The sequence below is a fragment of the Siphateles boraxobius genome, unplaced genomic scaffold, assembly GCF_051911475.1.
Source record: "Siphateles boraxobius isolate OS27281-9 unplaced genomic scaffold, OSU_SipBor_1 29, whole genome shotgun sequence".
In the NCBI taxonomy this organism is placed as follows: Eukaryota; Metazoa; Chordata; class Actinopteri; order Cypriniformes; family Leuciscidae; genus Siphateles; species Siphateles boraxobius.
In genome coordinates this window covers 8,401,510-9,554,942 of record NW_027508908.1, presented here as the reverse complement: position 1 = coordinate 9,554,942, position 1,153,433 = coordinate 8,401,510, and the positions used below count along the sequence as shown (strand labels likewise).

General features: G+C 41.4%; 2 protein-coding genes and 2 long non-coding RNA genes across 5 annotated transcripts; 3 read left to right on the top strand and 1 right to left on the bottom strand.

Moving 5' to 3' along the window:
• Nucleotides 1–325,003: 325,003 nt before the first annotated feature.
• On the top strand, nucleotides 325,004–326,304 carry LOC143754008 (uncharacterized). The gene is made up of 4 exons (XR_013207858.1): nucleotides 325,004–325,177; nucleotides 325,281–325,358; nucleotides 325,457–325,545; nucleotides 326,216–326,304. It is a non-coding gene; the product is annotated as an uncharacterized LOC143754008 (long non-coding RNA).
• A 38,281-nt stretch (nucleotides 326,305–364,585) lies between these two features.
• Nucleotides 364,586–365,569, top strand: LOC143754007 (uncharacterized). The gene is made up of 2 exons (XR_013207857.1): nucleotides 364,586–364,977; nucleotides 365,289–365,569. It is a non-coding gene; the product is annotated as an uncharacterized LOC143754007 (long non-coding RNA).
• A 150,299-nt stretch (nucleotides 365,570–515,868) lies between these two features.
• On the bottom strand, nucleotides 515,869–1,098,929 carry ctnna2 (catenin (cadherin-associated protein), alpha 2). 2 transcript variants are annotated; one of them, XM_077246418.1, is made up of 18 exons: nucleotides 1,098,598–1,098,929; nucleotides 1,067,921–1,068,027; nucleotides 990,853–991,048; nucleotides 977,238–977,404; nucleotides 975,651–975,770; nucleotides 975,044–975,310; nucleotides 917,713–917,916; nucleotides 610,336–610,416; nucleotides 596,544–596,696; nucleotides 550,149–550,241; nucleotides 548,645–548,801; nucleotides 541,162–541,362; nucleotides 535,415–535,566; nucleotides 532,154–532,267; nucleotides 528,468–528,649; nucleotides 527,387–527,492; nucleotides 517,450–517,584; nucleotides 515,869–516,827 (listed from the first exon to the last, which is right to left on the bottom strand). In XM_077246418.1, exons 2-18 carry the CDS (start codon nucleotides 1,068,020–1,068,022, stop codon nucleotides 516,540–516,542), a joined length of 2,718 nt encoding a protein of 905 aa, XP_077102533.1. In that variant the 5' UTR covers nucleotides 1,068,023–1,068,027; nucleotides 1,098,598–1,098,929; the 3' UTR covers nucleotides 515,869–516,539. The 2 variants fall into 2 exon arrangements, with proteins under 2 accessions (XP_077102533.1, XP_077102534.1); XM_077246419.1 differs by lacking the exons at nucleotides 1,067,921–1,068,027; nucleotides 1,098,598–1,098,929 and adding an exon at nucleotides 1,007,328–1,007,523.
• On the top strand, nucleotides 668,952–672,679 carry lrrtm1 (leucine rich repeat transmembrane neuronal 1). The gene has a single exon (XM_077246417.1). It carries the CDS (start codon nucleotides 670,183–670,185, stop codon nucleotides 671,755–671,757), a length of 1,575 nt encoding a protein of 524 aa, XP_077102532.1. The 5' UTR covers nucleotides 668,952–670,182; the 3' UTR covers nucleotides 671,758–672,679.
• Nucleotides 1,098,930–1,153,433: the final 54,504 nt, after the last annotated feature.

Below are 1,153,433 nucleotides of genomic sequence, written 5' to 3'. Positions count from 1 at the left end.
CAACAGTAATCTGTGTTAACGAGTGCACCCTCTGTGGATCAGAGAAGTTTTAGTGTCTGTTTGTGTTGGCAACAAAGAAAACTCACAACAATGTTTAGAAGGAATGCTAGACTAATCCCCACAACAGAAAAAGGTGGTCTTGCTACTCCTTTTCGGACAGACAGCGAGTTCAGGTCATTGTTAGGGGAGCAGATGGACTCCATAGTGACTGAGTCAGTCAGATTGGATTTGAGAAGTAAATTTGGTATTCACCCAGAAAAAGTATGGTCTATTGAAGATTGCAAGAAGGTTTTGGGTGCATGTATCAGGAAGAGAAACATAAAAGGCATTATTTTACATCACATGGAATTTAGCTTATCCATTGCACAAGAACAAGCTAGGTGTATAGCTAAATTAAAAGAACAGAACAAACAATTGCACACTAAGGTGGGCCATAACAAGGCCTCAACCAAATGTGACTCAGAAGACCAACAGTCAGATGAAACTTATCCTGAATTACAAGCATTCTTTGAAACCGATGTAGACATCCCACCAGTAACTGATAAGCCTGTAGATTCAGTAAAGGTATGTGTTGCAAGTAGGGCTGCAACAACTAATCGATAAAATCGATTATAATCGATTATGAAAGTCGTTGTCAACGAATGTCATTATCGATTAGTTGGTCTGCTTACGTCACGGGGAGCGTTTACTGGTACGCACACACACGCAAGGTCTCTCTCCCTCAGGGGCTCTGCCGAGTGCGCGCGCTACACGGTTTGGAGCAGTCTCTTCTGTCTCGCATGCGCGCTCTTGCTTGCGCGCTCTAGATTTCGGGAGTTTGAACTAATTTGCGGGCATCAGGGAGCCGCAATCAATATGCGGGAGACTCCCGGGACTTCCGGGATCTTGGGATGTCTGTATTTTGTCTCGAGCATCAGGTTGCGCAATCAGTTCGCTCGCAACGTAAGTGATGGATTAAAATAGCGCTACCGCAGAAATAGGTTAAATTAAAACGGTCTTTACAAAGCGAAGCACTAAATATAAAGGCAGTTAATAACAGCAGCAGTAAAATATTGTTTTTTAGTCACTGTACTCAGTGGTTTTCAGCGAATGCTTGTGCACTAATGCATAATTTCTCCTGTCCTTTACTCAAGCCTGTTAGCTTGCTGGGTAACGTTACCTCCATTCCGTTCTCTTTTTATAGCATTTGTCTACTAAGTTTTAATTGTTTTTCAAACGCGATCTACTGCGGCTCTACGTTCACACAATTGTTTTCAGTCTTTCTATATTTATTTAATCAATTTATCCTTATATTATTCTTTTATATATTATATATAATATATATTATATTCTTTATCCTTATATTCCTTATATATAATTAATTTTAAATAAAAATTAAATGAATTATATATTTTAGATGTTTTTAGTTTGTTTTTAGTTCAGATATTCACATCTGAACAACATGTCTGTGTAAATTTGTTTTAACAAAAATTGTGTTAAAACATAATATGTTGGATATCATTTTTTTAACAATAATCATGTTTGTCAACTTGCCATCAGCAATTATCATTAAAAACAATGCAAATATTGATATTAGTAAAACTCAATGTGTGGCTTTTGCACTTTTTAAAGTACACTTTTACACATAAATACCCTGATTTACGGTTTTATTTAGTTATAATAAAAAAAAAATCTAATTTAATTTCTATCCGATTAATCGAAAAAATAATCGTCCGATTAATCGATTATCAAAATAATCGTTAGTTGCAGCCCTAGTTGCAAGAAGATCTCAGGGAATTGAGGGAACTGAAAGTGTTCCTCAACTCTTCTGTTGTCCAAAACCAAACTGTTGCCAAAGCACTCGGACCTAGTGACATAGAAAGACTATCCCAAAGCTTACCTTCAGTACGCACAGATTTTTCTGAATTTAGAAGGGCATTGATCAGTAAAATGTGTCTTTACGACGTGTCGTTGGCAGAAGTCACACAGCTGATGTCACAAATTCTAACTGAATCTGAATTCAACAGTTTTGAGTCTGCTGTTACTTCTGAACTACAACATGCCAGAAAAGATCAACTGAGAGAGGGAGTTCTGAAAGCGTTGAAAAACATTGTTGGACCAAACATGGACTGGTCAAAAATCACTAGTTGTGCACAGAAGAAAGAATGTTAGGGAGTACACTCAAAGATTTTGTCAGTCAGCAGCAGCATACAGTGGTATAGCTGACACTTCAGAGAAGGTGTTAGAAGATAATGGTCCCCTAGTTCGCACATGGTTTGATGGTCTGTTGTCAGAACATAGAAAAGCATTGCCTTTCTTAGAAGTCACATGGTCTGCTAGAACCCTGCAAAACAACTTGTACAGGTTAGCTACTTGGGAAAGAGACTCTGATGTCAAGGCAAGAGTAAAAATTGCAGCAGCATCCTTTAAGGTCAACGCAGAGAATCAACAGAAACTCAATTGACCCTTCGCTAAGCTCCGCCCTCCTTAGTTACTGTTGCTACGCCTGTCAAGCTTTCGCTTCTAGCACGTTTATTACAGTGTGTATGCACCGGTGTCAGACATTCCCAATGAGATAATTAGTAAGTTTTGGCGAACATGTGAAATATTTGAGAGAGCAAGACAAAAGGGACTGCAGTATGCATTTGAGGGATATATCCACGACATAATATGCAACCGATTAGAGAATAATTTAATAAAAATTGAAGCTAAAGCCTATAGTCGCAGCAGCCGCCGCCTCATACGCTGACCATTCAAATGGGAAACACACAAATCGAGGAACAGCTATGTTCGTGCACAGCAGGGTAAGTGAAATGTGAAACTAATCTAATAATTATAAATCAAACAGTTTATCCATAAATCTTGTGGAATAACACTAACACCATGAGAGCCGCGATCGGATTGTGTTAAAGTTACTCAGTCAGGACTTAGGCCGTCGATTAACAAAATGCTGAAATATATTTTAAATAGTGCTGTCAAACGATTAAAATATTTAATCGCGATTAATCGCATTAATGCCATAGTTAACTCGCGATTAATCGCACATTTTTATCTATTCTAAATGTCCCTTGATTTCTATTTGTCTCATTATTTTTTCTAATTTTAATGCTCTTATCAACATGGAAAAGTGGATCAGCAGTAAGTTTGTTCTTAGCTGTGGTATCCATGTGCTTCTGTCTGAAGTCATCCATTGTAGAGCTTAGATCGGGCCCAAAAAATCAAGCCCGACCCGAGCCCGTGCGCATTGTGTCCGAGCCCGCCCCGACACATAAACTGTAATTATGAGCCCAAGCCCGATTTAAACCCGTCAATTTTTTTCATACGTGGGTCGTTATAACTGACGTTCTCAACTATTTTCTATGTTACTTTCTCCCGCCCGCAACATTTTTGTCCCGCTCCCGCCCGCAAATAGACTCTTTTTTTGTAGGCTACCTCCAAATACTTTCGCCTACGTGTCGCCACCATACACATCAGCATAAATGCTCCTGATAAATTATTTGTTATTAAAGCATTAACACACAAACCACTGTTATAACATAAAAGCAAGCAGGCTACTGAGTGCATGGTTTGGCATGACTGAATGCGCGCCAAGTGCGCTCCCTTAATAATTCCTAAAAAGCTGACATCAGTTCATCGCAATCTCACACATCTGTTATTATCAGTGAAGCTGACTGCACAATGCATCTTTCATAATATATACACTTTGTTTGTTATAATTTGAGGATTTGCCAGCTTACAGAATTCAGCACTGAACAAAAAGTCTGTTTTGAGCGGTGAGGGGAGTCTATTTTAAATGCTTCTGATGCTTCTTCATATGTCTGTGATTGGCTACATCCCTCAACGCTGCAAACATGTTATAAAAAGAAACTCTGGCCTGTAAATCGTTTCTATTTTGTTTTAGTTGTTCTTGTTGCTTTTCTGCAACATGAATAAAAATGTATTAGTTTTTATGTTTTATTCATAGATATTTCTAGTTTGCGGGAGTCCCGCGAATCGTTTTATTCTCCCGTATCCGCACACAGAGTGAGTGCATTACCGCTCGAGCCCGCCCTCGCTCTCGGCCATCAAATCTAGTCCCGGCCATCAAATCTTATTTCCAACTTCCAAGCAACAGGTGTTTTTGTTAATCGTGTCGACATTTAGTTGTGAATGGGGTCTCCCACTGCTGGATCCACGCCCGTCATTTCTTTTAGATTTTCGGGAAGGAAAAAAAATCCACTCCCCCGTCCAAACTTTTAGGATACCGGGTATCAGAATTGCACAATCCATACACACAACGCTTCAGCATGTTTCCCTCGCTCGAAAGCTTGCCAGACCTCCCGCGCCTAGTTACGGTTGCTAAGACACGATTGGCCAGTGGCGGTTTTCGGGCGTGGCTTAGCGAAGGGTCAATTGTCCTAAGAGAGAGGGCAGCAGTTGTTATTACTGTGGTAAACATGGACATTGGGGAAAAGAGTGTAGGAAAAACTAAAAGAACTTTAACCAAGTTAACAATGTTACTCAGCTCCTACTCACTCTGCTTGCTACTCTGAAGCAGCCTCTCCCCTCATCATTAAACTGGGGCAGCATGTTGGCGTGTTAACCATTTGGGCTGTGAGTGCTTAATTTCCCCAGTAACTTACAACAATGATGAAAGACTTATTTTTGTTTAATAGAACAAAAGGGAAGTGACGGTCTCACCCTTCCTTTGGGGAACACAAAGTTAAGTAGACTCACAGCCTTAAATGTTATGCTAAAGCACAGGCCCTTCATCAGTAATGGTGTTAGGTCAGACTGTAAATGTAAAATGCCTTCATGCAGTGTCCACACTGATGAATGAAACAAAAGAAACTTCTGTCACCTCCTCCCATTGGGGAAATTGGTTAACTACCCCCACAGCCCCGAACATTGTTTTACAGCATGCACCAGTCAAGAACCCATCCTCATGTATGATATCTGCAATGACTGAGGATTTGTTAGAGGATGAAGGAGAAATGACTCATGATTGTGCTACGCTTACATACACACCTTCGAGGGAGGTAAAATAAACTCCCATAGAGAATTCAGTATTTGAGTTGTTTGTTGACGGTTCAGCTCAAGTAATTGAAAGTAATTCAGAAACAAGCCATTAGAGCCTATGTGGCATGAACCACATTAAGTGATGTTGATTACAGCAGCTGCAGCATTATGTCAGAAAAAAAAAACCTGGACTAATGTTTCACACTGTAAAGTTGTTCCCCCACCTTCAGGGATATTTTAGGACACGGAACCAGTGAGGAGCCCCGGGAAGAACCGAACGCAACAGGCTGCGGAGGTTAACGCTGGGGTGAAGATTCCCTCATAGGCCCTATCCTAGTCCATCCTTACCTCACTGTTCCTTAGGTGTCAAAGGGTTTAAGAAATAGGGAAGGATGGAACAACAATAGCAGACTCCGAAAAAGTTTACAACCCTAGTGTGTGAACAAATACTGCTCTCCTGTCTTTTGTTTTCTTTCTTACTCTGTGCAGATGCCACTTGATGATGGCTCTCCGGGACCCATACGCACCGACCTCGTCATCTGCGTATGAAGCCTCAAGAAAACCTCAAGAAAACGACTAGACCCACTGCCGAACCAACTATCACGAAAGAAGAAAAAAATTACACAACGCAGAGACTCACATACGAAACCTTCAGTCATCCATCAACATGATCAAGATTGTCATACCAGTAACATGACCGACACTCTCGCTTCGCACAAGATAATGATCTTACAGAACAGAGTGGCCTTGGATTCAACACAAGGAGGAGGCTTCACCATCATTGGACCTGAGTGCTGCACCGGGTTAATGGATCCAACAGAGAACTTGAACAAATTCCAACAAGACATTCTTGATCTTTCAGCAAAATTACACCAGATGACTGAAGATAATTCTTCATGGTTCGGAAACTTGATTGGGAAACCCTGGCTGTGGATAAAGGAAATAGCAATTATGTTGTTGTTTGTTCTACTGGCGTACTATCTATGCGTCCACAGTATCAAGTGTTTCATTCAACAAATGAATCACGCCTCTCACGAGAAAATCACAGTTCCTACCAGAATAGACTATTACCAAGTAGGAGCGTCACGGACCCTAAAATTGCATTTTTGTTTCTGTGTCAGCATGCAATTGCAGAAAAGCAAACACAGAACACGCGTCATGTGCCTGTAACGATCACAAGTTACAAGAATGAACTTTTAAGTGTTTAAATTTGTATATAATGTGAGAGTTATTAGAACTCTCAAAGGGGGAAATGTAATGTTACAAATTTGTTAAATGTTTTTAGGTTCCAATACAATAGTATATACACTGAGAAAGTTTAGTAGACTGAATTTAGCATTTGAAGTATAAATGATGATATCAGAATTATCAGTAAGAGATTCATTGCCAGTCCTTCTCTCTATTGTAAGTCAAGCAATTCAGGTGTCGGACATTTGCTTTTGTCTGTATGCACTTCCTGGCCATTAAGATGGGTGATGCAGTCGGGCAGATTACTGAAACTCTCACCTTTTGTTCTAATGGCTCTCGGAGCCACTGTCCCAGTCGGTGAAGAGTCTGGCTGATTGGATTAGGATATTTACATTTGAATCACCCTGCTATGCTGACGAGATCAGGGCTGTGGAACTTCCGGTAAAGTGCTGATTCCTGTACTTCACATTTACATGCTTTGTTCAGATTGGACAGCTGTACAGCTGTAGTCTCGTGCTGCAGTCCCGTGCTGTGGCCGGAAAAGGTAAACAATGTCCAGGTGGGAGGAGCGTTGATCATGTGCGACGAGTTAAGATCAGAGTTGCTTACAAGTGAAGAAGAAATGGTTCGTGTTTGTGCCTTTCCGAATTGTGGCAACAGAATGCGAAAATATAAGAGCTTAAATTTTCATTGTCTTCCTTTTCATGACCTCGAGATTCTGCAGTTGTGGCTAGTTGTACTTCAACTTGATGTGCAAACTCCCGTAGAAGTACTACGCGCTAAAGATTACCGCATTTGCAGCGAATACAATTACAATTCAAGTCGAAGAAGCTAGTGAAATAATTAAAGCTTTGTAAATAAGACTACAAAAACTTTCATGCACATCTCTTCTCTTCACTGAAGCGAGAGCCATAAGAAACACCGTTTTGAAAGACAGATGTTTCATGTCTGACAAATGGATTGGCTTGAATGGGGCACCTTTCATGGCCTCCAAAACCGTAGAAAGGTCCCACACAGGGACTGAGGGCGGTCTGTGAGGATTCAGCCTCCGAGCTCCCCTGAGGAATCGCACGACCAGGTCGTTTTTCCCCAGTGACTGGCCAGACGTCGGTTTTGCAAACGCCGCTATGGCCGCCACGTATACTTTGAGCGTGGATGGGGTTCTGCCCTTATCCAGCAGCCCCTGAAGGATGAAGAGCACTTCCGTAACCCCGCAGTCTACGAGTGAAAAGCCCTGAGCTTGAAACCAGGCAGAGAAAACCGACAATTTCGAGGAATAAAGCCGTCTAGTAGACGGGTTTCTAGCCTGCGTGATCGTGTTTAACACTCCCTCTGGGTGGTTAGCGGATACCCGTTGATGGCCCATGCATGTAGGGACCATAAATCCGGGCGAGGATGCCAAATCGAGCCCATTGCCTGAGAGAGGAGGTCTCTCCTCACCGGTATAGGCCACGGGGCAGTGCTGGTCAGCTGCATCAGGACTGGGAACCAAATCTGGCTCGTCCAGAGCAGAGCCACGAGCAGCACTGGGCATCCGTTTTCCCTGATTCGTTCCAACACTTGAGGCAGGAGCGAGACGGGGGGGAAAGCATAAAGGGGGCAGCGGGGCCATACGTGAGCCAGTGCATCCCTGCTCTTGGAGAAAAAGTTTGGACAGTGAGCGTTTTCTTGGGACGCGGACAGGTCCACCTGCGCTCTGCCGATCTCCCACAGCAGTTGGATCGTCTGCGGCTGCAGCGACCATTCCCCTGCTGGGACATTGTTTCTGGACAGTCTGTCTGGTCCCAGATTCAGGTGACCAGGCACATGGTGAAAGAAGGTTGTGCTGAGCCCAGACCAGGAGGCATTACGTCAGCCTGTAAAGGTTTCGGGACCTGATGCCGCCCTGGCGATTTATGTATGCCGACACTGTCATGTTGTCCGACCGGACCAAGACGTGGTGGCCTTTTATCTGGGGACAAAAGCGCCGCAGCGCATTGTCGACTGCCAATATTTCCAGACAGTTTATGTGTAGAAGCATTGTCCCGTTCTGACCACTGGCCAAAGAACGGTCTGCCCTCGAGCAGTGCTCCCCATCCCGAGGTGGAGGCGTCCGTGGACACCACTGTCACACTCGAGGGAGTCCCCAGACTCACGCCTGACTGATACCGGTCGGCTATTTTCCAAGGTTCCATAGCCGAAACGCATTTCATGTCGACCCTGAGGCGAAACAGACCAGAGGTCCATGCCCGGGGTGGAACTCGCGCTTTCAGCCATAACTGCAGTGGGCGCATGCGAAGCAGGCCCAGCTGAAGTACTGAAGATGCTGAGGCCATCAGGCCCAGCATTTTCTGAAACCTTTTGAGCGGGACTATAGAGTCGCGGCGGAAGGATTTCGCCACTGGACCACTGAATGTCCAGTCCGCGCTCCGGCGACAGATGTGCTGTCATAGACAACGAGTCCAGCACTGTTCCCAGAAAATACATTTTCTGGCTGGGAAACAGCGAACTCTTCGGCCAGTTGACTGTGAGATCCAGATTCTCGAGATGCTTGAGTAATGTGGTTCTGTGTTCTATCAGCTCTGAGTGTGATCGAGCTAGAATCAGCCAATCGTCCAAGTAGTTCAAAACTCGCATGCCCTTAAGTCTCAGGGGTGCGAGAGCCGCGTCCATGCACTTCGAAAATGTATGGGGTGCTAGGGACAGGCCGAACGGTAGGACTGTGTATTGATATGCCTGGCCCTCGAAGGCGAATCTCAAGAATCGCCTGTGACGTGACGCTATTTCTATTTGGAAATAGGCGTCTTTCATATCTATTGATATAAACCAGTCTTCCTGCCGAACTTGCACGAGGATTTTCCTGGTTGTCAGCATTCTGAACTGGCGCTTCACAAGCACTCTGTTCAACTATCGCAGATCTAGAATGGGTCTGAGACCCCCGTCTTTTTTCCGTACCAGAAAATATCTGCTGTATTTTATAGTAAGCCCCCCTTCGCTCCGAGCCTGAGATAAAGGTTCTATGGCCCCTTTGCTCAGTAGTTTCACTATTTCGGCTCGAAGTAGATGAGATACTTTGTTGTTTACCGTAGTTTCGACCCGCGCTGTGTAACGGCGGGGACGTCGAGCGAACTGCAGGGAATAGCCTCTTTTTATAGTGTTCAGCACCCATTCTGATACCCCGAGAAGCTTTGCCCATGCATCTGCATGAATAGCTAGAGGTAGAATGAAATCCGGGCTCTGGCCGCGGCATAGCGGCGGCCGGAGAGCTCCGGTGTGCTTAGAAATAAACACTGTGTTTGCGGTGTACGAGGCGGGGGGCGCGCTGATGACAGCGGGCAGCCTGGCCGCGCTCGACTTCTCTGACAGTTTGTGGAGAGAGGGCGAGCGGCACGAACACCGTGGGGTTTAGCATGTCTGTGAGGGAATTTGGGCGCGGGACAGCGGGCACACTCACTGGCTTGTGCTGACTGAATGTGTGCTGGTTTTGTTTTACAGAAACCATGGGACATGCTTCGTGTAGTGTTTGTGGGCACATTCACTACATTTAATGCACAATCGACATGAGTCAATTTTATTCGTGCTAGCCCTGCACTATGGCTGTGTTTGTGTGTAGAAATGAACACTGTGCTGTGGGCATTTTTATTACACTTATAACACCATCAGCTGTGGCCGGAATACCAGAAAATACACTGCTTATATGATTTTTCTGTGTCGCCGTGGAAACGGCATTTGAGTGCAGACAAGCAGGCCATGGTACCGGCTGGTTTGCTGCAAAATACACTGGTACAGTCGCATTTTCTGGAACTGAACGAGCGAAAAGTTTCGGTGGAAGTCTGGCCGCGGCGAGACTAAATTTTTATCTGCTGCGAGAGCTGGGATTGAACACGGGTGTCTCATGTGAAGGCTTTGGGTTTCGCCACTGAGCCACAGGGGGAAACAACATAAGCTTAAATTAGCTTGAGCAGATAAGAGAGCGTCATCATAGTTGTGTGTGTGTGTCGGCGTTTGTTTGCAGGCGTACGTGTAATACAACAGGCTCATTACTGCAATATTGACATTTTCAGCCACTCCGACTACGAGGAGCTGAGAAATGTTTGAGAAATGGGTATTGGTCCGGCCTCGGCGGGACTGAAACACACTCTTTCCTCATTTCGCCGGTGAAGCATGCCCACGGGTTAAGAGAGCGTCATCTCAGTTTTGTGTGTGTCTGCGTTTGTTTGCGGGCGTGCGTGTTATACAACAGGCTCATTGCTGCAATATTGACATTTTCAGCCGCTCAGACCACGAGGAGCTGAGAAATGTTTGATAAATGGAGATTGGTCCGGCCTCGGCGGGACTGAAACACACTCTTTCCTCATTTCGCCGGTGACGCATGCCCACGGGGGGCGGGGTAGCTTTCTTATAACGTAAAGAAAGCTAGCCGCGGTTTTGATGCTGGCCCGTTTCCCTGACGACTCGCGGGCAGAAGGGGGAGGTCCACAGAGCTCGCACAGTCCTCACTGTCTGACGCCAGAATAGAGCAGCTGGCCTTCTCTACAGATGCAGCTATCTCGTCGTCATTAACGGCGGAAGCGGCGGTGCGCGGCGGCCGTTGTCCGTCAATGAGCAACTCGAGTGAAGCTGGTGAAGCTTGCGGGCAAACCGGCGAGTTTTCACGGGCTGGAGAAGGCTCGGGGACCCGCTGAGTACGGCGCTTTACGCCGCGGCACTACAGCGGGCGGAAGAGCAGGCTCTGAGAAGGATGCCAGGCGAGTCCTCAGAGTCACCAAGGGCATCAGCTCGCAATGAGGGCATCTGCCGTCAGCGAGCGCGAGAGCAGTGTTATCCTCACCCAGGCAAGAAGCGCAGATGACATGGCGGTCCCCGTCGCTGAGTGCGGCTTGGCACGAGCCACAGGAAATGTTGGGCATCTTGAAAAAGACGCTAGCTCTTTTAGAGAGGGAGGATGTGAGTCGCGACGGCGAACACACACACTCAGCAGAGTAAGAGGATATTGACCCCGGAAAGCGTAGCAGGTACAGCGACTGAAGGCGGCGAGGTGAAGGCCAGCGACTTCAGGTTCAAGGCTCGTCCCGCAGAAGGCTTGTTCTCGACGGCGCGGGTTCTCACTCTGGATCCAGCGATGCGTGAGCTTCGCTGAAGAGATGAAAATCAGTTTGTATCAGCCCATCGAGCTATATTTATAGGATGAGGCCACACCCTTTGTGGCGGGACGTGACGAAATGGGCGCGAAGTGCCCCCATTGGATATGGTGTCACGCATGGCCTCTCTCGATAGGCTGCTGCTGTTGCCGCAGGGCAGCCAATAGGCGCGGAAGCCGTCTTGATTATGTCTGCATGCTGCCGCAAAGCGTTTTACATTGATTCAAAATTAAGGATCATTTTTGGCTTCAATATCTTGTGGAAAAGAGGTTTTCCCCGTAACGTAAGATATTACGCAGTACGAGAGATACTCTCGTAAGAGAACTGCCATTTTTGCTATATTTTGAAATATGTTTCGTTTTAGTCTGTTTTATATATATATGAATTTTGCATATATTCTTATATAGTCAGCAGACATACATGGGCACTGACATTATATATGTAATTTACTTATATTGACATATATTACATTTCTGTATGGGAAGACATTGAAACAGTATGAAAATTCATTTTAATCATGATTCTTTGTTTTACATGTAGAAGTAGTTTCCCCCGATCCCCTCCCCAAAATATATATCATGTATTTTTTAAGGGGAAAAAATCATATATGATGGCATTTTGCAATTTTTGAGACTATAATCATACTTTTTTGTTTTTCTTGACCCTGTGATTTAGTAACTATAGAACACATTAACTGTAATTATGCGTATATGATGAAATTATTACAGTTTCTTGTCAATCTATGTCTATTTTAATGTGAACAATGCGCTGCCACTTTAATTCAGTGCGGTGCAGCACACTAAAAATAGACTTGGTGCAGAAACGATCACTGCACTGCTATATACGCACCGCACCTGGAACGGATCGCCGGACCGCACCCGCGTGCAGTGTGAAAGCTCTAACCTGTTAACATGGGTACGTAAAAAAATACGCACCGCATACGCACTGCAAACGTATGTGTGTATGTGTGAAACGGGCGTCAGTCTACCAAAATACTGCAAACATGTCTCAAAATCAAATAATTTTTCAAAACACTAACATATGTTCTCGTCCAACAGGAACATTTAGTCAATCATAGCAAAATGTCATAAAAACACTAACATCAGATGGAATTACAGAAACTGCATTATTTTATATGTCAGGTCTGCCCTTATACAACAGACAGTATATTGTATTGATCATACTGTAGATTGTATTTCACACTGCAGTTTCTTTTGAAGCCTCTCTACAGTTTCGTTGGGTTTAGGTCTTTTTCTGCAGAAATTCAGTGAAAAAAGACCCATCTCAGAGTGCCTTATAGAATGTACGGTTACTGTAATGAAAAAACAAAGACAGAGACAGAATTGCTGCAATGAATAAAATAAATAAAAGTAAATGTATATATTTGCATAATTCAATCAGCTGTTTCTCAGTAACAATAGAATAAAATACAGGGGATATATTTGTGTTTTAATTCACAAACAGCTGTTCACCTTGATTTTAGCCTGGGTTAGGTTTATAACATGGTGTTATCTGTTCTGACATACAGTGCTAAAGCATTGGTAAATTTGCCAGTAAAAATCCATTGTTTTGGTCTTGTTTTGTTTTGTGTCTACGTTCAGCCACAGGCGCACGCCGACACAGCGCAGCAGCTTTTAGCTGATCATATCACGGAAATAGAGAATAAGTTCCTCCGAATAAGTAACTCCACTGTATTTGTCTTGGGTGATTTCAACCACACTGATCTGAGATCTGAACTTCCGAAATACCATCAGTTGGTGCACTGTGCCACCAGGGGAGAACGGACTCTAGATCATTGATATTCTTCCATCAAAGAGGCATATCCTGCTTGTGCACGTGCGCCACTAGGCAATGGCGATCATGCTGTGATTAAACTCATCCCACATACCGGTCTCTACTCAAAAAACGATCAAGAGGGCTGTACAGAATTTTTTTACAATTATGCACTCAGCAAAGCCATTCAGCATGCTAAGAGGCTGTATAAGGCCAGGATTGAGCAACAGGTCGAGGATAAGAACATCAGAGCGGTTTGGAAAGGCCTACAATCTGCCACGGGCTACAAAAAACACCCCACACTAGCCTCCACCGACCCATTTCAACCAGACAAGTTCAATGTGTTCTGCACTAGGTTCGAAGCCCCGCGTGAGTCCCATCACTCCATCCCCCTTGCCCCTCCATCCCCTGCCACCACCTCACCTGCTCCACTGGTCATCACGGAGCATGAGGTTCGGAGGCTCTTCAAAGGTCAGAACATCAGGAAAGCGTGCGGACCAGACATAGTGACACCTGCTTCCCTCAAGCACTGTGCCAGCGAGCTGACTCCAGTGTTTACAGACATTTTTAATCAGTCATTAGAACTAAGCCGAGTACCTGCATGCTTTAAATCTGCTGTCATCATTCCGGTGCCGAAAAAGCCCAAGATCACCTGCTTGAATGACTACAGACCGGTCGCCCTCACCTCTGTAGTCATGAAAGCTTTTGAACGCTTGGTTCTCTCCTATCTCAAAGCTTCTACCGACCACCTCATGGACCCCCTTCAATTTGCATATAGACCAAACCGTTCAGTTGACTATGCTAACAACATTGCACATTACTTCATTCTACGACACCTGGACAATCGGAACACCTACGCAAGACTCCTGTTTGTGGATTACAGCTCTGCCTTTAACACCATCATCCCCGACCTCCTCCACAGCAAACTGACCGATCTGAACATTCACCCCCTCCTCTGCTCATGGATTACAGACTTCCTCAACAACAGGACTCAGTATGTCAGGCTGGGCCTACATCTCTCAAAGCCCCGCACAGTCAACACCGGTGCCCCCCAGGGTTGAGTGCTGTCCCCCTTGATATTTTCTCTGTACACCAATGACTGCACCTCTGGAGACCCTTCTGTCAAAACCATCAAATACGCGGACGACACCACCATAATAGGCCTCATCATCTCCAACAACGATGAGTCAGCCTACCGCAGAGAGGTCAGTCTCCTGGAGTCCTGGTGTGCAATCAGTAACTTGGAGCTTAACATCAATAAAACAGTGGAGATGACAGTGGACTTCCGCAAAAAAGCCCCCGATTCATCCTCCTCTGGTCATTAACAACTCATCTGTGACTGTGGTAGAGAACTTTAAGTTCCTGGGCACAACCGTCACTGACACACTCAAATGGGACAATAACATTTCCCAACTAGTGAAGAAAGGCCAGCAGCGCCTGTTTTTCCTCCACCGCCTGAAAGGTTTACTGCTCAGTCCCCCCATTATGGTACAATTCTACAGAGCGGTCATTCAGAGTGTGCTAACATCCTCCCTCACACTCTGGTTTGCCTCTGCGTCAGCCAATGCAATAGCCAGGCTACAAAGGGTCGTCCGGGCAGCAGAGCGAATCATCGGCTGCCCCCTGCCCTCCATCATGGACCTGCACAGTTCCAGGTCCATTAACAAAGCTGTGGAGATTGTGGCCGACCCCTCTCATCCTACCAATAGGCTGTTTAATCTTCTCCCCTCTGGAAAGCGGTACAGGGACATTTTACCCAAAACATCTCGCCACCGCAATAGGTTTTTTCCCCCAAGCAATAGCCCTCCTAAATGACTTTTAAACCTGGAATACATTGCACTCTGTTTTTTTTATTTATTTACACAACACTATTTAAATTCATATTAACTTATTGCTCATAATGTCTTTGTTTGTCCTTATACTGTGTTTTTGTCCTTGTTTTCTTGTCTTTCTGTTTTACTGTGTGTTGCCTGCATGGAGAAGACCAAATTAAATTCCTAGGATCTGTATACATGGCGAATAATAAAAGTTGAATTGTTGAATTGTTTGAGCTTGTGTGTAAAAGAGGTTCAAGCATTTTAAATTTGTGTTAATTTTATGCATTTTGTGTTAAAGCAACAAGAAATGTTTTACTAGTATAGCTTACACAGACGGATGTAGTGCTAACTGTGTTAAGAGTTTAGGAAATTTGTTAAAAGTATTGAAAAAATTGTCATATCGATTGTAAAAAACTGTAAATGTCCCATTTTAAATACACATTCATCTTTACAGAGGTGAAGTATCCCTTTAAGTAAAAATCTATCTACCTTTGCCATTTTAACCTATAAAAACAAATGCCAAAGAACATCGCAACTTTTTAGAAAAGTGGCCGCAACATCAGGAATTTTAGGCCGCAACAATCACAAAAAAGGCCCGCGAAATCCTGGAGGGACTGCCTAGCTATGGCTTGACCGCCCATAATGTTAACCTGGAACAACAGCTATTATTGGTGCATGTCCAAGTGTTCGTGTGGACAGTGGATTTTTCTAAATAAGAAACTAAAACTGCCAGTAAGCATCAGTAAATGTCTTAATGACTAAGTCATTGAGTCATTCATTCATTTGGTTCGTTCAAACAGATTTTTCATTCAGGAATAAAGTAAATGGTTCTTTTTATAAATCGGCCATTGAATCTTTGGTTCACCCGATTAATTAGCTCAAAATGCGGATTCATTTAGAAATGAAGCATCGCTGTGTGTTGCTCGGAGTAATATTTTCCATTGGCAAAATTGACTAAAAGCAGACGATACTTTGTCTAAAATATAACACAATATTAACTTTTTATATATTGAACTTGTATAAAATCAAAATCACATTTGCACTTGTGCTATTCGGGACAAAATCAGCACTCGTGTTATATCTCCCTACTTACTCGTGTGATGTTGCTTAACTATATTATATTTTGCCCTGGTATCTTGAATTTTAGGAGCATTCTAACTGCATTTTATAGGCTTCATCACGCAGTGAGTTGTTGCCCTGCATCATGTTTGTCATCAATTGTATGAAATGTAAAATGATCTAAGTAGGTCTGGGGTGTCGCAGGTGCATTAAATGCATAATTTTAACATGTTACTCATTGCGCATCAGGGGTTGGGGTAGAGGAGATGAGGCGAGGACTCAAGTGCAGAGACATAAGGCCTTTTAATGATAAAACTAAAACAAAATACAAACAAAACTACCCCGTAGCGGAAAACAAAAGGCTTGGCTTGACTTGACACGACACACGGGGTACATTTAAACATACTTACGATGATGAAACAGCACAGGACTGAAAACACAAGATTAAATGGGGAGAACAAACAAAGGAGGTAATGAGGGATGACAGGTGGGGCAAATTAATCAATCAGGTAACAAGGGAGGACAGGTGGGGCAAATTAATCAATCAGTAACAAGGGAGGACAGGTGGGGCAAATTAGTCAATTGGGTAACAAGATGGGAGGGACTAGACAATTAAAAGGAGAGCACATGGCACAAGGAAACATACATGAAAAGCCATGTGCTCACACCAAACATGACTAAAACACAAGCACATGGCCAGTAAAACAAATCACAAGCCATGTGCTCACACAAAACAAGACATGAACTCGCTGCCAATGAGAACACTCATAAGCCATGTGTTCACACAAAGCATGACAACATGATAGCACACATCTAGTAAACACACAAGCTGTGTGCTACACAACACAAGACAAACATGAGTGTCAGGGCTCTGTCACAAAACCAAGAAATAGACTAGATAGAGTTACAGAACCCTGACATTGCGGGCCCACAAACACCCTGCAACATACTCACTATTTCTTAAATTTAGGTTTAAATAAGAAAACCCTTAAGACGGATTAAATCAAGTGTTGTATTTCTCTCAGCTTGGATTAGAAGTGATATATTTGTTCATATATTTTGGAGACAGAATGTGATAAGATCCACACACATTTGTAAGAAAGCAGAAGTCTTCAGATGGATGTTTACATGACATTTTCATCACATTACCCTAAAACATTAGCAGAGATATGGATATTGTATTGAGCCATATGGTGCACACAATACCACTGAAGACCATTTGCTCACATATGCATACAGCCCACACCAATATATACAGCATTGAAGTCTCCCTGGGGAAATTACATTTCCACAGGCAAATTAAACTTAATAACCTGACAAATTTATATCTGTTAGTTTGAATGAAATGAATGCAATGAGTAAAGAAGCATTAATGGCTATTATTTCTCGCATACTCTTATTCTTAAAATATAATTCTGTCATTATTAGCTCATGTTGTTACAATATTTAAATATGGCACAACTGAACATGTCACAGTAGCTTTGACATCAGTGATGCCAGACGTTATTGGCTCTCATATGTCTTGTGGCAATCCAATCGCGATGTGGCGCTTTTATGCACTTAATAAATCATGCAAATTGGAGAGATATTGCGGAAAGTAAGACTGTCTGTGAATAATGGCTTAAATTTTGAGTTGCTCCTCTCACAGAGCTATCAATTGACTTCAAAAAATTTAGAAGAAGATGTCTACGGTTGATTAGTTATAGTGTTTTTTGGAGCTTGAAAGCCCCTGCTTACAATTCAGTTTCATCAGTTTCATGGAAAAGAGTAGCATGAACTTTGGTGGTCTGGTCTCTAGAAGAAAGAAAATCACAGTATAAATGACATGAGTCAAGTAGCTAATGACATTACGTTTCATTTTTGGGTAATCTTTAACAATTAATTTGATGCTATTCGTTTAAAATGAGTGTTTGGGTTGAGGGATTGGAGGTACCGCACTTTGAAGTGACAATTCTTTCCGCTGGAGAGGCTTTTGATGCTGAACAATCTTCTTAAAAAAATAATGAAGGAAGAGATGGTGTTTGTACAGAGAAGAAAAGAAAGACAGGAGAACAGATGAGGGTTGGGAGAAGGATAACTAACACCCACCAACTTCAGATCTCCAAGTGCTAGCTGAGGAAGAAAAAGAGTTGGGAAGACGAGCTGAGATCTCTCTTGCTCATTACTAGCCACTGACTGACAAAATAACTCATTGGGGGGAGAGAAACCAGTCGCTCTGGTGTTACATTATAAAATACGCACAATATCGCTCAGTTTCTCCTGCAATCTGTGTGATGACAGTTCTGTTACTGTGGCTTGTATGACTCAAAAGGAGGCATCAGTGGGGGCATCATATGACTTGAATTATTTGTTTGTCAGTACATATTGTGGCAACGGTTTCCAAGGTGGTTATGCTGAAGATCATAAAGTTCAGATGTTAGTTGTAGCACTTCAGCAGTGACAATCAGTGAAAATGTAGTAACTTTTTAGAGAGAGAGAGTGAGAGAGTGTCGAATGATCCAGGATCCAAATAGCATCAAAGTTTACTGATGAGTAAAACATATAGCGTGGCCACATACAATAACTGACAAAGGATGAACAGAACTGGGAGTATAAATACACAGGTGGAGGAAGGTAAACTAATCAGGGACTATGGAGAACAGGTGCAGACAATACATGACATCATGGTGACAGTATGTATGTATGTGCAATGTACTTATTTATAAATTATTTTTTCACTATCTTTTTTACTATTTCATTATTTTATTTTCCCTTTATCGCTTTCACTTTTATTTTCAATTTATTTTATTTTAATTTCACTTTCTCTTTATATATATATTTTCACTTTTTCAACATAAGATATACAGATATTTGATTGCCATTTCACCAATTTAATAGGTAAAAGTTAAGTAGCTTAAATAGAATAGCTTGCATTGACTGTAACTGTTTATTAACTGTAGCATTTAGTTGAGGGAGTGTGGCTAAATGTGTTTAACACTTGTTTTTAAATAATTAATTGCATTCTTATTACTCACTTTCCCATTCTATTCTTTTCATCGACTTTTTATGCAGGTTCACTGACCCAATAAATTAACCAAAAGAGACTTGCATATTCAAAACCCACAATATCACACAAGTTTGCATTACCGTACTGATCTCCATATATTAGGACATGAGCTTCTCATACTGACATTGACATTTGCCTTAGGTAAGAGTTGCACACCAATCACAACTTTGTTAACCTGAGTGTGGAAGCAGGCTTAGTGAGTACTGCAGAGAATTCATTTATGAGATATGCATATTCCATATTTAACAGAGCAGAGGGAAATGTCCATTAGATCTCAGGCCAAGGGGAAAGAACTCAAAAGCGGGAAAAATGGTAAAATTATTCAAAAGTTATCCTTTTGACTGTCCCTTGGTTTGATGGAGAGTTTTATAATTCTTTTTTTTATATTTTTTATATTAAACTGCAGGTTGTATAATTCATAGAAGGGCCAATTGGGTTGGTAACCAACTGAAGTGTCTCTACAGATCCGATTTGCAAGTCTAAATGAACTGTTGAATGTGAACTGCTGTGTTACTGAAATGTGACCAGTGCTACTCAGAGCTCAAGGTATTGAGCCTATGTATTTTTAATTAGGGGAAATAATTTAGTTCAGCAAACCTGAAGAGGATGGGGAAAAGAAAGTCTTTGTGTTCTGCGTTTGAAACGGTGAGAAAATGACAATATTTTCATTTTTAGAGGAATTGTCCATTTAAATTTGTAGTATGCATATACATACAACTGTTTTGGATTTGTTGTTGAGTTGCCGCTTTCAGCTTGTTTCTCTATCGCTCTTGTGTTGCAATCCCAGAGGCCACCATATACATTGGCCCACCTGAGGACTCAAGGAAAAATGAAGGTGGAAGGAAGCATAATTGAGAAAAGCAATTTATTTAGCTTATTTAAAGTTTCACAGAGCATTTAATTATCTTTCAGTGAATAATTCCCTGAAGTTTGCCACATTTTCGTGGAGCCAGAGAAGTAATTCTCTAATTTAAACAGAGGACTGTCTCACTTTTTCTCACCCCTTTCCATCTCTTTCTTTTTTCTCTCCCTCTCAAATGTACCTGCCGTTCTTGAACCTGCTTTATTCACTGGCTTCATGGCTCATTTTTTGTAAAGCAGCCAATTTAACACAGGCTTAATCCTGCAGAGAATACTAGTGTGCTTCCAGTTCATTCAGTGATTGACGTCTGGAAAGATCTAATCGAATGCAATGTATTAGCAGGATTGACACTCAGGTGTGGGACACTGAATCTGTGACTCGGAACAAGGGTTGGTAGGTTTGTGGAAATTCATTTTTGCAGGTGTTTTCAGAAGAAAAGAAAGGGTGCTGGCTACAAAACGTAAAGGGAATTGCTTCTGGCATAATCAGTCTTTTGATCACAAAATCTATTTTTCTTATTCACTTTTCATTCACTCTTTTCTAAGTTTTGTCAAACTGTACATACAGTACCATTCAAAGTGTGGGAACATTACTATTTTAAATGTTTTTGAAAGAAGTGTTTTATGCTCTTCAAGCCTGCATTTATTTGTATTTTATAATTATCAAAAATACAGACACCCCCCCCCCCCCAGTAATATTGTGAAATATTATTGCAATTTAAAAGAATGTTTTATTAAATATATTTATATATTGTTAGAAAAGATTTCTATTGGCTCCAACAGTTATATATTTAATTTAATTTATATATTTAAATAATTGTTATCATAATCATTTTTTATTTTATTTGATCAGTTATACAAGGCATATTTGTTCAGTGATAGCTACGAAGAAAACAGATGTAGGCTGTAAAACGTCCTGGTTGCGTATGCAACCCATCGTTCCCTGAAGGAGGGAACGAGGATGTAGTCTACGTCGACTGCATAGGATCACGCCAGGGAGCCAGTCATCTTTGAGTACTATTGAATGAGCCACTGAAATTGGCCTGCGTGATTCGCATCACACACGCAGCTCCCGCGGCGCGGGTATAAATACGGAAGTGGATGCACGCACTAGTTGCTTTTTCACTGAGGAGCCGAGCTTAGCCCGGAGTCAGCGGTGGTCCAGCAGTAGTGGCAAGGGGACTACGTTCTCCGTTCCCTCCTTCAGGGAATGGTGGGATGCATACGCAACCAGGATGTTCCCTTTCAGTCGATAACATCAGACGTAGTCTATGTCGACTGAATGGGATCCACCATTGAAAGCGCCACTAGAGCTGCCACCTTCCAGTGCCTAGACAAAGCCATCTGATGCCCCCGCACTTATGGCGGGAAAGGACAGGGCTTAGGCCAGAGATGTCAATGCTGTTCTGACAGGACCACTGGGAAAGCGTTCCCTGTACATGGAAGGAAGGGACGCTGCGGAAGCCAAACCTGCCCGAAGGGGGGAACATGGAGAATACACATATGAACTGGGCGAAAGACCGGGCAGTACAACATATGGAATGTCACTGGGGTGGCTCCAGCCTAAGAAGGGGTGAGACTCAGCTAACAGTGACAGCAGAGAGACTCTGCCGAGGGATGACACAAGCTCGCCGTAGGGAGCCGTAATGTAGAAGAACACACATATGGGATCACCATAGGGATCGCAACATATGGACCCAGCCTAACACAGGTTTCATACTGCTTACGAGTGGTAGGGCCTAACACCGGACATTCCGCCATGTACGACGTTGGAGGGGTGTGGAGGACTCAACAGGGGTCAGTAAAGGGGAACTCAACTGGAGCAGAAATGGCTCACATATCCAGTCCATAGGAGGGGAATGGCGCAGCAAGCCGACACTTTGAACCGGGCTCACGGTGAAACTGGCTTCATGAGAAGGGAGCCCACAGGAAGCAGCAGTACAAGTATAGGTGTCGCCCAGCCCCCAATTCTAGAATATCTGTCAGCGAAGTACTGTCAACGCCTAGGCGGGAGCACACACTCATTTAAGAGGAGCTCACCACCTAAGTGGACATGTACATCTCGGAATCTTCACCAAGATGAAGGCAGCCACCATTCAGTGGGCCAACCTCGCTTGGAAACAGCCTTCCCTCTCTGCTGATTTCCTTAACAGATAAGAGTTGGTCTGAGGTTCTAAGGCTCACATTCTGTACACGTATAACCGCAATGAAGCAGACGGACAGAGAAAGCCAGGGCAGGTTCTGCCTCCTCTGTGGCAGCGCTTGCAGGCTCACCAACTGGTCCCTTTACAGGAGAGGTAGGAACCTTGGGCACAATCCAGGTCGGGGTCTCAGCTCGTGAGAGTTAGATGGCCCGAATTCCAGGCACAACTCGTTGACCGAAAGCAAGCAAGTCCCTACCCTATAGTAGAGACCATGCGAGCAGGAGTTTTAACTGTTTTAAACAGAATTTTGAACTCACTGCCTGAAGTGGCTCAGGGGCAGTCTCTGCAGTGCAGTTGCACCAGTGATAAGGCCTAAGAGGATAAAGAGGGGCGCAAAGATATTCCCTTGCTCCATCAGGAACCTGACGATGAGGACGAGCTTCCCAAGCTTCTGCATAATGATGTGCAACAAGAAAAGAGGCAACATCATTTTGATGACCGAACGCTCCCAGGATCTCCTTACCGAAAGAATACTCACTCAACGAATAGGTTCCTCTTCTAATGCATAAGCACACTACCTCTTTCAGGGGGTGCTCGCAGAAGTGATGGTAACTACCAGATATTCCTGGGATAACCACCTGAACATCCGCGTCCAGTGTAGGACCGGCCCGGAATCTCCAGGGGTCAGAACGCGGGTGCCATCGTGCCCCGTCCCTGAAAATGTGTTCAGAGAAGTCAGGAAGGCTGTCGAGGAGAGCTAGGTTTGGTTGGGCCAATAAGGGGCAACTATCAAGACCTGCTTCACTCCTGACCTGGCACAGTAGGTGCAAGCAACAGGCGCACAAAAGACAGGAGCACTGCTCAACACTACATGTGAAGATCAATGAGCTTCAGGAGCATTTCTGCTCAACACTTGAGTGTGATGAACTGCACTGAGCTTCAGGAGCATTTCTGCTCAACACCTGAGTGTGATAAAAATCACTGAGTTTCAGGAGCATTTATGCTCAACACCTCAGTGCGATGAACTTCACTGAGCTTCAGGAGCATTTCTGCTCAACACCTGAGTGCGATGAACTTCACTGAGCTTTAGGAGCATTTCTGCTCAACACCTGAGTGTGATGAAATTCACTGAGCTTCAGGTGCATTTCTGCTCAACACGTGAGTGAGATGAAATCACTGAACTTGAGCAGGCGCCAAGCGACAATGAATCGCATAGCCGCTTTTTTAGAAGGCTCACTGGGGAACGCATCTCTGCGGGCCCCCGGGGGCAGCTGAGAGCCAGTGTCTGTCCAAGGGTTGTCCGCTCGGACAGAATATATGCAACTGGCAGGGGGATGAATCTGGAAGGGCAACAGAGTAACTGTGCGGCCCCGGATTGGTCCCTACCCAGCTGGACCGCCAGGGGATGGAGCCTGGCCATAACTGTTGTGAGGGTCGTTGGGAGCACGATTGTGTAGGCCGGGAAAATAGTGTAATGAAGCGTCCTCAGAAGCTTGTGACTCCAAGGAGCAGGTGACGTGTGAGTTGCGACATAAGAGGGAAGCTTTCGCAAATGAACACACTCTCGTTGGAGAGACGTGTTGGACCGAGTCCACCTCCAAAACTGAAAGAGAGATACTCAACCGGTGGGCGAGATTGCTCTCTCCCAGTTGACCTGGAGACCCAACTGGCTATGGAGCACTCGAAGGGAAAGACTCTGTACTGATACTTCAAACCCTCACACGCAACACACAGGATGGCCTGTGGTGCGGAAGGTAGAGATCTGAAGCACATGTCATTCAGGTCAGATGCTGCAGACCACCTTAGGCCAAGATGGTCACGACCCCCTACCTAGTAGCATGAAGAAAGAGTTTACAACAACTGGCCTTCATACCGGCTGGAGGGAGCTGCTATATCAAGTCCTTCACCAGCAGGACAAGATATGTGCGCACAAATCAGGAGCATTGCTTAACACTAGGTGTGATGAATATCACTGAGTTTTCAGGAGCACGTCTGCTCAACACGTAGTGTGATGATCATCACTGACTTGAGCGGTATAGCCAAGCCTGAGGTGGGGCAGCAAAGTGGAGAGTGTGGTGTTAGTGTGCAGTGCAACACTTACCTGTCTCGACTAGCGGCAGGGTGAGAAGGTGGATGACCGGGTCCTCGAACGCACCAAGCTGCCTGCTGGCGACCAAGGGGGGCTGAGGGGTGTAAGGCTATACAGGGTCACACACCGCCAGACTGGCCCTCTTGGGACCCAGGAACAGATGAATTTGCTCTTTCTTTCTAGAGTCGGTACCGCTTGCTCCGCTTCTTTTGGGAGCCAGCTGCAGAACAGACACACACAAACGAAGACTCCACCCGGCCCTCACCCAGGGGGAGGGAGTGGATCGTTGACCAACTCCAAGAGCATCCTCCATCCCTGGGCGGCCCGCTCCGGAATGCTTGCGCTGTCGCTTGCCACCTGGCTTGGCAGCCCCTGGAGTGGGCTGGGCGTCCCTACTGCGGCTGACTCTATGCTGAGGCCTTGCTGGAGGCTGCTGCGGAGGCCCAGCTGGAGCAGTGGCCTGGGAAAGCCCTCGGCAACGAGCAGGCGGAGGACTGCCACCAGCGGCGGGGTGGAGGCAGCAGTGGGCCGCCGGGGCAGGATGTGCTGGATGGGCGGCAGAGACCTGTTGGACGCAGTTCTTCGCTGCGTCGCCGACCAGCCCAAACTGGGAAATTGGGGAGACCAGGGACCGAACCTTGTCCGCATCCGCCATATCCACCAGGCTGAGCCAATGACGGTACTTCTGGATTACAAAGGTGGACATCGCCAGACCGATCGTGCACGCCACGACACTCGTGCCCCAGAGGGCGAGGTCGGAGCAGTGCGGTACTCACCTATGAGCGCACTGTCTGGGCTACCCTAGTGCATGTCCATGGGTGCTCTGGCCTGACAGACCGGTAGCAGCGCCATGGCACGCAAGAGGCGGCGGCTTGCCCTTAGTCTTTGTAAACTCTACCCGTCGAAATGGACGAGAACTCACAGGCCCTCGGAGGGACAAGGATCCCTCCAAAAAGCAGTCGCCAACAGACACAGGTGCACCTGTGTTGTGACAGACCTCTCTACTGTGGGGACAGCCTCGCAACCCTTCACCGCTCCTCCATCAAGGGTAGTGAGGGGAAACATTTCTGGCAGAGAAAGGTGCTGTCCACAACCTGATAAGCTCTCCATGCACTTCGGGAAAGAAAAGCACTGGGGCTGCGAGCTTAGAACCAGCACGGCCCGCCCAGAGATACCAATCCTCCAACCGAGACTGAAAGGGACACGGTGGAGTTCCACTCGAGCCTGGCAGCCTCGGCGGCCCGTTTCAGCATAGCTGACATTTCGGGATCTGGCTCGGTCAATGTTACACTCCCAGATGGAGATAACACAGCCGAGTCGTCATCTCCAGAGGCCAGCTCACCCTCCGATGCTGCTATCGTCTTATCCTCTGGGGGAACCCCAATTGAAACGGCTGATCAGTCCATTACAGAGGGACCAGCACACTCAACAGGAATTCCATCGGCTGAGGTGTGATGGAGGAGTGAGGAGCCCACAGGGAATGGTTACCGGGCGTCCACAAAAGCTGCCTCAGCGTGCTGAACACATATATATATATATATATATATATATATATATATATATATATATACACATACATATATAGCTCAAACACGTGATGCAACAATTGTGACCGTCAGAGAGGAAAAGGGAACGACCGCATCCAGAAACGCACAGGTGGATTGACATCTTGAAAAAGACGCAATCGCACCCGTGTTGCTCTTTCAGGAAATAGGACCCATCACCAGTGCCAGAACACACAAGGGAATGACCGCGGCAACACTGAACAGTGAACTGAAACAGTGAAGCACTCACTTTTACGCCCTCTAACCAGCTGTCAACACACACAAACCTTCAAAATTTGTTGCTGTTAAAACAGCAGTTGAGAGCTCAAAGCTCGCGATCACCGCAGCACTCGCGCTGTAGAAACCACCAGCACTGGGAGAGTCTTCCAGAAGAACACCGACACACTTGCTCATTGTAAACAACAGCACTCTTCAGAGACATCAAAAGATCGGCTCCGAAGCGAAAGGCAATCAGTGCGTGCATCCACTTCCATATTTATACCCGCGCTGCGGGAGCGGAGTGTGTGATGCAAATCACGCATGCCAATTTCATTGGCTCGTTCAATAGTACTTGAAGATGACTGGCTCCCTGGCGTGATCCCATTCAGTCTACGTAGACTACGTCTGACATTATCGACTGAAAGGGAACCATAGACACAACGGGCTTCTCAAGGGATTGTACAAATCTTTCGGGTAAAGCCCTGCTCACTTCCGGTTTTATCAGAATACAGATACGAAGCAAGCGATCGCCCCCTGGTGACTGGTCCTAGTATAGGTCATAAACCCCGCCTCCCCATGTTATTTAACGGGTCGTGAGACCAACTAAACAATTAAATTACACTTCACATATCTTTTTTCCAAATATAGTTTCTGTCCTTTACTGTAGTTTTTATCACGCTGATGTAATTTAAAGTGTTTGTTTTTAACATAAGGTTGTATTTAGTTAGTTATTTGATTCTATAAAAAACGCGCTGTGACGTCATGATTGACAGGTTCTCGGAGTGAAGTAGTCACTGAAGCACCAACGGACTTCAGGATCTTCGGAGGACTGGGGTGATTTTATTTACTTTATTTTAACAAGCCTCTTGTCGTACTGCAATCAACAGACATCAAAATTGGAGCAGAACAGAGGAACGGAGCAGACATAGACCAAAGTGCAGGTTCTGGGAGAGTGCATTCGGCGAGAGTGAGGGCGGGCGTTGATTTTGCGACTTTTCTACCTGCTCACTTCTGCGCAGGTCTGGTCCCGAGATCGCTACTGTGCAGACTCAAGTACCAAGATGTCAGCGCCATATCGGGACACTGGCGCCTTCACTTCTCGCCAATGGAAGAGAGCAAAGGGGCGTCGTCCATCTTTTTTTCACTGTCTATGATACGAATCATTTTGAGATTGTTACAGATATTGGCTCCTTTGCACAGCCCTAATATATATATATATATATATATATATATATATATATATATATATATATATATATATATATATATGTATATATTAAACAGGGTTGCATTCATACCTACGAACCATACCACACTTGTCATGCACACTGAATTATTGTTTTGATTTTTGATATCTCTTCATGCACCCAGTTTCTGCAGCAAATTTTTGAAGAAGAAAGTCTGTTGGCACTATGCTGATGTCTGTTTTCTTAACTATTGCAAGCAATGAAGACGCTAGAAAATGATTACACACTGAGACTTGATCACTTGCAAATTGCAGAGTTTACAGTCAGTTCAACATCTTGGATTTGAAAAACAAATCAAGTCGACAGCCAAAGATGCATGGTAACCGTTCCAACTCATAGTGCTTCTCTTCACTCTTCTCTTAGTGTTAAAACTGTTCAATGTAGCAATTTCTGCTCTGTTATGAATCTATTTTTGTATGCTTATAATCTATGCTAATAAAATGCTAATAATGCAGGAACAACCTTCATCACTTCAAAACTGCTCGTAGATTATAGTGTAGAGTAGAAAATCCCATCAGAAATAATTCTCATGAATACACTGATCTACTTCCTGACAACACGAACCAAACTCTTCCGGGTCCTTAGCTGTAGTGTTTGAGGGTGGGCCGAATCTAGGTTCTAGCAGGAAGTAAGACTGGGATTACTGACAGCTTGTTTCAGGCTGGGCTTTCAATCTTCCTCTATAATACTATTTGAATTCCATTCCTTATTTTATTTAATATTCTTATTATATTCAAATATTAAAATGCTCAAATTCATCCTATTATTAATATTTACGATAATACACAGGCTTATGGATCGCCACTGCCACTTTAGCATGTGGTTGTTGTTACACGTTCTGACATTACAATAAACATTTAGAAACTTATTAACAATAAAACAGCGGAACAAAATTAATGACTTTAATTTGTCAATTTTATTGGACATTTTTTATATAGAAAAAACAATGGGTGCTGAGACTGCATCAATAACTGCACAGCATTTTTGTGTACCCTGAATAAAGCTTGTGAATAAAATCTTTAAATCCAGATCCCTGCGTGATGTTGATCGGCCTTGTCAGTTTGTTTGTTATTGCCTTTTGGTGGACAGCTGGTAAGCCCCGTGGTGAGGAGAGAGGCAGAAAATAAGTAATTCTTGCCTTTTTTAGCGGCGGCTCCTCGGACAGATCGCCTAGCTTGTCAGGGTGTAACGCTGTCAGGTGTGCCCTCAGGTTGCTAGTTGAGGAGTGATATTTCATTCGGATTTTGCATATTCTGCAGATTGCCACTTCTTTATTTGTAATTTTTCCATTTATGGTTTGAAATCCAAACACCTTCCACACATCGCTTCTCAAATTGTCAGGAGTGGTGATCTCCGTTTCCGTGGAGACATTGCTCTATGACATTTTTGACTATTGTTATGATGCAGCGTGGATAACGTGCACAATTGTGTTGCAATTCAAAAACTTTATTGTTCATCAGACGAAACAAAAGCATTTCATTTTCTCATGTGTGTAAGCCAAGGCAGCGAGAAAGGCAAGATTGCATATAATTTTTTTTAATTTTTTTTTTATATACTTAAAAAAAGCAATATTCGAATAGTAAGTTCAGCATTCGAATAGTATTTCATTTTTTTAATATTCAAATTATATTCGAATTTCGGAATTAGTTCCAACAGCCCTAGTTCTTTCTTTTGGGAGAAAATTACTATTTATTGTGCACATTGATCTTTCAAAATTTGAAGACCTTTTACATTCACAATCTAGCAGTAATATCAGAAAAAGCAGAATTGGGGGACTTTAATTATATAAGATGATTATATGTTGGTTTTCATTTTAGGGTGGGAGGTTTTTGGTCAGCAAATTCACAATGGTAGGTGCTAATATAAAGATGAATCTTAATGTTTTAATTGTGTAGAAAAATGTAATGCACAAATAATATAGCCTTAAACACATGGAGATTTAGTTTTAAAACATTCGCAAAAGAAATTCATATCCACAGAGGACAAATGAACCATGTAAGCTAAAACTTTATTCTTACAGAATCTTCTTTGGGTTTGAAAGTTGGACGGCATTGTCTTACATCCCCTTCTGTCACTATCACCATAACGAGCACGTTAGTGACATAAATCTCACTAATTGAATTTGCATGTAGATGCCTGGCTTGATTTAGAGCCCCGTTTCGGGGGTGCGTGAATTGGAATAGATTCAGCTGTGGATGCAACATTAACTCCAAGTGCTTTAAATCAGCACACTGACAGACAGACAGCGGTTGCCATGTCAGTACAGAAGGGCATGTAAAATACATGGGGCCTTTTGGGTAACCTTGTGCAAAGTAGTTAATGATTCAGCTGCTCTGGGAGTTGGAGATGTTCAACACTGTGCCACGTCTTCTTTCAGCTCCTTCTTATGGATACCAGAAGGTTTCATTCTGCTGAAGTTTCTGTGTTCACAGTTTTGACTGCTTTAGCCTTTATTACACTGCTGATCCTGTGTTTTTTTGTTTGTTTTCTGATTTAAGAATTCTTCTACTAATGTAGAGATTTTTACAGCTGAAGCTATTTTTTTGAATGTCTGATGGGAGCTGATGATATTTTTGTAAAACAGGCAGTTAAAATCTTTTTTTAGTTACATTTCTTGTACATTTAGTTACATTTCTCCCCCCCCCCCCCTCAACAAAAATAAATAAATAAAATAATACAAATTAATTAAAATGCAATTAATACATCTATGTATGGCAATTGTTTTTTTTTTCCTTATAAGTTTTATTTAAATATACGAAAGCTTTTGGGAGCCAAACCAAAGTCATATGGTGCAACCAACAGGCAGGAAAAACCTTGCAGGCTCCCATGACTGTGAGTCAAGGTCAATAAATATCTTAAAATATAAGATAATTGACATTTTATTGACAATGCAAAGGTAGTTCTTGTTGCAAAAAAATCTTAATATGTATTAATTAATAATTCATGATATTTGGACTTAATTCCCTGAAAAATAATAGATTTTTGTAAACACTCGCATTATATTTTTGGTGTATGGAAAATATGATTTACTTTTTACGTAATGGTTACACAACATTATTTTTAGAGTCATTAAATTTAAACTTTTTAGGAAAGCTCCACAAATTAATTTCTGAGAACCTTTCATGTTTCAAACTAGATTTCCCCCTCCCCACACAATTATCATGCCCTCTCATAGTTGTCACTGACCCTAATAGAATATTTCATATCTTTGTGCTGGTGGCATATGTCTTCTCAACTGTTTTCTTCATTAAGAGGCTCCTGTACATGAGCACGTCCTTGTAATTTGGACTTTACTTTAATAACTACCAATGTAAATTAACTAGGCAAGACACCTCAGGTACCGAGAGCAGCATACAAAATTTAAATTCAGTACATTTGCACTTTCCTCCGGCTACACACATTAACCCTGAGCACATTCCAGGGGTGTAGTCCCTGTGCGACACGCACAGAATAACACACTCTCTCCAACAGGTTTCACAAACAGATAGCTGTGCTATCGGGTTAAAAGTTTCTACTTTAAATCTTGCCTGGCATTCTTTAAATCCATTCAGCCCGTCTCATGTTCCCGTCCCTTTTCTCATCCCCTCAACCTCCACTCTGCGTGCAGTGACGATAAAAGAAAAGCAAAACAAAAAGTTTTGTTGTGAGAGAAGAGCAAAAGAGAAATGGAAGATGAGGGGAGCACCTGAAATACTCACTGTTTTATTTATGAAGGCCCTGGCTGCCACGAAGGAGACAAATTACCTTTTAACAATGTGAAATAGAATTTTGTTTACAAGGCTGCACTTCCCCTTGCTTTTTAAATTAGATTTCTCTATGCTCCCATTTATATCCTCCGGCATTATCATCTCAATCTCTCAAAGCTTATCGCTCTTAAAGGCAAACACAAGAAAGAAAGGCATGAATCTCTTCTCATAAAACCAGCCATTAGGAATATTCGCAAAAGCTACACCTCTGTCTGCAGTAGTCCAGCCCGATGCTAATTCGTTGCCTTTGGGGGCTTTTGCGGCTACAGGTTATTTAAAGCTGGAGCTCTCTCGCTAGAGAGAGGGAGTCTGGCCCTCAGTAAGAGGTCACTCCTCTGGATATCTCCGGCACTCAGTGGCCATCTGGAGAAGAACAGAAGGTTAAGAGTATGCGGAGCCTGTAGCGATGTAAAATGGAGATGAAAGGGAAAGACAGGGGGGAAAAGAGCAAGCAGGAGAGAAGTGCATTTTAAGAGCTTGTTGTATTATGGTGTTCGGCCTTTATTGAACTGAGATCATCCCATAAATCAACAGTGCAATGCTAAAGCCAAAAATAAAATGGAAAAGAGTTAATTTATATCTAGCCTTTTTTGGGTATTCAATTTTACTGTGGGCCTCTTGACAAAGTTGTTTTCCTTAAGTTTCTTTTAAACACATATACATTTGAAGTGTCTTTCGTGGTGTAATAGTTTTGGCCTTATGTTGAGTGTCTCTTTTTAAATGGGATTTCAAGCATTTTTGTATAACATTGCAAATCTTCTGTGTTCTCTACCATATTTGCTATATTTGAAAGACAAATCATATAACTTAAGCAGGGCTCAAATTTCAACGCGGATATTGCGCATAATTTTAATCATTCTCACAGGTCTCCCCACTTATAATGTGGGAAATTTCTGCAAACATTGATTCACTTTAGCATGTAGGTTGTATGAGTAAATGAATCCACACACATTATAAAATCAAATTTCATTTTAAAACTTTCTCCGAAACGCAATTTGTGTTCAGCAGTGCTGCGTCTCTGCACAAGGACAGCATCAAGCGCGCTGCAGGCAGCAAAACTACATGCTCGCGTTTTCAGGAGTCGGGACATAACGGAATTGTCACTTTTCGGGCCAGCATTGCGTCGTAACTAACGTTCATCATTTTCACATTTTTTTTTAAGTGTTACCAGTTTAAACATTCAAGCGATATTAAACTATTTAGTACTCACGTGCTCTCAGATATATTTTTCTCTGCGTGCATACAATAGCCTAAAGCCGCCTCACAGCTCGCCAGTAACAAGTTATTTTTTGCGGATTATATCGCTTTAACAGTCAAAAGACACACAAAATTACAAATGTACAAAGTCCGGTTTTGGTGAAGCCTCGTAAAGACAGTCGGTTATGTCTTAAATAAGCATAAAACGCATGCAGTGTGACAGACATTATAATGAAACAGTAATGGATCCGTGCACTAGTTCTTAAAGTGACAGCAGCCATATCTGCCTGTCATTCATTTTGTTGTCAAAACAACAAAAGATTGCTTTAAGGCAAGACACTACAGGTGAATAGAGTAAAATTTTAACTTACATATATCACCATGGAACTTTACCGGTTGATTACTCACATGAATAGGAGAAAAAATATATTGCAAGTTTTTTTGTAATTTTATGTTTAAATGTGCTAATCAGCAGATGTATTGCAATAGGGCAGGCAAGCCAGGCAATTGCCTGGGACCCCGCATTTAAGGGGGCCCTCGAGGGCTGATCATTTAAACAATCAGAAAAGTGAAAATAACGATGCAGTAACATCTCTGCATCCCCCTTAGTGGGACCCCTTTCTCGTTATGCTAGTTGTGCTTTTACAGTGAATACTTGCCTCACAGACATGATAAATATAGCCTATCTATATAAAGCTTGAAATGTCCACTTTTAAACAAAAACATTCGAATCGAAAGTAAATACCATCTGATTATGTTATCCGTATAAAAGATGCATTTCTCTCTAAAGGCGCATCCACTTTACAGCGGAGATGTATGGAGATATGTTTGGAGCTGATACTGATTTAGAAAACGTCTCGGTTACGTATGTAACCCTCGTTCCCTGAGTACAGGGAACGGAGACGCGTCGTCGGGGGAGTTCCCTGACGAATTGGGATCACGCTAGGGAGACCAATTGCCTTCGAGTGAATTAAAACGAGCCAATGAAAATTGGCATGCAAGATTTGCATTCCGCGACCCACCTACCAGCGCGGGTATAAAAGGCGGATGTAAACATTGCGCAATGCTTTTCGCTGAGGAGCCGAACGGTGTCCAGTCCTCCGCGAAGGTACAGCAACATGGCGAAGGGACGACACGTCTCCGTTCCCTGTACTCAGGGAACGAGGGTTACATACGTAACCGAGACGTTCCCTTTCGTCCTGGGAACTCCGACGTGTCGTCGGGGGAGTTCCCTGACGAATTGGGATCCCTAATAAAACGCCATGGTGCTGGCCCCTTCCAGCGCCCGGCAAAGCTTCCCTGCAGCAGTTTCTTGAAATAAGTTGCGGGAGCTAGCACGGGAAACACACTGCTGTTCCGCGAGACCCGCACAGTGGATATTGGATAACACTGGGAAAGCGTTCCCTCAAGAGAGGAGGGAACGCTGCGGAAGCCCCAGCCTGACGGAGGAAGGCCAGGAATACACATATGTACTAGCCCGAAGGAATAGTGAAACATATGGCAGTCCCTGAGATAGTCCCAATCCAAGGGAAGTGGGAGCGTACTCAACAGGGACGACGAACGAGTCCGTCAAGGGGAAGACACGGCTGAACTGCACGTGGCCTCATGGGTCACAAATAGAAACCACTGGAGCACCCAGTCTACTAGCAGCTCCTTACTAGAGGTAGCAGACCTGGTGCCGGGCGGTCCGCCACGCCCAGCACCGGAGGGGTGAGGGAGGAACTCACGAGGCTCACCAACGTAGGGCGCCATACGGAGCAAAGAACGCACGTATCCGCTGTTTGAGGCGGAGTGGCGCAGCAAGCCGACACAACCTATTCCCTCGACCCACTGGCCGTAGCCAGAACTCGGGATGAAACAGGTTCCACACGAAGGCTATAGAACCTAGCGAACGTGTTAGGTGTCGCCCAGCCCGCAGCTCTACAGATGTCTGTCAGCGAGGCGCCTTGAGCCAAAGCCCAGGAAGCGGCAACACCTCTAGTGGAGTGAGCGCGCAACCTAGGGGGGCAAAGCTCACCCAGAGACTCATATGCTCGGGTGATAGCATCCACTAACCAGTGGGCTAACCTCTGCTTGGAGACGGCCTTCCCCTTCTGCTGGCCTCCGTAACAGACAAAGAGCTGATCTGAGGTTCTGAAGCTTTGCGTTCTGTCAATATAAACCCGCAGGGCACGGACGGGACAGAGAAAAGCCAGAGCTGGGTCTGCCTCCTCCTCGGGCAGCGCTTGCAGGTTCACTACCTGGTCCACGAAGGGAGGGGTAGGAACCTTGGGCACATATCCGAGCCGGGGTCTCAACACAACGTGAGAAAGGCCCGGCCCAAACTCTAGGCACTATTCGTCGACCGAAAAAGCCTGCAGATCCCCGACCCTCTTGAAAGAGGCCAATGCCAACAGGTGTCTTAATGGACAGGATATTATCTCTACCATCAGCAAAGGCTCAAAGGGAGGACTTTGAAGAGCTCTAAGTAGCAGAGCAAGGTCCCAAGAGGGTACAGAGTGCGAAACACGAGGTGGATTTAACCTCCTGGCACCCTTAAGGAATCTGATGACCAGATCGTGCTTCCCTAGGGACTTACCTTCCACTGCATCGTGATGCGCAGCTATTGCTGCGACATACACTTTGAGGGTGGAGGGGGACAGCCTCCGCTCCAACCCATCCTGCAGGAAGGAAAGCACGACAACGATCGGGCAAGTCCGGGGGTCCTCCTGACGGGAGGAACACCGATCGACGAACAGGTTCCACTTCAACGCATAGAGGCGCCACGTAGAGGGGGCTCTAGCGGAAGTGATGGTGTCTACCACTGCCTGTGGTAGACCACCTAGAACCTCCGCGTCCCGTCCAGGGACCAGACATGGAGTTTCCAGAGGTCTGGACGCGGGTGCCATAGAGTGCCCCGTCTCTGAGGAAGAAGGTCCTTCCTCAAAGGAATCGGCCAGGGAGGGGCTGTCGCGAGGAGCATGAGTTGGGTGAACCAAGTCCTGGTGGGCCAATATGGCGCCACAAGAAGGACCTGCTCCTCGTCCTCCCAGACCTGTGCAAGAAGGCTCACTGGGGGAAACGCATACTTGCGCAGGTCGCGGGGCCAGCTGTGAGCCAGGGCGTCCGTGCCGAGGGTCCCCTCGGACAGGGAGTAAAACCACTGGCAATGGGTCGTGTCCGGAGAGGCAAACAGGTCTACCTGTGCGACTCCGAAGACACTCCAAATCAGCTGGACCGACTGGGGATGGAGTCGCCGCTCTCCTGGCAGGGGAGGCAGCCGTGAAAGCTCGTCTGCCACACGGTTGAGGTCCCCTGGAATGTGAATGGCACGAAGCGACCTCAGATGCTTCTGACTCCATAGGAGGAGGTGGGAGGCGAGTCGCGACAAACGACGGGAGCGTAGACCACCTTGATGGTTGATGTACGCAACGGTCGCAGTGCTGTCCGTACGGACCAGTACGTGCTTGTGTCTGAGAACCCCTCTGAGGCGACGCAAGGCTAAGCGTACTGCTTGCAACTCTAGGCAGTTGATATGCCAATGCAGTTGAGGCCCCGTCCACAGACCTGAAACTGCATGCCCGTTGTACGTGGCCCCCCACCCGGTGGCAGAGGCATCTGTGAAAACCACAGCATGCCTGGAAACCTGGACTAAGGGCACTCCGGCCCGTAGAAACACAGGATCCGACCACGGGGAAAAGGTTTGGCGGCAGTGCGGGGTCACTTTGACCCGGAACGTGCCGCTGTGCCACGCCCACCTCGGGACTCGATCATGAAGCCAGCGCTGAAGCGGTCTCATATGTAACAGGCCGAGCGGCGTTACTGCGGCTGCCATATGCCCCAGGAGCCTCTGAAATTGCTTCAGTGGAACCGCTGTTCTGCCTCGAAAAGACCTGAGGCAGGTGAGCACTGACTGGACGCGTTCCTCTGTAAGGTGAGCAGTCCGGGCGACCGAGTCCAGCTCCATACCGAGATAAGAGATCCTCTGCACAGGGCAAAGTTTGCTCTTGTCCCAGTTGACCTGAAGCCCCAACCGGCTGAGGTGCCGAAGCACCATGTCCCTGTGATCGCACAATACATCTCGCGAGTGAGCTAAAATGAGCCAGTCGTCGAGGTAGTTGAGGATGCGAACGCCTTGTTCACTCATGGGAACAATGGCCGCCTCCGCGACTTTCGTGAAGACGCGGGGTGACAGGGCCAGCCCGAAGGGTAGGACCTTGTACTGATACGCTCGACCGTCGAAAGCAAACCGAAGAAAAGGTCTGTGTCGAGGGAGAATCGAGACGTGAAAGTACGCATTCTTCAGGTCGATCGCTGCAAACCAATCCTGGGGACGGAGGCATTCGAAAATGCGCTTCTGCGTAAGCATTTTGAACGGGAGTTTGTGCAGGGCCCGATTCAAAATACGCAGGTCCAGGATTGGCCGTAACCCACCGCCTTTCTTGGGTACAATGAAGTAAGGGCTGTAAAACCCAGACCTCATCTCGGCAGGAGGGACCGGCTCGATCGCGTCCTTCGCCAGCAGGACATCGATCTCTATACTCAAGACAGGGGCATCCAGTGACCGCACACGGGTGAAGTGGACGCCCCTGAACCTGGGAGGCCGGCGTGCAAACTAAATTGCATAGCCGAACCGGACGGTGCGGATGAGCCATCGGGACGGACCCGGAAGCGCTCTAGCCAGGCTTCCAGATAGCATCGCAATGAACCCACCCGAACCACCGGCGTACCCGCGGAGGGGCAGCGAGGTGGATGACAGGGACCCGGCTCTGGTGGCGTTGTAGCGACCGAGAGCGGGGGTCTGGGTGCGCCTGACACCAACCTGCTTCCACCGAGGGGCAGACGGCAGAGAAGGCTCGTGGGCGTTCTGCTGCGGACTGTTCCACCACACAAAGGCCCCCACTCAGTGTTGGTTCGCCTCTGCTAATCAGGCTATATCTAATTAAATATGCGCTAACTTGCATATATTTTGAAGTGACAAATCTGACCATTGAAAAAAACAAGTTTCAAAATGATTTTTGCATTTTGTTGATATATTCAATGAACATTAAAAAAGGGGATTATGAATATCTCCTTATGTTACCCTGTAAATCAGAAAATACTGCCAATAGCCATTTATTTCCGCCCTATTTTTAGGCATAACATGTCATAAAAATCACGGCAAGAATGATATATCAACAAATCCCTCTGGACAAACCTTCACAATATAGTTAGGAATATGACTGTAAAGTTTGGTGTATGTTGGTGCTACAGAAGTGGGAAATCGTCACTAGGAGTGTGAGAAAAAACTCATTTTGAGAAAACGGCCTTTAAAGATTTTTATGGCAAAATTCCACTAATTTTTATTGAAAGCCATGAATTACAGACAAAATATGCTTTAGGTCCAAGTAAAATCCATGTATCACACCGTTTAACATCCAAAACTCATTATTGCTTCATCCATCACTGATAATAACATCCAAAACAACACTTCAACACATCAAAACAACACATCAACAGTCCATCACACAGGTGAATAGGATCTGCCTGAGGGACTCACAACCACATTAGGATCACATAATTACAGATTTGTTTAGTATTATATAGTAATTATATTATACACAAACTGAAATGTGTCGTGTAATGTAATTGTTTTGCATATATAGTGTGTAAAGTATTGTATATATGTGATATATATATATATATATATATATATATATATATATAATGTCAGAGCGCATCACGTGACGATTCTGAACGTATCACGTTGTCAGAAATTGGCATCAGCCAATGAAATTGCGCGTTTCGAGTTAAATCGCCCATTTTATTCATGATCAAACCAACATTTGAAATGCTGTGCAATGAAATAGGTTTGCTGGTTTGTCCAGGTATCCAATTGTATCCACTCTTGAGGCAAAGTCACATGAGTTTTTTTTTTTTTTTTGCCGCAGTGAGGGATTCCATCGTAGTGTGCGCGCATGTCTTCTTATTGGATAAAAAATGTATCCGCCTCAATCGAGTGCATATGTTTTTATGAACTTTTTTAATTTGTGCTCATCTTGCTTGTTTCCATTCATCCATTCATTCAGATTGCTATTGGCATAAATAACTTTAAACTGACCCAGTGGTAGAACAAATCGACTTACTCCCTGAATTTAAACATAGAAAGAACCTGCCATCTGTGTATTCCAGTGACAAAGTACATTATGTTTTGCATTTCTCCAAACAACCAGGAATTGTTATTGTTTTTGTACTTTTTCAGCTTTCTTCATGAATGCATTATCATAGCATCTGTTTTCATAAACAAATACAAACTTTCTGATTAAATGTACATCACCTTATATTTCCCTTGTGGCTATAGAATTGTTTGTCAAGCACGGCCCTGTCTAGGCTGTATTATGTGCTCTTTATTTAAAAATCAAAGTTTTTTAGTAAGAATGGCTTTATGTTGGCCAAGGATTTTTTAAGTTGGTTTTGCATTGATTACATATTTTGTAAGGTCAAAATTTGCATTACCGACCCAATTAGGCCAAGGGTGCCAAGTATGAACACTCTCTCCAGTGATAACATGCTAGACCAAACACGGCTTATAATTTGGTTAACAAATTGAAGTACCAGAAGTACTTTAGAGTGCGAGTCTGGCCCAAAAGCTATTTTTATCAGAAAAAAGTAAAAGTCTGCAATCAAATAAAAGAGGACACATATTCATTTATGTACCTCCACAAGTATTTGCAGAAGTTGATAGTAGCCTTTTCTTCTTCACTGTTCTCAAAAACAAAGCCCTAACTTTGGGTCTTTTGTGAGGGAGATTTTGTGGATTTCTAGAGGTTTGATTCTCACTGCCGACTGATATTGTGTGGATCTTTTTGATATACTGGTTTTTAATACTTAAGTGCACAACTGAATGTAGCATTAGCTGTGTAAATAGGGGGATGTAGTACAGTGTGCCATTTGTTATGCAAAATATATTGTTTTATTAGTTAGTATGGAATATTATAATTACAGAATAGCTCATTGTTTGACTACACTACCTAAGTTTTTTAAGTGTTTTTAAAAGCCTCTAATGCTGAGAAAGGCTGCATTCATTTCTATAGTAAAAACAGTTATATTGTGTAATATTAATAATTTAAAATAACTGTTTTGTATTTTAATATATTTTAAAATGTAATGTATTCCTTTGATGGCAAAGCTGAGTTTTCAGCAGCCATTACTTCAGTCTTCAGTGTCACTTGATCCTTCAAAAAATTATATCATAAATATTATCAATGTTGAAAACAGTTGTGCTGCGTGATATTATTTTGGAAACTTTTGAAGTGTAGTGTATATTTAGATTCAGATATTCAGACTAACAGAGTTTTCAGGCATTTATTAGTATTTTAAAGCTTTAATGTTCAAATTCATTCTCATAGCTAATATTATTGTCCTGCTTGCATCTTCAAAACTTGCATTATGTTGCCTAGTGCTTATTTGAGGAACTGCATATAGAATATTCTATTTAGTCTCCTCAGGAATGTGACGACATTTCAGCATATTTTTTTCTTCTTCTTAAAACTAAGGAGACAAATGTAATATATTGATTCGTTCTTATACTTGAATTGTGATCAGTCACACATCATTATTATTTATACATGAATTCTTGTTACATAGCATCTGTGACGGCTTCAAATAATCCACGAAACAGTCTCTGTAAGACTCAAATTTGAGTCTTATTATAATAAGAGAATAATTATAGCTATTTTCAGTCTCTGCTCAACATTTTTATGAGCATTTCGTAAAGACCAAGCAGAATGTGTACTATAATCAGTTTTAAAGTTAAGCAATCAACTATATTAATACAACTATAATGTAATTTAAATGTAAAGGATTTTTCAAGTTTACAGTGTGCAGTCAGGACCGTTTCAGAGTGCTTCTCCATTTGCAGTTGGCCTCTAACGAAAATGTTGTATCTGCGAGGCCAGAGACCAAGGTAAAATAACACATCCATTATTTTCAGCTTGAAGATTGAACGTCCACCACAATCTAGACCCAAACCACTGTTTTTTCCCATTTCTTTCTTTCCTTGATAAAAGAAAAAAACTCACAGAGTGGGAAAGGTGTATTAGAGTCATTAAACACTATAGTGAGAAATGTGGCACACTTGGCTTGGCCCTCTCCACTGTGTGATTGATTGGGTTGTTGACCCTCTGCCACTTCCTGTTACAGCAGCCACACTGGCCAGTTTTGTAGATTCCGCTGTTTGTATCTCGGCGATGCTTCTAAATATAGACAATTCCGCTTCTCGCTGTTTAATTGATTTAGATCGCTGGATGCTCTCTAAATGACAGATGTGATTTCCTGACATGCTGCTTTAGTACAAACTGCAACGTTCCTAATGCATGCGCTCATTTGCAAACTGTTGAACTAGCTTGTAATTGATATTTCTAAGAACCATCTGGAAGGCACAAAAAAACAACAATTGTTTTCAGCTCTAAACGACTAAAAGCAGGGGAGCACAAATTATTCCCGGGGTGAGGGGCTTATTTCTTTTCACGTGTTTTGTAAATATGTAAATATCTGCAAAACAAGGCTGTTTAAATGGCACTCCCGCTTTCATTAAAAGTTATAAACTGGTAACGGTTCCACACCTCATCACCCTTGCAAAAGATGAACACATCTCTGAATTTAATTTCGGTCTCATTTTGCCTGCAATTACTGCATTGGTTTGCTATATCTCCTTCCCTAACAGCAGCATTTATTTTCCTTCTGACTCATATCACACTATTGCTATCAACTGCTTATTGCTATGGAGATCTTAAGTGCTTCCTGAATTCTGGCTTTATTTTAACATTTGCATAATGCTGTCAAGGAACAAAGGTAATCTTGATTATAAGTGTTATTTGACATTTAAAACATTTCTGTGGTTTAGAAGGTCATGTGAATGTAGATCACCCGCAAATTTGATAGTGTTTTGTCTCCCGAATGGAGTCTCATAATAATGCCGTATAGCGTCTGCTTGACTGAATGAATAAATGTGGTTATCCTATATTGCTCAAAAAACATTCACTACTAGGTGTAAGAGATATAACCAGTTTAGATTGAAAAGGGTCTCAAGATGACTAGCTGAAGACGTTACCGTTTCTATACCCAATAATAGACACTGTACTTCCTTGAAAATACATTCCAGTACAGCGCTACAACATCCATTAGCCTATATTATATTTATTTGTGTATAAGAGCAGCTTTGTATGTTACTAATTATTCAGAATATGCATAAGACCACAAGCATTATTTTTGTATGAGACCTGGTACCAGAGATGGGCAGTATTTTAATTACATGTATTTGAAATATGTATTTAATTACTTTTGAGTATTTTGTAATTTGTATTTTCCCTAACAAAAAAAAAATTAAATGCAATTTGTATTTAAATACTTTGAGAGACCTTATTTTGTATTTCAAATACTTAAATACGTATTTAAATAGGCCTATGTAATTTTATTTTCGTATACAATAACTTTAATCACCAGGCTTAATAGGACTACCAAATAGCCTATCACAATTTTTGGGCAGGATGCAAGTAAATCACGTGACATGTTCCTGTTGGGTCCATTCCATCGCGTGACCAAGATCAGAATAAAGAAGCTGTTTTGTGCTCATTCAAACTGCTTTAAGGTAAAGTATCTAGTAAAATAAACTATCAGATATTATTCACTGAATGTCATTATAGGAAGATTACTACAGAAGATTAGCTATTAGAATAGTTAGAACTTGTGATTTGACTTACTAGCTAAAGAGTGACGTGCACTGTCTAGTAATGCGCGGATCGCATAAGTTATATCAATGGGCGCGGGCGCTGTGGATAATCCGCGGGCGGGTGGGCTAACGTTAACGGAACGTTAGGCCTAATAAAAAAATAACATTCTGATTGATTGCAGGTGGGTCGTGGGTGGATAGGATAAATAATTAATGATGGCAATATTAAAACCACGTGTAGGCCTAATGTTACATGTAGGCTATGCGGCTTGAGTGTGTTGCTGAAATTTGGAGAATATTCACGTAAACACAGTCGGTCGTGTAATGTAAAGCCACCTTTCCACTGCCCAAAATATACAGACAGACAGACTGAATGAATTCGCCACCTAGTGGCAGGCGTAAATGATCTTTCATTATGACCATTCGCTCTCAGGTGTGAGAGAAGTTCATTCTTGCTGTCTCTCCAATAATCCCCGTTAAAGGGTTAGTTCACCCAAAAATGTAAATTCTGTCAGTAATTACTCTCCCTCATGTTGTTCAACCCCGTAAGATCTTCGTTCATCTTCAGAACACAAATGAAGATATTTTTGATGAAATCTGAGAGCTGGATCACTCCTCCATAGGCTTCTTAAGGGATTGAAGCTTGCCAGCCCCGAAAAGTTATTAAAGACATCGTTAAAATAGTCCATCGTTAACAAATAGTCAATCTTAAGTTTATCAAACGACGAGAATACTTTTTGTGTGCAAAAAAAGCAAAAATAACGACTTTATTTCAACTATTCATTTCCTTCTCTGTGGGCCTCGAATGAGTTCACTAGTGTAACAGCGCAGCGCTTCGGTGTTGTACGTCACACGCATCACACACATGACCAGCATCGGCCAATAGTGAGCCTACCTGTGAAGTAGCTCCCTGTGAAGTAGCTCTACGCAATCACACTGTGCTAACTGACTAGAGGCCCACAGAGAAGGAAATGAATAGTTGAAATAAAGTTGTTATTTTTGTTTGTTTTTGCGCACAAAAAGTATTCTCGTCGTTTGATAAACTTTAGATTGAGCCACTGTAGTCACTTGGACTATTAACAATGTCTTTAATAACGTTTCGGGGCTGGCAAGTTTAAATTCCTTAGAAGCCTATGGAGGAGTGATCTAGCTCTCAGATTTCATCAAAAATATCATAATTCGTGTTCCGAATATGAACGAAGGTCTTACAGGGTTGAACAACATGAGGGAGAGTACTTACTGCCAGAATTTACATTTTTGGGTGAACTATCCCTTTAAAAGTGCATCTTCTGCACTAAACGATAATCCTTGCATTGAGTTGTGTCCTCCAAGCCAGGTATTGTTTTACCCACACTATGAATATTTATTTTTGCTCCTCCAGTAATTAATTAATTTTAAATAAATGCAATAGCAATACCTTTTATTCACCATGGTAGGATGATGACTAGCCTACATTAATGCAAACATTAAACAGCTATGCATAGGACAAATGACCTCCAATAAGTTTGTAAGGAAATATCTCATATAACTCCACTGTTACCTTGAAATGATTGCTTTATTTTTTTTGTATTTTCAAATTACAATTTACTTGTATTTAAATTAAATGCATTTTTCACAGCAGTATTTTGTATTTTATTTAAATACATTTGATGAGTAAGTATTTGTAATTTGTAATTAAATAATTTTTGATGTGTTTGTGCCCATCTCTGGCTGGTACATAATTCTGTATTTTTGTATGAAAGCTGTTTGTGATTTTGCTACAGCAAAATGTTTATTTATTTTTTGTCTAAAGGATTGTATTGCTCATTGCACATAACAGGAGGATGTTGGTTAGAACTCTGTTATTTTATGTTAGAGATTCAGAATATGCTGAAGTTTGTATTCATTTACTTCAAGTATGCTGGTAGTACAGGCACACATTTCTTTTCCTGTTGGTTCTTTGCAATTTGGGGAAATATCCTGGCAATTGTAGCCTTACAGTTGACTTGCCAAATCACTTCCATTTGTTCCAAGATATAGAAGTAAATTCTTTATGGGTCATTATAAATACTTTGCTTTAAAAAAGTACCAATTAGTCACACACAAAAAAAGATGCATCGATAATCGTTTTAGCATCGCACCGCAGCCCTCTGAATCGTAATCGAATCGAATCGTGAGGTGCCCAGAGATTCCCTCCCCTAGTATATTTTATTGATTTGCTCATTTATTTATTTAAATGTGCACAGATGATAAATATATAAATACATTCGCACAGATGACAATAAATAAATGTAACTTGCTTATTTATTTTTAAAATAAATATGCACAAATGACAATACATTTGGTTTATTTAATGAATAAAATTTGCAGAGATGACGACATTTATATAAATAAAATGAATTCACAAAGATGACAATAAATGTATTTTATTTATTTAGTTTAAAAAAAAGTAAAATATCATACACTGATAAATCACAGCTTGTATCCGATCAGCTTTGTGTCCATACCCATGTGTGAGTGACAGCCACAGTGTGGACACAAGGGCGATATTGATATGGCTTAGATTAGCCTCTCCACATCCCTTTGCTTCCATCTTCCTCATTTTTCCCTCTCTCTACAGAAATTCTCCATAATCTTTTCATGTGAAAAGCTCAATTTAAAATCTTTCTTTGTCATTCTTTCAGTAACCAGACTAACCAGGCCTTCATGAAGAAATAAACTAATACAGGTCTGAGTGTTTGGTGAAGAATGGTCTTGAACCGACGACTGCTTCTCTGTTTATTTGATTTTCTGTGTGGAGTCAGTTGAAGTTGCCATCACAATGCTGCATACAACGTAAAGTGAAGGTAGCAATTTTACATGGTCATGGACTCCATAAATTAAATCTCACCAGTTTAGCTCCATGTGCTGTGTATATTGTAAACGACACCCAAAATTGTTTGGGTTTATTTTTTGAATGACTGCAAGAAAATATCCTTGAGGTTATGTGTGCTTCATGCAAACCAGTTTGATTAAAAATAAGCATAAAAACAACTTTAGAATGTGAGCTTCAAATGTTTTGAAACACAATATGCATTTTACTTATATAATCTGATGTATTTCTGTGTGAAACAGGAGATTCAGTGAAAAAAAATGTTGAGTGGGACTTGATTTTATCCAGTACATTTTGTTGGATTCTATTTTTATATATATTATCATTAACAACATTCAAAATAACACTGTTATGGCTAAAATAATAAAATGAAATCCACTTTTTTTCTGAATGTCTCTAAACTTCACAAGGAAGAAATTCAGTATCTTTTCAGTCCTTACCAGAATCATTCATGAGAATGTTTGAAGTTATTATGTGAGAACGAGAGATGATATATTCTTGTTGCGTCTTATTAGAAGCCTTCCTTCTATTCTGTCCTAATGTTGTGCAAAATAACTAACAATAAATGCACATGATCAAAGTAGGATTGTTTTTTTAATTGCCCCCACATGTGCATAGATGAAAGCGTATGGGTTCAGATTGACCAGGACCCACCACCATCTCTACTTCCCTCTTAGCAAAAAAAACAAACAAAAAACTTGCCTCTCACTCTCTAATACAACTCATTATCCATTTGCTGAGAGCGTTGTTGTGTAATTGAAGGGTCGATACTAAACTGTTCCTCCTTCGTTATGTAGGAGGACATTCATTAATTGGGTAGATGATTCATCAAGATAATCTATATGCTCTCCCTGCCTGACCAGCTCACAAAACTCTAAAACTAGCAAGACCAGGCTGTAAAAATAATCCAACTTAAGGAGGTATCTACACTTGCACACTTCTTTTCTGCTTTGATCATTAAAACAAATTCCTTCTGAGATAAATGGGAGAAGCGTGGCAATCTGACCACTCATTCAACCAGGAGAATTACGTGAATCATCCAAGTGTTAATGTAGTTATTCAAGCAATGTACATTACCGTTCAAAAGTTTGGGGTCTTTAAGATTTTTTTATAGAAAGTTAATAATTGTATTCACCAAGGATGCGTTAAATTGATTAAAAGTGACAGTAAAGTGATTTCCATTTCAAATATGTGGAGCACTCGGGTACGAGTCCCGTGGAAGACAAGTTGAAGACTTAAAATGGCATGGTTGCTTCAGCAAATGTGTTTCACACTATTGTTAACACTCAATTCTAGGGTTGGGTTTAGTGTGTCCATTATTTTCAAACGCGATTAACCTTTTAGCATCATTACCTTTCCGAACTGCCGTACAACATACGTTCAACACGTAATAAAAGGTTGCCAGATTCACGTTCATCTGCTATGGATAAAACTGAATGCTCCTTTATCCCTCCTTGCTGGACATTTCACTTTGAAACTGTCGCGTAATGTGCAAGAGGCAATGTAAAATGAAGAAATGTGACCGCAGGCTCTGCTTTTGAACATTGTAACGCTGACGACGAAAAAGAGACACATGACAGCTGTTGCCTTTTGTACCACAATAAGCAAATCAACTTCTATAAGCCACGTTCAGCAAAGTTCATTCTGTTATATTTGCCTATAGCACACGGGGGTTACCAATACCCATACTGCAACTGAGCCACATTGTTTGAGGCATGTGACCATTATTTTCAGTATGTTGGTTGTTTGCTTTGCATCCCTTAACAGTAAAACAAAAAGGATGTTATACTGATATGGATGAAAATTGCTTTTGCTGCCATTGTAATTCTAAATCATACACCTGGCCCACTGTGTTAAATCGATATTCGCACACGCTCATGTGAGCAGTCATGCAGAGGTAAATCCTGTGGGTAGATCAAGCACATGACATTTCCTGTGTTCTCAAGGTCACCAGCCTTGATTCCCTCTCACTGAAGCCTACATATAAAGACAGATGACCCTGATATATACTAATAGAGGGACATTAAAGGAGAGAGCTCACCAAAATGCCTCGCCGCACAGTTCACGGCAGAATAAATTACCCCTTCTATGCCTCTCCTTTGTTAAAATGATCACCCCATGCCTCTTGAGTAGAATGGCATCTAATATTCACACATCACTTCACAATGTACTGCTCATACTAATAGTACAGGACTTGAAGACATGAGAGGTGTCTATCATTTTGCCGGATGTCAGATGTGAAAATGTAAGTTTGATTATTAAGGCCCCCTTTGTAGAGGTCATTTTGACAAGTTCAGTAGTTAGTGACAGTCTAAGAGTGTTCACACTTGGCATGCGATTTCTCTGTTAGTGCGGTTCATTTGAATACGTGAGAACGCTGCCATCCGAACGCTGGTGCACACCAAACAAGCGGTGAAAAGATGGGTCTCGGTCCGTTTCCAGATTAACTCTGGTGCAGTTCGAATGATATATGAATGCAACACGGACCAAAGACATGAACACAAACCAAAAACGGGACATGATGTAACTCCAAAAAGGACAGAATGCTCACGTCATAGTCGTGATGTTGCCATCACAGTTCAGTACAGGCATCAGAACTGCATCTCCTCGCAGGAGATCTTCGTTTGTGTGCGTGACAGAGGGATGCTTGCTACTGTTTTGACTCCTTTGCACATTTTATAAGCTCAAGTGCATTTATCCCAGCACACAGCATTTTTTTGGATGTTCAATAAGTTCCATCTGGAAATATACTTCCTAAAAGCCTTTATAAAAATGGTTAGAATGGAAAACGGTTTTGTCCGGACCAAATGAACCAAACTACAAGCGTGAATACACCCTAAAAATCATCAGCCCTCCGTAGGGTCCAAATATAACATCCAACAAGTGCTTAATGTACTGTAAGTAAAAGAGTAGTGTAGAGTTTCTCACCATCTGGGTTGTAACTTTATTAAGGAAAAGAAGCATTGTACCTGAGCTTAATCAAATTATTAAAATAGTCATACCCTCACTCAGGACGTTTACATGGACAAAAACATTCCAATATTACCCCAATTAAGACAATACTCAGATTAAGAAACTACCACGTAAACAGCAATTTCTGATTACCTTAATCTGGCTAAAGTCATACTCGAATTAAGACGTGGAGTATTTATATTTTAGTTGCATTATCGAAGTGCATTATGCAGTGCTCTTACATGTACCATCATAATGCGATTATAATGGGATTTTGACAACATTGCGATTAAACTTGACCTCATGTAAACAATACCTCGATCAATTTAATGAGCTCATAATCGTAGTAACCATATTCATATTAAACTATGTGGCGACTTTAATCGCACACGAACTGCCACCTTAATCGCATTTTAATGGCAATAAGCAGGCGTGTAAACACCTTAATCGCATTACTACCGCTCTGACCAAAGTGTGCATGTGCGCATATTAAACAATTATTTTGAATTTGATGTGAAAAGATTAACATGTGATGGGTACGCCTATCTGAGTGTGCTATAACCATACTTATTAGCGAATGATCAGAATAATGAAAATTGCAGGTAAACTTGAGTGAAGAGTTCTGCTCGTGTCATGTAAACATCTTACTGTGATTAAGACCTTACTCTGATTAAAAATAATCACATTATCGGTGCACATGTAAATGTAGTCATAGACATATGTACACACCTTAATCACACTATTAATGTCATGTGGGAGTTTTTGCTGACTTCAAGCAACTCTCTCCCACCAGTCCTTACTTGGTACTCTCGTCCAGTACCACCAGGATGAATGAAATGTTGCTGAATGAAAGTACAGAGGAGCTGGAGAATTTGTTTCCGCCGTCATCTATTTGCACGTATAGCATGACAAATAATTAACTGCACTTGAAGCTTTTGGAAAAATTAAAAATGAATCACGCAAAACTATATGGTACCATAACGAAGACGAACTGCCATTAATGTTCTATAACATGTAAAACGGGAACATGAAAGGAATATTCTAAAAGCAACTCATGTAAGCACCAAAATCTAAATATTGTGTTATTCAGAATAAGGTCAATCATTCGATTACTGCTGTCCATGTAAATGTAGACATTGATACCTATTTTTTATTTTTATTTAGAATGGTGCCCAGTGTTGGGGAAAGTTACTTTTAAATGTAATGCATTACAATATTGCATTACTCCCTACAAAAAATACTAATTGGGTTACTAAGTTGCTTTTTTATAGAAAATAATGAGTTATGTTACTTTTTATGTTACTTTTTCTCACCTGGGCTGGGCATGCTTGTTTGTTTTTTAATAACGAAAAAAAAGTTAAAATTTTGATAAATATAAAGGCCATTGGATTATACCTTTATTAAGGGAAAGCAGCATTGTACATGGGCTAAATCAGATTGTTAAATTAGTTAGACCCTCACTGATATGCCTTCTTTTTTCTTAAGAATGGTGCCACGTATTGTGCTGACAAAATATTCCTTAATAGTGTCATGTTTTTGTGGCAGGCGCAATTTCACTAGACAAGACGAGAGATGGAGACTGTCTCATATGTGATGCTGTGTGCTACTCTGTGGCCTGCGCTGTTTATCATTAATGTGTGTGATAATAATAATAAAAAAGTCAGACAAAAGTTTATATTGAATATCAAATATTTACGTTTAACTTTGAATATCGAATGTTTAGGAATAAAAAAAAGAGGAATATGATCCTATACTCACCAAGGCTGCAATTATTTGATATAAAATGTAAAAAAACAATTACAATTTAAAATAACTTTTCTATTTTAATATTTTTTAAAACGTAATTTATTTCTGTGATCAATTTTCATCATTTCCGTTACTCCAGTCTTCAGTGTCACATGATTCTTCAGAAATCATTCTAATATGCTGTTTTGGTGCACAAGTAAAATTTTTTTATTATCAATGCTGAAAACTGTTGTGCTGCTAAATATTTTTTTTTTTTTTTTTTTTTTTTTTTTTATCTGGAGGACTCTGGCCTTGGGTTAAATGCATGTTACATTCCCATATGAAAAGCCATTTAAAATCATAAAACCTCATGTTTTATGAATGAGGGTCATGCAGTGAATACACTAATTTAAAAAACAAAAAACAAGTGTCTTAACAATATTCCCAGGTTGAAATTTACTTTAACAAACTCCCAGCATCTCATTGCATTTACCCTGAGCATTCACACTGTCTGTCAGTGGAAGGGCAATTCCCACATGCTAGTCAACTTTAACAACCTTCAGATGCACTCTTAGCCACAGCTGCCAGGGTGAATTTGTAATTAAACCTACTTGTTAACAGGAACACCTGCAATGAAGGAAAAGATTTGGAGGAACGGCAGAGAGATAGCAAATTCTAAATTTCATTGAGATCGAGAGGACTTCAGAGGGCTTGTACGAGCTTCTGAGGATAAAACACAAATTTGCATTCAGCACAGCTCTCCGTTGGTGTCTTAGAGACAGCTTTTCCAAGTAGGAAATATAATGAAGTACCTTCATATTGATGTTTTGACAAGGCAAAGAGAAACATTGCACACGTAGGGAACAAACATCCATGCTTGAAAACAAATAAATCAATGGGGCTGGCCTTCATTCAGTTAGCTCAGCTTTTGTCTCCAATCCAGAAATTGTATGTGTGTAATTAAATGTGTATAATTATACTAATTTCAGGTTCAAATACTTTTTGGGGCGGGACTATGTTTATCCAGCCAGTGGAAAAGAAGTGGTCAGTAAATCAGTTGACAGGCCAATGACGTGCCATTTATGTATGACTTTATTCAGAAATATAGTAAAAATGCAGTTCATACATACAATGACTTGTATGCACCTCTTTTATGAAAAATCATGAGAATGTCATATCAAGAAAGGGATGTCAAAAGGCATGGCTCCCCAAAAACTTAATGATATTTGTTTCGTTTAAAAAAATACTTTTTTACTTAAAAATATTTTATATACTTATACTGACAGAGATATGGTAGTTTAAAATGTTCTAAACAATTTTCTTATACTCACCTGTTATACTCACCAGAATGTTTATTTAATCCAAAATATGGTAAAAATTCTAAATTACATAATTTCTGAATATTTTCTTAAACATGGCATCAAGTTTTTTTTAAAAACCATATGAAATCAGCATTCATTTTTAAGAACGTCCACTTGTGGTTTAAACCTGATTTTACATGCTGAAATATACAGCAGCACGATAAGCTCTCTCCATGCTTCCGTTTTCCTCTGTATAATTAACACGTTGCACTTTCCGAGGAGCAGAAAAGCCTCTCTTGGCTGCATTGAGGAACTGTCACTAGGTGGAGACCTTAATCTAGAGATGCAGAAGGAAGAAAGGAATGGGGTGAATGATGCATAAACATCGTCACAAAGCAACGTCCTTGTATTTGTCTACCCTGGAAGAAGGGGATGCAAACCCCGACTAACATCATCTTTCTACCCCATACACACACACCAAAGCTGTACAAACAATATAGCCTAAAGCTATTTGTTTTCCTACTGTATTTTCCTTTGGAGGATACAGGTAGCAGATGGAAAACGCAACCCTATTATTACACGACCGTGTCCTTTTTGCTGAACCCTTACGTTGTATGAAGTTTATTCTCATTAATAGAACTGCTGCTCTGCCACCACCCAGTTAGTCTGAATCGCTGTTGCTTGGCAACAGTGAAATATCTATTCCCTATTCCTCCTCTCAACATGGCAACTTTTTGTGGATAATCAATGTGTTATGTGCAAGGCTAAACATTGGTAGCATGATTAGCAGGAAACAGTAACCCACCCCCCCCTCCCTCTCTTCCAAAAATTGCTTATGGAGGAAATTAATGCTCAAGGTTATGGCAAAGTTAATGGGCAATTTGCAGACATTGTTTCTTCCCCATCAAGTGATTTATAAGCGCAGTCTGTGGTGACTTTTGGAGAAACCAAAGAGCATCTTTGTCTTCACTATCCTTAGGGGTGGGCAATATGATAAATGCTATTTTACAGTATATATATATATATATGATGTAGTGCTGGGCATCCAAAAAAAAAGTTTGGGTTTACATATATTAAGCGTAGCGTTAGTTCTGGCAGGTCACGCTAGTCAAGCTCGCATCAGCTGACACTCAGCTCACTCATCGTCCAATCAATGACACTGCCACCGCAAATAAGGACGTTAACCCAGGGTTTAGGAATGTACAGTGTGAAACGTTGGTTTAAATACCCAGGATTAATTGTTAACCCAGGTAAATTATAAGCAATGTGAAGCAAGATAACCCAGGATTCTGTTAACACAGGGTTTACTATTTCAAGTGTGAAAAGCCCTACTATGTTGTTGCCATGATTTATATCATCATACCGCCCAACCCAAACTAAACTTCCATTTTTGCTTTGTTTTTCAGCAGCTTTGCTCACAGAGCACTGAGACTTTCGTTTACAGACATAATGTGGCTTGTGGTTCACGTGTGTTTGCTAGGTGACAGAACCCTAAGCTTGCTGGAGTGGCAGTGCCCCAGTTAAGCTCCCTAATAAAGCCTGACAGGCAGGCCTCTGCCCAGAATACTGATGCTGGCTGCCTGGCAAGCTGATGGACAGGCACTGAGCAGTAGTGGCTTATGTTGGCATTACCCTGACATCTGAATTTTAAACCACTAACTAAAGGATCAAATGCCTCAGTACCCGTTTGGCCCTGAACAGAATCGAAACCTTAGTAATCCAAGTTTTACATCTCAGAAACCAATGCTCGGAACTTGTTTCTCTATATTTGGTTGATGGTTTTACAAAGGTGTCATGATGTATCATGCTTCACAGACACAACAAATCCCCGTGCGCTTTCGATTTTGATCCATGATGTATGAGTCGTAGGAGTTTGCTGAACTTTTATTAGATGTGGAGATGTTGAAGGGATAAATCTTCCTCTAAGCACTTTGTTGTAGACATTTGTCAAATCTTGGCTATAGTGCTGGTTCACTAACAGCATCACAGTCTTGCTCTCTCTCTCTCTCTCTCTCTCTCTCTCTCTCTCTCTCGCCTTCACGGCATTAATGCAACACACACACACACACACACACACACACACACACACACACACACACACACACACACACACACACACACACACACACACACACACACACACACATATAGATTTTTTATTTAGTTTCCCACTCTCAGGCATCTGATTCCCCGCAGTTCACTGATTATAGAGGAGAGGAACATCAATTATTGAAGCCTGGTTTTCTATGAGTCATCATGATGTTGCTGAATTAGCCATCTTGACTATTTTCCCTCAGACTGTCTGCATTTCATCACGTCTCTGCAGCAGACAGTGTTCCTTAAAGGTATAGGTCACCCAAAATATGCATTAATGTTAAAAAAACATATATTTTTACATACTTTACATCTGTGCAGCTCCACTATTCCCATTCTGTGTAAATCATACTGATTTCTACAAAGCCCCTCCTTCTGAAAATCTCTGAGTGCTCTGATTGGCCAACAGACACAGTGCGTTGTGATTGGCCAAACACCTCAAGCATGTGTTGGAAATGTAACGTCCCTTACCATAATCTCGAGCGTCAGCTTCCATGGCTGTTAACGCACAGTTAATAATGTTTTACCATATCAGTTCGAGCCCAAGTCGGATTCTGCAGAAAATGCGGATAATCAAGCGATCGATCGGAACCAAATTTGCAAGCATGACTTGAGCAAAACGTTTTACAGTGTTGTCTCAGGTTCAGTGGACTGTCCTCTGTAAAATGTGCTGTGCACAAGCTAACTTTTGGGTTTTACTGCTCAGTTGCAGTAAATTTCATCCATTTTCGGTAGGCCAAATAAGGAGGATTTGCTTTCGCATCCAAACACACACAACACTACAATTCACCGAAGCCTCATCTTTTCTCTTTGCGTTTGCTTTTGTGCGGCCATTATGCTAATATTTTAAATTGTGACGTAGTTTCGATGTATGTTTGCGGAAACAGATACTTTACACAATAAAGGAAAAGGAAAACATGAAAATCGAATGTGCCCTTGCTAAATAAAACAAAAAATTGTTAGGTATGAATTTTGCCTTTAACTAGACTGTGAGTTTTTTTTTGTTTTTTTGTTTGTTTATGTTTTAAAAGATAATTTCCACCACCATCTTTTCCACAACAGAATGTTGTTAAACACGAGGCGTAATTTGAAATATGGTGAAAATGACGTTTGGTTCAGATTAAAAATGAAAGTAGTCTCCTGTGATGCATGTTGTCTGAGAAATGTGTTTTAAGAGAGTTTAATTTCAGTATATCCACAGGGTCAAAAGTGTCCCTGACTCAGCCGCAGAGTCGGGTGTTATTATAAAAATATTTTGGATGTGCCATTTAAATTCTTTTACATTACCACAATGTAACATTTCATACATGGATCATCATGGTCACTTGTTATGCTTAATAGTCTCTTGCCAATTACTTAAGAATGACGGTTAATTAGTCATTATCTTTTAATTGCTGTATTGTAAAAATATTCTCACCCCCATCTCTAGTTATTTGAATAGAGACACTGATTACTCTGCCGTGATATGAGGGAAACAGTCATAGCCCCCAGCTTGGTAATTTTGCTAACGAGTCATATTCTCATTTTGATTAGATTCATTTTTGTTTTTCCAAACTGCAGCCTTCGGGCAAGTTGTCTTCTGTCTTTGCAGTTCTTTATGGTTGTGTGTGTTGCTGGCAGCTGGCAGAATCTTTTACAACAACTCAGCATGTTTGTTAGTGGAAAGTAGCTCATTTCACTGTTTACTGTTAAAAAGAGTGTTTGTTATTGCAACAAAACCGTTGAAGTGTGAAAATGAATTGATTGTACATGAGGGGGTATTTCAATCAAATGGTGACAAAGGATCGCATTTGAACAAGGCATAGCATTTGAACAAAAGGGAATTGATCTTGTTCTAAAGACATCACAAAAAGTGCAAAGTTTCTACATAAGTTTGTTTTTCCCAAGGGAAAAATTTGTTATAGTGAGAGACAGGGAATGGCAAAAGGCCACTCTTAACTCCCATCAAACAGAAGAGCCACAGCTGACTAGTTGGTTATGTGATCAAGGGTACAAGTTAATCAACAAGTAAGTGCTGCACATAATTTGACTTCCCCAACCTGGCATATTTTATCAGGGCTGTACAGCTCCAACACTGTGACCCTGACTTCTGAAATTAGCTCTTTAAAATGATGAAAGACTACCCAGCGAGTCTGAATATATGCACTTTTATAGCGCTCTCCACCATTTGATTTACCACTACCTTGATCAATAAAAATACATCTCCATTTTCAGTGACAAAAACCAGGCGCTGTTAGCGTAACATTATGTCAGTTAAATAATATTTTGAAAAAGGATCCATGCTTATTTTGAATAGACGGCAATGACAACAGTTTCATATTAACTCTTTACTCTAAGGCTATGTTTACACGGAAACGATCTGAAGAGAAAACGCAAAAGTGGCTTTGGGTTATCACTTTTTATTCTGCGTTTAGACGAGCGTTATCGGAGTGAAATCCGCATGCATATGATGACGCAAAAGTGTGTGAAATTCGACGTAGTATGCACTCCAGGCGGCTAGGTGTCAATGTGAAGCACTGCGAAACAACAACACCAATATCTGAGAATATTTTGTACAACTGCTGAAAAGACTCTTGTACGTTTATCAGAGCTGCTATGGCAACTTGAAGGTCCGACGTATGGAAATAATCCGGAATATTGGGGTTATTTTCCTGTAATGGCGCATGCCTGTGACGTAAACACGTACGTGAGGAGAGCCACAGTGAGCAGATTTGTGTTTTTACTGTTTAGATGGGAACGCGACGGTGGATCGTTTTTAAAATTTCCACTCTGGAGGGTGGTTTCACTTTTTTGCGTTTTTAAGCCTCCAAAACGCCGTCGCCGTGTAAACGAAAGGCACATCCGCTAAAATATTTTTACGTTTTCACCCAGAATCGTTCTCGTGTAAACAGGGCCTTAGGTTTACATTAGCTAATAATTTAGATACCATGAACTAACAAATTGTATTAATATTTTAGTAACACTACTTGAAGTAATAGTTCACCTCAAAATGTACTCACCCTTCTTATGCCATCCTAGGTGTAAATGAGTTTCTTTCGCAGCCGTACAGTTGTTAACGTTGAGTTGAGTTCCAGCGGAAGGGTGACCTCTGACCCGACATATGAAGTAGGACGTAGTTCTTCTCTTATATCAAACTCATTTGTCATTTTTCTAATTCATAACTGGCATTTTGTTTTGCTCTATTCTCTGCGCTTCCGTATTCATCAATTCACCTAAGCTTATTTATGGCTACGTCATATATCGCAGTGGTTAAAGTGGGATTTGGCAGGGTGGGAAACCTCAAATTTTGTGTAGGTGCAACAGGGAAAAATGACTCACCGTGGGACAATATATTGAGTATCGTGATATAGCAATACTTTTTGAGTGTCACTGAGGAAAGTATAACAATGCTTATTTACTTGACATTTCAATGGCTTTATTTTGGTCCATCTACACTGATATGATGATGATGCTATGTTAAAATTGCTGAACACCACAATTTATGTTGTAAATTCAAACATAAAAATGGGATGTCAAAAACTATAAATTTAACACACCAAAATGGGTGCTCGCCAGCCCAGATTACCACCCCATCACAGCCTCACCCACATTACCTCAGCCCCACCCACAGACACATGCATTTAAATGTGAGGTAGTTGGGGGGGGTTTGGGGTCATGCTCCCCCGAGAAAATTAGGATTTCTCTGACCTACATATGTGCAATTTAAGACTCTTGAAGGCCAAAAAAATGTATAATAAATAGCTTTAAAACCATGTCAGTGGGCATTAGATTATTTGTCAATAGCTGTTCTCTCCTCATCTCCATCTTTCTTTTTCTCTCAGTCTCCTTATCCTGCCCTACTTCTTCCCCTCCTAAAGCTGAACTTTGACTGATAGTCTTTTCATTTTCGTCTTGTCAGTGAAGAAAGTAAACATATGCTCAACTGATATTTATATGTTTTATGAATAATTTTCTTAGATAAGTTAATTTACTCAAGGCTACCAGGTCAGTATTGCTAATAGGAACCTTCTACGTGCTTTGGAATTTGAAAACGTTTGTTTTTAAATGTTAAAATTTATTTTAAATGATACAAATTATAGGCTACGTTTTACGCAGTTGGTGGAATTGGCAGTGGAAACGCGTCAAAGCATTCTCAGCTATAAATATGCAGCATTAATGCAAGTAGGTGATTTTGAACAAATATTTCATGTCGATATACAATGGTTACATAATGTTAAAACTAATCCTGCTATTGATATCTTTGTAAGACTGACGACCATATAGAACCATAGCAAGGGAAAACAAATGTCCGGCGAATATCGAACCTAAAACTAACTTCATTTGTAATCGCTCAGGTTCAGTGGGGAGGAGAGGAAGGGAGGTTGGTCGGTCGGTCAGTCGGTCAGTCCATCTCGGGACCAGTGAGATTCGTTGAGATTACTTTATCTATTTATTTATTTATTTAATTTATCTGAGGTGCCGGAACGCAGTTCCGGACCGTTCCGGCCCACTTTAACCCCTGATCCTACGTCAGGTCAGAGGTCACCCTTCCGCCAGAACTCGACTCTCTCGTGAATGCGCGTCCGGCCGTTGCCTGAAGCCAGTGTTTACAGTTTATATATACGTTTTAAAAATGTATATTTTTCTTACAAAAACCAATCGCCTCACTTCACAAGGCATTTTTTAACCCACTAGAGTCGTATGGATTACTTTTTATGATGCATGGTTGTGCTTTTTGGAGCTTCAAAAACTCAGGCACTATTCAATGCCATTACAAACCTGGAAAGAGCCAGGATATTATTTAATATTACCCTGATTGTGTTTGGCTAAAAAATAAACTCATATACACCTGGGGTGGCTTGAGGGTGAGTAAATTATGGGATCATTTTCATTTTTGTAATTATTCTTTATTATTTATTATTAAAGTATTTATTAATCTCTGTTAACATTAGGTTGAAAATATAACTGTTAGTTCATGTTACCTCAGGTCCATCAAATCATATAAACAGATTCAATTTTTGATTTGAATAATATATTAGTAAATGTTAGTTGTGAACTAATGTACACACATGGAACCTTGTTGCAAAGTGTTTCCACTCATTTTTATTTCATTAGCATATTTGTATAATATTTCATTTATTTGTATATTTTGTATATTATAAAAGGCATATAATACAGAATTTATTGATCTAGGTTAATGTTCATTAATGCATATAATAAGGAATTTACAATATTTAAAGTTGTAAAAATGTACACGAATGAATTATGACAGACATTAACTAAAGATATAGTGTTGGACCTGCATGTAGACACGACCACAACGCATGATGAAGTCAGCCGTATACGCGCCGTATCCATATCAGATTGAGGATCTGTGCCTAGACATGACCACAACGCATCCCTAAAGTGTCAGAAGAGCTTGTGTCAACTAGACTCTCTCCTGTGAAGGCTTCATCGACCAACAGCCATCGGCACTGAACCTCAACAAACCCGTCTACATACCGACGTGATGACTCCGATCTTAAACCAGATGAAACTGGATAATATTCTGAATGTTCCAATTCAATTTGACTTCTGACCTATAATGCTGCCTGAATCAGAATCATACACTGTTCTTTCGTTGGCCATTGGAGAATTGGCTCCCCAACTGAGCCTGGTTTCTCCCAAGGTTTTTTTTTTCTCCATTCTCTCACCTGATGGAGTTTTGGTTCCTTGTCGCCTTTTTAGCCTTTTTTCGCCTTTGTCGACTTAAATTTAAATTTGTCATAAATTCTTGTCTGGTTATTACTAGTACATGTTTTCACAAAGCTTCTCCACCCACACACTTCACCAGAGAACTACTGTAAATATTTAATGCTCCATAAGAATATAAGTTATTTTCCAGTGTAACTGAAATCTTGGGGTAATAAAATACAGTGGACATTGCATTGCTGCCTTGGGCATTGAGGAGCTCAAGCATGGCAAACCTTAGAATCGTTAAATGGACTACAACCAGTATTATATTGGAGTTAAGCTCTTTTCCTCATTCACACTGGTAATAACAGGGAGACGTTGAGGATAGAGAAGTGTGGGCAAAGACCGATTCTCAGGCACTAACTTTAGAGAAGCAAAATTAGAGAGGGGTTCTATGTCAGAGATGCATAAATTTGGCCGATGTTAGCAGGTCCTCTGGGACCCCCACAGCAATTACTATCAAAAGCGCTGTTTTATGTTGCCGCAGTCCGCTTCCCCAGAGCCGCCTGCACGCCGCTCCTCATCACTGCTGCAATAAATCAATTTTCATCCTTCTGCCACCACTGCCACTTTACCAGTACACACACACACACACACACACACACACACACACACACACACACACACACACACACACACACACACACACACACACACACACACACACACACACACACACACACACACACACACACACACACACACACAGTCTATGTCTCTCTTTTAAACACTCATTCCCCATAAGGGCTTTCCCTTCCTCTTACACACAAATATGACAGACTGACATCCTGCCCAGCATATAAACTCACTATTACTCACACACGCATACATATAAATGCATTTCTAAACCAACTCTACAATCTGAAATAATATTAAATGAAATAATTATAAAGAAATTAATATCCTTTTCAAACTCGATCCAATATTTTTGATTAGCAAATTCAGACATATTGATACTGTTGTCCCTTTTTTATTTATTTTTTGCATGTGGGTTTAGAGAAAAACAAGACAAGTTGTTTCTAGTGCAAAGATGTGCTATGTTTCTAGCTTATTCAATTGCATCATACTTAAAAGAGTTGATTTATTTTTCTTATTTAATACATAAAACAGCAAAAGCAGTCTTTCAGTTATCTTAGAAAGCAAGGCTTTACTGCATGATGTGCATATTTAGAATTAAGTGGGAACCAACGTAATCAGCAATTCAAAAAGCCATATTGGTGTAATTTTAGTCAAACTATTAATTGCATTGTGCCATGTGTTTTTTAAGAAAGTCTCTTAGGCTCTGTTTACACCTGGTATTAAGATGCGTTTTGGTCGATCGGTCACAAGTGGACGACACTAAATACAGGTGTAAATGGATTCTAAAACATTTTGAGCTTGTCCACTTTCGACCACTTCCAGAGGTAGTTGAAAATGTATTTGACCGAATTACTTCTGTAGTGTATGTGGTCGAATTCATTCGTACAGCCACAAAAGACCGAATGCATCATCATTATGGGAAACATGGTATCCAGATGTTATTTAAACTGTGTCAGCTGACCCAAGTTTGGTTTGAAGACAAACAACGTACAGGGCACAATGTTCTCTCACCATTCCTGATTTCTAACATGGACCCACTGCGTTTGGCGTGGTCTTGAAGCTATCAGCGCAGAAACAAAAACTGCTGCTCTCCGTATGTTTTCTGTTGTCTCACGTGTTCATTTGTAAATTTCGCAAGTTATTTTTTCCACTCGGTCGAAAGATCTAAAAGACCTTTCCCTGGAAGAAATCAGGACAGAAGTGGTTGAAAAGAGACAGATTAAAACATCAAGTGTAAACGGGTATGTCTGCCTCATTTACTTATGATCCGAATGACCAAAACGCATCTTAATTACCGGTGTAAACAGGACCTTATGCTCACTGAGGCTGCATTTATTTGACCAAAATACGGTAAAACCACTAATATTGTGACATGTTATTACAGTGTAAAATAACTGTTTTCTATTCAGTGTAACATGATTCTTCAGAAATAATTTTAATATACTGATTTGGTCCTCAATAAATGTTTCTTATCTATCTATCTGTCCGTCCAAAATTTGTTGTGAGATAAATTTTGTTTTTCATAAACTACAAACTGTTTTCCTGTGGAATAAAAAATAAATAAATAAATAAATCCTGTATTTTTGTTTATGAGTTTAGGAAAAAAAAACAAGATTTGTATATATTGGAGATGATAAACTGTTTGGAAAAGGTAGAATCAGCTAATGTTTTTATTTATTTTATTTTATTTTTTATACACGAGAGACAGGAATTGTAGCCATTTTGTAGCATGACCCCTCTTATTTGGATTTGAGTAGACGTGTTCACCCCAGTGTCTATAGTGATTGAGGCATTGTTTCAAAAACTCTGCATGCCACCAATGACATTTTCTATGATAGTATGATTTTTCGTTAACAGAACCACAGGTGTAGGCTACCCATTGTGACAATTCATGGATAACGTATCACATATGCTGAAGATTGTTGCTGCTCTAGACTTTTAAATGTCAAGTTGCGGATCCGAGGGAGTGTCCTTGTTGGTCTGAGCTTTGATTGGTTATTTGAATCTGCTTTGTCGCTGAGTCCATTCTGATGTTTGGAGGAACTGGGTGTTTGCCTGCATCCCTGGTGACAGGGAAGTGTCTCATTTAGAGCTTTTCTGAGAAACCGGTGAACAGAAGCACTCCCTGACTCAACTTCATCATGTAAAGCGTTGTCAAAGAAGTAGGGGGCTTTACTAGCTCAGAGGAACAAGCTCTGGAACCATGCTGTGTCCCGAGAAATGACAGCAGTCTTAGAATAAATAAAAATCTCAAAATCAGTTTGGGAAAGACATTATTTGTGTACTTGTACCAAAACAGCATGTAATACATTTGGATGGGATTATATAAATATGCATTTCGGGTTTTATAAATTCATGAGTTGAATTTACACTTTCTTTTTTGTTAGAATATTAATTATTGAGGAGTCTAAATATTGATTTCAGAGCCAGTAAAGCATTCAGAATGCAAGTAAAGTAAATTTAAATTTCATATTGGCAACTCAAGTTAGGACAAAAAGGCTTCAGTCGTCAAGTTGCAAACTATCTCAGTGGTTGCCCCCTTAAATGGATACTTCAATCTATCTTGCTTTACCCCAATTTTTTTTCTCTGCCGTGTCTTTTTTATTATTCCCTTTTTACTTTGTGCTTCCCAGCTTCTCCAGCTTGGTGTACCACATTATGCTTTGTCCTCAGTTGATCTTCAGTAAACAGCCTAAAAAAAATTTTGATTGAAAAATTTTTAAACCTAATGATTAAAGCCCATGATTAAACCTAAAAAATTAAAAATAAAGCACCTGTTGACTTAAATTGTTTGCCCTTAATCCCCATCAAGATGGCATATGAAGACTCCAGCCCTGTTTGGCACTGCCACCCTGTGCATTTTAGGATGAAGTGGGTTACGTTTGTTACATTTAGGATACGTTTGCATCCCATCTCTCCCTTATGTAATTACTTTCTCTCTCTTACTGTCCTTTTCTACCCACTTTCTATTCCTCCCTTCAGGAAACAACAACAACAACACACACACACACACACACACACACACACACACACACACACACACACACACACACACACACACACACACACACACACACACACACACACACACACACACACACACACACACACACACACACACACACACACACACACACACACACACACACACGCACACACACACACACACACACACACACACACACACACACACACACACACACACAGAACACACACACAAAAAGAAAGAAAAAAAAGACATATTTCTTCTCTTGCTCAACCTTTGGCAAATTTACTTTATGGCCATAAAGCATCTAATAGTCTGGAACACCACAGCTCTTTACCGGTCCCAATCCCTTAGTCTGCACATCTACAGCTACTAATGTATAGTATGTCTCACCTCAGAGCTCAAGGTTTAAAGAGGACAAGTTTTTGGCTTGATGGCCACTAGACGGCACAGTTTTGATCTAGTTCCGCTGGTCCACACTAAAAGATTTTCAAAATCTTATCAGATTTTTATTCCTGAAGAATAGTGTGTAGAATGCTGCAATGTGACCAAAACAGCACACCACACACTCAAATATTCAATTTACAAACAATCAGAGTCCCAACTGTGAACACAGAAAATCTTGCAAAATATCTCGCCCTCAAACGTGACTTTAGAGTAGGGCTGCACGATATTGGAAAAAAACAAACATTTATTTGTTTTTCTGCAATATAAATCACTGTCGATTAAATTAAATATTTGGCTAAAACAATATTGTATTGTACCACAATCCATAGAGGTTTTGAGAGTTACTGTATACTATTTATGCAGACCTTTAACAACCTATACTCCATTTCACAGATTGTCAAGTCACCTTTAATTTCTATAGCGCTTTTTACAATAAATTCATGCAACTGCTGAATTGGAGCATGGGGTCCAGTTTGAAGCCTGTTAAACAGGCGTGCTGCATCCACATAAAGAAGATTGATCCTCACTGTCCCATTCAAGATGACCAGCCTTACTACAACACAACTTGACCTGCACACACAAGGCTGCCACGCTAGTATTTCTGCCACCTAGAATCACATTAACCACTAACATTTTGACAAGAGCTGTTTGTCAGTCTCAAGCCTGATAAGGTGGTGAGAGACTTGTCTGGAAACTTCTGCTATTGTTCAGCCCATCAGGCCTTCCCCACTGACATGAGGCCATAAATGTGTCTAAATCTGAATAGTGGCTATAGCACAAAGCCTATGTGCTATGTTATGCCCATCCATCTTTCGTGGTTTTTAAATTGTTCCTTGAAAAACAGCCGTCAAGATGAGTTATATATTATGTGGTTTATTGAGACACATGCTATCATTAATTATCAGTTTTTTAATTATCAATTTTAACTCATTTGTACACAAATTTGGGCTTTACCGTACACACACGTTCCCTATCAGGGAACTCGAGCTGCGTGACAACGCTTTGGGAACGCCCCTGCGTGAGTGCGTCATGAAGCACGTATGAAATCAGTCCAATGGCGAGACGGAACGTCATAGGCGGGTGACGTCATCGACCAGGAAACTATATAAGCACCCCAAAACACAAGCGCGTCGGCTTCTGAGTCTTCAGCAAGCGCTCTGTGTGTGAAATCATATCAGTCTGTCTCTCAAGTGTTTTTGTCTGTCCTTAGTATTGCTAGGCAGGAGTTTTCACATATAAAAAAAAAAAACTATAAGGAGACGATATATATATATATATTATATGGCGAGCGAACAGCAGTTCAGAAAGTGTGTTCATCCCTGCCCACGTTATATCACGGGTGGGGACACTAACGATCTGTGTGTTGTTTGTATGGGAGTGCAGCATGCCCAATCAGCTCTCGAGGGAGCTGATTGTGTGCATTGCGAGCGTTTGTCCATGAAAACGCTCCGCTCCCGCCAAGCTCTCTTCGAGAAGAGTGGTTTGGTGCGCTCTCCCCGCGGTTCGGGTCCCGCTGCTGCCGAGGCATAGCGGAGGCTTCAATCGTGGGGATCGCGGATGGATCTATCAGCGGGGATGAAGACGGGCTCTGCCCTATCTCTGCCCTTACCTGGTAGATCCAGCGCCTCAGATCCGGGTTTGGAAGCACGCGCTGCGGTTTCTTCCGCCCGGGCTGAGGCACCATCACTTCAGCTATCCAGTTCTGAGGAACTGGACATTGAAAGTGTGGATACTGCAGAGACTGGGGACTCATCACTTCAGTCTCCTGCTAGTGAGGAGCTTATAGAGGTGTTAACTCGTGCAGTTGAAAGATTAAGCATTGAGTGGCCAGCTGATAGACAGGAGTCTAGATCTAAGAGCAAGCTGGATGAGAGATTTTTGCCATCTCGCGCTGCACCTCTGCGCCGGTGTCTGCCATTCTTTCCTGATCTGCACACCGAGGTTTCGAGATCGTGGAAAAGACCGGTTTCGTCCAGAATATTCACACAACAAACATCGTTATATTCTAATAATTCTGAGGCGAAATCTTATGGCTATGGGGCGATGCCTAAAGCTGAGGAAGTGTTGGCGAGCCACCTTTCTCCTGATACGGCATCATCCTTCAAGACACCGGCGTTGCCCACCAGACCACCAAGAAACACTTCGGCTCTGGTGGGCAAAGCTTACTCGGCGGCTGGACAGGCAGCATCCTGTTTACACACTATGTCGATTCTTCGAGCCTATCAAGCTGATCTGTTGAAAGATATTAGTGAGGGGCAGGAATTGAGTGCTGATGTATTGAGAGAGTTACGTCAGGCAGCCGATCTCTCTCTCCGTCCCACCAAGGAGACGGCCAGATCAGTAGGCCGTTCTATGGCAGCCCTGGTGGCAGCGGAGAGGCACTTATGGCTAAATCTTTCCAATATGAAGGAGAAAGAGAAATCCTTCCTTCTGGACGCCCCGCTGTCGACTGCTGGCCTCTTTGGTGACTCGGTAAATACGGTCATCGAGAGGTTTCAAGAAGAGAAGAAGCAGGCGGCGGCGCTCCAGAAGTTCCTCCCCTTTAGGGTGCATGTCCCCGGGGCTGATGGGCGGAAAGAGCAGCCCCGGACGTCGAGTAGCTCCTCGCACAGGGCGCAACAGAAAAGGAGCGTCGCGTCTCGTGCTCCTCCCCAGCAAGACTGGGCCGAGGCGCGGAGCTCTCAGTCGAGGCCTTCCAGGGGCAAAACCGATTTGAGGACGGTTATTGTCGCCAGGAAGGCTTCGTCGAAGAAGCCCTGACGCCACAAACGTCAGGGTACTGAGGGTGGTCCCCACCAAGAGAGAAAGGTGTTCGCCGCAGTACACGGCGCCCGTTCTCTCTCAGTGCCCTCAGGGGCCCGTTCTGCCAACCCCGCCTGCGTGCCGGGGCGTAGACGGTCCCAGCGAGCGCTTTCCCGAGGGACGCTCGCTCGCTCCGAGGAGCGGTGTGATGCGGTTAGACCAGTTGTTCCCTGCCGGTGCGCCGTTACAGGGCACTGTGTCTGCCACTCAAAATATTCCCGAGGCCAGTCTCGAGAGACTGGTACCCTTATTAGAATTTTTGGCGGATTGGAACAGCCTTCCAAATATTTCTCAGTGGGTCCTGCAGACTATCGAGCACGGGTACGCGATTCAGTTCAGATCACGCCCGCCACGCTTCAGAGGGGTTCTTCCCACAGTAGTGGACCCCGAGCAGGCTCTGGTTATGGAACAGGAGGTGAAAACTCTGCTGCTGAAGGGGGCTATAGAACGAGTTCTTCCTCCCAGCAGAGAGTTGGGTTATTACAGCCGATATTTCATCGTTCCGAAGAAGGATGGGGGGTTGCGTCCAATTTTAGATCTGCGCCTATTAAATCGCTCAGTAGGGAAGCTCAAGTTCAAAGACGTTCCCTAGGCCGCTTTCCTCCTTCCTAGGCCGGGGTATGTTCCCAAGGTTCCAACTAATGTGGTCAGGCCTATTGTACTGCAGGCTTTCTGTCCTCCTCCATTTTTGACGTCGGACCAAGAGAAACTAAATCTGCTCTGCCCTGTTAGGGCTTTAGATGTGTATGTCCACAGAGCTGCCCCGTGGAGAAAGAGCGAACAACTGTTCGTTTGCTTCGGACCCCCTAAGAAGGGATGTCCAGTATCTAATCAGAGGTTGAGCAAGTGGGTGGTTGAGGCCATCTCTTTTGCCTACGAGTCCTCCGGTCAGCCTTCTCCTTTGGCTGTCCGGGCTCATTCAACCAGGGGTATGGCTGCCTCTAAGGCTATTTTGTCAGGAGTATCTATTCAGGATGTTTGCGATGCGGCAGGATGGTCATCACCGCATACATTTGTTAAGTTTTATCATCTTGACTTCAGCTCCACTCCAGGGGCGCAGGTGCTTTCGTCCGAATGTGCGCTCTGACTTCACACGATGGACACTTGCTCGTATGGCGGCGTTGGTATTAGCGTTCCCAAAGCGTTGTCACGCAGCTCGAGTTCCCTGATAGGGAACGTCTCTGGTTATGTATGTAACCCTAGTTCCCTGAAGGGAACGAGACGCTACGTGTCTTTGCCATACTCCCGGCATGCCCGTGAGCACTTGCTTCAGTTTATCAGAAGCTGACGCGCTTGTGTTTTGGGGTGCTTATATAGTTTCCTGGTCGATGACGTCACCCGCCTATGACGTTCCGTCTCGCCATTGGACTGATTTCATACGTGCTTCATGACGCACTCACGCAGGGGCGTTCCCAAAGCGTTGTCACGCAGCGTCTCGTTCCCTTCAGGGAACTAGGGTTACATACGTAACCAGAGACGTTTTCATACTGCACACATTTTATTTCCCCAAATACAGTATATCTAAAACCACTGATTAAATGCACTGCATGGTAAAGGTCACAGTTCTACACGAGGAATGAATTAATTAAACTAAATAAAGTACTTGTAATCTGTTTGGATTGGTAAACATCAGAATTATTTTGTTTTTATTATTTTTTATGCTGTTCAGGCTGAAAACAAAAACTATGCATCAGATTTTTCTGCCTAGGCTCTATGTTGGTAAACGGCCAAGATTACAAGAATTTGGGTGATATTTTGCATGCTGTAATCTTGGATTAAACACCTATTCTTTGTGCGCTGTAGACAACAGAGTCTGTGTGGATGGTTGTAATTAAAATTAGTCATAGAGAAAATATGGATTTTATCACGCTGTCCAGTATTCTAAAGCAGAGCGGGTGTGAAATTGAGAAAATGGTGGCTGTACTTTCTCGGTCCACCACCTCAGGCAGCATTGCTTAGAGAGAAACATATTAACTCACCCCAGGCCAGCCATGACGGACGTGGCGACCCAACAGTCGGAAAAAGTCAAGCTTGCGCCCCCACTTTCATTCTAAACGCATCCTGTCAAATCTGAGTTGATATTTAACTGATGTCTTGCTGCCTCTGTCTCGCCTCACACTGTGTATCAGGAAACATGGTTAAATTAGACCGAGAGATTTTTAGACACCCTATCTCAAATTCATCTCTGAAGAGAACTTGTGGCTTTTTACCTCTAAATGCTGGGTGGTTTCAACACATGTTTGGGTCATATATGGACAAACCCAACCATTGGGTTTAAACATTTAATTAAACTATTTAAACCAACGGTTGGGTTTTGTACATATTTGACATGGGTTGAAACAACACAGCATTTTTTAGAGTGTAGCAAATATAAAGATTAATAGGTCAATAACATTGTTCATATGTTTCTAGATCTATTAATTTGCAGTATTCAGTAAATCATTAAACATGTAATTTGTTCCTAAATTTCCCTAAATTCATTTTGTATATGATGATAATGTTTTTAATTTCTGAATTTAAAATATTATTATTCACTTTTGGGGTTTCGCTTAGAAAGCCTATCAACTTCGAGTATTAGAATACGAGCCAATGGCAAAGACATGCCATGGGTCTGCTGAATTTGCATAGCGTATCTCCGCCCTACCTCGTGGGTATAAAAGGAAGACGCTGGCAACATGCAGATATGTTTTCGCTTCGGAGCCAAGTTAATTCTTCGTTCCACAAGCCATCTCTGAACTGTCAGCTTCTTACAGACGAGCGAGATTCTCTGGTGTTGGTGTGACGGCGATCTCCCAGCGAGTGCGCGCTTCCTGCTTATCTGTGCAGTGGTTTGCCAGTGAGTATGTTTCTCCCCGGGCACTTCAAAACTCTCAGAGTTTTCTTTTCTCTCACAAAAGAGCTCGCACGCGACACGTCTTTCTAAAGATGGCTCGCCCGTGCATTTCTGGGTGTTCATGGACATGCAGGAGGGTAGGACTGACCCAGGGCTCTTCATTGAGCTGTGCGCCGCCACTGACCTTGCTCCCCGAGTGACGAAAGTGGCCACACGCTCCCTGGGTCAGGTGATGTCCACCATTCAAGCCTGTGGCCTAACCTGTCCGATGTGCAGGATGTCCGGCGGACCCGTCTGCTCGACACCCTCATGCAACACCCTCATATCCCAGGTCGGCCCTTCGGCGGTGGAGTTGAGGGCTGTACAACAGTTCTCAACCGTCCATGAGCAGACTGAGGCATTCTGCCCCGACGGCCCCGCCGTCCGCTCAGATCCCTCAGTCTGCCCACCACCGAAGGCGCCCCTCCCGCGGCTCCTACCCTGCCCGTTCACCCGGCTGGCTCTGGAGGCGCGCAGGGGGAAGCCACAGCCCTCTCCTGCCCCGCCCCCCGCTAAACGCCGGGCCAAGCGGCGCTCCTGAGACGGGCTGCTCAGGGATGATGGTCACTTCTCAGGAGATGGTAGCAGGACTACTCCTTCCACCGGTGGAGGGCCGGGAGAGAATCCTTTGTTTTCCACTTCCCGCTGCTCACCCCCGGGTGGGCAGCACCCTAATGTGGTTAAAGAAGTAGTGACATGTTCATCCCTGAGCATCCCTGAGTTCTAGGACGACACGGTGCGCCGCCTCCGAGCTGTGCACCCCTCGTACCCCTCTGTCCCAGAGCCGGATGACAGCACCCTCTGGTACAGTTCTTGGGAGCCTGGTTAGAGCTTCCCAAACTGTCCCGCTGGGTCGCAAGAACGATCAGGCTCGGCTACGCGATTCAGTTCGCACTGTCTCCTCCCCGCTTCAGGGGAGTCCGCTCCACTATGGTCGGTGGCAATGCCCCTATCATAAGAGCGGAGGTTGCCACCCTGCTGGCGAAGGGTGTGATCGAAACTGTCCTTCCAGCCGAAATGAGGTCCGGCTTCTACAGTCCGTAATTCATTGTCCCGAAGAAAACCGGTGGGTTACGGCCAATCCTCGACCTGCGCGTGCTGAACCGCTCCCTTCACAGGCTGCCGTTCAAGATGCTCACTGCGAAGCGCATTTTCGAATGTGTACGGCCCCAGGATTGGTTTGAAGCGATCGACCTGAAGGACGCCTACTTTTCATGTTTCCATTCTCCCTCGACACAGACTGTTCCTTTGGTTTGCTTTTGAGGGGCAGGCATATCAGTACGAGGGTCTCCCATTCGGGCTAGCCCTGTCTCCTCGTGTCTTCACGAAGGTCGTCGAGGCAGCCCTTGTTCCCCTTCGGGAACACGGGGTTTGCATCCTGAACTATCTCGACGACTGGCTGATCCTAGCTCACTCTCGAGATCAGGTTTGCGAACACAGGGACCTAGTGCTCCGGCACCTAGCCCGTCTGGGCCTTCGGGTCAACTGGGAGAAGAGCAAACTTTGCCCCGTGCAGAGGATCTCTTTTCTCAGTATGGAAATCAACCCGGTCGCCATGTCCGTGCAGCTTACGAGCGAGCGCAAGCAGTCACTTCTGACTTGTCTGAGACAGTTTGAGGGCAAGAGTGCGGTTCCACTGAAACTCTTTCAGAGGCTCCTGGGACATATGGCATCTGCAGCCGCGGCAACGCCACTCGGATTGCTTCATATGAGACCGCTTCAGCTTTGGCTTCGCGACTGAGTCCCGAGGTGGGCATGGCATCATGGCACCATCCGAGTACCAGTTACTCCGACCTGCCTTCAGAGCTTCACCCTGTGGGCGAACCTCAGCTTTCTACGGGCCGGAGGGCCCCTGGAACGAGCTTCGCGGCATGTTGATATAACGACAGATGCCTCCTCCACGGGCTGGGGTGCCATGTGCAATGGACGTGCTGCCGCGAGTTCCTGGATAGGACCCCAGCGCCTATGGCACATCAATTGCCTCGAGTTGCTGGCTGTACGTTTTGCTCTGCGCCGCTTCCGGGCCGTTCTCAAGGGCCAACACGAACTAGTACGATCAGACAATACCGCCACTGTAGCATACATCAACCGTCAAGGTCGTCTCCTCTCCCGCCACCTCCTCTTATGGAGTCAGAAACATCTGAGGTCACACTTGCCATTTACATCCCCGGAGCTCTGAACTGTGTAGCCGACGAGCTCTCGTGGTTTCAGCTCCTCCTGGGAGAATGGGAGCTGATTTCAGCTGATCTGGGACCAGTTCAGGGACGCACAGATAGATCTGTTTGCCTCTCACGACTCGACCGATTGCGCCCAGTATTATTCCCTGACCAAGGGCACGCTCGGCACAGATGCTCTGGCGCAGAGCTGGCCGCAGGGCCGCAAATATGCGTTTCCCCCAGTGAGCCTTCTGCGTTTCCCCCAGTGAGACTTCTCACCGAGAAGACCCCCGGAGATGTTCGATCAGTGTCATGCTTTCCTTCCTACAAGATGGGTTGGAGCGAAGGCTGTCTCCCTCCACCCTAAAAGTCTATGTCGCTGCCATTGCCGCACAGCAAGACTTTGTTGAAGGTAAGTCTTTGGGGAGGCACGACCTGATGGTCAGTTTCCTGAGAGGAGCGAGGAGACTGAATCCTCCTCGCCCTCCTCTCGTTCCCTCTTGGGACCTCACAGTGGTGTTAACTGCCCTGCGGAGTGCTCCCTTTGAGCCTCTGCAATCAGTGGAGCTTAAGTTCCTGTAAATGAAGACAGCGCTCCTGGTTGCACTGGCCTCCATCAAGAGGGTAGGGGACCTGCACGCATTCTCCGTTGACAAGCGTGCCTGGAGTTCGGGCCGGCTTACTCTCACGTGATCCTGAGACCCCGGCCTGGATATGTGCCCTAGGTTCCTACCACTCCCTTCCGGGACCAGGTGGTGAACCTGCAAGCACTGCCCCTGGAGAAGGCAGACCCAGCCTTGGCACTGCTCTGTCCAGTACGCGCCCTCCGCGCCTATGTGGACAGAACGCAGTGTTTCAGGACCTCAGACCAGTTCTTTGTCTGTTATGGTAGGACGCTGAAGGGAAAGGCTCTCTCAAAGCAAAGGTTGTCTCACTGGTTAGTGGACGCCTTTACTTTGGCTTACCAGCAGCAAGGTCGACTGTGCCCCCTTTGTGTGACTGCCCACTCCACCCGGAGTTGGCGTCCTCTTGGGCTCTAGTGCATGGCGCCTCGCTAACAGACATCTGCAGAGCTGCAGGCTGGGCGACACCGAGCACATTCGCCAGATTCTACAATCTCTGAGTGGAGCCTGTGTCCTCTCATGTACTCGCTTCAACCAGCTAGTACTGGACCCGCTCAGGTGTCTTCGCTTGCTCGCTATTCCACTCCACGGACTGGATATGTGCGATATTCCCCTCAAGTGAGCTTCTCCGAAAGCCCTGAGTTCCTCCAGCACTGCTGACGTCGGCGCCAGTGTCTATTGCCTTCGCGTCGGCTAGGTGCCTCCCGTGTGCATGGTCCCTCCCCTGAGCGACCCCCACATGTGTATTTCCACTGTGAGCCTCTCTGAGCATGTGTCTTTCCCTTGGCAAGCCACCATGCCACCCCTGGGGTTGAAATATTCCACCTGCGGCTGTACACCCCAGTGTTCTCCACATGTTTCCTTCGGGTCATATTTGTATTGAAACTCAGTCTTGGCTCCTCAGCGAAGAAACATATCTGCATTTTGCCAGCGTCTTCCTTTTATACCCACGAGGTAGGGCGGAGATACGCTATGCAAATTCCGCAGACCCATGGCATTTCTTTGCCATTGGCTCATTTTGTAATACTCAAAGTTGATAGGCTTTCTAAGCGAAACCCCATTCGTCATCATCCGACGCAACGTCTCCGTTCCCTACTCAGGGAACGAGGGTTACATACGTAACCGAGACGATTGTGTATGTGTGTAATATATATGGGTTTATATTGTGACGGATCGACTGCCTCGCCCTGAAACTCAGCGCCACCCTGTCCCTAAACTTGCCGCACTTCACCAGGTTCCTGACTGGAGTGGATTTGATTGGAGAGATGAGGAGAATTGGCGATGTGTGATGAGGCACACCTGTCTAGAATGAAGCCTCATCAGTGCCACTGTTAAATGCTAAGTGCGCCTCTCCTCGAGAGACCGGTCTCTTCCCTGTGCATGCACACTGATGTCCTCGTGTCCAGGAAGCGGTAGAACGGAGAACCATGCATGGTGCCGCATCGGGCCGCTATTCTCCTCAAGTTGTCATGGATAAAGAGGACAAGCCGCGATGCCGAAGCTGCCGCCCCTCGCGCCTCAGACCAGAGAGAGAAGCGCGTGCGACCGCCGCACACCGTCCCCTTACCAGGACCCATCCCATCTTTTCACTCCCCGTCCTTCACAATTCCCTGACACAACGAGGACACCAGATACCCTTTTATTTTAACACTTTATTTCCACCAGTTTTGGACATTTTATGTTTATTTAATTTAATAAATGCCTCCGAGGCCTGACACCACTCCCACTGTGTATGTTGTTTGCTCCTCCCGCCACTATACATATACACTCACCTAAAGAATTATTAGGAACACCTGTTCAATTTCTCATTAATGCAATTATCTAATCAACCAATCACATGGCAGTTGCTTCAATGCATTTAGGGGTGTGGTCCTGGTCAAGACAATCTCCTGAACTCCAAACTGAATGTCAGAATGGGAAAGAAAGGTGATTTAAGCAATTTTGAGCATGGCATGGTTGTTGGTGCCAGTCTGCCAGACAGGCCGGTCTAAGTATTTCACAATCTGCTCAGTTACTGGGATTTTCACGCACAACCATTTCTAGGGTTTACAAAGAATGGTGTGAAAAGGGAAAAACATCCAGTATGCGGCAGTCCTGTGGGCGAAAATGCCTTGTTGATGCTAGAGGTCAGTGGAGAATGGGCCGACCGATTCAAGCTGATAGAAGAGCAACTTTGACTGAAATAACCACTTGTTACAACCGAGATATGCAGCAAAGCATTTGTGAAGCCACAACACGCTCAACCTTGAGAAGGATGGGCTACAACAGCAGAAGACCCCACCGGGTACCACTCATCTCCACTACAAATAGGAAAAAGAGGCTACAATTTGCAAGAGCTCACCAAAATTGGACAGTTGAAGACTGGAAAAATGTTGCCTGGTCTGATGAGTCTCGATTTCTGTTGAGACATTCAGATGGTAGAGTCAGAATTTGGCGTAAACAGAATGAGAGTATGGATCCATCATGCCTTGTTACCAATGTGCAGGCTGGTGGTGGTGGTGTAATGGTGTGGGGGATGTTTTCTTGGCACACTTTAGGCCCCTTAGTGCCAATTGGGCATCGTTTAAATGCCACGGCCTACCTGAGCATTGTTTCTGACCATGTCCATCCCTTTATGACCACCATGTACCCATCCTCTGATGGCTACTTCCAGCAGGATAATGCACCATGTCACAAAGCTCAAATCATTTCAAATTGGTTTCTTGAACATGACAATGAGTTCACTGTACTAAAATGGCCCCCACAGTCACCAGATCTCAACCCAATAGAGCATCTTTGGGATGTGGTGGAACGGGAGCTTCGTGCCCTGGGTGTGCATCCCACAAATATCCATCAACTACAAGATGCTATCCTATCAATATGGGCCAACATTTCTACAAAATGCTTTCAGCACCTTGTTGAATCAATGCGACGTAGAATTAAGGCAGTTCTGAAGGCGAAAGGGGGTCAAACACAGTATGGTATTCCTAATAATCCTTTAGGTGAGTGTATACAGTATATCTCTTACCAACCCTTAAATTTGTGAACAGTATTGTACAAAATGTCATATTTATGAATTATTATTATTAATAATAATACTGTTTACTTTTTTAAAATATACTTAACTTTTTTCTTACAAAAAAGATCATTAAGATGTTTAGGCTACTCATGTATTTATTGTGCAAGGAAAATTGTGTTATGGTTAAAACCACACGACAAGTCTTTTGCATGTGTGTTTTAAAAACTAGATTTTTAAATATATATATATATATATATATATATATATATATATATATATATATATATATATATATATATATATATATATATATATATATATATTCCTTTTCTTCATCAGACTCTAATTTGACATTGACCCTAATATCGGGAAATATCACTAGAGTTTTGGATAAGTTAAAATACCCCCCCCACCCCCCCACCCCAAGGCACTTTGTCTATATTGAAATGTCAAATCTAAGCAAACAAAGGAGGAAACAATGAGACAAGCATCAAGGAGAAAATGTTTCACATCACTTATTCTCCCAATAGGATCTTTACATTGCAGAAGTCTCTAGATGGCTGAATATGTCATTTTCCACTCAGCCTCTGTGGTCTAACTCGGTATTTCAATTTACAATGACTGAGGCAACTGAGGCCTTTTTCTGGTTGTCCGCGATATATTTGCCATGCATGTCATGTCAAAATGCAGCAAGTCTTTATATATATATATATATATATATTTCTTTTTTTGTTTTTCTTCTTGTGTAGGTGAAGGTGAACGTGAGCAGGTGGGAGATGTGTCTGTGACTACTCTTCTGTCATCTCAAGCATATCCAACATTCTATGAGATTCTGATCTGGATGCTTGTGCAGCTTCTTTTAACATCAGGCGTTGTGTGTGTGGTGTGTGTCAGTGGGGTCTCTACATGTCATGTTTTATACCAGATATCGGCTCTGACGCTGGCACTTTAATATCTTCTCACAACCATATATTTCTGTTTTTATTAGATAATCCCTGCTAACTTCTTAGGCCTCTTCTAAGGCCTCTGACATCTGCCTAAAGACTTAGGATATGGATCATAACACGGATTTTCTTTCTCTTTGGTGTGTGTCTGTGCGCATACAAAACACAATCTTAGTGATACTGCTGTGAAGAGACTAGGATAAATACGTCAACTGCTTTTCTGTTGTTGTTTAGTAACTCCACTCGGAGGATGATTCATGCATTCTATTATCGGAGAGATGAGGACGTTTAAAGATGCGGGAAATTTTTCAAATCACACGGTTCTGTATCTGTAAAAAAGAGTGCAGAAATAAATACATTTGAACAGAAATGGAGGGGGAAAATCTTGTTAATTTTTTGGTTCTTCTCTCTTCGCTTTCTGACTACTGATGTGTGCAAATTATAATGTAATGTGTTTAAATGTTTACTGGAAAACATTTAATCTAAAAAATGCTTGCATGAAGGAACTGCCAGCAAACGTGATTAGATTATTCATTCCCGAGCATCTCAAAAAAATTGTATATTCTTTCTTCTGCTCAGTATTTAGAGTAGCTCTCCATGTTAAGGCTTAGATGGTTTTTGAGTTTCAGTTCTCACCATTTTATATATGAAGTAGTTGTCTGAAGATGTCTGATAGAGCTGCATGGAATTTAAATTGATTTAAAGTTCATTAAATTAACTGTCACATTCACCTCCAAAACCTTCAAAATGAATACTTGGGTCCATATTCCCTTAAAAAATTATATATATATCGTCTCTGTCAGGCAAAACCCTTGAATGTCCAAAACTCCTACTTTTTAGGAAATGAAAAAACAAACAAACATATTTTTAAAAGTTGATATTGTGGCTGTATATATGGTCAGACACTTGCATGTGCCATTGTATTATAAACATTTGACCAAAATCAAGCTCAGATGAAGTTACGAGGATTTAGACCTGTGAATTTCTGAGAATTTCGGACATACGTGTTTTGTCTGTCATTAGAATGACCCCAGTAAGTGATTCACATTATGTTTTCATCAACTTACAGTAGCTATGTGGACTCTCAGTTTTTTCTGTCATTTGGGCAAAATCATGTTCTAAAATATGAAGTTCTATGCAAAGGCTATTTATGACATTATTGGCTATGACTCGACAAGAAATGCTAGACTAAGACACTCTTCTCCGTTCCTCAAATGCATTAACTGTGCACCTTGATGGGGTACATTATTATATATGTATCTCAAACCTGTTCTGCACATGTACACTGCTCTGTTTGATCTGTGGATGTAGTTATTGGATGGCACATCATAATCACCCTTGATCATTCCTTTGTACACAAAGACAAGCTTGTGCTTATTTCCTCTCCTTTTATCACTTGTACAACACTGGCAAGATTTTTTTTTTCTGGAATCTGTTTGATTTGTCTTATTTTTAGCTTGAAGTTCCCGTATTTTTATTGGTTTGCCAGATGAAATGTTGGAAGAACAAGCAGAGAAACTGACATGATAATGCCATACGATACTCGTAAATGTTCATACCCGGATATTAGATTGATCATCATATTTCACATGTAGTTATTTTATGCCATTAAGACAATTGTATGTTGACTCAAAACTCAGTGGAGGGTGTGATGGGTGACAGATTAGCTGTTCAAAGCATATTCATGATAATCTCATCAGGTGTCATAACATGTAACAAAGGACAAAGATCAACCAGCATCACTGAGCAGACTTACACTGAAAATAACAATGGGGACATTATAGCGGTCTGGCCATCTGGAGCTGTGTTGAAATTCCTGCTGGGATGATCCACCTGTGGGACGCCAGTGTATTACATTTATTTACATATTAAATCCTGGCTCAGTCAGTCTAACTCGTTCTGCTAAACAATTTAGGCAGTAATTGTGAAGGGGTTGGAGGGAATGTTGATAAATCTGAGGTCCAACTGTCACTGAGCCCAAGCCATATGGCTCATTTTAGTCTCAATTTAGCTGTATATCATTATCCAGCCCATATCTCTTCACACTCAGACAGATGTAGCCTCTGAAGAATCAGCTATTAGGAAGACAACAAGGAAGAGGATGACCATACAAAGGTTGGGCTGACAGTCTTAAGAGGAAGACGTCAATATTTGTTTGTGATGAGTGCTGGCTAATTAAGCAAATGAGACCATAACTAAAGGACAGTCAAACAATATATAAATATCAAAATGTTTAACTATTGTATACTTTGTTTAGATATTTTATAGTTAAATATGTGATAGATCTCCTAAATTTAGGAATGAACTTTTGGTCTGAGATTTAAGTCTATATAATATAAAATTTATTTGTAGAGTTAAAAATTTATTTGTAGAGTTAAAAATTTGTAGAGTTAAAGTTCTACTTCCTGCTCAGCTACTGTTCGGACGCTCTCGCTTACTGCTCCGCGCTTTGCTCTATCGCTTTTATATTTCTATATTTTATCTCCTTTTATCACCTAATTTTAACTTCAGCAAATCAGCACAGTGCTCAAACGTTTGGATTACTACAAAAAAAAAGCAGAATTATTTTATTCAACCAGCCTCCCACTGAAAGCTTACATTCCGGGGAAGAGAAAACAAAACTGCCTACATTCATAAGGATAAGAAAATGCCTCCTCTGGAATCTACTTGCTGCTCCAACTGCCACAGACTTTTACAAAGGATTGCAATTCTTGAAACAAAGTTAATTGCGGGACCACCAAACCAGACGGAACACACAACAGAGCTTCGTCATGGACGTCCTCAGCATACAGCCGGTGAGTCCCATGAATCTAGTGCTTCTCGACAGGCCATACTGAGTGTAGAGAAACAAGCCGATCGTTTTACTAATCGATGGCACAAACAGGGTGCGAGACCCAAAGGCACTCGAGACATCAGATTGTCACGAGCATCACATATTACTGCAGTAGCATCCTCTACCCCAGATACGGCTCTGACAAGGACTGCAAACACTGGTCTCCTACCACCGCCTATACATCTTGAGAACAGATTTGAAGTATTAATGAATGAGGAATCCCCAAATTTGATGAATGTGATCACACACAGACAGAATCAGCCAGTAGCTAACACTGATGCTAACTGGGGCTCAAGGTCGAGCAGACAGCGGCACTCAGCTCAGAGCGCAGCCGAGCCCAGGACTCTGATAGTGGGCGACTCCATAATCAGAAACATTAATAGCAGGGATACAACAACGTGCTGCCTTCCACAAGCAACAACATCTGATGTAAACAGGGAACTTCAGAACATTCTGATGAAACATAAGACTGCAAATCGACTCATCATTCATGTGGGGAAGAATGATATTCATAAAGAGCAGTCGGAACTTCTTAAAAAGGATTTCAATGAACTTTTTGAAACACTTAAAAGACTGAAAGTTCAAACATTCATCAGTGGACCACTCCCAGCAAGAGGAACAAACAGGTTTTCACGGTTGCTTGGGCTTAATACATGGCTGCAAAAAACCTGCAATATAAAAGGAGTGAACTTTATTGACAACTTCAATCTTTTCTGGAGTCAGAGGCAACTGTTTCAACAGGATGGCCACCACCCAAACAAACTTGGTTCAAGAGTGCTAAAGGACAATATCTACTTCTCCCTCCGTCATCCTTCTGCAATGTGTGCCAATCCACTCAACCTGAATGGCACACACACACCTGGATACAGTATGAATGACCACAGGATTTCACTTCAGCCCCTGAATGGACATGCGGTTGACACATCACACAAGGACAGTGATAACACCACTCAGCCACAACAACCTCTGCTCACGGACACAATCTCAGCTGAGCCCTGCCCACAGAGCTCACCACAGACAGACTGTGACATACCAGTACTGCTCCAATATACAGCACCCAAGGACGACTTTCTGGAAAACAGCCAGGGAAACCAGGACAGCATATTACAGCCTCCAATAACACCAGAGCAAAAATCACTCTCACTGGAAACATTATCACTCTCTCCAGCATCTCCACTTCTGTGCTTCTCAGAGAAAATGGAACAACTGGTGCACGCTGGAACTAGACTATCCCACTCTTTTGCTGCGAGCCCCCAGATACCAACCAAAAAACGCCAGGCCCCACAACCACCAAAGCCTACGGGCCCAGCTCGCCCTCCCCCTCCCCCTGTGAGAGCTCTTCGGCCTCTGCCACAGCGCCAGGGCCCACACCCCCCTTCATCTGCTCGAGGTGAACCAAAAACAACTGATACCAGCTCTCAGTGATATGTGTCGGGTCCCCGCTATGATAACAATAACTTTCTCAAATGTTTACAGAACAAGCGGGAACCCAGTGTGCCTGTATGTTTTTCTATTGCTGTTCAATTACATGATAGAAAGTCTAAGGCCTTCAAAAGCCGTACAGCAAACCCATCTAATCTGGTGCCTATTACACGACATACCAAGATTGCTGTGGGGACAAAAAGTAAGACTGTTAAGTTAGCACTTTTAAACATCCGCTCACTTAAAAATAAATCACTTTTAGTCAATGACTTAATAACCACATACAACCTGGATTTTATGTTGCTAAATGAAACTTGGCTAGAAGAAAGTTGCAGTGCAACAGTCCTCAATGAAACAGCCCCTCCTAACTTTACTTTTATGAGTGTCTGCAGAGCTGTCAGAAGAGGCGGAGGTTTAGCTGCTCTTTATAAAGATGTCTATCAATGTAAGCAAATATCATTTGGGAATTACCCGTCTTTCGAATATCTGGGTATTGTGTTAAAAGGTGCTCCACGCGTTTTACTTATCATTGTTTACAGGCCTCCAAAATACTCTCCAGCTTTTGCTGAGAACTTAACAGAACTGTTAAGTTCTATTTCCTCAGAGTTTGACTGCTTTGCCATTGCTGGAGATTTTAACATTCACATAGATAATGCAGAAAACAATATGGCAAAAGAAATCAAAACTGTTTTAAAAACTTTTGATCTGACTCAGCATGTACATGGAGCCACACATAATCGTGGACACACTCTAGATTTACTTATCAGTAAGGGTCTAAACATTTCATCAATTGTTATTAAGGATGTAGCACTGTCTGATCATTTTTGTATTTTCTTTGATATATTGATCTCTCCTGCCATTGAAGCTAGATCTGTGTCTGTCAAGAAGAGATGCTTAAATGAGAATACTAGTGTACTATTTATGAAGGCTATATCTTTAACACCAAGCATATCTGCTGACTCTGTTGATTTTCTCCTTGATTCTTTTAACTCAAAAGTTAAGAGTGTAATTGATGATATTGCTCCTGTGAAAGTCAGGAAGAAGAGTGGCAGACAAAAAGCACCTTGGAGAAACTCAACAGCAGTGCAAAATATGAAAAGACAATGCAGAAAAGCAGAGCGCATGTGGCGGAAGACAAAACTTGTAGTCCATTATAACATCTACAAAGACAGCATCCATGCTTTCAATAAGGAACTAAGCAAAGCTAGACAGACTTTTTTCTCGAATATTATAAACAGCAATATAAACAACACGCGCACTCTTTTTGCTACTGTAGAGAGACTGACAAACCCCCCAAACCAGATTCCCAGTGAAATGCTCTCAGTGAGAAAGTGCAGTGAGTTTGCTTCTTTCTTCTCTGAGAAGATCAATAATATCAGAAAGGTGATCAGCTCATCCTTGAGTTGCGCTGGGGTCAGGCAGATCAAACAACAGCACGAGAAAGTAGCCACTATGTGTGATTTCGAAGAAATTGATGGCAAAATTTTGGAAGAAACCGTACAGCAACTAAAAACATCAACCTGCGCCCTTGATGCACTTCCCACATCTTTTTTCAAAAATGTGTTACACAGCTTAGAAGCAGATCTCCTAGAAGTGGTAAATGCCTCACTTCTCTCTGGGAGTTTTCCGACCTCCCTGAAAACTGCTGTTGTCAAGCCCCTCCTGAAAAAGAGCAATCTGGATAAGACCATATTAAACAACTATAGACCGATCTCAAAACTTCCTTTCATAGGCAAAATCATTGAAAAAGTTGTCTTCAATCAGCTGAACAAATTCTTAAGCTCGAATGGATACTTTGACCATTTTCAATCTGGTTTCCGACCGCACCACAGTACAGAGACCGCGCTCATAAAGATAATAAATGATATTCGCTTAAATACTGATACAGGCAAATTATCAGTGCTGGTACTACTCGACCTCAGTGCTGCATTTGACACTGTCGATCACAAAATACTTCTTGACAGGCTGGAAAACTGGGTCGGGCTTTCTGGGATAGTCCTAAAATGGTTCAGGTCATACTTAGGAGGCAGAGGTTATTATGTGAGTATAGGAGACCATAAGTCTGAGTGGACATCCATGACATGCGGAGTCCCTCAAGGCTCAATTCTTGCGCCACTCCTATTCAACCTGTACATGCTCCCAATGAGCCAAATAATGAGAAAGAACCAAATCGCTTACCATAGCTATGCAGACGACACACAGCTCTACTTATCCCTATCGCCTAACGATTACAGCCCCATTGACTCCCTTTGCCAATGCATTGATGAAGTAAACAATTGGATGTGCCAAAACTTTCTTCAGTTAAACAAAGACAAAACTGAAGTCATTGCGTTTGGAAACAAAGATGAAGTTCTCAAGGTGAACACATACCTTCAGTCTAGGGGTCAAACAACTAAAAATCAAGTCAGGAATCTGGGTGTGTCTCTGGAGTCAGACCTTAGTTTCAGTAGTCATGTCAAAGCAATAACTAAATCAGCATATTATCACCTGAAAAATATTGCAAGAATTAGATGCTTTGTTTCCAGTCAAGACTTAGAAAAACTTGTGCATGCTTTCATCACCAGTAGGGTGGATTATTGTAATGGACTTCTCACTGGCCTTCCCAAAAAGACCATAAGACAGTTGCAGCTCATACAGAACGCTGCTGCTAGGATTCTGAGCAGAACCAGAAAATATGAACACATCACACCAGTCCTCAGGTCTTTACACTGGCTGCCAGTTACATTTAGGATTGATTTTAAAGTATTATTACTGGTATATAAAACATTCAATGGCCTAGGACCTCAATACATTGCAGATATGCTCACTGAATATAAACCCAACAGATCACTCAGATCATTAGGATCACATCGGCTAGAAATACCAAGGGTTCACTCTAAGCATGGCGAGTCTGCTTTTAGCTACTATGCCAGCCGCAGCTGGAATCAGCTTCCAGAAGAGATCAGATGTGCTCCTACAGTAGTCACATTCAAATCCAGACTCAAAACACATCTGTTTAATTGTGCATTTACTGAATGAGCACTGTGCCACTGTTCGTCCGACTGTTTGCACTGTATTTTATTTTATGTTTTAATTATTCTGATTTCTGTATTTTATCTTTTATTCTAAACTGTTTTAATTATTCTGATTTCTTTTGATTATTTTAATTTCTTCTATGTAAAGCACTTTGAATTACCATTGTGTATGAAATGTGCTATATAAATAAACTTGCCTTGCCTTGCCTTGCCTAGAGTTGCAAAAATAAATGATGAAAAAATGGTGAAAACTTTTAAGCACTTTTAATATGACTTTCATATTACAAAAAGAAAATATTTTTTTTTGTCTGTTCTGTTAGTTTTAATAATAAAAAAAATGCCTTTAGTTTAAGAAACACCCACCTGCTTTATAACTACATTCAGGTCAGACCAAATCATTGCTGCAAGGGCGAGGAAAGGGACGGATCAAACAATATCAGCATTCTAAGAGCTACAGTAACTAGGCTGCTAACTCCACACTACCATATCTGCAGCAGACATTATTTTTCCCCCAAGTAAAATTCTGTCTCTAATTGACCGTTCGCAAAGACCCCCTTTAGTTACTGTTGCTATGTCCGTGTTGCTACTGTTGCTACGCTGCTCTCACGACACACCATGTTCTCATGCAGTGAAAAATACATTGCGGAGCAGAGAGGACACTGACAACACGCTGACAGACAGGACAGACCAGGTTACTTTTGATATGAAACAAAGTCTCAACTTAAAAATTTGGTAATTTTTTAAAGAAATTTAAACAATAAATACCGTTTTATGGCTCTTTAATGTGTCTGACAGATCGCTGTAGCGCCTAATTTAAAGCTGCTCGTGGAACCGATCATCTCTTCCTTATAGTTAATTCATAGCATACAATAAACATGAATGAACATAAGAAGGAATGTTGTTTTAACCGCGGAAAGACGTCAGTACACTTTGTTTTTCAAGTTCAAATCCTCAAACGTTAATCTACTAACTCTCCTGACTGCTTTGTCGGACAAAAATGGCGGATTCGGCAGATGGCGGATAATGATTGGTCAGATCGCCTGTGAAGGGTCAACTTACTACAAATTTAAGGGAGTTCTGTGTAGGTGGGGACATATTTGCCTCAAATGTTACTGATATTACATGGCTTTGTTGTGTATTGTTTCAATTATTTTTTGCCCTTTGATCTTTAGTTAATTATTATTATTATTTGTCTACCAGTTCAGATAAGATTGACAATATAAGAGGAGGAAGACATCCACAATGGTACACAGACTGCCAGAATGACAGCATCCCCATCTCCCAGGCATGTCATTACGTTGCTGTCTTGCCACCAGCCAATCGCAGCATTGCTGAACAAGTATCGATATATCTGCCTTTTCCAATTGACACAAGAACGTGCAGTAATCTCAGACAACTTAATCCAGATATTTTAATCAAATCACAAGTTCTTTTGAATAACTAAATTAGTCAAAGATCAGTTATCATGATTAGAAGATCTGGCATGTCAAATAATCTCAGATATATTAAGCGAAGTACGAAGAAGGAAAGTGTTGTGCATTCAGAGATGCTCTTCTGCAGACCTTGATTGTAACAAGTGGTTATTTGAGTTACTGTAGCCTTTCTATCAGCTTGATCCAGTCTTGGCCATTCTCCTCTGAACTCTGGCATCAACAAGGAATTTTTGCTCACAGAACTGTCGCTCACTAATTTTCCAATTTTTGGACCATTCTCTGTAAATCCTAAAAAAAGGATCCTATAGGTTGTGTGAGGAAATCCCCTAGATCAGCAGTTTCTGAAATATTCAGACCAGCCCGTCTGGCACCAATAACCATGCCATGTTCAAAGTCCCTTAAATTACCTTTCTTTTCAATTCTGATGCTCAGTTTAAACTTCAGCAGATCATCTTTCTTAATATGCGTTCTTCAAAGATCTTGTGTCCTTATGTTCTCGTACTACGTCATCATCAACCGTCGAAGTTCAATTCCAATACTCAAGAACGCAAGTACAGAGGACACATGAAAGTGCCCGGATGTGATCTCGAGGATTCATCAAATGTGCTCGTAATACGTCATCATCAACCGTCGAAGTTAAATTCCAATACTCAAGAACGCAAGTACAGAGGACACATGAAAGTGACCGGATATGATCTCGAGGATTCATCAAATGCAGACTTGAGAGAATTGAACCATTAAAAATCCCAGAAGACGCTGTGGGCAGTCGAGGTACGGAAGCCTGCAATTTTTAAACTTCTCGTTCTCACTTAAGAGATTCCTGCTGCAAACTCGAAATACGTGACAGCTCGTGGAAGTAAACATTTGTCTGTCTCTTTTTGCTTAATTTTAATAAAGTGATAAAGACCTTAAGAAAACAGCAGAATTTTTATTGGCATATTAAAAAGAATCTTAACATTGACAAAACATAGGTAACACATAGGCTACTAATTTTTATAAATACACACGATAAACTAAAAAGATATAAATACAGTATGAAAACAGTGTCTATAATAATATGAAAGAAATGTTTAATTGGTTGTGACATTTGTTTTTGATGTTATGTTGTATTAATTGTGTTTTGGTCATTAATCGCTATTTGCTGAGATGGTAAATGGTAAAATGGACTGCATTGATATAGCACTTTCACAGACCCAATGGCCACCAAAGCGCTTTACATGTTGCCTCACATTCAACCATCCACTCACCCACTCAATTCTCACACAGATGCGTTCTGATATGTGTGTGTGTAAAACACAAGACAAACTAATTTCTGTGTAAATCTGTTTCCAAAAATAAACAAATGAAAGCGTTCAATTTAAGGGGAAAGTTTACTCACAATGGACCTGTTCATTAAACACAAGCAGAGCGAATTTTTGTGTAAATCATTGTACAAATCCATTTGTGTTTCTGTTCTTCTGGTGTTTGGTGTCATCAATTTGAATACCATGCCCCAATTTGCATACTACTTCTGATTCCACACTTCTCACATATCTGTCACAACAAACTTGAATGTAATGAATTATTTACATGTTCCATTAAAAAACCTGTTTCAAAGTGAACCCCTTTAACCCCACCAAGAGTGTTCTATGTAAATGTGCCTTTGTGTGCTTTATGGAAGAATTTAAGGAGTTTATTTGTGTACACCAGTTACTGTCCACCATTTGTACTACACTGTTAAAGATTTAGTTCACCCAAAAATACAAATTATGTTCATCATATACAGTAAAGCAAAGACTTTTCAGAAGTCTTGGATTGAACCATTTAATCCATATGGATTTATTTTACAATATGTATGTGTATGTCAAATATTTTGAACAATTTGTGTTTTAGGTGAATAGACTTTCAATGGTGGGACATACATCAAATAAAACAAATCTATATAAACTGAGTAGTTTAATCCAAGTCTTATGATGTGATTAACGGATTTAATTTAGGATTTATCTTATTGGTTCTTGTCGCGCACGCACGCACGCACGCACGCACGCACGCACGCACGCACGCACACACACACACACACACACACACACACACACACACACACACACACACACACACACATACAAGCCTATGTATACAGAAGTAATAGGACATGTATCCTGTTGTAGAATTGGAATACAATTTTATTTTGGAATATGTTTTAAATTATCATTATTTAGGACTTTACATATCCTCATGCACATAGACTTCCCTCATTTACCCTCACATGTGCTAATATAGCAAACATTGAATGAGACTGTGCTTTTTGGCACTGCATGTGTTAAATGAGAAATAAATGAAGTAATGCTTCAGATGCTTATCTTGTCTAATGTGCCATGTGAACATCACAGTAAAATGGAATGATTGACTTGAACATAAGTTATGTAATAACTATTCTCTTTGTATTAACAATAAAAGGACTAGGCCTAGTTCACGGAAAATGAAAGTTCATTATTCACCCTTCTGCCACCTACATAACTTTCTTCCTTGGAACACACAAAAAACTCTAATATAATGTAGCAGTCTTATTATATAATATACTATTATGTAATATGAAATATATTGTAGAATTGTATGGACCACTTTTATGCTTCTTTTATGGTGTTCCTGCTAAAGCTCAGAAGTTTCAATCCCTATTCATTATAAATGCACGGAAAAGAGCAACAAGTGCAGTTCTTTAGAACCTTCCTTTTGTGTTCCACCAAAGAAAGAACATCAATTAGGGTTGGAATGCCACTAGGGTGAGTAAAATGTTCTCAATTTCTTCAAGTCATTACTATAGCAGATATATCAGATATTTTATACACTGCCTAAATAAATGGATCAGATTTCATCACTTACAGAATGACCAATGAACAGATTTATGTGCAGTGTGACCAAAGCCTGAGGGGCCTTGGCTGCTTTAATTTTTCCCGGACTGTGATGGCCACTGGGTGGAGCTGTCTCTCTGCCACACACACACACAAACACACAGACACACAAACATCTAAAGAGACAGTCATTTCTGTCTTTTTTCTCTATTTGCTTGCCTACCTTACTACTGTCATACACACACTCAGTTTCGCTATATTTGTGGGTACTCTCCATGTGTAATGGTTTTTATACTGTACAGACCGTATTTTCTATCCCCCTAAACCACACTAAACCTACCCATCACAGAAAACTTTCTGCATTTTAACGTTTTCAAATAACCATCATTTAGTATGTTTATTAATGAATTTCCCTTGTGTTCTCACTATGTAGGTGATCTCAGGTTTTACTATCCTTGTGGGGATAGTACATAGGTTAAACAAGTACACACAGACACACACCTGTAGACACTTGAGGACGTTGCCGTTACTGAAAAATCTGCACTGCTTTCCCTGAATGATCCCTTTACCACCTGCAGAATGTGCTGGAGAACATGTGAAAATCCTCTGTGATGTTCAGCGGTGCCTGTTAGTTATCACACCTTCCGACAGGACAGCTTCCTTGGCCTTAGACAGTTTCTCTTGGCCCTTTTCCACAGTTTTACCATTATATATGAGTAGGAGGTTTTTACTGTTATGGTGAAAAACATCATCTCAGTCTTATCTAACAGACCTGAGCCTCTGAGTCATTGTCTAGTGTAAATCACAATGTGAAACAGTGCTCTGCCTAGTACCTGGTTCCCTATGGAATTATCCTTGCCATTATACTGACACCTGGGAGGCGCACAGCAATTTTGAGAAACAGTGTTTTTAGATCATCTTCAGCTGTGCTGGCAGCGTAACCTCCAAACAATGGAAAATGATTAAAGTAAAAAGGCAAATGTGTTTCAGGAAGTAATTTCTGCAGCGTGTCTATATCACACTCTGTGGTGAACGCTTCAAATCTGAGATGAGACTCCTCGCTTTGGAAAGTGATGTACACTTGACCTAGGTGAAGATTGTCTTCTGCTTATGTGATTTGGAAGCAGAAAGCCATTATACACAGATATGCACAATGCGATCTTTTAATTTGCTGAGTAAAAATATTTCACTGCTTACACCTTTTCCTTTCACATTTCCCTTTTTGACGGCTATTATCAAGGTGTTTGTGGCATCTTAAAAATCTTCCTTTTGTTATAGACTAGGAACAGGGTTCTCTGTTTTATTTAACCCATAACTAACTTTACCACCCTTAAATAATTAGCCGATTATAGTTAAATGGTTTTATTCTGATATGTTATTAATGCAAATTTAAATTGTCAAAGTTTTATTGAGTTTAGGTATCTTTTTACTTTTTACGAGATTAACACACTTTTTAATTTGTCACACAAGCAATTCACTTTCTAATCTTTTCAGCTGGACAGTTTTAACATCACATTGTTTATTTGCACTATAGCTGCTCTACCCCGTAATATTGGTTTGGCATAATGATAACAGAGTAGGGCCATCTCCATGCTCATTGATTGATTGATTGATTGAATGATTGAATGATTGATTGGTTGATTGGTTGGTGCGTTTGATGTTGTACAGAAGGATCAGGATATGTTTACACTGTGGCTGTATGTGTTTCTATCTACCTCCAAATGTATTTCAAGTGATCTGGTCACAAAACACTTTGGACCACACTTACATTACTGTTCAAATATTTGGGGCAGGTAAAGATTTTGATAATCTTTTTAAAATATACTTTTTGTAGAAGATATAAAAAGTATCTTATGCTCAAAACACAAAGATGAAGCAAAACTAACAACTAACAAAAACTAAAACAGTAATATTGTGAAATATTTTTTCAATTTAAAATAATTATTTTCTATTTAAATATTTGTATATATTTTTAATTTAATGTTTAATGTTAATATAAAATGAGAGGTCACACTTTAGATTAGGATCCGATTCTTACTATTAACTAACTATTAACTATGACTTTTACCTCAATAAGCTCTTAATTACTGCTTATTAAAAGTTAGTAAGGTAGTTGTAAAGTTTAGGTATTAGGTAGAATTAAGGGATGTAGAATAATGGCCATGCAGAATAAGGCATTGATATATGCTTTATAAGTACTAATAAACAGCCAATATCCTCCTAATATGCATGCTAATAAGCAACTAGTTAATAGTGTGAATTGGACCTTAAACTAAAGTGTTACCAAATGTAATTTATTAATGTGTTGCAAATTTAATTTTCAGTATCATTACTCGAGTATTCAATGTCACAAGATCCTTATAATTCTAATATGCTGATTTGGTGCTCAAGAAACAATTTATTATTATTATTATTATTATTATTATTATTATTATTATTATTATTATTATTATTATTATTATTATTATTATTATTATCAATGTTAAAAATTGTGCTGCTTAATATTTTTGGGAAACCTTTTCAAGGTTCTAATGAATCAAGTTCAAAGCATAATTTATTTGAAATAGAATTGTACAACTGCATTTAGAGTTTGTGTTCTGTACCGTACACTTCAAAACCACATGAAACTTTAGACATTTAAATTCTGGCAGATAACACAAAACTGTTTATTGCTAATAACCAATAAATAGCCAATAGTCACATTCTGTATTTGGTCTAAATAAATGAACAATCAAACACTATAATCAACACTTTAAAAACTAATGGTGAATTAAGGTATTGCAATATTATGATGCACAGTATAAAAATTAATGTTTGTTTTGATATTTGGCAAAGATTACATGTAATGGCGTTATTATATTAATTGAAGATTAGCTTTAAGTAAGCATTAGATGACTGCAATGGCGTGAGCTTGAGAAGTGGCCAAGTACCATGTTCACAAGGTCATTTGAAGCATTTGGCCTCGAGCATAATTGCAATTATTAAATAGATGTGTTTGAACACTTGTGTTCTGTCTGCATTAACAAGTAATCTAATTACTCATACTTTTCCATACTAGTACAGTGAAATAAATGTACTATTTTCAGCAAACTGAAATGTCATTACATTCTCCTGTGTGTGTGTGTGTGTGTGTGTGTGTGTGTGTGTGTGTGTGTGTGTGTGTGTGTGTGTGTGTGTGTGTGTGTGTGTGTGTGTGTGTGTGTGTGTGTGTGTGTGTGTGTGTGTGAGAGAGAGGGGCTGGTTTGCTACGAGAATGAGATCAGTGTGATTAAAAAAATCTCTTTCCATTTCGCTTTGTAAATGTCACCCAGGCAACACCAAAACACTTGCTTTTTTCGCCTCCATTTTCAGATGCATGTAAAAAACAACCTGCTATAAAACAATTTTAATTACAAACTTGAAAGAATTCCAGCATTTCTGTGAGATGTGTTTTTAAATGAAATCCCTGCAATTCAAATAAGTGTGATCTTTCACTTCTGAAAGGGCAAAATACACCAGCTCCACTCTTTCTGCACCTCATCTGAGAATAATGCTATATATATAGCATTATAGGTGTGTGGGTTTTTTTATAAGTTTCTTATAACATCTTCAGTTTCTTATAACATTTCCATGGCTAAAGTCTGATTACACTGTATTCAGCACAAACTGAGCTGCAAAAATATGTGAGCAGCATGTGTGTAAAAGTTTGTATTTTTGGTCCACTGATCGCTGCCTTGTTAATTCTGAGAAAGTACTGCCACCAAGGTTTCTAGCCAACATTTATGTGGGTAGTACGAAAGTGCCACGGAGAAGCAAGCTATACAAATACACATTAAGGATAATTAGAGTAATTACATAGAAGCTAATGGGCACTAGTCTTACAGAAGAACCTTTTATTTCCACACATTTATTTGAAAATATTTTTTTTGGTGGCTGTGCTATATTTTTGGATACTTTGAGGATGATTTTGATAAATACCTCTCCAATGTTATGCTAAATGTTTCTCAGTTTGTGTAAATCTGCTGTGTCAAACTTCTCATTAGGTGTCTGAACTTCATATTTTGAGTACTGATCAAATATACTGCAACAGTAAGTTCTGTACTAATGTTGGGTTAGAGCACTGTCATCAACCTTGGGTAAATTTGTTGGGTCCAATTGTGCACAAATCAGGTTGTAGACTTGTATAGCAGGAAGCCAAATACATTTGTCATGACTCAATGGATAACAGGAAGCAATAGCAGGTAAATAACTCTTTATTAAGGGAATGAGGAAGTGCAAACAGAAAGACACGGGCGTGGAACTGGTGACCCAGGGACGTCGATGGTCAGCGAGGTGAATCCCAAGTGGTGCGGTGAAGACAGACGAAGAACAATCCACAAACGGTGATAATCCACAACCGATGATAATCCACAATCAAGACGAACTTCACAGGAACACACGACGAGAGACTCAGGAACACAAGACTGGAACATCGAACATCCAACGAACGATCTGACAATGGAGATGAGAAAACTGTGAGCATATATAGTGAAATGAGATAGGCTGCAGCTGGTGATGATATGATGATCAGCTGGAGCGAGTCAAGGAATGACACTCAATCACGCCCACAACACACGTGCTTTCATGCAACAACAACAACACGAGACGAGAAGGAAGCAATGAATTAGTATACCGTGACAGTACCCCTTCTCCTAAGGACGCCTCCTGGCGTTCTCAGACTCCCTTACCTGTCGATTGTAATCATCGATCAGAGAGTGATCCAGAATGTCTCTAGCAGGTACCCAACTTCTCTCCTCCGGACCGTAACCTTCCCAGTCCACCAAGTACTGAAATCCACGTCCCCTCCGCCTTGAATCCAGAATACGATTAACCGAATAGGTGGTGTCCCCATTTACGAGACGCGGCGGGGGGGGAACCGGGACTGGCGGATTAATGTGAGCATGAAACACGGGTTTAATTTTGGAAACGTGAAAAACGGGATGTATTCTCCTGTACGCTGGAGGTAAACTAAGGCGGACTGCCACCGGACTAATGATCTTGGTGACAGAGAACGGGCCAATAAATTTGGGAGCAAGCTTATTAGAGACGGAACGGAGAGGAATGTTCTTAGTAGAAAGCCACACTTTTTGACCGACGACGTATATGGGAGGCTTTGACCGGTGGCGATCGGCCTTAGCCTTGGTGCGCGCCCCCACTTGGAGTAAAGTCTTGCGGGCTCTAGTCCAAGTGCGGTGACACCTCTGGATTAAAGCGTGGGCGGAGGGAACCGCGACCTCGGATTCCAGACTGGGAAAGATAGGTGGCTGGTAACCTAAACTACATTCAAACGGAGATAGGCCCGTAGCCGACACTGGTAACGTGTTGTGGGCGTACTCCACCATGGAAAGTTGTTGGCTCCATGAGGAAGGATTCTTGGAGACTAAACATCGCAACACCCTTTCCAGATCTTGGTTGGCTCTCTCGGTTTGTCCATTGCTCTGGGGATGAAACCCTGAGGATAAACTAACCGTCGCTCCCAGTAATTTACAAAATTCTTGCCAAAATTTGGACACAAACTGGGGTCCTCTGTCAGAGACCACGTCCATCGGGAGGCCATGTAAACGAAAGACGTGGTCAATGACTGTCAACGCTGTCTCCTTAGCTGAGGGTAATTTGGGTAAGGGAATAAAATGAGCTGCCTTCGAGAACCGGTCCACCACGGTCAAAACGACTGTGTTACCCTGGGAGGGTGGGAGGGCGGTAATGAAATCGAGAGCGATATGGGACCAGGGTCTCGAAGGGACTGGCAGCGGTTGAAGGAGCCCATCTGGGGGTCGATTGGAAGTTTTACCAGTGGCACAAACCGAGCAAGCCAAAACAAAACTGTGAATGTCACGAGCCATAAGTGGCCACCAGAATCGTTGCTTGACTAGAAATTTAGTACGATAAACTCCTGGATGACAAGCCACGTTGGAGCAATGACCCCACTGAATGACGTCAGACCTTAATCCCTCCGGCACGAATAAGCAATTCGGTGGGCACCCGGGCGGAGGCGTTACCCCTTCTAAGGCCGTCTTGACCTTCGATTCGACCTCCCATACGAGTGTGGAGACAAATAGACTCTCCGGTAAAATGCACTCGGGAGTAGACGGGCGTTCGGAAGGATCAAAAATGCGAGATAAAGAGTCGGGTTTGATGTTTTTGGACCCCGGGCGGTACGAGAGAGAAAAATCAAAACGACCGAAAAAAAGTGCCCACCGAGCCTGCCTGGAGTTCAATCTTTTGGCAGTTCTGATGTACTCTAAATTCTTATGATCAGTCCAGACTATAAAGGGTACCCCCGAGCCCTCTAACCAATGACGCCATTCCTCCAAGGCTAACTTGACTGCCAACAACTCCCTGTTACCAATGTCGTAATTGCGTTCGGCTGAGGACAAGCGATGAGAAAAAAACGCGCAAGGATGCATCCTGTCGTCTGTGGGAGAATGCTGGGACAGGACTGCTCCTACCCCCACCTCTGACGCATCGACCTCCACCACGAACTGCCGTGAATAATCAGGGGCAACGAGGATGGGAGCTGAAACAAAGCGGCTCTTGAGTTTGGCAAATACAGCCTCGGCTGTATCTGACCACCTGAACGGAGTACTGGGGGAGGTCAAGGCAGTCAGAGGCGCGGCTAGTTGGCTGAAATTACGAATAAAACGTCGATAGAAATTGGCGAACCCCAGAAACCTCTGTAGGGCCTTACGGGAATCTGGACTTGGCCATTCTACCACAGCCTTAACCTTCTCAGGGTCCACACGCATTCCCTCAGACGAGATGATGTATCCTAGGAAAGGAACAGACTGTGCATGAAAATCGCATTTCTCCGCCTTGACAAAAAGCCCATTCTCTAACAACCTCTGAAGCACTCGTCGGACGTGTTGCACATGTTCCTGGAGAGACGAGGAAAATATCAATATGTCATCCAGGTAAACATATATGAACTGGTCAATCATGTCTCGCAACACGTCATTGACCAGTGCCTGGAAGACTGCTGGGGAGTTGGACAGCCCGAAAGGCATGACCAAATATTCAAAGTGCCCCCTGGGGGTGTTAAAAGCAGTCTTCCACTCATCCCCCTCCCTGATACGAACCAAATGATAAGCGTTACGCAAGTCCAATTTCGTGAAGATGGACGCTCCCTGCAACCTCTCGAAAGCTGAAGACATCAACGGCAAAGGATAAGTATTCTTTACCGTGATGTTATTCAACCCCCGGTAATCAATACAAGGTCGCAGAGACCCGTCCTTCTTCCCCACGAAAAAGAACCCCGCCCCCGCTGGAGAAGAGGAAGGGCGGATGAGCTTGGTTGCCAGAGAATCAGAAATATATTTCTCCATAGCCTCCCTTTCAGGAACAGAAAGTGAGTATAACTTGCCTTTAGGCGGAGACTTACCTGGCATTAAATCTATGGCACAGTCATAGGGACGATGAGGAGGAAGAGAAGCAGCACGAGACTTACTGAACACTTCCTTCAGATCATGGTACTCCTCGGGCACGTTAGACAAATCCCCTACTTCCTCCTGAAACACACAAACAGGCACAGACGGACAAGCAGACACGAGACAAGACTTATGACATTCCTTGCTCCACTCCAGTATAGCTTTATGTTGCCAGTCCACACGGGGGTTGTGACGGGTGAGCCAGGGATGTCCAAGAACAATGGGTGCCAGGGGTGAATCCAGAATGTAAAAACAAATTGTCTCGGAGTGATTGCCTGAAGTGATGAGGGTGATGTCTTCCGTGGTAAATGAAATGGTGGGGAGTTCTTGACCGTTAAGTGCATGAACTGAAATCCTTTGTGTGAGTGGTCTGAGGGGAATCTGAAATTTGTGTGCGAAAGTGCTGTCCATAAAGTTACCTTCAGCCCCGGAATCCAAAAGTGCTCGACCGTCGTGCTGGTGAGCTGACCATCTCAGTCTTACCGGAAGGAGAGTAGATGTGGATGAGGTCTTCTGGGCGGAGATCCCACCCGATAGTAGCCTCATGCTTACTATCGGGCTTGGCCTTTTACCGGGCAGTTGTAAGCGTAGTGTCCCGAGCCTCCACAGTATAGGCAAAGGCCCTGGGATCTCCGCCTCTCCTTCTCCTCCCGGGAAAGCCGAGCTCGACCCACCTGCATGGGTTCGTGATCGAAGACTGGGCTGACCGCGTCCCTGCCGCTGGACCGTTGTACCTCGACTCCTCCTGTAGGACGGGTGGACAAAGCTCTACTCCCGACCCTTGCCAGCCGCGCGTCCACCCGTAGAGCCAGGTCGATGAGGCCATTGAGAGTCGTTGGGAGGTCCAGGGCGTAGATCTCCCTCTGGACGCGGTCAGCCAACCCATGCAGGAACATGTCCCACTGCGCCTCCTCGTTCCACTGACATTCGGCCGCCAGGGTTCGGAACTCGATCGAAAAATCCGAGACCGACCTCTCACCTTGACGGAGGTCGGCCAGCACCCTAGCGGCCTCTCTCCCCGCGACGGCACGATCGAATACCCGTTTCATCTCCGCGGAGAGTGTCAGGAACGAGGCACAGCAGGGATCTTGATTCTCCCACACCGCCGTCCCCCAAAGCGCTGCTTTGCCGGTTAGTAAAGTCAACACAAACGCCACTTTAGTTTGCTCATTTTGAAATGTTCTGGGCTGTAGAGCAAAATGCATGGCACATCTGGTCAGGAATGCTCTACAGTATGCAGACTCACCCGCGTAGCTCTCTGGAACCGGTAGGCGTGGTTCGGCGTGCGTCGGATTCTCCGGTGGAATGAGGGGAACGGCTGGTGTGGGTGGCGCAGCGGGAACTCGAAGAAGTAGAATCTGCTGGGTCAGCTCGGACACCTGCGTCACCAAAGCTTGTACCGCACGGCCCGTGTCATTCAAATTCCTCTCCTGCGAGTCCATTCTTCTCATACTGTGATGAACAAAGTCCTCCAAACTGGTCGATGAAGTACCCGCTGCTTCCATGGTTTGGTCAGATCGTTCTGTCATGACTCAATGGATAACAGGAAGCAATAGCAGGTAAATAACTCTTTATTAAGGGAATGAGGAAGTGCAAACAGAAAGACACGGGCGTGGAACTGGTGACCCAGGGACGTCGATGGTCAGCGAGGTGAATCCCAAGTGGTGCGGTGAAGACAGACGAAGAACAATCCACAAACGGTGATAATCCACAACCGATGATAATCCACAATCAAGACGAACTTCACAGGAACACACGACGAGAGACTCAGGAACACAAGACTGGAACATCGAACATCCAACGAACGATCTGACAATGGAGATGAGAAAACTGTGAGCATATATAGTGAAATGAGATAGGCTGCAGCTGGTGATGATATGATGATCAGCTGGAGCGAGTCAAGGAATGACACTCAATCACGCCCACAACACACGTGCTTTCATGCAACAACAACAACACGAGACGAGAAGGAAGCAATGAATTAGTATACCGTGACAACATTTGGATGTGTAGTCAAATTGGTAGTTGAAAAGTAAATTTCTCTTAAGGCTGGAAAACACTACACAACTTTTGCCAGTCTGCAGATTTGTCAGTCAGAGCTGACAGATTTCACAGAAAATTGCGTAGTGTATGCTGGGCACAGTTTGATATTTTGAGCCGATTTTAGAACACATCATAGTGTAAGACGCGTTGCTACTGAAACCAAAGCTGTCCTCTATCTACTAGTGTTGCAATAAAATACAATAACAAAATTAACAGAACACATGTATCAAATTAGCCTCCATTTTTGAGGATAAAACAACCGAGTACGCCACTCACCTCTAACTCAGAGTCTATACTGACCGCGTCTACCCACCCGAGACTGCATCAAAATGTGCTTGGCTTGTTTTTTCTTTTACAACTCAAAGAAATCATGTAGTGTATTCCAGCCTTTAGTGAAAAAAAAACAAACAAAAAACACCAATATGGGTTAAACTCACAGTGGGTTAAAATGTTGTCGGCACGACCTGCTAAATTTATAATAGTTTATTGTTGTAGACAGGATCTGTTAAGTTCATGAGTTAGTGAGCACTTTTAGAGCAGGTTTGTCACAGATCGCCAATGAAGGAAGATGCGGAATACTGAATATAGTTCACAAAGAGTTTACTGGTCTGACAACTATGACATTGGTATGACAAGTATGACAGCTGGAGTGTCGAGCGAGACCAGCGGAGCTTCCGGGCAGACGGACCGCGGAGGCGATGAAGGAGTGGTGGGTCGAGGTAAGGGCGACGGGCTGACAGGACGAGGTGGTGGTAGTGTGGGCCTGGATGCCCGAGGTGTAGCCGGGGACTCGGCCTCTAGAGGAGCTGGTGGCAGGGGAGCCTGAGGCGTGGAGGATGAGCCACACGGAGTGAGCGGCGGTGGCAGAGCCGAGGAGCTACACGACACCAGTGGTGCCGACGGATCCAGGGGGCTGGTCGTGACCAGCGATGGAGACGGGATAAGGGTGACAGGCAGGGATGCGGACGGAAGACTTCCGGATGGGACCGGCGAAAAAGATGATGATGTGAGGGTGGGGAATTGGCTGGGAATAGGATCCACCACAGATCTATCAGGTTGTTGTCCACTCCTAAATCTGCGATGGACTGATCTGCCTGCGTCAACTCCGAGCTGGTTCTGAAACGACTGTGAGGGAGAGGTCCCCATTCCGGATCATCCAGGCCAAGCATCCCAGATATTTCCGGTTCTGTAGGAGCAGGACGAGATGCAACGCTTGTGAGTTCATGATGAAAATTTTATAGGTCAGTTATTCTGTCACAGATCGCCGATGAAAGAAGATGCGGAATGCTGAAAATAGTTCACAAAGAGTTTACTGGTCTGACAAGTATGACATTCAACAATAACCGACAAAGGATAGAACAGAACAGGGAGTATAAATACACAAGCAGACTAAACTAGGAACAGCTGACAAGACCCAACTGATTGGAAACCATAGAGACTAACGCGAACAGGAGCAGACAAGACAGAACATAATTGTGACAAGGTTGACAATTGTTAATATTGTAAACCATAGTTGATAACCCCACAAATGGACACTAAAGGTGTCTTTCTCACTTTCTCTCAATAGATCCTATTACATTCTAACTTCAGAGTGTTCAATAGTAGCTGTTTTGTTATCATGTATTTGAATGTCACAAATCAAGTTAGGTTGTAATATATTTGTGTTTTAAACATATATAGGCGATAGGGTTGGGTGATCTAAACCAAAAATCACATCTTGGTATTTTTAGGTTGAATAGACTATAATGGAACCATATTGTAAAGTGTTAACATTATATTTTATAAAGAAATTATTTCAGTTAGGGGGGGGGGGGGGTTCTAAGAATATCTTTTGGTTCCACAGATAAAAAAATCAGATAAAGTTATACTGGTTTGGAATATTGCTCTGTTTCTCACATAAAACTACGTTATGACATGGTTTCAGAAGAAAAAAAAAGCAAATAGAATGTACTACATGTATGATGCATTCCATTTTTGGAGCTATGGATATATTCTAATATAAAAACAACAACTGGTAATTAAAGAGTGTTGTAACATTAGTTCAATATTAGCACATGCGTGAGCTGCTGGCCTGGGATAGATTTGATCCCCCCATATAAAGTTTTTCATATTAGTTAAATGGCACAGGTAACTTCAATTAAATTAGTGTATTTCAGTGATCTATTGAACAATTGAATGTCCTTTGGTTTCTATTGTGTTCATAATACTGATCACAGTGCACCAATGTTGTAATTTGTCTGTCGTCAAGATGATCATGTTTTTCACAGCATGCAGACCAACAGATTTGTGTTAATTAACTGAAACAGGAACTAATCCAGCACACCATGTTTTCTCAATCTAAATTATCATCTTAAGTCATGCAACATATTGGCTTATGAAATCAACAGAGTCATTCAGTATCTGTTATTTCTTGGACAGTAGCTACGTTTCTGGTCTTTCATTCATCTGTCTGTTACAGATGTAAGCTTGAAAGATAAGAGTTGCTTAAAGTTTGATCTGGTAATTGATCAGCCCTCCTCCCAAACCAATTACAGGCACAGATTTGCATCAGAATTACTTAATTACTTGATTAGAGTGGATGTTGAATTAATTGGATGGTGGAGTCCTTGTAACAATGAAGTGAGTGACAAATTAGGGTTCAAATATGTTCAAGGCATGGCTGTATGTTCTATTTCAAGGACTTTAAACTAAGCAGATCTAAACAACCAATTCTTAAAGGAAACACAGCTGTTGTCCTATACACAATCAAGGGATGGTCATTTTTGCATAGGCATGTCTTGCGGTATGAAACAGTGCAAGTTTTCTGTTATTGGAGAAGCTGCCTAAATAAATTCACATAAACATGGCGACTTTGGATTTATGCCTGATGTAAGTAGCAAGTAATTGCAAAACAAATCATAATGTACAGCAATATCAAATATATGGAGAAAAAGATACTTCACTCAATAATGAAAATGCTGTAAGTTACTCAGCCTCATATCTTTACAAACATGTACTTTTATTTTGTGCAAAAAAAAGATTACATTTAACATAAATATTTAACATTGTTAAATATACCCTCCTGGACAAAAAAAGAAAAAAGGTCCAAGCCAAAATTGGCCAAATATTTAGTGGTCTTATTGGTTTTGACAAGATTTGTTTCAGTATATATACACAAACGTTCATTCCCTTTCGTAGTCACTCCGAGTTACGTCGTATGACGGAGAATGGGGGTTTCGCCTAGAAAGCCAATCATCTTCGTGTATTATAAAACGAGCCAATGGCGATGAAATGCCATGGGTCTGCGGAATTTGCATAGCGTATCTCCGCCCCACCGCGTGGGTATAAAAGGAGAGACGCCGGCAAAGGCAGATATGTTTTCGCTTCGGAGTCAAGAGCTTCTCTTCACTCCAGAAGCCAAATCCTGAGTTTCAGTGACATCATCTTCTCTTCGAGACGAGCGCGCTCTCCGGTGTTGGTGTGACGGCTGTACCCAGCGAGTTTCACATTGCCTGCGATCTGAGCAGTGATCAGCCAGTCTGTGTGTTTCTCCCTGGTCGCCTCAGCATCGCTGAGTTTTCATCTCTAAAAGAGCTGCACATGGCACGTCTTTTTAAAGATGTCTCGCCCGTGTTCTTCTGGGTGCGGTCGATTCCTGTCTTCCTTTGATGGGCACAATCGCTGCTTTGCGTGTTTGGGCTTAGAGCACGCTAAAGCAGCGCTTGTGGATGACTCATGTTCCTTCCGTGGGAACATGGCCATCGCAACACTAAGGTCGAGACTCAATGATCTCATTCGAGAGAGAGTCCCCTCATCCACACCCCGATCTACACCCTCCACGAGAGGTGGTACTTCGGCTGGTGGACAGGGTGACTTGACAGTAGCGTACATCAACCGTCAGGGTGGTCTACGCTCCCGCCGTATGTCGCAACTCGCACACCACCTCCTCTTATGGAGTCAGAAGCACCTGAGGTCCCTTCGTGCTATCTACATTCCGGGAGATCGGAACTTTGCAGCCGACGAGCTGTCACTGTTCCGGCCCGTCTCCGGCGAATGGCGACTCCATCCCCAGTCGGTCCAGCTGATTTGGGACCAGTTCGGGGACACACAGATAGACCTGTTTGCCTCCCACGACTCATCCCATCGCGCCCTGTATTACTCCCTGTCTGAGGGCACCCTCGGCACGGATGCACTGGCGCACAGCTGGCCGCGGGGCCTACGCAAATATGCGTTTCCCCCAGTGAGCCTTCTCGCACGGACCTTGTGCAAGATCAAGGAGGACGAGGAGCAGGTCATTCTGGTTGCGCTGTACTGGCCCACCCGGACCTGGTTCTCCGAACTGATACTCCTCGCGACAGCACCTCCTTGGTTAATTCCTATGAGGAAGGATCTCCTTTCTCAAAGACGGGGCACCCTCTGGCACCCTCGACCCGATCTTTGGAAGCTCCACGTGTGGCTCCTGGACGGGACGAGGCAGGTTTGAGTACCCTGCCACCAGTGATGGTGGCTACCATCACTTCCGCTAGGGCATCGTCCACGAGACATGTCTATGCGTTGAAGTGAACCTCTTCGTCAACTGGTGGTCTTCTCGCCGAGAAGACCCCAGGAGATGCTCGATCAGTGTCGTGCTTTCCTTCCTGCAAGATGGGCTGGAGCGAAGGCTATCTCCCTCCACCCTGAAGGTGTATGTAGCCGCTATCGCCGCATATCACAAAGCAGTTGAAGGTAAGTCTCTGGGGAAGCACGACCTGATCGTCAGGTTCCTGAGAGGAGCGAGGAGACTGAATCCTCCTCGCCCTCCTCTCGTTCCCTCTTGGGACCTCTCAGTGGTGTTAAATGCCTTGCAGAGGGCTCCCTTTGAGCCTGTGCAATCAGTTGAGCTTAAGTTCCTGTCTATGAAGACAGCGCTCCTGGTTGCATTGGCCTCATTCAAGAGGGTAGGGGACCTGCTCGCATTCTCCATTGACAAAGCGTGCATGGAATTCGGGCCCGGTCACTCTCACGTGACCTTGAGACCCCGGCCTGGATATGTGCCCAAGGTTCCCACCACTCCCTTCCGGGACCAGGTGGTGAACCTGCAAGCGCTGCCTCTGGAGGAGGCAGACCTAGCCTTGTAACTGCTCTGTCCAGTACGCGCTCTCTGTGCTTACGTAGACAGGACGCAGTGTTTCAGGACCTCATACCAGCTCTTTGTCTGTTAAGGTGGGAGACTGAAGGGAAAGGCTCTCTCAAAGCAGAGGTTGTCCCAGTGGATAGTGGGCGCCATTGCTTTGACTTACCAACAGCAAGGCCGACCGTGCCCCCTTGGTGTGACAGCCCACTCCACCTGGAGTGTGGCTTCCTCTTGGGCTCTAGTGCATGGCGCCTCGCTGGCAGACATCTGTAGAGCTGCAGGCTGGGCGACACCCAACACATTCGCCAGATTTTATAATCTCCGAGTGGAGCCTGTGTCCTCTCGTGTACTCGCTCTAGTCAGCTAGTACTGGACCCGCTCAGGTGTCTTCGCTTGCTCACCATTCCACTCCACGGACTAGATACATGCGATATTCCTCAGGTGAGCCTTCCTCTCTGAAGCCATGAGTTCCTCCAGCACTGTTGACGCTGGCGCCAGTGGCTATTGCCTGTGCGTCGGCTAGGTGCCTCCGTGTGCATGGTTCCTCCCCTGAGTAACCCAGACATGTGTATTTCCACTGTAAGCCTCCTTGAGCATGTGTCTTTCCCTCGGCAAGCCACCTTGCCACTCCTGGAGTTGAAAGTTGCCACCCCTCGGGCTGGTCACTCCAGCTTTCCTCCATATGAAGCCCTCCGGCCATATGTGTGTTTTTAAGTCCTCCCTACGGGTAGGCATGCTGCGGCATATTTGCTCTGAGATATGCTTACTAGTGTACCTTAGTATTCCTGTGTTAAGTAGGACTCCTTCGTCCGTGCCAGTATCATGACAGGGGGATCAGACTTTCGCAGGGCACTGGAAGACAGCTGTGAAGGTGGCGTGATTACACGGGGACCCCCATTCTCCGTCATCCGACGTAACTCGGAGTGACTACGAAAGGGAACGTCTTGGTTACGTATGTAACCCTCGTTCCCCGAGTAGGGAACGGAGACGTTACGTCTCCCTGCCACTTCCGCTGTACCGCTGGGTAGACGCCTGAGTTCAGTCTCGGCTCCTCAGCGAATACATATCTGCCTTTGCCAGCGTCTCTCCTTTTATACCCACGCGGTAGGGCGGAGATACGCTATGCAAATTCCGCAGACCCATGGCATTTCATTACCATTGGCTCGTTTTATAATACACGAAGATGATTGGCTTTCTAGGCGAAACCCCCATTCTCCGTCATCCGACGTAACGTCTCCGTTCCCTACTCAGGGAACGAGGGTTACATACGTAACCGAGACGTTTTCATGACATTAGCTCAGTTTTTTCCCCCCCAAAAATTAGCTTTTTATGTTTACATTTATTTATTTATTCTAATAAGCTTCTTTTTCCAGTAAGTATTGTGTAATGAGAAATTAAGTGATTAAGACTCTAAACATTAGTCTTAATGACATTTCTAAACACATTCACAACATCAGAAGTTCATTAAAGGAGAACTCAGGGCAATTTTTAAGTTAATCTTGATCGTTATACCTTTGTGAGTAATGTCTATAGAAATAAAAAAACGAACCGGATTGGTGCTTGCAACACTGAGCTGTTCCCGCAAATGCCCAAAGCTCACACTCAGCTAAAACGGCAGTTATGGGGGCATATACATAAAGAGTGTGTTTGTGCCTCATAACAGACACAAAATGCAATTAAAATGTCTGTCCAACATGAACAAGGCCCTTACATGTGAACAAGATGCGTTTAGCAACTTAGCCATTGTTTAAATTCACCTAAATGGTGTTTTAGACGACTAGCTGTAGTCTCGCGCTGAAGTCCCGTGGGAACTCAGTTGTAGCCGGAAAAAGGTAAATAGCAGTGTGCAGGTGGGAGTATATTATATATACAAATATAATTGAAGACATAGAAGCTAGTGAAATAATTAAAGTTTTGCAAATAAGACTACAAAAACATATTCCTGCACATCTCTCCTCAAGCCGCGTGTGCCCAAATGGAAGGATAAATAAAGTTTACATTACCTCCACAGTGGTTGCACACGTCTTCGTCCACGGAATGGCTTTTTTCTTCAACCGGCCCCGCTGTGTTGTGTCTGTGTAGTCATCCTTGTCAAAGTGTTCGCTGCAAATGCGGTAATCTTTAACGCGTAGTAGGCTAGTTGTATGGGAGATTGCACATGAAGTTGAAGTACAACTAGCACAACTGCAGAATCTCGAGGTCATGGACAGGAACACGATGAAAATTTAAGTTCTTGTATTTTCGCATTCTTATGTCACAATTCGGAACGGCACAAACACGAACCATTTCTTCTTCACTTGTGAGCAACTCCGATCATCATTCTTCACACACTACGCTCCTCCCACGTGCACACTGTTTACTTTTTTTCCGGCTACAACTGAGTTCCCACTGGACTTCAGAGCGAGACTACAGCTAGTCGTCTAAAACACCATTTAGGTGAATTTAAACAATGGCTAAGTTGCTAAACGCATCTTGTTCACATGTAAGGGCCCTGTTCATGTTGGACAGACATTTTAATTGCATTTTGTGTCTGTTATGAGGCACAAAGACACTCTTTATGTATATTCCCCCATAACTGCCGTTTTAGCTGAGTGGGAGCTCTGGGCATTTTAAACCCTAAAAATGTATGAAACAAACTCCTGGTGTCTGGACTAGATTGCTTTCCTACCATGACAAGGCAAAACTTTGTTTTAAAATCAGGAATTTCATGGAAATCTTCAAAACTCTATACATTTTCAAACACAGCATGCTGGAGGGAATTTATCTGGAGAAACTCAAACTGTTCCTATGCTCAAGGGCGTTTGTAATGTCACAGTGCTGACAGTCAAAGTGTCGGATTGGTATCCATCTTCGCAACATTGATGAATCTAGGTCAGAAACCATGATTCACTTAAGCCGGTTATCTCCGAAAAATCCTGAATGTATCTAAAAGTCTTTGTGACATACCTCCTATGGAATAGCGTTCCTTAGAATTTCATCCAACCATGGAAATTTCATCCCATCATTCATCCCCCGCTCTTTTTCTGTGTCCCCGGTTACCAGTGCTATTCATGGACAGCCTATTCTCATTTCTTACTCATTAAAGTCTTTACCCTCTGAGGTAATGGAGTGGTTCAGACAGGCAAGCACTGATCTGTAGCTTGTTGGGCCTGTCACCGCTGGTCTAAGTGCTCTTTGCTGGGTCGCTGATGGGGAAGTGTAGGAATGCTGGCCGAAGGAGGAGGAAGTGGAGCTTTTCAGTGCAAAACACATCCAAGGAACTTGTTTCATTCGCTCTTATTCTCCAGCTGCCACAGTAAGCCACATTAATGCATGATGAAGAGTTGTGATGCTGGAGGTGGTGCGGGTTCCCACTGGGCAGCAAGTGTTGAGGTGAGTCGAGCTGAACGGGGCTAATGCCATTGCCTGCTGCCTAGCAGTGACGCCTCTCAGTGGGATACAACTCTACGGTCAAGCATGAGTCGAGAACAGACGGGCCATAACATGCGCGCCTAACAAATGTGTTGACGTGCTTGAGCGCTTGTGCACACACAGACACAACACACACAGATCCTTATGGGCTTCCTTTTGTGTTACTGTTGTTTCTGTGAATGTTTCTCTGTTGTTTAATATTGAATCTACACATACCTGATCTATATCTGGATTTGTCAAACTTTTTTGGTGCAGTACAGATACCATAGAATGTTTCAACTCAAGATATATAATTTAGTAACTAAGTAACAAAATAGTACATACATAGAACATCAAGGCACAGTTCTTTTTTTAACTGATAGAGAGAAAAGTGTTTCATGACCCTTGTTGTGAGGCGAAACCTGTAATTCAGATAAAACTGAGGTTGTGTTATTGTGACAGTCACTTTGGTTTCCTACTGTTCCTCTGTGTATACTGAATGAAGTGTTGTGTCAGACTCCAGCTGAGATGATGAGCAGTGTCTTCTGATGTCATAAAGAGCATGAAGTACTGAGTACTCTTGGGGTGGGATGAATGTATATGTCTTTTGTCCACTCAAAATGAGGCCACAAGGTCATTGTTCATCATTGCATAGCCTCTACTGAATAGTTTCCTTACATAAAAAGTACATTTTTTTTCATCACTCTTAACTCAAGGTGGTTTGACCTTTGGATTTTAAGGTTGTTGTGAAGAAAATACAATATTTTTTGCCTAATGCCTGCTACAGACTGTGTGATTTGACACCTATTTAATTGTTGGCTACGACTCTAGTTAATATAGATGTTTATAGAATAAAACATCTTCATGCGCTAGTGGTAAACAAATGAATCACACTTTGGCAATTGTGGTTTTTATGTGCGCTGAAAAAAAGAGGAACACAAAGAGGAGAATATGGTCGCGGTCATCATGACTTGGGAAAAGAGGCAAACTTTTGCAAATGGAGCTTGAGGTAAGTAGTTTTATCATTACGCCATTTTCTTGTTGCATTTTTAGTAAGTAGGCGTAGGTTGTAGCAGCAAACACACTGTGAGATGGTCATGCTAAATTTCTGAAAATGATGGCAGGCTATCTTTGGTCGCAAGACTGTGACAACGGCCGTCTTTGAACCTCTCTCACTGTACGACGTAGGACCACCGTTTAGGAGCCATTACCACAGAAATCACCATGATTGGTCATCTTTTGTCTGGGACAGCCCAAAATCGAATGATGTGTACCGGGCATAAGGCAGCTAGAAAAAACAAAACATCAATATTATATGTGAACATCTAAACTTGACTATCTAAACTTATCCTAAGGGATTGTGTACATGTTTACAGCCATGCATAAAAGCAAACTGGATGGGTTGCCTGGTGCTGCTTATGGATTTGCTGAAATTTCTGCAATAGTTATATGTTTTTTTTTTGTTTTTGTTTTTTGTGTGTGTGTGTGTGTGTGCGTGCGTGTGTGTGTGTGTGTTTTAGAAAGATCAATGCACTTCATTAATGTTTAAGACCATCAGTATGCTATTTGGTTTCTGGGCCAAAAAAGTCCACTAAACTATGATAAAGTTAGAGTGCCACAAGTTCATCTGATATTAACACAAGCGGAGAGGGAATTAATATTATCTGCAAGACTGTTTGGACTGATCATTTGCAACATACCATGAAGGGAAACAACCAGACAGTGGCCATTCATCAAGCTATTTTAACTAATATATACATTTAGAAACCAACCAAATGCATCTCTTTGGTTGTGTGTTGGGATGGGCTTTGGTTTGGTTTCTTTGTGATCAGCGGGTTATTACTTTCCTGTGCTGTTTACGTGTGCACTAGCTCTCTGGTGTTGAATTATAGTCCACGTGTTGAGTAGGCTGACTGGAGGTGGACAGCACCAGTGCTGTCTCTGGCAGTAATGAGAGTTCATTGCGTGTTTGTTGCCGACCAAAGCATTCCTTCTCCACAACAAATACTTCCGTCCTTACAGCTGAAAGAATAAAACTGAGCCTCTGTGCTTTTGTCACATCATATATATGCCTAGGTGTGGCCAAAACAACACAAAATCACAGACAATGTTATTATTCATAATTCATAAGTAATTATTTTACGAATGCATTTGTAGATCATAATATTCTAGATTATAATATAATATCTTTAATATTTTTTAAAGACAACATGTCTTCATTATACAGTAAGTACATCTATAGGTACTCAATTGTAAATATTGACCGCATATGCTGGTGAAGTGCACATTGATGACCATATTAATAACGATAATGACAAAGGATATTTTAAAGCAACAAGGGACATACAATGGAACCAAAAAGAGACTGAAAATGAATGATTTAAACATTTTGAAAATTTTCAAAAAAAGAAATACTTCAATGTAAATTAATACAGAATATGTAAGATTCTGCAACATTTAACATTTGAAGATCTCTAGGTCACTAAACAAATAATCAAAAATGGCCTTGTTGACTTCTTGGATCTGTGTGCTGTCGATTTTCACCGACCATCACAGTCTATTTGGTACATTGGTTTTGATATCAGTGCACCAACATACTAACTTACAGTCACACTTTCATTGTGTTTGATTTTCATTTTCAAGGACTTTTAGTTTACATCCTGTTTCCTCTGTCCTTAGTTTCCCACCTTCATTAGTTTCCATGGTCATTCATTAAACAGTTCACCTGTTTGTATTCAGATTGTTATCATGTGTGTTCATTTGTCTGGTGTTGACTGATTTTTAGTACTCACTGTTACGTTGCTTTATTGTGGGATATCTGCTTCTGTTTATTACCTTATACTTTAATCCTCTCCCCATCTTCCTATTTGGATATCGTTTATGGATTATATATATTATGAATATATATATATATATATATATATATATATATATATATATATAGATAGATAGATAGATAGATAGATAGATAGATTGTGTATATATATATATATATATATATATATATATATATATATATATATATATGTATGTATATATATATATATATATATATATATATATATATATATATGCTTGAGTGAGTGAGTGAGTGAGTGAGTGAGTGAGTGAGTGAGTGAGTGAGTAAGTGAGTATGATCTTTAATGAGCTGTCCATTTTGCTAAAAAGCAAAAACTGTCAAGTAGAGCAATTATTTAAGGCTCGTCAGTATTTATTTTGGGCAACTTATTTGATTTTGCTTACCCTTATGTCTCAATGTTTATATACTTTTCACACAATGAGAGTCAATGGTGTCTTACTTCGTGTGAGGCATATATGTTTGCAATAGCATTGGGGTGAATGAATGAAGACAGAAGTTTTAATCTTTGGGTGAAGTATTCCTTTAATTACTCAATAAAATAACAGAATGCTCACTCTGGTGTCTTTTAGGAGTGTTAAATTAACTTCGGATGTTGTGAACATCATGCATTCTATACTGTTTTTTAATGTAATGTTCTGAGTTCTTTAATTTTGCATTACACAATTCTTATTGGAAAAAGAAGCTTCTTTATAAAAAAAGCTTTTTTGTTGTTTTGAAAACAACTGAGCTAATGCCATGAAACTATACATAGACTGTATATATACAATATAAAACAAATCACTGTTAAATCCTGTCATATCCAATTTTTGACAGTATAAAGCACTTTCTTTTATTTTTGTAATGTTTTCTTTGGAGAATCAGACGGGGTTCTCAACAAGTGAGAAGTCTTTGTTACAGTCACTCTTGTAAAATAGGGTTTCATCTAAGGTCTGAACTTTTTGCTGCTCATTGTTTCACCTCATAGATCATGGCTTGATGCAACAGCACACACTTTTCATACACATTAAAACTCAACATGCGCAAAGACCAATCAGCATGACGTGAGCTTAGAATTATATGGTTCTATCTCCACTTTTGGTCGAAATTGAGTTTTTGACATAATCTTATCCATTATGTGTTTATTAATGCCTGTGTGGTGTTATTTTTGTAAAAAATTAAATATTTTGTTAGTAGTTATTAATAAAATAAAAAGGTTCCATCTCACAAAAAAGAAGGGATTTAAAAACTTTGATGCTCAATATCTCAGAACTACCCTAAACGGAGATAGAACTGTATAATTCTAAGCTCACGATGAGTTAAATGTGGGCATAGCAGTCACCTCTATTATGAAAAGAAAATACACATGCATGTTTCTCAACTGATTTTGCTGAACCAACATGAACCTCCTTATTTAAAGAGGACGTATTTTCCCGTACAACGACGTAAGACGAAAAAGTTCTCTCTTACGTCACTTCAGCGGTCTCCCGGTGTACTTAAGCACGTACGAACAGTGCTTTATTTCTCTTGACAAACTAAAAGACGTTGAATGGAATTTGTATGTATATTTGGAATGAAAGACATATAATGTACTGCATGTTGCTAGTTGGCGAACAATGATTTTGTGAAAAGCACCCAAGAGCATTACTGACAGACTGGGAAGAGAGGTGCTGCAATAATGTAAAATATGTGAAAAATATTGTTTTTTGAACATTCAAGCATGAAAACCTATTTTAGTAGACCCCAAAAACAAAATCAAGACTTTGTAAACAGGCATAATTTTGCCTTTTTAATGTATTCTGGGTTGCATTTTCTTATACTGTGCATAGTTTTAAGCAATTATATTTTGAAAATCCCAAAAGCATGATTAAATGGTTTAATTACCTTTTATAATTCCCATTAGAACATACCTGTACATCGTTTTGTGTAGTGACCCAGCAGTGATAAGAAAAGTGTGGTCCTAATGGTAGCACTCCGACCTCTCCCAAGGTCATCAGAAGAGATAGATATGAATCGTTTTTTTTAAAGCAGCAATAGTGACTTCTCTCCATTCCTCGGTTCACAGTTGGGAAAAAATGTGACGTTGTTTAGGTAATAAGATGCTCAACTGACAGTCAGATTGTGACAAACGATCCCGCTTGTGCCGAGACGCTCGATCAGGAATGCTAAGGGTTGGTCTGTAGCCTTACGTTTGCTTCTGAGTAATTGCATTTGAGACTTCATTAATCAACAAACAGACAATAAAGTAAACCCTCATTTAGCCCTGATGAAGCAGAGACTCTCTGGCAGATCTCATAGACTCACAGAGGAAGGAGGATGAGAGTATCTGTTTGTCATCTTCATTGCAGACAGACCTTTGGCCTCACCATGAAGTCTGAAGGATGGGGAAGAGTTGTGCTTATGTACTGCAGAGGACATTCAGACTTATGTCGAAATGAATATGAATGCTCTGCGGTGTTGATACTACTGCAGATGTGATGCTAAATGATAATGTGCATTTATAGGATTATATAATGATTAACCCTCATGACCTTTGTTTCCTTTTTACACTTGACCTTTGGGGTCTATATAACCCCAAACATGTATCAAGCGATTGTACAAACATATATACATTTTAATAATACAAATGAATATATATATATATTTTTTTCGTTTGCTTCTCATCTATATATTTATGCTGTGTTTTGGGGGATAATAAGTACTTTTTTTTACCTATTTACTGCAAAATTCCAAAAATGTATGTAATATTACATTTTTATGAAAAAACACATTAATGATGATCAAATTTAAATGAGTTGTTTCTGGAGATTGATCTAGGTGTTAGAGAAATAATTCTCCCATCTTCTGGTTAGATGTTTTTTTTTTTTTTTTTTTTTTGTAGATTACCATACAATTAATTACCATATATTTCCAGCAGAGCCCCCATAGAGATCCATTCATTTTTCTGCATGTGACTTACTGCTCTTATAACATCTTTTGTTATGAATATATATATATATATATATATATATATATATATATATATATATATATATATATATATATATATATATAAACATTTTAAAATACATTAAATCAGTATTTTGTCATAGTTTAGAATTTTTTTTTTGCTGTTGTTTGAGGTTTTTTGAAGTATCTTGTTATTGCAATAATGCTATATAAATTTGCAGTAATGCCAAATAAATTTGCAATAATGCCACATAGGTTGCCACTAAAAGAAAAGACCTGATTGCAATTACATATTATTTCAATAATCGAAATGTATGAAATAATTGACTTTAGAATAAGAAATAATTTTTAAAAAAAAGTAAATAAAAACAAACAGCTATAGGTGGATAGGGACAGGAGTGAAGAGTAAACACACCTGTGTGTCTGTGCGCGCACGAGCATGTGAAATCATGCTCATTCCACGTTGTTTTTTTGCTCAAGTACCAGGCCTTCATTTATGTGTGAACATTTTTAGATTCATCCTGGAATTATTGATTGTATATGCCAATTTCAATAAAAATGCTCTCCTTTGCAGTCACACCTGTTTGTTTTTTTGTTTGTTTGTTTGTGTCTCGCTGTTTGTATGTGATCTGTGTATAGTCATGTTCTTTTTCCGTATTGCATTTGTGTGTGAATTTTTTTTAAATGCGTGCGTGTGCAAGTGATCATGTTCGTTCCACATTACATTTGTGCTCTAGTACCAGGACTTCATTGCGGTATGGAAATTTTCAAATTTATTCTGGATTTATTGATTTTTTTTGACAAATGAAATATATATATATATATTTTTTGATTTTCCCATTCATTTCAATGTGGGGTCATATTGACCAGAAAGGTCATGAGTGTAAATTTTTTTTACATACCTTTAGAAAAACTGAATCAAGCCCCGTTTTTTGTGTGTGTATAAATAGATAATGTAGAAAAAGTGACAAAATTGAGATGAAGGGAACCATGTTTATTTACTACGGAAAAGTCGATTGGGGTCATATAGACCCCAAAGATATAATATAATTAATTGTGGTTCCCTTTCGAGGGAACTCAACACTGCGTCGAGAACTCGACACTTTGGGGACGCTCCCTTAGCGTGCGCCTCTGAAGTAAGAATGAAACTATTCCAATCCTGATTGGTGTTGCGTCCTGACATAACATGTGACGGCATAACCGGAAGTATAAAGGTGACGCTAAAACACACACACACCAGCTATCGCTCTTCAGCAAGCGTTCTATGTTGAAACTGTCTGTCCTATTTATTGTTGTCTGTCCTTGATATGGCGAGTGAACGATTTACTAGATGTGTGCACCCCTGTCCTAGATTTATTACGGGCAGGGACACGCATCAGTTATGTGTAAATTGTTTGGGAGTGCAGCACGCTCAGGCAGCTCTCGAGGGAGCTGCTTGTGAGCCCTGTGAACACTGTGAAGCACTCCCATTAAGAGTGCTGCGCTCCCGCTTGGCTATTTTTTCCCAAGATGGCCAGGCTCGCGATCCTTGCGGTTCAGGTCCCGCGTCTGTTGAGGCGGCGTGGAGGCTTAGATCGTGGGGATCGCAGAAGGATCTAGCAGATGAGAACGAGACTGCTGAGGCACTTTCTCGTTTGTCATCTGCGGATTCTATAACGCTCGTTCATGGTGCAGAAGCCCGAGCTGCGGTTTCTTCTGCCCGTGACGAGTGCCCGGTGATTGAGCTATCTGCTTCCGAGGAAGTGGATGTGCTCAGCATCGGGAGCGCGGAACATGAGTCACACTCGCCGCCTCATGTTCCCGCTTATGAGGAACTGGTCGAGGTTGTAACGCGTGCTGTGGCCAGACTCAACATAAGCTGGCCACAAAATGAGCAGGAAGAATCTCGTCACAGTAAATTAGACGAGAGATCCATGCAGCACCGTTTACAACCTCAGCGCCGGGGCTTGCCTTTTTTCCCAGATCTCCATAAAGAGATAGTTAGATCCTGGGAAAAGCGCCACTCATCTCGCATCTCACACAGCACATCCTGTGATTATTCTAACATTGTGGGTGCGAGAGAGGCGGGGTATGGCAGGATGCCGCGTGTGGAGGAAGCCTTGGCGAGCTATATTTCTCCCGAAGCGGCATCCTCGCTTAAAGCCCCGGCGCTGCCTAGCAAACCATGTAGGGACACCTCTGCATTGGTGAGCAGGGCATATATGGCGGCTGGTCGAGCTGGTGCGTCCCTGCTCTCAATGGCTATTTTGCAGGCGTACCAAGCCGACATTCTCAAAGATTTAGATGAGGGGGAGGGACCTGCTGATATTGCCGAGCTAAGAAGAGCTGCAGATTTTTCTCTCCGTGCCAATAAGGAGACGGCCCGTGCCATTGGCCGCTCCATGTCAGCTTTGGTGGCCACGGAGAGGCATTTGTGGTTAAATCTGGCGGGCATGAAGGATAAGGATCATTCCTTTTTATTGGATGCTCCGATATCGCCTTCTGGCCTGTTCGGCGACGCAGTTTCCACTGTCGTCGACAGGTTTCAGGAGGCGAAAAAACAGTCGCCAGCTTTTCAGCAGTACCTCCCCCGCCGTTCTAGATCTGGGAAGGCTGGTCCAAGTGGCCAGTGTCAGCCGTCAGCCAGTTCCTCCCATCGCCTGGAGCAAAAGGAGAGCGTTTCCTCTCGAGCCCCTCCTATGGGAGCTTGGCAACAGAGGAAACGCTCTCATTCTAAATCTGCTGGCCAGAAGGGTGACTTGAGGGCCGTCATTCAGGCTAAGAGAGCTTCAGGAAAGAGGTCCTAGCCACAGTGATAGGACCTCTAAGGGCTGTCCCCCCCGCAGTGAGGCAACCGAGGTTGTTTTCCCGTCACTGACGCTTCGGGTCGCATCAAATTCCAGCGAACGCACACCGTGGCGCTCGCCCCAAAAGCTTGCAAAAGAGCACCACCTATGGTCAAAAAATTATTCTCGTCCGCTTCCTGCCAGTTCGCTGCTTCAGAAGGTCGAGAACAGTGCTCGAGAAACACCCGAGGCCAGCCTCGAGAGGCTGGTTCCCTTAGTAAATTTTGTGGAGCGGTGGCGCCTTCTTCCAAATATTTCTATATGGGTCCTGAATATAATAGAAAAAGGGTACAGACTGCAGTTCGGTCACCAACCTCCCAGGTTTGCAGGGGTGTTACCAACTACAGTGGTCCCAGAACAGGCTTGGGTTATGGAACAAGAAGATTTTGGACTTGAGGTACTTGAATCAGTCTCTGAGGAGGTTCAGGTTCAAGATGCTAACTATACCCATCATTGTGAACCAAATCAGGTCCGAGCACTGGTTTGTCACAATAGACCTAAAAGACGCCTATTTTCATGTCTCCATCCTTCCATGTCACAGGAGGTACCTAAGGTTTGCTTTCGGGGGCGAAGCATATCAATATCGGGTTCTTCCGTTCGGCCTAGCACTCTCTCCCCGCACGTTCACGAAGTGTATGGATGCAGCTCTGGCTCCTCTCAGACTCCAGGGCATTCGTATACTAAATTATATCGACGACTGGCTTACATTGGCTCAGTCTCGGGAAATGGCTGTTCGGCGTCAAGATGTCGTCCTTGGCCACATTCAGAATTTGGGGTTGAGCCTCAACACGTAAAAAGAGCGTGTTGGAACCAGCCCAGGAAACAACGTTTTTGGGTGTGGTATGGAATTAGATTACGATGCGGGCACACATGTCTCCCGCACGTGTCCAGTCCATCCTAAATATGGTTTCAGGAGTAAAGCTAGGTCGGGCCATCTCTGTAAAGCAATTTCAAAGATTGCTGGGCCTCATGGCAGCGGCATCCAACATTTTACCTTTGGGCCTTCTATATATGAGGCCCCTTCAGTGGTGGCTAAAAACCAAGGGGTTTTCTCCAAAGGGGAATCCGTTTCGTATGATCAGAGTAACGCACAGATGCCTTCGTTCTCTACAAATATGGATGAAACCTTGGTTCCTGTCCCAAGGGCCAGTGTTGGGAGCGTCATGTTGCCGGAAATCCGCTTCGACAGACGCCTCCCTCACTGGCTGGGGCGCGGTCATGGACGGCCGCTTTGCCAGGGGTCTGTGGCAGGACCATCATCATTCTTGGCACATAAACTGTCTAGAGATGATGGCTGTGTTCAGGGCTTTGAGGAGCTTCCTTCCAGACATCAGAGGTTACCATTCTTAGTACGATCAGACAATACATCAGTGGTGGCTTATCTGAACCGACAAAGGGGACTCAGATCGCGCCCTCTGTGCAGACTGGCGCATCAGATTATCCTTTGGTCCCAGGGGAAAATACTGTCTATCAGAGCAATGTATATTCCGGGGGTTCAGAATCAGGGAGCAGACATCCTGTCGAGGCAGGGGCTGAGGCCCGGGGAATGGAGACTTCATCCAGATGTGGTGAAGTTGATATGGGAGAGGTTTGGACCAATGGAAGTGGATCTTTTGCGTCTCGAGAGACGTCCCACTGCCCACTTTGGTTCTCCCTCTCACATCCAGCCCCGCTGGGGTTGGATTCAATGGTACAGGCCTGGCCGAGGCTTCGCCTGTACGCTTTTCCCCCGATCGCTCTGCTTCCGGAAGTCCTGGAGAGGTTCCGTCAAGAGGCCATCAGTCTACTTCTGGTTGCTCCAATGTGGCCGACCCGAGTGTGGTTTTCAGACATGATATCACTCCTGATAGCTCCGCCATGGCAGATTCCTCTGAGGAGGGATCTGTTGTCTCAGGCGGAGGGCTCAGTCTTCCACCCTCACCCGGAGCTGTGGAAACTGTGGCCTCTGAGGGGGCTCAGTACCTAAATGCTGGTCTATCAGCTGGGGTGGTTGAAACCATACTTAGCTCTAGGGCTCCGTCTACTGGGAGATTATATGGCCTCAAGTGGAATGTGTTCGTCACTTGGTGTAGAGAACAGGAGTTAGATCCAGTAAACTGCCCGGTGGCTTCAGTTCTGGAGTTTTTGCAAGATCGTTTCTCTGCGGGTCTCTCCCCTTGCACGCTTAAAGTGTACGTGGCTGCTATTGCGGCTTTCCATGCACCATTAAGTGATGGGCCTCTGGGGAGGCACCAGTTGGTCATACGTTTTCTCCATGGTACTTGGCGGATGAAACCCGACGACCAGGTCCAGGGTTCCCACCTGGGACCTGGCGGTGGTTCTCGAAGGGTTATCCCTGGCCCCCTTCGAACCCCTTCAGTCGGCTTCGCCTAGGGATCTTACGCTGAAATTGGCATTTCTCTTAGCTATTACCTCTCTTAAGAGGGTGGGAGATCTCCAAGCTCTCGCAGTGGTTCCAGCTTGCTTGGAGTTTGCCCCTGGCAGAGTTAAGGCCTTTCTGCACCCGAGTCCGGGCTACGTGCCTAAGGTTTCTACGAGTACGGCTCGGTCCACGGTCCTTCAGGCATTCCATCCTCCACCTCATGTGTCGGCAGAAGAAGAGAAGCTTCATTTGCTCTGCCCCGTCAGAGCTTTGAGCGTGTACCTCGAGAGGTCCTCTTCTTGGAGGAGGTCGGACCAATTATTGGTGTGTTTTGGGTCACCTAAGAAGGGGCTCCCGGCACCCAAGCAAACCATTAGTAATTGGATTGTTCAGGCTATTACCTCGGCTTACAAGGTGCGCGACTTGCCTTCACCTTTAGCCGTTAGGGCTCATTCGACTAGAGGCAGGGCCTCCTCTAGGGCCCTCCTTTCGGGAGTGCCCCTCCAGGAGATCTGTGAGGCAGCCGGCTGGGCTACCCTGCACACTTTTATTAGGTTTTACAGTTTACACCTCCCTAGTACACCTGGCGCACACGTGCTCTCGTCCTAGTTGAGTCCCTGAATCAGTTTCACTCCGGGACAGGCCTTTTTTTGGTGCGTGGCCTAGTGGGCATTCGTTCCCCAAAGTGTCGAGTTCTCGACGCAGTGTTGAGTTCCCTCGAAAGGGAACGTCTCAGGTTATGACTATAACCCTTGTTCCCTGAGAAGGGAACGAAACACTGCGTCGCTCTGCCACGCCCCTCGAGGCCTTAGAGCATCTTGCTTCATCGCGAGGCTGGTGTGTGTGTGTTTCAGCGTCACCTTTATACTTCCGGTTATGCCGTCACATGTTACGTCAGGACGCAACACCAATCAGGATTGGAATAGTTTCATTCTTACTTCAGAGGCGCACGCTAAGGGAGCGTCCCCAAAGTGTCGAGTTCTCGACGCAGTGTCTCGTTCCCTTCTCAGGGAACAAGGGTTATAGTCATAACCCGAGACGTTTCATTTTTATAGTATAATTTGTATTATATATATATATATATATATATATATATATATATATATATATATATATATATATATATATATATATATATATATATATTTAGCAAAGGTTTCAAAAGTTCAAAAGTTTGGAATTACAATATTTTCATGTTTTTTGAAAGTCTGTGCTCAAGGCTGCATTTTAAAAATACTGTGAAAACATTAATATTCTGAAATACTATTACAATTTAAAATAAAACCTTTTTAAATTTAATTTTGTCCTGTGATGACAAAGCTGAATAAATGTTGAAAACAGAATAACATTTTCATATTTCAACATTTTCTGGAACAATTTCTTAATCATCCATTTGTTTATATGTTATTATTATCAGCAGAATGTGACATAGACAGCACGGCTAGGCCTTTCATGGATTATCCAGCTGGGTTCTGCTAGCTTCTGCTTAAATTGCATCATATAAGATCTGTCCCTCACCACAGACCAAAACACCCCGCGCCACAAAGAGATAAGACAGCAAGGGAGTCCTCTGGCTGTCTCTAGCGCAGTTTTCTCCTCCGCATAGTCTTTATTAAATGGCAGGCCAGAGCTGGTATGTCAGGCCAGGCGTCCTCCCTTTGAAAGACTCTCATCAGCATTGATCTGCCTGTTTGCCCATGGGAGCAAAGAAGCTGTAGAGATGAAAGCTGCCCTGTCTGCTGTCACCCACTGACATGCATCCATGCGCTTACACATACAAACACGTACAATGTGTCCTTGCCTTGTCCTCTCAAGTTTACCTCAGTCGAAGAAAGGTGAACTAGCTTGAGGAGAATATTCAACAGTGAAGAGAGAGAGAGAGAGAGAGAGAGAGAGAGAGAGAGAGAGAGTTTGCAGGGTGTATATATGTTTAAGGGAATTCAATTTAAAACTTTGTAATGCCCAACAGAATAGATTCTAATCTAATAGTAGTTTTGATGATCTAGATCAGGGGTCGGATCAGTTTTTTTTTTTTTTTAAGTGAACAGAGTTTCCACATGCATCACAGTCATTTTAATATGTATGGAATGTTTAATAATGATTCTATATACTTGGTTGAAATTTATAGCATTATTGGTGTGTTTTGGGTCACCTAAGAAGGGGTATACTGCTGTATATACAAGCTGTATACTGTCAGTCGGTAACTCATGCGCAGTGGTCGAGCTAATGGTTTGTTAGAGCTGCACGCTTTCATTGATTTGCGCAGTTTAATTCTCACACTTTAATAGTATTTATAACTCCTAACTTAATAAAGCAAGCTGACTACGAGGAATTATTACATCAAAATGTAGATCTTTATGCAGGCGGGAGGTACTTTATTTGAATGAAATACATACACATCGCTCGCATTTGCTTGCGTGCCAGCGATTATACCTCCTTAGTTTGCCGACCCCTGATCTAGATGATGGATGGATGGATGGATGGATAGATAGACCAGCAATATTTACCAACTTGCATATATTAAAACATTTAATATCATATTAATTGCCATTGTTTTCAACAGATACAATTAAGTGAATGGTTTAGAATAACAGGATACCCATAATTTATGCCAGGATAGTTGGAATGTTCACCGATTAACATCATTTAAGGTGATGTAAAACATACATGCACTGCATCTTTAACTCAGAAGCTGTCTTTCCATTCCCCAGTTTAAGAATTTTTTGAATACTATTCAAAATATTTAAAGGAATATTCGAGGTTCAAAGCAAGTAAAGCTCAATCGACAGCATTTGTGGCATAATGTTTATTACCACAAATATTATTCATTCGTCTCTTTAAAAAAAGAGGTTACAGCGAGACAATTACAGTAAAGTTGTAGTCAGGACACATTTTTTGAGAGTTTAAATGTAGAAAAGAGAAGGTTATGTTTTATCTATTTAGCTTCTATTGAATATATGAAGTCTGAATATTACTTCAAGACATTTCAAATAGCTTTTGAAAAGTGAATTTGAGACATTTTAAAACTAAGAACCCTTGGAAATCTTGTCCCTCTTATTTCATACAGAAGCGACAGCCTGGTTTGAGGCATATACTGAAAGAAGAGAGAAACTGCGATCTGTCCTTCCTCCCACCTCCTGAGAGGCCCATTTGAAGCATTAGAGCTTTGAGGGATGGAGGTGACTCAGAGAGATGTCAGAGTGGAGGGCACAGACTCAATCCCTCAGCTTTGTGCAGAAGGACAGGATCTGTGCATGCTTCTCTGCCGCGCTTGCAGCCAGACGCCAGTGTGCTGCATGTCAAACAGCCAAGCAGCTCCTCTATCCACCTGACACACGTGCAAACACACGCAAATCCTTCCCCCGTTTCAATGACTCTCCTTTAGACCTCCAAACTTTGCAAAGGCTCTCAGCTGACCATGCCTCGTCTCGATTCTTTGTTCTGTCTCCAAGCCTTTGCTTCTTCTCATACAGCTTAGCTTAGGGGTTTTGATGGCTAGAGGTCCTTGTCACAGACTTGCAGACTTCACCACTTCAGTTAGAAGAGTCTGAATGGACCTTAGTCAGAGTAGATGCCAAGTTTAATTTTACTTGAATGAAAATACGCCTGTGAGGGATAAAAGAGCAGACTGTTCAGTAGGTTGGTATAACTTGCTATATACAATCGCTATATCAATTGTTCAGCTGACCATATTAAAAATATGTATTACCATTCAAAGGTTTGGGCTCAGTAAGATGTCTTATTCATCAAGGGTACTTTAAATTGATAAAAAGTAACAACTTCAACTCTATTTCTAGAGCACTTTAAAAACCCACAATGGGTACCAAAGTGCTGTGCATGAAAATAACAAAAATAAACAAATACATGTTATTAACAAACACATTATTAAAAGTTAAGGAAACGTTTTTTTTAAGTTTTTACACCCTCTGAAATGACCCTAGACTAGAGTAGAAGATGTTTTAAGGACAACGGGAGCTAATTCCAGAGTCTAGGAGCTGCCACAGAAAAAAAAACAAAAAAAAACTATCACCTCTACATGTCAAACGTGATCGAGCGACTATCAGACACAGCTGATCATTGGAGCGAAGAGATCTCAAGTGTTGATATAAACTAATTAAATCTGAGATATACTCTGGTGTTAAGCCCTAGAGAGATTTGAAAACATATAACAACACTTTATACTGGATTCTGTATCGAATCGGTAACCCATGTAATGAAATCAGTACAGGAGTAAAATGGGCCCTTTTTTGGTGCCAGCTGAAAGCCTAGCAGCTGAGTTCTGAACCAGCTGCAGGCGAGAGAGGGAGGCCTGACACCCAGGTACAAAGCGTTACAATAATCCAAGACACAAAGGCATGAACAACCTTCTCCAAATCATTGAAAGAGATGATAGACTGAGATTAACACAAAAAAAAAAAAAAAAAAAAAATTTACAACAGCATTTATTTGGCGATCGAATTTAAGCTCAGAGTCAAAAATAAAGCCAAGGTTTTTCAGAAAAGAAAGTTTTTTTTTTCCCCTGAAGCAATGACAGGTCGTCATTAGTATTCCTACCACTTCCCTTCTGACCAAAGACAATAAATTCTGACATCTCCTCAATCAGTTGTAGAAAGTTGTTTCCCAACCAACACTTCACATCAGCCAAACAGTTATACAAAGACTCAAAGAAGATTGCAAAGAAATTGAGGGAAGGTATATTATTAATACTGTACTGTATATATAGTAGAGAAAAGTATTTCTGAATTCTAACAGTTATTTGAAATAATATCAGAAAAAAAGTTTGATATAGCTAATTTAACTGCTCTTTGAAACTTTTTCAAACATTCTCTCAAAGATTTGTACAAAACTTATAATTTATCTTTACACTCAGCCTTCCTGCACTCTTGCCTAAGAGAACGAGTATTGCTGTTCAACCAGGTCCGGGTCTTGACTTTCTTTTTCCTAGTTATCAAAAGAGCCACAGAATTTAAAATATCAGAACATGAAGGCTTAAACTAGATAACCAACTCTTCAGGTTCCATACAAGAAAAAGGTAAGCGCACCCTTTATAATCCCTAAAAAGCTATCACTTTTCTTAACTCATCGTGTTCTGGGTAGCACTTTATTTTACAGTCTTGTTCCGCATGTCCATACTATGTACTTAATATGGCAATTACAATAACTGGGTTATAACTAGGTATGGTAACTCTTTATGTTACTGTGTCATTGTTAAATGTAGTTATGATAAATTATGCATAATTGCATGCAAGCCAAACCAAACCCTAATCCTAACTCTATAGTCATTACATGTAGTTACTTGCTGTTACTCAGTACTTAAATGTATAATTTCAGTGTAACAAAGACACCTTAAAGTGTAACTTTAGCTACTAACCATGAACCTATCCTTAAATCTATAACCTTAACCCATGTTACCTTATATTACCAGTACTTTCTTGGGTAACTACAATGTAAGTACACATACTGTAAAATAAAATTGAACCAATTTCTGTTATAATAAATGAAGCTGACTGCACAATGAATCTCTTATTTACATAATGTCTACACTTTCTTTGTTATAATGAGAGGATTAGCAGGACGAGCATGCAGAACTCAAAATGCACTCACCACTCCAAACACCTGTTTTTGTTCAGTGCTAACTTAAACCCCTCTGATTGGCCATTGCGTTCAATAAATCAACAGATATGTTTGTGATTGGCTACTTTGCTCTGTGCTGCAAAAACACATTGTAAATGGAAACCTTCTTGCACGCAAACATAGATGTGTACTGGATCGTTCGCCAAATCTATTTCTGCCAATATGCTATTTTTAAGAAAACAGATCCTAGGCCAGAAGTTATGGCCAGTATTATCTCTAAAAGCAACCAGAAGCAGCAGCAGGCAGTGGTTTGAGCAATAAAATTCCATGCGAGTCTCAAATCCTTGGCCAGGGGAAGGCTAAGCCTAGCCTTACACACACTCCACCATTGGTTGAGGGTATGCAACACGGACTTTGGCACCCATCATCCAAAGGCAGTTTGCTTGGCCTTCAGACATAGAACATATTTACAGTATGAGAAAAAGTTTAAGAAATAGTTTCAGGATATTACTATGAGTGCTTTTAAGAGAAAAAAAAATGCCAGTGAGCCCACTCAAAGTCATTGAAAGATGATGAATTAATATTCATTAACATTATATATATATATATATATATATATATATATATATATATATATATATATATATATATATATATATATATATATATATATATTATTATTGTTAATTAGTCTATGATTTTGACACCCCCATGTGTGACAGGTGTGTTCCATATATTCCATATATATATATATATATATATATATATATATATATATATATATATATATATATATATATATATATATATATATATTGCATACCCCCTTTCTGCACTTTTGTATAGGACCTTAAGACAGTACAGCCTGTCTCTAATGAAAGGTCCCTCTCATCCTTGTTTCAATTGACATTTAATTAAAGGGACCAAGGTTTATATATAGAAAACTTTAAATTGAATCTCCCTGTTTTGTCAGCCCTTTGCTACCATGTCCCAGCTTTTTCCTGTTCTCTGGTTCTTTCTAGACTCTTTCCTCACTACACATTATGCGATTGTTTTTATTTTTTGCCAGCATCCCCTTTGGGAGTCAGCTGGGCCAGCGGAGGCTGTTTCATCACCGGTGGTGTAATATAAGCATCTCACTGCTGATTCTAAGAAAGGAGAAGTTACTTAACATTTTGGCTGTGACCTCAACAATGACCTCATAGACTTTGTGTGTGAGACTGACAGTGTAGTTTGTTCCTCCTATTTTTTTTTTTTTCAATACCATGCATAATGCTTTATGCAGCACTTTGTCTATACATTTGCAAACTATGTAGCAAATTGTTATAAGGATAGAGCATCCAACATTTACATGCATGATGTGGTGCAAGGTTTATGTGTGCTTATCTGCTAATGATCTTTAAAAATCAAGGTTGAAATTAAATTTTATATTTTATATAATAATACTATTTTTAGTAGTAGTAGTAGCCATAGTAGTTTTATACTCATTTTGTATCTATTTTATTTTACTTTTCTTTACTTATTGTATTTGAACTGTCAAAATGTTATAGGAGTCAAAAAATGAACTCCATTCAACTCTTCTTTTTGTGAGTCATCATCAAACTCATCATCCAAACAGGAACAGATACAAAAAGAGTATATTTACAAAGTAAAAAAGTCTATCTTCATCAAATGAGAAAAAATAGCTTACATAAAAAAAACTACTGTCAGCAGAGAAATCACAAACAGTTATTGACAACCAGCCAACAACATAATGTGCTTATTAAAGGAGATCAACAGAACTAACTTACAAGACTATTTTAGACTAAATTGAAGATAACTGACTCATCCCTAATCGTAGGACTAAGTGAATTAATCATTTAATCTTGGTTTCACAGAGAGGGTTTGGATTAAGCCAGGATTAGGCCCTAGTTTAATTAAGACATTTAAGTATCTTTAAGAAACGTGCCTTAGAAGAAAAAAAAAAACATTACTGGCGTGCATCTTGAGACAAAACATTGGCACTGACATATTTTAAGATGCGTCAGTGCAAGTTGCTTTGAGTTAAGACAGCTCAAACATGCATTTTGGTCTGGGACTACGCTCAAGCTTTGTCTGTGAAACCGAAGGTTAATATACATACATTTAGATAAGAGGTGTTCCTCACCAATCAACAATTTTGCAAAAAATATCTATGTGTGCAAACATAGATTAGTCTAGCCATGTGTATGACGCATCCTCATTTTCATATATTTGACAATGTTCTTATTTCTTCTCAGAAGGGAGATTAAATCTTGATGATATGCAAATACGCAGAATGACAAATTGTGACCTTTAGCTAATTGTAGTGCTGTGAAGTTGGAGAGATTTGAGAGGAGAAAATTGGTCAATTGGCGACTCTTTTCAGTCCTCTCAACATTTGCATGACAATATTACATCTCACACATACCGACTATGGTACTTAAATCCCAGTTACGGTTGTAATTTTTTTTCAGTTTCTGACAATGTTCAATTTTTTTACATCTTTTTTGATGCTGCAGACACTCTCTATGAATGTAACTGTATTTGGTTTACTTAAAGCATACAGTTTTTCTTTCTTTTTTTGTTGGTATGCCTTCATATGAGCAATGGACAGAGGCATAATCAGATTTTATGACTGACATTTTGCCTTGAAGCTAGCTAATTTTCACAGTTCGCCCACAAGCTTTTTTTTTTTTTTTTTTTTTGTCAGTGGCGACATGCAGTGACTGACTCACATTTTGCTGAACTAATATAGTTATTTCATTCTTCACTAATGCCATTATTTCCCCTCTTAGATAGTTTAAACACGACAGTTTTCCCTTTTTATGAGTTTCAAAGTGCAAAGTATATGTCAAACACAAAGCTTGGGAGTGTCCAGCAACAAATTGCATTGGGCCACAGCCTGAGCGTGAGTAATCAACCACTTTACTCAACCACTTTAGGAGAGTCTCCAAAACTGAAAGCTACAGTCACGAACCCTGAACACAATTAGCCTCAAAAAACACCAGCACTTACCACCCTCACAGGTCACACTCTTCATTTATCAAGAGTATTCTGCTATTCTCATTCTACTCTTTAATTCATGTGTATGTAATCCCTTTTCAGTCCTTTACTAAACATAAGCAGAGGCTTAAGAGGCTGAGGCGAAGGCCATTTTATCATTTCAAATCCCATGGAGAAGGATTACGACAGGCATTTTCGGTTCGGTACATCTTGTTACCTTCTATCAAATTGTGAAATTGTAAGTCAGTCACGATAAACCGACCACAAAGGTTTATTTGAAGTCATTGGTTGCAGTTTGTGTCTGTGTTACCCATCTCAAAAATTAGATCTCGATTCTTTGAGCTACAATATGGATGCAGTTGAATCTCATTGAGGCGTTAGAAGAATGATTCTCCGTTTAATTAGCCACTGAACCTTTCAAGAGATAATTATTCGTGCTGGATCCAACATGTTATTCAGGCTCCTCCTGTGCTGAGCAGTAAACAGAACGAGTCTGTGAAACTGAAGTTGTGACACACACTAATTAGTCATTTTTCCACTGTTGTCTGCACCGGCATACTGCTGTGAATGCATTGAATATGAGTCAAGATCTTGGAGCTGTCAACGAAGACTTCTACTTTGATGTTTTGAAAACGCTCATTGAAACTATCTAATGACCCTGCCTGTCCTTTTGTGAAGTGTCTGTAATTTTTGATGACTTCGCTGCAAAGAGTTCTGCGGTCTTCCTAAAAAGGCTTAATGTTAGCGTATTGCATATATAGTGTGATAGCTTGAATGTCATTCAAATTAGTAAAATGATAAAGAAAGTTATAGAGGATTTCATGATTTTTTTGTTGTTGTTGAAAAAATAATAGCCTACTTTTATTCAGCAAGGATGCATTTAGTTGATCAAAAGTAACAGTACATACATTTATAATGTTAGAAAAGATTATGTCAACTAAATGCTGTTCTTTTTAATTTTCCATTTGTCAAATGACCTGAAAAAAAAATTATCACAGTTTCTATAAAAAAAAAAAAAAAACATTCAGCTGTTTTTGACATTGATAACAATAAGACAAGTTTATTTGAGCATTATCAGAATGTTGGGGAGTTTCTGAGGAATATAACATCTGAGGATTGGGATTTAGAAATTGCTGTATTTATTTTGCACCGGCAGTTATAGGGTTAATGCGTGAGTTCGGAAAAGGCCGGTAGAGAGAAACGAGCAAATGTGTTTGGCTTGCGCGTTAGTGTACAGTGGTTCTTGCGTTCTGATAATAAGTTCAGAAACGGAGCCTCCCTTGTCTTGTCCTTCAAGGGTTACAATCAGGCCCGGCCCTGGCCAATTTGCTGCCCTAGGCAAGATTTTACCTGGTGCCCCATGCATCACAGCCCATTTCGCCCTGTCATTGTGTTCATGATTATTTATCCTATATATGTATATGTATATATATATATATATATATATATATATATATACACATTACAGTCTAAACACAAATAGCAAGAGCATTACATCTAGCATTCAAGTCAAGGGTCAAGGGTACTTGAGTGTGTTAAGTGCCCTCAAACGAAAGCAATGCTGTCTACATTGCATGCAGCGAGGGGCGACGCTAGACAAAAAATTACCAACAGTAAACTGATCGCGCGCGCTCTGTTTCTGACGCACTTCAAGCACTCGCTGGGCGGGGGAAGATTGATGCGCCGGACCGGAGTCGGGGGACTTAGTTAAGTTTTTGTGGAGTTTTTTTTGCGTTATTTTGTAGTATTTTGAATTAATGTTTTTAAAATAGTATTAGTAAAAAAAAAAAAAAAATCAAAAAAAAAAAAAATTCACTCGTTCACTCATTTTGGCGATCCTATTGAGTGGCGCCCCTAGCATTTGCCTATTCCGCCTATGCCACGGGCCGGCCCTGATTACAATAGTCTGAATGTTTGAAAAAAAACTTTAGATCATAAATTTACAAGAAAAAATAAGAAAAAAATCCTATTCACCACAGAAAAAAAAGCATTATACTCACCAAAACTACTGATTATGTTTTACACAAAATCTATCCTAATTTCTTTCCTCAAAAAGACTTAAATTACTCTGGTGTACAGGTTATCTGTATCGAATAGAGTTCCGTGACTCTGCGTTAAGTTCAGACTGAATAAGGGATTTTTTTCCGGTAGCCTAGTATTGAACCTGCTGGGGGTCGAGGAGGGAAAGAAACATTAATTTGTGGGTTGAAAAACTATTAAATCTACAGGAATGTATTTTAGTTTTCGCAGTTCGCTACAGATGTGGCTAGTTCAGCCTCTGACCACCAGTAATAGTACGCGCTCTGACCACCCAATCAAATGACGTGAAAATACCGACGTTATTGTACGCCTGCTAGATGGCCCCGGTGCAGTCAAATCGAAATTTGATTGGCTGATTAAATATGACTGATTATCTGATTGGTTAAAGCAATGGTTTCATTTCCATTCATTTTAAGCTACAGGCGCCCGCACTGTCGATTCTGAAGGCCTCAAGGCAGATTTAGTTTACCCTGGCAACACATGATGGCTGAAATATAATTGGATAAACGCGCTAAAATAAACATACAATACTTGAAGCAGCACAACCAAGAGAAAAGCTGTGAGCTTATAAGAGAATGGACTATTGGGAATAATTAAATACTCATTGTTACGAACCGTTGTAGGTCTAGGGCTGGTACCGCAACATTTATATATTGCGTATACTGCTGGAAGTGGTGCGTGGTGAAAAAACACATGTCAGACTCATTTTGAAGAGAAAAACTGGAATTTATTTCCATAAGCCGAAGCCACTGAATCCAGTCAAATAATAATGTGTGTTATATACAATAAATGATAGGGCGAGTAAACAAACAATAAATAGGAAAAGAACAAAAGTGGCGCCAAAAGAAAGAACGCAAGATAACAAAACACTCCTTAATCTAAACTAATCCTATCCAAAGTAAAATGTAGAAAATAAACCGAAATCTTCGGTGCATCCGGCACCCTAACTAAATTATCTAATAAAACAGAAATACAAGGAGTGGCGCTCACTTCTTACCTGGTGTGTCTAACAATTATCTGCTACGGGTACAATGTATATCGCGATACTTGCCTATGTTCTTTCCCCAGAAAAGCAAACAAAAGGTAGACAACACAAATGAATCTCACCCATCCAAAAGGAAAACATGTCCAGTACAAAGCACATAGCACAACACTCATTCAGGCAAAAGCATACACAAACTCATTCCGCTACTAAGAGAACAGATCACTACAAAGAGCACAGAGTTTACTACCAAAAGCTACAGAGAGAGAGTGCATCAATGAACACAACATTCTTTTAACCAGCTAGGACGGCCTCCAATTAATCATCAAGCCCTGCCTTAAAGATGAATGACGTCTGACTCGGCCAATCACAGCAACCTATAAGCAGAGATAGGGTGATAGAGACAGAGAGAGGATAATGAGCATAACGACCAACATGTGATAAACACACCAACGTGCACAGAATAATAAAAACATAACACACACGCGTGGAACGTAACATCATTCATGGAAAATATATATTAAACTGCAAGTCAGTGATTCTGATAGTGTTTAGGCCAGCAGAGAAGGCCTTGCTGGCCCTGACGTTCCACCACTGGTTTTTTAACAAATATTACATATTACATGCTAATGTACACTACACTGTAAAAAAAAAATCCTAATTTTACAGAAAATAACTGATTTTTTGACGATAATTTTCTTTAATTTTAAATTATACTCAAAACACTGTAAAATTACAAATAATATCTGTAAAATAAAAATTCAGCTGTTATTTTAGGTATTGTGATATTAATGACAAATTACAGTAATTCACATTTTTTATACAGAAAATTAATTGTATTTTTCATACAGTAATTTTTCTGTTTTCTTAAATTACATAAAAATGTATGTAAAATTACAAATATAATCTGTAATTTAACAGAAACAGGACAGTTAAATGATAAAATGGTCAAATGACTGTCAGCTCCCCCAAAAACTGTAAAACATCCTAAATTAAATAAACTGAAAAACACTGTTATTTTACAGGTATTTCCTGAATAATCACGATCATATACCTTCATTGTAAAAAAAAATCATAAAAAATGGTCAAATGACTGGCAGCTACGGCTGCCAAACAAAAAAACATAAAATTAAAGTAAAATATGCTAATTTAAATAAACCGAAAAAACACTGTTATTTTACAGGTATTTCCTGCCTTATTATGATCAAATACCTTCATTGTAAAAAAAATCGTAAAAAAGGGTCAAATGACTGGCAGCTGCGGCTGCCAAACAAAAACCATAAAATTAAAGTCAAATATGCTAATTTAAATAAAGTGTAAAAAAATTTAAAATAAATTTGATGTCACCATGATTGGGATCAGTGTCTGCTTTAGTTGGGGTCATGACCCTTGAGATTTAACTTGTGCTTTTCTCTGGCTGCTTTAACTGTGTATTTGATACACGTTTGTCATAAATGCTGGAGAAAATATCAGATGATCTCGATCAATAATTAATGATGTTATATTCATCATATGATGATTTGATTCACTGATATGACAGTCAAATCTCCGTATATGATAACTTAGGATTACAGAGTATGTAGGTGGAATTTAGCTGTACACAAAGTCTTTAATTAATGTCATAATTTTTCACATGACCCTTGAATATTGTGGTATCAGTATTATAACAACCTGCATTTAAAAAAATATATATATATATACTACACAAAAAAAGTTTTGTCGTTTTTTTAGCTGTATAGAGACATAAAGAATCAACATATTAATCTCAACAATGGTGACAACCAAAAAAGGGTTTTTTTTTCATTGTCACCATTGTTGTGATTCATACGCTGATTCTTGACGTCTGAGTGAGTCTATATGATCCTGCCAAATATTTTCTGTATAATGACTTCATAAAATCTGAGTATCACAGCACTGGAGAATGTATTGTAGAAGCTTTGTCATGCAAAATGAATAATTAATATTTAATAACATAATCAGATATTATACTTCAGATGGTATCAATGGAGCCGGACTCTACATGATGACTATTCTCACTACGAAGTGACCAACATTATCTGATCTGAGTTCCTCTTAGACTCTTACCATAACAAATATGCATCAGAGACACACAGTTAATGCAGCCAGAGAAACATTAAAGTTCAACACTAAAAGTTCAAGAGCCCAACTAAAGCAAATACTGATCTCCATCATGCTGACATCAAACTTTATTCTTTTCAATAAAGCTTCAACTTTTAAACCTCTGTTAATTCTCAATAATAATGTTAGTATGAAATAAATAAAGTCTGGATTGTAATAAGTGAAGATGCTGCGATCCTGAGAGATCTGGTAGTGTTTAATGTTCTGTTGGGGTTTAAAGTGTTTGTGTATGGTGTGTTTCGTGTGTCACCACTGTGTTGAAGTGTAGAGCCTGAGCTTCACTCCAGGATGAGCAAATAAACACTGTTGAAATGCTGCATGTTTCTTTATTTAAGTGACAGTAACTGTGTAGTTGCTGATGTAGTGACGTATATAGTCAAAGCAAATCATGCATCTAATTAACTACATGTTTTTCAGTAAATAAATCTGAAAATAAATGTGAAATAACTGTTTTAACTGTGTGTTTTAACTGTGTGTTTCTGTTAAAGAAGATTAATGAAGATTTCTGTAAAAGTATTTTGCACTTATTTAAATTAGTATATTTTACATTAATTTTATGGTTTTTGTATGGCAGTCGTTGCTGACAGTCATGTGACTGTTTTTTATGGGATTTTTTTACAATGAAGGTGTTTGATCGTAATAATTCAGGAAATAGTTGTAAAATAACAGTGTTTTTCTGTAAAAAAATTAAGGAAAATTTCTGTAAAAGTTTTTTGCATTTCATTTAAATTACGATATTTTACTTTATTTGAACGGTTTTGTTTGGCAGCCGCAGCTGCCAGTCATTGACTGTTTTTTTACGATTTTTTTTTTTACAGTGTATTGCTGGCTAATATTTAGCAACAAGAGATTCAATAATTTCCTTCAAAAGGTTTTTTAGTAGAGTTTATAGTTGGATTTATTATTTTTTTAGTGTGTGGAACCACTACCAACAAATTATTTATCTAATAAAAGCAAATCATTTAGAATTATAACCCATAGAAGTATAACCCATCTGGTTTATATTTGCTTTCTTTGTATGGTAAATCATAGTTTTGTCTCAGATAACTTTGTCAGACATTTTTCTCAGTTTAGTGTATGCTAGATTATGCAAAGGCCTTTTTAAATAGTATGTCTGGAAGTGTAATTTACTATACATTATATCTCTATGTCTCTTCAAGCAGCCCCAGAGACTTTCTGAGCTGTGTGATTTTCAAAGGTCATTAAATTCCTATTGGTTCCTATATTGAGAAACTGTCTTGGACATTATATAACTCTGGGTAACTGAGTTCATTAAATTACCTTGTAAATACTTCTATAAACTGTGTTTATTTCCAACACTGTATTGCATACCATAATATTTACCCAGAGGAACACAGTTAAAACACGGTGGACACCTGCTAACATCTGGCTAAAAGCTAGCACTTCCCACTAATCCACCCTATCAATAGAGATTCGCTTCTGGAGAAACACTGAAGGCAATTAGTTTAAAAGGCATTACTTGACATTTAACTCCTGGCCTCTTTATGAGCCAGTGAAAAGCTGACATTTGTCCACTGCATCCACTGCTGTTGGATGAGGTTGAGGTCTTATCCTTGACAAAGAGGACATTCAAGGGGCAAAAGAGGGACAAAGAGGCATTTCATATGTAATGTACAGAATATCCAGACTTTCTGAGGCATGCTCTACAATGATATATACTGTACACAGCCCAATGTTTCCCTAGGTTAACAACCAAAAGTTTGCAGATTCAAACCCTGCAAGGAGTGATCTTTGAAGTTAACATCTAATTCAAGGGAGAATGTTTCTGTAATATGTGTATTGTTGCTAGTTCAAAATCATGCTTTCCCCATTAATCACTGAAGCTACACCAGTTACTTTTGCCAATATATTTCTTATTTCATATGTTTATACATGTGTCAGCATAGGAGAGAAACAGAAGAATAAGGCTTCATGAGAGATGGTCTTCATTCCAGATTTCTCTGTTCCCCATGTCTCTGTCCCCTCACCCCATCATGCCTTTTGTAAATGGTATCTCTGTGTTTCTCCTCCCTCACCCCCTCATGCCTCAGTTTCTCCTTCCTCTCACCCCGTCATGCCTTTATGTTTCTCTGGGGTGTGGTACAGCAAGGATTCAGCTTATTTACACCAGTGAGGGACTTAGTTACAACTTCCTTGTAAGGTAGAAAAGCATGTTGCTTATGTTTAAAAAGGAACGTATACCTCATGCTTACACATGGTTCAATTCACTTTCCATATTGAGAAACTCTGTGTATACATTCGTGGTACATTTGCATCAGTTGAAAAACATTCCTTTCCTTGTAAAGAACATGCAAACTGTCCACATTTGATTTATCATCGGTGGAACATCTCTGCTCAGTGAACGTTGCATTGCACACATACCTCTAAGCAAAATATATAACTCTCCCAGCTCCCATCCTTGCATCTAATATATGATCCTTAAACACATGTGTCCATGCAATCTATAGTCTAACTCATGCATTTTAAACTTCATAAGATAATACAACTGATTATGAATACTAATAAAAAATAATAATTTATACATAATATTACATAATGAAACTATATTAAAAGATGAAATTTTAGTCTTCATCTAAGTATGAAATCAGCTTTTATTGAACAGATTGGTAACATGAGCATCTGATTTGTCTTGATGGCAGAACTTTTTTTTTTTTTTTAGGAAATTAGCTGCCTTTTAATTCATGGGTTGAATTTGAAATTAATTGGATGGACCCTATATAGGCTAACAATTTGAAATGGAATTTAATTTATATTTATTGAAATTAAACATTCAATATTATGGTGTTTAGTGCACAAAATGTTATATTTATGAGCAATAAAAAGTATTTTATTCTCACCAAGGCTGCATTTGTTTGGTTAAACATACAGTAATAACAGTATTATTGTGAAATTGTATTACCATTTTAAATAATTGCTTTTTTTAATTTCTTTAAAAAAAAAAGCTTACTAATATATGTATTTTGTATTTTGCAGATGTTTTTTTTTTTTTTTTTTTTCAAAGTGACATAGTGCATAAGATACACATATTATCAGTTTATGCATTCCCTGGACATTGAACCCAGTCAAACCATCTGAACTCCAATACTGTATTATAATTGTATACAAATTATAATGCTGCATGGCGTTTTCTACCTCAATTCAAATTCAATTCAGGTTAAGCCATTGAATTGAAATTTAAAAAGCATTATCAATTCACAATCCATCCTGCTGAATGACTTATGGTAATGCTTTACCTGTTGCGGGGAGCTGCTTTTGTAAGTTGCTACTTGCTGTGGAAATTTTAGATGAAATGGAATGGTGCCACCAGTTTTCAAACATGCAATGCCTTATGAATAATACGTTTAGGAAGAAACAAACAAGCCAAGAAACTACAACTACAAATGTGTATGCAAACTGTTAAAAAGAAGCTTGACAGACTCCCCCTTTCACTCAATCATTCTTCTTCATAAAACACTCCTCCAATTTTTAAGAATGCTCAAACAATAGCGCTACCCTGGATTAGTGCAAATAACAAGGATGTCAGCAGTGTTTTGATATAATATAGTGCCCTGACTCAGAGATGTATAGCTCGGCTTGATTTATCGTGCGTGAAACGCTGACTACAGGTATTGGCAGGGCTTACGTGACCCCGCGTCTCACGCCACATATACATAATCGGCTAATGGTGATGGATCTCCTGCGCTGACTGCAAATGCAATCTATTTTCATGACATCTGTCAATCATCCTGGGCTCAGCTTAATCAATTTCACTTCTTGCTAGCTCTCTGAAGTGCTGTGCGTCCAACTCCCATGAGAGGAAAGCTGTTTTAAGCCTGTTTTTTTTCCGAGTAGGAGCAATTGCCTGCCTTTTTCTTTTCTGCTTTAACATGATGCTCCCCAAATTTGTTTTTATCTAAATGGCTGGAAGTATTAGCTCTAGCTGTGACCCCTGTAAACTGAAATTAGAATTGATTTAGCTGAAAAGAGCTTCCAGTTTACGATGAAGATTATTCCACTCCCTTGACAAATAGCCTGATGCCACTCACCGGGGGGAACACACACACACACACACACACACACACACACACACACACACACACACACACACACACACACACACACACACACACACACACACACACACACACACACACACACACACACACACACACACACACACACACACACACACACACACACACACACACACACACACACACACACACACACACACACACACACAAATCTACTAAACTACTAAACTACTATCACTAGTAACAGCACAACAAAACAAATAGGAATGCACTGAATGCCTCCAGCTCATGGCAATGAAGCAAATATAAATTAGCTTTGCTAATTAATGTGATTAGGATTCTCATTCGCTGAAATGCAAAAACAATGGGAGTTAGCGGACGACAGGGGTCGGTCAACTTAGACACACGTGCCACCATGTGCACATGAGCAATATTGAGAGAGAGAATGATACTGGGCCCTATCACACACCCGGCACAATGCAGCACCAGGTGCAATATTTTTTGCTAGTTTCAGCCTGACGCAGTTATCCTTTTCACGTCATACGCCACATTGTTTATATAGCATGCATTTGCGCCTATCTGTGCGCCCATGGGCGTGCTGGTCTGAAAACAAGGTGTGTTCAGGCACATTGTTGGCAAGTTTCTATTTTGAGGCAACTGAAATAGACTGACATTTTTTTTTTGTTATTTAAAGAGCACGTTAGTAATGTGCACCTTTTGGCAGATCCAGAACGCGCATACACTCTGCTTATTAAACACACAGAGATGCGCAACAGCACACAAACTAGCCAAATATAAAAAATAAAAGGATTACAATGTAAAAGATTAATATTGTGTACATAAAGATGGTGGAATCCGGCTTGTCCCGTAGATGATCTGCTTGCGCACTTTAACCTCGTCACAGGCAGATCCGTTTCCTCTCTTAAGAAGCATTCATTCTTTCCACTTACAAATTCCGTCATGTAAATAGCGAATCCGCCATGGCGTGAGCGCAACTGGCTTTTAAAGGGATTGGGAGATAAGACTCTGATTGTTTTTTTGCATCTTACACCCAAAACACCCATTACTCATCAAGAGAATAGGGACAACCCTTTTAGACCATGCACCGGGTGCGCCGACCCTAAGTGCACTTGTGCCAGTGCACTTTAGACCATGCACTTAGATCGTTAACATTGGGCCCAATGAGTGCCCCTTTAAAGTCACCATAAAAATCTAAATCAACAATTCTTGTTTATCTATTGTATAGGTGTCACGGGTGGTTGCAGGAAGGCAGACAAAGATGAAGAATAAAGTTCCAATACGAAGATTGATGATGATAATACTAAATAATAATTAGACATGAAGGGCAGCACACACTAAATGCAACGTAGAATGAACAGAGAATGAATGTGAGGGATCAACTTATAAAGATAATTAATAGGACAGCTATGAAAACAGGGGCGGGAAAACTGAACCAGGGAACACATGATGAGAATGAAAACGTCTCTGGTTACTTGCGTAACCTATGTTCTCTGAATAGGGAACGAGACGCTGCGGAAAGCGGAGTGGGATATCGTCTGGATGTGCAGATTGCCTGAAGCCCTATAGAATCACGCCAATTCATTGACTGATGGCGCTCGCGCAAAGCTGGCTCCGCCCCGACGCTCTTACGTCGTAGCATGACGAACGCGCGCGCGCCATCCTCTCCTCAGATTTCTCTGCCGAAAAGAAGAACTGTCGGCAGCGCGAGGAGCTTGGCAGCGAACGCAGCGTCTCGTTCCCTATTCACAGAACATAGGTTACGCAAGTAACCAGAGACGTTCTCTTTCATAGGTTCACTCAACGCTGCAGAAAGCGCAGTGGGAACGAAATACTAAACTCGCCAAGCTAAGCGCTGCCATAACTGGAACAAGACCAAATAATAATAACCATGACCGGTTCAAGCAGATAGAACCTGGGAATCTGGAGTCATGTCAAAATCTAAATTATAGAACCTCACAAAGGTGTGCGGAGAGGACCAACCTGCCGCCACACAAATGTCTTCCAAGAGGGCCCCTCTAAAATGAACTTGAGAGGAAGCCACACTTCTGGTGGAATGTGCTCTGATGCTAAGAGGTGAAGGCAACCCACGCACCTCGTAAGCCAGCGAAATAGCATCCGTTACCCAGTGGGAAATCCTCTGCTTTGATGCCGCAAGCCCGCGGCGGCCAGCACCAAAACACCAAGAGCTGGTTAAATTTCCGCCAACCGCCTGATCGATCTACATACAACTTCAAAGAACGGACCGGGCAGAGCAGGTTAAGTTTCCTTTCTTCCTCAGAGGCAAAAGGAGGAGGGTGGAAAGCGTTAAGGTTAACAACCTGGGAGCGGAACGCCGTGGAAAGAACCTTGGGTACATACCCCGACCTTGGCCTCAAGTTAACCCTGACCAGGCCTGGAGCGAAGTCCAAGCATGACTCACTAATAGAGAGAGCCTGCAAATCCCCAATCCGCTTTAGTGAAGATAAAGCCAAGAAAAGAGCAACCTTAAGAGTCAGAATCCGCTCAGGGGCTGACTCCAAGGGCTCGAAGGGAGCCTCTGTCAAACCCTCCAGGACGACTGACAGGTCCCACGAGGGAACACCAGGGGGGCGAGCCGGTTTCAGGCGCCTAAACCCACGCATGAAGGCCGAAACTAACCTCAGTTTCCCCAAGGGAATCTCATCTGATTCTCTATGAGCGGCAATAGCTGTGACATATACTCTGAGAGTGGTAGCAGCCGCTCCGGAAGCAAACTTTTCCTGCAGGAATTCCAGCACTGAGCCTACTGGGCAGCCAACTGGGTCCCTATCATGTGCTAAGCACCATGCCTCGAATACCCTCCACTTGGAGGAATACAGCCTCCTCATAGAAGGGGCTCTAGCACTCGCAATGGTCTCCTGAACGTCGGTTGGGAGGTCAAAGCTTAAAGCTAACGGCCTATGATAGGCCAAACGTACAGCTTCCAAATGTCTGAAGCTGGAAAAGCAGGTCCTCCCTGACCGGGATCTCCCAGGGGGAGGATACCAACAGAGGGATCAGCTCCGAAAACCATGGCTGGGACGGCCAGAATGGGGCTACCAGAAGGAGGCGGACTCCGCTCTCCCTCACTCAGGACAGAACTGCCTGGATCAGCTTGATGGGCGGGAAGGCATAGCGTTTCTGCATCGGCCAAGGGTGGGCGAATGCATCTATCCCCAACGGAGCTGGAGGGCTCAGGGAGAACCAAAGCGGGCATTGGGACGACTCCTGAGATGCAAAGAGGTCCACTTCCGATTTTCCGAACCTCTCCCAGATCAGGGCCACCGTCTGGCGGTTCAACATCCATTCCCCAGACCTGAGCTTCTGCCTCGACAGGAAATCTGCTGCGACGTTCAGAATCCCTGGGACATGAACTGCTCTCAGAGAGAGGAACTTGTCCTGGGACCACAGGAGAAGGTGACACGCATGCCTCTAGGGTGCGCGAACGTGAACCCCCGTGTCTGTTTACATGGGACACTACTGCCATATTGTCCGTTCTGACAATGACATGGTGCCCTTCGAGGAAAGGGAGAAAGTGGCAAAGAGCCAGGAAGACAGCCCTCAGCTCCAAGCTGTTTATGTGCCACAAGAGGGTCTCGCCAGTCCAAACGGCCGGAGGCCGCGGCCATAAGGCCCAGAAGTCTGTGACAGGTGCTCACGGAAACATGCTGGCCTAGTGCAAAGCTGGACAGACATATCTCCAGACTGGAAATCCGTGCAGGAGCCAAACGGGCCTGCATAAGAATGGAGTCCATGTGTACCCCCAAGAAAACCGTGCTCTGAGCTGGAGTAAGAACGCTCTTCTCAGTATTCAACCTCAAACCGAGAGACTGAATATGACGGAGGACAATGTCCCTGTGGTGAGTCACCAACTCTCTGGAGTGGGCTAAAAGAAACCAATCGTCCAGGTAGTTGAGTATATGGATGATTTGGAGCCGCAACGGGGCCAGAGTGGCCAAAGGCCAAAGTGAAACTTCCTGTGTCGCCGTACGACCTGGATGTGGAAATAAGCATCCTTGAGGTCTACTGTCACTAACCAGTCCCCCAGCCGGATATGAGATATGATGGCCTTCAGCGTCAACATTTTGAGTTTCCCTTTGTAAAGAGAGAAATTCAACCGGCGAAGATCTAGTATCGGCTGCAGGCCGCCTCCCTTCTTCGGGACCAGGAATTAACGGCTGTAGAAGCCCTGTTCGACTTCCCCCGAAGGAATCTCTTCTATCGCCCCCTTCAGCAGAAGGGATGAAATCTCCTGCTGTAGTACAGAAGCCTGAGCGGCGCTGTCGACTACAGTAGGAAAGACCCCGTTAAAGCAGGGGGGGTTGCGACAAAACTGAAGTGTGTAGCCGAGCCGAACTGTGCGAAAGATCCAAGGCAATACCCCTGGTAAACGCTCCCATTCTTGAACGAAATGTGATAGAGGGAGAGGAGTGTTGCAGTGCAGGGGACATACCTGAGATAGGGTGTCGCGTTGTCCATGGGGAGGCGTGGTTGACCGTGGAGGAGAGCGCTTGGCGTCCTGACACGTACTGTGGGGTACCACCATCTGGATAGAAGTAACTGGGTCCGCCTGCTCCAGAGGAAAACGAACTGTGCCTCCGAGGAAGCGGTTGGCGGGTGTAACGTGCGCCGGGAGCGAGGGGAGAAAGCAAGACGCGTCTCCTTCCTCCTGCCCCGGACTGGGTGAAGAGAGGGAAACAGGACCTGCACTTCGAAACACACTGGGTGGCGAAGGTGACAGGGTTGGAGGAGAGACGGTTGGAGGAGGGCAGAAACGCTTGCGCGGTCTGTCCCAACCTCGTAGATCTGGTGCGGCTCTCCTCCTTCTGACCTGCGGGTCAGGAACGGCTCGAGGAGGCTGGAGCGGCCGATTTGTTGGACCGCTTCAGCTGAAGGCACTTGTGAGGGCGCTGGCGGGAAATGGACGACCTCGGGCTCCCCAGAGGGGAATTCAACCCTATGAGCAGAGCGTTCTCAAGTCTGAGAAGGGGGAGGGTTGGAGTCTCTTGGCTCTCTAGTTCTCCTGGGCATAAACTGCCTGAACGCGGCCGACTGAGACTTAGCGGCACGGAACTTCTCAACCACCGTGTTGACCGCCTCCCCGAAAAAACCTGAGTGGGAGATAGGGGCGTCCAGAAGAAAACTCTTATCCTTGTCTCGGATCTCGGTGAGATTCAACCAGAGGTGGCGCTCTGCGGCAACCGAGCCCGCCATAGAGCGACCTACAGCCCGAGCAGTGTGTTTAGTGGCTCTTAGGGCCAGATCTGTGGCCTTGCGAAGCTCTTTGACAGCTTCGGGCGGCAGTCCCTCTCCTTCGTCCATGTCCTTAAGGACGTCCGCTTGGTAGGCTTGAAGGATGGCCATGGTATGCAGGGCCATGCCTGCTTGACCAGCCGCCATGTAAGACTTCCAAATAAGGGAGGAAGTAGTCCTACAAGCCTTGGTAAGAAGGAGGGGACGCGACTTCCAGGACGGTGCAGACGACGGGGCGAGGTGGTTAGCCAGCGTGTCATCGACCGCTGGAATAGCGGAATAACCCTGCTCCACAAAACTCACAAGGTTGGTGAAGTCAGCGGCTGCCGCATTAGTAAGGCGTGCGGAGAAAGGCTGCTTCCAGGATCTGGAGATATTGTGATGCAGATCGCTGAAAAAGGGCAGCTTCCTTCGCTCTGGCCTAGAATTAGGGCCACTTAGGAATCTCTCGTCGAGTTTGGACGATTGAGACTCGCGGGGCTCATCAGGCCAGTCTATAGAGAGCTTCTCTGTAGCGCGCGACCGCACGTCAATAAGCTCAGTGTAGGCCGCGCGTCCTGGCCGCTAGGCGGGATAACGTCATCAGTCAAAGCAGGCCCGAAATCCTCGGAGTCGGAAGCTGCAGTGTAAATAACGTCATCCAGACCGAAAGAAACCGATTCGCGGGCTCCTGGGCTGGGGCATAAATAATCATGCGCGAATTCAACCGCGCCACGTGCGTGCTCGGGGGAGGGAGGGAGAGAAAGGGCGAGGCCCGTCTGCTCGTACTCAATATCCTCGAGCTCAACATCCGAGCCCCAGGCCGCGGATGCACGAGAGGCCTCAGCAGTATCGGGAGCGCGACGGGGGGAAACGAATGACTCCTTCTCAAAAACCGCGAGTCTAGAGCGGAGGGTTTTGAGAAGGAGATTGTCACAAAATTTACATTTTGACAATCCTAATACAGCCTCAAGTGCATGCGAAAAACCCATGCATTTACTGTGAGGGTCGTCGTTCGAAATGAAACAAACGCATGGCGGAGAACAGTGTCGATAATCCATAACACTTCACTGTAAGGAGAACAGAGTTCCACTTATGCCAGTCGCTGAAGTGTTGAGACGAAAGCTGTAGTTTAATTAGAAAAATTCGGGCTCAGAAAAACCGAACGAAGGGCAAGATGTGACCGCTTCGTGAAGGCAGAGATATTTGAGGAGAGGATGGCGCGCGCGCGTTCGTCATGCTACGACGTAAGAGCGTCGGGGCGGAGCCAGCTTTGCACGAGCGCCATCAGCCAATGAATTGGCGTGATTCTATAGGGCTTCAGGCAGTCGGCACATCCAGAGGATATTCCACTGCGCTTTCCACAGCGTTGAGTGAACCTATGAAAGAGAACAAACTAAAAGTCTATGATGATGACACTAACAGAACATAATGGTTATAGTAGGCCTATATGCGTATATCAGTTGTTCTCAACCTTTTTGACTCACCGTTTAAAATAATATTTAACGGTTACCCAATATAGGCTAAGTATTTTCTGCTGTAATTATGACAAAGCTGCTTGTTTAAAACATTTTTTTAACAGAAATTGGGAGTTTTGAAACATTAAATTAATTAACCATGATTAATTTTGTGATTCCAGGAAAGTTTCAGGAACTTGATTTTAATTTAGATAAATTAGATTAGATTTTAATAATTATTTATTAATTTAAATACTTTTAATTCAGCCTGTGCCCCCCTTCAAAGTTGAAGGCCCCCTGTGTGTGAGTGTGTGTGTGTGTTTGTTTGTGTGTGTGTTTTTATGTGGGAGGTTCAGGGAACCAGCAGAATCTCTGTTGATAATCTCTTTACACCGTACATTGATCTTTAAAATGTGTAATTCAGTGGTCTTCTTTGTCTGTCTGCAGTTGCTCAATATTAATATTGTTTATGAGCCCATGCTGGTGATATGTTTTTTTTTTTCATATTCAATGCAATTCAATTTAGCATTTCCTTCCTCCAGTGGATTGTTGTCATTATTTAAAGGATAGCTCTCATAGAACTACATATGTGTGTATATTGATTTCTCGGGATGTCTGGGTTTATTTATTGTTTATTGAACAGAAGAACAAAAAACTAACAAAAAAAAACTGCACAGACAATAGTGGTAAGATTATTAAAAGTAATATAAAATCAAATATATTAGGTATATTTGCTGCCTCCTCGAACAAAACACCCCAGAAATCAACAACTTGACGACACTTATTGTTCTTCACTTCAAAAAAATAAATTGACATTTAAAAGTCTACAGTACTGTCACCTATAGAAAAGTTTCCACACGTATAAGATGACAGATGTGCAGGTGTGTATTTTTTTAAAGGTTACTAGCATCTTTTTGTATGTAGCGTTGTTTATAACACCAGTGCCTTACTGCTGGCTCCATTTCTCTTGGGCCCTGGGTGATATTTATGTTTTGTGTGGCGCTTGGGGGAACATCTCGTTTCAAACTTCAGAAAAGCAAACTCTGCAACTCTGGCTAGTAAGTATGTCCTATTTCAGATTCCTCATCTGGAGGTCATTCTTTCTCAGCCCACCATCCTATTTTGGGGAAGCGACTGATAGAGAAAGGGCAACAAGACAATTAGAAGAAATGGTAATATCAATGTGATACTAACTCACAAAAGTTTGAAAATAAAAATAGAAAACACTTTTTAATTGTAATAATATTTCACAATATTAATATTTTTACTGTATTTTCATCAAATAAATGCATAAATAACAATGAAATTTTCACACCACAATAACAACACAATAACAATTCCAAAATTTCTGAGTCAACATATTTTGTTGATCCTGGAACAACATTCCTGTCCGGAAATGATAGGTGAATAACACTGAAGCACCTAATGGTTGTAAGCCTAACCTTGACATAAACTGTTTACTTGTCTCTCAAATCTAAAGCCCCTTTCACACACAGATTCCGGAAAATACAAGGATAAAGTGACCTGGGATTTGACCCGGGTTCGTTTGATTTTGGTTCATTCACACTGCCAGTGATTTTCCGGAATCAGAGAGTACGTTAACACACAACCTGTAAAAATCCTGTAAAGACACGTGACATCGATGTGACATGTAATGTCTCAGCAGCGTCTATAGTTTGCTATGAGCTGCGATTTCTCTCTCGAGAAACCTCGCTTGTGCAATTTTGTCTCTGATTCGATGATTTCACTAGCCTGCTTTCACTTCACTTCAGCGTCATCATTATGACACGGCATTGATTACAGCTTTTGTTCACACAGCGCGCGTTCCGGGACAGAACATGGCAATGTTACTAGGTCCCCTACCCGGCATCAATCCCGGCATCAATCCCGGGTCGTGTTTGCGTTCACACAGAAGGCGTTCTGGCAACTTCCCGGCAATTTCCCGGGATCAACACGCTGTGTGAAAGGGGCTTAATTGGTTGATTGGAATGTTGTTCCAGGATTAACAAAGATGTTGATCCAGGAACATGTTGTACTTTGTGAAATCATGCTCTGGTATTTGTAGGAATTAAGTTTAAAATTTTAACATATCACAAATATTTGAGGACACATTGGTAAGATTTGTCTAAAACAAAATAGAACCCTTGATATTGTAACATTGAATATAATGTTAAAAATTATATTAGAAATGTTCAAAAATCATTTCAGTTTTTACTTGGAGATGAGAAAACACTCACCATAGATCTGATTTCTGGATCAATACATCACGCAGACTATTGATTCATCAAAACAGTTTAAGTTGAATGTTACATTATTTGTGCATAACATCATTAATATTTTTAAGATAAGCCTTCACTATTATAGGAAGATAAGCCTTACTATTTATCATAAAAATTATTGCACACCGCAAGCTTGCATGTTAAAAAGAAACTAATTGTGTGGGATAGAAACTTTTTCCCTTTTGCTTATCTTATTGTTTAAGAAAAGAAAAAAGGCAGTCAGTCACTGACAACACTCCGTCACAGCACTCATTTAACAGAGAGAGTGATGCTTGACAGAGCTAATCATAGAGTAACAAAATCTTGAGTTATTTCACACCAAATAATGGCAAAGCTAAATGTGACATTAAAAGTTGTTAAAAGATTGATCTTGAACTCTTGAAAAATGATAAACAAAACAAACCTGGTAATTTGTCAAGGAAATGTTACAAAGGTTGCTAAATTTCTGTAATTACCATTTTTATCTTCAGAAATTGTAAAAACTTTCCTTTTATTATCCAATCCAATACAACTTTATTTGTAAAGCACATTTAAAATTTATAAATACATGAGTAACAAAAACAAACATTTTAAACAAAGGACAAACTAGAAAATAAAAACTATAAAAACAAGCAGGTTTACAGGCCAATGAATAAAAGTTCAAAGTCGTATGAACGAGTTTTAAGTTGTATTAGCAACATTGACCTTTGGTGTATTTTGGTGTCTGATCTAAAAACAACTAAAAAAAACATAAGTGGTATTGCTTTGGTTGCTCATTTTAGGCCGTTTCTGTGGGATGAGATTTAGTCATCTGCCCCTTAGAATCAACCAATCTCAGTGAGATGAAATAGACGGACATTGAAATGCTGAACATGTAATTCACAAGCTCAGGATGGGTGTCACACACACAGAGAGAGAGAGAGAGAGAGAGAGAGAGAGAGAGAGAGAGAGAGAGAGAGAGAGAGAGAGAGAGAGAGAGAGAGAGAGAGAGAGAGAGAGAGAGAGAGAGAGAGAGAGAGAGAGATAAATGTATTAATGTGAAAATGAGAGAGAGAGAGAGAGAGAGAGAGAGAGAGAGAGAGAGAGAGAGAGAGAGATAAATGTATTAATGTGAAAATGAGAGAGAGAGAGAGAGAGAGAGAGAGAGAGAGAGAGAGAGAGAGAGAGAGAGAGAGAGAATAGAGCAATTAAAATATCCACTCGATTTTTATTCCTTCCAGACTCATTCTTTTCTTTAAGAATGCGCTTGCAAGTCACTATGCTGCAAACAATTAAACAGAAGACCACGTTCTTTGTGGCTCAAAATTAACAGCTGTTTTGGCTGTTAATTCAAATGAATCCCAGTTGACCAGGAAGGAGCCAATTAACTTTTCGCTTTCTTCTGAATGGGTGGCACTGTGGGAGACATTTGCCTTTTCTCACTTGATAAAAGAACAATCATGGTGCAAATGATCTCTTCTCTGCTTCAAACTGTAAATTTATTCTCATACATAGATCGCAGGAAGTGTTGCATGTGTTGCCAATGTCGTCTCTCTTCCCTTTTGGGATAGAAACAATAAGTAAGGGTGTAATGAGATCATGGAGAGGCGTTAAACTCCGAATGCAACTCCTGATGTGGCTCAATGTTAACTGAACACAAAGGGCATGAGTTATTTTCGTCTTCTTAATATAAGATTCTCTTATATCTATAGATGTGTCATCGGTGTAGTGTGATAATGGTCAGTATATATACACCGTTCAACCCAGATATACATATCCAGGCCTCATCTGGCCCAACTATGGCACAGTTCTGGGAACGGCAAAGGTCATATGACATCAGGTCACACACATCAAGCCAGTTTTAGTGCTGATTTGTGGTTTGCTGTGTGTGGCCCAGATGTGGCCCATGTGACCTTTGCTGCTGCTAGAACTGAGCCATATGTGCCATAATTTGCCCAGATGAGGCCCGGATATATATGCTATTGATTCTTGATATATGACACTCAGGTTGATTCATCGCTGTCATTCCGTGCAGTATGTGGGCCACAACTGGGCCAAATGTCATTTGCTATCTTGATTTTGGATCCGTAATATTTTTTCAAAAGTGATACTAAACATTTTACATTGCTACACAATTTCGATTTCAAATAAATGACGGTTCCTGAAATCCTGATTCCTGAAAAAAACATGTCAAAGTTTCCACAAAATATTAAGTAGCACTGCCATTTTTAACTGTAACTCTGTAATAATATTAATTATAATAATAATGAATGTTACTTCAGCTCCAGTTCAGCATATTAGAATGATTTCTGAAGGATCATGTGACACTGAAGACTGGAGCATTGATGCTGCAAATTCAGATTTGAATTTAGACTTAATAGTCCCATAGACTTAACATTGCAACAAATTTTGACGAGTCATAGCTCAGAAATCAGATTTCACAGAAACGTGTGATTTGCCACATTTGAAGAGGCTGACAGGTTCTGTAAGAACATATCTCACAATGGGGTAAAAGTTACACCCCTGGGGGTCAGGAGCTGCTCAAAGTTGCCCCATTGACTTACTATGGTGTAGGACGGCCCATGAAATGGGCCGTTCTACACATTGCATAGGGATTTTGTATTGAACATAGCTCTGGATCACAGTGTCATAGAGGCAAGGGGACGGGCTCATTTTACTCAGATGACCAATCAGTCTCTCAGGATCATTGTGAAGCTATTAAGCCACGCCCTAGCAACCATTTAGAGCACCTTAGCAACAAGTTCCATAGACTTCTATTGAAAGCACCTCCTCTAGAGCACCTTAGCAACTAAAATCTATAGAGGGATATCTTCCATTCTGAATGTCACAGAGGCATGGGAGTTGGTTTATATCATTCATACTGACAAGCAACCTTTGGACTTTGATGACTGGCAGCTGCCAAGCCATTCCCTAGCAACCAAACAGAGTACCCTAGCAACCATTTTGCAAGACCTATATCTCTGCATCAGAACATCGTATAGAGATGTGGTTTGGCTCTTTTGACTCATGCTAGCAAACAGGGCTTCCAACATGCTACACATGCTAGCTGTGAATAGCTACATGCTAATAGCGATTAGGTAAGTGCTAAATCATGCCAAGAAAGTGTTTAGAACTCCAATAGTAACCATCTGTTACAACTACCAACCACCTAGTAACACCATAGCAACCAGCCAGAATACCTTAGCAACCACCTAGCAACATCCTAGCATCCACCCAGAATACCCTAGCAACCGCCTAGCAACACCATAGCAACCACCCAGAATACCCTAGCAACCACCCAGAACACCCTAGCAACCGCCTAACAACGCCCTAGCAACCACCCAGAATACCCTAGCAACCACCTAGCAACATCCTTGCAACCACCCAGAATACCCTAGCAACCGCCTAGCAACACCATAGCAACCACCCAGAATACCCTAGAAACCACCCAGATCACCCTAGCAACCGCCTAGCAACGCCCTAGCAACCACCCAGAATGCCCTAGCAACCGCCTAGCAACCACCCAGAATACCCTAGCAACCGCCTAGCAACACCATAGCAACCACCCAGAACACCCTAGCAACCACCCAGATCAGCCTAGCAACGCCCTAGCAACCACCCAAAATACCCTAGCAACCAACCAGAACACCCTAGCAACCACCCAGAATACCCCTAGCAACCACCCAAAACACCCTAGCAACCACTCAGAACACCTTAGCAACGCCCTAGCAACCACCTGAACAACATGAATAAGCCATATCTCAGCACCAGAACATAGTACAGACATGTTTGTTGGCTCGTATGCAATCATGTACCACACCCTAGCAACCGAGTGGCGAGTTTTGCCACTGCAAGCACCACTTCACATTTTCTTCTGGAAATGTACATTCTAGTTCTTATTATTATTCTTCTGGCCACTTTTTGACGCGCTACTCCTCCCGCAGTTTTTGTCACAGACCCACGAATGAGGCGTCAAAACGTGCGGCCTGTTCGGAATGGTGTGCTATGACTTTTATAAGGGATCGGGGGTACGATGTTCAACCACCCAGAACACCCTAGCAAATGCCTAGCAACGCCCTAGCAACCACCCAGAACACCCTAGCAACCACCAGAACACCCTAGCAACCACCTAGCAACACCATAGCAACCACCCAGAATACCCTAGCAACCGCCTAGAGACACCCTAGCAACCACCCAGAACACTCTAGCAACCGCCTAGCAACCACCCAGAATACCCTAGCAACCGCCTAGCAACACCATTGCAACCACCCAGAACACCATAGCAACCGCCTAGCAACACCCTAGCAACCACCCAGAATACCCTAGCAACCTCCTAGCAACACCATAGCAACTACCCTAGCAACTGCCTAGCAACACCCTAGCAACCACCCAGAATACCCTGGCAACCGCCTAGCAACGCCCTAGCAACCGAGTGGCGAGTTTTGCCACTGCAAGCACCACTTCACATTTTCTTCTGGAAATGTACATTCTAGTTTAATTTGTTATAGTACATATTTGATTTGAAGGTAATTTTAACTATGGATATGGTGTTAGGTCGCTGCTTTATCTCCAATGTAAAATCAGGCAAACCTCTTGAGTAGTGGGATTTGCATTGCTGTTTGCTTATAGGTTCAATGGCAAGGCATCAATAGCAGCTATAAATAGTTTTACATTAGTGTACTTGTATGGGTTATTTAACATAAATTAAGACAATCCTTTTTTATTTGCCTTTTCCTTTTTGCACAGTGTGTCTTTGACAATTGCATTTTGATAATCTCAGCAGTTTGAGTTGACTTTGAGTACATGATGAACAGTTTAACAATATTTGTTGCTTGAGTTAGCGACTCATGGTTGTGTGTGTTTGTGTGTGTTTATTTTATATCATTAATCCAATCATCAAGGGCTGCATTTCTTCATAGATAACCCATTTATCATGCCCTGTGTTGTTGGGACACAAGGAATGGAGAAAGAGTTGAATAATAGGGTGCTAGCATTATCTCAGAGCAATTCCATTGAACTCCAGTGACCAAATCTCAATTGGCGGCTGTTTCCATTTGACGAGCGATTAACCAGAAGCTCGTTGCCCAAGCAATTGACCTGTCACCAATACGAGGGCTGTGCCTGATAAGCATGCAGGTGAAGGGGGAAGAGGATGTGGAGATTGACGCAATTAGCCTAATGAGTACACAGAGTTTCTGCCAGTGCCTCTGGAAGCTTTTTCTTTTACCCACAACCGCATATCAACAGCTGCAAAATCTGATTACCTTGTTTGCAGGACCAGCAGACAATCTTGCTTCGACCTTAACCTCAATTCACTCACTAGAATATCAATAGGGTTATTTTCCCTTTTACTCAACATAATGATAGTGTTTATCTGAAAATATTTTGTTTTGAGGCAGCAGTTCCAAGGCTATGATTATTTAATGTGTAACAACTGAATGTGAACCACAAAAAGGCAAAAGTAATATTTAAAATGGAGGCAAAAACAAATAATTTATTTGCTTACTGATACACATTAAAGACCAGAGAAAAATCCAAACCTTTCTGCATTTCAATGACAGTATTAATTACACTCTACACTCTTCTGTCCAAACCTGTATGAATTTCTTTCTTCTGCTGAACACAAACAAATATATTTTTAAGATGGCGGTAACCAAACGATTGATTGGGCCCTCTCGACTTCCATAGTATTTCTGTATCCATACTATGGAAGTCAATGGCTACTGTCAACTGTCTGGTTACCAACATTCCTTAAAATATCTTGCTTTGTGTTCAGCAGAAGAAAGAAATTGGAACAACATGTTAAGTTAAACATTATTAAACATACTGGGATAAAAAACCCCACAGGTTATATACAATTAAAGATAAGAGCACAGTATGCTGCCTGGATGTTCATGTTGGCATTAATTCCTGATTTTTATTCTTCTTGTGCTTACTTAATGTTGATATTAATTTGTTAGTGAGGGAGTCTTTCATTGCACAGGATGTCCTTTAATCCTAATATTTCTGGTATGTGACTTGCTTTTATTTTACATGGGTCCACATGAGAAATCCCAGGTTAGTTGTAAGCTCCAGGCATTGGGTAAGGCCTTTATCAAATAGAGGAAATCCATGGAAAATGGCCCAAAATTGTTGTTGACTCTCAGCTAAAGCTATTTTATTATATTTATTATCTTTTCAAATTGCATCACTGAATAATATCACTGTATATCCCAAAGCCTTATTTGGAGCCAGACTGGTTGGCCATGGTGGGTGGCACCGATTGAAGCTCCTCTAAATCTTCTGATACTGTGGAATGAGCTCATGCCTTGTATTTATGAAACATGGTTTGGACATACTGTGTCGTAAGTCAATGCCAGCAAAGGTTAGACCCCCCCAGCTGCTTTCAAATTGTTGCCAAGCAGTGGGCAACCCTGTTGGCATGGCGACAAGTGTTTGTTTCCACACAGCCAGGGACTCTAAACAATTCTGGTGTCGTGACAGAGAAGGAGACAGCTTGTGAAACAGAAGGCAGATTAGCAAATATCTCCAGGTTCGCTGGGTTATGAAATTGTTGATGGTCCAGTAGAATTTTGCATTACTATTCTTTTCTGTGTTTTTTTGTAGAAAATAAGAAAAAAGCTTCCTGGTGGGAAATGTCTCATAGATCCACCCACTGGGAAAGAAAAACTATAATTGAGATGTCTCTAATATCTCAGTTGTTTCTCCTAGATAGCTATGGGGTTCAATGGAAAGTTTTGTTTACAGGGTTAGTTCACTCAAAAATGAGTCATCATTTACTCACCACCATGTCGCTCCAAGCCTGTATAGATGTGCCAGAGAAACAAGCAGCCATCTTTGTCTTTGAACTTCTGTATACTTCTATAGCATCGCTGCCGAAGAGTAATTAGCTGGTGAAATGGATTTACTTTTTCTAGAGTTAAAGGGGACATATCATGAAAATCAGACTTTTTCTGTGTTTAAGTGCTATAAGTGCATCTACCAATCAAGAAAACTTGAGAAAACCCAGTAACAACGGAGTGATTTTGTTTTAGTATGCCTTTTTCTGCTAGCATGTAAAAAAAATAAGCCAATCAGATTTCGCTCCCCTTCTGACGTAGGAAGGGGATCTTATTATAATATTACCACCCCTTATTCTGCACGTTTCCACCCACAGCGCCACCATTTGGTTTTCGCAAGCGACAACATTGTGACCAGTTCTGACTCAACGGCAAAAGTTAGAGCAAATCATGCAAACTGTTCTGTCAGACGAGCACAGAACACTATTTGACCAAAAAATGTCACAGCTGTCTTATAAAGTTAAAAGTTAAACATGACGGTACATGCAAGTGAGATGAATCAATGTAACTCCACAACAGCTACATAAATGTATCCACTAACCATTCAGAAACAACCAGGTGCGCCTAAAAGTTGCAACCTCTTCGGCTACTGGTTCTTTCTGAATGAGAATATTCTCGTGTTTTGTAATTGCCAGAGTATCCAAAGCTTGTGTAAAGGATCGGCCTCTTCTGAATGGGTGCGGGGAGCAGCAGCTCATTTGCATTTAAAGGGACACACACACAAAAACTGCCATTTTTGCTCACACCCAAGAAGGGGCAACTTTGACAAGCTATAATAAATCGTCTGAAGTGTATTTTGAGCTGAAATTTCCCAGACACATTCTGGGTTTATATTACATCTTGTGACAAGGGGCATAATATGTCACCTTTAACCCTCTGGGGTCTGAGGTGTTTTCTGGGTCCCTGGAGGTGTTCTGACATGCTCTGACATTTGTGCTTATTTCTGTTACTTGTGACATTTTCATGGCTAAAGTCTTATTACATAGTATTCAGCACAAACTCTGCTACAGTATTATCAGCAGCATGTATGTAAAAGTTTGTAGATTTAAGATAATAATGTTTATGCGTGGTTTTTTGAAAAAACAAAAAAAACAAATGTCACTGAAATAAGGTCATAAAACCCATAGTGATTATTTCTTCACAAGACTTTTAAAAACTGTATCACGTAGCCTAGAATATTTGCTCCAAAACTATGTGAAAATCATCCTGCATACTCATTTATATAAGACAATATATTGATTTAAAATTTGTATGACGTGTTTTGTGTGAGAAAGCTTTATGCGAGAAGGCGTGAATCTCTCATTAATATGAATGCATTTTATACCTGAGAAAGACAAAGACCCTCCCCTAATGGCCCTATCAGGTGCTATCAGGCCCGATCATTATGACGAGCCTTGCACAAAGAATGAGGAGAAATTAAAAAAAAAGAATCTAAAAGGCTTTTAGATTGTCTGGATCATAGGCGCCGATACCGTGGGTGCTCCGGGGCTCGAGCACCCACGGAAAATACCGAGCACCCACGTGTGTGCCAGACTGCCAGTAGGCTACATTCATTTAAAATTAAACATTGCAGTTGGTGCTATGTGAAGTGTCTGTCACACTGTGATTGGTTATGTCGCTGTCAGTCGCCTGCTCCATATCCTATCCACCAATCATAGCGTTTCTCGGGTGAAAACGCCTCTGATCGCGGTAACGTGTCAGTTAAACTTTTGATCTCCAATCCTGTCTGTATTTGTGAGAAGTGGCGCTGTCCTGAGCTATGTTCCTGAGTTGAAAGATAGCCTATTTTACGGCTTTATTATCAAGTAAATGGGTGTGTGCGTTCGTGTCGGCGGCTGTCCATTTCCTAAAAGGGGTCGCACACCGGACGAGAAGCGCAGCCCCGCGTAGTGCCATGTCTTTTAAAATTCGAACACATTATTCTCTATGAGTGTAACTTACACACACCGGCGGCGCCCAGCTACGGCTATAGGACCTTGTTCAAAATCCTGCCGTGCCACAGAGCGTGATTTACATAGTTTTATGTTAAATATACATTTATTTGTCTCAAATCGTCGTTAATGTACTGACTTCAACCTGTGCTGCAATATACATTTATTTTACATTAATTTACAGAAATCAGCTGCTTGAATGAAAATTGCTGATGTTATCGGATTTTCAGGTGATATTCTCAATTCATTCAGTTTAATTGTATTTAATTGTACCGCAAAATCGTAACATAGTAGCCTACAGACATTATCTTAATTCCATAATGTCCTTAAACATAACATTACAATATTGCTGGCCATAAACTGACAAAGTGCGCATCCGGTGTGCGATAGGCTACCTCGAGTTGTCATAGACAAAGCGCTGCGCTTCTCGTTCGGTTCTGAAATGCAAACAATTTTTGACTAGACCTAACGTTACTTTTTTTTTTTTTTTTAAAGGACGTGCGCCCATGAGCACCCAAGGAGAAAAACATAAATCAGCGCCTATGGTCTGGATTTATTTACAACACAACATAATCCAAAGATACACAACAAGGGACAAAAAGCACATTACTAAACACACTGATCTAAAGACAAAAACTTAAACAGTCACATACATTTGTGTCATTCCTGAAACATAGTAGCCTACATACCTGTCATGTCCAAGGTGTTTGACTTTTCATTTTACCATGTTCATGTACAGACTCATGTGAATGTTGAAGTCAGAAGGACTCATCCAGTGGCATCTGGTCCCTTTCTAAAAAAAATAAAAAATAAACAAATGTAAACATGTTGATACCAAGACAACCTATATGGCTGCACGATTCTGGGAATACATTTTAGATTTTTCACTCACTCACTCACACACACACACACACACACACACACACACACACACACACACACACACACACACACACACACACACACACACACAATAGTAAAGTGTAATTTTTTTTTACTATATGTGTTACAAAAGTGTAACACATATAGTAAAGTGTAATTTATTCCTGGGATCAAAGCTGAATTTTCAGCATCATTACTCCAGTCTTCAGTGTCACATGATCAGAAATCATTCTAATATGAGGATTTGATGCTTAAGAAACATTTTCCATTATAATCAATGTTGAAAACAGCTATTTACATTTTTATTTCAGGATTCTTTGATGAATAGAAAGTTCAAAAGAACAGCATTTATCTGAAAAATTATCTTTTGTAACATTAAACACTACCGTTAAAAACTTTGGGGTCAGTAAGAATTTTTATTATATTTTTTGGGGGAAATAAATAAAATGGATCAATACTTTTATTCATCAAGGAGGAATTAAATTGATAAAAAGTGACAGTAAAGACATTTATACTGTTACAAATGATTCTATTTAAAATAAATGCGGTTGTTTTTAACTTTATGTTCATCAAAGAATTCTAAAAAAAATCATAAATGTTTCTTGAGTATCACATCATATTATTCTGATTTCTGAAGGATCATGTGACACTGAAGACTGGAGTAATGATGCTGAAAATTCAGCTATGATCACAGGAATAAAATACGCTTTTTACTATATATTCACAAAGAAAACAGCTGTTTTACATTGAAATAATATTTCACAATATTACTGAGTTTGTTTTGTATTTTTAATAAAAAAATACAGCCTAAGTGACTTCTTTTAAAAACATTAAAAATCTTACTGACCCCAAACTTTTGAACTGCAGTGTAGATATATGTATTTTGTAAATATATAACACCTAGTTTGTTGTGCCTTGTATATAGGCATGTGTAGGGCTGCATAAAATAATAACAATACCCTAGATAGCAGGCAGCCTATGAATTGTTAAAAATGAACACTTCAGTAACACTACACTAGACAAACATATATTGTTTATCATATGTTACTTCAAATATTTATATTCGTTATGAAATGAGAGGAGTTTGGCGTGAAGCCTAATGTGTGGCGTGTTTTGCTTTTCAAACACACAGCGTGACTCAGACCCAAACTCTGCGCGTGCAGCGATCGAGCCTCTCCAAACTATGAAACATTATTGTTACATTATACATCTACGTTTGAGCAGATATCCACAAACACAGTATTTAACAGTAAACACAGGTCTAAACATTAAAATATTCACCATATTAGAATAAACACTCATACTAGCATACTTGTATCTCATTTCATAACATTTTAGGCTGGCACCAGTTTAGCAGCTACAATGTAAAGTTTATGCAACAATAAAACACTTACTTAATCAAAACGTGTCCTTCTGAGGTAAATCCAAGGTAAATCCACAGCACAAACAGTCTTCCAAACTGATGAATAGCAGAGAAATACTGGAGTCGCTGATTCTTTGTTTCGAGCTGATGAGGGCGTTATCAGCTCTGCGTTCCTTCACGTGGATCATTTGAATGAGAACAGCTCACGCACGTGGGGGTGTGGTCACATTAAAGGTAATGAGCTTGGGCTTGAGAAACTGTACATGTCTATGCTTTCATACAGATTTCTTAAAACGAGAATATTTGTTTTTGGTATGATTTACTTTATTTAAAAAAGGAGACTTCAAGCTTTGTAAAGACATATCTCTCACGTGTGGGTGGCAAGTATTGTGTAAGGCCAGTATGTCTAAAGTATCTGTCGCGTTTCAGAATGAACTTCACATTGAGAGAGAAGACAGAACGTGAATCATGTTTTTTTTTTCTTCATTTTAAATCTTTTTGTTTTTATTATTAGTGTACACAAATAAAATAATAAATTTAACAGTTTTTAATGTTGTATAACACCTGCCTGTATGCCAAAAATCGACAGAGTTATTTGAGTTTTTTTTGCACTGATAAGAAAAAAAGCGAGACTATTGCGCTGGCGCGAGAGCCGACCCCAAGGGGTTAACAAAAGATATCTTGACAATAGTAATGTTTGAAGCGTATTTCATAACAATTGTCAGAAGACCGGGGAGATTTTAAAAGGAGTGGTTCATTCATAAAGTCGTAAGATCTTACCTTCATGCTGTGGAAATACAAAGCAGAGGACAGAACTCAATGAGCGCAGAGCTAAAAAGGGGCAGGGCTACATAAGGTCTATAACATTTTTTATATTGTGGAACACAAAAGAAGATATTTTTAAAAATGTATGTGTTATTCTATCCGTGGATTTAAAATCAGTGGTGTCCAATGTTGTTTTGAACTCCCCTGACTTTCATCACCAAACACCAATTATTTTTTTCAAAGTAATGATAGCATTCAAACAACTCCCATCATTTTTTTAAATAAACAAACTGTCTGAACAATGTGTTTCAAAGTCAATAATGAGCTCCTAGCTATTTCTATTTTATGAATCATATGAGGATTTTAAGGAGAAACATCTCATACTTGACAAATGCTTGATAAATACTAAATTAAACATGAATGAGAACACCATTAAGTTTCCTGAGGTGTATATATATATAAAACCTTTTCCCTCTTGGCACTAAGGAGCATATAAAGCTACAGAACTGAGATCAAATCTAGACTAATACAGACTTTCTTATGAGGACTTTTCAAATATATGCTTACAACCAACTCTCTGACTGGTTGTTTAAAGACTTGAAAGGACATCCTAACAGAAAACCTTTTGGACACTTCTTCAGCTACACGTTTAGTGTGGATAATTAACATTTTACAGCTCCTTGAGAGCAGCGTAAAAGACCCATCACATTTTTGAATTTTTATGCCTCTCATGTTTGACTATTTTACTGCTCTTTACATTCTCTTGTACATTTCTTGAGTGTGACCAGCATGCAAAACACAGCTCTGCTTGAAAGAAGATGGCTTATTCAAGGTTTTCAGGGTCCTTTGACATATCAATTAAATGCTCTTTAAAGATATGTTTATTTTCATATAATATCTTAATAACTATTGCTCAACAGACAACAATGATATTAATAATTTTTACATGTTACATTTAACAGTTTAGTGTTCCCTATTTAAACTTCCTCAACCACCAAACTGGAACATTCTAAGATATAATAATTTTTATTTTATTTTTTATTTTTTACTTTTTTTTTCAGACAGTATAATCCCTCTTTTTGAGTTTCAGTGGATAGTCTTCTTAAAATTAGTTATTACAATCATGCAGTTTGCATTGGAATGTTTAAGATTGTTATTTTTTCAGCTGAGACTTGCTTGCAATATGTCCAGATGACACTGCACACAGAAAACTTCCAACCTGTATGTACTATATAAACATATTTAGGTGAGGCAGTTATGTTTCTTTCTTGTGTGGCAGACAACAAAAGCAGTGCAGTTCAAATGATTGATAAATGACTGTGAAACGCCACTCTGACAACTCTAACAGTCTTTTGACACAATACTAAACAATCAAGCAAGCCTTTTTCTGGTTTTTAAAACTTGTGCATTCACAGGTTACAGATGACACTGATTTATGAACTGTCACACTCTGTAATCTGGAGCAGTTCCCCTACAGAGCTACAGACAGGAGCAACACAATATGAACATTTTACCAGTTTAAAATTTTTAAGTTCATGCTGTTTAATAGAATGAAATGAGAAAAGACATATAAATTGATCTCATTCATTTCTCAATCTCAGAATGTTATACATGTCAAATTTGAAAATAATCACTATGAAAAGAATTCAAATATGATAGACCTGAAATATGATAGTCATTTGCTTTCAGTATCTTTTTAATGTTCAACTATTCATTGATTTGCCATTATAGTTGTATAGTTACGGAATGAAATCTTTAAAAAAAATTATCTCTGTGAATCATCTCCCACACTCTGTTTATGTCAATGTCATTGGTTTAGTCATTTAGCAGCAGTATAAGCACATCTGTGACTTGTTTGTTCCTAGAAGATGAAGACTTGATGCAAAGAGTTAGGAAAATGCCACGCTCCCTCACTCTGACCTTTCAGTCTCGTGTTTCCTGACTGGAGGCTCAGTCACGCTGGCTGTGCAGTTCAGCGCACATATCTCATAATGACTTCATGCTAATAGTGCATTAATTCATTATGTGCTTCTCTTACCATCATGTGTGACACAAAGCCTTGAAGGCCAATTCATCAAGATTTTCCATGCTATTCCATTTAATCAGATAAGCTATTTCACTCCTGTTTTTTTTTCAAGGAGGTTATTATACAAGAGGTCCACATGTGTTTTCCTTAATTTGTTTTTTAACCAATTTGCTAAATGCATGTAATGCAATTTGTTAGTTGGTTTTTGTTAAAAACAACTGTATTTAAAATTGACTTTTGTAGGAAAACACTCCAGGGAATTGTAAGCAGAGGTTTAAGACCTGATCGGTGTTCTATGGTGAGTCCCCCGAGACATGCTCATTAAGTGAGTCTTTTTAAAGTAACCACGAACAGCAATGCAACAAAGTAAGTGAGAAAAAACAGAGGAAGAAGGAGAGTGACTGGCAGGAAAGAGAGTGGAAACCCGCGGCAGGATTCACGCGATTCACCAAGGAAAAGTTAAGTGCACCCCTTTTATGATTCACCTTTTGGAGAAAGACATATGTGAAGATTGCCATCACCAGTGTACGACTAACCTGTGTTTATGGGCAGTGTGTGTTATCCTGTTGACAGTAACAGTAGCGGCTGGGAAGATCGTTGAATCTATGTTCATCTTCTGAGTCCACTATTCTTTGGTTCATCCATCCTATGAAGAAAAGAGAAACAAGTTGATTAATCGCTGTGAAGATAGAGTGAGTTTGCAGTGTTTGAAAGAGTGAACTAAACACGTGTGGAGATTTACAAGAGTGATTTATGCACGAGTGCGGTGAGATCAAACAACTGTGTTCTCTCTGAGTTTCTGACGGATAAAATTGACCCATAACTTTGAAGATTCTTTCGAATTGATCTGTCCCCTCAGCTGTGTCCAGGTCTCTGGGACTGTGTGTATGGTGCAGAGGAGAACAGCTCAACGCACCTCTATTGCCACCGTTCACGAGCACTGTACTCCACGCCAAAGAAGGTTCAGCCTCCCTATTTCTCCCAACGGCGCCGTTCTAATCTACCTAGAACGAGAGAGAAGGCTGGTAAAGTACCCCGTTTCTGTCTTCGAAGTCACTGCCTATCCCATGAGCTTATTCAACGAGTCTGACGACGTGAGAAGTCACTGTATGTCCCACGAGCTTATACAACGAGTCTGACGACGAGAGGAGCCACTGCCTGTTCCACGAGCTTATTCAACGAGTCTGCTGACGAGAGAAGTCACTGTCTGGCCCACGAGCTTATCCAACGAGTCTGACGACGAGAGAAGTCACTGTCTGTCCCACAAGCTTATGCAACGAGTCTGACGACGAGAGGAGCCACTGCCTGTTCCACGAGCTTATTCAACGAGTCTACTGATGAGAGAAGTCACTGTCTGTCCCACGAGCTTATTCAACGAGTCTGACGATGAGATAAGTCACTGTCTGTCCCACAAGCTTATTCAACGAATCTGACGACGAGAAGAGCCATTACCCGTCCCATGAGCCACCAGGAGAGGGATATACTTGCTTGAAGAACGGAAGAGTACCTACCAGCACTCCCCTCCCCGTATCGCACCAAAGCCACAGCCACAAACGTCCCTGCCCCTGCTTTTATCCCTTTTTAATTTTAATAAAAACTTACCTTTTAAACTTACATTGGTTGTCTGCCTCTGGTGTCTGCTCCTCCGGAGTGTGGTAAATAACCCTTGGCCTTAACATCGGTGACAGATAGTTCACCCCAAATTGAAGATTTAATTTACTCACCATCATGTTGTTTCAAATCTGAATAACTCTTTCTTCTGTGTAACGAATGGAAATGTTTTGAAGATATTTGGTCACACTTTATTTCGATAGTCACTTTAGACATTCTACTAACTATAAGTAACTTTTCAACTACATGTCAACTAACTGTCATTAGAGTATTAGTAGACTGTAGTAGACTGTCAGTAGACTAGTAGGTTATGGTTAGGTGTTAGGGTTCGGGTTATTAAGCAGACACTCTACTAATACTCTAATGACAGCTAGTTGACATGTAGCTGCAAAGTTACATAGTTAGTTGAATGTCTAATGTGGACTATCGAAATAAAGTGTTACCGAATATTTATGCAAAATTTAAGTGAATGGTGACCTGGGGCTGTCCAGCTCCAAAAAGGACAAAAAGCATAATAAAAGTTTTCAAAATTAGTCTATATAACACATGCACTACTTTTATCCCATACAGTAGTTTTTCCTTTATTTTTTAGGTGAACTATTCCTTAAAATGGTTATATAGTCTTTTATCTAGGGCGACTTACAAATGAGGAATACAGCAAACGATTCATGGTGAAGAGGCAAATAAAAGAAGTACAAGAAGTTTCAGACATAGCTCAGAGAGCATATAATCTACAATAGGGTGGAATTAAAGGAAAGTGAAAGCATATAATTTTTTATGATGAGGTAAAGTGCTCACGGAAGAGATGGGTTTTCAGCTGTCTTTTATATATCGTATGTCATATTATACTAAGACTTTTTCTATGTACACAAAAGGCCTATTTCTCTCAAACATTGTTCACAAAGCTGTCTAAATCTGTGTTAGTGAGCACTTCTCCTTTGCCGAGATAATCCATCCACCTCACAGGTGTTGCATATCAAGATGCTGATTAGACAGCATGATTATTGCACAGGTGTACCTTAGGCTGGCCACAATAAAAGGCCACTCTAATGTAGCATTTACACTTGGCATTAACATGCGATCACCGTGATCTGATCAAGCAGATTGGATCATTAGCCAATCAGGACACGGTGGGTTTTCACCCCGTCCACATCAAGTGGCTTCAGTATCTGGATAAAAGATCAGATCTCGCATTTACTCGGGAAAAAAGAAGAAAAAAAAGAAAAAAGGATGGCTCCCGTGCAAAGTCGACCTGAAGTGGTGGGTTTTATTTTAAAAACAGTTTTCAGTTGGGGACATTTTACAAATCTCGCAAAATGAAGAGGATGTAGAGGCTGCAAGTAGGCTACTAATAATGTGGAAAGATGCCGTAATGGAAACGGTACAGAGAAACGTATGTGTCCGAGAACGTTGCCAGCGGCAGGGGCGTCATGCAAGCCAAAATTCTGGGGGGGCACAATCTGAGGCAATTCTTTTCTGACGGTTAGACTAGGCTAGCTATCGATAACGTTACACTGACACAACTTAAGTTAATGCTCTGAATTCGCAGCTAATATCAAATCCATAACTATTTGATCAAGTTAAAATTTCCAGGTCAACCACAAATAATCCCACTACCTTCTAATATCATCCGATAACTAATTAAATGCCGATTTGTTGCTTTGCCCACTTACCACTTCAAGACCATAAGTAAAACATTTCCAGCTCAACGTGCGAGACGAGTGAGTTGCTTGAACATACACAGCAAAGATTCTAGAGCGCTGATTTGATATACACAGACACCATATTAGGAAAAAGGGGCGGGCTGATGCTGACCGATTTATTACACATCCAGAAGAATCAGGCATGTGATTGGCTAAGGACAAAAAAGCAGGAAAATATACAGATTTTCTTGTTTTATTAACATTAAATAGATAGTTCTCCAAAAAATGTAATTGTCATCATTTACTCTCTCAAGTTGTTTTAAACCTGAATAAGTTTTTTTCTTCTGTTGAAGTTATTTGGAAGAATGTGGGTAACCAAACAGTTGATGTACTCCAGTGATTTCCATGGTATATTTTTCACAATGGAAGTCAATGGCGACCAGCAACTGTCTGGTTACCCACATTCTTCAAAATATCTTCTTTTGTGTTCAGCACAATAAATAAATTAATATGGGTTTGGAAAAACATTACAGTGAATAAATAATGACAGCATTTTTATTTTTGGGTGAACTATCCCTTTAAGGACAAGCGGCTGCATGTTTATTATTAGGGCTACTGTCTCTTTAAGACGCGTACGCAACGCGTCTAATTTGACAAGCAGATTTCTCTCAATTTTCTCGTTTTGCTTTCAGTTTAGACATAACAAACTTTCCTTATGTATTTGTGTGTAACCTTGTGTGTATTTGAGAGTATTAGCGAAATAAGACTCGAAAGATAACTTAGTCCAGTAACCAGGCGCTGTTAGACAGGGTTTTAGTGCATGTGCGCGTCGGGTGTTCGCGCTCAGTAAAGCGCATGTTAGAACAGCGCATCTGCAGTGAATGACATGTTTAACCGGCAAGGCTTTAAAGCACATGCAAATAATTAACTTTTGTGAACTCACTGAACTGATGTGTCCCGTTCCTCTGCGCTAACATTTGATATGAGTATTTGTCGCATTGTAGCCTACACTAATGCTGTTGAGACGGAGGAGCCAGAACTGCAACTGATAGAATGCACGATATGTATTTCTACAAAAGCAGTCAGCAGCTTGTTTGGAGCAAGGATCATAGCGCAAATTTGAACTATATCGATATGGTCTAATTCCATATCACATTTAAAAATATATAGATATATTTTTTATATCGATATCGGCCAGTCCTACTGGTGGCCTTACGGCGATGTTTTTGTCAACTGACAATGATACCACTCTAGCGCGAGAGCGACTGAGGTACGAAATTGAGCAGGTGAACAAGCTGAACGCAAATACGTCCTTGTTGATACTTGGAAAGGAAGGAAAAATCTGTACGCACGTCAGCCTCTCATATCTCCTCTCCTTTTCACTCTGGCAAATCGGAAAATCCGGAAAAATCACATTCCTGAGAATAGGCTACATTTGAGTTGTTATAGGCACTGGTAATTATGGAGCATAATAGGAATCAAAAAAATTATCAGGGAGGAAAAATATGAGGGGGCACGTGCCCCCTCACTTTGAATGGGCATGACGCCACTGGCCAGCGGTGGTGGGAAAAATGCGCGTTCTTTACAGAAAATGAATGGTTCTGCAACTTTCGGGTGCAAACTGCGAAGGCAAACATTTCAGTATATTTGCGATGTAGCCTACATGTACTTCGCACTCGACTGTATCGCAAAACCAAGATAGCTCTCAGTTCTGGAGAGAGGAGAGGGAATAATGACAGTGGGCTGGGTTTTGTGTGACGTCCACCTGTGAATGCAGACACGATGGCTGGATTGTGTTTACATTACATTGAGATCCGGTCACAATGCGTCCTCGACTACCTCCGAATGCGTTTACACTTGTCTTTTCAATGTGTATGTGGACAACATCTGGATACAGGTCGCATGTGAATGCCAAGTGTAAACGCAGCCTAAAATGTGCAGTTTTATCACACAGCACAATGCCACAGATGTCGCAAGTTTTGAGGGAGAGTGCAATTGGCATGCTGACTGCAGGAATGTCCACCAGAGCTGTTGCCCGTGAATTGAATGTTCATTTCTCTACCATAAGCCATCTCCAAAGACGTTTCAGAGAATTTGGCAGTACATCCAACCGGCCTCACAACCACAGACCACGTGTAACCACACCAGCCCGGGACCTCCACATCCAGCATCTGCACCTCCAAGATCGTCTGAGGCCAGCCACTCGGACAGCTGCTGCAACAATCGGTTTGCATAACCAAAGAATTTCTGAACAAACTGTCAGAAACCGTCTCAGGGAAGCTCATCTGCATGCTCGTTGTCCTCATCGGTGTCTCGACCTGACTGTAGTTCGTCGTCGGAACCGACTTGAGTGGACAAATGCTCACATTCGATGGCGTCTGGCACTTTGGAGAGGTGTTCTCTTCACGGATGAATCCCGAATTTCACTGTACAGGGTAGATGGCAGACAGCGTGTATGGCATCGCGTGGGTGAGCGGTTTGCTGATGTCAACGTTGTGGATCGAGTGGCCCATGGTGACGGTGTGGTTATGGTATGGGCAGGCATATGTTACGGAAAACGAACACAGGTGCATTTTATTGATGGCATTTTGAATGCACAGAGTTACCGTGACGAGATCCTGAGGCCCATTGTTGTGCCATTCATCCACGACCATCACCTCATGTTGCAGCATGATAATGCACGGCCCCATGTTGCAAGGATCTGTACACAATTCCTGGAAGCTGAAAACATTCCAGTTCTTGCATGGCCAGCATACTCACTGGACATGTCACCCAATGAGCATGTTTGGGATGCTCTGGGTCGGCGTATAAGGTTCCAGGTCCTGACAATATCCAGCAACTTCGCACAGCCCCTGAAGAGGAGTGGACCAACATTCCACAGGCCACAATCAACAACCTGACCAACTCTATGCGAAGGAGATGTGTTGCACTGCGTGAGGCGAATGGTGGTCACACCAGATACTGACTGGTTTTCGGACCCTACATAGAAAAAGTCTTAGATCTTTGAGTTCAGCTCATGAAAAATGGGGGCAAAAACAAAAGTGTTGAGTTTATAATTTTATTCAGTATATATAGTATTTTAGACTACAGTATAGGTTTACAATACATATCTACTTTAGAAAAATGTTGAGTTTTCATGTAGATTATACATGGTTTATTCATATATTGCAGTGTACTTTATGCAAATCACAAAGTTTGAAGTGTATTTATAGGTTGTCTTTTGGATTTTCATTATAAATTCAGCAGTATATTGACAGTTGCTGTACAGTATCAGCTGAGCAAACAGTTTTCAGCTACATTATTGCCCCACATTGCTGTTTCACCACCAGTCTCCTATGAGAATATAATTATATCTAGAGAGCTGTTCAAACACTGAGCTTTACATTTGGTTACTGCTTAATACATTGCCAACATATCCCAGACTTTCTTGCATCAGCATGCCCTAATGATATGTGCTTCACAGTAATATGTAAACTGACACAATATAGTGTTCTGAGCTCATTTTACGTCAGAATTATGTTCTGAATTACGGAAATAATGTTGCTGATGCCATTACTTTCCCCTATACATGCAAATGTGAGCTATTAAGATCATTATTTTGAAAGTTGTACAGTTTTTGAATGAATGGACCCTTAGATGCCCTTCGTTTAAAAGCCCCGCTATGCCGGTCTGCTATTTTGTCAATCTCTTATCACCCCGTCTGGAATCTTTTGAAAGTTAAGACCATTTGGGGGACAGTACTCATCCTACCCGCCCTCATAAAAGGTGAAATATGAGAACATTAAAACATTGCTGTTAATCTGTCTGTTGGAAGCGGCACCATTAATCTTAATTAATTCACTACATTATATTTCTCACTTAATTACACACGCTACAAAGGAAAATTGCTCAGAAAACGTGCCTCTCTATCCATCATGGCTGCCAGCAGGTTGTGCTATCTCTAGTAATTACCAAAGGTTCTCACACCAGGGACAGGAGAATGTCTTGAAAATTGAGGATCCTATTATCAAGTTGACGACTGTAGCCTTAACTCCTCGTCATTTCTTCCCTGTAGAATTCAAATTTCAAATAGAATTCTTCAGAGGCAAGCTTCATATTCTTGTGAACATACTTTCTGAATTTGGTGCAGGTTTACATTGACTTTATGATTGTAGATAATGCACATTTGGTCTTGGGTTTTATTCTTATTTTTTTATAAAAATATGTATGAAAAACAACAGTATATATATATATATATAATATATATATTTAAACATTTTACCTACTAATTTGTATCCAAATGGATCAAGAAAGAATGGATGATTCCTTTAATACAGGAAAAGATTTCGGGAAATCAGCCTCATGAATATAAAGTTAAATGAGAATTAAAATTTTTGATAATGTGCTGCATTACACGCTGAATGCACCTGTGAGTTCAGCTGCCGCTTTGCAGATGTATTGAGTCCAGAGCACTGCTTCACATTTAAACTTGAGTAAATTATATACTTGGAACCAAGCCCTTGTGTTGTTTAAAAATGCATCTCACATGTGTCTTAGAGAAGTAGAAAGTAGCCACAGAAGTTTTCCTAACTGTCAGTCACAGAGAAAAAGTGTGGATTATATTTAGAAACCTCTGGTGACTGGTGGTATTTTAGTGGCTCGAATGAAAAAGATGATCAGCGTGTAGCCTACTGTACATGTTCTGAAAATAGAACACCATTACAACATGACCAGTCATTCTTACTTCACTGACACAATCAATCTCCCTCATTACTAATTAGCCGTCAATTTCACCACCACTTGTTTTTCAAAGAAAGGACAATGTGAGAATAAACCTCTGTGACTCTCAATTTTACTGTCTACTATGAAAAATATATAAATTAATTCATTGACCTTGATTAACCTCCCAGCGTTTGATTGATATTCTCATCAATGGCAGTAAAAGATGTCCTTGCATTAACACTTGATGCATTCAGGATTCAACTTTCCAGGTCCTTAGCTTCCAGTTGAATGACTGCACTGTACACTGGTAAGCGCTGTACACCATATGATTTTTGTCACTCTAGCATTTTGAATACACATTAAAAAAAATACTGTTAAAAAAATTTAGGCATTAAAATAAATGAATACTTTTATTCAGCACTGATGTATTAAATTGGTCAAAACTGACAGTAAAGACTTCTTACAAATTTACAAAAAAAAATATTACATTTTGAACATCCTATTCATCAAAGAACCTGAAGGAAAAATGTTTTTATATTATTTTTTAAAAGACATCAATCTTGACCATGACTCCCTGGAAGAAGAGGTTGTGGCCCGGTATCATAGACAAGGTTTAGATTAATCCAGGATTAGGCCTTAGTTAAAGGGGTCATAAACTGCATTGTTTTATTGTTTTATAATGTTTCCTGTGGTGCATTGATAATGTTGGTATGATTTTTACAACAAAAATAGTCATAATTTTTCCTACTCTGATTTTAGCCCTCTGATTTGAATGCTCTGTTTGAAGGTGTGATTGGCTAACATATTTGCATATGAAATAGCTGGTCTTACATGTGGAACTCTCTTGAACACTTTTAGGACGTGTTTACTATTGCAGCTCTCAAGATGAACTAATCTTGAAAAGTGTTGATTAAAGCATTATATTTAAATCTATAGCATTATGCATTACTGTCGAGTCCATATCGTAAAAGTCTGTTTGCAAAGCCAGCGCAGAAATTGCTACTGATTTACCAAAGAATCCACAGTGAAATATGCATAAGCAAACAGAGCGTTCTTTTGAAGATAATGTTAACTTAAGTCCAGTGATTCTGTATCACTCTTCTCTCCTCGTCATCTCCCTAAAACGCCAGTGGGTGGGGCCAAAGTTACAATGATAAAGTAGGCATTCCGCAACAAGTCGTTCTCTGGGCTTGGTTACAATATAAACTGTTTTCGGATTACCAAGGAAGTTTTCAGTTATGATACTTACAAGATATTTTTATAATATGATGACCTCTAATATGTCAAAAGCTCAAGGGAAATTTGATTTCTAAGTTCATGACCCCTTTAAATTAGGACATTTATGTAGCTTTTATTACCGTGCATCAAACATGCATTTTAGTCTGGGATTAGGCTTAAGCCTTGTCTGTGAAACTGCCCATACTGTATATATCTTAACGGGACCTTCCTGTTAAAATATGGATGGATAGAGAGACGGACGGACGGTCGGAAAGAATAGATAGATAGATAGATAGATAGATAGATAGATAGATAGATAGATAGATAGATATATATATAGATAGATAGATAGATAGATAGATAGATAGATAGATAGATAGATAGATAGATAGATAGATAAAAAAAACACTTGGAAAATTATACCATACTTGGCAAAACTTTAACAGCTGCAATTCTTGCTTTTAATAGAATAGAATAGAATAGAACATAATATAATAGAATATAATATAATAGAATAGAATAGAATAGAATAGAATAGAATAGAACTAAAGTTATTTCAATATCTGCTATTATGAGTAATTATCATAGATGATACTTTGCAGTTCCTGCAACACATTTTATGTTAATGTTATGCATGTAGGCTCTGAGCATAAACTGATTTTTCTAAAACTTCTAATAGGTATAGCTGACCATCCCTCTGCTTGAATGAGTAATGAAATAAAGTCTGCCAGCGTAAGCAACACGCTCATGGGTGGCCCATTAGGATTCTTCAATGACAGCCGTAAAATCACCTCTGATTAGTCACATCTAACTCCAGCTTCATCCCCATTCAATGAACACATTATTTTCACATTGTCAGAATCACTGTGCATATGAGATGGCGCCCTATAAATTTTAAACGACCATCTTAATTGCACAGCCACACAGGGGTTGATCTCAGTGTTGACCGCTTTCAATTGCTCATTTATGCATTTAAGTGAAAAACATTTGCTCTGGAGAAATGCATGTGTGCCTAAAATTCCTAAATTCTCAGCTACCTCCTCCTCTTCTGCCTCACTTAATAACCTTAATCAGACCAATAACGTAATGCTTTGATGATCCGAGGCAGTCAGCTCAATTACATTTTGCTGAGGTGGCCGCTTTTATATTAGAGGTGTGGACCTGCGGTACTGCGCCCCAATCACCTGTCATCAATCAAGGAGGGAGAAATATTTGGAGATCCCTCCTAAGCTCTGACAGTTCAATGCAGCGAAGGCCAAGGTGACTCTTCTGTTTTAATTGCTTTCCCCTTTTATGACTTCATGTCTCCTGTCTCATGGGGCTCTCGAAAGGTTCACTTTTTGTGGTGGCACGCTGTGCCCTGCCGGGCTGTTTGGTCCTGAATGATGTCTGCTTGATGGAAGGTTGACATTGAGTGAGTGAATTACTTTTGCAGATAGTACATCAGGGTTCTTCTGGAAAATAAAAACATTAAACTGATGAAGTTTAGAAAGTATTTGCTCAACAGATGTCAAGTTCTGTTCATTTTTAATTGATAAACGAACACTGCATAAGCCTAGGTAATTTTATCTAAATTCTCTACTTAAGGAAATGCTTTTAGATTGATCTGGTTTGAATGGAATAGCAAATCTGGTTCAGACTTGGGCATGGGCCTTTTTTATAATAGTTTTCATTTTCATTTCACTTTTGCTTTTTCATCCTTTTTCCAGTCTCATTTCAGTGTAATTGCATGAAAAGTCTCAACAGTACATTCTCTTAAATGTCCCCTTTTGTCTTCCACTGAAGAAGGTTTGAAACACCATGAAGGTGTGTAAATGATGACTTAATTGCCATTTTTTTTGTGAACTATTCCTTTAACAAATGCAACAGCCAATCCATTGTCTCTTTTGTTCTTCTCACATATTGCCATTTTGCTCAGGTACAGAAGAGAAATATTTCTCTTTCACTTGTATCTTTCATTCTGTGTTTTTTTTAAATCTCTGTGTTTGACTCCATTCTCAGTTTGGTGCCCCTCCTCAATCTCATAATCCTTTGCTCTTTTCTCATATCTCATCTCAAAGCCCAGCATTCAGTTTCTTTCTGCAATTAATTCCATAGCTCCCTGTCTTGCTCCCTGTCTCTCTTTCTTTGTGGATTTTAGCTGGTGAAATAAAAAAGGGGGGTTTTCAGATTTTTTTCCCCCAACATTTCCTTTCAATTAATTCCACATTTTTTCCCTCTCGTTTCCTTCAAAATGCACATAATTTAGTGCTGCTGTCTGGCATGATGGCTCTCATTAATATGAATGGGAAAAGTCTCTTGCTCTCAGATTATATTTGCAATCAAATGTTTATGAAAATGCCACAGTGATTGTAATTAGAAGTGGATCTGTGTTGCATTGGCTTTGCACTCTTCATGATGAAGCCTCTAGCTCAATGGTCTCAAACTCAATTCCTGGAGGGCCACAGCTCTGCACAGTTTAGCTCCAACCAGCTCAAACTCATACCTGCAATGACATTTTTTAGCAATCCTGAAGACCTTGATTAGCTGGATCAGGTGTGTTTGATTAGGGTTGGAGCAAAACTGTGCAGAGCTCTGTCCCTCCAGGAATTGAGTTTGAGACCACTGCGCTCGTCCTATAGGATGTAAATTAAGGTATGGAAGTTTGAGGAAGTCTCTATACACCAGGAACACTTCATTTGGAAATAAATTGATAGCACCTTTCAAATTACAAATTTAATTAAACTTTATTTAATTGAAGTAGCAGACAATTGCATTTGAATTCAAAGGGGTCCTATTATGCCCTTAAGTCTTGATTTGTTGGGGTGTACTTGAATATGTTTTCATGCTTTATTGTTAAAAAAATTCATTATTTCTCACATATTTTTACATTATTACAGGTCCACTCTTCCCAGTCCTGGCGAATGCGCCATTTCGATGAAGCCCCTGAAATATGAAATGTGCTGTGATTGGTTAGCTGGCCCAGTGTGCTTTGATTGGCCCAGTGTGTCCTGCCCCTTCATAACAGCCAGCTCTAAGCACTCAGATGTAAATGGCCTATTAAGGATGGCATACATTTCAAAATAATTCAAGGCTGATTTAGACTTTATAATAATAATAGTATTAATAATAATAATAATTTTAACAAACAAGAGGATCACGCAGAACGGATTTCATCCACGGACTATGTAAGCATGGCTTTCACAGGACGTTTCAGTGTGGTATGTTTTATTTTGTTTTTGTTATTTTCTTAGACACTTTAGATCCGATGTTATACTCCATCATGTAAAAAATCCAAACAGTAATTGACAAATTTTTTGCGAATTCTGTTGGGGCGAATTATATTAAATGAGGAACATCATTACTTCATAAGATCAGGAAAAATCCCAATGTAGTCCAAATGAGGCGTTCGTTGTATTCTTGAAAAGTGGATTCTGTTAAATAAAATATCTCCCTTTGGAGGGGACTTTGAGCTTTGTAAGCTTGCAGATCTTTTTTATGCTCAAAAAGCAACATTACAGACTAACTAAAGTTCAAAAAGCGAAAAAGCTTAAATCTCTGGACAGTTCAGAGAAAAAAAAAACTTTTTAAAACGTTTTATTTTATTTTTTACTTTGATGCTTGCAGCACTTGTCATGCCGTTACAAATGACATGAATTTAGAAACTGACCGGAGAATTAAATCTGGATTGTAAGAGCTTTTCTATACACTCTATACTTTCTAAACACTAACAGCTTTCAAACATTTAACATGAGCAAATTGAAAAGTTTTCTCTTCAGGTACACTGCAGTTGAAAAGTTTGGAAATGTTAATGTTTTGAAAGAAATCTTTTATACTCACCAAGGCTGCTTTGTTTGAATAAAAATACAATAAAACAGTAATACTGTGGAAAAAAATATTACAATTTAAAATATCTCTTTTCTATTTTAAACATATTTGAAAATGTAATTTATTCCTGTGTTGTCAAAGCTGAATTTTCAGCATCATTACTCCAGTGTCTCATGATCCTTCAGAAATCATTATAATATGCTGATTTGTTGCTAAAGATTTTTTTTTGTTTATTACTATCAATATTGAAAATAGTTGTGATGCTTCATATTTTTGTGGAAACTGTGATACTTGATGGAAGAAAGGGGGCTTTGGAGGTGAGCGTGGAGCTGATGACGGACACCATGGTGTTTCCGATGATGAGATGAGCCAGGGTGGATCTTTGACTGATGGGCTGGGTGGAACCCAGGGACTGACAGATGCAGGCGGAACTCGGGTGCGTGGAGTATCCGGCAGAGCAGAGAGGCTTACAGACCAGGGCGGAAGTCCAAGGTGAAGCGGCTGGTTCGCGGGACCGAGGTGAAGACAGGGACTCAGCTTACTGGGGCGACAGAGCAAGCGAGGACGATGGGGTACCCAGTGGATCTGAGGGGGTGGAGGGTCGAGGCACAGCCCGAGACTCGGAAGTCCATGGTAGAAGCTGAGCTGGGCCACTGTGGAGACAGAGGCCTGGAGGCCCGAGGTACAGCCAGGGACTCAGTCTTAGCCAAGCTGGTTGAAGGCAAGCCTGAGGCGGAGTTTAAGAGCCGCACTGAGCTGGCGGACGACACCAGTGGAGCCGGTGGATCCAGGGGGCGGGATGGAACCAGCAAAGGGGATGGGACCAAGAAGTCAGGTGGGAACATTGGAACAGGAAGATTTCCAGATGGAACCGGAGCATCCAGATAGCTGGACAAGACCGGCGGAAAAGGCGAAAACTCAAGGGTGGGGACTCGGGAGGGAACTGGATCCGCCGACCACAGATTGACTTGGCAGAGAGTCCGCTCCTGACTCTGAGATGGACTGGGCAGTGTGCATAGACTCCGGGGCTTTGATGGTGGCCGGCTCTGGGACGAGCTTGGTGGGTGCCTCAGGCGCTCAGGTTGTGAGGGAGAGGACACCGTGCCGCAGCATCCATTAACAACACAGAAACATCAACAACACAGAACAATTTGCAAACAAACAGAAAGTATATATCGAGAGGTTAACAGAGGGAACTGAACAGGAACAGCTGAACTGAATGAAAACTAATATGTAGCCTTGGGGGAAAGCAAACTAATGCAGACATGACAGGAACTAAACTAAACAGAATATGATCTTGACAGTATAAATGGGTCTTAAAATATAGATCTGCCTTTATATTTTAGGAAGTGGGTCCTTTACAAAAAGATCATCAAATTTGTTGGTCATTCTCTTCAAAAAACAAAAACAAAAACAGATCCAACCTGAAAATTTAAACTTCTAGCAAGTCAAAACAAATCTAGATGACCCACAAACCCCAGTTTGAGCAGCTTTGATAAGGGTAACACTTTACAATATTTTAAGAGACATTAGCAAATAAGCACGGATTACAAAGTGGCAGAAAGAAAAACATGGGCACAGCTGTTCAGGTGTCACTCTCAGAGGCTTCTCCCACACTGGTGCTCAGTCAGGTAGGTGTGATGGACAGATTCCGTGGAGATAAGACTAAGCTCTTATGCGTATGCTCCTGACCCCTTCAGAGGGCATGTCAACTTGCTGAGCTGTGCATGAAACAGAGTTTAGAGAGAGAGCGAGAGAGAGATTTCTGACGGTGATCAAATTGTCTGCTTGACAAGTGGTTGCTGGGAGGGCTGTACAGACTACTGTGAAGGTAAAACTGTGGCTGTTCACTTTTTTTTAATGTCTTATTAAAGTCACTATGAAATCAAAATTGGCAAAAGTCTTTTTTTTTAATGGAAAAGTGCTGTATTTATTAAAAAGGGTTAATTCGTGCACATCATTATTTTTTTAATCCATGTGTCCTCGTAATCTTAACCCTAAATTGCTTCCCTCTTGCAGAGACATCCCTTCTCTGATGATATGATTAATGGTATGAGGGCGGGACAAACTGTCACTCACATGAGGGGGGCAAATAGCAGCAATAGCAAACCACAACCATCCAATCAATTTCCGATTGACAAAATCAAGTCCCACCCTACATTTGTTCTTGTTTCGGAAGCTGTTTCACTCGGATATGCGCCACAATTGGGAAGAAAAGACTATCACAAGCACCGGATTCCTTTCGAAATTTTTCATGAAGTGCCTTGTATTAGCAGGATCTTAAAAAAAAAAATCGCCTTAACGATACTTTGCTTTTTGTCACAGAGATAGATGTGATTTCTCAGGACATCTATAGATTTAATTATCATGGTGTGTCACAAAAACCACATCGGGTCCAATGATCTGTTAGGTTATAGAATGCACTTAACTGTTGTTAATGCACTTAACTGTATTGATACAATGTTATTTTAAACAATTTATCCATTATTGGTAAGGCGACACAAATAACCATAACAACCCTAAAAACGATTTATTTGTTGTAAGATAAACTAATCCAGCTGACAAACGACACCATCAAACCCTTGGTCTCTTTTAAAGCCCATTGTTTCCTGCTAGTGGTGTAATATCAGTTGTTCATGGGATGTTTAGGAGGTTTCATGACTGAAAGCTTACCTGCCTTTTAAGGAGATTTCTCATTTCTCATAATTGGATGAGCGCTGTCTGCAAAAATGGATGAGACGCTACAGAGCGTGTTAAGCAAGCCTAAGCCAACAAGTATTACAGATTCATGCTTGAAATGATTGAAAGCAAAGGTGTAATTAATGGTCTTTGTCTTTTAAAGGGGAAAGATCAATTAAGAGCTTGAGGGGAAATGTTTCCCCCTGGAGGGAGGAAATCAAGTCTGATGGATTTAGTGCTGTATGCAAAAAAAAAAAAAAAAAGACAATACATAATGGGACAAAAATCATATCGCTCACTGAATACATAATTGAAAAAGTAAGGCTTCCAACTTCATGAAGATATTTTGTTATCAGAGTATACCGTTCAAAAGTTTGGGGTCGATGTGAATTTTTTTTTTTTTTTGAAAGACATCTCTTATGCTCACCAAGGCTACATTTATTTGATAAAAACACAATATTGTGAAATACACAATATTCTGTATTACAATTTAAAATACATTTTTGAATTTTAATATAAAAAAAATCAGCATTGTTATTCAATTCTTCAGTGTCACACAATCATCCAGAAATAATTTTAATATGGCAATTTGGTGCTCAAAAAACATTTATTAATATTATCATGTTGAAAACGTCTCGGTTACATATGGTTACTCTCGTTCCCCGAGGAGGAAACGGAGACATACGTCTAGACTGACGCATGGGGATCGCTTGCGAGAGCCTATCTTCTTCGAATGTAACTAAACAAACCAATGCACATTGGCATGCGATAATTGCCCAAGCTGCTGTGCATCGCAGCGCAAGCATATAATGATCAGCAGGTGCCTCGCATCCTTGTTTTTCCGCTGCGGAGCCGGACCTGTGACTCGGCCGTACAGCGGAAGCTCAGAAACTGTGGCGAGGGGACTTACGTCTCTGTTCCCTCCTCGGGGAACAAGGGTTACCATACGTAACGTTCCCCTACGTCAGTCACTACGAGTAAGTCTAGACTGACAAATGGGGATATCCACCAAAACGCCACGGCTGCTGGCGCTTGAGCCTCCTGGCCTGACCGCAGTGTTGGGCAGAAGTAGGAGCTCTAAGCAGAGAAGGTCAGTCACTGCTGGTCCGCAAGACCCACTCAGTGTGACTTATTGGATAACACTGGGAAAGCGTGCCCTTGGGGAAGGGAGCGCTGCGGAAGCCACATCCTACCCCGCAGGGAGGCACTGTGACGGATACACATATGGACTAACCAAGCAGGGTAGTACAAAATATGGCAGTCTCTGGGGTGGATCCAGCATAGTCATGGGGAGAAAGAACACCAGCAGAGACAACAGAGCGGGCTCTGTCGAGGGAAAGACACGGGCTCATCCGCAGAGGAGCTGATCGTGGAGGAATACACATATGAGGGTCGCCGCAGGGACCGCTACCAATGTACATCCAGCCCAACACAGGTCCCACAATGCATACGAGTGTAGGCCTGGCGTCAGACGCCCGGAACACTACTGGAGCAAATAGACGCACGTATCCGGCCCATGGGGGCGGGAGTGGTGTTTCAAGCTGACACTAAGAACGGGTCCCTCGCGCTTTTGGCCCCTGGGGGCGAGTATACGGGAAGATAATGGCTTTACACGGAGGCTATAGAATCTAGCGAACGTGTTAGTTGTCGCCCAGCACCTTGAGCCAGCGCCCAGGAGGAAGCAACACTTCTAGTTTAGTGTGCTCACCATTCAACGAACAGATTCCACTTCAGAGCATAGAGGTGCCTCGTTGAGGGGGCTCTAGCAGAAGTGATGGTGTCTACCACCGCCTGGGGTAGGTCACCTAGAACCTCCGGGTCTCGTCCAGGGACCAGACATGGATTTCCAGAGGTCTGGACGCGGGTGCCATAGAGTGCCTCGTATCTGAGAAAGCAGTCCGTGTGGCGTTACTGCAGCTGCGGATGCCTTATGTCTCAGGAATAAGAGACATATGTTTCAACAAAAACTTTGAAAAGATATAGCTTGGGTTGCTGAAAATTCGATCCCTTACTTCAAAAGCACTTATTGTTAATGATATGATCACAGACTATAACCTAGATGTGCTATGTTTGACAGAAACCTGGCTAAAACCAAACAATTACATTACTTTAAATGAGTCCACCCCCCAAAATTACGGTTATAAATATGAACCTCGTATGAAAGACAAAGGGGTAGGTGTTGCCGTAATTTATAGTAATATTTTCAGAATGATTAAGAAGTCTAGTTTCAAATATAATTCGTTTGAAGTGTTGGTGCTAAATGTAACAATAACTACTGTAGTGTAAACGATAAATCACATTTGAGATTTGTGCTGGCTACTGTATACATGCCACCAGGGCACCATACAGACTTTATCAAATCATTTTCTGACTTTCTATCAGAGTTGGTACTGGCTGCAGATAAAATCCTAATTGTTGGTGACGTTAATATACATATAGATACCGAAACAGATGCATTGGGATTGGCATTTAAATACATTCTTAACTCTATTGGAGTTAGACAACACGTGTCAGGACCTACTCATTGTCGTAATCATAGTCTAGATTTAATATTATCACATGGAATCATTGTTGATTCCGTTGAAATTCTGCAGGAGAGCGATGACATCTCAGATCACTATCTAGTGTTGTGTAAACTACATTTAGCCAAGACTGCAAAGCCGACTCCATGTTGTCATTAGGATACGTACCAAAAACCTTTAAGCTGGCTATGATTAAACCGCTAGTTAAAAAAACGCAACTTGATCCTACAGAATTAATCAATTACAGGCTTATCTCGAATCAACCTTTTCTGTCAAAGTTACTAGAAAAGGCAGTATCCTCACAACTATGTTCCTTTTTAGAAAGAAATGGTATCTGTGAGAATTTTCAATAAGGATTTAGACCGTATCATAGTACTGAGACAGCTTCTCATTAGAGTCACAAATGATTTGCTCTTATCATCCGATCGTGGTTGTATCTCTCTATTAGTGCTACTCAATCTTAGTGCTGCATTTGACACTATCAACCACAACATTCTTTTAAATAGACTCAAAAATTATATTGGCATTAGTGGAATGACACTAGCATGGTTTACATCATACTTATCTGACCGTTATTAGTTTGTAGCAGTAAATTATGAGATGTCTTATCAGTCGAAAGTTCAGTATGGTGTACCACAAGTCTCAGTATTAGGACCTTTGCTGTTAACTCTGTACATGCTACCTGTGGCGAACAGGACAGCCGAGGGACGTGAGAGAACGGCGCAAGGCCGGTGGTGCGATTGCTAATGAGCAACACCTATGAAGCACACCGGTCTCACATCTCTCACAGAGGAGCGGAAGCATAAAGGAGGAGCGACGACGTTGATGATTGAGAGAGGAACAGGCCTGGTTTTACGTTGTGTTTTGTTTTTGTATTTTACTTTAGCCAGCAGTCGTCCGCGAGGGGCTGCTGGCAGTTATATTTATTTTCGGTAGCCAGCAGTCGTCGGGGAGGGGCCGCTGGAAGTATTTTGGTTTGTTCGTTTTATTTTAAATAAAGTTTATTTGATTGTTCGTCGGTTCCCGCATCCTTCTTCCCTGAACATTGCTACACTACCCTTAGGAGATATCATTATGATGAATGAATGAATGCATGGCATTAGTTTTCACTGTTATGCTGATCATACTCAGCTCTATATTTCTTCACGCCCTGACGAAACTTACCAATCCACAAAATTAACGGAATGCATAGCTGATATAAAAAACGTCCTGGTTGCGTATGCAACCCACCGTTCCCTGAAGGAGGGAAAGGAGGACGTAGTCGACGGTCGACTGAATGGGGATCTCGCTAGAGAGCCTATCCTCTTCGAGTACTATTGAACGAGCCAATGTAATTGGCGTGCGTGATTCGCACACTCCGCCCCCGCGGCGCGGGTATAAATACGGAAGTGGATGCACGCACTAGTTGCTTTTCGCTGAGGAGCCGAGAGTAACCCGGGGTCAGCGGTGGTCCAGCGGTAGTGGCAAGGGGACTACGTCCTCCGTTCCCTCCTTCAGGGAACGGTGGGTTGCATACGCAACCAGGATGTTCCCTTTCAGTCGATAACGTCAGATGTAGTCGACGGTCGACTGAATGGGGATAACCTTTGAAAACGCCACTAACGCTGCCACCTTCCAGTGCCTAAACCAAAGCCTCCTGATGTCCCCGCAAATTTAAGGCGGGGAAGGACAGGGCTTAGGCCAGGGAAGTCACTGCTGTTCCTACAGGACCACTGGGAAAGCGTTCCCCGTACATTGGAAGGAAGGGACGCTGCGGAAGCCACATCCAACCCAGAGGGAGGTAACGTGGAGAATACACATATGAACTGGGCGGAAATCGGGCAGTCTATCATATGGAATGTCACTGGGGTGGCTCCAGCCTAAGACGGGGGGAGACACACCGGACAGTGACGGCAGAGAGACTCTGCCGAGGGAAGACACGGGCTCGCCGCAGGGAGCCGTATCGTGGAAGAATACACAAATGGGGTCGCCGTAGGGACCGCAACATATGGACCCAGCCTAACACAGGTTCCACACTGCTTACGAGTGGTAGGCCTAACACCAGATGTTCCGCACGTCCGACGTCGGAGGGGTGTGGAGGAACTCAACAGGGTTCAATTTTAAGGGAACTCAACTGGAGTAGAAAGGTGCACGTAACCAGTCCATAGGAGGGGAATGGCGCAGCAAGCCGACACTTGAACCGGGCTCACGGTGAAACTGGCTTCATGAGAAGGGAGCCCACGGGAAGCAGCGGTTCAACTAGGTGTCGTCCAGCCCCCAACTCTAGAATCTGTTTATTTTTACCGAAATGAAGGCAAGCACTAAGTGCAACTTTGCATGGAAACAGCCTTCCCTCTCTGCTGAGTTCCAACAGATATTTGTAGAGCTGGTCTGAGGTCTATGGCTTGCATTCTGTACACGTCCAAGCGAACGGACAGAGAAGCCAGGGCTGGATCTGCCTCCTCCAGGGCAGCGCTTGCAGGCTCACCACCTGCTCCTATTACGGGAGAGATAGGAACCTTGGGCACAATCCGAGCCGGGGTCTCAGCTTGTGAGAGTTAGCCGGCCCAGACTCCAGGCACAATACGTTGACCTAAAGCGAGCAAGTCCCTACCCTCTAGTAGAGACCATGCAAGCAGGAGAACTGATATAACAGAATTTTTAACTGACTGCCTGCAGTGGCTCAGGGGCGGTCTCTGCAGTGCAGTCGCACCAGGGACAAGGCCCAAGAGGATAAAGAGGGACGCAAGGATTTACAAGACCTTGCTCCTCAGGAACCTGACGATCAGAACGTGCTTCTGCACACTTCTGCAACACGATGAGCGTCGTTTAAACACCGAGGCAACATCATTTTGAGGGTGAAGGAAAACAGCCTACTCCAACCCATTTTGCAGGAAAGAGAGCACTGAAGTGATCGAAAGCTTTCAGGATCTCCTCTGGAGAGAAGACTCACTCAACGACTAGGTTCCACTTCTAAAGGCGTAAGCACACTACCCATTTCTAGGGGGTGCTCGCAGAAGTGATGGTAACTATCACATGTCCCTGTGATAGCCACCTGAACCTCCGCGTTCAGATGTAAGACCGCCCGGAATCTCCGGGGGAAGAACGCGGGTGCCATCGTGCCCCGTCCCTGAAAGAGTTTTCAGGGGAAGTCAGGAAGGCTGTCGATGGGAACCAGGTCTAGTTGGGCCAATAAGGGGCAACTATGAAGACCTGTTCCTCTCCTGACTTGGCACGTAGGTGCAAGCGACGGGTGCAAAAAGACAGGAGCATTGCTCAACACAACATGTGAAGATCACTGGGCTCCAGGAGCATTTTCTGCTCAGCACTTGAGTGTGATAAGTTCACTGAGCTTCAGGAGCATTCCTGCTCAACACCTGAGTGTGATAAACTCACTGAGCTTCAGGAGCATTTCTGCTCAACACTTGAGTGCGAAGAACTTCACTGAGCACCAGGAGCATTTCTGCTCAGCACTGCGTGTGATGAATTCACTGAGCTACAGGAGCATTTCTGCTCAACACCTGAGTGTGATGAACTCACTGAGCTACAGGAGCATTGCTGCTCAACACCTGAGTGCGATGAACTTCACTGAGTTTCAGGAGCATGTCTGCTCAACATGAAGTGTGATGAATTCACTGACTTGAGCAGGTGCAAGGCGACCATGAGTCGCAGTCGCTTTTAGAAGGCTCACTGGGGTTAAACGCATTTCTGCGGGCCCCTGGGGCAGCTGAGAGCCAGTATTTGTCCAAGGGTAATCCGCTCGGTTTGTACAAACACTGGCAGGAAGACGAAACCGGAGGGGCAACTGAGCGGCCCCGGAATGGTCATGACCCAGCTGGACCCAGGGGATGGAGTCTCCATTTGCCCTGGCTATAACTGTCGTGAGGCTTGATGGCGGCACGATTGAGTAGCCGCCATCGGAAGAGTGGAACAAAGCGTCCTCAGAAGCTTCTGACTCCAAGGAGGAGGTGACGGGTGAGTTGTGACATGCAAGGGAAGCTTGCGCAATGGTCGCAATGTCTCGAGGCACGAATGCCGTGTAGTCGAGGGTCGCCCAGGCCCCCGTTAAAACACGCCCTTTATACATGGCCCCTCTGTTGAAGAGGGTTTGGCAGCAGACCGGGATGAACTATAGTCACACAGGGTGAGCTGCTCTGCCACGGTCACCTCAGGACTCGATCGTGAAAGTAGCGCTGAAGCGGTAACATATGGAGGAAGCCAATGGCTGCAACTAAGGGAAGGACACTGTACTGATACTCCACCCTTACACGCAACCCACAGTATGGCCTGCGGTGCGGAAGGTAGAGATCTGTTTTTAAGCACATGTCTTTCAGGTCGGAGCTGCAGACCAATCTTGGGCCAAGATGGTCACGACCCACCACCTAGTAGCACGAAGAACGAGTTTACAACTGGCCTTCGTACCGGCTGGAGGAGCGGCTATATCAAATCCTTCGCCAGCAGGATAAGATAAGCACGCACAAGTCAGGAGCACTGCTCAACACTCGGTGTGATGAATATCACTGAATTTTCAGGAGCACGTCTGCTCAACACCTAATGTGATGATTATCACTGACTTGAGCGGGGTAGCCGAGCCTGAGGTGGGGCAGCAAAGTAGAGAGAGTGGTGTTAGTGTGCTGTGCAACACTTACCTGTCTCCACTAGCGGCAGGGGGCGCGTGAGAAGGCGGATGACCGGGTCCTCGAACGCACCAAGCTGCCTGCTGGCGACCAAGGGGGAGCTGAGGGGTGTAAGGCTATACAGGGTCACACCCGCCAGACTGGCCCTCTTGGGACCCAGGAACAGATGAAATTGCTCTCTCTTTGAAGTGTGGGTACCGCTTGCTCCGCTTTTTTTTTTTTTTTTTTAGGGAGCCAGCGGCGGAACAGACACACACACAAACAAAGGCTCCACCCGGCCCTGACCCGGGGGGAGGGAGTGATCGTGCCACTCCAAGAGCATCTCATCCATTCCTGGACGGCCCGCTCCGGAAAGCTTCCGCTGTCGCTTGCCACCTGGCTTGGCAGCGCCTGGAGCGGGCTGGGCGTCTCTACTGCGGCCGGCTCCATGCTGAGGCCTGGGTGGAGGCTGCTGCGGAGGGCCAGCAGGAGCGGCGGCCGGGGAACGCCCACGGCGACGAGCAGGCGGAGGATGCTCTTGCCCACAGGGTTTGTAAGCTCTGCCCGTCGAAACGGACGTAAACTCACAGGCCTTAGGGAGGAGACGAGGATCCCCCCAAAAGGCAGCGGCCGCCGGACACAGGTGCACCTGTGTTGACAGACCGCTCCAATGGAGGGACACCTCGCAACCCTTCACCGTTCCTCCATCAAGGGTAATGAGGGGGAAAAGCTATTCAGGCAGTTTCTGGCAGAGAAAGATGCTGTTCACCACCTGATAAGCTCTCCATGCATTTCGGGAAAGAAAGGCACTGGGGCGGCGAGCTGAGAACCAGCGCGGCCCGCCCCAAGATACCAAACTCCAGATTCCAACCGAGACTGAACGGGACACGGTGGAGGTTCCACTCGAGCCCGGCAGCCTCGGCGGCCCGTTTCAGCATAGCTGATAATTCTGGATCCGGCTCGGGCAACATTGAACTCCCGGAGGGAGACAATGCAGCCGAGTCATCATCTCTAGAAGTCAGCTCACCCTCCGATGCTGCAATCGGCGTCCTGTCCTCCAGGGGAGCCCCGAGTGAAACCGCTGGCCCACCCATTACAGATGGACCAGCAGGCAACAAAGGAGGCTCCAGCGATCACCGCTGAACTCGCGCTGTAGAACACCAGCACTGGGAGAGTCTTCCTGAAGAACACCGACACACTAGCTCGTAGTAGACAACAGCACTCTCAGAGACATCAAACGATCGGCTCCGAAGCGAAAGGCAACTACTGCGTGCGTCCACTTCCGTATTTATACCCGCGCCCCGGGGGGCCCGGTGTGTGATGTGAATCACGCACGCCAATTACATTGGGTCGTTCAATAGTACTCGAAGAGGATAGACTCTCTAGCGAGATCCCCATTCAGTCGACCGTCAACTACGTCTGACGTTATCGACTGAAAGGGAACTGGATGACTAGTAATTTCCTACTACTTCATTCTGAAAAAAAAACAGAGATTATAATTATTGGACAAAAAACTTCCTCAAGTAACAACCTAGAATACTGTCTAACACTTGATGGCTGCTCTGTCAAGTCCTCGTCGTCGTTTAGGAACCTGGGTGTGCTCTTTTATTACCAATCTTTCATTTGAAAGTCACATGTCTAGTATCTGTAAAACTGCATTTTTTCATTTTAAAAATATATCTAAATTACGTCATATGCTCTCAATGAAAAATGCAGAACTATTGGTTCATGCGTTCATGACATCAAGGCTAGATTATTGTAATGCTCTTTTGGGTGGTTGCCCTGCACGTTTAGTACATAAACTACAGCTAGTCCAAAACGCAGCTGCTAGAGTCCTTACTAGAACCAGGAAGTATGACCATATTAGCCCGATTCTGTCAACACTGCATTGGCTCCCTATTAAATATCGTATAAATTTTAAAATATGGCTGATTACTTACAAAGCACTAAATGGTTTAGCTCCCCAGTACTTGAGTGAGCACTTAACGCATTATATTCCTTCACGTCTATTGCAATCTCAAAATTCTGGCCAGTTGATAATACCTAGAATATCAAAAATGACTGCTGGCGGTAGATCCTTTTCCTATCTAGCACCAAAACTTTGTAACAATCTTCCTAACATTGTCCGGGAAGCAGACACAGACTGTCAGTCCAAATCTAGACTAAAAACACATCTCTCTGGCTTAGCATACACATAACACATTATAGACTTATATTATTCAATGTTAGGCTGCTTAGTTTAGATCCGCCGAAACCAGGAACACTTCCCATAAATCCTGATGTACTTGGTAGATCATAAGAAGGATGGCGTCTATGCTAATATTAGTCTCTCTGTTTATCCCGACGTTTATCGCAATCCGCGGTATCCAGGCCGAATCCAGATCTGATGAAGGACCTGCGCATGGACACCACGACAACGCATCCCTGAAGTGTCATTAGTCTCTCCCCTGTGAAGGCCTCCTTCCCTTTACCTCTGTACAGATAAAACGTTGTTAATATGATAATTCCGATTCACGTGGCTACGTGGAAACGATAAAAAATTCTCAGAGCCACCAGGCACTGTGTTGTGCAAATGAGCGGACGGATCGCATTAAAGGTTTTCTGTTAGAACGGTGTCGTGTTAGCGTTCCTTAAGTTAATAACTAATGATGATTGTTGGGACGGAAGTGAATCAATCAAAAGTAACTTTAGCTGGACAATAGCTTTAATTTTAAGCTGCTGTAAAGCTAAAACAATCTATGTTACTTTAATTTCCTATTATCACTGTAAAGCTGCTTTGAAACAGTCTATATTGTTAAAAGCGCTGTATAAATGAAGGTGACTTGACTTGACTTGACTTGTACTCAAGCAGTTCAGCACTGACCGGATGCGTTCCTCTGTGAGTCGCGCTGTCTGGTTGACCGAGTCCAACTCCATACCGAGATATGAGATCCTCTGCACAGGGGAGAGTTTGCTCTTGTCCCATTGACCCGAACCCCCAACAGGCTGAGGTAAGGGAGCACCAATGTCTCTGTGTACGCATAACTGATCCCAAGACTGAGCCAGAATCAGCCAGTCGTCGAGATAGTTGAGAATACAAACACCGTGTTCTCAGAGTGGAACAATGGCTGCCTCTGCGACCTTCGTAAAGACGCGGGGCGACAGGGACATCCCGAAGGGTAGGATTGTACTGATATGCCCATTCCTCGAACGCAAACCGCAGGAACAGTCTGTGTCGAGGAAGAATCGAGACATGAAAGTATGCGTCCTTCAGGTAGATCGCTGTAAACCAATCTTGGGGACGGATGCATTCGAAAATGCGCATCTTGAACAGGAGCTTGTACAGGGCTCGTTTCAAGGTTCGCAGGTCCAAGATCGGCCGTAACCCACCGCCTTTCTTGGGTACAATGAAGTAGGGGCTGTAGAATCTGTCTTCATATCGGCTGGAGGGACCGGCTTGTTCCTTCGCCAGTAGGACAGATCTCTGCCCACAAGACAGGGGCATAACTTTTCACACGGAGGGGAAGTGAATGCCCCTGAACTTGGGAGGACGGCAGGCGAACTGAATCGAATAGCCGAATCTGATGGTATGGATGAGTCAGCGAGACGGGCTGGGGGCACTAACCAGGCTCCCAGACACCGTGCAAGCAGTACCAACGGGACCACAGACGTACCCGGGGTGGAGCAGCGAGGTGGAACACAGGGACTCGACTCGGGAGGCACTGAGGCGGCCCGAAGTGGGGTCTGAGTGTGCTGTGCAACACTACCTGGTTCCAGTGTGGGGCAGAGGGTGTGTGGGAAGGCCTTGTATTGTCCCCGAACTGCACACTGCTACCCACTGGCTATAGAGGGGGACGGGAGTGGGAAGGCATTTAAGCGTTGCTCACTGCCATCGACACCCTCTTGAGACCCAGAGATAGAGAAGCTGCTCTTACTGAGCATTTGGGTACCGCTGACTGAGACGCCAGCGTTTGAACATAATTTGAATAAACAAAAGATTCTCTGCCCGGCCCTCCATCAGGGAAGAGCAGCTGACTCTGGGTTTCCCATCTCAGGGCTGCTGAGACAGGTGGCACAGTCTTCCTGCGAAAGCTCGTAGTCACAGCAGAGCTGGCTGTGACGGAGTATTTGTTTTTATTTCGCAGGGGACTGACACCCTTGGTGACAAACAGACTGAGGGGTAGCCCACGAGTGACTCTGGTAGCACATCGGGACAAGCTCTTGGTTACCTCAGTCTGCTACTGAACTGTGGAGAACCGCTGGGCATTGTCTCCAGCAGTGTTGCCGAAAAAGGCCACCTCGTGAGACGGGTGCATCGAGAAAGCGAGCTTTGGCAATGTCTCGTACCTCTGCAAGGTTTAGCTGCGGGATGCTTCTGGGCCACCAGCGTGGACATCGTCTGACTGAGGGCCAGCGCAGTGACTTAAACCTCGGTCAGTCACTATGTAACGACTATGACAGATCAGACACAATTAGTTGTTATAGTTAACAAATAATATTTAAAATTCACTCTGGGATCTGTGGTCCCATCCCCCATCAAGGACAAGAAGGGTATTTGGTTACCATGACTACGATTAGATAAGTTGGTTTTATTGCTGTTAAGAATGTGATCATGTGGTCCAGATGGAGAAGACAGAAACAGATTTTAAAACAAACTTTGCTGCATTAATCATAGACAAACGGATCTATAAATGAAAACGCACCCCAGAAAACTGTGTGAATGTTTCACTGTTTTGTGTAGTGTCTTTTAATTCTATTAATTTTTATTTTTGATACTGTGGATTATTTTGATAGAACCAACGGTCAATGTAACCTCATCTATACAATGTTTGATCTCTATAACTTGGTACTTTGAAGATCGAAATGACTGTGTACATGATATGTCGATAACAACAATATTAGTATTACAAGAATCTTTCATAGCTTCTTACGCATAGCACTGCGCCCCCAGAGTAGCCCGGGCAAGTGTGGCTGTCAAGCCTGAATCTGATTCAGCATTAGCACACACACCATTACAGTGGGAACTCAGCATCATCTTCATTTCCAGAGTGTAACAGCCCTCTCTCCGATGCAGCGATCAACATGTGCTCCTCCTCTGGAGCCCCAAATGAAATGCTTGGTCCTTCATGAGAAGGACCAGTAATCTCATCCGAAAGCTGCCAGGAATGTGAGACAGTGAACGTGGCCATCAACCTCGATGGCACGTTGAACGTTCAAGCCCTCGTGAGAAAGGCAAGGCGAACAACGTGCCGACGTGGTCATGCTCTCATAAGAGAGCATAAACCACCAACGAACAGAGTCTCAGCATGTTTGCAATGCGCTAGAGGAGTGAGGGGCCCGAGGAGGTGGTCTTGTCGGGGAACCCTCACTGTAATCCTCAGATCACCAGTGCTATTAGCAAAAGTAGCCCTTTTCTGGTGGCCACCAGAAGAGGAACTAGATCGGGGAATAGGCAAAGGGACTCCACCTTGTTTGAGGCACTTGAGTCTTGACCGCGCATCTAGAGCACCGAACGACGCACACTGGGTTGCCGTGACAACCCGCGCGGTCAGGCGGCAGCTCAACGGCACAGAGCACACTGAGCAGCTCAATCCTTTACGAGAAAGCATAGACAAACAACGTGCCGACGTGGTCATGCTCTCATGAGAGAACATGAACCACCCACGAATGCAGTCTCTACATGCATAAAGGAATACTTCGACTTTTTGGGACTTTAGCTTATTCAACGTAATCCCCAGAGTTAGATAAGTCCATACATACCTTTTTCATATCCGTGCGTGCTGTAAGTCTGTTTGACGCACCCACCGCTAGCCTAGCTTAGCACAAAGACTGGATGTAAATGGATAAAGCTAGCATACTAATCCCTAAAAGTGACAAAATAACGCCAACATTTTCCTATTTACATGTTGTGATTTGTATAGTCACAGTATAGTCGTGGTGAGGAGCAGAGAGTTCGCTCAGAGTTGGAGTAATAGAGTCAGCAATTACTTGTAAATACACCTGTAGACATCATCAAGGACTATTTCGTTTGCTCAGAACATTTCACTGAGGACGACTATTTTGAAAAAATGCAATTTTCCATACGTACCATGAAACATGTGCTGAAGGATAGGCCATCCAATCGATAGTAAATTCAGGACAAAGTGGATCACCTGCGGCCGCGGTAAGTGTTCCGTTATGTTTTTAGATGACTAGCCTACTGTTACAGTGCCATTAGCTAGATGTAATGTAACCTTAGTGACACTATTACATGAATAGGGTGCTCACTACTATTACAGGCATGTGTGCATATGTCGTGTATTGACAAACTGTATGGTATGGCTATACTACAATTACATTGAACTATGCATGATGATTATTACAAAATCACTTACTTGGTGGACAGCTGTCCATTATGTTCACTCGGCATGGGGTGTTTCTTCCAGTTGATCTTGTCACAACAGGAAAAAAAATCGACAAAGGCCGGGTGTAGTAGGGCAGAGAAATCTTCTGTGGTAGTGACGCAAATATTTTCATGATCAAGCCTTGAAATCGATGGCAATACCCGGTCCCATTCACCACAACAAAGGCACTCGGTTTCTGTCGGCATAGGTTGGCATGTTCCACATTTACACCACCAGTCCGTGTTCGTTCTGATTCTCTCCTCGACCTCAGTCTGTTCGGCATCTTGTCTACCAGCTTCCAAAGTTTGTAACTCCTCATCTGTGTATTCTGGCTCAAAACGATATGGTTCTGGAATTTGGTTTGATACCAAATAAAAATCCTCTGACAATTCCTCAAAGTCAGCCATGATCACGAATCACGTTCGCTACTAGCTTTGTCACGTTGGTTTTGTTGACAGAACGCTTCTCGGGTGCTGCGGTAATCACTCCGCCCAAGTAGCAGTGCTTCAGCTTCTGAGAAAATAGTTCCCAGTATTTAAACGTTTAAAAAGTGGCTGTGTCTCATATTACCTTGTTATTTGTACACACTGTGACTATACAAATCACAGAATGTAAATTGGAAAATGTTGGCGTTATTTTGTCACTTATTGGGATTAGTATGCTAGCTGTATCCATTTACATCCAGTCTTTGTGCTAAGCTAGGCTAGCGGTGGGTGCGTCAAACAGACTTACAGCACGCACGGAGATGAAAAAAGGTATGTATGGACTTATCTAACTCTGGGGGATACGTTGAATAAGCTTAATCCCAAAAAAGTCGAAGTGTTCCTTTAAGCCCAGGCATGTGAAACCGTGATTGTGGCCGTCAAGTGAGGACAGGAAACAACTGCATCCAGAAACACACGATTTGAATGACATCTTGTTTGCTCTTTCAGGAAACTGCTCTCTCTGGTGCTGAAGCACTCAGGGATGACCGTGGCTACACAAACAGGACGATAGTGCAAGCCTGATGTGAGCACTCACATTCCCATTGAAGTCGCAACATTCTGAGCTGTGAAAACAGCTGTTTTACTCTTTGTGAGATCGCGGCCAGCGCCGTCTGTGCTTTAACACCAACACGAGCTTGAAAAGGCATTCTCCTGAAGGAGCAGACTCGTCTTTTGAACACTTTCAGATAAGATTGCAGAGCAGGAACAGAATTCACCGTCTGGCTCCGAAGCGAAAGTCAAGGACACGAGGCACCCGCTGCTCATTATATGCTTGCGCCGCGATGCACAGCAGCTGGTGCAATTATCACATGCCAATGTGCATTGGCTCGTTTAGTTACACTCGATGTAGATAGGCTCTTGCAAGCGATCCCCATTTGTAAGTCTAGACTTACTCGTAGAGACTGACGAAGGGGAACAATCAGTTGTGCTGCCTAATATTTTTGTTGAAACTGTGATACCTTTTTTATAGATTTATTTGAAAGTAGTTTTTTTGCAACAATGAAAAAGTCTTTACTGTCATTTTTGATCAATTTAATGCATTCATGCTAAATAAGAGTAAATATTTCTTTCTTTCAAAAAAAAAAAAATCTTACTGAAATCTTATGTATTTTTATTTTATTTATTACTTTGGGTTTCTGCATCCAGAGTTTTATTTCATATTTAAAACAATAATTTCATGACATTATTATTGAAATTATATTAAATTCAAAATGCATTGTGTGTGTGTGTGTGTGTGTGTGTGTGTGTGTGTGTGTGTGTGTGTGTGTGTGTGTGTGTGTGTGTGTGTGTGTGTGTGTGTGTGTGCGCAAAAATAAGTCTGCCTAAATGAACTTATTCAGGGTATATGCCACTTCAAATGCAACTTCTGTGCTGCTTACTGCAGTGTAAAGATGACATAAAATAAAGATTAAAAATTCATACTCATTATCAGTGGCATGGTCTCCATCATATTTACATTACAATTCAGATGTTCACCAGCTTTTTTCTGTCTCAAACCCTCATGGTGTCTTCCAAGTTTTTGTTGCTTCTGATACTTTTTCATTTTGAGCAAAGTTGACCAGCCAAAGTGTAGATTGAGTGAAATGAGTTGCCTTTTTATCAAGAGGATGTCTGAGAGCTCGATAAAGCACGGAACACACTGCACCTCCACACACTCTTAAAAATGACACTATGCCACAGCCCCCACGTCTCCCACACTCGATACCCTCCTGCATCTATTGTGCAATTAAAGGTGCTTTGATGCATTCCTCCATCCCTACATGTCCAGGGTCATGTGCTATTAACGGCAGGTGTCTGAGCTGCCTGCGAAGATTGATTTATTTATCTTTTTGTTTTATGGCACCTTTAGGTTCTGTTCTCTTTGGACTCTTTGGACTAAAACTCTCAGGGAAATAAGTTCCCCTGAAATAGAACATTTGGATGAATGGAACGTAAAGCATAACCTGGGATGGTCTAGGTGGATATTTATGTATATTTAAAGGTTTTTTTTATTTTTTATATTATATTATATTATATTGTATTATATTATTAACTTATTTCCCCCCCCCCCCCCCCCCCCCAGAGTTCAATATTAATGTTAGTCCTTTTTTTTCTTCTTTATATTATCTCAGACTATGAGTGTGTGGGATTTTATTTGTTTTTCAGGTGTTGTCAGTGAAAAAATTCCCTCTCAGTTGAAATCGCGTTTGAGAAGTGTGAGAAGAGCCGGTATGCAAGAAAAAGTGAGGGTATGTTAAAGATTAAAATATAGAAGTACCGGTACCGGTGCGGTCCAGCCCACTTTGAGCACACTGTGTTCTTTTCATTTAGTATAATACAGCTTTTTGAGGCTTGACTTTCATTGGATTTTGTTTTTTGCACATACTGCCACAGTGACGAAACATTTGTGATAAATTTACTTAGCAGACACTTTTATGCAAAGCAAGTCTTTGTAAAGAAACAAAAACACTAGACGTAGACTGTTTAAACGTTATTGATTAAACTTGAAAAATAAAACAAAGCTTGTCCTTCACTTTCACGGAATGTTCCATGCAATAATACATATTTTAAATTAAGTTATGGAATATTTTTTTTTGTGTGTTTATATGAAATTCTTTAGCTTTTAGTGCATTGAGTAATATATTTTTCTGTGTATTTGCACTGCATACACGGTACACCGCACATATACTCGCAGCTTAACATGGCTTGCAGTTATAGGTGCAGCTGAACCAATGAACAGTAAAAAAGTGGCACTTCATTTCCAACAGACGGCTTGTTACTCTGTCAAATATTCCTCTCGCTTGATGGCTATCACTGCTCACACTCAATTATACAAATGGCAACTGCAGAACTGTAAAAGTTCGCAGTTAGTCTTAGCATTGGCTAGTGTGCAGGGGAGAGAGTGTTTGTGTGTGACTTGAGATGAGCGCAAGTCATGCCCACTTGTGGCTTTGGTGGGTTTTTCCATATGAGGAGAACCGTACGCCCAACTGTGGCTGTGATTAGTAACACTTTGTTAAGGTTGATTAGGAATGAATGTGTAATGTAGTCAATTGTAATCAACACTGCTCATACAGTGGCACGATTCTGCCTTTGACAGCCAGATCTGTTGCATGAATCCATCTTAGGTGATTTCACACACGCTGTGTGTGTGCAGTATCCATATGCTTCCCCTGGCAGAGTTTTAACTTATGGGTTTAAGAATGGCAAAAACAACAAACATATGGGTTTAAGAATGGCAAAAACTACAAACATCTAGTTTGTATACAAAGGCAATCTAATGAAGACAGTGTATTGACAAACAGCCACAGAAGAGTAAAACTCTTTTTCACATATCAGTGCAATGTCTCAACTTTAAACGATGATATCATCAAATGGTTTGGTTCCAAAACGGATGGTTTATTGGCACACTGATCACTTACAAGTGTTTTTGGACTCAAAAAGTGTTGATTTTGTTTTATGTTATTGAGCCAAGTCACATTGAGTGCCACTTAATTTCACATCAAATGGGTATCTTTGTTGCCCTCAATCTATCAAATAGACTTAGTATAAATATGTAGTAAAAAAAATTAAATTTCAAAAGTATATTTTAAAAATTTTCCTAAATTATTATTTTATAAATATCATTGGTTGAACCACATAAGTTTGGTTTTGTTGACCAGAGTTTTTCAGATATTAATAACAATAGACTTTAGACAGGTCAGATGCCATATTTAATTGTACACTGATAAAAATGAGGCTGTGAGTGATAGATTTGTGATTTTTCTTTAAAGATTTTTGGAAAGTTTTTCATCAGATGAACAAGCGGTAGGCTATGCTGTTAACTCTTAAACATGCAAGAGTTGAAAATGATCAGCAAAAAATCATTTCATATCACTTTTTATATCACCTGGGCTGAAGTAACACATATCCAAAGCATTTTTCGATGTATTTGATATATTTGGGATTTTATGTCACGATCCACACTCAGGAAACAAAAGGCAAATCCAAAGGTAGTAGTTTTATTTGAGGGTAATCCAAAATCGTAAACAAGTCCAAGCAAGGGTCAAAATCCAAAGGCAATCCGACATACACAGGAAACAAAACAAGACGCAAGGAAACAGGACATCAGAAGTGGCGTGATAAACGCAAGGACTCCGTGACACATACTGAAACAGACAGGGTTATATACACAGGGAATCGACAATGATAATGGGGAATTGGCTGAGTGCAATGATCAGTGATAAGGAACAGCTGAGTGCAATGATGAGACAAAGGATCGTGGGAAATGTAGTTAATAAGTGAAGGACACCTGTGGGAAAGGAGGACATCTAGTGGACATCAGGGGAACACAAACCCAACACTGTGACATTTTATGATCTAAGTTATAAAACAGCCAAAGTCATCAATATTTGTTTTGTTTTTTTTATGCAAAAAATATGTAATATACAAAGTAGGCTGAATTTATAACACGTCTAAGTGTCCTAAAATCGAGGCATCCAAATGCTGACATGTTTCTTCTTCAACCTCAGTGGTTGGCAACTTTTGGAGTTTAGCTCCATCCCTACTTAAGCAAATAATGTAAATTATGTTCTCCCTGTTTTCACAAGGTTGTAAATGTAACGCAAATTTTTGTTCATTTATTTTATTCAGTTTAAGAATTTAGTAATGTATTTGTAATAAACACTTTAAGTGGGGTATTTAAAATGTGTTAGGACTATTTATTTGTTAAATTATCTTTTTTAAAAGATACGCACAGAGTATGACGTCATATTGTGTGTGCGCGTAGAAAGAATTCGTCAGCAGTTGCTCAAAAAAAAAAAAAATTGCCGCTCTACTCCTGAGTGCAAGTCCACCGCCAGTGTTGTGTAAGGTAGGCACTAGGCAGGTTTTTTTGTGTTAATTTCTACTTCCTGTAGCTGTGCAGACTCTTTTATTGTATATGACAGTATAAAAAGCCCAATAACCCTGTATTTAAAGGCTTCATTTATGTCCCTTAGACCAGTCCGTTGCATAACGATTGAAAGCAGTATCAATAATGTAAAAAATGTGATGTGCAGTCAAGTTCGAGTGAGTGTGCTGTTTAAATGAGTGTTCTCACCAATACGCCCTCCCCCCCAAAAAAAAACAAAACAAAAAAAAACAGCACCCCCAACCTAAAACATCTTCCCGCACCCCTGCTTTGGTTAGATTTTTCAGGTGTGTTCGATCAGGATTGGTGCTAAACTCTGAAGGTTTGGCTACCCTTGTTTTATCATGAAATATAAACTTTGAAACCCTGCAAGAAAATATCTAGTAAAAAATGCTGTAAAAAAGATGTAGTCAACTAAATATAATAACATCTATATAACGCAAAGTCAGAACACAAAAGAAGATATTTTGAACGATTTACTAACCAAACTACTATGGAAAAAAAATCAATAAATAGTGACCATCAACTGTTTGATTACTGACATTCTTCAAAATATCTTCTTTTGTGTTCAGCAGAAGAAAGAAATCCATACAGGTTTTGAACAACTTGAGGGTGAGTAGATGATGACAGAATTTTCAATTTTTCAGAATTTTAGTCATTGCATGGATGCATGGATAAATGGCAGTTTTAATGTCTTCTTGAATAAATGAATAGATAAGACCAAAACAATTATAGTCATGTCATTGACCCAATAGCCGGGGTCCTAGTGATCAGCTTGGGTTGCATCAGAGAGGTCTGGGTCACATGGCCTGAGGCTTTGGAGGCCCCTGACATTCTGAAGGTCCCGGTGCAATAACCCCACTGTCCTGATCTATAACCCAGCCCTGATGTCCTAAATAGTCATTAAGAGAATGTTAGGAATTAAATTAGTTTACTATGTTCTGATTTGTAGAATTTAGTGATTATTCTTTCGCATATCCCTTCATTTCATCCTTCTGTCAAGTTAGTCCTGTTTAGTCTGACCAACAGTAATTGGCAAGGCAGTGTTATCGTTCACCTTTAAATGTTCACTCTCAAACGATATTGATGCAAACCGTAGACCATTCCTCTTCATTATAGACTCCGAATTTGCCAATATGCAGTTAAAATCTCCAAACCTTCAGACCATTATGGACACGCTGTGCTCCCATCAATTAGCTCACTGTCGATTCGAATGATGTTGATTAAAGTTGTGTTTTAGTTTGGGAAGTCTGTAGCTGGAGAGATATTAAGGGCAGATGCTGGTTCTCTTCAAGAGATACTTTGCTATGATTTTTGAACCCATGTCAAGAGTTTCTGAATGGGGTATTGCAATTATACAGTATATCTTTATTGTCTGAAAATCCATTAGCAAATCTAATGCTTTGTGCCATACAGAGTGGCTAAAGTGTCTCTATTAATGAAATAATTCCTTTGTTCATAAATTATTCCAATGATCAATCTGAAAACCAAATGGAGTACAATAAAAGAAAGTGTTTAAAAGTAAGCTTTAAAAGAAATACATATATTTTTTCACTGGTTCGCTTTAGACTCTCATTTATTATAGACTTGAAGGAGAAGTATAAATTGATTGGAATGTCTCATGTCTTTATGCGTTTAGATGAAGAATTCATGTTGTGTTGTTAATACTCAGCATTAAACTGAGTCCTTAGGTTTTAAGGTTTTGTTTCTATTCTTTTTTTGAAAGTGAAAGTGACATGTGAAGGCCAAGTATGCTAACCCATACTTGGAATATGTCCTCTGCATTCCACCCATCCAAGTTAGTGTACAACAATTAGGAGTTATGCTATGATCATCACTAGGCCTTTTTAATAAGTCAAGTTTCTAAAATCCAGTTTGCATCATGCCCAACAACATGGGATCTTCCTGTCTTGACTTTCTTGAGAACACTTTATGACTTTTACTAATCTCATAAAGACTGATTGGAAGCATGATTTAAACTTGATAACATTCTACAAACTCTACAAACCTCCATGAGAAATGTTATCTTGACTTTCGCTCTGTGGTTAGTGCTCATTTATTTGTTTCCCCATAATTCTTTTGCACCCAGGCTGCATCACTCACAGCATCTAAAGTACACCCTGATCTACTCAGATCATTACTGATATAAATTGAGCTAAGAAAATAATAATATATTCACTAGGCCTTGTTGTTCCCTTTCGAAAGGGAACTCACACTGCGTCGATGATGCTATTGGGGAACGCCCTCCATGTGAACCAGTGTCTGAAAAACTATCCAATCACGGCAATCAAATTTGAAATAAGGGTAAGTGACTTCTTGAGGGTGAAGAAGAGGAACAACCTGAAACCTCACAGCCTCCCTCCCCGCATATGATGAACTGTTGGGTGTTTTGGAGCGCTCTTCAGCGAGGCTTCAGCTTCAGCAGTTCGCGGCAGGCTGGATGAGCGGCTTCTTTCTGACCATAACTCTCCAGCTCCCATGAGCCGTCCATTCCTTCCTGATCTGCATACTGGAATCAAGAAGGCATGGAAGAACCCATAATCTGCACGCATCCATCGTCAGCAGCAGGCAAACTACGCTGATGTTGAGGGGATGCGTGAACATGGGTATGAGTCGATACCCCTAATTGACGAGGCGTTCGCAAACTATCTCGCTGCTAGAGAGGCATTGGGACTAAAAGCTCCGGCCCTGCCTTCCAAGCCACTCAAGATGACATCTCACTTGAATGGCAGGGCATTCGCGGCAGCAGGTCAGGCTGGGGCTGCCTTACACATGATGTCTGTGTTACAGACATACAAGCCGACCTGCTGAAGGATTTGGATAAGGGGCAAGGTCTCTCCTCTGACGCAGTGGACGAGCTGCGCTGCACCACAGATCTGGCTCTTCGGGCCACCAGACAAACCGCTGCCTCGATTTGAAGGTCGATGGCAATGATGGTGGCCACGGAGAGACATCTGTGCCTGAACCTGGCTGACATCGGGGATATAGGAAGGAAGAAGAGGGATCTAAGGGAGGTGATCCAGCACAGGCGCTACCAGCGTCAGTGAGGGATCCCCTTCTTCTGAGGGTGAATAACATCCACCCTCTCCTCTCTTCTTCCTCTCTCCCCTATTTTCTTTACCCCAGGCGCTTCTTACATCAGGCCTGAGGCCTGGACCGATGATGATATTTTCCCAATAAACGTGATGCTTCTGAAGGTCTGGAGTCGGGCTTGGTAGTGAAGGCGCCCTTTCTAGCTTTTGGGGGGCAGGCCTTATTTGAAGAATAGAATTTAGGCCGTCGCTCTATGAGTGGAAGGATGATCTTGGTAGGTCTTTATATAATGTTGTTAAACTTTAGACCTCGGTTCCCTGTTTAGAAAGTTTTAAGGGGTATGTTTAATAGGAAATATTAGAATTAGGACCTTTTTATAGGTAGGCTTGCATACCTTATCATAGGCCTCCTCTGTGTTAGAGTCGTCAGGTTTTATTTAGTAGGTGGTGCCAATTTTGGTCAACCAGTGATGTACAGTTTGGCTTAATCTCATAGAGAAATCTCTAATGAGAGCCACCGTGTATGAGAGCTTCAAACAGATTCTGTTTAGCGTAGGATGACTTCCTCCCATTTGGGGGTTTTCTCCTGAGGCCACCGCTTTGTATAAACTCTAGATAGACCAACCAAACGTTGGATAGCCACCTTGTATTTGTATAGGTGGTCTCCTCTCACTTCTGAGAGTTAGTTGGAGACTTTAGCTTGGAACATTAGATATAGGATATTCAAGTGCCATCCCCGTGAGGGCTGCCTTAATAACTGGCTTAGGCATGTTTACTAGGAGTTTGTTGGAGACAATCTGCTAGATGCCCTCAATATCTAAGCGTAGGCTCTTTAGACTTAGATCATCTACAGCTTATCTCTGTAAGGTCTAGTTTGTTCCCCGGTACTTGCTTCCTCTTTCTACAAGAGTCATGTAGCCTAGGCCCGCCTTTGGATTAGGCGATAATGCTAGTGGATGTTAAGGTTAGAATAAACTGCAGCATAGGGAGCAGGCTATTCCTAAGCCTCCCATGCGGGTATACTCTGGGCGTTGTCTCTCTCCGAGAAGAGAGAGTTGGAAGCAGTTGTAACGACTGAGACAAATCAAACACAATTATTTGTTATAGTTAACAAATAATATTTGAAACTCACTCTGGGATCTGTTGTCCCATCCCCCAACAAGGGCAAGAAGGGTCTTTTGTTACCATGACTACAATGACTGCATGGCCTCAGCAAGCCCCAGGGCCAGGCCTTGACCAAACCAGCCATGTGCTCATTCAGGAGAGAGAGGACCCTTTCAAGCTCAACAGAATCACGGACAACCTCAGGAGTTTGTCAAAACGTCTTCATTCAATGCAGAAGTAGTCCATCGCAACTCCCACAATTTGCTCTGCATGTCCTTTCAGACCCAGGGCCGGCAGGCCACAATCTGCACTCCAGTCATGAGAACAGAGTTGAACTAACCACACAAGTTAATTATATCTTCTTCATCCAACGCAGAAGAAAGCGATTGCAACTTTAACATTTGACACTCAATGAACCATCAACAACTTCAATTCCCTTACAAGGGAACTCGAGCTGCGTTGAGACGCGGCGGAAACGCTCTGCGTGATTGCGTCGTGAAGCACGTGTATAATCAGTCCAATGGAAGAGCGAGATGTCATAGGCGGGTGACGTCATAGACCAGGAAGCTATAAAGCACACCTGAAAACAGACCGCGACAGCTTCTGTGCCTTCAGCAAGCGATCTGTGTATTCTGTCCTTGTCATATTTATTGTTGTCTGTCAAGTTGCAACATATATATATATATATATATATATATATATATATATATATATATATATATATATTACTGCAAAAGAGAGCAAGCAGCTTTGTGTTGTTCCCTGCCCACGTTATATCATGGGTGGGGACACACACATCAGCTTTTTGTTACTATTTGACAAAAATAGTAACAAAAAAAGTTCTCGTAACAAAAAAAGTTCTCGAGGGGGCTGACTGTGAGCATTGCGAGAAGCTGTCCGTGAGGACGCTCCGCTCCCTCCGGGCGTTCTTCGAGGAGGACGGCTCGGTTCGCGCTCCCTGCGCGGGTCCCGCTGTTGCCGAGGCACGGCGGTGACTCGCAATTTGGGGTTCGCAAACGGATCTGACAGTGGGGGTTGGGACGGGCCCCGCCCTATCTCAGCTTTCACCTGCCAGATCCAGTGCTGGCAATTTCCAGTTCCGAGGAATTGGTATAGTTAGTGTTTTGTTTAGAAAAAGAGAACAAAACAAATAAAGATATTAAGAAAAAGGCAGATGTTTGAGTTTTCAATAAATAAATAAATAAATAAGTCAGCTCATAACTCTGTTGAATGAGGAGGAGCTTTAAAAGGAGGTTTATCTAGTGCTGTTGCTAGTTAAATATTTACTGGCCAGCTGAACATTATGAGAGTGAAAATAAAAAGAGTTTATTAGATGAAATATATCTAAAAACAGAAAAACTCTGTATCTCAGCCTCCTCGTCGGGGGCTGCCGTTTTTTCCCTATCTCCACACTGAGGTGTCGAGATCATGGAATAAGCCGGTTTGTATTTTATGTGTTTAATGCCCAAAAGTCTAACTATAGTAATGCTACGGGTATTAAGTATCATGGTATGACAGTGCCTCGGTTTAAAGAGACGCTTGCAAGCTTTCTCTCTCCCGAGTAGGCGTCATCATTTTTAACCCCGACGTTACCCACCAGCCATCTTAAATAAATAAAAATTATTAGGCAGCGCTGGTGGGTAAAGTATATGAACATGGATGAATGTGAGGATGTCAGCACTGATGCTATTCGAGAATTGCGTCGTGCAAAAACAGATAAACTATACTGGGGAGGGACGGTTTCGAGAAATCGTTTCTCCTCTGCGTCCTCTGGGGGGCGACTCTCTGGTCGCAGCATGGCCAGTTCGGTTGTTTTCCTGCTGGTGGCCACGGAGTGATATATATATATATATATATATATATATATATATATATATATATATTAGTGCTGTGCGTTAAACGCGTTATTAACGGCGTTAACGCAAACACATTTTAACGGCGTCAATTTTTTTATTGCGAGATTAACGCTCTTTTTGGCCTAGCAAACAACACCACACCGGATAGCTAGACGGAAACAAAACAACAGGCACGCCGCACGTACTTGTTTGGGCTTGCGCGCCGGCCAAAGAGTAGTAGGCTAACGGTACGTTCTGAGTGGATGGCGCGAGCGCGAGACGCCGATCTAGAGACGTGCACTCTCAACGCAATAGAGTGCGGCGCGGGACTAGATTTGATGGCCGAGTGCGAGGGCGGGCTCGAGCGGTAATGCACTCACTCTGTGTGCGGATACGGGAGAATAAAACGATTCGCGGGACTCCCGCAAACTAGAAATATCTATGAATAAAACATAAAAACTAATACATTTTTATTCATATGTTGCAGAAAAGCAACAAGAACAACTAAAACAAAATAGAAACGATTTACAGGCCAGAGTTTATTTTTATAACATGTTTGCAGCGTTGAGGGATGTAGCCAATCACAGACATATGAAGAAGCATCAGAAGCATTTAAAATAGACTCCCCTCACCGCTCAAAACAGACTTTTTGTTCAGTGCTGAATTCTGTAAGCTGGCAAATCCTCAAATTATAACAAACAAAGTGTATATATTATGAAAGATGCATTGTGCAGTCAGCTTCACTGATAATAACAGATGTGTGAGATTGCGATGAACTGATGTCAGCTTTTTAGGAATTATTAAGGGAGCGCACTTTGCGCGCATTCAGTCATGCCAAACCATGCACTCAGTAGCCTGCTTGCTTTTATGTTATAACAGTGGTTTGTGTGTTAATGCTTTAATAACAAATAATTTATCAGGAGCATTTATGCTGATGTGTATGGTGGCGACACGTAGGCGAAAGTATTTGGAGGTAGCCTACAAAAAAAAGAGTGTATTTGCGGGCGGGAGCGGGACAAAAATGTTGCGGGCGGGAGAAAGTAACATAGAAAATAGTTGAGAACGTCAGTTATAACGACCCACGTATGAAAAAAATTGACGGGTTTAAATCGAGCTTGGGCTCATAATTACAGTTTATGTGTCGGGCCGGGCTCGGACACAATGCGCACGGGCTCGGGTCGGGCTTGATTTTTTTGGGCCAGATCTAAGCTCTACAATGGATGACTTCAGACAGAAGCACATGGATACCACAGCTAAGAACAAACTTAATGCTGATCCACTTTTCCATGTTGATAAGAGCATTAAAATTAGAAAAAATAATGAGACAAATAGAAATCAAGGGACATTTAGAATAGATAAAAATGTGCGATTAATCGCGAGTTAACTATGGCATTAATGCGATTAATCGCGATTAAATATTTTAATCGTTTGACAGCACTAATATATATATATATATAAATATATAAATATATGTGTGTTTTTTTCTGATTTAAAAATAAAGGAAAATAATATAAAATTATGTCTGTTCTTCTGGACGCACCGCTTTCAAAAAAACTAAGAAATAAACCATTCAGCAGCGTTCCAGAGGTTTCTTCCTCACCAATCTAATGTTCCTGAGACTGCTGGGCGGGAGCAGTCTCGGTCTTCTAAGCTCCTCGCAGCACAGAGTGCAAAACGAGCATCGCCATTTGGGCTCCTCCACAATAGAGGGGGACCTGGGTGGCGGTAGCAGTCTAGCCAGTTAGAGATATGAAAGATCTGAGGACTGTTTTATCTCTAAAATAGCTTGGACAAAGAGGAAGCCCTGACGCCGAAGCTATCTGGCTTCTAAGGGTGGTCCCCTCCGGGGTAGGGATGGTTTTGAGAAATCGTTTCTCCTCGTCGCCCTCTGGGGTGCGACTCTCTGAGGAGGGTCGCAGCGCTGGCAGTTCGGTTGTTCCCTGCTGGTTCGCCGTTCAGGGCACCGAGGTGTCAGCGTCCCCATACAATCCTCCGAGGAGGGTCGTAGAACGGTCAGTTCGGTTGTTCCCTGCCGGTTCGCCGCTTCAGGGCACCATATTGACTGTTCAACCAAATCCAGAGGCCAGTCTTGAGATACCGGTTCCCCTAGTAGAATTTTTGGCAGCGTGGAAACTACTGCCACATATTTCTCAGTGGGTCCTGCACACTATAGGAATGGGTTCAGAATTCGATTCTTGTCCGCCCAGATTTCTAGGGGTCCTCCCCACTGTGGTGGACCCCGAGCAGGCTTTGGTTGTGGAGCAGGAAGTACTGACAATTCTGCAAAAGGAGCTGTAGAAGGGGTTCCTCCTCCCGGCAGACAGTCAGGGTTTTACAGCCATTACTTCATTGTTTCCGAAAGAGGATGAGGGGTTGCATCCTACTCTAGACCTGCGTCAATTAAACAGCAGGTTTCAGAATCTAAGTTCAAAGTATGCTTATGCTAAATATTATTGTGTCACAGACTCAGTCCGACGTGCCTTTGTCATGTGGAAGAAACCTTGGTTCCTCGCCCAGGGCCCAGTGCTGGGGACTTCTTGTCGACGCATAATGCTATCGAGGGATGCTTCCCTCACAAGTCGGGGGCAATCATGAGTGGTCGCTCGGCGAAGGTTCCGGACAACACACTGATGGTCTCGTAGATCAGAGCAAATATCCTGTTGAGGCAGGGGCTGTGGCCCGGGGAATGGAGACTTCACCCCAAGGTGGTGGAACTTCTTAGGAAGAACTTTGGTCAAACTCAAGTCGACCTTTCGAATCGTTTGTACAATGCATTGCCCTTTGTGGTTCTCCCTCACGCATCCAGCTCCGCTTGGTCTGGATGTGATGTATTAGGTGTAGTTGAAGCTACACCTGTACGCTTTTCCCTATATCTTTGCTCCTGGGAGCTCTGGAGTTATGGATACTGTTGGCTCGGCCTCTGAGGGGGCCCAGCTCATAGACTCAGGTCTCTCGACCGAGGTCGTGGAGACCATACTCCAGTCTAGAGCACCCTCCACGAGAATACTAAATATGCATTGATATGGAAACTGTTCTCTGCCTGGTGTAGAGAACGCCTTCTGACTCTTGTTTCTGCCCTGTTGGTACAGTACTTTATTTCTGTAATGAATGTTTCTTTTCTGGGTTATCTCTGAGGAGAGATCCTTAATTTCGTCTTCTCCGTGGTACCTGAGGCTGAGGCCTGCACGTACTTGGATTTGCACCTGGTTTGGTGGTAGTATTTCTTCACCCCAGGTCGGGTTGTATTTCTAGGTCCCTACTAAATGTGCGGGTCATTTGTGCTCCAGGCCTCCTGTCCTCCACCTTTAATACCCCAGATCAGGAAAAACTTAATCTGTTATGCCCTGTCCGGGTTTTGGATGCGTATGTCCACAGAGCTGGTCAGTGGCGTATATCAGAACAATTATTTGTCTGCTTCGGGTAACCTAAGATAGGTTGCCCTGCATCTAAACAGATAATGAGCAAGTGGGTAGTTGAGGCTATCTCACTTGCTTATGAAGCGGCCGGACAGCCTTCACCTATGGCTGTTCAGGCCCATTCTACAAGGAGTATGGCTACCTCTAGGCTTTAATTTCGGGTGTTTCCCTCAACGCAGCGTCTCGTTCCCTCTCAGGGAACCAGGGTTACATACGTAACCTGAGACGTTTTCAACAACTTTAAGAATTGTGTCCACTGCAAAGGCCATGCAAGTATGCTTTACCGTAACCATTGTTTCCTGAGAACAGGTGTAGGAATTGAGGGTGAACCAAACATAAATGATTCTTCCAGGTGATTCGTTCAAACATATGAGCACATTCCAGGACCCTAAAGATCCCGGCTCCAGGTAGTCTACAAAACGACTTTATGGCCCTGCAAGCTTCAAAGAGATGAGCCTAAATAGAGGAAGAACTGGTCAAAGTTAGATCATTAGGAAAAGACTGATTGGCTCAGTGATGGCACGGCTCAGAACCCTCCAAGATAGCGGCAGAGGTTGTGTGATCCCAAGACAGAGGATTGAAAACAGACCTCCTCCTCTAAATGACCCCGGTTGAAATCTCTTAAAACCACAGAGACTGAGACTTTACATTTAAAAATACATAAAATCATCCCAAAACAATTATTGACGGACTTCTAATCAAACATTGTCCACTACATAATCCTATATTGCATCTACAACCTCTGTATGCGCCTATTATGATTAGATCACATACAAGTCATGTAATTGTTGTAACTATTTGATGTTTGAATGAAAGTGTGTCTTGTTCCCTATCAGTACGATCATATGTTCTTAATTCAGAAGATGGCTTGAGTGAAATCTGTGTAAAATATGTCGTGTTCTTATAATAGGAATCATGTCTAAACTGTACCATTTTTACTCTCTGCTAGGGCTGGATAAGTAAAGGGATCACAGATAACACATGATTTACGATGAGAGGGGACGCAAATACTGCCTCTCAAATAACACAGTGTCTTATTGGTCAGAATCATCCAAGAGGTTGGACAAACCATTGAGTTTAAAATCTTAGGACCCGAAAAAGCCAGGAGTTTTTTTAGTAGAGATTTTGTTAAGTTGGGTTGAGGTTTAGTTTGTGAATTTGTTCGGGCACGAGAACCCGCCAGTCAACGAACCCGGGAAACACCCTTTTACGCCGACAAAAGGAATCCCAAAGAAACGCACAGACAAACGCAAGTATACCTCCAGACTCTAGCTGAACTGGTGCATTGAGATAAAATTGAATAACCCGCCTAAGAAACGATAGAAGGGTTAAATTAATGATTGATGGTCCGTTCAGGTCATGTCTTATAAGTGCATATAGAAACTTGGGATTTCACTATCTCACTCTTAAACTCATTTTTCTTTCCTCACTCTCTTTCTTTCTGCAACTCGTATGAATGTGTGTGTGTGTGCGTGGGTTTGTGTTAGATATTAGTTTTATGTTTTAGAATAATCAATAAAGTCTTGTTTACATTTATATAAAGATAATTGTCTTGTGTTATGTGCTTACAGATTTAATGTCTTAAACTGCTGATCTAAGTTACCTTGCTAATAAATAGTGTTTCACTATAGTTTGGATATTTATATCCGTTTTAGAGCTGATAGTCACGGCCTGTTCAAATGAACGGTGGACGAGTCATTTGCGTGCCGTTTATCCCTATAAATTAATTAATAATTCCTTTTGAGCTAAATTGACCTGTCTAGCCCAGACACGTTATTTAATTACTTATTACCTTACACAGGAAACGAGACACTCCGTCGTTAGTCATGCCTCGGGGATGCCTGCTGAACAGTCCCTTCTGACGAAAGTGGATGACATGTTCTCAAGACGCCCCTTTTATACTTCCAGGTCGCACTAGTAGTGACGTCATAGGCCGTCGCTGGTCAAATTAGATTGCCCCAAAAATTCAATCGTTTTTCAGACACCGGTTCACGTGCATCCCCAATAGCGTCATCGACGCAGTGTCTCGTTCCCTGTTCTCAGGGAACAGAGGTTACAGTCGTAACCTAGATGTTTTCTTTTGTTGTCTCTTCTTTGTTCTTTCTGTTCTCTTTGGTCTGGCAAGCTTCTCTTTTGCCCTAAGGTAACCGTTCCAGTTTCTTTCCTGTTTTGTTGTGCTGTGTACTCCACAAAGTGATCCATGTCTGATCCAATTTAGTTGTATTTCAACTGCAATTGGTTCTCGATTTAAGTGCCAGAACCTCTGAATGTATTATTTTAATGGATGCTGTTAGCAGTTAGTAAATGTTGCATTTCTTGTCGTCAACAGTGTACTTGTAAAAATTATAAATTGAGAATTGGCCTGGTCTATAACCCAACCCTGATGTCCTATATAGTAATTAAGATAAAGTTAGGAATTATATGAGTATTTACTCATAATAATAGTAAATAATTAAATGATTGAGACATACTTATCTTCCTTCTTGGATTTCACAGGTTTAGGGTTAAGGAATTTTCCTATATTAATGTGGAGGGAATTATGTGGTAACATGCGCACAACGTGTGGAACACAGCTAAATGTTACATTTGTCAAAATGAATATTTGTTGATTACATTTTTTGTTATGTATTTGAAAATGAATGGAAGTCTTTTTGGGCCACACAAGAAAAATCATAATTTGGTCAAAGTTAAAATTATGACATAAAATGCTGAAATTCTAACTTAAAACTCATAATTCTGACATAGGCAAAATGTTTTGTAAATTATGATTTTCTATCTCATAATGATATTTAACTATATATTTTTGTTTCATAATAATGACTTTATGTGTCATAATTTTAAGATTTACCAGAGCATTTTTTCCTTGTGTGGCAAAAAATGCCTTCTATAAATATCAGTTCAACAAAGGTTTTAAACACAAAATGCTTTACAGTACATTTTTGCTATATTAAATGTGATGTTGGACAATCATTTTTCCCAACATATCAAATAATTCTCACAACAAAACATGACAATTGTAGTAATGCTTTTTAAAAAGTAATGGGGCACCAGTGTTTAATATATTAGTGGAAAGAGGTATATACGTATACTGTATTAAAATGCCTAGGTTTTTGTCCATATTACTCTTAAGTCTGATATAAGTAATTTCAGTAGTGCTTGCTTTTCATACAGTCTCTGAGAACATTTGATTCCTTAAAACTGGCTATTCTAGTGCACTTTTGTTACTGTACATTACATGACTCATAAGTGCATATAATCCTAGTCTTATATAGTTGTAAGCACCACTGAGTCAAAAGCCAAAATTATAGCATATGCCCCCCCCCCCCCCCCCCAGATAAAAAATAAACACCCTAATCATTGTTACCATCTAGCTAGAGAACATTACATTTCCTTTCTCAGACCCCTCTTTCATCATTCGTTTTCTTTCCACCTTCTCTTCTTCTATCATAACCCATTCTATACTATAGTATCTCTCTTCTTATCTGCAGCTGAGTGTAGTGGATGCCAGCTGAGAGCAGATCTCTGTCCACAGGCTATGCCCCAGCCCCTTCCTGCTTCCTACTTGGAGTTAGCTTGCATCATGCATCATGGATGTGTCGTTCCTCTGTGTGAGTGGAAGCAGGGATGCCGCGCTGGCAACAGCAGTTTATTAAGCGGGTCAGGTGGCCGCCTCAGGCAATCAATAGAGAACAGAAGGCATACTGGCACATAGTTACACACAAAGTTATGTGATGTGGCTAGATTTCGAGCTAGTGTTTAAACTGCCTCTCAAAACCAACTCAAGTTGGTCTCCAAGCACATTTTGAAAAATACTTAACATTTAAGTATCAAGTTGATATATAACGATGGAGGTGGGGAGGTCACAATTTATGTATTATGATGTTGTAATTATCAGATAAAAAGCTGAAATTATGACATAAAATGTTTCAATGTTTGATTCTTCTTGATCTTAGTGCCGCCTTTGACACTATAGATCACTCTATTTTAATCACCCGCTTAGAGACTGTCTTTGGAGTTTCTGATTCTGCATTAAAATGGTTTAAGTCCTACCTCTCTGATCGCAAGCAGTTTGTTGTGATGGGTGATTGCAAGTCTGAGGTTGCTGTGGCACAATCTGGTGTTCCCCAGGGATCAGTTTTGGATCCTTTACTTTTTAGTATTTAATTTTTTCCATTTGGCCAACTTTTAAGAACACTTGGTCTTAATTTTCACTTTTATGCAGATGACACTCAGATCTATATACATTCAAAACCTGATGTCAATATGCCTGTGTCTTTTCTTTCTCAATGTTTTACTGAGATTAAGAAATGGTTGTCTGAAAAATGTCTCTGTCTAAACAGTGACAAGACTTAAGTGATGCTTATTGGTTCACCTCGTCAGTTGCATAAAGCAGAGTCCATAACCTTAATGCCGAGTTCAGACTGCACGATTTTCAAAATAATCGGGTCACTGTTGTTTTCACACTGCATGACTATCTGGGGTAACATTCAGTTGCTGCTGTGTTCACACTGCACAATGGATCGGCGACAGGAGGTTTCAGACTGCATGACTTTACAAAAGAAAGAATCGCCGACAACTTCTGCCTGGTCCGCAAACTACGTTTCACAACCAAACAAACGCGATAAGTGATAAGGAAATAACGGAAGATCAGCATGCGTGAGACCGGAGTTCTCGCGCGACACTGAATTTGTTATTAAAAATGATAGCCTACAAGAAGATTGCGATCCAAATTGTCTGTGCGCTGATTTGCAGTGAAAATGAGAAAAATAAACAGTTTCTGCAGGAGGAAATGGTTGGTAAGACGAGGGGAGCAAGGACTGTGTTTTGCAAAGAGAGTAGGGGGTAAATAAATAATTTTGCAAATGTCCTGTTGTTGCTGCTGGTCATGCAAATGTTTGTGCTTTGTTTCTGTTTGATATAATTGTAAATATAGGCCTATCTATTAAAATACTGATATTCTGGGCTATAACTCCTCCCTGAACATCCTGCTGTCCTGTATCTTGCTCTCTCATTGGCTGTCGGTCATCGCCAATGTAGTTTTCAGTCAGAACACTTTTCACACAGCAGGATTGTGAATCGCCGACAGGTCCAGATATTTAGCATGCCAAATATCTCACGGGCGTCGGTGACTCGACGGCGATTCTCTCAGATCGCGTCTTTGCTCATTAACACAGCGTGATTGTCACTCGCGTGAACGAGCACCGATTTGCCTGTGATTTCGGGCATTTGTCTGCGATTTCTCAAAACCTGTCGGGGAGCCAAAATCGGGGCTAAAATCGTGCAGTCTGAACTCGTCATAAGTGTAGATGGCTCTGCTTTGCAATTCCAAACTAAACTAAAAAATCTGGGGGTGATATTTGTCGCCAATTTAACCTTGGACCATCATGTCCGTAACAAAGTCAAAGCATAATTTTTCCATCTCAGAAACATTGCCAAATTGCGTTCTATGTTGACTTTCTCTGTGTCTGAAAAGTTAATCAATACTTTTGTTTTTTCATGTACTGATTATTGTAATGCTTTGCTGGCTGGAGTTTCTAAAGCTTCCCTACGTAAATTACAGTTGGTACAAAATTCAGCTGCTATAGTTCTGACCAGTGCAAAACAGCACATCACACCTATCCTGGAAAAATTGCACTGGCTTCATGTTAGTTTCCCATATTGATTTTAAAATTCTCATGCTCACTTATAAGGCCTTGCATAATTTAGCCCCTCAATATTTGTGTGAACTTTTAATCCCATACACCCCTACACGTACTCTACGCTCTTCTGAAGCTGGTCTTTTAACTGTCCAAACAACACGCCTAAAAACTATGGGTGATCGGGCTTTTTCTTCTTTGGCTCCTAAATTGTGGAATTCCCTGCCCTCTGAGATTAGGAATGCAGAATCCCTTGGTGCTTTTAAATAGTCCCTTAAAACTTACTTTTTTAGAGTGGCTTTTATGTGATCCATGTCATTATTTTGTTTGTTATTATATTGGCTTTTTAAATTTTTTTATTGCTTGTTTAGTGTTTACTGCCTGGACTGTTGTGTGTGTCTTTTAACCTCATTATTTTTATGTAAAGTGCTTTGAGATGCAACTTTTAAAGGCACTATATAAAATAAAGATTATTATTATTATTAATGTGGACTGATTTAGATTTAGAATTGTCTTCCAATTGAAGTTAGATAGGATTCAAGCTGTCGTGAGGGTGCAGATAGACGAACCCAAAAGCAGACTGAATGCTCTACACACAATTTATTGAAGACAAAACAGAGAAAACAAAACCCACGAGGGGGCAAAACAAGACTAGAGGCAACAAGCAAGACAAAGACTAGATAATAAATAAAGACTAGATACTGACTGAAGATTAGAACAAAAGAAACAAACAGCTACACAAATTCACAATACTTTTCACGAGATTCAGACAAAGTGTTACAACGCATTAATTGACAAAGTGCCGACACAGGACAGAAAACACAAGGGGATTAAATAGGGAGACACTAATGACAGGAACAGGTGAAACTGACTAGACAATAATGACAAGACGTGGGTAACAAGGGGGCGGAGTTACATAACGAGACACAACAAGCACATGGCCCAAGCAAAAGGCCATGTGCTTGTACACAAAACATGGTTCTGCCATGATCCTGCCACAAGACTAGAGAAATCAAAGACATGATGGCAGAATCATGACACAAGTATTCATATTTTTAAAAGGCAAGTCAAGATATATCTTTTTAAAGTTGCTTTAGTATATATTGATATCAATATTTATTGATATTGACCGTGTTGATATTGTGTGAAATTAGATTGACAATTTTGTGTTTTCATTTTTGTATTTTACCTTGTGAAGCGCATTGAACTGCATTTTATGCATATGCATTTTATTCATATACAAATAAACTAGTCTAAAATGTCCATTATGACTCATAACATGATTTTTAGCTCACAGTTTCAACTTTTTTATCTCATAATTATGACTTAGTATCTCATATTATATGGTCACTTGTTTGACACTATATGACTTTTCCTAATCTTATGAAGACTGATAAAAAACTATTTCAGCTTGATAGCACTCTCCACACGTCCTCCATGAAAAATGTTACATTTCGCCTCTGAGGCTGCTGTGCAATATCCAGTCTTTCGCTCTGTGGTTAGTCCTCATATGGTTTTCCTATAATTCTGTTGTATCCAGGCTGCATCAATCACAGCATTAATTTGACTAAAGTAAATCCCATCCTACTCAACCCATTACTGACAGAAATTTTACATGCACAGAGGGTAAAAGGATGATGGTGTAGCTAACCACACAATCCAAATGTCATTTCATCCTGCAATTTGTTATGTGAATTCAGGCCAGACCAAATTTTTTTTTTTTTTTTTTTTTTTTTATGGCTGCAGTAGATTGGGTTAACTGATGACACATACAAACCCCTGAGCAATTCATTACACTTGCAATGGTGAAACAGTCCCTCTCAGATATTGAGTTTTGTGGGCTGGAGATGCAAACTTTAACCCTTTAAAGCCTGACACATTAAAAAAATGTCAGAAAATTATATCTTTTTGGAAATTAGATGTTTATTAAGCCTTGAATCAAAATAAAATTTTTTTTTTTTTGCCAACTCATTTTGTTTATGATATATTTTTTGTATCACATTTGATACATCAGGCTTTTTGGGAACGTTTTGCTTACAACAGTGTAGATTTTAGATACAAAAATCTATCATGCCTTTAACAGTTTGAAAACATAGAACATTTTAGGCAGTTTTTCTCTCTTTTTTTTTACATAGATCTTTTTTCCAGTCCTTTTATTTTACTTTGTGGTAGTCACAAAAGCAGTTTCTGTCTTTGTTCAGGCAAAGATGCACCTTACACTTCTCACAGTACACATGTGAGAAGTGATTGTTGGTGCAATGCTTGCATCTTTGTCGGGTTTCCCATGTTGGAAAATGATCCATGGCATCCCTTCTGACATCCAGGGGCACACTGCAGCTTGACCTTTTACGGGGTGCTGATGGAGCTGCTTTTGGACAGGATAGTGGTCGGCCAACCTTTTTAGCCTTTTCAGCACTTGTGAGTGAAGTACCAACCAAAGCTTGAAACCTTCGTAGAGCCATGGTTTTCATCTTGGGGTCTAGCATCTTCTGGTCTCTTCTGTAGAGGTTCCACGCATTGATGACTGCCACTGTAACAGTGTGCCACCAGATGTACATGTACCATCTTCGGGATCTGAAGCTGAATTTGTAAAGTGCAGACAGCATATCAAGGAGATCGACGCCTCCCATGAACTTGTTATATGCTTCAACGATGGCTGGTCTGGGAACCATTATGTGAGTTTTGGATTTGCGATCCCAGCGTTTCACATTCCCCACAGGTTCAATACCCACAAATGAAGAAATCAGGTTCACTGCTTTGTTGTCAAACCATCTTACAATGATGTTGTTGTCCTGGTTCACTCTGAAGTCCATTGACCCTCTTCCATGTTTCTTCATTTCCCTTTCATTCATCATGGTGCAGTTGGCCATCCTGTTCATCCGGATTGTGCCAACGTCGTGGATTTCTCTCTCCTTTAGGTGCTGCACCAGGGGAACTGATGTAAAGTAATTGTCTGCAAATACCTTGTGATTTTTTCCTGCTGGAAGTGTTGATGTCATTTTCAGCACAACTTCTCCTGTAACACCCACTTCTGATTTTTCTCTGTCTTTATTTTCTGCACCTTGACAAACATCAAAGTCATAAAGAAAGCCACTTTGTCCTGCACGTCCCCACATCTTAAAACCCCATTTGTGTGGTTTTGCAGGCATGTAGACACGTAGATGAGATTTTCCCTTGAATGACACCATAATTTCATCTACTGCATGACATTCTTCAGGAGGTATGCAAAGAAACTGTTCTCGCAGGTTTTGTAACCATGGCCTAAGCTTCCACAGTTTATCTTTCTTTGCATCATCAGAAACACTGAAATTGTCCTGAAAGTGAATCAGTGTGAGCAATTTCAGAAACCGATCTCGAGACATTACATCACAAACTGCAGGAAGCTTTGTCTCCATCTCCCAATATGCTCTCACACAGGACATCTGTACTTACCCCATATGCATGTACATGCCTAGAACTTTCTCTATCTCTTTGGCAGTTGTGTTTACTGACTTGCCCTCTTTTTGTACGCTGTACAGATTTGTTTGTTCTGCCGTTTCCTATAGCATTTCATCAGTGACAAACTGTTTGAAATACATGTATGGAGTCCAGTTACACCTGTCTTCTGTCCCTTCCTCATCAGATGCAATGAAATCGACAGATGGAGTTTGAAAATGTTTTTTTCTCCATCTGTATTTTTTCGTTTTTGCATTATCCTTCACCGACTGCTTTTTGAATGTGTCCTGTGTTGTTGGGACCTCAACTTCTATGCTGCTCTGGACTACACTTTCGACTTGATAATCTTCCTCATCACTGCTGTCTGAACTTCCATCATCATGCATGGCCTGAGGAATCCATTCCTCATCATCATCATCATCCTCCTCTTCCTCTAACTGCTCTAGGTCACTTGAATTGCCATCCATTATTATGTCGATTACATTTTGAAGATGCTTTTTTTTTCTCTCTTCTTCCTCTAATCTTTTTGACATCTAAAAATACACATAAAAAATTGATGATTCCAGCATATTGATTATAATTTTAGAGGAATTGTTACTGTAAAAATAACCTCAATGTATTGTAAGATGACATTGTGGTAGGCATATTGTAGATTACATTAAAAAAAAATGTGACACGACTATTCAGGGATAAAGAACCTTATACCTGCAGTTTCAAGTTTAATATGTGCATTTTTAACACAATATATATTTTAATATGGTATTTCAGTCATTAATTGCCATTAATTGAATCATTCCAATATTGTGTGTGTTTGCATTGTGGTAGTCATAAAGTAGATAACATTACTACAATTTGACATTACTGTTTAGACATAAAGCACCATTAATACCTGCAGTATCAAATTTGATACACAATTTCCAACACGATTTACTTGTAATTTAACGATTAAATTATTAAGTAAGTATGCATTATTTCAATTCAGAAAGTGTTAAATTAATTATATCAGGCACAATCCAATATTATTTTTTACCTTAACAACTTGAAATTAGCCTTTATTTTCCTGCCGAAAGCGTCTGGCTTGATCCAATCGCAGCCGCCATTTTGAAAAGCTAAAAAATCACCCCTCTACTGCCTGCAGTACAGTGAAATTCCACAGGATGGCAGAATACACGTATCAAAATAGATACAACAGGTTTTCAAAGAAAGTATTGCTCTCACTGATTCAATATATGTCTTAGAAACTTGTGTATCAAATATGATACGTGCGGTTTTAAGATCCATTTGAGAGGACAGTTAGATAAATGGCTTGAAGAGGGCCAATGGTTATCTGCTCTGATAATAGATTTCTAATCTAGTACTTAAATGTACTGTGCTTAACATATTAAACAGTATTCTTAAATCTAGTACTTTCATAATAAAGAATGAAGCATAATGTATTTTTGTCAATTTTCTATTGTACAAAGTTGCCAAATAGCAATGTTTCCTACTTTGTTGTTGTTGTATTTTGGCCCAAAAACTCAAATGAGTTCCACCTTTAGAAAATAATGCATACTTTATAAAATGGTGGGGATAAAATTGATTATGATGAAATAAATTGGTCGGTACATGTCCGCATCATAAATGATTCTTAATAAGGACCGTTTTACATTTCATTTACATTATATTCAGGGCCTACAGATATGGTCCTGGACATCTAAATCACTAATTGACACTGATGCTTGCTCAGTGATGCAAGTCGACTACGAGGGATTCAGGCCTATTTGATCCGGTAGCATTGATTACCGACTTGTTGTACACAGTATTAGGCAACCTCTAGACAGTTTCTCTAAATGATATACAGTACATGTCAACGTACTTATTACCCCTTTCTCTCTCAAAGTTGATTGCTGCCATAAATCAGTTTAATGTTTTAGAAACATGATGTTAAAATGTGTTCTCTTTATCTCTGATATCTTTATGTTCACATATATTCAGCATGCATTTGATTTTAGCCTGTAGATGCAGCCAATCTGTCCACTAGCACTGCTAACTGCTATTCTACATAACAACCACACTTTAGCATCACAAAGAGACCACTTTGAACAGATTGTTTTAAATTAGCTTCTGGTGCATCTGTGTGTTGTATACTGTAGGCATCATGTTTGTTTGACATTTCTTTCTTATTAGGGCTGTCAAAGTTAGCACATGTTATTGACTATATATGTTTATTGAATTTTTTAAGAATGTTAAAATTCTTTAACTGTTCTTCATTCTGCGATTTCTAAAAATTTATTGAAATATTTGGAGCGATTGAAGCCACAGCACAAGTGTGCTCTCTCTCTCTCTCTCTCTCTCTCTCTCTCTCTCTCTCTCTCTCTCTCTCTCTCTCTCTCACACACACACACACACACACACACACACACACACACACACACACACACACACACACACACACACACACACACACACACACACACACTCCCTAGCAGAGCATGACTTTATAAGTAAATGGGAAAAGACATTTTAACGGATAATTTTGTAAGTCCCAGATGGAATATTTAACAAAAGTAAAGTAATTTGTATTCTTTTCATGGTGAAATTTAATTATCATCAAAGCTCAACAAGTAAAATATCACCCATGTGTTAAATGCTGCCATTCATAGAAATGCTAATGTGAAAAACCAGCAGAGGACATACGCACACAGTTTCATATTACACATGTAAAATCACACCCATGAAATGTAGATGTATTTTTTTTTTTTTGCATTTCAGATTTGTATTTATTTTAGTTAATTGTAGATTTGTATTTCCAAGTTTTTACATTTTATGCTGTATATTTTGTGTTTGTGTGTGTGTGTGTGTGTTTGTGAGAAAAAGAGAAAAGAGCACTTATATATTTTAAGAAATAAAATTCTCGGTTACATATGGCAACCCTCGTTTCCTGAAGGAGGGAACGGAGGCGCACGTCGTGATACAACGAATAGGAATCTCGCTAGAGAGGCCAATCTACTTCGATCGAAACTAAACAAGACAATGCACTTTGGCATGCAATCATTTGCATCAGCTGTTCAGCCTCGCATATAATAATGAGCAGCAGGTGCGATTGTACTTCAGTTTTTTGCTGAGGAGCCAAGCCTGAAAGGCTGAAAAGCGACGGGACATACGTCTCTGTTCCCTCCCTCAGGGAACGAGGGTTACCATATGTAACCGAGAATGTTCCCTATCAGTCGGTCACTCTGACATACCTAGTAACTGACGAATAGGAATCCCTACCAAAGCGCCACAGCTGCTGCACCCCATCCAGCGCCCTGTGCAAACCTCTGCTCCTTCTTGCCTGGAAAGATGATAGGAGAGGGCTTACACGGAGTGTTCCTGTCACTGTTGTTCTGTGAGAACCCATACAGTGAGATATTGGATAACAGTGGGAAGCGTGTTCTTTCTGTTAAGAAGAAGAATGCTGCTGAAGCCACTTTCTTCAAGGAGTTATGTGGGGAATACATATGGACTAGCCCGAAGGTTGTACTACATACTACATATGAAATACTGGGTGACTTAGCCCAAGGGAAAGACACAGGCTTCCATTAGGAGCAGCTGTGGAGAAATATAGACATATGGGATCCCCGTAGGGTCACACATATGGGACAGAGCTTAGACCTGGTTCTCAAGGATTCAGCGGATAAAGGCCTGGCGAAGGTATTGGAGGACTCAACAGGTTTTTCACTCTGTAGTAATAAGGGTGCCCAGTAGGATGCAGCAAGCCGACAGAGCCGGAACCTTTCGGTGCTTCTACCCGTTTAGTGTGAGGGAGGAGACCGGCTCTACACGTAGGCTAAAATATCTAGTGAACGTGTTAGGTGTCACTCAGGCCGCAGCTCTACAGATATCTGTTAGCGAGGAGCCACGGGCCAGTGCCCAGGAGGATGCACTGCCTCTCGTGGACTGAGCATGCAACGTGAGCGGGCAGGGCACGTCTTGTGCTTGGTAAGCCAAGGCGAGGTCATCCACTATCCAGTGGGCCATCCTCTGCTTGGAGAATCCTTTGCCCTTCTGCTGGCCTCCGTAACAGACAAAGAGCTGGTCTGAGGTCCTGAGACTTTGAGTTCTGTCCACGTACAGACACAGAGTGCAAACAAGACAGAGCAAAGCCAGGGCTGGGTCTGCCTCCTCCAGGGGCAGCGCTTGCAGGTTCGCTACCTGGTCCCTGAAGGGAGTAGTAGGAACCTTGGGCCATAGCCAGGGCAGGGGTCTCAGTACAACTTGGTCGTCACCCGGCACAAACTCTAGGGCACGATTCGTTGACTCGAAAATGCCTGCAGGTCCCCTACCCTCTTGACAGAGGCCAATGCAACCAGCAGCAAAGTCTTCATGGAGAGAATCTTTAAGTCTGCTGAATGCAAAGGCTAAAAGAGAGCATCCTGAAGTGCCCAAAGAACCAGGGAAAGGTACCAAGAGGGTATGGGGGGGTACGCAACGGTCACAGTGTTGTCCGGACCAGCACGTCCCTGCCTTGTAGCGACCTTTTCAAGCGGCTCAGAACGAAACGTACTGTTTGAAACTCGAGGCAGTTGATGTGCCAATGCAGTTGGGGGCCCGTCCACACCCTTTACACTGCATGCCCGTTGTACATGGCACCCCAGCCGGTGGCAGAGGCATCTGTGAATACCACATCATGCCTGGACACCTGTTCCAGGGGGACTCCTGCCCGCAGGAACGAGGAGTCTCACCACGAACTGAAGGTTTGGCGGCATGCCAGTGTGATTGCCAGCCGGTGAGTGCCGTGATGCCACGCCCACCTCGGGACTCGGCCGTGAAGCCAGAGCCTCTGAAAGTACTTCAGTGGGACCGCAGTCCTGCCTTTGAATGTGTTCAAGCAGTTCAGCACCGACTGAGTGCGTTCCTCTGTGAGGCACGCTGTCTGTGCAACCGAATCCAACTCCATACAGAGAAAAAAGATCCTCGGCACAGGGGAGAGTTTGCTCTTTCTCCAGTTGACCTGAAGAACCAACTGGCTGAGGTGTCTGAGCATGAGGTCCCTGTGTTCGCATAGCTGATCTCGAGAGTGTGCTAGTATGAGTCAGTCGTTGAGATAGTTGAGGATGTGAACGCCCTGTTCTCTTATGGGAACAAGGGCCCCTTCTGTGACTTTCTTGAAGACACGGGGGGACAGGGACAGCCCGGAAGGCTGGACTTTGTACTGATATGCCCAACCCTGGAACGCAAAGCGTAGAAACGGCCTGTGTCGAGGAAGAATCGCGACATGAAAGTACGCGTCCTTCAGGTCAATCGCTGTAAACCAATCTCGGGGACGGTTGCATTCGAAAATGCGTTTCTGTGTGAGCATTTTGAAGTGTAGTTTGTGGAGACTCCGATTCAAACTTGCAGGTCCAAGACCGGTCGTGACCCGAATAAGCCAGCAAGACGGACTGGAGAGTGCTAACCAGGCTCGCAGAGACCGTACAAGCGGGACCAACGGGACAGTTGGCGTACCCGGAGTGGGGCAGCGAGGTGGAATGTAGCATATATAAGTGCTGCAAATATAAATAAAATAGTGGACCAGTATCAGAGGATCTTAGTTTGGCTCAGGGAGGAAATGGTAGAGTTCAATGATACACAAGAGTCACGGCTGCAGTGCAATTGTGAATTGTATTACATATAAGACAACAAGTATTTACAATATTTACACGTGCACATAGGAAGTATTCAGTTCAAAGTTATTAATGAGCATACAACAATATCAGAATTCACTCAATCATAAAAAGGTGCTTGAAGCCGCCACGACTCACAACACACAGCCTCAAGACAGACAGAGTCCAAAGAGTCCAGGATGGAACACTTCATAAGATCAGTACCAATGTATAGATGTATAAAGTGTCCAAAAGTGTGTGAAAATGTCTCTGATGGTGTGTGCGCAGGTGTAGCAAAGTTAGCGGCTGCAGCACCTCCTACCACACCGGTAGATGCATGCACTCCAAAGCATCACGGTTGGGCCTAGTGGCTCGCCATCAATGCACAGAACCTGCCCTGTACAAAACAGGACCAATTAATACATCACTCTGGTTCCAAGCATCACAACTAATCACCATAATCATAATATAATAAAATCATCATATTATCATAATCATAATCTCAGTTCATTTATTTCATCATGTACATGATTCAATATAAATACTGCATATAGCAATATAAATAATTTATCAATCAGCAAGAATGCTCTTATAAATGGACAATATCGATAAATAGCTTCAAAATACATGTCAGAGTCAAAGAGTAGTTGATAACTAATGTTTTGCTCATTTAAATAAGCACAAATTGTATATATATAGTCAGGCTCAGTATGATTAAAGTACAGCCAGCCCCAGCACCGGCTAACCGAACCATGTACACATACAACACACTTTTAGCACCGTATAACAAACAGTGACAACTCACCAGTTCCCACATCATTAAGTCACTCAACAGCAGTCATTTGAAAAGGTAGAGGCAATCTAAAGGATTGGCATACATAATAGTTAAACCAGCAATTTAATTAATAATTTTTTTTACAGGGCTAAATGCCTACCTGCAGCAGCTCAACACACTACTCGCGCACACACATACCAAAAAAACAGCGCCCGACCGTATTTAAAGGAAGTGACGCAACATTCCATCTCAAGTCTCGCGATACTTCACGAAGTCTCGCGACAACGCGAACACAAAAGGGAGCCGCGAATAAGGAGAATATAAGGAGAATAAGGCAAAAACCATCTGGGTTACAGGAACACAGGGACGCGGCTCGGGAGGCTCTCTCTGGGAGGCCAGCGGCGGAACACAAACAAAAGGACACCCCATTTTACACCCGGCCCTCTTCCGGGGGAGGGAGCGGTGCAGTCACCGTTTACTGGAAAGCAGTCTCGTCCCATCTCTACTGTGGGTCGCCCGTCCTAGGGCCGCTTACCCCGGCATACATTAATTTATGTATGAATTTCTTTTTTCTGAAAAAGGAATATATTTTGTCGGGAACCAAACAGTTGTGGGGCACCATTGACTTCCATAGTATGGAAAACAAAATACTATGTAGTATGGAAAACAAAACACTATGTCAATGGTGGTCCACAACTGTTTGGTTACAAACATTCTTCAAAATATCTTCCCTTGTTTTCAGCAGAAGAAATACGTTTATACAGGTTTGGAACAACTTTTGGGAGAGTATTTGGGTATCCCTTTAAAACCTTCCTGGCTCATTTTGCTTTAAAAAAAATTTATCATTGTCTATTATTTTCAAACCAAAAGGTTAACAGCTTTCTCTTGGATAATGTGGCATAACCAACTTGAACTCCCCACAAAATCTGTGTGAGGAAATATTTCACTCTCATGGGCAATTCCTAATCATGCATATTCCTATTGAAATTACTGGATTTCCCCTGCGACAGTTTGCAGAATGACAGTAAATGTGACCACAAATTGAGGGCCTTATAGGATAACCATGATTTGTTCTTCTTTAAAAAATGTTGTCCTGTGGATTAATTATTGAACTTTAAGACAAAATGAACACCGTATAAAAATTAAGTGAATACAATAACCCCCCACCAAAAAAAAAAGGAAAGAAAAATTAAAGAAAATCCACAAATATGTTCAAGAGCTAATGACATGTAAGTGTTTCATCGCACTCAAAAAACAAAGTGGGAGGAAAAAAACACATGATTCAGACACACAGTCAAACAAATTGCAAAATTACTTATAAACAGTGACCTATTTGTGTGCTTACACAGTATAATTGAGCAGTAAATCCCCTGGCCAAATGAAATGCTTTTCTCCAGACCGCATAGCAAAACAAGGCCTCTGGAATTGTCCAAGTCCCTGCTGGAGAGCATGAACTCTCTTATGCCCACTCTGTACTTACTGAAAGAGAGCGGTAATGGGGAGGAGGTAGAAAGAAAGAGATGAGATAGAAGTAGTGGGGTGTTCATTTCTCCATAGTCTGTCCGAGGAGGAGAGATGAAAGGCACAAAAGTGATACAGAGGGGGCGGGGCAGGAGCGTATATCTTAGTACGCAACACCTTCTTCAGGCTTTTGCGCCTGATTGGCAAGGCGTTCTCATTTGTATTTATTTGATTAAGACTATGCACAATTCATTCCCCAAACAGGAAAAAACACATGCCTCCGGCAAGCTATTCACACACTTCCTGATCTCCACGCTGCTCTTTGAGTCTCTCAGGAAAGGCGCTGGAGAATTTTTTTGATCCAGCATGTGGTGAGTGTTTATGCGGTTCATACGCTCGCCTCCTTTGGGCTTTATTTATTTATTTTTAGAAATAACAGAGCGCTTAGACCTTGCACGGCACTACTGTAGAATGCTTTTAAAATGCGGTGGAAGGCGTTCTCATGGCTCTGTAGAGGTTAATGAAGACTCCAGGGTGTGGCAGTAAAATAAGAAACTGTACAGTTACCGAAGAGGAGAAAAGCCGAGCCATGGTTGTGTTTTGTGAGCGGCAAAATGTTGATAGCAAAGAATGTCCTCAACTGGAAGCAATTTCTCAATGCCTCAGTGCCTGTAAAGGTGCACCAAACATCAACTTGTAGGATTTTAAGGAGATCTCTGGCCTCACTAATAATACAATTCTGCCATTTCTTAATGTTAATGACATTTGTTAAACATTACTGTTGCAGATGGTATATGGCCAGTGATCAAAGGCTTAAACTGGTAGTTTTGCTAGCACTACACCTATTCCTCTGCTAGATGGCAGCAAGGAGCAATTTCAGCCCCAAACATGCATCCCAACTTCATTTAAATGCAGATTAGTGATCTGTAGCAAAGAGTAAATGGCGACCCCCCTCCCCCCTCTCTCTCTCTCTCTCTCTCTCTCTCTCTCTCTCTCTCTCTCTCTCTCTCTCTGTCTCTCTCTCGAGCTAGAAGCTTGGCTCATGTAACATCAGATTTAAAACAGCAGATCTGACTATGCGTACAAGAGAGGCCAGACATGTTTTTGGTCTACAATGCTTTTAACATTCTTTTCACACGGCTGCTCGCCGCTAAGGCCATCTAGAACTAGTCGGGTCTGGGCAGCATTGTGTTGCATAGGCGTATAAAAGCATGTACGACGGCGGGTAGCGCGGCTTCTCAATCACCGCTAAAGCTGAGCACATCAAAGCAAAGCTGGGAAATCAGAGGAATCCCTGCATCAGTTCAGATAAGAGCTAAGTTCCATTTAGTGGCTTAGCCACATAGTGGGAACGGCCTCCTTTTTCCTCATCTCATAGCTGTTATACTAGCCGGCTCATCTATCGTCTAGCTATGTGCCTTGGTTTATTCAGGGTGTTGTTTACCTGTCATTTTCTGTCATTTTTTTGTGTTTTGCCGCAGCTACCTTTGTACTCCCAGTTTTCCATTTTCTAAATGGCTGTAAAAAAGGTCCTCAATTGGCCAATTGAACATACACACACTCAGATCAAAGCTCTCAATGAGCTTTCGTGTAATGTTGCATGGAGTGTTGCTGCTAGCAGGAAGGGCGAATGCTAATTGGCGTCCTTAATTGCTTTATTGAAAGTCAGTTCCACTTGTTGGAGAAAAGTGCCTCTGACAAGTCTCTTTTGATTATTCAGTGATCATAAGGTCGATGTATTGGAGTAACTTTCACCATCACTAAACCGCCGTGTTATGACTGAGCTTCAAGCGTTTAAGCCATTCAGGTGACTCTACATTTTTGTTTTGAGTAGCAGTTGACATCGTAACATTGACCTTTCAGTCTAAACTGTTAGCTACCCTCAGGTACTCATTAGTTTATTTTTGAATTCCATCAGCTAGACTTGTCATACAGTTCCGGTAGGCTAGCAATCATGCGTCCTCGATCCAACTACACTTCATTTTCAACTACGCCTCGGCTTTAAGACACGAAGAGCACGGCTGAAAAATGAGACACACAATGACTCGTTTGTCTGCTACCTTGGACTGTTTGTGCAATATGTCATCCCCTCCTTTCTTTTTACCGAACGACGTTAGTGTGAAGGCACTCATAATGTTTCTCATGACAGATCAAATGGAAAGTGACAGTGGGAAGTTATGTATAGCCACAGGGACACCATTACACATGGTAAAATATGATCCGGGCTTCTCGCCTGTGTCTGCGTTGTGTACAAAGTGTACAAATGGCTTTTAATACGCACTTCTAAGCTTCATTGGGGTTTTGTATTGTTCACCGTCTGTTTTGCAATGAGTGGCACACTTATTACGGGCCTACTTTTGCATACAAACGGTGTTCTGCGTATTTTATGCAGTTTCAGGAGACAGTGAATGTTCAAAGGTGTATGATATGATTTAAAAAGGAATGGAACAACTAAATTGAAAAAAAAATTGTTTCATGTGGATCAATTTGAAAAAGAAATTAACCCAGAAGAATTTTAACAGACAACTGCATAGAGGTTCTTTTATGTGTAGGCTAACCATTCAGAAGGGATGTTTAAATAATGCAATATCACTCGTTTCCGAAAAAGGCTAAATGCATCAAAATTTAAACAGCAGGGTTTTTTTCAGCAACATGTTCTATATGGAATTTCTAACAGGTTTTTAGAATAACAGTTACCAATTTATGAACAACTCTACAGATTTTTGAAAGATCTCAAAAAACCTGAAACTGAAAGACAGACATTTGCCATAATGAAAGAATGAAGTTCTTCTGGACATAGTTGAGTTCAGTAGACTCACTGGTTGATGGTGCTGTGTGATTTGCATCCTGAAATAACAATTTTGGCCAATATAAAACCATTTTGAGAAACATGTCACAGTAACTGAGTGAAATCTGGATAATTCTCAAGGAAGTAACTGGACCATTTATAATTAATACAATATTTAGAATTAAAGAAGAGAAAATAAATTACTGAGGGAAAAAATAAACTTTATTGAAAATGTAATAAATCCAAATAAATAAATAAATACATAAATAACACAATACAGCTTTATTTCATGCAGGGCCCCAGGCGATACCTTCTCTCAAAAGAGCTGAATCTCATGTGAAGCACTGCAGATGCTTTAAAGTGCCATCTGTGACAACTGCTTCTGGCTGCTTTAAACAATAATAGTTTATGTAACCACATACTGTAAATGTTCTTTGAGTTTATATGATGTTCCTTCAATTACCAACTGACTTAATCTATCTGCTTGAATCCAGCCTATGAATAGATGCTTGCACTTATTAATGTTTAATGAATCCTTAATACGATACCTCAAGTAATATGTTGGTAGAGGTGCTTTTGATCTCTCTTGAAGACTTTGTGCAGCAGTAGATGCTATTCAGAGAATTATATGTTATCACGTGTCTAAATTTGTTTAGTTCCACTCCTCGAAGTGAGCTGCTACTTCAATATTTTAATATGTAGCATTTACCCTTACTTTTTCTTTCAGCACTTCTCACATGTTTTAACCCTTCATGGCAGTTGAAAATCCTTTGACTTTTTCATCTGGAGTATACACGGCATACAGGGAATATATGGGATATTCTCAATTCAATTTTCTTGATTTCTTTTTAAATAAAAATGTATATATTAGGTCAGGATTTGTAGGGTCTACTTAAAACGTCTCGGTTACGTATGGTAACCCTCGTTCCCTGAGGAGGGAACAGAGACGTCTCGTCAGAGGAATTACCAACGAAATGTGATCACGCTAGGGAGAACAATTGCCTTCGAGTGAAACTAAAATTAGCCAATGAAGATTGGCATGCAAGACTTGCATTCTGCGCCCCGCCTGCCAGTGAGGGTATAAAGCGGAAGCGAGCGCACATACATGGATTTTTCGCTGAGGAGTCGGACGGTGTCCAGTCCTTCGCGAAGGTACAGTAAGCATGGCGATGGGACGAGACGTCTCCGTTCCCTCCTCAGGGAACGAGGGTTACCATATGTAGCCGAGATGTTCCCTTTCGTTCGGGAACTCCTATGTCTCGTCGGAGGAGTTACCAACGAAATTGGGATCCCTAATAAAACACCATAGTGCTGGCCCCTTCCAGCGCCCAGCTTAGCTTCTCGCCTGAGCAGTTTCTTGCATTCTATGGTGGGAGCTAGCTACAGTGCTGTTCCGCAAGACCTGCTCAGTGGATATGGATAACACTGGGAAAGCGTGCCCAACCCGTAGGAGGGAACGCTGCGGAATCCCTGCCCGCCTGAAGGGGGGCACTGGAATACACATGTGTACTAACCCGTAGAGTAGTGAAACACATGGCAGTCCCTTAGGTAGTCCCAGCCCAAGGGGTGGGAGCGTACTCAGCAGGGACGACAGAACAGGTCTGTCGAGGGAAAAATACGATGCCAACCCGGAGGGTAGCTGGAACGTGGAAAAAATGGGTCGCCGTGAAGCCACCCAGTCAAATAGCAACTCCTACGAGAGGTAATAGACCTGGCGCAGGGCGATCCGCCTCGCCTAGAGCAAAAGGGGTGATGGAGGAACTCATGAGGTTAACCGTATGTTGGGGAACCAACGGAGCAAAAGACGCACGTATCCGGCCATGTGGCGGGAATGGCGTAGCAAGCCAACAAAACCTAATTCCTCGCGCTACTGGGCGTAGCGAGTACACAGGAGGAAACAGGTTCAACACGGAGGCTATAAAATCTAGCAAATGTGTTAGGTGTCGACCAGCCCGCATCTCTACAGATGTCTGTCAGCGAGGCACCTTGCGCCAACACCCAGGAGGAGGCGACACTCCTAGTAGAGTGGTCCGTCAACCTGGGTGGGCAAGGCACGTCCTGGGACTCATAAGCCCGGACGATAGCATTCACTAGCCAGTGGGCTAACCTCTGCTTGGAGACACCCTTCCCCTTCTGCTGGCCCCCGTAACAGACGAAGAGCTGATCTGAGGTCATGAAGCTTTGCGTTCTGCCCCTGTAACAACACTGGGCGCGGACGGGACAGAGAAAAGCCAGGGCTGGGTCTGCCTCCTCCAGGGGCAGCACTTGCAGGTTTACTACCTGATGTACAAACGGAGTGGTAGGAACCTTGGGCACATATCCGAGCCGGGGTCTCAGAACAGCGTGAGAAAGGCCCGGCCCGAACTCAAGGCACGATGTGTCGACCAAAAAAGCCTGCAGATCCCCTACCCTCTTAAAAGAGGCCAAAGCCATCAGGAGAGCTGTCTTCATAGACATGATATTTAACTCAACTGTAGGCAAGGGCTCAAAAGGGGGCCTCTGGAGTGCTCTGAGCACTAGAGTTAAGTCCCAAGAGGGTAAGCGTAAAATAAAAAAGAGGGTAAATTACAAAGCGGATTTAGTCTCCTGGCACCCCTGAGGAATCTGATGGCCAGGTCGTGCTTTCCCAATGACTTACCTTCTACTGCATAGTGATGAGCAGCTATTGCGGCAACATACATTTTGAGGGTGGAGGAAGACAGCCTTCGCTCCAACCCATCTTGCAGGAAGGAATGCACAACTCTGATCGGGCAAGTTCGGGGGTCTTCCCGGTGGGAAGAACACCAATAAACAAATAGGTTCCACTTGAACGCATAGAGGCACCTCATAGAGGGGGCTATAGTGGAAGTCATGGTGTCTACCACGGCCTGTGGTAGGTCACCTAGAACCTCCGCGTCCCGTCCAGGGACCAGACATGAAGATTCCAGAGGTCTGGACGCGGGTGCCATAGGGTGCCCCGTCTCTGAGAAAGCAGGTCCATCCTCAGAGGAATGGGCCAAGGAGGGGCTGTCGCGAGGAGCATGAGTTCCACGAACCAAGTCCGGTTGGGCCAATACGGCGCAACAAGCAGGACCTGCTCCTCATCCTCCCTGACCTTGCACAAAGTCTGTGCGAGAAGGCTCACTGGGGGAAACGCATATTTGCGAGGGATCCTTCGGTCAGGGAATAAAACAACCGGCAATGGGTCTTGTCCGGAGAGGCAAACAGATCTATCTGAGCGGCTCCGAAGTTTCCCCATATCAGCTGAACCATTTGGGGATGGAGTCGCCATTCTCTCGGAAGAGGCGGCTGCCGTGAGAGCTTGTCGGCTACACGGTTGAGCAGACCAGGAATGTGAATGGCCCGAAGCGACCTCAGATGCTTCTGACTCCATAGGAGGAAATGGCGGGCGAGTCGCTATATACGACGGGAGCGTAGACCACCTTGGCGGTTGATGTACGCAACGGTCACAGTGCTGTCCATACGGACCAGTACATCCTTGTGCAGAAGCAGTCCCTTGGGGTGGCACAAATCTAGGCGTACTGCTTGCATCTCTAGGCAGTTGATGTGCCAATGCAGTTGAGGCCCTGCCATAGACCTGAAACTGCATGCCCGTTGTACGTGGCCCCCCATCCATTGGCAGAGTCATCTGTGAAAACCACAGAATGCCTGGACACCTGGACAAAGGGCACTCCGGCCCATAGAAACGCAGGGTCTGACCAAGGACTGAAGGTTTGGTGCCATATGCCCCAGGAGCCTCTAAAACTGTTTCAGTGGGACTGCAGACCTGCCTTGAAAAGACTTGAGGCAGTTGAGGACTGACTGGACGCACCCCTCAGTGAGGTGCGCAGTCTGACCGACCGAGTCGAACTCCATCCCAAGATAAGAGATCCTCTGCATGGGGCAGAGTTTGTTGTTGTCCCAGTTGACCTGAAGCCCCAAGCGGCTGATGTGCCAGAGCACCAAGTCCCAGTGTTCGCACAACAGATCTCGCAAGTGGGCTATTATGAGCCAGTCTTCGAGATAGTTGAGAATTCGAATGCCATGTTCTCTCAAGGGAACAATGGCCGCCTCCACGACTTTCGTGAAGATGCGAGGTGACGGGCCAAGCCGAAGGGTAGGACCTTGTACTGATATTCCCGACCGTTGAAAGCAAACTGAAGAAACGGTCTGTGTCGAGGAAGAATCGAGACATGAAAGTACGCATCCTTCAGGTCGATCACTGCAAACCAATCCTGGGAAAGGATGCACTCAAAGATGCGTTTCTGCATGAGCATTTTGAACAGGAGCTTGTGTAGGGCCCGATTCAAAACTCGCAGATCCAGGATTGTCCATAACCCACTGCATGTATTGGGTACAATGAAGTAAGGGCTGTAGAATCCAGACCTCATCTCGGCTGGAGGGACCGGCTCGATCGCGTCCTTCGCCAGCAGGACGTCGATCTCTTTCCCAAAGACAGGAGCATCGACACTCCGCAATTGGGTGAAGCGGATGCCCCTGCACTTGGGAGGCCGGCGGGCAAACTGAATTGTATAGCTGAGCCGAATGGTACGGATGAGCTAGCGGGATGGCCTCGGAAGCGCTAGCCAGGCTTCGAGAGACAGTACCAGCGAGCCGACCCGGACTACCAGCGGAGGGGCAGCGAGGTGGAAGTAAGGGACCGGACTCTGGAGGCATTGCTGCAGCCGAGAGAGGGGTCTGGGTGTGCGGGGCAACACCTACCTGCTTCCACAGCGGGGCAGACGGCAGGGAAGGCCTGGAGGCGTTCGGCTGCTGTCTGTCCCAAATTGAAGGAAGGAGGGGAAAAGAGGAGCGAGGCCTGTGGGCATCGAGTCCTGGTTTCCGCGCCTCCTTGCCCAGCGGGAGATGAGAGTGGCGAGGCCGTAGCGGCATCACTGACATCTGAGCGCTGGGGCGAGGGGAATGGGAGCATTAAGGCAATGTGGCGGCGCACAGTCATTCTGGCCCTCTTGGACGGGGGAGACTGGGAGTGACAAGGCAATTGAGCGTCGACCTTGACTGCCAGACTCGCCCGTGAGTGACCCAGAGGAAGTAGAAACTGCTCTTTTATTGAAACTTTGGGTACCGCTGACGGGCTGGCCAGTGGTGGAATAGAAACAAATGGAAAAAGAAGATTCTCCACCCAGCCCTCTTCCGGGGGAAGAAGAGGTGCAGAGGCACGCTCCCGAAGAGCAGCGATCACATCCTCTGGGTCGCCCATCTCAGGGTCGCTTCCCTCCCTTCTTGCTGGGGGGTTTGGATGAACTCAGAGCGGGCTGGGCACCTCTCTTGTGGCCGGCACCCTGTTGCCTTGAGGGCTGCTGCTTAAGCTGTGCAGGGGCGGAGGCGGCGGGAGGAGTGCGCCCTCGGCGACGAGCAGCCGGAGGCGCTGCTGACAGGGACAGGGCAGCAGCAGCAGCCTGTCTCTGGGGCAGCAGCAGCCTGTCTCCGGGGCATGATGTGGTTGATGACCTCCGACTTCTTCTGGGTGGCGGAGAACTGTTGGGCGTAGCTCTCCACCTTGTCGCCGAAGAGGCCACCCTGGGATATGGGGGAGTTCAGGAACCTACTCTTGTCCGACTCCCTCATATCGGCCAGGGTGAGCCACAGGTGTCACTCCTGGACCACAAGAGTGGACATCGTCCGGAACAGGGAACCTGCGGTGACTTTTGTCGCCCGGAGGGCGAGGTCCGTCGCCGTACGCAGCTCTTGGAGCACCCCTGGGTTGGTACCACTCTCCTGCATGTCACAGAGCGCCTTGGCCTGGTAGACCTGGAGGAGTGTCATGGCATGCAGGGCAGAAGCAGCTTCTCCACACGCACTGTAAGCCTTCCAGGTCAGACTGGAAGAGAACCTATAAGCACGGGAGGGGAGCGTAAGGTTACCCCGCCAGGGGGACGCGGTCTTAGGACACAATTGCATCGCAACCGACAGATCCACTGGGGGGACGCCTTTGTATCCCTTCACTGCCCCGCCATCGAGAGTGGTGAGGGAGGAGGAGGGAGTCGACCTGTGTCTGACATCTGGTCCTCCGGCAGAGCCCCGAAGGGAACAACTGGGACCATATGAGATGACCCAGCGCGCTCCTCCAGAGGCTCCAATGGCAGCGATCCAGAGGAGAGAGGAGCCCGCGGGGGTCTTTCACCCGGCGGATCATTCCTCACTGTAACCCTCAGACCACCAATGGGATTAGCCGAAGTAGCCTTCTTCAAAGTGAACCAGAAGAAGAACTAGATCGGGGAATCTCCAAAGGGACTCCCCCTCGCTTGAGGGTTCTCGATTTTAGCACCGCGTTGGTCAAGTTCCCACAGTGAGAACATGACTCGTTCACGAACGCTGCCTCAGCGTGCGCGAGGCCCAAGCCCCAGAGGCAGTGATCATGACTATCAACCTGTGGCAGAATTTGACCGCACCCAGAAACACATGGATGAAACTTCATCCTGACAAGGACGCGATCTTCACCCGTGTTGCTCTTTTTAACAGACAAATACTCTCTATTGTGCTGAAGCACACAGGGATCAACGCGGCAACACAGAGGGGAAAACTGCAAGCCCGCTGTGCGCACTCAACCAAATACCAGCTGTGAAAACAGCTCTTTTGAAAGATGCAGATCGTGTGTAGTCACAACTGGCACCAGGGAGCTCGCAAAGATCACTGAAGCGCCGTCACACCAACACAGAGAGATCCTGAGAAAGGGCAGACTCGTAGAGCGTGAGGAAAATTCCACTCAGAGGAACAACCGGTCGGCTCCGAAGCAAAAAGCAAATGTGTGTGCGCTTGCTTCCGCTTTATACCCGCACAGGCAGGCGGGGTGCGGAATGCAAGCCTTGCATGCCAATCTTAATTGACTCGTTTTAGTTTCACTTGAAGGCAATTGGTCTCCCTAGCGTGATCCCAATTCGTTGGTAACTCCTCCGACAAGACGTAGTAGTTCCCGAACGAAAGGGAACCTATACTACTAGATTTATAATAATAATAATACATTGATGTCATAGTAGTATCTCAGAAAAGAGAACAAAAACAGGAGACATGAAAAGAAAATTTTGAATTGCCTCAAGCTATAAGATGCTGTGATGTGAATCCACATGAGCTGTGATCTGGATCAATGGCGTGTGTTGTATGAGATATTTGTCAAGTAGATGAAAATTTGGGGCAGCGCAGTGTTTCTCCAGTATATTTCTAAAGCCTTTTAATATATCAATGCTATGACAGACTGTCATTGCAGCATACTGCTGTGCGGCTCAGGTTAAAGAATGATGAAGACCGCTTCTAATACCCGTAGCCTTTGTTAAATCCATGTTTTAATTAATACAGGCTTAGGAGAGATGATTCATTCTGCCAGTTATTAAGAAATACTTTGAGGCTTTTAATGCCAGTTTCCCCTTGTTTAATTTACCCTTATCAGTGGTATATGAATTGTAACTTGACCATGAAGGCCAATGCTGCGGAATTAGGTAGCACCTGAATGCAGTGTTTAACATTAACCATGCATAAATAATAATGTGCAGATACATGCCTTTATACTGTATATTGCTAATTATAGAAGCACTGAATGAGTCCAAAAGGTCTGATTAGCATGTGCTAGTCATTTTTCTAATTTAATCTCTTAATAATAATTTATATTATCAACAACCCATTTTTAATTAAAGAATAAAATTGTAAAATAAAATTCTATTTGAACTGAATACAAATTAATTGAATAATTAACATTTTACTGACCATCATGATCAATGTCACAAATTTGCATATTGGATAATTGACTAAGAAATATAAAAAATCACAATGGTTTTGCAATTAGTTTTTTTTTTTTTTTTTTGCAATTTTTTATTATTAAAATTAGAACAATCACAAATGTGCATTAATGTGAAAAATAAGAAGAAGAAGAAAAAGATGTCCGGAGGGGATATTTTGTTTTATGACCCTACAAGTTTGATTAAACCATCAAAATATGATGAACATATTATATATATATATTTTTTTTATTTTATTTTTATATTAAAGAGAAGAACAAAACGTCTTGGGTTACCATTGTAACCCTCGTTCCCTAGAGATGCTGCATATAAACTCGACGCTTTGGGGAATGCCTTCGGCATGCATTGTCTGAAGTCAACTATGGAATTATTCCAATCTCGATTGGTGTAGCGTCATTATGTCACTTGGGACGTCGCATGTGACGGTGATCCGGAAGCTACAAAAGGTCACAGGAAACAGGAAATGCTAGCTACTGATTGGTCAAAGCAAGTCGTTCTCAGGGGCGTGAAAAGTGTGGCCGAGGGATGCAGCGTCTCGTTCCCTACTCAGGGAACGAGGGTTACAATAGTAACCCGAGACGTTCCCTTTCGTAAGGGAACTCCCGCTGCATCGATACTCGACGCTTTGGGGAAAGAATACCCACGCCGCCACACTGAGAGAAATACGCCCTGATGTGAAGCATCTGGCACACTGGCACACTGGCACACCCAAGAACGATAGGAATGAGTAGAGGACAGATCCAACCTAGTTTGCATAAGATTTGGTGTAAGAAGGGGAGGTCTGGAGCTGGAAGCTCAACTGACCCCAAGGATGGGAACCCCAGACAGAAAAGGTTTTTAGATAAGAGGTGAAGGCAAAAAGCGCACTTAAGACATCAGTTATAAGAGGTTCTGCAAATAACCAACTGTCTATATAAAAGGGGGGGTACTCCTAGCCCTTGATACTAACTAGATGGATTAACTCCTTCCAGCCTGAGGCCTACCCAGAGACCTCCAAGGCTATGACCTTAACCATCCGACACATGCGATGGAGGATGGAATACCTGAAGAATCATAATTTTGCCTACAGGCACCTCAGTGCCAGGGCAGAAATAAGGTAGAGTGGTTCCCGCCCTGTCAAGTAAGAGGGGGCAGCACGACCACCCTTCCAGGGAGTAGGACGGGCAGGAAACATACTCAATAGATTCTTATATATCTCATATACCTCAATCATAGGGCCTGACGGGTGCCAGGAATCACCCGTCAGCTTGATGCCAATAGGCTGGATGATAGGATTCATCCTCCAAACTACGGGAACATGGAGTTTTAGTGGGAATGTTCCTATGAGCTCACCCTTAGATGCTTGCGGAGGGCACAGGGGCAGCCACAGAGGCCTAAATAATGAACGGGAAATCCCGTTAGCGAACAGGATGGAACACCAGAACTGAAGCCAGTGGGCAGTATTTAACTGGGTCCAATGCCATTCCTAACTTCCCTTTAAAATTTAGTTCCTAGTAGCGTGGAGTTCTAGAATAGATGACCTAACCACCTCAGTGAAAAGGTCAACCCATTTATGGGTTGGTTCCCCTCAGGGGCCAGACCCATAGTCTCCATAACTCCGGCCGTGGATGAAATATTGTACCACCGGCCTGGGAAAGAAGATCTCTCCTAATAGGGATTTGCCAGGGAGGACTCTCCATGAGACTAATAAGGTCCGAGAACCGAATTCGGGCCGGCCAGTACAGAGCTACAAGGAGTAGTTCACACCATACCACCTGACGCTTTCCAGAACCCCAGGGAGCCGAGCGATCGGGGGAAAAGCGTACAGACATGACCTCGGCCACATCTGTACCATGGCATCCAGGCCCAAAGGAGCTGGATGTGAGAGAGAGTACCAGAGCGGGCATTGAGAGTTCTCGTGAGAAGCGAACAGGTCGACCTCAGGCCGGCCAAACTCTCTCCATATGAGCTCAACTGCTTCAGGGTGGAGCCTCCATTCCCCGGGCCTCAGACCCTGCCTCGAAAGAATACAACCAACATCTCCAAGCGATTAATATGCCATGAGAGATGATGGTCCTTCCAAGTACCTCGGGTATAACGGCCCTCCATAACCGCACCCCAGCCTGAGAGGGACACATCCATAGTCAGAGTTTTCCTCTGACATGGTGCTCCCAAATCGGGCCTTGAGACAGGAACCATGGTCTGGCCTAACCTAATACTCTTCATTGTGGTTAAGATAGTATTTATACGAGCAGGAGACAATTGTGCCCGCATTGTAACTGAGTCCCACTCTACTCCCAGGAACGTAGTACTCTGAAGAGGAGTTAAGGAACTTTTCTTCACATTGAGTCTTAGCCCCAAGCCTCTTAAATGACGCAAAACAACATCTCGATGTTGAATTGCCAGCTCTTCCGACTGAGCAAGAATAAGCCAGTCATCTATATAATTTAAGATACAGATCCCCTGAAGTCTCAGTGGAGCAAGGGCCGCATCCATACATTTGGTGAAGGTGCGAGAAGATAAGGCTAGGCCGAAAGGAAGAACCCTATATTGATAAGCCTTACCCCCAAAAGCGAATCTAAGGAACCTCCTATGATGTGGGCTGATCTATGAAATATGAAAATATTCGCAGGCGCGACGAGCTCGATTTTTTTCACATAGCAGAAAAATAGACCTAAAATACTCTATCATTTCTGGTCATACAGACTTAAGAAATATGAAAAAATAAACTGTTAAATGTCTATTTTTTTACGTGTCCACTTACAATCGAAACGAAACATTGTGCTTTTGTAAAGTAAAGAAAATAAACAAGGTGTGCTTTCTGCCTCTCCGTCTCGTTGAACGTTTTTTTTGAGCACGTCTCTAAACTGAAACAAAACTCAGCAAATACTATTCACCCAGGTATGTGATGTATATCTTTATAATCATTTAAGTGTGTACTTTTAAATGATCTGATTCAAACTGAAAACAAATTTTCTCTGTTTAAGTAATTTGTATAAAACCAACATGTCCAGTTTCTCAAACGCTTGCTCATTATTTTTAATTTGACCACGCCCACGCCCGCAAAAGAGATTGAAATGCAAATCTACACGAAGGAGCGCGAACGCGCTCATTACCTCAAAAACAAAACACCAAACTTCATCAGTCCTCTGCTTTTCGTCGAGTTTGGAAGACACGCTGTGAGCTTACATTGGATTTACATCAGAAGTAGAAGAATGCGATTTGAAGACAAGAAAGATGTAAGGTAAGAAATGTATTATGAATTATATTAGTTAGTGTTATTGTTGCATAAATTTAGCATTCCAGTTGAATTGTTGTTAGACTAAAATTTATGAAATCGACAGAAACATGTTGAAATATGAACTATAGCCTAGACAGGCAGGAAATGTATATACATGTCATGTACATGTATGATGATGTTTTTATGTTTGATAATAAAACACAGCATGAAGTTAGGCTAATATCAGTGTTTACTCCAATACGGCGAATATTATAATTGTCCGAATGGAAACATTTGAAGTAACATATCCATATATTTTATTGTTATTATTATTTGGAATTAAATTCGCCCCACATCATCACATACCCTTCACCATACCTAGGGGTACTTTCCATAAGATCATTTCTCAATGTAAATCAAACCAGCTATTAGGCTAACTGAAATAAAACCATGTCTATATGGTGAAGGGTGTGTGATGATTGTGGGGCTATTTTAATTCTAAAGGCCAAGGGAACTTTATCAGGATGCATAGTATCCCGGATCCATGAAATAACTAGCTTTTAAAAATAAAAATCTTCCTGCCTCTATGGGAATTTAACATAGAGGTGTCCAGACTTATGCACCCTGTATTTTAAGGAATAACATTTAATTATTTGCGATACATTAATCATTCACAAAGAAAATTTGTGTCCTTAAAGGTTGGTGTTTTCCTCATTTTTTGAATTAAAGGGGACATATCATGCTTTTAAATCATTCCTTTTTACATATAAATCCTACATTTGTGGTCTATATAAAGCAGAACTTTAATGCTTGGGTCTGAATTCCTCATTATTATAGCTCCACAGGCCCCTTTTCTACCCCTTTTCTGATGTGCGTCTGAGAGCAACTCGTTTTGGTGCGGTCTCTTTAAATGCAAATGAGACACTTCATACCCCGCCCCCTCTCCAGGTTGCAGAGGTGACACTCGTTTCAACTCCACCCCGTTCGGCCATTTTTGTAGTTTGATAGCAGAGATACGATTATATGGCGGCACAGAAACTTTTTATTCACACGTTATTAACAAAATGTCAACAACGGAAGACTTGTCCATCAAGCCTTACATGTCGAGCCAGAGCCGGACCCGGAGCGAGATGAAAATGAAGACGACGAACCTGCAGAACAACGTCTTCATATGGATGTATCGCAATGGTATGTTTCTGTATTTACAGTAACTTCTCCATCCATGCCCACTACTACAATACTGTATGTTTTACAACGACTATTTAACACTCACCAAACAAAATATAAGTTGTATTATAAACAATTAAAGAAAAGCACGTTGTTATTGCACGTAAAAACGTTATTTACAGCTTACCGAAGTGCTCTGTTCGTCTCCAAAGATAGAAGGAATTGACCCCTCAATTAGACGAAGTCTATCGGCAAGTCCTTCTTTATACTGGCGGAGGTTGCTGAAGTAGTTATCCTTGAAGTGCTTCGTTCGTGCACACAAAAATTACTTTAACCACAGATGTGGGTACATTTTCCATGAAAAATAAAACTCAACCAGGCACTTCGAAGAGGTTCTGCTGGGAGACGGTGTAATGAAGTGTGTGGGTTACTACATCAAACAACCGAACATTTTGACTTACCCTCTCGTAATTTCTGCATCCTTGAGCTTGTACAAAAAAATCTCAGCGAGAAATTAAAATGGCGGATTGCTCGAAGTGTTGGGCCTGTAGTCGATGTCCTTATTTGGCAGTTCCGCTGCAAATACTGTGACGTAATTGTTCAAAAAACGTCATAGAGAATAGAAAAATCGGAACATGTTGTAAAATATGACCAAAACAGAATATAAAGATATCAATAATGACAATGAAGCACCTGAAGAGACATATTTCAACTTTTCTGTACTTATAAACACTCCAAATATACAACAAAATGCATTTACGGGCTAAAAAAGGGGATTTAGCATGATATGTCCCCTTTAAGGCATTAAGATGTTTTTTTTATTTATCTTTTTAGTCAACTTTAGCATGGGTGTGTTCACTTATTCTAAGCACTGTGTGTGTGTGTGTGTGTGTGTGTGTGTGTGTGTGTGTGTGTGTGTGTGTGTGTGTGTGTGTGTGTGTGTGTGTGTGTGTGTGTGTGTGTAATATATATATATATATATATATATATATATATATATATATATGTGTGTGTGTGTATATATATAATTAAATCTCAATTTTAACCAGAAAAATCTACAATGTATGCCCAAAGTCGTGCAGCCACATGTTCACATGTTTTTATTTTTTAATTTTATTTTTACAGGGACCTGATGCCACTGATGAGTCCTGCTGACTTCAACATTCACAGGAGACTCTGTACATGAACATGGTAAAATGAAAAATCAAACACCTTGGAAATGACAGGTATGTACTATGTTTCAGGAATGACACAACGGTGTGTGACTGTTCAAGCCTCTGTCTTTAGATCACTATTTACTAATGTGCTTTTTTGTCCTTTGTTGTGTATCTTTGGATTATGCTGTGTTGTAAATAAATCCAAACAATCTAAAAGCCATTATTTTACAAATCTACTCATTCTTTGTGCAAGGCTCCTCATAATGATAGGGCCTGATAGCACCTAATAGGGCCATTAGGGGAGGGTCTTTGTCTTTCTCAGGTGTAAAAGGCATTCGTATTAATGAGAGATCACGCCCCTTCGCATAAAGCTTTCTCACACAAAACACGTCATACCAATTTTAAAACACTTTATTGTCTTATCTGAATGAGTAGTCAGGATGATTTTCACATAGTTTTGGAGCACATATTCTAGGCTATGTGATACAATTTTCAAAAGTCTTGTGAAGAAATAATCAATATGTGTTTCATCTTATTTCAATTCTTGACATTTATGAAAATTCTTTTTAGTTTTTTCACAAACCACGCATAAACGTCATTATCTCAAAATTACAAACTTTTACCTACATGCTGCTGACATATTATTGTAGCAGAGTTTGTGCTGAATACAGTGTAATACGACTTTAGCCATGAAAATGTCACATGTAACAGAAATAAGCACAAATGTCAGAGCATGTGATTCTATATCCTTTATCAACTGTATTCAGGACCCATTGAGATATATTTTGAAGACCCTTCCAGGTGTCTAAATAATCTACTAAGGTGATCAGTCTCTCAGGAGTGACCTCAGGAGTTTCATTAATTTTTTCGGTGATCTGAAGCAATTTCCTGGCAGGAACTAACCAAATATTTTTTTTTACAGGCCTCTTGAGGGATGGCGAATGTGTCAGGGGTATAGATGTTAAATAAACACTATGTGCAATACATTCGCTGGAAGTCGATCCATCCCGAAGCGCACTTGACGGCGGGAAGCAACCTCGATTTTCTTCCTCGCCTGAATCACAGTCCTCAGATCTGTCTTCGGCTTAGAAGGCTTCAGTTGAGGGTGTTGTCTATGGCTCCAGGCCTTTTGCGGGGGAGCACGAGAGGCAACACTCTCCTTCTGCCTCAGCAGGTGTGAGTAGCTGGGGGCAGTCTCCTGGGACTGCCCCCTGGCAGCAGCCCCACGAGACCTGGAGCGATGGCGGGGGATAAGTTCTTTGAACTGGCTGTCTCCTTGGTAGCACGGAGAGACAAGTCAGCCACTCGATGCATCTCGCGGATGTTGTCGAAGGCGACCTCCTCGCTATCATCCACCTCTTTGAGGAGTTCGGCCTGGTGTGCGTGCAACAGCCCTATCTTATGCAGACAACTACCAGCCCGACCTGTCGCCATTTATGCCTTCCCAACCAAGGCCGATGTTGTACGGCAGGGCTTGGTGGGAAGCGCCGGAGCCCGTAGGGATGATGCAGCGTCAGGGGAGAGATGAGAAGCAAACGACTCTTCAACCCTGGGCATCATCCCATAGCCCTCCTCACTGGCACCCATTATATTTGAATATGTACATTGGGGCCAGAAAGACGTGAGGATAAGGGCTTATTCCACGTTCTCGACACCTCGGTGTTAAAAAATGTTAAAATAAAATAAACTATGTGTAATAATGATTCAGGGAAGAAGGAGGCAGGAACCGGCGAACATTTAAAGACTTTAATTTTCAAAATAAAACAAATAAAAAAACAGAAGGAATCGCCAGTAGCCCCTCACGGACGATCGCTAGCTACCAAAATAAAATAAATACAAACACAAAAGGATCTGCCAGCAGCCCCTCGCGGACTACTGCTGGCTACCCAAAACAGAAATAAAACACAACATAATAGCAGGCCTGTTCCTCTCTCGATCTTCAACTTCGTTGCTCCTCCTTTTATGCTTCCGCTCCTCCGTGAGAGCGGTGTGTCTCACAGGTGTCATTCATTAACACTCACGCCACCGGCCTCGCGCCGTTTTCCCTCGGCCTTGTCCTGCTCCCCACATGCCTCCATCGCCCCTTGCAGGCCAGGGGGTACCCATGAGACTGCACTCTAGAGTCTGCGCACACGAGACTGCGCTCTTTTCAGAAGTAAAGTGCAGAGGCATTGTGTGCGCTGTGTAAATTTGTTGAAAAAATAAATCAAATCCTGCTGGTACCTGACTTTTCCTAAAATTGTCTGTATTTTCATTTAAAATGTTTTTCATATAAATTACACAAGGCAAAAATGTTTGCATATTTACAACATATAATAACATATTTACCTATTTCGGCCAAATACGGTCATATTGACCGCATTGAATTTCAAGGTATTTTTTTGTTACATTTCCCCCGATTGACCATTGTCTCTCTCACTGTCAACATAAAGGTCAGTAGCAGTCCTGAGTGTTTGCATATATGCTAATTTCTACAAACAAAAAGTATATTAGATTAAAATCATCGTAGCTGACACCAAATCGAAGGCAGTGCCGGGTCCGGAGAAGCTGCAGTCAAAACAATATCCACGACACCTGTTGCAAATGCCGCAAACCCGTGTGTGGAAATTGTGCGAGGAGAAGAGAGGTCACTTGCCTTGACTGTGAAGCTTAAATACCCAAGCACTATATTGATGTAAATAATTAACATACACATTTTAATATAGGCTAGTGTTTTTATGTTTCTGTTGCCTACGCGTCCTTCTTGGTTCTTATTTGTTTTGTTTTAGATCAGCTCATTTCCAGCTTGTTCTATTTGCCCATTGTCTCTGTTATTATATTAAAATAAAATGTAATTTATAAAATGTATAATTAAATAAGATACTTTCGGTTGTTGTTATCTTGTTCTGAGTTATGTTGAATGGATATGGAAATATAGCCTATCTGTTGTAATTCGGTTGGCTACTAATGATTTTATTATTTATAAATGTATAATTAAACTTTTTTAAATGTACAGTTTGGTGTTGTTTGGTTTTTAAAAGATATCCTAATACAATAAATGAATTAATCTCTCAATTGGGTATCTATCATTAAAGATAGAGTTTGGAATCTAGCGGTCAAAATGACCGCTTGTGGCAGTTCTAGTAGTTATGGAATTCTGGGACCTCTAGTGTTCAAGCTGCAGTCCGTAGTTTTTCCTCTTTGTCGCCATCTATGTTCGAAATCTGCAATTGCAGTTATTAGCAGAATTATCAACTTTACGTGGGTTGTGCCTCGGCACGGCACAGCATGGATGAATCCAATGTTTTGAGGAGAATGTGCAGCTGTCAGTCAGCGCGCAGATGTGGGTACTGTCATTCGGAATCACAGATTCTACTTTTTTGAAGTATGACCAACATAAGAATTTTCCCCGGAAAGTGTCATCTGAACAAGTAAGTAACATCCAATTTTATTATGACCAACTAAGGAAAAAAATTCATTGCAGTAAATCGCTCTGATTAAATCTAACAATCTCTTATCATATCACGTCAAACCGTGCAAATTATAATTTGTTATAATTATATTCCTCCGCCCAGGCGAGCAACCACCAAGAAAAGGTGCTAACACCAATTCTTGCCCAGGACAACTGGAAGCTGCTAGGGACTCGAAGATGCTGGTTGATCTTGATCAACGGCTTATTTTTCCACCTGAGATTGCCACCACTAACTTACGACCAGATATTGTTTTGTGGTCTGGATCAGCACGCATTGTTCAACTGATAGAGTTAACAGTGCCATGGGAGGATGCGGTAGATGAGGCATATGAGAGGAAGAAACTGCGGTATGCTCATCTGGCCACTGAAGCAGAACAGCGAGGATGGAGAGTCCAGGTTTATCCAGTGGAAGTGGGTTGTCGAGGTTTTGTGGCACACTCTACAACCCGGTTCCTCAGAGACGTCGGATTCAGTGGCCAAGAGTTGCGTCGTACAGTAAAGAACTTATCTGAAGCAGCAGAAAGGAGCAGCAACTGGCTGTGGTTAAGACGGAAAGATTCTAGCTGGCTGTGTACAGGCCGCCATGCTACGGTTTCGTAGAATTCTTGAAAACTTGAAAGGTCTGTTGGTTTATTTGTATAGGTTGTATAGTATTTACAGTCATTACGTTCCTGTGTATATTGCGTGAATGACGGGTGGTTGGGCAGATATTGTGTTTTGCGGTAGGTGGTATGCCATACGGAACCGTTGGCACTGAAACTGCATATTAACGCACCAGTGGGGCTCGACAGCCTTAGTCAAACGGGTTGGCGTGTATGGTTGGGTTGCGGAGAGATTGTGAGATTGTGGTTAGGTCTCAGCAGCAACTGTTGGTTTATTTGTATAGGTTGTATAGTATTTACAGTCATTACGTTCCTGTGTATATTGCGTGAATGACGGGTGGCTGGGCAGATATTGTGTTTTGTGGTAGGTGGTATGCCATACGGAACCGTTGCCACTGAAACTGCATATTAACGCACCAGTGGGGCTCGACAGCCTTAGTCAAACGGGTTGGCGCGTATGGTTGGGTTGCGGAGAGATTGTGAGATTGTGGTTAGGTCTCAGCACCAAGAGGGAAGTAGAGGTTAGTAAGCTGGGCTGAGTTGAGTGGGGGACGGAGGGGGGGGGACTCTGGGACGCCAGAGTCACTGTCGAGCCCTCTTGAGGTGTCGTGGGCTAGTCGACGAAACACTGAGGACGGAAGGTGCCCACTTTAAGACCCTAGAGATGTTCCCTACTCCGCTCAATCCAGAGGGTTGTTATGGGGGGACCGCACTGTGGTTGCAGCCGTTGTGTGTGCTGACGCGCAATACACTGTATTAACACCAGACAGAAGATTCACGTCACCAGATGGAAAGAAGCGTAAATGGATGGAGAAGCATAGGTTACTGTAAAGCTACGTCTTAGTTGGTGATTATCTTGGCGAAAGCCGAGTACAAATCAGCATGAAGTTTTAACATCTACTCTCGTGTAATGGAAATCATGTTCTCAAATTGTTAATGTTAACAACATTAGCATTGTGTGACATTTAATGTGTATTAGGGCTACCTGTAGTTCAGTTTCCATTTCTGTTCAATCTAATTTCTAATTGTCATACTAACAAAATAATGTTCTTTAGAACTGGTTCTCTTTGAAATATAAACACACGTATCTGTAATCAGATGCATATTTATTGCATTATTCAATATTCCAATGCACAGAAAAAAAGCCATCTCTGCGTCCGTTTTGATCCCCTTCAAAACAAGGAGTTCACGCCACCTTTCAAAAGCCATTCCGATATGTATCCCTGTTTTCGCATTGGCCCGGTTGCAGTCTCTTTTTTTCTGTAGCCACTCCGAAGTCCGAAGTCTTTTGCATTTTACAACGGGTGAATCTACAGTTGTCACTGCTGATTGTCATTTGAACCTTTCTGGATACGCCATCAAATTGATAAGTTTAATTTTATCAAGTGCTGTGAGAAAAGGCTAACCTTCAACATCCTCACTCGCAATATAGCCTACTAGCCAAGACACCTTCTTCATGTGTAAAGATGTGAAGTAATGATACAAAAACATGCTCGAATTTCCCGTGGAAATCCCCCAGTACCAATGGAATTTACCGTTGCTTACCGTTTTGAATCAAGCTAAGGCAAGCAGATAGTTTTGAACACTGGCTGGTTATGTACTTGCTCAAAAATTTATTTTGGATAATTTTTAACCCAAGAAGTTACGGACTGCAGCTTTAAATACAATACAATACAATTACCATCATGTTTACACACAGCACACAAAACACCTCTGCAGTTACTCCCGATTTCTGACAGTCAATAAATGAGAAAACAGTAACTTGCTTATTTGACAAATTAACCAAAGTATTTAGTTGATAAAAAAGTATTGCATTACTTTAGTAGGTAATTGAAAAAAATAATTTGATTATGTATCTCACTTATTAATTTGAGTTACATGTAATGTGTTACCCCCAACAATGTGATTCACAACCATAAAAAGCATTGCTCGGGATTTGATCAAGTTTAACAAAATTGTATGTTAGGTTACAATTTGAATCTCAGTCTCAAAGCATACTAAATAATAAAAATAGTATTCTAAAAAATATTTAAAGAGTAATCACAGGTATGCTTTTTTCTAGATTTTTTTAAAATGGCATAGTTCATCTGAGATAATATTTGTATTAGCACAGTCTCTGTGTGAATGATAAGTATGTACTGCCTCTGCAGGCCCTCTGTTTTCTCAAATAACAATCAACTGTGAGCACACAGAAGAAGTGTTGCTCGCCACATGACATTCTATCGCCTAATGAAATTTAGGATCATCAGTTGAGCATGATAATGGGTAATTGAGTTCACATTTAGCCTGCTATTTATAATAAGCAAAGTCTCTGCAGGACATGTGGAGAGAGGATGAAATGGAGAATACAGGGGGGAAGAGTGGGGTAAACATTGTGGAACTAAAGGGGTGTCCACTGAGGGCCACTATGATCACTTATGACCCTCATGGATTGGTGAGCGATCTGACATGTGTGACAGTTTCAGGAACAGGAAGTGCTCCCTCCATGACTTTGTCAGTGGAACGTGTGGCACATGTTTTGATGATATGTCATGATGGCATGGGTTTCCTATTTCAGAGTCAAGGTCAATTACCTGTTTAGATCCTGAAATGAAAGGCAGCGGTGGTTTCAAGCATTTTCAAAAAGACAGACTTGATCATAGGCTTTCAAACATGCACTTTCAGATATTTTTAGACAGCTTCCACACTCTAAAAAGGTCGTTTTTCGAAATAATTTGTAAAAAAGGTTGTCAGAGTACATTTTACAAGAAATAAAATGCTTTCTACTTTCTAATTTCATGTTTAATTCAATGTGTTACTTGCTATTTATTTTGTAATTATCACACACGCATTTTTATTATTTATGTGTTTATTTATTCTGGGCCAGAGTGAAAGTTTTGATTGAAGGTTTTTGCCTAAAAATCGCAAAACCATTTTTTTATGAAAATATGCTCTTGGCTGTTTTATTATTATGGCATAAATCTCAGTCACGTATCAAAACATTTTTAAACAGAAACGTTTTCTAAAAAATAAAGGCGAATGATGCCTTTATCACAGTGTGTCTGATCAATTGAGCTTCAATGTTGAAAACAAAGAAGGTTGAACACTAAAAGGACAAAGAAATATAGTTCCCCCTTTCGTAGTCACTACAAGTTCCGTCGTGACGATGAATGGGGTTTGGCTTAGAAAGCCTATCGACTTTGAGTATTACAAAACAAGCTAATGGCAAAGAGATGCCATGGGTCTGCGGAATTTGCATAGCATATCTCCACCCACCTCATGGGTAGGAAAAGAAGGAGCAGCATGCAGATATCTTTTCGCTTTGGAGCCAAGAGTATCTCTTGGCTCCACAGCCATTTCTGACTTCACTCTAGGAGACAAGCCACTCCCCGGTGTTGGTGTGACGGCGATCTCAGCGAGTTCACTCTTCCTGCTGATCTGTGCAGTGATCTGCCAGTGAGTGTGTTTCTCCCTGCTCGCTTCAACATCCGCAGAGTTTTTTCCTCTCACAAAAGAGCTTTGCACGCTGCACGTCTTTTTAAAGATGCCTCGTCTGTGCACTTCTGGTTGCAGTCGACTCATTTCCGACTCTGACACATTCTCTGCTCTGCGTGTTTGGGCATTGATCACGCTAGAGCGGTGTTTGTGGATGACTCATGTTCTCTCTGCGGGAACATGACCATCGCGTCATTACGGTCAAGACTCAATGATCTCGTTAGAGAGAGAGCCCCCTCATCCACACCCCGATCTACACCCTCCACGAGAGGTGGTACTTCGGCTGGTGGCCAGGGTGACCTGAGGGTAATAGTGTGGAACAAAACGCAGACGATTCGTCCTCGGTCCACGCCCCCCTCTTCACTGACCCAACCCATGAGCGTGAGCGACCCCCCGCAGGTTTCCTTTGAAATTTCAGAATCGGAACTCATGTCCATCGCAGCATCACAGGGCGGGCAAGAATCTTCAGGAAGTGAAGATTCGGCAATGCTGCCACCTTCGGGTGTGCATATGGCATTTGTCTATCATGTAGGTTCTCGTCTACGCTTGTGGCAAGATCCTATAGAGCCGCTGGACAGGCAGCCGCCTCACTGCATGCTATGGCCATTCTGCAGGCCTACCAGGCCCAGATGCTCAGGGACATGCACGAGGGTAGGACTGACCCAGGGCTCTTTGATTAGCTCTTGCTCTCCGAGCGACGAAAGTGGCTGCATACTCCCTGGGTCTGGTGATGTCCACCAATGTGGTCCAGGAGCAACACCTGTGGCTGAACCTGGCTGATGTGCGGGGCGCTGAGCAGACTCGTCTGCTCAACACCCCCATATCCCAGGCCGGCCCGGGCGGTGCGGTTGAGGACTTAGCCCAACAGTTCTCAACCGCCCAGGAGCAGACTGAGGCTATCCAATATATTCTGCCCCGACGGCCCGCTGCTGCCCCGCCGTCGGCTCAGATCCCTCAGTCTGCCCACCGCCGAGGGCGCCCTCCAGCGGCTCCTACCCCTCCCGCACAGCTCCAGTAGCAGCCTTCACCCGGGCTGTGTCGTGGAGGAAGCCGCAGGAAGTTCCTGTCAATTAAGACAGCGCTCCTGGTTGCATTGGCCTCCATCAAGAGGTTAGGGGACCTGCACGCATTTTCTTTTAACGAAGCGTGCATTAAAATTTGGATATGTGCCCAAGGTACCCACCATTCCCTTTCAAGATCAGGTGGTGAACCTGCAAGCGCTGCCCTTGGAGGAGGCAGACCCAGCCTTGGCACTGCTCTGTCCAGTACGCACCCTCCGCGCCTATGTAGACAGAACGCAGTGTTTCAGGACCTCAGACCAGCTCTTTGTCTGTTATGGTGGGAAGCTAAAGGGAAAGGCTCTCTTCAAGCAAATGTTGTCTCACTGGATAGTGGACGCCATTGCTTTGGCATATCAGCAGCAAGGTCGACCATGCCCCCTTGGTGTGACAGGCCACTCCACCCGGAGTGTCGGCTTTCCTCTTGGGCTCAAGCGCATGGCGCCTCGCTATCAGACATCTGCAGAGCTGCAGGCTGGGCGACACCCAACACATTCGCCAGATTCTACAATCTCCGAGTGGAGCCAGTGTCCTCTCATGTACTCGCTTCAATCAGCCGGTACTAGGACCCGCTCAGGTGTCTTCACTTACTCACCATTCAACTCCATGGACTGGATATGTGCAATATTTTCCTCAGATGAGCTTCCCGAAAGCCCTGAGTTCCTCCAGCACTGCTGACGTCGACGCCAGTGTCTAGGACTGTGCGTTGGCTAGGTGCCTCCGCGTGCATGGTTCATCCTCTGGGCGACCCCCACATGTGTATTTCCACTGTAAGCCTCTCTGAGCATGTGTCCTTCCCTTGGCAAGCCACCTTGCCACCCCTGGGGTTGAAATAGACACCCAAGTGTTCTCCATATGAACCCCATTTCGGGCCATTTGTGTATTCTTAAGTCTGCAAATTCCGCAGACCCATGGCATTACTTTGCCATAGGCTCATTTTGTAATACTCGAAGTCGATAGGCTTTCTAAGCGAAACCCCATTTGTCGTCATGACGGAACATCTCCGTTCCCTACTTACATACACAACCGAGAAGATTTCAAGTGAAGAAAAATCCTAATGAGCATATCACTAAAACTGAATAATATAGGAAATGATTCCCCTGAAACAAAGAGAGGTGCTTTTGAGGTGTGTTCACCAGAGCATGGAAAAATGCCCTCAAAAACTGAGAAGTTTCCTAAATTAAACACATATGGGATGTGGATATAACCTGATTAACCGTTCTATTGATTTATTAGCTTGCACAGTACTGCACTTACAACAAGTCAATAACTTAAAATCTAAAACACTTCAGTAAGTGAAATTATTGGAACAGAATTACTGTCCAAGGGCCAGTGAGACTGAATAGTGTTTGTTTCACTAAAACGAGACAACCGATTAATCTAATCTGACCTATTGTGAATACATTGCAGTCAGAATGCATGAAAAGCAAACCAAGATGAAAAAAAAAAGTCTGGCATTAAAAAACTGATAGATATTTCCAGTGGCAAAACAACCGTAAGTCACTCATTTTCAATGAGAGTTGGCTATTTGAGGTGACGTCAATTTGTGAACATGGCTAATGTGACAAAGTTTACTTAGTTATTTATAAATTATTATTTTTTTTTTTAATGAGAGATAATGTGCAATAAATAAATACATTTATATGAAGAGTACATTTACAGTGTATACTTTTTTGAAAAGGCAATTTCAGAAATCTATGGCCAATTTGTTCAATTCATTTGTGACTCGTTTGCTTTTATGTTGAGTTTAGATTACCTTTCAGTAGTCAAATTCCCTTTATTTTTTCTAACTTCAGTTCTGTCATGAAAACTCTCAGGGGATTGGTATGGTAATAGAGATTGGCATAGTAATGGATATGGCAATGTTAATGTATCTGTACCAGATCTATTCAGGTGGAGCTTGGGAAGCAGGAGGGTTCTGAGCAGTAAGAGTAAGCAGTACTCTTGAGCAGTAAGCTCATTGGCCACTGATGCAACAGCAACTAATCAGCTGTGCCATGTAGATAACGACATGCTTGCTACCAATAAGTTAAAGACCTATCAGCCTGCACCATTCAGAGTTTCATGCCAGTGCTATGTCATTTTGTAGATTCGTTTTCAACAGTTTTTTCTTGTCTTCCATCTTGTTGTTGATGTTGAAAATTATAAAACTACCCACTGATTTCTAAACACCAACGCCATTTGGTCACAGTTGATAGTTTTGAAGTGTTTTACTTTGTTCAGTCAAGAGCACACATAATAGCACATGTCTGCTGCAGGCACAAAATTCATGTATAAAGATGTCATGTGTCCTTATGTTTTTTCTCTCACCTCAACTTTGTCTGTCTTACCTGCAACTTTCCAGCCCCTTCAAAATGTCCAACAGCTGAACACGATTAGCTGATAATTGTACAATGAGATCAATGGGATGTACGGGGGGAAGATAGTATCGTGCACGGATCTATGAGCTCTGTTGATCCAGAACTGATGGATGTCAGAGAGGAAATTTTTGAGCTAAACCCCTGGTGTGGGGAGACGCTCAGCGGGACAGGAGGAGCAGAATAAAAGCCTGCAGCACCGATCACCGATCACCTATCTCCACTTCAGGTCCTCCGCTGAGCTCATGTCAGCCCACACGGCTACATCAAAGTGATGCTCTATTAGACAGATCTTCACCCTCTTCTCAACTGATTCTAATCTGTGTTTAAATGAATGTGCCGCTTGACCCATATTAAGACATTTTGTGTAACCAGACAAGTCTAAGTTGTCATACTCCTTACCTACAGTATACTGTAGCACAACTGTGCAGTTTCTGTGCATTTATTGTCAGGTGTCAATAAATATAACAAAAAGAAAGTAGATTATATTTCCTATTAACATTTTACTTTGTCTGCAATTTGCAAAAAAATGACCATATTTCTCTATATGTTAAATTATACAATTAATTACAAAATACACAAGCATTTAAGTGTTCAGGTGTAACTGTTACCGTATGTTCTGTTTTGGTTTTGTTTAGTTTTCACTGTGCTCATTTGCCTGTGCTCCTCGTCTCCCTGGTTTTTAATTAGTTAATGTTTTACCTCAATTACTCTCTCTGTGTATTTAAACCTTGGGTTTGTTCTGTTCATTGTCTCATGTTGTCAATGTTATCGTGGATGTGTTTCCAGTGGATTTCTGTTATTCTCCTGCATGTTCCTGGGAAGATTAATTATTAATTGTGTTATACTCTCCAGCGTTATGCGCTCATTACAGCCACCAAACCTGACATCAGGGTCTATAGGTTTAAAAAAAAAGAAATTAATACTTTTATTTAGCTACAATGTATTACATTTATCAAAAGTAAACATATGCTTTGTACAATAATGCTTTGTCTGTAAATGATGGTTTATGGATAATGTTTTCAAAACCCTTACATGCAATTGCGAGTGGGTGTTGACACTCTTTCCTATGCGATTACATTGCCAATCATAACAGTGACTGTGTGTGTGTGTCTGTGTGTGTGTGTGTGTGTGTGTCTGTGTCTGTGTCTGTGTCTGTGTGTGTGTGTGTGTGTGTGTGTGTGTGTGTGTGTGTGTGTGTGTGTGTGTGTGTGTGTGTGTGTGTGTGTGTGTGTGTGTGTGTGTGTGTGTGTGTGTGCAAAAAAAAAACTTTATTAACATTATAAGTGAACCTCAAGGAATGTATTAAAATAATTAAAAAGTCCTTGTCATGACCCCTTTAAAGTGAAAGGTAAGACTTTAGTTTAGGGTCCAATTCTCACTATGAACTAGTTGCCTATTAGCATGTATATTACTAGGAGATTGGCTATTTATTAGTACTTATAAAGCACATATTAATGGCTTATTCTGCATGACCATATTCTACATCCCTAACCCTACCCCATTCTTAAACTTAACAAATACCTTACTAACTATTAATAAGCAGTAATTAGGAGTTTATTGAGGCAAAAGTCATATAGTTAATAGTATATTAATAGTGAGAATTGGACCCTAATCTAAAGTGTGACCAAATTAATTTACCAGCCATGTAGAAAATTAATTATTTTGAGTTCCTTATCATCATTATAAAGTGTTGCCTTATACTTTTCTCATGTGCATCCCTCATTGCAAAGCAGCTGTATACATGATGGGCCCTTTATTAAATATATACGGTAATGGGATGAAAAGTTTGCTAGATACCTTTAGTGCCTCTTGGGTACAACAGCAGTACCTGATGGACAACTGTTTGCATGGTTAACCTATACAACCTATACCTATAGATCTTTAACAACTAAATTCAACAATCCTTTTAAATTACATGAGAAGCATGTAAAGACTTTTATCATCCTGGGCACAGATTCTTGTCAGTGCTCCCATCAGGAAAGCGCTATCGAATCCTGAGGACAAATACAGAGAGGCTGAGAAGGAGTTTTTATCCTCAGGCAATCCGGTTACGTAACACACACACACACACACACACACACACACACACACACACACACACACACACACACACACACACACACACACACACACACACACACACACACACACACACACACACACTTTTATAAATTTATTTTGACTACTTTTATTCATGTTATTTTTGATATATAGATTTTTATGATTATATATTCATTATAAGGTATTGTTGTTTTTTATTGTTGCATTGTGGGACAATAAACTGTAGAACATCATGTCACTACATGACATCACACACGAATGTAATATGACAAATAAAGGACCTTGAACCTTGAAGCAGCAGAGAAGATGTTTTCATGGCACTTTCTCTCACCAACAACCGTCTGAATGGCTACGAAAATGCTCAATTTAAAAACCATGCACCTCACGGTGTTAGTCCAAAATCTGACAGCCTTCCACATCTATCTTCACCGGGGTGCGTGAGCACTGTGGTGCAGCGTCGGCGGAAAGTGGCCAGCGCATCCCGCTTTTAGATTGCAGACTTGATTACCTATTGATTTTCTGCAGCGTCCCCATTATGAGTATATCTGTAACAAATGCATAGAGCTCATTTTTTAGCTTATGGCACTCACTGAGCTCCCATCTTATCTAAAAGCCCGTTGCTTATTCATATAGAGTCAGACACTAGCACAGCAATATGTTTACATGAATGATTAGTCATTTTCAGCAGGCTGAAGTTTTTTTGGTCTTAATTACTACTAATGACAATCTCATAGCCTTGAGGAATAAATAAGCATTATCAAAAAGCGTTCACTGATGTTTTTTATTAATCAGTCATCATGTTGTCAATATGCAAACCATACATTACAAGCCACGCTTTGCAGTGACATCCATCCAGTTCACACAGACAATATCAAATGCTTTAAATGTGGATGCATGTACTATATACAGTATAACACATGTGTATGTGCGAGTGGTAAATACATGTGCTGACCTCTCAAGCCCCTTGTTTTAATCCTCCATGCTTTAAAGTGAATGACAACAGGAAGCCTGGAAACTTTGAATTAGATCACAGAAATCAGACGACAGCATCACTCCCTGACTTTGGACTGATGCACGTTGCCATGGCAACCCTTCAGTTCCATACCCTTCAAAACAATTAGAATTCAACACCGTTGCCACTGCCAATGCTCACCGCATCACACTCCAGTCCAGGGCTGTGGATGGATTGTGCAAATTGCATGCAGTTGAATCTGTCTCTCTCTCTCTCTCTCTCTCTCTCTCTCTCTCTCTCTCTCTCTCTCTCTCTCTCTCTCTCTCTCTCTCTCTCTCTCAAAAGCTTATCAGAAATGGAAACCGAGTCTATAGAGGCTGTAAACAGGGAGGACGCACGTAACTAGAGCAGGGAACCTGACTAATCGTTGTTTTTCAGTTGTATAATAGTATATTGGTTGTACCAGTTTTGCTCTGTATTCATTGGCTGGTTTGGTGCCCTTTTGCACAATCTAATTTACTTTAATGAGAACACTGCTGTCTGCAAGGTCACATTTTTCGACTTGATTTTAGACAAATCAATGCTTTGAGCATGCTCTCGAAGCTTTAGTTGCAATAAAAGACACTGTTTAAATGGATTACTTCTCTAATTACATGGAAAGATACAAATGGTTCTTTAAGAGATGGATTAGGAGTTGTTGCACTTGCCTTAATACTATTCACTAATTAGCATTGTATAACCATTGTAAGGGATATTTTGATCCATAATGAGTCTGTTCATTGTTCACATATATCTAATAATACCATAATTTGTGCTAACCAAATGACAATGTGATAAATCCAGGAATGTAGTGAACTAACTGACAACATTTGACAAGTTACCATTGAATCTCTGATCAAAACAATACAATTACAGAAACTTTATTGCATTAAAATAAATATATATTTACTCTGTCTGCATTTAAAATGTATATTAAGTACTGTGGTATTTTATGTTAGCTCAAAGACTTGGAACAGATGTGTCTATGCAAATGTGCGTGTGGTTGAAAAAAAACAATAGGTACATACAAGTACTCAGAAAGAAAAACTTGCATTGTTACCAAAGCAATCTGTCAAATAAATGCTTCACTTTTGATCTTTCCATTCATTTAATAATCCTGACACATTTTAATTTCCATAAAAATATTAAGCAGCCAGCTGTTTTCAACGTTGATAATAAGGAATGTTTCTTGAGCACCAAATCAGCATAGTAGACTGATTTCTGAAGGATCGTGTGACACTGAAGCCTGGAGTAATGATGCTGAAAAATCATCTTTACCAACACATGCAGGTATACATTGCATTTTAAAATAAATTCAAATATAAAAAAGTTATTTTAAATGGATTTTGGAATAGTTTCAACAGGGATTTTTTTGCTTTCTTTTTTTATCAAATAATTGTAGCTACAGTCTTGGTAAGCACGAGAGACTTCTTTAAAAAAACAATAAAAGATTTAACCAACCCCAAAATTCTGAACGCAGTTATCAGTGACAGTAACATCAACAGTGTAGATGATTCCTAACTCACATACAAAACGGCTCATTATCCTGGTGCCTTACTGCCCATTTTATGGGCAATCAGGTGGTATTTATTTTATTATGGACATTCAGACAATATTTACAAGCTTGTTTGTCGATCCATTTGTTGATAGAAACTACCAATGCAGGCATCTTTTGCACCTATACACTTGATCGGCAGGATTCTAAGTGTCCACAAAAGGTCAAAAGTGTCTTCCATTGAATTGAGCTGAGCTGTTAAAGGTGCCACTGTAGGCTGGGAGACAGCCATTACACAGCTGATTGATTAGCTGCCAGCAAAGACATGTTCCTGGGGAACGGGAGAGCCACGTTCCCCTACATCTGCATTCCCCGGTCTGTTCTGCTGGGTTGCACTCATTGTTTTCAATTGAGTTAGCAATTCAGCATAGATTCAATCAATTAAAGCAATATTGCTTCAATCTGCCATTTGAATGGCAATATTAAATTATCTGTCTAAGTATTTTGGCAGCATTAAACCTTGCATGGTGTGCTGTCCATAGAAGAAGCATCTCAACAGATGCTTCAGAAAATATTTCAGCAAGGTATCAGCTAATGACATTTAAGCTATTTATTTGATTTGATTTATTTTAATTTAAAATTTTTCTTTGTTTACTATGATTACAAAAAAGTCCAGTCTTTTAGGGATGTTGTATGTATTTTTAGTAAAGCATAAAAATAACTTAATATGTTTGCAGTTGTTTAGAAAACATGCTAAGTTCACATTCTTGTTTCTCCGAAAAACAGTTCAACAGCCAGTTATTCTACTTTGAAATGTGGGTTCAGTGTTAGAATGTCCCCTTTTTTTTTGGTCTGTGCGATCCCTCCCACTGCCAATTACCCAATAGTATTTCGACACCCTGTGTTGCCAATTGGATTGATATTTAGAGATTAATATTTAATTAATCGTAAATAGCACAGCGTAGAGGAGAATGACAGAGAACTACTTTAAATATTAATTTAGAATTTTGGGCATAAACGTATAAATTACACATACAGTAAAATGATTGACAATGAAAGATGACAAAGAATAGTGATTACAATATTTAATTCAAATAAATGAATGCTCGAACTGCTCTTATTCATCAGGTCTCACACACTTCAGCATCACGGTCACTAGTTTAGCACTGACACCCTGTGGTGAAATAATCTTGAATGTTTAACAGCTGCTGCTTTCTCAGATCAGCTTGGGTTAGATTAAAAATGCATGTACCGTTGAGTTTGGAAAATTCTCTATATATAATCATCAGAATATCTCTTCTCCTGTCTCTGAAAATGTCCAGTTTTTTTATCTTCTTGCAGACAATCATTTTAGGTGGCGTTTAGTCAACTAAGTTACTACAGCACATTGAAAATATACATAACCAGAAATAAATGAGATGTACTATTTCAAAACGGAAATTCTCACAAAGCTTAGTGCAAGTAGTCCATTGTGCTCTTTCCTGTTGTGAGTCCTCAATCTGGCACCCAGCGTGAGCTTCGAGGAAGAGGGGGCGGGGGAAAGCTCTCTCTCCAATATTTTGAATTTAGACTGCAGTACCCATTTCAGCCACTAGCTGTCAATATTACATACTGCACCTTTACCAACAAACAGTTTCGGTAGGTAATGGTTTTTTAAAACCTTTTTTTTTTTTTTTTTTAACTAGCATGAAGACAACATAATGTGCTTTAGCTGTTTGTTTGAGAACAAGGTTTGTTTTGGATTGTTACAATGTAAGTCTTTGTGTACATCTATATGTCCAGTTTTGCATTCTGGCACAGTGACAGACATTCGCATCTTTCCATTTGCTTCTGAAAAACATGCTGATTGTACAGAATTAATTGATCAAATCAATTTTTTTTTGTCTTTTATTGATGGATATAAAATAAACAAAAAGGACAGAAAACCAAAGAGACACTGATATTGTAGGAAAAGGTGTCATGTTGAACAAATCAATACTGAATTGGCTTAAAGTCAGCAGAGTCTGTTAAAGCTTGCGTGGAGGACTTGTTGCAGGCTGATTTTGATCTGGCTAGCTGTGTCTGAAGAGTGTGCTGATAAAGAATTCAACGCTACAGAACCTGTGAAGTATACCTTGGAGTTTTCCTCTCTCATCAAGTCAAGACAATGAAAAGGCTGGCAAGCCCTGATCTGGCTTAAAAACAGCTGAAGCAGTGGTTATGTCTCAAGACAAATACCCTCCTGCTTATTAAATGGCACGCCTCCTTACTCCAAAGAGGCTTGCCGCATGGTTTTCGTGTGTATGACAAAGAAGATCTTACCACAGACAAGCAATCACCATATCAGCAGAAAAAAGCAAAGTGTATCATGGATTACAAGGATTATTGGAGGCGCCACTTTGGAGTGGAGCTACAGGGCTGTTGCACTCTTTGCTGACTTGCAAAGCCTTGTCACTAAGCGTTGACTTGGGCGCTAGCCGTTCTGAAGAATTAAATTAAACACAAATTCCTGTCACAATATATTCATATTACAGCACAAAAGGAGCAAATAAATGTGGATATAACCAATTTAAAGGGTTAGTTTGCCCCAAAATATAAATAATGTCACCTTTTTTTCCCATGCAGTTATGAGGTCTGGAGCTTTCAATCTTCAAAAACTGTCACAGAAGCATACTTAAAGTATCATAAAAGTTGTCCATTTGACTTAAGTCTTTTAAAGCCATTTGATGTATTGAAAACATCCAACTCCAATTAATAATTTGCTCACAAATTGGATATCTTTGTAGTATCAAGGAGCTACACTGTAGCATGGGTGACACAACAGTCAGTTTTTATTTTGTGTTCTGCTGAAGAAAGAACAACATGATAGAATTTTCACTTCAGGATGAAACATTAATTGTGGAGGAAGATAATCATGTTTATAGTAACTGAGATTGAAATGACCAACAAAACAAAGATAAATATTGTAATTAGTTTGCTGTGTATTGGCAGGATGTTCTGCCATTCGGTTCAACATGCCGCTTTACTGCATCATTTTGTGCTCTCTGAAAATAAAGATTGACAAAGAAAAACAAGTAGGCACAGGGGGCAAAAAGAGACTACTACAGCAGAGAAGATGTACAGCAGAAAGGAAAATTAGATTGGTGGACAGAACAGACATGCCTATACCTACTACAATTCACTGCAGTTCCAAGGTGAAATGACCGCTAGTGGCAGTAAAACAGCAACAACTTTCATTTATTTTTTAAATGAATAATCAAATAAAACATTGTCAGATTCACATTCATCTGTTTTGGATAAAACTGAACCTACTTCTTGAGCAACTCACTGTATATTTTACTTTGAGAGTGTCACAAAACGTGCGCGGAGCAACATAATATAATTTTCCAGAAATGTTGCCACAGGAACGTATTTTCAATGAGGCATGTATTTCCAGTGAGGCTCGGTTGCACATATTAGCGTATGCACTGTGTGTTTTCATAGCTTATTCCCTCCTTCCCTGTCTTTTCCTCCATTTAGGGAGAGTCTGATTGAATAGGATGAAATGGGCAGCCTTGTCTCATTTTGTGTCTTTTCCATATGGGTGGAGATCTGTTACTTCATCATCCACTCACAGAGATGCAATTAAGCTTGTCACATCTGATAGCTTAAAGCCAACATATTCACTCACCAAGACACAAGTGCAATCAGAATATCAGAATAAAGCTGCTCTTCTTTTGACAAGTAGAATTTGATGTTCATATGCACTCTATTGGCAGAACAATGTGCACCTCTAGGTTTAGCTTGGCCCCGTTCCAGGAAAGAAAACTCGTAGTGAATTTTTTTAATTAATTTTTTTTTTATCTTTCCCTATTATATACAGTACTGTGCAATAGTCTTAGGGACCCCCAACAATGGTTTTAAGCCAGTTATTTAGATTTATTGCTGTAGTGTATCAGTAAGAAATATCAGTTTACATTTCCAAACATTCCATTTGCCATTAATTGTAATAATCCAGAGAGATTAGGAGTCTGACAACAGCCAGTGCTCCACATGGAGATCTGATCGAACCATCATCAACAGAAAAAAATGAGACAGAATAAATCCAGAAGAACTGCGGCAATGTCTTCGAGATGCTTAAAGAAACCTACAGTGCTGTGACAAGTTTTAGTCATATCTGTAAAAAAATTGTGAGGATTGTGAGAAAAAGTGACGATGCTTTAAAATGTCATAATTTTATGATAATAGTTATAAATAAATATAGCTGCAAGCAGCAATTTTCGATGTTAAAGCTTGACCTTTACGCTAAGCATGCTTAAACACATGCACACACATTTTATTTTAGATACAGTTATTTAAAATATATGGCAGGTAACCATATGTTTACTGCATATGTTCTCTGTATAACAACATTTTCAGTTTTCACATTACTCATAATGTGGCACAATTGTCAAAACGAATGCTTCAATAGAAATGTGTGCTTCAAAGAAGTGATTAAATGACAAAATGTGATTGTAAATGTTACAATAGTGATTTTTTAATGTCCAAGTATGAATTATAGAAATATATTAGTGAGTACTATGAAAAAAAAAATACTATTATAACCATCAGATGGCAGCAGAGGACCACTCATTGGCTTACTTTCATTTTAAAAGTTTCTGTTTTAAAAGTGTTAGTTTGTCTCCACAAAAGCAAGGCACATTTTCCGAGTCTGAAATTTTCACGTGTTTTTTCGTATTCATTATTCGGTGGCTCTGAATTGTCAAAACACCTCTCAAAATCCTTGCTACGGATGCAAACAACACAGAAAATTTAACCCGATTTGATTTTTTTTGAGACTGACGAAAGTTTCAGGGACTGAGGTTGTGTCACTGAGACTTGGACTAAGCCTGGCGAGTTGTTTCCGTTTTCGGAACTGGTGCCTCGCGGCTGTCATTTTATAAACTCCCCGCGTTTGTTTGTTTTTTGGGGGTTTTGTCACTGTTTTTAAAGATACTCTTCACTGTCGACTTCTACCTACTGGCTCATATCACAGTTTTGAGGTGCAACTCTTACAACTAGTCTTTTGATTTTACTCAGTGGGTTTCTGGTCCAACACGTATCCATGGCCACACCCTTGATCTGATTTTTACCCATGGTTTCTCTATTTTGAACATAGAAATTAATAGTGGAAATTAAAAATGCAAATATTTTTATTTACTAATGACAAAAAAAATTGTCATAAACCTCAAGTTCTTTTTTCCACTATTAACTCGGTTTTAAATCCTTCTGTGCATTCTATTTTAGAGCCCTCTACTGCTCTCTGTAACAATTTTGGAAAGTTCTTTACATTTACATTTATTCATTTAGCTGACACTTTTATCCAAAGCGACTTACAATTTCTATATTTCAGAGGTCGCACGCCTCTGGAGCAACTAGGGGTTAGGTGTCTTGCTCAGGGACACATTGGTGTCTCACACCAAAGGCATGTGTCTTATCCACTGCGCCATCACCACTTTTGTTGATAAGATCACAACTTTAAGATCTCAGTATATACTATGCATGAGGTTCCATTATGTTCTTCCATCTGGTCTAAGTTTGAGCTGATTGACCTGGATTCATGTAATGAAATTGTTGGTCACCAAAAACCAACTATCTCTCCTCAGGATATTATTCCACCTTTTTTCCTGAGACAAATTATGGACACAGTTGGTCCTGGCCTTTTATTGGTTATTAAGAAGTGGCTGTCTACTGGTTCCTTCCCTAACAGTCTTAAAGTTGCTGTAGTGATGCCATATCTTAAAAAACAAACTTGGATCCTTCCTGTCTTTCTAACTTCCGTCCTATTTCTAATCTACCTTTTATTTCGAAGATCCTTGAGAAAGTTGCACTGACTCGATTACAATCATACTTGGCTGTAAATTCTCAGCATGAAACGTTTCAATCTGTTTTTAAAGCTTTACACAGTACTGAAACTGCCCTTTTAAGAGTTTCAAGCGATATTTTCACAGAAACTGATTCTAGTAAATCCATTGCATTAGTTTTATTAGCCTAGATCTGAGTGCTGCATTTGATTTAGTCAACCATGAGGTCCTGTTGAGACGTCTGGAGATATATTTGGGCTTTCGTGGTGTAGTCTTACAGTGGTTCCGTTCTTATCTGACCAACAGATGTTTTAGTGTTCGTATAGGTCATCAGTCCTCCTCTAGTCTACTTCTAAATTGTGGAGTGCCACAGGGATCAATCCTCGGCCCAGTATTGTTTACCCTGTAAATGCTACCTCTGGCTTCCTTTTTTAATAAATACGGAGTAACCTTTCATCTATGCGCTGATGATACTCAGATCTACTTTCCTTTAAAACATAACGATAAAATGGTATAAAACCCCTGCTGGCCTGTTTAAATGAACTTAAGCTTTGGCTGTCACGTACTTTTCTAAATTTAAATGAAAATAAAACTGAAATAATTATATTTGGGCCCAAGGAAAACGTCTCGGGTTATGACTATAACCCTTGTTCCCTGAGAAGGGAACGAGACACTGCGTCGTTGAAAACGACTCTTTGGGGGACGCTCCCTTAGCGTGCGTCTCTGAAGTATGAATGAAACTATTCCAATCCTGATTGGTGTTGCGTCATGACGTAACATGTGACGGCATGACTGGATGCATAAAAGCGACGCCGGCACACACACACACTAGCCTAGCGATGAAGCAAGACGCTCTCAGGCCCTAAGGGGCGTGGCAGGACGACTCAGTGTATCGTTCCCTTCTCAGGGAACAAGGGTTATAGTCATAACCCGAGACGTTCCCTTTCGAGGGAACTCGCACTGCGTCGTTGAAAACGACTCTTTCGGGAATGAATGCCCACTAGGCCACGCACCGAAATAGGCCTGCCCTGGAGTGAAACTAATTCAGGCACTCAGCTAGGATGAGAGCACATGTGCGCCAGGCGTACTAGGGAGGTGTAGACTATAGAACCTAAAGAAAGTGTTGCGGGGTAGCTCAACCGGCTGCCTCACAGATCTCCTGGAGGGGCACTCCCGAGAGGAGGGCCCTAGAGGACGCCATGCGAAGCCATGCTTCTAGTCGAATGAGCCCTTATGGCCAGAGGTGAAGGCAAAGCTCTGACGGGGCAGAGTAAATAAACTTCTCTTCTTCTGCCGACACATGAGGTGGAGGATGGAACGCCTGAAGGGTCGTAGACCTAGCCGTATTAGCAGGCACTTTTGGCACATAGCCCAGTCTCGGGTGAAAAAGGCCTTAACCTTGCCAGGGGCAAACTCCAAGCAAACTGGTGTCACTGCCAGGGCTTGGAGATCTCCCACCCTCTTAAGAGAGGTGATGGCTAAGAGAAAGACCAATTTGTAAGTAAGATCTTTAGGCGAAACTGACTGAAGAGGTTCGAAGGGGGCCAGGGATAACCCTTCCAGAACCACTGCCAGGTCCCAGGCCGGAACCCTGGACCTGGTTGTCGGTCTCATCCTCCAAGTACCACGGAGAAAACGAATGACCAGTTGGTGCCTCCCCAGAGGCCCATCACTTAATGGCGCGTGGAAAGCCGCAATAGCAGCCACATATACCTTAAGCCTGGAAGGGGAGAGACCCGCAGAGAAACGATCTTGAAGAAACTCCAGAACTGAAGCCACCGGGCAGTTAACTGGGTCTAAATTATGTTCTCTACACCAAGTGACAAAAACATTCCATTTGAGGCCATATAATCTCCTAGTAGATAGAGCTCTAGAGCTAAGTATGGTTTCAACCACCCCGGCTGATAGACCAGCATTTAGGTACTGAACCCCCTCAGAGGCCAGGCCCACAGTTTCCACAGCTCTGGGTGAGGGTGGAAGATTGTGCCCTCCGCCTGAGACAATAGATCCCTCCTCAGAGGAATCTGCCATGGCTGAGCTATCAGGAGTGAAATGATGTCTGAAAACCATACTCGGGTCGGCCACATTGGGGCAACCAGAAGTAGACTGATGCCCTCCTGACGGACCCTCTCCAGGACTGCCGGAAGCAGAGCGATTGGGGGAAATGCGTACAGGCGAAGCCTCGGCCAGGCCTGTACCATGGCATCCAACCCCAGTGGGGCTGGATGTGAGAGGGAGAACCAAAGTGGGCAGTGGGACGTCTCTCGAGACGCGAATAGATCCACTTCCATGGGTCCAAACCTCTCCCATATCAACTTCACCACATCTGGGTAAAGTCTCCATTCTCCTGGGCCTCAGCCCCTGCCGTGACAGGTTGTCTGCTCCCTGATTCTGAACCCCCGGAATATACATAGCTCTGATAGACAGTATTTCCCTTGGGACCAAAGAATAACCTGATGCGCCAGTCTGCACAGAGGGCTCGATCTGAGTCACCCTTGTCGGTTCAGATAAGCTACCACTGATGTATTGTCCGATCGTACTAGGACATGGTAACCCTTGATGTCTGGAAGGAAGCTCCTCAGAGCCCTGAACACAGCCAACATCTCTAGACAATTTATGTGCGAAAAACGATGATGCTCCTCCCACAGACCCCTGGCAAAGCGGCTGTCCATGACCGCGCCCCAGCCAGTGAGGGAGGCGTCTGTCGAGACGGTTTTCCAGCGACATGACGCTCCTAACACTGGCCCTTGGGACAGGAACCAAGGTTTCTTCCATATTATTAGAGAACGAAGGCATCTGCGTGTTACTCTGATTATACAAAATGGATTCCCCTCGGGGGAAAACCCCTTGGCTTTCAGCCACCACTGAAGGGGCCTCATGTGTAGAAGGCCCAAAGGTATAATGTTGGATGCCGCTGCCATGAGGCCCAGCAGTCTTTGAAATTGCTTTACAGTGGTGGCCTGGCCTAGCTTTAACTTTGACACCATCGCCAGAATGGACTCGATATGCGCCGGAGACATGCGTGCCTGCATCGTAGTCGAGTTCCACACAACTCCCAGAAACGTTGTGGACTGGGACGGTTCTAACACACTCTTCTTTGTGTTGAGTCTCAACCCCAATTTTTGAATGTGGCCAAGGACAGACCTCGATGCCGAACTGCCATTTCTCGAGACTGGGCCAGAATGAGCCAGTTGTCGATATAATTCAGTATGAGGATGCCCTGAAGTCTTAGTGGAGCAAGTCCTGCATCCATACATTTGGTGAATGTGCGGGGAGAGAGCTAGGCCGAACGGAAGAACCCGATATTGGTAAGCTTCGCCCCCGAAAGCGAACCTCAGGAACCTCCTGTGACATGGAAGGATGGATACGTGAAAATAGGCGTCTTTTAGATCTATCGTGACAAACCAGTCCTCGGATCTGATTTGACTCACGATGACAGGAATAGTGAGCATTTTGAACCTGAACTTCCTCAGAGACCGGTTCAAAACCCTGAGATCTAGAATTGGCCTCAACCCCCCATCCTTCTTTGGAACTATAAAGTACCGGCTGTAAAATCCGGACTCCCTGTCTGATTGAGGAACACGTTTTATGGCCTCCTTTAGCAGCAGAGATTGCACTTCTTGTTCCATCACCTGAGCAGTGCTCTGGAACCACTGTAGTCTGCACCACCCCAGAAAATTTGGGGGGGGCGGTGCCCGAACTGCAATCTGTACCCTGACTTTATTATATGCAGGACCCATGCAGATATGTTGGGAAGATGATACCATGCCTCTACAAAATCTACTAAGGGAACCAGCCTCTCGAGACTGGCCTCTGGTGTTTTTCGAGCATCCTTCTCGACCCCCTGAAGCGGAAGACCGGCAGGCTGTAGTCTATATGGCTTTCGTGACCATAACTGATGGTCGTTTTTTATTTTTTGAGAAAAAAGACACACAGTGCGTTCGATGGAAGATGATGTGGCCCGAAGCGTCACCGACGGCGGGCAACCTCAGAGGTCCCAGCACCCTGGCTAGGACCTCTTTCCTGAAGCCCTCCTAGCCTGAAGGACATCCCTCAAATCACCCTTCTGGCTGGGGGGGCTTCTGCTGGGAGCGTTTACTCCTTTGCCAAGCTCCCGGAGGAGGGGCTCTAGAGGAAACACTCTCCTTTTGCTCTGCACGGTGTGAAGAGCTGGTTGATGGCTGGGGCTGATGTTCTTGCCCCACCCTACTCGATTTGGACTTGGATTTACGGGGGAGGAACTGCTGGAACGCCGCAGATTGCTTCTTCGCCTCCTGAAACCTGTCGACGACCGATGTAACGGCGTCGCCGAACAGGCCAGAAGGCGAAAGCGGCGCATCCAGCAAAACAGATTTATCTCTTTCTTTTAAACCTGACAAATTCAGCCACAGATGCCTGTCCGTGGCCACCATAGCTGCCATAGAGCGGCCAATGGCGCAGGCCGTCTCTTTAGTGGCCCGGAGAGACAAATCTGTGGCCTTGCGCAACTCCGCTATATCTTCTGGAGTTGGCCCCTCCCCCTCGTCCAAATCTTTCAGGAGGTCGGCCTGGTATGCCTGCAAGATAGCCATAGAGTGCAGACATGAACCAGCCCGACCTGCCGCCATGTAAGCCCTGCCTATTAAAGCAGATGTATCTCTGCAGGGCTTACTAGGCAGCGCCGGGGTTTTAAAGGTAGATGCCGCCTCAGGAGAGAGGTATCCGGCTAACGCCTCTTCTACTCTAGGCATCTTCCCATAACCCATATCCCGTGCCCCCACGACGTTGCTATAATCAACGACAGATGGAAAGGAGACACGGGACGAATGCGGTTTATCCCACGATCTCGAGATCTCTTTGTGGAGATCGGGGAAAAACGGCAAACCCCGGCGCTGAGGCTGTGACCTGTGCCGCAGGAAACGCTCGTCTAACTTGCTTCTGACTTGCGTTCCCTGCTCATCTTGTGGCCAGCTGATGTTAAGTCTGGCAACGGCACGAGTCACAACCTCCACCAGCTCCTAATAAGCTTGGCCATGAACTGGCACGCTCGAACACGGTCATCCTCGATGCTGATCACCTCTGCCTCCTGGGAAGCAGAGAGCTCAAGCACCGGGACCTGGTCGTGGGCAGAAGAAGCCGCAGCGCGGGCTTCTGCACCACTCACAGGGGCTTCAGGATCCTCAGATGAAGAATGAGAAAGTGCCGCAGCAGTCTCATTCTCATCTGCAAGATCCTGCTGCGAACCCTACGATCTGAGTTGCCGCGCCGCCTCAACAGACGCGGGACCAGAACCGCAGGGAACGCGAGCCTGACCGAGCTCATCAAAGCACGCCAGCCGGGAGCGCAGCACCCTTATGGGTAGTGCTTCACAGTGTACGCAGACAGCTCCCTCGAGAGCTGCCTGGGCGTGCTGCGCTCCCAAACAGTTCACACACAAAACATGCGTGTCCCCATGCGTAATAAAACGAGGACAGGGGTGCACACACATTCTGAACTGTTGGCTGGCCATAATATATATATATATATGTATATATGAGGAATCAGACAAACCAAATAAGACAGACAGTCGTAACATAGAGTGCTTGCTGAAGAGCGAAAAGCTAGTGTGTGTGTGTGCCGGCGTCGCTTTTATACATCCGGTTATGCCGTCACATGTTACGTCATGACGCAACACCAATCAGGATTGGAATAGTTTCATTCATACTTCAGAGACACACGCTAAGGGGGCATCCCTCAAAGAATCGTTTTCAACGACGCAGTGCGAGTTCCCTCGAAAGGGAACTGTGCACTTGATGTTGACCGTGGTCATCTTGCACCATATGAAACTCAATGCGCTAGAAATCTGGGCTTTCTGTTTGATCATAACCTAAAATTTGATCCAAAAAGGATCTAAACCTTATTTAGATCCATGCTTTTGTTACATTGCGATTTGACTACTGTAACTCACTTTATACAGTATTGGTGTCTCTCAGTCTTCCCGACTGAAAGACAAAACGCAGCTGCTAGACTCCTCACTGGGACCCGTAAGTATGAGTCGATTACCCCTATTTTCTCCACACTGCACTGGTTACCTGTCAAATTTAGAATTGATTTTAAAATTGTATTATTTGTTTATAAAGCATTCAACAAATTGGCCCCACAGTACCTGACTGATCTACTTTGTCCGTACACTCCCTCTAGAAGTCTAGCGATATAGCGAATATCACTGTCTACTCATGGTGCCTAGATCTAGACTTAAAAAAACAAGGTGACCACGCTTTTGCAACTGTGGGCCCAAAACTTTGGAACAGTCTACCTCTCCACATTAGATTAGCTCCTTCTGTTTCCTCCTTCAAATCTTCTTTAAAGTGTGCCTTATAAATAAATATTGTATTTGTATTGTATAAGTATGCGTCCTTTAGATCTCTCATAATGGACCAGTCCTCGGACTTGATTTGATTCACTATCAACGGGATTGTTAAGACCAGTTTAACTGCTGAAGATCTATGATCGGACACAACCCCCCATCTTTTTTTAGGAACTATAAAGTACCAGCTGTAAAAACCGGACTCCTTCTATGGAGGAGAAATACATTCTATGGCCTCTTTCACCAAGAGGGACTGAACTTCCCGTTTCAACATCTGACCCTGCTCGGGGCCCACCACAGTGCACAGCACACCTTTGAATTTCAGTGGCCGAGACCTCTTCCCCCGAAACCTTCTTTGAGGGAATAATGGTCTTCAGCACTCTCTTTTTTTCTTGACGGTATGAAGAGCTGGAGGCTGGGGGAGTGATCAGATGCCAATGTCTCTTCCACCTGCGGCATCATCCCATTGCCTCTTTCAAGAACAGTAAGCCCTGATGCAGAGACAAACGTACAAATAGGATGTACAACAGTAAATGACAGTTTCACACACAGAGCACTTGTTGACGAACAGAAGCTGTCACACTGTACGTCGCAATGTAATGGCAAACAGAATTGGACTAGTTTCACACATGCTTCAGAAAAGTTCCCCAAAGTCATTAGACGCAGCATGAGTTTCCTCGAAAGGGAACGATTCTTGGACATTGTTAGTGGACAAATTCAAATAAACTAGTGTAAAACAATGTGTTGCTTCATGGCTGAAGAAACTTCAGTCAGAATTTATTTGAAGGTGTCCTTGTTACAGTGTAACTACACATTTAAGTACTGAGTTGTATTAATTAACTATGTGTACTTGCAATATGGTTAGAATAAGGGTTATAATGCATTGGTTTAGGTTGCATAATTTATAGTTATTAGTATAGTAATGACATGTAACGTGAAACAATGACACAGTAAAATAAAGTGTTAACGAAACGTCCATACAGAACATTCTGGGGCATGGCACCACATAACAGGAATCTATGGCCACTGCTCTGGAAAACACTTATGTTATTCAGTTCCCCCCTCCATTTAAACTCTCTAACATAATGCTTGTTATGTGCACATTTTAATCTACTTCTGTTGTTCCCTTGTCACTTGTAACCTGCATTTTTGTTATTTATGCTAATAAGTCACCTGTTTGTGTCTCTAAGTCCTTATTTGTCATAAACTCTGTGTTTATTATGAGGCTGTCAATAGTTTTTTTCAGGGCTTAATTATGCCTCATTATGCTAAATATGCAACATTACAGGACTCATGTTATCTGTTGGATGGATTAACAAGAATGAATCATTAAACATCCCTGGGAAACACAGCTGAAATACCTTGCACGTATAAACCTGAGAAATCAACAGCTTCAAATGAAGCGTGAGCTCTGCTGCTAGAGCTTGAGCTCACCATGTCAGTGACTGGATGAGCACCAGATAAAGAGCACTGCTAATGGCCCACTAGACTGTGCAGGAAAAGGAAAGGAAGGAGATGTGGCCTGCGTGACCCAGCCTCAGAGCTCTTCTCCTGGATGCTGATTAGCTGGCTCCCCTCTCTGTGCTTCAGCCTGTCAGGGGTTCCGCTGAGCCAGGTCTTTCCAGGGCCTCCAGGGACCCTGTGTAGGGGAATATTTGTGCTGCCGCAAGACCCACTAATCTTTTGTTCGCTTCTTGCAGTGAGAGTGGGAGGTGGACGTGGTCTTTGGCATGTATGATATGAAACTCACGACCAGGGATCAGGCAAGACTAGTGCTGCCCTCTGAGCCCATAATTCAGTTTTTGGATAAGACAGCAAGACAATTTGGACTATTTGGATTACTAGTCGGCTTTACTAGGAGTGCTTTATATCTGTAGTAAAAGTGATGTTGTGACTGACAGCTGGAGTATAGTATCAATATTAAGGCTGTCAATTCAAAACTAATTATTTTATTATGCTACACATGTCATTGTTTGCTGAGAAAAACTTTGAAATTGCTCTCAAGTTGTTTTGGTAATTCACAATGAATTGTTACAATGGAAGAAGCCCTTATTGTATGTTGTTAACTAATTTTATTTAATTAATTACATTAACTGAATGTTTAATTGAAAGCTCTAATGAAGATATATAGTATAATTTAATTTAATTAACATTGTGATGGCTTTACATGATACTGGCTGGGTTACTTGGCTGGATTTTATTTCACTAACATGGTACTGTCACAAGACGAGTGTAGACAGGATCCAATACAAAGTAATTTTAATATTACAATAAACACAGGAACAGACAGAAGGTTTAACAATGCGTAGGGGTGTAACGATATATCGTGGTACGATGTATCGCAATGCAAAAATGTTTCGATATGTATCGTAGAGTTATGCCGTTTTAATTTTTTTTAACGATATGACATCTGTTTTATCCTATTGGTTGCGCTACCGCACCCACGTCACGCTTGCATTCACTGCATTCATGCTCAGATGAATCGCTTGAACTGAGCAGTAGCAGGGCAAAATGAGTTCGACTGAAATTGAAATAGAGGATGCCCCGTCCACTTACAAGTCCTACGACTGGCAGCATTTTGGTTCCCCTTCGAGGGAACTCGCACTGCGTCGTCGTCGTGACGACACTATGGGGAACGCCCTTAGCGTAACGCATCTGAAGTATGAATGAAATCTGTCCAATCCTGATTGGTGCTGCGTCATAAAATAGTAGATGATGGCACAACCGGAAGATACAAAGGGACGCCGGCACACACACACATTAGCTTTTTGCTCTTCAGCAAGCGCTCTGTGTCAAACTGTCTGTCCTATTTGGTGTTGTTTGTCCCATAAGAATTGTCCTAAATAAGCTGCATTGCAATATAGAATCTATTGTGGCTCAGATCTCGCGTTGGCCGAGGCAGCGCGTTGATTACGGGTCTAATTTGCAATAAAGATTCTGTGACTAGGATCTCGCGTTGTCGAGGCAGCGCGTAGATTAGAGGTCTGCATTGCAATACAGAATCTATAGTGGCTCGGATCTCGCATTTGCCGAGGCAGCGCGTTGATTACGGGTCTACTCTGCAATAAAGATTCTGTGACTTGATCTTGCGTTGTCGAGGCAGCGCCTAAATTAAAGTTCTTACATTGCAATACAGAATCTAGTGGCTCAGATCTCGCGCTTACCGAGGCAGCGCGTAGATTACGGGTCTGCTTTGCAATAAAGATTCTGTGTGTGTGCGAGGCACGAACAGTCAGCTCCTGAGGGTGCTGGCTGTGTTCATTGAGAAACATCTCGACGCGCACAGCCGTGCGTTTTTGGGTGTTTCAGCCTCGCGCTCGTTGATTTTCTTCTCGAGAGATGAAAACAAAATATATTGTGAACGACTCGAATCTTGCGTTTGCCGAGGCAGCGCGTAGAGTACGGGTCTGCAATGAAAGGGACACACGCGATCTGTGAAATAATACTGTTTGGGTGCGAGGCATTCACAGTCAGCTCCTGAGGGTGCTGGCAGCTGTTCATTGAGAAATATCTCGACGCATATATCCGTGCGCTGTCGGATATTTCAGCCTCGCACCTGTTGACTTTCTTCTTGAGGGATGAAAGCCAAATATATTGTAACGACTCGAATCTTGCGTCTGCCGAGGCAGCCTGCAGATTAGAGACCGTATAATACAAAACAGTATTGTCTGGTGTTATGGCTGCATTTAATTTTATGAAATTAAAATGATGGAATATTATCAGATAATATTATAAATGAATAAGTTAGATATTTTAATTCAGCCTAGCATTCAGACCGTGTTTCACTTATACAGTGTTTATCACTGCATTTAATTCTGAGAAATTAAAATGATGAGCAGCGAACGCACGCTGCTCTGTCTGCCGCCCCAAGGGCTTGCGGCCAGGCAGTGCTCGTGTTTGCCCATCGGGAACGGTTTTCGATTATTCCCATCCGGTCCTCCGCTTCAGGGTGTCCAGAGCAAAACCGAAAGAGCCTCCCCTCAGGGAAGCCCTCAGGAAGTCGATGTCTGTATCCCGCCGTTAAGTGCGCTTCGGGACACATCGGTTTCCAGTGAACGCACGCTGCACTTTCTGCCCCACAGGCTTGCGGCCAGGCATCAATCGCTTCTGCCCATCGAGAATCGTTTTCGGTCGAACCCTGCCGGAGATCCGCTTCAGGGGGTCGAGAACGAATCCCAATTGATACCTGAAGCCAGACTCGAGCAGCCGGACCGCTGAGAGCTGTCCCCCCCGGAGCGGAGCGATCGAGGTCGCTTCCCCCCCAGAGCTCTCGGGAAATCAGTGCTGTGTTCCCGCCAGCCAGTACGCTTCGGGCCACGCTGATTTCCCGCGTACGCACGCCGCTCCAGCCGCCTCTAGTAAGACCTGCGGCTGGGCAGCGAACGCGTCCGCCCACCCAAAATCGTTGCCACTTCCTGCCGGCCAGCCGCTTCAGGGGGTCGGGAACGAGTCTTGGGTAACACCCGAGGCCAGCCTCGAGAGGCTGGTTCCCTTAGTAGATTATCTCGGCGCATGGTCATGCCTTCCGAATATATCTGCGTGGGCGCTGCGTACTGTAGAGCTGGGTTAAAGGCTGCAGTTCAGCTCCCCTCCCCCAAAGTTCAACGGGGTGGTCTGGACTGTAGTCGGCCCAGAGCAGGTTTGGGTTATGGAACAGGAAGTTCAATCTCTGGTGGTCAAGGAGGCCATATAATGTGTTCCTCTGCCAGAAAGGGAGTCCGGGTTCTACAGCCGGTACTTCATAGTTCCCAAGACGGATGGGGGGTTGCGTCCAATAATAGACCTCAGGCACTTGAATCGTTCTCTGTGGAGGTTCATGTTCAAGATGCTCACAATTCCAGCCATCGTGAGTCAGATCCAGTTCGAGGACTGGTTTGTCACGTTAGATCTGAAGGACGCATACTTCCATATATCCATCCTTCCATGTCACAGGAAGTTCCTGAGGTTCGCTTTCGGGGGCGAAGCGTACCAATATCAGGTTCTTCCCTTCGGCCTAGCTCTCTCCCCTCGCACCTCCCGGGCCGCTCAAGCTTCTGTGCGACCCGTGAGCGGCGTGAATGCTGAAATCTTGATTGTTGTTTTTATGTGTTTTTACATTTGTTTTTTACGTCGGCGTGCACTTTTTAAATCTTTTTTATCTTTTATCTGTTAATCTGGAGCCATGGATTGTGTCTATCTGGTACTCTTGATTACGATTCTTAATCGATTTACCTGGGGAAGTGATGGCGGCGGCGGAGAGGCTGGTTACAGGATTATCTACCTTCGTGAGCTACTGCTCGAACTCCGTCCTTTTGCACCTGCTGACAGTGACAACAGTCCATATCTGGTTCGCAGCAAAGATAATGCTACAATAGGGGATATACATAAAGTTCCCAAAAGTCACCGGAGGAAGAGAGGAAGGAGAGGCGGTGTACAACGGCGACTAAGAAGATTTGGGTTGGCTGATAGACGCCTGCTCCCTCCGCTGCCTACCATTCTTCTTTCCAATGTACAGTCCATTCGGAATAAAGTTGATGAACTGGAGGCTTACGCTAGGTGTAAGCGTGACTTTAGAGACACATGCCTGCTGGCTTTCACTGAGACATGGCTGGGAGAGGCGGACAGGAATGAGGATCTACGCATTAGCGGCTTCGGGTGCCCTGTGCGCATGGACAGGTCACCTGTCATAACAAACAAATCCACCGGGGGAGGAGTCTGCTTCTACATCAATGAGAGGTACTGTAACATCGTCACTGTTCGGGAGGAAATCTGTACCCCTGACCTCGAGCTGCTATCTATTTCTCTTCGCCCTTTCTATCTTCCAAGGGAGTTTCCACAGCTCTTCTTTACCCTGGTATACATTCATCCGCGTGCAAACGCCTCCTCAGCTGCTCATTTGATCGCGGAAGTGACCACCAGACTCAATGCTCTCTCACCTGATGCTCCAAAAAAAATTTATGGGAGATTTTAACCACTGTCAGATACATAAGACACTAAAAACATATGAGCAATGTATTACCTGTGCAACAACAAGGAAAAAATCCACCATTGACTTATGCCTCGGCTCAGTGCCTGGTGCTTTTAAATCCATGCCCAAGCCTGCTTTTGGTGCATCCTACCATAAAAGTGTCTTCCTGATACCTACTTATAAATACATCTGTAAGCAACAGGAGAAAATTGTGAAGACGGTGAAATGCTGGACGGAAAATGGTATTGCTAGTTTACAAGCATGTTTTGAATGCACAGACTGGGACGTGTTTTATAGTTCCTGCCTTGATTTGAATGAACTTACACAAACTGTGTCAACTTATATATCTTTCTGTGTTGACAGTAATATTCCCTGTAAAAACATCACAGTATTCACTAACAACAAACCATGGGTTACTAAAGAATTCAAAAGTGTTTTAACCAAAAAGAAACGCATTTTTTATACAGGGAGTAGCCAGGGAAAGAAGGAAATCAATAGAGAAGTAAGGAATGGGATAAGGGAAGCTAAACTCATGTATAAGGATAAGGTGGAACATAAATATAGTAGTGGGGATCTTCATGCAGCTTGGAGGGGTACTGTCACGGAACACACACTGGAGGCAGAAAATCCAAAAGCAGTAATTTAATATAAAAGGGCAATCCAAACTCTTAGTCATCCAGGCAGGGGTCAAAAGTCCAATAAGGCAATCCAAAACATAAAATACAAACGAGAACCAGTCTGATACAAATAACGGAAGTGTGGGGACATAATACAAGGACTCCGTGACACATACTGAAACAGACAGGGTTATATACACAGGGAATCGACAATGATAATGGGGAATTGGCTGAGTGCAATGATCAGTGATAAGAAACAGCTGAGTGCAATGATGAGACAAAGGATCGTGGGAAATGTAGTTCATAAGTGAAGGACACCGTGGGAAAGGAGGACATCTAGTGGACATCAGGGGAACACAAACCCAACACTGTGACATAACCCCCCCTCTACGGAGCGGCTACCAGACGCTCCATGACAACAACAAGAAACACAGAAAACACAACACAATATAATACAAGAGGTTCAGGAGGGAGGTGGAACGGTGGAGGATCAGGGGGAGGGAAGGTGGGCCAGGTCCATGAAGGGAGACAGGAACAAGGAGTGAGGGTTTAACCGGGGACCGGGGCAAAACAAAAAATCTATCGGGCATCCAGGGGTAAACACAAAGTCTATCGGGATGCCAGGGTGAAACGCACAGTTCATCGGGAGGCCAGGGCGAGACGCAAAGTCCATCGGGCGGCCAGGGCGAGACGTAAAGTCCATCGGGCGGCCAGGGCGAAGAAGACCTCTCGGGCGGCCAGGGCGGCAAAGACCCCTCGGGCGGCCAGGGCGGCAAAGACCTCTCGGGCGGCCAGGGCGGCAAAGACCCCTCGGGCGGCCAGGGCGGCAAAGACCCCTCGGGCGGCCAGGGCGGCGAAGACCCCTCGGGCGGCCAGGGCGGCCCCTCGGGCGGCCAGGGCGGCGAAGACCCCTCGGGCGGCCAGGGCGGCGAAGACCCCTCGGGCGGCCAGGGCGGCGAAGACCCCTCGGGCGGCCAGGGCGGCGAAGACCCCTCGGGCGGCCAGGGCGGCGAAGACCCCTCGGGCGGCCAGGGCGGCGAAGACCCCTCGGGCGGCCAGGGCGGCGAAGACCCCTCGGGCGGCCAGGGCGGCCCCTCGGGCGGCCAGGGCGGCGAAGACCCCTCGGGCGGCCAGGGCGGCGAAGACCCCTCGGGCGGCCAGGGCGGCGAAGACCCCTCGGGCGGCCAGGGCGGCGAAGACCCCTCGGGCGGCCAGAGCGGCGAAGACCCCTCGGGCGGCCAGGGCGGCGAAGACCCCTCGGGCGGCCAGGGCGGCGAAGACCCCTCGGGCGGCCAGGGCGGCGAAGACCCCTCGGGCGGCCAGGGCGGAGCAGACACCGGCTCAGGAACAGCAGACACCGGCTCAGGAACAGCAGACACCGGCTCAGGAACAGCAGACACCGGCTCAGGAACAGCAGACACCGGCTCAGGAACAGCAGACACCGGCTCAGGAACAGCAGACACCGGCTCAGGAACAGCAGACACCGGCTCAGGAACAGCAGACACCGGCTCAGGAACAGCAGACACCGGCTCAGGAACAGCAGACACCGGCTCAGGAACAGCAGACACCGGCTCAGGAACAGCAGACACCGGCTCAGGAACAGCAGACACCGGCTCAGGAACAGCAGACACCGGCTCAGGAACAGCAGACACCGGCTCAGGAACAGCAGACACCGGCTCAGGAACAGCAGACACCGGCTCAGGAACAGCAGACACCGGCTCAGGAACAGCAGACACCGGCTCAGGAACAGCAGACACCGGCTCAGGAACAGCAGACACCGGCTCAGGAACAGCAGACACCGGCTCAGGAACAGCAGACACCGGCTCAGGAACAGCAGACACCGGCTCAGGAACAGCAGACACCGGCTCAGGAACAGCAGACACCGGCTCAGGAACAGCAGACACCGGCTCAGGAACAGCAGACACCGGCTCAGGAACAGCAGACACCGGCTCAGGAACAGCAGACACCGGCTCAGGAACAGCAGACACCGGCTCAGGAACAGCAGACACCGGCTCAGGAACAGCAGACACCGGCTCAGGAACAGCAGACACCGGCTCAGGAACAGCAGACACCGGCTCAGGAACAGCAGACACCGGCTCAGGAACAGCAGACACCGGCTCAGGAACAGCAGACACCGGCTCAGGAACAGCCACAAGAACTGTAATAGTCACAAAAACAGACACACACACAGAAACAGGCACTGGCTCTGGAACAGGCACTGGCTCTGGAACAGGCACTGGCTCTGGAACAGGCACTGGCTCTGGAACAGGCACTGGCTCTGGAACAGGCACTGGCTCTGGAACAGGCACTGGCTCTGGAACAGGCACTGGCTCTGGAACAGGCACTGGCTCTGGAACAGGCACTGGCTCTGGAACAGGCACTGGCTCTGGAACAGGCACTGGCTCTGGAACAGGCACTGGCTCTGGAACAGGCACTGGCTCTGGAACAGGCACTGGCTCTGGAACAGGCACTGGCTCTGGAACAGACACGGGCTCTGGAACAGACACGGGCTCTGGAACAGACACGGGCTCTGGAACAGACACGGGCTCTGGAACAGACACGGGCTCTGGAACAGACACGGGCTCTGGAACAGACACGGGCTCTGGAACAGACACTGGCTCTGGAACAGACACTGGCTCTGGAACAGACACTGGCTCTGGAACAGACACAGGCTCTGGAACAGGCATTGGCTCAGCCTCCGGCTCTGGAACAGGCATTGGCTCAGCCTCCGGCTCTGGAACGGGCAATGGCTCTGCCTCCAGCTCTGGAACAGCAGACACTAGCTCCGGCTCTGGAACAGCAGACATGGGCATGTCCAGGATCCGAACCAGACGCTCCAGATAGTCCAGATCCAAGAAGGCAGATGGCACTGGCTCTGCCTCCGGCGCTGGAACGGATACTGGCTCTGCCTCCGGCTCTGGAACAGGCATTGGCTCTGCCTCCGGCTCTGGAACCGGCAATGGCTCTGCCTCCGGCTCTGGAACCGGCAATGGCTCTGCCTCCGGCTCTGGAATGGGCACTGGCTCTGCCTCCGGCTCTGGAACGGCCATTGGCTCTGCCTCCGGCTCCGGCTCTGGAACAGCAGACACTGGTTCCGGCTCTGGAACAGCAGACACGGGCATGTCCAGGATCCGAGCCAGACGCTCCAGATAGTCCCGGCCCAGGAAGGCGGACGGAACGTGAACAGTCTCTCGCTGGGCAGACGTGACGTGAACAGTCTCTCGCTGGGCAGACGTGACGTGAACAGTCTCTCGCTGGGCAGACGTGACGTGAACAGTCTCTCGCTGGGCAGACGTGACGTGAACAGTCTCTCGCTGGGCAGACGTGACGTGAACAGTCTCTCGCTGGGCAGACGTGACGTGAACAGTCTCTCGCTGGGCAGACGTGACGTGAACAGTCTCTCGCTGGGCAGACGTGACGTGAACAGTCTCTCGCTGGGCAGACGGAACGTGAACAGTCTCTCGCTGGGCAGACGGAACGTGAAGATTCTCTGACTGGGCAGACGGGACGTGAACAGGCTCTCGACCACCTCCTCCACTGCGACCTCCACGGGTTCCACGAAACTTAACTAATCGGGTCCCCTTAAAAAACTCCATTCTCTCCCGCTCGGTGGCTGGGGAAGAGATATTGAGAAACATACCGCTGGATCTTGTGTGACGGAGTCCTTCTGTCACGGAACACACACTGGAGGCAGAAAATCCAAAAGCAGTAATTTAATATAAAAGGGCAATCCAAACTCTTAGTCATCCAGGCAGGGGTCAAAAGTCCAATAAGGCAATCCAAAACATAAAATACAAACGAGAACCAGTCTGATACAAATAACGGAAGTGTGGGGACATAATACAAGGACTCCGTATAATACAAGGACTCCGTGACACATACTGAAACAGACAGGGTTATATACACAGGGAATCGACAATGATAATGGGGAATTGGCTGAGTGCAATGATCAGTGATAAGAAACAGCTGAGTGCAATGATGAGACAAAGGATCGTGGGAAATGTAGTTCATAAGTGAAGGACACCGTGGGAAAGGAGGACATCTAGTGGACATCAGGGGAACACAAACCCAACACTGTGACAGGTACTAAAGCAATGTCCTCAGTCACTCAGGGAAGCGGAGACAGCAGGAAACCTATAACAATTAGTGGAATAAATGATGTTGATCTTCCGAATGCATTTAACAATTTTTATTCTCGTTTTGAAAAATATGACTTTTCTGAAAATATTTTTTGTTTGAGAGTCTCTATTTTCTCAAAATAATATCACAGTCAGTCAAGAGTGTGTCAGGGACCATCTGAATAAGGTTAACATCAGGAAGGCCCCTGGACCTGATCTTGTCTGTGGGCGGACACTGCGCTATTGTGGCGATCTGCTGAGGAGTGTCCTACAGCATATCTTTCAGATGTCATTGGAGAGGAGTATAGTTTCCTCTGGAAATCCTCTAAAGTGATCCCAGTTCCTAAGATCAGCAAACCAGGGGAACTAAATGATTTCAGGCCTGTTGCTCTAACATCACTAATTATGAAGGTATTTGAAAAAATAATTAAAAACCTGATGCTATCATCTGTAGAGGGAAGACTTGACCCGCTGCAATTTGCCTATCGAGCAGGGAGGGGAGTAGAGGATGCAAAACTTTTTATCTTGAATAGTGTATATAAGCATTTAGACAAACATGCCAGGCTTCTGTTTGCAGAGTTTTCTTCAGCTTTTAACACAATACAACCACATATTCTAATAGATAAGCTATTGTGTGATTTTAACTTGATTCACCAACTTGTTTTATGGATTCTAGATTTTTTAACTGATAGAGAGCAGAGGGTCTCTGTAAATGGGTATTCCTCAGACTCTTTATTGCTCTCTACAGGATCACCTCAAGGGTGTGTCCTTTCACCCCTTCTTTTTATCATGTATACAAATGGCTGCAGAAGTGCTCAGGAGAGTAGCTATTTGGTGAAGTTTTCTGATGACACTGTGTTGTTGTCACTCCTCCAAGGTCCAGTACTTGACCACGGGAATGCTCTGACTGACTTTATCTCATGGTGTGATAACCATTTTCTTGACTTAAATCTATCTAAAACCAAAGAATTAATTATTGACTTTGGGCGAAATAGAGATATTGCTTCAGAGAGCATAATTCATAATGAAAAGGTGGAAATTGTTTCATCATATAAATATTTGGGCACTGTTTTTGATGACCATCTTAAGTTTGATATAAACAGCGCTGCCATTGTGAAGCGGGGGCAGCAGAGAATTTATCTTCTCCGCAAACTTAACTCCTTCTCTGTCACGCCGGTCATCCTGTGTAGATTTTATCAGTCTTTTATTGAGAGTCTTTTAAGTTTTTCTTTTATCTGTTGGTTTCATAATCTGACAGTTAAAGACTGGAATAGTCTGAACAACATTGTAAAAATCTGTTCTAAAATTATCGGTGTGAAACAGAGAGACCTTAATGTCTTTTGTAACCAACAAATAGTTCGGAAGGCAGAATGTATTCTAGCTTCTCCGGGACATGTTCTGGCAGGTGAAATTTCTCTGTTGCCCTCCGGTCGTCGTTATGCGCTTCCTGTGTGTAAAACGAACCGCCACTCCAAATATTTCATCCCTTACGCGACCAAACTCTTAAACTCAATGTAGGTTTTAATTTTCTTTCGTTTTTTTCTTTTTTTTTCTAAAATGTGCATACGCTGATTGCTTGTATGTTGTGAATAATGTGTGGGTTTTGTGTTATGTACTGTCGCAAACACGCTGCTCTTAACTAATTGCCCTTTGTGGGACTAATAAAGTTGATTGAATTGAATTGAACCTTCACCAAGTGCATGGATGCAGCTCTAGCACCCCTGAGGCTCGAGGGTGTCAGGGTGCTCAATTACATCTGGCCCAGTCGCGAGAGCTGGCGATTCGGCATCGAGATGTCATCCTCGCCCACATCCAGAGCCTGGGGTTGAGACTCAACACAAAAAAGAGAGTGTTGACGCCCTCCCAGAGGACTACGTTCCTGGGAGTTGTATGGGACTCCACGACGATGCAGGCACAGATGTCTCCTGCGCTTGGAATCCATACTGGCAATGGCCTCCAGAGTGAAGCTAGGCCACAACCTCACTGTGAAGCAGTTTCAGAGACTGCTGGGGCTCATGGCAGCAGCGTCCAACATCATACCTTTTGGCCTGCTTCACATGAGACCCCTACAGTGGTGGTTGAGAGCCAAGGGGTTTTCCCCGAGAGGGAAATCGGTTCCATATGATCAGGGTAACGCGCAGATGCCTTCATTCGCTTGTCATATGGAGGAAACCTTGGTTCCTGTCACAGGGACCGGTGCTGGGAGCATCATGTTGCCGGAAAATCGTTTCAACAGATGCCTCCCTCACTGGTTGGGGCGGGGTGATGGACGGCCTCTTTGCGAGAGGTCTGTGGGAGACCCGGCATTCTTCCTGGCACATCAACTGCCTGGAAATGCTGGCGGTCTACAAGGCTCTGAGGAGTTTTTTGTTTTTTTTGACCTCCGCGGCCACCATGTCCTGATATGCTCGGACAACACTTCAGTAGTCGCGTATCTGAATCATCAGGGGGGTCTGAGGTTTGCGCCCTCTATGCAGACTGGCACACAAGATCCTTCTGTGGTCCCAGAGGAAATTGTTGTCTCTCAGAGCGATGTATGTCCCCGGGGACCAAAATCAGGGAGCAGACGTTCTGTCGAGGCAGGGGCTGAGGCCCTTGGAGTGGCGACTCCACCCCCAGGTGGTGAAGGCCATGTGCGTGAGATTTGGCCAGTGGAAGTGGATCTGTTTGTGTCTCAAGAGACGTCCCACTGGCCACTGTGGTCCTCTCTCAGGTATCCAGCTCAGCTGGGGCTGGACGCTATGACGCAGATGTGGCCGAGGCTGCGTCTGTACGCATATCCCCCGATAGCTCTGCTCCCGGGAGTCTTGGAGCGGGTACGCCGGGAAGGGATCAGCCTACTTTTAGTAGCACCCCACTGGCCGACCCGGACATGGTTCTCGGACATTGTAGCACTGCTAGATGGCCTACCATGGCAGGTCCCCCTGAGGAGGGATCTGCTGTCTCAGGCAGGGGGCACAATATTTCACCCCCGGCCAGAGCTGTGGAACCTCTGGGTCTGGCCCCTGAGGGGGCTCGGTACATAGAGGCTGGCCTGTCAGCAGTTGTTGTGGAGACCCTACTCAGCTCCAGGGCTCCTTCCACCAGGAGACTGTACAGCCTGAAGTGGAATGTGTTTTCCACTTGGTGTAGAGAGCGAGAGATGGACCCAGTTAACTGCCCAGTGGCTTCAGTGCTGGAGCTCCTCCAAGATCATTTATCCGCCGGTCTTACCCCGTCCACACTTAAGCTGTATGTGGCTGCCATTGCGGCTTTCCACTCACCTACATGTGCTGGGCCTTTGGGAAAGCACCATATGGTTGTACGTTTCCTCCGTGGGGCTCGGAGGATGAGGCCTGCGGCTCACTCCAGAGTCCCAACTTGGGACCTGGCGGTGGTTCTTGAAGGGTTGGCTGAGGCCCCCTTTGAACCAGTGGAGTCGGCTGAGGCAAAGAACCTGACCTTCAAGGTGGCCTTTCTCCTTGCCATCACCTCTCTGAGGAGAGTGGGGGATCTCCAGGCCTTGGCTATAACGCCAACTTGCCTGGATCTTGCCCCTGGCGGTGTTAAGGCCATCTTACATCCTAGACCGGGCTATGTGCCCAAGGTGCCTTCTAGTGCGGCACGGTCAGTGGTTCTTCAGGCCTTCCATCCTCCACCTCATGGGATGGTGAAAGTGAAAGTGAAAAGTGAAAGTGACACGTGATGGCCAAGTATGGTAACCCATACTTGGAATTTGACCTCTGCATTTATCCGATCCAAGTAAGTGCACACACATTAGGAGCAGAGTAGTGAGTAGTGAACACACACACACTGCAAACGTGGATACACACACCCGGAGCAGCGGGCAGCCTTCAGTGGCTCCCGGGGAGCGTTTGGGGGTTAGGTGCCTTGCTCAAGGACACCTCAGTCATATTCCTGCCGGTACTGGAATCGAACCAGCAACCTTTGGGTCACCAGTCCAACTCTGTTACCATTAGGCCATGACTGCCTAATGGTAAAACATAAAATGCTAAATGGGGGATATCTATAGGCCTATTTGGCATAAAAAAAGTCAGAATTTCGTCTCTCAGTTGCTGAATGTCGCGCAACAACGTTGCTACAGGCCTGTCGCGTCTTACAATCCTACGTTCTTACAATGTTGCGAGCACGTAGACAGCGACATTGTCATAGCAGATATGCAACGTACCACAGACATTACCACAACATAAATGTGTTTGCTGGGTAAATACATGGTGATGACGAACTAAATGATGAACAATTGTGATGAATTAATTGAAATGATGAAATGGTTACTGATGAGTGGAAGGAAAATCAAACAAAGGAACATGTGATTGACGAAAGCAAACTGAAAGTCTAACTGAACATACTGTAACTGTGACAGGTATTTTATCTTGTTTCTCAAAAGCATTGTTATCCAAGTAGCACATATATATATATATATATATATATATATATATATATATATATATATATATATATATATATATATATATATATATATATATATATATATATATATATATATTTGTTTTAAGTTATAACATGAATTATGAGATATATTATGTGTAAAGTAAAGATAAATTAAACTAAATGTCACTTGAAAACATTTTTTATTTTTTAATTACACTATTATGTGTCACTACCATTTGTCACGTCATTATCTTAAACATTATGCAACATTAAACATTACATACATACATGCATATGCAATTTTGGAATTACAGCATTGTTGGAATTGCCATTTCTTTGGAGTTTCTGCATACATTTTTCCTAAAGTTTGATCTTCAACCAAGTTAGATAAACAGTGTGCCTAAAACAACTCACAAAATATTTGTTTTCATGTCTTTAGTGAACATATTTACAGTGCAGAAAAAAAATCCATAGGTTAAAGTCTTCTTCAAAAGCTAATTGGAGTCAGAAACCAGATAACCTGGAGTACAAGCAATGAAAAGAGATTGGAGCTTCTTGTCTTAGCCATGTGGCATTTTGAGCTTGCTTTTCACAAAAAAAAAAAAAAAAAAAACACATGGTATGAAATGAACCTTGACTCAGCGCAGCTAAAATTAAGGATAACAAGCTAATTCATATATTTTTTGATTCCATTGTTAAGATTGTCTTCAGAGTATGATTTGCAGTGTCAGCAAGTGTCAGCAAGTGTCAGAGTGTCAAAATGTGTAGGCTATAAAGGGATAGTTCTACTGAATGTTCTACTAAACTGTAGAGCTTGGTTGGCTGTCTAAAAGAGTAGCTTGGACATTTTGCCAGAGACAAGTTGAGAACAACATAAGGATGAGTATATGACAGATATTTGATTTTTGAGTGTTCCTTTAAGTTAGTTACTATTATGCATGGGTTAGGGTTAATGAATATTTAGAAACTCCTGCTTAAGTAAAAGTTTCAAAAATACATTTTTAATCTAAAGGACAGTTAACAAGGATTATCTCATGCCCATGAAAGAAGAATATGAATATTCATTGACACTCTAGTGAATATTTGCACTTAAGTACTAATTCTATTGTAATTCTCTCCCATTTTGCAGGCCCAGCATATCTGAAGACAGAATATTAATTGCTCATGGTTGGATGAATCAGGAGTGCCTCCATGAATTTTGCCATTTCCTGATCATATCCCAATTGTAGTCATTTGTCTACATACTACAGGCAAGCATGATTAATTAAGTTTTAGTCCTTTGATGGGAGATTACTCAATTTATTAATTAGTAGAGAGCTCGGAGTGTAATGTACTATACATAAGGTACTACTGTATATGTGCATGGCCATATTTTTCACATTCAGTTTCTTATCCCATACAGTAAATTAGAGCGGTCTGTAATGCAGTAGCATCTTTCCCACTGTAACTCTCTGTAAATCTCATTTGGACAGTAATACTACAATACTTGTACTGCAACTGAATATATTCACCCCCTTGGCATGTTTTTTGTTGTACATCAATGAATCACTATAGGCTTAATTTGGCTTTAAAAAAGAAAAGAAAAAACTTTAATATCAAAGGAAAAGCAAATAATTAATTATTAATGTTAAATAACAGATTTCATAAGCATTATGAAATCAATTGAAATAGCTACTCGGCTAACAAAGATTTACTCTAAAAATGTTTTGCTAACGTTCCAGAAAATGTTATTTCAGAATGTTCCCTGAATGTTCAAAAAGTCAAAACATTAGCCAATTTTCTGTGAACGTTCCCTAGTTGGGTAAGGTTCCCTTTCAAGGGAATTCGAGCTGCTTCAAACGCTGTGGGAACGCCCCTGCGTTGTGCGTCATGAAGCACGTATAGAATCAGCCCAATGGAGAGATGGAACGTCATAGGCGGGTGACGTCATCGACCAGGAAACTATAAAGCACCCCATAAACACAAGCGCAACAGCTTTTTGTGCCTTCAGTCGCGCTGTATGTGAATCTGTCCCTGTGTGAATATTGTCTGTCTTTACATACTCTGCACCACACAAACAATTTATATATATATATATAAAGACGCGTATCGTGGGGATCGCAGATGGATCTCTCAGCGGGGTTAGAGACGGGCTCTGCCTTATCTCTCCCTTCACCTGTGAGATCCAGTGCCTCAGTCACGTGTTCGGAAGCACGCGCTGCGGTTTCTTCCGCTCGGGCTGAGGCACCAGTTATAAATGAGGGAGATGTGGAGGATTCGCCACCTTACACTCCCGAAAGTGATGAGCTAGTGGAGGTATTAACAAGAGCTGTAGAAAAACTCAGCATTGTATGGCCAGTGACTAGACAGGAGTCTGTTTCTAAATCAAAATTAGATGAGAGATTTTTGCCGTCACGAGTGCAACCTCCACGCCGGTGCTTGCCATTTTTTCCCGATCCCCACACTGAGGTGTCGAAATCGTGGAAAAAAAACGGTGTCATATAGAGTGTTTAGTCCCCAGACTTTAACATATTCTAATATTGTGGGGGCAAAATCATATGGTTATTCGGCTATGCCTCGCGTGGAAGAGACGCTTGCGAGTTTTCTCTCCCTCAAGGCTGCGTCATCTGTTTAGGCACCAAGCCTCTTAGAAATATTTCGGTTTTTGTGGGTAAAGCGTATTCGGCGGCGGGTCAGGCTGCGTCATGTCTGCATACTATGTCTATTATGCAGGCATACCAGGCTGACCTGCTGAGGGACGTGAATGAGAGTGAGGAGGTCAATGCTGACGTGGTTCGCGAACTGCGTCAGGCTGCTGATTTATCCCTGCGCGCAACCAAGCTCTGGTGGCCGCAGAAAGACATCTGTGGTTAAATCAGACAAATATAAAAGAAAAAGCTTTCCTTTTAGACACTCCTCTCTCCCCCCTGGGTTTATTTGGCGATGCTGTAAATTCTGTCATCGATAAATTCCAGGAGAAGGAAAAGCAAACAACAGCTTTTAAGAAATTTCTCCCTTTAAAAATTCATGTCCCTGGGGCTGCTGGGCGGGAGCAGCCCCGGCCGTCTGCGAGCTCATCATATAGGGTGCTGAAGCAGAGTGTCGCTTCTCGTGCTCCCCCTGCTGGACAGTGGGCTCAGTCGCGGCATTCTCAGCCGAAATCTCCCAGTAATAGAACTGATCTGAGTACAGTTATATTAGCTAAGAAGGCTTCGGCTAAGAAGAAGTCCTGGCGCCACGGCGCGCAGGACACTGAGGGTGGTCCCCACCGAGGCGGAAGGGTGTTCACCTCTTTCTACGGTGTCCATTCTTCCTCGGTGCCCTCAGGGGCCTGTTCTGCCAACCCCGCCTTCATTCCAGGGCGCAGACGGTCCCAGCGAGCGATTTCCCGAGGGACGCTCGCTCCCTCTGAGGAGGTTTTCAGAGCGGTTAGACCAGTTGTTCCCTGCCGGTGTGCCGTTACAGGGCGCTGCGTTTGCTGCTCAAGTTACACCAGAGGCCAGTCTCGAGAGACTGGTACCCTTAGTAGAATTTCTGGCAGAGTGGAAAAGCCTCCAAAAATATCTCATTGGGTCCTGCAGACAATAGAAAGGGATTATGCTATCTAATTCAGGTGTCGTCCACCAATATTCAGAGGGGTTCTGCCTACAGTGGTGGGCCCCGAGCAGGCTCTGGTTATGGAACAAGAGGTGAAAGCACTCCTTCAAAAGGAGGCTATAGAACGGGTTCCTCCTCCCAGTGTGGAGTCAGGCTATTACAGCCGATATTTCATCGTTCCAAAATAGGATGGGGGGTTGCGTCCAATTTTAGACCTGCGCCTATTGAATCGCTCGGTAGGGAAGCCAAAATTCAAGATGCTCACTATCAAGCAGATCGTGTCACAAATCAGATCCGAGGACTGGTCTGTCACGATAGATCTAAGGGACGCGTACTTCCACATTTCCATCCTTCCACAACACAGGAAGTTCCTGAGGTTCGCCTTAGGGGGCGAGGTGTACCAGCACAGGGTTCTTCCGTTTGGCCTAGCTTTATCTCCCCGCACTTTCACGAAATGCATGGACGCAGCACTACTGCCCCTGAGGCTTCAGGGTGTTCGTGTCCTCAATTACATCAACGATTGGTTGGATTTAGCTCAGACAGACCAGATGGCGGTTCGACATTGAGATGTCGTTCTCGTTCATATCAGGAGGTTGGGGTTGAGGCTGAACGCAAAGAAAAGTGTATTATCTCCTCAGAAGACCGCTTTTCTGGGTGTCGTTTGGGTTTCGGTTTCGATGCAGGCGCGACTCGCTCCGACCCGCATCGCTTCGATTCTCTCAGCTGTGAAACAAGTAAAGCTAGGCCAGCTACTTACTGTAAAACAGTTTTAGAGACTGTCGGGTCTGATGGCAGCAGCGTCCGACGTTATACCTTGCGGCCTGTTGTACATGAGATCGCTACAGTGGTGGCTCAGGACCAAGGGATTCTCCCCGAGGGGAAATCCGCTCCGCACGGTCAAAGTCACGCGGCGCTGCCTTCGTGCTCTGGTCATGTGGAAACAAACTTGGTTCCTATTCAAAGGGCCTGTGTTGGGGGCTCTTTGTCGTCGCGTAACGCTAACGACGGATGCTTCCCTCACAGGGTGGGGTGCGGTCACGAGTGGTCGTCCAGCCCAAGGGCTGTCGCAGGACCATCATCTATCACGGCCTATAAATTGTCTAGAGATGTTGGCGGTGTTCCAGGCTCTGAAACACTTCCTAGCAGACCTGAGAGGTCATCATGTGTTAGTTCAGTCAGACAACACGTCGGTGGTCTCTTATATAAATCATCAGGGGGGCCTGCGGTTTCGCCGGCTTTACAAGTTGGCCCGTCAGATCCTCCTGTGGTCCCAAGGGACGTTACTATTTCTAAGAGCAATGTATCTTCCTGGGTATTTGAATGTGGTAGCAGACTCCCTGTCGAGACAGGGGCCGAGGCCGGGGGATTGGGACTCCATCCCGAGGTGGTGGAGCTCCTTTGGTTGAGTTTCGGTCGCGCCGAGGTGGACCTATTCGCTTCCAAGGAGACCACGCATTGTCAGCTGTTGTTTTCCATCAGCCATCCAGCCCCTCTGGGGTTGGACGCTATGGTGCAGCCGTGGCCGAGGTCACGTCTGTTCGCCTTTCCCCCGATTGCTCTGCTACCTGGAGTTCTGGAGAGGGTTCGCCGGGACGGGGTCAGCCTACTATTAGTAGCCCCGTTCTTGCCGGCCCGAGTTTGGTTTGCGGACCTGATTTCTCTCCTGGACGGCTCTCCCTTGGAGCTCCCGGTCAGGAGGGATCTACTCTCTCAGGCCGGCAGCATGATATTTCACCCCCGCCCAGTATTGTGGGCTTGGCCTCTGAGGGGGCCCAGCTCATGAACTCTGGTCTCTCAACCGAGGTTGTTGAGACCATTCTTCACTCCAGAGCTCCATCCACGAGGAAGCTTTATGCCTTGAAGTGGAAACTCTTCACTTCTTGGTGTGGAGAGCACCTGCAGGACCCAGTTAACTGCCCAGTGGGTGCAGTGCTGGAATTCCTGCTGGAGCGATTCTCCACAGGGCTATCCCCCTCCACACTAAAGGTGTATGTGGCGGCACTGGCTGCTTACCACGTCCCTTTCAGTGGAGTTTCTCTTGGGAGACACCCGCTTATAACTCGTTTCCTTCGTGGCACACTGAGGCTGAGGCCAGCAGTTCGTACGAGGGTGCCGGCCTGGGATCTGGCCATCGTATTAGAAGGTCTTTCCCTAGCTCCTCTTGAATCTATTTTAATGTTTAAGACTATCTTTCTTCTTGCTATCTCCTCACTAAAGAGAATCGGAGATTTGCAGGCTCTGTCGGTTTCACCCTTGTGCCTGGAATTTTCGCCTGGCATGGTTAAGGCTTTTCTGCATCCTAGACCAGGTTACGTTCCCAAGGTCCCTACTAATGCTGTTAGACCTACAGTTCTGCAGGCCTTTTGTCCTCCTCCATATCTGTCGTCTGGCTAGGAGAAACTTAATTTACTCTGCCCTGTTAGGGCGTTAGACGCCTACGTCCACAGAACTGCCCTGTGGAGGAAGTCAGAACAACTATTTGTGTGCTTTGGGCCACCCAAGAAGGGGTGTCCCGCGTCTAAACAGAGAATGAGCAAGTGGGTGGTCGAGGCTATCTCACTTGCCTATGAGTCGGCTGGTCAGCTTTCACCTTTGGCTGTACGAGCCAACTCTACCAGGAGTATGGCGGCTTCTAAAGCCTTACTGTCAGGAGTTTCCCTCAGTGACATTTGTGATGCGGCTGGATGGTCTTCACCGCATACTTTCATTAAGTTCTACCACCTAGACTTAAGTTCTACCCCTGGGGCACAGGTGCTCTCGTCCTCTGTGCGCTAGTTCTCACATGGCGGTCACTTGGTCCTATGGCGACGTGGGTATTAGCGTTCCCACAGCGTTTGACGCAGCTCGAGTTCCCTTGAAAGGGAACGTCTCGGTTACGTATGTAACCCTAGTTCCCTGATAGGGAACGAGACGCTGCGTCATTCCACCATACTCCCGGCATTCCCGCTAGCGCTTCCTTCAGGCCTATCAGAAGCTGTTGCGCTTGTGTTTATGGGGTGCTTTATAGTTTCCTGGTCGATGACGTCACCCGCCTATGACGTTCCATCTCTCCATTGGGCTGATTCCATACGTGCTTCATGACGCACAAGGCAGGGGCGTTCCCACAGCGTTTGACGCAGCGTCTCGTTCCCTATCAGGGAACTAGGGTTACATACGTAACCGAGACGTTATCACTTATGTGGGATGAAGGGGTTTTTAACTGTTACTCGGGTGCTTCATCGGTCACAGCTTTAAAGGAGAGAAAATGTGTTAAAAATGTCATATCACACCTCAGCTACAGTTTGCCAGAAGGCATATGGGAATCTCTGAAGCCTGCTGAGGCTCTGAAGCCTTTTATGGTCTGATGTGGCCAACATGGCTGTAAGGAACTCAGCTTTTTTGGAAATATTAATAATCAATAATAACTTGTTATTATTAATTATGAATATTTGGGTCAGTTAATTGGATTAACTTGATGTGGCTGAATTAATATTAGAATCAATTAATCATTTCGTCCAACGAACTCTTTTGATTATTAATTAATTCTAAGAAAAGGGTATCTTCCATGGCCACAGAAGAATAATTATTTCTTAGCATGTAGAGCACTTTGAGCAAGTAGCAAAAACCGCGATCGTAAAAGTGATTTTGTATTGCAAACAAAACAGAACCAAATACATATTATGTAAAAGTTTTATTAACTAAATATAGATATTTATATGAATATAAATAAACTACACACATGAATACATAAATAGGTGAGTGATAGAACGAAACCGAAAACGGAACTATTGAGAAGTTCCATGTAACTATATAAGAAGAACATCCGCATTTCATTTTCAAAGCATCAAATCAAAAGTATACTTGCATGCCTGGGTAGCGTACACTATTATCAAAGTTGTTGAAAACTGAAGTTGTTGATGATTCTGCGAGTGTCAGATGTTGAAGTCTCAATCATTTTCTTATTTGTTGGATGAAGAAGATATGATGAACTTGCATGGTGGGTTAGAGTCGTTGTTACAAACTCCTGAGATTGTCTTTGGTTCTTTGTGAGAAAGTGTCCTCTCTCTTCCATGAGGCCGGATCTGGTTGGGATCCAGGCCTGCTGGGAGGCCTCTGGGCCCCCATGGAGGGGGGAGGGGGTTCGCCCGTATCACCTGAAACGATGTTTGCGGCAGGATGAAAACTACCAAGAGAGAGCGGTCACTGTTGCTTGCCACTGATATAGCCTGAGATAGAACCAACCCCTAAGGTTTGAATGGACCAATGAGTAAGGTGACATGTCCGAGAGGGGAACCGGCTCTTAGTTGATTTATGGTCTTTTTCCCCAACGTGCTTAGACTGTTCATTCAAGCTCAAATAGACATAACAAATTCACATTGCATTCTAAGAGAAGGTTATGTACATCAAAGTGTGTGTCATTAAATGAGGATTAATTAGGTAGGAAGCATGATACAGGTGAGGTTATATTGACCGTTGGGTGGTTGTGCAACCACATACACCCCAATCAAACATACCATGTTGTTATAAATAATAGTACACGAGACAGTAAATCATCACAGTTTCTGTGAGGCATGTTCCTTCATAGATCAGAGTAATACCGCAAAGTTTATTTAATTAAAGAGTGTCTCTCTCTCTTAAGCATGTGGCGCATGTGGCCACATTCCTTTGAGGTCGTGTTCTGTAACCGGACACCCGGCTGACAAAGTAACTTCATTTGTGAGGTTAGTTTTGGGGGAGAGTTTCATAGACCTTTATATTCATTAAATATAATGAATATGAATAATTAGTGTGTGTCTGATTGGTCCAGACCCTACATGGCTGTCCACTCACGATTTCCATGCAACCTGGCTGAGCTTTAATAGTTTTTGGGAAAATCAAAAATGCCAGTTGTGCAAAGCAGATATGCAGACTCAAAATTGTAATTGTTGCGAGAGGTGCATCTACAATTATTCCTTTGTAACGCGTTGTGCCAGGAGGAAAAATAGGGATAGCTCACAGCTGAAGTTATTGCAGAGGCCAGACAGATTCACGGAGGTGATTGGCATCTCACAACTTGCACTTTATTCCCCAATCGAACTTGGGTAACTGTCTGCAACACGTTCTACCATCCACAGCGTTACTTAATAAACAAAATAAGATAAAAATGAGCATCAAACTGAAAAACAGAAATAACCCACATACATGGGTGTTTGAGGCGCACATACAATACAGACTGCAGGCACTTCAACAGGGATCACGCAGCTCTTAAAGGGGCCACACCTTATTTCCACTTGTTACAGATATCCCCGGCCAAAAAAGGTTGCCCTCAGCCATACACAGCAAAGGACAACTTCTACTTAAGAACCACTCATACATGACTGAGTTGAAAAGTTAAGACAGAGGGGTATATAATGTACAGACAGTACAAGCATACATGTTAGCACCGCGTACAATAGTTTCTCAAGTACACTTGAGAAAAGTCTGACTGCAGCACAAAAGTGAAACACTAAATTTCCTAGATGAGAACCATGAACATGCAAGAACAATAACAATTAACACTCTTGAATAACACTCTAACTTAATACGCCTTAATACACGTCAAACCTTTGAGTATGTTAGGGGTTAGTCCACTTATTCACCGTCACGTCAGAAGTAATTCTAGGGACTCTTCTTTGTCTCGATGCATAATTACCCAGACCCTGATTTGCGGGTTCGGCAGTAACTGCGTCAGATGTTAAGTCCTGAGTGTCAGAGACAGCCTAACTGTAAACACTGTCAGGAGCAAGGCCATGTGAGTGTCTAGTACAATGTTCCTGCGCACTTTCATCTGAGTGTCGATTCAAAGGTTCATTTTAGTAGTCAGTACCAACTCTCTGGTCAGCATAACAGATTCCTCTCTGTCTGTTTGAGAATCAAAGTCCTCATCCAAAGGTAGTGACATCTCTACATCACCATAGGAACCTGTGACCATGGTCATGTCCCATGAATGAAAAGGCTGTAGATTCACTACATGAAACACGCCAGCATCTTCTCCAGTGTCCACGTTTAAGAGTCTGTAATTGACCCTTGACAGTTTTTTAGAGATGCGAAATGGTCCGGCATAAACTGGGGCCAACTTGGCTGTCAAGTTTGCACCAGCATCATTGTGGTGGGTCTTAACTCTGACCAAGTCATCCACAGCATATGAAACCGTGCATCACTTCTTGTCATAGTAACGCTTATTTTTTGTATGCATTGCACTTAGAGCAGCTTCATGATCGTCAGCATCCTTCAGGGAAGATCTCAATCTCTCAGGAGAGGGTACCACTGGTTCATCTACTCCCACAGAACTTGGTTGTGTTATCAAATCAAGCGTCATGTCCAACTCACGGCCATATAACAACATTGTTGGAGATTGACCTGCGGTCTCATGGCAAGCAGTTTGAAGAGCAAAACAGATTTGTGGAAGATTTTTATCCCACAAAGTGTGCTTGTCCTCCACTTATGCACGTATGGCAGTTTTAAGTTTACGGTTTACCCTGTCAGTGGTGTTCATTTGCGAATGGTATGCCGTTGTCAGCCGGTGTTCAGTACCAAGGGCAGCAACCAAATTTTTATAAAGATTGCTCACAAACGGGGTCCCACAATCTGATATGAGATAGGTTGGAGCACTATGTTGAGCAAATATCTCACTCAGAAACTTACCCTTTACCCTTACCCAGGACCCTTTATTTAAGGGTCCCTGAAATAAAGCAGACCATCATGAATTACATGTTCTTCGTAGGGCTGTGACGGTATGGGATTTTTTCTTACTGCGGTGAAGAAGCTACAAATCTCGCGATTTGGCGGTTAACCGACAAATAAACAAATTAACATTTATATTAAATTGTAAATATTAATAATTAACTATTAATTAGACTACACTTAAACAACCTTTTATAATAATTATAAAGCAGTTTTCTTTATTATTAACAGCTAATTAACATATTCAATTGTAAATATTAATAATTAACTATTAATTAGGCTTAAGTCACTGAGAAATGATCAACGTCTTTTAAGTCTTGTATTATGCCGTTCTTCACTGACAGATACTTTTCAGGGATCGCTGTTTGAGAAAAGTACTTTCGGTCAGGAAGTACATATTGCTTATCAAATGCCTGTAGCATGGCTTTGAACGCTGGCTTCTCAACGGTACGGAATGGTAACTTACCATTTCTTCAACCAAATAACGAGTCACGCTGTCAGTAAGTGCTCACCACTGATCGCTGCCTCTTTGATACTTCGCACCTCTCGCAAAGGCCTCGGAGACTCCCAACCGTCGCTGATGGCCTGAGGTTGTAGCAGACATCCCAAGTCTCACGGAAGTTCCGTGAGTCTCCCGCATATTGATAGCGGCTCCCTGATGCCTTCAAATTAGTTAAAATCTCCCGAAATCTAGAGTTCGTGAGCAATAGCTCGCACATACTGTGCTCCTCCAAACCTTGTAGTGTGTGCACGGCAGTGAGGGAGAGAGCGAGAGACCTTGCGTGTGTGTGCTAGTGTGCCTCATGAAGCACATGAAAGACAGCATGTAAGAACATAGGACTAGCGGAATACAGTAAATTATAAGCAAAGATTAATGTGTTTATAGTTCATATCACACATATCACACACTCCTGTAACTTTCACCAGAAAAAAAAGTGCAGTGATGACCTCACACTGCGGTAGCATCTCATTAACGCGTTATTGCGGTGATGCGGTTATCGTCACACTCCTAGTTCTTCGTCTGTACCGCTCCCTTCAAGGTTTCGACGAAGACCGCCAACCACTGGGTCACCATTTTGTAACTGCATCAACTGCGCTCTGTCTGTTATCGGGACCGAGGAGATACTGTGCAGATCCAGCCCAGCTATGCCAGCATGCAGAGGAAGAATGTCAATACTGTCAATGTCAATTCTGAACCCGCGGCCTGTGGACGATTTTAAATGCCAGTCTGCCTTGGATGGGAAAGTTGAAAGAGCTTGTCTGAAAAGGGAACAAAAGGGGAAATTGTTGGACCATCTTAAAGACTTGTGGAGCCTGTTTGGTGGACACCTGGGGCACACTTCATTGGGGGAGCACATAATCAACGCTGGTTAAGCAAAACCAGTTCACCTCCCGCCATTCCAGAGCTCGCCAGCTAAGAAACAAATCATTGAAGATCAGATTCAGATGTTGCTGGAAGAAAACATCATCGAACCATCTTCCAGTCCATGGGCTGCACCTGTAGAAATTGTCAAGAAGCCATGTGGAGACCACAGGTTTTGCGTAGACTGGAGCAGGGGCATAATTTGTGGGGGGGGGGATATAACCCCCCCAAAATTTAAATCTATGCATTACAACCCCCCCCCCCCCCCCATTATTTATACCATGATCACAATATCAGGAGGCATACCCAAACTTCAACCCCCCCAATGTTCAAACCAAATCTACGCCCTTGGACTGGAGGCCTTAATCATCTGACACTTAAGGATTCGTACCCACTGCCCAGAGTTGGTACGGTATTGTATGGTATTTCTCCTGATCCGAGAAAGGTGGAAGCGGTCACAGAGTTCAGAACACTGACTGTAATGAAACAAGTAAGAGGATTTCCCGGCCTCACAAGCTATTACAGGCGAGTCATTCCAAATTATGTACAAAAAGCCGAGTCACTTTTTAAACTCACCAGAAAGGAAACTCTGTTCAACTGGGACTACAGTTGTCAGGCTTCGATGGATTACTTGGAAAAACTGCCATACGTCTGAACCCATTCTGTGCCTCCTAGATTTCACATGCACATTTTTCATCCACACTGACGCTTGTGACTTGGGCCTTGGTGCGGCCTTGATGCAGAAGGATGACATGGGGCAAGATGTGGTGGTAGCTTTCGTAAGCAGGACGTTGCACAATGTGGAACCACTGTACTCAACACCTGAGAAAGAGTGTTTGGGATTGATTTGGGCTCTGGAACATTTCAGACCTTACATTGAGGGCCTTCATGTAACCATTTATACTGACCACATCAGCCTGAGGTAGCTGATGAACCATCCCAACCCCTCTGGACGACTGGCGAGATGGTCCTTGCGCCTACAGGGTTTTGATTTAAGAACATTAAGCTCCCAAGCTCAGGTGCCTCCAATCACTCACTCAAAACCTCTTGGGGTGTAGATTCACCCAGGCTCACCATCCTTGATGGGATGTGAATGCTGACCGACACTCGCAGCATAAAATCAATCCCTAAGATGAGTGGAAAGGAAAGATCAGTGATAATGACAAACCGATGGTAGTATTTTTCCCTGGAGGCCAATGTTTAACCAGACAACACCAGTCGGAGTGCAAGCAGCACTGTTGGCAAGCAAAATTGGGGAAAAAGTCCAAGGTGGAACCTTCTGAGAATGTCGCAAGACATCAGAAATAATTTTTACCAACTGCTGAAAGTGAATGAAACGTCCTCCCCCCTTTGAAGTTTACCTTCTGCCGAAGGTAAGAAGGTACCTTTGCTCCTCCCTTTCGTATGTCGTGGCTTTAGTATCCTCCTCAGGGTTCTGTGGTTCATTCGAACTGGATTTGTCTGTTTGTCAGCGTCTGGAAAAGACACAGTCTGTTGCGCAAAGTTACAGTTTGGACAGTTTTTCGAAGTGAAACAAGGCGCAGAACATTTGAAAAAATAAGTCTCTTGCCTGTTTTTGCTTTTCTGCAATACTGGTTCATTACGGCTGTCAGGGCCGAGAGCAGAGTGCTTGTGGGCACACATCAAGAGGTCTATGACTGAAGTAATTTGCAGTACAGAGTACAGTGCAACTCTGTAGCGCTCAAGTGCATGCTTGCAGATAAAATCAATCTACTCTTGTTCTGGTGGGGGAGACTTTAGTTTCTTGAATTCAGATAACAAGTGTGCTACAAACGTTGGAAATGGTTCTCCTTGAGCTTGTACACGGTCAAGAATACTGCTCCAGACACGCTCTTGGTAATCCGCTATAAGAAACACAGTCTTGAACAGGGTGCAGAACTGTATCCAAAATGTAACGTGTGAACTCAGTACTGTAAAACACTTCCTGGGCTCTTTAGCTAAGAAACATGCTAATTCAAGCTAAATTTGAGCATCGCTGAGACCCAAAGAAGTTCTCTAGGCCTCCACAAGAAGAAGCCAGTCATCAGGTTGATTTTTCATTCTTCATTCACAAACACTGGGGGTTCCAGTCTCGATTGATGCAAGACGGAGGCCAAAGTTCTGGTTGCATTATTCAAATCAAGAGAGCGTTGAGCCAGGCCAAACGCATTTTTGGTTCTGGCGTTCATTTCCACTTCAACGGACCGAGGCCCCTGTATTTGACCAGTTGGTGCTTGAGCATGTGGAGTAGACGAAGCAACAGTCCAGACTAGTGAAGGCAATTGGTATGTGTTGTGTATTGATATGACGTCATCAATGTCATCACAAAGGAGATTGAGATTAAAAGATGGATGGCAAGTTAAATCTGGTATCTGTGTGGTTCGATCCGAAATAACTAGAAAGTTTATAACATTGACGACGAGGATGTTGAAACACGGACTCACTCGTTAGTTAAATCTGTAAGTGAGTTAGACGTGCGTCACGCCGACTAGTTTATATCAGTTATCTAAAAAGTTTAGTGAGGATAGGCAGCGCGCGTTAAAGATGGATGGTACCGTTCCCAAGTTTGACTGCTACAGTGATCCAGCCATGTTGTGTCCGCGGTGGACAAGATGGCTAAATGCATTTCAACTTTTTGCAGACGGAAAGGGTTTGATCCTGACTGATGTAAGGAACCTGGGTCAGGCTTTGGGGATATGTATTCAAAAATTAGTAATTTACAATTAATAATTATTCATATGGGTTTGACCCAGATAATCATACATGTTAAATCTCACAAAAAGGGATAATATGTTCCCTGCATCTGCATTCATTTATGTACCTAGACAATTAACCACAAAGGATTATAATTAATTGCATATGTAGACTATATTTTACAAACAGGTTATTATCAACTCAATTGTATATCAATACTTAATCAAAACAGATTATAATTAAATATTTAATATATCAATTATGTCTATCATAGATCGATCGTCAGGATAATCTTTAAGGGGATTAATTTATGATCGAATTATCTGCTTGTCCAGCAAACCTGATCATTCGATCTCATTAAACCTCACAACATTATCCTACTTTATAGACTTTCAAGAGAAGGTATTCCTCTGGCCACAAGGAATAGCTTTCCTGTTCTATAACGATACCTCTTTAAGTATCAATAAATTTGTAAAGCACGTAGCTTTGGATCGTACATTAAAGGGACTTGTAAAATCATGTAGAAACGAAGTTTTAACGGTCTCGGACGTAAATTACCAAAGAAACAATGCAGGCTAAGTTCACTTACTCGTCTGAGGAAATGAGCAAAGTAGAAAGGAAAAATAAAACTTAAACAAACAAAGGAAAAGATCCCCGGAGGGGAATCGCGGAGGAGTTACATGGTGATGCGAGGAAGAGGAGCGAAGTCAGAGAGAGAAGGCAGGGGGGTCAGTTCTCTTAAAGAAACTGAAGTCCACACCTCTGTGGGAAGCCCTGGCCAATGACATTCAACGAAACTTTGGCGGGTAGAATTTATTTTGTCTTGTCAGGACGGTCATTTAGATGTTTTATGGCCGTGGCTGAATTCGGCCAGAATCATTCCAAAATATGGTACAGCATAGTAAAATACATTTTACGGTATGTTAATATACATATATGGCTCGGTCAGCCCTAGGGCATTCTGTAGGTATCAAGAAAGACATGTAAGGAGGATTATATTACAAAGTTACATTAAAAAGCATAATTAAAAACCCTTGTAGTTTGTTTAGAACTACTATACACTCACAGATCCCTCCATTGGACCTGGGCAATCAGACAAACATAACAACATATCAAATAGATCTCAGTAAAGTCTACTAAATGAGGAAATTAGTGAAAGTCCTTGGATATGTGTGTGTGTTTGGGTGTGGAATGTGTGTGTGAGTTTCGTGGAGAGCTTTCTGGCCCCCTCGCCTGGCTCTGAGGAGATAGCGATGTGTGTGTGTGTTGTACACAAGTTCCTTCTTGCTGGAAAGGGGGAGGCTTGGTTTTAACTCAGTTCACTATGAAAGTGTCAATGAACGCCATTAGGAACAGACTCTGTGGTGCCCGGCCTCAGTTACGGCCAGAGTCAGAGAGGTTAGAAGCATTCTTACATGTATAAGTGAATGAGTCGTCCTGACACAGTCCAGATATGCTACACTGAAGATGCACCTGATGCTATAAAGCAAAGACGGAGAGCCTTGCTCTTACATCACGCTGGGACAGAAGTGCAGGATATTTTCTCCACACTCGCAGACACAGGAGGGCCAACAGGCTACGCGCAGGCAGTAACAGCACTGAACGCATACTTTGTGCCTCAGGTAAACACGATGTTTGCAAGACAGACGTTTTATCAGCTAACGCAGAAAACGGGACAGACCGTGCAACAGTTTGCCACATGATTGAGGCAAGCGGCAAAACATTTTAAATTTGGAGCTGCTAAAGACAATCAAATAAGGGATGCTGTTTTGAGTCGGTGCAGCTCCGAATACGTGTGTAGAAAATTGCTAGAGGAAGGAACGTTTTGGCACTTGATCGCACTCTAGAAATCGCAGCGCAGTGCGAACGTGTTGAACTGCAGATGGTGGCGTTGCACATTTCTCCAGATACTCAAGTGAAAATGACGGTGAGTCTTGTGTCCAGAAATTGAGTGAGAGATCAGAAAAAACGAATGCAATATAGTAAAGGTAGTGTTGATTCAAACAAAACCTGCTACAGATGCGGACAGACGGGTCGTTTTACAAAAGAGTATAAATGTCCTGCAAGTGGAAAATTGTGCATAAAGTGCAATGGAAGAGACCATTTTGCAAAAATGTCTAAAACAAAAGAAAATGTAAGACAGACAGTGAAAAGAGTTGAATCAGATGTGAAAAGCCAAGATATACACAGACCACAGACGAGGCACTTAGAGGTTGGAGATCAAGTACTTGTGAAGCAGGATAAAACAGACAAATTCACAACACTCCTCACAAGGTCGTACGCAGAGAAGGTAACAGCGTTGTCGTACAGTCACCCACTGGAGCAAAGTATGCAAGGAACACGACATTTGTCAAGAAGTTTCTCTCTGTGGAAACACCAACATTGGATACTGAAATGAAATGTGAGCCACATTATGTCACAGTGGCTGGTTGTGTTTCCCTTGTTTGTCACTAGAGGTCCTCGTTTTCACGGTGTCTTTCACATTTGACTTCATTTCCCATTTCCCTGAGCCGGTGTCTGCTGTACCTGAGCTGGTGTCTGCTGTACCTGAGCCGGTGTCTGCTGTACCTGAGCCGGTGTCTGCTGTTCCTGAGCCGGTGTCTGCTGTTCCTGAGCCGGTGTCTGCTGTTCCTGAGCCGGTGTCTGCTGTTCCTGAGCCGGTGTCTGCTGTTCCTGAGCCGGTGTCTGCTGTTCCTGAGCCGGTGTCTGCTGTTCCTGAGCCGGTGTCTGCTGTTCCTGAGCCGGTGGCTGTTTATCCTGAGCCGGTGTCTGCTGTTCCTGCGCCTGAGTCACTGCCCTGGCCGCCTGAAGGGTCTTCACCGCCCTGGCCGCCCGAGGGGTCTTCACCACCCTGGCCGCCCGAAGGGTCTTCACCGCCCTGGCCGCCCGAGGGGTTTTCACCGCCCTGGCCGCCCGAGGGGTCTTCATCGCCCTGGCCGCCCGAGGGGTCTTCTCCACCCTGGCCGCCCGATGGACTGTCTTCTCCGCCCGGGCCGCCTGATGGACTGTCTTCTCCGCCCTGGCCGCCCGATGGACTGTCTTCTCCGGCCTGGCCAGTTGATGGATTCTTGGTTTCGCCCTGGCCGTCGGCTAAGCCCTCACCCCTTGTTCCTGTCTCCCTTCATGGACCTGGCCCACCATCCCTCCCCCGATCCTCCACCGTTCCACCTCCCTCCTGAATTCTTGTGTTGGCTTGTAACTGTCGTGGAGCGTCTGGTAGCCGCTCCGTAGAGGGGGGGGTAATGTCACAGTGTCTGGTTGAGTCACTGCCCTGGCCGCCCGAAGGGTCTTCACCGCCCTGGCCGCCCGAGGGGTCTTCACCACCCTGGCCGCCCGAAGGGTCTTCACCGCCCTGGCCGCCCGAGGGGTTTTCACCGCCCTGGCCGCCCGAGGGGTCTTCATCGCCCTGGCCGCCCGAGGGGTCTTCTCCACCCTGGCCGCCCCATGGACTGTCTTCTCCGCCCGGGCCGCCTGATGGACTGTCTTCTCCGCCCTGGCCGCCCGAGGGGTCTTCACCACCCTGGCCGCCCGAAGGGTCTTCACCGCCCTGGCCGCCCGAGGGGTTTTCACCGCCCTGGCCGCCCGAGGGGTCTTCATCGCCCTGGCCGCCCGAGGGGTCTTCTCCACCCTGGCCGCCCGATGGACTGTCTTCTCCGCCCGGGCCGCCTGATGGACTGTCTTCTCCGCCCTGGCCGCCCGATGGACTGTCTTCTCCGGCCTGGCCAGTTGATGGATTCTTGGTTTCGCCCTGGCCGTCGGCTAAGCCCTCACCCCTTGTTCCTGTCTCCCTTCATGGACCTGGCCCACCATCCCTCCCCCGATCCTCCACCGTTCCACCTCCCTCCTGAATTCTTGTGTTGGCTTGTAACTGTCGTGGAGCGTCTGGTAGCCGCTCCGTAGAGGGGGGGGTAATGTCACAGTGTCTGGTTGAGTCACTGCCCTGGCCGCCCGAAGGGTCTTCACCGCCCTGGCCGCCCGAGGGGTCTTCACCACCCTGGCCGCCCGAAGGGTCTTCACCGCCCTGGCCGCCCGAGGGGTTTTCACCGCCCTGGCCGCCCGAGGGGTCTTCATCGCCCTGGCCGCCCGAGGGGTCTTCTCCACCCTGGCCGCCCCATGGACTGTCTTCTCCGCCCGGGCCGCCTGATGGACTGTCTTCTCCGCCCTGGCCGCCCGATGGACTGTCTTCTCCGGCCTGGCCAGTTGATGGATTCTTGGTTTCGCCCTGGCCGTCGGCTAAGCCCTCACCCCTTGTTCCTGTCTCCCTTCATGGACCTGGCCCACCATCCCTCCCCCGATCCTCCACCGTTCCACCTCCCTCCTGAATTCTTGTGTTGGCTTGTAACTGTCGTGGAGCGTCTGGTAGCCGCTCCGTAGAGGGGGGGGTAATGTCACAGTGTCTGGTTGTGTTTCCCTTGTTTGTCACTAGAGGTCCTCGTTTTCACGGTGTCTTTCACATTTGACTTCATTTCCCAGCATTCTGTCTGTCACTCATCTGTTCATTGCACTCAGCTGTTTCCCATCACCTTGTTAGATTGTGTGTATAAATACCCTGTCTGTTTTAGTATTTGTTACGGATTCCTTGTTTTGTGTCACACCACTTCAGGTCTGTTATTGTTCGAGTTCCTGTTTTGTTTCTTGTTTTTACGGCTTTATTTGGATTTTGACCCCTGCATGTTGACGACGAGTTTGGATTACCCTTTATTAAACTACTGCTCATGGATTCTCTGCTTCCCGTGTGGTTTTCGTGACACATTATGACAAGGAGCAAAAGGGAAGTGCAGGGGAATGCAAAGGGATCTGTGAAACATTTCCGAGAGGAACAGATTCCTAAACCTTGCAGACCCCAGAGACATATCAAATTGCCTGAAAGGTTTAGAGACCATGTTGTTGAGTGACTGATAAAGGTTAGGCTATGCAAGTAGGAAAACAAGTATACAATTAAAATAATAGTTATGTTGTGGTTTAGTGCACCCGTTTTGAAAGAATTGTTACATGTACTTTCAATGTTCTTAACTGTCTTAAGTTGTTAGAAAATGTGAATGAGAACTTGTTTAGTTGGGATAAGTTCATATTCAAGTAGAGGGGGGATGTTGTGTATTGATGTGACATCATCAATGTCATCACAAAGGAGGCAGAGATTAAAAGATGGATAGCAAGTTAAATCTGGTATCTCTGTGGTTCGATCCAAAATAACTAGAAAGGTACAGTATGAAGCAGGTACATGCAAAGTTTTCTGTGCAACAGTCAATAATACCTCTTTGTAGATCAAGAAACTCACTCAGGCACCTCCGCAGCATTTCCACTTCCTGTTTCAACCACTCAACCTGCGTCTCCGGGTGCTCCCCTGACCTTGGCACTCTCCGTCTGGGTGGAAACTCAAAGCATGCAGATTGGTTAAATAAATTAGTCTTGTCATCAACACGTCTGGCCATCGTATCAAAATCAGTCTGTCAATATGAAATTCAAAACAATGAATTAGCGCAATATCATTCACCAAACAATTCCAACTTGCATTAATTCCCTGTATGTGAGTAATAAAGCAAAACAAATGGAATAAACAATTAGATACCCTTTGAATTTTTTTTACCCATATAAATAATTGTGCCATTTGTACAAGATGTTTGTTTTTCAAATAGTGACAAGTTCAATATCACCAAACTTCAAACACAGAGTCCATTAGTTGTCTTATGATCTCATTTCAGTTTTTTTTCTACAAGTTCAATTCAACGAGTTCAACATTCAGTTCTAGCAAAAGAACACAAATGCACGTAGCAACCAGGCCTAAATCCCTGAAACAGTCAAAGTTCACAAATAGTCAAATTTCTGAATACCTCAACGAACCACAATCCTACGTGCACACATCAAATCCACAAAGACTGTTTCTATGACGACTTAAATCCACTGTAATATTAAGAATTATCATCTGCGTCAGCAACACAAAATGTCTGCTAAAGCGTCGTCGAGCCGTTTATACTATACGCAGTGAAACTAGCCTCGTGAAAACTCACACGTCGGCCTGGAGGTTCACAGCATTTACGGCGTCGTCCGTCACAAACCGGCTCAGCATCCATGTAAATCTCGCTTTAAATCCAAGTTCAGAGATAAAAACGTTCGGTCGCCACTTGTAACGCATTGTGTCAGGACGAAAAATAGGGTTAGCTCACAGCTGAAGTTATTGCAAAGGCCAGAGAGACTCACAGAGGCAATTGGCAGCTCACAACTCGCACTTTATTCCCCAATCGAACTCGGGTAACTGTCTGTAACATTTTCTACCGTCCACAGCGTTACTTATTAAACAAAATAAGATTAAAATGAGAATCAAACAGAAATAACCGGCATACATGCGATTTTCGAGCCGCACATATAATGCAGACAGTTCAATAGGGAGCGCGCAGCTCTTAAAGGTGCCACACCTTATTTGCACTTGTTACAACTTAAAGGGGGTGAATACTTATGCAAAAAATCTCTTGGTGCTTAATTTGACCATACAGTAGTTCCAAACAAAACCACAGCATAACAGTTACAAAGTGTTGTTTCGTTCCTGAATGATTCAGTGTTGTTGAACAAATCGTTCAGTAAATAATCAAATGATTCAGATAGCCACTTGTTTATTTTTCGTACTGAAAGATTGCAATTTTTTAAAACAAATCAGTTGAATGAATGATTCAGTGACTCACTTCTAAAATCAATTATTTTGTTCCTAAATGAAAATGCATTTTTGAACAAAATGATTGTCTGAATCATTTAATGTCACACTCATAAAGACAGTCAGCTGTAGTTACGGAATGAGTAAGTTGATTGAGTGAAATGGACGAATGATCAATTCATTGATAGACAGACACATATACCGGCGCTACAATGTAACCTGCAAAAAGATAAATGGACTAAAATGGACTGTTTTATGGTCATTTTCATATCTCATTTATTTGTTCCTCTAAAGTTTGCAACAGCATGAGAATGAGTAAATGATTTTCTTCATTTTTTGATAGACTGTTCCATACAAGACATTTTCTATTTAAAAGACTTGTGAAATCATATAGTCTTGGAGTTTGTATCCCTGTATCAGAGCCTTTTGTTGCAAAAAGACTAGATGCAAGAGAACAATTAGCAACTTTGTAATGTCTGTGATCCAAGAGCAAAAACACCATTTGCATGACATCTTTTTTTCTTAATTTTTCGCCCCAGCAGCACCCGCTGTCAGTACTCAGGCTTTGCTTTGGCTCAGCAACACTCCTTTGAAGTTAAAGCCATTTCAATCCATCTGTCTCTGCACACAAAATAACAATAATGCAGTCATTAGCATAAAACCCAACTACCATCCGTCACTCTCTCAAGGTTATTACTTCAGCACATGTCCCATATTATTTGCCATTTACAATATGTCAGTACGCTGATTGTGTTGTAATAATACCATTGGATTGCCAGTTGCGTGACAACAGAAGTGTTTCATAATTGAATTTTTTGGCAAGACACTATCAAGTCACTGCTAGAAACTAGCAATTAATCAGTATTACAGGGGAACATGACACATAACTCGCTGGGGAAAATGTGCACTCAGAAGATGGGTGGAAGAGTTTAGCTGATGAAGATGTCGCAGTAGTTCTGTAAAAACTGCCAAGAAAACAGCTGCTGCAATTCGGTCTTTTATAGACAGTGTAAATGGCCAAAACATCACATTATGCTTTCAATGAACCAGTTCTAAGCCAGGTTCAGATAAGGCTTATTACTCCCTTCTCAGTATTCTAAAGCATGATATTAAACAAGTCCCTCACCCTTAGTTTAAAACAATTTATAAGGTCCAAATGTCAGTCACTAGTCCTCATCATGTTTGGCTTTCTAATTTTCAGAGAAGGTCAAAGATATGTTTTGGTTTGTCACTGATTGTGTGTGTCTGAGTTTAGCTAAATATGCTTTGTGTTGTAAAATTAATATGTTGATTGCTGTGGATTGCTGTGGCATCCAGTGGATGTTTCACATACAATTCATGTGCAAAAAGTGATTCAATGGAGCTCTTTTCCATTGGGACTTGAGCTAAGGTGAAGTGAAGATTCATCACTCACCAAACTGAGGAGTGGGTTTGTTGATCCCATATACAAGTGTAACGACTGAGACAAATCAGACACAATTATTTGTTATATTTAACAAATAATCTTTAAAACTCACTATGGATCTATGGTCCTATCCCCCCAACAAGGGCAAGAAGGGTTCTTTGTTACAATGACTACAATCAGATAAGTTAGTTTTATTTTCTGTTAAAAATGTGGTCACGTGGAAAAAGCAGAGGCCATAGAAAAGACCCACAGCCCTTAAAACAGAATTTCCTGCATCAATTTATGGATTAACTGATCTATAAATGAACATGCACCCCAGGACACGGTGTGAATGATTTACTGTCTTGTGTACTATTATGTCTTTGATACTAGAGTATGTATTATGATACAACCAACGGTCAATGTAACCCCACATGTATCGTATCTCCTTTCTAATTAATCCTCATTTAATGACTCACACTTTAGTGTACATCACCTTCTCTTAGAATGCAGTGTGTTTGTTATATCTATCTGAGTATAAATGAACACAAGCAGCAAGGCCTATGTCTAACCACAATTGAGATAAGAGTCATAAATCCTTCCAACAGAGGAATGTCCCGCTTGGAAATTCCACCTTTATTATTGATTGAGCCAACCCTGAAAGGTGGGACCTTTCTCAGGCTTTAAATGGGCTCAACACAAACCCTTCCTTCTCTTGGCCTTCTCGGTATGTTCAGGGTGCTGTGCTATCCTGCGTGGCCTCAGTAGACCCCAGGGCAGCAGGCCTTGACTCACAACCAGCCATGTGCTCATTCAAGAGAGAGAGGACTCTCTCAACCAGAACAGAATCAAAGGACAACATCAGGAATGTGGCACAATGTCTTCATTCAATGCAGAAGAAGTCCATCGCAACTCCAACCATCAACTCTTCTGACTTCCTCCCTTCTCCGTTTTGCTCTGCGTGTCCTCTCCAACCCAGGGCCGGTAGGCCACAATCTGCACTCCAGCCATGGGAACAGAGTCAAACCAACCACGCAAGTTCATCCCAAATTCTTCAGTCAACGCCGAAGAAATCGTTTGAGACTCATGGGATCATCAAAATCCTTCTTCAGTAACTTCACGAAATGTTTCACTGCAATGGCCATGCAAGTGCACATTTAGTGAGGTGCTCTGAAAATGATAAACTGATGGTTCTTTTCATTAGTTAAATGGATCTTTTCCATTGTTCCATTTCCTGCTTCCGGTCACTCACCATTTTACCTATGCATGTATGTATGTGTGTTTAATTTACTTATGTTTGTGATTTAGTTACTAAAACTTGTGCACAATATGTATTTGGTTCTGATTCTCTGCTTGCAACAAGGTTTATTTTACGATTTAGATTTTGACTACAGGCTCTTAGCAGTACTGTACAGTAAGAAAGACATTTCCCTCCCCCGAAAATGAAAATTTCTTAGAATTGATAAACAATTAAAACTGAGTGTTCACGGGACGAGCAGGTAGATTAATTGTAGTATTCATTTTACTACATTAGGTTAATTATATTAACTGATCCAAATATTCATAATTAATTATAACAAGTTATGATTGATTATTAATATTTCTTTAGAACTAATTTGCAATACAGGATACCTAACATAAATAGCTTTTATTTGACCTGAAGGGTCATCTATCATGTGTAAATCAAAAACATATGCAACATGAGGCCATGACTGTATTGATTTCTAACTCCCAATGCAATAACATACTGACATACCAAGATTGACAGCTGTGTCAAATGGAACACACACACTTGTTATGGTGCTTGATGTTTAACTGACCAGCCAATTAATTGCATTGACTCCTTTAATATGCTAGCTGTGATGTAAATGGTTTGCTCTCTGGGTGTCTTTAAAAACAGTATCTCTTGTATAATGCAAAGAATGACAGCTTTATTAAAATGGAAATGCAACAAGTCAAATGAATCTTGTAAAGATTTAAACAGTTCGTTTTATTAAGCATCTTGTCAGTGATTTGTCCCAGATGCAAGTATGAATCTCAAAGCGTCTTTTCTTATTCAGAAAGGTCAACAAATGTAAATGGAATCAATTAAGTCATGCCAGTTTTGGGAAATGTTGCCCATCACTAGGATTTTTTGGGCTTCTGACTGTATATTTTGCTGGGTCTTTTGGGTTTTCATGTTTTATGGGGACATTCCATAGACATAATTATTTAACTGTTCAAACTGTATATTATATACCATAATCCTATGCCTAATCCTACCCATCTCAAAACATAATAATTCATTATAACACCATGTTTCAACATAGCAGTAAATAGTGAGAATTTTCCGTTCTGGAAGCTTTGAATATCAACATCAAATGTGTCTCTGTTCCGGGTTGCCCATCAGAACTGGAATACAAACTTGAAAGGAAAGCTTGAATGATATGATAGCTTTCATACCTCAGGGAAATCAGAGGCCAGTGTCCACCATTACAGTCACTGAATAGCCCAGACACATGGTATTGTATTCACAGAAGCTTTGATTTTACCTCTCACCTGTTCCATGTGCCTACAGCAGGATTTGAAGAAAAAAAAGTCATATCTATCTATCTCTCTATCTATCTATCTATCTATCTATCTATATATCTATCTATCTATCTATCTGTATGCTGTCTGTCTAGATGTCTCTCTCTCTCTCTCTCTCTCTCTCTCTCTCTCTCTCTCTCTCTCTCTCTCTCTCTCTCTCTCTCTCTCTCTCTCTCTCTCTCTCTCTCTCTGTGAGACTCACCTGACATCATGAGAACATCAATGATGCTTTCAAAAGTAATTTATTATTCACTTGATTCATTCCCAAGGAGAAACATTGGCAGTGTATTCACTGAGAAACTATTGCAATGCTTTTTGCTAAATTATTAAGTGATTTTAGAAAGTAATTTGCGGCACATTGTTCTGCTCTTTTGGACCGGTATTATTGTTCACATAAAGTATGAAATTATTTCTGCATGATGGCTTCACATCTACCCTTTTCATTTCGAATCTAATATAGCTATATAATGGACCAAGTGCAATAGGCATAGCAAACGACATCAGATGAATGGAAGTTAATTGTTTTGCATGCAAACAGCACAAACCCCTTTTTCTGTGGAAGATGTAAACTGTAGGCTACATAAAACAACCTATAGGCATTTAGGTTAATGGGGAGAAGAAGAACCAGGGCATCCGTAGGAGTCCATTACCCATCTGCATTTACATTCCACTACCAACATTTTTCATGCATACATTTGTCTAATGCAGGGAATTAATAGACTTCCATTGGAACACTAGAACTCCCTCCCTCTCTCTTGCTCTCTCGATTTTACCCAAGTTGCATTATCTGTCCTTTAAAATGTGTGTGTGTGTGTGTGTGTGTGTGTGTGTGTGTGTGTGTGTGTGTGTGTGTGTGTGTGTGTGTGTGTGTGTGTGTGTGTGTGTGTGTGTGTGTGTGTGTGTGTGGACTCATTCGAAGTCAAAATGCTGCAGAAAACAACTGAACTTTCGATTTGCTTTCGATTTGTCTTCTATGGCAATAATTGCACGTCTTGAATAATTGCACATTTTTGAACATTCATATGAGGACAGGGCTGAGTAATAGATGTAGTTTTAGTGATTTCTATAGCTATCAGAACTCAAAATTCACAGTGTGTTGAATAAAATGAAGAGGAAAAATGTGATTTTGAGCGAATGTCAGCTCGTTTTTTTGCTTGTATAATTTCACAGCACTTTTGCCTTAAGATGTGCACGTTTATCATGGTTTACAGGACAGTCCCTTTGGAGAGACCTAGGGTTAAGTGCCTTATTCACTCTCCTGTGAATGAATCAGCCATTCTGGGGTTTGAACTCAGACCCTTTGTATTCTCAAATATTTTAACACAACCTAACTTGCTGCAGCTAGGAATAGAAACAGGGTATGAATGCTGGATTAGAACCCAGTCTATTAAACATGGCTGATTTATGCTGACTTTGTTCAGTGAACAATGAGGAGTACATGAAATTCAATTTACTCATGTGCTGCAAACCTTTATGTATGGTATGGAACCATAAGTTATGCAAATGAATATGAAAAGCACTTTAAATATGCATATAAGTCTTCTAAACATAAATAATGTGAATTATGTTATCATTTATTTTAGATGTTTCCTACAATATGAGAGCTATATATAATTGAAATAATTTGGTGCTTTTTCATCAGGAGAAAAATCTAAAAAGCAAGATAGCGTCAACATTATTTTGGCATTTGTCTTGTGTGCTAAGCACAAGGCCATGCAACCAAATAGCAAGGGTTATATAAGCATGCAGGGCCTTTTAAACGCATGTATACTTTTTAACAATTCACAAAAAAGCAAAATAGCTTCATTAATCTCAGTATTGTAATGGAAAAATATTATCCACCAGTCATTGTCACGGCATCTCTTCAACAACCGGCCCACGTACAGGCACACAATAGGACTGTGTCGCCAGGAGTAAGACAAATGTGAAAACCACTAGCAGTTTTCTTCATCCTGCTTCATCCTGATACCATAAATCCACCATGATGTCTGTCCATTTCTTATCTAAGATTCTCATAGTGAATGCTTAAGATGTCATCAAGGTCCAGAAATGGGTTTACTTGTACCAAATGTGTACTTTACTTTATTTTATTTTATTTTAAAGGTAAAATTCATATCTAAAATATGAGAATGTGTGCTTAAGTGGTATGATTTTTTTAGAGTACACAAATGCTTGAGGCTCTGAATTAGAGTGGCATTAATCACAGAATTATCCTTCTGACATTTAGTAGGGAAATATCATGGTCTGTTGAACTGGATGGCCAGGCCACAAATATTCAGATTTTAACCTCCTGATTCATAATGGCAGATAGGGAAATGAGATAGATTTGACATTCATAAACAGATGCACAGACTTGTAAATGTGCTATTGTAAAACAAAGAATACGACATTAGAGAGACATTTTTTTTTTTTGATCTGCCATATATTATTCCGCATGAGGCTATTGTCATTGTTCAGACTGAGATTGATATCAGGGTCATTGTTCATCACAAAGCATCTGATGATGTGGCTCTTCATCATTCAAATTATTCTGAAAATGGACTTGAAAATGGCAGCTATTGTGCCCCAAAAATGAATGCAAAGGGATCCACATAAGGATGTGCCAGAAAAAATAAAAATAATATGATTGCATTTGCTAAATTATTTATTTATTTTCAGTCAGATGGAGAAGCTGGATCTTTGAAAATGATAAACAGTTCCTCTGATAGCTTTGAGATGCTAGTGGTAATATCTCTTACCTGTTTTTTTTTTAACACTCACTCGCTTTACACTCTTTTGATGTTACCTTCTGTTCTCTAAAGCATTGTGCAAATTTCACATTTATAAGTCATGGCAGCAGCCAGTATAGCAACTGGTACACTTTAGTTTGGATCCACAAGTATTGTCAAAGGGATTGTGCATTTTCAACAGCAGATGCCAGATGACAAAAAAGTGTATTCTTCTTTTTTTTTTAAGATCTCAGAAGCCAGTGATTCAGATCCAGGTTCTTCTTTTGTGGTATACTGAAGTTGTAGTTTTTCCCAAGGGGGCCAAGGTTTGGCTGCTTAGGGCTTCAAGATGGACTGTCAGTCTGTGCACAAGTGGTATATGGATTTATTAGAGAATCTTTCTGCAGGATTAGATGTAGGTGACGGTAAGTGACTGTATTATGAGTGAGCCACAAATCATTCATTCAAACGGTTTGTTCAAAATTGCTCATTCTTTCAATAATGAAACAAGTGACTGAGTCTGTGTTTAATTTCAAATGCTGGTAACATTTATCGGCCACGTAAGACATCGAGGCTGTCTCATTTCAGAAAAGCAGCCACCACTTTGCAAAGTAAGAAAGAAATTACAATAATTATGCCACGAAATTTTATAATGGCTGCTTTTCTGAAATAAAACAGCCTCAATGACGTATGTGGCCGACAAATGCGACCTCCAAAGTGTGCAGTCTTCAAAATGAGATACAGCTATGTATGAGTCATTAAATCATTCGGTAACACTTTAGAATACGGTTCCTTCGTTAATGAATAACTACACAAGAACCAATGAGTAACACAATATTAACAATCTAGGAACTATTATTAACTAACAAGAAACTCTGATTAACGAACTAGTAAGTAATAGCGCACAGATGAAAGTGGTAGTTCACTATTAACTAATCAATAACTACTATTTGTTTAATGCTTCCCAGAGAACTACTGAAAAAGTGTATTAACAATCTAGTAACTACTATTAACTAAAAATAAACTCTGATTAACAAATTAGGAAGTAATAGTGCACAGATGAAAGTCATACTTCATACTTTTATAGGAATTACTAATTATTTGGATCCGTATTTTAAAGTGAAGATCATGGGAACTAACTAGTAATGACTCAAGTGTTACTACATGATCGAGTCATGATTTGTGCAACCAAACACAAAAGTAAATTATTCAGTTGATAAATAGACAGCATAGGCCAATTATTAACAGCTTACATATTGATAATTTAAACAACCTTGTGTATTCGTTTACGGTAGCAGTTCAAATGTTAATGTAGTGCTAGTCATTTATCCTGCATTGGTTATTGATTAGTCTTGTATGAATTATGAAAATTTTCAGTAGTTCTCTGGGAAGCATAAAAGAATATAGTAGTTATTGAAGAACTACTTTCATCTGTGCACTATTACTTCCTAATTCATTAATCAGAGATTCTTTTTAGTTAATAGTAGTTACTAGATTGTTAATACACTTTTTCAGTAGTTCTCTGGGAAGTATAAAAAAATAGTAGTTATTGATTAGTTAATAGTGAACTACCACTTTCATCTGTGCGCTATTACTTACTAGTTCGTTAATCAGAGTTTCTTGTTAGTTAATAATAGTTACTAGATTGTTAATATTGTGTTACTCATTGGTTCTTGTGTAGTTATTCATTAACGAAGAACCGTATTCTAAAGTGTTACCAATCATTCATTCAAAAACATTGAATCATTCAGAGATAAAGCACAACTACTCTGTGTTGAAAGGTTTTGCTATGGTTTGTTTGGAACTGTTTTTGGCAGAGCCAAAGCAGACAAAGGAACTGGCAATGTCCAAAATGTAAGTTACTAAATATTGACCTCATGTTTTTTGAACTGTTGTATTAACGCCTGTTCACAACAATGACGATAACTAAATATAAATTCCTAAAAATCATTCTGATTCTGAGAATAGTAAAGCCCACACCGCAACTATAACAATATATACACAGAGGAACAATAACACTGGAGGCCTTTACAGCCTCATTGTATTTATAATCACAGTCTTGCAAACAGTTTTTAAACAAAGGGTTGTCAGAAATTAATGGAAGTGACTTTGGTGTTGGTCGTTCATAGCCGGCATTTAGCTTTTTACCTCTGCCGACTATTTAGGCTTCAAAATTCATAAAAGTTGTGTTCAGTTGTGAAGATAATCACGATGAACAAGTTATGTAAGAATTATACATTTTTGTTGGTTACAGAGTTATTTTCTGCAATAATCCAAAAGCTAATGTTAAAATCCTGTTATGCTAACTTGGGGGTTTGGCCTACAAACATACACTATATTGCCAAAAGTATTGGGACACCACTCCAGATCATTTAATTCAGATGTTACAATCACTTCCATGGCAACAGTTGTATTAAATCAAACACCTAGGCATGCAGACTGCTTCTACAAACATTTGTGAAAGAATGGGTCGCTTCCAGGAGCTCAGTAAAACACTAATGTAGAAGGACCTAACCCTGGCTGTTAGCCTAAACCTGACATAAACTGTAAACATGTCCCTCAAATCTGTTTGGTTGATATGTTATACTCGGTGAAATCGCGTTCACCTTGGTGACATTGTGTAATTTATGGCTTAGCTAATTGTCTCAAAACTTTAAATGTTCCCTTTTACAAAAATGTCAAATCACATACATCCAGTAGTCATATGCTTGCTGTGAATCTTCCATTGAAATTAACAGAAATAACACATATTTCTTTCTCCAGATATTATAGACAGGGTTATTCTGGGACATCTGTCCACTCACTGTTCAATTCGATATCGGTGTCTCCAAGGCCTTATTTTGGTGTATCGATACAGGTTTCTGAAATATATAATACCATTGGTGATTTCTCCTTCTGCTGTCTCATTCTTGTGAGCAGGCCCTGCTTTGAGAAGCAATAATCTTGTTTACGTTCAACACCTTGCTGGCACTGCCCCTTATCCTGTTCACTAAGATGGGAGCAGGCATTTTAATTTGGAACGCTTCTTTCACTTTGCCTCTGTTGCCGGTCAATTATTCACCCTGCTAGATGACAGAAGACGGCAATTAGGTTATGTGGGCAGAACAGCATGGGCAGAGGCTGTCATGTTTGCGGGTGGCCTCTGGGGCACATCGCGGGATGCGAGGCCTACTGTGGGCGGAACAAGTGAACTTTGTCAGGGATGTTCCAAGTGTTCTGGAAGAGTTTGAGACATACAGAGGAGGGTTCGTCCACGGAGACTACAGCGGGGGAAGGCAGGTTTCATGTCAGCCTATTATATTGAATGACTCTGACGTGAAAAGGTGAAAATGGCAATTAAAAGGCACGCTAAAAATATACTGGCAATCCCCCTATCAACCTCTGTCTGAAGCTCCTAAGCTTGAGTAAGCCTGATTTGTGCTCCTGTTTATTGGTTCAGGGGTTGGCCTTTTGTCAACTCGCACCGGCTCAGCAGTTATCACGTTAATTTTGATTTGGTAATGCGTGCATCCCTGACTCTTTCGTTTAACCTTGATGAGGGAAGGAAATGTGAGGTTTTCATTAGCACTCAGGAGTGTCTGTGTTCAAGGTTGAGATGAATGGAGTTTGTTTAACTTGACATGTTTTACATTTTTGAGTACATATTGAAAATTCTACCAGTTTTAATCCTCTTGCACATTCTGGATGTTTTTATGTAGGGGAGACAGGGATCAATTGTAACATTTTGTTAGTAGGGCTATCACTATGAAAATAATTTAATCAAATTAATTACAAAATATGCTCTTCACAAATCAAATTAATTGCACTTTAGAAGTCAATATATTGCTTGTTTACACAGGGTGTCATGATTCCTGTCTTGTGTTCCACTTGTCTTGTGTGTACTTTTGTCATTTCCTGTCTTGTGCTAAGTTTTGTAGTCCTATGTAGTTTTTCATGTTGATTAGTCTCCCCAGGTGTATCTTGCTTCCTCATTATCTAGTTAAGCTTGTTTGCCCCTGTGTATTTATAGCCCTTGTGTTTCACTTTTATTTTGTCAGTTGTTGTAAGTGTAATGGTTGTCTCTGTGATTCCCCTGGTTTTGTTCCTTTGTTCTTCGAGTTCTGTGTTCTCTGTTTTATGTGTTACTTTATTAAATAACCCTGCGTTTAGATCCTTGTCTTCACCTGCTTTCTTCAGCTCATCACACAGTGTTTTTTTTGAATTTGCAAAAATATGTTATGTAATTAAGTGGTACTTATAGTTTGAATTGCTGCAATAGTATATTAAATATTACTTGTTACATTTTTATATTTTTGTGGAATTTTTATTAGTCATACCATACCACCTCGTGGTGCTCTCGTGAACGCGTGTCAGAGACTGATACAGAAGAGATTACTGAATAAAGTCAATATTTTGTTTTTTTTGGCGCACAAAAAGTATTCTCGTCGCTTCATAAAATTAAGGTTGACCCACTGTAGTCACATGGACTATTTTAACGATGTCTTTCCTACTTTTTTGGGCCTTCAAAGTGTTAATTAAATAGCTGTCTATGGAGCCCCCTCTGAGCCATCGGGTTTCATCAAAAATATCGTATCTGTGTTCCGAAGATGAACGAAGGTCATACGGGTTTGGAACTACATGAGGGTGAGTTATTAATCAGAAGTCAGAAGATCAGTAATTCCTCAGTAATCATACAATATTTAGTTGATATGACTAATGTTTAATTTGCTCCCGACTCTACTATATATATATATATATATATATATATATATATATATATATATATATATATATTGTCACGATTCCTGTCTTATGTTTTCCTTGTCTTGTGTTGACTTTTGTTATTTCCTGTCCTGTGCCATGTTTTGTAGTCCTTTGTAGTTTTTCTTGTTTTCTTGTTCACTTTGTAGTTTTTCTTGTTTCTTGTTTTCTTGTTTAGTCTCTCCAGGTGTTTCTAATTAGCCCCGCCCCCTTGTTATCTTGTTTGCCTGTGTATTTAAACCCCTGTGCTTCAGTTGTGTTTTGTCGGTCGTTGTTTAATGTTGCTTGTAGTCTGAGTACCTTGTTCCTAGTTCTGAGTTTACCCGGGATTACCTGTTTGTTGGATTATTAAAGTGCTTGCATTTGGATTCACTCTCCGGTTCATTTCTACCACATCGTAACAGAACGACCGACCATAAATATGAATCCAGCAGCACGGATCTCGCCTGATCTACACAGGCTAGACCGGGAGTTCGCTGGACAGATCGCGGCTAGTGATGGCAAAATGAGGCTTCCTGAACCACTGAGACCTCGCAGCCCATTGCTTCACCCAAAGGTTCATTACTCGAAGCTTCATTCAGCATTGCTCACTAGTGACACCTAGTTACTGTGCAAAGAAGTAGCAGACACATTAATTAATTCTGAACCAATGATCTGAGCAAACTAATACCCCCCACCCAAACACATGTTGTTTTATTTATTTATTTATTTATTTTCTTCTCACTATTAAAGTCTGTAACCTTTCATTTGCAATAATAAAAAGACCTGAGAAGACATTTGTCCATTGCCTGGGTATAAAATAAAATATGTAGCCTATCTTTCTCTGTCTGAATTTACTTGTGCAGAGACAACTGTCACACACACAGTTAATTAATTATTCATAAATTGTTTGGATAGTGTCAGTATGAACAACAAAAGTGACACTGTGTTGAGTGCAGTGCTTATGGTGGAGGGAGTGTAATAAAGTAAACTGCAACAGAATAGTCTGGGGTGGAAAAAGTTAAGAATTGTTTTTGGGGTGTTTTGTGCAGTGAACTGTTACTAGTTGTAGTGCAGTGTTGTGCTTATGGGACTGGGGATTTAGAGGAGCAAACTGCAACACTGCAGTTTGGGGTGGGTGAAGGAAGGATTACAATAGATTTTCATTGAGAAACAAAACAATTTTCAAGTGTGTTGGGGTTTAGACGATTCCTCATCTTGGACAAAACCTCTCCAGCCTTGGAAAAGATCCTTTCACAAGGAACAGAGGATGCAGGGGAACATAAAAATGCCAGTGCCAGCTGGTGTAAATGAGGATACTGATGCTTCTGTTGAGGCCAGACAGGGGAGGATCTCCTCTTTCTTGCGGCTCCATTACCAGGAAAAAGGAAGAGTCGCAAAAAGCAAACAAATCCAAAAGGGCAATCCAAAACAATAAGCAGTCCAGTCCAGATCCAAAAATCCAAAGCAATCCAAATTATCTTATCTAATTAATATAACAAGACTATAATATAGCTACTATAATTAATAATAGCAATATACTTTAAGTATTCTAACTTGATATAATGTAATAATATACAGCCCTAACAACACATATGACACAATAACGACAATGACAATGAGAGTTCTCTAACTCTGACTCTGACACTACTACAACTGCGTCTGCTACTCCTGACAACACCCACAAGGTGGCGCGAGTTTCGACACTCAAACCGAACCGATGGCGTTTCCACACAAAACGAGGCCTCGTTTGTCATTAGTCACGTGATTTTCACGTTAACAACACAAACCTCGAAATCGCGGCTTCATCTGGCACGCCCATTTTTTCTCGACACAAGCTCCGACGCCTCGGTTCAAATGTCACATCACTAATCGCGGCCTTGGCCCTGGAAAGCCTTGATCTGTTCCAGTACACCTGGGGGTTTGTTCCCCTCGCTGCCTCCTGCTCTCTGGGTGATGAGGCGATTAAGATGTGTTACCGGCTGTGGGCTAAGGAGGTCGACCCGAGGGAGCTCCCCGATCTCTCCGGTCTGGACTGGAGAGAGGCACTCTCCAGATGTCTGGAGAGCTTCCTCCCGTGGCACGCCACGTCATCACCTGTTCTTCATGTTCACCAAGACATGCCTGAGCTTCACCACGACATGCCTGAGCTTCACCACGACATACCTGAGCTTCAAGTCAGCCACGTCCGGCCAGAGCTTCACGTCAGCCACGTCCGGCCAGAGCTTAACGTCAGCCACGTCCAGCCAGAGCTTCACGTCAGCCACGTCCAGCCAGAGCTTCACGTCAGCCACTTCCAGCCAGAGCCTTCACCGCTGGTCCCGTCCAGCACAGAGCCTTCACCGCTGGTCCCGTCCAGCACAGATCCTTCACCGCTGGTCCCGTCCAGCACAGATCCTTCACCGCTGGTCCCGTCCAGCACTGCGCCCTCACCGCTGGTCCCGTCCAGCACAGCGCCCTCACCGCTGGTTCCGTCCAGCACAGCGCCCTCACCGCTGGTCCCGTCCAGCACAGCGCCATCACCGCTGGTCCCGTCCAGCACAGCGCCCTCATCGCTGGTTCCGTCCAGCCCAGCGCCCTCTCGCTCTCGGAGACGGAAGAGGAAGAGGACTTCCCACGTCCCGCAATGCCTGGAAGTCCTCCCTGTACTTCCTGTCAGCCCAGAGTCCTCGCCGCTGGTCCCGTCCGATCCAGAGACTGGTCAAGTCACGTCTGCCGATCCAGAGACTGTTCAAGTCACGTCTGCCGATCCAGAGACTGTTCAAGTCACGTCTACCGATCCAGAGTTGTTCAAGTCACGTCTGCCGATCCAGAGACTGTTCAAGTCACGTGCGCCGATCCAGAGACTGTTCAAGTCACGTCTGCCGATCCAGAGACTGTTCAAGTCACGTCTGCCGATCCAGAGACTGTACAAGTCACGTCTGCCGATCCAGAGACCGTTCAAGTCACGTCTGCCTATCCAGAGACCGTTCAAGTCACGTCTGCCGATCCAGAGACCGTTCAAGTCACGTCTGCCGATCCAGAGACCGTTCAAGTCACGTCTGCCGATCCAGAGACCGTTCAAGTCACATCTGGTGATCCAGAGGCTGTTCAAGTCACGTCTGCCGATCCAGAGGCTGTTCAAGTCACGTCTGCCGATCCAGAGGCTGTTCAAGTCACGTCTGCCGATCCAGAGGCTGTTCAAGTCACGTCTGCCGATCCAGAGACTGTTCAAGTCACGTCTGCCGATCCAGAGACTGTTCAAGTCACGTCTGCCGATCCAGAGACTGTTCAAGTCACGTCTGCCGATTCAGAGACTGTTCAAGTCACGCCTGAACCTGATCGCTCTATGTTTGTTTCTGTGTTTACGTCTGTCCTTGTGGCTGTTTCTGTTCTGGTGTCTGTTCCAGAACCGGAGCCAGTGTCTGTTCCCGAGCCATTCTGTGTGTTGTCTGTTCCCGAGCCAGTGTGTGTGTTGTCTGTTCCCGAGCCAGTGTGTGTGTGGTCTGTTCCCGAGCCTGAGTGTGTGTTGTCTGTTCCCGAGCCAGAGCCAGTGTTTGTGTTGTCTGTTCCCGAGCCAGAGCCAGTGTGTGTGTTGTCTGTACCCGAGCCAGTGTGTGTGTTGTCTGTTCCCGAGCCAGTGTGTGTGTTGTCTGTTCCCGAGCCAGTGTGTGTGTTGTCTGTTCCTGAGCCCGAGCCAGAGCGTGTGTTGTCTGTTCCCGAGCCAGTGTGTGTGTGGTCTGTTCCCGAGCCCGAGTGTGTGTTGTCTGTTCCCGAGCCCAAGCCAGTGTGTGTGTTGTCTGTTCCCGAGCCAGAGCCAGTGTTTGTGTTGTTTGTGCCCGAGCCAGTGTGTGTGTTGTCTGTTCCTGAGCCCGAGCCAGTGTGTGTGTTGTCTGTTCCTGAGCCTGAGCCAGTGTGTGTGTTGTCTGTTCCCGAGCCAGTGTGTGTGTGGTCTGTTCCCGAGCCCGAGTGTGTGTTGTCTGTTCCCGAGCCCAAGCCAGTGTGTGTGTTGTCTGTTCCCGAGGCAGAGCCAGTGTTTGTGTTGTTTGTGCCCGAGCCAGTGTGTGTGTTGTCTGTTCCTGAGCCCGAGCCAGTGTGTGTGTTGTCTGTTCCTGAGCCCGACCCAGTGTGTGTGTTGTCTGTTCCTGAGCCTGAGCCAGTGTGTGTGTGGTCTGTTCCCGAGCCAGTGTGTGTGTGGTCTGTTCCCGAGCCAGTGTGTGTGTGGTCTGTTCCCGAGCCAGAGCCAGTGTGTGTGTTGTCTGTTCCCGAGCCAGAGCCAGTGTGTGTGTTGTCTGTTCCCGAGCCAGTGTGTGTGTTGTCTGTTCCTGAGCCCGAGCCAGTGTGTGTGTCTGCTGTTCCTGAGCCGGTGTCTGCTGTTCCTGAGCCGGTGTCTGCTGTTCCTGGCCGCCCGAGGGGTCTTCACCGCCCTGGCCGCCCGAGGGGTCTTCACCGCCCTGGCCGCCCGAGGGGTCTTCTTCACCGCCCTGGCCGCCCGATGGGTCTTCTTCACTGCCCTGGCCGCCCGATGGGTCGTCTTCATCGCCCTGGCCGCCCGATGGGTCGTCTTCACCGCCCTGGCCGCCCGATGGGTCGTCTTCACCGCCCTGGCCGCCCGATGGGTCGTCTTCACCGCCCTGGCCGCCCGATGGGTCGTCTTCACCGCCCTGGCCGCCCGATGGGTCGTCTGCTTCGCCCTGGCCGCCCGATGGGTCGTCTGCTTCGTCCTGGCCGCCCGATGGGTCGTCTGCTTCGCCCTGGCCGCCCGATGGGTCGTCTGCTTCGCCCTGGCCGCCCGATGGGTCGTCTGCTTCGCCCTGGCCACCCGATAGGTCGTCTGCTTCGCCCTGGCCGCCTGATGGGTCGTCTGCTTCGCCCTGGCCGCCTGATGGGTCGTCTGCTTCGCCCTGGCCGCCCGATGGGTCGTCTGCTTCGCCCTGGCCGCCTGAACTGCCTGCTCCGCCCTGGCCGCCTGAACTGCCTGCTCCACCCTGGCCGCCTGCACATCCTGCTCCACCCTGGCCTTCCGTCCTGCCGCAGTCTCCAGGTCCTCTTCTGCTCCATGGGTCTGGCCCTCCATCCCGCCCCCGGGTCCGCCTCTGCTCCACCTCCCTCCTGGACTGTTCATGAGGAGCGTCTGGAATCCGCTCCTTAAGTGGGGGGCTATGTCACGATTCCTGTCTTATGTTTTCCTTGTCTTGTGTTGACTTTTGTTATTTCCTGTCCTGTGCCATGTTTTGTAGTCCTTTGTAGTTTTTCTTGTTTATTAGTCTCTCCAGGTGTTTCTTATTAGCCCCGCCCCCTTGTTATCTTGTTTGCCTGTGTATTTAAACCCCTGTGCTTCAGTTGTGTTTTGTTGGTCGTTGTTTAATGTTGCTTGTAGTCTGAGTACCTTGTTCCTAGTTCTGAGTTTACCCGGGATTACCTGTTTGTTGGATTATTAAAGTGCTTGCATTTGGATTCACTCTCCGCTTCATTTCTACCACATCGTAACATATATATATATATATATATATATATATATATATATATATATATATATATATATATATATATTTTTTTTTTTTTTTTTTTTTTTTTACTTTTTTTTTATATAATATTCACTATATATAATTTGTATGTATTTATTGTTCTCAAAAAGGCAGAGAGGTATACTTAGCATTTGGTGCCAGTGGTTTGGTAGTATCAATGCGGCAGTTTTTTTTAATCTAAGTTTTGTTTTATAACCAGCATTTTTTCATGCTAATGTTGCATAATGTTAATTAGCAATCATTCTAACACCAAGCAAATCAAATTTTTTTTTTGCAAGGGTTTTTGTACATAGTAATGCATATTGTCATATTGTGCCTCCATAGCACACAACTTTCTTTGAAAATAGCGTTTGCTCCCCTCCTCTCCAAGTGGGTGCAGATTTTGCCGCCAAGTCCAGAGTCATTATTCATGGCACTGCCAAAAGAATATAAAGTTTTTACTGGAGCACCTTTCACCTCGTTTAGTATGTCAACACTCAAGCAGATGTATTATTCATAAGTTTATTTTCATGATTTCCCCTCTAAGTCTTGGACCATTTGTCTTTTCTTTTGGATACAGTTTGTTTGTGCATCTAGGTCAAAACAGTATGACACAACATGATGAAGAACAGGGAGGTAGATTAAACCTCCTGATGTGTTTAATGCTGTTAAGATAAATGTTTTGCGGGTGAAACAGATTAAAAGTGGAATAAAATATTGTGGTCATTATTGTTGACTTCTGTATCAACAACTCCCAAACTCAATTATCAAGAACTTTATTGTTGTTGTAAAAGTAACTAAACTAAATGCATTTTAAACGCATTTTGAACCCCATGGCCATGAAGCTTTACAGAAAGAAAACTAAGGTGTGTTCTTTTAGAAAGAGATTTTAGAAAGCTTGATAATATGTGGTTCCCTGTTGTTGAGAGCTCTACTAGCCACTAGGGGATGTTAAAACTAGTACCAAATAATATCTCTATTTAATTTCTCATCATTTAATGAGCCATTCACTTGTTGAATGAGTGCTTAAACACTATAAATGGCCAGTGATTGGGCAGTATAGTGTATAAATAGCAAATCTATTATTATTTTAGCTACATTTCTCATGAGTTGATAGATAGATAGTGTTTTAGTAGGATAAAATGTTCTATTGTACTATTCTAAAGTAACAGTGTAGTGGTGACAGTTACGTTTTCCATGACAGTATTTCAGCAACCATCTGTATGTGTTGTTTTCTATTGACTAGTTGGCCTCCAGAACTAGCAATGTGCACATTAGGGGTGAAATATAAGATAAATACAACATAATCTCATGAAAGTGCTTATCTATACCACAAATTATTTCTCGTGCCAATTATAATCCAAAAATGGTTTTAGCGTGCATATGCTACGCACTGAAAACCCCTTGGGTAGGATTAGTGTGGGGAGTGCGTGTGTATTACACACCATAAAGTGCGTATCATATGCACGCGAAAACTGCGTAGCATATGCACTCAAAAACTCTTTTTGGCGTATAAATGGCACGAGAAATAACATCCGTTGTATAGATATGCACTTTCATGAGATCGGGCTCGTCAAATACCAGGATAGTGAACTTCATACTGACATAAGGAGCGGATTGAAACACTAAATGTATCTCTTAAAGGTAGCAAAGAATTTGAATGCTTATAGTCACAGATAGAGAGAAAAGATCACAGCACATGGGCAGCTATACAGCAATGCTCCTAGAGCAGGTGACAGTTGAACTTAAAGGTTTATGAGCACAATGACAGCTGTCAAAACAAGAAAAAAAGAACAAAAAAAAAACAGCTTAAGGCAGATTTTAAACAGACATTGCCTATGCCTCTTCCTCCAGATCTCTCAGCCCGTAAAAGAAAATTAATACAAACTTAATTCACATTAAAAGCATTAAACATTTAATTTATGTTAGGTATAAATCATTTGAACAAAATATGAATGATACAATTTTGCCGCATAGTTTAGGCACAGAAAACACTCTAGTTGAATCAATGCCTTTTACAGCCACAGGCTAACTCATTATCAATTGTGTGAATATAATAGTGAAACTGTACCATTATGCAATATGGCAATGCAACGATTTACCTATCATTGCATGTTATATGTTACATTACCTGACTTTAATGGATTGTACTTTTTTTTTTATAATATTAACTTGACTAGTATTGATTGGCTGCTTGCATTGTTCCCAGGCCTTTACAAATCCAGTCATTCTGTGTTATACTCATTTCAGAGTCACTCTCAAAGAGAAATAGTTTTTATTTCATTGCCATTTGATCCCTCCATTGACAATCACGAGGATGAACAGGTAACAGGGTTTTTTAATGAAAAGAACTCAGGAACCATAACACCCGTAATACATAGACGAGAATGGACAAGGAATGAGGGAGAACACCGGGTATATATACAAGGGTGAACAAAGGAACATAAAAAGGAGACAGGTGAATGACATGATGATGATGATGATTATGATGATGATGATGATGATGATGATGATAATGATGATGATAAAAGACAGGAGGGAGGGAGAGAGATTAATTTATTCGTCCATTGCAAATGCAAAATTAAACAAACGAGAATAACTGCTTTCAGACTTTTGGACTGTTCTTTTGTTGTTAACAACTTTTATTTAAATGTGTTCTATTAGCAATGCAGATTTAGTTATTTCTCAGACATCTTCATGACCCCAGACGTGTCTCTGTTCATTGACTGATTTTGTTTGAATTAATTTATTTTCATTTGAATAATTATGTGTATTATGTCAATATTGTGTAAATACCATAACATACTGAAAATGAGAAAAAGCAACATAATTTTCATTAAAGGGAAATAAAGAAAATGTCTCGTATGTAACCCTTGTTCCCTAAGAGGGAACAAGACGCTGCGTCGAGACGCGGTGGGAACGCCCCTGCGTGATTGCGTCGTGAAGCACGTGTATAATCAGTCCAATGGAAAGACGAGACGTCATAGGCAGGTGACGTCATCGACCAGGAAACTATAAAGCACACCTGAAAACAGACCGGGCTAGCTTCTGAAAAGCCGAGGCAAGTCGATCACAGGCATGCAGAGAGTATGACAGGGCCACACAGCGTCTCGTTCCCTCTTACGGAACCAGGGTTACATACGTAACCTGAGACGTCCCCTTTCAAGGGAACTCCAGCTGCGTCGAGACGCGGTGATAACCGAATACCCACTACGCCATAATAGCAAATGTCTGTTCTGTGTGAAGTCATTGCGCACACGAACAAGCAAGCACCCTAGACCCTGTAGTGGAGCCTAGATCCAAGTCATAAAATCTAACAAATATATGCGGTAAGGAACCAGCCTCCCGCATCACAGATGTCATGGAGGGAAACCCCCGATAATAAAGCCTTTGAGGCAGCCATACTCCTAGAATCTTGGTCAGACGCCTCACAGTGCCACGAAGGAAACGTATTACAGGGTGTCTCCCCAAGGATACACCACTTAAAGGGACGTGGTAAGCAGCTAAGGCCGCCATGTACGCCTTTGGTGTGGAGGGGGATAGACCTACGGAGAAACGCTCCTGCGGGAACTCCAGCACTGTAACCACAGGGCAGATAACTGGGTCCAGCTCAGTTGCTCTCCGCACCAGGAAGTGAACAATATCCACTTCAAGGTATAGAGTTTCCTCGTGGAGGGAGCTGTGGAGTGTAGGATGGTCTCAACAGCCTCTGTTGAGAGACCTGAACTTATTCAATTCAATTCAAATTTATTTTGTATAGCGCTTTTCACAATACATATTGTTTCAAAGCAGCTTTACAGAAAGTGCATATCAGAAATGTACATAGAAAAATACAGTTAGTTAATCATGTATTATTTTAGGGCATAACATATCGCCAGCGTTGAGTCGTCTCTTCACAGGCGTTTGGTTATCTCATCGCAGGTGTTGGGGCATCTGAAGTCTCCGTGAGAGGCTGGATACAAACTGGAGCTGACGATCGCTATTTAGCTCGGGACTAGCGTCTCGAGATAACATCAGAAAAGCAGATGGGAAATAATTAGCATAGCTGCTGTTCATAATATTAATGCATTCGATCTGATTCAACCGTAGTATAAAAGGTAAGCATTATGTGAATGCTTGGCTAAAGAGATGCGTCTTTAATCTAGTTTAAACTGGGACAGCGAGTCTGAGCCTCAAACAATATCATGAAGGCTATTCCAGGAGCTAAATGTGAGAACGCCCTCCCTCCTTGAGTGGACTTAGATATCCTAGGAATGACCAGAAGCCTCGAATTTAGTGATCTTAAAGAACACGATGGAATGTAGGGCGATAGAAGGTCCATTAAATACACAGGAGCTAAACCATTTAGGGCTTTATAGTTCAGTAGTAATACTTTGTAATTGATACGGAACTTAATAGGTAACCAGTGTAGAGATGATAAAATTGGTGTTATATGATCATATTTTCTTGACCTAGTAAGAACTCTAGCAGCTGCATTTTGCACTAAATGTAGCTTGTTTATTGAGGATGCAGGACAGCCAGCTAATAAAGCATTACAGTAATCTAGTCTCGAGGTCATGAATGCATGACCTAACTTTTCTGCACCAGAAACATATAGCATGTTACGTAGCTTAGCAATGTTTCTAAGGTGGAAAAAGGCTGTTCTTGTAACATATGAAATATGATTTTCGAAAGACAAGTTGTGGTCTAGTATAACACCCAGGTCTTTTACTATAGTGGATAAAGTAACAGGACATCCTTCTAAATTAAAGTTGTATTGTACAAGGTTTTGTGGGTAGTTTTTTGGACCAATAAGTAATACCTCAATTTTATCTGAATTTAATAGCAGGGAAATTACACGTCATCCAGCATTTTATATCTTTAAGACACTGTCAATTTAGATAAGTTAGTGTCTTCATCTGGTCGTGATGAAATATATAATTGAGTGTCATCAGCATAACGGTGGAAATTAATTCCATGTTTTCTTATAATATTACCAAGTGGCAGCATATATATTGACAATAGCAGAGGGCCTAACACCGATCCTTGCGGCACTCCATAGTCTACTAACGTTATCTACGATTTTTCCTCATTTAAACAGACAAAATGGTAACGGTCTGATAAGTACGATCTAAACCAGCTTAATGCCTGTCCCTGAACACCAGTGTAGTTTGTTTCCATTTACGCTCTAAGTTACGAGTTTCTCTCTTGATAACATGCGTAGCACTGTTGTACCATGCTGCCTTAGTTTTCTCTCTAACCTTTTTTAATCTAATTGGTGCAACAATTTCTAATGTACTAGAGAAAATGGTGCTCAAACTGCTAGTCATTTCCTCTAGTTCTGGACCCCCTCATAGGCCAAGCCCAAAGTCTCCACAATTCTTGTCAGGGGTGAAGGATCAACCCGGTCGCCTGAGAGAAAAAGTCCTCCCCGAGCGGAATCTCCAGAAGAGAGCCGTCGAGGAGAGACTCTAGGTTCAAGAACCGTACTCGGGCCTACCAAAACGGGGCTATTAATTCAGAAGACGGACCCCGTCCTGACAAACTCTCTTCAGAACTCTCTGGATTTTGTAAGAGAAACACTTATGTGTTATCCGTGCGGACAAGCACATGGTGACCTCTCAGGTCTGGCAGGAAGTGCTTGAGAGCTCGAAACACTACCATCATTTCTAACCGATCTTTGAGCCAAGAAAGTAGATGGGCCTGCCAAAGACATTTCTCCGAGCTACCACTCATGATCACCGCCCCAACCTGTGAGAGAAACATCCGTCGATAGCGTACGCGTCGACAAGAAACTCCCAGCACTGGGCCTTGGGCCAGGAACCAAGGTTCTTCCACATGACTAAGGCACGTAGCCATCGCCATTTCCCCTAAGAGAAAACCCCTTGGTTCTGCGCCACCACTACAGGGGTCTCATGTACAGGAGACCAAAAGTTATTACGTTGGACGCAGCTGCCATGAGACCCAACAGTCAGTGACTGGCCTAGTTTTACCTTGGCAGAAGGGAAGAACCCGATATTGATACACTTCGCCCCCGAAAGTAAACCTCAGGGACTTCCTGTGATGAGGACGGATGGCTACATGGAAGGACGGGTCAAATCGTGACAAACCAGTCCTCGGACTGAATCTGTGACACAATCTGTTTGAATGTAAACCTCCATCCTTCTTTGGAACAATGAAGTAACGGCTGTAAACCCCTGACTCCCTACTGGGAGGAGAAACCCTTTCTATAGCCTCCTTTCGCAGAAGAATCTGTACTTCTTGCTCCATAACCAGAGCCTGCTCGCGGTCCACCACGTAGGGAGGACCCCTAGAAATGTTGGTGGAAGAACCGAACTGAATTCTGAAACCATTTCTAGTGAGCAGGAGCCAACAAGATATGTTCGGTAGTAGCTTACACGCTGCTAGAAAATCTACTAAGGGGACCAGTCTCTCGAGACTGGCCTCTGGTATTGGTCGAACAGCAACTTCAGTGCCCTGTAGCGGCGAACCGGCAGGGAACAACCGAACTGACTGTTCTACGAACCTCCTTGGAGGATCGTCGGGAAATGCAGGCACCTCTGTTTCCTGAAACTGTGAACCAGCAGGGAGCAACGGAACTGACTGTTTTGCAACCCTCTTTGGAGTACCGTTTGGGGACGCTGACACCTTGGTGCCCTGAAGCGTCAAACCGGCAGGGAAAACAGAACTGGCAGCACTGCGACCCTCCTCAGAGACTCGCCCCCCAGAGGGCGCCGAGGAGACGCGGATTCTCAAACCTGTCTCTCCCCGGAGGGAGCCAACCTCAGAAGCCTGATAGCCTCGGCGTCAGAGCCTCTCGGTCAAAGCCTTCCTTGAGGTAGCGACTTTCCTCAGATATGTCTTATCCTAAGACGACTATGGGTGAGACTACTAAAGGAACCAGCCTCTCGAGACTGGTCTCTAGTATAGCTTGAGAAGTCAATCCGGCGTCCTGAAACGGATGACCGGCAGGAAATAACCGCACTGACCCCTCTTAAACCTTCCTTCTGTGAGTCAGACACTGAGACTAGAACTCGCTGGAGGGCATGAAGGGAGATGGGCACCATATAATGAGGTGTTATAGATTTCACTCTGGGAATTAACCATTTATTTCCTCAGAATTAAAGGACTCCTCAAAGATCAGATGAGTTGCTACATATTTAATTTTCTCAATTAAATACAGCCAACAATCAACCAGACAAGTAACACAGTCTGGATGAAAAAGCTGAGTAGTATTAATACAGACATTAGCTCCTCAAACATTAGATGGGTATATATTTAATTTTCTCAAAAATTAAATGCAGCCAAATTACCAGACAAGAAGAAACGGTCTAGTTGAAAGGCTGAATATAGTGTATTAATGTAGACCTCATATTATAATCTCAAACAAAAAAAGAAAACAATTTAGTTTGCATACAATCATAAGAGAACGAGAGAAAGGAAAAATCCTGTCTGCTCAGTTCACCGCACATATTATACATTGCAGATCATTATCTACACGTTGCCTCGGCAAACGTGAGAAGAGCCACTTTGTTATTGCAGAAAGCGCGCAACCTGAGCCATATATTCATATTGTAGAGATGCAGACCCATAATCTATGCGTTGCCTCGGCAAACGCTAGATCTGAGCCAATAGATTCTTATTGCAAACCCGTAATCTATGCGCTGCCTCTGCAAACGAGAGATCAGAGCCACGACTCTTATGCAGACCCGTAATCTACGCGCTGCCTTGGCACACGCGAGATCCCAGATTGAGTCACAGAATCTTAATTGCAGACCCGTCTTTATCTACTTTCTTCCCTCGAGAAGAAAGCCAACAAGAGCAGAGCTAAAACTCTCGATAGTGCATATGTTACACGTTGGGAATTTATGAATGAACACTGTCAGCCCCAATTTACTAGAGCCGACCGTGTATGCTCCACTCCCAAACAAACAACACTTGAATCGATCCAAAGCTGTTTGCTATTATACTCCTGTCTAATATAATACATATGTGCTTGTGAACAAAACAACATCCGCCTGTGACGTCTCGTCTTTCCATTGGACCGATTATACACGTGCTTCACGGCGAAATCACGCAGGGGCGTTCCCACCGCATCTCGACGCAGCTCGAGTTCCCTTGAATGGGAACTATATTACACATATTATAGAAAACTTATTGGCTTTGGAATAGAATAGAATGCTTGTTATATAAACAAATATGTGTTTGTTTTTGGTTTAACTGTACTGTTTGCTTGAATTGTGCCTCCAGACAATTAAGTTTAAGCACAACTATAGCACTTATGATGACCTTGTTATCTTGTTTTGTTCACACGATGTTCTACTGATTATAATAAACGAAAGATTCGTATCTCCCGAAAGCCAAGATAATTTCCTTATTGCGTGTGGGGTGGTAATTGTTAAAGACAATTTAACAACCTAAGGATTAGTGAAACACTGTGTATAAAAGCCTTCTGCATTCTCAAAGTGAAAAAAAAAAAAATTAAAAAAAGAAAAAGTGAATGAAAGCCGTGTGTTCAAGTTATGGCTTCAGGCCAACGAGGTGTAGGTGGTGGTGGTGGCGGTGGTTGTGGTGGTGGAGTGGTGGTGGGGTGGTGAGGTGGTGAGGTGGTGGGGTGGTGGGGGGGTGGGTAGTTGTCAAGTAAGTATCTCTCGGAAACATCACAAATACAGGAGTACATGGGTATTATTTATGAAGAGATGTTGAGTGTATTACACTTATACAGCAGCACTTATACAGCAGCATGTAGGCAGCTGCAATTACCGCTGCATCATGCGTACTTCAGAACCTCATTTTTGAGATATTGTTTGAAAACATACCACTCTTTAACCCATTCAAACCCAGTGTACATTCCAATGGATGTCACTTTTCTCTGGTGTTTGATCCAGTTGTTTTTTTTAGTTTTTTTTTAGTGTGTGTGTTTGTTTGTGTGTGTGTTTTGGTGCTACCCAGTCACAAGGGAGAATTATATTAAATGTTGCCAAGTCAATCATTAAAGCATTTCTTTTCAAAACAATTAGGCTATCTAAAATGTCTGTTATTTTGCAATAGGCTTTTTCAAACAGATCTCATGGCAATTTGTACGTATTTTACGAGATGGCTAATTCATACGAATTCATATGACCTCACTTTTACCAATTCGTACGATTTTTGCTAAATCGTACATATTTTACGAGTTGCCCAATTCATATGAATTCAAACTAATTACCTACCCCTGATCATGCCCCTAAACCTACTCATCACTGGGGATTAGACAAATTTTACGAATTCATATGAGTGAGGTCGTACACATTTGTACTAATTGGTCGTGAGGTAGGGTTGGCTTTTCTATGGGTAAATTCCAAACAGCATTTTTGCGCCCTAGAAGGGCAGGGGACGGCATTTTTAAGGTTGTTCCAAATGAAAGTGAACAACTGGATCCCTTCACGAAGGGCCCTTAAACAAGGCCATTAGCGAATGGTACATGCGATGGTCACTTTAAAGGGATAGTTCACCCAAAAATGAAAATCCTGTCAGTATTTACTCGTCCTCATGTTGTTCCAACCCCGTAAGACCTTCGTTCATCTTCGGAACACGAATTAAGATATTTCTGATGAAATCTGAGAGCTGGATCATTCCTCCATACTAGTCCATAGGCTTCTTCAGGGATTGAAACTTGCCAGCCCCGAAAAGTTATTAAAGACATCGTTAAAGTAGTCCAAGTGCCCATATGGAAAAGGTTTGCTAAAAACACCTGTGATTCTTATATTTTCCAACAGAATATTGTAAGGGACAAATATGCTTTATAAAAATATATATAAATTGCATAATATTAATGTATTTTTAATCATATATGTCATATACTGTACGTCCTATTTACAAAAGCCATATTTTATTGATGTAAAAATGTAGGAAAATAATGCTAATTTAATATTCATGTCCAGCATATATCTTAAAGTATTAAAGTATTAGCTCACTTTCAAACTCACCCTGATGTCATACAAGATATCCATGTCTCTCTTTCTTAAAATTGTTATACACAGAATGGACTTCAATGGCAACCAACTATTCAAATGTTCAAAGAAGTTTCAAAAGTTTCAAATGTATATGTATATATATTGTTTTTTAGAAAATGACCGATCGTTTCACTAGATAAGACCCTTATTTCTCGACTGGGATCGTGTCGAGACTTTGAAGCTAAATTGATACGGACATTTGAATCTTCTTTGAACATTTGAATATTTGGTTACCATTGAAGTCCATTCTGTGTAGAAAAATCCTGGAATGTTTTCCTCAAAAACCTTAATTTATTTTCGACTGTAGAAAGAAAGACATGGATATCTTTGATGACATCAGGGTGAGTAAATTATCAGAATGTTTTTTTTTTTTTGAAAGTGAACTAATAAAACACAGTGCAGTTTACCAATCAGTGTAAGGCTGCAGTTCACTCATGCTCTTGCTCTTATCTTGTGGAGCCCTAAGTGGAGTCCTATGCCTAGTCAATCATGGTCATATACTGTTAATCAACATTAGATGAAACACAATATTTAAAACTACACACACAAGCACACATTTTAATTACAAAAAATATTTATTAGAGTGTATTCTACAAGATACAGTTGAATATTTTACATATCAATAGTTTTTTATTTTAAATCCTGCATCACCAGATTTCATTTTCATTTGTGACAATTTCTCTAAACTTTATCACAGTACTAAGATAGTATTCTTAACCTAGTACAAACATAAAACTTTCCTTAATGTCGAAGTGATTCTTATGCATATCACCACCAGAGTTCATGTCACATATAGGGTAGACTGAGTACAGTTGAGACACTTTTTTGCGTTTTGATTTTTCACACAAAAATAGATACTGAAAAGAAGTTATACCCATTAGTAGTTTATATTTTCCACAATTAGCTCATAAAAATAAGGTGCTTTTTGTCTTAACTTTGTCTCAACTGTACCCATATGTGGTACAGTTGAGACAGTAACATGGTACAGTTGAGACACCCATTTTTAATGATGTATAGGTAACTAAATGTTCATTGCAAATATAGTAAATAAAGACAAATAAAGAAAAAAACACAAATGGGCAACTTGTTTATTTATTCATCCATTTAAATTCATTCATTTTATTTAAAATAGCACTGGTTAAAATATATAAAACAGGAACAATATATTTAATATATTTATTAATAATACACAGTTTAAATATCACAAATATCAAATTTTATTTTCATTTGTGTCCTATGCTGGCTAATTACGACGTTAAACCTGGTATCATAACACTGAACAACTAAACAGTGTGTTTCTTAATAGAAATCTATCGGGGGTACAGTTGAGACATGTGTGTTTCAATCATACCCCGTTGGCCACCTTGCACATTTCTCTAGATTTTGCAATGATCTTGTATGACACAATACCATGAAATATGCCAGTTTTTAGGGCACAGAATGACGTTTGTGATGACACCAGTGACGTTTAACAGTCACATAAGGATAATAAGCTATTCATTGTGGAGTGTGCATGGTGAAGTGAACGTCTTATCTTAGAAAAAAAAACTTTTGCCGATATCTTCGAATCAGAGATGCGTCCGTTGTTCAAATTTCCCACGATCAAAGAGGACACTAATACGCATGTGCACAGCAAAAATCACAAGTTGAGCTTGCTGCGCACGCAAGTTATTTAAGGTGTCTCAACTGTACCTATGTCTCAACTGTACCCAGTCTACAAAAATATATTCCAGCCAATTTTCAACATTTTATTCACTGTTATAGAAACATATTTGACTCAACTTTGTTAATTTGCCGCACCCTCTGATCTAAATAACACTGTGATGAGTTACATCTGGGACATTTACGCGCTGAGTGCGACGAAACGAGCTGAGACTTTTTTCACAGATGCCATTTTCTTTGATTCGCGATGCAAGGCATACGACGAGGGAAACTCATGGATTAAGTGTTTTATCGCATTTAAATATGCATTTTATAACGTCTTATTGTTTTATAATAATGTGTATGTGCTGTGCACGGCTAAACCGCTCTCAGGGGGGCATTTCCGTTGACGCGCGATGCAGATCAGACCAGGATGGGTTTGCTTTTTAACAGGAAAACGGCGAAAGTAAGTGTTTTATCTAATTTACAATATGTGTTTTATTATATATTGATTTATAGCGATATTTAAATGCTTTGCGCGCCTAAACGACCCGAAACTTATCTCAAAGGCGACGATCTTCTTGGACTCAATACGGAGCTGACGACGAGGAGGTTTGCTTGTAATGTTAACAGGAAAAACACCGAAAGTAAGTGTTTTTAACCTAATTTACAACATATATTTCATGGCATTATATTGTTTTGTAACGATATGTATGTGATGTGCGCGCCTAAACCTTTCTCACAGACTAGGCCCATAGACGACTAGGCCTGCATCTTCTTTGAGTCGTGACACAGTGCTGACACGGTTTTTGCTTTTAACAGTAAAAACAAATAGTAAGTGTTTTAACTCATTACAATACGTGATATATATAGTTGTATGACAATATTTGTGATGTGCAAATATTAAAAGTATGTATTTATCCTCAAACTATCTTTTACTCTCGTTTACCAGCACACATTGTATAACTGAAAAACAGAAGAACAACTCCACAGACTGCAGACCAACAATGCACGTGAAATTGTCACTTTATTTCCTTTTTTGGAGGACCAATTTTCTTATAATGGGTAACTAATTCTTTCAGATTAAATATTTATGCAAAATGTACTTATCAGAATAACTTTTGATTGATGTTTGGTGGTTATACTTTCATGTTTAAATGTATTGATTTAGCTATTTGTGTTTGCTAGGAGCATTTCTATGATGCACCGAGTGGCTAAGGCTAACCAGGCTTGGTGTTTAAAGACTGTACAGACTAGAACCTGGTGATGTTAAGATTTAACAGATAACATGAGAGAATCATGGGCACAAACATAAAAAATAATTATAGCTTTGTTGCTATTTGGTATAACTATATTTTATGTTTCTTACCACTCATTTTGAATTTGTCCAGTCAAATTACTTTACAAAAGTAATTTTTATTTTTATTTTTTACTTAAAATTAGTTTTCAAACCAATTGTTTTCATGATTTGACAGGTAGATGTTTTCTTGCTGTTTAATTTTAGACTCCACTGATTGGGAAATATCTGCCCATCACCTGTCCAACATCACAGCCACAAAAAGGGAACACAGATTTTTCCGGCGGCTGACTATTAGTGAGATTTCTTATGTGGGTGTCTTAATTTATTCTTAAAGGGTTAGTTCACCCAAAATGGAAATTCTGTCATTAATTACTCACCTCATGTCGTTCCAAACATGTAAGAATTTCTTCCATCTTCACAACACAAATGAAGATATTTGACTACTGTTAGCAACTGGACACAACTGATCCACTCGTATCCTGCAACTGATCAACTCGTATCCTGCAACTGTTCTTCATCTGCTGAATGTTGTTGACTCGAGCACTGTACTGTTGCAGAGTCGAAGGTACTGAATCAACTTCACTGACACAGGACTTACATTCACTGACATGTTCAGTATTTGAAGTATTACAGACCATTTGATAAGCAGATTTCATATAATTCGGATGACAGAAATGCCTATAGTGTGCATTCATTGTTTATTTTAAAGGTTAACCTATGATGTAAAGGGGCTTGTTCGTTAATAACATAAATAGTTTGTTAAATCCACTGTTTGCATTTTGCCTTTATTTTTTACTTTACAATGAACAGAATTGCCCTATAATCCCAGACTAAGGTTATACGATTTAACTTTCTGGATTGTTTTGAAATAAGGTTTTGAAAGAGTAATCGTGAGCTTAGAATTATACAGTTCTATCTCCGTTTAGGGTAGTTCTGAGATATTGAGCATCAATGTTTTTACATCCCTGCTGTTTTGTGAGATGGAACCTTTTTATTTTATTAATAACTACAAACAAAATATTTTTTTTTTACAAAAATAACACCACACAGGCATTAATAAACACCCAATGGATAAGATCATGTCAAAAACTCAATTTCGACAAAAAGTGGAGATAGAACCGTATAATTCTAAGCTCACGTAATATAGAGTGATGTTTATTTCAAAGTGAATTTATTCTTTTCAGATTAAATGATTTGTCAATTTATTTTACAGTTCTTTAAAGTAGGTAATGCAGAACCCTAATAAGAAAAACCGGTAACTCCTTTAGTGTTGTTTTTATTTGTAAAAAGGTGTTCTATCAACACCAGGATGGTGTAATACTCGACTCCTAAGGCTGAGAAGAATTCCATGATGAATGATTTTCATCTTCTTTAAAAGTGTTAGGTCGACACCCGAACAGTGTAGAATTGTAACTCTGCCAGTGTTTGCTACAAAGCTGCACCCAGCTCTGTAACAGTGTTGTTGTTCTCTACATTGGTGGTCATATTTTACTCTTAGTGTTCATATTATAACACTGTGTCAGTGTTGCGAGAGGAAACACTTTTGAAACTGTTGAGATTTCAAATTTACTGTCCAAATCCTGAAGGAAAATGACCAGTCCTCATAAAGGTCAGAGATATTTTGACACTACATCCTCCAACCAGCTTCTGCACTGTACAATTTCCAAATTTGCAAACTTCATATAAGTGATGTTGGTCATCTAAACATGAAATCTGTATGATATACTTTATATAACACGTATAAAAAAAATACACAAAATGTGTATAAATCCTATATGACTTTAATTTGACTAACATATGATTCAATATAAGAACTTTAAATGATTTGTATATGAATATCGGGTGTTTTCTACTAATACCATACACCATTGCATACTTTTGTCATGTACAACTCATATAAGACTTTTTACAGTATTCATATATGACGCAAAAATCCCCTATAAGTTGTATGTGTGCTATTTAGTATGAAAGGGGCCATAATCGGTCTGATTTTGTATAGGACATGTATTGGTCTTACATGAAACACATAAGGTAATTCTGGCCAATTTAAGTAAGGAAGATATATGGTTGCTGTATATGAACCATGCAGGTTTTTTTCATATGGGTGACTACAGTGGCTCAATCTTAAGTTTATCAAATGACGAGAATACTTTTTGTGTGTAAAAAAAAATAAAAAAATAACGACTTTATTTCAACTATTCATTTCCTTCTCTGTTGTCCTCGTGTCAGTTCACAAGTGTAATAGCGTAAGCTTCTGTTGTTGTACGTCACACGCATCACACACATGACCAGCGTCAGACAATAGTGAGCTTACGTGTGACATAGCTCTACGCAATCACACTAAGTTAAATGACTGGAAGAAAATAACTAGTTGAATAAAGTCGTTTTTGTTTTGTTTTTGCTCACACAAAGTATTCTCGTCGCTTGATAAACTTAAGGTTGAGCCACTGTAGTCACTTGGACTATTTTAACGAAGTCTTTACTAACCTTTCTGGGCTGGCAGATATCAATTACCTAGCAGCCTATGAAGGAGTGAGCCAGCTCTCAGATTTCATCAAACATATCTTAATTTGTGTTCCGAAGATGAACGAAAGTCTTACGGGGTTGGAACAACATGAGGGGGAGTAATTAGTGACAGAATTTTCATTTTTGAGTGAACTAACCCTTTAAAGCTAGATTGCGGGAGAGTTCTTACAAACAGAGCAATTCAAGTTGTTTTGTTTTGTTCGTGATATATTTCGCACATTTTTGTCATGTTATGTTTAAAATAAGTTCCCCTTCAGGGACTACCGCTGCGTGTAATCGCAGTGGGAACGCCCCCCAGCGTAACGCGTCTGAAGCATGAATGAAATCAATCAAAGGAGAAATGGAGCGTCACAGCAAGTGACGTCATTGACCAGGAAGCTATAAATATCCCCTGAATACACAAGCCGCCAGCTTCTGTCACTTCAGCAGCGCTCTGTGTTTGTGAACTGAAATCTCGATTGTGTTTGTCTGTTCTGTCAGGAGTTTATCACTATTTATATATATATATATATATATATGTGACCCGTCACAGAAACCAGGGACACAAGTCGGCAGCACAACTTTCGAGCAAAATGAGAAAGAAGACTTTTTTTTTTAAATTGGTGATTTTCAATTTTTTGGAGAATCTGTTAATTGAAATCACGAAGAAGCCTCTCCATGTTTGAGATAGCAGTATTGCTATATTTAAAAGCTTACATTTTGAGGTTGAAATCGGCTTGTTTTCGGAGATTCTAGCATGCAGTAGGGGCGTGGCGTGTCATTGTCTGTGTGTATTTCCATACTGAATAACCCGGTGCTTTTGCCCCCGCCCTCCAAGTGAACCGCATGGCTACTTATTATGCTGTGCTCTGGCTGGCTCTATCTGATATCAAAATTCAATGAAGATGGATGCCGCAAAGATTGTCGCAGACGAGCTGAACCGTCTGGCAGTTACACCGAAAATGTTTTCGCCGCACTTCGTGGGCTCGGGAAACTGAACCGGAGGTATGGGCGCGGCGTCCGCGCCCTCAGTGCTTGAATACGGCGGCTCGGCTCGCTGACAGCGGTGGCTGGCTGTTTCATATGTGACGTCCCGATTGCTTTGAATGGGGAACGTTTTGTGAACAGGGAACAGAGTTAATGGACTGGCAACAATCTCCAAAGAACTGGCACAGAGAATCGAAATAGAGGATGCAGTTAAGACCTTTGCTGCGATGAAGGCCTGCCGTGCGTGTTTCTGAAATGTAAGTTAAGCTTCATTTGCTCTTTAGTCGTTATTTAAGATGCTGAACCTGCTGATGATATAATGTGCTTGCGGACATTTCATTTGTGTGTGTATACGCACATAAGAAAGTGGTGTGAAGAGATTTGCAACAGTAATTTGAGGAGGTGAAATGTGATTATTTGGAAAATTCCAGAAATGACTGCTTAAAGAAAAATGCCAGCAGGCATTTGCCTCCTGCATAAACTTTAATATTGTTGACATTTTGGGCACACGAGCGTTGCGCACTATTTGCGTTATATGTAGGCCTATGGCTTATTGGTCTTTGTGTGTTGTTGCTGGTTTTGCGTTATATGTATATAACATATAACGCATGTTACACATCGTTACACATCGTTGGAAAGCTTGGAGATTACACTTTCAGAATCTATGAACAACTCAAAATGCCCCAGAACCGACTTGTGTCCCTAGTGTCCGTGACCGGTCACATATATATAAAAAAACCAAAGAATATGAGCGAGCAGTATAAGAAGTGTGTTTCCCCCTGTACACGATACATCACGGGTGGGGATTCACACCAGCTATGTGTGGCTTGTTTAGGAGTTCAGCATGCCCAGTCGGCTCTCGAGGGAGTCGATTGTGAGCATTGCGAGCGCTTTCCTCTGAGAACTCTGCGCTCACGGTGATCGCTCTTCGAGGAGAGCGGTATGCTGCGAGCACCCCGAGGCTCGGGTCCCGCTTCTGTTGAGGCAGAGCGGCGGCGCTTGTCTTGGGGCTCGCAGATGGATCTCACCGGCGATGTTGAGACGGGCCCCGCCCTATCTCAGCTTTCTCCGGCGGGATCCAGTGGCTCTCACCCGGCTCTGGAAGCACGCGCTGCGGCGGTTACTTCTGCCCGGGTGGAGGCACATGATGATGTTGATTTAAGATTGTCCAGTCCTGAGGAGCTGAATGTCGAAAGGTTTGCATCTGAGGAAACTAGTTTGCCACATTATACTGCAAATGATGAAGGTTTGATGGATGTGTTATCTCGGGCTGTTGAAAAGCTTAGTATCGATTGGCCAGCTGATAGACAGCAGTCTAGAAATAAAAGTAAACTAGACGATAGATTTCTGTCTGCATCACCTCAACCTTCTCGCCGGTGCCTACCGTTCTTCCCAGACCGTCATGCTGAGGTTTCAAAGACCTGGGTTAGACCGGTTTCTAGCAGGATTTACACAAATCAGTCTAATGCTTATGGTAACATTTCTGGTGCTGAATCTGCTGGTTATGTGACGATGCCGAAGGCAGAGGAGACGCTCGCGAGCTATCTCTCGCCTGCTTCCTCGTCTTCACTTAAAGCACCGGCTCTTCCATCGAGACCACTAAAAAATACCTCTGTGCTGGTGGGGAAGGCTTACTCGGCGGCTGGGCAGGCGGCTGCTTGTCTACATACGATGGCTATTATGCAGGCTTATCAGGCCGACCTGCTAAAAGATGCGTGTGAGGGGGGGGAAATTTCCGCTGATATGATTAGCGAACTCAGGCAGACTGCCGATCTCACTCTTCATGCCGTTTCGCCTGCGGGCCTCTTCGGTGACGCTCTTCTTTCTGTCACGGAGAGGTTCCAGGAAGAGAAAAAACAGGCAGCTGCTTTTCATAAATTCATCCCTCTTAATGTGCGTGTCACTGGGGCTGCTGGACGTGGGCAGTCCCAGCCGTCGAGTTCGTCCTCCAAAAGAGCACAGCAGAAGCGGAGTGTCGCGTCTCGTGCCCCCCCGCAGAGAGACTGGAGGGACGAGGCGGGGCGCTCTCCGGCGCGGCCTTCCCGAATAATAGAAATGGAAGGCCGCATCGAAAAAATCCTGACGGGCTGAACGTCAGGACTCTGAGAGTGGTCCCCATCGGGAAAGACTTGAGTTCACCGCACAAAAACACGGTGCCCTGTCTTTCTCAATGCCCTCAGGGGTCTGTTCTACTAACCCTGCCTATACAGGGCGTAGAGAGACTCGGCGAGCGGTTTCCCGAGGGACGCTCGCCCCCTCTGAGGAGGGTTGTGGAGTGCTCAGACCAGCTGTTTCCTGCCAGTATGTTACAGGGCGCTGCGTCTGTCACTCGGGATGTTCATCCAGAGGCCAGCCTCGAGAGGCTGGTTCCCTTAGTAGAGTTCCTGGCGGAATGGGAAATGCTTCCCAATGTTTCTCAGTGGGTCCTGAATATCATAAAGAACGGGTACGTTATTCAGTTCAGAACGCGTCCACCTCGGTTCAGAGGGGTTCTGCCTACTGTGGTGGGCCCCGAGCAGGCTCTGGTATTAGAACAGGAGGTAAAAACTCTGCTGCAGAAAGAGGCTATAGAACGGATTCCTCCACCCAGCAGGGAGTTAGGATATTACAGCCGGTACTTCATCATTCCGAAAAAAGATGGAGGGCTGCGTCCCATACTAGATCTGCGTCTCTTAAATCGCACTGTTGGGAAGCTCAAATTCAAAATGCTCACTCTCAAGCAGATCGTGTCACAAATCAGATCCGAGGACTGGTTTGTCATGATAGATCTAAAGGACGCCTACTTCCATGTTTCTATCCTCCCTCAACACAGGAAGTTCCTGATGTTCGCTTTCGGGGGCGAAGCGTACCAATCTCGGGTTCTTCCGTTTGGCCTAGCACTGTCACCCTGCACGTTCACGAAGTGTATGGATGCAGTTTTTGCTCCGCTCAGGCTGCAGGGTATCCGTATTCTGAACTATATAGACGATTGGTTAATTCTAGCTCAGTCGGAACAGCAGGCGGTTCGGCATCCAGATGCTGTTCTTGCTCACATCAAAAGATTGGGGTTGAGGCTCAACGCCAAGAAGAGTGTTCTTTCTCCATTACAGAGAACCACCTTTCTCGGTGTAGTATGGGATTCGACGACGATGCAGGCACGATTGTCACCTGCTCGTGTTGCTTCGATTCTCGCCGCAGTATATCAGGTCAAGCTAGGCCACTCCTCCACCGTAAAACAGTTCCAGAGACTGTTAGGTCTCATGGCGGCTGCGTCCAACGTGATACCCTTTGGCCTCCTGCACATGAGACCATTACAGTGGTGGCTCAGAACCAAGGGTTTCTCCCCGAGGGGAGATCCTTTTCGCATGATCATGAGTTCGCGATAGTGTCCTCGCGCCCTGGTTATGTGGAAAGATCCTTGCTTTCTGTCCCAAGGACCTGTGTTGGGAGCTCCTTGTCGTCGCGTTTTGCTAACGACAGATGCCTCTCTCACGGGTTGGGGAGCGATCATGAGTGGTCGCCCAGCTCGGGGTCTGTGGAAGGACCATCACCGTCTATGGCACATGAATTGTCTAGAGATGTTGGCAGTATTTCAGGCTCTGAAACACTTCCTCCCAGACCTAAGGGGCCACCATGTCCTTGTCCGAACAGACAACACATCGGTGGTCTCTTATATCAACCATCAGGGGGGTCTGCGTTCTCGCCCGCTGTACAAACTGGCACGTCAGATCCTTCTATGGTCCCAGGGGAAAATTCTTTCTCTGAGATCTATTTATCTCCCGGGGTATTTAAATCAGGGGGCAGACATCCTATCGAGGCAGGGGCCGAGGCCCGGGGAATGGAGTCTTCACCCCGAGGTGGTGGAGCTCCTATGGGAGCATTTCGTTCGTGCCGAGGTAGACCTATTTGCTTCCCGAGAGACATCTCACTGTCCACTGTGGTTCTCTCTCAGCCAGCAAGCCCCCCTGGGGTTGGACGCGATGGTACATCCATGGCCGAGGTCACGCTTGTACGCTTTTCCCCCGATCGCTCTGCTCCCGGGAGTTCTGGAGAGGGTTCGCCGGGACGGGCTCAGTCCTCTGATAATAGCCCCGGTCTGGCCGGCCCGAGTATGGTTTGCTGACCTAGTGTCTCTCCTCGACGGCTCTCCCCTGGAGAGACCGATCAGGAGAGATCTACTCTCTCAGGCGAGTGGGTCGATCCTTCACCCCCGCCCAATACTATGGAGGCTGTGGGCTTGGCCTCTGAGGGGGCCCAGCTCGTAGACTCTGGTCTCTCGACTGAGGTCGTTGAGACCATCCTCCAATCCAGAGCTCCCGCCACGAGGAAGTTATATGCCGCGAGGTGGAAACTTTTCACCTCTTTGTGCAGAGAGCGCCAGCAGGACCCAGTTAACTGCCCAGTTGGTACAGTGCTGGATTTCCTGCAGGCCCGTCTCTCCACAGGGTTATCCCACTCCACACTGAAGGTGTACGTTGCGGCCTTAGCTGCTTACCACGTCCCTTCAAGTGGAGGTTCTCTCGGGAGACGCCCACTTGTATCTCGCTTCCTTCGTTGCGCCCTGAGGCTGAGGCCTGCAGTTCGCACGAGGGTACCATCTTGGGATCTGGCCATTGTCTTAGAGGGTCTCTCCCTAGCTCCATTCGAGCCCATCGAGGAAGTTTCGGAAAAGTTCCTTACACTTAAGACTATCCTTCTTCTCGCTATCTCGTCTCTAAAAAGAATTGGAGATATTCAAGCACTCTCGGTGGCTGCCTCGTGCCTGGAATTTGCTCCTGGTTTGGTTAAGGCTTTTCTCTGTCCTAGACCAGGGTATGTTCCTAAGTTGCCAACCACTTCCGTTAGACCTATAGTACTGCAGGCCTTCTGTCCTCCGCCTTTTTTGACGTCAGACCAGGAGAAATTGAATTTGCTGTGTCCCGTTAGGGCTTTAGATGCTTATGTCCACAGAGATGCCCTGTGGAGGAAATCGGAACAGTTGTTCGTCTGTTTTGGGTCACCTAAGAAGGGGTGTCCTGCATCTAAGCAAAGGATGAGCAAGTGGGTGGTCGAGGCCATCTCACTCGCTTACGTTTCGTCCGGTCAACCTTCACCTTTGGCTGTAAGGGCCCATTCTACCAGGAGTATGGCTGCCTCTACAGCTCTTCTTTCAGGGGCTTCTCTTCAGGACGTTTGTGATGCGGCAGGCTGGTCCTCACCGCACACTTTCGTCAGGTTTTATTCTCTCGATTTTAGCTCCACTCCTGGGGCTCAGGTTCTCTCTTCGGCTTGTGTCTCCTAGTCACACACGACGGGGACCTGTTCGTATGGGGATGTGGGTATTGCGTTCCCACTGCGATTACACGCAGCGGTATTCCCTTAAGGGGAAGGTCCCGGGTTACGTATGTAACCCTAGTTCCCCGAAGGGACGGACGCTGCGTGTCCTGCCATACTCCCGGCATCCCCTTGGGTCGCTTGCTTCAGTAACATTAGAAGCTGGCGGCTTGTGTATTCAGGGGATATTTATAGCTTCCTGGTCAATGACGTCACTTGCTGTGACGCTCCATTTCTCCTTTGACTGATTTCATTCATGCTTCAGACGCGTTACGCTGGGGGGCGTTCCCACTGCGATTACATGCAGCGTCCGTCCCTTCGGGGTACTAGGGTTACATACTTAACCTGGGACGTTTCAGAGGTAAGAAATGTGTTAGGTAATGCAGGGTTCAAAGATGAGACAGCAAGTTTTAAAGTTGAGAACAGCGAAATACTCTCACACAGATATTTAATGCATATTTTAAAAACTTTTTTTTGTACAAAATGTATATTTATTTGCAACAGTTATGTTAACAGCTGTTCTCACGACAGCTGCATTCCCAGTTGAAAATAGTCAAGTCAAGTCATCCTCATTTATATAGCGCTTTTAACAATGTAGATTGTTTCAAAGCAGCTTTACAGAGATAAACATATAATTTAAGGCAACAGAGATTGCTTTGGTTTTATAGTGAACGCACTTGTAAAATGTTTTTTTCCAGCTAAAGTTAGTTTTGATTGATTCACTTCCGTCTAAATGATCATTTGTTATTAAATTAGGGGCCGCTAAGACGACACCGTTCTCTCTAAACAGACTTTAAACGTGAACCTGTGATAGACGCTGATGGCGTTCACATGCGCATTAAGAATTGATTCTATAGTTATGTGCGTTTGAATATATGTGCGCAGGTTTGTAATTCCTTACAAACCATGCCTTAACAAACTACTTGTCTATACATTTTGATGCAGAATTTTTATTTTATCTTATCACTTTGGGTAGGTACGCGAACCGAAAAATTCCACAACGCTTTATCTGTAGAGTGGTATAGGGATCCTCCATAGGGAGAGGCTAGTTGGCACTTCAGCACTGCATTGTCATCAGGTCCAGGCGAAAGTCCTTCGTCAGATCTGGAAATTGCCTGGATCCAGCAGGCTGCAGGAAAACCTCGGGATAAACAAAGACACTAAAATTAGCGTAGATGCCATTCTTCTTATGATGTAACGAGTACATCAGGATATGAGGGAAGTGTTCCCAGTTCCGGCTGACCTAATCTAAGCAGCCTAATATTGAATTATAGAAGGCTATAGAGTGTTATGTGAATGCTAGGTCAAAGAGATGTGTTTTTAGTCTAGCTTTGAACTGACAGACTGTGTCTGCTTCCCGGACAATGTTAGGAAGATTGTTCCAAAGTTTTGGTGCTAAATAGGAAAAGGATCTACCGCCAGCAGTCGATTTATATATTCTAGGTATTATCAACTGGCCGGAGTTTTGAGATCGCAATAGACGTGAAGGACTATAATGCTTTAGGAGCTCGCTCAAGTACTGGGGAGCTAAACCATTTAGTGCTTTGTAAGTAATCAGAGAAATTTTAAAATTTATACAATGTTTAATAGGGAGCCAATGCAGTGTTGACAGAACCGGGCTAATATGGTCGTACTTCCTGGTTCTGGTAAGAACTCTAGCGGCTGCGTTTTGAACTAGCTGTAGTTTGTTTATTAAGCGTGCAGGGCAACCACCCAGTAGAGCATTACAATAATCTAGCCTTGATGTCATGAACGCATGGACTAGTTGTTCCGCATTTGTCAATGAGAGCATATTACGTAATTTAGATATATTTTTAAGATGGAAAAATGCGGTTTTACAGACACTAGACACGTGACTTTCAAATGAAAGATTGGTATCAAAGAGCACACCCAGGTTCCTAACTGACGGCGAAGTCGAGGAAATTGTCTTTCATTGCTCCATTCGCCAAGTGCGAATCGGCTACATAATGGCAAACAAGTGCCGTGCTCCCTCCAAAGTCCCCACTTCAAGGGTTCTGCCCTCCGAAGGGAGTAGGGCATGGCGATTCTCACTACTGTTTAGAATTTGCCCTATACAGTATGTGATCCCTCAGAGAATCACTTCAATTTGAATTTAAATTTTTTTTTCTGTGATAGTTCACCCAAACATGAAACTTCTCTCATTCCCCCTCACCCTCAGGCCATCCCCTACCTTTATGACTTCTTCCAAATAAACGCACACACACACAAAAAAAAAAAAAAATATATATATATATATATATATATATATATATATATTACGAAAATAATCCATCTTTGCAGAGTCCATAATGCACGTGACTGGGCAAGACCCTCCCTCCTCGTCATCCCGTCCCCTCCCCCTCCCTTCCATTGCATGCGCACTAACCCCCCCACCCCCAAATCATTATTGTCGGTTATTGGCTGGAACACTGTTTATGTTTTGTGGTCCAGGTTGGACCAGTTTGTTTTTGTTGCCATTTTTGTACAGTGTGTTCAGGGGACAGGCAGCTATAGCGAATAGTGAGGAGATGTTTGCTGTATGTGACAAAAAATGTTTCAGCCTAAAAAAAACGTGTGACATCGCTTGGAGCACCTTTAACAGCATACACAAACAGTATGACATTAATTTGATTAAAATTAATTAAACTAAGGTACAATTTATTTACTATTGAATGAATATTAGTTATATTACATTGTGCATGTGTTTGATAGATGTATTTGTATAAACAACTTTTTTACCATGCCACAAATAAAGTCCAGTAAAAAACATAATTGTAAATAATTTATAAACTACAATGATTTATTAATTCTCTGATAAAAGGCACATCCATCTTTCACCACAGGTTATATTTGTTAGCATTCAGAATGCGCTTTTTGAGCTCGGAAATGTTTGGCTCAGGGTTGATAAGTTGTATTACCCAAGTGGCCATCTCTGTAATTGCCAAGAAAATTGTCTTTATGAAACCAAAATCACCTTTCTATATTAATATCTATTCACAAGCCAACACACTGCAGCCAAATTGATTTGGATTGGTTGCCTCTGTCTGACATGCTTCCAAAAAGCTGTCTTATTAAACTGAATGGGCTTCTTGTCTCTCAGAATTAACCATCCAAAAATACCCATGGAATAAAATAAAGGTAATATTGAGGAGGAAAAAAAAACTTGTATTTGGTGGTATTAGAGATGACATCTAATGGATCTAATGCTGTTAGTTTAATTGTACATGGCATGGTTATAAAGACGGTCAGTGCTGTCACTATTGTGTTCAACAGTTAAAGAAAATGGCTCACAAAGCAGTGCTTTTCTTTGTTGTATAATCACAAGACTCATCTTTTTTATTCTGGTTGTCTGTCTTTTATTTTTTTAAACATCATGATCAGACAAGTTGACACAACAAGTATTCACCCTTGATTTGACAGTCAAATTACCTCTGAAGTAAATAACTCATACTGATAATGCAGGTCACATACTGTGGCTTCAAATACTATTAGTACTAAAACCACACACAATTAATAAATGTATTAATTTCTTTTAATCTGATAACAAAGTGACATCGTAAATAAATAAAAAATTGATTGATTGTAATTATACAGATGTCGTAGCTGAGCATCCACAGATGTCCATAGTCAATATGATGAACAATATGATAAGTTTGACAACCAGGGGCCTGTTTCAATAAGGAGGTTCAACCAACTCTGAGTTAAAACTTGAACTCTGAGTTGACTTACCCTGAGATGGGAAACTCTGAGTTTTTGGTTTCAGAACAGCTGAATTGAGCTAGTTCAATCAACTCTGAGTAGGTTGACTCTGAGTTAAACACGTGCCCCACGACAATGAAAAGCCATGATCAATGGAGCTTTGAAATTACGATTCACCATTGCAACAGCACCCGACAAAAAGATGTCCACATGTTCCGAGTCAATACACAAGTATAATTATTATTCACTGTTATATTATCAGGTGAAAACTGACAGAAAGGTAAGTTATTGAACTAATACTCATTTTTCATGGTATCCCACAGGCAAAAAAAAAAGAAAAAAAAAAGGTGGCAGCAACTAAAAATGAACAATAAATTCATAATTCAATCAGTTAAATCTTTAAGCATAAAAGGTTCATGGCTGTAGGCTACATGACTTTACAAACATTTGACATATTAAATAAATATAATTCAGTGTCTATTTCAATGTGCAGCAGCTGTTTTCACATAGTATAATGCTCTTTTCACATAATTAAATGTTCTCTAATCCAACCTGTTACATTTTTTTTTTAAATTAGGCTAATGAAATTAACATTTGACTTCTACTGGGCCAACAGCAAGAAGGCATAGGCTGGACCTGCACCATCACTGATAGATGAAGGGGAGATACACAATATTGGAAAAATATTAAAATCCAACAGGAAAAAGAATAACTGTTGCTTTTGTATTTGTAGGAAATAAGATGACCAAATAAATTGTGAATAATGTGTGTGTATTTAACAGCTGTGGTGGTGGTTACAGCATATATCTTAGACTATCCTTCCATTCCATACAGTAATCTGTTTCCTTTTCGGAAGGTGCGATGATGGGAATATGCAAGTCATCAATGCATCCAACCACATTGGAAATCCTAAAGGAAAATCTAATTATTAGGTTACTTTCAGAGGTCACAGCAAGATGTTATCAAATGAACGTCATTTATCAGATTAGCCTAATTTAAATCGATTTTTCCACCACTGTCCTGCAATCCTGTGAAACTTCTCTTTGATGGATCTCATGCGTTTGTGTGCAGGAAACAACACAAAAACTCTCAGAAAGAGCGTGAGAGCGAGGCACATTTTCCTTACTGCTCTGATACAGCAGCTTTACTAATGGGCTCTCTCCTATGTCATATAGAAAAATGTGCAATGAATGAATGTACTGCACTGCAAAACAATGCTTTTCTTACTTAGCATTTTGTCTTGTTGTTTCCAGTCAAAATATCTAAAGATTATTAAATCAAAATGCATTTACTAAAATAAAAACTCTGTGTTTATATAAGAAAACCTGCTCTCGACCAGGTAAGGTTCAGAGAGTAAGTTACCATGGTAACTGACTCTGAATATAAGTTATCCCTCTTTCAGAAACGGGCTTGAGTTACTCTGCTTTCTCGGGTTTGACATGCCTCCCATTCTGAAACGGAAAACCCAGAGTTTGCCTCATTTCAGGGTTAACATACTCAGAGTTTTCACTTAACCTCCTTTCTGAAACAGGCCCCAGGAGTCCAAATACTGTCTTTCTTGATTTTGGACAATGTTTATGTTGTCTCATAATTTAAAGACCAACAAATATATTTTTAGAAAATGTTCTGTTCTGAAAACAAGTGTTATTTATCTGTTTTGAAATATCACTTTGAATGACATTTATATTATGTGGCTTAAGTGTCTAAAAAAATATTTTGGAGAATTTAAATTTTGTCATTGTTGGAATCTGTATGTGCATATGATGTGTTTCATATGGTTTCAGAATCAATACACCTCATGCGTTCCCCCCATTCCACAAGGAAATTTTCATGGAGATACTTTCTCACAAGGTTAAAAAAAAGGGAAATTGTTAAACAAGTTCAAATTTTAACAGAGCCATCTTTAAAAATGGGTGTTAGGAAGGGATGAACAGTGGGAGACCTCCAGAATAGCTTTAGGTTTCCATGACAGAGGTGGTATGTACACAAGACCAAAACAGCATGTACTTTTCAGAAATCTGCTTTGCACAAATGGGTGGCAGGAAGAAAGGCTTGCTGACAAAAAGAAAGAACAAATCAAAACACAAATCTTCATATCCCACCTTAGCTGCAGAATGCTCACAGGCATCTGAAAGATACAACATTTTAGAGGAGAAATTTATTGACTGACTAGAGGAAAATTACATTTTTTACATTTGGACTCAAATACCCACTCTGTATTCAGTACAAGTCGAGCACAGCACAGGATACTCAGAACACCATCTCTATGCGTGAGTGGATGTTGGGACTGGGACCTGAAACTTACAGAAAAAAACACACAGAGTGACTTAAAGGGGGAACTTGGCAACTCTAGCAATTTCTTTGCTGACTTTCACTTTTGTTGTCGCATGTTTTCTGAACGAGCTCCCCCTACAGCTGTGGGGCGTATATTTCACAACAATGTCGTAAAAAAATGGCCTTGCGGCACCCTCCTCCCCCTTTCTACTGCTGCTCATGTGCATTTGTTATTATCGGAGCCAGCCAACTTTATCGTGTGGAGCTATGTCTACCGAGGTGGGTAATACACATAGACAGTAAAATAAATGGACACAGCGACCCCCTTGATTTCAACAGAGAAAACTGAAGCCCATTAGAAGCACTCACTTCCTGATGGCTGAGCGTACTGCGCAGGCTCAAACTGAGCTTGACGACGTAGATGTGACGTGAGCAACCTGTCTGACAGTTGTAAGTCTTTAAGTAGCTGTGCCAAGACAAATTTGAATCACCTAATTATTTCCAATTCCTCAAAAACGTTTTTGAAATATTTTGTCCCGTTGCTTTTATGGACTCTATCTATGGGCTTCTCCCTTGACTTTATGCCACCATGTCCCCCCGATTGCCTCATAGACAGTAAAAGATTGCCCGCAAGCTTCTCCTCCTGTCTATACGGTAATTTCTCTACGGTGCAACAGAGAGTCGCGTGGTTATGACTCAATCGTTAGCCTATTTTTACAAAAACAGCTTCTACGGGGCCATAACCTAAGATACAAAGTAATGGAGCCTTTTAAACATTGTCGTGTTTCTTTAGAAATAAATAATGGACAAATGAAGTCTTTGGACGCATCAGATGTAAAGTTATTCACTGTCAAAGTGACGCCAAAATGAATGGGAGTCAATGGAATGCTAACAGCAGGTGATGGTCTGCTTCAATGGCGGCCCCCAGGGAGGCTTCAGTTTCCGGCTGATGGATTAACCCCTTGGTAATACATCATACACACAGAGGGTGTCGTGTGTGTTTATGTCGAATTGACGTAAAGCAGTTCGTGTTTCCTGCTCGTTCTGGCTTCTCACGAGACTTCCTATTTCCAACTTACCGGGATGTTAGTCCCCATGTTGCAAGGTTGGTTTTCCGCTTGGAAACGTTCGGGGGAGCAGGGAAAGTCACCATTTTCACCAGAACAGGTTATTTAACCATCCAAATGATTTCTAAATTGTTTTATTAAGTTGAAATAGTTGCCAAGTTCCCCTTTAAATCTATATATCCTGGATATCAGGTGTTCACAAATAGTTCCCTTCCATTGTAGATGGCAAAACTGCAAATCGTCTAGGTAGTGGAACTCTCAGTTAAATATGTCATGTTTCCATGTTGTTCCACAACATTTTTTTCTAGTGCAATTTTGATGGAAAATTAACACAATGGTTGTTGGAAATAAGTATGAATTACCATATTATTTACAGTTTACACAGAGGTCGTGCTAACCAAAACGTTCCCTTTCAAGGGAACTCGAGCTGCGTCAAGCTGTGGGAACGCCTCTGCGTGTGTGCGTCATGAAGCACGTATGGAATCAGTCCAATGGAGAGACGGAACGTCATAGGCGGGTGACGTCATCGACCAGGAAACTATAAAGCACCCCAAAACACAAGCGCGACAGCTTCTTTGCCTTCAGTAAGCGCTATATGTGAATCTGTCTCAAGTGTTTTTGTCTGTCACTAAGCAGGAGTTTCACTATTTCAAAAAACTATATATATATATATATATATATATATATATATATATATATTATATTGAGAGACAATGGCGAGCGAACAACAATTTAAGAAGTGTGTTCCTCCCTGCTCGCGCTATTTAACGAGCGGGGATACACACAGCTTATGTGTTGTTTGTTTGGGAGTGCAGCATGCCCAGTCAGCTCTCGAGGGGGCTGATTGTGAGCATTGCGAGCGTTTGCCTCTTAGAACGCTCCGCTCCCGCCGATCACTCTTTGAGGAGAGTGGTTCGGTTCGCGATCCCCGCGGATCGGGTCCCGCTTATGCCGAGGCTGAGCGGCGACGTCATTGGTGGGGATCGCAGAGGGATCTAACAGCCCTAATCTCAGCCCTTACCTGTTAGATCCAGTGCCTCAGTCTCGGGTTCGGAAGCACGCTCTGCGGTTTCTTCCCCCCGAACTGAGGCCCCAGTACTGCAACTATCATGTTCTGAGGATCTGGATGTTGTTAGTCTGGATGCGGGAGATGTTGATGATTCGCCATCTTGCTCTCCCGAAAGTGAGGAGCTTATGGAGGTGCTCACTCGAGCTGTTTCTAAATTAAGCATCGAGTGGCCAGCGGTTAGGCAGGAGTCTAGAGAAAAATCTAAATTAGATGAAAGATTTTTGCCTTCCCGTTCTCAACCTCCACGCCGGTGCTTGCCCTTCTTCCCTGATCTCCACACAGAGGTTTCGAGATCGTGGAAAAAGCCGGTCTCTTATCGTGTTTTTAGCCCTCAAACTTCCACTTATTCAAACATTGTGGGGGCTAAATGTGACCCGTCACAGAAACCAGGGACACAAGTCGGCAGCACAACTTTCGAGCAAAATGAGAAAGAAGAGTTTTTTTTCAAAATTGGTGATTTTCAATTTTTTGGAGAATCTGTTAATTGAAATCACGAAGAAGCCTCTCCATGTTTGAGATAGCAGTATTGGTATATTTAAAAGCTTACATTTTGAGGTTGAAATCGGCTTGTTTTCGGAGATTCTAGCATGCAGTAGGGGCGTGGCGTGTCATTGTCTGTGTGTATTTCCATACTGAATAACCCGCGCTTTTGCCCCCGCCCTCCAAGTCAACCACATGGCTACTTATTATGCTGTGCTCTGGCCGGCTCTCTCTGATATCAAAATTCAATGAAGATGGATGCCGCAAAGATTGTCGCAGACGAGATGAACCGTCTGGCAGTTACACCGAAAATGTTTTCGCCGCACTTCGTGGGCTCGGGAAACTGAACCGGAGGTATGGGCGCAGCGCGCGCGCCCTCAGTGCTTCAATACGGCGGCTCGGCTCGCTGACAGTGGTGGCTGGCTGTTTCATATGTGACGGAGAATCGAAATAGAGGATGCAGTTAAGACCTTTGCTGCGATGAAGGCCTGCCGTGCGTGTTTCTGAAATGTAAGTTAAGCTTCATTTGCTCTTTAGTCGTTATTTAAGATGCTGAACCTGCTGATGATATAATGTGCTTGCGGACATTTCATTTGTGTGTGTATACGCACATAAGAAAGTGGTGTAAAGAGATTTGCAACAGTAATTTGAGGAGGTGAAATGTGATTATTTGGAAAATTGCAGAAATGACTGCTTAAAGAAAAATGCCAGCAGGCATTTGCCTCCTACATAAACTTTAATATTGTTGACATTTTGGGCACACGAGCGTTGCGCACTATTTGCGCTATATGTAGGCCTATGGCTTATTGGTCTTTGTTTGTTGTTGCTGGTTTTGCGTTATATGTATATGGCATTTTGGTCTTTGTGTGTTGTTGCTGGTTTTGCGTTATACTGTATGTATATGGCATATTGGCCTTTGTGTGTTGTTGTTGGTTTTGCGTTATATGCAGGCTATATGGCATATTGGTCTTTGTGTGTTGTTGCTGGTTTTGCGTTATATGTATATGGCATATTGGTCTTTATGTGTTGTTGCTGGTTTCGCGTTATATGCAGGCTATATGGCATTATTGGTCTTTGTGTGTTGTTGCTGGTACGTTGCAAATAGAGGGGCAGCACAATTGTTTTTCGCCTAGTGCGGCAGAAGTGCACTCATTCGAAGTGCAAAAAAAGCTGTAAAGCACATGGAGGAGCTTTACAGGGGGTATGGCTTATCTAAATGAGATGTAAATGAGCCCTATTGTCACCCCCAGCAGCAGAGACAGGTGAGAACTGCACAATCTTTAGAGCTCGTTTTCTCCTCTTTGAGCTTTTTTAAGTGCCTACTTTAAAATGGCCACAACTTCTCCAAATATTATCAGATTTCCACATGTTACACATCGTTGGAAAGCTTGGATATTACACTCTCAGAATCTATGAATAACTCAAAATGCCCCAGAACCGACTTGTGTCCCTAGTTTCCGTGACTGGTCACAAATCTCATGGTTATGGGGCGATGCCCAAAGCAGAAGAGGTGCTTGCTAGTCATCTTTCTGCTGAAGCTGCATCTTCTTTTAAAGCACCACTTTTACCCTCTAAGCCTCTTAGAAGTACGTCAGCTTTAGTGGGTAAGGCGTATTCGGCGGCCGGTCAAGCCTCGGCGTGCCTGCACACGATGTCCATCTTGCAGGCATACCAGGCTGACTTATTAAAGGATGTGAGTGACACTCAAGAGGTCAGCACTGACGTAGTTCGCGAACTGCGTCAGGCTGCAGATTTATCTCTGCGCGCCACCAAGGAGTCGGCCAAGCTAATGGGCCGTACTATGGCAGCCCTGGTGGCCGCAGAGAGGCATCTATGGTTAAATCTCTCTGGTATGAAAGAAAAAGACAAAGCTTTTCTTTTGGACGCTCCGCTTTCTCCTCATGGTCTTTTTGGTGATTCTGTAAATACTGTCATAGATAGATTTCAGGAAGAGAAGAAACAGTCGGCAGCGTTTCAGAAATGTATGCCTCTTAAAATTCATGTCCCCGGTACTGCTGGGCGGGAGCAGTCCAGGCCGTCAGTCAGCTCCTCACATAGGGCGCAACAGAAGCAGAGTGTCGCGTCTCGCGCTCCCCCTTCCAAACAGTGGGACCAGACGCGGCACTCTCAGCCGGAGTTTTCTTGCAAAACTGATCTGAGGACAGTTATTATGGCTAAGAAGGCTTCGGCAAAGAGGAAGTCCTGACGCCACTGGCGTCAGTATGCTGAGGGTAGTCCCTGCCGTGGGAGAGAGGTGTTCACCGCATTACACGGTGCCCGCTCTTCTACGGTGCCCTCAGGGGCCCTTTCTGCCAACCCTGCCTTCATGCCGGGGCACAGACGGTCCCAGCGAGCGCTTTCCCGAGGGACGCTCGCCCCCTCTGAGGAGGGTCTCAGAGCAGTTAAGCCAGTCGTTCCCTGCTGGTGCGCCGTTACAGGGCGCTGTGTTTGCTGCTCAAGTTACACCAGAGGCCAGTCTCGAGAGACTGGTACCCTTAGTAGTATTTCTGGCAGAGTGGAAAAGCCTTCCAAAAATATCTCAGTGGGTTCTGCACACAGTAAAAAAGGGTTATACTATCCAATTCAGGTGTCGTCCACCAAAATTCAGAGGGGTTCTGCCCACAGTGGTGGGCCCCGCGCAGGCTCTGGTAATGGAACAAGAGGTGAAAGCGCTCCTTCAAAAGGGGGCTATAGAACGGGTTCCTCCTCCCAGGTTGGAGTCAGGTTTTTACAGCCGATATTTCATCGTTCCAAAGAAGGATGGGGGGTTGCGTCCAATTTTAGATCTGCGCCTGTTGAATCGCTCGGTAGGGAAGCTAAAATTCAAGATGCTCACTATCAAGCAGATCGTGTCACAAATCAGATCCGAGGACTGGTTTGTCATGATAGATCTGAAGGACGCGTACTTCCATATTTCCATCCTTCCACAACACAGGAAGTTCCTGAGGTTCGCCTTCGGGGGCGAGGCGTACCAGTACAAGGTTCTTCCATTTGGCATAGCTTTATCTCCCCGCACTTTCACGAAATGCATGGATGCAGCTTTAGCGCCCCTGAGGTTTCAGGGCATTCGTATCCTCAATTACATCGACGATTGGTTGATTTTAGCTCAGACAGAGCAGATGGCGGTTCAGCATCAAGATGTTGTTCTCGCTCATATGAGAAAGTTGGGGTTGAGGCTGAACGCAAAGAAAAGTGTATTATCTCCTTCTCAGAAGACCACTTTTCTGGGTGTCGTTTGGGATTCGATCTCGATGCGGGCGCGACTTTCTCCGACCCGCATCGCTTCGATTCTTTCAGCTATGAAACAAGTAAAGCTAGGCCAGCTACTCACTGTAAAACAGTTTCAGAGACTGTTGGGTCTGATGGCAGCAGCATCCAACGTTATACCTTGCGGCCTGTTGTACATGAGACCACTGCGGTGGTGGCTCGGGACCAAGGGATTCTCCCCGAGGGGAAATCCCCTCCGCACGATCAAAGTCATGCGGCGCTGCCTTCGTGCTCTGGTCATGTGGAAAGAAACCTGGTTCCTATCCAAAGGGCCTGTGTTGGGGGCTCTTTGTCGTCGCGTAATGCTAACGACGGATGCTTCCCTCACAGGGTGGGGGGCGGTCATGAGTGGTCGTCCAGCCCAAGGTCTGTGGCAGGACCATCATCTATCATGGCATATAAATTGTCTAGAGATGTTGGCGGTGTTCCAAGCTTTGAAACACTTCCTAGCAGACCTCAGAGGTCATCATGTGTTAGTTCAGTCAGACAACATGTCGGTGGTCTCGTATATAAATCATCAGGGGGGCCTGCGGTCGCGTCCACTTTACAAGTTGGCCCGTCAGATCCTCCTGTGGTCCCAGGGGAAGTTACGGTCTGTGAGAGCTATGTATCTTCCTGGTTATTTGAATGTGGTAGCAGACTCCCTGTCGAGGCAGGGACCGAGGCCGGGGGAATGGAGGCTCCACCCCGAGGTGGTGGAGCTCCTTTGGTTGAGTTTCGGTCGCGCCGAGGTGGACCTATTCGCTTCCAAGGAGACAACGCACTGTCATCTGTGGTTCTCCATCAGTCAGCCAGCCCCTCTGGGGTTGGACGCTCTGGTACAGCTGTGGCCGAGGTCACGTCTGTAAGCTTTTCCCCCGGATGCTCTGCTACCAGGAGTTCTGGAGAGGGTTCGCCGGGACGGGGTCAGCCTACTTCTAGTAGCCCCGTTCTGGCCGGCCCGAGTATGGTTCGCGGACCTAATATCTCTTCTGGACGGCTCTCCCTTGGAGATTCCGATCAGGAGGGATCTACTCTCTCAGGAGGGCGGTACGATATTTCACCCCCGCCCAGAGTTGTGGAAACTGTGGGCTTGGCCTCTGAGGGGGCCCAGCTCATAGAATCTGGTCTCTCAACTGAGGTTGTTGAGACCATCCTTCACTCCAGAGCTCCGTCCACGAGGAAGTTATATGCCCTGAAGTGGAAGCTTTTCACTTCTTGGTGTGCAGAACACCGGCAGGACCCAGTTAACGGCCAAGTGGGTGCAGTGCTGGAGTTTCTGCAGGAGCGTTTCTCTGCAGGGTTATCCCCCTCCACACTAAAGGTGTATGTGGCGGAACTAGCTGCTTACCATGTCCCTTTCAGTGGAGTTTCTCTTGGGAGACACCCGCTTATAACTCGCTTCCTTCGTGGCACTTTGAGGCTGAGGCCTGCAGTTCGTACGAGGGTGCCGACTTGGGATTTGGCCATTGTACTAGAGGGCCTTTCTTTGGCCCCCTTTGAACCTATTGAGGAAGTTTCTGAGAAATTTCTCACGTATAAAACTCTTTTTCTGCTTGCAATCTCCTCACTTAAGAGAATCGGAGATTTGCAGGCCATGTCGGTTGCACCCTCGTGCCTGGAGTTTTCGCCTGGTATGGTTAAGGCTTTTCTATACCCTAGACCAGGTTATGTCCCTAAGGTCCCTACTAATGCTGTCAGACCTACAGTGCTGCAGGCTTTCTATCCTCCTCCGTTTGTGTCATCAGATCAGGAGAAACTTAACCTTCTCTGCCCGGTTAGGGCGTTAGACGCTTACGTCCACAGAGCTGCCCTGTGGAGGAAATCAGAACAGTTATTTGTGTGCTTTGGACCACCCAGGAAAGGGTGTCCCGCGTCTCAACAGAGAATGAGCAAGTGGGTGGTTGAGGCCATCTCACGTGCTTATGAGTCGGCTGGTCAGCCTTCACCTTTGGCTGTACGAGCCCACTCTACTAGGAGTATGGCTGCTTCTAAAGCATTGTTGTCAGGAGTATCGCTAAGTGATGTTTGTGATGCGGCTGGGTGGTCCTCACCACATACATTTGTTAAGTTCTATGAATTGGACTTAAGTTCCACTCCTGGGGCGCAGGTGCTCTCGTCCTCTGTGCGCTAGTTCCCACATGACGGTCATTTGCTCCTATGGCGACGTGGGTATTGGCGTTCCTAAAGCTTGACGCAGCTCGAGTTCCCTTGAAAGGGAACGTCTCGGTTACGTATGTAACCCTAGTTCCCTGATAGGGAACGAGACGCTGCGTCGTTTTGCCATACTCCCAGCATGCCCGTTAGCGCTTCCTTCAGGCCTATCAGAAGCTGTCGCGCTTGTGTTTTGGGGGTGCTTTATAGTTTCCTTGTCGATGACGTCACCCGCCTATGACGTTCCGTCTCTCCATTGGACTGATTCCATACGTGCTTCATGACGCACACACGCAGAGGCATTCCCACAGCTTGACGCAGCGTCTCGTTCCCTATCAGGGAACTTGGGTTACATTCGTAACCGAGACGTTTCCATCATTGATTTTTTTTAATTTATTTTTTTACTAGTGACAGAACAATCTGTCCGTCATTTTGACAGATTACACTGAGGGAGATGTTTTAAAACTTGTAACTGTAATTCTGTCCACGTGGTGGCGGGTGCACTCTTGCCAGTGGTCAACGGATGGCTTTGTGACATTGTTTACAAGCTGTTTTATTCAGCCTACATCTTTCTGCGGCTGAGAAACACTTGAGTGATTACATTAGAGACATGATACGGATTTCGGTAAGTGTGATTGTATCTTTCAACATATTTTCTTTGATGTTCATTCATGTTTATTTCACTCTGTAACGTAAAGAGGAAGGGATGGTCGCATTCACAAGCGTTTCACTTTGCTTGAACTGAGGCACTATAGTGATCTCTCGTGCCACTTTAAAGAGCGCCAAAACTGTATTGTTTGAATTTTGTGATAAAATGGATAAGAACTTGAATGCTTTGTTTCATATAAAAAGTAACAACGCACAAAGCTTATTGCTATTTATTGGACAAAACTTTCCAAAAAAAGCTAAAAAGTGAGGCAAGGTCTCTTTTCAACTTTCTCTTCATAAATAAATAGGTTAAATGCATAATTTAGCCTATATACTTGTCCTGTAAGTTCGGGAATAAAAATGAAAATGTGAACAAAAACAGAGACTATTAAAACGCATAATATCGTTAAAATATGAAAATTAAAATGACGCATTATATTACAGACCCTGTCCAAGTCTAATGCGACCTCTGAGTTTACATCTAAACAACAATAATATACATGTATTTTTAGAGCAAATTGTTACAATTATTATGTTTGCATTGTATTTTTATTTTATTATATTTTTTATATACATAGCTGCGTAAAATATATATTTTTTAAACAGTTATGTGCATTAGAGTATTACATTTTGTATGCTATTTATATTATTTTAGTTATTTATTGTTGTGTTATTTGCATTCTGTCTGTATTATTGTGTGTATTACTGTTTGTACTGTTTATACACTGTACAGGAATTGGTCATGGATTATGAACAGGCCACTTTTAATGAACTTTAATTCATCATTGTGGCTTCCTATATTACCACCTGTATTATAATGGTAGTTCCCTTTCGAGGGAACTCAACACTGCTTCGTTGAAAACGACTCTTTGGGGACGCTCCCTTAGCGTGCGCCTCTGAAGTATGAATGAAACTAATCCAATCCTGATTGGTGTTGCGTCATGACGTAACATGTGACGGCATAACCGGATGTATAAAAGGAGATGCCGGACACACACACATTAGCTTTCGCTCTTCAGCAAGCGCTCTGTGTTGAAACACTCCTCTCCAATCTCATCTAACACATCGTGTGATTATAGCAATGTGGTGGGTGCGGGGGAGGCGGGGTATGGCAAGATGCCGCAGATGGAGGAAGCCTTGGCGAGTTATCTTTCTCCTGAAGCGGCATCTTCGCTTAAAACCCCGGCGCTGCCCAGCGTAGGGAAACATTAGCTTTGGTTTGTAGGGCATATATGGTGGCTGGTCAGGCTGGTGCGTCTCTGCATTCGATGGCTATCTTGCAGGCGTACCAGGCCGACCTCCTTAAAGATTTAGATGAAGGCGAGGGACCTAGTTGAGGAAGGCCACAGATTTGTCTCTACGGGCCACTAGAGAAACGGCACGCGCTATCGGCCGTTCTATGGCAGCTATGGTGGCTATGGAGAGACATCTGTGGCTCAATTTATCTGGTATTAAGGATAAAGATAGATCCTTCCTGATGGATGCGACGCTTTCGCCTTCTGGCTTGTTCGGCCACACAGTTTCTACTGTCGTCGACAGGTTTCAGGAGGCCAAGAAACAGTCTGCGGCGCTCCATCAGTTTCTACCTTGCCGCTTCAGGCCATCACTGTAAAGTGATTTCAAAGACTGCTGGGCCTCATGGCAGCGGTATCAAACATAATACCTTTGGACCTTCTCCACCTGAGGCCTCTTCAGTGGTGGCTGAGAGCCAAGGGGTTTTCCCCCAAGGGGAATCCATTCCGTATAATAAAGGTTACGCGCAGATGCCTTCGTTCCCTATTGATATGGAAGAAACCTGGGTTCTTGTCCCAAGGGTAAGTGTTAGGGGCGTCATGTCGCCGGAAAACCGTTCCAACAGACGCGTCCCTCACTGGCTGGGGCGCGGTGATGGACGGCCGCTTTGCCAGGGGTCTGTGGCAGGACCATCATCATTCTTGGCATATAAATTGCCTAGAGATGTTGGCTGTTTTCAGGGCTCTGAGGAGCTTCCTTCCAGACATCAAGGGTTACCATGTCCTGATACGTTCAGGCAATACATCAGTGGTAGCTTTTCTGAACCGACAGGGGGGACTCAGATCGCGCCCTCTATCCAGATTGGCGCATCAGATAATTTTATGGTCCCAAGGGAAAATTTTATCCATCAAAGCAATATATATCCCGGGGGTTCAGAATCAGTGAGCAGACATCCTGTCGAGGCAGGGGCTGAGGCCCGTGGAATGGAGACTTCATCCGGAAGTGGTGAAGTTAATATGGCAAAAATTCGGACCAATGGAAGGGGATCTATTTGCGTCTCGAGAGACGTCCCATTGTCCACTTTGGTTTTCCCTCACTCATCCAACCCCACTGGATGTCATGGTACAAGCTTGGCCGAGGCTTCGCCTGTACGCTTTTCCCCCGATCGATCTGCTCCCGGGAGTCCTGGAGAGGTTTCGCCAGGAGGGCATCAGTCTTCTTCTGATAGCCCCGTTCTGGCCGGCCCGAGTATGGTTCTCAGACTTAGTGTCACTCCTGATAGACCAGCCATGGCAGATTCCTCTGAGGAGGGATCTGTTGTCTCAAGCAGAGGGCACAATATTCCACCGTCGCCCGGAGATGTGGAAACTGTGGGTCTGGCCCCTGAGGGGGCTCAGTACTTAGATGCTGGCCTATCAGTGGGAGTAGTTGAAACCATGCTTAGCTCTAGGGTTCCATCCACCAGGAGATTGTATGGCCTCAAGTGGAATGTGTTCTCTAATTGGTGTAGAGAACATAATGTAGATCCAGTCAACTGCCAGGCAGCTTCAGTTCAAGAATTTCTTCAAGACCGCGTCTCTGCAGGTCTCTCCCCATCCACTTTAGAAGTATACGTGGCTGCCATTGCGGCTTTCCATGCACCTTTAAACGATGGGCCTTTGGGGAGGCACCAGCTTGTCATACGGTTTCTCCGTGGTACTTGGAGGATAAGACCGACAACCAGGTCCAGGTCCAGGTTCCTTCCTGGGACTTGGCAGTGGTTCTCGAAGGTTTATCCCTGGCCCCCTTCGAACCACTTCAGTCGGCTTCACCGAAGGACTTGACTTTTAAAATGGCTTTTCTGTTAGCTATTACCCCTATAAAAAGAGTAGGAGATCTCCAAGCCCTGGCAGTAACGCCGGCCTGCTTGGAGTTTGCCCCTGGCGGAGTAAAAGCTATTTTACATCCTAGGCCTGGTTATGTGCCTAAGGTGCCATCTAATGTGGCACAGTCAACAGTTTTTCAGGCTTTTCACCCTCCATCACATGTGTCGGCAGAAGAGGAAAGACTCCATTTTCTCTGTCCTGTCAGGGCTTTGAGAGTTTACCTTTAGAGGTCCTTTTCCTGGAGGAGGTCGGACCAACTTCTAGTGTGCTTTGGATCACCTAGGAAGGTATTACATGCTTCTAAACAAACTATTAGCAACTGGATAGTTTGGGCTATTACTTTGATCTATAGGGTGCGTGATTTACCTTCACCCTTGGCTATTAGGGCTCACTCTACTAGAGGTATAGCATCCTCTAGGGCCCTTCATGTAGGAGTCCCCATTCATGAAATCTGTGAGGCGGCCAGTTGGGCCTCTCCTCACACTTTCATTAGATTCTATAGTCTGCACCTCCCTAGTACGCCCGGCGCACAAGTGCTCTCGTCCTAGCTAGTGCATGTTTCAGTTTCACTCTAGGATAGGTTTCGGTGCGTGGCTTAGTGGGCATTCGTTCCCCAAAGAGTCGTTTTCAACGACGCAGTGTTGAGTTCCCTTGAAAGGGAACGTCTCGGGTTACGATTATAACCCCTGTTCCCTGAGAAGGGAACGAGACACTGCGTCGTCTTGCCACGCCCCTCTACACCTAGGAGCGGCTTGCTTCGTCGTGAGGCTAATGTGTGTGTGTCCGGCGTCTCCTTTTATACATCCGGTTATGCCGTCACATGATACGTCATGACGCAACACCAATCAGGATTGGATTAGTTTCATTCTTACTTCAGAGGCGCACGCTAAGGGAGCGTCCCCAAATAGTCGTTTTCAACGACGCAGTGTCTCGTTCCCTTCTCTGGGAACAGGGGTTACAGTTGTAACCCGAGACGTTTTCAGTACATTTCAGTTGCAAGGTACAAAGCAGATGTATGCCATTCATGAAGGTTGGTAGCCTATATTAACCTTTTATCAGTTAATGAAAAACACATAATATTTGTTTTATTTTAGTGAATTTTCAGCCTTAGTACCGCAAATTTATATAGTGTATAATGTATATGATGTGTATTGTAGTTTCAGACTGTAATAATATGAACTTTATATGACAAAGTTTTTTTGAGGGAAGGTCTTGGCATAATTTTTGCACTTCTCATTCAGTTTGGTTGTCAGCTGTCCATTTCTCTTACCTTTCCTATTTCACCGAGATGGGACATTTGAGGGACGGAATTATTTCTCACTAATCTTGACACCCCCAATTATTGCTTCTCCTCCCTGCTAAAGATAAGTCAAAAGTAGTGATCGACCGATGTATCGGTTTACCGATATTTTTCCCGATATTTAAGCATTTTCCCATAATCGGGAATCGGTTTTGTAATATCGGATTTTCCGATAAACGGCGCCATCTTGTGGCCGTTTTGAGAATTCCGCCATTGCAGCCCGCGTCTGAGGAGATCAGTCAATAACAACTCTGTGCACAGGTAAAGTATATGTTCTACTTGCTTTGCTTTAATTATTCAACTTTATTTAACATAACAGACATGCAGAAATGAGATTTGAGACATAAATGCCTGATATAGTTTATTTATGCAGCTTGGTTCTAAAAAATTGAGACTAACTCATTGAGCCACGTAGCGTAATCCGTCACGTCCTTCCCCAATAAAGACGTAACTTTACACTAATTAAATAAAACAGACATGAATGAGTGCATGTTGAAAATAAAAGCGCTGAATTTAATTCTCTATCTGTTGTATTTGCTCACCATTAGTCTCGGAAAAAAAGTTCGTTCATATTGCTGAGCACTCTCTGGGTTGATGATCAGGAATGCTCGAGCACGGCCACTGAATGAAACTTTTGACAAGATTATCTTGTTTAAACACCCTAGATTATATTATCATTTACTACATAGCAATTATTTCGCTAATACACATCTAAATATACCGCTTTGTGGAAATTAATTATTTATTATCTGCACGCGCGATCGCGGTTGAGTAACGTATAGCCTAATGTTATAGTTATGTGTAAATGCATAGATAAACAGCACTTTGTCATAAAGCATTTCATGATCTAGACCGACAAAAATATTAATAATAATTAATAACATACTAGTTGGAAAATGCAATGATGTATATGCTGTTTTGTTTGTTACTTTCCTGATGTTATAGGCTATTCCAGCTAACATTATGCAGTGAATTAATATTACCCAGTGAATTATTCCTCACTCTTAGTTTAAACCTATTAAACGGCACATAAACCTTCTAAAACTGTTTAAAATGAATTACATTTCTGCAAAGGTGATATGACTCCCCTGTCAATTATTTTTTCCATATGAAAACATTAGACTTTTAACATTTATTTTGCCTATTGTTAACATTGTTGCTGCTGATGCTTATAAATATGTATAATTTAGATATAAATGATATAATGTAATAATATAAATGTTTTTATTGTAATTTGATTAGTTTACCATTTATGAAAACAAATAAACATATCCAAATATGTTAGAATAGTTTTTGTGCTTTATTTTTTACCTCATCAAAGCTTTTATTTTTAAACAAAGACACTTAGTAACAGCGCACTTTTTATTTTTTAGACTCAGACCCTTCTATTTATTTGTGTATAAATATCAAGGTTTTTTTTTTGTATGCAAGGAGGGAGTGATTGTTATAAATAAAATGGTTTGTTCAGTTCATTTGTGTTGTAATAATTGTGCCAAAAACAGAAGTATAACAGTAAATAAATATCGGTTCTGCATATCGGTTATCGGGCACATACACATGCAAATAATCTGTATCGGTATCGGTTATAAAAAATCAATATCGGTCGATCACTAGTCAAAAGCCTCAGTGTCCTAAAGCAGGTCATATTTTCCCAACCCTGTCAGTTTCATAGTGCTATAACTCAGTGTAAGGTCAGCCAAGAGTCACGCGGTTAAAGAGAAACAGGCCTGGGGTTAATTGAAAGACTTTGTACCTAGCATCTCCCTCTCATTCGATAGCACCAGAGTCCCAAGCGCTGAAACAGTCCGCTAGGTGTTAAAGCCATCATGCCATTTAATGGGATCCTCTTCATGTAATGTGAAAAGCTTTTACCAGTACACCCTTTCAAATGGTGTGTCTGGAGCTGGAGGGGTCTCGTTGCAGACATTTCCCCCAGGCTTGAGATGAGCTCGCTTTAGCCATTCTGTGACTCGGCTGCGCTTCCGAATAGCCTGGGTTTGCTAAGACAAAGCAAGGACATGGAGCAATATAAAAACTGTCAGTTTACATGACAAAGTGGTGTTGTGCGAAATGATTCTAACAGCGCGTTGTTAGAGAGGCACATTTTGTTGCCGCCATGCTCAATAAAAGTGCAGATAAAAGGGCCAGATAGAATGCGATCCCGCAGCCATGCGGCAAGAGAAAGCGGCCGGTGATCCATGGCCTCTATTATAGCTGGTGTTTAGTGGCACAAATGCTCTCTCTTGTGACTCCTTTCAACCTTGAAGACCTCAGTCTTCATGTTTGCCTGTGAAACACATTTAGACCACTGACCCACAGACTCAAGCTTCTCCATCTTCCTGCACGAACAACATAACTGATATGTATCCATTTTTTTTTTCAAACACACAAACACACACACACACACACACACACACACACACACACACACACACACACACACACACACACACACACACACACATTCAAATTTTTATAATATACTTTAACATTTACCATCTATCTGTCACAATGATGAAAAAGATTCAAACAGGTTCCCAATAAACAAAAGGTTCTTTAATAAAACAAACTCAAGTAATTCATAAGTCGAAAGGCTTCGTAACATCACGTATGGCATAAAAAAATGAGCATATGTGAGCAAACTGAAATGACAACAGATAATGATGAGTTAATCAAAAACCATGGAGACAAACGAGGAGTGGGAAACTGGAAGAAAGGAAAACGTAACTGAGATAAACAAATGAAAATGAAACCAAAACAGGCAGTTTGTGACAGTATCTAAAACCATGATGAGTGTTATATAATACGCTAGTGAATAATGTTATTTATATATTTATTTATTATTAAGGATTTCAGATAGATATAAAAGCACATTTATCACTAATGGCAACTTTGAATAAAAGCTGCATTCTGCATATAATTGTTACATGTTCACTAGTTTTGAGTTTCTTGGTTTTGATGTTTGGAATGTTATTTTGAAGTACTTAGGGCTTCTTAGAATATTCTGCACCTCAAAAAATATAATTTAATATAATTTAATTTGGCCCTCTTAAGAAAAATCAATTGGACAATAAAATCATTTATATTTCAATTTACTCTTGCATACATGCTTTCTCCTATTGTGTGCCACACAAATAAAGTTTGGTTTGGTCAGCAGATGTTCACAGTCTTTAGCTTTTTGTTCTCACTCCACGTATGTCTTCTCAGACAAGCCATGATAAATGAAAGCCTGCCTGTGCTGGGCCAGTCGCCAGCTGACTGTGGGGAATAGATTCACCCAGTGTCACCGTGATTAGCTCTAGTGCTGCAACGCCAGGCACAGGCGCATAGCTCCCTCTGTCTCTTGCATCCAGGAATCCAGGTGTTTGCAAGATGGAATATTATTGGGTATGGATGTGGAAATGAGGTTTGCGTGTATTTTACTCAATGTTGTGAAAGAAAGAGAGAAAGCTTTAACCAGAGAGACCATGATTTTCTCACATAGTCTTAGGACTTAAGGCATGACGTCTAGTCCAAATTGCAGCTTATACTGGGCAAGAACAGCCCACTTGAGACAGGATGAGTGTATGAAGAAAATAACCATTTTTGTGTATGTGTATATGCACGAAGCAGGTCAGTGAACGGACTGTGGGTGGTTTGTGGGTGTGCTGCCTGAGGCTGAGATTAGGACCATGGTGGTCATCACACTCATTTGCATACTGCAGAAGCTCATCAGATGAGGTATAGGTGACCACCAGAACCAACACATAATCCCCCTCATCACACTGACCCTGATGCTCTTCTCATTAGTCACTGATGCTAGAAGCATGCTCTTCAACAAAAGAAACAAAATAGCCACTGTTACTCCTCAATGGTACCATTATTAACCCATAACCTTTTTTTAATGGAACAGTATAATGAACCCTTAGACAAAATCTTATTTCATTTTATGCATAGGACTATGTGTTTTGTACCATAATTGATAGGTCAGGCTTTAATGGCCCATATAGTATGATATATAGTGAGAATATGGAGCTCTCACTCAGAGGAAAAAAAAAACATCAGGGACAAGGGCTGCAAATTAGCTTCATGATATATGTCCTATGTACACAGCATCAGTTGTCTGTGTGTAACAATGCCTAGTGCCCTGTTAAATTTGGTGAAGATGTTGTTTTGGCCAAAATGTAAGATTCTGATATGTGTATTGGAAATCAATGTATAGCAGGCTACTTATATAAAATTCATGAAAATATCAGTTGTCACTCAATTTCTCCCAATAATTTGTCCTATTAAGCTATTTAAATGTAATAGTCCAATGTTAATGTTTTAATATGCAAATGTAAAAAAGTAAATAAAAAAAAACTTTAAGTTGTTCAGAGGTTGACATATCCTACTAAGGGCACGTTTACATGACAACGATATGCTTAAACAGCAGAAATTTTTCATTTGAGGTTTTCTGCGTACAGATGACACCATTGTCAAAATGATACCTATTCACACGGATCCGCGAAAACGACTAAAACCCATTCTGCTGCCAGGCCATTAGATGGCGATGAAACACTATAAACTGAACACGTTATACCCATGTGCATGACGTCATCCTCTTCAGAGATTCGCGTTTTTGTTGTTTACGCGGAGACATTTTCAAAAACTTGCACTTTGAACCCCGTTTTCAAAAGTGTATGTTTTTAGCCAGCCAAAACGCCGTTGTCGTGTAAATGAATGGCCAAAACACGTAAAAAGTTTTACCTTTCTAGTTGAAAACGGTGTCGTGTAAACAGCCCCTTAGATGCAATTATATATAGTTTATACTCTTTATTATATACAGAAATTGACCATGGTGAACATATTTATACAGTTTGTGAACACTGTTTTGTTTTCAGACAAACGTTACTGCCGCTTATCAATGGCAGCTGTCACAGTTGCAAGGCGACAAGAACAATCCTTTGTAGGTTTGACCGTCTCATTTAACAACGTTCGGTCCAACCTTCTTGGCCTTCGAAGGATGCAGCCTCTAAATTGGGCCACAGCTTATGCTGCATGAGCTGAAATAAAGTTTCAGCGCCTTCGTCGCATACAAATAAACATGGATTGACACGGAAATGTAGTTATTTTACCATACATGTATACTATTTAGAGATTGACAACTGTATTATGTTGCTGTGTGAACTTATGAAAGCCTTATGAAAGTCTGTATAACTGTACTGTGTATAAAGAGAATCACAATGCTGTAAAACACATTTTCAGTGACAAGTTTTGGATATGAAATAGAAATAATGAATAAATGTTGTGTTTGTGGTATTGTCACAGACTGTATTTTACCATCATTCTTCCTGACACCTAACGACACACAACTTTGGAACTCATCTAGCTCTCATCACTAGCACTATATAGAGCACACACACTCCCTCAGTCATTGTCTGACCTTGTTTAATACCTCAGGCTTACATGGTGCTTTTTTCGTGACTACCCTGCTAGCTACCTACTCCAAGTCATCTTCCAATCATCACGTCATCTTCCAGTCATCCCTCATCTCAATGTTGTTCCCTCGTGTGTGTGTACTTCAACTATTCTGTAAGACGAAGACTCAAAATCAACAAAACAAGTGTATCTCATCTACTAATGATCTTGAGCATCATCTCTTATCTGTTCATGCATTGTGTTCCTGCCATATCTGCAAATAAACCTACCTGTTTGAGTTATACCTCAGTTCAGGTCATTGCGTCTAATCCTGAGCATGAAATGTATACAGGCGCAGATCAGTTGCACACTGCAAACGTGTCATATGTGAAAGCACAAAGAGCCTGTGCTGCTTCTACACTGCATATGATTGGTGCTTCTTATTTGTGGATCCTCGTTTCCTTCCCTCGCTTCCTTTCCTCGCATCGTAGCTCCTCCCACTTAGGATGTGAGGGAAAGATACACCTGTGTATCCTCGCTCATGACTGTTCATGACTGGCTTCCTGACTCCTCGTTCCTCACCTCCTCGCAGTGCAATTAGAGAATTGAGATGTCCTTCAAGATGGCTGAGCTAGATCGTTTTCCGTGTCACGGGCTGGAGGACGGAGGACGGAGGAATGAGGAAATGAGGAAGCTTCAATTTGAGTATTGAGAAGCACCCATTTGGTGCTTCTCAAATGGAAGCCTGCAGCCTAGTGAGTCTTTGTCCTTCCTAGTCCAGTCCTTCAGAGGCTTGTACCTCAGCATTAAACGCTATGTCATAAATGATTCCGCCCCCGCTGTCACCGCACGAAATTAAACTTAATTTTGGAAAAAGACTATTACGATTCTTTATATTAACTTTCTGTTAATGCAATACAGTGGATGACAGCCATCTGCGATCTCCCAGTGGCTTACGTTATTGGCAGTTTAGTGTTAAGTGATACATTTTCAACAAAAAAAAATATAAATTTGTTCATGTCTGAAAACATTATTTTTGTCTTACATTTCATAAACTAGGACAAGCTCAGTACTGACTCGGTTTCCGTCAGTTTATTTTCGTTAATTTAAATGTGTGTAAAGGATTGTGGGTGATTTAAGACCGCGAAGGATGCATCTAATGTGGTTGCTTAAGAAAACACATATGACCTGGAGGGGGGATGCAAATGGAGAACACTGGGGTGCGCAGCCCGCAGTGTGGAATATTTCAACCCCAGGGGAGGCAAGGTGGCTTGCCAAGGGAAAGACACATGCTCAGAGTGGCTTACAGTGGAAATACACATGTGGGGGTCGCCCAGAGGGGGGACCATGCACACTGAGGCACCTAGCCAAGGTCACCTGAGGAAATATCGCACCCTGCGGGCTGGGCACCCCATTGTTCTCCATTTGCATCCCCCTCCAGATCATATGTGTTTTCTTAAGCACCTACCCCCCCCCCCCCCCCCCCCCCCCTCGTTATGTCTTCCTCGTTCCGTCTTCCACGCATAATGGTATCCAGAGGTTACGCTATTGCGACATGCACTGAGGGTTCTTATAGCTAAAATATTTAAGCAAAATTTAAGCAATCCCCACGGTACAGCGGAAGTGGCAGGAAGACGGAACGAGGGGGGGAGGGGGTTGTGGTTGCTTAAGAAAACACATATGACCTGGAGGGGGGGTGCAAATGGAGAACACTGGGGTGCCCAGCCCGCAGGGTGGAATATTTCAACCCCAGGGGAGACAAGGTGGCTTGCCAAGGGAAAGACACATGCTCAGAGTGGCGTACAGTGGAAATACACATGTGGGGGTCGCCCAGAGGGGGGACCATGCACACGGAGGCACCTAGCCAAGCTCGCCTGAGGAAATATCGCACATATCCAGTCCGTGGAGTGGAATGGCGAGCAAGCGAAGACACCTGAGCGGGTCCTAGTACTGACTGGTTGAAGCGAGTACATGAGAGGAAACTGGCTCCACTCAGAGATTGTAGAATCTGGCGAATGTGTTGGGTGTCGCCCAGCCTGCAGCTCTGCAGATGTCTGATAGTGAGGCGCCATGCGGTATAGCCCAAGAGGAAGCCACACTCCGGGTGGAGTGGGCTGTCACACTAAGGGGGCATGGTCGACCTTGCTGCTGATATGCCAAAGCAATGGCGTCCACTATCCAGTGAGACAACATTTGCTTGAAGAGAGCCTTTCCCTTCAGCTTCCCACCATAACAGACAAAGAGCTGGTCTGAGGTCCTGAAACACTGTGTTCTGTCTACATAGGCGTGGAGAGCGCGTACTGGACAGAGCAGTGCCAAGGCTGAGTCTGCCTCTTCCAGGGGTCTGCCTCCTCTTGCAGGTTCACCACCTGATCTCGAAAGGGAGTGGTGGGAACCTTGGGCACATATCCTGGCCGGGGTCTCAGGATCACATAAGAGTAGGCCGGCCTTAATTCCAGGCACGCTTCTTCAATGGAGAATGCGTGCAGATCCCCAACCCTCTTGATGGAGGCCAATGCAATCAGGAGCGCTGTATTCATTGACAGGAACTTAAGCTCCACTGATTGCAGAGGCTCAAAGGGAGCAGTCTGAGTTAGAACCACTGAGAGGTCCCAAGAGGGAGCGAGAGGTCCCAAGAGGGAGTGAGAGGAGGGCCACTGCGCCATGATGTCCGGCGATAGCGGCAACATATACTTTCAGGGTGGAGGGGGACAGCCTTCGCTCCAACCCATCTTGCAGGAAGGAAAGCAAGACACTAATCGGGCATCTCCGGGGGTCTTCTGAAGAGGTTCCACTTCAACATGTAGACATGTCTTGTGGACGATGCTCTTGTGGAAGTGATGGTATGGAAGTAAAATAATGCCAAATGTTTCTGAAACAAAAAGCCTGTATAATTGCACTACTTGAAAAAAATATGCATTGCATTAACCATGCTTGCACTTTAATGCATTGTATTTTTAGGACTTGCATTTTTTATTGGCTCAAATTTTACATGGTATTTAACTGAGATTGTGAGATTGTGGTTAGGTATCAGCAGCAAGAGGGAAGTAGAGGTCAGTAAGCTGGGCTGAGTTGAGTGGGGGACGGAGGGGGGTGACTCTGGGACGCCAGAGTCACTGTCGAGCCCTCTTGAGGTGTCGTGGGCTAGTCGACGAAACACTGAGGATGGAAGGTGCCCACTTGAAGACCCTAGAGATGTTTCCTACTCCGCTCAATCCAGAGGGTTGTTATGGGGGGACCGCACTGTGGTTACAGCCGTTGTGTGTGCCGACGCGCAATACACTGCAGCTATTAATACCAGACAGAAGGAGATTCACATCACAAATGGAAAGAAGCGTAAATGGATGGAGAAGCATAGGTTACTGTAAAGCTACGTCTTAGTTGGTGATTATCTTGGCGAAAGCCGAGTACAAATCAGCATGAAGTTTTAACACCTACTCTCGTGTAATGGAAATCATTTTAAGTATTTAAGTATTAGTATTAAAAAAACAATAATCCATATTCACCCTTCATATTTCACTTCCAAAATATTCAAACTTTTTAAAAATACAACCTATAATATTCAACAGGCAATTTTTGGTCCATTTTATTTCGCTTTACAAATTCGCTTCCACAAATTCAGAGGTTCAAATTCGACAGTAAATTCAACATTGACATCCAGGAACTGTAGGAAAAGCAGTAGATTACCGAGCATAATCTCCATCTGCTGTTAGTCGACCTCACCAGCAGGGGGTGCAAGCGTGTGTTGTTGACGAAGACCAATTAGAGCAAGCCATTCATTCATATAAACCAAGGGGGTCGCTGTGTCCATTTCTTTTACTGTTCATGATAAAAACTAATTTATAGAAATGTAAGTGTTGTTAACTTTATATCGCGGTGATGTGCTTCAGTACAAGGGTTTCCCTCAATACTTCAGGATTGCTGGAATATAAAGTGCTTAACGTAGCTTAATGGACTAATACAGTGATATAAAAAACTCGCACCTTATTGAGAAGGCTGCAGGCTACTATATTGCTACAGGCAAGCAGATGGACTCATAATATGAACTTAACGCGCAAAGTTTCACGCAGCGTTTCCCTGTGATATAAGTTACTCAGTGGCATAGTGGGTAGGACAGGTGTGTGTGTGTGTGTGTGTGTGTGTGTGTGTGTGTGTGTGTGTGTGTGTGTGTGTGTGTGTGTGTGTGTGTGTGTGTGTGTGTGTGTGTGTGTGTGTGTGTGTGTGTGTGTGTGTTGCTAATACAATGTTAAATCATGAATCAGATGTAGGCTATGTACAATAACATTACGATGTCCAGCAATCGATTTAAATAGTACACTGGGTTTCATCTGTCGTGTTTAATGAGATCTAATTTGTTGTTACTGCCAAGAATTATGATTTATGAATGTACTGTATTGGTCGAGTGGCAGAACTTTTGCCATGCGTGTCAGAGGTTCTTGGTTCTAATTCCGCACTCGTATAGTTTTTTTTTTCCTTATCAAAACCGAATATATTTATCAGTGGTTGTATATCAAGCAGGGACACGTTTGTGTGAAGTTTGTTTTGTGATTTCACCGGAACGAATAGAGAAGAGAGTCTCCGCAACCGATTGAAATGCGAGCCACAAGAGATAGTGTATCCGCGCCACTGATCGGAGTGGGAACGAGCACTTGATTTCATAAACAACACATTTCAGCGGTTTCATCGCCTCGTATTTAACAAACAAACGAAATTAATGCTCTGCTAGTTAACTGGAGATGTTTTATTTAGGCTATTTGAATGTAAATCTGTGTTGCGAGAAGTGGTTTCAAAAGTGGTGGGGACAATATCGACCATGGCAAAAATTGGTGGGGACATGTCCCACCCACAAATTACGCCTATGGATATACTGGCATAGTTGGCTTGACATTGGACATTCGCGCTTATGGACCGTCTCTAAAGTTATATACGACATTACACACGTTTCTAACTTCAATAGCAAACTTCAATTTATTTGAATACATATCAAAAATATAAAAGGTGTGCATCATGCTTGACACCTACCACTTTTCTGTAAGTCATTATCTCCCAAATGCTATTGAAGTTAGAAACGTGTGTACCAATGCATATGTAACTTTAGAGACGGTCCCTAAATTTGCGAAAGTCCAATGTCAAGTCAACTTTATGCCAGTATATCACTGGGAAACGCGTAGTGTGAAACTTTGCGCGTTGTTCATATTCTGAGTCCATCTGCTTGCCTATAGACATTTAGTAGCCTACAGCCTTCTCAACAAGGTGCGAGTTTGGTCTTTTATATCACTGTATTAGTTGCAGTGCAACTGCAGCACATCGCCGCGATATAAAGTTAAGGCAACTAAACAACCAAGCGAAATATGTCTACCTCAAATGTAGGTGTCACCGGGTGATTAGGTGATTATTAAGAAAATGAGCGGCAGGTGTGGAGGGGTAGGAGCTTGAGTGGTGATTGGGGCACATGCTCCCAAAGTGGAGTATAAAAAAAGGCCTTTTTGAAGAGAGGGAATGGTGAAAGACACAGGGAGAGAGGCACAGAAAGGCAGCGGAGGGAAGCCGCGAAAGAAGAGAACTTGAGGTATGTTTATTCCTCACACAGTCTGGAGAACCCCAAGCCAGCAGCACGAAGGATCCCGGCGGAGATATGAGTGGAGGCTTAATTCACTGGGAGGTATTGTGGATTGCAGTTTCTAGTGTGGAAACAAGCACGTTTGAAGTCTCGAGTGTTTTACTGATTGCACGAGTGCGGGGAATTCTAAATTCTACTTCCACTCAGAGTCCCAGCTGTTACTGATCCTCTGCTGTTCAGTCTCTGTCGCCAGGAATGAAGAACCATTCAGCCGGTGAGAATGTGAAGTTGTGAGCTGTTACTGACCCTCCGATGTTCAGAGCTGGAGGAACCATTGAGCCGGTGAGGGAATGTGAAGCTATGAGCTGTTACTGACCCTCTGATGTTCAGAGCTGGAGGAACCATTGAGCCGGTGAGCGAATGTGAAGCTACAAGCTGTTACTGACCCTCTGATGTTCAGAGCTGGAGGAACCATTGAGCCGGAATGAAGAATCACTGAGCCGGTCAGCGAATTAGAAGCTAAGAGCTGTTACTGATCCTCTGCTGTTCAGTCTCTGTCGCCAGGAATGAAGAATCACTGAGCCGGTGAGCGAATGAGAAGCTAAGAGCTGTTACTGATCCTCTGCTGTTCAGTCTCTGTCGCCAGGAATGAAGAATCACTGAGCCGGTGAGCGAATGAGAAGCTAAGAGCTGTTACTGATCCTCTGCTGTTCAGTCTCTGTCGCCAGGAAAGAAGAACCACGGAGCCAACTTTTAAAAAGTTTTATAATCCAATAAAGAAACATTGTTATTTATTTTAACCTCCTGTCTGCCTCATGTGTTTCCATGGTCTGCTTCTCTGGGCTGTGTTTCCGTTTAGGGGTGGGCGACCTGTGACATAGGCCTAGGCTACCATTTGATCTGTACATCAGCATCGGGGGAATGATATTATAATCTCATTCACGGTAGAGAAAGATGCATGTAGGCTACACAGGGACCATGAAGACACTGAATTAAACATAAAAACAGCCCTCATAATAATCACAAATACACTTACATTTCTATAAATATGAATGAATGGCTAGCTCTAACTGGTCTTCGTCAACAACACACGCTTGCACCCCCTGCTGGTGAGGTCGACTAACAGCAGATGGAGATTATGCTCGGTAATCAACTGCTTTTCCTGCAGTTCCTGGATATCAATGTTGAATTTACTGTCAAATATTAACCACTGAATTTGTGGAAGCGAATTAAAATGGACCATAAATTGCCTGTTGAATATTATAGGTTGTATTTTTAAACAGTTTTAATATATTGGAAATAAAATATGAAAGGTGAATATGGATTATTGATTTTTTAATAATGAAAATGTGTTTGAAATGTTTTGAATTGAAATATTCAGAGCTTAAATATTAAACCATATAAAATTTGAGCCAATAAAAATGCTCTAGAGTTCTAAAAATACAATGCATTAAAATGCAAGCATGGTTAATGCAATGCATATTTTTTCAAGTAGTGCAATTCAACAGGCTTTTTGTTTCAAAAACATTTGGCATTATTTTACTTCCATATGATGGTAGCCACCACCGCTGGTGATTGAGTACTCAAACCTGCCTCGTCCCGTCCAGGAGCCACACGTGGAGGTTCCAAAGATCGGGACGAGGGTGCCATAGGGTGCCCCGTCCCTGAGAAAGGAGGTCCTTCTTCAGAGGAATAGGCCAGGGAGGTGCTGTCGTGAGGAGTACAAGTTTGGAGATCCAGGTCCGTGTGGGCCAGTGAGGCGCAACCAATATGACCTGCTCCTCGTCTTCCCTGATCTTGCACAGAAGGCTCACTGTGGGAAACGCATATTTGCGGAGGCCCCGCGGCCAGCTGTGCGCCAGTGCATCCGTGCCGAGCGTGCCCTCGGTCAGGGAGTAAAACAGGTCGCAATGGTTCGTGTCGTGGGAGGCAAACAGGTCTACCATTTCGTCCCCGATCTGGTCCCAAATCAGCTGAACCGACTGGGGATGGAGGGATGGTTGATGTACGCTACTGTGGCGGTATTGTCTGATCGGACTAGTACGTGTTGACCCCTGAGCAGCGCAAAAAAAGCGGTGCAGAGCAAGGCGTACTGCCAGCAACTCGAGGCAATTGACATGCCAAAGTCGCTGGGGTCCTGTCCAGGAGCCCGCGGCAGCATGTCAATTGCACATGGTGCCCCAGCCCGTGGTGCAGGCAACTGTTGAGACAACAGCATGCCTGGAAACTTGTTCCAAGGGCACTCTGGTCCATAGAAAGCTGACGTTCGACCACGGGGTTAAGGTCTGACGGCAGGTCGGAGTAACTGGTACTCGGAGCGTGCCGTGTTGCCATGCCCACCTCGGGACTCGGTCACGAAGCCAGAGATGAAGTGGTCTCATGTGAAGCAATCCGAGCGGATTTGCCATGGCTGCAGATGCCATATGCCCCAGTAGCCTCTGAAATAACTTCAGTGGAAATGCACTCTTGCCCTCGAATTGTTTCAGGCAAGTCAGCAGTGACTGCGCGCACTCATAAGCTGCGCGGACTTGGCGACCGAGTCGATTTCCATACCGAGAAAAGAGATCGGGGCAGAGTTTTATCTTCTCCAGTCGTCGAGATAGTTCAGGATGCGAACCCCGTGTACCCGTAGGGGAACAAGGGCTGCCTCGACGACCTTCGTGAAGACGCAAGGAGAACCGCGTACTGGTATGCCTGCCCCTCGAAAGCAAACCGCAGGAACGGTCTCTGTCGAGGAAGAATGGAGACATGGAAGTAGGCGTCCTTCAGGTCGATCGCTGCAAACAATCCTGCGGCCGCACAAACTCAAAGATGCGTTTGGCCGTGAGCATCTTGAACGGCAGCCTGTGAAGGGAGCGGTTCAAGATGCGCAGGTCCAGGATTGGCCGTAACCCACCGGATTTCTTCGGGACAATGAAGTAGGGGCTGTAGAACCCGGACCTCATTTCGGCTGGAGGGACATTCTCGATCACACCCTTCACCACTAGGGCAGCAACCTCTTTTCTCATGATAGGGGCATTGCCACCGACCATAGTGAAGCGGAATCCCCTGAAGCTGGCAGGAGACCGTGCAAACTGAATCGGTTGACTCAACCTGACAGGTTGGGAAGCTCTAGCCAGACTCCCAAGAATTGTGCCAGCAGGGTCATGCGAACCACAGACGCCCCCTCGGTGGTGCAGTGAAGCATAGCGTAGCGGCCCGGTGTGGGGGCACGGTCATTAACCGCAACCTGACAGATGAGGCCAGGGAAGGACCAGCGTTCCACGGGGTTCTGCTCTGCCAGGTGTCTGGCAACAAAGGGGGATGAGAGTGGTGCGGCCCAGGGACGGCGCGCACTGTCAACCGAGAACTGTGTGCTCAGGGATGGGGTGTCAGTTCTTTCTTTAAGGAGTTGTCCTGCTACCATCTCCTGAAAATAACTGACGACCATCCCTGAGCTGCCCTTCTCAGGAGCTTCCTCCGCGACTGGGCCCGGGTGAAGGCTGCTGCTTGGGCCGGGCAGGAGCCGCAGGAGGGCGCACTCAGCGGCAAACAGATTGAGGATTCTGCACCGGCAGCTGAGTGGAGGCAGCAGCGGGCCGTCGGGGCAGAATATGCGTGATAGCCTCAGTCTGTTTCTGAGCGGTCGAGAACTGTTGGGCAAATTCCTCAACCGCACCGCCGAAGAGGCCGCTTCTCAAGGCGATCCTAAGCACCCGTCCAAAGCCTGTAGGTTTTCGTCCACACTTGTGGCGGCTGTTCGACACCCCGCATATCGGCCAGGTTCAGCCAAAGGTGTCGCTCCTGGACCACAGCAGTGGACATCACCAGACCCAGGGAGCGTGCGGTCACCTTAGTCGCTCGGAGAGCGAGGTAGGTGGCGGCATGCAGCTCATCAAAGAGCCCTGGGTCTGTCCTACCCTCTTGCATGTCCCTGAGCATCTGGGCCTGGTAGACCTTCCGAATGGCCATGGCATGCAGAGAGGCGGCTGCCAGTCCTGCGGCTCTATAGGATTTCGCCACAAGTGTGGACGAAAACCTACAGGCTTTGGACGGGTGCTTAGGATCGCCGCGAGAAGCAGCACTCTGAGGACACATTTGCATCACAACAGAGCGTTCAACCGGGAGGACCCCAGTGCACCCATGGGCAGCGGCCCCATCAAAGGGAGGAAAGGCGGAGGAGATCAGCGAGCGATCACGGGAAGACAAGGGGGTCTTCCAGGATTTTGAAATCTCCTCATGCACGTCCGGAAAGAAAGGTATTGGGGTTGGACGCTGACGGGGGTCGGACGCCGCACCCAAAAACCAATCATCCAGCCACTCGGGACAGGGTGGAGGGTTCCACTCTAACCCAATGCTCGCGGCGGCCTGGGAAAGCATGGCCATCATCTCAGGATCCGTCTCACCGTCACCCTCAGGTCACCCTGGCCACCAGCCGAAGTACTACCTCTCGTGGAGGGAGTAGATCGGGGTCTGGATGAGGGGACTCTCACTCTTGCGAGATCACTGAGTCTCGACCGTAATGACGCAATGGTCATGTTCCCAAGAGAGAACACGAGTCATCCACAAGCGCTGCTGTAGCGTGATCAATGCCCAACACGTAGAACAGCGATCGTGCCCATCAGAGTCAGAAATGAGTCCACCGCAACCAGAAGTGCACGGGCGAGGCATCTTTAAAAAGACGTGCCACGTGCAAAGCTCTTTTGTGAGAGGAAAACTCTGCGGATGTTGAAGCGACCAAGGAGAAACACACTCACTGGCAGACCACTGCACAGATCAGCAGGCAGTGTGCACTCGCTGGAGATCACCGTCTCACCAACACCGGAGAGTCGCTCGTCTCGTAGCTGACAGTTAATCAAAGATGGCTTGTGGAGTGATAAGATGCTCTTGGCTCCGAAGCGAAAACATATCTGCATGTTGCTGGCATCCTCCTTTTATACCCACGAGGTGGGGCAGAGTTGCGCCATGCGAATTCCGCAGACCCATGGCATTTCTTTGCCATTGGCTCGTTTTGTATACTAGAATTTGATAGGCTTTCTAAGCGAAACCCCATTCGTCGTCACGACAGAACTCGTAGTGACAACAAAAGGGAACTAACGTTCAATCAAAAATATAATTTTCTAGTAATTTTTATCACAATAAACAATTCTTCTGCCAATAAATATAAATCATTATGATAACTGTTGCTAATGTTTTTCAACACATCAATTTAAAATGCAATGTGCATACATTTGTTTTTTTCAGCAGATTATATTTTAGAGATTGAACTTAATTCCCCTGCATATGCATAGACATGACAAGTAGACAATTTTCCTCAGGTAAACATTTCCAGACAGGGTATGGTTTCAGTAAACACAAAAGTTTCCAGTGCAGGAAAAGGTTAGAGGAGGGTAGCCATATCGAAGCTCTCACATTAATAATGTAGAAGTGGATGGACAATGAAGAGTGTCGGATATTTTTAGTGTTGCTTCTTGTGGTGGCGAACTCTTCAATTCTTCCTGTTATTTATTTTTTCGCATTCTGCACTGCAAGGTGGTTCACATACCAAATGAAACCCAATCATTTCTATTCTACTGAAAATTGAAGCGTGAGTGTGAGTCCATCTGTACATCTGGCTCAGGATAGCACCAAGGACATGCCCTTGTGTTGGAAACGGTTAGTTGGGTGATTTAGTGTTGTGCAATGCTGCTCCTCCAATTTTTCCAAGCCCAGACAGAATCTGCATCAGTAGAACTCAGAATCCATTGTGTCTTCATTTATTATATATTTTGAGTAGCTTTTATAAATAAGAGTGTTTTAACTATTGTACCATATAGAACACAGATGAAAGCGTATATTGTATCGGTATCATCTCTATGAAATAGGCTGATATATTAAAGGCAATGAATTATATCCATTCTAACTGGTGTACCTATATATATATATATATATATATATATATATATATATATATATATATATATATATATAATAGATATAATATAATATAATACATTTTGCTTTATTATTCTGTTAAATTGGGATTCCATAAAAATAAAAAAAATAAAAATTTTAAAAGTATGTAATATATATGTAATGTATAATAGCCTGTCCTTTTCATTCCATTGGTTCATTGTAAACATTTGTCAAATGTTTGTGGGATTAGAACTTTTATTTTCTTCAGTTTTACCCATTTTAAGCATGTAGAGATCTGGGGCCTCATTTATAAAACTTTGCGTAGGTTTTGCGTCACAAGTGGCGTACGGATGAAACATAGGACGTGCGTACGCACAGAAATATTCGGATTTATAAAACCGTGCGCACGCACATCCTACGCATTTTTTCCTTAATAAATCCCAATCAATTCTAAATGTAGCGCAGCTTTTGCGGCTTCATGTCACGCCCATAGTTGCCCATAAATAGTCCGTGAAACGCCCACAAGTTAATATTCATAGATTGTGAAATTATGGCAAACATAGAGAGGAAATCAAAAAAACGTAACTTCACTCAATGTGAAGTAGAAGTTATCGTTGGCGAGGTGGAAAAGAGGAGAAAAATGTTGTTTGGAGGGCACAGTGTGGGCATTACTAATGCCAAAAAGGCACTTGAGTGGCAAAAGGTTGCAGACGCTGTAAATGCTGTAGCCTCACAACCTCGGACTGTGGCCGAAATAAAAAAGAAATGGTCAGACATCAAAGTCGAGGCAAAAAAGCGTCTAGCGCTCCATCGCCAGAGTGTGTTTGCCACGGCTGGGGGAAAGGGGACACCGGAGCTGACCCCTCTTGATGAGAGACTGTCGGCAATTATTGGGGAATCCCTATTAAGTGGAGTGGTGACTGAGGCGGAGGGGGACACTGACGCGCCAGATGCACCGGATGAAACAGGTAAGTGAAATAAGTCAAATGAATGCAGTCAAGTCACATGTATGTAGGCTACACGATTACAATTTATTCATATAGAACAATCTTTATTTCAGTCGCTGGGTGTTCTAGCTGGGCCAGTGCCAGTGGTTCAGAGGCTGCAGCTGAGCAGCCGTCTGTGCCCAGCGTCTCCACGGCACGCGGCTCTCAACCCTCCAGCAGCGGGCGTGTCCTCACCGATGCAGTCCTTGAAATGCAGAGGGAAGTCATTAACTCAGTCAGAGAGGTGGCAAAGGAGTTGGGTGAAATCAAGACTGTCCTAACTGAAATAAACAGCACAATGAGGGAATTCTTGAATAAATAATATATTTTTTCCACACCTTTTGTTGTTCTTTACAAGCGACGCATCACTTCCAAACGCTGGCGCACAGCAGCAGCATTTGGCTCAAATGCCTGGGGATGGGGGTCAGGGTCGGGGCCAACACAGCAATCGGCGTCAGGGGGTAGAGGCACGTTTTTAAGCTGTGCCACATTGTGTAGCACAGCACATGCCAGCACGATTTTGGACACCTTTTCAGGAGTGTACAATAACCTCCCTCCAGTGCAGTCGAGGCAGCGCCATCTGCCCTTAAACAGGCCGATGGTGCGCTCCACTATAGCGCGAGCTCGGCTGTGGCACATGTTGTAGTGCCTTTCCTCTGCATTATGTGGATTGAGGAAAGGTGTAAGCAGCCACTGTTTGAGGGGATATCCACTGTCCCCTGCAAGGATAGTGAAAGGGTTAAGACTTTGAAGTACAGTAAAATGTCTAGTAATCAAACATAGCCTACCTAGAAGCCAGCCATCACGCACAGCACCAGCCTCGAGTCTGCGCCCAACACTGCTGTGTCTTAAAATGAATGAGTCATGGGTTGACCCAGGCCACCGAGCTACTACGTTAGTGAGCAACATGTCTGCATCACAAATAATTTGGACATTGATCGAATGGAAATGCTTTCGATTAATGAAAGCATTTTCATTCACATTCGGTGCCCTCATGGCAACATGAGTGCAGTCAATAGCACCGATAACGTTTGGGAAACCGTACATAGCTGCAAATTGAGCTTTCTTGTTTGCCTGTTCACCCGCCGTGTATGGAAACTTTATGCACTCATGGGACAAAGCTATTATGCCTTTTAAAATGTCTGGCATTATCCGGCTAAGGGTCGGCTGAGATATGCCTGACCTGTCAGCCAATTCCCTCTGAAAAGTGCCAGTCGCCAGGAATCCTAGTGTTGTTAGGACTTGAAGTGGGACTGGTACGGCATGGTTCCTCCGAGTGCTCCTCTGTAACGCGGGGGCCAAAAGACCGCAGAGGTCCAACAGGACAGCTCGAGGAAGTCGGAACCGGCTCATGAGCCACTTGTCCTCATTTGCCAGCAAATCTTCTTGCTGTCTGAAGATGCGTTCACTCCGAATCCTTCCATTTGCCACATCTTCTAAGAGCGCAAGATCAGCCATTGTGCGTCATTACGCATTGTGATGGGGCATTTTATTTCCATCCATTTAATTGCATCTGACAAGCTACAGATGTTGGTTATAATCTACTTGGAAATGGGAATTAGTTCAGCGCAAATGTAATTTCTTGCAGCTTTCTGAATGGTTGAGACATAGGCTACGTCATACGTTATTTTATCAAAAATAAAACAAACTAAAGGCATATGCATGAATACCATGATTCCGTAGCTGATGAAGACATTTTTAGTATGAAAACAACTTTCCCCAGAGGACAAATAATACAACTATTTATCTATCTGTCTATAAATCTATCTAGGCTATATATCTCCCTAATTATATATCTATCTGACTGACTATCTAATTGCATCTATATCTGCTCCGCCAGACGGACACATTGGCGAGAATATCAGTTTTGTACATTATTTCGTTCTGTTTACCATCTTATTTATGAGGATGAATTGTATAACATGCCAATATTATTGCAGAACATATTTGACTTTTCTTTTTGGAAATATTAATTTGCATTTCTGTTTCAGATCGATCAAACGGGTGTTTGTGTAGGCTGTTGATTGTAAGACTTGCTTTGTGAAGTCTTCGTGTTATTTATGAGAGGCAGTATTGCCATTTATTTTACACAACGGTCTACAGTTTCACACACTTTCACGTGTTTCTTCCATCTGCCGACGGTGTCGCCATTTCTCATTTCACCCGTTTTTGTGCGTACGCCTGGGTCAGAGCTTGCGTGAAGGACCGCACATTTTCCCGTCAAGTTTGCTTTTTATAAATACCAATTATTGCGTAGAGAGCGGCGTACGCCTTCTTTTGTGCGTGCGCAACGTTTATAAATGAGGCCCCTGGACTTTTCACAATCAGTTAATCTAGATTGATATCTAACACTGTATGTTGTTATCGGCTTAAAATATAAATAATTGTCATTATTGCTATTGCCATCGAGCAGATTGCAAACACAGGTAAAATATGAATGGAGTTTATTGAATGACACACAGGTGATTAGCAGGCGAGTCTCTTGATTGCAAATAGTTCTGGTGATAATGGTATATGAATGAAAGTCTTAGCTTGTTGCAGTTATTGAAGAGAAGTGGCTGGTGGGCTGAATATGACACACAGAAAAGTTTCGCACTGGCAAGTATTCTGGTACCGGTTCAGTGTAAAATGATGAGACCAGACAAAATGTGTGTTTGGTGCTGACTTTTATGGAGGAACTGATGAGGCTGATGGCAATCATGTGTGGTGATTGTTGAGTGTAAACAGGTGGTAGCCAGAGAGGATGATGGGAAATGTAGGGTGCTGTGGTGACTCGTCTGGTGACTGAGGATTATGACAGCTATTGGACAAAATTTCCACTTCAGAGCATTCCTACCTTTTTTTTTTTTTCAAGACTTCAACAGTTTTTCCCAACCTTATCAAAATATTCTATTTATATTCAACTGCAAATGTTCAACAACATTTGCATTAATTATTGATTGACAATGGCTGAAAAATTGTCTGTTTGAAGATAAAATGGCTTCTCCATGCTTGTGTGGCACATGACAACTAATGCTCTCCAGTAGTTAATTGTGTCTTGGTAATTGTCTCTGGAGACCTCAATATATTAGCTAAGCTGGAAGCTCTGTGTAGACCATAAGAAAGACTTAATCACGCCACAGGAGGGGACAACGGACTGCTTCTCTGCTCAAAACAACTTTTCGACAGCCACCAGTGAGGTTCTTATATTAATGAAAGCCTCCTCCACACTAGGTATTTATCTTCCTGACAGCTGCATCCCAGTTGAGCACTTATCAAAGGTTTCGCATCATTTTTAGAGTTTTATTTGGGTTACCCAAGTGCATTTCTCCAGTCTGGACATCCGGTGCTGGTTAGACAATTGGTGATAATCGTGCTTTGTTTCTATTTGTGACAGGTATAGTGGTGATTCTGCCCCATTTTTAGACAAATTTCCTTTGTGGCAATTCACTGGAACGTTTTATGGCTAACAATAATTATTGAAACCCCACAATAAGTCTTATATGTGATCATCTAACATAGAAAAAACAGAGCCAAAGAGCTTTAACAATAAAACCAAGTACTTAAATGTGTTAGTTAAAAAATTTGTAAATATAATGTACATTTTCCTGAATGGTAAGTTAAATCAATAGTTCACCCAAAAATATAAATGTCCATTAAATCAGTGAATTGAATTAATTGAGTCGTACCCTTTTTATGAGACTTTACTGTTTTTGCTTTTTCAAGTTCATTGTTATTGCACTTCCTATGTTGTTATGAAGCCACACAGATTTGGAACAACATGGGTGAATGATGACACTATTTTCTTTTTTTAAGGGAACTATTATTTTAATGGTAGGATTTCTTAAAATTGAATATAGGCTCAATAGCGTAACCGACAGCAGCTTAAGAGAGTAATAGAGTACTGCTTATCAAAATCCTGTTTTCCACAAAAGTCATTCTCAATTCACAGATATGCACACGAGAGATGATAAAGCTCTTGCCATAGCGAGCATCAACTGTTCTAGACCTATTTCCCAGTATATTTGACTTTCGCCATAAAGTCTAGTGCGCATTTTAGCCAAGATCAAACAAATTAGACTAGACAAGATGGTTATCTGAGATATTATTTTTTTTATGTTAGATACTGTAAGGTTATTCATAAAAAAAAAGCTTGTCTGTAAGCTGTCTATGTCTCCTCATCATTGCCTTTTATTATTATTAACACTGTCCTCAGGAAATTTACATTTTGCAGGTTCATTTTATCAATCTTTTTGATTTGATAAATCCTTTTTGTTCCCACTATGGGAATTTGATCTAAAATATGAATTATCAAATAAGAATCTTCAGTTCTCCTAATGGTAATTTAGATAAGAGATTGGTAAAGGTAAATTGCCTCCAAAAGACCATTTTGAGCAGCATAAATCAATAGGACAAAGAACGTGAGCATCTGTGACCAAATCTCCCTATCAATCACATCATATATAGAAATAATAAAGGCACTCTCACAGAACGCCCACAGTATGATTTAATATTACACAATAAACTGTAAAGCTTCTGACAAGTTCTGGATTACATTCTAATCTGATTTACATAGCTTCATTATAAAAACAAAAAACAAACACACATTGGTTTATTAATCTAAAAACCCACCCCTAATCAACATGCAAAATCATGTCGCTTTATATGGTTCTTGACCACTATAAGATGTACAATTGATCAAACCTTATGCTGTTTAGTCAAAGGTCTGGCAGCACAAGACTGTAATCCATTAGTTTGTTAGTCTCTGGATTAGTTTCTCTAAAACTTCTGCTTTGCTGTAAGCAGGTTGTCACGCAGCTAAACATAATACGACAAATTAACACAAATATTTCTCTTTTACAGTTTCACTCTGTCCTCATCACTCCCTCTAGGCATGCTTATTATGAAAGGTCAAAAACCGCAAGTTAAACAATACAATACAAAACAAACAATCAAGAATAAGAAAATCATTTAGCATGCAATTACATGCAAATTCTTTGTAAGGCTGCTCTATAAATTTGACTCATTAGATTAGCTTTGGCTCCTCTGGAGAAAGGACAGAAACCTAAAGAGTAAAAAAATTATTTTGACAGAACTAAAAAGAATAAATTACTTGGAGTTAAGCAATTTGTATTTGGTTGCAATTGGGGACTATGAGTTTGCATGAGCTTGTGAGAAATGTATTAGCTTGCCTCACATCGCAAACTGCTTCAGAATGTCATTAAATGACAGAAACGAGTGAATTTCTTTAAAGCTTGTCATTTAGTCTGCAGCATTTCACTGGAACAAAGGTGAAACAACAGGTGTTTTTGGAGAAGAACTACAAAATACTTTCCTTTAGTGTCAGGGTCATAGTGAATGCTGGACAGAAAGCTGGTTTATATATTGCTCATGTCTAAATAGTCCCAGGTCCCAGGTCTGTCCCAGGTCCCAGGTCTTTGAAATTTGGCAAGCAGACAAGGCTGATTTTAGTTTTAGATCTCTAGATGCCTTAGATAGTTTTAAAGTATTTAAAAAGTAATTAGTAAATATATTTGAAATTAGTTCCCTTTCATTGTCACTCCGAGTTACGTCGGATGACGACGAATGGGGTTTCGCTTAGAAAGCCTATCAACTTCGAGTATTACAAAACGAGCCAATGGCAAAGAAATGCCATGGGTCTGCGGAATTTGCATGACGTAACTCCGCCCCACCTCGTGGGTATAAAAGGAGGACGCCGGCAACAGGCAGATATGTTTTCGCTTCGGAGCCAAGTGTATTCTTCACTCCCTAAGCTATCTAATTGTCAGCTTCTTACGAGACGAGCAACTCTCCAGTGTTGGTGTGACGGCGATCTCCCGGCGAGTGCACACTTCCTGCCTATCTGAGCGTGGTTTGCCAGTGAGTGTGTTCTCCGCGGGCGCTTCAGAACTGAGTCTCTCTCACAAAAAGAGCTTGCACGCGGCACGTCTTTTTAAAGATGCCTCGCCCGTGCACTTCTGGTTGCGGTCGGCTTGTGTCTGATTCTGATGGGCAAAAGCGTTGTCTAGTGTGTTTGGGCTTTAATCACTCTAGAGCAGCGCTTGTGGATGAGTCATGTTCTCTCTGTGGGAACATGACCATCGCGACACTTAGATCGAGACTCAATGATCTCGCAAGAGTGAGAGTCCCCTCATCCACACCACGATCTAGCGCCTCCTCGAGAGGCTCTACTTCGGCTGGTGGCCAGGGTGATCTGACGGTGACTGTGTGGAACAAAGCGCCGACTATTTGTCCGTGCCCCACAGCACCTTCACCAGTGTTGCAACTCGCGAGCGTTCAGGGGATTCCCGCGGGACCGTCGTTTGATGTCCCGCGGGTTTCCTTTGGCGCTCCAGATGAAGACACGATGTCAATCGCAGCATCACAAGGCGGGTCTGATTCATCTGGAAGTGACGACTCGTCACAGCTGCCACCTTCTGGTGTGAATACGGCTGTGGCTCAGTCTGATCCAGAGATGACGGCCATGCTTTCCCGGGAGGCCGCGAGCATCGGTTTAGAGTGGACCCCTCCGGCCTGTCCCGAGCGCTCGCGGCTGGACGATTGGTTTTTGGGTGCAACTGCGGCTTCCCGTCCTCAGCCTGCCCCAATACCATTCTTCCCGGATGTGCATGATGAAATCTCGAAGTCCTGGAAGACTCCCATGTCTTCCCGTGACCGCTCGCTGGTTTCATCCGCCTTTCCTCCCCTCGATGGGGCAGCTGCCCGTGGGTACACTGGGCTCCCCCCGGTTGAACGCTCTGTTGCGATGCAGCTGTGTCCTCAGAGTGCTTCTTCTCGTGGCGAGCCTACGCACCCATCCAAAGCCTGTAGGTTTTCGTCTACCCTAGTGGCGAAGTCCTACAGAGCGGCAGGACAGGCGGCTGCCTCTTTGCATGCCCTGGCCACTCTGCAGTTCTACCAGGCCCAGATGCTAAAGGACATGCACGAGGGTAGGACGGACCCAGGGCTCTTTGATGAGCTGCGCGCCGCCACCGACCTCGCCCTCCGGGCGACGAAGGTGACCGCACACTCCCTGGGTCTGGGGATGTCCACAGCTGTGGTCCAGGATAGACATCTATGGCTGAACCTGGCTGACATGCGGGATGCTGAGCGGTCCCGTCTGCTCGACACCCCCATGTCCCAGGCCGGCCTATTCGGCGGTGCGTTGGAGGATTTTGCCCAACAGTTTTCCACCGCCCAGAAACAGACTGAGGCCATCAAACACATTCTGCCCCGACGGCCCGCTGCTGCCTCCACCCAGCCGACCGGGTAGAACCCTCAGTCTGTTCGCCGCCGAAGGCGCCCTCCTACGGCTCCCGCCCCTCCCGCCCGGCCCCAGCAGCAGCCTCCACCCAGGCCCGGTCGCGGAGGAAGCCGTAAGAAGGTGCCCCAGCCATCTCCAGCCCCGCCCCCCGCTAAACGCCGGGCCAAGCGGCGCTCCTGAGATGGGCTGCTCAGGAATGTTGAAATTCACTTCTCAGGAGATGGTAGCAGGACCACTCCTTCCCCCGGCGGAGGGCCGGGGGAGAATCTTTTGTTCTCCACTCCCCGCTGCTCACCCACGGGTGGGCAGCACCCTAATGTGGTTAAAGAAAGAAGTGACATTTCCATCCCTGAGCACACAGAGTTCTCGGACGACACGGTGCGCCGCCCCCGGGCCATGCCGCTCTCATCCTCCTCCGCCAGCCCCCTGGCAGAGCAGACCCCTGTGGAACGTTCGTCCTTCCCTGGTCTCCTCTGTCAGGGCGCGGTCAATGACTGTGCCCCCACACGGGGCCGCTATGCCGTCCACGTCTGGGCCAGTCATTCCGCCTTGCTGCACCACCGGTGGGAAGTCTGTGGTTCGTATGACCCCGCTGGTACAGTTCTTGGGAGCCTGGCTAGAGCTTCCCAACCTGTCCCGCTGGGTCGCGCGAACGATCAGGCTCGGCTACGTGATTCAGTTCGCGCGGTCTCCTCCCCGCTTCAGGGGAGTCCGCTCCACTATGGTCGGTGGCAATGCCCCTATCATGAGAGCGGAGGTTGCCACCCTGCTGGCGAAGGCTGCGATCGAGAGTGTCCCTCCAGCCGAAATGAGGTCCGGCTTCTACAGCCCGTACTTCATTGTCCCGAAAAAAAACGGTGGGTTACGGCCAATCCTGGACCTGCGCGTTCTGAACCGCTCCCTTCACAGGCTGCCGTTCAAGATGCTCACGGCCAAACGCATTTTCGAATGTGTGCGGCCCCAGGATTGGTTTGCAGCAATCGACCTGAAGGACGCCTACTTTCATGTCTCCATTCTTCCTCGACACAGACCGTTCCTACGGTTTGCTTTCGAGGGGCAGGCATATCAGTACGCGGTTCTCCCCTTCGGGCTACCCCTGTCTCCTCGCGTCTTCACGAAGGTCGTCGAGGCTGCCCTTGTTCCTCTTCGGGAACACGGGGTCCGCATCCTGAACCATCTCGACGACTGGCTGATCCTAGCTCACTCTCGAGACCAGGTTTGCGAACACAGGGACCTTGTGCTCCGGCACCTAGCCCGTCTGGGCCTTCGGGTCAACTGGGCGAAGAGCAAACTTTGCCCCGTGCAGAGGATCTCTTCTCTCGGTATGGACATCGACTCGGTCGCCATGTCCGCGCAGCTTACGAGCGAGCACGCGCAGTCACTGCTGACTTGCCTGAGACAGTTCGAGGGCAAGAGTGCGGTTCCACTGAAACTTTTTCAGAGGCTCCTGGGGCATATGGCATCTGCAGCCGCGGCGACGCCGCTCGGATTGCTTCATATGAGACCGCTTCAGCTTTGGCTCCGCGACCGAGTCCCGAGGTGGGCATGGCAACGCGGCACCCTCCGAGTACCAGTTACTCCGACCTGCCGTCAGACCCCGTGGTGGAACCTCAGTTTCCTCAGGGCGGGTGTCCCCCTGGAACGAGCTTCACGGCATGTTGTTGTAACGACAGATGCCTCCGCCACGGGCTGGGGTGCCATGTGCAATGGACGTGCCGCTGCGGGCTCCTGGACAAGACCCCAGCGGATATCCCCGGAGCCCTGAACTGTGCAGCCGACGAGCTCTCACGGCTTCAGCCCCTCCCGGGAGATTGGCGACTCCATCCCCAGTCGGTTCAGCTGATTTGGGACCAGTTCGTGGACGCTCAGATAGATCTGTTTGCCTCTCGAGACTCGACCCATTGCGCCCTGTTCTATTCCCTGACCGAGGGCACGCTCGGCACGGATGCACTGGCGCACAGCTGGCCGTGGGGCAGCAAATATGCATTTCCCCCAGTGAGCCTCCGGGGGTCTTCTGTCACCGAGAAGACCCCCGGAGATGTTCGATCAGTGTTGTGCTGTCTCCCTCCACCCTAAAAGTCTATGTCGCCGCCATTGCCGCACAGCATGACTTTGTTGAAGGTAATTCGTTGGGGAGGCACGACCTGATCGTCAGGTTCCTGAGAGGAGCGAGGAGACTAAATCCTCCTCGCCCTCCTCTCGTTCCCTCTTGGGACCTCTCAGTGGTTCTAACTGCCCTGCAGAGTGCTCCCTTGAGCCTCTACAATCAGTTGAGCTTAAGTTCCTGTCAATGAAGACAGCGCTCCTGGTTGCACTGGCCTCCATCAAGAGGGTAGGGGACCTGCACGCATTCTCCGTTGACGAAGCGTGCCTGGAGTTCGGGCCGGCTTACTTTCAAGTGATCCTGAGACCCCGGCCTGGATACGTGCCCTAGGTTCCTACCACTCCCTTCCGGGACCAGGTGGTGAACTTGCAAGTGCTGCCCCTGGAGGAGGCAGACCCAGCCTTGGCACTGCTCTGTCCAGTACGCGCTCTCCGTGCCTATGTAGACAGAACGCAGTGTTTCAGGACCTCAGACCAGCTCTTTGTCTGTTATGGTGGGAAGCTGAAGGGAAAGTCTCTCTCAAAGCAAAGGTTGTCTCACTGGATAGTGGACGCCATTGCTTTGGCATACCAGCAGCAAGGTCGACCGTGCCCCCTTGGTGTGACTGCCCACTCCACCCGGAGTGTGGCATCCTCTTGGGCTCTATCGCATGGCGCCTCGCTAACAGACATCTGCAGAGCTGCAGGCTGGGCAACGCCTAACACATTCGCCAGATTCTATAATCTCCGAGTGGAGCCAGTGTCCTCTCGTGTACTCGCTTCAACCAGCTAGTACCGGACCCGCTCAGGTGTCTTCGCTTGCTCGCCATTCCACTCCACGGACTGGATACGTGCGATATTCTCCTCAGGTGAGCTTCCCCGAAAGCCCTGAGCTCCTCCAGCACTCCTGACGTCGGCGCCAGTGTCTATTGCCTGCACGTCGGCTAGGTGCCTCCCGTGTGCATGGTCCCTCCTCTGAGCGACCCCCACATGTGTATTTCCACTGTAAGCCTCTTTGAGCATGTGTCTTTCCCTTGGCAAGCCACCTTGCCACCCCTGGGGATGAAATATTCCACCTGCGGCTGGACACCCCAGTGTTCTCCATATGTCTCCTTCGGGTCATATGTGTATTCTCTAAGTCCCCCCCCTCTGGGTTGGCAGTAATTGCATATTTCCCCTAAACTTTGGGATATGCTCCCCAGTGTACATTGGTATTCCTGTGCTAAATAGGAGTCCTTCGTCCGTGCCAGTCTCACGACAGGGATCTTAGATTTACGCAGGGCACTGGAAGACAGCTGAGAAGGTGGCATGATTAGGCTGGTAACCCCATTCGTCGTCATCCGACGTAACTCGGAGTGACAACAAAAGGGAACGTCTCGGTTATGTATGTAACCCTCGTTCCCTGAGTAGGGAACGGAGAGGTTACGTCTGCCTGCCACTTTCCGCTGTACCGCGGGGATCGCCTGAGCTCAGTCTTGGCTCCTCAGCGAAGAAACATATCTGCATGTTGCCGGCGTCCTCCTTTTATACCCACGAGGTGGGGTGGAGTTACGTCATGCAAATTCCGCAGACCCATGGCATTTCTTTGCCATTGGCTCGTTTTGTAATACTCGAAGTTGATAGGCTTTCTAAGCGAAACCCCAATCGTCGTCATCCGACGTAACGTCTCCGTTCCCTACTCAGGGAACGAGGGTTACATACGTAACCAAGACGTTTTCCTGTCATCCAGTTTGATTTAGCTGAATTTAAAGCTTATTTTTTTTTTCTCTTCACCCAGTTTAATATGCAAATGTCCACTCACAGTTATGGAGAATGTTTGTATAAGCAAAAACCATCATCATCTTTGCAATTTTTTTTTTTTGCAACACATACAATAAAAGAAAGAAAGAAAGTTAATTATTTTAAAATGTCAAAAAATGTTGTGAAGAAGCGTTATTAATCTGGCTTTAATCAGGAATATCACGTTTTGTATTGTCTCGATTTAATTACCACACCAAGTGAAAATGGTCCACATTCTTTTATTGGTTCTTAAAGCTGTTCGAGTTCTCGTTCTGAAAATCTTAATGTCACAAGAAGGGAATAAATTAAACCAAAGGCACTAATTAATTTCTAATTATTCAGAGGGAAATAGATTAATTTCTGTAAAATGTGTCATTTGCTTAAAGCATTTATCCTAGACAAAATTAGAAAATAGGGAACGACTGAACCGGGGGCCAGCGCTGATTGATAATGTGGTCAGGTGCCGTCATAAATGCACCAATGTCAAAGCGCTATGCGATTCGGTCTAAACGGCTGACTGCTCGCTTGAAGGATATGCTGCACTGTGGTCTTGAAGAATGAGAGGCCAGGGACACTATAGTCCCCCTGTGTGCTTCAAATAAGCCTTTGCACTAGTTGCTCTCTCTCTTTCTCTCTCTCTTTCTTTCTCTCTCTCTTTCTCTCTCTCTTTCTCTCTCTCTCTCTCTCTCTCTCTCTCTCTCTCTCTCTCTCTCTCTCTCTCTCTCTCTCTCTCTCTCTCTCTCTCTCTCTCTCTCTCTCTCTCTCACTCACACAGACACACACACACTGTGGAGTCTTAATGACTCTTTTCCGCTGATCTGTGAAGGAAAAAAGAAAATGGCCCCATTTAGAGGGAGAAACGGCCAACCTGTTATTTCTTGTCCATTGTCCCGGCTTTAATTGAGAAAATCAATTTGTCATGACACTTTCCCAATAATGTAATTCCCCCTTTCTCCCAGCTTTCCTCATCTGCTATGTACAGCAGCTGAAGGAGAGCTGAAGAGGGTGAATACAGTGGCATCTCACTATGTAGTTCTATTTTTTGTTTGTTGCATTTGTCATCCTCCTGTTACTGTCATCATGCGTCACCATGATGTAACCATAATCATGAAAATGTACAGTAATGCGATATTACATAATGTACATGGGAAACTAATGTTTTTTTTTCAATATACTCCATGTGCAAGGACTGTGTATGGTTATATATTAATACAATGAAGACAAAAACAGCAATGCATTTTTACATTAATAGATTTACTGAAAGACTTAATTAATTAATTTCTCGTTCATGAGTTAACACATGCGTTTAAAAACACAGCTTTACATAAAGCTGAACATTTATAAGCTTTAATCTCACTTTATTGTTTGTTACACAGTTTATATGAAAGTGTATAAGAATAGAAGAACAGAAGTTGTAACCAATAAAAATGTATTTGTGCTTATGTAAAGTAAATTGAAGGTACATGTATCTCTTAACTCACAAAAACAATGTTGTTAAAGTGGGTGTTTATTGTTGTTGCCGTCTTATGTAGTTCGCTGTTGTTGTTGTGTCCCTTCTGTTTCTTTCTGACTGTGAAACATTGTTCTGATGACAATTTACATCCTATGCATTGAATGCATACCTTAGTGTACACTTAAAAAAACAAAAAAGAAAAATAAACACTTAAGGATGATTTGGGTTTCACCCATAATACACATTTACACCACCTATTGGTGTAAGGGTGTAACCTGCAGAGAGGACCACTGAACAAATCAGTGATCTAATCTTACTGGCGAACAAATTCAAAATATTCAGGTCACTGACTCACTAGCACTGAATGGTTTAAAATTTAAATCATTTACCCTTCTAAATGACCAAAAAAAAATTGGCTCACTTTCACCGCCAGTGTTTAAAAAAAAGTTGCCACCCACTGTCAGCATTTTTTATCATTTTCAAAAGTTTCATTGCCCCAAGAATATTTAGTTATATATCTGAATATATCAACATAAAAAGAAAGAACAGACCCTCTGCTTTTAAACAAAAAAAACTGTTTTATTCTAGCTTCATGCATTCATTTTTTTTATTAACACTTGAATTTGGGTACGTTTCATAAAAAAACAACATTTTGAGTAAAAAGCTGAGAAAATTGCTTTTTTGTCAAAGACTACATCTGGATCGGATTCAGAATGATGATCAAAACACAGATAGAATAAATCGAGTTCATTAACACCCCCAAAACTTGCACAGTCCTATAGCTCATCCTGGGTCGACATTTCCGTCAGTAACATTAGGCAGTTTGATTTATGTGCTGTTTAATGTTGATGAGCGTGTTATTTTACATATGCATCTGCTTACATTTGATCTGCTTCTTCTTCACCTGTGTTGTATCTAGGAGATTCATGAGTCTTTCAGAAGATGTTTAAGCCGGAAAGCCAGACATTTCCAAGATGGCAGGGAAGCGTTGTTTCACAAATAATGAAAATTTCCTTCAATGGCGGGGAAAGAGTCAAACATAGAATAGGAACAATACAGAAAGAAAATAGGGATGTATTAGCCAAAATAACATCTGATTCAGCTCAATCGGTGATACACTTACACCCCCCTAACAACTCTTGCATTGCATCACAACATGTGGGTGGAACCTCGTTGTATTGTTTGCCGAGGCCCCCAAAGTTTGCCCTACACCACTGGATGTAACAGTCTCACTCAGGGGCACGAAATCCCCAAATATATCTTCACATCCCCAAACTCAGTCTCTAATAGCAGCCTTATCTCCTTAAGCACGGCGAACTGACAAAAAATTGCCTCGATCCAATCACACGCGTCCTCCATGAGAGGACACTGGGCCCAAATCCACAGAGAGACCACGTGCGTATTACTCACAGCCTCAGTCGGGGTGACACGATGAAAGAGGGAGGGAAAGTGGGAGGAACGATTGAAGGATAGATCCCGAAGTTTAAGAGAGGTAAATAGAGCCATTTGAATCAAAATGGCTTGTTAAAGTTGAAAACGCAATCAAACAACTATTGTGCATGACAGGGGTACAGATGGCCCTCAGACACACAGGACTAATCTGGGGTCTATTCAAAGGCCACTCAAGGCAACTGCTAAATTAATGTGCTCACTGCAAGCGAGAAACGCGTAGTGACACTGATACAGGTGTGGTGATTGGCTGTTTTTAAATCAAGGAGGGAAAGGAAAATGAGTGTTGTGCCTTTTTCATGTTCTGTTGACTATCAACACTGTGCAAACAGGAAGGATTAATATTGAGTGGAGATCAACCGGCTGGAGATACAATTATTAATAAATGTCATTACAGACACTGTCAAAGATAGTTAAAGGAGCATTTCACCCCTGGGAACCTTGATCTTCATTGAAAGTGGGTCATATATGTATTTGAAATCTGTCAAAATTTTCAAATTTGGTGCCTTTTTGACCGAGTTATGACAGAAAGTAACTTTATAGGGCATTAGTTTGGTAAACCACATTTCCCACAATGCAACGCGTTTGAACAGCTCCAGAAGCCACTCCCACTAATCCAGAACACCGCCTATGCGTGACCCGCCTATACGAGAATGCATTACGCTAGCTAAAGTTACCACTTGAGTTTTAAAATCATTTGCGATCTCATTCTTGATTTATTCCTTCTTACTATTTATTTTGAAATGGTGAACTATTGTATGGTACCGGGATGTTCAGTCACCTCAAGGAAAGGTCCAAAAGTAAGTTTTCATGCCCTACCGAGAGAGTAGGAGAGTATCTAGGACGCCTCTGTCCATATGCGGTGCGAAACTCGGATGGTTCACAACACAACACTCCATATCCGTGTCTGCCTCTGACATTTCTTCTAGAAGGAATTGGCATTTTAGAGATTCTTTGCAGCAGACAGACTCTAGCTCGGTTTCCATAGGCGCACAGTTACAGCACGAGCACCACCAATTCGCTACAGCGCGAGCAAGCCCGGGCTTCTCGTCTGCGCCGGGCTGGTCTCCTGCGGCGGCCGCTGCCGCAGCCGACGCCGCCGCCTCTTGTTCCTCCATCAGCCTCAGCTGCTCTTCGCTATATTGTGGCTCGTATAAATAGCCACGAACATCAGTTTCGAGCAAAAGATTTTCAAAATCCTCGTCTTCCATATCGTGTGTCGTAAATTCAGGCATTATGGTAAATCTAACTCCTTGAGCGCTTGTTAGCTTAGCTTGCTGTCTTCCAAGCAAGATGGCGGATTAATAATTTAGTTTCTTCAGGTTTAGTCCCAGCCACTGATCTGTAATAGGCCGGTGGGGTGAGTGGGTCCCACGCCCTTGAATAATAATGAGCTAAAGGCTGTAGTTTTCTTAATATGCAATGAAATTTATCTTCCGTCCTATCGTGACGCAAAATGACGACATTTAAGTCACAATAGGACGGAAGTAAAACAATTAAATCATTTTTTCTCCCATCTCAGAAAAAAACAAGCAAAATTCCACCATCATTATAATATATGACTGGGTTTCTAACAATACAAACCTTAATGCAAATGGGTGAAGTGACCCTTTAAGAGATGTCTCATTTGTTGCAGTAAAGAGTCTAAAATAACTGCAGTAAAATTTGATTTTTATGTTGTCAGATGCGGTAATCAGTGAATACACAAATAATTTACCACATACATGCGTCATGACTGCATAGGTACAAGTAAGGGTAATAATACCCTCGATAGTGACACTTATGAAATCAGAAATCAGAGTTCCCAGAAATCAGTATAATTTGATGATTTGATGCTCAAGAAACATTTTTCATTACTACCAATGTTGAAAACAGTTATTTACATTTTTATTTCAGGATTCTTTGATGAATAGAAAGTTCAAAAGAACAGCTTTTATCTGAAAAATAATCTTTTGTAACATTAAACACTACCGTTCAAAACTTTGGGGTCAGTAAGAATATTTATTTAATTTTTTGGGGGAAATAAATAAAATAGATCAATACTTTTATTCATCAAGGAGGAATTAAATTGATAAAAAGTGACAGCAAAGACATGTATAATGTTACAAAAGATTCTATTACAAATAAATGCTGTTGTTTTTAACTTTATGTTCATCAAAGAATTCTAAAAAAAAAGTACACAACTGTTTTCAACATAGATAATAATCATAAAGGTTTCTTAAGCATCAAATCATCATATTATACTGATTTCTGAAGGATCATGTGACACTGAAGACTGGAGTAATGATGCTGAAAATTCAGCTTTGATCACAGGAATAACTTACACTTTTTACTATATATTCACAAAGAAAACAGCTGTTTTACATCAAAATAATATTTCACAATATTACTGTTTTTTTTTTTTATCCAATAAATACAGCCTTGGTGAGCATAAGTGACTTCTTTTAAAAACATATATATATATATATATATGCTTGTGGACAAACAACAATAAATAGACAGAATCAGATCACACAGAGCACTTGCTGAAGGCACAGAAGCTTACGCCGTCTGTTTTCAAGGGTGCTTCATAGCTTCCTGGTCTATGACATCATCTATGACGTCTCGTCTTTCCATTGGACTGATTATACACGTGCTTCACGACGCAATCACGCAGGGCGTTCCCACCCCGTCTCAACAGCTCGAGTTCCCTTGAAAGGGAACCATGTTCTTGCACTAAATTATGTTGCTTGTCTTTACATTAGAATAATAATGTTTCATGTAATCTAGATTATAATGGAATAAATAGCATTCAATACAAAAATGAATATGTCTCATATATTGAAATTAAGTTTTTATGTGATAAAATATTTACTTCACCACGTGACAGCAGCAAGCAGGCTCCTGATTGGATAACGTGGCGCGAACTGACGCCAAAGTTCAGATTTTTCAACTTGGCCGTCAGAATGCACAAACTCAAAGGCATGAATGCACCAAATAAAATCATTACCACGTGCTAACGCCTCATTCACTCCGCAGGACCTCTAGACGCGCGTAAACGCGTCTTTACATTGACTTAATTTTGAAATCATTCATGCGACGCTCTATTCGCGTTTGGTGTGAATGCACCATTATGATCAAACCACTTAATAGTAGACTTAAAGTTAGACTGATCGTTAGGGACAGATTGTTAACAGTGTTTCTTTTTGGTAATTACATTATGTCGGGCAGGAAATTCAAACGTTGGCAAAAATCATCCATCGACCTCAAATTTGTCTTGACATTTGAAACATGTAATTAGCAACTTTATATGGCTGCTTGCTCTAACATTAACCTAGATAAATGCACGCTATTATTAGGAGCATATCCAAGTGTTTGTGCGGATTGTGGAAGCTAAAGTATAGTGCGCTTCATGACATGGAGGCGCCGGTGTGATCACTTGTATTTTATTTCCTGACAACAGCCAGTGGCGGTTCTACATTTAATTACACCCTGGGCGAGATCCCCCCAAATAAATAAAACACACACACACACACACACACACACACACACACACACACACACACACACACACACACACACACACAAAATTATCCACAAAGTGTCATATTTTATTATAACAACATAACATAAATGATAACTGAACTTTTTTGTTGCAAAGCACAATATTATGGTGACATTAGATCTCGTGTTTGTTGACTTAAAACCTAATTATTGTTGTATAAGCATAACAAGCATCATAGAAAAAGGCTAAGAAACGTAAGAGACGAGTTGCCCACAATTAACATTAGCCCTTCATTTATGACAACATGGATACCGTAATCATACCACAGAGAGAACATAGTTGCATACCTTTATCTTTTGCTCGATTCTCCTCTTGTTCTTTTCTTTTTTTTTCTAAATTGTGCACCTGATGGCTTTGACCTTTTCCCGTCCATCTCTGTTTATTTGGCACTCGACAATCAACAGATTTCCCATCCCCGCCCCCCAACACTGACACTCACGTCACGAGTCACGTCCAGAAGTCAAGACTAAACAAATTCACCTGGGTGAGGTGACCCACAGAATTGTTTTGTATTACTTATTTTTATTAGCCATTTCACACACTTCAGAAAAACTAAAATTTGCAGGAACTATAGGCCTGTATTTATAATATTATGAATGAAATATGCTTTATTTTGGAATAAAGTCTAGGTGGTGTGACTGACTTTAGCCCACTAATTCCATTAGAGTATTGCTGATACAGTGCTCATGCTACGCGCTGCCGCGCCGCCTCTGCGTGTGGTGTGTGAATACTCTAATCTGTTAACATGGGCGCCGAAAAAAATACGGACTGCTAACGGATGCAGTGTGAAACCGGCGTCAGACACGGCACCTTTTTAGCAAGCAGGGCGCCAATTTGCCAATTTCCCACACAGTGAAATGATAGATAATAGAAAAATGTTTCTATTTTTTTTTTTAACTGCTTGTGCCGCCCCCCCATGTGACATGAAAAAATGCCCCCCCGGGCGACTGCCCGGTTCGCCCTTGCCTAAAACCGCTACTGACAACAGCGGAAACAACATAAAATACTCCGTCATTTTTGGTACGTCATTCGAAAATTTAAAGGGTCTACTTTTATTTGTGTAAACTCACAATAACAAGAAAACATAGTGCTTTTGTAAAATAAAGAAAACAAACAGGAATGCGCTTTTTGCTATATCTGTCTCCGTGACCTAGAACATGGCACAAAAATGAACCTCAGCGTAATAGGCTACTTGCCTCACAGACATGAGAAATATATCTATAGAAAGCTTAAAATTTCTAATTTTAAAGGGAACCAATTCAAAACTTATTTTTGACATCTAAAAAAATAATATCTCTGCTTTTGTAAATTTATATGAAAGGTGCATTCAGCACAAGCATTCAGCATTAATTACTCACACATTGGTGTATACCACCTTCTCATAACTTTCATTATATTCCTGTTTTATCAATCAGAGTTTATACACAAAACTGCCAACCTATTTTTTAGTTATGCAAATGAGCAAATGTTAAACAGAGAAACTTCTTCAAGCTCAAAATCTCACCTTTACATGGTCGAGCCATCCTTGGAGATGTGAATTCTGTAGAAGTTAAAGATCACTATCTCAGTGATCTTGTGAGTTGAGAAAAGTGGAGGTATTTGGTCAGACCGTAACACGCTGGACTTCATTTTGCCCCCATTTTGCCTCAACTAACAACAACACAAGCTTAAATGCCTCAATCCCAATTGATTGTAGCTGCAGAGCCAAAAAACGACCGGTACATTTCTAAAAATATACCCATTTGTGTTCCATGGAAGAGAGTTTTCCTTTCTTTTTTTTACATTCCCATAGTTTTGGGTGAGCTGTTCTTTCAAACCTCAAAGATGAAACTTGAAAAAAAAAAAACAGCTTGGTCCCATGCTATCTGCAATTTTTTCAGACTTCCTGTCAGACATTATCTTTCCTGTTGTGACATTATCTTCCAATGCGAAACAAATGTATTTGATTTTTTTGTCCTGAAAAAATAGCATGATAGCATGCAGTTTGTGGTTAGAGGAGCGATATATTCCATTTAAAGGGGACCTATTGTACATTTTTACAAAGCCATGATTTTGTTTTTGAGGTCTAAATATCCTTACTAAAATATCCTTAAAACATCTAACATCTAATGCTTGAATGTAAAAAAAAAAAAAAAAACCACACTTAATTTTCAAGAAAAATGTTTTTACATTTTATTTAAAGGCGCCTTTCATGGCACTCAAGGACACCTTAAAAATCCATAAAAAAGACAGTAAACAATCAAACCAGTACAGCAACAAACATTAAATCACATAAAAGCCTGCCTAAACAGATACGTTTTTTAAGTCGAGATTTAAAAACTGAGATACTAAAACTGTTGTGAACTTCTACCGGAAGAGAGTTTCATAAACGGGGAGCAGCATAGCCAAAAGCTTGTGACCCCATAGAAGTTTGAGTGCGTGGCAGAACAAGAGTAAGTGCAGAAGCAGATCTTAGAGTGCGGGTGTCACCTTACGTGGCACCCCTTTCCTCTCAGTCCTTAGAACCTAATGCCGACGAAGTGCCCCCTCATCCCCCTGTAGACACCGCTGAAGAGACCATCTACCAGGTTCGCACCCTTCTAGATTCCCGTCGACGTGCGGGTCAGCTTCAGTATCTCATGGATTGGGAGGGATTCGGACCAGAGGAACGCTGCTGGGTCCATCGGGATGACATTCTGGACCCCACACTCCTCCAAGAGTTTCATCAAGCTCATACGGAGCGTCCGGGCCCTCGCCCACGGGGCCGTCCCCGTCGTCGGAGTATACAACCCTCAGGAGCTAGCCGTGGAGGGGGGGGGTACTGTCACGGGTCCTATCAGCAATGACACATCTCAACCTAACTCAACTCAGCGCACCTGGTCTCGCTCATCATCTCCGGAGTTCTGATCAGTTCCACCTGCATGTCATCATCACTCACCTTGATCGCTCACTGCTTATAAGGCCCTGTCACTTTACACTCAGCGTCCGGTCTCGTCTATACGATACCCATGACTCTCTGGTTCCTAACCCTCATGGTCTGGTTCTAGAACACTCTTCTAGCAAATTATTGTCAGTCTCATGCTAACCTCCTATCTGTGTCTCCTGAACAGCTTCAACGTGGAGTTCGCCCTTGAATCTCCCAGCCCCATTCACCTGTACTTCCTTGATCTGGGAACGTCACGAATCATCTGGTGACCGATTGATACCAAGGACTGTTCCAGTACAAGTATATCTTGTGTGCGGAGTACCTCTGATTGAAGTTTGTGTCTCCAGTTGCCTTGGAACTTGCCTTACGTGTCAAATAAATATTGTATATTCTACTTCCGTATTCTCGTCCTTCAGTAGACTGTGACAGAAGACCGGACCGGAACAATGCAAGCTCCAGCGGCACACGAGATTCCGGCCTTGGGAATAGAGGCAGATCTGATTGCTGCTGCACCTCAGCCTCTCATCAACGACACAGCTGCATTACCCACGCAGCCGCCATCATTTCAAGAAACCCTGTCTGAACTCAGTCGTACTCTACAAAATCTCAGACCCGCCACAGTCAGTCCCATGGCCAGACCCTCCACTTATTCAGGCGAAGGTGAATGCAGTGGCTTTCTTTTAAAATGTCGCCTGTATATGGAGGTCAACGCTAATCAGTTTGTTTCAGAAAATGCCAAGACATCCTTCATTCTTTCCCTACTCACTGGACGCACGCTGAACTGGGCACAGGCACTATGGAATTCCAATGCACCTGCACTGCAATCATTAAGTAGCTTTATTGAACATTTTCAAACTGTTTTTGCCCAAACCACTAATGCTGTTTCTGTGCACAATCAGTTGTTACGTCTCCGCCAAGGCCGATCGACCGTGTCTGATTATGCTCTGCAGTTCAGAACTATGGCCGCTAGCAGCGGTTGGAACGAGATTGCTTTGATGTCCGCCTATCAACAAGGATTAAATCCCGACATCCGTCTTCAACTTGCCATCTATGAAGATTCCATAGGGATCGAGAAGCTGATCCAGCGATCCATTCTCATTGCGCAACAGCGCGCTGCATGTCTCAGTTTAACCACAGCATCCTCTACACGACCCCCCGCGTCTGTAGACTCTACAACGCCTGAACCGATGGAGATCGACTCAGGACATCTAACTGCCGCAGAACGTAATCGCCGTCGTGACCAGAACCTCTGTATCTACTGTGGAGCTTCGGGTCATTATCGTCTAGACTGTCCCGTCCGTCCCAGACGTTCGGCGGTGAGTACTGTTAAATTACCCTTCCCAGTCTCTAGTTTAAAACTAACCCCAGTAATCTTGAGTAATCACCAACACTCTATTTCAGCAAGGGCCTTGATTGACTCAGGCGCTGCAGGGAATTTCATCTCCGCATCGTTACTCAACCGACTCCAAGCCCGCCGTCGTACTATGACCCATCCTTTGAGCATTCATTCCATTCTGGGCAAACCACTCGGCAGAGGAAACATCCGTCATTGCAGTTCTGTCATAGAACTATCCATGGGTTGTATGCATCATGAGGAATGTTCGTTTCTAGTGCTAGAGGGCTCCACAGCAGATATCGTCCTAGGACGTCCATGGCTCGCCTTGCATTCGCCTGACACCTGCTGGACTACGGGTGAGGTACGTCAATGGAGCAACCATTGCAAAGAACACTGTATTCGGTCTATTGTGAAGACTATTCCTCAGGCCACAGCACCCATTTTCTTGGGGTCCACCTCCGTAGAAAGTCCATTACCACCTCATCGGCCATGGGATTGCGCAATTGAACTACTGCCTGGGGCCACTCTACCGCGTGGAAAGATCTATCCCTTATCCATACTGGAACGGAAAGCGATGGAGGAGTATGTTGAGGAAGCCTTACGCCAGGGGTATATCAGGCCTTCTACTTCTCCAGCCGCTTCTAGCTTCTTTTTTGTCGGTAAGAAGGATGGTGGCCTACGTCCCTGCATTGACTATCGTGCTCTGAATGCATCCACAGTCAAATATCGATATCCCCTACCGTTGGTACCTGCGGCACTCGAACAACTCCGGTCTGCAAAGATCTTCACGAAACTCGATCACAGGAGCGCTTACAATCTAGTGCGAGTACGCGAGGGTGATGAGTGGAAGACTGGGTTCATTACCCCTGCAGGCCACTATGAATACCGGGTCATGCCTTATAGCCTGTCAAACTCACCGTCGGTGTTCCAGGGGTTCATGAATGAGATCTTCCGGGACTTCCTCAACCGCTTTGTAATCATTTACATCGACGACATCCTCATCTACTCCACCCGGATCCTGACAGACCATTTGTGGTCGAAGTCGACGCCTCCACCAATGGAGTGGGAGCCGTGTTGTCCCAACGACAGGGAACCCCTTCTCGGCTCCGGCCACGTGTGTTCTTCTCACGGAAAATGTCCCCGGCAGAGCAAAATTACGATGTAGGCAATCGCGAACTTCTCGCCATAAAAATGGCACTGGAGGAGTGGAGACACTGGCTAGAGGGAGCCACTCATCCATTTCAAGTGATTACGGATCATCACAATTTGGAATATCTGAAAGGCGCCAAGAGGTTGAATCCGTGTCAGGCCCGGTGGGCCCTGTTCTTCACGCGCTTCAACTTCTCCGTAACCTACCGCCCTGGGACAAAGAATTTCAAGGCTGACGCTCTATCCCGTTTGCATCAACCTGAGAATTCTGCAGAAAGTAACGAAACCATTCTCCCTCCGACCCTCATTGTTAGCCCCATCCAATGGAACCTCGACGAACTGTTAGCGGATACCACCCGGTCCGAACCAGCTCTGCCGGGAGGTCCTGAGGGTAAAATCTACGTTCCAACCAACCTTCGCATTCCCCTCATGGAATCGGTACACACGTCTCCAGGCTCTGGACACCCAGGCCATCATCAGACCCTCGCACTTCTCAGACAGCGCTACTGGTGGCCCAGTATGGCTCCAGATACCTCTCGGTATGTACAGGGATGCACCGCCTGCGCCATGGCCAAAGTACCTCGACGACTACCAGAGGGAAAGCTGATGCCCCTACCTATCCCAAACAGACCATGGACTCACATAGCAGTTGATTTTATCACTGATCTGCCTCCCTCAGACACAAAGACCTGTTTACTCGTAGTCGTGGACAGTTTCTCTAAGTCCTGCAAGTTACTGGCACTCTCCGGACTTCCCACCGCATTCAAGGCTGCCGAGTTACTGTTCTCAGGGATATTCCGTCACTTCGGGATTCCGGAAGACATTGTGTCAGATCGGGGACCTCAATTTATCTCTCACGTCTTGAAGTCCTTCTTTAAACTCTTGGGAGTGTCGGTCAGTCTGACGTCGGGGTATGATCCCCAATCTAATGGTCAAGCGGAGTGGAAAATTCAAGAGATTGGAAGGTATCTGTCAACTTACTGCCATGAAGCACAAGATCACTGGCATCAGTACCTTCCATGGGCGGAGTATGCCCAGAATTCACTTTTTCAGTCCTCGACAGGTTTAACTCCGTTCCAGTGTGTCCTGGGATATCAGCCACCTCTGTTTCCCTGGACAGGGGAACCATCTGACGTTCCGCGGTCCAACACTGGTTCATTGAAAGTGAAAGAGTCTGGGATTCAGCCCATGTCCATCTCCAAAGGGCTGTCCGAAGACATCAGCAACAAGCAAATCCACGCAGAGCCACTCCCCGCTATACTCCGGGCCAGCTTGTGTGGCTGTCGACCCGGGACATACGTCTCCGGTTGCCCTCCCGGAAACTGAGTCCCCGTTACATCGGGCCCTTCGCAATCATAAGACAGATCAACGAGGTGTCCTATCGTCTTGCCCTTGCCCGTCACTTCAGGATCGCACCTACCTTCAATGTTTCTTTATTGAAACCTTACGTGGCACCCCTTTCCTCTCAGTCCTCAGAACCTAATGCCGACGAAGTGCCCCCTCATCCCCCTGTAGACACCGCTGAAGAGACCATCTACCAGGTTCGCACCCTTCTAGATTCCCGTCGACGTGCGGGTCAGCTTCAGTATCTCATGGATTGGGAGGGATTCGGACCAGAGGAACGCTGCTGGGTCCATCGGGATGACATTCTGGACCCCACACTCCTCCAAGAGTTTCATCAAGCTCATACGGAGCGTCCGGGCCCTCGCCCACGGGGCCGTCCCCGTCGTCGGAGTCTACAACCCTCAGGAGCTAGCCGTGGAGGGGGGGGTACTGTCACGGGTCCTATCAGCAATGACACATCTCAACCTAACTCAACTCAGCGCACCTGGTCTCGCTCATCATCTCCGGAGTTCTGATCAGTTCCACCTGCATGTCATCATCACTCACCTTGATCATTCACTGCTTATAAGGCCCTGTCACTTTACACTCAGCGTCCGGTCTCGTCTATACGATACCCATGACTCTCTGGTTCCTAACCCTCATGGTCTGGTTCTAAAACACTCTTCTCGCAAATTATTGTCAGTCTCATGCTAACCTCCTATCTGTGTCTCCTGAACAGCTTCAACGTGGAGATCGCCCTTGAATCTCCCAGCCCCATTCACCTGTACTTCCTTGATCTGGGAACGTCACGAATCATCTGGTGACCGATTGATACCAAGGACTGTTCCAGTACAAGTATATCTTGTGTGTGGAGTACCTCTGATTGAAGTTTGTGTCTCCAGTTGCCTTGGAACTTGCCTTACGTGTCAAATAAATATTGTATATTCTACTTCCGTATTCTCGTCCTTCAGTAGACTGTGACAGCGGGAAGGAGTGTGTGTATATGAAGAAGATCTTGAAGATGTGGAGGAGCCAAATTGTTAAGTGCTTTGTAAGTTAAAAGTAATATTTGAAAATTTACACGGAATGTAACTGGGAGCCAATGCATCTTCTGTAAAACAGGATAATTGTGTGGGAAAATGGAAGTTTTGGTAAAGACTCGAGCTGCAGCATTTTGTTCTATCTGTAATTTATCAAGGGATTTGGAAGGAAGCCTACAAAACAAAGAATTACAATAGTCGATTATTGATGTTAAAAGAGCATGCACAAGCGTGGCAGTACTCTTGAGTGAAAGGACAGAACACAGACGATTTATATTGCGAATATGGAAGAATGCAGAACGGGTAACACTATTTATGTTCGATTCAAAAGACAAAGTTGTGTCAAGGATGACACCCAAACTTTTAACCTGATTCGACAGAGGAACAGAAGACTTATCTATTACCATAGAAGAAATATTCGACTTACTTATTGTATTTTTTGAACCAACAAGAAGAATTTCTGTTTTACTGGCGTTCAATTTTAGAAAATTACTTGAAAACCAATTTTGTAATTCACTTTAGCACTCAACAAGAGCAGAGGGAAACTTTGAAGAAGGTTTAGAAGACAGGTAAAGTTGGGTGTCGTCGACATAACAATGCAAATGAATATCATATTTCCTAAAAATGCTGCCAATAGGTAAAAGATAAATAATAAACAGAAGAGGTCCTAAAAAAGAACCCTGGGGAACACCAGTGACAACAAAAGTGAGTTTTGATTTACACTGTGTAAGTTGGACGAATTGAATGCGATCTGTGAGATACGAACTAAAGCAGCTTAAAGCCATACCAGTAATTCCAATGGATTCCAACCTGCTCAAAAGTATGGGATGTGAAATGGCGTCAAATGCTGCACTAAGGTCAAGAAGTATAAGTATTGATAGAAGACCAGCATCAGCTGCTATTAATAAATTATTAGAAATCTTTACAAGTGCAGTTTCAACACTGTGAAAAGCACAAAACCCTGATTGTAACTGCTCATATAAACTATTGCAAGAGAAATGTTCGCTGAGCTGAAGAGCAACAATTTTTTCCAGGACTTTTGACAAAAACGGCAAATTTGAAATAGGTCGAAAATTAGCAAAATTCTTTGTGTCAGTCCCAGGTTTCTTAAGAATAGGTGTGATAACTGCAGTTTTAAGTGCAGTAGGGACAGTACCAGTAAGAAGTGATGTATGCATAATATCAGTGATTAAAGAGGAAAGAAATTATAAACCAGGTTTTTATCCAAGTGAGTCGGTAATGGATCCAGTTGACGTGACAGATTTAGATTTTTGTACAATGGAACAAATGTCCTCAACTGTTGGAATTTTAAAAGCAGAAAATGAAAATAAAGGAGATGGCACAAAGCTAGAATGAATTATGTTACAATCATGGTTTGGTGAAACCAATTGCGGGTGGATGTGTTCAATTTTCTTATTAAAAAAGGGTATAAATGCTTCACACAATTCGGTAGTAGAGTTTATATGCCAGTTAGGACACTCAGGTGGCTTTAAAATAGTGTTAACCACAGAGAATAGAGATTTTTGGTTTCCTACACCAGATCCAATTAAACCAGCATAATAATAATTTCGCTGTGGAAAGTGCAGTATTGTAAACTTGCATGTGATCAGGATACAATTCTTTATGAACTACAAGTCCAGTCTTGGAATACAAGCGTTCTAATCGACGCCCCTTGACTTTTAGCAGACGAAGATTCGATGTAAACCAGGGTGCAGAGTTGACAAACAAAACATTCCTGGTTTTCAATGGGGCACAAGTGTCAAGGATCATTTGAAGGTTGTCATTGTAATACTGGATTAAGTCATCAGAATTCCATGAATGGTCTTTGTAGGAAAGTGTGGACAGACATTCCCCAAGAATTGAGGGATCAATGTTCTTAATATTACGAAATGTGATTGTACAACTCACATTAGGCTTAAACACAGATAAAGAGACATTGACCACCAGCAAGTGGTCTGACAACGATAAGTCAGAAGTAGTGCAATTTCCAGGAATCACATCTGAACAGCAGACCAAGTCAAGAGTATGACCTTTTGAATGAGTTGGGACATTGGTAGATTGCTGTTGTCCAAAACTATCTATGCATGATAAAAACTCTCTGTCTAGAACATGAATTTTCTGTATTATCCACATGGATATTAAAGTCAACAACTAAAACCACGTTTGGAGACAATGAACAAAGAGAAGTTAAAATTGTTAAAAATTCCTGTTGGAATACAGAGTTGGCCTTCGGAGGCCTGTATACGATAGCAATGATAGTACGTACAAATCCATTGATTTGCAAAGCAACAGATTCAAAGGAGGTGTAATCAGTTTCAGGAAGAGTTGTAACTTTCCATTTTTCCTTATATAGTACTGCAAGCCCCCCGCCCGACCAACCGTGCGTGGTTTACAGATAAAAGCATATCCAGGAGGAACAGAGTGATTCAAATGGTAAAAGTCATTACTTCTTTGCAAGTCTCAGTGAGACAAAGAAAGTCGAATTTAGGATCCAGCGACAGATCATTCACGAAAGGACCTTTATCAGAGATTGATCAAATATACCATAGTCCAAAGGAAAGATCGTTCTTACCATTGATAGAGGTAGTCGTCTTTGTTGGCTTGACTAAGACACTGTGATCAATAGTCCGAGCATGTTTCCTTGGAGGACGATGGTTCGTAGACCAAATGGAAGGAATTCCACTTGGAGAGACAACCTTAAAACTCCACGATGTCCATGATATCTCCACGAAAGATCCACGATGAACATATTTACGGCGTGGTGTAAAAACAATATACTGATGTAAGTGTAACCAAGGTTACAAAGGCATGCATATCAAACCTATGGAAGAAAAGACAAAAGTAAAATTTACTTAAGTATTTTATTACTTTTATTTTAGTGTTCAAGAAATTAAATATTGATGAAATTGCATGCAAATGTAACAAACTAGAAAAGGAAATAATTTGATCAATTCAGATTAGCTCCGCCCTCAGCTGGTTGCGTCATTACTAGCGCGGGTAAGAGGAATTTTTAATGGAAGAGAATTGGCACTGTCTGGTTACTTCCGGTTTCTGAACTGGCTGCAGTAACATGTCTCTGTCCATGCGGGGCCGAGTGCAAAATGAATGGGAGTCAATGGGGTTTCACCCCCAGAAATCGATACTCGGTTACTAACGTAACCTCGGTTCTCTCTAGAGAGGGAACGAGTATTGCGTAAGTTTAGCTTACGCTACGGAAAAATTCATCTTCTCGAGATACTGAAGCCAAAAAATTATCCTTAATTTTGTATTCCTTGTCAACGCAGTGCAGCAGCTAGCAGACCTAGAGCAGGCCATCTCGCGTGCTCATTGGCTGCCCTGCGGGCAACTGCTGCAGTCTACCAGTGAGCCCGGCGTGACGTCACGCCCAAAGAAGGGCGCCCGCGCCTTCATAGCGTCACAGCCCGCCAGAATGGGCGTGGCTTAGCGTATAACACTAGGGGCTGTAGGCTGACTTCCCTGGTTTTCGTCGACTGAAGCCAAGTCGCTCGTGGCGCGAGCACGGCCGGTTACGCAATACTCGTTCCCTCTCTAGAGAGAACCGAGGTTCCGTTAGTAACCGAGTATCGTTCTCTTACGAGACGTTCTCTCGTATTGCGTAAGTTTAGCTTACGCTACGGGAACACTTTGTCAACGCCGTGCGCGCCAAGCATCCACATGAGACCCCGAGCTTTCAGGGGAACCCCATAAGTGGAAAAAATAAGGTGGCCAGCCACGCGGGCCATCACTTGTACATAAGCACACATAGGGAATACAGAGCAGCGCGCCGGTCTGTATAGGCACATGGCACATACCCTACTTAGTGCAGCTCAACCAGGAGAGCTGAGTCAAGTGAGAGTGATCTGAGCAGGAGATCTGGGCAGAATACACCTCTCCTTCAGACTGACAACAGTTTAGCCTGCAAGGCAGGAACTTCTAGGTTATAAAACCTGAAAAAGGTAGACAGGGAGCTCCAGCCCGCCGCTACACATATGTCATGGATAGAAATCCACTGGACCATGCCCACGAAGAGGCCACGCCTCTCGTGGAATGATCCCTGATGCCCAGAGGGCATTGCAGACCTTTTGACGCGTAAGCGGCCGCTATAGCGTCTACTATCCATCTGGACAGGCTCTGTTTCGAGGAGGCGAGACCCTTGGTGCGCCCACCAAACGAAACAAAAAGCTGTTCCGAACGCCTGAAGGAGGCGGAGCGCGTAATGTAAAACCTCAGCGCTCTGACAGGGCAGAGGAGATTCACATCACCTTCGCTGTCAGATGCTGGGAGAGCTGACAACGAAATAACTTGCGCTCTGAATGGAGTGCCCATCACTTTAGGGACATAGCCATGTCTAGGTCTGAGGATGACTTTAGAGTCATTCGGTCCGAACTCAAGACACGACGCGCTGACAGACAGCACATGCAGGTCCCCTACACGTTTAACTGACGACAGTGCAGTCAGAAAGACGGTTTTCAGTGATAGATATTTCAACCCCACGGTGTCTAGTGGTTCAAATGGAAAAGCTTTCAGGGCCTCGAGGACCAATGAAAGATCCCACATGGGAACCGACGGGGGGCGCGGCGGATTCATCCTTCTAGCTCCTCTAAGGAAGCGGATAGCCAACTCGTGTCTTCCCAATGACTGGCCGTGAGTCGATTCTGCGAACGCTGCCACGGCCGCCACGTATACATTGAGCGTAGATGGGGACCTTCCCTTATCCAACAGCTCTTGTAGGAAGGTGAGCAGATGCGCCACCCCGCATGTCCGCGGGTCCAGACCTCTGTCGGTGCACCATCCAGAGAAAACCGACCATTTAGACGCGTCGAGCCTTCTCGTGGAAGGGGCTCTAGATAGGCTCTAGGTTTACATAGGATACCACAGACATGTTGTCCGAGCGGACAAGAACATGCTGGTCCTGTATGAACGGGAGGAAGCACTTCAGCGCGTTCTCGACCGCTATCATTTCCAGACAGTTTATGTGAAAACCCTTCTCCTGGTCTGACCACTGGCCAAAGGCCGGTCTGCCCTCGAACAGTGCGCCCCAACTCGAGTTGGACGCATCTGTCGAGATGACTTTACGATAAGAGATGGTTCCCATCATTACTCCCTGCTGGTACCAGTCGGCCACTAACCAGGGCTGCAGAGCTGCTATGCAGGCCTGAGACACTCTGATTTTCTGGCCGCCAGACACCCGGCGGGACACGCGAGCATTCAACCAGCGTTGGAGCGGGCGCATGCGCAGTAGGCCCAGCTGGAGCACCGCTGCAGCTGATGCCATACAGCCCAACATCCTTTGAAATGTTTTCAAAGGGAGAAAGCTGCCCTTCTGGAAAGATGCGGCTAGGTGGTGAACAAGGCGCGCGCGCTGTGTCGATAAACGAGCCGTCATGGTCACCGAGTCCAGTGCTATTCCTAAAAAGGAAATTGACTGGCTGGGCAGTAATGAGCTCTTGGTCCAGTTGACCGTGAGACCCAAGCTTTCCAGATGACTGAGAAGCACTGTTCTGTGAGATAGCAGTTCTGTCTCTGACTGTGCCAATATCAGCCAATCGTCCAGATAGTTAATTATTCGCAGCCCCTGACTTCTCAGGGGGGCGAGCGCCGCGTCCATGCACTTTGTAAATATACAGGGTGCCAGGGACAATGTCTTACACGCTCATAACTTTTGACTAAAAATAACGCCATAATAAGCACTCCGAACCTCGCAGAGCACACTCTCATGAAGCGCAGAAAAGCCGCTCGAGTGTTAAATGTAAGAAATGTGTCCACAAGTTTGACCCTGGAATGATACTGTGCAGTATAATTTTAGAGAAATATATTTAGAGAATATGATTGAAGTGATAAATTGAGAATTATTTTACTGCTTAAAAGTGTTTATGGACGGGTTTGATTTCATTAATGTAATGTGTGTAGCGCAGCTCACGTGGAGTTTTGCTAGCCATGGGTACGAGCTATACGCTAATTGAGTGGATATCATTTTCAGACATCATTTTCAGATGTCATTCTCTTCAATTTAGCTTATATTTGTGTTTCTATGAGGGTTAAAAGGGTAATAAGCACTGATACATGTGTATACATTCAATTTGAAGGATTTGTTGTGATAAAAATCATCATTTGAAGTGTTAATGTGTTTAAAGAGAGTTAATGGTGACTAATTGTTATTTTTCTGCCCTGTCTTTGCAAGGTTTTTTTTGTTTGTTTTTTTTTAGTTTTTTTTTTTCCCCTTTATTTCCTCTATTTTTTGTTGTTCCTGTCCATGATACTCTCTTTGAAAGTGAATGAGGAGTTCTGAGTTAGAACTGTTTCTGCCATAAATGAGATGTGTCCAACATTGGGGGAAACTGGCGGCCAACCTGGTGTTTTTCTAAACTTGGACAACATTCCATATTTCATCGAAGTGGTAGCACCACACATATACATTTTTTCTTTTCCCTTGGATATTGATGCATCTGTGGACAAGACGTGTTTTCCTCCTCTCATTTGATCATCTTGGAGTTGGATATCTGCATTTCATAACTGAACACTGAACCGAGTGCAAAGGACATTGAACTGAGCTAAACTCGCTGGAGTCATTTCTGATCCTGACTCTGAATTGGTGTCATTGGACATTTCACCTGAAATTGATTGTCTCTATTATTGTTTTATTTTATTTTATTTTATTTTATTTTCCACCTTTTATTGAAATTTTCCTGGAAAAGGTTGAATACAGAGGTTATTGAGTAAAAAATTTAAATTTGGGTTTTGAGTGTAAACTAGGTAGCTATATAATTTACATGAGAAGGAAAGAAACAAAGTTAATTAAGAGTGAATAGCTATAACTAAATAACTAATTACAGAAGTAAATAACGCACAAAGAGTTATTATTTGAGTGAAAACTGCTTTATTTCAAGAAATCAATTCAAGAGGTTTCTTTTGTGAACTTGACTTTGAAGCTGTCATTTTTTATTTTTTTCCCCAATTTTTTCATTTTTATTTTTGTTTTCTTCAAACTGAAAGAAATTCATTCAAAGTATAAAAGAAAAAAATACTTACCTTTTCCACTATATCTGTCCTCTGTGGTTAATTCCCTTGTCTTGCTGCAACACTGGCTCAAGAGCGAAAATATAGTCTTCTGATCTGGTCCAAGACATTAGAAACTGGTTTACGCTAAGATCATAGGACGCGCGTGTTACATAAGTTTAAAGCAGACGGAGGCTCGCCGTAGTGCATGCGTAGCTGCAACAATTTTGCTGCCGAGTAGTGATAGAGCGGATACACAGGATGGAAGATTGAGCAGAGGACAATCCACATAATTTAAATCCATATAGTCAGTTTGACGATCATCATTGCCGCGGCTGAAGGAGGATAAAAGAAAAGTCCGACAGCCTCGAACCAACTTGACAGGTGAGCCGGAATCCAGCAATGCCGGCAACGGTCTCAGGTAGCAGCAAAATCTCGGCGAATCTAAAATCTTGCACAAACTTACAAAAAATGTATGCTGTCCAGGCAGGTGAATAAAACACAGTGAGCTGAAAGGTAATCTAAAAGCTAAAAACGTTAAAAACATTCAATTGTTCAATGTTCAATGTTCCTCAGAGCAGTGGCTGCTAACAGCGCCAGCGTTCGCTCCCAGAAGAAGTGAGAAGTAATTTTGCATTGTTGCAGCACCTCTCTCCCCTTTCTGACAGTAGTTCCGTTCTCTATGAAGACCCTCCTTCCCGAAAAGCGCAATGTGATGATTGGCCGGTTGGATCAGTGTGTTGTGCTTGGTCAACTGCTTCAAGGGTGATTCGGAAATGTCATTTCCCTTACCATAATCTAATTAGATCCATGAAAAACAGCATCTCTTGGACATGGTGACAACACATTTTAACTCAACTTAACCAGGCCTTAAATCCCTATATTTTGCTTAGACTAGGGAGGGAATTATTTAAATGAAGAAAACGAAAGAAAATGTCTCGGGTTACGAGTGTAACCCCTGTTCCCTGAGAAGGGAACGAGACACTGCGTCGTTGAAAACGACTCTTTGGGGACGCTCACTTAGCGTGCGCCTCTGAAGTATGAATGAAACTAATCCAATCCTGATTGGTGTTGCGTCATGACGTAACATGTGACGGCATAACCGGATGTATAAAAGGTGACGCCGGACACACACACATTAGCCTAGCGATGAAGCAAGCCGCTCCTAGGTGTAGAGGGGCGTGGCAAGACGAGGCAGTGTCTCGTTCCCTTCTCAGGGAACAGGGGTTACAGTCGTAACCCGAGACGTTCCCTTTCGAGGGAACTCAACACTTTGTCGTTGAAAACGACTTTTTGGGGAACGAATGCCCACTAAGCCATGCCCCGAAACCTGTCCTAGAGTGAAACTGAAACATGCACTAGCTAGGACGAGAGCACTTGTGCGCCGGGCGTACTAGGGAGGTGCAGACTATAGAATCTAATGAAAATGTGAGGAGAGGCCCAACCGGCCGCCTCACAGATTTCATGAATGGGGACTCCTACATGAAGGGCTCCAGAGGATGCTATACCTCTAGTAGAGTGAGCCCTAATAGCCAAGGGTGAAGGTAAATCACGCACCCTCTAGGCCGAAGTAATAGCATGAACTATCCAGTTGCTAATCGTTTGTTTAGAAGCAGGTAATCCCTTCCTAGGTGATCCAAAGCACAATAGAAGTTGGTCCGACCTCCTCCAGGAAGAGGACCTCTCAAGGTAAACTCTCAAAGCTCTGACAGGACAGAGCAAATGGAGCCTTTCCTCTTCTGCCGACACATGTGGTGGGGGGTGAAATGCCTGAAGAACTGTTGACTGTGCCACATTAGATGGCACCATAGGCACATAACCAGGCCTAGGATGTAAAATAACTTTTACTCCGCCAGGGGCAAACTCCAAGCAGGTGACCAGCTGGTGCCTCCCCAAAGGCCCATCGTTAAAAGGTGCATGGAAAGCCGCAATGGCAGCCACGTATACTTTTAAAGTAGATCAGAGAAGCGGTCTTGAAGAAATTCCAGAACTGAAGGTACCTGGCAGTTGACTGGATCTATATTATGTTCTCTACACCAATTAGAGAACACATTCCACTTGAGGCCATACAATCTCCTGGTGGATGGAGCCCTAGAGCTAAGTATGGTTTCAACTACTCCAGCTGATAGACCAGCATCTAAGTACTGGGGCCCCTCAGGGGCCAGACCCACAGTTTCCACATCTCCGGGCGAGGGTGGAAAATTGTGCCCTCTGCTTGAGACAACAGATCCCTCCTCAGAGGAATCTGTCATGGTTGGTCTATCAGGAGTGACACTAAGTCTAAAAACCATACTTGGGCCGGCCAGAACGGGGCTATCAGAAGAAGACTGATGCCCTCCTGGCGAACCCTCTCCAAGACTCCCGGGAGCAGAGCAATCGGGGGAAAAGCGTACAGGCGCAGCCTCGGGCAAGCTTGTACCATGGCATCCAACCCCAGTGGGGTTGGATGAGTGAGGGACAACCAAAGTTGACAATGGGACGTCTCTCGAGACGCAAATAGATCCACTTCCATTCGTCCAAATTTTTGCCATATTAACTCCACCACCTCTGGATGAAGTCTCCATTCCCCGGGCCTCAGCCCCTGCTTCGACAGGATGTCTGCTCCCTGATTCTGAACCCCCGGGATATATATTGCTTTGATGGATAAAATTTTACCTTGGGACCATAAAATTAGCTGATGCGCCAATCTGGATAAAGGGCGCGATCTGAGTCCCCCCTGTCGGTTCAGATAAGCTACCACTGATGTATTGTCCGAACGTATCAGGACATGGTAACCCTTGATGTCTGGAAGGAAACTCCTCAGAGCCCTGAAAACAGCCAACATCTCTAGGCAATTTATATGCCAAGAATGAGGATGGTCCTGCCACAGACCCCTTGCAAAGCGGCCGTTCATGACTGCGCCCCAGCCAGTGAGGGTGGCGTCTGTCAAAACAGTTTTCCAGGCGACATGACGCCCCTAACACTGGCCCTTGGGAAAGGAACCAAGGTTTCTTCCATATTAATAGGGAACGAAGGCATCTGCCCGTAACCTTTATTATACGGAATGGATTCCCCTTGGGGGAAAACCCCTTGGCTTTCAGCCACCACTGAAGGAGCCTCTTGTGGAGAAGGCCCAAAGGTATTATGTTTGATGCCGCTGCCAGGAGGCCCAGCAGTCTTTGACATTGCTTTACAGTGATGGCCTGGCCTAGTCTTATCCCAGAAACCATGGTTAGGATAGACTCGATGCGTGCGGGAGGCATATGTGCCCGCATTGTAACGGAATTCCATACCACACCCAGAAAAGTAGTTTTCTGAACGGGTTCTAACATACTCTTTTTTAAGTTGAGTCTCAACCCTAAATTCTGAATATGACCAAGGACGACATCTCGATGCTGAACTGCCATCTCCCGCGACTGAGCCAGAATGAGCCAGTCGTAGATGTAATTTAGTATACGTATGCCCTGGAGTCTCAATGGATCCAGAGCTGCATCCATACACTTCCTGAATGTTCGGGGAGAGAGTGCTAGGGCCGAACGGAAGGACCCGATATTGGTATGCTTTGCCCCCAAAAGCGAACCTTAGGAACCTTCTGTGACATGGAAGGATGGAGACGTGAAAATAGGCGTCTTTTAGGTCTATCGTGACAAACCAGTCCTCGGACCTGATTTGATTCACTATAATGGGAATGGTGAGCATCTTGAACCTGAACCTCCTCAGAGCCAGATTCAGATGCCTTAAGTCTAAAATCGGCCTCAGTCCTCCATCCTTCTTTGGAACTATAAAGTTACGGCTGTAAAACCCTGACTCCTTGTCTGGTAGGGGAACGATTTCTATGGCCCCTTTGACCAGGAGAGTCTGTACTTCTTGTTCGATAACCCGAGCCTGTTCTGGAACCACTGTAGTTGGCACCACCCCTGCAAACAGCCCTCTGAGGTCCTACCACCTCTTGGCCTGAATGACGGCCCTCAGGTCGCCTTTCTGGCCGGCGGGTTTCGGCTGAGAGCGTTTCCTCTGTTGCCAAGCTCCCGAGGGAGGGGCTCTAGAGGCAACGCTCTCCTTTTGTTCCTGCTGATATGAGGAGCTGGTTGACGGCTGTGGCTGGCCACTTGGACCAGCCCTCCTAAAGGACTTAGAGCGGCGAGGGAGAAACTGCTGGAACGCCGCAGATTGTTTCTTCGCCTCCTGAAACCTGTCGACGACCGTAGACACAGCATCGCCGAACAAGCCAGAAGGCGAAAACGGCACATCCATCAGAAAGGATCTATCCTTGTCCTTGATGCCAGATATATTGAGCCACAGATGCCTCTCCATAGTTCCATAGCTCTCCATCACCATAGCTGCCATAGAACGGCCGATAGCGCGTGCCGTTTCTCTAGTGGCCCGGAGAGACAAATCTGTGGCCTTTCTGCAAGATGGCCATAGAATGCAGAGACGCACCAGCCTGACCAGCCGCCATTTATGCCCTACAAACCAAAGCTGATGTTTCTCTACATAGTTTGCTGGGCAGCGCCGGGGTTTTAAGCGAAAATGCCGCTTCAGGAGAAAGATAACTCGCCAAGGCTTCCTCCATCTGCGGCATCTTGCCATACCCCGCCTCCCTTGCACCCACCACATTGCTATAATCGCACAAAGTGTTTGATGAGATGCGAGAGGAGTGGGGTTTTTCCCAAGATCTAGCGATCTCTTTGTGCAGATCTGGGAAAAATGGCAAACCCCCGCGCTGAGGCTGTGACGTGTGCTGCAGGAATCTCTCATCTAATTTACTGTGACGAGAATCTTCCTGCTTATCTTGTGGCCAGCTAATGTTGAGTCTGGCCACAGCACGTGTCACAACCTCTACCAATTCCTCATATGCGGGAACATGAGCTTGCGTGTTATGCTCATGTTCCTCGCTCCCAATGCTGAGAACATCCACCTCCTCAGAAGCGGATAGTTCCAGTATCGGGCACTCGTCACGGGCAGAAGAAGCCGCAGTGCGGGCTTCTGCGCTGTGAGCGAGTGTTATTGAATCCCCAGATGATGAACGAGAAAGTGCCTCAGCAGTCTCGTTCTCATCTGCAAAAACCTTTTGCGTTCCCCACGATCTAAGCCTCCGCGCCGCCTCAACAGACGCGTGACCTGAACCGCAGGGAATGCGAGCTTGGTCATCCTTATTAAAAATAGCCAAGCGGGAGCGCAGCACTCTCATAGATAGTGCTTCACAGTGTTCACAGGCAGATCCCTCAAGAGCTGCCTGTGCGTGCTGCACTCCCAAACAGTTTACACAAAGTTGATGTGTGTCACCACCCGTGATAAATCTTGGGCAAGGGTGCACACATCTGACAAACTGTTCACTCGCCATAATCTTTATAATTCTAAATCAGACAAACAACACCAAATAGACAGAGACAGTTTCAACACAGAGCGCTTGCTGAAGAGCAAAAAAACTAATGTGTGTGTGTCCGGCGTCACCTTTTATACATCCGGTTATGCCGTCACATGTTACGTCATGACGCTACTTCAGTTTCATTCATACTTCAGAGGCGCACGCTAAGGGAGCGTCCCCAAAGAGTCGTTTTCAACAACGCAGTGTTGAGTTCCCTCGAAAGGGAACTCAAGACTACAATTGAGGCGCTTCGGGGAGTTCAGAAACAGTGCTTACTGATATAGAGAATAACACCTTTTGGAGGGGACTTTTTACTGTGTTATTTTGCAGACCTTATTTATTCTCAAACAGCAATTACACTAAAGAAAATATAAAAAAAGAATCTAGCATAATAGTTCCTCTTAAAAGAAAAGTGGGGAGCCGACCAAAAAGAGAACTGTCAAAAGAACTGGAGTGCCATTTAATGATGGAGAGGGGATTCTTCCTATGAAGAACAGCCTTTCATCACAGCTCTTGCATTGTACCACTGGCCATGAACAACCTGTTCTGGCTAATCTGATGGACCACAGCTAGCAGCGTGCATTGGCACACACCTGGCGGCCCTTTTTGTGCATTGTCACTGCTGTCGTGTGAATTGCATGACGTTCTGAAGGCTAAACCTCGTTTCCTGTGAAGTGCGTGCACAATATGTTTTCGAGTCCAGAGAAGCCCATGGCATTTTGCTGGCCTCTGAACTGACAGGTCCTTGGGTCTGTTCCTCTGGAATCTCATTTATGGACTTGCATCAGCCATAAGAACATCTGCTGTGACTATATGTGTCATGGCCTTGCAGAATATGAAACTTATCTTTCTTTTAAAATAAGTAATCTGTGTTCTCAAGCACTGAAAATGTCACACCACTTATATATTATTATGCATGTGTGCGAATGTCACATTTTGAAGGCTAAAGGCTTTGGTCTGTTTATCCAATTTCATCTGTATTCATTAAATGTCAAAGCATAAGATTTATTTTATAAGAAGTAATTGTGTCAATGTTAAAATTCTCTCGCTTGCATTTTTTATGTTTGTTTTTTGTTAAAGTTTTTAGTTTTTTTGTTGTTATTGTTGTTTATAGTCAATAAAGTATAAAGAAACAATAAAAAGTGAAAATATCCAATTGTTTCCTTAAGGAAATATTTCTACTTGGCCTGACCTTTACAATTGATTTGGTCTAAACTAATATAGCCAGGTTGATGTTATCATATTAAAGGGTATTTTAGATTTTAATAAAACTAGCTCATTTATATAATATAGCACATATTTTAAGTTACATGTAAAAAGGGAGAAATTTGACCTAAGCAATCGCTTTCAAAAAATTACTGTTGTTGTAAATCATATGGTATTACCATGGTATTTTGATAGATACCATGTAACTTATTTTACTTCAAACAGAATGATTGTAGTATTTTCCTGTAAGATAAGAACATATTTATAGTTTGAATTTCAGACAGTCTTATTTTTGGATATTTCTTGCATGATTTTGTTATTTGGAGTGGATTTAATGGTGCTCCATGTTGATGAAAAGGCCTGTCAACTTTTTATCATTCCAATGATCATGGCTCTATCTGTTCATTACCAGAACCTTGAGGAAGAATACTGACAGGCCCAAACAGCCTCCAGTCCAGATTCAGTGCCTCAGCTCCATCAATCTTCTCCCTGTATTCGCCTACAGACTCTTTCTCACAGACACACACATTCACTCATCTCAGCTCCATTCTCATACACATATACCCCAAAACCATCAGAATCAAATGTTGGCATAGATACACAAACATATAACCAGGGGTCCACATATCTGGTGCGCATGCATGGTAAAAAAATAAACGATGCGCTGCAGAAAACGTGGAGGGAAGCGCTTTTGAGTACCAGCATTTTTGGGGACAGGGCCACATTTACTTACTGGAGTAGGGTTTTCCCCCCATCTCTGGTAATGGCAATCATGACAATAGTTTCTTCATTAATTATTAGTTGTTAACAGGGGTGCAACGGATCACAGTTGATACATGATCCGTACGGACCAGGCCCCATAGTTCAGCACACATGTGATTTGCGGATTAACTGCTAAGTTTAACCATCATAGAGTAAAATTTTATCATTTGGACGTGTGTTGTCTTGCCAATTTACACATTCAAACGATTTTAAACGGGAAAGAGGATATCTGTCTGTGCACACAGTATTTTGACAAAATTACGTCAAAATACTAGTCTCAGGAATATTCTCTCTGTTATGTCATAAGTGAAGAGTTGAGAAAGAAACCGGATGTGTGTCAGTAATTGGTCTGTGCATTTGGTCTTAAAGTGACAGCAGCCTAATATTCCTGCTGTTGTCTGTGTTGGGGATTGACCCATTGAAAACTGGTGGATTATATTAATGACCACTGCAGAACTCTGGTCAGGGAGTCGGAGTCATCAGATAGAGCTTAGTTGTTTATTGCACAAGAGTGGCCATATACACGTAGTGGTGTACTTCAGGTAGTTTCTGAATTAAATAATATAACAGAAATAAATACTCACTGTCTAAAAATATTCAACAATTTAAGAGATTGCAAACTCAAATATAAAAATCTCTGTAAAGTGCACTGATACATTATATATATATATATATATATATATAGAGAGAGAGAGAGAGAAATATATTAGTATGAGTCTGCAATAACAAACCTCATAGTGCAATAGAATTGACAAAAACACCAAATAGAAATTGGACTGTCTCATTAATACAGGCAGTAATAAATGACAACCAGTAAAGGATATTATCCCATGGAGAAATGCACTTGAAGGTAATGACTAATAAACATGAACAATACGGGCCGCAATGCTAGCGGGATAAACCGCTCGTTAAGCAGGGTCAAATTACACTTAGAAAGATAGCTAAACATCAACTACATCACAAATATGGTCTACCTTTACACGGATTGACACACTGTATCCCAACTGCGCTATTAGCAATATACATTGAAGGAAAACGTCTCGGTAACATATGTAACCCTCGTTCCCTGAGTAGGGAACGGAGACGTTACGTCGGATGACGACGAATGGGGGTTTCACCTAGAAAGCCAATCATCTTCGTCTATTATAAAACGAGCCAATGGAGATGAAATGCCATGGGTCTGCGGAATTTGCATAGCGTAACTCCGCTCCACCTCGTGGGTATAAAAGGAGGACGCTCGGCAACATGCAGATATGTCTTCACTGAGGAGCCGAGACTGAACTCAGGCGTCTACCCAGCGGTACAGCGGAAGTGGCTGGGAGACGTAACGTCTCCGTTCCCTACTCAGGGAACGAGGGTTACATATGTAACCGAGACGTTCCCTTTCTTAGTCACTCCGAGTTACGTCGGATGACGACGAATGGGGTACCCCGTGAAATCACGCCACCTTCACAGTTGTCTTTCAGTGCCCTGCGAAAGTCTGATCCCCCTGTCGTGATACTGGCACGGACGAAGGAGTCCTACTTAACACAGGAATACCAAGGTACACTGGGAAGCATATCTCATAGGAGATATGCCGCAGCATGCCTAACCGTAGGGAGGACTTAAGAAACACATATGGCCGGAGGGCTACATATGGAGGAACACTGGAGTGACCAGCCCGAGGGGTGGCAACTTTCAACTCCAGGAGGGCAAGGTGGCTTGCCTAGGGAAAGACACATGCTCAAGGAGGCTTACAGTGGAAATACACATGTGGGGGTTACTCAGGGAGGAACCATGCACACGGAGGCACCTAGCCGACGCCCAGGCAATAGACACTGGCGCCAGCGTCAACAGTGCTGGAGGAACTCAGGGCTTCAGAGAGGAAGGCTCACCTGAGGAATAATCGCACATATCCAGTCCGTGGAGTGGAATGCCGAGCAAGCGAAGACACCTGAGCAGGTCCAGTGCTAGCTAACTGAAGCGAGTACACGAGAGGACACTCGCTCCACTCAGAGATTATAGAATCTGGCGAATGTGTTGGGTGTCGCCCAGCCTGCATCTCTACAAATGTCTGCCAGCGAGGCGCCATGCGCTAGAGCCCAAGAGGAAGCCACACTCCGGGTGGAGTGGGCTGTCACACCAAGGGGGCACGGTCGGCCTTGCTGTTGGTAAGCCAAAGCAATGGCGTCCACTATCCAGTGAGACAACCTCTGCTTTGAGAGAGCCTTTCCCTTCAGTCTCCCACCATAACAGACAAAGAGCTGGTCTTAGGTCCTGAAACACTGTGTTCTGTCTACATAAGCACGGAGAGCGCGTACTGGACAGAGGGCAGCCTCGACGACCTTCGTGAAGACGCGAGGAGACAGGGCTAGCCCTAAGGGGAGAACCGCGTACTGGTATGCCTGCCCCTCGAAAGCAAACCATAGGAACAGTCTGTGTCGAGGTAAGATGGAGACATGAAAGTAGGCGTCCTTCAGGTCTATCGCTGCAAACCAATCCCGTGGCCGCACACATTCGAAAATGCGTTTGGCCGTGAGCATCTTGAACGGCAGCCTGTGAAGGGAGCGGTTCAAGACGCGTAGATCCAGGATCGGCCGTAACCCACCGGACTTCTTGGGGACAATGAAGTACGGGCTGTAAAACCCTGACTTCATCTCGGCTGGAGGGACAGTCTCGATTGCACCCTTCGCCAGCAGGGTGGCAACCTCAGCTCTCATGATAGGGGCATTGCCACCGACCATAGTGAAGCGAACTCCCCTGAAGCGGGGAGGAGACCGTGCAAACTGAATCGCATAGCCGAGCCTGATAGTTCGGGCGACCCAGCGAGAAAGGCTGGGAAGCTCCAACCAAGCTGTCAGATACTGAACCAGCGGGGTCATACGAACCACAGGCGTCCCCCCGGAGGGGCAGCGAAGCGGAGTGACCGGCCCAGGCGAGGGTGGCAAAGCGGCCCGGTGCGGGGGCGCGATCATGCTCCGCGTCCTGACAGAGGAGACCAGGGAAGGACCAGCGTTCCACGGGGGTCTGCTCTGCCTGGGGTCTGGCGATAGAGGGGGACGAGAGTGGTGTGGTCCGGAGACGGCACACACTGACGTCCGCACCCTCCGGGACAGAGGGGGACGGGAGTGGCGAGGCCCGGAGGCGGCACACACTGCGGTCCGAGGACTCTGTGACAGAGATGGATGAGAGCGGCGAGAACAAAAGATTCTCCTCCGCCGGGGGAAGGAGGGGGCCTGCAACCACCTCCTGGGAAAAAACCGACACCATCACTGAGCAGCCCGTCTCAGGAGCGCCGCTTAGCCTGGCGTTTAGCGGGGCGCGGGGCTGGAAAGGGCTGTGGCACCTTCCTGCAGCCTCCTCCACGACGCGGCCCGGGTGAAGGCTGCTGCTGGGGCCGTGTGGGAGGGGAGGGAGCCACAGGAGGGCGCCCTCGGCGGTGAGCAGTCTGAGGTGTCTGTACCGACGGCTGGGTGGAGGCAGCAGCAGGCCGTCGGGGCAGAATATGTTTAATCGCCTCAGACTGCTTCTGTGCGGTTGAGAACTGCTGGGCAAAGTCCTCAACAGCTCCGCCAAAGTGGCCGGCCTGGGATATGGGGGCGTCGAGCAGACGGGTTCGCTCGGCGTACCGCATATCAGCCAGGTTCAGCCACAGGTGACGCTCCTGGACCACAGAGGTGGCCATCACCATACCCAGGGAGCGTGAGGCCACTTTCGTCGCTCGGAGAGCGAGGTCAGTGGCGGCACGCAGCTCATTGAAGAGCCCTGGGTCAGTCCCCGCCTCGTGCATATCTCTGAGCAGCTGGGCCTGGTAGACCTGCAAGGTGCTCATCGCATGCAGAGCGGCAGCCGCCTGTCCTGCAGCTCTGTAAGACCTCGCCACTAGGGTGGAGGAAAATCTACAGGCCTTGGACGGGTGCTTAGGATTACCACGAGATGAAGCACTCTGAGGACATAGTTGCATGGCAACAGAGCGTTCAACCGGGGGAATCCCAGTGTACCCATGGGCGGCCACCCCATGGAGGGGAGGAAAGGCGGAGAAAGCTGACGAACGTACACGGGAGGTCAAGGGAGCCTTCCATGATTTCGTCAACTCCTCATGCACCTCCGGGAAGAATGGCATTGGGGTTGGCTGTGGCCGTGAGGCGGCAGCCGCACCCAAAAACCAATCATCCAACCGCGAGCGCTCAGGGCAGGGCGGAGGGTTCCACTCAAGCCCGATGCTCGCGGCGGCCCGGGAGAGCATGGCCGTCATCTCGGGATCTGATACGGGCAAAGCTGGAGCTCCAGAAGGAGGCAACGCAGCCGCATCGTCACTTCCTGATGACTCTTGCCCGCCTTGTGATGCCGCGATCGACATCGAGTCTTCCTCTGGAGCGCCGAATGAAACACGCGGGGCATCGAAGGATGAACCCGGTAGAATCACCGCAGCACTCGCGGGTTGCAACACTGTAGAGGGGGGCGTGGTCCGAGGACGCATCGTCGGATTGTCCCACACCGTCACCCTCAAGTCACCCTGTCCACCAGCCGAAGTACAGCCTCTCGTGGAGGATGTAGATCGGGGTGTGGATGAGGGGACTGTCTCTCGAATGAGATCATTGAGTCTAGACCTCAGTGTTGCGATGGCCATGTTCCCACAGAAGGAACATGAGTCATCCACAAGCGCTTCTTTAGCGTGTTCTAAGCCCAAACACGCAAAGCAGCGATTGTGCCCATCAAAGGAAGACAGGAAACGACCGCACCCAGAAGAACACGGGCGAGAGATCTTTAAAAAGACGTGCCACGTGCAGCTCTTTTAGAGAAAAAACTCAGCGATGCTGAGGCGACCAGGGAGAAACACACAGACTGGCAGATCACTGCTCAGATAGCAGGCAATGTGAACTCGCTGGGTACCGCCGTCACACCAACACCGGAGAGTTCGCTCGTCACAGAAGATGAAGTCAGGATTGGCTTGTGGAGTGAAGAGAAGCTCTTGGCTCCGAAGCGAAAACATATCTGCATGTTGCCGAGCGTCCTCCTTTTATACCCACGAGGTGGGGCGGAGTTACGCTATGCAAATTCCGCAGACCCATGGCATTTCATCGCCATTGGCTCGTTTTATAATACACGAAGATGATTGGCTTTCTAGGCGAAACCCCCATTCGTCGTCATCCGACGTAACTCGGAGTGACTACGAAAGGGAACTTACTTTGTCACAAACTTTATCTTGCACATAAACACTGCACATGAATGTGTGCACGCGACATGATCGTTCAACTCGAGTAGCTTAGTGAATGCAATTAGTGAAGGCAATTACACTGAGTCCGTACGTGCTGAGAACGCTGCACTGCGTTATTTAACTTAAACGTCACACACCTCAATACTTAAAGGGAGAGAATTCACAACAGTCTGTGTCATTAATGTTAATAAAAAAATAAAAAATAAATACAGCTTTAATAAAGATGAACCTATATTTCATTTCTACAATGAACAAATAGTATTAAAGTGATGAGAGCAGTCAGGAGGAAACTGATGACGACAGCTTGTAGGATAAGTATGCAGCGTAAAGTGTGAGTACCAATCAGCATCTCCAGGTGCTCCCTTGAGAACCAGATCAAAAAAGTTATGTGCATCCCTGCATATAACATAATATAAATGTCTAGGCTATATGCAGTACTCAGCTACTCTTTGATTAGTTCTGTACATAATAATAATAATAATAATAATAATAATAATAATAATAATAATAATAATAATAATAATAATATTAAATAAAGGTGGGGTATGTGATTTTCTTTTTTGACCATTTTTTCAAAATCACTTGAAATCCTATTCCTGACCCAGTTGCTGGCTGTAAATTAGAAGCACTGAAATGAAAATTAAGCAATTTAATCATCTGTGGAACGGGCAGGACTCCAAAAACTCCAGCCAATCATTTTCAAGACCGTCTAGAATCATTGGATAGAGAATGCGTCACTCAAACGGTCTTACCATATCCCCTCCCCCACCCCCCTCGCACGCGTGTCCCGTTCGTGCGCATACTCAAAGCTCGTGACCCAGTCACAGGAAGTGCAAGTCGCCCCGGTACAGAGAGAGAGAGAGAGAGAGAGAGAAGGATAAGGTATAGTTGTTTCCGTTTGGAGAATGTCAGACAAGACACCATCACAGAAAAGGAAATCTATTTTCGAGTGAGCAATTGCGAACAAAACGTCCGAAAGAGAAAGGTCTAAAACAAGGGTAATTCGATGCTTTTCAACGTTGGCGGCAACTGAAGGACCAGGAAGGACTACCAACAGATGCGGCTGTGGCATTTTTTCTGCTTGACAGGTGAGAAGCCGATTAACTTGTAGTATTTACTACTAATCAGGGAACTGTCTTTACTGACGATATGCACACGAGAATTATAGCTGTTCTAACGTTATAGCCCAGCCATATGTAGAACTAGCTAGCTAAACAACCTGCTTGGGGAGGAATCTGATGTGAGTGATTGTGTTTATGTATGGGCATCTGAGTTTTCGCTCGTGCTTGATTGCGCGTCCATGTTTTTCGAATGGGTTGAGTCAGAGCCAGCGTTGGAGGAGAAGTAGGTAGGACCTTATGATTTGTGTATTTTCAAAATCTGCAGGCCGTTTTGCAAATCACATACCCCACCTTTAACAAATTTAAAAGCATGTTTTAAAGTCTGATTTCAGTGACTGGTAACCAGGGAGGAGCTCACATGTTGCCAGACAAGGAATTTAAATAAATTTACTATCCCAAGAAGTGGAAATGAGAGATATGTAAGGATAATTAGTATTTCAGTCTGCATGTTTACAGTACTTTCAGAAACATCTTTGTGATGCTACACTAGGGCACATCCTCAGTGATGTTACCTGGGGTCACAGGGTGTATTGGGTCTTTCCCATAGCATAGACCCTCGCCCGGGCGACCCGACTAGGATTGATCAGACCCCGACCTGTGCCCTAGCAGCAACCCACAGATCTGCCCTCTTTAACCAGAGCCATCTGGATGCTTTCTCAGCTGCATCTGTGGTGGTGTGAATGACTCTCCTTCGTCTCTTTTCAGTGATTCTGAGTGCCATCTATGCCCTGCAAAGTGACTAGCCAGCAAAACCCTGACACCCGACCTCCACTAGCCAACACTTGGCTCTCCAACCTTTCCTCTGGCAGTTGTTCCTTAATTCGTAATAGTTAATAGTTATATAATACATATAAATAATTAAATATCACATTATATATATATATATATATATATATATATATATCAGGGAACTACACTGCGACCAAAATGGTCGCATATGCGACCTTTTGAAATGCCATTGCGAGCCTAATTTTTAATGGGTCGCAAATGTATCATCGATTGATTATTTTTGTACCTACCTAATGTTTTAGGCAATATGCCATGATTTACTATGAGCATTTATTAAAACAGAAATGTGTATTTTAAGAATACGTTTTATAACGCGCTCTGAGCATTCAACACATCAAGTTGGCTTCGCGGATTCGCGCTTGTTTAACTGAGAGAACGAGCAGAGAGAGTGAAAGCCCCAGTCGCGCGCGCGCTCTCTCTCCCTCCCTCGCTCATAATAATGAATTAAGTTGACTGAATATCTTTGAGAATACACGATGGTAAAAGGTCGGAAGACCGAAGTTTTTTTTTTCTGAACTACCACTGGTTGTGAATTGTGCTAAAATAACGTTGCCTCATCTTCTCTGAAAAGCTTTCCACACATTCAGATGGCATAAACCACTCTTTCAATAAACAAAACAAAAAATCTATCTGGTGATGAAATGTTTTCTGTGTTGAGACAAATCTTGTGCGATGTCCTAAACTGCCTGGATAATCACACAACGTGTGCCGTGGTCCGTTAATGACACGTCCGTTTCGCGAACTGACTCCTTTGAACCGATTCACTTTAATGAATGGTTAAAATAACAACTGATCTGTCCAACACTGAACTCAAGAGTCATTCTAGAATGATTCATTCTTTCCAAGTAGAGCTATTCAAGTCATCTGGTGAAATTGTTTTTATATCGCAATATATATCGCAGAAAAATCAAATATCGCAATGTCATTTTTTTACCAATATCGTGCAGCCCTACTGTAAATTCTGTGGGCCTTCAATTGCAGAACTGTCCAAATTTGTAACTGCGTCAAAACAATTCAAACACGAATCATTGAAGCTTCACAATGACATATTATATTTATTTTACTTTTCCTTAAGAGTTCAGAAGTCTGCCCATCTGTGCCAACCATAGCATGGTGAAATCCAAAAGAAATTAATTTAGCACTTTATTGTGTAGGCTACTGTATTTTCTATTGCAGTAAATCTATCCCAACCATTTTTAAAGAAAACAAGAAGGCATGTGTTTTAAAAGATGGAGAGTAAAATAAAAAGCACATCTGTATGCAATACAGTTTCACTATTGGTCATTATTATCCAGAGCGCCTTACTATATAAATAATTTGTGCGACCAAATCATGTTTTGCGCTAGTAACTGAAAAAGTTAGTAGCGCAAGTGCCACCAGTGGAAAATGTTAGTGTAGTTCCCTGTATATATATATAATTTTTTTTTTTTTTTTCAATTATCCACTATTCAGTAACGTGCGGTGAAATCTTGTCATGGGTAGACTGTGAATTATAAATGTGGCATATATGTTCATATATTCATTCAGTTAATGTAGCAACCCAAGTTCATATCAGGCATCATCACATCGCTGCCTGCATACAGCAAAGTCAGTCATATGTGACTGCTCGCTCATAGGCTGTGCTGCGGCAACTGCACATCCGATGGCGCGGGCACCTCTGACGTGAATGGAGCAGAACAGACTTTCCTCCTTGGCTCTTATTTTGATTGAAAAGGAGATACTCATGAAATTGAGAAATACACCCAACAAAGAGGACTTTTACAACAAAATAATTGACATCTTTGTCCAGAGGGATAGACGCATGGACTTCGTCTACAACGGTTTCCCGTTAGCGACCACAGCTCTTTTTTCTTCATAGGATGCTTCCAACGCTAGGCGCCGCTAGATGCTAAAGTAGCTTGAAGCGCGGAGTTAGTGAGAGCGAGTAGATCAAGTGACATGAAGCAAGCTCGGTCTCTGCCTCAATGTTGATAATTCAAAACAGCATGAGAACTGACTGCGCTTGCGCAAATCTACGTAAACTATGTTCTATGGACCAAAGAGGCACTGCTAACCTCTGATTCAATGGCCATGGCCTTGAATTTTCTGCATGAAACAATGATTTTTAGGAGCAAACAATGGCAAAAGGAGTATATTATATGTGTATTCCTGAATAATTTTGTTACAAAAATGAATATTTGGAATGAAATAAATGCAATTAATAATGTGGTGAATTAATAAAGCTCTTGGAATTAATAAATGTAATGTCAACATTTCCTTTGGTGAGGCTCTGCCTACCCTGCCTACCCTGACCGCACAAACCTGCCACTATTTGATCTAGGTCCATTGTGGGGCGATTCCTTCACTTAAAATTTAGTTTTCATTGACACTTCTTGTCTAAGTGTTGCCATGTGCTCTGTTTGCTAAATAATGTTTGACTTCATTAACAGCACTGGCTAAATTAGAGTTCAGATGGTCCACTTGGAGCTGTCTGCTTTCCTCATGTAAAGCACAGCCTGCATTTACTTCATAGTATTTACAATAACAGAGAGAGTGTTTGGTTTAGTTCCAACCCTTTTTAGTCCTCTCTGTTTCCTTTCTGGCCTTATAATGCTTTATAATAAGCTGAATAGTCTAAGGTCACTTCTAATAAGCTGTGCAGGTGACACTGCAAATCCATTCATAGCTAAAAGGTTTGGCGGAGAATACTGACTGATGGATTGTAGCATATAGTGGTGAGAATCACCAAGGATTACATTATTATCACAGTACTTGGCTTATGATGATACATTGCAATGTGTTATGCGTAATGTGATACAATGAGGTTTATTAACAATTTAATTTTATCACATTTTGGATTTTTTTTTACTGCATGCTCAGTTGCTTGAGCTAAACATTAGAAATTTATCCAGAAGAAATTTAATTCTGGAAATTTTTAATTTCTATTTGAAATGAAATAAAATTTAGTATGAAGTTAACTTAATTAATTTTGTTTCCATTGGTATTAATGTAGCATTGCTACTGTAAAACAACTTGGGACTGAATTATTTAAGAATAAATCCTGAAATGCTTAGTTACTTTGTCTGTTTTGAACAAGCTGAGAAAAGATGTTTGTCTTTATAATTGACCGAATTAGACCTTTATAATTTACCGAAAATGTAAATTATTTACTCACTTTCAAACATTTCATATAATTTCCTGATACTGTTTTTGTTTCCTGTTGTTTTTCGTACAATGATAGTTCATACTGACCATGTTTGTCAAGCTCCAAAAAGGACAAAAAGCATGTAAGTATACCATACAATTATATCAGCAAACATTTTTATAAGTATTTAAAGGGTAACTAAAACCTAAAACAACTTTTTTTAGTTAATGATCTGTAAGACTCAGGCTTTATAAATGCTGTTCATTGATTTGAGTAGATTTTTTGACATTTGGGAATAAAGTGTTTTAATATGGTGTAAAAACATCTGAGTGCTACCCTTTTCAGGTTGAACGGTGGCTACTCCAGTTGAATTTTCCTATTGGATGTTGTGGTACTGTGTGATGTAAGTAGGCTGTTCAGCCTCATATTCAGCTGCTTTAGCAAAAACGGTATACATTTATTAATCCAAGCAATTTTCTCCCAGTCCTGTGCTTGGTCTTACACTTCTTTTCCCCACATTCCCTCCACGTATGCCTGACTTTATTCCTGCTTCCACTCAAACAATTACCTCTGCCAGTCAAATACATGCACATGTGTGAGTATAAAACAATCAGGATTGTTTTTCCTTCAACCAGCTATATACTTTGTCATTAGTGAAACCAAAGCAGTTACAGTAGATGTGGGTCAAAAGGCTTGACGACACAGCAAAGCCATCTACACTGCAGAACTGCTTCCTGTCTTGGTACCTAACTATTATTACCATGAAATTGTGCAAACAATTTTGGTCAAGCTACTCACTTACAGAAAATGAGTTAAGATGGATCTAGCACTGTCGCCTTGTGTTGACATTGTGAAAAATGATTTGTAAATTATGCGTGGAGGGCCTCTTATAATATATTTTAATAGACAAGCTGCAGGCCACTTGAAATTCATCCCCGGGCCGGACTCTGGACACCCCTGCTGTACGGAATTGAAATGTCCATTGTAGCATGTTGCATCAAAATGCCCAGTTCGATTTCACATTGACCTGTTTAATCTTTGAAGGTCTAAATGCAGCAAAATTTGGCTTGCACTCCTATAACCAAAGCTGAATATATTTTCATATACCTCGTAGCTATGCCCGAAAATCTCACTATAGGTTGAGATTGATCTGAGTGGATGCTCAAATTGTAGATGGTACCTGGGGGGCTCAGTGTTGGGTAGATAAACCCATAAAAGGCATAGTAATGATAGTCAATGAATAATAAACTGTGTTAAGAGGATGTATTTTAAAATAAAAATCGTACAGACTTCACCTTTAATTTAAAAATAGTAATTAATGCATGCTGCAATGAAATTTAGGATTTTTTTTACATAACATTTACTTCATTAGAAATAACTAATCACTACATTTGCATACAGTATAGAGTGAATTTGACATAGCAACCAACTAGATATTGTGCTGCATAGAAATCAAGAATTTAAAGTTTGTCCAGAGATAGCTGAATACATCAGATACATCATACATACAAATGCACACTTGGATGCACTGCTGGATTTGCTTGCGTTCGTGAGGTTGGTGAAATTAAATATTTATTAGATATTTAAAGACTAAATGCGTATCTGCTAAATGCAGGTACCGAAGGTATTACAGTGTTTAAATTACTAATAATAGAAAGTTAAACATTATCATATATTTTCATATTCTACTTACTTTCTTTGTTTAATACTTTTGTTTAATAATTTATTCAACAAAACGGTTAAACAAAATTAGCAAACTGATGAAGATGGATGTCAAACCCGGAAGTTTAATTCGCCGTTGGTTCCTTCGAGATTTTCCTATGGGGTTTTATAATGGGGTTTTTCAACTTATGAGTAAAATACAGCCCGTGGTAAACATAACTTGACAGCACACAATGCACACACTTTATCATCATCTGTCTTACTTATTAAAACATACGTTTTCAAAAGTGTTTAAATCTTTACAAAGTCTGACATCATACATGGACCACCCTATAGGCACTCCAGTGCGTTTGCACTCAATGTTGCTGTCAAAATAAATGTCCCACTCTTGACACTTATCAGCCAAATATAAAAACGTATTGGCCAATGCCGATAATTAAAAAAATTTAAAATATTGGCCGATGGTTATTGAGACTGATGTTTATATAAACAAATGGTATGTGTTTTGTATGTTGTTCTGTATCTAAATATAAAGACACAACAACATATAATATTGGTTGCTAGAACTGAAACTTGAATTTATTTATATGTGTTATATTCTGTTATCATGGATATGTAATTAAACTTTCAGGCAAATGTTCTGCTATGAGATATAATACACTTACTATTATACCATAGTTACTATTATTACACCAATGTAAAAAGTTCAGTTGTCTACTAAAACGTTAGACAAGAATCATGTGTGCAAACCATGAATAAGATGTTATTTAAAGAAAAAGCACACAGAGAGAAAAGCTGTGTTTTCCCCGAAAACAGCTGTGCAGATTTTCAGTGTTTGGCAGTGTGAAAATGGTTATTATAACGTACGCCTCATGTTTTTCACAATCCCTGGGGAGACTGACGGCACCCGTGGGAGTCTGGCTAATGGGACTCTCAGGTACCAATACTTCCCTTCCCAAACCCATCTCAGAGTAGCAGTCGGGAAAAAGACAGTGGCGAATGTGAAGTATGTCCCCACGGGAGAAGGTTTGAGATTGGAGGAAGGAAAAATGGCTCTGTGGTGGAACGTGATTCATTCTGAAGTGTTTTGATAGCGAGTCTCAAGTCACAAATCTCACACGAGGACAAGGGTCCTGTAAATATTGTCTCCAGACCATCAACCCCACCCTACGGCTGCAGACTTGTACCGCAATGATTTAAAACTAGGCCCTATCTCTTGTTTTCTGTTTTAAAGTGGTAAAAAAGCAGAGGATGACTTAAGGATGGTTTCAGTGAGCGCATGAGGTGACCTGGTACGTTCTAGTGTTGTGTGACAAATAAGAAATGGTACTTATGCTCTGTCATAGTGTGTACAATTAGTATAAAGTGGGCTTTCGGTGGCAGTGTTGTGAATGCTTAGGGAGCTGTAAAACAGCACTCTAATGATTTAGTAAGTTGGGCACAGGTTTTTAGAAGCATTTAGTGAGCTAAAGTTGCTTTATTCATTAAGTTGATGGCATGGTCAATCTGTTGCTTGCGGTACAAATGTAACGGTCTTTCCACTATCTACTGTGAAAACAAAGGGGGTCTGTTAGTATGTCTATAAGAAAGTGAAGTGGTCAGGGTTTGACTTGTTAACACGGGCTAGTTAGATGCCCGATAACTAAATTTCTCTTTGGTTAAATGCTTTGCTTTATTCAGGAGCTGCAGATGGAAGAAATGGAATCAAGGTAAAGTAAAAACAAGTGAATTATGAAAATAGAGTTTGATGCATCAGTGCTAATTGGCTAATTAACCACTCCTACATCTAGTAGCTGACACAAGATGAGAGGATGCTTGGTGAAATGTAACAAAGACTAAAATAAACAGAGTGTTTTTTATGGATTTATGTTCTCTGTAATTAGCTGCGTTCTGTGCAAATAATTAATATATGCCATCAGCTGCACTATTATGAACTATAGTCTGTACTTCAATGCTGCAATCCATTAGCTGCTTTTGTAATTCATTTTATCACTAAATCTATATTAAACAAAGCATTATTTTTTCTAAACACAGACTAAAAAAAGAAAATCTTAGGATGTTACAGGAATCATAATTTGTGCAAGCCCTTGTGAAAAAAATCAACTACACTTAAGGATACCTTTTTTATAACTACTGTATACTATACACTTTACAGAGAAAAACTGGCAACTGTGGTTTCCCTAATAATCTGTAAATCTGTAATACAGTAAAAATGTTAACATTTACAGAACGGTCTGTAAATGTTAGAATTTAAAACTTTAATTTACAAAAAAAAAACAACAACTATCCTTTCTTGATAGTGCAGTGTGAAGATATAATTGGTGAAAAAACTAAAATTGGTGGGTGGCGGCATACATGATGTAAGAAAGTTCATCCTGCCTGGTTTTGCAATGAAAAGGTCTCTCCTCACCTGCTGAACCCTTGATGAAAAGGAATCAGTAATTCAAATATACTTTAATTTGGCAGTTGAAACAGAATTAAAATTGATGTATGTTAAAACAGCATTACTTATTCAAACCTTTCCAAAAGCTCCTCGTTGAGTGAGCAAACGTTGCAGCTGTTTGAGAGTCATTTCTTCTTTACGGGGTTCCATGAAAAATTTATGATTTTGACCTATTTAATGCAAACACATGGAGGAGGTTAAAGCAAATAAAGAGCCTTTCCGTGTTTGTTTGGCCTCCTCGCTGTGCCTCAAAACTCATGTGAAGGTTTTGGAATTAAATGTCATAAGTGCTTAGAAAAACAAGCACAAAGAAAAGACCTTCGCCTTATTCACAGTGGCTTGGGTGCATTAAAACGTTACATTCTCAAAGTTAATAATTTTATTTTGGTACTTCAGACAAGTGAACACATTTCAATCATATTTGATTGGCTTATATTTCATTGGCGGTGTGTAATGTATTGGATTAATTTTATTAGTGTCAGAGCGGACATTTTTTTCTGCTTTATAAATCTCATCACAGCCTAGCTGATGGTGAATGTGTAGTTCATATTAGGAAAACAAAGTAAATTACAAAGTTAAAAAGACATTGTGTTTTTCATGTGACATTACAGTGATTATGATAATTTCAGTAGTTTCCTATTCCTTATTTTGTCATCTATCATCAATTTCTCAGATATTTTTCTATTTTCATATTCTCAAATAGGGTAATTTTATGAGTTCATGTTAACTATGGAACCATTTTTGGCATTGATCTAGAATCAAAAATAGCTTCAGTCCATCTTTAGTTCAAGATACTTCATGTGTTCTTATGGCATGACAATCTAAAATTGTCCCATTGCCTTTGCATAACTCATACACTTAATCCCAGTTAACATTGCCTGCAATTACATCACATCCTCTTTTAATTAGAAAAAACAGCCTTGTGCCGCATATTAGAAGAGCACTGCAGCTTCAAGGCTTTTTCCCTGGTGTCTAACATATTCAAAACTTGTCAGTATGTGATCTGTGGTCGAAGCTCAGAATGTTCGTCTGGACACGACGGCATGATATATCTAAATAAAAGATAGTTATTTTGGGATTAAGTGTATTTATGCTTATGACTGACTTATGTCTTTGACAAGGTCCACAAAGTTTTCATTTGCGCTGTGGTCACACATTCCTTAAAGCACCCACATGATAATTCCTTAATTAATCCTTTTAAAGTTAGTATAATTCCATGCGCTAAATGATGTATTCATAGAATATATTAGGTAAGCATGTTAGTGTGCACATCCCATTGGTAATTCAATACATATCAGAGTTCGGTTACACTTTATTTCGATAGTCACTTTAGACATTCTACTAACTATAAGTAACTTTTCAACTACATGTCAACTAACTGTCATTAGAGTATTAGTAGAGTGTAGTAGACCAGTGGTTCCCAAACTGTGGTCCGCGGACCACTAGTGGTCCGTGAGGGTACTGCAGGTGGTCCGTGGAAAGGCAAAATAAAATATAAAATAATATTTTTTACCTTCATTTTACCAGGAATCCCCATAAAAAAATAAAAAGTAAAAAGAATATGTAGGCCTATATTGATATAAAATTCAAATTAAATTGTCAGGTTATTGTGTGATTACTAAAATAGGCTAGTGGTGTTCGGCCGTGACGTTCAAGTTCAGTGCCGTTAGAACCACAACATGGATCGGTGGATAGCAACAGGTTCTCTGAAGAGGAAAGCGGCAGAGGCAAATATTTTGCCATTATATAAAATATTTGTCTGATTATAATTTCACCAACAGTAATTCTGGATTGCCTCCACCAAACAAGTAAATAGGAAATAAGCAAATCAGAACACTGCAAGCCAAAACAGCAGTATGCGCGCAAGCGTGAAACGCTAGTGTTTCTTCTTGCTGCGTATCTTTTACTGGGGTCTCCAACACGTTGCTCGATTGGAGGTAGCTCGTCAAGGGGCCGTTCACATATCGTGTCTTTTGCGCTCTCAAGTTCATTATTTCATGTAGGCGCGCGGCAAGTGCGCTCATAATTGATGTGACGCACTCATTTTTTTAGGCGCAGCGAGATGAAAACACCTCAACTATTCATAATGCAGCAAACGCACCGCAGTTCATGTGACAAAAACAAACAAATCAGCTTCATCCTTTCCGTAAACATTGAAAGCTCAGTCAATGAAGAATGTAAGAATGCACGTGCACCCAAACACTACGGGTGTTTTTCTCTTCTCCGTAAATAAATCTTGTAGCAGAGGTACAGCAAGCGTTTTTCGGTGGTGGAAATCTATTAGCTACTAAGCACAACTAAGTTGTGGAGAGCGTGCATAGCAACGACAGGTGGCACGGGAAAATCGGACCGAATTTTACTATTAGCTAATAATAAAAGATAAGCTAATGTGCATCGATGTAAATGTCAAGTAATTTATCTTTTTTTGGTCCGTGAAAATTCTTGATTACAAATAGTGGTCCACACACACAAAAAGTTTGAAAACCCCTGTAGTAGACTGTCAGTAGACTGTTAGCTTATGGTTAGGTGTTAGGGTTCGGGTTAGGAGAACAAGTTGACTTGTAGTTGCTTAGTTACTTAAAGTCAGTCAGTATAATGTCTGTTGGGGAACCAAAAAAATAAAGTGTTAGCAGATATTAAGCATACAGTCTACTAATACTCTAATGACAATTAGTTGACATGTAGCAGTAAAGTTACTTATAGTTAGTAGAATGTCTAAAGTGGACTATCAAAATAAAGTGTTACCCCGAGTTCTAATAAAAACTCTATATAAATATGGCTTGTATAAGTCTAATGTGAGAATTTCAAGGTATTTCATAATAATTAATGTGCTATGGTGTTAAGTTAAAGTTAATGTTGTCATGACAGCAGAGTTTGGCCAGGAATTTTTGTTAAGAGTTTGAATTATGTTCACAAATTGTAATATAGAGTGGTATTTGTGATTCATTATTCTACACATGCACCTCGTTTGTGCAGTATTGTAATGAGGACATATTTGAAAAGTATTCCCTCTGTCTTATCCTTTGCCCAAAGAATGAAATGGACGTATGTCTTATTCCCTCAGAGCATGCTAATATTTAATTATCTGGGAACAACAACTGTTGTGATTCATAGACATCTGGTTGTATAAATCGATTTTGCACAATTGCACCCTAATGTTTTGTTAGGTGTTAATGTAAAATGTTTAGTTCTCACGTTGTTCCAAACCTGTACGAATCTCTTTCTTCTGCTGAACACAAAATATATTTTGAAGTATGTTTGAAGATTTTACTAGTAATTTACTAGAAATTTTACTACATAATTGTTTCACTGTAGATGATACCACACTAATATTGTTAGAAAAAAGAGCAGTCAATGCCTATTGACTATATAATTAACATTTCTGCCAGTCCAAAAGTCATCCATCCATCCGTCCATCCATATGGAGTAAGTACTTTCTTTGTGTTCGTAATGTGTCAGCTAATGGATTAAGGTTAGTCTGTGGGTGCATCTGAGACTATAACTGTAGGTTCTGCGGATGTGCTGCTGTCAAAGAGCTGATTTTCCTCTCAGAGATCAGAAAAGTGCCTTTTCTAATCTGTCTATATGTGTTTTGTTATAGTTCTATGTAGTCTTAGTAATCTAAAAGAATAGCCGTCTTGTGTTGTTAAGCCTGCTCTAAGCAGGTTGAGGTTATGGAACAGTAATTTGCTCTGTATGAGCTTAAATCTGGGCTCTCTCACCTGTTTCCAACTTTAATTATTGTGTGCTACACGTCTGGGGAATAGTGAAAGGACTCTGTGCTGGTCTCCTCATTTTAATGGTATTAAAAGATGTCACGCTTATTTCCACATCAGTAATACCTGCTGGTAAGGGCTCTGGCTCTCGGAACTCTCTCTCCCCCCTCCCCTCTCTTTTTCTGAATGTGAATAAGTATATTAATTTTAATAGCGAATAAGAAACCTTTTTCCAATTGTTATTAACCTCTGAATTATTGCCTTGGCATGCTCTGTATTGTCGGTTACCCAAACCCCCCCATCCCACAATCTCAAGTCAGTTTTCAAAACTCTTTAAAATTACAATACATGATGACATACTGAAATTAAAAGCACCAGACTGCAGTTTTATTTATGACTGGTGTCTAATCACATCAAATGACCAAAGTAAGGGCTGCATTCAACATTAGACATAACATACTGCATCTCTACTTCTCCTTTCTGCAGCTCTGCCTGAAGTTATCTAGAGATGTTATAATGCAGGAGGATGGCTGTACTCTGCCTTCTGTTTTGATGAAGACACTTTTGGAAAAACAGCTGTGTACAATGTCTGATTGGTAAATGGAATGAATATGCATAGGCGTCCCCATCTGCGCTGTGTGATTGCTTTGTCTCAATGATAATATATGGCTGTAACACTCCATGAGCATGCTTTTAGCATCAGTCATTGTTACTCTGCCGGAGTATATAACTTAATTTGCCTCTCTGTCATGATGTTTTTTTTCTCATTAATTTATATTAGGGCTAACACTTTACTATAATATTATATTATATTATATTATTACCTAAGAAAGTACTGGTTAATATAAAGTAAATACATGGGGTTTGGTTTAGGGTTAGTACCTATTGTATTTACCATAAGAATGCATAAGAATGCAATGCAGTATGTTCATGCGGAACAAGACTAAATAAATGGATATATGTTTTACTTTTCTTTTTTCTCTTTTTTTCTTTTTTCATATATTTGACTTCCATTGTAAAGCACTCTTTGTAAGATCTGCTGTTTTCTGTAGTCTTATTGAAGTTCTATCTGGAAGAATCTTTCAGCACTATAAATGCCTTGGTTTCCTAAAAGCATTACCAAGTCAAAACAACCAACTGGAACTAACCCCCTTAAGAGAATTGTGACTTTTTTTCTCTTATCTGCTTTAAGCTCCATGCATATAGAATAACAAGCCTTAGGTACTGTGCACACCCCACCACGCACCGTCGGTTCCGCTACTATATCTATTCTATACTGTTTCTGTTTCCTGCCTTAAACTGAGGACTTAAGCAGTCATTTGCAATGGAAAAATAAGGGGAAAAAAATACGGTGTCATCTCATTAACCCTAGATATTTCCCCTGTGCTAACTAGATGGAGTGCATGTTCAAACTCAACTTTGACCCTGCTCATTACAATCGCTAATAAGCCAGTAAACCGGATTTCTGTGAAAACGGTCTTCTACACTGGTGACCTCCAAGTGTTTCAGCTGTTGCCTGTAATTCTCTTGCTGTATATTGCATAATGTGTTTCTTTGCAGTCAAGACCTGCATTTAATCCACACGCGCAGTCAGCTCATTTTATTTATTTATTTATTTATTATTATTATTAGAATATTGTTGACACTGTAGACTTTGAGTATCATCCTTAGGGCTTCCAAATGTGCTAAATAATGATATCTTCCAATTTGTAAGGAAATCAACAGTTCCCTTTCGTAGTCACTCCGAGTTACGTAGGATGACGACGAATGGGGGTTTCGCTTAGAACACCTATCGACTTCGAGTATTACAAAACAAGCCAATGGCGATGAAATGCCATGGGTCTGCGGAATTTGCATAGCGTATCCTATAAAAGGAGGACGCCGGCAACATGCAGGTATGTTTTCGCTTCGGAGCCAAGAATATTTCTTCACTCCACAATCATCTCTGACTTAGCTCTACGAGACGAGCTTCTCTCTCCGGTGTTGGTGTGACGGCGATCGGCAGCGAGCTCACAGTGCCTGCTGATCTGTACAGTGATCTGCCAGTGTGTGTGTGTCTCCCTGTGCGCTTCAACATCGCAGAGTTTTTTCTCCTCTCATAAAAGAGCTCGCACGTGGCACGTCTTTTTAAAGATGGCTCGCCCGTGCATTTCTGGTTGCAGCGGACTGGTATCGGACTCTGAAGGGCACGAGCGCTGTCTAGTGTGGTTGGGCTTTGATCATGCTTGAACAGCGCTCGTGGATGACTCATGTTCTCTCTGGGAACGTGATCATCGCGTCATATATAGGTCGAGACTCGGTGAACTCGCAAGAGTGAGAGTCCCCTCATCCACCACCCGATCTTCGGCTGGTGGCCAGGGTGACCTGAGGGTGTTGGTCTGGAACAGCCCCCCCTCTTTAATGACGGTGCCCACTAGCGAACTGATGATTCCACGAGTCTATCCTCGGGTGGCCCGTGTGTTTTCATTTGAAGCTACAGAGGATGATGCTGTGTTGTAGCAGCATCACTAGGTGGGCTTGATTCTTCTGGAAATGACGACTCGTCACAGCTGCCACCCTCTGGTGTGCATACGGCTGTGCCTGAGTCTGATCCGGAGATGACGGCCATGCTTTCCCGGGACGATTGGTTTTGGGTAAGGCCGCCGACGCATCCACGGCAAACCCCAATATCTTTCCTCCCGGACGTGCATGATGAGATCACGGGTCCTCTCGTCGGTCTCATCCGCCTTTCCTCCCCTCAGGGGCCGCTGCCCATGGGTACACTGGGGTCCCCCCGGTTGAACGCTCTGTTGCCATGCTACTATGTCCTCAGAGTGCTTCTCGGCGCTATCCTAAGCACCCGTCCAAAGCCTGTAGTTCTTTTCGTCTACACTAATCTGTGGCGAAATCCTATAGTGCCTCAGGACAGGCAGCTGCCTCACTGCATACCATGACCGTTCTGCTGGTCTACCTGACCCAGATGCTCATGGACATGCAGGAGGGCGGGACTGACCCGAGGCTCTTCAGTGAGCTGCGCGCCGCCACTGACCTTGCTCTCCGAGCAACGAAAGTGGCCGTACGCTCTCGGAGTCAGGTGATGTTCACCAGTCTGGGGCTGACGGGTCTGATGTGCACGATGTCGGGCGGACCTGTCTGCTCGACACCCCCATCTCCCAGGTCGGCCTCTTCGGCGGTGCGGTTGAGTGCTTCTGCCCAACAGTTCTCAACCCCCGTGAGCAGATTGAGGTTATTCTGCCCGACGGCCCCGCCGTCCGCTCAGATCCCTCAGTCTGCCCACCGCCGAAGGCTCCCTCCCACGGTTCCAACCCCGCCCGTTCACCGGGCCTGGCTCTGGAAGACCGTAGGGGGGATGCCACAGCTCTCTCCAGCCCCGCCACCTGCTAAACGCCGGTTAAGCAGCACTTTTGAGATGGGCTGCTCAGAGATGAGACTCAGTTCTTTCCAGGAGTTGGTAGCAGGCCCACTCCTTTCTCCGGTGGAGGGCTGGAGAAGAATCCTTATTCAGAAAGAACTGACTCTTTCGTCTCTGAGCATACAGAGTTCTCGGACGACACAGAGCGCCGCCCACAAGCCGTGCTCTCCTCGTCCCCCTCTGTCCCAGAGGCGGTTGACATAGAATGTTTAATATGGAGCCAATGCAGTGTTGACAGACCCGACTAATATGGTCATACTCACTGGTTCTGGTAAGAACTCTAGCGGCTGCGTTTTGGACCAGCTGTAATTTGTTAATTAAGCGTGCAGGGCAACCACCCGGTAGAGCATTACAATAATCTAGCCTTGAGGTCATGAACGCATGAACTAATTGTTCTGCATTTGTCAATGAGAGTATATGACGTAATTTAGATATATTTTTAAGATGGAAAAATGTGCTTTTACAGATACTAGACACGTGACTTTCAAATGAGAGATTGGTATCAAAGAGCACTCCCAGGTTCCTAACTGACGATGAAGACTTGACAGAGCAGCCATCAAGTGTTAAACAGTCATGTGAACAGTCATATCATATGACCTTAGCTCTCCTGGTTGAGCTGCACTGTATGGTGAGGGTTAATATAGACTGGCAACGCCGCTCTGTATGCCCTATATATGTGCTTTTGAACATATGCTGGCCCGCACTGCGGGCCGCCTGTTTCCCACTTATCTATGTTCCCCAATTAGACAGCTGGATGTTTTTCTTTTGGGTTTTCCTCCGTTGACTGAGTGTTTTGCCCATATAATCTGCTATAGAACTGAACTATATTCTTAGTTGAGTAGTGGAAAATGTGTTTGATGGGTCTAATCTGATACTTGGATTGGAACTTAGTCTAATATGAAGGGTTAAAAAAGAAATGATTGCTGCTATTAGACATCCTATTTGTTTTGTTTTGTTTCCTTTCCTTAAAATGGAAACATATTGAAATTGAGTGGTATGTAATGAGGCAAAAGGTGCTTTTTTTTGTCCATCAGTGACACACTTTTAGTTAAACTTGCATGAATGTCAGGCTGTAATACTGCCAATGGTTCTTGCAATTGAGCAAAGGTCGATAACATTATGGTCATTGTGTTCTTAAATGAAACTCCAGGCAATACATTTTCTGTGTTCTTTACTTGAATACAATTGAATAAAACCTAACTGATTTTTTTCTTAGATACAGCAATGTCTTATTTACTTGAGGAATTTAGCTTGTTACATTTGAGTCAATAAAAACTAATAACTTATTTTATGCACTGCACAGAAGTATTAACATATCAACATACCATTAACATATATTTACAACAGATTCATGTTGTTTTCTAATGAAATTCCACTTTTAGATATTTTATCTATACTAAACAGTAAAGCACAGTATGACTTGCTTGGCATGTTTCCGTATTTCATTTAGGTTCTTTTGCGTCTTGAAAGCAGAGAAAATTACAGTTCTTGGAATCTTTTCAAAATATGGAATGAGGCCATTTCCCAGGTGCCGACATAATGGAAGAGAATGGTCTTTGAGAGCCAACAGAACACACAAAAAGGATTGATGAGCCATGCTTAATATAATAGAATGACTAACCAGCATTGGTGAACACACACAGACCTAAACAGTTCTAGGGGGTTATGAAACGACTGACCTCAGGGGAGGTACATAAAGCCATCAATCCTCAATTAGGCTATATTGTGATGAGAAGATGTCCTTTGATTTAATAGGCCGAGTGGTGACAGTAGGTGGGCCGTCTCGTTGACTAGGGGAGTAGACGCTAACTGACTTTATGAAGTCATGCTTGAGGTAGTGGTTTTTAGGCCAGTATGTAATAGAATGCCTTATGGATATTGTCAAGCTATGCAAATTAACCTCTTCTCTCTATTTCTACTCTTGTGTTTTGCATGGACTTTATTGGAATGAGAGGAGAGGACTCTCTAACCGTTTTGTGTTTCCTTTGTGAGTAGTACATTTTAATGCAGTGCCGTGAGGTATATTAACAATTATGCAAATATATGGGGATATGTGATATGGGATATGGGATATGGGAATGCTGATTGCTTGGCCAGTGTTGGAGGAATAGAGGAAAGCTTTGTGGTGGCATGTCAAGATATCTTTATTATTGTTGTTGTTGTTGTTGTTATTATTAATTATCAATAAATACAAATACATTAAATAAATGAATACATTAAACAAATAAATAAATTAAAACTAAATTAATACAATTTAAAAAAATAATGATAATATGAACATGAATACTGTAAATTAAACTAATTAAAAATAAATACATAAAATTAGTTCAAATCAATTGTTGAAAATATAATATAATAATAATTATTATTATTAATATCTGAATTAATAAAAATAAATAATTATAAAATTAGTAATAATAATACCTTTTGTAATCTTTTTTTAATTTAGAAATTATTCAGATTGTATTCAATTTTATGCTCTCGCCTCATATACTTGGGATCACATACTGTAATAAAAATAACTGACGTTTGCAGACAGCACAATTAGCATTGATCTTTTATGCAACTAATCTCCATCAGGAGAGTCCCCTTGTAGGAAACTGAGGTTAAGCGTCTTGTTCAAGGGCACAGCAGTTGCACAGTTAATTTCTTTAACCACAAAACCACATTACCCTCACTCAACTTTGTTCACACCAACTTTAGATAAAAGTCACTTTACTTAGTAGTTAATATGAGTCCAGTGAGCCCGGTTCACTCAATGTGAGAAGTAAAATGAAGTGTTGTCATGGAAGGATGTGTTTGCATGCCCTTTAAGACGTCCTCTTCCATTAATTTCCTGAGCCAACACCTTTCCAGTCCACTTAATGTAGAGCTAATTCCACGACCTTAACATTGATTTGCAGTTCTCCTCCTTATCGGGTTAATCAATTTGTACTGGATGCTTCTGCAGATCAATATCAGCTTCAGATCCAATGTGGCATCTGCTAGTTATGGTGCACGCTCTGCATTTTTGATGCTAAGTGAATCTGTCAGTTTGACCAACTTCAAAAAGATATTAAGCTGTCAAGAAAGAATCTGACACTCGCAGGGGGATTTGTGAGGAGTTGCATGTGTGATTAATGGTGTTTAAGTGTTTTGCGCGATATAAGTTTTTTCTGTGTTTTGAATGTGTGGGTGTGTGTGTGGGTAAACAATATGTTAAGCTCAGTATAAAAGCAATTATGCCTATAGGGGAGTGCCCATAAACTATATGTAACCATGTGTGCGTAGGAGGGTGAACCAACTCTAGGGTAAGGCTATGCGATTCCTCCTTACAAGCACATTTAAATAGAATGTCATGAAATAGTTACATGTCGCCTATCAACAACCTACACATCCCAGCATAAACACTCTTGTTAAAGTGGTTAAAATGCGTGATTTTTACATGACAGCCGGTTCGAATAATAAATAAATAGCCTAATCTTTGCCTTACCTAATGCAGCAATCATATTTTTTTTTTCAAATTCTAAATGGATTATCGCCTAAAAAGTGTGCATAAAAGCGCTCCCTTAAAGGGAGTCCCTTTACAATCACTAAGCTGTGAATCATCTTAATTCATCGCAATCTCAAAGTTCTGCTAATCGATTATTCTGAATATGAATATCTTATTTAGCCAACATAATGTCTACACTTTTTGTTAGAAGTTAAATTATAACAAGAGGATTTGAGAGTTCAGATCTAAGCACTTGACATTTCTAACTTATACAATATTTTTTTAATTATAAAATAATTAAAATGATGTGTATATATATATATATATATATATATATATATATATATATATATATATATATATATTACTAGTCAACATTTGAAGTGGATCAAAACCTTTCATCAAAGTTATACATGTATTTGCACAATACCCGATCTTGTCTTAGGACAACTTTGATGACCTTTTTTGATCCACTTCAAATGTTGGCTACTGTATATCAATAACTGATATGGTACCAATTTATTATACAACCCTAAATGAGGATTCTTATCAGGACAGTTGTATCAACCTGATTCATGCAATATCATAATGTTCCTTTGTGTTTTACATTTTTCTAAATCCTTGTGTTAATTTCCAGGCTAAGATTACATTTTCAAGTCATCTCACTCAAAACGCTCAAAAGTGACTGTTGCTCACGACACACTAGCCTTTTATCAGCCTAGTGTCATGCAGAGAGTTTATACTTGATTATGTGTATAATTTCCTCACAACTGCAGCGTTGCCCTTGGCTGACATCCTCAAATTTGTCTTATTCCACTATTGTGCATTTTGAATACAGAGTTCTAATAATCACTGTTTCTATCCTTTGACTCCAAGATATGCCATGAATTCTAATGATCTTTCATCTCGGTTGGGGAGTGACCTGTAGTGCATTTTATCAGGGAGAGAAAAACAGACTACTTTTAATGCTGTCACCAGAACAGCAGGTGCACTATACGAATTGGGCATGTTGGCAGAATCTCCTTCTCTCAGTTCTCAAGTGACGTCCCTGTACAACATAAGAACACAGAGCCAGGTAATCTTTGATGCTGCAAACCGAGGAGGAAACCGAGGTCTGTCTTTTCGTTTGTCTCACGCGATAGGTAGTGGATCCTACCATTTGATCCGGATTGCGACGACTGCTCTAAATAATTCTCAAAGTGTAGCGTGCTGCAAAATGTCAGCTTTCTCGCCCTAGAAAACAATGTAGGTGAGCTGGGCTTTGTGTGGTGAGACAGCTTGTGATTCTAAAGTGGTAAAAAAGGAAGCAGGCTAGACTGCGGTATACGGGGTGTTTTAATAGTTTCTCTTGTATTAAAGTAGATTTTTGAAGGACTGTTCAGGAGTTTTCAGCTTTTTGTGAGCCCATAATAATCGCTTTAATAATATTTAAATGTTGACTGTGAAAGCGATAAAACTATGTATAAAAGCGATTTCAAACTATGCTTGATACATTTGTTTTAATAATGGAGTTCTGGGTTTAGAAATAATTTATTGAAACTTTAAATGTTTAAAATTATATTGGAAGGCAAGGTTACAAAACTGATTACTCTGTACTTTTTAAATAAATTAAAACAACCTTCATATTTGAGTGTTTTGCAAAGGTAGGCATATGTCTACCAGAATGGCAAGTCAGATAAAAAAAGAGGAAAATAATGAGGTTTTCACAGTGATACCACTGAAGAACAATTTTGGGTTCCTCCCTCGAAGAACTGTTCATGTTACAATTAATAAACACTATTTTTCACTATAAGGAACTTTTTGCGTGATTGAAAGTTCCATGGATGTTAAAGGTTCTTTATGTAGCCATACACTCTTTGAAGAAAAGGATCTATATAAAGCCTTAAAGGGTTCTGTCAGACGCTTCATATATAGGGGGAACAAATTTAATTTAAAACATTTCTTCTTCTATATAACTTTATTTGACATAAAGTGGTCTTTTAAAATTGATCATTTCCCCCCTAAGAGTGTAGATGCCAGTAAAGAACCTTTATTTTTAAGAGTGGATGAAGGGGTTTAGCTCAGACAGCTGAAAGGAAAAGCTTTTTTTTACAAGTACGATATTCCAACCGTATTTCTAAACAAATTTATACAAATTCGTACGATTTGTCTAAACCCCAGTTACTGGTAGGTTTTGGGTCGGGGTCAGGGGTAGGTCATTCGTACGAATTCATATGATTTGGGAAACTCGTAAAATCTGTACGATTTAGCAAAATTCGTATGAATTTGTACGAGTGAGGTCGTATGAATTTGTATGAATTCGCCACCTCGTAAAATACGTACGAATTGCCGTGAGATCGGTTTGGATATTCAGTGTGCTATTTCCATCATAAGGTCTTTCATGTACATATGCTGAGAATGTTTATACAGTAAGTATGTGTGCGCGAATGTGTGTATGCGCATCTCTATTGAATATTTCATTACACATGTCTTTTCTTATCTGTACCTTCTCAGTATGTTCCTCTGGGCCATTATGAGATGTGTGCACACCTATGTTGCTCTTCATGAATGTGCATGTGACAAAGCTCATCGGGATGCATGTATAGCAGGTGGAATGCAGCAGGCAGTGCTGGCATGCCCTCCAACTATCACCACAGAGAGGGATCACAGCACCCCATTCTCCAATGGGAATACCTCCAGCAAGGTGATTTAACAAGCCTCTGATACAACATGTATGCTGGTCAGAAGAATGACTAATTTTCACAGTCAAAGAGAACTTCAAGCTCCCTCCGGAGCAAAGAGAGGACCAAGCCTTGGGCGATAAGCCTAGTGGGAACGCAAACTGTCACACGAGACCCAGCCGACAATCCATCATTCCACGGGTTCACCCAAATTTAGCTTCTGACTAGAAGTCAAAAATACCCGCGTCACATTTTTAACCGGAGCTGTGAGCTGCCAGTTTTTCATGTAGAAGAAGTATTCTCATGTGATGCTTTTTGCGCTTTGTTTTTATAAAGTGAGACTCGGTGCCAGAGAATAGTTAAAATAATGGCACTTGACATTTGCAAAAGCTGGATGGTACCTGAAGGCCTAATGTCTATTATATTGTACTTAATCCAATTCGCCTCTATATATGCAGAAAATAGTAGAATGTCACTGTGGAGAGTTCACATGATGTATTGCCAAACTAATATAAACCACCACCATGTTATGTTATGATCCAAATAAACTGGAGGGTAGAATCCAAGATAACTCTCTTGAGGAAGTGAGCCTGGATCAGGGGCGGATCTACAGGGGGGCAAGGGGGGGGGCAGGTGCCCCCCCCACTCTAGAGCCTTGCCCCCCCAGCTGCCCCCCTAAATTTGATGATCCAAAAACTGTACTTTAAAAAACAACTCGAAAGCTTTCTCAAAACAGTGAACTAAACGATACATTTACCAAAATTGAACAATTTAATTTTTATTAAAGCCCCTCCCCCTACCCCTAAAATACTTAGTACGTCCCTGATTCAAACGTGCAGAGCGGGGTTCGCTCAGTCTGGCTCTCACACACGCACACACAGCGAGTCTGCTGCGGTGCGGTGGCCCTGCAACCCGACTGGAGAGACTGAGCTGCCCCAGAGATTCTGAAGGTGAAGTGAGTTTCCCCAGGTGTAGTAAAACACACGTTTAACTTAGTTGCATTTTTAATGAATGCAGTGTATGCTAAAGACAATCCAGCATCAGCAAAAACAGCGAGTCTATTACATTAGCCAAAATCAGCGGTCAAATCGCTCCCTCGTGATTTGTAAGAGCACTCTTCCCTTTGATTAGCCTATTTTAGATTTTTGTAAAGACCTACAGCTTAATAAAAAATATAAATTAACGTTTACTGATGGTCGCCGTTACGTTACAACACACAATACAGTGCCAGTTAGGAGATCGATCATTTGATTAGCTAAGCAAATCCAATTCCTCTCAGATATCACAGCAATGAAACCTTAGGTTACAACTGGGGAAATAACAAATACAATTAGGATTATTATATTAAGTAGTCTAAACATAACTGGTGTGTGTGCATGTGATAAATCTTTCTGATTTTATATTTGTTATATAGGCTATTATTAGCTACATGGACCTACAGTGTAATGTAATACAAGGTAGGGGTGGAAAGGTACATGTAGCCTATTCGTATTGGTACTGGCGTTCGGTGCACGAATTTACACGTAGAATACACGGTATAAAAATAAATAAAACTTACATTAAAACAATAAATAAAACAATTCGCGTTTGGTATTGACGCAGTATATTGAACAGACTGCGATGTCAATATTGCAATGCTGAACTGTGTGTGTACACGCGCGAGAGAGGGAGAAGCGCGGGCGCGATCGAACTGTGTGAGAGAGAGAGAGAGAGAGAGAGAGAGAGAGAGAGAGAGAGAGAGAGAGAGAGAGAGAGAGAGAGAGAGAGAGAGAGAGAGAGAGAGAGAGAGAGAGAGAGAGAGAGAGAGAGAGAGAGAGAGAGAGAGAGAGAGAGAGAGAGAGAGAGAGAGAGAGAGAGAGAGAGAGAGAGAGAGAGAGAGAGAGAGAGAGAGAGAGAGAGAGAGAGAGAGAGAGAGAGAGAGAGAGAGAGAGAGAGAGAGAGAGAGAGAGAGAGAGAGAGAGAGAGAGAGAGAGAGAGAGAGAGATGCGGGCGCGATCGAACTGTGTGTGTGTGAGAGAGAGAGAGAGAGGGAGAGGGAGAGAGAGACAGGTGCGGGCGCGATCGAACTGTGTATGTGTGTGTGTGTGAGAGAGAGAGAGAGGCGCGGGCGCGATAGAACAGTGGAAACAAAAACATACTCCGTAAACATATAATTCAAACTGCAAAGTGTTTACATATATTTGTGTACACTCGCAATAAAACACAACATTGTGCTTTTGTCACACTCTCTTGTCAAACTGTAATCTACAACTGTCACCCAACCAAAATCGCACACACACACACACACACAGTTTTACTTTTAATTTACACATTCTACATTGATTAAAAAACGAAAATCAAATGTGTTTTTTAATGGTAGCCTAGTATTATTTTATACAGAAATCAATTATTTATAATTCAGATGAGAATAAAGTTAGGGTTTATTAAAATTAAGAAAAACAAATATATTGATCTGAAATATGGCAAATTAATTTTAAATTCATTCAAACATACCAAACATATCGCAAGGTCTTTGTCTTTTTATTAATTTAATTAATAAACTAATTAAATTATATAAAACTATTGTCAGTGCACTACAAATAAACTGGTTCTAGGCCTTTATTAATAAAACTTATTTAACAAATACAAGGCTTTAGACATTTATAAAAATGCCTTCTGCATTTTTGTTTTGCTTTTCACTCCATTGTACCGAAATCGTACCGAACCGTGATGTCTGAACCGAGGTATGAACCGAATCGTGACTTCTGTGTACCGTTCCACCCCTAATACAAGGATAACCAGAGGTTTTCACATATTGACTTTTGCAGGCTAGAGTAGTTGAAGAAAGTAGCTGGAGCTTAACCATTAAGGCTAAAAGTCCTTGGACACAATTATTGTACTTTTTTAAAATATTTTCATTTTGCTTGTTATAATTTTACTTTTTAAAAGATGCACGGTTTTGTTTTGTTTGAAAACAAAACAATGTAAATGTTTTGTAAAATTTACAAAACGTAAAATTTTCTAGATCCGCCACTGGCCTGGATGCATGGAATACTTAAAGCAACAGTTCCTCAAAAATAGTAATAATAATAAAAAAAATCTATGATTTTAACACTGCATCAATATTATTCCAAACCCATTAGTTGTGTTTTAAGCCTAAAAATGACTAAACCAAATTATCATGCAATTTATGTGCTTGTATTTAGAGTCTTCTGAAGTCGTAAAAGTCGTACCGAAATAAGGAATTATTTACTAAAAGTCTTACTCAAGTTGTCATCCATCCATCCATCCCACACTATTTTGCATAAAGATGATGAATGATCTCAAATTTGGGCTCAGAGGAATATATGTAGGATAGAGCTCTCTTGATACAGTCCAGGTTTAATGATAATATAGCAAATTATGCTCTTGAGACATTTCATTAATTTGCTTAATTGCTATTTGCTAATTGGTTAATGCTTAATTTGCATTGTTTATTCTATAATGATGGAGTTGCACCTTTTTTCCAAACCAGTACACAGATCGTTCTTTATTGAGTAATAACTTATACATTGCAGGTGTTTAGAATAATGCATTGCTGCATTCACCATGTTGCTATTTCCTTTGTTTGTTTTAAAACATTTTTTTTATACACTCACCTAAAGAATTATTAGGAACACCATACTAATACTGTGTTTGACCCCCTTTCGCCTTCAGAACTACCTTAATTCTATGTGGCATTGATTCAACAAGGTGCTGTAAGAAATGAAGAAAGAAATTCATTAGAAATGTTGGCCCAAATTGATAGGATATCATATTGCAGTTGATGGAGATTTGTGGGATGCACATCCAGGGCACGAAGCTCCCGTTCCACCACATCCCAAAGATGCTCTATTGGGTTGAGATCTGGTGACTGTGGGGGCCATCTTAGTACAGTGAACTCATTGTCATGTTCAAGACACCAATTTGAAATGATTTGAGCTTTGTGACATGGTGCATTATCCTGCTGGAAGTAGCCATCAGAGGATATAAAGGGATGGACATGGTCAGAAACAATGCTCAGGTAGGCCGTGGCATTTAAACGATGCCCTAAAGCTTGCCAAGAAAACATCCCCCACACCATTACACCACCACCACCAGCCTGCACAGTGGTAACAAGGCATGAGGGATCCATGTTCTCATTCTGTTTACGCCAAATTCTGACTCTACCATCTGAATGTCTCAACAGATATCGAGACTCATCAGACCAGGCAACATTTTTCCAGTCTTCAACTGTCCATTTTTGGTGAGCTCTTGCAAATTGTAGCCTCTTTTTCCTATATGTAGTGCCGCACGCTCAAAATTGCTTAAATCACCTTTCTTTCCATTCTGACATTCAGTTTGGAGTTCAGAGGATTGTCTTAACCAGGACCACACCCCTAAATGCATTGAAGCAACTGTCATGTGATTGGTTAATTAGGTAATTACATTAATGATAAATTGAACAGGTGTTCCTAATAATCCTTTAGGTGAGTGTATATATCTATGACGTAGTAACATTTTACATGAGTTTTGTTTAAAAAGTACAATTTTACCAACCATTTTCTTGGTTCCTGAAACATTTGCTGAATCTTTTATTAATATTTTCTTTTTGTTAACTTATTTTTATAAACCACTGGTGGCATACTTTGGTCATCCCAGTATTTTGTGCTTACTCCATCATGAATATTGTAATTTCTGACATCCTCATTTGTGTATTTTTTGCAATCCTATAAGATCATTACAAATCACACTGTATGACATGGATCTAATAAACTTGGATATGATGTGTGTACTGTTGACTGTACGATGATGAAACCTATTGAATCTTAGGCTACGACGCAAGTTAATATAGAAGAACAAAACATCATCAGCATGCGCTAGTGGTAAACAAATAGAGCAAGATGAAGCAATTGTGTTTTTTTATGTGTGCTGAAAAAAAGAGGACAAAGCGATTGAGGAGAATATGTACGGGGTCATCATGGCTAGAGAAAAGAGGCAAACTTGGCATGCCAATTTGCAAATGGAGCTTGAAAGTTTCCCTTTGCATATTGGCTAGTATAATATATATATATATATATATATATATATATATATATATATATATATATATATATATATATATATATATATATATATATATATATATAAAATTGGCTAATATATATATATATATATACAGGTCCTTCTCAAAAAATTAGCATATTGTGATAAATTTCATTATTTTCCATAAAGTAATGATAAAAATTAAACTTTCATATATTTTAGATTCATTGCACACCAACTGAAATATTTCAGGTCTTTTATTGTTTTAATACTGATGATTTTGGCATACATTTTTGGCAAAATTCCTATCTCAAAAAATTAGCATATCATGAAAAGGGTCTCTAAACGAGCTATTAACCTAATCATCTGAATCAACTAATTAACTCTAAACACCTGCAAAACATTCCTGAGGCTTTTAAAATCTCCCAGCCTGTTTCATTACTCAAAACCGCAATCATGGGTAAGACTGCCGACCTGACTGCTGTCCAGAAGGCCATCATGACACCCTCAAGCAAGAGGGTAAGACACAGAAAGAAATTTCTGAACAAATAGGCTGTTCCCAGAGTGCTGTATCAAGGCACCTCAGTGGGAAGGAAAAAGTGTGGCAAAAAACGCTGCACAACGAGAAGAGGTGACCGGACCCTGAGGAAGATTGTGGAGAAGGACCGATTCCAGACCTTGGGGGACCTGCGGAAGCAGTGGACTGAGTCTGGAGTAGAAACATCCAGAGCCACCGTGCACAGGCGTGTGCAGGAAATGGGCTACAGGTGCCGCATTCCCCAGGTCAAGCCACTTTTGAACCAGAAACAGCGGCAGAAGCGCCTGACCTGGGCTACAGAGAAGCAGCACTGGATTACCCACAGTCAGTGATGGTCTGGGGTGCCATGTAGGCTGCTGGTGTTGGTCCACTGTGTTTTATCGAGGGCAGGGTCAATGCAGCTAGCTATCAGGAGATTTTGGAGCACTTCATGCTTCCATCTGCTGAAAAGCTTTATGGAGATGAAGATTTCATTTTTCAGCACGACCTGGCACCTGCTCACAGTGCCAAAACCACTGGTAAATGGTTTACTGACCATGGTATTACTGTGATTTGAGTAATGAAACAGGCTGGGAGTTTTTAAAAGCCTCAGGAATCTTTTGCAGGTGTTTAGAGTTAATTAGTTGATTCAGATGATTAGGTTAATAGCTCGTTTAGAGACCCTTTTCATGATATGCTAATTTTTTGAGATAGGAATTTTGGGTTTTCATGAGCTGTATGCCAAAATCATCAGTATTAAAACAATAAAAGACCTGAAATATTTCAGTTGGTGTGCAATGAATCTAAAATATATGAAAGTTTAATTTGTATCATTACATTATGGAAAATAATAAACTTTATCACAATATGCTAATTTTTTGAGAAGGACCTGTATATATATAAACATCTCAAAAACTGCTTTTTACCATCTGAGAAATGTTGCTGGACTTAGACCTTTTCTCTCTTTTGCAGACAAAAAAAGGCTTATACATGCCGTTATTACAACCAGGTTAGATTATTGTAATGCCTTGTTCTCTGGCCTTCCAGCTAAATCTCTCAGAAGGCTACAGTATATTCAAAATTCTGCCGCCCGTGTGCTCACTCGTACTTCTCCTCGTGAACACATTACACCAGTGCTTTCACAGTTGCACTGGCTTCCTATAAACGTGAGAATTGATTTTAAAATTATTATTTTAACTTACAAGGCACTACATGGGACTCCTCCAGAGTATCTTTGTGAACCCATTAGCCCCTATACTCCATCACGTTCTCTCCGTTCTGCCAATTATCTTTTGCTACATCAGCCTTCATGTAAGTTCAAGACTATAGGGGGAGCCTTTTCATATAAAGCCCTGAAGATATTGAATGTGCTTCCTCTTAGCCTCAGAAATGCACCAATGTTGGAACATTTTAAAAAGTTGATTAAGACACATTTATTTAAGACTGTTTTTTAATTGTTGTATTGCTTTGCTGTTTTTGTGTCTTTTACTGTTGCACTTTGGGTTTAAGAAAAGCACATTTAGAAAAAAATATATATTATTATTATTTATTATTAGTAAGTAGGCGTAGGCTGTATGTATATATACACATTGTACGATTTCAGGCTGTCCCAGACAAAAGATGACCAATATGTATATTTAAATTTGGTGATGTTGCGTATAACTATGAATTTAGCCAGGGCACTAGGGGAGCAAAGTTTGTTGGCATGGGCATTCCTCACTTAGAAGCACCCCTGGTTCCAGAGAGATTCAGATTCACTTTATTAGCCATTTGCAGTATAAAACAACATTGGAAAAAAATATGCAAGAAGCTCAGGATGCAATGTCAACACATAAAAGGACATAACATAAAACAAACAAGCAAGTGCCACATACAACTCAATAATAAAACACTGTACAATAAAATCCATACATAAATAAATTTAAAGTGCCTAATTTAAAGTACTTTGTTTAAAGTGATCACAGCTTGGGGAATGAAACTGTTTAAATGGCGATCAGTAGTACATTTGACAGAGCGATACCTTCTCCCTGAGGGAAGCATCTCAAAGAAGGCCCCTGCAGGATGGCCTGAAGCATCATTAACAAGTTTTAAAGCTCGATTCAAAAGTCAAACTACGATTTCAGGCTGCCCCAGACAAAAGATGATCAATATGTATATTTAAAGTTGGTGATGTTGCGTATAACTATGAATTTATCCAGGGCACTAGGGGAGCAAAGTTTGTTGGCATGGGGATTCCTCACTTAGAAGCACCCCTGGTTCCAGAGAGAGCTGGTCCTGGTCATGATTACAGAGATGAAGCTAAAGGATACAAAAACAAAGTGTGCCCTACTTCTCCAGCTAGCATTGGTGGAATTAATGATTAAATATATGAGTAATTGCCACTGGTAAGACAAATATGTTGGGTGTCCGTGTTTCTAGCCTTCGCCAGAGGCCCTGCTTATTGACTCTTTATTAAAAGTTCACTTTTCGTATCTCCTTGAACATCCTTTTATTTTCTCCCCTGAACATATCCACACTGTTAAACCGACCTATTCAAACACATCAACATTTGTTTTTGCAAAACTATCCTGGCTAGCCTATAGTCGGCATTGAACTTTTTTTCTTCAGTACCTTTTGTACAAGACCCCAATAATAATGAAATGTGTAATATGAATAAGATATTGTAGGATAAGATTCTGCTAAGTTTGTTAATGAAGAAACAACATGCTCCTTTATAATGCAGGTAAGATATTATTTTATAAGAACTTCTACAGAATTGTAATAAAATAATATTAAATAAAAAGGTGTGTTTAGTGGATTTTCCTCATTGTAAGTGCAGTAGCTCAGTATATTGTATTATTTATGTTTCTATTAGAGTCTACTTTCATTCAAAAACTGAAGAAACCTGGCATGTTTTTTATTGCCCTTTGAAAAGTACTTTGCAGTCATCTTGGTGACAAGCTAATGCATGTGAGATCACACATCAATGCTTTTCATAATTTGTCAAATGTTAGTGTGTGCATTTCACTAACTGCTGTAACATTTTTTTTGTGATGTCACTACTCTTTTTCTTCATATTGCACGCCAATCTGCCAAAGGTTCAGCAATAAATGGCATATACAGTGAGCATTTTGAGTGTTTCTCTTTTTTTTTATACATAGAAAAATGAATTCTCCCTACTTGCATTTTTCTCAGGTTATGAATAAAAAGCTTATCCTGCTTTTTGGGAGACCAGCCAAGCAAAAAAATAAATAAAATAAATTGTGTATGGATGGCCTGGAAGCAAATAAGGTTCTTCTATTTATGGCTTTTGAAGCTGACCAAAATTATTATTATTTTAATGTGTTGTCTGAATGGACTTTTTTAATTATTTATTTTTATGTTTGCTATTTTTGGAAAGCACTTTGCTAACTTGACATTTGCATTGCATTGACAAGGTACTTAAAGGGATAGTTCACCCAAAAATGAAAATTCTGTCAGTATTTACTCACCCTCATGTTGATCGACCCCGTAAGACCTTCGTTCATCTTCAGAACACGAATTAAGATATTTTTGATTAAATCTGAGAGCTGGATCACTCCTCTATAGGCTTCTTAAGGGATTGACACTTGTTCCCCGAAAAGTTATTAAAGACATCGTTAAAATAGTCCAAGTGACTACAGTGGCTCAATACTAAGTTTATCAAACGACGAGAGTACTTTTTGTGCGAAAAAAAATAAAAAAATAACGACTTTATTTCAACTATTCATTTCCTTCTCTGTGGGGCTCGAATCAGTTCGCTAGTGTAATAGCGTAAGCTTTTGTTGTTGTACGTCACACGCATTACCACTAATGATCAAATAATCACACATAATCACACTACGTTAACTGACTAGAGGCCCACAGAGAAGGAAATGAATATTTGAAATAAAGTCATTATTTTTGTTTGTTTTTGCACACAAAAGTACTGTCGTCACTTGATAAACTTAAGATTGAGCCACTGTAGTCACTTGGACTATTTTAACTAGGGGTGGCACGATCCGCCTTTTTTGCCTCCGATACCGATTCCGATACCTGGGACTCAGTATTGGCCGATACCGATCCGATCCAATACTAAAATAATAATTAAAAAAACAGTGCCAAATTACCTAATAAACTGTATCTGTATGCCTCACTGTGAGGAAGAGACTGGGATTATTCTTTTGTTAAAGGCATCAAAGCTTGACTTAAACATTATTTTCCTTACTTTGTAAAACAATACAGACACAATATATACATATATATAATTAAAAGACATTAATTTTAAAATTTTAAGCGCAACTTTTTAATGAAGCAGCAACATATGATACATAGATTGGACAGAACAACTAAGGCTATCAATAAACTGCTATTGCGCAAAAGTATTGTAATATGAAAGGCTCCAATTCAGACCGGCACGAAACCTTATGCGCATCCCGTGCGCAGAATGATGCGCTCGAAGCAACATGAGTCACGGCGCGTACCGCGTTGCATTGAAAAGTTCAAAGCACAAAAGTGAGATATACATATATTTCTTTATTTATTCATTAGTTTGAGCCTTTTAACAGTTTTAAATTTCAGTTAATGTGCGCGTGAAGAGCAATTATATCGCTCTCTACTCCAGTGTTGTGATCACTGAGCAGTTGTGTTGTGATCTAACAGACACCCGTTTGAAAGTAACATGTGAAACTCCAGCACGTTAAAGTCCTTTTATGCAAACCATAGACCTTTATCTACATATCTACAGTATAATAATAGGAACAGTGACTCATCTTGGAGAGCGTTTCATCGTGTTGACTGTTTTACCCGAGCGCGATGCCCTGTTTGAATGCTGAGAATGATTGACAGCCGCAGCGGAGGGAAGCACTTAGGTGAAGATTAATTTAACGATTTAAATCTGTACCTCACATTAAACTATATGTAATGGCTTCAGAAATCTTGGAATACAGTACACGAAAACATATAGTGCTTTATAATGTTTTTGTGCCTTTTGTGTTGTATAACAATAACATACGTAGGCTATACAATATCGGATCGGATTTGGATGGTCTCGTCTGGCGATAACCGATCCGGCAAATATTGGTAGTATCGGAGCAATACCGATACTGAGTATCGGATCGGCGCACCCCTAATTTTAACGATGTCTTTAATAACTTTTCGGGGCTGGCAAGTTTCAATCCATTAGAAGCCTATAGAGGAGTGATCCAGCTCAAATTTAATAAAACATCTTAATTCGTGTTCCAAAGGTGAACGAAGGTCTTACGGGGTTGGAACAAAATGAGGGTGAGCAAATACTGACAGAATTTTCATTTTTGGGTGAACTATCCCTTTAAATGGCTGGCATGAAATTCTGAGGATGGATAGATAGATAGATAGATAGATAGATAGATAGATAGATAGATAGATAGATAGATAGATATAAATTGGCATTTCACTCAATTAGTGTTGTGGAAGGTTTAAAGTGTAGCTCCCCTTACTGAATCAGAATTTAAGATTATTAAGAAACGGACAGAGGTCACCATGACTTATCTCTCGCTTCAGGCCACATTTTCTTTCTAGCCTTCCTGTTTTGAAGTGAGAGGAGGAATGTGCAGGACACCGTTTGATCAAAGCAAGAGTAGAATAATTTGGGCCTTCGGGACTTTGTGAGTTATCTTAGCCACCTCAACTCCAGACAGCATAACAACAACAGCAAGAAGGCCTTCAAAATAGCCACATCCTCCTATATCCAAACATCTCACAAGTCTTAAAGGAATAGTTCACCCACAAAATGAATCATTGTTGACCTTCATGTAATTTCAAATCCACATGAATACTTTCTTCTTCTGGATTACAAAAGGTACATTTTGAAATATTGTATTAGGCTTGATACGCTTTTCAATATTGGGAAAAATTATGAGATACCATTTATTCTTTAATTATTTTTAAGTTCACCTTTTATGTTCCACAGAATAGAGTCATGAGGATTTGGAACAACTATTCAACTGAAACTGTTGTATTGTCAGTGCTCATCTATAGAAGTTATAGGCCAGGGGTAGGCAAGTTCGGTCCTAGAGAGCCGCTGTCCTGCAGAATTTAGTTCCAACCCTAATCAAACACACCTGAACAAGCTAACCAATGTCTTCAGAATATTGTCTTTTAATATACGGTGTCTATGACAAGTTAGTTTGCTCCCAATGGAGTCTCATTTCCAGTTCTTGGATGCGTTCTTGACAACCACTAATTGAAGAATATTGATTGCAAGTCAACAATAGGCCCTCTGTGAGTGTGGGATGTAACATCTCTTTCAGATAAGCTGATAGCACTGTGCTTTATCTGTTTGACGTTTAATAGTGATTCATCCGGAACACTTCAATGAATTCACCAACCTCTCCAACTTAAAATAGAGCATCATACTGTAGTTTAACTTTTGTGTTATGAGCTTCTTTCTCTACCTTCCTCTATATGTATGTTAATTAGAGCTAGGTTGTTTTGAGTAAATGGGTTGTACTCAGGCACTTTAGGCCTCATCATCGCCTTGCTCCCCTTGCGGCTGGTTTCATTATACTGTATATTCAGCAAAAAAAGAAACGTCCTCTCACATTCAACTGCTTTTATTTTCAGCAAATGTCTTTACATGTGCAAATATTTGTATTATACGGTGGCCGAGAGAGCTCAACACATTGCAACTGAAGAAAACACATGCGAATAGAAAAACACCCGCAAATTAAGAAAACATCTTCATCAGTTTTACAACACATGGGTGCTCCAAATACTCACAGCACAACCAAATACAGAAATGCACTGCAAATAGAACAGAACACAACAGAAATGTTTCCAGGGGACCCCAATAATAGACGAACCCGACTGGGACATGCTTATAGCTCAAAATCTACTCTTTTTTTTTTTTGCAAAACATAGATGACATTTTTATGACGTATAACTTTGTATAGCCTACAATATGTTCTATGTAATCAGAATACAAAGGAGAAAAGAAGAGTTAACAATGAGCTTAAAACTAAAAAAAAAACATGCAACAGTTATGTTAACAGCAATAATAAGACATTTCTGTCGTAAAAACAGTTATTCAGCTGATGGACACTGTGCTGCGTTGTCATGGGAACATCCTAGGTAAAAATAATGAGGAAATTATGTTGTTTTGCGTTGCTCCCTTCACCAAGTGCGTTCCAAACTGCTACATAATGCCACAATTTACTCCAAAGTCACCACTTCAAGGGCTCTACTTTTCAAAGGGAGTAGGGCATAGGGATGCTCTCGAGCAGTAAGCACGTCCCAGCCAGGTTTGTCACTTGTTGGGGTCCTCTGGAAATATTTCCATTGTGTTCTGTTCTATTTGCAGCACATTTCTGTATTTGGTTGAGTTATGAACTTTTGTGGCGCATTTCTCTATTTGGTTGTGTTGTGAACGTTTGCCGCGTGTTTCTGTATTTTGTTGTGTTGTAAGTATTTGGAGCACACATGTGTTGTTAAAATGATGAAGATTTTTGCTTAGTTTTCGGGTGTTTTTCTATTTGCATGTGTTTTATTCAGTTGCAGTGCGTTGAGCTCTCTCGGCCATCCTAGTATTAAGATAAAAAGTTCAACAACCAAGACATAAACTTTTGATGAACATAAATGGAATAAGTAGTCCCTGTTTAGGTCAACATCAAAATTTGCAGTGAGTATCTTGTGTGGCCACCAGCTGCTTTAAGTACAGTGCATCTCATACTCATGGACTGACCCATATTTGCCCATCATTTATGTGAGATGTTACTCCACATGTTACTCCAATGCGACTTTCATGAAGTAAAATAACTAAAAACCGTCCTTCCACTGAAAAAAAAAAATAGTCCCTGACCATGAACAGCAACAGAAGTTACATTATTTCACTATTAGATGGCGGTAAAGACTGTCTTTATGAGTGAGTCAATCAGTAAAGACTTTTATATTAAAAGGACTGAAACGTGTTGTGAACAAGGAGGAGCAAGACACAACTGATAAATGCATTACGTAGCATTGTCAGAGTCAGGGAACAGTGAACCCCCTTAAAAATTAAAAGAACAAGATATTGCAGTGGACATTCAAACAGAATGTCTCTCAATCTCTCTCTCTCTCAATCTCTCTCTCTCACACAATACTATAAATAATACTGTAAGCTTCAATGAACAATACCAATGAGAACAAACATATTTTTATGTTTCTAAGGGTGTTGTGTAGTGATGCATTGATTCGTTGGGTGAAGCGGTCATAGCCGTGTTTTATCGTGAAATAAACACAACTATTGACCAATCAGAATCAAGGACTAACCATTTTATAAATATATATATATACATTAGGGGTGTAACGGTTTGCAAACATGACGGTTTGGTACGTGCCTTGGTTTTGAAGTTGCGTTTTGGTATGGGTAACTGCAGCAATTGGTCCATACTTATTTATTGGTTAAGTTGTCATCCCATTCAAAAACAATTTTTTTGTGACTAAATACACCAGAAGAAATCAAGCCACAAAAAGTCTTTATCAGTATTTGAGACTATTTTTCCCCCAGTCAGTACTCCAGGTCTCATCCTTAGTGTTTATGCTTCCGATGGAGCAAACGTTCCCATATATGGAGCATCACACGAGGGGGTAAAGCCTGAGACTCCCTGTTGGTCCGTTGGTGAAAGGGCTTACAGTATGTGTTAGCAGATCAAAGCCCTGGCGGTGTTACCCCCTCCTGCGCCATCTCACTCCTCCACACCTTCTCAGTCGTCCACCCTCACAAAGAAAACACAGACCTATGATCCCAGCCTGTTCTACCCAGGCATTGATTCACCAGGCACAGGATTCTTATTTTCTTTCCATGCACGGCAAGGTGGCTTTGAACTCCGGTGTTGTGGAGAGAAAACCATTCAGCTTTGCATGGAAGAAGCTAAAATCCAATAACTGCCTGTCTTCTCACTCTCCCTGTGGTATCAGAAACATCATAAATACTTAAATTAAGTTCTAGATTTAGCCAGTACATATGTACACAAGTTTGCTTTAGCTTACAGATGAATTACCTTTTGTTATATAAGAGCAAATGGCCTCATGTGGCGGCTCTTGGGTCACCGTGGGGCTGAGTTCACATTTTCCATTGTCGTGCTGTGCAGCAAAGCATGTGCTTTGTTTACCTGGATGATTGATTTCAAGTGGAGTTATTTACTGAGTTTTGTGAGAACAGGACAACAGCTCTTGTATCTCTCAAACCCATAGGTCATGTTACAGTCATGGCTGGTGTTTAATATACTGTCCGGTTGCTTGGCCCTTGTGAAAATCCTAGCCCATCCTATACCCTCATTTATCATACTTGGTAGGGATCCATGCATTTTTAAGTCTGGCTGCCAATGCCCAATCAGTCACATGTAGTCACATAATAGCTGTTTCAGAGAATTTTTCCATATATCTTAAATGAGATTTTGGAAATGTAAAATAAGGTTATTGATATCCCCATCTTTGTATTTTGAACTGTCCCTTGAATGCTGGGAATATTTAGGGTATATTTATAAAGGTATCCTATATACATGGCTTCAGAGGAAAAATCATATTTAAGTGTGGCTGCCATGGCACAGGGTGGCAGAATGACCCGAACAGTCATATTTTTCAAGTAATATTTTAGTGAACATTTCCATATTTTTTTAATTTTTTTATTTAATCTTTCTTTAACCAGGAAAGTCGCATTGAGGTTAAAAACCTCTTTTTCAAGGGAGTCCTGGCCAAGAGGCAGCAAAAACACAATCAATTACATTTATATACCATATATATCTGAAATGAAATTTTAGAAATGTAGAAAAGGTTTACTGATATCTCCATTGTTGTACTTTATCAAATAACCCTTAGCAGTTGCAATAAATTCACTGACTCAACTGATTCATTTAAAAATATCAGGCTCAAATTAAGATTACATATGAGACATTGGTATTTATCTCAAACACAAAGGTGAGCTAAAAAACATGTCAATATGTCAGTGTTCCTCACAGAAATCAGAGGACATGGAATACAGAACATGCGACTTACTAACGTTTGTGATTTATTTTATTAGCCTTTTTTTCATTTTGGATCTTTTAATTCAAATATTCAAAATGATACATTTTCAACAGAGGCAAGAAAGTGAGGAATGATGAGTGACTTTGGGGTAATTTGAACGGGTTATCCATTTATAAAATGTTATGTATCCTAGATTCAAAGCTTCAGAAGCTGAATCATTATTAAGTCTGGATGCTATGCCCGATATGTCACATTTTTCACGTAATAACTTTTCCATTTATCCAAAATGAGATTTTGGAAATGTAAAATAGGGTTATTGATATCCCGATCTTTGTACTTACCTGCTTTTTTACGGCCACCCTGTCTCCCCTGGCTAGTTCTACTCAGTGCGGTTATTTAAAGCCTGATTGGTTGCTAAAGTGACCCATTGCTCAGGTGACTGCTCTCTGGCTTGTTCTGAGATTTACAGATTCATGTGAGCCAAAGCTCTCTTTCCTGTCTCACTACACACACACACACACACACACACACACACACACACACACACACACACACACACACACACACACACACACACACACACACACACACACACACACACACAGCATATTTGGAGGGAGAAGAGATCCTGCACACATTCTTTGTCATACATCAGACACACTTGTGTGTGCTCACCATTTATTTTTCTGTAATATCCACACACACAGCGCATACACAGCAAAAGCATTCTTGGATACACACAGGATCTATTATGCACCTGTTTTCAGCCCATCTCCTCTCACTATCTCTCTCTACCTCACACAGATTCACTCTCTCTCACTTTCACAGCCAGAGTCACACATTAGGCTGTATTCACTGGCCAGTCTGACAGCTGAGCTCTTTGATGCAGAAAGAGAAGAGTGTATCTCTAAGGTAATATTGCACTCTGTTGCCAAAAGGGGGAAAAAGAGAATGGTTTTGGACATCCAAACTTAATCGTTTTCACACCAGATGAAGGTCAGCTTTGAGGACAGAGATGATAGGTATTTTGTGTGTAGCGTGAAAGTGTCAGTTGGTCATTTTGTGAATCTGAAACGCTGTGATCCTCAAACTGCAAAAGCGTCTTATATTTGTCTCGCTTCGATGTCAAGTACGTACCATATGCAGTTATTCAACTCGGGGTGGGGGATGGAAATAAAGCAGCATACTGGCCTATACAGGGTATACAAAATAAACAAGCAATACACCTGGTTAGATAACTTTATTTTGATGATTTTATTTTGATGGTCTCTCAACAAACATTCTACTGACCAAGTAACTTTTATTAAGTGTTATTTATTGACTTTTATTAACTTTTACTAAGTACTTGAATTCTACTAACCATAACCTAACAGTCTACTAACATTCTGAGAGTTAGTTGACATGTAGTAGCAAATTAATGAGAATTATTTGTTTATAGTTAGTAGAGTTATAAGCATATAAGTAATACTCAAATGAGAATTAGTTGCATGTAGTAGCAAAGTTGCTCATATAGTATAATGTCTAAAGTGTACTATTGAAATAAAGTGTAACCAAAAAGTTCATGCTCGAATTAAGCATCTGTTTCCGAAGAAGCAAAAAAAGTGAATTTGAGTGACTTTGAGGATATTTTGGGGTTGAACTATCCCTTTAATACAGGAAGTATTAAGGGTATATTTTTTAATTTCCTAGATAAACTTTTTATAAAAAAAAAAAATCACAAGGTAAAATTTGTTAGATACATGAGTCGCGAAAGTCTTCAGGCACACATATAGAATTTCCATGTCTGGAAAGATAATGAGATGAACTTTATGTGCATGTAAACACAAACACTTCCATCTGTTTATGGAGTCACTTTAGTCAAGCATGTCTTTTGATTTTGGTTTGCTCACATCACTTGTCAAATTAATGTCAGATTAAACAGCAAAGGTTCAACTAGCTGTCTTGCAGTTTAAAAAGCCACATTCTACTCAAATTTGGTGTGTGGTGATTGTTTATTTTGAATCCTCTGTATATATAATCACAAGTGATTTTGCCCAGATTTCAAGAGTGATTTGCACAATTCTGCAAAATGATACGTCACATATATATAAGTATACGGTAGATGTGCAATGAGTGTCAAGACAATAACACAGTTTAATATGCAGAGCTGGAGCAAGGACAGACTGAGAAGTGGTCACCATTTTACCCACAATAATATAAATTCTAAAAAAAAAAAAAAAAAAAAAATTTGTTTTAATTACATGCTCACTCAATGATAAAACCATTTGGACTCCCATACTTCTATGATTCACATTACTAAGCAAAATAACACACAACCTTTAGCTTAGAGAACTTGAGTAAGTGGGCTTCAAACAGGATATATGTTTGCCCATAAATAATCTTTGGCTAATGATTCACTAAACAGCTTTTCTCAACCTCGTCCAACTCTCCGTACTCTGAGGACCAATTTCCCTCCACATCGATCGATGGTCAATTCCAGCCGGCGTGAGAAGCATCTCTTATTCCCTATGGATTTTCACGTCATCCCAATGACGAACTGCAAATAGTCAGTCGCCAATCATGTCCCACTTTTCCGCTTACCTTAGCCTGTCAGGACGCTTCTGGCCTGAGCTGGCAACGTACAGATGGAATGAGAAAGTGGCCTGCATGTGTTTCTGCAGGAGAGGAGGTTGCCGGCACTACATGTGCTCTTCACAACCCTGAAACATTTGGTTATCCTGTGTGTGAGTTAAGGAGTATTCACCCTAAAATTAAAATCATGTTGCTCTATTCCACTATGATTTTCATGTTGTGCAAGAAAGGCAGTGCCACCTCAAAACAAATGGATGAGAAAATAATTCACAGTACAATATTAAACACAATTATTAAGAAATATAACATTAAAATCAAATGAATCACTATTTTTTTCTAAAATGACAGTCCAAATGTGACACACTTGCAGTTAACTTTACAGTAGTTAAAACATTTGTTTGTGTAAAATTATGAGAGAACTTGACGAGAAATGTATGATCCCTTTTGAACATTGTTGAAGTCGAAACTCTCTTTAGAGTATTAGTAGACCGCCTGCTTAATATCTGCTAACTCTTTATTATGATGCTCCTCCAGAATACATTATACTGACTATAAGTTACTTTGCCTCCTCATTTCAGAACATCACTGCTCACCACTGCTCAATATCATCCTTTTCCTCCGAAATCCAGAGGGTGTCTCTGAAGAAGTTTGTCATTTGACTTTGGAATATTATGAGGGCGAGTAGTTGATGACACAATGTTCATTTCTGACACAACTATTCTTTTTAGCTCTGGCTGTGGAGGAAAGACAGGAAGTGAGAAGACTTGTGTGGAACGGAGGCCTGAGAAGACAGGAAAATTGAAAACATGGAAAATTATTTTGAATATTCCAGCAGCAGTGAGTTAAATTGTTCAGGGTGTTGGCTATGCTCCTGAAACTTGATTGACATGTTCCTCACAGAACTTCAGGTTCACTCCTCAATGAACTAAGCTGATTATGCTAATAAGACTTCATGAATAGAATGAAGCTTCACTCCTCATCCAGCAGCAGTCTAGCTTATGCACTGCAGTGTGTTAGCACCTAATGCTGCTATGTGACCCGCGCTTCAATTAGCAGATCTGGGATCTGTCAGCTGCTGTATCTGACAGGCTATTCTCTGGCTGTCTGTTTCTTAAGCCTTGATACTTGTATTTGTGCAATGGTTATGCTGTTCTCGCTGTGCAGACCTGCCTGACATTCTGTTTTCAGTATTCTGCTTCTAGCTAAACCGCATGCCCTTTTTACTTCTCTACACATAAGGTGTGAGATTGGAATTTACTATGTAATAACTCTGAAATTAGTCTCCACTTACAAAAAAAAAAAGGACTTCAAGTTCATTTTATTAAGTATATTTACAGTTTTGTTCGATTGCTAAACGACAGTGAGCACAACTGGAGCTACATGTAAAAACTCTAACTACAGTCTGCACAGCAGCAGTTCATGTGGACCAAACTCCAGTTCGTTTTTCATTGCTTGAACACAGTTTTCAAAACTCTACACACTTATCCCATGACTTTAACCACAACCTGCACAACACTGTGGATTTACAGCACTTTGTTCAAATGCTAACTCACTGCTGTCAAAACTGTGAACCACACATTCAAAACAGAATAGATTTCAGCCTTGTGCCTTTCAAACACTGCTGATTGCACTTTCAGCTGAAAGGCTAAGCAGGTCTTGTTTGTTATTTGTTCGAATTACAGTATGCACTTTTAGTTTCTACCTTTTTTTTCTCATTACTGTAATTCCGTAAATTAGTATAGACTATTGAAGCACATTGCTAATTTTCATTTACCTTAAAGAATTTTCATGTTCTAAAAATTTAAATAAATCATGTGAAAGAATGTCACTCTAATCTTTGAAGAAAATATTACTTTGTATGAAGTTACTGAAATTGTTCAAACTGTAAAGATGAAACGTTTGTATTTTTTGTATTGGTGTTTGATGCTAGTGTTTTTACTCTCAGTGTGTTCTGAGTGACAGAATGTGTTATCCCAGTGAGGGTTGTGCATAGTGTTTGGCTGCACTGAACCTGTTTTGAGCATGTCGTGAGCTTAGAATTATACAGTTCTATCTCCGTTTAGGGTAGTTCTGAGATATTGAGCATTAAAGTTTTTAAATCCCTGCTGTTTTGTGAGATGGAACCTTTTTATTTTATTAATAACTACTAACAAAATATTTTTTTTACAAAAATAACACCACACAGGCATTACAGTTTTTTACAGTCGCTAGGACACATTTCTCAATACTTAGGTCACTTTTTCAAAACTCTTCACACAGTGAGCACAACATAAGTATATGTGGGCTAAACTGTGGATAATTTCTCATTGCTTTGGCACAAAATGCATTCAATGACTACATCTTTCAAATTACATTAATTGTTTTCTCACTTCGACACAACAACCACCAAAACTCTGTGTACTTACAGGCCAATTTGCACATGCTTACATACAGTTTTCAAAACTGTTAAACTTATGTTCAAAACAATAACATAATACAAAACTGAATATGACAGCAATTTGCTACATTTCTACAGTAATATTGTAATGAAATATATTTCGAATCTAAAAATGAAATGCTATAAAAACAATTGGACAATTGGACCAACCACAGCTGATTCCTATTGTATCTGTATCGGTGAATGGTGTGTACAAATTCTTGTATTTTGTAATTAGTCTGTGCAACAAAAAAAAAAGACATAAAATATATTGAAGCATACTGCATCATGTCTGATTCATTCCAGTAAAATATATTGCAGTGAATTCTAAACAGTAGAGAGGTGTGCTTGTTTTACAGAAGAACACATTGTATAGTGCTACCTGTTGTTAGTGTTTTTTAGGTCATTGTTTTGTGGGTGACAAAGTGTGTTTGTTGTCTGTCGACCTTTGCTAGTGTGATGGAAGAATATGTTGATTTGAGACATATATGAAGTGATATAGTAGTTCCCTTTCAAGGGAACTCGAGCTGCGTCAAGCTGTGGGAACGCCCCTGCGTTGTGCGTCCTGAAGCACGTATGGAATCCGTCCAATGGAGAGACGGAACGTCATAGGCGGGTGACGTCATCGACCAGGAAACTATAAAGCACCCCCAAAGCACAAGCGCGACAGCTTCTATGCCTTCAGTAAGTGCTATATGTGGATCTGTCTCAAGTGTTTTTGTCTGTCACTAAGCAGGAGTTTCACTATTTCAAAAAACTATATATATATATATATATATATATATGTTATATTGAGAGACAATGGCGAGCGAACAACAATTTAAGAAGTGTGTTCCTCCCTGCTCGCGCTATTTAACGGGCGGGGATACACACAGCTTATGTGTTGTTTGTTTGGGAGTGCAGCATGCCCAGTCAGCTCTCGAGGGAGCTGATTGTGAGCATTGCGAGCGTTTGCCTCTTAGAACGCTCTGCTCCCGCCGATCACTCTTTGTGGAGAGTGGTTCGGTTCGCGATCCCCGCGGATCGGGTCCCGCTTATGCCGAGGCTGAGCGGCGACGTCATTCGTGGGGATCGCAGATGGATCTAACAGCGGGGCTTGAGACGGGCTCTGCCCTATCTCAGCTCTTACCTGTTAGATCCAGTGCCTCAGTCTCGGGTTCGGAAGCACGCTCTGCGGTTTCTTCCCCCCGAACTGAGGCCCCAGTACTGCAACTATCCAGTTCTGAGGATCAGGATGTTGCTAGTCTGGATGCGGGAGATGTCGATGATTCGCCATCTCGCTCTCCCGAAAGTGAGGAGCTTATGGAGGTGCTCACTCGTGCTGTTTCTAAGTTAAGCATCGAGTGGCCAGCTGTTAGGCAGGAGTCTAGAGAAAATCTAAATTAGATGAAAGATTTTTGCCTTCCCGTTCTCAACCTCCACGCCGGTGCTTGCCCTTCTTCCCTGATCTCCACACAGAGGTTTCGAGATCGTGGAAAAAGCCGGTCTCTTATCGTGTTTTTAGCCCTCAAACGTCCACTTATTCAAACATTGTGGGGGCAAAATCTCATGGTTATGGGGCGATGCCCAAAGCAGAAGAGGCGCTTGCTAGCCACCTTTCTGCTGAAGCTGCATCTTCTTTTAAAGCACCACTTTTACCCTCTAAGCCTCTTAGAAGTACATCAGCTTTAGTGGGTAAGGCGTATTCGGCGGCCAGTCAAGCCTCGGTCCATCTTGCAGGCATACCAGGCTGACTTATTAAAGGATGTGAGTGACACTCAAGAGGTCAGCACTGACATAGTTCGCGAACTGCGTCAGGCTGCAGATTTATCTCTGCGCGCCATCAAGGAGTCGGCCAAGCTAATGGGCCGTACTATGGCAGCCCTGGTGGCCGCAGAGAGGCATCTATGGTTAAATCTCTCTGGCATGAAAGAAAAAGACAAAGCTTTTCTTTTGGACGCTCCGCTCTCTCCTCATGGTCTTTTTGGTGATTCTGTCAATACTGTCATAGATAGATTTCAGGAAGAGAAGAAACAGTCGGCATCGTTTCAGAAATGTATGCCTCTTAAAATTCATGTCCTGGGTACTGCTGGGCGGGAGCAGTCAAGGCCGTCAGTCAGCTCCTCACATAGGGCTCAACAGAACAGAGTGTCGCGTCTCGCGCTCCCCCTTCCAAACAGTGGGACCAGACGCGGCACTCTCAGCCGAAGTCCTCTGGCAAAACTGATCTGAGGACAGTTATTATGGCCAAGAAGGCTTCGGCAAAGAAGAAGTCCTGACGCCACTGGCGTCAGGATGCTGAGGGTGGTCCCTGCCGTGGGAGAGAGGTGTTCACTGCATTACATGGTGCCCGCTCTTCTTCGGTGCCCTCAGGGGCCCGTTCTGCCAACCCCGCCTTCATGCCGGGGCACAGACGGTCCCAGCGAGCGCTTTCCCGAGGGACGCTCGCCCCCTCTGAGGAGGGTCTCAGAGCTGTTAAGCCAGTCGTTCCCTGCCGGTGCGCCGCTACAGGGCGCTGTGTTTGCTGCTCAAGCTACACCAGAGGCCAGTCTCGAGAGACTGGTACCCTTAGTAGTATTTCTGGCAGAGTGGAAAAGCCTTCCAAAAATATCTCAGTGGGTTCTGCACACAGTAAACAAGGGTTATGCTATCCAATTCAGGTGTCGTCCACCAAAATTCAGAGGGGTTCTGCCCACAGTGGTGGGCCCCGAGCAGGCTCTGGTAATGGAACAAGAGGTGAAAGCGCTCCTTCAAAAGGAGGCTATAGAACGGGTTCCTCTTCCCAGTTTGGAGTCAGGTTTTTACAGCCGATATTTCATCGTTCCAAAGAAGGATGGGGGGTTGCGTCCAATTTTAGATCTACACCTGTTGAATCGCTCGGTAGGGAAGCTAAAATTCAAGATGCTCACTATCAAGCAGATCGTGTCACAAATCAGATCCGAGGACTGGTTTGTCACGATAGATCTGAAGGACGCGTACTTCCATATTTCCATCCTTCCACAACACAGGAAGTTCCTGAGGTTCGCCTTCGGGGGCGAGGCGTACGAGTACAGGGTTCTTCCATTTGGCATAGCTTTATCTCCCCGCACTTTCACGAAATGCATGGATGCAGCTTTAGTGCCCCTGAGGTTTCAGGGCATTCGTATCCTCAATTACATCGACGATTGGTTGATTTTAGCTCAGACAGAGCAGATGGCGGTTCGGCTTCGAGATGTCGTTCTCGCTCATATAAGAAAGTTGGGGTTGAGGCTGAACGCAAAGAACAGTGTATTATCTCCTTCTCAGAAGACCACTTTTCTGGGCGTCGTTTGGGATTCGGTCTCGATGCGGGCGCGACTTTCTCCGACCCGCATCGCTTCGATTCTTTCAGCTATGAAACAAGTAAAGCTAGGCCAGCTACGCACTGTAAAACAGTTTCAGAGACTGTTGGGTGTGATGGCAGCAGCGTCCAACGTTATACCTTGCGGCCTGTTGTACATGAGACCACTGCAGTGGTGGCTCCGGGCCAAGGGATTCTCCCCGAGGGGAAATCCCCTCCGCACGATCAAAGTCACGCGGCGCTGCCTTTGTGCTCTGGTCATGTGGAAAGAAACCTGGTTCCTATCCAAAGGGCCTGTGTTGGGGGCTCTTTGTCGTCGCGTAACGCTAACGACGGATGCTTTCCTCACAGGTCGGGGGGCGGTCATGAGTGGTCGTCAAGCCCAAGGTCTGTGGCAGGACCATCATCTATCATGGCATATAAATTGTCTAGAGATGTTGGCGGTGTTCCAAGCTTTGAAACACTTCCTAGCAGACCTCAGAGGTCATCATGTGCTAGTTCAGTCAGACAACATGTCGGCGGTCTTGTATATAAATCATCAGGGGGGCCTGCGGTCGCGTCCACTTTACAAGTTGGCCCGTCAGATCCTCCTGTGGTCCCAGGGGAAGTTACGGTATCTGAGAGCTATGTATCTTCCTGGTTATTTGAATGTGGTAGCAGACTCCCTGTCGAGGCAGGGGCCGAGGCCGGGGGAATGGAGGCTCCACCCCGAGGTGGTGGAGCTCCTTTGGTTGAGTTTCGGTCGCGCCGAGGTGGACCTATTCGCTTCCAAGGAGACAACGCACTGTCATCTGTGGTTCTCCATCAGTCAGCCAGCCCCTCTGGGGTTGGTCGCTCTGGTACAGCCGTGGCCGAGGTCACGTCTGTATGCTTTTCCCCCGGTTGCTCTGCTACCAGGAGTTCTGGAGAGGGTTCGCCGGGACGGGGTCAGCCTACTTCTAGTAGCCCCGTTCTGGCCGGCCCGAGTATGGTTCGCGGACCTAATATCTCTTCTGGACGGCTCTCCCTTGGAGATTCCGATCAGGAGGGATCTACTCTCTCAGGAGGGCGGTACGATATTTCACCCCCGCCCAGAGTTGTGGAAACTGTGGGCTTGGCCTCTGAGGGGGCCCAGCTCATAGAATCTGGTCTCTCAACTGAGGTTGTTGAGACAATCCTTCACTCCAGAGCTCCGTCCACGCAGTGTTAATTTTGTCAGCAAATTTGATTTAGTTTTAGTCTTAGTCTTTTGACTAAAATGCCATTTAGTTTTAGTCATATTTTAGTCATCTGAATTGTTTTAGTTTTAGTCTAGTTTTAGTCGACGAAATACAATAACATTTTAGTCGACTAAATCTACAGTAGATTTAGTCGACTAAAATATAATGGGTTTAGTTCAATTGTAATGCATTAATTTAGAATTTCTCTAAAATTTCCAAACCCATATACTCCCGGAGAAAACATCTATTAACCTATTAATATGAATGATTTTTAAGTTTGAACATGCAATACAGATACAGATTTAACTGCTGTTACTTAAAAAATATCTTAAAATGAAATAAAACCACTTTTCCTAAAGTACAACACAGTCTTCTTTACAATGAATGATATATTCATTCCTTATAACTACTTACACATAATTCTTTATTCTTTCAAACAGACATATTTATTTGTATGAATTAAATATAATTAATCCTTATTAAAGCTATTAACAAACAGTGAATGCTTTTCTCTTTTTCTTTTGTTGCTTGATCAAAATTAAGGACACGGACTGCATTAGGTTTATTGCCACTGTCACTTTAAGACGTCGGATCATGTCCAATGACATGCGGATACAATTGCACTGATGCACATCCGACACACTCACAGTTTAAGACATAACCAGCATAGTTTACATGAATACTCTCCAAAAAGGACATTTAGACATACTGTTGTGTATTTCTCCATTCAGACACGAAAGAGAGCTCAATTCAGTAGCCTACTCGCGCGCTGTAGGTGTATTGTGCATGACTGCACGCTTCGGGTTAGGTGTGTGCGCAAAGAAAACCGCACCGAATAGAGCTCTTTTTTGCATCGTCACTCTTATTCAGAGATCTATATGTCTGCTCTACTCATTCTCCCTGACGTTCACATTTTTTAACGTTTTATGACCGCGGGGTAGATTACGTTACAGTAGCCTACAAATGTGCGCATCTACCACACACGCAGGACATCAGTTCTGACGGATCGCTTCCCAAATCGTCACTATCTAACATTTTCGTCTAGTTTTTATTCGTTGACGAAAATGTCAATAGATTTTCGTCATAGTCTTTGTCATTCAAAACTAGGTTTTATTTAGTTATCGTCTCGTTTTCGTCTGTGAAAAAATGTCGTTGACGAATAATTTTCGTCGTTATTTTCGTCAACGAAATTAACACTGCGTCCACGAGGAAGTTATATGCCCTGAAGTGGAAACTTTTCACTTCTTGGTGTGCAGAACACCGGCAGGACCCAGTTAACGGCCCAGTGGGTGCAGTGCTGGAGTTTCTGCAGGTTTGTTTCTCTGCAGGGTTATCCCCCTCCACACTAAATGTGTATGTGGCGGCACTAGCAGCTTACCATGTCCCTTTCAGTGGAGTTTCTCTTGGGAGACACCCATTTATAACTCGCTTCCTTCGTGGCACTTTGAGGCTGAGGCCTGCAGTTCGTATGAGGGTGCCGACTTGGGATTTGGCCATTGTACTAGAGGGCCTTTCTTTGGCCCCCTTTGAACCTATTGAGGAAGTTTCTGAGACATTTCTCACTTATAAAACTCTTTTTCTGCTTGCAATCTCCTCACTTAAGAGAATCGGAGATTTGCAGGCTCTGTCGGTTGCACCCTCGTGCCTGGAATTTTCGCCTGGTATGGTTAAGGCCTTTCCATACCCTAGACCAGGTTATGTCCCTAAGGTCCCTACTAATGCTGTTAGACCTACAGTGCTGCAGGCTTTCTATCCTCCTCCTTTTGTGTCATCAGATCAGGAGAAACTTAACCTTCTCTGCCCGGTTAGGGCGTTAGACGCTTACGTCCAAAGAGCTGCCCTGTGGAGGAAATCAGAACAGTTATTTGTGTGCTTTGGGCCACCCAGGAAAGGGTGTCCCGCGTCTAAACAGAGAATGAGCAAGTGGGTGGTTGAGGCCATCTCACTTGCTTATGAGTCGGCTGGTCAGCCTTCACCTTTGGCTGTACGAGCCCACTCTACTAGGAGTATGGCTGCTTCTAAGGCATTGTTGTCAGGAGTATCGCTAAGTGATGTTTGTGATGCGGCTGGGTGGTCCTCACCGCATACATTTGTTGAGTTCTATGAATTGGACTTAAGTTCCACTCCTGGGGCGCAGGTGCTCTCGTCCTCTGTGCGCTAGTTCCCACATGACGGTCATTTGCTCCTATGGCGACGTGGGTATTGGCGTTCCCACAGCTTGACGCAGCTCGAGTTCCCTTGAAAGGGAACGTCTCGGTTACGTATGTAACCCTAGTTCCCTGATAGGGAACGAGACGCTGCGTCGTTCTGCCATACTCCCAGCATGCCCGTTAGCGCTTCCTTCAGGCCTATCAGAAGCTGTCGCGCTTGTGCTTTGGGGGTGCTTTATAGTTTCCTGGTCGATGACGTCACCCGCCTATGACGTTCCGTCTCTCCATTGGACTGATTCCATACGTGCTTCAGGACGCTCAACGCAGGGGCGTTCCCACAGCTTGACGCAGTGTCTCGTTCCCTATCAGGGAACTAGGGTTACATACGTAACCAAGACGTTTTAGTGCATTTTGAAAGTGAAATGAACTGCTGTGCCGAGCTGAAAGTTGGTTTGGAGAACTGTGTGAAGAGTTTTGAAAAAGTGACCTAAGTATTGAGAAATGTGTCCTAGCGACTGTAAAAAACTGTAATGAACACCTAATGGATAAGAGTATGTCAAAAACTCAATTTCGACCAAAAGTGGAGATAGAACCATACAATTCTAAGCTCACGATGTGTTAAGAGTTATGTTGCTTGGAATGAGTTTTGCAGGTGATGGGAACTGTTTAGCTCAGGTGACTGTTGGTAGTGCAGACTGTAGTTAGAGTTCTGCACATGTAGCTCCAGTTGTGCTCACTGTCGTTTCACGATCGAAAAAAACTGTAAGTATATGTACTAGAAGTATACTTGTAAGTGTACTGTTTCACTACTACTTGGGACAAATTGGCCCACTTTTTGGTGTATAAAAGTATACTTTTAAGTATACTTTAAGTGTAACAGAAGTAAAATTTAAGAAATGACTAGTTTACAACTAAGTTCTTCGTTTGTACTATAACTATACTACAAGGGCACTTATATACTGATATTTTCGAGTCAAATACTTGTGTACTTCTGCGCAACTTTATTACGGTTTTGAGCAGACTGTAGTAAGAGTTTTGCACATGTAGCTCCAGTTGTGCTCACTGTCGTTTAGCAATCGAAGAAAACCTGTAAAATACAAAAATATTGAAAAATTAAGTCTTTACATGTTTGATAAATATTTAATTCTTTAATTATCTTCCCTGTTGTGACTTAATTTCAAGAGACATGGGTTATTGAGAGAAAAAAAAAAAAGGTTAATCAAGGGGACTTGATTCTATCATCAGTTGTTGATTGGAATGGAGGCAGATCTAATGCAAGCTTGAGGCCAATTGTTTAAAAAAAAAGTTAAAGGAGACTTATTTATTGGAGAAAGATGGCATACATTACCAGAGTGGAATATGTTGTTTCACCAGAAGATTGAGTTAATTTTATGAAAAATTATAAGGTCAGAACTATTAAAAAATAAATAAAATAAACATATGCATGAATGAATCATTTACAAAAAGATTAATAAGGTGTATTTAGACTATAGCTAAGTTTAATTTTCATTTCATGCAACTTTAGAATGTATTTTAAAACTTTTTTGGGGAAGGTAACATCCCTGTAACATATTTTTCTAAAGACGTTACTGAGAAAGAAAACATATATCTTATGTTTAATAAGATCTATCTTATTTTATCTTATACTAAATACATATCTTGTGTAGGCCTAGTATAATCACATTCCCCCTTCTTTAAAAAGAAAAATTGGCAAAAAGTGACCTATCTATATAATGTTGAAGACCAATGTTGGCTTTGCATGGCTGCTTGTAAGGAACTTTTTGGATCCTAAAATTACACACGACACTTTAAAATTCTTTTGGATTTTGCAGTCTACGTGAAGTGTGCTATTTAGAGACAGGACCTCACATTACCCATTCTAAGAGTAGTTTGAGTAGTTTCTCAGAGTAAAAATCTGCTTTGTTTTCACAGTATAGAGTAGTATAAATAAAATGTTTTTACAATAAACAATACAAGTCATAGGAAAAAATAACAATGTGTGTGTGTTGGGTGGCTTCTACAGCTGTTGTACTCTGGATCGCCGTAAGTGACTCTCTAACAGCTCCAGTCAAAAGAATGCAGGAGAACATCTGCTTCACTGAAAACAAATCATCATTAAATGAAGGCCTTGAAGTAAAAGCATCCGCTTCTCGACAGAATAATTCTCAGCAATTTGTCCAATGATGCACCACAGTGTGGGCCCACATTAATTAACTGGAAAACAAAATGAAGCAACTAGCCAATCTGTCAACAGCATGCTCTTTTTCCCAGTTATAGGAGTGTTACTGTGTGTCATGTTGGGTTTTGCAATATCCTAGAACAAGATCATACAGTATGATATCAGTAAAACAGCAGTGTTAACTTTAATTAAATCTAAAACTATTAAAAAAATGCTCATTGAAAGAAAGATTAAATCAAATAGAATAAATGTTACATAACTTAAAGTTACAAATTAACAGAATTAAAACTAAAACTGAATAAACAAATAATGCTATTCATAGAAATGAAAGAATCACACAAACTCAAATTTAACCTGAAATATAAAAATCAAATACAAAATATTAAAGAAAATTATAGTAATATATAAATAGTAAAATAATACTGCAGTGAACACTGTAGTTTTTATAGTCACTTGGTATTAAACATAAAACTGTAACAACTGCATGAATACTGGCATTGCACTTAAACTAGGACATGGCTTACTTAGGTAAGGTATAGGTTTTTTTTGTGTGTTTTTCTGGGTCTGTGTTCTACTTTTGACAGGATCTACATGTTTGGGTTCACTATCTCCAGTGAGGTTTTGCCCCCCAGTAAAAAGAGTATACCATAATGTTTTTAAAATATCTTTATTTCATACTAAGTATATTGCAAATCCATTAACATATTTACTGACATATTACTTGCAACTTACTGATATAAATATTATAAATAACATTTATTTGGAGCTCTTCTTTATTGCACAAGGCACATTTCTTAAGCCTAAATGTGTTTTACTATCACCATTAGTAAGGATAGTATTATCACTGTATAATATCAGTATTTAAGTAAATTCAAGATATTTGATTTCCATTACACGAGAGTAGATGTTAACCCTCTACCGCACGCATTATGATAGACCTATAGAAAAAAATGTTTGACTCTTTTTATTTTCTTAGAATGGCTTAACTTGAAGTGCTGTAAAAAATTCTTTGATTTTTTTTAAATTTTAAGGTCCGTTATAATCTTATGTTGCCATACGGCAACAACGTACAACAGTGGAATTTTTTTAGAAAAAAAAAAGCCATTTAAATTCGATTTTTTTCCGTAATAGCCTACAAATGCATTGGCAGTATGACAAGCCGTTTTAACTTTTATTCATTTCCAGGATACTGATTCTTAATATCAACAATTACATTTTTACTAGATAAAATGATAGTTATTGATATAAGGAATTAGATTTCTACTATAACAATGGTGATTTTTTATATCAATAATTTAATTTTCACTAGTGACATTTGAATTATTGATACTAACAAAGAAATGATTGATATCAAAATTATATTTCTACTAGTAAGAAATCAATTATTGATATCAACAATTGATTTTGAATGGCAGCCTATGGTGACATTTTAATGAAAATACAATTATAGATATCAAGAATTCATATCCTGGAAATGAATAAAAGTTCAAACAGCTTTACATATTGGCAGTCCTTAACCAATGACTAATCAACATTATATCACTAATATTAATGTTGTTATTGCTACAGCTTAACAGATTGCAGCTGACCTGTCTAGCTAGCTAAACTATTGCAATAATGCCATTCCACTATTCCACAGTTTGGCAACACAGACATTTGATCGATTTACAAAAAACTGATTTCATAAAAACTTTTTTTTTTTGGTGAATATGTCATCATTACTTAACTGAGGTGATGTTTTGATTTTTTTTTTGTGTATGTGATATGGGATGGTCCTTGTTTGTTACTGACGTTCTAGATTGCTTTCAGCAACTACCGACAAGAGACGGCAGTCTGTCAAAAATCGCGTCACAGAAAAAAATTGCATGTAATGTGACTTAACCAAAGCACATCATTGGCTAAACTAAGGTCTTCTCATTCCAACAACAACAAAAAAAAAACATTAGAATGTTTTCTTAAAGAAACATTGGCAATGAAATGAACACAAAGAGTATGTTGCCATATAGCAACACCATGCGGTAGAGGGTTAAAACTTCATGCTGATTTGTACTCGGCTTTCGCCAAGATAAGCACCAACTAAGACACAGCTTTACAGTAACCTATGCTTCTCCATCCATTTACGCTTCTTTCCATATGGTGATGTAAATCTCCTTCTGTCTAGTGTTAACACGCATCAGCACACACAACGGCTGCAACCACAGTGCGGTCCCCCCATGCCAACCGTCTGGATTGAGCTGAGTAGGGGACATCTCTAGGGTCTTCAACTGGGCACCTTCCGTCCTCAGTGTTTCGTCGACTAGCCCACGACATCTCAAGAGGGCTCGACAGTGACTCTGGCGTCCGAGAGTCCCCCCCCCTCCGTCCCCCACTCAACTCAGCCCAGCTTACTGACCTCTACATCCCTCCTGCTGCTGAGACCTAACCACAATCTCACAATCTCTCCGCAACCCAGCCCGTTTGACTAAGGCTGTCGAGCCCCACTGGTGCGTTAATATGCAGTTTCAGTGGCAACGGTTCCGTATGGCATACCACCTACCGCAAAACACAATATCTGCCCAACCACCTGTCATTCACGCAATATACACAGGAATGTAATGACTGTAAATACTATACAACCTATACAAATAAACCAAAGACTCTTCAAGTTTTCAAGAATTTTTCAAAACCGTAGCATGGCGGCCGTAAACAGCCAGCTAGAATCTTTCCGTCTCAACCACAGCCAGTTGCTGCTCCTTTCTGCTGCTTCAGATAAGTTCTTTATTGTGCGACACAACTCTTGGCCACTGAATCCGACGTCTCTGAGGAACCGGGTTGTAGAGTGTGCCACAAAACCTCATCACCCACTTCCACTGGATAAACCTGGACTCTCCATCCTCGCTGTTCTGCTTCAGTGGCCAGATGAGCAAACCGCAGTTTCTTCCTCTCATATGTCTCATCTACCACATTCTCCCATGGCACTGTTAACTCTATCAGTTGAACAATGCGTGCTGATCCAGACCACAAAACAATATCTGGTCGTAGGTTAGTGGTGGCAATCTCAGGTGGAAAAATAAGCCAGCATCTTCAAGTCCCTAGCAGCTTCCAGTTGTCCTGGGCGAGAATTGGTGTTAGCACCTTTTCTTGATGGTTGCTCGCCTGGGCGGAGGAATATTGTCTTCTGCGTGTAATGTTTTGCTAGAACAGGCGGCAACTTATTGGTCATACTACGCTTGCCTTCCAATGCTAAAGCCAAACATCGCAATACTTGGTCATGGCGCCAAGTAAACCGACCTTGGCTAAGAGCCACCTTACATCCTGTCAAAATGTGCCTTAATGTGGCGGGTGATGAACACAAAGGACAAGAGGGATCCTCTCCTACCCAGAGGTTTAGGTTATGTGGTGATGGGAGAACATCATATGTTGACCTAATAAGGAAACTGATCCTACTCTCTTCCATTGACCAAAGGTCTTGCCAGCCCATTTTGCGTTGTTCCACACTCTCCCATCTCATCCACTCTCCCTGCTTGGCCTGGGAAATGGCCTTTATACATCTCATCCTCTCCTCCTGCTTTCGCACCTCGTTGACTACCAGCTTCTCCTTTGAGCTGGGCCTGCCTTGTGCCATTTAGGAGGAGCTAAACTGAGCCCAAAACCCCCTCTTCCATGCTGTACCTGCCCCACGATATCCCCAATTTGAAGGTCAGTCTTTGCCTCCACTACAGATTTCTTTGCTGACAACTTTCAACCAGTTTTTACCAAAGGGGCTGCCTCCCTTACACATTTGTCGCGTGACTCTGCTAAAGTCATTTCCAGTCTGACCGTGGCACACTTAAACTCCTCGGTTAAAGCAGAGACTGGCAGCTGCAATACTCCTTTACTATAAAGTCCCACTCTGCTGAGGCAGCGTGGAACTCCCAACCATTTCCTGATGTATGAACTTATTAACGTTTCCAGCTTATCCACTGTTATGGTAAATGGTAAATGGACTGCATTTATATAGCGCTTTCACAGACCCAATGGCCACCAAAGCGCTTTACATATTGCCTCTCATTCACCCATTCACGCACTCATTCATACATGGACGCCGGTGTCAGCCATGCAAGGCGCCATCCAGTTCGTCGGGAGCAGCTGGGGTTAGGTGTCTTGCTCATGGACACCTCGACACTTGGTCAGGTGAACCGGGGATCGAACCACCAACCTTTCGGTTTGTAGACAACCTACATGAACCACTGAACCACTGCCGCCCGACTGTTGTCAAAGAAACCTCGTACACATTCAGTGGCCACAGCAACCTTGGCAGTAGACCAAAGTGAAAGCACCAGAGTTTTAGTTTGCCTGGTAGAGCACAGCTGTTTATGCTCCTCAACCCTTCCACTGCTTGTCGTCTAACTTCTCCCACTCGAACTGTGTCCTTTAGATCCCCATCGTACTATCTCCCAAGACTCTTCACTGGTTTCTCAGAAACTGTTGGTATTGCCTCACCATTAATGAAGAATGTTTTATCTACTACCTTTCCTTTAACTATCAGGATGCTCCTTGATTTAGATGGCTTAAATTGCATTGGTGCCCATTCGATATTATCTGTTAACTTCCCCAATAACCGATTAGTGCAGGCTACTGTTGTAGTCATGGTTGTCATGTCATCCATGTATGCTCTAATTGGTGGTAGTCGCATCCCAGAAGCCAAGCGCTCTCCTCCTACTACCCATCTTGATGCCCGAATGATTACTTCCATTGCCATGGTAAAAGCCAGTGGAGAAATGGTGCATCCTGCCATTATTCCAACCTCTAAGCATTGCCATGCGGTGCTGAATTTTGGAGTTGAGAAACTAAATTGCAAATCTCCAAAATAGGCTTTCACTAAATTTGTTATTGACATTGGTACTCTAAAAAAATCAAATGCTTCCCAAAGAAGCTCATGTGGCACTGAACAGGAATGTCACATGGAGCTCCTTCCTCTCCTTTTTAGCTGATTGAATTTGTTGCCAGATAACTTTGATGTGTTCTAAGCATCCTGAGAACCCTGGAATGCCCGCTTTTTGAACTGAAGTGTCAATGAAGCCATTCTTTAATCGGTAGGTTGACAATCTCTGCACAATAATGCTGAAGAAAATCTTACCTTTGACATTTAATAGTGAAATAGGATGAAACTGACTGATGCTTGTAGCATCTTTTTCTTTAGGTATAAAGACTCCACCTGCTTGGCGCCATGCTCTAGGTACAACCTGCTTTTCACATGCCACTTTTATCAATTTCCACAGAATTCGTAGAACTCCTGAAGCAATCTTGTACACTCTGTACGGAATTCCATTAGGCCCTGGAGATGATGAAGCCCTTGCCTTTCTCACAACCTGCTCTATCTCTTTCCACTTAGGTGCACAGACCTCCATTTGGTATTCTGGTGGATTGATATGTGGGATAGGTTGAAGTGTACCTGAAGTATATTTGCAATAGTTACACTTTAGCACAATCAGATCTACTTAAGTATATCTTTAGTTCGACCTCAGCATTATTTCCAAGTAACTAAAGTTGTCATGGAACTGCTTTGAAACAGGCAAGTTAAGATCCAAACGAAGCTTTTATTATAATATAAAGTGGTAATCCAGAATCGTGGTCGAACAGATAAGCAATAGGTCAAAGTCCCGGTAGGCAGTCCAAACAAACAAAACATAAAAGGCAGGGAACAAGGCAAACGGGAAATCCAAAGACAGGCAGGGGAAAAAGGCAAAATATAGAAACCAGGTAAACGCTCAGAGATACAGTGGGACACAAACAAAACTTAGCGCTGAGTGAGTGAATGAACATGGAATAAATAGACAAGGACTAACAGGGTGATGAGAAACAGGTGAATGCAATCAGAGACCAACCAGGTGATGAGACACAGGTGAATTAAATGATGAATGCTGATGAATCCGGGCAGTGAGTTATGTGAAATGTAGTTATTGAGGAAGTGATCAAAGTCTATTGTGGAGCGCCCTCTGGTGGCTCTCGAGTGCACACCAGCTGGTGATCGTTACATAGCCCCCCCCCCCCCCCCCCCCCCCCAATTGGCGGCTCCCAGACGCTCCAAAACTGTCCAGGTGGGCGGTGGCATGGAGGCGGATCCGGGGGCGGGATGGAGGGCCAGGTCCGTGGAGTAGAAGAGGGCCTGGAGCCTGCGGCAGGATGGAAGGCCAGGGCGGAGCAGGCTGTGCAGGCGACCAGGGCGGAGACGACCCCTCGGGCGGCCAGTGCGGAGACGATCCCTCGGGCGGCCAGGGCGGTGAAGACCCTTCGGGCGGCCACGGCGGCGCAGACCCCGGCTCAGGAACAGCAGACACCGGCTCAGGAACAGCAGACACCGGCTCAGGAACAGCAGACAACACACACACTGCCTCGGGAACAGACAACACACACACTGGCACGGGAACAGACATCACAAACACTGGCTCGGGAACAGACATCACACACACTGGCTCGGGAACAGACATCACACACACTGGCTCGGGAACAGGAACAGTCTCTGGATCGGCAGACGTGACTTGAACAGTCTCTGGATCGGCAGACGTGACTTGAACAGTCTCTGGATCGGCAGACGTGACTTGAACCGTCTCTGGATCGGCAGACGTGACTTGAACAGTCTCTGGATCGGCAGAAGTGACTTGAACAATCTCCATGCTGGACGGGACCAGCGGCGAAGGCTCAGTGCTGGACGGGATCAGCGGCGAAGAGGGCCTTGAGCTGGCCAGGACCAGCGGCGAAGAGGACTGAGCGCTGGGCAGGACCAGCGGTGAAGAGTGCCTTGGCTCTGGCTGGACGTGGCTGACGTGAAGCTCTGGCTGGACATGGCTGAGGTGAAGCTCTGGCTGGACGTGGCTGACGTGAAGCTCTGGCTGGACGTGGCTGACGTGAAGCTCTGGCTGGACGTGGCTGACGTGAAGCTCTGGCTGGACGTGGCTGACGTGAAGCTCTGGCTGGACGTGGCTGAAGTGAAGCTCTGGCTGGACGTGGCTGACGTGTAGCTCTGGCTGGACGTGGCTGACGTGAAGCTCTGGCTGGGCGGTCTCTGGGTCGTCGTGGTTGACGTGAAACTCAGGCTGAGGGGATACTGTGGATTCACGGAGTTCCTCATTTACCACACCCACCGTATACACTGAACCGCTTAACAGAAGGGCCAGTTCAATATAGCTCTCCAATGTCCCTTGAGGCTCATGCAAGGCCATGAATGAACTGAGCGGTTCTGATAGCCCTCCTCGGAAGAAGAACATCAGGCATTCCTCGCTCATAGAGGTGAAAGGTGCCAGGTTTATAAAATCTTCTACGTACTCTTCAATCAAACGATTCCCCTGACGGAGAAACAGGATTTGGACTGCTGTGTCCATGGCTGGTATTGCTGCTCGATCTGGGTGTGGCTAAGTTTTCTGTCACAAAACTGCTCTTAGACAGGCAAGTTAAGATCCAAACGCAGCTTTTATTATAATATAAAGTGGTAATCCAGAATCGTGGTCGAACAGATAAGCAATAGGTCAAAGTCCCGGTAGGCAGTCCAAACAAACAAAACATAAAAGGCAGGGAACAAGGCAAACGGGAAATCCAAAGACAGGCAGGGAAAAAAGGCAAAATATAGAAACCAGGTAAACGCTCAGAGATGCAGTGGGACACAAACAAAACTTAGCCCTGAGTGAGTGAATGAACATGGAATAAATAGACAAGGACTAACAGGGTGATGAGAAACAGGTGAATGCCATCAGAGACCAACCAGGTGATGAGACAAAGGTGAATGAAATGATGAATGCTGATGAATCCGGGCAGTGAGTTATGGGAAATGTAGATAGTGAGGAAGTGATCAAAGTCTATTGTGGAGCGCCCTCTGGTGGCTCTCGAGGGCACTCCAGCTGGTGATCGTTACAAAAGTGCATTTAGTACAACATTAGTTGTTCAAATTTAGCAGACTTTAAGTATATAAATTTAATATAACAACCGTAAAATTGCAGGGTATTTATATTAAGTACATAAATAAATGTATTTGTATAATACGTCACAAAAAATAAATGTATTTCAAATACATTTTGGTATATTTATTTTTCAGTAGGGAAACGATGCCCAGGTTCAGAGATGGTACTACAATTCAACCACAACCATGATTGCAATTAAACTATTATTAAAGAAAGCATACAGGGAAGGAGATGGACCTCAAATAATGGGAAAAAATTCTTCTTTCAGACAGAACGATAATCAGCCTGCTGCATTATAAACCACCCATTTCTATATGTGATTGCTATTGCATTGAATTGAGAGTTTGATATAGAACGGTCAAGCTCTTGTTGTCTTTTTCAACTGTTTTTGTAATGAGAGATCCCTCACTGATGATGTCAGCACTTGCGCCGTAAGCGAATTTGCATTCAGCCCCTCGAGCTCTCGGTGGCAGTGACTGAGAAGATTTATGCCCAACAAGTGGATACATCTCTGTCACCATGTAATCATAATAAACACCGTGGCCCATCCCAGCTGATACCTCGCTTTGAATTTAGAGTACGGGAGAGGACCCACATTTATAGTCATCTTGGAAGTCATATATAAGCATTCATCTCAACATTATACAGTCAAAATATGTTGGAACCATGTCACCTGAAAGCTAATGTATTGATTTATGTATAGAAAACTAACCTGGCACACAGATTATGTGAAAACACAGCAAGTGAATGACAGCTGTGGGGACTCTGTCAAAATCTTGTTAACTAGATAATTGATACTGTATAAATGCAGTTGTAAACTCGCGCTCGATCTGCCCAAAGTCCGGCATCCGACCAGCTCTGAAGGTCTCTGTGCATTACTGTCTTTTCTCGCGGCAAAGTATTTTTGATTCAATTCAATACATTTTCTCATATGTATTAACTCGTTATTTCATCTGACTCCATAAATGAAAAAGGTTTTAATGATATCCGTACATCATTAAATGTGAACGAATGTTTGACTATTCCTATTAACTCTAATGACAATAATGTCAAAGTCAGTTAGAATAATCAAATGTAACAATTTATTATGTCAGGTAAATGTATCATTACAATTTCATAATCAGTTCAAAGATAATCAATACAAAACATCAAATGCTCTGGAACAAAGAAGAGAAATGTTAACCCGACATTAGGAAATACATGATCTCGGCGACTCTCAGCATTCATGGGCTGATCTGAGGTACAGAAAGGCCCTGAGCCCTTTGCTGCATTTCTTTATATAGACAGAAACTTATTTTCACATGGAAAAATGTGCTAACTATGGACTTTTGCATTCAGAGGTTTCACCTTTTGAGAGCAGAGGACCATTTGCCTGAACCTTTCACACCCTTCTGTGTGCAAGATATTTCTAAACTCTTAAGAACTTTATTACCTTTTGGTTTACTTCTTTGGGAATGAGACATTTGTACCATTTGCACTGAGACATTTAAAATGATACCAAACATGTATAAAACTATGATAATTGTTCACATTAAAACCATATCGATTCTTGTGTGAGTTTGGGTGATCTCTTCAAGAGTGGGGGATGAGGGGAAGAAATGCAGATTATGATGAGGGAGGTGAAACCTTTGTCTCGATAGTGCACGAGGGGGAGTTCATTAAATGTTAATTTGCAGCAAGGTCCTTTGTCCACTCGAGGAGTGGTCGTTCCTCAACTAGTTTTTCCAGTCTTACACAGTGGTCACATTTTGTTTACCATTTTCTTTTTCTCCACCATGTTTTCCAATTTGTCCTCAAAAGAAAGCTGTCTCTTTTGCTCTCTCTTCCCTGTCTTTAAGTTTAATGATCAGAATCCACATGTGTAAACTACATTAGCTTTATATACTTGAATATCCAGGTCTGGAATGCAAAACAGACTCGGCCCACATTCCACAAACTTTATTTTCTGTGAATTAGACTTTATGAGTTGTAACTGGATTGTAGAGTTTAAGTTGCTATTCTAATGAACGGAGCCTCTTTAAAGCTGTGGTGTGATGACAGAACAGTGTGCGGGTGTAAAAGAGTGAGGAGGAGACTGTGGCACATTTGGCCTACTCTAAACCTTAATTTTGAATTTGAATTTACTAGAGAAGTGCCTGTTGTGTTACAATACATGTTTAATGATGCATTAGTGACAGATGAAACAGGAAAGGAATTCTTGAAAGGAACATTTGTGGAGAAATGTTTTGCATTGCTTTGGGGGAAAAAAGGACATGTTAAGCATGATTTACTTTATGTAAAGCCTCACCTTTGCTTTGAAATCAAGTAAATCCGTATACTGGTAATAGAATTTAGTGTGAGTACTTAAAGGCAAATTTAAAGGATTCTTGAAGGAAACTTCTGAGTTCATGGCACGCCATGTCATAATTACCATAATTTTGAGATAACAACACTTGACATTCTACTCAGAGCTGTTTATGTCTTTGGACTGGGAATTATGCATTTATATGGCAACACTATCAACACCTAAATTAATCTGCAGCGGTCAGGTGGTACAACGGTCATGTGATACAAGTAGGAACTCTCTGAAAGTTATCAGTTACAAGTTGTAATTACGAGTTCAATGAGGACATGAATATTTTTTCCCTTCCCCCCTTTTTGCCATTTTTGCCGAGTATTTGCAGTGCATTTCAGAATTTGGTTGTGTAGTGATTATTTGCAGCACATGTGTTGTCAAACTAATGATGATGTTTTCTTAATTTGCATAGCACAACTCAGCCCCACCATGTGGGCATAAAAGGAGGAGCGTGGCAATCTAGCATTATGTTATGCTGAGGAGCCGAGACTGAACTTCAGGCTGTTCCAGCGGTACAGCGGTTGTGGCAGGGGGGTGTAACATCCCTGTTCCCTCCTCAGGGAACGAGGGTTACATACATAACCGAGACGTTCCCTTTCGTTCAGTCACTTTACAGTTTACAGCTACATCAGTGACTGACGAATGGGGGTCCCAAATCACACCACAGCGGCTTTCTTCCAGTGCCCTGCGCAAGTCTGAGCTCCCTGTCTTGAGACTAGCACGGACGAAGGGCTAGGCTTAATGCAGGAAAACCAAGGTACACAGGGTAGCATATAAAATATATAACACAGCACCTACCCGTAGGGAGGCATATACACATATGACCCGAATACGGGATGCATATGGAAAACTCAGAGGTGTCCAGTCCGCAGTGTGGAATGTTTCAAACTCGAGGCAAGGGAAAGACACGTGCTCGGAGGAGATTTACAGTGGAAATACACACGTGGGGGTTGCCCAACGGGGGAACCATGCACATGGAGGCACCTAGCCAAACATGAGGGCTGACAGACCGGGCATGCACTTTGGTGATGGAATCAACAGTGCGGGAGGAACTCAGGGTCTAAGGAGAACTAATTTGAGTGAAATTGTGCACGTATCCAGTCTGTGGAGTGGAATGGCGCAGCAAGCGATGACACGAGCAGGTCCTACTTACTGGCTAGTGGAAGCGAGTACATGAGATGTTCTACCCGCATTGGCTCTACCCGGACAGCCACCTCAGATGTTTCTTACTCCATAGGAGGAGATGACAGGTGAGTTGCGACAAACGGCGGGAGCATACAGGTCCTTCTCAAAAAATTAGCATATTGTGATAAAGTTCATTATTTTCCATAATGTAATGATAAAAATTAAACTTTCATATATTTTAGATTCATTGCACACCAACTGAAATATTTCAGGTATTTTATTGTTTTAATACTGATGATTTTGGCATACAGCTCATGAAAACCCAAAATTCCATCTAAAAAAATTAGCATATTTCATCCGACCAATAAAAGAAGTGTTCCCTTTCGTTGTCACTCCGAGTTACGTCGGATGACGACGAATGGGGTTTTGCTTAGAAAGCCTATCAACTTCGAGTATTACAAAACGAGCCAATGGCAAAGAAATGCCATGGGTCTGCGGAATTTGCATGGCGTAACTCCGCCCCACCTCGTGGGTATAAAAGGAGGAAGCCGGCAGCAAGCAGATATGTTTTCGCTTCGGAGCCAAGTGTATTCTTCTCTCCACAAGCCATCTCTGAATTGTCAGCTTTACAAACGAGTACCTCGAGTGTTGGTGTGACGGCGATCTACGGCGAGAGCGTGCTTCCTGCTGATCTGTTGCAGTGGTCTGCCAGTCGGTGCGTTTCTCCCCGGGTGCTTCAACACTTGAGTTTTCTCTCACTAAAAGAGCTTACACGTGGCACGTCTTTTTAAAGATGTCTCGCCCGTGTACTTCTGGTTGCGGCAGATTGGTATCGGACTCTGATGGGCACGAGCGTTGCATAGTATGTTTGGGCATTGATCATGCTAGAGCAGCGCTCGTGGATGACTCATGTTCTCTCTGTGGGAACATGACCATCGCGTCATTACGGTCGAGACTCCGTGAACTCGCAAGAGTGAGAGTCCCCTCATCCACCCCCCGTCCTGCGGCTGGTGGCCAGGGTGATCTGAGGGTTACGGTCTGGAACAAGGCGCCGACTATGTGTCCGCGACCCCAGCCCCCCTCTTCAATGACGGTGCCCGCTAGTGAACTGCTGATTCCCGCGGGTCTACCTTCTGGTGGCCCGCGGGCTTCAGTTGAAGCTACAGAGGAAGATGCCATGTCTGTTGCAGCATCACTAGGCGGGTTTGACTCTTCTGGAAGTGAGGGCTCGTCACAGCTGCCACCTTCCGGTGTGCATACGGCTGTGCTCGAGTCTGATCCGGAGATGACGGCCATGCTTTCCCGGGCAGCCGCGAGCATCGGACTTGAGTGGAGGCCTCCACCCTGTCCTGAGCGCTCGCGGCTGGACGATTGGTTTTTGGGTAAGGCCGCCGACCCTCGTCCTCGGCAAACCCCAATACCTTTCTTCCCGGATGTGCATGATGAGATCTCGAAGTCCTGGAAGACCCCCCTGTCTTCTCGGGACCGCTCGCTGGTCTCATCCGCCTTTCCTCCCCTCGATGAGGCAGCTGCCCGTGGGTACACTGGGCTTCCCCCGGTTGAACGCTCTGTTGCCATGCAACTATGTCCTCAGAGTGCTTCTTCTCGGGGCGAGCCTAAGCACCCATCCAAAGCCTGTAGATTTTCGTCGACCCTGGTGGCGAAGTCTTACAGAGCGGCGGGACAGGCGGCTGCTTCACTGCATGCTATGGCCACTCTGCAGGTCTACCAGGCCCAGATGCTCAGAGACATGCACGAGGGTAGGACAAACCCAGGGCTCTTTGATGAGCTGCGCGCCGCGACCGACCTTGCTCTCCGGGCGACGAAGGTTACCGCGCGCTCCCTGGGTTTGGTGATGTCCACAGCTGTGGTCCAGGAGCGACATCTGTGGCTGAACCTGGCTGACATGCGGGACGCTGAGCGGACCCGTCTGCTTAACGCCCCCTTGTCCCAGGCCGGCCTCTTCGGCGGTGCAGTTGAAGACTTTGCCCAACAGTTTTCAACTGCCCAGAAACAGACCGAGGCCATCAAACACATTCTGCCCCGCCGGCCCGCTGCTGCCTCCACCTTGCCGGCCGGGCAGACGCCTCGACCTGTTTCCCGCCGAGGGCGCCCTCCTGCGGCTCCCGCCCCTCCCGCCCGGACCACGCAGCAGCCTCCACCCAGGGCCGGTCGCGGAGGAAGCCGTAAGAAGGCGCCACAGCCCTCTCCTGCCCCGCCCCCCGCTAAACGCCGGGCCAAGCGGCGCTCCTGAGACGGGCTGCTCAGGGATGATGATTGTTTCTCAGGAGGTGGTAGCAGGACCACTCCTTCCCCCGGTGGAGGGCCGGGGGAGAATCTTTTGTTCTCCACTCCCCGCTGCTCACCCACGGGTGGGCAGCACCCTAATGTGGTTAAAGACAGAAACAATCCCCTCTTCCCTGAGCTCACAGAGTTCTCGGGCGACACAGAGCGCCGCCCACAAGCCGTGCTCTCCTCGCCCCCCTCTGTCCCAGAGGCGGTTGACACGGCGTGCCGTCCACGGACCGCTTCGCCCCTGTCCCCCTCTGTCGCCAGACCCCTGGCAGAGCAGGCCCCCGCGGGACGACCAGCCTGGTCCTCCCCTGGCCCCCTCTGCCAGGGTGCGGTTGCTAACTGTGCCCCCTCTCCGGGCCGCTATGCCGTCCACTTCTGGGCCAGTTACTCCGCCTCGCTGCCCCTCCGGGGGGACGCCTGTGGCTCGCATGATCCCGTTGGTTCAGTTCCTGGGAGCCTGGCTAGAGCTTCCCCGTCTGTCCCACTGGATCGCGCGTACCGTCAGGCTCGGCTATGCGATTCAGTTCGCACGGTCTCCTCCCCGCTTCAGGGGAGTCCGCTCCACTTTGGTCGGTGGCAATGCCCCTATCATGAGAGCAGAGATTGCCACCCTGCTGGCGAAGGGTGCAATCGAGACTGTCCCTCCAGCCGAGATGAGGTCCGGCTTCTACAGCCCCTACTTCATTGTCCCCAAGAAAACCGGTGGGTTACGGCCAATCCTGGACTTGCGCGTGCTGAACCGCTCCCTTCACCGGATGCCGTTCAAGATGCTCACCGCCAAACGCGTTTTCGAATGCATACGGCCCCAGGATTGGTTTGCAGCGATCGACCTGAAGGACGCCTACTTTCATGTCTCCATTCTTCCTCGACACAGACCGTTCCTCCGGTTTGCTTTCGAGGGGCAGGCATACCAGTACGCGGTTCTCCCTTTCGGGCTAGCCCTGTCTCCTCGCATCTTCACGAAGGTCGTCGAGGCGGCCCTTGTTCCCCTTCGAGAGCAAGGGGTTCGCATCCTGAGTTATATCGACGACTGGCTGATCCTAGCTCACTCCCGAGATCAGGTTTGCGAACACAGGGACCTAGTGCTCCGGCACCTAGCCCGTCTGGGCCTTCGGGTCAACTGGGAGAAGAGCAAACTTTGCCCCGTGCAGAGGATCTCTTTTCTCGGTATGGACATCGACTCGGTCGCCATGTCCGCGCAGCTTACGAGCGAGCGCGCGCAGTCACTGCTGACTTGCCTAAGACAATTCGAGGGCAAGAGTGCGGTTCCACTGAAACTTTTTCAGAGGCTCCTGGGGCATATGGCATCTGCAGCCGCGGTCACGCCGCTCGGATTGCTTCATATGAGACCGCTTCAGCTTTGGCTTCGCGACCGAGTCCCGAGGTGGGCATGGCAACACGGCACGTTCCGAGTACCAGTTACTCCGACCTGCCGTCAGTTCTTCACCCCGTGGTCGAACCTCGATTTTCTCAGGGCCGGTGTCCCCCTGGCTCGAGCTTCCCGGCATGTTGTTGTCTCAACAGATGCCTCCACCACGGGCTGGGGCGCCATGTGCAATGGACATGCTGCTGCGGGCTCCTGGACAGGACCCCAGCGGCTGTGGCATGTCAATTGCCTCGAGTTGTTGGCAGTACGCCTTGCCCTGCACCGCTTCCGGGCGTTGCTCAGGGGTCAACACGTACTAGTCCGCTCAGACAATACCGCCACTGTAGCGTACATCAACCATCAAGGTGGTCTACGCTCCCGCCGTATGTCACAACTCGCTCGCCACCTCCTCCTATGGAGTCAGAAGCATCTGAGGTCGCTTCGAGCCATCTTCATTCCCGGAGCGCTGAACTGTGCAGCCGACGAGCTCTCACGGCTTCAGCCCCTCCCTGGAGAATGGCGACTCCATCCCCAGTCGGTTCAGCTGATTTGGGACCAGTTCGGGGACGCGCAGATAGATCTGTTTGCCTCTCACGACTCGACCCATTGCGCCCAGTTCTATTCCCTGACCGAGGGCACGCTCGGCACGGATGCTCTGGCGCACAGCTGGCCGCAGGGCCGCAAGTATGCGTTTCCCCCAGTGAGCCTTCTTGCGCACACTTTGCGCAAGGTCAGGGAGGACGAGGAGCAGGTCATTCTGGTTGCCCCTTACTGGCCCAACCGGACCTGGTTCCCCGAACTAGTACTCCTCGCGACAGCACCTCCCTGGCCGATCCCTCTGAGGAAGAACCTTCTTTCTCAGGGACGGGGCACCCTATGGCACCCTCGTCCCGATCTTTGGAACCTCCACGTGTGGCTCCTGGATGGGACGAGGCAGGTTTGAGTACCCTACCACCAGCGGTGGTGGCTACCATCACTTCCGCTAGAGCGTCGTCCACGAGACACGTCTATGCGTTGAAGTGGAACCTCTTCGTCAACTGGTGCTCTTCTCTCCGAGAAGACCCCCGGAGATGCTCGATCAGTGTTTTGCTTTCCTTCCTTCAACAGGGGCTGGAGCGAAGGCTGTCTCCCTCCACCCTGAAGGTCTATGTTGCCGCCATTGCCGCACATCATGACCTCATCGAAGGTAAGTCGGTGGGGAAGCACGACCTGATCATCAGGTTCCTGAGAGGAGCGAGGAGACTGAATCCTCCTCGTCCTCCTCTCGTTCCCTCTTGGGACCTCTCAGTGGTTCTAACTGCCCTGAAGAGTGCTCCCTTTGAGCCCCTGCAATCAGTTGAGCTTAAGTTCCTGTCTATGAAGACAGCGCTCCTGGTTGCACTGGCCTCCATCAAGAGGGTTGGGGACCTGCACGCATTCTCCGTTGACGAAGCCTGGAATTTGGGCCGGCTTACTCTCACGTGATCCTGAGACCCCGGCCTGGATATGTGCCCAAGGTTCCTACCACTCCCTTCCGGGACCAGGTGGTGAACCTGCAAGCGCTGCCCTCGGAGGAGGCAGACCCAGCCTTGGCACTGCTCTGTCCAGTACGCGCTCTCCGCGCCTATGTAGACAGAACGCAGTGTTTCAGGACCTCAGACCAGCTCTTTGTCTGTTATGGTGGGAAGCTGAAGGGAAAGGCTCTCTCCAAGCAAAGGTTGTCTCACTGGATAGTGGACACCATTGCCTTGGCTTACCAGCAGCAAGGTCGACCGTGCCCCCTTAGTGTGACTGCCCACTCCACCCGGAGTGTGGCGTCCTCTTGGGCTCTAGCGCATGGCGCCTCGCTAACAGACATCTGCAGAGCTGCAGGCTGGGCGACACCTAACACATTCGCCAGATTCTATAATCTCCGAGTGGAGCCTGTGTCCTCTCGTGTACTCGCTTCAACCAGCTAGTACCGGACCCGCTCAGGTGTCTTCGCTTGCTCGCCATTCCACTCCACGGACTGGATACGTGCGATATTTTTCTCAGGTGAGCTTCTCCGAAAGCCCTGAGCTCCTCCAGCACTCCTGACGTCGGCGCCAGTGTCTATTGCCTGTGCGTCGGCTAGGTGCCTCCCGTGTGCATGGTCCCTCCTCTGAGCGACCCCCACATGTGTATTTCCACTGTAAGCCTCTCTGAGCGTGTGTCTTTCCCTTGGCAAGCCACCTTGCCACCCCTGGGGTTGAAATATTCCACCTGCGGCTGGACACCCCAGTGTTTCCCATATGCTTCCTTCGGGTCATATGTGTATTCTCTAAGTCCCCCCCCTCCGGGCTGGCATTAATTGCATACTTCCCCTAGCTTGGGATATGCTTCCCAGTGTACCTTGGTATTCCTGTGTTATATGGAGTCCTTTGTCCAGGCTGACAGGGATCTCGATTTACGCAGGGCACTGGAAGACAGCTGAGAAGGTGGCGTGATTAGACTGGTAACCCCATTTGTCGTCATCCGACGTAACTCGGAGTGACAACGAAAGGGAACGTCTATGGTTACGTATGTAACCCTCGTTCCCTGAGTAGGGAACGGAGACGTTACGTCTGCCTGCCACTTTCCGCTGTACCGCGGGGATCGCCTGAGCTCAGTCTTGGCTCCTCAGCGAAGAAACATATCTGCTTGCTGCCGGCTTCCTCCTTTTATACCCACGAGGTGGGGCGGAGTTACGCCATGCAAATTCCGCAGACCCATGGCATTTCTTTGCCATTGGCTCGTTTTGTAATACTCGAAGTTGATAGGCTTTCTAAGCGAAACCCCATTCGTCGTCATCCGACGTAACGTCTCCGTTCCCTACTCAGGGAACGAGGGTTACATACGTAACCGTAGACGTTTTTAATACAAAAAAAAAAAAAGTCAACCTTCAAATAATTATGTTCAGTTATGCACTCAATACTTGGTCGGGAATCCTTTTGCAGAAATGACTGCTTCAATGCGGCGTGGCATGGAGGCAATCAGCTTGTGGCACTGCTGAGGTGTTATGGAGGCCCAGGATGCTTCGATAGCGGCCTTAAGCTCATCCAGAGTGTTGGGTCTTGCGTCTCTCAACTTTCTCTTCACAAAATCCCACAGATTCTCTATGGGGTTCAGGTCAGGAGAGTTGGCAGGCCAATTGAGCACAGTAATATCATGGTCAGTAAACCATTTACCAGTGGTTTGGCACTGTGAGCAGGTGCCAGGTCGTGCTGAAAAATGAAATCAGATGGAAGCATGAAGTGCTCCAAAATCTCCTGATAGCTAGCTGCATTGACCCTGCCCTTGATAAAACACAGCGGACCAACACCAGCAGCTGACATGGCACCCCAGACCATCACTGACTCTGGGTACTTGACACTGGACTTCAGGCATTTTGGCATTTCCTTCTCCCCAGTCTTCCTCCAGACTCTGACACCTTGATTTCCAAATGACATGCAAAATTTGCTTTCATCCGAAAAAAGTACTTTGGACCACTGAGCAACAGTCCAGTGCTGCTTCTCTGTAGCCCAGGTCAGGCGCTTCTGCCGCTGTTTCTGGTTCAAAAGTGGCTTGACCTGGGGAATGTAGCACCTGTAGCCCATTTCCTGCACACGCCTGTGCACGGTGGCTCTGGATGTTTCTACTCCAGAGTCAGTCCACTGCTTCCGCAGGTCCACCAAGGTCTGGAATCAGTCCTTCTCCACAATCTTCCTCAGGGTCCGGTCACCTCTTCTCCTTGTGCAGCGTTTTTTGCCACACTTTTTCCTTCCCACAGACTTCCCACTGCGGTGCCTTGATACAGCATTCTGGGAACAGCCTATTTGTTCAGAAATTTCTTTCTCTGTCTTACCCTCTTGCTTGAGGGTGTCAATGATGGCCTTCTGGACAGCAGTCAGGTAGGCAGTCTTACCAATGATTGCGGTTTTGAGTAATGAAACAGGCTGGGAGTTTTTAAAAGCCTCAGGAATCTTTTGCAGGTGTTTAGAGTTAATTAGTTGATTCAGATGATTAGGTTAATAGCTCGTTTAGAGACCCTTTTCATGATATGCTAATTTTTTGAGATTAGCTAGTTTTCATGAGCTGTATGCCAAAATCATCAGTATTAAAACAATAAAAGACCTGAAATATTTCAGTTGGTGTGCAATGAATCTAAAATATATGAAAGTTTAATTCTTATCATTACATTATGGAAAATAATGAACTTTATCACAATATGCTAATTTTTTGAGAAGGACCTGTAGACCACCTTGTTGGTTGATGTACGCTACTGTCGCCGTGTTGTCTGAACGGACTAGTACTTGTTGGTCCTTTAGCAACGCCTGAAAGCGGTGCAAAGCCAAACTTATTGCCAGCAACTCGAGGCAATTGACATGCCAAAGGCGCTGGTGTCCTCTCCAGGAGCCCACAGCAGCATGTCCATTCCACATGGCATCCCAGCCTGTGGTGGATGCATCTGTTGACACAACAACATCCCTGGAAACTCGTTCTAAGGGCACTCCGGCCCGTAGAAAGGTGAGGTTCGACCACGGGGTGAAGGTCTAACGGCATGCCTGAGTAACTGGTACTCGGTGCGTGCCTGGTTGCCATGCCCATCTCGGAACTCGATCACAAAGCCAGTGCTGAAGCAGTCTCATAATAACTTCAGTGGAAACGCACTTTTGCCCTTGATTTGTCTCAGGCAAGTCACATGGCGACCCAGTTGATTTCCATACCGAGAAAGAGATCCTCTGCACAGGGGAGATTTTGCTCTTTTCCCAGTTGATCGGAAGGCCCAAACGGGAGAGGTGCCGGAACACCATGTCCCTGTGTTCGCAAACCTGGTCTTGAGAGTGAGCTAGAATCAGCCAGTTGTTGAAATAGTTCAGGATGTTAACCCCCTGTTGCCGGAGTGGCAAAAGGGCTGCCTCGACGAATTTTGTGAAGACGCGAGGGGACAGGGCTAACCCGAATAAGAGAAACGGTGTACTGATATGCCTGCCCCTCGAAACCAAACAGTAGAAACGGTCTGTGTCGAGGACAAATTAAGACATGAAAGTATGCATCCTTCAGGTCGCTGCAAACCAATCCAACAGACGAACACATTCAGAAATGTGTTTGGCTGTCAACATCTTGAATGGAGGCCTTTGATCACACCCTTTGCAAGTAGGGTGGCGACCTCCGCACGCATGACAGGGGCATTGCCAGAAGTGGGGAGGAGACCGTGCGAACTGAATCGCATACCCGAACCTGATGGTTCTTGCAAACCAGTGGGACAGGTTGGGAAGCTCTAACCAGGCTCCCATAAACTGAACCAGTGGGGTCATGTGAACCACAGGCGTTTAAACCATGTGGAATGCCCTTATAATAATAATAATAATAATAATAATAATAATAATAATAATAATAATAATAATAATAATGCTTTATTAGTAGTATTATTATTACTGTTGTAGCATCTGGACCAATCAGACACACACACAGTATTCATTATATTTAATAAATAATCCAGCAAACTCACTCTCCCAACAAAGGTCCATGAAACATCACAAATTAAGCTAACACACTGACAGAACCTAGTGTCCTGTTACAGGACACATTAAGACTGATAAGACTTTTTACGGCCCCAAAATGAATTTGCAGAGAGTTGTGACTCTCACTTAATTCTTTCTGAGAAGGAGAAATAAACCATTTTTAATCCTATATATTCTACATATAACCACTTGAGAAAGTTCTAAATATCTCATGATTTTCCTTTTATGTGGTTTGGCCTATGTATTCATTCTCTCTTTTAAACTCTTTTGGATTAATGTTTCAGACTTGCATACTATGGTTAACCAAAATCGTAGCATGTTTAGTCTCTTAAACTCCAATCTTTGTCCCCCATTTGTTAATTTACATTACATTTTGCTATCTTTGAAAGGCATTACTATTATAAGAATCTTGAAGATTCTTTTGTTAAACACCCAATCAAATTACATGTTCAAAGGACTCCTTGAATAAAAGGTCGTAAAGAAATTCCCTCCAAAGGGAACAACTTCTTGTTGGGTCAGAACCCTCCAGAGGGTGTGCCATCTTCACACTTTAATAATCACTGATCATAAGATCACGCCTCTTACTCTCTTAGTCTCTTATGGCTTGTTTCCACCGAGCGGTACAGTACGGTACGCAATTATTTCCGTTTCCACTGTCAATCGTGTTTGAATTGTACCAAAATGCCGTACCGAACCACTTTTTCGATAACCTTCCGTTGGGGTAACTAGCACAGTAGTTTGGTACCTAAAGGGTGGAGCTAGACTCACTGCAGAATGTTGATTGGTTGAATCGCCACTTGCGTGTTCTACAAGGAAGGGGAATGACAACATAAGAGTTAATATTTTTTTAATATACAGTTACTACTGTTATTGTGTCACAAAATGTAGTTTTAAGAGTTTTTCAGGCGTGAATGTAGTTATTTAAAGCTCAAATCTGTGGTTTATTTATAAAAAAATTAAAACAATTTGATCCAGGTTGTGAGATCCATTCCAGGCGATCACCGGGCGCTCGGCGCTCATTTATCCGGCCTGGAACAGCCTTTTCTCGGCTAGTCGTTCTAACGTTTGCCGCTGACTCTGACGTCTCTGTAGTGGTTAAACATGAGATATAATTCGTCTTGTGTAGACCTAACGGGCGATCTTTGGTCTCGTGAATCTATAATTTGTTTCCTGGCCAATCGTTTTGGCTGGCGGACATGGGCAGTGTTTCAATTAAATGTATTTTAAATACGTATTTAATTACTTTAGTGTATTTTGTAATTTGTATTTTGCAGGTGTGGAAAAAATAAAATGTAGTTTGTAACAAAATATTTTGAGGGAGTGTATTTAGAGTATTTCAAATACTTAAATACTTAAGAAAAATCACCATAGTAAATGATTTTGCCATATTTTCGGTCTGATGTTGGCAATGTCCAGGTTAGATGCACGAAAATCACGTGACACCCTGTAAACCGGGCTCCCTCCAAGAAGTGAATGAGTTTTGAACTCTTAAAAACAGCATTAAGGTAAAGTGTTTTGTAAAATATATACAGTCTACACACACACATATTGCACACTGAACGGCATTATAGAGAAAATAATTGTGCCTTATGAGATCAATGCACTGTGTTGTCATTCATAAAAGGACATCATAGGCCCTACCTATTATGAAACAGTGCATCAGTCATATTGCCACTTAAATCTCCATGTTAAGCAAGCGTTCACATTATAACATCCATCTGCACTTTTTACACTTTTTTAAACGTATTACATATGAATAATTTCGATATTGTTTTTGTATAAAATAATACGCAATCCTATTGTTTTTCAGTAATCGCGCACGCATCGGGATTCTACTATTGAAAAGGCATACGCGGTCAGGGCAGTTAGAGTCTCGTGTGTAAAACAAACCCACACATGTTATGATTAATATGATTAATCATATATATTATGATTAAAATGGAATTTTGATTTTGTGACGAAAATTCTCGGTCTGTTATTTTTACACAAAAATCGCAGCAAAAGATGCTTTCCAACAGGTTTTATCGTAGTTTTTGTCCAACTCCATTGACTTGTATTGGATGTTCTGTGAGGTACGTTATTACTCCGCCGCCGGAGACGGAAATGGGGTTGTTCATACCGTACCGTACCGGTCAGTGGAAACGAGCCATCATTCCCTTTCTGAAATCCTGATGTGAAGATTATACTGAACTAGAAGTTTTCTAAGGATCCCCAAGCTTGTGCCAGGCTGCGGCCTTGTCTTTCCATTCACCAAAGATCCTCTGACTCGCACTGGTTCTCTCTCATCAAGAAAACATCAGCAAAGATCAACTGGAGCCTCAACAAATTGCATCAGGACAGTTTAATTCGAATGCAAGACATGCAAGTATCAAACCTAGTGTCATTATTTGACTAACGCATTCTCATCCTTTGGCGTCATATGTGACGCCATATGACAAAACGGCGAAATACTACGCACATGGCACCCTTTATCGTCAATATAACACGCACTGTGATGGGTAGGTTTAGGTGTGGGGTAGGGTCTGCGTCTCATATTCACGCTAAAGGATGCCAGTCAACTTTATGACGCCTTGGGTTCGCGTGTTATATTCACGCTAAAGGGTGCCATGTGCGTAGTATTTCGCCATTTTGTCATATGGCGTCACATATGCCGCCAAAGGATGAGAACGGGCTCTATTTGACACATTACTTATCCTTGCCCCTTTTTAAGGGCGTGTTAGAACTAAACTGATGGTTTGCTCAAGGCTGTTGATCTGCTGAATTTCAAACAATGCTATAACTTCTTGCTTTCCTGTATTTTGCTTCAGCTCTCTTTCCCTTGGTAAACTGTAGGCATGTAAGTATATATGTGTATGTTAGAGTAGTTTAAGTGTTTAGTCTAGTTAATAGAATTTTATTCATGTCACACATAAAGTTGTCTGTGTTTCAAGCTCATATATCCCGCAGTCTCTAATCATGCAGATTTTGACTACTTGCTCTTAGTAGTACTGTAAAGTACGAAAGACATTTCCCATACCCCAGGAATGTAAATTTATTAGAATTAATAAACAAAAATGGCACAAACAGGTTAATTGATTGTGATATACATTTTACAACATTAAGGTAATTATATTAACTGATCCAAATTATCATAATCAATTATAACAAGTTATTATTGATTATTAATTTCTTTAGAGCTAATATGCTACACTGTTTAGGTTGTTTAAAGCTTTTCAATAGAATTCCTACATTTTTCTGCTCTTCTGATGGATGTTGATATATGATATTAGTTTTACACACTGTTATCAATTTTAGTTGGTTTTATTACTGTATGTATGAGCAATGGGAGCATTGTTGTCTTTATTTTCATGTATTTTTGGTTATTTTAGGGCAGCTAAACAACTGGATAAATTGATGGAAACAGATAATAGAAAGATTAGCTTAAATCTATACTGGACAACCACTGTAAAGTACAGAGTTGTTTTGGTGATATATCACTGATTATGTCTGAGTGTTGCTAAGTGTTTCCTTTTATAGATGCTGACTTCTTGTGAAGTAGAGTGGTGCTCTGTGCTCTTAGTGTGAGCATGATGGCATTGATCTGAGTCATTGATTCTAGTAGAGCTATTGATCAGCTCAAGTATCATCCTCCTGTTCTTTCCTTATATTTCCTATGCAGACCTAAGGAAATCTCATTCAGTATCATATCAGTAATGGGCCTAGGTGAGCTTATTAATGAATATTTTTTGGCGATACTCTTCATTTTGCTTCAGTGCCAGTATGGACCTCAAACTCAAGTAAACCTCAAACTTTTTCTATTGAACTTTCATTAAAATAGCAATGCAGAAGCATTTTTCACAAAATGTTGTCAGAATTTTGGACCCCACTGTATCTTTAGTCATTTGAAACAGTAGAATATAAAAATTGAATAAGCCCATGAATGTTTAATAGCCAGCCCATTTTGCCAGAAATGGATCTTGATTTAAGTAGGACAATGACTATGGCTGTAGTTGACTTTGCTGTTCTGCCGTCAGGCTAAAACTGGCCACTTCTGCAGACACAATGAATTTGATAAGGTTTTTTTACTCCAAACAAAACATCGCTGCTCACCACGAAGCGTGCTGGGAGTGAAACAGGATTGTGAATGCATCGGTAGATGCCAGCGGCAGTCCTGCTTTATCCATTTTAAAACCATATGAACAGGCAGCATTTGTCATTTCCACAGTTCCACATGCAGTGCCAGCCTTTGCAAAAAATAATTGCAACTTTTTATCTCACAACTATTTTTCAGTTTATATCTCACAATTCAGACTTTGTAACTCAAAATTGCAAGTTTAAATCCTTCAATTCTGAGGAAAAAGTCAGAATTGTGAGTTAAAAGAAAGTCAATTTATATCTCATAATACTGAGAAAAAAGCCAGAATTGTGAGATATATATTGGCAATTGCAAAAAAAAATATTATATATATATATATATATATATATATATATATATATATATATATATGTATATATATATATGTATATATATTATACATTTGCGAATAGCAAAGTAAATGGACAGAAAATAAAAACACAGCATCAGGAAAATACCAGTAATCATTATAAATTCAATATTTGGCAGCTTGTTTCTTGTCTAAGTGACCAGCGCGGTGCATTATTTTATGGGCTCTGGCTCAGATTGAATATGATACATTTTTATATGCTTTATCGAATTGTGACACGCTTTATTATAGTTTATCAGTTTATCTGCTGTTTATCAAAGAATGTAGGGAATTCAAAGACAATGTCTTTTTGGTGAAACAACAGAGAGAACTGTAGCAAAGATGAGAGCAGTTTCTAACAACATCTGTGCTTACGAATTCAGGTTAGACTCCTTAGCTGTTCACACAACATCAAAGAGACTCAGATCCACCGGCTACAGTTGAATGCACTTGATTGGTTACGAAAACTTTTATGTGACATCTAAGATGTGACCTGTTGGCCTTATATGAGCTTTAAATCACTGACTAAGCGCTTCAGTTAACACACATGTTTATTTGCACTTACTGTCTGTGTTGTTTTAGTGAGTCCCACAGTTTCTATGTGCATTCACAGTTTTTATGTGGTATTGTGCTGGAAGCTTGCTATTAAAGCACTGAATGCAAGCTGTTTTGAGTTTGCAAAAAAAAAAAAAAAAAAAAGTGTTATATAGTATGCCAGTCCTTTTCTTAAAGACCCAACTCCATTCTTCTTAGTTTATACTCGAAAATCTATTTTTTCTTGCTCAATGTCTCATTCTCACTCTTTTTCTAAAATCTCAATCATTCCGTTTTCTCTGTGCCCTCTCTCTGACGGGGCTGCTGTTTGCTGTGACCTTGTAGCTCTCATGTTGCGCTGCTGCCAAATGTCTGTCCAATTACAGCATCCTTTTAGGGTCTGCCTCAAAGCATATCAGCTTGGCAATTCTATTCTCCGTCCAGATCAAAGCAGACAGCAACTTCACAAAGCCCCTAAGTTTTTTTTTCAGTTTTTTTTTTTTCAGACGCACTCTTTTGTGTTCTTTGATGTCCTTCACACAGGTATTGCACTGGACAGCAAGAATGATGAAATCCAAAACTCCCCGCACAGCAAACAAAACAGCTGTCAGCTATTGTTAGTGTCTTAAATTAGTCCTCATGCCAGGCTTTGATATTAGCTATTTGTTTTTAATATTTTTTTTTCTTTTATCTTTTCTAACCAATACACAATCCTGCCGATCAGCTCTCTTCCTAACATAATAGTTGCTTAAATGTCAGTCTGTTATGCTTAGACTGAACTATTTTGGCCCTATCACACACCCGGCTCAATGTGGCAGCAGGCGTGACTTAAGTGTTTTTTGCTGGTTTCAGCCTGACGCAGTTATCATTTTCACATCCTGCGCCACGTTGTTTAAATAGCAAATGCATTTACGCCCATTTGTGCGCCCATGGGTGTGCTGGTCTGAAAACGAGGTGTGCTCAGGCGCATTGTTGGCACGTTGATATTTTAGTGGCAACTGAAATAGAATGCGCCATTGACCAACTGAAACCTGGTCTAAAGTCAAAGGCACAGTATTTTATTTGTTATTTAAAGAGCGTATTAGTTATATGCTCCTAAAGGCGGGTGCACAATGTGTGTACACTCTGTTTATTACACACACAGGGACGCGCAGCAGCACACAAACTAGCCAAATATAAAAAAATTAAAGGATTACAAATTAAAAGATTATTATTGTACACATAAAGATATGGTGGAATCTGGTTTGTCCCGTAGATGGTCTGCTTGCGCACTTTAATCTCGCACACAAGAAGATCCGTTTCCTCTCTGAAGAAGCAATAAGTCTTTCCGCTTACAAATTCCATCATGTAAATAGCGTATCTGCTATGGCGCAAGCACAACTGGCTTTTAAAGGGAATGGGAGAGGAGACTCTGGTTGGATTTATTACATGTTACACCCAAAAAACCCATTACTCATTGAGAGAACAGGAACAACCCTTTTAGACCATGCGCCGGGCACGCAGACCATTTTTTTTGTCGTTAAACTAGCAAAAGTAGATTCGCAAATGCCCTAAGTGGACTTGTGGCGTGCGCTTTAGACCATGCGCTTGGATTGTTAACACAGGGCCTTTTGTGTGGTGTTTCACACTTGCTATGATGTGATATTGAATCTGTTTCAAAACCTAGCGAGCTTCCTCAATTCCTACTACCTATATTGTCAGCTGTCTTCTGAGGCAACATCCTAACTGTCATGGAACTTCTTGATACTTGAACTTCTTGAACTCCCCCCCCCCCCCCAAGTGCTCCTTAGAATTCAGTTGAAACTAATTTTCTTTGGAGGCAGCATAATTATATTTGCCATTTAAAACTATTCACTGTTGGGAATGCATGCTGCTTTTTATATGTGTAGCTTTGATGAAGGAGAGGAAAAATAAGGCTGAAAGAAAGTTCAAAATGCTTCAGAACCACTGCAACAGGAACTTGTCCTTCAAGATGTCATGTCTATTTTTAAATAATCTAAAAAGACATTTTTTGATAATCTAACAAAGAGTCTTCTAAAACATTTTTTAACAACGCTATAGACAACTCGGGAAATAAAAGAGCAGTGTTAGGGAAAGTTACTTTTAAAAGTAATGCATTGAAATATTGCTTCATTAAAAATTACTTAATTGCAATTATTTTATTTTTATTTTATTTTTTTAAGTGATGTGTTACGTTACTTTTGCATCACTTTCTCTCACCTGGGCTGGGCTTGCTTGTTTTGTAAAAACAAAAACACATAAGTTTTATTTTTAAACATATAACTTGCATTGCATATTTGAAAAAGTAACTGATATTTTGTTGTGCATTTAAAAGTAATGCGTTACTTTAGGCTACTAGTTACTTGAAAAAAAAAATCGAATCCCTGACACTGTAAAAGAGTCATTTGCGTAAGCACAGACAATGATAACAATAGCTGAATCCACTTAGACCTGTAATTGACTTGAATTCATTTAGTATGGAAGCTACTATAGTTAACACCATATAATTATGACATAAGTAAAAATTATGAAAAACTACACTCTTAAAAAATAGTTCTTAATTGGCATTTATGGTTATATGAAGAACATTGAACATTCATGGAAAATGTCTGCATATCTATTCTTTATAGTGGAAAAAATATTGGAATGTTCTTAACACTTAGATAAAAAGGGTTATTTCAAGAACGGTTTACAGAAAGTTTCTTTGTGGATCCCAAAATGGTATTTTTATTGCATCGCTATGAAAACAACAACAACAACAGAATTTGAAACCTTCACAATTATGAGATAAAAAATCTAAATTAAAAAGTAAAAATTTTTTTGAATTGTCCACTTTAGGTTTGATACTAACTTTAAGTAATTTCGCAACTACATGTCAACTAATCTCAATAGAGTATTAGTAGACTGTCTGCTTAATATCTGATAACACTTCATTTTGATGCTCCTCCAACAGACAGTCTACAACTTTGTAACTTGTAACAAAAACTTGTAACTTGTAACAAAACGTAGATGTAGATACTGCAGATACATGAGATGTAAAAAAAAAAACAGTTTTGGGCATCCCTAGTTGTTGAAGCCCCCTTACAATCAGCCTGTGTGTGTGTCCTAAGCTGCCAAATATGAGCACAAAAGTTGGCTCTGATAACCCTACTTCTGAGATGATGTTTAGGAGTGGTTGATATTTAATCATCTTAGTCATAAAGGCTTCTTCCATACTAGAGTCAAAAGTACATGCAACCTCCACAACGAAGACCTCGCTGATCTCTTCAGTAATCACAACAATATCTGGTGTATTTGCAAGCACATGAGAAAAGATTTCAGAGCTATTACAATTCTGAAACATAGATGATTTTACATAAGAATGTTTGTACATTTTTACAGCAGGTGAGAAATGACTTGATATGTCCTTCACTATAAGATCCACTATTCTGTCGTGGCGTGCGATGTACATTCCTTTATGGGCATGGCAGCATTTGAAGATGTGTGGCAGTGTTTCAGTGATCTGTTCTGTAGTGTGATGCAAACAATGAGGTACCTGAATTGTAGGAAACCAGATAGAGAGATTGAGTCTGGTTGGAAGAACTTGTAGTCTGGCTTTTACTGTAAAAATGATAATGTCCTCACTTACCCCTTTTCCACCAAAGCGTTTTGAGAGCCGGTTCGGAGCCGGTGCCTGCGCGCGAACCAGTTCTTTGTGTTTCGACAGCCAAAGAACCGGTTCTCGGCCAGGAAAACTGGTTCCAAAGCGGCACCAACTCGTTGCTGGACTAGAACCAGAGAACCGTTCTTTTACCACGTCATGCTTACGTCGGGGGCGGGTGGGGGCGGGTTTAGATGTGTCCTAAACATCTTTTCTGACCGCAAAGCCAGGAGAAACATTTGCAGAAACACGATGTAGTCCGCCATTGTAATTGTTATGCTTGAAGTTGGCGCAAGCGTTTCTAGCTTTTTTTAAAAAAAAATTTTATTGAAAACATTATGTAAGCAAAGAAGAAAACAGTCACAAAATAGAACAAATAAACGGAGAGAAAAAAAGACAAGACAGGTGTACATAACTAATCAGAAAATATTACATATCAAAGGAAAAGATTAAAAGACTTACATATTTCAATTGTTTTTAAAGCCTTCTTGGTTCACGAGTTAGAGATAATCCCAAAGTAATGTTGTACTTGCAAGCGTTTCTAGCTGAGACGTAAAGCGACGTACACAGTGACGTAACGAAGTCGTTCGCTGGGCGCTCTAGAAGTGGAAAAACAAACAGGTTCTGAGGAGGTTCGCAAGTTGAACCAACTCCGAACCAACTTTGAACCAGCACCAGTTCCGAACCCGTTCTTTTTTGGTGGAAAAGGGGTAACTGAGTGCAGTATTCTTAAAAAATGAGTGAGAAACAGAGTGATCAGCAGAGGAGAGACACACAAGTTTCCCCTGAAGTTTCAGTCCTGTCCAGTGTTGTTTCTGATGATGTTGGTGTAGGTCCAGGAGAGTTGGCCGGGCCCCTGTGGATGTTAGGGTGTAGCTGTGACCACCGTATGTGGCTGTGGCCCTGACAGAGTTCAGGGGGTCACTAATGATGTCCTCGGAGACCCTCACAATCCCAGAGTCAGACCGCACCCACTCCAGTGATACTCCAGTTCGAACACAGAGGTCGTTCAGGTCTGGCCAGTCTGACCAGACGCCAAAGCCGGCAGAATGGGTGTCAAGTTTCCCGCTGGATTTTCTCTTAAAGCCAAGGGAGTGTGTCTCTGACTCTCTAGCCAGCGGCACCTTGCACCTCCGGAGGTCCAGGAACAGGGAGGATCGGGCCAGCTCTCTCACTTCCTTGTCATCATTATTCAGCATGTTCAGAAGATGGGAAATCTGCATGCTGGTATAAATCCATATCATGTTTGGTACCCCCATCCCTCCTTCCCTTTGGGGGTGAGAAATAATATCACGGGTACTGTGCGTGTTTAGTTCAAGCCATTTTCGCACAAGGCTCACTGTCTTGTTATTCATTTCATTCAGCACTTTCTGCTGGATATGAACGTTGGAGAATAAATGTTGTACTTTAGACAGCGCCAACTGTCTAATAGCCTCTAACTTCATAGTCAATGTGAATGGGCATTTGTCAATCAAATCCAGCCTAGATGTAAATTCTGACAAAATTATGCTTACTTGCTCCTTCCATTCTCCTGCTATATTAATTTTATGTCAAAGATAAGTGTATGTCTCATGTAGAGAATTTACACATACAGGTTTTGTTGCTACTGTAAACACTGGGCATTTATCAGTTTTTGAACGGTACCACCTGTTCCCTCCACTTCTCCTCTCGTACAGAACAGCACATTTAGCGTTGTTGATCTCCAAGCCTGACCACTTCAGAAAAGAGTCGGTCCTGGCCAGCATGTTCTTAATGACGCTTTCTTCTCTGGAGGCAATCTGGACATCGTCTGCATAGCCCTGAACTGGAATAGGCTATATCACACCAGAGGGGGCACATTGACACATCCACTTTATCCATTGGTTGATTGCAATTATAAAATTAATTGCACTCTAAGGGCAGCCAGTTTTAATGCCTATCTGGAGTGGAATTGGCTGGGTGAGCTGTTCTCCACAGATTACTTCAATAAAGGAGCCTTTATATACATCTTTCACTATGTCAATGAACAGTTTAGGTAGCTGTATTTCCTCCAGTGATCTGAACATGACATTGTGAGATAAAGTTCCGAATGCATCTCTAAAGTCTAAGAAGACTGAGTACAGTTTACAAGACTCGTGCTTAAAATCATCTATCATTGTTTTGAGGCAAAATACATGCTCATTCATACCTTGTCTATTGATGTACGTCTTTTGTTTAGAGGATAAGATGTCGGCTTCCACCAACCAAGGGAGAACTCTAGCCATTATGCATTTCATGAACACCTTATAGATGGTAGGGAGAAGGGATATATCCCTCCATGTTGAAGGTTCACGAGGAATGTTGTCTTTTTTTGGAATACGGTGGATTAGTGCTCCTTTCCATGAATCTGGTACCCTCTTATTTTCCAAACAGACGTTAAAAATAGTTGTTAAAATGTTACGTGACTGTATTGTTTTAAGAGTCTCATATGTCACACCATCCTTGCCACTTGCTTTATTGTTAGGGAGGTTTTTTTAAGACAGTCTCTACTTCCTTAAATGTGAAGTGCGTGGTTTCAGGGAAAAAAAGCTGGCTTCATTGGTGGCACGTTCAAATACCAGGGTGGGAAGATCATCATTATGCCTGTGATCTGGGCATTTATTGTCATAATAAGTTTGTATGACTTCGATATCCCTAGAGCACGATGGACGGCCAGGATATTCACTACTGTTTAAAATGACTTGAATTGCTTTAGATATTCTATGCTGCCACAGGTAAGCAAGTTTATTCCTTTTTACCTTTCTATTCCGCTTGGGTTGAGTCGCTCGCGTCCGTAAAGAAGGCAAGACGATTTCCCGCAGATAGCGCAGCTGTTGGTGGATCCAGTCTGCTGTCGAGACCGAAGTTACGTCTTCAGGATATGATTGTGTTACCGGGAACTTCTTTAATACTCGCGACACATATTTCAGAAGTTGTAATCCGAAAGGCTTACCAATGTGGCTTTCAGCTGTAAAAAGTCCATTTTTGAAGAATAAAAATGCGTTTATTTCTTGCGTTTGCATTTGGTGCTCAGACTATCTCCATAGGCTTTTTCGTAAGACTGCAAAGCCATCCATTGATGCTCAGACAGCGGGCACACGATTAGATGTAATCCACGGGAGAGATCATGGAGTTGCAGCGGCTGTTGGTAAATTCTCCCGGTAAGAAATGCTTGCTTGTATGCTAGTTTGATTGTTGCGATCAAACACATAGTCCACAATAATTGGCAAAACATCGGATTTGCACCTATTGCATTAATGATGGCAATTACAACGGGTGTGGTTGTTTTAGTTTTCACCAAATAACATTTCGGTGTTCACCCGTGCTACCGGAACGCGGAACCCACCCACCCACACACACCCACACCCACACCCACCTGCCCACACCCAAACCCACACCCACAATCACCCACACCCACCCATCCCCACCCGCACCCACACACACACGCACACACGCACGCACACACACACACACACACACACACACACACACACACACACACACCGAGAATACCACATTAAAGTGTTTAAAAGACCACAAATTAATATAATAAAATAAGGGGTATTTATTACATTACATTACATAGCTTGCACCTCCTTGCCATATATTTATTTGCTACACTGATTTCATGTGTCGGTCAAAGCTCACACCAGACAAGTCGTTGTATGAACATATTTGTCTCTTTAAATTAAAGTGATTTCAGAGGAACCGCAAGTATTACATTTTGAATTACATTTAAAAAGACAAACATTGTTTTTCTTTGGAACACCATGAATCATTCACAATAATATCAGGGAATGTGCAGTACATGGCGGTCTGTTTTTGATTTCATGTTGAGTATAAGAGATCGCTTTTGCAAGTATTGCATGAAAATGGCAAATAAATAAGTTTACATGAGGCTGCACATATTGCGGTATTTACCAATTTAACACGTCAAAGTTCCATCCAGTCATGCTGATAAACGGAGTGTCTCTGCTGTTTCTCTCATTTAAATGTTCCAGGCATTTGCGCATAAATCCTCAGTATTTGCTTTATTGATCTGACACTCCATCAAAGGTGGTAAATGTGCATCACCTTCACCTCCTGCTTTAAACCATAACACTCGTAGCGGCATAAAAAGGTGAAGAGGCGTCTTTCACTCGACATCGCTTCTAGGCATTTCCCCTCGAAGCTGCTAGAATGACACTTCAACAAATTGAAATTGATGGCCATTTGACTTGTGGAAGAATGACATTTGCAGTGTTTGGTGAAAATTTAGACTCTCGGGAAAATGAGATGGAAGTTCTTTCAGTTTAACCCTTCCTTGCAAATTCTTCCACCATGGACCTCCTGGTGAGTCTCATTGAGTTATTTTACTTTTTGTTGTAGAGCTGTTCGACTGCTTGTAATTTCCTGAGCCAGTAATCAACAGGTATCCTACCGTGCGGTTTGGCTCTATCTGCCTCTCCACACTATTGAACAGATTGGCATCACTTTATGCAAGAGAGAAAGAGAGAGTGCATTTCTCTTAAGTTCAGTCGATGCCCAGCTCTATATCATGTCTCAACAGCGTTGGCAATAAATAGCTGACCACTCAAAGCTCTTTCCTAAACAGAACCATGGAATGCAAGAAACTTGCTGACTCACATACGTTCCATAAAAAAATTACTATTGTGCAATTACTGTTGTGTAGTGCAGGTTATCAATATAAGAACTCCTCATCCTCCTTATATTGTGCAAATGTGCTGAGCTTATAAACAAATATGTTCGCATATGGCTGCAGAACACCAAGAATAATAGAGACTTAGGGTACGTTTACACGACAACGATATGCTTCAAACGGAGAAGTTTTTCCTTTGAGTTTTCCGCGTACAGATGACATCATTGTCAAAACGATCCCCATTAACACGAATACGCGAAAACTACCAAAAAAAAAAACTGTATTCTGTTGCCAGGCCATTAGATGGCGATGGAACACTATAGACTGAACAATTAATATGCATGTGCATGACGTCATCGGTTTCAGAGATTCGAGTTTTTGTTGTTTACACGGAGACCGTTTCCAAAAACATGCACTTTGAAATCCGCTTTCAAAAGTTTGCGTTTTCAGGCACCCAAAACGCTGTTGTTGTGTAAACGAATGGCCAAAACGCATAAAAAGTTTCATGTGTTTAGTTGAAAACTGTGTCGTATGGACTTAAGTAAAGATGATGCTTTTTTGAAATTCCTAGTTTCAGTCACCATCCGCTCATCCATCTCCTGTGTTTCACAGATGATTCTATATACAGTATATATAACCCTGCGCAATAAAATAATATTGCAAAATTAAAATTAAGTTAAATAATTAATGGCTGCCATCAAACCTGGAGCGAGGTGGCCATATATAATCATCTGTTTGTGGATGAGGGTTCATAAGAATGCATATGATTTAAGACGCTTAGAGCTATATATATATATATATATATATATATATATATATATATATATATATATACAGTATATTCTCATCCTTGTCCAGTGCAGTTGTTTTTGAGTACTCTCTCGCTCTTTTTTTCCAATAGTAAAACTATTCTATACAACAGTATTGACTCTGTACTTCACTATATTAATAAAAATGTAGGCCGTACCCCTACAACCACACAATATTTTGACCTCACATTCACTGAGATGGACTCGAGGGAATCGATGCATGGCACAGGGTCAAACAGGCACATATTGCTCTAAGCATCCTGAATTCATAAGCATTCTTATGAACCCTCATCAACAAACAAACAGATGACTCTCTATGGCCACCTCGCTCCAGGCAGCCATTAATTATTTGAGTTCATTTTAAATGTGGATGCTTATTTCATTATGCAGGGTTTTAACAGAGGGACTGATCCTCTGACCTGCACTGAGAGAGTGTGTGTACCTAATGCTTAGTCAGGCATAAATATCCACTTATCTGCTGAACAACCTTTAGCGGTGATGACTTGGACCAGAGCAAGTGTTGGACAGTAATTGTACTCTCATTAATGGGTTGTCTGTGGAGTGTAATTATGGACCTCACTCAGGAAATAATACCAAAGTGTTAATACTGTAGGTCAATAGACATCAAGTTGTTACCTCAGGTGTGAAGATGAACATTTTTGGAGTTTAATAGGTGGCCTATTTTTGTGGTGAACATTTCAAATGTGTCATATGAGAGACATTACAGGTTCATGACATGTACTTCACATCATACATTAATGGGTATTGGATTTTGGTTCTTGTATTTATTTTATTATTTTCGTTGACTCACTAATGCCTAATGAAAATGAGATTAAATTTTAAATGTGAAATTAATTTTAAATTTAATTAATAATTTTAAAGTATTTTAATCTAAGAAATAATTTTACTTAACTTTTCATTCATCTTAGATTCATGTATTCATTGCTTACAAATAAGAAATGCTTCTTCAGCCAAAACAGATGGGAAGGGGGTGAAAATTACATAAATCTGTCCATCTTTCCATCTGTCTGTCTGTCTGTCTATTATCTGTTCGCCTATCTATCATCTGTCAGTCTGTCTATTATTTGTCTGTCTGTCTATTATCTGTTCGTCTATCTATCATCTGTCAGTCTGTCTATTATCTGTCCGTCTGTCTATCTGTCTGTCTATTATCTGTTGGCCTATCTATCATCTGTCAGTCTGTCTATTATCTGTCCGTCTGTCTGTCGGTCTATTATCTGTCTGTCTGTCTGTTATCTGTTCATCTATCTATCATCTGTCTGTTTGTCAGTCTGTCTATTATCTGTCTGTCTGTCCGTCTATTATCTATTTGTGTATCTATCATCTGTCTGTCTGTCAGTCTGTATGTCTGTCTGCTATCTGTCAGTCTGTCCGTCTGTCCATTATCTGTCCGTCTATCTACTCTCTGTTCGACTGTCTATTATCTGTCCGTCTATCTATTATCTGTCTGTCCGTCTATTATCTCTCCGTCTGTCTATTATATGTCTGTCCGTCTATTATCTCTCCGTCTATCTATCATCTGTCTGTCCTTCAGACTGTCTGTTATCTGTCCATCTGTACGTCTGTCTGTTATCTGTCAGATTGAGCCGCGGGCTTGAGAGAGGAGATCTCTCCTCACCGGAATCGGCCTAGGGGCTGTGTGGGACAGCCGCATCAGCTCCGGGAACCAGGTTTGAGTCTCCCAGCGCGGGGCTATAAGGAGCACCGAGCGGGCCTTTCCCTGATTCTCTTGATTACCTGTGGTAACAGAGAGACCGGAGGGAACGCATAAAGTGGGAGGCTGGGCCACATTTAGGCCAGTGCATCCTCGTTCTTTGAAAAGAACAGCGGGCAATGAGCGTTGTCTTTTGACTCAAACAGGTCGACTTCCGCTTTGCCGAAGAGGCGCCACAGTAACTGGACTGTTTGGGGGTGCAGGGACCATTCCCCTGGGGGAACGTAGTTCCTGGACAGTTTGTCTGGACCGTCGTTCAAGTGGCCTGGCACATGCTCTAACAGAGAGACCGGAGGGAAAGCATAAAGTGGGAGGCTGGGCCACATTTAGGCCAAGGGCTAACCAGGGCTGCAGAGTCGAACACGGCTCGCGCACGGTGTCGATAAGCGGGCCGTCATAGCCACAGAGTCCAGTTCTATTCCTAGAGAGGAAACAGACTGACTGGGCAGTAATGAGCTCTTGGTCCAGTTGACCGTGAGACCCAAGCTTTCCAGATTGCTGAATCGTCCAAATAGTTCAAAATTCGCAGCCCTTTCTCTCTCAAGGGGGCGAGAGCCACATCCATGCACTTCATAAATGTATGGGGCGCTAAGGATAGGCCGAACGGTAGGACGGTGTATTGATATGCCCGACCGTCGAAGGCGAATCTCAAGAATGGCCTGTGACGTGGGGATATCGGGATCTGAAAGTATGCATCTTTCAGATCGAGAGAGATAAACCAGTCCCTCGGGCGAATTTGCACGAGTATTTGTCTGGTCGTGAGCATTTTGAACGGCCGTCTCATGAGAGCTTTGTTCAAATGTTCGAATTCGGTGTCCAAGACGCGATGTGACTCGGTGCCTAGTCCTTTACAGTTTGGGAAACAAAAAATCTAAACCGTACAGGACAAAGGACAAAAAAAAACTATTCTTTTAGAAGATAGGGGGAAAAATGCCCAAGCCTGATGCTATAATCAGTCACTCTTGTGCATAAGACGAAACCCTGGCATGAGATAATTAATTTAAGCGCAGTGGAGGTGAAGAAAAAATATAAAAATGTTGTTCATTCATCAATTTTATTTTTGACAATACATACTGTTTCAAGTCATAATTTAAACATGCTGATTTTGATCGCTAAACATTCACATTGGTATTTAACTTAAGGGACCTGTTTTGGTCTCTACATATTTTTTTTTTTAGGGCTAAATGGTTTCTAAGGACTTTAGGGAACTCTTAACTAGGGGAAATTAAGGGGAGATATTTAATGACCACTTTAAGGTTCCTTAAGTGGACCATTTGGTTTCTTCTTGCAACCCATGTTTGACTAAGGGTACCCTTAACTTTATAACTTAGGCTTTCATGCAACCGGGCCCAAAACCTTGGTTTAACAGTAATCGCATGTGCTCAAAGTTAGACAAGTCAGACCATGTTGCTAATGCATTGCGAGTTCACGCTCAGGTCAGGTCATTTTATGATCTCATTCCCCATTTCTTGTCCTCTCTCCCATCATTAGAAGTGGCGAACGACCAAAAAAGAAATCACACCCTTGCCAATTGTGCAGTGAATTGTGCTATGATCCACACCTGGCTAGGAAACAACATATCAGCCGACTGTCCAATTACTTTTGGGTTGTGAATAAATCAGTGTGTAATTTCTACACAGTTCACAGTTTATGGAGGTAAATGCGGTCAAATTAAAGCTGGCCTTTCGTACCGCAGGTGCACATTTTCAAATCAAGTGCATCACTGTCCTAACACTGCTGTCGAATATCCAGAACAAGCATTCAAGCTCTTTCATGTATATATACACATGTGCTGGTCATATAATTATCAAAAAGTATCATCAACAAGTTGACTTATTTCAGTAATTCCATTCAAAAAGTGAAATTTGGATAATATATTCATTCATTACACACAGACGGATATATTTCAAATGTTTATTTCATTTAATTGTGATGATTAAAACTGACAACTAATGCAAATCCCAAATTCAGTATCTCCGAAATTTAGAATATTACTTAAGACCAATACAAAAAAAAGATTTTTAGAAATGTTGGCCAAATGAAAAGTATGAGGATTTACAGCACTCAATACTTAGTTGGGGCTCCTCTTGCCTGAATTACTGCAGCAATGCGGTGTGGTTTATGTGCCTCTCCTCTCTTCCTCCAGACTCTGGGACCTTGATTTCCAAAGGAAATGCAAAATTTACTTTCATCAGAGAACATAACTTTGGACCACTCAGCAGCAGTCCAGGCCTTTTTGTCTTTAGTCCAGGCAAGACGCTTCTGACGCTGTGTCTTGTTCAAGAGTGGCTTGACACAAGGAATGCGACAGCTGAAACCCATATCTTGCATACGTCTGTGCGTGGTGGTTCTTGAAGCACTGACTCCAGCTGCAGTCCACTCTTTGTGAATCTCCCCCACATTATTGAATGGGTTTTGTTTCACAATCCAGCCTCTTTAGCAATGACCTTTTGTGTCTTGCCCTCCTTGAGCAAGATTTCAGTGGTCGTCTTTTGGACAGCTGTTAAGTCAATAGTCTTCCCCATCATTGTGTAGCCTACAGAACTAGACTGAGAGACTATTTAAAGGCCTTTGCAGGTGTTTTGAGATAATTAGCTGATTAGAGTGTGGCATCAGGTGTCTTCAATATTTAACCTTTTCACAATATTCTAATTTTCTGAGATGCTGATTTTGGGGCTTTCATTAGTTGTCAGTTATAATCATCAACATTAAAAGGAATGAACTCTTGAAATATATCAGTCTGTGTGTAATGAATGAATATAATATCCAAATTTCACTTTTTGAATGGAATTACTGAAATAAATCAACTTTTTGATGATATTCTAATTATATGACCAGCACCTGTATATGTGTATATATATATATATATATATATATATATATAATTTTGGCATTATCTTGTACCGTTCTCCTTGCATATGTCTGGTACTCTAGTTTGGACAAGCAGAACAAGTGGTAGACACATTATTTAAATACATTGGAGCAAGAATAAAGCTGTAAAGAGTGAGAAAAGGCTTTACTATAATGTTACAAGGTGTGAGGTTGAGAAGTGCGCCTACCTAAAATTATAATTTTGGCATTATCTTGTACCGTTCTCCTTACATATGTCTGGTAAACTAGTTTGACGCACTTCTCAACCTCACACCTTGTAACATTATAGTAAAGCCTTTTCTCACTCTTTACAGCTTTATTCTTGCTCCAATGTATTTAAATAATGTGTCTACCACTTGTTCTGCTGTTTCCATCTCACATAGAATTGAATCTCACCTCATGAAAGCACGCGAGTGTGTTAGGGAGCGCTTTACACCAGGATGTGTGGCATGTTGTGAAAGCTCATAATAGATGTTCTTTAATATCCTTTGCTCAATTCTGTGGGAGATAGCACTCGGTTTAACAAGCCTCATCTCTGCTTCTGCCTTATCTGCAGGCAGCAAACATTTAATTTGAATTTGGCTCGTTTTTTTCATCCATTGGATTAAACAAGTCCTCCATAGTGAAGTGGCAAATCATCTTTTTCAGGGTTGGAACACAACAAAACCCCAGGTGATCTAGGTGGCTTCCTGATATTTCAGTCATTTTTTGAGCTTGCATACCATAAGTTGCTCAATGTGTTAAATCTGCTTCATTTGAAGGCCAGCATGTCTTTGGTAGCTGTAACAGTTCCAACTGCATACAGTCAAGAATCCGGCGGATCCAATGTTCTTCCACCACAAAATTATGTTAGTTTAATGCAAAAGGAATGAGGCCTTGATATAGTAATTGACGATGACCTTTATCTTTACCCCGATAGGTTGTTTTAATAATGGACTTGAATGTAAAGCTCCCCTAAGAATAGGTTTCAATAAGAGTGATAAGAAAGGAAATAAATTACATTCTGATAAGAAGCCTTGTATCTAATTTATGAGAACATATCATTGCCACAAATACAATGCTGTAATCTAGTGGCGGCGCATCCGCTCAGGAACTGAGAAGCTATTGGAGCTGTTTACAGACTGTATTTCTGTTCTTAGTACACTGGCAGCCCTGAAAAACCTGTTGATTTTAGTGTGTGCTGGTAACTCACTCACATATAGGTGCCAAGAATGAACCTAAATAATAGACTCACTGTATAATGGAATCGTGTGCTACTTCTTTTGAGTGGATGGGTTTGAAACGTTATATGAACTGTTCATATGCAGTAGGTCATGGGATGCTATAACAACATTTCCAAGTAACTTTAATTACAGAACTAGCAGCTCTAAGGCATGGTATATCCACATGGTCTCTTTAAAAGGCATTTTAACCCATTCATAGTGTGATGTTAAAACCAAGATGGGTGACCAATAAAACAATCCTTTTTATATGTTGTTGTGTTTATTAACAACGCCATTTTTTAAACATAATTTTCCGTATATCAAAATGGAAAGTGTGTGATGCATCAAGTAAAATCACAAGAATATGTAGTACTAACAGTAACTTTTCACAGTAAAGTTAAATTTGTGAATGTTTGTCATTGATAAACAAATACTGTAGATAACTCCACATTATTTGAAATGAATATAAGAAACAATTGTATTAATTTTTTTAATATGTAATTTTCAGCTGTCGCAACATTTTTTTAAGTAGCTGTTTTTGTATATTTTGTATAGAAGAGGCCCACATTTTTACATTTAGCAGTGAAGTGACACTTATAAAAATGGGTATGCAAAATAAGCTAATGTTTAAGCCTAATCCTTTCTGTTTAATTTGTAAAAAATATGTGTAATTATTAAAGAACTGTGTATGATGACTGAAATACAAAATAACAGGGGTGCTGATGGCACAATGGATAAGACACATGCGTTTGGTGTGAGAGACCCAGGTACAAATCCACTGTGAGACACCAATGTGTCCCTGAGCAAGACAAGACGTGCGACCTCTGAGTTGTTTTTGATAAAAGCGTCAGCTAAATGTTTAATGTAAAAAGTATGTATAGATGATAATCAGTACATTAGGTATTATAAACTAACCAAGATTTAATATTTATTGCATTATGAATAAACCTGAAAAAATTAAAAAAATTTAAATTTTAAATTATGTAAAACATAGAAGAAAAAATAACAGTGATTTAATAATTCATTCATCAGATAGTTAATTGATTATGAACTGGTTGTCATAGTGAGACCTTGGATACTAGCACAAAATCATAGTTTACAGATTATTCTGGGAAAAGGCATCTACTAATTTGTAGCATTGCGTACACAAGACATAATGGAAACGCAGTCATGAGAAAGCATCATTACTGAAATAAAAATAACATTTCCGGAAATAAATTGAGCAAATGTATTAGCAAACATTGAACTGAGAACAGAAACATGTTTAAACCAGACTTTCGAGGATGTGCTCAAAATAACTGCTTACTAAAATAGGTGGCCAAGGACATTTTTACCAAGAAGTTGAAAGCAAAGAAAACAAAGAAAAGCCGTGACATGGTTCTCAGTTGGCACTGGAGTCCACAGCGGGAAAAGAATGGTTCTTCTATAGTTGTCTCAAGGACTTCCAGGATTGTGGTTTACTTGAACTTCCTGAGCCTGTGAGAACTGGATGTTCCACTTCTTTTGTGTGTTTAGTCGCATTAGTACTCTCTCCTTTTCAGTTTTAAAAAGATGACTTCATGCTGTGGCCAATCACATGTCCGTAAATGTCAGGTCCATGGTGCTCAGATTGTGGTAGAGTATAACAGTCTTTCATCCTGATTTTCCCTCCAATCATGGTAATGATCCTTTAGGTAACTGCTTCTCACAGCTTCCGGGCTTATTTTGACCGGGGCTCATTTAGTCAGAAAACCCTGTGAGCACTGCTTTTCTCACAGCTTGGGTATTTTTAAAGGTTGCCCTTAAAATGTTAATAAGGGAGATTCAGTAAAGTAGTGCACTGCAGCTTGTATACAAATTTATTTTTTGAAGGGAATATGGGGAGACTCTTAAGCGGCCTTGAGATTTGGCCTGGCCTCCATTTTAGATGTTGAACTGAGATATTAATGCAGTCCCCGGTGTTACGTTTCCCTTAAACGTGTGTGATGTCGTAAGACGTCTACATTCTACAGGGCTCTACTTGTACTAGGTACAGTGCAGTTCATTTGAACATCAAAGCTTTGCTACGAGCTGCATATTGTTTTATAAAAACAAAACATGTGAGTGATTTGATGAAATAGTAAATGAATCACTCTTATGAGGTACGGATGTGTGGAGAAACATCTGTGAAACTAGTTGGCCATTAAATATGCAACAGCATATTCAAAAATTCCTTTTGTATGAGATGGCAATGCTTTAAAGAGAATTATCATGGCCTGAAGCTCATTCAAGTACTGCCATTTAGCGTGCGTGAATCTGATTGAAATGATCTTCATTCTGCTTTTGTTCATAACCAGTGTTTAGGTAAACTAAAGCCTGAATTCTATCTAATCTGAATCCACTATCTGACCTTCATGTACAATTATATTTCAGTTGCAGAGTTAAACGTTAAGTGTTCCCTTTTTTTGATGTTGAAATAATTCCTCAGTCCCATAGCAACATCCACAGACAACTGGCCTGGTTCTGAAAAAAAGGCATATTTTGCCTATCACAGCAATTAAACAAATTAGGTCAATTTTTGAAAAAAAAAATGTCCCCTAATAAACACAAATCCCAAATTATAGTATTATTATAGTAGATGTTTAGTAATTCGGTAGTCTCTGCCTCAGACGTCATGCCCACAGACCATTGGCTGAACATCTTTTTCATATGGAACTCAAATTGTTTCAGGAGTTTCAAAGTCATTATCTGATTGGTTGAATTCTACAGGATTTCCGAGAGCCGTGTGTGTCACGTTCTTTAACAGTCCGCCTGGAAACAAAGCCATTGTGAAGCCAAACCCCAATGGAAAAAAAAGCTGTCTTGTTTACAACCGTGAAAATATATTTGTAGTCAATCTAAGCGTGTGTGTGGGTGAAGGAAGAAGAAGACAGGTCAGCGAACTTGGGACTCGTTCTTTATTCAGAAAAAAAGAACAAACAAAAGGTGCGCTCGTGCGCCTTCACCGTAGTGTTCCACTACAGCACATAAATAAGAAACACTCTGCCCGCTGTACCAGCTCTCGCTGTATGTCTCCATCTCTCAAGGTTCAGTCAAACGACCACTCTTCCCGATGTGTAACACAGTCCATTTATAAAACTCTTTCCGATGTGTAACTCAGTCCATTGTCAGCCAGCAGGTCATGAGTGTTTGGTACGAGTCCCGAGTCCTTCTCTCTCTCCGCTCTCTCATTCCTGGCAGCTTATATGCGGTCTCCACACCAATCACTGCAATCAGACACAGGTGTTCATCATCTACCTACTTACTCACCGCACAGCTCGCTGACTCGTCTCTCGCTACAGACTTCGCGAGACCATGCCCCCCTCGCCACAATACGCTTATCAGGATCAACTAAATGCTGGATTTTCAAATGCATGTACAGTTCACAGTCCCATTGTTGCAGTAAACTTGTACAACTTTCTTGAATTAATAATTTATTAGACGCATGTCAGTTTTTTTGTGGAGACTTTGATTTTCCATTTTTACGCCCCTAAACATAGCACTGAACAAAACAAAGTGTGATTGCTTGCTTCACATGTCAGTCAGATGGCCTATTGGGCGGTCCTTGGCCATGAAAGCAATTCAGTCACACTTGTAGCAGTATAATTGCACAGATACGTCCTGAGAGATAATATCAATGCATATTTAATGCATTGTTTACTGTTACCACTATTGTAAATACTTTATTTTTGGGAGGTCTCTTAAAAGCTTGACATTAAATTAATTTTTCTGACCGCTGCTTTTGAAGTTTCAGTATAGCCACTAGTGAACAGTGTGGGACTGTTTGTTCTTGCAGTGCAATCAGCCAATCAGTGACAACATCATGTTCAGAGTTCTAGCTCTTGAGTCATTATGATAGGTGGCACCATAACTGAATCATTTTTCTTGTGGTGTTTCTGGAGGCCAACAATTACACTCGATACACCTAGATTTATGTGGTGTATAGTGTATCTGATGCCTGTTTGAACACAGAACAATGTTTCAAAGTATTCATGTTGTAAATTGTGACATAAGTGGTGACTAAAGGAAATTTTAATGAAGCTAAATGGCAGATATTGGCACAGCAGTTTTGCAGCTGGCAAAGGTCACTATTAAAACCAGAGAAATGGCACAGAATCTTCAGCAAACATGAAGTCAGGAGGGGGGCCGCACTGTGGCATTGACGTACTTACCTTTTTGCCATAAAAAAAAAAATGTATCCCTGTGATAATTACATAAAAGAAACACTGTGGACCTTTTTGAGACACCAACTCCAAACTGTCAGACCTAATATAATCACATATGTTTCGTACAGACTTTTTAAAAAGACTGTTCCTTTCTTTTATTCGTTCGTTTGTCTGTTCACTCATTTTATTTTTTGAAGAGCTTTTTTTCTGTGATTTAAAGTTGTAATGAAACAAAGAAGGCAACAGATGTTCCCTTTCGTTGTCACTCCGAGTTACGTCGGATGAGGACGAATGGGGTTTCGCTTAGAAAGGTTATCGACTTGAGTATACAAAACGAGCCAATGGCCAAGAAATGCTATGGGTCTGCGGAATTTGCATAGTGTATCTTCGCCTTACCTCGTGGGTATAAAAGGAGGACCCTGGCAACATGCAGATATGTTTTCGCTTCGGAGCCAAGAGTATCTCTTCACTCCACAGCCATCTCTGACTTCACTCTACGAGACGAGCCACTCTCCAGTGTTGGTGTGACGGCGATCTGCAGCGAGTTCACATTGCCTGCTGATCTGTGCAGTGATCTGCCAGTGAGTGTGTTTCTCCCTGCTTCAACATCGCAGAGTTTTTTCTCCTCTCACAAAAGAGCTTGCACGCGGCACGTCTTTTTAAAGACGGCTTGCCCGTGCATTTCTGGTTGCGGTCGACTCATTTCCGATTTTGATGGGCACATTCTCTGCTCTGCGTGCTTGGGCTTGATCACGCTAGAGCAGTGTTTGTGGATGACTCACGTTCACCCCGCGGGAACGTGACCATCGCGTCATTACGGTCGAGACTCAATGATCTCGTTAGAGAGAGAGTCCCCTCTCATCCACACCCCGATCTAACACTCTCCACGTGAGGTGCTACTTCGGCTGGTGGCCAGGGATAGTGGACGCCATTGCTTGCCATACCAGCAGCAAGGTCGACCATGCCCCCTTGGTGTGACTACCCACTTCTCCGGAGTGTGGCGTTCTCTTGGGCTTTAGCGCAAGGCGCCTCGCTAACAGACATCTGCAGAGCTGAATGCTGGGCGACACCTACACATTCACCAGATTCTACAATCTCCAAGTGGAGCCAGTGTCCTCTCATGTACTCGCTTCAACCAGCTAGTACTGGACCCGCTCAGGTGTCTTCGCTTGCTCGCCATTCCACTCCACGGACTGGATAGGTGCGATATTCTCCTCAGGTGAGCTTCCCCGAAAGCCCTGAGTTCCTCCAGCACTTCTGACATCGGCGCCAGTGTCTATTGCCTGCGCGTCGGCTAGGTGCCTCCCGTGTGCATGGTCCCTCCTCTGAGCGACCCCCACATGTGTATTTCCACTGTAAGCCTCTCTGAGCATGTGTCTTTCCCTTGGCAAGCCACCTTGCCACCCCTGGGGTTGAAATATTCCACCTGCGGCTGGATACCCCAGTGTTCTCCATATGCACCCCTCCCGGTAATATGTGTATTATCTAAATCCCCCAGCCCCCGGGGTTGGGAATAATTGCATATTTCCTCTAAACCTATGGGATATGCTCCCCAGTGTACCTTGGTATTCATGTGCTAAATAGGAGTCCTTCGTCCGTGCTAGTCTCACAACAGGGATCTCATATTTACGCAGGGCACTGGAAGACAGCCGAGAAGGTGGTAACTGGAATTAGACTAGTAACCCCATTCGTCGTCATCCGACGTAATTCGGAGTGGCAACGAAAGGGAACGTCTCGGTTAGTTATGTAACCCTCGTTCCCTGAGTAGGGAACGGAGACATTACGTCTTCCTGCCACTTTCTGCTGTACCGCGGGGATTGCCTGAGTTCAGTCTCGGCTCCTAAGTGAAGAAACCTTTCTGCATGTTGCCAGCGTCCTCCTTTTATACCCACGAGGTAAGGCGGAGATACGCTATGCAAATTCCCCAGACCCATGGCATTTCTTTGCCATTGGCTCGTTTTGTATACTCGAAGTCGTTAGGCTTTCTAAGCGAAACCCCATTCGTCGTCATCCGACGTAACAACTCCGTTCCCTACTCAGGGAAGTACTTAAAGTGTAACAGTAGTATACTTAAATGATACTGATAGTTTACTTGTCAAATACTTTGAAGTATGCTCTCAGTAAACTTAGATTAGTTTATACTGAAAGTTTGTTTTCTTTGTGAACTTAACATCATACTAATAGTTCTCTATGCATTATTTTTGCACTTTTAGTATACTACTACGTTCCTATTTAGTTATTAGTTTTTATACTCGAAATATACCTTAAACTGTTTTTTTTAATTTGAATACACAAAACCCACATACTCAGAATTAGGAGTTTTCTTTACAAATCAATTTTTTAAAACAATGCAAGTTTATTAGACATTATGTAAAACGATGTTTAAAAAGTATTTAATATGCTAGTCAGAGTAAACATAACTACAAGCCAAGTATACTTAGAATGCTTAATTATAGTTTTAAGTATATCTCTATCAAAAGATTGAGAATTAGTATAGGCCAAATATACTTTGAAGTATACTTGACTTATACTGACAGAAAAGTCTGTGTAATGTTAAGCATAGTTCTAAGAAGAACATAAAAAGTAGAAAAAGTATACTTTCTCATTTTTAGTTTAAAAGAAATATACTAATACCAAACTTGAATAAACGTATTTTTTGTAAGGGTAGTCCTGTCATTTTCACGGAAAGGTCCAGCTGAGGTAAAACAAAAAGAGGCATATGCATAATTGGAAATTCTTCAAAACGTTCCATAATATACATTTAGAAAAAGGATGGATTTAACCTTTCATTCCGACTTCTTTTTAATACTTAATACTTAATACTTAGTGTTCAGTCACTGAATCATTAAAACTGGCAATATTTTCCATCTCAAAGTTTGCAAAACTTAGCAAACTTTATTTGTGATTACGTTGTTCACCAAAAATGTGTATGGACACAGATAAGCAATTTCAGAACACTGTGTGTGACAAACACAAAACTTGTTTGGTGATGGATATGAGCTTGATAGAAGATATTGCATGTCAAACACACAGTAAGTATTCATTAATTAGAAAATGTGTTTGCACCAGCAAATATAGTACATCAGGTACTGGCACGTTTGCTAAAGCATGTAGTTGAATGGAACAGATAGGAAAAGAACTCGGCTCGGCACACACAGTTGCAAGGTTTATTAGAGAATCAGGGCTATAAAGGTATGCAGGATTCTACTAGTCTCTGAGCATACCACACAACTAGTCCTTTTCTAAATGTAATACTATAGCAAACCTGGCTGCCAAGGTTAGTGATACAGTAATATAATTAAAGAAATGGATTTTAAATGGAAAAACTAGTGCATTAGGTCACCATATGAATAACTGGGAAGAAGGAAGTAAAATGCTTCAACATAAGTTATTCCTACATATGTAAATACTATGGGTCATTTTCATTTAAAAAAAAAAAAAAAAAAAAAAAAAAACATTAGGAAGGAAAGCAGCACCTCTGCCTCGGTTAGGGCTGACACTACTAAACCATAGATTATATTCTTTAATATCTCTGTGTATATATGGCCAGTCAGCGAGAATGAACACCACATGAATTGCAAGTACCGCAGCTCACACTGTAAACGTCTCCTTCATGAGTTTGTTTGTTTCTCATTTACAGCGAAATTTGGTTTGAAGAGGATAGGTGGCCAAACCCTCCAACTCACAGACATTTACTGGGTACATACACACACGTCGCTGCATGGAACAAGATACAGCTCCAAGAAAATAAGCCGTAACAAGGCGAGGAGAAAAAAATCAAGAGAGGAGGAGGAGGAGTAATTTTGGGCATCTGTGGTGCAGAGTTAAAAGGAGTCCATGGCCTTGAATTCACTGAGGGCTTGGACGGGGGAGATATGTTTCTTCTGCGAGCCTCGCCTGACACGGGTCTGGCACTCCTCCGGTTTCTCTCTCTTCACCAGGGGTTTCTTCTCCGGGGCCTTCATACGCCAGGAAACCACAGGGGAATTGACTGCTGCTGTGCCGTACACCTTCTGGTACTTGGTGGAAGCTACATAGGAGGCCTTGACCGTGAGGACCACGGCATTCATCAAGTTCTTGGCTGCCTGGATGAGGGATGTAGCACTGTCCAGCTGAATATGGGACAGCGGGGAAGAGAACTTTCAGATTAGTGATTGTATTTAGTGAACTGTTGTTATGTCATGAAACTTGCAGCAGACTGATAGGTCCGTTACATGCAATTTGCTAGCAGCCACATCATTTACTACATGATTGGCCTCTGCTGATTCTGCAGTCAATGAGATTGCTTGCTCAACGTTTAAATAGTCTGGTTCAATGTTCACTGAAAGCTAGCCCTGCAGTGTGCTATCAGAGATCCAAGTATACATAACCCAAATTGTGTATTTGAAGGATTAAATATGCATGGTGCATCACAGCTGTTTTGGAGCAAGCACATAACTCTGAGACCAATTGTTGTCCGGGTAACATGTAGATGCTGACAAAGCCCATTATGTAGTTATGTTAGTCCGACTTCACAAAAACCAGACTGGTATGATTTTAGTCAAACTAAAGCCACTATCACATTTTCAGCACACAGAATGGTTGTAATTAGACACTAGGCTCTGTGGCATATTTTTAATATATAAATGCAACACTTAATAATACATACGGAATGTAAAAATATAATCTACATCCTGAAACTCTGTAAACCTCATGTAAATAGAATCATAATATGCATGGCCAGAATCATCTTACCCCTGAAACAATGAGTTCTCCTCCCAGGTTCTGAACCTCAGCCTTGACCTTGCTGCAGATGTTGAGCTGGTGGCAGTAGAGGGCGATTCTCTGGAGGTATGCCAACAAGTCCTGCTTACAGGCTGAGTCCGGACACTAAAAGAGATGGGAATACATAGCAGAGACTTGACCTTTACATTCACTGTGTAGAGCAAATATGAAGGGAAGGTGGTAAAGCGATGATGACTGAAGATGAAATTCGTTCCATCTTGAAGATGACTAAGGGGTTTGTCATCATCACATATTGGCTAAAGCCTGCGGTTGTAGACATGTTCGTAAATCTCCAGTTAACATCACAATTGACCCTTCACAGGGAGTTTGATTGACAGGTGATCTGACCAATCATAATCATCATAATCCGAATCAGCCATTTTTGTCCGACAAAGCAGTCAGGAGAGTTAGTAGATAAACGTTGGAGGATTTGAACTTGAAAAATGGTGTGTACTGACATCTTTCCGCGGTTAAAACAACATTCCTTCTTATGTTCATTCATGTTTATTTGATGCTATAAATTAACTAGAAGGAAGAGATGATCGGTTCACGAGCAGCTTTAACTGAGGCCCTACAGCGATCTGTCAAACTCATTAAAGAGCCACAAAATGGTATGTTTTGTTTAAATTTCATTAAAAAATTACCAAAGCTGAGACTTTGTTTCATATCAAACGTAACCTGGTCTGTCCTGTGTGTCAGTGCGTTCTCAGTGTCCTCTCTGCTCCGCGATGTATTTGTCACTGCGTGAGAACATGGTGGGGCGTGAGAGCAGCGTGGCTTGTCGGACATAGGACTCACCCCCTTTAGTTACTGTTGCTATGTCACATTGCAACAGTAACTAAAGGGGGTGGGTCTTTGAGAACGGTCAATTGTTTATTGTGTTAATAGGAACACTGTACACATAAATCTACAGCACAAGAGTAAACAAGCAACATGAAATAGAAAGAACTTCTTACCCATGAGGGTTTGAATAAACATTTTATAATGGACTCCAGCCCAAATCACAGTGAATGAAAACTTCCTTAATTTCCTTGAAATGTTTTGAAAACCGGTGGACAGGGGTGCATGGACTTTCTGATTTCATGACACAGTGATTGCTTGTCTCTTGAATATTAATTATGTCATGATGATGTTGCTGGGTAACCTTACACAAGCCACAAACCAGACCCGTCGCCAGACCTCAGTCTTAAGGGGGGCATATGAAATGTATGGGGGGGCACAATTATTATTAGCCTACAGTATGTATATTTATAATAATCAACTCTAGTCGCGCAGCACGTAATCATCACGTTAAACATATAACCTACAACAATATGACACACACACATACATACACACGCACGCACGCACGCAAATAGGCCTACACTCGCACAGATACTTTGAGTGGAGGCAGCGCTGTCCTCTCTCCAGTCCCAGTACAGCGGGAGGAAGCGTTTCTCCGAGCAGAACCTCCTCATCAAAGTATCATTCCACTCGGAAGGAACTGAAGCGAGTAAGCCGGCGAAAACTGGTTTTGAAACCGCTTTCAAAAATGCGCGGTAACTGTTGAGCGGCTTAGTTGTATGTCACGTACGTAGCCTAACGTTATTTTGTAAGGCCGTGATAGGCTGTTGCAGTGTAGATTCCCATCAATCAAACTAAATCACACATTGTTTCTTTATATTTTTAATATTTTAATTATAAAGAATGCAACATTAATGCAACACAAAATTAGCAACTATGATAATATTAAAATTAAATTAAAATTAAATTATCTGTGCCTCAGGTGGGGGGGGGGGGCAAGCATTTTCTGGGGCGGACCCGGCCCCCTATGGCCCGCCGATAGCGACGGGTCTGCCACAAACTACTCAATATTCAAAAGCCAGAACTTTGGAATTATTTATTATCTACTTGTGTACACATGATTTAATTGACTTTCACTGATAACTATTTGAAAACACATATATCCTAAATGTATCAGCATACTCCTGTCCTACAAGTATATTCATCTGGAGATCTGATCTGTAGCATTTTCTCTTCGGTAACACTTTATATCACGACCCGCAAACAACTGCATAAGTACCCCGAAATTACGGTGTACGTTTCTGTAATTATAGTGTACTCATGTGTAGGTATAAGGAAACAATGTGTTACGTTTTGGGTAATAAAGGGGTAACAAGCAGATATACAACCTGCAAAGAACTTCGTTATTAAACCGAAATTATGGTGTACGTTTCTGTAATTATAGTGTACTTCCGTGTATATAAGGAAACAATATGTTAAGTTTTGGGTAATAAAGGGGTAACAAGCAGATATGCAACCTGCAAAGAACTTCGTAAGTAAACCAAAATTACGGTGTACGTTTCTGTAATTATAGTGTACCTCCGTGAAGGTATAAGGGAACAATATGTTAAGTTTTGGGTAATAAAGGGGTAAAACCAGATATACAAGCAAATTATTTATAATGTAATTATTTTAAAACTAACAGATACCTATTCTGTTAATATATTCCAGGCAAAAATTGTACATCTGTTATATATATATGTTTTTTTTATAAAATTTCTGGCAAAATATGTTCTTGTGCAATGTAGTTAAAGGGTAATTTTGACATCTGTGGGTTGTAAATTAAACATATATAAAAACTTTCACATTGTATTGCAATGACACTTAAATGTCAGTGCAAATATACTGTGTAATTAAAATGTTTTTATGTTTTGTTTTCTTAATAACAGTACCTTTCTCTGTAATTACTGTGCAAATAGTGTTGTTTCGTATTGTTACATAATAAGTAGTGTTTGTTACCCGTTTCAACTGTGTATTTACAGGGTAAGTGTAACTCCTGCGGGCTGTAAATTAAAGTAGCGCTTGTTACCCCCTTGTTCTGTGTAGTTACTGGGTAAATACTTTGTAAAATAAAAGTCAGAAATTAAATGGGATCCTTTATTGTATATTTACTGCACTTAACCTGTAACTACACAGAACAAGGTGGTAACAAGCGCCACTTTAATTTACAGCCCACAGGAATACACTTACCCTGTAAATACACAGTTGAAACGAGTAACAAACACTACTTACTATGTAACAATACGAAAAAACACTATTTGCACAGTAATTACAGAGAAAGGTACTCTACTAAAACAAAACAAAATAAAAATACATTTCAATTACACAGTCTATTTGCCCTGACATGTAACGGTCATTGCAATAAAATGTGATAAGGTAAGTACTAAGTATTACATGGTAAGTTCTAAATTAAAATCATAGCAGAAACTAAATTTTTCGGCTTAACGTTAAGTAGTTTAGTAAGAAAAGCCAATAAATACATTTTTTATCATACTGTGCTTACATACATACATACATATATATATATATATATATATATATATATATATATATATATATATATATATATATATATATATATATATATATATATATATATATATACACACACACACACATTTAATTTACAACCCACAGATGTCAAAATTACCCTCTAACTACATTGCACAAGAACATATTTTGCCAGAAATGTGATAAAAATTGTACAACAGATGTACAATTTTTGCCTGGAATATATTAACAGAATAGGTACCTGTTAGTTTTAAAATAATTACATTATAAATAATTTGCTTGTATATCTGGTTGCACCCCTTTATTACCCAAAACTTAACATATTGTTCCCTTATACCTACACGGAGGTACACTATAATTACAGAAATGCACACTGTAATTTCGGTTTACTTACGAAGTTCTTTGCAGGTTGTATATCTGCTTGTTACCCCTTTATTACCCAAAACTTAACATATTGTTCCCTTATACCTACACAGAAGTACACTATAATTACAGAAACGTACACCGTCATTTCGGTTTACTTACGCAGTTGTTTGCGGGTCGTAATATAAAGTGTTACCTTATCCTCTTAGAGACATCAAAACTTTAATTTGAGCAGTTATATTAATTCACCATTACTGTTGTCAATCGCAGAATGGTTACCTATAGATATAGTTTCAATCTACTAATGTCCATCTACTGCATTTATATGTAAGAATGGCTCCTATTTTGTCTGCTGTTTCTGTCTCCCCTTTGAAGCGATACATGAGCATGTCCCATTTAACATGATGATTTTTTGGATAAATCATTTTCAACACACAGCACCTTGCATGCCAAGACACAGCGGTTAACTCAGTGACTTTGCATATAGCAATAAGTCCTGTCAGAAGTTGTTATATTGTTTTTTTTCCACCTAGCTTTCCATGAACTTTGAGTGAAAGAAAAACTGATGAGACACATTTAATAATTGTTGAAGCTGCTTTATCTTTGACACGGCTGAGCAGCTGTAACGTCCTTAGCGTTTAGCGTTCAAGTGTCTCTCTGCAGGAAGCAACCTCTCGCTGTGCTGGGGGATGGCAAGGGGGAAATAAAAAAAAAAATGGAGAACCCTCTTTTCTCGCCTCCAGGGACCAGCAGCTTTAGGTCTGCGATGTCAAGTGCAGCGGTTAGAGGAGTTGTAAGAATGTGTTTCTGAGGAGGTCTGACTGCTGTCATGACCACATACACCAATGCAACCCAACCTGGAAGCCCTTTACAGCAGTGGTTTTGCAACCCAACAAAATTGTTTACAAAAAAGTATATCGTCCCCTTGGAATTATAAGGTTCTATCTGACATTTTTGTCAAAATTGAGTTATTCACATATTCTTATTCTGTGACAACTTATTTACATTATGTGATGTGTTTTTTTTAAGTTGTGTACATTGTGGGACTTTTTATTGAAAAAACAAAAAGGTTCTATCTACAAAATCGAACTCTAACTTGGCTCTATAAGGTTCTATCTGCGTGAGCCAATCAGCACTTCGAATGCACAGAAGAGGACCAATCAGAATCAACTTTATATGTCATGTCTTTGGCTTTTTCCTTGAAGACAAAAAGAAACCCCATAAAGGCAGAATGCTATACATTTACAGTAAATTAAATATTCACTAAATTGTGTAGTGTTATGAAGTGGCTTCAATTTGGCCATTTTCTTTATAGTGTATTGGTTATTATTATTAATTATGAATGAGGTTATTATTAATAACTATTATTATTATAGTTATTATTATCTGAATTATACAAATATGCAGTGAGTAAATTGAATATTTAAAAAAAAAAACATTTAACATACAAGTGTGTGTGTGTGCGCGAGTATGTGAAAGTGTGTGTGTGTGTGTGTGAGTGTTTGTGTGAGTGTGTGTGTGTGAGTGTGTGTGTGCGAGTGTGTGTGTGTGTGTGTGTGTGTGTGTGTGTGGAAGTGTGTTGGTGTGTGTGTGTGTGTGTGTGTGTGTGTGTGTGTGTGTGTGTGTGTGTGTGTGTGTGTGTGTGTGTGTGACTGTGTGTGTGTGAGTGAGAGAGAGTGTTTGTGTGTGTGTGTAATTAAAAAAATAGTCTGACATTTTTTGTGATCATATAGTCAGTGAATCATTTTTCAATGACTATTTAACTTTATGAATTAATTTGCTGAAGCATGTCGATTTTATTGTAGTTTTTAAAGTCTTAAAATGTCTTCATTTTTACAATTTTAAGCCTTAAAGGTCAAATAGTTAACAATTTCATTGATGGGGTCTTAATTACAACAATAAACGTTAGCATGTTATTTCAGCCATACTGATGTCTAGAGAGAAAGCCATTTCACCTGGCCCACTTTAGCTGGAATAAAGTCCTGCTCAGATGTATTACAGTAGCTGCTTTCTGTCTAAACAAAAGAAAGATTAAAGTAACAATTTCTGCAATAATGTGTTTAATTACCCACCAAATTGGTAACGAAAATTAAGATTCTGCACTGGACAAAATATTTAGACCTACCTTGCTTAATTTGAAATGTCCTAAATACATGGAAGTGCTAAAAATATGAAATAAATGTCATAGAAAGGATACAATTTTACTTTCTAACACATGTTGAGACATTGTTACAACATTAATTTTATATTTAATGTTCAAATAATGTTTTGGCAGATAGAACCTTATAATTCTAAGCGAAAAGTGTTTTTTTAGAATTAGAAGGTTCTATCTGCGTTTGACCCATTCCAAAAAAACCCGTTTACAAATTTGAGAGGATTTTGATATTGTACATTTAGAATACATTTAGGGTCCCTGTTATTTTCATGTTTGAAAGAAACTTGTTCCCAATATAAATTTTCCTATATGTAATGCAAAAACTTTGAAGCTCAATATCTCAAAACTGCTCAGAACGCAGATAGAACCTTATAATTCCAAGGGGACGATATGAAACCGAATTAAAAAAATAAATAAAATTTAAAACCTTTTAATATCAGTAGAACTGCAAAGGTCAAACAAAGTGGCCAATAATGACACTTTTCCCAACAAATTGACATTGAATTTGACAAATTCCGTGTTGCCAGGGTCGCATTTTCTTTTCAGTTTTGTCCAGCAGCTTGATTATTGAGCACCCGGTTCTGTTTGACACCACCTACTCATAGATTTTTTCTGTAATGAATGTGGTCCCTTGATGCGTCCTGAGAACCCCAGATGGCCATTAGATGTAAATACTGTTAGTGGGTTTGATAAGGGACAAGTCATGCCACCTGTTCAGACTACCTAATATACACAGCATGTGTGTGTTAGATTTGGTAGTAGAGAGGATGGATAGCTGCTATGGGAGGAACACATTGACCTAAAGGGAGGGGTTTTCTGGAAAGCAGGAACTGTCTGGCCATCTCCGATGTGCTTGTACACTCGGATTACACACTGATCAGCAGTGTGATCAGGTTCCCCCTCACTATTCTTCCTTTATCTAAGAGAAAAGAAATACTGCAAGAAAACAACAAAAACAACACGACGTCTGGCCAGTGGTGACACAGCAGGTTTCAGGCTTCTCATATCTTTTTGATCAGTGTCCTAGTGTTGATGACAACAAAAGGATAATTCCTATTATACAGTACCCTGTTGACAATGAATGCACTAGTGTTAATTTAAGGAATTGTGTCTCTAAACAGGTATACAAGACTGGTCAAGTTGAAGCACTTTATTACATATAGTTCAGGGGTGTTCAATGCTCCTGGAGGACAAATCTCCAAAAAGTTTAGGGTTTCACTTTGCTTTAAAGTGACACACATCTTCCACACATCTTGCGACATCAAGTGGTCCATTCATATTTTAGAATTATTAAAAAAAAAACTTTTAACAGAGGTATGTGTATTGCACATAATTTAAGACATTGTTACCATCCATTAGATTTAATTGTAGAAGAAAATCTACTTAATTGTATGCTTTTTTGTGCTTTTTTATCTTCCGGTTTTAAATTTATCTTTGTGTTAACGTTGTGTGACTTTATTTTTTATTTTATTTTTTTTACAACATTAGCACATCTATGATTCACATGTGTCTCATAATTATTCATGAAATTACATCTCCTTATCCTATGAAAAGTCACCTTGCCTAATTATTAATTAGAGTGCATGTTGATCTCCAATGACGGCTTCAAGCTGTGAGATCTCATGCAGTAAGTGAGAGATGCATGAATGGATCATAAATAAGTGTTTGTTTTTGCTTTGTTAGAGTTCTACAGTTTCTACAGTTTTCTTCCATAGACCCCTGAGTCTTCAACACAAACGCGATTCATCTACACAGTGAGTATAACCAGTCTTTGAAGCTCCTTAAATATAACCGATCTAACTGCTTATTAAAACACCACAAAATAAGCCTCAAGCGTATTATAGCGAGTTCATATATGATTTCAATGGTGTAATAATCCGAATGGTTGTGCATTTATTTGTCCATTTAAATCTGTCACAGTATATGTATGCAGTTGTTTAAGTTATGGTGGGTTTATAAAACCATGTATTCAGGGTTTCTGCAGGTTTCACAAAGTTAAATGTAAGCCTTTTTAAGACCATTATGAATTACATTTAAGACCTATATCACAACATAAAGAAAACGTACAAAGGAAACGCAGAGTCTCAAAATTACTTGCAAAGTAAAATAATTTATTCAACGAACGGGCCTGTGATTTTGGAAATTCCCCAATTTCCTCATTCACACTGTGGGACTGGTGTCTAGTCATCGTTTGGAAAACCCAGTGGCTCAGTGGTTCATGTAGGTTGTTTACAAACCGAAAGGTTGGTGGTTCTATCCCCGGTTCCACCTGACCAAGTGTTGAGGTGTCCATGAGCAAGACACCTAACCCCAGCTGCTCCCGACGAGCTGGATGGCGCCTTGCATGGCTGACACCACCGTCGGTGAATGAGTGAGTGAATGGGTGAATGCGAGGCAAATATGTAAAGTGCTTTGGTGGCCATTGGGTCTGTGAAAGCCCTATCTAAATGCCCTATCTATACCATTTACATGGAGGTCGATTACGGGAGTTGCGGAGCTACTGTGTGGGCCTCGCCTAGGCAGTGTAGAGGTAGTGCTGGAGCCGCCAGATACTTGGTAGAACTGGCTGATGACTGTCATTTGCTAGAGACCCTTCACAGCAGTTAGGCGTTTATCACTTTATGCATGAGACTCCGGCGCCTGTACACCCAACGTTCCCAATTTTATTGCTTTCTTGCAGAAGAAGCAGTAGGCTTCAAAAACGTTGTTCTTAACTGGCTTTAAGCAAGCACTAAATTCAGATTTTCACCAAGTATCGCTAAACTTGCACTTCCCCATGGCTGAAGAACAAAATCTGTTTTACGTCTGTCTGTGGTACTATCTGAAAGACTTGCGCCAATAACACGAAAGATCAAAGCTGATTAGCTGTAATATAAGTTGGATGTTGGTCTAATTTGTATTAATACAGCAAATTATATTTGGACTAACGAAATAAGGACCTACAACACCACAGAATTAAAAAAAAAAAAAAAAACATTCCAAAGCACTGCGAGGGCATTTCAATGAGATTTACATTAAGACCTGTTTAAAATGATTTAAGAACACAATACTTTATCAAGCAATATTTAAGACTTTTTAAGGCCTAAAATTATGATTTTGAAATGTTTGACTTTTTAAGACCCCGCGTAAACCCTCATACGTTTATTTTGTTGCATTTATTGGTATATTGCAGGATGCATTTGTTGGAAGCTTTTTATTTTTATCTCAATAAGAGCAAAATAAAAGTCGTTCTTCCCGCTCCAACCCACAGCTTAATATGTCTAATTTGTAGCATTTTTCAAAACTCTGGTGAGAACTAACTGGTGCTGAAACAGGAGGTTTCATAAATATTTAATACTACCCAAATTCACCCCTCACTCTGACCAATGAAGCCACTGAGCTCTCAGAAAAAAAGGTACAAAACTTGTCAATGGGGAGGTAATCTTTCAAAATGTATGCCTTTGAACTTTATCTACCCCTAAAGGGTGCATATTAGTAACTTTGTTACCATTTTTTTTTTTTTTCTGAGAGTCTGCAGATGATCCAGCACACAACAGCGTATCTGTTCTTCAATCAGCCAATAAGGGTCCATGTCAAACATATCTTGTTCTCACTCTCACTGGCTTCCTGTGGAGCTCACATCAAGAGAATGGATAATCTGGAACAGTTCTTAATAAATGGCTAGTTTTTCATTGGCACATATCAGCCAAGAATCTATTTCCAAATCAACCATACGAGGAAATAAAACTAACGTGTATGACTTCCATCTAAAAAAAATAATGTGCATAATATTTTATGAGAACATGAAAATGCACTAAATACAGTAGCAGGATCAAGCAAAGACAGTGCATGGTATAGTAGCTGCCATCAAGACTCATAAGCACATCCTTAGCTTTTCTTTACTTCACAAGGAGTACAGTTGATTAAACGTTAAAAAGTGTCAGTCAGCAGGTTTTGAAGATGGTGCTCATCTAATAATAAATTCAACACCTCATAGGAGCTCATTATTTTAAACACAACCCTGGGCTTTGATCTCACATCCTCACAGAAAAATGGGGAATAAAAGGGTATTCTGACCTGGTCAGCCACGGCACGCGCGAGCTTGTCCATTCTGGATCCGGCCTCTGCGATTTTCTTTGCGGCATTGATCACGTCAGAGGAATTCTTCAAAGGGCCTTTGCCTCTGGGGTAACGCAGAAACCCAGATTGTAAATCTATTAGCTGATTCCTCACAACAGGTAGAAAGCACAGGGCATGAAAGCAAGCAAGCCCACCATATATGCTAACAGATTTAAAGCAGCAAGAGCAAGTAACCTTAATAATAAATAATACTCTTTCCCATGGCTTCATTCTGATCAAATATGTTTGTATAATGGCCTAAAAAATGTTTATTTGATCATTTTTCTTAACTCTTTCCCTGACAGATTTTTTTTTATGCATTTCGGATCATTTTCACAAAAGTTTAATGGCCGCCAGAATATTTTGTTGTATGAATATCTGAACATGCAATATATAAAAATAAAAGAACTGACCCTCTGCTTGTAAGCAAACAAACAAAATAAATTTAATTCTAGCTTCATGCATTTTTTTAAAATCAACATTTGCATGTGGGTAAGTTTCATAAAAAAAGCAACATTTTGAGCAAAAAGCTGAGAAAGTCATGTTTTTGTCAAAGACTACTTCTTGATCAGATTTGGAATGATAAACAAAACATAGATGGAGTGAATCAAGTCCATCAACACACCCAATGCTTGCACAGTCCTATAGCTTGTCCTGGGTCGACATTTCATTCAGTAACATTTGGCAGTTTTGGTATCTATGCTGTTTAATGTTGAATATTTATTTTACATATGCATCTGCTTACATATCCTATTGCTTGTCTCTGCTTCTTTTTTGCCTATGTTTTGATCAGGAGATTATATACTCTTTCAGAAGATGCGTAATACTGCCCCCTACCTCCTAACAGTGAAAACACGGAAAGCTGGAAATTCCATCAGTGACGGGGAAAGAGTTAATATTTTAACATAATGCATTTATTTGTAGGATAATGTACTGATATTATCACAAAATAAACCCCGGTTGAAATGAGACCCTTTGGCTTCACGTTATCTCTTAAATATTTCCAGCATTCTCATTGTTGACATGTGGATTGATGTACCTGGTGAAGTCGGTCATCTCCATCATGATCATACACATCTGCTTGGCCAGCACAATGATATCGTTTCCATTGTCATCCCACTTGGCGACCTCTGCATCCAGCTTACTCTTTTCCTGCCTGAAGCTCTCCACCTGTTCGGCAATCTTGGCCTTCTCTTCCTGAGGCAGCTGAGCCATGATGGCCTATGAGGGGTAGCGATATGACACAAGATAAAGATAAGTTACACACATTTTGCAATTGTGCAAACACATGCCCTTGTTTCTTGTTAAAAGTTTGTGAAGAAAGTACCCTCCATTTAGGTTGACTTTGTTTAACCCCACTGAAATGCCTCTGTATAAGGTTTTGAAACTTAACACTTAATCATAAGACCTTCTGGAACCCCATGACATCTCATGCTCATAAAGAGAAAATCCATCCTCTTTTCTTTCCCCCTCTTCTTGTCAAGGAATAAATTCTCGCTCCGTAGCGATTCTGAGCCTGTCCAAAAGGGTATTAATCTCTTTGCAAGGTCACAGGAACCGTTAAGGCACAGTATTATTTGTGAGATAAATGTATAATTACCTCACTTCTTACACCAGTCAATGAATTATGCATTTGTTCAACATTCTGTTGGAGCAGACGGACCGGACCATGGCAGGGGACTCTGAATGCCTTTCAGTGCGCAATCACCGTAAGATGGTTTTGGCAAAAAAAAAGTCTGTGCCGTACTACTCTGAATTTGTAGTGTGACAAGTCAGAAATCTTTTCCGCAGTTTTGTCTGAATTTATAAGTGGCAATACGCCATCATAGCCAAAGGATGTCATAACATAAGAGCTAATTAAGAGCCAGCTGCTCATTTAAGATTTGTAGCTTTTTGCTTGTTTATTTAACAAGCAATTACACACTAAAAAGAAAAGAAGTCCTCAGAGAAAATGCGATTAAAAGATGAAAATGATTTATTTTTCAGATAGCGCACACTCCTGGGCATTTCAAATGGAAGGCTGATCCAATGGTGACTGTGTCTGAATAAAAGAAAAATAATAATAATAAAAAAAAAAATATATATATATATATATATATTTTTTTTTTTTTCCTGTACAGCATAAATGTATCTATCACTGCCTTTGAAATCCCACAAGCCTGTCCGATGGGATCTGCAAGAGCGGTCGAAAGGACTGTAACTAAATTTTTGCTTGGTTATGACTAAAGTTTATTTAAAGGTCATTATTTAAATTTAAGGTTGTCTCATTTTAGCTTCCCGCACTGTTTTACCACATGTGCATCCAATCAGAAACATAACCATCTCTGGAGCCAATCAGCTCTCTTTGTGTGTCTTTGAAGCAGCCAATCAGCATTAATATGCTGCTGCATGGTTAATCCCAACTCCTCTGGTCCTAAAAGTGGATTTGATGTATGGAAAGAAGGTGAATAGAAAGGGGGAAGAGCCTATTTCTTTCTCTTGCCTTGCTCAGAATTCACCTATCCAAAATCTCGCTGGCTCCTAACCGATAACAAGAGAGAGTGCAGGCAGCTTAATGCTCCAACAAATCCTTCCCCATACGCACCGGTGCCGATTCATTCAACACACTCATATTGTGTGCCAAATGTCTGCACACGCATGTGTGTGTGCTTCTGGATTAGAATTCCCTCAAAAAAGCTTTTTAATTTTTCTCATTTGAAATAAAGTGGCCTAGATATGGCAGTTCAATTTTATGGCTGACCTATCAGCACTGTTATCCTATCATGGAGTTAAGAAATAGAGATGTGTGTGTCTGAAAGTGAGTCAGTGAACAAATGGCTGCTCTTATTTCTCTTTTATGAGAACTCAAAATCCATAAAACCTCAAGTCACAGACTATATCAATATGAAAGTAGTGACTCGCATATTTGATTTGCAAAAAACATTCGCTCAATGTAACATTCAGGATCAACGCATACGGTGCCGCTTGCACTCCAATGAACCGAGTTTACTAGTGAGAGAAATGTTTTTCCATGGTCATTTTTTTTTTTTGTCAATTGGTTGCGGTTCTCAAGGAATGACCCTGTTCTCCACAGCAGTTTTTCTTTTACCTTAGTCTTTTATTCCAATACAAATGATAATTTCCTCATTCATGGAAGATAATTTATTTTCAAGAGTAATTGGTATCAAACAGGGTTATGGTGTGTATTTGCACGTGAATGTCAGCAGTACTCCACAGCTACATACTGATATTCTTGTAATGTCTCATAAGCAGCCCACTGTGCACTATTCACACATACACTAATGTGGATTAAGCCTTGAACCCCAGTGAGCTCTGCCGTCAATTGCCCGCTGACACACACACACTGGTTGGGGTGTGTTTCACTGCCAGAAGTCTCATTTGCAATCATATTTTAACAACTACAGTCTCTGCAGACAGAGTTTACAAAACTGAGACCAAAATTATTCTTGTGTAAAGCGTTTGATTCTGCTGGAAATGTATGCATCTGATGCATAAAACATGATCCTCTGCTACGTTAAATATTAAAGCTTATATATAGGCTCGGTTCCAAAGCCAACATCGCTGCTTGCAGTGCATACCCTTCTAAGGCAGCATCCTAACTAAAATAGAACCGTATTAGTGAACGAACATTGTACATAGTTAGCAATTCTGAGCAATATTTTTTTGTTGTGACTTTTTTTTTTAAGTTTCCTGTAAGCAGGTTGCTGAGGTGAAAGGTTGGTTAAACTACCATTTTATTAGACTTCTTTACTAACTTGCTGTATTGAAGGAATTATATTCAACATTTCTCTAGCTTTGTCCACCATCTTAGAGGACCATGTGTCCCTTGCTGTTTTAAATCTAAAAAATATACTGTATAGGCTCTGTCTCACAACCTGCATTCCCTTCTAAGGTAGCATCCTAACTAAAATGCAATCTTGAAAGTGACTGAACATTTTACACAGTTAGCAACTCTAAGCAATGTTTTGCGAGTAATATGATGTGCAATGTAGACTCGACTCCTAATTAATTTATATACAGTTAGCTGTTAGCATGTTGCTAAGCTAAAACGTTTGTAAAAACATATCTTTCTTGCTGTATTGACATAATTCTAATCATAATTTCTCTTGCTTCAGCTTTCTTCAAAAAGGATGTGAGCCGTGCTGACTTAATATGCCTATTTAAAAATATGAATGTATGTATGAACCTGTTAGCTTTTGAAACCATATTTGCATTGAGATAAGACACCTTCAAATTCTCACTGGGGTTTGTAACCAAGCCATACGCACAGTTTCAGTTTCAATCAGAGAGTGTTTATAAAACTGCGATCAAAATTATGTTCATCTATGGAGGATTTGCTCTTGATACACACATCTGCTCTCCTGCTGTGTTAAATATTGAAGAAATAGAACTGTGAGATGCCATGTGGCAGACCTGATGTAAAGCATAAACATCCTAAAATATATATTTTATACTTTGTAACTGCAATCCGGCTGAAAGCGGAGGGAAAAATTCTCACTATTATTCGCAGCGGAGGATAAATAATGTTTCGTTCTCGAAAAAGTGAGAGACACGTTGTGTGCATGCACTTGAGTGACTGGCACTCTTGTTATTCTGAAACTAGATGTAATTTACAGCAGACATGCTCAGCGGAGTGATAAGTGTTTTGCATTGTGAGCGTAAACCTGCTGGAAATGACAGGAGGAACCAGAGATGTTGTTTGTGTGTCACGTAGGAGTCACTCACCCTTGCGCTCTGTCCAGCAATAAGTTGGTCATCTTCTGTCTGGACGCTGGTGCGGCTACGTGCGTCATAGTCTTCTTGCTCAAAGTCAGAGTCGTCTTCAAGCTCTTCTGGAGTCTGTAATATAATAAATAAAAAAACAAAAACAAAATATTGACCATCTTTGTAGATACCATACCATACCATACCATGACTTTAGGGCGTTTGTCGTTTGATTCAAAAAAATAAATGCTGTCTTTTTCTTATTGTTATTTGTAATTTCACGGAAAAGAGTGATCAGTTTATTATTTGAAATTCACATTTTGAACATGACAGTGTGTTCACTAAATTATTAATTTTTGAGTGAACTATTCCTTTTAAAATCCTCATAAATTTAATTTTTGCTTTCACTTTTTAGTTTCAAAACTGGTCTGGAGAGACTGACACTTTTTAACTCTTGGGTTTCTATCGTCAACAACTTTCTTCGCCTCGTTTAACCTTCCATCTATATTTTAAATGCATTCTACTAGAGTACCGATGTCCTCTGTCCTAATGCTAAACTTGGTGACAATTTGGGACACAACATTTGACAGACGCAACTACCGGCTGTGGGTTTCTACACATTGAAAGGCGAAGGACCTCTGATCCAACATAAAGACGTGTCAACCATTAAACCAGTCAAATCTCAATAAATAATTCATTCGTCCCACAGTTTGAGTTACCAGTGACTTGCATCATTGTTCAATTCCCTTTTGGCTTTCTTGTGAGTAATATAAAAAGTTCCCTCGTGAAGTGGGATCAAACAATATGTGAAGGGGGAAAGGCCTCTAGGTTCTTCAGGGTTTAGATGTGATCTGTTTTCTTGTATTCCGCCTACCAGTAGTTTCAACATCAGTCCCACTAAGTGACTAATGAGCAAATTGGAGACAAAGAAAAGAGAGTGTATCTTGACAGCCGCCACGGTTTCAGCCACTCTTAGCAGCAGTGGCAGTAACTTATGGAGATATTCTTTTGATTGAATCAGCTAAGTCATTTATAGCAAACTAGCACAGTCTTCTTTCTTACTCGTTTTATTGAAGATCCCAGTGGATCGAGATTTCACGTAGACATAAATGTGTATAGACTATTAGAAAGGAGTGTACATTTGTGCACAAATCTATCTTGGTTTGATTATTCTTCCCATGTTTTTCAGCAGGATACAATCCTTGACAAAAAACTGTGTGTGTCTTGGTACTTTCTTTTCACTGCTACTCTGGGAGCTGTACTATTTGCAAAACTTAAAAGGAGCCAGCAAAACATTCACACACTCTGCATGGTCTATCTTTGTGATTCATTTTTGGGGTGGGGAGTGGTTTGGGGAATCAATAAAAAAAAGTAAAAAATAGAATAATAGGAGTAATAAGTAGGATCTCTATTTACAATTATCACTCTGTTCCAAACCATCTCCAAACTCAGCTTGACATAATTTACTGGCAAATTATTATTTATTGTTCAATATTGTTTGATGTTCCCACAGAGGAAGTGTGCATCTTAGAAATTGCCTTTTTTCAACAAAAAGAAGAGTCTATTAGTTTGAACCAAATTAATTTGAACTCTGTAAATAGAATATACACAATGGGCAAAAGCATAAACAAATCAACAGTCTAACATACTATTATTTTATAACCAGGACATACCGTATACAATATGATAACATATAGCAATTATTACTTCACAATATCTACATCAGGGCTTTTAAACTGCTGCAGACACAGAGATAGAGATATACAAAATAGAGATATACAAATACAGATAGAGATATACAAAAGCTAGATTTTTCTAGAAACACTTTAGAATAACCTTCATTAAGAACATTAACGTATACATTGCATCAAGGGGGTCAAGGAGAACCCCAAGAGGTTGCAAGGGAGTCAATGTTACTAAATGTTTTTTAGGGGTGTCAAGGTTATTTATTTTACTATAATTAATTTCTCTCTAAAAGAAGAGCTGCTCTACATTTATATATAAATACATACTTATTTATCATATGTTTAATGCCCAATATCAGCATGATTTTGGCATGATCCATTTGACGTAGGGTGATTCGTAAACGGCAATGGGCGTCGGGACGCAAGAATCAATCGTTTCATCTCGTATGTCATATTGGATAACAACTAACGTGGATGTTTCGCGATGTCACGACAGAAAAACTAGCATTTTCTTTTGTTCCTCCATGACGGGTTCCGTCAGATCTGTAAAGTTGACCAATAAGAAATGCTTCTGTACATAGCTTTCAAACATGGCGAAACGAAAGAGAGAGACAATGGTATTGATACTGCTAGTTGTAATTATGCAATGGAGGAAAGGTTCATGGAGCTAATGACAACAATACTCCTGCCTTTATGATGTTTCCTTGAGTGACTACCACAACAGTGTGAAAAAGATACTGCATATGCTGGTGAACGACCTGGTGAGCACTGGATTTAACATTAAGCTAACATGCCGCTTCAGCAATTTGTTTACGCTCTTGTTTCCGGAAGTGAGTCACTAGTTTCGCCTTATTTGTGACATCACGCACGTCATTAAAGAGAGCAAACGATGATTGGTCGGGAAGCAACGCACAGTCAGCCATGTTTCTTGTCCATGACATGACAAGAATTAAGGAGTCAAAATCACATAATCTGACGCAGTGACTATCGTAACAGACACAAAATACCATGTAGTCTGAACCTGGCATAATAATATTTAGTCTATTCTTTGGCACTGTACCCTTTGCCTTGATCAGCTACTTTTTAGCCGATGTTGTCGGGTAATATTCTCAGGGAAGCTCTGGAATGTTACTTGTTTGAGTAAAATTGTAGTGTTTTTGTTATACAACATTTTAACTGTATTGCCTTTTTCCTTTACCTTTTTCACCCAGTATAAAGGGGATTTTATTTTCTGGATCATCAAAAGCCCTGAATTATGATAATCTTAACAGATCATTTTGTTTAATATTAATTCAAACCATTTTAATTTCTATAAAAATGGCATGAATTTTTTCAAGAAAATTTGATATGTTTTATATAACTTTCAACAATATAAATTCTAACAATCCCCTGGAGTACGTTCACGGATGTGTCAGGTTGAGAACCCTTGCCCTGTATGATGGAGTCATAACCCACTACATTATTTTCAGATGAAATGTGTTTGATGTGTTGTTTTGTTATTTATCAATCCAAACCTCTGGGGTAATGAGCAGCGTAAAAGCCCCGCTTGTGAAGAGCGAGCACCTCATGTGGTTCTCTAATTTGTGACGCTACTCACTCTTATCATGAGGACTGCTTTCCTGATGTCACGCACACCGTCATAGACGAGGCGAGAGGCGTCGATGAACTCATTCTCCTCGAATGGCTGCGGGGGGCTGGTGCTAAGAGCCTCGATGGCGACCTCAACCTGCTCTGCAAAGCGCGGCATCACTGATGGGAAAAAAAGGACGTAGAGTATTGAGGTGAACAAGAGCCTGAGAGAAAGCAAAAACAGAAAGAAAGATACACAGAAAAAAAAAAAACTTTTTGAAAAAGGGATTACACGCATCCCTCAAAAGCCAGCCTTTCCCTCAGGTGCCAAACATATCAGAGAAAAGACAGAGTGAGAGGTGAGAAAAATGGAGAATATGTGATCTTAAGAAGCTAAGTGTCGAAATTCAGGCAAGCATGTCTATTTCTGCCATCTTCTCCCTGTCAGTCTGGCCCGAGGACATGGAATGCATTGGGAGAGGAAGACGAGAAAATGTCACCCTGAAAATGTGAAAAGGGTGCCCTAAGTCTGCAAATTAACCACTTCGCCTTGATGGGAACATATGACCACAAGTGAGACCTCTTTAACCCAATAAAAAAATAATAATCAGGTAACACTTTACAATAAGGTTCCATTAGTTACTGTTTGTTAATGCATTAACTAACATTAATTACTATAACAATGGGCAAGCAATACATTTGTTACTATATTTATAAAAAAAACAACAACTGTTAGTTCATGTTAGCTTGGATCAATTAAAAGATATACAACTTTTTATTTTAATAATGTTTTAGTAAATGTTGAAATTAATATGAACTAAGATTAATAATTTGCCTCAGAAGCTTTTTTTTTACTAATATACTATATAATTTAACTAGTGTTAACGAGTGGAACCTTATTGTAAAGTGTTTCCAAAAATCGTTCCTAAGTAACGGGTAGCGAGATCTTCCCCCGCCACTAAACGCTGGCTGTAATAAGGGATTATTTGACGAACAAGAGTTGAATACGAACAATGTTGACATACATTGACTGAGTGCAGCTGGAGGGTTGGGAAAGGTCCGCTAATGTGACATTAGTTTGATCTGTTTTTCTGATGAGCCATATTTCAGCGTTTACACTGAACAAATATGTTTGGACCACTTAACCTTAGCGTAACCGTTTTGACAAAAATCCTTACGGCTAATGCTGCATAGAGGCAGTGAATGAAGACTTTTAAGTCAATTACATTTTGGTGAAATGTCAATATAAAATGTTAAAAGCATTTTAGAGGGATCCGACAATGCTGTTATGAATCATGAGCTTTAAACTTTGGTGACTCCAGAGCAAAAAATATGCTCATTACTTTGGACTGTATTCAACAAGTACCTTCCTTTGTGCTCCACAGCCCACCGATTCACACTCAACCTCTGGACCTGACACCGAATGACCTGTCTGCCTACTCAGAAGAAGTGGCCAAGCACATCAAGGGAGTAATATCCAAAATGATGTAAAAGTTGTGTGTTTCCATGGCAATGTCACTAGTGGAGGGAAAATGTATTGTGATCTAACCCTGACATCAAGTCAAGCTCATATCAACGTCTGGGACTACTTGGTGGTTGATGAAAAAAATATGGGCACGGCAAAAGCTTCGTATTAAACCCTTGAGCAAACTCCAAAGTGATGCTCTTAAAATATTCAACACATGTATCGAGGAGAGGAGGAGGAACTGGGATATTATGACCCAAGATACACTTCTCCCTGGGGAAGGTGGGTCTTGTGAGGACACTTCTGTGACAAGAAAATTTTAGAGTGTTGTCATCAACCATCTAACCAAATCCTTGCGCAGAGAGCCAATCACAATAATAGCGGATGCAGATTTTGAAGAAAAGACCGGTTATGAGATTTCTGATGGTTTTGATTACAGGCATCCGACTTGAGATTGACTTAAAAGGGGACCAGTGAAGGATCCATTTTGACAGCCATTTTGCCTATTTGCCTTCTAAAATGGACAATTTCAGAATGTCTATCGGCTAATACAGAAAAGGTTAGATTTGAATTTCAAATGAACACATAAGAAATACAAAATTATGCAAAACATTCAAAAAGGTGCGGTAAAGTCTTTTTATTTGATTTCCTTTATTCTTTCCAACCCAGTCTTGCTTTAACACATATTTAATTCATTTTAATACACTTATTGGAGAGGCGTAAAATGAGCTTTAGGGAATTTTGCTGCGACTTTTAAATAGAAATATTTAAATGTTCTTCAAGCCATTAATGAGTAAAGTTGCTGCTAGTGAGGAGCAAATTGAACTCAGACCAGTGAGACATGATGAAAGGAGCTAATGTAAAAACCATGTTGGAAGGGATTATTTTCTTAAAGTGTTTAACGCCAGATAAAGCAAGCAGTCAGATATGTTCTATGAGCCTTCAAATGTTTTTATTTTTTTTTATTTTGAGACAGCGTTTTGAATTCTATAAAACATGTTTAAACTGGGTTTTATTTCGAGAGGCTGAGGTCAGACAAGCCTAATGGTCTCAAAATGAAATACTGGAAAACGCAATGAGACATTCCTAATGCTAATAGGCCCTACAAAACACTGCAAGTAATTCGAAGTGGAGAACAAATTCATTTGAAAACAATGAGGTCACTAGTAGTTTGGTTTCATTTACATTTTGCCCAGGCTATGGAATTAGTTAGCACTGCCCTTTCTTCGGGATCCGTATTTCTTTCTTTCCTCTGATTTCTTTTTTAGGAACAAACTATTGGACTCATTGTAGCGGGCAGGCATGGACTAATTATATTATTCTTGTTGCTTTGCATGCCTCCTGTGTCTCACCATGCAGACTCTTGGGTCGTGATATGCTGAGGAATAACATTTTGTGGGGTCATTTGGCTGTATGAAATCATTGCTGTTTTTAGTACCTGAGCAAACATGCCCTTCAACCTGTCAGTGAAACACTATATTTACCATAAAAATCATGTGTGAGTCTATGTGTGTGTGTTAGACGGGGGGCCGTGATTAGGTGGCCACATTTCATCTCTGCATGGTCACCCTTTTGTCATGAGCCCTACTCACTCTGCCATACACTATGACATTATTGCAACTCATGCCTTCTTCTTGGCACTATTACATCTGCCATATTTCTCATTTTTAATCTACTGGGGGGCTGAACATAACCTTAATGATGGGGTAATTTTTCCCACATGAAGATTAGTTCGGATTGGAGAAGGGATTGGAAAGGATAAAGAGAGAGGGGAAAGTCATCATGGGTTTGCTATTAGACTATTGATTTTCAGGCTCAAGGACACGATTCGAGATTCGTGGGTGCTATGTGCTGAAGGTCTTTCAACGGTGTATCTTTATAGAGCTTTGGACCAGCTGCACTTTTGTTATATTTACACTGCCTTGGGATGATAAAAAAGGCCAGGATAAAGTTTGGTATTTGTCTACTGATAAGGAACCAAACCAAAAAGTTGAAGAAATTGAAAAGAAGTGGCAGGCACTTTTGAGGAAATGGAACAGCTAGTTTTTTTTGTTTTTTTTTACAAAGTTAGTGAATAGTAAGAATGATGGTCTGACTTTTTGTTGAGAGTGATTGAAATGAAGACAAAAAGTCTGTCCGGGCTGACACATTTGGAAACAAACCATTTCCCCCCCCCCCCCCCCCCCCCCCCCCCCCCTTAATGTGGACAAGCATAAAACTAAGTCCAAACTAGAAATCAATACCTGCAGTTTAACTCCCATTGCCACAAGAACACTATGCTTGGGAATTAGCTCCATTATTAAACTGATAAAGCCACTTAGTTTGGTAGCAAAAATCCTAATTAAATGGAATACACATTCAAATGCTATACGCTTCTATTATACTAATTCGCTAACCTCGACATTACGCCTGGCCCAAACCTTCAAACTTTAAAAAATTAATTTACATTTTGCGTGCCAAGTCTTGTGCAATAATGAAAGTTCTAGAATAATCAATGCTGCAATGCTTTATGGTTCAATTCCATTTATGTGGTGGCACCATGTCCGTCATTTAAATTCACAGGGCCTCAGACTAAATTTTTATGGGTGGCCCTCCCTCCCTTGGGCCTAATGAGAAGACTATTTCACAGAAGAACTCAGTGGGTCCCTCTCATCAAAGGGCCTGGAACAACTTTCCCTGACGACAGCCCTGGGTGGCACCAGCATCCCAAAACAAAGACGGAAAGAGGGGAAAAAGCAAAATCTGACAAAAAGAACCGCCTCATCAAAGTGAATACAGAGAAGGTGAGAGCCAGTCTGGGCGTCCAGCCCTTTCACAATTCAATTATCACTCTCAATCAAGCATGTAGATATCCCTCTTTATTTTACTGAAGCAACTAGCATTACAGTTTTCCATTCAAGCTGAATGAGCATTAACTGTTCAACTTGTGATTTCCGGAAAATAGTTTGCTAGTTTTAAACAAAAAAAGACTAATACGTTTTTTTTTTTTTTTTGACTGAAGGCAGTAATGAAATGTAGGATACTGTATTGTGTTTGGTTCTTATTAAGTCTCTAATAGCTCTAATAAAGGAGGAGATACAATGATGAAATTAATTTATGCAATTAAACAATTTTTCATATGTTGCAGCGGATAAGTTACATTAAGTACATGTATCTCACTGTACAGAACCCTAATACAGATAGTGGTATCAATTTTTTTGAGATTTTTGGTAGAGATTTTTTTAATAATACAATACACAAAAAGGAGATCATTTCTCAAGAATGAATTGCACCCACTTATAGGAATGAGGTATATCCTGATACAGTGCAAACACACCAACACAATCTAATCTGAAAGTGTCTCAATTGCTGGTGGTTAGACCTCAATTCAAGGTCTAACCACCAAACTACTCATTGTCACATCACTTTGACTTTGTTTGATAGTTTCATTTAAATATTCTAGTGATGTTAAGAAACAAAAACCTTTATAGGGCATATGAGTAGAAGATGATGAGAAGAACCAATAAAGATCAATTTGGAAACATTATGACTCCATTTTAATCTTCAGTTGGTCAGACGTCACAAATATGCATTTTTTTGCCCTTAGCTATCAAACTAGCTGTAATATGATTAAAGTGGTAATTTCATAATACTGCAGTATATACCATAAAAGCAGGACTATTATTTTCTTCCTCTCATATAGCGCTTCCTCTTCTAAACAAAGCACACTGTCAGAATAGTCTAATGTAATGTTTTAGACAGAACAAGGGAGGCAGGACAAAACGCTGCCACCAGAATAATATTTTGAGTGCTCATTTTCTAGCCACCCTCCATTTGTTGATTCCAAACAATTGTAGAAGTGCATTTAAATGGAACAACTACATCAAAAAGTGTCAGGTGAGATGTTTCTTACACATTAACACCTAAAATAGCAGCCTTTTTTGCTTTCTGTCAGATATTGTGACTTGAAAGCATTGGGAAAAAGCTATGCACAAATCTCTGCATTACTTGGTATGTTTTGGCCCTCGGCCTTGTCTGTCAGAGTCTAAATTACCACCTCCTGAATGCTGGCACTAGACTGTGAAAGGTGGAGGGGTTGGGGGAAAACAGATGAAAAATGAATGAGCAAAGGATGAGTGCCAGAGGAGGGAACAGGTGGTATCTCCGGCCTCACCATCTTTTCTCATCTGTCTACCCCCTCTCCTCTAACTTCCTTCTTCCAAGAGCTTCCTGGTCTCCTCTGTCCATCTGTCCCCATCTCTACCATAAGTTCATGCCTTTGTGAGCATAAGATAAGTTCAGGACCCAGGTGTGTTTGTGATCTTTCTCACCAGTCTCAGAGAGGAGTTTGATGGACTCAAGAACACGCTCAGTGTAAACGCCAGGTTCATAGTTCTCCATCTCAGCATTAATAATGTGCACCACTCGAGCGGCTCGGCCCCGGATCGCCCCGGCTGTCCTATCCAGTGTGTCCACGTCCCCCTCCTGCAGGGCGATCACACATTTATTCACATCCTCCAGAATGTGGTTCTCTGTGGATAGATGAGATAGAAAATAATAATTGATAACACTTCCAAGCATTATTGTTGTCCAATAACAAGTCACATTTAACATTTTTTAAAGCATTACAAAAAAAAAAAGAAAGAACGAAAAAAGCATGTAAAGTAGCAATTAAAAAAAAAAAATATCTACCCTTTAAAGAGGCCCAATAAAGTCTTGATTTTGTTTTTGGGGTCTAATAGAACGGTTTACATGCTTGGATGCTTAAAACCCCCCATTATTTTGCACATATTTTGCATTGTTGCAGCACCTCTCTTCCCAGTCTGTCAGTAATTCTCTGCTTAGTTCCAGTCCCAATGAAGCCCCTTCTTCCGAAAAGCTCCAAGTGTGCTCTAATTGGTCAGCTGGACCAGTGTATTGTGATTGGTCATTTTTCGAAAATCAAGTTTCAACACTCTACAAATGCAACTCAACCAGGTCCTTCTCCTTTTTTGCGTATGCATTGGTCGATAATTATTTTAAATGAGGAATATGAGTGTGACGTGTACTTCACCGGAAGAAACTCAAAGCTACCATTTGAGGGAGTTCAGAAACAGTGCTTACTGATATAGAGAATAACTCCCTTTGGACTGGACTTTGTGCTTTGTAAATCTGCAGACCTTTTTTAATGCTGAAACTTAAAAAAATAAAAGAAATAAAAATAAAAAAAAACCCATAATAGGTCCTATTTAAAGTATAAAAAAAATGATAATTTGCAATTTTAAGGCGAGACACTACAGGTGAATAGGAAATAATTAGTAAGCAGTAAATTAGTAATAATAATAAGCAGATATCAGAATAACTAGCAGATATCACCATGAAACTTTCCCAGTTAATTACCTACATTAAGATGAGGAAAAAAATGTATTATCATTTTTCTGTAATTTGATGTTTAAATATGCAAATTAGGCATTATCTAATTAAATATGCATATAATTAATTATTTTCATATATTTTAATAAACAAAATCTGAGTATTTGACAAAGGCAGGTTCAAAATTACTTTTTTTTCATTGGTTTAACATATTAGATGGTAAAACAATTACAGAGGGATTTATGGATATCTACTTTTGTTATCCTGTAAATCAGAATATACTGTCAATAGCCTTAAAAAATGATTTTCGCCATGTTTTTTGGAATGAAATGTTATATAAATCAGGCTAGGAATAATATATTTACAAATCCCTCTGTAAATATCTTCATAATATAACTAGGTACAAGACTGAAAAGTTTGGTAGGTGCTACTTAACAGGAGATTTTGGACTTGGAGTATGAGAGAAAAAGTAATTTTGAGAAAACGGCTTTAAAGATTTATATTGTAAAACGAGATTGCACATTTAGCGTTAAATCCCCCCTTTCCCTTTCACGATTGGTTGCTGATAAAAAGGAAATGACCATATTTGGATCTGACAGCATTGTACAGGAGAGAGAGAGCTTTCTAATGGTGTGTCTGATGACAGGGTGCCGGCAGCGATCGCGGAGCAGCATAATGATTTAGAATGCCAACTTTTGATGAATTTAGGTGAAATCTACAGACGCAAATGGACAAAGTGTGGTAAAATGAAGACCTAATTGTGTATTTCGGACTTTTTTTCACCACAAGTCTGAAAGAAGACATGTTATTGAAGATAAATATCCCAAAATGTCAAAATTGACCAGTGAAAAAAAACCTGATGTTTTTGCCTGCCGTGTCTCGCATTAAATAAAAAAATACAACATATAATAAATATACTTTTTTGTGGGGGAAAAAAAGCATGGACTTTGACGAAATACTTAAAGGAGCTGTATGTAAGAAATTTATTTAAATGAATCATAAAATGGCCCTGATATGTCACTAGACATTAAGAAATCATGTTCATTTCAAATACTTATATCATTGACAACAGTAGTCCGGCCAGGATATTGTCATTTAAAAAGTGAAGTTGTAGCCCTCAACTGATGTTGATGTTGTCATGTTGTGTTTTGGTCTGATGCGTCACCCTCCACCTATCTACCAATCACGAAGTCAGTAGTGTTGCGGCATCCGGGTTGCCAGCTCTGCTCTTGTTACCACAGCTGCAGCTACAAACATGTCGGAATCGAATAAAAAAAAGAGTCTAACGTTGCGAATCAGATAAACTGATGAACTCATAAACTCGTTATGAATCCGAAATACTTCGTGACAAAGTCCGAAATAAAACAAGGATCTGTATAGGAGATGCCTTTGAAAGATGGAGACGGCTGAAAGCGGAGAAGAATTTCTGGACAGGTAAGATTCATCTATGTTTGGCTGACTTGTACTTGATGTAAATGGACATTTCAAATATTCATGACAGTCGAACAAAGTTATGCATGTTTGTGCAAAGTAACGTTACGTTAGCTCATATGGAGGAGGTGGGTCATCGAATTGGAAGCACTATAGGCGCAATTCCACGGTAGAATAACTTTTTCTAACGTCCATAACACCAATGAAAAGCACATTGTAGCCTATGATGTGAATAATGTGTCCCACTTGGAACGTTTTGTAGCCTACTTGTTTATCATGCAATTTCTACAGCCAAAAATAGTAGAATGACATGTAATCTTTCACATCACATATTTTAGCGTTATGGACGTGTACTGCAGAGTAAGTAAAAAAATACAGCTGGTCGCTTTCACTTATAGTGTCAGCTAAATGAATAGCTGTATCTTTGATATCGATTACACACAGTGACCGAGGCTCGTGCTTGTACTTACGTTAATGACAGATACCTACCGTTAGTATACTAACAGCTACTGTTCTAACAATGTACTGTCACATACGAGCGTACATCTTTACTATTATATTTGGCTAATCGCCATTAGTAAATTGTTGCGATATATAATTACTTTGCAAAACATCTCTCATTTGAAGCATAAACATAATTTAACAGAAAAAAAAAAAAAAAAAACTTAGCCTACTGTGTAGTACTCGTCACTTGCCATTGGAAGCTTCTTGTAGCAGCCTACGTTCCTGCTGTATCCTGCAGCCTATCTGGCAACCTCGAGTCAGGGAGGAGGGAGAGGGGATACACCGCTCTACAGTAATTTGAAAGTGATTGCAGTACCAGTTTTGGCCACAATCCTAAATACTGCTACTTTCAATCACCCATGAACACCATGGCTCTGTATTTTGGAGCATGTGCTCTAACTGCTCCGACATTCTCCTAAAACTACTTGCAATACAACAGACCAAAAGCTTTCAAACTGCTTCTCTGGGTTGACCTCATTAAACACTGGTTTCCTAATGAGGGTGTTATTTGTCTCCTGTTCTGATAAGAGCCTTCTTTAAGTAGCTTAGAAAAAAAAATGCTTTGTTTATCTTATTTCTTTATGGCAACTGGTCAAAAGCGCACTGCCTTAAATGATCTATAAGCAGATATATTTAGATTTATTTTAGATAAAGCAGTGCAGCTGAATAACAAGGAATGATGAGGCTAAACCAAATGAAGGGGGGGGGGGGGGCATAATTACAGTATTCTTTTTCAACAGATTCAAGAAAACCTAGTCAGATGTCCTTGTATAGCACATATGCACAATTATTAAAAAGATCTTCAGCCTACAATTTAATTTCCTTTTCCATGTAAAAGTATTGATGATGTCCCTGCTCTTGCACAACACACTGTTTACATCTTTCCTGTGAAAGAAATGACATGAAATTGATCTCTTTGCAAGCAGAAAAGATCAATTATATCTGAATTTTAGAAGCATATGCAGGGCTCAACAATAAAGATGGCCATGAGCCAATGTGAGAGCGTTTCGGGTCAGTTGACAGATCTGTCACATGTCTCATTGAGCCAGTTCTGTATTGTAAATATGTTTTGTGTTGGCTGATCATATACTGTATTTGCTTTGTATGCCTTGTAAATTAATTTATTTTTTGTCACTAAAATATGCAGTTACCTAAGTAGTCATGAGCAGAGTAGATTGGGAAAATATTTTTGTTGATATTTCTTTCTGACTTTCTGACACATACAAAAATATGTTGCTAAAAATGTATATTTCTTTTGCATCCAGTGAAAATGTTGACAGGGCAAGTACTAATCTCAAACACTGTTCCGACCAGACCAAATTTTCAGGAAATCATAATCATAATAATAATAATAAATCCTTATTGTTGAATCCTGAAATGTTTTATTAGCAGATTTGCAAACAAATATTTCCAAACTGGAATGCACTGCTTACAGTTTCTGGACAACAGGAGGTGGGATGCATACCAATATTTCCTCCTGCTTCGTTTCATACAGCCCACATAGACCTGTCAGATATACAAAGGATCTGGCCCACAGCAACCAGGATTTCATTTATTCATTTGCTGTGTATTTAGTATTGACTTATAGTATTGATAGTTTTTGTGCCGGATCCAGATAGGATATACACAGTATCCAGCAAAATATTGCAAAGAAAGAGCATTTGATGAGAGCCAGGTTTAGCTAAGGTGGAAGGTGAGACTGAAGTTGGTGTGCCTCGTTTGCAATAAAAAGAACCGTGGGAATTAAATAATTTCATTGATACATTGATTACAAGATGAAAAACATAAGTTAAACAAGATTACCTTATTCATCAGCAAAAATGGGTGAACTATCAGAACAAAAACCTCTCCATACCAGCAGTTTAATTATATTCTACACTAGGCAAGGTGTTTAAGCCTATATATATATATATATATATATATATATATATATATATATATATATATATATATATATATATATACATTAGGGCTGTGAATCTTTGGGTAGGCAGCGAATCGATTCGATTCACGATTCATAGGTTTTCGATTCGATTCAAGAACGATTTTTGCAAATTCAGAAAGATTCGATTCAATGCGATTCACATTAAAATTCGATGCGATTCGAATAATTCGATTCGATTCTTATTTTTTTTATATGCATTCATAGGATTATTTAAATGCTTCCCCCAATGGGTCTTAGTCAGGGTGTGAATTATACAGCTGCCTTAGGGGGTCAGAGTGGGGAAAAAAAAAAATATTACGACATTTTGTCTATTGTTAACGTTAGTTCATGTTAGTTTTTAATGATTCTATTATTATAAAAAATATTTCCAAAGCCTATAAATTAGCATTTGTAAAAATGTAAACCAAGATTTAAAAAGGCTTTAAAAGTATAGTTAGTTCATCATGCTAACTATTTTGTAGGAACACAACCTTAAAGTGTTCCAGGTACATTAAACATCCTTCCATTGTGAGACTAAAAATACCATGAACTTTCCCAACTGAACTTTTACTAACGTTTCGTCATGGAATAGCTACTCTTTGTTCTCTTTATCCGACTGAACATTTTCCTTGTGGTTCTGAAAGAAAACGCGCCGGGTGTCTACTCGTGCTATAGTAACGATTCCGAATGCAACTTTAATGCGCATCTGATTGATGGATAAACCACGCGCTCTTATTTCAGTGTAAATAATGTTGTAGTTATTTCATCAGTTCAGTTTAACGACATTATTTACATTTCATTCATCATTCATGATTAATCGGAAGCGTGTGCGTTTTAGACACCTATTATACGTTTTATCTTTCCATGTAATAAATGCGCACCCTTGAATAAGTGGGGTTTTACTTTAACTGCTGAGGACGGGTATGACCCATTTCCATAAAACTTCAGTATCTTATCTTAAAGAAAATAACGGTGACGTTTCCACGCAACGAGCGCGTTGTTTCATAGCAGTGCCAGCGCAATGATATGGCAGCTTTATCAATGGCTTGCTTTCTCGATAGAGAGCTGTCATCTGCTCATCTGCTCACCAATGGCTGTCCTGAGGAGAGCCCAAACATAGACTGCTCAAAAATCTGTAGATGAGAGCTATTTGGGACCGAGCGCGAGCGAAATCCAGTGAAAGATGGTAAGAGTGCAGCGAGTATGTGAGAGCTGTGAGGACGCGAAATGACGCCGCACAACGCCTCAATTCGCGCATGTAGTCATTTAATGTTTATATGTTTTAAAGCACTGAATCGATATAGAATCGCAAATTATTCGATTCTTAGCATTTTAAATCGAATATTGACCGAAATAAACGATTCACGATTCGAAATACATGTTTCAAGATCGATGCATATGCATCGTCAGGATTTGTAATGTGCCATGGACAAAAAAAGTAACACAATGTAAGTAAAGCAAGGCTACACATACAAAGGGTCATAATTGTTCATATTTAAGTTAAATTGTATGGCCATTCAGATTCCTATTCAGTGTTCTGTTCTCCATCTGTTAGTAAGATGGACATTACCATTCAAGATAATGGGATTTTGATGGTGGAGGCAGCTGACATTTTAGAGTGTCCATTATAAAGTGGGAAACATAGACATTGCTATATTCTACCACCGTACTCTGTGTAGAGAGTTTAGATGTCAAGAGGAGGATGATGGACATTCACATAAAAAAAAAAAAAATATATATATATATATATATATATATACTTAAAATGTTCTTAACCCCTTACCAGTCGCCCCCCTTTTTGGCAATCGAGTGCAAAATGACATACCCATAATAAAATGGTTGTTGCTAAGGAGTCCTTCTGACTATACACAAAACCAAGGTATCATTTAAAAGCTAACACTTGACAGTTTACTGTGAAAAACTCAGAATTGCTCTAGCAATTACTAATAGAGAGATAAAGCAGCTCAAAAACAATGCACAATTTTTTTGAATGTAAAATTCGGGATCACCAGGGATCCCTGCGGCTCAAGGGGCTAAAGACTTAAAATGTTGTAACTGTATGAAGCCAGAATGGTTGCTTGATTTACTGTTCACCAACAGGCAGCAAGTACTCAAGTGGTGATCTCACAAAAACATGTACCACAGTTTCACAGACAAGGCTTAAGCCTATATTCCCAGACTTAACTGGATGTTTGAGCTATTAATCTGAAAGCAAAATGCGCTGACATATCTTAAAATATGTCAGTGCCATTGTTTAGTCTCAAGATCCACACCAGTAATCTTTTTTCTAAGACATGTTTATAAAAGCTAATGATAATTATAATGTCCTAATTGAAATAAGGCCTAATCCTGGCTTAATGTAAGCCATGGCCATAATGGTCTGCCAAACCAGGCCATACTAACCCACATACACTGTAGCTTAAGCACCCTGTTTGTTCACTTATTATTATTATTATTATGCAGGTGTTTGTAATATATAGAAACAGGAGAAAGAAAATATATATTTTTTTTTTAATTGACCGGTCATTGACAAGCAGTCAATGATTTGGACCTCTGATCTGTGCAATCTGTTTCCATTTTGTGTAATCTGTTTCCAGTTTTACCTGAAACGGACAGGAAGTCATCAACGGAAGTGATGTCATCTACGGCCTCAGTAAGAATGCGCACTTGCTTCTCCCACTGGTCCTTGAAAACATCCATGTTGTCCTGAGCCACCTTGCTTTGAGGGCGTGCGGCCAAGGTCAGGGCTGCATTAATTACCTGTGTGAGGAGCATAACGGTATAATTCTGAACCTTACCAAAACTCAAGAACAACTACAAAAGTAACTGTTCAAATGGTTGTGTGAATCCAATTGTAGTTGTTTTTTACTAGCCAGAACTCCCAAGACATTGGAGTCAAACCATGTGCATGTTTTAAATCAAAATGCAAATGATTAATTATTAATCCTTTTAAACCTATAATCCTCAGAATACTTGCTGCTTTGACAACTTTGAGTCATATGATGATTAATATAATCTAAAGATCTCTTGTTGATAAAGGGTTGCTACTGTAGAGTCAGATTTGTCTTTGTCAAATTATCTTAGCAGCTTGTAACAGTACTCAGAGGAAACAATCTTGAACATCTCACAATTACTTCCAGAGATTTTTTGTGTTAGCTTCACTTGCAGGGTCACTCACAATGTGAGATCTGTTAGAGTTTGACTTCAGTGAAAATGTTACTTGAATCTTAATACCTCAATTCTACTGGAACCTTTAATTCCAGTCCAACCTTGCACATACTCAATTCAGTACATGGCGAGGGCAGATGTCTTTCTGACACTTATTAAGAAGGACTGGTTAGGGCATGTTACTCCAAGGAGACAGAATGTTTGTCTTCGTAATCTTTCTGAAAGTCTCCGCCACTAAATAACCTTTTTTTTTAACACAAAAAAACCACTCATTTTTTGAACACACTCATTTTTTTTTCAACACATCCCTTGCAACCATCTGTCATTTTAAAGAGAAAAGTTTTTACATTTCAATCAATTCTCAATGGATAAAATCCGATTTCTCATCATTTCTCATAAATATATCGCATTACAATATTTTTTTCCAATGCTATTTCATGCTGACTTTGAATTGACCCCATTTGTTTCCTTATACCCTTTCCAATGCACATTCATAGTCTTACTGTGAATGATTACCAGTGTGCATGTTATCTCTTTAATAAATGTTTTTTCCTTTCACTGATTCCTCACAATTTTTTCTCAATGGATTGCAAACAGCATTTCTTGTTGACTTTGAATATAGCTAAAAACCTCAAATGTGAGTCATATTTTAATAAATCTGGATCTGGATATGTGCCTGGATATACTCTTCTGCTGTCACCATCAATAACAAAAAAAATACAAAAACATCTATTCTAAAGGAAATTATGTGCTTTCCATGACCGGTAATAGTGCAATGGTAGCTGTGGCATGCAGGCAAATAGTCTAATATGAAGTAAATAGAATATTGCAAATAAGGTGCATTATAGTGAATTCCTTTTTGTCACCACCATATAAAACTGTAGCAAGAGGTTCTATAAAACTGAAACTTGGTGGATAACAAAGGTTTAGTCCTTTTACCTGAGGACACAGGCTGTCGATCTGTGTAGCTGCCATGCGCACTAACTTCACACCCTCCTCGTTGTTGGAGATGGAACAGGCGAGGTTGGCCACCTGAAAAAGGGAGAGAGTTTGGTGAGCCACTGGGTCATTTGTACGTTGAGGTTAAAGTATAAGTGACATTGGGGTTCTGGTTGCCAGATTTCTGTAAATCAGGGAGGTTAGACCAACATTCGGACGGGGGCAAATAAAGCTTCTGAGCAGAGCGCACATATACACAAACACATAGCCCTTTTTGCTGTTCATGTTTGAAGTTATCAGTGCTGTGTGCAATGGATAAGGATTTAACGCTTGGCTTGAAAGGCAATGTCAGGGCAAAATATGTACAGAGAGTTAGGGCTCATTCAAGTGTTAGATTGTTATTTGTTATTTCCCAGCGTGAAGAACATGATTTGTGGTTCCCTCTTCCCCTCCGCTCCCCTGGCCCCAAATCATACCGCCTAGGTCTCTCTTTTACTATTTTAAAAATAGCGTCTATTTGAATAATTGACATCACACGCACTTTGTAATTTGAATTTTCATCGGCCAGTCTCCTGGACATTTAGAAGCTTCCGCTTCATGTTCTCATCTGTAGTGACAGAAGGACAGCGGTTTGTTCACATGTACCTGTGAATCTCCCATCAAGAAAACACAATTACCCCCAAAATGTCAGTGGACACGGAGAGGGGTCCTAATTGGAGGTTGCTGTATTTCTGTTGTTCACTCATAAAGAAACGTCAAATTTTCCATATGAAAATGTCACCGCAAAGCACTGGTGGAATAACCAGAGTTCATTACTGAACTTCATGTTCCCATGTAAATCATTAGGTCAGTTTACCTGCAAAAACAAAAAAAGGGGGGTGAAAAATGACAGAAAAAGTGTAATTAAAGTAGCAGATGGCTCCTCTATGCGCAATACCTCCTTGTCTAATTTCTGCCTACCTGCAGCCCTCAAATTACCCATCATGCAATGCATCTGGCAATTCCGGATCGGAGCGTACACGTGACTACACGTGTGCGTTGAGAAAAGGTCTTTCTCTCTCTCGTGTTTGCTCGCTTCCATCATCAGAAAAGCATCTGCGCAAGGAGCATTGGCCAGATTGGATGCTAAAATCCTGGCTGCCTCCCTCCTCCCCTTCTGCCAAAAATCTCGGATCTGCCAGAAAACACCGGAATATTGCTCAGAGAGTTTAGTGACACGTCAGACCTCGACGAAAGTCGTTAATAGGAGTGTCAATGCCGTTTTGATAACAATTCAGAATTGGTGTTCCAAACATCTAATCCTCTGCTGGTAAATCAGATTACACAGCAGCCATGAGTAAGGATTTTGACGGCGCTAAAGTGACATATGCCTGCTGGCAAATGCAATGCGACTGAAGCCATATCAGCGGGCTTCTCTTCTTTTTTTAAGGTAAATCGAGGCAAATCAAATCTGTGTTAGAAGATTCTTGCTTACGGCCCTTTTCTCCTGTTTACCCCTGACAGCTCTGAATGCTTTGATGGATCGCTCTTCTGTTCAAGTGTGTGTTTGCGCGTGCGTGTGTGTGTACGTTTATCTGTGCGGCTAAAAGTGTAAAGACTTAAATGCTTGAGGGTTACAAAGTGATAATGTGTGCATAAGAGTACCAAAGGGGGGCAACAAATATTAATTGACGCATCGCAATTCTTTCTGAAATGATTATGCATCGATTCACAAAAACTCTTTATCACAATTAGTAAAAATTATTTTGAATGTAGCATAGACTCAAGATAAAGAAGAAGATATGGTTAAGAAGCTTTATAGAACATTTGTTTTATCACTGGCTAAGAATTTGTATAATACGCATGTTTGTTTTAGAAATAATAGTCTTTTGTTTGCTTTTAGTCTGTATGGGGAAAATCATGCCTACATGTGCAATACATTATATAATATTGTATTCATTTTATGAGTTTGGCGCATCCTGTGGTGAAACCCTTTCAAAAAGTAATGTAAGCCAATGGTACACCTATTTACTCCTAAATTGGGCTTATTAGTACATTAAATGTAAATATTAGTACCACAATGGTGAATATTAGTATCTTTGGCAAATGTATCAAGTGGTGGATTTTATGCCTTTTTTCCCCTGAGAATATGGCAACCACCTCTGTACCCATCCTTCCCTAACTGTCAGGTCCACCTTGTACCGTAGAGCTGCAGTTGGCCCTGAGTGCAAGTGGCCACCAGTTCCACCACCATTTTGGTAGAAAAGTGGCAAGAGACAGCAGCATAAAGGACCGGATGAAAAGGTAGGGGGTTGTTTTATACACCAGGCTGGCAGTGTGGGACTCCCAGCGTTTGCAGAAAATAATATCCTGTCATGTAATTCCTCACTTCCCTTGGTCCTCACTAGTCCTTCATGGTCTGAACACACAGTCAAACCAGCAGCAGCTCCTGGACGACAGCCAGGACTGGCCGATGCTCCAGCACTCAATTCTCAGAACTGGATCCCAGCCAAGACATAGTGTCCGGCCAAAAATACTAATTGCAATTATCTAAAGAACCACTCCTCCTTTGTGAGGCCTTTTATTTTCTCAAAGAGAAGACCTCGTTAGTTAGCCAAGGATGTCAAAATAATATTCATGAGTTTCATGCTAGGTTGAGACAAGCGTGTGTGTGTGCTGTCCTTGCATGTTAGACTATTTCAGAAAAAGAGACCGCATCGCAACCGTGTTGTCTCTCTGACCGACCATTATGTATTGTCTAGTTAGACCTTTATAAAAGAACTATTGATTTCTGAGATTTTCATTTGGACGACCACATCCAGAGAATCAGTGCGCAGAGTATCAGCCTTGCCCTTGAAGAGTTCTTATATAAAATGCATATTAAAATGCAATTATGCATACTATATATAAAAAAATACAATTTAAAATTAAATTATTAAATCTATCCATGTTACACAAATTATTATTTTTAATATAATTAATAATACTACTAATACTAATAACTCCAAAAGGTTTGTTCTAAAATTTAATAAGCTATCTATGTAGGAAGCATGTTATATCGCCACATGTGCCCCTATACAAAGGGTTTTCCAAAAGCTTCTATGATAGGCAATCATACAATAAGCGTTGTTATTGTTAAGTACAAACTCAAATTAATACAATTAAAAGTGGTAATTGAAATAAATCTGTAATAAAATAAGTTACATTACTAAAACTAATTTTTAAAAAATCTAAATAGAATAATACAAAAAATATATAAAAATGGCATCCACATAACTGTAACATAAAATCACTAAAGCTTAAAGTAAATTTAAAATGAAAACTGAAAAAATAAAATAAAAGCTAATTCACAATATTAATACTACGGTATATAAATAACACTAAAATAACACTGCCAAGAAGGACAGTGAACAATGTGAGTAGTAATGATAATTATACTTTTAATAAAAAAAAAATTAAACCAAACTGTTTTACTCTATATTTGGGTGCAGTGTGTTTTTTAATATTTATGAGTGTTGCATTATCTTAGCAACATTGTTGTGTCTTCTATGTACTTCACGCGATGGCCACTATCTGTGTTCTGTACGACAAAGAGTTACTTGATATTTAGAGCATTTCAGGTCAGATCGGTCACTATTAGGTTTAAATCTACAGTATGAAAGCAGATTACTAGCTCATGGAACAACAATATATGCACAATTTAACAATTTAATAAGCGTTCACGGACAGAATCTAAGAGAGAGAGGGGAAGTTGTGTCAGAAAAGAGACGGTTAAGAGTGGGGCAAGAGAAGGTGTTAGCCTGGGTGCTTCCCCCCTATTCCCCAACCGTACCCCGGTCAGAGAGCAAATAAATCAGCCTGTCAGCACAGATGAAGCAGAACGCCCCACTGGGGGAGAAACAAACACAGGTCGCTAAGCGTGACCATGTGAGAGCTATAGCAACAAACCTCAACCGTAAAGTCCCAGATGTTTGAAACCTTATGACCCCTGATGTGTCTGCAGGGAGATTTGGAAACAATTGAGACAAGTTTACATATTGATTTAAATGCAAAGTTACAATAAAATTTAAAGAGAGTTGTGACCCCGAGGTTAGAATATATGCTAAGTTTCGCACATTTTGCAGTGGCGTTCCTGCAGATGATGCGAGTTTGAGTTAGTTTTGCATCCACTTATTCCCGTTCTCCCTCTGATTTTCACCGTTCCCTGTGCTCTTGATGCTTGGCGAAATTTTGGAATTCCGTGTGAGTGCAAAGCAGATTTTGTATCGTGCAGTTGGTCATATACATTTCCTGTGGTGACTAACAGAAAGTTCCTTGCTTTGAAAGTGACTTCTGTATGAGCTGTGCTTCATTCATCGCTACACTTTTGACAATAGACAACTTTTTGCCAGCGAAAAGTTTTTCTGGTCTCTGGCGCGGCTTAGATTGCATATGGTGTGAGTACACCCGAAGATTAAAAACAAGGTCTCTTGTTTTTGAAGAGTTGTTAGAATTTCGAATGCATCAAGAGGATCACTGGTGTCACTTCAAGGAACTTGTGCACATTCAAAATAATTTTATTCTTTAATTCTCGAAAACACTGTGGTCACTTTCCATGCTTAAAAAAACAAGCCTATAGTCACTGGATTTGTACATTAAAATGTAACGGATGGAAGGTGGCTAAGAAAAGTCCTAATAACACAGCACATCTTCTCATTTGACATCTCATGGTATTGAATTAGCCTTTCTGGCTTCTTACACTGACACTTCTGCTCAATGTGGAAAAGTGTAATAGAGTTAAAGCTGGTGGGCCTGTCACAGCTGTGGAAGCCTGAATCTCACAATGAAGCTATATTATTAAAATGTACCTGTCCTTAGCCAGTAAGCTACATTAAACACCTCCACCAAGCAAGCTCAACTGGGTCACAGCGCTGTGGTCTGGAACAGGCCATCAGCCAAGAGGCTTTTCTTCCCCTCAGGTTCTTCTCTTCTTCCACTCTTCTATCTGTCAGGTTCTGTTTTGAGAACCTGTAAAGTCCCCATTAGAGCCAGAAGGCTCCAAAAGTACCGCAGTGAAATGTTAACTGTCACCAAAGTTGCACTAAGAGGCCTGAATTTGATGTATGGGGTTGTCATAAATAGACATCATGTGGAGATAATGAGATCTGGCATGAAGGTCAATATGAAAAACTGTCCCAGCCCCTTCAGAGGTTTAGCCTTGGTGAAAATGAAGGGTTCGGTGTATGCATGGGTACATTTCAGCAAAGTGTTAAGTTAATGGCTTTTGAGGACCATTAAGAGCAAGTCTTGATCTAAAAGGAGATTAACGGAGAATCACCCTGAACAGTCTGGGACAAACCTTGATATGTCTCCATAAATACAACATTAAATAAATAGTATGCTCTAAAATGCTCTTCCTGTATTTCACCTGATATTAGAAGAAATACCACTGGTACAACTGTCATTATTATGAATGCTGTTGTTGATGTTGTTTCCTGGTGCTGCTTATTTTGTTGTTGATATTGTACAACAGGGATGACCCTGTTAAAAATATTGTTTGTAAGGTTGCCATTAATGTAGGCTATTTATGTTTTAGAATTTCTCACAAAATGTCGGAACCTTAGAGAATACTTGGGTTAACAAAAAGAGTTGTCTGGAATATTTGGTTTCTTGTGGTTTACAAACAATCATTAGTATTTAAACAATGCTGTGAAATGTGAAGTTTCCATGGTACAGTAGTAGTATCATATGACAATACATTAGTACTTTGAAATCAACCATTAAATTGAATTATCACCTCATACTTCAAAAGGTACTTCAAAAATACTATTATATGACCATATTTTAATTCAAATGTCAGTTAAAAATTTAGTAATTTTGTTTTGTCATTTTTATTAGTTTGTTTTTGTTTTTATTATTTTTAATTTAAAAAATAAACATTTTTAATTGATTTTATGTTTGTACATCAAGTTAAACATTCAGTTGTACATGTAGTTAAAATAATAAGGAAAATGAGAAATTAAGTTGTTTTTAAATTTTATATTTTATTTCAGTTATTTTATTTTTTCACGGTTTTAAGCGTAAGTGTTTGTAAGTGTTAAAAGTTATGATATCAAACTATATAAGCCTATAATTATATATTTTAAATATTTATACACACTTTATACATTTTAAATATTTTAAAAAACGATATTTTTATCAACGCACGGGCTGCAGTTAATGGGCAAGCTATAACACTGAAAACGAGAGTAATATTTTGGACAAAACTATGAAAAGTTCAGTCCTTATATTCTGGAAAATAGCTAGGTATTTTTACATTCCTGCCTATTAACAGAATAACACTTTTTTCTGCAGTCTGCAGATGTTAGCTGGAAATGCTAAAAGCATTTCACTACAACTATCACAGGAGTTAGTGATAAGCTTCTTCAATTTAAACCTTGTGCACAGTAACAACTATCAAAAGTGCCTTCAACCACCTAGAAGGCACACACACACACACACACACACACACACACACACACACACACACACACACACACACACACACACACACACACACACACACACACACACACACACACACACACACACACACACACACACACACACACACACACACACACACACACACACACACACACACACACACACACACACACACACACACAATCCCAGGTTGAGTCTTATTTGTCTCCAGAGTCTGTAATCCTAATCATGCGTGTCACAGACCTTGCTTAAGAAGTCAGTAAGCGTCCACACCACTTTCCTCGACTATGTCACTGTGCCAAGGAGCTTATTGCCTGGGAAACCTGCAGTTTGGAGTGTGGCATAATTAAGTGCCTCACAATCATCCAGTTGATAAACAAAGCCTGAATTGAGGCAAATAAAGGAGAGCCAACCAAATGAAAAGAGAAAGCCTGTCGAAAGCCATGTTGATTACTTTTCTTCTTTATTTCAAGAAAGGTGCAGTGCCTGCCATTGTTGGCTTATAGTGTTCACAAAGTGAATGACATTTGCTACTTCCTGGATATGGTGGTGCACAGGTAAGACCAACCACTGACACCAACTTAAAGTAATATTAAGCTAACTTAAACTTGAACTTGTACGACGTTATTTCTTCTATGGAACACAAAGGAACTGTTTTTGCCCAAATAAAGAAGGTCAGTTGTGTCCAAAACAACATTAGAGCACATTGATTTTCACTTTATGGAGGAAAAATAAATAAATACAAACATGTGAGTATACATTTCATTTTTGGGTAAATTATACGTTTAATACTCAAATTTTTTTTATGTATGATTAACCCTCTGTGTCCTGAAGAACTTTTGATATGACTTGTGCTTTTTTTTTTTTGTTATTTACAAACATACTGTATTCATGGCTAAAGTATGATTAAACTGTATTCAGCACAATGAGCAACAATAATATGTGCATGTTAGTATTTTTGAGAAAATAACATTTATGCGTGGCTATTAATATCATACACTGCCTGCAAAAAAAAAAAAAAAAGTTGCTGATGTCTTTAAATAGGCAAATGCTATGATTGGATCATTTTTCCATCGATAATTATGTTTGTAGCATGTTATATGTTCTTCCAAACCTAATTGATGGCTTGTGTAGCTTTTCATTTCTCAAACAACCATGTAGGAAGACACATCATGGTGGCCATCATGACTTTTTTGTAAGAAGCAAATTGCTTCTTACTTCTTGTAGATACATTTATTGACTGAAATAAAATAACCCCCCTTGTGTCTTTTCCATTTGTCTCGTACTGCATTTGCATTTATTTCTGTTGTGTCAGGACTGATTTGGGCTAGATTATATATTGATTGCTATTCTTGTGATTGCAGCCAGTGGGTTTTGAAATCAGACTCTTCCTCTTAGTTTTTCTCTTTTTCTTTCTTTTTTATTTGAAACTCTGAGTTGGTAAATAAATCTATATGGGGTGGAAGGAATTTTATACCAAAGTTACAGTATACTATGCGACAGTACATTCAGCTATTTTTGCTGGTAATTCAAATAAAAAGTGGTTTATAATTCGTTTGACAATGTCTACTAAACTTAAAGGTACTCACTTATATCAAATTAATGAAACGTCTGATATAAGTGCAAAAGCAGCTTTACATTTAGTGACAATTTTTTTAAAAATTGTTATACTATTTAATATATCATATCAGTTTTACTATTTAATCTCTCTCTCTCTCTCTCTCTCTCTCTCTCTCTCTCTCTCTCTCTCTCTCTCTCTCTCTCTCTCTCTCTCTCTCTCTCTCTCTCTCTCTCTCTCTCTCTCTCTCTCTCTCTCTCTCTCTCTCTCTCTCTCTCTCTCTCTCTCTCTCTCTCTCTCTCTCTCTCTCTCTCTCTCTCTCTCTCTCTCTCTCTCTCTCTCTCTCTCTCTCTCTCTCTCTCTCTCTAGTAGGCCTGCATGTCCTATCATCCCAATATTAAACACAGCAACCCAAGATAACATCAAACAATTTCAGAGGACTATTTTAAGGGTTCATCTGAGGCACATTTCGCCGAGAACAACCAGCGCTGTGACATTTAATTTAGTTGCAATGCTGTGTGATTTTTAGCTTTATTAATGAGTTTAACAACTGACAAGCGACCGCTAGGTATAAAGAGTCAAGGCCCAAAGCACTGCTCAGATTGGCATATAAACCCTAATAAACTCTAAATTATTTTTGATGAATTCTAAATATGATTTATTTTCCAGGGCATGGAGAGCTTCTGTCTGGGTTCTGGCAGTTATGGTGGAGATGGGTGCCTGGAGAGTAATTTCCAGCATATAAAACTTTACTGACTTCAGTGTGGGACATGGGAAGGTAATTGAAAGCAATATAAACAATCCATAAAGCTGAGTGGACATGCTTGACTTTGTATAAGTGGAGAGGCAAGGGGAAGGGTGGCGACTTTAATCACCGAGGGCAATGGCGGAGATGCCCACTAATCCGGATGACGCTGATGTATTCATGGACGGAGAATTGAGAAGGATGAATGCCCAAGAGGGTGATAGAGCGGTGTGGGCCAGGTGGTTCATTGCTACCCAGCTGTGGTCGCACTCAGAGATGCCCTACTGAAGTCCTATATCTAAATCATTGCCAAAAGATCTCTACACAGTTGGAAAAGGGACTTCTTGTTTCAGCTTAAGGCTTTGTGTGGGCTACTCCGCTTCAAATCAGGGGTCAGCTCTCATGGACATATGCGCCCACAGAGAACATTTGGATTGATTGATGTTACTCTCACATCTTGCACTCAAATCCCGACATGCCTTTAAATCGGAATAGATAATAGGTCTTCAACATAAAAAAGCTCGAGAAACTTGGAAGGGGCTGTGTGCCTTCCCAACTTCCCGAAGTATAAGCGAACAGCTTTCAGCTTTCACTGAACTATCGATCTCTTCTCGTGAGGGTGCAAGCCAAGCACTTCGCTTGGCAGCGAAGCCCAATTATGAAAATGGAGCCAATCTTGTTCTTTGTAATTTCTCTGTATATTTAAGAATACTCCAGGGCCACTATTTAAAACTGTTTGGAGATAAACAATGCATTTAAAAGTGTTTGGATGGAGAGAATGCTTGTCGAGTCCAAAACAACAGAAGTGAAGCATAGAGAGAGAGAGAGAGAGAGAGAGAGAGAGAGAGAGAGAGAGAGAGAGAGAGAGAGAGAGAGAGAGAGAGAGAGAGAGAGAGAGAGAGAGAGAGAGAGAGAGAGAGAGAGAGAGAGAGAGAGAGAGAGAGAGAGAGAGAGAGAGAGAGAGAGAGAGAGAGAGAGAGACCTCTTTACACTTGGTATTGACACGTGATTGCAGTGATCAGATCACAATTGCATAGTGCAGGACCATATTCAAATCCAGGAGTTAATGTTATATACCAGAAAAACACTTATATTAATATATGCATTTTTCACATTGTAGGTGGAGAATATAAAGAAATAGCCAACAACTGACAACAGGGCATTAATTAAGGTTTGTCCTACCAATACTGTGTTGTTTTTATTCGCAATGTGAATAAAATACAACAGTCATATATTACAATCCTCTCACCCCACGTAATGAACAATATCCCATGAATTATTCCACTGGAAAATGCTTGGAATCTCCCCAAAACCTAACTCATATTTCTTTTCTGGTCTTATTTTCACTGGGGCACTTTTAAAATGTAAATCTTCACTTCTAATCCACATCTGCATCCTTTACTGTGGGAAGGTTTTATAGGAACACAACAGACCAGATACCTTTGTTATGTGTCAAAATAACAATAAGCACTTTGAATCATCCACTATTATTTTTAAAATTCCACCAAAAAATTGACTTATTCATCCTATGAATAGTGTCATTTTTCAGTCACATTGGAAAAGCATCAGAATGCAATGTGTAAATGCAATCTATCCAAACATATCCAGACACTATCCAGATACTAAATGCATGAAGTAAAGGGGGCCAGAGATAGCCTTTTGATAGACTGCATTTCAGACCCAGGCAAAGTGAAAGCTCTCAGATGAGGATTTGAGGGGGAGGCGTGCTGAAGCGAAAAGAGAAATATATCTTGCAGCTTTTTTTTTTCTTTTTTCTTTTTTTTTCTTGGGTAAACTGTAGCAGTTGCAGGTTTTTGGATAGCTCCTCTTTTCTACCTGTGTGTGAAAAACGAGCAAAGCTTGAGACTGAGACGGTGCCAATCAACTGCTGGCTGTCTCTCAACAGCTCTGTCTGGATGAGCTGCAAAGAGGCCTGTGTGAGTGTGTGTTTCTGTGTTGCCAGTGTGAAGAAAGGCAATTACTGATCTTCTCACCTGCAGTAGACTTGGGAGGCTCATGCTTCTCACACACTTTTCCAGCATTTCCCTTAAAAGAACAAACTCCTTTAGCATTGCTACACTGTTCCATATTCAAGTGCTAACATCCATGGTCATTACTAACCTTATTGCTATGATAGATATTTTTGTGAGCATAATCAGACAGACCAGGTAAGGGTCAGTTAATCTATATAGATTATAGACCCTTCATTCACATACTACACATATAACCTTAATATAATAAAAAAAAAATAGTAATATTAGTAATACATGTACAGCATCATATTTCTTTTTCAGAAATGTGTTTTAATATCAAATAGAAAACTTGTCACATGTTTGGCACAATATTTGCCTGTCTAATGACAGAATTCAGATCTGCAACAGATGAACAAATATAAAATGACCAAATATGGTCTCAGAAAGGTTAAGGAAAGGTATTAATATTTATGATGAAATCAAATTTTCCCACGACCCACTAACTTAGAGATGGTGTCGCTTCTGGGATTGACTGATTATTTTCAAATGTTACCAATGTGCCACCCATCAATCGACAGCATAGTAAACAGTGCTGAATATTTATTTATCTCCATCGACAAATAACATGATGAGATGTTATCAATCTTCACAGCTAATGGGCGATGTCCTCTTTCAATCTTTGCATGTTTGTGCAGCGGGGCTTCCTTGAGTATGTATTGATAATTTCAAGACTCTCACAGCCAATTTGAGTCCCTCGCTCCGTTGTGTCTCCTTTGTTCATGCCTTTTGATCTACAGCTGCACGCTCGGTCACGCTAGACGCCGTGCCTTTTCTTGATTAATGAACACGGACGATGATTTGTACCAGGGGAGCAGGTTACTTTGTTTCCTCAATCATTTCTGGAGAGCTTATTCATAACAAAGCTGCATGGCTCCCTAATGAGTTAGCAGTTTTGATTTAAAATCAGCACCTCAATCAAAAGGGTTTATTGAGAAGACAAGCTGCTTGTTACAATAATAAGAAAGATCTCTATTTTTTGTCTTCACTAACTTCCAGTACAAGCAAGGTGTAAGTAAGGTGTCAGTGGTGTAGGTTTCTAAGAAGCACATTAAGGCACAGCGATTTAAATCAGAGCAGATTGCCCAGATTGTGTTCGGAAATTGCTAATGTTACACGTCAACGGATGTACTTTACATTCACACATTGTCCATTAGGAGGTGGTGTGAACAAGGGGGTGGGTGTGAGAAAATGAAAGGGCAGGGAGCGACTGAAAGCATAGAAATGCATGTTAGACAGTTACCATGGATATGAATGTTCTAAAAAGCTGATATTTTTTTGGAATGCTATCAAAATATAATGACATTAATTAGGAAGTTCTGCACTGGCTTTTTTTTCAGGCTATTTTAGCTCCATTTCAAAACCTGGCGAGCTGCTACATAGCAGCATCCTATGTCTCATAAGTGTCCGATTTGGAATCCTCTTCACAGGCACACCCCCCAAAATGTATTCTGCACAGGACAATCGATTTTCAGTTGATTTTAATAGAGTTTGACATTCGTATGTTGCTAAGCCAACTGCAGTGCTCTAATAATATTAAAAATACAGCACACAGAGAGATATTAAAGTAATATAATCAATTTATAATTACACTGAAGTACAATTATTGACATTTTTCTCTCATATATATATATATATATATATATATATATATATATATATATATATATATATATATATATATATATTTATGATGAGTCAGTGTCATTCTTGGACTGCCTTGTCAATGAAGGATACATGCAATGATAATGCAAATAATTTTGCTAAAAGTATCTTAGGTGGAATCTCAGTCTTCTTCTGAAAAGTGTGCCTATAATTCCTTAAAATAAACTGCCTAAGTGGGCAGCTTGCTAGATTTTGGAACAATACATTTGCTTAGACGGATATATACAGAACAATCACAAATGAGCTCAGAGATCTAATAAGAGCTAACATAGCAATACATCAACACTGTTTCATCCAATTAGTCAATTACGCGGACATCAAATTAACATTTGCCTTGGGTCGCCAAGGTTCCCCAACTAAATATTTGAAAGGTGCTTTTTTTTTACAGTGAAATATTGATTGTGCATCTAATTTATTTTTATTGTGCTTTTAATTGCAGTTAACTTCACTATTAAGAACACTGAGTCAGATTGTATGTTTAAAATATTTTGCTTTGTGTCGTGCCTGCCACCTTTCTTTTCTTTGTATTATAAAGTATGTCTTCCTCCTTTAATGATTTCATCCTGTAGATGAAATGTGCAGCTGCTGATTGTACATAATTTATATACAGTCTTGGAAGTCATAAAAAATTAAAAATAAAAAACAACAACTCCAGACGACTAAAATAATCAGCTGATTTGCAATATTTGCAGCCTTTGGTACAGTTGGTGAGACTCGTGAATTCTAGGAGTAGGGATTTTGATATATACGCTACACTAGTCTTTGTTCAGATTTCTATTTTTTTTTTTCTTCAGAAGCCAATGTAATAGCTATGGATTTTGTAGCTTATAAATTCAACACTATTACTTCTGGAATATTTTCAAGAATAACTTTTTTCTTTCTTTTATATGGCATAAAATGTCCATAAGTTCCTTCATACTTCTAACTGGATTTCAAATTGAAGTGCCCGCCTGGACGAAGACATTTTCACTGGATGTAGTCTTACAGTGACAGGGCTAAGCAAAACTATGTGTTCACCTCTGCAAAGTAAATAGATGTTTTTTTTTTGCTTAAAGCTGATGTAAGTTCTTCACCTCTAGAGAACAGAATTTCAGAGATCGTTTTTCAAACATTTCCTTTCTGCACTTGGTCAAACCTATCTCACAAAAAAAAAAACAACAACACAAGTTTCATCTTTAAGGATTTTCTTGTCTAGTGTGTGGATTGCAAATCCAAACCTATTTGAAAATGCTGCCCTGTGTATTACATGGAGTGCTTTTCGTCACCCGTTCATGTTCAATGGACTCTATGTGACTCATTTGTCATTTAGACATTCGGCATCTGAGATCCTCACTGAAATGATTACAAAACATATGTAACCTCTCACCCTATTTAACAAGTGACAATCCGTGACTGCCTGTTCCTGTCAGGACTTTTAGACATATTATGATAAGAATGTGAATACAATTCTTCCATTTTGCAATATCTCCATTTAATATCCACAGTCATTTGTACTGCATCAGCAAGTGGGGTGGAAAGGGGCCATAAATATGTCCTGTGACCATAAATAGCTATTTCCGTTTATTCTAATAGACTGAGCTCTTAAAAGAAAAAGAAAACTGGAATTAAAGTTGTTCATGCTTACATTTAGCTATGTTTTATTCATCTTGACTCATTAATGCTTTGATTTAGCTTTCCCCCCTTTTTTGTGGGCAGGAAACATGAGAATGCCATTATGGTGAAGAACATAATTAATCTCGTTTCAGAAGAACCACGAGCCTTTGAACTCTAATAGTCCATGATGCTGGTGTCTCTTATAAGACACATTCTACATCTTTTTGATGTCTTTCTCAGACACAAGCACACACGCAAATATGCGTACTGCATTAAAGATGGCATCTCCATAAAGCTTCATAAGGTTTTTTGTTGCTGTTGTTGCTATTGTGTAAGAGAAGGGAGCTGCAGAAAATGAAGAAAGACATCTGCTTCTCTCAGATCCAAAGGAAAGGGTTGCTGAAGCAACCGTGCAGGGAGCAGCATTACTAAACAAATGAAGTGATTAGGACACAGCAGAGGGCAGAACACACAAAGACTATTGCTTCTTTCAGAGAAATACACTAAAATAAACAGAGGATAATAGAAAAAAAAAAACATACTTTCATATACCAGTAGTGAGTGACAAGGAGCAAGGGGTGAAAAAAAGTGACAAGCCAATAGTAAATTAAGGGCATAGGTAGAGTCTGCCATATGATGAGATGCATTCAACGGAAGTAAAGTTCCATTTCCTCATGGGCTGCATTCTCTAAAGGTTAACACGCTCTGGGACTCAAAGTGGATACATGGTGGAAACCATCACTCTTCAAAGCGACCCTCTCAGCCACATCAGTTAGGACCTCTACATGATTGGGAAGTGTTGAAGAAAAATAAAACATGCCGAACTATCTAGGTCTATGACTGGAGAAAAGAATAATGATTTATAAAGTGTAACTTGGCAGCCATACTGGTAACAGCTGGGGAGAGTTTTGGGAAAGAGTGACTGCATTTATTTAAAAAAAAACATACATTAGAAAACATTAATATTGTGAAATTTAAATACGATTTTTACTTGGCTGTAAAATATTTTAAAATGTAATTTATTACTGTGATGGCAAAGCGGAGTTTTTAACATCATTATTCCAGTCTTCAGTGTCACATGATCCTTCAGAAATCATTATAAATTACTACTGACCCTAAACCTTGCACGGTATGGTATACTGTACACATAAACAAGTGTTCTGTCTTATAGTGTGTCTAGAGTCTAGACAGATTTGGAGGTCAGGAGTCCTTGACCTCCAAAAAGCCAAAAAGCTCATTTTGTATACGATCTGTTTAGTCCATACATGTCAGAAGTGGAAAAGTAAGCGGCTACAAACTTCGCCAACAGTAACTGGGCGAATAAAAAACGGCTGTCTGGGTAATTGGCAGCATGCAGCAATCCGCATCGTATTAGGATTATTCTCCATGGAAACATTTTTTTTTTTTTTAGTTCTTTGGCTTCTGACCACTTACAACTTTATTGCTTTTTTATTTTGCTGAATTCATTTTTGCTCCATTTTATCAGCAGTGCAACACTTGCAGAGTACATGAGAAAGAGAAATGCATAAGAATAAAAAGATAAAGAAGCCACAGAAAGAGGATGCTAACTGCCACAAGCAACCATTAAGAGTCTCTAAGCCATAGAATACTCTGGAAAACAGTAGGAATGCCATTTCTCTGCCATTCCCCCACCTTTCCTCCATCATTAGTTTAATAACCATCCGATAAGCAGCACAGACTCACGCAGGTCTCATTCCCTTCCTGATGGTCATAGACGTCAGAACCTGGCTGTGTTATGCCACTCTTCAGACACTACTGAAACAATGGGGCTTGATGAGACTGCCACCACCATTGAGGGTTTCACATTGATCTTGTCCCATTAATATAAGCCGCTTAGGCTGCCCCACAGAGACACTGTGTAAGAGTTCCAGGCCATGTTTCTGAACTGTCCTTCAGTCATCATCCCGCTGGTTATCAAAAAAGCGTGTGAATATAAGAAGCAATTTGAAATGAAAGCCCATTCCCACTGATGGTAGATGAGAGCTGTTTGCCTGACAAAAAGTGTATACCTGCGAGCAAATATATATTCATGTGTACATGCTGTGCCATTTACATTTAATCATTTTGCAGATGCTTTTATACAAAGCGATTAACAAATGAGAAAACAATTTCATAAAGGATCCAACAATAAAAGTACTGCAATATAACATTTTAAGAGCAAACAAATGTTGATAAATAGCAGATGTGTAACTGCAGGAAGAAGGAATAGTTGAAGAAATAGTAAAAAAAACTAACCCTCATGTCGTTACAAACCTGTACATGTATCACAAAAAAAGAAATTTCTTATATTGATCACAAAAGAAGACAATTTTTAAGAACGTATTGGTCTTTGTACATGAAATTACAAAGGAATTTGTGAAAAAATCCAGACCATCCAATACTTTGAAAAGATCCAATTTAAAAGAACGATTCACTCTTAAAACTTGGAGAGCAGAGGATAGTCTGAGCCTCAAAAGTTGTCATCTGATTGAATTCTACAGGATTTCCGGGAGACGTGTGAGTCACGTTCTTTAACGGTCCACCTAACAAAGCCGTCATGACGCCAAACCCCTTCATGGAAGAAGAATGAGAGTGAAGGTTGTTGTAAGTGGGCTGGAATTAGCAGCAGGCTGTCTTTCACACACTCATCATATTTCATCAAATATGACCATCATATTTCACTGAGGTCACACGCACATTATCTACAGGCTCTCTTTTGGAAACACTCTTTAGGATGTAGGGGCTAGACTGGCTCTAAAGGGCCAGTGGCTGGTTACGTAAACAACACTTATCAAAAGGGCATGCAGGTTAAACGCCACCCTGCTGCTGTCTGAAATGATCAGTTGTGAAGGCAAGAAATGCCAAGTCTAACTGTAATGTTGCTTTATATTCCCAAAGTATCTTGCCAACAAGCGAAGAAGTAACATTTTAGCACGTGATCGGCCGTGCAAAAAAGCTTTCGGTTAACATTGTGACATGGAAACCTGGCACTGTCTGTCTGTGAGATTTTGATTCTGAATATATGAATGCTCGGGAAGGAGTGTGTGCGGCTGTGAGTGAGTGTATGTGTGGTATGTGTGTGTGATAAAGACAAAGGTGTCCTTGAGGGCTGATACTCAAGGATGAAACCAAAACAAACCCTGTAATTGATGTAGTTTGGAGAGCAGAGGGGTCTTAATGTATGATATTTTTTTTTGTTCGAGAGTTAAACAATAAGGAGCAAAACAATGCTACTTAGCAACAGACTGAGGAGTTAATACACATCCAAAAAAGGAAAAAAAAAGTGTGTGTGTGTGTGTGTTTGTGCTACAAATGTGAAAGACAAGCAAGAGGAAAAATATGTATCGGTCTGACACCTAGCCTGCAATAGAGGTGTTACATGTTCAACACCTCACTTGTAGACAAAACCCTATATCCGACATGTTTTATTTGCTTAACCTCTCTTCCCTGCAGAACTGCGACTATCTATTTGTTGAATTGCCAAGGGCATTCTTTTTATCAAGCATCCCCCCAAATTCAAATAAGTATTACTAGTGTCCTTCTCGACAGGAAAATAATGGTAGCACAACAGTATTGCATTTTAGGAGAACAGAAAGTAAACGATCAGCACTCAAGCTTTTATCCACACTTATATTTGGGATAAAACAGGCAAGAAAAGTGCAAAAGTAAAATTTAATGTACCAAAGAATTAGGATTGGGTTAACATGTTGAATAGTTCCGAGGTACTCATTTTGGTGCAACCTCCCACATTTTTTCGTGCTGGAACTCATTATGTGTGAACATCGTCAGATACAAATAAAATATCTACTGTCATGTCAAATATTCATTATAAACTGACAAATATAGATTTCACTTTCATTGAATTATTGAGATGAGATTCAATTGTATTAAAGCTCCCCAAGGCTGCATTTATGTAATAAAAATACAGTGAAATCAGTAATATTGTGAAATATTATTACAACTTAAAGTAGTTATTTTCTATTTTATTACATTTAAAAATATAATTTATTCCTGTGAAAACATATCAGAATTTTCAGCATAATTATTCCAGTATTCAGTGTCACATGATCCTTCAGAAATCATTATAATATGCTTGTTTGCTGCTCAAGAAACATTTATTCTTTTTAACAATGTTGAAAACTGTTTTTGCTGCTTAACATTTTTGTGGAAACATTGATACTTTTCAAACATTTGTGGTACCTTTCAACGATTTTTATTTTTAAAAAAGAGAGAAAGAATAGTTTTGTTCATCAAGGAAGCATTAAATTGATCAAAAGTGACAGCGAGGACATTTATAATATATATATATATATATATATATATATATATATATATATATATATATATATATATATTGATAAATGAGTTTAACATTGAATGAATAAATGCAAATACATGTTGTTCATTGAAAGTTCTATTCATCAAATAATCCTGAAAAAAAGTTTCACCATTTCCACAAAAAAGTTAAACAGCAGAACGTCTCGGTTACGTATGTAACCCTCATTTCCTGAGGAGGGATCGGAGACGTTACAGTGAATGACGAAATGGGGGTTTCGCTTAGAAGCCTATCACCTTCGAGTGACACAGAGCGGGTCCTATTACAGGCCACTGGGAGTACATGAGAGAACACTGGCTCTACTCTGAGATTGTAGAATCTCGCAAATGTGTTGGATGTCGCCCAGCATGCAGCTCTGCAGATGTCTGTTAGCGAGGCACCATGCGCTAGAGCCCAAGAGGAAGCCACGTTCCGGGTGGAGTGTGCCTTCACACCAAAGGGGTATGGTCGACCTTGCTGCTGATATGCCAAAGCAATGGCGTCCACTATCCAGTGAGACAATCTTTGCGTGGAGAGAGCCTTTCACTTCAGCTTTCCACAATAACAGACAAAGAACTGCTCTGAGGTCCTGAAACACTGCGTTCTGTCTACGTAAGCAAGGAGGGTGCGTACAGGACAGAGCAGTGCCAAGGCTGGGTCTGCCTCCTCCTAGGGCAGCGCTTGCAGGTTCACCCCCTGATCCCTGAAAGTGGTGGTGGGAACCTTGGGCACGTATCCTGGCCGGGGTCTCAGGATCACGTGAGAGTTAGCCGCCCCGAATTCCAGGCACGCTTCTTCAACCGAAAATGCCTGCAGGTACATCCCTGATGCATCCCTTGAGTTGTTAAATCCCAAGAGGGTACAAGAGGAGAGCGAGGAGGATTTAGTCTCCTCACTCCTCTAAGGACTTTTGGCTGCCCGGGAAAGCATGGCTGTCAATTCCGGATCAGACTCGTGCAATGCTGGCACAACCGAAGGTGGCAGCACAGCCGAGTATTCATCTCCGGAAGTCTCCAGCCCACCTTGTGATGCCGTGATCAACATCGTCTCATCATTTGGAGCGTCGAACGAGACGCCGGGCGGGCCGAAGACCGTCTGGCAATCTCATCCTGCATGCTTGCGGGTTGCAGTGCAAAAGAGAGGGGTGTGGCCCGAGGAGGAATCGTCAGGGTTTTGTTCCACGCCGTTACCCTCCGGTCACCCTGGCCAAAAGCCAAAGTATCGCCTTTCGCGGTGGGGATAGAATGGGGTGTGGCAGAGGGGACTCTACCTCCACGGAGGTAATTGAGTCTTGACAGGAGCACCGCGATGGTCATGTTCCCGAAATGAGAACATGAGTCATCCACAAACGGATTGCGACCATCAGATGACAAAACAAATCGACCGCACCCAGAAGTAAACGGGCAAGACATCTTTAACAAAACAAGTGCCACACGCAAGCTCTTTTTGTGAGAGGAAAATGCTCAGCAGACTGATGATGCGCCTAGGTAGAAGCACACACACTGTTGGCAGATCACTGCACAGACCAGCACCAGGCAATGTGATCTCACTGGAATGCGCCATTGCACCAGCACACTGGAGAGCCACTCATCTACGTAGCGTCTGGACAAATCACACACACACAAATTATTCATTATATTTAACTCACTCAACTCAACAACTCACTCTCCCAACAAAGGTCTATGTAACTTCCCCCGAAACATCACAATGAAGCTAACACCACGGGCAGAACTCAGTGTCCTGTTACTAGGGTTGGGCGGTATTACGGTAATATCGTATACCGCGGGGTCTTAAAATAGCAACGGTATCAGTTTCAATACCGTCCTTACATATAATAAATAAATATTATTTATTCAATGCCTAAAAATGCTTATGTAGTTGTCATCAAGTGACAGTGTGGAGGAGAAAGAGAGAGAGAGAGAAGGGAGAGGCGGTAAATACTGACGAGGCAATTTGTAAATGTTGCAATAAAAAAGGTGACCGCGAGAGATGGAAACACCTCTAACCTAATGTCGCATCTCCGAAACAACCCCCCACTCACTGCTGCGAGGATGCATTAAGCCCCGAGTTCATTAAATAAGCGCATTAGTTTATATTTGTTAAAATATTATAATGTTATTTTTTTTACGTTGATAATGAAAACTGAACAGCACGAGTAAGATGGGATGCATCGGGAGTCAGACATTGACCACTTAATTAAGTTTCATTTTGTAAAAGGCCTTTCTTTAAAGTGAATTTCGTTTTGTATAAATTCTATCTTAATTTTAATAATTTTTTTATCAACCAATAATAAATAAGAATCAAATAAAGCAGACAACATAATCATGACATGATCGTGTGCTGGCGCGCCACGGTCACTTGCATTGAAATCTCATCATAAATTAACCGAAACTCAGTGTATGTCTCACAGACATGACAGATAGACCTATATCTAAATAAAGCTTGAATTTTCATTAAACAAAACAATTCAAAACGAAAAGAAATAGGCCACTCGCTGATTATGTAATCCATGATGTGCATTTCTCTCTATCATTCACTATGGAGATGGCGATTCGTCAATTTCTTTAAATGAAACTAATCAAAAGGAAAAGAAATATATGCAGCATACTCTCTGATTAATCCATGATGTGCATTTCTCTCTATAGGCGCGTTCACTAAGGAGATATCAATCGTCAATTTCTTTAAACGAAACAATTCAAAACGAAAAGAAAAAGGCTAGCCTATACCTGTCACGATGAGGTGGAAGCAAGGAGGAAGCAGGATCCAATTGCAGCACACTTTATTTAATAAACTCAAACTACATAAAGACTCTGGCTAGGGCACAAGACTCAGGAACAGAACCACCAACATCAAGGTACAACAACATCAACTCACAAAGACTGGACTGAAACACAGGGCTTAAATACAAGGCCAAACAAGCTAAACAAGATAACAAGGGGGCGTGGTATACATGAACACAAACGAGGAGCGGGAAAACTGAACAGGACTGAACCAAAAGCACAAAGACCGGGGGAACACAGACAGACATTACAACAATACCTTCTGATTATGTGATCCGTGATCTGCATTTCTCTCTATATATGCACGTTCACTAGGAGATGGCGATCGTCAACTTAATCTTTGCAGCAGACACTGACAGAAAAGTTGTATTAATAAAAATCAATGGATGCGTGTCACCGGATTTACAAATGTACTTGTTTCTTGTTGCTTGTTAATTTAATTTAAATTAATTAATAAAATGAATACTTTAATTGTCATAATTGTCATAATTAAATATTATTAAGTGTCCCATTTTTGCTCATTTATAAATAGTATTTATATCTACCACCCCCTCAGCACCTGGGTTAAAAAATTATTTGGCGCCACCATATTATAACGGCCCACATATTAAATATAGTCGAGTCTAAATAGGGCTCCGGCTCATATTACATTTAATGCCATCAGCCATCATTTTTGTTTTGCCCGTTTTCTGAACGGTGTAGGCACAAGCCAACAGTTTGGTGACGCTGTCTGAGCCTTATGTCATAATTTTTTTTTTTTAGTCACGGTAATACCGTATACCCCGGTAAAATAGGGAGGAGGTTTGACGGTATCAAAATTTGGATACCGCCCAAGCCTACCTGTTACATTGATAATAATTTTTACGACCTTAAAAGGAAATTCCTGAGAGCTGTGACTCTTTTTGAGAAGGATAAATAAACCCGTATATTCTATATATAACCACTTGAGAAATGTATAAACATGTATCTAATTTTCCCATCTCATGATTTTCCTTTTATGTTGTGTGGCCTATGTTTTCTTGTAAACTCTAATGGGTTAATGTTTCAGACTTTGCATACTATGATTAACCAAAATCATATTTGTGGCATGTTTGGTCTCTATAAACTCCAATCTTCGTTCCCCATTTGTTAATTTACATTACATTTTGCTAACTTTGTGACGCATGGGTATTATAAGAATCTTGAAGATTCTTTTTCTTAAACACCCAATTAAATTACAGATTCAAATGTCCTGCTCGAACACAAAGGGTCGTAAAATCTCCCTCCAAAGGGACAACTTCTTATTGGCTCACACACCTCCAGGGGGTGTGACATCTTCACACTTTAAAAATCATTGATCAGGATCAGCCCTTCTCTTAGCTCTCTTAGCACTCTCTTACTCTCTTGGTCATTCCTAGGAAGTCCTGATGTGAAGATGATTCTGAAATAGAAGTGTTCTAAGAACCCCCAAGCTTGTGCCAGGCTGTTGCCTTGTCTTTCCATTCACCAAAGATCCTCTGACTTCCACTGGTTCTCTCTCATCAAGACAACATCATCAAAGATCAACTGGAGCCTTCAAATGGGCGCGACATGCAAGTATCACACTTAGTCTCATTATTTGATACATTAAGTATCCTTACCCCTATTAAAGGAGGGTGTGTTAGAACTAAACTGACGGTTTGCTCAAGGCTGTTGAACTGCTGAATTTCAAACAATGCTATAACTTCTTGCTTTCCTGTATTCTGCTTCAGCTCTCTTTCCCTTTGTAAACTGTAGGCATGTATGTATGTGTATGTTAGAGTAGTTTAAGTGTTTAGGCTAGTTAATAAAATCTTGTTCATGTCACACGTTAAGTTGTCCGTGTCTCAAGCTTATATCTGGAGTCACTAATCATATCGATCTTGACTACTTGCTCTTAGTAGCACTTAGTAAGAAAGACATTTTCCATGAAATGTACATTTCTATTAATTAATTAATAACCAATATTGAGGGTTCACAGGATGAACTGAGTAATTGGTTGTAATGTTAATGTAGCTACATGAAGTTAATCCGATTAACTGACCCACATATTCATAATCAATTATAACAAGTTATGATTGGTTATTAATATTTTATAGAGCTACATCTTGTAATATTAAAGATCTCAGATACAGGCTTGCAGAGGAGTGAAGAGAACCTCTTGGCTCCGAAGTTAAAACATAATAAGACACTGCCAGTGTCCCTCCTTTTATACCCATGCAGTGGGGCGGAGAAACCCTCATTTCGTCATTCACTGACGTAACTCGCAGTGACTGAACGAAAGGAAACTGTTTTCAAAATTGATAATAATAATAAGAAATGACCTGATCGCCAAATCAGCAAACTAGAATGATTTCTGAAGGATCATGTGACACTTATGACTGGAGTAATGATGCTGAAAATACATCTTTGCCATCACAGGAATAAATTACAATTTAAAATGTATTTAAATATAAAACAGTTTTTTAATTTGCAATAATATTTCGTAATATTACAGTTTCTACTGTATTTTTGATTAAATACGTAAATGCAGCCTTAGTGAGCATAAGATACTTTCTTAAAACAACAACCTTTTTTTATGTTTTGTAATATTTAGCCACATACACACTCACACACACACACCCACACACCCACCCACACACACACACACACAAACACACACACACACACACACACACACACACACACACACACACACACACACACACACACACACACACACACACACACACACACACACACACACACACACACACACACACACACGCACACGCACAAATCATACATTTCTGCTCTTATGTACATACGTAAGAGCTGGTAATGAAGGAGTTAAGCAAAGGCCGACTTTTTAAATATGTGACTCTAAGCTAAGCAGCTCAGTGGCATTTTCTGCACTGTCAAGCACAACACAAGCACATGGCCCAACCAAACCCTGATTGCCCAAGTGCATGGTCTCAACCCCCAGAGCAACAGGGAGCTCTATCACAGAATGCATTTTCACATCCCTCTGTGTTAGATTGGCCTGCGCTAATGAAATAAACCAGTACATGTGGGTGCACAATACATTCCCAAACGTACATTGATTGCAGTCTGTTATATGAAAACCTGGGACGTTGACTGAAGATATATATGAAAAGAGTATGGCCTATAGACTAATTAAACCACCGGACAGACACTCAGACAGACACACAAAAAAAAAAAAAAAATGTGAGTGTGTATGTGTACATGAAAAACAGAGAAAATAGGGCCACAAAATTAGGTCCTCTATCACCTTTTTCCAATGACAGTCACCCCACATGCAATACACAGCAGACGCAGACATAGTCCATCTCTCTTCTCTATATATTCAATATCTCTGCACTCAGCAGAAAAAAAAGGCTCAGCCTCTTTAGAGAGTGCCCAGTTCATAGTTCAACCTATTCAAGCTCAAAAGAGCATTTATTGAAATTAACCTTAAAACATGTATTTTTTTACATCAGCAACCCAAAGTTACATTCACATGCCAATGAAGACTGACACTGACCGTTCTAAACAACTTGGCCTGTTCAGCCATTAGTCCTGTTATCCCTGAACACTGGAAAATATGCTGTAATCCCAGTTGTTATTTAACAGTAATAACTAAAATATATACAGTGCTTCTCTGTATGGTTGAAAATATAAGTTCATGTTGTCCAACACATCTCTTTTTTACACCATATTCTGTCTGTCTCGAGGCTACCATACTACCCATCATATATAGATATACCAGATATAATTGTTTTATATGTTTTTACTAGTGGGTGCAGGACACTATAGTTAAGTTATGTATAAAAAATGTAAAATAAAATAAAATAAACTGAGACATATCATACCCAAAAAAATATTCATACATTGGTCTACCAGTAAAATGTGTACACATTTGAGACTTTGACCTGACCATGTTTTGCTAAAGTGTTTTTTTCTTTAATTGCTAATGTGACCTTTTTACACCACAGACTGAACAAAATTAAGCATTGCTTGGTAATTGGTTGACCTAAATTGGTATTATGTAATTGTGTACTTACATTTAACTGCAGACAGCAATTTAACCTAATTAATTTGTGGGACGGTCTAACAGAAAGCAGGTCAAAACCAATGAAATATCAATCAATCAGTCAGTGTCATATTTTATTACCATTTTATAAACTAAAATATAGCGAACAAACTGTGATAATTTGAGAAATGTTGAAGGTGTCTGAATACATTTTGGTTTGAATGTAGTATACACTGAAACACATCAAATTTGAAGCTCAACTTTTGAAAACAATTTGGGCCCAACTTTTATTTCCAACCCACCTCATCTGTGGTACAAGTGTCAGGAACCCGCTCCTCTCTCACATTGACATTGTCAGTCAGCTGAATGCATTAGATATGCCTAGCACACCAGCCAGTGTTAATACGTGGCTGTATTGAACAGGCCTTGTTTGAGAGGTGGCTTGAAATGATCTTCGGGCCGTGTGTGGCTCATGTAAAATGGTAAATTCGTCACGGCAGACCAAGGCGGGCGATTCGGATGGGATGGCACGGCGTGACATGAAAGCATCAAAGGAAGACGGTGTGACAAAGACTGCTGTTTTTGATGAAGTAGGCTGACAAAAATATCTTGTCAATCACTCCGACTGACAGACAAAGACCGACCAAAGCAAAATAACAAGAGCAACGTTTCTCCTCTCAGATCTTCCAGGTGTAAGTGATCGTCTTTGAATATTTGCGGACTTACTTTATAACAGAATGGTCACATTATTGTGTATTTACATACAGAGTAATACTCAAAACTGCTCTGTGTAAATATTTGCAATGCCTTGTAGCAAATGTTTTCTGCATATTATTATCTGACTCTCTGGAATACTCAATTTTGATTGGACAATCACAGCATTCAGAAATTTTTAGAAATTAAGTTGTACTTAGCCACAAACAAATAGTTTAAGCAGGAAAGCTGCTTAGAATTAATCATCGCTGTTATTTCAACAGTACAATAATGGGGTGCAAGACTGATACTGTAAAACCAAGTGTCCATTTTCAAAGGAACTGTTATGCATCATCTGTTGTATTTGTTGTATCTGCACAAAAGCATCGCTAGCAGATTTTACAGTGAAGATGTGCTTAGTGATATGATATGGTATGATGAAAGATTCAAAAGACCAGGTCACATTGAACAAACTTTCAGATTTATTATAGCAATTTCCTGTATTGTTGTTTGAATTAAGGTGCACAGGGACCTACATTTGCTGATGTCTGCATTAAGTAAAAGTGAGTCAGTGTGTTTAAGAGAGAGAGAGAGAGAGAGAGAGAGAGAGAGAGAGAGAGAGAGAGAGAGAGAGAGAGAGAGAGAGAGAGAGAGAGAGAGAGAGAGAGAGAGAGAGAGAGAGAGAGAGAGAGGTGAGAGAGAGAGAGAGAGAAGCAAAGAATGGAGTAAAATGATAATGAAAAAGCAAAGTGGGACGGAATCAGTAAATTACCTCACGGGAAATGGTGATAATATTTTCTCTGTGGACTTGACCTCCAATAAATTACACTTTGCATTTAATAAGCCTTTATCATGAACATGCTACCTACAATGCATTTACCTAATTACTCAGAGATGGCAGTGCAACGGCCAACTTGCTTTACTAAGTATTTTATCGAAGTAAAAAAAAGAAAAAAAAAACTTCTAATTAGGAGAGGTGATCTACTTTTCTTTAATGAGAATTGATGGATATTCTCCTGCTCCGTGAATCCCTTTCTCTTTTGTTTCATCCCCCTCGTCCGCTGTCCCTACGAACCCAACTGCAAATCAGCCACTTCTATAAAAATGGCAAATGAGCCTGTGTGTTTGATTTATGGGCTTAATTTTCAGAGGATTTGACTCTGTAAGATAGTCCACTTCACCTCTAAAGCTTTCTGATGATTAGATTTAGACTGTGTCAAAAAGTCAAACAGCTTAGAGACAAGTGTCCCTGAACCCCTCCCTCTACTGCCGTCACCTACCTGACGCACTCGCTAACCATTAACACCAACTTTATTCCCATATCTCACATCCTTGTTAAAGACTTTTGCCCTGGAAGATAAATGTAAAGAGTACCATTTTGCTAATGCACAAAACCACTCCCTGATAGATCATGTAAATTGTGGACGGCGTGACTGGTACGTGTCAACTGGTAGCGTTTATACCGTGGTATATTTGTACATGTATGTGAGTGCATTATGAATACAGCATGCAATGTGTTTAGAAGAAGAAGACATGAACAAGAAGAAATGTTTCTCCAGCACCAATTTAGCAAATTAGGATAATTTCTGAAGGATCGTGTGACTGACAACTGAAGTAATGGCTGAAGAAAATTCAGCTTTACCTTCGCATGAATGAATTACATTTGAATTTATTTCAATAATATTACACAATATTACTTTTTTCACAGCATTTTGATCAAATAAATGCATCGTTGGTGAGCAGAAGATACTTTTTTTTATTTAAAAAATTGGTAACACTTTACAATAAGTTCTCATTTGTTAACATTAACATGAACTAATAAATGAGAAATACATTTGTTACAGTATTTATTATTTTTTGTTAATAAAAATGCAGTTGTTCATTCTGTGTTCATGTTAATTCACACACACACACACACACGCACACACACACACACACACACACACACACACACACACACACACACACACACACACACACACACACACACACACACACACACACACACACACACACACACACACACACACACACACACACACACACACACACACACACACACACACACACACATTTGATTTGAATGTATTAGTAATCATTGCAATTAACATTAACTAAGATATTACGTTAAGTATGACATGTGAAACCTTATTGTAAAGTGTTACCAAAAAATCGAACCGACCCCAAACTTTTTGAAGAGTAGTGTAACTATATAATGATATATGCCATAACTGCAATACAAGATTTTGGTCAAACCGCTAATCCTTAAAGGGTAAGTTCGGCGTTTTACAAGTAAGGCCCTGTTTTTAGATCGTTTCTGATTAAATCGAACGGTTAAGATTAAAATTTGGACACATGCTGCTGTCCCGAGAATTTTAGGTTTTGTAAAATGCCGAACTTACCCTTTAAGCTGGGCGATTTTTAGAAAGTTTGCTCATCTACAATATGTCTCTAAAATGTTCTCTATTGGATGCCTTGAAGTTGCAATTTTACTCTGCTCAGCAACCAACAGCGTTTTATCTTATTATTATTATAAAGTCTGCATTTACACATAGGACCTGTTTTTGGAAGAGTACGAAAGAGCAGAAGAACGCTTCAGTGGCACATTTCAAAATGAATTCCACTCAGCATAAAAGCCAACATCACTTCAATCTGGTCCAAGAAACACAGTAGAATTTGGCAGTCTTGTTAAAGTTTAATCGAGTAATCCCATAACCCAGTGGGTCAGCCCTTGTTATCTCTCCACCAAAGATGGCCATTGAATTGTTGAGTAAATGTTGTCTCTAATGCTCTTACACACTTGTAAATGCGCTTGACTTCTGATAGAAATCCTGTTAATATTGCATGTGAAGCGGGGCTTTGATGATGTAGGACGAGCTAAAACTAGGGCTTTCCCCAAGAGAAACCCAATGTTGCCTCAAGGGAAACTGTGTTCACTGTTTTCTCTCTTCTGCGCTTTGGAGTCAGATGACATTGGTGCCAGGAAATGTTTTTGTTCTCTGCGTGTTTTTTCTTCTTTTTTGTTTTACACTGGTTACACTGATTGTACATATTTAAGAAAGAAAGAAAGAAAGAAAGAAAGACTTGAAAGAGACAGCTTGTCACTGGAACAGTAACCTTAAAATGACAACTTTGTACCTTATCTACATGTAAAATGTGCATTTTAGTTCATTTAGTAGTAATATGAATGTCAACATATGTTTTTACATGAACTCATCATTATGTAAGCAATTTCAACTTTTTTTTATAAGTCATACGAGACTCAACTTGATTTTTAAGAAGACAGCTTGGTTAAATGAGGTACAAAGTTGTTCTTTTATGGGTACTGCAGTGACATTTTACCAAAAAGGTAAAACTGTCACACTTTATTTTAAGGTGGTCTTGTTACTGTGTAATTATTAAGTACGGTTTAATAAGTATATTAAGTAACATGTACTTACCATACGGCTAGGATAAGTGTTAGGTTTAGTGTTAGTTTGTCTTAGCTCTTTCCCTGCCATTGATGGAAATTTCAATACATACAGAAACATGCAATATCATAATCATATGCATATGTAAAATATCGCGATCATCAACATTAAACAGCATCAAAACTGCCTAATGTTACAGAATGAAATGTCGATCCATGACGAGGTATGACTTTGGGGGTGTTGATGGACTCGTTTTACTCCATCTATGTTTTGATCATCATTCTGAATCTCTTTTTGCTCAAAAATTTGTGTGTTATAAACACAAAATTAAGTGTTGATAAAAAAAATAATGCATGAAGCTAGAATATATTTTCTGGGGGGCATGACATTTTTGTGAAAACGCTAAAAAAAGCTGGCGATTGCTGGCAAAATGTTAATTGTGTATAATTAATTGTTAATAATTAAAGTACACGCAACATGTAACAAAGGCGCTGTAAAATAAAGTCTTAATGGTATTTGTTTCTTCTTTCTAAGAGTGTTTTTCAATAAAGCTTCAGAAGTAAAGCCAGGATATTATTACGTATCCACACATATTCCATCAGAGTGCGACGGCGGATAGTCGCTCGGCTGATTGCCATTCAAAGCCAGACCCTGAAGAACCATCTGTGGACAGATATTTAGAATTCAAACCATGACCTTATGTTAATGTACCATCAGCAGAAGCAGTAAAAGTTTGGAAAAAAATAACTAATGAAACAAAAAAAGGACCGACTCCAACCCAGTCCGCACTATTCCCATCATCAGATCACGTATACACTGTGAGAATGTGCTAGACGCTTCAACGTTTTTTTCTCCCAAGGGCCCGACTGGAGAGGCAGATGTGTGCTAAGAATCGCAGTAAGCTCAGCGCTGTTAGCCACGTGCCCTAATAATGCTAAATTGTCATTTCATTAGCTCCAATTACTAAAGACTGTTAAAAGGAACAGGATAGACACACTGCAACTAATTTTAAGAGGACGCTGTAGGTAATTCCTCAGAAAGATTTATCATAGACTCTCCTGAACAGCAGAAAACAAATTCTAAGAACAATTATTTGCAACAACTTCCTATTGAGACACCTGAAAGGCTTTCCAAATGGCATGGTGACAAAAACGTTCTAATGTGTCCAAGATTTGGATGGCTACCGTCGTGAGGAAAAATACAGAACAAATTGTAAGCGTTATGAGATTACTGTATTAGCTGGCGTTAAGATACTATCCTGCAGTGACAGAAATACTATGGATGGTGGCCAGCAGGAAATGGACCCGTGTGCATGTGTTACAAATAGCAATGTTCTGATTTGTTGTGAATTGTAAACGCTGAACCCACCTAATTCTTACAACACCAGCGTCCCAATGATAACCTTCTGTTGGCTATTGCTCTTTGGTGAACCATTAACCTTCTGTTTGGTAGAGAGCAGTGCATTAATTCGTGCTCATGACTCTTAATCAATATCAGCCGCAGGAAATACCATGATCGCAATCAGCAGACGCCATTCATTGTGGAAATCCATAAAACTGATCGTGTATACCGAGCTGTTGGCTTTGGAGAAGTCCTTCTAATATCAACACTGTGTTATATGAAGCAGATTGTGTTCAGTTTAATTAAACATACTTTTTAAATTGTTCCAAAAGTTTTTTAAAGCCAGGACAATCAATGCCATGTTGTAACATCGTCCCACTTTGATACATTTAGGCTACATGTGTATGCAATAATCCCTCCATGGTTGTTGTAGCAGTTGATCTCAAAATTAAAATTCTGCTATTGATTAACAATAAATAATTTTTCAGCCTAGACTATAATGTACAATTAAGCAATTAAGAGTTAGAGTACACAGGTGTACTGCTGAGTTGAAAATCAGACTGTGACTTGGCCGTAAGCACTCATGGTTACACTTTTAGACACAATATATGGTAACACTTTACAATAAGGTTCATTAGTTAACATTATTTAATGTATTAACTAACATGAACTAACAATGAGCAATAAATTTTTTTACTGTATTAGTTCATCTTTGTTAATGTAAGTTAATTAAAATGAATCCATTGTTTGTTCATGTTATTTTAAAGTACATTAACTAAATGTTAACAAATACAAACTGTGATTTTAATAATGTATTAGTAAATGTTATAATTAAAGTTAACTAAGATTAATAAATGCTGTAGAAGTAATGTTCATTCTTAATTCATGTTAACTAATGTTAACAAATTAACCTTATTGTCAAGTGTTACCCAATATATATTGTTAAAGCCAGCATCTATGTTCCAAATGCATTTTGATTGTTTGATGAATAATCCATCCATGCATATGATTCTATTTTTGGAGCTCTTATTTTTTTTAATCAGAATGTGATAACTCGACTCCAGACTTCTCTCTGGTGACATATGCCAAGCTGTCCAATTATTTAGTCCACTTAAACCCCATACTTTTTACAATCAACCGCAAGCTAACATTGGATCTACCTCCATTCAATTAACAACAAATTGATATAACCAAATCCCTGTCCTATATATTTTTTTCAGTGTGTCTGACAATAAATATATATAAAAAAACATGACTCTGTCACAATAGAAATAGTATAAATACCGTAGTTTCAATGGGTCCTGAATACAGATGGATCACTCAATTTAAAATTTGAATGTTATAATGAGTGTCTCTTCACCACTGAACAAAGTAAAAAGAGCTTAGTCAGAGCAACAAAAGAAAGAGTAATTGGGCATTGTCTTTTTTAGATACTGGAGTGAAGTGGTGTGGTGACGCAGGATATGGAGCTGTATAGATGTAGGGAGGTAGCAGGTGGAGTAGCAGAAATAGAGATACCCTTTAATTTGAGACCAATTGCACAGGGGAGATGGAGCATCATGCAGCAGACACTTGAGAATCGCCCATCTGCAAGGTAATAAATTCCATGCGTATTAGCATCCAGTTTCACCCACACTCTATATCTCTCACACAGGCACAGAGAACCGGGCCCCTAGGTACAAGCAGTCTCTTTATGGCTATTGGAAAACATTGTGAACGAAAAACTGATTGTCGGGCTTAAAGAGCGCACAGGTTCTGCTGTAGAAAAGGTACAGGCTGCTTTCATGCTTGCTTTATGTGGCCGCCAGACAAACAACAAAGCTTACTTTGATTAGCTAATGTCTACAAAAGGATGCATGTGTCTCAGAAAACTGGTTTGAATTTGCATTCACTGTCATGAAAGGCAATATGTTCAAAATCAAATTTCCGGTTACACTTTATTTCGATAGTCCACTTTAAATATTCTACTAACTACAAGTAACTTTCAACTACACGTCAACTAACTCTCATTAGAGTATTAGTAGAGTGTAGTAGACGTTCAGTAGACTGTTATAGTTATGGTTAGGTGTGATATATATATATATATTGCATTTAATGGAATTTCCTAAAAATGCTCAAATGTAATTTTTTGTATTTGCCTTGTTTTACTATTTTTAAATAAATTAACGTCTCGGTTACGTATGTAACCCTAGTTCCCTGATAGGGAACGAGACGCTGCGTCAAACGCTGTGGGAAAGCCCCTGCATTGTGCGTCATGAAGCACGTATGGAATCAGCCAAATGGAGAGATGGAACGCCACAGGCGGGTAACGTCACCGACCAGGAAACCACAAAGCACCCCACAAACACAAGCGCACGATCTGCTTGATAGAGAGCATCTTGAATTTTGGCTTCCCTTTCGAGCGATTCAATAGGCGCAGGTCTAAAATTGGACGCAACCCCCCATCCTATTTTGGAACGATGAAATATCGGCTGTAATAGCCTGACTCCACACTGGGAGGAGGAACCCGTTCTACAGCCTCCTTTTGAAGGAGTGCTTTCACCTCTTGTTCCATAACCAGAGCCTGCTCGGGGCCCACGATTGTAGGCATAACCCCTCTGAATCTTGGTGGACGACACCTGAATTGGATAGCATAATCCCTTTCTATTGTCTGCAGGACCCAATGAGATATTTTTGGAAGGCTTTTCCACTCTGCCAGAAATTCTACTAAGGGTACCAGTCTCTCGAGATTGGCCTCTGGTGTAACTTGAGCAGCAAACGCAGCGCCCTGTAACGGCACACCGGCAGGGAACAACTGGTCTAAGCGCTCTGAAGCCCTCCTCAGAGGGAGCGAGCGTCCCTCGGGAAATCGCTCGCTGGGACCGTCTGCGCCCCGGCATGAAGGCGGGGTTGGCAGAACGGGCCCCTGAGGGCACCGAGGAAGAATGGGCACCGTAGAAAGAGGTGAACACCTTTCCGCCTCGGTGGGGACCACCCTCAGTGTCCTGCGCGCCGTGGCGCCAGGACTTCTTCTTAGCCAAAGCCTTCTTAGCTAATATAACTGTCCTCAGATCAGTTCTATTACTGGGAGATTTCGGCTGAGAGTGCCGCAGCTGAGACCACTGTCCAGCAGGGGGAGCACGAGACGCGACACTCTGCTTCAGCGCCCTATATGATGAGCTCGCAGACGGCCGGGGCTGCTCCCGCTCAGCAGCCCCAGGGACATGAATTTTTAAAGGGAGAAATTTCTTAAAAGCTGTTGTTTGCTTTTCCTTCTCCTGGAATTTATCGATGACAGAATTTACAGCATCGCCAAATAAACCCAGGGGGGAGAGAGGAGTGTCTAAAAGGAAAGCTTTTTCTTTTTCTTTTATATTTGTCTGATTTAACCACAGATGTCTTTCTGCGGCCACCAGAGCTGTCATAGATCGACCCACTAGCTTGGCCGACTCTCTGGTTGCGCGCAGGGATAAATCAGCAGCCTGACGCAGTTCGCAGTTCGCGACCCACGTCAGCAGGTCAGCCTGGTATGCCTGCATAATAGACACAGTATGCAGACATGACGCAGCCTGACCCGCCACCGAATACGCTTTACCCACAAAAACCGAAATATTTCTAAGAGGCTTGGTGGGTAATGCCGGTGCCTAACAGATGACGCAGCCTCGAGGGAGAGAAACTCGCAAGCGTCTCTTCCACGTGAGGCATAGCCGAATAACCATATGATTTTGCCCCCACAATATTAGAATATGTTGAAGTCTGGGGACTCTATATGACACCGGTTTTTTCCACGATTTCGACACCTCAGTGTGGAGATCGGGAAAAAATGGCAAGCACCGGCGTGGAGGTTGCACTCGTGATGGCAAAAATCTCTCATCTAATTTTGATTTAGAAACAGACTCCTGTCTAGTCACTGGCCATACAATGCTGAGTTTTTCTACAGCTCTTGTTAATACCTCCACTAGCTCATCACTTTCGGGAGTGTAAGGTGGCGAATCCTCTACATCACCCTCATTTATAACTGGTGCCTCAGCCCGAGCGGAAGAAACCGCAGTGCGTGCTTCCGAACATGGGACTGAGGCACTGGATCTCACAGGTGAAGGGAGAGATAAGGCAGAGCCCGTCTCTAACCCCGCTGAGAGATCCATCTGCGATCCCCACGATACGCGTCGTCGCTCTGCCTCGGCAAGAGCAGGACCCGAACCGCGGGGAGCGCGCACCGAACCGCTCTCCTCGAAGAGCGCCCGGCGGGAGCGGAGCGTCCTTAATGGCAGACGCTCGCAATGCTCACAATCAGCTCCCTCGAGAGCTGACTGGGCATGTTGCACTCCCAAACAAACAACACAAAGAACGTGTGTATCCCCACTCGTAAAATAACGTGAGCAGGGAGGGACACACTTCCTAAACTGCTGTTCGTTCGTCATATCTCTCTTAATATATATATATATGTATATATATATATATATATATATATATATAAATTGTTTGTGTGGTGCAGGGTATGTAAAGACAGACAATATTCACACAGGGACAGATTCACATATAGCGCGACTGAAGGCACAAAAAGCTGTTGCGCTTGTGTTTGTGGGGTGCTTCGTGGTTTCCTGGTCGGTGACGTCACCCGCCTGTGGCGTTCCATCTCTCCATTGGGCTGATTCCATACGTGCTTCATGACGCACAACGCAGGGGCGTTCCCACAGCGTTTGACGCAGCTCGAGTTCCCTTGAAAGGGAACATTAATTATTTAAATATTCAATAAACAAATACATTTTATATATTACAAATACATGCATATCATTGCAAATCGTTACATATACTGTATGTATAACGAAAAAAGGGAAAGGCTGCACTTGATAAAAAAGGGAAAGGCTGCATTAGTATTTGTAATTGCAATGGGAGAAAGACTAGGAAGAGAAGAAATGTGAATTATATATCACGATTATGTAATAAATGAACATGTCCCCATATGGTGAACATATGGAAACCCGGTCTTGCACTAAAAAAAAATACATATACCGTATAGTTCCAAGCAGCACAGCACAGTGTAACAATTTGAAAAGTTTCACTGCCAACCAAAGTGAAAAGTTTGGCAGACCTTAAACTGACAAGGTGTAGTCAAGAGGAGCAAACATACATTTTACAGAGAACTACTAGTATTTGACAATCATCAAATAACAACTTTTCTCGCAGACCCTGCACATAGAGTATATTAAACTATTCAAGCATCTATATATTTTACATGCTACAATTCAGTTCAGTCTCCAATCACACCCTGACAAATGCTTATCACCAGGAACAATCACAACATACTGTCAAATTGCACACTTAATCAGAGCTGGGTGGGCGCTGATGGACAATATACCTCTCTATTCTTGAGATGAAAAGGTTTAAAAACCCTGTAATATAGAACAAAAACTCCCCACTGTTTCCTCACACTGACATCTGCAGCATTAGATGTCCTCCTCTGTCCTCTTCTCGCCTGGCTGACCACCCGCAGGGGAATGGCCAGCTAAGCGGCATTTACAGTGTTTTCAATTGGATATGATAAGCTAATTCCACAGGCCGGCATTCTGATTCCCTCTAATGTTATTTTTATTTCTTTTTTAACATGGCTAGCCCTGGCCCCTAGCAATAAAAGTTGAAATTGGACAGCTTTAGATTGTCCGATTGCCTGAGATATTCAATTACCGGAGATTAACCCGTGCAAAAAAGTTCACCCGGCGCCATCTCTGATCTCACAAAAGTCTGTCTAAGGGAAGAGGATACAGAGTAACTGTCATATGGAAAGAGAAAAAAATGGCCGTAGTGACTTCCCTATGATCAAAAAATTACTTTCTGAGATAATTTGTTCCACAGCAGGTACTTTACTTATTTTAGTGAGAAATGTTCCACCTTCGCTCAAACCAGTGGCACCATAAGGGAGTTTTGAAGACGGGATGAACTGCTGATGATGTCAAGTCAAATGATTCCTTGTCTCATAAACATTATTTAATTAACCTTTCAAATGAATATATAAGCTGTAGCCGTATAGAAATGGTAAAAACACATCCTATGGAGATTTGCTTGAGTTTTAACGTCTTGCAGTTATATCACACCAACTTAAAGAAGCACAATCAGGTAAACTTTACATTTTTATGTGTACTAAAACATTAGAAATAGAAATATATGGTGCGACATTGCCGGAAAAGTTGTACTGGAAATAGCACTTACAGTAGTTCTATTCAACATAAATCGAAGTCCAATCTCCTTCTATTTTTGCATTTTTTTCCAAATAAAATGCACAAACTAACTAATTCACATTTTATTAAAAACATAATCATTCCGCCATCCAGAATGCATAAACTATGAAGCAAAGTTTGCTTTGTCATGTCATCTATCTACAAAACGCAGAGGATCATGAGAACATGCTTTAATTTACAGTACTTTTAATTTACAGTACTTTCAACAACTATAAAGAGCTGTATACCAAGAAAAATACCTTTACCACTCAAATGGTCTATTGTTTGACAAATGTAGTTTTTTTCTGACCAGCTTTAGAATCTTCAGAAATATCAGTCCGTCAGCATATGCATTGTTAATTTATCAGCTGAGGATTAGATGAGCGCCATCAATCCTGGTATTGACACTTTAAACAGCATTGACCTGCTAATAACGCAATGGCTTAAGTGGCTCATAAAATGACTCCTTGTAACTCTAACCGCAAGTTATCCAACAATCCAATCAAGCAATCGATTCGCTCCCGCCTGTCCATGTCTTAATCACCTTTAGACATATATTAGCGCAAGTACAATCAGTCATGACTGTGGCAGTTTGCTTAAGGCAATGTTGTCCATTGTCATACTGCAATATGTCACATTCAGCATTTGCTAGCTGTAAACTTTTAACACTCATTCATTAAATTGAGTACATATGCTTTCATTATTTGACATTAAAAATAAAGTTTTGTAAGTTGATAGGGGTCATTGGGCAGCCTTGCAGTACAGATGTACAACACCATGATGTGGGTGTATGTGATGATAAATGGTCCATGAAGAGAGAGAAATCTGAAAGTAATGCCTCCCAGGGAAAAGGTGAGGGAGAGAGAGGCTGATCTATCTGTCCGGAGCTCCTCCCAAATGTGGAGACGCCTGTGCGTTAGATTTCCTCAGAGGCCAATAACTCTGCTTGATAAGGGATTACACCAGTCCAAAGGTCTGGGTCACCACAAATAGACTTGTTCCAATAGCCATCTATCGTGTTCAGCACACCATTTAATGCAGCATGGCGGAATAATATTTACTGCCTCCAGCAGTGCATTTGGAATCATGAAGGCCTGAAGGCCGATTCAATATTGGTTACATTCAGGTCAATATTGATTCTGCATAATCATTAGAGAAGGCAACTTTTCACCCTTCATTTCATCAGGAAGGTCAGTGCTTTAAATTCTAGTCTATGCGACTTCATGAACTGGAGTGGCACTTAACGTCACACTCTACAAGAGATACGGGTGCTGTTTGCCCTGAATATAGAGGAAGGAGAGCAGCTCCAGATTAGGGTGACCTGAAAAGACCTGAGCTACGTTGGTAAGGCGACTCACAAAACAGAAGACAATGGTGCGTCATTCCATGAAACAAAAAGTCTCTAAAATTAGGTTGATTTTAATATTTGGACACTTACTGGGTCAATAGATGCATGAGTTCAGGAAAGTTCAGCCGGGAAAAGTTGGGACATTATTCAGGCTCCTTCAGCACTCAAGTGCAAGAAGGCCAAACTACCTGAAGTTCATTTTCTTCCTCAAGGAGAAAAACATAACATACTCCAAACCTACACACACACACACCTACAGAAAAATCAATAAACCTCAATAACTGACCCTACAGTCTTGAGAAATGGCCACAATGCATCCCTGTAAATAAAAAAAGTGAATTTCCATTAACAGTTGTGTTTTTTCTTCTGTCTGACGATCTTTTTCTAAGATACTAGTACATTCTCTATTCCATTCATAATTTAAAACTGCTATGTTTACATTAATCGAATTTCACTTAATTTGTTTTAATTAAATGAATAAGCATTACATATGCAAATGATGATCAAAGTCATTAAGGCACTAATTGGAACAAAGCACTTTTTACAAAACTCAATGTCTGAACAATCATGACTCTAAGAAATTATATAGCACATTTGAATCTGAGCAGCTCTTTGTTAGTTAACACTGCCTCTTGGCACCTCTGATAAATATACCGTGCATTTCAGATACAGCTGCAAGAACTCAGTTCTAAAACTCCTTTTATAATGAACATAAAAAGCAAGGAATTCTCCACAGAGATATGGGTATCAAAACAAGACAATAGTAATGATGCATTCGGATAGTAATGAAAAAAAAAACACAAAATTAAGAACAAAAGATGGCACAAAGAAAACGCAAAGCGGGACATAAAAGGAGTGATCCATGAAAGATAATATTCAAATGTATGTAAACAACAACTTTACAGGAGGATAAAATGTTATCATGGGAGGAAATACAAACAGATAAAACAAGGGATGTTGAGATGTCAAATTAATGAGGAAAAGCACAACTGTGTGGAGTCGTCCTCAGGGGACGACGTTGGGGAGTTTTGTTCCCAAGACCTGAGCGCAGAGACCTTTTGAAGCACAGGCTGAAAGCTCTTTCTCTATAGGATAGGATCCCTAGTGAGCCAGCTAGCTGAAAAAGTAGGTTATGGAGATTCAAGTGCACACTGATACAGGTCAGGACTACTCAGCAGGTATTTTTTTTTTCTGTATTATGAAGACACAAAGAGACTTGTGACGATATACAACACTAAAAACTCACTCGGAGTGATGTAACCTGTAACTTGCAGAACATTTGCAGAGCAACTGGAGGTTAAGTATCTTGCTGATGAGCTTAATTTGGTAACCGAATAATTTGGCTACCATCATCCCAGTAGACATCATTGTATTAGTCAATAGAATGTGCATCAAAACCAGTAATTGCTGAAAAACGGAAGCAGGGAAACGTGTACCATCCTCAAAAGTGGTAAAGGACAGAAAGCGACTGGCTGAAAATGAACACAGTTTGAGATCAGGATGCGAGTTTACAGAAAAAGGAAGATGAGCAAAGCAAGAAAACAAGTTTGTTGTGGAATCTTTAGAGAAAAGGCTCAAGGATATAGAACAATTCTGATTTTGTGCTAGAAGCCAAGAGCCAGAATGATGAACCAAAGTCGTTCCACTATTTGAATTGTGATGGACTATGATGTCCTTGTGATCTCCGCTTTTCCATCAGCCTTTCTTACCTCTATAAAGCGGAAATGCATTCTTCATCTCAGCTTGAATGGGACTCTCTATAACCTGTGTTTCAATGAACAAAAGCATGTGAATGTTTTGATCAGCACAGTTAAGGCACGTTGAAGGGACTGTTAATAAACGCAAGAGACTTATGGGAAGGGCATCAATTAAATAATGTGTAAAAGTCAGATTACGGCTTCTTGATGATGCATGAATGCTCTGGTGACGAGGGGCAGGTGAAAAATAGACTTTTATTACAATCCACTATCTGCTAGAGAATGAAAAGTTGGCCTTCATCATTAATCTGAGACCCGCTATGTGTTTCTTTCTTATAATGGCTACAGTAATCATATAATGGTGACATTCTCAATTATGTTTGGAGATTCCCAGAATATTGTAAATCTTTGGATATTATCACTTGTGTGAATAATGCAAAACATAGGGTGAATTCAAGTTGTTTGGGACAGGCAGATATAGTAAATGTGCAATCACAATAAATTAAAAAAATCAATAAACCAACTTAGGTCGTTATTGGCTGAAAATCCTCTTCTTCACAACTCAAATTCAAAAAGATGAAAAAGGTCAACGATATTCTAGAAACAATTGCTTTTGACATTGCTGACGTCAATCTTATGGCTTCAAGTTTTTACCGTTTGGATGAATGCTAGCTGCGAATGAGATTTGGGAATCAGGGGATGGTATGTTGGCTTCAGAAATAAGTTAAACATGGCACCACAGTTACATTTAACATGCAGCACAAGAGTTGAGCATCCGGAGCTAGTTACTAGAGTGACTTTTCCTTACGAGAATGTGATGTTTGGATTTAAGAAGACATTTCTAATATTGAGTCAGTGTAAAAGGCTACCGCTAGCAGGAATTCTTGCTTAGCTTTCCAGTGCTTACCACTAATCGTCCCTTGTCAGTAAGAGAGATGATTTTAGTCCCTCGTGTTGTGATGTCACAGGTGGTTAGACGGAGAGGGAGCGGGAAATGAGAGAGCGAAATCCCAGTCCCCTCGTTTTATTAACACAAGTCCATTCTCTAATGCAATCTCTGCTAATTAAGGTCACCATACCCACATCATAAATATTTCTCTACACCCGCACACAAGGTCTGCTAGCTGTGGCAGCATTGCCTTGGGCTTGGAAAACTATCTCTTTCTTTATCTCATTCTCTTTCTCTCTACTTATTTTTCATGGCCAGAAAAAAAGAAGAATACATCTGGTAATTATTAAGGCATTTCACAAGGAGGCAGATAGGAAACTATTTCCATTGCTCACACTAAATGACAATGTTTCCATCCTGAACACACACTATGTGATAAAAATATCTTGTAACTTAGCAACTGTTCAATGATAATGTGCATAGTCACATAAGAGTATTGATCGTGACCTGTGACCTTTAGGGTTTGAGACTAACCAGAAGGGGTGCCAGTGAATGGCAGCATTGACATTTAACTTGTTTTTCATTGAAAGGGTAAATTCAGACATTATTATATGCACAGATTTTGTTTCAGATTGTTTTTAAGTAAAGGGGTCACTCTGTGAAATATCTGAAGCCATTAAAAAAAGACTGTGAATTGACTGAGGTTTTGATCTTTTATGAATCTTTCCCTTTTCTACTGAAACATTAAATGAGAGCATTACAAATTAAACATGAAATTAAAATTGACCAATTTACTTTTTCAATGCACGTATGCACCATGTCTTGTTTAATACAAATAATAATGCAGAAATAATACTAAAAGTAATATTTGTCGTTGTCTTTATTATCTTTTATCAAAAGGATAAAACTATCATTGTATTTAATGTACAGGTAAATCTATACACGAATAAAACATGGTTCCAGCCCTAAAATTCAATAGCCCATTTCAAAACATAGGATAATGGAAATAAAATGGGATGCAAACATTGTTTCATGTTTACCTCAAGAAACAAAACTGAAACAAACCGCAATGTTAAAAGCACCAAACAATCCCCGTTTGTCTTTTTTTTGCCCCACGAATGGCCAACAAATTGCTAAAGTGGACAGTTCACTCAAAAGCCAATTATTGTTCACTGGCCCTCATGTCGTTCCAATGTATGCAATTCTTTCTTTTGTGGAGCACAAAAGTCATTTTCAACAACGTTTCAAATGTTTTTGTCCATACAATGAAATAAAATGTCCAAAACAGCACTGCAGACCATTAACTTTCATTTTCAAAATATCTTATTTTGTGTTCCACAGAAAGAAAAGCATTCAACTTTGGAAAAACATGAACTATCCCTTTAAGTTCTCTCTGCACATTAAACTGGGATAGGAACATATTTTAAAAGAGGAAAAATAAATAATATGCTTTACCTTCCAAGCCAAACACATTTTTATTAACCTTTGCTAAAGCTGGCAATAAAACACAACAGTGTAACCCAAGCAGACATGAACTGCTAAAGGGAGGATGATCTTAAGACAGCAGAATCAGTAAATGCATGTAAATATGGGGGAAATAAAATAAGATTTTCCATTTGAAGAGATGAACCGGTCATTGAGTCACAGTGCATGAAACAACACAGTTTACACTTATTTCCCCATTGACAGTGTGTGGGATAGTGTGTTTGTGTTTTTATGTTCCATCTCATGTGTCTGCGTGTGACAGAGACAGACAGAAAGAGAGCAAGACAAAAAAAAAGTGTGTCAACAGGTTCAGATTAATAACCCACATCTCAGCTGTGCTACAAATAATTTAATAACATTTTAAATTGGCAGTTATTTTATAGTGCAATGCATTACTTGAATGTAGAACAAAATACACTAGTCATTTGTAGTCTACAAAATTAATATGAGAAAGCGTTATTTAAAATGTATTGAAATCATTAACATTAAACGTTAAGTGAATGTCATGCCTCTTAAAAGAGATCAGGCCTTCATCATCATATTTGCATTTATTAGCTTAGATGATGAAATTGTTGTAACATTTCCCAAGATTATTGCTATCTGAATAAAATGTAATCCATGTCCCCATTGCTGTTGCTATTGATTGCGAGAGAGAGAGAGAGAGAGAGAGAGAGAGAGAGAGAGAGAGAGAGAGAGAGAGAGAGAGAGAGAGAGAGAGAGAGAGAGATACCCCTTTTCCACCAAAAAAGAACGGGTTCGGAACTGGTGCTGGTTCAAAGTTGGTTCGGAGTTGGTTCAACTTGCGAACCTCCTCAGAACCTGTTTGTTTTTCCACTTCTAGAGCGCCCAGCGAACGACGTCGTTACGTCACTGTGTACGTCGCTTTACGTCTCAGCTAGAAACGCTTGCAAGTACAACATTACTTTGGGATTATCTCTAACTCGTGAACCAAGAAGGCTTTAAAAACAATTGAAATATGTAAGTCTTTTAATCTTTTCCTTTGATATGTAATCTTTTCTGATTAGTTATGTACACCTGTCTTGTCTTTTTTTTCTCTCCGTTTATTTGTTCTATTTTGTGACTGTTTTCTTCTTTGCTTACATAATGTTTTCAATAAAAAAAATTAAAAAAAAGCTAGAAACGCTTGCGCCAACTTCAAGCATAACAATTACAATGGCGGACTACATCGTGTTTCTGCAAATGTTTCTCCTGGCTTTGCGGTCAGAAAAGATGTTTAGGACACATCTAAACCCGCCCCCAGCCCCCGACGTAAGCATGACGTGGTAACAGAACGGTTCTCTGGTTCTAGTCCAGCAAAGAGTTGGTGCCGCTTTGGAACCAGTTTTCCTGGCCGAGAACCGGTTCTTTGGCTGTCGAAACACAAAGAACTGGTTCGCGCGCTGGCACCGGCTCCGAACCGGCTCTCAAAACGCTTTGGTGGAAAAGGGGTAAGAGAGAGAGAGAGAGAGAGAGAGAGAGAGAGAGAGAGAGAGAGAGAGAGAGAGAGAGAGAGAGAGAGAGAGAGAGAGAGAGAGAGAGAGAGAGAGAGAGAGAGAGAGATTTTTTTTACAGCAGTACTGACATTGCATCAGGGTAGATGTGGCACATGACCTATTTCATCAGGCTCCTTGACCCCGGCAAGAAACAGTGACTATTGATCAGTTGGAGAAACAGACATGAGCCGCTCGACTGTCCTTTATTCTGAGACCATATCAGTGCGGGAACATTTTATTTGATAAAGTCAGGGAATAGCACTCCCTTCAGGTCAGCTCTATGTGTGTGTGTGTTCCTAACCCGTTTATACTTTGGAGACAAATTTGCAGAAAATGTCCCCGGAATGTAGTTAAATCTGACAAAACTAATTTTGGGGACGTCCTCAAAGAGAAAAGAGGTGGATAAGTAATATATTTATTTATACACACACTACCATTCAAACGTTTGTGGTCTGTAAGAATTTTCTTTTGTTGTTGTTGTTGTTGAAAGAATACTTTCATTAAATTGATCAAAAGGGATGACAAATTTTTTTTATTGATAAAAAAAAAAATCTATTTCAGATAAATGCTGTTCTTTTGAAATGTATTTTAATCAAAGAATCCTGAAAAAAAATTATCATGGTTCACAAAATCGGTTTCTTGAGCACCGAATCCGAATATTAGGATGATTTCTGAATATGATATGACACTGAAGACTGGAGCAATGATGCTGAAACTTCAGCTTTTCCATCACAGGCAAAGCTCAATTACATTTTAAAATATATTAAAATTGAAAACAACTGTTTAAAATTTATATAAAAAATAATGTTTGTACTGTATTTTTGTGGCGATCATACTAGCATAAAAAAATAACTTACCGATCGCAAGTTTATTATGGAATCATTTTAGAACAGTTCCCTGATAAAAAATACTTGGATGTAGGCTATATGACCAAAATATTTGCTACCAAAATGTAGTAATCAGAAAATTACTTTTGTCATTAAAACGAAATGTTTTACCAGACTTTTACCAGAATGATATACATATATTTTGTAATTTGATCTTAAAACTTCTCCCATCTTTTTAAAAGCACTGGGAATTGCTCTATCAGGCTTGTTACATTATTGATACCATGCTCAAAATTGAGTGCTGCTGAAAAAAGTCAAAAGCAGATTTATCCTTAAGCTCTTCTTTGAGAGAACAACCATCTAGGTTTTGACAACTTTTCACAAGTTTTTTTTTTGGAGCTTTTGTTTAAGTTTAAGGAATAAAATTGTGGCGATTGGACTGCATGGATAATCTATGAAATAGAGTACTGTTCATTGGAAAACATGTGTGCACCCACACTAGCTAGTATATCGTCGCTGCCCGATGAAACTCAAAACGGTTACTTTTCAGGAAGTGAAAAAAACACAGTAATTTCAAAAGCAGTTGAACGTAGCGTTGCATACTTGGTACGGCATCTTTAAATGTAACCATATTATTGCCAGTGCAATGATATAATCCACATTTGACCAAAATCGAGTTTAAATGGACATACGTGCATATTTTACAGTAAGGGTGGTCGATACGCGTTCTTCCGATCATTAATTAGAATAACTAAGTCGCGTTTCATATTGACAGATGAATAGGCTACACTCAGTTTATTAAATAGCCTACGTCTCAGTTTATTAAATACGCTCAGTTTATTAAATACGCTCATTTTATTAAATAGCCTACGTCTCAGTTTATTAAATACGCTCAGTTTATTGTCTCTTGCAAACTATGAAGGGACAATGAATCAATACACTGACATGGCAATGCTAGACTGATACTTTGTTTGCACAGTCCTACCGTAATTTTGTGAATATATAATAAACTTGTGAACAGTTGTCAAAAACAAACGTTTGCTGATATTTTACCTCACAGTGTTATTCGGCTATCCAATGCTGAGCTTCCAGAGACGCTTAAGATGAAACTTCACGAGACCGGCAAGATGCCTCCACAGGGTGCGAGATACGCGGCGTGATTGACAGCTTTGACACCAAATGGATATACGTGAAAATCAGATGACATGATTTCCCAACTTTTCATTGGTCATTTAGATAACGTGAAGCATACTGTATACGGAAATGAACCTGGACATTCTATCCGTCGAAAAATCTCAAAATCGGCAAAATGGACATACGCAGTTTTCATCGGACAGCGACGATATGAAAGTCAATGCTAGTGTGTGCAAAAGTGAGTGTGAGAACACGTCAGGATTTATCAGTTTTACTCAGAAGTGACCCTCTAATGCTTTCGTAAAGTTCTGTTCAGTGTACATTGTATGCCCTTTTGCATTTTTGACATACCAACCTCTAACATCACCCTTCAGATAAGCGTCTCTTTCCTATTCAGCCATTTTCCCTCAGTCACCCTATTGCTTTTCGATAATGGGAATGAACCGCATCTTTGAAGTCGAGTCACGAGAGATATTAAATAGAAAAAAAAAAAGGTAAAGCCATTCCCTGGTGTCATTCCCACTCTGTGATCCGAATCCATGTTATCAAACACAAATTTGTAATCACAGAATTGAGCTCCACAGCACCATATTCCAGGATTAAATTGCCTTGGCTTGGCAGATGACTTCCTAAAGGCCACCTCGTGCTCTGACTGATAGTGGCCTGTGGTGCCCCAGATAAGAATCATCTGCTCGGGCTGAATGAGATGAGGGAGTTGAGTGAGGGGGTGTTATGTGTTACTCACCTCCACCAGCTTGTTGGCATGTTCACGGAATACCTGCGCGTACTCCTTAACCTCTTTCTCGTTGCCGCTCTTGGCCGCCTCTATCAGCACCAGCAGAGGCACGTTGGTCTCCAGGAAAGAGTCAGATATGTGGTCCATAACAGCCTTCCTTAGCTAGAGAAAAGAGACAGAACGAGTTGGGATCAGATAGTACTTAAACTTATACTTGGAGCTCCTACTATAGGGCATTTTACAAGAGGTAAACTAAAGGTTTAACACATTCTAATGGAGCGCTTAAGTGCGATCTTGTGTTAAAAACAGCTAGAAGGAGCACAGCGGAATTGACCAGAAGGCACGATTATAGGGGCATTAGCTTCGATGCACTGATATGTAAACACTTGATCCTTGAGATGCTTCAAGAGGGTCAGTATACCTTGAAAAAGCTACCATTGAAATCCATCTTAATGGCATTTTTCCCCTGGAAGTGTGTGATTTGAAATGTGCCATTTTACGTAAGGGTAAAATGTCTGATGGCACATTTCCAAACCTTTCACTAGCATATTTCTGGAGCGGTATTGTCAAAGAGACCTTATAAAAAATAAACCTAACACATCTACTATATTATATTGAAATATTTGCAATGTTGCTTGAAATATTTTTAGCAATGTTTTGGTATAGCAAGAGAGAATAAGTGCAAATTATACAGACAAGGAAGGAATAGCAAGCAACTTAAAGGTTAAATGCCTTGCTTAGGGGCAAAATGCTGAAATCACATGGCTTGTTAATTGCAGTGATCAAACTAGCAACTTTTTGGTCACTAGCCCTAAGCATAAACCAGTATTACATCAACCTAAAACACACAGGCACACATTTTGCCTCAAGGTAAGAGAAAAGCTTAATACTGTATATCTCTTGAAACAAGATATGTAATAATGAACGAGATGTTCTTATACATGTGAAGGCCAAGTATGGTAACCCATACAAAATTGTCCCTCTGTATTTAGCCCATCCAAGTTAGTGTACACACATTAGGAGTAGTGAGTAGTGAACACACTGCAAACTCTGACACACACACGCACACACACACATGACACACGCACATACATGCACACACGCACACACACGCACACGCACACGCACACACACGGAGCAGTGGGCAGCCATTGGGGGTAAGGTGCCTTGCTCAAGGGCATCTCACTCAATTCCTGCCGGCATTCAAAATTGAACCCGCAACCTTCGGGTTACCAGTCTGACTCTCTAACATTTAACCATGACTGCCCCCTCTTTATAGGTTAATAGCAATAAAATGAGTATTATTTAAAGTTGGCATAACATAGAAGGTACAATAGTCTTTTGTGATGTATATATGAGCAAAATGGCTTCTCAAACAAACAAACAAACAAACAAATGTTGGACGGGACATTCTCTTGTCCATCAGGAACTGATTTGATGGTTGTGGTTTGCTATTGCTGTGATCTCAAGTGAGTGTCAGGTTGTCTCGCCCTCACGCCAGTAAACACATCATCAGAGAGGAGAAGATATGTTGCTGCAAGAGGGTGGGGGGGTTACTTTGATTAAAGTTTATGAGGGCACATGCATTAAAAAAAGACAAGCTGTACATGGATAAATCATTTATAATAAATATTGAAATATTCAATACAAAATAAGAATGGTCAATTTTGATATCATTGTGACTTTAATAGACGATTATAGTTTAGCAGAAGCACACACCAGCATCATTCACAGTTATATGCAGAAAAACAACAACGTTGTGGGCTATTCTAATGGGGTAGATTCCCACGATACATGTCCTCTAATGGTTGATGGGAAACTCCTAACAAGCAGTAATTATCATTCAGTGAGGCGCGCACATATCTTAACCAATTAACAACCCTGCAATGGTGGGCAGACAGTAATGATGAAGTATGGTTAAAGGCATCGCATAATCCATCACTGGCAAGAAAGTTGGCCAGTCAGAACTTGGGCCGCCCTTAAAGGGGACATGTCATTTTTTTCCCTTACTCTTTCTCAGTCTTATAAACCTAATCAATCTGCAAAAACTGTAATATTCATGGTTATGATCACGTTTCCACATCAAGCACCTTTACAGTAATCAGCTCGGCTGGGTTCCTTTTCATATGCATAGATTTTATCCAGTCAATGTAGAAATGCACTAATCAAAAGCTATGATTAATTTGATTTCAAACAACCTTAAACGGTTGTATATCAGGTACTTCATATAACCTTTTATTGGTTCCCATCATGGGATCATTTTATAAATGTAGTTTTAATTAATTATTTTTGTAAATCATTTTTAGCTTTACATTTTATAAATACCAGCTTGTAAATTTACTTTATCACTAGAAAAAAATAACCCATTAAACATGAAAGTATTATGCTATCATTTATGACTTTTCTCCTTAAATTGAACCTTTTTGACATAAAGTGTTCTTTAAAATTGAATCAAAGGCCCAAGAGTTCTATACAGAACCACACTGAACATTTCCACTCGCCATTCTCAAGTAAAATATTTGGGCGTTGACTGGTGCTCTTTTTTATGTTAATGATACTATATAACAAGGCGAAGATCTGAAACCATTCAGCTTCACACGATTTCAAGATCATTTGTGATTTATAGATTTCACATCTGGAAGAGAGACATACATTATTTGTGTGTGCGTTCATTCTTTGAATCACACATACGCAGTTACGCACATTTGAGATATTATCATGAGATTAAATGTAGGACAGATTCTACGCAACATGTTTTTGTTGTGGGAATCCTTGAATCACTCAATAACTGCCACTACATTGTAAAATATGGCCCTTCTCGCTTGCATGGAAGGAGGTTTAAGGCCACGCTGGGATGTGGAACAGGCCATGAAACCAGAGCCAAGCATGAGGACGTCATCTTTTCAATCAATGTGCAGCACTCAGTGGTTCTTGGCCACCTGAGCATGAAATTCAGAAAACAGAGCACACTTCGTAGGTAATGATCCTTCTCCCTGTGTGCCGATGATTTAATTTAAATGTTTTAATGAACCTTGGTGCTGTCTCTAATAACCTCTGGTAAAGGATGTGTGCTTGTCTTCCTAATGGTTGGGGTGCAACCCCAGGGAAAATGAAATTGAAAAAAAAGTGCCCAAAACGTATCATTTTTCTGGTTATACTGAATAAAGTCATGCACTAAAAAAATAGAGATGTCCTAGAGTGAACATGAGTCATATTGTGTGTAAAAAAGGACTACATGAAAAAGAAGAACACTACCGTACTAGTATTTGAATATATTAATAATGTTAAACTGGGACTCAGTCTGACAGCATTTCAGTCCCCCCACCCCTTCTTAAAATTAATTTTTCAGTTCTCACGGAGCTTGAGAGCAATTCATCTGTCTCTGCTTTTTATATTAAGATTATTAAAGCCATAATTAATTTCCTTTGACATCGACCATGGCATTTTAGGGTCAGTTCCGTTTGCATCTTATCATCATTATGCCAGTGAGATTAATTTCTGTTTACTGGGGAAATCTCATTTTCAGGTTGCAGACCTTTAAACCTTTATTTAATATACTGCATGTTATTCCAACATGTTCAATCAAAACACGTTTTCCCACACTCGCAAACGCTTGTTAAATGTTCCACTAGCATTAAGCATTGGCCAGACAACAAGTAGGCCTAGTCCATGGTGAAGCCCCTCAATGTGTAATGTCTTTTTCAAAGAGGGAATTGAAGTTATAGTCATGTAATCTCAGGACTAAATTGAAAAAAAAAAAAGCTTGACGAAAGGAGTGTGCCGCCGACTTCTCACAGACTACAAAAACAGCAATCCAAAAATTGGAAACACTGAGGAGAGGAAGTGCTTTGCTTTAAATTGCTCTGAGAGACTGAAAAAATGGAAATCTTGTGATCCTACATGTCTTCTTCCCTTTTCTGTCTTTCTGTCTCTCTTCCCATTTTTCTCTATTCCATTATTCTCTTCATCCAAATGGTACTGAAGCACCGGTAAGAATCAGCATATCAAACTCAATCAAGTCAAATTCGGAAGGTAACAAAGACAAAATAAGGAAGAAAGCATGCACTTAGCCAAGCCGGGGGGATATAACTTTTATTGTCGCAACGGGGGAGATCTTAAGAAATGAGATTAGCTTTGTTTGCAAATTTCGCTAACAAACAGGAAAGTGTATTTTTAAGGATTAACCACCTGCTACAACATGAAAACAGATGCCACAGAGATGGAAAGGCAAACCAGCAATGAAATTCAGTGATCTTTCTATAATCTACTCAGTGTACGGCTCAGAACAAAGCCGACAGATGTTTTACTTCTTAATCCGAGAAAACAAGAGCAGTTCATTAGGCTGTTGAATTATTCCCGCATTCTCCACCAATTTCTGAAAAACATAATTGGTATTATTTCTGTGTCACGACTGAGAGACCAAGATATTTCAATATTTGCAATCACGAAAAATAATAGAACATGACTAAATACAATTATCAAAAATGAACGATGAGTGGCTTAAACTTTGCCTTTCAGTCTTAAAATGTGAATTCTCTGCAGGTAGAGGCAGAAGCTTTGGGTTCAAGAGCTCAATTTTTTTTACTAAAATGTCAAGGGCAATCACAGGATAAACATGCTTCTGTACCTGGTTAGCAGAAAAAGGCAGCCAATACAAATCAGAATAAAGTGACAACTTCTATAGTATTAACTATGACACCTGGAAAGGAAAATGGATGGAGAGAAAGACACACAGCAAGAGGAGATGTGCTGTTTGATCTTCCTGTCATGTCTGTAAATGAATCTGATAGCAAAGCCCCCTCTCATTAAGTGATCACCGCAGAGGTCTTAGGGTAGAGGGGAGAAAGCCTGAGAAATTATTTTCTTGATCTGGAGGAATTGCATTTAGATAAAAGCTTTAGCATTGATGTAAACGTTTTTACTCCTGGCCAAACTGAAAAGTACAGTACATCCACATGTGCAATCTAATATGTCTGTATAATTAAATGACCAAAGTCCAATACTTCATCAAAACAATACTCAATGCTTGACATTATCTCTAGGCTTTAAATTTCTTTAGTTCATTGAAATTGTACATGTAATGCAAACTACAACATCTTTTAAGGAAAGCAACTCAAATGGGGGTACTGAGAAAATAAGAATCAGTTCCTTACATAAATCATTCCACATAACATTGTTCACATAACAAAAGAGGTCTCATATCTGATATAGAATCATGTAACACTGGAGTCAATACACACATCTATGAGAGGATGTGACGGACGCTGTGGCAGTGTGACAATTGGCAATTTCTTGAAAAAGAAATGAGAAGAAGACTGGCTTGTGGGAAGGTGTTTCTAGACTGTTAATGAGAGCCGATGTGAGGAGATGTGTAGAGGGGTTTATCAGCAACTGCTGTTATCATACTCTACTATGACGGACTGAGGTACCAATGTACCCTGATCCCTGATCGGTGAGAGACCACTGAGGACTTTATCGGCAAGGAGCGCTTTACTTCCAGCTTGAGTCCCACTGCCTGCATTAATGTATTGCTCACTGACTTCAGCCTTGACTGCGCTGCAATGCAGGGCTTTTTTTTTTCATAAAGCAAAAACTGGGAGTGGCGTCTCTCTGGGGCTCTTGCTTTCTGTGTCTGTCTGTGTGTCATTCACTACATGCACAGATTTGTGTCAGTATAAATCAGTTCAATCTAACTGCAGAAGCAATGCTAAGAAAATAGAATTATTTTCATTTTTTGCCCAGGGGTCTTCAAAAGGGGGGTCTGTGGTGGTACTTCAGGGGGTCTGACAATTATTGTGAGAAAAAAAAATTGCATTAACCTAAAATACATTATTAAGTTAACTTCAACTAAAGCGAATATTTGGCTAAATGGTTCATTGTCCTTCCCACATTAAAATGTAATGTGCAAGTATATGACTCTGCATATTAATGATTATTTTAATGGATTTGCAATCTATGCTTCATAAAACAGTTTGTAAATAGATCGACATGGTATTATGTGCATATTATAATAGACCATGCTTAAAATGCAACACTAAATTTTACAGATTATGAAACAAGTGGTGCGTTCTCCATTACCAAGGCCTGGAAAAAAGATTTGCTCTACAATGTACTATTTATGATTGTAATTGTAAAAAAAGTCTAATTAAACAGTTCAATTATTGAATTTGATTATTCAGTTAATTTACAGTTATTTACGACAGAACTTCATTTAACATTCTGATCAGCTGTCAGTCTGATAAATCACATATCTGTATGCTCCATGTAAACACACATTACAGTTAAAATGTTTTGTGTATGTAAGAAATTCAAGTATCTCAAGGAGAATAGAGAATGATGCCAATGTCATGGGTTTAATTCCCAGGGAATACATTAACTGATAAACAGAAAATGCAATGCAAATTGCTTTGGATACAAATGTTTGCCAAATTCATAAATGTAAATTCATTATTTTATTTAGCAATGATGTATTAAATTGATAGATATGCTGATTTGGTGCCCAAGAAGTGTTTCTTGGGCACCAAATCAGCATATAATAATGACTTATGAAGGATCATGTGACACTGAAGACTGCTAAAATTCAGCTTTGCCAACCCACACACAAAAAATAAATAAATAACATTTTAAAATAGAAAACACTTATTTTATATTGCAATATTTTTTTCACAATATTACCATTTTTACTGTTTTTTTTTGTTTATATTTATTTTTTTAAACGCCTTGGTGAGCATATGAGACCTCTTTTAAAAACAATAAAACATCTTCCCAATGCCGGTTTTAAATGGTAGTATAGCTAACGTGGGATTCTGAAATAGCTTTTTTAAAACATTTCAGCAGAACGGCTTCTGAGTACAACACACATTTTCAATGCCAGATTTGTAACAGCCTCTGGTTTTTATTTTATTTTTTTATGTATGCTCAAACTAAATACAGCAATAAATATATAAATACAAAGTACCCAAAATCGAGCTTACTGCATTAACATGTCAGTGTTAAGTTGCTTCTGTGAATTCCTGGGAATTGCATAGGATGACACATACAATCTCAAAACATGCATACAACAGTAGTACATGTTGTGCATAAGCAATCCCCTTTACATTTCAAGAAATGACTGCCATATTGTACAGTAGTAGCCTGACAGTTGAGAGCGCTGAGTGAACCCAAACTCCCCAGACTGCAGCCATCACTAAGAGTGATTGTTTAAAGTTTAAACAATTTCTGCTCAAGAATTTCATAAATCTGGGAAATGTAAAGCTGATTCAGAAGTGTTAAAACTGAGCTTCACTTTGAAAATCAGTTTTAGTTTGAGAGCAGGCGAGATGTATGAGCTTCTCTCTGTGTGTCTGTCTCTAGGAGAATTTCTTAGATGTAGATTAAGAGTAGCTGTCAGCTAAACAGTTCCTAAGAAGTCAAAGCGGCTGCAGAAACAAGACACCGTCAGAATAGCAGTCAGTGCCAACACTCTCACAAGGTCACAAAAACAAGCCATGTGCCAATAGCAATAATTGCACTCATTCACACGGAGTAAATAATAAGAAAAATCTAAAAGCTTTGTATATTTACAGGAAAATGATGTCATTAAAAAAAAAAACCATATACTGCATATTGCAGGAGCTTGATTGTTTCTATTAGCACTTTACAAAATGTATCCCCACTCAGAGAAACTGAAAGAGAGAGAGAGAGAGCTTGCTTAAGCATATGTTCAGAGAAGTGTTGTGCACTAGAGGAGCTTCCTGGAGTAAGCTATCCATCAACAGAGAGCTGGGAGGGAGGACTTGACAGACACATTTATTAGGACTGTGATGACAGATGACACATACCTCAAACTGGTGTAAAAGGATGTGTGTGGAGACTGATAATTGCATAAAAACAGATAATTAAGAGTATAAGTTCACCATCTGTCTTTCAGTATTTCACGATGGCAGAGCATTGTGGGAGCTCAAGCACTCTGAGGCATCGCCTCTGGGGGAGAGGTCTGACAAATGCTGGATTTAGTTCCAGGACTGGTACCATGACTGCAGAATTACTCTGGTAGGAGGTCCACTAGCTCAAAGAAACGTCCTCTGACGTGACATGATTACTTTCTTTTCTTCTTTCTCGTCATGTACAATGAAGGCAAAGAAAATATAAAGTAGTCGTATAGCACTTAGAATGTGTAGCCATATGTTTTGGTTCTATTTTCTATGTATCTTGAAGCAAATGAAGAGAAAATGCCTACAAATCGTAAATTTAAATAATAATGAATATCCAGATTAAAACATTTATCATATTTAAAAACACTAATATGTGTTCATCCAAATGCATAAACAGGCTTTTTTAAATTAGGACCTAATACTATACATGGAAAAAAAGGCAAAGTACAAGGTAAAGTTTTTTTTTTCTTTTTCTTTTTTTTAAACCAGTTTAAAAGTGCAGTTTGTTCACACTTAACCTATGTAGGGAACGCCAGAACCCCCACCACTCATTGTCATTGGCTGATATTTAATATGTATCCACATTCTGTTGACTCCCAATAAAAAAATCTCATATTGGATATAATTTGCTATAGTTTCAGTATGATCAGCATTTCAAACAGGTATAAGTATGTGTGCTTATTTTTATTTTTACCACTAAACAAAAATTAAGACAGATGTCTGAAACAAATATTATCCACCTAAATTCCCAGAGCAGCAGTCTCTCACTATTGTATAGTTGGAGAAAAAAACTTTTCCACCTTTCCATCCATCCATCATTTTCGTCACCCCTCCCCACTCGAAATCTAAATCTCAAGTTTGGTGGTTCCAACTCCTCAGGAAATGAGTCATAAGTTGTCATCATTGTACCCTTGAGCAAGGCTTTGCTCTAAGTCACTTTGGATAAAAGTGCCTGCTAAATGGGTACCATCCCAGCACCATAGTTGAACTGTAGTACTTTTCTGTCAGGAAACAGATGCTTTTATCCAAAGTGCTTAAAGTACACTCATTACAGAGACAGTCCCCTTGGAGCAACCTAAGTGTCTTGCTCAAGGGCGCAATGGTGATAGTTCAAGGATCGCCTGTTGCGGTGTTCCAACTAGTAACTTTTTGGTTACCAGCCCAGAACCACTTCATCATTCCATTAATAAAAATGAAATAAATGAATAAAGAATATATAATGGGAATCACCAGTTGTCCTCTGCACAATGTGGAAGGAGATATAAGTGCTCAGGCTAAAGGCAATGGAAGACACTTTTGAGGTTAATCTCAACTGTATATATGAACTACTCTAATCTGTTCTGCGGCACTATTGATGGATCTGATAGCGAAGCTAATGCATTAGTCAGAGCGCTCGCTGCAGGGCTGAAGTTGCATGGTTATTCTACGCATGTCGGTATTGCATAAATACCTGCTTATGCATTTATGCAAAGCAGTATGGGCATTTCTCTCTTTCTCTTGGATTCGATTTGTCTAAACCCAAATTAGATCAAGGAAAGTTTACCACAATTTTCACATCTGTCTACAGTGAACCTTTTTTTTTGATTTCCTGCAAACTTCATAAACAAGTCCTTGCAGGTCCATGCTATACCTACATGAACAATATTCACACCTCATTCAAAACAGATTTATTATTTTCTAATCAGTTGGTATTTGCACACACAATCCCATACAAGTCATCAAATCAGATGATCTATCTATCTATCCATTCATCCATCCATCCATCCATCCATCCATCCATCCATCCATCCATCCATCCATCCATCCACCCATCCACATATCTATCTACATATCATGTCTGTCTGTCTTAACAAAAAGCAGTTTGTACATACATGCCGAATCTACACAGTGCAAATGTAATACAACACAGGGCAATACGGAAATCAACCACGGTCCTCTGCAATGTTTGCGATCGTGAATGGGATTTGCACTGGTCGGGGTGGTATATCCTCTTGCCAGGTAGACAGTAATAACTCAAAGCCTGCTGCCACAGACACTCGGATGTTTCCCCGCTGAGGCTGATTTGATGAGATGGCGATGCCTCCATTCATTTGACAGAGGGGCCTGAAAAGCCCTGAGCGGATCACAGAGGTTCGCATCTCATATCTTCTGTGGCTTTGCCATGAGAAATAAATGCATTTACTCTCGTACACACAGACACACACACACACCATGCCAAAAGCAGCACATATATCTAACCAGATTTATACATGCAAATGTACACAAATATCGGGTTGTTTTGTGTTCTGCATGGTGAGTTGTGCATTGGTTAGCCTCAACCCCTCAATGCATCATCTTCCCGCAATCAACTAATACAACCCTAATAAGTCATTTTGATTGAATCAATAATTTTTTTTTTCTGTTATAAAGCCCATGGCTTTTGTACTGGAGGGTTGGTAAACAACAGCAAAAACACAGCAGGCGACTGCTGCCCGTTGATCACTGCCTGAAATTAAAATACGTAATGAGAACATCCAACATATGTGCATGGATTTCACATCTGATACATCAACAGCTTGGTCTGCAATTCCCTTAGAATCCTCCTTGATCCTTCGGCAAGTTTTTTTGGGATCTCAAACCCCATTAACGTGATTAAAATGTAATTTGTTTTGCGAAGAGATTCTAGTGACATGTTGCTAAGGTGAGAGGTGGTTTATCAGATGCAAGAGCATATGGAGCCCACCGGCAGGGGAAACAGGAAGTGATCGGTCTGAATTACCAGGAGATGAGTGAGCCGGGGTAAATCAGGGCTATCAAACACTTTCCATTTCCTTTAAACCACTTTACTGTACCATAAAACCTCCATGTATCCATGAGGGAAACATCTTGCCCCGCCTCAGACCATGAAAGATAATGAAATAAATGTCTTAAGAGGATTAAAAACGCTTGGCCTGGCAAATCTGTAAACAACCAGCTCCCTCAACAGACACGTAACTACAGTACATGTGTCAGGGAAAGTTTACAGCTTTCCAAATATTGGTCCAGCGAAGCGGGTGACAGAAGATGCGGGAACAAGGTGGCCGCCTGGTTCAGGGAGGGGGGAAGGAGCGTAGAGGAGTAGAAACGAGGAAGGTGATGTACGACTGCTGAGTCTGGAAAAAACGACCCTGAAATTTACAGTCATGTTGAAGGGGGTGGGAGGGGGAAGATTTTAAAGATGTTTTCCAATTATAAAAGAACGTACAAATCGTGTGGAGGGTAAACGGCAAACGTTCATGAGCTAACTCCAGCTGTGTGTGTGCGTGTGCACTGTTTTTTAACCTCTGTGCCAGTTGATTTATACACCCACTAACAGACTCCTGAACTCCAAGTGTGTAATTAAAGCAGGCCGCTGAAAACGAACATCCATTCCACGGTAGTTGCTCTCTCTGTGGATTTACTGTGATGTGGGGTGAAGAGGGTCTTCTCTCAGAGGGGGCATGTCAAAGAGGTATATAATACCTGGAGAAAGCTATCTGTTAGCATTAATATTCATCCTGGACCACCCGAAAGAGTGGCCGCACAGAGCCAATCAGTTGAGAAAGTCTTGTGACTAAGGGCATTTTCAAACCTGTAGATTGTATGTTTTGTTCCGAAACGGGGTTAAATTGTTACAATGTTGCATTTTCTTTCACAAGGCAACAGTTTAAGATGGAGAGGCATTCTTTGGCTTTCAACTGGGTAACCTAATATGCATCACCTATATATTCAGACACTGCTGCTTTTTTTGCACCACATTTCCCATTATGAATTCTGATGATTGGTTCGTTGGGTCGGATATCTTTTTCACCACAACCAAATGGCTTCAGTGCGTTTTCAATCTGGTCAAGACACCTCTTTCAGACAATCTTGGTCCAGTTGTTTTGGTGTAGATCCGAACACAGTTACCATGTTAAAATATGCATAAACAAAACATAGAAAATGCACCAGGGAGAAAGCATGAAGGGGGACAAAATACATGACAGGTAAATGATATTGTGATTGGCCAATAAAACCACACAACAATGTCTCAAAGACAGCAGACAGAGAAAAATATAAGTCGATTCAAAGCTTGTAAGAGCCCAATAAAAAATACAGACAGTGGTAAAACATCTACTATAATAGAATTGTGCAACAATGTTATTTTCTCAGAATACAAAACAAGTTTGGAAAGTTCAAACACAACAATCTCAGAAAACTGAAAAAAAATTAAATAATACAATCTCGTAGAGAATATGGTGAAGTCTCAAAAATGAGAGGGTGACTATGGTGATTGTGTGCTCTCTGACAGCTGACATTTTGATGTTTAGAGTGTTGGGCCAATTTTTCCTTACCGGAATGTGTTATTTGGTGAATTTATGAAAGGAACAGTTCACCCACAATGAAAATTCTGTCACTTTAATGCCATTTCAAACATAGAAAACAACTTTTCTTCTTCCGTCGAACACAAAAGATGATTTGTGAGTGTGTGTGTGTGTGTGTGTGGATAAACAATATCCTACCTGCTGTTTTCCATAAAAAGTAGTAAATTGGGTGGGTGCTATTAAACTTCAGACTGACAAAAAGCACCATAAATGTATCATAAAAGTATGTCAAGTCTTCAAAAGACATACAACAACTTTGTGTGAGGAACAGAGTGAAATTTGTGAAGCCATTTATCAAAAATCTTCCCCTAACTAAGCTGACAGGAGCACCTATGTTTCTCTTAATCAGTGAAATAACTTTATCTAGCCTTCTTCTTTACACTGATGAGCTGACACAATACTTAATTTTCTTGATGCAAATGTCATGCAATATTATCATATAATAGCATAATGTAATGTTCATTCTCTATTAAGTTCACAGCAAAAACTACTTGACTGATAATTGCATTTCAGTCTGATGGGAATGCTCCTCTGTCTAACACCTTGAAGTTGTATTTCTAGACTGTGTTTTTGGTTTAGATTCAACACTGTCTTCCATTGTCATGGTGATAGAGAGAAAATGGATCAAAAGAGCTTTTAAGCTCTGCTGATTGCTGAAGTCAAAAGTGTTGACCTCAGCTTCTTGAGTTAGAGACATACTGCAGTTTGATGCTCTTACGCACGACAGTCAGATGTTTAGAAACATGAGGAAGTGTTATTTAAGTCTAAACCGTTCTCAAAAGACTTTTCCTCTTGAACTCATAGCTAGTGCTGTGCATTACGATATCGTTTTTTTTTACAATTTTGTTTGTCTGTTTGTATTTACAGGTTTAAAGCAATCTGCAAGCTCAAAGGAAACATTTATGTTTCCTTAAGCAAATATTAATAGCTGATGCATGAACCTTTATGAAACACGATAGAGTGAACCAGCAGTTCTCAAAGTGTGGCAATTGTAAAGAGACAGCAAAGCGGAAGATCTTCAGTGAAAAATGACTAAATGTCGTTCTGTTCCTCACACTTTAGAATTATCATATGGCCTCAGCAGACTTACAATATAGTGCACAAGTCATATACAACTTTTATGATACCTTTATGTGCTTTTTGGAGCTTGACGGTTGCAACCACCATCCTCTCATCTCTTATTTATCTCATTTGGTGTTCCCCAAAACAATGTAAAAAAAAAAATCTGTGAAAAAGAATATGACATGAAATAGCATGAAGTAAAATATATCATAGATAGATAGAAAGATAGATAGATAGATAGATAGATAGATAGATAGATAGATAGATAGATAGATAGATAGATAGATAGATAGATAGATAGATAGCATTTTAAAGGGGACATGAATAGAAAACAAAACAAGTCAAACAAAAACAAGAAAGTGAGAACCACTGCTGTAAACCTTTGATTCTCTTCCCCTCAGTGAAATGGTCATAGTCTTTTATGTTCCTATTTCTAGGAAGACAGCAGTCTGAAGACTGACTAACCTGTCTGCGAAGATCACGGGTCTTCTTGGTCATCTTGTCAATAGCCGAATTCAGCAGGTCTCCTTTTTCTTTTCTTCCAGTCTGCAATAAAAGGGCAGAAAGGTTGAGAAACATAGTGTTACTTGTGTAATATATTGCCTTTTCATATCCAACTACCTCACACCAGAAGCAAATGAAAGAGTAACAAACAAATCAAGAGAGATTATAAGTGTTAAATTAAAAATAGTGTTGTCTGCCTTAAGTAGGGTTTTGGTGAAGGTTTTTAGAAACCCCTTGAGCCCCGTAAGTGGCTCTAAATGTAGACACAGCAGGGATGAAATAAAGCAAGTGCCTCATAAAGTAACAATAGAGTGTAGACACGACCAACGATAAAAAAGACTGAGCACAGTAGCAGATTTTGCAGACAGACTGACATGAAAGAATCCTAAGTGCTACATTTCTCCTCGACAAAAATGGCTGGCCACAGGCTAGTCCTAAAACGACAGGGATTAAACCTTTATAGCAATATAAAAGACACATTGTGGGGTGCAGAGAACTCCATCTGATGAAGCCGAGAGGACACTATAGCCTGGAGCCATTTGAAAATTGCAACCAACTCTGAATGCAGCACAACTTGCATGTTCTTTCGTCAATACTCTATGAATTGAAGCTTAACATAAAACTAACTCCAGCTCGGAGGATTACAGAGTTGAGTGTCTACAATTCTCTATTATATTCATAGTATTAATCAATAGCATTTTTGTCTCTCCAACCCTCTCATTCAATCTTTTGACAGTTTAACTGCAGAGGGGAAATGAACAAATTTGACCAGAGTCATGCTTTCTGAATCATCAATTCACAGGTGCTTAACAACACTAAACTCCCCAGATGACACACTCGATGTGTGATACAATATGCTTATGACATGCAGTCAAGCTTTGACTTAGAGAGGGAGCCAAGGGGAAAAAAGACAGTTCTAAACTGCCCAGAAACTACATTCACTGACTAATCTGATTGGCTGGCTCTACACAACTTCCTGAAATAAAGGCACAAAGATTTCTCTATCAATTCTTTATAAATCTGCCTGAAACTTTAGAATGTACCATGTTGATTCAATAATCACTTTAGAGAAAGAGTAAATAAGTGAATTTGCCAAACTTTTTCAGGTTAGTGGGAACAAATTGTTGAAAAAAAAATATTTGAGGCACTTAGTAGCAAGTAAACAAGCAGAGCTGCATATTTCCTCTGTTTTTGAGTAAGGTCTGGGAAATAAACCATACGACTTTGTTTGGGTGGTCAATAATCACAAGGTGTATAGACAATCCCTGGATTTTTATTTGTTTTATGTACAACTGTTGTGCTATAGTCCGTTTTTAAATTAACCCCGCCCCCAGTGGCCACACAAAAGGTCACTTTATATGTTCGTCAGACTATCTCATTCTGACTAAATGGGCAGTTATTAGCCAGAATAAGCTGTGATGTGGACTAGACTTGATGCTGTGAGGGAAAAGTCTGGCTACGCGTAACTAGTTTAGGTGTGTCATGCACCATATATTCTGAATGCCCCTGTTTGCTTCCTGTCTGATTGTTCCAGTGGCTGTTGTCCTCAAAAAAGGATTCTCTTTCCCCTGTCAAGAGTGAGCGGGTGAAATGTGCTCGGGTTGAAACGAGGACTGTTCCTCTTGTTAGTGAGTAATTAAAGATTTTGCAGCGGTGGCGGCCGCCTCCCCTAGGCCCGATCTGCCCGACAGCTCACAGCTGGCTCCTGTATGTCAGTGTCAGAGGAAACTCTCACCGTTGATGACAACACACGTCCCATCTCTCTCTCTCTCTCTCTCTCTCTCTCTCTCTCTCTCTCTCTCTCTCTCTCTCTCTCTCTCTCTCTCTCTCTCTCTCTCTCTCTCTCTCTCTCTCTCTCTCAGCAGCAAGACTGCAGGCTGTGGCTCCGTACAAACACAAACAGTATCCTATTAAATATGGACAGCAGGACTGAAACAGCTAAATGCCTGCAAGAATTTGCTAGAAAATGATACAATGGTGTACAAAAGTGTATGAGAGGACAAGATGATGGTGCAATGCAGGGGCATTTCATATGCTATTTGGGATCTAATTGCTTTATTAAGAAAAGTGCCCCAAAATAAAGAAAATAATCACTCAGAATCGTACTCTTTCCTGTGGTGCTTTTTTTTATTTATAAAAATGCAACTATGGATGGCTGGATGGATGATAAATAAATAAATAAACAAACAAACAAACAAACAAACAAACAAATAAACAAATACATACATACATACATACATACATACATACATACATACATACATGCATACATACATAAATACATAAATACATAAATAAATACATACATAAAATTAGCCTAAAGGTCATACATAAAATTCAACTAATGTGTAACTTAAATAATGTTAAATAATGTTTAAATAACCATCACATAGAAAAACCCAAACCAAGACAACTTAGATTAAGCAAGCAGAAAACGACATAACATTTGATTTTTTTATAATGGTGAACAGACTCAGCCTGAATGGACATTATTTTAAATACATAATGATCCAAGTGCAAAGTTTTTTTTTTTTTTTTTTTTTTTGCCTGGCGTGAATTGATATTCAAAACATACTGTTAATTAGGCATTCTGCTTTCATTCGAGAGATGACCCTGAGTATGAATTCTGAATTCTGAAGCCATCATAACCTTTACCGGTGCTGCCATTTCAAATGCATATAATTATTATTTTTTTATAATTTTTTTTGCACCATGGAGCGCAATTAGGGGGCCAAGCACCAATCCCACTCTACCTTTCAGTAGAGAGAGAGAGAGAGAGAGAGAGAGAGAGAGAGAGAGAGAGAGAGAGAGAGAGAGAGAGAGAGAGAGAGAGAGAGAGAGAGAGAGAGAGAGAGAGAGAGAGAGAGAGAGAGAGAGAGAGAGAGAGAGCTAGACAAGCTAGAGTAAGACAAGCTAGAGAGTAAGACAGCTCTGGACAAACTGAAATCAAGCTTTCCTAACACATTACAGCATAAAGCTCTTAAACCCTAAGAGAAGAGCCCTAAATCAGTTAACAAACATCCAACAAACATCAGTTTCAAACGAGGGAACTCATTCATCTATTGGAGAGAGAAACAAAGAAGAAGTGGATACCTTTACAAACCAGCCAATGCTTTGAGCTAAATTAGGTGAGAAAATATATTCATTCATTCATTCATTCATGAAATATATTCATTCATTCATTCAATCATGACACTTTGTTTTTATTTATTTGGCATTATGTATTATACTTTTTTTATGTCCTCTTTATTTTATTTTCCTCCTTATTTATTTTTATTTTCATTCCGTGACAATACTGAATGTGAAACAATCATGCCAATAAAGTTCTTTGAAATTGGAAGAAAGGGGGTGAGATTGAAAGACAGCTAATTCAACAAAAGTTTCAACATGGATATCTGATTCAAAAATGGGGATATATTAATTTAATGAATTACCTTTTCCATCATTGTATACTTAAATGGAATCTTTCATCAATGCTGACTAAAAGCGAGGCATCTAACCAGAGAATTGCAAATCAGAGGCAACAGTTGAAACAGCAGAAACAGTTGTATTCAGCCTGAGTGTTATGAGAATGCTCAAAATTAATGACCACGTTGCCAAGCAACCGTCCTCCAGTTCCGCCTAGTTGTTATTAATACACAGGCAGTGCAAGCTGGCTCATGTTAGATTGGCTAGTTCAATCAATATTCTTAAACTGGATGAAGAGGCAAGAAAATCTTCATGGAATTCAGAATCAGCAAACCTAACAAAACAAGACGCTATCTAAAGACAATTCCCTTTGTTCTACTAGTGCACAATGACAAGGCAATCATCTGTATTTGACTCTAACACAACGGTGTGTCACAAAGACGGCCTTCAGGATTGTTAGAAGAAATAAAGTTGACTGGCTTTGCAACAGATGGTGCACCATTCATAGTCAGGAAAATGGCAGTTGTTGCGTAGTTACAAGATAATGTTCTCCTAAAGCATGAATTCTGTAGCAAACAAGCCTGAAAAAGAAAAAAATTGTGGTACGTACGAATAATTAAAAAAAAAAAATGAGGAAAAAGGGGTTACACCTTATTTCTTAAGTTTACTTTAGATATTCTACTAACTGTAAGCAACTCTGCAACTACATGTCAACTAACTCTCAGAGTATTAGTAGACTCACTGTTAGGTTAGGGTTAGGTTCAGTAGAATAAGTTGACATGTAGTTTCAAAGTTACTTATAGTTAGTAGAAGGTCTGTTGAGGGGCTATGAAAATAGTATTAGCAAATATTAAGAAGACAGTATGCTAATACTCTAATGACTGGTAGTTGACATGTAGTTGGAAAGTTACTTATAGTTAGTAGAATGTCTAAAGTGGACTTTTGAAATAAAGTGTTACCAAAAAAAGAACAGATTTTTTTTTAGGATATACTTTATTTTAAGATGACGAGTTACATGGTACTTACTCAAATAAGTACTGAGTAATATTACCTACATGTGCTTACTATAGAGTTAGGGTTTGGTGTAGGGCTAGTTGTAATTATGCGTAATTTACTGTTACTACTATAGTAAGTACATGTAGTAATACTAAGGTGTTTTCCAAAATGTATACTAAATATGAGGGAATTAATGCGAATACATATGTGACCCGTCACAGAAACCAGGGACACAAGTCGGCAGCACAACTTTCGAGCAAAATGAGAAAGAAGAGTTTTTTTTCAAAATTGGTGATTTTCAATTTTTTGGAGAATCTGTTAATTGAAATCACGAAGAAGCCTCTCCATGTTTGAGATAGCAGTATTGGTATATTTAAAAGCTTACATTTTGAGGTTGAAATCGGCTTGTTTTCGGAGATTCTAGCATGCAGTAGGGGCGTGGCGTGTCATTGTCTGTGTGTATTTCCATACTGAATAACCCGGCGCTTTTGCCCCCGCCCTCCAAGTCAACCACATGGCTACTTATTATGCTGTGCTCTGGCCAGCTCTCTCTGATATCAAAATTCAATGAAGATGGATGCCGCAAAGATTGTCGCAGACGAGATGAACCGTCTGGCAGTTACACCGAAAATGTTTTCGCCGCACTTCGTGGGCTCGGGAAACTGAACCGGAGGTATGGGCGCAGCGCGCTCGCCCTCAGTGCTTCAATACGGCGGCTCGGCTCGCTGACAGCGGTGGCTGGCTGTTTCATATGTGACGGAGAATCGAAATAGAGGATGCAGTTAAGACCTTTGCTGCTGCGATGAAGGCCTGCCGTGCGTGTTTCTGAAATGTAAGTTAAGCTTCATTTGCTCTTTAGTCGTTATTTAAGATGCTGAACCTGCTGATGATATAATGTGCTTGCGGACATTTCATTTGTGTGTGTATACGCACATAAGAAAGTGGTGTAAAGAGATTTGCAACAGTAATTTGAGGAGGTGAAATGTGATTATTTGGAAAATTGCAGAAATGACTGCTTAAAGAAAAATGCCAGCAGGCATTTGCCTCCTACATAAACTTTAATATTGTTGACATTTTGGGCACACGAGCGTTGCGTACTATTTGCGCTATATGTAGGCCTATGGCTTATTGGTCTTTGTTTGTTGTTGTTGGTTTTGCGTTATATGTATATGGCATATTGGTCTTTGTGTGTTGTTGCTGGTTTTGCGTTATACTGTATGTATATGGCATATTGGCCTTTGTGTGTTGTTGCTGGTTTTGCGTTATATGCAGGCTATATGGCATATTGGTCTTTGTGTGTTGTTGCTGGTTTTGCGTTATATGTATATGGCATATTGGTCTTTATGTGTTGTTGCTGGTTTCGCGTTATATGCAGGCTATATGGCATTATTGGTCTTTGTGTGTTGTTGCTGGTACGTTGCAAATAGAGGGGCAGCACAATTGTTTTTCGCCTAGTGCGGCAGAAGTGCACTCATTCGAAGTGTAAAAAAAGCTGTAAAGCACATGGAGGAGCTTTACAGGGGGTATGGCTTATCTAAATGAGATGTAAATGAGCCCTATTGTCACCCCCAGCAGCAGAGACAGGTGAGAACTGCACAATCTTTAGCTCGTTTTCTCCTCTTTGAGCTTTTTTAAGTGCCTACTTTAAAATGGCCACAACTTCTCCAAATATTATCAGATTTCCACATGTTACACATCGTTGGAAAGCTTGGATATTACACTCTCAGAATCTATGAATAACTCAAAATGCCCCAGAACCGACTTGTGTCCCTAGTTTCCGTGACTGGTCACATATATAACAAAACGTATTGTTTAATTTCTAATTATAAGTGTTCTAACTCAGTAAGTCTAATTCAAATTTTAATTAAACATTGTGTAGGGTTTGGACGGTTCACTTAAAAAGAAGCCAATTCTTAACCAACCATGGTAAGGCCACAACAAAATTGTTACAGAATACTATTGAATTTGCGTCTTTCAGCTGAAATCAGAAGGAAACAGAAGTACCCAGAGGCAACTCAACAGATTTCCCCTCTTTGAAGGCTCTGTATGATTCTCATGGAAATGATGACATGGACAGGTAAAAAGGAAAAACACATGAGAACTAAACAGTGAGTTTCAGAATTGTTTCAGACTTTTCACCAAACTATAATTCGCTCTCCTCTGCTTCCTGTCAGAGTTTGAGATGTACACAAGCAACTCCAAATAAAGTTTTCAGCTCCACTTCGGTACATTTGCAGCTGTGAGGGTAAATATATTGCACCAGCATCTGGAGATAATATATCATGGTGTCAAAAAGCAATAAAAACATTGGCTTTAATTAAGCTGTAATACTATTAAATGATAAGACGTGTCTGAAGGTTACAAACTTCAATGACCGTTTACATCCAGCCAACAACCCATTCAAAACCGGGATATTAGCATAACCCGGTCACGCACGGCCATGTAAACACCGGCAAAAACCCGAATATGCTCATATCCCGGATTTTAAAAACCCGGATATGATACCTGGGGTACCCCTTTTCTAACACAAATTTTTGTCATATAAACGCGTATCGGCATATCCCCATAATATTTGTGTTCTGCGCATGTTCTATTCGCAAGGAATCTTGGTCTTTTGAGTAGAGGAACTTCTCGGCACATACAAAAACCCGCGTGAAGTGTACCGGAAGTAAACATGGCGAGATGCAGCACAACATACTTTTGGAGCGAGGTCAGTACCAGCACCAAAGCACAAACAAAGGCGATCACTATCTGCCCCGAACTATTCATTATCCGCGTGCTGCTGCTGCTGTTGTTGTTGTCTCTGCATACAGGAAGAAGAATCGGAAATGACGCATATTGCGTCTTAAGGTTGTCCGTACGTCCAGACGCTAACCGCGCGTCAAAATCAGGATATTGCAATTCCATGTATACAGGAGTAACTCTCTCTGCTCACGCATGTAAACGGGTTATTCCTAATGTTTCAGGAACCCGAATAGTGACCTTAACCCGACCATAACCCAAATATTGGCTGCATGTAAACGTAGTCAATGTTATTGTTATTTATTGGTTAACACAGATAATGACAGACAAAACCGCTCCAAATCAGATTGTTATTCTTTACTCATTCAGAAGATAAGTAATAGCTCCACCAACCAAAAATGTCTGTCAATGGCGGGGAAATGTTGTCTCAGAAATGACGGAATATTCCGTCAATGGCAGGGACAGAGTTAACATAAAGTGTTTATGCATGCAATGGTTTAACAACAATAATAATAATAATTTCGTCACATGAAATTATATTTTTCTTTTTTAGATTTGATAATTAAAATTTACTGGACAAACATAATCTAGCACAATATATGGGGTCTGTACATCTGAGACCACTGAAATGCTTGAATTTTGCTTTTTGTAACCATTCAATTCATAATTGAAAGCATGTATTGCATGATGTAATGGATACAAATGCATTTCTCCTCAACACAGAACTGTTGATTTGTTGTTGATTTGCCTTCTTGCTCCCTGTTTGGACATTAGAGGTAACACGTTTTGTCACTCCTTATGTGTTTGTCAGTCAAGTTATAAACAGCATTATTTCACATCAAGGGGAGAAATTGCTTCGATTAAGAGTAGGACACAAGCATGCCCCAGAAGAATGCTTTAAAGACCATTTTCCACACTGAATGCAGCTATTAACCCCACACCACTTAAATGGCAATTTAAATAGTATTGCACACCATATTACAATGATCTCCTGGGAAACTGAGAACAATGAGGAACAATGGACAGATATGAAGAATACAAAGTGACCCCTACTTGATGGAAATAAACTGATACAGTCAATATCAAACACTAAAGCAGTTTTTCCTTTTTGCCTTTGTGTGTTTTATCAAGGCTCAAGTAGCCATTTGTTCACAGCAAACCAGATATATAAACACCTTATACACTGAAACACATCACGGCCATGAACAAGTAATCGACATCTTGCAACACAGCAGGAGATGCATAGAGTCAAAGTCAAACTTGATGGGCATGCTGGCTCACAGAATGCTCACCGTGAACTTATACATACTTTTCACGTGACTCTCAAACATTTTACTAGATGAGGACAGGCAGACAGAATGAAGATGTACAGTAATTGGCCTGTCTCAAATATGTTTTCACTTGTGGTCTCAAAATTTTGGACGCCACTGCACATATTTGGAATTGGTTTGTGTGCAGACATTCACTCTATACATGCATCGTACACTGTATTTACTTTGGAGAATGAGATGGGGAGGAAATTGAGGCAACGGCATCAGACCAGAGTCAACAGAAACTGCCTTTCAAAAGCCATCAAAGGCATGATGCTTGACATAAAATGCAATTTCATATTACTGAATATTTTCACTCTGAATCTTTGATATTTAAATATATTGAATTATTGGTGTATGCCGGCAACTCCAAAAAATATATCTAAATTATTCAGTTTTATACATTTCTAATAGTTGAAAAATAAGGTAGCTTGTATTCAGAAATGGAAAATATAAGCATATAAAGATTTTCATATTGAATTTAGACAGATGAATTTAAATAAGTTCTCAAAGTTCTCCTTTTCAAAATTTAAAGGAAAGAGCAAACAAGCTTGGGTCCAATCTAACTCTCACATTCCCAAGGCATCCCATAGTGAAGTGCAATTCACACCTTTCAGGTACACAAATCACAGTTGGACTCCTGTGAAATACATGATACCTTGGGAAGACGGCAGATATACTATAAGCATAGCAGAGGAACAGCCAACTGGACCTCTTCCAACTTATTTTTTTTAGTTCTCATGCCACCATCAGTTGCATTTATTACATAAATTACGACTGATCAGCTACTCAACCATGTGACTTTATCAGGTGTATGTTAATTGAGAATATATGTCTTGTATATGCAGTATAGATGGAAAGTTAACCGTTTATGTGTCAATGTATGAGAGGATAAGGTGTGTTATTTTATTTTTAACTTAAATTCTAAATTAACTAAACTAATGATTGGTTGATTTATTGATTGAGTTGAGTGATTGGTTTATTTGTAGATTGATTGATTGATCGATCAATTTTGTACATACAATGAAGTCAAAGCAGTCCAATGTTGTTTTGGATCCCTTTGACTTTCAGAGTCTGGACAAACAGTTAAAACATTCTTCAAAATATGTCCTTTATTGATTCTGCAGAAGTCATAAAGCATAGAAACAACACCAGGGTGAGTACATGATGACATGATTTTCATTTCTGGCTGAACCATCTCTTTTATTTGATTTGTTTAAACTTACATTTGAAGATTGAATTGCAGATTCAAATTTCTGTTCACTTTGATCTGGTGCCAAAAGAGAGTGTTAGGTGGAGGCTGCTTACGTCTGCAGAGCCCAGCCCAAGATGCTGCAGCATCGTTACTCAACCCCCTATTGCTTTCAGAGCCAAATGCTAATGTGTCATTTACCTATCACTAGGAGGGAAGGTTTATCTGGGTCCCAAGTAAAGCCATCCGCTTCTTTCAAATACGTGAAGTGGATGCATAACTACATAACTCACAGTGTAGTATTAATTCAATCTGACAAAGTAAACAGAGTGTTGATTTTATCAACTATATTGTGGCGAGCAGGACGAGGCCGAGGGACGTGAGAGAACGCCGAGAGGCCGCTGGCTTGAGTGATAATGAACATCACCTGTGAGACGCACCGGTCTCGCATCTCTCAAGGAGGAGTGGAAGCATAAAAGGAGAAGATCGAGAGAGGAACAGGCCTGATTTTATGTTGTGCTTTATTTCTGTTTTATGTAGCCAGCAGTCGTCCACGAGGGGCTGCTTGCGGATCCTTTAGTTTTTGTTTTATTTTATTATTAAAAATGTTAATTAATGTTTTTTTAAATGCCGGTTCCCGCCTCCTCCTTCCCATAACAACCAACCTCGTTACACATATCATCTTTGCATACTTTTAATTTGAAAATGCAGCTACATGTTAAGATCAACAAACACATAGCCCTTGGGCCAAATGTTAATTAGACAGGAGCAGTGTGCACCCGATGGAAAGCAAATGCTCATGAGCACACTGACACGCAAGCCTGTAGCATTCTACTATGGTATCTTATTACAGAGAACAGTTCAATCACACTCTCTAGGCTACTGGTGGCCAAGAATGAGCTCTGCAGCTGACATCTGAACCTTAACTCATGGAATCAAATCACAGTTTAGCTTTTAGTCCATAGCAGCTTTAGAGCCTTCTATATGTGTAATTAAAGTGTAATATACACACACACATATATATATATATATATATATATATATATATATATATATATATATATATATTAGGGGTGTCACGATTCTCCAAATACTCGATTCGATTACATTTTCGATTCTAAGGTCACGGTTCGATTCGATTCTCGATTTTTACTTTTTTTTTTTTTTTAAGCACAGGTTGCTGTTGCTCCTAAAAAGCTGACATAAGTTAATCGCAATCTCACACATCTCTGTTATTATCAGTGAAGCTGACTGCACAATGAATCTTTCATAATATATAGCCTACACTTTGTTTGTTATAATTAGAGGATTTGCCAGCTTACAGAATTCAGCACTGAACAAAAAGACTGTTTTGATCGGTGAGGAGAGTCTATCTTAAATGCTTCTGATTGGCCATTGTGTTCAAGAAATCAACACATATGTCTGTGATTGGCTAAATCGCTCAACGCTGCAAACATGTTATAAATAGAATCTCTGGCCTGTAAATCGTTTCCATTTTGTTTTAGTTGTTCTTGTTGCTTTTCTGCAACAGATAAATAAAAAATGTATTAGTTATGTTTTATTCATAGATATTTCTAGTTTGCGGGAGTCTGCAAATCTTTTTATTCTCCCGCACACACAGAGTGAGTGCATTACCGCCCGCGCTCGCACTCGGCCATCAAATCTAGTCCCGCGCCGCACTCTATTGCGTTGGGAGTGCACGTGTATAGATCAAGAGCCCGGCCCGAGGATAGTGACGGGAATTATCGGCCCGGGTCGGGCCAAGTTCGGGCTCGGGCATAGAATCTAAGTCAGAGGAATCACAGCCTTTCAACACGTGTGTATTTTTCCCCGCGCCGTGATGAGTCGTTCATGAACGATCCGTTCATTGCCTCTGTCATGCGACAAATGAACAAAAGACTCGGAAGGTCAATTAATTATTAATGTTCCCTGTAAATTATTTTTGACTGCATTATAATGATTTCTTAATTCAGAATATGATCAAGATTGCGTAGGTGGATGTGTTCGGGGAATTTGCCTGTTAAAAGTATAACATTTAAAGCCCCTGAAATGACTAGAAAAAAGATTAGTTAATTTTGATGAACGAGACTGAACAATGGAGTCAGTAAAACGATCCGAACTTTCCATCACGGGCGCAACATGGGGGCGTGGCAGCATCGACGATTCCATTTTTTATTTCGATTTTTGAGATTGTGAATTAATTTCGATCGATTTCGATTTAAAATCGAAATCGTGACACCCTTAATATATATATATATATATATATATATATATATATATATATATATATATATATATATATATATTATATATATTAAATATTAAATATGAAATGTAGTTCAATGAGGGTAGCACTTTATTCATTTCGATGGCCCACTTTAGACATTTTACTAAGTAACTAAGTAACTACATGTCAACTAACTCTCGTTAGAGTATTAGTAGACTGTCTGCTTAAAGGGTTCACCCAAAAATGGAAATTCTGTCAGTAATTACTAACCCTTGTGTCGTTATAAACCCGTATGACCTTTGTTCATCTTTGGAACAAAAAATGAAGATACTTTTGATGAAATTCTAGAGCTTTCTGATCCCTCCAAAAACAGCAACGTAATTGCAACTTTCAAGGTCCATAAAGCTAGTAAAGACATTTTTAAAATAGTCAATGTGACAGTGGTTCAAACTTAATTTTATGAAGCGACGAGAATATTTTTTGTGCACAAAACCAACTCCAAAAATAATAATTATGAATAATGAATAATGATTTTATTCAATAATTCCTTATCTTCAGTGTCAGATATCCTATGCGAATGGTGGTCTTTACTACCTTTCTGGGACTTGAAAGTTGCAATGACGTTGCTCTATATTGGGGATCAGAAAGCTCTAGTGTTTTTTCTTTTTTTGTTCCGAAGATTAACAAAGGCCAGCTCTGTGTTAGCATGACGTGTTAGCATCCACTCGAACACGAGAGAGAGATAGATAGAGAGAGAGAGAGAGAGAGAGAGAGAGAGAGAGAGAGAGAGAGAGAGAGAGAGAGAGAGAGAGAGAGAGAGAGAGAGAGAGAGAGAGAGAGAGAGAGAGAGATGTTAAGTTTACTCTACATAATGGGAAGTCAAATCATAATTAAGATCCGTTCATCTGCAGAGCTGTAATTCATAGGGCTGTGTTAAGCATTGCCGTGAGGTGCAAAATAGTAAGAAAACTGTGTTTTCAAGATTGAGGGCAGAATTGAGGGAGGTGATGAAAGTTTCACCCTTCTGCTAAAAGCATAACTGTCAGAGAGCGGCTGTTTGAGGAGGCAAAGCACAACAGCACCTTCATTCTCTTGTGTGTTTTATCAGACGCAACCACTGATTTCATAAGAGCGAGTCTTCCAGTGCATGAGTTGAAGTCCTGCGATGAAAAGATGATTTTAAAAAGGGTATTTAGGTGTAATTATACCTTAGCTCTGACTTGATGAGTGTGAGTGGGTAAGGGACAACTGTGCAGAGTGTGTGTGTGGGTTTGTAAGACAGATCGCACCATGAATACTTCCCACCATCACAGTAAACCTCTCGGCTACATCTGAAATCACTACATGATGGGCAAATGTCAATCGCTATATGCTGATTTACAGAACATTACAGACTTTGGAAAAATCTTTGTAAAGTGATTTTAAATCTTGTAGATTAAGTTTTTTTTTTCTTTTAAATTTCGATTTTCCCTGACAGATGCACTACTGGTTGTACACAAAAGTATTTTTTTTTTTTCAACAAGGATACAATGAATTGATCATAAGTGACTGTAAATATATTTATAATGGGAAAATATATATTTTTTTCAAATACATGCTGTTCATTTGAACTTTATAGTATAATCCTAAAAAAAGTATAATGGTTTCCACAAATAAATATCAAAAAGCACAACTGTCACCGAGGATCATGATATACTGAAGACTGCAGAAATAAATACATTTTTTATTAAAAAGTTATTTTAAATTTAATAATATTTCAAAATTGTATTGTATTTTTACTTTTACTGTATTTTTTATCAAATAAATGCTGCTATAGTGAGCAGACGTTTGAATGGTAGTGTGTAATGGAGATGGGACAGAAAAATAAAATAACAGGGAAGAGAGGGGGACAGTTATTTTTATAGAATAGTAACTTGAAAATATTTTCAAACTAATTACAGTATGTTGTTCTTTGTAAGTAAAGTAAAAATAAAGTTAATCTTGGCTTGTTTGGTTTGCGATTGCATACAAAATATGACTAAATAAAAATCAAATAAACTTTGTATTTAACATTTTACGCAGTAGATTCAGCATCTGTCCAGTAAATAATGTTTACTAGACTAGCGCTAAACCAGAAATAGATTCAAACTTTCGTAATACATCAAATCAACAATAGCATCAATCTGCTTTGACTGTACAAAAAAAAAAATACAAGAGGACAGCGTACCTGGAAAATACATTTACAACTGTCCTTTTGAGCTAAAGTCTCCTGAGCATCGAGGAGTTTGCAAAACAAATTAAATGTGACTGGTTGATAGATGTGTTCATTTTTGATGGTCCCCTGAAAAGACAGTACACTTACCGGGGATCATAATGTGGTGTAATGCAGACGTTTAAAAATAGACATGGCTTGATGCATGGAGGCGGGGAGGGGCCGCGCTACGAAATCTGAGGCCGGAGAAAAGGAGGTGGAGAAGGAAGAGTTATTAGGCCAACACAAAACTGATTGTCTATTCCTGCTGCAGAGTGGAGCACATAGCAGCCATGCAGTCTGAGGAAGCATGAACTGAATGGCAAGTGGGTGTTCAGGAGAGAGAGAGAGAGAGAGAGAGAGAGAGAGAGAGAGAGAGAGAGAGAGAGAGAGAGAGAGAGAGAGAGAGAGAGAGAGAGAGAGAGAGAGAGAGAGAGAGAGAGAGAGAGAGAGAGAGAGAGAGAGAGAGAGAGAGAGAGAGAGAGAGAGAGAGAGAGAGAGAGAGAGAAAGGGAGGGAGGGAGGTCTATGAGAATTAGTGTATGGGGAAACAAAGACCTACACTAATGAATGAGAAAGGTTAAGAGGGATGAGAAATAAGTAGTCTGGGAATGCTGCTCTGTTTGGAGATTGTGGTGGAAGGCCCGAAAATAACTATTTGTCAGAAACAAAGGGAGACTATTTTTGGCACACATGGCTTGGTGAACCAGGTCAGTGGCACGAGCAACACATTCAGGGAAACAAGGCAACAATTTTCTCTCTGTCTTTAATATACTCCAGCGGAAATACAATTTCCATATTATCTGTCCTACTGTGCGGGATTAGGATTAGCGAGTCCCGCATCATATGTTGAACTGTAGGCCTATGTCAAAGATGGCTGGATTACCCTCTTTTCCAGTGTATTTTCAAAGCACACAATTTGTGATATTTTATTGGATTATATCCTTACAATTTCTGATGCTATTCAAGAGATTTGGTTTGCAATGGTTTTCTGATAGATTAGTTTTTATAGACTTTATATGTGTGCTTGGGTAAAATGTTTTTTTTTTAAATAAGTGAATATTACAAACAAAAATTACACATTAAATTGAGCAAAAGAGGCACACGTTTTATAATGTTCTAAAATATTTAGATTTACAACAAATTCAGTTATTTTGAACGTTCAATTCATCAAATAATCCTAGAAAAAAAGGATCATATATTATGTTTTTTAAAGCCGCAAAACCATTTTCAACATTGATAATAACAAGAAATCAGCATATTAGAATGATTTCTGAAGAACCATGTGACACTGAAGACTGAAGAAATTATGCTGAAAATAGATTTGCATTACAGTATTAAATTACATTTTTATAATATATTACAAATTAACAGCCATTTTAAATCTAAATATTACACAAAATTACTGTTTTAGTGTACTCTTTGATCAAATACATGCATCCTTGGTGAGCATAAGAGAAAACAAATAAAAATACAACCCCCAAACTTTTGAACAGCAGTGTGTGTATATATTTATCTTATTTGGAGAAACAGTTGCACACTACACAGTATAAAGTATAATTTATTATTTACATGTGTCTATTAATTCAAAAGATTAGTACTTAACAACAAATGTAAATTGTTCAATAATCGAACACAACTAGACAGGTCATTGTTAAAGGGACAGTTCACCGCCCCACAAAAAAGAAAAGTCTTTCATTATTTACTCACCTAATGTCATCCCAGATGTATATGACTTCAGAAAAATAATCCATCTTTTTTTAAATGGTGAACTTATATTTTTTCAGCTCGAAAACGCTTACATCACACAGCGAGCTGGCATTTAAGCCAAGCATGAACTCATAACCCTACGTATTATATTACTATAATTGGAACGGTTCATAGTTAAAAGAAAGTTTATATTATTATTTTTTTCTACACACATCTATTCATAAGACACTTTCAGAAAACATTGATTTTTGACAGTTTTTGAAACATCAACATTGGAGGTCCCTTACACTTGCATTATATGGATTCACAGAAATGGATTATTTTTCAAACAAATCTTTGTAATCATCTGAAGACAGAAAGTAATATACATCTGGAATGGCATGGCGGGTGAGTAAATGATGAGAGAATTCCATTAATTATGTACATCACCACCAACAACAACAATACTACTTTTGTGTACTTGGTACAAATTGAGATGCAGCGTTCATCTCTATCTGTCCACTGCTATTTCTGTCTTACACACATTCTTATGCCCATACACAACACTCATAACTCCTCTGGCTCCACTACCCTCACATTTGCATGTCTCTCATGTCTGGCGGATCCAACACTCCGATACCGTACGCAGCCTTGCATTTAAACGCACACAAATGCGGCCAGACTCTGACGCCAGGACTCAAGGGGAGCCGCTGCATCCCTTTAAGGAACTGCTCTTAATACACGGACATAATCCCATTTCATCAGTTCATTCTCCCCTGACGCTTCCTCTCTCATTTCATTTTTCCTTCTGAGTTATGGATCAGGGTGATGGAGTGGGAACGATGCGGCTCAGAGGAGGAATTTCCACTCGAGCCCCCGAGGCTTGCAGGAAATATCAATTCCCACCACCGCATCAGACAAATCAGACAGGCTCCTTCTATTAGTTTACAGCTTGCGGCTCACCTTTTTTCTCCTCTCACTAACTTCATTTCTCCTCTCCTTCTTTTTCTTCTCTTCCACAAACAACTGTAGGAAATGCACATTGCATACAGACTGCGCTATTCACAGTGTTTGGAGGGGTAACTGACTAATAGTAGTGAGCTACTAACTTAACTACATTAGTCAGCAGTTTCACTGTAGTTCTTCAACCCTACTTAAGATCACACATAAATACTGCTCTGAAAAAAACAAAAAGCATAAAAAGTACAATAACTGTGTAATAACTAGGTACTAACCCTGAACCTAACCTTACACCTAACCTTAACCCATGTAGTTGCCTTATCTTGTTCAGTACTTAGGTAAGAATGCTGTAAGTAGACTTACTGTAAAAAAAAAAAAAGTGCACCAAAGTAATAAAATGTTTCCATGTTTTGGGTCAGTAAGACTTTGTTTTATTTAAATCCATATTTGTATTCAACAATGATGCATTAAATTGATCAAAAGGGACTGTAAATACATTTAAAATGTTACAGAATAATTCTATTTCGCATAAATGCAGTAATTCTGAAACCTCTATTCATTAAAAAACCTTGAAAAATATGTAAAATTTTACCGACCACAGCTAAATTTTGGAGGGTAGTTTATATAGTGTGTGTATAAATTACATATTGCATATAATTACGCACAAATCTTGTTTATAAGGATCTCCCACTATGTACTCATTTCATTCATTATTAGTAATAATTATTAAAATTAAATTTATTAGCATCATCATATTACATTGATGCAATGTTCTTACATTTATTTTGCTCCACTGGTGAAATTAAAATGTTAATTTACAAGTATGACATTAGATTTAAACTCGTCAATTATCTCGCCATAAAAACACAGTGCATTTTGCTAATGTGCAGCAGTTAATAAACAACAAAATGTTGTTTGTTTATTTCTCACCCCCATTTTGGGACTGACTAAGATAAGAGATTGTATTGGCATCGTATTTGGCCCTGTCATTGTAATGGCATTCAATAAAAAACTGCTTACAGACAGAGGTACACAAAACAAACAATGTATTTATTGTTATTTTACTAGTGTCTCTCGCTGGCAAGCGAAGGTGAGAGCGCCATTACACTGCAGCTGTGGTAAGTTCATGCTCGTGTCTCATGAACCTGTGTCAGCACTACGGTGTAAATCACACTTGCTTTAGTGATAGATGACACCCACTAAGACGCCAGACAGGACCGGCTTGCAGTCTGTAATGGAGCACAACACTCAGCTCAAACTCCAACTACAGAAAAGAGGGAGGTTGAAAGAGGATTGCTGCGTAAACAGAACATTATTCTGATTTCCAAAAACTCAATGAACAATGCTACCCCTGAATGCCAGCCTTTAACACAATCTGGGTTAAGTCTGGTTCTTGGACAACAGGTTTTGTTCTGAGTCTTTGGTCTTGATTCAACTCTAGTGGTGAAACATCTTTGGATAAATATGGAACATTAAGCCTTACTAACATTAAAGATCAGCCAACAAATATTTTACAAAACACAGAATGTTCACAGACAAAATAAAACATACTTTCCAATATGTTGGTTTTTTAGTGAAAACAAAATTATGTGTGGGAAAGATTAAAACACTAAGACCTTAGATGTTCCAAGCAGGGATAACAGAGACATTTGAAATAAAGAAGAAAGAAAGAAAGGGAATAAAAGCAAATAATCACCTAAGCAAACAAAGAGTCGTGAATTGTCTGCTTCTGAAATCACTTGCACAAAGCTGAGACTTTTGACACTGTACATCCTTGTTGTAATGCAGACAACATGGTTCTGTTTTGTTCTGTCCAAAACCTTGAAAATGACCATTCTTTCCTTTAGACATCTCTGAATTGTGCAGACTAACAAAAAATAAATGTCTATATGAATCTTTCATATTTAATCTATATGGGGGTGAAAGTTTCTGAAGAGCTGAATATTACAGTCGAGACTCTGAAAATGGGAATTAGACATTACAAGCACATTCCATTAATTACGCTCAAAAGGATGTGCACTCGCCTTTCTGAGAAGACTTTTATTCAAGAAGAAATGGAAAGATAGTTTGAAAGTTTTTTGTAGATGAATAATTTTTGGCTTTTTTTCTTTTTAATGTTGTCTGGAAACAGACAACTAAATAATGCATTATTAAATAATTAATTATTGTCCAATTAATCCTACAGTTTATTTTGCCCACAACATCAGAGGCAACATATAATGCTAACGGTCATCAGAACCACTGTGAGGCTGGATGGCATCATGCATTTGAGGCATTTAAGCATCTATAACACGTTACACTAGTGTACATAGGTAAACAGCAAGCACTGTAGCAGAATCAGCACTCAAAAATAAAACACTGAACTCACAAAAAAAAAAGGAAAAAGAAACCTTGAAAATAAAGTTAAATTGCACTGTAGTCTATCGATCAACCCAATCTTTTCCAGTGCAGGCTTTGACCATATAATGGAGTTAACTTCTGACCTTTTCTTTCATTGTCTGTTTTCTATTCAGTGTGGATGACCAAATCTGCTGAACAAAAGTTACTCCAAAAGGCTTAAAGAAAATTGTATTTCAACCACAGTACATTATCAAATCATTAAAATATTAGTCATGATGAAAATGACATTGTGGTCAAAACTGAATACACACACACACACACACACACACGTTGGGTTTTTCATGTTTTTAACTGTCACGATCCCGTATACGGGATATCTAACTTTACTTCGCTATATTACTATTAAATCCTAATCTAATTATGACAAACTATATATCGTTGGAAAGGTCTAAGACTCCTAAATAGATATTTTAGCGCTGTTTTTTTCTTACAAATTATGTTTGAACAGTAATATATGAATTTATGACAAGAGTGCGCCTCAAAAAATCGACGTCATTACAGGACTTTCGGACCTTTGTCACAAAAAGTCGACGCACACACTTTTAATAATTGAAACTTTGGTTTTTAATGCTAAAAGTTCATAATAAAACATAATCTAGTACTTGTCAATAAAAAAATATAAAATTATATTTTAAAAAGTAAAGTAAGAAGTCCTCTAAAAAGTATAATATATATATATATATATATTTTTTATTATTATATCACATATTTTAGTAGTTATCATAAATTAGGTATCATTTGCTCACGAACTCAGAATTCATCCTGTGAAAACCATTTTGAAATTGGATGTTGCGTTACCATAGAAACGGTATTTTTTATTAGGCCCCTCCCCTTTTGGGCATCATCTTTCATAATTTATAATCAAAACCTTTTCTAATATTGACAAAACACATATTGTCAGAAAGGTCTGAGTCTCAAGGTTCCATATTTAGTGACATAAGTGATATTTGGATAGAAATTTATGAATTTGTTACAGCAGAATGCATACAATTAAATTCAATGGAATGCAATGGCACCCGGTGGCTATTTTTGGTATAACGCCTAAACAAAATCTCATGGGAACTTAAATTTTTGTGATATCAACTTGAAATTTGGAAAACAACTTGGTTAGATATATAGCTTTCATGGTATAGTAATTTTATAGTAAAAATATTTTGTAAAATATTTATTTTATATTAAAAAAATATGAATAAAGTATATTTGATGTACTGTAAATTATAACTTCCATAACTTTTTCATACTTTAATTTATTGAAGTGCTTTCACTTCAGTAATAATCTGCTGATTGTTTTCTTTAAGACAAGACCAAACTTAGGTCTGTATTCCAAAGCATTCTTGAATTACAACCATTTAAGTTTGTATAGTGCATTTTAATGTCAATTATCAAAAGGTAATTTTGACAGCTAATGGGGTTAATGCTGACATTCCATAGATATTGTTATACTGTACATAACTGTATATTATATCCACTAAACCTAAACCTTCCCATCACAGAAAAGCTTTTTTCAAAACTCTTCACACAGTGAGCACAACAGAAGTATATGTGGGCTAAACTGTGGATCATTTATCATTGCTTTGGCACAAAATGCATTCAATGACTACATCTTTCAAATTACATTAATTGTTTTCTCACTTCGACACAACAACCACCAAAACTCTGTGTACTTACAGGCCAATTTGCACATGCTTACATACAGTTTTCAAAACTGTTAAACTTATGTTCAAAACAATAACATAATACAAAACTGAATATGACAGCAATTTGCTACATTTCTACAGTAATATTGTAATGAAATATATTTCGAATCTAAAAATGAAATGCTATAAAAACAATTGGACAATTGGACCGACCACAGCTGATTCCTATTGTATCTGTATCGGTGAATGGTGTGTACAAATTCTTGTATTTTGTAATTACGTACTAGTCTGTGCAAAAAACAAACAAAAAAAAAAAAACACATAAATTATATTGAAGCATACTGCATCATGTCTGATTCATTCCAGTAAAATATATTGCAGTGAATTCCAAACAGTAGAGAGGTGTGCTTGTTTTACAGAAGAAAACATTGTATAATGCTACCTGTTGTTAGTGTTTTTTAGGTCATTGTTTTGTGGGTGACAAATTGTGTTTGTTGTCTGTCAACCTTTCTAGTGTGATGGAAGAATATGTTGATTTGAGACATGTATGAAGTGATATGGTAGTTTTAGTGCATTTTGAAAGTGAAATGAACTGCTGTGCCGAGCTGAAAGTTGGTTTGGAGAACTGTGTGAAGAGTTTTGAAAAAGTGACCTAAGTATTGAGAAATGTGTCCTAGCGACTGTAAAAAAACTGTAATTTTCAAATTAAATGTATTCATTTGATGACAAAGCTGTATTTTTAGAACCGAAAGTTAAAAATGAACAGAAAATTCAAAGCTTTTATTTGAAATAAATATTTTTTGTAACATTATACATTACTTTACTGGCTCTTTTAATTGAATGCATCTCTGCTGAACAAAAGTATTTAAGGCCAACATAGCCAAACGTTCTTATAGTTAAAGCAGGACCTGATCTCACCATTACACTCCTGCCATGCTGAAGTTTTGCAGACACCGGATATGCAAAACAGGCCAAATACTGCGGGCCAGAGGACTAGACTGAGCTGGAGAGAGAGTCAGTGCCCGCACAGGATTCAAACATGTCTGCATGGAGACGCACGAGCACCGGGATAATTTGTGTGCCAATGCAGCAGCTGGAGGAGAGTCTCACAGCAGCCACAAGTGCCATGTGTGGACAGCCTCAGAAAGACCAGCGGCCCCCGGGATGTCCACTTTTTGGACCCTTAACAACTACTAATAAGTGATTGGCTTGAAAATGCACAGCTCATCACATGCTGCCATCTGAACTGAGCACAAACATGAGAGAAATTGCAAGTCTGGAAAGTTTTGAAATGACGGAAGGAAGTGATATAAAGGTAGTCCGGTAGAGATTTTGCTATACTGTTTATACTGTGGTATACCTGTGACACAACATTAAAAATCTGTTGTATTTTCCGGACAATAAGTCCCAACTAACTATAAGTCGCACCAGGTCAAAATTGCATTGGTGAGAGGGGGAAAAGATGCAAATTTATTGTTACATTCAGAAATAATATAAAATAGCTACTGTTAAAGGGGTATAATGCCCCTTTTTACAATATGTAAAACAAGTCTCTGTTGTTCCCAGAGTGTGTATATGAAGTTTTAGCAGAAAATACCTCAGAGATCATTTTTTACTGAATGTTAAAATTGACAGGACATTTCTGAATGGTTAGTTGATGAATTTATGTTGCTGATGTGGAGTTAACTATCTTCAAGTCATTGATTAGCATATCCTGCCATGATAATCTATAAATCGCAAATGTGGGAACTGTTGTAAGATGCCTACAGAGTGACATGCTATTGTATTTGTGTTACATGTTACAGTGATGTCACTAACCCGGGAGGAATATTGTGTAGTCCCAACCAGCCGTTTGTTGCCATTTATATGCCATGATAGATGATAGACCATCATCTATCATGGCATATAAATTGTCTAGAGATGTTGGCGGTGTTCCAAGCTTTGAAACACTTCCTAGCAGACCTCAGAGGTCATCATGTGCTAGTTCAGTCAGACAACATGTCGGTGGTCTCGTATATAAATAATCAGGGGGGCCTGCGGTCGCGTCCACTTTACAAGTTGGCCCGTCAGATCCTCCTGTGGTCCCAGGGGAAGTTACGGTCTCTGAGAGCTATGTATCTTCCTGGTTATTTGAATGTGGTAGCAGACTCCCTGTCGAGGCAGGGGCCGAGGCCGGGGGAATGGAGGCTCCACCCCGAGGTGGTGGAGCTCCTTTGGTTGAGTTTCGGTCGCGCCGAGGTGGACCTATTTGCTTCCAAGGAGACAACGCACTGTCATCTGTGGTTCTCCATCAGTCAGCCAGCCCCTCTGGGGTTGGACGCTCTGGTACAGCCGTGGCCGAGGTCATGTCTGTATGCTTTTCCCCCGGTTGCTCTGCTACCAGGAGTTCTGGAGAGGGTTCGCCGGGACGGGGTCAGCCTACTTCTAGTTGCCCCGTTCTGGCCGGCCCGAGTATGGTTCGCGGACCTAATATCTCTTCTGGACGGCTCTCCCTTGGAGATTCCGATCAGGAGGGATCTACTCTCTCAGGAGGGCGGTACGATATTTCACCCCCGCCCAGAGTTGTGGAAACTGTGGGCTTGGCCTCTGAGGGGGCCCAGCTCATAGAATCTGGTCTCTCAACTGAGGTTGTTGAGACCATCCTTCACTCCAGAGCTCCGTCCACGAGGAAGTTATATGCCCTGAAGTGGAAACTTTTCACTTCTTGGTGTGCAGAACACCGGCAGGACCCAGTTAACGGCCCAGTGGGTGCAGTGCTGGAGTTTCTGCAGGATCGTTTCTCTGCAGGGTTATCCCCCTCCACACTAAAGGTGTATGTGGCGGCACTAGCTGCTTACCATGTCCCTTTCAGTGGAGTTTCTCTTGGGAGACACCCACTTATAACTCGCTTCCTTCGTGGCACTTTGAGGCTGAGGCCTGCAGTTCGTATGAGGGTGCCGACTTGGAATTTGGCCATTGTACTAGAGGGCCTTTCTTTGGCCCCCTTTGAACTTATTGAGGAAGTTTCTGAGAAATTTCTCACTTATAAAACTCTTTTTCTGCTTGCAATCTCCTCACTTAAGAGAATCGGAGATTTGCAGGCTCTGTCGGTTGCACCCTCGTGCCTGGAGTTTTCGCCTGGTATAGTTAAGGCTTTTCTATACCCTAGACCAGGTTATGTCCCTAAGGTCCCTACTAATGCTGTTAGACCTACAGTGCTGCAGGCTTTCTATCCTCCTCCTTTTGTGTCATCAGATCAGGAGAAACTTAACCTTCTCTGCCCGGTTAGGGCGTTAGACGCTTACGTCCACAGAGCTGCCCTGTGGAGGAAATCAGAACAGTTATTTGTGTGCTTAGGGCCCCCCAGGAAAGGGTGTCCCGCGTCTAAACAGAGAATGAGCAAGTGGGTGGTTGAGGCCATCTCACTTGCTTATGAGTCGGCTGGTCAGCCTTCACCTTTGGCTGTACGAGCCCAATCTACTAGGAGTATGGCTGCTTCTAAGGCATTGTTGTCAGGAGTATCGCTAAGTGATGTTTGTGATGCGGCTGGGTGGTCCTCACCGCATACATTTGTTAAGTTCTATGAATTGGACTTAAGTTCCACTCCTGGGGCGCAGGTGCTCTCGTCCTCTGTGCGCTAGTTCCCACATGACGGTCATTTGCTCCTATGGCGACGTGGGTATTGGCATTCCCACAGCTTGACGCAGCTCGAGTTCCCTTGAAAGGGAACGTTTCGGTTACGTATGTAACCCTAGTTCCCTGATAGGGAACGAGACGCTGCGTCGTTCTGCCATACTCCCAGCATGCCCGTTAGCGCTTCCTTCAGGCCTATCAGAAGCTGTCGCACTTTTGTTTTGGGGGTGCTTTATAGTTTCCTGGTCGATGACGTCACCCGCCTATGACGTTCCGTCTCTCCATTGGACTGATTCCATACGTGCTTCATGACGCACAATGCAGGGGCGTTCCCACAGCTTGACGCAGCGTCTCGTTCCCTATCAGGGAACTAGGGTTACATACGTAACCGAGGCGTTTTGATTTACATGCAGTTTAATGTTTGATGATCACGTTATTTTACATTTGCGTGAGCAATCTTCTATCACTTGTTTCAGCTTCTACCTCTCCTGTGTTTTGATCCGGAGATTCTGTACTAGAAGATGTGTCATAGCGCCGCCTACAGTATAACAGTGAAAACATTGATAGCTGGAAAATTCAGTCAATGGTGGGAAAAGAGTAAAGTAGAATTAAAGTAAATTCCTAGTACACTACCAGTGGACTAGCCTACACAAAATATCTGATTAGCAGAATTAGAAACATATCTGTTTTTTAGCAATAATCTAATCAATATTTTCAAGCAATGTAAGTTTCATTAGACAGTACATGAAAAACTATGTAAAAAAGTATATTTAATAGGCTACTCGATGAAAAGAGTTAACATAACTACAAGCCAAGAATACTTTGAACACTTAATTATACTTTTATCGATCAAAAGATTGAGTACAACAGGCCACATATACTTTGAATTTTCTCTCAGTATAAGTCAAGTACACTTAAGTGTAATTTTAAGTATATTTATGAGAAGTACATAAAGTATATTTTTGAGAAATACATAAAATGTAGACTGAAAGTATACTTTCTTATTTTTAGTTTAAAAGAAGTAGCCTATAGGCCTACTAATAGAACACAATTGAATAAACTTCTTTTTTGTAAGGGACACTAACTATACAAGTTATAGTGCCCAACCTGGATGTGATCTCATCAACAACAGCTGAATGTGGACTTTTGAACTTCAATTGATTATAAAAGATGACAGGAACCAATGTAGAGGGCAGGTTCAAACTCCCAAAACCACATGAGCACCACAGCTCAATTTGTGTGGAACACAAGTGCCAACTACTAACCCATGTCTCCATCAAGATTAAATAGTTTTGCTAAATGTAGCTCTAGGTAGAGGCCTTGACAATAACTTCAAGAGTCTTCTATCTCTCATTGAGAAGCAGACTCAAAAGGACTGAGTCACGCCGCCGTCAAAAAGCAGAGCAATAATTGACTTTGATTTCCCTGTAAGAGAAAGCTGAGCGTCTAATTACAATTTCTAAAAAGACAGGAAGAATGTAAATATTCATTAAAATGCTCTTCTTGTCATCATCTGAGAGAGGAGGAGAAAGGTTTTCACTCTGACTGTGTATGTTTCAAAGCACTGCAGTAAGAGGAATCCAGACCATTTCAGCCTCTGTCAGAAGAATGTGCACTTATTAACCTTGGCCTTCTGAAGAGTAGACATAAACAAGAGAGACTCACATAATGCATAAAACTTTGTATCTGGAACCTGTAAAGTCAGTCCAGTGTGCCACTTACCAAATTAAGCCCTATTGGAATGGGACTCGTTTTCTATGAAGGCATCAGGTAAATGTAACACTTTATTTCGATAGTCCACTTTAGACATTCTACTAAATATAAGTAACTTGTCAACTTATTCTACTAACCCGAACTCTAACAGTAGCCCAAAACGAACAGTCTTCTACTACTTTTTTACTTTTTTTTAAACGAGATTTAGTTGACATGTAGTTGCAAAGTTACTAAAGTAATTATGGAAATAAATTGTAACTTTTGTATGTTTCACTGACATTCTTTATGATTTTTAATCTCATCTAATATGAACACAACCTCAGAAAAAAAATTCAGAGCAAATTTGTATTTTCCAGCTTACTGCATCCTCTTAGAAATTCCATCCCATCTGAATAGGAATGTCTGTGATTCTGTTCAATTATACTTTTCACAACACCTCTTTTCAAAACAAAATTTTTCGTTATTCTGCATAGTGAACATTAATTCTGAATTTGGAAATTTTTGTCAACTTTTTGCCTGGATAAAAAAACACACATCAAATTTGGCTAAAACATTACTCCTAAAAGATCATTTAAAGTCATTATCATGTTAAATGAGAAAAGCATTACAAAATGGACATGGCTAAAAAATTAGCTTTAGAAAAAAAAAAAAAAAAAATATATATATATATATATATATATATATATATATATATGATTCAACATAGAATTTATTAGGCTTCACATATTTATTTTTTATTTTTATGAAATGATACAAAACTTCCAAAACTAAAACTGCTAATAGGCGGGCAGTAAATGTTTAAATAAGTAAGTCATTGAGTCATTAATTTATTCGTTCAAACAGCTGATTCATTCAGGAATAAAGTAAATGGGTCTCTTTAAGAATGGGCCATTGAATCATTGGTTCACCCGATTGATTCGCTCAAAACGCGGATTCATTCAGAAATTAAACACCACTCTGTGTTGCTCGGAGACGTACAACAGTTCTGCTCTGGCTTTACAGGTAATATATTCATAGGCAACATTGAGCAAAAGCTAAATTTACACAACTTCTTATTTATTGAACTGTTGTATAAAATCAAAATCACATTTGCACTCATGTTATTTGAGACAACAAAAAAATGACTCATGTGATATTGCTCAACTATACCATGATATAGGCCTAATTTTGAGGCAAAACCTCATACAGGGGCATTTTTGCCCTGCTATCTTGAATTTTAGGAGTATTCTTACTGCATTCTATAGGCTCCATCACACAGTGAGTTGTTGCCCTGCATTATCTTAGCATCAATCAACTGTATGAAATGTAAGATGAACTGGGGCGGGCGGGTGAGTTAAATGCATTAATAATTTTATTTTTCCACCTTAACTAATTAATTAAATAAACACATTAAATCGACAGCCCAACAACACATTTGAGATTGCTTTATTGTAACTCAAACATCACATGTATAAGTAACCTCATTAAAATAATGCTTTTTCTGTGTCATTTACTCATATCTGAAGGAAGGTGTCATGATCAAAATGTGTTTTTAAAAATCTCTGCTATGATGGATTTCATTGTTCTTAACTAATATCAGAGAAGCATGTCACATTTCCCAACTGCCTCTTGAAAGACGCCCACTGCATGTAAAACAACCGATGGTAAACACTCTATTTTTTCTTTTGTCTCAAGCACATATTCACAAAGCAGCATCGTGACAAGCATCTCTCCCTCCCGCTCGCTTCCACTCATGTTCTGTGACTCAATGTTGCTTTTAAATATTGATTGACACACGTGTGCCCAACGTCACATGAAAACAGAGGCATTGAGTGCAAGCCAAGCAAACCTCTGAGTTTGAGCAAATTATGCAATGTGTGGTGCGTTGGCCATTGGGGACGGGTTGTGAGGGCATGAGAACGAACCACTCGACCTGAGCAGAGTGAGAGTGCATTGGGCCTGGTGCCTGGATCTGACTCGAAGTAAAGCCCTGATGGTAACCATGACAACAGGTGAGATGATGACCAAAAAAAAAAAAAAAAAAACTGTCGCATACTAAGACTGTAGGTGGTTAAGATGGAGAAAGATAGTGTGTGTGTGTGTGTGTGTCTTGTGGGTTGCTGGCCATGGAATAGGAGAGGGGGCGTTAGCTTTGGAGTAATTAAAGTGGCTGGCTTGCCTGAGATATGTTGCCTCCTACAATAAACCATCAAAACACCAATATGTCCATAAAGAATGTCAACATATGTAAGAATAAAAGGATTAAAACTTATTTGAGCGCTGCACTGTTTGTTCGCCTTGCACCATAAACAAGCACGCAAATGGCAGTGTCTTTTTATCCAGGCAATCGTGTTGTGCTACCTCATAGAAGAGCATGGGATTTCAATGATTCCAGGTTTCTGGCAGCAGAAAGCCTGACTCACTTCAAAATAAATGTATATTGCATGACTCTTGCAGAGCACACTGCACATTTTAAAAGCATTGAGCTGAGCTTCTATATTTACATTAAAGGGATAGATCAACCAAAAATGAAAATTATGTAATTAATTACCCTCATGTCGTTCCAAACCTGTAAGACTTTCTTTCACCTTCGAAACACAAATGAAGATCTTTTTGATGAAATCTGAGAGATTTCTGTCCCTCTATTGATAGCTACACAACTACCACTTTGATGCTTCAAAAAGTTCATAAAGAGATAGTAAAACAAATCCATTAGAATTGAGCGGTTTAGTCCAAATTGTCTAAAGAGACATAATCACTTTATATGATTAACAGAATTTAGGCTTTTATTCCCATATAAACATTCATCAACTCACACATTAGCTGTGGTAAATGCAAGCTCAAGCATGTTCTCTTGACTTGCGATAATCAATGAGGTGCATTCAACCAATGAGGTGTGTTACGCAGCACGTTTGAGCTTCAGCAAGAACCAATGAGGTTCATTCTCGTGTGTTACGCAGAACATTTGAGCTTCCGTACGAACCAATGAGGTTCATTCTCATGCTACGCAGAACATTGAGCTTCCGTACGAACCAATGAGGTTCATTCTCATGCTACGCAGCACGTTTGAGCTTCTGGAAGAACCAATGAGGTACATTCTTGCGTTACACAGCACATTTGAGGTTCAGCAAGGACCAATAAGGTTCATGCTCATGTTACGAAGCATGTTTGAGCTTCTGGAAGAACCAATGAGGTACATTCTTGCGTTACACAGCACGTTTGAGCTTCAGCAAGGACCAATGAGGTTCATTCTCATGTTAAGCAGCACATTGGAGCTTCAGCAAGGACCAATGAGGTTCATTTAATGTGTTACGCAACACGTTTGAGCTTCTGCAAGAACCAATGAGGTTAATTTTCGTGTTAGGCAGCATGTTGAGTTTCCGCAAGAAATAATAAAGTTAATTCTCGTGTTACGCAGCAAGTTTGAGCTTCCACAAGAACCATGAGTTTCATTCTCATGTTATGCAGCTTGTTGAATTCCACAAGAACCAGTTAGGTTCATTCTCATGTTAAGCAGGACATTTGAGCTTCCGCAAGAACCAATGAGGTCTGATTCCATGTGTTATGCAGAACGTTTGAGCTTCCATACGAACCAATGAGGTTCATTCTCGCGCACACAGCACGTTTGAGCTTCAGCAAGGACCAATGAGGTTCATTCTCATGTTACGTAGCATGTTTGAGCTTCAGCAAGGACCAATGAGGTTTGTTCTCATGTTAAGCAGGACATTTGAGCTTACACAAGAACTAATGAGGTTTGATTTCATGTGTTATGTAGCATGTTTGAGCTTCAGCAAGAACCAATGAGGTTCCTTCTAATGTTAAGCAGGACGTTTGAGCTTCCGCAAGAACCAATAAGGTTTGATCTTGTGTGTTACGTAGCATGTTTGATCTTCTGGAAGGACCAATTATATTCAATCTTGTGTGTTATGCAGGACGTTTGAGCTTTCGCAATAGGTATGTTCTCGCCCGTCAAGCATGTTCGTTGAGCTTCTGTTTATGTGTGCTGATTAATGTTTATATGTGAACAAAAGCCTAAATTGAATCTGTTCATCATATAAAGTGATTAGGTCTCTCAGACAGACAGACAGACAGACAGACAGACAGACAGACAGACAGACAGACAGACAGACAGACGAAAGTGGCAATTAGAAGTGAGGTACAGCCCAGTTTAGAAAAAGCACTCGAACAAAATTAATTTTTGAATGAGAGGAGGTGCGCAGAACTTAAAGTTGGTGCAAATCCCATGAAATGGCTTTGCATACATGGTGAAAAAGTAGAGTGTGTGTGTCTAAGAGCTGTAAGTATGTAAGTAAGTAAAGCTTTATGTATATGCTTTATTTATATAGCACCTTTTTTTAACTGTTTACAAGGGTGCTTTACAGAAGAGAAATACACACAACAAAAAAACATACATAGAAATAAGATTTCTAGAAAAGGAGTTCAGGGTACTCCTATCTGAATGCAAGAGTCAGAGAGCCTCGGTTTGTGATTTACACTAACAGAAACCTCCGGCTTCCTAGTGTCTTTCCACACTTACTGGAGTATAACATGTAAGCAAAACAACTCCAGTCCAAAATAAAAGCTAGGATCACACTGCTATACTTGTCTACTCTGGATTTCTGTTGAACAACCGTGTCTAGCCACCCTCAAGCAGTTGTCATTGATGCAGCCAGTACCCAGAACCATCAGCATGGCCCTGCATCTTATCATAATCATTACCATAATACAGCCTACTGTGTCTACTGCTGCTTTGGAAAATAATTGATGGACTGAACACAGGCTTCCATCATTCTACTTTTACTTGCTTTAATTCAGTCTCTGCTAGGGAGCTGGAGATTCAAGTTTATCCACTAGAGAAATATAATTATTCTGACAGACACAAACACGCAAAGACATATACATGTGGTCCCAATGGGAACTCCCACACAGCTCTACGTGATACATTCTCCTACCAGGCAAATATTTAAGACTGTAAAGATGAAGTTTTATTGATTTTCACATTTGGGAAACTGGGAGGTGCTTATTTGAGCACATACAGCACTGCACATTCCCCTGGGGTCTGGCTAAATGCTCTAACACACTCATACACACAAAATTAAGCGCTTTATACCAATTGAAGTGATTTATATGCTGATGGAGTCCAGTTATGCTATGGTGATCGGTGACATGTATGTGTTGGATCGCTGCTATAGCGGACATTGATTTGAGTGTGTGTGGTTACATGTCTTTCATAGGGCTGGGCTGACAGGTGTCAGAAAGGTCAGCTCTGTTTCTACTGCAGCTTCAGTTTCATGAATGCGCAACACTGATTTGAGGTAATGAAAGATAAAAAATAAATAAAAAAAACAGCTCTCCCCACTACTCAGTAAAACAACACCACGTTGTTATGGGTATGAGTGGGGGGTGGGGGAGGGTTGATAGTACTTTTTTGTTTTCCAAATACATTTAACATTTTAACACTAACAAGTTTATACATATTTTAAATGCTTTAATACTTTTTTTGTTAGAATAAAAAACTATATGTATAATTTGTAAGATTTGCATAACATTTTACATTATATTATTTTCATTTATAATACATTATTATTATTATTATTATTATTATTATTATTATTATTATTATTATTATTATTATTATTATCATTATGTATTAGAACAAACTTACTAGAATATTTTAGATTGTTCTTTCATATAGATTTTAAAATTTTAACAGTAACACGTTTATTTAAAAAAAGCAGTTTACATGGATGCAATAATAAATGAAAGACTATTTATTTTAAAAAAGTAAATATTGTAGCTAATGCTATTTTGACATTAGTTCAATATCAATATTTTTATAATATTTATAAAATATTTAAATAAATACATACATAAATAAATAAATACATACATAAACAATAGATACGAAGTTTTTACACACAAAAAAATGCATAATTTCTACTTTATCCAACCAGCCATCCATCTAAATCTTTCCTGTCTCTTCCTCCATCCAGAATCTTTATTTACGATCACAGGACCAGGGCCAGTGGGATTTCCACATATTGCACACAGTGTTAACAAAACGACACCATGAACCAACAATCCCCCTGGAGCAAAACGAGGTTAAGTGCATTGGTCAAGGGAACAATGGCGGTGACCCATGACTCACTTCAAGTGGGCATCAAACCAGCAACCTTACAGTTGGCAGCACTGATCATTAACCAATGCACAACACTCTCTCCTTTCTTCCACTGGCTATACAAAATGGGATCAACTGTCTGGTGAAAGCTCCAGCTCATGGTAAGCTCTGTGGTCCCTTCTCTCCCTCATTCCCTCCCTCCCCCCAGGCAGCGTAAGCCTCAGTCAGCCCTGACCCTTCATTGTCATCCTTTCACATTATCTCAGCAGAGGGCCAATTAGACATTAACCACATTATACAACCAGATACCCCACTTTAGCCACCACTGGGCTCAATAACACATTAACATAGAGGCTCTTTAATAGGAAATGCTGTTAATTGTCGGGCGACATGAAAACCTGCTCACAAAAGTGAACTTGAGTGACAAGCCCCAGTGACAGTGTCATTTAAAGACAGAGGGGGGAAAACAATATTGACAACGGCAGACAGAGACTGGAACATCAGACATCAAAAATGATTCATTGAATGATTCAACAAGTGATTCATGAGCAGGATTTATATGCAACCATGATGACAGCGACTGCCTGGTAATAACAAATTGCTTTGTGATCTTAATGACAGACAAAATAGCTGGTCTGAATATTGAGCTTATGGGGAATTTGACTACATATCACAGCATTATTCATTTAGGATTTTTTCTTCCTTCTTTCATGTTTAACAGAGTGACTATCCAATATGCATTGTCACTGATGGGAGTTTGTTCACAAAGGTGCTATCCATCATGCTATAATGAGACAATATATATATATATATATATATATATATATATATATATCAACGCATTCTCATCCTTTGGCGTCATATGTGACGCCATATGACAAAACAGCAAAATACTACGCACATGGCACCCTTTATCGTCAATATAACACGCACTGTGATGGGTAGGTTTAGGTGTGGGGTAGGGTCTGCGTCTCATATTCACGCTAAAGGATGCCAGTCAACTTTGACGCCTTGGGTTCGCGTGTTATATTCACGCTAAAGGGTGCCATGTGCGTAGTATTTCGCCGTTTTGTCGTATGGCGTCACATATGCCGCCAAAGGATGAGAACAGGCTCATATATATATATATATATATATATATATATATATATATATATATATAGCATTTATATCAGCATCCCTTTTTCAGACATCAGAGAGAGAGAGAGAGAGAGAGAGAGAGAGAGAGAGAGAGAGAGAGAGAGAGAGAGTGCACTTCTGTTGCATGCTCTTGATTGCTGATCGTTCACTCAGCACACGTGTTGCCAACAATTGAAGCTCGCACTGAAAACTGCGTCTTAATGTTTGCTGTCTCATACAGTTGCGAATACTGAACAGAATTCTCTTTCACATCTTGCAGTTGAATGGACAAATTCACACCAAATTTTGTAAAAACGCCCATCTTGGCGAGTATCCTAATAAACATAGTCAGTTATATCACAAGTGAACATAGACGGTATTAGGGCTGGGTATCGATTCAGATGTTCAAATTCGTTTCGATTTCGATTCGCAAGCTCTCAATTCCATTCGATTTCGATTTTAGATTTCCGATTAAATTTTTTCCCCGGATTCGATTCTCGATTTGACTCAATGAATATATATGTAATACAAATCCTATATTTATAAAAAAGAACAGTGGAAATAAGTTTACAAGTGGTTAATTAATAAAGGGAAATTAAGAGCCACAAACCTGTATATTAAACTCTTTTTATATCAGGTACACTTGGGTACTGTCAGAGTCCTCGTCTGCACCAGCCTGTCTTCGTCTTCACTACACTCCCCAGAATCCTCCTTGTCTCCACACCTGAACTCACTCCCTCAATCACCCACCTGTTCATCGTCTTCATCATCTGTGTCACCTGTCTTCACCTCGTTAGTGTTCGTTTGTACTTGTATTTAGTTCCTTCCTGTTCAGTCTGTCCTGTTCGATTGTTAGTCATACATGGTTGTGTTAGTGTGTGTGCCTGCCCGTCTTCCAGCCTGCCTGTCTGTACCTGTATGTCATATATTGAAGTAAATTGTTGCAATTGGAGTTTCTGCCTGTGAGTCCTTTAACCTGCACCAACCTTGACAGGTACATTAAAAGAGAACCCAACTCCATATTTCAATTGCATACAATTAATAGACAGTATTTTGATACAAGATGCAAAATTGATGGTGAAAATTGGACAAGTCAGAACAGTCACATGCCTTGATCAAACAGGATCAGGTATTTTATGTTTAATATAGATAGATAAAAAATTTTCTAAAATATAACTGATATTTATTTATTACATTTATCTCACCTAAATGTTTTTTACAATGGGGTAATTTTGTTGTTAAGAGTTTATTCAACACATCGAAGCTTGATTTCAATCTTTAAGTGAAATTGAAAAAAGTAGCTCAAATAAATACAATAGAATAAAGATTAAAATAGAATAAAAAGTTTTTGGGTAGGTCAGAAATACTACAGAAACTGAATAAAGTAATCCAATGTAAAATAACACTGGATATTCTTTTAGTCCTGACTAAGTTAAATATATAGGCTATTAATCCTGATTCCTTACAATTAAAGCTATATTATGTTGTTTTGGCAACAAAATGAATGACCGACACAAATGGCTGCGTTCACTTTAGGAACTAGTGCACGGATCCATTACCGTTTCATTATACTGTCATACGCGTTTTATGCTTATTTAAGACATAACCGACTCTTTACGATGTTACTCACCAAGACCAGAGTTTCGACATAATTTTGTGTGTTTTTGACCGTTAAAGCGATATAATCCGCGAAATAGAACTTTTGTTACTGGCGAGCTGTTTGTGAGGTGGATTTAGGCTTTACTGTATGTGCACGCAGTGCAAAACATCTCTGAGAGCGCGCGAGCACTGGATAGTTTGAAATCGCTTGAATGTTTAAACTGGTAAAACTTAAAAAGAAGTGAAAATGATATACGATGCAATGCTGGCCCGATTGTGCAAGTGAATATTCCGTCATGTCCCGACTCCTAAATGTGAGTGTTTATCGACGCCTGCAGCGCTTGACGTTTGCCTTGTGCAGAGAGAGAGAAGACGCATCACCGCTGAACACACATGCTATTTGTGAAATTGCGTCTCAGAGAAAGTTTTAAAATGACTGTTTTGATTTTATAATCTGTGTGGATTAAATTTACTTTAAGTGAATAAATGTTTGCGTGAATTTCCCACATTTAAATGGTAGACCTGGAGGAATTAATAAAATTGTGCGCAATACCCGCCCTGAATATGGAAAAAATCGATTTGTGGCCGTTGAGAAACAATTTTGAATCGACCACATTTTAAAAAAACGATTAATCGAAAAATCGATTAAAATCGATTTGCCCAGCCCTAGACTGTATATTCAAATCCATGGATTCGGTCTTAAAGGGGCGGCAGTCTAATAAACCTGCTGCTGTGTTTTAATGTTAATCAAACAAGGTCAAATAAATCACTCACTGCTCTTGTCTGAATAACTTTTGTAATTTTACAAAGATCCATCTATATTTAATTTATACAGTGATTCATATGCAGTGTTATTTCACATTTGAACACTTTATTCAAATTTCTGTTTCTGAAAACTACTGTTAGACCTAGGCCTAATTGAAAAAAAACAACGGTTTCATTTTTTTTTTAGCCTTTCTTTCTTCCATTGTATTTGTGCTATTTATAATTTGATTACTTATTTTATTACTGGACTGCTTACTTGTCTTTAATATATATTTTTTTATTTACATTAACTAGGCTGGTGGTTTTTGCTGTAGTATCAAAATTGGAATAAATCATGGTTTTATTTCGCTGGTATCTATTTAAACCACTGACCCAATCCTTAGCACTGAGCCCTGCCTGGAGCAGCTCTAAATATGCGTTGTGCTAATAAATGAAAGATAAAATATGATAGAGCAATAGAATGAACAGTGCAAGTAAACTCATTACTCAGTGCAAACTCAGTGCAACATGTCAGCGGGAAATTTACCGACACACATGATCATCTCATACCATTACAAATGCAGCATTTTGACTGTACTTCTGCACGAGATGAAAACACGTTTTAATAATTTCTAAGGTTAAGAAAGAGTCAGAGTTTGCGATATACTATGTCCTCCCTCCCTGCACACTTCAATAAGCCCAAAGAACGCGGGTTCTTGTGTGTTAAATGCCGGGAGAAATCTATCGGTTTATACTCAAACTTATGATTTGACTCCGATAAAGCGACTTTGTTAATTTACTGGCTTAATATTTCTCTTGTGGACCTATATGATGACAGTGAAAAAAATAGAAGAATATTTCTTGTTAAACAAGTGTTTGCCATCTGTGAAAATCAAAAGCAGCTTCAGAGTTGTGCTGTGTTCGTGAACTAAAGACTGGTCTATATAATTTTAGTGATATTATTATTATTATTATTATTATTAATATTTAATTGTATTGTTTTTAGTGTTATTAGTGCCATTAAACTTTTTGTTAATGTGCTATGGAAACAAAATACTGACGAGCAACGATGCCGTTTTCATCTTGGATCTGTATAAGATATGCGTGCGTCTGTTAAAACAAGCACTCTTGACAATTTGTGAATGGATCACCTTGCAATTAAATTTTGATGTGGGATGTAGGCCTAGTTTTTTATTCTGTTTTAAAAACATTTTCTTAGAGTCCTTATACGCGCGTGTCGGTGTTGTCACAAGTGTTAGGCTATGTGGTGATGTCGTTATGAATTTAGGCAAGGCAAATTAATTGTAGTTCCTTCCTAATATTAATTTAAAAATACTAGCTTTATAATAATAATACTGCTAATAATAATTTAATACGTTCATGGTAAAACGAGCCAATTATTGTATTGATATGTCAAAGGTATCTGCCTTCGGTGAAATCTTAGACTATTGTTGATACACGATACTATCGTCTATCGGCACAACCCCAATATACATTATTTATATATATATATATATATTATAATGTAGTATATGTATCTATGTAGCAAATTAGCTCTAAAGAAATATTAATAATTAATCATAACTTGTTATAATTGATTAGGGCTGGGTATCTGAACAACATTTTCCATACCGATACCTTGACTTCGATATCGGTTCCTGAACGATACTATTTTCGATACCAATTTTATGAAACCAGTTTTAACAATATAACATTACCTAAAAAAAAAAATCAGTTTGTTGACTTTTTTACACTCATATTTTGAGTCTGTAAAAAAGCACCAAATGCTAAAGTTGTCTGTTTCCTAATCATTTAACAATTATGTTTTCTTTACTTCAATGAGCTCATTGTTTCTGCCTTAACTTAATGCATTGTTTAACAATTAAACTGGGTGTAATGCCATTCAATTAATTTTCATTCAGTCACCTCTGATAACAGATCACTCTAAATTGTAATTTAGAAACATGTATTTTCTGTAAAGCTGCTTTGAAAACGATATGTATTGTGAAAAATGCTATACAAATAAATGTGAATTGAATTAAATATAGGCTACTGGGGGGCGGGACATATGCCTCGCGCTCAGCACACATGAAGCTTGCCGCAAAGCACTGGCAAAAGTAGCCTAATGATTACGGATGTGTCAGGAAACGATAGCAAGGAGGTGTTTTAATTGTTTATTAATAAACAAGTGTTTACTGAATGTGTTGGCTGCAAAGATGAATATGCCGATGCTGACGCTTCCTTCCTGCAGTAGTGAACACTTGCGCAACTATATGGATTACATAATCAAACTACTTATTTCTAATTGTTTCGTTTAAAATTAGACATATTTTGATCGTCTATAGGCCTATTTCTCATGTCTAAGGCAAGTATCTTATACGCTGAGTTTCGGTTCATTTGTGATGTGCTCCAGTTCTTGCAGTCGAAGACGGATAACTTTCTACTCTCAAGTGTATTGTGTGCGCTTTTAAGTGCCTTATCAGATTTATCGTGTTGCCGGTCTAGGCAGCAATTATGTTGTCGAAAATATTGCATCGCGTGCTTCTGGCATCGAGTCTGGTACATAGGTAGGTACACTTGATCATTGTTTCTATTTATCCACATATCTATCTGGGTTGGCACACGCACAAACAACAGCCTCACGTGCAACTAGCCACATCTCTGGGCACCCCATAAACTAGTGTTTTTCCACCACAGCCAATCATGCTGCATGCTTATTTTTTCACTGATGTTAACGAGATTAACCACTTAAGTACCGAAAAACAAGACATGTTTCGATACTCGGTAGTATCAGGGCCCTGGGCCGGAGAGGCCATGCAGGCAACCAAGCAGTGAGGAAGTCGGAAGAGTTGATGGTTGCCCATTCAGTGATGGTAAAGTTGCCGTTTTCTTCTGATTTGGATTGAAGAAAATACAGCCTGACTCTGTTGGGAGAGTGAAGGCATAGGAGGCTGTGGTCACAGCCGACGACATCAACCCGAAGCAGCAGCAGTAGAGGCCAGAAGAAGAGAAACAGGGTCACTGTGAATTTGTCTCTAATAAAGCCTGAGAAAAGCTCAGGTGGGACCTCTCCGGGTTTGCTTGACAAATGAGAAGGGTGGAATTTCCAAGCGGGAAAATTCCTCTGTTGATGTATGAATCTCTGTTTTAAGCATGATCATTTGCATGTGCAGCTGGATTGGTTGCTGAAGAAGAAACTATTAAAGATTCTTGTAATACGAATATGTTACGCAGCTATCGACATATCACGTACACAATCATTTCAATCTTCAAAGTACCAATTTATAGAGACCAAACATGGTATAGGTGAGGTTACATTGACCGTTGGTTCAATCATAAAATACACAGTATCAAAAATAAATAAATACTATAATTAAAAGACACTACACAAGACAATAAATCATTCACAGAATGTTCTGGGATGCATGTTCGTTTATAGATCAGTTTGTCTATAAATTGATGCAGGAAAGTCTGTTTTAAGGTTTGTTTATGTCTTTCCTATGGCCTCTGTCTTCTCACATGACCACATTTTTCAGAGCAATAAAATCATCTTATCTGATGGTCACCCAGGCGACTGAGACCTTTTCTGCTCTCTTGCCTCTTTTGAGCGAATATTTCATTCCTAAGAGGGGGCTAAAAAGCTTATTTGTTAAGTGTAACAAATAGTTGTTTCTGATTGTCTTAGTTGTTACTATATATATATATATATATATATATATATATATGTATGTGTATATATATATATATATATATATATATATGTATATATGCTCTTTTCCAAAATGCGATAAACGCCATAAAAAATTTTTTTGCTGTGTACTGAACCTATTCAGCAACAATCCAACACGGCGGCGCTCTGAACAGAGGTTTGTTTATGTTCATGCATTCCTCAGAATGAGTGCTTTAAACTGTGGTAACACTTTTGATGGCCTTGATGAGCCCGTGAGACCTACACCTGGGGGTAGAAAACGGCAACTGGACAAAGAAAAAACAACAAAAAAAGAAGGTTCGTCACTCTGGTGGCACATTAATATCAACAGTGGGATGTCAACACAAAGCTGCAGCCAAAGGTTTCTGTCAGGCCGAGAGGCTGTTGCCGGACGATCTGGTGACAAATTTTAACTCTTTTTATGAAAAACCAAACAAGGTTGACCAGGACCAGGCCATACTTCATCTCCTGGACATCACGCAAGTGATAAGGAGGAGTCCGAAAGTCCAGGACGTAAACAAACAAAAAGACCGAAATGTATCTGTTAAGTACAGTCTTTAATGCAACAGTCATCCGGAGAAGGTTCCCATTTGCACTCTATCACTCTCTGTTCTCTCACATACTCAAAAGACTTTTCATACACACACACACACACACACACACACTATGTGATTTGTTTTATGTCAAGCGGACAATGGTTCTACTTTTTATAGGTTTGACACTTTACTGAATGCCAATGTATTTATTACTGACTGACTTGCCTTTTGAATATTGTTTTAATTATTGATTATTTTCAATAAATCGTTTTTTCATGCATATGTAGTGGACAAATTGGTCCTACTTGTTACAAGTTTGACACTTTACTAAAAATTACTCTGAATATATTACTAAATAACTTATTGAATATTGTTATCATTACTTTTTTCAGGTTCGGCACCGAATGACTACTAGCCTAAATGTGTTACTAAATGTAATTTATATTAATTTATAGCATGAGCCCCTGATTATATGTTGCATGTTCTCTTTTTTTTTGTTTTTTGTTTTTTTAAGATAAACCATGCATTTTTGGGAAAAAATTGATGGATTTATAGCGTTTAAAAAAAATTGATGGATTTATAGCGTTTTGAGTTTCAAATTAAATTTGAATTTATAATAAACAATATTGTTGTTTGATTTAATAATCATTTTTCAACATGTTCAGACTGAGCCAAAAAAACATTTTAACAGGATAAATTGAATATTCACAGAATGTGTGGGTCTAGGTAAAAAAATAATTATCCTGAAAACTACTGAAATGGATTTATAGCGTTTTGGAAAAGATCTCCTCATATATAACGGATAGAGACAGAATATCAACCAAAAAATCCAGAAAAACACATTGTATAATTGTAAATCAGCATTTGATCGAGCGAAATAAGTATCTGATCCCCTCACAACCAGCAATCATTCTACCTCCCACAGATTGGTCCTATCACTTTAAGAAAGTTCTTCTAATGTCTTAATGTCAGTGCACTCCTGTCCACAGAATCTGTATCTTCCATTACAACCTCTCCACCACCATGGGCAAGACCAAAGAGCTGTCAAACGTCAAGGACCAATTGTAGACCTGCACAAGGCTGGAATGGGCTACAAGACCATCAGCAAGAAGCTTGGTGAGAAGGAGACTTTTGTTGATGCGATTATTCAGAAATGGAAGAAATGCAAAATGAGAAATCCATGGGGCCATGTACCGTCACATCTTGGACGAGAACCTCCTTCTGAGAGAATCTGTAAAGGGGAGTGGACCAGTGGAGGGTGGATCCCTCCTGAGATGTGTGCCAACCTGGTGACCAACAACAAGAAACATCTTACCTTTGTGCTTGCCCACTTGCCAAAGGTTTCTCCACCAAGTACTAAGGCATGTTTTGCTTTGGATCAAATACTTATTCACTTTCTGAAATGCAAATCAATGTATAACCTTTATATAATGTGTTTTTTTTTCTGGATTTTTTGGTTGATATTCTGTCTCTATCCGTTAAAATAAACCTACCATAAAAATTATAGACCCTTCATTTCTTTCTAAGTGGGCAAACTTAAATAATTAAGTCAAATAATTATTTCCCCCACTATTTCCCTCACAAACTGTCTCAGTGGCTCTTCATGCTCATATTTTCTTTTTTGTACAGTACATTGAGGATACTTAAAAAGGATTAAGGTTGGATTAATTCAAATTGCTAAATATATTATAGCCAAAAAAAAATTAAATAAAAACATGCCCAGGCTGGTGGGACGATCTTATGCCAAAACAAATAATCATTTAATCCAGGAAAATCAGACAACATGTCATAACAAAATAAGATATGAAATAAATCACACGTCTCTCAATCTGTTCCAAAATTCAGGAGCGACACAATTATGGATGGGTAAATGGTCTTCTTTTTCCACATCAGTTCATCATGGATCATGAATTGATCCAATCCTGAATCTAAACACATGCTCATGATGTCACAGTTTTCACAGATTCGCATTTTTGTAGTTTACACTGAGACGATAACTTGCCCTTTGAAACCAGTTTTCAAAAGTTTGCATTTTTAGGCCCCCAAAAAGCCATAGTTGTGTAAATGAATGGTCAAAATGCATAACAAGTTTTACATTTTTACTTAAAAAAGTTGTTGTGTAAATGGTCCCTAAATGGGCAATTTAGGCATTATGAGTTACTTTTTCTAATGTATTCAAATATATTTAAATTATTTCCGTTTGCTGGATTTTCTCAGCAAATACAGATGTAATTGATTCATTTAGATTGATCATATAAATTATTCAGCTCATCCAATCATTGATTTAATTAATCAATTAACAGTCCCAACTAAGCGGATCTAATCTACACACATGCAATAAATCTCCATGCCCTCAGATTAGTGTTTCCCATGATTGTAGGTAGCAGAAACTGTCTGGTCTCTTGTAAATGTACAGACACATGAAGTGTGGCTCTGTTGAATGAGCACTACACAATTTCATCACACAAAATTATCTTGGTCAGCAGGCCTCAGCTGCGGTCCACCTAAAGAACCTCTCAGTGGAGACGGAGTTGCTTAGAGAGCCAAATCAATAAGCCTTTAGCCACAGGGCAGGTACCGGCTAGGGAATGGGGCTGAGCAGCAACGGCTTCTGAATCTTCACAATCACGATATTTGTTTTTTCAAGTACACAACGAATTGCTAACTTAAGACTATTACTGTCAGTCTTTAGACTATTTGATTTTTAAAAGCTAACATACTTCAAAAAAATTCCTAGTGATTACATTCATAATTCATATTATCAAAGTAGATTTTACAGCCAACACAGAATCTTCATGTTTCCTTTGTTTAAGTATGTGCATATATACACGTATATACACTGTTTTTCAGAATATTTAAAGGTGACATATTAGGCCCCTCTTCACAAAATGTAATATAAATCTATGGTGTCCCCAGAATGTGTCTGTGACATTTCTGCTCAAAATACCCCTCAGATCATGTATTATAGCTTGTCAAAATTGCCCCTTTTTGGATGTGAAAACATGCTGTTTTTGTGTGTGTGTTCCTTTAAATGCAAAAGAGCTGCTTCTCCTCCGCCTCCGTTCGGAAGAGGCCAATCCTTTACACGAGTTAAATTCAGATACAATAACAAAAAATCAAATAATCTCACTCAACCAAAATCTCAGAAATAACCAGTAGCAGAGTGCAGCCTTATGGAGAGACTCAGAAAGAGGTTCCAACTTTTAGACGCACATGGATGTTTCTGAATGGTTAGTGGATACATTTATGTAGTTTGTTGTGGAGTTACATTGATTCATCTCATTGACTTGCATGTACTTTAACTTTTACACAAGTTTACACAGTTCCCTGATGTCTTTCTAAGACAGCTGTGACATTGTTTGGTCAAATAGTGTGCTGTGTAGCCAACGACAGAACAGTTCCCTGTCAGTCGCTCATGTTCGACGTAGTCGACATATCAATTGATTGGGATCATGCTTAGGGAGCCTTTCATCTTCGAGTATTGTAAAAACGAGTAAATGCACATTGGCGTGCGATAATTGAATCACACGCTCCGCCCCCCAGCGTGGGTATAAACACGGAAGTGGATGCACGCACCAGTTGTCTTTTGCTTCAGAGCCGATCGGTGTCGATGTCTCTGAAGAGTTTTGTACCATACAAAGCGCGAGCTTGTCGGTGTTCTTCTGGAAGACTCTCCCAATGTTGGTGTTTCTACAGGACGAGTGCTGCGGTGATCGCAGATCAAATTTCTGTGTTTGTGTTTGTTGATGGTGGTTAGAGGGCAAAGAATTGAGTGCTTCACTGTTAATGTGTTGCCACGGTCATTCCCCTGTGTGCTCCAGGACTGGTGACGGGTCCTAATTCCTGAAAGAGCAACACGTGTGCGTTTGCACACGATATCCTGAGACCCTGGCCTGGATGTGTGCCCAAGGTTCCTACCTCTCCCTTGAAAAGGGGACAAGGTGGTGAGCCTGCAAGCGCTGCCCCGGAGGAGGCAGACCCAAGTGGAGTCATAACTGGACAGAATCCAAAGCCTCAGGACCTCAGACCATCTCTTGTCTGTAATGGAGAAAAGTAGAAAGGAAAGACTGTTGCCAAGCAGAGGTTGGCCCACTGCACAGTGGTTTCCATCATCTTGGTGTGTTATCCCAAGGTGCACGTGCCCCCCTGGGTAGTGAGCTCCTCCAAAGAGAGATTATAGCTCCTGCCTAGGCGTTGACACAGAGTGCCTCACTGACAGATGCTTTAGAACTGCGGGCTGGGCGACTGCTATCACGTTTGCTAGAAAAATAGCCTGTGTCGAACCGCTGCTTCCCATGGGCTCCCTTCTCATTAAGCCAATTTCACTGTAAGCCCTGTTCGAAGTGTCGGCTTGCTGCGCCATTCCCCTCTTATGGACTGGATACGTGCGCAATTGTTGCTCCAGTAGAGTTCCTCTTCAGCCGAACCCTGTCGAGTTCCTCTATACCCTTCGGCTACGGCCGCGGCGGAGCATCCAGGGGGACGATCAGAAGGCTTTTGTCTAGGCACTGGAAGGTGGCAGCACTAGTGCCGTTTTAATTGGGATCCCAATCAGTTTACATGTTGACTACGTCGAACGTGAGTAATTGAAAGGTATCGTCTCTGTTACATTTGTAACCCTCGTTCCCTGCAGGTGGGAACAGAGACATAGTCCCATCGCCAGTATTGGTGGACCACCACTGACTCCGGGATCCACTCGGCTCCTCAGTGAAGAAAAAACTGGTGCTTGCATCCACTTCCGTATTTATATGGAGTGTGTGATGCAATTCTCGCAAGCCAATGTGCATCGGCTCGTTTTTACAATACTCGAAGATGACAGGCTCCCAAAGCGTGATCCCAATCAGTCAACATGTCGAAAACGTCTCCTTTCCCTCCCTCAGGGAACGAGGGTTACAAATGTAACCAAGACGCATACATGCTTTGCTTGAACTTTTGTCATTGCCAACTGGATAGAGTATTGTCACTTGCAAAAATCAAATGGTGCCGCCATGGGTGGAAATGTGCAGTATAAGGGGCAGTAATATTATAATAAGGTCCCCTTCCTACATCAGAAGGGGAGCAAAATCTGATCGTCTTATTTTTTGACATGCTTGCATATAGCACTTAAACATGGAAAAAGTCAGATTTTCATGATCTGTCCCCTTTAAAATAAATGCTGTTCTTTTGAAATTTCTATTCATCAAAATATACTGAAAAAAATATAACTTTACAAAAAAATTAAACAGCATGTCTGTTTTCATTGCTGATAATACAAAAAAATTCTTATGCAACAAATAGCATAATATGACAATGAAAACTGTTTAATGGCTGCTGAAAATGGCTGATATTGATCAAATAAATACAACCTTAAGGTACTGCTGTTTAGGCTGCATTTAATTGATCATATAATGTCAGTCGAACAAGATTTAAATTTAGCACCGCACACTTAAATATTCATCGGAGCTCATTCTCAGGTGAGGGAGACTTAAATCACAGAATCACCTTGTTGAGAGGAAAAGAAAAACAATCTGTGAAATTCCATGGAAGAGATTTAAATATGCTAAAATGTATCAAACAGAGCTGAGAGTACCTACTTATATTGTAAATAGTTAAACAATATATTTAAGTGTATCTTTTATTTGCCCAATGTTTGTTCAAAACTCCTTGCAAATATAATGAGAAAAAATGCAACATGCAAGTGGTAAGGAACTTGCTGAATTTTTTTAATGGCAAAAGTTCAGATTCCTCCTAAATCTGCTTAGTTTTTGTCTATGAGAGCTTATTCCATAAGGGTTAAATGAAAAAAAAATGTCTTGAGCTATGAACAAAGAAGGAGGTGAAAAGCACAGAAAGAAAGAGAAAGGAGTGATTATTCACCATATTGTTTTGTTCTGACAACTCAAAAGTATCCCACTTGCATTAATAAGGGGACTACAAATCGAAAGCACTACAATGACCCAAATGAGCAGAGAGGAGGGTCACCCAGGAGTACTCATTGTTTCCAAGAAATCCTCCACATTCCTTTGATGGCTCACAGTCTCCAAATGGCCTACCGAGAGAACTGACTCTTTCATTCTCATCTGAGAGTCGGCCTGTGGAGTCAGGCCCTCAGGGAAATGGGTGACTTTTTTTCTTATTATTATCCAAGATGGCGAAGAAAGTGAAAAAAGAAAAACCCCAAAAACAGACATTTCAAGGCAAAGCTTTCCCTAGTCAGGAATACTAGTGACTATGTGAAGGTCTGCATCCAAATCTCTGCAGCACGACTGAGACGGGAAGGTAGACCTCACTGACAGTACTGGTAATCCAGAACAGAGCCATTGACTGAACACGTCCCTAAATGCTGTGCTCTGCCTGGCAAGTGCGGCCATTTTAAGTCTCATCAGGACAGGACAGAGCAGGTATCCATTATAAAGGCAGGAGAGCTACGGTGGACTTAAGCATTGGGTGATCACTGGCTTAGTTCCACAGGATAGGGGAATCTGGGGGTTAAACATTTAATGACGCCGAAAACATTAAGATGGGACATAGCAGGATATTGATTAGGCGTATAACGCATAAACACAATGCACATCTAATTGACAATCAAAATCATTTCAGGTCCACCTCATCTGTGTCAACTCTATTATGTATGGAAATGAAGATGAGTCATATTTATTAGGCAACCTACAACCCCAAATCAGAAAAAGTTGGGACATTTTGTAAAATGCAATAAAATCAAGAATCTGTGATTTGTTCATTCTATTTAACCTTTTATTAACTGACAAAAGTACAAAGAAATGTTTTCCAATGTTTTCACTGACCAACATAATTGTATTTTGTAAATATGAACACATTTTTAATTGTATGGCTGCAACACACCCCAAAAAAGTTGGGACAGAGACATGTTTACCACTGTGTCACATCACCTTTCCTTTTAACCCTCTGGGGACTAAGCTCTTTTTGGTCCGTTTTCTCTATTTTTACATTTGGGCTTATAAACTATATGTAATCGAGATGGAACACTATGTGTTTGGTATCTATGGATTCAGATGACCCTAAGCTAACATAAGCACACATGTAATATGTTTATAAAGGACTTATGAGTGAAAATGTACCCTAAACTAGAGAATTTCAAAAACGGAAATTAAATTTTTGGCATTTATTTTTTTGTAAATCACACATCACACAACAATAGTGAACAGTTTTTGAACAAAAAATATATTTGTCAAAGCCTTTGCTTGACAGACATGTGTAATTGTTAAATAAAATGTGATTGTGAAAATGTGTTTAGAATTTTCTAAGCAATGCTTTCTCCTCGTCACTCTCCAGTAATTGTTCCAGAGCTTGTTCCACCGTAAATCGTTTACTGCTTGCCATCATAAAAGTGCTAAAACAATAAATAATGCTATAATTGTATGTGTATATATATATATATATATATATATATATATATATATATATATATATATATATATATATATATTATAATTGTTCTGTCTCTCTCTCATATCTCTGTGCGCTCTCGCTCCGTAAAGCCTCGTTTATACTCGACGCGTCCGTTTGCTTTCTGTCATCTCTGCCACTCAACGCTGTTTGCGTAATAGTATATAGTACCACCCCTTGCAAGGCTACAGAGTCCTCTGATTTGCTAGAATACGTCATGGTAACCTTCCTCTGATAGGGTAAGAAAAATATTCCTCCATCGGCAATTTTTCCATTGGTTGTTGCTCGTAAATCTGCCAAACGACATCGATTTCATTGGACTTTGACGAAGTGGTATTGCGCAACAAGGAAGTGTGTATACAAGCCGGGTAAGTTTGTTATCACTGTTTTCAGCAGAATCTGCGGAAGACGGCAAAAAGACCGCACCTCTCTATCATTAATAGTTTTTAAGATAATTACACATTTGTAAAAGTATGTCATTTTGGGCGGTACCGCCCAATCCGTCCCCTGAAGGTTTATTACACTTTTTAATCATTTGGGAGTTGAGGATACTAATTGTTGGAGTTTTGCAAGTGGAATATTTGCCCAATGTAGTCTGATACATGGCAGCCGCTCAACAGTCTGTGGTCATCATTGCCTGATTCTCCTTTTCATGATGGGTCATACATTTTCCATAAGAGACATATCTGAACTGCAGTAAAAAGGCAGGCACATCCCTTCTATGGTGCAGAGTGTCTAGAAACCACTCAGTTTTAGCACGTGCAGAATGAGGCCTGGCATTGTCTTGCTTCCCAGGAATGTCATCTTGATGGCAGTTTATGTCTCTGTACAATCCAAATATATGCCTCCATGTCAATGGTACCTTCACAATAATGCAAGTTACCCATACCGTTTGCAATGATGCACCTCAATACCAGGACAGATGTTTGCTTTTGCACATGTCGCTGGTGAAAGTCTTGTTGGTCCCTTTCGTCTTTGGGACTGAGAACTCGATGTCCATTTTCTCCCAAAAACAAGCTGAAACATGGACTCATCTGACCACAGCCGACATTCCCATATTCTTCTAGACCATCTGAGATGAGCTCAGGCCCAGAGAATTCGCCGGCATCTCCACATAGAACTGATGTAAAGCTTTCTCCTTGCGTAACAGAGATTCAAGTTGCATTTCTTGATGCAGCATCAGACTGTGTTCAGTGAAAACGGTTTTCCAAATTACTCCAGAGCACATGTGGCTGTATTTAACGTCTTAGCATGATGGTATCTTGTGCAATGCCATCTGAGGGCTCAAAGGTCACGCACATTCAACAGAGGTCGTCTCGGTTACGTATGTAACCCTAGTTCCCTGATAGGGAACGAGACGCTGCGTCAAACGCTGCGGGAACGCCCCTGCGTTGTGCGTCATGAAGCACGTATGGAATCAGCCCAATGGAGAGATGAAACGTCATAGGCGGGTGACGTCATCGACCAGGAAACTATAAAGCACCCCAAAAACACAAGCGCATTAGCTTCTGATAGGCTTGAAGGAAGCGCTAACGGGAGTGCCGGGAGTATGGCGGAGCGACGCAGCGTCTCGTTCCCTATCAGGGAACTAGGGTTACATACGTAACCGAGACGTTCCCTTTCAAGGGAACTTCGAGCTGCGTCAAACGCTGCGGGAACGCGAATACCCACGTCGCCATAGGACCAAATGACCGTCATGTGAGACTAGCGCACAGAGGACGAGAGCACCTGTGCCCCAGGGGTAGAGCTTAAGTCTAGGTCATAGAACTTAATAAAAGTATGCGGTGAAGACCATCCAGCCGCATCACAAACATCACTCAGGGAAACCCCCGACAAAAGAGCTTTAGAAGCAGCCATACTCCTGGTAGAGTGAGCTCGGACAACCAAAGGTGAAGGCTGGCCAGCCGACTCATAAGCAAGTGAGATAGCCTCAACCACCCACTTGCTCATTCTCTGTTTAGACGCCGGACACCCTTTCCTGGGTGGCCCGAAACATACAAAAAGTTGTTCTGATTTCCTCCACAGGGCAGCTCTGTGGACATAAGCGTCTAATGCCCTAACAGGGCAGAGTGAATTAAGTTTCTCCTGGTCCGATGACATAAATGGAGGAGGACAGAAAGCCTGCAGAACCGTAGGTCTAACAATATTAGTAGGAACCTTAGGAACGTAACCTGGTCTAGGATGCAGAAAAGCTTTAACCATGCCAGGTGCAAATTCCAGGCACGAGGGTGAAACCGACAGAGCCTGCAAATCTCCGATTCTTTTTAGTGAAGAGATAGCAAGCAAAAAGATAGTCTTAAAAGTGAGAAACTTCTCGGGAACTTCTTCGATAGGTTCAAAAGGAGCTAGGGAAAGACCTTCTAATACAATGGCCAGATCCCAAGTCGGCACCCTCGTACGAACTGCTGGCCTCAGCCTCAAAGTGCCACGGAGGAAACGAGTTATAAGCGGGTGTCTCCCAAGAGAAACTCCACTGAAAGGGACGTGGTAAGCAGCTAGTGCCGCCACATACACCTTTAGTGTGGAGGGGGATAACCCTGTGGAGAAGCGCTCCTGCAGGAATTCCAGCACTGCACCCACTGGGCAGTTAACTGGGTCCTGCAGGTGTTCTCCACACCAAGAAGTGAAAAGTTTCCACTTCAAGGCATAAAGCTTCCTCGTGGATGGAGCTCTGGAGTTAAGAATGGTCTCAACAACCTCGGTTGAGAGACCGGAGTCTATGAGCTGGGCCCCCTCAGAGGCCAAGCCCACAGTTTCCACAATTCTGGGCGGGGGTGAAGTATCGTGCCCCCCGCCTGGGAGAGTAGATCCCTCCTGACCGGGAGCTCCAAAGGAGAACCGTCCAGGAGAGAAATCAGGTCCGCAAACCATACTCGGGCCGGCCAGAACGGGGCTACTAGTAGTAGACTGACCCCGTCCCGGCGGACCCTCTCCAGAACTCCTGGTAACAGAGCAATCGGGGGAAAGGCGTACAGACGTGACCTCGGCCACGGCTGCACCATAGCATCCAACCCCAGGGGGGCTGGAAGAGTGATGGAGAACCACCGATGACAATGAGTGGTCTCCTTGGAAGCGAATAGGTCCACCTCGGCGCGACCGAAACTCAACCAAAGGAGCTCCACCACCTCGGGGTGGAGTCTCCATTCCCCTGGCCTCGGCCCCTGCCTCGACAGGGAGTCTGCTACCACATTCAAATACCCAGGGAGATACATTGCTCTCAGAGATAGTAGCTTCCCTTGGGACCACAGGAGGATCTGACGGGCCAACTTGTAAAGCCGGCGAGACCGCAGGCCCCCCTGATGATTTATATAAGAGACCACCGACGTGTTGTCTGATTGAACTAACACATGATGGCCTCTCAGGTCTGTTAGGAAGTGTTTCAGAGCCTGAAACACAGCCAACATCTCTAGACAATTTATGTGCCACGAAAGATGATGATCCTGCCACAGACCTTGGGCTGGGCGACCACTCATGACCGCCCCCCACCCTGTGAGGGAAGCATCCGTCGTTAGCGTTATGCGACGACAAAGAGCCCCCAGCACAGGACCTTTGGATAGGAACCAAGTTTCTCTCCACATGACCAGAGCACGAAGGCAGCGCCGCGTGACTTTGAACGTGCGGAGCGGATTTCCCCTCGGGGAGAATCCCTTGGTCCTGAGCCACCACTGTAGCGGTCTCATGTACAACAGGCCGCAAGGTATAACGTTGGACGCTGCTGCCATCAGACCCAACAGTCTCTGAAACTGCTTGACAGTGAGTAGCTGGCCTAGCTTCACTTGTTTCACAGCTGAGAGAATCGAAGCGATGCGGGTCGGAGAGAGTCGCGCCCGCATCGATACCGAATCCCAAACGACACCCAGAAAAGTGGTCTTCTGGGAAGGAGATAATACACTTTTCTTTGCGTTCAGCCTCAACCCCAACTTTCTGATATGAGCTAGGACGACATCTCGATGCCGAACCGCCATCTGCTCGGTCTGGGCTAAAATCAACCAATCGTCGATGTAATTGAGAATACGAATGCCCTGAAGCCTCAGAGGCACTAGTGCTGCATCCATGCATTTCGTGAAAGTGCGGGGAGATAAAGCTAGGCCAAACGGAAGAACCCTGTACTGGTACGCCTCGCCCCCGAAGGCGAACCTCAGGAACTTCCTGTGTTGTGGAAGGATGGACACATGGAAGTATGCGTCCTTCAGATCTATCGTGACAAACCAGTCCTCGGACCTGATTTGAGACACGATCTGCTTGATAGTGAGCATCTTGAATTTTAGCTTCCCTACCGAGCGATTCAATATGCGCAGGTCTAAAATTGGACGCAACCCCCCATCCTTCTTTGGAACGATGAAATATCGGCTGTAATAACCTGACTCCAAACTGGGAGGAGGAACCCGTTCTATAGCCTCTTTTTGAAGGAGCGTTTTCACCTCTTGTTCCAATACCAGAGCCTGCTCGGGGCCCACCACTGTGTGCAGAACCCCTCTGAATTTTGGTGGACGACACCTGAACTGGATAGCATAACCCTTTTCTACTGTCTGCAGGACCCAATGAGATATTTTTGGAAGGCTTTTCCACTCTGCCAGAAATTCTACTAAGGGTACCAGCCTCTCGAGACTGGCCTCTGGTGTAACTTGAGCAGCAGACGCAGCGCCCTGTAACGGCGCACCGGCAGGGAACAACTGGTCTGACCGCTCTGAGACCCTCCTCAGAGGGAGCGAGCGTCCCTCGGGAAAGCGCTCGCTGGGATCGTCTGTGCCCCGGCATAAAGGCGGGGTTGGCAGAACGAGCCCCTGAGGGCACCGAGGAGGAATGGGCACCGTAAAAAGAGGTGAACACCTTTCCGCCTCGGTGGGGACCACCCTCAGCATCCTGAACGGCTTGGCGTCAGGACTTCTTCTTAGCCGAAGCCTTCTTAGCCAATATAACTGTCCTCAGATCAGTTCTACTGGGAGAAGGCTTCGGCTGAGAGTGTCGCGGCTGAGCCCACTGTCCAGCAGGGGGAGCACGAGACGCGACACTCTGCCTCTGCTGCGCTCTATGTGATGAGCTCGAAGACGGCCGGGGCTGCTCCCGCCCAGCAGCCCCAGGGACATGAACTTTAAGGGGAAGAAACTTTTTAAAAGCTGCAGTTTGTTTCTTTTCTTCTTGGAATTTATCGATAACTGAATTCACAGCATCACCAAACAACCCCATGGGAGAAAGAGGAGCATCTAAAAGAAAAGCTTTTTCTCTCTCTTTAATATTAGTCTGATTTAACCACAAATGTCTTTCTGCGGCCACCAGAGCTGCCATAGAACGACCCATTAATTTGGCCGATTCTCTGGTGGCACGCAGGGATAAATCAGCAGCCTGACGCAGTTCACGAACTACGTCAGTACTGACCTCCTCACTCTCACTCATGTCCCTTAGCAGATCAGCCTGGTATGCCTGCAAGATTGACATAGTATGCAGACATGACGCAGCCTGACCTGCTGCCGAATATGCTTTACCCACTAAAGCCGAAGTGTTTCTTAAAGGCTTGGTGGGTAATGCCGGTGCCTTAAAAGATGATGCTGCTTCGGGGGAGAGATGGCTCGCAAGCGTCTCTTCCACACGAGGCAAAGCACCATAACCATGAGCCTTGGCTCCCATAATATTAGCGTATGTTGAAGTCTGGGGACTAAACACTCTATATGACACCGGTTTTCTCCATGATTTCGACACCTCGGTGTGGAGATCATGGAAAAACGGCAGGCACCGGCGTGGAGGCTGCACACGTGACGGCAAAAATCTCTCATCCAACTTTGATTTAGAAACAGACTCCTGTCTAGTCACTGGCCATTCAATATTAAGTTTTTCAACAGCTCTTGTTAACACCTCCATAAGCTCATCACTCTCAGGAGTGTGGGGTGGCGAATCCTCCACATCTCCCTCAACACTAACAACATCAAGTTCCTCAGAACTGGATAGCTGCAGCATTGGTGCCTCAGCCCGAGCGGAAGAAACCGCAGCGCGTGCTTCCGAACCCGGGACTGAGGCACTGGATCTCACAGGTGAAGGGAGAGATAAGGCAGAGCCCGTCTCAAACCCCGCTGTGAGATCCATCTGCGATCCCCACGATAAGCGCCGCCGCTCTGCCTCGGCAGAAGCGGGACCCGAACCGCGGGGAGCGCGCACCGAACCGCTCTCCTCAAAGAGCGACCGGCGGGAGCGGAGCGTCCTTAACGGCAAACGCTCGCAATGCTCACAGTCTGCTCCCTCGAGAGCAAACTGGGCATGCTGAACTCCCAAACAAACAACACAAAGATCATGTGTATCCCCGCTCGTTAAATAACGCGAGCAGGGAGGAACACACTTTCTAAACTGCTGTTCGTCCGCCATAATCTCTCAATATATATATATATAGGGATAAATTGTTTGTGTGGTGCAGGGTATGTAAGACAGACAATATCACACAGGGACAGATTCACATGTAGCGCGACTGAAAGCACAGAAGCTAATGCGCTTGTGTTTTTGGGGTGCTTTATAGTTTCCTGGTCGATGACGTCACCCGCCTATGACGTTTCATCTCTCCATTGGGCTGATTCCATACGTGCTTCATGACGCACAACGCAGGGGCGTTCCCGCAGCGTTTGACGCAGCTCGAAGTTCCCTTGAAAGGGAACTACTGCTTTGCCCAACACAGACTGAGATTTCTCTGGATTCCCTGAATCTTGTGACAATATTATGTATGGAAGATGATGAAAGGCATACATTCTTTGCAATCTTGCATTGAGAAATGGGATTTTTTAATTGTTTGACAATTCTCTTATGATATTTGGCACAAAGTGATGTAAGGAACTCAGCTTTTTGGAAATATTAATAATCAATAATATCTTGTTATTATTAATTATAAATATTTGGGTCAGTTAATTGGATTAACTTGATGTGGCTGAATTAATATTACAATCAATTAATCAGTTCTTCCAACGAACTATTTTGATTATTAATTTATTCTAATAAAGGGTATCTTCCATGGCCACCGAAGAATAATTATTTCTTCGCCTGTACAGTACTTTGAGCCAGTAGCAAAAACCGTGATCGTAAAGTGACTTGTATTGCAAACAAAACAGAACCAAATACATATTATGTACAAGTTTTATTAACTAAATATAGATATTTATATGAATATAAATAAACTAAACAACATACACACATGAATACATAAATAGGTTAGTGATAGGATGAAATTGGAAACCGGAAGAGGGTCTATGAGAAGAACCATCAGAATTTCATTTTCACATTTCATTGAATTGAGTACTTGCATTTGTAATGGGAACAATACTTGAAGTTGTTGAAAATTGGAGTCGTTGATGGTTCCGGCAGTGTCAAGTGGAAGTTGGTTGAGCGTTCTCTTTCTCCAGGAACGCATGACTGGTTTGGTGAAGGCCTGGGACTCTGTTGAGGCCACGCCGAGCACCCAGGAGAAGTGAGGAAGTCGGAAGGATGGGTGATTGGAGTCGTTGTTGGTTGGAGTCTTTGTTGATTGGAGTCTTTGTTCCAAAACTCCTGAGATTGTCCTTGGTTCTTTGTGAGAGAGTCTTCTCTCTTTTCCATGAGGCCGGATCTGGTTGGAATCGAGGCCTGCTGGGCCCTGGGGCCCCCGTGGAGGGGGAGGGGGCTCCCCAGTCTCACCAGAACAGTGTTGCGGCTGGATGAAAAAACTAAGAGAGGGAGGTCACATGTGGACTGTCTCTAATAAGGCCTGGAGAAGATCCTCCCCTAAGGGTTGAACTCGACCAATCAGAAAGGGGACATGTCTGAGAGGGAAAGTGGCTCTTAGTTGATTTACGGATCTTTGTCCCATAATATGATTATACCTTCATTAATGCTAAAATAGCTATAACACATCCACACTGCATTCTAGAAGAAGGTGATGTACATCAAAGTGTGAGTCATTAAATGAGGATTATTTAGGTAGGAGGCATTATACAGGTGAGGTTACATTGATCGTTAGTTGGTTGTATACCAGGATACATACCATAATATATACCTAATAGTGCACGAGACAGTAAACCATTTACACTGTTTCTTTCACAGTTTTATGCATGTTCATTTATAGATCAGTTAGTCTATGATTAACGCAGCAAAGTCTGTTTTAAAGAGGGTTTCTGTTTCATAGTCTCTCTCTTGAGTATGTGGCCACATTCCTCGGAGGTCGTAAAATCTCCTTATCATGCCCTGTAACATGACACTGTTTCTTTCACTTGTGTTTGTTCATTTGGGCTGTGTGAGGAGTTTCATAAACCTTTGTATATAATGAATAAATAGTATGTGTCTGATTGGTCCATACCCTACAGTGATGAGCCATGACCCATATTTGCTTAAAAAGACTGAGAAGAACTTTTACACCCAAACATGATACCCTCAACTATTACCAATTCACCTGCTCATTGTGGACTGTTTCAAAAGAGTTGGATAATCTAATTTGGATAATCTTTTCACTTTTATTTGGTCTCTGTCCCAACTTTTTTGGGGTGTGTTGCAGCCATCAAAATCACAATTTGTTCATATCTACAAAATACAATTATGTTGGTCACTGAGAACATTGGAAAACATTTCTTTGTACTTTTGTCAGTTAATAAAATGTTAAATAGAATGAACAAATCACAGATTCTTGATTTTATTGCATTTTACAAAATGTCCCAACTTTTTCTGATTTGGGGTTGTACTTCTTTAGTGCTATAAATTACACCAGGTGAATATAGACACAATTGTGCACTGAATAATGAGCTCATTTGTTCAACATTTATATTCCAATACCAATATAATCTCTAGGAACATTATGATAATATTACAGAAATATTACAGAATATTACACCTTGCTCTTAAATGCATTTATATTTATATGTAATTATATTTGTTCTTGAATATCATTAAATGAATAGCTCATCAAAAAATATGGCCTTTATGTTATTCTAAACCCATTAGACTTTCTTTCATCTGCTGACATACCAAAATATTTTTTTTTTCTTGGCAGCTGAAATAAAATACAATTTTAATATGAGAAGAAAAAATAACAATAAAAAAACTAGGGTAACACTTTAGAAATTCTTCTAACTATAAGTAACTTTGCAGCTACATGTCAACTAACTCTCATTAGAGGATTAATAGACTTTCTCCTGAATATTTGCTAACACTTTATTTTGTTGGTCTCCCAACAGACTTCGCAACTACACCCGAACCCTAACACCTAACCATAACCTAACAGTCTACTGACAGTCTACTACACTCTACTAATACTCTAATGAGAGTTAGTTGACAATAGTTGAAAAGTTACTTATAGTTAGCAGAATGTCTAAAGTAGACTATGGAAATAAAGTGTAACCAAAACTAGTACTGAAATACTATACTGAAATTTTTGAAATAACTAAAACTAAAACTGAAAAAAGTCTATATAGAAATATCAAAACAAATTAATAAGAGTGGCAAAAGCACAACACAAATGTACTCAAACTTAAACATTATATATATATATATATATATATATACACTATAAGAAATGGTTTGGATTCTCACATTTCCTCATCGCTGTTGCAAGTCATTACTGGGCACCACATCATTAGCTGATGGTAAACCCATTTATTACAGCTAAAGAGTGATGGGCAAGCTGGAGGAGAGACAGATCAGGCTTTAGGACGCCCATGGTCGCAGGCTTTTTCCTTCTGCCTATAAACCTCAAGACATCCATTTCTATGTCAAATCTTTGCTGAGCATTTAGGTGACAAAAGATGTAATATATTTGAGGCACACATTGAAACAGCAGAGAAAAGCTTTTTTATATAATCATCTGGAGAATAGAAAGCAAATTCAAATGTTTCTGTGGGAGCTTTTTTTTAAGATATGATGGGGGTAGATTTGGATGTGCTGAGAATAGTTGCCATCCTGTCAGCTAATCTAAGATCTGTTGATTTTACCCTAACAGTAGGCTGAGGCTGGTTCAATACCCTGGTGTTTCTCTCAAGTAAATGCTGAGCAAAAAAAAAAAAGCTTAGTGGGCTTTTTCCCTTAAGGCGTAGGAGTTTTCGTCATGAGTTAAGGTAATCCGAGCAGATGCTGTTCACTTGCCCTTGTGTTCAGACTCCTGTGCCAATTAGCGGACAAAGCAGACTATGTGTGGCATATTTTCAACATGAGATTAATTCATATTTCACAGTGTGCAAAGCAAAGGAAAAGGCTGATCTTAAAATTATGGCAGCCATCAGAAAAGCAGGCAAACCAACAGACGCATGCTAGCTTCATGTACGGGACCGTCACAGCTCATTGTCCTTGAAAATTAATCGGAATGAAATGACAAGCCTGGGGACTGCAATCCGCGGTGCACTGCAACAAGGCTCCTGAGCAGAATATTTATGTAAGCCTGGCTAAGTGGCAACAGATGATATCTATATTCCAACTGGATGGCGGGACTTGAAATGTCTTTGATAAACAAGCCAGGGCAGGCAGCATTATGAAATGTAAATTTAGCAGTTTGGGTTCAGAATTAGGCCTATGAGGGTGTGCGAGGGCGGGGCAGGGGCGGGGGTTTTAAGGGGGAGGAGAGGGGAGTCTCCTTGTCCCACTATATCTAAGCTTACGTGTACTACCAGCTAACTGCTATGGCATATGGTGTGTGATGCCATTACCATGCTCGTTGCGCACAAGCTCATTTTTCAACAACCTAACAGCCTGAAAAGGCAATGCTTACACTACAATGCCATTTTGAACTCACTCTGATGGTCCGATTGGAGCCTGGCAAAAAAAACACATTCATCTCGCTCAGAGACCGTATCAATATTGGTCTAGGATAGCTCATCTGCTAGTGAGAGTACCTAGTCATTGAAACTCACATAGTGACATGCTGTTCTTTATCAAGTCTCAAAAAAGAATGAATCATACAAATCTAGATTTAAGAAAGCTGAATGCATATCCTGTCTATGCCATCCCACAGTGAGGATCTGGATATGTGGGGTGGGCAACTCAAGTCAATGAAAAAAATTATATACATTATATATATATATATATATATATATATATATATATATATATATATTTGTAATTTTGGGATTTGTAATGTTTCAGATGTGTGCTTCATTTAAACTATAGTTCAAGCCCAGCCTCTCTTAAATATCAAAATTGTCTCAGGCACAGAGAAAAGAGAGGGAGAAAGAAAGAGAGAAGGAATGAAAGAAGAAGAGAGAGTGCATATTAAAGAAAAAAAGGGTGAGCAGAGGAGCACCAGGAGGAGGTGGAGGGAGGGAGGGAGAGAGAGAGAGAGAGAGAGAGAGAGAGAGAGAGAGAGAGAGAGAGAGAGAGAGAGAGAGAGAGAGAGAGAGAGAGAGAGAGAGAGAGAGAGAGAGAGAGAGTGAGAGCGAGAGAGAGAGCCTGGGCTGAATTGTGAGTGGCTTACGACACTCAGTGAACAGAAGGTGTTTCTGCATGCACTGCCAGTGCACTAGTCTGCTGCAAGGGATCGAGCATCTCTCGCCTCCCCGTACACGGTGCCTGCCTTCAGCCTCAGCATCTACAGCCTCTGCAGCCCACTGGAAATGAGCTTCCCACAAAGAAGACCTTGCTGAAGATTTGAGTCTTACTAGAAACACCATCATTGATCTTTGGATATCACTATACAAACAATTAAAAGGAAAGGAAAGGAAAAAAGAGAGCTATATGATGCAGATCACACAGCTTTTGCATGTGTATAATTGTGAAGAAATGACCACTGACAGGATGCCAACGAGCTTCACTCAGTGTACATTGTGCAGGTCAGTGATCACTTTAGGTTATGGATGGTGATTTGCGACAACAGATCGGGAGTCTTTGATGAGAAGGAAGGAAGGAGAGGGAGAGTGAGAGTTTGGAGTGGATTATTCCCTCCTTCGTGCGCATTTTTCCCCCGCTCATCTCTCCCACAGATCGGCGCAGCAGTCGATGCAGAGCAACGACGGAGAGAGGACAGCGCTCATGCATGCAGTCCGGGAAACTTGCACTTCCTCCCAGCCTGCTGAATGCCACTTGGATTCGTTCTCTTTTTGGCTCTTTCACACGAGGAGAACTAAGACATTGTAAGTCTGCCAGGATCTGGTGTCCGATGAAAAGGAGGGGGGGCTGAATTTGTACCACACTGGGGTCTTTTTTAGTTTCGCCCATAATTAGTGTCGGCACAAAGGGATCAACTGAATAGAGGTTGTCAGCCTCTGGAAAGGGGTGAGTAGGCATCCTTTCATGTGAGATTGATGCTCGAGGAGTGCATTTTTTTTTACCTCCCTGTCTCTCTTTTCCTTTCTCTGATCTAACATGAGTAAAGTGACTTGTCGTTTATTTGCCGTCGCTCTTCTTGTTTCAATGTGGCAGGATTTCTTGAATCTTTAAGTGACATATCACCAACCATATTCTCTATAAATATATATCAACTGAAAGGGGAGTTACAAATCACAATGACCAAGATCTGAAAGATTCAATGGACTTTTTCTCTACGACACTGCAGGATATTCATGCTAATGGATTTCCTTCTAATTGGTCTGTACCTAAAGTGGCCCCTAAGGAAGCCACCTGGGCTGATTCTGTGCTCCCTGGGCATTGTTCTGAAAATAGTTCCTTTGGTGGGGGGAAGCTGTCCGAGGCCATGCCGATGCGACAACAAGCTGTTGTATTGTGAGGGGCTCAACCTGACTGACATTCCTCAAAATCTGAGCAGCGCCATTGGTTTGTCCCTGCGCGAGAATAACATCTCTGAGCTGCGGGAGGGGAACTTTGTGGGCCTGTCACAGCTTACCTGGCTCTACTTGGATCATAACAATATTGAGATCGTGGAGGAGAGCGCCTTTGAAAGGCTGCGAAGGGTTAAAGAATTGGATCTGAGCACCAATCGGATAGAGAGCCTGCCCAACGGGACCTTTAGACCTCTGCCCAACCTGCGAATATTGGATTTATCCTATAACAAACTTCAGTCCTTAGAGCCAGACCTTTTCCATGGCCTTAGGAAGCTTACCAATTTACATTTGCGCTACAATGCCCTTAAATTCATCCCTGTGCGGATTTTCCAGGATTGCAGGAGCATGCAATTCCTGGATCTGGGTTACAACCAGCTGCAGAGCTTGGCACGTAATTCATTTGCCGGACTCTTCAAGCTCACTGAACTGCATCTGGAGCACAATGAATTGGTGAAAGTCAATCTGGCCCATTTCCCCCGCCTCATATCCCTGCGGACCCTCTACATGCGAAACAATAAGGCCACCATTGTGGTCAGCACCCTTGACTGGACCTGGGACCACTTGGAGAAGATTGACTTCTCCAATAATGAGATTGAGTACATTGAACCACATGTGTTTGAAAGTGTGCCCAACCTTAACATTCTTATGCTGGACTCTAATAAACTGACTTGCATAAATCAGCGGATTTTGGACTCTTGGAATTCCCTGAGCAGCATTTCTCTGTCGGGGAATGACTGGGAATGCAGCAGGAATGTCTGTGCCTTGGCTTCCTGGCTTAGCAACTTCCAGGGACAACGTGACAGCGGCCTGTTGTGCGCCAGCCCGGACATTGCACAGGGTGAGGACATTCTGGACGCTGTCTACGCTTTCCAGTTATGCGAGGACAATGTGGAAGCAACCACACAGTCCTTCACTGCCACCAGAAACCGGGCCAAAGGCTTCATATACGATGGCCCAACGAGAAATCCGTACGACCTGCAGGATGTGGAGGGTGGGGAAGTGGTGACCAACTCCCTAACAGTGACTGCATCCGCTGATGACCTGGAGAGCACCATGCAGATTCACAAGGTGGTGACAGGCACCATGGCCCTCATTTTCTCTTTCCTGATCATGGTCCTCATGCTCTATGTGTCCTGGAAATGTTTCCCAGCAGGCGTTAGGCAGTTGAGGCAGTGCTTCACCAGCCAGCGTCGCAAACAGAAGCAGAAGCAGACCATGCAGCAGATGGCTACTACGTCTGCATCCGAGTACTACGTTGACTACAAACCCAACCATATTGAGGGGGCACTTGTCATCATCAATGAGTACGGCTCTTGCACGTGCCAGCAGCAGACATCTCGAGAGTGTGAGGTGTGATATTCCACCCATGTTGTTTTTAAAAGTCAATGGTTTCAATGAATGGATGGATATGGAACCCACTTAAACTTGGCACCTCATTTCACTGCTCTCAAGAGGAAGCTACATTTCTCGAGGGCAAATGGACTGAAAACAGGGATTTAGTGCTGGTTTCAACAGCCTCAATGCCTTGTGGGAAAATCTGACTGTGAAACCTGTGTACTTGATGCAAAAGATGTGGAATAATTAAGCTGACCTTTCATGGCTTCTATTGTGAAGAATGGATATTTGAGCTTTAATGTGTCTTTCTACTTCAGGATATTATAGGACTCTCTAAAGCTACAGAGGACATCCACAACAACATTTTTACCATGAAAACAAACATGAACAAACAAAATCGGAGGGGAAAACAAAAAAACAAAAAAAAACCCTTAAAGAAATAAAATATTCTATGTAAAATATGTTAACAGCAGAAATGCAAGAGTAGGGATAAAAATGCAAGATGTTATCCTATTTCTTTTGTAATCTATGGAGAAAAAAAGAGGAAAATACAAATGTTTAAATAAATGAATTGCAATTCACAGTACCCATTATTGCAGGTGAGTTGGAGGGTTGCTTTTTTTGTCTGTGATCCCGGGGAAAGATGTTCAGAGAGCTCTGCAGTATTGCAAGATGTAAATAAGCAGGGCTGTTGGGAGCGCTTCACTTCATTTGAAATGTTAAGCCTCAGTCTAAGATTCAGATCTCCTCGTCTCTCCCCGAGATATAATCACTGTGCAAAGCTTGATTGCTATGGCTGTTGCAGTTACCCCCCTTGTACCTATCCCGAATAGATTAAGCAAACTAGCAAAAACAAAACAGGCTGACGTGGTTTGATCAAATCTCACATGATAAAGTCAAACATTTGTGTGCTGTGCAAATAAACAAGACAAGGAGTGTCTAAGACCTTAATTCCTTCACTGATTCCATAGACTTCAGAAACAAGACGTAAAAAGCGCCTCAACCGTGGGGGAAAAATTAGAGTGAGAGGAGGCCTTAAACATTTAAATTTAAATGTACTTAAAATGGGGTGTGATTAATAATCCATGAGGTTTCTTCTTTTGTTCTCCCCAAAAAGTTTTGCTGATTCAAGATGTATATTTCATTGTGGATTTCTGTTAAAATATGACATTATTTTAAAAGGCACCCTGTGGTCACCCGTTGTTTTTGTGTGAGTGATCATCCTGATGGATTGTCAGATTATGTGCATCCCGCATCAGTTGCTGTTGAGCTGGTAAAAATACAGGGCCTTTGAGAGAAGGTACAGGCTGCTCCCTAGTGTTCACACCAGCAGCAGAGGAAGACAAGATATAGTAGCAACAAGCCCTTGAATTTCTCTTGCCCAGGCATTGTGTGTGTTCGTGTATACACCTGTTGCTTGTCTATATGCATTCTCTAAGCTCAGCTCAGGATTACTGCCACAGCGTAAAGTATCTGGACTAAACAACAAAAGCAGGCTGGTTATACATAAGGAAGATCTCAATTTGCATTGACTGTATTGTCACCTCACTCACTTGGCTGTAATAATAATATATCTCTTTAGTAAGCATATGGGACATGCCACTGTGGAGATGGTGTGTGTGTGTGTGTGTGTGTGTGTGTGTGTGTGTGTGTGTGTGTGTGTGTGTGTGTGTGTGTGTGTGTGTGTGTGTGTGTGTGTGTGTGTGTGTGTGTGTGTGTGTGTAAGGTACAACATTTATGTTTGTGTGAATGTGTGAGTAAGAGTGTATGTGTATGCATTTCATTTGACTATTTAAGTGTGCGTGTGTGTGTGTGTGTGTGTGTGTGTGTGTGTGTGTGTGTGTGTGGTTGTGTGTGTGTGTGTGTGTGTGTGTGTGTGTGTGTGTGTGTGTGTGTGTGTGTGTGTGTGTGTGTGTGTGTGTGTGTGTGGTTGTGTGTGTGTGTGTGTGTGTGTGTGTGTGTGTGTGTGTGTGTGTGTGTGTGTGTGTGTGTGTGTGTGTGTGTGTGTGTGTGTGTGTGTGTCCTGAAAAGTAAGAATTGAGTTTGTTCTGGCCAGCTGCATGTGTGAAGTTATAAGAATGTATCATGTATGACTGGGATATGCCTTAAAGGGAAAATGTAAGGCTGATAAAATATTTTTACAATCAAACCAAACAGTTTTATTATGGATTCCAAAGTCCCGCCCCATTTGAGTCCTTTAATACTTGATATAAAACTGTTCTATTTTCAGCACTGTATTTGATGCGTATATGAAGCTAAGCCAAGCTAAACCAATAAAATGTATTCCTACTGTTGTAAATGATAAGCATTGTGACACGCTTTGCCTTTTCCTGATTAATCTATTCATGCTGTTTTGTTTTATTTTTTTATTTGTTTTGCTGTTAATGTTTGTTTTCTGTCAATGAAGATGTTTTGAAGACAATGATGCATTATTCAAAACTTCTGATCTGACACTCTTTGGATTACAAACTTTCTGCCACCCTTTTAAATTTCCTTGCGTTGAATGATATTGTTTGTGACATATTTTGAAGCAAACCCCTAAATATGTACACTCCAACATGTGGTTGGCTTTTTAATGAATCCTCTGGAAAGTATTTAAAAAAAAAACTCTATTTGACTGGCAGATTCCTAGCATCAAAACAACGATGAAATGACAGCATTGTTCCCTTTATGGCCAGAAAAAAAGGAAAGAAAATAAATTGTAGCTATTCACAAACCCTCTTTCTCAAAACAGGTGGTTGGATTGAGGGAAACAAAAACATGTCATTCACTAACAATAGCTGTTAACCATACCAGCGGCAAGGTAACGGGAAACAATGGAGACATAGAATGAGTTGTTTGATTTCATACACCCTTCTCTTCTCTATAGCACTCAACGAATTTAAGTCCTGTTCCAATCAAAGCGCTTCTGTGGCCTATTTTTAGCCCTTCTAGCTTTGTATCAATATTGTATGTTTGTCATTTCATCTTGGCACTGCTGGGAGTTTTTTTGAAGTCCCTCTTCCCCTAATTATTATTATTTTCTATTTTTCTTCACAAGTAGCAAATACATAATTCAAGTGGCGGGAGGTTTTGTTTAATCTATATCTCTCTCCTCCTCCTTATGCTGCTTACAAACCCTTGGCCAACTGCTCTGACAATTAACTCTAATAATTATTACCGTTATTGATGAGCCTTGAGGCAGATCGATATGGATAAGTTTTATGCAATTACAGACTTTCTTGCCTGTTACTTTTTCAGAAAAACAAACCAAAAAATAATAATAATTTGCGTTGGTGTTGTTGACAGAGAGAAAAATAGGGGTGGTGTGGGTGTATGGTTTATTTATACAACAATTTTGTATTGATATTGTGGCTAATTAGTGTGGGGAGCACTTGGCTATGTGCCCCGACACAGACACACACACACACAGAGAGAGAGAGAGAGAGAGAGAGAGAGAGAGAGAGAGAGAGAGAGAGAGAGAGAGAGAGAGAGAGGGGAGAGAGAGAGAGAGAGAGAGATAGAGAGAGAGAGAGAGAGAGAGAAATGGTTGATCACTAAGACATGGGTTCAAGCAGTGAGAAAAGGCATGAGCCCTCTGATCAGTGGGAAGGCAGTTGTGCAAATGAAGGGGGGCAAGACATTAGCTTTTGACCTTTTTAGCCTGAGCGACCGTGTGTGTGTGTGTGTGTGTGTGTGTGTGTGTGTGTGTGTGTGTGTGTGTGTGTGTGTGTGTGTGTGTGTGTGTGTGTGTGTGTGTGTGTGTGTGTGTGTGTGTGTGTGTGTTCTACATGCATATAGCAACTGCTTATGAAACTCTCCAATGATTACTAAGGGTTGTAGTGTTTAAATGTTGTACATAACTGAGCTGAGGAGGGTCAATACTGGTAAACAAAGCAAAATGCTGAGATGCTACAAATACCTAGAGAACAAAAACAAATTCTCAAACTATGCAAATCATGTGGGTAAATAATATCTAAACGGTCTCACAGACTTATAGGCACCATGTGTAATTTTCGTCAATTGAAGTCGCTTATTCAAAACAAATGCGCATGATGACGTTGTGAATGACCGTGGAATCATGGGAGTTGTAGTCTTCACCTTTACAGCCTATGTTACAGTTACATTTGATCACTTAAATGGACATTATTTTATTTCATTCTAATGAAATAGCCACGAGTGCTGAATTACTAGCCATACAGGTCATTTTATTGGACGAATTGGTGTTTCCATGGTTTCTACGGAAGTAAAACCGTAAATCGAGGGTAAAGCAGATATGATGTCATTGACAGGCGACGCAAAGCAACGGGCCGTTACACTGGTTAAAATAGCTGATTTATCTGTTGGGAACATTTGGGATAATGTAAGTACACAAGTCAACAAAATATATAACATTGTTCTAGTGGTATTTGGATATTTTAATCCAAAAATCTTACATATTGTGCCTTTAAGTGTGTACATAAAATCAAACTGTTTGACTGACATTACAAGATTGTATCCAATATGAAAGAAAAGGTCACAAACTATGCTCAGAACAGTGTTATTTTAGTATCATTGAGATACTATTATAGTTGTTGTTAATATTTTTGAATTAGTTTTCATTTTTCTATTTTCATTAATTTTGTTGTGTGTCTGTCATTATTTTATATTATTGTCTATAGCTTTTCATTTGTATTGCAGTTTTAGATATATATATCTATATATATTCTAAATATAAAATATATATATATATACTAAATATATATATACTTTATATACTAAATATATATATATATATATATTCATTCAAGTAACAAAAATACTCTCCAAATTGAAAAGCAGATATTTTAAGATGAACTGTTATACATTTAATAGTGTAAAACCGTTCCCTTACGAAGGGAACTCAACGATGCGTCCATCGACGCCATGGGAACGCCCCCAGCGTGACTGCGTCTGAAGCATCTATGTCAACTAGTCCAATGGAAAGAATGAGCGTCACGGGCGGGTGACGTCATGACCAGGATATGATAAAAGCACATCCGGTGCAAACCGGCATTAGCTTCTGTTGCCTCAGCAAGCGATCTGTGTCAAACTGTCTGTTATATTTACTGTTGTCTGTCTGATATATATATATTTATGGAAACTAAACAATTGCACAACTCTGTGTTCTCCCTGCTCGCGCTATTTAACGAGTAGGGACACACACGAGCTTTGTGTGATGTGTTTGGGAGTAGAGCATGCGGTATCAGCCTCCGAGGGGGCTGATTGCCAACATTGTGAGAAGCTTTCGCTTCGCATGCTCCGCTCCCGCCTGTCACTTTTCGAGGAAAGTGGCCGGGCTCGCAATTCTCAGGGTGACAGGTCCCGCGTCTGCCGAGGCAGCGCGGAGAATGCATTCCTGTGGATCGCGAATAGGATCTCTTTACGGGGTTGGAGACGGGTCCGCGGATCTTATCTCCTCCCTTTCCACGAGGGATCCAGTGCTCTCTCGCCGGTCTCGGAAGCCCGCGCTGCGGTCTCTTCCGCCCGGGGAGAGAGAGAAATCAATGCTTCAGTGCTCTACCTCCGAGGAGGTAGATGTGCTGGGCATTGAAAGTGACACAATCATGGGGGAAGTGAATTTGCCATCTCTTTCCCCAGCGTATGAGAAATATATATAGCCTATATATATATATATGATAGTTTATATATTATATATAAAATAAAGTGAATATATATAAAAAATATATATAAAAAATAATAAGCTGGTGGAAGTGTTTACTAAGGCTGTAGATAAATTAAATATTTATGGCCAGCAGAAATAAGGGGGCACTCGTCCTAAAAATAAAATAAATTAAACGAGTTTCCTTCCCTCTATTTTTCCACCTCCATCACGGGGCCTTCCATTTTTCCCGATCTGCACAGCGAGCTGTCTAGATCATGGAAAAAGCCTTACTCCTCTTGTCTTTTAGCCCCCACATTCATGTATATTCAGATATTTGGGGGTTAAGAGGGTATGGCTATACCCCGGGTAGAACAGACGCTTGCGAGCTATCTGTCTCCCGGTTCAGTATCGTACCTGAAGGCGTCGGCTTCTCTCACTAAACCATTAAAGAAAACTATTTTTTAATCTAGTGGGAAAAGCATATATGGCAGTGGGTCTAGCATGGGCCTGCTTGCACACCATAGCAGTGCTACAAGCATATCAGGCTGACCTGCTGCGGTATTTGGACAGAAGTGAGGGAGTTTGGCCCGATGGGGTTTGAGAACTCCGTCGGGCCACAGATTTATCTCTCAGGGATGGCAGCCCTTGTGGTCACTGAGAGACACCTCTGGCTCAATTTGATGGGAATCATAGAGAAAGATACAAGATAATCTCTCCCTCGCTATGTCCAACCCCCTGGGGCTGCTGGGCGTGAGCAGCTCCAGCCGTCTAGTTTCTCATACACAACACAGCAGCCAAAGCCTTCAAAGCAGAAGCCGGATCCGAGGACCGTTCTTCACGCTGAGAAGGCTGCGGCTCAAAACAAAAAAAGGTCCTGATGTTCACGCATCAGGCCTGTGAGGACAGCCCCGACCGAAGTGGAGCGGTGTACACCTCATTTTACGGTGCCCGTTCCATTTCGGGGTCCTCACGAGACCCTTCTGCCAACCCTGCCACCCTCGGTGCTTCAGGGCGCAGCGGTCTCCAGCGAGTCGCTGATGCTATGCTGCGGCACAGCATCGGTTTCGCGCCCTCTGAGGGGGGCCTTAGAGCGGCCAGTTCAGGTAGTTCCTGCCATTATGTTTCAGGCTCCGGAATTGGCTGTCTCGATAACACCAGAGACCAGCCTCGAGAGGCTGGTTCCCTTAGTAAATTTTCTGGCAGCGTGGAAGCTTCTGCCGAATATTTCTCATTGGGTCCTGCAGATTGTAGAGAAAGGATACAGAATCCAGTTTGGTTCTCGTCCTCCTCGTTACAACGGGGTGCTGCCCACAGTGGTGCATCCCGAGCAGGCTCTGGTAATGGAGCAAGAGGTAAAGGCCCTGTTAGCAAAGGAAGCTATAGAGCAGGTGTACTCACCCGACATTGCGTCGGGTCTTTACAGTCGTTATCTCATTGTTCCAAAAAAGGATGGAGAGCTGCGTCACATACTAGATCTTCGTCTGTTGGAGTGTTTGGTGCTGGAACTCAATTCCAAAATGCTGACACTCAAACAGATCGTGACTCAAATCAGATCCGAGGACTGGTTTTTCACGATAGATCTAAAAGACGCATACTTCCATATCTCCATCCTCCCTCAGCACAGGAGGTTCCTGAGGTTTTCTTTGGGGCAAAGAACACCAGTATCAGGCACTTCCTTTCGGTCTAGCTCTATCACCCCGCACATTCACGAAGCGTGTAGACGCAGCTCTGGCCCCGCCAGGCTGCAGTGTATATGCATTCTGAATTGCATAGATGACTGGCTGATTCTAGCGGAATCAGAACAGTTAGCGGTTCGGCACCGAGGTGTCGTTCTCGCTCCTATGCAGATGTTGGGGTTGAGGCTCAATGCCAAGAAGAGTGTGCTTTCTCCAGTACAGAGAACCACTTTCCTTGGTGTGGTATGGGATTCAGTGACGATGCGGGCCACTCTGTCGCCCGTTCGTGTAGCTGCTATCCTAACAGCCACAAAAGAGCTGAGGCTAGGCCAGTCACGCACTGTAAAACAGTTAGAGAGACTGTTGGGTCTTGTGACAGCAGCGTCCAACGGGATAACTTTTGGCCTGCTGTACATGAGACCTTTACAGTGGTGGCTCAGGACCAGAGGGTTCTCCCCGAGGGGAAACCCACTTCGTATGATCAAGATCACGCGGCGGTGTCTCCGCACCTTGGTTATATGGAGGAAACACTGGTTCTTAACCCAGGGTCCGGTGTTGGGAGCTCTTTGCCATCGAGTTGTGATCTCGACAGATGCTTCCCTCACCGGCTGGGGAGCGGTATTGGAAGGCCGCTCAGCTCAGGGCTTGTGGAGGAGTCATCATCTCTCTTGGCACATGAATTGCCTAGAGATGATGGTCGTCTTCAATGCGTTGAGACATCTCCTCCCAGACCTGAGGGGCCATCATGTGTTGTTCTGGAACAGTGACTGTTAGGCCTCAGGGCAGCAGCGTCCAATGTGATACCCTTTGACCTGCTGTACGTGAGACCTTTACAGAGGTGGCTCAGGACCAGAGGGTTCTCCCTGAGGGGAAACCCACTCCTTACGATCAAGATCACGCGGCAGTATCCCCGCGCCTTGGTTATATGGAGGAAACTCTGGTTCTTGACCCACAGACAACACGTTGGTGGCCTCTTATTTTGGTCCCTCAAGAGATTACGCTGTCTGAGGGCAGTGTATATTCCAGGGGGGGCCAGAATATTGGAGCAGACACCCTGTCGAGGCAGGGGCTGAGGCCAGGGGACTCCACCCCGAGGCGGTGGAGCAAATATGGGAGTTTTACGGCCAGGCAGAAGTGGATTTGTTCTCGTCTCAGCATACGACGCACTGTCCACTCTGGTTATCCCTCACTCAACCAGTCCCCTCGGGGCTGGATGCTATGGTGCAGACGTGGCCGAGGCTACGTCTGTACGCATTTCCCTCCGTTGCTCTGCTCCCAGGAGTTCTGGAGTGAATCCGCCAGGATGGAATAAGCCTATTTAGTAGCACCACCCTGGCCGAGCTGAATTTGGTTTGCGGACCTAATTTTTCTCCTCGACGGACCTCCCTTGGAGGTCCCGATCAGGAGAGACCTTCTGTCTCAGGCAGGGGATGCAATATTGCACCCCCGGCAGGGGATTTGGGAACTGTGGGTTTGGCCTCTGAGGGGGCCCAACTCATAGAGAGTGGTCTCTCAACCGAGGTTGTTTAGACCATTCTAAGCTCCAGAGCTCCCGCTACGAGGAAACTATATTCACTATTTCGAGAGTTTTTCACTTCTTGGTGTTACCAGCGTCAGTGGGATCCGGTTAACTGTTCAGTAAACACAGTATTCGAGTTTCTGCAAGAACGCTTTGTATCAGGTCTATGTCCTTCCACGCTTAAGGTATAATATGTGTGGCGGCCATTGCGGCTTTCCACGCCCTGGTGGGTAGTACATTTTTGGGTCGAGACCCCCTGATCACTCGTTTCCTTCGTGGCACTTTGAGGCTGAGGCATGCAACTTGCACTAAGGTGCTGGCTTGGGACCTTGCAATAGTTCTAGAAGGCCTATCTGGGGCTCCCTTCGAGCCCTTAGATTTGGTCTCAGAGAAGTTCCTTTCTTTTAAGACTATTTTCTGCTAGCTATTTCGTCCCTATAAGAGTCAGACCTTCAGGCCCTTTCGGTCCCCACCTGCCTTGAGTGCACCGGGATGGCCAAGGCAATCTTACCCGAAACATGGATATGTTCCAAAGGTGCCTACCATTATTCCAAGGCCTATTGTGCTGCAGGTTTCTGTCCTCCCCCATTTTTCGGACCAGGAAAAGCTGAACCTCTTGTGCCAGTGCGAGCACTGGACACTTATGTTCATCGGACTTCTCTGTCGAGAAAATCCAACCTATTGAGCATATAGATAGTCGAGACTATTCTTCTTGCTTGTGAGTCTTCTGGCCAACCATTTGGTGGTCAGGGCTCATTCCACTAGGAGTATGGCTTCTAAGCGTATTATCTGGAGTTCTCTCCAAGACGTTTGTGATGCGGCGGGCTGGTCCTCACCGCTCACATTCATGAGGTTTTACAGCTTGGACCTGGATGCTGCCCCAGGTTCTCAGGTGCTTAGTGCTTAGTTACAACAGACTGACACTCAGGTACTTGGAATTCTGGCGCTTTGGGTATTCTCGTTCCCATGGCGTCGATGGACGCATCGTTGAGTTCCCTTCGTAAGGGAACGTCTCAGGTTACTATTGTAACCATAGTTCCCTGAGAACAGGGAACGAGACGATGCGTCACCCTGCCATACTTCCTGCATCCCTGTGATCGGCTTGCTTCGGCAATTTTCGAAGCTAATGCCGGTTTGCACCGGATGTGCTTTTATCATATCCTGGTCATGACGTCACCCGCCCGTGACGCTCATTCTTTCCATTGGACTAGTTGACATAGATGCTTCAGACGCAGTCACGCTGGGGGCGTTCCCATGGCGTCGATGGACGCATCGTCTCGTTCCCTGTTCTCAGGGAACTATGGTTACAATAGTAACCTGAGACGTTTCATTTCTGTCCATTTTCATTTATCCTACAGAACATCTGAGAGAAAATGTATACTTAAATAAAACAGCAGAGACATTGTCTAAAAAAATGCAACATATTTTCCTTTCAATCCTGTGTATTGGCATCTAATCTTCAAAAACCTAATAAACCAGACCACGTTTTCCAAGATTGCATTTCATAAGAAGTAAGGAATGGCTTGCGTAAATTCATAGAAGGTCGTGATATGGGAAAACTAGATTAAGTGTCACAGTATCGGCATACATAAAAATCCAGATATTTCATCAGAGCCTCTTGATAGAGCACCAGATGCTTAACAAATTAATTAACCTTGCTTGCTGTCTCTCAGTGTTGATTGAATGTCCCTGTGTGTCATTCCCTGCCTCTGGTCTCGCATAATAAAACTCCCACACATAAACAGAAATCCTGCCAAAACGCATAGGACTGACCGAGACTCTAGAAGAGGACATTAACAATCTACACAAGAATTCACTGTTGGCTCCGTCGCTGACTCATAAATGTATTAAAGTCGATATCATCCTTATTATTTGCAGTATAAAGTTGCAGTAAATAACTTGCTTTTATTGGAATATGAGTAAACTAAGCAGGACGGCTTTATCAAACTCCAACTCATCATTATAATTACCAACATCATCATCATCATCATTCTTATATGTGCATCTGCATCACTGGCGTCACATTAACTGTCGCCGCAGGGGCATTGTGCCATTTTCAAAATGTAAGCGAATTCATCAAAATAACTATATATAATGAATGTATACAGTTTCAGATAAGACTAATTTGAATGGCTTAGCTTGTAATGCTCATTTAAACAGATATAAACACCCCCGTCTTTATTTACAGATGCAGAGACATTGAAGTGAGTGGGAAGAGGACATATACATATATGAAACGACACATGATGGCAAAAAAAGGCTGATACGGTTGCAGTTTAAGTCATATCTAATGTAAACTGCCAGGGCATTACAATAATGAATAATATGCCTTTTAGGTCAGATAATAGGCTATATGGCTGAATGGTAATGCTCAAGGCTAATGTTCAGCAACATCTGCTCTCACATTTGTGGTGCTGCACAGTCATAGGGTGGAAACAATGCCGATTGTTATTTTCTGCAAGTTAGCGGAATATCTCATGGGTCGCACCCAGCACACAGAACGCTGTTCTCCATTTATGCAGATTTGTGAAAAATATCTGAAATATGAGAAAATGTGGTACTTATTTGCTGACCCTGACAGTGATATTTCACAGTAACCCTTGAGAGACAGTGTTACCTGAGAGCACTTTTGATGGTTACCATGCGAGAGAGAGAGAGAGAGAGAGAGAGAGAGAGAGAGAGAGAGAGAGAGAGAGAGAGAGAGAGAGAGAGAGAGAGAGAGCATAGCACTGTAGAGATCAGTGCATATTAATGCTTTGCTGTCTGTATCTAAAGCTAGAGAGATATGTGGTACAATAAGGATGATCGATAACCTTCTTCCCTCTGAGTCTCTGTCTCTATTTATCTTTCCTTCAGTATTTGTGTCTAAGCTATATAAACACACGGTGCACATATATATTACTGACATAATGTAAACACCAAACACATTAAAGTAAATTCCAAGGTGAAGCTGTTTCGATCATGTACAACCTTATTGTTCCTTTAAAAACAAACTGTTGAGTGCTGCAGTGATGAAGTATTTTTGTACACAAAACCAAGTCAGCATCGCTTCCTTGTTGTCTCAACAAAAACCCAATAGAATTTTCTATTGGCTTTTGGATTATTGTAGAAAATAACCTGTGACCAACAAAAGTTTATGATTCTTACATGTTTTGTTCATCATGAAAATCGTTACAAATGAACACAGCTTTTATGGATTTTTAAGCCTAAATTCAACTGCCAAAAGTAACAAGATAAATTTAGGCAATAAACGAACATGATTAATGTGTGTAGACATTATTTCAGGCATCTAGTAAAAAAAACAAAAACAAAAAAAAAACATTGACTTCAGGACGATGCAACTGGGAGTGTTAAAATAACTTGCATAGGTTTTGGCCTACAAAAATGCATCATCCCTGCAGCTCTATTTTGCATTTTATACAATTATGGGATGGATGGAATGTGCGGTTACCAAGCAACTAGTAGTTTGATTTGCAATATTCAGAGGATAAGTTTCAGTTAGATTCTTACATTTTTACATAACAGTCTCTTACTTACAAGGAACAAATCTGCCTAAAGGACCCATAAGCTCTGCAATGACTTTTTTCCCACCAATATTTTGTATTTTAGGTTAAATATTTTAAAATCTTCTCATAAAATACTGGTCAGTGGACATGGCTTTAAAACATTTGCAAACTTTAAACACATTTGTTCCTATATACAGTAGAAATTAAAACTGGCATTATACTCTAATGTTTAATGTGGGTTTCAAGCGACGGCCTGCCATTAAAGAAATAGTTGACTTCAAAATTAAAATTCTGTCATCATTTACTCACTCTCAAGTCTTTTCAAAGCTGCATGAATTTCTTTCTTCTGCTGAACACAAAGGTAGATATTTTGAAGAATGTCGGTAACCAGTTGATGTACCCCACTGACTTCCATAGTAGAGAAAAAAATACTATGGAAGTCAACATAAATATCTTCTTTTGTGTTCAGCAGAAGAAAGACATTCATACAGGTTTGAAACAACTTGAGGGTGAGTAAATGATGACAGAATTGTCCTTTTTATGTGAACTATTCCCACATGTATGCCGCATCTAGCAATTTCTCAAGAAAAATTAAGGATCCGATATCAATATTACTGAAATATGTATTTGCTGTTGGACTCCGCTAATTGCTATATTTGAGGTTATATATATATATATATATATATATATATATATATATATATATATGCTGATTTATCTATTATGTGACAGTTGCATATCTATTCAGTGTCTTGAAGTGCAAATAGTAGATTATGAGATTCAAAGTGACAAAAACAAAATAAACCACCTGATATATGTGTTTGAACAGCTGGACACTCTCTGCTATGACAGGATGAAAAAAGAAACCTTGCAGAGCAGTAATTTACACAGTAATTTCTCTGCCCCACAGGACAAAGAAGCTGCGCAAAAATGGGATTAGGAGGGAAGCATACAAAATCTTGATTGCGTTGAGAAGGACAATGAATGCTGCAGAAAAAAAAAAAACTATTGGTCGATGGGTTTTTCAATAACAGATGATGATACTCAAGATCATTATGTATATATAGAACCTAAGATGAACACAAAATAGCCAAAGTGAACTAAACACATACAGTTTATCGACAATACAATACATCTTTATTATCAATCAGATGTCGGTAATATAATTTAAATTTAAATTTAAAAATTATAATTAAAAAGTGACTATAATATACAAGAACATTTTTGGGGAAAAATAGTCTATTTTTAATTATTCAAACCAATTCCTTTAGTATAATTAGTATGTATCAAAAAATTCTGGGATTGCCTTGACTACAAAGGAAATATGTAATGCTGGCTTTTGAATTTGGCTAAAAGAAGATATCTTATTAAGCTGTCTATTTTTTGAACAGGCTTCACGTCAGTAGCACAGCTATATATGTTGCTTCCAGGAAGTTCCCAATGCGTTGTACAATTACATGAACCAGAATGAATCATTCTCTGAATCAACAACGAGGAACAGCAGTGAAGTATTGCTTAGATAAATAAAAAAATACATAACATTTTTGCTATATGAAATGTTTAAGCTGAAAGCCTCTTTATGTGTTATGTACCTTTTAAATATTCATGATGAAATCTGCAAGCATGGCATGCTAATATGTTGTTTCCAGCAAAGAAAGCTCCAAAAAAAAAAACTCAAATTAAGCAGTGGATTTGAAGTGAAAAAGTATCACTTATGTAGTTAGTGTCAGCACAAATGCACGTCCGCATAAAGAGAGAGAATGATTACATGTATCACTGGCTATGATCAGATCACTAACATCATGAACACAGTCAAACACCCTGTATATTTCCTTTCATTCCAGATGATCAACTAATTACTGGAAATCTAATAAATGGAACTGACAATCTATAGGACTGCTGAACAGCTTAAAATTCATGAATCCAGGTAGATTTAAGAGGATGTTTCAATATAGAACATGAAAGTAGCAAACAATTATAGAGAAGGTAAACCAGCAACACTTGGATTAGAAAATGTAAGATAAATTTAAACTGATATGAAGCTAATGTTGAAGTTAAAAGAAAATAAGCAAAACATTCCAGGACATTTGGAATGAGGTAGTTAAACTGTTTAAATAACGTTTACATTTTCCAATCAACAAGTGCTTCTCAATATTCATGAACCTATAATAGAGTATGTACTGTATTCAAGCAGGAATAAGCCACATAGAACATCATGGGATAATTTAAATATAAAGGGCTTACCTATTTAAGAAGAGTTTGGTATGGAGACATGTTCAGGAGACGTTCAGAACAGCAGGTAGAGGTGGAAACACAGCACAAAAAAATAAAAAAAAATAAACATGGTCAGAATGCTACACTTTAGACAAATAAAGCTACTTAATGGAGTAGCTACATGGGACAACATAATTAAAAAAAATATATACAAAATATTTCGAAATGTAGTTTTAAATGTGGCTACCCCCCCCCCCCCCCCATCCAAAAAAAATATATATATAGTATACCTCTGATATACCCTAAAACCAATATATATATATATTAAACCAAACAAATTTCAGTCACTATTGGACAATACTGTGGTACAATAAAATTCATGTTTCTATAAAAGTTACTATACAGTTGCACCAATAAACTTTTTTTTAGAATAATGAGACCATGGATGGATGGATGGATGGATGGATGGATGGATGGATGGATGGATGAACAAACATGCACATACTACTAGCTACTTGATCCCTCTTAGCAATCAGTAACGTATGTATTCATTTATTTATTGCAAGTGCAGACTTAAGATAAAATATATATTAGGGCAAGACTTTCCCAAATGCTGCCAAAAGCAGAACAAAAGAGAACAAAATAATGCAGAGCAATCCTTCAAATGGAATTGTGATTAGGCTGCATGATGGTGAAAGAACGAGAATGAGAAAGACACAGAGAGAGAGAGAGAGACAGAGAGAGAGAGAGAGAGAGAGAGAGAGAGAGAGAGAGAGAGAGAGAGAGAGAGAGAGAGAGAGATATAGAGAGAGAGAGAGAGAGAGAGAAAGAAAGAAAGAAAGAAAGAAAGAAAGAAAGAAAACCTTGTGCAGCGAGTGAAGATGAAACAGAATAAAGACGTGTTAAAGACCCGTGGTGCTGTAGTTTAGACAGATGGTACTTTTCAAGATCACAAGTGTCTATGCCTACATTTATGTGTTCAAAAGATCAACATACACTTACGACACAAATAGCATTGTTCTTGCTGTACACTCTTTGAACTCTGTCCTTATCCTTTTGCAAAACATGGCACAAAAAAAAAAAAACCTGCTTTGCTCCGTTACAAAATGGCTGCAGTGGGAAGATCACTAAAGTCCTATGCATTATACAACTCTCCCAGACCCCCCTTATTTTAAAATCCAAAAGTGCAAGTTTCGCCATCACACCCCTCCATATAGTTGCCTCGGCTGTTGACAAGAGAGATGGAGTGTGTTGTGCCAGTGTGTGTCCTCTGCAAAGCACCTGATTACATTCATGGAGCCAAGAGGAGATTTATGAATGCAGACTCAAGCAAAGAGCGGCCCCATTCGCACTCTAAATAATGGCAGGGCGAAATATATATATTTTTTTCATTTTCATTCCCTGTATCCCAAACTACCGGCTCAACTATCCAAATGAATATTTAACCCACTGAGATTATCTATCCACCTGTGGATCCCATTTAGAGGGTTATTTCAGTGCAAAGGACGCTGGAGGCGACGGGGCCAGATGCGTGGTTTGTGTGGTGGGGTGTTGGCGTTTGGTTTGTAGTGTAGCCAACATCCCCTGCAGAAAAACACAGTTTCTCCTCTCTAATGTAAATATTGAACAGGTTTCGGACCAGAGGGAATAACTAATGTTAATGAAAGGGGAAACTCTTAGCTTAGCACACTTTATCAGAGCATAAGCATGCTGTCCAGGCTCAGAGGCGGCAGATAAATTGGAAGGAGTTTGTTTTAAAACAGATGAATTGGGCGAGACCACACTACGTGCAACATGATCAGTCAGTGTCAGCTTATGTGAGTCAGTCTGCTGTAATAACGTTAAACTGGCGCGGTGTTCTGCCAAGCCATAATGTGATCCAAGGCAGGGGTCCAGGAAAATGGCTGAATGTAGACATATACGCATAGCTTGACATGTATGATCTGTGAGTGACGGGAAATGAAAGAGGGATTTGACATTGATGGTGATGTGTACATATATAAATATATAGTTATTTTATTTTTGATGTATGTTTGAATAAAATTGTAGGAATTACTTATTAAATATTTCCCCCAGATCTTGGTAGTGAATTTCACAAATAATTAGAAAGAAGTAGCAAGTAACATACTGAACTAAACATAGAATTTTGGAGTAGAAATGTATGCATTCATTTATTTATTTTAATTTGATTATGTATTAACTAATCACTAACCCTATACACGATTGTTGAAAACTGTTTAAAACGTATTAATGAAAAAAAACTAATTTGTTTCACTATATGATCCTCTGTATTTGGGTTTTACATTTTTTAATTTTTTGATCAGTTTTATTGGATTGCAAGACTTTTATTTCCACTACAAAGTAAGCTAGTTTCTGTGTATGTGCCATCACCTACTGGTCAGCCATATTCTAGACTACTACTGCATATTGTCCTCCCATTAATTAGCTGTAGTATTATCATCTAGCATGAATGGTTCTTTGTGTGATTTGGAGGATTGATTCGTATCACACACACACAAAAAAAAAAAAAAATGTATGTGATTGTGCTTAATTGCAGGCAACCCAAGTGTGAATCAAGCTTGGATTATTCTCATAATTTGAAATGTACAATGTCAAACTATTTACAGTATCTTAAATATTAACCCATTTACATCCAAAACACTTAAAAAACCTACAAATGTCTAATAACACTTTAGGTTAATATAATATTGAATAATGGAATAGTACATTTTATTTAAGACCAGTTGTCATATGATTCATAAAAGGTTGAAGTCTTTATGATGTTGTTAAATGCTGGTAATGTCTCTGCCAATGTTAATACAATCAAACATGTACACTTTATGTAGAAATAAATACATGTACACTTTATGTACAAATAAATACAAACAACGACAATGGCGCAAGTCTCTGTCTGCTCGGAAAATTTTGAAAACGAACTGTATATCTTGTAATATTTTTTACATCCTTTCAACCAAATAACATTTGCATCATTATCTTATAACTTATTGGAAAGAAATGAAATGTAGCCTGAAACCTAAAGAGGACAATAACTCTGAAGCAGTGAGGATGAATTGTGAAATGAAGCAAAGCACTTTGTAGATGCCTCAGAGTATACTTGTCAACTGCAGAGACTGAGCAGAATGCAGCTGGAGGAAATTGGCCAGGAAATTGGTGGAAAAGAGACTTTTCTCTATCAACAAAACAACTCTATCTTGTTCATTTTTCTCTGAGCTTCATTCAGACTGTTCTCAAAGAATGAGGACGTTGGGTGTCCGCAGAGAAAAACAGCAGTCAAATATGTGCGACTCGAACTCTGACAGTTAGAGGACGTGACTGATGCTAACAAACATGTCTGCGGACAGCTTGCACACTTATCATAAATTTTAATATGATGGAACAAATAGATCTGCTGCGCTTCCCCAATGGTTTCTTAAAGGACCTTAAAGGGTTCATGATATGAGAAATCATATTGTCCTTGATCTTCTGACATAGAGAGGTCTTTGTACCATTAAAACACAAATGTTAAAGCTTAAAAAGTACTCAGTACAAAAAGAGCATTTCTGAAAACAAGCTGGATATTGTTTGGATATTGTGGGATTTGTGATGTCACACAGGAAGATATATCTGCATATCACACCCGTATACACCGGACACAAGCATCAAAAGCAACTAGGACACATTACAATCACGGACACTGTCTACAATGGATACAGTACAAAGGTGCCTCGTCGATTTCAAATGTACTATATGTGTTTGAGCTACGTGTCAAAGACAGGACAAATAGAAGAGCAAAGGGACAGTTGCTTTGTTGTGCCCGGTTTAACACTAGAACGGCCATGACGGTCATTTTGACCGTTTTGAATTTTATATCTGCAATAACTTTGTTGAAAAAATAAATAAAATCCTGCTGATACCTGACTTTTCCTAAAAGTGTCTGTATTTTCATTTAAAAAAAATCATATAAATGACACATAAGGCAAAAAAAACAAGTGAACATATTTAACTATTTTGGCCATATACGGTCATATTGACCGCACTGAATTTTGCGGTATTCTTTTGTTACATTTCCCGCGGTTGACCTTTGTCTCTCTCACTCTCAACAGAATATATAAATAAGATACTTTTAGTTGTTATTATCTTGTTCTGAGTTATGTTGAATGGATATGAAAATATAGCCTATCTGTTGTGAATATGTGTTACCTTTTCTCTTCGGCGCTGCCCGTCTCAGCAGCCGTAACATTATGTGTGTGCGTAACAGGTCACTAGTTACTCAAGTCCGTGCAAATGATGAGTTAGACGAAGTGTCCTGAGTATACAGCTTTATTGATCTCTTCGGCATGCATCCACATGACTTTCAATGTTGCAGTGAACATAAATACTCGGTTCATCTCCACTGAATATAACAAGAAAATAAGGAAACATATATCTCCGCTCTATTCAGCGCTGCACACGGGACCATACGTGTTTTGGACTACACTACCCATAATTCCCTCCCGCTCGACCTACAATTTCACGTCCTTACAACATGAAAGGAACAGCTCCCTATTCCCCCTTTCTCCCACAACATATGCGATAATTACAGTAGGCTACTAATGATATTATTATTTATAAATGTATAATTAAACTTGTTTGAATGTACAGTTTGGTGTTAAAGATATCCTATTACGACAAATTCTGGCACTTCTAGAGTTAAACAGCATGCTTGCATCTGTACAGCCATCAGAAGGACCCCAGCATAAGGAAAATTATGCATGTCAGATAATTATATGTTTGTTCAGAGCATTTGACGGCAGATTGCTGAGTATACCAGGTGTTATGGAGAGTTTGCAAAGAAAGTTTTGTTGAAAGATGAAGCAGCCATCTGTATAGGATCTGAGACCAACTATTGGAAAGCAAAAGTTATAACTTGTATAAAGCTTTGTTTGTAAATTACAGTTTTATATGGATGATGCTCTCAAAACACTTACTCATGTGCAATAGTATGGTTGATGCATTTTCCCATGCAATTGACTGAAGGGAAAGACTGAAGGGAAATGTCCCTAAAACGGATCATTTTTAGAAACAGGACCAGAAAGGTTAAAAATAATAATTTGTGTGAATATATGCCTTTTTTAATATAAAACTTTAATAACATTATAAGTGATTATAATGTATAATGATAACATTATAACCTCAAAGGACATTGTGGCAAGCAGGATGAGGCCGAGGGACGTGAGAGAACGGCGCGAGGCCGGTGGCGTGAGTGATAATGAACGTCACCTGAGACACACCAGTCTCGCATCTCTCGGCCTCGTGCTGCTCGCCACAGACATATTAAAATAATTTAAAAAAAAATCCATTTCATAACCATTTAAAATAACTACTTACAATAGCAAAGGTTTCTGATTTTTAGAATTAAACAGGCTGTTATTGCGGTGTTCTTTATATGCAAATGGCCTCTATTATGATTGACTAGCCTCTTTGAATGAAATGAGTTTCAATGTCCTTACCAAGTTGGTGTATATTGAAAAGACACTGGTATTTGAGGCGTTCTACTCGACCCAAGCCCACATTTATGTTTTATTTATGTTTTCATTTTAAAGTAAAACACTGTGCAACAATCACTTGATCTTTGAGTCAGAGCAGAGAATCCATTCATTCTCGCTCCTGTTTTCTATGATATGACCCTTGTAACTCTCGTTTAGGGACACTAAGCAATCAGTGCATGTTAGGGCGACTCAAGCAAAGAAACAATCAAACAAACCAAATGTGGGACGATTATTTATTTGGGACATGTTACCAACACTAAACCATAACCTGAAACTATTATATAATGTCTATCTATCTTAATAAAATCATCTGTATTCTGCCTTTCAGCTGATACAAATTTGTTGTTCTTTAGTCCCTTCCAGAAAACACCATTACATCACAATGTAACATAACATGTCTTTATTTTACATGTCATTTAAATTCAACATCACTGAGCCAGCAGGCATCATGCAGATAACTATTTTTGAAAGAGTTCTGACCAAGTCCAACTAAAATCCAACAAAATAAATAATGAACAAATAAATATAAAACAACATGAAAGTAGATCATTGACAGTTTTATATATTAAGAATATATTAAACCAAAAAGGTTCATATTTTTAAGAGGATGTGAATTAAAACAACCACAGCAGGCAACAAGTTGATACATTCTGTTAAATTATAATTTTAATTTACCAAATTGTATAGGATTTAAAAAAAAACAGCTGTTGTATTTATACTTCTGACGAAGCACTGTTAAATATTAAATAGGTGACAAACTACGCCGCAAAAAGAATAATTAAAAGCTTTCATAAAACAGCAAAAGTACGCATGCACGTTTTCTTAATATGATAATTAAAAACCAACAGACTGATGAAAATGCGGGTCATTTTCTCAATATGCGATGTGCGGGACAAGGGGTGAAAATGCTGTGCGGTACAAAGCAACGCGGGACAGGTGGTCACCCTAGTGCATGTGCTACACCTAATACAAGTTTGTTGCCTCACTCACAGCCAAGAAGAAAGGTCAGATTGTCACATTCATCAAGTTCGGTCTACCCTGTCTGAAAGTCCTAAACCCTGTCTGAATCTTAACACAGATGTATGCATGTTGCACTCAGCGCTCATACCCAAGGGCTTTACCGTTACATACAAACACTTAGTGTCATGTTTGACAGAGCTCTCTTTTTATGGTTATGTGGCAGCTGATGAATGTTTTCCGCCTCTTCTTCATGCTAAACAACCACTTCATCCCTCGCTTGCACGCCCTCCTCCTCTGGTTTCACTCACTTGCCGCACACCCTTCCCTCTCGCTCACAACAACTGGATGGCAATAGATGGAAAATGCCGACAAAAGTGTCTGGCTCGGCTGAGTGTGAGAACCTTGCCTGCGGGCATGGCCATGTGAAAAGGGAATTACTTCAAAGCTGCAATGGATTGTGGGAGTCTTACACAGACCATTCGGCCACTTACTGCAGCCTGCTCTCAGTTTCTGCTGAGCAAATCTAATGTGTTCTTTTACAATCAAACGACACCCCCCCCCCCCCATAAACCCTTTAAAGCCTAGTGTATCGTGTGTAAATAAATTATAAACATGATCTGGAATTTGCTGCAAAACCTGTTGTACACAATTTAATACATGCCTTTTGTCATCAGATTTATATCAAGTAAACATTCTTAGTAATTTTTCTAAATGTACTGGACTGAAGCAACATAATTTGCATCCGTATTATTATATATATATATATATTTTTTTTTTTTTTAATCACACAAACATGTGAGCATCTAATTTGATCCATCATGTTTCTTTGTACACCCCTTAATCATCAATGTATTGAATTGCATTAAATGCCCCCCCCCCCCCCCCAATACAAACTATAGAGCTTTGATCATAAAACTAAGCATTTAAATATCATTTCACTAGACACTTTACGTGATATAGAGTGACAACTATTATTTAAATGCATTTTATGCAAGTAGTCTGTTAAGCAGGTATAAAAATATCATTTGATTTACATGAAATTCTAACAGATTTTCGTTCACTGTTCCGTGCTGTTGGAATGATCTTCCCAACCCTATTTGGAACACTGAATATTCAATCTTGACAATATGACAATATTCAACAAACTGAAAAACCCACCTCTTATCTCAGCACTTAAAAAAAACTTACCCTATGCTTTCACTATTCCTTAAAGTGCCCCTATTATGCTAATATAAAGGCTCCTAGTTTTGTTTTTGGATCATAGGTCAAATTTTATGAATTCTCTCATAGTCTACATTGCACATCACCACATTTTTCAAACATTCTCCAACGACTCACAGTAAGAATCAGTCTCTCTAAATCCCTCCTTTCTGCGAGCCTGCTCTGCTCTGATTGGTCAGATGGCCCAGTCTGTTGTGATTGGTCTACCGCTCACAGCACTTGTCAGAAGCTAAACACAAATTACCATAACTAAACATTTCAGCTCATGAGGCTTCCTCAGTTCACAGCGATTCTACACACTGTAAAGCCAGGAACAATGGCATTGATTTTTATCAATCGTTGAAAGTTATTCAACCTGAACCTCCATTGCAAGGACGACTTGAGCAGGATATTTTTCAGCTATACACTACTCAGTTTGTCATACATTACGAGATGTCGCAACTGTAATTGCTCACCATCAGCATTAATAAGTTTCCATCAACAAACTGATGTGTATTATTGAAGTGCACATGCGGGAACTGTGTCATTAACTGTATCAATATCAATGCATATGTTAGCCAAGCAAAACAATTCTTGCTCCATACTTTATCATTACTCAAAGTAGTAAGAACGAAAGAGAATATGCATTACTTGACACAATTTTAGGTCATAGTGGCCCACAGCTGATTAGCAGAAGTATTTTAAGACACAGAAAAACAGCGTCTTCTCAACATGTACACAATACGAACCAGCAACACTGTTTGAAGGCGGGTCAAAGTAGTAGTTGTTCACTTCAGCCAATAGGTGAGCATTATTCAAATGTTTTTTTTTGTTTTTTTGTTAAGTATGTATGTTACGGCAGTGAGACATACGTTTCGGCAGTTTAGAATCAAATGACAATAACTTTATTTATCATGCACTTTGATCTTTAAAACTTTGCAGACATTTTACATTCACAAACAGCTATATTACACACTGCATGAAAGGTAATATCTGAAAAAGCATAATAGGGACACTTTAATCTCTCCCTGTTCTAGCTTGTACTTGTCGAAACAATTTCTGAAACTTTGTATTACCTGCACTTATGTATGTAAATAAATGTAAAAGTTTTAAGATTTTTTTTCTAATGTCTGATTTTTTTTCCAACTGTCAGAAAAAAAAGAGAAACATTATTTTTGTTCTGACTATTATTTCATGTCAGGCTTTACAGTGTTAATGAGTGTTTTAGGCTGGTAGACAAGACTGAGCATTTGAGCTGGGCTGTCACTACAATTTACATTTGTTGATCTTTTAGCATCTTAAAATATATATATATATATATATATATATATATATATATATATATATAGTTTTTTGTGTAAAAAAATTAATTGATAAAAAAATATAAAACAATGGCAAATAATGTTAATGAAAAATATTTGTTTAGATATATGAAAAAATATATAGTTTAACAATATGCTGCTATATACTATAACGTAAATAATTATGTATCATATTTGCACCATGTTGAGTACAAATCTGAAGTTGTCCACCAAGGCCAACAGGGAGAAAAAACAACAACAAAAAAACCCATTGTTGAGCCCTGAAACCGCTGCCTCATTTGACCAAAGCTTCCACAGGCCTGCACAACCAGCCCGTCCTTGCCGGCAAGGGCGGGTGTAATTAAAAACAAAACTGAAATCAAATCAAGCATAACATCAAAAATAAAGCCAACCAATAAAGCTTTAATTGGTAAAAGGGACCTTGTATTAAATCAAATATACATTATACAGAGCAGAAATTTGGTCTTGTTATGCGAAGAGGGAAACGCAAGGATTAAGAGGTTAGAGAAAGAGAGATAGAGCGAAGACAAATGAGAACAAAATCTAATGAAAGCAGATGGCATTCAGAACGAGTCCTGCCCAAGGCCAGCACCCTCCCTTCTCACTATCGCTTTGGTCTCTTCCCTTTACACCATTAGACAAGGTAAGAAGGATGTCAGGATGGAGGGTGAAGAGGCATCTGTCTGTGCAGAGGTGGACTGTGGGAATTAGCAAGCAAGAGGGGTTGGTTAATTAGTTTACTCAGACTTCTGCAAGAAGTCAAGTTTTCCTTTCCCTTGGCAAGGAGAAAACCAGCAGGAATGCCCTATATCAGGGAAGGAAAATATGGCGTGTTGCATCCCGTCCTGCATGACTTAAAAATGCTGGAAACGCATTAGACCCTGAAAAAAAAGCTTTTGATTGTGTTATTTACTTTGATACCCAGCACCGCATGTACTATTGAGTACTAAATATTTATGCATGCATAACCGGATATGTAAACGAAGAGCGATGGTGTTCTACTAAAACAAAACATTCACTTCAGATGCAAACTGTAATTGTGTATAGTAGTAGCAACACAGCCAAAGTCTTGATGTCCATTAAATCCACAAGATGAATTACTCGCTGAATCAAAATATTACAAAGCAGAACAAATAATTCAATCTGCCAAGTTATAAATAACAAACAAATCATCCCCCTTTATCTTATCCTCCATCTATCTCACTCTCTGTCGACCTGACTGTAGAAAAGATTAAAATTCATCAATCAATCACACATTTTAATGGCTAGACCATCTCCCTGACACCCACAGCAAAAATTGAATCACAAAAGCAATTTAATTAAATTGAACTGCGATTCAATAGCTCTAATCATTCTGCACAGTAAAATGAAATCTTGTTCCTTTAATCATACCCCCATGATAAATAATTACTCAATATGGGATGCCTGATGAGTTAGTAACTAAAATAATATTTGTGTATTTACACTCGCTGCGTTATGGATGTACGGGTTAACAGCCTCTTGATATGACATGTTTGACCCAGTCGACTTGCTTTGCAGCAATTACATTTTCTGGGCACCATGTTAAATTAATTACAGGTCTATGTTATGGAATTACATTGCGTAAAAAAAAATATTGCACTATTCAGATTTCTCTGCTTAAAAGGAATGAACCAAAATAAAAATGACTTAACCTCTATCAACAGTGGTTTGCTGTAAGATAGGAAATAATTCAAAAGAAACTAATTCAGATTATTTTTTTTTTCTATTTGTAAAAACAAGTATTCAGTTACAAAGGAAACTGATGTCGCAAAGCATCTGAATGATTTAAATCAGAAATGTAAATCTTGTGTTATAACTTTTTTTTTTTCTTTTTTTTTCATTTGCGAACCTACCTAGAAGACACTTAATTAAATCTAGACGTGCGGATACGCTTGCAGCGCTGTATTTAAAACACATTACATCTTTAAGGAGATACTCCAAGCTCACTCCTATAATAAGAATCAAATAAATGATGCTGGAGGGTCGCAGACTTAAACACTTTCATTGGATTCTCTGGCAGCACCAATTGCCTCCCGGGTGTTATGAAACACAATTAATCACATCCGCAGGTAGGGGTGGACGGTCAGAGCACTCTTCCAGAACAGTCAGAGAGGTTACAGAAATGCAAAATGGGTCGTATAACGGCTGAAGAACTGTTCCAGGTTGGGGGGGGGGGGGGGTGGAAACGTGTTGAGCAGGACAGGGAGAGAAAGAGAAATCAGGAAATGACTTGTTGCCACTCTTACACCAGTTTAAGTGCCATGTTGCCATTAGGGATTAAACCTGTAGAGGAAGCTTATAGGATGCTGCTGAAAGGTGCCAAGTAAAGTGCCCATGTGAGTAGAAAAAATATAGCAACTCTATCTTGATCTATTCAAGTCAGACCAAGTGCTATAGGTGTGAAAAATGTTATAAAAAATATGGAAAAGTAATGTAAAAAGAACAGAACAAATAAAGTGCCTGCTAAAAAATAATATTTTTTTTTCCAAGTAGATTTTACATTGTAATGTGCATTTATTTTTAAATTTTTTCCAGCTGTAAGAGCTGGTGGAAATAACAATTCACCGTTTTCAATATTCTATTTATGTTTCATGAAAGCGGCACAGGACAAATTCTTCCATTCTTTCTGCACAATTTGTTTTTTAAATGCGTGGTCTGTGTACCCATTCATCAGATGGATACAGATGGACGTCAGATGGTCTTTGGCCATTGTGCTGCATATCACACCATGAACGCTGTTTTTTTAGCACATCATCAAGATGAAAATAGTTGTATGTATTATAATTATTATTATTATGATTAATAATAATAATAATAATATTTATTATTATTATTAAAATAATTATTAAAAATACAAATATAAAAATTTATATAATAATAATAATAATAAACCCACACTGTTCAAATAGTAATTTGACATATATTGCTGAATTGCTGAAATGTCCTAAATTATAAAGAAAACACGTTGGATTTGTCAATAGCTACTAGTTGGTCAGATAAGTTACACGCATTGTCCATATTCATAGATCCAGAAAATAACATAAATACATGCATACATACATACAGATAAAGTACATCCAAACAAATGACACCATGTCCAAAAAAGAGACAATTTATTTGTGAGTGTAACTTTAAATTTTCACAATGCAGTGATACTGCGATACTAACCATCAAGCAAACCAAATGTTACTGATGTTACATTTTCAAAATCTTGCTATGTGTACAAAGTGTTTATTAGCTGACTGAAACAGAACTCTTTCTCAAAACAAGTGTCAATATCGGGCATTCATAATGCACCTCTTTTGCTCTGAAAACAGTTTGTTGCGCTTGGTTCCCTTTGAACATCAAAAATCCTACTACAAATAAACAGCTCCTGAAACTACCTAGGCCATACTTCAGGCAAACAGAACGAGCAATTCACCAAGCTCTGCTAGGTACCCCTGCGTGTTTACAGAGCTCATCTTAAATTCAGATGTGGCTACTTTGTTTCATGGAAATGGGTTTTGAAAGGTTACGACTGCGTGTGAATCAAAACCACACTGGGGGAAACAAGACAAGATGAGCCAGTATAACACATATTGCTCTTTCATAAACAGCTTATTGACCGACGTGCCATTTGAAACTGGTTCGGTCAACTTATACAAGCTGCGCGTGCTAGGCGGTGGCGTGATGGGAGATGTCCCTTTCTGAACTTGACCTTATGTGACCTGTGTCACAACAGACTGAAGCTAGACAAAGTACACACTGGCTGCCTTCCAGCGCACAATACATCAACTGGCTATCATCTTACCAGGGTATTCCAGAGACAGAGGGACACTAACTTCCCCAACATCAGCCTGCTTTTAGAGGACAATTCATCACTGGGCAAGGCATCACTCTGTCAATTCCCAATCCCACAACGTTAGGAAACGAAAGGTTGAGTGGATAGGCGGGAACACAGGATCTTCAGCGTTGGGATTTGCAACAACCTCAATGTGCCATTCACTCTTGAAGGGGCAGAGAAAGTCTGACTTGTGATGCATCTCAGGACCAGATAACAGACTTCAGCAGTCTTGTCCTTCTCAAAAAAGAGGGAGATTTCACTTTCAAAGCACGTCTGGGTTCAAAAGCGCATTCCCCATGCAAATTTAGTGGATTTGAACATATGGAACACCATATTGTGCAATGATAAATGTGAAAACTAATGCAAAGCTTAAGATCATGGTTAAGGGAATTGCTTTGAACACACTATAGCTATGTTGCCAGATGTGAATGTAACTTACGCACAAAATATAACATGGAATATCACATAAAACATTAAGCATTGTTTCCATCCCGTGGGTTCATGAGAACAAAACCGTCGCTTCCTGGAATATTGTGGCAAAATATCTAATATAACTGAAAGTTGGTGAAAACGAGGAAGCCACTGTGGCTCTTTTCTCATATGATCACTTAAAAACTACACATTCCAGCGCCAGATCACCTATTATTAAGACAAATTAATGTCAAATGGATGTTTCATTTGAATTATATCCGTGCAAGATGTTTCAAAAAAGTGGTGGGGAAAATATCAACACTGGCAAAATGTGTTGGACCCGCAAATTAGGTCCATTTTACCAACCAAACATAAGCATATTCGTTCCATGAGTGTTGTTGCGAGTCACGCTTTCGCTAATATCTGATGATCAGTAGCGGTTCACTAAATAAAATAATTCACTAAATTCCATTTACAATAAGCACTTTACTCGAAAATAACTATTAAATAATCAATAACTTGAGAGCCGGCTGACTGAAATCTATGGAGCTAATAATATGACAAAATGATTTGAATTTGAATTGTGTAAATTTGAATTATTTGCAAGTGTAATCTAACAAAATTGAATTTTAGGTGGTAGTTGAAATGGTTCTGAATTTGATTTTTTAAACGAATATTGAAGATTTGAAATTTAACAAATTTAAATGTTTTTATGGCTGAATTTTATAGAAATGTATTTTCAAACAGCTAGTTTTTTTGTTCTCAATTCTTATACTGCAAATATTCAGTTTAAAAAAATTCAGATTCAAGTTTTCAAGATGAAGAAATTCGGAACTTCAAATTCAGTTTTCTAAAATTCAATCTCAAAAATTCAAACTCAAAAATTCAGATCTTACAGAAAGTAGGTCACAGGTCATCCACAGGGAAGAGTAGATGATCTCAGAAAAATCGAACAGAGCATATTGGCCAATATATTCGCCTGCCTCTCGTCCTTTTGAACAAAATCGTATCCCCAGTCAGTGGAAGCCAGAACGCAACGCCCAATATGTCAATATTCACCATTTAATGAACGCGTTTCAACTGGCTTACAGCTACTAGATACTCCGACTGATGCATGATCAAATAGACATGCATTCCGCGTCATCTTGTCTTATTCGCTCTTTTTGCCCGTGATGGAGCGCGTCTCGTGGCTCTTACTAAGCGTCACCAGCCACAAGATCTCTCACTGTTTTCATCTACCAGACACTCGGATTGATACACAAAAACACATATTATCTATTATTTTATTTGCTCTTTTTGCCCGTGACGGAACGCGTCTCATGGCTCGTCGTGTCAGCCACTAGCGTCGCACCTGCCACAAGATCTTTCACTGTTTTCATTTACCAGACACTCGGATTGATACACGAAAACACACAAACAGTGCAATCCTGCTCTTATTTACCTTTATGTCATCTTATCTTATATTTTATTCGCTCTTTTTGCCCTTGATAGAGCGCGTCTCGTGACTCTTACTAAGCGTCACACACACCAGCCACAATCTCTCACTGTTTTCATCTACCAGACACTCCGATTGATACATGAAAACACACAGACAGTGCAATCCTGCTCTTATTTACCCTTTTGTCATCATATCTAATATTTTATATGCTCTTTTTGCCCGTGATGGAGCGCGTCTCGTGGCTCGTCGCGTTAGCCACTAGCGTCTGCCACAAGATCTCTCACTGTTTTACAGCCTGTCATCCAGGAATGGTGCAGGAGAACAAACTGTCTGTCACAGAACATGCCAAAGTCAAGTGAGTAAACTGAATATTTAAAAATCACATTGTGGTTTATGAAATATTGTTTAAGTACCCTTTTAAGTAGTTAGGCTACATGTATTCACTCTCGAGTGGGGGTAGCTGATTTCAAATAATGAAAATTTTCTGCAACCAATTTAGGCTACCTGATGTAACTCAACATTGTCTTAGCTTCAGCTATCGAGTAATTAATAAGAAGATAGGTTCTTTAGGGAGCGTGTGGGTGGCACGGGGTGACACAACCACGACCTCCACCCATCCATAAAGTGTTTTCTGTGGCAGTGTTGGCTACAAAGATGAAGTTGGACTCGCCATCTTCGCAGTAGTGAACGCGCCGAGATTAGAAATGCTCATTTCATACGGATTACATAATCTGAGAGTAACCTATTTATTTTCGTTTTGAATTGTTTCGTTTAAAACTAGGCTACACATTTCTACCTTTCTAGATATATTTCTCATGCATGTGAGGAACGTGCGATGCAAAAATGTCATGATTTTATTGTTATAGGCCTATGTCTGCTATATTTATTAAATCCAGGAAATTGGTTGATCAAACATTGATTAAAATTAAGATACAATTTATACAAAACGAAATTCACTTCAAGGAAATGCTTTATACAAAACAAAACTAAATGGAGTGGTCAAAAACATTCTCCTTCAGAATATGTCAATCAGAGTATCAGGCGCTGTAACGTGAGAGATCTTGTGGCTGGCGCGCCACGAGACGCGCTCCATATTACGGGACAAAGGAGGTAATAAAAAATAAGATAAGATGTCAAATAGGTAAATAAGAGCAGGATTGCACTGTTTGTGTGCTCTCATGTATCAATCCGAGTGTCTGGTAGATGAAAACAGTGAGAGATTGTGGCTGGTGTGACGCTTAGTATGAGTCACGAGACGCGCTCTATCAAGGGCAAAAAGAGCGAATAAAATAATAAGATACGATGACAAAAGGGTAAAAGAGCAGGATTGCACTGTTTGTGTGTTTTTGTGTATCAATCCGAGTGTCTGGTAGATGAAAACAGTGAAAGATCTTGTGGCAGGTGCGACGCTAGTGGCTGACGCGACGAGCCATGAGACGCGTTCCGTCACGGGCAAAAAGAGGAAATAAAATAATAGATAAGATGTGTTTTCGTGTATCAATCCGAGTGTCTGGTAGATGAAAACAGTGAGAGATCTTGTGGCTGGTGACGCTTAGTAAGAGCCACGAGACGCGCTCCATCACGGGCAAAAAGAGCGAATAAGACAAGATGACGCGGAATGCATGTCTATTTGATCATGCATCAGTCGGAGTATCTAGTAGCTGTAAGCCAGTTGAAACGCGTTCATTAAATGGTGAATATTGACATATTGGGCGTTGCGTTCTGGCTTCCACTGACTGGGGATACGATTTTGTTCAAAAACACCTTGTGTAAGGACGAGAGGCAGGCGAATATATTGGCCAAAATGCTCTGTTCGATTTTTCTGAGATCATCTACTCTTCCCTGTGGATGACCTGTGACCTACTTTCTGTAAGATCTGAATTTTTGAGTTTGAATTTTTGAGATTGAATTTTAGAAAACTGAATTTGAAGTTCCGAATTTCTTCATCTTGAAAACTTGAATCTGATTTTTTTTAAACTGAATATTTGCAGTATAAGAATTCAGAACAAAAAAACTAGCTGTTTGAAAATGCATGTCTATAAAATTCAGCCATAAAAACGTTTAAATTTGTTAAATTTCAAATCTTCAATATTCGTTTAAAAAAAATCAAATTCAGAACTATTTAAACTACCACCTAAAATTCAATTTTGTTAGATTACACTTGCAAATAATTCAAATTTACACAATTCAAATTCAAATCATTTTGTCATAGTATTAGCTCCATAGAAATCAGCTTGAAAAAGCTATCTCATGAAATAAAAGCAAATCCATTATTTCTGTACAATTCAAAGGTACACAGTGTTATTTCATCAGTCAATCGTGAAAGAATGGTAGTTGAAAGCTTCTGGCAACATTAAATCCAGGAGAGAAGACCATTCTAAATAAAGAGCAAGTAAAGATGTTACGCGGACAGCATAATATCTGAGCGAGAGCAATTGTATATTTGAGAACACGTGTCCAGTTTTGTGCGAGAGTGAAGGAAATGCGCCTGCGAATTGAGAGATTTGTGTCCGCTCATTACTTGGATGCGGTCTAGACATTTGTTATTAAAATAACGGCATAGAAACTGCCTCAAATAAACTATAAAAAGGTGAAAATAATTATGTCTGAAGGCTGCAATCGATTTTTTATTGGTTAAATCAACGGAAAATATCTCATATTTGAGGCCTATGCTTTGCGCCTCAGAGAACACAAAAAGCGCAGTCATGTTGTCTTGCGTTTGGAAGCAGATGCCTGGTGTTTGAGAATGCAATCGTGTGAGACAAGACATTTTACCCATCACCCATTATAATGACAGACTTTAGCTCAGGCATTTTAGAATGACCAAGCCAACATGTGTGATGCTGTGCAACAATTTTATTTTTTTTATATTTTTGCGCGCGCATACAGTTATTTATATGGTAAATGTTTCCATCATAGCATGTATTCTTAGCGGATTAAAAATGATTTGCCTCAATTGAGCGCACAAGTTTTTTTGAAACATTTTTAGAAGTTATGTGCATATTGTGCATCTTTGCATACAAATAGGTGGATGAAACCATACTATTGATGACTTTCAGAATATGTTTGTGAGACTGTTTAACAATGAGTCATCTTATTTTTTAGGAAAACGTTCATGTAAAAGAAATTATTCTAAATCATAACCATGAAATTGAATCTGTGACATAGAGGTGCCTTGCCCTTGTTCATGTGTGTTTCTAAATGTCTCCATAGTGCATGTGCCTCAGAGCAGAAAAGATGTATCTGCTTATCGCCATCTGAATGTCGTAGTTTGCAATCTAATGCTCACAGAATGTGCAGGAGAAGAAAATACATGCAAATTCAGCTGCATCAAAAACAATTCGCTACTTTAAACTCTCTCTCTCTCTCTCTCACACACACACACACACACACACACACACGTTTGTTTCACTATTTTAGTAAGGACATTGCATAGACATTCATTGATTTTTGTGGGGAACAGGACGGACGAGGGACGTGAGAGAACGGCGCGAGGCCGGTGGTGCGATTGCTGGAGTGAGTTGCCGGTGGGACGGTCGAGCTCGCTGCCGGCCGCCTGGGTATTGGAGGGGCGGCTGCCATCCGGGAGGGAGAGGAGGAGTCGCCGCCGCTCGCTGTGCGTCGGAGCCTGCTACCGTCCACCAGTGAAGGGGAGGAGCAGGGAGCGGGCGACTACTGCCGCCTGCCCAAGGCACCCGAGGAGCCGTCGCCGTCCACCGGGTGGCGGAGGAGCGTCGAGCTGTCCACCGAGGGCTACCCAGTGTCACCGCCAGGCACCGATGAGGAGATCGCCCAGCTGGTGGAGGACCAGATGGCAGCGCGTTGTGGGAGCCGGACCAAGTTTTTTTTTTTCCTCTCTCCCCTCTCTCGATCTGTCGCTCCTCATGCTTCTGTCTCCGTTTCCCTCGGCTCGTCTGCCCATACCCCCCAGGGATCGCCGCCGGAGGGGGGTGGGTGGGGTGGTTAGTAGGCACAGGCTCGTGGGTACCCCCCGGCCTGTGAGGGGCGATGGGGGTATGTGGCGGACAGGACGGCCGAGGGACGTGAAAGAACGGCACGAGGTCGGTGGTGCGATTGCTAATGAGCAACACCTGTGAAGCACACCGGTCTTGCATCTCTCACGGAGGAGCGGAAGCATAAAGGAGGAGCGACGACATTGATGATCGAGAGAGGAACAGGCCCTTTTTATTTGTGTTTGGTTTTTGTATTTGTATTTTATTTTGGGTAGCCAGCAGTCGTCCGCGAGGGGCTGCTGGCGGATCCTTTTATGCTTATTTTCGGTAGCCAGCAGTCGTCCGCGAGGGGCTGCTGGCGGTATTTATTTTTGGTTTGTTTGTTTTATTTTAATAAAGTATTTTGATTGTTCGCCGGTTCCCGCCTCCTTCTTCCCTGAACATTGTTACAATTTTATATCAGATTACTGCTATTTTCTATGGCCTAACCCATACCATACCCCTAAATCTACCCATCACAGAAACGTGCAAAACACTATGATATGGCCGATTTATAAGCCTTTTTAACTTGTGAGGACCAGCAATATGTCCTCACAAGTAAGTTCTCATTATATTTCACTATATAAATGAGGACATTTGGCCTTATCTCTAAATCTGTACACACACACATAGCTGAGAAGAACTGTGCCTGTTTGCATTATGCAGTCTCCATCAAACATTTAATATGAGTGAGTAAGTGCTTGCTAACCTTTGTCTACGATCACACCTACACGCTCTCCTGAGGCATAACAGCACAGACAGCATTGCGATTCAAAGTGTTATGGACTAAAAACTGCCAGTTGGTATCTTCACAACTTTTGGTTGAGGAACAAAGGAAGTTCATCCTAGCTATGGGCTTAAATGCAAAAATGCTAAGAAATCTCCACATGCATAAAATAACATGGGTTTCATAATTCAGCAGAGCGATGGAACTTCTGTGCATGCATTTGCAGTGTACACTATAAATCTGGACTCAAAACAGTGCAATTACATTATTGTTTTCCAGTGGTGGGCCGTCAGGGGCAGCAAGGCCTTCTCTGCTGGCCTAAACACTATCAGAATCACTGACTAGCATATATATATATATATATATATATATATATATATATATATATATATATATATATATATATATATAAATATATATATATATATATATATATATATATATATATATATATATATATATATATATATATATATATATATATATATATAAATATATATATACAAATTATTTATTTATTTTTTTCATGAATGAGTATTAAATTATTCCCAATAGTCCATTCTCTTAATCTCACAGCTTTTCTCTTGGTTGCCCTGCTTCCAGTATTGTATATTTATTTTAGCGCTTTTTATCCAATTTTCAGCCATCATGAGTTGCCAGGGTAAACTAAATCTGCCTTGAGGCCTTCAGAATCGACAGTAAGCCTGTAGCTTAAAATGAATGGAAATGAAACTGTTGCTTTAATCAATTAGATAATCAGTCAGATTTAATCAGCCAATCAGATTTCGATTTGACTGCACCGGGGCCATCTAGCAGGCGTACAATAACGTCGGAATTTTCACGTGCTTTGATTTGGTGGTCAGAGCGCATATTATTACTGGTGGTCAGAGGCTGAGCTAGCCGCATCTGTAGCGAACTGCAGAAACTAAAATACATTCCTGTAGATTTAATAGTTTTTCAACCCACAAATTAATTTTCAAATTAAAGGTTCAATACAACCGGGAAGCATCCCTTATTCAGCCTTATTAGGACGGATTTTGTGTAAAACATAATCATTAGTTTGGAGTATAATGCTTTTTTTGCCGTGGTGAATAGGATTTTCTTCTTCATTTTTCTTGTAAATTTATGACTATCAAAATAAAGTGTTACCATTAACTGTGTCTTGTCTGTTTTATTTTGATTTAATAATCTATAGTAAGCAACTAAAGCCTACAACTTAAGAATACTGGGAATTTTCACACTACTCTTTGGTAACTAACAAGCGCTGCTTCCGTCAGGAAATGCAAATCCATATAGTCACTAAGCGAGAATAGGGCACCATCTGAATGTACAGCCTTTTAGCATGCAATTTTTGACAGTATCGTGTCACTATGAGAGTGCTAGAGCCTTAACATGTGATTACAATCTGTACATTTTTTGCAACTTAAAATAGAAAATTTTAAGCAAAAAACTAAGAGAGTGAGACCATTAAGCAGTTAAACAAAGCATCAAGAGGAAATAAGTATTACTTGGTAAATTCCTTTGCTTGTCTTTAATCTCCTTAGTAAGTTCTTCTGGGTGTGAGGAAACTCACAGAGGACAAAATTATCCGCGCTGAATGCAGAAAAAATGGGTATTGTGAAAAGTAGGAAGCAAATCAACCTCATATACCACTCAAAAACCCAAGGACAGAGGAAACACAGAAATTCAGAGGAAGTTTGTGACAAAATCCAAATTGTATGTGGTTCAATTGTGCAGAACATCTATAAATCTATTTCACCAGCAAAGCAGACTTATACTTATATAAGCAAGGAATTCAAGAAAGAAAGTATAACGATTTATCTTCGGAGCTTTGAGATATTTATGATATATGATGTTAAGCTTACTCAGACAGAAAATAGCTTTTTCTCTGGCTATTAAAAAACTCAAAGAGTAAAAGAGGCAAAGGCATTAGGAGAAGATCTCGAAGACACCCTCAGCCAAGCCACAGGCAAACACAGCAGATCTCCAAATATCAGACCCGACAGAGGGACTCACTTTTCAGTCTCAGACATTCAATCCTCATGTTTATGATGTACGACCTTGTAATAGCCGGGAACCACTGCATCTTGAGCCCGTCAAACAGAATTAAGGGTGTTTTGGGGGGAAATAGAACACTATTTAAAGAAAATAAATGGTTGAAGCATTGAGCAAAATGACTCGTTGGATTGTTTGGTATATTTCATCATTCTACTGCTGCCGTATGCCTGTCCTGGAAGGAAGAGAACACACACACAGAGACAGAGACAGTCTGTCAGGAACGGCTCGTCACAATTTGGAAACCAGTTTCGGATACAGTAGTACTGTACAAAATGAAGATGAAGTAGTGCTGTACAAAAATCACATTGAAAATTAAATACACTTTAGGCTGACTTTCAACTTTCAGGGAACCTAATCAAAATGATTTTAATATATACTGTCATTTCATTATAATTTTTTAATAATAATTTGTTGCTAGAATATTTTTTGGATCAATGTGAGTGGAAAAATAAAACAGAGCACTGTGTTGTTCACAATGCAACGATTAAGCAAACTTAAGCATAGATTTAAAGACTATGTGGCTACATTACATGCTCTGAGACAAACATGGTTTCATGAGTGCCACACATACGCATGCAATAGATGGCAGAACTCTGAAGTCACTTTGAAGCATGCAGCGCATACAGATTATATATTCAATGAAATCACAGCCTTTTGTGGTTTAATAGTCACACTAGAGAATATTTTGGTTTAATTCAATTAATTGTGCAGCCCTACAATGAAGTGAAAGCTTTGTGGAAGTGTGGGTGTGTGAGTGAGATACGCAAAAAAAGTGTCTGATCCATAACCTAAAATGCTCAATGAGCTTATGAATGGCAGTAAAAAGAGCAAATGACTTCCAACTTAAAGCCTTTACAATCGTTAGTGACTTTATAGGTGCTAAGAGCCCACAGATCAGCCTTTAGTGGCCTGAGGCGGGTCCGAATAGGGGGCTTCCATGGTAATCCATAGTCACCCATTGCAATGGAATAGGCTTTTAATGAAGCAGTGGAGCACATCGCACGCCACAAGGGCCTTACTGATGATCGATGTGCAGGTCAGTACCCGAGAGGGCTGATTGATCTAATTGAGGTTTCAATTGATTGAAGGCCAGACAGCCTGTGGTGATATGTGAAATGTAGCAAGGTTAAAAACAAGACAATCTTTAATCATTGAGGTGACTCATTCTTTGCAATGCAAATAAAATATAATTAATTGTGAGTACAATTAATTGATTTGATGTAATTAATGTCAAAAAGAAAAAAAAAGAGGGTTGATGGTGCAGAAAAAAAAAACATCAATTTGATATGAAAAACTAAAATAGCCTACTATATGTAATTCAATTGCTGTTTCCTACATTACAATAAATCATTATGCAATTTAAAGTATATATTAGGTGCAATATATAGCTAGACTACCGGCAGCAAATAGATATGCTTCTCTGTCTTAAACATGAAGGAATTGAAAAGATTGCTTTGTGTGAGCAGAAAACAAATACGTTAGCATGCTAATGTTGGCCTGGAACAGCTAGTCTCTTCAAACCCTCATGAGCTGTGGTAATACACGTTGTCAAAACAAACTCAACAAAAGAGAAAAACAGAACAAAAGCACGCACTAGAAAGGGAAACAGAGCCCCCTGCCACACCTCACTGTGGGAGAAGAAGAGAAAGGAGTGATGGAGGGAAGAGGGAACGCTCTAGCGAGGTGAGCGCACATTTCATCAAAGCTCTCAGTGCGGAGAGCTGCAGAGATACTGTGGGATAACATATCCCAATCCACACACATCAATGAACAGATAAACAAATATTCATGGATACCACTGCAACTTACTAAAGTAACACTACTAACTAAACTACATTCTTCAGTAGCACCCCCCCCCCCCCCCCAAAGCTTTTCCAGTAACAACTTACATTTTCCCAACACATATCAATGTAGTGCTACAGTCCATTGTTGTTTTGAATATGATCATATTGTATTGCACACACACAATTACTTGATGATAATTAAAACAATAGATTGAATGATAGAAACAACTTGTTTGATTTTTTAGTATCCTATAGCAGTTAGTAACTATTTTCTACAAAAGTATAGCAGATTATGGCTGTAACAACCTTGAAATATGAATAACTTTTTGAGTGCTGAGAGATACACATCAAAAAAAATTTTGATTTGAACACAAGAACAATATCTTCAAATTATGTCCAGATAAAGTGTGTGATAGGCTGTTAAATTTCATGCTACACATTTCTCTTCTCTTTAGTCGTAAATACATGGCAGGAAACAATTATCAGGCAGTGAATAGTATCATAATGGACACGGTTTTAACCAAGGTTAAATCCACTGGACGGCACCAAAACTGGTCATTAACTAAACACGGTCTACTGGTTTAAAACTGCCCAGACTCTCATTCAAGGCTCTTTCGGTGTGTAATTGCACCATTACCACAAACTGCTAGTTTTTCTATTAATACTTCATAATGAGCCGGATCCAAACGGGCACAATCAATAAAACAGTGTTTGAGTTAAGCATTTCATCACTAGAGCACATACGTTTTATCAAAGGAGCTGTCTATCGTGTCTGTCATTTAGCTTTATATAGTAGAGTGGTGTGGTTTGGCTGAAGTTCAAGACAGAAGATGCCACTTGTGAGCAAATGTTGATCCAAAATCTTCATATCCAAACTGTGAGGGATTAAGGGGGCTGCCAATGTCTGGCCCCGATTCATGAACACCGGTTAGTTAAAAGCCTCAGTCAGATTTCAGACAGAAAGAGATTAATGTTGGGAGCTTTATTGAGGCGCTTGAATCCCCGCCTCACCACATCATCTCCCAACTAGTTTCTTGGTGCCAAGTCTGACAGACTTACTTTGGCAGAGCCTGGCAGCAGCCCTAATTCATTGCATTAATAAGTGAATAACTAAATGCAGATGGAGTTGGCCGCTCAATGCCAGTTTTAATGCAATGTCGGCTATACAGGCCAAAACCCGAACCCTTCACAACCTCTGACAAGTTTCTCCTCAGAGTCAGATGAATAGGGCCAATCAAATTAACACAGCTGACAGTGATTAGACTCCACCCCAAATACAATGCCATTAAAATAGTGCTGTAATCAATGCCCAGTCATCACAGATGAGTAACATCTAGACATCTTTCAAATATGGAATTACCTGTCCGCACACCAATTTTATCCCATTCAATTTGCAAAAGCCAATTACCCATAATTGTTCTCCCAATGCCCAGAACAATTGTGAAAGAATATATGGAAGCCTTGCAGACAGCAGATTTCTTTTCATAACATACTGCTTATGTGAAAGTTAAAGGCCTCGTCCAGACTGTCAGTCCAAATCTGATTATTTGCGTATCCGATTGGAATCTGATGTAGAATTATTGATGTCCACACTGTGTATCGCAACTGTTCAGATATGTCTCCGTTATATTGTATGTATATTAGAAATATTTTGTAACATTATACATTTCTCTACTGTCACTTTTGGTCAATTTAATGTGTCCTTGCTGAATAAACGGATTTCTTTCTTTCTTTTTTTATCCTAAACTTTTGAATGGCCATGTATGTTTTCCACAAAAAATGAACGATCAGCATTACCATTACAGGAACGATAGGAACTAATATTATTGAAACAAAAAACATTAACAAATCATAATCATTCTAAACTTTTGACCAGTAGTGTAATTCCAAACTCTAAACCAAACCAGGGACCCCAATATATATATATATATATATATATATATATATATATATATATATATATATATATATATATATATATATATATATATATATATATATATATATTGATGTACTCCAAGGCACCATGCACTAAGGGGACCAACTCAAAAAAATATTGTATCAAGTTGTTTTAGTAATGACCCTGGTGAAATGTTCACAAGACAACAATAGCAAACACAATTCACTTGCACGAGAGAGTGTCAGGAAGAAAGACTCTTTTGGGGGACAAAAACACAGCCTGATATCACATCTCTGCTGGAGTTTGCCCAGAGGCATGTGAGAGGCTCAGAAATGTGGTGAGAGATTCTTTGGAGTTTTAGGTTTCAACACAAAGCTATTAACTACATTGAGGCACGGTGATGGCAGCATCTGACTTTGGGGAGGCTCCTTTGCGGCAAGGTCTGTAAAACCCTTGAAGGCAGAAGGAAAAATTGTAGATGCACTAAGAATTGCAAAACCCTGGAGGAAATCATGTTGCAATTGACAAGAGCACTGGGACATTGAAGATGATTCTTCCTTTAGTAGGACAATGACCTGAAACATAAAGCAAAAACCACATCTGAGTGCCAAAAAAGGTTCATGTCCTGAATAGGCTCAGTCAAAAATCCAGACCTGAATTCAATTCAGCACCCCAGGAATATCTATAAAAATTGCAGCTCTCAAACTGTGTCCATCCAATTTTAGCCAGAGTAATTTTGCCAAAAGGAACTCGTGCAAAAAAAAGAAAGTATCAAGGTTTCAATTCTAAAGGAGACCACATAACAAACTTCCTTTGCCAAAAATAAAAAAGGTTAACCAGCACAGGTGGTTATAATTAACTTGGCAGTGATTCCTTGAGCATTTAATTTAATTTATTTATATATTGAAATGACTATCAGAGGCATGGCTTAAATAAACTAAATTGAAATTAATTGCTTCTAAACAAATACATAAATATGATATAATTTATAATTATACAGTTATTAGTATTGAGTTAAATTACATTGCAAAAATTCTTTGAATGCTGCATAGCCAAAAGTCAAGTATTTTTGCATTTTTTTCTATTTACATTGAGAATGAAATTCAACTCCACTGAATTTGTACTGTAGATGTTTCCCTTTAAATCTGAAATCAGAGCAATTTTCTAATTGATCATAAAAGAAAATGGAGAAAGTGGTCCTATGTCAGTGTGCAGAGTCAATTTCACCAAACACAACACCTGTGGTGACGAGGCTCATATCAGTCAGTAATGACCTCATTAAAGTATGCCGCTCTAATATCCAGAAGAGAGCTACTAAACAATTACCTCAGAGGAGCAAGTGCAAGTCAATAAACTTTTATTGGGGCATCTCCCTTCACTTCCACAGCACTTTATTACCAATGCTCCACCAACCTATGCTGTTAACATGATCAGAGCAATGTGCAGATGTCGATAAAAAATGTCGATAAATTCCCTTACAATACCTTAGCAAACAAATTTTGCATGTGAATTGTATAATTGTTTTGCCATTTGTGGCATCAAACTGAATTGCAATGCCTTGATGGGTTGGTCAGGATACAGCCAAAGGACCACAATGTTTACATTTTTTTCTGAGGAAATAAAAAAAAAACTCTCTTTTTGCCTTATTGTCTCACCTACATCACATACATCTTTGTAGTAGCTTGTACTTCATAATTATCCAACAAGTATCCGATGATGAATCGCTTTTGTTGTAGTAGTAGTGTCTGCTAAACTCATAAATGTAAATGAAACGAACTGAATAAAAGTGCTGCTCAAACATGGGCAAAATAACCATGGCAAACTTGTAAAGTGTATCGCCAACATATTACCCAATTACGACAAACATGAGCCCTTGTGATGAGAAATCAATTGTTTTCCAACAAAGGTCCCATTGTGCGCGTAATGTGCTCTGTTGTGCGATCAATGGAGTTGAATTTTTAAACTTGCATTTGTTCTGTTTTCAATCATGTTGATTGCTTGAAGCACAGTTTGCTGATCCTTGCAAAATGCCCCAAGGCTTTACATCTGTTTCTCTACTGTATTCAAAACTGCATTAACCACATGATGAACAACCACTGAGACAAATTATGGTAATACTTTACAATAAGGTTCATTAGTTAACATTAGTTAATGTATTAACAAACGTGAACTAACCATGATCAATACATTTGTTACTGTATTTGTTAATTTTTGTTAACGTTAGTTAATAAAATTACAGCTGTTTATTGTTTGTTCATGTTAGTTCACAGTGCATTAACTAATGTTAACAATATTTTAATAATGTATTAGTAAATGTTGAAATTAACATTAACAAAGATTAATGGTGTATAAGTGGAGTTCATTATTAGTTCATGCTAACTAATCTAGTTAACTGATGTTAACTAATGAACCTTGTTGTAAAGTGTTACTGAAATTATTATAATAATAACAATAATAAATTCATTAACAGTGTCTAACTCTAAATCGACCGCATAGATTAAGAATGTGTAATGCTCTCTGATAGACAACTTTAACTAAATTAATAAAGCAATTCTAAAACCTCTCTTGAGGTCTCATTTGTCCTGTAGTTCACAGACAAATATAGACAAATATATAAATAAACAAGACCACTCCTGTCCGAGGCTTTCCTTGTGTAAACATAATCTTTGAACTAATGCACTCTCTCTTTAGGTTTGAGGAGAAATGACCTGCAGCTGAACATCAGGAAGACAAATGATATGTTGGTGGATTTCTGCTAAGTCACAGAGCCTTTAAAACCAGTAGAGATCCATGGCATCGTTTTCCAATGTATTGTAGCTTTTAAAGATGCCATATTATACTCTTTTAGAAAGTCTTGATTTTGCTTTTGGAGACTACTATAATAGATTGTCATGCTTGAATGTTCAAAAAACAATGTTTCACAAATTTTACATTGTTGCAAAACCTCTCTTCCCAGTCTGTCAGTAATGCCATGGGGTGCGTTTCCCAAAAGCATCGTTGGCTAACTATGATCGCAATTTCCCTTGAACTCTATTGGTAACGATGGAACTTGCGACCATAGTTGGCTTGTGGAAATGCACCCATGTTTAGTTTCAGGTCTCTATGAAGCCCCTCCTTCCGAAAAGCACAATGTGCTCTGATTGGTCAACTTGATAAGTGTGTTGTGATTGGCCAACTGCTTTGAGTGTGTTTTGAAAATGTCAAACCCCTTACCATATGCGTGAGTTTCAAACCCCCTTCTAACACAACTCAACTAGGCCTTGTCCCCTTTTTTTGCCTATGTCTTGAGGAATAATTTTTTAAATGAGGAATATTATGACGTGTACATTCCAGGAAGAAAACCCAAGGCTACAATCGAGGCATTTCAGGGAGTTGAGAAACAGTGCACACTGATATAGAGAATAACTCCCTTTGGAGTTGACTTTGTGCTTCGTAACTTTGCAGAACTTTTTAATGCTCAAACAGCAACATTACACAGTAAAGAAAGTTGCAAATGTAAGAAGCATAATAGGTCACTTTATAAAGACTAGTTCACTAAAAAAAAAATATTTTGTCATCCTTTAGTCCTTCCTCATGTTGTTCTAAAACTGTATAAATTTGCTTTCTTCTGCAGAAAAAAATGTTATTTGTCCATACATTGAACACAATGGGGTCCAAACCAACCGCAAAACACGCATTTCTCAAATATTTTCTGTAGTTTTCTGCAGAAATGTTTTGTGTTTCCCAAAACTGCACTTAACCTAATTATGTGAGATTGTGTTTTACAAGTTACCTAAGAGTTGCTGATATTTTTCCACTCGGTAGCCATTGAAGCAGATCTCTCTTTTTTATGTTGTTCAAATACTACAGTTAAGATTATTTAGGGAAACTGAGACTTTTAGTACTGTCACACATTACCATCAGCCATTTTGCAGCGTTTACAATGCTTTTGGGAAACGGGGCCCAGAGCAGGATTGTGGAGGTGCTGTAATCCTTCAAGCATCTGGAAGTGTGGAATGGCCCATATGTAGAAATCCAAAACAGATGTTTTACAGTGGCTGGTGTGTTTTTCTGTGCTGGAAACAACACCGTATACAAATTAATCACAAATGCCAACTGAATAACCAGACATATCCTGGTTTTACTGGGAGCAATGTGGCCTTGGAGAACAATGATCTTGAAGCACCTTCAGCCACCAACTTATTCCACCACTGCCCCAAAGTTGATTGTGTTTGTCTGTTGCTCTGCCATTAAAATGTCGTCTCTATATACGTGCTTGCTCACATGTTCCTGCGAGGAACAATGACATTCAACAATGACATTCATGAATTTTTCCCCATTCATGTTGCAATGTGATAATACCACATAATGCATTTACACTGCAAGCTATGCATTTGATGCAACGACACTCTATGTCTCGCACAGGTTTAATTGCAGACTATGTATAGTGGTGTTTCTGTTTAATATCATTCCAATTTTGCAACTGAATTTCCCCTCAGGGATCAATACGGTACTCATGTTCAATTGTTTCCTACTTGCAGCCACTCATCCCGCTAAAATAAGCTGACAGAACAAAGATGGCTTGGGTATTCCATGCTTGACCACCTCACCTCTCCTCTTTATCACTATCAATCCAATTAAATGACAAATGAAAGTGGATTTTCATTGTTCATTGTCACTTTTATGTACACCCCACACTTTTTCTCCAGGAGAAAAATAAGATGATACAAAATGAAGACTACATGGTTAACAATTACACAAATTGCAAACTTGTTTGACAAAACTATTTGGCCACTCTATAGTGATTAAATTAATATTGTATGGGTCATTTGGCATTAGCACCCAGAAAAGGTAAAAAGGATGCATCGGGGCGACTATTAATGTGATTTGATTTCACAGAAACAGAAAGTGCCAGACTTCAGCACAGAGATAGAGAGGGAAAACAGGACTGGTGGCCAAGCCTGAAGATTAAAACATCAGAATTTGTCTCACACATCAGATCCTTCTAAAGCCTATAATGAATATTTGCTTCTCTGATGACTTTGACTTTGGGAGATAATGAAGTATGGGAATAAATGAGAAAAAAGTGTTATTAAAGTCCAAATATATCTTCATTTCTACACATACTACCATTCAAAAGTTTGGGGTCGATAATATGTTTTTGAAATAAGTCCCTTATGCTCACCAAGGGTGAATTTATTTGATCAAAAATGCATAAAAAATAGTGACAATAATATGAAATATTGTCTTCATTTAAAATAACTATTTTCTATTTTAATATATTTTAAAATTTAATTTATTCCTATGATGGCTGAAACGGAATGTTCAGTATCATTACTCCAGTATTCAGTCCAGAAAAGTATTCAGTCACATTATCCTTCAGAAATCATTATAATATGCTGATTTGGTGCTCAAGAAACATTTGTTATTATTATTATTATTATTATTATTATTATTATTATTATTATTATTATTATTATTATTATTATTATTATTATTATTATCTCAGTTAACTGTAAACAGTTAACAGTTGATATTTTCATTGAAAGCTATTTATTTATATATATATATATAAACTAATAATATATATATATATATATATATATATATATATATATTAGTGGTATTATATATATATTAACGTGCTGCGTTAACGTGAGATTCTTATTGGGCGATAAAAAAAAATATCGCCGTTAATCTATTGTCAAAGTTGGGTTGGGAGCTAAGCTGGGTCTATAGGGATCTCCCAGTCACGTGACCCCTAGCCACACGCCAGCCATTTTGACGGAATACTTCCGTCAGCTACTCAGTGGCAATGGCCGTGGGTAATATTATTAGTATATTATTATACTAATAATATAATTATTTGTATATTATTATACTAATAATATAATTATTAGTATAATCATTTTATAATTAGCCTATATATTGCAATACTTTGCGCTGCAGTATTGATATTGCGTGTATAATATGGTGTAATGATATATTATTAGTATATAATTATAACACATATGGGAAAAACACAAAACAAAATCACCAACAAGATTAAGTGTATCTTAAATGAATTTGTTGAATCTAGTTTGATCCAAGAAAAACAAAATAATATGCTTATACTTTTTTATACTTGTAACGTTAACTATCATGCAGTGACACTGTCACTGTAGTACGATAAACTGTCATTGAGACTGTTGTCTCAACCGGTGTTTCTAATGATTTAAAGAAGTGTCAAATAAAATACAAGAACAGCTTTTTGTATTTGAAAATGATAGGAATATTTCGCGACGAGCTGTATTTTCACCGGCGGTTTAGCATTTTCTATTCCAAGATGGCTGCTCCAAATGGTGTGACGTTCCGCGGACGTCCCTATACTACGCAAGCTATGATGACTTTCACCTTGATATTTTAGCGCGGATGTATACCTAGCCGAATTGCACTGTAGGGGGTACGGATGGGAGTTGAAAACCGGTTCCACTCGAAAACAGGTTCTAAGTTTTACGAACCATCGATATGTCCTCGACGTTAACAATTACTCTTATCGATGCTCCTGCTCCGAGTCCCAGCCATAATATACAGACCGCAAACTCAACTTTCCCTTTTGTCTTTTATTCGGGCACCATAGCGCGACGTCCTATACGCATCTGTGCGTCATTCGTGATGTCAAAGCGATTTGAGCAGAGGAGGTAAACATGGAGTGGAAAAGACGATCTAAAGCTTGGCTTTATTTTACTAAACGAGACAAATTATGCTGTATCCTGTTTGCATAAACAGGGTTTTTCCTGCATTAAATTCGGTGAGTAATGTAGATGAACTGCTTAGCTTGTGACAGGGTACGTTTAACTGAAAGAACGAGCAGAGAGAGAGAGAGAGAGAGAGAGAGAGAGAGAGAGAGAGAGAGAGAGAGAGAGAGAGAGAGAGAGAGAGAGAGAGAGAGAGAGAGAGAGAGAGAGAGAGAGAGAGAGAGAGAGAGAGAGAGAGAGAGAGAGAGCGAGAGAGAGAGAGAGAGAGAGACCCGGTCGCTCTCTCACTTCGGAGCCAGGTGAAAGTGTAAACAAGACTTCACCATCTCCACACTAAGCGCTGTCTTGCTCTCTCTCCCTCACACATATTAACCAAAATAAATCGATACGATGTTACGAAACGTTACGATGTCCGATACGAAAAGTTCGGAAGACCAAAGTTTCATGTGGAACATTCGGAGATTTTGTTTTCCTGAATTTCCGCTGGGTGTGAATTGTGTTAAAATAAGTTACCTTATCTTCTCTGAAAAGCATTCCACACATTCAGCTGACAGTCTCAAGTACCACCTAAACGCAAAGCATCCCTTAGCTAATGCGGTAGATGCCGGGGCCAAGCACTGATGTAACGTTAAACTACTATGATTGAGTGCAACCGAGGCAAGCCCGTAAGCACAGCTCTATCAGTTAGATGTAAAGATGTATCCAATAGTAAACACAAGTACATCTGATTGAACTTGATTTATTTTCATCACCAATTATTATAGTAGAACAGCTCTCTCAAGCAGTTTGTGATGCATTTTGGAAACAGGAGATGAGCCCCTGGTCGAATGCGACACCTGGCTTGAGAAACCCGTTCTCAAAGACTTAGGCCTACTTTTAGTGATTATTTGGGTAGCACACATATTCTGACTGCCCTTGACAGAATTCAAATGAGCCATTTTAATCTAGATTAATTCCAAGATTAGATTAATCTAGATTAATTCCAAGATATATATATATAGTATTAATTTCTTAAAGAAAAAAAAAAGAATAAAAATAACTGAATTACTGGCCCCAAACTTTCAACAGTAATATAATTCCAAACCTGTATGCATTTCTAACATATTTTGAAGGACAACTTAGGACCCAAATGATACATAATACAATACATAAATAATCATTTATTATTGTTAAAAAATAAATAAGATTTAGTAATGTTTGGTGTACTATCCCTTTAACTGTACCAAAACAGTACAGGCTATCAATATCCAAAAGCCATTGCATGTCTAAAATGGGCTAGTGCCTGTCCATAGGTCCACTGAAAGAGACCAAACAACAACACATGACGCATACAAAGGAAGGGCATGCACTGCCGTGTTGTGTCCCTGTGCTTCAATATGCCTGCATGATTGGTTGGCTGACCTGGACCAGTCATGGGACCAGCATGGCACAGAAGCCCTACATCAAGCTGGGAGATCATTATGGTGTCATTACACCTGCCAGTCTCCCAGTGACCACAAGACTGGCTCTTCCGGCTCAGGAAAGCAGTCTTCATGTGTTCTTCAGTTTATCCACACATGCATTAAAAAATAAATACATAAAAAAATGTCTAGTCTGCCCATTAGCCACTTGTATGCAAGTCTACATTAGCTAGCCTGGACAGAGAAAAATATCTTAACACCCAGGCCAGCTGGCTCAAAGCACCGAATTGGCTCTAAACGCTTCATTTTTCTAATTGCAGGCCTTCCAGCTAAAGCACAACCACTGCTGGCAACTGGTGTAGCAGGTAAATCACTTGTGTGACACTTAAACGCAGCTTTATCCACACGCTAACATACCCACTATCAAAGATTTCCAGCATCCTAACCGTTTAACGTTGAGTCGATCAAAATGTCTCCTCTAGCTCTGCTTCAGTTACATTTCTCAATCTTCAAGTCAATCTGCCGGGAGGTTAGCTTCGTTAGAGCTAGTGAAGCGCTAAGGATAAAGCCTCAGACCAAAGTCAATGCGTTCTGGATCTAGAGTCTGGGCTGTAATTATAGCAACGTTAGCACTCTGACTCTGGGTGCCATGCTAATGAGCAGGATTGGGTCTCCTCGCGCTCAAAGTCTGGCAAGCGGGGCCAAAGCTAGGAGCTTAATCACAGCCTGGGAAATGCCTGCAAGAGTCATGTGGATACATTTCTGCTTCTTCTGGGAGCTCCATCAGACGGCCTGCTAATACAGATGGTCCCACGCAGCATAACCCTGCAGAGGAGATAATGACAAGCCTCAGCCAAACAGGCTTTGTCTCAGTGAAGCTGCTGGCTTTACCGGTGCCCTCTGCCTGCCAGGCCAGATGCTGGCCTGCTTTGATGGATGACAGTAAATCAAGACCTTCGCCCCATTCCCGACCCTATTCCTCGTACCCCAAATCCCTCTCTACTTATTGTACTTCTTGTGTGACTTGTCCTAACCTCCAGGAAGTAATTTACGTAGAAAAAACGATTCTAAACTAAATTCACTATCTATCTATCTATCTATCTATCTATCTATCTATCTATCTATCTATCTATCTATCTATCTATCTATCTATCTATCTATCTATCTATCTATCTATCTATCTATCTATCTATCTATCTATCTATCTATCTATCTATCTATCTATCTATCTATCTATCTATCTATCATCTAATACAATTTAAACACACTAACCGCTGAACACCTTTATGAATTTGATATCACAACTTAATACATTATCCGAAATGAAATTGAGGTTGCATATTCAGGTGAATGAGTTTAGACAAAATACACTAGATTAGATTATCATCTATTACAGTTTTTCTCAATCACTTTGGCATATTGTTTTCTAAACAGTCTTAACATTCTCTAAACTGTAAGCTCAGTTGTCACAACTGTTTGCTTGAACATCAGAGCAGATATATTGCATGGTTACAAAATGTGGTTACTCACACAAAACATTTAGTTCATGTTTCAAAACCTAGTTAGTGTGTCAGTAAATTATCAAAATATTTAGATGTTTTTTCACCATGGAAATATTTGTTATATACAAATTACATGTGTTTTCTACTTTTTAGTTGACACTGTGTTCTACACTATACAAGAATGTTAGTTTTGTCTAGCTGAATATTATCGTGTTTCACTGAGCTGATTAGGTACAGATTTCACCAGTAGGTAAGACTTTACCAGGAAAGGTCTAATTCGAAAAAATCTAATTCGAGAATTGAGGCAAAGCAATTGGGAAAAACTGTACTGAAAAATAGCCTACAGATTGATTGAGAGAAAGAAAGAACAAATTATTGAATGTGATAAAATAAATGTACAATACTCATGTACATTTAGAATAAACATTTTTTTATTACCCCTCTCACTCTATCGCTCTCTCTCTCTCTCTCTCTCTCTCTCTCTCTCTCTCTCTCTCTCTCTCTCTCTCTCTCTCTCTCTCTCTCTCTCTCTCTCTCTCTCTCTCTCTCTCTCTCTCTCTCTCGCTGAATGTGTGTAAATTGTCTCAGTTACTGTAATGATAATTGAATTAGTGTTTGTTCCTGATCACAATATCTATTCTGCTTTGATCTTTATTTTTTTATCTTAAAAAAAACTAACAATATGAACATATACAGTCAGTTTTCTCAGCGCACTTCAATCAAAGACACTTGAACTACGCTGTTTGCTTTAGTTACATTTCCAAAGGCAGTTACAATGTCAGGGCACAATTCCAGGGTCTCTTTAATTGGAAAACAATACAAATCCAAATATGGGGACAAAAGCTATTTCTGCCTGTTCTGTCTGAGATCAGTTGCTGCTGATTGTTAAACTAACACTACTATGAGACTAGGAAGAAAGCTATCTATAATATAGATAAGCCAAAGAAGACTATCTGTTCCTCTCCAAACTCTGAGAGACCTTTTATAATCTGGGCGGTCGACAAGGCAGATCTGGCCGATAAAGATGTGGTATCAATGGCCACAAGCATTGGACGATAAGCTGGCGCGGATTTCTCACTGCTCTGCTGTGGCCACATGTCTTCCAATACTTCCTCTCTCTTTGAGCAGCAAGAGAGAGCAAGGTTGGCAGTGGCGGTGATGGAGGTCTGGCCACATGTTGTGGGCTGTTATAGTCACACAGCTCCCACAGTACCGACCCCTGGGAACCAACGCCCTTGTCAGCAGGAATAAGCATTACCACCCAGTGATATTTTAATATCACTAAGATACTATTGTAGTACTGTATGCATTAAGAGTTTGAATTAGTTTTTATTTAAATTTTTTCAGTTTAATTTTTTTGTTAACATTTTAGTAACGTTTTTGTCTTTTATTTGTTGGTTTACATAGTGTTAGTATTGTTTTTTGTGTTAGATTAAATTAATAAGTAATAAGTGCTATTGACTGAATGGATTTTCTGAGGTAAATGTAACATTACGTGACATTGTACAGTCTCACGTCAGTTACTTGTTATGTATCCTCTGTAATTATACTACGCACCCTGAGAGGGCTCCAGTAAGCAACACTCTCGGGTATAAACAGGAGTGGGTAATAGAAGAAGTTACTAAGTCCTACTACTCCAAACCACAAACGGCAGTACTGGTTGAGAAATCTGATATGGGTTGTTGCTCAATCCTAGGTAAGTCTTGTTCTCTTTTCTGTATTTGTGGTGAAATTAGTCAATACCCCCTTTCACACAGCAATCCCGGTAAAGTACCGTAAAATGGACAGAACGACTTTACAGGTAAATTAAAAAATGTGCTGTTCACTCAAGCAACACCTTTCTGGCTTTTTACCTGTAAAAGACCATTCAAAAATTAGTTGCAAAATAACGGTAAACTCTGTGATGATGTCATTAACCGGAAGTGACCTCTCACTGACCATATCACTTCTGATGTCAGCGCGTTCTGACTTGTACATGCACAATACCGGTAATCTTCATTCCACGTTCACACAGCTCATGTACTGGTAATTTTCTGGTAATGTTACAACTTCCAGTACTGATAAATTGCTGGAACAAAATTAACGGTATATTTGAAAATGTCCTGTTCAAACATGATCTGTTACCAATGATTTACAATAATTATTCTTCTGATTCAGAAGTAACATCACTAGTAATCGGACTGACGGCACAATCGGACTGAAAAGCCTTCATATAAACACCTTAATCAATCCGAATGAGCTCGATCCAAATGAAATTTCGATCAGATTGGAAGGTGTGGTTTATTCCTTTTCGATCGAAAGAACATGTAAACACTTTATCGGATTGAAAACCGAAACTGGAAAGGACTGCGCATGTGCAATGACATAGAAATGTTGTAATGAAACATGACGTGCGGACCGAGCTGCAGTTAAAAAATAAAATGTCACAAATGACTCGTGTTATTCTAAAATTCTCCTACCACTCATAGTCTGTGAAGTGGAGCAGAACAATGTCCCATCAGTCCTCACTTCATACTCTCATCCACAGACACTTTATTTTGGGCACGTGAAAGGGTGTTTTTACTGTTTGATAAGCAGCACGGCATAACGGTTCTTGTGCCCGTTATCTCCTAATCATGATCCGGAATAGAAAAATATTACCGTAAGTCTACTCTATAAAACAAAGAAAAGTAGCAATGTAGGAGAATCGTATGCACAAACAAAATATATTTAGCGTTCATTTAAACACTCATGATTCATGAATTCATTCCATTTGAAACTAAAGGTGTGCATGTAAACATAGCCAATGTTATCAATGCATATCTCATTGAATTCTGTGCTCATTTAAACTTCATCTGCTTCGTGTGGAGTTAAACATGAAAAATGAGGCACAGTCCCTTTTTTATCTGTTCTCTTCATACATAAAAACATGCATAATCTAGCGTTCATGCTTGTCCTGTAAGTTCACGATTACAAATAAAAATGTGTATTACATGAATATATAAACATTGAAATGACGGGTAATAATATGATGGATTGTTTATGACAAAATGATAATCTAACTCAACCTCATATGAACTCATTCCTAGCAACTTTTAGGCTGTATGTGCTTGTGTTTAACATACATCCCGCTTTCCATTATTCCTTGCTTGCATAAAGGGGGATGGGGAACACAAAGCGGCAACATGCTTTGTGCCAGAATTGGGGGAGGGGTTGACACAACCAATGAAAATGACACGCTTTTGAGGATTACCAGGACTTTATTTCCCCAAATGTAATGTTTGGCATTACCATAACAAACTGGCAATAAACTAAAATAAAAGGAGATTATAAAGCCTCTAAAACATGCCGAAGCAATATGGAACGAAATATGCACCAGGCCCCAAATCCTGTTGTTTTGTCACAAGAGCTAAAAGACAGAAGTAGGACAATCTACTGATAATCTAAAAGACTATAATCCACTGTGAATGGAAAACCGTATATGAGTAATTTGTTTCGCACTAATCTGGGAAGGTTTGGGTCAGAGACCGAATCAAAAAAATAAATTCAAATAGCATTTGAAAGCATGACTTTGACCTTTAAAATCCATATCACAAAGTTATTGCAAGTTTAGTGCACAAACTATCATAGACAGAAACTGTTTGGAAAACGAGTAATGCATGACATCTCCTTTAGAATTTTGAATGAGCAACTGTGCTGCTCTTTGTTTGATCCCATTTGGTAAGAAAGCGGTGCAGAGCACGCACGACGAACCTGTTGGCAAAGAAAAATACCTAGCTTGTGAAATGCACCCCTCTTTCCCTCAGCCTGCATTCGTTCATGTTGCCATCTAGCAGAAGCAACCAATGACCCGGTCAAGACGGGCCGTGGAGCGCAAACAGAGCAGCACCTAGAGCCGCAAAACAGGACGAGACTATGCAAAGGAAAGAGAACCTCTTATCTGCATGCATCCTCTTTTCACTCAGTCTTTATATCTCTTTTTACCAGTCTCCCTGCTTCCCATTTTCTCTCTTTAGCTCTCTCTCTGTATTTCACTTGCTCTGTCTCTCTCTCTAAGCATGTTCTCTCCAGGGCTTAGAGGCAGCAAGCTGATTGAGTGTGAAGCCAGTTTCCTTTCATTGATGTTATAAAATATGGAGGACGGCTAGTCCAGGCTTAAATCCAAACCTACTGAATGAAAGAGAAGAACAGGAAGAGAAAGGGTGGCCCTGTTTAGCAGCATTTCTCCAGCAGATGGAGGATATAAAGTGTTGTAGTTATGGACTGAGATTTGTGACGGATGCATCGTCAATACCTGACCCCCATTTCCAGGATACGTAAACCCTGTAATGGCACTAAAACACCTCTTAGAGATGACGGGAAACACATTTGTACATGAGAAATCATGAGCGGACACTTCCTACAGGGGTGCAAATGGACCACAGTGAGGGAGGTTATGACACTTTAAAGTGCAAATAAAAAAAAGTTAGTCTTTCTCACCTTTCTATTTCTTTTCTTGAAGTTCAAGGACCTGTAACTATTTTCAGAATACGAGTGGGAAGAAACAGGCACACATCTGACTGTGATTGGTGAGATATAGTATAATCCTGTGGTTTTCAACAGGTGGGTCACAAACAAAAAAACGAGTCACAGGTCTTTTCCAACATGGAGGAAAAACTGTCAAGTGCAACCTCGCATTGAGGATGTAAGATGTCCAGGTGATTTCATTGGGTTTTTCATGCGTAAAGTGCGCAAATATATTTTTCCGCATAAGCATTACAATTTCATTATTAGAGAGTTATGTGTGAACAACTTTAATATGCTAATCATTTTAAGAAACATTTTAGGTTCAAAGAGTATTGAATTCAGAAAATTATAAGCTGATTTTCAGATCCAATCAATGTGATGAATTATATATATTATATTATATTATATATATATATATATATATATATATATATATATATAATGTAAACACAAACTTTTACTTTGGATTTTGGATAATCGTTTCACAGCCCTAATTATATATATATATATATATATATATATATATATATATATATATATATATATATATATATATATATATATATATTAAACTAAATAAAATTCGGATTTCTGTTGTCATAGAATCTTCAAAACAATTAGACTATTACTTTCCCCTAGACTAAACTTGAAAATGTTAAAATTAATGAAAATTATAATGATTACTTAACGGATAGGCCACTAAAAATACAAATTATGTCAATGTTTACACACCATTACAAACCTGTTGAGTTTCTTTCTTCACTTGCAACAAAATAAGATATACCAAAGAATGTGAAAACACTTTTAATACAGTGAAAGTCAATGATATATCAAACAAATATGGAAATATTAAACCCTACAGACTTTTAATGTGAAAAATATCAAAAGTTACTCAAATAAGTTTGTAAAAACAGAAGGGTGAGCACATTAAGTGAAGACAGGATTAATTTTTTTTTGTATTCTGATCTTGAGGGAGAAAAAAAAAACACCCATTTAATTCAGATTTTGAGGAAAAACGTGCCATGATTATAAACCAATGCGTCAACATGGGGAGGTGGAAGTTTCCCTCATCCTCAAAAACCAACAAGAAATTATGAAATAAAATGACCCAGACTACATTAAACACAGGGTTTTGGGATCGTCTTAGGTTGCCACTTGATATCCAATGTATAATCTGGGCCCTTAAGCAAAACCAGTAGAGAACCACTGATTTAATCAGTCCTCTAAACTGTCTTCTTCCGAAACCGAGGGTCGTCTCGCCTGAACTCACTTGCCTGAGGCGCCTTCAGATGGTCTATCAGTCTACATCCTGAAAGCTCTTTTAGACACATCATAACACTAAGCCAAAGTGATGGCTGCTGGTGACACATTATGGTGACACATTACGCTTTGTAGCATGTCAAAATCTCCATCTCTTGTCTTTTTCCCCATTCATTTTCTTGTACAAAACATTGGAGAAGCATGCTGTCTGCTTTGATGATTTTGGAATAAAACATCCGCACAGTGCTGTCAAGGCCGCTTCTTGAATAATACAAACCAGAACAGTCCACACACAAGTCAGTAGGGCTCTGAAGCAATCGAAGTCACAGATTAGAGGGGCTTGTCATGGAAATTCACTGTACAGAGAATGTCTAAGATGAAAATAAATGTGTACAGTTGGAAGGACACTGTCTATATCTTCTTTGTTCTCCTCCATCCATTAGTTAGAGAAAGATGAGGTCAACTGCCTCAGGGCGGCACAGTGAGCAAAAGCCCGCATTCCAGAATTCAATAGGTTTTTTTTTTACATTGATACATCGCTCATGTCCATTTCTCATTCCCAGCCTTCTGAATTTTTTTGCATTTTTTTTTTCTTTTTCTTTTAGAGGAGAACAGTTTGTGAACTTACTGGATGAATAGGGTTTCTATGCTGTGCTGTAAGTTTGTGAGAGAGAGAAAAAAGGAAGAGATTCACAAAAAAGTAAAAAGCCTGAACTATGGGACGAAAAAAAAAAGAAGAAGAGGGAATCAATTTTGAAACTCAGTGAAAAATAGCACTGAAAAGAAAAGCCACAACAAAAGCAAAGCTAGGCAGAGGAGGGTTCGAGATGGATCAGACGTTTGTTTTTTATGTCACCTCAGCAGGATAAGTCGTCGGATTGTGTCTTCAAAGAAGCTGAGCAGTGAAAAAAAGATCCAGTGAAAACACTAATGGAGGCTAACTGTGAACAGCTCAGTGGTGTCTCTTTGACCAGGACGCTTCACTGGGGTTCCGCTGAGATACGAAAGCAAAAACAGGCCATCCACTTTGACATTTATTGTGTTTGAAGAAGCATGTCTTTTAAAATAAAAGCTTTGGGTATTTTCTAGTTTTCATAAAAAAAAAAATAATAATAATAATATATTATATATTTCTAACAATATCAGGTCATGTGTTTGGCAATCTCACGTGCATTAGCAAATGGTGATCATAAGCTCTTCATCAACAATGATCATATTGGAGAGCTATTAAATATGAAGAAAAAGACTGCGGACTTTTGACACATCTTGGAATAGTTTAGAAGATAATAGACAAATTATCCTCTTGTAATCTGCTATTGCTGAGTATTTAACGTAGGCTACCCTGATCTTTTTGAAGATTCACTCATGTTATAAACGTCAAATAATATAGATTTTAATATAAATTATTGCACTTAGATAGCCCTAGATAGCCTGGTGATGAAAAAAATAAAGAGACAAGGTTGTTTTAGATCTAAACACAGCTTAATGTGTTAAACAAGCGTCTTTGACTGTTATTGCATCTCTTCTGCTTTTTCAGTTTCTCGCGCCATGTTTTAGAATCCCCTGTCAAGTCAAAAGTTCAAATTTTGTAAACACGTCTCGACCGCACTTTTTTCCATTTTGTTTGCATTTTAAAAGCATAAGCACATTCCTTAATTTAGCTTACTGCAGTTTTAAAGCCCTCGCTATCTGTTAAAATATATACATGGACATAATACTTTGCTACCCCTACAGGTTATGTCTATGGGACTGCAAGTCGACAAGTTATAGTATATGCCTGTGTAGGGACTAATAACATGCTTGATTAGTGATATTAAAGTATACTATATTTGTGTTACAAGTACATTACAAATTCATTACGAGTGTCTTCGAAACATACAAGCCATACCATAAGTGTATTATATTTGAGTAAAAAGTTTAGGCTATGTTTAATACCTTTGGCTTAAAGGGACAATTTTTAGTCTTTCAGGTATTTTATTATCTAAAATCTATATTTTTATTCATAAATATGTCCTCAATGGTGTACAAATACATCTGCCAACTATCTGACTTATCGTCGTAAACGAAGTATTTATTATCTTTATGTACATGTGACGGGTAGGTCCACGGAGGCGTCCATGTCATTCCCCCAGCTGAAAATAATTAATTAAAAAATTAATCTATGCCCACCTCTAATTTTTATACAATTTAGTTTTTAGAACATATACTAAAATACAATTATTTTAAAGTGTGTTAAAAGTTATATTGTGAAAATAGGTAAAAGCATGATGCAAATATACGTTCAATGTATTTAAAGATAGTACTATTTTTTTATTTGTTAGTATATTTGCAATGTACTATTTAAAAAGGGAATATATTTCAAATACAATAAAGTATATTTTTTCATTAGGGATTGTTTATTGTTAGCACCCTCTTTGAACTGTTAAGCCCCCCTTAGCACCCTCAAGAAAAAAATCCTTGAGCCGCCATTGTGTCAATGAAAGCCAGAAGACAGATATTGATCTTCTGATTGACTGATCATTGTGAATGGTTATCAGAGAGGATGGATGAGGAGGAAGAGATGCCATTTGGCATTCAAATGGAAGGCTATTAGCATTAGATCCTGATACATCAAATAAATTGAAGCTGAAGTATCATTACAGTCAAGCAAGAAACAACAGTCAAACTTCATTATATTGAACATGACACAGTGTTTTGGGGTTTTATGGAAATCAATAGCCATCTTTTTTCACATAGGGGAAAGATATAAATCTTAACAGAGATAGCATGAACTTTCAGACAAGGTTGAAGAAACTGATAGCATATTAAACATCAAAATACAATAAAAATTCGGTGCAGTGGGGCAACCCTGTTATAATGTGAAAATTGTTTTAGATCCTAATAATAACTTTAGATCATATTAAGTTTTTGCCTCTGCAGAAATGTTGATACATCATGCACTGAAAGATACTGGATGTAGTAAGTGGGCTCAGAATTATGAAGACTGACTTTTTTTTTGTGTTTTACAAAACCTTTTCCCAAAGTTACCAGTTTAAGTCATCAGTTAAAATTAGTCATCAGTTTCCTTGCAACATATTTTTACCACCACAACAAACAAACAAACAAACAGTAAATAAAAAAAGTCAGTCATAATAATAATAATAATAATAATAATAATAATAATAATACTAATAACAATAAATGTACTGTTAACACATGGTTTAAAATAAATAAATAAATACATACATAGATGCATACATCCATACATAATGGGATTTTGTTGGAAAGAAGTCAAAAATAAAATCTAAGATAAAATGTTGCACTGGTCTTTAATCGGGTAACTTTGAAGACAGAATGAGAGAAAGTTCTGTACCATACTGAAAATGTCTTCTATTATCCTATTGCTACAGTCAGTTAAACACTTAATATCACCACTATGGCTCTATTGAAAATGGATTGAACTCATTTTACAGTAATGCTGTGTCATTGATTGGCCTAGAATCAACATGAGCTCAGGCGGAGGTACATCTCTGTTCTTGAGCAGTGGACCGTGACAGATTGGGAGGGTTGATGCTGGCATTTTATTCTAAACTACAGCCAGTTTTAGTCTTGTCTAATGGTTATGGGTACGCCTTCATTAACGGTAAATGGTCCTGAATCTGCCAATGAGAGTGCAAAAGGACACAATTTTGAACCGATCAAAATCCTGCTATTTGACAGTCATTTCCGATGGAATTACTTTGGTTTGGGGGCTGGTTTTAGGGATTTACTAATAAATGAAAGCAGAGGATGTCAAAACAAATAAAAATAGACAAACAACAATTAGGGTTGAACAGCAACAAAAAGGGTTTAGCAATTCCAGTAACAAGTTCTCCCCTCCTCACTCAGAGTCTTAAAAAAATCCTAGTGGCCAGACAGATAAAGCATCTAACAATCCTATTCAGAGTTGAAAGGTCTCTGAGCTAAATTGATTTCATTAGATAACGCTTAGTATGGTTACAATTTTGCACAGTGCCAGAGGGTGGTGAGCTTTGAACTGGTGAGGTTGCAGCCACTTAGGCATATTAAGCAGTCCATTTTTCAAGGGGCGATGTTTAATGCAGCAGACGCAGGCAGTTTGGACTGATTCCAGCTCAATTAAAAGATTGTACGTCAATGCAAGCATCCTAATATTTGCAAGGTATTCTGATCTATGTCTTAAATATTACAAACTCCTTCTCTCCTCCATTCAAGTCTCCGTCCCATCACATTGAATTTAAGATGATTCCGTGTGGTGTATGGAGTACATACTGTGCCATCTGTAGACTGTCTGTACTTGTGGTGAACAAAGAAAGGATATAAGCACAGTGGATACACAATGGAGCTTGCCGTCTAGCTGATATTGTGGTTGCCATGCCATATTTTGGCTTGTTGAGTATAGCTGTACAACACATTCACATATTTCAAGGGGTTTTAAGTAAAACGGATTAGCAAAACCAATACAAAATCGCATAATATATAATACGTACATCAAGTATAATTATAGCTTTAAACACAGCTATCGTTTGTAGCTTTTTATGCACTGAGGTTTGCAGGTGGTGCTAGTAAAGTGGCTTAGTATCTGGGATGCAAATTGTGTAATGGAATGACAACAATTGGCAAATTACAGTGATCTGCAAACGCGCTGCCCTTGTGCAAAACAGTCCATCAAAAATGATAATTCTGTCATTATTTAATCACCAACACATAGTACCAGCATGCAAATTCTTTAAAAACATATTTTGTGTTCAACAGAGAAATTTAATCAAGAAAGCCATTTAGTTTGGAATGAAATTATCAAACAAGGTGTCAATGTCTGATTCGGAATGATAAAGTGACGTTTAACTAAAACAAAATAATAGAACAAAAAGCTTAGTGATTTACTCCAGAGCAAGTACTGAATGCAATCAAATATTAGTGTCACTGTCACTTGATGGTGGATCTGGTGAAGAAGCCGTCAACGATCAAAATATTGATTTTGAAGATGTTGAAAATTATAGTTTTGAGAATATGTTTCAGATTGCGACTGAGGCAGATGTTGAATGTACTGGAAAATGAGCTATGACAAGGACAGTGATGATGGTATTAAACATCTGCTCAAACTGAACCCTTCCGAGCTCCAAAAGGTAACAACATATGCCTCATTTTATTCTTTTGTAATTATTACTCTAATATCAGGAGACTTTTTTATTATTACGACAGGTAGAGATCCATCCGTGTTAGATATAGATCCAGGTCGCTAAAGACCAGAATATGTAATAATGATTGGTGAAACATTCATCCATTTAAGGGTTAACATTATATCTATGCTTTGTCAACGTTACGATTCTTTTAAATATGCCAGTTAAAAGTACTGCAGGCTTTCTCCAAATATTTATCACTAAAAATAATGCCAAACAAAACGATAAAGGTTTACTTTTATCAGCCGTCACGTATTTAGAGGTTTCACCGGGAATCTCTTGAGTGAGAACAAGAAGTTTAAAGCTTATAGGAATGTTAACGGTTCTATTCTCTAAAGTCTGCACTCAAGGCATCTTCGATATCAAGAACACATCCCGTTACTTTCGTGCGTCCTCTATACTTGCCTTCTTGGCTGCGTTCCACTTCATATTTGTATGCCCTTCACTCGCTAACTTCCCTCCATTTCGTGGACTCTGATGTGCGTCATTGCCTGTGAGCATTATTAAGTATTATGCGATTAAGTCTCAACATAATTAATATATTATACACTATTATGTGATTAATTATCATATACTACAGTTAAGCACAATCTTCTGTGATGTCACAACCAAGTTGAATAGTGGGATATAGAGCTGCTTGAAGTGTACATCGGAGTAGACTCTGTCAAAATCGAGGGGACGAGGGCCTATCCACAGAAACTTCCCTTGCCCACTTGACAAAGTGGAACTCATTTCAAAATGGTGGCGGAGGTTCCCCCGATGGAAAGTGCTTAGGGAAGTTCGCGAGTGTATGTCTAAAAGTGAAGTGGAACACACCCCTTGAGTATTGGAAGTTAAGTTTTGACGTTTGATGACGTAGTACAAGAACACAAGGGCGCAAGATCGCATAGGAACGCATATTGAGCAACTGCTATAATTTGCATTTTAGGATGAATGGTAAGTAAAGAGTGAATATTTGCTTTCTGTCCGAAATGTTTTTGCTCAAAACACATTAACACTGTTATGTGTTTGTTAAGTCTTTGATACTGAGGCAAGTATTGCACACACAAAACTTCTAAAGACCACTGTATTATAATATGATTCAAGGTTTGTACATCTAAATGTAAATTGTCTTATCCAGGCTGATAGTGAGACAGCAATCTGTAAAGGCATGAGGAGGACTGGAAGCAGCTGCTATGCCAACTAGATTTGTGATTTGCCTATCTCTTCTTCTTGTCAACTTTTTAATTTGTGACACACTAATCTTACAAGAATCTGATCTCATTTGGAGTTAAATAATCATTAGACATTTGCACGTTCCTCTTTGAATGTTTCGTTCTTCATGCTTTCGCTAGTTTGGCATGTTATGTCTTGCTGGATTTTCCAGAAAACAAAGAAGACACATCCATGACGGATTGATAATAACAGCCTGAAGCGGATACAGTTCAAACAAATGGAAAGTGGACTAAATGGACTAAAGGAAGACATAATTAACTGCTTATGAAACAAATGTGCGCTTCATCACAGCAGTGTTTTCTTTTAATATAATGTAAATACTACAAATTAAAACTGTACCATATGTTTTAAATGAAGGAGGCTTATCATCTTGCATAAAAAAAGAAACAAAAAAGGAGATTCAATGAAAAAAACAAGTAAGCAATGACATGATGTTGACGAGTTTGCTAAAATAATGCCTAAAAAGCTAACTGGCAATACATTAATATAATCCAAAAAAAAGGTTAAAGAGATGAAAGCAGGCAAGAAAAAAGTATTATAAAAAAACAATACACTTTTATGCAGCAAGGACACATTGCATTGATCAAAAGTGATGGTAAAAAACATGTATAGTTTTACAAAAGATTTATTTTATTTTCAAATAAATTCTGTTGAACTTTTTATTGATTAAAAAAACAACAACAAAAAACTAAAACTATCACTTACATGATATTCTAATGATTTCTGAAGGATCATGTGGCACTGAAGACTGGAGTAATGATGCTGAAAATTCAGCTTTTACAGTTTGAAATATATTAAAATAGAAAAAAAAATTCACACAATTGCAATTTTTACTGTATTTTTGATCAAATTAATGCAGTGTTAGTGAGCATAATTACTTATTTAAAAAAAAGTATTTCTGACCACAAACTTTTTTTAATGGCAGTGTATATAAGCATTTTGATTAACTGTTACAAGGGCAAATAATTTAATTTAGATTTCATGCTGAATTTAAAATGTAGTTTGATGACCTCATAACAGGCATAGATGCATTGAGGACCTCATAATGGGCACTTGGCAACTGTCATTCACCATTTCCTGCTGCTTGTAATGAATCAGTCAATCATTTTTCACCAGCTTTCCGTCCATTTTTCCTCCTTTTACTTTGTCATGGCCCTTCCATCATTTCTCAGTGGGATGGACAGGGGACGGGGGTAATCTCTGGGACACTGACAGCCATGTCAGCCGTGCTGGCAAAGCCATTTAAACACTGACTTTTTGTTAATGGCTGTCTCAGGGCAGGAAAGAGACGGAGAGGGCGAGTGATGGAAAGATCATAAGAGAGTGAGAGAGAGAGGAGGAAAGGGAAAAAAATACAATTGTGGGTAAGTCAGGGACGGCCTCCCTAGTGAGTTGCTGCGCACACATTTGAATTTGTACGAGGACACGGCGGCATGCTCCCTGACAGCTAGAAATGCACGTCTACGGGATCTCTGGGAATGCTCTGCTATTAAGATGCATTTATATCTGTTCGCGTTCCTCGAAATGCCACGGTTTTCACCTATAAAGTGTCGATATTCCTGACGAATTCAGACGGTTTGGAGTATATTTTGCTCACACACCCCCACACGCGCATGCAAACAGAAACAACATAAGTGACAAAAATCTACAAAGAAAGCATTCCGCTCTGAAAGCCAGTGGAAATGTCAAAGTAATCAATAGATTGGACGCATCTGAGCCGCAATAAATACCATTTCACAGAGCGGAGTAAGTTCAGCATGACCTAGAAGAAGTTACAAAGCTACTGAAGTAAAACTCATGACTGCATATCATCACAGCATACATTACTTTACTGACATTTATTCTAAGTCTACAAATTTTAATGTCCATTAATGATAAATCAAAAAAGCGAAAACTGGCAAATTAATTATGACTGTGGTAATCTTTATGCACAAATTAAACCGAATACTCTGAACACATTACTCATGCAGTAAATCCAAACAACAAACAAGTAGACCTGGGGTATTCAATTAAAGTTCCAAAGAGGTCTCTATATTTCCTTCCCAGCAGAGGTTCGGAATAGTACACTGCCTTTCAAAAGTTTGGGATCGGTATTTTGAATGATTTTAAAAGATGTATCTTATGCTCACCAAGGCTGTATTTATTTGATTTAAAAAAAAAAAAAATAATTATAACAATTTAAAATAACAATTTAAAATAACTGTTCTCTATTTGAAAACATTTTAAAATATAATTTATTCCTGTGATCAAAGCTGAATTTTCAGCATCATTACTCCAGTCTTCAGTGTCACATGATCCTTCAGAAACCATTCTTGCTGCTCAAGAGAAGCCATATGTCAGAAAACCCAAACAAGTGGAGCTGGTAATGTGAAGCAAACTCAAAAAATGTATTTGTTTACAAATAATGCACTATGGTAAAACGTGTTTTGAGGTAATACTATAGTTTTGCTTGCTGTTTTGCTACCTCTAGTGATGATTTCTGTTGGAAACTGCAGCGATATGTATGCATTGGTACGTATTTGATGGTTTGCAAAAATGTTGCAACAGGTAAGTTTTTTTTTCTCTTTTTTTTCTTTTTTCAATGAGCCGGCCTGTGTTGCTTTAATGCGTGGCACGTGGCCCCTGGTAGTAATTAACAAACGGGAACACAAAAAGCGAGGAGCTATTCTGCATCAGGCCAGCAGTATGAATAATCCACAGAGCTAAATCACACGCACGCCTACATGTACAAAGCTCAAGGATTAGACACGGACCTTGGGCTGTGCCTTTATTCGGATAACACATCTCCAAACAGCACACAATAAAGAAAATGTTTTTTTTGTTTTTTTTTCTAAAGAGGAAGTTACAGTGGCCTCCAGAATTATTTATTGATGCATAATTTGAATCCTTTTTGCTAATTATTTCATAGTATTTGGTATTTTGTTTTGCAAAGTGGCTTCTGAGTTTTTTGTCTTAATTTGTATTCAATATATCAACTGATTTATAATTTTAAATGTAGTGAAATATTTTGAGCTAATTTATAATAAATGCCATTTGGTTTGTTTTAGAGTAGTCTCCATCAAAACAACGTGTGGACTACTCTTTTTGGAATAAGCTATTTTCATTTAAAATTATGCTTAAAAAAAAAGCTATAGTAAAAGATTTATATTCCTTATAAATTAATTCCTATAATAAGTGTCCAAATATGTTTTTGTGCCACTGTAGGTAAAAAAAAAACCCCAAAAAACCCTGCTTGTTATTTGGCATGCGTATCAAAATCACACAGATACATATTACACGAACAACTCGACTTGAATTAGAGTGTGATGCACAGCTGAATAGGCCGTGATTAAGAGCTAATGCAAATCCCAGCATAGGGATAGAGGTGAGAAGTGTCAGGTGGAGAGGAAGAACTCAGTCCATATGCTAGATCTCAAATCTTTTAATTAGTCTACGGGCTCTTCACCCAGAGGTCTGACTGCAAGCCTGATGCTCACATCTCTCTCTCTCTCTCTCTCTCTCTCTCTCTCTCTCTCTCTCTCTCTCTCTCTCTCTCTCTCTCTCTCTCACTCACTCACTTATGGAATAACCCCACACTTGCAAACACTTGACGACAGAGGCAACTGGCAGAAAACAGTTCAGAGAACAGAATCCTCCATTGAGCCATATTCTATTAGCACGTCTAGTCTCATTGGAGGCTATAAGGTATAACAATTTAACTGATTCCAAGATTTGGTACCCGATATACTAACGGGGGTAAAAAAAAAAAAGTGCTGTAAAACTCTTCCTCTTCTCAACATGGGCTGTGTTCCAGTCCAAAATTGTCATGCCCTTCACTCGCTAACTTCCCTCCGTCTCGTTCACTCGAATGTACGTCTTTGCTTGCGTTGCATGAGTGCCCACTACTGGCGGAACCTTTGCACTGAATTGGAACATGCTAAGCCCTTGATCACTTAGAATCCACTATGGGGTTGATTTATTATTTATTACGAAATTGTATAAAGCGGCATTCTATATGTATATAGGTGTGTTTGAGTTGTTTACATTTTTTTAAATAATTAATATATCATAGCGTTGTTTGTGGTGGGGTAAATTAAACAATATGCGTTGACGTCACAATCGTTTTGCATTGTGGTATATGGAGCTGCCTGAAGTGTACATATGAAGTAGACTCGCTCCCTCGGTCAAAATCGAGGGAGCGAGGGTCTGTCCATATAAACTTCCCTCGTCCACTTCACGAAGTGGAACTCACTTCAAAATGGCGGCAGGGATTCCCCGAAGGGTAGGGCTTAGGGAAGTTCACAAGTGCGTGTCTAAAAGTGGACTGGAACGCAGCCCAGGACTGCGTGTTCCCAGGGGCAGGGTTTATGTAAATTTTCAGGTTAGTAATACTGTCGTGAGGAATGTCGTGTAGTCCCAACCAGCCGTTTGTTGTAGTCTTTAAAAAGCTATTTCTTTAAAAGCAAATACCTTTGCTTTGAACTTGAGCATTGTAATTTTGCAGATGTTATTTCTGCTCAAACAACAACATTACACACATAATTTCTAAAGTTAGAAAAGTGAAATTATAAATCAACCACCTGCTTAAATTAAATTGTAATAAGATTTAATATATTAATATCATATATTAAATAATATATAAAATTAAAATTGTACTGTATTTACAGCCTAAGTGAGCACAAGAGACATCTAAACATTAAAAAACTCAAAAACATTAAAAAAGATTTCAACCTTTTGAGTGGTAGTGAATATGTTTAAAATAAAATGACACAGCTACTTCTGAATGGCCGTTAATACTTGAAGATGCTTTTTGATTGGTGTAGTCACAGCTACAGACTGTATTCTGACAGTCCAAAGTCTGGCTACACAATAGCTGAAGGGAAGACGGTCCCCCCTGTGGCAGAATGAAATAAAACTCACACAGTTCTGTCAAGTGGCAGGATGGAGAAAGAATGAAACCGACAAAGAAAGGGGGAATAAGGAGAGTAATGCAAGAGTCAGTGAGACGGCGAGTGCAGCACTAACACTCACTAACCTCTCCTGACCTTTTACACACCAGAAGAACAAGGTTCAGAAAATTGAGCCTGTGCGGCTAGCCTCCAGTGGCACGGCCATCCACGCTCTTCCATTTAGTCTAGCCTAACTGAAGAACCAATCAATACACTTTCTCTTTCACTCTCTCTTCCGAGGCACCTTTCTGCACTCAGCGGATTGGGAGGGGATTTGCCGTGAGGAGGTGGAGGGCCACAGACGACTGGTGATTCCCCCTGTGAGAAGCAGCCATCAGATTAGATGAGCCGTGTGCGAGAATTCAATAGGAAGGTTGCGGAATAGCCTAATAACCTTATCATGCGGTCTCGAAACTACAATAAAACATGCTTTGGCCAATGCACGCTCCTCCCTCACCTTCAAGAGGAATTTGGATTGATCTAATTCACATAAGGACCTGATAGCTCTCTCCTCTACGAGACTTAGTTTCAGCACAAATTACTCCGTTATTAAGAATTCCAGCTCAGAGCAGCGGTGTTCTCTCGCCGCCGCTGTTTCTCATTTCGCAACGTTCTGTCTCGTTCCTTAGCAGGACACGAGCAGGCTTGGCTGTTGTCTGGGAAACAGGATGCAGCGAGCGAGGGAAGCTGATTAGAGATGCCAGCGCAGTCCGAGGCTGGTGGGGTGATTGTAAAGCCATCTCTCTCTCTCTGTCTCTCTGTCTCTCTGTCTCTCTGTCTCTCTCTCTCTCTCTCTCTCTCTCTCTCTGTCTCTCTCTCTGTCTCTTTCTCTCTCTCTCTTTCTCTCTCTCTCAAGACAAGGAGATCAGGCAGGAGGAGGGCTGGAGTAAAGCCAGCACAAAGGTCCTCTTCTCACTCACCTGATCATGTGGTGCAAGCTAAATTCACTCAAAAATACACGTATTTCCCTTTGTTTATTAACTCTTAGGTTATTCACAAACGCAGGGGCAAAACACACACACACACACACACACACACATCATTGAAAACGTTTATATGCCCATAAAGATCTCTGAACAAGGATTAAACAAAAAGGTACATTGTAAGATGTCATTTTAAAAATGCATTTTGACCATAAAGGAATTTTTGAGCTTTTTCCCCTGTATATTTGTGCAGATCACACCAATAATAACTGTATATGCATCCACATCAACGCACGATAACATTCTGTTTATCATAATGCCACATTTACTGTATGTTGTCTTCTGCTTTAAATGCTTGAGCTCTTTACAGCACAATAGATTCTAATTGGCTGTCAATGTTTTTTTTATCATTGAAAAAAAACAATCTGCAAGTGATTCCAATGATATTGCTATTGGTATTATGTGTTGTTATCGATACAGTTGTTATAATTGACTTGTTGCAGTTATAATTAGGGCTTGAGGTTAACTTTTTTGCTCACCAGCCACTGTGGCACCTGGTTATATGATATACAAAATGCAGCGCATATCAGTTGCTTTTGTTGATGTGAACTCCATTACATTTGCATAGAGCGCAGGAATTGAAGATCATATTTATATTTGTTTTGCTAATAGCCGTTTCGTTAAAGGTATACAGTCTGACTTTGATCATTTATCAGTTATAATAAAGCTACCAGCCAATGACTTGTTTCATTTACTTGAAAAAGACTGTCTTGGCCAGGGTCAATTTGGATCCTGTTCACAAGCATACTACTACATCCACTGCAATATAAGAGATTGCAGTGGCCAATCTCACCAGAGTATTGATCGTCACTGTGAGGGCACATTTATATATTTGTGGCTCTGCTATAAGTAAAATGAAAGAGATTTCCATAGAGGTATACAGTAATGAGAATGGACTGGAGTACTTCATTGCTGAATGTAACAGCACAATGAAAATCTTTCTCTGCCATAACCTGGTTTAGCAGATTCTAGAAGGATTTGGAGCTGTCACAATGAGTGCACAGGGTGTTTGATTAGTGATCTAGAGCCCTGCAGAGCTAAGTGGTTGTGCTATTCGCTTGCAGAAGCATCACCTGCATCGACAGTTGGATAGTTGACACGACACGCCAAGCAGCGTCAGCAATGTCCTGCATTATGACAATGCAGAATTACATTGCATGCAGTTGACCTCATAATAATTGAGTGGCAATGCATTTTTAAATATCCATTCCAGGAGTAACAAACTGCACAAAAAAATGGATGGATGGATAGATAAGCAGGTCTCCACATCTCTGATTGGATAAAGCAAATGATGTGTCAGTATAGTGGAGACAAAGTGTTAAAAAGACGAGGTGGCAGATGAGTCAATGAGCAGAAAATGTACACCATAACCCATTGTAAATAAATGATGGCATAAATGAATAGAAAAACAGAGTTTGACACCCACACAGCGCTTTCTTACAATGTTTCACTCAGTTGTCCTCCCTTTCTCTCTCATTCCTCTTCCTTTTTGCTTTTCCTAGTCTAGACCATACTCTGTCTTAAGCCCCTTAGGGGTCTAAGGTGTTTTTGGGCTCCTTGAGATGTTCTGACATTTGTGCTTTTTCAGTTGCTAATAAACATATTAATGGCAAAGGTGTCATTACACTCTATTCAGCACAAACAGGGCTACCATAATATGTGAGCAACATATATGTACATGTTTGTATTTTAGATAGAATAATTTTTATCAGGGTTATTGAAAAAACAAAAAAATAAAATTTCTGAAATAAGGCCACAAAACACATACTAAATATGTGTCCACAAGCCTTTTAACTAATGGATGTTTTCGCTTAGAATTTTAGCTTCAAAGTTATGTGAAAATCATCCTGCCTACTCGTTCACATAAAACAATACATTGAGTTAAATTGTGTAAGACTCTTTTTGTTTAGAAAGGCAATATGCGTAGGGGCATAAATGATCATGAATAATGCTGTGATTCACACCTGAGAAGACAATGACCCGCATAATGAGCCGCATAATGAGCCTTTCAGTCAGGTATGTCACTGAGAGGGAACCACAAGAAAGAATGTGAGGACAAAAAAAAAAAAAGATATATATATATATATATATATATATATATATATATATATAAACACACAATCAAAATATAAATGAAAGTCAAAGGCACATTCTGAGTACACAGTCACACCTGAAAACAAATCCTGTTCAACTAGGCTATATGGGCCATTCTAGAGAATTGGTTCAAAGTTGGAAACATCTTGAAAATAAATAGTACTTTTCCACAAATTTTGTATGCATGCAAATAGTATAACATCTAAGGTAAATTTTCTAGTTATTGTGCAGTTAATTTTCATACTGTATTTTCAGAAAGTTGTAGAATGTTTATCCTCTCCCAAAATTTGTCACAAATAAAACACAATAATACATAATTTAATGAGAAGGCTTATATTGACCTATTAATATTCTATTTACATCTACCTTGTAAATATAATTTTTGCTATTTTATTAAACAGTTTTCACATGTAAATCAACAATTATTATTAATTTTAACAATATTTCAAGTGCAATCTTTCTTTGTAAAAAGCATACATTTTATCATACGCATTTCAAAGTTAAGGATTCATTAGTTTGAATTGGAACAAACACTATAATAACATCGTAGTTGATAATTCAATATAACTACTTTATTTTTGACAAATCCCATACTATATATTTAACATATAAGCAGAAATTGGCGAACAAAAGCTTATTTAATGTGACAGTAGTCAGTATTTTACTGTAAATACTTTATAATCTATCCAAAACTAGTCAACGAAATATTGTCTAAACATTCATATTTCGTCTGTAACATATCGTTTTTATGATTGTTATTATAGGGCATATAAATGATAATTTGTAGTTTAATACGTCGCTTATACAAATACATTTTATTTCACAATATTTTAGTCGATTTTTACTCATCTACGTATAGCAATATAGTTTGGGAAAAGCTAAACTAGTAGATGTGTAGTAAACAACAGCGAGCATCTTTGTCGTTCATTCACACATAGACAAGCGATTCATATTTAAACAGTATTTTATGCGGTTTACAGACACTATATTGCGATTAGAACAAAGCACTTAAGAATAAAGCACTTACTATTCACAATCCTCAGCTGGATCTGTTGCTCCTCGAAGTCAAACAGAAACCAGCACTTCTGCTGTAAATTTTTCCAGGATTATATTACTATTGTGCTATTATTATATTCCTCACAGAGTAGCAGGACGATGTAAACTACATGAATGTGATAAAACTTGTGTTTTATAAAGTTGATGTGGGCATTCACAGGTTTGCATGGATTGCCTCAGATCATTTGCGTTTCAATAGCACACTTTCTCCGTGGGTGTGTTCACATTAGCAGATAATTAGTTTCCATGAGAACGACTAACATCTCTCTCTTCATAAAGATACATAAACAGAGAATATTTGTTTTCGTTTTGAATTGGATCATTTAAAAGTAGACACTTAAATGATTATAAAGATATATTGGTCATGCCTGGGTGAATAGTATTCGCTAAGTTCTGTTTAGGTTTAGAGAAGTGCTCCAGAAAAAAGGTTCAAGGAGAGGCAGAAAGCACACTCTGTTTATTTTTTTATTTTACAAAATCACAATGATTTGTTTGAAGTGGGCAAATAAAAAAGTAGACATTTAAAAGTTCTTAAGTCTGTATGACCATAAATGACGGAGCATTTTAAGTCTATTTTGCTTCTATGTGAAAAAAAAAAATCCAGCAAAACGCACCGACGCCTTTGTCGATCTTAATCAATGTGTTCACAAGTATTTCAAGGACACTTATTGAAGCGAAAATATAATTAGTCTTTCAATTAAGGACTTTAAAAAGAGCCCAAACTGTCCATTGGTCTTTCTCTATCAGTTAAGCCAGTAACAGACTCATAAGGAAAGTTTAAAACACAGAGGTTAAGGCTAATTAAAGACTTGCAGTTTAACTATCTGCTAAGGTTTTGGGTAAGGTAAGATGGTTTTACTTCGTTTGTAAAAGTGAATTGCAAAAATGAACAGGTAGGTTTTGTTAAGAACAGGACCTGGTAAGGATTCGGCCTACATGTGAGCTGACCTATAGTGAGCGCTGACATCTTCATGTATAGTTGGGCTGAGATTTTACTCTCTACAGCTACATTGAAATTGGAGACCTCAGCACTGGCTTCACGGCCAAGACCCGAGATGGGGGTGGTAGAGCGGCACACTCCTTGTGACAATCACCCTGGCCTGCCTCCAAACCCTCATCCTGTGGTCAGACCCTTTGTTTCTCTGGGCCAAACTGCCCCTAGAACAAGTGTCAAGGTATGCTGTGGTCTTCACAGATGCCCCTAACACTGGCTGGGTGGCCACGTTCAACAGTCATGCAGTAGTGGGGATCTGGACGGACCCCTAACTGCATTGGCACATCAACTGCCTCGAGTTGCTAGCAGTACACCTTGCTCTGAGCCACCTCAAAACGCTGTTGCTCGGCATGTGCTGGTCCGCACAGACAGCACTGCAACCGTTGCGTACATCAACCATCAAGGAAGTCTACACTCCCCTCGCATGTCGTAACTCGCCAGCCATTTCCTCCTATGGAGTAAGAAGCATCTGAGGTTGCTTCGTGTTACTTATATACCCCGGCCTGCTCAATCGTGCCCCAGATGAGCTCTCACGACAGCCTGTGGCCCAGGGAGATTGGAAACTCCATCCCCAGGGGGTTCAACTGATTTGGGACGACTTCTGGGTCGCACAGATAGATCTGTTTGCCTCTCCGGATTCATCCCATTGCCAGTTGTTTTACTCCCTGACCAAGGGGACCCTTGGGACGGATGCACTGGCACACAGCTTGCCCTGGGGCCTATGCAAGTATGCGTTTCCCCCAGTGAGCCTTCTTAAACAGACACTGTGCAAAGTCAGGGAGGAAGAGGAGCAGGTCTTGCTAATTGCCCCTTATTGGCCCAACCGGACCTGGTTCCCCGAACTGATACTCCTCTCGACAGCCCCTCCCTTGCCTATTCCTCTGAGGGAGGACCTCCTCTCTCAGAGATGGGGCACTGCATGGCACCCGCGTCTAGCCCCCTGGAAACTCCATGTTTGGTCCCTGGACGGGATGCGGAGGTTCTAGGTGATCTACACCACAAGCTATCTTAGACACCATCACTTCTGCGAGACCACTCTCTACGAGGCATGCTTACGCCCTGAAGTGGAACCTGTTAATTGAGTGGTGTTCTTCTCACCAAAAAGACCCCCGAAGACGTTCGACCGGTACTGTGCTTTTCTTCCTACAAGATGGGTTGGAGCGAGGGCTGTCTCCCTTCACCCTCAAAATTTATTTCAGGTTCCTGAGGGGCGCGAGGAGACTGAATCCGCCTCGCCCCCTCTCTATACCCTCTTGGGACTTATCTCTGGTCCTGACGGCACTGCAGAGACCTCCCTTTGAGTCATTTCAAGCAGCAGAGTTAATAAAAACTATCTATAAAAACAGTTCTCCTACTTGATTTGGCCTCTATCAAGAGGGTAGGGGACCTGCACGCATTTTCAGTCGACGAATCGTGCCTGGAATATGTTGTGAACCCTACGGTGATCCATTGTATTCTTCGATGGTAAGGCTCCCTGCAGCGACCCTGTGTCTTTCCCTTGGCCTACCCCACTCTGCCATCTCTGACCGGTGTTGTCTCCCCCCTGCTATAGGCCAGAGCCACCTGAGTGACGTTCCATATGTTATACTGCCTGGAAACGCCCAGTCCATATGTGTAACCTCCACATGATAGCTCCCTACGGGCAGAATGTGGCTTCCGCAGTATCTCCCTTTCCAACGAAAGTGCACGCTTTCCCAGTGTTATCCAAGTCTGTCTGAGTGGGTCATGCGGAACAGCAGTGGACTTCCCTGGCCTAAGCCCTGTCCCATCTCCACCTCAAATACGGGGGATCAGGAGGCTTTTGCTAGGCACTGGAAGGTGGCAGCACTAGGTGGCGTGTTAATTGGGATCCCAATCAGTACGGTACATTCGACTTTGTTGAACATGACGAACTGAAAGGGAACGTCTCGGTTACGTATGTAACCCTTGTTCCCTGAAAGAGAGAATGGAGACCTAGTCCTGTCGCCACTATTGCTGGACCACCACTGACTCCTTAGCCAGCTCCTTAGCGGAAAAAAAAAAGATGCGACAAACCTGCTGCTCATTATATGCTCGTGCTGCGAGGCAGAGCAGCTGATGCAATGATTGCATGCCAATGTGCATTGGCTCGTTTTATTACACTCAAAGTAGATTGGTCTCTCAAAGCAATCCCAATCAGTACGGTACGTCCGACTACGTCTTTGTTCCCTCCTTCAGGGAACGAGGGTTATACACGTAACCGAGACGTTATGTGTTTTAAAACGAAAATGCACTAGAGTAAACAGGGCCTCAGAATAGAACAAGAGCAAAAGAGAGAGTGAGAGAGAGATATGTTGAACAGGACGATAAGCCTCTCTCCATATTCAGTGGCAAAATTCAAGCCAGATCTTATCTCTACAAGAGATGAAAAAGAGAAAAATAAAAGATAAAACATGTTTGTGTGGTTAATAATTAATTGCGTATGGCATATTTCATCTTTAATGTGTATCACTGGGGGCTCGCTTCACCCACACACCCCCAGAGGCATAACAGGAAGGACACAGAAATTACTGTGTGTGTGTGTGTGTGTGTGTGTGTGTGTGTGTGTGTGTGTGTGTGTGTGTGTGCGCACACATTATTAAATGTTAACTTTATGAGTTAATAACTAGGGTACACAGAAGCAGCAGAAGAACAGTCAGAGAGGGAAAGGATTTCATTAAAACAACTCATGTTAAGTTATTTGCTGTGTAGCCAAGCTACAGAGTGTATCCGATGGGTTTCTCCATCGTATCAATGTGTTCTCAGGCTTGACAGGAACAGCAAATGATTGAAAAAATGGGGATGTGACACAGGAAGTTAAGAACTGTCTGAGACGGAGATAAATTAGTAAAAACAGGATTATGGTCATAAGAACAGAAGAATATAAGGATATTTTCCCCTGACTGTGACCAGTGTGTCTCTCGGTGGACATATTGAGAGGAGGGGCATTTCATTGGCAGTGTAGAATAAGAGTGATGACTGAGCCAACATGAACAGAAAAAAAATACACATGCTGTAAACTAACCCTTTCAATATCCATGATCACCATGGTAACCAAAGTTTCTGCCCAAAATACCATTTACTACAGTAGCTTAGGGTGAAAAGTACAATAAAACAACAATCTTTAAGCCAGCACAAGCCTGATAAGTTGACCAGGGCCCCTGATTAAACCCTGCTAAAACCAGTCAACACACAAGCTAAGATTAGCTATTTACCTTTTTATGTGATCTGATTTAGGATTAAACCCTGTTGAGCTTTCCTTTAGCTCAAATAGTAGAGTGTGGCGTTAGCAAAGCCAGGTTATGGATTTTATTCCCAGGGAAAGCAAGAACTGATCAAATGTAAATGGGTACCCTGAGTGCAATGGATAAAAGTGTTTGTAAATGTAACTAAATAAATAAACAAAAAAAAATAGTTTAAAAAATTGACATTACACACCAAGCAGCGTCAGCAAGTGCCTGTGATATGACAATGCACCTTTCTTATTTTTGCAGAAATTATATACTGTACATACAATTAATTGAGAGGCTACATATATATATATTTTTAATATATATTCATTGAAGGAGTTTAGGCCAGAATGAACAAATGAATGCAAGAAAATTGTGGAAAAAATATGGATGGATGTATATACAGTATACGTATACATTATTAGGGGTGTAGCGGTTCACAATATTCACGGTTCGGTTCGATATAACACAGTAGTGTCACGGTTCAGTATGTTTTCGATATAGGAAGGAAAAAAAATGCCAGAGAAATTTCCTTGATTGTTTCTTATTTATTACAACTAACATCAGAAATTAGCTTTTTTAACTTTGAACAATGATGCAGCTATATGTGACCCGTCTTCTGGGTTGTCTTCTTAACAGCATATAAAACAAAAACAGCTCCTTTTTATTCATAATTAGTATTTTTTTTTTATGTTGAAATAATAATTCAAAAGCAAAATGATTAAACAATAAGGTTACACTTTATTTCGGTAGTCACTTTAGACATTCTACTAACTATAAGTAACTTTTCAACTACATGTCAACTACCAGTCATTAGAGTATTAGTAGACTGTAATAGACTGTCAGTAGACTGTTAGGTTAGGGTTAGGTGTTAGGGTATGGGTTAGGAGAACAAGTTGACTTGTAGTTGCTAAGTTACTTATAGTCAGTAGAATATCTGTTGGGGGACCAACAAAATAAAGAGTAAGCAGATATTAAGCAGACAGTCTACTAATACTCTAATGACAGTTAGTTGACATGTAGCTGCAAAGTTACTTATAGTTAGTAGAATGTCTAAAGTGGACTATCGAAATAAGGTGTTACCAAAAATAAATATTTGGGAGTGGAAATGGCAGCTACCTACTGGTTACAATGGTAATATCATGTATTTTGTATTTTTAAATGAGTTTACCTACATCTTGAAACTTTTAGTTTTATAAATGAGGGTAATATTTGAAGGATGAACAAATAATGTTTTGGCCATCACATTATAAATAACATTTAAATATGATAATATTTGAGTTTTGAAGTGCTGGAAAAAGATGTGTGATGTACTTGAAGCATTTTACTATATCTGCCAAACTTCCATGGTTACAGTTAGTGTTACAACATTAAATCCATGGTGAATGTTTCTGATTTGTTGATTTAAAGCCTATAACTAGTTAATTCATGGCACAATGTTTCTCCTAGTTTCCACGTCAGCGCTGTTTGATCTAATAGAGATCTAGGGTTAAAAACAGATAAATTTGAATGCTTCTCACTAGATCTCGCAGCGATGTTATTACTTCTGTGGCGAATTCAAATGCTTTCTTTACTAAATCTCTTAGCGCTGTGTAGTAACAGTGTTGCTTGATCAGGATCAGCTTGCGCTGCATTGACATTGGTCCAAAATTATAAACAGTCCGTGAAGCACAAATTAATTTTTGTTTCCGCTTTCATTGCGTTTGCCATTTGATGTTGGGCCAGCATGACTGCTACCAAAATTTTGGTCGCATCGGCAGGAAAAATGTTCAAACGACTCCTTCTATTTGTTAATTTGTTTTTAGACTTGCCATTGTGTTATAATTTGTAGTTTTGTTTTAGGATTTGTTATTGTGTTTTCATTATTGTGATTTGTTTTGCACCTCTCGACCACCATATCGTTCAGTTTGTAATGCGTACCGAACCGGAAGCCTCGTACCAAAACCTTCAATATGAATGTGTATCGTTACATCCCTAATGTGTATATATATGTGTATATATATATATATATATATATATATATATATATATATATACATATAAATATATACATATTAATATACATATATGGATGGAACCATTCACATCATTCACAAAAAAATTAATTTAGCTCATTTATTGCCATAACTGCAGTGGCCCCAGAATTAATTTGGACAGTTTTGGACACTTAAGTTCCACTCAAAAACGTGTGAATGTCATTGCATTTGATAAAAAAATAGCAAACCAAAACAGCAAACATTCATGCATAGTGTTACTGGTGTTCAGATATGTTTGGGAGCCACTGCAAGTTATTTTAGCAGTTACTATGGTTACCATGGCAAATGTCTGAAAGGCAAATCTTTCCACAACAGATTTCCCGACGACAGAACAGAACAACGAGGCAACAAAAATGAAAAAGCACAAAAGGACAATGAATTTCACTGTGAGGCTTTAGCCAAGTCAAGAGTTCACATGAAGAAATGTGACATAGGTTCTTAGAAGAGAATGGCTGCAGCCGCTGGTAGTTTGTTGGTTGGTACCCAGAGCCTGCACTCAGTAATCCGGGTCAGAACCAGCTTCAGTGGGCACAGCAGGCTGAACGTGGTTCTGCCCCTCTCAGAAATTGATCTCGGCATGTCAGCCTGATGTAATGAAGCTGAAAGCTGATGCGCTGCACCGTGAGTCCTGCCGATGCAATCTTCTCTCTGACCTCCACGCCGAGCCAGAAAGTACCTTCAGAATCCAGAAAGGTCAATCTTCTGTGCCCTACAGTTGTCTTTGATATCACAAATACATTTTCCCCACTCGTCACAAATAATAATCTTCACAAAAATGCAATAACCAATCTAATTATTTTCTTTTAACAACTTTTCCTCCCTGATGACATCACAAAGGTTATATATATACTCGTAATTCCAACTCCTGACTCGCTACAGTAGTTTTGACGGAACCAGATGCTTTTATACCAGGGGCTGCCAAGGGCATGGTGAGCTCGCACCAAGGGCGTGACAGAGTGACGTCAGAGAGTATTCTACGTCACAGAGTACCCCTACAGCAGGAGCTTTCCGTTTAACCTGAAGAGGGCAGCACTCAGACGTTTTTACACCATATATTTGAAAATTAAAACACTTTATACCCAAATGCATCCATTCTTACAGATAATTAACTAAAAAAAGTTGTTTTAGTGTTTAGTTACCCTTTAAGGACCCGCGGACACCCTGCTTTTAGACCATGCTCTGGGTGCGCAGAACATTTTTCTCGTCGTTAAACTAGCAAAAATGGATTCGGACTTGCCCTAAGTGCACTTGCGCCCTGTGCTTTATACCATGCGCTTAGATTGTTAAAATAGAGCCCTATAAGTGAAACTCAAGGAACATATTCAAAATATAAAATAAAATAAAAAATCCATGACCTCTTTAAGATACTTTGTTTTGGAGTGCAATGCAGTGCCACAACGACTCTAATATTGAACAGCATCTTCACACACCCCCACGTTGACAAACTCACACAAACACACATCTGCTGATGTGTATCATTAGAGCCAATGCTGAGGCTGGTCTTTGAGGGTGCTCTGCTGCTTAAGCTAGCTGGAAAACGTAATGAGCTACCAAATAACAGCAGAGACCAAGGAAACGCACAAAATCTGCGCACACACACACACGCGCGTGTTTTAAGAACTACAACGCATGCATTTGCGTCCACACATGGTGGTCTGCGGGTCTCATGCGGCGTCTGAGAGAATCAAAAGAGACAGAGGTGTTTATCTGCTCTTCCCTCTGCTGCACATGGCCAAATCAAACGATAGGAGAAAGTTTCCTATTTTATAAAAGCGCTTTAGATCAATTGCGAGCATCCAGTCTACATCAAACCTGCTTTGCGCAGAAAGGAGAGAGAGAGAGAGAGAGAGAGAGAGAGAGAGAGAGAGAGAGAGAGAGAGAGAGAGAGAGAGAGAGAGAGAGAGAGAGAGAGAGAGAGAGAGAGAGAGAGAGAGTCTATAAAAGCGCTTTAGATCAATTGTGAGCATCCAGTCTACATCAAACCTGCTTTGCGCAGAAGAGAGAGAGAGAGAGAGAGAGAGAGAGAGAGAGAGAGAGAGAGAGAGAGAGAGAGAGAGAGAGAGAGAGAGAGAGAGAGAGAGAGAGAGAGAGAAGGCAAGAAAGACGAGGAGGGAACGAAAAGCACAGGAGGAGACTACAATTTGGCAGCACGAGAAATGTCGCTTTCAATGTACCATTGGGCGGCAAAGGCCTAAATACGAGCGACATGAAGTAAATGCAAACTTCAGTCCGGCAGACCAATGCTGAAAGGTATTTGATCAAATGAAACTGAGGGGAAAGATATGTGGTTTTGTTTTATATTGTGTTATTGTTTGTTTCTTTTCAATGAGTGGATGTCCGAACTAAATGTTATAATATTAAAGGCAAATCCTTCAATGCACAAGAAGAGTTTAAAAAAGTGGGAAACTTTTTCCCTAAAGGGAAAGAAAAATAACTGATGTTTTGGGTGTTGTTGTGAAGTAAACATCCGTATTTCCACAAGGCTGTCAAATACATGCAAGCAGATTTCAAAGACTTTTACCTCAAGTCATATACATCATGCTACAATAGTGTTTCAATGACAGTCATTATAAAGCTCAGGGGTGAGAGAAAGACAATCGCACTTACCTGTTGTGATCATTTAGGCAGAGCAGCATGTGGGGAAGAAAAATACACACATTACTTGTAGTACTCATGAAAATAAAAATTTGCAGTAAAAAAAGGCAGTACATTAAAGCCACCTAAAATAAAGTGTGACCAAAAATAAATAAATAATACATAAATAGAAGTAAGAAAGAGAATTTAATATCTGGTACATGATAATAAAAGAAGAAAGTACGTTTTTGCACACTTTGTATATAGTGTTTTTAAATTGGAGTCAACATGGACCCTTTTCACAGACTGTGATGGTGTTTAAACAGTTATCAAAATTGAAAATCCAGTATTTAAGTTTTTTACATTGGCAGTTAATTATAACAACAAAATGAAAAATATTAATAATAAATAAATTAAAAAAATAACTACTGCAAGGGTGTTTCTAATACAACTGCTGAAGGAGTGTCAGCAAATTTCACATACATTTCTCTATATTTTCTTTCCCTCTTTTGAAGAGTCTTGAAAATGCTATCATGATTGTTTCTTTCTTTGGCAATTGTAGCAAACGGGAATACTAAAATTATATTTGCTGTTGTCTCTCGTTCACCACTCTAAAAGTTTACCCAACTATGATGACTTCTGAGAACACCAGAAATGTGAAGGTGGTTGATTACAGTAAAATAATTATTATAAAAATGGATGGATATATGGGAAAATTGATGGATAAATATATACGGATGGATGGATAGATATATGGATATATGGATGGATGAATGGACGTATGGATGTATGGATGTAACCATTCACATCTTGAATATGTAAGAATTTAAAATTTTGTGCATTCATTGCCATATCTGCAGTGGCCCCAAAATGAATTTGGACAGTTCTGGACACTTAAGTCCCACAAAAAAATGTGTAAATGTCATTGCATTTGATAAAAAAAAAAAAGCAAACCAAAAAGAACAGTCACATTCAGCCTACAGCTTGATTAGTAACATAACATTCTTATATATTTTAAATTATCATGCTGACAACACTCTACATGCAAGACCCTTTCCATTGTTTTGGTTGAGGCAAAAATTAAATTATTTCAATTAATAGTGACTTTATATCAATGAGAACGTCTCTTTATATCTCACAATGTGACAATTTCTAATTTCACTCTTTATCTCACAGTTACCAGTTTTATTTTTTAATCTGAGGCAAAAATAAACTTATTTGAGATAATATACTAAAACAACAAATTCTTCTCAGCCACACAAACAGCACCCATATAGAGAAAAAGTAGTGGTTTAATTTTCCTTTGACAACGGCACATACGTTAATGTATCGCCCAGTCATCATAGGCCACAATCCCTCACATACATCATCATTATCAGCCTACAGCAGCATTAATGGCCAATTAATAAAAGTCCTAGCCCTCGACTCTGCATGCACCGCTCATTTTACGTTTGTACTTGCAGCTGAACTAAAGCACAATATGTTTAGGTTAATTGTTCTGGGACATGAGTAAGTATTCTTAAGGCATTTAAGAAGAGGGGGTGGTGTTTAATTCAGGGAGATCCCTTTAAAAGCACTTCAGAAGGCCAGATTTGTCTTTGGCGAAGTAGCATTACACTTGTTGCCTCTGGCAGCATGAAGACCTGAAAGTGATCCCAAGGTTTGCGATGGGTCATTACAGTTTTAGATTGTTTAATTCCAAGTTGGTCTCTAACCTTCTAACTGCTTTGTATATATTTGGAAGGAATCAATGGAGGGCTAAGTTGTTGGCCTTTGAGCAGCCAGACGAGTCGGATCAGAGACAGACAATGAGAAAAACGGCTTTTCAAGGCAGCCTTGTGGAAAGAAGCAAGGGGGCTAACACTTTCCTCTCAACTGTTTTCAGCTCTCTTAGTGCTTTACAACTTATGCATCTTTATTTATGATATGTAGGGTGAGTTTGTGTGTGGGAACCGGTCACCCATTCAGCTTTATTCATTACCCCGCACAGCAGAATGAGCCGAGGGGAGTTCGAGGGAGTGTTTGTGATGCTGTTGTGATTCATGAATATTTCCATGATTTTAAGAAGCTTGCTTTGCTGCTGCATTGCAGATAAAACAAGTTCCTTTCCCTTTCTCTTTACATGCCTGAGAGCTGTGGGAAAGAGAGACATCTATGAATTTTGTGCTTATCAAGGTTTCTAATGCTCTGAGTAGAATGCAAAGCATCTCGCTTTTAATATTCAAAAAGAAAGGGCACCCTTACTGTCAGGGAATTCAAAAAGATTCACTACAAACAACTAAATAAACACAAAATAAGCTGATGAAAAAAAATCTGGAATGTTTTAGAGACGTACTGTAGACAAGCAGTCTTCCTGATGAAAAACAAAGGTGGTGTACTATGTGAGTACTATTTTAAAAGTCATTTTTAAAATAAGAAGATTCACAAATATTCATTGACATAGTTACATGTTGGCCTAGCATCCATAAAAACGTGTTTTGATTGATGTATAGAAGCATATCCAAATGAATATGTGCCACTTACGCCCTGCAGAATATGCGAAAGAGGCCTAAATCATTGACTTTGTGAAAACATCTGCACAATGTCCGATTATAAATGTACGGCAGTTCAAATCTATCAGAGGAAAATTCATGCATCAACAAGACACCAGCACGTTGCACATATGCCATTTGAAATATAATTTGTGTGCAAACATCTTTTAAAAAAGCGGTTTCAAATACATTCAATGATAAATGTTACAAAAACATCTGTTTGATGTAATTTGAACACAAAGAGAATGTTTTAGTAACATACTGCAAATTACTTGGTAATGTTTGTGCACTGTAAGGAAAACTAACAACCCCCCCCCCCCCCCAAAAAAAAAAAATGGTTTGTTCAAGCTCTTTTAACCTTTTAAAGATTACCTTTATTGTGTTTGAGCATTAAAATGGTCTGCAAAGTTACAAATCACAAAGTCAACTCCAAGGGGAGTTATTCTCTATATCAATAAGCACTGTTTCTGAACTTCCTCAAATGCCTCGTCTTGAGTTTCCTTCTGGGAACGTACACCTCCCGTTTTAAATAATTCATGCCCAAGGCATAAAATAAAAAATAAAATAAAAAAAGCCTGGTTGAGTTGTGTTAGTAGTGTATGAAGACGGTTATGTATGGCCCGTGACATTTCTGAAACACATAGAGACCAGACTAAACAGAGCGTTACTGACGGACTAGGAAGTCAAAAAAAATCAAGACCATGTAGAAAGGCATCTAGAATATGGCCTCTTTAAATTCAAGTCATATCACATCCAGCCTGAAATTCAGATAGTAGAGTAATCTTGCCGTGAATAAGCCTAACCCAAAAGCCTGACTACAGTTTTACTTTGCATTGAACAGGTTAGTAAAAACCACAGTCTCAATCTGTCATGAGACCAAGACCACCGGGAGACATGAGTGTCACACTACAGACAGACGTTAAAGTCCCTGTAAAGTCAAAATGAAGTATGTGTTCTGAGTTTTTCGTATCACAGAAAAATGTGTTATTAGACACCCAGCCAAATTTGAATGATAAAAAAGCCGGCAAGTACATAAAATAAGCTATCAAAATCTTGAAAAAATGAACAGTAGTCTCTGCTCTCAAACGCTGGGGGCGTGTCTGCTGGCTTCGCTGAAACCACGCCCACTCGTGGTAAAGCTGCCGTCGCCACAATCAACTGTCACCCGCTACAGCCGGAATGGATGCTCCTAGCAGCTTATTAGGTTAATTATAACATAAGCGCACAAGGCAACTTACACTCATTCGTGGGCACGCACTGCCGATGATGTCACCAGTTGTCGGCGCGACAGGAGGATGAAGGCCGGGGCGGGAGATTGTCGTTCGGCCCCATTCACCGGTAAAACAACAGCGGATTATCAGTGAATCCCAGTTGTCTCCGACGAAAGTTTATAAAACTATCCCGTGTAAAATGATCACTACAGAGGCGGGTTTTGGTGGTGATCCTCAGCTCTCCATCAAGGTGGCTCTTCACAAAATTAATCCACCTCTTCTTGATGTGATCGTATTTAGGAAATTTAAATAAGGACACCGATCTGTTTTGTACGTGATCGCATCCAGGTAGTACGGATTTCCGTGACGAAGACATAGCTAACTAGCAAACTGTAAGCTGTAGTAACTAATAATACTGACAGTAACTCGCGATTGAGCGGCAATGTGCTCTATTTATATTGTTAGTGGAGCGGCCAGCCTCAGGGGCTCCAGTGCGTCATCAGGTAGGGGCGGGGCCAGGAGCTCAGGCACTCCAGTGCGTCATCGAGTACTCTTTTAGCCCCGCCCAAAAAATCCGTAAAATATCAATGGTGAAAAACTGTTTAACCCTCTGGGGTCCTTCGTTTCAGAGTCACACTCAGGACCTTCGGGTCCAAATGGGCCGGAGGGGTGGGATTCATATTTATTAAAAGAAAATCATCATTTTTTTTTTTACTTGTTTTTTATAATATTTTTTCGTTTCTTTTTTGGTGTTTTGAGATAATTTTATGATTTATAAGTAATATTTATGCAATAAATATGACCCATTTTCCCCCAATCTCCCCCCCCCCATTGAATATAATAGTAAATTATAAAAAAAAAAAAAAAAAAAAAAAAATTTTTAAAGCTGTATTTTATTGTAGAGTCAAGCCTAGACCTCATGAAAGCAATTTTTGAAATGAGATGGATGTCATCTGGTGGACAAACTAAGCATTTTAAAAATGCAAAACACATATGAAATCATAAAATCATAAAAAATGGAAATCACATATGAAGTGTGTTTGTGTGTGTGTGTGTGTGTGTGGATGTGTCTGTTTTGCACTCTTGATGTTTTATAGATTCACCCCTTCACTGTTGTGTGCTTTTTTCTGGATCGTGGCTGATTTGTAGATTGTACGCACAAAAAAACTCGGTATTTTCACATTTTTGCCAATTTCCCATTCATTTCCTATGCCGGGTCCATTTGGACCCGAAGGTCCTGAGTGTGACAATTTTTTTTACAACCACTTTGATTATTCAATACCTGTCCCCAATTTTTTGGGGTGTTCATATACCAAGTACCAAAACCCTCACCAAATTTCAGACCATTCCGATGAAGCTATGATTTAAAAAAAATAAATATTTAAATGTTTCGGGTCCATTTGGGCCGAAGGACCCCAATGGTCTAACTCCACAATTCAGTACTTCACAGTTCACAGTCTTTGTAATGTGTTTTAGCAATACATTTCTAACATTTATAATGTGTTTAGAATTTTTTTTTTAAATTGCCTTTACAGGGACTTTAAAGAAGAACCAAAAGGAGAGACTGAGTAAAACAGCCACGAATGAAGTGCAACAAATATCCGATAACGATACTACTTCAAATGGCTGCTATCATTACCTCTGTTGTTGTGGACTACTGAAGAGTCTTATTGGAAAAGAGAACATATTGAGCTTCTACTTTCTGAAGAGTACAGTGCGAGCTAGGATAAACCTCATTATGAAACTTCAAAATTCTTGTGTTTTCCACAAATGTAGATAACCAAGCATAAACAAATGAGATCATTAGAAAATGATCTCAACATAGAGTCAAAGTACATTTATAGCTATTTATAGATTGAGCAAGAAAAAAAAAAAAAAAAGTGTGCTGGATATATGGTTGTGTGCGAGCGAGTCCCCGGGGATTCTGGAACTTCAAGTAAAAGCATATTAGTCCAATTCCATCAATTAGTTAAGTGACTTATATATGCACTCTAGTGTTTCTGCTGTGCCGTACAGATTTGATGTGGGTGTTATCAGAAGCTTGGGAGCAGCCCCCATGAATTTCTCAGAAGCACTTCAAAAGCAACAGTCATGGACAGAGAAAGAGAGAGAGAGAGGAAGAGAGGTTTAATCATAATGGCATGTGCGATCTCCAGGGCATTTAGCAGGCCCAGTCATACTATTTATTGCTACAAACTATATGTATCACAACACGGTTGTTCATGATGGGAGTGGGTGGCACTGCAGGCGTAATCTAATTCCTCCTTGACCCGTTGTGACATATATATGTTTTGGAGGCGTGTTCAAGGAGCTCAGCAAATGCCTGTGGGCATCCGGCGTTCCAACAAGGCCTCACTGACAGGCATACGGTGATGTCTGATCAGACACAAGCGCGCATTAACTTAGCAAAGCAGACCGCAATGTCATTTCATATGAGCTTGTTCTTCTACGATTCAAAAACGAGAGTTGATCCCCTCTATCCCATTACCACCTCGCCATACAAGATTAGGTCCAATTGGCGGGAAGGGCTAAGGAAGGAAATCAAATCCAATTCAATTGGATTAGATCAAATCAGTCAAATAAATGGTGCTCTGGAGCGTGTGTCACCTGAGGGATTAAAGGAAGGGGAGTAAATCAGTTCTCGTGTGTTCAATTGCTCCTTAAGCCAACAAACAATCACCACAGAACCAGTGCTGGAATCTTCAGACTGATGCAGCAGTAAAACTTTAATGAACAATAAAGCCAAATAACAAACACTTATCCACACACTGGAGCAGAACAACCACTTAACACAGATGAGAACGGACAACTGAGAACACTGCAAAAATTATTTTAAAAACTCTTAAATCAAGGTGCATTTAGTAAAGTATGTTGCGATGTTTTGCGATGTTGCAATCCAAAATGTGGTGCAACAGCACAGTTTGTATATAACCGTGTGTATACTGTTTACATGTGCGTCTGCGGCACTTTTACATACTTGGTATACTTTGGTCTTTAACTGAAACAAACATACTTGTATTCTGCTAGTTGAGACCTTTCAAATATATATGACACAATTTGATCTGTTATGTAATATGATTTTACAGATCAAATGTTCATGTAAATAAGCTATTTTATTCATACTATGAAAATAGAGCTCTTTTGACATGTTAGCAAATTTAAAAGCACTTTTTTAAAGTGCATATTCCCGATTCACTTTAAAGACAAGCTTCTAAGCTTTAAAGTGCCCTTATAATGCTATTTTAAAGTGCCCTAATGTTGTTTCAGGTTTACATGCATCAAAGGTCAAAAAACTGTTTCATTTTCTCATAATATACATTTGCACATCACCACATTTTCAATGATTCTCAAATGACTCGTCAGATGTCCTGAGGCTTCCTACACCGTAAACTAAACACCGCAATGAACAATGATGTCGATTTTACCATATCAATCTGAGTGCGAGTCCGATGATGTAACATTGATAGAACTAGTTATTCAACCCGAACCTCCATCGGAAAGACAACTCTAGCAGGATGTTTCTCAGTGATACACTACTCAGTTTGAGGTACATAATGAGATGTTGCAAATGTAATTCCTCACCATCAGCATTAACAAGTGCATGTCCATCAACAAACTGATTAATTTATTTATATGAATTTATTTACAGAGTATTCTTCTAATTTATTGCAGTGAACATGTGGAAACTGTATCAATGACAGTGCACACATTAGCCGAGCTCTAGCGTGAATGACTGATGTAACATAAACGTTGGTAAAACAAATCTTGCTCCATGCTTAATCTTTACTCGAAGTAGTACGGACGACAATCTGCATTAATAGACAGAGTTTTAAGTAATTGTGGCCCACAGCTGATTAGCATAATATTTCAGTAAGACAGTAATAATGTGAGCTAACCAGTTAGCAGGAGACCTACACAATATAAAAATATAAAAAGTATTTTGAACACCATCTTTCAAGAGCAAGTCGTTTGCGAATCCTGCATTGAATTCTGAGATTTGAGAAGCAGTCGTTTGTAAAATACAAGGAACACAGCAACATTGTGGTAAAGATGCATTTTAACCACTGATTCTTCACAGGCTCATCCTTGGGCAGTGGAAAATAACTGGCTTTACCTTCACATTGTAGAGCACAGCGTCTTCTCGACATGATGCTATCTGGTGTCTACAGAAATCAGCTGCAGTGTTTGAGGAGGTTCAAGTTTTTCCTGGTCTCTGTGCGCGCAAAAAGCGGGTGGGAAATATGCGATTGTTCCGTCTTGACGTCACAACGAAACGGCTTATGACTCGTTTGAAAAACGATAAATTTCATTGACTAATTTCATATCATACAAAATAGTATGATACGGAACAAACAAAGAAACAAATAAATAAGTAATATTTCTGATTCGCTTAAAGATTTCTGTAGACTCTAATGCACAACCCACACTATTACTAATAGGTGTTCTGTTGAACAATGGGTAACACTTTAGAATACGGTTCCTTCGTTAATGAATAACTACACAAGAACCGAGTAACACAATATTAACAATCTAGTAACTATTATTAACTAACAAGAAACTCTGATTAACAAACTAGTAAGTAATAGCGCACAGATGAAAGTGGTAGTTCACTATTAACTAATCAATAACTACTATTTTTTTATGCTTCCCAGAGAACTACTGAAAAAGTTTATTAACAATCTAGTAACTACTATTAACTAAAAATAAACTCTGATTAACGAATTAGGAAGTAATAGTGCACAGATGAAAGTGGTACTTCAATAACTACTATATTCTTTTATGCTTCCCAGAGAACTACTGAAAATTTTCATAATTCATACAAAACTAATCAATAACCAATGCAGGATAAATGACTAGCACTACATTAACATTTGAACTGCTGCCGTAAACGAATACACAAGGTTGTTTAAATTATCAATATGTAAGCTGTTAATAATTGGCCTATGCTGTCTATTTATCAACTGAATAATTTTAAAGAAATGGATTTTTAAATGCAATTGTCGGGACTCGGGACCTTACTTGTCCTGTGGCCAATTTTCTGGCATTCCTTTGGACTGGCATTGAATCACTAGAGTCACGGTGACGACTGGAACATATTCAGTCATCAGCCATCCAAGTACCATATAGATTGAATTTATTATTTAACTTACCTCACAAAAAAATTTGTTCCCTTTCAGTCGATAACGTCGGACGTAGTCGACGCGACTGAAATGGGATCACGCTAGGGAGCCTATCATCTTCGAGTACTATTGAACGAGCCAATGTAATTGGCGTGCGTGATTCGCATCACACACTCCGCCCCCGCGGCGCGGGTATAAATACGGAAGTGGATGCACGCACTAGTTGCCTTTCGCTTCGGAGCCGATCGTTTGATGTCTCTGAGAGTGCTGTTGTCTACAACGAGCGAGTGTGTCGGTGTTCTTCAGGAAGACTCTCCCAGTGCTGGTGTTCTACAGCGCGAGTGCAGCGGTGATCGCGAGCTTTGAGCTCTCAACTGCTGTTTTAACAGCAACAAATTTCTAAATGTTTGTGTGTGTTGATGGCTGGTTAGAGGGCGGAAAAGTGAGTGCTTCACTGTTTCAGTTCTCTGTTCAGTGTTGCCGCGGTCATTTCCCTGTGTGCTCCGGCACTGGTGACGGTCCTATTTTCTGAAAGAGCAACACGGGTGCGTTTGCGTCTTTTTCAAGATGTCATTCCGCCCGTGCGTTTCTGGGTGCGGTCGTTCCCTGTCTCTCTCTGATGGTCACAACTGTTGTGTCACGTGTTTGGCTTACAGCACGCTGAGACAGCTTTTGTGGACAGCTCATGTTTTCACTGTGGGAACATGACTGTCGCAGTGTTGAGGGCGAGACTCGCCTTCGTTCGCGGAGAGCGAGTCCCCATTACCATGCCCCACCCTCGGGTGCTGTGTGGGATGGGTGACCGGAGGATAGTGTTGGATGTCCCGCCCGGTAACCATTCCCTGTGGGCTCCTCACTCCTCCCTTCCACTGCAACCACTGGAGCCTCCGGTGTTTTCTGCTGGTCCATCTGTAATGGGTGGAACAGCGGTTTCACTCGGGGCTCCCCTGGAGGACAGGACGCCGATTGCAGCATCAGAGGGTGAGCTGACTTCTGGAGATGATGACTCGGCTGCATTGTCTCCCTCCGGGAGTTCAATGTTGCCCGAGCCGGATCCAGAATTATCAGCTATGCTGAAACGGGCCGCCGAGGCTGCCGGGCTCGAGTGGAACCTCCACCGTGTCCCGTTCGGTCTCGGTTGGAATCTGGAGTTTGGTATCTTGGGGCGGGCCGCGCTGGTTCTCAGCTCGCCGCCCCAGTGCCTTTCTTTCCCGAAGTGCATGGAGAGCTTATCAGGTGGTGAACAGCATCTTTCTCTGCCAGAAACTGCCTGAATAGCTTTTCCCCCTCATTACCCTTGATGGAGGAACGGTGAAGGGTTGCGAGGTGTCCCTCCATTGGAGCGGTCTGTCGACACAGGTGCACCTGTGTCCGGCGGCCGCTGCCTTTTGGGGGGATCCTCGTCTCCCCCCTAAGGCCTGTGAGTTTCGTCCGTTCCGACGGGCAGAGCTTACAAAGCCTGTGGGCAAGCCCCTTCCTCTTGCGTGCCATGGCGTTGCTGCAGGCTAGGGCACCCATGGCATGCACGAGGGTAATCCAGACCGTGCGCTCATAGGTGAGCACCGCACTGCATCCGACCTCACCCTCCGGGGTACGGGTGTCGTAGCGTGCGTGATCGGTCTGGCGATGTCCACCTTGGTGGTCCAGTAGCGCCTTCGTTGGCTCAGCCTGGTTGGTATGGCGGATGCGGACAAGGTTCGGTTCCTGGTCTCCCCAATTTCCCAGGTTGGGCTGGTCGGCGACGCGGTGGAGAACTGCATCAAACAGTTCTCTGCCGCTCAAGCGCAGACGGAGGTCATCCGGCACATCCTGCCCCGGTGGCCAGCTGCTGCCTCCACCCGCCGCCGGTGGCAGCTCCTCCGCCTGCTCGTCGCCGTGGGCGTTCTCCGGCCGCCGCTCCTGCTGGCCCTCCGCAGCAGCCTCCACCCAGGCCTCAGCAGGGAGCCGGCCGCAGTAGAGACGCCCAGCCCGCTCCAGGCGCTGCCAAGCCAGGTGGCAAGCGACAGCGAAAGCATTCCGGAGCGGGCCGCCCAGGAATGGATGAGATGCTCTTGGAGTGGCACGATCACTCCCTCCCCCCGGGTGAGGGCCGGGTGGAGCCTTTGTTTGTGTGTGTGTCTGTTCCGCCGCTGGCTCCCTAAAAAAAAAAAAAAAAAAAAAAGCGGAGCAAGCGGTACCCACACTTCAAAGAGAGAGCAATTTCATCTGTTCCTGGGTCCCAAGAGGGCCAGTCTGGCGGGTGTGACCCTGTATAGCCTTACACCCCTCAGCTCCCCCTTGGTCGCCAGCAGGCAGCTTGGTGCGTTCGAGGACCCGGTCATCCGCCTTCTCACGCGCCCCCTGCCGCTTGTGGAGACAGGTAAGTGTTGCACAGCACACTAACACCACTCTCTCTACTTTGCTGCCCCACCTCAGGCTCGGCTACCCCGCTCAAGTCAGTGATAGTCATCACATTAGGTGTTGAGCAGACGTGCTCCTGAAAATTCAGTGATATTCATCACACCGAGTGTTGAGCAGTGCTCCTGACTTGTGCGTGCTTATCTTATCCTGCTGGCGAAGGATTTGATATAGCCGCTCCTCCAGCCGGTACGAAGGCCAGTTGTAAACTCGTTCTTCGTGCTACTAGGTGGTGGGTCGTGACCATCTTGGCCCAAGATTGGTCTGCAGCTTTGACCTGAAAGACATGTGCTTCAGATCTCTACCTCCCGCACCGCAGGCCATCCTGTGTGTTGCGTCTAAGGGTGGAGTATCAGTACAGTGTCCTTCCCCTCGAGTGCTCCAGAGCCCGTTGGGTCTTCAGGTCAACTGGAAGAGAGTAATCTCGCCCACGGGCTGAGTATCTCTTTTCTAGTTTTGGAGAGGTACTCGGTCCAACATGTCTCTCCAATGAGAATGTGTTCAGCTGGTGTTGAAGTGAGAAAGGGTCCCACTGAAAGAACTTTCAGAGGCTCCTGGGGTATATGGTAGTCGCAGCCTTTGGCTCCCTCCATATGTGACCGCTTCAGCGCTAGCTTCACGATCGAGTCCCGAGGTGACCGTGGCAGAGCAGCTCACCCTGTGTGACTATAGTTCATCCCGGTCTGCTGCCAAACCCTCTTCAACAGAGCGGCCATGTACAAAGGGCGTGTTTTAACGGGGGCCTGGGCGACCCCCGACTACACGGGCATTCGTGCCTCGAGTTGTTAGACATTGCGACCGTTGCGCAAGCTTCCCTTGCATGTCACAAACTCACCCGTCACCTCCTCCTTGGAGTCAGACGCTTCTGAGGGCGCCTTATTCCACTCCTCCTGCTTACTCAATCGTGCCGCCATCGAGCCTCACGACAGTTATAGCCAGGGCAAGTGGAGACTCCATCCCCTGGGTCCGGCTGGGTCATGACCATTCCGGGGCCGCTCAGTTGCCCCCCCGGTTTTATTTTTCCGCCAGTGTTTGGGTAAACCGAGCGGACTACCCTTGGACAAACACTGGGACTCAGCGGCCCCAGGGGCCCGCAGAAATGCGTTTAACCCCAGTGAGCCTTCTAAAAGTGACTGCGACTCATGGTCGCCTTGCGCCTGCAAGTCAGTGAAATCATCACTCTTCATGTTGAGCAGATTTGCTCCTGAAACTCAGTGAAGTTCATCGCACTCTGGTGTTGAGCAGCAATGCTCCTGTAGCTCAGTGAGTCCATCACAGGTAGCTCAGTGAATTCATCACACGCAGTGCTGAGCAGAAATGCTCCTGGTGCTCAGTGAAGTTCCTCGCACTCAAGTGTTGAGCAGAAATGCTCCTGAAGCTCAGTGAGTTTATCACACTCAGGTGTTGAGCAGTAATGCTCCTGAAGCTCAGTGAACTTGTCACACTCAAGTGCTGAGCAGAAATGCTCCTGTCGCTCAGTGAGGTTCTTCGTACTCAAGTGTTGAGCAGAAATGCTCCTGAAGCTCGGTGAGTTTATCACACTCAGGTGTTGAGCAGGAATGCTCCTGAAGCTCAGTGAACTTGTCACACCCAAGTGCTGAGCAGAAAATGCTCCTGAAGCCCAGTGATCTTCACATGTTGTGTTGAGCAATGCTCCTGTCTTTTGCGCCCGTCACTTGCACCTACGTGCCATGTCAGGAGAGGAACAGGTCTTCATAGTTGCCCCTCATTGGCCCAACTAGACCTGGTTCCCTTCAACAGCCTTCCTGACTTCCCCTGGATTCGGGGACGGGGCACGATGGCACACGCGTTCTTCCCCCGGAGATTCCGGGCGGTCTTACATCCGAACGCGGAGGTTCAGGTGGCTATCACAAGAACATGTGTTAGTTACCATCACTTCTGCGAGCACCCCCTAGAATTGGGTAGCGTGCTTACGCCTTTAGAAGTGGAACCTAGTCGTTGAGTGCGTCTTCTCCCCTGAGGAGATCCTGAAAGCTTTCGATCACTTCAGTGCTCTCTTTCCTGCAAAATGGGTTGCAGTAGGCTGTTTTCCTAAATCACCCTCAAAATGATGTTGCCTCGGTGTTTAAACGACGCTCATCGTGTTGCAGAAGTATGCAGAAGCACGTTCTGATCGTCAGGTTCCTGAGGAGCAAGGTCTTGTAAATCCTTGTGTCCCTCTTTATCCTCTTGGACCTTGTCCCTGGTACGACTGCACTGCAGAGACCGCCCCTGAGCCACTGCAGGTAGTGAGTTAAAAATTCTGTTATATCAGTTCTCCTGCTCGCGTGGTCTCTACTAGAGGGTAGGGACTTGCTCGCTTTCGGTCAACGTATTGTGCCTGGAGTCTGGGCCGGCTAACTCTCACAAGCTGAGATCCCGGCTCGGATTGTGCCCAAGGTTCCTACCTCTCCCGTAATAGGAGCAGGTGGGGAGCCTGCAAGCGCTGCCCTGGAGGAGGCAGATCCAGCCCTGGCTTCTCTGTCCGATTCGCTTGGACGTGTACAGAATGCAAGTCATAGACCTCAGACCAGCTCTTCAAATATCTGTGGAATTCAGCAGAGAGGGAAGGCTGTTTCCATGCAAAGTTGCACTTAGTGCTTGCCTTCATTTCGGCAAAGATCCGAGATGCAACATGTCCACTTAGGTGTTGAGCTCCTCTATGATGAGTGTAAAGTGCTCCGCCTGGGCGTTGACGATATACTTTGCTAAACAGATTCTAGAGTTGGGGGCTGGACGACACCTAGTTGAACCGCTGCTTCCCGTGGGCTCCCTTCTCATGAAGCCAGTTTCACCGTGAGCCCGGTTCAAGTGTCGGCTTGCTGCGCCATTCCCCTCCTATGGACTGGATACGTGCGCCTTTCTACTCCAGTTGAGTTCCCTTAAAATTGAACCCTGTTGAGTTCCTCCACACCCCTCCGACGTCGGACGTGCGGAACGTCTGGTGTTAGGCCTACCACTCGTAAGCAGTGTGGAACCTGTGTTAGGCTGGGTCCATATGTTGCGGTCCCTTCGGTGACCCCATATGTGTATTCTTCCACGATACGGCTCCCTGCGGTGAGCCCGTGTCTTCCCTCGGCAGAGTCTCTCTGCCGTCACTGTCCGGTGTGTCTCCCCCCGTCTTAGGCTGGAGCCACCCCAGTGACATTCCATATGTTAGACTGCCCGGTTTCCGCCCAGTTCATATGTGTATTCTCCACATTTCCTCCCTCGGGTTGGAGGTGGCTTCCGCAGCGTCCCTTCCTTCCAACGTACGGGGAACGCTTTCCCAGTGGTCCTGTAGGAACAGCAGTGACTTCCCTGGCCTAAGCCCTGTCCTTCCCCGCCTTAAGTTTGCGGGGGCATCAGGAGGCTTTGGTTTAGGCACTGGAAGGTGGAAGCGTTAGTGGCGTGTTCAATGGTTGATCCCATTTCAGTCGCGTCGACTACGTCCGACGTTATCGACTGAAAGGGAACGTCCTGGTTGCGTATGCAACCCACCGTTCCCTGAAGGAGGGAACGGAGGACGTAGTCCCCTTGCCACTACCGCTGGACCACCGCTGACCCCGGGTTACTCTCGGCTCCTCAGCGAAAAGCAACTAGTGCGTGCATCCACTTCCGTATTTATACCCGCGCCGCGGGGGCGGAGTGTGTGATGCGAATCACGCACGCCAATTACATTGGCTCGTTCAATAGTACTCGAAGATGATAGGCTCCCTAGCGTGATCCCATTTCAGTCGCGTCGACTACGTCCTCCGTTCCCTCCTTCAGGGAACGGTGGGTTGCATACGCAACCAGGACGTTTTTAATGTATGTCTCCTAGCATATATATATATATATATATATATATATATATATATATATATACATACGTGTGTGTGTGTGTGTGTGTGTGTGTGTGTGTGTGTGTGTGTGTGTGTGTGTGTGTGTGTGTGTGTATCTTGTGAGTGAGAATATTCTACACTGTATTGGCTTTTCATTAGTAACTACTGTAAGAATCATGGGAACAAACTAGTAATGACTCAAGTGTTACTACATACTTCTATGGGAATTACTAATTATTTGGATCCGTATTCTAAAGTGAAGATCATGGTAACTCACTAGTAATGACTCTAGTATACTTTTAGAAAATTTCTTTAGAAGTATAGTAACACTTAAGTTCACCAAAAATCTCAAAGGCTTGAAATTACTTTTGTGTTTGGTTGCACAAATCATGACTAGATCATGTAACACTTGAGTCATTACTAGTTAGTTCCCATGATCTTCACTTTAGAATACGGATCCAAATAATTAGTAATTCCCATAAAAAGTATGAAGTATGACTTTCATCTGTGCACTATTACTTCCTAATTTGTTAATCAGAGTTTATTTTTAGTTAATAGTAGTTACTAGATTGTTAATATTTTTTTTTTCAGTAGTTCTCTGGGAAGCATTAAAAAAATAGTAGTTATTGATTAGGTAATAGTGAACTACCACTTTCATCTGTGCGCTATTACTTACTAGTTTGTTAATCAGAGTTTCTTGTTAGTTAATAATAGTTACTAGATTGTTAATATTGTGTTACTCATTGGTTCTTGTGTAGTTATTCATTAATGAAGGAACCGTATTCTAAAGTGTTACCGAACAATGTTGTCAGGCTGTGAGGTGGTGCCGTTTTGCTGATTGTACCATGGAATTTCAGTCCATGCGCAAAGTTGCTCTTCAAAGTTGATTTCTTGAAGCACCCTTAAAGAACAGCCTGCTTTAGACTCAGAATCACTGGATTAAACGCTCAACATTGAGCATGGTAGCCATTAATAATGTAACCAGGGTTGTTTCAAATGCTCCAAGACAAAAAAATATGAAGACTAGCTACATTACCTCGTATCACAAACTTATTATGGATGTGTTTGAATTGGTCAGCAAACCCAGCAAATTTACTCATGCAAGTTCATTTTCATCCTGCATAAAATGCCAGTCAAGGGACTGATGTGATTTACAAAACCATAGTTTATCTGAACTACAGGGATATTGCTAGTCAAATTGTGGCATTAAGTAACATTTAAACACACAACCCACTCCCAAACTCATCAACATGCAAGCCAAACAGTCTAGGCTAGCTTTGTACACTAGCTTTGCTAATTAAAAATGGAAGGCCACATCTATTCACATGAGCAGTTTGTTCTTAATTACAGTGAACGCAAGCATGAAGCCAAGGAGAGAAGTGCAGATAGAGGCGTGACACTAATTGCTAAGCCCTGCAACTATAAACGAACAATAAATATATGGGCAAATGCTAAACAGTCAGAAAACGCTCTTTCTGACAGCTCATCTCATTGGGATGTTTAGGAAAAACTAAAAGTAATAAGCTGATAAGACTGGAGGGCATGTATATATATCTATATATATCTATATATATCTATATATATCTATATATATATATATATATATATATATCTATATATATCTATATATATATATATATATATATATATATTTATTAAAATAATAATGTATTTACTTTTCAATTTAATAAAATAAATTAAAAATATAATTAATTTCCTATATTTCTGTTTACACCAGGAGCTATTGATCCTACTTATGTCTCTATAATTTATTAAAGGCCATGTTGCAGGTTAATCACCAATGTCAATTAATGGGTACATAAATCACTCAACATATGTATATCATTTTTAAAATGTCTCAAAAATGGTCTTAAAGACCTTTTTTTTTTACGTTTTGGTATAAACGTTTTTTTTTACGCAATTCGGTGATGACGTCACGTTGGGGAGAAGTGGAGGAAAGGTAGCCTCAGCCTAGTATTAGAACTATGGCGACTGACTGGGATGAGGAAGAGGTGGCAAGAGCCAACATGTATGATGGCCCGCAGCCGTATAATTTCGAACCTGCCAGACGTGAGACGGCAAATGAGGTATTGTCAAGAACTGATGGCCGTCAAAGCCAATTAAATGCATGGTCCGAGGAGAATGAGTGGAGAGTTGGTGAAGTGTCCTGGTGAGTTGCTATCATTTAGCAACGCAGCAATGAGCACTGGAGCTAGTCTACGAGCAGCAGTGCACAATAACAACACATATTTTGTTTTACTGTCATTGAATAGCACCCAGTGAAAAATCAACGTTTTCTTTATATCTAGTGGCAGTGATCATGACGTTAGTTCAGATAAGTACTGGTAACCTTTGTCATAGTTTTGTAGTTACTGGTAAACTTTGTCTTTGTCATCTAGAAATAGAAGGCATCATGCTAGCTATATGGGCGTTTCTAAGCGTTTATCTCTTCCTCCGGTGAAAATGTTGTTGCAAATGTAGCCGCAGCTTGTCTGTCGCTGTGTTTGGCAGGTGCTTGTGTGCGTGGTATAGAGAGAGATAGGCAGACAGCCAGATAGCATAACGTTAGCATAGATAGCTAGCAGCTAGATAGATAAATAGATAGAAATATATAGTAGGTAGATTGACCTAGAGTTGGTCGCATGTCAGAGGCGCCCGCGCCATTGGATGTGCAGTTGCCGCATATACTAGCCTATCTATCTACATCTTTATATCTGTCTGTCTATCTATATATCTAGTCTATCTATCTATCTATATCTATGTATTTATCTATTTATCTATAATCTGTGCTATCTGAATACTCTCGTCTACTACTCATCTCTCTAGTCACTCTCAATGCTCTCAAGGCGGGCTTTGGTAAATTCTCTCCCCAAGGTGACGTAATGCAATGCATTGTGGGGGAAAGGAGAATCGTTGCAAACCGCTGTAAGATAGTACCTACTTTTTCGTATTATTCCGTTTTTTGATACCCAACAACATAAAATACAATGGATAACAGTTTAAATGTTTATTACCAACAAGCAAATTGCACAAATTCGTTGAAAAATCAACCCTGCAACACGACCTTTAAGTGTACTTGATTCAATTAATATTAAACATAGACTCTAAACACAAAGTAAGCTTTTTTTTTCTTTTCTTACTAGCTTTAATCAAGTTCCTAGTACATCATACACCTTAAAGTAACCATGAAATATAATAACATTCCTTAATAAAAAAAGTATAGGGAATATATATATATATATATATATATATATATATATATATATATATATATATTAGTGGTGGGCCGTTATCGGCGTTAACGTGCTGCGTTAACGTGAGACTCTTATCGGGCGATAAAAAAAATATCACCGTTAATCTATTCTCAAAGTTGGGTTGGGATCATAAAATAGCTTTTTCGAATATTGTTATATTTTCGCGCAATTCCAATGTGTAGCCTAGTATATTTGAGATAATTGACGCCGTGCCTACTGTCACAGATCGCGCAGCAGGGTATTTTTCTGTCAGGGACCCACAAGGCGTATACTTTTACATGTTACGTTGGGCGACGTTCCTCTCGTTACTTTATTTTAATGCAATTACATGTTGTTAAATGAGTTTATTCCAAGCACGCTGTATCTTTGTATGAGCATGAGCGATGCTCAATTTACAAATGAATCACTCTTTTGGGTCGATTCTGTTCAAAGACTTCATCAAACAAGTTGGCAGATCTGTCTAAATCGGTTCGCGAATCAGTCTGAATGATCTGTTCAGTTCCTCATGCACTGAATCGTCTGAAACGCATTCAGTCACACTCGACACGGAGTCGTAACAGGAATATTTAAGAACATCAAGAGCTACAGTTTAGTCTAGTGATAGCAAATCTGCAAATGCATCATATTTTTGCCAGCGATGAAGATCTTTATTAGTTGAACATCTTCGTAAGCTGTCTGTGAATGAATGATTACATTTCATTCAGGTAATACATTTCACGACCAAACAGATTATTACGCCACGATAGCACTACTAAAAAGTATGATATTATCCGTTGGACATATACATTAATTTATAGGTTACAAAAAACGGTTCAGAGCGTCGGCGCACTGGCAAAGGTTAACAGGTTAAATAAGCTAGCATTGTGTACAGTTTATGAAATGAACACCCGCCATCCCGCGGTAATGTGTGTGTATTGCGCAGGGGCATAGTCACATGAATAGTTTACATTGATTGAAACTAATTTGTTTAAAAAGGTTGAGGCCTTTGCCGGTAAAGGCAGGTTCACATAAAATCATTATGACATATGACATTATTTTTTGATCTAACGAGCATCTGGTTTGGCGATGCAAAAACGGACTGGAGCTACGTCGTGCTTATTGTTTTTTTCTTCTTCCAATTAGCCTAAGTTACTATGTTTAAAAAAAACAGACGAAAACATGTTACTAGTTCAATTAATAAACAGTTTGTTTGATGACAAATCGCTAAAGATTAAATTGGCCTCCCTTTCTGTCATTGTAATTGTGCGTTTTTTTTTTGTTTGTTTTGATTTGTGTTTTGTGAACGATATTCGACTTTTGCTCCTCTATTGTCGAATGGCATTTTTGGCAGAAATTCACATCCCTACGTCAGGCGAACTATTCTCAAAGACTTACTTTTAGTCATTATTTGGGTAGCACACACATATGTATATATATATATATATATATATAATATATATATATATATATATATATATATATAAAATTGTAGGGAAAACTCAATTGTGTAAATTCAACCAAAAAGATTAAGAGAAAATAAAAACAAATGGAGCACAACTACCTTTTGTCAAAAAAATGACACGACTTCACATTACCTTTTTAATTCAATGTAAATAAGTCTGGTGAGCGATGGTTTGCTATTCTTTTTATTTTATTTTTATTTTGTATAATGTGTTTTTCTTTGTATTTCTATATGTATACAAAAATAAATAAATAAATAAATGGAATCTGTAAGATTGCATCATTTCTTTAAAAAAAATTCCAATCAAACTTATTTGACAAAAATAAAAAAGAATCTTAATAAATGAGTGTTTGTATGTTTAATAAGGCTTGCACTGAATAACTAAAGTATTTCTTTCCGAGGACCATAAAAATATCTAAACATAGAGAGAAAGAAAGAGAGAACAGATCAATAAACTTCTAGTTTTCCAGCATGGCTCGGCTAGACCGCGTGGGAGGAAACGCAGCGTGAGGCCGATCTGCAACAAACTGACTCTCCATCAACACAACTCTGCTGGGACACGTGTGTGTGTGTGTGCGTGTATGTGCACCTTGCGGTGACTCTTTTGTAGCTCATCTTTGTTTAATGTCCTGTCTCTTTCGTCTGTTTTTTCTTGTCAGTTGGAGGACTGCATTGAGATGTCATCTCACAACATCACCCAGGACGCTTCTGCAGGGAAATAAACTACACAATGTGGTGCTCTAAGAAGCAAAGAAAACATTGGGTCATTAAAAAAATATGTTGTTGTCTTATTTTATTTTTTCCTGTTCTAAAACAAGTGAAAAGTTTGGTCTTAAACAGTTACTATAGACTTTTCTTCCCTATTGTGATGTATATAGTAGTGAAACAGCTTCTTGAGCAAGAAAAAATGTAGGACGGGACTTGATTTTGAACATTTGGAATTGATTGGATGGTTGTGGTTTGCTATTGCTGTAATCTCAGGAGAGTGACAGACTCGGAAAAAAGTTTATTATACAATATATTGCTAATGTTTAATGCATCAATAATAAAAACTCATCGTGTGTGCCTAATGTACGACTCCTGTATTTCACTGTAAATTGACTTTACCTTAAAAATTACAGTCGTCATTCATCAAAACTTTACTAGCTCGCGACACTGGTTTACACTGGTATACACTATTCTCTCCACCATCTCTGACAAATTCAGCCAGGTTTTCTCTGCATTAGGGCTGTTTTGGACTGACAGTTGGAATGCATTTGCTTACTAGATCCTTGGACACTTTACAAGAGTTTACAAGAGTTGATCGAAAACAGGAGCGGAAACATATCAGCGCCCCATATCAAAAACCGGTTTCTTTACTCTTTGTAAAGTATTGTTTCCACTAAGTATTAATTTATATATTTTTTTTATTTTATTAATATTTTATCGATTGATAATTATTAATCATTAATTAACTCACCCAACTGATGGTCTATAACATTATTTGTAGAGGCATAGGGTAAACCGTTACAAAGAAACTTATACTGGGAGAAGAATTACTATAACAATCCCTCCACTGAGGGATACACACTGCCCCATGTGATTTACTTATCTGTGATGGAACAACATCATTTGGTCTTTACCTGCACTCAGTTACAGCTAACTCCCCTTTAGAGGACACCCTCATCCTCGACTCCTTTCCGCTCACCTCCGCATCAACCCGAAGACAGCCTCTCACGGAGAGCGGTGCTCCTGAGAGCTCCTGTGCCATAACACTAATAAAAAAACAACAATGTCTGCTAATTGTAATGAGCCTTTAATGTGAGCCTTTGATTACAGCCCCATGTTTACCTAATCCTGTGCCCTCGGTATCGCCCGCAGTGCTACAAATCTTATTAGTCATGTTGATGAGACTGTATTTGCTGAATAAATCAAGTGGAGGATAACCTATAGGGGTAAATCCTGTTCCAGGACCTTGCATGTCCATACACATACACACAAGCACGCACACACACGATGGGAGATTATTGTGAGGGGGGGGAAAAACAGTGTTCATTTGTTGTGGACATGTCCTAGGTCTAAATTCCTGCAATGTATTCACAAAAATAATGTTTGATTTTTTATTTTATTTTATTTTTTGTGACGAGTCAAATTTAAACGCTCTACTGTTCAAAGTTAAGTCAGTAAGATTTTTAAGATTTTTTTTTGTTTGTTTTGAAATAATTGAATAATTTTATTCAGCAAGGACACATTAAATTTATCAGAAGTGACATAATAAATGCTGTTCTTTTTAACATAATATTAATGAATAAATAAAAATGTTTTACTGTACCTCAAACAAATCTATTGTGTCAATTCAGAAGTCTTGGAATTTAGTGCACACGTTGTATGGACCATATTTTATGATAATTTTATTGTAATTTTTCATCTTTGGAAATTAAGTCTAATTTCCCATGGAGTGTTGTAACTGGCTTGCAAAGAGCAACCAATTAAATTCTTTAAAATGTATTGTGTGTGTGTGTGTGTGTGTGTGTGTGTGTGTGTGTGTGTGTGTGTGTGTGTGTGTGCGTGCGTGCGTGCGTGCGTGCGTGTTCACTAGAAGAAATAAAATAATTAATGACAAAACTGTCTGCTACTCTTTTAAAGAAAGAGCTCCAAATCTCCCTGTCATTTGAGTAAAAGAGGCAAAATTTACCGCTACCACACATGTTGTTTGATCTCCCGCTGGGCTCATGGTAATTCTTTCTCATAGTATCCACTGTGTACACAGTAGTATTCACAGTACGGCTGGTCACCTGCTGATAGCCTAATATGATTAATGATTGACTCTGAAAACAACATGAAGCAACCGACAGCTGTCATTTTGTATTTGCAAAACTGTTTTCATGGGTTTACCGCTCAGGTATACCCAGTCTTTAAGGCTCAAGCTGAGACTGGAAAATATCAGGATCAGAATGCCAAGTGTGTTAACACATAGGAGGAATTTGTCTTGTTGACAGAAGCTTCCACAGCACAAACAGAATGACAGCGACAAAACACGGATAATAAAACTATATAAAATAAACAATATACAAAATAGACAACATACATGTATGTTATATACAAATGTAAGGGAATGTAAATAAGAGGTGAGGTGTGCTTAAATAAGAGTTATACTATAATATAAGTATAACTAATTTTTTTATTGCACATGTTTTTTTGGCCCAGTTGGGGTATTTAACTGTTCATGGGGTAGATGGCCTGAGGAAAGAAACTTTTACTGTGCCTGGCTTTTCTGGTGCTCGGTGCTCTTTATCGCCAGCCAGATGGCAACAATTCAAAGAGGAAGTGGTCTGGATGTGAAGGGTTCACAGTTGCCAGTCCTTTTACTCACTCTGGTTGAGTACAGTTCTTGGAGAATGAAGAGGAGTGTACCGATGACAATCTCAGCAGTCAGGACTATCCACTGTAGTCTTCCGAGGTCTGATTTGGTAGCTGATCTGAACCATACAGTTATATCAGTACAGAGGGAAACTCAATGACTGCAGAGTAGAACTGCATCATAACCTCCTGTGGCAGGTTGAACTTCCTCTGCTGGGCCTTTTTCAATAGTTGTTTTCCACTGTCGGGCCAAAAGCGAGCATACAAGCACGTGGCAGAGGCAATCGGGTTTCCACTGTCACTTCCGGGGCTTGATCGGGCCTCCCCGGTGCTTCCTCAAGGCTAATGGCCATGGGATTTTGGCACGGCATATACCTTGGTCCAAAGCGGGCATACTGGGACTTGAGGAGTGGTTGTAATCATAGGTGGAGTCAGGAAAGAGTTAACACCGCTGCGTGTTTCCCATGTTATTATATCAGGGTACCAGTCAACTTCAACATTTAAGACATTTTAAACAACTTTCTGCTCAAAACTCACTGTCAGACATCAGAAAGCATTTGAAATAACTTCCTTGCGATACGATCGGGATGTATTAGGTAGAAATATGTATATTTAATGCTAAAAGCTACTTATGCTAATCTTTGCAATAATAATTACACATATACCTGGAAAATACCAGAGACTGCTTGAAGAACGTAGAAAAATCATATATGATTATAATCGTGTATTTATTTGGTTTCATGTTTTATCTGTCTCTTCCCTGTATCTTTGTTGATACCGGACTAATGCATCCGCATATACTTTGTAACATTAACTTTTATGACTAATAACTCCTGTTTTCTTCTCGTGAGCCCCCTCTGTTGTTCTGCCTGAAAGGATAAAAGTACTTAGATGGCAGAGAGATTTCTAACCTTTCGTCAGATAGCAATCATCGCATAATTTTGGGAAAAATTAATAGAAATGCTGAAATGCGATTTAAAAATATGATATTTTATCAATATTTTTCTAAATGTGTAAGCCTTTTGGACTTAAATAGACTTTAATAGATTGGTTTTATGCATTCCTGTGAAAGTAACTAAACGGAAGCAGGCAAAACTGAATAGCTATGTGAAATGGTAAATACCAGTTTGATATGGTATGATTGATGTGCACTCCAGACACAAATTAATACATTTTTGTCACTGTAACATTTTTTATTGTAAAACATTCGCCAAATATCGATGCTGAAATCTTTAATCTTCAAGTAAAGACCAAACATTGGCTTCTGTCATGGACATTTTGCGATCTAGTTAGTTTTCAGTCAGCTCAGCTGGTGAAATGTGTGTGACGTCGTTCTATGGAGGCGTTTTAACGGCGGGGCTACTGACCTGACAGTGGAAATGCGATTTGATTTTGGGCTCGGGGCTTGAAGTCTGAGGCCATTGGACCCGCACGGCACGTTGTTAGCCCTGGCTCGAACTGGTCCGACGGTGAAAAAGCAACTAATGTGATTGTTCCACTACAGGTCCAGAGAATTGGTGTTGCTCAGGAACCTAAATGACTCCACTGCTTCCACAGAGTTGTTCATTATGGTGAATGAGGAGGGTGTCTCCTGAAGTCCACTATCAATCATCTCCCCTGTTTTGAGCATGTTCAGCTCCAGGTTGTTGTGACTGCACCATACAGCCAGTTCTTTAACATCCTGCCTGTAAACAGACTCATCACCATCCTGGATGAGGCTGAAGAGTGTGCTGTCATCTGCAAACTTCAGGAGCTTGACAGAGTTTTTTTTTTTTTGAAGTGCAGTCATTTGTGTAGAGGAAGAAGAGCAGTGGGGATAGAGTGCAACCCTGACTCGCGCCAGTGCATATTGTGTGGGTGGTGGAAGATAATTTTCTACATATGGAGGTGGGTAAAGAAAGCTGGGTTAATTTGGGCAGGAGGAGATTTGGAATGATGGTGTTGACGGCCGAGCTGAAGTTCACAATCAGGATCCTCACAAGTCCCTAGTTTGTCCAGATGTTGCAGGATGTAACACAGTCCCATGTTGATCGCATCATCCACAGACCTGTTTGCTCGATAAGCAAATTGAGTGGGATCAGTAATGTCCTTCAGGTAGGCCAACAAGTCTATCAAATTATTTCATGACCACATACGTTAAGGCAATAGGTCTGTAGTCATTCGGTCCTATGATTTTGGGTTTCTTTGGGATGGGGATGATGGTGGAGCATTTGAAGCAGGAAGGAACTTTGCTTAGATCCAGTGATCTATTAAAGATCTGTGTGAAGATAGGGGGCATCTGGTCAGCTCAGTTTTTTAGACAGGCTAGTGAAACAACGTCTGGGCCTGGTGCTTTCCTTGTCTTCTGTTTCAAGAAAACTTGACACACGTCCTCTTCACAGACCAAAAGGGCAGTAGGGGGGATGGGGTGTTGCTGGAGTTGTTGATGGATACACGAAGAGAAGGTCAGAATGGGTGTGGGGTGTGAGACAGGGTTTTTAAAACCTGTAATAAAACTCATTCAAATCGCCACAGTGCTGGGGGATGGTGTCTTGTAATTGGTGATGTCTTTCAGGCCTTTCCACAATTGTGCAGGGTCGTTGGCTGAAATATTTTTTCAGCAATTCAGAGTAGTTCCTCTAAGGCCCCATCCACACTACTGTGTTTTAGTTTAGAAACGGAGAACTAAAACATATACGATCTCCGTCCACACCAGAGTTTTAGTTGCGTATTAGAATTGATCTCCGTCCATATTAAAATGACTGAAAACGCGGATCATGTGACTATTCACCTACACTGGGCATGCATGTGCTGGTGGAATCAGGAAACAGATTGGCTATACCTCAGATTTCGCTGAGGTTGATAAGTGCAACTGGTAGTCCAGGCTGTTGTTGTATGTTTTCTTCCGTTGTATGACACCCAATCAGAGAGCCGAGCGTGAGCCTCTGCGTCATTGTTTCTAAAGTCCTCCGTTTTGACGCGTCTTCACTAAAACGCCCTCCGGAGATTCAAAACGCAAAACGGGGTCGGCAGTGTTTCTAATCTTTTCCATAATAGGTCTTAGTTTTTGCCATTTTAGTCTGGACGGGAGGTGCAAACGTAGCAAAAGTTCTCCGTTTCTAAACTAAAACGTAGTTGTGTGGATGGGGGCTAAGCCATTCTGATCTCCTTCGTCCGTGTGTTTTTGCCCTATTTATACATGACTCGGTCTCCATTCCTGTAGTCATCTTCTTTGGCCTGACAAAGCTGTCCGAGTTTTGCAGTAAACCACATTGTTGTACGTTAAAAAAGTCCTAGTAGGAATGCACATACCCTCACAGAAACTGTTATATCACCAGTGTGCTCATCCAGATAGGTGGCAGCAGCTTCAGAAACACTCCAATCAGTGCACTCAAAGCAGGCATGTAAATCCTGTTCTGCTTCATTAGTCCATCTTTTAACAGTTCACTTTTGTACTATTATTATTTTTATTTTTTGTATGTACAGATAGGCTATTGGTATTGTTTGTATCAATACTTGTGGAAGATGGTAAATGTGTTTCTGGTGTCGTATTTCACATGTAATACATGATCCGATGCAGAACAGGATTATATCAGACAGAGGACATTTCTATTCAAGGAACATTGTCGCCAAAACATTACACTAATTTATCTCAATAAGGCGAAGGCTAAAGGGAAAAATATGATTAGGGTAACTAAGACAAACACAGGCATCTGAGGTTAAGCACTGTAATGATGGTTTCATGCAGTGTGTGTGTGTGTGTGTGTGTGTGTGTGTGTGTGTGTGTGTGTGTGTGTGGGTGTGTGAGTGAGTGAGTGAGTGAGTGAGTGAGTGAGTGAGTGAGTGAGTGAGTGAATAAGTGAGTGATTGTTACGGATGGGGATAATAATGACAACTGACAGCCATACCCTGCGATGCTTGCCGGTTAATCCACTGAATGAGAGGTACAGACTGAAAAAAAGGATGCCACATGTGGCTGAGCTACCTTTCCTTTTCGAGTCAGCCTCTCGACATTGCTTGCAAATGGTTTGGGGTATCCCATTCCTTCTTCGAATAGTGAAGCCTGATTGCATTGGCCCAGTAAAAATGACTGGCCACTAGCGACTGAGTGCCATTGTCTCAGAGTCTTTCTCCTTCAAGAAGAGAGCAACGGATTTCTTCTCGTCCTTCATTTTGCCATTAAGAGGAAGACACATTCTCTTCCCTTCTGCGTTCCGGCAGGAAGAAGATATCCATCAAGAAATGTCATGTGTGTGGTGGACCCACAGAGCTCCCCGACACGCATTATGCAGGATCAAAATGGACATGTTGTTTCTGCAGCAGGGTCACCAAGCCGCCAACCCCCCAGATAACCGCTCCATTTTTCCCCGAGGTCCACGAGGAAATCTCACAGGCTTGGCAATTCCCCTTTTTGGCCCGAGCCCAAGCCGCAGGAACTCATCTTCTCTCTTCTGTCGACTGAACCAACCGATTGGGATACACCAAACCACCGTCAAGGAGGCCACTGCAGCCAACCTGTGCCCAACTGCACATGTGTGGAAGTCCAGACTATCGCTTTTATTATTATTATTATTAATACTACTAATACTACTACTACTACTACTACTAATAATAATAATAATAATAATAATAATAATAATAATAATAATAATGTATTCTGTAAAATAAAAACTTTTATATTTTATTAATGTTTATTTATTATTATTATCATCAACATGTTTTCTTTTTTTTATGAAAATAGTGCACATTTTTCCACAGAACAAGCTGACGTTTCTATGAAAAGCAAATGGGAGACATGGGAAGAGTGGAGTAAGTAAAAACGCCGGAGTGGAATCAGAATGGAGAGATTAAGGAAACCCCACAGGCTCACTTTGCAACATTCTCATCAAAAAGTATGAACACTGTGGCTTCCTGATTTCTAAGAGCTATCTCCTGGATGATTTCCCAGCTCAACGGGCTTCAGATTAAATGTGTTTGTTGTAAATGAGTGGGGCGCTAATAAAATGGCCTCTGTGATGAGACGGATACTACAGTGAGACAACTTTGATATCTGCCATATGCTACATCATACGAGCGTGCTTTGATCTCACAGATAGATAAAGCTCTGTGCTTGAGAAAAAGAAGAGGGGACAGGGGGATAACACAGAGAAAATAGGGATATGAAGTGTTGGTGTCAGAGAGCATGTGATTACATGAGCTTAACACTGGCAGATACAGTGACATTAGCTGCATGTAACTAACACAGCAACAACTACTACCACTAATACAAATTAATTACAACAATTATGAGTATATATTAGCCTAATTGTTAAAAATTGAGTTGCTAACTGAAATATTGCTGGTTTAACCTGTGCAAGGGGTGATCCATAAACTGATGTAATGTTTTTCTGTGGGTGTGTGGCAATTTAATGCAGGTTACAGATACTAATTTCATATGTTCAAAAAGAGAAAAAAAAAGAAAAGAAAAGAAAACTTGCTGCATATGTAATGTGCAATAATAAATATTTCGAGAGAAAATAAAATAAAGTAAAACAATGTTACAAAAGATTTATATTGCAAATAAATGCTGTTCATTTGATCAGAATAATTTTAAAGAAAAAAAAAACTAAATAAAATATAAAAAACTGCATCACAGTTTCCACAAAAATATTAAACAGTAATTCTGTTTAGCACTAATTCAGCATATAAGAATGATTTCTTAAAGATTATGTTACGGTGAATACTGAAATAATGGCCGCTGAAAATTCTGCTTTGGCATCACAGGAATAAATATATTTTTTTAGAAAATTGATATAGTAATTATGTAATAAAGATGTACTATTAAATTGTAATAATATTTCACAATATTACCTTTTTTACCAAATAAATGCAACCTTAGTGAGCAAGAGACTTCTTTCAAAAATATTTTCAAAAAAAAAACTGTACTGACGCCCAAGCATTTGAAAGGTAGTGTACATACTGCAGGAATAGTAAGAGTAGTATGGTACTTTCTTAAACCTGCTTGGTTAATGCATGCATTCTTTTTTATTCCAATTTAATTTGCACAAATGCAGCAGAATCAAACATCCACTGTTTAACTCAAAGCAAATTTGTTTAATTAAAATGAGCAAAAGCAAAATCTATTTTACAAAATAACAAACAGATTTCAATGACCCAGAGAAAAAAGCAAATCTTTACTGATCTAGACAGTATCTGTACAAGTACAGATGTACAGGTGTACAAGCATTTCTAAACTCTGACCACAGGGCTCTCAGAACGCCATTCATGTTATTTCTGCAGAATCTATTAATTACATGTTTTTGTCCTTAGTTATGGGCTTCCAGCAAACCATTAGCCTCTATCAATTAGCTGTCATTTCTCTGTCCTTGTCATTTTTGTATGTTATAACCTTTTTTTGTTTCTTTCCTCTGGAGTTTGACATGATGATTACTGTGGTCCCAACCTGACCTCTGAATCAGCTGCGATTCTGTTCTGTCAAACGCACATACTGATGCATCAGTTGCCCTTCTGCCATCTGTGTGGAGGAATCTCAGGTTAACGTTTATAAACACATGGCATGATTTTGTTTCTGTTGCTAAGATAATATAAATGGTTTGTCCAAGACCTCAAATGAACTGATTAAATGGACAGAAAGAGAGGTAGAGCTAAATATAGAGAGTGAGCATTAGTCATTGCTAGAATGTGCTTGTTTGTATATGTATATTAAATGTGCATGATTTTCTCATGGGTTTGCAAAAAAATAGGTCAGATACATTGGCTCAGTCTTGGGACGTGTGCTACACTAATGAAAGTAACAAATGAGTAACAGATTGGAGAGGGGGAAAATGCCAGTAGAAAAGATAAAGAAATGTGAAAAGATGGGGGAAATGGATTAATAACATAATAAATTCTTAGTTTCAACTATAGGGATTGAAATTGTAAGGAATTTTACAATTCTGGTATCAGTTTTTTTTAATGATGTCTTTAATGATTCTTTTAGTACTGTTGAGAAATATGTATTTCTTATAATTTGTCTTGCATTTACTGCCCTCAGCGATCAGTTTGCAAATGATAATTTAATATTTCAAAAAAAACTTGGAGTACAAGAAGTATTTCTGCTCAATTTTGTGGAAACTGTGGTATGTTTTTTTCAGGGTACTTTGATGAATAGAAAGTTCAAAAGAACTATTTATTTGAGAAAAAAAGTTTTGTAAAATGTAACATCATGCATTTATTTACTGTAACTTTTAAACAACTTAATGCATCCTTCCTGAATAAAAGTATTCTTTGCTCAGGTACAGTATGTAGCCTACCTTTTTTTTCCCTCTAGCAGTTAAAAAAACAACCGTGACTGTATGGATGAATATGGTTCTTTCTCATAACAAAAAAAAGGAGAAAAAAAGAAGAAAATATTATCCTACAGCTCATAAAACATTCAATACTGGGCTTAAGAGATATAACCAGTTTAGATGGAAAGGATCTCAAGCTTACAGTTTATAATTTTTAAAGTGAAGAGGAAAAGTTAAACTGCCAATAAAAAAAAAAAATGTTTCATTTCACAATAATGTTGCATGGTGTCATATAAACAATCAGTGAGAAACTACACTGATTTAAGTCTCACAGACCCTAAGAATAGAGTAACTGTTCGTTCAGACAAGGTTATCATCAAGCAGGTAAGTCAGTAAATGCTCTGGCTTGTTCGTGAGACATTTTTATTCAATTTGTTCAGAAATCAGACTACACTTTTCATTGTATGTTCTGTTCGGTATATTCAGTAAATAGTATTCCAGGAAACACTGTAATTTCCAGTATAATAATTGGGTCTCTGGTTCCCAAGACTAGTTTAATCCAAGAAAGCAGATCTCTACTCCTCTTTCACAAACACATTTGTTCCAGAAAACAAGACTGGACTGAGGGGAAAGAGACAAAATTGGGATCCAAACTCATATCTAATAGTGTTTCTAATAGGCCAAGGAGGGCTGCCCATGGATCATGGTGCTGTGAGGAAGTGGGGCCATTGGAAAGGGTCTTATCTTCATTCCAACACCTGTGGACGAGCAAAGGGTGGAACAAATTCTCCCCGTTTGCCGGTTCAGTCATACAAGACCTCAGGTTACTCTTAAAAACAGGCAACAGCTGAATTGATTTGCTGATCCTCTTTGACAATGCACAGCTAGCCACACATATTCATCCACAGTCCATGATAAGCACAGAGGACATAAATGCTGTCCTGTATAATAGCATAGCTACTTCAGTTTGTGGAGCATGAATCCGAGTCCGGCACTTTAAACCAATCTTCCCAAAATCCTAAGCACTCAGGACCAATGATAAAAAAGGCTCTTAGCTTTAGTGGAGTAAAATCATCGCTGTTGGAGTGATGCAGATTGTCAGAAGCTTGACGTCCAGGATGTTATTCTCGTATTTGGCCCATCCACACACATCATGCATTTTTATATCTCCATTCCTAGTCTTTCTCAAAAAAAAAAACTGAAACTGAAAGCAACTGAAAACTTGTTTTGTTCTTAAAGTCATTGGCAGGTTGAATCTGCTGGAGAAATGTTTTTGTCCCTGCACGGTCCTCTTTGTTTTTTTCTGCGCTTAACACAATGGAGAATGGATTTAAATCCCATGTTTCTTATTTCACACAATGACAGGCTCCCCTGGCCTTGGCAAATAAAGGGTGATTTTCAAAGGTTATAGACGAAAACAGAAGAGAATAGTGAATCGGGCCTAACTTTCCCCTAGCTTTAATGTATTGCCTGCTTCGCTGGAGCATTGGACTACACTTTTTAAATCTGACTGTGAAGGTGAGGGGAGATAGGAGACTGTCCCTCTCCATTTGAACTTATATCTCTATATCTCTAATTTTTTGTAACACCATTTCATTTTTTTAAAAACATATTTTTACCACTTACAGCCCAACAGCTAGAAGGTTAATGCACCATTGCACCATGCACTAGTGTGCCTACACGCTCACCAAATGCTCCATAGATGAGTAGTTCACTTCACACAGACACTTCACAAAGTCAAAAGGGAGTTAACAAATTGCATGGAGCGGTGAGCAGGTCGTGTGAATTCGTAAAAGAATTTGCTGATGCAGATCAACACGGAACCTTGCTTCTCCAGTCAGCGATGCATTGTAACCCTCTCCCTTTCCACAGCAGAGCAATTCTGTTTGAGGTGAGAGAAGCACAGCAGGTAAAAGAGGCCAACTTTTCATGACCCATAATTAACCCCAGGGTGCTAATGATCGTTAGATTATATAAAACTAATGTAGCGCAGGTAAAAATAAAGTCAATTAAGGGAGAGTGCAATACAAACAGGCCTTGAAGGTTAGACGTTTCATCAATGATGTACAGATCATGGTTAGCCATTTTGCATCTTGGCAGCAAAATTATTGGACAGCCAGAAGTAACTGAAGATAAGAGACCTTAAAAAACCTATGGAATTAGGAATAGAAATACTTACAGTCAGGGAACAAGTGTAGCTTCCAATGGTCCGGCAACTAAATCAATTTACTAGTCTTAAAGGGCACCTATTATGGCCCTTTTTACAAGATGTAATATTGGTCTTGGGTGTCCCCAGAATGTATTTGTGAAGTTTCAGCACAAAATACCCCCCAGTTCATTTATTATAACCATTTGAATGTGTCATTTTTGGGGCCTGTTTTGAAACAAGCTGTTTTGAGGCAGACAACCTTAAATGCAAATGAGCTGCTAATCCCCACCCTGCCGCTGGATGTGGGCATAATTTGCATAACTATGGCAATTAACAGTCGGTAGAACCATAATGGCCGAGAGTGATAGAGCCGCAATTGTGTATGGCATTCGGCCGTATGTTTGAACCAGAGTCCGACCCAGATGACGAAGAGACTCCGGCTGAAGAAACACGATCGAGAATGTACCAGGATGTTTCGGAATGGTTATTTTTATACATTTATGAACTCATTGCGTTGTCATCGCTGTGCAACACACACACAGACACACACAAACTGTGATAACGTTGACGCAAATGTTTGAAAACACAAACACAAATACCGATAATAACAATAACAATATCTTAAAAAATATATGAAAACGTGTGGTTATTTAAAAGGTTTAAATTACATAAATCATACGACGACGACGACAACAACATTTGTTGTCGATGACTATTAAAGTTACCTGAGAAATCATAAAATACACTTACTTCTTCAGGAATTGTCGTTGGATCGCGAACACTAAGCAACGATCCACCCTTGAGGATTAATTTTGTAGCAAGACCTGCTTTGAATTGACCGCCGTTCAAAAAACAGTCACTCTCAAAATGATTTGAGCAAACATAAACGTACTTCGGGAGTGTAAGAGGCGCATTTCCTTCAAAAATAAAATCCACCCACTGCGTTTTCAGTGGCTCTGATTTCGGAAGCAAGTGCAAACAACTATGAGAAGTATTACAGCCCACAACAAAACACTTATTTTTCTTAGGAGGCATTTTCTAGAAGGCAGCACAAATCTTCAGAACAGCGGTCCGGCTGTCGTTGAAACAACAATGGAGGATCAGATCACGGAGGGAGGTACCAACCACCAACCACACTGTCAATCAAACCCCTTTCCCATGTTCTACGTCACAAAAAGGTGAATCTTAGAACAGCTCATTCTGAGAGAGTGCATATGAATTATTGAGATTGTAAAAAAAACACTGGGTGCATTTTTATCATTCTAGGGTGGTTTTGCTCACACACTGCCAACACACATTTATGTTCAAACAGCATGTAAAAGTGAATTTTGCATAATAGGTGCCCTTTAACAAATGTATAAATATTTCTGGTAACACTTTATTTTGATGGTCCCTTTTGAACATTCTGTTGACTATAAGTAACTTTGCAACTACATGTCAACTAACTCTCATTAGAGTACAACCCCAAATCAGAAAAAGTTGGGACATTTTGTAAAATGCAATAAAATCAAGAATCTGTGATTTTTTCATTCTATTTAACCTTTTATTAACTGACAAAAGTACAAAGAAACGTTTTCCAATGTTTTCACTGACAAACATAATTGTATTTTGTAAATATGAACAAATTGTGATTTTGATGGCTGCAACACACCCAAAAAAAGTTGGGACAGAGACCAAATAAAAGTGAAAAGATTATCCAAATTAGATTATCCAACTATTTTGAAACAGTCCACAATGAGCAGGTGAATTGGTAATCGTTGAGGGTATCATGTTTGGGTGTAAAAGTGCTTCTCAGTCTTTTTAAGCAAAGATGGGTCATGGCTCATCACCTTGTGCCAAATATCATGAGAGAATTGTCAAACAATTAAAAAATCCCATTTCTCAATGCAAGATTGCAAAGCATTTATGCCTTTCATCATCTTCCATACATAATATTGTCACAAGATTCAGGGAATCCAGAGAAATCTCAGTCTGTGTTGGGCAAGGCAGTAGACCTCTGTTGAATGTGCGTGACCTTTGAGCCCTCAGATGGCATTGCACAATATACCATCATGCTAATCCGTTAAATACAGCCACATGTGCTCTGGAGTAATTTGGAAAACCGTTTTCACTGAACACAGTCTGATGCTGGATCAAGAAATGCCACTTGAATCTCTGTTACGCAAGGATAAAGCTTTACATCAGTTCTATGTGGAGATGCCGGTGATTCTCTGGGCCTGAGCTCATCTCAGATGGTCTAGAAGACAGTGGACATGTGTGCTGTGGTCAGATGAGTCCATGTTTCAGCTTGTTTTTGGGAGAAAATGGACATTGAGTTCTCAGTCCCAAAGACGAAAGTGAACAACAAGATTTTCACCAGCGAAGCAAACATCTGTGCTGGTATTGAGGTGAATCATTGCAAACGGTATGGGTAACTTGCATTATTGTGAAGGTACCATTGACATGGAGGCATGTATTTGGATTGTACAGAGACATAAACTGCCATCAAGATGACATCTTTCCTGGGAAGCAAGACAATGACAGGCCTCATTCTGTACGTGCTAAAACTGAGCAGTTTCTAGACACTCTGCACCATAGAAGGGATGTGCCTGCCTGTTTACTGCAGTCCAGATATGTCTCTTATGGAAAATGTATGACCCATCATGAAAAGGAGAATCAGGCAATGATGACCACAGACTTTTGAGCGGCTGTCTTGTATCAGACAAGATTGGGCAAATATTCCACTTGCAAAACTCAAACAATTAGTATCCTCAACTCCCAAATGATTAAAAAGTGTAATTAAAAGGAAAGGTGATGTGACACAGTGGTAAACATGTCTCTGTCCCAACTTTTTTGGGTGTGTTGCAGCCATCAAAATCACAATTTGTTCCTATTTACAAAATACAATTATGTTGCTCAGTGAAAACATTGGAAAACATTTCTTTGTACTTTTGTCAGTTAACAAAAGGTTAAATAGAATGACCAAATCACAGATTCTTGATTTTATTGCATTTTACAAAATGTCCCAACTTTTTCTGATTTGGGGTTGTATTAGTAGACTGCTTAATATCTGCTAACTCTTTATTGTGATCCTCCTCCAACAAACACTCTACTGACTATAAGTAACTTTGTAACTACATGTCAACTTATTCTAACCATAACCCTACCAGTCAATTAATACTCTACTACAACTCTAATGAGAGTTAGAAGACATGAAGGTGCAACATTACTTTTAGTCAACATAATGTGTTAAAGGGAGAATTACAATAAAGTGAAACCATATGCATACAAGCATACAAACGTTAATGTTTAGTCCCTCTACAAACATGTTTCGATTATACTGAGAGTGTATATTTTGCATATGGTTGTGAATCATCTTGGCTGTCAACACTATCATGCAGGAGCGTATCTTTAAACTATAGCTGAAGTAATCCCCCCCTCTCACACCTGCTCTCAAATCTTTGACATCCTAACAGAGAAGCAGCAGATGGTCTGGCAAGCCCCCTAGTCATTAACACAGGTGCCCCTATGGGCTTAATGCTGTCTCCTGTCTTACTCATATAATATGCACAAACTACTGTACTGCCAGCAACCTCTTCATCAAGCTGCTTAAAGGTGCAGCAATTTCTGTGGCACTAGCATCACGGTGGACAACGGTTCGCTGAAAAGATTATTGGGTTTAATGATAGATCAAGGTTTTCTGACCTTCTGCATATGAGGTTCCAGTTAGCAATCTTTGCCAAACAAGAAAGAATGAAAACTCTGCTAAAATAATTTTTTGTTAATGCTTTGCCCTTGCAATATACACGCACACATACAAATGCATTTGGAAGGCAGTGATTTGTACCTCTTTTTACTGAGCTACCCAACGGCTTCATGCTTAACTAAGGCAATTGCGTCCCAAAACTAGAGCAGCTCCCCAGTGCACAACAAAAACTTCATTTGGAAACTGACACTATTGCCACTTTCTGCTTCCTTTTGTTTTGTTGTCAGTTTATAATTTCATTGTCTTGGTTTTGTTCAGCTCATAACAGTGCAAGTGATAAACAAACAGATACAACGATATACATGCGTGTGACGGCGAGTCCCACATGGATTAGCATGAGTCAACGTTACATGCCCATCAAACCAAGGCTCGTTCTTAATGGGGTTTGGGAGACACAAACATCCATAGAAGAGCTAGCTTACCAATGGGAGATTTCAGAATTAGCGACAGAAAGAGCGACGCTACCACCACAGGGGGCTTTGGAAATATTCTATTCTGATCAACAGCACAGCAACTTTCTTCTTCTTCTTTTTTTTTTTTTTATGATGAGGAGGTTGGTAGCTGAATGAAACAATGCTTCTCATTATGAACGGTTCCATAATTCAACCATCAAAAAAGCTGCAAAGTCAATCTCAGCTGGAACTTTCTCTCTTAGGATTTAAGCTTACATCCTTCATGCAGTCAGTCTCCGAAGGCTTAATTTTCTCTGTCAGACCTATTAATGGAATTAACCGTCATCTATTATTAGTGTGCTTGGGGTTTCTGAAAACACATTATCCAAAGACCTTTGGCACCCAGGAAGGGAAGATTGCTCTGTTGCCTCGAGGGTCATTACTGAGATTCCAATGACTAACACTTGAAGAATGATGAAAGCTTTGTGAAGTTGCACTTGATTTGTAAATCAAGTGTGCCGAATGCTAACAGAGATTTTAACCACTTCTGTGAGCCAAAGATTTAACAGCTGTTTATGAACAAAGCCTATCCAGAGCGCTGGATGTGAAAACTGGATCTTAAAAACTAAGCTTGTCAGAAGGTATTTGGAGATGGTCTGTCTGTTGTCTTGTCTCTTGACCCTGGCCTCCAAAGGAAACTCAAACTCACTTAAAGCCAGAAAATAAGAACGCAATACCGTATTAGAGTAGGAGACAGATCAAATGAGCTTTTGTGATGAAGATGGGGCTAACAAATTGGACATGGCATCTGTTATGACATCTAATATTTCCCTAATGTCAAAGAGGGCAGTTTAGCTGAGGGAATCTGAGTTGTTATTGGAAGTTGCACTGGAAAGGCTCAAAGTCTTTTTTTTAGATTGTGAAATTATTTAATGTCACCTTTGCAGGAAGACCTAACAAACTGTAACATCACAGCTGATTTTTTTTTTAATGAATTTATGCGTTTCACGGGCTCTTTTATGCAAAACAACTTATTGTGTATTCAACACACACACACACACACATATATATATATATATATATATATATATATATATTATCCGCCTTTGTGTTCTCGGGGAATGAACCCATGGCCTTGGCAATGCTAGCACAGTGTTCTACCAGCTGAGTTAAAAGTCAAGAGTTTGGATTCATCTGTACTGTGACTACAAGCAGTGGGCGGAATGAAGTAAGCCATTCACTGTCAAATATACCAAACTGTCAAGAAAAGAATGCCACTTTCCTGTACACATGGTTTTCCGGGATGTCAATCGTATATACTGACTGTGCTCATTATACAAAGAGTTAGATTATAAATCATAAAATTATTATACAATGTCATCTTTCAACTCACAGGTGGGATGGGAACTAAACTTCGAATTAAGGTGGGGTCACATTTACTGTTGTTCTGTGAATTGTTTCAGGCAAAATCCAGTCATTTCAAAAGTAATTTGCATAAAATGCTCAAGGGGCGAAAGATCTCCCCCGTACCAGATGTGGTCCGGATCTGGGCCGACACTATGTTGCTGTATGGGTTACCATTTCTTTAAAATGACAAAATGTCTGCTCTGTGATCGTGTGGTCAGTCTATGTGTATATTGAGCCATAGTGCTCATCTAGGAGAATTGTATCTTAATCCAATATCATCTGTGCTGCTCATATGCAGGTGACATGAGTTCCTCTTTCTTTCTTTTCCACATCATCCATTGTGCTTTCTACTCTCGACTGACAAAGTAACAAAGACAAAAACGATGTTGTCCTCCACAATGGTTAGGGTGATTGTTTTAAGTGAACAGTCTAAATGAGTGTAGCTTTAGTGCAGGGCAGAAATCTCTCACAAACTCATCTAGCTACTGGGGGAAAGATCCTAATGCATGCAATTATTGATGCAAGGATGCATAAACAGAGACATAAAACTCACAAAGACAGAGTCTAATGGCCAAACTTGATGTGAACTTACGAGTATGCTTTTAAAAACTTAAATGAGTGAAAAAAAGGCAGACAAGAGGATATTTTTGGCCCTTCTCTGATTGATGCTTCATTAATTCTCAGAGGATTTACATAGTCACGGTAAAATTGAAAATGTGCATTTATTTGCATGAACAAGCACGTTTTCTTTTTTGTTGTTGTGTTTTTTACTTCTAGGCAACTGAGAATAAAGCAAACAATACAATAGAATAGAGAAAAAAGACTAAACCCAATTTAAACCAACCACATAATTAACCCTTTAAAGAACAATCTCCTACATGCCTGCTGTCGTCTGACTGATAGTTCACACTTTTTTTTAGCAAGTTAAAGGCCTTTAAGTATATTTCTAAAAATGTCCACCTTAAAGGATTAGTTCACTTTTTAAAAAATTTTTGCTGATAATTTACTCACTCCCATGTCATCCAAGATGTCCATTTCTTTCTTTCTTCAGTCGACTTCATTGGGTATCAAACGGTCCAAGGTCCAAATGACAGTTTTAGTGCAGCTTCAAATGGCTTTAAGTGATACCAGACGATGAATAAGGGTTTATCTTGCGAAACGATCGGTCATTTCAAAAATAAATCAAAAAGTTTAAGTTTTATAAGCACAAATGCTCGCCTTGCTCTGTTCTGTGATGCACGTTCGTGACTCTCCTGTTCGAACTCGTTCATCAAAATGAACAAATCTTTTTTCGAGTCATTTCGTTCGTTGAATGCGTTGAATGAACGAATTGACTCGAAAAAAGACTCGGCCTCATTCTTCACGTGCTAAAACTGAGTGGTTTCTATAAACTCTGCACCATAGAAGGGATGTGCCTGCCTGTTTACTGCAGTCCAGATATGTCTCTTATGGAAAATGTATGACCCATCATGAAAAGGAGAATCAGGCAATGATGACCACAGACTGTTGAGCGGCTGTCATGTATCAGACAAGATTGGGCAAATATTCCACTTGGAAAACTCCAACAATTAGTATCCTCAACTCCCAAATGATTAAAAAGTGTAATTAAAAGGAAAGGTGAAGTGACACAGTGGTAAACATGTCTCTGTCCCAACTTTTTTGGGGTGTGTTGCAGCCATCAAAATCAAAATTTGTTCATATTTACAAAATACAATTAATTTGGTCAGTGAAAACATTGGAAAACTTTTCTTTGTACTTTTGTCAGCTAAAAAAAGGTTAAAAAGAACTAACAAATAACAGATTCTTGATTTTATTGCATTTTACAAAATGTCCCAACTTTTTCTGATTTGGGGTTCTAAATCATGTTATATAAAAAACATTACAACATGTGATAAATAACATGCGACTATCAAATATGATGTATCAGGCTTTTGAGGAATGTGTATTTATACATCTCTCAATCATTATTGTATTGCACTGCACTGTATGTTTTGCACTTTACAATAAAAAAATAAAATAAAAATAAACTATAGAGCTTTGATCATAAACCTAAGCATTTCAATACAAGACATTATTGGGAGATTGAGTGTCAACTGATATTTATATGCATTGTATGTACGTAGTCTGCTATACTGTTAGAAGATCTCATTGATTTTACCTTGCAAGCTACCAGAATTTAATCTTTGGCCATATAACTGCAACAAAGTTAATATTTTTCTCAGTTTGGATGTTTTTTTTTAAAATTATTATTATTTTGTCTAAAGGTTTAATAAACTATTCAATTGAATAAATCTGAATACTATTTGATATGTTAGGCTTTATGGAATTAATAGTAAAAAATATTATAAAATACTTCAAATCATAAAATCATAATACTATTAATCTTCAGAAAAACACATAATTAAGATAAAGCATGAGAGTATCAGTGTAAAACATTCACAAGCTTCAGGTTGGATTTAATGGGTCTTAAGTGAAGGAATAAAGCAAGAGTGCAGTGTGTGTATTATGCTTTAGATTAGCAGAAGCTCAAGTGTAGCATGTTGCTATCTTTGCACGGTGCAGCCAAAACGCAAACACCGAGAAGCCTCTATCGCCGTGCTCCCAGCTGCCATGTGTGAGCGTACAGCCCAGGGATCAGATGAGAGACAAAAGCAGCAGCCGTTTTCTCTCTCTTTTTTTCAGCCCCACGCACACTTCCTTTGCTCCAGGATGTATTTTTGGCCTGTGAGATGAACACAAGCCCCGACTGTTCTCGCTTTAATCATCGTTTCAATGGCAGCCGCTGCCTGCTTTGTGACAAACTCGGGCGCCGCGGCCTGTTTGGCTCCTCATCTGCGTGGCTCCTGAAGTGGAGTAATGCGCCTGGCTTCGCACCGTCGCTCTGTGATTTTAGGGGAATTTTGAGATTAATGGGAAGGATCAAGCTGTGCCGCGGGCCTGATCGCAGCCTACATTTCAAGTGTGTGGAACTCTTAGCGGAACGGGGAAACTTTTGCAAGCCATGTTTGTTATTGGATGAATACGCGAAAACACACACAAATACTCCTTATTGAGGGCAAGAAGAACAGTGAGGTAAGCAGGTGGGTGCGGGGACTCCTGCGGCGCTGTAGTGCTTCGTAGTGTGTGTGTGTGTGTGTGTGTGTGTGAGGTAAAAGACTCATGCACTACATCATTAAAAGACAATTCCAGCAGACTGCATCACATGGGTCACAGAGCGCCGCGTGAAGACAGAACAGGAACAGATGCTCAGCAAGCTCTGGAGGCCTTCCTGATCTTAAGACAAGACTCACTGCCACATACACACACACGCACACACACACTATGACACCACAGCCTTATCTACGAACCCTTTATATTAATACTGCCATTCAAAGTTTTAGTGTATTTTTTAAAAGACATTCATATTTTTAGTCAGCAAGAATGCAAGAAAGTGACGGTAGACATACATTTTTTTTGTATTATTATTCTATTAGTATATTATTATATATTAGTATATACAGATCTATGAAAAAAATTTAAGCAGCTCAACTGTTTTTATATTGCTAATAGTTAATCCACTATAATTATTTACAGTATTGGTAATTGGCTACAGAAAATTCAGCTATGACATCAACATTTAAAAATATTATAAAACATATATTTATAATATCATATTTATAAATATAAATTACACAAATTTGATTTATATAGAAAGTACTTATTTTGTATTGTAATAATAAACAAATAAAACCTTGGTGAGAATAAGGAACTTATTTCATTGACATTAAAAAAAGAACAGCGGTGACCTAACAATTTTTTTTTCTTTTGAAAATGGAAATAAAGTTAATTATTTTCAAAGAAAATTAAAAACAAAGAAAATGGTTGACAAAAAAAATGAAATATGACAGATCCAGTCAATACAATAAAATAAGAAAGTCACTAATAAAATAAGCAAAATGTTGACTGATCAAAATGCACTTTCTCAACATTATCAAATGATGCTGGAGAACATGATCATGGTCATTATTTGGGGGGGTTGGAGCTTTTCACTTACATGTTTGCTGAAAAAGTATACTTCTCTCAAATAAATAATCCTCTTCAAAAACATGAATTCTGTTAAACATGAAAAAAACTATTATGTACTAACCATCTTTCAAAACCTGTATTAATTATTCTATAGAACCAAAAATGAGTTATTCATGGGAGAATATCCAACCTGCGCAACACATTTTGTTTTTTCTGTGTATGAAAGAAAAGCTCAGACATCCTGTAAAAAAAAGGTTTTGAAACAAAATTAGGATAAGTAAATGATGACAAATTTTTAATTTTTGGGTGAACTAACTCTTTAAAAGAAAAAAAAGAAAATGTAAAATAGAAGCATTTTCACTGTATCGTCCTGGTTGCGTATGCAACCCACCGTTCCCTGAAGGAGGGAACGGAGGACGTAGTCGACGCGACTGAAATGGGATCACGCTAGGGAGCCTATCATCTTCGAGTACTATTGAACGAGCCAATGTAATTGGCGTGCGTGATTCGCATCACACACTCCGCCCCCGCGGCGCGGGTATAAATACGGAAGTGGATGCACGCACTAGTTGCTTTTCGCTGAGGAGCCGAGAGTAACCCGGGGTCAGCGGTGGTCCAGCGGTAGTGGCAAGGGGACTACGTCCTCCGTTCCCTCCTTCAGGGAACGGTGGGTTGCATACGCAACCAGGACGTTCCCTTTCAGTCGATAACGTCGGACGTAGTCGACGCGACTGAAATGGGATCAACCATTGAACACGCCACTAACGCTGCCACCTTCCAGTGCCTAAACCAAAGCCTCCTGATGCCCCCGCAAACTTAAGGCGGGGAAGGACAGGAGGCCAGGGAAGTCACTGCTGTTCCTACAGGACCACTGGGAAAGCGTTCCCCGTACGTTGGAAGGAAGGGACGCTGCGGAAGCCACATCCAACCCGAGGGAGGAAATGTGGAGAATACACATATGAACTGGGCGGAAACCGGGCAGTCTAACATATGGAATGTCACTGGGGTGGCTCCAGCCTAAGACGGGGGGAGACACACCGGACAGTGACGGCAGAGAGACTCTGCCGAGGGAAGACACGGGCTCACCGCAGGGAGCCGTATCGTGGAAGAATACACATATGGGGTCACCGAAGGGACCGCAACATATGGACCCAGCCTAACACAGGTTCCACACTGCTTACGAGTGGTAGGCCTAACACCAGACGTTCCGCACGTCCGACGTCGGAGGGGTGTGGAGGAACTCAACAGGGTTCAATTTTAAGGGAACTCAACTGGAGTAGAAAGGCGCACGTATCCAGTCCATAGGAGGGGAATGGCGCAGCAAGCCGACACTTGAACCGGGCTCACGGTGAAACTGGCTTCATGAGAAGGGAGCCCACGGGAAGCAGCGGTTCAACTAGGTGTCGTCCAGCCCCCAACTCTAGAATCTGTTTAGCAAAGTATATCGTCAACGCCCAGGCGGAGCACTTTACACTCATCATAGAGGAGCTCAACACCTAAGTGGACATGTTGCATCTCGGATCTTTGCCGAAATGAAGGCAAGCACTAAGTGCAACTTTGCATGGAAACAGCCTTCCCTCTCTGCTGAATTCCAACAGATATTTGAAGAGCTGGTCTGAGGTCTATGACTTGCATTCTGTACACGTCCAAGCGAATCGGACAGAGAAGCCAGGGCTGGATCTGCCTCCTCCAGGGCAGCGCTTGCAGGCTCACCACCTGCTCCTATTACGGGAGAGGTAGGAACCTTGGGCACAATCCGAGCCGGGGTCTCAGCTTGTGAGAGTTAGCCGGCCCAGACTCCAGGCACAATACGTTGACCGAAAGCGAGCAAGTCCCTACCCTCTAGTAGAGACCACGCGAGCAGGAGAACTGATATAACAGAATTTTTAACTCACTACCCGCAGTGGCTCAGGGGCGGTCTCTGCAGTGCAGTCGCACCAGGGACAAGGCCCAAGAGGATAAAGAGGGACACAAGGATTTACAAGACCTTGCTCCTCAGGAACCTGACGATCAGAACGTGCTTCTGCATACTTCTGCAACACGATGAGCGTCGTTTAAACACCGAGGCAACATCATTTTGAGGGTGATTTAGGAAAACAGCCTACTGCAACCCATTTTGCAGGAAAGAGAGCACTGAAGTGATCGAAAGCTTTCAGGATCTCCTCAGGGGAGAAGACGCACTCAACGACTAGGTTCCACTTCTAAAGGCGTAAGCACGCTACCCAATTCTAGGGGGTGCTCGCAGAAGTGATGGTAACTAACACATGTTCTTGTGATAGCCACCTGAACCTCCGCGTTCGGATGTAAGACCGCCCGGAATCTCCGGGGGAAGAACGCGTGTGCCATCGTGCCCCGTCCCCGAATCCAGGGGAAGTCAGGAAGGCTGTTGAAGGGAACCAGGTCTAGTTGGGCCAATGAGGGGCAACTATGAAGACCTGTTCCTCTCCTGACATGGCACGTAGGTGCAAGTGACGGGCGCAAAAGACAGGAGCATTGCTCAACACAACATGTGAAGATCACTGGGCTTCAGGAGCATTTTCTGCTCAGCACTTGGGTGTGACAAGTTCACTGAGCTTCAGGAGCATTCCTGCTCAACACCTGAGTGTGATAAACTCACCGAGCTTCAGGAGCATTTCTGCTCAACACTTGAGTACGAAGAACCTCACTGAGCGACAGGAGCATTTCTGCTCAGCACTTGAGTGTGACAAGTTCACTGAGCTTCAGGAGCATTACTGCTCAACACCTGAGTGTGATAAACTCACTGAGCTTCAGGAGCATTTCTGCTCAACACTTGAGTGCGAGGAACTTCACTGAGCACCAGGAGCATTTCTGCTCAGCACTGCGTGTGATGAATTCACTGAGCTACCTGTGATGGACTCACTGAGCTACAGGAGCATTGCTGCTCAACACCAGAGTGCGATGAACTTCACTGAGTTTCAGGAGCAAATCTGCTCAACATGAAGAGTGATGATTTCACTGACTTGCAGGCGCAAGGCGACCATGAGTCGCAGTCACTTTTAGAAGGCTCACTGGGGTTAAACGCATTTCTGCGGGCCCCTGGGGCCGCTGAGTCCCAGTGTTTGTCCAAGGGTAGTCCGCTCGGTTTACCCAAACACTGGCGGAAAAATAAAACCGGGGGGGCAACTGAGCGGCCCCGGAATGGTCATGACCCAGCCGGACCCAGGGGATGGAGTCTCCACTTGCCCTGGCTATAACTGTCGTGAGGCTCGATGGCGGCACGATTGAGTAAGCGGGAGGAGTGGAATAAGGCGCCCTCAGAAGCGTCTGACTCCAAGGAGGAGGTGACGGGTGAGTTTGTGACATGCAGGGGAAGCTTACGCAACGGTCGCAATGTCTAACAACTCGAGGCACGAATGCCCGTGTAGTCGGGGGTCGCCCAGGCCCCCGTTAAAACACGCCCTTTGTACATGGCCGCTCTGTTGAAGAGGGTTTGGCAGCAGACCGGGATGAACTATAGTCACACAGGGTGAGCTGCTCTGCCACGGTCACCTCGGGACTCGATCGTGAAGCTAGCGCTGAAGCGGTCACATGTGGAGGGAGCCAAAGGCTGCGACTACCATATACCCCAGGAGCCTCTGAAAGTTCTTTCAGTGGGACCCTTTCTCACTTCAACACCAGCTGAACACATTCTCATTGGAGAGACATGTTGGACCGAGTACCTCTCCAAAACTAGAAAAGAGATACTCAGCCCGTGGGCGAGATTACTCTCTTCCAGTTGACCTGAAGACCCAACGGGCTCTGGAGCACTCGAGGGGAAGGACACTGTACTGATACTCCACCCTTAGACGCAACACACAGGATGGCCTGCGGTGCGGGAGGTAGAGATCTGAAGCACATGTCTTTCAGGTCAAGCTGCAGACCAATCTTGGGCCAAGATGGTCACGACCCACCACCTAGTAGCACGAAGAACGAGTTTACAACTGGCCTTCGTACCGGCTGGAGGAGCGGCTATATCAAATCCTTCGCCAGCAGGATAAGATAAGCACGCACAAGTCAGGAGCACTGCTCAACACTCGGTGTGATGAATATCACTGAATTTTCAGGAGCACGTCTGCTCAACACCTAATGTGATGACTATCACTGACTTGAGCGGGGTAGCCGAGCCTGAGGTGGGGCAGCAAAGTAGAGAGAGTGGTGTTAGTGTGCTGTGCAACACTTACCTGTCTCCACAAGCGGCAGGGGGCGCGTGAGAAGGCGGATGACCGGGTCCTCGAACGCACCAAGCTGCCTGCTGGCGACCAAGGGGGAGCTGAGGGGTGTAAGGCTATACAGGGTCACACCCGCCAGACTGGCCCTCTTGGGACCCAGGAACAGATGAAATTGCTCTCTCTTTGAAGTGTGGGTACCGCTTGCTCCGCTTTTTTTTTTTTTTTTTTTTTTTAGGGAGCCAGCGGCGGAACAGACACACACACAAACAAAGGCTCCACCCGGCCCTCACCCGGGGGGAGGGAGTGATCGTGCCACTCCAAGAGCATCTCATCCATTCCTGGGCGGCCCGCTCCGGAATGCTTTCGCTGTCGCTTGCCAACTGGCTTGGCAGCGCCTGGAGCGGGCTGGGCGTCTCTACTGCGGCCGGCTCCCTGCTGAGGCCTGGGTGGAGGCTGCTGCGGAGGGCCAGCAGGAGCGGCGGCCGGAGAACGCCCACGGCGACGAGCAGGCGGAGGAGCTGCCACCGGCGGCGGGTGGAGGCAGCAGCTGGCCACCGGGGCAGGATGTGCCGGATGACCTCCGTCTGCGCTTGAGCGGCAGAGAACTGTTTGATGCAGTTCTCCACCGCGTCGCCGACCAGCCCAACCTGGGAAATTGGGGAGACCAGGAACCGAACCTTGTCCGCATCCGCCATACCAACCAGGCTGAGCCAACGAAGGCGCTACTGGACCACCAAGGTGGACATCGCCAGACCGATCACGCACGCTACGACACCCGTACCCCGGAGGGTGAGGTCGGATGCAGTGCGGTGCTCACCTATGAGCGCACGGTCTGGATTACCCTCGTGCATGCCATGGGTGCCCTAGCCTGCAGCAACGCCATGGCACGCAAGAGGAAGGGGCTTGCCCACAGGCTTTGTAAGCTCTGCCCATCGGAACGGACGAAACTCACAGGCCTTAGGGGGGAGACGAGGATCCCCCCAAAAGGCAGCGGCCGCCGGACACAGGTGCACCTGTGTCGATAGACCGCTCCAATGGAGGGACACCTCGCAACCCTTCACCGTTCCTCCATCAAGGGTAATGAGGGGGAAAAGCTATTCAGGCAGTTTCTGGCAGAGAAAGATGCTGTTCACCACCTGATAAGCTCTCCATGCATTTCGGGAAAGAAAGGCACTGGGGCGGCGAGCTGAGAACCAGCGCGGCCCGCCCCAAGATACCAAACTCCAGATTCCAACCGAGACTGAACTGGACACGGTGGAGGTTCCACTCGAGCCCGGCAGCCTCGGCGGCCCGTTTCAGCATAGCTGATAATTCTGGATCCGGCTCGGGCAACATTGAACTCCCGGAGGGAGACAATGCAGCCGAGTCATCATCTCCAGAAGTCAGCTCACCCTCTGATGCTGCAATCGGCGTCCTGTCCTCCAGGGGAGCCCCGAGTGAAACCGCTGGCCCACCCATTACAGATGGACCAGCAGACAACACAGGAGGCTCCAGTGGTTGCAGTGGAAGGGAGGAGTGAGGAGCCCACAGGGAATGGTTACCGGGCGGGACATCCAACACTATCCTCCGGTCACCCATCCCACACAGCACCCGAGGGTGGGGCATGGTAATGGGGACTCGCTCTCCGCGAACGAAGGCGAGTCTCGCCCTCAACACTGCGACAGTCATGTTCCCACAGTGAAAACATGAGCTGTCCACAAAAGCTGTCTCAGCGTGCTGTAAGCCAAACACGTGACACAACAGTTGTGACCATCAGAGAGAGACAGGGAACGACCGCACCCAGAAACGCACGGGCGGAATGACATCTTGAAAAAGACGCAAACGCACCCGTGTTGCTCTTTCAGAAAATAGGACCGTCACCAGTGCCGGAGCACACAGGGAAATGACCGCGGCAACACTGAACAGAGAACTGAAACAGTGAAGCACTCACTTTTCCGCCCTCTAACCAGCCATCAACACACACAAACATTTAGAAATTTGTTGCTGTTAAAACAGCAGTTGAGAGCTCAAAGCTCGCGATCACCGCTGCACTCGCGCTGTAGAACACCAGCACTGGGAGAGTCTTCCTGAAGAACACCGACACACTCGCTCGTTGTAGACAACAGCACTCTCAGAGACATCAAACGATCGGCTCCGAAGCGAAAGGCAACTAGTGCGTGCATCCACTTCCGTATTTATACCCGCGCCGCGGGGGCGGAGTGTGTGATGCGAATCACGCACGCCAATTACATTGGCTCGTTCAATAGTACTCGAAGATGATAGGCTCCCTAGCGTGATCCCATTTCAGTCGCGTCGACTACGTCCGACGTTATCGACTGAAAGGGAACTACAAATAGTGATTATGGAAATATTGTGCAGAACTAATAAAAGCACATGGCAAACTCCATGGTTGTCACATGATTGTCTCCAGCAACAGAGGAACAAAAGGAAAAAGAGAAACTGAAGTAGTGCAATAGAGAGAGAGAAAGAAAGAGAGAAAGAAATAAAGAAAGAAAGAAAGAAAGAGAGAGAGAGCAAGTGAGCGAGAGCCTCCCTCAAGGGACACTTCATTAAGGCACCCGGGGCTAATACATTAGACAGGAAAATAAATGTTAACAGCCTCTAAAGCCGAAAAGTGGCAATGAAAGCTAACTCAATTAAATGCAGCATGATGGGACATGACGCATTGTATTTAATAGCAGCCGCCCGTGGAAGATAGAGCAAGAGGAGGAGTAAATGAGGGAGAATGAAAAGAGCAAGCTCTTGCTGAGGTATGTCCTAGCATGACAGTGTCTCTGCGTCAGTAATGACATGTCTCTGTATGGTTGACTGTAGCCTCCCCATTAGTCACAGGAAGTTGATCTCTGTGTGCATGCAGACACAGGAGATACTTTTCAGACTGTGAAAACTCTCTTTCAGCTTCTCTCGGCTCAGCTTTAGTTAGCATTCAGTATTTGGGGCATCAAAGGATACCGCAGAGATACCATGAAAAGGGCAGTTTGTGCTTAATGTGAGGATTGTTGGATTGTGGTCGTCAGAGAGAAATGACTATCCTTAAACACACTTTTCAACTAAAATGTAAAAAAGAAAAAAACACAGAACCGATGGATAGATGGATGAATGGATATGCTCCTACAGTTACTAGATATTTAAATAAATTATTTGACATATTAGCCAGCTGTATATGTGTGTTTGTGAGCACACATGCCTCATGTGCGTTAACCTGTTTGCAATGCATATAAAGAATATACGTATTAACCAAATCAGTTTATATATACATCTCATTTTTTTTTATCATTTCAAAAATCTAAATCTAAACAAATAATACAAAATATCTAAAAGTGCATCATGTAAATGACCATTAAATGAAATTAAAACCTGAGAAAGTATGCATATTTAACAGTAAAAACATTTAGAATGTTACAAAAGATATATCTATTTTTTAAAAATGCTGTTATCTTGAACTTTCTATTCATCTAAAATATCCTGAAAAACAGTATCATGGATTTTACAAAATTATTAAGCAGCAAAACTGTTTTCAACAATTAGAAATGTTTATGAGAGATCATGGCTTTGCCATCACAGGCATATTTTTTTTTTTAAATATATTAAAATTGAGTTAAAACATATGTAAAATACAATTTATACATTTTATAAAATAAAATTATTTTAACTATATTTTTGATCAAATAAATGCAGCCTTCGTACGCACAAGACTTCTTTCAAAAATGTCTTACTAAAAACAAATCTTACTAATCCCAGTCTTTTGATGGATGGATGGATGGATGGATATTGTTACACATTTTAGCAACAAACATGAGAGTATTTAGTATTTTGTTGATTCAGTGTTTCAAATCATCATGCTAGTCATCACTCTTTAATAGTCACGACAAGCATCTGGTGATATCCATGTAATTGCTTTCTTTTCTCTAAAAAATGGACTGATGGCGTTTTATTTCAAATATGTGCCCTCTTAAATCGCACCCTGATGGAATATTATCTCATAAACAAATACGACCGTGTTGGCTGCCCTAAAAAAGAATGACGGCATACCCTCCCTTAATGGTTGACCACTTTGTGCTGAGCTAATGCTTCTACAATTACAACATCAGATAATTCATGCTAATAGAAAATGGGAAGCCAGTGGAAGATGAAGCCTGAGGGAGAAAGAATCGATAGTTTGTGAAACTGTTAGTCATGCTCAAGGCCACATACACAATCACACACAGACTGATACACATGCGTGTGTTGCTTCTGTCTGCAGAAACTGTATAATAAGGCCCGTTGGGGCAGGAGCAGTGTGTGTGAAGACTCTTACTGAGGCCCCGGCACAACATGTACGTATTTGAGGGGAGTAGCATTTGTCAAGCATTTGTCGTCAATTCATAGCCAATACAGTGTTAAATAACCAGTGTGTAGGACTTCGTCATTTATAACGTGATTTTGACAGAAAATGACAGAAAAATCTGAGCGCCCACAGTAAACTTTATAACCTGGAAAACGGTTAAAAACGTAAACTCTGTTTGAGCCTTGTTTTGGTAAAATGTTAATAATATAATGACATATGCAACTGTCTGACCACATAAAAGCCAAAATATCAACTTTGACAACAGAGTATATAATTATTTTAAAAATAAAGAGATTTTTTTTCCCCATTTCCTGAAAAGTAGCGGTTTTAGACATACAAGATTAGCCCGACAGCGACAATATAATGCATACTACATAGTATTCTTCATATGAATACTGTTGGGGTCCAAATATCACTGGACCCCCATTGACCTTGATTGTATGGAGAAAAACATTGGACATTTTTCAAAATAACTTTGTGTTTGTTCCACAGAACAAAGAAATGAGGTGAACTATACTTTAACATTTAGACCCTTTTGAGCTTTGATCTGTTGATTCATAAGATTACATTTGTGTCTCCATCTCCAATTATTTTGAATGGATAATATGGGCATTGTCGTTGGGTAGACGGCCATTTTACCATGAATCTTTCTTTGAATGGCGTGACTGTGATATGGACAGGTCTTCACTTAAGTCCTCTCAGTAAGCATCCTTACCCCTGGTCAAGATCCATACCGATGTATATATCTTACAATTGGCAATCTTTCCACACACTGCTGTTGAATCCTATAGGCTTATGGTTGTGTTAAACCTACTCTTACTTGTGATTGACTGACGTGTGTATAATATGGCAAAGCCTCCTCCAGGACTCCAGGCCTCATTGCATGTAAGCCCCGAATCCCCTCATTTGAACCCTCTAACATCTTGAGTAAAAAAAAAAAAACGGTGTACTTATTCACACAAACACTTCTTTAATACTTTTCATTGGATAAATATTTGCAAAACCCAGACAGACAGGGTGACCAATAGTAAATAAGTAAGTAAATAAAATACTAGTATGACCAACTAACGGTTAGTCCAGGGGCAATTATAGACCAATCTACGTTTTTACCTAACCTACTTAAAACAGTTATGAACTGTCTTAAAAAATATAAATGTGATGAATCACTTTATGAATAACCCTGATGGCAGATGTTTCATTTTTTCAGTTAACTATCCATTTAAATGGCTGCAGAATTAATGAACGAACGAATGAACAAACAAACAAATGATTAGTGTGATTGTGTAGAGCTACGTCACACGTAGGCTCACTATTGGCCGACGCTGGTCATGTGGGTGATGCGTGTGACGTACAAAAACAGAAGAACTGCGCTATCTCACTAGTCAGCTGACTCGAGGCCCACAGAGAAGGAAACGAATAGTTGAAATAAAGTCGTTACTTATTTATTTTTTGGGCACAAAAAGTATTCTCGTCGTTTGATAAACTTAAGATTGAGTCACTGTAGTCACTTGGACTATTTTAACGATGTCTTTAATAACTTTTAGGGGCTGGCAAGCTTAAATCTCTGATCCAGCTCTCAGATTTAATCAAAAATATCATAATTCGTGTTCTGAAGATGAACGAAGGTCTTATGGGGTTGGAACAATATGAGGGTGAGTAAATACTGACAGAATTTTCATTTTTGATTGAACTATCCCTTTAAGATGCCCTGGTCAATGGTCTGAAACATACTAAACCAAAAGAAGCTTTGATGAAATGCCCATTGGACTGCTTGAAAACAAATTCAATGAGGAAATGGTGTAGTACATTAGATCACTGTCAATATCCATATGACAATGGGACATTGTAAATGTTTATATTCTTGTACTATCAGATCGCTTCTCACAATAACTACTTGTTATAGCTGCAAAGCTAAACAGCCCTGACAAGACTGACTCACTTTCTCCCAAGGTAGACAAAGAAGGCACTGTCACATATAATCCCAACAAACACATAAAAACCCCAGTGCCCTGTGGACTCCTGAATTTGAGTTTTATGGCAGCGCTACCAGCATTTTTTCTGTTTGTATTTTTTCTCGCCACATGAGAACAGTTAAGCTAGAAGATCAACATTCCACCTGTGCTGTTTCAGAATGTAACAGCAAGAAGAGCTCACATCATCTCAAGTGCTTCATCTCAAATCCCTATTATAGAATGTGGCTATGGTCTTAAAATCAGTCTCAAATTTAATCTGGAGATCTCAATCTGAGATTTTAAGATTGGCTTAGATTATGTTCCACTGTACATTTCTGTTTATTTTAACAGCTTGAGTACACTAAAAAAATGGTGTAAAAACAAATTTCATTCGTAAATTTCTAGTAAATTACACCAGAATTTACAAAGAAACAGCAAGTAACACATTGAATTAAACATGCAATTGATGAAGTAGAAAACTGAAATAGTAGGCCTATTTTAAATTGTACACCAATAATCTTACATTTTATTTACAACTTTCAAAAATCTTTTCCTGTTGCAAAATTGTCTAAACAGTGTTAAGATGTTCAGACTTGCTTCTCCATTCTACGTGCGATGTTCAAACATTCATGTTTCAATGGTTACTTTCAAAAAAGTCCTGTCGAGAATTCTGTTTAAAATTTAAAATTGACCAACAAAACCAGTACGCTTTTTGCACTCTTTGGAAAGCGCAGGGCTCGAGGCTAACGGCGTCCTATCGTCCTGAGGACGATAGAAAATGTGTTTAGGACGAACAGAAATATTCTCCAGGACGCCTACAGGACGAAAGACATTTTTGTATGCGTGTTCATTTATTACTAGCCTACTAGGCAAACTTACTTAGAAAATTCATGCTGTTACTATAGTTACTATCACTGGCCGGCTACTCACCCGGAGATTTGTTCCACAGTACATCTATTAAATGGCTTAATGACATCGCAAATATGTTGCGCTGGTTAAACAACGGTAAGGTAAAACAGACCGAGCACCAATACGGCCCTGCATCTCCTCCATCGAACCCAAGTAGGCCTACAATTCCCGAGTTTGATGCGAGTACAATTTAAATTGATTATTTAATTTTTATTAGTCATTGGATTGAAACAGTCTGCTAACTGCTTGCTGCTAACTGCTTGCTACTAACTTACTAATGTTAGCTAGCTAACGGGCGCTACCCCGGCTATGTGTGTGTATATTAGCTAAAGCATACATTTAGCTTTCAATATATTTGTGGTCTTTTTTCTTAGTCAGTCTAATTTAGGGTGACCAGACTTTCACGTTTTCTGGGGACAGTCCCTGTTATTGGTGCAGTGTTAATTTCGTTTATTTTCATTATTTTCGTCAACGACATTTTTTCACAGACGAAAACGAGACGGTAACTAAATAAAAACTAGTTTTGAATGACAAAATTATATTGACATTTTCGTTAACGAATAAAAACCAGACAAAAATGTAAGATAGTGACGATTTGGGAAGCGATCCAGTCAGAACTGATGTCCTGTGTGTGTGGTAGATGCGCACATTTGTACATGCGCTGCATGTCTCATGAAACGTTAAAAAATGTAAACGTCTGGGAGAATGAGTAGAGCAGACATATAGATCTGAATAAGAGTGACGACGCAAATAAAGAGCTCTATTCGGTACGGTTTTCTGTGCGCACAAACCCGACCCGAAGCGTGCAACCATGCACATAGACACCTGTACAGCGCGCGAGTACTGAATTGAGCTCTCTTTTGTGTCTGAATGGACAAATACACACAACATTATGTCGAAATGTCCGTTTTGGAGAGTATTCACGTAAACTATGTTGGTTATGTCTTAAACAGTTGTGAGTCTATCGGATGTGCATCAGTGCAATTGGATTGGAAAGAGAAAAGCATTCACTGCTCGTTAATAGCTTAAATAAGGATTCACTATATTTAATTCATACAAATAAATATGTCTGCTGCTTGATATAATAAAGAATGTTGTATGCAAGTAGTTATAAAGAATGCATAAATCATTCATTGAAAAGAAGACTGTTCTACTTTAGGAAAAGTGGTTTTATTTAATTTTAAGATATTTTTTAAGTCACAGTAGTTAAATCTGTATCTTGCATGTTCAAACTTTAAAATCATTCATATTAACAGGTTAATAGATGTTTTCTCCGGAATGTTAGAGACATTCTAAATTAATGCATTACAATTGAACTAAACCCATTATATTTTAGTCATCTGAATTGTTTTAGTCTTAGTCTAGTTTTAGTCGATGAAATACAATAAGATTTTAGCCAACTAAATCTACAGTAGATCAACATTTTTATTTTGGGACGGTTGACATTCACTTTAGGACGGTTCAAATTGTTTTTCAGGACGGTTCCAGGACGGAGGTGAAAAAAGTTAGTCTGGAGCCCTGAAAGCGTGATAATGTTTTGGTAAGAAAGCCCACCCGAGTTCAGCTTTAATGTTGCAGGGTACAAACAACCATTATTTCCTACTATTGTAGATCTTATTAGGAGGGTCTCCTCTGGCCCCTGCTGACCCCTCCAGCGATTATTCTCGCACCATTCCCAATGCCTAAACAGCATTTAAAGCAATCAAGCACAGCAAGCAGGCAGCGCAATGCACAAAGGATGAACATGAACCATAATGAGACCCTCTCGCCTCACTGTGCCTCAATTTGCCAAATGGGCCCTTGAAAATGGCTAACAATCTCCCCTCAGTACAGACCAATCACTTCTGCTATCTTCCTTTCTGCAGTTTCTATCATTTAATTTATATGCCAAGGACTCTGACAGAGAAAACATTAATTTTAGAAGACAGACATAAAAGAGAGAGGATCATATAGATGGTATAGTAGATAGAGAAAGAAAGTGGAGAAAGAGTCCAAAGGACACGGATTATTTCAAAGAGGTCTAAGCAAGAGAATGCCAGGGCTAGATTTAAAAGATAAAAAAGGAAGTGATGGTATAGAGGGTCTTTCAGAATGACTCTGCTTAAACCTTCCCCATTCTAGTACATTTCATCCCTCAAACAAGCTTCTCCCTAGTTCACATGTCTTGAAGTAGTGTTGTACAAAATTGATCATATTAATTACATGATATGGTGATTCATTTATCAAATTACCTCTATCAATATTTTGTTAAATATGTATTTAATAATGACTATTTAATTATGAATTTATTCATTTTAAATAACTTATTAATTATTAAATATAAAAACAATTAATTAATAGTTAAGTTATATTTGCAGCCTTATTTTTTTATCTATTTATTTATTCATTTATGTATAAATGTATTTAAAAAAAAATACTTTCCCTGCCTTCAAACCAAATTCAAATTCAAAATGAAAATACAAATTCAATGAAAATAATTCAATAAGAATGTAAAGGAGAATAAAACAAAAATAAAACACAAAAACAACTGCTGACTTTAAATGCAGAAGCAAACTTAACATCGCCTGTGGGTGTTTGCTTTACACTTGGAGACTTGATGTATTTTAATTATAGATTAATGACTGCAGCAGAGACATCGCTGAGAAGTGAGCGGTGCATTACTAAAACTGTGGCCTTCATTTTAAGCACAACACGTAGTCAATTGATTGAAAGTTTTTCCTAAATTCTCTCTCTTTCTTCCCCTTCCCCACCATCTTTCAGCCATGCTCCTCACATTCGATATTCATTCTTGTGACAGAATTTGTAATTTCTATGCATGATATAGTATCTCAGGCTGTATACCTCAACAAGCTGTGCCAAGTAATTCATGAGGTGCTGAGCACAGGCTTATGAATTATGAAGACTGAGAGATTACAGATTCAAGGTACACTTTGTCCAGCTTATGGCAAACAGGCTGTAACTGCAGATAAATGAGTGGAAATTATAGGGGAGGGGGGGGAGAGAGAGAGAGAGAGAGAGAGAGAGAGAGAGAGAGAGAGAGAGAGAGAGAGAGAGAGAGAGAGAGAGAGAGCAGGGAAACCAGTGATTTAGTGGCCTCCTGTATGATGAACTGAAAAAAGCCAGGAAATAAAGGATGAGAGCTCAGCTAGAAGTGTCTACTGTCGGTACATATAGGAGAGAGCCTCTCTTATGCGAGTTGTGTGCTTTCTTTATGCCAGGGTCTATCTGGATGGACTGTTCTCTCGGTAGGGTCTCTTTCCACCGAGAAACGGCAGGGTGCGACGACCCGCCTACTCTCACAGCCAGCCTCGCTCTGCAATTTAATATTAAACATGTAATGTTTCAAACTTTTGAGTTTGCAAATGGATACAGCTGTCAAATTAACATGTTTAGTGTTCATGTATATACTGAAGACTGGAGTAATGGCTGCTGAAAATTCAGCTTTGCCATCACATGAATAATTACAACAGAAACATGTATTTTTAAAGTTACAGTTATTTTACAATATTAATGTTTTTAGCATATTCTTTCATCAAATAATTGTATAATTGTTTCAAAAACATTATAAATTTGTACAGACCCAAAAATGTTGAATCTAGTGTAACCTAGTGTATGTATAAAACAGTGGCGATTTTTTTAAGACTGCAAGGGAAGCTCGGCTTCCCCAATATTGTCAAAACATTAATGGTCAAATATGTACTATTGTGTTAACATTTTATTGACTAAAAATGCGTTAGAACACGTTCATCTCGAAGACGAGTTGGTTCAAAATCAGCTACATATAGCAGGTCGTCTGACTCGATTTCGATTTCATTTATTCCCGGAGCGTAACAACGCATTTCCCTGTTGAAGCCGAGCTTCCATTGACTTCAATGGGGCTGCTGTGAACAGTTTTTTTTTTAGTGCTTCGAAACTTGACGGTCATTGGATAAATGCTGCGATTATGTCGCGCCCAAGGACGCTCAGACACGCTCAGAGTGGGCAGGGCTTCTGCGTGATGAGTGGAGGGTCTGTCGAAAGACTGCATCTCCCTTTGATTGACAGCGATTTTGTACAATAAAAAAAGTCCCATCCCGGATTTTGTGTACTCGTAAGACAAACTGCTGTAACCTATTTCTTGGTATTTGCTTGGTGAAATTGCTAGCCAATTTTCATCATACATTTCACAGTTTAACCTAATTCCCACATTTCCTCCGTCGATGTCAGGTGCCTTTGTTACATGTGCGGGTGTTGGTGTTTGGATCATTTGTGTCGGGATTCAGATATTCATGCTCCGCCTGTTTGTTTTCTTTCGTGAGCGCACAGGATAAACTTACGCTCGTTCTCGTGCATAACGTTCTGTCTTGTCGTGTGAACGTGCGGTTTCGTGTTCGCTCTGTTAACGTGTTTTTTGTGTAGCACGCGATTCGTATTTACATCGGCCGCGTGCTTTCATGTCATGTTTTGTCTTGTGCTGCGTAGCACAAAGCTTGTGCCTTACACTAGCTGTGTGCTTTCATGTCATGTTCTGTGTGAAGACGTGGCTTATGAGTATTCTCATTGTTCTTCATGTCTCATTTTGTGTGAGCACTTTGCTTGTGATTTGTTTTACTGGCCATGTGCTTGTGTTTTTTTGTTTGGTGTGAGCACATGGCTTGTCATGTGTTTCCTTGTGCAATGTGCTCTCCTGTCGATTGTGTCAACTCCCATCGTCTTACCTGATTATTGGTTCATTTGCCCCACCTGTCCTCCCTTGTTACCTGCCTTGTTTGCACCCTATTTATTCTCCTTGTGTTTGCACTCTAGTGCTGGTGGCGGTAATGCACATTAAAGGGTAACTAAACCCCTGGTCAGAGCCTGACTCCACCCACTAGCAATATTTGAAAAATGCTGGAAAAGTGGGCAGAGCCCAGCGGAGATAGAGGGGACGAACCAAGGGCGGGGCTGAGAGGGGGGGCGTGCACCTGAGACCCGCAGTGACGGGATAATTGACAGCTGCTGTCAGACTCTAAGGGGGCTTTCACACTGGCAGTTTAGTTCGGAACAGGGCACGGTTCGCATGAAAAATCGCTAATGTGAACGCTGTCATGAGGACCCAGGTGCTCACTGGGGTACCGATCCCGAGACTACCTGGAGGGGGTGGTCTGAGTTTGGTTGCTCCCGAACCGTTCTGCGTTTCGCGTCTTTGTGAAAGCAACACGGACCCGGTTGCGCACTTGTTCAGGAATAAAAGTATCCTGCGCATGCGTTTTAGCCAATTATGATGTATTTAGTTAAATAAAACACATGTAAGGGATGATAGTGTTGATGATTTACCTCGGATACGAGCAAGAGTGATCCTGCCATGTATTCGCGCGTAGTGCGTGCAATCAGGGCAACAAATTAATGGAAATCAACTATCTCCTTTTGCAAGCAGCGGAAAGACACCTTATGCCACACACACACACACACACACACACACACACACACACACACACACACACACACACACACACACACACACACACACACACACACAACACACACACACACACACACACACACACACACACACACAGTAAACCTGTGTTGTTTACTCAGCTATGCATAATAGCACCAAGTTAATAAAAAACACAATATATTGACCCGCGTAGTGTTTTCTGTCATGCGCCGCGCACGTTTGCGATGACGTAAGATGCACACAAACGTTTTTGTAGGGAGATACCCAAGGTATAGCTATGAAATATGACAAGACCAGAGTGTTAAGTCCAGTTAATTCATTCATTCATTCATCCTGATCGTTTTCAATACTCGCAATTCCAACTCCTGACTCGCTCGTAGCGAGTGGTTTTGACGAAACAAGATGGTTTTTATACTGCCATGGGCACGGTAGCTCGTACCAAGGGCGTGGTGAGCTGGAACCTGCTTACGACACCACCCACCCCCTTACGTCACGAACCACCGCAAACATCCAATAGGAAAATTCAACTGCAGTAGCCACTGTTCAACCTGAAGATGTCAGCACTCAGACATTTTTACACCATATATTGTAGAATTAAAACACTTATACTCAAATGTCAAAAAAGTTACTCGAATCAATGAACAGCAGTAAAAAAGCCCCATTCTTAAAGATCAATATCTAAAAAAAGTTGGTTTAGGGTTTAGTTACCCTTTAAAAAGTTGTTTGCCAACCACCATAAGAACAAAATCAGAATGGGTGGTTTTGTAGAATGTTTGTATTTTGTTTTATTTTATTATTATAATAAAGCCCATCAACTCTGCACCTAAGTCCTCGCTCCTTTCTCCATCCCCACACCTGACAGTCAAGTTTAAAAAGAAATGAGCTTCCCCTCTTTGAAAGACCAGCAGCCACCGCTGGTATAAAATGAATTATTTTTCCTGGTTTCACAGACAAAGCTTAAGCCTTGTCCCAGACTAAAATGCATGTTTGAGCAGTTTTGAAAGCAACTTGCACTGACATATCTTAAAATATGCCATTGTTTTGTTTTAAGATGTCCACAAGTAAAGTTTTTTGTTGTTTTTGTTGTTGTTGTTGTTGTTGTTTTCAAAGGCACATTTATAAAAGCTACTTAAATGTCCTAAATGAAGTAAGGCCTATTCATGGCTTATTCTAAGCCCTGTCTGTGAAACCAAAATGTCTGTTTAAAATGAAATTGTAGGTAAATTTGAAATATTATGTTATTAACTTGATTCAACATATGAATCAGTTGACAGCCCTGCAAATCAAATGAACTACAAACTTATGTGATCTAAGGCTTCACTACATTTTTATCATGTGCTGTCTTCTCAACAGATCTCTTGTTCTGCCCTGTTGCACACGAATAATATCAATCACCGTAGAGGGGGCCCTTTAACGATATTCTGACACTGACAGCAGATTCAATCCAATATATAAACACCAGCTGCAGACCTGAAGGAGGGGCAAATAAAGGCCCGGTGTCAGCAAATGCACTGTGCATTGTTATTCACTGTACGAAGTGGGTGAACTAATAAATACCAGAGAGAGAGAGAGAGAGAGAGAGAGAGTGAGAGAGAGAGAGAGAGAGAGAGAGAGAGAGAGAGAGAGCGAGAGATAGAGATAGATAGAGAGAGAGAGAGAGAGAGAGAGAGAGAGAGAGAGAGAGAGAGAGAGAGAGAGAGAGAGAGAGAGAGAGAGAGAGAGAGAGAGAGAGAGAGAGAGAGAGAGAGAGAGAGAGAGAGAGAAACTGCAGTGATATGGCTTGGTGGAAAGGTCCCTAATTTAATAAAACAGGGCGACTGTCATCTATAGCCAATTCAACTATTCATTCATGCAGCTTCATTACAGAGACAGGAACATAGTATTTCATTAAAGGTTCCCGTTATGTCGCAGGCCAGAAAGAGCCTCTATGCATCACAAGGATGTGTGCTACCACTACGCCATGGATCTGACAATATGAACTTGTTTAAATGCTTCATTAGAGATCAGGTTCATGTACGACTCAATGGGCAAAACTCAAATTTTCTCTGCTAATGTAACGGGAAAATGTATGGAGTTGACTCAAACATGGCACAATGTGTTCAAAATGTGTACGAAAACTGTTTCTAGTTTGGCTGATACACGTGTTTCCCCCCGCAGGCATTGCTTTGTTATGAGGAGAGTGCAGTGTTAGGCCTTCTGATCTGATGATCTGCCATGTTAAACTTTGAGCTAGATGAATAAGTCATGTATTCCTCATTCTGTCTAGCAGGGTGGAGATCAGAAGAAGAAGAAAAATCCTAACCTCATCACAATCCAAATACATGCGGTTCAGGGGGATTTAAGCAAAGAGTAAGTGTAGTGCAATCCATAAGGGCCGAGTGGATTAGAAAGTTTGCTGTATGAAATGAGGTGCAATAACTTGCAATCATCATGGAGGTGAGAGGTTCAAGGCGGAAGGTTGGGTGCTGACGAGAAGGTTTGAGACAGAGTGCTAGCACTAGAGGTCTTGAATCAGCAGTCTGAGCCCAGATGAATGGTGTCATTTACGGAAAGCGATGGGAGACACTTTTTCACCTGTCTCAAAAAAAAAAAACTGCACAAAAGCAGGTGGCAACACACATACACAGCCTTACAACACCAACCCTCAGGTCCTCAAACCGGAACACATCTACAATACATGTAGCCACAGTTATCACCCAGTACCCATGCCTGTGTCAAATGCTAGATTATCCTATAGACTCCCATGGGTTCTGTATGACCAAATTCCAACAAGGAGGATAGTTTACCCACAATGATGAGACTTTCCTCCAGACATGATTGCCTTGTTGCTCTGTGCTAAATCACATACCAAATAACAAGAAGGCATCTCAACAGTAATAATAATTTGGTATCATGCAAATGAATGAATTAATACAACACAAAAGACAAAGCAAAACAAAATGGCGAAAAAATAAACAACAAAGTTATGCAAAATGACCAAACAAAACCAAAAACAAAGCAAAACAAAACGAAGCAGAACAACATAAAACAAACCAAAGCAAATAAAAAAAACTAAAGCAAAACTAAACTAAATTGTGACCCTGGATCACAAAACCAGTCTTAAGTAGCACGGGTATATTTGTGGGAATAGCCAACAATACATTGTAAAGGGTCAAAATTCTCTTTTTTTTATGCCAAAAATCATTAGGATATTAAGTAAAGATCATGTTCCATGAAGATATTCTGTAAATTTCCTATCGTAAATGTATAAAACATTTATTTTTGTGAGTGAATGCAGCACATTCGCGAACATAAATGGAAAACTTTAAAGGCGATTTTCTCAATGTTTAGATTTGTTTGCACCCTCAGATTCCAGATTTTCAAATAGTTGTATCTCGGCCAAATATTGTCCTATCCTAACAAACCATACATCAATGGAAAGCTTATGTATTCAGCTTTCATGTTTCAAAAAAAAAAGTCCCATATGACTGGTTTTGTCATCCAGGGTCACAATTAAACTAAACTGTCTGCCAAATATTTCAGTGATGTAATCAATGTCTTCATCAGTGTGTTTTTTTTAGTTTGTTTCTAATATGCAGAATCAAGCCAGCCATAATTTTATGAAAATTATGATAATATTCCCATTCAATCATTCTCCAAACCGTTTGTCTTATGTAGGCCCGAAGGCAGGGGAAATACCCTGGATTGATGGGCAATCCATCACAGAGCTATGGTAATATTTATATAGTAACAATTCATTTGGGTTTTTTTAAATAATAAAAAGTCTGTTTAATCAAATCAAATGTATTTCTCATTACAGCCTAATGAATCACATAAAACAAAAGCAGTGGGAGATCTAGACCTCAGACAACATACAATACGTAGAGTAGAATGATTACTGAATGCTCAATACAATAGTGGCACAATGTAGAGATGAGCACAGAAAGATTAATCTATGAAGAAAGATCATTACTATTATTTGAATCTAGCCTTTCTGAACCTTCAGATTGAATATAGCAACCAGATCAAATGAGGACACAAGTTAATCCTACAGTAGTTTTCAGTGATTTGGGTTTTTGAGTCATTACCCCTTGCGGAGCAGCCCATAGTAGAATTTTCTAGGTAGAGACACTGAGCAGTCCTGAGTTAGCCATACTTTTTTTGAGATTATTTGAGGCCCTAAAAGCAGTTCACATGGATGATCTGACCATCAGCAGACTAAAGGTCACCCCATGGCTCAGACCTTGTCAGAAACAATTACTTCTCTGTCTCATACAATATAATAGAGAGAGATGTGAGTGAAAGGTCATGAAGAGCAGGGTGGTTCAACTGAAATGTACGTCAACAAGACTACTGTTATAATGCTGGTTTGGGACAATAAAGAGATGTCAGTCCTTGGGAAGTTTTGCAACTTAGGAAAATACAAAAACTGAATAAAATTTCCGCTGGAAAAAAAATAGCTCAAGTTTATTGTGGGGACACCAGCCAAGACTGGCAATGCAAGTACAAAACTCTTTTAGTTTGATTAGAATTTCTGAAAGTTCCCCCTTTCAGCATGACTGGAATTTATGTTGTTCATTTATTATTTGATTGGGCCTATTACAGACATCTGATGGAGGGAAAATCTTTGAGCATTTTAAAGATCTTTTGGAGGAGAACACTTTAATTTTGTGTCACAGCTTTGACTTCTCGCTGACTCAGAACAGCCCAAATTTACAGCTGTGGCCTTCACTTGTAAAGATGGAGGGGGGAGGATGCCTTTGTTTTAATCTCTGAGCTGAGTTACAGTCTAAGAACAGGGTTTAAGATTCATACTTTGAATGTGTGTGTGTGTGTGTGTGTGTGTGTGTGTGTGTGTGTGTGTGTGTGTGTGTGTGTGTGTGTGTGTGTGTGTGTGTGTGTGTGTGTGTGTGTGTTTCCATGAAAGAGAGCGTAATAAAGATAAGGACAGAGAGAGAAAAGGGCTCAACCATAAGAATGGCCTTATGGCATCAGGACAGTGAGAGATACTTCTGTGCAAGCTGTGTTTTATGCTTTGTTACATTTGTAACCTGCATTTTTTTGTGATGTAATTAATAGCTAAAATAAATAAGTTAGTTAGTTAGTTAGTTAGTTAGTTAGTTGCCAAAACTTATCTAGCTGTTGTGCTAGTTATGCTATACCACTGTATGCCATTTTTCCAGCATAGGTATACATTTATAGATTTGTCACGTAGTTGCATTACAAATAAAAATAAAAATGCAATGAAATATATAAATAAATAAAAGATACAAAATATGTCACATAGACTGTATAAAAATATATAAGAAAAAAATGCATTTATTTAAACTAATGAATGCATTGAAATTCAAATCCATCTATTGAATTGCAAGACAGACAGAATAATTTTACTATTCTTACACAAGACATGAATCATATATATTCAAATTAGAAGCGATTATCTGGTGTTGCTAGCTATTATACAGTATATGTATAGCTTTATATGATGTGTAATGCTGAAAAGTAAAAAAAAAATGGTAACATTAACTTAGCTGTTTCGTTCACGCCAAGAACGATGACTATAATGATAAAGATATAGTTCTAGAAATCATTCTAAATATAAAGAATTGCAGAGTCCACACCACAACTTTAAAGATAACAGCACAGATAAGCAATATCATTGGAATCACTTTCAGAACTTTTTTTTTTTCAGATGATGAATAATAAAAACATTGACAGCCAATCTACCCATTCAAGTATTTAGAGCGGCAGACATCAACATTGCAGTGAGTGCTTACAATTAACTGAACGATATCGTCTGCTGGTGTGGATGCTATATGGTAATAGTTAAAGTAATCTTTATAGTTATTGTTCTTGGTGTGAACTGGACTTCAGTCACATAAGTGTACTGTACATGTATAGCTATCACTGAGTTGCATTAAAGTTGCACAATTTCCTTTTATTAACCTTTTGCAATTTTCAAAACATGCATAGTTGTAACTTTTTTTTTTCTTTTGGTAAAGAAAAGTATGAAACATTTCGTCTAGAATACAATGAAAAATGTAAAAAATATTTCCTTCTGACACATAATATATTTTTATAAAAATAAAATCCAATTTTTTTGTTTGTATGTACTAAACGTATGTAACCCTAGTTCCCTTTCAGGAACGTCGAGCTGCGTGAAACGCTGCAGGAACGCCTCTTGCGTTGTGCGTCATGAAGCACGTATGGAATCAGCCCAATGGCGAGACGGAACGTCATCGACCAGGAAACTATAAAGCACACCCCTGAACAAAATGACGACAGCTTCTGGAAAAAGTCTGAAGCAAGTCGGAATGCCGGGAGTATGGCAACGACACGCAGCGTCTCGTTCCTTCAGGGAACTAGGGTTATATACGTAACCCGGGACGTTCCCTTTCAGGAACGTCGAGCTGCGTGAAACACTGCGGGAACGCTAATACCCACGTCGCCATAAGAGCAAGTGACCGACTGTGTGAATCAAAGATTAAATTCAGCCGAAAGCACCTGCGCCCCAGGGGTGGAGCTGAGGTCTAGGTCATAAAACCTGACGAAGTATGCGGTGAGGACCAGCCTGCCGCATCACAAACGTCCTGGAGGGAGACTCCTGACAATAAGGCTTTGGAAGCCGCCATAGTCCTGGTAGAGTGAGCTCGGACAGCCAAAGGTGAAGGCTGACCAACCGACTCATAGGCAAGTGAGATGGCCTCAACCACCCACTTGCTCATCCTCTGCTTAGACACTGGGGACCCCTTCTTAGGTGGTCCAAAACAAACGAACAGCTGTTCTGATTTTCTCCACAGGGCAGCTCTGTGGACGTAAGCATCTAAAGCCCGAACAGGGCAGAGCAGATTAAGTTTTTCCTGATCAGATGATGTAAAAGGAGGAGGACAGAAGGCCTGCAGAACTATAGGTCTGGCCATATTGGTAGGAACCTTAGGGACATAACCTGGCCTGGGGTGGAGAAAAGCCTAAACCATCCCAGGTGAAAACTCCAAACACGAAGGAGCAACCGAGAGAGCCTGAATATCTCTGATTCTCTTAGGACAAGAAATGGCAAGGAGAAAAATAGTCTTCAAAATAATAAACTTATCAGCAACTTCTTCAATAGGCTCAAAGGGAGCTAGGGAAAGACCTTCTAGGGCGATAGCTAAGTCCCATGCTGGCACCCTCGTGCGGACTACAGGCCTCAGCCTCAAAGTACCACGAAGAAAGCGAGTTATAAATGGGTGTCTCCCCAGAGAGACTCCACTGAAAGGGACATGGTAAGCAGCAAGTGCCGCCACATACACCTTTAGTGTGGAGGGGGATAGCCCTGAGGAGAAACCCCCCTGCAGGAACTCCAGCACTGCACCCACTGGGCAGTTAACTGGGTCCAACAGGTGTTCTCCACACCAAGAAGTGAAGAGCCTCCACTTCAAGGCATATAACCTCCTCGTGGAAGGAGCTCTGGAATGAAGGATGGTCTCAACAACCTCGGTTGAGAGACCAGCCCCTACGAGCTGGGCCCCCTCAGAGGCCAAGCCCATAGCTTCCACAACTCTGGGCGGGGGTGAAGTATCAACCCGCTCGCCTGAGAGAGAAGGTCCCTCCTGATCGGAATCTCCAGAGGAGAGCCGTCTAGAAGAGACACTAGGTCCGTGAACCATACTCGGGCCGGCCAAAACGGGGCTACCAATAATAGACTGGCCCCGTCCCGGCGAACCCTCTCCAGAACTCCGGGCAGCAGAGCAATCGGGGTAAAGGCGTACAGGCGTGACCTCGGCCACTCCTGCACCATAGCGTCCAACCCCAGCTGGGCTGGATGACTGAGAGGAAACCACAGTGGACAGTGTGATGTCTCCCTGGACGCAAATAGGTCTACCTCGGCACGACCATACTGCATCCAAAGGAACTCCACCACCTCGGGGTGGAGTCTCCATTCCCCGGGCCTCGGCCCCTGCCTCGACAGGATGTCCGCTCCCCGATTTAAATACCCCGGGAGATAAATCGCCCTCAATGAGAGAAGCTTCCCCTGGGACCATAGAAGGATCTGGCGAGCCAGATTGTATAACGGGCGAGAGCGCAGACCCCCCTGATGGTTTATGTAAGAGACCACCGATGTGTTGTCGGACCGGACAAGAACATGATGACCTCTCAGGTCTGGCAGGAAGTGCTTCAGAGCCTGAAACACTGCCAACATCTCTAGACAATTTATATGCCAAAATCGATGATGGTCCTGCCACAGACCCTGGGCTGGGCGAACACTCATGATCGCCCCCCAGCCTGTGAGGGAAGCATCTGTCGTTAGCGTTACACGACGACAAAGAGCTCCCAACACGGGTCCCTGGGACAGAAACCAAGGATCCCTCCACATGACCAGAGCACGGAGACAACTCCGTGTAACTTTGATCACGCGGAGGGGGTTTCCCCTCGGGGACAACCCCTTGGTCCTGAGCCACCACTGTAATGGTCTCATGTACAGCAGGCCGCAGGGTATAACACTGGACGCTGCTGCCATCAGACCCAGCAGTCTCTGGAACTGCTTTACAGTGAGCAACTGGCCTAGCTTTACTCTTTTTACAGCTGAGAGAATCGAAGCGATGCGGGGAGGCGACAGGCGAGCCCGCATTGCCACAGAATCCCATAGTACCCCCAGAAAAGATGTTATCTGTGATGGAGATAGAACACCCTTTTTGGCATTTAGCCTCAACCCCACTTTTTTGATGTGTGCGAGGACAACATCGCGATGCCGAGCCGCTTGCTGCTGCGATTGAGCGAGAATCAACCAATCGTCTATGTAGTTCAGTATACGAACGCCCTGGAGGCGCAGCGGGACTAGTGCTGCGTCCATGCACTTCGTGAACGTGCGGGGAGATAAAGCTAGGCCAAACGGAAGAACACGATATTGGTACGCTTCGCCCCCGAAAGCGAACCTCAGGAACTTCCTGTGTTGCGGAAGGATGGAGATGTGGAAGTATGCGTCCTTCAGATCTATCGTGACAAACCAGTCCTCGGACCTGATTTGTGACACGATTTGCTTTAGCGTAAGCATCTTGAATTTGAGCTTGGCTACAGCATGATTTAATAGGCGCAGATCTAAAATTGGACGCAACCCCCCATCCTTCTTTGGAACGATGAAATATCGGCTGTAATAACCTGACTCCTCGCTGGGAGAAGGAACCCGTTCTATAGCCTCCTTTTGAAGGAGCGTTTTCACCTCTTGTTCCATTACCAGAGCCTGCTCGGGGCCCACCACGGTGGGCAGGACCCTGTTGAATCGAGGAGGAGGAGATCTGAACTGAATGGCATAACCCCTTTCTATTGAATGCAGAACCCACTGAGATATTTTTGGAAGACTTTTCCACTCTGCCAGAAAATCTACTAAGGGTACCAGCCTCTCGAGGCTGGCCTCTGGAATATTTTTAGCAGCAGACACAGCGCCCTGTAACGGCGCACCGGCAGGGGACGACTGGTCTGACTGCTCTAAACCCCTCCTCAGAGGGGGCGAGCGTCCCTCGGGAAAGCGCTCGCTGGGCCCGTCTGCGCCCCGACACGAAGGCGGGGTTGGCAGAAGAGACCCCTGAGGGCACCGTGAGAGAACGGGCACCGTCTGAAGCGGTGAACACCTCCCTCTCACGGTGGGGACCACCCTCAGCATCCTGAGACCAGTGGCGTCAGGACTTCTTAGACGAAGCTAGCCATAATGACTGTCCTCAGATCAGTCTTACCACTAGAAGGCTTCGCCTGAGACTGTAGCGTCTGTTCCCACTGTTTAGAAGGGGGGCCACGAGACGCGACACTCTGCCTTTGTTGCACCCTATGTGAGGAGCTAGTCGACGGCTTGGTCTGCCCTCGCCCAGCAGACCCTGGGACATGAACTTTAAGTGGGAGGAATTTTTGAAAAGCTGCAGCTTGTTTCTTTTCTTCCTGAAATGTATCTATGACCGTGTTTACCGCGTCACCGAATAAACCAGATGGAGAAAGTGGAGCATCCAAAAGAAAAGCTTTCTCTTTATTCTTCATATCAGACAGATTAAGCTACAAGTGTCTCTCTGCGGCCACCAGAGATAAACCAGAGATAAATCTGCAGCCTGATGCAGTTCTCGAACCATGTCAGTGCTGACCTCCTCACTCTCACTCATATCTTTTAAAAGATCGGCTTGGTATGCCTGCAATATTGACATCGTGTGCAGACACGCCGAAGCCTGACCAGCCGCCGAATAAGCCTTACCCACCAGAGCCGAAGTATTTCTGAGAGGCTTGGTGGGTAAAGCTGGTTTCTTAAGAGACGAGGAAGACTCAGCAGAAAGATGGCTAGCTAGAGTCTCCTCCGCCTTGGGCATCGCCCCATAACCATATAACTTAGCCCCCGATATATTAGAATATGTGGAAGTCTGGGGGCTAAACACACGATAAGAGGCGGGTCTCTTCCACGACCTCGACACCTCGGTGTGGAGATCGGGAAGAAACGGAAGGCACCGCCGTGGAGGCTGAACGCGGGAAGGCAAAAATCGTTCGTCAAGCTTGCTTTTAGAAACATATTCCTGCCTAACAGCTGGCCACTCAATGCTTAGTTTTGACACAGCACGAGTGAGCACCTCCATAAGCTCCTCGTGTTCAGGGGAATGAGGTGACGAGTCCTCAACATCCCCTGTCTCAATACTGACAACATCCAGCTCCTCAGAACTGGATAGCTGCAGTATTGGTGCCTCAGCCTGGGGGGAAGAAACCGCAATGCGTGCTTCCACACCCGGAACTGAGGCACTGGAACTGGCAGGTAAAGGCTCTGCCTCGACAGAATTGGGACCCGAGCCGTGGGGAGCGCGAACCGAACCACTCTCCTCGAAGAGTGATCGGCGGGAGCGGAGCGTTCTTAATGGAATACGCTCGCAATGCTCACAATCAGCCCCCTCGAGAGCTGACTGGGCATGCTGCACTCCCAAACAAACAACACACAGATTGTGTGTATCCCCACCCGTGAGAAAACGAGTACAGGGGGGAACACACTTTCTGTATTGCTGCTCGCTCGTCATACCGATATATGTGAATATATATATATAGTTTTTTTAAGTGAAAAACTCCTGCCTAGCAATCACTAAGAACAGACAAAAACACAGGGACAGATTCACATACAGAGCGCTTGCTGAAGACAACAGAAGCTGTCGCCATTGTGTTCAGGGGTGTGCTTTATAGTTTCCTGGTCGATGACTTCACTCGTGACGTTCCGTCTCGCCATTGGGCTGATTCCATACGTGCTTCATGACGCACAACGCAAGAGGCGTTCCCGCAGCGTTTCACGCAGCTCGACGTTCCTGAAAGGGAACTGAACTTATGGGCCAACTGAGCCAGTGAAAAAAAAAGAGAGAGAAAAAAAAACATCTTATTGTTGAGCCCTGGAGATAGGAAAAATTATAAATGAAAAAGATAGAGAGTGAGGGACAATTGCAAAGAAAGAGATATGTCTAAACACTTGGCACTACACTTTCTGCTTAGTCCCCTCAGTTCATTCCTACTACCAAAAGTCTCCCATGCTGCTTTGCTTTGTTTCCCTCCATCAATGAGCAGATGAGATTAGCATAGCGTTGGCCATTCTACATAATATGAAATCTATTTGAGTTATGAGCCTCCATTCAGCCACCCCCATTCAGCATAATCAACCAATTTAAGGGTGCAAATTGACTTGCTATTGGAGTACTGCAGAGTTCAGCACTGCTTGATGGGCAAAGGGCCCTCTGAGACTCCAACCCACCCTTCTACTGTGCAGCAAATCCATTACTCACCCACTGTACATCAATACACAGACAATAAATTAATAAGAGAGCCAAACAAATAAAACCTGTGAGACGAGGGACTCCTGTCGATTGATCAGGGAAAATTGTGGGGAGGTGGTCGGCTGGTGCCAGAGTGCTGCATGCTAAAGCACTTGCTCAAAAGTGCCTTTAATTAACAAGCACCTCAGAACAATAAGCACCTTTTGAATGTGTGATTAGGGCGTAATGTTTATTAATGTGTTTACTCCCCTTTGCATTAGTGCAAGTCGTGCTGGTTGATTAGAAGCTCAAACAAGGACAGAATTTTGGAAGCTTTGGTAATATGACAGTGTGTATAGAGAATGTGTACTGCAGAGAGGGGGAATTAGGTGCATGTGAACTAGTGACACTTATACAAAAATAGCCTTTAGAAAAGGTCTGAGCAGATGTACTGTGAGGAACACGATGAACAATGATGTCAATGAATAAAGTGGATATAAATTAAATCCATCCATCCATATACAAGTTTTGCTGTCGGAACAATACTGAGGAATTATTTACCAATTGATAACATAAGTACATAGTGCATGACATAATGACTACTTTATGAAAATCTATTAAACAGAATCACCATCTGATCAATATAAGAATTGTTACCTCAATAGACTAGCACGCAAAACCCATTTGCAAAACACAGAGAAACCTGCTCTACTAATAGGAAGGAATATCACCATCTATTGCACTTGTTTTGTGTCTAATAGACTATAATTAGTGGTTTTAATGGTCAGAGTCTGTAGGGTAATAACAGAGGGAGTTTGTGTAAGTGTTATTTCGTCTTGTTGCTGAAAAAGAAATAAAACCCCATTAAAAGAGTATACATATTTTAGATGGCTACATTCATTGTTATATCAAGATTGCACCCTGCATATCAGCAATAGAGAACAGTTAAAAGTGTGTAGGGTGTCCGCTTGCGGCGTCTACACATGATCTGGCACAAGCAGAGACATCAACCCGGCCGCCCCGTTAAGCCCCCTCAGGAAAGCAACACGTCCTTCAGGCTGCTGCTAAACCCTCTAAGCTTCCATCTAAGTGGCCTTGATATGGATGGTCCAGAGATGGATGGAGCTGCTCTGAACCAGGAGGTGGCGATCGCAACACTCACTGCAGGAGAGCCGGGTGGAGAATCTTCAGTTTCATTTGAAAGAGTTTATTTCTGCCAGCGGTACCCACTTATTTAAATAAAAGAGCAGTTTCCTTAGCCTCTGGGCCATACCAGGCTTGGTTTGGCAGTAAGAGACGCTCTGCCACAGGCCGTGAATTCCGTGTTTTGAGGACGCGCTGCTTCCTCACGCCTCCCTAGCCAGTCCCTCGCGGGAACTACGGAGCCAGGTAAGAGTCACGCTACACTTACATGGCCGAGTCCCAAGATGGGCATGACACCGTGGCACACTCCATGAGACCATTACACAGATCTGTCTCCGATCTGCAGGCGGCCAGGGCGGAGCAGGCTGTGCAGGTGGCCAGGGCGGAGACGACGGAGGGAGGAGCCATGGCAGGGACTCCAGGGGGCCGACTGATGGGGGCAGAGCAGGTAGCAGAGGAGACCAGGATGGAGCCGGAGAGCCGAAGATCCTAGGCGATGCTGAGGATCCGGCGGGACATGGCTGTGCCGCTGGCTCTGGCGACTGAGGTGCAGGTGGGGACACAGAAGGGCACGGTGGAGACAGAGGGAGTGAGGACCAAGGAGGAACAGAAGGGAGTGAGGAGTCCAACGGAGCCGGGGGGATGAAGGGACGAGGTGTAGCCAGAGAAGTGCAGTCCAGGGGTGAGGGAAGGTCGATGAGCGACCAAGGTGGATCCGGGGAGACGAGGGAGCCTGGCGGAACTGGTGAACTGATTTGCCACTGTGGAGCTGAGGTAGGTAGGAGCCAAGGTGAAAGTGATCGATGAAGGTGAAACTGGTGAAACCACCCGAAGGTGGTTTGAGGAGCTGAGGGGCTGACTGACAGTGGTGGAAGGAGGGTCTAGAGATGGTAGATTGGAGGTGGTGGGAGAGGGAGGTTGGGTGGGAATTCAGACACCGATTCTGGCTCGGGGACAGACTCAGGTTCAGAGACAGAAGACTCAGGCTCGTGGACAGAAGACACATGCTCAGGGACAGAAGACTCAGGCTCGGGGACAGAAGACTCAGGCTCGGCGAGACTGACGTGAAGCTCAGGCTCGGTGGGACTGACGTGAACAGTCTCTGGCTCGGCGGGCATGACGTGAACAGTCTCTGGCTTGGCAGGCATGACAAGAACAGACTCGGGCTTGGCGGGATGAGACTCTGGAAGGGCGGTCTCGGCGGGACGAGACCCTGGAACAGGAATACGTATCGGCTTGGTGGCGGCCATCTTGGCTGAAGACGAGGGCATTACGTGAAAAGGCCTTGGGTCTGGCTGTGTTCCTGATCGAGGCCTGACGCTCTCCAGGCACCGGCGGTCAGTCTCCTTCAAGTTCAGTCCGGTGGTGTAAGGGAGGTCAAAGGGATTGTTGAATGTGGCCCCAATCTGGGACAAGGTCCTCAGCCTCTCATCGTCGACGGTGCTGGAGATGGCAAGGTAAAAAAAGTCCTTGGTAAAAAACAAAAAGGGCGTTCTCTCCAGAGCCATGGCGATAATTCTTACCCTATCGTCCATTTTGGGCGGTCTGTTATTCTGTCAGGGTGTGGTGCAGGCAGAAGGAGATGCAATGCAAACGTTCCAATGCAAACGTTCCAATGCAAAGATTACTAACAATATTATACAAACAGGTACAGACAGGCAGAAGGTTCCCACACACACTTAGTATAACGGAGAATGGAGCAAGACTGACTGAACAGAAAGGAACTAAATAAAAACACAGATGAACACTGATTGACAGAACAAAGGTGAAACAGATGATGATGATGATGATTAACTGAACACAGGTGATACAGATTAACTGATAATGATGATGACACGTAACATGAAGATAGGCAGACAAGTCCAATGAAACCACACTAAACAGAACACAACTGTGACACCATGATACTTTGAGGTTGATTTGCTCCCATTATCTATTGATATATTAAGGCTTCAGGTCCAATTCACTACGTACACAGCATTTTTCAGTAGGTCTCTTTTTGAGCCAATGCAGGTTTGGAATGACATGGCATTGTGGAAATGACTTTGTTTTTTTGTTTTTTTGCTAAACTTTGTTTTTTTTTATGTAAAGGCCAAGTCTGTCAGCCCTCTCTACAAATCAGCAGTCCGTTCACATCGAGAAAGTTATGAGCAAATGGCCCTGTTGAGCACGACTAAATATGACGCTTATTTTCCAGGTGTAATATAGCAGCTTAACCTAATACTTGTTAATGGAGACATTATGGTCATGTGTAACAATGAAACATTGCCTTTTGTCTTGCGTTCACAGCCAGGTATCTACAGACTCAGCTTAATGCTGCTATTAATGAGACTCAGTAAAAACCAACAGGCAGGAAAGTCCCAGATTCGCAGCTATTTAGTGCCATTAGCCAAAAGTGAAAATGTTTGTTTCTGAGAAGACCCCCTTCCACTGGCACATGTGGAGAAGCTGCACCAAATCCATAATATGTGTGCATAATATGTGTGCAACTAGTGTCATTCCCTTTTATGCACTGAAATCCTGTTACTGAGAGTGCAAGACATTCTTCAGAGAACTGATTTTTTTTTTTTTTTCAGAATGGAAACCAGGGGGTCGCGACAGGGCAAAATGTGGAGAAGAAGAAAAAAATAACCTGGCACTGGCAGGAACACAGGAAAGGTACTATAATATCAGGTTGGAGGAAAGCTGGTTCATTGTCCCCAGATTCAGGCGATTACCTTTTACAAAAGAGTCTTGCTGTTGCAGTATTAAAAGTGCATGCGAACACCAAGACATGGGTACAGGGAGAGAGGCCATAATCATTATAATGCTAAAGTGTTCGTATTCACTAGGCTCCTGGAACTAGATGAAATGTACTGAAGTCTTTCAGAGTCTAAATAATCTTTACATAATGCATGTTAAACATGGAGTTATTAAGCCACCAAAGGAGCATGTCTGCATGTGTCTGAATGCTGTGTGCTTTTCTATGCCTTTAATGAACCGGAAAGTAAGGCGATACAGGAAAACAGAGGGAGAGAGAGAAAGAGGGAAGGGGGTCAGAAAAGGACATTTGAACCCCAGGAAAACAGAATTGGTTTCATAATGACAGTTAGAACGGTGCATGCATGGTGGATTAATTGTGGGATGGGGTGAGAAAAGAAAAGAAAATAAAATAAAAGAAGAGAAAAGAGAAAAGAAGCTCAGGCTAATTTGAGCTCTGTAGCTATGTATTGGGCAGTCAGGGGTCAAGAGCAATCTTTTTAAGTGACAATAGAAGGTGCAGCCAGGCCTTTACTCTGTCTCCATTAGTACAGGCCATGAAATGCATTAACAACACCTAGGCCATGAACTAACATTACAGCAGCACAACTCTACTGGCCTGATGACCATCCAAAAGGTCTGTATCTATTCCAACAAAGCAACCACATATAGAGGACCCCTTTTTTGTTGTTGTTGCAAAGCTCTAATCCTCACATGCAATACGAGTCATTACTTGATTTCGTGTAAAGAATGTCAGATTTAGGCATATCAAACTCTCTCTTTATACACAAGTGTGCACAAAGACAAAAAACGATTTAAAAAAATGTAGCCCAGATTGGATTTATGCCTAACCTGAGTTGATTTCTAAACAAGACAGAGTGCTTCCAGCATTTGTGTAATGTTTTATCTATTTCTGCTGTATGCTCCCTTGGTCTAACAAAATTGGAGTTGTAAATTGGTTCTCCAGACCATCTCAGCGAGACACTCATCTTAACTATGTTTAAGCTGGGAAGAGTTTGCTGCAGTATTGATTTCAAAATATTACATACATCAAATCTGTAATGGGCTACCATTCAATATGTGGCACCCAACAAATTTCAAGAGAGATTTGTATTAAAACTGATAATTCATCTTTAATGGCTTAGGGTATTTACCCACATATTGTATATATCCAACAGCCGCTGGCAGAAAAAAAAATACAGATGCTAAGAGAGGTGATCTCAAGTTGGGAAAGTTTCTCTCACACAACCTGCTTCTCTGTGTTACAGGCCACCTGTTAAGGCTGAATTCATTATCCTAACTCATGAAATGTCAACAGTTTTATAATGAGCCTAATTTATGTTCTACAACAAAAATAACAAAGGTACAGTAATGAGGTGTAGAATGTGCCAAAATTAAACACCAGTACCGCTGACTGCAATTTCATCTTAAAAAAACAAAACAAAACAAAACAAAACAAAAAACAGCAGTTCTGACCTTTAGACTGGGACAACAGAAAAAGAAAAGGCACAGGACTGATGGAAGACCTTTTATGTCTTTTATGTTTTTTTTTGTTTTTGTTTTTTAATAAGTGCTGTGAGTAGGTGACAGCTCAATTGACTTTTGGTTAGCAACAAAAGGGAATGTGGCTTACATAAAAAAAAAAAACTTTCATTCAAATAGCCACATTATGCCCACATTTAGAAGATTTTTTATATAATATCTATCTATCTATCTATCTATCTATCTATCTATCTATCTATCTATCTATCTATCTATCTATCTATCTATCTATCTATCTATCTATCTATCTATCTATCTATCTATCTATCTATCTATCTTTTATTATTTAAAAAAGGCTGTCAAGCAGGCATTGATTCAAAGTTTGTTTTGATCAATTTTGCTTTAATCAAATTTCTTGGAATTCAAATAAATTCTAATTCTACATCATTACATTCAAGTTCTAACTGTAGCTCCTCAATTTAAAATGTATTCTTAATTAAATTCTGTATGTGGCATGACTCTTTCCAGCCATATTTTATTAACTTTAAAGTAAAACAAAAATAGTATGTATAGTGCACCTTTAGTAATACAAATAAACAATAATCCCTCATGCAACAAGGCCATTAGCATAACTATAGACTGTTTGGCACATTAACACAAAATGTGAAGTCACAGAAATATTTATTTTGGAACTACTTTTGTTGGCAGAAAGAAAAATAAAAAGAGGATACAATACTAACTAAATGATTGTTGCTACATGCCTACAGTTGATATGGCTTAAATATATGATGATAACAAATGGGTAGAAAGGTAGATAAGGAAATTAATGAATAAATAATTACATATTTAGACACTTACCTGGTTTGTGATTGCAGGAAGGGAACAGCACATAGATAGAGAGAAGGAGAAAAAACAGAGAGAGAGAAAAAAAAAATTGATGGCAACTCATTTCACAGAACACCAAAAACCTAAGCGAAGAACACATCACCTTCATAGCAAGACAACTGTGCATCAGTGCCAATCAATACAAAAGACAATAACAGCTCTTATGGGTAAACACACTCATACATCCATTACACACTCTGCGATAGCAGTGTATGTATCCTTGACCAATCGTATGAGAACTTAGATATCACTGTGGCGACTTCACTAGACAAATCGATATAGTCATCTCCCCAAACTTGTCTGGATTCAGCACACAGTGAAGTGTGAGCCGCTTTTCTCTGAACTGAAAGCCAATCAGCCTGTTTGTAAGGTTTCGAATGACAAAACCTGTGAGAATACTGCAAGAATTGTTCACCTGTTAAATCATCACCTGTGCTCGACTTTAATTTGACTCATTACACTCTCTCTTGTATTAACATGTGCAACATTGTGTGATGGCCACCATTAAACATACCATGCCAAACTCCCAATATAACTGGTGGGCATACAGTAGTAACATGATTAGCACATGTGTTGGCTTCCTGTAAGGTGTGAATGATGAACCCATGTCCTCCTCGCTAATAGGCGTTTTAATCCACAGCTTGAGCAATGAGTGTTTATAGGTTCCTAGAGGGCCCTCATTCCACATTAATATTTATCCACTGCTTTTAGCCATTTTGTTCCTGCTTAGCATAAGCAGCTGAGCTTGAAATATATCACCTACGAAACGCTCTCTCGTTCTCCTTCCTTCCTCAACTTTATTTTCCCTCCACAGTCTAATTTTGTGTGTCTGCTGCTGGGTGAGTAATAATGGCCATTGTTTCTGGGCAGAAGCGAGCTTTTCACCTTGAGTGGGTAACATGTGTGGGTCCAGGTTGGTTTTATTCTTTGCTGTTCGTCTTTCTTTTTTTCTGCTTCCCACACACCTAACCCCAGTCCCCTTCATTTGCAACTGGTTTTCTTTCTTTTTGTATTCATACTTCAAAGCTGCAACTAAATGAGGTCTCCCCTTTTTGAAACACACCAAATTGAAGGCCACAAGGCCCTGCTGAGTTGCTGTAAAAATGTGAGACTTATACCCAATTCAGTCTGTAAAGTATTTCTAAGTTAATTAAACTATTAATAGTTTTTATGCCTTTTTATAAATTAGGTCATCACAAAATTATAACAATCTGTAGTAGTATGCAATACATACGATCGTACATACGAATTCTCGTTGAAGTCAAGTCAAGTCACCTTCATTTATATAGCGCTTTTAACAATATAGGATGTTTCAAAGCAGCTTTGGAGTGGGAAATGAAAGTAACAGAGATTGTTTAGGCTTTACAGCAGCTCTAGAATAAAGTTATGGTAACACTTTACGGTAAGGGTACATGAATTATCATGAATTCATGTATAAATTCATGCATTCATTCTGGATTCATTCATGCATTAATATCTCATGAATCATCAGGAACTAACACGAGTTCAACGTTTTTCATTCCTGATTTCATGGATGAACAACGCCTTAATTAAAACATTAACTAAGATGAGCAGATCATCATGAACTATGATTTATTACGCATGATCATTATGTTTTCTTTGTTCTTTGTCTAGGTCAGTGACCTAGTCACCACTTTAGTTGAGGGGCCACAAACATGATGAAGTCATTGGTAGATAATGCTTAGTTAATGATGACTGCTGTATTGGACAGACCCCAAAATAGACCAATCGCAACTCATAGCACACAAATTCTGTTGACATTCAAATACAGTAGTCATCATTAACTAAGCATTATCAATCAATGACTTCATCATGTGTGTGGCCCCTCAACTAAAGTGGTGACCAGTCCTTTGAAACATTGATGAACAATGTGCTATTAATGGTGGCATAACTGTGAACAAAGAAAACATCATGATCATGCGTAATAAATCATAATTCATGATGATGTGCTCATCTTAGTTAATGTTTTAATTAAGGTGTTGTTCATCCATGAAGTCATGAATGAAAAATGTTGAATTTGTGTTAGTTCCTGATGATTCATGAGATATTAATGCATGAATGAATGCAGAATTCATGCATGAATTTATGATAATTCATGTACCCTTACCTTAAAGTGTTACCAAAGTTATTTTCTAGCTAAAGTTAGTTTTGATTGATTCACTTCCGTCACAGCGTTCATTAGTAATTAACTTAGGGGCCGCTAACACAACACCGTTCTAACAGAAAACCCTTAATGCGATCCAGCCGCTCATTTGCAGCAAACAGTGCCTGATGGCTCGAGAACGCAAACCATGAAATAGTTTCCAAGGTACAAGCCATGAAAAATGTATAATACAGATTTTTTTATCGTTTCAGCGTAGCCACGTGAACCGGAATTATCCCGATAACGTTTAATCTGTAGAGGTAAAGGGAAGGGAAGGAGGCCTTCACAGTGGAGAGACTAGTTGACATTTTAGGACTGCGTTGTCGTCGTGTCCAGGCATAGGTCCTTCATCAGATCCCGATACGGCCTGGATAGTCCTCAGATGCCATGTCCGTAATTTATACAAAAACATCTAGCATTTATTCGATCTCAAATAGATTCATTAAAATAAGTTATTATTCCACCATGTACGTGACATCATTAACCAATGTGGTAGAACAACCAATTTGCGACAATAAAGCTAGCTAGTTAATTTCTTCAATAATGCATCTTACTATGGTAGTTAAGCAGCGAGTTGCGTCATTGTACCGGAAACACACCCCTGAACAGGAACAAAATAAGTTATAGCTGATGATAATTAATCACAGAAACAAACAGGGACATAATCAGAAACCTAGGAAACTGAAACTAAACAGAACAGGGAAAGAGGAACTAAAGAATATTAAAATAAGAGTCCATAACCATGACAAAAAGTAGGTTTCTTTAGGTTTTGTCAGGTATATTCCACTCCTGGGTACAATTTTGTCCCCAAAATATGGTTAAATAGAAACTCACACAGTACCAGGGCACTTAAATGTAAAGTACTACCACTTATTGTACTGTGACAAATCTAAAATTTGTCCTTTTATGCAGTGATGATGCATTAGTAAGCTAGTTTGTATGGTCTCAGCATAGGCTCTTCCTTTAGAAGTCACTGCACCACAAACAGTCACATCTGAGCCACTTTACGAGAGACACTTTTGAACCTAATCAAAATTAACTAACTCTTTAAACTCCAGTTTAACAGTTTAAATTTCCAAATACACATAAAACTTTGACTTCTCACCCATTTATCCAACAAAGGAACATTTTCATTCTATCTCCATGTTTTTGCCTTTACTTGCTTTCATGTTTCTCTACGGTAAGATATACTGAATTGCACAGGAAATGGGTCCAGAAAACCCAATGTCTTTCTCCAGTCATTACTGAAATCTTCATTAGATTACAAGCTGCTTCAAATCTGATACCTTTACTTCCATGGCCTTCGTCCACAAATTATGCGGGAGATGCTTAACAAGGTAGTGCACACACACACGTTCACAGACAATCTTACTGGCCAAATGAATGCAGAGTCTAGGCAGATTTGCTTCGGGTCATAAACCTCAGTATACAATGCCAATTAAGGTTGTGGTTACTCAGAGAGAGAAAGAGAGATAGAATTTACAGCCCTAATGAAGCAGGGATAAGAGGGGATGTTTGCCATCAGGAGGCTAATTACCTCAGCACACAGGTCTCTTTTATAAGTCACGCGTATGAGGTTGTTTGAATCCGTAATCCTGTATTTCTCATAGCCTCTATTTTGGCAATTTTGAGTTTCTATGGTTTCTTATCTTTCTGAACCTATCCTGAGGTGTGAGTTAAAAGTCAAGGCTGGCTAATACGGCCTAAAGGACATTATGAACTTCCTTCGCCAATTCCGAAGGTCTGCAGACAGGAATTAAAAAGTAACAAAGTGAGTGTATGTGTGTGTAAGTGCTTCAAGTCTCTCCCTGCATGAGCCGAATATCTAACCCAATCCCTTTCCTTATCTTGAAGACACACTTGGGCAAAAAGGAGAGCACATCAGCAACTGGCAGAGTCATGGGTCAGAGGTTACTGACGGCTGCCTTAAAAAGAGCATAGGAGTGTAGACAAAGACCCTGCTCTGTCATCTATTTAGAGTTTGAGGTTGGAATTGACTGGCCCCAGGTCAAACTGGCTCAGGTGTAAGTGTGTGCACCGAGAGCTGAAAAGTGAGAGGAGCTAACTGTAACCTCCAGAATAAAATATTAGACCCCAGAAAAAGGAACAGACCCCAAACTTTCCCAAACAGGAAGTCTTGGTCTAACATTATCCTCTCTTCGCTGAACAAAGCAAATACGTGCAGAGTACAAAGCAAGACCAATACTTGTCCCATTGGAGAGACATCTAGCATTAAAGACTAAATGGGAGTGGAAAAATATTAATAGTGAATATATGCATGATTCATGATATAACCAAACCTAGATGGAATATAAAATTGGGGGAGGGGAGAATTTTCTCCAGTGATTTTGGAAGGACAAAAATGTAACATAGTAGAAAAAAAAAAAGAAAAAAAATAGCCAAGGGTGTTACATTTTTATTGGCAGTGGAAATAATGATCAAATTCCAAATACTATTATTGCATTCAGTGTAACTTAAAAAGCAGCAAATGTTTGGGTTTCCCTCATGAGCTCAAATGAAAAGGCGGAGCCTGAGGGGATGCTTATTTACATATGATAAGATCCACCCACAGGCAGCCAGCCACCTAAAACACACACGGTGGGAGTCGCAAGGCACCGTCGGCAAACAAACAGCATGGACTCCCTTGCGGTCTCCTTGCTATCATCTGGTATTACACACACACACACATATTTAAGCGGATTCCATATCAACAAAAAAGCAACAATGCCCCCAATGTAGCATTTCTTTTTCTTATAGCTCATGGTCCCTCTTAAAAATGTATGAGGAATTTTGCAATGTTGACAAGACTATACAAGCAGCCATGTATACATGCAATCCTGACTGGCATGATCAAAACAAATATTTTAATTCTGATGTATATATACTAGCACTACAAGGATACATATTCAGATGTGGCTTTGAAGATCTAGTTCAGAGCGTGTGATGAATGCAACACAATCCTCCTTGACTCCCCACCTCGCAAAATACGACGATGCACCATGGATTTCTTTTGCCAAAAAAAGCAGAAGCACTCTTGAAAGTCGTCCTTGTAAATGCCAGTGTTGTCGTGCGGGAGCTGACTCAAACAAAAAAGCGGTCGCGCGGGTCATCCTGCTAATTAGGATAAGCAGTGCGTCAAATGACTTTCCGCGAGCACCCGTGCTATTTACATAAACAAAAGCAACATGTTGCTTTTGAACTTTGCGGCTCGGGCTTGTTAAAGAAGGCGTCATTAAAGATGTGTCAAACAGAAATCGGCAGCGCATGTTGACAGGCGGGTGTGAATTTCAGAGAACGTCGGGAAAGGTCAAGGTTGTGATTCTTTTCCTCGACGCACGCAGACAGAGACGGGCCCCATCTGCAATCTCTCGGTGTCTTAAAATGAAGTTTATATCTTAGAGGCGATGAGGGGGTGAGAGAACGAGAAAGACAGAAGAATAAGAGGGACATACGGCTGCATTGCTCTCCACTGAACTTGCTTTTGTTTTGGTGTTATTGAGCCTGTGACAAGTGTGAACTGCTCCCTATCAGACCCTGCCAATCTCAGGAGATGCCACTCAGCCAGAGGGCTAATACAAGAGGAAATGATATCAGACAGACCTGGGAATCTGCTTTATTTCTCTCTCTCTCTCTCTCTCTCTCTCTCTCTCTCTCTCTCTCTCTCTCTCTCTCTCTCTCTCTCTCTCTCTCTCTCTCTCTCTCTCTCTCTCTCTCTCTCTCTCTCTCATATTTATTAATACATATTTAGCTAACTGTGATTTTGTATGTGTACATTTCTGAAATAGATAACTTATCTCTGACAACAGATCACTCTAAATTGTAATGTGGACTCTACAAATAAATGTGAATTGAATTGAATTATGTTCGCTTGTTTATTAATTTGTTTGTTCCATGTTATTTTTTTTATGTGTATAATTTTTTTTGCTTGTGTTACTATTTTAATTAGTTTGTTCTCTCTCATTTGTAGTTATTTCGTCTCTTTTTTGTTTTTGTTTTTTAGTTATATATTGTTTGTCATTTATCTGCAGTTCCCTATCAGGGAACTCGAGCTGCGTGGCAACGCTTTGGGAATGCCCCTGCGTGAGTGCGTCATGAAGCACGTATGAAATCAGTCCAATGGCGAGACGGAAGGTCATAGGCGGGTGTCGTCATCGACCAGGAAACTATATAATCACCCCAAAACACAAGCGCGTCAGCTTCTGAGTCTTCAGCAAGCGCTCTGTGTGTGAATATATCAGTCTGTGTCTCAAACTGTTTTTTGTCTGTCCTTAGAAATTGCTAGGCAGGAGTTTTTCACATATAAAAAAACTATAAAGAGACGATATATATATATATATATATATATATATATATATATATATATATATAATACGGCAAGCGAACAGCAGTTCAGAAAGTGTGTTCATCCCTGCCCACGTTATATCACGGGTGGGGACACTCACGATCTGTGTGTTGTTTGTATGGGAGTGCAGCATGCCCAATCAGCTCTCGAGGGAGCTGGTTGCGAGCATTGCGAGCGTATGTCAATGAAAACGCTCCGCTCCCGCCGAGCCCTCTTCGAGGAGAGTGGTTCAGTGCGCGCTCCCCGCGGTTTGGGTCAATTCAATTGTGGGGATTCGCAAATGGATCTATCAGCGGGGATTGAGACGGGCTCTGCCTTATCTCAGCCTTTACCTGGTAGATCCAGTGCCTCAGATCCGGGTGTGGAAGCACGCGCTGCGTTTCTTCCCCCCAGGCTGAGGCACCATCACTTCAATTATCCAGTTCTGAGGATCTGGATGTTGAAAGTATTGATACAGCAGAGACTGGGGACTCGTCACTTCAGTCTCCTGCTAGTGAGGAGCTTATCGAGGTGCTCACTCGTGCTGTAGAAAAATTAATCATCGAGTGGCCAGCTGATAGACAGGAATCTCGTTCAAAAAGTAAACTAGATGAAAGATTTCTGCCGTCTCGTGCTGCACCTCCACGCTTCCACGTCTTCCATTCTTTCCTGACCTCCACACAGAGGTGTCGAGGTCATGGAAAAGACCAATGTCATCCAGAATATTTAGCCAGCAAACATCTGTTTATTCAAATATTTCTGGGGCTAAGAATTATGGTTATGGGGCGATGCCTAAGGCTGAAGAAACGCTAAAGAGCCATCTATCTTCAGATACGGCATCGTCATTTAAGACACCGGCATTGCCCACAAAGCCATTAAGAAATACCTCGGCTTTGGTGGGCAAAGCTTACTCGGCGGCAGGTCAAGCGGCAGCATGCTTACATACTATGTCGATATTACAAGCATATCAAGCAGACCTTTTAAAAGATATGAGTGAGGGGGATGAAATTAGTGCTGACGTAATTCGAGAATTACGTCAGGCAGCAGATCTTTCTCTCCGTGCCACCAAGGAGACGGCCAAATCAGTGGGCCGTTCTATGGCAAACAATGGTGGCAACGGAGAGACACTTATGGTTGAATTTATCCAACATGAAGGAAAAGGAAAAGTCTTTTCTTCTGGACGCCCCGCTTTCAACTGCTGGCCTCTTCGTTGACTCAGTGAATTCGGTCATCGAGAGGTTTCAGGAAGAGAAAAGCAGGCGGCGGCGCTCCAGAAATTTCTCCCACTCCGTGTTCATGTCTCCTGGGCTGCTGGGCGGGAGCAGCCCCGGCCGTGCGAGTAGCTCCTCACACCGGGCGCAACAGAAAAGGAGTGTCGCGTCTCGTGCTCCTCCCCAGCAAGACTAGGCCGAGGCGCGGCGCTCTCAGACGAGGTCTTCCAGGGGCAAGGCCGATCTGAGGACGGTTATTGTCGCCAGGAAGGCTTCGTCGAAGAAGCCCTGATGCCAGAAACGTCAGGGTACTGAGGGTGGTCCCCACCAAGAGAGAAAGGTGTTCGCTGCAGTACACAGCGCCCGTTCTCTCTCGGTGCCCTAAGGGGCCCGTTCTGCCAACCCCGCCTGCGTGCCGTGCGTAGACGGTCCCAGCGTGCGCTTTCCCGAGGGACGCTCGCCCGCTCTGAGGAGCGGTTTAGAGTGGTCAGACCAGTTGTTCCCTGCCGGTGCGCCGTACAGGGCACTGTGTCTGCCACTCAAAATATTCCAGAGGCCAGTCTCGAGAGACTGGTACACTTAGTAGAATTTTTGACAGAGTGGAAAAGCCTTCCAAATGTATCTCATTGGGTCCTACAGACTATCGAGAAGGGGTACGCGATTCAGTTCAGATCACGACCGCCTCGCTTCAGAGGGGTTCTGCCCACAGTGGTGGGCCCGGAGCTGGCTCTGGTTATGGAACAGGAGGTGAAAACTCTCCTGCTGAAGGAGGCTATAGAACGAGTTCTTCCTCCCAGCAGAGAGTTGGGTTATTACAGCCGATATTTCATCGTTCCAAAGAAGGATGGGGGGTTGCGTCCAATTTTAGATCTGCGCCAGTTTCTGGGCATGGTTTGGGATTCGACGACGATGCAGGCACATCTGTCTCCTGCTTGTATAGCTTTTTAGCCGTCAAACAGGCAAAGCTAGGCCAGTCACTCACTGTAAAAGAATATCAGAGGATTCTGGGTCTGATGGCAGCAGCGTCCAACGTTATACCTTGCGGCCTGCTGTACATGAGACCACTGCAGTGGTGGCTCAGGATCAAGGGGTTCTCCCCGAGGGGAAACCCGCTCCGCAAGATCAGGGTCACGCGACGGTGTCTCCGTGCTCTGGCTATGTGGAAAGAACCTTGGTTCCTGTCCCTAGGTCCTGTATTGGGGGCTCCGTGTCGTCGTGTAACACTAACGACGGACGCCTCTCTCACAGGCTGGGGGGCGATCATGAGTGGTCGCTCGGCCCAGGGTATGTGGCAGGACCATCATCTTCATTGGCACATAAATTGTCTAGAAATGATGGCGGTGTTTCAGGCTCTGAAACACTTCCTCCCAGACCTGAGAGGTCACCATGTTCTTGTCCGGTCAGACAACACATCGTTGGTCTCTTATTTAAACCATCAGGGGGGTCTGCGTTCGCGCCCGTTATACAAGCTGGCTCGCCAGTTCCTTGTATGGTCCCAGGGGAAGCTTCTCTCACTGAGGGCGATTTATATCCCGGGGTATTTGAATCAGGGGGCATTTCTCTCCTCGATGGCTCTCCTCTGGAGATTCCGATGAGGAGGGACCTTCTCTCTCAGGCGAGCGGGTCGATACTTCACCCCCGCCCAGATCTATGGAGGTTGTGGGCTTGGCCTCTGAGGGGGCCCAGCTCATAGAATCTGGTCTCTCGACTGAGGTCGTGGAGACCATCCTCCACTCCAGAGCTCCGGCCACTAGGAAATTATATGCCTTGAGGTGAAAAATGTTCACCTCTTGGTGTGGAGAACACCAGCTGGACCCAGTTAACTGCCCGGTGGGTGCAGTGCTGGAATTCCTTCAGGAGCGTTTCTCCACATTTTTATCCCACTCCACACTGAAGGTGTATGTGGCGGCCTTATCTGCTTACCACATCCCTTTGAGTTGTGCTTCTCTCGGGAGACACCCACTTGTAACCCGTTTCCTTCGTGGCATTCTGAGGCTGAGGCCAGCAGTTCGCACGAGGGTGCCGACCTGGGACCTGGCGGTTGTTCTAGAAGGTCTCTCTCTAGCACCGTTCGAGCCCATTGAAGAAGTTTCGGAGAAATTCCTCACTCTTAAAACTATCTTTCTTCTGGCTATATCTTCATTAAAAAGAATAGGAGATATCCAAGCTCTGTCGGTCTTTCCCTCGTGCTTGGATTTTGCACCAGTCATGGTGCAGGCTTTCCTCCTTCCTAGGCCGGGATACGTTCCCAAGGTACCAACCAATGTGGTCAGGCCTATTGTACTGCAGGCTTTCTGGCCTCCTCCATTTCTGACGACGGACCAAGAGAAACTAAATCTGCTTTGCCCTGTTAGGGCCCTAGATGCGTACGTCCACAGATCTGCCCGATGGAGAAAGAGTGAACAGCTATTCGTTTGCTTTGGACCCCCTAAGAAGGGCTGTCCAGTATCTAAGCAGAGGTTGAGTAAGTGGGTGGTCGAGGCCATCTCACTTGCCTATGAGTCTGCCGGGCAGCCTTCTCCTTTGGCTGTCCGAGCTCATTCAACCAGGAGTATGGCTGCCTCTAAGGCTATCCTGTCAGGAGTATCGATCCAGGATGTTTGTGATGCGGCAGGCTGGTCCTCACCGCACACATTCGTGAAGTTTTATCATCTCGACTTCAGCTCCACTCCAGGGGCGCAGGTGCTTTCGTCCGAATGTGCGCTCTGACTTCACACGACGGACACTTGCTCGTATGGCGACGTGTGTATTAGCGTTCCCAAAGCGTTGTCACGCAGCTTGAGTTCCCTGATAGAGAACGTCTCTGGTTACGTATGTAACCCTAGTTCCCTGAAGGGAACGAGACGCTGCGTGTCTATGCCATACTCCCAGCATGCCCGTGAGCACTTGCTTCAGTCTTATCAGAAGCTGTGTTTTGGGGTGCTTATATAGTTTCCTGGTCGATGACGTCACCCGCCTATGACGTTCCGTCTCGCCATTGGACTGATTTCATACGTGCTTCATGACGCACTCACGCAGGGGCGTTCCCAAAGCGTTGTCACGCAGCGTCTAGTTCCCTTCAGGGAACTAGGGTTCCCTTTCGTTGTCACTCCGAGTTACGTCGGATGACGACGAATGGGGTTTCGCTTAGAACACCTATCGACTTCGAGTATTACAAAACGAGCCAATGGCAAAGAAATGCCATGGGTCTGCGGAATTTGCATAGCGTATCTCCGCCTTACCTCGTGGGTATAAAAGGAGGACGCCGGCAACAGGCAGATATGTTTTCGCTTCGGAGCCAAGAGCATTTCTTCACTCCACAGTCATCTCTGACTTCGCTCTACGAGACGAGCTTCTCTCTCCGGTGTTGGTGTGACGGCGATCTGCAGCGAGCTCACAGTGCCTTCTGATCTGTGCAGTAATCTGCCAGTGTGTGTGTGTCTCCCTGTGCGCTTCAACATCGCGGAGTTTTTTCTCTCCTCTCATAAAAGAGCTCGCACGCGGCACGTCTTTTTAAAGACGGCTCGCCCGTGCATTTCTGGTTGCAGCGGACTGGTATCGGACTCTGATGGGCACGAGCGCTGTCTAGTGTGTTTGATCATGCTTGAACAGCGCTCGTGGGTGACTCATGTTCTCGCAAGGGAACGTGATCATCGCGTCATAAATAGGTCGAGACTCGGTGAACTCGCAAGAGTGAGAGTCCCCTCATCCACCCCCCGATCTTCGGCGGGTGGCCAGGGTGACCTGAGGGTTACGGTCTGGAACAAGGCGCCGACTATGTGTCCGTGACCCCAGCCCCCCTCTTCAATGACGGTGCCCGCTAGTGAACTGCTGATTCCCGCGAGTCTACCCTCTGGTGGCCCGCGTGTTTCAGTTGAAGCTACAGAGGAAGATGCCATGTCTGTTGCAGCATCACTAGGTGGGCTTGAGTCTTCTGGAAGTGAGGGCTCGTCACAGCTGCCACCTTCCGGTGTGCATACGGCTGTGCCTGAGTCTGATCCGGAGATGACGGCCATGCTTTCCTGGGACGATTGGTTTTGGGTAAGGCCGCCGACCCTCGTCCGTGGCAAACCCCAATACCTCTCTTCCCGGACGTGCATGATGAGATCTCGAAGTCCTAGAAGACCCCCTTGTCTTCTCAGGACCGCTCGCTGATCTCATCCGCCTTTCCTCCCCTCGATGGGGCCGCTGCCCTTGGGTACACTGGGGTTCCCCCGGCTGAACGCTCTGTTGCGATGCTATGTGTCCTCAGAGTGCTTCTTCTCGGCGCAATCCTAAGCACCCGCCCGTGGCCTGTAGTTTTTCGTCTACGCTTGTGGCGAGATCCTATAGCGCCACGGGACTGGCAGCCGCCTCACTGCATGCCATGGTCATTCTGCTGGTCCACCTGACCCAGATGCTCATGGACCTGCACGAGGGCGGGACTGACCCAGGGCTCTTCACTGAGCTGCGCGCCGCCACTGACCTTGCTCTCTGAGCGACGAAAGTGGCCGTACGCTCCCTGGGTCAGGTGATGCTCACCAGTCTGTGGCTGAACCTGTCTGATGTGCTGGATGTCGCGCGGACCCGTCTGTCCGACATTCCCATATCCCAGGTCGGCCTCTTCGGCGGTGCGGTTGAGGGCTTGCCCAACAGCTCTCAGCCGCCCATGAGCAGAGTGAGGTTGATTCTGTCCCGACGGCCCCGCCGTCCGCTCAGATCCCTCGTCTGCCCACCGCCGAAGGCGCCCTCCCGCGGCTCCCACCCCGCCCGTTCACGGGCCGGCTCTGGGGGCCGCGGGCGGACGCCACAGCCCTCTCCAGCCCCGCCCCCCGCTACACGCCGGGTTAAGCGGCGCTCGTGAGACGGGCATCTCGGCGATGGAGCAGGCTGAGGTTGATTCTGTCCCGACGGCCCCGCCGTCCGCTCAGATCCCTCGGTCTGCCCACTGCCGAGGTCGCCCCCCCGCGGCTCCCACCCCGCCCGTTCACCCGGGTCGGCTCTGGAGGCCGCGGTCGGACGCCACAGTCCTCTCCAGCCCCGCACCCCGCTACACGCCGGGTTAAGCGGCGCTCTTGAGTTGGGCTCCTCAGAGATGGGACTCAGTTCTTTCCAGGAGTTGGTAGCAGGACCACTCCTTTCCCCGGGGAGGGCCGGGGAAGAATCCTTATTCTCCAAAGAGCTGATTCTCCCGTCTCTGAGCACAGAGTTCTCGGACGTCACAGAGCGCCGCCCACAAGCCGTGCTCTCCTCGTCCCCCTCTGTCCCAGAGGTGGTTGACATGGTGTGCCGTCCACGGACCGCTTCGCCCCTGTCCCCCTCTGTCGCCAGACCCCTGGCAGAGCAGGCCCCCGCGGGACGACCAGCCTGGTCCTCCCCTGGCCCCTCTGCCAGGGCGTGGTTGCTAACTGTGCCCCCACATCGGGCCGCTATGCCGTCCACGTCTGGGCCAGTTACTCCGCTTCGCTGCCCCTCCGGGGGGACGCCTGTGGTCGCATGATCCCGCTGGTTCAGTTCCTGGGAGCCTGGTTAGAGCTTCCCCGTCTGTCCCGCTGGGTCGCGCGGACCATCAGGCTCGGCTATGCGATTCAGTTCGCACGGTCTCCTCCCCACTTGGGGAGTCCGCTCCACTTTTGTCGGTGGCTATGCCCCCATCAGGAGAGCAGAGATTGCCACCCTGCTGGCGAAGGGCGCAATCGAGACTGTCCCTCCAGCCGAGATGAGGTCAGCCGGCTTCTCAGCCCCTACTTCATTGTCCCCAATAAAACCGGTGGGTTACGGCCAGTCCTGGACTTGCGCGTGCTGAACCGCTCCATTCACAGGATGCAGTTCAAAATGCTCAAACGCGTTTTCGAATGCATACGGCCTAGGATTGGTTTGCAGCGATCGACCTGAAGGACGCCTACTTCATGTCTCTATTCTCCTTGACACAGACCGTTCCTTCGGTTTTCTTTCAGGGGCAGGCATCCAGTACGCGGTTTTCCCTTTCGGGCTAGCCCTGTCTCCTCGCATCTTCACGAAGGTCGTCGAGGCTGCCCTTGTTCCCCTTCGGGAACACGGGGTTCGCATCCTGAGTTATATCGACGACTGGCTGGTCATAGCTCACTCTCGAGTTCAGGTTGCGAACACAGGGACCTAGTGCTTCGGCACCTAGCTCGTCTGGGCCTTCGGGTCAACTGGGAGAAGAGCAAACTTTGCCCGTGCAGAGGATCTCTTTTCTCGGTATGGATATCGACTCGGTCGCCATGTCCGCGCAGTTTACGAGCTAGCGCGCGCGCAGTCACTGCTGACTTGCCTGAGACAGTTCGAGGGCAAGAGTGCGGTTCCACTGAAACTTTTTCAGAGGCTCCTGGGCATATGGCTTCTGCAGCCACGGCAACGCCGCTCGGATTGCTTCATATGAGACCGCTTCAGCTTTGGCTTCGCGACCGAGTCCCGAGGTGGGCATGGCAACACGGCACCCTCCGAGTAACAGTTACTCCGACCTGCCGTCAGACCTTCACCCCGTGGTCGAACCTCAGTTTTCTACGGGCCGGAGTGCCCCTGGAACGAGCTTCGCGGCATGTTGTTGTAACGACAGATGCCTCCTCCACGGGCTGGGGTGCCATGTGCAATGGACGTGCTGCCGCGGGCTCCTGGACAGGACCCCGTCGCCTCTGGCATGTCAATTGCCTCGAGTTGCTGGCCGTACGTCTTGCTTTGCGCCGCTTCCGGGCCGTGCTCAAGAACCAACACGTACTAGTCCGCTCAGACAATACCGCCACTGTAGCGTACATCAACCATCAAGGTGGTCTACGCTCCCGCCGTATGTCGCAACTCGCCCGCCACCTCCTCATATGGAGTCAGAAGCATCTGAGGTCGCTTCATGCCATTTACATCCCCGGAGCCCTGAACTGTGCAGCGCACGGCTTCAGCCCCTCCCGGGAGATTGGCGACTCCATCCCCAGTCGGTTCAGCTGATTTGGGACCAGTTCGGGGACGCACAGATAGATCTGTTTGCCTCTCACGACTCGACCCATTGCGCCCTGTACTATTCCCTGACCGAGGGCACGCTCGGCACGGATGCACTGGCGCACAGCTGGCCGCGGGGCCGCAAATATGCGTTTCCCCCAGTGAGCCTTCTTGCGCAGACCCTGCGCAAGGTCAGGGAGGACGAGGAGCAGGTCATTCTGGTCGCGCCATACTGGCCCGCCCGGACCTGGTTCTCCGAACTAGTACTCCTCGCGACAGCACCTCCCTGGCCGATTCCCCTGAGGAAGGACCTCCTTTCTCAGGGACGGGGCACCCTATGGCACCCTCGTCCCGATCTTTGGAACCTCCACGTGTGGCTCCTGGACGGGACGAAGCAGGTTTGAGTACCCTTCCACCTACGGTGGCGGCTACCATCACTTCCGCTAGAGCGTCGTCCACGAGACACGTCTACGCGTTGAAGTGGAACCTCTTCGTCAACTGGTGCTCTTCTCTTCAAGAAGACCCCCGGAGATGTTCGATTAGTGTCGTGCTTTCCTTCCTTCAAGATAGGCTGGAGCGAAGGCTGTCTCCCTCCACCCTGAAAGTCTATGTTGCCGCTATTGCCGCACACCATGACCCAGTCGAAGGTAAGTCTGTTGGAAGGCACGACCTGATCATCAGGTTCCTGAGAGGAGCGAGGAGACTGAATCCTCCTCGTCCTCCTCTCGTTCCCTCTTGGGACCTCTCAGTGGTTCTAACTGCCCTGCGGAGTGCTCCCTTTGAGCCTTTGCAATCAGTGGAGCTTAAGTTCCTGTCTATGAAGACAGCGCTCCTGGTTGCATTGGCCTCCATCAAGAGGGTGGGGGACTTGCATGCATTCTCCGTTGACGAAGCGTGCCTGGAATTTGGGCCGGCTTACTCTCACGTGATCCTGAGACCCCGGCCTGGATATGTGCCCAAGGTTCCTACCACTCCCTTCCGGGACCAGGTGGTGAACCTGCAAGCGCTGCCCCCGGAGGAGGCAGACCCAGCCTTGGCACTGCTCTGTCCAGTACGCGCCCTCCGCGCCTATGTAGACAGGACGCAGTGTTTCAGGACTTCAGACCAGCTCTTTGTCTGTTATGGTGGGAAGCTGAAGGGAAAGGCTCTCTCCAAGCAAAGGCTGTCTCACTGGATAGTGGACGCCATTGCCTTGGCATACCAGCAGCAAGGTCGACAGTGCCCCCTTGGTGTGACCGCCCACTCCACCCGGAGTGTGGCATCCTCTTGGGCTCTAGCGCATGGCGCCTCGCTAACAGACATCTGCAGAGCTGCAGGCTGGGCGACACCTAACACATTCGCCAGATTCTACAATCTCCGAGTGGAGCCAGTGTCCTCTCATGTACTCGCTTCAACCAGCTAGTACTGGACCCGCTCAGGTGTCTTCGCTTGCTCGCCATTCCACTCCACGGACTGGATACGTGCGATATTCTCCTCAGGTGAGCTTCCCCAAAAAGCCCTGAGTTCCTCCAGCACTCCTGACGTTGGCGCCAGTGTCTATTGCCTGTGCGTCGGCTAGGTGCCTCCCGTGTGCATGGTCCCTCCTCTGAGCGACCCCCACATGTGTATTTCCACTGTAAGCCTCTCTGAGCGTGTGTCTTTCCCTTGGCAAGCCACCTTGCCACCCCTGGGGTTGAAATATTCCACCTGCGGCTGGACACCCCAGTGTTCTCCATATGTCTCCTTCGGGTCATATGTGTATTCTCTAAGTCCCCCCCCTCTGGGTTGGCAGTAATTGCATATTTCCCCTAAACTTTGGGATATGCCCCCAGTGTACCTTGGTATTCCTGTGCTAAATAGGAGTCCTTCGTCCGTGCCAGTCTCACGACAGGGATCTCAGATTTACGCAGGGCACTGGAAGACAGCTGAGAAGGTGGCGTGATTAGACTGGTAGCCCCATTCGTCGTCATCCGACGTAACTCGGAGTGACAACGAAAGGGAACGTCTCGGTTACGTATGTAACCCTCGTTCCCTGAGTAGGGAACGGAGACGTTACGTCTGCCTGCCACTTTCCGCTGTACCGCGGGGATCGCCTGAGCTCAGTCTTGGCTCCTCAGCGAAGAAACATATCTGCCTGTTGCCGGCGTCCTCCTTTTATACCCACGAGGTAAGGCGGAGATACGCTATGCAAATTCCGCAGACCCATGGCATTTCTTTGCCATTGGCTCGTTTTGTAATACTCGAAGTCGATAGGTGTTCTAAGCGAAACCCCATTCGTCGTCATCCGACGTAACGTCTCCGTTCCCTACTCAGGGAACGAGGGTTACATACGTAACCGAGACGTTACATACGTAACCAGAGACGTCTTTCTTTTCTTTGTTTTTTTTCTATACTATACTTCATTTAGTTAGTTGTATTTCATTTTTCCGTTCTCTTTCTTTCGTTGTGATACTCTCTTTCTTTCGTTCACACTTTCTTTCTTCAATTTAGTTAGTTGCATTTCATTGTTCCATTCTCTTTCTTTCGTTCTCACTTTCTTTCTTTCATTCTCACTTTTTTCTTTCTTTGTTTCTCTTTCTTTGTTTCTATTTCTTTCTTTCCTTCGTTCTTTCTTTCTTTCTTTCTTTCCCTGTGGTTATCCTGTCTCCCTGTTTTCTGTTCTCTTTCTTTCATTGTCATAATCTCTTTCTTTCGTTCTCTTTTTCTTTCTTTCTTTCTTTCTTTCTTTCTTTCTTTCTTTCTTTCTTTCTTTCTTTCTTTCTTTCTTTCTTTCTTTCTTTCTTTCCCTGTGGTTAGCCTGTCTCCCTGTGTGTTGTGGAAGAAATGACTGGTTTTGCCCTTAAATAGCAGGTGGAAATAAAGTATTATTTGGAGAGATACTTGGTACAGACATTACTGTGGCCTACTTTAACACACCATTTCCATTTGGGAAGATGGGTTGAGTCTCTTTGAGCTCTCTTGGAACCCATATCAGACCCTAATAAAGGTCAGACCAACTCAAAGCTGTTGGGCTCCCTTATGGGGTCATTACAAGCAGGTCAGAGTGTGCAAGTGTGATATTTCTTCAAACTCCACTTTGGACAATCACTTGGGTAAAAGTAATTCAGTACAGCACACACCTGCCTGCAGATTGCATTAGGTCCAAATGTAACAACCACACTAGCTGCTCTCGAAAACCTTGACACATACTGGCAGAAACAAACACGTTGTATACTGAACTGGGTGTTTGCTGCAGATACTGACATTCTGACTGACCACTATTATAGACAGTATTCATTTCAAGCCTTTTAATCAACACTGAATATCAAAAACTGAAATGAACTGCATTCAACATCACCTGCAGATGGTGTGTTTCACATCACAAGATATGGTGATAAATAAAATGGCTGAATAATTTATAACGAGCTATGAAAAATAGTGTATGAATATATGACATAATATATTGGGTAGTATGAATAATTAAGTCAAAGCAAGAATTATTTAGACATATAAGCCACATTAGTATGTGTGAATGTCCTCTGCATTACTGTAAATGGAATGTAAAACCGGGGGGAGGTACTATACTAGTGATGGTGACACTTTGTCCCATGTTTCAATCTCTAACTGTACATTAGGTTGCTGTATATCAAATAAAGCACATCAGACACTAATAAGATATATGCACTTTAAATGTGGCTTTTGATATAGTTTTCATGAGTTCACACTTACAAATAATCATATAGAGAAAAGAGTATGCATATTTGACATGATGTCCAAGGGGAGGACTCTGATCTCGGATTTTGACCCGAAACCAAGAGTACTCCCCCCGTATCCCTGGCTGGGATAGTAAACAGCTGAGAGTGAGGAGTGATGGAGAGATGTAGAAAACTGTTGAGTAACATAGGTGAGTTGGCTATGTACAGTACTGTGCAAAAGTCCTAGGCATGTTAGTTTCCCTTCAGGGACTACCGCTGCGTGTAATCGCAGTGGGAACGCCCTCCAGCGTAACACATCTGAAGCATGAATGAAATCAGTCAATGGAGAGATGGAGCGTCATAGCGAGTGACGTCATCGACCAGGAAGCTATAAATATCCCCTGAGCACACAATACGCCAGCTTTTTGTTACTTCAGCAAGCTCTGTGTGTGTCTGAAATCTAGCGATTGTGTTTGTCTGTTTAGACAGGAGTTTCTCACTATATATATATATATATATATAAAAAAACCAATATGAGTGTCAAAGTGACGAGCGAGCAATATAGAAAGTGTGTTTCCCTCTGTACACAATACATCACGGGTGGGGATACACATCAGCTGTGTGTTGCTTGTTTGGGATTGCAGCATGCCCAGTCGGCTCTCGAGGGGGTCGATTGTGAGCATAGCGTGCGTTTTCCCTTGAGAACTCTGCGCTCGTGGCGATCGCTCTTCGAGGAGAGTGGTTTGCTGCGAGCTCCCCGAGGCTCGGTCCCGCTTCTGTTGAGGCAGAGCGGCGGCGCTTGTCTTGGGGCTCGCAGATGGATCTCACTGGCGACGTTGAGACGGGCTCCGCCCTATCTCAGCTATCTCCAGCGAGATCTAGTGCCTCTCACCCGTCTCTGGAAGCACGCGCTGCGGCGGTTACTTCTGCCCGGGTCGAGGCACATGATGTCGAACTTAGATTATCCAGTTCTGAGGAGCTCGATGTCGAAAGTTTTGCATCAGAAGAAACTGACTCGTCACTCCAGCATACTGCTGAAGAGGGGCTGATAGATGTGTTATCTCGGGCTGTAAAAAAAAAAAAAATCGAGAAAAAAAAAAGTGGCCAACTGATAGGCAGGAGTCTAGAAATGAAAGCAAATTAGATGATAGACTTCTGTCTGCACGTCCTCAGCCTTCTTGCCGGTGCTTACCATTCTTCCCAGATCTTCACTCTGAGGTTTCAAAGACCTGGGTTAGACCTGTTTCAAATAGAATTTATACTAACCAGTCTAATGCTTATTGCACATTTTTGGTGCAAATGCTTCAGGGTACGTGACCATGCCGAAGGCAGAGGAGACGCTCTCCAGCTATCTCTCTCCTGCTTCATCATCTTCACTTAAAGCACCGGCTCTGCCCTCTAAGCCACTAAAAAAAAATACTTCTGGGTTAGTGGGGAAGGCTTACTCGGCGGCGGGTCAGGCGGCTGCATGTCTACACACTATGGCCATTATGCAGGCTTATCAGGCTGACCTGCTTAAAGATGCTTGTGAGGGGGGTGAAATTTCTGTGGATATGATTAATGAGCTCAGGCAGACTGCTGATCTCACTCTCCGGGCCACCAAGGAGACCGCTAAATCTATCGGCCGGTCTATGGCATGGTGGCCACAGAGAGACACTTGTGGTTGAGTCAGACCTCTATGAAGGAGAAAGATAAGACTCTCCTTTTAAATGCTCCAGTTTCGCCTGCGGGCCTCTTCGGTGACACTCTTCACTCTGTCACGGAGAGGTTCCCAGAAGAGAAGAAACAGGCGGCTGCTTTTCAGAAATGTATGCCCCTTAAAGTGCGTGTCGCTGGGGCTGCTGAGCGAGGGCAGTCCCAGCCGCCGAGTACTTCAAAAAGAGCGCAGCAGAAACTGCCCTGTCTTTCCCGATGCCCTCAGGGGTCTGCTCTACTAACCCTGCCTATACAGGGCGTAGAGAGACTCGGCGAGCGATTTCCCGAGGGACGCTCGCCCCCTCCAAGGAGGGTTGTGGAGTGCCCAGACCAGCTGTTCCCTGCCAGTATGTTACAGGGCGCTGTGTCTGTCACTCGGGATGTTCATCCAGAGGCCAGCCTAGAGAGGCTGGTTCCCTACGTATCTATCCTACCTAAACACAGGAAGTTCCTGAGAACCACTTTTCTCGGTGTAGTGTGAGATTCGACGACGATGCAGGCACAGTTGTCACCTGCTCGTGTTGCTTCGATTCTCGCCGCAGTAGATCAGGTCAAGCTAGGCCAGTCATCCACTGTAAAACAGTTCCAGAGACTGTTAGGTCTCATGGCAGCTGCGTCCAATGTGATACCTTTTGGCCTCCTGCACATGAGACCGTTACAGTGGTGGCTCAGAACCAGGGGATTCTCCCCGAGGGGAAATCCGCTTCGCATGATCATGAGTTCGCGACGGTGTCATCGCGCCCTGGTTATGTGGAAAGATCCTCGGTTTCTGTCCCAAGGCCCTGTGTTGGGAGCTCCTTGTCGTCGCGTTATGCTAACGACAGATGCCTCTCTCAAGGGGTGGGGGGCGATCATGATTGGTCGCCCAGCTCAGGGTCTGTGGGAGGACCGTCACCGGCACATAAATTGTCTAGAGATGTTGGCAGTGTTTCAGGCTCTGAAACATTTCCTCCCAGACCTAAGGGGCCACCATGTTCTTGTCCGGTCAGACAACACATCGGTGGTCTCTTATATCAACCATCAGGGGGGTCTGCGTTCTCGCCCACTTTACAAACTGGCACGTCAGATCCTTCTATGGTCCCTGGGGAAAATTCTTTCTCTGAGAGCTATTTATCTCCCGGGGTATTTAAATCAGGGGGCAGACATCCTGTCGAGGCAGGGGCCGAGGCCCGGGGAATGGAGTCTTCACCCCGAGGTGGTGGAGCTCCTATGGGAACATTTTGGTCGTGCCGAGGTAGACCTATTTGCTTCCCGAGAGACATCACACTGTCCACTGTGGTTCTCTCTCAGCCTGCCAGCCCCACTGGGGTTGGACGCGATGGTACATCTGTGGCCGAGGTCACGTTTGTACGCTTTTCCCCCGATCGCTCTGCTCCCGGGAGTTCTGGAGAGGGTTTGCCGGGACGGGCTCAGTCTTCTGCTAATAGCCCCGTTCTGGCCGGCCCGAGTATGGTTTGCGGACCTAGTGTCTCTCCTCGACGGCTCTCCCCTGGAGATACCGATCAGGAGAGATCTACTCTCTCAGGCGAGTGGGTCGATCCTTCACCCCCGCCCAAAACTATGGAGGCTGTGGGCTTGGCCTCTGAGGGGGCCCAGCTCATAGATTCTGGTCTCTCGACTGAGGTCGTTGAGACCATCCTCCAATCCAGAGCTCCCGCCACGAGGAAGTCATATGCCGCGAGGTGGAAACTTTTCACCTCTTGGTGTGGAGAGCGCCAGCAGGACCCAGTTAAATGCCCGGTTGGTACAGTGCTGGATTTCCTGCAGGTCCGTCTCTCCACAGGGTTATCCCACTCCACACTGAAGGTGTACGTGGCGGCCTTAGCACGCCCCTTCGAGCGGAGGTTCTCTCGGGAGACACCCACTTATATCTCGCTTCCTTCGTGGCGCCTTGAGGCTGAGGCCTGCAGTTCACACGAGGGTACCAGCTTGGGATCTGGCCATCGTCTTAGAAGGTCTCTCCCTAGCTCCTTTCGAGCCCATCGAGGAAGTTTCGGAAAAGTTTCTTACGCTAAAGACTATCCTTCTTCTCGCTATCTCATCTCTAAAAAGAATTGGAGATATTCAAGCACTTTCGGTGGCTCCCTCGTGCCTGGAATCTGCTTCTGGTATGGTTAAGGCCTTTCTCTGTCCGAGACCAGGTTATGTTCCTAAGGTGCCAACTACTTTTGTTAGACCTATAGTTCTGCAGGCTTTCTGTCCTCCGCCTTTTCTGACGTCAGACCAGAAGTGACTTATTTTGCTGTGCACCGTTAGGGCTTTAGATGCTTATGTCCACAGAGCTGCCCTGTGGGGGATCGGAACAACTGTTTGTCTGTTTTGGGTCACCTAAGAAAGGGTGTCCGGCATCTAAGCAAAGGATGAGCAAGTGGGTTGTCGAGGCCATCTCGCTTGCTTACGGTTCGGCCCATCAGCCTTCACCTTTGGCTGTAAGGGCTCATTCCACCAGGAGTATGGCTGCCTCTACAGCTCTTCTTTCAGGAGCTTCTCTTCAGGACGTTTGTGATGCGGCAGGCTGGTCCTCACCGCACACTTTCGTTAGATTTTATTCCCTTGATCTTAGCTCCACTCCCGGGGCTCAGGTTCTCTCGTCGGTTTGTGTCTCCTAATGACACACGACGGGGATTTGGTCGTATGGGGATGTGGGTATTACGTTCCCACTGCGATTACACGCAGCGGAAGTCCCTGAAGGGGAACGTCCCGGGTTACGTATGTAACCCTAGTTCCCCGAAGGGACGGACGCTGCGTGTCCTGCCATACTCCCGGCATCCCCTTGGGTCGCTTGCTTCAGTAACTTTAAGCTAGCGTATTGTGTGCTCAGGGGATATTTATAGCTTCCTGGTCGATGACGTCACTCGCTATGACGCTCCATCTCTCCATTGACTGATTTAATTCATGCTTCAGACGCGTTACGCTGGAGGGCGTTCCCACTGCGATTACACGCAGCGTCCGTCCCTTCGGGGAACTAGGGTTACATACGTAACCCGGGACGTTTTTCACACACAAAAATAACAATGGTTTTAAGCCAGATATTAACATATTTTGCTGTCAGTAGGAACTATCAGTTCACAACTCCAAACATTCATTTTGACATTAATTGTAATAATCCAGTGAGATTTTTGTATGCACAAGGAGTCTGACAACAGCCGGTATGATCCACAAAGAAATCTGATCTCACCATCATAGAGTCCATAGGATTACATGAAAAAACTGAGACAGACTAAATCCAGAAGAACCACGGCAACGTTTCCAAGGCGTTTGAAGAAACCGACCTGCAAAGCTACCTGGAAAACTATGTGCAAGTGTACCTAGGACAAAAGCTGTTTTAAAGTTATTTAATGAACACAATCTATTTATGACATTATTTTTGAAAAGCATCCTCACTTTAGAGCATTTTAACACAGTACTGTAGCTTTGGAGGTAGGTTTATATACGCAAGCCTCCTCTGATGCTGATTGGATAGATCATTTAAACATGTTCCTACAAACAATATAATTTCATGGAAAATATTTCTAGCATCCAAGTAAATTTGGCCCAAAACAGATTCCAAGACTTCTGAACAACTTGTGCTTGGCATGTGAATGCATTTCCTGAAAACAGCAAACACAAGTTCTAGCTGAGTTTAAATGAGTTTATAGGAAATGTAAGGTAGGCAGTCATGAATAAAGACGTCCATGTTTGATTACGATTAAATTGAAACTTCCACACATATGAACTAAAAGTAAATAAAAAATGTGTGTAGTAGATACAAAAAGAGGAACATTAATGGACATACCATTGGACATACACTTAAACCCTAATGAGAAATATATATAAGGTATAACGTATAAGGTATATTAATACTTAATGGGGTGGTGATGGCGCAGTGGATAAGACACATGCCTCTGGTGTGAGAGACCCGGGTTCGAATCCACTGTGAGACACCAATGTGTCCCTGAGCAAGACTCTTAACCCCTAGTTGCTCCAGAGGCGTGCGACCTCTGAAATATAGCAATTGTAAGTCGCTTTGGATAAAAGCGTTAAAAGTGTTAAAAAAAAAATGTTAATGAAAAACTAGGACAAAAACTGATTTATAAATAGGTGAAGACTTGTAATGACTTATCAGTCAGGGCCAGAGGAGTCTATTACCCCCGGACTATATATCAAGTGCTTTTTCATTTTCTGCTACACATGGCGTGTCTGGGGCCGTGGCCTCCACGGCCTGGGTTTCATTTCAAGGTTAATAAACCTTTACCAGACAGACACTGCTGTTTCAATGTGATCCTGCCACGCTGGCAAAGTTGCATTCAGGTGAAAAAAAACAAAAAAAAACACAGAGTGTACATTTCATTAAACAAGAGGTTTTCAGAATATTGTATGTGCAAAAGATCTCAACCGATTCAGTATGGCTTAACTGATTGTCGTTCGATCAGGTGATTCGTTTGCTTCACCTCTCTGCCAAGTGTAATATCTACCTGTCTATGAACAAGGGAACAAAGAACGCGTGACACCAATGCGGTAAGATGTGATAGACTGCCAAGCTCAGATTCGATGTAGTTGTCTGTATTTGTTTTTCTCTCTGATGAGTAATGCGCACATTAGCATTTTTCGCTTCATCTCTGGTGTATCACAGCGGAGCCACAGGCCATTACCATGACAACGGTTCAGAAAGATGCAGCCAGGGTTGGTAAGGTATACACATACAGCTTGGGTTTCCAACGTGTTTGTTTTTTTGAAAGTTACAGTGAGAGCAAATGAATTCAACTGTGCACCACGTCTGACACAGGGGAGCTAATCAACTGAGTCAAGCTGTGTGGAGCTAGCAGAGCGGGAACAACTGCGGTGTGGACTGTGCTGCATGCAGCTCTTCCGATCTTACAGCAGATTGTGAATGCTGCAGAGCTTTTCTTTCCCATGACTAACATGAGGAAATGCGTGGAAGAATACCACTTTGGAATACTCATTGTATACCACTTACTATTTTACTTAATATGGAAAACACTAGGCACCATTAAATAATGTCTTTTAATGTAACATGTGACACATAATAGTGGTCAGTCAGAATGCCAATATGTACATTAACCCAATTCACCATGCAACATGTTTGTGTGTGCTATTCTGTGTGAATGGAGGCTTTTTTTAGGGCAGCTTGTGTGGTTGTTTCAATTGGACCCAATGCAATCTGCAAGCAGGTGTGTTACCCAAGCGATTGTCCAAAGTGGAATTTGGAGAAATATCACACTCACACACTCTGACCTGCTTGTAATAAATAAAATAAAACAATAAACAAATAGTAGTATGCTAGTGTTGTCACAGTGATAAAGCACAGTGCTACATATGAATACATGACTATTCCATTTTCTATTATTTACCAAAAAATCAACATTAAAATTTCATGAAGGAAAGGCTGTAGGAAGACTGTAGGAAAAGGGACTTGTCCTGAATACGTTGCATGTTCTATGCAAGGTCTGATGTATAATACACATTCTGAAAAATACATCAGTCATCTAGGGATTCCATGCATGCATTTACATAAAGTTCACGTTATACATACTGCACACTAGATAAACACAAGTGATAGTAAGATATTCTGAACACAGAATAATAATAAAAAAAAAAGCTTTAAGGCAATCAATCAATCGGGTTCCAACAAAAAATGAAATTGTCTGTAATTCCCTCACCGCCCAAAATCACGAAAAATACACAATACACACACACACACACACACACACACACACACACACACACACACACACACACACACACACACACACACACACACACACACACACACACACACACACACACATGTTATTGTGGGAGAATCGATAAGGTTGTCTGGTTGTGTCCCTGCTAGTGTCTGGTTGGGCTTTTTGACCAAAACATTTGTGGTCCTTGGGTGGGTATAATGACTTTTAATGATTTTTTATTTTAACTTTTGATGAGAAACATCATTTCACTTTCAACTGCTTTTTATCCAGCAAATGGTTACAATGTGTAAATATTTGTGGGAGCATAAAAATAACAAATTTCACAGACATTTGATCAACAGAAAAGGTCAAAAGTAGCAGTCAGTATGTGGTGTGGCACCAGCTGCTTTAAGTATTACAGTGCATCTTATCATGGACTGCAGAAGATTTGCCAGATCTTGCTGTGAGATGTTACTCCACTCTTCCACCAAGACACTAGCAAGTTATCGAACATGTCAAGGGGGTCTATATGGTTGCATGAGGTTTACCACTGCTAGAGCGATCAGCTGTGGAATGGTCACATCTGACTTGCATGGAATAACCTTTCAAACATTACTTATGTATTTACTACAACCCCAAAATCAGAAAAAAGTTGGGACATTTTGTAAAATGCAATAAAATAAAAAATCTGTGATTAGTTCATTTTATTTAACCTTTTATTAACTGACAAAAGTACAAAGAAACGTTTTCCAGTGTTTTCACTGACCAACATAATAGTATTTTGTAAAAAATAATTGATTTTGATGGCTGCAACACACCCCAAAAAAGTTGGGACAGAGACATTTTTACCACTGTGTCACATCACCTTTCCTTTTAATTACACTTTTTAATCATTTGGGAGTTGAGGATACTAATTGTTGGAGTTTTGCAAGTGGAATATTTGCCCAATCTTGTCTGATACATGACAGCCGCTCAACAGTCTGTGGTCATCATTGCCTGATTCTCCTTTTCATGATGGGTCATACATTTTCCATAAGAGACATATCTGGACTGCAGTAAACAGGCAGGCACATCCCTTCTATGGTGCAGAGTGTCTAGAAACCACTCAGTTTTAGCATGTGCAGAATGAGGCCTGTCATTGTCTTGCTTCCCAGGAAAGATGTCATCTTGATGGCAGTTTATGTCTCTGTACAATCCAAATACATGCCTCCATGTCAATGGTACCTTCACAATAATGCAAGTTACCCATACCGTTTGCAATGATGCACCTCAATACCAGGACAGATGTTTGCTTTTGCACCTGTCGCTGGTGAAAGTCTGGTTGGTCCCTTTCGTCTTTGGGACTAAGAACTCGATGTCCATTTTCTCCCAAAAACAAGCCGAAACATGGACTCATCTGACCTCAGCACACATGTCCACTGTCTTCTAGACGATCTGAGATGAGCTCAGGCCCAGAGAACTCGCTGGCATCTCCACATAGAACTGATGTAAAGCCTTCTCCCTGTGTAACAGAGATTCAAGTGATATTTCTTGATGCAGCGTCAGACTGTGTTCAGTGAAAAAGGTTTTCCAAATTACTCCAGAGCACATGTGGCTGTATTTAACGGATTAGCATGATGGTATCTTGTGCAATGCCATCTGAGGGCTCAAAGGTCACGCACATTCAACAGAGGTCTACTGCTTTGCCCAACACAGACTGAGATTTCTCTGGATTCCCTGAATCTTGTGACAATATTATGTATGGAAGATGATGAAAGGCATACATTCTTCGCAATCTTGCATTGAGAAATGAGATTTTTTAATTGTTTGACAATTCTCTCATGATATTTGGCACAAAGTGATGAGCTATGGCCCATCTTTGCTTAAAAAGACTGAGAAGAACTTTTACACCCAAACATGATACCCTCAACTATTACCAATTCACCTGCTCATTGTGGACTGTTTCAAAAGTTGGATAATCTAATTTGGATAATCTTTTCACTTTTATTTGGTCTCTGTCCCAACTTTTTTGGGGTGTGTTGCAGCCATCAAAATCACAATTTGTTCATATTTACAAAAAACAATTATGTTGGTCAGTGAAAACATTGGAAACCGTTTCTTTGTACTGTTGTCAGTTAATAAAAGGTTAAATATAATTAACAAATCACAGATTCTTGATTTTATTGCATTTTACAAAATGTCCCAACTTTTTCTGATTTGGGGTTGTGTGTATATATATATATATATATATATATATATATATATATATATATATGTGTGTGTGTGTGTATATTAGTACATAAGTAATGTTTGAAAGGTTATTCCATTCGAATCAATGGAATAACCTTTCAAACATAAGTACACAACATCTTACATACTTTAAGGGGTGTTTATAATGCTTTGGAGGAAGTCCCAGTTCACTTATACTGTGCACTGAAATGATGTACTGTGCTGGCAATTCAATGTGTATGTGTTTCCACAAAAAATAAGCAGACAAATACCTGGGCCATATCAGCACCACTTTAAACTATACGGCTTTGGGAAGTATAGTGGCATTATGTAAAGATAATTTAAAAAAAAAATGTTTAGCAGAATAATAAATATGCTCTAGTGTATGAAGGCTGATGGGAAAAATACAAGACTTGAACATAAAAACAAGTACAATCAATAAAAGCCACCATTGCCATAGTTGAAAAGTGAAACAAAGTAATATAAAACAAAACAGTATTTCATGGACGGTCACAGTTTTTTTTTTTTTTATTATTATTATTATTATTATTTAAACCTAGCTAACCTATAATGGCAAATATTTATTGAAACATTATTCAAACATCATTTAAACCTTTCTCTTTTTTTCATTTTGCGCCTTTGGGGCAATATGCTCTTGCAAGTATACCTCCACAAAGCCATTAATACCCATGGCTGGTCAACATTTATCCATATGGCCGATACAAATGAATTTCTATTTTACATTATTGCCAGCTTTGTGGATCACAGTATACTTTTGATCCAGCAGGGTCACAGTAAAAGCCCACCTCTCAGCATCAGAAGACTCATTACTGTGCTGTAGCCAGCGGGACAGAGCCAAAAACACTGGAAGTCGCATTATCCAACTGTAGGTTTTTACTGTACCACAGGATTAATTGTTTAAATTATCACCCCGATCAACAGGATTTACAGCATGGTGGCCACAACCATGCCAGTTAGAGCTTCAAACAAGACCACACTCGATAATGACCACTCGCTGCAGCCAACAAGCTCATAGAGCTCTCAGCTACTAAATGACTGATCCTATTCAGAGGACATACAGACCACTGGCACCAACACAGTTGGATGACATCAGTTCCGCTTATATCCACTGGCACAAAGTGTGATGTTTGATTAGTGTGCCCTGTGTTCTAATGGACTGCCAAACTTGACAACTGATGCCTGTTTGCTCATGAAAAAAAAAAAAAAAAAAACAGAGAATGGACATTAGTGGCTGTTGAAATGCAAAGGTGATTTGTGTTGTCACTGTATTGTATTTGTAATTTTGGGCCTGTATAACAGCAGACATGCTCACATGTCCAATGTAGAGTCTAAATCAGGTAAAATGAAAAAATAATATTAATATTAATAATATTTATTATTAAAAAATAAGTAATCTATCTATAATTTACTAAACTGTAAACTATCTATCTTACTGTAAACTATCTATCTATCTATCTATCTATCTATCTATCTATCTATCTATCTATCTATCTATCTATCTATCTATCTATCTATCTATCTATCTATCTATCTGGTTACACTACCATCGGGTAGTGTGTTTTTGTGTATAAACAATTCCATCAGAGGCTGACAGACCACAGAGAGCTGACAGTGGCAATAGAAAACAAACGTCTCATGAGACATGTGCAGCACTCCACATCTCTGAATCACAGCACTGTTTGCACTTCTCAACTACATCTTTCATATTATGCATGTGTCTGTACTTTCAAAACCTTCAGTTTTCAATGGAGTCAGCACAACCTGAGGTCAGATGACATACGGTACGCACTACCGGCGATTATTTACTCTTGACCAATTACTTGTGTTGACTGGAGGTTAATAACATAACCTGACCTCTGAACACATTTGACATGACCTGCTGACATCGTGAAACCTCAGCATTCTTTCACTGATCATAGATTCTTTTGATGGATGGATGACCGGTGCTTCTCACTGAGATCCCTTTCATCTGAATATCCTATAACAAAACTGATGAAACGGCTAAACTAAATATCTGAACAAACTTATTATATTATATTGTATTGTATTATATTATATTATCAGGGCTCAACATAAAAAATAAAAAATAAATCCCCACTGGTCCCCAGGGCCAGTAGATCAGAGTTTTGCTGGCCCCTTCTATATTTTTACTGGCCCTGAAAGAAATATAAGGAAAAGTACTTTTCGATTAAACTGTATTTATTGTATACATTATGATTAATTTTCTTGTCCCCTCACAATGAAAGTAAACTAATCATTACATTACATGAGTGATGACGAGTAACGTTAAATAGGCCTACTTTCACTGCAAAATGGCGAAATTATATTAGTTTGCCTGATTATTTTTGTCATTCGTTTAACATTTATGACCTAAAAAAACTGTCAATGAAGAAAAAATGAAGAACGCGCTGAATCTGATTATAACAAGACTGAAGTTATCACAAATTTGTGTAGCTTACACATTTTTAGGGGGGCTAGGCAGAAGTTTAGGGGGAATTTGATTACACTATTTTTAGATAGCCCGTCGGGCAGGTTGGTTATGCATTTTGCATAACGGCTCGGTCGGCTTTTGTTGGAAATTTCCGGCAAAAGAAACAGTACATGCCCTCATCGCCTTTCTCCACCCAGGTGTACTGTGTTTTCCATGACACTAGGAATTACGGCTGGGTGATATGGCCAAAAAATCATATCTCGGTATTTTTGGGTTAAATGGCTATATACAATAGCCTATATATCTCGGTACCTTCTACGTTTTTCTATTTGGATAAAGAAAATCTGTATTTATTGAAACAAAATGTTATTTCACATCCTGCTCAATGATATCCAAACAATGTTAACATTGAAGGAAATGGAAACAAATATAGGGAATGTAATGTAGGCTATGCAATATAGTATGTGCAAAAAGGTGGTTAAAATCACATTAAATTCTAACATTGTAACATTACAATCTAAAAACAAAAATAATGCTTTTGTTTTTAAAATGACTAAAGAAGGCTAAACTGAAAATGAAAATAAAAACAAAAGCACAAACTAATTATATTAGCCTGCATTTGATTACCCCATTATAATGGTCACTTTCATAAAAAACATACTTGTAGGTTTAAAATTCCACATATGGCACATTTATTGTCTCCAACAACAAATGTTTTAGCAATGTGTATATTTTAGTCAGAATTATTGGGCTACTATTCTATTGTGTGCTCCGCCAGTTTGGCGCGCATGCTTGCGGCAATGCTCATGAAGGGAAGCTTGAAGTTTAGCAGAGATACACTTGCAGAGGGCTCCTCCACTCCTGACAGTGAAATGGACATATTTGTTTGACTTTCTAACATTTACAGATGGAGAATATACCTGTGAAATGTAAGTTAAGCACTGAGGAAAGCACCACATCTCAAATGCATTAAACAGTGCCAGTATTTATCTGTCATTCAGCAACAGTACAGGTACTTTTGAACCAGAAACAGCGGCAGAAGCGCCTGACCTGGGCTACAGAGAAGCAGCACTGGACTTCAGGCATTTTGGCATTTCCTTCTCCCCAGTCTTCCTCCAGACTCTGGCACCTTGATTTCCGAATGACATGCAAAATTTGCTTTCATCCGAAAAAAGTACTTTGGACCACTGAGCAACAGTCCAGTGCTGCTTCTTTGTAGCCCTTGGTCAGGCGCTTCTGCCGCTGTTTCTGGTTCAAAAGTGGCTTGACCTGGGGAATGCGGCACCTGTAGCCCATTTCCTGCACACGCCTGTGCACGGTGGCACTGGATGTTTCTACTCCAGACTCAGTCCACTGCTTTCGCAGGTTCCCCAAGGTCTGGAATCGGTCCTTCTTCACAATCTTCCTCAGGGTCCGGTCACCTCTTCTCGTTGTGCAGCGTTTTTTGCCACACTTTTTCCTTCCCACAGACTTCCCACTGAGATGCCTTGATACAGCATTCTGGGAACAGCCTATTTGTTCAGAAATTTCTTTCTGTGTCTTACCCTCTTGCTTGAGGGTGTCAATGATGGCCTTCTGGACAGCAGTCAGGTCGGCAGTCTAACCCATGATTGCGGTTTTGAGTAATGAAACAGGCTGGGAGTTTTTAAAAGCCTCAGGAATCTTTTGCAGGTGTTTAGAGTTAATTAGTTGATTCAGATGATTAGGTTAATAGCTCTTTTAGAAACCCTTTTCATGATGTGCTAATTTTTTGAGATAAGAATTTTGGGTTTTCATGAGCTGTATGCCAAAATCATCAGTATTAAAACAATAAAAGACCTGAAATATTTCAGTTGGTGTGCAATGAATCTAAAATATATGAAAGTTTAATTTTAATCATTACATTATGGAAAATAATGAACTTTATCACAATATGCTAATTTTTTGAGAAGGACCTGTATATGTCAGAGCATCTGACATTTCAAACTGCTTTAAACTTGTTAACTATATCTTACCAGTTATCTTGAAGCACTTGTTTAGGACAAATTGTACTATGTTCTTTATCTACAGGAGTTACCATACTGCGTACTCCGGTATTTTTCAGATGTGCTCGTATCAAACTACTGTATCGATATTAACGGTATTGCCGCATTCAAACGGTTAAAAGAAAATCGATTATTTGTACAAACTCGATATACCGCCCATACCCTACTAGGAATGTCCTCTTTCTCGTATCAGCCTCATAGTTCTTTGACATTTTAACACATTATAAATAACCTGAAGTAACAGTGACACTCTTTGCGCCACTGTGTATGACATTTGCTGTTTGTTTTGCTGATGGCCATTCACTGGCCCGTGCGGGCCAGTGAGTGGCCCATCAACTAGCCCGACATACTCTTTTACTGGCCTCGGGCCATTGCTTATTTCGAGCCCTGATATTATATTCTATTCTACTCTATTATATTATATTATATTATATTATATTATATTATATTATATTATATTATATTATATTATATTATATTATATTATATTATATTATATTATTGTTTTATTTGTCTAAATGTATTTTCCCATGTATTTTATTGTATTCTCTTCTCTTTGATTAGAATTAAGATGATGAATGTTTTAAAATAATTAGTAGTGCCATATCAAATCTACCCCCTCCCCTATAAAATGAGTTACTAATTGATTAAATTTATTTGACAACTGGGCATCCCAGCCAAATTGAATTTGTGTCAACCTCAGATTCAATACAATTACCAAGATAACATAATACAACTAATAAGCCTCATTCTTATTTTGCAAATTAATTCTAAATTGGAATGAAAAACTAATCAGCAACAGAAGCAGACCGCAAGGTTATCAATAACTAAGTTATCCGAAAGGGAAACTTCAGGTCAATGTTTGTGGCAAAATGCAGTGCTAAACAAACTGAGGAGAAAAAAAAAAGCTTTAGGCCTGAATACCTTTGCAGACACAAGCCTATGTTTAGCTATATTTAGAAGATGGCACTAAGTGTGTTGAATGCAATTCCCCCCATTTACACTTTCTCTATCCCTTGATTTCCAGCTTTGCTTTCGTGTCTTATCCGCTCGTCCCTGAGAAACCTATTACTGGCCTTTCCTGAGACGCCTGCAGCAAACAATAGCAGAATCCATTCGGTTCAAGTCATGTGAATGTGAGTGAGCAGAGCATGAAAAACCAGGAAGAGGTTTCAGCATAAGACTGCAAATTCTGAGAAGTACTTAGCACCTCAAAGCATTCCTCAGCTATAGTCATTCGCAATTTCTTCGCAGCACAATGTTATGTACCACCTTTTATTACACGTCCGTGTTTAATGGATAATGTCATATAGTGCTCCTTCCAGCAGCTGCTTCTAAAGAGTGTTTTAGCACTAGGAGCATAATGTTTATAAGATGTTTCAGACCAAGATCTAGCCAGCTGTTTGCCATAATCATAAATTGCTTTATACATTTCACCATGCCAACACCCACATTTTCTATCTTCTATCTCTGTAATATGCATTTTGAAGGACAGACCTATTCCGAATGACTTTTGGATCAAAACAAGAGGAAAATAAGTGTGTTTATGTAGATAAAAAAAAGATGGATGGATGGATAAATTTTCACAATAACTAAGCACATTTTGAGTGAAATAACAGAACGCAAATAAATAATAAACAAATTTAAAAAAAATAAAAAAAATTCACAACATTTAAGCACATTTTGAGTGAAATGACTCTGAATATATACGCTTAATATATATAAAGCTTAATAACCATTATTATTCATTATCATTTAAAAATAGATACTATTTTAAATGCATGTATTTTTGAATTTATGTATGTATGTATTCTTTCTTTCTTTCTTTCTTTCTTTCTTTCTTTCTTAGTGCAATATTGAGAATTGTGAAGGAAATTGTGATTAATTGAAAAGAAAAGAAATGTCAAAATGCAAAGAATGTCACAGTCCAGAAAGGGCTTCACTGTCTTCAAGCAAAATAATGTATAATTACTTCCTTTAGATTTAAGTGTGAAACATGACGAGGGAATGTTCTTGACAGCTTTCGTAAGATTCACCAGACTGATTCCGTCAGGCTTTCATTCTCATGATGTTTTTGCAAACAGAATTTCTGCATATAAAAATGTCTGCTCCCTATTAACAGAACAAAACACTCATCTCACATGCACACACTCCCACTTAAGTAAACATAACCTCCCACACACCACTAATGTGGATCAGAAAGCAGATTTTATCTCCTTATGACCCAAGCACACATTTCACCTTGATGATAGGAGAAGATACCGTAACGTTTCTGTCAGGAAGTTAGCTGGCGGCACTGATGCATCCTGGGAGATGATGTACAACGTGCCGAAACCCGCGCTGCCTGGCTTCTGACGGCGAATGACAAAGAGCCTGAGGTGCTACACGCTAATGTGCGCTAGTAATTGCTAACGAGGGAGATCGGGGCGTGATTTATTTTCAAGTAATGAGCATCCATCCTTGCTATCTGCTTCTCACATTTAGCTTGAATTTCATCACCTTGAACTCCATCAAACAAAAACATTATTTCCCCGTCTTCTCTCACTCAATCCTGTCTCAATGATTTAACAATCAGACCCTGAGATTGCAAATTGGCTGCCGCAAGGCCCGTGGAGGGTGAGAAGAAAAAAAACCTTAATAAATTTCCTCATGCCCTTGTTTGGCGGTGTATTCAAACCACTATTAGTGTCATATTTGTTTGCTAATCCCTGCCAGTGAGCTTTCAGAGGTAGATGTGAAGACAAATTAAAGTATCTGCTCATGTTTAGAGTAGTTCCACTAATACTGCACTTGACCCTCAATGGTTCGTCAACAAAACACAAGGCCATTAGTCCCAGATGTACCACACCCCCTCCTACAAAACAACTTAAGAGGACAGCTCAAAAATGAAATGTTTTTTTTTTGCAGCAAGCGAGGGCTGATGTGGTTGTGTATGATTACAGTAAAGGTCACATTTATTAATAGATGATCATTAAACGCCGTGTGCTTTAAAGCGTGCGGGTTACTCATTCTGCTCTGAGCAAGATGGCTGAATTTTGTGATTAATTTTGAGAAAATAAATCATTTAATAAAAAAAAGAAGAGGAGAAAAAACATGCTTCATTTCCCAGTTGCCTGGGTTTATTGCGTAATAGCTCTATTGAAGCTACAGTGCTAATTAATGCAATCAAGCACAGGGGCTTTAGGTTGCCCATCCCTGCCACTATCAGAACAATAGCACATAATGAGGGTTATTTCACTTACTTGTCTTATTCTTGCATGAACAAGTGCAGATGAGACAAACAGATTTGTACAGGGAGGATATGGAGGGATATTCCAGGTTAGGGCCTCTGAAATTGGTTAGCTGAGGATATGAAGATCCCATGACACATCACCAGGTGTCTGCTAAATCATCGCTCTTAAACTAATTACTCCAAGCACTGGCAGGAACGTTAACATGAATTTTAAAAATCATCAGATCATCAGGCATCAGATGAGGATTAGGTTTACCTAATATCAACTAATTAATAATCACAGTGATTTTAGTACACTACACTCAATTTACTCTGTTTTTATCCAATTGATTTGTCTAGGGCTGGGCGATAAATCGATTTTATCGATTAACTCGAGTGTGTAGTTTATGTCGATTTGTTTGAATGAAAATCGGTTTTCTCTTTAACATCCACTGACGTTCCCGTCTGGGCTCCCATAGTTCCGAACGGTTTCAGCACTTGCCATAGACAGAGATACACAAACAACATGGAAAATGAACAAGACCGCAGCAGAACAAGCACACCCACCAAAAACATTTACAAACTGAATTCGCAGGGCTGCCAATAACTCCCACGAATTCACTGTGAGAGACACGCAATTGTCACTTTTTACACGCTCTCACGCCACACATCCATTTTCTCACGCAGAGAAAAATCACGAAGCAAAGAGGACACTGACACCGACAGACAAGACAGAGAAGGTTACTATTGATATGAAACAGATTCACAGCTCTTAGATTCTGTCAATTTAAAATTCAAACAATAAATACTGTTTTGGCACTTGTAAATGTGACGTGACAGATCACTGACAGATCTCAGTTCAAGCGGCACGTGAACCAATCATCTGTTCCCTTTCAGTCGATAACGTTGGACGTAGTCGACGTCAACTGAATGGGGATCGCGTCAGAGAGCCTATCATCTTCGAGTACTATTGAACGAGCCAATGTAATTGGCGCGGCGCGGGTATAAATACGGAAGTGGATGCACGCACTAGTTGCCTTTTGCTTCGGAGCCTATAGTTTGATTTCTCTGAGAGTGCTGTTGTTTACAACGAGCGAGTGTGTCGGTGTGCTTCAGGAAGACTCTCCCAGTGCTGGTGTTCTACAAGCGCGAGTGCAGCGGTGATCGCGAGCTTTGAGCTCTCAACTGCTGTTTTAACAGCAACAAATTTCTAAATGTTTGTGTGTGTTGACAGCTGGTTAGAGGGCGAAAAACAGCTGGAAAAGGGAGTGCTGCACTGTTTCAGTTCTCTGTTCAGTGTTGCCGCGGTCATTCCCCTGTGTGCTCCGGCACTGGTGACGATTCTATTGTCTGAAAAGCAACACGGGTGCGTTTGCGTCTTTTTAAAGATGTCATTCCACCTGTGCGTTTCTGGATGCGATCGTTCCCTTTTCCTCTCTGACGGTCACAATTGTTGCATCACGTGTTTGGGCTATATGTTTATATGTATATAAATATGTATGCATATGTGCTTATATGTTCAGCATGCTGAGGCAGCTTTTGTGGACGGTTCATGTTCTCATTGTGGGAATATGACTGTCGCGGTGTTGAGATCAAGACTCGCCTTCGTCCGCGAAGTGCGAGTCCCCATTGCCATGCCCCACCCCCGGGTACCGTGTGGGATGGGTGATCGGAGGATAGTGATGGATGTCTCGCCCGGTAACCATTCCCTGTGGGCTCCTCACTCCTCCATCACACCGCAGCCGATGGAATTCCTGTTGAGCATACTGGTCCCTCTGTTATGGACTGATCAGCTGTTTCAATGGGGGTTCCCCCTGAGGATAAGATGTCGATAGCAGCATAGGAGGGTGAGCTGGCCTCTGGAAATGATGAATTGGCTGTGTTATCCCCCTCTGGGAGTGTAAAGTTGCCAAAGCCAGATCCAGAAATGTCAGCTATGCTGAAACGGGCCACCGAGGCTGCCGGGCTCGAGTGGAACCTCCACCGTGTCCCGTTCAGTCTCGGTTGGAATCTGGAGTTTGGTATCTTGGGGCGGGACGCGCTGGTTCTCAGATCACCGCCCCAGTGCCTTTCTTTCCCGAAATGCATGGAGAGCTTATCAGGTGCTTATCATCCTCGTCTCCCCCCTAAGGCCTGTGAGTTTTCGTCCGTTCCGTCGGGCAGAGCTTACAAAGCCTGTGGGCAAGCCGCTTCCTCTTGCATGCTATGGCGTTGCTTCAGGTCTGTCAGGCCAGGGCACCTATGGCATGCAAAAGGGTAATCCAGACCGTGTGTTCATAGGTGAGCACTGCACTGCATTCGACCTCGCCCTCTGGGGCACGAGTGTCGTAGCGTGCATAATCGGTCTGGCGATGTCATCCTTAGTCGTCCAGGAGTGCAATCGTTGGCTCAACCTGGTTGATAAGACGGATGCGGATAAGGTTCGGTTCCTGGTCTCCCAAATTTCCCAGATTGGGCTGGTCGGCGACGCGGTGGAGAACTGCATCCAACAGTTCTCTGCCGCTCAAGCAAAGACGGAGGTCATCCGGCACATCCTGCCCCGGCGGCCAGCTGCTGCCTCCACCCACCGCCGGTGGCAGCTCCTCCGCCTGCTCGTCGCCGAGGGCGTTCTCCGGCCTCCGCTCCTGCTGGGCTTCCGCAGCAGCCTCCACCCAGGCCTCAGCATGGAGCGGCCCGCTCCGGAATGCTTCGCTGTCGCTTGCCATCTGGTTTGGCAGCGCCTGGAGCGGGCCGCTCCATGCTGAGGCCTGGGTGGAGGCTGCTGCGGAAGCCCAGCAGGAGCGGAGGCCGGAGAACGCCCTCGGCGACGAACAGGCGGAGGAGCTGCCACCGGCGGTGGGTGGAGGCAGCAGCTGGCCGCCGGGGCAGGATGTGCCGGATGACCTCCGTCTTTGCTTGAGCGGCAGAGAACTGTTGGATGCAGTAATCTCGCCCACGGGCTGAATATCTCTTTTTCAGTTTTGGAGATGGACTCGGTCTAACACGTCTCTCCAATGAGAATGTGTTCAGCTAGTGTTTGAAGTGAGAAAGGGTCCCACTGAAATAACTTTCAGAGGCTCCTGGGGTATATGGTAGATGCAGCCATTGGCTTCCTCCATATATGACCGCTTCAGCGCTAGCTTCATGATCAAGTCCCGAGGTGACCGTGGCAGAGCAGCTCACCCTGTGTGACTATAGTCATCCCGGTCGGCTGCCAAACCCTCTTCAACTGAGGGGCCATGTATAAAGGGCGTGTTTTAACGGGGGCCTGGGCGACCCTCGACTACACGGGCATATGTGCCTTGAGTTGTTGGACATTGCGACCTTTGCTTAAGCTTCCCTCGCATGTCACGACTCACCTGTCACCTCCTCCTTGGAGTCGGAAGCTTCTGAGGACGCTTTGTTCCACTATTTCCGCTCTACTCTGTCGTGCCACAAACGAGCCTCATGACAGTTAGAGCCAAGGTGAGTGGAGACTCCAAACCCCTGGGGTCCAGCTAGGTCATGACCACTCCGGAGCCGCCCAGTTGCCTCACTGGTTTCGTCTCCTTGCCAGTGTTGTCCGAGCGGTCTACCCTTATACAGACACTGGCTCTCAGCTGCCCCAGGGGCCTGCAGAAATGCGTTTCCCCAGTGAGCCTCCTAAAAGCGATTGCGACTCAGGGTCGTCTGGCGCCTGCTCAAGTCAATGATTACTTCACACGCCATGTTGAGCAGAAATGCTCCTGAAACTCAGTGAAGTTCATCGCGCTCAGGTGTTGAGCAGCAATGCTCCTGTAGCTCAGTGAATTCATCACACTCAGGTGTTGAGTAGAAATGCTCCTGAAGCTCAGTGAATCCTTTCACACTCAGTGTTGAGCAGAAATGCTCCTGTTGCTCAGTGAAGTTCTTCGCACTCAAGTGTTGAGCAGAGATGCTCCTGTAGCTCAGTGAGTTTATCAGACTCAGGTGTTGAGCAGAAATGCTCCTGAAGCTCAGTGAACTTATCACACTCAAGTGCTGAGCAGAAAATGCTCCTGAAGCTCAGTGATCTTCACATGTTGTGTTGACCAATGCTCCTGTCTTTTTGTGCCCGTCGCTTGCACCTATGGTGCCAAGTCAGGAGGGAGCAGGTCTTCATAGTTGCCCCTATTGGCCCATCTAGACCTGGTTCCCATCGACAGCCTTCCTGACTTCCCCTGAACACTTTTTTCAGGGATGGGGCACGATGGCACCCGCGTTCTACCCCTGGAGATTCCGGGCAGTCTTACATCTGAACGCGGAGGTTCAGGTGGCTATCACAGGGACATGTGATAGTTACCATCACTTCTGTGAGCACCCCCTAGAAATGGGTAGCGTGCTTACACCTTTAGAAGTGGAACCTAGTCGTTGAGTGCTCTCTTTCCTGCAAGATGGGTTGGAGTAGGCTGTTTTCCTTCCCTCAAAATGATGTTGCTTCTGTGTTTAAACGACGCTCATCGTGATGCAGAAGTATGGAGAACCATGTCCTGATCGTCAGGTTCCTGAGGAGCAAGGTAATGTAAATCATTGCATCCCTCTTTATCCTCTTGGGCCTTATCTCTGGTGCAACTGCACTGCAGAGACCGCCCCTGAGCCACTGCAGGCAGCGAGTTAAAAATTCTGTTATATCAGTTCTCCTGCTCGTGTGGTCTCTACTAGAGGGTAGGGACATGCTCGCTTTCGGTCAACGTATTGTGCCTGGAGTTCGGGCCGGCTAACTCTCACAAACTGAGACCCCGGCTCGGATTGTGCCCAAGGTTCCTACCTCTCCCGTAATAGGAGCAGGTGGTGAGCCTGCAAACGCTGCCCCGGAGGAGGCAGATCCAGCCCTGGCTTTCTCTGTCCGTTCGCTTATATCGGTTAGACGTGTACAGAACGCAAGCCATAGACCTCAGACCAGCTCTACAAATATCTGTTAGGAATTCAGCAGAGAGGGAAGGCTTTTTCCAAGTAAAGTTGGCCACTTACTGCTTGCTTTCATTTCGGTAAAAATTCCGAGATGCAACATGTCCACTTAGGTGTTGAGCTCCTCTATGATGAGTGTAAAGTGCTCCGCCTGGGCGTTGATGATATGCTTTGCTAAACAGATTCTAGAGTTGGGGGCTGGACGACACCTAGTTGAACCGCTGCTTCCCGTGGGCTCCCTTCTCATGAAGCCAGTTTCACCATGAGCCCGGTTCAAGTGTCAGCTTGCTGTGCCATTCCCCTGCTATGGACTGGAAACGTGCGCCTTTCTACTCCAGTTGAGTTCCCTTAAAATTGAACCCTGTGAAGTTCCTCCACACCCCTCCGACGTCGGACGTGCGGAACGTCTGGTGTTAGGCCTACCACTTGTAAGCAGTGTGGAACCTGTGTTAGGCTGGGTCCATAGTTTGCGGTCCCTGCGGCGACCCCATATGTGTATTCTTGCACGATACGGCTCCCTACGGTGAGCCCGTGTCTTCCCTCGGCAGAGTCTCTTTGCCGTCACTGTCTGGTGAGGATCCCCTGTCTTAGGCTGGAGCCACCCCAGTGTTATTCCATATGTTATACTGCCCGGTCATCCGCCCAGTTCATATGTGTATTTTCCACATTTACCTCCCTTTGGGTAGAATGTGCTTCCGCAGCGTCACTTCCCTCCAATGTACGGGAACACTTTCCCAGTGGTCCTGTAGGAACAGCAGTGACTCCCCTGGCCTAAGCCCTGTCCTTCCCCGCCTTAATTGCCAGGGCATCGGGAGGCTTTTGTGTAGGCACTGGAAGCTGGCAGCTTTAGTGGCGCTTTCAAAGGTTATCCCCATTCAGTCGACGTCGACTACGTCCGACGTTATCGACAGAAAGGGAACGTCCTGGTTGCGTATGCAACCCACCGTTCCCTGAAGGAGGGAACGGAGGACGTAGTCCCCTTGCCACTACCGCTGGACCACCACTGACTTCGGGTTACGCTCGGCTCCTCAGCGAAAAAGCAACTAGTGCGTGCATCCACTTCTGTATTTATACCAGCGACGCAGGGGTGGAGTGTGTGATGAGAATCACGCACGGCAATTACATTGGCTCGTTCAATAGTACTCTAAGATGATAGGCTCTCTGACGTGATCCCCATTCAGTCGACGTCAACTACGTCCTTCGTTCCCTCCTTAAGGGAACGGGGGGTTACATATGCAACCAGGACGATACTCTTTACTTATCTACCAGTTAATAGTAAATAAACACAAATATAGCCAGGTAATTTGAAAGATACAGTTCAACCCCCCGAAATGTAATAAAAATCGATCGATCAGTGTTTTTCAACCGCGGTAAGAGGTCCATAAAACAGCTAAAGGAGAACAATGTCATGTAAGTTACATTTACCTCAGGAAAGCCATTATACCGGATGTTAGTTGGTTGTTATAAAAAAATGCTATAGAGAGGAGTATTTTGCTAAATATGATAATTATTTTACATATTTATTACATTTTTACCTATATCATTAAAATATTATATCGTTGTTATTATAATATATCTCATATATATATATATATATATATATATATATATTGACTGGAGATTGTATGGATGGATGGCAGCAAAGGCCTATAATCACAAAAATTCACCCATCTTGCTCAGAGCAGAATGAGTAACTCGCACGCTTTAAAGCACACAGAGTATGGAACGATGGATGGATGGATGGTTAATACAATTTTGGTTACACTTTGTTTAGTCCATATTAGACATTCCACTTAGTATAAGTAACTTTGCAACTACATGTCAACTAAGTTTCATTAACTCTCAAGAACTCGCATTAGGGTATTAGTAGACTGTTAGGTTAGGGTTAGAGTTAGAATAAGTTGAAATGTACTTGCAAAGTTAGACATAATCAGTAGAATTTCTGTTTGGGAAGCATCAAAATAAAGTGTTAGCTGATATTAAGCAGACTAATAGTCTTATGACTGGTAAATTGACATATATTGTTGACTCAAATAGACTTATTGGCATGTAAATCTAAAGTTACTTATATAAAATCTAATGTGGACAATCGAAATAAAGAGTTATATGAAGAGAGTACATTATTTTACCCTGAGCATACGAGCATGAATGAGTATGTATGCGTGTATGCAGAATTAGACAATAGTGGCCATTTTTAGCTGTTTTTGATTGTATTTATTGTCTGAATGTTGGACTTCTCATTAATGTGTCCTACCTGACCATTAATATTATTTGAAAACTAAAACCATGTCTGCCTTACTCTCTTTCCCCATGATCTCTTTCTATTCTTCATCTCAGTTAACTCCTCACAGACCTTCTCAGATAAGAAATATGCACATTACGGTTGCCAAGTCGAGTGTAATGGTGAAAAAGCAGCAAAGACATCCTCCTATTTAGATAACGCATATGCACTTAAGCCCCCTGCACTGTCACACACAGTGAATGCTGACATAAAGCACAGACAATTAAACAGCACAGCAGAAGGCCATCGATCGGTCACTGTAGAAGCTTCTTGGATTCATTAGTGCTTCTTAAAAGACAATTACCCCTGCAGTGGCCCTTCTATGGCAGAGATTAGGGCTACAGTAAACGGTCATGATCCCTTTATGTTCATGAACTGAGTCTGGGAACCAAGACGCTGGGTGTTTTAATGATACGACCATGCTTACAATTAATTCAGCCCAAACCACTCAACATACAGATTCAATTCAAAATGTTGTAAATATATTTCAGCTCTGTGCACACCTATTTATTATAATATATCTCACAATTACCATAACTGTTTTAATTCATTCATTCATAAATAAATAAATGCATCTTGAGACACTTCTGTTCCATTCACAAAGACTTCGACAATTCCCATGGAGTAGTGAGTTATATGACCCGTAATGCCCTGCTTTTAGCACATTTACATTGAGACATGGCACTTCAAGTTCATGTTTTGCTAAGTGTAATGATTCACAAGTGCAAGGAAGGCGGCGACTCATCTGAGAGAGAACTTTACAGAAGTACTTTGCTTCTGTAAAGCATTCTGCCTTTTGCTCCACTGGCTCAAAGATGAGCGTGATTTCAAGTGGAAAAACACAACGAGACGGGGCTGCTGCGCTGTTTACAGTGGGTATTAGGGTGTAAAAAAGCTAAAGAATTAGGCAGAAGGGGATGAGTGGATGGGGATCAATCCATTTTTCAAAGCGTTTTAACTTCTGTGGGTGAACAATCGAACAGGGGGTGGGTGGGGGGGGGGGTTGGGCGATGCAGCACACGCCGAGCAAGGGCAACTTATCACTAGCTTTTTATTCCGTGCATACCTGTTGAACAGCTGGGGATAACATTAATATTTATAGAAACCAAAGACCAGGGAGGATTTACCGTACTTTTAAAATCCAGTTTAATGCCCTTATCAGGCTCCCACTTCCGTCTTTCTTTCTTTCAGAAGGATTAATATCAGTTACTTACTGCTGTACTGAACCGATAGGTTCGGAATCTGGCGGCTGGAAGAAAACAAGAGAGTGAACGGATACCCTCCTTTACATATTCCTTTTTTATTTATTTTTTAATCCTGTTGTGCAGGGGAGCAAACACAGGTCTTTTTCAAGTATGCAAAATGCATTTCAATGCAGGCGTCAAAGTATGCGCATACATTAATATGGTACTATCTTTAGTGTATACTACTACTACTACTGATATCCTTTAATAATTATTATTAGTATTATATACTTAAATGTGAAATGATTACAATTTAATTCAGTCAGTGCAGCTGGACAGCTGCTTTACGGCTACATCTGTGTGTGTGTGTGTGTGTGTGTGTGTGTGTGTGTGTGTGTGTGTGTGTGTGTGTGTGTGTGTGTGTGTGTGTGTGTGTGTGTGTGTGTGTGTGTGTGTGTGTGTGTTGTGTGTTGTGTGTGCGTGTGTGTGTGTCTGTGGACAAAATGTCCCCACGAGGGTAGTGAAACCTGAGATCACCTACATTGTGTGGACCAGCCAGCAGTCCCCACGAGGGAAATAGTTTAATAAATATTCAAAACTTTACATTTTGAAAATGTAAAAATGCATAAGTTTTCCGTGATGGGTAGGTTTAGGGTTAGGATTAGTGTAAGGGGATAGAATATACAGTTTGTACAGTATAAAAAAACATTATGCCTATGGAGAGTACCCACAAAGATAGCGAACCAGACATGTGGCGTGTGTGTGTGTGTGTGTGTGTGTGTGTGTGTGTGTGTTTGTTCCATACATCCGCTTTTACTTGTTTTACATTTACAATGCTCACAACACACTACAGGATATTTCAAAAGGCAGTTGCTCTTTCTAAAATGATAAAACATTAATTGAACATGCAAAGAAAACACAACCATAAAACCATGTGATCAATTAAAAGAGCCGAGAGACAGTCATGCTCGTCATAAACAAATGCCAAACACAGGGAGAAGGAGTAACGGAGAAGGGAAGAGAAGAGATATAAATTGCATTCTGCATGGCAGTTGCCCGTATTGATGTAGTTTGTCAAACAGGCAGGCTAGTTGAACAGTGCAGAAAAGTAATTTGCCGCAGTCAGTAGGATAATGATAAAATGCAGTCCACCAATTGAAACAATTACCATACCTTCGTAGTTCAGCCCATCACACACCTCCACAACCCTTCACGGCGTGTGTGAACCCTTTCAAATATTCATACAATACTGTTCAAAAGTTTAGGGTTGATGAGTTTTCAAAAAAAATATTTATAAATGTCTTCTATGCTCACCAAAGCTAAATTTATGAGATCAAAAGTACAGTAAAAACAACAGAATTGTGTTATATTATTACAATTTAAAATAAATGTTTATATATATATATATATATATATATATATATATATATATATATATATATATATATATTTATTTATTTAGATTTTTTATTATTTTCTTTTTTTTTAATGTAATTTATTCCTGTGATCCTTCAGAAATCAATCTTATATGCTGATTTAGTTCTCAAGAAACATTTCGTATTATTATCAACATGGACAACTGACTCCAAACTGTAGTGTATATATTTGTAATAGATATATCTACAGTCTATAGTTTGCATGTGTCTCAATGCATAGACTCCCATGCTAAAATCCTCTGCTGATAGTATGTAAAAGACGCCCATTAACCTGGCATTAAAAATATTATTCCAGCGTATCTGACATTGAATACACTCTAATGAAGCCGTTTACACAATCAGCTATTAAAAGCTCCCAAACTGGAGCTCCAGTCTCCCGCAGATGTTCCCACTGGGCTTAGCAGCGGCTTCCTAATTTCTCACTGTAGCTTAACTAAGACTGGAGTCCAAAAAACACATAAAGACCCCAGCTGCTAACAAGATGTTTCCATCTCTACTGTTTAATTACACATCTAACAAACAATTAATGAGATCAATAAAAGGGGTGATGTGAAAAGTGTCACTAGGGCTCAGAGTGGGGAGGGTGAGAAAAGAAAGAAAGAAAGAAAGAAAGAAAGAAAGAAAGAAAGAAAGAACGAACGAAAGAACATTTAAAGGGACACTAACAGGGCTTTCTTGAGGCTAAAGACGATTTAATAGATCTCACAGGCTTCGGAATAATTTGAGGTCAGTTAAGTTGAGTTCTCTCGAGAACAATGTGTAGCCATTTAAGCGTGAGCCTATCTAGTTTTTCAGGTTTAAGTGGCTGATAACAGGATCCATTTGTATGTGTATGTGAGAGATTAAAGCAAAAATGTTTGTCCTCTTGAGACACCTAAAATGTCCCACTCTTTTCATCTTGCACAGCAGATGAAGAGCCCATCAAAACGTCCCCTCTCAAACACGTCCAGCATTACGACCGTCTCCGTCACTCCTCTGTTTACATACTCCTATTTTCTCCTGCCAGATAACAAGCATATTTGTTATTCATGCATGCTCTCTCTCTCTCTCCCTCCCTCTTTTCTTCCTATTAGAGGTTGTTGTGGTCAAGGATTTTTCTCAATATGAAGTGAATTTGCTCGAAGGCTGGCAGATACTTTTACAAATAAACAAACAAACAAATAAATGTGTGCAATATTCAATACTGATTAATGAGGATGTGAAGTGAAAGTGTTTTTATGGTTTCTCATGGTAAAAAAGTTAATTAACTGTATATGCTTTAGACATGTAAAAAATCTGTGTTTCACATCATTATTGGTTTCTTTAATAATCGAATTGTGTATATGCGACATCATTGTCTGTTTAAGTAAATTATCTAATGTATTTAATTTAACTGTTTTATGATTTTGTAAGTAAGGTAAAAAAAATCTTACTTACCCAAAACCTTTGAATGGCATAGTGCAATTATTTATGCTAAAATGAATGTGTTAAATTGACAGCACAAATCAAAAAAGTAAATTCTATATATGCACTTACACATCAATCAAGAGTTATCAACTCAAAAATGTTCTTGCTTAATTTTAAATCAGAGATGCTAAAACAACATTTCTGTCCTAACGCTCTCATAATCATGTCACAAGACAAAGAGGAACTGCGAAACTAGTCTAATGAGCATTTTCTAGTCTAATGGTGGGAACAGTCTAATGGCATGCTCTTTAGGAAATGTAATGGCCAAATAAAAAGCACATTAACATCATTCACAATGTTCCTTAATATTAAATTGCCAGCAAAACAGGCTCGGCTCCAGCTCTAACTCTCTGTACAAAATCCAACAAAACCCACTGTACTGTGAAAGGCCTGAAGCATACTCACTGTCAATAATAGCACAATATATATTAATGTAATATATATATATATATATATATATATATGACCCCACACACTGTGCCAACTGTGTTCATGAAACACTGTGTGATTCAATATGAACAACCTTACTCTAAATGGGCTATATTTAAAATAATTTAATAATTTATAATTTCGGAGCATGGACTGTAGAGGTTTGTTCGACTCATAGGAATTCCAGATGACTTTAAATTCAACATGGGACACAGTGTGAGGGAGACACGCTTCAGTGTTGTCATGGAATGATGCAGCTTCATAGTGTGTGTGTGTGTGTGTGTGTGTGTGTGTGTGTGTGTGTGTGTGTGTGTGTGTGTGTGTGTGTGTGTGTGTGTGTGTGTGTGTGTGTGTGTGTGTGTGTGTGTGCGCGCTACATGAAATGTGTTCCATCAGTCAATGTCACACACGGTGATGGCACTATTCGTCTGTGCCTGCTTGACTTCCTGTATAGACACACAAACAGACACACACACAAATAAAACGTTGCCATTAAACACCACCCTGGCCCTCAAGCCTGTGGGACATCTTCTTTCAAAAGAAAAAGAAGATAAAATATGAGTCATGGTTTTTCTTTTTTTTTTTCATACTCACAGACTATGTGTCGATACACTTTTTTATCCACCACAATGTGCACAGTGCTTCTGGGAGTGCAATACCACAGAGTTCACAAAGTTTTTATTTATTTATTATTATTTTTTTTTATTGTTGTTGCATTGTTCTTTCAAAAATGAAACCGACACGTCCACACACCTTGCAGCATCCTCAGGCTTCACATTACCCTTCTCTCTCTCTCCGTCCCTCACATCACACGCTCGGCTTTCTGATGCCGCCCCGCAATGTGTTGAACTTTTTTAAAACTAGGCCACTTTCAAAAATACAGCAAAGGGAGAGAGAGAGACATTTTATCTGATCTTATAAGCTATAATCTTATCTAGCCGAGCATGAAAAATGCTTATTCTCACATCCCCCCTAGTCTTACGTGCAGGGGTGCTTGATTATGCCATTAATCATGTACAGAGAGAAAAGTAAGAAAATGTGTAGTAGAGAAAGTGGAGCACTTTGTGAGCCGGGCGTCATATTACCAGTGGAATTCTTATTTATGTGTGAGATGGTCGGATGGAAACTGTATTCATTTTTAAGGACTAGTTTGTCTAAAAAGGAAAATTTAGTTATTTACACTTGTGTCAATCCAAAACAGTGGTACACTCTTATTAATAAATGTTCTTTATTAGCATCTATAGTCCAATGAATAACCTTAAACATCCTTGGAACCTTTCAATTCCACAAAGAGTTAGTCATATAGTGAAAAAAAAGTTATTCACACTAAGAAAAAAAAGAGGTTATTTTAAGAACTGTTCCAAGAAAGGTTCTTTGGGGAACCTAAAATTATTCCTTAATGACATTGCCGAGGAGAAAAAAACGTCTCGGTTACGTATGTAACCCTAGTTCCCTGATAGGGAACGAGACGCTGCGTCAAACGCTGCGGGAACGCCCCTGCGTTGTGCGTCATGAAGCACGTATGGAATCAGCCCAATGGAGAGATGAAACGTCATAGGCGGGTGACGTCATCGACCAGGAAACTATAAAGCACCCCAAAAACACAAGCGCATTAGCTTCTGATAGGCTTGAAGGAAGCGCTAACGGGAGTGCCGGGAGTATGGCGGAGCGACGCAGCGTCTCGTTCCCTATCAGGGAACTAGGGTTACATACGTAACCGAGACGTTCCCTTTCAAGGGAACTTCGAGCTGCGTCAAACGCTGCGGGAACGCGAATACCCACGTCGCCATAGGACCAAATGACCGTCATGTGAGACTAGCGCACAGAGGACGAGAGCACCTGTGCCCCAGGGGTAGAGCTTAAGTCTAGGTCATAGAACTTAATAAAAGTATGCGGTGAAGACCATCCAGCCGCATCACAAACATCACTCAGGGAAACCCCCGACAAAAGAGCTTTAGAAGCAGCCATACTCCTGGTAGAGTGAGCTCGGACAACCAAAGGTGAAGGCTGGCCAGCCGACTCATAAGCAAGTGAGATAGCCTCAACCACCCACTTGCTCATTCTCTGTTTAGACGCCGGACACCCTTTCCTGGGTGGCCCGAAACATACAAAAAGTTGTTCTGATTTCCTCCACAGGGCAGCTCTGTGGACATAAGCGTCTAATGCCCTAACAGGGCAGAGTGAATTAAGTTTCTCCTGGTCCGATGACATAAATGGAGGAGGACAGAAAGCCTGCAGAACCGTAGGTCTAACAATATTAGTAGGAACCTTAGGAACGTAACCTGGTCTAGGATGCAGAAAAGCTTTAACCATGCCAGGTGCAAATTCCAGGCACGAGGGTGAAACCGACAGAGCCTGCAAATCTCCGATTCTTTTTAGTGAAGAGATAGCAAGCAAAAAGATAGTCTTAAAAGTGAGAAACTTCTCGGGAACTTCTTCGATAGGTTCAAAAGGAGCTAGGGAAAGACCTTCTAATACAATGGCCAGATCCCAAGTCGGCACCCTCGTACGAACTGCTGGCCTCAGCCTCAAAGTGCCACGGAGGAAACGAGTTATAAGCGGGTGTCTCCCAAGAGAAACTCCACTGAAAGGGACGTGGTAAGCAGCTAGTGCCGCCACATACACCTTTAGTGTGGAGGGGGATAACCCTGTGGAGAAGCGCTCCTGCAGGAATTCCAGCACTGCACCCACTGGGCAGTTAACTGGGTCCTGCAGGTGTTCTCCACACCAAGAAGTGAAAAGTTTCCACTTCAAGGCATAAAGCTTCCTCGTGGATGGAGCTCTGGAGTTAAGAATGGTCTCAACAACCTCGGTTGAGAGACCGGAGTCTATGAGCTGGGCCCCCTCAGAGGCCAAGCCCACAGTTTCCACAATTCTGGGCGGGGGTGAAGTATCGTGCCCCCCGCCTGGGAGAGTAGATCCCTCCTGACCGGGAGCTCCAAAGGAGAACCGTCCAGGAGAGAAATCAGGTCCGCAAACCATACTCGGGCCGGCCAGAACGGGGCTACTAGTAGTAGACCGACCCCGTCCCGGCGGACCCTCTCCAGAACTCCTGGTAACAGAGCAATCGGGGGAAAGGCGTACAGACGTGACCTCGGCCACGGCTGCACCATAGCATCCAACCCCAGGGGGGCTGGAAGAGTGATGGAGAACCACCGATGACAATGAGTGGTCTCCTTGGAAGCGAATAGGTCCACCTCGGCGCGACCGAAACTCAACCAAAGGAGCTCCACCACCTCGGGGTGGAGTCTCCATTCCCCTGGCCTCGGCCCCTGCCTCGACAGGGAGTCTGCTACCACATTCAAATACCCAGGGAGATACATTGCTCTCAGAGATAGTAGCTTCCCTTGGGACCACAGGAGGATCTGACGGGCCAACTTGTAAAGCCGGCGAGACCGCAGGCCCCCCTGATGATTTATATAAGAGACCACCGACGTGTTGTCTGATTGAACTAACACATGATGGCCTCTCAGGTCTGTTAGGAAGTGTTTCAGAGCCTGAAACACAGCCAACATCTCTAGACAATTTATGTGCCACGAAAGATGATGATCCTGCCACAGACCTTGGGCTGGGCGACCACTCATGACCGCCCCCCACCCTGTGAGGGAAGCATCCGTCGTTAGCGTTATGCGACGACAAAGAGCCCCCAGCACAGGACCTTTGGATAGGAACCAAGTTTCTCTCCACATGACCAGAGCACGAAGGCAGCGCCGCGTGACTTTGAACGTGCGGAGCGGATTTCCCCTCGGGGAGAATCCCTTGGTCCTGAGCCACCACTGTAGCGGTCTCATGTACAACAGGCCGCAAGGTATAACGTTGGACGCTGCTGCCATCAGACCCAACAGTCTCTGAAACTGCTTGACAGTGAGTAGCTGGCCTAGCTTCACTTGTTTCACAGCTGAGAGAATCGAAGCGATGCGGGTCGGAGAGAGTCGCGCCCGCATCGATACCGAATCCCAAACGACACCCAGAAAAGTGGTCTTCTGGGAAGGAGATAATACACTTTTCTTTGCGTTCAGCCTCAACCCCAACTTTCTGATATGAGCTAGGACGACATCTCGATGCCGAACCGCCATCTGCTCGGTCTGGGCTAAAATCAACCAATCGTCGATGTAATTGAGAATACGAATGCCCTGAAGCCTCAGAGGCACTAGTGCTGCATCCATGCATTTCGTGAAAGTGCGGGGAGATAAAGCTAGGCCAAACGGAAGAACCCTGTACTGGTACGCCTCGCCCCCGAAGGCGAACCTCAGGAACTTCCTGTGTTGTGGAAGGATGGACACATGGAAGTATGCGTCCTTCAGATCTATCGTGACAAACCAGTCCTCGGACCTGATTTGAGACACGATCTGCTTGATAGTGAGCATCTTGAATTTTAGCTTCCCTACCGAGCGATTCAATATGCGCAGGTCTAAAATTGGACGCAACCCCCCATCCTTCTTTGGAACGATGAAATATCGGCTGTAATAACCTGACTCCAAACTGGGAGGAGGAACCCGTTCTATAGCCTCTTTTTGAAGGAGCGTTTTCACCTCTTGTTCCAATACCAGAGCCTGCTCGGGGCCCACCACTGTGTGCAGAACCCCTCTGAATTTTGGTGGACGACACCTGAACTGGATAGCATAACCCTTTTCTACTGTCTGCAGGACCCAATGAGATATTTTTGGAAGGCTTTTCCACTCTGCCAGAAATTCTACTAAGGGTACCAGCCTCTCGAGACTGGCCTCTGGTGTAACTTGAGCAGCAGACGCAGCGCCCTGTAACGGCGCACCGGCAGGGAACAACTGGTCTGACCGCTCTGAGACCCTCCTCAGAGGGAGCGAGCGTCCCTCGGGAAAGCGCTCGCTGGGATCGTCTGTGCCCCGGCATAAAGGCGGGGTTGGCAGAACGAGCCCCTGAGGGCACCGAGGAGGAATGGGCACCGTTAAAAGAGGTGAACACCTTTCCGCCTCGGTGGGGACCACCCTCAGCATCCTGAACGGCTTGGCGTCAGGACTTCTTCTTAGCCGAAGCCTTCTTAGCCAATATAACTGTCCTCAGATCAGTTCTACTGGGAGAAGGCTTCGGCTGAGAGTGTCGCGGCTGAGCCCACTGTCCAGCAGGGGGAGCACGAGACGCGACACTCTGCCTCTGCTGCGCTCTATGTGATGAGCTCGAAGACGGCCGGGGCTGCTCCCGCCCAGCAGCCCCAGGGACATGAACTTTAAGGGGAAGAAACTTTTTAAAAGCTGCAGTTTGTTTCTTTTCTTCTTGGAATTTATCGATAACTGAATTCACAGCATCACCAAACAACCCCATGGGAGAAAGAGGAGCATCTAAAAGAAAAGCTTTTTCTCTCTCTTTAATATTAGTCTGATTTAACCACAAATGTCTTTCTGCGGCCACCAGAGCTGCCATAGAACGACCCATTAATTTGGCCGATTCTCTGGTGGCACGCAGGGATAAATCAGCAGCCTGACGCAGTTCACGAACTACGTCAGTACTGACCTCCTCACTCTCACTCATGTCCCTTAGCAGATCAGCCTGGTATGCCTGCAAGATTGACATAGTATGCAGACATGACGCAGCCTGACCTGCTGCCGAATATGCTTTACCCACTAAAGCCGAAGTGTTTCTTAAAGGCTTGGTGGGTAATGCCGGTGCCTTAAAAGATGATGCTGCTTCGGGGGAGAGATGGCTCGCAAGCGTCTCTTCCACACGAGGCAAAGCACCATAACCATGAGCCTTGGCTCCCATAATATTAGCGTATGTTGAAGTCTGGGGACTAAACACTCTATATGACACCGGTTTTCTCCATGATTTCGACACCTCGGTGTGGAGATCATGGAAAAACGGCAGGCACCGGCGTGGAGGCTGCACACGTGACGGCAAAAATCTCTCATCCAACTTTGATTTAGAAACAGACTCCTGTCTAGTCACTGGCCATTCAATATTAAGTTTTTCAACAGCTCTTGTTAACACCTCCAAAAGCTCATCACTCTCAGGAGTGTGGGGTGGCGAATCCTCCACATCTCCCTCAACACTAACAACATCAAGTTCCTCAGAACTGGATAGCTGCAGCATTGGTGCCTCAGCCCGAGCGGAAGAAACCGCAGCGCGTGCTTCCGAACCCGGGACTGAGGCACTGGATCTCACAGGTGAAGGGAGAGATAAGGCAGAGCCCGTCTCAAACCCCGCTGTGAGATCCATCTGCGATCCCCACGATAAGCGCCGCCGCTCTGCCTCGGCAGAAGCGGGACCCGAACCGCGGGGAGCGCGCACCGAACCGCTCTCCTCAAAGAGCGACCGGCGGGAGCGGAGCGTCCTTAACGGCAAACGCTCGCAATGCTCACAGTCTGCTCCCTCGAGAGCAAACTGGGCATGCTGAACTCCCAAACAAACAACACAAAGATCATGTGTATCCCCGCTCGTTAAATAACGCGAGCAGGGAGGAACACACTTTCTAAACTGCTGTTCGTCCGCCATAATCTCTCAATATATATATATATAGGGATAAATTGTTTGTGTGGTGCAGGGTATGTAAGACAGACAATATCACACAGGGACAGATTCACATGTAGCGCGACTGAAAGCACAGAAGCTAATGCGCTTGTGTTTTTGGGGTGCTTTATAGTTTCCTGGTCGATGACGTCACCCGCCTATGACGTTTCATCTCTCCATTGGGCTGATTCCATACGTGCTTCATGACGCACAACGCAGGGGCGTTCCCGCAGCGTTTGACGCAGCTCGAAGTTCCCTTGAAAGGGAAACTCAGATTTTGAAACCTTTATTTTTTAGAATGAATTTTAGTATAATTTCTAAACTAGTATTACATGTATTAATATTTGTAACTATTTTCAGTTTACTTTCAGTTTTAGCAATTTTGTTAAAAACCTTTTGTAATTTTTATTATTTTTGTACATTTCTATTATAGGGGCTATGTGTAGTTTTTAACAGCCTCTCGCGGTGATATTTCAGATTGCAACCAATTTTTACAAGAGCGCTACTGTGCGCGTAAGCGAACTCAAGACCGAGCACTCATGGTACCGGCCACACTGAGACTTTCAACACACTGGAGAAAGCATCACAATAGGGATGAAAGTCAACTCCGGGTCTGTTTCTATACCTAAATATATACCTAAAACAAAGCGGATGTCTCTCCATAATTCAAACGCTCTGCCGATGTTGATCCGTGTTTTCGTCCGAAGTTGATCCGATTCACGTTTGGCCTGACGAGCTTCAGCGGATAAAACTTTTTTTTTTGTATATATATTTATGTGGAGTTTGTGTTGGAGTCTGTGTTGTGCTGGAGGCAGGTCGTTTTTTGGTGTTATCAGACTCCATGTAGTTAGTTGCAGTGCCGTCGCGTAGACTGTATATAAAAAGGAGAGAGGCTCGGGAGCGCGCATGTATGTCAAATCCGATGGATTTTGCGGTAAATCCGACCCGGAGCCTTCACATAGAAATAGGAATACTGGCCTTCAGAGGTAATAGCAAATAGCAAAACCCGACAAGTGGATCATTGTAATCTGTGATTACAACCCCTTCACACACAGGCAATACAAAAAGAAATTCATTTTAGAAGAAAAGCTACATATAGCACCTTTAAGCTTTATTTTTATTTTTTAAATATATATTTGATTATTTAATTTTATTATTATTTAATTTTATTATTTGTTCTAGTTTTAATAATTGAAGTACTAGTACAATTTTATTTCAGTTAGTTGCCAAGATAACATTTCTAATTAAATTTTGTTTTAATTTTTTAGTTTTTCATCTAATATTTTTATTTTATTTTATTTCAGCTTTATTTAAAAATATGTTCCACTGTATTGTTTTGTTTTTTAAATTAGCAATACAGTGGACAGAACCTGGTGATTTTAAACTTTAAAAGAGAAAACCATAAAACTGGTCAACCCAAACCTGAATTAATACAACAGTATTTTTGGAACATACCAAAATTTAAGTCATTCATTGATAATCATTCCTTCCAGGGAGCTTTTAACTGCTTCAACAGAGTCAATGAGTTGAAATTGAGAATCAAGTCAGTCTGATTTAATGAATCATACATATTTTATTTTGAGAACCAAATCTACCAATTTATTCAAAAGACTGCAACTCACAGGAATGATTCATTCACAAATCAGATGTTGCTTCTTTTCTGATAAATGCTCCTAAACTCGGTAAGGAGAGCTAGGTTGAGACTAAAGGATTTCAGTCAATTTAACTTGTTCAAAATCTGGGATATGTGCTCAAGCTTAAATGTGCACAGGCAACTAACATGTTTTTAATAGATTTTCTGAGATAAACTTAGATTTCTCATTAAAACTAATGACGTTCAATTCAAGATGTCACTTACTGAATATGTATGTTGAGAGGGGGATAGAGCAAAACAAATGGAAATACTGGGATATATAAAGGTGTGAGTGATGGCCGTAGAAAGAATGATGGTCTGTTGCTATGACGATGGCTTTTTGCAGGTCAGTGTGTGTGTGAGTAAGTTCAGAGCCGACATGTGGAGGAATACAGTAAGTTTAACTCCACACAACCCGAGATAGAAAAGAAGCATATTGACAGATGGACAAAGCTCCATAAGAGTATTCTTGATTTCCTTAATGAAATTTTCAGCTTAAGATGTTTTTAAATCTGTAGACAAACCAAAGATTCCACCAATGTATCAGATAGTTGCAGTGATCACGACACAATGTTCTAGTTGTTTAGAGCTGGAACATTTAAAGAAGAGAATTGTACTGACTGTGCTGTGTGACTGAAATAAGGCTTGGCTGTGTGCAGTCGCCTGATTCTAATAACCCCTTTAATTATTCTTCTCTAACTGGGGGGCAATTACTTTATCACACACAGGGACTATTAGTGTTGGATTACTGTGGTCATTAAATCAATTAAATATGCACAAGATGGACGGAATGATAGATAGACAGAGGCAGACAGACTTTGACATTTAATTTAAGTGGATTAGATAATAGAAACCTGGTCAATTCATTGAATATTTTCTGTTATTTTTAAATGGCAAATGCTGTAATTGTAGCAGCCACTGCATACAACATTCTTAATGTAGGCCACCAGCAATGAAAAATGTAGACATTACAATTAGGCGTCTAATGGAAATGGAGCAACAGGTGTGCATTATAAAACCTTGCGATCTCTGTCCCTCTCTGTAGGCTAGTTTATTGTTTGGGTCACTGCAGCTGTGTCCTATAGCTAAAAAAAAAAAAAAGGTATGGACAAAAGGTATGTGGAAAAACATTCTCTGATCAGAAAAAAAAATCGGTGCACACTTCAGTCTTGACATACATTCATATTAACTCTTTCCCGCAGCGTTTTTTTTTTTTTAAATTTTTTAAAGTTGCCATGGCCCCCAGAATATTTTGTTGTATGAATATCTGAACATGTAATAATATATCAAAAGACAGAACAGACCCTCTGCTTAAAAAAAAAAAAAACTTGAATGTGGGTAAGTTTTATTTTAAAAAAAGCTCAATTTTGAGCAAAATGCTGAGAAATTCATGCTTTCGTCAAAGACTGCATCTTGATCGGAATCAGAAGGATAATCCAAAACACATATAGATTAAATCGAGTCCATCATCAGGTTTTCATCATAGTTGACACAGTGTCTTTTACCTATAGCATAAAACACAATTTCCCTGAAGCAAGCCTGCTGCAGTTCATAGACCGCTAATGCGCACAAAACACAGTGAGACAAACTGCACTGTTCAAAATCAAGTCTTTAGTCACTCTTTAGTCCCATTAAGATACACAGGGAGCACTCACTAAAACAGCTAATCAAGCGCTGTACAATTAAATAAGTTCGCTAAAATACCACAAAGCGTCCCCCTCAATGATCCCTGACGATAATTGAGTCTCGATGAGCAGCTGGTACCTGCTAGGTCGCATGCGAGAACAGAAAAGCGGAACACGCAGTGAACCTAAATGACTCTTCAAGTGAGAAGCGGTAAGTCGAGTTAACATTGGCAGGTGTTCTCTGTAACTGTCTTCTAGTGGAACAATATCATACAGGGATCGGGAAAACTCAAGTTACCACTGAGAGAACATCCAGCCAAATCTCTTTAGTCAAACATCTGTCAAAACAGATGTGCCAGGGCAAGGCCAGGGACTCGGAGAGGATGAGAATAAGATGAAGCGGGAAAGAAAGGATATAAAAACCGTAAGGTCTAATTTCTGGCACAATCAAGAAGGATAAATGGTAGAATCTGTTGCTTTATTGAAGACTTTCTACACCAGCCAGTTTGTTTCCAGTAGGATTTCATTAGCGCTAGAGAGACTGGCCCAGGTGCCTTAGCAAAACGCACGTGGGCTTTTGAATCTCATATTGAAAGAGACCCATATTCATTAAGTCTTGCCAAAACGGAAAAGCGATTCCTTCACTGGGCTAATTACAGATAGTCCCATCTGGCAGTAGGAGATAGAATAATTCAGACATAACCAAATTAACATTGTCATTGCATTTCTGGGTCCATGGCGTCGACTTTTTGGTTAATAACGGAGAAAGTCCTTTGGGTGTTAAGTTTAAGTAGAATAGTTTTGTTTTCTCAAGCGATGCACTTTTAAGAACTACCCGTTTGTAGTTGGCTTTTCTCAAACAGACTAAACTAGAAAACAAGAAGACACATTTTGTATAAGCAGTACTAGCAGTGTGTTCACACAGTGAGAAGCAACGGACTAAGCGAGTGGACTATGTGCAGAGCATGTGAATATATATGTATATATATATATATATATATATATATAACCCTAAAAACGTGTGGAATGTTCGATACTTTATGCATTTAAAGCCACACAGCTCCGACAGACACCGACCAATCAGCAGACATTCATAAGAATTAGTTTTACTATACCTTTATAAACTTGTTGGATCTTTTAAGCTTTGATTACTTGGACTCTCTATGGAGGGATAGAAACTTTTGTATGTTTCATTAAATATATCTTAAATTGAGTTTCGAAAATTAGCCGTCATATTGTTGGTTTGGAACGTCATGAAACTGTCATGTTGGTTTCATGAATCATGTTGGTTTAGCCGTCATGAGTAAATGATGACAGAATATATATACACACACATATATATATTTCCATCACCAAATGATAAATGATTTTAAAAAAGAGAGAGAGAGACGATTTTACCTTTTAGAAATGTAGATCTAGATGGCCAAGTACATTAGAGTGCACACTAGAGAGGGAAAAAAACCAATGATGAAGCAAATAAGGTAAAATAGCATAAGCGTTACGAGTACGAACAGGTCCACTATTACCACAATAACACAGCTGCGGTAGGCTCTGCAACTCCAAATCAAATCTGACAGAAAATATATGAATTAAGATTCTACAGTTAGAATGGTTCAAGCTAACAAAATGTCGGAAGTTAGAATGACTGGAATTGTTTACAGCACCTTTAAGATGTTGTTTATGTGTGGGTTCACTTCTGTAACTCAACAGTCAATAACAATTTCGATCTGACCCTTCCATGGCCTTGCAGTACCTCCACAAGAAAGCTCAAAACTGCACAGACAGTCTATTCATTGGAAACGGGGGCGGAACAAAAGAAAAAAGTGGCGTGCTAGAGGTGAAAAGATGTCTGTGCAGGTATTAATTCCAGAACATACCAACTTACTAACTTTTTTATTTGTTTGTTTCTTTTAACCATAAGAGCTGGGGCTCAATCCATAAATCATTACTTGGCATGGGTCATTGTAGCTTGACTAAATGTGGTCAGTTTCCAATGCAATATATTTCTGGAAAAGGTCATTGTCTAATTAGCTACATTCAGGTGACGTATAGCTCAATGTCTCTCTATTTTTCTAAAAGACTTATCCACCCATAACGCATGTTTTTTCAGTTCCACACATTGCCATCTTTGTGATAAACAGTGTTAAGCCCTATTTCCAGCAGAAATATTGTCTTTATTACCAAACGTTTAAAAGGGTAGGTTATTCTAGTTTCAATGGCTTTTCTTTTCAACTGAATTCCTATTATAAAATTGATGAAATTGCATGTCCACCCGTGTGGATGGTTATTAGTAAGGGTGTCACGCTGAAATTAAGTCACAATCTCGAACTTCGAATTCAAAAATGGAATCATCGATGCTGCCACGCCCCAATGTTACGTCCAGTCGGTTTGCAAAGCGGAAAAAAAACACGCGTGTTGAAGTGCTGCGAGTCAACCACCTCTACCTTAGCTACAGCCAGTCAAAAGATAGCATGGCAACTGCAGATGCAATAGACCCATCGGCAAGACTTGAACCCCCTCCCCTTTCACTGAAGTCGCCGGTGTGTGACAGTGGGAGTATTCGGTTATTTCCAGTGAGTTATGTTGACAACGTTCACATTCGCGTTCAAAGTCCGCGCTTCAAAAAAGCCACAGTTTGCAAGCTCTGCTACTGTATGTGCGTGTACCATATTCTTCCATTTTTTAAATTAAAACTTTAAATTGACAAAAACAGCAGGCTCAGAACAGTGTACATCTTGATACAATAAATCTTGCATGTCACAAATTACTTGATTTTCCACCTCCACGAATGAGACGAGCGTCGTTCATTTTCACACCGAGTCTATTTTTGCTGTGCTGCACGCGTTGAGTTAAAGTGAACACAAAATGAACACAAATTGACATGAAAATGTTGTAATTTCATCATAAATGCATTTAATTAAATACTACATTAAATACTAATATTTTTCACAGTCATGTTTTTACTTTAAGACCGAGGTAAAGCAAAGAAAACTTGAATGTCATTTTCTGTGAATAAGACTGCAGTTACAAAAGAGAAACTACATGGCAGGTTATTTTGCTTAAGTTTCCAATTGACTGAAAATATAAGTTATTGTAACATTATTTTGTTAATACATGTTTTAAATTTGACAATGTAGTGTGGTACATTGCGAACAAAGGTCATATATTATATTGCATAAAAGTCTAGTCTAAAAATGGCATAGCAAACTGTGCTTTCAAAAAATAAATGTAAAAATTGAGAATCGAATCGAACCGTGACCTTAGAATCGAAAATGTAATCGAATTGAGGATTTGTAGAATCGTGACCCCCCTAGTTATTAGAGAGCAAAATAATTTGCCTCAACTCAATAAAAGGCAATGTAGATACCAAAACCTCAATGTGTTTGCTTAGAGAGAGCTCCTATGATCAAAAGATCTGCTGCTTGGATAAGCTCACATTGAATCAGCATGTAAAAGCAAATCATACACATAATTGCAGTTGCTGCCACAGCAGGTTGTCGTCCACCGCAGAGATTGACCACAGGCCAATCCGAAAGGTCTAATACAGATAAGATGGCAAGAAGCATTCAGAAAGATTCAACAGATGTCAGCTTCCATATTGGCTTTCAAAGATACATCAGATTTAAGCTACAGTTATAACCGCAAAAGCCGACACAGATGGCACTCAGATGGCAAACCTTCGAAATGAGTTTCCAACTCAGAAATGATCGGTGCACACTTTTAAAAGAATAAAAGCCAATAAATGTTCTACAAATATCAGATCTTCAAACTATAATATTGCAAATCATATCAATCAAACAAACTAGCAAATAAATGAATAAATGTGGTTTTATCGTACTTCTGAAACAAATCAAAACAAGATCTATCAACAAAGCAAAGCAAAGCAAAAAAAAAAAAAAAAAAAGACAAAGCAAAGCTACGGAGCCCCTAAAGGGACATTGTGGTGAAAAAAATATGGGATGGGAGGTGGGTTCCATCGAGAAACTTTGCGTTCTCTCGTAATACTTTTGTGTTATCTGGCAAAACTTTTGCGATCTCTTGCAAAGATATTTGCGTTCTCTCGTACACTTTTGCAAGACCAGGAGAGCAATGATGTGTGAAGAGAATTTGGTGTACAGCGTGTAATATTGAAGTTAATGAATATTTGTGTACTAAATCTTTTCGGGTTTTGCACTTTGCACTTTTGTCTACGTTACTATGATTGGAAAGAGGTGTCATTTGTGTTTTAAAGTTTCACTCATGAGTTATTGATCCGGGAAGTTCGAATCTGTGAATATATTGCCAACTTTACTGAACTTTATTGAACTAAGCACTGACCGTATTTCTTTATACTTAAGTCCAAATTCAAAATTGAACCGCTTCATTGATAACTGTCTAAAACACTGCCAGTGAGACATTAAACAGTAAGTGTTTGTTCAACTCACAACCGGTTTTGCGAGCGAACGCAAAAGTTTTGCGAAAGAATGCAAATATCTTTGTCAGAGAATGCAAATAGGTTTTGCGAAAGAATGCAAAAGTTTGCGAGAGAACGCAAATATGTTTGAGTGAGCAAACAAAAGTTTTGCACAAGAACGCAAAAGCTTTGAAAAATATTCCCATATTTTTTCCACCAATAGCCTATGTCCCTTTAGGGGCTACGTACTAAACTAAACTAAACTAAACTAAACTAAACAACTGACCTAAACTAATATAAACAACCAAGCTAAACTAAACTAAACTAAAAAAAAAAAAAAAAAAAAAAAACTCAAGTCAGGTGTTACTTGCATGATTTTACCATGGTTAAGGGTGTACGTAATCAAATTACTTAAAAAAATAACTCAAAATAACTCAAATTAAAAAAAAAAACACAGCATTGAGAGGCAGATTACTTTAATCAATCACAGACAAACCCTTTCACATTATTCTCCAACATGTCACATCAGTTTATATGATCTTCACAGAGCACTGTCATGTTCTATATATTTATAGATATTACATTTCATGCATGGTTGTCAAACAGTATTTCTAATTGTCGCTTAAAGTGCCCTTTTATGACTAACTAACTAGCTACATGCGGCTGTCGACGTGTAGTAAGAATGGTAGACCCCTAGCTCCAGTAAAGAATGGCAAAAATAACATGTATACATAACCCTGAGCTGTACATAAAATGTGCAGTTTGAGACAGAGGGATGATAGCTAGTATTGTAAGTAGTATTGCGTATAGGCAGGGGGTCTTGTGGTTTTGAAGAGTGTTTAGGATTGTCAGAGCAGAACAAGCACTTTCCTAAAATGGTTTGACACTTGAACCATCTTTAAATAAGCCATCTCAAACTAGTGGCACTTGGTTGATACATATGACCCCTCAAGTTTTAACATGGATTATTTTGTTTGTTTGTCTGAAATAAAATGATTTTATGAATACAAATAAAAAAAGTATTTGTATTAATTGACTGCTATGTGCTTTAGTCCTTCTATACTTAAATAACTTATTACCATACCATCAAAATCAGATTATGATGCTTTATTAATGGGAAAAGGAGAAATGCAGTCCTCAAGGAAAACAATCTCAGGCATCATCAGTCCAAAAAAACAGAGCAGAATTATAGGTGAGATGAGTCCCTTAACAGTCTGTTCTGTCCATGCACCAATATCAGTTTGTATTCCTTTTCTTTTCTTTTTTTGTACAATTTTCTGGAAGATCACTATATATCATAGAAATCTATGACATTTGATATTTTATTTAATTTTTATTTAATTATTAAATCAAATAAATGTATATGAAATATTGTATATCAGTGATCATTCTGACAGCGCAAGGACAATTATTGTTTTTGAAAAAAAAAAAAAAAAAAAAAAAATATATATATATATATATATATATATATATATATATATATATGTACTTATACTGAAAAAAAAAAAACATCTAAAACCAATTTGGCTAGCAGCCCCAAGGTTATCTGAGTTTGAAAATCCTTTTTTAAACTAGTCTCTCCGAATGAGTCAATAATTATTATTTCCCTGCTCCACTATCTATTGTTGACTCTTTCTTTATCTCTTACAATTATAAGTCAACTCCAGCTCTATTCTTCTACCTGTTCTTCCAGCTCCCCTGGCGTACGACTGTAGCGAAACCAAGCGATTGGCGGTGGATTAATGAGCATTTTGTAAAGCAAGTTGTGAGGCTTGCAGCAGAAGAGTTGTGGGGATACCTGTCCCTGTCGTCTCCTCCCGGCAGCAGACGTCGCCTCACTAATGTACATTAGCCTCTGCGGGTTGAATAATTTGTTCTCTGTGTCAGAGACAGCCATCTGCACGGCAATCGCCTCCTCCCCTGCTTATTTGCTTGACTCATTTCTGGAACAGTCTGGGATAAATGTGCCCGATAGCCACCTGGTGAACTCTTCTCTAACAGTCCAATCTGGAGACAAAGCCATTGAACAGCTCTTACAGGAAATAGAGGAGCTTTAATATGATAAGGCCAAGGTCAGAGAGCGAGAGAAAGGTAGACAAAGAGACACAAATTGAAAGAAAGACAACGAGACGGAGAGATACACCAATTTTCTTGAGATTTGAAAGGAGAAGAGGGTGTTCTGATAGGCCGGCAGTCTCCAAGGTCGTGTCATTTAGCTATTGATGTCAACCTAACAAATGAAATAGCCATTGTGTTATGTTCACTACTTGTACCTAAAGGTGTGGTCATATTTGCTATTGCTCAGTGGAATTTTGCAAGCTCAATTCTGTAATTCCAATGGGAATCTTCGCAATCTGGAGTTTTGCGTGAGGGTGAAAAAGTTCGACATGCCTATCTCACTCATGATCAAGTTAGTCATGATTTTCCACACTGAACAATAGAAAGCTGCTTGGTTTTAAAGTAACTTCTGTGTGAGCTGTGCTTCAAACAACTATTCATAAAGCTATTGACAATAGATAATGGACCTTTTAAACACAAAATTTAGTTGAAGTGTCTCTAAAGTGACTTGATTAATGTAAACTGGGATAGTTTTGTTAGGCCGATCAGCCCAACCAGTTAACAACCAGCTTTGCCAGGCAAGGTAGACCATCTTAACCCAGGTAAATACCAGACAATCTCAAGCTTGGCCTGATTGGGAGACAAGTTTAATACCTCATAGGGGTTTAATAGTCTTAATAGGGGTGGCAGTGGCTCAGTGGTTCATGTAGGTTGCCTACAAACCGAAAGGTTGGTGGTTCGATCCCACCCATTTAGCTATATTTTTCCCTGCAAGAAAATCAAAAAAGAAAGAGGGATGAAAGAGTGTGAGAATATGCGAGACACACACTACCCCCCCCCCATTCCTTTAATTGTGCATTAACAGACAACAAACACTTAATCAGATTAGCCCTGATGCCAATGACATTTCTTAAAGCCAGCGGCTGAAATCAGCAGTGTGCAAATGTTTTGGCTAATGTGCAACGCTCTTCTCCGTTTGAATTAATTGTCTTAATTATGGATGTGCCATCCTGCTGTGCACACACAAAAAGGCCCTCTGCTGATACTAAAGCAACACACACACACACACACACACACACGCACACACGCACACACACACACACCCACACACAAATAAACCCTGGTCCCCTTAGAAGACAGTGATGTCAGTCTGCTGGGAAATAAAGATAGAAGCTCAGGGGAAATGTAACAAGCTCGCTCCCTACCTAGACAGGATTTCAAGGCACATGTTCACAGCCTTAGATACCTTCTTTTTGGCCAAAATCATTGCATTGCATGTATCCTTCAGAGAGAAGGAAATTCCAGAATGCACTGCAAGTTGGGATTAAAAATAAAATTTGAAAATAAAAAAACTAATAAATAAATGTGGTTAACTGAGTAAAAATATAAAAATAATAATTGTATAATTTATTATTTTTGTGTGTTATGTAACCATCATGCCATTAGCATGCTAAAATCAAACTATTCAAATAAATTAAAATAATTCAGGTCATTACAATAGTACACATATTAGCATGCTGAAATATCTAGAATATGTCCATTCATCAGGTATGGACATCCCATTGAAGGACACATCTGTGGCAAATGATAATGACAGAAAAGACAATAAATAAATAATGTATCATTTGTATAGACAAAAGTGAGTAGCACTTCAAGGTCTGCTATGAAAGTGTATTAGTGTGGTAACTTTCCAAATACCCACTGAGAGATCCATTTCATTGAGCAGTTAAAGGTTTAAAAAATGTACTTTCAATAAAATAAAAGCAAAGGTCATGAAGAGCTGTCATGTTTTGTTTTTGTTTCATGTTCTTGTTTCATGTCTGGCATGTGATCCCCTGTTCAAGTCATGTGATCCTGCCATGTGTTCTGTATTGTCATTGGTTCATTGTTTCATTGTGCACAGGTGTCCCTTGTCTAGTCATTAGTCGTGTGTATTTAAGCCCTCATGTTTGCCATGTGGCTTTGTCAAGTATTGTTTCCTGTAACCACTGTTTGGTAAGCGCCATGTCCATGTCCATGTTATAAGAGCGGAGCAAATACTGTATATTTGTTCTACCAAAAATACAGTTAGTTAATAATAATTTCAAACAAATATGCGGGAAAGTTATGTGGAGGAAGTATATAATCAATTGATGTGACTCAAACATTTTCTTAAAAAGTCTAATATGTCAGATGTCAAGAGTAAAAGCATACCAACAATCTTGCATATAATTTTCACTCAAGCAAACATGAACACACCAACAGCAGTCTTCATGTAACAGCATAGCTCATTTAGACAATCGAAAGCCACCATTCTGAGCACCGTATTCAAATGCTTTCATGTAATTACAGGAGTGGAGGTGGATAGAAGTGGGAAGATGAGATGACACTGCTTAAGTGAAAACCACAACGTGCAAGAGAAAGCAAGGCTACTGAACCCTGCTGAAATGATGCATGGCACACCAGACTGTGCTGTGCACAAAAACAGAAACCTAAAGTAAAAATGATGTTTTTGTTTTCTTTTGTCTTCCATAAACCGCACACTAGTTGGTTTGGGAATACTGTCTCAATATGCTCCCTTGTTTAGTTCTAAGTACACTGTGCAGGGGACATGGTTAAGAATCATGCAAAACTAACAAATGCGGTTCCAATTCTTCTTAACAATTCCACTAACAATTACTTTTAGTGGGCAGTGCACCTAAGGAGTGCAATGAGACACAGCTAGAAGATCACATTTCCTATGAAAGGGTGTGAAGGTGGTCGAATGTTGTTCAATGGAGAATTAACCCGGAGGGCATTTCCTCACTCTTACCAGTGTTTTAGAGATGGCTGGCGAAACGGTTCCTCTAATAAATGGGTGTCATGGAGACAGACCCCTAGAACTATAGTTTGTAACCCTAGCAGCAAGACTGAAAAAAGGGCTCTTTCTCATACACACACACACACACTTTCTCGCACATGCCCACTCAAGCTACTCTCATTAATAAACTCTCCCAGGGCTTGGCAGGGTGCAGTGCAGCAGCGGGTTCGCCGTGCCAACAGTGGGCAATGCTGGGCCAGACATTATTGATGACCCGCTGTGCCAGTCCGGGAGCAGTTGACAGACCGTGAAGAATTAAGGTCAAAGCCTCACCTATCTGATGGCGTAGGAGGAGAGAAGCAGCGGAGGAGAATGAGAGAAGGCAATTTCTTGGGCTGCAATGTGCACTACTGGTATTAAAAACCAGAAATCGCAGTGACAGTTTGACGCAAGAAATTATTATTTTCTCTTCCTATACTACCTCGTACGCACAGCTGCAGTAATAAATAAATAAATAAAAAATAATATATATTGTTTATAGTTTATGTAAATTTAAGATTATGTATTTGAATTGCTTTTAAAGTTTCCATCCAAGTAGCCTACACAATTCATTTGTCAGTCATACATGAAATAGTTAAGATTTGTGTAATAGTATGAATAAACTAATATACAACAAAAAATCGAAAACACTTTATTTTCATAAATGAGGAAACCGGAAACTGAGTGAAGTAGCAAAGCAGTGAAAATGATGATGATGATGAATGACGAATGGTGAGTAGCCACACACACACACACACACACACACACACACACACACACACACACACACACACACACACACACACACACACACACTAACACACACACACACACACACACACACACACGCGCACACACACACACACACAACACACACACACACACACACACACACACACACACACACACACACACACACACACACACACACAGAACAGTCACAGAGAGAGAAAGAGATGTTAAAAAACTTTCCCTTTCTCTTTGTAGGATGTTCACAAGGAGACTGCAAACAGGGACGAGGTGAAGCAAATACACTTCAGGTAAGTAACAATCCAAACGAATATAGTATGAGCCTTAGACGAGACCAGACAATCTCTGTGTGTTGCAAGTCCTTATAACTGGTGTTGGGGTGTAGTGATGGGTCGATCATGAACGATTCGTTCATTTTGTGTTGATTGCACGTGTTTATTAACACATTAATATTCATTGTTGTTTTAAAAAAAAAAAAACGTTATGCTTTCAAGCCCCCAAAACGACATTGTTGTGTAAATGAACGGCCAAAACACATTAACAATTTTCCATTTTTTGTTGAAAATGGCATCTTGTTAACAGCCTCCCCATTAAATATTGTTTGTTCCACAGCTAGCCATGATTTATCCATATTTATAGTTTTTTTTTTAACTGAATGAATGCAATTGTTTTCATAACAAACATATTATATGCTGATTCTATGCAATTTAAATAAAGGCATTTTGCATCTATAAATATTTAAATTAAATCAAAAAGTAAATACTAAACTATTCATTCATTCATTCATTCATTCATTCATTCATTCATTCATTCATTCATTCGAGTGTCAAAATCTTACCTGTTTCGTAATGGCTCATTTATGCTTGACAAATAATACATCACATTATTTTATTTAGTTTTTTTTTTTTTTGTGTGGTTTGATTATTTGGTCCAAATCACAGTTTCACACCAAGCAAGCAAGCCAAACTCTGATGACAAATGGACTTGGCTTCCACAATAAAACCTCTAGTGACCTCCTCTGCCTATATTATTGTTTTAATAGTAAACATCAATAAAGAGGTTTCAAAACTGTCCAGGTTAAAATGCATTCAACTATATACCACCGCACAGGAGTTCTGCTCTTCTAATCACAAGATCTACTATCAGAACCATTTTTCTGTCTGGCTTCAGTAAATAGCCTGTCGAGCTTCTATAAATTGGACTCAGCGACCCCAGTTACCCCCGTGTTTACAGGATAGGGACATAAAACCCATTCAGACTATTAGCAACAGCTCGTATCAGATAAATTGATGAGTGGTCACTCTAGTCTGTGGGTTGAGGAGGAAAGGAGGGTCTTATGGGTCCGATAAGGACAATTAATGTCATTTGTGGCACCATTGCAGGTTAGAAACAACACTGATCAGACCCTGACCATAGTCTGGCCACACATCTATGTCTTCTGTCGGCTTGATTTCTCCAGTAAGCGAAGAGGTGACTGATCTGATCTGGTCTGGTCTTGTTGATGTTTAGTTAAGTATAAATATATAAATTCACAAAATGTAAATATTTGAAGTATGTCCTGGTGAATTTTTACTAAGGGTGAATCTCCATCCACCCATCCATCCATCCATCCATCCACCCATCCAGTAAATTCATCACAAATAAAAAAATAAAAAAATAAATAAAGGTCTATGAATTTAGAAGATGATGTTTTTTTAGTTTGTTTTAGTTTGTTGTTTTGTGCAATTTTGTAATTTCTGAAATTACACATTTCTTCTTCAAATGCTTTCAAGCTATTTGGAAGATACTGATGTAATTGCATAACTGAAGAATGGACTTCAGCACTTGCAACTTGTTGGTATTGTGTGTTTAATGGGGGTCATGTTAACATAATTCCAGACAGACAAGAAGAAAATCTTGTTTTATGTAACTCTTACTACAAAGTGGGCTTACAGACAGGAAGTATTAACCCTTGTGTTATGTTCGGAGTCAATTTGACCCGTTTCGATTTTCTAGTTGTTGGAAATACTGGTTAACCTTTGTTTGTTTTTTTTCTTGATATTTTGTGACTTTTTCTCATTTATCATGATGAACATGCATGCAAAGTTTCAACATGCTGATGTGTTTTGACATATACAAACAAAATTACTGTTACGTTCGTGATGTTCGCGGGTCAATTTGACCCTCATAGAGAGCCATTCAAAAGCAACTGTACAGACACAAAATAAAAACATTTATTTTCTGTATGTCAGGGCACTTCAACTCCAGTTCTAACGTGCAAGTGCATCTAAAAGTGCTCTAACCCTAACCAAACACACTTGAAAAAGCTAAAATAACAGTGTTCAGAATTATTTCCAAATTACAGATGAACATCTTTGTCAGACACAGATAGTAAAATAAGCTCTTATTTCAATATTCAAGATATCTAAAATACCTAGCTTTTAACCCAAACTTTTATGTAGGATTTTCAAAGGCACCTTCACAGAGCCAATAAAATAATGTTTGACCAATGTTGATATTAAAAGTTGACAGTTTGTATCTAAATCTTTGTTGTTTTTCATAGTGTGATTTTTGAGGAATTGTATTGAATCCAATTAGGGTCAATTATGGACCCGGTCAGGGCCGGATTAAGAGTTCAGAGGCCCCTGGGCACAATGTCTTGTAGGCCCCCCCTCAGGCAGGCCAAATGTATATTTTGTCCAAGGACATTTTAATATGGCATTTACAATTTTACTGACTTAAAAGGAACCTTGTTGTACTATGCTGGAGTAAAGTTTATAAATGATCGTTCTTTCCCATAGGAATTTGTAAAACTATGTTGGGTGGACCTCTGTTCCTCAAGGGGGGTTCGGGGGCATGCTCCCCCGCAAGAAAATTTTGTACATTTTAAGGTTAAATGCATCAATCTCGTGCTCTTTGAGAGATCAAAATTAAGAGCTTCAACCCATGAACTGCTCGTTGAACAAAGAAAAAGCATTGATTTGTACCAGGAAAATAAAGAGGGCTCAAACAACTTTTTAGTTATGAGAGTCTCATTCTACATTACATTATCAATTGTATTTTAGGATGCCAAACAATTATTATAATAATGTAATAATGATTTATATAATTATTCCTATGACGTAAAACCCATATAGCCTATAAATGTACTATATAAATGAAAATGAATATTTCAAAAGTATATTTTAGTCTACATTACACTATAATACAGGAAAATTAAAATACTTTTCTCCTAATTTCTTCACTTGCAAGAAATAAACCCTTGAGCTTTTATTTAGGAGAAAACACCAGATAACCATGCTGATCGCGTGAGCAAAGAGTGCACCTTCTTTAAATCAGGCAGCACAAACATGATGCCTATTCTTAAATAGTCTTGTGCTGTTTTATAAAGGCACAAAGCCATATCATGGTTTCGATTTTAGTTCGTTGGCAAAATATAACGCTAGAGGCCTTTATGTTAGGTAAGGTTATACATTTTACATCTCATATGTGTTGGGGAAAAGGGCGAAGAGAGAGTTCGGCAAAAGGCGGATTCGAACTCGGGTCGAGCGCATCAAACGCTGCATTCTGGCACTTCACGCGCTACGACCTGCGCCACTGTAGCTATTCCGTAAAGGGCGCCTTTTTGCTAAAAAGACAGGCACTTAGTGCAAATATACGCTCCGTTATCTAAAATATTTATTTTCTTCCCCTCGCTTGGGCCACAAGTGCGCATGGCGAACTTGCAATGAATACATTTTATCAGACCGGCCCTCGCGGCCTCGAAACACTACCGGCCCACCGGGTAAACCCCAGACTCTCCCGATTGCCACTCCGCCCCTGGTGCCCAGGGCCCCTTAGATGTCGTGAGCCCGTGGGCAAGTGCCCAGTTGCCCTAATCGTTAATCCGGCTCTGGACCCGGTCCATAAGTAAATCGAACAGTGCACTAATGTGATGCTTATAAAAGGTTTTTGTGTAAATAATTAGTGAAAAACAAAATTATTTTTTTACAAAATGGCAAAAAATTTACACTGCTTACCTAAGAAGACAATGTCGAAGGTCATAGAAACTCATGTAGGATTCTTGCTATGTCATATAGCAAATCAAATCCCTTGTTTACTGAATCACACACAGTATGTGACTGTGTTAAAAATATTGCTTCGGTCTCAGAGATGCAAACACACAGTCCGTTATAATAATCCATACAACACAAAAAAAAAAAAAAAAACAATTGAGACTGACAGTTGCGTCACTCCACCCTCACATCTGTATGTACTGTGTGAAATATAAAGTGGAAAAATACAGAATCAGGGTGTATAAGCTCATGCATCATACATGACCCTAATGCATTTGTCTTCACACCTGCATTTATATTTCATGTTTTTTATGTAGTAAACAAGGAGGCACAATAAACTGGGGTGAGATGGACATTCGTTTTCACTCATAGAAAGGGTGTGCAACCAGGCTGAAACATTGGGGCGGTATGACTTATTTAGAAAAGTTTGCATGTTGACAGAACATATGTACGGAGCTCTGAGCTCCAAGCAGAAAAGTGATTAAAACTGCACATTTGGCGCTGCTGATGGGATAAAGACCTGCAGAGAATTGCTAACAAAGACTGGTGAAATATTCTCATGTGTCATGCGTGGGGAAATAAGAAAGGACCCAACAATGGCAGTGCATGTTCACATATGAAAACTGAAAAAAACAGTGCTGTCTGTTCTCTTGATGCTGTCTGTTTGTTTTACTGCCTGAGAAATCGGTTCAGATGGTTCAGTGGGAGAGCGGTCTAAATGAATGTCTAAAAAGACCGCTTTTGCAAACGTATTTGGCCAATTCGCCAAAAAGAAAGAATCGACTCAAAAGAATGATTATCTCAAGAATGATTGGAATCACTGGTTCAGTCGAAAGAAATACAGGACATAATAACTGCTAAAATATTCTCATGGAAAATGTTTCTTGGGTCAGTCGGAGCGCTTATGGTACGCACAGTGTGTACAGCCATACAGCTGCAGGCACCACTGTAATAAATATGCAAGTCAAGATCGATAAAGGTCTAATAAGATAGTGCACTGTAAGGCTCATCAACTCCAAACAAGAAATATGTTAATTTTATTGTTTATTATACTAGATATCACTTAGTGGTCTCTTTAATATAATTAAATTTGTCATTAGTACAATGACTCACTTTTATACCCCCAACCCCAAAAAAACAAAAAAAACAATCAATACTGTCAAAAAAATAACAGACTCGCCAAGTAGCTTTCATTCGAAATGAAGCTGTTCTGAGAAATATAGAAGCTTTTATTTTTATTAAGTTGATTTAGTTCGAAGATTGTTTGATTCACGGAAAGATTTGATGGGATGAAAATAGGAGTATTTTCCACACAAACTGCAGAATTTTGTAAAAAAAAAAACCTGAAGAAAATAAATAAATAAATGGATGATTTAATGAATAAAATAGTCATTAATAAAATAATAAAAAGATTGTGTATATCATTTTAATTAAATATTGAATAAAACATATTAAATATTACCTAATAAGAAATAAAATATTGATATATTTTAAATAGAAATGTGTCTATATGTCACCCCAGTGGAATACAAACCCCAGATTGGCAATTACTGATGTAGACAACTGATCTTAGTTTGACAATACAAAAGCACACATGTGGGCGAGTAAAAGCATATAAGTGACTGTAATTAAGTCAAATGACATGTTAACTCAAAGAATGAGTGCATTATCATTACTAACCTATTAAGGGGGAAAAAAAAAACTAAGAAACCAACAACAACGAGAACAATAACAGCAGCATTAAAACCAAACGATTTGATTCTTGTTTAAAGGCAAACAGCAGGCCCATAATCCATCGTTCTTCTAAGTATTTCCGTTATCCTCCAACATTCACTCTCCACATATCTCTCTCGTTCTTTCCCTCCGATTTCTGATTGAACGGTTCCACATGGTTTACCCCTACAGCCCAGCATGCATTTCTCCGCCTGCCCCCTTCCGCTTGGGCCGCGGGATGAACTGCATGCTCCATCACCCAACCAAGTTCACCCCCTGCATTCATAACTCTAACATATGTAGCGTGCTAACACAGTTAGAGCCCTGCTCCTCAGATCCATGTCTGCCCGATTAACGCAATTACACTCGATTCTACAGCTCCATCCACCTATCAATGTCAATCGTGTTAGCCGCTCTCAAGTGTTGGGGGGAGGGGGTGTGGTCAAGTTCAAACTCGATAGGGTGGAGTGGAGAAGTGGGCATGTAGCTCTGAGAGATTTTATTACATTCATTTGTCTCTAGTTAATTCCATTTCATCCCCTTAATATGAGATAGCCTAAAAACACAATTAAATCTCGGTTGCCTGCATTCCTCGGTGGAGAATGGCGCATTCGCATGCATTGGCGTCAGCGTCTCGGGCCTCGCTTGCACGGCGGGTGTTCTGATTCACGGCACGATGCCTCCAAAACGTCCTTAATTGAAAGCGAGCATGACTGTTGGCAGACAGCAGTTTCCTGACTTTATTAAAGAAAGCATGCAATGAGGATGCAGAGGGAATGTTGATGTCAAGCCAGAGCAGGAAGCTAATTCACCGGATGGACTCTGAGACTTTTCTAGAGAGGCTGATGTTTTTCACTCATGTGATGATTTAGAAGAGCAACATGTGCATGACTAAGAGTGAACCACACAGGTTGACCTGACATGCATCATTTGTGGAACGACCTGTTAAAAGGACAGAGGCATATCGACCGATCTGACAAACAGTCAAATTCTGAAAAGTAAACCTATCAAATAAAAATAAAACAGAAGAAAAAATAAGTTCTGAAGGATTTAGACTTTAAATAATATTTCACTCAGCATATTTATCAAAAAATTGCTTAAAGTAACAGTTTTGTAAATAGGCTATTGCATTAAGGTTTTTTTCATTTTCTTACTGAAACTTACAAAACGTATTCCCTATTCCATCTGCCACATTACAGTAGTCAACATTTGAAGTGGATCAAAACCTTTCATCAAAGTCATACATGAATTATCCCATTCTTGTCGTAGGACAACTTTGATAACCTTTTTTGATCCACTTAAAATGTTGACTATTGTATAAAGAAACACTTCACAGTCTTCACAGCATAAATTATAAATTAAATATAGATGAATCAAAGCTACAAATATTATTCAGTCAAGAGCAGTGAGTGATTTTCTCTTTTTCTTTTGTTCTTTAATTATCCTTAATGGCAGACAGCATAACATGGTTTATTAGGCTTCTGTCACTTTAAGACCTGTCATGCATGATGTGAAACTAACACATTTTCTCACAACTCTTTATGTTAATTTAAGACTTAATTTAACAAATTTAACTGTGCTTGCAAGGGATACTCTACAAAACAGTCATTTTTTCAAAACTTTTTGTCTTTTTGTCCATTGAAGCACTGTTTGAAGCGGCTTTCTGTGCTCACGAGTCGTGTTTGTGTCAATTCTTTGGTTATCAAGAATAGCATGAAAATAATATTAGCTTATTGCAATTTTAATAGTGCATTCATATGATATATGGACAACTTTTATTAGACTTTTATTAGTTGTGGTTTCTTGGTCACTCTGAGTTGTACTTAAATGGAAAAGAGTCAATATTGATTGAAAGTTCTACTTTAGTGTTATTTAGAGACAAGAAAACACAGCATACAGGTTTGAACAATTTGAAAGTGAGTAATTAATGAAATTCTGGGTGAACTATCCCTTTAAAAACAAAACTGACCACACAAAATAAACTTTCCATACCACAGGAACAAACTTCAAACAAAATCAGAAAATGACTTTGTGTTTTTAGTTCTGAGGGAATTCAATAGCTGTTTCTTATACTACAGCTATATTTTCAACATGGTTTTAGAGGAAATTATAATCTTCAGGCCTTGACATGCAGGAATTCAAGGCATACAGACATCGCATTCTCAGCATATTAATACTGGCACCAACAATACAGCTGAATGACCAGCATGCCATTCATAGTAAGAAAAGAGCCAAAGAAAATCACAACAGCAAGATTGATTTTGGCTTGTTTGGATCACATTCAGCCCTTTAAACCCTTATAACCCCAAGACTGATTTACAACCAGACACAAAAACACCCCCTGAAATGAAATGTGTGAGGTGTTCGCTAGCCTGGAGCAAACAAATATAACAGAAAAAAAAGATGCTACAAAAGAGAATGAGAATGAGAAGCCCTTCACATACTCACCCCCACAAAAACATATTCAATGCACATAGAGAGTTAAACTCACACATTTTAAGTAGACATTAGTGCATATCTGACCAAAACGATGGCCAAAACAAAGAAAATGCCAGCTGGTAAGGGGGTAGAAAATGACACAAATGAGAAAATGACACCCCCCCCCCCCCCCCCCCCCCCACATCATCCTACCCTTCCCTGACTCACAAAGCAATGTAAAAACTACTTTCACTCTCATCAGCGTTCAGTAATGAAGCAGCACCGCAGAAAACACAGCGACCGAGTGATTTATCATCATTCTGAGTTCTATTTCATTCCCCGATTACTGCAGGCAGAAAACATGAGAGCAAATTAATGAAAATGTTGGGGAATTATAAACTCCACTTTGCTCATACCTTGCCTGAATTAACTCGCATAGCGTTGCCGAATTAAGCCATTTAAATATATTTGGGGACTAATTTTGTTTTATAACCTGAAAACCTATTTTTTGGAGGGTGGGACAGGAGTCGCAATGCAAGTCCAGATTAACACCAATAGAGCCAGAGCTTGGGGGGAGGGGGGAACGTGAGGAAGAAGAGAATGTAAAAGAAATGCTTCTCTCCTTGCGTTACCAGAGCAAGGCCAAGGGCCAGCAAGCAGGCAGGAGTCCTTGTAAAGGAAATTGGAAGATAAAAGGTCCCTTCTTGAGAGTTTGCAACTATGCGTCCTCCTACTTTTTCTTATTACAGTTTCAGATGCCTTTGTGAAGGTGCAGAGGATCTACAAAAGTCAAAAGTTCCATTTGTCCCCAGTCACAGCACTTTTGAGTAAGAAAGTGCAGATATTAAATTTCTGTCTGTTACCAATAGCTTATTATATAATATATATATATATATATATATATATATATATATATATATATATATGAAAATCATACCCAACAAGACTTAAGATTGTACAGGTGCACTGATTTAAGGGTTTGAATACTTATGCAATGTACTAAATTCAGAATCTACTTTTTAATAAATTTGCAAAGTTGTCACAGACAATTTTTTTTTTTTTTTTGCTTTATGATTATGGTGTATGGAGTGTAGATTGATGTGAAAAAGGTAATTTAAAGTAGTTTAACTATTTTGATGGTCCCTCAACTTTGTCTACTAACCTGAACCTACAGTATAACATCTAACCCTAACCTTGCATTACTCTCTAACGAGAGTTAGTTAACATGTAGTTGCAAAGTTACTTATATATAGTAGAATATCTAAAAAGGGCCATCAAAATAAAGTGTAACCAAAAATGATTATAATATTTAACAATATTACTGTTTATAATGTATTTTTGATAAATAAATGAATCCTTGGTGAGACTTCATGATAAACTGTATATCAGGCAACCCTATTAATGTGCGCTGAAACAATGGAGAAGCAAGCTTTGGAAATTCTTGAGTATCTGGAATGAGCTGGTACATGAAGCAAGCATCTCTCATTGGTAGAGCAAATCAAGCCAGGGACATTAGGGCCTGACAGATGGAAGGGAGGGTATACAAGTCACTATGGGAAAAGGCTGATGGATCGCCCCATACAGGACACTTAATAGGGCGAAAGTTTGGAATCTGGCTGTAAAGAGGCTATTGATGAGGGAGTTGGTGAGGAATTCTGCAAAAACAAATCTGAAATGTGTAAGGTTGTCTTTTATCTGTGATGATGTCAGAAAGGTCAAGTCCAGTGAGTTTATTTTAAGCAATAAAGACATCTAGCACAATAGCATAATTAACTCAAAGGAAAAGCCACTGTAGTCAGACCTGGGAGAACTTAAAGCTTCTCTTTTGTTGACAACATGTTTACTTAATACTGAAAATACTAAATTACATAAAATAAATGTTAAAATAAATAAATTAAATTAATTCCTCGTAAAATATGTACAATTTAGCAAAAATCGTATGAATTTGTACGAGTGAGGTCATATGAATTTATACGAATTAGCCATCTCGTAAAATTCATACGAATTGCCGTAAGATCGGGTTGGAAAAACCATGTTAATTCATGTGATGTGGAGTATTTCATGGATGATGCTACAACGGAAGTCTTTGTCAGTGAGGAGAAACCAATAGAAGGAAAAGGAGGATTTGATGTCTAAATGTCTAATGAGGTTGGAAAGATAGAGGTGGCAAAGTTAAACAATCAGCATGAGCCATAGTTAAACAATCAGTATGAGCCATCAAGTAGAGATGCAGTTAAAGTCTTGGAAAACAAAGCCTCGCTTGTCTCTTCAGATGCGGAAAACAAAAGCTCACGTGAGTCCAGATTCCCTGCTGACTGTTCCTCTCCACTCATCGGTAACGGATACAGGAGATGCCAAACATATACTTCAAAATGCAACAAATACCAGTTGTAACCAACAGCTATAAAAGAGAACCTCAATCTTCAGCCAGGCTACATGAGTACTAAGATGACTCAACATTCTTTTAGCCAGGTTAATAGAATAGCGAAATTCGTGCTAGCAGAAGATAAAAGTAGAGAGAGAGAGAGAGAGAGAGAGAGAGAGAGAGAGAGAGAGAGAGAGAGAGAGAGAGAGAGAGAGAGAGAGAGAGCAAATCACAGGAGATGTTTGCAGGAGGCTTTGCTTTAAAGCTTGAAGGGGAATGTGTGATATGCATGTGTATTTTTGTTTGTGTCTTTACGGGCAGGTTTTGGACCAATGCAGACGGAGTGAGAGAGATGGTGAGAGCGAAAGAAAGGCCTTTTTCTTGTGCATGCTGTGGGTTATTTTCTCTGAAATGACTGGTCTTGTCCAGTGAGACGGTGTCTAGCACTTGCCAAATCGAGGCATCAAAGCGCTTGTGCGTCTGGGAGGACACTGTGCAGAGGTACCAACAGTCACATGACATTACTGTGTCATGTCAAGACAGCTTGTTATTAGCTATCCTAGGGAGATGGGCAGAAAGTCACAACATTCTGTAACTTTTACTTCTAGAACTCAGACCTTTTATTAAAAGGAAAAAAAAAACCCTACAAGTTCTGGAACATTATGAACTATGCATTCAATAGACCTAAAATTAGCTAAAATATCAACTTTCTATTTTAAAAAGACCACCAAAAACAAATCAGATTGATGTAATGGAATAATATAATATAATATAATATAATATAATATAATATAATATAATATGTGACCCTGGACCACAAAACGACTCGGTTACTAAAGTAACCTCGGTTCCCTGAGAGGAGGGAAGGAGTATTGCGTAAGTAGCTTACGGTATGGGAAAACTCCTTTTCTCGAGAATATTGAAGTCTTTATGTAAAACGCATTGCAGCTGCACAGCAGACAGCAATGAGCGAAGGAGCTCGGTCATTGGCTGTGCTGAGGCAACTTGCTCGAACCAATGACGGGGCGACTCTGAATGCGCGACCAATGAGCGCGCCTCGCGCCCGCGCGCGTCAGAGCCCGCCAAGATGGGCGTGGCCAAGAGCTATATATTGGGGGCCCCGTCATGAGAGTTCTTTAGGTTAAAATGACTGAAGCGAACTAACCAAGCACAAGCACGGCAGCTTACGCAATACTCGTTCCCTCCTCTCAGGGAACCGAGGTTACGTTAGTAACCGAGTCGTTCCCTTTCGAGAGGTCTCTCCTATTGCGTAAGTAGTTACGCTATGGGAACACCATGCAAAACGCCGTGCGTGCTGAACTTCGCCTTATGATAGCCAGAGGCAGGTGCCTGAGCTAAAAAAGCAAAGTTATCATCCAACCAGCCGGCAGAGGCGAGCTTTATATGTGGGAAAAAAGTAAAGAGCGGCCAGAAGGCGCTCAGTGTAACACAAGCACATACATAATCTAGATACGAACTCATAGTTCTACTAGCATCATGCTGATAGTACATTGGAATGCAATGTCGGGACCTGTAGGTTGTAAAACCTGATAAATGTGGACGGTGAGGCCCAGCCTGCTGCCGCACAAATATCCTCGATCGGTATCCCGCTCGACCACGCCCAGGAAGAAGCCACACTCCTGGTGGAGTGTGCTTTGACTCCCCAAGGGCATTGAAGTCCCTTGGCTTCATAAGCTAGAGCTATAGCCTCAACTATCCAGTGAGAGATTCTCTGCTTTGAAACGGCGGAACCCTTCGTACGGCCGCCAAAGCATACAAACAGTTTTTCTGTCTGTCTGAATAGGGCAGAACGCTCCAAATACACTCTGAGAGCCCTAACGGGGCAGAGTAGGTTAGCGTCGTGTTCGTCTGCTGGAGACAATAGCGCAGTTAGAGAGATAACCTGTGCTCTGAAGGGAGTGGTGAGCACTTTATGAATTTACCCATGTTTTGGCCTAAGGACGACCCTGCAGTCGTTAGGTCCGAATTCCAAGCAGGCAGGGCTTGCCCGAAAACGCGTGCAGATCGCCCACTCTCTTGACCGAGGCGAGTGCCAGCAAGAGCGCAGTTTTAAGCGAGAGCTGCTTAAGGTGCACGGTTCGGAGTGGTTCGAACGGGGGCCCTTTAAGAGCGTCTAGGACAGTAGCTAGGTCCCAGATCGGCACTGAGGGGGGGCGTGAAGGGTACATCCTCCTAGCGCCCCTTAGGAAACGAATAATTAGGTCGTTTCTTCCCAATGGACGTTCCATCACAGGGTCGTGTGACGCTGTGATGGCCGCCACATATACTTTGAGCGTGGAGGGGGAGCGGCCCGCCTCCAGAAGCCCTTGTAGAAAAGCGAGTATGTTCGTAATCTCGCATGTTTCAGGGTTCAGGCCCTCGGCGTTACACCAGTCACTGAACACTTTCCATTTCTGGGCATATAAGCGTCTCGTGGAGGGCGCCCGCGCCTCAGCGATGGTTTTTAGCGCTCCACTCGTGAGGTTCCTGGGAACCCGTTGAGGGGCCATGCATGAAGGGCCCACAGATCGGGGCGGGGATGAAATATCATCCCGCTGGCCTGACTGAGGAGGTCTGGCCTCAGTGGAATCGGCCGTGGTGCAGATTGCATTTGCATCAATTCTGGAAACCATGTTTGGTTCTTCCAGAGTGGAGCTATCAGGAGCACTGCGTTTTTCTCCTCTCTGACCCGACTGATGACCTGTGGCAGCATCGCGATCGGGGGAAAAGCATATAAGGGGCGGCTCGGCCAGCTCTGGGCGAGCGTGTCCGTGCTTTTCGTGAAGAAAAGAGGGCAGTGTGCATTCTCCTTGGAGGCGAAGAGGTCGACCTCCGCCTCGCCGAAGATTTTCCATAACCACTGAATCGTCAGCGGGTTGAGAGCCCATTCTCCTGGGAGAATCTTGTCTCTGGATAGCATGTCTGCCCCTTGGTTCAGCGCGCCTGACACATGCGCTGCTCTCAGCGAGCGCAAGTTGTGCTGGGACCATAAGATGAGTCTCCTGGCCATTGAATGCATGGAGCTCGACCTGAGTCCACCGTGGCGATTTATGTACGACACTACCGTCATGTTGTCCGTTCGGACCAGGACGTGTTCGTTTTTTAGATGTGGAAGCAGGGCTCTGAGAGCCAAAGCGACCGCTTTCATCTCCAGACAGTTTATGTGTAGGCGCTTCTCCGGGTTTGACCAAAAGCCGGAGACAGGCCTGCCCTCGTAAAGGGCCCCCCAACCTATTTTGGAGGCATCTGTTGTGATCATCTTTCTCCTTGTGTTCACACCCAGGCTCACGCCTGACTGGTACCAGTCGGCGGCTTTCCAGTGCGTCAGGGCTTTTATACAGCCGTGGTTCGCTCTGATTAAAAGGTGGCCCGAACGCCACGCGTGAGCAGGGACGCGGCTCTTGAGCCAGCGTTGGAGAGGACGCATATGCAACAATCCTAGCTGGAGTACGGCCGATGCTGAGGCCATGAGAACCAGCATCCGCTTGACGGGGGCGCGCGTGCCCGCCCTAAATGATGTTGCAAGGCGCCGGATGGTGAGCGCGCGTTCTGATGAGAGACGAGCTGTCATTTGCATCGAGTCTAGAACTATTCCCAGGAAAGAAATCTCTGGCTGGGAGATAGTATACTTTTTGCAAAATTGATTATTAGACCCAGGCATTCTAGATGGCTGATAATCCAAGATCTGTGTGTTATTAACTGACTCTCTGATTGTGCTAGGACCAGCCAATCGTCGAGATAATTCAGTATTTGCACTCCCCTTCGTCTCAAGGGGGAAAGTGCTGCATCCATACATTTCGTGAATGTACGGGGAGCCTGGGACAGGCCGAACGGAAGTACTGTGTACTGGTAAGACTGTCCCTCGAACGCGAATCTCAGAAAAGGCCTGTGATGAGGCGCTATTGGAATGTGAAAGTAAGCATCTTTCAGATCCACTGAGAGAAACTAATCTCCTGGGCGTACTTGCACGAGGATATGTTTGGTTGTTAACATTCTGAACGAGCGAATCATTAGTGCTTTGTTCAGGTGTCTGAGATCTAGGATGGGGCGGAGACCGCCATCCTTTTTCGGGACGAGAAAATAGCGGCTGTAAAAACCTGCCCCGCTCATAGAGGGGGAAACAGTTTCCACAGCGCCCTTTTCTATTAATTTGCGCACCTCGGTGCGTAGAACATGCGAACACTCCTTTCTCACTTTCGTCTCGACCACAGTCGTAAAACGTGGTGGTCTGCGAGCGAACTGGAGCGAGTATCCGTGTTTTATTATATTCAACACCCATTTCGGCATATCTGGAATGTTTTCCCATGCCGCTGCGTGTACAGATATGGGCTGAATACAGGCTAGGGGCAGGCCGCTGTGACGTAGGGACCCGGCCAGCGAATTGCCTGAGCTCGTAGCTCTCAGAGGCGCGGGCGCGCGCTGAGCAGCCGAGTGAATGTGCGCGTGTGTGATTACAACAGCGCAAGCTATGTCTGTAAGACTCGCAGCCTGAGCTGGGGTTGTGTTTGACACTGCAGGGACAGTGTTTATAAGTGGGGGTGCATAGACAGTGGTATGCACACGCGTCAATTTTATAATGTTTCCCGCTTTTACTGGGGATGAATTCATAACTGTGTGAACAGTGCTTGTATGTAGTGGTGTGTACATGACCGTAGGCACGTGATCTACATTCATGGGGCGTGCAGCCTGAGCTGGGAATGAATTTGGCACTGTTTTGACAGTATCTGGGAATGCACCCTTTGTGGACATGTGAACCCTTAGTGACACAGGCAGAAAAAGACTCTTTTTGTGTTTTCTGTGTGTCGCCGTAAAAACGGCGTTTGTTTGCAGGTGAGCGAGTTCTGTGACTGGCCCATTGACTGCTGTATAGACATTTCCAGCCGCCTGTACGGGGACTGGGTAATGTTTGAGATTTTGCAGAGAGAGTGGTCCGGCTTTTGCGAGACACGCACTCTCTCTTCTCATTCCTGTGGCTAGGAAGGCTTTCGAGGCTCAGGGTTCAGCACGATCTTGGGCCGAGGACCCCGTCGCTCAGGAGGCGGCTTGCGGTTGTGGGAGCGCGAGCGGCGTCGAGCGCCAGTCTGAGGCGCGGGCTGAGAGGCGGTGGGGGCTGCTCTAGCCCGCTGTGGCTGTGGCGGCCTCTGTCTGCTCTGCGATAAGCTGGAGCGTTTAGGCAGAAAATGGCGCATAGCTTGTGAAGCGTTCTGGGCCTCAGTGAAGCGTTCGGCGAAACCTTTAACTGCCGGTCCAAACAGCCCGCTGGTGGAGATAGGCGCGTCGAGAAACGGGGCTTTATCCGCGTCTTTCATCTCCGTCAAAGTCAGCCACAAATGGCGGGTGGCCTGGGCGGTGGCCTTCGTGGCTCGCAGGGCTATGTCAGTCGCGCTGCGTAGGTCCTTGAAGGCTTCGGGTTCGGGGCCAGACTCGTCCAGGGAGCGGATAAGCTTGGCTTGGAACACTTGAAGTACCGCCATTGAGTGAAGCGCTGACGCAGCTTGGCCTGCGCCGGCGTAGGCGCGACCAGCGAGAGCCGTATTAGTGCGGCAGGGCTTCGAGGGGTGGGAAGCCTTGGCTTTCCATCCAGTGGTGGAGGGCGGGCAGAGATGATTGGCCACGGCCTCCTCGAGGGCCGGCGTTCCCTCGTAGCCTCTTTCCTTCGCGCCGTCCACAGAGGAGAGCGACGAAGAAAAAGAAGGCTTCAGACGCGCAGAGTGGGGGGCTTTCCATGACTTGGTGAGTTCGTCGTGAACTTCCGGGAAGAAAGGAGAAGGCCTTTGCCGAGGGGCCTGCTGGCGCCCCTGCAGAAACCACTCGTCCAGTCGGCTTCGGGTTGGTTCTTCGGGAGAAGACCAATCGAGCCCGAGGTCCTCCACGGCCTTAGAGAGGATGCGGACAATCTCCGTATCCATAGAGGATCCCCCACTCGTGTTAGTTAGCGTCGACGGGGCGGGGTCGAAAGTGGAGCCCGGCCAGTCGTCAGATGCAGCGTCGATGGACAAAGAGTCATCTACTCCCCCGTCGTCCTCGGACGCGCCGAAAGTCACAAGGCCCACCGCTCTGCTAGAGGGGTGTGGGTCCGGCTGGGTGAACTGAACCGGCGGTGGGGAGGACACGAGCGGCGGTGAAGCACGCGGAGACTGGCTCGGCGTGACGTCACTGAGCTCAGGTTCATGAAGCCTCTGTGAGCTGCGCTTTTTCTTAACACGCGGCTCAAACAGAGGGGTGTCGGCGATGGGCTCGCTCGTGGTGAAAACGGCGAAGCGAGCCCGCAGTGCGGAGAGACCCAGGTCGTCACATTCCGGGCATCCGCCCTTGGTCAAAGCAGCTTCTGCTTGGTCCCGGCCCAGGCAGCGAGCGCAGATGATGTGACGATCCCCGTCCGGAAGAAGGTCTCTGCACGACCTGCAGGAAGGCATTTGGAACAACGCCTCAGAAAATTGCTCTTTTTCAAATGTCGCGGGGCGAACAGATGTAAATACTTGCGTGTAGCGCGCCGGATGGCTCAGTAGGATGGCGTTCGAAGGCGGCTGAAGATGCCGACGTCCTCGAAGCAATCCCGCTGGTACGCTTTTCCACGGCGGCGAAGGCTTTCAATAATCCGGAGGATTCAGCGAAGAAGGTGTTCGCTGAAGGAGATTAAATCTAAAGAACTCTCATGACGGGGCGCCCAATATATAGCTCTTGGCCACGCCCATCTTGGCGGGCTCTGACGCGCGCGGGCGCGAGGCGCGCTCATTGGTCGCGCATTCAGAGTCGCCCCGTCATTGGTTCGAGCAAGTTGCCGCAGCACAGCCAATGACCAAGCTCCTTCGCTCATTGCTGTCTGCTGTGCAGCTGCAATGCGTTTTACATAAAGACTTCAATATTCTCGAGAAAAGGAGTTTTCCCATAGCGTAAGCTACTTACGCAATAGGAGAGACCTCTCGAAAGGGAACCAGTCGTAAGTCGCACGGGTATATTTTTAGCAATAGCCAACAATACATTGTATGGGTCAAAATTATCGATTTTTCTTTTATGCCAAAATCAATAGTATATTCAGTAAAGATCATGTTCCATGAAGGTATTTTGTAAATTTCCTTCCGTAAATATATATAAAACATATTTTTGTGAATGGATGCAGCAATATCGCGCAAAAAAAACACGCCTACAAAACACGCCTACAAACTTTGCTCGCTGCTGCCCGCTCTTTGGGAATTACCCACTCAAGTTTGGTATCTATGTCAAGCTTAGATTTCCCCCTTTCGGATTCATAGCTCTCCACAACATCATTACAGCAGTAAGCCAATAGAGAGCGTTAAAACAAACCCTTCTCGTGTAAAAAAAAACTGTTTTCTTCTTAGCAACGGTCTGCTACAGCGCCTCTCATTGGCTGGCGACTTCTTCGCGTGCACAGTGTACACAATCCGCAATGGTTATGGTGCAAGCCATGGATTCTGAGATAGCGCGTTTGCTCAATTTAAACTTTAATTACAGTAATAATTTAACGAACATAGTAAATGATTTTTTTTTTTTTCGAAAATGATTGGGAAGATGATACAGACTGGCTTGGCAAAGGAGGATGACCTGAAAGACGACAAATTCGATCAATGTGTGGAACAGTTTTGTTACCACACACACACACACACACACACACACACACACACACACACACACACACACACATATTCATACACACAAACATACACACACACACAAACACACACACACAGACACACAAACACACACACACACACACAAACACACACACACACACACACACACACACACACACACACACACACACACACACACACACACACACACACACACACTTGATTTTAGTGCTGGGGAACTCACAATGGTGTAAATTTCATTAATTTCCTTTCATTAGTAATGCGTAGCAAAGGCCTTCATTTAGAGAACTTTAAAGGTGATTTTCTCAATATTTAGATTTTTTGCCACATCAGATTCCAGATTTTCAAAAGGTTGTATCTCGGCCAAATATTGTCATATCCTAACAAACCATAGATCAATGGAAAGATTATTTATTCAGCTTGCATGTGATGTATAAATCTCAATTTAAAGAAAATGACCCATAAGACTGGTTTTGTGGTCCAGGGTCACATATAATATAATTGTCACAATTACCATATTGTTCCAAAAAATAAGACGCTTTTGTAGATGTAAATTTAGTCTTTTAAAGAAAATACTTTATTTTAAAATAATTTTCATATTGCATATTTAGATTTTTAATTGTACTGGTAAAATTGTTAAATGTACTAACAATCTATAATAACATTCAGAAATAAATACATTTCTTTGACTGCTTGCCATCTTCATTTTGGGCTGGCCATCTTTTAACATTACATTCTGACACACCGTATTACTTGGCTGCTTAATGAGAGTTGTGTAATGACTCCGCTGCATTTATCAGTCCTGGTAAACACATACATTTTACACATATTTGGCGCTCCCCCTTGTTGCGGGTGTATTATTGGCATGTAAAAGTTTAGACCCCGAATGTAAGACGACCCCATTTTTCAGATGCATTTCCAAGAAAACAACATTGTCTTATATTCGGAACAATACGGTATGTTTTTAGTTGTTCATGTCATGTCTGTATGAGTTCTTGTCAGTTTCTATGGTTACTGATTAGTTACAGTTTTTTACAGTCGCTAGGACACATTTCTCAATACTTAGGTCACTTTTTCAAAACTCTTCACACAGTGAGCACAACATAAGTATATGTGGGCTAAACTGTGGATCATTTATCATTGCTTTGGCACAAAATGCATTCAATGACTACATCTTTCAAATTACATTAATTGCTTTCTCACTTCGACACAACAACCACCAAAACTCTGTGTACTTACAGGCCAATTTGCACATGCTTACATACAGTTTTCAAAACTGTTAAACTTATGTTCAAAACAATAACATAATACAAAACTGAATATGACAGCAATTTGCTACATTTCTACAGTAATACTGTGATGCAATATATTTCCAATCTAAAAATTAAATGCTATAAAAACAATTGGAAAATTGGACCAACCACAGCTGATTCCTATTGTATCTGTATCGGTGAATGGTGTGTACAAATTCTTGTATTTTGTTATTAGTCTGTGCAAAAAAAAAAAAAAAAGACATAAATTATATTGAAGCATACTGGATCATGTCTGATTCATTCCAGTAAAATATATTGCAGTGAATTCTAAACAGTAGAGAGGTGTGCTTGTTTTACAGAAGAAAACATTGTATAATGCTACCTGTTGTTAGTGTTTTTTAGGTCATTGTTTTGTGGGTGACAAAGTGTGTTTGTTGTCTGTCAACCTTTGCTAGTGTGATGGAAGAATATGTTGATTTGAGACATGTATGAAGTGATATGGTAGTTTAAGTGCATTTTGAAAGTGAAATGAACTGCTGTGCCGAGCTGAAAGTTGGTTTGGAGAACTGTGTGAAGAGTTTTGAAAAAGTGACCTAAGTATTGAGAAATGTGTCCTAGCGACTGTAAAAAACTGTAATCTTTGTCCAGCTGTTCCTGTTTAGTTCCCTCATTTACTATATGTACTGTATATACTCCCTGTTCTGTTAATTATTTTAGTTATTCAGTTATTGATTTGTGTAATGAGTAGTTCTACTTCTGCGGCTCCTGTAAAGTATATTTTGAAGTGTTATCCAGTGTTTGTATTCCTTATTCCTCGAATAAATGTTCCAATAATGCAAAAAATAATAATATAATATAATACAACAGGTGCATTACTCTTAAATATTTATCAGTGAATATTTCTTTTGAATTAGTTACTGAGTCACTGAATCACTCACTCAGATTATTCATTAAAAAATGTTGATTAATTCAAGAACGAAACAAGTCACTTAGACTGTATTTAAAATCGAATAAACTGTGTGTATATAATAATTTCTTCCAGGATTATGGGTTACAATATTGATTATTTATCCCACACAACACATTGTTGTTCAATCAAATGCTCTCTAGATTTAGAATGGCCCTTCACCACATGCAACTGACTTGTAAGTAGCAAACTATGGTTAATGGCTGATATAACACTAAAGCCTATTGGTCAAAATAATAATAAAATACATATCAATTGGAAATGCTTCAACCCAGGAATGAAAATGCCCTAGCCGGATAACTAGTTGGGGTGTTAGATGCAAATAAAGTGCTGGAGACCCAACTTTTAATATTGAGTCACAAAACATAATCCGACCCTAGAACTGCAGTATGGAGTATGTGGTAACACCATATCTCATGTGCTTCTAATCTATACATCCCATTGTTTCTATTTATTTCTCTATAACTCGTTGATCTGCTGTTCTTCTAAAGTAATCTTCTGGGTCGCACAGGCTCTGCGCTTCTGCGGCTGGTTGCAACACTGTTAGGGTGATGGAGTGTTCGAAGAACCTTCCTCTTGATCAAGCCTTTCTGTGTAGCCCCCTGGAGGCCCGAAGAACAGGCATCCATCTTCTTTAAACGCAGTGTGACCGCCAGAGTGCCACGTCCCGCTAAGTGTAAGATTAAGCTCTACTAACCAACTCCCTAAATCCTCTTTAGTGCACTGCAGGCCAGGCTAGCGAGGTGACTACCACACCCACAATACCCTAGACCCTCTCAACCTCTAGCCACAAACCGAGCTCACTTGACCCAGGTCAGCAATGCATTACTCCAACCGATCAATTGATAGATAGGCCTGTCCAGGCTGCCGTAACTAAATCAGCCAATTCAGATGATTCAGCAGTGGTCTTGGGAGCCTGGGCGGGTGTCACCAATCAACGATCACCACCGGCCAGGACAAGTATGGACATTCTCTTGTCACTTGAACTTAATTTATTGTAAACCGGCACATTGATCAAACTCATGCCGTTCCACAAGTCGTCCAGGCTTGAGTTTGAAGAACGATTAGAGCAAAAGGTGGAAAGAAGGTGGTAGAAGTTGAAGAGGTGTTAGAGGAGAAACTGAAGCAATGCAGAAATCAGACACCACTTCTAGATACCTAAAGTACCCTCAACAATGCTGACTTGTAAACTTGCGGTATCCTGTACTACCTATAAAACAGACCATTGATCTGTTGAGACAAAAAATGTTTTATATAACAGCATCAGTCTGTAAACGCAGCTAAAGAATATCCTGAGACTATTTGGATGCAACATACATATATATATATATATATATATATATATATATATATATATATATATATATATTCAGTATATATAACAAGTGCACGAGGAAAACGTATTTGTGCTAATGAATATATTCACATGAACAAACCCATACAAAGATGCATATGCAAACATACCAAAAAAAGCATAACAAAATTAATCCATTGAGAGACTAAAACTCATATAGAACAAGTGTCCTAGCAACACAAACACATTTCCTCCCAGAGCAGGAGCTTGTAATTTGAGTGCTGATGTGATATTCATCTCCACTGGTGTTGTGTTTTGACTAAAGGGGCATCGCTAATCGAATGAGAGGTTGTATTTAATATCCCTCTCTTCCCGTATGGTACTTGAACACACCAGCACTAGGAAACATGCATTAGTTTATAGCTGGGTAGAAGTCATTGATTTCTGCATAGCATCAGAGCCAGAAAGGCCAATTGATACCATAGCGATCAATATTACAGAACACTTGCCAATGGCTTTGTGACACCTGTTTCAACGGAATTGACATATACACACAACAAAAAAGACACATAGGCACATGCAAACACACCATCGTGATAATTCTATAGGACTATATGCCTTTAAGTCTTTCATTTGAGCAAAGGACAACAAACACAGAGAGACACATAAAAGAAGGGTTTGTGAAAGACTAAAGGTCAGAGTATTGATTTATCAAAGAATATTAAGACCCTTTTAACTGGTGAACTTTCCCAAGATGAACAGTGAGTACACATATATATATATATATATATATATATATATATATATATATATACTTAACCTGAAATAGCCTCAAACAGCTTAAGATAGTGCACTATATGTGATGATGCTGAGGCTGTCAATGCAGAAAGCTCTTCATGTTCCATGTCAGCAATGATACATAAATAATCACTAAGACATATTGTGTGTATGTATATGTTGTCAATTCCCTGAAAGGTATGACTACTATAACCATGGTTGTTAGAAGAAAATGTTTTCTAGCCATACAACCTTGAATCACAATCAATGCAGGATATGTGTGAATTAAGGAAAAGTACCATGCCACAATTAGCCACAAAAAGTATTTAAACATCAAATAAGCCTTGCAGTGAGTCACTAAACCTAAGGACAATAAAAAAATATGAATAAAAAAAATAAACAGAAAACCTAAAACAAAACAAACAATCAAAGTGCTCAAAAAAACTTCACTTGAAAAAATAATAATCAAGCTACCTACATAGTGGAAAAGGATGTTCAGGACTTACATTGTTCATGTACTCGCTCAGCAGGTCTTGCAGGGCTTGGCGCACAGCGTTGCACTCGGCTACGATGCGTTCACGGCGATCGTCGCGTGTGCAGGAGGAGTCGGCCATGAGGGCGGCGCCACTAATGATGCTCTCCAGACGTTCCTCCAGTGACGGCCTGAAGCGAGCCTCACTAAATGTAAGCGGATCCAAAATTATCTTATTCTGAAACAGAACAAAAGATGGCCAGGGACAGGGTTATAAAAGTTTCTGTTGAAAACATTAAAATCCATAAACAAGAGAAACTGTAAGTAACTAGTAGGTTGCTTTCCAGAATTGTTAATATGAGCATTGCGGGTCATATTATCAATTGCATCTGTTTTATCTTTTTATTTTATTTTTTATTAATGTATTTGGTCAGGGTTTCAGAGGAACTCTAATAGCACGTTGAAAGCCAAGCCTACAGTGAACAGTGAACCAGACTATTTAAATGTTGAGCAAGCAATCTCATTGGCTGCAGAATAAGAAGAGCTTAATCAGCTTGTGTCAATTAGTAATGATAGGATTTGTTTTGCAGATTGCATGTAAAGGACATATCAGCCTGCGCCATCTAGAGTTCCATGACTGAACTAGTGATATAAGGTCAGATTGACTAACATACTGTCAGAATTTACTAATGACACAGTGATAAAATAGCACTGAAAAGGTGTGGGTACAGTAATTTTTGCACCTGAACTTATTGCATATGCATTTGTAGGAGTTTCCCTTTGATACGCAACATTTATGGGAGCAGAGTATTTATTAAATAAAGCTAGGTTATTTAAAAAGGTTTGTTCTAGTCAATTTACAGGTATTTGCGCCATTATTTAATGCCCCAAAAAAGCATGTATTAAACAATTTTGCACCTGTGTTGTTAGTAGATCACCCGCACCAGATTAACAATGGCTCTGCTTCTTTGCGACCCTACGTTAATTTGCGGTATTCTTGGTAGATTGCGTTGGTCATTATGGAAATGATTCGCCTGCGTCTGTGTTCTTTATTTTGCACATCATCAGTAGATCACATGCAGAACTTTCCACTCCCATCAGTGCTTTTATGGAATTGTGCTCTCACACTAATTTGTCCTGTTTAGTAAATCTGAGCCATAACCTTAAGTGCCATAGTAACTCCTGGCTGTTTCACACACAAACCTCTCAATCATACTATGCTGGATAAAATATTTAAACCCTATAGTCAGTCATGAACTATTGATGTACTGTACTATATACATCCCCAAGATGTTAGAGGTTTGTGTAGCAGATAGAAGGTTAACAAGCCCTGTGAGATGTTTGCGATAGTTTCCATTAGTCGTCCACTGAAGACATTCAGCCTATATCCAGAGGCTGTTACAAGGTGACCTTCAAGGCGAGATCCAGGGCCTCGGTTACAACCACATTGTGATTTAATGGGGCTTTTAAACATAGGATGCAGACTCAAGAACATCCTACCTTTTTATTATTGAAAAGTTGCTACCAAATACAGGTTTTATGATCTCTAGGGCTGGGCTGGGGAAATTACCATATTGATACTGGCGATATTATGTTTTACGGCTATATATGAATACGGCTTCGGCAGCAGTTTGCATTTTGTGGACTTTGCCAGTGTAGATGAGGTGGAGGTGGCATTTAGGGGAACCAGAAGTGGCCAGTGCCCTTTACTTTTGAGACTAATATTCAAAAAGGCACTTCACCAAGCGGTTAATAATAAGTTAGATCTTTCACAGATCTTTCATCATTTATATCTCAGCATGCACTTCCTGTTATTTGGCATGTCCACAGGCCGGGCATGATGTTTGCGTCTTTCACATGTGCTAATCCAGCAGCAGTAATGCAAACTAACAACAGCACAATTGGAGAGAGAGAGAGCTTTCCCATTATAGCATGTTTCCATGGTGATCAACTCTTAAGTAAAAGCTGTAACAGCAGTCTTGGCCATCTCAATGACTCAATGATAAGTATGTGGACATTTATTGGTTTGTTTGAAATCTGTCTGTGTCAAGTTTCCAGGTCTATTCCGGTCCACCCGCTTCTGTCTGAATGAGGGACGAAAACAAAGACTTGTGTGAAATGTCTGATTGGAAAGCTACAGGCAGGACATTCAGATGCTGACAGGCTGGAGAAAAGCCATTGTGAAACAATTTGTACAGATTACTTAGATCTTGTGTGACTCATAAGCTGACTACATATTCCAATTATGAATTGATTTAGTTAAAGACAACATGAAACAGCCTTTACAAACACATTCAAATTGTGTTATGCAGCATATATTCGAATGGAACAATATTTAGCTGGAATTGATGGAAGAATTGGCTGTTCATGTTTGTGAAAGTTGCTATTTCATTAAAGGGTTAGTTCACCCAAAAATGAAAATGATGTCATTAATGACTCACCCTCATGTCGTTCCAAGCCCGTAAGACCTCCGTTCATCTTCGGAACACAGTTTAAGATATTTTAGATTCAGTCCGAGAGCTTTTTGTCCCTCCATTGAAAATCTATGTATGGCATACTGTCCTTGTCCAGAAATGCAATAAAGACATCATCAAAGTAGTCCACGTGACCTCAGGGGGTTAGTTAGAATTTTTTGAAGCATCGAAAATACATTTTGTTTCAAAAATAACAAAAACGACGACTTTATTCAGCATTGTATTCTCTTCCGGTTCTGTTGTCAATCCGCGTTCACGAGGCCAGTGACGCTGCTGACGTAAGACGCTGCTGACGTGTTATCTGGTGCGTCCGTGTATTCGGGTTCAAATAAATATGTCTGGTTAAAAAAAATGCAAGTCTTCCCCTGTGTTGAAATCCTAAGGCATGTTTGCAAAGATTGTTTTGTTTACAGCGTGCGTCTCCCTCAGACTGTAAACGAAGCTCGGGTGCACCAAATAACACGTCAGCTCGTCTTACGTCAGCGGACTCATGAAAGCGGATTGACAACAGAACCGGAAGAGAATACAATGCTGAAAAAAGTCGTATTTTTGATGCTTCAAAAAATTCTAACTAACCCCCTGAGGTCACATGGACTACTTTGATGATGTCTTTATTGCATTTCTGGACAAGGACAGTATACCTCCATTTTCAATGGAGGGACAAAAAGCTCTCGGACTAAATCTAAAATATCTTAAACTGTGTTCCGAAGATGAACGGAGGTCTTACGGGCTTGGAACGACATGAGGGTGAGTCATTAATGACATCATTTTCATTTTTGGGTGAACTAACCCTTTAAGAGACACATCTTATATATGACATGTATACTGTATATGGTCAAACTGACCTCCACATTGGAATTAATATCTAGGGGGGAAAATTTTCTCGGGTTATGTATGTAACCCTGGTTCCCTTTAGAGGGAACGAGATCCTGTGTTGAGAAGCTGTGGGATCGCCCCCGGCGATTGCGTTGTGAATCACGTGTATAATCAGTCCAATGGAAAGATGTGACGTCATAGGCAGGTGACGTCATAGGCGGGGTGACATCATCGACCAGGAAACTATAAACACCTGAAAACAGGCCGCACTCGTTTCTGAAAGGCTTGAAGCAAGTCAATCACAGGGATACAAGTAGTATGGCAGGGCGACGCAGCGTCTCGTTCCCTCTTCAGGGAACCAGGGTTACATACGTAACCTGAGACATTCCTTTTCAAGGGAACTCGAGCTGCGTCGAGACACTGTGGGAACACTATACCCACAACGTCATAATAACAAATGCCTGTTCTGTGTGAAGTCATTGCGCACACTAAGAAGCAAGCACCCGAGACCCCAGAGTGGAGCCTAGATCCAAGTCATAATATCTAACAAATTAATGCAGTGAGGATGCATTTGAGGCAGCCATACTCCTAGTAGAATGGGCCCGGACAGCCTAAGGTGAAGGCTGACCAGCCGCTTCGTAAGCAAGTGAAATAGCCTCGACTACCCACTTGCTCATCTTCTGCTTGGATCCAGGGTGACCTTTTCTATGTGACCCAAAACATACGAATAGTTGATCCGATTTACGCCACAGGACAGCTCTGTGTACGTAGGCATCCAAAGCCCGCAAAAGGCATAGCAGGTTAAGTTTTTCCTGATCTGGTGTATTAAAAGGTGGAGGACAAAAGGCCTGCAGCACAATTGGGCCTGTTACATTAGTAGGGACCTTAGGAATATAGCCCGGCCTAGGGTAAAGAAAAGCTTTCACCATACCAGGTGCAAATTCTAGGCACGAAGGAGCAACCAACAAGGCTAGCAAATCTTCAATTCTCTTGAAAGAAGAAATAGCAATAAGAAATACAATTTTTAGAATAAGGAACTTTTCTGAAACCTCTTCAAACGGGCTTGAAGGGAGCCAAAGTCAGGACTTCCAGTACAATGGCTAAATCCCAAGCTGGTGCTCTAGTGCACAGTGCAGGCCTCAGCCTCAGGGTGCCACGAAGAAAACGAATAATGAGAGGATCTCTTCCCAATGATGCCACACGTAGAGGAGTGTGGTAAGCAGATATAGCCGCCACATACACCTTCAAGGTGGAAGGAGATAACCCCGTAGATAAACATTCTTACAAATAATCGTGTACTGTACCAACAGGGCAGTTAACAGGATTCAGTTGGCGTTCTCCGCACCAAGCAGAGAACAGTTTCCATTTCAGTGCATACTGTTTTCTCGTGGAGGTAGCTCTGGATTGAAGTATGGTCTCCACAACCTCGGTCGAGAGACTTGATTCTATGAGCTGAGCCCCCTCAGGGGCCAAGCCCACAGTTTCCACTACTCCGGGCGAGGGTGATAAATTGTGCCTTCTGCTTGAGACAGCAGTTCCCTCCTGGTCAGAATCTCCATCGGAGAACCAATTAGAAGGGAAACCAGGTCCGAGAATTAAACTCGGGCCGGCCAGTAAGGGGCTACTAATTACAGACGGGCCCCTTCCCCAGAACACCCGGAAGCATAGATATCGGAGGAAAAGCGTACAGGTATAGCCTCGGTCATACCTGAATCATTGCATCCAGCCCCGGAGGAACTAGCTGTGTGAGAGAGAACCACGTGGAACAATGAGTTGTATCTGACGATGCGAGTTATCACCTCGGAGTATGTGCCAAGAAAGAAGATGGTCCTGCTATAGACCTTTCACAGAGCGACCACTCACGATCGCACTCCAACCTGTGAGGGAAGCATCCGTCTATAGCGTTGCACGTCAACAAGAAGCCCCCAGCACTGGGACTTGGGCGAGGAACCAAGGTTTCTTCCTCATGACTAAGGCACGTAGGCATCGCAGTGTGACCTTGATAATGTCCCCTTGGAGAAAACCCCTTGGTCCTGAGCCACCACTGCAAGGGTCTCATGTACAGAAGGCTAAAAGTTATTACTTTGGACGCAGCTGCCATGATACCCAACAGTCTCTGAAACTGTTTCAAAGTGAGTGACTAGTCTAGTTTTAACCCATTCACGGCTGAGAGAATCGAAGTAATACGTGTCGGTGAAAATTGTGCCTGCATCGTTGTCGAATTCCATACCACACCTCGAAAAGTGGTCCCCTGAGACAGGAGGTGTACACTCTTCTTGGCCTTGAGCCTCAACCCCAGCATCTTTATGTGAGACAGAACGACATCTCGATGTCGAACTGCCATCTGCCATCTGAGCTAAAATCAAACAATCGTCGATGTAATTCAACATGCGGATGCCCTGGAGTCTTAGAGGAGCCAAAGCTGCATCCACACTTTTCGTAAAAGTGTGGGGTGATGAAGCTAGGCCAAATGGAAGAACCCAATATTGGTACGCTTTGCTCCTGAAAGCGAAATAAGCGTCCTTCAAGTCTATGGTGACAAACCAGTCCTCGGACTGAATCTGTGACACAATCGGTTTGAGTGTTAGCATCTTGAACTTGAGTTTCTGAACTTTGCGGTTAAGTTGGCACAGATCAGGAATAGGACGCAACCCCCCATCCTTTTTTGGAACAATGAAGTACCGGTTGTAAAACCCTGACTCCCTGCTGGGTGGAGGAACCCTTTATATAGTCCCCTTTCATAGAAGAGTCTTTACTTCCTGCTCCATAACCAGAGCCTGCTCGGGCTCCGGAGGGGACCACCCTCAGAAGTCTGATAGCCTCGGCGTCAGCATTATTTTGTCGAAGCTTTCTTAGAGACGATGACAGTCCTTAGATCTTGCCTGCCTCTAATCGGCTTTGACTATGACCGCCACCCAAGGCCCCCCTGATTGTGGAGGAGCCCGAGTGGCGATGCTTTGTTTTTGCTGCACTCTGTGCTGCGAGGAGCTTGTAGACAGCCGAGACTGCCGCCCAGCAGTCTCAGGGACATTAGATCGGCGAGGAAGAAACTTCTGGAATGCCGCTGATTGTTTCTTCGACTCCTGAAATCTATCGACGACAGTGTTTACAGCGTTTGCGAATAGACTCAAAGGCGAAAGCGGAGCCTCCAAAATAACAGATCTGTCTCTATCCTTCATATCAGATAAATTCAACCATAAATGTCGCTCCGTGGGCACCAGGGTTGCCATAGACCGGCCTATTGATTTGGCCGTCTCCTTGGTGGCCCGGAGAGACAGATCTGTAGCACGACGCAATTCTAGAAATTGCATCAGCGCTGACTTCCTCACAATCATCCATGTCCCTAAGCAGATCAGCCTGGTATGCTTGCAAAATTGACATAGTATGCAAGCATGCCGCAACCCTGACCTGCTGCCGAATAAGCTTTACCCACCAACGCTGAAGTTGCTTTTAATGGCTTGGTGGGTAACGGTGGGGCTTTTAATGATGACGCTGACTAGGGAGAGAGATAGCTCGCAAGCGTCTCTTCAGCCCGAAGCATCGTCACATAACCATAATCTTTAATACCCACAACATTGCTATAATAAAATGTTTGAGGATTAAAAACACGATATGAAACCAGTTTCTTCCACGCCTTCGACAGCTCAGTGTGGGGATCGGGAAAAAACGGCAAACACTGACGAGGAGGCTGTGACCTAGATGATAAATATCTTTCATCCAGTAAACTTTTATTTTTTAAATTCCTCTTGTTCCTCGGCTGACAAGTCAATATTAATTTGGCAACAGCGCGAGTCACCACCTCTATAAGCTCCTCATCAACAGGGGTAAGAGATGGCGAAACTCTCATCATCCCCTGCAACAATGCTGACGACATCCAATTACTCAGAACTGAATAATCGCAGCATTGGTGCCTCATCCCAGGGAGAAGAAACCGCAGCGCGTGCTTCTCCCTGAGAAAAGGCACTGGATCTGGCAGGTGAAGGCTGAGTTAGGGCTAGGCCCATCTCAAACCCCACCATCAGATCCATTTGCGAACACCAAGTTGGTGCCTCAGCGTTAGCGGGACCAGTATCCTGGGGAGCGCACACCGAACTGTCCTCCTCAAAGAACGCCCGGATGGAGCGGAGCGTCCTCACGGACAGCTTTTCGCAAAGCTCACAGTCAGCCCCCTCGAGAAATGACTGAGCAGGCTCCACTCCCAAACAAGCAACACAAAGCTTATGTGTGTCCGCACAGAAGCAAGCACGGTCTGTATTTAGGTGTGCTTCATAGTGCTTTATAGTACTGGTCGATGACGTCACCTGCCTATGACATCTCGTCTTTCCGTTGGACTGATTATACAGGTGCTTCACAACGCAATCACGCAGGGGCGTTTCCACAGTGTCTCGAGCTCCCGCAGCTCGAGTTCCTTTGAAAGGGAACAAAAGTTATATCATATTAAAATAATCAGTATTTTAGAATGATTTCTGAAGGCTCATGTGACACTGTAGGCTAGAGTAATGATGCTGAAAATTCAGCATTGCCATCACTGAAATAAATTGCATCTTATAATACACTGTATATAAATATAAAACAGTTCTTTAAAAAAAAAAAAATCACAATATTACAGATTTTGTTTATCAAATAAAAATTGCAAAAATATATTTCAAACAATTTACCAACCCCAAACTTTTGAACGGTAGTATATAATTGAGAATAACACAAATATATAGAAATAAATATCTCACAAAGTTTCTCTGGAGATAAAGTCTATATTCAAGAATATCTAATACATAAAATCTGTAAGACAAAAAATACCTAAAGAAAAGACATAAACTATGCAATATGCACTAAAAAGACATGTGAAGTGAAATGTAAAACACCATTCTGAAAAGGTGCCATCAATTTCTCAGCGCAAACATAATTAGTCCAGATTGATTGCTGAGGAGTACATAAACTCATCTGTAAAAATGGATAATGATGGGCCAGACGCAATCAGTTATGTAGCATACTGTATGGAAGAGCGTGTATGTTTTAGAAGTGGGTGGGATTGCCACTTACTCCGCTCACAGAATGTGACAGGTTGTTCGTCAAGGACGATATAATGAGAGAGCGTCCAGGAGAGCGGTGCATTGAACGTAACCTACTTTTACACAGTGACTAAAGAGCTTTGGAGTTAGAGGACGGAAAAGAGGAAAACATGGGTGAGAGAAACAGCGAAAAGGACAGAAAGTGTGTGACGAACAACAAAGTTGGCTAGCCGGTTGACTAGTCTGTGCGGGTTATTAATGACTACTATCTATGTGAGGTGTCTCTAATTTTGGACGAAATCCAGCAAACTGTTGTCCTACATTCAGTGTGTGTGTGTGTGTGTGTGTGTGTGTGTGTGTGTGTGTGTGTGTGTGTGTGTGTGTGTGTGTGTGTGTGCGGACATACTGTACAGCAAGGTTAAGAGGGCCGGTGCTCCATCTGATTGAGTCATACAAACACCACCTGCTCCATCGCAGTGCACCAACACTTCACCCTTTGATACACTATTAAAAAGTTTCTGCCATCACTGTAAAGCGACTGCCCACATCAGAAGTCTGTCTCATGTGTTTCTGTTGTGTGTTGGCGAGCCTTCTGTCCACCACAATGGTTTACATACACCAACTGTAATTCTGAGTTCGTACAGTCTGTAGGGTAAAAGAGTTCTGAGACTGAGAAAGCCCGAGTAAACACAGTTTGGTGACAGATGCAAAGGATTATTGACAAATCATGTGTTAAAATGGTTGTATGACTTGTCAAGGAAATCTCATATATCACACAATGGCCAAAAAAAGTTAACAGTCTGCTCCTTAAAGAGGTAATGTCACATTTGTTTTTCTTATTTTTATTCATAATACAGTATTATGTTGTTGTTGTTTTTTTAAATCATTTACAATTGTTACGCCATTATGTGACGTTTGGATGTGGGGTTTGGGTGTTCTTTGCTTTTTTTTCTCTGTTCTTTGTTTTTACTTTCACTTTTTCAGGTGACATGCTGATTGGTCCGTCCCTGCTGTCAATCATATGAGACTACAAAGTTACAGCTTCTTTCTCTCAAAACTACCTAAACCTGAGAGGTTCAAGGATATGTTTAAAAACCTCAAAACAATAAAATACATAAATGCATCTCCAAACACACAAGAAAAAAAAAAAGCCCTTGGCTTAAATAATTATTAGTGATGTCAAATTGATTAGGATTAAAGGGATAGTTCACCCAAAAATGAAAATTCTGTCAGTATTTGCTCACCCTCATGTTGTTCCGACCTCGTAAGACCTTCGTTCATCTTCGGAACACGGATTATGATATTTTTGATTAAATCTGAGAGCCGGATCACTCCTCCACAGGCTTCTTAAGGGATTGAAGCTTGCCAGCCCCTAAAAGTTATTAAAGATATTGTTAAAATAGTCCAAGTGACTACAGTGACTCAATCTTAAGTTTATCAAACGACGAGAATACGTTTTGTGTGCAAAAAATAAATAAATAACGACTTTATTTCAACTATTCTTTTCCTTCTCTGTAGGCCTCGAATCACCCACATGACCAGCGTCGGCCAATAGTGAGCCTACGTGTGACGTAGCTCTACGCAATCACACTAAGTTAACTGACTAAAGGCTCACAGAGAAGGAAATGAATAGTTGAAATTAAGTAGTTATTTTTTGATTTTTTTGCGCACAAAAAGTATTCTCGTCGCTTAAAAAACTTTAGATTGAGCCACTGTAGTCACCTGGACTATTTTAACGATAACTTTAATAACTTTTCAGCGCTGGCAAGTTTAAATCCCTTAAGAAGCCTATAGAGGACTGATTCAGCTCTCAGATTTCATCAAAAATATCTTAATTCGTGTTCTGAAGATGAACGAAGGTCTTGCGAGGTTGGAACAACATGAGGGGAGTAAATACTGACAGCATTTTCATTTTTGGGTGAACTAACTTAACTTAATCACATCTAACAAAAAAGTTTGTAGATAGATAATATATCCTTGTATACAGTTATAATCAAAATGGTTGATGCAGGTAAATAAAAGCCAGAAATGACAACGAATATAAGCACAGACCTAAAACTGTTGTAGATTAATTTGGTGTTGTAAGAATAAGGAATGACCGTACAAAGATCACCACTGCATCAGTGATTCAGAGACAAAAAGAGTTGTTCGTTAATCAGTTCCACTGTGGTTTATGATTTGTTGCTTTGTCCTTTCAAGATAAGAAGCGATAGAAGTTTGCTGAAAAGTCAACTTAAGAAACACGGAGCACTGAGAAGTTAAAAATAGTGTGATGGGAAGTTAAATATACTGTTATATAACATATATAACAATTTATAATTTGCTGGTATTAATATATAAATTCATTTTATAATATCATATACAGTTTATTTCTAAAATAATCCGTACATACAGTCAGCGGTCACTACAGAAGGAAAAAGGTATATTTCTGCATTCATAATAAATGTCATTAACTTTCACTCCAAATGGCAGGCTGATTTTAATCAATGTGTGTCATTTAAAAGGGGTGGAGAATGAAACAGGGGGGAAAAACGCAACCTCTAATCACAGAGACAGAGACAAAGAGGCAGAGACTTTAAAATGCAGGTTTGGAAGGGCAAAAAGACCCATGGGAGCCACTGGAAAACAGCTTGTTTGAATACAAGACAGAAAACACAGAGGAAAGAGCTATTGTTATTCCATTTGGTGCTTATTGCAGGCACAGGGTCTGAGTGACGATCTGAAACGACAGTGAAGGAGAGATAGAAGGACTGAGTCCAACTTGCCCTTGAAGGAGTAGATAAGGTTTGATGAACAAATCGTTAATTTGAGACAAATCTGTTTAATGGCTAGATTGAACCGATTCGCAAAACTGAACAATAAGTTAGGGAATTGTTCATGAATCAACAACTCACAGACTTAATGAACCAAGAACAGGTTTGTAAGGGAGCTTTCACACTAGCACGTTTGGTGCACACCCGGGTCCGAGTGACGTCAGAGTTCGGTTCATTTAGATGGCGTGAACCTCCCAACCGAATATGAGTCCACATTAAAAGGGTGGTCTAGGGTACGGTTCATGTGAACTCTGGCATGGTTGGCTACTGAACTGCTGTTTTTGTGTGTTCTCACTTTCCAGACAAGTGTGACTGATACACTGCAGGCAGAGAGAATGTATATCTCATTTCTCCTTGCCTTCAGCAGAAATGGACTCCCGCAATCTTCAGAACATTTGTAGTACATTCACAGCATATGCAAGTTCCGTTTTGTGCCGACGCTTTGAAAACAAAACCAAAGTTTCAAACACCAAAAGATACATTTGCATTTTGCCACCTTCTCCTGCGTCATTGAAACAACAGGGGTAAACGGCTGCTGCTTTGCACTAAGCATTTGGACTAATGTAATGTGAACACAGTCCAGCAGGGGAAGGGGAAGGGGAAGGGGGAGGGGGGGCAATCGAACTCTGGTTCAGAGCAGGCGATCAAACCAAGTGTTAAAGAACCCTAAGAAAACCAAATAAGCCAATACGTGTGTCAAGGCAAAAACTACCTTATAGACAACGTCTGGCTATGTAAGATTATCACATTGTCACAGTGCTATTCATATTTATAGCTTATATTTTACACAATTTATAATGCAATGTGCTGAAAACTAAAACTAAACTAAAGAGGAATAAAATACAGGATAAATAATTAAAAACTGCACATATTTCAAATAAACAAGTCTAGCAAAAAATCAAAATAAGATTTTAAGCATAATAAATAAAATCAAAATGTTTTAAGGCCCACATTAATCTAAATGTTAAATGTAAAAAATGCTGTATTAACGCCGTGTATGTTTTTTTGTTTTTTTTTAAGTCCTAATTTTTTTTTTAAATGTATGCGTGGCGAGCAGGACGAGGGGACGTGAGAGAGAGGCACGAGGCCGGTTGTGTGATGGCTGATGAGCTACAACTGCGCGACGCACCGGTCTCGTATCTCTCACGGAGGAGAGGAAGCATAAAAGGAGGAGCGATGACAGTGGAGATCGAGAGAGGTCAGGCCTGGATTTTATTTAATGTTTTGTTTTATTGTGTGTGGTGGCAGGCAGCCGTGAGGGACTGCCGTCTTTTACTTTTACTTTAATTTTGTATTTGTTTTATTTTGTTATTAAACTCTTTGATTGTTCGCCGGTTCCCGCCTCCTTCTTCCCGTTACATCTAACTACGTTACAGTATGCTATTTACGCATGCATTCACTTTGTTGCAAAATAAGCTACTGTAATAATGATACTTTAATTTAAGCCTAAATTAGAACACTGCTGCTCTATGGATTTAATGGTGATAAAAATTGACATGCAAACAATCTTTGCCACTATGTTAATATAAAACCATTCGGAAGCCCTGAACTGCAAAAAAATAAAAATAATAATAATTCCATAAAAAGGAAATAAAAATCTAAAATTACGGGAATAAAGTTGAAACATTTCAAAAATGAAGTCGAAACATTTTGAGATTAAAGTCGAAACATTACAAGAATACAGTCTTCCGTTGAATTTGCGTGTGTGCTTGCCGTTGTTTCACATTGCCGCATAGGCATTCATAACGGTGCACGTCAAACGTAACGTGTGTGTGTGTCAAAAGTGTTTTCGCCTATAAAGTCTATTCTGGCGCAGTATATTTAAATAAAACAAATGGTAATGCGACAATCCGATTGGCACCTTTAGAATTTCCTTTTGTTGAAAGCCCATAAAAGTAATAAGCTACTATTTGTTTAACGACTTACAATTGAAGAGAAGTATACAATTAGCAAATAGTCATCTCACATTTTACTTGTGTGCTTGGGGAGACCGACAAGATACATCTGAGATATAATTTATGCCCCACATGAAAAAAAGTAGATATGCATACAATTGTGTGTCAGACAGACTAATTTTGTTTTGGTCCAGCCACTTCGGACTAGGCCATAAACAAGTGATTACTTGTTGAAAAAAAAAGAACAAATTTCACATAACGTGACTTTCTGTAAGGAGATATATGAATGTCGAAATCTCTGAATGCTATGCCAAACTTTGAATGGGCTTGTATCCTTGCTGCACACACAGTGCATAGGAAAACAATTTCAGCAGACAGTTCCATGAGGTCAAACCATCTGGACAAAAGCAGCTAAATTGAGCAATCACAGGTTTCGTAAGGACATTCTGGAAAACTGGTTTAAAGTCTAACACCTGGGGTGGATGCTGCATTTTAGCTGTTATTATCGGGAAAAAAAGAAGGTTTAAATAAGTGCTTCCGAAGATGGACATTCTCAAGAACAGCGGCACACGTGGTGTCCTTAAAGGTCATCTGCACACATGTTTTTCAAGTGTGTCTTTGGGCTGCATTGTTAGAAGACACAACAGGAGTTTTAGGATTTTTTCTTGTACCTTAAAAGACTGATAAAGTATGTCTTCATTGCTCACAGCATTAGCCTGTCTTCCTTACGTATTAACATTCAGCAATGAGGTCGTATTTTGGAAGCAAGTAAGATAAATGTTTAGGTCAGGCATGACTATAGTGGGATCCCTCCACGAGGCTGAGGCTGACAGCTGAGCTTAGCCTCACAAAGATACTAGCTATAAGAGCTGATCTGGATATTAGTTTAAAGGGTCCACTCTCGACATTGAAAAAAAGGGATTTCTGTGACAGATGGTGTTTAGTGAATTCACCATTGATTGGGACTTCTTAATTATTGCCCTGGTGGTGGAAATGGGAATTTCCAATGCTTCAGATTTTTCCTCACAGCCATTTTGTATTTATTTTGTGAAGCACAGCAATCTTTTGCTGCAGATCAGAACTATATTCTTTGGCTTTACCCATGAATGATAGCTAGCTGCATAGCTAGATGAATGAAATTTGGAAATTTAGGAAATTTTTTTGGAAGTCATGGCAGGACAATTTCATGTTCCTAGTCACCTTGGCATGCTAAAACGTATGAATGGGAATATACTTCAGAGATATTTTACTCATAAGAGTTTCTAGGGATGCTCGTACTACTTTTATGTTTATTTGCATGTTTGTTTGTTTTGTTTTGTTAGTTTGTTGGATGTTAAAAGTTATTCTTACTATGAATGGCATGAACGGAAACAAATGGACATTTGAAGATGCTTCAAAATGTCTATTTTTGTTCTACAAATTTAGAATTATGAGTAAATGATATTGCTGGTTGTACTAAGCCTTTCAATTCAAAAGGTGGTTCTGGCACTCAACTCAACTCTTGTTCTCATTTTCAATTTTGTGTCTGTGCTCCTCTGTGATAGACTGAAAGAAACACAGTCTTCCATCTGACTGCCTCCTCGATCAATTCTGCACTGTTAGCCACACCTGTAATCCTCATGCCAGCAAAAAACCAAACTATATACTGACCAATCTCTCTTCATCTCTCTTTGTAGCGGTAACAGAACCAAACACCAAGCCAGCTTCAAACTGTCACATCTCCCTCATCATCTTTGGGGATGCTTTTGCTCAAAAAGGCCACATTTCAAAACCAGTATGACGTCTTCATAATATCGATTCATTCAGTTCTATGAATCAAATTCCATGGGCCATGCTCTGAAGGTAATTTACCTCGTGCAGCTGCAAATAAGTGTCCAAATAAGTTTGAGGCCACTTGTACATACTCAAAAATAGCCAAATACAGTTAAATATGACTGCTAAGAAAGAAGAGACACATGTTGTTTCCCAAATTCGCAGAGCAGCAGCTGGTTTCTAGTAATGTTCCTAACCTCCAGGCAGAATTGAGATTGTGAATACCCTTCAGCAGCACAGATATCTAAGTCACATGTGCTCACACACTAAGTGCCCCATTCATCACTCCAACGGCCCAAGAGAACGGCACGAGCCGAGCAACGCAAGATTGTAAAACCTGGATTCCACATCTCTCACGTCCCTCCATTTGAGTATCTGGGTTTTACATTTTCCAAAAGACTCTATAGAAATTCCAACGACTGTTAAATGTAATCGCTAATTTAAATAGAAGACATACTGTTTACAAACAAATGGTCACCGTTACAGAAAGGTAGTGTGAGGTAATACTGTGGTCACTGCCATGTGTGTTCTCTTGGTGAAGGATGCAAATAAAGATGAAGAAGTTTTAAGAGGAGGCCACTTGATCTAACCCTACACTGATGTCACTGCCAAGAAGGGTTGTGCACCATTCCAAATTTAATTGAGAATTCAAGTGTACACATTTGAATTGCATTTCAGGTAGCAAAAACAGTGCAAAACTTTGAATTTAAAGAAGAAAAATGTAAATTAAAAGATATTCAGTCAGTATTGTTTTAACTTGCAAGGTAGTGTAAGTAATGATGTTAACTCTGCCATGTATTTGATCAGTGTAAAGGATGATGATAAAGATAAAGAAGTGTTTTTTGTATTATTATTATTTTAATTACTATATAATTACTATACATACACAAGGGAAAATCAAACTGTATCATCAGGACAATGTATGCCACACAGTATACACTGTTCAGGAATTATATTATATTGTATTATATTATATTATATAATATTATATTATATTATATTATATTATATTATATTATATTATATTATATTATGTTATATTATATTATATTATATTGCACAACCCTGTTATGTATGTATGGATGGATGGATGTATGGATGTATGGATGTATGGATGGATGGATGGATGTATGGATGGATGGATGGATGGGTGGATGGATGGATGGAATGGACGGATGAATAATACATAGTATTAACAAACAGTCAGTTACAAAACTTACATTTTGCATTCTTAAAGTGGACATCACAAATGCCAGGCCATAATTTCCTCTAAAACAGCTCTTTGAGCAAACCACAGGCTAAACTCTACCGAGACAAGACCATGCTCTGCTCCAGGTAGCCAGCGGCTGGGTTGAGACCAGTTGAGCGAGCGAATAAATTGAGTTATTATCAGGCATGATCAGACAATGAAGTCGAGACCAGGGGCCTGCTTTGATGGGTGATGTACGAAAAACAATGAGGAAGCCAGGTCTGCCTGCTGACGTCCATGACAAACACAAAGGGCTAGGCCTTGGGTACAGCCATCCACTCATGTATGCTCATTTATGTGTGTATGTATGAGTATGTCTCCAACGGGCACGCTTGCTATTGTGATTCTCTTGCCTGGAGACAGATGAAGAGGAAGCCGGGTTATTCACCGCCATTCAGTCATAACATATTAAGGCTCTATGCTAAACAGACAGTGAGTCAGCACTCGCGGCACACTTTCGGGCCTCTGCTGTACGTCCCATCCTCCCGTGTCGTCATCTCACTCCCCGCAAGTCTATGCTTTACTGGGACAGTTATGAGTTCGGAGGCTCTCTCAGTGACCTATAAAACTGCATAACAGTGCCTTACAGCAGGGGTCTTCAACAGGGGGCCCCTGACCCCTAGGGGCCCACAGAGATATTGCGTGTGGTTCGCAAATTATTGTTTGATTTCAACCTAATATTCGTGAAAAATAAATGGAAATATGCTTTACGCAAAAATACAATTTAAGTTACCTTAAAGTTACACTAGGTTTTCACAAAGAAAGAAAGAAAGAAAGAAAGAAAGAAAGAAAGAAAGAAAGAAAGAAAGAAAGAAAGAAAGAAAGAAAGAAATCCATTTTAAATGAAAATAATTACAAATGTATCTTAACCAAAAAAAAAACTAAGAAATATATATATATATATATATACAGGTCCTTCTCAAAAAATTAGCATATTGTGATAAAGTTCATTATTTTCCATAATGTAATGATAAAAATTAAACTTTCATATATTTTAGATTCATTGCACACCAACTGAAATATTTCAGGTCTTTTATTGTTTTAATACTGATGATTTTGGCATACAACTCATGAAAACCCCAAATTCCTATCTCAAAAAATTAGCATATCATGAAAAGGTTCTCTAAACGAGCTATTAACCTCATCATCTGAATCAACTAATTAACTCTAAACACCTGCAAAAGATTCCTGAGGCTTTTAAAAACTCCCAGCCTGTTTCATTACTCAAAACCGCGATCATGGGTAAGACTGCCGACCTGACTGCTGTCCAGAAGGCCATCATTGACACCCTCAAGCAAGAGGGTAAGACACAGAAAGAAATTTCTGAACAAATAGGCTGTTCCCAGAGTGCTGTATCAAGGGACCTCAGTGGGAAGTCTGTGGGAAGGAAAAAGTGTGGCAAAAAACGCTGCACAACGAGAAGAGGTGACCGACCCTGAAGAAGATTGTGGAGAAGGACCGATTCCAGACCTTGGGGGACCTGCAGAAGCAGTGGACTGAGTCTGGAGTAGAAACATCCAGAACCACCGTGCACAGGCGTGTGCAAGAAATGGGCTAAAGGTGTCGCATTCCCCAGGTCAAGCCACTTTTGAACCAGAAACAGCGGCAGAAGCCCCTGACCTGGGCTACAGAGAAGCAGCACTGGAGTACCCACAGTCAGTGATGGTCTGGGGTGCCATGTCAGCTGCTGGTGTTGGTCCACTGTGTTTTATCAAGGGCAGGGTCAATGCAGCTAGCTATCAGGAGATTTTGGAGCACTTCATGCTTCCATCTGCTGAAAAGCTTTATGGAGATGAAGATTTCATTTTTCAGCACGACCTGGCACCTGCTCACAGTGCCAAAACCACTGGTAAATGGTTTACTGACCATGGTATTACTGTGCTCAATTGGCCTGCCAACTCTCCTGACCTGAACCCCATAGAGAATCTGTGGGATATTGTGAAGAGAAAGTTGAGAGACGCAAGACCCAACACTCTGGATGAGCTTAAGGCCGCTATCGAAGCATCCTGGGCCTCCATAACACCTCAGCAGTGCCAGAGGCTGATTGCCTCCATGCCACACCGCAATTTCTTTCTGTGTCTTACCCTCTTGCTTGAGGGTGTCAATGATGGCCTTCTTGACAGCAGTCAGGTCGGCAGTCTTACCCATGATTGCGGTTTTGAGTAATGAAACAGGCTGGGAGTTTTTAAAAGCCTCAGGAATCTATTGCAGGTGTTTAGTTAATTAGTTGATTCAGATGATTAGGTTAATAGCTCGTTTAGAGAACCTTTTCATGATATGCTAATTTTTTGAGATAGGAATTTTGGGTTTTCATGAGCTGTATGCCAAAATCATCAGTATTAAAACAATAAAAGACCTGAAATATTTTAGTTGGTGTGCAATGAATCTAAAATATATGAAAGTTTAATTTTTATCATTGCATTATGGAAAATAATGAACTTTATCAAAATATGCTAATTTTTTTGAGAAGGACCTGTATATATATATATATATATATATATATATATATATATATATATATATATATATATATATATTATAATATATAATATAATAATTAATAATAATAATAATAATAATAATAATAATATTTTATTATTATTATTTGCATACATAGCTGCTAATCATACAACTACAAATGTATATTACACTGTCAAATCAACATTTTGTTCTGGAAAATAATGGAATATGGTGCAAAACATTCCTGATTTTTTTTTTGTTGTTGTTGTTTTTTCTGCCCACACTTACTCTGTTTCAAAGTCATTCTCACAGTTTTAATCAAAACTATGTTAGCTAGCTAGACGATGTTACCTTGGTGTCTTGGTTAAACGAATACGCAAAAACATCCCAAATGTTTTACTTTCCAAGCATAAACAGACAAAATAACAAATGTAATATGTAAAGACAACAAATCACAGGCTAATTGGAGCAAGTGACTGTTTGAAACTCCAAGAACATCCATACTGTATAGTGTCTAGACTTATAGCTTACATAAACATAGGTGACTTGATAAAGTAATGAAAGAAGTCCCTGCAGTATTTAATTAATAAGGGACACATGCACTGCAATTTATGGAACCAACAAACTATAAAATGTTCAAAGTTAAAATCACAGATGTGGAGCCAAAACGAGAGAGAAGGTGGCCGGGGGTCCCACGCGAGAGCAACTTATTTCTTGGCTGTCACTTTTCATTAGGCAGTACAACAGATAGAGAGAGCTGACTGGAGCGTTGCATCAAATTTGTAGGCTGGTAATTCCAGGCCACATGTGGGCTGTGTAAATATTTCAAAAGGGGCTTCCCCAGGCACTGTGAGGTAATGCTGTGGACACTGTTATATATGAATAGCTCCGATGCAAAACCCTCTAAAAGCCACCTCTGTCAAAAATGAGCTAATAATATCGAGTGAATGCTCTCCGCACATAGTATACGTTCATCAAATAGTTTCACTTCTAACTCAGTAAATCCCAGCCTCAGCCCATTCAGAAATGCTGGTACTTGGGTAGAAACCTATACATAGGAGCCTGATAAAAATGTTAATATTAAACAAAAAGTTTAGACGAACTTAGAGGCTTTTGCATCTGAAGTCTTCATATTTTATAAGTGTGAAGGATGAAGAATGAGATAAAGAAGTGTCAAAAGGGGGTCACTTGTTCTGGCCCTACACTAAGGCACTGCAAAGCAGGGCTGTGCACCATTCCACATTTAATTGAGAACACTTATTAAAGTGTCTAAATTTGAATTGCCGGAGCAAAAATTATGTGAAATGTCATATTGATGTTAAAGTTGAATTAAAAGGAAAATAAATTCATGTATCTGCTGTCAGTGTAGGTTTCAATTGCTGATTTCAGGCTATTATTGTATTAGGCTACGTTCACACTGCAGGCTGAAACGACCCAATTCCGATTTTTTTGCTCCTATGCGACCTGTATCTGATCTTTTCATGACAGTCTGAACGACACAGATACGATCTTTTCAAATGCGACCCATGCCACTTGGGTATGTGGTCCAAATTCGATATGTATCCGATCTCTTCAATCTGTACGGCCAGGTCACACATATCTGACCTACACGTCATTGATTTGCGACAGACGTCATAATTCTGTGTTGAAGTAGGCGTGAATGAGAAGATAAACAACAACTGGCGGACGATGCTGAGACCAGTCAATGGAAGGGAAGCGAGGTTTCTGATTTAAGTAATATTTGGGGGGGGCTCTCTATTCAGGCCAAACAACAAGTGACGTCGTTGACCGTTGAGTACTCTTCTGCGCATACGGGTCACTTCTGGGTCATTTTACGTTCACGTTCACACAGGAGATCACAAAAGGTTGCATTTAATTGGAAATGTGAACGGCCTTGCAAAAAAATAAAAATTTTTCAAAAAATCGGAATTGAGCATTAAGCCCCTGCAGTGTGAACGCAGCCTTGGATGGATGGATGGATGGATGGATGGATGGATATAAAAAGAACATGAGGCGTGTGACGTACGCTTGCAATATTTTAATCAGCTGTTGCAACCTCATAGATACTGACACTGTACGTTGGGCTGAACATGCATTAAAGGAAAGATTAAACAGAAGATAAAACATTTTTAGAGGTATCTGTAAGCTATCAATAATTCATCTCCCATGCTTTATAAGAAATGTATAATTTTCAGACATTTGTACTGGTGGAAGGAAAACCAAATAAATAAAACAAGTGATGATGATAAACGGCACAAGTAAATAAAACATGTTTCAAATGTATTGTGTGAGTAATGATAAAACTCACCACATATTGATATTTAATAGCTGACCACTCTCCCTCTCAGTCTCTCTCCAGTAAAATGAACAAACACATTCAGACACGTTCTTTTTTTGAGAGTACAGGCAACTAACAAGCATCGCTTTTTAGCTGTACTGCACAGTGCTTATTCGTCACCTCACAGCTTTAACCTTCATGCTTCAGAACGCGAACAATGTTGAGGTACATGAATTGAAGGATGTGCACTCTGTAGGACAATGCTAAATTATTCCCTTCCTCAGGTGTTGCCTCTCCTTGAGAAGAAGAATTGTGCTTCTCGCATCAAACCGAGCATTTAGCAACAAAAACAGCACAGTAACAAGGACATTTGGTATCTCACAGATAAACTGTATTCAAATAAGAAAACAAACTTGTGTTGATTATGTCAATGAGAGATACTTGGAAATGCTGGTACAAAGGCAGTGGCTGACTGGGGACAAGAATTCAGTAAACACTCAATCAATCCTTTAGAAAACACAGGAGTTTGTTTGTGTGTGTGTTTGGGGGAAAGCTCAGCACAGCTTTGTGCATTTGAGCTGTAAACACAGGGCAATATGACCATCCATACTCACTATGACTGAAACTATGAAAACTAGGTATGTCACAACTACCAATGCTTTGATACAAAGTCAACACTAAAATGGAAGAAAAAAAATGCAGAAAGATATGTCTTGTTTCTTGTAGAAGCTCAAACGTGTTGCGTAACACATCAGAATGAACCTCATTGGTTCTCGCATATATAAGCATGCTTGAGCTTCTGTTAACCATATCTAATGTGTACATTGATTATATGTGAATAAAAGCCTAAATTAAATATGTTAAATATATAAAGTGATCGTGTCTGTTTAGAAAATTTGGACTAAACTAAAATGTTGGAGTCGATTTATATGGATTTCATTATTATAAATAATTTTTTCTTCTTTTTTTATTTGGTAGCTGCGGGCGAGAATCCTATTATAAATGGTACATCAAAAATCGAACAGATCAATCCAGGTTTGTGTTATTTCCTCCTGGAAATAGTCTCTTTTAAAATCCTCTTCACACTGCCGAAATGTGATTTTATTTCCTTATTCTAACCGATTTGCTTACATGACTCCGATTATTTCCATAAGCTATCAGCTTTGTCGGTACTCTGGAGTCTCCTAGCGTTTCGGCACTTTCATGTCCCAGATCGCTCCTCCTCTGCTTCCTAATATGTCTCCTCATTTCAAACACTGGAATGCAATCACCTAGTCTCCCTCAGTGGACGCACAAATCAGCAAAAAGCCTCTCATCTCACATCTTATCAAAACAGTTCTCGCTTGACAAGCGGCAGTATGGAATATATTATGAAAATGTTAGCCTCATAAAATATGTGGTGCTGCATCTTACACATGATAATAAAGGAATAAAGAATCTCTCGATGGTGGAAAAATATTCTAATTTGCCAAACAAAACATTCATCAAGAACTTTGCTCGTCGAAACCGAGTCCGTGCGGCGGTAAGAGCGCTTCGTTATTGATAGACTATCTCATTGACCTGTTCTTGGCAGAGTTTGGAAATCGATGAGGCGTCGATCTCATATTCATATTTGGCTTGATGAACATATGGTGAAATGTTTTGTTCTTGTGAGATTGGTGGAGCAGCTTCATTAATCATGGCTTCTTCTAATGGGCCAGCAGAGAGCACTCGCGGCTTCTTAACGATGCTGGAGCCCGGCCCGGCCTCTCTCTGGCACTGGCCTGTTTGGATGTATTTTTGTGAGCCAAGCGTTAAGGGAACGGACCCCACAACCTCCTGGTGTCAAGGGAGCCTGTTCCGAGCACGGGGCTGCTAAAGCATGGCACCCATTGGCCACGGAGGCAGATGGGCACCGCAGGGAATTCCGAGAGGTGTAGCGGCAAATCTGTCAACATACTACTAACATGGTGGGTAATTAATGTGGCAGAAAGGGAAGTCAGGCCCTTCTTCCGACAACACGGCCCATACTGGGTTAAGCTCAGACTGAGGAACACATGCTGAGCCATAACTGGACTGACATTGAAGAAAAGTACTTTTGTAAGAAATTTTGTCATTGAAGGATATGAGAAGAAACTCATAAATGCTAACAAGAATAAGGTAAAAAAAAAAAATGTGTATAAAAAGCATGCATGTGTCTGATCTCAAAAATATATATTATATAAAAGGGAATGGAAAAGATAGATTAAAAAGAAATGAGAAATAAAGTCTATAGTAGGGATAACAATGGCAGAGAATATGAACTCAATCTTAAAGCTTATCTAACATAGCATTCTAGTAACTCATTATAGGACTTCATCCATTATTTACCAGAAGGACTAAATTGTAAGCTAAATTTAGCAGTTCCTCAGGGGAATCATACATGAATGTAAAGGCAGTTGGCCACTTACCTAGATAATTGAATATAAGTTACAAAATACTTGGAGAAAAAAAAACTGACGTAATGTTGGATGGACTATTTTGTTAAAAACAGAAGAGCAAAATAGTTTTCTGAAACAAAATGATATATTCTCAGAAAAGCCAGGAACATTCAGCATCTATATTTATTTGTCTCGGCTCAGAGTTGTATCTGCTGGAGCATATATACAATCTGAAAGCTTGTCTGCAGTAAATCCTCAACCATTCTAAATCGACCCCTGCTTCCTGGGGGGTGGGTGGGGGGGGGGGGTGGGGGGGGGGGGGGGTTCGCTATTGCTTAGCGTCCTTTTTAAATGCTTCAAAAAGAGCCAACAACAGTGGATTTGTACAGAAAGGTGACAAAAGCTGTTGTTGGTGTAAGAAAAGTAAAAAGGCTATAGACGGGCACATGGACAGATTATTAACAGGCTTTTAGGCTCGGTTTAGTGGTCTTCTGTTACCTATAAAGCTGGCTTAAAGGAGGTATAAATCTCAGCAGAGCTGAAGGCTATCTCTCTCGGGATCAGGACTACATGACTGTATACTGGAAAAATCACTCAGGGGTAAGGGATACGTGTGGGAAAGAGGGGACATGGCCACATCCACGGTGCTAGTTTTTTGTGACCTGGCGACAATTACCAGAGCATCTTGAACCTTCAGTCTGGTGCCCACTTAAAAAGGCCAAAACAAAGGTTCAAGGTTTTGCTCCTGTTAGCCACTGCTGGTGGATGCAGTAAATACACCATATACAAGCAAAAAAAATTTTTTTTTTTTAAATATTGTTTTTTTTTTTTTTCAGCTAAATTTAAAGCTAAATTTCAGCTAAATTTATATTACAGTAGACAATTTAACAGTTCCCAAATTAATTTTGAATGCATCTTAAAAGTGTGAAATGGATTTCCATTTTTCCCAACAGTGAGATGAATGGGAATGATAAGGGATCTTTCTCCATGTATTATAGAATTCATTGGGCCAAAAGGACAGTATACGGTAGATGTGAAACACATATTCGTAAAAGTATCAAAAAAGTACCAGATGGCTATAGATTGACACAAAATATTTGCATCATCACAGTAAGTTCATATATTTTGGCTAACCTCTGTGTGGCTATTAAACAAAACCTTTAAAAAAAAAACACCCGGGACGATCGCGGCTTTGTTTTTGAGTGTCGTTCAGAGGTGGGTGTGCTTTTTTGTCTGTTAGCTGTAGATAAGCTCAAGTGGGAGCTATAGCACCAGCTGAAAACCACATGTCCAGTCCATAATGCTCTGGAATTACGCATCTGTGGGGCAAAGCGTGATAAAAAGACAAATGAAGGGGACCTGGCAGATCTGGGAAATCATGCTCAGCTCCAACACAATAAGTGGGACATTAAGCTGTCATTTTGGCTCAAACGGAGTGGCCATTCTGGCTCGGTTTGTGCACATCTGCAGCATTGGAGGGCATTCATACATGAGCAGAGGAGCTAATGGAGTCACTGAAGAGTTCGAATGCCCCCTTATGACACCATATTCTCTGCAGCAATAGGACTGATGTAATGATCGTTCACCCGGCCAGAAAACCAAACGAGTCTCTGGGCTCAAGAGTGGGGGAGCCCTGCAGGTGTTGGCGCGGCCCAGCGGGAGTCCCGCTCACCTGTGTGGCCACTACGGCAGCTGCTGCAGGGAGAAAAAAGAATCTCCCCAACCCATCAACACTTTTTTTATATACGGATGAGTGTGTGTTTCTCTGTGTTTACTTTTCAGTAGCGTCTAACTCGCCTGCTGGGAGTTGAAGTAATTACCAGTCCGGCTCACCCCAGTCATTAGAATTTATTTATTATCCATCAGAAGAGGGAGAATATAATTAGAAATCACAGGGATACAAACATGCAATTACCATTCGAATACACGTCTCCTCGGCAGAGGCCAGAGAAGCCTTATTAATAATTCAGAACAACTTCCTCTAAGAGCCCAGTGGTACGACAACTGACAAGCTGTGTCTGCTCAGCTCCTAATGAGGATTAAGAGCAGTAAGACTCTAGGACGTGTCTCTCATGGCAAAGGAATGACCAGTAGACTGTGGCAGGTCCATAATGCAAATGTGTAGAGCATACAGAAGCACAAAAGTGCAGCGACCACATCAGACTATAAAAGCCTTTTTTCCCATCCTTATCTGTTTTATTTTTCTGCAAACCTGCGGCAATTTACAAAACATTTACTCAGTTGCTTTGTTTATATGTGTCTTGTTATTCTGGTAAGCGCTTCCCACTGTGAGATCTCAATGGTCCGATGCAGAACTTCAAGTATGATTGTTTTCTGAAGGATCATGTCACAATGAACACTATTGGCCGTTGAAAATCCAGCCATCACAGCTGTAAATTACATTTTAAATTGAATTATAATTGTAACAGTTAAATTGTAATAATATTTTAAAATATTTATTTATTTTTAAATCAAATAAATGCAGCCTTGGAGACTTTTTTTGGAGACTTTTTTTTTTTTAAACATGAAAAAAAAAATGAAGTACTGCAAACTTTTGACTGGTAGTGTACATTTATACATGTCCCGTCATGCCTGGTTTGGATACAGTTTAAGGGGCAGGGGACATAAAATAGTGTGAAGGTTAGTGTTGAAATTGTCAAAAAGGAGAAAAACAAATGGCGGGGAGGAGAAAAGAAAGAACACAAAAAAAACTGTCTCATCAGGCTACATGAGTGATGGACTAAAATATAATTATGCAAAGGGTGCCATACAGCTAGATTACAGTGGCGCTTCAGTGATTCTAATTTGTCTCACTTAAAGGATTAGTTCACCCAAAAATGGAAATGAAAAAATAAATGGCTCATTATTAACAAGCATGACATCTAAGGTATACAAAAGAAGTAATTTCAAATAAATTTGGTCTCTGTTTACCTTGGAAGCTTCATAAAGGAAGCAAAAGCACTTTTACATATTCATAAAAATGGCCCATATTACCTGCACATTATATTCAAAGCTTTCTGAAGCAATATGATAGCTTTCTGGAGATTAACAACTTAAATGTTGGTATGTTCCTCACATAAAACCATATTGCTTCTAAAGATTTTGAAGGATCATGTGACAATGAAGATTGGAATAATGGTTGTTGAAAATACAGCTTTGGCATCACAGGAATAAACTACATTTTAAAATATTTTAAAATCGAGAACATGTTGTAATTACAAATAACACCATCACGCTTTCAGCAAAATGACAAACACAGGCAAGAACATGTCTACAATCCCTTAGTGACTAGAAGACTGAACTCCATGATACTGTGTTCAGTAAGTACATTTTTCCGTGATGATGTAATAGATGCATCACAGTAGCTGAAAACCCTGCAGGGGAGACTGAGATCAGTTGAATATGAATAGACTGTTCATTCTATTCACAAGCTTTTTTTTTTTTTTTCTTCTATGGGCCGGTGATAAACCTACATATCTCGCCCTGATACTGACTGCTGTGTTCGAGGCTATACAGAACAACAATATGCATGAACAATAGGCATAAAACCCTCTCTTAATCTCTATCACACAAAGACCCGACAGCAGATTTGCACAATGACCGCACAAATGAATAAAGATTTGCAGCTGTCTATATTGTAACTCCCACACCTGTTACTCATTGTCAAAGCAACTGAATTCAGAATTGAATACTGAGTACAGAATATATCTATATAATTCCTTGAATTAAAACTTGACGCAACATATATATATATTTTTTTTTTAAAGGCTTCAACATATTATGTAAGCATACTATTAGAATTAAAACCACAAAAAAGCAATAATATTTAAAAACATGCATTGAAATTAAGAGAATGAACGTCAGAAACCCGAATATTTTTTATGGAACAGTTCCCTTGCGATCACCGTGATTTTAGAAGTAAGACGTGCTCTTGGGTCAACATCTTTTGTTGATCCTGGAACAACATTCCTGTCTAATAATATAGCCCTAACAGCCTAACCCTAACTTATCCCTAAAATCAGAGAGAAATGAAAGGTGAAAAAGAATGGTGTAGAAACCCCTAACCCTTGTTGAAAGCCTTGCTAATTTGAAATTAACTGTAAACCGTTTCCTCAAATCTGATTACTTGATTGGAATGTTGTTCCAGGATCAACAAAACATGTTATTTGGTGAATTCACGTTCACCTTAGCGTATCTAGCCACTATCAGTGATGTCATTAGGAGAAAGTCCAAGAAATATTATTCCTAAACACTGGAAAAAGAAAACTAACCAGCGAAACAGCAAAAGTTTCTGCAATTATATATATATATATATATATATATTTTTTTTTTTTTTTTTTACACATATATAGTATGTGCATATATTAAGCACATGCATATGGTGCAAATGGTATATACACATTAAATCTCCCTAGAACATGACAGTCTCACTGAAATAGGTGTCAAGTGTAACCACACCTGTCTCTGTGAGAGTTCTAGACGCTAGGAAAAAAAACTGCCAAGAGAGCGGCCTACACTTTTCTATTAGAAACAATCGTCTCGGTTACGTATGTAACCCTCGTTCCCTGAGTAGGGAACGGAGACGTTACGTCGGATGACGACGAATGGGGGTTTCGCTTAGAACACCTATCGACTTCGAGTATTACAAAACGAGCCAATGGCGATGAAATGCCATGGGTCTGCGGAATTTGCATAGCGTATCTCCGCCCCACCGCGTGGGTATAAAGGAGGACGCCGGCAACATGCAGGTATGTCTTCGCTGAGGAGCCGAGACTGAACTCAGGCGTCAGCCCAGCGGTACAGCGGAAGTGGCAGGGAGACGTAACGTCTCCGTTCCCTACTCAGGGAACGAGGGTTACATACGTAACCGAGACGTTCCCTTTCGTAGTCACTCCGAGTTACGTCGGATGACGACGAATGGGGGTCCCCGTGAAATCACGCCACCTTCACAGCTGTCTTCCAGTGCCCTGCGAAAGTCTGATCCCCTTGTCGTGATACTGGCACAGACGAAGGAGTCCTACTTAACACAGGAATACCAAGGTACACTGGGAAGCATATCTCAGAGGAGATATGCCGCAGCATGCCTACCCGTAGGGAGGACTTAAGATACACATATGGCCGGAGGGCTACATATGGGTGAACACTGAAGTGACCAGCCCGAGGGGTGGCAACTTTCAACTCCAGGAGGGCAAGATGGCTTGCCAAGGGAAAGACACATGCTCAAGGAGGCTTACAGTGGAAATACACATGTGGGGGTTACTCAGGGAGGAACCATGCACACGGAGGCACCTAGCCGACGCCCAGGCAATAGACACTGGCGCCAGCGTCAACAGTGCAGGAGGAACTCAGGGCTTCAAAGAGGAAGGCTCACCTAAGGAATAATCGCACGTATCCAGTCCGTGGAGTGGAATGGCGAGCAAGCGAAGACACCTGAGCGGGTCCAGCACGAGAGGACACAGGCTCCACTCGGAGATTATAGAATCTGGCGAATGTGTTGGGTGTCGCCCAGCCTGCAGCTCTACAAATGTCTGCCAGCGAGGCGCCATGTGCTAGAGCCCAAGAGGAAGCCACACTCCGAGTGGAGTGGGCTGTCACACCAAGGGGGCACGGTCGGCCTTGCTGTTGGTAAGCCAAAGCAATGGCGTCCACTATCCAGTGAGACAACCTCTGCTTTGAGAGAGCCTTTCCCTTCAGTCTCCCACCATAACAGACAAAGAGCTGGTCTGAGGTCCTGAAACACTGCGTTCTGTCTACGTAAGCGCGGAGAGCGCGTACTGGACAGAGCAGTGCCAAGGCTGGGTCTGCCTCCTCCCGGGGCAGCGCTTGCAGGTCCACCACCTGGTCCCGGAGGGGAGTGGTGGGAACCTTGGGCACATATCCAGGCCGGGGTCTCAGGATCACGTGAGAGTGACCGGGCCCGAATTCCAGGCACGCTTCGTCAACGGAGAATGCGTGCAGGTCCCCTACCCTCTTGATGGAGGCCAATGCAACCAGGAGCGCTGTCTTCATAGACAGGAACTTAAGCTCAACTGGTTGCAGAGGCTCAAAGGGAGCCCTCTGCAGGGCATTTAAGACCACTGAGAGGTCCCAAGAGGGAACGAGAGGAGGGCGAGGAGGATTCAGTCTCCTCGCTCCTCTCAGGAACCTGACGATCAGGTCGTGCTTCCCCAGAGACTTACCTTGAACTGCTTCGTGATATGCGGCGATAGCGGCCACATACACCTTCAGGGTGGAGGGAGACAGCCTTCGCTCCAACCCATCTTGCAGGAAGGAAAGCACGACAGAGATCGAGCATCTCCTGGGGTCTTCTCGACGAGAAGAGCACCAGTTGACGAAGAGGTTCCACTTCAACGCATAGACATGTCCCGTGGACGATGCTCTAGCGGAAGTGATGGTAGCCGCCACCGCTGGTGGCAGGGAACTCAAACCTGACTCGTCCCGTCCAGGAGCCACACGTGGAGCCTCCAGAGATCGGGTCGAGGGTGCCAAAGGGTGCCCCGTCTCTGAGAAAGGAGATCCTTCCTCAGAGGAATTGGCCAAGGAGGTACTGTCGCGAGGAGTACCAGTTCGGAGAACCAGGTCCGGGTGGGCCAATACGGCGCAACCAGAATGAGCTGCTCCTCGTCCTCCTTGATCTTGCACAAGGTCTGTGCGAGAAGGCTCACTGGGGGAAACGCATATTTGCGTAGGCCCCGCGGCCAGCTGTGCGCCAGTGCATCCGTGCCGAGAGAGCCCTCAGTCAGGGGATAGAACAGGGCGCAATGGGTCGAGTCGTGAGAGGCAAACAGATCTATCTGTGCGTCCCCGAACTGGTCCCAAATCAGCTGAACCGACTGGGGATGGAGTCTCCATTCGCAGGAGATGGGCCGAAACCGTGACAGCTCGTCGGCTGCAAAGTTCCGATCTCCCGGAATGAAGATAGCACGAAGGGACCTCAGGTGCTTCTGACTCCATAAGAGGAGGTGGCGTGCGAGTTGCGACATACGGCGGGAGCGTAGACCACCCTGACGGTTGATGTACGCTACAGTCGCGGTATTGTCTGAACGGACTAGTACGTGTTGACCCCTGAGCAACGTGAGGAAACGGTGCAGGGCAAGGCGTACTGCCAGCAACTCGAGGCAATTGACAAGCAGAAGGCGCTGGGGTCCTGTCCAGGAGCCCGCGGCAGCATGTCCGTTGCACATGGCGCCTCAGCCCGTGGAAGAGGCATCTGTGGAGACAACAACATGCCTGGAAACTCGTTCTAGGGGAACACCGGCCCGTAGAAACTGAGGTTCCACCACGGGGTGAAGGTCTGACGACAGGTCGGAGTTACTGTAACTCGGAGCGTGCCATGATGCCATGCCCACCTCGGGACTCGATCGCGAAGCCACAGCTGAAGCGGTCTCATATGAAGCAATCCGAGCGGCGTTGCCGCAGCTGCAGATGCCATATGCCCCAGGAGCCTCTGAAACAATTTCAGTGGGACCGCACTCTTGTTTAATGGCTGAGTGGAGAAGGCGACCAAGTCCATGCCGAGAAAAGAGCTCCCCTGCACGGGGCAAAGTTTACTCCTTTCCCAGTTGACCCGAAGGCCCAGACGAGCTAGGTGCCGGAGCACTGGGTCCCTGTATTCACAAACCTGGTCTCAGGAGTGAGCTTAAGACAGCCAGTCACCGAGATAGTTCAGGATGCGAACCCCGTGCTCCCATGGAGGAACAAGGGCTGCCTCAACAACCTTGTGAAGGCGCGAGGAGACAGGGCTAGCCCGAATGGGAGAACAGCGTACTGACATGCGCGCGCCCTGACAGCAGAACGTAGGTACGGTCTGAGTCGAAGGAGAACGGAGACATAAGAGTAGGCGTCCTTCAGGTCGATCGCTGCAAACCAATCCTGTGGCCGCACACATCCAGAAATGCGTTTGGCCAGGAGCATCTTGAACGGCAGCCTGAGAAGGGAGCGGTTCAGATGCATAGGTCCAGGATTGGCCGTAACCCACCAGACTTCTCCGGGACAATGAGGTAGGGACTGTTAACCCGGACCTCATCTCGGCTGGAGGGACAGTCTCAATCGCACCCTTCGCCAGTAGGGAGCAACCTCCGCTCTCATGATAGGGGCATAGCCACCGACGAAAGTGGAGCGGACTCCCGTGAAGACGGGAGGAGACCGTGCGAACTGAATCGCATAGCCGAGCCGATGGTTCGCACGACCCAGCGGAACAGATAGGGAGCTCTAGTGCAGGCTCCCAACTGTGCCAGCGGAGTGAAGAACCACAGACGTCCCCCCGGTGGTGCAGCGAAGCGGAAATGACCAGCCCAGACGAGGGCGGCATAGCGGCCCGGTGTGGGGGCAAGGTCATAACCGCACCCTGACAGAGGAGGCCAGGGAAGGACCAGCGTTCCACGGGGGCCTGCTCTGTCAGGGGTCTGGCGACAGAGGGGGACAGGGGCGAAACGGTCCGTGGACGGCACGCCGTGTCAACCACCTCTGGGGCAGAGGGGGAAGAGGAGAGCACGGCTTGTGGGCGGCGCTCTGTGTCGTCCGAGAACTCTGTATGCTCAGAGAGGAGAGAGTCAGTTCTTCCTGAATAAGGATTCTTCCCCAGCCCTCCACCGGGGAAAGGAGTGGCCCTGCTACCAACTCCTGGAAAGAACTGAGTCTCATCTCTGAGCAGCCCATCTCAAAAGTGCCGCTTAACCCGGCGTTTAGCGGGGTGCGGGGCTGGAGAGGGCTGAGGCATCCCCCTACGGTCTTCCAGAGCCAGGCCCGGGTGAACGGGCGGGGTTGGAACCGTGGGAGGGAGCCTTCGGCGGTGGGCAGACTGAGGGATCTGAGCGGACGGCGGGGCCGTCGGGCAGAATAACCTCAATCTGCTCACGGGCGGTTGAGAACTGTGGGCAGAAGCACTCAACCGCACCGCCGAAGAGGCCGACCTGGGAGATGGGGTGTCGAGCAGACGGGTCCGCCCGACATCTTGCACATCAGACCGGTCAGCCCCAAACTGGTGAACATCACCTGACTCCGAGAGCGTACGGCCACTTTCGTCGCTCGGAGAGCAAGGTCAGTGGCGGCGCGCAGCTCACTGAAGAGCCTCGGGTCAGTCCCGCCCTCCTGCATGTCCATGAGCGTCTGGGTCAGGTAGACCAGCAGAACGGTCATGGGATGCAGTGAGGCAGCTGCCTGTCCTGTGGCACTATAGGATTTCGCCACAGATTACTGTGACGAAAAGAACTACAGGCTTGGACGGGTGCTTAGGATTGCGCCGGGAAGCACTCTGAGGACACAGTAGCATGGCAACAGAGCGTTCAACCGGGGGAACCCCAGTGTACCCATGGGCAGCGGCCCCTGAGGGGAGGAAAGGCGGATGAGACCAACGAGAGGACCCGTGAACTCATCATGCACGTCCGGGAGGAAAGATATTGGGGTTTGCCGTGGACGCGTCGGCGGCCTCACCCAAAAACCAATCGTCCCGGGAAAGCATGGCCATCATCTCCGGATCAGACTCAGGCACAGCCGTATGCACACCAAGGGGTGGCAGCTGTGAAGAGTCGTCATTTCCAGAAGAATCAAGCCCACCTAGTGATGCTGCTACAGACACAGCATCATCCTCTGTAGCTTCAAATGAAAACACACGGGCCACCCGTGGGTAGACTCGTGGAATCATCAGTTCGCTAGCGGGCACCGTCATTAAAGAGGGGGGGCTGGGGCGTGGACACAGAGTCGGCGCCTTGTTCCAGACCAACACCCTCAGGTCACCCTGTCCACCAGCCGAAGATCGGGTAGTGGATGAGGGGACTCTCACTCTTGCGAGTTCACCGAGTCTCGACCTATATATGACGCGATGATCACGTTCCCAGAGAGAACATGAGTCATCCACGAGCGCTGTTCAAGCATGATCAAAGCCCAAACACACTAGACAGCGCTCGTGCCCATCAGAGTCCGATACCAGTCCGCTGCAACCAGAAATGCACGGGCGAGCCGTCTTTAAAAAGACGTGCCGCGTGCGAGCTCTTTTATGAGAGGAGAAAAAAACTCCGCGATGTTGAAGCGCACAGGGAGACACACACACACTGGCAGATCACTGCACAGATCAGCAGGCACTGTGAGCTCGCTGCAGATCGCCGTCACACCAACACCGGAGAGAGAAGCTCGTCTCATAGAGCGAAGTCAGAGATGATTGTGGAGTGAAGAAATATTCTTGGCTCCGAAGCGAAAACATACCTGCATGTTGCCGGCGTCCTCCTTTATACCCACGCGGTGGGGCGGAGATACGCTATGCAAATTCCGCAGACCCATGGCATTTCATCGCCATTGGCTCGTTTTGTAATACTCGAAGTCGATAGGTGTTCTAAGCGAAACCCCCATTCGTCGTCATCCGACGTAACTCGGAGTGACTACGAAAGGGAACTGTGGTTGTCTATCATTTTATGCCTCGGTTTTCTTTTTAGTTTTTTATTTATTTATTTTTTTATGGTGTGCAAATGTGTTACTTTTAATATAATACAAATGTGAGTAAAAATTTTGGCAAGTTAAGTAAAATCCAACTACATTGATTGCATTCACTACATTGTTTCCCCTAAGGCACATAGTTCCCATAACCAGACTGCTTTCAGAGTGTTCACCACTAGAGACACAACAGAGTCCCGTAGTCCTGCTTTGATCTCAAGGACGGAACTGTCAGAAGGTATTGAACCACATTAGCCTGTTCTCTGTTAAATATTGACTTTGATCCTGCAGCACAAGGCCTGGGGGGAAAGAGAGACCGATCCAGTAAAACACAACAGAATTGGATCACACACCGGCACTCATCTGTCGGCCGGGCTGGTGATAGACATGGTCTCTAATAATGTAACATCTATAAAACCCAGCACATGGACTTCTGCCATATACTGATAGACCCCAGTGGGTGCTGGAGAGAGAAAGAGGATATTTTCCCAATAAAAGCACAAGCTTTTATAAAAATCACATTTGTAGCTAAGTGCTAGTCTAGCCTGTGAGTGTATTTACAATATCAAAGGCACTGAGGTCAGGAAAACGTTCTGTCCTCCAGATAAAGTGAAGAGGTCACTCACTATGGAAAGTTTTACGCCCCCTCATCCCTAGACTTTGAGGCACACGTAAGCCCAGAGAGCAACATCTCTCGAAACGTCGTTTTCACGCTAACCCTCAAGATCACCTCCGTGTTTTGGAAAAACACAACTGAGGAACATGACGAGAAGCCTGCCAATCGTCTTGGCAGTTGCCTAGATTATTTCCATAAGTTCTAATTGAACTGTTGGGGCAACAACAGTCTGCAAAACTCTCAGAAATGGAGCCAAGGCACATTTAGAGAGTGAAACCTATGGCAGAGACCCCCAAGAGAACAGCCAGAAGCAACAAAATGCTAACACCTACAGCAGAGCTTTATTAGACTTGCTTAGATAATACACCAGTCCACTGAGGGTTTAGCAAAGTGCCAGCAATACTACTATGTGAACATAATGCTAAATGCAGTGCAACATAAATGGAATGCAAGATAAACACAGAGAGTTGTCTAGAAGTCGGAGACCATACTGAAAATAGAGAGTTTATTGGAAATAAAGTTTTAGGATTCAAAAGAGAAGTTCTGATTCTGATCCTGTAGTGCGTTGTTGAAGGGAAAAAGATTGTAGATGAGGTGATTCCAATATAAATGTTCTTTATTAATCCAAGAGACAAACACAAGTGAAACGTGTGTGTATAACAAAAACACAAACAATACCAGACAATGAGGGGGAAATGGTGAGGAACTTAAATACACAATGGTAATGAACATAATGACAAACAGCTGTGATAATTGATGAGTGTCCATGGAAACCGATGAGTGGCAGGAAACCTGTGACTGAAGACAAACAAACTAAAAGTCCATGAAAATTAAACTAACTGAACATAAATTTGACAGAACCAGAGTTGTGCACTATTTGAATTTAATTGATACTCCCTTAGACATTTTCATTAAACAGAATGAAGAATTGCAATACAAATTTAAAAGGATGGATAGATGGATGAATGGATGAATGGATGAATGGATGGATGGATGGATGAATGGATGAATGGATGGATGGATGGATGGATGGATGGATGGATGGATAGATGGATGGATGGATGGATGGATGGATGGATGGATGGATGGATGGATGGACGGACGACCGACAAACCGGCAGACAGAAAAATTTAATTCAATACTTCAGTTCTGAATTATGGCCAATCATGCATTGAAAGTCTTACAGTAAAATAATGTTAAAAATTTCAATTAAATCAAATAAAATCTGTGTCATAAGAAGAAAGAAGAACAGCATCCAACATGAGTTACTTTGTGTATTGAGCTGAGTTTGACAGCAATGTGGAAAGGAGGATGTGTTGTTTGTGAACTCAAGAGATGAGTGTTGCTTGGGGAATGACAACTAGATGATGTGGCCTTGCTCGCTGACATTGTGCAGGAAAAGCATTAAAACTAGTGTTGGCCCATAGTCAATGCCCATATTCGGACGCGGACACACAAAAACAACTTACAAGTTAAAATGTGTCACCTAGACACAAGCAGACAGATAGGTAGGTCGACAGATATAGTCTGGGAGAATATTGGTCTCACACCTTCACTACAAACAAGAGTGCTGAAATCTTTAGTCCCACAAGACTTTGAGAACATCTTCATTCAGGGTTAGAACCTACCGATGGGCCGGACTTATATCAAACATGTAGACAGTTGGAACATGTCAACGGAATCAATAGCAATCAACATGCTGGGCATACCTCAATAAATGTGATTGATTTCCCTTCTGAAAACAGATATGGAAGGCCACAGATTTATACAACTGAAATAATTCAAAAGGAGGTGAGGTCATTTCATGTTACGCTACACCATGACATGCCATAAATAACGCTTAAGAAGTGTAGTCAATGACATATTTACTGCAGAATGCAATAATATGTGTCCTACTGTTACTATAAAGAAGGCCACCACCCTTTCTCCTAAAAAGCGTAAATCATTTCTTATTTCATTCAACATGGAACTCAAAAAAGACTTTGCCTTCTATATCTTCCTGTTAAGTATTCCACAAAATGCATTTGAAATAAAAAAGGTTAGGTTTCCGTTGTGACCACATGGTGCATGATATTTTGCATTGCAATAGTCCTTGAAGAAATAAAGCTTTGCAAAAAGCGATTGCAGAGAGATAAAATTGGTCTGCCGTGCTCATAATCACTATTCCAGGATTTGCCTAGCATCCCAGGAGGGCAACGCACATATTCGCGAACAAAGTTTATTTACCGGGGTTGGTGAAGAGACATGGAAAACTTTCACAAAGAAGCCTTGGACACACTGCCAGGAATATAACCTGCATTTGCATTTGGCAAGAACCAAGCAGCAGGCTCGATATCCCTTGCCCAATCTCTCCTCCTCACTCGGTTCAGGAAGGTTTAGCCTTGGCCTAGGCTCCATGCTCGTACTGGTCTCGGCTCAATGGCTGTTCCGGAAACATATGAGTTGGTACACTGGCTTTCTGTAATCGTTGAAAAAATGACCTTGACTTCAAGGCAAAGCAGCGTGAAGGGGAATATGTGAAAGCCACCCCATCACCTGAAGGCCTAAAGAATGAAGAGGTATCCATTGAATGCTAATGAGGGTGCCATTCACTGAAGGTTACCATGTCCAATCTGAAAAGAATTACATACCGAACCAGTTGTGCTGATTTTACACAAGAGCCACTGTGAGGTCAGCCAAAATTAATCCTCAGCCATTTTTAAGTGAGACTAAATTAATTATTTCTTGCAATGCACCTTTTATGGTCTCTTGAATAATTGTAACCACTGTTATAACAAATTGTAATACTTAATTGAACATACCTTTAAAAAGTACAATACCTTAAAACACATCACAAAAACAAATTGCAGATGTAAAAAGGAATCTGCAAATAGTATACTGCATTTTCACTTCGGTTACAATTATTTATGAACAGATATAATGCCTCATATCATACAATATGAATACCTTTATAATGCAATATAGGCTTTAAAGGTTTTAAGTGTTACTGAAATGGTAACAATGTAAATGTGTTTACTGTGCTGTCACTTTTGATCAAATTAATGCACCCTTGCTGAATAAATATATCAATTTTATTAAAAACAAAAATAAAATACTGACACTATATTTATGGAAAGTCAACAGCCAAAGTTTTGCAGGCACTTACAGACCAAACTTGCCAAAATTCATTCCCAAATTAAAGTAAATTTAAACAATTGTGTAGTTCTGCGATTTTGGAGCCCCCTACACTTAATGAGTGGAATTCACTGTTGTTAATATTTCACTGTCATAAACATAGTGGATAGCTGATTTGGATAGATAATTGCTAATTGATTTCAAAAGCAAAGAAGAACCATGTCGACTGATAAGGTAAGCCATATTACAACTATAACAAAAAGAATGGCATACAGCAGGAATGGCAAAATTACTCCTCCTTTGTGATTCAGCAACCACCAGCTAATGCACTCGCACACGCATAAAGTAGCATTACTCATTACAAATGTATTGGAGTAAATATACTTATTTAAAAAAAGTACACTGTAAAAAAGTTGCTGCCTTAAATTTTCCAGTACCTACAAGCAATTTGGATGTTAAAGAAATTTCAACTTAAATAACATTAAACTGACTATAAATATAGTAAATATAGTTAAATATAGTAAAGCAATGTAAAAACATGTTGTCATAACTTATTAATCAGTTTTTTTTACAGTGTAGGGAGTAAAATTTGCTAATATATTTATATATGTATAAGTCGCCAAAAATATATTTATGTACAGTAACTCATATATTTTACACCACTGCATATTGTGTGCTAAGCGTCTGAATGTGTATGTGTGTAATCAAATGTTGGCGACACAATAGCTAAATTAATTTGACAGTATAGACTATTACAAGATAGAAGAGATGCATCTGCAAGGCTGCAAACTTTCAAAGCGTACCTACAAAAGTGACTACAAAACTCTGTAATGTGAAGACGACACCAATAAGGTTAAAGCCTACATTGCTGTCTTTTATAAATAACACTGGCAGGAGAGTCATTCGTTCGTTTCCCCCCCATTAGATGCCTTGATGTGCTTCAAGTGCTCACACTACTTCTGACATGAAGAACAAATAGATTTACAGAAAGGGGGTTTGTCGCATTCAGTGTGTAAGCATCTGCCATGATGTCCTTACTGATAATACTTCTTTGATAAAGCATTGTTGGTTTGATGTAGTGTGACTTACTCTGCAGTGCAAAGGCAAACGGCTGTAACTTCGTTTTTGGACGAAAATTAGTTATTGATATTTTTGGCATATTCGAGACCTCCTTTATCATGTGGATAAGTATCTTGAGTCCAATTTTTTTTTTTTTTTTTTTGAGAAAATAATAGGTTGTTCTTAACAGTAACATCCAAAAGCCCATGAGAAACCAAGGCAGAACACCGTTACACCAGTTACCGCTCTTTGGCTTTGTTTTGGAATGCTCAATTTGAGTTACGGTACTTTGCCTTTTTTCAGCCGTGCGTCAATATGAAGTTACTGTGCCGGTGTTCTGTCAAATAATGCGACCTACCAGATTGTATGGTGTTCTGCCTTTGTATTACTGTCCATTAAAATTTGCCGCATTTAAATTATGGTTTAGCCCGTGTACAGTGTGCCATCAGTTCCTGTAACCTCTGAAATGTCCACAGAGGGACAGCTTTGTCCTGCACAAACACGGTCAGGACATTTAGTATGCTCTGAACCCACTCCATCAACAAACGTGCGATATCGATCACGAAGGATATATGCAGAATTGACAGAAAAATGTTACTCATGCCGTAGCAGGTGAATACAACAAAAATCTAGCGTCTTGCCTAACCCAGGTGGGGTAACGGACCTGGTTGAAACACGCATGCATCTACCTGGCAGAGTGCCAAAACTGTGAACGCGGTCGAGCCGACGTGGGACTAGTATGTCACAGGGAATGATAATAATGAAGCAACAAGTGTATTGGTGCATACAACATCAAACAAGCTGTTACAATTGGGTTATACAGACAATCACAGCGTCACAGCATGGAAAAGAAACAGAAACTTTTTGCATTATTTGAAGCCAATTTATCATCAGAATAATTTTTAAACTGATATTTCAAGGTAAAAATAAATAAATGTTGCTTTAAAAATGAACTGTGGGTGGTCTGTAGGCATATCGTCTGACGCTGAGATGTTTTATTGATATAAAAATCATTCAGTATTAGTAGGCTGGGGGGGGACGAAAACAAAACAAAACCTATAAACCACTGCATCAGTGAAATTGTGAATGTTTTTTAATGTCTGTTATTCGGATAACCATACTGTAGCCGAGATGAAGGGGAGCTGCTCTTTGGCCGATAAATAACTAAATATGTTCAGCACACAGAAGAGAGACAGATATTGATTTTGGGTAACCTCTGTGAAGGGGTTTGGCTCCTCTGCAGGAATAAGAGGACCAGCATTCCAGGTCTGAGGAACTAGGCATGCACTGGTAAACTCACTGCTGTGTCCGTTTAATCCACTCTAATCCCAGAGTCTACATACTCAGGCCCAAAACAGGCATACATTTACATACATCTTTCAGAGATCAAAAAATGGGATTTTGATTTAACATGTGGGTGTTGTGTGGGTGTCTGTATACATGTATTGTCCATCCATTTCTGACTCAAGACACTTTCAATGTGCAATGAAGCTATGTTCAGTATAAGCCATAAAAACACTCCCTAGTGATGTTAAGTCATTGTGAGTCCTCTCTTAAGATCCAAAAAGAGAAGAAAAAAATGAATAAAAAAGAAAAGAAAAGAAAAGAAAAGCAGAGGCTGGGTGAGATAAACGGAGGATGTGCCTGCAAAGACAGCCAGGAATGTAGAGAATAGATTAATATAGCAATTACGCCGAACCTTATTCAGCTGCAACGAATACATATCCATATATTAGCCTTCCAAGCGTGTGTGTGTGTGTGTGTGTGTATGTGTATGTGTGTGTGTGTGTGTGTGTGTGTGTGTGTGTGTGTGTGTGTGTGTGTGTGTGTGTGTGTGTGTGTGTGTGTGTGTGTGTATCTGCAATCTATTTCCAAGATTGTATAAACATGTAAACTCCTTCACAACCAAAACACTTCTTTCTCTTTATGCTCATCAGCCGACATCCATTACATTTCAGTAAGGATTGGTATTGGTTCAGAGTATGTCTGAAGCTGCAATGTGTGTGTGATTGTGTTTAGGACTTGTAGTTGTGTTGTGTTCTGGTCTTTAAGAACAGATTATTTATTCCATGTCACTGGCAGACATAAGATGATTTAAGGAGCACAGGAAGCTCATCTGACATGCCCCATTGGTGGTCTGTCAGGTGTGAGCACTAATTTGACAGGTGCTTTTGTACTACAGATTCATCTAAAAGCAGGGGGTCCTTTTTGGATTCTCCATCATTGTGACACAGGAAATGACATAGCAAGGGGATATGATGGGGTCATGAATGAGACAACTCTGACAAAGAGATTACTTTCCGGCAGCCCTGAGCTACAATATCCACTTATATGAGAGTACGAGGAAAGGTCACACACACACATGCGTACACACCTAATCACTATTATAAAATCCACAAAGGCAAAGCCACATAGTGAAAAAATAATAAAGGATGACAAATTCTTTGCTACAGACACAGCTCTGTGTTTGTGTGTGTGTGTGTGTGTGTGTGTGTGTGTGTGTGTGTGTGTGTGTGTGTGTGTGTGTGTGTGTGTGTGTGTGTGTGTGTGTGTGTGTGTGTGTGTGTGTGTGTGTGTGTGTGTGTGTGTGTTTAAGCCAGAGGGGGGGTCTTTTCCCAGAACACTTCCATCAGCAACCTGAAATGATGGGCAGGTATGAGAGGGGAATTTTCAAAATAGCAAATAAAGAAAAAATGAAGGAAGAAAAAGAAATAGGAGGCGGCAAGGAAGCAAAATGAGTAAAGAAAAGAATTGAGAAAGGATGAGGAAGTGAGGGATGGAGGAAATGAGGAAAGGAATGGTCAAATGAAGAAAGCACAAAACCAAAGGTATGATTGAAGGATGGGTTGGAGGACATAAAGAAAGGAACAGAGAAGGAAAGAAAAGGGTAAGGCAGAAGGAGGAAAGACAGCAATATGTATGAAGAAAGGAACAGATACATTCAAACTATGCATGAAGGAAACAAGAAAGAGGAAAAAAGAAAGGAAGGAATGAATGAAAATAATGCAGAAAGAAAGAAAGAAAGAAAGAAAGAGGCAGACAGAATTGGTGAAATGAAGGAAATAAGTATATAAACAAAGAAAAGAAGGAAAGGAAAGGGTAAGGGATATAAATAAAGAAATTAATAAAGAAACAGAAAAAAATGAAGAAAGAAAGAAAGAAAGAAAGAAAGAAAGAAAGAAAGAAAGAAAGAAAGAAAGAAAGAAAGAAAGAAAGAAAGAATAGAGGTTGGAAGAGAAAGAAAGAAGAAAGGAAACAATATGGAATTAAATAAAAGTTGAAAGGAAGAAGGAAGGAAGGAAGGAAGGAAGGAAGGAAGGAAGGAAATGTGGAAAGAAATAAGAGAAGGGAAGAATCAAGGAAGGTAATAAATTAAGGAAGAGAGGAAGAAACAAGGAAAAGAAAATAAGGAAGGAAATGTGAAAAAATTAGGGATGGAAGGAAGGAAGGAAGGAAGAAAGGAAGGAAATGTGGAAAGAAATGAGGGAAGGAATGAAGGAAGGAAGGAAGGAAGGAAGGAAGGAAGGAAGGAAGGAAGGAAGGAAAGAAGGAAGGAAGGAAGGAAGGAAGGAAGGAAGGAAGGAAGGAAGGAAGGAAGGAAGGAAGGATATTGCAGAAGACATGAGTGCTGGTGATGGTTATTTTCACAGCAGTAGATAAGATGGCCACTAATCACTACACACACACACACACACACACACACAGACACACACACACACACACGCACAAGCAAACGCACACGCACACGCTATAGCTTCAGTTCAGACATACTCTATGTCAGAAGCTACCAATCCTTACTGAGATACAGTATCAATACAGAGCTTTGAGTGCAATGAAAGACGAGAGGAAGTCTGGTCTGTAACTACCAAACCAGAGAAGATGTGAAAGAAACGACATGAATCATGCTTGCTTTCAGACAGAGAGGGGATTCTGGTGTGGTGCAACACTGCCCCCTATTGTTTACTCTGAGATGTGCATAGTCTGACCAATGGTGTGCTGCCCAGACACAACCATGTCACTCCACAGGACACACTGCGAAACCAGTGATGCTGTATAAATAAACATACTCCAATACTTAACCTCAGCATGATGACATAACATCATAATAGGCTTTTGAATGGAGAATTATTGAATTTGCAATCATCTTAAAAGTAAAAAAAAAATAAAAAAAATATCAGCAATAGCAGTCAAAACTGCAGTCCATCTTTTGCACTAATGAGAAAACAAAACAGGCACTTAAGTGGAGAGAACATGCATGCTCAAGACACTGATTTGTTTTTTCAGAGTGAAGCACGCTGGGTAAACAAATGGCAGTGTGGGGAATAAACAGTTTCTTTGATGATCTGTTTTGCTGATTTGCTCAGAGACGGCATCCTGCAGGTCAAAACTGAAAAAAAGAAGCACTCTGAGGAAAATAACAGGCATGAATGTGTTGGTTGTGTGTGTGTGTGTGTCTGTGTGTGTGTGTGTGTGTGTGTGTGTGTGTGTGTGTGTGTGTGTGTGTGTGTGTGTGTGTGTGTGTGTGTGTGTGTGTGAATTACATTATTAACTAAAAATTACATTTCATTATTACATAGATTTCATTTTAAAAGATATTCAAATACTATTTAACAATTTTACTGTTTTTACTGCATTTCTGATAAAATAAATGCAGCCTTGGTGAGCATAAGATACTTTTTTTCAAAAGCATTAAAACAAATCATACTTTTCAACAGTAATGCATATAATAATTATACTATTAATAATAATAATAATACCTTATTATTATAATTGAATCTAGCATTGTCAGCAATCTTGGATTTGTTGTTTTCACTGAGCTTGTTGAAATGCATTCTGGGATTGCCTTCCCTGAAGGATACATCGAATGCTGTCTTACAATCTGGTCAAAACTATTTACAATAGCCCCTTTCACACAGAGATTCTGGAAAATACCGAGATAAAGTGACCTGGGATTTGACCCGGGATCGTTTGACTTTGGTTCATTCACACTGCCAGTGATTTTCCGGAATCAGAGTTCACACACAACCCGTAAAAATCCCGTAAAGACACGTGACTTCGATGTGACGTGTAATGTCTCAGCAGCGTCTCTAGTTTGCTTATGAGCTGCGATTTCTCTCTCACGCTTGTGCATTTTCTTCTCGGATTCGATCATAAACTAGCGCATTACGTACCGTATGACGCTGGCGAACGATCCCGGCTTCAGCGTCATCATTACGACTCGGCATTGATTACGGCATTTGTTCACACAGCGCGCGTTCCGGGACTGATCCTGGCAATGTTACTAGGTCCCCAACCCGGCATCAATGCCGGCATCAATCCCGGGTCTTGTTTGCGTTCACACAGAAGGTGTTCTGGCAATTTCCCAGCAATTTCCCGGGATCAACGCGCTGTGTGAAAGGGGCTCTTGAGAGGCAACCTAATTAAGAGGCCTATACCTTTTGGAACAGCATTCGCATCAGGAGTGGTAATAAGGCCCTAAATCACTAGGTTTTGTCACAGATCTCTTGTTGCCCCTCAGACCTGTAAACTTCCACACGACAGATGTAATAAACAAAACGCCACAAGCCATTTCCACAGAAGCGGTAAATGCTGTATAAACTGCAAAACTTGCCAACTTGCCCCAGTGAGTTTCAAGCCAAATTTTGTATCACTCCGTTTAGAAACCCAATAAGATCACAGCATATTGAGCGCTGGATCAACAAACAGGGCTTACGAGTTCTTTATCTTCCATTTACTCAGCTGTTTTGTCTTTTCTGTAAGATTTGAAAGCAATGTCCTGGGTTCAATACCAGTTAAGCTCTATCGACAGCATCTGTGCGGTGTGTCGATTACCACAGAAAGTCATTTGGCCTCATCCCTCAGTTTGTCAAATAAAGTAAAAACCGTGTTAACAGTAATACACTTACAAAGAAAGCTTATGAGACAAGGCATTGCACTGGGAGAAGCATTCAAATAACAGTGTTTAGTACGGTGGCCGAGAGGTGCAGAACAAATCACAATTATAAAAACAAAATAACAATTCAGAAAACACAATGACAATTCACAAAACAAAATAACAATTCAGAAAACACAATAACAATTCAGAAAACACAATAACAATTCAGAAAACACAACGACATTTCATAGAAAACGGAAAAGGTAGGTACATTTTGAGAATGGCAAACTTGTCGCTGATTGGACGAGACACCTGTCAAACTAGCTTTACAGGAAGTAAGTAATTTGTGATCAAAATGGAACACACACATTAAACATTACTTTGAAGAAGGACATTCATATGCCGTGATTGTGGACATGCTGGCGACATACCACGACATTAAAATGAGCTTGTGCTCAAATGGCTTAAGTTTATCGCACCCATCAACATGCCAAAGATAGTTCGGTCCCATGGAGTGATATGCAGACATCCCAAGTCTCCCGGAAGTTCCCCGCATATTGATAGCGGCTCCCTGGGGCCGGTTGCACCAGCTGTGCGTAAGTTACAACTTAGCCTAGTTTTGACGTAAATGGGAACTAAGTTACAACTTACGAACTACTAAATATTTTTACGTTGCACCATTAAACTTAGTTTAAACGTAACTCTACGTTCCAACTAAATATTTACGGCAGCCTCCGATCAGGAGTAACGGTTGGAATAAAATATCAGACAGTAAACTGCATCAATAAGCTCTACTTTTACCTGACAGACTTCAATTCTTTAGACATATATGATAATGCTGACATTTACACTCACTTACATTTTAAGAGAGAGAACATTATGTGAAAAGACAACTTTGTTAGCGGCTCTTTAACACCAACCCGTCCCAAACCGCTGTGTGCATTGGTCCATGTTGTGCATATCAAATATGAGTCATAATCCATAAACGTACTAATATCTTATGTTTTGTGTATCAGTATTTATTCATTGATGCTTATTTCATTTCAAATACAGTTTCTGAATGTTATTTACATATAAAAACACTTAAGTTATGATCAAGTATCGTTTTTAATGGAAACTTATTTTTACCGTTAGTAACGTGAGGTAAAAGTTGTTAGAATGAAGGATAAACTGAAATTCACGGCAATGCAACACAACTTCTGCTCACGCATTTGAAGACTGCTACTGGTTCATCGAGGCTAAACGTCATAATATGCGACTACGCATTACTTTACGGAGAGCTTACGACCTACTAGCTACGTTCTGCCTTACGAACAAATGGTGCAACGGAATATAGTAGCCTACACAGTTAGTTACAAACTAGCTAGTAGTTACTAAGCCTCTAGTGTGGATGTTACGTTGCAATTTAAGAAAGAACTTATGAACGGCTGGTGCAACCCTACCCTGATGCCCGCAAATTAGTTTAAAAACTAATTTTTCGCTTTCGCCAGCTCCGAACCGTCTAGCGCACAGCAGAGAGGTAGAGACAGAGAGCGAGAGACCTTGCGTGTGTGTGCGCCTCACGAAGCGCATGTACATATTTTTTAGTAATCTTGTAAATAGTTTTAATATCGTGGTATTTCGCCAGCATGTCCACAATCACGGCATATGAATGTCCTTCTTCAAAGTAATGTTTAATGTGTTCCATTTTCACATTTAGCAAAACAATGTTGATCACAAATTTCTTAATTCCTGTAAAGCTTGATTGACAGGTGTCTCGTCCAATCAGCGACAAGTTTGCCATTCTCAAAAAGTTTTCCGTTTTCTATGAAATGTCGTTGTGTTTTCTGAATTGTTATTGTGTTTTCTGAATTTTTATTTTGTTTTCTGAATTGCTATTTTGTTTTCTGAATTGTCAATATGTTTTCTGAATTGTTATTTTGTTTTCTGAATTGTTATTGTGTTTTCTGAATTGTTATTGTGTGGTTTGAATTGTCGTTGTGTTTTCTGAATTGTTATTTTGTTTTTATAATTGTGATTTGTTTTGCACCTCTTGGCCACCATAGTTTTGACATAGAACTGCACTGAAAAAACATTGGCTGTAAAAAGAAATACAGAATTTAGTTAATACAGAACTCTTGTTATGACTATTTAAAGCTGGTAGACCCAGTAAGACACCAGAAAAGCACTGCTAATTTTAATAATATATCATGTTTTAAGTATTTAAAAATAAATTTCAATAATAATATTAATAATTTTAATATGTAAATATTTTACATAGAAACCATGATACATCGGATCTAATGACGAATAGAAAGCTCAAAAGAACAAGATTTATTTGTAACATAATTTTTGTAAAGCAAACATGTCCAAACTTGCGGTGTCCTCTAATTATTTTAAAAATTAGCAGCACAACTATTTTCAAGATTGCTAATAAGAGATGTTTCTTGAGCACTGAATCAGCATATTAGAATGATTTCTGACGGATCATGGGTAACACTTCATTTTACAGTACGTGCACTTTCAATGTACTTAAAGTGTTCTTACCACAGAAGTAATGAGTAGTGTAAGGTAACCACATGGGTTAAGTTAAGATTTAGGGGTAGGTTCAGGGTTAGTACCTAGTTAGTGTCATTACTACAATAAGTACATAGTATGTTCATGTGAAACAGGACTGTAAAACAAAGTGCTACTGGATCATGTGACACTGAAAACTGTAGTATAAAAAAATAAATACATTGTATATTGTAATATTTCACAATATTACTGTGAAATAAAGGATGATTAAAATTATGAAAAATGAAATATTATTATAATTGTTTTAAAAATGGCATTTCATGTCAAAATGTTGATGACCCGCATGCTGTCCTCATAACACAGGCAAAATCTCATACACAGAACTTACTTCAAAACAGGTCAGAAAGAATATCAAAGCAGAACATTCCCAAGTAGATGACACATTTTCACAGGGAATTTTCAAAGAGATGTGCAATTTTTGTCATGCCATTACTATCTCCCCGCATGCATATTCACTCTGATAAATAGGAGTGTGAAAGCTGGGTGAGCTGTGCGTCTGAGCTTCATGAGAAATGCAGGAGGTCGGGGAGAAAGAGACTCATTAGCGGGACGTCTCCACTCTTCACACCCGTCTCGCACCTTATGCACCAGCTGCGATTCCTCTTTAAGAAATCATATGCATCACTGCCACACACAGTCTAATACTATCCAGCAGGTGTGAGAAACACTGACTATCAAGAAAGTGTGACCTCAACAAAGCGCAGGGACGAAATGTTGACAGGAACAGGAAACTGTGTCCACGTGTCCACGTTTTGAGTTGTTAAAACTGTAAATTCTAATTAATTCCGTGATTCTGTGGATCAAACAAACAAAAAAGATTAAACAGGCTTCCAAAACACTTCAACTTCTTCCACTGTCCCGTCTTCCTTTGTCGAACAAAATACCACTGGCCCAGCCAGAAGTCACATATTGTCAACCAATGAGTCATTTTCTTTACACACTAAATCCAATCTCCCTATACAAATATATCCAAAAGCCATTTTTGTCCAACGCAGTTATTTCTATATTCCAGGCTGCAAGTTCTCAACTTGATTCCCATAGACTTATATATATATAGACTTACAGTGAATAAAATGCACTTCTATGTTTAATCAACACAAACAGAGATGGTTTCAGACAGAGCTGCAGTGCAGCTGTCTACACTAGAACAGAAGAAAATCATCCTATCTAAAACACAATTATTCCTGACTTGTAAGCTACAAGATACTTCACAGCTGAAATTGTCTAGTTAGAGTTTAGATTACTATAATTGTGGCTCAAATTAAATTGATAAGTCAAAATATAAAAATAAAAGCTCATTTCAAATATGAATAAATACTATAAGTAAGCAATAAGGTATAATACTATAAGTAAGCAATAAGGTATGAGAGGCTGTGCTGTATCATGAATTAGTCAAGTGCCTGCAAAACCTTCAGCCGTGACTTATTCACGATACAGCACTAGAACACCTTATTGCTTTTATAAAACGGTTACAACACAAAACAAATATAAAATCCAAAAAGTATGTATAAATGTGCAACTTTTCGATGAAGTAAAAATAACATCAATTACAAATCATCAGTATCTTCCATACTTTTCCATACCCACGAAAAAGTGTGAAAGTGGAAAGCAGAAGCAGGACGGTTACCATGGTAACGAAGGACGCCTGCTTGTGCACACCGATGGTGTTACGTGAACTTACAAAACTATCAGATTAAAGTTGGATTATTACATTTATTCGTTAAGTTTAAGTGTAACATACATCTTCATAAAATATATGCATATATTTGTTAATATATCACGTATTTTGCGGATGCGTCTAGGATATTTGATGTGCAGGTTCATCTGAAGATATCAATACGATATCAATTAAGATGTTTATGACTTTGGGACATTTACACATAAGTGGGCTGTGGGTAGTGGAATGGAGAAAACGCAAGGTCTTGAGACGTGTTTTTAAAAGCTGAACTTCTTTTCAATTGAGCCCCGCGTTTTTAGAACACTGAACCCTTCTGTGTTGCTGCTTGTTCATACACAAAAATACAAATGAATATTACAAATGCATAAAAGACTATCTAGTATGGAAGCCCGTCTTATATACTGATTATTTATCATTAATGTTATTCACTGCAGAGCGTGCCATGTGTGCTGTGATGCATTTACACGCTTTGACCCGCGGATGTCGCTAGCGTGGCACTCCCTTCTGCTCCACGGCTTTGCACATGCGTAGAAGTGCGAGAAAATAAGTCATTATTTCGAGTAAGTTTCTCATTATTACGAGATGCGAAGTCATTATTACGAGAAAGTTTCTCATTATTACGAGATGTTAAGTCATTATTATGAGAAAGTTTTTCATTATTACGAGATGTTAAGTCATTATTATGAGAAAGTTTCTCATTATTACGAGATGTTAAGTCATTATTATGAGAAAGTTTCTCATTATTACGAGATGCTAAGTCATTATTATGAGAAAGTTTCTCATTATTACGAGATGTTAAGTCATTATTATGAGAAAGTTTCTCATTATTATGAGATGTAAGTCATTATTATAAGAAAATGTCTCATTATTATGAGATACTTAAGTCATTATTACGAGAAACTTTCTCATAATTATGACTTAGTATCGTCTCGGTTACGTATGTAACCCTAGTTCCCTGATAGGGAACGAGACGCTGCGTCAAACGCTGCGGGAACGCCCCTGCGTTGTGCGTCATGAAGCACGTATGGAATCAGCCCAATGGAGAGATGAAACGTCATAGGCGGGTGACGTCACCGACCAGGAAACTATAAAGCACCCCAAAAACACAAGCGCATTAGCTTCTGATAGGCTTGAAGGAAGCGCTAACGGGAGTGCCGGGAGTATGGCGGAGCGACGCAGCGTCTCGTTCCCTATCAGGGAACTAGGGTTACATACGTAACCGAGACGTTCCCTTTCAAGGGAACTTCGAGCTGCGTCAAACGCTGCGGGAACGCGAATACCCACGTCGCCATAGGACCAAATGACCGTCATGTGAGACTAGCGCACAGAGGACGAGAGCACCTGTGCCCCAGGGGTAGAGCTTAAGTCTAGGTCATAGAACTTAACAAAAGTATGCGGTGAAGACCATCCAGCCGCATCACAAACATCACTCAGGGAAACCCCCGACAAAAGAGCTTTAGAAGCAGCCATACTCCTGGTAGAGTGAGCTCGGACAACCAAAGGTGAAGGCTGGCCAGCCGACTCATAAGCAAGTGAGATAGCCTCAACCACCCACTTGCTCATTCTCTGTTTAGACGCCGGACACCCTTTCCTGGGTGGCCCGAAACATACAAAAAGTTGTTCTGATTTCCTCCACAGGGCAGCTCTGTGGACATAAGCGTCTAATGCCCTAACAGGGCAGAGTGAATTAAGTTTCTCCTGGTCCGATGACATAAATGGAGGAGGACAGAAAGCCTGCAGAACCGTAGGTCTAACAATATTAGTAGGAACCTTAGGAACGTAACCTGGTCTAGGATGCAGAAAAGCTTTAACCATGCCAGGTGCAAATTCCAGGCACGAGGGTGAAACCGACAGAGCCTGCAAATCTCCGATTCTTTTTAGTGAAGAGATAGCAAGCAAAAAGATAGTCTTAAAAGTGAGAAACTTCTCGGGAACTTCTTCGATAGGTTCAAAAGGAGCTAGGGAAAGACCTTCTAATACAATGGCCAGATCCCAAGTCGGCACCCTCGTACGAACTGCTGGCCTCAGCCTCAAAGTGCCACGGAGGAAACGAGTTATAAGCGGGTGTCTCCCAAGAGAAACTCCACTGAAAGGGACGTGGTAAGCAGCTAGTGCCGCCACATACACCTTTAGTGTGGAGGGGGATAACCCTGTGGAGAAGCGCTCCTGCAGGAATTCCAGCACTGCACCCACTGGGCAGTTAACTGGGTCCTGCAGGTGTTCTCCACACCAAGAAGTGAAAAGTTTCCACTTCAAGGCATAAAGCTTCCTCGTGGATGGAGCTCTGGAGTTAAGAATGGTCTCAACAACCTCGGTTGAGAGACCGGAGTCTATGAGCTGAGCCCCCTCAGAGGCCAAGCCCACAGTTTCCACAATTCTGGGCGGGGGTGAAGTACCGTGCCCCCCGCCTGGGAGAGTAGATCCCTCCTGACCGGGAGCTCCAAAGGAGAACCGTCCAGGAGAGAAATCAGGTCCGCAAACCATACTCGGGCCGGCCAGAACGGGGCTACTAGTAGTAGACTGACCCCGTCCCGGCGGACCCTCTCCAGAACTCCTGGTAACAGAGCAATCGGGGGAAAGGCGTACAGACGTGACCTCGGCCACGGCTGCACCATAGCATCCAACCCCAGGGGGGCTGGAAGAGTGATGGAGAACCACCGATGACAATGAGTGGTCTCCTTGGAAGCGAATAGGTCCACCTCGGCGCGACCGAAACTCAACCAAAGGAGCTCCACCACCTCGGGGTGGAGTCTCCATTCCCCTGGCCTCGGCCCCTGCCTCGACAGGGAGTCTGCTACCACATTCAAATACCCAGGGAGATACATTGCTCTCAGAGATAGTAGCTTCCCTTGGGACCACAGGAGGATCTGACGGGCCAACTTGTAAAGCCGGCGAGACCGCAGGCCCCCCTGATGATTTATATAAGAGACCACCGACGTGTTGTCTGATTGAACTAACACATGATGGCCTCTCAGGTCTGTTAGGAAGTGTTTCAGAGCCTGAAACACAGCCAACATCTCTAGACAATTTATGTGCCACGAAAGATGATGATCCTGCCACAGACCTTGGGCTGGGCGACCACTCATGACCGCCCCCCACCCTGTGAGGGAAGCATCCGTCGTTAGCGTTATGCGACGACAAAGAGCCCCCAGCACAGGACCTTTGGATAGGAACCAAGTTTCTCTCCACATGACCAGAGCACGAAGGCAGCGCCGCGTGACTTTGAACGTGCGGAGCGGATTTCCCCTCGGGGAGAATCCCTTGGTCCTGAGCCACCACTGTAGCGGTCTCATGTACAACAGGCCGCAAGGTATAACGTTGGACGCTGCTGCCATCAGACCCAACAGTCTCTGAAACTGCTTGACAGTGAGTAGCTGGCCTAGCTTCACTTGTTTCACAGCTGAGAGAATCGAAGCGATGCGGGTCGGAGAGAGTCGCGCCCGCATCGATACCGAATCCCAAACGACACCCAGAAAAGTGGTCTTCTGGGAAGGAGATAATACACTTTTCTTTGCGTTCAGCCTCAACCCCAACTTTCTGATATGAGCGAGGACGACATCTCGATGCCGAACCGCCATCTGCTCGGTCTGAGCTAAAATCAACCAATCGTCGATGTAATTGAGAATACGAATGCCCTGAAGCCTCAGAGGCACTAGTGCTGCATCCATGCATTTCGTGAAAGTGCGGGGAGATAAAGCTAGGCCAAACGGAAGAACCCTGTACTGGTACGCCTCGCCCCCGAAGGCGAACCTCAGGAACTTCCTGTGTTGTGGAAGGATGGACACATGGAAGTATGCGTCCTTCAGATCTATCGTGACAAACCAGTCCTCGGACCTGATTTGAGACACGATCTGCTTGATAGTGAGCATCTTGAATTTTAGCTTCCCTACCGAGCGATTCAATATGCGCAGGTCTAAAATTGGACGCAACCCCCCATCCTTCTTTGGAACGATGAAATATCGGCTGTAATAACCTGACTCCAAACTGGGAGGAGGAACCCGTTCTATAGCCTCTTTTTGAAGGAGCGTTTTCACCTCTTGTTCCAATACCAGAGCCTGCTCGGGGCCCACCACTGTGTGCAGAACCCCTCTGAATTTTGGTGGACGACACCTGAACTGGATAGCATAACCCTTTTCTACTGTCTGCAGGACCCAATGAGATATTTTTGGAAGGCTTTTCCACTCTGCCAGAAATTCTACTAAGGGTACCAGCCTCTCGAGACTGGCCTCTGGTGTAACTTGAGCAGCAGACGCAGCGCCCTGTAACGGCGCACCGGCAGGGAACAACTGGTCTGACCGCTCTGAGACCCTCCTCAGAGGGAGCGAGCGTCCCTCGGGAAAGCGCTCGCTGGGATCGTCTGTGCCCCGGCATAAAGGCGGGGTTGGCAGAACGAGCCCCTGAGGGCACCGAGGAGGAATGGGCACCGTAAAAAGAGGTGAACACCTTTCCGCCTCGGTGGGGACCACCCTCAGCATCCTGAACGGCTTGGCGTCAGGACTTCTTCTTAGCCGAAGCCTTCTTAGCCAATATAACTGTCCTCAGATCAGTTCTACTGGGAGAAGGCTTCGGCTGAGAGTGTCGCGGCTGAGCCCACTGTCCAGCAGGGGGAGCACGAGACGCGACACTCTGCCTCTGCTGCGCTCTATGTGATGAGCTCGAAGACGGCCGGGGCTGCTCCCGCCCAGCAGCCCCAGGGACATGAACTTTAAGGGGAAGAAACTTTTTAAAAGCTGCAGTTTGTTTCTTTTCTTCTTGGAATTTATCGATAACTGAATTCACAGCATCACCAAACAACCCCATGGGAGAAAGAGGAGCATCTAAAAGAAAAGCTTTTTCTCTCTCTTTAATATTAGTCTGATTTAACCACAAATGTCTTTCTGCGGCCACCAGAGCTGCCATAGAACGACCCATTAATTTGGCCGATTCTCTGGTGGCACGCAGGGATAAATCAGCAGCCTGACGCAGTTCGCGAACTACGTCAGTACTGACCTCCTCACTCTCACTCATGTCCCTTAGCAGATCAGCCTGGTATGCCTGCAAGATTGACATAGTATGCAGACATGACGCAGCCTGACCTGCTGCCGAATATGCTTTACCCACCAAAGCCGAAGTGTTTCTTAAAGGCTTGGTGGGTAATGCCGGTGCCTTAAAAGATGATGCTGCTTCGGGGGAGAGATGGCTCGCAAGCGTCTCTTCCACACGAGGCAACGCACCATAACCATGAGCCTTGGCTCCCATAATATTAGCGTATGTTGAAGTCTGGGGACTAAACACTCTATATGACACCGGTTTTCTCCATGATTTCGACACCTCGGTGTGGAGATCATGGAAAAACGGCAGGCACCGGCGTGGAGGCTGCACACGTGACGGCAAAAATCTCTCATCCAACTTTGATTTAGAAACAGACTCCTGTCTAGTCACTGGCCATTCAATATTAAGTTTTTCAACAGCTCTTGTTAACACCTCCATAAGCTCATCACTCTCAGGAGTGTGGGGTGGCGAATCCTCCACATCTCCCTCAACACTAACAACATCAAGTTCCTCAGAACTGGATAGCATTGGTGCCTCAGCCCGAGCGGAAGAAACCGCAGCGCGTGCTTCCGAACCCGGGACTGAGGCACTGGATCTCACAGGTGAAGGGAGAGATAAGGCAGAGCCCGTCTCAAACCCCGCTGTGAGATCCATCTGCGATCCCCACGATAAGCGCCGCCGCTCTGCCTCGGCAGAAGCGGGACCCGAACCGCGGGGAGCGCGCACCGAACCGCTCTCCTCAAAGAGCGACCGGCGGGAGCGGAGCGTCCTTAACGGCAAACGCTCGCAATGCTCACAGTCTGCTCCCTCGAGAGCAAACTGGGCATGCTGAACTCCCAAACAAACAACACAAAGATCATGTGTATCCCCGCTCGTTAAATAACGCGAGCAGGGAGGAACACACTTTCTAAACTGCTGTTCGTCCGCCATAATCTCTCAATATATATATATATAGGGATAAATTGTTTGTGTGGTGCAGGGTATGTAAGACAGACAATATCACACAGGGACAGATTCACATGTAGCGCGACTGAAAGCACAGAAGCTAATGCGCTTGTGTTTTTGGGGTGCTTTATAGTTTCCTGGTCGGTGACGTCACCCGCCTATGACGTTTCATCTCTCCATTGGGCTGATTCCATACGTGCTTCATGACGCACAACGCAGGGGCGTTCCCGCAGCGTTTGACGCAGCTCGAAGTTCCCTTGAAAGGGAACTCATTATTATGAGAAACTTTCTCAATATAATGAGATACTAAGTCATAATTATGAGAAACTTTCTCAATATAATGAGATACTAAGTCATAATTATGAGAAACTTTCTCAATATTATGACTTAGATAATCTTCTTTTTTTTCTCAACTATGGCGGAAACGGGCTTCCATACTAATAGCCTTCCTACCACTGTAAAAATAATCCCTGACCATGAACAGCAATAGAAGTTACATTATTTCACCATTAGATGGCGACAAAGGGTGAGTCTTTATGAGTGATGTCTTTATGAGTGAGTCAGTCAGTAGAGAAGACTTTTATATTGAAAGGACTGAAACTTGTGAACACGGAGAAGCAAGTGACAAATGACTAGTGGGCACGGAAAACCTCTTAACTGTTAAAAGGTAAAGATATCACAGCAGACATTCCAACGGATTTTTTTTTTTTTTACGAATATAGGACTGACCTGAAGAAAAATGCTATATCTATTGTAAATGCAGGTAAACTCACATACTCTACTCTATAAGCTTCAATGAACAATATAAATGAGAACAAACATGGTTACAAAACACAACTATTGACCAATCAGAATCAAGGACTGGAACTAATTGTTTTATAATACTATATAAATGATATTAAAATAACAGTCACTGAGTATCGCTGCTTTTAGGGGTTTCATGAAAAAATACTTGATGAAAAAATACCAATTTACACACATGTAAATGCCATGCGCTCATATTTTGGGACTACATCTATTGTCCTCCAGATGAGACATTAAACAGAGTTCCTGATTCTCTATGGTCAGTAACAATCCCAGGATGTCCTTTGAAAAAGAGTAGGGGTGTAACCCTAGCATCCTGATCAAATTTGCCCATTGGCCTCCATATGGCTTCATCACCCTGTCTCCTCTCCACCAATAAGCTAGTGTGTGTGGTGTGGGCGTTCTGGCGCAATACGGCTGCCGTCCCATCATCCAGGTGGATGCTGCAGACTGGTGGTGGTTGAGGAGATTTTCCCCTTCCATATGTATCGTGCTTTGAGATCTGACATCAAAATGTTAGCAGCAGATCCTTCAAGTCCTAGAGGTTGAGAGGTGGAGCCTCGGACCTGACAGGACAGCCTTTGTTGTCCTTGTGCATCAATGAGTATTGGACACAAACACCCTGTCGCCGGTTTGTTTTCCCTTCTCGGACCACTGTTGGTAAATTCTCACCACTGCTGACCGGGAGCAACCTGGCCTTGTCGTTTCAGAGATACTCTGATCCGGTCAATTTGCTGTAACACTTTGGCCCTTGTCAAAGTCGCTTAGACCTTTATTCATGCCCATTTCTCCTGCATCCAACATGTTGATAATGATAACTTATTGTTTGCTAACAATCTAAACTACCCAGACCTTAATATGTGGCCTTGCTAGAAGATGATTAACGATATTCATAATGTTTTGGCTCAGCAGTGTGTGTGTGTGTGTGTGTGTGTGTGTGTGTGTGTGTGTGTGTGTGTGTGTGTGTGTGTGTGTGTGTGTGTGTGTGTGTGTGTGTGTGTGTGTGTGTGTGTGTGTGTTTGTGTGTGTGTGTGTGTGTTGTTGTCTAAAAGCACCATTGTGCTACAGTGGATGTCAGTTTTTAGTTTTTATTTTATATTTATTAACATTAATAACATTTCTCTTGATTAATGTGTTTGGTGCCTCCAAGCAACATACTTAAACAGCTAAACATATTATTCTAAACTACTGATAAAAATCTCATTTGAGTGTACATAATTTTGAACGATTTGGTACCATTTGCTGTATCCACACACTTTTGACCATTTTGTGTGCCAAGTACACCACTGAAATGCCTTGAACCTTACGCCAATCCCTATTTAAGCAGACACAATTTTGACAAAAGTCTTGGTGAAGATAAAAAAGGGCAGATCATATTCCAAAATTTTTATAGTGCCAATACAACCTGCACTACATTAATTTTAACATTTTGTGAACAGTAGTGCTTATGATCACCTTAAACGTCCTTCATGACCACTAGATGGCAGCCTAACCTTATATTCCAAATAGTCTCTCACAGGAAGTTGAAACTTCTGTGATGGTTTCCCATAAACTTCAATATTGGAATCATCTGGACTTCTTGTTTTAAAGAACAAAAAATAAAAAAAGAAAGTAAATGAGGGGTGCATTAATTTTGTTATTTTACATATTTGGTACAATATGGTTACTTTCAAAAACGTTGCAGATTCTGGTGGTTAGAATATTATATTTGACATATTTTGCTTTTGTTTTGTTTTGTTTTGTGCCAATGTCATGAGTTTGGTCCAGGACTTCCTGTGTGAGTAAACAATGGGAGATAAGAAATACTGGTGCTATTAGTGGTGTGGAAATGACACACCTTAGCCCTAAATATTGACATGTCAAATTGATCGAACAAGCACCTTATAGGGACTACAAAGATTTAAAAAAAGCTTTTTTATAAGTTGACACATTAATCTGATAAATGTGATAGCTTGAAACATTAAAAAACAATGAAAAAACCGCATCATGTTACAGTTTGTGTGACTGCATACTAAACATTCTGCTTGACCCCTTGTCAAGCAGACAAGTGTACTCACGTCAAACTCATTGAGAGCGGCTGCCAGCTCGCCGATGCCAGCGTGACCGTGCTTTTCGTCGGTGGGCGAGGAGGCCTGGGCAGCGCTGGAGATGCCACCGATGGCCTCTTGGACCTGTTTGAAGACGTAGTCACGGTTGGCACGTGTAGCAGCCACGTCGGGGTGGCGCAGGAAGGCCTGGGAGGCAGTGTAGAGCATGGTGGCGTTCTTCTTAAGAGCCCCTCGAGCTGCCGCCATCTCATCCCTGCACTGAGGGTCCTTCAGCTCCTGCAACACGAATACACAAATACACAGACACACGCTAGCTATCGAAAGCTATTGTAAAGCAGCAAATGAAATGAACAGATGAAATGAGTAAAGTTTGAAGATAAATACATTTTCAAATTTAACTGCTAGGCATCCATCCATCCTATAATTGTACAAAACGCAATTAGTCAAAGACCCTTCATGCATACAACAATTTGTGATAGAATGGATAGAATTAAAACTTCTTAAAATTAAAACAAATCATTATAATAGCCTTTTGTTATACAAAAACAAAATATATACACTCAAAAAAATTCATTATATTCTTGAATTCAAAACACAAGTGATATTTAACAAATACCTGCTGTCTGCGGGCAGCAACGTAGTTAAGTTTGACCATCTCCTTCCCAAACTCCTTAAAGCGATTGGCCAAGTCCTGTTCGTTGGTGGCATTCTTGACAGCTTCTAGAGCTTCTTCCACCTGGAAACACATGCATCAACGCACACACACACACACACACGCACACGCACACGCACACACACACACACACACACACACACACACACACACACACACACACACACACACACATCCAGCTGTTTAGACATCATCCATATAATGAATTGTAGAATAAAAGTTCCATAAAGCACACAGTTTACTTTCCTAGTGCTTATTATTGGTTCTCCTGGGACACATGTAATGTGATTTCTGACAGTTTTCACTGTCCGTAATGAGACTAGCAGAAGAACAAGGAGGTGTTTTGTCCCTTGAGGGACATCTTAAAGTTTCTCAGTCATATCCTACACCATAAAAGTTATTTTTTTCGCAACCATTGAGTTTGATAGATCTTAGTTCTCAAATTTGTTTACTGATTATATAACAGAGAGGCCGCTGGGTAAAAAAAACAAAATAAAAACACTATAAACTCTATAAATTGTTGGTTTAAAGTGAGAAGAATTGTGTCTGTTTCCTCCGTGCCAGTGGGGAACAAAAATCGAAAGAAAACAGAACGATGCAACTAGAAGAAATAGGATAAAGGGCAAAAACTGTATGGAAATTAAGGTATAAGAGCAAAAAGCCTAAATTCAGCCACTCTGAAATATAATTATCTACACCAAAATTACAAATGCAAAACATGAAGCCTATTTGATGACTAGAGGCAAGATAAGTGGTATTTGAGAGTATTATTTATGCATTTTAATTATCTTTTGCAAAGTTATACCAGGAGGTTGTTGCTACGGCAATATATGCTATGCGAATAGAGAGCAGGAGTGGAAATAAAGAGAGCTTCTTTTTTCTCCAATAAATATAACTCCTGTGCCCTTGAAAGAAAGGCAGATGTGTGTACTTGGATATCAAAACAATTGAGAGGCTGATCTGGCTTGTTCTGATCAAGTGGACAGTGACCAGCTGTGAAGACCAGCCGCACTCAGTCAGAACGAAAAAGGAACAGAAAGATGACAATGAATTGTCCAGGAGACAGCTCTCACTGGCAACAAAATGTAGGTTAATACATATGTGTGTAAATGTTCAGGTGCAAAAATGTGTAAGGTGGGTAGAGAGTAGGGCTGTACGATCTAGTAAACTAAAAACTAAAATTAAAAGAAAAAGAAAAGAAAAGAAAAGAAAAAAGCAAACAACAAAAAAACAAACAAAACAAATGCAAAAACAAAACAAAAACAAAACAAAAACAAAAGCTGGTAAACTAAAAACTAAACTAAAAACAAAAAAGAAAACGAAGACAAAACAAATAACAAAACAAAACAACAACATTAAACAAGCTCAAAAACAAAAACCATAAAACAAAACAAAACAAACAAAAAAGTTATACAAATTATGAACACAATAAATTATTAATGATAAATAAATAGTGATTCATTTCACAAATGAACTGCAACTGTGGGGGAAAGAAATGACCAGTGAGAGATGAACAAGAAGAGAACGTACGATCTTGAGGTGAGCCAGGAGCCTCATGACATCAGCCATGTCAGCCAGGATGAGAAGGCGCGTGACAGCAGACAGGAGGGCACGCGCGGCTCGGACCATAGTCCCACGCTTCACAGAGGAGCAGGGGTCATCCGCGAACTCTGAGGAAGCCACGTGCATCGTCTCCCCTGCACATAGACACAAAACAACATATGTTTAATGTTATACCACAAAGCATATCCCTTGTGCATATCTAGGAATTTTATCTCGGAACCGAATAAAGCTGCCTGGACATGTCAATGGTTTATTAATAGCTGTGCATCTGTTTACCAGTGAAATAAACTGCGAGCACAGGCAAGATTGCCAAGAGTGTTCATTAGTGAAACAGCACACTTCAGAAAAAATAAAAATAAAAAATACGGGCAGAGGATTGCTGGTGTCTGGAACACAATGTGCCATTATTGTGTCTAACTATGTTGTCCATGAAATGCAGTGCCTTTTGAACTTTTAATAAACATTTCAAAACTTTAAACACAATAGAAGAGATCAATATGCCAAGAATAATAAAACCATAATAAAGAAAGCCATTTGTAGGTTGTCATAACAGTGATGTAAGCAGCTGTTTAATACCCTTGCATTTTGGTTGACAGTATTAGATGACCATGCACTTTCTGAACATTTATTTAGCACTCCATTTGTCAAAATTAGCATTTTCATTTATTTATGTGTACACATTGTTTTGTGCCTACATGATTCAGATACATCAGTACGGTACTGTGGCATGCTAGCTAAAGTCGAAATGAGCAATTTGTCTTAGGTTCATTGACAGAATCTATTAATGACCCTACAGTAAGTGGACCTCCCATCATCCATCCGAACAGGAGCCGCAGGTGGGCAGAGTTGATTAATGAAAGCTTACAAAAAGCCCGACTGAGACATTAACAAAATGTCATTGAATCTGAGAATGATATACAGAGATGAAAGCTTGTGGCAAACTGACTTCACAGAGTCTATAGGGAAAGAGAGAACGGGAATATTTGTTTTTAACCCCGTACTGGCTCAGGCTCTGTGTGGGTGAACACTTGCATGTATACCATAAATAAGGCTGTTCTTTACCATATGTGCGCATTCTGCTGTTCTTCTCACACTGAACTGAAACGACAGAATGACAGCTATTCTTAACATTGTCTTGCTGCTGAAATGTCAGCAGTGTTCTCTGGCTCTGTGTATCTTTGTGGCAGCTCTACCTTCATGGATTACCACAGGAGGTTATTATATTTTTTATAGCTGTTTTTTAACCTCTACGGCACAACTGAACCAAGTCAATAGGACACACATCTTGCTCTTTGATTTTCATCCAATCCGTTCGAAACAATCATTATTTTTGCAATATTGTCTTTTACCTTACTTTGTCAGAAACCATTTATTCTTTTTTTTACGAACCAGCAACGTATCGTATCGAGGGCAGTGAATTCATCTATGCTGATTTAAAAAATAAAAAATAAAAACTGTGGTGAAAATCAAGTTTTTAATGTTGTTTATATGGCTATGTGTTGTTTTTAATATGCATTAAGACAAACCATGTACAAATTCATTTGTCAACACCATTGATGAGTTTTTTCTCCTTAAACCTGCAGTGAAAGAAAAAAGCGCAGTTTGAAATCGGTGGTGTTTCTAATGTCTACATTATAACCAATCACGTCAACGTCTGTGCATGCTTTAGCATACCATTAAATGTGTAATAGGTGATTCTCTACAGATTTTCTTTTTTTTTTCTTATACTGGTTGAAAGTCTCCTCACATCCTGATAGCAATCACTATGTTAAGCAGTCTAAATGTATTTTTTTTATAAATATATATCATCAGTGGAAGGCGTATGAGCATAAAATCTCCGTTAAATCATTTCATTCGGTCCGGAAAATATCCTTTCTGAAGAGTTGTTAGACGATCAACACTGAATGTTCGCTGGACGAACAGATTAATTTATGGTAATATTTATTCAGCAACACAAAGATAATGTGTTTAACTGATGCAAATATTTATAATTAATTATAACGAGTTATGATTAATTATTCATAATTCCCTTTGGAGCTAATTTGCTACAGCATTAAACCAAGCTTTTATGGTTGAATGCTTCCGGATTTTGGATGATGACTTCTTGAGCCTATACCAGTAAAGGCTAGGTCTTAAAAACTATTAGGGCGAACTCGGTCAGATTAAATACTCCTCCAAGATACACATGGCTGTAATCTGGAAAGTGTGACAGTAAAACATTAAGATAGGACTAGGTCATTTGCCGCCCCAGATAAATTTGGAATTGAATGAAATCATTTATTTGAAGAATTTAGGAGGAGGAACACTTGTGAGCATGGGGACTTGACTTTGTAGGAAATCAATTTACCTCTAAATGAATAAATAAAAAAAAACAGAAATCAGATATAAATATTTATAATTTATAGTCCCTCCTAATACTTCCTGCAACCAATAGGTTAAGGTTTGGCTGGTTAGCATAATTTAGTTGTCAGCTGCTGATAGGTTCCATTGGATTTATGGCACAGGTCCAGAAATGACAGGTTGCAGACTTACAGTGAGGCCCTGAAAAAAGCCGGACAATAGAGATGGTAACGGATTTATCCAGGTATTACAGACCTTAGTGCAGAGCATTTCGGCTAGCATTAGCTGGATAGCATATCGATCCCTGAGATTACCCTCAGCTCTCATTACTGAAACCTTGTTGAAAAACCACTGAAGTCTCTTTAATTTTTCAATGGATCGTCTGCATTGTCTTTTTATCCAGTGTCTACTTGTTAAGTCTTATATAATTGATTAGCAGCTTAATTATCTTTTGGTTGAAAGTTTCACGAAGTCATTTTTCATTGTCGGTAAGTGAATAAATCAATAACTGTGGGATGGGACACAAGCGACAATTAGATAGAAAAAGAACGGCTTCTCATTTATTTTTAAGTATTTTCTTTGTCCTTTGACCCCTGTTTCACACAGAGTAGGCTAACAGACGGTCAGCCATGGGAGCAGTAAGTCACTTGGACCATTATGCACAACCTGTTTATCAACCTCATCCCAGCTAAAGGTCGGCTTGATAATGGTCCACACAGAGTATTTTAACACACTTCATTCTGCTCCATCTGTCAGTAAAGTAGTCCATTCACTGCAGATCTGAGAATGGTTGTGCATTTTCACCACAAATGACTATTACAAACTCTGTGACTCTGATCTTGTGGAAAAATATACACTACCATCAAAAAGTTTGGGGTTGGTGAGATTTTTTTATATTTTTGAAATAACTTTTTTATGCTCACCAAGGATAATTTATTTGATCAAAAAAATGTATGAATTAAAAAAAAAAAATAGTTCAAGTTCATCTAATTTATATAGCACATTGTATAACAGCCACTGACTGACCAAAGTGCTTTAACTACAAAATTAAAAGACAATAATACTGTGCATTACAGCACAGCTAAGATAAGTATAGCAAAGCTAAGAACAGCCTTAAACAGGAGTAGCAAAAACATTGTCAGACTCAATGTCGGACTGATACTGTAAAAACAGTATCAGACTCATCAATAACAAAACAGAAATGGCAGTATCAGACTTAGATAAAAAGGGAAAACAGCATCATACTCAAAGGAGAAATGGTAAAACTAACCAACCTTATTTATAGGCCAAGGAAAACAAGTGCGTTTTTAAAAGTGACTTAAAAGAGATCACGGAAGGGGCTATCCTAACTTCTATGGGCAAATTGTTCCACAGCCGAGGCCCAAGCACAGAGAATGCTCAATCCCCTCTGCGTTTGAGTCTAGAATGTGGGACTAATAACAGGTTCTTATCGCTTGATCTCAGACTTCTTGATGGAGTATAAGGTTGCTGCAGTTCAGATAGAGAGCTCGGTGCTTGGTTGCATAAAGATTCATAAACAAATAAAAGGATTTTAAAATCAATTCTGAAATTAATGGGCAACCAATGAAGAGACCTCACAATTGGGGTGATATGGTCACTTTTTCAACTATTTGAGAGGAATCTTGCAGCAGCATTTTGCACTAATTGAAGACGAGCAGTTTGAGTTTTCGAAATACCGCAGTAAAGTGAATTGCAGTAGTCTACGCGAGAGGTGATAAAAGCATGGAAAGCCATTTCAAGAGTTTTATGATTAAGGAATGGTTTGACGTTCGACAGCAGACGAAGTTGATAAAAACTAGAGCTTATTACAAAGGAGATTTGTTTATCAAAGTTTAAAGACTCATCTAGTAGAACACCCAGGTTCCGTACACTTGAAGATTTAAAAGCCGATAGTCTGCCTAGGTCGAAGGTGGCAATCTGAGGATTAACAGTGGACCCAAAAACAATGATCTCGGTTTTGTTTTCATTTAGAAATAAAAAAAATTGGTCCAGCCAAAATTTAACTTCATCTAGACAACTTAGTAATGATGAAAGGACAAAGGGATCATTTCTCTTGATTGATACACACATTTGAGTATCGTCTGCATAACAGTGAAAAGATACCCCTTGTCTTCTTAAAATAGTGCCCAGTGGTAACATAAGAGAAGGCGCTAAGATAGATCCTTTAGGAAGACCACAGGTTAGATGCGCAGGTTACACAGGCACAGGTTAATTTATTCCTGTGGTGGCAAAGCTGAATTTTTAGCATCATTACTCCAGTCTTCAGTGTCACAAGATCCTTCAGAAATCATTGTAATATGCTGATTTGCTTCTCAATAATTTCTTATTGTTATGCATTTCTTTTTGAAAACAGTTGTGCTGTTGTGTTGAACAGTACTCATTTGAATACATATTTCCCCAAGCTGTATTTTATTCTTTGTTTTTTTCTCAAGGATTAGTTTGTTTAAAGTCCTGAATATAGACAAATAATCAACCCAAAATCCATTAATATTATATTAGCAAGAAATTTAAACTAAACAAATTAATCATTCATTACCTCATTGTAAAGTCCAAAAAAGAGAAAAGATATGATAGATAATGCATTTCAGCTTTTGGAGTTTAAAATTGGCTTTTTTCTCTTCTCCGCAACCTCATAATTGCTCTTCGACTGTGTTTATGGGATGATGAATGTCCTGTGAAACACCATCAATAACTGTTTGCCATTTTCATAGTGGTAATTTGGCTGAACAAACACTAACTTCAGTCCAGACCAATGAGTATGCAAGGTTTGGAAAGGGACTGTGTATGGGAACAATCATAAAAGAAAAAAGGATGGAGAAAAAAACTTAGTAAGAGAGATAGTGTGTGTGTAATGTACTGCCAGATAAGGGATGTAAATATAGGTAGAACTTATAGGTGACGGAGGTAAAAAAGCTATACCTTAACTGTCTGCAAACTGCCACACATAGGCAAAAAAAACAACAACACTAAAGACCACAGCAAATTACCACATTACTGACTTTAATGATGAGATAATATGACAGATAATGAGTCTGTTTGGTTGCCACATGACCCTAGAAGTCGTTTCTACTCTCTCAAGAAACCAGAATGACTAATGGACAGGCAAGTAGTCAAGAAGGAGCATTTTAGCCACTATGCCACACCAAATTCAGTTATAAAACCTTTAGAGCTGGCTGCTTGATGGGATTCTGGAACAAATGAGCATCTAACAACGAATGTTCTCAGAACTTTGGTTGACATTCTGGCAAGTTTCACTATAGATCTTATTCAGAGCAGTGCCAAGACAGGTATGGAAGCGAGGCTGTGAGGGATAGACTTACCATGTTTTCAATGGCATTTGCTTTAAACAAAATCAAAAATAAAAAGCTGTATAAGCTCCTAGATCACTAAGAATTTTCTACAGCCCATATTGTTGGGAGTGTTTTGTTTACTGACGTTTCTTGTAAAGATATTTTTTTGCAGTGTTTCATCAGCAGAACAATCCAAAAACACATTAAATAACAGCACAACCCTATGAAGAGATGTATGTCGTCTCGGTTACGTATGTAACCCTAGTTCCCTGATAGGGAACGAGACGCTGCGTCAAGCTGTGGGAACCCCTCTGCTTGTGTGCGCCATGAAGCACGTATGGAATCAGTCCAATGGAGAGACGGAACGTCATAGGCGGGTGACGTCATCGACCAGGAAACTATAAAGCACCCGCAAAACACAAGCGCGACAGCTTCTGATAGGCCTGAAGGATGCGCTAACGGGCATGCTGGGAGTATGGCAGAACGACGCAGCTTCTCGTTCCCTATCAGGGAACTAGGGTTACATATGTAACCGAGACGTTCCCTTTCAAGGGAACTCGAGCTGCGTCAAGCTGTGGGAACACCAATACCCACGTCGCCATAGGAGCAAATGACCGTCATGTGGGAACTAGCGCACAGAGGACGAGAGCACCTGCGCCCCAGGAGTGGAACATAAGTCCAATTCATAGAACTTAACAAATGTATGTGGTGAGGACCACCCAGCCGCATCACAAACATCACTTAGCGATACTCCTGACAACAATGCTTTAGAAGCAGCCATACTCCTAGTAGAGTGGGCTCGTACAGCCAAAGGTGAAGGCTGACCAGCCGACTCATAAGCAAGTGAGATGGCCTCAACCACCCATTTGCTCATTCTCTGTTTAGACGCGGGACACCCTTTCCTGGGTGGCCCAAAGCACACAAATAACTGTTCTGATTTCCTCCACAGGGCAGCTCTGTGGACCTAAGGGACGTAATGCCCTAACCGGGCAGAGAAGGTTAAGTTTCTCCTGATCTGATGACACAAAAGGAGGAGGATAGAAAGCCTGCAGCACTGCAGGTCTAACAGCATTAGTAGGGACCTTAGGGACATAACCTGGTCTAGGGTATAGAAAAACCTTAACCATACCATGCGAAAACTCCAGGCACGAGGGTGCAACCGACAGGGCCTGCAAATCTCTGATTCTCTTAAGTGAGGAGATTACAAGCAGAAAAAGAGTTTTATACGTGAGACATTTCTCAGAAACTTCCTCAATAGGTTCAAAGGGGGCCAAAGTAACAAGTAACTGGGTCCTGCCGGTGTTCTGCACACTAGGAAGTGAAAAGTTTCCACTTCAGGGCATATAACTTCCTTGTGGACGGAGCTCTGGAGTGAAGGATGGTCTCAACAACCTCAGTTGAGAGACCAGATTCTATAAGCTGGGCCCCCTCAGAGGCCAAGCCCACAGTTTCCACAACTCTGGGCGGGGGTGAAATATCGTACCGCCCTCCTGAGAGAGTAGATCCCTCCTGATCGGAATCTCCAAGGGAGAGCCGTCCAGAAGAGATATTAGGTCCGCGAACCATACTCGGGCCGGCCAGAATGGGGCTACTAGAAGTAGGCTGACCCCGTCCCGGCGAACCCTCTCCAGAACTCCTGGTAGCAGAGCAACCGGGGAAAAGCATACAGACGTGACCTCGGCCACGGCTGTACCAGAGCGTCCAACCCCAGAAGGGCTGGATGACTGATGGAGAATCACAGATGACAGTGCGTTGTCTCCTGGGAAGCGAATAGGTCCACCTCAGCGCGACCGAAACTCAACCAAAGGAGCTCCACCACCTCGGCCCCTGCCTCGACAAGGAGTTTGCTACCACATTCAAATAACCAGGAAGATACATAGGGGACCACAGGAGGATCTGACGGGCCAACTTGTAAAGTGGACGCGACCGCAGGCCCCCCTGATGATTTATATACGGGACCACCGACATGTTGTCTGACTGAACTAGCACATGATGACCTCTGAGGTCTGCTAGGAAGTGTTTCAAAGCTTGGAACACCGCCAACATCTCTAGACAATTTATATGCCATGATAAATGATGGTCCTGCCACAGACCTTGGGCTGGACGACCACTCATGACCGCCCCCCACCCTGTGAGGGAAGCATCCGTCGTTAGCGTTACGCGACGACAAAGAGCCCCCAACACAGGCCCTTTGGATAGGAACCAGGTTTCTTTCCACATGACCAGAGCACGAAAGCAGCGCCGCGTGACTTTGATCGTGCGGAGGGGATTTCCCCTCGGGGAGAATCCCTTGGTCCGGAGCCACCACTGCAGTGGTCTCATGTACAACAGGCCGCAAGGTATGACGTTGGACGCTGCTGCCATAAGACCCAACAGTCCCTGAAACTGTTTTACAGTGAGTAGCTGGCCTAGCTTTACTTGTTTCATAGCTGAAAGAATCGAAGCGATGCGGGTCGGAGAAAGTCGCGCCCGCATCGAGACCGAATCCCAAACGACACCCAGAAAAGTGGACTTCTGAGAAGGAGATAATACACTTTTCTTTGCGTTCAGCCTCAACCCCAACTTTCTTATATGAGCGAGAATGACATCTCGATGCTGAACCGCCATCTGCTCTGTCTGAGCTAAAATCAACCAATCGTCGATGTAATTGAGGATACGAATGCCCTGAAACCTCAGGGGCGCTAAAGCTGCATCCGTGCATTTCGTGAAAGTGTGGGGAGATAAAGCTAGGCCAAATGGAAGAACCTTGTACTGGTACGCCTCGCCCCCGAAGGCGAACCTCAGGAACTTCCTGTGTTGTGGAAGGATGGAAATATGGAAGTACGCGTCCTTCAGATCTATCGTGACAAACCAGTCCTCGGATCTGATTTGTGACACGATCTGCTTGATAGTGAGCATTTTGAATTTTAGCTTCCCTACCGAGCGATTCAACAGGTACATATCTAAAATGGGACGCAACCCCCCATCCTTCTTTGGAACGATGAAATATTGGCTGTAAAAACCTGACTCCAACCTGGGAGGAGGAACCCGTTCTATAGCCTCCTTTTGAAGGAGCGCTTTCACCTCTTGTTCCATTACCAGAGCCTGCTCGGGGGCCACCACTTTGGGCAGAACCCCTCTGAATTTTGGTGGACGACACCTGGATTGGATAGCATAACCCTTTTTTACTGTGTGCAGAACCCACTGAGATATTTTTGGAAGGCTTTTCCACTGTGCCAGAAATACTACTAAGGGTACCAGTCTCTCGAGACTGGCCTCTGGTGTAACTTGAGCAGCAAACATAGCGCCCTGTAACGACGCACCAGCAGGGAACGACTGGCTTAACTGCTCTGAGACCCTCCTCAGAGGGGACGAGCGTCCCTCGGGAAAGTGCTCGCTGGGACCGTCTGTGCCCCGGCATGAAGGCGGGGTTGGCAGAACGGGCCCCTGAGGGCACCGAAGAAGAGCGGGCACCGTGTAATGCGGTGAACACCTCTCTCCCACGGCAGGGACCACCCTCAGCATCCTGACGCCAGTGGCGTCAGGACTTCCTCTTTGCCGAAGCCTTCTTAGCCATAATAACTGTCCTCAGATCAGTTTTGCCAGAAGACTTCGGCTGAGAGTGCCGCGTCTGGTCCCACTGTTTAGAAGGGGGGGCGCGAGACACGACACTCTGCTTCTGTTGTGCCCTATGTGAGGAGCTGACTGACGGCCTGGACTGCTCCCGCCCAGCAGTACCGGGGACATGAATTTTAAGAGGCATACATTTCTGAAACACTGCCGACTGTTTCTTCTCTTCCTGAAATCTATCTATGACAGTATTGACAGAATCACCAAAAAGACCATGAGGAGAGCGCGTAGCGTCCAAAAGAAAAGCTTTGTCTTTTTCTTTCATGCCAGAGAGATTTAACCATAGATGCCTCTCTGCGGCCACCAGGGCTGCCCATTAGCCTGGCCGACTCCTTGGTGGCGCGCAGAGATAAAACTGCAGCCTGACGCAGTTCGCGAACTACGTCAGTGCTGACCTCTTGAGTGTCACTCACATCCTGTAATAAGTCAGCCTGGTATGCCTGCAAGATGGACATCGTGTGCAGGCACGCCGAGGCTTGACCGACCGCCGAATACGCCTTACCCACTAAAGCTGATGTACTTCTAAGAGGCTTAGAGGGAAAAAGTGGTGCTTTAAAAGAAGATGCAGCTTCAGCAGAAAGATGACTAGCAAGCGCCTCTTCTGCTTTGGGCATCGCCCCATAACCATGAGATTTAGCCCCCACAATGTTTGAATAAGTGGACGTTTGAGGGCTAAAAACACGATAAGAGACCGGCTTTTTCCACGATCTCGAAACCTCTGTGTGGAGATCAGGGAAGAAGTGCAAGCACCGGCGTGGAGGTTGAGAACGGGAAGGCAGAAATCTTTCATCTAATTTAGATTTTTCTCTAGACTCCTGCCTAACAGCTGGCCACTCGATGCTTAATTTAGAAACAGCACGAGTGAGCACCTCCATAAGCTCCTCACTTTCGGGAGGGCGAGATGGCGAATCATCAACATCTCCCGCATCCAGACTAACAACATCCAGATCCTCAGAACTGGATAGTTGCATTACTGGGGCCTCAGTTCGGGGGGAAGAAACCGCAGAGCGTGTTTCCGAACCCGAGACTGAGGCACTGGATCTAACAGGTAAGGGCTGAGATATGGCAAAGCCCGTCTCAAGCCCCACTGTTAGATCCATCTGTGATCCCCACGAATGACGTCGCCACTCAGCCTTGGCATAAGCGGGACCCGATCCGCGGGGATCGCGAACCGAACCACTCTCCTCAAAGAGTGATCGGCGGGAGCGGAGCGTTCTAAGAGGCAAACGCTCGCAATGCTCACAATCAGCCCCCTCGAGAGCTGACTGGGCATTCTGCACTCCCAAACAAACAACACATAAGCTGTGTGTATCCCCGCCCGTTAAATAGCGCGAGCAGGGAGGAACACACTTCTTAAATTGTTGTTCGCTCGCCATTGTCTCTCAATATAATATATATATATATATATATATATATATATAGTTTTTTGAAATAGTGAAACTCCTGTTTAGTGACAGACAAAAACACTTGAGACAGAACCACATATAGCGCTTACTGAAGGCATAGAAGCTGTCGCGATTGTGTTTTGGGGGTGCTTTATAGTTTCCTGGTCGATGACGTCACCTGCCTATGGCGTTCCGTCTCTCCATTGGACTGATTCCATACGTGCTTCATGACGCACACACGCAGAGGCGTTCCCACAGCTTGACGCAGCTCGAGTTCCCTTGAAAGGGAACTATCCCTCACAGCCTCGCTTTCATTCCCGCTAAAACTCAAAGATAGTGCTGCAGAGAATAATGATACATTTTATATAGTTGCTTGGTGACAAATATAATACAGGGTGTGGGGGTGTTTGGGGGTGGTGGAGTGAGAGAGAGCGCGTGAAGCCTTGTTTATACTCGACTTGTATATATCCGCACGAGCGGCAAAAATGACGTCGTTGCGGTCGTCATTGCGCAAGACCCCATTTCGCCTGGCGGTGTGCATGCCACTTTTTGTAAAGCCTTGTTTTTACTCGATGCGTCCGCACAAGCACGAGTCTCCGCTGACTGTGTGCGCACCTCCCCAAACGGACGAGACATTTACACTTGACGTGCTCACCGTTGTGCTAGTCTGTGAAACGACAGGGGGCGACTCGGAGTAATTCTCCTCTAAACCACCAGGAATCAGCAGTGAAGAAGTAGTTTTCTGTTTATTAGTAGTTTATTAATTGTTGAAATTCAAATTAAAAAGAGTAATAAATGCAGTAGGGTTGCACTTTCACTGCATGTAAACTTAAACAACTGAAGCCTTATTGAAGAGTGTTTAAACCTTAATTTCATCAGCAGGGCTTACTTCTGCTATTGTAGGCTTATTTTGTAAATGTAGTTACTTTAGACAAGTGCAAACTGGGTGCTTAATGCAAATGTGTTCCTATTCACAAAATTAGAGGCTTTTATGGTCGCCCATCAATGCAAAGTCTCTAAGTGTATGGAAGGATCATAAACATGCTGGTACAGACATACCAGCTCGGACAAAGAAGTCAAAGTCGTTCATCTTCGGATGCGGTGCCGCGCGCGATGTTACAAAAAGTGCCGTGCACACCGCCAGGCGAAATGGGTCTTGTGCACCCAACACGCACGACCGCCCACACCGCAATGACGCAATTTTTGCCGCGCGCTCTTGCGGACGCGTCAAGTATGACCCCTAACCCCTAAAATCCACTGGATCTGTCTACGGCGCGGAACGTCAGCGTTGCGGATGCCGGAGCTAATCGCGGCCATTATAGTCAATGCTCTTAACCCCTAAAATCCACTGGATCCGTCTACGGCGCGGAACGTCAGCGCCACGTTTTTGATGCGTCCCTAGCTCGGCGTCAAAGTCCGCTGGAAGCGTCTCAGACGCGTTTCAGCAGCGGAGCGTTGGTCTCCACAGGGTGTTTTATTTTAAAAATAGACCGGATCCTCTATGCCGTTCTGTGTCTGACTTCCTGCCCGGTACGATGTACGTCTGAGACGCTTCCAGTGGACTTTGACGCCGAGCTAGGGACGCATCAAAAACGTGGCGCTGACGTTCCGTGCCGTAGACGGATCCAGTGGATTTTAGGGGTAAACAAGGCTTGACATCGCGTGCGGCGCCGCATCCGAAGATGCGCGACTTCGAGCCGAATCTGGCCGAGCACATACGTCTTATCACACCGGCACCCAGTTTGTGGGTCTAGTAGTTGCTTAAATTTACAAAATGAGCCAGCAATAGCAGACATATGCCCTTTTAATTATGGTCCATGTTTTATAAATAAAATTCTCGAAACTAAATGAAAATGTTTAGTGAATTTAGAAAATATGTAGCTAAGTTATTGTTAATTTAGTTGTATATGTTCTCAGATTCATTTATTTTGTTCTAATGTAACAAGTAGCCTAATAATCTCAAGGTTTACTGCTTTAGCCTGCACGATTCTTTTGTAATGTGGTTTTGGTGAAGTGTACTAAAATAAACATTCACCTGTGTACCTTCTTCTCACCGCTGATTCATGGTGGTTAAGAGGGCAATTACTCTGAGTCACCTCCTGCCGTTTCAAAGAAAGGTACAACGGCGAGCACGTCAAGTATAAACGCTTCGTCCGTTTGGGGAGGTGGGCGCAGGCAGCGGAGGCTCGCGCTGCAGAGCCAGGCGAAAGTATAAACTTTCGAGAGAGCGCGAGAGGTATGGGTGAGTGAGAGAGAGAGAGAGAGAGAGAGAGAGAGAGAGAGAGAGAGAGAGAGAGAGAGAGAGAGAGAGAGAGAGAGAGAGAGAGAGGGACGAGTGAGAGGTAGGGCTGCAAGTCAATAAGGTGAACCAATGATTCAATGGCCAGATTCATAAAGTGAGCCATTTACTTAATTCCTGAATGTATCAGCCGTTTAAACAAATCGAATGAATGAATGATTGACTGACTCAGTGACTTACTCATTAAAACATTTATTTTAAAGTATAATTTCATAAAAATATAGAAGTATTTCATATTTCCATATAAAAAAAAACATTAAAGGTATAGGTCACTCAAAAATGAAAATTCTGCCATCATTTGTTTTAGAATTTACTTGTAATAGATTCTATGTTATTATTTTTTTTCTAAAGCTATTTTTTGTAATGTCTATTTGATGCTTTTCTCATTTAACACAATACTGACTTTAAATTATCTTTTGGGGGTAATTTCTCAGCCAAATTTGACAATTTGCAATTAATTAGATTAATCACCACATCATGTAATTAATTAGATTAAAATAAATAATCACTTGACAGCCCTAAAAATTGCATTTTCACAACGTAATGGGAACATAAGCTAAATATTTTAAGAGCATATTCATATTTTTTAGTTTGATTTAGTTTGGGAATGTTCTTCAGTGTGATAACACCCTGCTCACCTTGCTTGCGGACGTCCTCTACAGCTGCGATAAGCTCCTCTTTTAGGTCCTGGCTGTCCTTAGCAATCTGCTCGCCCTTTTCTAAAAAGTTCTGGGTCGCCTGCTCCACGGACACAGCCAGCACATGAGCCTTCTTAGAGCGGCCCTTTTTCTTACTGGATGGGCCTTTATTACTGGTGTTGACCAGGGTGGTCACCTGTGGACGAGAAGAGTCAAAGATGAAGATGAATGTAATGATTGTTGTGTAAAAAAGACTCCTTTGACTCACATTTCGACTGACCTGCATAAAGTACTGTAGGTCTACCAACACAGTCCATATGGCACATTTAAAGTAAAGTGTTATGTACACAAGGATGATCAAGCATAAGTTTGTTTATTTCTAAATCAATGTCTCAGAAAAACTGCTGGGTTTGTGTGCTTTCAGAATTATGTACAAGTAAGGGGACGCTTGCATTCGCAACAGTCAAAGATATACATCTATAGCATAGACCAACAATTAAAAAGACGCAGTCAAGCACCAGGACGTGCCCCGTGCGAACAGAACCCAAGTGTCCCCTTCAAACTCACCATTAAATATCAAACATAAGTTAATGTCACCATTAGAAGTCAAAAGTCAATTTGAAACCTTGAATAGTAATAATGCAAGCATTCCAATTATTTTTTTAGTTTAGTTCAATAAATGTATGTCAAGACCTGAATTTATTTCCAATTAATTATAAAGAAATATTTAAGAAATGTAATATCTTATGAATATATATATATATATATATATATATATATATATATATATATATATATATATATATATATATATATATATATATATATATATATTAGGGCTGTCAAAATAACGCGTTAATTTCGATTAATTAATCTGAGAAGAAATAACGCGTTAAAAAAAATAACGCCGATTAATCCATTCCGTTTTGACCTTTGCGGAGACGTTCTAGCATTCGTGTAAATAGAAGGAGGGATACAAGAACGCGCTGCTTGGATCATTGTTTGGAACATTTACTTTTAACAAACGGAGTTCGTCAAACTCTAAAGTACCACATCAATGCAAAGCATCCAGGAGTGTGTGCGTGAGTCGGCGAGTGTGTCTGAGAGAAAGCGCGCTTGTGTGTGTGTGTGTGTGTTGTAACTTTTCAAGGCCTCTCACGTCACACAACCATTTTCTCACGCACAGAATAATCGCGCACCAAAGAGAGGACACGGAAACAGACAAGACAGAGCACGTTACTTATGATATTAAAAAAATCTCAGCTCTCAGATTCTGTTAATTTTATTACGAAAATCAAACAATACCGTTTTGGCGTTTGTAAATGTGAAATGACAGATCCCTATAGCGGCACGTGAACCGATCATCTCTAGCTAATAGTAAATAAACACGAATGACCAATGTTGAAAGATACAGTAGGGCAGCCTAAAACTTACCGAAATGTATATTGTAAGTTACCTCAGGAAAGCCATTTCATGACCATATAGCATGTTATAGTTGGCTATAAAAAAGAGCTATAGAGAGTATTTTTCAAAATTTATGTAGCCTACTAGTATATTACGTATGGATTATATTTTTACTTAGCCTATATCAAAGTTGTTATTTGTAATAAACACGCATTATATTTAATTTGAGCTATTTTTAACCCTAAATACTACCAGCTGATAAGGCTCCCTGTATTTTTACAGCATTGGGTGAGATTTTTTTTTTCTTGAGAAAAGAATGCCTATCTTGTGTACCTAATATTTATCCAAATGAGTCAATATTGCATCAAATCACAATAATTAAATTAAATTGAAACCGTGAAATTTGTGTCAAGCAATAATAATAAAAACGTAGCTTACCAGAAATTGTACCATGTAAACATTGTAAGATTGTGTATGTGATTAATTTAGATTAATTAATTACAGAGTATGTAATTAATTAGATTAAATTTTTTTATCGATTGACAGCCCTAATATATATATATATATATATATATATATATATATATATAGAACAAATTGTTTTAAATAAATATTTGTTTGTGTGTGTGTGTGTGCGTGCGTGCGTGCGTGCGTGCGTGCGTGCGTGCGTGTGTGTGTGTGTTTTAAAAAAAAATATGTCAGAAGCAAAAAAAAAGGTTTTATTACTTTAAACAAAGGTTTGGTGTGAGCTATTTATTTATATATAGTTATATCTATTAATCTATTTTAGCTTTGGAAACTGTGATAGTGATTTTTCCATGATTATTTGATTAACATAATTGAAAAGAACAGCATTCAGGGTATTTATACAGGGTATTTATATATATACAGAAATTTATTACCATCAAATTCCATCATAGTACAACCTTTTTTTTTACCTTTTACATCAGTGTTGTTGAATGGTTTATAAGAGAAGTAGCAAACTGCCTCAGGTCTGAATTGTGAAAAAAATAGCTTAATTTATTGATTTAACAACTGCATCGCAATCAAAATCCTCACATTTCCCACATTAAGCAGAAGTATGAAATTGGACAGGGTAAAAAAAAAAAAAAACGGTGCTTACTTGCTTTGACAAAAGAGATTATTTGCAGTGCAGACATTTCTGGCAATTTGCCACATTTGTCTACACATTTTGTATGATCTTTAGTGAATCATTCCATAGTCAGGCATTAAGCTCTCAAAGGGCCTATAAAACAGTGCTGTTTTTCACTTTCTGCTGCAGGTCTCTGCTGGGACCGTTCTCCCAGGGTAATGTATTTTCAAGGACACCCACGCTAAGCAATTGCCATAGTACAACAAAGAACTAACTTGAATTCCCTTTAAGTCAGTCACATTTAACGTTATGTTGGACTTATCTCAAGGGATCTCGCCTGGGAGCCCAATCACCTCAAGGGGTAACAAAACGAGCCAATGGACATTAGCCAGTAAGATTTGCATGCCAAGTCACACCAGCAAACTCAGCCTGCTGATAAAACTTAAGCCTGCTGATAAAACGTTATTTCCAAACCGCAGCCACATTACCATCGTGGGGCTTCCGCATAGATCTGAATGATGAGCAAGAGATGGGTCCGTCCCTATCGCTTGCTGCATCACCAGATCCACACGTTCCCTCGTGTGATCCCGAAGCGCGCTCCGGTGCTGCTTCGGTTCATGCGGGGGACGATGATATATCTCTTGGGTCAGCGGACTACGAGCAGCCTACCTCCGAGCGTTCCTCTTGCGAAAATAAATCTGTCGAGGAATTGATCGAGGTGGTTACTCGCGCGGTGGCCAGGTTACAGCTTGACGCGAACAAGAGACCCGCAAACATAGTAAGCTAGAAGATAGGTTTCTGTCCGGACGCTCGCGAGCTATCTCTATCCTGGTCCGGCATCTTCATTAAAGAGACCTACCCTCCCCACGAAGCCATGCAAAACAACTTCGGCGCTCGTGGGAAAAGCTTATCAAGCTGCAGGATATGTCTCTACGTGCTACCAAGCAAACGGACCGTGCAATCGGTCATTCAATGTCCGTGGTGGTTAGCACGGAGAGGTAGCTGTGGTTGAACTTAACTGGAATTATAGATAAAGACTGCGTCTTTCTGCTAGACTCTTTAGTTTCACCCTCTGGCCTGTTTGGCGACTCTGTCAACACAGTAGTCACCAGGTTCAGAGAGGTTAAAGAGCATGAGGAAGCTTTTGTCCAATGTTTGCTTTCAGGGGCGAAGCGTACCAATTTCGGGTTCTTCCATTCGATCTAGTCTTGTCACCTCGTACATCCACAAAATGCATGGATGCAGCACTGGATCCATTAAGACTACATTGCATTCGCATTTTGAATTATATCGATGATTGGTTAATACTAGAACAAACGCAAGAGATGGTGCTTTAACACGGAGACATTGTGTTAGCTCATCTAGTTTCTCTAGGGTTGAGACTCAACGCCAAGAAGAGCGTTCTTTCTCCTGCCCAGAGAAAAACTTATCTCGGGATCGTTTGGGATTTGATCACTATGCGGGCACAACTGTCTCCCGCTCGAATCAAGACCATTCGGCATACCATGAGCAAAGTCAGGCCAGGCCAAATTCGCAGTGTTCGGCAGAACCAAAAATGTTTGGTTTCATGGCTTCAGCATCCACGGTGATTCCTCTCTTGCTGTTGCACATGAGACCATTTCAGTTGTGGCTAAAAGCAAGGGCATTTCATCCAAGGGCCAAACCTCAAAGGCAAATAAAAGTGACACACTGCAGGCTTTGCACACTATCTATATGGCTCAGACCCCGGTTCCTCGCCTTGGGTTCCACTCTAGGGGTGCCTCGTCATCGCACACTGTTAACGACAGACGCCTCCCTGATGGGCTGGGGAGTGGTCTTTTGTGGTAGTCCAGCTCAAGGGGAATGGGAGGGTTATCAGCTCGATTGGCACATCAACTGCCTCGAGTTGATGGCTGTATTTCTGACCCTGAAATACTTTCTCCCTCAGTTGAGATGCTGTCATGTCCTAGTGCGGGTGGACAACACAGCGGCAGTCTCTTACATAAATCACCAGGGAGGTCTTAGCTTACGCAATCTGAACAGAAAAGCTAGGCAGATTTTTATCTGGGCCCAGGAGGGACCAAGTTCCTGTCACTCAGGGCAGTGAACATTCCAGGGCATCTGAATGTGGGAGCGGATTTACTGTCCAGACAGAAACTACCGATGGGGGAATGGAAACTCCACCCAGAAGTAGTGAAAAAGATTTGGACCAGATTTTACGAAGTGGAGGTGGACCTCTTTGCCTTCCATCAGACAGCGCAATGTCCCCTCTACTTCTTTCTGAGTCACCCAGCTCCCCTGGGTCTGGATGCGATGGCCACATATGGCCCAAAATACGCCTGTATGCGTTTCCTCCAGTTTCTCTGCTCCCGGGAGTTCTAGCCAGAGTTTGCCAACAAGGGTCTAGCCTCCTACTGATAGCGCCACGTTGGCCGAACAGAGTATGGTTCTCGGAGATAATATCTCTTCTCGACGGCTCGCCTTGGGCGATTCCGGAGATGGGGGTCCTCAGACGGAGAGCACGATATATTTCATCCCAGGCCTTACCTGTGAAACCTTCATGTTTGGCCCCTAAGGGGTACCAATTGAGAGACACTGGGCTTTCACCCGATGTTATTGAGACCATTCTAAGTGCTAGGGCTTCCTCCACTAGAAAGAGTTATGCCAACAAATGGGGTGTCTTTGAAAGGTGGTGTGTTGTATATAATGCAAATCCGGTCAACTGCCAGATTGCTTCAGTTCTGGATTTCCTGCTGGAAAAATTATCAACAGGCACATGCCCCGCTACTCTCAGGGTTTATGTCTCACAGACTGTGTCCAGTCCGTGCTCTTCAGGCCTACGTCCACCGCACTAGCCAGTGGCGTAAGTCAGAGCAACTGTTCGTCTGCTATGGGGGGGGGGGACCACCATGGGGGTCGCTGCCTCTACTGCTCTGGCAAGTGGTGCCCCCTTGCAATTTGTTTGTGATGCAGCGGGTAGGTCCTCTCCGCACACATTGATAAGATTTTATACTTTGGATGTGCATGCCACTCCGGGCTCTCACGTCCTTAAGTCGACAGCACAAGCTAATGTATAGGGCCTTCTTGCATTCTTATGAGCACACTTACACAACCGTAAGGGGTCCAGACACTTTCAAGCACGGTGGCGTGGGTACTCTTGTTCCCAATGCGCTAAGCAGCACAGCAGCGATTGTAGATTTTGAAAGGGAACGATCCGGGTTACTTGACTGTAACCTTGTTCCCTGAAAAAACGGAATGAGATGCTGTGCTGCATTGCCGTGCGGAAGATGTCCTAGGACTACTCTTCAAACAAAATATCCTGACGATGCACCTGTGGCTCATCTATTTCTAGCTTCGTGTCGCAGGTGCGCATCGATGGCGTCATCGACCGACACTATAATACTTCTGGGGCAATTCTATTGGCATCAGAGTTTCCCATACGTTCATTTATTTGTGGTGGCCCGCCACAATATCAACGCTGACCCCATCACATTGATTTTCAATTTTTTTTACTAAGCCTTTTTTAAATTATATTTGATTGCAGAGCGCCGTAGCGCATTCACACAGCACTACCTCTCGCTCGTCCCTTTCTCTCTCTCACTCACCCGTACCTCTCGCACTCTCTCTCCCTCAAGCCTAGTTTATACTTTCACCTGGCTCTGCAGCACGAGCCTCCGCTGCCTGCACCCACCTCCCCAAACGGACGAGGCATTTATACTTGACGCGCTCGCCGTTGTACTTTTCTTTGAAACGACAGGAGATGACTCGGATTAATTGCCCTCTAAACCACCATGAATCAGCGGTGAGAAGAAGTAAGGTACACAGGTGAATGTTTATTTTAGTACACTTCACCAAAACCACATTACAAAAGAATCGTGTAGGCTAAAGCAGTAAACCTTGAGTTTATTAGGCTACTTGTTACATTAGAACAGAATACATGAATCTGAGAACATATACAACTAAATTAACAATAAATTAGCTACATATTTTCTAAATTCACTTAACATTTTCATTTATTTTCGAGAATTTTTTTTATTAAACATGGACCATAATTAAAACGGCATATGTCTGCTATTGTTGCCTCATTTTGTAAAATTAAGCAACTACTAGACCCACAAACTGGGTGCCGGTGTGATGAGACGTATGTGCTCGGCCAGATTCGGCTCGAAGTCGTGCATCTTCGGATGCGGCAATGTTAAGCCTTGTTTATACTCGACAGGTCCGCAAGAGCGAGCAAGGTGCGCGCGGCAAAAATGAAGTCATTGCGGTGTGGGCGGTCGTGCGCGTTGGGTGCGCAAAACTCCATTTCGCCTGCCGGTGTGCACGGCACTTTTTGTAACATAGCGCGGCACTGCATCCGAAGATGAATGACTTCGAGGCGACTTTGTCCGAGCTGGTACGTCTGTACCAGCATGTTTATGATCCTTCTATACACATAGAGACATTTGCATTGATGGGCGACCATAAAAGCCTCTTATTTTGTGAATAGGAACACATTTATATTAAGCACACAGTTTGCACTTGTCTAAAGTAACTACATTTACAAAATAAGCCTACAATAGCAGAAGTAAGCCCTGCTGATGAAATTAAGGTTAAAACACTCTTCAATAAGGCTTCAGTTGTTTAAGTTTACATGCAGTGAGAGTGCAACCCTACTGCATTTATTACTCTTTTTAATATGAATTTCAACAATTAATAAACTATTAATAAACAGCAAACTACTTCTTCACTGCTGATTCCTGGTGGTTTAGAGGAGAATTACTCCGAGTCGCCCCCTGTCGTTTCACAGACTAGCACAACGGCGAGCGCGACATGTATAAATGCCTCGTCTGTATGGGGAGGTGCGTGCGCAGTCAGCGGAGACTCGCGCTCGTGCGGACGTGTCGAGTAAAAACAAGGCTTTACAAAAAGTGGCATGCACACCGGCAGGCGAAATGGGGTCTTGCGCAATGACGACCGCAATGACGTCATTTTTGCCGCTCGCACCTTCGCGCTCGTGCGGGTGCGTCGAGAATAAACAAGGTTTCACACGCTTTCTCTCACTCTCCCCCCACACTCAAATTTTAGCAGTAAATGAAGAGATGTGTTATCGATCAAAAGTTCAGTATGGCATACCACAAGGCTCAGTACTAGGACCATTGCTGTTCACTCTGTACATGCTACCCTTAGGAGATATTATTAGGAAGCATGGCATTAGTTTTCACTGTTATGCTGATGATACTCAGCTCAATATTTCTTCAAGCCCTGACGAAACTTACCAATTCACCAAATTAACGGAATGCATAGCTGATATAAAAAAATTTATGACCAGTAATTTCCTATTACTTAATTCTGAAAAAACAGAGATTCTAATTATTGGACAAAAAACTTCCTCACATAATAACCTAGAATACTGTCTAACACTTGATGGCTGCTCTGTCAAGTCCTCGTCGTCGGTTAGGAACATGGGTGTGCTGTTTTATACCAATCTTTCATTTGAAAGTCACGTAAATAGTATCTGTAAAACCACATTTTTCCATCTAAAAAATTTATCTAAATTACGTCATATGCTCTCAATGACAAATGCAGAGCAATTAGTTCATGCGTTTATGACATCAAGGCTAGATTATTGTAATGCTCTTATGGGTGGTTGCCCTTCACGCTTAATAAACAAACTACAGTTGGTCAAAAAATGCAGCCACTAGAACCAGGAAGTATGATCATATTAGTCCGGTTCTGTCAACACTGCATTGGCTCCCTATTAAACATCGTATACATTTTAGAATATTGATGATTACTTTCAAAGCACTAAATGGTTTAGCTCCCCAGTACTTGAGCGAGCTCTTAACGGATTATAGTCCTTCACATCTATTGCGATCTCAAAATTGCGGCCAGTTGATAATACCTAGAATATCAAAATCGAATGCTGGCGGTAGATCCTTTTCCTATTTAGCACCAAAACTTTGGAACAATCTTCCTAACATTGTCCGGGAAGCAGACAAAGTCTGTCAGTTCAATTCTAGACTAAAAACATATCTCTTTGGCTTAGCATACACATAACACATTATAGACCTCTATAATTCAATGTTAGGCTGCATAGTTTAGATCAGCCGGAACCGGAAACACTTCCCATAAATCCTTATGTACTTTGTACATCATAAGAAGGATGGCGTCTACACTAATATTTGTCTCTCTGTTTATCCCGAGGTTTACCGCAGTCCGCCGGATCCAGGCCATATACGGATCTGATGAAGGACCTGCACCTAGACACAACAACAACGCAGTCCTGAAGTGTCAACTAGTCTCTCCCTAGTGAAGGCCTCCTTCCCTTTACCTCTGTACTGATAAAACGTTGTTGGGATAATTCCGATTCATGTGGCTACGCGGAAGCAATAAAAAAACTTCTCAGAGCCACCAGGCACTGTTTTATGCAAATGAGCGGCCGGATCGCATTAAAGAATTTTCTGTTAGAACGGTGTCGTGTTAGCGGCCCTTAACTAATGATCGTTGCGAGGGAAGTGAATCAATCAAAACTAACTTTAGCTGGACAAATAACTTTATTCTAGAGCTGCTGTAAGGCCAAAACAATCTCTGTTACTTTACTTTCCTATTATCACTGTAAAGCTGCTTTGAAACAGTCCATATTGTTAAAAGTGCTATATAAATGAAGGTGACTTGACTTGACTTGACAAACATGAATCTAACTGAATCGATTCTCAAATTCAACTAAAACTACAGCTAAAAAAAACAACCTAAATATTAGTTACAAACCAAATTGTATGACAGAAGTAATTTAGACCACTTTTATGATGCTTATATGGTTTTTTGCGTCATTTCAGAAAATCATGACAGCCCTATCCATCACTCATGTGCATCATATGAAAAGAGAAGTCATCATATTCTTCGAAAATTCACCTTTTGTGTAATACAGGACAAAAAAAAGTCATCCATGTTCTGAGCTGATGTACATGAGGGTAACATAATTGTTATTCTTGGGTTAACCCCTTTAATATACTACATCCAATTCAAAACATACTGAAAATATCCTGTTTCACTGTGGATGAGTTCAGTGCTCCTGAAGGGAATTCCCTGACACTACTATCACTCATCACTACACAATCAATCCCAACTGAGGCTTACCTTCTCTTGGATAACACTGTCATTGCCAATAGCAGCATCAGCAAGACAAATGAAGCACTAAGATTCATAAATCAACCCCAGTCCTGGAATTATCTGTTCTATAATAATGTGGGAACAATAAAACTGTGGGCAAGTTTTCAATAGTATCATGACAACAAAAGTGTAAATAAATGGTAGCAATAGAAAGACAGTCACAAATGGATTTCTGTGTGAACGCATCCTCCTTCTTTGTTCTGTGTAACACAGAGAGATGAAGTCTATCCTCCTGTGCCCAGACCATTGATTTATCCATAGAGCTAAGAGGCTAACCTTCCAGATACTTGCTGAGCTGGCTTTCATCATTATCATGATCTGATTAGCCCTGACCAAGAACACTTGTATGATGTAAGTAACATTATAGAGGTATTTTTACACTTGAAATAGTTAATGCTGGGTCATTCTAAACCCAGCGTGAACAGAATCCTGCTTCATGTTTCAAATTACTCATTATTTATAGGGATAACAATAAATCCTGGGTATTTATTAACTGACGTTTCACACACATTCCTAAACCTTGGGTTAACATCATTATTTCATTATTTGCATAGGGGTGCCAGTGTCATTGATTAGGCAAACACAGCATGCAACTTGTTTAAAAAAAAGGCTCTAGCATTTTGTCCTCATGGTACATATTGCCGATTGAATGGACTTGTCAGACTATAAAGGTATGAATGAAACGGTCTCCTCTTCGCTCCAATTTATTGACATTCATTGGAACTACATTAACTACTTTCAATTTGAGAGTTTCCATGACAGTCCAAAGCAAGTGAATATGAGGGACACACTTGGCTGTCAGTTGCTAAGCATTCAGCCGTAACATTCTAACAATGCATCATTTGACACTGCACACGTTTCAAACCGCGATGCAGGGTTAACAGCCCAAAAGTGTTGCAAGGTTTCATAACTTAACCCTGCTTTTAAATTACAGGTGTAACGAGATACTGCATCCTCTAGAGGAATCTATGAGGCGTTCCCCATTGTGTCCCATTGTGGAGGAATGTGGTCGGGAACCACTGCTCTAGAGAGGACCCAGTGCGAGATCTCATAAGAAAGTTATGCATGTAACCATGGTTCCCTGAGAAGAGGAATGAAACACATGGTGTTAAGCATAATGTGAAAAGCCCTTACTGTACGTATATTTTAACTGTCTAAGGCTGTTAACTGTTTCATCTGAACCATCTGGGTCAACATCAAAGGATATAGAATGAAAATGACTTTGTCGGCTTGTATCTTCTAACAGAAGATAATTACTTTTTTTCATCATTTATTTTTGCTTGATATTTGACTTCATTAAATCTGACATCAAAATGATTCTCTCATCACAGGATAAAAAATGTTTTAACGATTGAGGTCACATAATAAAGTTGTCATGAGCTGCCTGCAATGAATGAAATTATTATCATTAATGAGAAGTTTTCCTTTTTTTCTTCTTTTTTTTTTCTTTTTCATTACCTAATCTTAAAACAATATATTTCAGAGTCAGAAAGACAGATTCACATATTGATCCAAATGTTACGACAACTGCACATCCAATTCATCCAAGTCCACCTGACAACTCTAGTCTAATTGGAGACACACTCCATCCATGGCTGGGTTTCCATGGAGACACTCACAGTCCTGTCAAAGCCATCAACAAAAGGTCCAGGTGAAAATAAAAGTTGCACTGTCACATTGTATTGCATGGATGATGTGGCAAAAGTCAACAAAATTATGGAATATAACAACTGGGAGTGTGCCAATTATACATTGACCAAACATCAAAAGTAAAAAAACTAAAAAAAAGACATTATAAAATGTTTAAATGTGTCTATATATTAGGGGTGTGACGAGACACTTATCTCACGAGACGAGACACGAGATTGGGTTCACGAGAACGAGACGAGACAAGATTTTTTTCAGAAATCCTCAATGACAAAATTCATGACTGGAAAAATTATCTGCAGGTGCATTTTGAAATGTTTTAACATTTAACTAATAATCTTCTAATGCATGTCATTTTAGGTCTTAAGTACTTAAGTATGAATCATCAAATGCCTTGAAAGAAAACAATATGCAATATTTTACTTTCACTTTTAAATTCGTGATCGCGTAGCCTAGAAATCTAGACGCATCCTAGCGGCAGCAAAATGTATTTTGCAGCCCGTGTAATGTAGCAATGTTGGCTTTCGAGCTGGAAAAACCAAACTCTAGTCGGGCCAATCACATCGTGTATAGAGTTGGCGGGCTTAACATAATGACGGCAGAGTTGTGACGGTTCCGCGAATTCCCTGCTACTTGAAAACAAAGAAGATGACCGCTGCTGCTGGCGAACAGCGGCCTTTCGAATTGGCTTTGGCCGTGACTCTGGAGGACTTGGAGTTAAGCTTTTCTTTGAGAAAAGAACAAAGAACGGCACTTAAGTCATTCTTAAAAAAGGAAGATGACCGGATACGGCAAAAGTTTTATATATCAACTAGTTCTGCTGGTGGGAAAACGCATGGGACTCACTCAGCCACCTAACCGTTCGTTGCTCTGTTTGATTGTAGCGCTATCCTATTGCGTTCAGAGGGAATTTGAAAGACAACCGTTTATCCCGCCCCTCGGATTGAGGCATGCCACGGTGAGTTCCCAGACCTAATATATTGATGTGGGTCAGTGAACTGTGATTCTTACTGCATTGACGGATTCTCGTGCTGGATGAGCAGAGCCGACTTTTACATTAGTTTATAATGTTTTTTTAGTTTTTTTATAAAAACAGCAAAACGATAGTTGAGGCGAATGTGAGTGTAGCGGTGGAATATTTTATGCTTATTTCACCCTCACGCTCCGTCATGGCGATATCGCGAGACAGCTTTTCACTATACGAAAAATCTCGCCACATTTTAGTCTCGCGAGATCCCGTGTTACGAGATCTCTTCACACCTCTACTATATATATATATGCATCAGTTTCCACAAAATGTTAAGTAGCACAACATTGATAATGAATGCTCAAAAATGATTTTGGGCATCAAATCAGCATATTACAATAATTTCTGAAGGAGCATGTGATACTGAAGACTTTCCACAACAGGAATAATTCAAATTGTAACATTTTAAAAGGTAAGAATATTTCAAAACATCACTGTGTTTTTGAACAAATCATTGGAGCCTTAATAAATAGCATTCCCTTCTGCAACATGTATTTTTTTATATTCTCTACAGACAACATACAACTTCACCAAGATGGATGATTTGGCTGGAAGTGCTGGGAAAGCTCATTATTTCCCCAATAAGATTCCTAAGACTGTGTTTCAGGTGTCCATGCCAAAATGATCACGGTTGCTAACAGCAGAGGATGTCAAGAGGAAGAAAAGACGCCATCTAACAGACAAAAGTGTGAAAGCCCCCTGTGCTGAAACTTAGAATGAAATCTCCGTTTCTACCAGCCAGCCCACCAATCCTTTCATGGTGTCACAAAAACCGAGGAGGGCTAAAAGAAGTGGAGTCTGCTTGAGTTGGAAAACCTAATTGAAAATGTCAACCTAAAATGACAAATGAAGCGGCACAGCCACTCCACCTATTTCTGATTTCAAGAAAGTGCTGGTGGCGATGAAGTGCTCTTAATATTCATGCATGACAACAACGAAAGAAAAGTATAACATTTCAATCTGTCCATTTTCTTGAAACAGAAAAAATGTCACAAAAAGCTATAGTGAAAGAAGAAAATAACATGATAGAAGAAAGAAGAAAATGGTAATGGGGAGTGTTTATACATCACATATTTTTTTCTGTACAATGCTGTGCCAAGCAACAAAAAGACTTCAAATTTCACACGAAAAGTGTTAGATAGCCTTTCTGTTATGCTATTTCACTATTTATTAATTCACACAGAATATTATACGATCATTATTCTTTGAATGTCTCAAAAGGCCTCATAATGTTAAATCATGCAAACTGTTTGGTAACTATTGGCTGCCTTTAAAAAGCTCAACAGCAAACACGGTCACAGTTGAAACAGTTTGAACTGAGTGTCACAATATAATACTTGACCTGCAACACTGAAGCAAGTCATGCGAAACAGTCCCTTTAAAAGTGGCCTTAAATATTTGACAAGTACAAACAAAACTGGTGTGATTAAAACATTTAGTTGTGATGTAATCAAACTACTTAATTCAAATTTGCATTTGTAAAATTCCATGCTCTGTGTCACTGCCGCTGACCCGTATAGAATAACTGGTCGTGTGGTTGATATTTATACGTCTCAAATAGCAAGTTCTACCACACAATATGTTTATTCTATGTTATAGACTAGTAGTCGACCAATTATGAATTTTTTATGGCCGATGCTGATATCTTAGAAAGCAGGGTCGCCGATGACTGATATTAAGCCAATATATATGATATCACACTATGTAAAACACATGCATAAAAATTGCAAAAAAAAATTTATGTAATATTTACTTAATTAGAAAAAAAAATGGCAATGAATGATATTAAAAGCACAATTTGAACTTGATAAAAAATAAATCAGTAAATTAAACAGATTTTATACTTCATATGGCATCTTCTTGATTTTGTAATCCTGCTATAATATTTTTTTAACTATTTCTTTATTTTTTTAAAAATATTAATATAAAGGAAGTAAACAATGTAACCAATAGTGCACTCAGTAATCTGTTAAGTCTGTGCAAACTGGGAATCATATTTTCTCAAGTAAATACCAGGTAACTCTGATTTTATATAGAGTACACAATGAAAATGATATGGATTTGCCAAAGTTGAAAGGTTTGAGAAATCAATGTTTATTGGATATCCAAATATAATAAAGTATATAAATGATGCTGGTAGGTGATTAGGCCTAAGTATTATAGTGTTTGCCTTTCTTTTACTAAGGTTGCACTTTATTTTACAGTACATGTGTGTACTTACAGTGTACATACATAAGAAAGTACTGGGTAATATAAGGTAACTACATGGGTTAGGTTTAGGGTAGGTTCAGGGTTATTACCTAGTTATTACCCAGTTATTACAATTACTATAATGTCCATGGGGAACATGACTGTAAAATAAAGTCCTAAAATTACTAACAACAGAAAAGTAAACACCATTTTACGTTTTTGGTAACACTTTACAATAAGGTTAATTCGTTAACATTAGTTAATGTATTAACTAACATGAACTAACAATGAGAAATACACTTGTTACAGTATTTATTAATCTTTGTTAACGTAACTTAATAAAAAATATAGCTGTTCATTGTTTGTTCATGTTAGTTCACAGTGCATTAACTAATGCTAACAGATACAACCTTTGATTTTAATAACGTAATAGTACATGTTGAAATCAATATTAACTAGGCTAAGATTAATAAATGCTGAAGAATTATTGTTCATTCTTAGTTAATGTTAACTAAGGTAGTTAACTAATGTTAAGTAAAGAACCTTATTGTAAAGTGTTACCACTTTGTCATGTATGGTTTCCTTTTTTTTGTTTAACTGTTCTCTCTAATATTTCATTAGGCAGAACTATTAAAGAGACAAACTACACTAATGAAGACGGAGGATGAGAGCTAAGACGCTCAGATGCTGGTCCAGTCAAAATATCCGACACATCCAATGGTTCAATTCCGACACATTGGCCAAAGAGAACAACTCACAGGCCGATGCTGATAATTAAAAAATGGCAAATATCGACCGATATATCGGCCCTGGCGATATGTCGGCCGACCAGTTTTATAGAAATTCAAATAATCACATAATTTAGGGAGATTTTTAGCTGAATATAAAGCAAACATGCAGCATTCAGAAAACATTCAATATGTATGTATTGAGCATCATCATCTAGCCACTGTCTTGAGATGTGAGCGTTCCACTTCATTTCCTGGATTAAAATTATACTTACACATTTAAATTGTGCTTTGACAGATTAGTTAGACAACTGCCCACAGAGTGTTTCAGAATTGTGAGCATTCAGTTACTAATTATAGATCTCAATAGACGTCCGACGTCCTGTCATACATGACAGGGACTTTCTCACTGTGAAAAGTGAAAAGGAGAAAAAGGAAAAATGCTGACAGAGAAAAGGGAGGGGGAAGCCCAATGGGATGAAAAGTCAGAAGGAAAGAATGAGGACACGTATGCTTGAGCTGTCCCGAGCCCCAATTTGAGAGACACATCATGGCGAGATGTAGCAGGTGGCCTGGAGAATAGACTGACAGCTCAGTGTAACAACACCCTACCTATCCATGCGATGAGATCTAACGCTTAGTCAGGCTCACTTTAACCTGCAAAACCATGCTCACAGCTAGACTTTATGAGTTATTTCACTTCAGTAAACCAAAGAAATAAACATCAGTTTATTTAAAACGACTGCTTAGTGTAGTGGAACGAAGAACCGCTGAGGGTCTGAGCGTGATAAAACTGTCAATGGCATATTAAAGGACCCAAGTGTGGTAAGTGACCTGAAAACATTAAATGAGGTCCAATAAAAGTCACAGACCATCTCGAAAACATCACTAGCTGCCATTGCTGACCTTTGCTCACAGTCCATAGACCTCTACATTTCTGTTTTATCAGTAATCAATAATACTAAATGTTCCACAAGTGATTTCCTTGGCTCAGAGAGCCCACCAGTGAATCCAGCTACATTAATTAAATAATTAAATAATTAAAAGGACACCACAATACTGCTCAGATTTCTGCTGGCTGTTTTCTGAGCCTACTACTCAGGTCTTGGGTGTCAGAAAATCAACTTCAAATACTGCAGTGGCCTCTGGATTACCCACAGTGAGAATATACCCATATCTACAACTTGTGCATGAGGGAGCCGCCAATTCTAAGTAAAGACCATACCGGTGAAAGGGGAGGAAAGAGATTTCATACATTATCTTATCAGCAGGATCTCACCTTTCCCTCTCCTTTCCAACTTATCCTTCCTCCTGTGTGTTGAGAATCCATTCCCAGATAGATTTCCATTCCAGAATTCCATTCAGAGAGAGTGAAAATAGCATTGCCTGAATCACTAGCATGTGGACAACCATAAATATCATTCCTGATTGAAAAGCAGTGTGAGCGAGCAAACCACCGCTAAAACAATATGGCCTCCCTGAGAAGCTCTGAGCTGAGGTGAAGGTCAAAGATGCTCTCACAGAGAGATGGGTACCCTGCCAAAAGAGAGAGAAAATCATTTGTTTCTCCTCACCCACTAGAATAGTCAGAATAGATTTAGTTATCTCCTCAGGGAGAGGCAGAAAAAGCAGATGCCAGACAAAATAAAATATTAAGTACAATATTAAGAAGCATGACTGTTTTTAACACTGATAATAATAAGACATGTTTCTTGAGCACCAAATCAGCTAACTATAATGATTTCTGAAGGATCATGTGACACTGAACACTGGAGTAATAGAATCACAGGAATAAACTATATTTTAAAGGGGTCACATGGTAATATTTTTAAAGTTCATTATTTTGTTTTACGATTTTGTGCCCGGAAATGTGGATGATCGAGCTGATTGATCGGACCCAACTTTGAAAGCACAACTTGAGCAGAACTTCTCACAGTGGTCAGTAGATTGTAAAAGAGTAAATAAATAAGTAGATAAGTAAAATTGCACCTAAGTATACTTGCCATATACTGACAGAAAGGTCAGTATATGGCAAAGGAAATTGGACAGTGAAAAGCGGGCAATGATATTGTTCACATTTTGCCTTGTCAATGTGCCCTTGTTTACATCAGCAGAAAAACATTGTGTTCTTTCGAATAGTGTGCAAGACAATTTTGATTATCTAAGAAAGAAAAGAAGAAAAAAAAACTGAGGACATAGCCAGACGGTCTTGTCGATCCTCGGATGACATTTTCATCCTGCGTGTTCGCGCCCACATTCCTTGACAAAGCCTTCCTCAAACAGACAGGTTGCTTGAGCATTTCTGGTTGATGTAAAAATGACCAGACAGACTCTGCAACTGCAGCAGTATTACCAAGTGCTTTGAGCTTAGACTACATAAGAAGCGCTGGCTGGCAGATGACTCAGCTTGTCACACGGGCCTCGATGGAATTATGAGGCGGCGATGGCGTGGCCATATGCCAATTCTGTGTTAGTCACAGCCAAGGACTCTAAAAGAGCAAGGCACTCGGAAGCCTCTTACCCAGTCGCATGTCCTTCTTTCATGTTTTGTGGCATGGTGAAGAGAGATTTCTGCTTTCCTGTCCTCCCCCCTTCATGTTTTCTCAGTCTGTGTATGCCGACAGGAGCCTGGAGTTGATTCATTCATATTCAATAAGCCAAAAAGCAACGGTTTTAAAACACACAGGGCAAACTGACACGTAGACGTGGGCACGTGGCAGAGCCAGAGAACGCATTGATCCGTTTAATTTCCCTGATCAGTTTGATCGTTACAGCGAGTCAGAGAGGGAATTTCTTCATGATTGCATCAATACTTTTCTCATCCCAAACACCCAGAGCTGTTGTAACTGTGATTGTGCAGCGATTTGAGAATTGTTTTTTTTGCAAACTGTAATTAGAACGGGATCTATCACAGCTGAGATCAGAGGCAAAAAGTATTTTATTGTGGAAAAAGACAAATTTGATTAATTTACTGTTAAACAGTCAAGATTACGCAACATGCTGCAAGATTTGCTCTAAAAAAGGATTTTAAATAAATTAGCTCTAAAATTAAAGAAACCCAAACAGCCCATCTCCACCTTTTCACATACTTGCTCAACCCAGATTAGTCTGCCTTAATCTAAATTAACAAATAGATTAGGATAAGGCAAAAATAACAGTTTAATTACATCAAGGGTGTTTTCTCTGAGGAGGCAACGGAGTCAGCGCTTCCACAAAAATATACATTACTATTTAAAAGTTTGGAAGATTTTTTTTGTTTTGTTTTTGAAAGAAGCCTTTTTTTTATTTGATCAAAAATAAATTATGCACAATCATGTTGTGTTTCTATTTTTATGTATTTTAAAATATTATTTAATCCTGTGATGAAAGCTGAATTCTTCTGGAGCATGTCACAAAACTGAAACAAAACTCACCGAATACTTGCAAATACTACAGACACCAGCAATACATCTATAGAAACAAGTGTCTATTTTAAATTAACTAATTCAAAATGAAAACAAATATTCTCTGATTGTGCACTGTCCGTTGAAGCACTTCAAAGACCTTTGAAACTGCATTGATTTGGACTTCAAAACGGAGGTTGTCATTGAAGTCCATTATTCGAAGAAAAATCCAGAAATGTCATCCTCAAAAAAAAAAAAAAAGTCTTCCACTGAGGAAAGAAAGACATGGATATCTTGGATGGCATTCGGGTGAGTAAATTATTAGGAAAGTTTCATTTAAAGGTGAACTAATCCTTTAATCTGTGCAATCTGGCAACCCTGCACACACTCACTCTACACTGAGGGAATTCAGGGAAAAGCACTAATGATCTGAATACAAACATGCACTGGAGTTTAACGATCTCCATAGCGATATGCTGCTTAGATAAAATTGTCATACAGCCAATCTGTGTTTCTTCACAAGCCACTTGTGCTGTTTGTGTGATTAAATCTGCCAATCAAACCTTCAGCGACTTATTTGGAAAAAATTTGGAAAAAAGGTGGATCTCCACCTTATTGTTTAGGATTATGTTTGCAATATTAAATTAACAATAATTTGAAATTATCGGAAATGATGAGGAGTTTCACTGTTCTATCTTTTGAAGTTTAAGGTTTTACCAGTTTCCATGATGTGAATCATCTAAAAACCATGCATTTTGTATTGACTTGCCATGTAACGCTATGGCCTATCGCAAACAATCGAGCAAATTCAAAAATTCGATTAATTACGACTCAAGTATGCTCTTAGTATTCACGCTCACAAACAACTTTGATTAACTCTAAAACACAAGTTGCATTATTGAGTATATTAATTAAAACAAATGTCCAAGTTTAAGCTATGTTTCAAGTGTCTACCAAACAAGGAGAGAATATGACAGTTGAGCAGAAAGTTCAAGGCCCTCGTGTGTAGTCGTGACGTCAGAAAAAACGTCTGACTCGGGGACCTCTAGTTCCCCCAGTGGGAGGAAATGAAGCCAACCAAAAATCAACATTGATTAAATGTTTGTCTTTTCAGTACTGAAAAGCATTGAAATATCAACATTGATCCAATATTTTGTAGGACTGAATTTTCAGCCTCAACCAAAATGATGATTCTGATGGAATTTCAACATTGAATCAATGTCACCTTGCTATCTGGGGTGTAGGTTGGTAAAGGATGTGCAAAATGGCCTATTACATTACCACTTTTGATAATTATGCAATTTAGTCTATTATGCAAGTCTCTTCTCTTTCTATGTAATTCATCAAATGAGAATAATCATGATTCATTATCATGATTATAATTTTGAGCAAAATAATCGTGATTATCAGTTAAACCATTATCGTGCATCTCTTCTTTAAAAAAAATATTTGAATAACTTGAAACTTTTGACCGTAGTGTATGGATGAAAAATGGATAGTACCAAAAAATTCGATAGTACAAAATTAAATTGATGAAATAGAGTGTAAACAACATTTTCCCCCTTAAAGTGCTATAACACACAGTGACACCAGCTGATAAAGTTTATCTTGCCTCCCTGGATGATTGATTTTATCTCATGGCCTAACATTATCAACATCTAACCAGATGCAGCAATTTGAATGAGGTCAAAGTTGAATAAATTAAATATGTTGCTCATACAAAGCTACACTGTAAAAAAAAAAAAAGAGTAAATTTAAAGGGGTCATATAATGGTACATGCACTTTTACAAGTTGATTGTACTGCAATGTGTGTTGGCAGTGCCTGTACACAACCATCATATAAATGATAAAAATCCATCCAGTGTTTTTGTTTTAATCTCTTTATATGTATTCCCCTGTCTCAAATCGAGCCGTTTCACCGCGTGACGCCATACGGTGTGTGACGCCCCTCCCACGGTTGTTGATTGACAGCAGTGTTTCAACACAGACCCGCCCTGAGCGAGCTGTCATCATAGTCCGTCATTGTTGATACACTGGAGCAGAATGGCGTCTGAGCGATTGTGTTGTTCTGTTCTTGGGTGCAATAACAAACACAGAAATCATTTTGATGTTCCTAAATTTGAACCGCTGAAGACGCAGTGGCTGAGTTTTGTTTACGATGGGAATATTCCCCACGATCAACGTAAATGCGTTCATGTTTGCGCAAATCATTTCTCACCAGACTGCTTTGTAAACGAGGGTCAGTATAAAGCTGGTTTTGCTAAGAAGCTGCTCCTGAAAAAGGAATCGGTACCAACTATTCGTGTTCCTGCTGCACCTGCTCCTGAAGAAGTGAGTATAACGTTTTATTAACCTTTTACTATACATATTAATCTTTGCAAATCGCTTGCACGCTTCACGATGAATGCGGCTAATGGTTACACCCAGTGTACATTACGGCATGTATTCTATGTAACGTTACGACGTTCTCGATATAATTCATAACCCCACGTTTATAATGAACAATGCGTTATGGTTATTGTGTTATTAAAAACTGTGTACGCAGGTGTTACAGTTAACGTGCTAACACTAAGTTACACCTGGTTTACTTGTATGTTACTGATTAAGAAGTAATGTAAAAAAAAAGTTATAACTGCATGAAGATGAATTGTAACACAAAACCGGCACAATACTGTTTACATCTTGTAAATGCATGATTCAAGACTATTAATACTGTAATTGATGTTATCTGATCTCTTATTTTTGCTTTTGTATGGAGTAAACCTATACAGTAAACACATAGCGTTTGTATCCCACTACCCTACCCTGACAGTACATACAAAAATAGATCAAAATGACATTACGTTAACCAACCATTCAGAAACGTCCTGTTCGAGCCTTAATGGTCGAACTTCTTCGTGGCCGTCATCTTGTTCCGGGTCCGACTCCGGTTCAAATTGGTATGGCAACACTACAGATGTGTCCTCAGAGAATCCCGCTGCCATTCTTTCGCCAAAATATACCAACTGTTGTCAAGGCAACACTCCACGTGCGTTGTGTCAAAAACGCCCCAAAGAACAGAGGGGCGGAGTCAGCAAGCTCTTTATCATTTAAAGGCATATACACTGAAATGGCGTGCTGAAAACAGAGCTGTTTTTGACCAGGTAAAATTAGTGTTTTCTTAAAATATTAATGAGAATTTTTAATAAAAGTATATTAAAAAGTTTTCATTTAGACCCTAAAGATTCATATTAACTTTTACAAAAATGGCATTATATGACCCTTTAAAAGTAACGGTCTGTATTTTTTTTTTACAGAATTTTCCGTTTTGTCATTATAGGCCTACAGTGAATGCCTGTTATTTTACTGTTATTTTAAAGGTCCACTATTAAATTTACAGGTAATTGTTTGTATTTTGGTTTTACATACATTTTACGATTTTAAAAGTAATTGTTGTTTGTGTAATTTTAATGTAATGTGTAATTTAACATAAATTATTAAGTCATATTTTACAGATTATTTCTGTGAAATTAGAAAACAAAGAAAAAAAGGTATAACTGCAGAAATCAGCAGTCATTTAACATGTTTTCCTTGAATATCATTAAGCATGTGGGGGTTAAAGTGAGTTTTAAGGTTAAATAATAGGTTAGTATTTGTACATACAGTAGGCTACATACAGTAGGCAGGCCTATTTAATCATTATAGTCTTTTAATTTTGTCTTGCAAATAGATGCTCATTTTGATCATAATTTTGTGTGACATTATGACATTGTGTGACATATACCGCTGTAGCGGTAACATTAGCCTAATTATAACTCAATCAACTTTCGTATATGTTGCATACTATAACTCCATAAAACCTTGTCACTTACCAATTGTACGTACAGTATGCTTCACTCCAAACTATTAATCCTTTTGTAAAACGGTAATCAGTAGTATGAAGTTGCCGAGGGACTGTGCTGACAGTGATCCCTAACTCACAGACTGCAGTCTGTATTGAGTGTAGACCGTAGCGATCAAGCGAGCCAGCTGATAACGCTAATGTGGATGAGAAATCCCTTATGAAAAACAACTATAGGAATCTTGTAGTATTTTAGGACAAAATATTATAGTAATCCTATAGGAATACTATAGTATTTTGGGACATAGTATTACTATAGAAGTACTATAGAGGTATTAGGTTACAGAACATCACAGAAGTATTACACACTACTATGTATTGCTTGTAGCCATTTTGTCCTCCTTTCCGGTTCTGTGTGTTTATTAGGAAGGATGTAGAACTTCAATTCATAATTTGTTTGTTTATTGGCGGTACAGAAAACGGCACAGCAACTCGTCAGCATGATTGTCGCGTGTATTTCAATGAGCGCCAAGGCAATGTTTTCCCCTTTCCCCCACGGGCTAAATTCACATCACGTGACGGGGCGTTCCCAGACAACCGTCTGTAGCTGTGTCTCAATGTGAAGGCTGCGTCCTTCGAAGGACCCAGACTACCCAGCCTTCGTAGGATTCCCGAATTGCGCATCCAGGTGTTCCCGATTACCGCTCCTGGCGCCAAGCAACAGTGCGAGAGTAGCCTACGGCTGCCATCCTGAAAATTAATTTTATATAATTGAATAAACAGTATTTTGTTTATATTTTAATGGAGGACATGGTGAGGATGTTTCAGTCATGTATTTTCGCCTTTAATAGCCGGATCATGGCCAGAGGTTTTCTGCGTCCCAATTCAGAAGCTGCTTCCTGAATTGCCAGATTACACTTTAAACTGTTCAAGTATTGGGTGTTAACTTACGTAAATAGTGTAATGAAAAGAAAAGAAAACGTTGTGCTTTTGTAAAATAAAAGAAAACAATCAGGCGTGCTTTCATGAACTCCGTGAACTGGAGCACGTCTCAAAAATGAACTGAAACAAAATATAGCCTACCTATACAAAAGGTTAAAAAAAGAAAAACGAGTGGACGCAAAAGTACACGGACCTTAAATTATTAAATATTTCAAATAATGTAGGCTATTTGTAGAAAAAGTTAGTCTTGGGTCCGTGTACTTTTGCGTCCATTTGTTTTTGCACAAATAAAAGTAGTTGCGAACGATCTATTATTATTTTCTGTATGACCAGAAATGATAGAGTAGCCTAGCCTATTTTAAGTTGTTTCCACTGTTGATAGAAAATTGCAAGTGTCCACGCCCGTGCCTCCACACTCCACACAAACACTTGTATATACGTCAAAATCTTGTGTTTATGTATGATAATCTTAGCCCTGTATTATTATTGTCTTACCTGTATTATGACTGACATTTGACGAATTGCTTTGTTCCTTTTTTTGATAAAAGCGGCTTCTAAATATGTAGCCTTAATGTAGCCTACTAATAATAATAATGATAATTATTATAATTATTATTTGTATTTATGATTATAACTATAAATGAGTTCACTGAAGACAGTAGGCTAATATGTGTCACCACTAGGCTTCTTTGGACTTTCTGTTTGTTTTGATTTGCCACGTGTGTTCCCCGTCTGAGTTTCCCGCCACCAATCTGTATCCATGGACACTGATCACCTCTCTCACAGCTGCCTGTCATTTTGTAATCATCTTCACTGTGTATTTAAGTTCCTGCCTGTCTTTACTTCTTTGTCCTGTATTGTTTGTGTTTACACGCTGTTACACCCGTCTGCCTGTTTGCCTGTTTCCTGTCTGTGGATTAAAGTACGTTTTTGGATTCTATCTTCTGCCTCCGTCTTCCCTGAACCACCCTCGTGACAGAATACCGGACCCCAAAATGGAACATTTGGAATTCATCCAACTCCCTCAGAAGAGCAAAAACTTTTTGACTTTCACTAGAGACTTTTTCGTTTTAGCAGTCACCAGCCCCCTCGACGACGAGACCCTGAAAAATCTGTTCTGGATCGGGCCAATTTCCATCAACGCGTCGACCTTCCAGACACCTCCAACTTGAACTGGATGGAGGCGGTCATCAGGTGTCTGGAAAGCGTCGAGTCCCGATCCAGCACACAGCCAGACCCAGAGCCCGGATTACCACCCTAAACCGCGGAGAACCCGTGCATTCCCCCCGCAGACGGAGAGCTACCACCCGCCGCGACGCGTCAGCCAGAGCCCGAGACGAAGAGGACAGAGCTGACCCTCTCCCCGGAGGAGGAGCTCCAACAGGAGTCTGACCAGGGGTGTGAGCCCACGACATCTGCGGACGAGGGGACCCAATCCACTGATCATGAGGACTGGCTGAAAGATTCTTCTGAGGAACTACCGTTTCCCACCCTGTCCAGCCCGTCATCTACATCATCGTTGTCTTCAGACCTCTCCAGTGACTGCATCCGCCCTGTCATCAACCTGTCAAGTCCCACCATCTCACCTCAAGGCTCAGCCAGTCCTCCAGCCCCGCCGCAGCTTGATGTTCGCTGTCCTACATCGTCTCTGGGGAGGCTCCCGGACGTCGAGACGCAGGTCAACTCACCATCCGCAGCACTCGGGCGTGAGGATCTCTTGGCTCCGTCTCCAGCCTCAGTCCTCTGCACTCCATCTCGGTCTGTCGACCAGCCGGCTCCGTCTTGGCTCCTGCCACCTGCCCCTCCACCAGAGACCCTCGAAACTCGACCCTCCAACTCCAGCACTCGTCGCCGTGATGTCGCCTGGGTCTCCAAAACCAGCGTCGTCGTTGGAGTCCACAGGCTCTCCGTCTGGGCCGATGGATCCTGCCGCCGAGTCTCCGTCGGTCATCCCCCAGCTACCGTCAGCCTCTTCTCCACCTGATTTCTTCCCTCCGTCTACTCTGCCGTGGGCTGTCGGTACTGGACTGCTCTGGGTTTGCGCCACCAGGCCATCTCCATCTGTGCTGTCAGGGAATCGTCGTCATCCCTTCACCACCCTGTCACTCCAGCCTCTCTCCTGCACTTCCTCATCGTCTCGTTCACCACCAGAACCTCCTCCGGTCCCCCCTCCGTCATTTTGTTACGGCGCGAGGACGCGCCTTGCCGGAGGGGGGCGTTATGTCACCACTAGGCTTCTTTGGACTTTCTGTTTGTTTTGATTTGCCACGTGTGTTCCCCGTCTGAATTTCCCGCCACCAATCTGTATCCATGGACGCTGATCACCTCCCTCACAGCTGCCTGTCATTTTGTAATCATCTTCACTGTGTATTTAAGTTCCTGCCTGTCTTCACTTCATTGTCCGGTATTGTTTGTGTTTACACACTGTTACACCCGTTTGCCTGTTTACCTGTCTGCGAATTAAAGGACGTTTTTGGATTTATCTTCTGCCTCCGTCTTCCCTGAACCACCCTCGTGACAATATGTTAATCATAAAATAATTTATGAATGTTTTATCCTACAACCTAACCTTGTGTTTGTGTTATATTTATTTTTTATATGTGAAGTGATTTTATTATACTGAGCTTTTTTTCCCCAAAAATTTTAATAAAAAAAATTACAATCAAAGTTTAAACACAATGCAAAGCATTCCTCACAAACAGGTGGCCTGGTTGAATCATTGTGGCCACGATTTGTTAAACCGAGGGAACAGTTTAAGAATTCGTGAGTATAGTTTATAAACTGAGGGGACGGACTGCACAACCGTCGCCATGGATTGTTTTTTTTCCCCCACAGGAGACTTTCCGGGCTCCGTACTACAGGAATATAAAGCCCAGTTGAATATAAAAAAGTGCAGTTCAAATATTACTCCCGCTCGTCATCGGTAGCTGTCACAGTTGCTAGGTGACAAGAACAATCATCCATCATTTAAAAAAAAAAAATGGGCTGTCGTCACCAGCGCGCAATGACTTATGGGGTAGGATCGGGTAGGATCGCGAAGGATCCATTTATGTATCCTTCCTTTCACGGGGAAATGAAGGGTTAATTTGGCGTCGCTTTTGAATCAGGGTAGCCTTCGTCGCGCTGCGATGACGCAACCGGCCTTTGGATACGGCCTTCGAAGGATGCGAAATTGAATTGGGACAGCCTTCATCGCGCCACGGTGACACAATCGGCCTTCAAATACGGCCTTCGAAGATGCAGTCTTTGAATTGGGACATCCTTTGTCGCGCTGCTGTGACGCAATCGGCCTTCAAATGCGGCCAATTTGGCAGCCTTCACATTGGGACACAGCGTATGTATTACTTTTCCGTTGCTTAGTCCTGCCCACAACGGTTAGCAGATATGTGCCAAGGGCAAGCGGGAGATTTGAATTCAGTCTACTACGCTCGTGAAGTGGATTGTGCTTGTGTTCTGGAAGTGAACGGTGCCTTGTGGTGCCATCATCCCAAAGAGACACAAAATCACTTTCACAGACCTTTACCTGCACTGTTCCCTGCTGGTGGAATGACCTGCCCAACACATTTTCAAGAAACTGCTAAAGATCCATATTTTTCGAAAACACTTGACCCAATAATACTAAATCTTTGTTTTAAAAAAAAAAAGTGTGTACTTGCTATGTGTAGCCTACTGTGCTAGGCTAACTGGGACTTGTCACTGCACTTGTTGCTTCTATTGTTATCGTAATTGGTAAGTCACTTTGTATAAAATGTAATTGTAAATGTTTAAAAAAAGTTATATTAGAGTATAAAGGTATACAGCAATTGATTTTTAATGTGGATATTTGTACATGTTCTAAATTATATACTAAGCTTGTATTTCTTATCTATCACTTATCTTGACGTTCAGTGGTTATGTTCAATTAAGTTACTAATACTGTAAATGTGCAGGTATTCTGTACTTACACATTTAGTTAATTTAACAGAAATTGACTGTAAATTTGCTATTATTAAATAATTATTTAGAGATTGATGATACTCAAATTATGTTTGCATTTCATATACCAAACTTTGTGCAGAGGACAATGAGGGGGCAAGAGGGCATGAAATACATTTGCTGTACATATGTATGGGCAGACAAGGAAAAACAAAACTGAGACATTGCAGCTTTGTTCCATATTTTAACTGAATACATAAATAACAAAGTAGTTCACCAAAAATTCACTAATTATTTTAGTCATTTATTTGGGGGGCTTTTCCGTTTATTGCTGAAAGAACACTTCAAGAACTTTGATACCAAAGCAAAAACTACCAGCCAAACTAATAAAGAAGTTCTAACATTGTTAAAGACAAGTGAACAGTCAGTAATAAAATAAGTACAAATACACAAACTACAAAAATAAATAAATGCAATATAACAAAGTTACAGATAAATTAAGGTCTAACAGTAAAAAAGTAATTAATTACAAGCAACTAATTACATCTTCAACAGTGTAATAATATTACTGTACTAATTACTTTCTCTAAAATGTAATTTTTAAAAATGCTCATATGACTATACTCTAAGGCCCATTTACACCAGGAATTATAACTATAATGATAACTATATTACCATCAACAATGCCAATGGACAATAACGTTCTGTTTATTACAAGCAGTTACAGTATGTTGTCTGCCGCTAACTGTCACTTTATCACCTGGAGAAAAAAAAAAACATTATGCAAGTAGTTTCAATGAAATGATTTCTCTGAGCTGCTCTATAGTGTAGTTTATTAAAATTGTATAGTTATAGTTGTCATTGGTGTGAACAGGCCTTTATGTTGCAACTAAAGGCTGATTTATACTTCTGCGTCGGACCTACGCCGGAGCCTCTACGCCGTAGACTACGCTTTGGTTTTAATTTATACTTCTGCGTCGTTGTCCGCGTTGACGCACGCAGAGGGAGCATGTGAAACCCGAGGGAGCGGTTTGAGCAGACCAATCACAGCGCTTGCATCCGCGTAGAATTGACGCGTTGTTACATTTTTGTAGAGGTGCACGTCAGGGTACGCCGAAGGGTACGCGTGCTACGCACAGCCTACGACGTAGCTACGGCGTAAGTTCGACGCAGAAGTATAAATTGGGCTTAATTCAGGAATACAAATGCAGACTACCATAAACCCCATGTAACTACAAGAACTACAGACATTTATCACACCCATTTGAAGAAAAAACACTAAAAAAGTAGTTCTTCAATTTGGCACAAACATAGGTTCAGTAGGATGTTCTAAAGATTCTCCATACAGTTCAGCAAGATATTTGTCAAACAATGAAATCTCCTGTTTGATAGAGAACAATGAATTTATGAGCTGTTGCTTCCCACCGAACATTCCAGATGAGCCACTGAGCTAGCACGGACTTTGTGTATTGTAGTGTACTGTATTGTGGTGCATTGAGTTATCCGAAGGAAGTGAACAGATGTCTAAGGTCACACAGTGAGACACAGACGCAGAATACACCTGCTGTCAGTGTGTCTGAGGAAACGTATTCAGTGTGTCAAGGTTCGATGACAAGGCAATACACACGTCAGCATGCTTATATTTTGCATCAGCAGACAGAATGATGGATGATCTTTTACAGATGATCTGTTTAAACAATCCTGCCTTGGGAAAGTCATACTCGTATCTATTAAATACAAATCATGTCTCTTCTGTGCTGCAAATGAGCCTACAAGCTATTCTAAAGAAGAGTGAACAAAAGGCAAGAGGATACTATCTGAGAGAACATTCCATATAATTCCACAGGAAGTGTTAACATGATGCTTACATAAAGCAGCGACTGGTGGAATTAACTCAGACGAGCACAAAAACCATGAACAGGTTCAAGTTAATCTGTTTATTGAAACTGGCGTGTCTACAAGGCCGTGTGACACGCAAGCTTTCAGAAAATTGAACGCCACTGTCAACCCGAAATTAACATGCCACGCGCTGCTCCAGTTGATGCACTAAGTGCACAGAAAATGGATATGGAAACACAAGGAATCAAAGAGTCACACAAATGGTCAGACAAGCGCATAAATTAACTCTTTATGTACAGTGATCAAAAAAAAAAAAAAGGTCTGGCAGGTTTATTTGTGGAGATCGGTACATGTTTTTACCATTACTACTCTTGGTAAAGTGTAAGTATACTGTGTATTAACATCACATATCGCATTTATGCATGTGGGAAACTTAGATAAAATGTCCAAAATTTAAGTTTATGTTAATAGTGTGACAGTATATAACAGAGAGTTTACACACTCTTTGTGTTTTATTGTAAAATGGATGACGTCCATTGTGATAAATAGAAAATAATGAACATATGCATCTACTCTGACAGTTCCATAAATTAAAGACGATACATATCAAATTATTTGTCATCCAAATATCCTTGAAGATATACACAACATTCAGTTTAGAATACTGACGTGCTACTTACTGAATACTGTGCAGTAAATACTGTATTACTATTTAAAAAAAAAAAATAGAATACGAAATAAAACATGAACACGTTAAACAGTATGCCAACACATTGTCATCACATGACCTCTTTATGTTTGTCATACGACCCATTCAGTGAGTGGCATCCAGGAAGATATTTCAAAAATCATGGCTGATTTTACTTTCAGCTGATTCTTCCATACTGGTAATGGAAGGTCAAGTAATGTCATGATTCTGCCCTCATGTCCGTGATTTTCTCTATTCTTGAGGCAGGCTCATGACAGAATCATGTTTTGTGTGCAAGCACATGGTCTTGTGTTTTGGCCAAGTGCTTGTGTTGTCTCGTTCCCTTGCCCCGCCCCCCTTGTTATCCTCGTTCTGTCCTTATCACCTTATCTGTATCACCTGTTGATCATTAGTGTTCCCTTTATAATCTCCTTGTGTTTGCTGTCCTGTGCTGGTTCATTGCCTTACGTGCCATGTCAATACCCAGTGAGTACCTTGTCGAGTGTTTTGTCTAAAAGTTGCGATCTTGTAAAAGCCTGTCTTGTTCCTGTATAGTTTAATGTCAAAGTCTTAGTCTAGTGTGGTTAGTCGTTTACTTTATCTTGTACTGTTTTGCCCCCTCGCGGGTTTTGTTTTCCCTGTTTTTTTCTGTTATAATAAACGTTGTGTTTGCATACCGTCTGCGCTTGGGTTCATCTGCTATCCACATAACAGAATGAATCGGCCACTAAAGAACCCAACAGACAATATGCCTTCCCTGCTCCAATCGGAGTTCCGTGAGCAATGCTGGTTGCCTGCGCCCACCGACGGTGAGCAGATCAACTGCCTAGTCCCGTCCCAGGGTGAGCGGATCATGAGGGATTATGCCCACCTCTGAGATCTTTTTTCCCGGGAGGATCCACAGGCTTCTTCCTCAGGCTCTCCACCCTCTGCTTGTCTGCCCGTGATCCCGGAGGGTCGCGTCCTCGCTGTGGCTACAATGGGGAACCAGACTCGTCCCAGCTCGACTCCCGAGACACCAGCCGCATCAGTCAGCCTCCGCGGTAAGCAAGGTAGACGTTTATCCTGGGAGTCAGTTTCGGAATCCTCCTCTCCAGAGTCTTCCTTGCCGGTGGTGGTTTCCCCAGCTCCAGCGAAGGACCCCGGTGATTCTTCATTTCCGGCTACTAGTTCGGCTATGGCCTCTGCCCCGCGGCCAAGGAGAAAGAGGAAGAAGAGGGCTCTCTGTCCCCCGTCCCTATCTCACCCTGTGTCCGCTATGAGTTCTCAACCTGCCGCGGCTACAGTGAGAGCTGTTCCTGGACCTGCTACAGGAAGCACGATGCCCGAGTCTGTGGCTGAGAAGGCTGATCCTGAGTCTGCTGCAGAGAGGACGGTTCCAGAATCAGTGGCAGAGAGCGCTGTTTCTGACTCAACTACTGAGAGCATAGTTCCAGATTCCACCGCTGATATCGCTGTTTCTGTGACTGATTCGAGGAGCTTGGTTTCCGAGTTTGCTTCGGAGAGTGCTGATCCCGAGTCTGTTTTCATGAGCGCCGAGTCCGATTCAGAGAGTTCGGTTCCCGCTCCACAGCCGCCTGCTACACCCCCTGTTATGTGTCCTGTTCCTTTTCCCGCTGTTTCCCCGGTCAAGAGTCTTGTCCCGCCACCCTCAGCTTCCCCTGTCGTGATTCCCGCTCAGTTGCCCACTGTACCTCCTGTCCCTGTTCAACCCCGGACTGTTTCCCCCAAGACTTCTCACACTACACCACCCAAACCCGCCCGGATCTCTCGTCCTAAGCCCACATCCCGTAAACCCAAGACCACCGTCCCACCTACCCACCCTGGACAGTTCCCCAAGGACTTTGTTGTGCCTCCGCCTCCCCTTCCTTGTTTATGTTTGATGTTTCATCCTAACCCTGTTGTTGTGTTTTCATGTTTGCCGTTACTGTTATTTGTCATGTTTTGTTGGTTTGTGTCGATGTCTCAGTCTGTCTTGTCCCGTGTTTGATGTCCCCTTGAGGAGCGTCTGGTAGCCGCTCCTTAAGGTGGGGGTTCTGTCATGATTCTGCCCTCATGTCCTTGATTTTCTCTATTCTTGAGGCAGGATCATGACAGAATCACGTTTTGTGTGCAAGCACATGGTCTTGTGTTTTGGCCATGTGCTTGTGTTGTCTCGTTCCCTTGCCCCGCCCCCCTTGTTATCCTCGTTCTGTCCTTATCACCTTATCTGTATCACCTGTTGTTCATTAGTGTTCCCTTTATAATCTCCTTGTGTTTGCTGTCCTGTGCCAGTTCATTGCCTTACGTGCCATGTCAATACCCAGTGAGTACCTTGTCGAGTGTTTTGTCTAAAAGTTGCGATCTTGTAAAAGCCTGTCTTGTTCCTGTATAGTTTAATGTCAAAGTCTTAGTCTAGTGAGGTTAGTAGTTTACTTTATCTTGTACTGTTTTGCCCCCTCGTGGGTTTTGTTTTCCCCTGTTTTTTCTGTTATAATAAACGTTGTGTTTGCATAACGTCTGCGCTTGGGTTCATCTACTATCCACATAACAAGTAATGGACAGAGCATTTCGGAATACAGTAGTGCAGGATGCTCAGCAAATTTTGGCTAATGTGGTAGGTCATCCAGAGTCTTTATTCTAAACATTGCTATTGTGGCAATATACACTAATAAGATAAAGTGAGTGTAAATTCGTCAAAAATATTATACATAGATATAAATAATTTCAGTGGTGGATTGTTAAGTTGTTGGCTGACACTAAATCAAGAAGATCTGTATGAAATTGACACAAGTGAGGCAGTGTATTAGCATGGCAAGAGTGCATGGACAGGGCAGCATTTTAAAGCTAGCAATATATACCGTATCAATAAATAAAAGACCAGAGAAGACCTCAAATTCTGTAATAAAATGGAATTGACAAAGTAAATGGGTCGGGGGAAAAAACCCTCACAGGGTTGGGAAGCATGTTGCTCAAGTGCCACACTGTATTAGCGGAGAGGACAAGATCTTTTGTGGTGTCTTGTGTCATTTCTTTGCTGAAGGGGAGGAGACAAGGTTAAGTTTTTGAAGCTAGAGGCGAGAGTACAAAGGGAAAAAATAAACCAGAATGAGACACATTAGGGTTCAGGTTTTAGGCTTAGTCATGACCAGCTAAGCTAAAATATAAATGAGTGCATTGAGGTAAAATTAAAAGAGTGCAAGAGTTTACTCTGGGCTACAAAGAATATAAATATATACACTCCGGCCCCCCAAAAAGTCACTGTTTGTATTTAAATAGCCAAAAGCTTAAGAGTATATGACTGGATCATTAGTGCAGATATTATTTCTAGCATATTACTGTTTATGTTTGGCAACAGTTTTTCTAACCCTAATTGATGGAGTGTGACGCATTTCATTTCTTAAACAACCATGTAGGAAAACACATCATGGCCATATTTCAGGGTGACAATGTCAAGATTCATCAAGCTCAAATTGTGAAAGAACGTTTGGGACGAAGCATGAAGAATAATTTTCACATTTGAATTGCCATCTCACGTAGCATTTCATTTACCTCTGGCAAATCATTTAGTGACCTGTACTGAACCGTGACTTCAATACCGAGGTTTGTAACGAACCGTCACGTTTGTGTACCATTACACCCCTAATACAGTATAGTATAGCAATCACCTCTATTAAATTACTTTTCCAATAGCTGTGAAAATAAAAACTGGTAAATCATAGAAAATTATTGGTCAGAAGGATTGACCTAACAGCTGTGGAAAAGCTTTATATAGTCTTATCACATCTGTCCAGTCTCTCAAGACAAAAAAGTGTCTGTGCACATCCAGAGCCTTCATCAAATACCCACAACTTTGAGAGAAAAACAAAAAAACATTTCCACACCACAGCCCATAGTACTACTAAATGCCAGCCATACTCTCTTTATAACAAGTTCTTTAAGAACTTTAATTGCCTTTATGAGAAAACCAAATGTTGGGGTGGAACTAGGCAAGTCAATAATGAGCAATCAATGACAAGAACAGTTCATATCGCCCCGGGCCACTCTCATTAGTCTGTTTGATACTGCTAATATACTCTCAGCTAATCAATTTCTGATACCTTTTCAAAAGATCACTTTCATCATCTTCACACGATTATGATCTCAGTCTCTCAGCCCTATATTTAATATTTACACAAACGTAACCCTCTCTCTCTTCAGTGACTAAAGTATTGATGCATCCACCTCAAATCTGGAGGGTGGGCACTGAGCATGAGTGTTGGCGAGGGAGTGACGTCTGAAGGGGATCATGAGAAGATAATGCTGTCCGTGCACTGCTTTTGTGCATGTTTTATTTATGAGCTCTCACAATGGAGCAGGAGGGTTGGGATGGAAAGCACTGGAACATCGCATAACATCTGAAAGGAAGGAAATGGACATGTTGATTCTATGTTTTGTATGTGAATGTCTAGTGTGCGTTTTCAAATACACCCTACAGAAAACATTCACATCCTCTAACCATATTCAAAGGGCTGTATATGGTGTGCTTAGTGTGTGATGTAATCCCTCTTAATAAGGCAATTTATTAATGATCTGCACATATAGGGTAGCAATAGAGAGATAGAGAGGGAGAGAAAAAAGAGACACTGCACTATTATTATCAAGGTTACAAATACCACTGTACAGCCATAAGAATTGTAGAGGATCAATTTAACATTAATATCTGAGCGCACACACACACACACACACACACACACGCACGCACGCACGCACACACACACACACACACACACACACACACACACACACACACACACACACACACACACACACACACACACACACACACACACACACACACACACACACACACACATTCAATGCTGTACTGCAGTGTAGCATACAAAGAAATTCATACATTCAGTGCAACAAAGTGAGAAGTTACTGGCTTTTTTACTGGCTTATACTGGTTCTTTCATAAGCGCAACGGCACCATGATAGTGTGAGCTGAGAAAATAGACAGATAAATTAAATTCACAGACCATGTTTTGACAAGTTTAATACTTCTTTCCCAAACTCTTTCATGTATTAACAGCTTTATTTTTTCAGCATGCACTACCGAAATTGCAAAACTAACACGATTCAGCCAACAAAAAGTGTTTCCATAAGTATGCGCAAGCAGGTTCCTATAATTGCAACCTGGATGATAACTTCTTAATAATTTGTGCAGATGATATTACACTGATGTTTGAAACTTTAGAAAGGACTTAAGCATGAAATGGCAAATAACTTGTATCTTTCAGAATTTTCATTTTATTCCTCATAATTATGACTATGAAAGTCACACTGTGACTTTGTTGATTATTTTACACAAATCCATTTTATTATTTATTTTAACGGTTACAGGCTTTCATACATCCAATTGAATGAATGATTAGATAAATAATAATTAAATTATATTACATTCAATTAGTAGGCCTTACTTACTGAGCTCTATCACTCTATACTTGCATTGCTAAGTGTGCTTTAATGTTTCACCTAATGGAGTTTTGATCTGCTATCAAATATCATATATGTGATTGCGAAAAATGTAAATACTCTACAGCCCTACTGTAGTCATATGAGTCTTTAATAAAGTTCTTAATTAATAGAGTCCTTGTGTTTGGAATATATTACTAGGGCTCAACTGTTTGTCAAATTTTGCTCAAATGTTTGTCAAGTTTGTCAAATGCAAATAAGACCGAGTTACAGTAAATACATTAATGAAATATATCTCAGTAAAGCCTGAAAAACAATAATTAGGACAGAAAAAATATGAAGTGAGACTTTGGTGGCAGTCACTACATGAACAGAGAATTATTTTTGAAGTCACGGCCTCAACGAGATCTCTGACTCATACTTGATGGATTTACACTGAACTTTCATTGAATGATTGATAAAAAGTTCATTTAAAAATGCAACTGTTTCATCTGTGGAACATTAAAAGATCAAATTTAAAAGAATGCACTGGTTATTTTGTGTTCCAAATAGGTTTGGACTCAGAGTAAATGATGACAGAATTTTAACTTTAGGGTGAGCTATTCTTTTAAGCTAATTATTGTATTAGCATTTAAATGCTGCTGTATTCCCCGAGTCCAACAACAGAAGCCAATATCAGTGCCTTTCAATATTCTCTGCACTCTTCCTTGAATGGCACAGCCTTGTGGGACACCAAGCCAAACAGCACAGAAACCCATTCAGCCAGACTCAGCCAGACTCAGCTTTGCCAAAAATTGATTATGTTGTCTTCACATCGCCCTCAAGTCTGAGACACAGAGTCAGATGCTATTTCCTTCTGTGTGCTCCCAGCATTTGGTGTTGTGCATTGAACGCTGCCTACAAAGTTTTAACATTCACTTTTGTATCATTACCATTACATTAGACAGCAAAAGGGAATAGTACCCTGAAGCTACAGGAATCGATAAAGGGGGAGAGAAAAACGTTGGAAAATTCATTTGAAGCTTTAACATAATATTGATGATATGCCCTTTTTACAATGACACTTCTGGCGTATTACATACATATACCTACATGTAATCGTAATTTATAAACATTTAACATGAATGAATTTAAAGAATGAAAAAAAAATGAAAGTGTAGTATATTATATTATTCTATAGTATATTACTCTACTCAAATTTACCGCGGCATAAACCTTATATCATGGACATTTTTGGCCATGCCACCCAACCATGTTTGAGCAAGACCATCAATGCAATGAAAATTCGGAAACGCTTCATTTTACAGTACAGTACTTACAGTGTACTTACCTAGAAAGTACTGGGTAATATAAGGTAAGTATATGGGTTAAGGGTAGGTTTAGGGGTAGGTTCAGGGTTAGTACCTAGTTATTACCCAGTTATTGTAATTACTATAATAAGTACATAGTATGTACATGGGAAACAGGACTGTAAAATGAAGCGTTACCGAAAATACCTTTGAATTAACGAATCTGAAAAATGGATACATCTAAATCTTATCTAAGACAGTTAAACCCAGTTACTCCACTGCGATTAAAACTGGGAAAAGTATATTGTAATTTGAATAACAACATAATTTAAAAGTATAATGAGTAATTTAAAAGAAGTATTAAGTCATTCATAAAAAGGGATCTAAATATAGTACTAAAACTAATTATGGCATCAGCACAACACTAGTTGTTACTTTTTCTACATTCAGGATTCATTTACAATAACACAAGGACATGCATTTATTTCCACATTCAACAGTAATGAATGCTTTAAAAAAACATACAGACTTAGCTAAAATTCAATGTAACCCATTGACACATCATCAGTGTCTAATGTTGATGCTGATGCATCTATTCTAATACCACACTATAAATATTTACTGAAACACAGAGGGGCTAAACGTGGTCTTCTCTTTGTGACCACATGCACTTTAAGGAGCATCTTCAGTCAGACTTAAGTTGATTAGATTGCAGCAAAGCACAGCTATGAAAAGAAACAGCATGGTTGGTCCTTGCAAAATAGCAAAACAACACAGCACTGTGATTTACACTACTGGAAGGAGGAATAGAGATAGAGAAAGAGAGAGCAAATAAGATAAGGAACACTGGAGAGCCAAAGTTTGCAATCGGAGCTCTGAGCTTTGCCGATTATAAGTCTTTAAACTCAGTTACTTGCCATTCAGCAGACACTTTTTATCTAAAGCAATTTATAGTACAATTTATAGTACAGTAACTGCAGAGTCAGACGTTCTGGGACAGCCCAGGATGAAGAGCCTTGCTTAAGGGAACAATGGTGATTAAATAGAATTGGGATCTTTGGAACCTCCCAGTTCCTGGATCAATCCCAGATGGAACTAAACTGGCAAATCTTAGTCTTAACAAGTCTTAGGTGAGAAATTAACGTGCACACCAGCTAAATGCAGCAACTTTTTTTCTCTTTATTTTCAAAATAGTGGGTAATTTGTCTCATCTACCAGCTATTGTCATGTAAAACTACACTGACCATTTTGGGGGCATTAAGCATTTTAAGTACACTATAGGGAGAAAAGATAAAACGAAAATTACCCTTTTAAACTAATACAACAGTTGATATAAGTGTAACCACAGACATGCATAAAAGTAAGTCCAAGAATGCAAACACACCTAGAGATTGTTAGCTATAAATGAAATTGTATTTTGTTTAAAACTTAAAAAGTACTGGCATTGTTTCATTTAATAATTTTACTCACTACTTGTGTGTGCTATGTAGTTTTATGCTTGTAAGAATCTAGATTAGCAATAAACTAACTCTAAATTGGAACTGGGTTTGTTTGGTGCAGCTAGAATTTGTTATTTTACCCAATACTTGTTTATACAGGGTAATTTTGTGCTCGTAAGAATCTATATAGCAACATGATAATGTTAAACTGGACCTGAATCTGGTGTAACTAGAAATGTATTATTGTACCCAATACTTGCGTAACGCTTCCTGGACCTATGCTTTTAAGAATCTATATTAAAAACATGGTAACATTAAACTGAAGCTGAATTTGTTTGGTTTAACTAGAAATGGATTATTGTATACTTTCATATGCTGTGTAGTTTATGCTTTTAAGAATCTATATTAACAACATGTTAACGCAAAGCTGGAGCTGAATTGCAGTAATAAGTTGCTATTAAAAATGTATTATTTATCCAATACTTGGATACATACGTCTACAATCTACATAAGTGTAAACAAAAGGATGTCGGCTGACGCATCAGCACAAGCAAAAAAAAGAGAGCGCAAGAGGATGCGGCGGGAGTTGGAGACCAAGCCGGCCAAAGGGGCAGTCTGCGTATGTGCTCTTGAACTATGTTCTGCCTTCTTCACAGCGCAGGACCAAAGGGACTGCTTTGAATTGCAGAAAGGTCAGCCAGAAAGATTGAACAATCTCTAAGATAACTGCATATACAGTGCCTGCAATCTCAACCACACACAGCTGGGGCTTTGGATCAATTCACCTTTGTCTGTTGTTCTTGTCCCTGTTGTCTGCAGATAAATGAGGGTTTACACACTTCGAGGGCATTGTCACAACAAACTATTCCATCTAAATAAGTCAACTTTAGATAAAAAAGAAATTTGTTTTTGGTGAAATTGCATTGCTCATGAGAGAAAACGAAAGGCAATGACAGCAGCTATGCACTGAATGAAGGAAACTTGTAGAAGTGCATCAGCTTCTGAGAATCAGACATGCAAAGATGAATGGCCAATTTCTTATCACTGATTTGTATTTGTGCCAATCCATTTCATTCCAAATCAATGCCTGAGACTTTATAAAAACCCACCCTGGAAAAATGCATCTCCACTTTTCAATCTCTCATAAGCGCATCGGGTTTAATTCCCACAGAAGCTAATTTAAGAGCTTTGTTTAGTTCTCTGAAACACACTGACCCTGGGTTCTGCATCCTTTTGCCTGACTTTGAAGGCAGAGGGTATAGGGGAAAAGACAGCAATAAAAAACAACTGAATAGAGAGCAATCTGCCCAATCTTTGCCCTCCAAAACAAGACTTTACGTATACACAGTCACTTTTTAGGAAGCATGTGTGCTTTTCATTTGAAATATATTGCTCTTCAAACAAAAATGCCTCATTTTAATGGAGATAAACTTTTGCTACTTTCATGTTCTTTTTTTGAATGGAAAAGCTGCATTACAATGCATTTTTTTTCAGGAAAAAGCGAAAAAAGGAAAAGCTTTTGTGGACAGCCTGCATGCTATTGAAAAATGAAAGTTCTGCTATTATTCTCTCACCCTCACGACATTCTGAACCCATTTTCTGTTAATTTCCTTATGGAACACAAAGAGTATTTGAAGAGTCTTTACACAGCTTTATTTATTTGGGGGGACTTATATTATAAAAGCATATTTTATAATTGTATTTTCTGCACTTAAGCATCAATCAAACAATCAATCAATCAATCAATAATCAATAATCAAAGTGTAGAATATAATACAAGTTCTTAGGAATTTCTATCAAGTATCAATAAATTGCTTGCTGATTTTCAGAGTGTCAGAGAAACTTGCTGACCATTCACGGCTGGACATGAGCAGAAATGTATGCAGGTGTACATGCTAAATTAAGTACTGGTGAGAGTATGACTCACAGGTCCAACTTGTCCGAGGCAAACTCAAATAGACTACGATTTATTCATCTCCTATGTATTGTTTTAACAAGGAAGTCTATTTATCAACTCGTGTCAGGAAAGAATCACTGAAGTGAATCTCTACACCAAAAGAAGTCAGTCACTGCCAAAAAAAAAGTACTATAATATAATGAAATATTTGCGATTTCACAAAGCATTCACATCAAAGGTGATAAATTGACTCCAGAACTTGCGGGTTATCCTGTGTCAGCCAAGCAACTGCTATGTGAATTCTAACAGAAAACTTTATCTAGGTACTATAGGCCTTTTTGGTGACTAAACCTTGACCCCTTGTTTTGAACCTTTATGGACTTCCTAAACCCATTCCTGACTCTTCATTCACCTTCTTTCTCTTTTATTTGTAGTATTGTTTCTATAAGATTGTCTCTAGGGTGTGCTTCCATTAATCCTTCAAACGGTTCAGAGTCATCTGCCGCGTTTGTGGTCAGGATGAAAGATAGTGAGCAAAGCAGATATCTGTATTAAATTCTGTGCAGGTTTCCCCTCTTCCTTGCCTTTCTGTCTTCATTAAACTGCAAAGCGCTTCAACTTCAGTTCAAAAGTACACCTGGCTCGAAGGAAAAGGCAGAACGGGACACCGAGCTTATGCTTTCAAATGCCCCCAAAAGTGCATTTAAATACAGCATCCTCCCTTAGGGGACAGGAAACAGTATTTGCTTGCTTTACTGCATTGGGAGCATCAATGTCGCATGAAAGTTTAATCTATGAAGAGAAATACATTTCATGGATGATCGGTGAACTCATTTCGTGAAGATCCATAAAAGAGAGCTTAGATTAGCTGGCTAGAAGTTATGACCCGAATACTTTTAAATGAATGACTTCGCTCAAGATCCGTTATGAGGGACCTCCAACTCGTTTTCACTCCAGTGAACTTCTCGACGTCTTACTGGTTGTACAAAAGGAGAACATGTTGCCTGCTCAGTTGTATACATTGCACCCGTGACGTTTCAAAGAGATTATATTCTTAATCAATTATATTCTTAATTTGCAGTTTCATTGTGAATTTGTTCATTCGTTCTGCATTAAATGAATTAGGTGTATAATTCAGAGCAGGGAAAAAGTCAGACTTTGGAGTAGAAGCTGAAATAAGACAATACTTTTACTGAACTAAGAGGGAAATAGTACTTTGACAACGTTAATAGTCAATCTGTAAATCTACCTTGTACTAACAAGCACACTTTCTTGAGGTGCCATATAACAAACTAGCAATTCCTGTTCTGCTATATGTCTATTTTAACCAAACTCATCTAGCGACGCAGGGATTTTTTTTTTTTTTTTTTTTTGTGTAATGCTTATAAACCAGGAAAGTGAACAAATAAACATGGTTGATTTATTAAAACATTTGTGTATCATCAATTAAATTTATTGGTACATTAATAGAACACCTTTTTTTGGAAGAAAACCATTAACCCTTGTGCATCAATTAAAAAAAGTTACATTTAGGTCCATAAAGGACAAACATGTCTGTGTCAAAAAACTGTCACGAAAATGTTAAGCTTGGGAGCACAGACTTACGTTTGGTCTCATTTTGAAGAAGACCCTTGGCAGATTATTGCTGAAGTAAAAAAATAATAATAATCCCAAAAAAAGTTAGATAGGTTTAGGTTTATGAAAATTATTTATGAACATTATTGTATATACAATATATATTTTATGAAACAAGATGAACTCTAATATAAATCCATAAATCTAAATAAGTTGTGATCAAAATTTGAGGTTGATATCTCAAAAAATGAGCTTTGGATGCCAGCAAAACTCCACTGATGCACACACTGTTAGGATTTGTTATTTGCAGTTGACTTTTTCTCTCTCAATATTACAAACACACACACTTTTTTTTTTTATAACTCACATACCAACATCACTCTGACATCCATACCAACACACCCACACAATTAACGTTGCATAATTTACCCAATTCGCTCTATAATATGCAGAAGCAGAAAACAGGAATAAAGCGAGATATTGCTCTATAGGCCAAACTTGAAAAAATGGCACCATCTGGTAAAAAAATAGTAACATTTAAATCTTACAACAGAATGAAAGCCTCTTAAAAAAGATTGCCTAATTTTATAGTTAATTGGCCCTGGGATTAAAAATTGCAGTTTTAATGGGTTTCAATGGGGAAATTGTTGTACAAAAGGCGCTTAGACGAAGTATTTTTTTGTACCTAGTGCAAAATAGATTTTTTTTTTTTAAAGGAAATGGGGTGAAATAGTAAAATTCCAATAAAAATACACACCTGTGCCACATTTTATACAGTTAGCATTAACACAGGCAAAGTGATCAAAAAAACAAAACTGAAAAAGACAAAAATGTCCATAAGGATGCATTTTGCCCCCCTTTATGCATTCATGTAGGTTTTTGGTTCATGCATTCTAGGTTTAAACAGATTTGCTAAAATCAGATCTCTAAGCATTTATCAGGACCACATCTTCTAAATGTTCTTGTCCTGGGTAATAAGCTCACATCTTTCAGCATATAGTTCAGTGTCATCCATGTGCTACTAATAGGCTAAATGAAAAGGGCAGTGCAATGTGCGTTCAGGTTTAACAATCTACACATAATGGCCCTTCTTACAGTCAGTTATTTAGGATACAGGTAAAACAAAGGAATGGCCTAGAACAATGTGACTGCATGTGTTTAAGGAATTAGGCTGTTCTTTCACCTCAAAAATAGATAAAAAAAAAAAACTCAGATAGACCGCCTGAAAGAGGGCGCACACTCTTAATCCTACAGCTAAGCGCATGGCTGCAAAAAGTGAAGAAAAGTGTGCAATACTGTGGGAAGAGGAAGTCAGAGTCCTCAGCGTCCCCATCACGTAGCTCAAATACATCTAAAGGGGAGTATTACAGGCAGGAACGAGAGAGATTGTCAAAATCCCTTCTCTGTCCTTGATAACTCCATGAGAATGCATGGAGAATCAGATCTATTGGGATTCCAGAGTCAAGGGTATGAGCGAAAACCGAACAAAGTACAGATGGTGATCAGTCCAGTCAGTGCAAACCAAAATGGCAATTAGGCAAGACTCTAAAAAAATGTATTGGATTTAATGAAACTGATTGTTCTCTAAAATGTGCCAGTAAATAATGGGAACAAACTGTACAGAAATATATGGACAGCAGGACAGATAAACAAAGTCATTTTTTTTTGTCCAAAAAGATTGCCCACAGAATAATAAAATAAAAAATATAAAAAAACACTTGCCATGTGTAATCAAATAACAGCATCCAAGACAGCAGGAAAGAAATATGCATTCAAAATCACAATTGCCACTCCAATTGCAACTTCCATCAGACATCTTTCATTTTAACAAAAAAATTATTTTGCAAAAAAAAGGGCTCATTGGAAAAATGTGCCTCTATTCCTACACTGTTGCACAACTCAAACCATACATATACATGAAATTCCCTATAGATTCCAGCTAAAATTAACACTATATAGAGGCAGTAAAAACACCAACAACTGGTATTCCTTTTCATGCAAATTATGATTACAGGGGAAGATTGTTTTAATGAAGGCTCATTTCCACATGGTTCCAAAACTTAATTTTTAATTTTTATACCTGTACATATGTATAAACTAAAACATTTTAATGTTTGCATTTCATATCCAATTCCATATATGTTTTTTTTTTCAATGTAGTAAGCAAAGCTCACCTTATATAATGTTAGAGCGCTAGGATATGTTTTCTGTGAAACAGTTCGACAAAAGAGCACAAATCCGTGTAAAAAGAAGGTAAAATGGCCTGGTTGCATCAGCAAATGCATCTTTTTCACATTTTCATTCTTTAACACTATCGACCGGGTTTAAATTTGTGTTTAGTATGGGGATATGTTATTTTTAAAAACTATAAAGCATTAACATTTCAGCACCACTTACCAGACATTTCATTTCCGAATTGCCATGATACGTGCATGAACCAATGTAATAAAACACAGTCATATTTCTTGGTTTCTGAGAAAACTGAGCATACTACCACTCACCACTCACTGGTCATTTAACTGTGTCACTGTCGGGAAATGTGTAAGAAGCAATGTAATATTATTTTTGCAAAAATCTCACCACAGGAACATTTTTCATTAGCATGGATTGACAAAAAAAACATCCTCTAATCAGTTAGAGATATAGACGTTTACATACAAAAAGAGATAAAAGTAGTGGGCAGCATTCTAAGTGTGTCGATTTGGTTTTAAATAAACCATGTACAATTTCTACCTGTTATATTAAACACATTTTAAGGCTCTTAAAGGCACTTTAAGGTACATATGACTACACTATTAGCTTATAAAGCATAATCAGGTTAAGATTTGCATGTAAAATGCAGTGAATCCATGCAAAACCTATAGTATCTCATTTCTATCAGAATGAAGGTAGCTACCTATAAAAGTAGACTTAGAAGACAGCTATCTAGTTAGCTAGCTTCTGGAGCAGAGAGGCAGAACACTAGACCCGTCTAATATGCTGCTCATACAGAGATGTCATCCTCTCATGCAGACATTTAAAGGACATTTGTCTTTTGATCTGAGATTCCTACAAAGCAAAGTGAGGTCTTGATGTGTCATCTGACACATGATCTGCTTTCTGCTCTCTTCATCTCTGACTTTGTAACCTGAGCGGTTAATTTTAGCATCCTGCATACAGATTAAAGCTATCCTGCATGGAATACGAAACAAACATATCCACAAAAACACCTGGTAAAAAATATGCTCACTAATGAAGCATCAGGTTTTCTTTGCCTCTTTCTTTCTATCTGTTCAACCCACATGTTCTTTCACTAAGAAGAAAGATTGCCAAGCAACTCTATGAAGCAAACTCATTATGCTAGGGGTGGGTAGGGACCTAAATCTTAACACTATATGAAATTTCATATGACATTATTTTATATTATCCCTGGGAACCCTGAAAAGGTTTAAATATCACATTAACTTATGTCGTAGTGATTTCTTGACACTTCACAACTTTTTTTGTCACGATTACAATTTAAGTGGTTGGTTTATACACATTTATACTCTCACATTCTATAGCCTACATTAGAGGTCACGTGACAAATACCACATTATTTTTAATTTACAAACATCATCAATGTGATCTCAATGGCTTAGGATATTTAAATCACTTTTGTTACATGTCAAATCAAATCACCTTTATTTATACTGTAGTGCTTAATACAATACAGATTGTTTAAAAGCAGCTTTAGAATAGTGAACAGGAATTATGAATGATGCAAACAAAATTCAATTCTGCTGTAAAGCAGCTCTGAGGAAAACAGTGATGTCATCATCCAGCTCAGATCAGGGGAAAATAAAGAAAAAAAGAAAAGAAAAAAAAACCCCTTTGGAAAACCAGGCTCAGTCGGGGGACCAGTACTCCTCTGGCCAAATGACCAAACACAGCGTCTTATGTTTCCAGGCTGCACAACAAGACAACTTTTAGATTGATGAAATAATTATTCAGAACATCAACTCAAGTTTGTAATGTTTTGTGGCTTCTTATTTCAGGTCACATTTACATCGACAACAGCTGCATCAATAATTGCTTGCAAAAGACAATGCAAATGAAATTTTAATACCAATGGATGTGTGCTGAAAATAACATAGATACAGAATTATTCAGAAATAGACAATTTTTTCTTTTTACAGAGTATGTGCGACAAAACAGCAGTTCTGTCGAGACTTATGACATTTAACTTCTTACACAAATATTAAATCAAGCCCTATTCTACTGAAACAGTGTATCTTGTGATTAGGAAATACAAAGACTGGACCTCTGAACATTATGAATACCACTGGAATATACGATCATGTCGACAAGCCCTATATTGGGCATACACAAACAGCACCATCTATATCCAGCCTTTCCCAAGTGAACTATCTGACAACAACACAGCTGAAGAGGGGGATCAGCTGCAAGATCAATGTGCATGCAGCTTTCAGGTTAGCAGTAGGAAGCTAATCTCCGTAAAAACGGATGAAGGGCGGCAACAAATTGTTTAGTTAAACTCTGCTATCACCAGGAGAAAGCAATCATAAGACCCTGCCAGTCAATTCCAGAGAGATATTATCAAGACAGACATCATAAATCAGCTGTTGGAAGCGAAAGAAAAAGTAGAAACAACGGTTAAGTATCAGATAACCCGGAAGGAATGACTTGGAAGAGAGTGCAACATTTATGAGAGAGGAAGAGGAATATATAAAGTATAAAAGTATAAAAAGAGAGTTATAAGGATAAACAGATGAAAAATTAAAGATGTGAGAGAGAGAGAGAGAGAGAGAGAGAGAGAGAGAGAGAGAGAGAGAGAGAGAGAGAGAGAGAGAGAGAGAGAGAGAGAGAGAGAGAGAGAGAGAGAGAGAGAGAGAGAGAGAGAGTGTGTGTGATAGAAATGCTATGGTTACAAGGTACAGTAGCTATAAAACCGCCTGCCTGCCTGGTTTCAATCAATGCTATCAAGGCCACAGAAAAGAGTCTCCAAACTCCAATCAAATACCTGTTCTGAGGGACAAATGTCGACCTTGTCAATAAACAGAGCATTAAAGCTAGCACAGAGGAGTGAGAATAGCAGAGCAGATAAACATAGTTCAAATAAACAAATGTAATTCTAAGCTTTAAGATAAGATTAATAAGATACACAATTCTCAATCGGTGAATACATTTGCATGGCACGCTGCTAGTTTTACGCATTAAAGACCAACTGTGAGACTTAAAGTGAGACAGTTAGCACTGATGGAATCTAATGCTCGATGGAATCAGCTCAGCATATCTGAAGTGAATGAATTTACATTTCATCAACAAGATTGTCAAATGGAGGAGAACGAAACGGATAAACACCCACCCACTCTTCCCTGGATACAAAGTGTGTGCTGTGTTATTTGAAGAGAGTGCAAGAAATGTTTATGGGTTAGAGTTCGTTGAGGTTGAGGTCAACGCCATTCCACACTCCTGTATGATCCTACATGAAAAGAAAGTGTCCGCTCCTCCACTGAGTTGGTCTAATCTAAACTAAAGTACTAAGCAGTGTTGAGTAGAACCTGGAAATCCTTCAATGAATCGCAGATTGTTTGGATTAAGAATCAAAAGCAGCTGAGAATCGGTACACAAAATCCTGCCGAAAGCTTTAAAGGCTGTACGAAACGCAAATTGCGTTGGTCTTTTCTTTCCTTCTGTGAAATATATCTGAGTGGCTTCTTGAATAAGAAATGTATTTTGATTAAAGATTATGATGGCACATTAATCAAAAACAAATAATGTGCACAGATACATTTTTTTTTAAATAATCACTGCATTAAGAAGAATACTTGTCTATTTTGATTTCATTGTGACTTTAAAAGCCTGATGCTAAAGACTGTCTCTTTGGAGAGATGTACCTACAGTATATCTACAATTCAGGATGACAACTTTTTTTCTGCAGCAAAGCAAGAAGGCATTGTTTTACAATCAGATTGTCACAGAAGGCTGTCTCCATAAGCTTTGAATGTGTCTAGTGGGTGGAGGTGTTGAGAGGGTGTAAACCACAGTTAGAATTGGACCTGTGAAAATTAGAAATGTTGCTGGCATTGTTGGGAGTAAAATGTGCAAACTATGTTATTTATTGCCCACTAGCAATTGATACCAAGCTAAACTAGCAAATTTTCTAATATATTATACTAATGATTGAGCTTAAGGTTAAAGGAATAGTTCAATGAAGTTCAATAGTTCAGCTGAACACAAAAGAAGATATTTAGAAAAATGTTGACTTTTATTTGTGCTTCTCAGATTTTTATCCCAAGAAAAATAATCCCATCCAAGTATCTTCTAGAGTGGATCTTAACATCTCAAATGGCATTTGGAATTGGCAAGATACCAAAGTCTGCAATTTAAAGTCAGAGATTCTAGTATGATATCAAACACTTCTTATCAAATTCTTGCAAGTCAAATTATCTGAGCTATAGGGTATCCACATTAATCCACACACTTTCATGCATCAATATGTAAACAAGGTCCACAGCCATTAATATCTTCAAGTGTAAGTTTTAAATAATGCTACTGCTTTTGAGCTACATCTCATCTTTTAAAGCCACCTGCTTGCCCTATTCCAATTCCCCTGGGAAGCTGTCCACATTCTTCACCAATGACTTTTAATATGTGTCTCTTTACAAGAAAAGAATATGCAAAAATATCACCTGATGTTTCCCAAACCCAATAATTTACAGCCGAGATATAATGAAATACATAAAACATTTTGCGGTTTTCATCAAGAGCTTGTTCTCAGAATGCTCAGATCTAATTTCAGAATAGCATTCAGACTTCAAAAAAACGACATTATTCAAAATGTCTTTGCTTTCACAATCTCACTGTAATTTACATCATGGTCTTTGGAGAACAGCTAACATCATTCAATGCAAAGGATTCACATAGAAAATCCAAGCAAGCAAGCATCAAACAAGCACATGAGGCCAGTGACGAAAAAAAGGTCTACCTTCTGGAAATGGTACTGCACGTGAAATCTCATCGACTGTCAATCATATTTCAAAAGTGCTTTTGAACTGCAATGCCTATTTTTCCTAAAAGCAACTTTGGGCTTCTTATATTGGTAGCTTGGCAGAAGAAAAAGTACTTTAGCTAATTCATTGCTTGCTTAAAAATACTCCCTGAGATTCCATACATAAATTAACCAGCTCACCTTGGACCTGAATAATAATGTTTGTGTATTTCGGTTATGGACAAAAAAATTAAAGTCTGATTCGTTTTAGTGAAATTATTCAATTGGAGTGTTAATAAAAATGAACCTATAATAAAATAAATAAAATAAAATAAAATACAATAAATACAATAAAATGAAATATTTACAGAGTTAATGAAAAAGGCCCTATTAAAAAATTAAAGAATAAAAATAAGAAAATGCACAAATAGCATATTATTAAATAATCAATCAAGACCAATTCATTTTTGTAAACTTATTTAATCAAACACTATATAAACAAACATGTTGAAATAAAATAGTTCCAGACACTGATAATCTATAATACACATGAAGGACTGCCAATCAATATTGTAAAGGGAATAACATGTATTTGATGCTACACAGAATGTTCTGTTAGGAAAACACAAGAAAATATTACAAAACATGTAGGATTTAGTGGAGGAGTGTCTAAAGCCAGACAGGTGAAATACAAGAAACCGACAATACTGACAAGACTGTATCAAAATGGAGTCTTCAACAGATCCTTTCTGCTTGGAGCAATGCCAGAATGTGTGACCATGAATGTGTTCCATGAACTATATCCTGTGCGCTACATGCAGTCAGCAGTCCCTGCAGCACGTGCACACACTTGCCTTATAGATAGACGTCCTTGTTGAAGGCTACACTTTGTGATTCTATCAGAAGCTGTGAGCTCTATTCCACTGTCAACCTCATAATAACACTTCCAAAAGATCAGACTCGCAACTGTGCCACAGCTGCTCAGAAACTCCTTACACTTTAACATAATCAAAATGCACTTTCACAATCACCAGCTGGAAACCTTTCAGATGTATTTTTTTTTTTTTTCAGGACACTAGGCCTAATTCAATGCCATGCGAATCTAAACTGCACTGCATATTTTTTTTTCGTTTGCCTTTGTGTACTTGATACAGTGTGAGCTGGAGAGCAATGCCTGACCACATCTGAGTTGATGCTGGAATAATGGAATCAAGTAGGAAATGTGCATCTCTAATAAAGTACTTGAAGCCTGTCAGGGAGCACTTACAGTAGATGACAGCATGCAAGGAGTGCAGCTAGAAAAGAGTTTTGGTTTGTAAATTTTCTTCCATTCCTTTTACTTTGGTTGCACTTCATGGACTGTTGACAAATTATTGCCAGTTTGAAGGTTATATAAGCCTTATTTAGTTTAAATGCATTGACATTGTTCAAGAAAAACTAAAAATGTTAAGATATTTAGGCTTTTCTGAGGTGAGAGTGTTGGCTATACAGTAGGTGTTGCTAGGTATCTCTGAGTGATTCTATAGTTTATAGGGTTGTGTAGGTTGTTGTTAGGGCATTGATAAGTTGTTTACATGGTTGGATAGATTTTGATTTGGGGGGTTTTCTCCCCCTTTGTGGGTTCTTCAGTATTAGAATATAAGATGTTTTTTTTTCTTACCCCACATTTTTGAATGGTAGTGTACCTGGGTTTCAAGTATCAAACATAGTTTTTAACATTGGTAATAACAAGAAATGTTTATTGAGCACCAAATCAGCATATTAGAATAATTTCTGAAGGATCATGTGACACTGAAGACTAGAGTAATAATACGATCCGGGTTACTTGACTGTAACCCTGTTCCCCTTTCAAAAGCTACTATCGATGCTGCGCTGCTTAGCGCATTGGTAACATCTTTAATCGTGACCAGCTGTGAATATTGTGTGTAACACATCAATAGAATTGACCCGGAGGTATTAATAGCCTCGGCCGGTGACGTCATCGGCACGCACCCACAACACGAGGCTATAAATAGATGATCCACAGGTGCATCGTCAGGATATTTTGTCAGAAGAGTAGTCCAGGGACATCTTCAGCACGGCAATGCAGCGCAGCATCTCGATACGCTTTTTCAGGGAACAGGGTTACAGTCAAGTAACCCGGATCGTTCCCTTTCTAAAGCTACAATCGATGCTGCTCTGCTTAGCACATTGGGAACGAGAATACCCACGCCACGGTGCTTGGAGGTGTCTGAACCCCTTACGGTTGTGTAGGGGTGCTCAAAAGAACGCAAGAAGGCCTCAGACGTTAGCTTGTGATGTCGACTCAAAGACATGAGAGCAAGGAGTGGCATGAACATCCAACCTATAAAATCTTATGAATGTGTGCGGAGAGGACAAGCCTGCCGCATCACAAACAAATTGTAAGGGGGCATCACTTGCCAGAGCATTAGAGGAGGCGACCCCCTGGTGGAGTGAGCCCTTAGACCCGTTGGCGAAGCTTGACCGTGTACCTCATAGGCAAGAGCAATAGCATCCCTTACCCAATGTGACATGGTCTGCTTGGTGGCGGCCGCCCCCTTGTTACGGCCCCCATAACAGACGAACAGTTGCTCTGACTTACGCCACAGGCTTGTGCGGTGGATGTAGGCCTGAAGAGCACGGACTGGACACAGTCTGTGAGATCTCTCCTGCTCCGGCTTTGTGAACGGCGGAGGGCAGAGGCCTCAAGGGTTAACGGATGTACAGTCGAGAAAGGAACCTTAGGCAGGTAGTCATGATGAGGATGCAAAATCGCTTTCACCATACCTGGGACAAAGTCTAAGCAGGATGACGAGATTGACAAAGCCTGCATATCCCCAATTCTTCTTAAAGAAGTTATAGCCATTAGAAAAAAAACATCTTTAGGGTCAGAAGTTTGTCAGACGCTGACTCTAGAGGTTCAAAGAGGGACTCAACCAGACCCTTTGAGGACTATAGCTAAGTCTTGGTTCTAACAGGTGATCTTGGTTCTTACAGGTGGCCTCAGTCGTCTGGCCCCACGAATGAAGCGCACGAACAGAGGATCTCAGATGCCATATAGATCCTGAGAATGGAGGGGCATGTGCCTATTGACAACTTTTCCTGCAGGAAGTCCAGAACTGAAGCAATCTGGAAGTTGACTGGATCTGCATTATTTGCTGTGCACCACCTTTCAAAGACACCCCATTTACTGGCATAATTATTTCTAGTGGATGAAGCCCTAGCACTTAGAATGGTCTCATAACATTAGGTGAAAGCCCAGTGTCCCTCAGTTGGTACCCATCAGGGGCCAATCATGAAGGTTCCACAGGTCGGGCCTGAGATGGAATATCCTGCCCTCCACCTGAGACAGAAGGTCCCTTCTCTCCGTAATCGCCCATGGCGAGCAGTCGAGGAGAGATATTATCTCCGAGAACCATACTCTGTTCGGCCAACGCGGCGCTATCAGTAAGAGTCAAGACCCTTATTGGCAAACTCTAGCTAAAACTCCCGGGAGCAGAGAAACTGGAGGAAACGCATACAGGCACATTTTGGGCCATGTGTCCGCCATTAAGTCCAGACCCAGGGGTGACTCAGAAAGAAGTAGAGGGGACATTGCGATGTCTGAAGGGAAGCGAAGAGGTCCACCTCCACTTCGTAAAATCTGGTCCAGATCTGTTTGACTACCTCTGGGTGGAATTTCCATTCCCCCATCGGTAATTTCTGTCTGGACAGTATATCCGCTCCCACATTCAGATGCCCCAGAATGTACACTGCCCTGAGTGACAGGAACTTCTCCTGGGCCCAGAGAAAAATCTGCCTTGCTATTCTGTTCAGATTGCGTGAATGCAGACCTCCCTGGTGATTTATGTAAAAGACTGCCACTGTGTTGTCCACCCACACTAGGAAATGACAGCCTCTCAACTGAGGGAGAATGTATTTCAGGGCCAGAAATACAGCCATCTGCTCAAGGCAGTTGATGTGCCAATCGAGCTGATGACCCTCCTATTCCCCTTGAGCTGGACGACCACTTAAGACCGCTCCCCAGCCCATCAGGGAGGCATCTGTCGTTAACACTCTGCGACGTCAAGGCGCCCCTAGAGAGGGACCCAAGGCGAGGAAATGGGGTCTGAGCCACAGAGATAGTGTATGAAGCCCGTGGTGCGTCACTTTTATTTGCCTTTGAGGATTGGCCCTTGGATAAAATCCCCTGGCTTTTAGCCACAACTGAAACAGTCTCATGTGCAACAGCCCCAGAGGAATCACCGTGGATGCTGAAGCCATGAAACCTAACATTGTTTGGTACTGACGAACAGTGCGATCTTGGCCTAGCCTGACTTTGCTCGATTTGAGTGGGAGACAGTTGTGCCCGCATCGTGATCGACTCCCTAACGTTCCTGAGATAAGTCATTCTCTGGGCAGGAGAAAGAACACTCTTCTTGTCGTTGAGTCTCAACCCTAGAGAAACTAGATGAGCTTGTCATGACACGATCTTGAGCACTCTGACTGCACGGTTTAAGCCTAAGATCTAAGATTGGACGCAACCCACCATCCTTCTTGGGAACCAGGAAGTATCTGCTGTAATAGCCTGACTCTCTGTCTGGAAGAGGAACATGTTCTATAGCATATTTGTTCAGCAGAGATTGTAGCTCTTGTGACAACACATGTGCCAGCTCCGGTCTCACGGAAGTGGAGACCACGCCATTGAAACGGGGAGGACGGCGAATAAATTAGATTCTGAAGCAGATAGAGAGGTAAGAGAGTTTTCTGACGCACACATACACAGAATGGCCTCTGACGATGCACCTGTGGCTCATCTATTTATAGACTCGTGTCCTGGGTGCATGCCGATGACGTCACCGGCCCAGGCTATTAATACCTCCGAGTCAATTTTATTTCCATGTTACACACAATATTCACAGCTTGTCACAATTAAAGACGTTCGATTGTAGCTTTTGAAAGGGAACTGAAAATGCAGCTTCATATCACAGGAATGGTGAGTATGTAAACAGTAGTAAACAGAGCGAGTATGTTAATTCCTATCTAAAAAAAAATTTGTATTCAGGGTTAGGTTTAGTTACCTTAATAAAAATAAAGTATGAATGAAAAGTCCACACAAGGATACAAGAAGGTTGTGTGTGTGTGTGTATGTAGGTGTAAAATATCGATTGCTATAGGAGAGTGTGTAACAGCATGGCGTCTGGATCCTAGATGCTAGCAATGCTCAGTGTTGTGTTAAAAGGAAATGCTGTTGTACAGACCAACACAAGCCCTTCTCCACAGACCATCAATCCTGTCAGAAAAATATCCTCCAAATCAACTGGAGAAACAATCTCACTTCTCTCTCCACAAACACGGTCACACGAGGGGATTTGGAAAGATAAAAAGCTTATTTTTTTTCTCTGCACGGTATTTTTAATAAACCTTGAACTGCAGGGAAGGAATGGCACTTGCTACCAAACCATAAAGCTCTAGATGTTTCAATAAAGCATTCCTTCTTTAGAACAGGGTAAGTATCACATTTCTTAGGAACTACTCATTAAAACCAAGATGCTTCAGAAAATTACTTGCACTAACAACATGAACAAGGCCAACATCATCTACACACGTAATTAACTGAATTAACCTTCAGTTTTAACTTCAATCTAACCAAAGGGTTGAAGTTTCAAGAAGATATATGTCACATAAAGTTGAGAAGGAAGATGAAGGAGGTGAGGAAACAGATAGCTTACCACTTAAAGATACTTATTTCATATAACACAATAAGACAAAGAAGGCTAATCTAAACAAGGATGAAACGAAAGAAAGGATAAAAGAAGCAGCAATGACACATCTTACATGCATAGGGTAAGACAACACAGATCGAAGAACTGAACAAACAATTCAACAAGTACCAGGTTTGTAACATAATCTGCAACATATGAAAACAAGGAAGGTAAACTAATAAATAACCAGAACATTGACAAAGAAAAACATGACTAGAAATTAAACAGAAGACAAGGAAAATAAACATGACAAGACTGTGATAACATTTTAAAAACGTCTCAGGTTACAACTGTAACCATAGTTCCCTGAGATAGGGAACGAGAGGATGCGTTGACGACGCTTTGGGGATGCTTCCAGCGTGAATGCGTCTGAAGCATCTATTTCAACCAGTCCAATGGATGGAATGAACGTCACGGGCGGGTGAAGTCATGACCAGTAAGAGATAAGTGTGCATCCGGTGAAACCGGCATTAGCTTCGAAAATTGCCGAAGCAAGCCGATCACAGGGATGCAGGAAGTATGGCAGGGCGACGCATTGTCTCTTTCCCTATCTCAGGGAACTATGGTTACAGTCGTAACCTGAGACGTTCCCTTTCGAGGGAATTCGCGATGCGTTGATGACGCTTTAGGAACAAGAATATCCAAATTGCCAAACTTTCAAATGCCTGAGAGTCAGCCTGTTGTCATCACTACACAGAGCACTAAGCACCTGAGACCATGGGGCAGCGTCCAGGTCCAGGCTAAAGATCTGACGAATGTGAGCGATGAGGACCAGCCCGCCGCATCACAAAAGGAGAGAAAGGGTCGGATTTTCTCCACAGAGAAGTCCGATGAACATAAGTGTCCAGTGCTAGCACTGTGCACAAGAGATTCAGCTTTTCCTGGTCCGATAAACGGAGGAGGACAGAATCTGGCAGCACAATAGGCCTCGGAATAATGGTAGGCACCTGGGAACATATCCATGTTTGGGGTAAGAATGCCTTGACCATCCCCGGGGCACTCAAGGCAGGTGGGGACCGAAAGGGCCTGAAGGTCTCCGACTCTTTGAGGGACGAAATAGCTAGCAGAAAGTTATCTTAAAAGAAAGAAACTTCTCTGAGACCAAATCTAAGGGCTCGAAGGAAGTCCCAGATAGGCCTACTAGAGCTAATGCAAGGTCCCAAGCCGGCACCCTAGTGCAAGTTGCAGGCATCAGCCCCAAAGTGCCATGAAGGAAACGAGTGAGCAGGGGGTCTCAATCCAAAAATGTACCACCCACCAGGGCGTGGAAAGCCGCAATGGCCGCCACGTATACCTTAAGTGTGGAAGGATATAGACCTGATGCAAAGCGTTCTTGCAGAAACTTGAATACTGTGTTTACTGAACAGTTAACCAGATCCCACTGACGCTGGTAAAACCAAGAAGTGAAAAAACTCTAAAAGTGGATATAGTTTCCCCGTAGTGGGAGCTCTGGAGCTTAGAATGGTCTCAACAACCTCGGTTGAGAGACCACTCTCTATGAGTTGGGCCAGCGTGGTGTTACTAACAGTAGGCTTATTCCATCCTGCCGGATTCACTCCAGAACTCCTGGGAGCAGAGCAACAGGGGAAAATGCGTACAGACGTAGCTTCGGCCACGTCTGCACCATAGGGGGGCTGGTTGAGTTAGGGAGAACCAAAGTGGACAGTTTGTCGTCTGCTGAGACGCAAACAGATCCACTTCTACCTGACAGTAAATTCCAATATTAGCTCCACCGCCTTGGGGTGGAATCTCCAGTCCCCTGGCCACAGCCCCTGCCTCGACAGGGTGTCTGCTCCAATATTCTGGCCCTCTGGAATATACACTGCCCTCAGAGAGCGTATTTTTCTGAGGGACCAAAAATAAAAGGCCACAAACGTGTTGTCTGTGGGACAAGAACCAGAGTTTCCTCCATATAACCAAGCCGTGGGGATACTGCAGCGTGATCTTGATCGTATGGAGTGGGTTTCCCCTCAGGGAGAACCCACTGTTCCTGAGCCACAACTGTAAAGGTCTCACGTACAGCAGGTCAAAGGGTATCACATTGGTCGCTGCTGCCTGAGGCCTAACAGTAACTGTTCCAGAGCAACACATGATGGCCTCTCAGGTCTGGGAGGAGATGTCTCAACGCATTGAAGACGGCCATCATCTCTAGGCAATTTATGTGCCAAGAGAGATGATAACTCCTCCACAAACCCTGAGCTGAGCGGCCTTCCAATACCGCTCCCCAGCCGGTGAGGGAAGCATCTGTCGAGATAGCAACTCGATGGCAAAGAGCTACCAACACCGGAACCTGTGACAAGAACCAGTGTTTCCTCCATATAACCAAGGCGCAGGGATACTGCTGCGTGATCTTGATCGCACGGAGTTGGTTTCCACTCGGGAAGAACCCTCTGGTCCTGAGCCACCACTGCAAAGGTCTCACATACAGCAGGCCAAAGGGTATCACATTGGAGGCCTAACAGTCTCTCGAACGGTTTCACAGTGTGTGACCGGCCTAGCTTTAACTCTTTTGTGGCAGTAAGGATAACAGCTACACGAGCAGGCGACAGAACGGCTCGCATCGTGATTGAGTCCCAGACCACTCCAAGAAAAGTGGTCCTCTGTACTGGAGAAAGCACACTCTTCTTGGCATTGAGCCTCAACCCCAAACTTCGCATATAAGCGAGGACGACATATCGATGCCGAACCGCTAAGTGTTCTGATTCCGCTAGAATCAGCCAGTCGTCTATGCAATTCAGAATATGTGACCGGTCACGGAAACTAGGGACACAAGTCGGTTCTGGGGCATTTTGAGTTATTCATAGATTCTGAAAGTGTAATCTCCAAGCTTTCCAACGATGTGTAACATGTGGAAATCTGATAATATTTGGAGAAGTTGTGGCCATTTGAAGGTAGGCACTTAAAAAAGCTTAAAGAGGAGAAAACGAGCTCTAAAGATTGTGCAGTTCTCACCTGTCTCTGCTGCTGGGGGTGACAATATGGCTCATTTACATCTCATTTAGATAAGCCATACCCCCTGTAAAGCTCCTCCATGTGCTTTACAGCTTTTTTTGCACTTCGAATGAGTGCACTTCTGCCGCACTAGGCGAAAAACAATTGTGCTGCCCCTCTATTTGCAACGTACCAGCAACAACACACAAAGACCAATAATGCCATATAGCCTGCATATAACGCGAAACCAGCAACAACACATAAAGACCAATATGCCATATACATATAACGCAAAACCAGCAACAACACACAAAGACCAATATGCCATATAGCCTGCATATAACGCAAAACCAGCAACAACACACAAAGGCCAATATGCCATATACATACAGTATAACGCAAAACCAGCAACAACACACAAAGACCAATATGCCATATACATATAACGCAAAACCAGCAACAACAAACAAAGACCAATAAGCCATAGGCCTACATATAGCGCAAATAGTGCGCAACGCTCGTGTGCCCAAAATGTCAACAATATTAAAGATTATGTAGGAGGCAAATGCCTGCTGGCATTTTTCTTTAAGCAGTCATTTCTGCAATTTTCCAAATAATCACATTTCACCTCCTCAAATTACTGTTGCAAATCTCTTTACACCACTTTCTTATGTGCGTATACACACACAAATGAAATGTCCGCAAGCACATTATATCATCAGCAGGTTCAGCATCTTAAATAACGACTAAAGAGCAAATGAAGCTTAACTTACATTTCAGAAACACGCACGGCAGGCCTTCATCGCAGCAAAGGTCTTAACTGCATCCTCTATTTCGATTCTCTGTCACATATGAAACAGCCAGCCACCGCTGTCAGCGAGCCGAGCCGCCGTATTCAAGCACTGAGGGCGCGCGCGCTGCGCCCATAGCTCCGGTTCAGTTTCCCGAGCCCACGAAGTGCGGCGAAAACATTTTCGGTGTAACTGCCAGACGGTTCATCTCGTCTGCGACAATCTTTGCGGCATCCATCTTCATTGAATTTTGATATCAGAGAGAGCCGGCCAGAGCACAGCATAATAAGTAGCCATGTGGTTGACTTGGAGGGCGGGGGCAAAAGCGCCGGGTTATTCAGTATGGAAATACACACAGACAATGACACGCCACGCCCCTACTGCATGCTAGAATCTCCGAAAACAAGCCGATTTCAACCTCAAAATGTAAGCTTTTAAATATACCAATACTGCTATCTCAAACATGGAGAGGCTTCTTCGTGATTTCAATTAACAGATTCTCCAAAAAATTGAAAATCACCAATTTTGAAAAAAAACTCTTCTTTCTCATTTTGCTCGAAAGTTGTGCTGCCGACTTGTGTCCCTGGTTTCTGTGACGGGTCACATATGTGTGCACTGTAGCCTCGCGGGGCCAGAGCTGCATCTACGCACTTCGTGAATGTGCGGGGTGATAGAGCTAGACCAAAAGAAAGTGTCTGATACTGGTGTTCTTTGCCCCCGAAAGAAAACTTCAGGAGCATCCTGTGCTGAGGGAGAATGGAGATATGGTAGTATACTTCTTTCAGATCTATCGTGACAAACCAGTCCTCGGATCTGATTTGAGCCACGATCTGTTTGAGTGTCAGTATCTTGGACTTGAGTTGGACTTCAGGGACAATGCTGAACCAGGAGACAGATAGCCCGCAAGCGTCTGTTCTGCCAGGGGCATCGCCCCATAGCCATACTCTCTCAACCCCCCAATATCTGAATAAAAATGAACCTGAGGGCTGAATAGTCATGAAGAGTATGGTTTATTCCACGATCTAGACAGCTCGCTGTGCAGACCAGAGGGTATGCAGATCGGGAAAAAATGGAAGGCCCCGTGATGGAGGTGAAACAATAGAGGGAAGGAAGTGCTCGTTTAATTTATTTATTTATTTTTAGGACGAGCGCCCCTTTTCTCTGCTGGCCATAAACTATTACATTTATCTACAGCTTTAGTAATCACCTCCACCAGCTCTTCATACACTGGAGAAAGAGATGGCAAATCTTTCCCCCCCCCCATGATTGTGTCACTTTCAATACTCAACACATCTACCTCCTCGGAGGTAGAGCACTGAAGCATTGGTCTCTCTCGGAGACATGATGTTTTCAAGTTTACCCTGGTGTCTGCGCGCGCTATGAGTGGGCACGGCCAATTTGATAATTTTTCATCTTGACGTCACAACGAAAAGGAAAATGACTCATTGGAAAAACGATTCATTAAATTGACTCAGAGTCGACTCATACTTTTGAGAGACAAGACATTTTTTATGGTGAACTTCTAACTTTTATGAAACTGCAGGATGTTTTTGTGCCCCTTATATCTATGTTACACACTACATGAAAGGTAATTTTGAAAATTCCATAATAGATGCCCTTTAATGTATAATGTTAGTTAAGGTTTCTTGCATCAAAAGTACTTCAACTGAAAAGGAAAAATTACCATTAGATTAGTAACCTTAAAGCAATCTTAAATGCATCATCTTGTAAGCATTCACTGCCACCCCCCCGCCACATTGGCCAAATGCCCACATTTTAAATGACTTACAAAATTAAAAAAATCAGCATTTCAACAGCCCAAGCTCATCGTCTGGCGTTAAGCTTCTGCTTTCTGCAACATGATTTAAGCGGCACCTCAGCTGAATATGCTGAACTATTGTTTGAATTAGAGACAGCCATAAATCAAAATGCCTGCATACATTTACCTCAGGACAGAGATACTGTAGTAAAATTGAACAACAAGCCTCTTAGTCCTCTGGCCTCTTCGAAGCAGTTTCCTTAAATAAAAGCGGAATACATTGAGACCAGGGTGCAAAATTCACCAAAAGGTTGTCAAGGCACCAGTTGGGTACACTGAGCTCATGAACACGAACACACTCAGTTAGAGTTTCTCCATTAGGGTTGCTGAATCCCAGACAAATATGAGCCCCTTAAATGGGACAATTCTACACCTTTGTAGCTTTTTTTTTGTCTCGTAAGTCAATTTATAAAGTTAATAAAGGTTTCTTGCATTAAAAGTATATATTAATATATTAAATAAAATAAATTATCTCACATTTTTCTCTTTTAAAGTTTAGAAGAGACCTAAACAACTTTACAAATTGTGCACTAGGTCAAATACTTAAAAGGGACTACAGTAAAAAACAATATTATAATAATAATAATAATAATAATAATAATAAAATGTATTACATTTATATAGCACTTTTCTTGGTACTCAAAGTGCTTTACATGGATGGGGGATCTCCTCAACCACCACCAATGTGGGTTAGGGTTAGGCCCACCACACTCCAGCTTACTGGTGGAGAGAAGACAGTGATGAAACCAATCAGTATAGGGGGATGATTAGGAGGCCATGATGGACAGAGGCCAAGGGGCACATTTGGCCAGGATGCCGGGGTTACACCCTTACTCTTTTTCGAAGGACATCCTGGGATTTTTAATGACCACAGAGAGTCAGGACCTCGGTTTAACGTCGCATCCAAAGGACGGTTCTCTTTGACAGTATAGGGTCCCCATCACTATACTGGGACGTTAGGACCCACACAGACCACAGGATTAGCACCCCCTACTGGCCTCACTAACGCCTCTTCCAGCAGAAACCTGGTTCTCTTTCAAGGGAACTGGAGCTGTGTCGAGACGCGGCGGGAACGCCCCTGTGTGATTGCGTCGTGAAGCACGTGTATAATCAGTCCAATGGAAAGACGAGACATCATCGGCGGGTATCACCTTGAAGGTGCATGTGTCGGCTATATCTGCTTACCACACCCCTCTGGGTGGTGCATCATTAGGAAGAGATGCTCTCATTATTCAATTTATTGGTGGCACACTGAGGCTGAGGCTTGTACTGCGCACAAGAGCACCGGCTTGGGATTTGGCCGTTGGACTGGAAGGCCTGGCTTTGCCTCCCTTCGAGCCCACAAGAGGTTTCCGAATTCATTTCTCATTTCTATTTCTTCTATCAAGAGAATTGGTGATTTGCAAGTCTTGTCGGTTGCTCCTTCGTGCCTAAAATTTGCACCTGGTATGGTGAAAGCTTTTCTCCACCCTAGGCCGGGCTATATTCCTCAGGTCCCTACTAATGTTACGGGCCCAATTGTGCTGCAGGCCTTTTGTCCTCCACCTTTTAATATACCAGATCAGGAAAAACTTAATCTGCTGTGCCCTATTCGTGATTTGGATGCTTACGTACACAGAGCCGCCCTGTGGTGTAAATCGGAACAACTATTTGTCTGTTTCGGGTCACCTAGAAAAGCAGAGGATGAGCAAGTGGATAGTCGAGGCAATCTCACTTGCTTATGAAGCGAATGGTCAGCTGGACAACCTTTGGTTGTCTGGGCCCATTCTACCAGAAGTATGGCTGCCTCAAAGGCTTTATTATCGGGGGTTTCCCTCCACAACATCTGTGATGGGGCAGGCTGGTCCACACCGCATACATTTGTTAGATTTTATGACTTGGATCAAGGCTCCACTCCAGGGTCTAGGGTGCTTGCTTCTTAGTGTGCGCATTGACTTCACACAGAACAGGCATTTGTATTATGGCGTCGTGGGTATGGTGTTCCCATCGCGTCTCGACGCAGCTCAAGTTCCCTTGAAAGGGAACGTCTCAGGTTACTTATGTAACCCTGGTTCCCTGAAGAGGAAACGAGACGCAGCATCGCCCTGCCATACTCCTTGCATGCCTGTGATCGACTTGCTTCGGCTTTTTCAGAAGCTAGCACGGTCTGTTTTCAGGTGTGCTTTATAGTTTCCTGGTCTTTCCATTGGACTGATTATACACATACTTCACGACACAATCACGCAGGTGCGTTCCCACCGTATCTCGACGCAGCATCTCGTTCCCTCTTCAGGGAACCGGGTTAAATACGGAACCTGAGATGTTTTCTCAGGAGGTCTCCCATTCAGGTACTAACCAGGCTCAACCCTGCTTAGCTTCAGTGGGCAACCAGTCTTGGGCTACAGGTTGATAAGGCTGCTGGCTAAAAACAACCCATACATACAGAGTTTAAGCATATATTAAAGGTGCTCTAAGCAATGTGTTTTAGGTCAAAACATGTTTTGTCACATACAGCAAATATCTCCTCACTATCCGCTAGCTGCCTGTCCCCTGAACACACAGTAAAAAAAAAAAAAAAAGACACTCTGCAGACACCCCAGGCTCCAAAAACGGCAACAAAAACAAACTGTACTAACCCGCACCACGAAACATAACAAACTGTTCCAGCCAATAACCGGCAAGAAGGATTTGGGGGTGGGGTTTGGGGGTTAGTGCGCAGATGAGGAGGAGGGAGGGTCTAGCTAGACTCCGTTTTGTTTGACAATACTTCGAACGTCATCAAGAAGTGACGTCACCCAACAGATTTTAGAGCAACTTTAAGAGTGAAGTTATGCAGAAGGTTAACATTATTTATTTCTGACACACAATAGAGATTAGATCTGTACAGTTTATGTGCATTGGGCACATAATTTGTTCTTTGAAATAGTAATGTACCCGATGCCTTTATTAAAACTGACTTACAGAAGTCTTAACCCTGGATCTTTCTTTGTTGAAAGATAGATTAAATAGCTTAAGAATTAATCATTGACTAATTTGATTAGCCAGTTCACATACCTGTATTTACTTCCTGTTTTCGGTCGAAGTCCACAGTAGTCGATTGTCGAGTGCGCGCAATCATTGATTCAACATCTGATTCGGATGAACTATCCATTTGAGCTGATATTCTCAGAACACCACACAGCACCGTCAACAACTGACAGCTGACAGTCTGAGTCTCCACTGTTGCTTAGTTACCAATGATCGCGTGTGCGCACTCGACAATCGACTACTGTGGACTTCAACCGAAAACAGGAAGCAAATACAGGTATGTGAGCTGGCTGAATTAACATCACTTTTATTCATATCGTTCACATCTACTGCAGTCAGATTCACCGTGTTCACTCTGAATAAAATAACTCACATGGCTGTCCACTTGTAATGACACATCAAGGATGTTAAGAGGCTAAAAGCAGGTTTAAAACTTGCCCCATTTAAGTCAACAGGGTGCAAATTTTAAAAAGAGATTAAGCAAAAATCTCTTTCCATTTAGGAAAAGTCTCCATTTGATGTTAAAGTAACCTCATTTTTGTCTAGGAGAAACATTTGAGATGTTAAAAGGATCTAATTTTTTATTTGCTTTCCTCTAGGATGAAGCGTCACAGCATACGACACAGTAGCTTTGTGTCATACAGATCAGATACAAATGAAAGCAGTGGCAGGTATTCAAGTTCTTTCCTCAGCTTTGGCCTTAAATCAAAACTCACCTTTCTTACAACACTTATTGACTTTAACCTATCTCAAGGAGACAGGCTCATTTCACAGAATACTTTGTTGAGGCACCACTACAATAAATACCTGCGTAGGAGTGCATGTGTTTGCTTAGGAATTCAACATATGTCACTTTTATTCTTAAACGAACCAAATTGACACTCAGTTTGACAATAACCAAACTTATCAGGTCTTATAATGTAACTGCAGAGGTCTTAGCAAGATATTTTCCCTTGAAATGAAAGACAATTTGTCAAGTGGAAAATATAGAAAGGCAGCTAGGTTTGATTGTGTTCTCAGAGGGTATTCATCTGAGACATCACCCTTTCAATTGTCTATTTGCTTTCTACAAGAGGTGCACAAAGACATTTAATTCCAGCCTGCATAGTAGGAGAGTTTTTTTTTTTTATTTTTTTTTTTTTTTACAAATCACGACATTAACTGACACCTGTTAACTTCAATACTGTCATGTATCCAGTCACCACACCAGCTCTGTCACCTGTACCACACTACACTTCCCAGAATCCCTCATGTTTCCCACCTGCAGACCATCAGCCATTACCTAATTACATCAGCACCTGCACCTCATCATCAGCACTCCCTATAAAGAGACACTTCTCCTGCACTCCGTGGTCTTGTTATTTCCTCAAAGAACACTTACCTGACTCCTTACTTGCATGATACCTACTAGCATGATTCGTCTTCAGTCATCTGCCCCGATCTACATTTCAGAACCTGCAAACAGATAAGACCATTACTCATCCAGATATCCATCCTGAACACTATATTCATCAGTTACTCACCTACTTCCTTCGTTGTGATCACATACTTCTGCAAATAAACCTATTGATTTATTTACCTGTGTGAATGCTTCTGTTTAATGACAGAAGACCAGACCCTAAACAAAGTATGGGCATTTCCCGCATCCATCAAAACCCAATCGATTGTCTGATAAACTGTTTCAAGGATGGCCACCCGATCCAAGAATATGTGAAAGAGTTCCTAGAAATTTCAAACCAGGTCAACTGGACAGATCGCATCCTAAAGAACGTGTTCGGGCTTGGACTGGACGATCCTTCAGCCACAAAACCAGGTTCATTCGCACAATATCTGGATCATGTGCTGTTGTTGAGCGGTTCAGCCTTCACCGTGGGTGAAGCTGATGATGACCTCGCCACTCAACCACCATCACCAGCCATCTTCCTCGCCACACCACCTGCATATCTTCATGTCATGCCTATCAAACCTGAATGTCTTCAAGTCAGGTCTGCCGAGCCTGAGCACCTTCACGTCATGCCTGTGAACCTGAGCTTCAAGTCATGCCTGCCATCACCTAATTACATCAGCACCTGAATCTCATGATCACCACTCCCTATAAAGAGACACTTCTCCTGCACTCCCTGGACTCGTCGTTTCCTCGAACACTTACCTGACTCCTTACCTGCACGATATCTACCAGTACGATTTGTCTTCAGTCATCTGCTTCCTTAATCAGTCTTCAGTCATCTGCCTAGATCTCAATTTCAGAACCTGCAACAGGAAAGACCATTACTCATCCAGATATCCATACTGACCACTATATTCATCAGTTACTCACCTGCCTCCATTGTTGCAATCACATTCTTCTGCAAATAAACCTCTTGATTACTTTACCTGTGTGAATCCTTCTGTTTCATGACAAATACCTCTTCCTCTTCTTGTAAGTAGCTGGTTCATTTCCTGAGATCCTAATAGAGTAAGTAAGTGAAGAAACGAAGCCTAATTTTTAGCTGGGATGCCAATTCCAAATTAAGTATTAACGCCATGTTAAGAATCCATTAGCATTCCCATGATTGCTTATGCCATTATGTGACCGAACAATGGGAAAGCTGAGACGAATAACTTTGGGGAGTTGTCATATTGTGCTGAGGAGTGTGGGAGAGAGAAACAACGAGGGAAAGAAAGAGAGTGTATAGCAAGTGTCGGGAGATGAAAGCTGAGCTCTAAATTCCACAAAAGCTGTAAATTGGCAGTATCAATCGGTCTCTCACCCAGAGAGCAAATGTTTTTATCCGCTTGTTTATCTGAACTCAAACTCTTTCTTTCACAGGCTGCATCTTATGTTCTGAGCTTTTACATGCTTCCTGTACATGTTGCAAGGAAAGGCTGAACATCTATTTTTATTTGTCATAGTGAGTTGAGTGATATTTAGGGCTCTATGATTTCACCAATGTCTAAAACGCAGATGAAATTGAGTATTCTCGTCTTAAAAACTTAATTTATTGTATAGCGTTGAATGTCACAGAATTTGGCAACATTTGGATGAATAAATCAAAACTTAAGGTGAACACTTAATACAATCACAATTTGGACTAGTGAACATTAAACTACAAAAATACTATTTAAGTCTGCATGTTATGTGTCTGAATGAATGGTGCAGTTTCCGATACTACACATATTCAAGCACACATGACGCTTGTGGTGTATGAACATGAACTTGATACACACAGAATATCAAAGGTCTTCACTACAACCAACCAAAATAATTTGGTTTAACTTAAATTTATGATCAAATATATTACTATTCATTCAAGAGTAGAATGCAATTAATGTTTTAAATAAAGTTATGTTAAAAGTTAGCCACTTCCACCTTCTTCACTTAAGCCTTGAACATTGTTACAAAAGAATTTTTGAAAAATAAAAGGATTTCATGAGGCCCTAGATATCCAATTACACCAGAACTTCCTGACAACCTTGACTAGGCAATTATCCAATAAAAAACAACAACAACAAAAAAAATTCTAAAATGCACAAACGTAATTAAACGCACTATCCCAAATAATCAAAATCAAAATTAAGTCCTTTAGGATAAAGGGTACTCAATGTGTATATATAAGGCCATCCTTAAAAATATTCTTGTTTGCCTAACCCGACCGACCCTGTCAATTTAGGACCGACCCAATTATTATTTTTTTTCCCCTTTTAGTCCGAGCGACTTGCCGGTTAACTTGCGTTAAGACCGACCGACTTTTTTTTACTCTTCAAACAACTAATACAAATTAAATAAAATAATATTAATTATATTTTAATTAGTAATGTGAAAGTTGCTTATGCCTACATACAAACGTAGGCTACGTTCTTTCTTTTAAATAAAAACCCGTGCGCCGTCATCGTCATCTATGATTGTTTACACCATTGGTCTAGGCATGTAACACTATGGCTTGTACATTCGCTTTGTTTCATTCACTGTTCGCGCTTGGTAATGATTAGGGATGAGTAGGGGAGAGCGGGGCACAACCTAACACATTTTGGTTCTGGCTCAATTATTAAAAAAAATAATTAAGTTTGATTAATCTTTCTTTTTACACAAGCAACATACACATCTCTGCTACAAATGAACACTTAAAGTTTTTTTCTAGGACCTACCATTTTCGTACAGTTGCACTGAAAGTGACAGAAGTCTAAATGTTACAACTTACCCCATATGCGGAGTTAATTGTAACAGACAGAGGGGTTAGTTGTAACACTTGTGTGAAACACACATCATTCGGTACTATTGTATCTGTATAGTTTGATATTGTTTGTGCATCTGTATAGATAGATATCCATACATCCATCCCTAATCCAATCATCATTCTGTTATGGATCAATATCATGGATAGAGATATAGGAAAGGGCTGCACAGTTTTGCAATAAATAAATAAATAAATAAATAAATAAAATCATCAAATATTGTAATTGCAATTGAATTACATTTTTGTGTGGCAGCTACATGTAAAATTATTATTATTAATAATAATAATAACAGTAAAAATAATAAAAATGAGCTTAAAATAAAAATTTTAATGGTTTATTGCATTAAAAACAGGCTAAACAATTGATCAATGCATAGTAAACTAAAAAATGAAAATAATTCCAACATTGTTTGTGGAAGTCCAACAAAGTTAAATATATAAATAACTACTCAAACCTGAAAAGTTGGGTGGCTCCCGTTTTCATTTGATTATCATTGTACACTTGGCGGCTTAGTTGTAACACTGTGCTACAACTAACCCCGCTGTGTAAAAACTATTTTAAGCCTAGCTAACAGTTGCAAGGAGTTGCTGACATGTTTCAAAACGGTGCTATGTTATTGCCAACAAGACAGTGATTAATGTCAGATAAAGTTAGATTTGGTGACGTACACACCACACTCAGAAACCGAAAAAAACCTATGATGAAAAATGTACTTGCATGGTGTCAAAACACTCTTTGTCCAGTATCTTCACGAAATCTTATCAAAACTTTCCACAAATTCGCGGGAGATCGTCTTCTGGCAGCAGGAGAAAAAGAGCGGAAACACACCCCGCTAGATCCTGACTAATAATGTAAAAGGTCCGCGTTACATTTAAACCCGCGTTAGGTTGTGCCCGTGCTACCGAAACTCGGTATTAAACGGGCCCCGGGGCTGAATTTCAGCCATTTCTATATATGGTAATATTACGGTAAACCATTTGTCTGTGATGCATATTTGCTATTCGCAGTCCAGAAGAGAGAGAGAGCGAACTCTCACGCGGAGCCACAGCGCTCACACATGACAGCCCTGCTTAATGAGTGACAATGAGGACAGAACTAAACATTCAAACGTGGTTACAATTTAGATCCGGGATATTATTCTAATTTTATTTTAGATTTCGGCTTTCAACGATTAGAAAAAAAGATATTTGAGATGAAAGCATTACAACTCATTCTGTCTAGCGCAACTTCCTTCCCTTCACAGCGATGCGCTGTCATTCTTCCTAAAACCCAAACTCAGAATCAGCACGATCGGTGATTGTAAAATGCAGACTCTAGGCCTACTGTTGCTAAATTGCGGACGCGTTTAATCATTAAAATATTAAAAGCACAAAAATCTGTGCAAGAGACGCTGTTCACAAGGCGACGCGCGCTCCGAAATGGACTGCAAAGAGAGAAGAAAAGTATACTTAACTTTGGGATTCATGTGCGCATCTAAACTATCAAATATTCATAAAATATAAAATGACCAGCTCTGAGATTCACTGAAACACAGTTTGTGTCTTAAATGGACGTACATAGTTGGGAGGAAATGATGGTGCATCATTCACATAGTAGATCTAGACTCGGTCTTAACCCTTTAGGCGCCAGAGGTTTTTTCCTAAAACGTTCGATTTTGACCTCTTAATTTCAAAAGGCTATATCTTAAAAGTGATAAAAGATAGAGACTTTCTGTAAATTAGAGAAATATTAAGGATGACCCAAATTGTATGTAGGGATTACATTTTCCCATCTAATTGGCATATTATGACGTCATATAAACCTGCTGACGATTGAGCCGTTAATGCGAATCAAACAACAGAAGGCAGAGAAAATCCCCCACAGCTCTTGAATGAATAACTTAAACTTTAATAAGCATTAATCTATCTATGATAAACTATGCAGTGTTATTTTACATTTGATTACTAAATTAAATTTCTTTTCAGACAGAAACACTTAGGCCTACCTGAAAAGTAATTTTAGACCTTCCTGAAATTAAAGCACTGTGTATATAATTTGTTAGTTGGTATAGTTTGTACTTGTTTTTGCTTACCGTATCCTATCTCATGTATATAAAACAAAAAAGCCTGCACACTGCGGCATAACAAATAGCCTATTTTATTTGTTTTATTAAAGCATTGATTTTTCTTTTGCTATAGATATTTTACATTTCAAAATATAAAGCAAATGTTAATTATTACCCGAATGTAAAAAAAAAAAAACATCAAAAAGAACCGATAAGAATACTGTTCAAGTACCGGATCGATAAGCAGTATCGTAAGAGTAGTACTACCATTAAAACCTTAACGATACCCATCCCTAGTAATGATGCAGTAAAATAAAATGTTTGCGGTCACGGTTCAAATTCATATGGCTTTGGGCACCATAATAAATGCATTCTAAAAAATGCATTAAAACATCTCGACACCGCTTTAACTTGGCACGAAGTTTTGGAAAAACTGTGCCCAGATCTTTTCCCCCCCTTTTCACCTGTCTAACGGTGATCGTGTCGACTGACCTGAAGGAAACCACTAAAATGTTTGTGGAGGAAACTCAAACTATTGAGGACGTCCTACAATTTCACCCTAAAATCATAGTGGTTTCTTTTAATTGAAATTTCAAAGTGAGCCACCACCTACGGCCTTTTTTTTTTTAAACCAAAAATGTGTTTTAGGTGGACAGATCAATACAGTACACAGAACATGTAGGATGTTGGAAAATAACAATGTCTTTTCTGTTAACCAAATGCTTTTTAATATTCGCTATTACTTCAATGCAAGTGAACATGCTCGCCGTTATTTGTTGCTTAGTGACGTGTTTGTTCAAGTAAGCCAGAAATGCGCAGGTTCTGCGCAATACGCTGTATTTAATATATCATGAGGACTCACAAGTTGCGTATTTGCGCTACATCCGCGCAGATTTGGTTACAAAGTTCATTTTTACCCTTATTTGGCGGGTTGGAGGGTGTTAATTTCAATCCCTGAATGTTGCACTCCTGTTTGTCATTGTCTACAAAACTTCATGCCAATAAATCATCAGAAATATTGCTGACTTGTGCGCGTCTCAAGCGCCCTCTTTGCATTAGTCCTAATGCCTGTTAGTTGTCTGTGGGGAAAAAAAACAACAACCTTTTTTTCCCTTTTTTTATGTTACTGCAAACCAAAATATTTTTAAGGATGGCCTAAAATGCTTCCATCTATAAAAGGAGTTACCACACCTTGTATTTTTACCTGTTTAATTCCTAAATAGCAAAGTATTTGGACAAACTGTGTTTAAATAGATTATAGAGAACAGCAACAGGATTTTTCTGGCCATTTAAGCAAATATTACATCTGTTTTCTGCAATCTCTGTTTTTAATTTAAACTTTGCTGTGTTTTATAGACCACAAGAACATTTGTCAGTCAACCTTCATGATTACACATATTACCAATTGATTATTCCTTCATGATCCCACATATTACCAATTGACTATTAATACCCTGATCATGAATTAGCTCAGAATGTTCAGAAACCCTCAGGGAAATGGTATTTCTGCAATCACCCCCTTCCAGATCAAAGCAGCCAACTGACATAATAGTCAGACAGACTGCTGGCCTCGTATTCAAACATTTTTCCAACCTAGCTTTGAAAATTCAGCTTCGGGGCATTTATATCCAGACAACTGGACTGTCTTTCCACAGTGCTATGCATGGTAAATGGTAAAGGTCAAGGTACATCATTAGATCAAAGCATGTGTGAGTGAATGCAGAAGAGAAAAAGGACAGATACCTGGATTTGTATTACTACGTCTATGGATGCTAATTTATTTGGCACAGCCCTCTCTTGCAGATTTAATTTACCGTCGTTCAAAAAACAAAGAGATAAAAGGAAAAAGACTTTCTTATTCCCTAAGAAAAAAATAAAAGCCATACAAATGTGGTTTAAAAACACATAATTGCTCAGAATATAGAAAATACTGTTTAACGGGAAATGTAATTTTCAATCAGACAATTACGATCTCTGCTTTTTTTAAGGGAAAAAGTCTGTACACCGTTTAAATTTTGGGGTTGATAAGTTGTATTTATTTATTTGACTGTTTATTTGTTTGCTTACTTATTTAGTTAGATAGTTATTTTTGTTTGTTTGAGCCTCTTATGCTCACCAAGGTTGAATGCATTTGATTAAAAATGCAGTAAAAACAGTAATATTGTGAAATATGATTACAATTTAAATAGCTGATTTCTATTTGTATTATTTTAAAGCTTTATTTATTCCTGTGATGGCAAAGCTGGATTTTCAGCATCATTATTCCAGTCTTCAGTGTCGCATGATCCTTCAAAAAATCATTCTTATAGGCTGTTTTGGTCCTCAAAAAACATTTTTTGATAAACAGAAAATTCAAAAGAAAAGCATTTACTTTGAAACAGAAATGTTCTATTGTGTATGTCCTTACTGTAACTTTTGATAAATTGAATGCCTCCTTAAATAAAAGTATTAATGTATTATACCTATAGCTATATTGCTAATCCAAACCTTTGAACGGTTGTTTAAGTTGACCTTCTTAGTACAAGGTTATTATGTGTCAGGATATAGGGACAGAGACAGAGGTAAGTGAATCAACACAAAGCTTTATTAAAGTGACTAGAGTGCATCGGTGAGTCTTTCAAAGTTCAAGGGTGAATTCGGTGAAGATTACGGTGCGGGACGGATTCCAGGTGAATGGATCCTCTTCAGTTTATCCAATGTCAAACAGACACAGTTCGGTGATACTTGTCTTCTCTTAGAGATGCAGCCACGAGCAAGTTGAACTCAGGAGGAATACAGGGTCTCAGGATACACGGATTTAGGCGAGGATTCTGGGAACATCGGAACAAGGACACAGAGGTTTGTAATCAATAGGTGAGTATACGTAACTTGACGGGTGTTGGCAGCATCAGAGACTTCGTGCGACGGAGGCTTCACCCTGACTGAGGCTGTGGAGAGTGTTTTTATGGAGCTGGCTGATGAGGCTGTTGATTGTAAACAGGTGCAGGTGATAATTCAGGGGAGAGTGATTGCAGGTGCGCCAAAGAGGATTCTGGGAAATGTAGTGCAAAAGATAGACGGTGAACCATGACAGAACCCCCCCCCTCCCCGAAGGCGCGTCCTCGCGCCGTATAACATCCAAAGGGGTGGGAGGATGGGCACCCTGGAGGCTGAGGAGGGCGTGGTTGGACAGGACGTGAAGCCTCCAGGGCGGAACTGGCAGCTCGGGGGACCAGGGCGGAGCAGGCAGGGGTTGTGGCCATGGTGGAGCAGGTTGTGGGTGTGGCCACAATGGAGCAGGCTGTGGGTGTGGCCAAGGCGGAGCTGTGGTACCCTCGGGCGTCCAGGGCGGAGCTGTGGGACCCTTGGGTGGCCATGGTGGTGAGGACCCTTCTGGCGGCCACGGCGGTGAAGACCTCTCGGGCGGCCACGGCGGTGAAGACCCTTGGGGCGGCCACGGCAGTGAAGACCCTTCGGGCGGCCACGGCGGTGAAGACCCTTCGGGCGGCCACGGCGGTGAAGACCCTTCGGGCGGCCACGGCGGTGAAGACCCTTCGGGCGGCCACGGCGGTGAAGACCCTTTGGGCGGCCACGGCGGTGACACTGAGAACCTCGTCTGAGGGACCTCCGCGGCCCCCCTAGCAGGTATACTGCGCCCCCCCCCCCCCAAAATTTTAATGGGGAAACTGACAGGAAAGGGAGGGTCCGGCAGCAAAGAGGGTCTTGGGCTGGGCAGGACCAGCGGTGAAGAGGGCTCTGAGCTAAGCGGGACCAGCGGCAAAGGAAACTCTGGGCTGGACAGGACTGGTGCAGGATCAGCGGGCTCTGGCGCAGGATCAGCGGGCTCTGGCGCAGGATCAGCCGGCTCTGGCGCAGGATCAACCGGCTCTGGCCCAGGATCAACCGGCTCTGGCGCAGGACTGGACGGGACCAGCACATCATGGGACTCGGAACTGGACGGGGCCAGCACATCATGGGACTCGGAACTGGACGGGGCCAGCACATCATGGGACTCGGAACTGGACGGGGCCAGCACATCATGGGACTCGGAACTGGACGGGGCCAGCACATCATGGGACTCGGAACTGGACGGGGCTAGCACATCATGGGACTCGGAACTGGACGGGGCCAGCACATCATGGGACCCGGAACTGGACTCATTGGCCGTGGACGGGACCAGCTGGACGGGCTCTGGCTCGAAGATTGGCTCTGCAGGCATGACGTGAGGATCTGGGCTGGGCTGGACCAGCGGCGAAGGAAACTCAAGGCTGGACGGGACCAGCGGCGAAGGAAGCTCTGGGCTGGACGGGACCAGCGGCGAAGGAAGCTCTGGGCTGGACATCGGGCACTGTGTGTTGCATGAAGTCCTCTTCCTCTTCCTCCGTTTCCGAGAGCAAGAGGGCGCCGGACTGAACGGGATCAGCGGTGAAGGCTCTGTGGGACGAGACTTTGGCCGGATGGCCCATCTGGAACCACGCAGTGACATCAGCGGGAGATCGGTCATGCTGGAAATCAATCCTGGAAGTCCATAAACTGATCTGGTGGCTGGGTTGATGGTTGACGTGACGTGACGTGCAGGCTTGGGATGACTAACGTGGACTGCAGGCTCGGCGGGGCTGACGTGGATCTTGGGCTGAATTTGGAAATCGTGCTGGATGTCTCCCATGGTGAATGAGGACCCACACACCCACAGCGTGCGGTCCATGAATTTGATGAGAGGTAGGTTGATATCATCCAACAGCAGCATCTGGGCGAGTGGATCGTCTAACCCGCTCCAGAACTCCTGCTGAAGGAAGTCCTCTTCCCAGCTCCCATCCTGGAAAAGGTGAAGGTAAACTTTAACAAATTCCTCCAGGGTACAACCATTCTGGTCGAACATGGTGGATTCCGTGGAGTGTGCGGAAGCGCTGTCTTAGGGCAGTGTAGGATCCATAGTTGTATGGGTCAAGCCTTCTGTCAGGATATAGGGACAGAGACAGAGGTAAGTGAATCAACACAAAGCTTTATTAATGTGACTAGAGTGCATCGGTGAGTCTTTCAAAGTTCAAGGGTGAATTCGGTGAAGATTGCGGTGCGGGACGGATTCCAGGTGAATGAATCCTCTTCAGTTTATCCAATGTCAAACAGACACAGTTCGGTGATACTTGTCTTTTCTCTTAGAGATGCAGCCACGAGCAAGTTGAACTCAGGAGGAATACAGGGTCTCAGGATACACGGATTTAGGCGAGGATTCTGGGAACATCGGAACAAGGACAAAGAGGTTAGTAATCAATAGGTGAGTATATGTAACTTGACGGGTGTTGGCAGCATCAGAGACTTCGTGCGACAGGGGAAATGGTCTGTTGCTGTTGGAGGCTTCACCCTAACTGAGGCTGTGGAGAGTGTTTTTATGGAGCTGGCTGATGAGGCTGTTGATTGTAAACAGGTGCAGGTGATAATTCAGGGGAGAGTGATTGCAGGTGCGCCAAAGAGGATTCTGGGAAATGTAGTGCAAAAGATAGACGGTGACCGTGACATTATGCTACCAGTAAAACTTGACTGAATTTGTTTCTCAAGATATATCCAATGACAAAAGAAGGCGTTTTTTAGAGGTTCTAATTTAAGATAGCTCTGGTCTGTTTATCATTTTGCTCACTGCATAATTCCCATAGTTCCAGTCGTGTTTTTAATGACTTCATGATTATTTAAATGAGGCGAATAAGTTGTGTTCAAACCTTTGACTGATGGTATGAAAGTCCAAGAATTTTGCTTGTTTGTTCATTTGCAAACTTTGCTTAGTATTTTAAGCCTAACAAACCCTAGATATACCCTAGACACAAGTAAACAAAGAAAAAACAAGTCTAAAATGAGATTCCTGCTGTGAGCTCTGGACTTCAGCAAACTGAACAATGTAATATCCAGCATCAGCCTATGTTCAGCCTGCACTGCTCTGACAAAGCCTTAGAACAGAAAACATGGAATTAATTTCCACTGTTATGCTGATGACACTCAATTATATATTTCATCACGACCAGATGAAAACACTAACTTATCTAAATTGACAGAGGGTCTTAAAGATATAAAATGCTGGATGACGTGTAATTCCCTGCTATTAAATTCAGATAAAACGGAGGTATTACTTATTGGTCCAAAAAAACTACCCAAAAAACCTTGTACAATACAACTTTATTTTAGAAGGATGTCCTGTTACTTTATCCACTACAGTAAAATACCTGAGTGTTATACTAGACCAAAACTTGTCTTTCAAAAATCATATTTCATATGTTACAAGAACAGCCTTTTTCCACCTTAGAAACATTGCTAAGCTACGTAATATGCTATTTGTTTCTGGTGCAGAAAAGTTAGGTCATGCATTCATGACCTCGAGACTAGATTACTCTAATGCTTTATTAGCTGGCTGTCCTGCATCCTCAATAAACAAGCTACAGTAGTGCAAAATGCAGCTGCTAGAGTTCTTACTAGGTCAAGAAAATATGATCATATAACACCAATTTTATCATCTCTTCACTGGTTACCTATTAAGTTCTGTATCATTTACAAAGTATTACTACTGACCTATAAAGCCCTAAATGGTTTAGCTCCTGTGTATTTAATGGACCTTTTATCGCCCTACAATCCATCGTGTTCTTTAAGATCACTAAATTCGAGGCTTCTGGTCATTCCTAGGATATCTAAGTCCACTAAAGGAGGGAGGGCATTCACACATTTTGCTCCTAAACTCTGGAATAGCCTTCCTGATATTGTTTGAGGCTCAGACTCGCTGTCCCAGTTTAAAACTAGATTAAAGACACATCTCTTTAGCCAAGCATTCACATTTACCTTTTATACCACTGTTGAATCAGATCGAATGCATTAATATTATGAACAGCAGCTATGCTAATTATCTCCCATCTGCTCTTCTGCTGTTATCTCGGGACGCTAGTCCCGAGGTAAATGGCTTTCGTCAGCTCCAGTTTGTATGCAGTCTCTCACGGAGACTTCAGATCCCCCAACACCTGCGATGAGATGACTAAACGCCTGTGAAGAGACGACTCGACGCCTGTGAAGAGACGACTCAACGCCGGCGATATGTTATGCCCTAAATTAATACATGATTAACTAACTGTATTTTTCTATGTACATTTCTGAAATGCACTTTCTGTAAAGCTGCTTTGAAACAATATGTATTGTGAAAAGCGCTATACAAATAAATTTGAATTGAATTGAATTGAATTGAATTAGAACAGTTAGAACTACACTGTGCAACAATCAGCCAATACAAGGAAGACTTCAAACACGCCATTAATGATATTATGATCATCACTGATGTATAGTAAGTTAATTTTGAATACTAAAGGCCCTATCATACACCCGGCGCAATGCAATACCAGGCACTGTTATAATTCTCTTGCCCTGAGCCCCGTTGTTTAAAAAGCAAATGCATTTGCCCCATTTGTGCGCCCATGCTGGCCTGAAAATGAGGTGTGTTCAGGCGCATTGTTAGCGTTGCTATTTTGAGGCAACTGAAATAGACAACTGAAACCTGGTCTAAAGTCAATGGCACAATTGCGCTTTAGACCATGCGCTTAGATAGAGCCCTGAATATTTGTTTAATTAGGCTCATGAGGACATTTTGATAATTATAAAGCTATGTAGTAACAGACCAATAAATTGCTTAATATTTCACAATTTTTTTTGAGAGCAACCAAAATCCATGCCCACTTGGATAATTAACACTTACTCACTTCCATATCAGTTGACCACTAATCTTTAAAGCCAGTTTACAACTACTGTATAACGATAATGGCACAGAGAAACAATATCGTAGGAATCTCACAATTATGTATTTACAGCTGATGAATAATAAAAACATTTACAGCCAATCAGAATCCATCCTGCTTTAAAGAGCTTGAGCATTTAAAGCAGCAGACGAAAAAACTGCAGCATGCTTATCATAAACAGAACTATATTGTGTGTTGGTGTGGACACCAATATAGTTATCATTCTTGGTGGGAACGGAAACACATAGCACAGTTAAGGCTAAAATTATCAACAATAACCAAGTTTCAATAGAATTTGTAGGTTAATCAACCGGACCTGCAAAGAAGAAACGACAAGCATTGTAAATCTAACAGGACATTACCTGTGTGACCAGTGGCTCCAACAACCTCTCCACAGTCAGCGTGCGAATCTCAAGACTCTTGGGGTCCCATTTTAGCAAGACTGGGGACGTAGCACTCGTCATGTTTACTGTGGAAAGAAAGGAGATAAGAGAAGAGAAAAAGAGAGTTGTGAATTTTTGAAAGGATAAAAGAGATGTTAAAAACGGAGAATGACAGTTTAATAGGACGATAAAAGGAAAAGGTGCAGACATCACAGACTCGGTTATCAGTTTCATGCTTCATGACTTTCTTAACGAAATCAAAGGCCGGTGAGTCTGCCGTACATCTATTATTAAAAGAGAAACGCTTCTCCGTTGAAAAGTCTTTAAATGTTGCACATCCATCACGCTAAAATTGAGACTATAAAAGATTCAGATGACACATTATATTAAAGGCTAATGACTTCAGAATGAGTCTTAATGTGGAATCCAGACGTTGTTTTACAAGTCAGACTGCATTATCTCTCACTTTCAATGGAAAAACACTAGAGTGATCAAATTATATATTAACCATAAAGTGATGTAAATTTCTCAAATATTAATTATGAACCTAAAATAAAGTTGCAAAGTTCTCAAACTTCACAAACTTGCCCTTTAATTTGGTATCCGAGTTTACTAAAAAATTACATAACCTTTGGTTTAATACTTGAAGATGTACACATCCCGTATTTATTGAATAATGTTTAGTTTAAGTAATTGCTGTAGCCCACCAAATTTTACACTTTCAAAACAACAGAAATATAAAAACATGACCAGAAAATACTACATCATTGAAAAGGGTTAAGTATTTAAAAGAGCTAAAGTGCCGCTTACATACTGTTCACATTTATATCTTGCCAAGACAGGCCTTTTGAGATTGCCACAGTGTTACTGTGAAGAGTGAGATTGCATGATAACTTATTTAAGTGTGGCCATCAGGCACCCTGCTAGAATCACCTACTGAAAAGACGATTTTAGAGAACCACTACTCAAAAACTAGAAACCCACCAACCATGACATCTTAGGTTAGAGAGTATTGACTTTCATTTGGTAGTGGGGATCCTGTAACGTAGGCGTTTACAATCATATTGCCATTCACGGGAGCACTGGCCTAGATTCCCTCCTGCATCTTTAGATCCTGCACACAGATACTCATTACAAAAAACATATGCACGTACGAAGACCAGCTCCAGGCCCTTTGAACACTGGTAATGTAAGCAGGTGGTTCCTGATTAAGGTAGACATCTGAGGTAAAGGATCAGGGCCGCGTAGCAGGAGGGAGAAAAGTTAACCTGACTGAGGGGAAACTTAAGAGAAAAAAAGCCTTCAAGCTGCGAAAGAATGTGGAAGAAAGAGTGTGAGAGAGTTTGCGATTTCCCCAGAAGCAACTTTTCACATAGTTTTTCTTTATGTTCTTTATATTTGAGAGTTCCATTTCGCCTCTGTTACAGAATTGTTCTGGAATACCAATGCATACCAACATTCAGTGAAAGAATAATTATTGATCACTTCTGTAAGTTCACTCTCTTTTTTAAGCGTGTGTCTTGCTTTCATGGCTTCGTAGATAATTATTCTTACGTAAAACAGCATTCGAATGCTAATTCTGAAGGAACATTTCAATGCACAGATAGACTTACTGAATAAGCATTGCATGAGCAGTGTTATTTTAGTATTATTTAAATATATATTATTATTATTATTATTATTATTATCTAGATTTTTTTTATTTTCAGTTTTCATTTTATATTGTTTTATTAATATTTTAATTGTTAGCAATATCATTCTTTTTTTTTTCTATTTAGATTTCATTTACATGTATTCCAGTTTTATTACTTCAAAAAAATATGTATAATTAGTTGCCAAAGCAACATTTAAAATATGTTATGTTATTTTATTCTATTTCTGCATTATTCCAGGTTTATTTCAGTTCTGGAGTCAGTTCAGATGGAAGAACATGAAATATTGTGAAAAAGCAAGATGTGAAATTACACAAAAGGATTGCCTTACATCATTTGAAAAGTACTTTAAAGTGAAAATATGACAGATATAATGATGTGCCGAACAAAGGACAATTTAGGATTTTTCTTTCTTTCTTTCCTTTTTCTCTTTTGGGGTTTCATAAAGATTGTGTTCAACTATGTGCCAGAATAGTGTCACATGATGAAGAACAGATGAACATGTATTATTTTCCCAATACTAGCAACAAGAAAGTTGGCTTGAACTTTTTTCAATAAAAATGACACAATTGAACAGTCTGGTGTGAGAAGAATCAGCATGAGATCAAACCTTCATCCACTGTATGCTCCAGTCACAGTTCCTCACATGTCAGTGAGCATCACCATTCTTTTGTGCTCAAACTGTGTTTCATATTTCCTCTTTTCTGATGTAGCTGTCAGTGAATCCTCAAGATAGGATCCTGACAGTCTCAGTTGCTGTGTCAAACACTCCCTAAAGCACAGTGTCAAACACACACTCCAGAGTCCTACACAACAAACTTAACAGCTATTAAACCACACGATTGAGACCTCTCCAGCTCAGTTTTACAGCAATTTTACACATTGATGTTGTTACATAATAGACTGTTATAATGACCATTATGGTTTCAGGGTCCTTTGGCGAGTTGCGAACCAAAGATTAATCACAGGTCTGTTCTGATAAGGTCACAGGCAGTAGAGATGAATACTATGCTAAATGCCAAAAAAAATAAAAAAAATTATAATAATTAAAGCTGCAAGCAGCATTTATCGGTGTTCAAGCAGTTAGGGCAGTTAAGGCAGTTAAGCTCAAAAGCATCAAAATACATTAAGTTTCATGTAGCAAGCATTTAACCACTGACATAATAGATCGAATAGACCTTGTTTTAGCATGATTTACCATGATATACCAAATTTTAGTGTGAATTTTCATGATTTGCCATGTTCCAGTATGATTTACCATGAATCTAGCATTATTTACCATAGTTTACCATGATATACCAAGTTCTAGTATGATTCACCATGATATACCCTGCTCTAGCATGGTTTATCACAATTGAACACATTCTAGTATGATTTAATATGATTCTAGCATGATTTACCATGTTATATGATGATTTACCATGATATACCATATTCTAGAATGATTTATGATGGTTTTGAACATTATGATATGAACATTAAATGATCGTAGATGGAATAGACCATTTACAGCTAATTCAGGCAATTTACCATAGGAAATACATGGTTTTGAAGCTTTTTAACAGTTATAGCGCCACCTATTGTCTGATCTCCATGAAACTTTGCATGCTTCTTCACCACGTTAAGACACATATGCTCCTCAATTTTTGTGAAGTTCTGACTTTTCCTTTAGGCTTTAGGATTTATAGGCTTGTGACTGTATTTTGCCACGCCCCTTTTCTTAATGACCCTGTTACAGCCACCCAAATGCAAAATTTCAACTTTTTTTCGATAATTATTGATCTAGAGAGTCCATAAAATAGGCCTAGACTGGCTTGGTTCCGATCGGGCGAAAAACCAGGGGCTAGTTCGCAAAAGTAGGTTTTGGACAAAATTCAACATAGCAGAATTTTTTTCTTGCCTAATTCGAAATTGGAGACATACATTCTGTCCGTCTTGAGCCAAGGATCACAGTTGTGTAAACAGCTTGAGGCGAGGACCAACGGTCGAGGAGTTATGAGCAATTTAGTACTTTTGGTTGCTGTAGCGCCACCTATGGGCCAATCGGGGTCATAATCTGATAGGTTGTCCCCAAACGTGTGGCCTACCATCTGGCCGAGTTTCAAGTCTCTGGGCCTTACGGTTTGGGCTGCACGATGCGTTTTAGGGGATTTTTTTTTTCAAATAGCAATTACAATAGGTTTTCAGCACTTCGTGCTTGAACACCTAATAACAATGAGACCTTTTTGACAGTTATAGCGCCCCCTATGGTCCGATCTCCATGAAACTATGCATGCTTCTTCACCATGTTATGACACATATGCTCATCAATTTTTGTGAAGTTTTGACTTTTCGTTTAGGATTTATAGGCTTTTGACTGTATTTTGCCCCGCCCCTTTTTTAAATGACCCTGTTACAGCCACCCAAATGCAAAATGTCAACTTTTTTCAATAATTATTGATCTAGAGTGTCCAGAGAATAGGCCTAGACTGGTTTGGTTCCGATCGGGCGAAAAACCAGGGACTAGTTCGCAAAAGTAGGTTTTGGACAAAATTCAACATAGCGGAAAATTTTTCTTGCCTAAATCGAAATTATAGAGATATACATTTTGTCCGTCTTGAGCCAAGGATCACAGTGGTGTAAAATGCTTGAGGCTAGGACCAACGGTCGAGGAGTTAACAGCAATTTAGTACTTTTGGTTGCTGTAGCGCCACCTATGGGCCAATCGGGGTCATACTCTGATAGGTTGTCCCCAAACGTGTGGCCTACCATCTGGCTGAGTTTCAAGTCTCTGGGCCTTACGGTTTGGGCTGCACGATGCGTTTTAGGGGATTTTTTTTTTCAAATAGCAATTACAATAGGTTTTCAGCACTTCGTGCTTGAACACCTAATAATAGACCCCCCCAACCCCCCCATGTCGTTTCAAACCCGTAAAACCTGTTAATCTTCGTAATACAAATGAAAATATTTTTGATGAAATCCAAGAGCTTTCAGACCCCTCCATAGACAGCAACGACCACTTTCAAGGCCCAGAAAGGTAATAAAGACATTGTTAAAGTAGTCCATGTGACTCCAGTAGTTTAATGTTATGAAGTGACGAGAATACTTTTTGTGCGCCAAAAACAAGTTCTCTTCTGTTTTAGTCTCCTACGCTGTTTACATTGTAACCACAGTTATATACGTCAGAAGGTCAATTGGCGTCGGCATTCTGACGGAATTTGACAGAATTTTCATTACGGGGTGAACTAAACCTTTAAATATGCCCTACACGTCATGTAATATCCTAAACAGTATCCAAAACCTAAAAAAAATCTCTAAAGCATGATTTCACAACATGGTCGGTTTGCACATGATAAATTACATTTTTATTTTTGCTGACTAAAATGTTACTTTCATTGACTTAAATAATACATAATCAAAAAAAAAAAATATTTGTAAAATATAAAACACTGCATGTTATGTAAATAATGTTGGTCTTGTGCAGTTCATGGTAATATTAATCTATTTCAGTTTTTTGGTTAAACAATTCAGGTACTTTTTTGGTCAACATCCGATGTTCAATAGAAAGTGAGGGTAAACAACAAAACTACTTGAGTATCACTGCTTTAATGCCCTAGGCCTAGATTGGTTTTCTAGAACTAGATAAAAATAAGGTTTAGCAGTTCACTCGGCAAAAAAAAACGCACACTCCAAGAAAAACGAAAAGGACTTCACATTTATTTGTAGGAAAGAAAAAAGGTCTATTTTCACAGTGAGCTGGCCAGTATATCACACAGCCATCTCCAGAAAAGCACGCCGGAAGGAAGCTGTGCAAGATCTATTTCAGTTCCATTATCACCGAATAATGCTTCAATTATCCTGCGGAAATGGTAACAGGAATAATTACACTATTTGCGCCTGGTTGCCAGGATGATAATAACAGCAGTCATAACGAAGAGAGCGATATGGCAGAAATGCGACACTTTCACACATGTAATCTCTACACAGTGGAGTCAGGACGGGTCAGGACTGGTTCAGATCCATTAGCTTTCATATGCAGAAAGAGCCATGTTAACTGAGAGACTGCCAAAAAGACAAGGATATTTTTACCGCTGATATGACAACACATGATTTTATTGTAGTTTTTATTTCAAGAAAAAAAAAATTGTGTTAATTGTATTATCAGAAATGAAGAATGAAGTCATATAAAGATATTCTATTGTGACAGATGAGTAAAATATTACATAGACACAGACATTACCAAAAAGGCTTAAGAAGCCAATATATTGGTTGTTGTGTTTTGTATCATTAAATATAAGCCATTTATAATAACTGACCTACAGTTCACAGCAATCCATTTAGAAATCAAATAAATCTGGCTTGAATCGGAAAATATCCTTTTCGCGGATTTTACATATGGGTTAGGGGGCATGATTAATTGCTTTTACCACTTTACAAAAAAAAATTAAATCACACTAGATTAACAGATCAAATTACCAACCCTCACATAAATAGTGATAATCGTCTGGGATGTAAACCTGTGATGCCGTGTGACACTTAAACAGTAGAGAGGATTAGAGACCGCTCAATCAGGCTAGACTCATCGTGACCCCATCACACACATACACACTTCATGCACAGCAGATTAAAGCCAGCACAGACATTTTTGACCTCTTTTATTCACTCCAATTCCTTACGCTGACCTCAATATGCCGATGTATCTTTTGAAAAGTGTGTACATAAGAAATGAAATTGAATGAAACTATGAAGTTACCAACTTTGTGTGCTTTTGAGAAAACGAGGATACTGGATCACTGAAAATATCAAACGGCGGCTGATTCTGTTTTGCATATTCCTGCCTCGCATCCTAAATTTAAACCCTGAGCCTAAACTTCTTTGCAGCCAGTTCCCAGAGATCCTGCCTTGGAGTGGTGAAGATTAAAGCTTAGATTAACCCACACTAAATATCAGACAAGCAAAACATTCAATGCCCACGAACACACACCCCTACAGTGTTCCTGCCATTACTGCCATTATAATACAATTTAGCCTTTTTTTACTGATCTGGTGCCAGCTTAAATCTACAAAACTAATATTTATGGTTGTCTTAATTTCTTTGCTACTCATAGCTAATATTTTGGTGAAAAACTGCAGGTGAGAAGCTTCCCATTTGTTCCCAACAGATTTACAAATGATTCTCATGTCACTAAAAACACTCATTATCATGAGCTGCTTGCTTGTAAAACACAGTGGCATCCTTCAATCTGAAACATGCAACACAACAGACAATGTATTTTCGCAATTAAAATAAATCAACTGACAATTTCATATACTAGCCAATAATGATTTTTACACTTGATGCTTGCCGAGTGTTTATATTGGACTGAGATGCCAAATATGTCCCGCACAAAGCAGCTAAATGGCGCCACTAGCTCTTGCAGTGCTGTCGGTACAGTTAAGGCCCCGATATACTCACAGCAAACTTCTTTTTTAATCCTTGTTAAGGGGTGAAAAGTGTTTTTTTTCAGTAGTATACTGTAACCTCCTCTGCTGAGATCGGCATACAGATGTGCAGCACACTTTCCTGAATGAACCGGAGAAAATTTCCATGTCAAAAAAACGAGTCCCAGAGTACACCTATCACCACAGACTCAACGGTAGTTCAAATATGTTTACCAGCTAGAGCAAACTTTTTGGAAAGTTGACTTTGGCAAGCGGTTTTGTATGGAGCCCCGCACATGACATGCAGGGGAAAAATATTGTACTAATGTATTCCCTTATTTTGATTTCACTAAAACGAGCCCAGCCACGATATAGTAAAATGAGGGAATGGATTAAGCTATATTGTGCACAAGATTTAGTAAAACGAGTTAGTAAAATCATGCAGACTGTCACAAGGATGAAGATGCAGACGAAGTAGAGTTTAAAATGGTTTCTATAAACAAAATGTTTATTTAATGAAAACAAACTCAGGTAATCCACAACGACGAAGAGAAAGTAACAGCATGTGTAACATGCACGCACAAACAACAACCAACAAACAAGAGTGAAGGTGAGGAACGTAAATACAAAGTGATAATAAGGAGATGACGAACAGGTGTGATGATCTGATGAGTGTCCATGACAACTGATGAGTATAGCGGGAAAATCAAACAAAGGAACACAGGTTGTTCTGGCTCTCTATGCCCTCTGGTATTGCATTAGTTTGCCGCTGTATTTATTTATCCTACCCTCTAGGGGTCAGTATCTTCTTTAGCGGGTTTGGGTTTTTCTTCTATGTTTTTTCGCGTGCGCAAGTTCAACGCACGTTAGTGATGAGCGGAAGCAACAGGCAGAAAAGTTTGTCTCACGAGGTGTTAGGAAAATGTTCCTGAGGCGTTTACATTTCTTCTCTCCTCTCAAACCCCCGTATATCTTCGAGAAGCGTTGATATGACATAATCTTTTTACAGTAAAAAGACAAGAAGGAAAAATAGTGAGAAGAAAACCGAGTCTTGTCATTCCTGGAACCTACTTTCCTTGTTGTATTGTTTAGCTCGCTGCATAGGCTGAGTCGCTACACACTCAGTTGAGGGCAGAAGAGTAAAAAGATTATCCATCTAGCAAGCATTCGAGATGTCTCAATCAGGAACTACGCCACCTATGTCCCAGATGGTAGCCCGGTCGGAGTGCCACTCACGTTCTTCACGCCGTTCGTCCACCAGCCAAGCTGCAGCACGAGCCCGAGCAGACGCAGAAGCTGCCCGCACCAGAGCACAGTACGCCAAACGCCAGATCGATATGGAGGTTGAGAAGGCGCGCATCGAGGCAACGCTAAACGCTCTGAAGAAGGAGGGTGAGGCTGAAGCAGCGCTTGCTGCAGCTCATGTCCTGGAAGCGGCGGCTGACGAGGAGCACCACGCCATCGACCTCACTGATCAGAGCATCTCCCCTAAAACGCCTCCTTCCATCAGACGTGCTCGAGACTATGTAAACGCTCACTTCACCAACGTCAGTTCGGAGGTCAAAGAAGAAAGGCCTGACACAGGACAACTGGTCAGTCATGACGACTCTCGCCATTTACAACAGAGCCAAACACCAGTCGCTTCCTCTCCAGATGAACATCTCACTGATTTTGTAGGCAGAGAGCAGCTGATGTCCCCTCCTACACACATAAAAATGGACATTACACCCCAGACTAGACCTTCAGTGACTTCACAGTCTGAACTGTCGGATCTAGCAGCCTACCTAGCACGCCGTGATCTGCTCACAGCCGGATTCAAGGTTTTCGACAACCGTCCTGAGTCTTACTTGTCCTGGAAGTCCATCTTCGGCAACGCCATAGTAGGCCTCAACCTCAAGCCCAGCGAAGAACTTGACCTTCTAACCAAGTGGCTCAGTGGGGAGTCACTTCAACACGCTCTGAGGATCAGGGCGGTCCATATGAACAACCCACAAGCAGGCCTCCAACGTTTGTGGCAGCGTCTAGATAAGAGTTATGGCTCCCCAGAGGTAGTCGAAGCGTCACTCTTCCAACGCTTACAGACTTTTCCAAAGATATCGAATAAAGACGCTCATCTGCTGCAGGAGCTTGCAGATCTTCTGCTAGAGTTAGAGTATGCTCAAAGTGAAAATTATCTGCCAGGCCTTAGCTTTCTTGACACCCCAAGGGGGATAAACCCGATTGTCGAAAAGCTCCCTTATGGACTCCAGGAGTCATGGGTGAAACAAGGGACAAAATACAAAAGAGACAATGGTGCAGTATACCCACCTTTCTCATATTTTGTTCAGTTTGTAAATGACTATGCCGAAATGAAAACAGACCCTAGCTTTATGTTACAAAGTCCAAACATAGTAGCTCCAAAGGTTGACAAGACACTGGTAAAACCAACCAGATACAGAGTTCCTGTTGCAGTGAACAAAACAGATATCAGTCAAACAAACGGCACAGCCCAAACATTCTTTTTCAATCCGGACAAGCAATGTCCTATTCACCACAAGCCCCATTCACTCGCTAAATGCAGGGGATTTAGGTCAAAAACACTAGATGAAAGGAAAGGTATTCTCAAAGAACACGCTATTTGTTATAAGTGTTGTTCTTCCACAAGTCACAGAGCTAAAGACTGTAAAGCCATCATCCAATGCTCAGAATGTAATAGTGATGTGCACGTCTCCGCCATGCATGCTGGTCCACCTCTGTGGACACCCAAAGACTCTAACCCTCGGTCTCAGAGCCACGGCGGGGAGTCCGATTCCCAGAGCCCTGTAACTACAACCAGTTGCACAGAGGTGTGCGGCCAAGGCCTCAAAGGTAAATCCTGCGCTAAGATTTGCTTAGTCAACGTGTATCCCCGCACATCCCCTGAAGAGAAAAGGAGGATGTACGCCATGTTAGATGATCAAAGCAACTCATCCTTAGCCAGGTCTGCCTTCTTTGACATGTTTAAGGTAAAAGGTACCATACTCCCATACACCATGAAAACATGCGCTGGTTTATCAGAGACTGGAGGGCGCAGAGCCAGTGACTTTGTTATCGAGAATGTAAATGGCAAAGTGTCCATGCTGCTGCCCATACTAACAGAATGTGATCAGATTCCAGATAATAGGGACGAGATTCCCACCTCTGAGGCTGTGTCGGCTCACCCTCATCTACAGGCAATTGCTTCGCAGATTCCTCCCCTGGACCCATCAGCAGAAATCCTTCTCCTCTTGGGCAGGGACATCATCCAAGCTCACAAGGTCCGCAGTCAGGTGAATGGTCCAAACAGTGCGCCTTATGCTCAACGCCTTGATCTGGGATGGGTAGTTATAGGCGATGTCTGCCTCTCAGGGGTCCACAAACCCACAGTGAACTCTTTTAAGACGAACATTCTTAACAATGGCCGCCCTACCTTCCTCAGCCCCTGTGAAAACAAAATCTGTATCAAAGACAAATACACAGAAAGCTGTCATACCCTCAATAAGGCACAAATTGAATTGGGCAGACACATTTTCCAGCAAACAGCAGATGATGACAAAGTGGCACTTTCAGCAGAAGATGCTTTGTTCTTGGAAATTATGCACAAAGAATTTGCAAAAGATGATGCGAATAATTGGGTAGCTCCTCTCCCATTTCGCACCCCCAGACAGCGTTTGCCCAACAACAGGGGCCAGGCCCTCAGTCGTTTAATGTCGCTCCGCAAAACGCTGAAAAGGAAACCTGAAATGAGGGAGCATTACGTTGAGTTTTTGGATAAAATCTTCAGTAAGGGCCACGCCGAACCAGCTCATGCTCTTTCTCCAGACCAAGAATGCTGGTACCTCCCTAGTTTTGGAGTTTACCACCATCAAAAGCCAGGGAAAATTAGGGTAGTCTTTGACTCGAGTGCTCAATACGGCAATGTTTCTCTCAATGACGTGCTACTAAAAGGGCCAGATCTCAATAACACTCTCGTGGGAGTTCTGATGCGTTTCAGATTTGACCCATACGCAGTCATGGCAGACGTGGAGCAAATGTTTCACAACTTTCTAGTCAGAGAGGACCATCGTAACTACCTTCGCTTCTTGTGGTTCAAAAACCACGATCTGGATGGAGAAGTGCAGGAATTCAGGATGAGAGTGCACGTATTTGGGAACTGCCCCTCCCCATCAGTGGCCATCTATGGACTGAAACGGTCAGCGATGGAGGGGGAAAGGGAATACGGCAGTGATGCAAGAGAGTTCATTGAACGTCACTTTTATGTAGATGATGGACTAAAATCATTCTCTTCCACAGATGAGGCCATTGACATTCTCTTTAGAGCCCAGAAAATGCTGGCTCAGTGTAACATACGCCTGCACAAAATCTCATCTAACTGTCCTATCATCACAAGTGCCTTTCCAAGTGAGGACCTTGCAACGGACATGCAGGGCCTTGACCTCGGGCAGACTGCCCCTCCCATCCAGCGCAGCTTAGGCTTGGGCTGGGACCTGTCCACAGACCTGTTCAAGTTTCAGGTAACAGTCAATGAAAAACCCTTCACTAAACGGGGAGTGCTGTCAGTTATTAATAGTGTGTTCGACCCACTTGGCTTTGCCGTCCCAGTCATTGTAGAAGGTAGGGCCATACTGAGAGACATTTCCACTGACATTTGTGAATGGGACACCGAACTGCCTAAAGGAAAATTACAACAGTGGCAACAATGGAAGGACTCCCTCAAATATCTACGACAACTTGAAATCCCCAGAATGTACACCTCAATACCACTATCTGCAGCTCTAACTAAGGAGATCCATGTCTTTTGTGATGCCTCCACTAAGGCAGTGGGCGCTGTTGCTTACCTCAAACTCACAGATAGAGATGGACACAGTGAAGTGGGTTTTCTTCTCGGCAAAGTACGGCTTTCCCCAAAACCAGACATCACCATACCCAGACTTGAACTTTGCGCAGCAGTCCTGGCTGTTGAGGCGGCCGAGTTAGTCCAGGAGGAGCTAGACGTCACAGTCGAACAAATGAGCTTCTACACAGACTCCAAAGTAGTGCTCGGTTACATCTTTAACAAAAAGAGACGCTTTCATGTTTATGTGCACAACAGAGTAGAACGCATCAGGCGCTTCACACAAACCCACCAGTGGCATTACGTGCCCACTCATTTAAATCCCGCTGATCATGCCACACGATCACTGCCTGCTGAGCAGCTTTCTAACTCCACATGGATCAGTGGACCCGTTTTCCTTTCCAATTCAGGAAAAAGTCAAGTACAGGCAGAGTTGTTTGATCTTGTAGACCCAGAGACTGACAATGAACTGAGACCTGAGGTCACTACTTGTGCCACCACTATCTCAAAGGATGGACTCAGTAGCGTCAGATTTGAAAGGTTTTCGAGTTGGAATGTACTACTCAGAGCTATATCCAAACTCCAACACATTGCCCAGTCATTTAAGCTGAACCCAAAGAGCTCATGTCACGGCTGGCACAGCTGTAACGAACACTCATCCGAAAAACAACTCAACCAAGCCAAGAAAATGATCATTCACACTGTTCAAAAGGAGGTTTACTCCGAAGAAATGAGACAAGTTGAAAAAGGGGTACCCCTTAAGAACTCAAGCCCACTCAGCAAACTGAGCCCGTTTGTCGACTCGAATGGAATCCTCAGAGTAGGTGGGAGGCTGAAGCGTGCACAGTTGACATCGGATGAAACAAATCCCATCCTCATCCCTGGAAAGCACCACCTTGCTCAGCTCATTATAAAACACTTCCATGGTAAAGTATGCCATCAGGGACGGCATTTTACGGAAGGGGCAGTTAGGACTGCAGAATTTTGGATTGTGGGAGGTAAAAGAGCAATAAGCAGAGTGATATTCAGATGCGTCACATGCCGCAAACTAAGGGGGAGACAACAGGAACAGATCATGGCTGAGCTACCAGAGGACAGGCTGTCCACGGACCCTCCTTTCACACATGTAGGCCTTGATGTGTTCGGCCCCTGGCCTGTCATGATCAGAAAAACACGTGGTGGGCAATCAGATGCTAAGCGATGGGCAGTCATATTTACGTGTATGAGCACACGTGCCATCCACATTGAAACTATAGAATCGATGGACACGTCATCGTTCATAAATGCCCTGCGTCGTTTCTTTGCCATCAGGGGAGCAGTCAAACTTCTTAGATCTGATTGTGGCACAAATTTTGTGGGTGCCTGCAAGGAACTGCAAATAGACAAACAGGGCTGTCACAACAGCAAACTTCACAACTTCCTCAAAGACTCCGGCTGTAAATGGCATTTCAACCCCCCACATGCATCTCATATGGGTGGCTCCTGGGAGCGCATGATTGGGGTCACACGTAAAATCCTCGATGCAATGCTCCTGGAACACAGACATGTAAGGCTCACTCATGAGATATTAGTGACATTAATGGCTGAAATCACTGCGATAGTAAATGCTCGTCCGCTCACAGCAGTTTCTACAGATCCAGAAAACCCAGCCATTCTTACCCCTGCCATGCTACTCACACAAAAGGTTGCGACTCCACCTATCCCACCAGGTCAGTTTGAAAGCAGGGATCTTTACAGAGCGCAATGGAGGCGCGTGCAATACCTTGCCGATGTTTTCTGGAGCCGATGGCAAAGGGAATACCTCTCAGGACTTCAGAACCGCCGCAAATGGAAAGCAGTAAAACCAAATCTACAAACAGGAGATGTTGTTCTGCTAAAGGAGGCACTTGAACATAGGAATAACTGGCCACTTGGACTCATCACCAAAATCTTCCCAAGCGGGGATGGACTTGTTAGGAAAGTAGAGGTGAAGATTTTCCGCGAGGGTGAACTCAGAGCATACATAAGACCTATAAGTGAGGTTGTGTTGTTGGTGTCCAGGGACAATGCTTAAAAAAAAAAAGAAGAAATCAGGCATTTTGGTTTATTGTATTTTATCTATATTCACATGCTGGTTATGGATGACATCTTACTGATGTCAGGCGGGGAGTGTTCTGGCTCTCTATGCCCTCTGGTATTGCATTAGTTTGCCGCTGTATTTATTTATCCTACCCTCTAGGGGTCAGTATCTTCTTTAGCGGGTTTGGGTTTTTCTTCTATGTTTTTTCGCGTGCGCAAGTTCAACGCACGTTAGTGATGAGCGGAAGCAACAGGCAGAAAAGTTTGTCTCACGAGGTGTTAGGAAAATGTTCCTGAGGCGTTTACATTTCTTCTCTCCTCTCAAACCCCCGTATATCTTCGAGAAGCGTTGATATGACATAATCTTTTTACAGTAAAAAGACAAGAAGGAAAAATAGTGAGAAGAAAACCGAGTCTTGTCATTCCTGGAACCTACTTTCCTTGTTGTATTGTTTAGCTCGCTGCATAGGCTGAGTCGCTACACACTCAGTTGAGGGCAGAAGACAGGTGATAAATGAAAACAAACTGGAAGTCCATGAAAGTGAAACTAAAGATGAATAAGTCCAGATAACTGTGACAAAGTACTGTATTAACAAGACGTGGGAATGAATTGTTAAATAGGCCTACATATGTTTTCATATGAAAACATATTCATGAATTCTTATTAAATACATGTTTGCCCATATGTCATGTGTGGGACTCCTGAAACTCCCTTCAAATGAACTTTATTTTGGCCTGATTTTGGTTGAAATGGTGTCACACCAGTACTTTCTTGGATTTTGCTTAAAGTATATCGGACTCTTAGAGGTGCTGAAATCACCAATTCTGCCTCCTGCACAACTTACAGAACTCATTGATGTGCAGGTTTTTATTAGGAATGTGCAAAACCAATTTTTTTCAAAACCGACTACTCGGTGGGTTGTCTGAATGACTGATCAACTAGTTGGCGGAGCATTAAAGAGGATGAAGTTAGAGACAGAACTTCTCCGAGAGGGTTGTAGCTTGCTGCTGACAGTCTGATAACTGTTAGGCTGTTAACACGCTGAAGCACAGCATTCTGTCGGGACGCTAAAACTGTCTGAAGTCTGGCCTGCACTTCAGTAGCTGGAAGCAGTGAAACTTGTGTCAAACCAAGAATGTTCTCCCATTGACTTTGTTACATGTTGAGGAGGAGGACAAGAGGGCGTAGCTGCGTTTGACAGGAAGCAACTTAAACCCACTGTACCATTTCACAGTACATTTTTCTTTCCACCTTTCTAACCATCAGGAATATCTCCAGTCATTTCGTTTTTTTTGTTGTTTCCTTCCTCCACAAACAGTTTTTTTTCCTCTTGCCACAGGGGCAGAGGAGAGTTAGAGGGGAATGAAAAAGATGGAGGAGGATAAAATGACAAAGTAGAGGACAAGAGGAAATGCAGCAGAGGAAACAAATAAAGAGAGAGGGAGAGTAGCGGATGCAATATGAAGAGATGGGGGGGGGTAGAGAACTATAAGAGAAAGAGAGAAATGGCCAAGAATAATGAAAGCGCACACAGAGCAGATTAACGGTGGCAGTCACAATACAGCGGAAGTCTCTGGAACATGTCAGTGGCTGATGGTGAGATGGCCACAAGAACAAAAGGCTATGCAGCACTCAAAAATACAGATTTTACTTGCTTTTTACCTCAATTAAAAATATGTTGAAATTGTTGAAAATTCATATTTTTAACTAAGCCCTATTTTTCTTTATTTATTCAAAATATGATTGATGATTGATTGATTGATTTGTTTATTTAAGTGTCAAACACCATGGTGCCCAGCCCTCATGGGCTTATTTGACACTACAGTAGTATTTTACCAATATCTCCAAATAGCCACGTGACGTTATTCAAAATACAGTGAGTTAGCCACAACACTATTGTGGTCTGGTTGAGGGAAGTATTCTTCAGACTGTGTTTGTGATTATCGTTGAATGATTTATTAAAGGGGTCCTATAATGCCCTTTTCACAATATGTAAAATAAATCTCAATGTCCCCAAAGTGTGTATGTGAAGTTTTATCTCAAAATACCATACAGATATTTTATAAAGCATTTTAAAATTGTCAATTTTTGAGGGTGAGCAAAAATGCGCTGTTTTGGTAAATTTTAGTGTTAGTGATGTCACAAAGCTGTGAAGAAGCTCATTGTAGTCCCTACCAGCCGTTTGTTGTAGTCCTTAAAAAGCGATTTTTGTAAAATAAAATATCTCCCTTTGCTTTGAACTTTGAGCGTCATAATTTTGCAGATGTTGTTTCTGCTCAAACCGCTACATTACACACTAACTAAAGTTAAAAAGTGAAATCATAATCAACCACCAGAGTTAATTAAGTTATTAATTTGTGAAAAGGACTGACCCGATACCATCTCAAACTTTTAGCCATCATTACATTTGCACACTTTGTAATCACATGGTAGCAACTTCACAGTTCTTGAGATTTACAACCCCAAATGTGTTTCTCCAGACTGTCACCCAACATCTTTCAAACGATAGACCTATAGAGTAAATACATCTCTCACAAATAACTCATTAATGGCTTGCTTTTGCTGAGAGCAGCTCTCTTAAAATAGTCCTGACCACAGAGAAACAACTGGCATACATGCAATAAAATCATTACCAACACAGATGTAAAAACAAAACAAAACAAAAAAAAACACAACAGCTGCATTCCCTTTCTACTGCTGAGTGTGTGTTTATATGTAAGAGGTAAGCTGGACATTCAAGGAAAATAAATTATATTCGTGTTCTGTTGCTCACACTAGCACTAGCAATGAGATTCCTAATCTGTGTTTGAATGTGTCACCACAGAGACAGACCAGGCAAAACACACTCCGCCATAACAACAAATGCACATTCCTTATCAGCCCACATTCTAGCAAGCCCTCGCAAAATTCCAACTGGAACGGCAACATTTCAAAACTATATCACCATGAGGTCATTGTTTGAAATGCAATTTGTCTTTCTAGTATTCAAACACAGCTAGCAGACTCTCTCACATTGATACACTATCTCTAAATTTTAGTACGGACTAATATGGAAAAGATTCTGAGTCATTCTGTCTTTATTATTAAACTGAACTGAACTTAAGAACCCGTTCTTTAATGAATCATTCAGAAAGATTCACACAATCAGCAGTTACCAGATTGAAACTGTCTCTTGAATCCTGAAGCTGTTCCTGAATGAACATCTGACTCAATTAACTGTAAATTATCCTTACATTCAGGTAATGTCCATTTTGAACATTGTGTTTACTTTAAGGTCTGTGAAACATCAATACAATTTCAATTTCATCATTGATTGACTGATCATTTGACAATGTGTAGATAAAGATGTATATTTGCTTTGTAATAAATAAAATAAAATACAAATGTATTTAACTTAAATTGTATGAATAAATACATGGACAATACGGCTTACTGAATCCTCCAAATGTGATAAAGGTCAAAATCAGCTGGACAAACATGTAGCAGGCCAGTCAGACTAACAAGCCCACAGACCAAACGAATGCAGAGATTTCCTTTCAAAAGAGGATTGCATCTGATTCACTAATCCTCATTCAGACAGAGAATGAGCTCTGGGCTCTGTTTTATTTCAGGCCGAACAGATGCTCCCAAGGCCTGAGGTAACCACCGCTATTATCAACAGAGCATTGTCTACAACATCAGATGAGATGCCGGAGGGAATAATGACTGGTACCATTCGACCGGTCTTGTTTGCTCTGCCGCAAGACAGTCGTTATACTGATCTAGAAATGATTCCTTTGTGATCATCTCAGTTCGGAACAAAGTCTGTAACCACTGCCCTGGACAGAAATGCCTCTTTCCTGATTTCACAGAGGTTAAAAAAGACTGGTACAGTAGGCCAGCTTGGTCTGTCTGGTGAAGCTGATTGACCAAGGAAAGTGGTGCTGGTTAGGTAAAGAAGCATGTTAGGGAAAATCCAACATTCAACATAGCAATCTAGTTCAGCTGTGTTTGAACTGGGGTACTTGGATTTATTCTACATAGGTTTTTAACATTAATACACTACTGTTTAAAAGTTTGGGGTCAGTAAGATTTATTAACAGAAATTAATACTTTTATTTAGAAAGAATGCATTAAATTGATCAAAAGGGACAGTAAAGACATTTATAATGTTTTAATAGATAACAATTTTAAATAAATGCTGTTCTTTTGAACTTGAATAAATTACATTTTAAAATATCTTAACTCTAATTTTAATAGAAAATAGTTATTTTAATTTGTAATAATATTATTTTGCAATGTTGCTGTTTTACTGATTTTTTAGTTTTATTAAATGAATCCAGTCTTGGTGAGCAATGAAAATAAGGAAATTCTATCAAAACCATAACGACCCCAAAGTTTTGAACGGCAGTGTTAAAAAACGTATTTACATACAAAAATTCCATTTAACTTGTTGTAGTAATTTCAATTATCAGTGTGCTTTTTATTTTTGGATAAACTTTAAGAAATTCAAAAACACAAAAAAAAACTATTTAAATAGCCTGCATGCCCTGCTTTAGGTCGCTGTTTTCCATCCAATTACAACAGTTTCAGCTCCACAACATCAGAGCCACGATCTAACCACAAACCAGTGCTCTGTGAGCTTGAGCAAAAGTATAATGCCCTGAATTTCTTTACTTCTTACTGTACTTTCAAAGGAAATACACTGATATAAAATGTAACATTACATGTGCATACACACCAGTATACATGGTTTTTTAAAATAATAGACCAGGAACATCACAAGCTTGCATTGATGTAACAGAAAGTAGCTTGTGCAATGCATCAAAAATAGAAGCGAGGAATCCATTAAATAAATTTAATAATACATAATGCAATCAGGCACTTGCATGACAGACAGCTCCAATAGTTATAATGGGAGCAATCTGATGATGTCATAATGGCCTTTGGATATCTCACCTGTCTGCTTTGACTGTCGGCTATTGTTTTGCTGCCTTGCAAGCACTGATATTTACTTTATGGTATGCAAATCAAGTTATCTTTTGCTTTACATAATAACCAATTATCAGGATCATGGAATGATATGAAAAGCTCTCATAATGGGACTACGCCAATGCAGATCAGCCAGTTCAGACCTGATGTTTTAACAAGCTTTTAGAGTCACAATGGACAGTCCCACCACTTCGTACACAAACACCCAAATTCCATTATACAATTTTTGATTACAAATCCATGCATACAAGCACTCATACTGCAGTCATCTCTCTTCCACAGCACCTTGCTGTTTACCCAGATTAAATCAAAGCTCAAATTGAGGTTAATACCTAGATAAAACACATGCAGTCATGTAAAACAAGGTCAGAACAAGCAGCTCAGAATGAAGCTTCCGTTTTCCTCAATATTACTATAAGCATTTGCACCAAAAAAGTATACTTTGGGCTTAACACACATATACATGCTCTCTTGGCTGAGGTTACTCTTAAACTGCTAAATAACAGAAATGTGAAGCTAATGGTCAGTGTGATCAGTGAAACTGTCTTGAATCACTGAGCAGGGAACTTTTTTAACGAATTTCATTATGAGATATAGTGCTCTGTTACGCTTTCCGTGTGACGTAAAAAACATCATCGGAGAGTGTAAGCGGAGGCTCTTTGCGGACATCCACTTCCCATTTTTTGTGACCGTGCGGACAAGTACGCGCAGTCACTATGCTACAAAAGCACCAACTGCGCATTCGCTGGAAAACAACATGGACGTTGAATTTGAAGAGAGGCTGAATGAAGAAGTCCATCGATAGCCGCAACTCTACAATCCGTTGTAACAACAATATAAAAACAGCCAGATGTGCAATAATGCCTGGAGGGAAATTGCATGTGTGGAAGTGTTTACACACCGATATACGGCGCATATGTGGAAAATGTCCGCCAAGGGGACCCCAGCATACACTTTCAGTAGTATAAATACAAGCAGTCCGCATCCATGCTGTCTCGAAGCTGACCATGTACGCATCCATGCTGGAGAATAACAGAGCCTTTAGCATGTGTACACATCCAAACGCATAGCCTTTCAAAGTATACTCCATTTGATAACATGCATGAACAGAGGTGATCGACATACTGTATGTGCAATAGATAGTTTAATTCTTGTCTAGAGGTCTCTAGAAGTAACTAGCGAAAAGAACATTCCATCAAAATGGTTTAAACTATTTGCAGGTATTTCTTATTCCCTCACGCAAGTGCTTGTCAAGGTTGGCGTCTATTGTCTTTGCAGTCATTCGTTGTTGCAGTTCGTTGTTGTTGGTGTTCCATCTCTTTTTTTTTCTTTATCGATTGTGAAACAATGGACAAGGCCAGTGCTGCCACCTTGTGAAAATATTAGGTATTGGACTTTCCACTCAGTTCTTACTACAGTCATGGTCAAAAGTTTACTTTTATTTACTTACACATTACTAGGGGTGTAACGAGATCTCGTGCCAGTTCATAATTCATGTACAGTAAGCTCTGAAGAGACTCATGTAAAATCATACAGGAGAGAAGCCACTCAGTTGAGTTTGTGGCAAAACCTTTTACAGTGCTTGTATATTGTTGTCTTTAAATCCATATGATAATTCATACTCATAAAATAGAACTGAAATGACATTCATTACAAGATTATTAGTTAAAACATTTCAAAATGCACCTGCAGACTATTTTTCCAGTCATGAATTTTGTCACTGAGGATTTCTATAAAATATTGTGCAAAAATCTCATCTCGTTTTCGTGAACCCAATCTCGTGCCTCGTCTCGCGAGATAAGCGTCTTGTTACACCTCTACACATTACACACAATACACAAACACAAAAAGAAACTATTTAAATATCCAAAAATTCATACTTGTGCCACCCAAACGAGCATTCAACTATTCAAAAAATCTGGCTACACTCATATTATGCTGATGACAACATTTACGTCATGCGCACTGTATGAATAGCCTCAAATTTGTGTCACACAAATGAGCTCCAAGAATTCAACATGTTAGCATGAGCACTAACTGCTAAGTAGCTCCAAACATGTGACATTTGACAATTAAAACTACACCTCAAACATATACATATACTTTCAAAGGAGCTATGAAATTATGTTCATGCAAATAACCGTAAAAAACAACAGAACCCCAAAAAATGGAAATTGTCATTATTTTACTCTCATAGTGTCCCATTCCAGTACGTTGTATGCTGCAGAGATTTTAGGTGAACTATTCCTTTAAGACTCGTTATTAAACAGCTGGAAAAGCATATTCCATTTTAGATCTCTGTTATTAGCTTGGACTCCAAATATTGTCTATTTTGTCCTGTCTTGAAGAGGCATAGAGATAACAAACAGGTTTGAGCTAAATGGATGAGGGAATTTCTCGCTTTATTGCTCTCCGGTGACAAATGACGTGCACAAGAATTTCAACTTTTTATAGTTTCATTGCAAAACAATCTGACAAAAGCAGCAAGAGTCAAATTACTCTCAGCAGCAATTGCCTTTGGAGCTGAAGCTAATAACATTTCAGCCAAATATTTGTGGGAAAGGTAAATGAGCACTGACAGCTAATTTCAGTATCCGTGAGGAAAACTGTTCAAGGATTAGTTCACACAAAAATTACAAATCTTTAATTTACTCATCCTCATGTTGTCCCAAACCTGTTTGACTTAATTTCGTCAGTGGAACACGAAAGTATGAATTTTGTACTGGTAGCTCTTTTCCATGCAATAATTATTCATTTTTAGTATTATTATTATTATTACTATATTATTATGATATTATAATTATTATTATTGGGCCTGGAGCTTTCAACTTCAAAATGGTCTCAAAGGCACCATAAAAGAGGTCTGCATTGAACACTGCACCATATTCCTTGTCTTCTGAACTCATAAGATAGCTTTGAGTGAACAAGCTGAAATTTCATTATTCACTATATCTCCTCTCAAGTAAAAGAGACCAGATCAGTGAATCATTGAATTGATTCTAAGTCACTGAATCATTGAATTGATTCTGAGTCACTGACTCATTGAACTGATTTAAGAAATTGATTCTGACTCATAAACAAACCATTCTGACAGGCTTTGTAAACTGGAGAATATGTTTTTTAAATATTCATTTAAAAGATCCGATTCAAAAGAACAAATTGGTCATGAACCAGACACTGCAAAAATCTCTCGAATGCACCAATAAAAGCTAGGGCAGATGTCAAACTGTTCAGTGAACAACGGCTGTACTATTGCTCTGTTCCTTACACAAAGCTGTTGTATGACAGAAGAACTCACAAATAGGGTAAAAGTTACTGTATGCAAAAGTATAAAATTTTCGCAATTTAAAACAGAATACATATTTTTGTTATATGTAGGGATGAAAATATTGATGCCATATTCCTGTGCTGTTCAGTGAATCTATTTAGCACACAGGCAAATGAGATCTTTCCTTGGTTTTGATTACAGACATATTGCATGAAAATACCAAAGAGAAAATGGTTATTTTGAAGATTAATGTTCAGACATGAAATTGGATTGTTGATTTCATTCACAGTGCTGAATTTCCCAGGGTACTGAGCATAAAAAGCACACGTCTAAAAATTTGATTTAGGAGTAGCTGATATTGTTTGAATGCCACAACTTGATTTCACAGCCGGAAATCAATTGTGTTTATGGTCAAAATGAAAACTGCCCATCAGAGAGGAACCCTAGTAATAATTAAGCAAAGTTTAAAGCGTGCAGTTTTATAGATGTTCTTAAATTACAGGTCACGGTGACTTCTACAGTCCTATTGATTTCCCTCAGTAATAGAACTCAAGCCAGACAGGAGGAGGAGTGACCATCTGTCCAATGCTGCGTCTGCTGACACCTCAAAAGGAGGTAAATGGGCTCAGCTTGCCTAAAACACCCTGATGTACGAATACTGGTCACTTCACTTGGTCTGTACCTGAATGCTTCAAATGCTAATGGTGGAGCTAAAACATTCATTGACCCCCTGATAGATTTTGGATAGGTAACCAAAGTTAATTAAGAAAGTTAATTAATGTTGGAAATCACAAAGATAGAAGGTCAGGGAAGCATTAGAAGAAGAAGAAAAAATTAGAGCTGCATGGAGGACACATCTAAAAGACAATGGAGGCAAGCTCAGTATAATGTACTGTGTCCATTCACACACTGTGGATGTATTTGTGCTGTAGAATTTCCCTCAGGGGTGCTGCAAGAATGGGGAGAAAATGAAGAGAAAGTAAGGTAAAGAAAAAGGGGGAGAGAGGAGGGAAACGAGGGCTAGCATCATCTTAAGTAGCCAGACTTTTTTTTACTGACTGGAAGCAAAAAGTCTGGTAATCATTGCATCTTATTTTGGAAATGAATGCCCACAGTGTGCCAGACAATCATGTAAGCAAGCAACACTGGTTTTCATTTTTCAGTGCCGACAATGTTTTCCAAATTCATTAACTGGTGGCTGAACTAATCAACTAGTCCCTAAAAAAGCCATTACCCGTGTGATCTGAAGTTAATACTATAGTTAATAGGTGTGTTCGACTTCATGCGGTGCTGCGCAGACAGATCGGCAAAATTTGCTGCTTGCAGTCGGGGGCAGAATAGAAAAAATAGCCATCAAATCAGACACTTTTTGAAGAGAAGAGGGGGAGATTGCAAGATGAGGAAGGAGATGACTCCTTCAATGAGTCCTCCATATCCTATAGTGGAATGCGGTTCTCATGTTGGGTTAGAGGAAGAAGGTAACTGTGGAAAAAAAAACAGGAATGGTTGAAAGAAAAAAGAGGAGGATGAACTGATGCCGTCTCAGAGAGATTCTGCTGACTTATCACAGTCATACATATACAGAAAGAAAATTAGACAAGGTTTACCAGTGCTTTTTAAAAGTCTTCAGGGAGACGCACCAAAACTGGACAGATAAAAAAACAGCAGCTTTTTGAACAGTTTTTTTGAAGTGCTTGGAGAAATAACTTTTTCTTTATAAAGCTAAATAAAAGTGTCAAAAAAGTTAAAATAAAAAGTTCTTTAACACTTTTTTGTATCTAGTGCTGCTTGCAATCGCTCATAAATTGTGAATTGTTTGTTTTGCTTAAGTTATGTCTTGCAGCATCACTGGTTCAGTTACTTCTGGAGCGCTGCAGGCAGTTGCTTGCACCATCTCCAAACTCAAAGGCGCCGCTGTTTGCAAAGGAGAAGATCAGATGTGGCTTTTTGCTCAGCATCTCTCAGAAAAATAAATACAGTTCTCACAGTCTTCCACCCAGAAAATGCTAATCACTACTTGCCATGCAGACTTTTAAAAAGCAACATCTCCAGGAAGACGCTGGCCTTTTTCACTGATCCCTGTTTTTCTCCAATCCTCTAACCATATGACTCTCGGAAGACTAATCTCATCTGACAACAACACGAGCTGCTCATGTAATGCGTTTTTGAACATTTGTGTCGCAAAGCCAAGTAACCTGACATTTCCCATTAAACACTTTTCCAAATATCAAGATGTGGACATTGGACCACATAGAAAAAACAATAAATCTAAACTTGGAATACTTATATCTAAATAATAGCCTTTAAGGATGTAAAAGGATGCAAAATGCAACGCTGGATGACAATGCTCAAAATGACTTGTTATAAAGTGGAAATCAAGAACAATGTTACCAAGTGCAACATGTTCCTGGATCAACATCTTTGTGGATACAGGAACAACATTCCAATCAACCAAACAGATTTTAAGGACAAGTTTACAGGAACTGCAAAATCAGGATGTGAGTCACCTGACGCCAGTTTAATGCTTCCTCTTTTATAAATCAATGAGAAACTAATCAAGATCAACACAAAGAACAACTTCTGGATGGAACCTGGTGGTGAACTTCATCTTTATCCCAGTAGGCATATCAAAATATACTTAGGCACATTAACATTGATGTAAATGGGTGTTTCAAGTCTTACCAAATTACTCGCATTAACCAGATTACAATGCATAAGCTCATGAGTTCAGCTAGTCAGCAAAGAATAAGTGGGAGTATTCATGAAATTTGCATTAGGTCAGTGGCGTACATAGCTGTCAACCCTCCCGTTTTTTCCGGGTTTCTCACGTATTTTAGCTCTTTTCCAGCTGTCTTCCCGTTTTAGTATTTTCCCGTAAAATATCCCGTATTTTTACGCTCTGATTGTGTGAGACGTACAAGCTCGGGCAGATTCGGCTTGAAGTTGTTCATCCTCGGATGCGGCGCCGCAATCGCTGTTACAAAAAAAGCCGTGCACACAGCAAAGCGAAATGTGGTCTTGCGCACCCAACTGGTCATTTTTGCCGCGCGCACCTTCGGGCTCATGCGGACGCGTCGAGTATAAACCTTGGTATAAACAAAGCTTAACCCTAACTCCGTGTCAGCGTGCGCTCTGATCTGTAAAGGGGCACAGACCTCTACCAAATCATCTCCTGCAGCAGCCTCCGAACTTCTGAAGCACCACTAACTCCGCCTCCGTTTCCCTCGTAAGCTGATATTAGTATTTAAACATTCTCTATGATAAAAAATGTAACAAATATTTTAATAACACGATTTTGGCGGTTATAGAGTTCTAATGACGGTGTTCAACTCACTGGCGTAGCCACGGGTGTGCCAGGGTGTGCCGGTGCCACCCACAGCAGCAGCTGGCACACCTAAAATAGATGGAGAATTCTCTTTTAAAGTTTTAATAAAAATGTTTCCTAAACTTGGACTATTGTTGTTTACCTAAAATATTTGTACATTTAAAATGTATTTTATTTTTTTTAATTATCGTTAAAAAAATATCTGCCGACATTCGCACTGCCAACCAATCCGCAAACAGCCGCAGACTGGTAATACGGTTGTGCTGTTGAGTCTCGCGCCTCATGAGGAGAAATAGAAACAATGAGCGCAGTTCACACAAAGAAACTTAATGAACATAGAGCGGTTAAAAAATTAATGTGGAGTTTTCATATTTATAATATATGATATGATACAGTTAAGCACCACGACTGCTGAATACCATCACGATTGAAAATATGACACTGATTTCATATGACAGTTCAATAAACAAGTAATCAATATCAAGTCACTTACATTTTAGACACAATATTGACTGTTTTTCTATTTGAGCAGCGAAAATAGTTCCAAACAAACATCCCAAGAACCACAGCGCAGCTCACCGGAACACATAACTGCATTAATGAATGATTCCGCGCTTTGAATGAATCGATTGAGTCAAAGATTCAATGACCCATTAAACAACTACCTCATTCCTTAACGATTCAGCCGTTTGAACGAATCATTTGAATAAATGACCGAATAACTCACTCATTAAGACAGTCACCTGACGCCCCCTACTGGTGGTTTAGTTTCGTGTTTACAAGTTGGCTATAATTCTTTCCAATATCTTTTTTGTATCTTCAAAAAATATTTAAAACAATCTCGTAACATTATTTAATGCAGTTGTAATTTTTCAGTGTAAATTAATTAATTTGATTGGTAACAGCATAGTGTCTAATTTTTTCAATTGAATTTATTGATCAAATCTAAGAATTTAAAATGAAAGATGAAGCATACGTTTAAACCGATTTCTGCATTTTTACTTGGACAAGAGAATGGCTGATTTACTTGTTCGAAGGACAAGCACAAGTAAAGCCTTAATGTTGAACCCTGAGTTATATTGTATATACTGTAGGCCTAGTATTAGGCCTATGTTTATGTGGCAAGCCAGTTTTACACATCAGCCCAGTCTATTCTGTAAAGTTAGTGATAAGCCGGGTCCGAGTTTTTTTTGCACATTAATTTGACAATAAATGTGGCACACCCAATTTTTCTTATGCACACCCAGAGACGCTTTTCTGGCTACGCTAGTGGTTCAACTATAACCGTCGGTCTCACGGTTACGGTCACACCCCTAACACACACACACACACACACACACACACACACACACACACACACACACACACACTGTCTCTCTCTACCTCTCTCTCTCTCTCTCTCTCTCACACACACACACCCACTGTCTCTTTCTCTCTCTCATACACACACACACACACACACACACACACTGTCTCTTTCTCTCTCTCACATATGTAGGCCTATATGTAGTTATAAACTCTTTAGATTGTTAATGATTAGTGCTTTTTTTTTAAAGTTTGTGGGTAAGAATCGTGTAAAAAAATCCCTTATTTTGGGGATGGATTCCGGGAAATCTCCCTTATTTTCAATGTTCAATGTTGACAGCTATGGTGGCGTATGCCCAAACCAATACAATATAAATTCCTCTTAATTAAATAAAAAGATAGCATTAAATGACACAAAACAAGCCTCATTTCTATTTTCATTATACTTTATACATATTTAACTACACATACTTGTTCATTCAGTCTTTATTTATGCATCATTGGAAAATCACTTTTAACTGTGACAATGAAAGTTTCAAAGGTAATTTTACCTCTTTATTTAAAGGCTTATCTCAGTCTGAAAACCACTTCATTGGCACATTTATAAGCAGATTCACAAACAGAAAAGCAATTAACGTAATGAATTATTCTGAAACTGCAAAGAAATGCTGATGATTAAATCTAAACAAATATTTGCTCTTTCAAATCTGTTTAAAATAAACAAGAGAAAAAAAAAAACAGGTCTGGAAAGGTTTTTCTCCTGAAAATGTGAGGAGGATATATACTGTCAAGTAGCCCCAAAAGGTATTTGGGTACTTAGACTACTGTTCAAAAGTTTGGCGCTGGTAAGAATTGTAATCTTTATGAAAGAATGATCTTATACTCACTAAGACTGAATGATCAGTTTTCATTTTAATATATTATAAAATGTAATTTATTGAAATGATTGCAAAACTGAATTTTCAGCATCATTACTCCAGTCTTCAGTGTCACATGATCCTTCAGAAACCATTCTAATATGCTGAATGTGTTCAAGAAACAGTTGTGATGCTTAAAAAAATAATTTTGAACAACAAACCTATTGATTAATCTCAAATAACTTTGTTTGTGTAAAATGATTGAAAAGTCTGCCATATTTATTTAACAATAAAACTATTGGTTTGGTACTCCAAGATAATCTAATGCACAATTATACTTTTTAGGACCACTGATTTACATACTGCAGATAAATGGATGGATGTACAGACATACATGTAATCGTCTAGTGTGGTTTCACAAGAAGACAAGATCAGTACAGATGTTCGCAAACATTAAAATCAATAGTCTGAACAATTTATACTATGAATTTTCCAGTCAGTCAGTGCAGCAGGCATGCCTTCACATAGGAAATTCTCACTGTATAGCTGGGTGCTTTATTACTGCTTGTTTGTCTTGCAAACAGAGCCCCTTACCTCAGCCTGGAGACACCATAGCGACCAGATTCACAGATCACGCACACAGGGCGTCCCAAGGAGCTGACAGGGGGCACATCTGCTCTCCTGGTACTCACTATAAAGCGCATTATTTCTGTGCAATGCCAGTCCATTTGAGAATAATAACAGCTAAAGAATTAGAATGTATTTGTTTTAGTGTTAATTCAGGAAATTGCTTTTAAATGGGCTACTGTATATGAAACATGATAAATGTAAATACAATGATTTAACATAGTGTCATATTACATGAAAACAGAAAGCATGTGACCCTTTAAAAGCACTCTTTGGCGAACAGGTTGACTTACAGAGCTGAGAAAAAACCCTGACACGATTGTGAAGACTGTAATAGTGTTGCACACATCCCTGTCAATCAAATGCCCGACTTCTAAATGCAGCCTCACTGTTGCCCTTTCACACCCATTTGGTTTCTGCTTACGGCTACTGTTACGGCATGGAAACTTACATCTACACTGCAAGTGAGCAAATAAGAACTGCCCTTATGATCAAGGAAGCCGTCTAAATTGTCAGCTTCATTGATTAGAATAGGAACATTCAAGTTTGTGCCGTCGCCAACAATATAGGTGTTACAATGCGGCACTGACTGTGAGGAAATTTTAAATGTTTTCTTGACTTCGACTGAGGGGAATTTATGTTTACAAGTACTCTTACAAACACAATCCGGTATCTCTGTTTAACTGTAAACTATAGATAGATACAAAATACAAAATCCATACGCCCTAACATAAAATGTACAAATTTACAACTACGTTATTGCACCTGGCTGATTTTACAGCTTCACCACATAAGACGGGAATTATTGTATGATAGCAACAATCCGCTAAACAGTTTATAGTTAGGTTAGGGTCTGAAATTAAACCGGGCTCAAAGAAATAATGCCCCCAATACATGATACAATGTTCAATGCAAATTCCTCTTTTTGTGTTATATTTTATAACATGTAGTCATAGGTTTACATTTTTAAGTTGGCCTAACTGATTCAGGTCAGCAAATTGTGATAACAGCTTGTGAATTATACAACGACTTTAGTTGAGTCGGCTATTTTAAAGAAATGCCGTCTTTTAACGTTACATTTATATGTCTGTAGGTTTCATTTTAAATGTAAATGTAACTTAGCCTTTATATTGATTGTCATTTACACCACTAGCACAGTTAGCTAAACGACAATTAGCCTACCTGATATACTTAAAACAAACCTAACCTAAACCTAAAAAAATACTAAAAACCAAATAGGCCTACTTTAAAAAAATAACAATGAAAAAAGTTTATAGTTGTGACATGTACATTTATAATAAAGTGATCGTTATGATGGTAGTTGTCATGCATCGACACACCGCCCAAAACGCAGCGAAAAGCGTGTGACTAAAACTGTTATGGTTAAGCGAACGCAAACCTCTGCCCATTAGTCTATTTGGCAAAACGTGAAAATATTCTCTTTGATATGGAAATATTTTTCTCATTATGAAAATAATAATGAAAATGAATATCATGTTGAAACCAAAAATGTTTGACTACCTATTGGGGATCGATCCTAAATAAGCGGAGTCTGACACAACTCCCACAAACACCCAGACAACTCACACCCTGCAATTGGAGTATTTGACACAACATAAATTGATGACACATTGTATACTTTTTTTTTTTTTATGGTGGGGGAGGGGGCCTCATAAAAGGTAAAAAAAAAATCCCCTGAAAATCAATTCGAGGCGCAAGAAGCTACCACTCTATAATAAATAGAAAGTTGATTTTCCAACACTGGGCTTCAGCTGGAACCGGCAAAATATCTCAATGTCATGAAGCCTAAGTTGTATGTTTTTACAAAACTTTACTATTTACTTATAAACGTCCAGATCCTAAAAGCCTCTTCAACCTATCATTCAAATGTAAAATAGATCACAATAGTAATTGCAGACAAAGAATAACGGGATATTAAGACAGGAAGCGCTCCAGCAATGAGGAGAGGTGTCTACAGACCGCAGTTAGACAAACCAATGGTTTTATATTATTGCAATACACCATGCCCGTCATCACGCGGACACTATTCTGCTATTATTCAGTTAAAAGCAAACCATTATTTAACATAAAATGAGCTGGTTAGCCGGTATGCTAGCAGGCTGCAGATGGGAGGCACTGGCCATCACCTCGGTGCTGGAATAACTGTATTTATACAGCGGAGGGATGCATTAGACAATCGCTTCAGGAATTTACCTTTGTATCTTTCATCTGACATCTGGTAATTTTTTTTCCGTTTTGACTTCTGGTAATCAGCGCAATAAGGCTAAAACGCAAAAGCCTCGCCTTTCTGACACATCTAATAACGGGTTATTGTTCCAAAGTGGCTTCCATTGGTCTTACCTTCAGTGATGACAGCCCCGGTGCAGGAACAAAAAACACTTCAAAATACGATGGTGTGATTTATTTCCAAATGGACGGCTTTCCAAACCTGGCCAGTAAGTTGAAACAACCCCTAAAAAAATCCGCCGGCTCGCCTCTGTAGTGATGGAAGCAGAATGAATCCACGCGTTGCTGTGGGTATCTAGGAAATGCTCGTCTCTCTGCCGCTCCCTGCCAAATAATGACCCCTCCCACTGAATCCCCAGCCACAAACACGACAGGTGCTGAGTATGCGCGCTCCCTCCTTGCTAAATAGTGAGCCGCGTGGAGGCTCTCCAATGCGCCTGCGCTGTGAACGCGGCGAGAAAGAGCGCAGGCTGGGATAGGCGGGGCGAAGATGGTGCTGCGCATCCTTGTTAAATAGTGATGCTCAGCTGGAGGATGGAGCGCGTGCTCAGTGATGTATGCTTAATAGGAGTTCATCACTGTTTGGAATTGTGTATTTTATTAGCTTTTTTGGGAAACAGGCCTACAGTGTTTATGGAAAGCACATGTTATAAACGCCAATCTTGAATACTGATCAGCAAAACAAGTAAAACAAAAATTGCAAAATATTTTTCACTCATGATTAGTATAGGCCTACCAAACTAAAACAAAACACAAAATGTGCACTGGTTGATTTTGGAACTCGTAGACTAATCAAAATGAACACTTTTCTTAATAGGCTGATTGCCCACATTTTTTTTTTTTTTTTTTTTTTTTTGCTAAAGCTGATTTTTTTTTTTTGACAGAAAAGTCTTTCACTACTAGCAATCTTCCTCTGAACGACCACGTTCAGATTTTAAAACATGATTGATGTGTTGCTCAAAGTTGTTTTATGGTTCTAGTAACTGATATTGCATAGAAAAGAGCTGAGTGAAGATTCTGCAAAAAAAATCTACTTTTGTTTATATAAAAACCATATTGTTACAGCAAAATGGCAGTGAGTAAATTACATAATTATCTTTTCTGGGAGAACTATTCGTATATATTGTTTGAAAATAGGCCACCAGTGAACCCAGGGTTGTAAACATTGTTGTTCTTTCAGGCGTATGTTCACAAATCTGTGCCAGTTATACATCAGAAGGCTGTCAGGATCACAGGGACAAATATATTCAATGCCACACAAATCCTGACCAGCTCTTGACAAGCAGAGTGGTTTAATATAAAGTATAAAAGCAGTATTGCAATATGATTACAATTAGTCCAATTAGTCCACACATTTTTAAATGTGATTTCACAGGACAGATAGGATTTTGTAAATATTTTTTTTTTACAGTGAATGGTCTAGCCTTTCATACAGCCTTACTAGTGTAACAACAGGCAGTTTTTTTTTTTTTTTTTTTTTTGCTGATACGCACACTTCCACCTCTGCCAGAGATTGGCAGTATGCATAATAAATGTGCTGAATAAGTGAGAGGTTTACATATTCATAAAGCTGTAGCAAGTATAGCAGAAAGACCTTCTACCTGTTGAAAAAGACAGACATTTTGGAAGGTTAAATCCATTCTAAAAATCATGATTAAATGATCATGATATAGGCTACTGTATGCACATTTGCACTATGCTTTGGCAACATTGGAAATTCAATTAATGAAATTGACTTGATAACTCGTAATCGTGATTTCACATTTCACAATTCATCATCAGGATAATAAGCTTGCAAATGTGTTTTTTTCTCGTACTTGTGATCTTATATCTTACAATTCTGACTTTTTTTATTGAAATTGTGAGAAATAAACTCTAAAATTTAAAATTCTCTAAAAAACTAAAATTTCAAATTTTCATCTTTAATACTATTTCACAGGGTAAATGAACATAAGGTATAGATTAGAACGCAACATACACAGACGAGACCGGACACTGAATACTGACAACACAGGAACTTATACACTACTACAAACCAGGTAAATTAATGATACACAGCTGAAATGAAAGCTTTAGCATAAGTTCTGTCGGGAAGACTCAATTGTTACGTCACTTATTACCTTCTCTTCTACCCAAATAATGTTCTAATAGTATAAAAGTTCGGTACACATGTCTGAGCTTGCAGATGCTGACGATTTCATTCACCTCCATCCTCCCCACCACCACCAAGATGGTCCCTTCCCCTCCATCCTCCCCACCACCACCAGGATGGTCCCTTCCCATATCTTCCAGGGGGTCGGCTGCGCCCCTGCCTTCGTCTTCAGGCAGGAAATGCAGAGTCCGGACCCTCGGATTGCGAGCTACGGATGGGGCCTATGCCAAATAACTTTATATCATAATATTGCTTGCTGGGCTGTTAATAAATGTATATTTGTTACGGTATTTATTCTCCTGAGTCTTTCTGAGAGAACTTATCACTAATCATATCAGTAGCCATGACAACTAACAAGTGGCGGGAAAACTAAACAAAGGAAACTAAAGAATACAAACTGAAAGTCCATGAAAATGACAATAAGACAAAAATAACAGACAGTCTGTGACAGCGTTCCCCAGAGAAACTTTGCATTTCCTTGCAAAAATGTTGCGTTCCAATCCGGGAATCTTTGCGTTTGCTCGCAACGATCTCAAAAGTTTTGGGAGCGAATGCAAAATGTATTGTGGGAACGCAAAACTTTTGAGAAAGTACCCATGTGGTGAAAATCAAGTTTTTAATGTTGTTTATATGTATATGTGGTGTTTTTAATTTGCTTTAAGACAAACCATGTGCAAATTCATTAGTCAACACTAATGTATTAGTATAATGTATTTATGTATTGTCAACAAAATGTATTGTGGGAACGCAAAACTTTTGAGAAAGTACCCATGTGGTGAAAATCAAGTTTTTAATGTTGTTTATATGTATATGTGGTGTTTTTAATTTGCTTTAAGACAAACCATGTGCAAATTCATTAGTCAACAATAATGTATTAGTATAATGTATTAATGTATTGTCAACAAAATGTATTGTGGGAATGCAAAACTTTTGAGAAAGTAGCCATGTGGTGAAAATCAAGTTTTTTAATGTTGTTTATATGTATATGTGGTGATTTAATTTGCTTTAAGACAAACCATGTGCAAATTCATTAGTCAACGCTGAGTATTTTCTCCTTAAAACTGCAGTGAACAAAAGAGAGTCTCAAAAACGCAGTTTGAAATCGCTGGTTCCCTTTCGAGGGAACTCGCACTGCGTCGCTGAAAACGAGTCTTTGGAGACTCTCCCCTGTGCATCATTCTCTGCTCAGCTACTGTTCGGACGCTCTCGCTTACTGCTCCGCGCTTTGCTCTATCGCTTTTATATTACTATATTTTATCACCTTTTATCACCTAATTTTAACTTCAGCAAATCAGCACAGTGCTCAAACGCTTGGATTACTACAAAAAAAAGCAGAATTATTTTATTCAATCAGCCTCCCACTGAAAGCTTACATTCCGGGGAAGAGAAAACACAACTGCCTACATTCATAAGGATAAAAATGCCTCCTCTGGAATCTACTTGCTGCTCCAACTGCCACAGACATTTACAAAGGATTGCAATTCTTGAAACAAAGATATTTGCGGGACCACCAAACCAGACGTAACACACAACAGAGCTTCGTCATGGACGCCCTCAGCATACAGCCGGTGAGTCCCATGAATCTAGTGCTTCTCGACAGGCCATACTGAGTATAGAGGAACAAGCCGATCGACTTACTAATCGATGGCACAAACAGGGAGCGAGACCCAAAGGCACTCGAGACATCAGATTGTCACGAGCATCACATATTACTGCAGTAGCATCCTCTACCCCAGATACGGCTCTGACAAGGACTGCAAACACTGGTCTCCTACCACCGCCTATACATCTTGAGAACAGATTTGAAGTATTAATGAATGAGGAATCCCCAAATTTGATGAATGTGATCGAACACATACTGAATCAGCCAGTAGCTAACACTGATGCTAACTGGGTATCAAGGTCAAGCAGACAGCGGCACTCAGCTCAGAGCACAGCCGGGCCCAGGACTCTGATAGTGGGCGACTCCGTAATCAGAAACATTAATAGCAGGGATACAACAACGTGCTGCCTTCCACAAGCAACAACATCCGATGTAAACAGGGAACTTCAGAACATTCGGATGAAACATAAGACTGCAAATCGACTCATCATTCATGTGGGGAAGAATGATATTCATAAAGAGCAGTCGGAACTTCTTAAAAAGGATTTCAATGAACTTTTTGAAACACTTAAAAGACTGAAAGTTCAGACATTCATCAGTGGACCACTCCCAGAAAGAGGAACAAACAGGTTTTCACGGTTGTTTGGGCTTAATACATGGCTGCAAAAAACCTGCAATATAAAAGGAGTGAACTTTATTGACAACTTCAATCTTTTCTGGAGTCAGAGGCAACAGTTTCAACAGGATGGCCACCACCCAAACAAACTAGGTTCAAGAGTGCTAAAGGATAATCTACTTCTCCCTCCGTCATCCTTCTGCAATGTGTGCCAATCCACTCAACCTGAATGGCACACAAACACCTGGATACAGTATGAATGACCACAGGATTTCACTTGACTGGACATGCGGTTGACACATCACACAAGGACAGTGATAACACCACTCAGCCACAACAACCTCTGCTCACGGACACAATCTCAGCTGAGCCCTTCCCACAGAGCTCACCACAGACAGACTGTGACACACTAGCACTGCTCCAAGATTCAGCACCCAAGGACGACTTTCTGGAAAACAGCCAGGGAAACCAGGACAGCATATTACAGCCTCCAATAACACCAGAGCAACAACCCCTCTCACCGGAAACGTTATCCCTCTCTCCAGCATCTCCACTTCTGTGCTTCTCAGAGAAAATGGAACAACTGGTGCATGCTGGAACTAGACTATCCCACTCTTTTGCTGCGAGCCCCCAGATACCAACCAAAAAACGCCAGGCCCCACAACCACCAAAGCCTGCGGGCCCAGCTCGCCCTCTCCCTCCCCCTGTGAGAGCTCTTCGGCCTCTGCCACAGCCCCAGGGCCCACACCCTCCTCCAGCGGCTCGAGGTGAACCAAAAACAACTGATACCAGCTCTCAGTGATATGTGTCGGGTCCCCGCTATGATAACAATAACTTTCTCAAATGTTTACAGAACAAGCGGGAACCCAGTGTGCCTGTATCTTTTTCTATTGCTGTTCGATTACATGATAGAAAGTCTAAGGCCTTCAAAAGCCGTACAGCAAACCCATCTCATCTGGTGCCTATTACACGACATACTAACATTGCTGTGGGGAAAAAAAGTAAGACTGTTAAGTTAGCACTTTTAAACATCCGCTCACTTAAAAATAAATCACTTCTAGTCAACGACTTAATAACCACACACAACCTGGATTTTATGTTGCTAAATGAAACTTGGCTAGAAGACAGCTGCAGTGCAACAGTCCTCAATGAAACAGCCCCTCCTAACTTTACTTTTATGTGTGTCTGCAGAGCTGTCAGAAGAGGCGGAGGTTTAGCTGCTCTTTATAAAGATGTCTTTCAATGTAAGCAAATATCATTTGGGAATTACACGTCTTTCGAATATCTGGGTATTGTGTTAAAAGGTGCTCCACGCATTTTACTTATCATTGTTTACAGGCCTCAAAAATACTCTCCAGCTTTTGCTGAGAACTTAACAGAACTGTTATCAACAATTTCCTCAGAGTTTGACTGCTTTGCCATTGCTGGAGATTTTAACATTCACATAGATAATGCAGAAACCAATATGGCAAAAGAAATCAAAACTGTTTTAAAAACTTTTGATCTGACTAAGCATAGATGGACCCACACCTAATCGTGGACACACTCTAGATTTACTTATCAGTAAGGGTCTAAACATTTCATCAATTGTTATTAAGGATGTAGCACTGTCTGATCATTTTTGTATTTTCTGTGATATATTGATCTCTCCTGCCATTGAAGCTAGATCTGTGTCTGTCAAGAAGAGATGCTTAAATGAGAACACTAGTTTACTATTTATGAAGGCTATATCTTTAACACCAAGCATATCTGCTGACTCTGTTGATTTTCTCCTTGATTATTTTAACTCAAAAGTTAAGAGTGTAATTGATGATATTGCTCCTGTGAAAGTCAGGAAGAAGAGTGGCAGACAAAAAGCACCTTGGAGAAATTCAACAGCAGTTCAAAATATGAAAAGACAATGCAGAAAAGCGAGCGCATGTGGCGGAAGACAAAACTTGTAGTCCATTATAACATCTACAAAGACAGCATCCATGCTTTCAATAAGGAACTAGGGAAAGCAAGTTCTCTGTTGTGTCTGTTCTATTTGGTGTTGTTTGTCACGTATCACAGATATATATATATATATGTATATATATATATATATATATATAATGGCGAGTGAACAATTCAAGAAGTGTGTGAATCCCTGCCCTAGCTATATTACGGGTGGGGACACATCAGCTATGTGTGAATTGTTTGGGAGAGCAGCAAGCCCGAGCAGCTCTTGAGGGAGCTGCTTGTGGTGATTGTGAATCACTTCCTATGAGAGTGCTGCGCTCCCGTCTGGATGTCTTTGATGAAGACGGCCAGGCTCTCGTTCCCCGCGATTCTGGTCCCAGATCCGTTGAGGCGCTGCCTCAGATAGTGGGGTTCACAAAGGGATGTTGCAGACGAGAATGAGACTGCTGCGGCACCTTCTCATTCTTCGTCTGAAGGTTCTGAGGCCCTTGTTCATGGTACAGAAGCCCGCGCTGCGGCTTCTTCTGCCCGTGATGAGGGCCCGATGCTTGAGCTGTCTGCTTCCGAGGAAGTGGATGTGCTCAGTATCGAGGCTGATGAACGTGAGCTAGACTCGCAGGTTCACGTTCCCGCTTATGAGGAGCTCATGGAGGTTGTGACGCGTGCTTTAGCCAGACTTAACATCAGCTGGCCACATGATGTGCAGGAATCTCAAAATAAAAGTAAATTAGATCAGCGTTTTCTGCAGCACTGGTCACAACCTCAGCGCCGGGGCTTACCATTTTCTCCAGACCTTCACAAAGAAATATCTAAGTCCTGGGTAAAATCCCACTCTTCCCACGTTTTTAATCCATCTGCTGTGCAGACATGTGCAGACAGGATAGAGCAGACATGAACCAGGTCAGGCTGGTTCATGTCTGCACTCGATGGCTATCTTGCAGGCATACCAGCCGACCTCCTAAAAGATTTAGATGAGGGTGAGGGACCAACACCTCAAGATATTGCGGAGTTATGTAAAGCCACAGATTTGTCTCTCCAGGCTACTAAGGAGAGGGCCCACGGTTTCGGCCGCTCCATGGCAGCTCTGGTAGCCACGGAGAGGCATCTGTGGCTGAATTAATCTGGCATTAAAGAAAAAGATAAATCCTTTCTCCTGGATGTGCCACTCTCGTCTTCTGGCCTGTTCGTTGATGCAGTTGCTACTGTCGTCGACAGGTTTCAGGAGACGAGGAAGCAATCTGCAGTGTTCCAGCAATATCTACCTCGCCGCTCGAAATCCAAATCTATGAAGGCTGTACAAAGTGGTCAGCCTCAGTAGTCATCGAGCTCTGCACACCGCCAAGAGCAGAAGGAGAGCGTTGCCTCTAGAGCCTCTCCTTGAGCTTGGCAACAGAGGAAACGCTCTCACTCTAAGTTCTCTAACCAGAAGGGCGACTTGAGAGACGTGCTTCAGGCTAGGAGGGCTTCGGGAAAGAGGTCCTAGCTGGAGTAGTAGGACCTCTGAGGGCTGCCCCACAGTCTTGAACAAAATCCTGCCCGTTCTTCACTTCAGGAGGTCGAGAACAGTGCTCGAAAAACACCCGAGGCCAACCTCGAGAGGCTGGCTCCCTTAGTAGATTTTGTAGAAGCGTGGCAACATCTTCCAAACATATCTGCATGGGTCCTGTGTATAATAAAATTAGGATACAGACTGCAGTTCTTACAGACCCCCTTCGAACCCCTTCAGTCGGCTTCGCTCAAGGACCTGACGTTCAAGATGGCTTTTCTCTTGGCTAATACCTCTTTAAAGAGGGTAGGAGATCTACAAGCCCTGCCAGTAACGCCAGGCTGCTTGGAGTTTTCCCCTGGGGGAGTTAAGGCTATCTTGCACCCTAGGCCTGGCTTTGTGCCTAAGGTGCCTTCCAACATGGCGCGGTCTATGGTCCTGCAGGCATTTCATCCTCCACCTCATGTGTCGGCAGAAGAAGAAAGGCTCCATTTGCTCTTCCCTTTCAGAACTCTGAGCATTTACCTTGAGAGGTCCTCTTCTTGGAGGAGGTCTGACCAACTTTTAGTGTGTTTTGGGTAGGGATGGGAATTGATAAGATTTTATCAATATCAATGCCACTAACGATTCTGCTTATCGATCCGATTCTTTAACGATTCTCTTATCGATTCCTGATAGCACTGTGTGGGAAAAAGTAGTCTTTTTCGGGGGGGAAAACAAGTCGTTTTAATGCTTACACTTGACTAAGCAAACTGTACTTTTTATGTAATTTCTGTAATAAATGGAACCTTATTGTAAAGTGTTACCGATTAGTTATACACCGATTAAACGTCCCGTGAGTTCAGTGTTGGAAAGATCAGTTGTTTTAACCATTCATTAAAACGAATCGGTTCAAATGAGTCATTAGTTCGCGAATTGGACGTGTCATTATCGGACGTGTGCGCGTTGTGTGATTATCCCGCCAGTTGGGACATCCCACAAGATGTGTGTCATCACAGAAAACATTTCATCACTGGATCGTTTTTTTTTTTCGTTTATTTGAAGTGTGATTATGTCAGCTGAATGTGCGGAAGACTTTTCAGAGAAGATAAGGCAACGTATTTTAGCACAATTCACACCCAGCGGCAATTCAGGAAAAACAAATCTCCGAATGCTCCACATAAAACTTTAGTCTCCCTACCTTACCATCGTGTCGTTTATTTTGATTAATATGTGCGAGGGAGAGAGGAAGACAGCGCTTAGTTTTGAGACGGTGAAGCCTACTTTCGCCTTGCTCCGAAGAGAGAGAGTGCGTGCGCGCGACCGGGGCTCTCTCTCTCTCTCTTTGCTCGATCAGTTTAACATGCGCCCTGTCACAAGCGCAGCGGTTCACATTACCAGAGAGAGACAATTTTACTCACTGATCAAATAAGACTTTGCAGGACAAAGATTATCTTTGGACGCGGTGCTATGGTGCTTCATAAAGGACAAAAGGGACAGTTGTGAGTTCACGGTCTGTACATACTATGGCTGACTCAGAGCAGGAGCATCGATAAGAGGACTCGTTAACGTCGAGGGCATACAATATCGATGGATCGTAAAATTTAGAACCGGTTCTCGAGTGGAACCGGTTTTCGATTCCCATCCCTAGTTTTGGGTCACCTAAGAAGGGGCTCCCTGCTTCCAAACAAACCATTAGTAATTGGATTGTTCATGCTATTGCCTCGGCCTACCAGGTGCACAGTTTGCCTTCGCTTTTGGTCGTAAGGGCCCATTCTACTAGAGGCATGGCGTCCTCTATGGCCCTCCACTCGGGAGTGCCCCTCCAGGAGATCTGTGAGGCAGCCAGTTGGGCTACCCCGTACACTTTTATCAGGTTTTATAGTCTGCACCTCCCTAGTACGCCTGGTGCACAAGTGCTCTCATCCTTGCTTTGTGCTTGTATTAGGTTTCACTCTAGGGCAAGCCTTTTTGGTGCGTGGCATAGTGGGCATTCGTTCCCCAAAGAGTCGTTTTCAACGATGCAGTGTGAGTTCCCTCAAAAGGGAACGTCTCGGGCTACGACTGTAACCCTTGTTCCCTGAGAAGGGAACGAGACACTGCGTCGTTTTGCCACACCCCTTAATGCCTGGGAGCGGCTTGCTTCATCGCGAGGGTAACACGTGTGTGCCAGTGTCATTTTATACTTCCGGGTATGCTGTCACATGTTACGTCATGACGCAACACCAATCAGAATTGGAATAGTTTCATTCATACTTCAGAGGCGCACGCTAAGGGAGCTTCCCCAAAGAGTCGTTTTGAACGATGCAGTGTCTCGTTCCCTTCTCAGGGAACAAGACAGTCGTAACCCGAGACGTATTCCTGACGTCCCAAACTGTAAACAATCATGTCAACGAGTCGATTTCTGAGTTTGTGTGAGTGATTCGAGGCGGGGCAAATTAGCAAATTCATGGAACTGTGTATACTAAATGAGGCAAGGGTGTAGAGTTACATTCAAGCTATTTTAAGGCATGAAGAATTTTTTTTCCCAAGGAAAATTATATGTAATTTTTGTGATCAAATGTGAGTTTTAAGGGATAAAATTATTGACTACAGGGTGACTTTAACATATAATTTTCCTCCCATATCATATTTTTCTCATCACCATGTCCCTTTAGGGGCTTCGTAGGTTCCTTCCATAGATTTGGTTATCAACGTCAAACGATTCTTGAGTTAAAATCTCACCGGAGGGGAAATTTCTCTTCTTTTTATTCTAGAGAATAAAAGTCCATCATACAGGTTTGGAATGATATTAAATTGAGTAAATGATGACCAATTTTTTATTTTATTTTTAATAGAACTAATTCTTGAATGCATAAAATCAATTGATGTTTCAAACCCTGTTCAGCTTCTTTTTGGTTCTCAAAGCATTCCAGAGCATCTGACCTATACCTTCAATTCAATTCAATTCAATTCAAATTTATTTGTATAGCGCTTTTCACAATACACATTGTCTCAAAGCAGCTTTACAGAAATTGCATTTCGGAAATGTACATAGAAAAATACAGTTAGTTAATCAAGTATTAATTTATGGCATAACATATCGCCGGCTTTGAGTCGTCTCTTCACAGGCGTCGAGTCGTCTCTTCGAAGGCGTTGGGGCATCTGAAGTCTCCGTGAGAGGCTGGATACAAACTGGAGCTGACGAACGCTATTTACCTCGGGACTAGCGTCCCGAGATAACAGCAGAAAGGCAGATGGGAAATAATTAGCATAGCTGATGTTCATAATGTTAATGCATTCGAACTGATTCAGCAGTAGTATCAAAGGTTAAGCATTAAGTGAATGCTTGGTTAAAGAGATGCGTCTTTAATCTAGTTTTAAACTGGGACAGCGAGTCTGAGTCTTGTACAATATCAGGAAGGCTATTCCAGAGTTTAGGAGCTAAATGCGAGAACGCCCTCCCTCCTTTAATCGACTTAGATATCCTAGGAATGACCAGAAGCCTCGAATTTAGTGATCTTAAAGAGCGCGATGGATTGTATGGCGATAGAAGGTCTGTTAAATACACAGGAGCTAAACCATTTAGGGCTTTATAGGTCAGTAGGAATACTTTGTAATTGATACGTAACTTAATAGGTAACCAGTGTAGAGATGATAAAATAGGTGTTATATGATCATATTTTCTTGATCTAGTAAGAACTCTAGCGGCTGCATTTTGCACTAACTGTAGCTTGTTGATTGAGGATGCAGGACAGCCAGCTAATAAAGCATTACAGTAATCTAGTCTCGAGGTCATGAATGCATGAACTAACTTTTCTGCATCAGAAACAGATAGCATGTTGCGTAGCTTAGCAATGTTTCTAAGGTGGAAAAAGGCTGTTCTTGTAATATATGAAATATGATTTTCGAAAGTCAAGTTGCGGTCTAGTATAACACCCAGGTCTTTTACTGTAGTGGATAAAGTAACAGGACATCCTTCTAAATTAAAGTTGTATTGTAAGGGATTTTGTGGGTAGTTTTTTGGACCAATAAGTAGTACCTCCGTTTTATCTGAATTTAATAGCAGGAAATTACACGTCATCCAGCATTTTATATCATTTAGACACTCTGTCAATTTAGATAAGTTAGTGTTTTCATCTGGTCGTGATGAGATATATAATTGAGTGTCATCAGCATAACAGTGGAAATTAATTCCATGTTTTCTTATAATATTACCAAGTGGCAGCATATATATTGAGAATAGCAGAGGGCCTAACACCGATCCTTGCGGCACTCCATAGTCTACTGACGTTATCTTTGATTTTTCCCCATTTAAACAGACAAAATGGTAACGGTCTGATAAGTACGATCTAAACCAGCTTAATGCCTGTCCCTGAACACCAGTGTAGTTTTGTAGTCGATCCAAGAGTATTTTATGATCGATAGTATCGAACGCAGCACTAAGATCGAGTAGAACTAGTATTGAGATACAGCCTTGGTCAGAAGCTAAAAGTAAATCATTTGTAATTTTAACTAGCGCAGTTTCTGTGCTATGATGCGGTCTGAATCCCGACTGGAATTTTTCATAGATATCATTTTCTTGTAAGAAAGAGCACAATTGAGCGGACACAATTTTTTCTAGTATTTTAGACATAAATGGAAGATTTGAGATGGGTCTGTAATTTGCTAAGTTATTTGGATCTAATTGCGGTTTCTTAATGAGAGGTTTTATTACTGCCAGCTTGAATATTTTTGGAACATGACCTAAAAATAAAGACGAGTTAATAATATTTAGAAGAGGCTCTTCGACTACAGGTAACACTTCTTTCAGTAGTTTAGTGGGTATTGGATCTAATAAACATCTTGTTGGTTTAGATGCAATGATAAGTTTATTTAGCTCTTCCTGTCCTATAGTTGTAAAGCGGTGTAGTTGTTCTAGAGGGGCCATAATTGAGGCTGAATCATAAGACATCATAGAGGATTGTATATTTACAATTGTGTTTCGGATGCTTTCTATTTTCTCATTGAAGTAATTCATAAAATCATTACTACTATATTGTAATGGAATATTTTGCTCTGGTGATGTTTGTTTATTTGTTAGTCTAGCCACGGTGTTGAATAAAAACCTTGGATTATTTTGGTTATTTTCTATTAGTTTGCGGAGATGCTCAGCCCTGGCTGCTTTTAGAGCCTTTTTATAACGTGACATACTGTCTTTCCACGCGATTCTAAAGACCTCTAAATTAGTTTGTTTCCATTTACGCTCTAAGTTACGAGTTTCTCTCTTGATTGCATGCGTAGCACTGTTGTACCATGGTGCTTTAGTTTTCTCTCTAACCTTTTTTAATCTAATTGGTGCAACAATATCTAGTGTACTAGAGAAAATGGTGCTCAAACTGCTAGTCATTTCCTCTAGTTCATCTGTTTGTTTGGGTGCACTGCGCAGCTGAGATAGATCAGGTAAGCTATTTGAGAATCTATCTATAGTGGTTGGAAGGATTGTTCTGCCTGGTCTATAACGTGGCGCAACATGACAAATTTCAGCAGTACATATTATACAAGTTACCATGTAATGATCAGTGAGATCATCACTTTGCGGTATAATATTTATATCAGTTGGATTGGTTCCATATGATATAATTAAATCTAGTGTATGATTTAGACGATGAGTGGGACCACTGACGTTTTGCGTGACCCCAAAGGAGTTTAATAAATCTGTAAACGCAGTCCCTAACGCATCATTTGTATTATCTACGTGTATGTTAAAGTCTCCAACAATTATTGCTTTATCGACATTGACCAATAGATCTGAGAGAAAGTATGCAAACTCTTTTAGGAAGTCAGCATAGGGCCCTGGAGGTCTATATAGGGTAGCCAAGGCTAGAGATAATATGGATTTGTTTCTTGCATCTAAGAGCGTAACATTTAGCACAAGTACTTCAAACGAATTAAACCTGTGACCTGTTTTCTGAGTAACATTAAGAATATCTCTATAGATTGTTGCAACACCGCCGCCACGACCGATCAGACGGGGCTCATGCTTATAACAGTATCCTGGTGGAGTGGACTCATTTAGACCGAAATAATCATTTGGTTTAAGCCAGGTTTCAGTAAGGCAAAGTACATCGAAACTATTATCTGTGACTATTTCATTTACAATAACCGCCTTAGGTGTGAGCGATCTAATGTTTAGAAGACCTAGCTTTAGAAATTGTTTTTGTTCACTGATATTTAGATTTTCTGGTTTAATTACAATAAGATTTTTGCTAGATCCTACACTAGATTTATTGTTTGGCCTCACTAAGCGAGGAATAGACACAGTTTCTATATAATGTTCTACACTACTTATATCAATTAAGTTGGGACAGCAAAGACTGTGATTTGGACTTTGACTTACTAGTCATATGGTGTGTAACGTCTTGGAGATGTTGTCCGACAGAACAGCCGCTCCGATTCTGCTGGGGTGCAGGCCATCAGCACGGTAGAGCCTAGGTCGCTCCCAGAACAGATTCCAATTATTTACAAAGAGCAGTTTCTGTTCATTACACCATGACATTAACCATTCATTTAGAGCAAATAATCTACTGAACCTTTCTTGTCCTTGTCGGTACGTGGGAAGCGGTCCAGACATGATGATCGTTGCTTCAGGCGATGTGCTGCGAACCGTCTCGATCAGGCTTCTGTAGTCCTTCTTCAGAACCTCCGTCTGCCGCAGCCTGATGTCGTTCGTCCCCGCGTGTAGGACCACAGCTCCGACGCGCTCGTCACCGTTCAGGATCTCGGGAATCTGTGCAGCGACATCAAGAACACGAGCACCAGGAAAGCAGTGAGTGCGCACCTTACGCTTACCTGAGGTAGCACGGACATGACGGACCATGGAAGTGCCGATGATCACAACCTTAAACAATTCAGATTGAAAATGGACTCAAAATTGTTCAAATAACCACCAACTATCAGCATGTCACATGGAGTTCTGAACACTACATAACCTCTGATCACAGCAGCTTGACAGATGCAAATCAACAGTTGCCGTTCATCTATCCTGTTTGCTTATTAAAAATAATGCAGTAAATTCCTTCTAAATACATTCCTTCCCTACACACCACTGTCTGTATGACAGCAGCCCAGCTCAGACTGTCTTAGAGTTTGGATGTCAGTGGGCAGCATCCAGGGCTGTTTTGGTGGGGATTATGGCTGTCTGTGGGAGAGTCTTAGTCTTGCCCAACCCCTCTCAAACCTGACCATCTGCTGCTTTCCACTCTCTTCATCTGGAACAAATCAGCTATTGAGAAGACAACGGCCAGGGCCAAACCTGATTGTGTTTGTTTTTTCAGTATGTACATTTGCTTATAAGACGCCCGTGATGTAAAGATAAGTACATATAATTGAGATAAAAGTCCAATTAATTTTTAATTTTCAATTGCAGTCAGTAATTGGTTTAAGTTCTTCGCTCAAAATACACATTTCTTGAATTTAACATGCAGTCTGGAGGGAAAACAAAAAGATTCAAGTCATTAACATTAGTTAAAGTCCCCTTGTAGTCAATAATTGTATCCCTTAAAACGTATCTTTGATCACAAAAATTATACATTTAAGCATTTGTTTCCCCTTTCTTCATGCCTTAAAATAGCTTGAATGTAACTCTTTGCCTCATTTAGTATATGCGGTTCTATGAATATCCAAATTAGCCCTGCCTCCACTCACTCACTCACACCAGCTCAGAGATCCACTCGTTGACGTTCACACATTGACGTGATTGGCAACAAGGTAGTTTGTGACGTCAGAAACACTAGCGATTTCAAACCACGTTTTTGATAGTTTTCATAGTTCTAGTCAAGTAGTCAGTCGTATATAATAATGTAACGTGTTTTCTGTAATACAGGCAATATACTTTGTGCAGACATGACCATGCACTGGGGGTGCCAATACCCTGCCCATATGTTGAGTACACAAGTTTAAAGTCACCATGTGGCCCAGTTTGACACCAACACAGTTTAGCCATATTATGAGATTGTAGAATAAAATAGAATTCTTTATTGTCATTGTACAGGGTACAATGAAATTAGATGGCATTCGGTGCTTAACAAATAAATAAAATAGAATCTAAAAACAAAATAAAACAAGAATGTAATATCAATATGGTCTCCAGCCATTCTCATTCTCATGGATGTGTTCAAGATGAGGTTATTGTCCTTGCACCACTCAACCAGTCTGCCAACTCGTCTCCTCTTGAGATGAGACCAACCACGGTTGTGTCGCCCGCGTACTTAATTATGGTGTTGGTAGAGTGGATGGTGGTGCAGTCGTATGTGTAGAGAGAGTAGAGCAGGGGACTCAACACACAGCCCTGGGGGGAGCCGGTGCTGAGTGTGAGTTGGGTGGACATGTGTGGGCCTATTCTTAGAGTTTGAGGTTGGTTGGTCAGGAAGTCCATAATCCATTGGCAGATGGATCGGGGGAGTCCTAAATCGATAAGTTTGGTGTCCAAACCAAGTCTACCAGGAATTATTGTATTGAAAGCATAGCTATTAAAGTCTATAAAGAACATCCTCACATAGGAATCCTCACAAACAAAAATACGTTAAGAAAGCACCGAAAGGGAAAGCCTAGAGCCGCTGCATCTATGCACGCCGCCACCATGAGGAAGCTGACATTGTTGCATCATCACCCTGCTCTACCAACTAGCCTTCTACTGAGTCCTTATCAGTTTTCAAATAGCAAATCAAGGAGAGGGATAATAGGTTTAAAACAAAACAGAGAGACTTACAGTACAGGATAATCCTTAGTACTGCAGAAACTAAAACAAGGAGCTTTACCAATGCGTTAGGTTGAATTACCATTACCTTTAGCATTCTGGTGGACTCCATAAGAATTAATAGATTCATTAATTCAATTTGATTTTGTAGGAAGCACAGTACTGCTGGGGCAGCTGCAATAGTGAATCTAGTGATGCAATACTGGGCGTGTTGACTGTAATTTCGGCTTCCAGCAATGTGTGGTTTTGGTTTGGTTCTGTCGCAGCACACACCTGTGGATACAAAAATAGGGAAAATTGTTATTGTGTGTGAGAAGATGCTGCCTGCTGTGACAAACCCCTTGATTAGTTCACATGCCTGTATGAAATCAAACAAAAGCATATTTGCAACCCCCTCCCCACCCGAAAAATATGGAGAGAGAGAAAAAAAGCACACAGCAACAAACTAAGGAATAACATTGGCAGTAGGCTCTCCAACCTAGACTTGTCCGGCGTAATGGCCAATCAACTTCCATCATTATGTGTCCCATATGAAACATAAAGAAAAGTTAATTCTGTTCAATCACTCAGTAATCAGCTTAATTGAATCAATGAGGATAGCTTTTAATGAAGAACAGCTGTCTAATGTCAAATATCATTACCAGACATCTTATATGAGCCTATGTATTTTGTAATAACGCAATTCTGAGGTTGCTTCCTTTGAAGGCTTTGTCACAGAGGCGCGACGAAGGCTCTCCCAATTCGAAGTCTCCTTCAAATGTGGCCTACAAGTGCTTGCTTCTTGGTTCTTTGAAGGATGTTTTCATTCACTTAGAGCTATATTACACACTTCATGAAAGGTCATTTTCAAAAATCAATAATAGGGGCACTTTAATGTTTTGATGCTTGTATTTAAGCAATAGTTCACCAAAAAGAATGTTATGTTATGTTACAATACTGAAAGGAAGGAAGGAAGGAAGGAAGGAAGGAAGGAAGGAAGGAAGGAAGGAAGGAAGGAAGGAAGGAAGGAAGGAAGGAAGGAAGGAAAACAAAGAAATAATAGACATGTAAAACTTAATTTAAAAACGTTTAAAAAGATTTAATGAAATGAGAATTTGTTTTAACAAAACAAACAACACAAACAGATTAAAATAAATAAAAAGATGAATATATGATGAAAGTGTCAGATATATATATATATTAAAATATTATAGTAGTTTCATATTTTTTATTCCTTTTTTATTTTCGGTTTTCTTTTTACTATAAAGCTTTTTTTGTCTTTATATCTGTATAGTTTTTATTAAGTTTTAGATTATTTTTTTAGTTAATTTAGTACTTCAACTTATTTTATTTACACTAATTGCCAAAACAACATTTCTCATTTTCCTTCAAGTTAAGAGATTTTTATATTGTATTTTATGTCATTAATGTTTATTATATTTCAAATGAAAATGGGTTTTAGTTTTAGTTAACGCTTACGCTGCATTTCAATTATTAGTCATTTGATTGTATTTGGAGTATTCGTCACACAAAGCTACTGAACCTCAAAACACTAATAATGTGATTGTATAGTACACTGTAATCACATGAAACAATGCGACCTGTATATCATTAGAAATATCCATTTTGTGTTTCAATCATACGTTTTTGCAACAATATGAGGCTGTGTATTGTAAATGAAAGAATTTCTGTGTGTGAACTAATCCTTTAAAACAAGCTGTGAAAATGCAACTGAACGGTTGGATAGCTGCCGGGTTCAGACTACACAATATTTTTTGTCTGTTACGATATTCACTGTTTCAGATTATGCGATTTTGACTCCTAAATTCTTATTGTGTCGTGGACAAGAAATATGTCAGACTACAAATTGCTTCCCAACCATCATCGCTTGCAATCTTTAACGGCGTGTGTGATGTCACAGAGAGAGAGAAAGAGAGAGAGAGAGAGGACTATGACTTGATAACACATTTGTATGACCATACAGAGGTGTACAGGCTAGTAGTGACTGTGTGAATGCAGGGCTCATGATCACACATTTGGACCTTTCCTGCCCAGTCCCTGTGACACACAAAAAAAGTGCTCTGGAAACGTCTTCTCTGTGATGTTTGATGGATATTCTCCCTAAGCTCCTTCATAAGCGAAAGATGGAGACTAATGCTGTCGTAGCATTCCCTCTCTATAAATTCACTGAATGTGGCACAAGCTGTAGCACATCTGATTGATGTGTGGAGGGCATCCTAGAAAATTGCAGTTTTACACAAGATTACATTTTACAGACTGAGCTGCAACTTGGCCTATAGGGCCCTATGAAAAGATTTTTTTTTTCTTTGGTTTCTGGATTCTGTTTTAATTATTGAATGCAATTTTAGCATTGAAAAGCATCGAAAGCATTGAAATCAAACGTATTAAAAGTTTATCAATAGTTTAAAAGGGTTAAATTATTATAATTTTTTATTAAAAAAAAATATTTTTTAGCGATTCCAGTTCCGTTTCTGCTTATTGATTCCCAGTATTGACTGGGGAAAAAAAAATAAGTCAAACATTTATATATCAAACATATTTATTCTGTGTCTTTGCAAAACATTTTGTTGCAGCAGAATAGCATGAACAAAAATCAGCAGCCTAAAGAAATGACTAACGAACAAACTACACTTAACTAATATAAATTTCAATCATTATTATATATAAGTATACCGTCAGTAGTGCAATAAGAACAAATTAGCAAATTTGCAATAACACAAATAAATACAACTGAACAAGATTCAGAAATTGAAATCAAATGTAAAATACTGCATTGTTTTCTTTTTATAAATAAAATATAGATTAATCCTTATTAAAATTACAAAAGTTATTCAGTCAAGACAAGTGAGTGTTTTTTTTCCCTTCTATTAACAGTAATGACACAGACAGCAGCAGGTTTATTAGGCTGCTGTAACTATAAAGTAACACTATGTAGTTGTTCAACCTTCATAATATATTTCCAAGACCCTTGTGATGGTACATCGACTTACAATAGGTTAAACGACACATCTTGCCATAGCCTGACAGTGTCTGTATCGCTTTTACTGGCACTATGTAACTTCGGGGTTCGGGTAGTAACCGGAGCACAAAAAGAACTACAAAATTCGACTGCTTTACGCCATACATATTTTTTCTTCGTTTGTGATGTCTTTCACAAAATCATGAATCATAGTCTACCTTGTCTGTGGCAATTGTTGATTCCAAAGCCGGTGCTGGATAAACAGCGAGCGTGCGCGTGCGACAGTAGGCTGCGGTAGGCTAAATTATTTACAACAGCGGTAATGGACAATTCCGCTTTCAACCTGTAGGGCGACCGCAGAGGAAAATTTCCTTGGTGTTGCTTTAAGATCTAATACACGTATCCAATATACTGTTACACGTGTTTTCTTTCTCAACTGTTTACGTTCACTTAGGACATAATCAAGGATATTTTGACATAATTTTGTTTGTATTTGTCAGTACAAGCGCAAGATGTGAAAGAGAGCTCAATTCAGTTTTCATGCACTCTATGAGAGGTAGCTTTTTGAGTGCGCCCTGTGGACGGATCAGAAAACAGAGCGCTAGTGCCGAAATCAATTCTCTTTTGCGTCTTCTTGCGCTTGAATGGTTTAAAACCACATTAAAATGCACACACAGGAATCTATATGACGAATCAAAATTTTAATGTACAACAAGTGTCAGATTCCTAAGTATCCGATTCCAAACCATATTTAAAAGTAAATTGTATTAAAAATTTAACAAAAATGCAAGATTATGTGTTTTACGTAGTCCATGTATTCAGACTTTTACCATGAAAATGTTATAACAGCTGGAATCAAAAGCTTATCATTTATTTTTCACACATGAATATTGAAAGAACTGTCTTATTATTTCCCATCATCTCATTATACCTTATTCAGAGCAAAAAAAAAAAAAAAAAGATTAAAAATCTAGGTTCCCTCCCCTTAGACTGATATCTGACACAGGAGGCATGAACATGTTCATGTAGCATTGATGCACTTCATGCCAATTCCTCTTTAGTATTTAGTTAAATCTTTGCATTGGATTTTGAAAATAAGTTTCAAATAAAAATTTCTAAATCAAAATGTCTAATTTTCTAATTTCAACTAAATCTGAAAATTAATTAAAACACTTTATTCAAAACTACCTTCCTCTACAGTAATATCACTGAAGCCTTTCTTGTTGAAATGTTGTACATTACTATGTGGGTTCTCGCTGCTTGTTTCAATTTCATGTCATAACAAAAATAACACATCAAATTGTATTCAATATATTTGCATCCCCTACACAAATAAATGCATCAAACTAAAGAAATTGCCATTTTAACATACATAATTTAGCTTATACAATATTTATGCTAAAGATCTCTCACAAAGTCTTAAGGCACACTGATGTAAAAAGTTTACATTCTAAGATAGTTGCAAGTTGATGAAATCAGGCCAGTAGCTCGCTCTCGAATCAGCTACTTTTGTCTGCCATTTCAAAAATAAGATAGAAAACGACCCACTTTCACAGCAGGGAGTGAGTTGTTTGCTTGACTTATTTGTCACTCCAGCAAAAAGTGTATCGAGTCATTAATGAGATTTATTTAGAACCTAAAGCATCTGAAATTAACAGCTAATTTACTGACAAAAAAAGTGGACCGTCCATGCCATACCCAGAAATATCTGAAATCTCTGTCTCTCTCTCTCTCTCTTACCCATCACTGGTGTGACTGTTGAGCGAGGGTGTGTGAGCGTGGTGCAGAGCGGTGTGAGTGAAATTATTTTTTTTCTCTTTTTCTGCTTATCTGGTTTCTTATTTTTGTTGTCTGTTTTGTTATTTGTTTAGTTATTTGGAGGGTCGGGTGCTGCCCGTCAGTCGGAGGCATGGCGGCCCAACAAACACAGGGGTTGAATACACTCACAAGACGCAACGCAATTAAGGTAGCATCAGCTGTGAGCATTGAGGCATGTTGTCTGGCCGTTGGAGATTTAGTTGGACATTCTAGAGTCTTGTCCGCGTCTAGAATGAACAATGCGACGGTAGTTTTTCTAGATAGTGTAGACAATGCAAATGATTTGGTTGAGCAGGGATTTGTCATCGATGGGGAATTTATTTCAGTTCTACCACTCTCTATGCCAGCGAAAAAGGTAATAATTTCTCATGTACCACCTTTTGTTAGTTATGTAATTGTAACTCAAGCGCTGTCGCGCTATGGTAAATTGGTGTCACCAATAATAAAGATCTCAATCAGTAGCGAATCGCCGTTATTGAAGAATATCGTTTGTTTTAGGCGTTTCGTATAGCCTACATGATAATTCCGGATGACGCAGATTTAGATTTAACTTTGAATTTTCGGGATTGAGGATTTTAGTTATTCGATTTTTTATCACGACTGGTAAAGTCAAATGCTTCGGATGTGGCAATATAGGGCATTTAATTCGGAATTGCCCAACCAAAAATGTTGAGGGAGAAAAAAGTAATGAATTAGTTGTACAGGGTAAGGATAATTATGGAAAAGAAGTTAATGTGGATGTTCAAGAAGAAGGTCCGGTAGTGGTGGAGAATGTGGTTGATCGTTCGGTAGAAATTGAGGCTGAAGTAGCTTCATCTCAGATTGAACAAGCAGATCCAATACCTAAGAATTACCTACAAAAAAGAAAGATGAAAAATAAAGTGTTAGATGCACAAATCAGTTAGACAACTGAATTACGAGATGAGGATATTCAAGAGACGGAAAGTGACAGTGATTCTTCTGTATGCAGTGAAAGTCTTTCTCAAGGGGAACTTAATGTACGTAGTTATGATCTTGAAGACATTAAATTGTTTCTCAGGTCAACGAAAAATAAAAGAGGTGTAAAAGTGCAAGAATATTTTCCTGATTTGAAACAATTTGTGGATCGGGCAAAGAGTTGGATGGCTAGTGATTCATTTACCAATAAAGAAGCGTATAGGTTGAAGAAAATAGTGAGGAACATAAATATCGCTAACAACAATGATGTTGTATAATTGGAAGAAAAGGAATAATTTTTGGCGTATTGTGTTCTTTCTCTTTCTTTGTTTTCCTTATGAATGAAATTCATTTTTCATCTATGAATGTTAATGGGGCAAACAATTTAAAGAAAAGAGCACACATTTTTGAGGAAATTGAGCAGAAAAATATAGACATAACTTTTTTACAGGAGACTCATAGTAGTGTGGAGAATGAGGTTGACTGGATGAAGGAATTTAGTGGATTATCCGTTCTAAGTCATTACTCAAATAAAAGTGGTGGGGTGGCTGTTTTATTTAATAAAAAGTTTAAACCAACTTCGTATGATGTAGTTGAAGTTGTGAAAAGCAGACTGTTAAAAGTTAGAGCTTCTTAGGAAAATGTGGTGTTTATTTTTGTTTGTGTTTATATTCCAACGGCACCTATAGAAAGATTACTTTTTTGGATACTCTTTGTGCAACACTAGAAGATTGCGGTTCTGAAGATTTTATTTTATTGGGCGGGGATTTTAATTGTACTGAGTTGGATACTGACAGGAATCATGTTGAACCGCATATGGCTTCACGTAAGAGGTTAATTCATGTGATTGAGAAATATGATTTATGTGACAATTTTTTTGGAAATCGTTTATAGAAACAAAAACGTCTTTTAAATCATTACAGCAATGGTGGGATTATGGAAAGGTACAAATAAAGCAATTCACATAACAATATACTCGAAATGTTACAAAAGAATTTAATCGTTCTGTAGATTTTCTTGAAAAGCAATTAATAGATTTGCAAAAGTTGTATCAATCCCCGGGTGATAGTAATATTTTGGAAACTTGTTTTAGGAAAAAGCTGAACTTAAAGAGCTGTTAGAGTGTAAGGCACAAGGTGCTTTAGTTCGTGCTCATTTTTTAAACATTGATCAGATGGATGCACCTTCCAAGTATTTCTTTGGTCATGAGAAGAAAAATGGGCAGAAACGTTTAATTCATGCCCTACGTTCTGAGGATGGCAATTTGTTATATAATCCCAGACAGATTTGTGATGTAGCAATGAGTTTTTATCAATCCCTATACAAAAGTGAACTTAAGCCGGAAAATAAAGGAAAATCTCCTTTTCTAGAGGATTTACCAAAGATCTCAGAGGAGTCCAGTGAAGAACTGGAATGTAGCCTAACCCTGGGAGAGCTCTATAAGGCACTCCATGATATGGAGTCTGGGAAAGCTCCAGGTATAGATGGGCTTCCAGTGGACTTTCTGAAGGCTTTCTGGTTGGAGTTAGGACAGGTGATCCATTCAGATCAATCATACTGTATACCTGGTAGGTCAATATTTGACAATATTTCTTTAATTAGAGATGTTATACAAGTTTCCAAATTATTTAATATCAATTGTGGTTTGTTGTCTCTTGACCAAGAGAAAGCTTTTGATCGGGTTGAGCATGAGTTTTTATGGAATATTTTTGAAGCTTTTGGTTTTAATGAGAAGTTTCTAAACATGATTAAAATTCTTTATAGTGACATAGAGAGTATAATTAAGATTAATCGTGGCTTATGTGCTCCGTTCAAGGTCAAAAGAGGTATTAGACAAGGATGGTCGTTATCTGGAATGTTGTATTCTCTTGTCATTGAACCCCTTTTACAAAAAATCAGGAAGAATTTAGATGGTTTCAAGATACCTTTATGTGAATTTGATTTTTGTTTATCAGCTTATGCTGATGATCTCATTATAGTAATTAACAAACAAAGTGATATACATGTTTTATATAGACTGATAGAGGACTTTAGAAAATGGTCATCATCAAAAGTCAATTGGAAAAAAAAGTGAAGCTTTTTTATTAGGAAATTGGAAGGAAGGGCAACCAAGTGTTCCTGAAGGTTTGTGTTGGAATATGTGGGGTTTGAAATATTCACTTTTTTTATTGGGAGATGATCATTTGTTACAAAAGAATTGGGATGGTGTATTACAAAAAGTTAAAGGACATTTAGGTAAATGGAAGTGGCTTCTACCCAACATGTCCTATAGGGGGTAGAGCGTGTAAGGAACCTAGCTATATGAAATACTAATAATCAATAATAACTTGTTATGATTAATTATGAATATTTGGGTCAGTTAATTGGATTAACTTGACATGGCTAAATTAATATTACAATCAATTAATCAGTTCGTCCAACGAACTCTTTTGATTGTTAATTTATTCTAAGAAAAGGGTATCTTCCCTGGCCACAGAAGAATAACTATTTCTTAGTATGTACAGCGTTTTGAGCATGTAGCAAGAACAAAAAACGTAAAGGGACTTCGTATTGCAAGCAAATCAGATACAAATACATAAAGTGCATAAGTTTTATTAACTAAATCATAAACATGAATAAACTAAACACACATATATACAGAAATACAGAAATAGGTTGGTGATAGAAAAAATAAAACAGAAGACTAGAAAAAAACAGAAGACTAGGAAAGCCTCAGGCCCAGACGGCATCTCATCTGCTTGTCTAAAAGCCTGTGCTGAACAACTGGCAGACTTCACGCAGATCTTCAATAGATCATTGGAGCAGTGTGAAGTTTCAAACGCTCCACTATCATTCCTGTCCCCAAAAAAACCCAAATCACTGGACTTAATGACTACAGACATGTCGTTCTCACGTCTGTGGTCGTGAAGTCCTTTGAAAGACTGGTGTTGGCCCACCTGAAGGACATCACTGGACCCCTGCTGGATCCCTTTCAGTTTGCTTACAGAGCAAACAGGTCTGTGGATGATGGAGTCAACATGGGACTGCATTATATCCTGCAACATCTCGACAGACCAGGGACTTATGCAAGGACCCTCTTTGTGGACTTCAGTTCGGCCTTCAATACCATCATGCCTGGTCTTCTCACAGCTAAAGTGACCCAGCTCTCCATTCCATCCTCGATCTTTCAGTGGATCTCCAGCTTCCTGACGGACCGGCAGCAGCGAGTGAGACTGGGGAAACACACATCCAGGACTCTCACCAACAGCACTGGCGGCCCCCAAGGGTGCGTTCTCTCCCCACTGCTCTTCTCCCTGTACACTAATGACTGCTCTTCTAAAGACCCCTCTGTCAAGCTCCTGAAATTTGCAGACGACACCACTGTCATGGGTCTCGCCAAAACGGCGACGAGTCTGCTTACAGAGGTTGAACAGGTGGCTGTCTGGTGCAGTTATAACAACCTTGAGCTGAACACGCTCAAAACAGTGGAGATGATCGTGGACTTCAGGAGGAACAGCCCAGCACTCCCCCCACTCACCTTCATGAACAGCACTGTGGAAGCAGTAGAATCATTCAGGTTCCTGGGCACTTCCATCTCTCAGGATCTGAAGTGGGACAATCACATTGACTCCACTGTCAAAAAGACCCAGCAGAGACTGTACTTCCTTCGCCAGCTGAGGAAGTTCAACTTGCCACAGGAGCTGCTGATTCAGTTCTACTCAGCCGTCATTGAGTCTGTTTTATGCACTTCCATCACTGTCTGGTTTGGTTCAGCTGCCAAATCAGACATCAGGAGACTACAACGGACAGTCCGGACTGCGGAGAGGATCATTGGTGCCCCCCTGCCATCCCTCCAGAACCTGTACTCTTCCAGAGTGAGGAAGAGAGCAGGTAAAATCATCACAGACTCCACTCACCCTGGACACCTCCTGTTTGAACTGTTACCGTCAAGATGGCGACTCAGATCACTGGCCACTAGAACATCTCGGCACAGGAACAGTTTCTTCCCACAGGCCATTTCCCTTCTGAACAGTTAACATATCTCCCAAGGCATATGCCAGTAAGTGCAATACTCCCACTGTTTAGTGCAATATCTTAAAAAATCAGGTGATATTTATATGTATTTATATTTATTCATACTATTCAAAATACTGTAAATATGTTCATAATCTGTAAATGTTTATTCTGACAAAACCCAACTGTGACCATATATTTTTATAGTTTTTCATATTTTTTTAAAAATAATTTTATTTGTAGAATTGTATTACTATGTTTCTTGTTGTATCTGTATTTGTATATGTGCACAGGAAGCTTCAGTACCAAGGAAAATTCCTTGTGTGTGCAAGCACACTTGGCAATTAAGCTCTTTCTGATTCTGATTCTGATAGGATTAAATTGGAAACCGGAAAAAGGGACTATGAGAAGAACCATCAGAATTTCATTTTCACTTTTCATTGAATTGAATACTTGCATTTGTAGTGGGAACAATTCTTGAAGTTGTTGAAAATTGAAGTCGTTGATGGTCCGGCAATGTCAAGTGGAAGTTGGTTGAGAGTTCTCTTTCTCCAGGAACGCATGGCTGGTTTGGTCAAGGCCTGGGGCCCTGTTGAGGCCACGCCGTGCACCCAGGAGAAGTGAGGAAGTCGGAAGAGTGGGTGATTGGAGTCGTTGTTGGTTGGAGTCTTTTTTCCAAAACTCCTGAGATTGTCCTTGGTTCTTTGTGAGAGTCTTCTCTCTCCTGCCTGAGCCCATATCTGGTTGAATCGAGGCCTGCTGGGGCCTGGGGCCCCCGTGGAGGGGGAGGGGGTTCTCCAGTATCTCCAGAACAGTGTTGCGGCTGGATGAAAGAACTAAGAGAGGCAGGTCACATGTGGACTGTCTCTAATAAAGCCTGGAAAAGATCCTCCCCTAAGGGTTGAACTCGACCAATCAGAAAGGTGACATGTCTGAGAGGGAAAGTGGCTCTTAGTTGATTTACGGGGTCCTTGTCCCTAGCGTGGTTATACCTTAATTTATGCTCAGATAGCTATAACACATCCACACTGCATTCTAGAAGAAGGTGATGTACATCAAAGTGTGAGTCATTAAATGAGGATTAATCAGGCGGGAGGCATGATACAGGTGAGGTTACATTGATCGTTAGTTGGTTGTATACCAGGATAGATACCATAATTTATACCTAATAGTACACGAGACGGTAAACCATTTACACTGTTTCTTTCACAGTTTTATGCATGTTCATTTATAGATCCGTTAGTCTATGATTAATGCAGCAAAGTCTGTTTTAAAGAGGGTTTCTGTCTTCCATAGTCTCTCTCTTGTGCATGTGGCCACATTCCTCGGAGGTCGTAAAATCTCCTTATCATGCCCTACATTTACATTTATTCATTTAGCTGACGCTTTTATCCAAAGCGACTTACAATTGCTATGTTTCAGAGGTCGCACGCCTCTGGAGCAACTATAGGGGTTAAGTGTCTTGCTCAGGGACACATTGGTGTCTCACAGTGGATTCGAACCCGGGTCTCTCACACCAAAGGCATGTGTCTTATCCATTGTGCCATCACCACCCCTGTAACATGACACTGTTTCTGCCCTTGTGTTCGTTCATTTGGGCTGTTAGTTTTGGAGTTTCATAAACCTTGGTATATAATGAATAATTAGTGTGTGTCTGATTGGTCCATACCCTACTAGCGCTTATTGTAAATAATTTGGTTGCCTCTTTTTTATGGCACAGACTGGTTTGTATTGATCCTCCTGTGAAACTAATAGTCGAAATTCATGCAGATTTTGTTGATTTTTTTTTGGGACAAACTTCACTGGATTCCACAGAGTATTTTATTTCTACCTAAGGAAGAAGGAGGCCAGGGTTTGATTCATTTACAGAGCAGGATTGCATCTTTCCGACTGCATTTTTTACAAAGACTTCTTGATGGACCGATGAATGTGAGTTGGAGGGCAATCAGCTGTGCCCTTTTTAAGACTGTTGGAAATTTTGGAATGGACAAATCTCTTTTCCTAATGGACCCTCAGTGTTTGGATCTCTCGAAATTGCCGGTTTTTTATCAACACCTTTTTAAGATCTGGAATCTTTTTCACATTCAAAGGACTGAAAATTTTCACTAAATTTTTTGGTTGCTGAATGAACCCTAGATAGATAATTCAAGACTAGATGTATCTGCATCCATTGTCCTACCAGGATTTAGTAATAGTTTAAAAGACTCAGGAATTTATGTTTTAAATCATTTATTGTGTTTAACTGGGCCTGTTTTTCAGAATGTACCTTAGAACCTCTTACTGGAAAGATTGGATTTTGATCTGTTCGTTCAGTTTCTTGTTATCTGAATAAATTAAAAGAAGTGTTTACGGATGAAGAAAAATTATGTTGGAGGAATTCTCTTTAGGGACTAATATCCCTGACTGTGAAGATTTGTTTGTTTGTTAATTCAACCAAAATTTGAAGAGCGTTCAGGATGTTTTATTTCAACAAAGGAAATTTTCATCTGTTGATATTTTTTTCATGTGTTGGAAAAGAGCTGTATAAAATGTGTGTGCTCGTTTTAAATTAAAAAAAAAAAGTTGAATAATAGAGTTGATACCCCTTGGCGGGCTGTGTTAAAGTTGGGTGATGAGGTAAGACCTGAATGGAGAGTGTTGTACAAGCCACCATTATCAAAAAGAACAGGAGATTTACAGTGGAGAATCTTGCATGGAGCTGTTGAATTCTTTTATTTCAGTTTTAGATTCGAAGAATAACTCGGGTTGTCCTTTTTGTTTAAAAAAAGAGACTGTGTTTCATGCTTTTATGCAATGTATCAGACTTGAACCTTTGTTTGAAATGGTAAAAAGACTGTGTAATAAGTTTAAAGGGTGTTTTTTTTTTTCCTGAGACTTTTATTTTTGGTTTTAAATATGATAAAAAAAAGCGAGTTGTTTTTCAATTGTTGAATTTTATTTTGGGACAAGCGAAGTTGGCAATATACACGAGTAGGAAAAACAAAATAGAGCAAAAAAGCAATGATGATGTAATTTTTGTTTTTATATCGTTACTTAAAGCAAGAATTTTGATTGATTTCAGATTTTACAAAGCTATGTGTGATATTTGTACTTTTAAAATGAAATGGTGTAGTTGGGAAGGTCTGTGTAAAATTGATGAGGAGTTATTTTTTGTTTTTAATTAATGATTATTCTTCTAACTAATTATGATCTAAAAATCTCTCTCTCTCTCTCTCTCTCTCTCTCTCTCTCTCTCTCTCTCTCTCTCTCACACACACACACTCTCACACTCACACACACACACACACACACACACACACACACACACACACACACACACACACACACACACACACACACACACACACACACACACACGTACGCAAATGCACAATTTAAAAGAAAAAGCTCTGAAAAGCGCTAGATTGGGCACAAGCACTTTCTGTAATGACAAGAGACATTGCCGCTGCCTCTGGATGCTCTCACCTGCTATTCTGACAATGGCACCTGTTGTCAGAGGATTCATTATCCCTGTAGGTCTGCAGCAGTTTATTTATCGCCCGTCACTCAATGAACTAATAGAGGTTCAGAGTGCAGTGACAGAAAATGATCATCTGACCTCAGCTGGCCAGCAATTCCATCACTCTGTTATATGGAAACATCTGTATGCATAGCCTGGGCCAAATAAATCATTTGTGCTATGCGTTTATATACGCACATGTGTAGTCTCTTTCGCTGTCCATTTCACTTTTCTGTGATTACTGTTATGCAAATCGGCTGACATTCTGTCAGCTTCAGTTAGAGAGAGCTGAACAGGTGAAGTTCAGTTTTTAGAGAAACAATTACAGCTCAAGCTTTTATCACAACATTTGTTTGAAAAACTCTACAAATGATCATATAGACAATATAATCAATCATTATACTTAACATTTTTTAGTTGTTGGCCACATTTAGAGAGCCAGAGCAATCACCCTGTTAAAAACCACAAGTTTAAAATCTGGTTTATCTTGCGCATTAAAGCACTGGCTTCCATTACGTCAATCTCAAGGCAGCAGTCTATTATAACTGGCAGGACACACTGTATCAAAGGACAGTAAATCAGAATGTGCTCCATGCTATTCCGCACTACTGAATCAGAGGAGTGTGGAACTGAAATGCCAGTGTGATTTAATGTTATGGCAGAAAGGTGAGGATTGTGCATCAGGATGTCCTATTAGAGCTATATAAGTGATAGCAAGCTGCAGGAATAATGCTGAGTCTGAATCCCAACTTACGTACTTGGGTGCATTGAGTGCACTTTATACTGTTGACTGACAGCTGAGTCAGTCCTTGTATGAGATCTCCAAAAATAAAAACTATGACAAACTGAATAGGAGATGGAAATTTAGGCTACACTTCCCTTTTGAGTCAACTGGAGCATAGTTCAAATAGATAAGGACTAGACCCTTTTAACAGCCATAGCCCCCTAGGTAGTGCAAAAGTCAGCCTGAGGGGCCATGGTTTAATGTAAATGAAAACCAATTAAAAAAACAAAAAACAATTTCTGTTAAAATTAAGAGATGCTTTAAATGTGGGTATTTTTTAGAAAGAAAAAAAAAACCTCAAAGCTAAAACACACAGAAAAAATATTTATGCCTACTGAAACAAACACAAAACAACACAAAACATCAACAAAACAATGCTCAGCAACACAAAAACACTACAAACCAACACAAAACAAAAGCACATTACAAAACCACAACTAACAATGAAACACCACCACAAAACAAATCAATAAAACAGTGCATAACAAAACAAAAAACACAACAAATCAGTAATACAGCACACAATAAAGCACAACACAACAACACACAAAAAAACAAGAGCACAATGCACAACACATAACAAATCACAACAAAACAAAAAGCAAACCACCACACAAAACAAAGAAAAAAAAAGACAACATCAACACAATACAACACAACAAGCACAAAAACACCACCACAACAAAAACACAACAAACCACCAATACATTGTGCAACAAAGCGCTTAATCAATCAATCAATCAATCAATCTATCAATCAATCAATCAATCAAGAATGTCCCAGATTGTTCCTTACCTGGAAAGACTGTCTGCCAAATGAAAATTATCTAAAGTCTGAGTCTTTGCCTAGATTTTTAGCTGACATATGAAACAACTTTAGTTATCAATGATGGATAACAGGAAAGTATTTTCTGCAAGTGATGTTTAGGTCAGGTGGACAGACAGGCAGTGTCCAGGGGTTCTTTGGTATATGGAGTCTTAGTCTCTAAAACAAGATGACCTTCAATACACTAGAGCTCTCAAGCACCTGTTATTAGCCTAAAATATGACTTCTAGATGACTCACGGTTACATTCAGTCAAAAATACTTTCCTATCTTTGATTTAATCTTTTGGGTGACCTGAGAAGAAGTGTGCTCCATCGTTCTATGTTCACTTTAGCTTCTGCGTCATGTTCTCATCCATGGTTTGTTTATCAGTTATTTGGTTTTTTGCTCTTGAAACTAAAACGATTCTCCATGTCAAAAGATACTTTATTAAAACTTCAAAATTCTTTCATTAAATCGACTCAGAGGCAGCAAGCTGGAACATGATATTCTATACGTCTGTAAAATTAATTAATTGTGCATTTGTGATTTAACTCTAGCCATCACAGATTTAGTTCAGTACTTCTCAGAGCTGGTCAACAAAAGGTCGAAGTTCAAATTCCTTTGAGCAACACTCTTAACCCCAGGTTGCTACAAGGCGAATCTTCCTGTGATACTGTCCAAAGTCTCTGTAATACAACTTAACGCATTCAGCTGGAGACGTTTCCTGTGCTATCTCTCTATGGGATGTTACATCCTGCCTACTCTAGGCTATGTAACCAGAGAGGGGAGACCAAGAAGGGGAGATAAAGAAATATATGTATTAAAGATAAAGAATTAACAACATGTGTTGAGTAAAGTCAGTATCGGTGTTAGGCTAGGAAAATAAAAGCGTATGCAACAAGAGAAATGAGGTGTCATTGTATAAAGAAACAAAAACACCAAAAAGTTGCAGTAGAGGAGGAGAAGCGGCGGCCTCCACAACCAGGTCTGGAGAGATATTAAAGCCCAAGATCCAGGAAGCAACAGTTACACACGCACCACACCACACCTGTGCTTCGTCCACCTATAGGGGAGACGCAACAAACAGAAGAGAAAGCAAAAAGGAGGAGCCTGGCAGATCCATGACAGGGATTAAATAGATGGTGCAGAAAATACATAATATCGCCACTTCCTATTGGGCTATATAAAGATTCAGAGCACATGTGTGAACATACAGTACATCTTACATCATGAAATATAATTCATTCCCTGACAATATCCTGCTGACTATTCACATATTCATGCCCTCCCTCATCCACCTCCACACTCTTTGTCAATCTCTCTCTATCTCTATTATCTCAGTCCTCTCCCTATAGGAGGCCTTTCCACTCAATACACTCAACAATTGTGACGCACCAACATACAAACACATTATAGCGTTCACATTTTTCGCTAGAATCACATTATTGTTGTGTTGTCAGCTTTTCCAAGCACACTACATATATAACATATGACAGCAGTATTAAACTTAAAATCCGTCAGTAAAACACAGCTCAAGTAGTAAGTCTAATTGCTAAAGGATGAATAAGTACTAGTATCTAATGAATAAGTACTAGTAACTAATGAACAAGCACTAGTATCTAATAAATAAGAACTAGTATCTAATGAATAAGCACTAGTATCTAATAAATAAGGACTAGTATCTAATGAATAAGTACTAGTATCTTTAAAAAGTTACTAGTACCTAAAGAATACACACTAGTATCTAAAGAAAACAGTTCCCAGATGAAAGTTATAGGCTAAGCAACCCAAACTCACAGCTTATGCAGAGATGGACTCCACACTCCACACACATTTAAATGAAAAGGGTGAAACACAAAGGGTGTCAGACTGTATTTGCGTGCCCAAATGCACGTTATTAGGAAACCCAAAGAAAAGCAAAAGAGCAGCATTTACAGTGAACAGAGAAACACATAACCTGCAAGTATGTAAATACAAAAATAACTAAATAAATAATTAAAACATTGTGCTTCACTCTGAAACCTGCAGTGTTATTTAATTGAATCACAGACTTTGTGATGTCACATTATTTTTTTAAATGGATCAAATATAGCCTATCATGCAGCCTTATGAAATGGTCTAATAATGTGGTTCATTGATTCTCGTTATTTGAATGCGCCAATTCCGGTATTTTTCCAATTAATCGGCATGGGTAAATAGTAAAAAACATATTCGAATCGATATTTGTTTGTTAGGGTCAATCCGTTCAATGCAAAATCAATTCTGAATGATTGGAATTTCAGATTCTGATCACACATATAGGTCTGACTTGCCTTCAGTATCTTTAGAAAGATTGTACTGGTGAAGTCTGATGTTCCTCTCAGTCCAGTGCACATGTAATTATCGACAAGATACAGAGCACAAAGACATATTGATCCAGAGTTTGAGTAGTGACATTACGAAATGCTACTAAAATAGCGACTGTGAAACAGCACATTAATTAAACTGAGAAGCCAAGTTTGCAGAGATCATTACAATCAGCATGAAGCATGACACTTTTCTTGCATGGTAACAAGAGGGATGTAGAGGTCAGTAAGCAGGGCTGAGTTGAGTGGGGGACGGAGGGGGGTGACTCTGGGACGCAAGAATCACTGTCTTCATGTTTTTTATCATTTACGCCCGTGTTATGGAAATCATTATGAACAGCAGCTACGCTAATTATTTTCCCTTTTTGCTTTTCTGCTGTTATCTCGGGACGCGAGTCCCGAGAAAAACGGCGTTCGTCAGCTCCAGTTTGTATCCAGCCTTTCACAGAGACTTCAGATACGCCAATCACAAAGCCTGTGAAGAGACGACTCAACACCGGCGAAATGGACCCTCTATGGTGGACGGCACTGATCCTCAACAACTCGTCTCAACACCGGCGTGATTACTTGGACTTCCAAAAGATGGAAATGGATAAATATTCTAAATGTTCCGATCCAATCTGACTTGTAATGCTGCCCGAATCATAAATCATGCACTGTTCCTTCGTTGGCCAGAGGAGAACTGGCCCTCCGACTGAGTCTGGTTTCTCCCAAGGTTTTTTTCTCCATTCTGTCACCTGATGGAGTTTTGGTTCCTTGCCACTGTTGCCTTGGCTTTTGGCTTGCTTAGTTGGGGACATTTAATATTCAATAATATTATTGATCTGCCTTGCTTAAGGTGGACGTTGACTCAATTTTTTTTTAGAAACAAACTCTGTTATATTATTTTCATGTTATCACTGTGAAGCTGCTTTGATACAATCTGTATTGTAAAAAGCGCTATATAAATAAAGGTGACTTGACTTGACTTGACTTAACAAGAAAACTTTTGCAGACTTTCTCCCTTTGCAAAATTATGATATTTTTATGATGTAAATTCCGATAATCTAATTCAAACTGGTGGGGCAAACTTCATCTGCAGCCCTATTGGCACATCTGTTCATTGAAATGCAGGCCAAAACACAAGTTCAAGTCCATTAAGGTCCATTTTAAAACTAATTTGTATTGATTTTCAAAATAAATTCTATTATGGGTGAGAGAGAATCTACAGAATGTGGGCTCAATTACATTCTAGAGCAATTAATCAATAAAAAATAAAAAATAAAATAAAAATAAAATTGGTCTTCCAAAATTTAAACCGTTTCTAATTCTGTAGTGCATATTGTCCAACTCATGCCTGAAATAATTTATCTAGGTCATTTTTATCATTTTGTGACACAAAGTTCAAAGTTATTCTGTCCTTCATTAAAATAGAAGATATTAAATATTGCATTTCCAAGAGCCACCAAGTAGAACATAAAAACACAGGACTTTGCAGAACATTAAATGCTTAACTATAATACTATAAAAATAAGTACAACTGTATTTTGCAGTTTTTAGTTATAAACCACATTTATCACATTATTTTTTATCTTATTGTGGGAAATCAATTTATTACACCTCAGTGGGTCAAAATAAAAATATATAAGACAATGCATCATGACATGCATGAGACATGGTAATATGTCTCTGAGAATTAAAGAAAAAGAAATCAAATTCTTTAAGAAAAGGAAAACAATATTATTACAGAACATTTCTGAATATTCCATCAAGACTATTTGCATTTGAGTTCAGAACGGATAAAGACAACTCTTCAGTCATTCAGATCCGCTCAGCATGACCGCACTAATAATGGAAGTCAAGAGCATTTCATGAAAAACTCATCATGCCTTCATCGGACCCATACAAAATGAATTGTTCATTAGAGCGAGCCGTTGAATGGTTCGGCTGATTTTAAGCGGTTTAGCTGAAAGCAATCAAATGAATCACATAGTTTTGAGGAGAAAAATCAAAGCTGTTCTGTTCGAAAAACATTATCAAATATCTTTTCCTGTACACCGCAGGAAACACAGACATCAGCTTCCACTAATCACAGAGTTTCTAATTAGTATTTTAAAACACATAGGAGCAATATCACAGTCATATGGCTGTATATCAGTACGGATGTGATTCAGCTGAAGATTGCCTGTTTGATATCCCCCAAATGAATTATACCTCATGTTTAACCACTATCTAGGGGCAACAGCACATTCCCGAAGGACTGGCAGAGATGAAGTTGTTTTCGCTGAACAGCCGCTGATGGAGTTTTAAGCCTGGACAAATTGTAAAACAGGCGCTTTGTTTATTTTTCGGTCACATAATTGAGGTTTAAATAATTACATTCTCAACTAAAAAACTCTTAAAACTACATTTCGTGACACAAGAACAGTAGTATTTGTAACAAAAACAAATGTGGTGGATTTGCTGGACTGCCATGACAGTCGCCGCAAATGGAGTGATACGTGATACAAACGTTGAAACAGTTTGCTGATACTGGGGGAATATTGCACGACAGGAAAAGGCTCTCAGCCAATCAGATTCGAGAACCAGAAAGAACTGCTATATAAAATGATTTCCATTACACGAGAGTAGATGTTAAAACTTCATGCTGATTTGTAATCGGCTTTCGCCAAGATAAGCACCAACTAAGACGTAGCTTTACAGTAACCTATGCTTCTCCATCCATTTACGCTTCTTTCCATCTGGTGACGTGAATCTCCTTCTGTCTGGTGTTAATAGTGTATTTGCGCGTCAGCACACACAACGGCTGCAACCACAGTGCGGTCCCCCCATAACAACCCTCTGGATTGAGCGGAGTAGGGAACATCTCTAGGGTCTTCAAGTGGGCACCTTCCGTCCTCAGTGTTTCGTCGACTAGCCCACGACACCTCAAGAGGGCTCGACAGTGACTCTGGCGTCCCAGAGTCACCCCCCTCCGTCCCCCACTCAACTCAGCCCAGCTTACTGACCTCTACTTCCCTCTTACTGCTGAGACCTAACCACAATCTCTCCGCAACCCAACCATACGCGCCAACCCGTTTGACTAAGGCTGTCGAGCCCCACTGGTGCGTTAATATGCAGTTTCAGTGGCAACGGTTCCGTATGGCATACCACCTACCGCAAAACACAATATCTGCCCAACCACCCGTCATTCACGCAATATACACAGGAACGTAATGACTGTAAATACTATACAACCTCTACAAATAAACCAACAGTGCTGCTGAGACCTAACCCCAATCTCACAATCTCTCCGCAACCCAACCATATGCGCCAACCCGTTTGACTAAGGCTGTCGAGCCCCACTGGTGCGTTAATATGCAGTTTCAGTGGCAACGGTTCCGTATGGCATACCACCTACCGGAACTCACAATATCTGCCCAACCACCCGTCATTCACGCAATATACAGAGGAACGTAATGACTGTAAATACTATACAACCTCTACAAATAAACCAACAGTGCTGCTGAGACCTAACCACAATCTCACAATCTCTCCGCAACCCAACCATACGCGCCAACCCGTTTGACTAAGGCTGTCGAGCCCCACTGGTGCGTTAATATGCAGTTTCAGTGGCAACGGTTCCGTATGGCATACCACCTACCGCAAAACACAATATATGCCCAACATCCAGTCATTCACGCAATATACACAGGAACGTAATGACTGTAAATACTATACAACCTATACAAATAAACCAACACCCTTCACGGCCTGTACTCAGCCAGCTAGAATCTTTCCATCTCAACCACAGCCAGTTGCTGCTCTTTTCTGCTGCTTCAGATAAGTTCTTTACTGTGCGACGCAACTCTTGACCACTGAATTCGACGTCTCTGAGGAACCGGGTTGTAGAGTGTGCCACAAAACCTCGACAACCCACTTCCACTGGATAAACCTGGACTCTCCATCCTCGCTGTTCTGCTTCAGTGGCCAGATGAGCATACTGCAATTTCTTCCTCTCATATGCCTCATCTACCGCATCCTCCCATGGCACTGTTAACTCTATCAGTTAAACAATGCGTGCTGATCCAGACCACTAAACAATATCTGGTCGTAGGTTAGTGGTGGCAATCTCAGGTGGAAAAATAAGCCGTTGATCAAGATCAGCCAGCATCTTCCAGTCCCTAGCAGCTTCCAGATGTCCTGGGCGAGAATTGGTGTTAGCACCTCTTCTTGGTGGTTGCTCGCCTGGGCGGAGGAATATTATCTTCTGCGTGTAATGTTTTGCTAGAACAGGCGTCAACTTATTGGTCATACTACGCTTGCCTTCCAATGCTAAAGCCAAACATCGCAATACTTGGTCATGTCGCCAAGTAAACCGACCTTGGCTAAGAGCCACCTTACATCCTGTCAAAATGTGCCTTAATGTGGCAGGTGATGAACACAAAGGACAAGAGGGATCCTCTCCTACCCAGAGGTTTAGGTTCTGCGGTGATGGGAGAACATCATATGTTGACCTAATAAGGAAACTGATCCTACTCTCTTCCATTGACCAAAGGTCTTGCGAGCCCATTTCTCGTTGTTCCACACTCTCCCATCTCATCCACTCTCCCTGCTTGGCCTGGGAAATGGCCTTTATACATCTCATCCTCTCCTCCTGCTTTCGCACCTCGTTGACTACCAGCTTCCTCCTTTGAGCTGGGCCTGCCTTATGCCATTGAGGAGGAGCTAAACTGAGCCCAAAACCCCCTCTTCCATGCTGTACCTGTCCCACGATATCCCCAATTTGAAGGTCAGCCTTTGCCTCTACTACAGATTTCTTTGCTGACCACTTTCTACCAGTTTTTACCACAGGGGCTGCCTCCCTTACACATTTGTCGCGTGACTCTGCTAAAGTCATTTCCAGTCTGACCTTGGCACACTTAAACTCCTCGGTTAAAGCAGAGACTGGCAGCTGCAATACTCCTTTACTATAAAGTCCCACTCTGCTGAGGCAACGTGGAACTCCCAACCATTTCCTGATGTATGAACTTATTAACGCTTCCAGCTTATCCACTGTTGTCAAAGAAACCTCGTACACAGTCAGTGGCCACAGCAACCTTGGCAGTAGACCAAACTGAAAGCACCAGAGTTTTAGTTTGCCTGGTAGAGCACAGCTGTTTATGCTCTTCAACCCTTCCACTGCTTGTCGTCTAACTTCTCCCACTCGAACTGTGTCCTTTAGATCCCCATCGTACCATCTCCCTAGACTCTTCACTGGCTTCTGAGAAACTGTTGGTATTGCCTCACCATTAATGAAGAATATTTTATCTACTACCTTGCCTTTAACTATTGAGATGCTCCTTGATTTAGAGGGCTTAAATTGCATTCGTGCCCATTCAATATTATCTGTTAACTTCCCCAATAACCGATTAGTGCAGGCTACCGTTGTAGTCATGGTTGTCATGTCATCCATGTATGCTCTGATTGGTGGTAGTCGCATCCCAGAAGCCAAGCGCTCTCCTCCTACTACCCATTTTGATGCCCTAATGATTACTTCCATTGCCATGGTAAAAGCCAGTGGAGAAATGGTGCATCCTGCCATTATTCCAACCTCTAAGCATTGCCATGTAGTGCTGAATTCTGGAGTTGAGAAACTAAATTGCAAATCTCCAAAATAGGCTTTCACTAAATTTGCTATCGACATCGGTACCCTGAAAAATCAAATGATGCCCAAAGAAGTTCATGTGGCACTGAACCATATGCATTAGCCAAATCCAGGAATGTCACATGGAGCTCCTTCCTCTCCTTTTTAGCTGATTGTATTCGTTGCAAGATAACACTGTCACATATATATATATATATATATATATATATATATATATATATATATATATATGGTAAACACAAAAACACATATATATATATATATATATGGTAAACAAGAAAATAGTTTAATGTCTAACTGCAGCAGGTGTTCTATCAAGCTTTCACAGCTGCCTCTCTATAAATACAATCTAATCAATTCCAGACATCTGCTGATTCACATGGATGCCGAGCCACTGTTGTTTTGAGCTCACCTAACCTCTGACCTCAGGAACACTCATATATGGCAATGGGAGGGGGAGCAACAGTCTGAGCTTCAGAGAATGGGGATCATGTGGGGGCCTCACAACCTCTGATCCACAGATACTCCACGGATTGAACTCACTGATGATGGATTATGGAAAACAGTCAGCCATGTGTGGGTCCCCTGTGGCCGAAGAGTCACTGACTTCAGTTTTGTCATGTTCTACTTCTCATTCTCACCAAGAGATATCTCTCTCACCCCAGTGTTCATTAGTTGTTAAAATAAATACATAAAAGCAATAAGGCTGTGCTATGTCACCATGAAATCAAAATAACAATTCTTAATTCTTTTTTAGGGAATTTCGCAGTATTTATTATAAATGATTTATCCGTGCACATCGATGTTTTTTAAAATCCATGTGCAACCATCATATTTAATCAAAGTAACTTCCCCTCCCTCTTGCGGTGAAATCTCTTCTCTTCTCTGATGATGTTTTTACTGGCACGAGGGCGGGACAACCTGTCACTCATACGAGATCACAGCAGTTAGCAAACCACAACCATCTAAAATCAATTCCTGATGGACAAAATCATGTCCCACCCTACATTTTTTTTTCTTGTTTAAAAGTCATTTCACTCTGATATACATCACAATAATGTGGAAAAGCCTATCACAACTTCCATTTAATGCCGACTTGAATTACATCAATTAGTGTAAACAGCACACTATTTTTAAAAAGAATTTATAATAATTTTGCAGGAGAGTTTCGTGAGACTGGAGTGAATTGCTCAAATTCAAAAGAACAAAGAGAGCCGAATTGATTTTGATAAAGGAAGAGAGCTTGAAGTTCTCCTCTAGACATTTCTGGTTGACTGGACATTGTCTGCAACTACAACATCAATCAATGCAGAGCGGCATGTGTCCTCTCTCAAGCTCTCACTGCAAACGCACTTGAGCACAACAAAGAATGCTTGAGAGAATGAAAGCAAAAATCAGAAAGAAAAATGATACAGGAAAAAGACTGAATTGGGCAATACAAGTAAAGTATATACTGTCTGGAAATGTTTATTACTTTTGATTTCCTCCTTTCTTCTGCTGCTGTATGTTAAGGGAATAGTGCTGAAGTAATAGTTGCAAAAATAAATTCTGTCATAATTTACTCACCCTCATTTAATCACAAACTAGCGTGGCTTTCATCTTTCCATGAATCACAAAAGGAGCAATTCTGAAAAATACTAAAGCACTTGTTGCTCTTTTCCATTCAATTACAATGAATGAGGACTGTAGCTTTCAAGCTTTAAAAAACACACACAGACACAAATGTGGACTACATTGCTAAATGTATCATTATTTTGACAACGTAAATTTTGCCCAGTTTCAAACAAAGCTACTGTATCGCAGAAGACTTGGCATATTCAGACTCACTCATTCAGAGTTTGAATTCTTTATGAAGCTTAAAGTCAGCATGGAATGGAAGCGATAGTCTTTTCTTCCCTAATTTGACATACTCACCGGCCACTTTATTAGATACAGCTGTTCAACTGCTTGTTCACACAAAAATCGAATCAGCCAATCACAGCAGCAACTCAATGCATTTAGGAATGTAGACATGGTCAAGATGATCTGCTGAAGTTCAAACTGAGCATCAGAATGGGAAAGAAAGGTGATTTAAGTGACTTTGAGCGTGGCATGGTTGTTGGTGTCAGGCTGGTTGGTCTGAATATTTCAGAAACTGCTAATCTACTGGGATTGTCATGCACAACCATCTCTAGGATTTACAGAGAATGGTCAAAAAAAGAGAAAATATCCAGTGAGTGGCAGTTCTGTGGGCAAAAATATATTGTTGATGCCAAAGGTCAGATAATGGCCAGAGGGGTTTGAGCTGATAGAAAGGCAACAGTAATTACCTCAAAAACAATAACTATGCAGAAAAACATCTCTGAATGCACAACACGTCAAACATTGAAGTAGATTTGCTACAGAAGAACACACCGGGTGCCACTCCTGTCAGCTAAGAACAGAAAACCGAGGATACAATTTGCATGGGCCCACCAAAATTGGACAATGGAAGTTTGAAAAAAACATTGTCTGGTCTGATGAATCTCGATTTCTGCTGCAACATTCAGATGGTAGAGAATTTGGCGTAAACCACATGAAAGCATGGATCCATCCTGCCTTGAATCAACATTACATGAGGGAAGAGTTATTTTTATTAATGACTATGAAGAGTAAAGTTATTTTTATTAATGACTATGAGGGCACATAAAAAAAAGAAAAAAAGAAAGATGGGCACAGAAAAAAATATTATAATAACTATTGCAATATTCCATTAAAAAATTGTCCATTTTGATTTCATGGTGACTTAAAATCCCTATTTCTAGTAATTTTATGAAAAAAAAAATGATAAGAAGTCATAAAGTTTTGCAACACAATGAGCGTGATTAAATGACAAAATTATAATTTTGTCTGAACTAGTCCTTTATTCTATCATGCAATCTCTCATAAATCAGACGGGCATCTGACCTAAAATAAGACCTAAAATACTTCAAAAAAGCATTTATGTGGCAATGACAGATTGGAGATGGGATTTTCGCACTAATGCATTTATCTAACGTGGCCAGATCTCGTCTCCTCAAACATGAGACTCTTTCAGCAAGTTTTGTCAGGGCAATCAAAGGGACGATCACAGGTTTAATCAGGCTCACGACATTGACATTCCCACTGAAGGAACTCATCAGACATCTGGACAGACCGCGGTTGCTGTTCACTCTTTCAGGGGGAAAAAAGACAAAAGTTTTCTATTTAAAATGCATTTGAGGACAAGGTTCACTTATATTCATTAGGATTATGCAAATTGGATGAGTCTGGCTGGCGGCTCCTGTCATACTGTCATGAGAGGAGGCAGATCAATGAACACGGCACATTATATTCTGAGCTCAGTCAGGTGAGACACGGTGCATATTTGCAAACACCTGCACTCCAAAATGTCTGTTCATTGTTTCCATTTCTAAAAGTATACAAATGCCTCCAAGTGGCTATAAGCAACACTACATTCTGCTTATATTAAGTACAACATAATCAAAAAATACATTTAATACATTATTTACATTTCGTTGTAGTAGCCTATTATATGTTCCAAACCTGCATGACATCCTTTATTCCGTGGATCATAAATGAAGGTTCTTTTGAAGGATGTTTTTTTTTTTGCCCATACAATGAGTCCGTGTGGTCCAAAACAACACTGAGCCCCAATCATTTTCAAAGTATGGACAAAAACATTATTTTTCTCCCAAAACATAACATACATTTTGTGTTTGGACGGACATGAGGGTCAGTAGATGACAGAATTTTCATTTTTGAGTGAATTATGCCTTTAAAAGCCTAAAGAGCCCGTTATACTCATAGCAAAGTTATTTTTTGTTCCTAGCTTAGGAGTAAAAATAAGTTTGAAATACAAGACCAGCGGTATACTGTTAGTGAACATCGCAACGACACCTACTCTGCTAAGAGTGTCGTTTAGTTAAGAGTTCATTCCTTGACACAAGAAGAAAATACAATTCCAGATAGCAAGTTGCCAACTTCACATCAGTATAAAAGAATGAGAGAGGGACTTGGCAATGCCAAGCATTAGATACCGATATGGCCACTGAGTCAACTGACCTCCCTTTAATGACTTCAGCCAAGCTCTGGCATCTATAAACAACATGGTTTGAGAACAGCACAGTAAACAGTTTCCATGGGTGACTACTGACTATGAATGTATGGAAATCACTGAGCACTTATCCTATTTTTCAGTGGACCACAGGTGGAAAGCGTTGCTGAGTCACAGCACTGCCCCGTGGGGACGTTGGTGGGTGACAGGACATAATCCAATCTGCTCTTGCTGAGTCAGTACCTGGAGAACTGCACCTTCGGGCGGCGGGCCTGAACAAAAATCACCTTACCCCAATCCCCCCTCACCCCCTTTCACAATCTCACATCAGTGCTATAATGAGAGCATGAGACTGATCTCAGTAGAGCTTTAAGGCATTAGCGAGTGTGTATCGCATTCACCCCACCGGGATCTGTATTTGAGCACACAATGGGATTTACAGATCACCAAATCAAGTAACGCGGAGGGCTGATAACTGTCTGTGTAACTGCTGCTGGTACGTTTTTGGGTTCAGAGAAGATGTGTATATAGTAAATTGTCAAGGCTAATTAGTAGATTTTTATATTTTGAATCCTTTGAATACTACTGAAATGATACTCTATAAAGGAGACCGGGACTAGATATCAGAAGGGCTATACAGTAACTTTAAAGTTTGACTCTAAATTCAATGTACACAAATTACAGTGGTTTTGTAGGGATTTAAAAGCCTAGTTAAAAATAATAATAATATTTTTTTTTGATTCATATGGTTTTCTCTATGTGATTGTTATACAGTTTATGTTAGTGGAAAGCTTATAATAGTCTCGACTGTTAAAAAATTGTGACTACCTATAATATGTGATAATATTATGGTGATAATATGTCACATTTTTTTCCAGAAAGAAATTAATACTTTTTCTCAGCAAAGATGCAGTAAATTGATTAAAGACTGTAATGACATTTATATCGTAACAAAAATGCCGTTCTATTCTATTTCCTGCACATTAAAAGTTTTATAATAAAAAAAAATATTGGTTTTACAAAAGTTTTATAAAAAAATATGTTGCTTTTCAAAAAATGATTAATTAACTGTTTTCAACATCAATAATGAGAAATGTTACTGGAGCACCAAGCATATTACAATGATTTATGAAGGATCATGTGACACTGATCACTGGAGTTAGTGGAGTAATGGCTGCTGAAAATTCAGCTTTACTTATTTTAAGTTACATTTTAGATATTAAAATAGAAAATAGTTTTTGAGGAGAAAAGACAAGTTTAGGGAAAATAACCTACAGAAGAAATCTGTCGAAGAGGCATTGCTGTTGTCATTTTTCTTTGTTACATTTCATGGTTCCAAATGAACTAGATTTAATTCTTATCTCAACTCTTGATTGTTTTGTGAAGAACTGATATAAACTTGATTTGATTAGATGTGATATGTTGTGTGGTTAGAAAGCTTGGAATCTTTCTGGCCAGGTGCTAGTTAGCAGTCTTCATGTTGACACCCCAGGGCTTCAGCCAATCACATAGACATGCACACACTACTTTTTTTATGTCTACGTATATGCCAAATATATTGTAGGGCACATTTAAAATGCAATTTAACTGTCATGAACCCATCCATCTCCTCAGTGCCAGATTCCTAAGCTCCTCCCACTCATTCCCAATCCCCAGAATACTAAACACATGCACCTGCCGTCACCAATTAAGGACTCTTAAGCCTTTGCTGCGTTCCAAACCGCATACTTCCCTACTATTTAGTATGGGAAAAGAGTAGGCGAGCGAAAAAGTATGTATTAATCCAAAAGAGTAGGCGAGAATTACCTGGGTGACGTACCAATTATCGCGAGATTTGGACTTAAGTGCGTTCGAATGTGCCTACTTTCCTACTATATAGTAGGCGAAAACAGTACGTGAAGGAAGCAGTACGTTCGAAACATCAGTATTCATAAAAGAGTAGGGGAGAAGTTCCCGGATGGCTTACTGCTTCCGGCCCGATTTTTGAGTGCTAAACCGATGGATACTCTTCTATCCCAGGAGGCCACGCGAGAGCATACGTCATTATCAAACATCACGGAGATCAGCGACGCCGGGGGTTTTCAAATGTGAGTAAACACGGTTCCTTATTTGTTAAACTACAATAGAGTAGACGTTTTAACTGTTGAAGGTGTAAAGTAGTTAGACAGTATAGTATAGTTGTGATTTTGCTGTAAAAACATGTTTTGTATAGCTAGCTAACAGGGGAGCTCTAAGCACACGTAACGTCTCTAAAGTGGATTTACATAACCATATACATCTTAAACACGCTTATTTAAAATGTCTATTTACATCTGAAAGGAAAATATTGTAAGTATTGACATATTGCAGATGAGCACATCACAACATGAAAAAGACATCTGAGTGATGTATGTGTGGCATTATCATAGGATAGGATAATGTTAATTCACTGTTGTCAACACTGTTGACATTAGACTAATGTGCTGTAAATAAGGTAAATAAACAAATCTATAAAGTAACTAAACATGTTTTTATTCAGACTGGTGTGAGCACTGAGGATGAGGAGCCCAGAGCTGAATCCTGGAAACGGTGCCATGGATGAGACTGTCATAAGATCTCTCCATCTGCCCTTATCCCCTCAGATTGTGAAGCGCAGCGCAGCAACAAGCTCCGGCACGAAGGCACGGTCACCTCTGGTGAATTCATCAGAATAAAGCCGCAGAATGGGAACCGCTGTGTTGAGATGGCAGTAGGATGTGGGCTTCAGCGCCCAAATACATGCTTGTAGTTTGAATAAAGATTTGTTTCATGTGCATGCATTTGTTTATTGTGTGATGGTTACTTTTATTTGTTCTTTTACTCATTTACTCATGTTTCTTATTGTTGTCAGTATATAAAATATAATTATTTAATGTATGCATTAATTCATTGCTTGACTGACAATTGAGATGTTCACGTGTATTCATCCATAACTCATATGACAAAACAAATTACATTTTGCTTGTTTTATTAAATTATATCATTTTTAGTATATATAAAAAAGTAATATAATTAAGTATTGGTCAGCATTTAATATTATTTTGTTTAAGTTTTGGGGTGGGCTAACAATGCAATTCATTCTGAGGTAATATTATTTTTTATGAGCGATACTTGCATTTTTCGAGTATAAAGTCAACAGTTTCTCCAAAGGAGATCTTCGAGCAGCGGCCCGTCTCCTTGTGCACTGCAGACAGTAAACGCAGAGGAAAACTGTTCTAGGTTGTGCTGTCGAGTTACTGATGTTATGAAGTGTTAGTGCACCTGTCGCTCATATAATTTAAACTTATTACATAAAGATCATGGAAAGATACTAGTTGTATCTAACAATGAACAATCATAATGACAAAACAGAAAACATAAAGATCATTGGTTTGTGTACATCATAATATGATATTTATACACAGGAAAAAAGAACAATAACAAGGCTAAATATCTTTAAATATAAATAGTTCTTCATAATACATTAAAAAATAGTTGTGTTGTTATTGTCTGAGGGATGAAACGAGAGGTAAATTCATCAAGAAAAGAGGAAAACTTGAAGGAGAAACTTTTTGGGTATAAAATAAAGAAATTAACAACATATTCAAGAGATAACGATTTTGGGGTTTCTTAAAAAATCGTTATAAGGAACTGTGGGTCACATTAGAAGGGTTTAAAATATAACAACTTAAATCAACCCTAAATGTATTCACAAAATAAATTGGCAGCTGTTTCTTCAACAATACCACAAATTGAGCAAGTTTAATCAATATCAAGATATTTACAGATAGATGAATTAAACGTGTCGTTCATCTTTTAAGTTGTTGCGCTTGTGATAACGTGTCGTAGGTCACATGATAACGTCAACATGGCGGATGATGTCCGGATCGCATTCATACTCAACGAGATTTGGCTATAAAGTACCTACTCTTTTAGCGCTCGTTAAGTAAGTACTCATTGAAATTAAGTACCTACTCATTGAGTATGCGGTTTGGAACGCAGCCATTGGCTTGCTTTACATTCATGTGTCGTGTTTTCCTGAAGTTCCAAATTAGAAGAATCCACTCCTGTTGTCTATTGTCTTCTGTTCAAATGTTTTTCTAACTACACATTATTTCAGTTGACAATATTAAAGGACAATCCCGGCGCACAATGAACCTAGGGGTAAATAACACATGGGTACCGAGTTGACCGTTCTCTGGGATGCGTTTTCATGATAATCGAATGTACCCAGTTTTATCTTTAGTTTTAGTTTTACCACTGATGAGCTTATAACGCTAGTATATAGGGCATAGAATAAGTAAAAATAAAAATCACTAGTTAATACCACTAAAAAGGCTCAAAATAGTTAAATTATAAATAAAAAAATGTAATTGTCCTTTAATTTTACAGGTAAAAGCAACGCACTGTATTTTATAATGGCTTAGAATGGGTTGCTTACTTTGCTATTTCCTATAGTATAAAAAAAATACCATGAATTCATGATGAGACATTTTGACATTTACAAGTGTGCATTATCTGATTGCATCTCAGCCACTAATGCAAAGAGGTGCAAAGCAGCAGATAATTATAATCAGGCTTGACGCATGTTTGATGTAGGAGACGTCATACAGTACGCAGAAGGGCAACTATATTGTCCCATGCCCTGTGGTGATGCCCACCAACAATATTTTGGTCCATACATGCATGGAGAGGTAAGGAACCTTGTTTCAGCCAGGGAAATAAAAAACTAAAACTAGTTGCTGTTTATATCTCTCAAATCTGACTTTTTTTTTTTGCAATTGCAAGTTTATATCCCGTAATTCTGAGTTTAGATGGCAAGAAATCAAGTAAAAATTGCAAGGAGTTAAGTTGCAATTGCAATTAGTTCATATCTCGCAATTCTAATGTTTCTCCTCATAATTGTGAGATATAAAATCAACCTGATTTTTTTTTTATGAATATGTGGGAGAAACAAGCTTCTAAAATAAGTTTATCTGAGACAAAGTACAGAATAAAGTCAATAAAGATTTATTTTTCCTTTCTTCAAGGCCACCATCTTTATTTTTGCTTGTTAGCCATATAAGCCAAATAATTTCTCAATGTGATTTGACAGTTATTCTGTCTGGAAGGGTTTGTTCTTTATAAATATAATGTAATATAACTATATATACACACAAAACCCACATAATATGCTTGCATGTTATGTAAATGATCTATATAAATTACCTTCAACCAATGCTAAAGAAGCTAAAGGTCAGCTAAATGTTGTATTGCCTTAGTCAATGCAAACAGTTGATGTGATATAATATGAAGCAGGTGGCCAGACATCCTGATATCATACTACCACAAGTCACCAGCAGATAGAGACATTATTCAGTGTGGAACATGAGCTATTTCACAAACACACCTCTGGGTGACACTATTTTATAAGGTTCAAGCCTCAGTCTCTGTTGGGCTGGCTCAAAACATTATATGTAATAGGTAAAAGGTAAAAAATAGGTAAAAAATAAAAAAATAGACTACTTCCAGAGATGCTCATTTAATCTGTATTTTTATTTTGGCTCAGTTGCATTAAAAATAAAAATATATTCTATCAAGACTGTCTCTGACTGAATACATCTTTTCATGATGTGTGGCTTCAAAAGAGTTAAACATGTCATGCAATACTGCATTTTTTGGCAAATGGCAAATGGACTGCATTTATATAGCGCTTTCACAGACCCAATGGCCACCAAAGCGCTTTACATATTGCCTTTCATTCACACACGCATTCATACACCGACGGCGGTGTCAGCCATGCAAGGCGCCATCCAATCTAAACATGGGGATTGATGCTTGACCTGTGCTTTTAAGCGTTATAACATTCTCGATTGAGCAGGATCATTTTTAATCATGTTAAACCTAGTATGGAATTACTAACTACTTGTTTCTAATCTTTATGGGAATGTACTGGTGTTTCATGTATACAAGAAGCAAACAAATTGCTACCAAGAAGAGTTAATTTACCCTTTAACGTTTCACCACTTCAAAACTCTCAAAACTCTCCTGACCATCACGATTCAAGCTGAAATTGTGTGACAACCGGGAAGATGGTTGGAGGAGAGCAACACATCAAGCATCATATCTCCCCCGAGATGCTGATCTAGTAAACGAACAGATTTCATGAAGTGTGATATGCAGCCTCAGTTAAAGGTGTAACTGGATGTTGTTATTCGACCGTGACAAAGAAATTGGACAGTGATGCACTTGTGCATATAGGTCTCCTTTTGGCACTTGGCAGACAAATGAGCACACTCAACAACAACAACAATGTCATTCTTTGGCTAATTCAATTGTTCACATAGGAAATGAGTTTTCTTAACATGATGTTCAACTGTGTCCTCAAACACCTTGTGGAGCGGGAATACATTTGTACATCTGTGATGGAAACTCTACGTTCAGGAAATTCAAACATAACAGAATATTAATAACTAACAAGTCTTGTCCTTTTTAATCTTGCTCAAAAATACATAAAATAGCACTTCAATTCGAAACCCTCTCAAAGCATTCTGGGTCCTTAACACCAACAAGAATTACAAATGTAGTTTCCACATAAGGTAAACTTCTGTTTAACACATCAAATGGAATCAACACAAAAAAGGGTGTTGTATTAGCTGTAATTACTAGCTCACTCACAAACTCACAAATTCAAGTCCCTCTTCATGTGAGGTTGTATGGCAGTTGGCAAAACTCATCCACACTTTTAAACACCTAACAAAAGTGAGATAACAGAGTAAATGTTTGGCTTTGGGAGCAAATGGAATTTTTGTTATTCCCTGCACTATTTTCATTATAGTCCGAAGTCTCAGTGCCCACCGGGGGATTGATCAAGGAGTTGAGTTCATGAGGTGATAAAACTGTGAAGGCAGCTGTGATGAGTCAGCCTGAAACTTTTATGGAGGTTAGCCACTGGCAGAGGCAATATTGATGAAGACAGGGACCGGGAACATATCATGACTGTGCCTTATGAGATCTTACAGAGTATTACTGAAGAGTAAAATAATGGATAATATACTGTTTGTAAGGGACTACACTGAAAAATACCTGGCTTTCTGAAACACTTGATTCTGATTGGTCAGTTGCACCATCTGACAGTCAGATATTTCCTAATATTCACCTTCGTCAATTTCTCAACTAAATCAAATAACTTTTCTGGTTAACTGACACTTTTATGTATCTCATATCACATTTTGGACGTGGTTTCAGACAAACTAAACTGGCACTATCTTTCTTTTCAGTTATCGACTGCACTGGGGAAATAACCTCAGAGGTCTTTGCAGTAATATTACATTAATATTAATACTAGTGATGTTATGCTGTTGCAAGACAACATTATATTGTAATTTACTATAGCTTAATATACATGTAAAATAATATACAGGTAAATTCTAATATGATCTCAATGATCTCTATGAACTCAAGTTCTAATTCCATGCCTACATATTTTTTTATTTGGTGAGAAGTCAGGATAATGCAGATAATAAGTAGGACAATAGTCAGCTAGTCATTATCGCAAAATAAACCCTTGAGGGTAATACAAGTCCCCTGTGCTCCTTGTCAGAATTTATTTTGCGATGATGACCAGCTGATTGTACAGTACATTCTCCATGAGATATGAGGGAATATGAGACAATGAGAGAGTTTGGGTTTTGCAAAGTTTGGAATATAAAAGCAATGTGACAAGCTTTTTAGTGTGGGGAAAAAGATTAATATAAAGATGAGCAATGGAAATGCAAATGTTTCTAATGTTGCCAAAAAACAATGATGTAATGATGAAATAAAGCTATATGAAACAAAACCGAATAACATGATACATGTTCAGCCAGAACATAACAGCATACAAAATCCTTGGAGAAGCATTTACTATTTAATTGTTGAACAGATTTTGCAAAGCAAATGCTGTGATTACAAAACCCAGAACAAAATGGATATTATGTAAATTTTTTATGTAGCATTAGCTTTTCCTCATTAGTAAAACTTTGACTTAGGGTAGTGAGATGGAAATACATCATAGTTATTCAAAAAAGTATTCAGATAAAACCTATTCAACTTGAATTCAAATGGAGAAAATTGTCCATGTGGAATAATTCATGCAGACACCAGTCAAGAAAATCAATACTTCTTGAGACCTGAGCGCATCAAATTAAAGAATCTCTTTCAGTGCACACATGACCGGTTCAGGCTATCACTTTATAGCAACAACTAACGCATGCTGATTACTGTGCCAACCCAAGAAAAAAATAATAAATACATGCACACAGGGGTATCTCCATTAAACTGGTCAGAGGGTAATCGAGGGTCAAGACATAACTATAGAACATATTTGGTTAATTATTGTTTTTTAAAAGTGTAAATTGTGCTATAGTCTAGAAATAACCTAGCACTAGAGATAATGTCTTATTATATACATATTTTTCTTTTTAATGAAGCAAAATCCAAATCATAAATGTATGGAAGAACAGCTTTGACATTTTCATAATAACCTCTCTTACTTTCCAATGGAGGAAAAATTACCTGCAGAAGATACGACTTCATTAGACTGACCAAATTGTGAATAAGTGATTTCTGGCACAGCATTTAATATTCATGGCTAATATAAGTAAATAAATTACCACCACAAACATCAACATCCATTAGCAGAGCATGTAAGGCTTGGCAAGGCTTAGCTGTCCTCTGGCAATACATTTGAGACTAGCACTGAATTTTCTCACTCAAACCAATGTCTGATGCTGCTTCTGATTGCTTTTAGAACGACATGCTCATAACTGCAGAACTAGGATCAGTTTTCACTGTAATATTATTGCATGTCTGTGTTTGCGATCTGGGGATCATCAATGGTTTCTATTTACAATGAGTTTTTGCAGAGCAGAGTATCACAAACATATCTGTTGATTTCTTGAACACAATGGCCAATCAGAGATGTTTAAGTTAGTACGCCAAAGTTTTTGTTCAGTGCCGATTTCTTTGAACCCATGAATCCTCTCATTATAACAAACAAAGTGTAGCTTCATTAATTTTAACAGAACTTTGTAGGAACACGATTAACTAAAATGAGTGACAGTTTTTAGTGATTATAAAGGGAACACTCTTTGCACGTTTTCTGCCATGCCAAATCCCACATACAGTATGCTTGTTTTTTTTTTGTTTTTTTTATTGACAGGGGTTTGTGAACGTAGATGCTTTAATAACAAATAATTTGTAGGGAGCGTTTATACAGGGGTGGGTAAATTATGCGGCAATACGTATAGCCTAACTTAAAACTGTTTCATGGAAATATGTACTTTAATGTGTTATTAAAAACCCTGCCAGTACATACAAAAATAGATCAAAGTGACATCTTCTGGGCCGCCATCTTGTTCCAGGTCCGACTCCGGTTGAAATTTATACGGTTGCACAGATGTGTCCTCAGAGACTCCCGCTGCCATTCTTTCTCCAAAATATACCCTCAACTGTTGTCAAGGCAACACTCCACGTGCGTTGTCAAAACGCCCCAAAGAACAGAGGGGCGGAGTGAGCAAAGCTCATTATCATTTAAAGACATATGCACTGAAACGGCGTGCTGACAACAGAGCTGTTTTTGACCAGGTAAAATGAGTGTTTTTTTACAATACTAATGAGAATTTTTAATAAAAGTATATTACAAAGTTTTCATTTAGACCCTAAAGATTCATATTAACGTGTAAAAAATGGCGTTATATGACCCCTTTAAGTTTGTTGAATTTTTTACGGACTCAAAGACTCATATAGGCCACTGGGGGGTGTAATATATGCCTTGTGCTCAAGGGCACGCATTAGCTTAGGAGACATTTTAATTGTTTATTATCAGAGTTTATTATCAGAGTTATGTTTTCAGAGTCAGTGTTGGCTACAAAGATGAAGTTGATCTTGCTGACTCGTCATCTCCGCAGTATAGTGAACGTGCATGCTCCTATAAAGATGCACCTTTCATTTGGATTACATAATCAGTACATAATCAGAGTATTTGTTTTCGATTCGATTTGGTTAATTTAAAAGTAGACATTTCAAGCTTTCTATATGGCTATTTCTCATGTCTGTGAGGCAAGTAGCCTATACGCTGAGTTTCGGTTAATTTGTGACGCGCTCCAGTTCCTCTTGTTTTCGAAGACAGTGTAAGCAACTTTCTGCTCATAAGTTTATTACATGCACTGATAAGTGCTTCATCAGATTTGTCATGTTGCCGGTCTTGGCAGCAATGATCTTGTTGCAAATATTGCATTGCGCACTGTTGCATCAAGCCTGGTGAAATGTAGCCACACTTTTGATCTTTTCCACATCTTTTCCATCTATTTGGGTTTGGATGCTTACACACTACAGCCTCACGTGTGAGCCACGTCTCTGGGCGTAACCGGCAGAAACTAGTGTTTTTCCTTGATGCCACGCCACAGCCAATCATGCTGCATGCTTATTGTCTCACTGACGTTGACGAGATTAACCGCTTGGGTGTCGAAATTTGGTACTGAACAACAAGACATTTTTGATACTCGTTGCCTTAAAAGTTTTGAACTCGATACCCAGCCCTAGTCACCAAAGCTATGTGTTACGCTTGTGAATATTCACCCGAAAGATAGACTGTGCAAAGGCTTCAATGGATGACACCATATGCACTGAACTTTGTTATGGGTGATTTTAACCATTGCAAAATGGGTAAGTCCCTGTGTTTTTTTTTTATCAGTATGTAACCTGTTTTACACATCATAAGAAATGTTTGGATCTTTGTTATGGATCTTTAAATGGAGCATATACATAATTTTGTAGAGCTCTCTTAGGTACGTCATAATGATCATAATGTTGTGCATCTGATTCCATTATACAAATCTGTCCTGAAGAAAACTAAGCCGGATAATAGTTTAGTTCCGGTGTTGTTTGAGGAATCTATTAATTGTGCCCAGGTCGGCTTTAGTTGTACAGATTGGGATGTGTTTATACATGTTTGTGCTGAGATAGAATAACAGAGACTGTGTCAGCTTATATTACTTTTTGTAAGGACCTTGTTATCCCAGGGTTGCCAACTCTCACGCATCTGGCGTGACACTCACGCATTCAGCCTCAATCTCACGGTCTCACGCTCAACAAAGAAATCTCACGCTAAATTAGCCATTCTTCTGTGCTGTATTTATTTATTTTTTTCACTTAAATGCACTAATTTCTGAATTACTATAAGCAAGTTCAGGCTCTTAACTACTGATTGGACCACTGCATTTTCTCACGCAGAGAAAAATCGCGGACAAAGAGGACACTGACACCGACAGAATAGACAGAAAAGGTTAATTTTGATATGGAACAAATTCTCAGCTTTCAGATTCTGTCAACATTTCCAACGTTTTGGCGCTTTTAAATGTGACAGATCGCTGTAGCGCGTCAGTTCAAACGGCCCCTACCAAGGCTTCATCAGGACAGCATTCTCACACAGATAAGCACAATTACACAACAGTTTAAGTTGAAGAGGTGTTCTTTTGGTTGTCCACTGTAATAACTAATGTGCTCACTCAGACATTAAGCACATTTACCGTTATGAATTATAATACCATCCGGTTCGTTGGTCCATTGAGTCAGATTGCTTTCACACTTAAAGAGAACAAGCCCAGAGTTCGTTTGCAATTTGGTGCAGATCCCAGCGTG

What these genes read in the sequence shown, in the direction of transcription:
- lrrtm1 (XM_077246417.1), top strand. Translation starts at nt 670,183, where the DNA reads ATGCTAATGGATTTCCTTCTAATTGGTCTGTACCTAAAGTGGCCCCTA.
- ctnna2 (XM_077246418.1), bottom strand. Translation starts at nt 1,068,022, where the DNA reads ATGACGAGTGCTACGTCCCCAGTCTTGCTAAAATGGGACCCCAAGAGT. An exon ending in TCGACAGCCTGTGTCCTCAG is followed by an intron (nt 548,802 to 550,148) that starts GTAAAAGGACTA and finishes CTCCTCACACAG; the next exon opens with GTAATTAATGCAGCCCTGAC. An exon ending in GAGAACTCATTGTTTCAGGG is followed by an intron (nt 516,828 to 517,449) that starts GTAAGATGATTC and finishes TCCCATATTCAG; the next exon opens with CTGGACAGTGCTACATCCCT.